This window comes from Ovis aries, chromosome 5, assembly GCF_016772045.2.
Source record: "Ovis aries strain OAR_USU_Benz2616 breed Rambouillet chromosome 5, ARS-UI_Ramb_v3.0, whole genome shotgun sequence".
In the NCBI taxonomy this organism is placed as follows: Eukaryota; Metazoa; Chordata; class Mammalia; order Artiodactyla; family Bovidae; genus Ovis; species Ovis aries.
In genome coordinates this window covers 68,300,704-69,357,381 of record NC_056058.1, presented here as the reverse complement: position 1 = coordinate 69,357,381, position 1,056,678 = coordinate 68,300,704, and the positions used below count along the sequence as shown (strand labels likewise).

Here is a 1,056,678-nt window from a genome sequence, read left to right as displayed (position 1 = left end):
ACTAGACACACAGTGTCTAACTCTTTGTAATCTCATGGACACCAGGCTTCCCTGTCCTTCACTATTTCTTGGAATCTGCTCAAACTCATGTCCACTGTGTTGGTAATGCCATCCCACTATCTTATCCTCTGTCGCCCCCTTCTCCTCATGCCTTCAATCTTTCCTTGCATCAGGGTCTCAGGAGTTCTCTGGGGGTCGAATAGGTTTCTAGGCTTTCACTGCCATGGCCCGGGTTCAATCCCTGGTCAGAGAATCCTCCTAAATGCACGCTGCTGTGCTGTGCTCAGTTGAGTCCAACTCTTTGTGACCCCATGAACTGTGGCCCACCAGGCTCCTCTGAACATGGAATTTTCCAGGCGAGAATACTGGAGTAGGTTGCCATTCCCTTCTCCAGCAAGCTGCATGGCACAGCAGAAAAAAAAAAAAAAAAAAAGATGTTTAGCACAAAGATATGTGCATGTATGCAGGTATGCCTTTTCAGAAGTGTACATGAGTTTTTGTATATGTGGACATAAGTGAGTATGTGTTGCATATGGCTGTTTTGATAACCTATTGTTGCATAACAAACTGTTCCAAAATATAATGGCTTAAACCAGCAAAGTTTTATTTATTATTTCCCATCATTCTGTGGATCAAAATTTGTGCAGGGTATGGCTGGATGGTCATTTCCCCCAAATGGCATCATCAGGGGTCACTCACAAAAATATGTTCCTCTACTAAGTGGGCTGAGCTGGAAGGTCTACGTTTGTGTGTCTGACATGTGAATGCCCCTCAGCATGGCTTCTCTCTCTTTTATGACTAGCGCGGGCTTCCTTACAGCATGGTGGTCTCAGGATGTTTGCACTTCTTACACAGCTGCTGACTTCCAGCAAGGAGGAAGTAAAACTGTCAGTCCTCATAAAGCCTGGATTCAGAAATCTCAGAATGCTACTTCTTCCACAGATATCCAAGAGGAAAGGAATAGAAGTTACCTTTGGATAGGTAGGGCAGCATGCAAGGCAGAGAAGAAAAGCAGTAATGGGAGCCATCCTTAAAGACGTTCCGCCACAGCAGGAGTACGTCCCGAACATGAAGGTGGGTGTATCTGATCATGTGCACTTCTGCCTGTGTGTGTATGTCTTAAGGAATGTGGCTATGTGCAGGGCAGTGTGTGTATGTGTGCATGCGTGTCAGTTTACCCGCACACACCTGTTTATGTGCATATATGTCCATGTAGGTGCACACGTAGGTACACAAGTCTGTGTAGAGAAAAGTGCATCTACACACAAGGAATACTGGAGTACACAATTGCATACCTTGTGTAATGTGTATGTGCATGCGGGTGCAAGCGTCCACTTGAGCCAGGGGCTCGCGTGTGGGCACACAAAAAGAGGGAGAGTCAGTAGGGTTGACCTGCCCGAGCTGTGGCTTTCCTGGGTACACACGCTGAGACTGCAAATCCTGGCCAAGGTAACAGTTGAATCATCCCTGGGATCTTGCCCTTGACTGGGAGGCCTTGGGCCCTGAGCCAGGAAGAAGACTCAGGCCTTATCAAAAACTGAAACCACACTACCGGCAGGGGAGGAGGGGACCCACCACATTTTTTGATTCCCTGAGAACTTGCGGTTTTCTACCTGGGACACCACCATTCTCCTACAGCCAATGGGCAGGCTTAGCTGCCATATGGCTTCCCTCCATGATCCCCACCCTAGCCCCACCCAAGGGGCTGTAAACTTCAGGTCAAAATTTCAGAGAGAGCAGGAAGTGGAGCTCAAGGCTGCTGGCCGGGTGCCTCCTACCCTGGTGGGCCCTGAGCCCTGGGCTTCTCTTCCACTCTACAGCACATTTCCCAGTAAGGAAAATATGGCGGGGTCAGGAAGGAGGGAAGCCTGCAACTTCCCTATGGAATTTCACCCCATTTCTACAGGGAACTCTGAAGCAAGGACTCTGTGGGTCTTTTCTATAGAGGAGGGAAATGATGCTTGGAAAGGGAGAGAAATTTCCCCACTCATAGCCCTTATAAAGAGCAGAGGTGGGATTTGAATTCCAGACGGCCTCATTCCAGAGCTCGCACTCTGTCAAACAGGAACACAGATGTCGAAACATCTTTTTTGTTTAATATTTATTAATTTATTTATTCAGCTGCACCGAGTCTTAGTTTCAGCACTTGGGATCATTAGTTGCTGCATGCAAACTCTTAGTTGCAACTTGTGGGATCTAGTTCTTCGACCAGGGATTGAACCCAGGCTCACTGCATTGGTAGTGTGTAGTCTTAGCCACTGGACCACCAGGGAAGCCCTTGTCTGAACATCTTGAAGGAGATAAATATCTGTTCAACATGCAAAACATGAAAGCACAGTTCAGGCTCAATGGGAGCCCCAAGTGTTCAGCTGGAATTATTTTTTCACTGCCCGCAGATCATCTCTCAACATTGATTAAAGCCACTCGCAGGCTATGGGCTTCTCTCATAGTTCAGTTGGTAAAGAATCTGCCTGCAATGCAGGAGACCCTGGTTCGATTCCTGGACTGGGAAGTCCTCTGGAGAAGGGATAGACTACCTTACCCACTCCAGTATTGTTGGGGTTCCCTTGTGGCTCAACTGGTAAAGAATCCACCTGCAGTGCAGGAGACCTGGGTTCGATGCCAGGGTTGGGAAGATCCCCTAGAGAAGGGAAAGGCTGCCCACTCCAGTACTCTGGCCTGGAGAATTCAGTCGGACATGACTGAGTGACTTTCACTTTCACTTTTCTCACAGGCTACTTGTTGCTATGAGGGTAAGGTTCAAAGCCAGAGTCCTTACTGCAGCTTATAAACCCTTAGATGGTCCAGCCGCTGCCACCACCCTCCTCTTCTTTGCTTTGGCCACACAGGTCTTCTCTTTATTCCATATGTATATATGGAATATATATTATATATATATATAATGCCCCTCTCTGCCTCAGGCCTTTTCACCTGCTTCTGCTCTAAGCATGTCACTTCCTCTCCTAAGGAAACGTTCCTTTTGTTTAGGCATGATGATGGTGTTGTGATTTTTGTTGTTGTTGGTTAGTCACTAGCTATGACTGACTCTTTTGCAATCCCATGGACTGTAGCCCACCAGGCTCCTCTGTCCATGAGATTTTCCAGGCAAGAATACTGGAATGGGTTGCCATTTCCTTCTCCAGGGGATCAGGGATTCAACCCATGTCTCCTGCATTGGCAGGTGGATTCTTTACCACTGAGATATTTTTCTTTTTAAAGAGTCCTTATCTTTTGAAAGTGAAAGTGTTAGCCACTCAGTCGTGTCTGACTCTTTGCAACTCCATGGACTGTTGCCCACCAGGCTCCTCTGTCCATGGAATTCTCCAGGCAAGTATACTGGGGTGGGTTGCCATGCCCTTCTCCAGGGAATCTTCCCAACCCGGGAACTGAACCCAGGTCTCCCACACTGCATGCAGATTTTTCATCCTTATCTTTTAGAGATACATAATGAAGTATTTGGTTTTCCCTGGTAGCTCAGCTGATAAAGAATCTGCCTGCAATGCAGGAGACCCCTGTTCAGTTCCTGGGTCAGGAAGATCCCCTGGAGAAGGGACAGGCTACCCACTCCAGTATTCTTGGGCTTCCTTGGTGGCTCAGACGGTAAAGAATCTGCCTGCAATGTGGAAGACCTGGGTTCAATCCCTGGGTTGGGAAGATCCCCTGGAGGAGGCATGGCAACCCACTCCAGTATTCTTGCCTGGAGAATCCCCATGGACAGAGGAGCCTGGTGAGCTGCAGTACATATAGTCCCAAAGAGTCAGACACAACTGAGCGACTAAGCACAGCACAGCACAACGAAGTATTTAAAGATGAAATAATAAGCCACCTGGGATTTGCTTCAAAATAATTGGGTGGGGGTGAAGTGGGGGAGTGGGTGGTGCAGAAGCAAAACAAGATTAACCACGTTGCTCATTGTGGGAGCTGGGTGATGGCTGCATGGGGTTCACGATAATAGTTTCTATATGTTCGTACATTTGTTAGTTCTTTCAAAAGAAAGCATAAGATCTTGTCCAAGAATAAAAGGCATGGGGCGGGGGGAAGTCACTTCCTCAGAAAAGCCTTTCCAACCCTGGAGGCTAGGTGAGGCCCATTTTCTGTGCGGCCACATCACCTCTGTCACGGCACTCATACTAATTGCAACGACTCTGTTGGGTAGTTGTGGGTTCATAATATCTCTCTCCCCCATAGACAGCAGAAAGTAGAGTTATGTCTGCCTAAATCCTTCTTCTGTCCCAGAGCACATTTGGTGAATAGATCAACGACAAGTGAATGAATGAATGAGTTCAGAGACAGCTCACCATCTGGGCTGGTCCAGAGAAGGCAGTTCCCTGAAGAGAGGGAGGAGGAAGTGGAGAAAGGAGGGAAGAAGAGGAGGATGGAGAAGGAATCCCAGATGAGTTCTCTCCAACCCAAATATATTACATTATATCATGTCCTATCATATTATGTTGTATTATATAATTTTTCTTTGGTCACCATTTTCTTTCATTAAAGAGAGTTCTAGAATTAAGCTTCAAAATAGATAATATATTCACATGTTTCAGTATTCAAGAGAAACAAAAAGGGCCACAAAGAAAATCTCCCTTGGGAATTCCCTTGCAGTCTGGTGGTTAGGACTCCGCAGCTTTCACTGCCAAGGGCTTGGGTTCAGGGAACTAAGAACCCATAAGCAACCAGAGGTGACCTGCCCATCAGAGGAAGGGCTGCAGCCTGAGTTAGAGGATTCTGGGCCCAGGTCTGCCACCTTCGCTTGACAGGGGGCCTTACGTAGGCCACTTTCACAATGATAATAGCTCTCTCCAGAAACTGAAAGTAGTAGTCTCTCAGTCGTATGGACTCTGCAACCCCACGGACTGTAGCCCATCAGGCTCCTCTGTCCACGGGATTCTCCAGGCAAGAATACTGGAGTGGGTAGCTGTTTCCTTCTCCAGGACATCTTCTCATCCAGGGGTTGAACCCAGGTCTCCCACGTTGCAGAAAGATTCTTTATGGTGTGAGCCACCAGGGAAGCTCCAGGCACAGCGATAAACATGTTGCATGTGTAACTTCCCACATCCCTAAGAGGGTGGAACGTTTGCAGCCTGAGCTCAGAGAGATTAGGGAACCAACTCAAGGCGGCCCAGGTCTTAAGTGACAGAGTCAAGATATACATCCAGTCTTGGCGGTCCAGCAGTTAAGACTCTGCACTTCTACTGCAGAGGCTTGGGCTGGATCTCTGGTTGGGAGCTAAGACCTCACGAGCTATCAGGACAAAAAAGAAGAATTCCAAGTTTAAGATTTTGTTTCACTGCCTTAGATTCACCTTCAGTGAGGTGAAGCAGAGAGACCCCGACAAGCCTTTCCATCTCAGAAAGTCATGTGACCTGTGACTGCACAGTGAGCGGCTCAGAGAGAAACTGGCTGCAGGTAGCAGGTGGGGATGTGGAGTTCTCTCCATGGAGAAGGCCATGTACAGCCCCCACTTCTTATAGGAAGACGTGAAAGGGAACGAGAGGGAGAAGGAAAGGGAGTTGGGGAGAGAGAGAGAGGCCCCCGCAGGTGGGACAGGCAGCAGAACCCAGCCCCGCTGCCTCTGGCGGCCGCTGCAAGAAGATGCGGTGACCTGGAGCGCCCTCTGGTGGCGCACTCCGCAGGATGTCCTGGGCAGGCGGAGCCCAGGGGAGGAAGGGCGACCCCTTTTCCCCACCAGGATCATCTCTGGGCGCAGGCGGGCACTACGCCCAGGATTGTCCTTCCGTGTGGAGGGAAGCCAGCTTAATAATAGTAACACTTCTGCTGCTGCTGCTGCTGCTAAGTCGCTTCAGTCGTGCCCGACTCTGTGCGACCCCATAGACTGCAGCCCCCCAGGCTCCCCCAACCCTGGGATTCTTCAGGCAAGAAGACTGGAGTGGGTTGCCATTTCCTTCTCCAATGCATGAAAGTGAAAAGTGAAAGTGAAGTCGCTCAGTCGTGTCAGACTCTTCGTAACACTGAGGCACTCTCAAAAAGAGCGCCCCTGAGACTGCTGAAAGAAGGGAAAGGATTCTTGAAGCCGTGGAGTCATCATTACAGTCTTTCTATGTGTAACTCCCCAAGTGTCCCCCTCCACTGTGACCAGGGACATCTTGCATTTGCCTCTGATGACATCTTCACCCGTTCACAGGGCTGCTGAACGCCTCCTGCCCCATCTCTCTAGGCTGAGCCAGCCCTGCCTGTGAGCCTCACTGAGCCCAAGGCCTCAAAGCCTGTGATGAGGCACAGAGCTGTCAACTACAAACTGGCACTTATCAAGAGCACTGCCAATGACTGAGCAGCAGAGGCATTTGCCACCTGCCTCCATAGAGACTGAGCCCCAGGCTGCTGTAGCTGTTGACCTTCAGCAATGTCTGAGAGAGTTCACGGTGGACTGAGGCACTCTGCTCCAGGGAATCTGGTGGCACTGGTCTTTAGATAGCTGGATGTTTTTAGGAACAGATTTTATGCTCTCAATCTTTGCATCTTCTCATATCTAGAGAAGCACTAAATCCCTTAATGGTGACGTCACACCCTCATGACTATCCAAAACCCTTTTGTAAAATGATTGCTTCATGGTATTGAGCTCCCCCTTCACCAAAACCTTACATATTGAATTTCCCCCACTGCTGCTTTTGAGCAGTCTCTCAGAGGTATCTGAGATGCTGCTTCCCGGGCCGCAGTCCTCATTTTGCCCCCAATAACCCTTAACTCACAACTCTCAAGTTGTACATCTTTTTTAGTCGGCAGAGTCATAGCAAGGACAGGGGCTCTTGAGACCATCAAACTGTTCATTCTTTTGTTTATTCAGTAAGTGTGTATGGAGCCCCTGCTATGTGCCAGCCACATGGGCCCTGTGGATGCAGGAATTAATGACAGACAAGGAATTGAGATTCCAGGCAAGGCGAGGCAGACAACAAAGCAGGTAAGCCGTGTGGTCCAAAAGTGAAAGGCGAAGTCGCTCAGTCGTGTCTGACTCTCTGCGACCCCATGGACTAGAGCCTACCAGGTTCCTCCATCCGTGGGATTTTCCAGGCAAGAATACTGGAGTGGGTTGCCATTCCCTTCTCCAGGAGAAGGTGTGGTCCAAAGTGCCTTGAAAAATATGTGATGAAAGGAAGTGCCCACGTTTGAGGAAATGTTTTAAGGTGAGGAGGGAAGGGAAGGCCTGTCTGGCGAGGCATGCTGAGGACACAGGACTGGGGAGAGCAGGGAGCGGAACGTCAGGTAAAAGCTGGGGGCTGAGGACCACATCTGCCTGAATGTGCACCAGGGGCTTGGATGTTTGGCTTTGATTCTGGAGTCCAAGGAAGTCACTGGAGGGCTGTGAGCGAGGATGGCATGATCTGAATTGCAATTTTAATAATAGGTCATTCCATTTGCTTCGAGAACAAATGACAGGAAGGGTGAGAGCGGAAGCAGGGGGGCAGCCAGGAGAGGACTCCAGGTCTCCAGATACACGGGGGTGGCTGCTGACCAGAGCGGGGCGGGGTCCGATTCTGAGGAATCTGAGAGGCCAGATGGAAAAGAGCAGCTGGTGGGCCGCAGGTGGAGGGGGTGAGACCAGGCGGTGCCTCCCCCTCCGCACTCCTTCCAGCCTGAGGATAGGGCCACTGAGTCATCTGCTGGGCTCACTTAGAAGAGGGGCAAAGGACCCTAGACTTTATTGCCATAAGCCCCCAGGGATGTGGCTCAGAGTATTCAGCCGCTGGGGACCTGGAGGCCAGAGAGGCTTCCAGCCTCACAGAGCTCTTTCCCCCTCTCATTCTCATATCCATCACTGTCTCCTTTCTTTGTCTCCTTTCTTTCTCCCTCTCTCCCTTCCCTCTCCAGCTCTTACACACACACACGCACGCACGCACGCACGCACGCACGCACGCACGCAGTTTACTTCAGCCTTATCAGAAGGAAGCCTCCTGCAGAGACAAAGGGTCTCCTGAGACTGAGCAAGAGGAGCTGACAGTGGAGTTTTGCAAGGAGTGGGGTGCGGGCTTTGTGGCCTTTCACATCACCTCCTGTTCTTGCTGCCTCAACGCCACCCTCTCGGCTGCTGCGGCATTTCCCCGGAGACCCATGATTCTGAGCTGTATGCAACTGTGTCTCCTTGGGTAATGTGGCAATACCTGTAAACATTTTTGGTTATCATAAGTTGAGAGGGGATGCCACCAGCCTCTAGTGGGTGGGAGCCAGGAATGCTGCTAAATACCCTTCAAGGCTCAGGATGGCCCCCACAACAAAAGAATGATCTTGCCCCAAATGTCAACAGTGCTGAGCCTGAGAGGGACTATCACGCCGTCATCACGCTGTCAATTTACCAGGCGTTTGCCCTGTGACCATACTGCGCCTGTGTTATCTCTTTCAGCCTCTCATTACAGTGGAAGGTAGGAAGCCACTGAGGCTGGGACCAAGGGAATGTGGCCATGAGTGGGAGACAGGAGATGACTAGAGCTGGGCTAGATGGCACGTTGTCCTGTGTGCTGGGTAAGGTTTGGGATCTTATTCCAAGTCAACTAGGAGAGCTCCCAATGTTTTACTCAGCATTTTCAAAAGATCACAGTAGCCCTAAAGCAGCTCTTCTCCTTCCCTCAGATGATAGGTTCCGGATATATTTTCGAGGATGAATCAAAACAACTTGCCAACGTGGACATGGGGGAAGGGACAGGAGGAAACCCAGCCGGGGCTTAGGCCTGGAGCCTATTTAACCAGTTACATGGAAGCTGTTCTCAGTCAAAAGGGCTCGGTTTAGGGCTTAGCCAGGCCCAGACTTCAGTCCTCAACCTCTTCAAGCCTCAGTCTTCTCTTCTGAAAAAATGGGAGCAAAATGACAGATGCACATAGTGGGAATTAATTCTTTTCCTTTGACCAGAGAGATTCTAAATGTCTAGAAAAATAAGTGTTCTGTTTGAGATCACATTGCTAAGCTAAGCAACTCTAAGTTTTATCAAACAGAAGAACAAGGAAACAAGGAAAGGGGTTCTGATCTCACATCCAGTTCAGATCTGGGCTCTGAGTCTCAGCCTCCTCACTCGTAAAGTGGGAATATGTCACCTTGTTAACCCCAAACTGGGTTCACCTCTTGGTGGATGCTGAGCCAAAAGACACAACCAAGCCCCAAAAAGGGAGAAGGAAGGATTAATACTGGATCATAGGAGCTTCCCAAGTGGCTCAGTGGTAAAGAATCTGCTTGCCAATGCAGGAGATGCAGGTTCAATCCCTGGGTCAGGAAGATCCCCTGTAGGAGGAAATAGCAAACCACTCCAGTATTCTTTCCTGAGAAATCCCATGGACAAAGGAGCCTGGCAGGCTACAGTCCATGGAGTCTCAGAATCAGACACAACTAAACAAGTAGATGATAACAATGAGAACACTGGGGATTTTTCCCAAAGCAGTGTTTCCCAACAGCAAAATTGGGTAAGTTTTAAGCTAAGTTCAGTTCAGTCACTCAGTCATGTCTGACTCTTTGCAACCCCATGGATTGTAGCATGTCAGGCTTTCCTGTCCATCACCAACTCCCAGAGCTTGTTCAAACTCATGTCCATTGAGTCAGTGATGCCATCCAACCATCTCATCCTCTGTCATCCCCTTCTCCTCCGGCCCTCAATCTTTCCCAGCATCAGGGTCTTTTCCAATGAGTACGCTGTTCACATCAGGTGGCCAAAGTATTGGAGCTTCAGCTTCAGGTTCAGTCCTTCTAATGAATATTCAGGACTGATTTCCTTTAGGATGGACTGGTTGGATCTCCTTGCAGTCCAAGGGACTCTCAAGAGTCTTCTCCAGCACCACAGTTCAAAAGCATCAATTTTTCAGTGCTCAGCTGTCTTTATAGTCCAACTCTCACATCCATACATGACTACTGGAAAAACCCTAACCTTGACTAGACGGACCTTTGTCAACAAAGTAATGTCTCTGCTTTTTAATATGCTGTCTAGGTTGGTCATAGCTTTTCTTTCAAGGAGCAAGCATCTTTCAATTTCTTGGCTGCAGTCACCATCTACACTGATTCTGGAGCCCAATCTGTCACTGTTTCCATTGTTTCCCCATCTATTTGCTACGAAGTGATGGGACTGGATGCCGTGATCTTAGCTTTTTGAATGTTGAGCTTTAAGCCAGCTTTTTCACTCTCCTCTTTCACTTTCATCAAGAGGCTCGTTAGTTCCTCTTCACTTTGTGCGATAAGGGTGATGTCATCTGCATATCTAAGGTTATTGATATTTCTCCCAGCAATCTTGATTCCAGCTTGTGCTTCATCCAGCCTGGCATTTCTCATGATTTACTTTGCATATACGTTAAATAAGCAGGGTGACAATATACAGCCTTGACATACACCTTTCCCAATTTGGAACCAGTCCATTTTTCCATGTCCAGTTCTAACTGTTGCTTCTTCACTTGCATGCAGATTTCTCAGGAGGCAGATAAGGTGGTCTGATATTCCCATCTCTCAAAGAATTTTCCACAGTTTGTTGTGATGCACACAGTCAAAGGTTTTAGTGAAGTCAGTGAAGCAGAAGTAGATGTTTAAGCTAAGGGTACATTCATATTCATGAAGGGTCCAGGCTTTAGTTGATTGAAGGCAGGAGTGTCTACATCATCATTCCCTCCTCCACCTGGGTGGGGGCCTTGGTTCCTGCAGTACTCAGAGACATAATCAGATTGTTGTGTATATCCCTTAAGGAGGGCCTAGGGCTGTTTCCTCACTGAACCATTGTTTCCTGACTGCTTTTCCTTTGTTCTTTCATTCCCTCCCGTCCCTTCTTCAGTGAGTTCAGTCTCAGCCATGTCCGACTCTTTGTGACCCCACGGACTGCAGCACGCCAGGCTTCCCTGTCCATCACCAACTCCTGGAGCTTACTCAAGCTCATATCCATCGAGTCAGTGATGCCATGTCCCTTCCTAAGATCATTAATTACTGAAACCCATTCAAGGGCAAGCTTTGTGCCTCAGCCTTAGATTACAAAATAACTTAGGCCAAAAAATGGTTCTCTTTTGTCAAGAAAGCCATGCCTGGTTCTCCTTCTCTGGGACCCCTTACCCTATCTGCCTACATTTTCTATCTCTAAGCCTGAGATGATTGAATGAGATTTGCATGTGAGCAGCTAATCCAGTGGGCTTAGCAGGTAATGCTAATGGTAAAGAACCAGGCTTCCAATGCAGAAGACATGAGACGGGGGTTCCATCCCTGGGCCGGAAAGACCACCTGGAGTGGCAACCCACTCCAGCATTCTTGCCTGGGAAATCCCATGGACAGAGGAGCCTGGCTGGCTATAGTTCATAGGGTTGCAAAAAGTCGGACACTACTGAAGCGACTTAGCATGCAAACCGCTAACACAGTGCCTGTCACATAATAAGCACTCAGGGAATGGGGGGGAGTGTGGGACCCCACAAGACACCATCCTGACTTCTAAGCCACCATCTTCTGCTGCGGACACGTACCAGCTGCAACACAGAGAATGACATCAATTTTGCGGTAGCTTCATTTGTGGTCTGGCTTCATCCACAACCAGGCTGAAGTTTGTCAAGGATTTGTAGATGGGAAAACAGCTTCAGAAAAGTGAAGGAGTCAGCCCCAAACCCCACATTACAAAGCCTGGGCTGTAAACCAGGGGTTACAAACTGATTTAGTGCAGCCTGCTAGGCTAGGAATGCTTTCTGCGTTTTTTAAATGAAAGAAACGATATATCTAAAAACAGCAATATTGTCTTGATGCCCGAGAATTTTAAAAAATTGAAATCAGCTGCCATGAACAAAGTCTTGTGGGAACACAGTGCCGCTCATTAACTCCCCATCCTCCAGGGCTGCGTTTGCTGCCAAGGGCAGAGTTGAATAGTTGTGACAGAGAACTCATGGACTAGAAAGCCTAAACTTTTTATCATCTGGTCCTTCTTAGAAAAAGTGTGCACGGACCTCTGCTGGGAAGCACAGCTGCACAGCAACAGTTCTGCCCCTAAGAATACAAAATGGACAAATAGCGTCTGAGATAACCCAGGATCCACCTGCAGGCCAAGGGGGAAAGAAGAGTTCCAAATCAGAAGGTATGTCCTTGCAGGAACTGCTCCAACCCGGAGGAGCTGAGTCCAGCTCAACTCCTTTTAGCTGAGAGAAATTCTCCTTGGAGAATTTGAGTCCAGAGTCCTCTTTTTAACGTGAAAACTTAGATCCTAGAGGCAACCTGTCCAAGGCTAACAGCCAGGTTGGCGACTGCCTCCCTCAGGGTAGAAAGGCGTGGACCAGCGCCTGGGTTAGGGGGCGCCTCGGCCCCTGGGGCCTCAATTGGGCCGGAGCGGGCCTGCAGCGGCGGAGGGCGTGGGGGTGTCTGTGGAGGCCTCTCCCAGGCAGGAAAGGGGAGGCCCCTGCGATTCGGTCTCCGCTGCCCGCTCCGCCTCCCCCCTCGGTCTCTGCTCTCCGCTCGGTGCCTCCGGCGGCTTCGGCCCCCACCCGGCTGCAGCCCAGCTCCAAGGCGAGTCCTGCGCTCTGCTTGCTGTGGCCTACCAGGGCCAGAAGATTGGCCCAGGCTTTCCAACTTCGACCAGGCTTTCCCGCGCACCCCCTGATCTGGCAAAGCACGGAAGACACGCCCAGCTCCTTTCAGCTCCGAAAGCAGCATTTGATCCGCGCCGGGCTGGGGAGCTCCTGGCTGATAAGGGATCAGTTGGAGCTGCCCGAGGGCAGCCGTGGGGTGCACAGTGGCTCCAGCCGCCTGGCTGGAATCCGAGACCCGCCCCAGCCTGTTTCCCTCCGGGGTGAAATGGGAGAGCCGCCCCGGAGGAATTCAGAAGCTCCTTCCTCTGGCTGCCTGGAGAAACAGTAGAAGTAGTAGTAAACATTTATTAAAGGTGTGGATCAGAATATGTCTAATTGCCAAACTCTTAGATCCCTCGCCACCACAAACCCGAGCTTTCCACCGCGTCCGTCCTCCATCCCCTGGACCCTGGTTCCCACAAGCCCCACCCCCTCCCCGCACAGCTCCTAATCTGACCCAGGGTCCCCGCTTCTGCGACCACCCTGCCATGGTGCTGTCACGAGCCCACAGCCCTCATCAGAAAACTGCTGGGTTTTCAGCCTCTTCTCTGCACCTTCCTTTCCCCTTTTTGGCCTGAAATCTGCCCTCCCCGTGCCCCCCCCTCACCTAACACCCCTACCTGGGACCCTCAGGGGGAGCTGTTCATTTTCTCGCCTACCCCTGTAGATGAGTCTATAGGGTAGAGGCTTGCTTGCTCCTTGTGGAACTTTGCCACCCACTTCTCCCCTCTGTCCACGCTGCTTCCTGTGGACTAATTACTGCCAGTCTGGACTGCCCACAGCCCTTCTTGTTATTCTTTCCTACAGGCTTCTCCTGGGCAACTCTCATTGGTCAGATATTGCCTTTAATCCTGGAAACTGGATTTGCCTTTTGGTGGGTGTCAGTGGAAAGATACAACCAAACCAAAGATCGGAGAGAGGAAAGCTTTATCACTGGGCAGCAAGTAAGGAGAATCTTACTTACCAGGGATCTTTCCTAAGATAGTGTCTCCCTGAACAGCAAACTTGGAGAAGTTTTAAGCTAAGGGCAATGCATATTCATAAAGGGGTTCTAGGTGAAGAGGATTCATCACAGAATTGGGGCCATATTGGACAAAGTCCAAGAAGGAAATGGCAACCCACTCCAGTATTCTTGCCTGGGAAATCCCATGGAGAGGAGCCTGGTGGGCAACAGTCCATGGGGTCACAAAGAATCAGACACAGCTGAGCACACACTACTACTGCTAAGCTTTGTTTGATTAAAGTCATGTTGGTCAACATTATCATTCCATTCCTCACCAGGGTGGGGGCCTTAGTTCCTGCAGAACTCAAAGACATAATCAGATTGTTATGTCTATCCCTTGAGAAGGAACTGGGACTGTTTTGTCACTGATAACTATTGTTTACTGACTGTTTTTCTTTTGTTCCTGTATTCCCTCACTTCCCTTAAGATCACTAATTACTGAGACTTGTTCAAGGGCAAGTTTTGTGGCCAGGCTTAGATCACAAAATGGCTTAGGTCAAAAATGGCTTCTTGGGGATTCCCTTGCGGCTCGGTGGTTAGGACTCCAAGTTTCCACTGCCGGGGACCTGGGTTTGGTCTCTGGTCAGGGAATTAGGATCTCACGAGCCATGTAGTATAGCCAAGAAAAAAGAGGCTTCTTTTAAGTCAAGAAAGCCATGCCTGGTTCTCTTTCTCTGGTTCCCCCTACCCTATCTTCTAGTGTTCCTACAGTAACCTACATGGCCCATCTTAGTCTGTTAAGGCTGCAGTAAGCAAAGACTACAGACTGAGGGCTTATAAACAGCATGAATTGGGGTCTAGTGGTTAAGACTTGGAGCTGCCACTGCCGGGGGCACAGGTTCAATCCCTGGTCAGGGAATTAAGATTCCCACATGCTGAGCAGCAGAAAAAAAAAAAGAAAGACAGCGATCTCTCTGGAGCCTCCTTTATAAGGGCACTAATCCCATGAGGGGCTTCCCTGGTGGCTCAGACTGAATTAAAGAATCTGCCTGCAATGTGGGAGACTTGGGTTTGATCTCTGGGTCTGGAAGACTCCCTGGAGAAGGAAATGGTAACACACTGTGGTATTCTTTCCTGAGAAATCCCACGGACAGAGGAGCCTGGCAGGCTACAGTCCATGGAGTCGCAAAGAGCTGGACATGACTAAGTGACTTTCATTTGACTTCGCTTAAATCCCATGAAAGCCCTTCTGACTTAATTACCTCCTCTTTGGAGGTTAGGATTCTAACATTTGGATTGTGGGGGATGACAAACATTCAGACCATAGCCCCTTTCTGGCTGCTCACTCAACAACACTGGCCTTCTTCCCACCCCTTCCACAGGCTCCCTCCCAATGCAGGACTGTTGCACTGGTGGTTCTCACTTCCTGGGAAGCTCACTCTCTCACTTCCGATATTGGCTTGGTGTCACCTTCTCAGTGCCCAGAGGAGGCACTTTTCATTTTATTATAAAGTCTCCTTAGGCACCAGAGCCAGCACTGTTAATGAGGGCAGGAGTTTGTGTTTTTATTGCCCTCTGATCTATACTGTGCACCTGGGACAGTGCCTAACACACAGGAGGCACTTCAGTAGCATTTTCAGAATGTGCTGCGCTTAGTGACTCAGTCATGTCTGACTCTTTGTGACACCACGGACTGTACCTGCCAGGCTCCTCTGTCCATGGGGATTCTCCAGGCAAGAATACTGGAGTGGGGGAGCTTCCCAACCAGGAATCGAACCAGGGCCTCCCGCACTGCAGGTAGATTCTTTACCATCTGAGTCACCAGGGAAGCTCAGAATAAATAAAACCAAATTCCCCACAGCCTTTAGGGCCTTTGCCCTAGCAGTTCCATTCCCCCAGCTCTTTGCAATTGAAACATCAAGGTCCCTTCTCTGTGCTGCAGCCCCCACATTTTCCTGATAATGCTTATCATCACCTGATAAATTTATTGTGTGTGGACATGAGTTTGGGTGAACTCCGGGAGTTGGTGATGGACAGGGAGGCCTGGCGTGCTGAGATTCATGGGGTCGCAAACAGTCGGACACGACTGAGCGACTGAACTGAACTGAAGTACTAGCTAGATCAGGATTTCTCCACCACCACAGCACTGACACTTTGAGGTAGAAAATTCTTTGTTGTAGGGATTATCTTGTGTATTTTGGGATATTTAGTAGCATCCCTGGCCTCTCCCCACTGAGTGCCAATAATACTTCCCCACCAGTTGGGGGAGACACCCCAAAATGTCTCTCAGTTAGTTCAGTGGTTCAGTCGTGTCCGACTTTTTGTGACCCCATGAATCGCAGCACACCAGGCCTCCCTGTCCATCACCAACTCCTGGAGTTCACTCAGACTCATGTCCATCAAGTCAGTGATGCCATCCAGCCGTCTCATCCTCTGTCGTCCCCTTCTCCTCCTGCCCCCAATCCCTCCCAGCATCAGAGTCTTTCCCAATGAGTCAACTCTTCGCATGAGGTGGCCAAAGTACTGGAGTTTCAGCTTTAGCATCATTCCTTCCAAAAGAAATCCCAGGGCTGATCTCCTTCAGAATGGACTGGTTGGATCTCCTTGCAGTTCAAGGGACTCTCAAGAGTCTTCTCCAACACCACAGTTCCAAAGCATCAATTCTTCGGCGCTCAGCCTTCTTCACAGTCCAACTCTCACATCCATACATGACCACTGGAAAAACCATAGCCTTGGCTAGACGGACCTTTGTTGGCAAAGTAATGTCTCTGCTTTTGAATATGCTATCTAGGTTGATCATAACTTTTCTTCCAAGGAGTAAGCGTCTTTTAATTTCATGGCTGCAGTCACCATCTGCAGTGATTTTGGAGCCCCCTAAAATAAAGTCTGACACTGTTTCCACTGTTTCCCCATCTATTTCCCATGAAGTGATGGGACCTAGGTAATGACAAATGTTCACCAGAGGGCAAAGTCACCCCAACTGAGAACCATTGAATTAATTGAATGAATGGATGAATAAGTGAGTGAATGAATGAAAATTCTGAGGCCTACCTTGAGCTCTTTACTCCATTAAAATGTGCTTTCGTGCAGAAAGATCCCCAGCTCCATTGAGAGAGAGGACAGAAAAGGCCTGGCCATTCCTTTCCTCCAAAACAATGTCCTAAAGCCTTACACCCATAAAGTGTCCTGCAACCATCCCCCACCTCCAATTCCCCACAGTTAATAAGGTTTATAGTTATTCAGTATCTAACAAAGATTTTACCTTCAAAGATGTGTGCATGTCTCCAGGGTGGAGATGAGGACTGAAAAGACACTATCCCCTCTATTACCCAACCCTTTCCAGGTTAACATTGCCATTACTATGCTTCTCCCCTGCTCTCCAACCCAGCCCTGAATATTGAAGAAGGAGGGAAAAGCTCCATGATTTATTTTCCCCTTTTTTTTAAATTTAATTTTTATTTTATATTGGAGTGTAGTTGATTTACAATGTTGAATTAGTTTCATACATACAGCAAAGTGATTCAGTTATACATATGCATATATCCATTCTTTTTCAGATTATTTTCCCATGTAGATTATTACAGAATACTGAGTAGAGTTCCCTATGATATACAGGAGGTTCTTGTTTGTGCTCAGTGACTCAGTTGTGTCTGACCCTTTGTGACTCCATTGACTGGAGCCTGCCAGGCTCCTCTGTCCATGGGATTTCCCAGGCAAGAATACTGGAGTGGGCTGCCATTTCCTTCTCTGGGGATCTTCCTGACCCAGGGATCGAATGCACGTGTCCTATGTCTCCTCCATTGCAGGAGGATTCTTCGCCTGCTGAGCTATCAGGGAAACCGAGATTCTCAGTAACATATTTCCCTTTGCCTAATTTTTTTCCAGTCTTTAAAACTGTACAAATCATTCTTATCTCAAGAAAGTTTCAAAATAGAGATTCTTGTGAATTATTTTATGTATAGTGATGGTGGTGATGGTGATTCAGTGGCCCACTCATGTCAGACTCTTTGCCACCCGATGGACTATAGTCCCCCAGGTTCCTCTGTCCAAGGGATTCTCCAGACAAGAAGACTGGGGTGGGTTGCCATTTCCTCCCCCAATGTATAGTGGTATGTATATATTAATTCTAAACTCCTAATTTATCCCTCCCTCCAGCCTTTCCCCTTTGGTAACCATAAAGTTGTTTTCAAATTCTGTGAGTCTGTTTCTATTTTTTAAATAGTTCATTTGTATCATTTTTTTAGAGTTCACATATACATGATATTATATGATATATGTCTTTGTCTGACTTCACTTAGTATGATAATCTCTAGGTCCATTCATGTTGATGCAAATGGCATTATTTCATTCTTTTTTTATGGCAAGTTAATATTTCATCAAGATTGCTGGGAGAAATATCAATAACCTCAGATATGCAGATGACACCACCCTTATGGCAGAAAGTGAAGAGGAACTAAAAAGCCTCTTGATGAAAGTGAAAGAGAAGAGTGAAAAAGTTGGCTTAAAGCTCAACATTCAGAAAACGAAGATCGTGGCATCCGGTCCCATCACTTCATGGAAAATAGATGGGATGGTTTTTTCTGTGGTCATGTATGGATGTGAGAGTTGGACTGTGAAGAAGCCTGAGCGCCGAAGAATCGATGCTTTTGAACTGTGGTGTTGGAGAAGACTCTTGAGAGTCCCTTGAACTGCAAGGAGATCCAACCAGTCCATTCTGAAGGAGATCAGCCCTGGGATTTCTTTGGAAGGAATGATGCTAAAGCTGAAACTCCAGTACTTTGGCCACCTCATGCGAAGAGTTGACTCATTGGGAAAGACTCTGATGCTGGGAGGGATTGGGGGCAGGAGGAGAAGGAGACGACAGAGGATGAGATGGCTGGATGGCGTCACTGACTTGATGGACATGAGTCTGAGTGAACTCCAGGAGTTGGTGATGGACAGGGAGGCCTGGTGTGCTGCGATTCATGGGGTCGCAAAGAGTCGGACATATATTTCATCATATGTATGTACTATACCTTCTTTTCTGTTGCTGTTTTTCTGGCTTGTGTGATCTTAGTTCCCCAATCAGGAATATGTTAATTCTAGTTTTAGTTTTTTAAGGAACCTGCATAGTCATTGTACCAGTCTACCCTCGCACCAACAGTGTAGGAGGGTTCTCTTTTCTACACACCGTCTCCAGCGTTTATTGTTTGTCGAGTTTTTGATGACAGCCCTTCTGACTGGTATGAAGTGATATCTCACTATAGTTTTCACTTGCATTTCTCTAATAATTAGTGATGTTGAGCATCTCTTTATGTGCTTTTTGGCCATCTATATGTGTTATTGGGAGGAATATCTAAGTCTTCTGCCCATTTTTGACTGGGTTGCTGTCGTTGTTTTATATTGAGCTACATGAGCTGCTTATATATTTTAAAGATTAATCCCTTATTAGTTGTTTCATTTGCAAATATTTTCTCCCATTCCTTAGGTTGTCTGTTCGTTTTGTTTATGGTTTCCTTTGCTGTGCAAAAGCTTTTACCTTTAAGTAGGTCCCATTTGTTGTTTTTTTTTTTTATCTTTATTTTCATTACTCTAGGAAGTGGATCCAAAAAGACATTGCTCCGATTTGTGTCAATGAGTGCACTGCTGTTATGTTTTCCTCTAAGAGTTTTATAGTATCCTTTCTTACATTGAGGTCTTTAATAATTGATTTTGAGTTTATTTTTGTATGTATAATTTTATTTATTTATTTGTTTATTTTGGCTGGGCTGGGTCTTTGTTCCTGCGTGGACTTTTCTCTAGTTGCAGTAAGCAGGGGCTACTCTGTAGTTGAGGTGCTTGAGCTTCTCATTGCAGTGGCTTCTCTTTTTGCAGAGCACAGGCTCTAGGGTACTGGGGCTTCAGTATTGCAGCATCTGGACTCAGCAGTTGCAGTTTCCAGGCTCTGTAACACAGGCTCAAGAGTTGTGGCACATGGGCTTAGTTGCTCCACAGCATGTGGGATCTTCCCAGATCAGGGGATCGAACCTGTGTCTCCTGCACTGGCAGGTGGATTCTTTGCCACTGAACAACCAGGGAAACCCCCTATTTTTGTGTATGGTGTTATAGAATGTTCTGATTTCATTCTTTTACATGTAGCTGTCAAGATTTCCCAGCACTGATGATTGAAGAGACTGTCTTTTTCCCGTTGTGTATCCTTGCCTCCTTTGTCATAGATTAATTGACCATAGGTGCATGATTTTATTTCTAGACTTTCTATCCTGTTCCACTGATCTGTAATTCTGTTTTTGTGCCAATACCATTCTGTTTTGATGTCTGTAGCTTTGTAGTATAGTCTGGTGTCAGGGCCAACACTGACTATCGTCTGCTTTGCCTCTGGCACTGTTTTTCTTTCTCAGGATTGCTTTGGCTATTCAGAATTTTTGGTGTTTCCATACAAAATTTTAAAACATTTTGTTTTATTTCTGTGGAAATACCACTGGTATTTAGATAGGGATTGCTTTGAATCTATGGATTGCTTTAAGTAGCATACTCATTTTGACAATATTGATTCTCTTAACCCAAGAACATGGGATGCCATTTCAAATGTAGCTTGCCATTTGTGTCATCTTCAATTTATTCCATAAGCATCTTATAGTTTATAGAGTACCAGAGTACAGGTCTTTTGCCTCCTTAGGTAGGCTTATTCCTAGATATTTTATTCTTTTTGATGTGGTGGTAAACGAGATTATTTCCTCAATTTCTCTTTCCAATCTTTCATTGTTAATGTATAGAAACACAAAAGATTTCTGTGTATTAATTTTGTATCCTTCAACTTTACAGAATTCAGGGATGAGCTCTAGTAGTTTTCTGGTAGCATCTTTAGGATTTTCTACAGAGAGTGTCATGTCATCTGCAAAGACTGACAGTTTTGCTTCTTCTTTTCCAATCTGGATTCTTTTTATTTGTACTTTTTTCTTCTCTGATTGCCATGGCTAAGACTTCCAAAACTATACTGTGTAAAAGTGGCAAAAGTAGACATCCTTGTCTTGTTCCTGATCTTAGAGGAAGTGCTTTCAGTTCTTCACTGTTGAGAATGATGTTAGCTGTGGGTTTGTCATATATGGCCTTTATTATGTTGAGGCAGGTTCCCTCTATGTTCACTTTCTGGAGAGTTTTTATCATAAATGGGAGTTGAATTTTGTCAAAAGTTTTTCTACATCTATTGTGATGATCATATGGTTTTTCTTCTTCAGTTTGTTAATATGGTGTTTCACACTGAATGATTTGTGGATATTGAAAAGTCCTTGCATCCATGGGATAAATCCCACTAGATCATGGTGTATAAAAAAGGTCCATGACTCTTTCCAAATAACTTCTCGCAGACACAGCCCAAAGAATCATCCATTCATATATTGATTCCACTAACCTTTATTAAGCATCCTCATGGAGTAATGGAGGGAGATTAAAATAACAGGGGATGGTTAAAGGAGAGAACTCAAGAGGAAGCAGATAATGAGGACAAGTGAGGGGGAGGGTGGTAGAGAGATTAAGATAACGGTTAAAAGTCTTCTCTGTGGAGTGAGTGAGTTGAATCGCCAGAGTTAACTGGATGGGTCTACTCCAATTTCAAGATCAGGCTAGATAGCACTAACATCCTACCCGCAATAACAGCATTGCTGTGTTGAGTGTTACATGGTTTCAGATGATGGAAAATCACAGGTCCTGGTGGAATGATCTAGATAACCAATAAAAAGCACGCAAAGAAAAAAAAGAAGCACCCCCACATACCCAGGACTATGTTAAATGCTTTCAACATTAACTATATACTTTATATCCTTTTAATCTTCTCAACTCTATGAGATTATGTTATTATTACCCATTTTACAGATGAGGAAACTGAGGCATGGGGTAAGGAAGTCTGGAGTCAATTCTCTGCAAAAATCGTAAGACCCATAGGCCTGAAATCCAGGCCAGTAAGTCCAGCCACACTTTATTTATTTATTTTAAATTTTATTTTATTTTATTTTTAAATTTTAAAATCTTTAATTCTTACATGCGTTCCCCAGCCACACTTTAGATAGAGCTCCTTGGGCTCTTACACTCAAAGGTCCAAGGAACTTGTCTCTCATCCTCCCAACCCCCACCCCCATTCTCTTGTCAGCCTAGTCAGAAACCAGACCTCTTCCCTGCCTCTCATTGCCATATCTAATCAATCACCCTAGTCTTCCTTATCTTTGGAAACTCCACCATACGCGCCTCATCTACCCTCAGCCCATCACATCCTTCTTCCAGAGTCTGGCTTTCTCAGTGCAGATCTTCATGGCACAGGTAATATTCAAAAGTGATCCCAAGAAAATGGGATAAAATCCTCCTTCCAGCCACTTCCTGAATCTCCAGTTCCACTGGCTCCTCCCAGAGATAAATCTCTGGCCCAACCCAGCTTTTGGTGGACTTTTATACCTCTGGACCACTGCATGGGCTGCTCCCAGCTCCTCTCTGCCTGGACAATGCTTATTTGACCTATAAGTCCCAGTTTGGCCTTCTCTGTCTGCTAGGACTAGGTCATCCCTACCCTAATGAAATTGCTGTCTGTCTTTCCTGTCCCTCAAGTAGAATGGAAACTGCACAAGTACCAGAATCCCATTGGTCTTGTAAGTAGGGGCCTGGCAGACACAGCAGGCCCTCAATATTACATTTGTTGTCAGAGTGGATGAAGATAAATAAGTAGAAGGATCAGCCTGCATGCCAAGCAGAGAGGTAGGCACATTCACACACTTGTCCTAGAGTGGGGGGGTCTTCACACTCATGTGGTGGAGTAGCCTAGAGCCTTAACAATGGAGTGAGATCAATGGGTTTGCATCCTGATTCTGACAATATCTGTGTGTATGACATTAGGTGGGCTCCTTGGCCTCACTGTGCCTTGGGCTTTCCTTGTAAAATAAGAGGATATCTTCTTCAAGTGCTTAAAATAAAAAGCATGATCAAGTGAAGGGCTCTGCAGACAGTGTTTATCAAATGGTGGTTCTATCTATTTCTGCTGCTCAGCAAGACAGCATGATGACAAAGATGAGGACTTGTCAATCAGTGTGCGCGCATCTGAATACTGATTCTTCCACCTATTAGCTCTGTGACTTGGGGCAGATGACTCAACCACTCTGAGCCTCAGTTTTGGGGTAAAAGTACCTACCTCCCAGGGTTGCTGTGAAAATAAGATAAATATGTACAGCAGTTAGCTTGGTGCTCCAATAACGGCTGGCTCTATGTTTCAGTAATTCCTGCAGCACACTTGAGTCTTGTATAATGGCCAGGAATCCTGGCTTCTCCATGAGTGACTCAGAGAAAAATTCCTCTTCTGCGCTGTTCAGTTTTCACATCTCTACAAAGGATCAGCTCAGCTGGCTCCCTCTGGCTCTGAAATGTCAGACTTCTGAGTCCTTCCTGGGCTTCTTCATTGCTGACACTACCTGACACCCTCTCCAAGGAAACTCACCTTCTAAGGAAAGAGGAAAGACCCCTTTCTGTCTCTCCAGCTCTGCTCCATTGGCCTTATCAAAGCCGGCTCACTCCATTACTCATCCCCTCTGGGGGTCTCTCTGCTTCCTGTTTCCAGTGGGTGCTAATGGGTTAATCAGAGGCACTAATGGAACCCACAGGAACTCAGTGTTAGCTGACTAATGGGTCGCCCCATCTGCCCTCCCTGTAACACAACGCCTTCACTCTGTAAAAGGCACTCAGAGATTTTCTGTTGGCTCCAATCTGCTGGCTTCTGACATCTTGAAAGGCCAAAGGCTGGAGAGGGAGGGAGGGAGGGAGGGATGGAGGGGGACTGGGGAAGTGGAGACAGGGAGGGAGAAGCTCTGTGTCAGCAGGCAGGACATCCGGGCTCCCATCCCAGCTCTGACACTGATCTGCTGGGTGAGCTAACACAAATCCATCCCCTTTTCTGGGCCTCAGTTTCCTCATTACCCATTTCCTGGGCAGGTTGGGCTGTAAAGACTTTACTGGAGCTGTAATAACATTCTGGAATGATCAAGTCCTGTCAGTTTTGCAGCGGAGGCGTAAATGTCCTTTCAGCCTCAGTCACTGTCCAAAAACTATAGAGGGCCTAGGATGCGCCAGCCTGAGGCTGGCATAGAGTGAGGCACAGTCTTTCCCCCTGGGGGCTCTCGGGCTCTAGCCATCCTGCTATTGTTTCTCTGACACATGAGAAAGCGTAGGGAGGCCTCTGTGCTTACTGAGGATCCCACGTGTGCTAGCTGGGCAGAGGACTCGGGGAAAATACAGGTAGCTGCAGTCTTTCAGTCTTCTTGATTTTCCGATTATACCACATTCTCTTGTCTACTGGTCTTTGCACAAGTCAGACCCTCTGCCTGGACTAGCACTCCCTTCCCTGCTCTTTGCTTGTCTAACTCAAGTCATTTTTCAGGTCTCACCGTCATTCATTTGTTCACTCATTCATTCAACCTATACTCAGAGAGTTTACCAAGGGCAGGGCCGTGCCAAGGGTTTGGGATCCAGAAGTAAGAAAGACACAGTCTGTTCCTGAGCCCATACAGATTCTTATAGGAGGAGATGGTCTTAACAAGTTAAGAAAGAAAAAATTTAAGTTGAGATGAACATATCAGGGGATAGAAACAGCCTGAGAAGTAGGCAGTCCTGGAAGAGGCATCTGTGTGTGCACAGCTCAGATGCAGGAAAGAAAACAGCTTTTTAGAAGAGTAGAAATGCAACGCAGGAGACCTGGGTTCAGTTCCTAGGTGGGGAAGATCCCCTAGAGAAGGAAATGGCAACCCACTCCAGTATTCTTGTCTGGAGAATCCCATGCACAGAGAAGCCTGGTGGGCTACAGTCCATGGAGGTCGCAAGAGTCGGACATGACTTAGTGACTAGACCACCAGCGAGGTAAAGTGATACGCCCAAGTTCACACATCTAGGAAGTGATGGAGCCTGGATTCAAACCGCCGTGTCCCAGTGGTTTGATCACACTAGCAATTATCTTAGTTGCTACTAGCAAACTCTCAGGGCTGCATGAATGAATGAATGAGAATACAAATGATAAACACTTGAACTGAGAGGCATGGCTGAATGAGAACATTTCCAGCCCTAAGAAGCTCACCATCTTCATCTCTGTTTTTGGAACAGAGAGAGAGCAGAGTGCTCTCACTGGCTGAGGGACTGCTGTGTGCCAGGTACTGTACCCAGTGGCCCTTGTGGTTATCTGCTCTGTCCAGAGTGGCTGCCATGTCAATCTGGGCTGCACGGGGAGCGGGGCTGAGGGGGGGGCCTCAGGGAGCACACTGGTAGCTGGGGGCTTTCCCTGGGCAGCTCAGCTGTCTTGTGAGAGCCCGGTCTCTGGCTGGCTGTCCTGCCAGCCAGAGCTCCCTAGCTCATCAATCACTCTGCTGCGCTCTGCCAGGCTGGATCTCAGAGGAAGACTAGTCAGCTGAAGATGGAATGGGCAGCAGGCTCAGGAGGGAATCGAAGATACTAGGGAGTGGGGGGTGGGGACAGAGGTCCAAGGAGAGGGCTGAGGAGGGGATCGATCCCCTCTCCGCTAAGAAGGGTCGGTCACAGGAGGAGGGGGGCAGGGTTCCCATTGGAAAAGCAGCAGGGTGAGCAGGAGAGCTGGAGAAAATGGCTAGTGTGGGCGGAGGTGGTTTCCCATTGCAACGGAAATTCAGTCTCCCCTGGTGCCTTGGCTGCCTCCCTTGGCCCCACAGTGCAGACTGCGCTGGGGGAGGCGGGCAGCTCTGGGCAGCTGTTGACCGCAGGCTCAGCTGCCCTCCAGCACTGCTGGGGCTCCCTGTGGCCTGGTTTCCCAGCACCCCCTGCCTCCCCTCACCACCGCCGGAGAGGCTGGGCCGTCTCTGTCTTCACCACCCCTCTCCTTTCTCAGATCTGAGCCTCCTGGGATTGGAATTGCACTGTCTCCCCAGTGAGGCTCTGCTGAAAGTCAGGATGTCTGTGCAGAAGACTCCTTGGAGATCTTCTAGTCCAGAGAGGCAAACCCACAGGCTTCTGTCTTTGTTTTGCTTTTCAGTCTACTAAGTTAAAAAAAAAAAAAAAAAAAGACTAGTTGCTAACTTTAAAACAAAAATAGATTGTACATAAAAATCTGATTTCTGGATTCTATTTTAAAAATCCAAGGATCTGGCTACTCTGAGCTGGCTTTCAGGAGCTGAGCCCACCATGCCCACTTTGGCCCTCTGTGTTACTGACCAGCCCCCTGTGGTCTGTGAGTTTCCAACCCTCACCTCTTCCCAACCCCTCACTGGAGAGGGTGAGGCCCATAGTGGGAAAGAATGAGAGCAGGGTCCCAGGAGGTGCAGTAGCCCTGAGACGTTAGAGGCCTCCTTGTTTCTTATCCCAGGGCTACATTTTTCTTTTAATGTTTATTTTTTTTTAAAGTATTCACTTGGCCCTGCTGGGTATTAGTTATGGCCGGCAGGATCTTTGGTTTCATTGTGGCATATGGGATATTGTGGCATGAGGGATCTAGTTCCCTGACCAGGGATTGAACTTGGGTCCCCTGCACTGCAAACGTGGAGTCTTAGCCACTAAACCACCAGAGAAGTCCCATAGGGCTTCTTTTCTTGAGATGTGATCTTGGACAAGTAACCAAAGAAACTCTCAGAGCTTCAGTTTTCTCACCTGTGAAATGGAGATACAGTGAACTTGTGAGGAATCATTGAGGTACTGCACATTTAACATTTAGCACCATCCCTGTGTGCTTACAAGGAGATGCTCTTAGTTTTGACTAGGTAATATGTGTGATGATATGTATGTTCAGTTAATAATCACATACACACAAAGAACTACCCCAAAACTCAGTGGCTTGAAACAGCAATGTGTTTTTGTCTGCTGTGGTTCTGTATGCCTATGTGCTTCATATAGGGGGTTCTCATCTGGGGTTTCTGGCATTGGTTTGGTCACATGGCAGCTAAGGGTGCAGTCATTTGAATGCTCCTCGGGGGACTGAACTTCCAAGACGGCTCTTTCCCATGGTCGCACATGCTGTTAGCTGAAGCCCAGGTGGCACTGGACCGCAGTGCCTATCCAGGGCCGATCCATGTGGCTTGGATTTCTCCTAGTATGGCGGCTGGGGTCTGAGAGAAAGTGTCCCAGATCTAACTGCAGGACCTTTTATGACCTAGTCTTCAAGGTCATAGTATCATGCCTGCCATTCTTCATCCTTCTAAGCAAATGCAAAACAGTTCTGATGGAACAGGACAGGACATGGACTCCACCTCTCAAAGAACTGGGGGGCCAAGTTTTAAAACCACCTCAACTCACATTTGTAAACTGAAAAACAAGTCCTCATTTCCCCAGGGCTGAATTACCCTTCCTCATGGCAACCACCACTAATTAATTCCCTGTGTATCTTTCCAGAGAGAAGATACAGACACAGGCTTTTTTTTTTTTTTTTTCCATAAACAGATGTATAGTTTTACATATACAGACATCCCTACTGTCTACCCTGGTTATCCAAACACTATTCCAACTCAGGGACAAAATAGATTCATATAGCCTCTTGGATGAACTGTTTGTTAATGAACTCCTGCTATTTGCTATCTGAAAGGAAACACAGGAGTCAAAGATTCCAATAATGTAGGCTCCCTTGCATTGAATCCCTGCTATCTGAATTCGGAAACCAAATAGATCTGGATAGCAAGAGGTGCTTGTGTAAATATACATAGATATATGTGTAAATATAAATATGTAAATATATGTAAGAATATCCCCTGCTGCCCTGCCCCCTCAGTACGGTAGGCACACTGTTCTGTCCCTTGCCTTTTTTGCTTTAGAATCTGTCTAGAAGATCAGCCTGTTACAGCTCATACAGATGTTTCATTCCTTGTAGATGCACAGAGCATTCTGTTGTTCAGCTACACCATTATTTGCTCAATCAAATCAATTCCAATTGGCTACTTTTTTCCCCCTGGTCTTCTGTGAATCATAACCCACCGTGCGGTGAATAGCCTTGTCCAGAAGCCTTTATGCACTTGTGTAAGATTATCTCTGTGATAAATCCCTAGAGGCAGAATCCTGGTCAAACAGGAGGGTTCCAGTGGCCACCTCTTCTCCATCCTGGCAGGACCTGCTCAGACTTGACATCTCTTGTGCTCTGGCCTGGACCTTTTGCCCATGCTCATGCTGGCACCTGTGGAATCCTGCCAGCTTCCAGGGCTGCAAGTGGCAGCTGCTTCGCAGCTACTCACGGAGACTATACGGGGCCTGCAGGGGACTTTGCAGGGACAGAGACAATGGCTTCTGCAAAAGGAGGGTGTGGGGAGCTGAGAGGCACCCCACCCTGCTTATTTGCCTCCTGGTTTTCAGCAGCAGCTGCATCTGTTTCTCTCAGATCTCAGAGCAGTTGCTGGGGATATTCAGGCTGCTCTCACTCCCTTTAAACAGAAAAACGATGCTTGCTTCTTGTGGCAGATCTGCACCCAGCTGTGTAGAGCTGTGTATAGAAGCTTCTAGATGTGCCAAGGCCATGACCCGGAGGCACCATCAGGAGCCCCAGTGGCCCCTTCCTCTGCTTTTCAGTGTCACACGATGCTCATAACTGCTGGGTTCCACTCCTGTACCAGACACAACATTAAACTAGAAGTCAGGGATCTAAATTCTCATCCCTACAATTCCCATTTGTGGGTGCAGTTGCCCTTATGTGCTGGGCATTTTGATGAGGAGGCTAGATGGCACAAGGGGGTGGTGGTGTGCGGGTCGTTTACTGTTTGCTCTCAGACCTATCCCTTGCCCACTGACTTCCTATTGTGCTGTGCTTAGTCCCTCGGTCTAAGTGTCTGACTCTTTCTGACCCCATGGACTGCAGCCTGCCAGGTTCCTGTGTCCATGAGGATTCTCCAGACAAGAATACTGGAGTGGGTTGCCATGCTCTCCTCCAGAGCATCTTCCCAACCCAGGGATCAAAGCCAGATCTCCCGCACTGCGGGCAGATTCTTTACCAGCTGAGCCACACAGGGACTTCCTATTAAGTTTGGCCAATGGGAGGTACTGGCAGATCAGACAGCAGAGGGTAGGGAGAACTTGGGTTGTGCTCACCCCCTCATACCCCCCACACTACCATTTCTGCAGCCTCTGGCAATGACTCCAGAGGATGGGTTCTTCCTCCAATATCCTATCTCCTACCAGGAGCCAAGGCCCTTCTTGGGCTGCGGTGACACCAGCTCCTCCCTTGGTCCCTTTAGCCCTGGAGAAACAGTGATTTCCTATATGGTTGTTAGGGCTCCTAGGCAATGCACTGGTAAAGAATCCGCCTGTGAATTCGGGAGATGTGGGCTTGATCCCTGGGTCAAGAAGATCCCCTGGAGAAGAAATGGCAACCCACTCCGGTTTTCTTGCCTGAGAAATTCTAGGGACAGAGGAGCCTGGCGGGCTACAGTCCATGGGGTCACAAAGAGTCGGGATACAACTGAGCACACACAAGCATACAGTTGTTAATCTCTGCAGCTGCCCCACCTTTCCTAGGTTTTCATCTCTTCTAGCCCTCTCTAACTAGTTGCCCGTATTAAATTCCTTATCTTGAACTGTCTGGCATGGGTTTTTGTTTGTTTTTAAATATTCATTTATTTGGCTACGATGAATCTTAATTGCAGCAGGGGGGATCTTTAATTGAGGCTTGTGAACTCTTAGTTGTGGTATGCATGATCTAACCCCAGCCCCCTACACTCCGAGCCTAGAGTCTGAGCCACTTATGTGGACTCAAGTCAGAATGTCTGGAATCACAGCCCATCTCTACCCCTTCCTAGTTTTGAGACCCTGGGCAAGTTATTAACCTCTGTGTGCCTCCGTTTCTTCATCTGTAAAGTGCGAATGATAATAGTAGTACCTACCTCCTTGGCTTATTGTGGAAGTCAGTTGGACTAAGTTTGTAAAGTGGTTAGAACAACGCCTGGAATATATCAAGTGTACTGTCAATTCTAGGTGCTATTAACTTTTTTTCTCATTTAGTCCTTACAGCTTCTCTGAGAGACAGGAGCTGTTATTGCCCCAGTTTTATAGACAAGGAAAGAGAAGCCCAGAAAGATGGTGACTGAGTCACACTTCTGCAGTGACAGGATTCAGGCCAGGGTGTCTCCAGGTGATGGCCACTCTACCAGGCAGCAGATTCAGATCATACTCAGTGGGCAGGCTGGAGGCCTAGGGGGGCTGCTGCAGTTCTATGCTATGCTAACTACGGAGCACTGGGTCCTTGGCCAGCCCATTCTTTTTTTTTGGTAATAGAGACACTTATTTCCAATAACTCTCACATGAAATTATAATGTATGAAACAGGACAAATTCAATGTGCTCTGCTTTAAATAATTTTGTTTACTTATTTATTTTTGACTGTGTGGTATTTGTTGCTGCGAGGGTTTTTCTCTAGTTTTGGTGAGTAGGGGCTACTCTGTAGCTGCACGCTTCTCATTGCACTGGCTTCTCTTGTTGCAGAGCACAGACTCTAGAGCACACAGGCGCAGTAGTTGTGGCCTGTGAGCTCTAAAGCACAGGCTCAAGAGTTGTGGCACATAGCCATAGTTGCCCTGAGGCATGTGGAACCGTCCTGGTCCAGGGATCGAACCTGTGTCTCCTGCATTGGCAGGTGGATTCTTTACCACTGAGCCACCAGGGAAGCCCCAAGGTGTTCTGCTTTAAGCTGACAAGGGTTATTACACCCTGATTCCTTCTGGGCCAAAGCCTCCTATGAAGCTACACCAAGGAAGTTCCATGCTCACAGGGAGACCAGATTGAAAGCCTTTGATGAAGGGAAATCTTGAGCTGATATTTTTTTAAGCCAGCTTTCTCTAAATTGGAGGATAATTGCTTTACAATGTTGTGTTGGTTTCTGTTGTATATCATGAATCAGTCATAAGTATACATACGTCTGCTCCCTCTTGAACCTCCCTCCCACCCTTTACCCCCCAGCCCATTCTTGCAAATGGGAAGCCAACACAGTCAGCAGCCCATTCCCCAGGCTGGATGGAAAAGGGTGAGACTGTGTTCTGGGAAGGAAAGGGGTGACGGCAAAGGAGCTTAAGACCATTTTCACCTTTTTCGTTGTGGTGACAGTTCACTGAGCTCTTCCTATGGGGACAGATTTTCTTCTCAGGGTTTCACATGCCAAATGGCTTAAGAGTCTTGGAGCTTCAGGCAAAGGAAACCAAACTAGATTGGCATGAGGAAAATGTGAATGAATTTGTTCTTCAAACCGGGAAGTTCAGGATCAGATTTGACTTTAAGCAATGCATGATGATGCCATCTTCTTTTTTTTTTAATATTTATTTGACAGCACAATCTTAGTTGCAGTACGTAGGACCTTTAATCTTCGTTGTGGGATGCAGGATCTTTAGTTGCAGCATGTGGGATCTAGTTCCCTGACCAGGGATTGAACCCAGGCCCACTGCATTGAGAGCCTGTGTCTTAGCCACTGGACCACCAGGGAAGTCCCTGTGACTGGAAGTCTTAACGGAGGACATAGCATAGTGTGGATCCCAGAAGAAAGGGATGCTATGAGACAATATTTTAAAAAAAGAGTAAATGGATGAATTCATGACTCACCAGGTAAGCTTTCCTTTATTGAATCAGTACTATTGTTAGCTTCAGCTTGCAGAGGAGGAGCCACAGGTTGAGGAAGATGTTGAGGGTTCCTGGCCCAGCTAGGAATTATATAGGACTGGAGCCCAGGGTTGCCTGGCTCCCAAAGTACCTGCTTTTACCCATGATCACTCCCATCCTCACAGGCCCTGCAGAGCTCAAGGGAAAAGGAGTGGGAGAGGGAGAAATCAGGAGTGGGAGAGGAGATGGAAAATTAGATTCTGGGCCCTGCCTTCAGTCATTTCCAATAGGGAGGGCCAACCTCCCTCCGTGGGCAGAGATCACCAATACTTGTGCAGTGGGGCTCTGTTGCACACTCTTGACCCAGGGCCCTGGCTGAGGATCCTCTGCTTTGTTTTCCCTCTGAGGCATGAGTCAGGCTTTGCCCTGGCCTCATGTTTGGTGCTGAACTATCTGTGTGATCACACACACAGGAAGCAGTGCTCATCCAAACCATCTTGTCAAACAGGTCCTGCTCCCTGATGGCAATCCCCTGCACCTCTTCCCGCTCCCCGTCTCTCCTGGTCAGTCCCGCTGGCAGGCCGAAGCCCCGCCCACCCCCTGGAATTTGTATCTCCTGTTCCTTCCGCCTGCCTGAAAAGCACATCCTCTATCCTCTATCCAGCTGGGCTGACTCCTTCTCATCCTGTGGAATTCATCTCAGGGGTCACTTCCTTTAGGAAGCTTCTACAACATGCCTGTCACTCTCCCCAGTCTGGAGGTCCCTTCTTTGTGTTTATTCCTAGCATAGCAGTCATCACATTCTGATGAAATTCTTCTGATTGATCTGTTTTTCTCACCAAATTCTAGATCTCTGAGGATAAATACTTCATTTCTGAACACAGTTGGTGCTTCATAAATGTGTGCTGGATTAACAAATGAATGAATAAAGGCACTGCTGGGACCTATGACATTCTCTTTCACAGGTCTAGGCACTGACTAGGGCTATCTAGGATATATGTTGGGTGTTCAGGCAGGGTAGGAATGCAGCCAGGATCCTTGAGCCTTCTTGGGAAAATACCTCTAGTTTCAGGCAACCAGGGCAGGATTTCAGAGGCCTGGGTCATTGCCGGCCTCTCTGTGGCCTAAAAAAAAAATGTAGATTAAGTAGAATTTACTCCTTAAGCAAATTATAGATTAAATGATAGATTTACATAATATAATTATATAATCTCGTATGAAATGTTGGAGTCTTAGAAACTGATGTCAGAGGTAGTTTGTTTATTTTTTTGCTTATATAACTGGTGTAAGGGAGGAAAAACTTTTCTTCCACCCTCTTATGTTAATAACTGGGGGCCTGCAGATTAAACCAACAACAGACAAATTATTAAGAAAAACAGGTTTATTTACAATAACTAGGAGTTTACAGGAAACTGTGACTCAAGAATGTGATTAGAATTTGGGGTTTATGTACTGTCTTAACTGGGGAGAGGGAGGAGAGAGAAGGGCACTTCCAGGAAAACAAATGACTATGAGGAAAGAGAAATGAGCCTTTAGGAGGCTAGATGGGAGATACGATCACTTTATGACAATGTCTGTTTAGGTGGGTAATTCTCTTCTCTGATCAATCGTCCCTTGTTGCTCCCCAGGGAGGGATTTAGGACAATTGAGTTCTTTTGAGAAGCTGTGTTTTTAAACAGATAAAAAAATATCAGGAACTCAAATGCCTTCTGCTCAAAGTAATTTTTATGCCACAGTGGCATATTCTTGACTCTTTTTCTGAAAAGTCTAGGGATTCAATACTTCATCAGTTAAAACTAGATCCAGAGGCTCTAACTGTTGCATCAAGTATCATGTCTCTGACGGTCTCATACGCATCAATGTATCCATCAGTCTGGTCCCCTCTCCCTCCCTCTGCCTGGGTCTCTGCCTCTCTTTCCATGGGGTCTCCTTCCGTGATGGTGTCTTCCTCAAGCAAGCTCCCGCTGTGTCATGGGCAGATGGTCCCCAAGCCCCTCCAGCTGTGCAGGAAGCTGATTGCTGACAATGTCTCTTTTCCCAAGAGTTCCAGCAAAATTCCTTGGGGTGGTCTCATGGAATGGTCTCCAGCAGAAGAAATGGGCTGATCAGTCAGGCCAGGCCTGACCCATTTGCCCATCCTGGAGCCAGGAAGGAAGGAAGACCAGGTTAGCCTCACGTGATCCACATGGGCTGAGAGCAGAGGAGGGGTGGCTTCTGGAAAGATAACTAGGGTGCTGCCAGCAAAAGGAGCAAAGTGGATTCCAGGCGAAGGGCAACCACAGATGCCCTCTATACAGAGAGAAAAGCTGAATCACAGTCATGGGCTCACAGTGTCTCAGAGGCTGAAAGGCCCCTTAAGTGAACTCCTGCAGCTCTTTTTTGATGGCTGCTTGCCTGGTGCCCATTCTGTCTGTGCTGGTGGCTGAGTCCTGGGAGCCTGAGGGGCAGGGGAAGGGTCCCTCTAGTGTTCCTCTTCCCTGATTGCTACTCTTCTGCTGGAAGATTCTGGGTCACAGCTGCCCACCAGGGGCCTTGTTTATACTCCTTCTCAATGTGCTCTGGGTTCTGGCCACCTGCCAGGTTGGCGGTCGGCCATGCTGACCATGGGCTATAAACTCCCTCCTTGACACAGTTGGAAAGATATCCAGGGCTCCTCGGGAGCTAGAAGCAAGCCAGGGAGCAGGCAGCAGTCCAGCCTGAGGCTGAGGCCTAGGGCCCCTTCTGCCCTAGGATGCTAGGCCCCCTCTCCTCTCCTTTCCTGTCCTCTCTCCATCAGCCCTGGCAGCCAGGGCACCGCCTCTCCAACCACAAACTGGAGCCTCCTGTTCAGACCTGCTCAGACACTCCTGAGGCCTGGGGCCATTGTGTTTCTCCAGAGTGAGAACTGAAAGCAAGTGGAAAGGCTAGTTTACTAAACACAGCCTCCCAGCCTGGAAAGGACCCCCCGCTCCTCCTCCCTCTCCCCTTTGCTGAACCAGCAGAGGTTCTGAGGCTCAGCAGAGGCCAAACCAGGTCTCAGAGATTCCCCTGCGGCTCCTGCCATCTTCCTTCCTTCCTGTCCTCCTCTCTTCCCTTCTCCTCCTCAGAACGTTCAGCAGAAAAGAGGCTTTAAAAACACTGGCTCCAGAGACTGCAGGCTGGTGGATTGCAGATCAGAACATGTTGTATTTGGCTCTCCCACTGTTTAAGAAAAATTTGAGCCAACATTCTAAAAACTGGGAGGTTTCACATAGAAATTCATGTGTCCGGTTTTTTTAGAAAGCACGTAAGATCCGCTAACACCAGACCTGCGTGTCCACATGGGTGCTGCCGAGGGTCAGCCCCTCCTGTCGACAGAGTCAGCATCCCTCAGCTGCCCCTGCAGACAGGAAAGGGGCTACAGTCCCCTTTTGTCCCCTCCGCTGAGACCAAGTGCCCCTTGCCATTTTCTTCACCATTGGCAGTTTTGTCTTTATTACTTCAGATAGTTTGCCTCCAGAGCTCCATAAGAAATAGAAAACGAGAGTGGCATGTTTTAAGGAAATCAGAAGAGAAACTTTTTCTTTGTAGAGGTAATGAATACTCCTGGATATTTCTATCATTAGCTTGGCTCCAGTGGACATTTGGCTTTGCAACCTCAATATAATTACCCCCGTCCCCACTGCAGTTTTGCAAAAGGACTAACCTGGGCCCAGAAAGGTGTAGTCCAGTCTCTGACCAAGGATACATAGCAAGCCAGTGGGTGGGTATTCACACCTGCACTTCTTGGATCGAGAAGGGTCTTTAGGCTCCTTCGTCCATCCACACCAGCTCTCAGCAGGGACAAGGACATCCTTTCTAAGCATTGCCCTCATCTCTACTTCTCTTGCTTGGAGAGGGAGATAAGGAACTAGATGAGAGGCTTGGGCTCCCTGCCTATCAGAAGCTTTCTAGGAAGCAAGGGTTGGATGGGGCAGACCCAGGGCTGTCCTCTGAAGAGCCATCTGGGAGCTGACGTGCTCTCCAAGGCCCCAGGCTCTGTGCTGTGAGCTCTGGGAGGCACCATCATCTCGGCAGAGGGGAGAAGTTGCTGTTGAATCCTGCTGTTTGAAGAATTAGCTGCCTGGGAGGTAGGATGTTTCCAGGCTTGGAGACTGTCAAGCAAGGTTGAAGGCCATTGATGAGGGTGTTGTGAGGCGATTAGAAGTAGAGGGTCTAGGTTGAGCTGAGATTCCTTTTGGGAGGTTTTCTGATAATATCAGACAGAGGCTTTGGAAAGTCCCTAAAATCACAAAGAGTTATGTATCTAAGGAGAGTGTTTATGGCTTTTTATTTTGTTCAGATTCACAAAGGGTCATCTGAGTCTTCAAACAGGTTATCAAGCAACAGGGCAGGTCATTTAACACGAGTCAGGAGAGGCAAGGTGAAGACACAAAATTGCCCGGGGCTTGCTTGGGTTCAACCCACTGCTCTGCTTATCAGCCATCAGCCATGCCATTCCAGTGGCTACTTACTTAACCTCTCTCTGCCTCTGTTGGACAAGAATAATAATCGTCCCTACTTTGTGGTCTTGTTTGTAAAGTTTACATGAACTTACCAAAATAGTTGACAGGGTATTAGCTGTTATTATTGCTAATAGTCCTGTCAGCACTGAGATTCTACCGTGAATAGATTCATACATTTTGAATATACACATAATTGCCAGGGCTTAGTATAGTCTTACATATTATAGTAAGTGTAGTATACAAGATGTAATGATCTGGGAATTCCATGGTGGTTCAGTGGTTAAGACTCTAGGCCCTCACTGCTGAGGGCCTGGGTTTGATCTCCAGCTGGGGAACGAAAATCCCACAAGCAGTATTGTGCTCGCGTGTGCAAGCACGTGTGCTCACTTGCTTAGCCGTGTCCAACTCTTCGCAACCCCATTGACTGCAACCTGCCAGGCTCCTCTGTCCATGGAATTTTCCAGGCAAGAATACCGGAGTGGTTGCCATTTCTTCCTCTAGGGCATTTTCCTGGCCCAGGGATCAAACCCACATCTGCATTGGCAGGCAGATTCTTTACTACTGCACCACCTGGGAAAGCCCACAAGCCATATATTATGGCCAAAAAAAAAGAGGAAAAAAAAGATGTTATGATCCACAGGAGAACTTTTTAATACTGGAACGTCAATCTGTGGTAGGGTAAGGAGGGAATGCCATATAATTCCACTTAGAACTTTCTTATTTTCAATTAAAAATTTTTTATATTTATTATTATTATTTTTTGGTCATGCCTTGTGACTTGTGGGATCTTAGTTCCCAGACCAGGGATTGAACCCATGCCACTAACTACTGGACTGCCAGGGAATTCCCTAGAACTTTTAAAAATATTTATTTAATTAATTTATTTTGGCTGAGCCGGGTCTTAGTTCTGGCATACCATATCTTTAGTTGGGGGCATGTGAGCTCTTGGTTGCAAATCTAGTTCGTCAGAGATTGAATCTGGATCGCAACCAAGTCCCCTGCATTGGGAGCGTGGAGTCTTAGCCACTGGACCATCAGGGAAGTCCCCAAACTTTCTTATTATGGCCTTGAATCAGTTAAACTTCTTATGGCTTTAATTCCCACATCTATAAAGTGGGAGGCATGATAGCTCCTACTTGCTAGGGTTGCTCTGGAGATTAAATAACATAATCGCTTTAGACACTCAAACTGTGTCTTAAACATATGAGAAAGCACTCAATAAACTATATTCGTTACTGTCATTCTGGATAGGGGGTTCTTTCTGAAGATCCTAACTTTGTAAGACATGCGTCTACTTTACTATACATACTAAGCCTCATTTGTCATCCTTGCGTTGTTGTTCAGTCACTAAGTCATGTCTGACTCTTTGCCACCCCATGGACTGCAGCATGCCAGGCTTCCCTATCCTGCACTGTCTCACAGAGGTTGCTCAGAATCATGTCCATTGAGTTGGTGATGCCATCCAACCATCTTGTCCTCTGTTGCCCACTTCTCCTCCTGCCCTCAATGTTTCCCAGCATTAGAGTCTTTTCCAAGAGTAGGCTATTTGTATCAGGTGGCCAAAGTATTGGAGCCTCAGCATCAGTCCTTCTAATGAATATTCAGGGTTGATTTCCTTTAGGATTGACTGGTTTTATCTCCTTGCAGTCCAAGGGACTCTCAAGAGTCTTCTCCAGGACCGCAGTTCAAATTGATGCTTTTGAACTGTGGTCGAGCTTATAACTGAGATTTATTTTTTACATATTCAGGCTCCCCTCTTAGACCTAAGGCCCTGGGGACAAGAGTTGACAGCCACCACAGAGTGGGCACAACCGGAATGGAGAGCAGTGAGTTCTAAGCTCTGCCATCAACTGACAGTCATGTCTCTCTCCGTGCTGGATCTCAACAGTTCACCCGAATGAAAACATAGCTAAGGATGATTCTGTTGCTCCCCTGTGCTGAGTGCTGTTAAAAATGACTAAAGAAGACAATGCAGGTGATACAAACACTTTAACACTTCATGAAGAGGGAAGTCCCTGTTCCCAAGGGTCCAAAGAATTGCAAAATGGGCCAGAAGGTAGGAAGCTTTTATAGGATAAAGAAGAAGGAAGAAGGAAATAAGTATAGAGCCCAAAGTCAGTATGGCTTTTGGTGATTGGCTGCCTGAGCATACTGTGTCAGGCGGAACATTTACAGGGACATGGAAGTTATCTGAGTTTTAGTGTGCTGACTTGGTACCCCAGGCGGAAGTGGCTTCATCTCGGGAATAGAAATATATTTCAATAGCAAACCATGCTGACTGTTGGGTGACTGATCTCGTTCAACTACAAGATAACTTTTTAATTATCTTTGTAAAGTACCTTGTATTATTATCATCCCAGTTTACAGATGAGAAAACTGAAACCTAGAGAGGAAACGCACCTGACTTCAGGTTGTTACTGAGCAAAGGGCTCACTGCCCGATGTGCATAGAAATTGATACTATGGCAACAGGCTTTGAGAAAAGAGTGAGCTTTATCGCACGGTGGGCTGGCAAGGAGACAGGAGGATCAGCTCTGATCTGTTTCCCCATTTGGCGGTTCTGTCAAATTTTTATGAATTAGGGGAGGAAGGCTGGTATGCTTCTTTTTGTTGTTTGTTTTTAGCCTCACCTTGGTGCATGCAGGATCTTAGTTCCCTGACCAGGGATCAAACCTGTGGCCCCTGCATTGGAAGCACAAAATCCTAGCCACTGGACTGTCAAGAAAGTCAGGGGTTGTTGGTATGCTAAAGCCCTGGCCAGGCAGATTCTGATTGGAGGGCTCTGGAACCTGGCCATTTAGGGTCAGGTGTGGGAAAGGGGCTTTAGCCGGATCTTCCTGGACAACCAATCCTTCCCTTCTGGATTCCAGCATTCAAGTTCCAGTCATGTCCCAGTCCTTTGGTTCCGTGGATGGAGAGGTGGAAGGTGAATTTGGTTCCAGGTGTTGTTTGAGGTCAAAATTTTCTCCTCTGGACGTGTTTCTGCATGACTCGAGGTTTGTTTATCGCCTCTGAAAAACAGCTCAGTGTCTTGTTAGGACCAGGATAGGGCCAGTGTGGCCTGGTTCTGTGGTTACAGGGTCACATAGGAGGTAAGGGTTGGTCCTAGGACCTAGAGCCTATGTATTTCACTGCTGAGCTGCTGCCCTGGTTTGACACAGTGATTTCTAAGAACCCAAGTCCACAATGTACTGCCTAGACAAGAGTCAGAATCCTAGAAAAGCCAGTCCCACTCGGGTTGTCTTATTCCCCCACTCAGCCTTATCCTCTTTATATCCATCTTCTTCCCACCTTCACCCTCAGAAACACAGGGCTTCTCCCAGGTTACTTAGACACTGGGTTCCAGCAGAGGAGTGTCTTGTACAAAGGCCTTTATTTCTCTCCTTTTCTTGGAGATATGAGCTATTTCTGGTCCACACAACTAAATGTATCTCTCTTAGGCTGATGACTTAACAGTTACTGAAATAATTTACCTAAAGTGCCCATGTGTTGTATGACAATTTGAAGAAACGAGGCTCAGTGTGACTCTTGAGTGCCATTTATTTCACAAACATTTACTAAATGCCATCAACGTGCTAGATTTAGCCTTTGGTGCTGAACCAGAGTGGGTCAGTTACCTTCTGGCAGAGGAAGGGCGAAGAATAAAACCAACAAGTATACACATAGACAATCCCAGGTGAGGATAAATGTCAGGGAGACAGTAACACCAGGTGAGAGACGGAGTGTGAAAAGGTGGGGTTCATGCAGGGGGCATTCTTGGAAGAGTTGCAGCCAAGCTTTCCTCCAGCCAGCTGCCTTGGAGTTCTTTCCTCAGAAGATCTCCAAAAGAAAGGTACCATTATCCTTGTTTTACTGAGGACGAATGAGGTTTCCAGAAGTTAAAGAAGTTGCTCTGAGTTGCAGAGTTTGTAAGTAGACGGCTGGGATTTGAACCCGAGTCTGTAGACTTCTCTGGCATCGTGCTGGCTTTGCTGTGAAACAAGTGGGTTAGATTAAGGCTGCTAAAAATCTTTCCCCTAAAATGGTATAGATATAAAGAATGTTGCAACTGACACCTCTAAGAGCAACTGACACCTTGTGGCAACTGACACCTCTAAGAGCAGGTGCTCTGGCTATTTTCTGTCTACACAAGGAATAAAATATGAATTATGACACAAAAGCTGGGAAGGCCAGGTTGACTTACTTGAGCAGCTGCTGGCAGGTCAGCAGTCAAGATACCAAATGCAAATGTCTCAAGGCCCAGAAATCCCTGCCTGGTGAAGACAAAGGATGGACCCTCAGGCCATTAGGAGGCAGAGCCCAGGTGGACTCCACACCCCCACCCCAGCTCCTGCCCTGGAAGGGTGTGGAGACCCTTCTAAAGAGTGATAGTCCTGGTGGTTTCAGGCTTATAGAAGCTATAGCTTTGGCTTCCCAGACCTGTACCCTCCATCCTGTAGCAAGGCCTCACTCCAGTGTTATCTCAGCTGTGAATGGTCCCTGGGGTGACAACAGACAGTGAGCCAGCTTGCTTGCTTCTGCTCCCCCAGCTCTTGGTTCCTCCCTTTATTAGAACATTTATAGGGGGAAAAAAATGAGAATAATGAATATTCCTATGCTGCTGCTGCTGTTGCTAAGTAGCTTCAGTCATGTCCAGCTCTGTACGACCCCATAGATGGCAGCCCACCAGGCTCCCCCGTCCCTGGGATTCCTATGCTAAGAGGCCTTATAAAATGATCTCATTTAACCTTTTCGTTGGGACTTCCCTGGTGGTCCAGTGGTTAAGAAGCTGCCTTCTGATGCAGGGGACACTTGTTTGATCCCTGGTTGGGAAACTAAGAACCTACATGCCATGTGGCAACTAAGCCTACAGGCCACAACTAGAGGAGCCAACATACAGCACACACACACAAAAGCTTTTTGTTGTGGTGATGGTAAAATATATGCAGCATAAAACTGGCCATCTTAACCATTTTTAAACATGCAACTTAGTGGCAGTAAGTACATTCACACTGTGGTGCAACCAGCCTCTGGTAACCACCGTTCTATTTTCTGTCTCTGTGAATTTGCCTATTCTAGGCATCTGAAAAAAGTGGAATCACAGACTATTTGTCCTTTTGTGTCTGGTTGATTTCATTTAGCATGTCGTCTTTAAGGTTCATGTTGTAGCATTTTGAAAATTTCATTTAGTCGTGTATGAATTTCATTTAGTCACATATGAGTAATATTCTGTAGTATGTATGGACCACAATTTGTTTATCCATTCACCCACTGACAGATATTTGGGTTGCTTCTACCTTCTTGTTATTTTGAATAGTACTGAAACTACTCTCTATGGACATGAATGTACAACTATCTGTTTAGGTTCCCGCTTTCAGTTCTTTTGGGTATACACTCTGCCAAATGAAAGAAAAATGCATAATATAAAAGTTGTGAGTTAAGCTTTATTTGGGGACCTTACTGTGGACTCTAGCCTGGAATGCAGCCTCTCAGATACCTCTGAGAAACTGTTCTGAAAAGGGAGGAGCCAGAATGTATATAGACTTTTTGCTGGGAAAGTGTGTAATCAAGCATGGAAAGATTACTGCTAATCACAAAGAACAGACATCTCAAGTCAATGATTTTAGTACTTTCCTATGTATGGAGTAAGGGTTTCCCTGGTGGCTCAGAGGTAAAGAGTCCACCTGCCAATACAAGAGACACATGTTCCATCCCTCGATTGGGAAGATTCCTTGGAGAAGAAATGGCAATCCACTCCAATATTCTTGCTTGGTAAATCCCATGGACAGAGGAGCCTTGCAGGCTACAGTCCACCAGGTAAAAAGAGTCGGACACGACTTGGCAACTAAAGCAAGAGCAACAGCAATGTATGGGGTAGTGTGACATTTTTCGTTACATATGCACTTGAATTCTCTAGAGGCCAGTATAGCTAAAGCACAGAAGTCTTCCTGTTTTTGTGTTTTTATTCCTCCATCTTGAATTACCCTCAGGTGGGTGACAGCAGTGGCTAGTGACTTAATTCATGGAAAACTGGAATGGCAAGAGAATTGCTGGATTGTCCATTTAATCCTAATACTTAGTTAAGAAGGAGGGTTGCCAGTGTCATCTGCATTTTATAAATGGGAAGATCAAAGCTCAAAAGAATTAACTTGCCCAGGTCCAAGAAGTGAATGAAAAGATATGCTATCCCTGCCTTCTTGGAGCTTCAGTCTAGTGGGGAAGAAGAAAGACATTAAGCAATTAATTATGTTACTGAACTGAATGTGGGTTCACTCACCCGACATGTAGCAAAGTCAATATGCTGACACCACGGGCTATGCTAAAGGAAATTACAGTGTATATTTGCAGGGTGCCACACAAGACATACCGTGGCTTGTGCTCAGATGGCCTGAGTTTTTCCATGACTTTCAGGGGAGAGTTTTCATAGGTAGCATTTGGTGTGAGGTAGCATCTTTCCCTGATTGATTGGTGGTGAGATAACAGGGTGGTATTTTGGAAATCTTAATCACCTACCTCCTGGTTCCAACTAGTCTGGGGTCTGTGTGCTTATGCTCAGCATGAAGTTACCATCCTCCACTTGAGTGGGGGTCCTAGTTCCATCAAAACAACTCAAAGCTGTGCGTCAGATTGTTATGTAAATCCCTTGAGGACGAACTAGGACTCCTATGCTGAACTAATGTTTCTTGACTGTTTTTCCTTTGTTTCTGCATTCCCTCACTTCCCTAATTAGTAACAGCTTGAGTCTGCTCTTTGGAACTCAGGGAAGACCTAGGAGACTAAAGCCTTTTTCTGCAAACAAGAACAAGGGGGCACAGAGGGCCTTTTGTACATAGGAGGGCCCCGCAGGGTCCTGCTCAGTTTCAATTAGACAAAAAGTTATTCAGTCACAGCAGTGACAAGTGCTCAGTCTTCTCCTGTTCTACCTCAGCCCTTCACCAAGCCCCATAGCTCCTCCACAGTCCACCTTCTTCGCTGTGTCTTTGCTGTGTCTCTGTGGCCACCACCATCAACAGCCTCCTGAGGCCTCCCAGCTTCCAAGCCCTTCAGTCTGTTGGTCACCCAGTAATTAGGAGGGGTGTCGGGGAGAAGGAAAATTTTCCTTCTATCCTTGCTGAGTTCTGTGGCTGGACTAATAATAAAATTGGCACAAGACAGATTAACAGGAGAAAAAGAAACACATCTTAATTTGTGTACAGAGAGGTCTCATAGGAGTGAAGTGGCCAAAGCAGGCGGCTTTTATACTTTTCAGACAAAGAAGCAATATATTTGTGAGGAGTTGACAGGACAAAGAAACTTAGGCTTTGGGCGCTCAATTAATGAATCTAAACAGAGTTTGGGCTTGGAATAGTAAATAAAAGATGTAACAAGGTTTGTTTATGTAGGATTCTTGGCCCTGATTCCTTATCTTTGGTGATAAGGGTGTCCCTCTGTTAGGGGACCCACTGACTGAAACCACCTGCCTTGGCCCTGCAAGATTGTAAACTCTTGCATGAGTTATCTTACAACAGGAGGTCCTGGTAAGGAACACAGAATTAACAAGGCATCATCAGTCGGAAGAATTTGGGAAAGGTCAAAAGGAGAGAGGAGACACCGTCCATATGTCCTGCCAAAGTCCCAGAATCCCTCTCGTTGGAATCCATCTTGTCCGAGCCATGCGTGCACCACCAGGAATGACCCTGAGTCAGAATGATTGGTCAGAGACAACACTACTACCGTAAAACCCGAGACTTTGAGCCACAGGGCAGAGCAGTTCTCCTGGGTTCCCTTGCCCTGCTGCTCTCCTCTCGGGTTCCCCTTCTCAACAAAGCCTCTTGCTTTGTCAGTATGTGTGTTCACCTCAGATCATTCACTTCCAAGTGTTAGACAGGAGCCCACTTGCAACCCCTGGAAGGGGTCCCTCTTCCTGCAACACTTCTATACCTCCAGATGCAAGAAATGGACCTTTTCACAGGAGAGAGATTTCCCGTTTTTAGGGAAATAAAGGAGGCCAGACTGTCTTGCACTGGCCATTTTTTTCGTAAGAAAGTTTAATTCAAAGGGATCAATATGCCATTGAGGCACGTTTTGGGGTGGCTTACCCTGGACCCCAACATGAGCTTTTCTCAAGTGCAGATCTAATCCTGCCTCTGAGTCTGCTCAGCTTCTTCAGCAGCTTCCTGTGGCCCTCTAAACTAGCGTCTCAGTTCCTGTGTGCTCTTCCTCACCATCCCTCCTCCATGACCATGGGGCTGAAGATGGCACCTGCAGATCCCCAGTATAGACCCTGCCCAGGGTTTCTCCACCCTGACAGTAGCAGGACTTTGGGTGGGATCATTCTTTGTCCTGGGGTCTGCCCTGTGCATTGTAGGATATTCAGCAGCATCCCTGGTCTCTTCCCACTAGGCTGCCAGTAGCACCTCTTTCCCCAGTTGTGACAACGAAACATGTCTCCAGACATTGCCAAAGTTTCCCTGGGGGACACAGTCACTCTACAACTGTTCATTTCTCGGTCCTTTGTGGTTGCAAAAGCACTTACCTACCTGGAAAACTTTCTACAGGTGTCCCTCCTAGATGCTTCCATCCAGGCGTACCTCATGCTTCCCCCGCTAGATCCCAAGGACAAGATCTGCATCTAACTAGTCTTAGTATCTCCAGCACCTGGGTTCCAGGTTATGATACCCATTTTGTAAGAATATCTTTGCTTAGTAGCTGTTTAAATCCACTTCATAGTAGTTTCTGCTTTTTAATTAATATTTGATATATACCTTAATTCTCTCTTTGGATTCTGTCCCTGGTGGTTCAGACTGTAAAGCATTTGCCTACAATGCGGGAGACCAGGGTTCGATCCCTGGGTCCGGAAGATCCTCTGCAGAAGGAAATGGCAACCCACTCCAGAACTCTTGCCTGGAAAATCCCATGGACAGAGGAGGGTGGTAGGCTATAGTCCATGGGGTCGCAAAGAGTGGACACAACTGAGCAACTTCACTTTTCACTTTAATTCTTTCTTCTACCCTAGAATGACTCAAAGTCATTCTTTGAGAAAATGACTATGCTAACACTCTAGAATATTCTCTTGTGACAATCTCTTAAGTTAAACTTAAGTTAAATTTCTTGATTTAACTTCAAGAAGTTGGCTGGGTTATTAGGGAGTTAATTTCATTCTTAGCCATGATAAGGTTTGGTTGGCTATGTATAAATTCCCCAAAAGTACCAGTAGTATTTGGGCTTCTCATGTGGCTCAGTGGTAAAGAATCTGCTTACAGTGCAGGAGATGCAATGCAGGAGACTTGGGTTTGATCCGGAGTCAGGAGTTACCCTGGAATAGGAAATGGCAACCCACTCCTGTATTCTTGCCTGGGAAATCCCATGAACAGAGGAGCCCGGGAGTTTGATCAAACTCATGTCTATTGAGTCGGTGATGCCATCCAACCATCTTATCCCCTGTCGCCCCCTTTTCCTCCTGCCTTTGAGCTTCCCCAGCATCAGGGTCTTTCCCAATGAGTAGGCTCTTTGCATCAGGCTCTATGCAAAGTATTGGAGCTTCAGCTTCAGCTTCAGTCCTTCCAATGAATATTCAGGACTGATTGCCTTTAGGATGGACTGGTTGGGTCTCCTTGCAGTCCGAGGGATTCTCAGGAGTCTTCTCCAACACCACAGTTTCAAAGCATCAATTCTTCAGCAATCAGTCTTCTTTATGGTCCAACTCTCACATCCATATGTGACTGTTGGAAAAACCATAGCTTTGACTATACAGATCTTTGTGGGCAAAGCGATGTCTCTGCTTTTTGACACACTGTCTAGGCTTATCATAATTTTTCTTCCAAGGAGGAAGTATCTTTTAATTTCATGGCTGCAGTCACCATCTGCAGTGATTTGGGAGGCCAAGAAAATAAAGTTTGTCACTGTTTCCATTGTTTCCCCATCTATTTCCCATATAGTGATGGGACTGGATGCCATGCCCTTAGTTTTTTTGAATGTTGAGTTTTAAGCCAGCTTTTTCACTCTCCTGTTTCACCTTCATCAAGAGGCTATCTCCTCTTTACTTTCTGCCATTAGGGTGGTGTCATCTGCCTATGTGGTATTGATATTTCTCCTGGCAGTCTTGATTCCAGCTGTGAGTCATTCACCCTTCTGCATGATATACTCTGTATATAAGTTAAATAAGCAGAGTGACAATATAGAGCCTTCATTCTGGTTCTAAGTGGTGCTTCCTGACCTGTATACAGATTTTTCAGGAGGCAGGTAAGGTGGTCTGGTATTCCCATCTGTTGAATAATTTTCCATAGTTTGTTGTGATCCATGCAGTTAAAGGCTTTAGTGGAGTCAATGAAGCAGAAGTAGATGTTTTTCTGGAACTCTCTTGCTTTTTTCTATGATCCAGCATATGTTGGCAATTTGATCTCTGGTTCCTCTGCCTTTTCTAAATCCAGCTTGTACATCTGGAAGTGCTCAGTTCATGTTCTGTTGAAGCCTAGGTTGAAGGATTTTGAGCATTACCTTGCTATCATGTGAAATGAGTGTGATTGTTCAGTAGTTTGAACATTCTTTGGCATTGCCCTTCTTTGGGTTTGGAATGAAAACTGACCTTTTCCAGTCCCATGGCCACCGGTGAGTTTTCCAAATTTGCTGGTATATTGAGCACAGCACTTTAACAGCATCATCTTTTAAGATTTGAAACAATTCAGCTGGAATTCTATCACCTCCACTAGCTTTGTTGAAGGATGGCAAGTACAAATGAGAAACTAAACTCTCAGTTCCGTCAGTTCAGTTGCTCCGTTGTGTCCAACTCTTTGCAACCCCATAGACTGCAGCACACCAGGCCTCTCTGTCCATCACCAATTACCGGAGATTATTCAAACTCATGTCCATTGAGTCAGTGATGTCATCCAACCATCTCATCCACTACTGTCCCCTTCTCCTCCCAACTTCAATCTTTCTCAGCATCAGGGTCTTTTCAAATGAGTCAGTTCTTTGCATCAGGTGGCCAAAGTATTGAAGTTTCAGCTTCAGTATCAGTCCTTCCAGTGAATATTCAGGACTGATTTCCTTTGGATCAGTTGGATCCAAAGGAAATAGATAGACTGGTTGGATCTCCTTGGTGTCCAAGGGACTCTTGAGAGTCTTCTCCAACACCACAGTTCAAAAAGCATCAATTCTTCAGTGCTAGCTTTCTTTATAGTCCAACTCTTACATCCATACATGACTACTGGAAAAACCATGGCTTTGATGAGACAGACCTTTATAAGCAAAGTAATGTCTCTGCTTTTTAATATGCTGTCTAGGTTGGTCATAACTTTTCTTCCAAGGAGCAAGTGTCTTTTAATTTCATGACTGTGGTCACCATCTGCAGTGATTTTGGAGCCCAAAAAATAAAGTCTGCCACTGTTTCCACTGTTTCTCCATCTATTTGCCATGAGGTGATGGGGCCAGATGCCATGATCTTCGTTTTCTGAATGTTGAATTTTAAGACAACTTTTTCACTTTCCTCTTTCACTTTCATCAAGAGGCTCTTTAGTTCTTCTTCACTTTCTGCCATAAAAGTAGTGTCATCTGCATGTCTGAGATTATTGATATTTCTCCCAGCAATCTTGATTCCAGCTTGTGCTTCCTCCAGCCCAGGGTTTCTCGTGATGTACTCTGCATATAAGTTAAATAAACATATAAGTTGACGTACTCCTTTCCCGATTTGGAACCAGTCTCTAATTTTATTTAATTTGAATAATTTAATCTAAATCTGAACAGGTCTAGAGCATCAGTTTCAGAGTCAAGGGACTTGTGCTCTAGTCCTGCCTTTGATTTTAACTCATCTGTGTGGCCTTGAGCAAGTGGCTTTCTTTCTCTGAGCTTTAGCTTTTTTTTTGATGTGGACCATTTTTAAGTCTTTATTGAATTTGTTACAATATTGCTTCTGTTTTATGTTTTGGTTTTTTGGCCCCAAGGAATGTGAGATCTTAGCACCCCAACCAGGCATGTAACCTGCACCCCCTACATTTGAAGGGGAAGTCTTAACCACTGAACTGCCAGGAAGTCCCTGAGCCTCAGCTTCTGACTTGGCAAAATGAAGGATTACGATTAGGGTAGGGATGACACTATGTTTTCTCTAGCATGCCAGCCCCCGTGGATTACTGACGGCTGCCTGGAGCAATCTGGAGGAGAATCCTGAAGCTCCATATTGCCTTTTAGAAGAAATACAACATATCCATGAACACATATGATGGATCCTCGAGCAGGTTTACGACTCCAGGATCAAGCTGTTCATTCGCCTGTCTGCTGAGCGTGTTATTGGGATGCCTCTCCAGAACTTGCCCGTGGTTGTAGGGCTACACCCTACTGGTCAGTGTACATCAAGAGTAGGAGGCAATGCTGCCCAGGTCACTCCAGCTCCTGAGCTCCCAGTAGGATGCACTGGGGACCTTTGTTGCATATACATCATAATTCAACTTCTGCAGTGCTTCAGTCTGCTTCCTTCCCACCCCACCCTACTGCTGTTGGTCCTGAAAGCATCTTTAGTAAATTTTTCACATGCAAATCTCTGTCTCAGAGTCTACTTCCCTGAGAACCCCACTCTCAGACAGCATGGTGTTGAGGGGGTGGGATGAGGTGGGCAAGTTTGTGATACTTGGGCCATGAACTTCCATCTAGGGCCTAGAGAAATTATAAGCCCAGTTTTCCCACAGTGGCTCTGGGTACCTATACTAAATGACAAAAAAATAGCCTAGCTACAGCCCTGCTTCTAGGAAACTATATCCACACCTGCATCCAGCATCTGGTGCTGCTGTTGTTAAGCAGAAGCCAAGCGTGAAAACCAGAGGGAAAGCCCACAGTTCACTGATCTCTGAAGGTTCTTTCCAGCTTCTGCCTTGCCCAGAAGACTGTGAGGCTACTCTGAGCTCCCTGACGTGCTGGCAGGCCCCTGGGGCATTGAAAGGGCAGAGAACCATTTGACACTGACAGAAGAGACAGCCCTGGGAAGAGGGGACTTCAGGCAGCACATGTCAGGAGCCACTTGTCAGGGCTTCTCTGCTGTGACGGATGGAGAGGGGGGCATAGCAGGGTGGAAGACAAGTCTCTTAGTGTTGGACACACTTGCTGGATGGGTCTGTGTTCTGTGTGCAAGCAAAAGGTACATTACAACCACTATCTAATATAATTTGTACAACCCTGTATGTGTGAGGAACCCTGATCCTGTTTTTTAGAGATGACTAAACTGAGGTTCTATGAGAGCTGATTTACACAAGATTGTGAAACTAGTAAGTGCCACTGTTGGGATTCACACCCAGGACTTTCTGATTCCAATGCCTGTGTTCCTTTCCTACCACTCCCATACCCTGTTTCTATTGTGATTGCAAACCTAAGGGCTCAGATTCATCAGGATATTAGAAACAACCCAATTCAGACACACAGTAGGTGCTAAGCTTATGTACTAACTCTGAGCCATTGGTGGTATGGTAGCTGATTAGAACACTGTGTTGAGAAGGATTCTGAGGCTGAATCTCGAGTAGTGTGATCTATTTTAGTGACATCTGCATGGCAGGGGTATGTATGGCCGAATATTGATCTTTTTTTTCCTTTTTCTTAGTATTTATTTATTTGGCTGCATTAGGTCTTAGTTGCAGCACATGGGATCTTTCAATGCATTGGGCAGGCTTCTCTCTAGTTGCAGCTTGTGGGCTTAGTTGCCCCATGGCACATGGGATCTTAGTTCTCAGACCCATTTCCCCTAGACTTTCCTCAGCTGTAGGCACCAACTAATCTCCTTTCTGTATCTCTGGATTTGCCTATTTTGGACACTTAATGACATCAAAAGATATATAGTCTTTCAGTGTCTGGCTTATAGTTAGCACAGGGTTCTCAAGTTTCACCCAGGTTATAGCATGTATCAGTACTTCATGTCTTTCTGTTGCCACATAATTTTCTGTTATATAATACTCCACAGTGCATTTATTCATTCATCAGTTGACGGGCGTTTGAGTTGTTTTTGCTTTTTGGCTATTATGAATAATGCTGCTATGAACTTTCACATACAAGTATTTGTGTGAACATATACTTCCATTTCTCTTGGATATTTACCTAGGATTGGCATTGCTGGGTCACGTGGTAACTCTGCTTTAACCTTTTGAGGAACACCCAGCTGTACCCTTTCACTGCAGCTACACCTTTTTTTATGTTCCCATCAAGCGTATATGAGGGTCACAACCTTTCCACATCCTGACCAAACACTGCTGTTCGTCATCTTTTTAATATAATAGTCGTCCTAGTGGATGAGATTGGTATCTCTTAACTTTAATTTACATTACCTGATGGCTAATGACATCACACAGCTTTCCATGTGCTTTTTTGGCCATTTGTATATCTTCTCCAGAATAAAGTCTACTCAATGTCTTTGTCCATTTTTAAATTGGGTTGCCTTTTTAATATTGAGTTATAAAATGACTGAGCGACTTCACTTTCACTTTTTACTTTCATGCATTGGAGAAGGAAATGGCAACCCACTCCAGTGTTCTTGCCTGGAGAATCCCAGGGACGGGGGAGCCTGGTGGGCTGCTGTCTATGGGGTTGCATAGAGTTGGACACGACTGAAGCGACTTAGCAGCAGCAGCAGCATAAGAATTATTATATGTTCTAGATAAATCTCCCTTATCAGATATGATTTGCAAAATTTTTCTCCCATTCTGTGGGTTCTGTTTTCACTTTCAATACAGGCTTTAAGATCAAAAAGATTGGGTTTAAATTCCAGTTCTCCTATCAACTTCTCTCATCCCCAATTTCTTATCCATAAAATAGGCTTGAAAATACCTAATTGCTAGGCATATTGTGACAATAAAAAGAGATAACTAGTGCAAAGCAATTGGCATATGGACATCACATGTGGTAACTGTCAGCATGCGTGTCATGTGAAATCAATCAGTACATCAAACTCCCAAAAGCTTCTGGTACAATGATGTCTAAACTTATTCTGGGGACACCTAGAAAGGTCTCTAGTCCCCTTGGGAGATTCTGTGAATATTTATAAAAGAGGTAATGTCAGTTTATCTAACAAAACCTAACCCCGCATGTCCTAAAGAAGTGGGGCCTCTCTGTGTGTACTGGGAGTGAGTAACGAGGAGAGAGGTGATGATTCAAAGTCAAGCAAACGCACTTTCTCCTGGTGGTCAGTGCTGAGTAAGCATGCTCCAGCCTCCTCCCACTGCTCTCCTGTTTAGTTAGAGGCTCCCAAAGAGGACCGACAGCTGCGAGGCTCTTCTTTAGAGCCTTGAGATTCGAAACAACAGATCAAAGTCTGAGGAGCCATCTTGAGCTGTGGGGAATGCTGGCTCACGGACTGAGGTCAGGAAAGGTCCAAACCCCGAGCATTCTAGGGCTTTGGGCTTGTCCCCCGCCACTGTGGAGGAGGGGGCTGCAGCCATGGGCGTGAGGCCACACAAGGTGCGTGGCAGAGTCATGGAACCGAAGAGGGCTGTGTCCAGAGAGGATAACAGTGACAAACAGTTTTGCTGGCAACATTAAAGAAGATACTGAAGAACATCATCCAAGAGGTTCTTTTGAACACTGTGAGAAAACTGAGGTGTCTGAAAGCATGACCGACTGAAGCAGTGGCGAGAAGAAGGCATCTCTGCTTTCTTTACTGCTGATGACCACAACTCCATACTGTCAAAAGGTACAAGCTTTCAGTTATGAGTATATTCTGGGGATCTGATGTGCAGCATGGTGACGGTGGTTAAGTGTTGTATGGTATATTTGAAGTTTGTTGAGAGTAGATCTCAAAGTGTTCTTGCCCCACACATGCTATCTATATGAAGTGATGGCTGTGTTAAACCGACTGTAATGTGATGATCATTTCACAATATATATGTATATCAAATATCACATAGCACACCTTAAACTTATACAATGGTGTCTGTCAATTATATTTCAATAAAGCTGGAACATAGAGAAAGAGAAAAAAATTGTACTGATGAAGTAAGGAAACTTGGGCTAAGCAAGAAATAGCTAGTGCTTTCATCCAGCCAAAGAGTGATCCTGAAAGTCTGTGATTGTCGTCGAGGCAGTTTTGGTCACGGAGGAAACTTCAGTGGTCAGTGCGGCTTTTTTTTGGCAGTCATGGTGTAGTGGTGGATATATATTATGGCAGTGGGGATGGCTGTAATGGATTTGGTAATAGTGGAGACAGTTTCAGAGGTTGTGGAAGCTAGTGATGTTTTAATTGCTAGTGCAATTACAATTAATTTTTTAATTTGAGGCCCACAAAAAGAGGAAACTTTGGAGATGAAAACTCTGGCCTTTCTGGTGGTGGAGACCAATACTTTGTCAAACCATGAAGCCAAGGTGGTTATGGAAGTTCCAGCAGCAGTGGTAATTATGACAGTGGCAGATGGTTTTAATTACTGCCAGGAAATTATGCTTAGCAGGAGAAGAGAGCCCGAGAAGTGACAGAGAAGCTACAGGTTACAAGAGATTTGTGAACTCGGCCAAGCAAGGTGGTGGCAGGGCCTAGTTTCTACAAAGGAGACATGTTTTAGTCACTCCTTACGTGTAGGGGCAAAAAACTCAAGGACTGTATTTGTGACTGATTGTATAAAAGGTTATTTTACTTTCTGTTCTGTGGAACAATGTAAAGCTTCACAACAAAGAGTTTTTTTTTAATTGAGGTATAATTGATGTACAATGCTGTGTTAATTTCTGCTGTACAGCAAAGTGATTTAGGTATACATTTGTATATATACTTTTTTGAATATTCTTTTTCATTATGATTTATCGTAGGATACTGAATACAGTTCTCTATGGTATATAGTAAGGCCTTGTTTTTTATCCATTCTATACAATAGTTTTCATCTACTAACCCCAACCTCCCGCTCCATCCCTCCCTCAGTCCCCTCCCCCTTGGCAACCACAAGTCTGTTCCCTGCGTCTGTGAGCCGGTTTCTGTTTCATAAGTAGATTGACTTGTGTCCTAGTTTAGATTTCACACGTAAGGGATATTGTATGGTATTTGTCTGTTTTCGTACTTACTTCACTTAGTATGATAATCTCTAGTTGCACTCATGTTGCTGCAAACGGCTTTGTTTTGCTCTCCGTTTCGGCCAAGTGATATTCCACTGTATATATTCACCACGTCTTTATCCATTCTTGTGTCAATTGGTACCTAAGTTGTTTCCACAGCCTATTGTGAGTAGTGATGCTATAAAGATGGCCGTGAGTGTCTTTTTTAGTTATAGTTTTGTCCAGATATAGGCCCTGGAGTAGGATTGCTGGATTATATGGTAATTCTATTTTTGGTTTTCTGAGGAATCTTCATGATGTTTTACATAGTGGCTGTACCAGCTTCCATTCCTACCAACAGTGGAGGAGGGTTCCATTTTCTCCACATCCTCTCCAGCATCTGTTATTTGGAGATTTTTTAGTGATGGTCATTCTGACTGGTATGAAGTGGTACCTCACTACACTTTTGATTTGCATTTCTCTAACAATTAGAGGTGTTGAGCATCTTTTGTGTCCCTGTTGGCCATGTGTTTATCTATTCTTTGGATAAATGCCTGTTTTTTTATTGGATTTTTTCCCCCCTAACTTGTTCCACTTGAGGTATCCTTTTCCCAGGCTTTAGGGTTATATTCCTTCTTCCTTTTGGTTTTTGCCCTTGGAAGGAAAGGTTGGTTGAGTGCTTTGTTTTGATTTCTTGTTAGAGGTGACTTGTGGCTATAATCTGTCCAACAACAGGTTCCTAGAACTACTTCCTCGTCACCAAGCACGTCTCCATGTTTTCACACCACTAGTCTCTTGCATATATTATTCCTTCTTCCATGAGTTGCTTCCATTCTTTTCATGCTTGGGAAATTCCTCTACCACCTCCAGGTATCACAGGGCTCCAAGGGGTCATGGGGCGCCAAGAAGGGACTTTCTTGTTAGATTTCAGTTCCATTAAGTGTATCCGTATCCTTACTGCATTTATTTCCTACCTCTCCTTGACTTTCTTCCAGTTTAAAATGCTGCTACTAATATCCTGTCCTTCAAGGAACCTGTGCAAAGAATAGGTCTCTAGGGCAAATGCTTGATTGGATTGTTTTGTTTTTTTTACTGTTAAGTTGTACAAGCTGTTTGTACATTTTGGCAGTAAAGCATTATCAGTTATATCAGTTGCATTATTTGCAAATATTTTCTCCTATTCTGTAGGTGGTCTTTTAGTTTTATTTATAACTTGCTATACAAAAGCTTATAAGTTTGGGTACCATTTGTTTATTTTTGTTTTTATTTCTATTGCCTTGGAAGACTGACCTAAGAAAACATTAGCACGATTTGTCAGAGAATGTTCTACTTATGATCTCTTCTAGGAGTTTAATTAGAGCAAAAGAGTTCTAATGTAGGTTTGGGTTTTTTTCTTTGTTTTGTTGCTGATGACTAAATCTAATAGTCTGATCATAGAAAGTGAAAGTCACTCAGTCATGTCTGATGCTTTGAGACCCCATAGACTATATAGTCCATGGAATTCTCCAGGCCAGAATACTGAAGTGGGTAGCCTTTCCTTTCTCCAGGGGATCTTCCCAACCCAGGGATCGAACCCAGGTCTCCCACATTGCAGGCAGATTCTTTACCAGCTGAGCCACAAGGGAAGCCCAACAGTCCTGGCATGGGTAGCCTATCCCTTCTCCAGTGGATTTTCCCAACCCAGGAATCAAACTGGGGTCTCCTGCATTGCAGGTAGATTTTTTTTTTTTTTTTACCAACTGAGCTATCAGGGAAGCCGAAGTCTGATCATGATGCTGAATAAATGTGTCTTCTAAAAAAATCAAACAAGTCCAATTAGATGTCCATAGGCAAAAAAAAAAAAAAAAAAAACCTCCACATAAACCTCACACTTCATGTCCGGTGGTGGTTTAGTTGCTAAGTTGTGTCTGACTCTTGCAACCCCATGGACTGTAGCCCACTAGGTTCCTCTGTCCATGGGATTTTCCAGGCAAGAATACTGGAGTGGGTCATTTCTTTCTCCAGGGGATCTTCCTGACCCAGGGATCAAACCTGGGTCTCCGGCACTGCAGGGAGATTCTTTACTGACTGAGCCACCAGGGAAGCCCCAGCTGGGTGAAGAAGTGTTCATACTTCATACAAAAGTTAAATCAAAATGGATCATAGACTTTAAAACTACAAAACTTTTAGAAAAAGAGTGAACCATCTAGGAGGTAGGTAAAGAGTTAGATTTAACACAAAAAGTAGGATTCATAAAAGAAAAAATTGATTAATTGGACCTTATCAAAATATAAAATTTTTGATCTATGAAAGTCCCCATGAAAACAATGAACAGTAAGCTACTCAATGGAAGAAAATATTTGGAAACCATGTATTTTACAAAGGACTAGTATCTAGAATATATCAAGAACCATCAAAGTCAGTAGTTTTAAAAAAGCAATCTAATTAGAATTGGGTTAAAAACATGAATAAGCTCATCAAAAAGAATATGTAGATAAATAATCACATCTTTATGTTCAACATTATTAACTGTTGGGAAATGCAATTAAAATACAATGAGACACCATTACACATCTATCAGAATGGCTAAAATAAAAGTTAGACAACACATGCTGAGGATACAGATAATAGGAATCACTCACATTTTACTGGTGGGAGTGTCAGTGGAAAAGAGTTTGTTGTTTAGTCACTAAGTCATGTCCAACTCTGTGACCCCATAGACTGTAGCATGCCAGACTTCCCTGTCCTTCACTATCTCCTGGAGTTTGCTCAAACTCATATTCATTAAAGTGGTGATGCCATCCAACCATCTCATCCTCTGTCGCCCCTTTTAGCTCCTGACTGCAGTCTTTCCCTGCATCAGGGTCTTTTCCAATGAGTAGGCTCTTCGCATCAGGTGGCCAAAGTATTGGAGTTTCAGCTTCAGCATCAGTACTTCCAGTGAATAGTCAGGGTTGATTTCCTTTAGGATGGACTGGCTGGATCTCCTTGCTATGCAAGGATTCTCCAAGAGTCTTCTCCAGGACCACAGTTCAAAAGCATCAATTCTTTGGCACTCAGCTTTCTTTGTGGTTCAACTCTCACATCCATATGTGACTATTGGAAAAACCATAGGTTTGACTGTACAGACCGTTATTGGCAAAGTAATGTCACTGGTTTTTAATAAGCTGTCTAGGTTTGTCATAGCTTTCCTTCCAAGAAGGAAGCATCTTTTAATTTTGTGGTTACAGTCACCCTCTGCAGTGATTTGGGAGCCCAAGAAAATAAAGTCTATTACTGTTTCCACTTTTTCCCCATTTATTTGCCGTGAAGTGATGGACCCAGATGCCATGATCTTTGTTCTTTGAGTGTTGAATTTTAAGCCAGCTTTTTCAATCTTCTCTTTTACCTTCATCAAGAGGCTCTTCAGTACCTCTTCATTTTCTGCCATTGGAATGGTATCATCTGCATATCTGAGATTGTTGATATTTCTCCCTGCTTGTGAGTCTTGATTTCAGCTTGTGAGTCATCCAGCCTGGCATTTTGCATGATGTGCTCTGCATATAAGTTAAATAAGCAGGGTGACAATATACAGTGTTGATGTACTCCTTTCCCAATTTGGAACCAGTTCACTGTTCCATGTCTAACTGTTGCTTCTTGTCCTGCATACAGGACAATAGTTTAGTGGTTTCTTTAAAAACTAATTATTGCAATTAGCCTATGATCCAGCAATAGCACTCCTAGGCATTTTCTCCAGAGAAGTAAAAACTTATGCTTACAAAATAGGCCAGTATATAAACACTCTTAGCAACATTATTTGTAATAGTCAAAAACTAGTATTAACCCAAATATATTTCAGTGGTGACAGGTCAAGCAAACTGAAGTACAAACATATCATGGAATAATTTATCACTTAATAACATAAAAGAGTAAACTACTGATCCATGCAACAACCTGGATGAATCTCCATGGAATTGAGGCAGAAGAAGGTGAATTCTAAAGGACCGCATACTGTATCATTCTATTTATACAACACTTTTTTTGGGGGGGATAGGGGGTGCCCCACTCTGCACAGCATGTGGGATCTTAGTTCCCCAAACAGGGATTGAACCTGAATCTTAAGCACTTGTCAAGTGGGAAAAGTCCCATACATAATGCTTTGCAATGAAAAAATTTTAGAAATGGAGGATGAATGAGTTGCAGGGGTTGGGGATGAAGTGGGGAGGTAAGTGTGGTTACAAAAGGGCAACCCAAGGGATCCTTCTGGTGATGGAGCTATTCGGTATCTTGCCTGTGGTGTGGACAAAGGAACTTATACAGGCGATAAAATGACAACTCCTCATTCCCCTCCCCTCCCCAGCCCCTAGCAACCTGTGTAGTATTGATTCTTTCTATCTTTCTGAATTTGACTACTCTAGGTATCTCATAAGCGGAATCATACGGTATCTGTCTTTTTGTGACTGGCTTATTTCACTTAGCATAGCGCCCTCAAGGTTTATCCATATTGTATCATGTGTCAGAATGTCCCACTTTTTAAGGCCAAATAATATTCCTTTGTCTATATGGACCACATTTTGTTTATCGGTTCGTCCATCGATGGACATTTGGGTTGCTTCCACCTTTTTGGCCACTGTGAATAATGCTGCTATGAGCGTGAGTGTACAAACAACTCTTATTCCCTGCCTTCCTGGCCCGATGAAGGCTTCTGTCCTGCCTGCTAACCCACCCAAAGACTGTTCTGCCTCCTTGGCTTGAATTCCATGTTGTCAGCCTTTGCTTCATTTGTCCTTTTTGTTTTTCAACTTTTCAATGGTCTTTGATTTCTCCAAAGTGCTTGGCACAGGGCCTTGTTACGGTTACAAGTCTGAAAAGCTTTGGGCTGATTGCCAGAGCTGCCAGATGGCTGTGTGAGCCAGCCCTGCCTACCCTTGAACCTCACCTTACGTCTCCCTCTCTGTGCAGCCACACTGCCTTCTCCCAATTCTTCCTGCAGATGCCTTTGCTTTGCAGGGCCTTTGCACATTCTCTTCCCTCTGGCAGAAAAACCTTTTCCCGCTTGTACTGAACTCCTAAAACTCTTCAGGTGCCGGCTTGAATATCGTTTCCTTGGCCAGGCATTTTTATGCCTGTGTGCATGTACTAAGGCGCTTTAGTTGTGCTCGACTCTGCGATCCTGTGGCCTATAGCCTGCCAGGCTTCTGTGTCCATGGGATTCTCCAGGCAAGAATACTGGAGTGGGTTGCTGTGCCCTCCCCAGGGTGTCTTCCTGACTCAGGGGTTGAACCCTTGTCTTTTAGGTCTCCTGAATGAGCAGGCAGTTTCTTTACCTCTAGCACCACTTGGGAAGCCCTCTATGCCTGTACTTTTCCTTTATGGCACTTTTCACAATTAGATATGTGAGGTTACTTGTTTATTTTATTTTTTGGCTGTACCATATGACTTGCAGGATCTTAGTTCCCCAACCAGGGATCGAAGCCACCACCCTATTCCCACCCAAGGAGGTGGAAGCTCAGAGGCCTAACCATTGGACCACCAGGGAATTCCCACAGTTCCTTATTTACTAGTGTTCTTCCTCTCTAAACTGTAGGCTTTCTGAGGCCAGGGGATGGGAACTATGCTTACCATGATATCCTTTGTACCTAGCCTAGTGCCTGCCACGTAGAAGGGGCTCCGTACATATTTGGTGATTGAAATAATTTACAGGAAGCAAAATGCTTGGACTAGGAGACCTGATGTTATATAATACTTTGGAGGGTGGGGGAAGATAATTACTATCAGTAGTTGTACCCCAAATCCTAAGAACCAGGGTAGAAAGAAGGCTAACTTTTCACTCTGTTCTCTTGAGTGGTCTGAAGTGTTCACTGTGTGCATGTGTTTATTGGGAAAATGTTATATATAAAGAGGAAATCAGGAGGCCTACCTCTAAAAGAGGACATTTGGACCTAGGTCTATGTGTGAACTCCCTTCCATACCCCTTTCCCTATTCTCACTGGTGCTCCAGAGAGTGATTTCAGAAAGAGATCCATGTCCTTGCAGGAGAGGTTCTGCCAGTTATTTGCGCAGCCAAGCAGGAAGTTTACTCAACCAAAACAAAGACCCACTGGGACGAGCTTTTGAGCCTGACTTTTCCTTATGCTTAAACTTGCCACAGTAGCATGTCCCTACAAAAATACTGTCCTTCCTAGCTTGTCATGGGACCCGGTCACGGGACTTAGGTCGTTTGGAGTTCCAAATCATTCAGTCCTTCAAAAGTACTGACCTTTGTCTAGAAAGAAAGGAAGAGAGGGAGGGAGGGAAGAAAGAAAGAAGAAAGGAAGGGAGGGTCGGAGGGAAGGAGAAAGAGGGAGGAAGGAAAGAAAGAATGAATAAAGATCCCCTCCCCCACCCCTTTGCCTGTTTCTGCTTCTGAGATGCTGTCAGAGGAGACGGCTTGGTTGGGCTTGACTCCATTCTCAGGGCAAATTTTTTTCTCTTGATTCTGTGCTTTGCAGTTTCTCCATGTGGCTACTTGTCCAAGGCCCTGCTTCGGCCACCTCCGGGAAATCAGAGCCAGGTCTAGCAAGCTTGTATCCTAGCTACCTTGGAAAAAGAAAAGGACCTTGATGAGAGATGAGCTAGAAATAGCAGAAGTGTTCAGTGAGGGAGCAAGCAGACTGAAGCAAAGGCCACAGCTGCTTTTGTATCTCAGCTGGTGAATGTTTGTTGGAAGAGCTAGAGCCGGAGCTCAGTCTTTAGACTGAGATGCAGAAAGGAGAAGTTGATTAAAGAAAGGAAACACTGTGGTGCATTCCTGCTTTCAGGTATGACACATTGTGGGAGATTGTTTCATGAATATCAGGTCACCTAACCTTCGTAATAATCTTGAGGGTGATAATTACTAGCCCACATAGCCTATTGGAGAACTGGAGTCCAAAGAGAGTTAGTGATGGAGCCAGGATGTATCTCAAGGGTACCTTGTATCTCTCTTATGGCTGGTGCTTGGCCACGTTGCCTCAACACTCTGATCAGCCCTGCCCAGGCAGACATTAGCCCTAATATCCAGCAGCGCTTCCCTGGTGGCTCAGATGCTAAAGAGTCCACCTGCAATGCAGGAGACCTGGGTTCAATCCCTTCATTGGAAAGGTCTGTCTCTTGGAGAAGGGCATGGCAACCTACTCCAGTATTCTTGCCTGGAGAATCCCATGGACAGAGGAGCCTGGTGGACTACAGTGCATGGGGTCGCAGAGTTGGACACAACTCAGCATAGTGTTCTGTCTGTGTGCCAGCAGGGGAACTGTGGGTGTGGCTGCTCCACAGGTCATTAATGAAATCATCAATTGATCAACCTCCATAATATGAATCAGTCAAGAGTTTCTAATTTGGAGTTTGACAGCTTGGGTTCGAAACTGGGCTTTACATGTGGACTAGTGTGGTGTGTTTGAGCCTTGTAGACTCTTGTGACCACTTGGTCTTTCTATGCCTCAGTGTGTTCATTTGTGAAAGGGGGATTAGGTTGTGGCAAGGATTAAGTGATTTAACAAACATGAAGTGCTCAGCGCAGAACCTGGCACATAGTAGGAGGTCTATAAAGGTTAGCTATGATTTACTGAGCACCTACCACATGCTAGGTCTGGGGCTAGGGTTTGGAGATGAGCAACGCAAGGTCCTGGTCCTTGCTCTGTTTGGTCTGGCGCAGGGGGAAACAACAAATATTAATCACACAAGTCAATAGGAAAAGCTTTGTAGGAAGACGTTACCTGAAAGATAGAGGGGTATGTGCTAAAGAGGGTAGGGTTCCAGGCTGAAAGAAAAGCACCTTCCTGAGCTTAAAAGATATTATTAGATCATCTGGGTTTTTGAGACCCTTTCTGTTAGACTCCTCTGAGCCTGTGGGCTGGTTTCCATTACTCCAAAGACAGAGTCACATGCTGAAAGCTGATCTTTGGACCACAGCCTTCACAAAGACCATCAATGGTTCTACCAAACAAAGATTCTTCTGGGGAAGCAACAAAATATGATTAGTACTGGATCCAAGGCGAGTAAATGGTTAAAAAGGTGAGTTTGGATTAAGACCAAACTGGGCCTGGGTCTTCAACTTTTGGTGGGTTTCAGGTCACCTATGGATACTTTTCAGTTATCCCAGGGCCAGACCTGGGGAAATCCTGAGTTGGTGACTTTAGGTGGGGTCTGGTAATCTCTATTGTCTCATGCTTAGCAAGGAGTGGAAACAAAACCATAATGCTCTCATTTTGGATGCTGGTTCTACCACCTGCCACCTGGGTGACTTTTAACCTCTCTGAAACTAAATATCTTCAATGAGGATAAGAATACCTACCCGTAGGGCTGTCATAAAGATGAGATGATATTAATACACATAAACATTTATTAACACAGACCTTGGCATGTGGTAAGCATTCCAAATATGGAAGTTGTTTTTACTAACATTTTTGGCCAACAATGAAATATTCAAGTTTGGCAGTAGGCATGATTTATTATGGGAATCCTGACCCATTGTAGGCTGCCAATGAGATGGATCAGAGATCCTTTTTTGGGGGTTGCTGCTGCTGCTAAGTCGCTTCAGTCGTGTCTGACTCTGTGCGACCCCATAGAAGGAAGCCCACCAGACTCCCTCATCCCTGGGATTCTCCAGGCAAGAATACTGGAGTGGGTTGCCACTTCCTTCTCCAATGCAGGAAAGAGAAAAGGGAAAGGGAAGTCGCTCAGTCATGTCTGACTCTCAGGGACCCCATGGACTACAGCCCACCAGGCTCCTCCACCCATGGGATTTTCCAGGCAAGAGTATTTATTTCTTTATGGGTCTTTTTTGTGGTGCACAGCCTTCTCACTGTGGTGGTGTTCTTGTGGAGAGCACAGGCTCTAGGGCCTGCAGGATTCAGTAGTTGTGGTCCATGGGCTTAGTTGCTCTGTGGCACGTGGTCTTCCTGGATCAGGGATCAAACCCATATCTTCTGCACTGGCAGGCCAACAGATTCTTTGCCACTGAGCACCAGAGAAGCCCCAGAGATCTTTTCTTTTATTTTGGTTATACCACGTCTTAGTTGCAGATGTGGGATTTAGTTCCCTGACCCAGGGATCCAACCCAGGTCCCCTGCATAGGGAGTGTGGCGTCCTAACCACTGGGGCACCAGGGAAGTTCCCAGAGATCTTTTTATACTACATTCTTGTTCTTCCCTTCTCCATTTCACTTCTTTGAACACCTGCCGGGAGTGATGATAACAGCACTTTGGCCTTCAGGGAAAGTCAGGCAAGAGTGAATTCATTCCTTCTGCAAAGATTTTTTTGAGGCCTACCAACAGCTAGAGACTTATCTAAGTGCAGGGGTGGGGGCAGTGAAGGAGGTGTATGGGAGGGGCAACCATCATTTCTTATAATGACCAGTGGTAAAAAGAAAATAAAACAAGTAAAGGGGTATAAAGGAAAGGGGGAGGAGCAGAGTCTGAATAGATTATCATTCCTTCTTCAAATTAGTCATTTTGAGCTGCTTTATACCCAGTCCAAAAATGTTGTTATTGATTATGATTTTCCTTCTCTTGAAATAGCTTTCAAAGACCAGAGCACACACTTTTGAATATTCTTTATAGTGGCTAATATTTATCCATTAAGGGGAAAATATCCTTAAGGAAAAAAATTATTAATTTATGTTTAATTGATTTACAATGTGGTGTTAATTTTGCTGTACAGCAAAGTGATTCAGCCATATATATATATATATACACACACACATATATATATTTCTTTTTTATATTTTTTCACTATGATTTATCCCAGGACATTGAATATAGTTCCCTGTGCCATATGGTAGGACCTTGTTGTCCATCCATTCTATATGTAAGAGTTTGCATTACTAGCCCCAAACTGCCAGTCTATCCCCCTCGTCACCTCCTCGGCCCCTTGGCAACCAGGTCTGTTCTCTATGTCTGTGGGTCTATTTCTGCTTCAAATGGGTGTGTCTACGTGTGTGCTCAGTTGTGTCCAATTTTTTGAGACCTTGTGGACTGTAGTCGGCCAGGCTCCTCTGTCCATGGAATTCTCCAGGCAAGAATACTGGAGTGGGTTTCCATTTCCTTCTCCAGGGGATCTTCCCAACCCAGGTCTCCTGCATCTCCTGCATTGGCAGGGGGATTCTTCACCACTGCTCCTCCTGGGAAGCCCTCCTGCTTCATAGATAGGTTCATCTGTCATATTTTAGATTGCTCATATAAGTAATATCATGGTATTTTTCTTTTCTCTTTCTGACTTACTGAATACTTAGTGTGATAGTCTCTGGTTGCATCCATGTTGCTGCATGGATATTTTGTTTGTTTAATCCCTGGGTTGGGAAGATCCCTTGGAGAAGGAAATGGCAACCCACTCCAGTATTCTTGCCTGGAGAATCCCATGGACAGAGGAGCCTGGTAAGCTACGGTCCATGGGGTGGCAAGAGTCGATCACAACTTAGTAACTAAACAGTAGCAGCAATAGCAGTATTTCACTGTAAATATATAACACTTGGCAATGGCACTCTACTCCAGTATCTTGCCTGGAAAATCCCATGGATGGAGGAGCCTGGAAGGCTGCAGTCCATGGGGTCACTGAGGGTCGGACTCGACTGAGCGACTTCACTTTCACTTTTCACTTTCATGCATTGGAGAAGGAAATGGCAACCCACTCCAGTGTTCTTGCCTGGAGGATCCCCAGGATGGGGAAGCCTGGTGGGCTGCCGTCTATGGGTTGCACAGAGTCGGACACAACTGAAGTGACTTAGCAGCAGCATTTATCCATTCATCTGTTGATGGACATTTAGTTTTTTCCATGTCTCGGTTATTGTGAACAGTGCTGCTGTAAAGATAGGGGTGCATGTATCTTTTCAAATTATAGTTTTGTCTGGATATCTGCCTAGGGGTAAAATTGCTGGATACCATTTATATTTGGTTTTCTGAGGAACTGCCATACTCATTTTCATAGTGGCTGCACAAATTTAGTTCTCTTCAGCATTTTAGGAAGGTAGCATTTTCTTCACACCCTCTCCACGTTTGTTATTTGTAGTTATTTATTTATTTTTGGCTGTGATGGGTCTTTCTTGCTGTAGGTGGGCTTTCTCTAGTTGCAGAGCATGGGCTTAGTTGTCCCTTGTCAGGTGGAATCTTCCCAGACAAGGGATGGAGCTCATGTACCCTGCATTGGCAGTCAGATTCCTGACCACCAGGAAAGTCCTGTTATATGTAGATTTATATATATATACATATACACTTAAAAATATTTATTTTGCTGTTCCAGGTCTTAGTTGTGGCATGTGGGTTCTAGTTTGCTGATCAGGGATCAAACTGGGGCCCTCTGATTGGGAGCTCAGAGTCTTAGCCACTAGACCACTAGGGATGATGCCATTCTGACTGATTTGAGGTGGTACCTTATTGTAGTTTTGATTTGCATTTCTATAATAATTAGCAATGTTGAGCATCTTTTCATGTGTGGATGCTGCTGCTGCTAAGTCACTTCAGTCGTGTCCGACTCTGTGCGACCCCATAGATGGCAGTCCACCAGGCTTCCCCATCCCGGGGATCCGCCAGGCAGGAACACTGGAGTGGGTTGCCATTTCCCTCTCCAATGCATGAAAGTGAAAAGTCAAAGTGAAGTCGCTCAGTCGTGTCCGACCCTCAGTGACCCCATGGACTGCAGCCCACCAGGCTCCTTCATCCATGGGATTTTCCAGGCAAGAGTACTGGAGTGGGGTGCCATGTCCGTATAGTCCAGTGTATTGTTTCTTTGGAGAAATGTCTATTTAGGTCTTCTGCCCATTTTTTGATCCTGTTGTTTTTTGTTATTGTTGAGTTGTGTGAGCTGTTTGCGTATTTTATAAATTAAGCCCTTATCAGTTGCATAATTTGCAAATATTTCTCCCATTATATAGGCTATTTTTTCAGTTTGCCTTCTTTTCAGTTTTGCTTATAGTTTCCTTTGCTGTGCAAAAATTTGTAAGTTTGACTGGATACCATTTGTTTATTTTTGTTTTTATTTCTATTGCCTTGGGCGACTAACCTAAGAAATATTGGTGTGATTTACGTCAGAGAATGGTTTGCCTATGTTCTCTTCTAGGAGATTTATGGTGTCTTATATTTAAGTCTTTTGGCCATTTTGAGTTTTTTGTGTGTGCACATGGTGATTTGCATACAACTGTCCAGCTTTCTCAGCACCACTTGCTGAGGAGACTCTCTTTTCCCCATTTTATATTCTTGCTCCTTTGTCAAAGATTAATTGACCATAGATTTGTGGGTTTATTTCTGGGCTCCCTATTCTGTTTCATTGGTCTATATGTCTGTTTTTGTGCCAATACCATGCTGTTTATTTTTAATTTATTTGGCTGTGACAGGTCATAGTTGTGGCATGTGGGATATTTTAGTTTTGGGAGTGCAGAATCTTTAGCTGCAGTATGTGGGATCTAGTTCCCTGAGCATGGATCCAGACCTGGGCCCCCTTCCTTGGGATCATGAAATCTTGGTCACTGGACCATCTGGGAAGTCCTGCGCTGTTTTGATGACTGTAGCTTTGTAGTATTGTCTGAAGTCCGAGAAGATTATGTCTCCTGCTTTGTTCTTTTTCCTCAGAATTACTTTGGCAATTCTAGGTCTTTTATGGTTCCCTTAATTGTATAAATTGTAGGATAATTTATTCTAGTTCTGTGAAAAATGTCATGTGTAATTTGATAGCAATCACTTTAAACCTATGTATTGCTTTGGGTAGTATGGCCATTTTAAAAATAGCAAATCTTCTAATCCAAGAGCATGGGATATCTTTCCATTTCTTTGAATTATCTTTAATTTCCTTTATTCATGTTTTATAGTTCTCAGCATATAAGTCTCACCTCCTTGGTAAAGTTTGTTCTTATGGAAAATTTTAATCATGCAGAAAAATAGAAGAAAAATTACAATGCCTTCTATTTCTAACATTCAAATGTAAAATATTAATTAATACTTTAGAGTATTTATTCCCAGGAGTTTTTATGCATTTAAATAATATTGCAATACTTTATATCCAAAGACTTATATCATAAATACTTTTCATGTTAATGCAAATCTTGATGAATACAAGTTTGGTTTTTTTTTAATGGTGATGATATTCTTTTATTTTTGAGTGGTGAATTTTCAAAACTTTCTTAGAATTTCTCAATGGTATACTGTTCTTCACATGTCTGAGACCCAAGAACAAGGTAAACTCTTCATTCCAAATTCAAATATCATTTTTTACAGCAGCAATCTGAATACAACTTTTAAAGTTGCATAATATACCATGGAGTGGCCATATTATAATTAATTTACCAAACCTTGTTAGGTAAATTTGGTAAATTTAGGTTGTTCCTTTTCTCTCCCCTTTAATAAGGTGAAAGTGAAAGTCACTCAGTTGTGTCCGACTCTTTTAGACCCCATGGACTGTACAATCCTTGGAATTCTCCAGGCCAGAATCCTAGAGTGGGTAGCCATTCCCTTCTCTAGGGGATCTTCCCAACCCAAGTCTCCTGCATTGCAGGTGGATTCTTTACCAACTGAGCCATGGTGCATAGTGATAAAATCCTTTGTATATAAAGTTTAAAAAAAACACCTAGAAATTGAAAAATTAAGGGACCTTGTTTATATTATCAAGTTGCTATTCAAAAAGAAAATATCAAATTGCAGAGGCTTGAGTGCCTAAAGGAAAGCTCATGTCACTCACCTTCACTCACATTTGATATCACCATTTCTTTCATCTTTACAAGTTCTCTGGGAAAGGGCATGGTCTCTCATTTTTGTTTTAATTGGAATTCTGGTTCCATCTCTTACAAGCCCTTGGGGAAGCTAGTTTACAGTTCCAAGCTTTGGAGTCTGGGACTTACTGGTGGTCCAGTGATTAAGACCCTGCCCTTCCACTGAATGGGGCACAGGTTCAGTCCCTGGTGGGGGAAGTTGCACTTGCTGTGATGTGTGACCACCCCCCCCCCAATATATATATATATATATATATATATATAAACAAATAAGTTTTTGAATCTGTTTGGCCAGGCTTGCGGTGTTGGCTTAGCTATCACCAACTGTGTGATCAGGGGCAAATCACTTCACTTTCCTTAGTCTGTTTTCTCATTTGTATGATGAATAAGAGTTACTGTGAGAACAAAATGATTTCTTATTTGCAAAGCATCTAGCAAGTAACAGTTATTATAATCACAAGTCCAGTATGACTAAAAGATGTGATTATTATGGCCTCCTTTATATTTGTGGCTTTAAGATGCCAGTCTCCCTAATCACCCACCCTGCAAATTTGCAATGTCAGGATTTGAATTTGGAGGTTCACGCCCAGCAGGTTTCTCCTCAGCTTTCAGAAGTGTGATCTCCCTGAGAGCTGAGCTTGGAGAGCCGAAAACCAGGAGGTAGACAAGTTAGAAATCAACTGTAACTCAAGCATGGGAAGCTCGATTCTAATCCCTTGTCAGGTAGAAAGAGGGCAGAAGTGGAGTGGTCTCCCAGGGCCTCAGGCACTGTTTGGAAAGACGGAGACAGGCAGCCCAGCTATAGCCCAACCTTCTCCAGAGATTCCTGACAGTTGCCAGCAGAATTGAAAATGAGGGAGACTAGTTAGACAGAAATTCCTCTTCCATATTCATGCAGGATGAAGGCAGAGGTGTTGATTTCCTCTTAAGCACACGTGTCACTTCAACTGTAATTACCTTTCTGCAAATTCAAGTACAGACTGGGGTGGGTGGGGAAGGGAAGGATGTGAATCTATAATGGGATTCTAAAAAGGAAAACAAAAGCCACAACAGCTCATCAAATTTATAACCAAATGCCAACTGCAGTCACTTTCTGGGACAATTATTGGGACGTAGAACTGATGGAGAACTGGATTTGTTTGACCAGATGTGGGTTCTCATAAAGGAAATTCACACATCAGGACCCATGAAATGGAGGCTGCCCCATTGGCCCAGCCCAAGTCACAAATCTAAGCCTAAGTCAAGCGTTATCTTTTAAAAACAGCCTGTCTCTAGAGTAAGAAAACAAGATAAAACGGGATTTCAAATAAGATACAATTTGGAATCAAAACAGGTCCAGGTGACTGTAGGACCAATCTCCAACAATGTGACTCAGCCTCTTTAGAATTTAATAGGCTATGATCTTTGATCTCAATTACAAGGTCAGGGACTTCTCTGGTGGTCCAGTGGTTAAGAACCCACCTTGTAATAACGCAGAGGACGCAGGTTTCATCCCTGGTTGGAGAGCTAGGATCCTATATGCCACGAGGCAACTTAGCCCGGGTGTGGCAACTACTGAGCTTGATAGCTCTGGAGGCTGCACACCACAACTCAAGAGCCCGCACTCCACAACAAAAGATCCTATATTACACAAGGAAGATCCCGAGAGTCACAACGATGGCCCGAAGCAGCCAAATAAATAAATATTTTAAAGATAAGTTATGAGGGTAAGGGGAGTTCCCTGGTAGTCCAGTGGTTAGGGCCCTCCACTTTCATTGGATGGCCGCAGCATAAGTCCCTGGTCAGGGAACTAAGATTCTGCAAGCTGAGCCACCGAAAGAAAAAAAAATTACAAGGGCACATAAAGATCACACCCAACGGAGAAATAACCCTTGAATTCCCTGGCCCACCCGAATCACGATTATTATGTACGCCATAATCTGCAATGAACAATATTGACGATGTTTCACCCTATGAGACTCCAGAGTTATCTGAAGTTCCCCAGAATCTGTGGGCAACTTTATCATCAGACATTTAGCAAAATCAAGAGTGCTAAACTCAGAAAAACATAATCTAAAAAAAAAAAAAAAAAGAAAGAAAGAAAAACATAATCTACCAAACTTTTGTCTAAATTGATTGGATATCCATTAATAGCACCAAGGCTACACAAGGAATCATCCCCATTGTTGAATCTTAAATTTTACAAAGATTACTGTTGCTTGCACCAGGCCTTGTAATACTCCCATCCTCCCAACTAAAACAATGAGTGGGCAAGGATGGCAATTTGTCCAAGACCTAAGGTTGATAAATAAAATTGCAATTCCTCATTTTCCAGTTCTACCCGATCCAAAGAGCTATTATCACAGGTCCCACCAACTGTTAAATGGACACAGTGGTAACCTTCAGCTCAGCTTTCTTTAGCATCCCTGTGGACCTGCATCACCAACATTTATTTGCCTTTCATGGAACACTCAGCTATACACTCGGACCACAATGCCTCAGGGATTTACTGAGGCTTCCACATATTTTTCCCAACTCCTCTAGCAAGATCTGAGCACCCTACAATCCCCTCAGTTTTACAATATGTGGGTGATGTGTTATTATGTTCTTCCACACAGGAAGTCTCTAAATTAGACTCAATATATTTACTCTAACAGTTTCCAAACAAAGGTCACAAGTCCTCAAAGAAAAAAACTCGAGTTTTGCAATCAGTATATTTACTATTTAGGACATGATTTAAAGTGCTAGGGGATTTTACTTTTCTCTAAACTGCATACAGTGAATACAAAACTTTCCCAAGCCTACTATAAAAATAAAACAAAACAAAAAAGGGTTTTAGGCCTGGCAGGATATTGCAGGCTTTGGATTCCTAATTTTTCCTCAAAAGCTTCTCTGTTTTATGAACTCACCAAAACCACACCAGAACCATCCTCAGGGGAAGACAAACATGAACAAGCACCTACTGACCTTTAGACAGCCCTCCAAAATCCCCGGCATGGGGGCCACCTAGCTATGACACGTCTTTGGAGTCCTCCATGAAAGGAATAATCAGGCTGTAGGAATTTTTTTTTTTTTTTAATTTTTGTCTGTGCAGGGTCTTCTTGCAGCTCTCCAGCTTCTTTTTGCAGCTCACAGGCTCTAGAGCTCGTGGGCTCAGTAGTTGCTATGCACAAGCTTCTCTAGTTGTGGCACCGGGGCTTAGTTGTCCCACCCAGCATGTGGGATCTTAGCTGCCCAATCAGGGATCATAGCCACGTCCCGTGCATTGGAAGGCTGATTCTCAACCCCTAGACTACGAGGGGAAGTCCCAGGCTTTAGGCGAGGAAGAACAAGACCTGCCAGATATGACAGCAGGCCGCTGAACGTGGGAGCCAGGGCTCACCCAAATCAGCTTACGGCAGTCACAGCTGCAACTCAGTTAATAATAGCCTCAACAGGTCTAAACTGATGCTTATCTCAAACATCTCACGCTGTTGTTCTAAGATCAGCATCTTCTCTCAAGTAGACCCACTGCTTATAGATTCTGCTTTTGTCTCCATCTACATCTTAAACACTGCCTGGCTTGGCTTCCCTTATCACATGCAGGAAAAGAACATGGCTGCGAGACAGTCACTTTCCAATTAGGCACCCCACATCCAGACCTAAAGGACATAGGCCTACATAACCCAGATTTAATTCTCTGTGTGGATGGGTCTCATACTGAAAATAAGCAGTGAAAATATCAAGCTGGTGATGAGGTCACTACTCAATATGAGTTCATTGAATGCAAACCTTTCCTGGAGGTAATTCAGCACAACAGGCAGAATTATTTGCCTTGACCAGAAGACTGCATCATAACTCAAGAAAAAGCAGTTAACATTTACTGATAGCCACCATGCCTTTGGCATGGTAGATAGTTTTCCAGCTTCAAGCAACTCCTATTAAAAAGAGGGAATAAGTGGAAGTTCTTCTCTCCACCATTCTCCTCCCTTCTAAACACGCTATCATTAAAATCACTCGTAAAGAACTGAACCTGAAATACCAGAGAAAGGCATGGGAAGATTTTCATGCCATAGTCACTGCATCCACACTTCCCCTACTAAGGACACCAATACTAGAAATCATATTAAAAACAAATTATTTAGGGGACTTCCCTGGTGATCCAGTGGCTAAGACTCTGAGCTCCCAATGCAAGCGGCCAGGGTTCAGTCCCTGGTCACGGAACTAGATCCCACATTTGCTGTTGTTCAGTTGCTCAGTTCTGTCTGACTCTCTTTCACTCCATGGACTGGAGCACACCAGGCTTCCCTGTCTTCATTATCTCCCAGAGTTTACTCAAACTCGGGTCCGTTGAGTTGATGATGCTATCCAACCATCTCATCCTCTGTCACCCCCTTCTCCTCTTGCCCTCAATCTTCCCCAGCGTCAGGATCTTTTCTAATGAATAGGCTCTTCACATCAGGTGGCCAAAGTATTGGAGCTTCAGCATCAGTCCTTCCAATGAATATTCTGGACTGATTTCCTTTAGGATTGACTGGTTGGATGTCCTTGCAATCCAAGGGACTCTCAAGAGTCTTCTCCAACACCACAGCTCAAAAGCATCAGTTCAGTGCTCAGTCTTCCTTATGGTCCAACTCTCACATCTGTACATGACTACTGGAAAAACCATAATTTTGACTATACAGACGTTTGTGGACAAAGTAATGTCTCTGCTTTTTAATATGCTGTCTAGTTTCATCATAGCTTTTCTTCCATGGAGCAAGTATCTTTTAATTTCATGGCTGCAGTCACCATCTGCAGTGATTTGGGAGCCCAAGAAAATAAAGTCTGTCACTATTTCCATTGTTTCCCCATCTATTTGCCATGGGACCAGATGCCATGATCTTAGTTTTTTGAATGTTGAATTTTAAGCCAGCTTTTTCACTCTCCTCTTTCACTTTCATCAAGAGGCTCTTTAGTTCCTCTTCACTTTCTGCCGTTAGGGTGGTGTCATCTGCCTATCTGAGGTTTTTGATATTTCTCCTGGCAGTCCTGATTCCAGCTGTGAGTCATCCAGCCTGGCATTTCGCATGCATATAAGTTAAGCAGGATGACAATATAGAGCCTTGACTTACTCCTTTCCCAATTTGGAACCAGTCTATTGTTCCATGTCTGGTTCTAAGTGGTGCTTCCTTACCTACATATAGGTTCCTCAGGAGGCAGGTAAGGTGGTCTAGTATTCCCAGCTCAGTTTGTTGTGATCCACACAGTCAAAGTCTTTAGCATATTCCGTGACACAGAAGTAGATGTTTTTCTGGAACTCTCTTGCTTTTTCTATGACCCAACGGATGTTGGCAATTTGATCTCTGGTTCCTCTGCCTTTTCTAAATCCTACTTGCCTTTCTTTGGGATTGGAATGAAAACTGACTTTTTCCAGTCCTGTGGTCACTGCTGAGTTTTCCAAACTTGCTGGCATGTTTAGTGCAGCACTTTAACAGCTTCATCTTTTAGGATTTGATATCGTTCAGCTGGAATCCCATAACCTGCTGGTTTTTGTTCATAGAACATGAACAAGGCTTCCTAAGGCCCACGTGACTTCACACTCCAGAATGTCTGGCTCTAGGTGAGTAATCACACCATCGTGGTTATCTGAGTGAATAAAACTTTTTTTGTACAGTTCTTTTGCCACCTCTTCTTAATATCTTCTGCTTCTGTTAGTCCATACCATTTCTGTCCTTTATTGAGCCCTTCTTTGCGTGAGATGTTCCCTTGGTATCTCTAATTTTCTTGAAAGAGATCTCTAGTCTTTCCCATTCTATTGTTTTCCTCTATTTCTTTGCATTGATCACTGAGGAAGGCTTTCTTATCTCTCCTTGCTATTCTTTGGAACTCTGCATTCAGATGGGTATATCTTTCCTTTTCTTCTTTGCCTTCCACTTCTCTTCTTTTTTTTCAGCTATTTGTAAGGCCTCCTCAGACAACCATCGTGCCTTGTTGCATTTCTTTTACTTGGTGATGGTTTTGGTCACCACCTCCTGTACAATGCTATGAACCTCTGTCCATAGTTTTCCAGGCACTCTGTCTACCAGGTGCAATCCCTTGAATCTATTTGTCACTTATACTGTATAATCATAAGGGATTTGATTTAGGTCATACCTGAATGGCCTAGTGGTTTTCCTTACTTTATTCAATTTAAGTCTGAATTTTGCGATAAGGAGTTCATGATCTGAGCCACAGTCATCAGCTCCCAGTCTTGTTTTTGCTGACTATATAGAGCTTCTCCATCTTTGGCTGCAAAGAATATAAACAGTTTTATTTCAGTATTTGACTGTCTGGTGATGTCCATGTGTAGATTCCTCTCTTGTGTTGTTGGAAGAGGGTGCTCTGACCAGTGCATTCTCTTGGCAAAACTCTGTTAGCCTTTGCCCTGCTTCCTTTTGTACTCCAAAGCCAAATTTGCCTGTTACTCCAGATATGTCGGGAGAAGGAAATGGCAACCCACTCCAGTGGGATTCTTGCCTGGAGAATCCCACGGACAGAGGAGCCTGGCAGGCTACAGTTCATGGGGTTGCAAAAGTCGGACATGATTTAATGACTAAACCACCACCACCACCAGGTATGTCTTGACCTCCTACTTTTGCTTTCCAGTCCCCAGTGGTGAAAAGAACATCTTTTTTTGGTGTAAGTCCTAAAAGGTCCCGTAGGTCTTCATAGAGCCGTTCCACTTCATCTTCTTTGGCATTAGTGGTTTGGACATAGACTTGGATTACTGTGATGGTTACTGTGAATGGATTCTTGCCCACAGTAATAGATAAAATGGTCATTTGAATTAAATTTGCCCATTTCCTAACCATTTTCGATCCCACATACCACAACTTAAAAAAAGACCCTATGCACCACAGCTAAGATCCAGTGCAGCCAGATAAATAAAAATAAATATTTAAAAATATGTTTATTTGCTTGCACAGGGTATTAGTTGTGACACATGGGATCTTCAGTCTTCATGGCAGCACTCAGGATTTTTAGTTGCAGCATGTGGGATCCAGTTCCCTGACCAGAGATTGGATCTAGGCCCTCTGCATTAGGAGCAGAGAGTCTTAGCCACTGGACCACCTCAAAAGGTTTTATATCAATAAGATCTCCAAGCTCTGGGCTATTCAGGATGGCCATTTGGTTCTCCCACAATCTCTTTTCCATAACTTATGTTCCATGTCACATGATAAGAAAAGGAAGAAGTATTTACAAAATTTACAAGCTATCAGCACTTCCTTTCTCGAGGAGGAAAGTGAGGAGAGTGCCAAATAGTGGCAGACTTTTAAACTTTAAAGTTGTCTGAGTGCCTGAACTGCTAAATCAATAGCTGCCCAACAAAAATCCCTGGACTCTGACCAAAGTTGTTCTTGATAATAGATAGCCCTTGATTATCTTTTAGATGAGCAAGGAGGTATCTGTACTGTGGCCAACACCACTTGTTGCACTTGGATTAATAATTTAGGGAAGTTGAGACTCGGCTGTGTAAGATCACTGAGCAAACCATTTTACTTAAGAAGGTGACTCCTTCAACAGGGTTTTTGTTTTGTTTTTGTTTTTTGATCTATCTGATCTGAGTTGGTTTGAGTCGCACGGACTTTGGCCTCAAAGTACCCTCCAAATATTGGGTGGCATCCTGCTTATAATCATTCTAATAATCTCCCTGGTGTGCCATGTTCTCTCAAAGGTTTTAAATGCATGCCCGCAGCCTCCAGGAACCAGACAAATGATCTCCGTTTGCCTAGAGCTGATCTCAGGTGGCCTCAGCCTGTGGGGGCTTGATGCAGGATTTTAGTTCCAGACCAGAGACTGAGGTCAGGCCACTGCAGAGAGAGTGCTGAGTCTTAGCCACTAGACCACCAGGGACAAGACCCTGGCTTGTCAGCTGTGTAGAAATGAATTTCCACATAGAGACGAAAAGTAGTGAAACTAACAATGTGTTTATCAGGAGGAAAAAAATTGTAAGCATGGATAGAAACACTGGCAGGCTCAGAGAGAGTCGCACCCTTGCGGTGATTTGAATCACTCTTAAAGGGTATTTCTTCTGGGTTTCTGTTGGCCAATCGCCTTGCTTTTCCTAGTTCTGAGTGTATTTGGCATATCTTAGGATCCTCCCGTGTGTACTTGTGCATCTCTTAGCCAAGATGGATTCTAGTCAAGAGGCTTATGTGTACTTTGACATCACTTATTATGAGATGATGCCCTCTCCCTTTTGACCTTCAAGGAGCCTTTCTGTGCATGTGTAGTTGGGAAGGTCTCCTGGACTCGGAGAATGAGGAGTATGTGGTCTTTTATCTCTTATCTGTGCAGGACTTTGCTATTCTCTGGATCCTCATCTGGGAGTATCTGTCCCCAGGGGGACAAACTCTGGCTGCTGAGCCTGGGGCCAATTTATCTCCTGCCTCAGAATGTCAAAAATGAGATGAAGAAAATAGCCAACTCAGGGACCAAGACCCTGGTTATCCTAGCCTATGAATTCCAGTTGGAGATCCAACCTGATCCCAGCATTCACAGGAAGCAGTAGTGCAGAGCAGAGCTAACACCTTAAGTTTTAATCAATGCTCTAGTACAACTGAGAGTATTGATTAAATGTGGTGAATTGATAAATCACCTTCATATATCAGGACCTACAAAATGGAGCCTGGGGCTTCCCTGGTGGCTCAGATGGTAAAGAATTCACCTGCAATGTGGGAGACCTGGGTTCAATCCCTGGGTTGGGAAGATCTCCTGGAGGAGGGCCTGGCAACCCTTTCCAGTATTCTTGCCTGGAGAATCCCCATGGACAGAGGAGCCTGGCGGGCTGCAGTCCATGAGGTTGCAAAGAGTCTGGGTGAGCGACTAAGCACGCCAGTGGTCTGATCCAAGTTATAAATCTAAACCTAAGTCAGCCCACACTATCTGGAAACACCTGACTCTCTAGGAAACTAATCACAGTCCTCCAACTCAGCTAAAGCTGGCTCACCTTACCCCAGAGAGCAGGACCTCCCTAATCTCCTGGTCAATCACACCCTGTTTCCACATTGCTTCATCTGATACTCTTTTGCCCAAAATCCCTTAGAAGGAGTACTCTGCTGCTTGTGAGGCACTGTACTTCCCCATCCATGGGTTGTTTTCACTTAAGTAAAGGACAGAATACTCATTTCTAAGATGTATTATTTTTGTCATTTAATGTTCAAATTCTGTTACCTGAAAAATGGGTTTGCCTCTTGGCTCTTGATACGTGTTGAACCAAAGATGGGGTTAGAAGGAAGGATTTATTATTACTAGCAGCAAGTGAGGAGAACACTGGGGATCTTTCTCAAAGCAGTGTCTCCCCAACAGCAAAACTGGGAAAGTTTAAGCTTAAAAAAAAAAAGTGTTAATGGCTCTGTCAGGTCTGACACTTTTTTTGACCCTGTGGACATGCAAAGTCCTGAGCAGGCTTGATCAGAGGACAATTCACAATAGAATTGGGGCCAAGGTCACAGTCTACCCTTTAGATAACTGAAATCGGGAGGGTCAACATCATCATTTCATTCCCCACCAGGGTGGGGCCTTTGTTCATGCAGAACTTAACAGATATATTATTATGTATATCCCCTAAGGAGGAACTAGGACTTCAGTTCAGTTCAGTCCCTCAGTTGTGTCCCACTCTTTGCGACGCCATGAATCACAGTACGCCAGGCCTCCCTGTCCATCACCATCTCCCAGAGTTCACTCAAACTCACGTCCATCGAGTCAGTGATGCCATCCAGCCATCTCATCCTCTGTTGTCCCCTTCTCCTCCTGCCCCCAATCCCTCTCAGCATCAGAGTCTTTTCCAGTGAGTCAACTCTTCACATGAGGTGGCCAAAGTACTGGAATTTCAGCTTTAGCACCATTCTTTCCAAAGAAATCCCATGGCTGATCACCTTCAGAATGGACTGGTTGGATCTCCTTGCAGTCCAAGGGACTCTCAAGAGTCTTCTCCAACACCACAGTTCCAAAGCACCAATTCTTCGGCGCTCAGCCTTCTTCACAGTCCAACTCTCACATCCATACATGACCACTGGGAAAACCATAGCCTTGACTAGACCGACCTTAGTTGGCAAAGTAATGTCTCTGCTTTTGAATATGCTATCTAGGTTGGTCATAACTTTTCTTCCAAGGAGTAAGCGTCTTTTAATTTCATGGCTGCAGTCACCATCTGCAGTGATTTTGGAGCCCCAAAAAATAAAGTCTGACACTGTTTCCACTGTTTCCCCATCTATTTCCCATGAAGTGATGGGACCAGATGCCATGATCTTAGTTTTCTGAATGTTGAGCTTTAAGCTGACTTTTTCACTCTCCTCTTTCACTTTCATCAAGAGGCTTTTAGTTCCTCTTCACTTTCTGCCATAAGGGTGGTGTCATCTGCATATCTGAGGTTATTATTATTTCTCCTGGCAACCTTGATTCCAGTTTGTGCTTCTTCCAGCCCAGCGTTTCTCATGATGTACTCTGCATAGAAGTTAAATAAGCAGGGTGACAATATCTAGCCTTGATGTACTCCTTTTCCTATTTGGAACCAGTCTGTTGTTCCATGTCCAGTTCTAACTGTTGCTTCCTGACCTGCATATAGGTTTCTCAAGAGGCAGGTCAGGTGGTCTGGTATTCCCATCTCTTTCAGAATTGTCCACAGTTTATTGTGATCCACACAGTCAAAGGCTTTGGCATAGTGAATAAAGCAGAAATAGATGTTTTTCTGGAACTCTCTTGCTTCTGCGATGATCCAGCGGATGTTGGCAATTTGATCTCTGGTTCCTCTGCCTTTTCTAAAACCAGCTTGAACATCTGGAAGTTCACGGTTCACATATTGCTGAAACCTGGCTTGGAGAATTTTGAGCATTACTTTACTAGCGTGTGAGATGAATGCAATTGTGCGGTAGTTTGAGCATTCTTTGGCATTTCTTTGGGACTGGAATGAAAGCTGACCTTTTCCAGTCCTGTGGCCACAGCTGAGTTTTCCAAATTTGCTGGCATATTGAGTACAGCAGTTTCACAGCATCATCTTTCATGATTTGAAATAGCTTAACTGAAATTCCATCACCTCCACTAGCTTTGTTCGTAGTGATGCTTTCTAAGGCCCACTTGACTTCACATTCCAGGATGTCTGGCTCTAGGTGAGTGATCACACCATCGTGATTATCTTGGTCATAAAGATCTTTTTTGTACAGTTCTTCTGTGTATTCTTGCCACCTCTTCTTAATATCTTCTGCTTCTGTTAGGCCCATACCATTTCTGTCCTTTATCGAGCCCATCTTTGCATGAAATGTTCCCTTGGTATCCCTAATTTTCTTGAAGAGATCTCTAGTCTTTCCCATTCTGTTGTTTTCCTCTATTTCTTTGCATTGATTGCTGAGGAACTAGGACTTACCACTGAACTATTGTCTGACTGCCTTTTCCCTGCTCCTGCATTTCTTTGTTTTCTAAAATCAAGGATTACTGAGACCTGTTCAAGGGCAAGCAGTGCAGCCAGGCTGATTGCAAAATGGCTTAGGCCAAATGGCTTCTTTTATATCAAGAAAGCCATTCCTGGTTCTCTTTCTCTGGGGACCTTGTAACCTATATTCTTATAACCCCAATTTATAAGCTAAATGGCTCTCGGAGCCTCAGTTTCCTCATCTGTTAAATGAGGATAATAGTACCAATCTCATGGGTTTTATAGAAATTAATGATATAAAGTATATATTATCCCAGTGCCTGCAAAATAATAAGAATGCCTGCTTATTTTTTTCTTATGGGAGACAGTTGTGGGTGTTAATATACTGTTTTATATAGTTGAAATGTTCAATTTTATTCTTACTAAAGAAGTCTTTTCTTTATAAAATGATATAGTACATAATAATAGTGATTTGGTGACTTTATCTGGCAAAATGAAGGGTTAGTATCCCTAAGTTTGTCCTCTACTAGTACAATATAGATGACAATATCTTTCAGATAATATTGTTGTGACAATTAAAGGAGAGAAATGTGAGGAGATGTTCTACATAGGTTAGCTGAGCTAGAATTAGAATTTTCTATACCAGCTCAGTTTTATAAAAATACAATATGTATCACATATATAACTGAAAAATTTCTAGTAGCTGTATTAAAAATATGAAAAGAAATGGGTGAAATTAACTCTAATAATGTATTTTACTTAAAATATCATTCCAGGGACTTCCTGGTGGTCCGGTGGTTAAGGCTTTGTACTTCCACTGCAGGGGCTGTGAGTTCAATCCCTGGTCAGAGAATTAAGATCCTGCATGCTACATGGCCGGAGAAGGCAATGGCACCCCACTCCAGTACTCTTGCCTGGAAAATCCCATGGACAGAGGAGCCTAGTAGGCTGCAGTCTATGAGGTCGCCAGGTGTTGGACACGACTGAATGACTTTGCTTTCACTTTTCACTTTCATGCATTGGAGAAGGAAATGGCAACCCACTCCAGTGTTCTTGCCTGGAGAATCCCAGGGACAGAGGAGCCTGGTAGAAAGCCGTCTATGGGGTCGCACAGAGTCAGACATGACTGAAGCGACCTAGCAGCAGCAGCATGCTACATGGCATGGCAGGGGGGTTAAAAAAAAAAATATACACACACACACACACACACACACACAATTATTCCCAACATGAAGATACTCTATTTTTGAATTTTAATAATTTATTTTTATTTATGTTGATTTGCAGTATTGTGTTAATTACTGCTATATGGCAAAGTTATTCAGTTCTACATACATATATATATGTATATATACACATTCATCTTTTAATATAGTCTTCTACATTATGGTTTATCGTAGGATGTTGAATATAGTTCTCTGTGGTATACAGTAGGATCCTGCTGTTTACAATGGGATATTTTATAAAATTTTTCTCCCACAAGTCTTTAAGTGTCAGTGTGTATTTTATATTTATATCACATCTCAGTTTGGACCAGATACATTTCATGTCTTCAGTAACCACACAAAGCTGGCAGCCACCCTGCTGGGCAGCATAGCTCTGAAAATATTGGCAGCAAGGCTATAGGGAGGTACAAATTTCCATCCTTCCCTTCTCTTCCCTTGTCTAAATCTTTTGAAAATTGAAAATCAGGCTATGAAAAGCATCTTCCAAATTCACCTTCCTCTCTATGGAATGTCCTTTTTTCAAGTACTCTGCTCCTTGGCTGACAGCAAAGGTTTTGGGCTCTGGGTGAGTCTGGAAGAAGATTGTAGACTTTTCTGTTTTTGTCTGTGACCAGAAGTTCTAGCAGGAGAGTACTTTTTAATTTTGGAATAACAAAAACTACTTATTGACTGTCAGGCATAGTGCTAAGTGATTTATATTCATTACTTTATTAACTCCTCACAATGACTTATAAAGTAGGTTGTTTTATCATGTTTGTACAAATGCAGAAATAAAGGCTCAGAGAAGTGAAGTAACTGTCAAAAGTCACACAGCAGGACAATGGCTGGACTTGATCTCAGTGAATTTGAAGTCATTGCCTGAACTAATGAGCTATTGTACCATCCTTTATCATTAGTAAATTGCAGAGTAGCATTCAAATTTGCCTCTGACTCCAAGTAGACAGATTCAGCCACTCTCTGAAGCTTCAGGTTTCTCAATTTAAAAGGAAATAATGATAGTCACTTTGCAGGGTAATTTTAAGGATTAAATGAGCTAATTTACTTGCAAATCTGTACTGGAAATCAAAATGATTTGTCTCCCTACAGGAACTCTAGTTCTGGCCTTTCACCAGGGGCTCATCACAATCTGATTACCATAAATTTGGTAACCTTTAGTGACAGTCCCAGGAAGTGGGACCCCAGTGCTTGGCACAAAAGCCCAAGAAGTTAGAAAATTTGGGTTGAGAATATGGGCCCTGCACGCCCTTGATGATGAGAAACTGTGGGTGAGTCCTTTCTCCTCTGTAAACTGAGGGGACAGAACCGGAAGGGGTCTCAATCCCTTCCCAGCTCTGACCCTTCCCTCTGAACAGCAGAGCACTGCCTCCCTTCCACCAGGCTCAGGCTCAGGCTCCGTGCACACCACTGCCCTGCCACCCTCCCCTCCCCGGTTTAAAGGCCCAGTGTGTCAGCTGCACGACTGTGAATGTACTCAGCGCCTGTTCCCCCGTGGGTGGAAAACGCAGAGGTGGCCTTGTTATGAATGAATATTGAGCAAAAACCACAGGGTTGAGGCTTCAGAGAGAAGTCACTATGGTGACCAAAGCCAAGAGAAGGAGCGTGGGCTCCAAGAGACCTCCAAGTTCTGGCCTTTCATTCCAGAAGTCTGCCAGCCTCCCCGTACTGGGCTCCCCCCACACCAGGAGCTCTGCTGAGTTAAGCGCCTCAAGGTCAAGCGAACAAAGCGAGGACGACACCTAAATTGGCTTGTCTGTTCCCTTCTTCCCCAGCGGCCACAAACCTGGGTGGAGAGGGCTGAGGATGGAAGGAATTCAGATTTGGATATGGGGGCCAATACTTACGGAAAGGGGTCACCTCTGAGGGTTCAGGGACAGGCGGAGGGTGGGAGCTGTGCCACCTCTAATGAACGCTGAGCCACAGAAACAGTCAAGGTCGAAGAGCTCCTTATGAATCATTCGCAGTCCTTGAAAAACTCTCTGAGGACTTGCTTCTTGTTTTCACCCAGTAAACATATGAGAGCAAAATATGATGTGCTGTGACCCAAAGGAGAATGGAAAGGGCAGGCTGGCGGAGGCTCTGGGTTCTCAGATCGGAACTCTTGTGCCTTCTCTCCATCACATCCCATGTCTCTGAGTCATGTCTGAGGCTCTGCACACCCAACCCAGACAGCCCATGTTTGTGATCTTCCTGTTACAAGACTACCCAGGTTCCATTTTATACACTTATTTATTTGCTGAAGAAAGATTTTAAACATTTTCTGTAAGAAATACATGTTCTATGTAGAAAAACGAGAAACTTAAGATAACTGGGACATGTAGATGGGCAAAAAGAAAAAGAGAGCCCGCAGTGATCCTGCCAAGTCGCTTCAGTCGTGTCCGACTCTGTGCGACCCCATAGACGGCAGCCCACCAGGCTCCCCTGTCCCTGGGATTCTCCAGGCAAGAACACTGGAGTGGGTTGCCACCTCCTTCTCCAATGCATGAAAGTGAAAAGTGAAAGTGAAGTCGCTCAGTCGTGTCCGACTCTTAGTGACCCCATGGACTGCAGCCTACCAGGCTCCTCCGCCCATGGGATTTTCTAGGCAAGAGTACTGGAGTGGGATGTCATTGCCTTCTCCAACAGTGATCCTACTCCCTAGTAATAACTATTCATTTGGTCATCTGTTTATGAATTTTGCAATTTTTTTTGGCAGTCCTGCATGTGGGATCTTAGTTCCCAGATGAGGCACTGAACCCATGCTACCTGCAGGGAAGCACAAAGTCTTAACCACTGGACTGCCAGGGAGGTTGCTACAAATGTTTTTGAGGGTCTGTTGCACGCCAGGCACTGTGCTCTCTGCGTGCTCCGTCGTGTTCAGATTCTTTGAGACCCCATGGAGTGGACCCTCCATCCCCTGACCCCTGCCCTCTGGCTCCTCTGTCCATAGGATTCTCCAGGCAAGAGTACTGCAAGGGATTATCATTCCCTCCTCCAGGGGAATCTTTCCGACCCAGGGATCCAACCCATGTCTCCTGCATCTCTTGTGTTGGCAGGCTGATTCTTTACCACTGAGCTGAAGCACTGCACTCTGTGGGAGAGGTCAAATGATGCACAAGACTGATGTCACAAGGGCTTTTTTCTATGTATAGCTGTACGCACATTCCTTCCTAAGAAGAATCTCTGCTATTTTAAAAACAAATACAAATAAAACAGAAAGTTGGAACTTAATATAAAAATGAACCAAAGCAACATAGAACTGAATATTTTATTATGTTTGTGTTTGCAAATGTAACAGCTCTGTTGTTGCTGTTTAGTTGCTAAGTCGTCTCTAACTCTTTGTGACTCCATGGACTGTAACCCACCAGGCTCCTCTGTCCATGGAATTTCCCAGCCAGGAATGCAAGAGTGGGTTGCCATTTCTTTCTCCAGGGGATTTTCCTGACCAGGGATCCAACTGGCATCTCCTGCATCAGCAAGTGGGTTCTTTACCACTGAGCCACCTGGGAAGCCCAGCACCTGTGTAGTGACAGAAATTACTGGGGGTAAGCACGGAAATAGCTGCTTAGAAACGAGTAGCCATGAACTGAATGCTAAGACTAGGGCCTGACCGGCAGCCTCTAGCTCTGAATTTGTATTGTATGCGTGCTCAGCCTTGCCCAACGCTTACATTGGATGAACCAAATGACCTCCACACTCCCACCCAGGCCTTCAGACCTTTGGGAGGGATAATAAGAATAGTTGCTGCTTCACAGCCCTGATCCAGGTAGAGATGATTGTTTTTTTGAGGTAGAGGTGATCATTATCATTTGAGACAGAGAGAAGAAAAGCAAGACAGAGAGAAACTGATGACACAGAAGTAATGCTATCAAAATGAGTTTGTGTTTTTTTCAAGAATGGATGTCATATATGAACCTCTTTAGCTGAGGTTTCCACCTGTTTTTCAGAAAGATTAAGTCTGTCAGAGCAAATGATAGTTTTTTTCAGAAAAAGCACAGGGAGCTCTTCGTAATCAACAAGCAAATAGATGTTACTCTTTGGTGCCTATATTTACTAGCTGTGTGACCTTGGACAACTTACTTAACCTCTCTATTCTTCAGTTTCCTAATCTGTAATGGTGATAATTATGTGATTATACCTCATAGGGCTTAATTGATTTAAGGCTTGATGTAAAGTAAGTACTTGATAAATATTAGACATTACTACTTGGCCTAGCACTGTGCTAAGGAAGCTATAAAATTAAGTCCTTACTTTACAAGGATCTAATAATCTAATAGCTACCACATTTGACATGAGGGGAGAACCCAACCTAGAGGAATGTTAAGTAAATAAAAGTTCTTGGAATTATTATGAGCGGGTGGGTACAATCAAAGGTGTTTAGAATCTAAGGTCAGGTTTTGTTTTTGTTTTTTTAGATTTTCTACTTTAAAGGTCAGATTTAACCTGTCAGCTTGAAACTAGAAGGCTAGACCAAAAAATGCACACTGATTTGCCATTTACCCAAGGATCTTGTCCCAGGGAATGGCTAAGGAAACATAAGAAACAGCAAAAAGATCAAAGTTGCCGAGAGTACATTCTTTGGAGACTGTGAGGCCCAGTCTCTAGCTTTGGAAGCTTTCTTTGACCTCTCTGAGGCTCCCTTTCTTGCTCAGTTGTTGCAAAGATCAATGCTCATTTCTGTAAGATACGAAGAGTGAAGTCTGGCCAACCATTAGGGTATGCCTAGCTAGGCCTGACTGACTTGTGTTTTGTTTTTTTTAATTTGTTTTTTTTTTTTTTGGACCGTGCCATGCAGCATGCCGGAGAAGGCAATGGCACCCCACTCCAGTACTCTTGCCTGGAAAATCCCATGAATGGAGGAGCCTGGTAGGCTGTAGTCCATGGGGTCGCTACTAGTCGGACACAACTGAGCAACTTCACTCTGACTTTTCACTTTCAAGCACAGGAGAAGGAAATGGCAACCCATTCCAGTGTTCTTGCCTGGAGAATCCCAGGGATGGGGGAGCCTGGTGGGCTGCCGTCTATGGGGTCGCACAGAGTCGGACACGACTGAAGCGACTTAGCAGCAGCAGCAGCACGCAGGATTTTAGTTCTTAACCATTTGACCACCAAGGAAATTCCAGGTCTGTTCAACTTTTAACACTGAACATCCTGTGTCACAGGAAATATTTCAGTCCCAGACAAACTGAGACATTCAGCCTAGAACCACTCCCTCCCAAGCAGTACCCTTAGGGTCCCTTTTGAAGGAACTATGTTGACATGGCAGCTGTTGAGCATATATAGAGAGGGGCAGGGACGACGTGAAGGAACACCTGAGACCAGGGAGGAAGATGACGCAGGATGGTGCCCACCTGTGATGTGCTTGATGCCCCCAGGCTCATCTGACTGCTGTCCCAGCCTGGCACATAATAGGTGCTCACTAAATAGCTGGATAGATGATGGCTCTCTTTACAGGGATTTTCTTCAATGTTGGGATTTACTTTTTTTTTTTTTTAATATTCATTTATTTATATGGCTGTGCTGGGTCTCAGTTACAGCATGCAAGATCAATCTTCCTTGTAGCATGCAGGATCTTTAGCTGCGGCATGCAGGATCTAGTTCACTGAGTAGGATCTAGTTCTCCGACTAGGGATTGAACCCGGGCCCCCTACACTGGGAGCTCAAAGTGTTACCCACTGGAAATCCCAGGATTTATTTTTTTTAGTATGATGGCCCCTTCCACCTGCCAGTCTGAGGTGAGGATCTGTTACTAGGGGCAGGTAATATGGTGTGGAAAGCACCTGCATTGAATAAGAGACTTCAGCAGAGTCTGTGGATGAGTGTGTCGGGGTGGGGGGAGGTTTGGGAAAACATCTAGAATATTTTTTTTTTCTTTTCATCTTTTAAAACCTTTAAATGAGGTGTCCATCAGCTCCCAGTGATCCTCACCTTCTTGGTACTCCTGCCCCTGTGTGATCTTCTCCTCTTGTGTTTGGGCTGGCTCTAGTGTCTTAACTTGCTTTTGAACAGAACACAACAGAAGCGACAGGATGCCCCTTCTGAGATTAGGCTATAAGAGACTGTGACTTCTGTCTTCCTTGCATCATTTCTCCCTGGCTCTTCTCATTTGCTTGCTCTGATGAAGCAAGCTGTCAGTCACAAACTATTCTCTGGACAGGCACACATGGCAAGGAGTTGAGGGCAGCCTCTGGCCGGCAGCCACTGAGGAACTGAATTCTGCCGGGATCATGAGAGTGAGGTTAGAAGTGGGCCCTTCCCTAGTCACACTCTCAGATGACACTGCAGCCCCTGCTGGCATCTTGGTTATAGCCTTGAGAGAGCCCCTAAATAGAGGACCCAGCTAACCCTTGCCTGAATTTCTGACCCAAGACACTGATAAAATAAATATTTTGTTTAAGACACTAGCAGTAAAGGAAAACTAATACAAATCTATACACAAAAAAGCACATATGTGCACAGCTTGATGAATTTTTATAAGTTGAACATTCCTTATAACTAGTGAGTAGATGAAAAACAGAAAAATATCAGAGTTGCAGGAAACTCCATTCATATTCCCTTTTAGTCACTAGATGTACTGTCCCCTTTCTCCTGCTAAGAATAACCTCTATTTTGAGTTGTAACAGCATAAGTTTGTTTTCTTTGTTTTTGTGCTTTATATAAATGTGATTACACAGTACATAAAACAACTTTTTAGCGGATTCTCAGAGATCCATTAATACATTGAGAACCACTGAGACACATGGAGACCCAGCGACATGTCTGTCCATAGTTATCATCACAGTCTTGGCCTGGGAGTGGGTGATCTGATTGTAGAAGAGAAATATTGGTTACTTGGACAGAAATAGGGCTAGAACAGGAGGAGCAATTTATTCAGCCACTGTGACTTCATGACGATGTGCTGACAGTTACTTCCTTTTGTCCTGAGTCTCCAGGACCCATGCTATTGCCTGTCTGTAATTCGATTTCCCAAGAGACTAGGCCCAGGAAACAAAAACTACTAAAACATAATTAGCCATATTTATCCGTCTTCATGAACCACCACCCCAGTGTTTGGGTTTTTACTTTATCTTCCCTGGGTAGGGAAGATCCTCTGGAGGAGGGTATGGCAAGCCACACCAGTATTCTTGGCCTGGAGAATCCCATGAACAGAAGAGCCTGGCAAACTACAGTCTGTGGGTTCACAAAGAGTTGGACACAACTGAGCGACTGAACACATACACAAATTGTAGTACTCTGGAGAACTCAGATCAAAGTCTGTTTGAGACAGTGAGAATCCGCTTGGTTAGTCAGCTGGATTTATTATCCCTGCCATTCATCTCTCAATCCACCCATCCTTTCAACAATTTGTCCAACCAAACAACTATTCATCTGTTATGGTCTGAATGTTTGTGTCCCTCCAAAATGCACATGTTGAAATCTCAACCACCTAGGCAATGGTACTAGGAGGTGGGACTTTGGGGAGATGATTAGGTGACCAGACTGGACTTCCCAGGTGGCACAGTGGTAAAGAAGTTACCTGCCAGTGCAGGAGATATAGGTTCAATCCCTGGGTTGGGAAGATCCCCTGGAGTAGGAAATGACAACCCACTCCAGTATTTTGCTTGGAACATTCCATGGACAGAGGAGCCTGGTGGGCTAGACTCCAGAGGGTTGCAAAAAGTCAGATGTGACTGAGCACTAGGTCGCTAAAACAAGGCCCTTATGAAAAGAGACTAATGCCTTTATGAAAGAGGCCCAAAAAAGCACTCTTGCCCCCTTCTGCCAGTGAGCATACAACAATAATTATGCAAGCTGAAGGAGGGCCCTCACTGAACTGTCCTGGCACCTTGATCTTGTATTTCTAGGCTGCAGACCTATAAGAAACAACTTTCTGTTGTTTATGAGTCACCCTGTCTGTGGCATGTTGTTCTAGCAGCATAAATGGACCAACCTTTCAACCATTCATCAAAACCTCTCTCAATTCAGCAACAAATGCCATGTGGCTATCCATTCTATAGGGGCTTCCCTCATAGCTCAGTTGGTAAAGAATCCGCCTGCAATGCAGGTAACCCTGGTTCAATTCCTGGGTCAGGAAGATCCACTGGAGAAGGGATAGGCTACTCACTCCAGTATTCTTGGGCTTCCCTTGTGGCTCAGCTGGCAAAGAATCCACCTGCAATGTGGAAGACCTGGGTTCAATCCCTGGTTTGGGAAGACCCCCTAGAGAAGGGAAAGGCTACTCACTCCAGTATTCTGGCCTGGAGAATTCCATGGACTATATAGTCCATGGGGTCGCAAAGAGTCGGATACGACTGAGAGAATTTCACTTTGATTTCATCCATTCTACAAATACCTCCGCTATGCTGACCCTATGCCAGGAGAAGGCTGAAGGCAGTGGAGACTAGGATATAGCAGCACATGTAAAAGCTGGATTCCCAGTAGATCTGGAAACCCCTGAGGGCAGATCCTTTGTTTTGTATTTGAAGTACATAAAATATGACTTCTATTTCCCTTTCCAGCCTTATCTCCCTAGCTTATCTTCTTGCTTATTCCTCTTCAACCACGTTGAATGAGAGAGATTTCTTGATCATTAGGGTCGACTCTTGTGACTTCATGGACTGTAGCCCACCAGGCTCCTCTCTCCATGGGATTCTCCAGGCAAGAATACTGGAGTGGGTTGCCATTCCCTTTTCCAGGGGATCTTCCTGACCCAGGGATTGGACTGTGGTCTCCTGCATTGCAGGCAGACTCTTAACCATTTGAACCACCAGGGAAGTCACACTGGTCTCTCTGGAGTAAACCAAGCCCTCTTTTGTCACAGGACTTGAGCAATTGCTGTTCCTTTTGACCCAAATGTTCCTTCAGCAATGTCAATAGCTGGCTCCTCCTTCTTTTTAAATATATTTATTTATTTAGCTGGCTCAGAGGGTAAAGCATCTGCCTGCAGTGCAGGAGACCTGGATTCGATCCCTGGGTCAGGAAGATCCCCTGGAGAAGGAAATGGCAACCCACTCTAGTATTCTTGCCTGGAGAATCCCATGGACAGAGAAGCCTGGATGGAATTGCAAAGAGTCGGACACGACTTCACTTTCACTTTCATTTACTTAGCTGTGTTGAGCCTTAGTTGTGGTATATGGGATCTAGTTTCCTGACCAGGAACTGAACTCAGGCACCCTACATTAAGAGTATGGAGTCCCAGCCACTGGATCACCAGGGAAGTCCCTGGCTCCTTCTTAATCCTTTGCATTGGTTAAAATGTCTTGTCCTCAGAGAGGTCTTTTCTGATTACCTTATCTGAAAGTGACACTCTCTGCCTCTCCCCTAGCTATTCCCTATCACCTCGTCCTGTTTATTTCTTGTATGGCATTGCTCACAATTGGTAATCATGTTATTTATTCATTGCTTATTTTCTAGCTTCCTAAGTAGAAAAATAAGTCCCAGGAGGCTTACGTGTTCTTTCTGCATGCCTTTTGACTGCTAGCCCGGTAACTGACATATGGTGTGTGTGTGCTCAGTTGCTCAGTCATGTCCAACTCTTTGTGACCCCACAGACTGTAGCCTGCCATGCTCCTCTGTCCATGGGATTTTTCCAGGCAAGAATACTGGAGTGGGTTGCCATTCCCTTCTCCTGGGGATCTTTCCAACCCAGGGAACCAACCTGGGTCTCCTACATTATAGGTGGATTCTTTACCACTGAGCCACTTGGGAGTCCCCAACTGACATATAGTAGGCCTTGAATATTTATTTGTTGAATAAATGGATGAAAGATCTCCCCAGTATTAGAAATCTTGCAGAGCAAGGGAGAGCAGACCCCAAAAGATAAAGTAGGAACAGAGAGAGCCTTGAAGGACAAGCAGAAGAGGCTAGGAAGCCAGTAGAGAATCTTGAGTTGCAGGCTGAAAATGGTGATTTAGAAGGGTTACTTGGTATGCCACTACCTGCTATAAATCCTTAATTTAAAGGATTTACTGCAGTATCTTGCAGTGAATTACTGCAAGAGGTAATCACATCCTAGGACCTGAACTGTATTTTTCTCCCTGTGGGATATTATGCAATACAGGAACTCAGTGTGGGTCTCCAAGTTTCATAGAACTATATGTTATGTTTAATTGATTATGTTGAAATACAGAAAAGCAATCATGGTAAAAACTCTGTAAGTTGGGATCCATGGCTGTTTCCTGCAAGAGATCTAGCCTGCAGGGGACAGATTATTTGTTCAATGAATGAGTGAAACAATCATGCTCTTGGAAGGACCTGCATTCTCTAGGATCTGTTGCTAGCCATCTGTGTGATGGATAAGAAGGCCTGTAACCTGGCTAAGGATTGGTTTCCTCACCTGTAGAACAGGGAGAAGGTTTAACTCACAGGTTTTAAATGAGAGCTTATGGGGGGAAATCTCTGGTACAGAGTGGATTAGTACCTTTATTTCCTTCTGTTAGTTTGGAGATGCTGAACCTGCCCTGATTGGGATTTCCTATTTGCCTTTCCTAAGAGCTCCAGGGCTTGAAATAGGGCCTATGGCGATTTTTCTTTCCCATTTTCAATCCTTTCAATGTAAAACTGCAGGTTTTTTTTTTTAATTGAAATATAGTTGATTGATACTGTATTAGTTTTAGGTGTATAGTAAAGTGATTCACTCGTATATATATGTATTATTTATCAGGTTATTTTCCATTATAGGTTATTATAAACTATTGACTATAGTTTTCTGTGCTATACAGTAGGTCCTTGTTGTTTATTTTATATATAGTAGTGTGTATTTGTTAATCCCAAACTCCTAATATATCTACCCCCACCCCCACCCCCCAAGAAACACACAAAACCTTGGAATTCTGACTGCAATTTACTATATGACCTTGGGCACCCTTTTTGTGCCTCAATTTCTTTATTTATAAAATAGGTGTAATAACAGTTGGGCTTCCCTGGTGGTTCAGTGGTAAAGAATCTGCCTGCAATGCAGGAAATGTGGCAGGAGCCATGGTTCCATCCCTTGGTTGGGAAGCTCCCCTGAAGGAAATGGCAACCCATTCCGGTATTCTTGCCTGGGAAAGCCTACGGACAGAGGAGCCTGGTGCACTTAACAGTCTATGGGGTGGAAAAAGAGTTGGATACAACTTAGCAACTAAATAACATTACCAGTAACTGCCTTATAGGAGTATTTTAAGGATTACATGAGGTGTTATACCAAGTGCTTGTACTAGTGCCTGGCACATAGGGGATGCTTAGTAAGTATTGGCTGTGATAAGTCCTTATGATTCCCTTTTTCACTCCTAATTTTGGTAAACTTTCTTCTTTTCCTCCTGTAGGCATTCTCAGTGCCTATGATCTCTTCTGGAGAAAAGGCTCACTCTGAGGTACACTTTGAGAGAAATGGGTTCAGTAGAGTCTTCCAAACAAACAAATCAAGAAACTTAAAGTGGGAATAGACAAGTAGGGGCATTAGGACACTGAAGAGAGAGGCTTTTTGCACCTGTAGCATACACGAGGCAACGATAAAGGCAAGAAACCAGGTGCTACCACTTTCCAGTGAATTTGGGTTGAAAAATTGCGGTTCATGTGGAAGTCCAGCAATGCCTCAAAACTGATCTCTGAAACATTCATCAGCTTAATCCAGTGTGTGTGATGTTCTTCCTGTTTTCATTAGCATTTTCCTACTTTGAAATAAGTAGATGCATTGTTCCTAGAAAGTGGAGAGTACTCAAGGAGACACTCCTTGTGTGGGAGCTGAAGCGGCTGCCATGAGGTTATGGAGAATGTCTTTCACATCTTTCTATCCCTAGCAATAGCACAGTGCCTAGCATAGGAGGAGCTCAAAAAGTGTTTGTAGAATTATCTTCAAACTTTAGTTGTCCTTCCCAAAGAAGCTTCTCTTGCCCACACGCGGCCGCAAGCAGGTCCGCTCCTAGAAATAACATTTATTCTAAGGACCTCTGCGCAGAGATTCTTGGGAAGCGGTTCCCCTCCCTCATTACCTCGTTACTCCTCCCCTCTGTAGCCTTGAAAGAACAGGCACGCCACGTGATTCCCTCCTTTATCCCGCCTCCGGGAAAACCTGGTTGATAATGGGCAGGAGTGTAGGCCAACCACAAGACTCTACTTTCTCTTCCATCCAATAGAAAGAGGCGATAGGTACTAGGCTCAGCTTTTGTGACTTCCCCCGCCCCCTTTGAGCCCGCCCCCCAATTCTCCTCTAAGATTCGACATTTGACAACTCGTCTGGCCAATGAGAAGTTCCTACTCTGTATGAGAAGGATGGACCGACTGAATGATAGACGTCCCCATCTGACCAATGAAATGTCACAAGTGCGGGAGGGGTGTAGGATAGAACCAATGGCGCGGTGCCAATAACGAGCATCGGGGTAAGGGCGGGACAAAACTGTTTGCTGGAGGGAGGGGAAGGCCTAGGGAACGAAACAGCGCTGCCGCCGCCGCCGCTACAGCCCGAGTTGGAGGAGGGAGAAGCCAGGAAGAAAATGGCGGCCGTGGCTGCAGAGGCGGCAGCGACTGCAGCGTCCCCCGGGGAGGGGGGCGCCGGCGAGGCCGAGCCGGAGATGGAGCCCATCCCCGGCAGCGAGGCCGGCACTGACCCCCTCCCGGTCACGGCTACTGAAGCATCTGTGCCGGACGGCGAAGCTGACGGGCAGCAGTCCTCTTCTCAGGCCGACGAACCGCCGCTCCCGCCGCCGCCGCCGCCGCCGCCGCCGCCGCCGGGGGAGCTCGCCCGCAGCCCAGAGGCGGCGGGGCTGGAGCTGGAGCCTGAGGAGAAGCTGCCCGCTCGAGTAGTGGAGCCGGCGGCAGCCGCGCCTCAGGAAGGGCCCAGCTTGCCACCTTCTCCTGTACCGCCGCCGGAGGAGCCCCCGGCTCCCGAGAAGCCCCAGGAACCGCCGCTGCCCCAGCCAGCAGCCCCGGCTCTCGTGCCGCCGGCGGGCGGGGACTCCGCGGTGTCGCAACTGATCCCCGGCTCGGAGGTGCGGGTCACGCTGGACCACATCATTGAGGACGCGCTCGTCGTGTCGTTCCGCCTCGGGGAGAAACTCTTCTCCGGGGTCCTCATGGATTTGTCCAAAAGGTACCGCGCCCGCCCCCAGCAGCCCCCCGGGACGCCCCGGCCCTCTTGGTCCCCGGGGAGGGAGCGAGCTCAGGCTGCCCCTTTACACCCGGCTCCCGCCTCTCAGGCGCCCCGCCGCCTGCGCCGCCCTCGGGTACCGCGCGGCGCGTGGCGCGCGCTCCGAGTGGGGCAGGCGCGCGGGGCCGCGAAAGGGCGATCCCTGCCCCAGGTGGGCGCCTGGAGGCAGGTGTGCCGCCAGGTGGGGGGTGCGAGTGCTAGAGGGGCTCCCGGGTCTCACTCCCCCCACCCCCAGTCCCAGCCTCCTTCCACACCTGACCCTGGCTCACCCCACACTGAGTCGGGTGGGTTAATGCAAAACGCAGAAGAATTTTCGCAGAGTTCGGGGTACAGGGTGGGGGAGATTGCTGTGTCCCGAAATTAATCTTTAATGAGGTTGGAGAAAGGGGTGTGTGCATTGGGGTTCCGGAAAGGTTAACTGTCACTCCTTACAAAGGGAAGAGCATTTATTCAAAATGAGCCCTTTGATTGTTATTCTTAATGTTAGAACTAATTCCCCCTATATAACTGTTCAATACGGAGGCATATTTGGGTAATTACGATAAATTTTAAGAGAAGCTTAAAGAGATGGGATTTTCGTTATTTAACTTTTAATATCAAGATGATGTGGTATAAAAGTGTTCAAATACTGACTTCTAAAACTGGATACAGTTTGAATGGTTGAGTTCACCCATAAACCTCTTTAGCACATTTTCATTTCTTACATTGTTTTGGGGCTTTGGTTTAGACAGGTGAAGATACTGTGTTCCGAGTCTGGAATTAAGTTAACCTTTTTATTCTCTTCTTTTGCAGATATGAAGTGCAGAGACTCCCATTCACGGCTCTCCATTCTGTTTCCTGCAACAGCACACACTCTGATGGTATCTCACCTGTTTAGAAATGGCTTATTTTAGTGTGTTTTACTTGTAACTGCTTGCCCTCCCATCAAGACACAAGAATCTTTCCTCCTTTGGGGAAGAAGTATGTAATAGAAGTATGGGAAAAGATGGGAGCCTTTGCCATTATCGCACACACTTCTTGAAAAATTTTTTTAGTTTTTTATTTATAAAGAATTTTGGGTGAAGACTTTTGCACTTTTGTTTTCGTAAAACAGAAAGCAGATAAGACCAGTGTGCTTTCTACTGATGTATTTATTTATTAGCAAGAGAGAGACTGTATGGTCAGTAGTGTGTATGCTATTGAATCAAACAGAAGTGAAGGGCAGTGATTGTGTGAGAATCTGGATTTCAAATCTGCAAAAGGAAGGTGCAAAAAGGTAAGTTGTTTCTGGAAATGGAATCCATAGTGCTTTCCTGTTTTGAAGTGCTCATTGTCCAGGTGTTTTGTTTTTTAAAATTTTCTTTCATAGGAAATTGCAGTTCTATTTTACCTATAGTACTTCTAATGAACAGCAGCTTCTTTTGTAGCTTTTGTTATGAACCTTTTACATTTTAATGTTTTGAAATGAAAAGATTTGTTCATCATTTTTTAAAAAGCCATTAAGTGAACCATATTAACTTTTCATTCCACAAATATTTTATGTAAGGCACCCTCCTAGCTATCCTAAATACTATATGTATGAGACACAATCTGACCCTCCTAGAAACTTACATGGGAGGCATACACATGGAAGTGGTGAGGAAATAAAATAGTTTTAAAAATTTAGCTCTTTGAGGAATTATTGGATCAGTGATTGATTAGTTGAAAATCCTTTCATAATATAATATGGAAAAATAGATCTGCCAATATTATTTTGCAATCTATGCTTACTTTGCATACTTTCATGCACAGTTTTGGGGTTAACTGATGATCCAGGAGAGAAATCTTTACAGATTTTATCAAGACTGTGAGTAGAGTCATCAGTTGCTTTAAAAATAGTTTGTATCAGGAATTACCTCGCTGTTCAGTGGATAGGATTCTGCACTTTCACTGCCTGGACCTGGGTTCCATCCTTGGTCTGGGAACTAGGATCCACAAGGCCGTGTGACCAAGAGATAAATAAAAATAAGTTGTTTCCTATTTTAACTGGCCATTGAGTGAAACCTTTAGGTAGAAATAACAACAGCTTCCTCTATATGGGAAAAGAATATGAAGAAAAATAGACGTGTATGTATAACTAAATCACTTTGCTGTACACCTGAAATGAACACAACACTGCAAATCAACTGTACTCCAATATAAAAATTAAGAGCTTCCCTGTTTTGGTTTTTTTTTTTTTTGAGTACCTGTTAAGTAACAGGCTTTGAACCTCATGCTTTAATTCTGGGCGTATTTTTCATTTAGATGGGAGGAAATTCTGTCAATTTCGCCAGTTATTTAGCTTGTAAATTGCAAAGATTCAGATGTAGTTGATCTGATTCTAAAGCCTGTGCATTTTCTAATTTCATATTCGAAAGGCAGTTGGGCTGGCAAATTTCCTGTTAAGTAGTAAGTAAAGAAGTGCATGCTTCTGAAATATATGCTTATCCTTCTGTTAATAGCTATATGGGATAATACAGAGGTTGTGTATGTTGGAGCCAGGCAGGTATTTTTAGTCAGCTCATAGCCATAGAACCTGCTCTGGAGACTCCCCATTTTCATAGCTGTATACTGGGAACGTAGTAAGCTCTGAGGCCTTGGTTCTTGCCTCTTCAGTGAGAGGCAAGATTGGAGGCTACTAGGCTCCTCATTGTACGTGTACTTTTCTTCAGTCTTCCAATGGGCCCCTTAATGCTTTTATTAATTTTTTTATTCTGACGTGTGGCACAGAAGTGTCTTTTAAAGTTGGAAGAGTTGTTCATGTAGAAAGTGTCAGATCCTAGAGTACAGGATTTTATATATATATATGTGGCTTGATCAAGAGTATGCTTTTTGTAAGCATTTGTTTGACATTCTTTACCTTCCTGTCATTGAATTATTTTTTGCTTTATTTTTAGAATTGTTTGATTGAAGAAGACATTTTTGAAGAGAATCTTTTTGTGGAAAAGGAGCAGGACACATGTAATTAAAAAAAACCTAAAGAAAAGAAAGTGGTGCTGAATGGTACATTGATCTGGACAGAGTTTCAGGGTACATGGGTGCTGACTTCTAGCATCTGCCTCTCCAGTTAACACCTTGACTTTGGGCAAATCTCTTTGCCTGTCTGGGATTCAGTCTCTAGTCTTTATGAGGCTAATTCATTTTGACTTAAGGCAATTCACTTTAGACACAAATAAGCAAACAAACTTTTACACCTCAGTTTATAGACCTAAATAGGGTGACCAAGTGGTCTGGTTTTCCTGTACCATCCTATACAGGTACCTGGTTTCCTGTACCTGGTTTGATTGTTGATCTCCTTTCTTTATTCAAAGTAGCTTGCTTCGGCAAGTAAAAAACATGGTCACCCTAAAAATGAGGATATTTGAATATCTAGTTAAAACAAATTTTGTGTAGTGGAGTATTTATTTGAAACTGAATGGCTTTAAGTTGAGGCTTGCATTATTTATTCTAGGCCTATCCACTATTTTATCCTCAGCCCTCTTTGGTAGTTTAACCCTTTCTACTTTAGCAGTCTAATGACAGTAGTCTAATGACTAGCAGATAAAGTAATCAAGTAACTCCCAGATTTAGTTTGGTGTTCCTATTGTCTTTTCTTCCTTAACCTTATGCTTTTGAAATTTTGACTTTGGTATGTTTGTTTCTTCATTTAGCATTATATACTATTCTATAGTAAACATTCCTTCAGGTTGTTAAACTGTCTCAATGCTTATTTTAGACAGAATAATCATTGGTTGTACAGTATTTGTTTAATTTTCTTATGGTAAATGAACATCCATGGTATTACAGTAAGTGGATGTTCCTTGCTCTGACATATGTCAACTGTTAGCCAGATTTGTTTTATCATATGCACACCTCCACTGGGTTATTTTGAAGCAAATCGTAAACATCATTTTACCATAAATATTTTGGTACAGATCTCTAAAAAGATAAGGACTTTAAAATTTTAACTGTACTACTGTTGTCACTTCAAATACAATAGCAATTCCTTCACATCATCATACATGTAGTCAGTGTCTCAAAATTAACATCTAAGTGAAGTGAAGTCGCTCAGTCGTGTCTGACTCTTTGTGGCCCCATGGACTGTAGCCTACCAGGCTCCTCCCTCCATGGGATTCTCCAGGCAAGAGTACTGGAGTGGGTTGCCATTCCCTTCTCCAGGGGATCTTCCCGACCCAGGGATCGAACCTGGGTCTCCCACATTGCGGGCAGACGCTTTAACCTCTGTGCCACCAGGTAAGGTAAAGTCGCTCAGTCGTGTCCGACTCTTTGCGACCCCATGGGCTGTAGCCTACCAGGCTCCTCTGTCCATGGGATTTTCCAGGTAATAGTACTGGAGTGGATTGCCATTTCCTTCTCCAGGGGATCTTCCCAACCCAGGGATTGAACCCGGGTCTGCCACATTGTAGACAGACACTTAACCATCTGAGCCACCAGGGAAGCCCCCTAAAACATCTAAGTTTTGTTCAAATCAGAATTCAAGTAAAGTTTATGCATTGCAATTGGTTAAGTTCCCTAAGGTTTCCATCTGTAGTTCTCCTGCCATTACTTTTATTCCTTTGCAGTTTATTTGTTAATCCATAGCCTTTTTGGTAGAATTTTCCACATTGTGAGTTTCTTCCAATTGCATCCCCTTGGATGCATTTCCATAACATTTTAAAAATAGTTCTTTTCCCTCAGGAGTAAACAGATGGGACAACTGTAGCCCCCTACAGGCCCGCAAGGGCCTTGTTTTGGGTCAGTAGAAATGATATGATATCTTTTGCCTGCCTGCAGACTTCTAGGCCTCTCCCTTAAACATACCTCCAACTTTAGTAATTCCAAACATAGAAAAGTTTAACCAGGCAAGATAACTTGCTGAGGGCAAAAGCCTTCAGCCGGAGCTTCTGGACATGTAGTTTCCCAGGCTTTTCAATCTATACTTGAAAGAAAATAAGTCTTTCTGTAAGTTGTGACTGACTCTCTGCCCCACCAGGCTTCTCTGTCCATGGGATTCTCCAGGCAAGAATACTGGAGTGGGTTGCTGTTTCCTTCCTTCTCTAGATCTTCCTGATCCACGGATCAAACTCGGGTCTCCTGCTTGGCAGGCAGATTCTTTACCACTGAGTCTTTTGAAGGGACGTATGTATGAGACCTGTGGTTCCTTTCTATAAGAGGGATCTTTAAACTGTTTGTTACTATTCTTCACATCTTTAAAGTTATAAAGCCACGTTGAAGTCCTAAAAAATCTTTCTGATCCCGTATTTTGGGAACTGATAGGAATTAAGGGATCATGAAGTAAATGCTTATGCTTAAAAATCCTTGTGCATTTTAATTTTGTGGTACGTACTTATTAAAGATTATAGCTAGTTGTATTTTGGAAACGATCTTTTACATTTATATTGACTTTTGTTTGTGTATGCAGGTTGCATTAATAAGAACTGAGGTGATTTCTTTAGACAACTTCAGATTTCACTAAATTCTTAAGACAATTTATAGATTTACTTGTTTTTTTAAGGAAATATAAACCAAGACAATGATTTTTTTTCTTTACAGACATCATGAAACGTATGGTGCAATAGCCCTACTTTTGGTGGGAAAAATATACAGCCATTCTGGTGAAGCAGTGAGTAGTGGTATGAGTAGCTTATATTAAGTGTCCAGGTTGAGAATTTAGGCCCTGAAGTAGTATGCTTGAATGATTGTGCTGAGTTGTGTATATTTAAAACACTTAAAAATATTTTTGATTATTCTGCTTATATCTAAACATGTTGATAAAGAATTTCCACAGTAAAACAGCATAGAGATGAGTGCCAATCACTTTGACCCAGGCAGCTTTAGGACAGCCACTGCTGTACTTGTATATATATTGTATTGAGAGTTAGCTCTTCATTGCTGGTTGGACTGCAGTGATTTTTTTGGAAGTGATTAGTTGAACATTAAAAGTCTAGTTTGAATGTAAAGAATCTTGTAATATCATAGTACTGAAAAGAATTTTGTAGACTAGATAACTAGATGCGTTAAACACAAATTATGCCAGGCATGTTTTATTGGAGTTGGGTCTCCAATAAAATGAGGTTAAATTTCAGCCTTTTATGTGTGAATAAGACCATACTTCACTGTGTACTGTCTTAAAGCAATGCTCTTGATGGAACTAAGTTTAATCTTCCTAAGATCAGCTTTTCTGTGGGGGGCCATTAAAGAATTTGTGTTCATCTTCTCTGTTATGGCTGAGTTAATTTCACATTGATTAAAAATGAAAGATATTTTTAGTAGTTAAATTGTGCCTCCGAAGTACATCCTTGTTTCTTGATATTTATTGGTCCCATTCTGTCTTAATTCCCTCATTAGTTCAGGCACACCAGCAAAACAGAGCTTACTTTAGTGGCAGCTCATGCAGGAAAGTGGAGGTTAAATTATACTCTGGATGGATTTAATAGAGAATGTTTTGGCTAAAATCTTTTGGGCAGTTTTTCTCAAAACAAATGTGCTTTTAAGGTTTCTGAGCTTCACTCCACCAATTTGTTTTTAACAAGCTGATTCTGATACAGATGACTCTTAGAGCATATTTGGAGATAACTGCCTTTTAGGGAGGGGCAGTTTTGCCAAGATAGTAGGACCATAAATTTGTTAAACCTGTTTTTAAAGTTATTGGGTAATTTGATTGGAATGTAGTTACAAAGTAAGCAATACATGGGCCACTTGGGTGGCAGGTCAGATCCTTTGTGTAGAACTGGTAATTAGACTTGCAAATTGTTCCTTAAGTCTGGTTGCCCACTAGAAGTTTAAGAAGTCAATTTTTGTCTCTTTACCTTTGGACCAAGTGGCCTTAACAAAATTGTGGGGGGTTTTTAGCCTTTTTTAAAACACATAATTCCTATAATATTTGACTTCTCTTTTCTGCTTGTTCCCAGCATCTAAGGAGGTTGCCAGGCTTTACTTTCTATAATCAACCAGAGTCACTATGTATCTCCCACTCCCATTCTAGGCACTGTGCCAGGTTCTTTGTAGATACTATTTCATTTTACTCTAGGAAGTCCAATGAAGTTAAATTCTATTAATCCTCATTTCACAGATTAAGACACCAAGGCTCAGAGATTGAGTTAATTGCCTAAAACTATAAGTGGTAGGAATTAGCAGGTGTATTGAAGACACCTTTTTGCTCATGGAGTAAGATGAACAGCTGATAGTCACAGTGGTTTGTGAGAACTACATTTTGTGATTTGAACAGGAAAGCACTGAGGAACCATTTTTTTTTTAAAGTCTTTATTGGATTTGTTACCATATTGCTTCTGTTTTAGATTTTGGTGTTTTGGCCAAGAAGCATGTGGGATCTTAACTTCCCAAGGAGAGATCGAACCTCCCTGCCCTGCATTGGAAGGTGAAATCTTAACCGCTGGACCATCAGGGAAGTCCCCGAGGATGCATTTTTGAATGACATACAATTCTTTAAGATTTACAAACAGCCCTGTTCTAATTCTAATACATTTAACTATTTTGTTCCCATTACCGTTTAGCTTACAATTTTGTTGGGGAGTTACCCTGGTAGGTAGAAATGACAGAGCGCTCTGTTCTCACGCCACCAAAAGTAGCTGCTTGACTTTAAAATGTGAACTGCTTTTCAGTTAGTTCAATTTAATGAACTCTGTGGGGATTTTTGAAACTGGGGCTTCTTCTTCATATATGGTCCTAGGTCTTAAATGTTTTGCCTTCGTTGGCCTGGTCCTGGCAACAGTGGAGTCTACTTCATGGGAGGAATCACAAAGTGTCAGATTGGAAGCTTGTTGAGCACAAGATCACATTGATTAAGTGCTGGATGATTGAATTGGAAAAGACTTTAAAGACTAACCTATAGTAAGTCGTTGGACAACCTGTTTGTGGTAAAACAGAAATAGTGAAATTAAGTGAATTAGTTGCTTTTTAAAAAGTCCATCCATTGAGAAATAACTTAGACCTCTGTATGATATATCCTATTGGATATAATACAGAAATATCAAAAGTACATAGAAATCATAATGGAAACATAGAGAACTTAAGACTATGTATTGGTATCTTAGAGCCAGGACCAAGGAAATTCCTTCCAAGTGTTTGAAAACTCTAATGAGTATTTATGTTGATAATTAAGAAGATTCTTTTATTATACCAGTGTTCATTTTCAAGTGTCTTTCTCTAAGTGATGTTGTACAAAAGTGAGGTCGAGATTTGTCAGCTCTTAGAAATATTTTGCCACTTCATGGTCATTATCATTTTCTCGGATGGTTATTTTAAAAGAAGAATTTACTGTTAGGGAGTTAAATAATTTGAATACCATACAGATGTTATGACCATTTTGCTTTGAAAAAGATTGAAGTGTGTTTTCTCTATAGTTGTTTCCATATTTCCGGAATATCCAGGTAAGTAGTTGTTCTTAGAGCAGCAGTTACCAGCCTTTTGGCACCAGAGACTGGTTTCATGGAACACAGTTTTTCCATGGACTGGGGTAGGGGGGTGGTTGCAGGATGATTCAAGTGCATTACATTTCCTGTGCACTTGATTCTGTTGTTGTTATATCAGCTTCACTGGAGATCATCACGCATTAGATCCCCCCTGTTTCAGAGGATTAGTTGACGGTATATGAGTGGGAGCTTAAACTCTAAATTATTCACGATTAACCTCTTTTTTCTTTTCCTCCAAAAACTATATTTATGAAAGGGAATTGCATAGACTTTTTAGAAGATGGAGTAGATTCTTAGGATTACAGAGATGTTCTTTTAAAACTTATTCAGCCTGTCCATGCTCCCCACCCCTAATTAATTTTTCCTGGCATTCTTGTTCATAATATGTGGATGCTTTGTTTTTATGTTGCTAAAGTCATCTTCCCTCCCTCCTCACCCATTTGGGTACCACAGTCCCTGCAGATTGCCTTTATAATACTTGGGGCTTTTAGTTAAAAATATCCATTCACTCGGTTAACAAAATTGAATATATTTTATTTTTTAAATATTGATTTGTTTATTTAGGCTAGGCTGCACAGATTCCCAACCAGGGATCTTAGTTCCCCAACCTGGGATCAAACCCATGCCCCCTTCAGTTAAAAGCAGAGTCTTAACTAGACCACCAGGGAAGTCCCAGATATGTATTAATTTTACTATAATAATAATTAACATATATTATGACTGCTGCTGCTGCTAAGTTGCTTCAGTCATGTCTGACTCTGTGTGACCCCATAGATGGCAGCCCACCAGGCCTCGTATACAGTAATTATGTATACTCTTAATTAATCTTGACAATTCTATCAAGTTACTTCAATTCCAATATTGAAAAAGCTCTGAAACCAATTTTCTGTTAAATTTTTTGGTGGCAAAGCCTAACCTGACTGAGGTTATATGAGGATATTATATGTATTTATCCCATTTAGCGTGAAGTTGTTTCATTTCGCCCCTGAACTAGTAAAGCTTGATGAATCAGTGCTTATTATCTTTAAAGCTGGAAAACCTCTGAGGCCTGTCCACCTCGATGGGGTTCAGAAAACAGTATGTGGGCCTGTTAGCTCCTCCACTCCCTTAGAGGTGGATGAGAGGGGTTAAGTAGCTTGATGAAGTGAGGGGAAGCAGTAGTAGTTGTGGTTAAGATTCTGATTTTGGGGGCAACTGCCTGGATTTGTATCTTGGCTGTACTGCTCACTAGCTATGTGATCTTGGGAATGTCATTACACTCTGTGCTTTAGTTTTTCATCAGCTACAAATTGTGATGATTAATCAGTTGCTGTAAATAATTTAGAATAGTGCCTGGCACAAAGTAAGTACTATGTAGTTGTTAACTATTCATAGTTTTATGAAGTAGCTATTAAGTGGCAGAACTAAGATGCAGCGGCTATTAAGAGTCATTTAAATAGGTTTGCTTGAATAGCCTCCCAGCCTAATGCATTGTGGCCTGCAGTATAATCTGCATCTTCAAAGAACTTGAAAAAGTCTGTAAGCTTCAAGTAACACTGGTGAAGTATAACTTTCCTGTTCTAATAAGGAAGGATGACGTTTACATTTATGAAGGAGTGAGATAACTAGGAGTTTTCATGATGGATGGTGAGGGAAGTGTCTCAATTTTTTCTTCCCAATAACCCCTTGGAGCAGATGCATTTTGAGGGAATTATGGGCTTTGTCATGAAGAGAAAGTTACAGTGTCATTTGGGAAATTTAGTCCTGCTTCTTCCTTGCTTCTAAAACATAATTGAAAGGGGCTCACTTTTGATGAAGACAAATTTCAAACTTAGGGAAAGGAAGATGTTTTGTGTTCTTTCTACTTATTAAATGGTGGGACCAGACTAGAACTTTTTAACAAGTGATTTGTACTTTTGGTCCCATCACTATGTAATCAGAAACCTTCACTGGCATTGTCTTTTTAGGAGACTAGTATTCTTCCCTCACACTCTTAACCTAACCCTCCCTCATACACACGCTCGTCAACATGTCCTCTTTTCCCACCATATGGATTGTCTGTATTGTATCGCTTGTCTTGTGAGCCTCTGAACTGTCTCCTATGGAAGGGGGTGTCAGTTTGCTGACGGGTAATTCCTGGGCTGCACCTTATCACCTGTTGGCTTTTTTTTCTAAAAAACAAATGTGATTTCACTAAAATTTGCGAACTCCCAAGTTGTTAGCACTAGTTACAGTGAAGTTAAAAAAAAATAGCACATTTTGTTAAGTATTTCCCATTAAAATGCCTTGTAGCCATTTTCAGGGACCTTAATGACTTCAGTGTCTTTAAGGCTTGTAACATGGCTTTCCTATTGCCAGCATTTTCTAAATTTCTGCAGAAACACATTCAGGTAAGCAGATTCTTTGGCTGGCTTAAGTTTTTTGCTTTTTTAAAACTAACTTTAGTTGGTTACCAACATTCAAAAACAGGCAACCACTCTCTGCCACTCCTGTTTTGCTCTTTACTTAATCTGCATGGGCCCTTCCAGGTGTAGTCTGTTGCAAGGTTCATTGCCTAGTCACTGATCCTCAGTGCTTTCTTTCCCTCTAGTCTAGAACCTTTTTTTAGCAGGGACTCTTGCATTCTGTCTCACGTACTGCAGTTGATCCTAGGGCTGGGAACTAGTTTTATACTATCTGACTAATTAGCATACTTGTATTTGAATAGATTTTGTGCTTAATGGTACTTGAGGTGAATTTATGGGCATTTATGCTTAAGCAGAACAAATTTTCTTTTTTATATACTTCCTTTGGAGGTTTTAATTTTTTTCCTCCTGGTCTTGTCTGTGCCACAGCATCCCTAGTTCCCCGACTAGGGATCGAACCCGTGTACCCTGCAGTGGATGCATGGAGTTTTAACCACTAGACCGCCAGGGAAGTCCCTGCTTGAAAGTTTTGATGGAACTGAGGTGTAAACTAAATTTAAGATTATACTTTTTAGAATAATTTTTAAACTTTGAAATAATATCAAAATAGAGAACTTAAACTCTTTTATCTAGCTACACTGATTTTTTTTTTAATTTATTTATTTATTTTTTTTAAATTTTTTAAATTTTAAAATCTTTAATTCTTACATGCATTCCCAAACATGAACCCCCCTCCCACCTCCCTCCCCATAATACACTGATTTTTAACATTTTGCCACATTTGCTTTATCATTCATTATATAAACATGTTTTTCTCTTGAACTGTTTGAGAGTAGGTCGCATACATCATTCTCTCTTACCCCTTAATATTTGAGCATTTATTTCCTAAGAGTAAAGATATTTTCATGCATAACCACAGCATAGTTTTCAAATTCAGGAAATGTTGATAAGAGAACCTTTATCTGTTTTGTAGCTCAGGTTTTATTTGTCAATTTTCCAAAAAATGTCCTTTAAAACTTCTTTTCCTTGAGTAAATGTAGTGCATTTAGTTGCAGTAGAATGTAGAATGTATGAAATGGAGACTGTTCCTCCCTTTAGCTGTCTGTTACTTACTCATTGGAGGCTCAGGGTCTACAGGCAGTGCTGTGTGCTCAGGGACCCATGGCGATGGTCTGTTACTTACTCATTGGAGGCTCAGGGTCTACAAGGCAGTGCTGTGTGCTCAGGGCCCCATGGCGATGGTTATGTGGCCTCACTGGTGATGGTCCGTTTGAGTCTCCTCTCAGGTCAGGGTATTGCCCTGTTATTCTCCACTGTGCTTATTATTTCCCCTGCAGTAATAATTTATCACCGTGGAAATATACTGCTTCTCATCACACTTGCCCCCCTTCATTAGACAATTTAAAAAATTTAATTGTGGTAAAAACATAAAGTATACTCTTTAACTGTATGTAGTTCAGCAGTTTTAAGTACATTCATATTGTTGTGAAGCAGATCTTCAGAACTTTTTATCTTAAAAGACTGAAACTTTGTACCCATTAAGTAACTCTTGTGAGTCTGACTACTATAAGTAGAATCATACTGTCTTTTTGTGTTGGGCTTATTTCACTTAGCATAATGTTTTCAAGGATAATACATGTTGTAGCATGTGATAGGATTTCTTTATGTCTGAGTAACAGTGCATTGTACTTTATCCATTTGTCTGTAAATAGGCATTTGGGTTGTTTCCATCTTTTAGCCTATGGTGAATGCTGCTGTGTATGTGTGTGTGCAAATATCTCTTTGAGAAACCTTTTTTTTTTTTTCCAGTTACTGGCTAAATACTCAGAAGTGGATGTGTTTAATTTTTTGAGGCATATATGTACATTGTATTTTATTTTTATAAAATTTTCTATCTCACGTAGCTGACTGTTGAACTAATTTCATTTGACCTAACCACCAATCTTGCAGAGATGCACTGTGAACCAAAATCAGCTTGCTTCAGTTTCCCCTCCCTTATGATTAAACTTGGTGATTTAAGGAGGGAGGTAGATGTTCTGAAAACATCTGCTTGAAATGAGTACATCTAGATATTTTAAAATATGGGTTAATTGCATATAATTTTTTCCTACTGTAGGTTTTTATAAGAGAAAAGAATCCTGAGAGAGAAAGGATTCCCTTTGTCTTTCCTTCATACACTTGATTGGAGGGAGGTTTGGTCCAAACGGAACACTGGCGTCTGTCTCAACTAACTTGCCTGAACTTCTTTTCTGAGCAATTGTTTCACATCTGCATTGGCTGAAGATTCTTTTTCATAGTGATTTTCTCTTGCTTTGACAAAATAACTATTAAGCCCCAGTATTTTCCCTCAGAATTTTGATATTCATTACTCCTAGATTATTAAGATGATCGCTAGTTTTAAACTAATTCTGAACTAGATTCACAGGAATCCGCAGAGTTAGGGCAGGGAGGTCTCCTGTCTACTTTATATCCAAAAGCTATTTTTAATTAAGCTACAATACCTGAATAATTTTCCTTTAGAAGATTTGGGTACTAAAGATTGGAAATGGGTAGGAGTTAGAATGAGTTGTTGCCAATGTGTTAATAAATATCCTCATGCTGCACAGAGAAGGGGAGGGGAAAGAGAGATGGTTTGAATCTTTCTACTCAAGGCTTGAAGTATTTGTAAAAAGTTCTTTTGGAAAAAGCTCATGCAAGGGATACTAGTCTGCTTTCTCCGTCTCCACTGATCATTAAAATCTTCCTCTGCTGAGGTCACCCTTTGGTGAGCATTCACATGGGACATAAATATCTTCACCTTAGAAAATGGTAAAGCAGATATACTTGCTAAAAATTTAGATCCTGTGTTCCACCCTAGGAGAGTCTTCACATTCAGTCTTGGGGCAGGGCTTAAGAATCTCCCTTTTCAAATACCGTTGAGTGGTGGTGTGTTGTAGATTTCCCCAACTGTATTTGAGAAATTAGATTTTAGGGTTTTTAGGAGACCATAGTTTTATTGCTACTTTATATTCTTATTAAGGTTACAGTTTCATAAGTCATTGGCTTTCACACTTGCACATAGTAATATATTTTATCTGTGACCCCATATATACACATACATGAGACAGATGCACTGCAGTTACATATATTTACACATTTTTAAAAATTTAAATCACAGACATGACTCACAAAATTGATTTTGCAACCAGCCTTTCCACACTCAGTTTGAAAATAGCCATGGTTTTAAGTGTTCTTCCTGGAACCATAACCAAAATGGTCACTAAGATGGAGTAGGACATTGATGACCTTTTCCTCTTAAAATAATTTATCGTTCTGGTTCTTTTTGGAAGTTTTGTTATCAGTTAAAAAATATTTGCCAATCCACTGGCCACAATTACCAGTTAGGCTTCTTTCTTTTTTTTCTCTCTTTTTTGGCCTGCAATTTCCATTATCATTATACAATCAAGTGCTTCCCTGTGTTATTAAAAATATGTAATACTTGTATATGCATAAGAGGGAAAGGCAAAAGATCTAGTGGGGAAACTAATGTTCTTATTAAAAACTCCATGAAGGTGGACATACCAGATTTCACAGCTTATTTGACATAAACAGCTTTAATGTAATTGGCCAGATGATACGTAAGAGATATAGAAAGGATCTGAAACTCAGGTAAATTGTTAGTTGAAAGTAAGATTAAGTTACTTGAAAAATGGTTAACATTTTTTGATCTGTTAACCTCCCTGAATTCTCTAAGGTAGGAAATAGTGCTATTCTCTTTTATACAAGCAAAAACTGAATTTAGAGGGCTTTAGGACTGCCTGAGGATACAAAGTTGTTAAAAAAAGAAAACAAACTAAGATGATTGCAGTTTAGTTATCCCTAATGAAAGGAAGGAAATTTGTTCTTTTCTCAATTATGGAAATAAGTGAAAGTATAATGGGACAAAATGATGGCTTATACAAATTAGGGAATTCTGTTAATACAAATAGTGGTCTCACCTCATTAAGTTTTTTATGTAGCTCCAGAATAAAACACAGAAATACCTTTGCCTTCCTGTCATCTTGAAAAAGTGTTGAGCACTTATGTATAAGGGCAGATAATCAGAGTACGTTGCAATTAAGTAGTCAGGAAGCAAACACTTGGGTACAAAATGCTATACTGAAATAGTAAGCTACTTAAAAAAAATTTTTTTTTTTTTTTGTATTGAAGTATACAGTTGAAAGTTAATTTTGCAGTCTGACATAGTGAGGAATTTTGTCCTTCCTTTGTGGATTAGCACAGACCCAAACTTGTCCCACCCTAGGTAAAGAAGGCTTTCCTCTTCTTTGTGGCTTATATTTGCTAAAAGTTGCTGGTTTGTGGTAGTCAAGCTAACAAAAGACTTCAGGAAGAAAACCACTCAAGCCTTGGAACCAAATATCCCGGTGTTGGCTCTTCCTGTATCCCTGCCCAAGTTTAGGTTATCTGTAGCCCTAAGAACTCAATCTTAAGATTTCTTTCCAATGAAGAATTCAATACATTTTCAGGGACATAAGGATGGTTTAGAGAATGTGAGAACCAAGACTCACCCATTCTCCAGAAAAACAGATCTATATAAAACATTTGCATCTAATAAGGTCAGGGGTTCCACCTGACTATTTGAAGCCAGTTCTTTTTGCTTTAGAGGACTGGCATTAGAACTGTATTGTGTTCAATACTGTTTTACTCAATTAGTGCTTAAAATTAGCACGTTAACATGTACTTGATGAAACTGGTGGTGTGATTTTATTTTTATGTGCAGGATTCTGAGTATATAGCAAGTTTAGATTTAAGGGTTCTTGATGTTTAGCTCAGGCAGATTAAACCACAGTAAGTCCACCTGAGAAGCAAGGTTATTTGACCCCTGTTTTATTAGAAATTGATCATTGTAGAGATTTTTGTTCTCTACCATAGCTTCACAAACTGGGTTTGGGTCTGTAAAGTTCTGAAATCCATTTAATGCATCTGACTAGCATCAAAACAAATGAAAATAGACTAGAGTAGAAAAAATACAAGTATGTATAACATACTATACGGTTGAGTATTTAGTGATGCTTTTGCTTAGCTGTGTGCATTTACCTATGTGTGCATTTATGTATACATGCATAAACACTGTATGGGATTGCAGTGTGAAAATACTTCTTATTGTGTGATGTGATTTTAAAAAGCTCAAAAGCCATGGTTCTACAGCTCTCTGCTTTTGAAGTTATCTGAATTTCTAATATTTCTGTGTTGTTTCCCCCCACCCCTACCCCCTTGGGGATAGGGCGGGGTGGATGAATGGGATGAGCTAGGGTAGAATAGTAGAGAAGCAAATAAATACCTGTGAATCTTTAGGGTTTAAACAATAAAGGTGAGATATAGGATTTTACTGATTGAATATTTTGGAGTAGGTAAGGCCAAATTTGCTTTGTGAAGCTTTTAAAAGCTATTATATAACCAGAGGAAGATCCATATACTACATATTTATAGTTGCATTTATTGGACATGTCTGTAGTTGAGTGTTACAGCAAATTACATTAAATATTAAGCTATCTGACAGACCTCCTTACTGATTCAAGTCTGAAAAGATCTATTTAAAATAACAGCAGCTATCATGGCATTGCTTAGAGCAACTATTGAGTATTTCCTGTTGAGTGTATGCCAAAATGTGAGACAAAAAAAATGGAATGGTATGCTTTGGGACTTTTGTGGGGAGGTCCATCTGTAGGTTTTTAGAGTGAAAAGGCTTTTTAAAGTGAAATAGCTTTCAAGAAAGGTCATATAAACAGTAGGTGGTCTTTCAAGAAATGGAATTGTAGATACTAACTTAATGGTTTCTTTTTTTCCTTCCATTTCTTTCAAAGGTTTGGGCCCCATGGGATCCCTGTGACAGTATTTCCCAAAAGGGAATATAAGGATAAACCCGAAGCCATGCAGCTCCAAAGTAATACATTCCAAGAAGGGACAGAAGTCAAGTGTGAAGTGAATGGTGCTGTTCCCAATGACCCTTCTCCTGTCCCGCCTCCTGAGCTCAGCTTGGCCGAAAGCCTGTGGACTTCCAAACCACCACCTCTCTTCCATGAAGGAGCACCTTATCCTCCCCCTTTGTTTATCAGGGACACATATAACCAATCAATACCTCAGCCGCCTCCTCGGAAAATTAAGCGACCCAAACGAAAAATGTACAGGGAAGAACCTACTTCAATAATGAATGCTATCAAACTACGACCCAGGCAAGTTTTGTGTGACAAGTGTAAAAACAGTGTTGTTGCTGAAAAAAAAGAGATTAGGAAAGGTGGTAGTGCAAGTGACTCTTCTAAATATGAAGATAAAAAACGGAGAAATGAAAGCGTAACTACTGTGAACAAGAAACTGAAAACTGACCATAAGGTGGACGGGAGAAGCCACAGTGAAAGCCAGAGAAGAAATGCTGTGGTCAGGGTTCCAAGTATCACCCACAGCAGAGGCCGAGCAGTCAGAGTGCCTGCTCAGGCAAACACGTCAAAAGCTCAGCTAAGTACTAAAAAAGTGCTCCAGAATAAAAACATGGATCATGCAAAAGCTCGGGAAGTGCTGAAAATTGCCAAAGAAAAGGCACAGAAGAAGCAGAGTGAAACCTCTACATCCAGAAGTGCGCATTCAAAAGTCCATTTCACACGTCGATATCAGAACCCTAGCTCAGGCTCCCTTCCACCCCGGGTTCGTTTAAAGCCCCAGAGGTACAGGAATGAAGAGAATGACTCTTCTCTGAAGACCGGACTGGAGAAGATGCGAAGCAGCAAGATGGCACCCAAGCCCCAGTCACGCTGCACCTCTACCCGCTCAGCAGGTGAGGCCCCTTCAGAAACTCAGAGTCCCTGCAGAGGCCCTGGAGAGGCCGGCAGTGGGGTTCAGGACGCAACTGAAGTGCTTGTGCCTGGTGAGCAGGAGGAGCCGCAGACGCTGGGCAGAAAGGGCAGCAAAAGCAGTATCTCTGTTTACATGACCCTAAATCAAAAGAAGTCTGACTCTTCCAGTGCTTCAGTGTGTAGCATTGATAGCACAGATGATTTGAAATCCTCCAACTCTGAGTGTAGTTCTTCTGAAAGTTTTGATTTTCCTCCAGGCTGTATGCATGCACCTTCCACCTCCACTTCCTCCTCTTCAAAGGAAGAGAAAAAGCTCAGTAATTCCTTGAAAATGAAAGTCTTTTCCAAAAACGTCTCTAAGTGCGTCACACCAGATGGCAGGACCATATGTGTAGGGGACATTGTCTGGGCCAAGATATATGGCTTCCCCTGGTGGCCAGCCCGTATTCTTACCATAACTGTGAGCCGGAAAGATAGCGGCATTTTAGTCCGACAGGAGGCCCGTATTTCATGGTTTGGGTCTCCAACAACATCTTTTCTGGCTCTTTCGCAACTCTCCCCCTTTTTAGAAAACTTCCAGTCACGCTTTAATAAGAAGAGAAAGGGCCTGTATCGCAAGGCTATCACAGAGGCAGCGAAGGCTGCCAAGCAGCTGACCCCTGAAGTGCGGGCTCTGCTGACACAGTTTGAAACGTGAACATGGACAGTAAGGTAGGCAAGAACCTTTGGGAGGCGCCCCAGGGTTTGTAGTCTAGTGAGGGGTAACTTCTACGAGACAGCTTGGCTAAACCCGAGAGAGAAACTGCACTCAGTTGGCTGCTTTTTTATACTTAATCTTATAGCCATTTTTAGACAGAGAAGCTTAAACTGAACAAGCAATCAAATTTTGTCTTTAGGAAAGGAGATTTTAGCAGTATTTTTCAGTTTTGAAGTCTAAAACCATCCCAAGGCATAGGAGCCATAGCCTCAACTGAAAATGAATTTTTGCAGGGACTGTTAATTGCCATTTGTACCTAGTACTGTGTGTATGTGTATATGTATATACACACATGTACATGTATGTGTGTGTACATAAATGCATACATATATAAAATACCGCCTGTCACTATGTGACACAGGTTGCATATCTGGGATCTTAAGGGCTGGTGAGCTGGGGGGGAATAGTGAGGATATTCAATGACTTTTGTTTTTTAATTAATCAGTACTTTCTATGTGCATAATGGCACAGGAGTTTGATATTTGGATGTCTGACAAACTGAGATGCTTGCTGTTAAGTTGCAGACTGGGGAAGCAGCCCAGTCCTGAGGATTAAGACTGTCAAGGCTGGCTAGGTCTGAATCATCGCGCCCTCTCTCTTGTCCAGTGGGGACTTAACAAAAACTTTCAAACTTCTGGTTTGGGAGTTCAGATAGATTTGTCTTTGGATATGTAAATAGTTGATTGCTAAATTTGGTCAGATTTCTCCTGACTGACTGGCTGTTCCTAAATTCTTAGGATATGTCCTGGTAAATTATACTTTGTGAATTAATTGTCATATATGTAATTGTTGCATTCTGGATGTACCTAGTTTGATAATTTTAAAAAAAATATTTCCGTTTAAGGTTATCTGTTTGCAGGTCAGAAAATGAGAAACTGTAATTGTGTAATGCTTTGAAATGTAAAAAAAAAAAACAACAAAAAAAATAAGCTGTAAATAAAATCGACTAAATCCAAATTATTTGTGTGTGTTTCTCAAAAAGCTTTGAAAAATTTCAGGATGGTAGAAAATTATTCTTTGTAATAATATATAGAGAAGATGAAAAAAAAATCACCTATATTTTCCTGTTTGCCCTATCAGGGAATATATAATCTGAGCATAGATAAAATTCAAATGAGGGACTAATCAATATAGTCTTAAAATGAGGTCTTGTAGTTTAGAGGTCTGATAAGCTTCTAGATTTGAGCCCATCGTCCAGCCAATTTCTCATAAGTACATGGGTTTTAATTACTTCATATTTAGCTTTAATATTTCATCACGTTTCATTTTTTTTTGGTTTGTTTTACATTTGGGTAATTACAAAGACTCTTTTCTGCCTGATCTTCTGCCTCAGGTATCATTGCTTTTGGGGCTTGTAACTTAGCTAACTATTTTCTACATGGTCCATCTGTCCCTAAGATTTGATCTCTTATTTTCCATTTTTAGATTTTGTATTCTTAGTGAAAAATCTGATGGCCTTTTGGAGGCAAGTTTCTCCCCATATTTATAAGTTGGTTTCATATTGTATGCATCCAACTTAACCTTTAAGTATGATATAATGTCAATTTGACACTTTTGGAAACTTGGAACATTTAAAGAGAGCAACTTTTTGTGGATTCCTAAGTAAACAGTTTGAAATAATGTAGTTCCTATGGAATTATGAAAAGAGTTTAATGGAGACTGAAATCAATAGCCTGTCAGCTTCTTTAAGGTAAGGTACTGATATCTACAAGTAGAATTTCTTCTGGGGAACTCAGTCAATGCTTTTTGATTATAATAAACACACAATTTTAAAAAGATGTTTCACTTGAATAGAAACATATTCTTTCCTGCAAACAGAAATAACTAGTATTTTTTAAATTCTTTGATTATAATAGGCTGAAAGAAGTTCAGTGTGATTGAGGGGTTTTAAGGAAGTATCTTAAAGGTTTTCAGAGTATTTGTTTCAATTAGTGAATTTGTTCATTCAGTTATTTTCTGAAAGTTTCAAATCTAAGGTTTAGGAAGTTTTAAACATAGGCAGAGTCACCTAAGTTATGTCATTCTAAAGTCTCATGAAATGATCCAGGTGAGTTTTATCCTAACAAATGTTTTTGACTGGATATTGCTAACGTAGTCAAGTGCTTGGGCAAATGTGCCCTTGTGGGATAAACTAAATTTGTTTCAGAAGCCATGAGGAAAGAAGAAAAAAATCATGATTGTTGAATATATAAAAGTAAAACTTGATACAGTCCATACCTTTGAGGAAAAAGAGGGAGCATAATCACAATTGTGCATGACCTCTAACCATGCCAAGTAAGCCCTCAGCGTTAAACCAGCAGTCTGGTATATTTCATCTGAGTTTTCAATAAGGAAACTAGTTTGAAAGAAATTCTGTTATCTTTAAGATGTACTGTATGTTCTAAACACTAACAGCTGCACACTAAACTTTTATTCAAAGAAGTTTTTAAGCAGCTAAGGTCCAGGGTCCACTGTAGATGGAGATAGGATTGAATTGGGTAATTGTAGTCATTTTTCTCCTAAGTGTCTTAACGATAAAAATGGAGACACTTCTCTCTCTGTGTTGTGCATAGTCGCTCAGTCGTGTCTGACTCTGTGACCCCATGGACTGTAGCCTGCCAGGCTCCTCTGTTCATCAGATTTCCCAGACAGTGCTGGAGTGGGTTGCCATGCCCTCCTTCAGGGGATCTTTCCAACCCAGGGATTGAACCCAGGTCTCCCGCGTTGCAGGTGGTTTCTTTACAGTCTGAACCACCAGGGGAGCAACTCTATGGAGACAACCAAGTGGGTATTTCCCCCTGAGCAGAGAGAATGCTAGGCTTAGGCCAAGTCTCTAGTGGTCCAAGAAGACTTAAGCAAAGTAAAAGCTGTGAAGGCTAAAGATGTCTATTTCTAGAAATCTTCAGAAATGTAAAGCGTCATAGTGTGTTTTAGTTTTCTAGAATTTATAGATCAGAAATGGTCTGGTTTAAATTTGGAAGGAGCTCTTTATAGATGTGGAACCAGATCTAAGTTATCAGTGAAACAGAAAGTAGAATTCACTCGTCTGAAGCCCATTTGCAGGACTTAACAGTGTCCCTACTTGGATATTGAGTAAAGTTTATAGTAGTGAGTAGAAAAGACAGTAGGAATATAGATATGAGGGTGGACTGCAGGCAAAGGAATATGGGACTTAACATCAACTAAGTGAATATATACATTAAGTCTGAATATCTAATGTGAAAATACTGAGTTGCACCCCTATTTGAGCCGGTGGTTATGCTGAAGAACACATTTACATTCCTTTATATACATATACATTCTTAAGTACCTGAGTTGGGAACTGGAATACCTTAAGAAACCAATAATTTGGATCTAAAACGTAAGATTTTCCTTTTTAAGTTGTGAATTTCTCTATACTTTGTGCCTCATTGGTTCACATTTGTTACTACTAGCAGAGAAGAGACTGGTAAATGTCTAGAAAAGATGGTAATATGTAAAGTCAGGACAGTGTTCTGATTTGTATCCAGTGGTGGTCTCCAGTAGGGGATTTGCCAGAAAATTCTGAAGCCCCTATTTGTAAGGTGGGACAAATTTACTTTTTTCTTTGGGACTGTACCAAGTAGGGTTGATATTAAAACAATTAAAATGCCTGACAGAGGGAATTCAGAAATAGAACAGGAGGCTGGTGCCATGCCAGTTGTCAGGAGAAATAAAACAGCTAAGCTGTCTCAATTACTTTTACCTCATTCTGACTTAGTTACTAGGTTCTTTATACTCTATTTGCCTGTGTGTTTACTGTATACCTTATTTCAACAAAGAGTGAACAGAAATGTTAACAGTTAAAGCTTTAGCAGTTAAAGTCCTGGGGATATAGATGATCTATGTATTTTTAGTTTTCCAGGATGTCTTGGTGTTTTTACCACGGAGAGTTGATGCTGAGACGAGAAGAGAAACAGCTCAGCTCTTTGTTTACTCTACTCAAGTAAGAGACTTAACCTTTATAGACTCAAACAGGGCCTTTTTCCTGTTTACTTTTTTTGTGACTGTAGGTGGAACTCATTTCTTCTCTTATATTAATAGATCATTGTAATTTGCTGGGATTTTATTTTTTTGGTATTTAAAAACTCATTAAATATACCTAACCCAGTTTACCATTTTAACCAGTTCTGTGGCACTAAGTGCATCCACATGGTTGAGTAGTCGTCACTATTACCCATCTGTAATTTGGTTTTGGATAGAAGTCTTCTGAGTTTGGATGGTATTGTTCTGGCAGCTTGGTTTCCAGCATTCCTTCCTAACCAGCCTACAGTCCTGCGCTGTGCTAGTGGTGCCCATTTTTAAGAACTATAACTACCTCTTGGTAAAATTTTTAAGTACTAGTATGACTGTATTTACCAGAGTAGGTTTTGGGTTAAAACCATCACTTCCTAATGACAATTTTGTGAATATGAAAATCGTTTAAATGATTTTAGTAATGGAATTAATTAGTTTCCCAAACTTTGTTTACATGCAATCACACTCTACCATATTTTCATAATATGGGTACCGTTTTTCCACTTTTTATGTGAGTATTACTAATGAAAAAACAGATATTCCTTGACATATGTAGATAATTCTGTTTGGAATTCTAAGATCATCTTGTTTATCACACTCTGGTAGGAAATACTGAATTTTATACTCTGTCTTAAAATCCATCTTGGATAGTCAGGTTTTAATGTATCTAATTAATCTTTGAAAAAACTAATTGCCAAACTTGAATTTTTTCTTATACGATCCTATGTCATGCTAGCATAAATTAAAGACTGGTTGTGGGGATGTGTAAAGGAAATGAAACCAGACTCAGAAGTTACCGGGATTTATCAAAACAGTGAATTTGAGTCAAATTCTCACTGTTCACTGAATAAATTAGATTGCTGTAGTATATGTAGTCTAACTTGTGGGCCTTTTGTTTTAGAAATTTTGGTTTGTGAAACAATTTTATAAAACTTTAATGTTGAAAACTGGCCAGTCCTAAAATTACTTGTCTTTAAGCTTATTCTTTTAAGTTTTTGATATGTGTAAGATCTCATTAAAAAAGTTGAAAACACAGCCATTATTTAAGTATGGAATTTTCCTTTTAAGAATGTGACCGTTAATTTCCTTTTATTGATTTAGAAATCTTAGAGCGCTTTTATTACCAGAACCGTCATTTAAACCTCCTTATAATTTTTTTTTCTATCTGGTGTAGCTATCTAGAAGTAAAACTAGGTACCCCTAGTTACATAGCCAAAATATTACATCTATGTTATAATTTTTTTCATGTAAACTAAAAAACTTATAATACTAATGCACATTAAGTTTTAGTAAGGGCTTTTTGTTGTTTAAATATTTAAAATAATTTTGTAATCCTCAGTATCCCTCACTTAGTTGTCTGCAGCACAAAGGTTAAAAAAGCTACCAAAAAAGCTTGATAAATGTGCTGCACAAAAGCTATTGAAAAAGCATGGAAGGAGCACATGCCCATCCCCCGCCCCATTCCCCAGGCACTTTACCTATTGTACTTTATAATAGGGTTCCTCCCCCCAACCCCCACTTGCCTGGGGAGACTTTTTTAAGAAATGTGAGAGGATCATCCTGTTGAGTGTAAATGATAGAAAATGGATACTTATGAGAATGTAAGTTATATTCACCTGCCAGATGCAGGTGAACTAGAGAGTTAACATTTTTGCGCTAATAGTACTTGGTATCAGTCTTTTAATTGAGCAAAGGATCCTTCTTTTTCACTTTTCAGGCACATGGTGGAAAGTACATGAAAGTCTAGAAAGCTAGACTTCCTAGGCAAAGCCTGACTTGGATCTGCCGGCTTCCAAGCTGTGTGATCCTAGGCAGGTTACTTCAGTGTCATGATCTGTGAAATGGGGAGAAAAATAGTACCTGTTCAAAAGGTAATTGTGAGAATTTAAATGTTCAATGCAATAAAGTACCTGGCCATAAAACTTAACATAAATACTTGCTGTCATAACTACCACTTTCAGTATGTGGCATAGAAATTTCATTCTGGTAGCCTCAGATAGTATCTTTCTGCAACATACATGCAGTATAAGCTTTAAAAAAAAACTTAAATATTCTTGTCTGAAAGTTCAAGTGAAGTCTCTCAGCCACTGACTCTTTGCAACCCCATGGACTGTAGCCCACCAGGCTCCTCCATCCATGCAGTTTTCCAGGCAAGAGTACTGGAATGGGTTGCCATTTTTTAAATCTGAAAATCCCACTAATCATAGTATGATCAGGTACCTAAAAGTGGCATGGTCTGAGTAGTCTCAACAGTCACCTGTGGTGAGCAACTGGGTTGGAGGTCATGGAGGTTATAGTAAGGAGAAGTCCATGAACATTACAGCTCTTGAATGAGGAAGAGTAATTGTGCCTCAGACACTTGTGTACTAATGACCAGTCACCATCTCAGAAGGCCTTCAAAGGCATGAGCAGCGTCTGAGCTGGTGGGGCTCAGTCGGGCCAAGGTCCTCTTATGAAGACTTTCCAAAGGCATTAGAACCACAGAGGTATACTTGTCAGCTTTTAAGTAGCATAAATTAGCGTTTTTTGGTTTTCTTATTTTCTTGGAACCTCAGTGTTTATTATTTTAATATTCTGCCAATTGGTGGAAAAGTGGACATTAGCTTGAACATTCCTTCTTAGTGCCACTGGTGTGATTGAGTAGGAGATTGTTTCCCATTTCTAGCAGGGAAATACCTCACATTCCAAGGCCTTGATCTGTGTGTGTTGTGGTTGTATTTTCCAGAGGGTAGTCATTTCTATCTGCGGCTCATTTTTGAGGTGCTGTTGTTTACCAACCTGTGATTTCCCCTCACCATTTAGTTTTTAGCAGGGAGTCCAGCTGGGAGTGGCACATCTTGGTGGGAGTCCTGGAATGCTGGGAAGAACTATGCAGTTTGTCTAAAACCCTAAAAAAGAACTGGTTAGAAAAACAGCATTGAGGCTGAAAAACCAGAATGTCTATTGTAAAATGTTTTTCCTGGTGGTTCATGTTGCATCATGCTACACTGTATTGAGAGGCAGCAGGATGTATGTAATCTTAGTTCTTTAGTTTTTAATTCTGGGCTTTGATCTAAGAGTGTGACCTCCTCTACTTCATTCCTTCATGTGCTCTAAAAAAGGAAAATTCTTACCCTGTTCTGGTTTGCCCCTTTATGTCTTTTCTTGCATCCCAAGGAGTAGTTGCCATTGTTGCATGTAAGCTTTTCTCTTAAAAAGGACAAAAATAAGTAATTTCCAGTGAAATCCCTACCTTTTATGAGGTTCTCCTATTTACTACCTCACTGTCAGGGTTTCCTGGTTCTTCCTAATGAATCCTGTGTGGTCAATTCTAAAGAAAAACCTTGAGACCCTAAAAGCTTTGAGGGGAAACTCAGCATTAGCACAAAAGACTCACAGGCCAGGCTCTGTGGACTGGGGTCTTGCATGTTAATATTTTACACAGCATTTCTGGGCACTGGTGGGGTTAATGCATAGGGTAAGATTATTCTTTGATGCAGCTTTTTGGCCCTCCTCTTGCCTAAAAGTGAAAAGGAGATTCTTTAGAATGATTGTTGAAACCTAAGTTTTACCCATGGAGGGAGAGGCTCAAAAGATAATTCTTTGTGTATTCATATTTCTACTTGTGTGATTACTGTTGGGTTATAGCTAATAGTATATTTGTTTTCCCATAAACAAAAGGGTAAATAACCTCATTATTGAACCTCATTTAAGAAATCTGTTCTCTTGAGTTAAAATTCAGTAAGTAATCATGTTTATAGATCAGGTGTGTAAAGTTTCTTCTTTTGCAGTATTAGAAAAGCCTTTTTTAAGGTTTTGATTAGCTACTATTTCTGATTTAGAACTCAGTATTATAGGGACTGGACATTATCTAAATCAGTGATCCCAGAGTTGCCCACACTGATATGCTACATGAGTTGTTTCTTACTTACACTGTACTTAGAGAAAAAAGGAAACAAGCAAATAGGTTAATAAAAAATAAAGCTTAACAGTAACCCTTTTGCTTAGTGTTTGGTCTCTTCTGAAAGCCTCAGAGAAAGCTTACCTTGTCAAACCAATTTCAAGGAGGTTTGACCTCACAGTAAGTTCAGCTGTTGAATGGTACGCAGAGGTGCCACTGGCATTACAGAGAAAGGGATTCAGGCAGTTTTGGTGATTCTTCAAAACGGAGTCTCTGAGCTCATTAATGCAGGTTGGGATGACAGCTTTGGCCCTTGTAGAATACTGAGACGATCAGGACTGTTCCACCACTAGGGTAGTGTTAGGCTAGTACAAGATTTTTGAATTAAACCATGAGTTAGCGTTGGCAGGCAACATTTTCATGAGCCTTAAGGCATTTTGCGGCTCAACTGACTTGGGCTGGCGAGTGCCCTCTTCTGGCCAAGACTGGTGTGTACACACCTCAAGTCTACAAGTGCTTCCCATTGTGTGAAGCCAGCAAGCTATCTAGAATAAACTCATTATGAAAATTCAACTGAATTTTAGCCTATTTTTATCTTTTTTTGGTAAGTGGATGAAAAAGAACTCAAATGCTCTATTTTTGTTAACTTGGTTTTTTCTACCATAGGTCTCAACAAATGGCAGCTATTACATCAGACAGTGACGAGCGCTGCTGCTCCCTTACAGTGTCTGACAGACCACTGTGGATTCAGACTGGGAGCACTGACGTTAACAGTGAAACGGGCAGGTCTGTCTGGGCTAAGCCCTGCCACAAAGTGAAGAGGGCATCATGTCATCACTTATCATTCCCTAAGCAGATTAGGCTAGACATAAAAGAATGCACTGGTTCTTTTTCCTTTGTTTTCACTGACCGTGGTAGCTGGGTGTACCTCATATTGGTGATAGTTTCTGTGAGTGAAAATAGCTTTCAGTCACTATTACTTGTGTTAAAAAAAAAAGAGAGCCGCTTCCGGAGCACTCCATGAATGGAGAGGAGTTACCTCATAGGGTGGGAGAAGTTGGGTGTCCAGTTGCAGAATTATGTCAAGTAGTGACTGAGGCTCCACAGAAAGTCAACTAGTGGGCTGTCTTTTCTCAGTCTTTTGTCTCTTTTATATTTAACTATTTAGTCATTACTTAAATATATATATTAAGAATATATATCTATATGAACATACACTTAGTGAATTAAATCAACCTCAAAACCATTGTCATTTACATAAGGCAAGTCAGAATTCAACGTGGTGGCAAAAGATAATGCCGAAGTACAGCTGTAACCTATTTCTTCACATTTAGTAAAACCTCCTTGGATAATGCACAAAAAGCTTTTTCGGGGCTTTTGTATGGCAGGAAGGGCTTAGGGATTTTCGTTGTCATGCTGCTTTTGAATTTAGGATCTTTTTTTTTTTCTTTGCTTCCTTGAATTAATACCACTTAACTCTGCTGTTTGAAGCTAGTGAAGAGCTGTAACTGGGCTGTATCATTGTGTATGAGCTGAAATTGGCAAACCAGGTCAGAATGGCACATTTTGGATCAGAGATTGTGGCTGGAATATTTTGGACTCTAAATATTATATAGGAGTCTTAGGTACTGGTGATCCCTTGAGGAAATAGCATTTTCAGTTTTCTTCATCTCCCATAGGAGGAATAGTAAGCTTCAATCCTTGGCTTTCCTGCCGACTTGAATAGGCCTCACTAAGGTTGAAGCCAAATATTGGGAGAGTCATAAATAGAAGTGTATATACAATTGGCTCTTTACCTTTTTTTCTCTTTCAGTTTATAAAATGGGGATATTTACTTCCAAATTTCCATAAGTCTAAATTTATTAGTATTATATTAGTGTAATAGTCTTAGAAAATAAAAACTTTTCTTAGCTCAATGTCAGATTTTAAAACCATGTTAATGATTCCATTGCTTTAGTAAGCGTGGACTACTGTTGCTTTGATGTGTGCAGTATTTATGGCTAGAAGTAACTTTCTATTGCTGGAGAAGAAATGTGATAGAATGCCCTGTGAAATTTATAAGCCTTGATCCAGTAAGTGAATGAAGCATGGCAGCACTGGGAAGTTTATATAAGATCAAGAGTGCTATCAAAAAATGAGAACTACACCTACTCTGAAATGTTTGGAAGTCAAATACCGGAAAGGATGGGGATGGTTTTCCTTTTTCCCTTTTTTGCTTTGTCTGTTATTCCACTGAAGATACCCTACCTTTGGTTTAAAAATACATTTGACAAAAAAATCATAATTCTCTCCACAGTTCACCTCTTGGGAACTTAAACCCTTACTGGTACTTAGGCTTCCAAGTTGGAAGGGCAACTGCAGAGGGTTTCAATGGGATTGTACCACTTCTTGGGATCAAAGTGAGGTTGTAATGTTGGGCCTTCTGGTCATGCTCCTTAGTGATTTTTGATAAGCCTTGTCCTATACAAATATTCTGTTCAGAGTCGGGCTTTCTGTTGGAGGTACAGTGCAGAGTGGCTCTGCTGGAAACCTGGTCTGCTGGTGTAACAAGGACACTGTGGTCAATGGCCAGTTGTCTTCTGGCTGCAAAGCAGTACTGCTGATGCCTTGGATGTGCTGTGTCTACCCTGGGAGGCGTCCTCCACCCCTCTCTCTGTTTCGCTCTTACATGTGTGTAGACAGTGTCATCTGCAGCAGTTTTTACCTGGTTTTGTATATAAATTTGCTTCTTAATCCTGTAGGTAGTCTGTGCTAGAGGAAGACTGCTGGTGTTTCATGGTCCACAGCGGCAAAGCTGACTTGCAAACTTCTATATTGTTACTTATGAAATGGCAGCGTAAAGAACAAAGCCCAAATCCTCCTTTTATTAGGCAAACATTCACAAATAAGTGTTGAAAAATACACTCAAGTGCAGATCGACTGTGTGACGGTGACAGCCATTTTCTTTGTGGTGGAATTTGGCCAGATATACTTTAGAAAGAATAAGAATGCTTCTGCTGGCTTACAGTGGCAGTAAGTTGTTTTCTCAAAAAAATGCACACTGGTCAAATTTAGTTGATTTTAAGTAAAAAATCAGGTGTGCTTCCACAGTCTATATAGGGCTTAAAAAAACAAGGACATCATGTTTATCATACTACTTGTGCTTAACTACATTTTCTTCCTTTTCTTTACTATATTTCAGCACAAAGACATTAGCAGGCTGCTGGTTTCATGGACCTGTACCACAATGACAGAGAACACCAGAGCATCAGGACTGAAAGAAATTGGAGACTCAGATTTTTAAAGCTGCACTAAGAAGTAAATGTTCAGGCAGTGGTTAAAACCAACAGTCTATAAAGAGGCACGTGCATATTGTGCTATATTAAACTGAAGAAAAGGTATTAGGGGAATATTTTATTGAAAAAAAACTATTGCAATAAATTATGCATGAGATGAGGAGGAAAGTGATGTGAAATACGCAAAGAACTCTTGAATTCTATGTGTGAAGAATCACTGACAGTACCTTCTTTTGAACGTGAAGTTCTCAGTACAGTTTGGACACGCCTAAAAGGCACGGGATGATGACAGAAATGCTGAATTATTTTTCATATTAAAACTGCTTTCTCCAAGGTTTACTGTTAATCAGCTCAGAAAAGATTATCTAACATCCTACTAAAAGGATGGTAAAGTGTCCCTATACCCCACCAAGAAAATTTGGATCTTTTCTTTAATAAAGCAGGACTATATTATCTTAAATATACATTTGCTTGTTAGAACATATTAAGATGTATTTATTTGCCACCAGTATTTAATATTTTCTGCACATTTTCATACCTACATTCTTAACTTTCAAATTCTGACTCCAAGTGGACTGCTGTCAATCTTGGAGTGAAAACATACTCTCTAGGAACTAGTTCTTAATCCTGCTGAGCTGGAAAGGCTTTATTCTTCCTGTCCTTACTGATTTTATCAAGTTCACAAAAGGTGATAATATCTGAATTTTGATACTGACCTCTCTCCACAGAGAGCCCCTCTTTCTAAGTGCAAGAATTCCTCAGAGGTGTCCAGTGGGGGACAAGCAGCAGGAACCATAAAGATGGTGAAGTTTTCATGCATAAAGTATGAATTCTTATTCACAGAGACCATAATGTTTTATCTATGAAAATTACACATTATAAAAAAATCTTACTTTTTCTTTTTTAATGAATGGAGAAAACATTGAGAAAACCAGATGAACTTGTTAGTACTACATTTTTAAGGCATTTTATATTTGATGGTGCCGTACTTTTAATAATATACCTGAAGTTTTTTAGTGGCAATACTGATTTATTTTTTAAACCAGAAAGATAATCCATAGTGATTACTTAATACAAAAGGAAAAAAATGCCAAAAATAAAAATACAAAATTCATTTGAAGCAACATAAATGATAACTGAGCATTTGCCTTCAGTGCTCAAACTTTGCATAATCTTACTATATGTGTTTGGAATTACTTATTAACCCCACACTCAGGATTAACACAAAGTTCTGGGTAAGTTTTAGAATATTTACTATACCAGCTAGGATCTGTTTTACAACTCTAGAAAAGGTAGGCAGTCTTGCTTCTAGCAAGTTTAATGCCAACCCTAACCACGCTGTAACTAAAAGTCTTGATTCCATTCTAAGATTGTCTTTATGGAAAATTTTTTATCATGAAGTCATTGTACATTTGATCAAGTCTGAAAGAGTCAGCTCAGGAACTGCAGCAGCAGGGAGCTCTAAACACAAGCGGCGCCCTGCTCTGGCCCAGAGCTTAGGCTGGGGTCCCTCTTGTTCTTTCAGATCCGTAACCCAGCAGTACCACTTCAGGCTCATTTCAAGAACCTGGTAACTCCCAGATCATAGCAGATTTTGCATAATCAAAACTTCTAATTGCAGAGTGATGGAAATGATGAGGAAGTAACATAAAGGCAAAAAGAACTGGGAGAGATCAGGTTTTAAGTATCTATTTTTTATGACAGTTCTCAGTGGTGTTTGTTATAAATCAGACTTTCATTTTTTAAAAAATGAAACTTGGTGGTATTTAAAATCTAGACATACCATGTTTGCTATTTCACCTTCATTGCTTTAGTTGCTTAATATTTAAGCTTTGCTTCATGCTGCCTTCATCTGTATTTCAAATCTTCACAAGCCTATTTCATTTTGTAGACTTGAATGACAACAATTGTTTCTCATCTAAACTATGCTGAGACCTAAATGTTAAAGAATGTTGTGTAACATATATTCAATAAAGTCTTGATTTTTTTAAAATTTAGTTATTTAAAAACTATTTGTTTACTACTTAGTTAGGTTTTAAAGATTATTTTTAAACTGTTAAGATTCAACCACTTGCTCTCTAGGAAGCTGTTTTTAAGCAGCACTGCTTCCTTAGGAGAACAACCCATAGTTTTAATCCCTGGGAGATTTTATGGGATGTCTTTATGACCAAGGATAGAGGAAGGGAAACTAGCTTAATAAGGAACTTGTGCACAAACATTACTGTTTTCTGATAGAAACAATCTACCATTCACAGCTGGATGTAACTAAACATCTACTGTTGGGTTTGTCTTAATTTCAAGTAGTTCTACTCTTATGGATAAACGGTTGCTTCTTTAAAAGCTGAGTACCTCCAATCTGAGGTCAAGTGTTTGACCAGAAACACTCAGGTGTCCAGAGGCTAATTTTTCCTAAAAACTATCAGACAGCTGAGATTTTTTAAGGCTGATCCAGAAACTAAAGTCAGGTAATTTTTTTTTTTTTTTAAGTCAAGCAATCCTTTAGAAGGCTGCCTGTTATTCCAGAGTATATACAGAGTCTTTAACCACAAACATTCTCCCATTTCAGTTTACCTAAATGAGTGTAAGAAGGAAGCCACTGGAGTCTCTCCCTGAGAATGCTGGCATGTCACTGCACATAAAAGTAAGCCGTTTTCTTGCTTTTATACATGACAGCTCATTTCTGCTCTTTCAAGTAATGATTCTTCCCTCAGTGCTTTGAAGAGAGTATACTGTAAGTGTTTCTTAAGCATACTTTTCTCTGGTGAATAGCACCCTGCCAAATCTTTGCTTATTCACAAAGAAGTTTCATGGCCTTTGCTTCGATATCAAAGGGTGATGACCTTGGGATGGAAGAATACAACTCAGGCATTCTGTGCCAGAGGAAGAAAGAGCTGGCTAAACCAGTGGCTAGGTCACTGTCCTAAAGAGTTAATACTTCTAGGATTAGCCCTTCATTGCATTGTGGAGCACGGTTTTAGAAGCAACCTCACATACAGGAGGCAAAGTGAGTGGGTGATATTCGGATGATGCTTGTCTGAACAGGCACTTCCCTTGTAGCTCAGTCAGGAAAGAATCTGCCTGTAGTACAGAATAACCTGCTTTACTCAGTAGAGACATGGATTTTAATCTTAGTTCTATCAGTTACCTTATTGACAGAAGAATCACTTAGTGGCCACACTGGCCAAGATGAGGTATGGAAAATAGGTATCTCACTCAACTAGCTTGAGTTCCTATTCAGCCAAGGCCAAAACACAGGTGACATCAGGAACTCTATAGAGTAGTTCACTCAGGGAATAATCCTTTTCTGAATTCTGCCTGTGCCCAGTGCCTGACACCTGTGGATATTGAGCAGACCACCCACACCTGTAATCTAATGGAGGCAAACGGATTCAGCAATGGGCAGTGCCCTGCGGTTAAGAGGAACCTGATGTGTCCCTGCCCTAGAAACGCAGGGCCAGGGGCTTCAGTGAGACACAAAGCAACCTTGCAGAACGCGCTTCCACAGAGCTGCTTTCATGCCGACAGAAAGGGAGCGGCTGCAAAAGCTGCCTCCTGGCCTTGGAGCCGACTGAGAATCCAGTCAGTCACAGGGCTCTTCGAAATAAGACTTTGTTTCCCAGCTAACTCCCTGAGGTAGCGCTGCAGATAGCTTATCTGTTCTGGGCAGCCAAACTATACCTACACAACGGTCCTGTGTCCTTGAGACCAAGTACCAGATAGTCCTCCAAAGCCTCCATCCTTTGAAATGTAAACATGTTCCCATCTCACACTGTTCCCTCACTTCCCAACCCTGGCCTCCTAGTCTTTAGTTTGCTTGATGACGTTCATGCTTGCTGGTTTCTGACTTGGAGGGGAGTGTGCCTGCTGTGATGGGGTGGGGTGTCAGATGTGGACCTCCGCTGGCACAGAATTCCACCTGGTACTAGGAGGTTCCACTGTCTGCAGATCTGGCTCCTCACACGTGGAACTAAAGGCTTCCTGAAGAGCATCTGGGTTGATTCCCTTCACAGCTGTCCATCATGACATGTTTGGAGGAGCCCCAGTGCCTGACTTGGGGTTGCATCTGGGTAGGCTGTATTTTTTTTGTTTAAGCAAAGTAGAACTAGCAGCTGGGACTCAATCTTAACCACGGATTATTAGCTGTGGGCTACCCTGGCAGTGGGGTGACAGGCTTTGCCGTGCTTTAGCTAAGGCGGGAGGAAATGTGAAAGGAAGCTGTAGGGAGTCTAATTCTAGTCTGGCCAATGGAAATTCTCAAGAGTTTATTCCTAGCTTGCAGCCCTCAGAGGGTTGAGAAATTAGAAGAAAATGGAGTATTTTTTAAAATCCTAGAACATTGCAAACATCTGTAAAGGCAGACTAGAATAAGAAATAAACCCTATGTACCCATCTTTACCTTAAATTACTCACAGGAAGACTGAAATTTTTGATACTCTGAAATACAAGGACATCCTCACTAATTTTCATAAACTAACCTCATTAGTTTCCTTGATTGCCCTTTGGAAGTTCTTAAGCAGTCACCCTGATACTCTATGGGCTGGCTGGTAGCAAGTAACCCATTTCTCATTCTCAGCAGTACTAATGGACTCGGTCTAGTGTGAGGTCAAGGCTGCTCTCCAGACAACAGATAGTGACTGGAAACTGCCATTCTCTGTATTAGCTGTGAGCTTCCCTGAAGAAAGAATTTCCAGCCACTTCTGGTGGAATGTTCACGTATTAGTGCTTCCTTTTCTAAAGGAAATCCAGATGATAGAAGGACTAAGCTGCTTACTACTGAAGTGCAGAGAGGGGTAGGCTGCAAAGGATGAGGAACATCTCACTGAAACTGCTTCCAGATTTTTCCTAGGGTGTGGGAATGTGTTATCAGGTACACAGTATACACCCATAGGAGGATTACAGGGAGATTTCAGTGCCTTAATAAGTAAGGCAGGGTCAGAAGCGGAAGTGATCAGAGAGTACCATGGACAGAACTGTGGGCTGGCAGTGACCCCTGGGCTGCAGGCCCAGCGAGACTGAGCTCTGGCAGCCAAGGGCCCTCCTTTCCCACCGGGGAGCGTACACACAGAGCTGAGGAGGAAATGAGTTTAAGCTGCTGGTGGCTCCTGTCCGGTGTGGTGTCTCAGGTTTACACTCTAGTCTTGGAAGGTTATTGGGTCCTGTGCTTTAAAGATCCTTCTCAAGATTAAAGCAGCTATTAACTTCTTTCCATCCTCCTTGGCCTCCTATCATAGCCTTCCCCTTTGACATTCCAAGTTTTGCTAAACCGGTTCTAAGGCAATTTGCAGGTCTGCTCATTAGCTCTTGGGAACAGATAACCTTCCGAATACACCTTCTAATCAGGCTTAGATTTAACAGCAAGCGCCAGCTCCCCATTCCATGCCAGTCCAACCTGACAGTAACATGCCTCCATAAAGTCCCTGTGCCTCTTCCTAAAGCAGTCTGGATTGAGAGCTGTGAGACACTCAGCAACAGGCTCGGACACCAGCACAGAGATCAAGGAGCACCAGAAATAATCACCAGGCCCAGCCACATTTCCTCAAACAGTTCTCTATCTTCAAGTACACAAAGTGTTGTAGGACTAAACAAACACTCACACCTTTGACTCTACCTGAGAAGCTCTGGAGGTCCAGTGTGTGAGGTCTTGTCATCTTCCTGCAGCTCAAACACAGGCCCAGTGCTGCAGCGTTCAGGTCATAACTGAGCAGCCTCGGCCACTCCCTGCCTCAGCACCTCGGCATGTGATAACATTCTTTAGTCCAGTAAGCATGATAAGTTACGGTATCTGGCCAGTGGGTCAGACAAGGAGCAAAAGGATAGGGAAAAAACCCAGCTGCAGTGCTTGTGATGGAAGGGAAACGTAGAAAAGGAGTTCTTAGGAAAGAGTTGGATATTAAGAATAGGATTTAACCATACTTCGGATCCATGATGTGTGCGCAAAATGAACTAAATCCACAGTACACTGCACAAAAAAACTACCAAGCAAGTGTGACTGTAACAGAGCCAGGCCCTGGGTAAGCCTACTGCAGAGGCTCCAATGTATGAAAAAGCTGCTCACGTGAGAACCAGGAGGTGGCTGAGACTGTGGACACAGAAATAGAGAACATAAGGTGACCTGGAAGATGGAGGGGAGCATAAAACCAGAGGACCAGCTGGGGATTTCTGAAAGTCTCAAGACAAAGCCTTGTAAATATCCAAGATGCAGAAATGAAAATATAAAAATCGGGAGGCATTATGTTTACAGGCCAGGGTGAATGATCACCATCTGAGGATATTCTACGTGGCTGTACAACATGGGCTTGACTGGCCTTAAGGGACTCTACAAATGTCTTTTTAAGCTGCAAAAACAAAACCAACCAACCAACACAGGTACTAATTAAAAAAAGGCAGGCCACAGAACCTAGAGACGTCTGGATTGAATGATCGTTTGCACTGAGGCCACTTCTTACGGAATATCCTTTAACACCAGTTTACTAAGTTTCTAGTAAAGCAGTAGGTGCTATTAAGAAGATAAATATGGCCCTTACCTTCCAGAAGCTCACAGTCTATTCATGGAGGCAGATAAGGAATAAGTAATACTTTTAAAAATGTGTTTGAGTCTTCAAGGAAATTCTAGAAATCTATTCTGGTATACCTTTTTTGTGGGGTGACAAAAGCATCACAGACTTTTAAATCATACATCTTATATCATGAAGTAAATACAGGCCACCATAATCTGAAAAAAACGACTTTTAAGGTGGTCCAAGGCACCCCAAGGGTTCCTGGGACCCTTTCAGGTGTCTACGAGGTCAAAACTTTTCATAGTGGTTATGAAATAACTTACTAATAAAAAATAAATATTATTTTAAAGGAATATTTTTAAAATTTCTATTTTAACTTCTATGCAAATATTGATAAATATCAAGAGATTAGTCCACATAAAGTGCTCTTTGAATTTTTTTTTCCTTTATTTTTTTGGCAGCATGGTGTGGCACGTGGGATCTTAGTTCCCTGACCAGGGACTGAACCCATGCCTCTTGCAGTGGAAGCGTGGAGTCTTAACCATAGGACTGCCAGGGAGGTCCCCTCCTTACATAGTCTGAGCGTGGAGTAGTGCTGAGATCAAGAGGTCAGTGGAGTGCTGGCCTGTAGGGCACTGCTGCACGGGGAGCACGTGCCGCCGCCAGCTGGACCATGCAGCTTTCAGCCAAGGTTTCTGTGCTACGTGTGTGATTTCTCACACACCTTCTGGGAGAAATTAGACGCCAGATTTATCATAAAGACAGCAAAGCAAAATGAACCACATTCTTTTCCCTTCTCCCCTTCCCCCTTATAAACTGCATGAAGAATGTGATCTCCATCTAGGAGACAGGGCTTCCCTGGGGCTCCAGTGCTTCCACCTCAGGGGGCATGGGTTCAACCCCTGGTTGGGGAGCTAAGGTCTCTCATGCTGCCCCTGGGAGCCACAGAGTGTATACAGCAGACCATCCCACTGCCTAACAGCACACGCTAAGAGGCTCTGAGGAACTGATCAAAACAACAGCACAGTTCTTAACACTGGGAGCATGCTTACTGCATGTCACTTACAGAATTATACGTGTACTTCACTTCTAACATGAAACCTGAATGTCACCACTTTTAACACTTAAACCATAACAATCAAAAGCTTTTTAACAGCACCGAGGATTAGAAAACCACCTTTGAAACTTCTGGGTTCATGGAATCTAAAAGAATACGGTTTTGTTCTGGGATTCACATACCAGCATTCCTAAATGAAGTTATTTTAAGTTGAAATCACTAAGACTGGTTACTTGGTCAAAAACACTGATTTCATAAGCATCTGTACAAACCTGGAGAGGCCTAAGACAGCTTGTGAGGTGGGGTTTCTGAATCTTAGTACATGGTGGACGCTCAGCTCCTCCAGATTGTCTTCAAGGTAGCAGCTAAGGCTCTGGGAGGACTGGACTCCAGTAACACTGCTCGAAATCAACACTGCCTCCTACAGCCAGGATGCCTTCTGCTCTAGCTGTTATTTTGGGGACAAAATTCACAACCCAGCTCAGACTGTCACAGAAAGCATTTATTACCAGAGGAAACCAGGAGATGCTGGAGCCCACGCAGGGCAGTGTATGCGATCGGGGTGAGGGGACAGCAGGCGGGGACCCCATCACGCATGGCCGGGGGGTCTCTGCCCAGCAGGTTTGCTCAGCCCAGGAGACTCCAGCTGGGTTTGTGTTTATGGAGCTCAGGGAGGCAAGTCTCAATAAGCAGGCTTTCTCCTGGACAAAACAAAGGACAGCCGGAACCGGGGCAACAGCAGCACAGACACCACCGTAAAATGGAAATCAAATTAGGCTCACTGTATCAGGAAGTGCGTTTCACCCTGATCGTAAAACAAGGGGGAGAAGGGAGCGCTGGGCTCTACGAGACAGCCTGTCTCTGAGATCAGATGCTTTTAGAAGTTAAACACTGGCAGGGCCTTTCCCCTTGCTAATCCAAGCAGCATACAATTTCCAAGCCAGCTTTAAAAGCTATTGTTATCTTTGTTATCTGTTGTTATTTGGATTTTGAACAAAATTGATGGAGTAGGAGCCAGTAGAGGAATCCTGTTTGATCTGGAAATTCTCTGTGGAGAGTCCAAAAGGCCGGAGAACCAAGTTCCCAAGATCTTTTAGTTTACCTGCAACGTAAAAGCAAAAAGTCCAGTAAAAACAGGGAGTTGGCAGAAGCAGGAGATTCCAACTGCCTTCCTATCTGACTACAAAATAGAGTATTCCTCTGCAGTTAAACTCCTGCTTTTAAAATTATGAAACCCTCAGCCCCCAGTGTACCAACAGCAGAGCAGTCATTTCGGTGCTATCCACCTAAGCCATCGCTTGCACAGATGAGCACAAGGGGCCCCCACTGGGACAGCAAAACTTCTTGGCCACACTGGCCAGAATCCCTAGGGGACAGGCTCTCTGGGCTGAGTGATGAGCTGCTGCCCCAGGGACTGAAGGCCAAGCCTGGCGGGGAGGGCCGAGGCGCCTCCGAGTCTGTTCTCCATGAAACAGCAGAACCACTTGCTGAATCTAATTCCACTCAGCAGATTTCTACTGAACCTGAGGTTGAAACTCAAGAGCCTCCTGCTTTTCCAAGTCAAGTCTCAGCTTCCAAACCAAACTCATCATTTCTGGGGAAACGGGAGATCTTGCTCTCCTGCATAGCTCCATCAACCTCAACAGCCTAGTTTCCCTCCCTGAGTTTCGGGCTTTGTCAATCACAAGGTGAGTTCATGTCATAAAGTCAAATGAACACACACACAGCATAACCATGGATTTTTATGTTGATTCTCCATGTAAGGGGGACATGGAGCTTATATACAAGTAGGAGTTTCCAGGACATTTGGGAGACTGGGATTTGGGGGGCAACAGGATGAATATCTGAAACGAGGGTGTTTCGGAAAATCTTGGCTAGGATGGGTAAATACGCATTTCAATCATTTCTAAACTGTTCTAATTTTTCTTGCAGGTCTGCTTCCAGTGGAGAGGAGGAGGAGGGTAAAAGATAAAGAAACCCCTGCTCATCAGAGGTACAGGTTCCTTCTCACCTTGCTGTCCTTGTTGGCAGCTTTGCTGCTCTGAGATCTCCCCCTTTGAAATAAATCCCAGGTAAAGAACTTAAAGATGCATGCCTTTAAATGCCAAGGCCTTTCCTGGGAACTCTTGGAAAGAACTTTTGGAGTCAGTCTGAGATTTAGCCCCAGGAAATGCTCACCATATTCACAGAAACCCAGACTGACCACTCTCCAGACAGGCTTCCCAAATCCGAACACACGTGCTCAGTGCTGCTGATGGAGGGAGAGTCATTGCCCAGGCCTTGTCCCTGCGCGCCGGGGGCAGCACAGAGAGGCCCCGTGTGGGGCAGGAGACGGATGTGTGAATAGGAAGCCAGGAAAGACAGGGCCTCCCCAGGAGAGCGCGAGTCAGCCAGAACGCTGGCAGTTTGTCTGTCTTGCGACTGAAGAAAGAGGACAGGGAGGGAACCAAACATTTAAAGAAGCCCAATAAAATGTCACTGCTGGCACAATCCTTGGCTCCTCTGACACAGAGTGAGTGAAGCAAGGAGGTGCCTGTCCCAAGCCTGGGGCCACCACCCGGGGGAAGGGATCACGGCATGGCCATGTCCACGGCCAGAACAACAGTCTCCAGGGCAAATGCGTGTATTATCTGGTGTCCACTACAGGAGGCACTGGGATCTAAAAAGTACGAGTTACTCTGGTGTAACTTCTGAGATTCTCACAGTCTAGCAGGCAGACACAGATTGGGGAGAGTGCAGAGGAGCCCCCAGGCCCGCGCAGGGGTGTGAGGCAGGCGTTTCAGGAGGGCAGAGGCTCAGAAGGATGGGAGCAGGTGCTGAAGGCGGTGAGGAGGCCCCTGTGCCTTGGAGACGGCAGTGAAGCCAGGGCACGAGCATGCACACTGAGGACAGAGCGGAGCAGGGGCCGTGCGCTGGCCCTCGCTTTGCCCATCAGGCCGAAGTGCCTGTACCACAAGGAGCTGGGGACCTCGGCCTGGCTTACTCCACTGAGTGGCAGCCAGAACACACACTTCTCTGGATGCAGGGCGCCTCCACGCCAAGGTCGCAGGTCCCACGGCTGTTCAGTCAGTGACAGCCCTGCAGGACAGAGCAGGGGCCCCTGTGACAGGCGGTGTTGGCTCCCCAGTGGCTTTGCTGAAGTGTCCCTGGGACTAACCTGCAGGGCAGGACTTCTCTGACCCAGGTCCCTACTCCTCTCAGGGACCTGATGGGATCCCAGTCACGTCCAGTTCCCTGTTTCTGCTCATTTCCCCTTGCAGGTGCTCCCTCCAATAAACCCCTCATATTTCTAATCCAATCTTTGCTTCTGTTTCTCCAAGGTCCCAACCTAACACACGTGGCATCACTTTTTCCTTTTATTCTCATATCTCTGCCCTCATAACATTCCACAACAGCTTGACTATTACCACCAGAACAGCAGAACAGAAGATGGGAAGCCTGGCTGCCAAACAGATAACGCGCATAAAGTCCCTGGCAGGTACCAGACACATAATAAAGACACATGGCTAAACAGTCTCCATGTAAGAGAAGACCTGAGGTTACCTGACTTGAATTAACCAACATGTACCAAGTACGTATGTGCAGTGGGGGATGCAAAGATACATGACCTTGTCTTTATACCAAAATAAGGTTAGGTCTGATGGAAAAGCACACACACACACACAAGCCAGTGCACATGGAGTCGAGATGTAAAATGCTGTGAGAGTCAGTAAGCAGATGATCCCCTCCAGCTTGGGCAGGAAGGGGGGGACCCGGCAGAGCAGTGTATGTGAATCTGCATTTCAGTCGCCAAGGACAGGCGGACTGCAATGGTCTGAGACAGAGGGAGTAGGCAGTGCAGGCGAAAACAGGAGACAGGTGGGCACAGGAGGGCGGCGAGTCCATAGGACTGAAAGGAAGGCAGGAGGGTGCGGCCAAGGCCACTGATAGTTGGAGAATAGCTTTCAGTGTTAATAATGCTGTGCGGCAAAGTGAAGAATAAACCCAAAGGTTCTGACAGAGAGCTAGTGCAACATTACAGGAAAGAGGCCATTTATTCACTGAACAAACAGCTGATGTCTATGCTGTCGGGTAAAGAAGCTCTGAAATTAGGGATATGGAAATAAAAGACACAAACTACTATATATACGATAGATAAGCAAAAAGATACACTGGGAATTATACCCCTTATCTTGTAAAAACTTCAAATGGTGTATAACCTGCAAAAATACCGAATCACTACGCTGTATACCTGAAACTAACACAATGGTGCTGATGGTTTGTTTAGTTGTCGTGTCCGACTCTTTGCGACCCCATGGACTATAGCCTGCCAGGCCCTTCTGTCCGTGGAATTCTCCAGGCAAGAATACTGGAGTGAGTTGCCATTTCCTTCTCCAGGGAATCTTTGCAACCCAGGGACAGAACCTGCCTCTTCTGCACTGCAGGTTTTTTTTTTCTTCTGCTGAGCCACCTTTGTAAATCAACTACAGTTCAAGCTCTAAAATCAGCGTAGGACCAATGGGGACATTAGGAAACAGAGCCCAACATTAAGGTAGAACCAAGTTGTGGTGTCTGCCCAATTCACCCTGTTTACGATGGTGGTAGAGAAGCACCTTCAGCGAGAGCAAGCTTTCAGCTGTGTACACGATCACATGCTCACAGACTTCCTGCTGCTGCTCAGTCAGGCTAGGCTCTCAGAGACTCAAGCAGCTTCTGCAGACCCCAGACAGGACCATCTGCCATCTGGCCCATCTCCCACACTCTCCACTGGCTGCCAGATTTCACCCGCCCCTTATCTGGGCAGTAATCAATCAGGTTCCCTTCTTTGCACTTGCAGCAAACCTGGTACCACCCACTCAGCCTGAATGTGTCCACATGTCCTTAACTGTAAGGGTCTCATCTCTCAGACCAGATCCCATGGCAAAGAGAAGAGTCCAACAGTGCTTGGGCTCAGACAAGAACACTTATGACTAGAGATCAAGGCTTGGCACTGGATCCAGTTCTGATAAATATTAAATTTCTGTGTCTGCAAGCAACACTGTATTATAATAAACCAACTGACTTGTTATACCTCACTTCTCTTTGGAGACAGTGACTGTGCAGTAGTCAGCTTACTGTCAGGAGAGGCAGGAAGACCGTTTGTTTTCACCTTCTCAAGATCACTGAGGTCTGGGCCTCGTGGAATAGATCCTCTATTAGGAGAACCAGACTGCACACAAGTGAATCCTGACACTGCATTTCCTCTTCTGAGACAGGAAACTAAGCCGCGCAGCTGACTCTTAATGTCCTCTGAGCAAAAGGCAAATTAAGAGACAGCACAGAATACAGAAAATAAAACTTACACCCAATTCAAATGCTTATATATTAGCTCCTGGGTGAAAGTGGAAGTTAGTTCCCTACCAAGAACTATCAAAGCAGCAGGAGTGATTCTCTCGAGAGGAGGAGCAATGGGAATAGCAACCAGGAAATGAGGCAAAAGGCAGGGAGGGCACTGAAACCCCAAACTGGCCCTCCCTACTGAGGGGCAACAGCAACGTGAGCTGCCTGAGACTCTCTGCTGGCCAGACCCACCGCACGGCAAGTGCACAGTCTGAGCTAAGGACTAGGGAGTGCAGCAGGAAGAAAAATGTGGGAAAGGAGCATGGCTGCAGCAGCTTTCAGGGACAGTAACAGGCGAGGGAGCGACCAGATTCTAGGAACCTGAATCACTTGCACAGAAGCTCCTAATGCAAAGGAAGAGTCAAAAGAACCCTTACAATGACATGAACAAGTTACCTCCAGCTCCACATCTCACTTTTTAACATGGACCATACAAGGTGGTGTTCTTAATTTAGTTCACAAATGGCACACTCTTTAGGATGCTAGTGGACAGGAGCGAACACCTGAGTAACTTCAGGACTCAGGGGACTGGTAACATGTTCCAAGAAGGTGGAAGGAGGGGACGGTACAAGTGGAAAGCTGGACTGGATGGCGAACAAGGCCCCCGTGTGTGCCGAGCAGCTGGAAGCTAGTGAAAGAAAGGCAGGGTCACTGGGGCAACACCTCACCCACGGCTCTTGACCTTTGAGGGAGTCAATGAGTTTCATGCCCAGCTCTAGGTTTTCCAGGTCAGGACAGACTCTCAGGTGTGGTGGGAAGACAGATCATCTGGAATGAGTGGAACAGAAGCTAGATGCTCTGTCCAGGGCATCTTTCCCACCTCATCAAACCACTGACTATACCCTGCAGTCCTTTTAAACCTTATGTTCCCTGGCTACAACAGGGAGGGCTGTCTTCCCAGAGAAGAGAAGAGGGCAAACAAGTAAACACTCCAGTGACTGACCCCTTTCCTCTAATCTAACGTCAGCACAATCATCTTCTCTGGCAAGGACTGTGGCACTATTACCAGTGGCCACTCCTGTTCTAAGGATGACATTTACAAATGACAGGCTAAGAAGTGAGGAGCAAGTATGTTCTGCCCACTCATAGTTTCAATTAGAATTTTTTTCCAAAGGAGGGGGGTACATTTCCAACAAAAAGGAAGTCAAGTTACAGAGAGAAAAGGAAAAGAAAATCAAGAGTACTGAACAAACTAAAAGTCATGCAGTCCACTGCAAAAAGCCTGCACAGGGCTTCTGAGTAAGTGATGTGGCTCTGCGCATCTGGAGACCAGCCTCCAAGGATCTCAAAGTGCACGAATCCAAACTAGTTCATCTGTAATGAGGAAGGAACACACCAGGAAGCTCATACAATGCTGAGAGTGACTTCTCCCTTTAAGGCTCTCCTATGGGAGATGATACCAAGAGGCAGTATTTTATTCACTATCATAATATTCATGAAGAAAATAAAGGAGTCTGGTCATTCAGACTACTGATGTGTAACAACAAACTGACGTATGATTTACCAAGCGACCTAAGTTGTTCATGAAAGGAACAACATAAGTAACTGCCAAAACCACAAGACAAGAAACATCCACTTATGAGAACTGAGTGACAAGGACAGACGGAACTTAATTCCGTCTGGAACCGACAATGGCAGTAAGATTCAGTTTATATCTATCCATTTATTGTTTCATGGTGATTTAAACACAGTGGACCCAGAGATCAGTGCCTAAGTGACCAGTACAGTCACTCACCAAGTCTTCTCTTTCAGCACAAAATCCAGCTCAGCTAAATGCAAATAAAATAATCATTGTGAATTATTTTTTGCTAAAATAAATAATCATTGTGAACAGGTGAGGAATACTCTTTTCTTCCTTCTTTGAAGAAAAAGTACCTTCAAAATAACTTTTTGGCTCAAACGTGATGTCAAATTTGATTAAAAATGTAAATTAGAGAAAAAGCCAATTTTGGAAGAAATGAGGAAGGCTCCACAGATCTGCCCATGTCTGAAGCAGCTCTCCTAGGAGTCTGAGTCCACCCAGCAGGGCCCACACTTGGATTTACTAGGTCAGTAGTTTCTCCTCAATCAACTCTGTCAGTGATCTTTTGGGAAATTTGTCTTATTCTCTGATACTGATTCCTAAAGGCCATAAATGGCCAGGCTCAATATATTTTAAGTGATCTTTCCTTTTGGCCCATGCGACTGCAATTCATGATATAGATTCTTCATAAGGAAAACATACAGGAGGTCATGAACAGACAACTATCACACAGGTTATAAGCAGATTATGGTGGGCAGGTCTCTGTCCAGGAACCTTTACTCCTCTTGGTCAAGCAGACTGTTTACGACGACAAGCCCTCTAATCCCAACCATAAACACGGTTTGGCCAATGTGAGAACTAACTAAAACATGGGTCAAATGAAACCATTTCCCCTGACTCCACCCACACAGGTTTTTCCCCTCTTCCCATTTACTACTAATTCTTACCCTCTCACGTCTTCTCAAATACTAAAGGGTCTCTGAACGTTATTTTCAAAACAAAAATCCCCTTGGTTTTCACAGGGTACTGGCTTGTACTGATTGCATCCTAATGAACTTAAAAACTGAAGTTGTTTCCTCAGTGAACAAACTCAACTGTTTTTATGAAACTGATGATCTGAAAGAGAGGTTGGTGGCACCCCCAGGGTTGGGCGTTAATTATGTTTGCATTTTGAAGGCAGGAAAACTTACCAAAAAAATAAAAGCAAAATGGAAGTTTAGTTTTTGAAAAGCTGATATCCACTCTAAACCACACTGGTCCTTTAGAGTCAAAACTGAGTAATAACTCACAAGCCCCAAGGTGCTGGTACTGAACCACAGAAGGGCCTCAAAGCTGTTTCCAACTGTTGAGTTCTCCTCTGATGAATAAAAGGACGGGTGGCCGCATCCCCCAGCTGAGCTATTTATGGTAAAGAGAAGGTAAGGGAGGCAGACTTACCTAACATCTCTTCCTTCAGTCTTTCATTCCGTTCTTCAATTTGCTTAGGTAATCTCTGAGGGAAAAAGCACCAAAACAAGGGTTGTGAAAATCTTTTGGCTTTATTTTGAACTTGAGAAACATTTTTACAAACCTTGTGTGAAAATGAGATCAGGTTAAAGCACACATATATGATCCCACTAACTATAGAAAAATCCCAAATATTTCTCTGTGGGGGCACTACAGAGACAGGAGTTTTGTTTGGTTCAATGCTATACACAGTTCCTGGATCACTGGAGTGGACTCAGGAGGGCCTCGATAAAAATTTGGTGAAAAATACACATACACACAATATCTGAAAGGATAAACATCATACGTTTACAGTAGTATATTCAGCGGTATAATGGCTGATATTTATATATATTTTCTGCTCACTTGTATTTTTTAACTTGAGGTCCTTTCTTTATGTAACTTAATTGTTGAGAAAGCATCAGATTGATATGAGATATTCCGAAATGATCATCCAGCTTAGGGCTTTTCAACCTGGCACTACTGAGTCTGGACGGGGCAGTTTGCTCTTGGGGCTGCCCTGTGCACAGTGCAGTGGTCAAAGCACCCACGGCCTTCAGCGATGCCAACAGGACCCTCCCCACCATGACAGAGCGGCCCCACACGTAGCCAATGTCCCCCGGAACCAGACCGCCTCCAGCTGAGAGCCGCAGGTCTGCTCTGGGCACTGTTAGCTCCGGAGTTGCCCCCACACACTCTGCAATTCCAGTATTAACTCTGTTGCAATAATTCAAGATAAAATAAATTCTTTACGCCTATAACAGCAAGCTTTAATAAAAGGCTCCCTTTGTCTTAACACTTAATTTGACAAGGATAAAGGCCACCATGAATTTAGCCAAGATTTTAAGTACTCTATTCCCTTTCCTCATGTCCAATTTAAGTTAATCCTAACACCATTCAGATACGTTAAAAGTCAGATAAAGGATTAAAACTGCTTTCAAATTACATACGTATTTTAATTACCCAAATGAACTTTTCTCCGATTGCTCCATTTCTAGGTAAATAAAAGACCTGTTGTGACCGAAGGAACTCACCTCAAGTGGGTATAAAAACAAAGCAAAACAAAACCCAAACTACCTAGGATATTGATATGAATGCAGGGAGATGAGTCAACATTTCTCAGGTCTGCCTGGTGGAAAAACAAATGAACTAAATGGGAGAGCCTGTGGAGTAGGGGCTCAGATGCCCTCGGGACTGACAGGAAACGTAAATAAGTAATGGACCGACCGGGTGTAAGGCAATAGCACTGGTGTGCTCAGCCATGTAATCAGAGCACTCCAGCCCCACGCCAGCATGTGCGAGTTCAAGGAGCAGCCAGCATGTCCACATTTTCCAATTTTCAAAAGGAGCCCGACTTAGATTTTTACCCGTTTAATTTTATCCACTTGAAATGGATAAAAGTTTATCCATTTAAAAATTCTTTCCATTTTAAAATGTTGGTAACTAGCCTCAATTAAAAAAACAAAACCAAAAAGTCTGGCTAAATAAAAGACGCCTGTAGCTCTCTGGCTCCTGCCATCTCTGCTACATACTGGGTTCAGGACAGACCTCCCATTCTAATGCCCTCTGAAAAGTCCGGCAATCAAGAAACCTGGTTAGCTAAAGCCGGTGTGAGTCGAACTTATTTGAACACCTATTATTTTGGGGCAGTGAGACACACATCCAATTTTGCAGCAAATCCTTAAGAGTACACATTACTCTATGCATTGCAGATAGAGAGTGATGATAAAGGTAAAGGCACAAACATAGTTATTTTTAAAGAGAGGAAAACAAGTACTATCTAGTTTTAATTTACTACTGACATAAAAATATGACATTTAGAAGGAAAAGGATTTTTAGTGACACGGACAAGAACTAGAGTCATTTTAAGAGGGATAAAAAGATTAGGATATTTTCAACTAGAAATGTTCTGCACATATGACAACGAGTAGAACCTTGGTGACTGAGTAAGGAAAAGAAAACCAGAAATTTATTATCTATAATATTAAGGCTCACTCTCGACTAAACTGTACACCTATAAGCAGACAAGGTTTCCCTAGTCCAGCAACAAAAGAAGGTTCTTGTTAACCCTAGAGGTCAAAGGTTTATACAAGACAACAGTTTTAGAATGAAGATTGAATAGTACAGGGCGCAATGCGTTGCAGCCACCACTTCAAAGCTCTATCTCCTGCATATTCCTTCCAATAAGCTTCTCAAAAGCATAGAAATGGCATGTAGTTGTGTCTCAAAAGATTATTTAAGATTCAATGACTAGTAACACAAGGAATAGAAAATATTTTTGTAAAAAATCAAGTTTACCATGCAAGCTTCTCTTGCTTGATGTACTGATGGGTCTTTTTCTAATATGGATTTATAGTCTTCCAGGGCTTCATCCAGCTTGTCAGTTTTCTCATACAACTCTGCTCTCCTCAGTATTGCCCTGATATAGCTGGGGTTTAACTGAATTGCTGTAAAAGGGGAAGAAGTAACTGTTACCATGAGGAAAAGGTCCCATACACCCTCAGTTATATCAAGTTTCCTCAATAATCATTCTCCGTGGCTCCGTAAGAAAAGTTATTTGTTAAAGGTTATACCTAGGTTCAGCAAACTTTTTCTGTAAAGGGCAGGTAGTGAAGATGTCAGGCTTTGTGGGACAGACTGTTACAACTACTGAACACTGCTATTGCAGCATGAAAGCAAGCACAGACAATGTATCAGCAAATAAGGGTGATGGTATCACAATAAAATTTTATTGATGGGTACTGAAACCTGAATCTCACATAATTTTCATGTGTCCTGAAATATTACTTCTCTTTTGATTTTACTTCCAATGGTTTAGAAATGCAAAAACCATTCTTAGCTTGCAGGCTGTACAAAAGCAGGTGGCATTCAGGCTGCATTTGGCTCGTGGCTGTAGTTTACCCAACCCTGGTCTATACCCCAGGTCCTGGTTTCCACCTAGTGCACAGGGAAACTGTGAGGGGAATTTGAAGGTGCATGTTAAAGAACTGAGGCAGAACAGTGGCAGACTATCATTTACTCTCTCGTTTTCTAGGCCTCAACTACGGAGGTCACACAATGACAGCTAAGGTTTTATTTTTAGCTAAATCCTCACTGTTCTTTCAAACTCTTGCTCTAACACCCTTAGGTCACTAGTGTGTGATATCCTTTCTTGGATCCAACAACAAATGCCTTATAATAATCTGGTGCCCATATTTTGGTTCAAGTACATTACATTCTTCTATTCTTGTGTTTTTCCTTTTTCTGTTAAAAAGCAGTATCATGGCTCTAAAACTTTTTTCTTTTCAAATGATGTCCTCATTTTTAAATTCATTCATGTTTTCAGTAACTGTCTGTTTATACCTAATATATGCACTAGGGTAGTGACCCTCCAGAGTACAGTGGTAACCAGAACAGACCAGGTCCAAGTCCTCATGAGGCTTTAAGCTATTCTACGAGGCAACAGAAGATGGCATACAAATAATTTCAGCGAGCTATAGAGCTACAGAGAAAAATAAAACAAGGTGATGTAAATTCAAGAGAAGAGGGGAATAAGTGACTTTATAAAGAGTGGAAACAATATGAAAAGGGATTATTTGAGGGAAGCCAGCTATTTGAAAAGAGGAGGCAGACAGTATAGGAAAAAGAACTAAAAAGAGTAAAGGATCTAAAAGCAAGAATAACTTTGGCATCTTGGCGACAGGCAGAGGTGCAGAAGCGATGAGGCTCAACATAGCCAACAAGCAGGTCATGGAGGCCTTGCTGGCCAGGGAAGGAGCTTGGACTTTTTCTATTTTGTATTTTTTCAAAAGCTTTTATATTGGAATAATACAGTTGATTCACAATGTTGTGTTAGTTTCAGGTGTAGAGCAAAGTGATTTAGTTATACACACACACATCTATTCTTTTTCAGATTCTTTGCCCATTTAGGTTAATACAGAGTAGAGTTTCCTGTGCCACAGAGTAAGTAGGTCCTTGCTGATTGTCTATTTTAGTTATTTATTATAATTTTTATTGGAATATAGTTCATTTACTAGACCTTTTAAGTATGATAAGAAGCCACTGGAATAGTTTCAAGCAGATTAAGACATAATCTGATTTACAGTTTTAAAAGCTCACTTTGGCTACAGTGTGAAGGGTATGGGTGGAAGCGGTGAGACAGCCGGGAGGTCACTGCAATAGTCCAGATGACAGCGGATGCTCACTAAGCTGCTAAACGTGGAGATGGAAAGGAGAGGCCAGATTAAGGAAATGTCTCTGAATCAGAGCCCAGTGGACTTGATAATTAATTAAGCCATGTGGAATGAGAGAATAAATCAGGGATGACTCCAAAGGTTTTAGAGTTTCAGCAAGTGAATAGATAATGATACCATTCACTAGTATGAAAAAAACTAACTATAAGTTGTTTTCATGCATTCATGTATGCGTGGGACTGGGAGGCACCAGAGTCTGTTCTGGGCACGTTCCATCTGCTACGCCACGGGACCAGACATCCCAGGGAGAGGTCAAGTTGGCAGCGGGATACAGGGCTCCTACAGGGCAGGACCGAAGATATAAAGTACACGGTATGGATGGGCTACTTCATGTGCAGACAGTCTTTCAATGAAGCAGATGACAGAAATGGTGCAGTGGCTGGAAGGGGATATTGGTTCAGGAGAAGGTTTTCTGAAAGAACCTAAACTGCAGGATTTCAACTTTACACACTGTCAACCTCCCCTTAGTCTAGCACACCATATTCTCTTAAAATACTCCAGGGACCTCTACTACATCATTTTTTAAAAAACTGAACCCCCTAGTTGACACCTTAATGCCTATACTGCCCCCTTTTCTCAACTAGTGGATAACTTGTAACAATGCAAATACTGACTGAAGAGATGGAATCCTTCCAGGGTTACTGTTCTTGGCCGCACAGCTGACAGGATCTTAGTTTCCCAACCAAGGACTGAACTCGGGCCCTGGCAGTGAAAGCACTAAGTCCCAACCACTGTACTAGGGAATTCCCTATGACTACTTTATAAAAACCTCTAACACCAACTTACCACTCTAACTTGTGACTTGCTTTCTCAATCCATATAGAGAATTAACTTAAACTTTATTTACATGCTAAGCTAAAAGCATAAAGGTGACTGGCATTAAATATTGTTCCACAGTTTTCATACAGGTTCTTATATAGTATTTCATAGTAAAGAGCTCCAAATGAGTTAAGTCCTTTGCCAAAGTTTGTACACAAAGTGAGCATGTGTTTATTTGGGGGGCAGAGGAATGAAAGGTGCTGTATATCCAAATAATCTGTACTACTTAATCCAAATAAACTGTACTACTGTTAATGTATTTTGTGCATGGATTCAATAAACCATATGTAGTCATAACAATTAAGTATAAGCACATGTATTTTGGTTTAACCAAAACCAAAAATGAATCTGGAAAACAAACACTTCCCCCCACTTCCTCTCACTCTCTTGGCTCCTAGACTGAGGGCGACAGCTAGAGATGTACTGTTTTCTAGTGTATTCCCCGCTAATCAGCTTACAAGCTATTTTCTCACCATTTGGTTACCAAGGAAAGAACTCTGAAAACTGCAGCTTGTTCCTAACTTAAACTCGTCAAAGCCACACATCTCACAGAGATTAAGGTTAAATATCTTCTTTCAAACAAAACAGTACATTTAGAATTAGTTCCAGTCCAAGACAGTAATAGATCAGAATAAGTTTGCTAGATCCTAATATGTTAAGTTTCATTCAGAGACTCTAATGAATTGCCAAGTATAAAGAAGAGAAGGTGACTAATTAATGTTATTTAAAAATCTCAAGAAATAAAACAGATGAGGGAATTCATGCTTGGTCTGAGAGTAGAATTCGATAATATATAATGTTCTTTTTTTAAAAATAAAGTTCTTTTAAACTCTGATTCTCTCAGAGAAAATATTATCCAAAGGAGAAAATATTATCCAAAATGGAGAAGAAAATACAAATTTAAAAAACAATATTAGCTTGAAAAAACTCATTCGAGTAGCAAGATGCAAGGAACAAGATTATGTGTGTTCCCCACACCAAGCAGGTTATAAAGACAAGACAACCATCTGGCCTGTCAGGAAATTTTTTGGAAAAAAAACAAAAACAATAATGACCCTATGTCTGGAGCTGTCTCTATGAGGTGGTGTAATGAAAAGATCATTATGGAACTCAGACATCAGATGACAAAGACTGGATTCACTGTGTTGAACTTGATAAAAAATGATGGCAAGGAGATCTGGATTAAGTACAACATCTGAACGGAGTACCATTTCCCTAATAGAAACCACCACTGCTATCCAAGCACATGGATTCAGAAGCCCCAACAGCAGCTAAGATCTTCAATTTCAAAAGCAAGCACACAAGAAGTATATACTGTTTCTGTGGCCAAGGTAGGTTTGAATTTTCTCCACGTATTTACCAATGCAGGATAAACTGACTGTACTGTCCATTCAAAAAATGCTTTCACTAAGATGACTACTGTGCAGGACACCTCTGAGAAAGACCCGAAGCTTCTCATTTAGCAGCCCCAGAAGGGTGCATGTGTACAAGTACACATCTGACTGACAGCCTCTGCATTTGTTGTCTAGCTGAAGTAACAGGCTTCCCAGGTGACTCAGTGGTAAAGAATCCACCTGCCAAAGCAGGAGACAAAGGTTTAATCCCTGGGTCAGGAAGAGCCCCTGGAGAATGAAATGGCAACCCACTTCAGTATTCTTTGCCTGGGAACCCTATGGTCAAAGGAGCCTGGTGGGCTACAGTCCACGGGGTCACAAAAGAGTCGGTCACAGCTCAGCAACTAAACAACAGCTGAGGTAATGCTCTTGTATGTCACCATGTACAAGACCAAAAAGCTGTACCTTTGCTGCAGTCACTGATGGCCATCTCTTTCTTGTCCTAAAAGGAAATAGATCATTAATATGTGTCACCCTAATTCTGTCTCAACAGCTCAAAGGCTCAATGACATAAACTGATCATTAATAATTGCTTACACAGATAGATGCATGCTTTTCAAGGAAATCACACCAAAACATGCATACCACTTCCAAGCTAAAATTCAAACTATGCTGACAGCTGACTTGAAAGACTCCTGGCAACAAATTATTCAAGGAGCTTCCTCCTGAAGTATCTTTATTTAAAGATTGCTGCAATTGGCCTGCGACATTTTACATTAGAATGTTGATAGTGAGAAAACTCTGTGATCAATAAACAGGACAAATGACTGACACATGAATAATTGAATGAGTAACCTTCCTCGTTGGTGAACTGTTACATATCACACCCAAAGTGGTATTTTCCAGGAAGTACAGAGGTGGTCCACATACAGACAGGGCATGGCTTCTTATGTAGTCTCAGTTATGAACCTTAATTGATTCACTAACCAAACAAAAATACAAAAGAACCAGCCAAAAATCTAATTTAATTTGCTGAATTGAGAAGCACAGCATAGTGAAAAGAACATAGGATTTCAAAAGAACTAGATTCTAGCTTGAGAACCAGATTCTCAAAAGAACTAGATTCTAGCTCTGATATTCATCTGCTATTAATACTTCCATAATGGCTACTATGGCAAATGCCAAATACTTTGTAGAATATTTTAGAACACTGTCTACCAAATTGAGTTTCAGGATTCAATCAAAAACAGTTCCAGGATGGGGAGTGACTACTTAATGGGTTTTTCTTAGGGTCATAAAAAATTTCTGGAACCGGACATGATGATCATTGCCTAATACTATGAATGTATCTAAAAATAGTTAAAATGGTCAATTTTATAGTATGTGTACTTTACCCACAATAAGCAAAAACAGGTTCCAGAGTCGTCTGGGAAACACTAACTACATTATCTCTTCCAATGTCCAAAACAGCAATTCACATACTAAAAACTCTAACAAGAAGTCCTGTAGTACAGAAAACTGGAAGTCAGTATTTCCCTAACTTTTAAGTCTGAGACACACAATGCCATTTTTAAAGTTTCTGATATAGGAGTAAATCTATATAACTCGTGTGTACAGCTGATGTGGTGGTATTCTTTGTGCCCTCAAGTAACTATTCTTAGAACCTATTTTTTGTGGGACTTTGTTTACTGTTGTGTAGTCAGGCCTAGAGCTAAAACCTGCCCTAACTCCAGGTTTGCCTTTTCCCTCTCCAGACGTGAAACATGAAGCTTAGCCAGGCATACCCCATCAGGGATGCTGAGCCTGCAAACTTGTCTTTCAGAAATTCTTCTTAAAATATTTAACCTATCACTTCCTTAAACTCAGAATAGGCTCCTTAAATCACTTCAGTGCATTCCTAAAAGTCTCCAAGTCTGTAATTTTAGAATCTTCTTAAAAATATTCAGAATGAAAGTTGAAAAAATAAAACAAAAAGAGCCCACCAGCAAACTTATCCCTTGTAGAGGTCAGAGTTACATAGCAAGTTTCTTCTGAGTTCCCCTCGGCTATGACAGAGACTAGCAAGGCCATCCATTTCCCTAACTCAGGAACGAGTTGCTCATCCTAGCCTAATGCCAGCAGCAATGGCACTAGTTTTGGCAATTATGAGAACAAAGAATCCCAAATTCCAGGAGCCAAATGGGTATGGTGCATTTTCTCTGACACCGAAGGTGTCCTCGATCTCAATTCACAATGACAATTTCCAGTCTGTGAATGTGGCTTGATGTCTCCCAGAGGCAAAAGTGAAATCAGAATTTTCCAGCTAAGTGGAAAGACTGTTAGTTGTGAATTCTGATCGATGGTAGAATGTATTAATGAATGTTGTTTTAAATAAATCTAAAAATTGTTTTATTTCCCCTAATACAAAATGTCTGTTTGTATACTCTGTATGCTCTAGAATTATTCCCTCTCTTATGTCACATGAATCACTCTAAAAATATTAAAACTTCACCCTGGACACTGAATCCAGTAACAAAACACACAAGCCTGGATTAAAATAAAACTTTTTGAATGTCCAAACATTCAAGCGCAGCCCCCACTCTCCCCTTTAAAAACCCTCATCAGTCAACATCAAAAAGAAAATGACATAGATACCTGATCAAAAAAAACAGAAAACCACTTCACCCAATCGTACGCCTGCTTTGTGGTTGCTTAAAGGTAAAAAAAATTCTACCCTTGTGCTTTGAATATAAGTAGTCTTTAACAAGTGGTACTGTTTGTTTTTTCAAGCGCTCACCATTTCAATCCAGCAAGATTTACTATGCTGTCTAAACAGGAATATCAACAAATCACCAATCTAACTTTTAATACCGACATGATACCAAACAAATATCACAACACTCTCCTCTACTCTCCATTCACCCTGCAACACCAGGTTCTCAATCCTTTGGAAATACAAAAATGCTTCTGAATTTTCCCTGACACCCATTTTGCATTAAGGGTACTTTTCACCTCAGCTCTTGGACACTTCTCCCTATGTCCATACTTTCAACAGAAAATCAGAATCTCAGGGATAAGCACCTTGAAGTCCAGTTTCAAGCATGGCTTCCTGTCCCTTTGAGTCTTATCTAAAGTTCCAGAGGCCTGGAGTAAGCAGCTGGAGCTATGCTAGGACATGTACTACTTGGCTGTTTGATTCATTAACCTACCCTGGTTTGGTAGAAACTGTGCCAGGCTTCCTTCTGTGAAAGTATTCACTCAGCCACTTTTTAATAAGGAATATGAACAGTAATCTGACTTAAGTTTTTCAAAATTATGCTTCTATCCTTCCCACGCCCTTTAAATCAGCAAAATATAGGTGTAGGAAAAGAGAGGCAGCAACTTTAAAGCCCCTATGCTTGTTTCCGGGGAGAAGCTATCCTACAAAAAAAGTGCAAATTCATGTGCTTCTGAAAAAGACAGGGTCCAAGACATACCTGTTTCATCCTTGCTGCAGCTCTGTTGGAAAACAGAACAGACCGGTCTTTCTGGAAACAGGAGGGACACGTCTGCAGGGCACGAGTATAAGAACTTTCGGCTTCTATGTAATCTGAGGATAAGGGAAAATATAAGAAGTTGTTATGATTTTATTCCTGATATTACTGTATTCCAAATGACCTCAGGATGTATAGCTTTCCATTCTATACATTCACCTTTCACTTGGCTTATCAATTTAGTAAAGAGTTTTGAAACGGGATTAGGAAACTGGACAGATGAGAGACTAAAATCTGGAATTAACAGCCCAGAATGAAGAAAAAAACTCTCTCTATTTTTCATTAAAGATATTCTGCTTTCATGGAGTCAACCAGGCTAAAAATGCTTCCATGAAGTGTCTGGAGAGACATTTTATAGAGCTAAAAGAAACTATGTTAGAAACCACTAGTTGACTAAACACCTTAGAGAGAAAATGGTGATAAACTCATACATTCATTGCCACATACAGAATTAGTTAGGATACTAAAAGATAATTGCCTACTCACTCCTTTCTCAGGTTTGAAATATTTAATATTAAAATATAAAGAGATAAAACTTTCAAAGAATCTTTAGTTCTCTTAAAAAAAGAAGTGACAATTGATAGATCAGGATACACGAAAAAAAAATTTTTTTTAACCTAAAAGTAACAAAGGGAAGATGTTACTGCTCCTAGATATCCAAAGCAAAATGAGACGTGACAAATTTGATAATAAGATCAGATAGTTCCCCCAAATCATAAAAATGAACCTCAATTATCCCTAAGCAAATACAAGAAATGCATTAGGACCATCTCTCTAGTTAAGGCATCTATAGAAAAAGGAACTTGAAAGAGCAACTGAAGTGTAAGCAAAACCCTTCTCGAGGCAGCACAGGCCGCACGGGGCCAGTATTCACAGCACTGTCACTAAGTGAGGAACTGAGACCCTCTTTTTACAGCAATGCGGCAAACAGCCTTTTAACATTCTGGATTAGTTTCCCAAAACAAAAACTCAGAGAGCTTTGTTCTTCAGTACTGTTAGCAGTTCAGATCTGCTAGCTGTTTCCAAACATTCTTCAGTGTTTCTTCACAGACTCTACAAAAGAATGAGGAGTCAAGACAGCCAGCATCAGCGCTGAAAAACACATCTTACCTCCCTTCTTAAACTGCTCATTTCCCTCCTCCTTTAGTCTAGAGCTCTCTTCTCTCCTTCTCTGAAAAAGATCAGAGAATGACATAAATACAGTATTATGATAAGTGAACAGAAAGGCCAGCTTTCATTACACTAGGCTATTCAACAGCCAGCAGCTTGACTTTTGAGAACTGGGTCAGTTTTATCTAAATCTCAAACACACAGAAAAAAAACACACGACCATCTGGCTAAACATCAAGTGAATTCTTGACACTAAAAAGACAAAACCCAGGTTTTCTTTGTTTCTGGCTTTTGCATGGAACAGTAATTTCCACTTACTAAAAATGAAACTAATAGACCCACTGGTATGCTTACCTTTATAAATTAAAATTCTAGATCTGCTACTTATTAATTGCAGATGACCTTGGACAAGTTTCAGATCTTTCTGGGTGTTAATTTCTTCATATAAAAATTAAAGCTAATAGATTTATGGGTTAACGTGATATGTATGCAAAGCTTCCAATACACTGGTGAATAAGGGTTCAAAAATTAGCTATTATTTTTCTGTAAAATAAACAATGTCATACTTATTTAGCTACAACTGCACTCTGTGTCATAAGCAGGCATACAGAGGCTGGCAGAGTGTACTATGGGGGATGAGTCTTGTTTGCAGGGTCAGGTGGTATGCTGTTAGCAGGCTAACACAGGGAAATTTGAGAAACCCAGAAGTCTCTTTTCCTAGCCTCTTCTATCAACAGAAATTCATGCAGATGGTAGGGCACTCATGGGACTCAAAGGTAGAGTGAATGTTAGTCTGTGGGGCAAAAAAGACACGTGCCGAGCCCCTATGTGCTCTCAGCCCTGAACACCTTGGCAAGTTGGCCGGCATAAGCAGAGCTAGCATGCCACCTTTGACAGCATTTAAACAAAAGAGAATCTCCAAAAATCTCTTCCTTCATTCTTGAAGTTTCTGACTCAATAAAAACTCCAATGGGAGAACACAAAATTAGCAGACTTTTTCATCGACAGTACAAGCAACATCCTGAACCAAATTTAAAAAATATAATGCTTCTGGAGAAGATCTGTAAATGAGCTGCTGAGATCTGGGTGCTTTGCAAATACCTTATTACGATACTCTGAAAGAAACAGAACACTTGATGAATCTCAATAAAGAAACTAAGAAATAGGTATAAACAGAATCTAATTTTTACGACATCTATTATAGGCCAGATGTTCAGCAGACAATAATAATTCATTTTAGGATATAACATATCTGAAGAAGGCCTATTCCAAGGGAATACAGGAAAATATAAGATGGGTAGTGGTGATGACAATCAAAATACAAAAATGTGGCCACATTTACCTACTACCACCCAGAGGAAGGTGCCTGAACTGTAATATCCTCTGTTGAACTGGTGAGGATTTTTTGTTGTTTAGTCACTAAGTCACGTCTGACTCTTTTGTGAACCCATGGACAGCAGCCTGCCAGGCTCCTCTGTTCATGGTATTGCCCAGGCAAGGATACTGGGGTGGGTTGCCACTTTCTCCTCCTGGAAATCTTCCCGACCCAGGGATCAAACTCACGTCTCCCTGTACTGGCAGGCAGATTATTATTTTTTTTTTTTACCACTGAGTCATTTGGGAAGCCCGGTTAGGATTTCTGGAGGCAAGCAAAAGGACTGTCTATCTCGGGCAAAAAAGAAAAAAAAATTTTTTTAAGGGCTTAAGTTTACTGGAAAGCTACCATGGGGCTCACACAATCATGGGGAGGCCTAAAATATGGACTTATAAGACAGACAGGACTCAAGGCAATTCTGAAGTCAAAAAGCTAAAAAATATTGATGTGTCTTCTAGGAGAAGAGTCTCGCCAAGATAGGGCTGTAATAACAGCCAACAGACCCTAACCATTCCCCCTTTTTTGTCCTAATTTAGATTTAAAGTTTTGGTATGAGCCAAGCATAGTCACATGCCTTGGCTGTCAAGTGAACAGAGTGAACAGGGGGACTGACCAGCACTCAACAAGGGGAGTTTCCTCCATATAAGAAAGGGAATTCTATGCTGGAAGCAAAGAAAACCCCATAATGAATCCAGTTAAAAGTTATTTCAATCCCAAATAGACAAAGTGACCTGGAGAAACAAAGTTGGAGGCATCACGCTCCCTGATTTCAACCTACACTTACAAAACTATAGTAATAAAAATGGTATGGTATTGGCATAAAAACAGACACATTGATCAGGGAAACAGAATAGAGAGCCCAGGAATAAACCCACACACATACGGTCAATTAATTTATGATAAAGGAGCCACTAATATATAATGGGAAAAGGACAGTCTCTTCAGTAAGTGGTGCTGGGAAAACTGAACAGCCACATGCAAAAGAATGAAAACAAACCACTGTGTTATACCACACACAAAAGTTAACTCAAAATGGATTAGAGACTTGAATGTAAGGCCTGAAACCATAATACTCCTAGAAGAAAACAGAGGTGGTAAGCTGCTTGAAGTAAGTCTTGGTGATGATTTTCTGAATCTGACACCAAAAGCAAAAATAACCAAGTGGGACCACATCAGACTGAAGAGCTTCTGCACAGTAAAGGAAACCATCAACAAAATGAATGGAAGAAAATAGTTATAAATCATATACTTGATAAGGGGGTAATATCTAAAATACATAAAGAACTCACATAACTTAAAAGCAAAAACTCCCCAACCTTATTAAAAAGTGGGTCAAGATCTGAATGGACATTTTTCCAAAGACGACATACATGGTGAACAGGAAAAGATGTTCAACATCATTAATCAGCAGGGAAATGCAAATCAGAACTACAGTGAGATATCATTCCACACCTGTTAGAATAACTATTATCAGAAGACAAGAAATAACCGGTGTTGGCAAGAATGCGGAGAGAAGAAAACCCTTGCGCACTGCTGGTAGGACTGTGAAGCCACTATGGAAAACAGTATGGACATTTCTTAAAAACTTAAAAACAGAACTACCATATGATTCAGCAAGTCCACTTTTGGATGTTTATCTGAAGAAAATGAAAGCGCTAACTCAAAAAGATAGTGCATCCCCATGTTCAACTGCAACATTATATACAATAGCCAAGATATGGGAACAACTGAAACGGCCATCAGTGAACAAATGGATAGGGAATTCCCTGGCTTTCCAGTGGTTAAGAATCCGCCAGCCAATCCAGGGAACACAGGTTCAATCCCTGGTCCAGGAAGATCCCATACACCACAGAGCAACTAAGCCCACGTGCTGCAACTACAGTGGGCGGGCCTACGTGCCTAGATCCTGTGCTCTGCATCAAGGGACGCCACTGCAACGAGAAGCCCGCCCACCACAACAAAGAGCAGCCCCTGCTCACCACAATGAGAGAAAGCCTGCACACGGCAAAGACCCAACCCAGCCAAAAACAGAAGAGTCATATCTCAAAAAAAGAAAAAGGACGAATGGATAAAGAAACTGTGGTTATACACACACAAAGGAATATTATTTAGCCATAAAAAGAATGACATCTTGGAAAAAAAAGACAAAAAAAAAAAAAAAAAAAAGGAATGACGTCTTGCTATCTGCCACAACATGGATAGACCTCCAGGGCATTATGCTAAGTGAAATAAATCAGAGAAAGACAAGCACCATACAGTCCCTCTTATAAGCAGAATCTAAACAAATTATGAAACAAAAAACACCAAGCTCAAAGGTTGGGGCAGGAGGGTATGTGGAGAAATGTGTGAAAAAATAAAACAAGACAAAAATTCTAAAATAATTTCAATTAGGGTAAAATGAAAACCCTATAAATAGTAGTGACTTTATTTAATCAATCTTAAATTCACACAAACACAAACAACCATATATCACTGGCTAATAAAGTTCTAACAGTAAAATGAAAAATTGGTTTCACATTAAAAAAATATTAATGCAGGATAGCATGTTAATGAGTTAAGAGAAAATTACAGGATCACATGAATAAATCCATCACAGGTCTGTAATATATATATATTTTAAAACAGTACTATCAAAAATAAAAATTCTTCAGGGAAGGGTGGCTCATCAAGTTATTAAGAATTCAATGCCCATCCATTAACAATTTCACTCTCTATAATTTTAAGCTACTTTCTGATCTATAATCTGTTCTCCAATGCCAACTTACCAGGAATGTTCTATGAACACAGATAGGTCATTCAGACTGCCAGATCAGGCTCTTGTGAAGTGTGTTTTAAGAGTCTAATCATTATTTGGTAAATTTAGAACATTAATATTCCAATGAGAAAAGCCAAGATCCAAAGTATACCCAGAAGGAATTATTGACAGGGGCCAGCCTGAGCAGGCAGCCTGAGAGAAGTTCACAGTGTTGTTACAACTAGGCCTAAAAGTTGAACTGGCCAAGAGGCTCTGGAACATACTACAGAGGCCAATTATTCTAAGGAAGGCATTTTATTTTTTTGGTCTGATAAATCACAACTCAGTGACCCATTAAGTAATAAACACTGGAAAAGAGCTGTTGCTTTCACAGATTGTGTTAAATTGAGGATTAATGCAATTATCAATATCATGCTGAATATCCCCTTGGCAACAGCTAAAAATAGCACTTTGAAAAGAAAGCTGCACTGTCTCCCGGCTGTGCCAGGAGACTAACTTGATCCTAGTACAAAGACTAGGATTTATTCTGCCGCCGGAACACATTCTTTAACCAAAGGATGGCATGCACGCTGTGTAATGAATGCTATGGAATCCAAGGACAGACTCCATAGCGCATAAGTCTTACTCAGCCTGCTAAGCACAAAGAGCATCATATGTAAGGGAACTGGTAGGGCTGGTATCCTGCAGCATTACTGGGTGCAAATCTTCTAGGTTCTGGTCTAACGTGGTTAGGGGCCCTCTCACATGCCTCCAGATTCTGGGGAGGTCTCATAGGGTAACATCTGTTCTAGAATTTTATTTCCTTAAGAATAGGAACCAAAGGAATTTTACAGGACTCTAAACTCAGTAGACCTCCCCATTACTGAAAACTCAGGGGGAAACAGGTTATTTTGCATTGTGAATCATCACAGGAGCTGCCACGGAAAACCTCAAAAACACAATGCCCTTGATGAAGGGAGTTTATTTCAACTGTTATCACTACAACTGCCAACTTTTCAGCCTGTTACTCAGTTCACTATAAATTCGACCAGTATAGTTTATAGTTTATATCTATACCAGTATAGATTTCACTGCTTACATCTGCTGTCATATACATTAGAGCTCTACTCATCTGCTTCCCAAGACAATTCTGAGAGATGGGCATGGAGGTATCTACCTATTTTACAGGTTAAAAAAAAAAATTCAAGATTCAGAAATCTTTTATTTTTTGCAACAAACTTCTATTCCAACCTACTCAGTCTATCTCCCATTACTACACAAGTCCTCTCTTCTACATAGTTGGATCTCTTATTCTTCATTCCATTCTTTTCTTATGCATCCACTGTGGAAATGCCACTGTTTTTCTTCCAGATTTTCCTTTCAACTGCCCAAACCAAATTTTGCTGTTTTCCAAGTCTAACACAAACCAGACCTCTTCCCCAGGACTACCTTCACTTCCTTCCCCACATGATCTTCCTCTGAATATAAACTGTACAAAACACCTCTAACTGGGCAATTCAATTCTACCTCAGGTTATTTTTAAAAAATTATAAGAGAATTTTTTTAAAAACACTGCAGAAAGTCTAGATGGTTACAAAATGCTTAGATGGTTTCATGAGTTGAAGAACATTGCACATCCCTTAGGCCTGGGCAAAATAGGCCAGTCAAGCTCCTCCTCTGACTGCACTCTTCCTCCTGTGGGGCCTCTTTAGGCCATACTCCAGACTTTTTATCCAAGACTTCTTAGCCCACTCTCAGGATCTACATGAATCTTTGCCTGGATCTATCCCCCTAAGGGTAAGCTTTGCTGCAGGCATACATTATAGTCCAAGTGCAATAGTTTGTACTCTGCCTTCCCTGTACCTGGAATCAGTCATTTTTTCAAAATCAAGATCTAGGTGTTGTTATGAGGGAGTCATTGCTTTTAGGTCCTCTCAGTGAAGAGACTCATGAAAATACATCTTAAATAAAACAGAAATCCCAGGAGTAAATAAAGAAATAAAACAGAAATCCCAGTAACAGCAAAATACTTAACTCATTTTGCTCTATCCAACAATAAACAAAAGTTTCAAATACTATGTGACTATCACTACTTATAATCTACTACATAAAGTTCAAGATCTCATTTTTTTTTCCAACTTTAGAACATATTCTACTAAGGATATACAGCCAAATTTATTAGAATTACCTTCTCTATGTAATTAACTTGAAATAGTTATGCTAACATGTAACCAATTTGATATAGCTACAGCAATTTGTTTCTGTTTATAATCCATTTTAAGGGTTAACTTTCCTTATCCTTTCTGATTTAGTTTTAACATGTGAAAGTGTAAAATACTTACACAGTTCAAAACAATACCAAGTGAGACTTCTGATGTGGCCAAATGAGGTTTCCAAACCCTCTAAGAGCAACTACAAAACTGGACAAAAAGATCAAACACAACCATTTCAGTGTCCTGGAAATGGATTACAGGCTTATGACAATGTGAATAATGCTTATTTATGAAAAACTATTGAACTTCAGGAAATCAACATGAAAATCCCTGGCATACTTCCTAGGGACTGCTCCCTTTCTTCCTCCCATCATTCAGTGTGGTAATTTTCACACCACAAGGTAGGCTATGAATAACCAGCAGTTTTACTGCTGGAGGACTGACTTGATTTAAAGAAGGTTAAATAATCCATGCCTCGTGGTGCTGTAATCTGAGAGCCAAGCAAATGGGGAAAGCCAGGGGTTCTACTGATCTGTGGTTGCAGTCCTGGTTGGGCAAAGACAAACATAAAAGAGCCATGGGACAGACAAATGTATTGGGAAGATAAAAAGAGAGAGAGTCATAGAGGCACTTGACAAGCGTTTCACATATCCTGGCTGACTGGAGTTGGTGTGCACGCTTGAGAAGGATGAAACTATTCACGCATCCTTGTTGTATCAGAAGCCTGTGCACACGTACTAAGGAAACACAAGAGGCGTAGACCTGAAAACTATCTCAACTTGGAATATACTTCTAAATTCACATATAGATCCACTGATAGTAAGTGGAAGCCATACTGGTTTGATATGTTTGAGTATAATCTCTAACCAGTACTGGATGGCCGCTACACTGTGTGGAAACAGACACCACCTCAAGAAAGCCAGAATTAAAATTAAAACAACAACAACAAAGAAAACAAGAACAAAAACAAAAACCAAGTAAACAGAGCCATCAGTGGCCATACATCCCAGAGGAAATGAATCACACAGCTAAGTCCAGATAAATTACTACACATATAAGCAGACAGGCAAAATAGCAACAAAAATAACTGGGGCACAGGGGAGGGTCAGACTTTACAGTTGCATCAATATTACTTAAAATACCCAGATTCATCAACAACAACAAAAAATGTAAGACAGGCAAAGAGAAAGTTTGACCACAATCAGGAAAAAGCAGCAGTTGACAGAAATATCTGATTATACAGGGATACTAGATCTAACCCACAAAAAGCAGCTATAGAAGGGAGGAATCAAGACGGCAGAGTAGGAGAACATGGCGTTCATCTCTCCCCACAAATGGAACAATTCTCACAGAGTACCTGCAGAAAGCCAGCAGAGGACCTTGGACACCTGAAAGGACAAACAAAATCCCCACAGGAGGGGCAGGACAGAAGAAAGAAAGAAGAGAGCAAGCAGGACAGGACCTGTACTCCTGGGGAGGGGCGAGGAGCTGAAGGAAAAGAAAAAGTCCTGCACCTGGGGAAGCCCCTTCACCAGCAGGGAGATCAGCAGGGTCAGAAAAGGAGCTCTGGGGGCTTGGAGCAGAGTGCAGCAACTGGTCAGTGGCAGGCAGGACAGAGTGAGACCTACCTGGATGGTGCGTGCCACAGCTCCGCGCACCCCAGCCTAAAGTGTGGGTCTGCTAGTGTGGATGGGGGCTGGGGGCTGGAACGTGGGGTTTGGAGAATAGACCCGGGTAGAGGACTGCTGTTGGCTATGAAGAAAGCCTGTAGGGATGGGAGTGAGGAAGTCCACAACCAGGCACTGGGAACGCTTGTGGAAGAAGCCTGGGCCTCCATAGAAATGAAGCTCCGTGGTTGAGCGGTGCATGATGGGCACGGCCGCCACTGTAGCCTCTCCCCCTCACACTGGCCCCTGTCACCACGGGCACTAGGAGGGGTGGCTTGCCCATCACATGTGGGCAGACTCACAAACCCGGGTTTTCATGTGTTGGCCCCATTCTGCCTGGGCAGGCTCATGTGCCCTGGGGCAGCCTCAGGAGAAGAAACCAGCTAGGGAGCCCACATGCAGAAAAGGGCTGACCCCCCAGCTGAGTCCCAGGAGCCATGCGACTGAGAGAGAAGAGATGATATCTCTGCTCATGGCTGTGCAAACTGTGGATTTACATCCATGCTGCTGATTCTGTAAATTCAGCACCTACAGAACAGCCCAATAAACAATGAGTGCTCTCAAAGCTGAGATGGGTCCAGCTTTAGAGCTGTGGGCTTTGTGGGGGCTGGGCCGGGCCGGAGGCTGAGCTGCTTCCATAGCTACCACAGCAGGTCCGGGGGCATGGCTACTGCAGTGCTGAGACCCACCTTCAGTGAACCTGTGCTGGTGGCCTGGTGAAAATAATGCCTGAGAGACACCAGGGCCAACCACAGGCCTACCCAGGGTTACGACAGGGCTGAGAGCAGTGCCGACAACGGTGTAACCCGTGAGCCCGCACATTGGTGAAAGGTGACACGACAGGGCACACGCACAGGTGAGCAGCTCCAAGGAGGCCCTCAGGGAGCGCTCCCGTGGGAGTGCTCCAGTCCCACCTATCCTGCACCACAGCTCAGAATCGCACCTCAGAAACACCTCTGGGGGCTCCTACTCCAATAGCAAGGGAGCAGATCCCGCCCCTGACAGGGCACTGACAAGCACAGAGCAAAGGGGAGGTTCCACTCAATATCCAGTGCAAGCCCTGGTCACCACAACATCAGTCTGCCTAAACCTGAACTGAGTTCACAGCCACCTCAAAACATACCCCTTGATACGGCCCTACCCACCAGATGGACGAGACCCACCAAGGGGTAGTCACTAGCAGCAGGAGGAACTACTCTCCTGCTCCCTGTGGAAAGGAGACGACTAACATAGAAAGCTACAGAAGATGACATGGCAAGAGAAGTATGTTTCAGACAAAGGAGCAAGATAAAATCCCACAAGAACAACTAAATGAAGAAGAGACAGGCAGTCCACCTGAAAAGGAATTCAGAGTAACGATAGTAAAGATGATATGAAATCTCGGAAAAAGAATGGAGGAACAGACCAAGAAGATACGAGAAATTGTTAACAAAGAGCTGTAAGATTTAAAATACAAATGGAGATGAACAGCATAGTAACTGAAATGAAAACTAAATTAGAAGGAATCAATGGCAGAAAAACTGAGGCAGAACGAGTAAGTGAGCTGGAAGAGTGGTGGAAATCATCACCACAGAACAGAACAAAGAAAAAAGAATGAAAAGAAATGAGGACAATCTCAGAGATCTCTGGGAGAACACTGAATGTGCCAACATTCACATTTTAGGGGTCCCAGGAGGAGAAGAGAAAGGCCTGAGAAAAATATTTGAAGAGATTACAGCTGAAAACTTCCCTAATACGAGAAAGGAAACACTCAAGTCAAGGAAGCACAGGTATTACTATACAGGATGAACCCAAGAACACATCAAGACACATATTAATCAAACTAACAAAAATTAGACACAAAGAAAAACATTAACAGTAACAAATAACTTTAACATACAAGGGAATCCCCACAGTTATCAGCTGATTTTTCAGCAGAAACTCTGCTGACAAGAATGGCATGACGTATTAAAAGTGATGAAAGGGAAAAATCTACAACCAAGAATATGCTACTCAGCAAGGCTCTCATTCATATTTGACAGAGAAATCAAAAGCTTTAGACAAACAGAGGCTAAGAGAATTTAGCATCACCAAACTGGCTTTACAACAAATGATAAAAAGGAACTTTTCTAGGCAGGGGTTGGGGGGAGGTAAGGGGAGAAAGGAAGGAAAAAGAAAAAGACCATAACTACAAACAAGACAATCACAAGTGGGAAAGCTCACCAATAAAGGCAAATAAACAGTAAATGTAAAAACTCATCCATACCAATAAGATATTAAACCCAGTAACTGTGAAATGAGACTACTATTGCAGGAAGTGGGAAATGCATTTGAAAATAAAAGTCCAGTAACTTAAAAACAACCTTGTATAGTTGGTTTAAAACTCAACATTTAGAAAACTAAGATCATGGCATCTGGTCCCATCACTTCATGGCAAATAGACAGGGAAACAGTGGAAACAGTGATAGACTTTATTTTGGGGGGCTCCAAAATCACTGCAGATGGTGACTGCAGCCATGAAATTAAAAGACACTTACTCCTTGGAAGGAAAGTTATGACCAACCTAGATAGTATATTAAAAAGCAGAGACATTACTTTGCCAACAAAGGTCCATTTAGTCAAAGCTATGGTTTTTCCAGTAGTCATGCATGGATGTGAGAGCTGGACTATAAAGAAAGCTAAGTGCTGGAGAATTGATGCATTTGAACTGTGGTGTTGGAGAAGACACTTGAAAGTCCCTTGGACTGCAAGGAAACCCAACCAGTCCATCCTAAAGGAAATCAGTCCTGAATATTCACTGGAAGGACTGATGCTGAAGTTGAAACTCCAATACTTTGGCCACCTGATACGAAAAACTGACTCATCTGAAAAGACTGATGCTGGGGAAGACTGAAGGCGGGAGAAGGGTACGACAGGATGAGATGGTTGGACGGCATCACCGACTCAATGGATGTGAGTCTAAGTAAACTCCGGGAGCTGGTGATGGACAGGGAGGCCTGGGTGCTGCAGTCCATGGGGTTGCAAAGAGTCAGATATGACTGAGCAACTGAACTGAACTGATCTGATATAGACTGCTATATCATAACCTCAGGGGAACTACAAACCAAAAAACTACAACACATACAAAAAAGGAAACGCAACACTAAATAAAGATAATCCTCAAGTCACAAAAGAACAAAAGGGGAAGGGGAAAAAAAAGACCTAACAAAATCAAGTTGAAAATGATTCACAAAATGGTAGTTAAGAATTCAGATAGATAATTACCGTAAATGTAAATAGATCAAATGCTCCAATGAAAAGATTTACAACACCTGAGTATATACAAAAATGAGACGTGTGCACAGGCTGCCTATAAGAGACCCACTTCAGATCCAGGGACACATACAGACTGAAAGTGAGGGGATGGAAACATGTATTCTGTGCAAATAGAACCAAAAGAAAGCTGAAGTAGCAATACTCACATCAGATAAAACAGGCTTTTTAAAAAAAGACTGTTACAAGAGACAAGGAAGGACACTATGTAATGATCAAGGGGTCGATCCAAGAAGATGATGTAACAACTATAAATATATATACACCGAACCTAGATGCACCTCAATATGTAAGGCAAATGCTAACAGTCATAAAAGGGGAAACTGACAGTAATAGTGGGGGACTTTAACATCCCACTAACACTAATGGACAGATCATCCGGACAGAAAATCAATAAGGAAACACAGGCCTTAAATAACACATTAAGCAAGATAGACAATTGATATTCATAGAAAAACTCATCCAAAAGCAGAATATACTTTCTTCTCAAGTGCACATGGGACATTCTCCAGGATATGTCACGTCTTGGGCCAGAAATTAAGCTTCAGTAAATTTAAGAAAACTGAAGTCATATCAAGCATCTTTTCTGACCACAACACTATGAGATTAAAAATAAATTACAGAAAAAAAAACTGTAAAGAAAAAAAATCAAACATGTGGCCACTAAACAATTTGACACTGAACTACCAGTAGATCACTGAAGAAATCAGAGGAAATAAAAAAATACCTACACACAAATTATAATGAAAGCATGACAATCCAAAACCTGTGATATGCAGCAAAAGCAGTTCTAAGAGGGAAGTTTATGGCAATGCAATCTTACCTTAGGAAACACAAAAAATATCAAACATAGCTTTACGCCTAAAGAAAGAAGAACAAACAAAATCCAAAGTTAGTAGAAGGAGGCAAATGAAATAGAGATGAAGAAAACAAAGGAAAATAATCAACAAAAATAAAAGCTGGTTCTCTGAAAAGTTGTAATTGATAAATCTTCAGCTAGACTTACCAATACAAAAAGGCAGAAGGCTCAAAACAATAAAGTTAGAGATGACAAAGAAGTTACAATAGACATCAAAGAAATACAAAAGATCATAAATTCTTAGAAAGGTACAATCTTCCAAGACTGAACAACAAACAGAAAATATGACCATATCAATCATAAGTATTGATATTGAAACTGTGATCAAAACACTTGGAACAAATGTTGACAGGCAAATTCTATCAAACATTGAGAGAAGAGTTAACACCTATCCTTCTGAAATGTTTCCAAAAAACTGCAGAGGAAGGAACACCCCTAAGCTCATTCTAGGAGTCCACCATTATTCTAATACCAAATCCAGACAAAGACACCACAAAAAGGAGAAAATTACTGGCCAATATCACTGATGAACACAGATGCAAAAATCCTTAACAAAACATTAGCAAATCAAATCCAACAATACATTAGAAGGATCATACACCATGATCAAATGGGATTTACCCCAGGGATGCAAGGGTTCTTCAACATATGCTAATCAATCAGTGTGATACACCACATTAACAAACTGAGAAAAACCACATGGTCATCTCAATAGATGCAGAAAGAGAATCTGACAAAATTCAAAAACTCATTTATCATTAAAAAAAAAAAAAATCTCCAGAAAGCAGGTACAGAGAGAACCCATCTCAGCAAAATGAAGGCCATATATGACAAACCCACAGCTAACATCACTCTCAATGGTGAAAAATTTAGATCATTCAGATGGCACAAGTGGTAAAGAATCTGCCTATCAATGCAGGAGATGCAGGTTTGATCTCTGGGTCATGAAGAGCCCCTGGAGAAGGAAATGGCAAACCACTCTTATTTCTTGCCTGGAAAATCCCACGGAGAGAGGAGCATGACAGGGACAGCCCATGGGAGGGCAAAGAGTTAGACAGGATAGCACACACACGCCATGCCTTCTAAGATCAGAGACAAGCACGTCTACTCTTTCCACTTCTACACAACAGAGTTTTGGATGTCCTAGCCATGGCAATCAGAGAAGAAAAGGAAAGAAAAGAAATTCAAATTGGATAAGAAGTAAAATTGTCACTGTTTGTACATGACATGATACTATCCACAGCAAATCCTAAAGATGCCATCAGAAAACTATTAGAGCTCCTCAAGGAATCTGGTAAAGTCACAGGATACAAAATTAATATACAGAAATCTCTTGCATTTCTATAAACAACAAAAGATCAGAAAGAGAATTAAGGAAACAATCCCATTTACCATCACATCAAGAATAAAATACCTAGTAATAAACCTACCTGAGGAGGCAAAAGGACCTGTACTCAGAAAACTACAAGATGCTGATGAAAGAAATCAAAGATGCCACAGATGGAAAAATATATAGTGTTGTTGGATTGGAAGAGTCAATACTGTCAAAATGACTATACTATCCAAAGCAATCTACAGATTCAATGCAATCCCTATCAAATTACTGATGACATTTTTCACAGAATTAGAACGAAAATTTTAGGAATTTGTATGGAAACACAAATGACCCTGAATAGCCAAAGCAATCATGAGAAAGAAAAATGGGAGTTAGAGGAATCAGGCTCCCCGACCACAGACTACATTACAAAACTACAGTCATCAAAACAATGTAGTACGGGCACAAAAACAGAAATAAAGATCAGGGCAACAGGACAGAAAATCCAGAGATAAACCCACGCACCTATTTTCAACTAATCTGTGATAAAGGAGGCAAGACTATACAATGCAGGAAACATGGTCTCTTCAATAAGTGTGCTAGGAAAACTGGACAGCTATATGCAAAAAAGTGGAAACTAGAACCCTCCCTAACACCATAGACAAAAATGAAAAGGATTAAAGACTAAAACTAAGGCTGGAAACTATAAAACTCTTAGAGGAAAACATAGGCTCAACATAAGTCACAGCAGTATCTTTTTTGATCCACTTCCTACAGTAACGAAAATAAAAACAAAAATAAACAAATGAGACCTAATTAAACTTTAAGTTTTCCACAGCAAAGGAAATCATAAACAAAATGAAAAGACAACTCACAGAATGAGAATATTTTTAATCAATGCAATTGACAAGGGGTTAATCTCCAAAACATACAAACAATTCATGCAGTTCAAACAAACAAACAAACAAACCCCAAACAACCCAATCAAAAATGGGTGAAATATATAAACAGGCTTTTTTCTAAAGAAGATATACAGATAGCCAAAGAGCACATGAAAAGATGCTCAACATCACTAATTACTAGAGAAATGCAAATCAAAACTACAATGAGATATCACTTCACACTGGTCAGAATGGCCATCATCAAAAGATTATATTAAGTGAAGTTAAGTCAGACAAATATCATATGAAATCACTGATATGTGAAATCTAATAAAAAAAAATGATACAAATGAACCTACTTACAAAACAGAATAGACCTACCAATCTCAAAATCAAACTACGGTTACCAAAGGAAAAACACAGGCAAGTGATAAATTGGGAGATTAGGAATAACATACACACACTACTAAATACAAAATAGATAACTAATAAAGACTGACTACAGCACAGGGAACTCTACTCAATATTCTGTGGTGACATATATGAGAAAATAATTTGAAAATGAATGGAGATACACACACGCACACACACATAACTGATTCACTTTGCTGTATATACGCACTAACCAAATTATAAATCAACTGCACTCCAATATAAATTTTTAAAATTTTAAGATGATAAAAAATAAAAAACATTTATATATAATTTGTTGAAAAAAACTAAAAGGAGTATGTTTAAAAACTTAAATGAGCATGATGACAATGATTTAAAAAAATAGAACCATGAAAAAGGACAGACATTATTTACAAAGAGAAACAAAATGAAAACAAAGATGGAAGAGTCAATAACTGAAATAAAATATTCACAGATGGGCTCAGCAGACCTGCATTGGCATAAGGATTAAGTAAACTTGAAGTTAGAACAATAGACATCCAATCTGAAGAACTAAGGCTGGGAAAAAAAAGATGGAAAAAAATAAAATGGACCCGTCACAATACATGTGATTAGAGTTCCAGATATGAGGAGAGAACAGGTATTTGAAAAAGTGACTAAAAATCTCAAAACTGTGATGAAAAGAGTTAATCTAAAGATCTGAGAAGCTCAGTGAACCCCAAGTATATAGATCCATCTCTTAGAGACACCAGAGTCAAATCTGCTCAGAGACAAAATCTGAAAGCAACAAGATAAAAACAACTTATTAGGGGAACAACAAAACTGTCAATATCTGATTTCTCACCAGCAACAATGAAGGGCAGAGGCAGTACAATGACACATTCAAAATGGTAAAAGAAAAAAGACTGTCAATCAAGAATTAAATATTTAAGAAAACCATACCTCAAAACAAAGGCTAAATAATAAATAAGGACATTCACAGAAAAAGACAGAGAATTTGCTATCATACCTGCCTTACAAGACATACTAAAGGAAGTCCTTTGGACAGAAAGATGACACCGGACAGTAAAAGTTCCTGAAGAAGGGCATTATAAATGGGAAGTACACCAAATGCTCTATAAACACGTTATTTTCTCTTTAGGGCTTCCCTTGTGGCTCAGCTGGTAAAGAACTGCCTGCGATGTGGGAGACCTGGGTTCGATCCCTGGGTTGGGAGGATCCCCCGGAGGAAGGAAAGGCTACCCACTCCAGTATTCTGGCCTGCACATTTCCATGGACTACAGTCCATGGAGTTGCAAAGAGTTGGACATGACTGAGCGACTTTCACTTTCAAGAAAATTTAGCTAAGAAACAGATGGCTAAAAAATCAGAAACATTAAAATGGTACAGTAAAAAAATTAACACAAAAGACTATAGTAAAAGAAAAAGGAATAAAAAAGACATGAGATGTATAGAAGACAAAATGTCTGATAAAAATTTAACCATGTCAATAAGCATAATGTGAATGGACTAAACACTAACGAAATGGCGAAGACTGTCAGACTGAAATTAAGAACATCCAATCACATGCTGTCTCTAAGACACACTTCAGATTCAAACATGCAAACAGGGTGAAAGTTTAAGGATATCAAAAATATGTGAATCAGTAACCATAAAAGAGAGTGGATGTCTTAGTTTGGGCTGCTATCACATAAGTATCAAAGACTGGGTGGCTTATAACCAACAAGCATTCTGGAGGCTGGAAGTCTAAGATTAAGGGGCTGGCAGATTCAATATCTGGTGAGGGCCTGCTCTCTGGATCCTAAGGGTCTTCTCACTATAGCCTCATGTGGCAGAATGGTCAAGGGCTCTTAGGTCTCTTATTAGGGTACAAATCTCATTCATGAGTACTCCACTCTCACGACCTAATCATTTCCCCAAGGCTCCATCTCTTAATTCCATCACATTGGGAGTAAGCTTCTAAGATATAAATTTTGGGAGGATGAAAATATTGTCTATAGTAGTGCCTACAGAAGTATCAGACTAAATAGTTTTAAAAACAAGAAATATTGCTAGAGACAAAGAAGGAACATTTCATGATGATAAGAGAGTCGTTAGGAAAATATAATAGCTATAAAAATGGATATGCACCTAAAAGTAGAGTTATAAAATACATAAAGAGGACAAACGGCCAGAACCTCAGAAGCTTCCCAGGTGTCCCTTCCAAATTCGTAATACCTTCTTTCTCACCCCAGTCCCACATCCCCCAGCAAACACTCAATCTGTTCTTCATAAATTAACTTGAAGAATAATTTATGTATTATTAACTGAGGTTAACATAATTCTAAAAATTTGAAATATTCACTTATGCTTGCCACCTTGTGAGAAACGTGTCCAAAAAGGACTCAAGAGATCTTAGAGGTTGCTCTAGACCCCTAAGTATTTTGCAGTCTACACTCACATTGAATTTTAGCTACAACTTAGCTAACAACACTTCCTGATTGTTTTCATGTGCTAGTCATTTAATCCTTACAACAACTTTGTGAGAAAGGTACTATTATTGGAGAAGGCAATGGCACCCCACTCCAGTACTCCTGCCTGGAAAATCCCATGGATGGAGGAGCCTGGTAGGCTGTATGTAGTCCATGGGGTCGCTGAGGGTCGGACACGACTGAGCGACTTCACTTTGACTTTTCACTTTCATGCATCAGAGAAGGAAATGGCAACCCACTCCAGTGTTCTTGCTTGGAGAATCCCAGGGATGGGGGAGCCTGGTGGGCTGCCGTCTATGGGGTCGTACAGAGTCGGACACGACTGAAGTGACTTAGCAGTAGCAGCATACCAAGTTAAATGATGGAACTAGAACAGATCTGTCTAACTCTTCATGCTTTTAACTACAAGAGTATATTGTCTTTCACTGTATGAAAATAACAAATTGTTTGCAGGAAGAAATAACTAAGCCAGACACAGAAGCTGCTGCAGAAAGGTAATAAGCACAGAGCATACGTGTTTCACTGTCCTAAAGAAAAAGTGACTTTAAATTCCCTTGCGACCAAGAATTAGGGCACCTGAAAGGAAGATGACACTACTTCAGAACATGTCATCAAGTCACAGAGACCTGATCTATAAAGATTCTGAGACCTGTGTTAAAAATAAACCTCTACCTCACTGTGAATCAGGGACTTGTACCACTGGTCTTGGGTTTTTCTTCTACAGTTAATCCAAGTTCATTTTCCAGTAAGTTGGCAAAATGGATTTCTTGAAGATGGATGAATTCAATCTGCAAGTACTTGTTCTTTGAAAGTGAAAGTCACTCAGTCATGTCCAACTCTTTGCGACCCCACGGACTACACAGTCCATGGAATTCTCCAGGCCAGAATACTGGAGTGGGTAGCGTTTCCCTTCTCCAGGGAATCTTCCCAACCCAGGGACTGAACTCAGGTCTCCCTTATTCTTTGCCCTTACAAACATACAGATACATGGGATCTTTTATTCTGTTTTCTAGGAAATTATTTTCTTGGGTCATAGGGTAAAATAATTTCACATGACATAGGGCACAGTCCTTTATGAAAGAACTGAAATATTATACTGCAGAAAGCCATCTCCACAGCACGCTTTTATACTTTTAAAATAATTCTCCAGTTATTTTATTACTACTCAAATCTCTGGTAATCCAATCTGAGTCTAAATGAGGTTCTAATGCCACTATAACCTAAATTTATGTGATAATCTGACAAACAGGAAGAAGGTAAGCATTTGGGAAAGGAAACAAACTCAGTTGACACTAAAATATAATGAGATCTTCGAGGCAAAGATGGACATTTTGAAACAGTCCTGGGACAAGTTGGTAGTTATTTGGAAAGTGAAAAATTTGGATTTCTATGCAACACCACACACAAGAATAAACTCCAACTGGACTGCAGATATAAATGTAAAAATCTATAACTACTGGGGAAAAAACAGGTGGACTTCCTCTTTAAGCTCAGTATAGGGAATGGCTTTCTGTAATTCAGAATCCTACAGAATTTCAACTGACACAACTTTAGATATTGGTGTAACCTGGAAAAAATATCAGAAGGTGTTCAACCGTTCCCTTAATCACAAAACAACCACTTCTCCATCAGAGACTCTCTCGATGCAGTGGCTGGCTAGGAATATTTCCTATACTTCAGATCAGTGAACAAAACATAAATACAATAAGCTTGACTTGGAACTTGCAAGTGTATATCCCATCTATCATTACTAAATGATAAAAACTTGCATTAAGTACATTTTAAAAAACTTCTCTTAATTAAATAATTCTGTAGTGAATATGTGTTTATAGATAACAGGGAGGAAAACAAGAGGTTCACTATCCGCAGATTAATTTCCACATTGTAAATCTATCAGCAGCTCTCTGCTTCCCCCTGCAGCTTTGTAAAGTAATTGCTACAAAATAAGAAAGTACTAACTTTTAAAGCACAGTAAGCAAAGATCAATCTTACCTGGCTGAAAAAGAGGGATAAAAAAAGTTACATACTTGCTGAAGGGCTGGAAAGTGGAAGCACAGACAACAAAACTTTCTGCCTCAGCCCTATTTAGATGGGAAGAGGAAACCCCACACTGAAAGTGCTAATCCACTGACCTACAAATCATCCCTAAGGGAATGGCTTATCATTAAGAAGGAAACAGAAGCTTCAGCTTTGTTTTCTTTGAAATAAGACATCATTTGCTTCACACATTTGCTCTTTCCACAAGTCACTTTTATTAGTCTACTAGGAGCTTGGAGGGAGAATCTCTAGATTGAAGCTGTAGTTAGAACCTCTCACTAAGCCTTGTCCTTCTGAGGAAAGACAACTGATCTTGGAAACAGTTTCCTGTTTCTTAACTCAGAAAATCCCATCTCCCAAAACTCAATTCAACAGAAATAAATTTTCTTATTTTGGTACTGCTTAAATTCTGTCCAACTCTTTTAATCTTTTAGAACCCTGAGCACAAGATCAGGGTAAAAATATATATATATATATATTTTTATATATAATATATATATATATCTCCTATTAGCAAGCTCTTCTGATGTTAGATGGAGTCAGTATACTGATTAGTCAATACTTCTTGTTTTGGAAGCTTAGTCATCACTATCCATCGAGCTCTCTGTCTCCCAAAGTGCACTCACAGTTCTACCTGAACCAAAATGACATGGAAAATAAGCCACAAGGATTTATTGTATAGCACAGGGAACTACATTCAATATCTTGTAATAACCTATAAAGAAATATAATTGAGAAAAAGTACAACTGAATCGAACTGATGCTTTTGAACTGTGGTGTTGGAGAAGACTCTTGATAGTCCCTTGGACTGCAAGGAGATCCAACTAGTCCATCCTAAAGGAAATCAGTCCTGAATATTCATTGGAAGGACTGATGCTGAAGCTGAAACTCCAATGCTTTGGCCATCTGATGCGAAGAGCTGACTCATTTGAAAAGACCTGATGCTGGGAAAGATTGGGGGCAGGAGGAGAAGGGCACAACAGAGGATGAGATGGTTGGATGGCATCAGACTCAATGGACATGGGTTTGGGTGGACTCTGGGAGTTGGTGATGGACAGGGAGGTCTGGCGCTGTGGTTCATGGGGTCGCAAAGAGTCGGACACGACTGAGCGACTGAACTGAACAACTGAATCACTATGCCACACACCTGAAATGAACACAACGCTGTTAATCAGCTTACTTCAATTGTTAACAAAGGAGATTCCTGGCTGCTACCTCACAATTTTGTGGTAGCAGACACTTCTCAGGGCTTTGCATGGTAAGTAAGTTTCCTGTGATTCTCAGACACAATTCAGTTTGAGAACCAATGATCTACACAATGAGATCTTCCTTAGTAAACAAAAGAAACACTGAACTCCATTTTAACTCTTTCATCAGCAAATAACTTCCAAAAGTTTAAGAGTAAATGACCCTTACTTCCCCTGTTTTAAAATCAGGATCAGAAATCTAAGGGCCCTTCCAGTTCTTAAATTCTAGGATTTAATCACTTGTCAGTAGCATTCATTAAACTTAATACTGGTAAACGCTATGAAATTAATAAATATGGCAACCTTAGTTCAAAAGAATGCACATTAGAAATGAGATAAAAGGGAAAGAACAAATCAGAAGGGGTTTTCTCATGAGGTTAACAGAATATGCAGGGCACTAAGTTACTGAAAGCTTTCTGGAAGCAACCAAGAGAACTGTTCCTGGTAACCATGCCCAGGATTACAACAACACTGATAAGATTATGAAAACAATGCAATGGGGAGTTCCCTGGTGGTCCAATGGATAAGACTTGGTGCCCCCGATACAAGGGGCCTGAGTTCAATCCCAAGTCAGAGAACTAGATCCGACATGCAGAAACTAAGACCACCCACAGACAAACAAATAAAACAAATCATATTTAAAAAAAAAATAATGCAATGAGGCAGTAGATACATGGAAATCAAAAGGATAAAGTAATGTGTGATTTAAGAAATATGGGAGTGACGGGGAAAGACTAATAAAGAACTTCAGCACTAAACCAGTAACTATTCCTGGTTAAAGATTAAACAGCCCTAAAGGAAAAAACAATCCTTTACAGTTTCAGAACCTAAGGAAAATGTTTTAAAATCGCAGAAACAACATGCTCTGAGTCCATGCTCACCAAGCAACAGACTTTTTGTAAATGAATTCAATGAGCAAACAACTGGCAACAGGGAGCAAATCCATTAAAAGGATGCAATCTGCACTCCGGCTTAAAATAAAAAACCTTTTTCATTTGCACACAAAAATGAAGTCACCAGAGACCTGACAAACTCAAAAAGCCCTCCACCATCTGCCTATTTCTAATGGGCATCACCAGCTACCAGGTAGCCAAAGCCAAGGAATCATGCTTATTCCTTTGTCCAGCCCTCCCAAAGGAAGCCAGTATGTCTCATCAACTCCTCCTCCAAAATGCATCCTGAAGTACTCACTTATCTACACTCAGTTCACAGTTCAAGCTACCGTCAATCTTTCACAGGCTACAGATTAGGCCCTAACTGGTCTAAGTGTTCTGCCTCATCCCTGTCCCCATGACCAACAGAATACTCTCAATAAAAGGTTAATAACTTTCATCTTTCCTCTGGCTTAAAATTTCCCATCTGTTTTCCATCTGTGTACTCGGAAAAAAAATTCAAATTCCTTACTCACGGCTCTCAAGGTGTTCCATCATCAGACTCTCTCTTACTTCATCACCCCATTCTCTTGCTTCATCACTTTGCTCCAGATCCCGGGCTTTGCACTCCTTGCACGCTCATAAACTGTAGCCTGCCAGGCTCCTCTGTTCATGAGATTCCCCAAGCAAGAATACTAGAGGGGGTGGCTATTCCTTTCTCCAGGGGATTTCCCTGACCCAGGGAGAGAACCCAGGTCTCCTGCATTGCAGGCAGATTCCTTATCATCTGAGCCACCAGGGAAGCCCATGCCAAAAATATAGCAAGTTTACAGCTACTGTACAACCTTCACACTAAGTGCTCCCTTTATATGGAATATTTTCCCATCAGATCCTCACACACTTGACTCCTTTTTCCCCGAAGTCTTTCCTAAAATGGCACGTCCCCAGAGAGGGCTTCCCTGACCAACCAATTTAAAGTAGTCCTGCCTACATGAAGCAACCTAGACAGATGTTCACCAACAGATGAATGTATAAAAAAGGTGTGGTACAGGTACAAAATGGAATATTACTCAGCTATAAAAAGGAGTGAAATTGAGTCAGCTGTAGAGATGTGGATGGACCTAGCATCTGTAACAGAGAGTGAAGTACATGAGAGAGAGAGAAACACCATATATTAACACACATATATGCAATCTATAAAAATGGTGCAGATGAACCTACTACCTGCAGGGCAGGAACAGAGATGCAGACATACAGAACGGACTTACGGACACAGAGGGGAAAGGAGAAGGCGGGTCGAATGGGGAGAGCAGCACGGACATGCGTGCATCACCATGTGTCAGACAGACGGCTAGTGGGAAGCTGCTGCATGGCACAGGGAGCTCAGCTTGGTGCTCTGTGATGACTAGAGAGGTGGGGTGGGGGTGGGAGAGAGGGTCTAGAGAAAGGGGATGCATATATACATATGGCTGATTCACGCTGTTGTATTGCAGAAACGAATAAGATATTGTAAAGCAATTATAATCCAGTTAAAAAAAATAAAGTAGTCCTGCCCACCCCTCCAGGCCCCATGCATTTTTCATCACTCCCCTCACCTCCACCCATACCTCCCAACTAGAATATGAGAGATGAGTGTTTTATTCACCACTGTATTCCTGAATGTCTCAAACAATGCGTGGCATGTGGAAGAAATGCAAATATTTCTTGAATAAATGAATGATAAAATCTCTGATATCTGTAAGACCAATTACTGGCCCTCACAGAAGAGAGAAAACCTTACTTACTCAGCTACTTAATGAAGGAAGACAGTGTGCAAGGTTCCAAGACAGTGGTCTTTGAATTTTAGTGTGTGTATAAGAACACCCAGAGAACTCCACTTTGATAAGCAGCCCACAAAAATGATTCTCTTACATCAATACCACCACAAAGAAATATATTCTATAGTTTCCCAAACTATAAGCATCTTTGTATCATAATATTATTATAGTAATAATTCTCATCTGCTACCAGCTAAGTCCACCTCAGTCAAGCCTTTAAAAATCATTTATTTGCTTTGCAAATCTAGTACATCTCAAATGTGAGTTAAAAATCCCATCCCTCTGGGTAGTCATGTCTACATTTAAGTTTTCACAAATACTCAAGACAGCTTCTGAAACACACAGACACACACACACAGAGCTTTCTTGAAGAGATTCTGCCGGTTTTAACCAAACCTTAACTGCCTCCCTTCTCCATTACTCCTAATTAATCTACGAGTTCTGCTGGGAACTGGCACTCACTTGAGCCTGGATCTTCTCCTCAGCCATAGGGCAAGTCAAGTCAGCTTGAATAACAGACTTCAGCTATTGATACCTGATACGTTTGGCAATACATAGATCCTATGATAGTAAATCTTTCCCAAATCCCCAGAGGTCAGCTTTATGTACTTATTTTAGTAAAAAGTCTGCCCTGGTTATAAAGAATGGAAATTTTATTTATTTATATATTCAAATTGGAGTTACTTTTTTTTTGATGTTGGTCATAAATGTAACATATGCTTACCATAAAAAAAATCCTGCAAACATTATAAAATTGTATTAAAGATAAATGAAAATTTTCCAATAATGACATCCTTCAGAGCTACTCACTTTTTATAATTTGGTGTATACCCTTCCAAGCATTCCTGTATAAACATATTTTTATGTATAAACTAATTTCAGACAGGTTTTTAACTTAAATGGAATCACTGACTGTTCTATGCTGCTGCTGCTAAGTCGCTTCAGTCGTGTCCGACTCTGTGCGACCCCATAGACGGCAGCCCACCAGGTTCCGCCATCCCTGGGATTCTCCAGGTGAGAACACTGGAGTGGGTTGCCATTTCCTTCTCCAATGCGTGAAAGTGAAAGGTGAAAGTGAAGTCGTGCAGTCGCGACCCCATCAACCAGGTTCCTCCGTCCATGGGATTTTCCAGGCAAGAGTACTGGAGTGGGGTGCCACTGCCTTCTCCGGACTGTTCTCTAACCTCTGATAAAGAAAACACCTGCATGTCTCTTCTACTCTCAATGCTCATGTAGAACATGTGTAGAAGTTTCTCCCACACCAAGCAACTCCAGCTCTACAGTGGACACCAGCCAGTGTCCTACACTTTAACTCAATTATGTCACTATCTACTTGGAGACAGTGCCAGACCCCAAAGCTTACAGACTGAATTCCACAAGACTGGCTCCATCCACATTTCAGATGCCAATTGCAAGTCCAGGTTGTCACTGCTGTTTTTTTTTTTTTTTTTTTTGGGGGGGGTCTGTTTGTATGTGTATATATATATATTTTAAACTATAGTTGATGCACAATATTATATGTTATACATAAAGGTGTATACCACAGTGATCCATGATCGTAAAGGTTATACTCCACTTCTAATTATTATAAAATATTAGCCATATCCCCATAGTTTATTTTATACACAGGAGTTTGTGCCTCTTACTTCTCTACCCCTATACTGCCCCTCCGTTCTTCCCTCTCCCTACTGGTAACCACTGGTTTGTTTCCTTTATCTGCAAGTCTGTTTCTTTTTTGCTACAGTCACCAGTTGCTTTATCTTTTAGACTCCGCACACAAGTGGTATCATACAGTATTTGCCTTTCTCTGCTTCTTTCACTCAGGTCCATCCACGCTGTTGCTGCCAGCTCCGCTTTTGACCCACCGGCTATAAATGGACAGCTTCCACGACAACCTCCTCAGGTTCAACTAATTTGCTAGAGGGGCTCAGAGAGCTCAGAAAAAGAGTTCACTTATTAGATTATCACTTTATTTTACAGGATATAACTCAGGAACAGTCAGATGGAAGAGATGCGTAAGGCAAGGTTTGTGTGAACGGGCACTGAGCTTCCAGGCTCTATGGATGTGAATCCTCTCAGCATCTATAGGTGCTCACCAACTCTGAAGCTCTCTGAACCCCAACCTGCAGGGGTTTTATGGAGCTTTCATTAAGTAAGCATGATTGATTAATCACTGATCATTAGTGATTAATTCAACCTTCAGCATCTCTTCCCTCCCCAGAGGTGGGGTGGAACTGAGAGCCCCAAATTGACAACCAGACCTCATCCTTAGGGGTTTTCCCAAAGTCATCTCATTAACTCAGATGTGGTTGAAAGAGCCTTGCTATGAATAACAAACCTTCATCTCTTCACTTAGGAAATGTCAAAGGTCTTAGGAACTCTGTGTCAGGAACTGGATAAACACCAAATACATATTTATTATAAATCATATTATAACACCTGCTTAATTCATTTTAACATTCAGGCATTGATCCATGTCAATACAAGATTTATCTCTTTTTAATGACTACGTTGTACACCACACATAAATATGCCAAAACTGTTTAAAGTAATACCCTCTGTTCAACATTAGTTCTAGTTTTCTGAAATTATGAATGATCCTGCAATGTGTCTTTATGGGACTCACCAGCCACGTGTGACCATTTAAATTAACTAAAATTTTAAAAATAGTTTTCAAATTCATTTTGTCAGCTGCACTAGCCACATTTTAACTGCTTTATGGCCAGATGACTGTTAAAATGTAGTAGCCAGTGGCTACCATATTGGACAATGGAGATATAGAACATTCCCATCACTGCAGAAGGTTCCATGGTAGCCCTGATCTAAAGAAATGCTCATATAAAAATTTGCTATCTGTACACCATAGAAATGATGTAGCAATTCAAACTCTCACTGTTAGTACATCAGTTCCTACTTCCTTTTCTTGTCAACATCCAAACAATGCTTGGATCTGAGAAATGACGTATGTTTTAACTTGCATTTAAAAATTATTACTGAGACTGAAAGTCTTCCCATGTGGCCCTTTGTGTTTATTTTTGTTGTTGAATTATCTGAACTGTGTCTACTTTAAAAGAATCAAGCTTAAACATATCCTTTTCCCAATGACCTATAAAACTAAACCTTATGTGCAACAAAGAGACATTTCTTCATCTGTTTAGCTGATTTCCTAATACTAATTTCACAAAGATATTTATCAAAGCAGCATAAAAGAAAGCTAATACTACAACTGATGTGAGTTACACAGGTATACACAGTTGTCAAAACTCAGTGTGAGTAGTACACATTATAACTTAAAGTTTTACGACATGTAAATTATATCTTAATTTTTAAAAAGAAAAAAGTTTAAAAAGTATTCTGCTATTTAGAATATTTGATTTATAAGCAATAAAAAGAATTATTTCTAATATTTATAGAACTTAAAATTTTCTGGCCAGGAGACAAAAAATGTTTTGCTATAATGAGAATGGGAAGTACAGTATGTAACAAATCACGCAACTGCCAAACCAATGGCACTGGAGAAAATTCACTATAGCAGGGCAAACTACGTTAAGGTATCAGAAAAGCATTGCTGATATTTTAACATAGTCATTTCATATCTACACCAGTGTTACGAAAATTGAGCCAAACACTTTCTGGAAAATCATTTCTCTAATGTTATTGAATAGTACTTGATATAATTTTCTGAGCCATTTCTGCTGAAGGTAGTTTATGAACTTGGCTCATTTTTGCCCTTTATCGTTCTCCTCTAGTGGCACACATTAGCACAAAAGCTAAAACATGCATGTTAAAACCAAAAGATCTGATAATGAAAAGTGCCTAAGATGTTTCTCCTCACTTCCTGCTACCTCCCCCCTTCCATTATTACACTGCATGTTTACCATCTCAGCCCATCACCAATGCATCATAACCTGTTCAGTGAGTGAGTGCTTCAGAGGCATAAGCTACAAATCTCACTTATATTCTCTGCAGACAAACTCAGATGTTACAGTACCTCTTTAAGCCACCTTGCTTATGAGATCAGAAGAAAGAATATATAGAAGACACCAAGCCTCTGTCTCCCAAAATAAATGCTTGCTCAGTCACTAGCCCAGGGGCAGAGTAGCAGGACAGTATACATTTTATTAGTGCATCTGCTTTGCAGGAAGACAGTTGTTTTTATTATTAAATTCTGCATTATATTTTACCTTTGGAATCAAAAAGATCTGGGTTTGAGAAACAGTTCTACTGCTTAATAGATATATGATATCAGGCAAGTTACTGTACTATCCTAAGCTGCTGTCTTATGGAGATACTAACAGTTTCTGCTGGAGGTAGTTGTAGGCATGTTGTAAAGATTAAATGAAAACACAAGCAACATTTTAAGCTTAGTGGTTGGCATAATACTGGTGCGTAACAAATGAGCTCCTATCACACACAATTCTGTTCCTCAAGAACAAAATAAAACGTAAATGACACAGGTCCCAGTCACTGCCCTCTGTAAGCGAATCAACACCAAGATATTCAGGCAGTCATTTTCTGCTAACGAAGGATTAACAAACAGGCAGCATACCAAATTCTAAAGTCTGACCAAAAAATATGCACGACAGGAATTTCAGCAGCCAACCATCAATAAGGTCATTTAAAAAAGCTAAAAGGTATATAATAAGAAATAATTACACAAGATGAACATAAGAACCCAAAGTTCACAGAAAAAAGTGGAAATTTCTTTGCTAAGCAGACACACTCAGCGCAGCCCCACCACGTCATTGATTTATCTCAGATCCATCATTACTAAAGCAATAAGGACACAGATGGGCCAGTCACTCTTTACCACAAATGATGCAATCTATGATAGTAGTATCAATCAAATTAAGCACTTTAAAAAAGTTTACGTGGCAAATCATGCACACCAAATAGAATATTTACCTTTTTCTCTTCATCTGGCATGTTCTTCTCCAGTTCCATTAGATATTCTTCATCTAGTTCGGAGGAATTCATATCATCCTCAGGTTTGTTCTCAATCTTCTCCGCTCCCGGCTCCTCCGTCTCAAATGAGGCACTGGCGTCATGAAAGCACTCCTCCTCCCCCTGGTCTTCCTGGGGCTGGGCGTCGACATCCTTGAGCAGTTCGCTCTGGGAATGATGCTCTTTGCCACTGGATACTGGAGGGTTAACACACTCTGCTTCCTGGGGATCTGTAACTTTCAAACCAGTGAACAGATCCTCTGGAACCCTACAGTCCTCCGACTTTTCCCCCATGCTGAATCAGTGAGGGAGGTGAAGCTGAAACTGCCAAAGAGAAAACAGGTTAGGTAATGCTATCTACCTGCCTATCCAATCCTAACTATCACATTTCAACAAACTTCTGCATCAAAATTCAAATCACATCCGAACTTCTTTTCATTGATTCAATTATATATTCATATATAAAGGCTTTCATAAGCCCACAAATAATGCCAAATGTAATTCTAACTTCTACCCTTTTCAGAATTTCTTACAAGCCAATAGGAGACACCGCTTTTAACGTGATTCTTTCATCTTCTACTGCTCCTAGTTTTTCAGGGTTGCAAAAAATTGGCAGAAGCGAAAACAATGGCAAGAAAAACGATGCATTTCTAATTTTTCTTCAGATTGAATAACTAGGTCGTAAATAACTTCCAGCACCACCGCAGGAAGCTCAAAAATAAGTTTCTGGTAGAGTTCAAAATATAATCCGTGTCAACAGAGCAATCATCAACTTCACCCACTTGCATGTGATACAGCCCACGCAGGTTACAGTGGAAGGGAGGCCTTGGCTCAGGTAGCCCTAATCAGGATTCCCTAAGGGGTCAGAATTAGCCAGGAAAAGCGTGGTTCTTAACCCTGGATGCACAACATTAACACTCAAAACGCTTTAGCAAGTCTTGCTGACCAGATTGTATACTCCGCAGATTCTGATTTACTGGTCTGGCGTGAAGCCAGGACATCTGTAGTTTTAAAACGGCATCCCAGGTGACTTTCAGGTGCAGCCAATTGAGAACTAGTACTGTAGAAGCTGAGTCAGACCTTCAGCAGCTTCACTCTTCCGGTCGCAGTAAAATCACGCCGACCCTTGGGTTGCGACAGAACCCGAATTCGCCCCTATCTCGTACCAAGAAAACTTAAAACAGTACAATTTTAATACGGAGACTTTGCCTCCACAGCAACGTTTTGTTTATCCCCGGTCCCAGGCCTAGTATAAGAACACAGGAGTCTGAGGCTCCTGAGTTAAGGAGGGCCACCCTCACACTTCCCAAACGTTCCTCCCCTAGCTGTGTCCCTCAGCGCCAAGACTAGAGACCCATGTGGCTACTCACGGCTTCCCTGTTCCTCTCGTCCTCACCTTCCTCGCCTCTGAGATCTCTACTTCCGCTCAGTCAGGTGCTCTTCCGTCGGCGCCGGCCAATAGCGTCGTCGTTGGCAAAGCATCCTGGGAAATGTAGTAAAACCTCAGGGAGAGGGTGCGGCACTGTCGCTCTATCACGTCACTGTACGGACTGAAAATGTGCGATGGTTGCCATCTTGGGTTACGGCGAGACTCTGCGGGCTCTGGAGGAAAAAAGGAAAAGAGAAAGGCTGTTTCTATAGTGTTCCTTTTACTTCTCAGCTCTGACCTCTCAGATGCCAGCTGCGCTGTGTACAGAAGAGTCCTAAAGCATGAATCTTGTTCAGAAATAGTTTTCCCTCTGATCTTTCTCAAAGTGTTGTGTTTTTGTTTTTGTTTTTCCGTCGAAAGGGGTCTACAGCTAGATCAAAACAGTGTTGATAAGTTGTTAAATGGCAACCCACTCCAGTACTCATGCCTGGAAAATTCCATGGACGGAGAAGCCTGGTGGGCTACAGTCCATGGAGTCGCAAAGAGTCGGACACGACTGAGCGACTTCACTTTCACTTTTCACTTTATACTCCTCTCATGAATGTACAATGGATTTTTCCAGAGGATGTGTCCTGTGATAGCGCAATGGATTGAAAGCAGGAGCAACGAGAATCCAGGTGTCTTTCATTAAGCTAGATATTTGCAAAAATGTAAGACAATGCCACTCTTCACTATATGTACATTTTTTGTTTCGGAAAACTTACCTATTGAAAGATTGTTTATGTTAGCATATAATGGGCGTATTGTTATTTTAAGTGAATTAATAAACTGATATTACAATATTTTCAGTTATAGGTAGAACCCACATAAACAAAAGCTTTTTGTGGTCCTCAATAATATTTAAGAGTGTTAAGCAGTCCTGGAACCAAAAGCGAACTGTTGGCCTATACATTCATTCAAGAGATGTTTACTGAATATTAATTAGACCCCAAGCATTGCCCACTAGGAATACAGAATCCCTTTAGGGTAGCCAGATACATAACCAAGGATAACAGCAGAATATTAGTTTTCTATAATTCACAGACCCTACTGCAGAGAAAGCTGGAAGTGACTTTTTCACTGAAGGGTATAACATTTGCTTTTTGAATTTGTGTCTGAATGAGGTTATACATACAGTTATATTTTTGTGTAAATCAAAAGTTTTAATATGCCAAAAGTAAATATTAAAAATATATCAGAATTTTAGAAACCTTTTTATATCTTTTATTTTTTAAAATACAGTAAGACCTTCAAAAAGTTAAGTGGTTAGGTCTTATGATCTTTAAGAAGTCCTGTTAAATTCTGCTGTGATACGCTGTAAATTTCAGAGCAAAACTAAGAAAGTAAATAAATTCAACAGACACATTACAATGTCAAGTTTTTTTAAATAGCTGTCCAACTTTGGATGATAGTTCTAGTAGCTAGCCTTTATTGATTACATGCTTATTAGGTGCTATATACTGTGAGAAATGCTCTAGGTGGATGATTTGATTATTTGAATCCTAATTCTAGCTCTGCCATTTGACTAGCTGTGTGACATTGGGACAAATTACTTAAAGCTTCTAAGCTTAATATATAAATGTACCTCATATGTAAAAATCGGGATGGAGCCAAGGGAACATTTCATTCAAAGATGGGAACAATAAAGGACAGAAATGGTATGGACCTAACAGAAGCAGAAGATATTAAGAAGCGGTGGCAAGAATACACAGAAGAGAACTATACAAGAAAGATCTTCATGACCCAGATAATCACAATGGTGTGATCACTCACCTAGAGCCAGACATCCTGGAATGTGAAGTGGGCCTTAGAAAGCATCACTACAAACAAAGCTAATGGAGGTGATGGAATTCCAGTTGAGCTATTTCAAATCCTAAAAGATGATGCTGTGAAAGGGCTGCACTCAATATGCCAGCAAATTTGGAAAACTCAGCAGTGGCCACAGGACTGGAAAAGGTCAGTTTTCATTCCAATCCCAAAGAAAGGCAACGTCAAAGAATGCTCAAACTCCTGCACAATTGCATTCATCTCACACACTAGCAAAATAATGCTCAAAATTCTACAAGCCAGGCTTCAATAGTATGTGAACCATAAACTTAGAGATGTTCAAGGCTGGATTTAGAAAAGGTAGAGGAACCAGAGATCAAATTGCCAACATCCGTTGGGTCCTAGAAAAAGCAAGAGACTTCCAGAAAAACATCTACTTCTGCTTTATTGACAACGCCAAAGTCTCTGACTGTGTGGATCATAACAAACTATGGAAAATTCTTAAAGAGGTGGGAATAACAGACCACCTGACCTGTCTCCTGAGACATCTGTATGCAGGTCAAGAAGCAACAGTTAGAACTGGACATGGAACAACAGTCTGGTTCCAAATCGGGAAAGGAGTACGTCAAGACTGTATATTGTCACCCTGCTTATTTAACTTCTATGCAGAGTACATCATGAGAAACGCCAGGCTGGATGAAACACAAGCTGGAATCAAGAATGCCGGGAGAAATATCAATAACCTCAGATATGCACATGACACTACCCTTATGGCAGAAAGTGAAAAAGAACTAAAGAGCCTCTTGATGAAAGTGAAAGAGGAGAGTGAAAAATTGGCTTAAAACTCAACATTCAGAAAACTAAGATCATAGCATCTGGTCCCATCACTTCATGGCAAATAGATGGGGAAACAATGGAAACAGTGACAGATTTTATTTTGGGGGCTCCAAAATCACTGCAGATGGTGACTGCAGTCATTAAATTAAAAGACGCTTGCTCCTTCAAAGAAAAGCTATGACCAACCTAGACAGCATATTAAAAAGCAGAGACATTACTTTGTCAACAAAGGTCTGTCTAGTCAAAACTATGGTTTTTTCAGTAGTCATGTGTGGATGTGAGAGTTGGACTATAAAGAAAGCTGAGTGCCGAAGAATTGATGCTTTTGAACTGTGGTGTTGGAGAAGACTTGAGACTCCCTTGGACTGCAAGGAGATTCAACCAGTCTATTCTAAAGGAAATCAGTCCTGAATATTCATTGGAAGGACTGATACTGAAGCTGAAACTCCAGTACTTTGGCTACCTGATGCAAAGAATGGACTCACTAGAAAAGACCCTGATGCTGGGAAAGATTGAAGGTGAGAGGAGAAGGGGACAATAGAGAATGAGGTGGTTGGATGGCATTACTGACTCGATGGACATGAGTTTGAGTAAGCTCCGGGAGTTGGTGATGGACAGGGAAGCCCAGCATGCTGTAGTCCATGGGGTCACAAAGAGTCGGACATGACTGAGCAACTGAACTGAACTGGATGAATCACAAGGTGGAATCAAGATTGCTGGAAGAAATATCAACAACCTCAGATATGCAGATGATACCACTGTAATAGCAGAAAATGAAGAACTAAAGAGCCTCTTGATGAAGCGAAAGAGGAGAGTGAAGAAAGCTGGCTTGAAACTCAACATTAAAAAAATTATGATCATGACATCCAGTCTCATCACTTCATGGCAAATAGATGGGGAAAAAGTGGAAGTAAAGACCGGTTTTATTTTTTTGGGCTCCCAAATCACTGTGGCTGGTGACTGCAGCCACAACATTAAAAGACACTTGCTCCTTGGGAGGAAAGCTATGACAAACCTAGACAGAGTATTAAAAAGCAGAGACATTACTTTGCCAACGAAGGTCCATTTAGTCAAAGCTATGGTTTTTCCAGTAGTCATGATGGATGTGAGAGTTGGACTATAAAGAAAGCTAAGTGCTGAAGAATTGATGCTTTTGAACTGTGGTGTTGGAGAAGACTCTTGAGAGTCCCTTGGACTGCAAAGAGATCAAACCAATCAGTCCTAAAGGAAATCAACCCTGAATATTCATTGGAAGGACTGATGCTGAAACTAAAGCTCCAATACTTTGGTCACCTGATGTGAAGAGTGAATTCATGGGAAAAGACCTTGATGCTGGGAAAGATTGAAGGAAAAGGAGAAGAGGGTGACAGAGGATGAGGTGGTTGGATAACATCACTGCCTCAATGGACATGAATTTGAACAAGCTCCGGGAGATAGTGAAGGACAGAGAAACGTGGCATGTTGTAGTCCATAGGATCGCAAAGAGTCAGACACAACGTAGCAACTGAACAACAACAAAACAGTGGTTACTCCCTCTTCAGTTTTTTGGCAGAAAATGATATAAACTAGAAGACAAGGACCCACAGGCTTGGCACATAATATTTAATGCACATTAGAGACAATAATAATATATGACAGGCCTTATGACAATAGCTGGGTACAGGACATCTAATAAGAAACAGTCCCTGCCTTCCTCCATCCTCATGAGCTCACAGGCTAGAGGCGAAGGCTGGGAGACTGGGGATGAAGGAAGGCACTACTGAGCCGAAAGGAAGAAGCACTCCGTTCTTTTCTTTTTATATCAAGAACAAACAAGCAGTTCAACCTGTTTGGTAGATATTCACTAAGAACACATCTGAGTTAGTCGGTTGGAGGAGGAATAATTCATTAAGAGGATAAAAAGGACAAAAAGAGAGGTTGGAGGACGTCAGGAAAACCTTTGGAGCATTTTGGGGAATGAGGAGGAGTTGGGTGTTGCAGAGGTATAGAGCATGAGACAAAACATTTTTAGAGATGCAAGCCCACCAATCAGTTCTGGAAACTAGAGATTTTGTCTCTTCGTTCTTGCAACCCTGCTCTGTAAAAGGAAAAGAAGTGTTTTCCATCTAGGGGGTGGTTCTGTTGTGATTTTCCCAGTGCAGAGACCATGTCTGCTTTGTTTACAGTTGTAAGGGGTCAGTGAACATCCTGCTATCACATGGGTGAATGACCCTCTTTCAGGAATTTATAGCCGAAACACTGAATAACCCAGTGCTCTCATGGGTTGTGTAGTATTTTGAGGCTTCTGGAATTTCCTTACACCATTGTTGTGAGAATTAAACACAGAAAACTTAAGTGCTCAAGATAGAAAAAAAAATTACTAAGTGCTAACTAATTAAGTGATATTAATATTAATAGTACTTAGCATGGCAAGTGCTCCACAAATATTATTAATGAAGATGTTACAGTATTACCACTATTAAGACCAATTACTAATAGTAATATAACTTGATTATTAGTGTTACTAATGATGACCAGTAATATTACTAATAGTGATAGTATTTGTGAAGTTTTCATTCACATCGCACAAGACAGGGAACTGATCACCTAAGTTTGTTGAAAGAATGAAAGCTGAACATGAATGAATGAATAGTGAATGAATGCTAGGCAGCATACTAGACCCTGTGGTGGGTACAGTGATACATCTGGAGAATAGCAAAATAATCATTTACTCTTTATTTTTCTTTCTGGAGGGAGCAACTGGGTGATTTCTCAGTGGCACACACCCATCTCTCAATCATAAGGAGTTGCTCACTTAGTCATGGCCTGCTAGCTCAGGGCTGGGAGCAGAGGAGGGACTAGCAAGGGGTAAGCAAGTCTCAGCAATGGCTAGAAGAGATGGAAGTAGAGAAGAAGTCTTATATTCAAGGGTGGTCCCTTGGGTCACTGGCATGTCAACAGGATTACTGCCTGTATGGGGGCTAAGAGTGTAGGTTCTGGTGTCAGGCTGCCTGGGTTTGAATCCTTGCTCTGCTTCATAGCAGCTGTGTGATATGACTGATCTTGGACAAGTCACTAAACCTTAGCACCTATCTCAGAAAGTTTCATGAAGTTTAAATGGGGTGACAAACCTAAAGCACTACATACAGACCCCGGTACAAACTTTAACTATACTTTAAGTTAAAGCAATTTATTTAATTGCTTTGTGGAGAATCTGCAGGCAGAGATGGAAATCACTCCTACCTCTCCCAGTGATTTACTATGAATACACTGTCCTAAACCTTTAGGAGGCTCTGTGCATCTATGCTCCCTGGAGCTGGAGATTTCAATCTATGCTAGACTTACTTGATCCTTCTCTTGCTCAAAGTGGATATAATAATACCACAAGGTTACTAAGCCTGGCTTTGGGGATTCAGCTTTACACCTGCAGGTTCTCTAAGTCCTGGCTCCTTCTCCCAGAGTTGGAGTGCTTGAATTTGCTAAAGTAAGGTCCAATATCCAGGAATAGTCAGGGATGCCAAAAGAATTCCCTGAGGTTAAGATACACATCAAATATATAATTAACATGCAGATTCTGTATTCTTAGTGTTTCCAAAAGATGCTATTGCTTTTTATTTTTTGCCAGTTCTAGTCTTCAAGTTGAGATTTCTAGATAGGAGACATAATCAAGATGTCACAAGTTAACATCCTGTGCATTTAAATTTCTAGATTTCTGTCTCTGTTTGACCAGCATGTCCAATAGTAATACACGTGAGACACTTATGTGTAACACACAAGAACAAACCTGACTCCATATTGGATCTATTTCTTTAGCTCTAACCCAAGTGCTCTGTGGCCCATGCTTAGTCATGCTGGCTTTGCACCTTTGTAAAAGAATGTTGCCTATAGCCTGCAATATACAGGAGAACCCATTCTCAAGGCTCTGACCTTTAAAGATATAACACTTTTCCTCTAAAGACCACAGAACAAAGAATGACATTTGTCTTGTTGGAGGTTTACAGGAACATTGTTACCAAACAGACCTACAGGGAAGGCAGGAACAAAGGATTCTGGCACCAAGGTTTGCAACATCGAGCCACACCCCCTTTCCTTTTAGCATAAAAGAAGCCTGAATTCTAATGTAGGGAAGATAATTCTTTGGGACACTAGTCTGTCATCTTCTCAGTTGGCTGGATTGCAGAATAAAGTCTCTATTCCTTGTCCCAACATCTCATCTCTTAATTTATTAGCTTGTTGTATGGCAAGAAGTAGTAATCTTGGACTCAGTAACATATGTTAGTTTAAATTTTTTTTAAAGCTTTAAAAACAGTAAAATAAGTGAAATTAATTTATTTAAATAATATTTAATTTAACCTAGTATGTCCTAAATTTGAACATGTAATCAATATGAAAATTATTAACAATTTTACATTTTCTTTTTCATACTAAATCTTTGAAATCATGTGTGCATTTTACTGTTATAGAACATCTCAATTTGGACATTAAATTTTCATCAAAAATAGTTGAATCTGTACTCAGATTTCATAAAATTTATAGCTAAAAAATAGATTCATATATCCAAGTTTTTAAAAAGTACTTTCGAAGTGACTAGTCAAATACTAGTTTTTAAATTTAATTAATATGAAATAAAATACATTTGCATGATTGCACTAGTCACATTTCAAATGCTCAACAGCCACATGAAGCCACTGTCTATTAGATAAGACAGGCTTCGATTTTTCAGGAAAACAGCTAACTAGCATTCGTAGAGAAATTCTATGTGTCAGGAGGTATGCTCATTTTTTAACCTTTGTAATTTTAGGTAATCCTTACAACCTTGGCCTCCCTGTTTTTACTCTTTCCCCCTATAATCCCTTCAATATGCAGTAACCAGACTGATCTTTTAAACATGCGAACCCTATATGTATCTCAATCACTTTCATTGGCTTCTCAGGCTAATTAGAATAAAACCTAAAACTCCTTGTCATGACCCATAAGGCCCATGTGAGCTGGTCCCTAGCCACCTCTCTGACCTTGTCTTGTACCACTGCCCCTCTTGGATACTGACTACTCTGTCTTCCTAAAACACATTTTCCCCACCTCCAGACCTTTCTGCCTCTGCCTGATGTCATTTACAGCTCTTCCCATGGTTTGCTCATTCTTATTCTACAGGTCTTGCCTCAGTAGCACTTAAGTAGTTCATTCTATTACATCACCCTGTCTCCTCCATATCACTGATCACATCTGTAACAATCTTAAGTATTTATTTACTTGATTATAATAACTCCCTCTACTAGACTATAAGAGCCACAAGGATTGAGATCCTTGTTTGCTGTGAAGTCCAAAGAGCCCAGCACGGCGCCTGGCACATATGAAACACTCAAATATTGTATAAATGGATGACAGTAATAGATATTATTATTACAAATGACAAGACTGAGGATCAGAGAAGTTAAAAGTTTTCCCCAAGGTCACACAGCTAGTTGAACAGAACAAGGACATAAAGCCAGGTCTAACCACAAAGTCTGCATTTTTCTAAAGAACCAAACGGGTGGGCAGATATAGTAACCTTAACTGTTAAGAGGAGAAGTGGCTTTGAAGGCAATTTATATCTATAAAAAATATATGGATATATACTTGGCAGGGAAACTCAGCAGTTTATCACTGTCAAGCAAATGGCCCAGAGCCCAGTTAAAGATGAGGCCTTTAATGTTGGTAATGGATGGATGAAGGTACCATATAAAATGGAGACTGACAGTCTTGGAGGGACTCATGCAGAAGACTGACAAGGCAAGCATCCTGCACCCACTTGCCCAACCCCACCTCTGCCCTCAGCGTTGGCCATTTGGATCAAGAAAGGGAATCTGTGCCCCAACCACAAATGGAATGACTTAGCTAGCACATTTTTCCCCCTTGGGACTCATCCACTGGACCAAACAATTTGTTCTGAGTATAGGACACATACTTCCAACCCTCACTTTACTATATTAAATGTCAATGCCCATTTTAAAGCATAAAGCATTGTGTTCATGATGTATAAACCTTTGCAAGTTTAGGCAGCAGACCAATTTTGGTTCAGCTGGTGGCAAGGATGGGAGACAGAAGGAAGATGGGCTGTTTGGGAAGTGCCAGCTGGGTGTCAAGTACCATGCTGAACATTTTCATCTGTCATTCCCCTCACTGAATCCTCCCAGGCTCCCATTTAAAGGGAGAGGCAATCTTTTAACTCCAGAAAGGAGACTGGCTTCTTTGTCATCCTTTGCAGATGTAGTGGATGTAGGGGGAGCTAAATAAACTACAAGTTCTTCAGCGAGAACCTCTGTCCCAGGTTTCAGATCTCAGCTTGGAGGTCCCCTTTCTGGGGACTCACATTTTAAAGAGCTCATGCCCCACCACTCCAGTGATTCTCTTTCACAGGGTTCCATTTCATGAATCATAGTACGTTAAAAAATTATTTTCAATTATTTTACGTACCTCTTGTCATTTCTGTGGGAGAGGAAGCAGCAAGAGTTGGAGTTTTAGAGCAGTCTCTTTCCTGTAAAGGGACAGGTAAATATTTTAGGCTGTATGGGCCATGTGGTCTCTGCTGCAACTACTGGACTAATACTGTTACGTGGAAGCTGCCAAAGGCATCATGTAAATGAATGGGAACTTGTCTGTTTCAATAAAACTTTGTTTACAAAAGCAGACATTGGGCTGGACTTGGCCAGTGGGCTGTAGTTTGCCAACCCGTTTCAGAGCACAGATTGTGGCATCAGATTGGCCAAGACTGAATCTCAGCTCAGTCCCTGACTAGCCCTGTAAACCTGAACAAGCTCCTTAAACTTGTGATTCCTTACCTGTAATGTAACGTGGGGTAACAGTATTTTCCTTCTAGGGTGACTGGGAAGCGTTAATGAATTCACATAAGTAAAATACTTAGCACAGAACCTGTCTCTCAAAATTTTTAATGTTATCAACATTAGTCTTAAGTGTTAGGAGGGCAGGGGCCACATCTGTTGTGCTTGGCATAGTGCCTTGCTAAAGGTGGGCAATCAAGGAACACTTGTAAGTAAATGAGTGAATGAATGACCTCTTATTAATATCAAGATAAGAAAACCAGAGTTTTTTATCTGTTTTTTTTTTTGAATATAGAAGTAGGCTTTTCTTTTTCTATTTTAGTAGAATAAAAATTTTCCTCAATTCTATCTTTTAGCCGAGTTCTTCCCTATCTGGCTAAGACAGCAGAATCAGACTTCCATTCTCTCAAAGCCAGAAAAAAAAGGGCAGCTTCCATTGTGCAAACCAGACATCCTCTTCAACAAAAACATCCCAGGGTATTTCCAACAGTCCTTGGGGAAACTGATCAAAATATCACCTTGTTTAGGAACCATCTTTCTTGGCCAAGCTGACTACCTCCCAGTACACCGTGTCTTTGAGTTTAAGACTATGAAAGCATGAAGTTAACACCCCAAACATAATTTGAGCTCATTTCTAAAATATTGTTGAACAAATAAGATTTTTGTAGATATTTACTTTGCTACTTGAAACATTAATTATAGTCACCTCAGCAGATTTCTTGGATGAATAAATATTTGGTAAATACAGATATTTTAAAGGCACAGACTATGAAAGAAACAAACCAACTTTCTCAACTTTCTAGTCATTTGTCCAATTATCCCTGTATTTAAAGATTACAGAGGAAATAACTGATTGATCTGTGATTTTTTTCTTTTAACCATGGTTTATTGACTGAAGTTTTTCAGAAGTGAAGTGAAGTCACTCAGTGTGTCTGACTCTTTGTGAGTCCATGGACAGAGGTGCCTGGTAGGTAGGATTTTCCAGGCAAGAGTACTGGAGCAGATTGCCATTTCCTTCTCCAGAGTATCTTCCCAACCCAGGAATCAAACCCGGGTCTCCCGCATTGTAGGCAGATGCTTTACCATCTGAGCCACGAGGGAAGTCCAAAATACTGGAGTGGGTTGCCTTTCCCTTCTCCAGGGGATCATCCCAACCCAGGCGGATTCTTTACCAACTGAGCTATCAGTGAAGCCCAGCTTCCCTGGGGGCTCAGACAGTAAAAGTGTCTGCTTGCAATGTGGGAGAACTGGGTTCAGTCCCTGGGTCGGGAAGATCCCCTGGAGAAGGAAATGGCAACCTACTCCAGTTGCTTCCTGGGGCTCAGATCTCAGTAATAAGTGTCTAGTGCATTTAAGGTGCAATTTCCCCTTTATTACTGAGTTTTTTCCTAGTCCCAATCTATATGACTATCTCAGGACACTTATCTAGAAGTGATTGAAAAAATCAGCATCTCTGGGAAATAGGTCTAAAGTTGAACAACTTAATCACCCTCATTTATTACCACTTCAGAAGCTGACTCTGCACAGCTGAACAGGCATAAGCTCTGCATCTGTGTGTACTCACATGCAGATTTCCCTGGTTCTCTTAGCCCTTAACTAAATAAGGCTAGTATTATTCCCATTTTACAGAAGAGAAAACTGAGGAAATAGAGCACTGAAGGAAGTTGTTCACAATGACCATGATAGTTAGTGGCATAGTCTCATTTACAGCCAGAGAGGCAGAGTTCTCATATTTCAGGAGCTTTGTCTTATTTGTTCCATGGGCTCTTTGGCAGTCCAATGAAGCCTATGGATCCCTTCTCAGAAAAAGTTTTTAAAGGCATAAAGCAAAATACACATGATTATGAAGAAAATAAATTACTTTGAAATATGCATGCTCAGTCACTTCAGTGATGTCTGACTCTCTGCAACACTATGGACCTTAGCCTGCAAGGCTTGTCTGTCCATGGGATTTCCCAGGCAAGAATACTAGGGTGGGTTGCCACGCCCTCCTCCAGGGGATCTTCCCAATCGAGGGATCAAATGTGAATATCCCGTGTCTTCTGCATTATAGGCAGGAGAATCTTTATCACTGAGCCACCAGGGAAGCCCCAATTTTTTAAGTTACTAAAATATTAAAAACAAAATTTGTAAAGTAGATCTATATAGATGTATGCCTCTCAATTAACATATTAAATATGGCAGCTCTAATAATGACCACAATTTTAGGTAGTGATGAACATAAACGACATCTTAACATATCTGAAACAACTATAATAGGCTATAAAATATCTGTAATTTCCTTCGGTAAAAAAGAGTCACAGAACCTGCTACTATTATTGTGGTCTGTTGCCTACAGTCATAATAGAAGGAAATGCTAAATTTCAACTAGAGGTTAGAGAAAATAAGAATGAAATGGTTTTCCCCATCCAAATTCACAGTCATAATAGAAGGAAATGCTAAATTTCAACTAGAGGTTAGAGAAAATAAGAATGAAATGGTTTTCCCCATCCAAATTCACAACCCTTCTTCCTGGGTTTTATCCATGGTCCCTGTAAGGGTCTGGAGACTTTAAAAACTCCTTCTCTAGTCTGGTCCTTCATATAACAGATGAGGAAACTGGGGGTCAGAGACAGAAAGTGATTACTTTGGATTGCTTAGCTATATAATAGCAAGGATAAAACCAGAGCCCAGGGGTTGTAAAGAACTCTCATACAGGGCTGTTACGAAGAATAAATACAATACATGTGAATGTCTGGTACAGTATCAGGCACACAATAGCCATCTTGCAAAAAAAAAAAAAAAAAAAAGGCCAGGTGATACAGTAGAAGCACATAGAAATAGAACTTTCTAGAAATCTCCTTAAATAAAAGGGGGGCAGAGTCAGCAGTATGTGCCTTTTGTTCTTGTCCCTTTCCTTTTCCTGTCCAGAAGAGAGATTTGGTGTCCACATTAGAAGGACAACACAGGCAAATGCTAGAAGGCACATGGGGCCTCCATCCTCAATGGTAAGGAGCAACCACACAAGCCCTGGGTTAACTATTCCCCAACTTCTCACATGAGGAAAAACATCTGAGTTGTTCAAGCCACTGCTACTTGTGTTCTGTTATGTGTAGTCAGTTCACTCACTGACACACACCTCTTGCTGGTTGGTGGCTGACTCTCTCTGAGCTTTGCATCTGTAAGAGCAACATCAAGGTTTTCTGGTGAGGATCAGAGGGTACAGAGGACTCAACACAATGCCTGGTTCAATTTGAAGTACACAGTTAAACGCAGTTGTTGTTGCTCATACAACTCAACAAAATAAACCGAACAACCCAATCAAAAAAATGGGCAGAAGATCTAGACATTTCTTCGAGAAAAAAATGCAAATGGCCAATGAGCGCATGAAACTCAGCATTCCTAATTATCAGAGAAATGCAAATCAAAACTATGGTAAGGTACCACCTTACACTGGTCAGATGGCCATCATTAAAAAGTCTACAAATAACAAATGCTGAAGAAGATGTAAAGAAAAGAGAACCTTCCTACAATGTTGGTGAGAATGTAAGTGGGTGCAGCCGCTATGGAAAACTGTATGGAGGTTCCTCAGAAAACTAAAAACAAAATTACCATATGATCCAGCAATCCCACTCCTGGGCATATATCCAGACGAAACTCTAATCCAAAAAGATACATGCACCCCTATATTCCTAGCAGCACTATTCACACTAACCAAGACATGGAAACAACAGATGGATGGATGAAGAGGTGGTTCATATATACAATGGAATACTACTCAACCATAAAAAAGAACAACAACAAAAAATAAAAAAGAACCAAACAGTGCCATTTGCAGCAACACAGACGGACCCAGAGTTATTATACTAAGTCAGTCAGAAACAGAAAGACCAATACCATATGTTATCACATATGTGGAATCTAAAATATGACATAAATGAGCTTATAGAGAAACAGACTCACAGACATCGAGAACAGACTTATGCTTGCCAAGTGGGGAGGAGGCTGGGGGAGGGATGGAGTAGGAGGCTGGTGTTAGCAGAGGCAAACTATTATATAGAAGGGATAAAAAACGAGGTCCCACTGTATACTACAGAGAACTATATTCAATATCCTATGATAAACCATAATAGAAATGAATATAAAAAAGAATATGTACATATATATAACTAAATCACTCTGTTGTACAGCAGAAATTAACACAACATTGTAAATCATTATAAATCAACTACATTTCAACTTTTTTTTGGAAAAAGGCAGCTGCTGTTACTATTATTGTTTCAGTGCCTTGCGGTTCGTTTTAGTGTCTTGCGGTTCAGTGCTCTTTCTTCCATATTGGCTGACAGCTGCAAAACCACATACACAGCCTCATCATTCCTATCCACCCTCCCACCGCCTCAAACCCCTCTCCCCCTCCCTCTGGTACACATGCCTCTAACTCAGCCTTGATTAAGTGCTTATCATGTCTCACAGAAAGGAATAGTTTGTGAAAATGCTGACAGAGGCAAAACACCTAATAATTAGTGGCTAACAACCACAGACATGGAAGCAATTAGGAGGTTTATACAAATTCAGGGAATGAAAGCAACTTCTCATTTATTCCTCAGATTTCTTGCATAAGCCCTGGAGATGTTATTTCCAACCAACAATGCTGACTTCACAGGAAGACTGTGGGATGAGAAGTGAGTGGAGAGATTGGAGGGTGTTGTGAAGAACCTTCAGACCCCAAATGCCCCTTCCACCCTGCTCCTGTGGCTACTCTGCTGGACCTTTACCACCCAAGCTGGGGTCCTATGGATGGCACTCTTGCCTACGGGTCTTGACAACAGGATGGTGCTATTTCCCCATTCGGTCCTTTCTTTCCTTAGACATCACTTGCCCCAGCAGTGATGGACTGGGGACCACTTGGGATGCTAATGCCTTCCAAGTAGGCTTTCTTAGCCATGGAGCACTTCTCTGCACTCAAGACTGGTTGGGGCTCTATATGTGTAACGGGCAGCAAAATGAAGACTATTTAACAAATTACCCAGTCCTCATAAACAGGTCCACACTATGCATTATTTAGTATCAAAATTTCAGCTATGGTGAGGCTAACTTCAAATATTTTTGGCATGCTTTAGTTCTATCCCATCTACATGGTTCAAAGAAACTTATCACTTTTTACCACCAGGCACTTAGGGAGAAAACTACTTATTCTCTCATATAGGCATAAAGGAAAAGCAAGAAGCAACATCAACTGTCTACCTTCCACTCCTCTTTCTCCTGACTTCGGGACAAGGGACACCCTGAGATTGGGACCTATTTTCTAGGTGGAAATCTCTTACCCAAAGTCACTGTTCCTTCTGGATCAGAGTGTAGAACTCGGGTCTCTATCTCCTGTTTCTAGGAAAGCCCAAGGACAGAGCTGCTCATGAGGCCATGTGCTGATGATACATATGAGAAGTTCCGGGGTCCAATAAGGATCCCTTCCATGCCTGACCTTCCAATCTTGCCCCTAAACTAGAACCAGGTTCCTACTGCCCATCTCTTCCATGTTTGTAAACAGGACTATTCTACCCTAGGAGCTGAGTTCAGCTGGGGAGGGCTTTCTTTTGGCTAGGGTCTGCTGGGGAGTTATACAAAGTTATATGTTGATTTGTGACACATTTTGTGCCAAAATACAGTCACTATTTGAACATCTTTTCTTTTTTCCTTAATTGTTTTTAAAGGGAGAAGAAACATTTGTATGAGAATGTTCCCAGGCACAGGTAGAAGTAGAACTTTAAAAATACTCTCTTTGCTGTGATTACTAATGTTTTGTTGACTCTGACCAAACACGTGTATTGCACAAAGTTAGGCCTGTGTAAGGCAAGAGTGGGTTAAAAAAAAAAAAAAGTCCATATCAAGAACTGTCTTTTAGAGCAGGAATGAGACCAATTAACTTTTCTACTTATTTACGCCAGTGAAGTTTTAGCATTTTTTATAGATCCCGCCCCACTCCCCATCCCCGCCGGAAGCTACAGAACTGGTGTGCTATTTAATCCAGTTGTCTACACTAAAGTCCTGGGGCTCCCAAGGCATCAGTTTGAAGGACACTGGAAACACCTCAGAATGTTTTTTCTTATCTAGGAAGATTTTTCTAAGAACTAAAATGCAGAGAGCTGCTTTTATTATACCTTAAAATGAATAGCCTTTTAGATCTTAGATTTAGAAATAGTGCTCATTTGCGGGCTTCTTAGTAATCATTGCTCTGAGGGGCTCCTTGAATGGATGAATGATGAAGTCTGAGTGCTTGTCGAGGCTACTTAGAGAGCAGTGCACTCTGCTAGTAGCATGCTCGTGGGAGGATAGCTATAACCAGCACTGTGAACATAGCTCATGAAGACCCATTTCTAGAAGATCCTCTCACTGCAGGAGGATGAGTTGGGGTTTGGGAACTAGTGAGACTGACAAGACTGATTGATTCTTGGGGACTTCCCTGTCCAGTGGTTAGGACTCGGAGCCTCCACTGCGAGGGCATGGTTCCATTCCTAGTTGGGGAACTAGGATCTCACACGCTGTAGCACAGCAAAAAGAAAAAAAAATTAAAACAGTTTTGAAACACATCAAGTTGGTTGATTCTTGTCACCACTCATCCATCCCTTCCCCTGTTGAGGACTTCTGTGAGAGAATCATGGCTGAGTCCCCAGTTACCCTCGAGGTCAGCTCCAAGGGCCTTGGGGGAAAAGCCAGATTCTGCCTCCTCAGCTTTAATTTGCAAGCCGCAGGCCTCCCTGGCTCACTCCACTTACTCCCTTAGAGTGACACAGTGACAGGTGGGGGTGGGTGGGGGCTGCTACAAGTTGAGCCTTAGCCAGAACTTGGTCCGCAGCCTGTAATTTCCACAGGTTTGATGGGCTCCAGTTCCTGAAAAGTAACAGTGTTTGAACAGTGTATTGTTTCCCAAACTTCAGTCATTAGTACAGTCACCGCATAATTTTTGCTATTTCTGGGGTCCTCTATTATTTCTGTATATTTAAGATAATAAAAATAATAAATTACGTATATTTAAAAATAATGTCTGACTGAACAAAAAATAACTTCACCACTTAAAAAATCTATTTTAAAAGGAAAAATTTTATGTCATCTGCATAGTTGAAATACTAGTGCCGCTTGCTCTAAAGAGAAGCTTTCAGCAGAAGTAAATACAATGAAAACGAAACAATATGATTCAAGTTGAGCTCTGAGGCTGCCTGCCTAAAGCCCTGGGCCTGAGATGTGCTACTACTTTACTTAAACGAGGGAGGGAGGAAGAGAGAAACAGAGAGGGGTATTTGGGCTTTACTAGCATCAAAGTCAGACTTTCAATATGATACAATCAGAAAGACTAAAAGAAACTGAAAAGAGAGTACTTTCTCATTTTACGGTCTAATATTATTGCCTATTCAGTGTTCTACTTAAGTCATCCTATAGGTAGGCAGCATGCAAAGTACACTAGCTGAGCAGTTACGGGATCTTAAAAAGTTAAGATCAGGGACTTCCCCAGTGGTGCAAGCAGGGACCAGGTTTGATCCCTGGTCAGGGAACTAGATCCCACATGCTGCAACTAAAGACCCCATATGCCACAACAAAGATCAAAGATCCAGAGTGCAACAACTAAGACCCAGCTGCTGCTGCTACTAAGTTGCTTCAGTCGTGTCCGACTCTGTGCGACCCATAGATGGCAGCCCACCAGGCTCCCCCGTCCCTGGGATTCTCCAGGCAAGAACACTGGAATGGGTTGCCATTTCCTTCTCCAGTGCATGAAAGTGAAAAGTGAAAGTGAAGTCGTTCAGTCGTATCTGACTCTTAGCGACCCCATGGACTACAGCCTACCAGGCCCCTCCTATGGGATTTTCCAGGCAAGAGTACTGGAGTGGGGTGCCATCGCCTTCTCCATAAATATTTCTTAAAAACGGATCAGAAGGTCATAATGAAATCAATTTCCTTCTTGCATAGATAAAGGGAGATGAGGACAAACTAAATTTTTTATCGTAGTCAAATACACATGAAATTCACTTTAGCGACATGTAGTATATTCACAGTGTTGTGCAACAATCACTGCTATCTAGTTCCACAACACCTGCATCATCCCCAAAGGCCTCCCTGGACCCATTATCAGCATTCCTCCTTTCCCCCTCTCCTAGCCCTGGCAACCACTAATGTGATCTCTGTTCCTACGGATTTGCTCACACTACAATTTTATATAAATGGAATCATGCAACATCTGGCCTTTTGTATCTGGTTTCTTACACCTAGAATGATGTTTTTAAGGTTCATTCATGTTGTAGCACGTATTAGTACTTTTCATTATTTTTTACGGCTAAGTAATATTCCATTTATATTCCACCAGGGACTTCCCTGTTGGCTCAGACAGTAAAGCATCTGCCTACAATGCAGGAGACCTGCCTTCAATCCCTGGGTTGGGAAGATCTCCTGGAGAAGGAAATGGCAACCCACTCCAGTATTCTTGCCTGGAAAATCCCATAGCTGGAGGAACGTGGTAGGCTACAGTCCATGGGGTCACAAAGAGTTGGACACAACTGAGCGACTTTACTTTCACTTTACTTTCAATTTTCCATTTATAGTTTTACCACATTTTATCTATTCATCAGCTGATGTACATTTGGGTTACTTCCTCCTTTTGCTCTATGCTGCTATGAACATTCATATACAAAGCTGTGTTTGAGTCCTTGTCTTCAGTTCTTTGGGGTATATACCTAGGAGTGGAACTGTCAGGTTAAATGGTCATTCTATGTTTAAGTTACTGAGGAACTGCCTATCTATTTTCCACATAGGTTATATCATTTTGCATTTCAATCAGCAATGTACAAAGGTTCCAATTTCTCTGTATCATTGTCATCACGTTATTTTCTGAGGTTTTTGTTTGTTTGTTAACTTGTAGCCATTTTAGAGAGATGGACTAACTAACTTTGATTGAACACTTACTCTCCATTTCTTTTCTGATTAATTCTCCACTCAGCAGCCAAATTAATCTTTCCAAAATGCACATCTGATCACATCATCGGATTTTTGATCCCAATCTCTTAGGATGAAGACAAAAAACATCCCAAGTCCTCCAGACTTTGGCCTGGTCCTTGTCTGCTTTTCAACCGGCACCATTCCACCCAGGCCTTTTCAGAAAGCATCCTCTTGCCAGAGGGTGGAGAGCTCCCTCTGCCTGGAATGCTCCCTTCCCACACCCTCAAAGCTTAGCTCAGGCTTCATTCTCTCAGGAAAGCCACCCCCCACCAGGCCAGGGGGCTTGTCCTCAGCTCTTAGAGCACTGTGCATTTCGCCTTTTTAACACTTTTGCCTGTTTGCAGTTACATATTTATTCATGCCATTATTTGGTCCTGTTGGAGAGCTCCACCTTCACTCTGCAGAACAGTCAGCAATGAGGCCTTGGACACTCCTTGAACTTGGACCAACTGTCTTTCCCCTTTTCCATTCAGTCCTCCCAACGAAGGAGGATGAATTTTCCTTTCTCTGCATTCCTTTGCTCTAAGAGCAAGTTTTCCCTTCCTCAAAACCTCTTCAAGCATGCAGGGTTGTCTGCTGGGTTTGCTTGATTCTTAAATTAAAAAAACACTTATAGGACAATAAAAGCATGAAAACTGTTCAGGAAATGAAAAGATGAGACAAACTGGGAGAAAATATTTGCAAAGCATATATACATTCAAGAATTGTGCTTAAGATATATAAAGAACTCTTAAAAGTCAATAAGATTTAAAAAAACAAAAATGAGCAGACAGTTTAGACATATGATCAAAGATGTAAGCACATAAAAAGATGTTCAATATCATTAGTCATTAGGGAGATGCAAATTAAAGCCACAATAGAAGCTATATACCTACTGCTGCTACTGCTGTTGCTAAGTCGCTTCAGTTGTGTCCGACTCTGTGCGACCCCATAGACGGCAGCCCACCAGGCTCCTCTGTCCTTGGGATTCTCCAGGCAAGAACACTGGAGTGGGTTGCCATTTCCTTCTCCAGTGCGTGAAAGTGAAAAGTGAAAGTAGAGTTGCTCAGTCATGTCTGACTCTTAGTGACCTCATGGACTGCAACCTACTAGGCTCCTCCGGCCATGGGATTTTCCAGGCAAGAGTACTAGAGTGGTCTCCATTGCCTTCTCCGCTAGAATGACTAAATTTGAGAAGACTAGCATTACCAGGTGTTGGTGAGGATATGGAGCTTCTAGAGATCTCACACATTGTTGACAGGAATGCAAATGGTACAGTAATTTTGGAAAACAGTATGGCAGTTTTGATAAAGTTACCAATACAACACAGCAATTTCACTCTTAGCTATTTACCCCAAAGAAAGACAAACATCCATATGTTCACACACAAAGATCCTCAGCTGCTGGCTGTGCTGAAGAGGTCTCCCCAGCAGAGGTCAGTCTGCTGTGTGTTGACAGGGTATTTTCAGCCATCACAAAGGAGACATATAAGAAGTTATCAGTCTTGCCTTTGCTTTTACAGAGTTTTCCAGGGGATGAAGTTAAAAAATGCCAGATAAAAATGCTATATAGGCTTTGTTTTCAGACACTAGAAAAAACTCCAAGTAGCTCATAAGATTCCACTGTGAGAAACACAGAGTCTGATGAGGGGAATAAGAGTCAGGCTTCCCTTATGGCTCAGCTGGTAAAGAATCCGCCTGCAATGCAGGAGACCTGGGTTAGATCCCTGAGTTGGGAAGCTCCCCTGGAGAAGTGAAAGGCTACCCACTCCAGATTCTGACCTGGAGAATTCCATGGACTGTATAGTCCATGAGGTTGCAAAGAGTCAGACATGACTGAGTGACTTTCACTTTTCCCATATTTAGTTCCTCTAGGGAGGATTTCTTATCTATGACACTGGGGAAAACTGTAGGGAAGATCAGTGGTTTCCCTCTGAAAGTGGGAGGAGAGCGGCCACATACAGGCATGAGTGAAATTTGGGGGTGTTGAAATCTAGATCTTGATTTCAGTATTGGTCACACAAATGCATAGTTGTCAAAATTTATCAAACCATACACTTCAAAAAAGAGTAAGTCTAAAGAGATTTTTAAACTAAGAAAAATTGAAGTATAATTAATTTACATGTTGTATTAGATTCAGGTGTACAGCAAAGTGAGTAAACTATATTTTCCAGATTCCGTGGCATTACAGGTTATTAGAAGACATTGAATATAGTTCCCTGTGGTATACAGTAGGTTCCTGTTATCTATTTTATGCATAGTAGTGTGTATATGTTAATCACAAATTCCTAGTTTATCTCTAAGAGTTTTTTATATAAATTATACCCAATAAAACTGACTTAAATACTTGAAATTCAACCATAAAAAAGAAATAATTTAATTTAAAAATGGGCAAAGGACTTCCAACAAGCATGTAAAAGAGGCTCAACATCACTAACCATTAGGAAAATGCAAACCAAAACCACAGTGAGAGGGTCTTTCCTGGAGGTCCAGTGATTAAGACTTTGCCTTCCAGTGCAGGGGGAGCAGGTTCAATCCCTGTTGGGGGAGCTAAGATCCCACAAGCCTCCCAGCCAAAAAAACCAGAACACAAAATACAGAAGCAATATTGTAACAAACTCAATAAAGACTTTAAAAATGGTCCATTAAAAAAAAATCTTAAAAAACCACAATGAGATACCATCTCATACAAATTTAGATGGTTACTATTAAAAAAAAAAACAAAGTAACAACTATTGATGAAGATTTGGAGAAACTGGAATACTTGGGCACTGTTAGTGTGGATGTCAAATGGTGCAGTTGCTATGGAAAACAATATGTTAGTTCCTCAAAAAATTAGAATTGTCAGATGATTCAGCAATTCCGTTTTTGGATAAATATCTAAAAGAATTGAAGTCTGAGTCTTGAAGAGGTATACATACACCCATGTTCATAGCAGCATTATTCACAAAAGCCAAAAGATGAAGCAACCTACGTGTCCATTAGAGAATAAATGGATAAACAAACTGTGGTATATACATACAATGGAATATTATTTATCCCTAAAAAGAAAAGAACTGACATATGTTACAACATAGGTGAACATTACGTTGGGTTAGATAAGCCAGTTGCAAAAAGACAAATACTGTATGTGAGGTGTCTAGACTGGTCAAACTCAGAAAACAGAATGGTGGTTGACAGGGGCAGGGCAGGGAGGTGGAGGGTGGATAAGGAGCTGTTTAATGGGTACAGAACTTCAGTTTTGCAAGATGATTCTGGAGATTGGTATACAATAATGTGAATATATTTAACTCCATTGAATTACACATTTAAAAATGGGTATGACAGTAAATCTTATGTGTGAGTGAAGTGAAAGTCACTCAGTTGTGTCTGACTCTTTGCAACCCCGTGGACTATACAGTCCATGGAATTCTCCAGGCAAGAATGCTGGAGAGGTGGAGTAGGTAACCATGCCGTTCTCCAGGGAATCTTCCCAACCCAGGGATCGAACCCTGGTCTCCTGCATTGCAGATGGATTCTTTACCAGTTAAGCCACCATGGAAGCCCTATGTGATGTGTATTTGACTGCAATTAAAAAAAAACAACACAAAATACCTTAGAGCACTTTAGGAATGGTGTGTGTGTGTATATATGTCCTGCATACAAAAAAGCCAAACAGGGAATATACGAAATAAAAAGAAAAACCTTTCTCTGTTCTTTTTTCTCTCTAGTACATACTCTCATTCCCATTTCCTGTTGAGAGTCACACACACAAATATATAGCTTTAAAACATACATAAATGGAGTGAAACTATATGTATGGTTAGGTAACCTGCCCTTTCCGTAGTGTCCACCTCATTTTAGTGATTTTCTATGTCAGTATACAGCCAGTGACTGCATTCCTTCTAACCATCATACTGCATTTCATAGCTGGGCTGTGCATAATCTATTTAAGCATTTTTCTCTGGATGGATAGTTACATAGTTTCCATTTTTTCCCTTCCCCTGTCGAAGCTGCAGTAAAGATCCTTGTACATCCCTGTGGGCTTGTAAGAGTCTCCCTGTGGGTCACAAGCCTACAAGTGCTCTGTTGAAGGAACGTTCCCTTAAAATGTTACAGATATTGCCAAACTGCTTTCCAAAACATCTTCGCTAAGACCACCCCCTAGTACTGCATGAGGTTGCCTTGTATTCACACTCTCGCTAGATTATCAATTTAAAAAATATTTCCTGCTGGGCTTTCAGAAACCCCCAGAACCCCAGCCAAATAGCCCACTTTTTCCACTGACACAGTGGCCACCAGCTAGGTCTTGTTCTTGCTATCTCTCTCTAGGAATGTCCTCCCTAACCCCACTACCCCCAGTCCCTTTCCAAATCCTTCAGGTGGTCTGCAGCTCCCCCACCTCAGCATTTTCCTGGACACCTGGGCCTCACCTCCTGCCTGGAGGCCTCCATGGGGTCCAGGCCTATCTAACTGCACCTTCCACTGCTTCTTCAACAGCACCTGTTTCTTAACCACCAAAATCTCTCTACCCGCAGGAGAGAGTGAAAGCAGAACTTGGAATGTCTGGGGAGCACAATTGCAAGGCTTCCCCGGTGTCTCAGTGGTAAAGAATCTGTCTGCCAGTGCAGGAGATGCAAGTAACATGGGTTCCATCCCTGGGTCGGGAAGATCTCCTGGAGGAGAAAGTGACAACCCACCCCAGTATTTTTGTTTGGAGAATCCCATGGACAGAGGGGCCTGGCAGACTGCAGTCCATGGGGTCTCAAAGAGCTGGGCACGACTAAGGATAGGGAGAGGAAAATTTCTTTCAAATCCCTCGGTTTCAGATTCTAGTTTTATATTTAAAATGTTTTAATACATGTCTCACCCCACAAAATTGGTGCTTCAGGAGAGGCCCCACATCGATCCCACATTTCTGTGAAGCCCCTGGCACATCTGTATACCCAGGTAGAAAAACGCAATCTTAGTTTGATCTTCCTCACTACTCCCAGAGTTCTCCAAAAGAGACAGACTCAGATGTAGACTTACCCGTCTGGTACAGGGAGGAAGTTCAGTAAATTCACTCAGTGTTTGGTGCACTTTCCCTCTCTTTGACTTGTCAGTTGGGGAGGTCACGGAATTGCAAAGCAATTTCATGCCTTCACACTCCTCTCGCTTAGGCGCGCTGGACGACAGGTGGCGCCCGGGTCCGCCTCACCGCGGAGCTTGTCCCGCTCCCAGCACCTGCTCCGGAGAAGGAGCCCTGGAGCGGTGTCGGTCACTGCAGTGTCTAAAGTACTGTTTCCCAGTCTCTGCACGTACACAGGAAGGAAGCTCGACTCTGGGAGGCGAGGAGCGGTCCCGGGAGGCTTCATCTCTGCTGTGCGCAGCTGGAGACGCGGCGGCGCCAGCCCCGCAGGAGAGCCCAGCGCACCTCGGCGCACTGAGCCCCCCGCCCCTGGACAGCGATCCCAACTCCTGGCAGCAGCAGAAAACAGAAATCTTATGCCACTTATTTATGAGCCTGCTAGAGAAGGAAACTGAAACCTCTTGGTGTGACTTGAAAGACATGGTAACAACTGCTGTGTGATTTGTGGGAACTGGCTCCCCAAGCTTGTTACAACACCGTCCTTTCCCCGCCTCCTTTCACCCCCTCTCCTCTTCTCTCCCGCCTCCCCCAACCCCGCACCCCCACGTCCCGGCTTGGCTTCTTACTCGCTGGAAGCAGAGGTGGGTGGTCAACAACTTGGGACAGAAGGATCAGAGGAGAAAATTCGTTTCTCTGAAGCCACCTAGGCTTAAGGCAGATGGCCAACTCAGTGTTTACCCAAGCACGTCCTGGAAAACAGCAGACTCTGGTGTATGTGGAAGGGGAGTAAAACCTGATCCTTTTCTTGACAGGGTGCATGTGCTTCTCCAGATGTGGTCTACCCACCAGTGGAATCATTTGCGAAAAAAATGCAGATTACCGGGCTTTACTTCCATATAACAAATCAGCCGGAAGAGGCCAGAGGTGGGTCTGTATTACATTTGTGGGAGTAGTTCTCTTTGGAGAAGGCAATGGCAACCCACTCCAGTACTCTTGCCTGGAAAATCCCATGGGAGGGGCCTGGTAGGCTGCAGTCCACGGGGTCTCCAAGAGTCGGACTCGACTGAGCGACTTCACTTTCACTTTTCACTTTCAAGCATTGGAGAAGGAAATGGCAACCCACTCCAGTGTTCCTGCCTGGAGAATCCCAAGGATGGGGGAGCCTGGTGGGCTGCCATCTATGGGGTCACACAGAGTCAGACACAACTGAAGCGACTCAGCAGCAGCAGCGATTATTCTAGGGATTATCTCACTACCATCCACCCAACCCTTTGAGGTAGGCATTTTACAGGGGTCCTAAGATGATATAAAACTTTCCCAACCCAAACATCTTCCCAATTCTTAGCAAAGGTTCTTCTCTAGGAAGGACAGGCGACATTGGAAAACAGTTACAGCTGAGTTTCTGGTCTGAGATAAGCAGAAACCCTCACCTGGAACAGCATTCCTTAAACTACGGTTCTTGCACCGTGAAATTGAGTTAGTGGGCCACAGTTAGCACTATTTTAAGTGACCATCTAATTAATAATACAAAATGAGAAATAGAGTACATTCTGTAAGCAAGTATAAACTTTATGAAACTCTTGTTCCTTATATCTGTATGCCTCAATGGTTTTCAGTCGTGGACAATTTTGTCTCCTAAGGAGACGTTTGGAAATGTCTGGAGACAGTTTTGATTGTCACAACTATGGCGAGACAGGAAATGCTTCCAACATTGAGCAGGTAGAGGCCAGGGATGCTGCTAAGTATCCTACAATTCACAAGAGAGCCCTCTCCCCACTCCCTTAGGAATAAATTATCCAACTCAACCTCTCAAGAAACCCTGGTATATGTATATCTATATATCGATTATCTACGTGTACTGGGTTGCAGTGTGCAGTGTTCCATTCTGTGGGTTGTATTCAAAAAGCTTGAGAGCCTGTAGCCTAGAAGACTCCTTGGAAATCCAGCTCCTGAACCTAGTTCTGCCACTGAGCTTTGCTTGCCAGGCCCTAGTAGCATCTGTCCCTGCTCAGAGGATCTGAATGCACTATTTGTTTTCTCCTGGTTTACCTTGATTGTCAGATCTCCCCAAATAGGATTTCTCCCAGGAGAGTTGGAGTGTGGACATAAGTAGCTTCAGAAGAGAACCTTCTGGGACTTCCCTGGTGGTTCAGGGGTTAAGACTGTGCATTTCCAATGCAGGGGTCTTTGGTTTGATCCCTGGTCAGGAGACTCTGATTCCACATGCTGGAGCGGAGCAGCAAGAAGAGAACCCTCTAGCACCCATTAACCCTGGTTCAGACAGAAGGTTTTCACTTTCCTGTTGGCCAGTTCTGAGACCCTTGGTTTCCCTTGTGTCCCCACACTGAGCTAATCACTAACACTAGTTGAACACTTTCTGTAAGCCCAACACTTCTCAGTTCCATGGAAATATTTCTTCCTCATAGCAACTGTGTGAAGACGATTCTGTCATGGAGGTTTTACTAGTGTGGGAACTAAAGCTCAGAGAGGTTAAATCACTTCACTAAGACCGCACAGCTTGTCAGTTGCAGAGCTAGGGTTTGAACTCAGCCTAATGACCAGGCTATACTGCCACTTTCCAAGCTATGTTCTGATTGGAACCTAGGCTTGAAACACATCTATCACACAGACAGACCTGGTAGGAGAGGACGAATTCTAGGCTGGGGCCAGGCAGTGTTTAGTCTTGTTCTGACTCTCCCCTTTATCAGCCATGTGACCCCGGGAAATAACTTTTAGAGGTTCAGCTTCCCAGTCTGTCAGGTGGGGATTCCTGTACTTGCTAAGCCTGTCTTAGGAAAACTGCTCTGGGAACACTATGGACATGGAACTGCTTGGGCCAGTCCTTTAAAGACACCCACCCTGGCCAGTCCTTTAAAGACACCCACCCTAGCCAGTCCTTTAAAGACATCCACCCTGTCACCTCTCACCTCTTTGACATGCCTCTTCATCCAGGTTCTCATTTGTTGTGTCTTAGAGCCTCCTGTATCCATCAGCTTGGGCTGCCAAACAAACTCTACAGACGGGGTGGCTTAAACAACAGACATTTCTTTCTCACAGTTCTGGAGACTGGAAGTCTGAGATAAGGCATGAGCAGACCTAGTCCTTGGTGAGGACCCTGTTCCTAACTTGCGAGTGACTTCCCTCTCACCGCATCCTCTCATGACGGAGACAGGATGCTCTGGTGTTGGTTCCTCTTATAAGAGCACCCATCCCATCATGGAGGCCCTACCCTCCTGACCTCAACTAAACCTAATTACCTCCCGAAGGCTCCACCTCCTAACACCATCACATCGAAGGTTAGGGCTTCAACTCGAATCCTTTCTCCCTGGAACTCCCAAAGCCCTTTATCTACTGGCCTCCAATGGCAATGACACTGGGTCCTTCCAAAATTCCTGTGTCTTCAGGGAATGTCCAATCTCCTCTTCCAGACTGAAATGTTCACAAGACAAACCTTGTGTTTTATTTGCTTTTGTTTCGCTGGCTCCTGGCTTTGTGCAGGTGCTCAACAATCGCTTGTAGGATAAATGAAAGAACAAGTGGGGGAGTGAAGTACAGGTGTGAGTGGTTGCCGGCTTTCAGGTGGTGTTTGGCAGAGACTCAAATGTGCTTCCAGCAGTAGCAGCTGGCACTACACGTGAGAACAGTCACCAGGTTTTTACACTTTCATCTGCTCCTGAGCTGTTCTGGAAGCTTTGTATATAGATGCTGCTTTTCTGAATGAGGCCATCAGCAAGGGCCAATGCTCTTTATCTTACTAATCCCAATGAAATTGTCTCCACAAATAGCTTGTCTCTGAGGATTGTGCTTTGAGGAGAGAACAAAAGTGGAATCATAGATTGGCAGAGCTTAGGGGTTGTCTTTGACTCAGGGCCTCTGATTGTCAGACAATAGACAGAAACCTAGAGAGGGGTGGGGACCTGGGGGCTGGGCTATGACCAGATGCCTGGCCTTCAGACTCCCACCTCCACTGAGGGGTATATGAAAGCACTAACTATGAAAACACAAGGGTGCTGGGTAGGCAGGACCCAGCTGACATTCTTCAGATGCCACTTCCTACAGGAAGCCTTCCCTGACCAGGACTGCCCCTGGCCCAGCTCCCAACATCAGGTTAGAGGTAGGAGCCCCTGCCATGAGGTCCCTGAGCACTCTGTTCTGCTGTGAGAGCATTCTGACACTCATGGGAGGTAACATACACTCATTCATTCAAAAATATTCAAGCACCTACTGTATGGAAAGCACTATTTTAGATGCTGAGGATATAATAGTGAACAAAACAGACAATAATACCCACTCTCATGAAGCTTGTATTTCTAGTGAGCATAGGAAGACAAAAAACATGAAAACAGATAAAAACACATAACACGCTCAGTTCAGTCACTTGGTTGTATCCAACTCTTTGCTACCCCATAGACTGCAGCATGCCAGGCCTCCCTGTCCTTCACCATCTCCTGGAGCTTGCTCAAACTCATATCCATTAAATTTGTGATGCCATCCAACCATCTCTTGCTCTTTCATCCCTTTCTCCTCCTGCCTTCAATCTTTCCCAGCATCAGGGTCTTTTCCAGTGGGTCATATAACATGCTAGGCATCAATAAGCGCTGAATGATGTGGGCGGTGAGGAGGTCAGTTTTAAATAGGACAGCCAGAGGAATCAGATGATCCCTGAGGGGTGACATTTGAGGAAAGATGGAAAGGAGTTGAGGGAGGAAGCCACATGGATGGAGGGGGAACTAGGCAGGGGTGTCAGCAAGTGCAAAGGCCCTGAGTAGGGAGCAAGGCTCCCCAATTTGAGGACCAGCAGAGGCCAGTGTGGCCACAACAGAGCGAGGGAAGGGGCGGGGCCAGGGAGAGAACGTCAGAGCAGACTGAACATTTGTTCACTCCCCACTTCCCAACCCACACTCTTCAGTGAACTAAATAGGAAGACAAACACGGCCAATTCCTGGCTGTTAAGCTTCAGAAGGTAGGTCCAGGTACAAGGTGGGAGGACTGTGAGAGGATGCAAGTTCTTCTGAAGTGACATGACGTTTCTTCATATCTTCACTCTCACCCTCAGCCAGCCTAAATAAAGATTCTGTGGACTGATGGGGTAGGGTGAAGATGGTCCTGAAGGAATCGACTGAGAGCAGGTGGGGTCGCTGGAAGCTACCGTGTCTGTTTCCAGGGCCAGGTGGAAGTCCATGGGAAGTCCACCTCCATGCCCCAGATGGTAGATGAAGCCTGACACTTGGGGTCTCACCAGGAGAGGATGGTGGTAGACACCACCCCACCCCCAATCCTGTCACACACGTAAATGGGATTCCCTGGTGACTCAGCCACCTCTCATCCAGGCTGGGCTCCGTGAGGGCTCCATCTCTCTTGTGTATGTCTCTCTCTTGATTTGGCTACTTCTCTATATCAAGAGAGTAAAATCTGCTGAAATCCATGTATCTGTTAGGAGATTTGGGTTGTTATGCTCAGTTGTCTCTGGTTTTTATCAGACTCTTAAAGGAGCTGTTGGTTTAAGAAGGTTCAGTGCACATAAGCGGCCCACAGATATTAAAAATAATGCCCAGTCTGGCCAAGCTCTTCTGTATTTTGTCTCATCCCAATGTGAGGTCAGTGCTAATTGTATCCACTATTTTCATGCAGGGCGTTCAATCTCAGGCCTGAGTAGCTGGTTCAGACAGTGGAGATGGGCCTTGAACCCAGGTACATGTTCAGAGCAGCCCAGTGTCCCCTCCGCCCACTCCTTTATCACGGGATGCACTATCTCTAAGACACCCAGGCTTCCCTCACACGCATATTCTGGCTTTGTCACTCTAGACTGTTCTATAACATTATTATTTTTTTATTAATTTTCACTTTTCCTTTTAGTTTGGGCTGATCACTGCTTTGAGTAATATGTTTCTTCATGCTATAAGACACAAAATTCTTTCACTCTGTTATAAACTTGTGTCTTTTTTCCTCAAGTTGGACCTGAGTCCTAAAACCCTGACGTCCGATGAATAGCACTGAATTTTTTTTCTTTGTCCTTTTACTTAGATTCTCTAAACTTCATATATCAAAGTAATGAATTGAATAACCAATACTCTGCGAATACCTACCCTTTACTGGATGTTTTCCAGGTGACTGGCATGGTGTTGTGTTACCCTCATAATCTCATTAGATCTTTCTAATATCCCTATGAAGTAAGTATTATTATTATTACTATTTTATAGTTAAGGAAACTGAGGTTGTGGCAGGAGTGGGATTTGAGCCCAGAACTGCAGGATTAACTACTGCCCTTGCCAAGCCACTGCCCTCTTTACTTTAGTTGCTGTAAAAATGTATCCCCGTGCATGCCTCAGGGGTGACAAATGACCCAGCAGCGGTTGGGTGGCTGGAGATGATAAAGTAGGGCTGCTTTATGGCCAGTTGTGAGGTCAGAGCAGAGAGGACCTGCTCTCCCCAAGGGCTCTTGATGAACTCGTGGCTTTGGCTGGGGTACACCGCAGTGAGGCTTCCTGGAGAGGTCAGCGTAATGCAGGCCCTGGCTGGGGGTAGATCCGGAACCTAGCATTCTCTGGGGATGTGAGCCATGGCTTGGTCAATTTTCCTTCTGGAAAGAGGTATGAGGCTGTCACTGCTATTTTGTGCTGCCTGGGTGGCCTCCAAACACCAATCATGTCTGAGGTCATTGGAACTGAGCAACTCAAGGAATACCTTTGGTGACTGTGGCTTCAGATACCCGAGGTCCAAATTATAACTTGCGTCTGCCCAGTGATTCACAGTTCAGTGTTTACACCACAGTGAGCTCATTCAATTCTTTGTGCTTCCTGCTGGGCTCTGATGATCGTGTCCATTTGATAGATGCAGAAACAGATGAGAAGAGGCAAGGTAAATTGCCCAAGATCTTGACCCCAGGTCCTGTTGACTCCAAGTCCCACTCACTGGTGATCTTCAGACTTCATGCTGTGGAGCCCTTGAGTGTTTGGGGCAGGCCAGGGAAAGGGCTGAGGAGGTGGAGAAGGAGGCCAAGGGGCTGAGGCTCTGTCTTCCTTTTCCTACTTCACGCCAGGCCACACTTGCATCAGGATTCTGTGACAGACTTGTTTGAAATTTTTGTGTTGCTAAGAAAACATTTCCAGAGGACTCTCTCAAATGGTACTTTCTTCTCTGGGAATTGGGTGCAGGCTCTTCCTTCCCTAGGACTCCCTTTTTTCTATAGTGGCAGGGAGATACCTGCTCTTTGTTGGAGAATATACTCAATCCCAAGGTGGCAGCACAAGGGAAGGGAAACGTACTGGACAGGGTTGCAGCAGGTCTTAGCCCTAGGTTAGTGTGACTTGGCAAGTTATTTACCTCACCCTCTGTATCTGTTAAGACGAGGGCATTGGCCTACATAATTCTGAACATCCAGTTTCATTCAAGTCACCAGTGAATCTGGGATATCATGCTTAGTTCATAGAATCTTAAACAGAGCTGAGTCACTTGAAATTTGATGAACATGCAGTAATTTTTTTTTTTGTATGCATTTTTTCCCCCCTGGAAGGTATACCTATAGCTTTCATCAGAGTCTCAAAGGGGTCCGTGATACAGAACATCTAGCGTCTAAGGATTTTTTTCTTTTTCTCTTTTTGGCAGATATGCTGGGGAATCATATTTCTCCTTAGGGAGGGGGCTAAAGTTATAAGAATGGTGTGAGAAAGCTATTTGGAGAAAGGAAACAAGGGAAACTTATGAAGACAAGCAAAGCTAAAAGATGAAAGCTATATCAATGAGTAAGAGCCTGTGAGCAAGTGGGCAGTACTATTTAAGCTCCTGGATCCAGCCATGCCTGATACCCCAACACTTTTCAGCTAAATAAATGACTGCTCCTCCCTTCTTAAGGCATTTTCTATTTCAATCATCTATAGGATAAATAACTGATGTGCTAATATTATTGGAAGAAGCTATTGCCATTTAAAAAATTAATGAATCACAACATAGAAAAAGCAAAATAGGAAGAGAAAGGGATTGAGGGGGTTTCCTTTTAGGTTTTTTGTTTTCAATTTCAGGGAAGAAGAATGCTCCTTATTTTGTTCCCCATCCTTTATTCTTTTAGCAAACCAGTGCCTTTTAGAGGCAGAAAAGACCTTAGAATCAATCTTGACACTACACAGATGGGAAACCAAGATCCAGAGGAGATGTGACTTTCTCAAGGTCATATACTAAATTGGAAGCAGCACTGAGAGTCGAGCAGAAGTTACCTTCTGCAAGGTATGCTCCTCCTCTCCGCAAATCTTTCCTCAGTGATTCTTTTCCAGGCAGGCTCTTCAGCTAGCAGAGCTTAGGAAAGTTCTTACACCCACACGTGTTGTATCCACACATGGATCCTTATCTTGTCCAAAAAATTCTGCAGTCTGGCTTTCTTTTTCCAGTTCCATGGGCACAGGCGGACAAATGCAGTGTTTTGTCCAAAGATGTTGGAGGAGGTAAGGGACCCAAGCCCTCACAGGTGACAGGCCCACCTAGGTAGCCCCAGCTAGGATTGGGGTCCTGGGGATCTGGACCAGGGCAGGCATTGCCTACGGCAGGAGGATTTACAACTGCTAAGGGTCAAAAGGAGACAAGCGGGATTTATGGGACAAGTCCAGGGGTCACTTTCAGCCGCAGGGTTAGATTAATGCAGCCCTTAAAGGCAGGAATAGCAAAGGCACAAACCCGGGCCAAGCCAGGGCCAGTACAGCCATTACCCATAGGGTCGGCAGGAGAGAGGGGCATACCTGAACGCGAAGGTAAACGAAAGTCAAGGGCCTACCTGTCACTGCATTCACAAACCACTCAAAGCTGCACAGGAGAAATGACCTTTAATGTCCAACTTTTGTTTCCAACCCCGCCGAAGTGACACCCTTCAGGGAAGTACAGGAGGGGCTTGAGAGGTAAGAAATCAGGAGACAGACAGCGCCCCGGCGCCTCCTGGGCGCACGCACACTCGCTCTGCCCCCCTCGCGGGCGGCCCCACACAAGCACACACGCAATACACGCACATCGTACAGACACACGCACGTGACCCCACAGTTAAATACATGTACAGAGGGACTCGTTTAGATATATACAGAGAGAGACGGAAATCCCGGCCGGCGTCGGGTCCCCCAGGCTCTCAGCATGCTCGGCCCAGCTCTCCGCGCTGTACCTGGCACCCATGCCCCTGCCAGAAAAGCAGCTGCCCCTCTTCCCGCCCCCCTCCCCCCGTTTCCCGGTGGGGCCCCGCGTCTACCGGGCACCGACACTCCCCTCCCCCCGCCGCCCGCCCTCCCCCCACGATGATGGGCTCCCCAGGGAAAGGAAGCGGTGCGCGGGGACCCTAAAACTGCCCGGGCGCCAGGGGCATGTTGCTTTTGAAGCCGGGCTGCCCGTTGGCCACGTCGGCTGCGGCCTCGTGGCCGGCGTCCCCGTCAGTCCCGGGGCTCTCGGGCTCGGCAAGGAGCTTGAAGGTGAAGAGCGGACCCGAGTCGCGGCGGCCGCGGCGGCCCGGGGGCTCGGGCGCGGGCAGGCTCAGGAGGGCGCCGGGCGCCTTCCACTCCGGGAAGGCGCACAGCTCGACGGGCGGCGGCGCGCCGCGGCCCAGGTAGCCGGGGCTCGGCGAGGCCGAGGGCAGGGTCCGCTGGCTGCCGCTCAGGCAGCTGCCGCTGTCGTCCAGCGAGTCCTTGCGCGACTGCGAGCGCTCCAGCGAGCCGCCGCGCGTCCACGGCCGGTAGGTGTAGCCGCAGCCGCCCAGGCGCCGCCGACGGCGGCGGCGGCGGCGGCCGCGGCACTGGCACCCGAGGATGCGCACGAAGGCGCGCTTGAACTCCTTGCTGGAGCACGGGTAGATGATGGGGTTGAGGCAGCTGTTGAAGTAGCCCAGCCAGAAGACCACCTTGAACACGGCGTCGGGGGCCTTCAGGGTGGAGAACAGGGAGCCTGCAAGGGGGAAGGGGTGGGGTGGGCACGGGCAGAAAGACAAACAATCGGTGAGCAATCAGACCCTCTCTTCCGCGTGATTTGCCCACAACTGTTAACCGGTGGTATTCCTGTCTCCTGCCTCCTTTGCCCAGGCCAGTTCCTCTGCCCGGAATACTGCCTTTCCATCTCAAAACACATGACTCCTACATGCTTTTTTAAAGTCCAACCTCCATCTCTTCACCTTCGCCCATAAAATCTTTCCTGATTTAGCTAAACAGGATTCAAACAACCGCATCTATAACGTTCTTAGGACAGCGCTTACCCTTTTCTTCGTGAATGAGAATAATAACCACACACAGCTCTTGTACAGCTGTTGGAACGGCACTGTGTTGGTTCTTCACCTATTTCATCCTTCACAGAATGCTACGAAATATGAGATGTGCTAAAGACCTAAAGGGGAAACCTTTATAAGGTAAAAGAAGACAAGGTAAACGACAGTCTTCGATGGAGAGGTGAAGAAAAACGACTTAACACTTCAAAAAGATAAACTATGGGGCAAGAGTCGCAGAAGATATTTACAATGTCTTAAGACTAAGGTCCATCTAGTTAAGGCTATGGTTTTTCCAGTAGTCATGTGTGGATGTGAGAGTTGGACTGTGAAGAAGGCTGAGCGCTGAAGAATTGATGCTTTTGAACTGTGGTGTTGGAGAAGACTCTTGAGAGTCCCTTGGACTGCAAGGAGATCCAACCCGTCCATTCTGAAGGAGATCAGCCCTGGGATTTCTTTGGAAGGAATGATGCTAAAGCTGAAACTCCCGTACTTTGGCCACCTCATGCGAAGAGTTGACTCATTGGAAAAGACTGTGATGCTGGGAGGGATTGGGGGCAGGAGGAGAAGGGGACGACAGAGGATGAGATGGCTGGATGGCATCACGGAGTCGATGGATGTGAATCTGAGTGAACTCCGGGAGTTGGTGATGGACAGGGAGGCCTGGCATGCTGCAATTCATGGGGTCGCAAAGAGTCGGACACGACTGAGTGACTGAACTGAACTGAAGACTGTCAAGAGATTGGTATTTAGAGTATATTAGGACTCCTGAAAGTCAACAAGAAAAAGCATTCCTAGTAGAAACGTGGGCAAAGAAAAGGAACAGGCAACTTACAAAATAGAAAACTTGAGGGCTAATGAGCATATGCCAAGGTGCTCAAAATATTAGGCAGTCAAATACAGTGAGAGCCACAAAGTGAGAGAACATATTTGTTACATTGGCAAAAATTAGAAAGCTTGATAGTGCCAAGTGCAGACAGGGGAGTGGAAACATGGGGAGTCTCCTGCTGGTGGCGGATACAGGCTGTGAAGACCTGATCCCATTAAGTATACAGATACCTCCTGACCCAGCAATTTTGCTCCAGGGCAGGGATCTGAAAGAATTTTCACACAGGTCATCAGGGGCCATGTGTGACTATGCTCAGGGTGATGATGTTTATGGTGTTTATGGTGACAGAGTTGGAAAACACTTGGGTGCCCCTCACTGGGAATTATGGAAAAGTAGAGTTTGGACATGCATAGCAGAGCAATTACGCAGTACCTAAGAGTCCAAATAGCAATATGGAAAGATCTCAAATACCTTGTTCTTTGTAACAACAACAACACAAAGTAGGAAACAGAATGAGCTTTATAACATAACATCTTTTAAGTAACACACCAAACGACCAAACTCATTTGCAAAAACACTTTCAAGTTAAAAAATACATATCAAATGCAAAATGGGTGTCTGTGGGTGAGGCAAGAGGGTAAGGGGAATAGGGGATAGGAAAAAAAGGAAATGAATCAATAAAATAAGAGAGATGCCAGACTTAGACCTATGATGATGGGGTGCTGATAACTGAGAAACATGACTAACTCACGTGTCTGAATCGAGGTCCAAAAGCATTTAATGCAAAATTAAGTTCAAAACTATTTCCATTTAAAATACAAGACAACTGAGACTTGGAGAGGTTAAATAACTTGCCCTAGGCCACATAACATGTTTGTAATATAGCTGGGAATTAAACTCAATTCTGTTTGAAGATGAAACATTTTTGTTTGTTTGTTTTGAATGCTCTTAATTTCCCTTTGTGGAAAAATGAGAAGCTATTAGAAAGCAAAAAGAAAAGAAGAAATATTTTAAAAGCACAAATAAACCAACAATGTAGAGATACCACATTTTGGTATATAAACTTCCAGATTTTTTTTCCTGTTGTATATACTATACATGTAAATACATACGTAAATGTTTGCATATGTACATGTAAATGTTGTAGATACATATACATATGTAAATGTTTTAAAAATGCAGTTATACTTCAGAGAACATTCTGTAACTTCAAACCATGTCCCTAAACCAGCCACTCCACCTGTAGCACAGTGACTTCCGTATTCCTGTCTAACCTCCCCTGTTACCCTGTGAGCTTCCTAAGAGCCTGGTCTTTGGGATCACCTTTTCATCCATTTGAAAGAAGAGCGTATGAGTGGGAGAAATCTTAGCAAATCTCGGACTCCAACTTCCTCACTTGATCCATGGAGACACTGAGACCCAGAAAGTGGCTGAAGATCCCACAGTTGTTGCATAGATGCCGTAAGAATCCCAACTTTGGATTGCACTTGAGTTTCCCCCCTGCAGTACTTGACCTTCTTGATTATTGAGCTCTGGCTTGTTGTTACAGGGAGCCTCCTGATTCTCTGCTTGGTGATAGAGGGATGGTGGCTGGCCAGGGTTCCTGCTGCAGGGTTAAGTCAGAGAGGGCTTAAACTTGGAAAGGTTATCCATACTTGTTGCATGCGCGCCAAGCTGCTTCAGTCGTGACTGACTCTCTGTGAGCCTATGGACTTGTAGCTCACCAGGCTCCTCTGTCCATACGATTCTCCAGGCAAGAACACTAGAGTGGGTTGCCATGCCATCCTCCAGGGGATCTTCCCCGACCCGGGGATCAAGCCCGAGTCGGCTACGTCTCCTACTTTGGCAGGCGGGTTCTTTACCACTAGTGCCATCTAGTGTTAACTATAAGTATGCTGACTTCTCAACTCTGGGTTAGGGCTAGGTGAGGCCAATGAGGGCGCCACCTCGTGGTCTGATTCGTGAAAAGGTCTGCACCGTTGGGTTTTTGTCCCAATGTTGGCATCACCGACTGGATGGATGTGAGATTGAGCAAGCTCTGGGAGTTGGTGATGGATAGGGAAGCCTAGGATGCTGCAGTCCATGGGATCGCAAAGAGTTGAACACGACTGAGCGACTGAACTGACTGTCCAGGATTATCCTTTGGTTAGAAGGCTCCAGTGGAAATGCAAATATGACGTGTGGACCTCAGATATGCAGATGACACCACCCTTATGGCAGAAAGTGAAGAGAAACTAAAAAGCCTCTTGATGAAAGTGAAAGAGGGGAGTGAAAAAGTTGGCCTAAAGCTCAACATTCAGAAAACGAAGATCATGGCATCTAGTCCCATCACTTCATGGGAGATAGATGGGGAAACAGTGGAAACAGTGTCAGAGTTTATTTTGGGGGGCTCCAAAATCACTGCAGATGGTGATTGCAGCCATGAAATTAAAAGACGCTTACTCCTTGGAAGGAAAGTTATGACTAACCTAGATAGCATATTCAAAAGCAGAGACATTACTTTGCCAACAAAGGTCAATCTAGTCAAGGCTATGGTTTTTCCAGTAGTCATGTATGGATGTGAGAGTTGGACTGTGAAGAAAGTTGAGCACCGAAGAATTGATGCTTTTGAACTGTGGTGTTGGAGAAGACTCTTGAGAGTCCCTTGGACTGCAAGGAGAGCCAACCAGTCCATTCTGAAGGAGATCAGTCCTAGGTGTTCTTTGGAAGGAGGGATGCTAAAGCCGAAACTCCAGTACTTTGGCCACCCGATGCGAAGAGTTGACTCATTGGAAAAGACTGTGATGCTGGGAGGGATTGCGGGCAGGAGGAGAAGGGGACAACAGAGGATGAGATGGCTGGATGGCATCACCAACTCGATGGACGTGAGTTTGAGTGAACTCCGGGAGTTGATGATGGACAGAGAGGCCTGGCGTGCTATGATTCATGGGGTCGCAAAGAGTTGGACACAACTGAGCGACTGAACTGAACTGAACTGGACACCTAGTATCCAAGATGGGGCGAGTTCTTCTGCCCATGCAGATGGTCTTGTTTCTGTCACAGAGTCTAAAGGGAATAGTTAAAATGGTCTTGACAAAAATGGGAAACTGGAGAATAAGTCTGGGAAGTGGAGAGAGGGAGCTAACAGTTGGAAACCTTGTGCATTATTCTGGAGGGTAAATGTTGGTGAGCATGTGCACAGGTAGGCACATCTTCCATGAGGACATGTTAAGGCCTGGGACTGAGCTAGGGGGAGGGCACAGACAACTGTGGCAAAGGCGGGGAGGGTCCAGAGCAGGAGAGCATCCTTGCTGAAAACAGACTTGCAACTCTGCTTGCCAACCCTGTTGAAGATGGTAGTAAAATGGCCTAAAGGGGGTGTATCCTGAAGGACCAGCTTTTAAAGGATACACGAATTACAATAATACTAATAGCTAATGTTCATCAGAACCATCAGTCACATTGTGTGTGATTTATGCACATCCTGCACTAACCCCTTTACCCCATTCACCTGTTTAATGATCACAATAGTCTCTAGATGAAGGGACTATAGTTGGTCCCATATTATGGATCAGGACACCAGCATATGAGTGATAGCTTTTTACATTTTTATACATTCTTTCATTTGTTCATTCATTCATTCCACAAATATGGAGCTCTGCTAAGTGTCAGGCATGAGGCCAACCTGTGGGGATACAATTAGGGGTGCTTCTGTCCTGTGGCAGTCCACAGGCTTCTGAGGAGGCAGTTCATTGCACCGGAACACACACAGCATTGTGATAGGGGCATAGATGCCATTCTCTCCTTCTGTGCCATACGGCATTTCTCCCTAGGTTCTTCTTCACCTGCATCACACTGAAAGCACCTTGTTAGGGATAAAGATGGGCTGGAAGTTTTTATTTTTTCACAAAGCACTCTCCAAGGACCAGTGGGCTGAGATGTGCTCAGCCAAAGGGAAGGGGGATGATGTTGATTTTCTTATGGCGTTCACTTACAGCCACAATTTGAGCTTGGGCTCCCTGAGATGCCTGTTCCTCTGAGAAGAAGGTCATTCTTTGCCTTTAGCCAATTTAGGCAATGTGGCCTGGTGAATTGAGCTCAGAGTTTGGGATCACAGAGGCCTGGTTTTGCATGCCTTTTTTTGGAGTATTGGCTGTTTGACTTTTGAAAAGTTAATTGGCTCTCTCAGGCTAAATTTTCTTATCCATAAATTGGGGATAACATCTGCTTCATAGGATTATTCTGAATACATGAAAATATCCATGTGAAAATACTTGATATGGGGTCTGGCACCTTGAAAATTGATAAATGGTGGCCATTTTCCAAATATACATTATATCCTGGCCCATTCATTGCCATCCTCCAGGAACTCTGCTGATTAACCCTACCCGACTCAGAGTGACTCCTTTATTCTGTACCCCTCAGAACATATACAATCAGATCTTATTCTGTTATTTTATTGTTTGTCTGTTAATGTTGCTGAGCCATCCCAGGGCTGACTAAGTCCTTGTTTACCACCCAGACTGTAAACTCCTTCTGGGCAGAAACCATATCTTTATCTCTTTTCCATTCCAGGAAAAGAATATTTTTATTACATTTTATTAATATTTTATATTTTTATTATAAAAGTGACACAATGGAGAATGAATAGGGGGAGCGCAGAGAATTTTTAGGGCAGTGAAATTTTTGGTATGATACTATAGTGGTTGATATATGTCAAACCCATAAACTGTACAACACTAAGATTGATCCCTAATGTAAACTGTGGACTTTGGGTGATTATGTGTCAATATAGGTTCACCACAGTACCTTCCTGTCAATTTGGACGTGAACCTAGAACTGCTCTAAAAAATTAAGACTATTAAAAAAACCTCACATCCTTAAAAAGAGGGTTTCCCCGGTGGCTCAGATGGTACAGAATCTGCCTGCAATGCAGGAGACCCAGGTTCGATTCTGGGGTCAGGAAGATCCCCTGGAGAAGGGAATGGTAACCCACTCCAGTATTCTTGCTTGGGAAATCCCATGGACAGAGGAGATTGGTGGGCTATAGTCCAGAGGCCCCAAAGAGTTGGACACGACTGAGCGACCCACACACAATACACATATCTTCACAAAGCTAAAAATAGAGTTTCCATATGATTCAGCAATCCTATTTCTAGGCACATATCTGGAAAAGATGAAAACTCTAATTCAAAAAGATACCTGCACTCCAATGTTCACAGCAGCACTGTTTACAATAGTCAAGACATGGAAGCAACTCAAGTGTCCATCACCAGATGAATGGATGAAGAAAATGTGGCGGGCACACACGCACTTGCACACACACACACACACACACACAGAGGAATATTGCTCAGTCACTAAAAAAATGAAATGATGCCATTTGCAGCAACATGGATGGACCTAGAGACGGTCATATTCAGTGAAATAAGTCAAAATGAGAAAGACGAACACCGGATGGTGTCACTTGCATGTGGAATCTAAAATATGACACAAATGGGACTTTGTTGGTGACACGGTGGTTAAGACTCTGCACTGTGAATGCAGCGGGCCCGGGTCTGACCACAGGTTAGGGAGTTGGATCCCACGTGCTGCAACTAAAGCGCCTGCATGCCACAACTAAGACCCAGAGCAGCCAAATAAAGTGATAACACAAATGAGCTTATTTACCAAACAGACTCACAGACACAGAAAACAAACTTACAGTTACTAGATGGGAAGCAGGGCAGGGATGCGTTGGGCGTAGGGGACTTACAGATCCACACTACCATACATAAAATAAATAAACAACAAGGATTTACTGTATAGCACAGGGAACTATCTTCAATAGATTGTAATAAACTATATGTAACAGAATTGAAAAAGAATATATATCTATATTATATATGTAGATATAAACAAATCACCTTGTTGTATACCTGAAAGCAACAAATATTATAAATTACTTAAACTTCTACTAAAAAAATCTGTCATATTTCAAAAGTGACACCTGCTAAATTACACACTACAAAAAAATCTATGGCAGAGCCTGGTGGGCTCTTGTTTATGGGGTCGCACAGAGTCGGACACGACTGAAGCGACTTAGCAGCAGCAGCATAGAGTGAAAATTTTTTCTCAAGTAGATAGGACCAGAGTTAACAGTTCTGTTTTTATCCTTTCAGATGGATTTTTAAAATGGGGTCATACACATACCTTTCCCCAAATTTATTTCTTCACTTAGAATATATAAAAGACATTTCCTCATGTCATAACCTTACATCCTGCTATCTGGATATATAGTAGTTCACTTAACTCTTTCCTGATAGTAGTCAAATAGGTAATTTTCAATTTCGGGCTATCACAAACTGCAGTAATGAAAAGCCTTGTGCATCTTGTGTTTTTGCTCACTTGAGGGTTTCTGCAGGATAACATTCTTCATGAGGAATCACTGGGTAGGTTCCCCATTTAACTCCTGACAGCTAGCCAAACCGCCTTCTGACTGGCTGTATCAATTTACTATCCCATTGACTGTGTAATGAGTGTGATATTTTCCCCACATCTCCACAACTTTGTGGTGTGGTCAGTTTTGAATCCTCGTGTATCTGGGAGCTGAATAATGACCTTGCCCACCATCTTGTTCCATTTGCATTTTCCTTTATTTTGTCCTCCAGCAGACCAGAATGGCTCTCCCACCTTGAGCAAGCCCTCAGTGATTTCTGGCCCTTTTCTCATTAGATTCTGACTCTTGGGATGGAATCCTGGTTCTCTCACCAGACCCATGACCTTGGGCAAGCTTCATACTATCCCTAAGCTTCTTCAGTTTCCTCATCAGTAAAATGGGTCTAATAAGAGTATCACCTTCCCTGGGTTGTTTTGAGGATTAAACAAGATAAAACATGTAAAGCTCTTATTAGCATGCTGGGTGCCAGGTTCCTGCCACCTAAATCAACTCTGCATTAATGCTAATTAACCAAATGGTAATTATTCCTATAAACCACTCATTGGGCTAGAAATCTAATTACAGGAAATCGATGTTTGTTAACTTGATGTATCATTTTGGGTCAGTTGCTTTCCCTTTCTGGGCCTCAGTTTCCCTCCTTGAAAAATGTATTTATTTATTTTACTGAAATAGAGTTGATGGACAATATTATGTTCGTTTCAGGTTCAGTACCTAATCACTTGACGTAGTTTCCCTCCTTTAGTTGAGTGGTTTGATCCAAGTCCTGTCCAGCCGTATCATTCACAGTCTCTATGCCCATCCCTGCTTCTCCAGACCCACCACAGAGGGGCAGTGCGGGTCAGGGACTGGACTGCCACGCGCCTCGGATTCCACACATATTTCAGCCCCTTCCTTCCTCTCTCTCCTGCCAGCAGCACAGTAGCCATCGGGATTAGGGGCTCTGTGTGCAACACCAGCATGCCCTGGTGGGAGCCAAGAGCCCTCATTAATTAGGGAAGGTGCCAAGCCTCCTCGGGCATGAAAGCATGTTGGTGACAGGAATCCTTTTTTCTCTGGGCACAAAAACAGACCTTTGGGCGCCAGTGAAGATGCCAAGGGGCTTCCCTGATGGCTCAGTGGATAAAGAATCTGCCTGCAATGTGGGAGACACAGGAGACGTAGGTTCTAGCCCTGGGTCATTTGGAAAATCCCCTGGAGAAGCAAAGGGCAACCCACTCCAGTATTCTTTCTTGGAAAAGCCCTTGGGCAGAGGAACTGGTAGGCTATAGTCCATGGGGTTGCAAAGAGTCAGCCACAACTGAGCAACGAGCATGAAGATGCTAAAAGAGGGGGCACATATCAATGGGAAATGTAGGTTCCTGGAAGCCTGCTCTCTCTGCTGGAAGTAAGGCTGGTGTCTGCTCTTTGCCAGGGTTACCAGCTTTCAATGCATGTCCTTGAGCCTGGCTCCACATCTCCTGCCCATGAAATGTTCCCATGTGCCTTAGCCTTGAGTCTTAGCATCATGGCTTGGCATAACTGAGAAACCTTCTTCCTTAAGGGAAGGTCAGTTAGGGTGAGTGACTTTTACAAGGTCACTTGGCTGGTGAATGGCAGTACGAGAGCCAGAACCTGTTCAAGTGTCCTTCACTTGATCCAAAACAACATTTATCGAGACAGTGGAGCTCAGTGATTAAGGACCTGTTCAGCTAACACAGGCAGGTGCACCTGGGTTCAAGACCCTGACTTCTTAGCTGAGTGAACTTGGAGAAGCTGCTTGAGTTCTGTTTCTTGGGAAACAGGAATGGTGATAATTCTTTTCTGAATGGATGAGTTGAGCTTAGGCTTGGTAAATGCTTGGCATGTTAAAAGTACTCAATAAGTACAGCTATTTGACTGCTGCAAACACAATTACTGTTACTATTGCCAATGCTGCTGTTGCTGCCAGTACTACTGCTATCAAGATGAAGGGAATGGAGAAGAAGACGAGATCTCCTGTGTAGAGCAGGTGTCAGGACTCTCACCCTGCTGCTCTTCCCAGCACAGGCCCAGGGATAGGGCTCCAGGTGGTTCTGGAACTTGATGAAACTGTGTGTGATATTCATGCAATTTTCTGGGGGAGAATCCTTAGCTATCGTGGGCTTGATGGGGTCAGCAGCCCTCAAAGGTTTAAGCCTCACCCATCTCAAGTCTAGAGCTTCCTAAGCATCAGTCACTCTACTCCTTGGACCACCCATTACTTAATGTTTTTCTCTAAATCAACTCACTTTTGGTATCTAAAATTTTTTTTTTAAAGAAAGCTTTTTAGTACTGTTTAAAAATCTGCATTATTTGCTATAAGCAATGCAATGGCAGAGAAAAAGAAGATGAAGACAAAATGTTATTAGTAGCTCTGGATGGCTCCATAGTGTAGTGTGTCTGAGCCTCCTCTCTCTTTTTCAAAGAGGGAGATTAGCTCGGGTTGAGGGGTGTTGAAGACTTGCTGGCCTTAAACTGAGGGGCATTCATTCCTCTTTGAGGACCTGAAGGATTGAAAGAGAAGTGAACAGGGAATATTTCCTCACTAGAGAACCCAGCCCCTGGCACATAATAGTGCTAAATAAGTATTTGTTCACTGATTGACTGACTGACTATGTGAGTCAGTTTTTTGGTGCCATCTCTGGCTCGCATCTCAAGCCATCTTGCACATCACTCAGATCTGTAGTCATTTTGAGCAGTGTGGGCACAGCTCTGGGAAACCACTTGCAGGAGGCCCCGTGGCTCCATTAGGGTGCCTCTTGCTAGTCTCTTACTGAGGTTTTTTAAAGAGATCAAATGAGACAACACTTCTGAAAGGGCTGGGAGGGGTTGAAAGCTTCACATCTGGGTGGGGCAAGTAAGAGGTAGAACTTGAGAGGAAAGGGATAAAGCAGCAAGCAGATGGTGCAGTGAGCCCACTCATATCACATGGGCTTTGCCTGCTGAAGGGTGACTTAGAGGGATGAAGTACAAGGTTCCAAAAGCTAAAGTGAAGCAGGATCAGCACAAGGAGAAGTTCTTCTTGGCTGGACCATGGTCCGGGTGGGTCATCCTTAAAGTGCTATTCAAGAATCTGAACAGTGAATCCCCACTCTTCAAAACCACAAGGTTTGTTTCTGGAATAGTAGCTCCTATGAAGATACCCTGGGGAAGGAAATGGCAACCCACTCTAGCATTCTGCCTGGGAAATCCCAGGGACAGAGGAGCCTGATGGGCTACAGGCCATGGGGTCACAAAGGAGTTGGACGTGACAGAGGGACTAAACAACAACAACAACAAATTCTGTGTCAGTCACTGGCCACACGCCTAACCATCTTTACACTCTTTTTAACTTCGTCACCCAGCTCTGTTGCTAGGACAGCTCAGCGTGACTGCACCCTGTCTGGCTCTAGGGGGCGCCATTCTGCCCACTTGGACTCCTTGGTGTCTGAGGGTCCAACCTAAGGGCACTCACTGGAGGCCACGACTATTACACTTGAGGGGACGGAACTAGCTCCAAGTCACAGAGCTAATGGGGGCAGAGTTTGAATATGAGTCCAGGAAGCCCTTACAGAGGCTGTTAATCACTTTCAATACAATTCATGGGGAAACAAAATACACATGCTGATGTGTAAAAAGGCCTGGAAAAATAGACATGAAAGGAGACATCAACTGTGTTTATCCTTTGGTGTTGAAATTATGGGTGAATTTTTATTTTCTGGGCATTTTGCTGTTTTCTAACATTTTCTCCATAAACATGAATTACTTTTGTAATTGGGAAAAATCCAATGAATATTACTTAAAAGACGAAAAAATGAACCAAAAGACACTTTTTTAATGTTCCATTTAAATATAATCCACATGACAGTTCTTTGAGCAAAGTGGGATTATCCATACTTTTCAGATGAAGAAATAGAGCTGTAACTAGAAGGCAGCGCTTGTTCAAGGCTCTCTACAGGTAAGGTGGGGAGGGGGGTTGAAATGAGACCTTTTGTTGTTAAGCCCAGCAGCCTCCTTTGTTAGTTCCTGATGTGTCTGTGGTCCCCTGATGTACCTTATTCTTTTACTATGAACCCTGTAATATTCCTTCATTAAATACTGGTTGAAGGAATGACCAGCGGGTGGGGATTGCACCAAGGCATAGACAGATGCAGAGCATCATTTGTCTGGTCCCCCCAGGGCTAGGTGGTTTGTAACATCCTTCTGAGTTCTGACAATCTGGGTCTCTAGGATTATAAATTTGATTTGACTTATTTCACAGTCAGCATCACACAAGCAGATGACCTCAAGGGAGCCAGTGGGTGGTAAAACCATTTTGATCAGCTTGTAAATAGAGTGGAACTCCCTTTCAATGGGGCTGTTATTAGGAGCATTTGGCTACACCTTCAGCCAAGCCAAGTCTTCCCAGTGCAAACAGTTTGCCCAATAAAAACAAAACAAAACAAAAAATGTCAAATACTAGTTACTAATTCTTTCAGCATTGAGAAGGAGGTTTCCTTGGATTTGGAAATTCCCTTTGAGGTTTTTCCATTTTCATTTGCCACTTAACCCTGGAAAGAGATCACAAAATTGTCCAACAAATACAATATCCTCAGGGCCAAACAGACCCATGTTAAGTTTTAAAGCAAATGCTGAAAACAATGATAATCACCAGAGCCACCATTTATAATGAAATAAGAACCAGTTATTAGGTACTATGCTTACATTCTTTCATCCAATCCTTCCAGAAGCATTGCTATTATTATATTTCACTCTATGGATGAGGAAACTGAGGTTTAAGAGATCAATGAAGTCACATGTCTAGTAAGAGGTAGAGTTAAGATTAAAATCTAACTCTAAAGTCTGGGTTCTTACTCATTGCTTAATAATAAGAAAAGCTTCTATTCATTTCTTTAAGCACTAGGCATTTCCCCCTCAACTGGAACAATCTTTCTCTTCACTAAACTGTCACAGTATTTTATCTGAAGCTAAAATATGGCATTTATTACTCTCTATCTTGAATTACAGTTGCTTAGGGCTATGCCTCATCTAAGATTAGACTGTGAGCTTCTAGAAAAGAGAGTTCATGTCTGATTCTTCTCTTTCTACTCAGGGCCTCGCACAGTGCCTGACACAGAATAGTCACTCAGTCAGCATGTGTTGCAAGGATAATAATTAGTAATAAAGACAGCAAGCCAAAATACGTTAGCCCTTGGCGACTCAAGGTGAGGTTCATGGATAAACAACATCAACATCACCTGAGTGCTTGCTAGAAATGCAGAATCTCAATGATCCAGTGAATCTGCTATTTAACAAGATCCTGAGATGAGAAGCATTGCCTTAGTCCACATTACAATTTTATTCTAAAACTTGTTTTCCTGGGTATCTTGGAATTTATGGATGAGCAAAGGCTGGGCCGAAAGCCACCTCAACATGGGACTGACTTCCTTGTCCCAAGCCCTCCAGTGGCTCCTGTAGTTTATAGGAGAAATCTCAAACTGTTTAGGTTGGAATTTAAGACCTGTTCAACCCGGCTGCAATGGACTGATTCTTCGCAACGTAAGAGTTGACTTTTCTTGCTCTTTTCCTTTCATCTACTCTGTCCACTGATCTGAAATGTTGGTTCCTTTCCCCTCCTCCTCTCCATCCCTTCTAGGCCTGGCTCAAATTCCTCCTTCTCATAACCTCAGCCCACAATGCCCAGCTTCCTCTGAAATGTGAAAATAGAAGGAAGGAGCAGGCTGTGAAGACCTGCTCAGATCCAGGTAACTGACACAGCTTAGCTAATTTCGCTCTCACAGTGAGGCAGGAGGGAGAAGTGGGGTCTGTAATTAACTTAATTTAGAGATGAGGAAATCACGTCTTCATGTGTATGGAACTCACTCAATGTTACACAGCTATTAAACTGAAGAGCTGGGATTCAAACCCAACCCTGCTTGAGCTTCCCTGGTGGTTCAGACAGTAAAGAATCTGCCTACAATGCAGGAGTCTCGGGTGTGATCCCTGGGTTGGGAAGATCCCCTGGAGAAGGTAATGGCAACCCACTCCAGTATTTTTGCCTGGAGAATCCCATGGACAGAGGAGCCTGGAGGGCTACAGTCCCTGGGGGTCGCAAAGAGTCGGACACGACTGAATGACTAACACTTCACTTCATTGCCGGTCCCAAAGCTGGGCATTTTTCATAACAGACAATACAGCCTCTGAACTCTTAAAACACTTCTAAGTTGGGGGAAGACCAGAATTATTTACTTTCTATTTGTAATGGTGTCTTTATCTGGCCATTAAAACACAGAAACCAAGAATTTTGTGGCACTGTACCTCAGTGGTTCTTAACCTGAGTATTCTGGTTATGCAAGTAATTTAGCACTGCATAATTTCAGGAGTTCACAGACTCACTGAATCCCATCCATCGGTGCCCAGGAGATGCAGTCACCAGATTAAAAGTCTCTGCTATTCTCTCCACAGAATTCTATCACAACAGCTGCTGAACTTATTTATCTAAGAGTCTGTCTCCCTTGTTCACAAGCTCCTCAAGGCCAGGGTCAATCTTCCTCGTCTTGTTTTTCTAGCACCAAACACAGAGCTTGGGTTATAGTGAATGCATAAAACTATTTGTTGAGCACATAACCTCCTCTTCACATGCCTAACCCAGTATCTATGTGATTTATGGTAGGTGTGGGGTGATTTTCTTGCTTATAATGTGCTTCCTTCCTCTTCTCTATTTGTTTAAATGGTAACCTCAGGGACTTCGCTGGTGGTCCAGCGGTTAAGAATTCACCTTCCAATGCTGAGGACATGGGTTTGATCCCTGGTCAGGGAACTAAGAGCCAACACGCCATTAGGCAACAGAGCCCATGCACTGTAGAGTCTGTGCACCAGGCCTATTGAGCCTGCACACTCTGGAGAGAAGCCAATGTGCTGCAACCAAGATCTGCCGCCCCCAAACAGAGAACTATTTTTCAAAAGGTGACCACAGGCCAAGGCCCAGTTCAGTTTTTGTCCTCTTCCTGAAATCTTTCCTGACTGCTCCAGGCATCTTCTCCTGTATTTTCCATCAAAACACAGGCCATGTCACATAGATCAATACGGAATGTCATTCTTAAGTGCCATTTGTCTCTTTAGACAGCATCAAAGCTGTTTGAAGATGGAGTCTGTCCTGTATTTCTAGCACAGGACTGGGGATCAGGTCAGGGACATCAATTGCCACTGGTTAATTGATGGACCCATTCCCACTTCAAAGAGGGAAGCTATCTCTTGGCTTAGGCCAGAGTTGGGAGCAGATGGGATGGAGTGGTTTCTGTGGCACTTAAGGGTCTATCTTTGATGCCAAACTGAGTGTGTTCCACACTTTGACCTTAATGGCAAATTCCCAATAGAACCCTTTTGAAACTGAGCTTTGATGGGATCTATGTGAAGGAAGCCATACGACTTCATGAATGGACATCAAAGGAAGACATGTGAAGGGAGAGACGTAGCTTGCTTCAGTATGTTGCTGTTGTTCTGTTGTTAAGTCATGCCCAACTGAGACCCCATGGACTGCAACACACCAGGCTTCCCTATCCTTCACTATCTCCTGGAGTTTGCTCAGACCTGTGTCCACTGAACTGATGATGCCACCCAACCATCTTGTCTTCTGTTGCGCCTTCTCCTCATGCCCTCAATCTTTCCTGGCATCATGGTCTTTTCTAATGAGTATAGAAAGTCTCTATCCAAGACAACTTCATTTCTCCTTGAATTCATCCGTAAATTCAAGACAATCTCATTAAAATACCATCAGGGTATTTTTTAGGGACTAGCGTGGGTAGAGAGAAAACCTAAATGATCCCAAACTAAATATATGGAAGAATATAGATGGTAAAAGAATAACCATGAAAAAAATATCCAGGTTAATTAAAACAAGTAAAGAGGGATGACAGGTATGGTGTGTGGAAGCTTATGTGTATAGATAGTAAAATGTACCAAAAAGTCATCTCCCATTATAAAAGTATTTAAAAAACTCTAGGGCAGGAAGTGCAAGAAAAGGCAGATAGATCAATGCAATTATATAGTTTATAAAGAGAACCAAATATCCACAAGAATTTGATATGTCATTTCAATGCTTGTGGGAAAAAAGATTATTCTGTAAGTGGTGTTGGGACAACAGTCTAGCTATTTAGAAACAAATAAAGCTGGATCCTTACTTTATTTCTTACATTAAAATAAACCCAGATGGATCTAATATATTAAATATTAAACATTATTAAAAATATCATAAGATATAGTAAACATTTTTATATGATTTTGAAATAGGAAAGACCTTTTTAAGCATGACAGGTGAATTCATGAAAACACCATAAAATTCCTTTACCAAGCAAATAATGCAAATTAGGAAGCTGCAAAATATTTCAGGTCTATTAGTTTGGCAAATATATGAAAGATTTTCATGTGGGAGTGCAAATTTTGGGTAAAAAAACTGGAGTTATCTAATACAATTAAAATGATCTTAGCTTTTGCTTTTGATGTAAATACTCCGCATCTAGGAATATATCCTACAGAAGTACTCATAAACACAACAAAGGTAAAAGTACAGAGGACTCCCCTGGTGTTCCAAAGACTAAGACTCTGCACTTCCAATGTAGGGAGCCCAGGTTTGATCCCTGGTCAGGGAACTGGATCCACCTGCCTTGAGTAAGAGTTAGCATGCTGCAGTGAAGATCAAAGATTCTGTGTGTTGCAACTAAAATCCAACACAGCCAAATAAATAAATAAATATTTTTTAAAAGTACAGGATACTCCAGTAATGTCCCTCCCGCCCCCCAGATGGGAAATTACCTACATTCCAGCAATAGGGGATTGTGAAATAAACCATGAAGCATTCATGCATTGAAAGACCATACATCTATTAAAATGGTAAGCTAGGTCTACCTGGAATGAGGCTCATGACCCAGTTAAGTAGAAAAAAGCAAATTTCAGGAAAGAAAGTCTAGTATGATCTGATTCTTGTAAAAAAACATGTGTGCATGTGTCTGTGCGTATGTTCATAGGGCTTCCCAGGTGGCTCAGTGGTAAGGAACCCACCTGCCAATGTAGGAGGCGCAGGTTTGATTCCTGGGTTGGGAACATCCCCTGGAGGGGGGCATGGCAATCCACTCCGGGATTCTTGCCTGGAGAACTCCATGGGCAGAGGAGCCTGGCAGGCTACAGTCCAATACGGTTGTGGAGTTGGACGGACATGAGCACATATACACGCATGTTCATAGAAAAAATCTGGGTGGAAAAAACTTCGTAACAGTTGTCTTTGGAGGAAGGCTTTAGGGGAAGATTTTCGCTTTTTATTTAAAATTATTTTCGCAATGAATAATCATTACTTTTGTAATTAGAAATAGGGAGAGAGGGGAGATGGGAAAAGGAGAGAGAGAAAGAGAAGTCGAAAATATTAGCAAAAAGAGCCAGCCTAGGGCTAAATAGCTGACTGACATTTATGCACGGTCATCATATTTCTGGGTCCCACTTTCTCCTGTATGAAACAAAGGGGTTGCATTAGCACTCGTGCTCCCTGCTTCTTGGATTCTCAGCTGTGTTCACCCCACTGCTGAGGTGAAAGGGAGACTAGAGGAGAAGGCAGGAATATACCTGTGGCCAGAGTGCCTTCGAGCCTGTAACAAACAGGCAGTGAAGTACTAGAGCCTACCCTCTGAGGAGCAGATAGCTTGCTGCCTGGCTGAGATGCTCAGAGCAGTGGGATGAAAGGCTCCAGAGAGAATAGGGACCATTACTGGCCTTGGGGAATCAGGTGGTAAAACGCTGAGATGGGACCACTTAGGCCATTAGGCACTGTGCGATGCCTTTCATCCCTTCTCTGAGCAGCTGTCTGCTGACCCCCACTGCCTTCCTCTTTCTGACTCATCCCTCTGTTCTGTCCTTTGGCTGGTGGGAGTCCAATCTTATCTGCTGGCTTGCCGGGTCCAGGCTGGGACCCCTGGACAGCTCTGCATCTCCTCTCCACTGGTCTGGCCTGGTTTAGGACACACTGCTCCAGAGGGGACCAGACCCGGGCGTCATGCCTCCCTTGTCACCTGCGGCTCTCAGGGTGCATGGTGCCAGCCCGCTCTATCTAGGACGTCTTGCCTTCTCACCAGAGCCCTCGCCTGTCTTTCTGTATCCCGAGGGCCAGGGACATTGCTGGTGTCATGAATATTGTATGATGAAATGATTAGTCTTTGCTGCTTAATACGTGCTGCTGTCCAGATTTCAGCAAATCCTCGTCCTGCTCCTCAGCCCAGGTTCACAGACCTGCCATAAAAGGACCCCCAAACTGCTGCCCTTTCTCACAGCTCAAAGGCTTCTCGCTGCTAGGAAACTTTGCAGATCCAAGTGCCTAGGAGACCGTTCAGAGCTCAACTTGGAGATGGCCTGTAGGCCAGAGAGCTGGCTGGGCTTGCTGAGACCCTGGAAGAATGTTTTCTGAGAATTTCCGTGAAGGGACAGGATGTAGTTGTGCGGTACTTACTGCCTATGCTGTTTATATACATATGTAGGCCTGACATAAATTGGAGCCTTTCCTCCCCTTGAAAGCTAGGCAAGGTGATCTTGAATGTCCCTTTTCCATAACCCCGGGATGTCTGAAACTCTCCCTCAGTGTTCCTGGCTCCTGGGTGGGGCAGGGGGGATATCTTCATCCCTCTCTCCCCTGTTTCTTGGCTCTATTTCCCTAGATGCCTGCTGTGCTTATAGCACCCTGGAGCAGTGAAGAGAAAAGTTGCCTGCACCAAGTATTTAAAGCAGTGCTCAGGGCTGGGCTCCCTGCCCCTCTCCTTGCCCTCTCTCACCTCAACTCCTTTCCTCCCACATTGCTTCAGGGGTTCCTGAAGCAGCTGAAGAACAACAAATTCTTATTGTTTTTAGGGCAATAATTTCTGTGCTCTCTTCTGGTAGCTCTGGCATCAGCATTATTGAGGGCAATGAGGAAGACAGGATGTGGGTAGTGATGTGAGGAGATGGATTTCACTTTCCACCTTCAGCTCTAATTAAGATATTTTCTTAAAGACAGTTCCCTTCCTCAAAGAACCATATTTTCAGAAAATACAATTTCTTCACCTCTTTCATGTAAACAAATGCTTCTTTCTCAGTTTGATGTAGGTTTTTAGGTTACTGCTTGCAGTGGGAGGGCCCCAAACTTTGATCCATTTCACAGAGTCTTTATTGAACAACATCTCCTAGGTGTCTGGAACTGGTTGAGAATTTAATCCAGGAGATTAACACTGACTGGGAAAGCAAGGAGATTTAAGCCACTGAGTTTAAAACAACCATCATGCCCATTTTATGGATTAAGAAAACTATGGTTTAGAGCAATTAAAGATTACATAGTGGTGGAGATAGGATTCAATCCCAGGCATAATCCCAGAGCATCTGATCTTTCTGCATCTCAGTGCTGATTCCCACAGACCAGAGACTTGCTATTTCCCTGGAACATTCTTTGTGAAGGGGCCTAGAAGAAAACCAAGAGATGCTGGTTACTTGCCAAAGTGGAGAGGTGTTTGTTGGTGACAGTTTGGGAAAGGGTCATTAGATTTTATGCTTCCCTGATGGCTCAGCTGGTAAAGAATCTGTCTGCAATGCGGGAGACGTGGGTTCAATCCCTGGGTTGGGAAGATCCCTTGGAGAAGGGAATGGCTACCCACTCCAGTATTCACACTGTAGAATTCCATGGACTGTATAGTCCACGGGGGCGCAAAGAGTTGGACATGACTGAGCGACTTTCACTTCACTTCATTAGATTTTGCTACTTTCAGAGAAATTTCCTGCAAAACCAATTCCATCTTTGCACATTTTGAGGAGATAGGAGCTGAAAAGACAGGGAATTGCTTCCCCTTTGTGAGTGAGGGTGTAACAGCAGTGGGGCAGGTGTGTTTCTGGGGGCAGGTGTATTTCAGAGAGCTGGTGACCTTAGACTATTTAGTGCTTGAGTAGGGAGGTCTGATGTCCTATGCAGTGTCCTGATCACAAGGAAGGTGGAGAAGTTGGGGTGACTCTCATGATAGCCAGAAATGGACTCAATCCTTATGATGTTGCCCAAGAAGATACAGAAGATGGTGGTGATCTGAATTTAACAATAACAACAACAATAATAGCCGTTACCATCTACCAAGAACATATAAGAGACAAGGGCTGTTTTGAACCCCTAACATGCATTATCTCAGTACCCAAAACAACTCAGTGTGGGAGGTACAATTACTGTCCCCATTTTACAAATACTGAAATTGAGGCTTAGAAGAGAAGTCACTTCTTCAGAATCACAGAGATATTAAGTAGTAGTCTCTGTTCTCCTATCTTTTGCCATTTGGACCTGGTGAGAAAGGCCACCAAAACAACAAGGACTAAAAGGACATTTTAAAAAGTGGAGCAAGAGGATACAAGAGGGTGCAGGGGAAACAGAAGAGCTATGTTGGGGTGTGAATATATTAGTTTTCAGATGACTCATATTCCTAGCCAAATCCAGGAGGAACTGTAATTATTTAGAATTGAAAAGTCATTGTCTGTCAGCTCCTGGCCTTGTGAAAGTAAGCTCCAGGGGCCCAAAAAGGTGGGGGGTAAAGGGACATTTAACCCACAAACCCTTCCATCGCCTGCAATGCTGAGAACAAACGTGAGAGGATAGGGCCTAGGATGAACAAAAAGTAATAAACAGAGATAAAAAGAAAGAGCTAAGCCAGACATTCCAAGGACAGAGCAACTCCCTTTTCATTACCACTCCTCCTCATGTTTCTGACAAGAATATGGTTGTCCTGTGCAGAATAAGACTTCCAAGGTGGCCATGGACAGGCAGCAAGGACAGGGAGCCCAGGGTTCAGCCTGAGGAGCTGCCTGCAGCCTTCGTGTGTGCCTCCTGGTGGTCTGGTGGCCCCAGCCTGTCTATCCAGATGGAGCTAAACCTTCCACTGGGTCACCCCAAAAGGCAGTGCACTCAAGAGTGCTGATTCCTCTGTCCCCCTCCTTCCTTGAAGGCTTGGACCAGATGTTCCACCCCTAATTCTGAAAATGCCACTGAGCCTCAACAGATCATTATTAAAAACAGCCCCCAAAGCATGTAATCTGGCCAAAGGAAGTTCCCAGAAAAAACCTTCCTGGCAGAGCGGCATCACAGCAGATGGATGGGCGAGATCCCGGCCCTCATGCTCCCCTCCCCTCTTGTCTTCCTCCACTGCTGGTGATAGGAGAGGCTTGATGGATCTGGGATGAGGTTTTCCAAACCATAAAGGAGCAGGATGCGAGGGGAGATCGTGAAAGACACTGGTGTGTGAAAAAGTGCATTTGGCAGAAGGAGCCCAGCCTTGTTCTTTGGAGGCTGCTGAAGCGCAGGAATGGGGGCAGGCCAGGGCTGGCCTGTCCATCTGTTCTGAGGTCTTGCTGGTTTGGTGGAGGACAGCACGACCTCAGAAGAGAGTTTTGATCTGGGTACCACCCCTCCACAGGGCAAATGGACTATTATTGTCCCCGGGCATTTTATTCCAGCTTTTTCTCATCTGGTTCCTTACACTGCAGGACTGTTAAAAAGAATCATCTGGTCAAACCAGCATTTGACGAGGTTCATTAGCCCTGTTTTTAGTTTTAGTTTCACTGAGAGCATAGGAGTCCTTAATGGTGTCCGTGAATTCCCAAAATACACAAGGTCATCTGACGTGCACGTGTGTGTTTTCTGTGTAGCTGCTTTAGAGCTTCCATTAGATTCTCAAAGGGGCCCACGTACCAAAAAAAACGATAAGAACAATTGGTTTAAAGAAAATCAATGTTTTGATTGGGAACCAGATTGCACACATGCTCTAAAAAGCATGAATAAGCTATCAGAAGTCTGGACTTTATTTCTCTAAGGACAACACAGATTAATAATGCTCAGTGTTGGCGATGATGCAAGTGAGCGGGCATTCATATCCTGATGGTGAAAATATGAACTGGAACATGCTTTCTAGAGGGCAATTGGGCAATATGACTCAGAGATCTTACAATCTGATGTATTTAGTTGTCCTGAAATTACAATCCTAAGAATTTATCTTAGTGATTAAGGACGTTGCCTCTGGAGTCATTATCTATGTCATTGTTGGCAAATTACTCAATCTCTCTAGGCCTCAGTTTCCTCACCTACGAAATGAAGGTAATATTATTTATTCATAGGACTCTTGGGAGGGTTAAATTTGATAATACAAATGAGGTACCACCTCATACTGGTCAGAATGGCAATCATTAAAAAGTCTACAAGTAACAAATGCTGGAGAGAGCATGGAGAAAAGGGAAGACTCCGACACTGTTGGTGGGCATGTAAGTTGGTGAAACCACTATGGAAAACAGTATGGAGGCTCCTCAGCAAACCAAAAATAGAATTACCACGGACATATACCCAGACAAAACTACAATGTAATTCAAAAAGATACACACATCCCCACGTTCACAGCTGCACTGTTGACAATAGCCAGAACATGGAAACAACCTAATTGTCCATTGACAGATCAACGGATAAAGAAAATGTGGTACTATACAATGGAATATACTTCCCTGGTGGCTCAGATGGTAAAGCGTCTGCCTATAATGCGGGAGACCTGTGTTCAATTCCTGGGTTGGGAAGATCTGGAGAAGGAAATGGCAACCCACTCCAGTATTCTTGCCTGGAAAATCCCATGGACAGAGGAGCCTGTAGGCTACAGTCCACGGGGTCTCAAAGAGTCGGACACAACTGAGTGACTTCACTTTCACTTTCATACAGTGGAATACTACTCAGAGGTTTGACAGAAAACAACAAAAGTCTGTAAAGCAATTATCCTTCAATTAACAAAATAAATTAAAAAAATGAAATAATGCCATTTCCAGCAACATGAATGCAACCATAAATTGTCATACTAAGTGAAGTAAATCAGAATGAGAAAGACGAATACTATATGATATTGCTTGTATGTGGAATCTAAAGCATGGCACAGATGGACCCATCTACAGGACAGAAACAGACTCACAGACATAGAGATCAGACTTATGGTTGCCAAGGGGGAGGAGCGGGGAAGAGGGATGGCCTGGGAGTTTGGCATTAGCAGATGCAAAATAGCATATATAGAAAGGATAAACAACAAGGTCCTACTGTATCACACAGGGAACTATATCTAGTCTCCTGGGATAAACCATCATGGAAAAGAATTTTTAAAAAATGTATACATATACATGTGTATAACTGAGTCACTTTGCTGTATAGCAGAGAGGGGCACAATACTGTAAATCAAGTATACTTCAATAAAAATCAATCAATAAATAAAGATAATACATGTAAAATGCTTAGTACAGAATCTGAGTAATAAATGCTCAATAAATGTTAGTTATTATTATTTAGATAAAAGAATTTTGTTGCCACATTATTTATCATAACTAAAATTTTGTACCAATCTCAAATATTCAATATAAGTGTTTGGTTTAATGATCCATATATCTCAACCATTAAAGATTAAATTAGTGAATATGTTTGGAAAAATGTTCACAATAGTAGGTTACAAAATAGCATGTAGGGTATCATCCCATAGAAAAATGGCTGAGTAAATAAATATACATCAAACATTTCAGTGGTTATGTGTGAACAATGGCATTTTATTACCTTTTTCTTTTTCTGTATCTTCTAAAAATGAACAATAAGACAAAACTAACCCAATAAAGGAGAAGGCAGTGGCACCCTACTCCAGTACTCTTGCCTGGAAAATCCCATGGACGGAGGAGCCTGGTAGGCTGCAATCCATGGGGTTGCTAAGAGTCGGACACGACTGAGTAACTTCACTTTCACTTTTCACTTTCAAGCATTGGAGAAGGAAATGGCAACCCACTCCAGTGTTCTTGCCTGGAGAATCCCAGGGACGGGGGAGCCTGGTGGGCTGCTGTCTATGGGATCGCATAGAGTTGGACACGACTGAAGCGACTTAGCAGCAGCAGCAGCAGCAACCCAATAAAAGTTACTTATATAAAAAATAAAAACAGATGACTAATCTTAGTTGAGAAATACTGCATGGCCTTGAGTAATTATTTCTGTGAAGGTTCCTTTCTTTGTGTCTAAAGTGAGAACTGTGCCTCTTTCTTCCTGAGAAACTGGGAAACCCAAATGGATGGGTGGGGTGAATGTGCTTTGTGAAGGGTGATACCTGACGTGCACAGAAATGCAGGGGCTCTTAACCAGAATAGCTTTCCCCAAATAATCTGCGTTGTCATGCAGGAGGGCCCCGGAGACCCAGTTGTCTGGACTCCGAAAACCTGCCCCCAGCTCTGGACCAAAGTCCTGTTATGATTATCTCTGGGGAACTTGGTATGGATTGAGGATGAGAGGCACAGCGACTTTTAGCTACGAAAATTGGTCTGCAGTCAGGATCCCAAGTTTAATCTCTGTGAAACGGATGGGCAAGTGTGGCCATGCTTACTAATTAGGCAGCAGCAATGTAATTGATCAAATCAATTCCCTTCATGACGCAAAGCCAAAGAACCTAGGGACAGCTTGAGCTTGGAGCTTCCAGAAAGCCAGAGAACATGAACTGCTCTGCCAGAGATGTTAACGCGGTTAATTTAGATTGTTTGTAAATTGCTGACTCCCTTCTCAATAACAGACACACTGTGGCTCCTATGTTCCTCGAGTGGCCAGGCTCTGAGTTGGGGGATTTAAATTGTGCTCATTCATTCTTTTTCTGGATTTACAGCAAGCATTAAACTTCATCAGGTTTAAAGAGCCCTTGTTTTCTGGAAGAAAGCAAAGTTATAGCCAGGTTTCCCATTTCATTTACAAATTGTTGTTGTTGCCTCACCGTTAATTTCAAACTCAATGCATTAAAAAATGTAAATAGGAAACCATTAGAAGAAATGTGGCTTATTTCAGGAACAACATTTTCAATTTATTAAGTACAGATCAGAGGAAAAAAACTGAGAGAGGCTGCTTTGGTTGAGTGAAATGAGCATGGGGATGTGGAGCCAGACAGAGCTGGTTCCAAGTCTGGCCACTATGAATCCTGAGAACTTGGCCCAATTATTTTGCCTTTAGCCTCAGTTTTAGGCTTCCCTGGTGGTTCAGACGGTAAAGAATCCACCTGCAATGTGGGCGACCTGGGTTCAATCCCCGGGTTGGGAGGATCCCCTGGAGAATGGCATGGCAACCCACTCCAGTATTCTTGCCTGGAGAATTCCAATGGACAGAGGAGCCTGGTGGGCTACAGTCCATGGGGTCGCAAAGAGTTGACAGGACTGAGCGCCTAAGCATAGCATAGCACAGCCTCAGTTTTCTTAGTTGTTCAATGGAGAGAATGACTTCATCCTCAAAGGGTGGTGAAGGTTAAATAAGAAAACATACTGCAACACCTAGCTCAGTGCCAGAGACACAAGTGTTCAGTAAATATTGGTTCTCTGCCAGTGTCTTGTCCCCTGAACAAACCCTGGAAATCATGGCTTTGTTCTATTACAGACTCATGTATCCGAGTCCTATTGTCTGTGCTGTTAGATTTCCAGACTGTTCTAGACAATGGCAACTTGCAGTCTTAACAGAATTTGGACGTATGATTCTCAAGAGAGGGGGGCCTAACAGAATCTGGGAGTGGGAGTTTATGTCAGGTTTGAAAAAAGCACATTCAACATTATATTAGAATTTTTGTTTATGCGAAAATACTGTTGTTTTCATACTACCCATCACAGAATGCAAGGCTCAAATCTCTTGGTTGGCTGCCTAAGAGAATCTCTGATGGCAGAGGGCATGCAACTTTGAGTTTGGAGAAAGGGGTCATAGGTTAGGCAAGACTGAGAAAATTGATTTCCAGAATGTCATTCTGGAAAAACATACTTGGAATGCCAGAGACTGACAGGACGGGGAGCTTTGGGGTGTGGAAAAGTTTTTCTTTCTTGGTCTGGGTACTGCTTACAGCGATGTGTTCACTTTATGAAAACCAACAGGGCTCTGTCCTTATGATTGGTGCGCTCTTCCGTATGTATGTCACACTTCAATAAAAAGTGTAAAGAAAAACAAGTAGTATATACTTGCATACATTTAGTATGAGATGGGACAAGGCCTAAAGATGTCTCAAGTCATTTAGTAAGGACGGAAGGGTTCTCTGTAAATCCTACATCACGTTTATGGTTCCTGGATGGTTTCACTTTTTATATATAAAAACAGAGCACAGTCCCAAGCCATCATCACCTCTCTCCTGGACCATTTTTAAACTGCCTCCCAAAAGTGTCCTTCCTGCCTCCACTCTTGAGTCTCTAAAATCAATTCTCCATTTATGCACAGAGGTCTTTAAAAAACATAAATCAACCTATATTATTTCCTGTAAAACCTTCCAATGATTTTTTTTTACTACATTCAGAGAAAACTAAACTCTTTATCATGACCAGGAAGACCATACAAAATGTCCATGCTGTCTTTCAACCTGACATCCTTTGTCACCTCTCTCCTCTTTCTCTTCACTCTAGCGCTCTGGCTGCCACTTTCTTGTACCCTTCTAGTCCACCGCTTTGTTTTATTTCCTCTCTCGGAGTTACAGTCACCGGACATATTGTTCACTTGCATATGGAGTATTTGTCCAGACCCACTCCCCAAGAATGATGGCTTCAGGGAAGTGGAGGCTTTGCCTGTCTCATTAGAGCTGCAGTGCCTGGAAGAGACTTTGACACAAAGTAGGTACTTAACATGTGAGCTGACTGTGTGATTTTTTTAAGCCTTTCAATCTCTGAACTTCAATGCGTCCTCCCTTCCTGCCTTTACAGACATCTGTAAAATTAGGTTACTAATAAGCCTCTCTTCTCATCTCTAGGGTTGTTGTAGAGACCGCAGGAGATAATGTATATAAGGCACTTAGCACAGGGCCCGGCACAGATAATGTATATAAGGCACTTAGCACAGGGCCCGGCACATCGTACAAATGGTGACTGTGCTGGCTGGTGCTAACAGCAGGGTCTTGTTAATCTGACACCTACTAGAGGGCTCTGATTCATTTATCATGAGCAAGCAGTCATCTTTTATTAGGGACACTTTGACAAAACTGTAACACGGTATGTCGAGGGGCCAGGTTTCCCAACATCATCCTGATGTTTCTTTGGCTGTTTGCCATTCTCTCTGCATGTTAATCAATTATTGACTGATTAACAGAGACTCTGTGCTGCAATCATCCTTCAAAAGGCAGGGCAGATGAAATTTGTATCTAGAAGAATGAGCAGCCTGCGGGACACTGTGCCAGGGTCAGATGTAAGAAATGAAAACACAGAAGCAGGAGACTCCAGCCAGGAGATGTTGGCCGGTGAGAAAGCAGATTGCCAAGGCTCTCCACTAACAAATGGGATCATTTGTTCTTGGGACATTCTGAGTAAACTGGTATCTTTAGAGCTGTTTTGTCAAAAAAAGGAAAGGCTGCTTGAAAGGTTCAGAGGAAACAGAACTTGTCTGTTTTAAGAAGTTCCCAAAGGTAAACATGCTGTCTGTAAGACGATGATGTAAATAAATGGGCACATCTTGAGTAAAGATCCTCATTGAATGATAAAGAGCTACTGATCTGAAAGGAAGAGAACACACAGAAAAATAAAACTGGAGAATGAGAGTCAGAGAAAGAGAGAGAGAAGGAAGGAGAATGGGAGCCACCTGTGGTCGTCAGTCAGTCACTCAGTAATAACATACTGATTGGAAGAGAATCACCATGGCATTTTAGCTACACAATGAGAAAGTATTCCTTTGTATTCTTTCTCATTTTACCTTTTTTCCTTGTGATTTGGGGAAGAAAAGATTGGGAAAAAATTTCAGAAAAATCGAATGAAAAGGATCTCTCATCTTCCCAAACTCTGGGGAAAAAAAAAAAAATCCCCTAAATAGGGTCACGTGCAGCATTCTCAACCATCTCAGCAGAGGCACAAGGCTACAGGAAGCATGAAAGAATCTCAGGGTTTCACCGAGATAGACCTCTTAGTGAGAGGTGATGTCGGTGACAGAGAGGAACTCACCCAGCTAACAAATCTAATCAGGTTGGAGTGCAGGCCCTTCAGGTCTGGGGCTCCCTCAGCAAGGAAACCAGAGGAAGGAGCCCCACAGGAGAATTTCCAGCCCTAGAGAGTTCAGGGGGAGGCAGAGTTGAAGTGTTGTGCACAGCAGCTTCCCACGAGTTATTTGTTTCACACATGGTAGTCTATATACGGTGAATGCTAATCTCCCAGTTCACTCCACTGTCCCCTTCCCCCAGGGGGCCCTCATGTCCGCTCTCTACTTCTGTGTCTCTATTCCTGTCCTGCAAATACGTTTATCAGGGAGCTCAGCTCAGTGCTCTGTGATGACCTAGATAGGTGGGATGTGGGGAGCGTGGAAGGGAGACCCAGGAGGGAGGGGATATTTGTATACAGACAACTGAGTCACTTCATTGTATAGCAGAAACAACATTGTAAAGCAATTATACTCCAATTCAAAGAAAAAAAAAAGTAGTTTGCTTTACCTGGGAGAATATAAGAGGTTAATTAACAAAGTATCTGATTATACTTAGGTAGTTTATTCCTTTGAAGCAAGCTCTTTGTTATATTTTTCTTTATTCCTATAGGGATGATCTAATTTATACTTTTATTTTAATACAGAGAGCTTTAAAAATCATTAATTACATACACAAATGAGAAATTTTTCTTTGTAAAAATTAAGAACCTATCTTTGACAACTGCCTCAATTTCAGAGTCCTTCCTTTATGTAGCTATTGATATCTTTTTGGTGAATAACCTTACAGTATTATTCCCCTTTGTACAGGTCTTTGGAGATATTGCAGGTTTAGGTTCAGTCCATTGTGACAAGGTGAATATGCAGTAAAGCGAATCACCTGATTTTTTTCCCACTGTATATAAAAGTTATGCTTATATTATACTCTATTTTAAAGTGTGCAATAGCATTATGTCAAAAAAAAACTACATATAGTACCTTAATTAGAAATATTTTAATGCTAAAAAAATGCTAGCCATCATCACCATGAACCTGCAGTGAGTCATAATCCTTTTGCTGGTAGAGGTCTTGCCTTGATGTCATTGACTGAGGTTGCTGAAGGTTGGGGTGACTGAGGCAATTTCTTAAAATAAGACACCAGTGAAGTGTGCCACATCTACGGCTTCTTTTCAGAACGAGTCCTCTGTAGCATGCAATGCTGTTTGACAGCATTTTACCCACAGTAGAACTTCTTTTAAAACTGAAGTCAGTCCTCTCAAACCCTGGTGCTGCTTTATGAACTAAGTTTACATAATATTCTAAATCTTTTGGTGTCATTTCTCTTCCTTTCATGAATGATTTTTCTGTAGCTTGCAATGTGGTTTGATAGCAAACTGAAGTCAGTCCTCTCAAACCCTGATGCTGCTTTATGAATTACGTTTACATAATATTCTAAACCCTTTGGTGTCATTTCAACCATATTCACAGCATCTCCACCAGAAAGCAGATCCCATCTCAAGAAACCACTTTCTTTGCTCAATCATAAGAAGCAATCCCTCATCCATTAAAGTTTCACCATGAGACTGCAGCAATTCAGCCCATCAGTCACATCTTATTCCAGCTCTCTTGCTGTTTACACCCCATCTGCAGTGAACTCTTGAACCCCTCAAGGTCATCCATGAGGGCTGGAATCAGCTTCTTGCAAACTTCTGGGTTTTGAAAAACTTTTAAAATTGAAGTATAGTTGATTTACAGTGTCGTGTTAGTTTCTGATGTACAGCCAAGTGATTCATTTATACATAATTATGTATATTGTTTCTCATATTCTTTTCATTATGGCTTATTAGAGGATATTGAATATAGTCCTCTGTACTATACAGCAGGACCTTGTTGTTTATTTTATATATAGAAGTTTGTATCTGTTAATTCCAAACTCCTAATTTATCCCTCCCTTACCCTCTTTCCCCTTTTGTAATTTTGTTTCCTATGTCAGTGAGTCCATTTCTGTTTCATAGATAAGTTCATTTGGATCATATTTCAGATTCCACATGCTAGTGATACTATACAGTATTTTCTCTTTCTGACTTATTTCGCTTAGTATGATCATCTCTAGGTTCATTCATGTTGCTGCAAAAGGGATTATTTTGCTATTTTTTATGGCTGAATAGTATTCCATTATGTATATGTACCACGTCTTCTTTATCCATTCATCTGTTGATGGACATTTGGGTCGCTTCCATGTCTTAGCTATTACAAATAGTGCTGCTGTGAACACTGGGGTGCATGTTTATCTTTTCAAATTACAGTTTGATCTGGATATATCCAGGAGTGGGACTGCTGGATCATAGAACAACTCAATTTTTATTTTTTTAAAGGAATCTTCATATTGTTTTCCATAGTGGCTGCAAAACTTATATTAATACCTACAACATTGCTAGCATTTCTCCAAACCCTTTCCAGCATTTGTTATTCATAGATTTTCCAATGATGGCCATTCTAACTGGTGTGAGGTGATACCTCATCGTAGTTCTGACTTGCATTTTTCTAATAATTAGCAATGTTAAATATCTTTTCACGTGCCTATTGACCATTTGTATGTCTTCTCTGGAGAAGTGTCTGTTTAGATTTTCTGCCCATTTTTCAGTTGGGTTGTTTTGTTTTTGTTGTTATTGAGTTATATGAGCTGTTTGTATATTTTAGAAGTTAAGCCCTGTTGGTCACATTATTTGCAAATATTTTCTCCCAGTCTATTGGTTGGTCTTTCATTTGTTTATGGTTTCCTTTGTTGTAAAAAAGCTTATAAATTTGATTAGATTCCATTTGTTTATTTTTGCTTTTATTTTTATTGCCTTATGAGACTGACCTAAGAAAACCCTGATATGATTTATGTCAGAGAATGCTTTGTCTATGTTCTCTTCTAGGAATTTTATGGTGCCATGTCTTATATTTGAGTCTTTAAGCTATTTTGAATTTATTTTTATATAGGGTGTGAGGGTGTGTTCTAACTTCATTGGTTTACATTTGGCTGTCCAGCTTTACCAGCACTACCTGTTTTAGAGACTGTCTTTTCTTCACTGTATGTTCTTGCCTTCTTTGTAAAAGACTGACTATAGGAATTTGGATATATTGAGTATATGGGTTTATTTCTGTCCTCTCTATTCTATGCCATTGATCCATATGTCTGTTTTTGTGTCAATACCATGCTGTTCCAAACTTCTGTTAATATTGATTAATGACCTCTTCCCATGAATCATGAATGTTTTTCACGGCATCTAGAACAGTGAATTTTTTCCCAAAGTTTTCAATTGACTTTGTCTTGATCCATCAGAGGAATTACTGTCCATGCTGGTTACAGCCTTATGAAATGCATTTCCTAAATTATAAGACTTCAAACTGAAAATCCTCCTTGATCCATGGGCTGCAGAAAGGATGTTGTATTAGCAGGCATGTAAAAAGACATTAGTCTCATTATAGATCTCCATCAGAACTCTTGAGTGACCATGTACATTGTCAATGAGCGGTAATGTTTTGAAAGGAATCTTTTTCTGAGCAGTACGTCTCAACAGTGGGCTTAAAAAATTCAGTAAACCATGTTTTAAACAGATGTGCTATTATCCAGACTTTGTTGCTACCTTGATAAAGCACAGGCAGAGTAGATATTAGCATATTTCTTAAGGGCCCTAGGATTTGCAGAATGAGAAATGAACACGGATTTTCACTTAAAGTCACCAGCTGCTTTCGTCCCTAACAAGAGAGTCAGTTGGTCCCTTGAAACTTTCAAGCCAGGCATTGACTTCTCCTCTCTAGCTATGAAAGTTCTAGATGGAATCTTCTTCCAATATAGGATTGTTCTTTCTGCATTGAACATTTGTTGTGTAGTGTAGCCACCTTCACTACAGTCTTAGCTAGATCTTCTGGAAAACTTGCTGCAGCTTCTACATCAGCACTCGCTGCTTCACCTTGTACTTTTATGCTGTAGAGTGGGCTTCTTTTCTTAAACCTCATCAATCAACCTCTGTTAGCTTCAGGCTTTTCTTCTACAGCTTCCTCACCTCTCTCAGGTTTTGTGGAACTGGTGAGATGGTCTTGCTCTGTATTAGGCTTTGGCTTAAGGCAATGTTGTGACTGGTTTGATCATCTCTCCAGAATACTAAGTTTCTCCACATCAGCAATAAGACTGTTTCACTTATCATTCTTGTAGTCACTGGAGTAGCACTTTTAATTTTCGTCAAGAACTTTTCCTTTACCTTACAACTTGGCTAACAAAAGGCCGAGCTTTTGGCCTATCTTGGCTTTCTGCATGCCTTTTTCAATTAAGCTTAATCATTTCTAACTTTTAAGTGAGAGATGTGTGACTCTTCTTTTCACTTGAACATTTAAGAGGCTACTGTAGGGTTTTAATTGGCCTAATTTCAAGATTATTGTATCTCAGGGAATAGGGAGACCTGAGAAGAGGGAAAGAAATAGGGAAACAGCCAGTGGGTGGGGCAGTCAGAGCACATACGATATTTATCAATTAAGCAAGTTATGTATGGATGTGAGAGTTGGACTATGAAGAAGGTTGAGTGTCAAAGAACTGATGCTTTTGAATTGTGGTGCTGGAGAAGACTCTTGACAGTTCCTTGGACTGCAAGGAGATCAAATGAGTCAATCCTAAAGGCAATCAACCATGAATATTCATTAGACGAACTGATGTTGAAACTGAAGCTCCAATACTTTGGCCACCTGATGCGAAGAGCCAACTCACTGCAAAAGACCCAGGTGCTGGGAAAGATTGAGGGCAGGAGGAGAAGGGGGTGACAGAGAATGAGATGGCTAGATGCCATTACTGACTCAATGGAAATGAATTTGAGCAAACTCCTGGAGCTAGTGAAGGACAGGGAAGCCTGGTATGCTGTAGACCCTGAGGTTGCAAAGAGTCACACCTGACTTAGTGACTAAACAACAACAATAAAGTCTTACACAAGCATGGTTTGTGCTTTGCCCCGCTCCTAACTATAGTAAACATCAAAGGTCACTGATCACAGATCACCATCACAGATATGACAATAATGAAAAGGTTTGAAATATCGTGGGAATTACCAAAGTGTGACACAGAGACACAAAGTAAGCAAGTGTTGTTGGAAAAATGGTGCCCATAGACTCAATGCAGTTTTGCCACAAACCTTCAATTTGTAAAAAGCACAGCATCTGCTAAGTGCAATAAAGAGAAATGCACCAAAATGTCTGCATTTTTAGATATACATTCATAGAAAAGAAAATATTGGGGATTAAAAAAAAATGTTACATTTTACACTGTATGCAACAGGCTTCAGCAATACATGAACCGTGAACTTCCTGGTGTTCAAGCTGGTTTTAGAAAAGGCAGAGGAACCAGAGATCAAATTGCCAACACCCGCTGGATCATGGAAAAAGCAAGAGAGTTCCAGAAAAACATCTATTTCTGCTTTATTGACTATGCCAAAGCCTTTGACTGTATGGATCACAATAAACCATGGAAAATTCTGAGAGAGATGGGAATACCAGACAACCTGACCTGCCTCTTGAGAAATCTGTATGCAGGTCAGGAAGCAACAGTTAGAACTGGACATGGAACAACAGACTGGTTTCAAATAGGAAAAGGAGTCCATCAAGGCTGTATATTGTCACCCTGCTTATTTAACTTCTACGCAGAGTACATCATGAGAAAGGCTGGACTGGAAGAAACACAAGCTGGAATTAAGATTGCCAGGAGAAATATCAATCACCTCAGATAGGCAGATGACACCACCCTTATGGCAGAAAGTGAAGAGGAGCTAAAAAGCCTCTTGTTGAAAGTGAAAGAGGAGAGTGAAAAAGTTAGCTTAAAGCTCAGCATTCAGAAAACTAAGATCATGGCATCTGGTCCCATCACTTCATGGGAAATAGATGCAGAAACAGTGTCAGACTTTATTTTTGGGGGCTCCAAAATCACTGCAGATGCTTACTGCAGCCATGAAATTAAAAGACGCTTACTCCTTGGAAGAAAAGTTATGACCAACCTAGATCAGTTCAGTTCAGTTCAGTCGCTCAGTCGTGTCCGACTCTTTGCGACTCCATGAATCGCATCCCTGTCCATCACCATCTCCCGGAGTTCACTCAGACTCACGTCCATCAAGTCCGTGATGCCATCCAGCCATCTCATCCTCGGTCGTCCCCTTCTCCTCCTGCCCCCAATCCCTCCCAGCATCAGAGTCTTTTCCAATGAGTCAACTCTTCGCATGAGATGGAAAAAGTACTGGAGCTTCAGCTTTAGCATCATTCCTTCCAAAGAAATCCCAGGGTTGATCTCCTTCAGAATGGACTGGTTGGATCTCCTTGCAGTCCAAGGGACTCTCAAGAGTCTTCTCCAACACCACAGTTCAAAAGCATCAATTCTTCGGTGCTCAGCCTTCTTCACAATCCAACTCTCACATCCATACATGACTACTGGAAAAACCACAGCCTTGACTAGATGGACCTTGGTTGGCAAAGTAACGTCTCTGCTTTTGAATATACTGTCTAGGTTGGTCATAACTTTCCTTCCAAGGAGTAAGCGTCTTTTAATTTCATGGCTGCAGTCACCATCTGCAGTGATTTTGGAGCCCCAAAAAAATAAAGTCTGACACTGTTTCCGCATCTATTTCCCATGAAGTGATGGGACCAGATTTCATGATCTTCGTTTCTGAATGTTGAGCTTTAAGCCAACTTTTTCACTCTCCTCTTTCACTGTCATCAAGAGGCTTTTTAGCTTCTCTTCACTTTCTGCCATAGGGTGGTATCATCTGCATATCTGAGATTATTGATATTTTTCCCGGCAATTTTGATTCCAGCTTTTGTTTCTTCCAGTCCAGCCTTTCTCACGATGTACTCTGCATAGAAGTTACCAAAGCAGGGTGACAATATACAGACTTGATGTACTCCTTCTCCTATTTGGAACCAGTCTGTTGTTCCATGTCCAGTTCTAACCGTTGCTTCCTGACCTGCATACAGATTTCTCAAGAGGGAGGTCAGGTGGTCTGGTATTCCCATCTCTTTCAGAATTTTCCACAGTTTATTGTGATTCACACAGTCAAAGGCTTTGGCATAGTCAATAATGCAGAAATAGATGTTTTTCTGGAACTCTCTTGCTTTTTCCATGATCCAGCGGGTGTTGGCAATTTGATCTCTGGTTCCTCTGCCTTTTTTAAAACCAGTTTGGAAGAAAAGTTATGACCAACCTAGATAGCATATTCAAAAGCAGAGACATTACTTTGCCGACTAAGATCCATCTAGTCAAGGCTATGGTTTTTCCAGTAATCATGTATGGATGTGAGAGTTGGACTGTGAGGATGGCTGAGCGCCGAAGAATTGATGCTTTTGAACTGTGGTGTTGGAAAGACTCTTGAGAGTCCCTTGGACTGCAAGGAGATCCAACCAGTCCATTCTGAAGGAGATCAACCCTGGGATTTCTTTGGAAGGAATGATGCTAAAGCTGAAACTCCAGTACTTTTTCCACCTCATGCGACGAGTTGACTCACTGGAGAAGACTCTGATGCTGGGAGGGATTGGGGGCAGGAGGAGAAGGGGACGACCGAGGATGAGATGGCTGGATGGCATCACGGACTCGATGGACGTGAGTCTGAGTGAACTCCGGGAGTTGGTGATGGACAGGGAGGCCTGGTGTGCTGCGATTCATGGGGTCCCAAAGAGTTGGACACGACTGAGCGACTGAACTGAACTGAACTCTCTGAAACTTGTTTATGCCCTGCAACAATTTGTCTTGCAGATCTTTCTTCACTAGATCAAATCCAGTCTTTCTGACTGCTGCACTGAAGTTCACTGTATGGATGTGTCAGGGATATTTTCTCACTTGCCTACAGGTGGACATTTAGGTTGCTTCCCAAATAGAAGAGTTTTTTTTTTTTTTTTAAATTACAGGTTCACTGAGACGTCACACCATAAAATTCTTCCTTTTAAAGTGTACAATTAGTGGTTTTGTGTGTATGCACAGAGTCGTACAACTATCACCACTATTTAAATCCAGAACATTTTCATCATCCTCAAAAAACACCTAGTACCCATAGGCAGTCACTTCCATTCCCCCTCTCCTCAGCCTCTGGCAACCACTAATTTACTTTCTCTCTCTGTGGATTTGCCCATTCTGGAGATTTCGTATAATGGAATCACAGAACATGTGACCTATTTGGCTTCTTTCCCTTAGCCTTTTCAAGGTTCATCCACGTTATGGCATGTATCAGTACTTCATTCTTTACTTTGGCTAAATAATACTCTATTGTATGTATTTATCAAATTTGTTTTTCCATTTTTCAACTGGTGGACATTTGAGTTATTTCCAATTTTCATCTATTATGAATAATGCTGTCATGAGAGTTTTTCTGTGAGCATATGGTTTCAATTCTTTTGGGTATATATAAGAAGTGGGATCACTAGGCCATAAGGCATCGCTATGGTCAACTTTCTGAGGAACTGCCAAACTGTTTCCCAAAGTCACTGCATCATTTTACATTGCAATGAATATATATAATATAAAATATAAAATATAAAAAATATGTATGTATATATTATTTTTTAAGGGCTTCCTGGTGCTCAAATGGTAAAGAATCTGCCTGCATTGCAGGAAACCTGGGTTCGATCCCTGGATCAGGAAGATCTTCTGGAGGAGGACGTGGTAACCCACTCTAGTATTTTGCCTGGAGAATTCCACGGACAGAGGAGCCAAGCGAGTTATAGTCCTTGGGGTTCCAGAGAGTTGGATAGGACTGAGCAACTAACATTCATGCATATTTTTTAAAGTAAGAGGTAACATATTCATGGGGTAAATGGATGCGTTTATTCTCTGGAGATATCACCAACCACGTTGACAGCAAGCTGAGAAACACACTAATGCAGCGGTGCCTGGTAGAACCTTCTGAAAGATGTGCTGTCCAATATGTCAGCCACCAGCCACATATGGCTACTGAACACTTGACATGGGACACCGGTGACTTAGGAACTTTTAATTTTGTCAACTTTTAATTGTATTTACTTTTAGTGAATAAATAAAGTATGATTCATGTTTTCTGACCAATGGTTACCGTATTGGACAGCAGAGTACTTGTTCTCTCCTTCCTGTAAAAACTCCAAGTTCCCCCCAAAAATCTCCTTGAAGATACTGAGAAAGTGACCTTCTGCCTGATCTGTACCTGATCTGAGCTCCAAACTAGCTCCGGTCACAGACATGATAGAGAAGAAATTCAGAGACCTCAGGGTCTTAAATCAGAACTGCACCACACTGAAATGCAGCAATCTCCCAACTTTTTCAGAGATGTATTTGGAAAACCGGCCCTTTGCGTATCTCCTTTATGCTTTCAGCTCACTCAATTTGAAGAACTGTCTTTATTATTCAGTTCTTATTACAAGAGCAACACATATTTGGCATAGAGAAGCATGAGAAGAAAACACAAACTACAGGTAATTGCTGCTAATATCTTGTGTGTGTAAGTGTGTGTGTCTGTGTGTGTGTTTGAATGTGTGTGTGTGATCATGAATGGAATTTATTTATATTTCAGTTTTGAGGACAGGAATAAAAGTGACAGTGGAACCAACCAATCTTGTTTTCTTGTTCACAGCTCCTTTTTTTAGTTCCTGCGATAAGGTGCTATTCACTTACTGTGTTGTCACGTGTGCTGGGCTTGTGCTGGGCAAGACCCAGTCTCCTGGGGGAGAGGGACATCAAGAATCCACTCAGCCCAGGGTGACAAAGTTCTGATGGGGTGAAGCAAGGGTAGGGGAGCACAGGACAGGAGTGTCCACTACACTGTGGGGAGCTGTAGAAGATGGCAAATGTACATTTGATTACATTTGAGTTGGAAGAATTCATGACACAGAGAAGAGGGGGAGGGGTACTATAGGCAGAGAGAAGAGCATGTGCAAAGGCTTTGTACACGAGGGAGCAGGCATGTTCAGGGAAGGGAGAGTGCTCTCGTGTGGTGAGAGACGTAATACCAGGGTCCCCTGTGGCTCATCTGCTTTACTGTCACTTAATCCTCCTATTTCCCTGATGAGAGAAGTCAAATGTCATCCCCATGTTATAGGCAGAAGGTGGGAGCTGAGAGAGGAAGTAATTTGCTCAAGGCTGCCCACTAGTGAGGGCAAAGCTGGGACTCCTGTTTGTTGGGCATAAAGCTTAGCTTTTTTTTTTTCTATTTAACTTTTATATTTAATATTTTTTAATGAGACATCTTTGTGACAGCAATCCTGGTGCATTTACTGGCAGTTCAGAAAATTCAGTCTTCAGTTCAGTTCAGTTGCACAGTCGTGTCTGACTCTGCGACCCCATGAATCGAAGCACGCCAGGCCTCCTTGTCCATCACCAACTCCCAGAGTTCACTCAAACTCATATCCATCGAGTCAGGGATGCCATCCAGCCATCTCATCCTCTGTCGTTCCCTTCTCCTCCTGCCCTCAATCTTTCCCAGCATCAGAGACTTTTCCAGTGAGTCAACTCTTTGCATGAAGTGGCCAAAGTATTGGAGTTTCAGCTTTAGCATCAGTCCGTCCAAAGAACACCCAGGATTGATCTCCTTTAGAATGGTCTGGTTGGATCTCCTTGTAGTCCAAGGGGCTCTCAAGAGTCTTCTCCAACACCACAGATCAAAAGCATCAATTCTTCGGCCCTCAGCTTTCTTCACAGTCCGACTCTCACATCCATACATGACCACTGGAAAAACCATGGTCTTGGCTAGACGTACCTTAGTTGGCAAAGTAATGTCTCTGCTTTGAATATGCTATCTAGGTTGGTCATAACTTTCTTTCCAAGGAATACGTGTCTTTTAATTTCATGGCTGCAATCACCATCTGTAGTGATTTTGGAGCCCCTCCAAATAAAGCCTGTTACTATTTCCACTGTTTCCCCATCTATTTCCCATGAAGTGATGGGACCGGATGCCATGATCTTTGTTTTCTGAATGTTGAGCTTTAGGCCAACTTTTTCACTCTCTTCTTTCACTTTTATCAAGAGGCTCTTTAGTTCTTCTTCACTTTCTGCCATAAGGGTGGTGTCATCTGCATATCTGAGGTTATTGATATTTCTCCCAGCAATCTTGATTCCAGCTTGTTTTGTGCTTCTTCCATCCCTGCATTTCTCATGATGTACTCTGCAGAGAAGTTAAATAAGCAGGGTGACAATATACAGCCTTGGCGTACTCCTTTTCCAGTCTTGAGTGATGGGGTCCAACTGTGGAAAAATATTTATGCCATGCTCAGAAGCTCAGAAGTTACCCGCTGGTAGTTCAGCAGGATGCTAGTGTGACTGGATCTGCATTTTAGGAAGATCGTTGTGGCAGCAATGCACTGGTGGTTTTGGAGAGAGCTCAACCCACACTGTAAGTAGGTCTTCAGTTACCTGAGACTGAACTACTTTCAGCACATCAAACACACACACACACACACACACACACACACACACAGCTTCAAAGACAGGAGCCTCTGAGAAGCCAGTGCCTTTTGTTTCTCTCTTCCTTCCCAAATGAAAGTCCATACTAGCAGCTCGAGTTCTATGTCTTTTCCAGACCACAGCAGGAGGAGGTTGTGGAGAGGGGACATTGCTCCTGGCTGGAAGACCTTGAATAAATCATTTCTTAGGCCCTCTTTTGTAATATGAAGTTCTTAGAATTTCCATCTTTAAATGCCCTTTCCATCCTTTTAAACTGTCTGGCTCCTAAGAGCAGTGGGACCTATTAAGGGCTTTCACTCTGGCCACACATCATGGTTTTTGGAGAGCTGAGATTGTCTGAGACCAGCTGCCCTCAGATTCAGAGCCTCTCAGCATTTTCTGCGTGAGACTAGGGATCTGGCTTTCTAGGGATCATGGAGGACATAATAGAATCTTCTTTTGTTCCCAGGCTAGGCCAGTGGCAGCAAATAACCTAATTAGGACCTCACAAGCAGCTTGCCCAGTGAAAGGTAATTTAATTAAAGACTTATTAGTTGTTATAACTACTTTTTAATGAAGCTTTATTACATTCAACCACGCAGATACCAAGCAATTGTATTAAATGTTGGCAAACGGCTCATTAGTCTTTGATTTCACTTTTTTTTTGTATCATTCCAACCTATCCTGATCTTCAGATGCCAGTAGCTCATTGTTTCTCTTCAAAGCCAGATGCAACCTTGAAGGCATACTTCCCTCTCTTGTCCCATTTCTCATTTCTCCAGGATTCCCTGTCTATTAGAGTTGCATTGGAGCAATATGAAGGATAGGGAAAGGCTCCCCACTGGCCTTCCATATTCCCTAATATTTCCATCCTTAATCACTCCCAAGCTGCACAATTTCAAGGACTAAGGGCCTCTGGTTGAAGTGTAAATGGTATGGTGGAGGCAAACACAGAAAACCATTATTATGAATTAATACCTTAGTGAAGATTAGCTCCTCATAGTAGCTAATTGGCCAATAAATGAGACTGCGATAGAATCAAGCCTGGACTGAGTAGTTTTGATAGCTGTTGGTGTGTAAAGCATGGGGAAAAAAAAATAAGAGTTAATTAGTTTTTACTATGCAACAGGCACTGGGCTAGATGTTTTCATATTTATTATCTCATTTAATCCTCTTAACAACCTTGATATGAATGTATTACAATAACTGATTTACATATGAGAAACAGGAGCACAGAGAGGTTAAGTCAGTTTCAAAGACACACAGCTAGTAAGAGGAAGAGTGAGGATTTGAAGTCCCAGGATATGAGGCAAGGGCTAGAAGAACATGATAGTGTGGGCAGCCTTGGCTTCTAGGGGGAAGAATCAGGTCACTGGGGGTTAAGCTTCCCAAGGGATTACCTATGGCCAGGTGAACCCCAGGACAGGTGACGGGGACACTAAAGACTAACTTGGCAAGGCTTACAGTTTGGCCCCAGCAGGGCTGAGGAGTTTGTGTTCTGTTTCTCTTCATCATTAGTGGGCAGTGTGATAAGAGGATAGGATTTGGTGGAAGGTTGACCTAGATTCAGATCCTGATTCCAGTCCTTTTCTGTAGCTATGACCCTGGGCAAGCTGTTTAGCTTTCTCAGCTGAAATTTTCTCATCTGGAAAAAGGGATAACAGTATCTCCCTCATATTCTTATGCAAGTTAAAGAATATATGTGAAGCTTCCAGCCCAAGAGAAATGCCAATAAAGAGTAGCTCCTCCACTTTTGAACAGGTATTAGTGAGCTCTGTGAGCTTTGTTGCAGCAGTGAGGGCCATGGGCAACAGGAAATGGACCCACAGGGAATGTGAGATGTGGCCTTATTAGGTTGTGCGTATGCTCGGCCGTGTCCGACTCTTTGCGACCCCATGGACTGCAGCCTGCCAGGCTTCTCTGTCCATGGGCTTCTCCAGGCATGAATACTGGAGTGGGTTGCCATTTCCTCCTCCAGGGGATCTTCCCGACCCAGGGACCCAACTTCAGTCTCCTGCGCCTCCTGTATTGGCAGGCAGATTCTTCACTGTGACCCATTTTATTAGATTGCTGTTGCTGCTGCTAAGTTGCTTCAGTCGTGTCCGACTCTGTGCGACCCCAGAGATGGCAGCCCACCATGCTCCCCCGTCCCTGGGATTCTCCAGGCAAGAACACTGGAGTGGGTTGCCATTTCCTTCTCCAATGTGGCTCTTAAACTTGAGAGTGCATCTGAATCACTTGGAGTACTTGAGAACCCAGACTGCCTGGCTGAACCCCCAGTTTCTGACTCAGTAGGTCTGGGGCATCATCTCCACTAGCTCCTGGGTGATGTGGATGCTGCTGGGCCGGGGACCACACTTAGAGACTCGGAGCAAAAGCCTTTCCTAGTGGGTGCTCTCTGCACATAGCCCAGACCTGAGCCTGCGGTGAATCAGAGAAGCAGCGCTACGGCCTCTCTCCTTTTCCCCATATTCTACCCCGCTTCTGTAGTTTCTTGGGGTTTTGGGAGCCAGTCCTCGTGAACAGGAGCCAAAAAGACTAGCTTAATTACGATGCTTTAATTTTTTGCTATGCTAGTCCCTGGGCTTGCTTAGGTTGAAGGAATATTTGTGGTTTAAATGAACCCATTTTGTGGCTGAAAGTGCTGATACAATTTGTTCTTTACAGACAGCAAGGAAGGGTTAGAATCTGAGTAACAAATTCCAGTTAATCTATTAGCCTGAAATTTTATATTTTAAGTTTACCACTTTAACACTTAGAATAAGATATCCTCAGATAAGCAGAAGCAACAGTGTTTGCCTTCTATCATTCTTTTTACTAAGAAGCAGCAACTCACTGACTACTAGTGAGATAATGCATGTGGAAATGTCTAACACAATATCGTAACAAATAAAATTATAATTTATTATGTTTATTGAATAAATGTTTTAAAGCCCTTACAAAATGATAAAATGCTTTCTATTAGGATTTCTCTACTTTGGCATAACCAAGATCTTGGGATAGGTTATTCTTTGTTGTGGGGGGCTGTTCTGTGTTCTGTAGGGCTCTTAGTTGTATCCTTGGTCTCTCCCACTAGATGCCAATAGCACACCCTAGTCATGACCATCAAAAACATCTCCTGACACTGCCAAGTGTCCCCTGCGGGGCACACTGATCCTTGATTGTGAACCGCTGCTTTACATGAATAGTCTTATCTCATCCTCACAAAACCCAGTGAAGTGTTATTTGTCCCAGTTTTAGAGAATACTGGGGAAGAGGAGGAACAGAGAGGTTGAGCAATTTGCTATAGGCTACCCAGCTAGTAAAGGAGCAGGAGCAGAATTTGAACTCAGAACTGATCTAATCCAAGGCCTCATTTTGGACCACTCTCCTCCTTCCTTCTGAGAGGACCCATTTAGGAAAATGTAGAGAAGAGAATCTACTCAATCAGAGGCAGCCTGGTGATTGCCTCTGAGAAGGAGAGAGATGAACAGGACAAACAGTGGGCCCTTTCAGATGTACTTGCAACATTTTATTTCTTAAGAGAAGAAAGAAGATAGGTAGCAAATTCAGCAACATGTTAACATTGGTTAAATCTGGATGTAGGAGTCGTGTGTGTGTGTGTGTGTGTGTGTGTGTGTGTGTGTGTGTGTGTGTGTGTTAGTCTCTCAGTCACGTCAGACTCTTTGCAATCCTATGGCCTGTCCATGGACTTCTCCAGGCAAGAATACTGGAGTGGGTTGCCACTCCCTTCTCCAGGGGATCTTTCCAACCTAGGAATCGAATCAGGGTCTCCTTCATTGCAGGTGGATTCTTTACCATCTGAGCTGCCAGGGAGGTCCCAAGGAGGGCTGTCAAAGGTACCAGTTCAGTTCAGTTCAGTTGCTCAGTTGTATCCGACTCTTTGCGACCCCATGAACCGCAGCACGCCAGGCCTCCCTGTCCATCACCAACTTCCGGAGTTCATCGAAACCCATGTCCATCGAGTCGGTGATGCCATCCAACCATCTCTGTCGTCCCCTTTTCCTCCTGCCCTCAATCTTTCCCAGCATCAGGGTCTTTTCCAGTGAGTCAACTCTTCACATCAGGTGGCCAAAGTATTGGAGTTTCTGCTTCAGCATCAGTCCTTCCAATGAACATCCAGGACTGATCTCCTTTAGGATGGACTGGTTGGATCTCCTCACAGTCCAAGGGACTCTCAAGAGTCTTCTCCAACACCACAGTTCAAAGGCATCAATTCTTCGGCGCTCAGCTTTCTTTATAGGTATCATGGTGTCTCAAATTATTTTTGATCTCCTAATCTTTAAATGAGAAGGAACTGATCCCATTTTTATTTCCCCCAAACACATAGTCCATCTTGTCAACAGATACTTATTAAATGTATTCTGCAAAGTTGATATTATATTAAAGGCTTCAAAATGTTAATAGCTGAAATATTCATAGTTAATAGTTTTGAAATATTTACAAGTGTCTGGGACTCAGCTGAGTCCTTTTCATCTATTTTCTTATTTATTCCTCACTCCAATCCCACGAGATGGTCTCAGTCTCGTTTGACAGATGTATTAACTGAGGCTTAAAGAGATGAGCTGCAGAGTCAGGACTTCAGACCTGGATTCATCTGATTTCAATGTCCCTGTTCTTTCTAGTACTCTCAGCTGCCAGTCAAACATAACTTGTGAAGGGCTACCAAGGATGTCGCAGAGAAGGGAAGGTGCCAGCCCTCTTTAGTGGATGAGAAGGGAGCAATGGGCATGACAGAGACAGGTGACTGGAAAGGCTTTCCTGAGGTTCTGAGAATCCCTGGTTTAGGATCTTCTTGATCTCCCAACTTGGTGGCAGTGGGTCAAAGTTCACCTCCTCCCTTCCCCGTCCAGGATGCTGGTTCCAACACCTCTAGATTTAGTACAGTCTGAAAATAACCCTGCCTCTCCATCCAGACCAGCAGTTCAAAGTCAAGAGTACATCACCACCCTGATGACCAGGGCCCCTGGACTGCCTCTCAACAAGCCTTCTTCCCCAGCAGGATCTGCTTGACAGGCCTTCTCCTTGCTTCTTAAGTAATGCTCAATTCAATTTTCACTTCATGAGGCTGGCATTTTCCAGAGTCAATTTGAATTTTGCAGCTAAAATGCCCTCATCTAAATATAGACTGTCCACTCCTATTTCCTGGATCCGCATAGGCCCTCATGGTCGGGTGTGGCAAGCTTGTGTGCCTGAAGGAATCCTTCCTTATTAACTCATCCTTGAGTGCCTCAAAGCTGACTGTTTTTCTGGGGTGTGTGGGCAGGGAGGTGGGGGAGTATCTTGTTTAGTTATTGTTTTTAATGGGTACATGAGCCCCAGGGCCTTGAACCATTGATGTGGATCGCAGTGGGTCTGCCAGCCCTGTGAAAGATCAAATCTGTTTAAACGCTGTGGGTGACTGCTTTTTGTTCTTGGATCCTGTATGAAATATACACATTCCAAGGCTGCCGCTTGCTCGGCTCCCCTGATGGATGGGATGTTGCGTTCCAAGAGGGCGGCTTGCTAGCCTGAACTTTGGAAGGCTGACACCAAATTAGTTGGAAGGATTTGAAACTTTCAAGCCATCTTATCACCTCTGAGGGGAAGCTGACTTGTCACACAGATGTCTGAAGCTTCCCCAGGCAGTGAGGAGCTATCAGCATAAAAAGTGGTTTCTTTAGCTATGCTGAAACACACTTAGTGGGAGTGCAAATAGCTACATCCTTCCCAGAGGGTAATCTGATAATGTGTCTGAGGTGTTTCACAGGAGTCTACCTTTGGATGCTAACCATTCAAAGTGGATTTTATCCTAAGGCAATCCTGAAGAGCAAGTGTACAAAAGATATTAAAGGAAAAATACATGTATAAGAAAATCTGTCACAGCTAAAAACTCAAAGCAATCGTACATCAAGAGGGGATGGATTATCAAACATACAAAAAGGTGTGTAACTTCATTCACAGAAATTTCACCTATCAAGTTGGCAAGATCAAAAAGTTTGGTAGCAAACTATTAGGGAATGAGTGGTCACTCTCAAATGTCAGTCAAGGAAATACAAATTGGTACAATCACTATGAAGAACAATTTGAAAATGTTTATAAAAAATTAAAAGTTTCCTCAGAATAGTCCACTTCCAGGATTTTAATCATATTATGTGGGAAACAATGAAGTATGTATAGGAATATTCACTACAGTGTTGTTTGTAATAATAAAAGAGTTGAAACAACCTAAATGTTCTTCTATTGAAGTCTATTGGGGAAAAAAGGAATACTGTGAAGTTAACAAAAAGAATGAAGTTGCTCCGTTTATCTTGAAGTGGAAACATCTCCAAGATGCACTATTCAGCGAAAAAGCAAAGTGCAAAACAGTATGTTATTTCTATTAAAGAGAGCATATAAACATATTTTTATATGCTTAGAATATTTCTGAAAGGATGTGCAAGAAACTGGTAATAATAGTTGCCTCCAGGGAGGAAAATTAGATAGGTGGAGGGAAATTAGGTAGGTAGGAACCAAGGAAGTGAGAGGGACATGCTTTGCATTCTACACTCGGGCCTTGTGAATGTGATACCTTGTGTGTGTCATCTGACCACTACTGTCATAAGTGGATTGGTTAATCACATTATGGTACTTCCTAGCCTGGTGGGCTGCTGTCTATCGGGTCACACAGAGTTGGACACGACTAAAGTGACTTAGCAGCAGCAGCAGATGGTGTTAGTGGGAAAGTATCTGCCTACTGATGCAGGAGATACAAGAGACATGAGTTCCATCCCTGCGCTGGGAAGATCCCCTGGAGAAAATGGCAACCTACTCCAGTATTCTTGCCTGGAAAATCCCATGGACAGAGAAGCCTGGCAGGTTACAGTCCATGGAGCCAAGAAGAATTAGACATGACTGGGCGACTAAACACACACACTTTTCATTATGGATTGTGATACATCCTTAAAAAGATGTGAAATATAAATTAGAAACTGAAATGATTGAGATTTATTGAAATGGTAAGAAGTCCATACTTTATATTTAGTGATAAAAGCACTATGTGGTCCTATTTGTGTATATACACACAGGCACACACGTGAAATAATGTGAAATATGAAGTAACACAGAGGCGTATAAAAGTTAAAATCTACTCCTACTCACTTCATGATACTCCTGCAGGTGACTAATTTAATAGTTTTTAAAAATAAGATTATATATAATTCTGTGAATTATCGTTTGCACTTCAATATCATGAACAACCCTCCTGCCTGATAAATCTAACCTACTCATATTAACAACTTTACATTTTAAAATATTTTAAATTCCTTAGACAGTAAATTTTTGAACATAATCAGGTTAAACCCAAAATACCAAATGTTTCTTGCTCCAGTGATTCCATTTCTCGGAATTTATCCTGAGTATGTGGGCACAGACACAGAGACAAGAGTCCTCATTGCGGCACTGTTCTCAGTATGAAAAACCCAAAATTAACCTCATGTCAATGAACGGGGAAAATGCTAAATAAAGTAGGATACCCCATAAACGGATTACACAGCCATGAAAAGGAAAGCAGTAACTATAGAATTCTGACAGAGAACTATGTCCAAGATACGCTGTTGAGAGTAAAATGTAACCTCCACTCTTGTGTTTATAAAATGATACCGTTTGGAAAAATACACAGGAGGCACACACACATTCCACACACATACAACTCAACTATTTACACATACACACGTATGCATGTGGGTGCTTACAAATAAACAGACTATTTCTGGAACTATATGCAATCTGGTAACAATGTTTGCTCCTGGAGAAAAAGACTGAAGGTGCTGGATAGAGGGGGACCTGGGGTCTGGTGTGGTTAGAATAATTTTTCTATCTTTTTCTTCTTTCTGTTTTAAATAAAAGTCTATATGCTTTTTTATTATGGTGCTTAAATAAAGAAATGAGATTTAAGAATTGCTACGAGTAAACATGCCAGATACTTATAAAGCACAAAGGTGTACAAGTTCCCTGTGGTCCCAAGACTATACAATTTGAAAGAACACAGTATAGAAAACATCATGTCCTAAAGTACCTCTTTATAATGTCATAAGACACGGTCCTTGTTCTGGGGTTAGGGAGTTTCTGAATTAGGGTAGGAAAAATGACCTCTCTCTTTTTTTTTAAAAAAATTAATCTTTGGTTGAAAGTTAGCATTTTCTTCAGCAGGAAGGCAGGCAACCAGCCACAGAAGAATTAGTAGGGTTTGTCACCCGCAGAAATCAGATTTATGATGTTATATTACATTTGTTGCAGATATCTTGACATATTCCCACTTGTCACTACCTCAAATTATAGTAGTTATTTATTTGACTTGCTGCTAGGTCTTGTTTATTTAATATGTTAATAAAGAAGAACATTGTTTTACTCCACAATAAATTTGTTTTTTCAACATTATAATAGCTATTTCAACATAATTGATTTTCTTTGAAATCCTGTGTATCTTATTTTATGTATCTATTGTGAGAAGGGGCTTCACCAGATTACCAAAGGGGTCCATGGAACAAAAAAGCTCAAGAGCCCCTGTTTAAGATAAATTCTGAAGAGTTGGGGACAAGGAGCCGCAAATGACTCTCTGAGGGTGTACCTGGGAGCAGGTACCACTTTCTCATGATGCCAGGGGGTGATTGATGGCCTGAATATAGAAATCAGAGATGCAATTTTTTTTTGTTTGTTCCAGTTGGTGGCACCCCGTCCTCCCCCGCCAGCTGCCTCTCTGGATCTCTGCCCGGCCCTGAGCTGGTGGTGTGAGCCCTGGGGCCCGTGCTTGCGAATGACAGTGAGCCCGGCTTGCCCTTGGTCCTATTTTAACCTCCTTCTGGGGCATGGCCAGGGTGCTGAGCTCAGCCCCTAAGCGATGCATGTTAGCTTGGCAGGAAACTCTGTCGTAAAGAGGAATTTTAAAAAGTGTGCTAAGCCAAGCCCCAAATGCATCCCAGCTTCAGGGGAACAAGACACTGTGGGCAGATACCCCTGGAAAAAATTAAATGGGGCTCTGAAAGGAACGGTCCGCTTGCCTGTGTTAGGACATTCTGTTTCTGAACGTTTCAGTGTGAACTGTTCATTGGTGTGACTTTTATAGTGCACTTTGTGAGCTCACACCACAGAAGGGCACTTGAGTGCTCCGAGGGGGCTCACGTGTCCTGCCCCTGGGTGTGGTCACGAGTGTGTTGTTGACAGAATTCTAAGAACACAAGCCTGCCAGTGAGGATGGTACCCTGAGCTGACCTATACTCTGTTGTCCCAGGACAGGCGTGAAGGATGGTTGGAGATGCCCCACCCCTACTGCCATTCCAGCCTGCCAAGTCCCTAAGACATAGCTCGCTTTTCTTTTCCTCCCTCAGATATCGTTTTGGCCCACCTTATTTCTGTCTCCTCTATTCTGGAGACACTCATCATTCAGATAACACCATTTGCCTTGTGCTGAAATGGATGCGCTCACGAAGTCTTTAGGGTCAGACAGCCATGGATTCAGATTCCAGCTCAGTGACTCACTTGTGCACAAATGGTAAACTCACTGATGAAGACAAACATTTACAACCAACTTTTACATTAATCCGTTTCCCACAAAAACACACACATGAAGTTGTGTCTTTCCTCCTTAAGTTCATGCCCAGTTCGTTCTCTCATTATTAATCTTTCTCTGTCCTGCTGAGGCCTGGGTGCCGTACTCCTCCCACCCCCATCTAAGGTTTCTCAGGGAAATCAAGGCATCCTCAGCTGTTACTTTAAACACCATTACTCCTGGAGTTAAAATATCAAGGCACTTTTATCATTCAAACTGAGACACTTTTGAGAATGAGAGAGGGTTACAGTAATCATCAGAGCCCTTGGTAACAGAGGAGACTGGCCCAGGCAAAGTGGGATGTCTGGTCACCCCATTATGGAGCAATGCTATGTCACCCACAAACAGACTCAGTGTATCTTTAGAGTGTTAGCAGAGCTGCTGGGCACCTTCACTTTTTTAGGAGATGCTTGGGTTTGATCCCTGGGTTGGGAGGATCCTCTGGAGAAGGGAAAGGCTACCCACTCCAGTATTCTGGCCTGGAGAATTCCGAGGACTGTATAGTCCATGGGGTTGCAAAGAGTCGGACATGACTGAGAGAGTTTCACTTTCACTTTGATGTTAAAGAAATCAAAGTAGACTTCCTGGGAAAAATTAGAATCTTGGCTTTCTTCCCATTTATTTTAAGGCTGTGTGTGTGTGTGCCTGAGGCGAATTTAAACTTTACATTTGGAATTGGGGGCAGCATTCACTTCTCAGTATCTCGGACCTTTCTAAAGGTCTTAATTGGGCCCTGATGTAGAGTCACCAGAATCGTGCCCTCCTCTCCCACTTCTGTGGTGATCAGCTCTGACCACAGCCCTCCCAGAGGTGAGAGGGAGGTGACAAGGGCTGAGAAGGTCAGGGAAAATGGGGACTGACTGGCAATAGACAGGTCTCCCAGAGGCAGTGGAATGGCAACCTTTCATAAAGAATTAAAATGCTGTCTAATTTTCAAGCTCATACCTTGTGTCCATGCTGGTCTTCACCCATCTAATCTTTCTTCATTGGCCCCATAAGCAGACCCATACTGACATCTTGGTTTCACAAAAGCAGTCAAGGCAGTTTCCTTTCAACATGCTTGTGGTGGTCTCAAGGAATGGGACAAGTCACGTAACCTCTAAATCTGTTTCCTCAGTTGTAAAGTGACCAGAACATTAATACCTATCTGATAGGTCACTGGCAGGTTCAAATAGTAGGTGAAGTCTGGTGCATACTGTATGAATCAGAGCTGCAGTTGCTGTTCTTATTGGGAGTCTAGCAAGTACATGTCTCTGGGCCTGAAGGACAGGAAGATGAGTGAAACCTGGACCCTTTCCTCCAGAGGTTTGCAGTCTGGTAACACTGCTGAAGATGTACCTGTCAGTCCTGATTCCCATGAACAAACGTGACAAGCACCACACACAAGGTATAAAGGCAACCATCACTGCCTGGGAAAGAGGTGGGGGCCAGGAAAAATTTCTAAGAGAGGTGTCCACAAAATCAGGGGTCTACAGGTGGGCAGGATATGGATATTCAAGGGTACAGGAAGAGCATTCCTGCCAGAGGGGACAGTATGAAGAAACACATGGGGGAGGAAAATACAAGGTGTTTTTGGGGAAACGACAAACGATTTGAGTCACAGCACTCACCTAGCACTTGTATTAGGCAAGATGGAAAGATGTGGTCCCTGCCTACAAGAAGTTCTCATGTAAGTCGCGAGGTTGCTAGAGAGAGCGTTGCTGCAGTGTTTGGGGTGGACCATGGGCACTTCCTTAACCTCAGGGCTCCTCTCTTCATGGGGCCCTCCAAAGCCCCAGGAAGGATCCCAGTGTGTCTCCTCCAGGTTGAACTATGTTGTAAAGTTCTCATGAGTAAGATCTATTACTTGCAACGTGTTAGGACCACTGTGTATTTCCACTCCGACTTCCCTCTGCTGTATTTCCCTTCATGTGCATGTTAGTATAGGGGTCATGGACATTTTGGGGAACCAGCTAAGAGTTAAAGATTCACTTGGGTTCTTTTGAAAATACATATGCGGTGTGCAGTATTTTCTTTTTGTATGGCTAGGTTATCACTAGTCAGGATTACTGCAAAGTGGAAAACCAGCTTTTAGAAATACTCTCTTGTCCATGATGCCAGCCTTTGTGACTTCAAGAGGTAGGACCAGAGGCTGATTCAAGGGAGGAGAGAGTCCTATGGTGCATGTGGTCTCAACCACACCTATGTGGAGCAGAGGGGAATCCAGCTCTGAAATGTATACAGCCAGAAATTAGGCTGTGAAAAGTGTTCTAGATTTTATGTGTTTAACCCAAAGCCCAAATTTGATAAAAGCCTTAAAGGGTATATGGCATCACTCATGTGTTGAGAAGCTGAAAAAAGTCTAAAGCACTCATAATAAAAGAGAAATCGTGACTTAGCTTGCTAGGGGAAAGACCCAATTATTTTTATATTCTTTATGTTCTCACCAGGATATGATGCCTCTTGGTGGCTGAATAATAGGCAGCTACTCGCCCTTCCTTTCCACTTTCTCAGAATAGACTCTGCTTTCCCTAGGGCCTCTTTGAGCTTCCAAAAATCAGGGCTTAGAGTCCCACACCTAGGATCCCCCTGATAATGAATCCTTTCAGTCTTATCTTATTGCCTAGATGTGAATTCAGGTTCTGGCATTAATCAGCTGAGTGAAAAAAGTGAAAAAGTAAAAATGTTAGTCGTTCAGTCATGTCCGACTCTTGTGACCCCATGGGCTACAGCCCACCAGCCTCCTCTGTCCATGGGCTTCTCCAGGCAAGAATACTGGAGTGGGTAGCCATTTCCTTCTCCAGGGGATCTTCGCAACCCAGGGTTTGAACCCAAGTCTTCTGCATTGCAAACAGATTCATTACTGTCTGAGCCACCAGGGAAACCTCAATCAGCTGCGTAGCTTGAGCCAAATCACTCAATCTCTGAACTCCAGTTTCCTCATCTGTAAAATTAAGGCAACAACAGTATCCACTTGGTAAGTCTCTGGAGAGGAGTGAATGAGAGAATGCACGGAAAGCACTCATTGCGGTGTAAGCCAGGCACACGGCAAGACCTAATAAATGGAGCTATTAGTATTATTATTAGCAGACATGGTTAGGGAGCACAGTGACTGCGGAAACATCCTGCAGATGTGGGAGAAAGCAATTTCCCAGTGTGGCCTGACGGCCATCCGTTATTTTTACGAGCCACACACACTCAGGTAAAGGCATCGCCTGCATTACAGACCTTACGAGGGCCATCTGTGATGGCACTGCAGCTACACACACGCCCGCTGGCATTTCTGTGCTGTTTCATCCCAGCAGTAATGGGTGCTTCCACAAATGGCCCCCAAACTATCATATCTGACAATCATGACCCTACACACATCACCCTTCCCCATCCCCAACCCCTGCCCCAGGCCTCTGACTATTACAGCAAAGCTGAGGCTAATTTGTTTATCCATCACTGAGAGGATAAATCCTCCTCCTCCTTTCTTCCACAAATATTTTTCATGTCTAATCATCACGATGTCTTCCATGATTCTAAGACTTTAGGAAACTCATAGAGAAATTTCAAAAAAATTTTGGTGGGGACAAACATAGGGTTACCAACTTTTTATCTTGTTAAGTAAACACTGCATACACACACACACACACACACACACACACACACACAGACACAGTGACTATCATCATCACTCATTACCATCATTCCATTAAAGAAATGTTACTTCAGTTTCCCAAAATAGGACATAGTCTTTAGAATAAAAGAACAGTCATTTATATTGAGTACATTTGGAAAAACACAGAATTTTCCTAACTTTTTTTTCTCATTTTTGTCATGAGCCAGTACAAATTTTATCACTCATGGGCACTAGACCTCAGATAAATGTCTGGAAGTACTGTAGCAATAGCAAGAATAATATAACAAATGTTTACTGAGTGCCAAATATGGAGTCCGATAGACTCCATTTGCTAGCTGTGTGACCTTGGGAGATTTTATGAACCTCTCTGAACTCTAAACACAGGGTGATGATACTGGCTCTGCAGAGGGGCTGAGAGAATCATAAGCTGTACAGAATATTCAATGTTGAGCAGTGTACCCGCTACACTGGAGACCGGCTTCCACAGTGCTCACTCAACTCACCTTCTCCAGGCAGGCTCTAGCCTGAAGATTTCACTTTCCCTTCAATCTTCTGCCATATGGACTGGCCTGAAGGACTGGGCAGGATTGAGGATGCTTCTGGCTACACTGGGCGAAGTTTAACCAAACTCCCTTGGCTCCCCATGGAGTGTTCATTCCAGGTACCAGGCATCGGGGGGACTGGTGCTATGCTGGTGATATAATTGCCTATGGGAACTGGTTAAAAGTTGAGATTCATGGTCCCATATGAGAGAGTCTGATACAAAGGGTCTGTAAGGGGAATTCCAACAATCTATGCATTTGAAAGCAGTTCCCTGCCAGATGTTTCTACTGAGCATGGGGGTTTGCTGATGGGTTCTGACTTTTGCGTTGGGACATTTTGTCTACTCAACTCATAAGTGTTAATTGCTCAGTTGTGTCTGACTCTGGAACCTGATGGACTGTGGCCCGCCAGGCTCCTCTGTTCGTGGAATTCTCCAGGCAAGAATACTGGAGTGGGTAGCCATTCCCTTCTCCAGGGGATCTTCCCAACCCAGGGGCTGAACCCTAGTCTCCTGCATTACAGACATATTCTTTACTGTCTGGGCCACCAGGGAAGCCCCTACTCAACTCAGAAGAGTGTCTGGCATATCATGGTGTCTTGTGAGCCCTGATAAATGGGGTCTGAGGAGAGCCTGGGAGGAATCTTGGTTGTGTTTCACCTAGTAACCTCAAGGATATTCCAGATATATCTCTTGCTCTCCTGTATCATAACCAATCCATCCCCAAGTCTCTGAACCATCTTCCTTCCACCTTCACTGCCACCAGCCTAGTCTAAATTGCCATTAGCTCTCACTGGGATTATGTTCCAACTGCTTCATCTCTGCTCTGTGCCCCATATGGCTGCTTGAGCCGTCTTTTAAACACATAATTCATACTGTATGCCTTGTTGGCTTCAAATCCTTCAGTAGTGGCTGGTGCAATTTATCATAAAACCTAAAATCCTTAATGTGGCTTAAAAGCCCTGGCGTGGCCTGGCCTCTGCCCACACCTCCAGCCTTGACTCGTACCTGTGGGCCCTCTATTCTCCAGGCTCTGTTAGTTCCTTGCCAGCTCCTGCCTCAGGACTTTCAGGTGTGCCCTTCCTTCTGACTGGAGCTCTCTTTTTCTCCCTGCTCTGTCACTGAATTAACTCTTCCAAACTGTTCAGGGTTCTGCTTAAATGCCACTCAGGAAGCCCTGTGATATACTGATCCCTGGTGTATACTTCTAATAGCAGCACACCCCTTTTCTTAAAACCATTTATGTTTATTTGCATGTGGGTATTTTTCAGATTACCTGTGTTCCCCACTAGAACTAAATTCTATGAGAACATGGAATAGCTGCTTTGCTCACCACTGGATCTGCAGCACAATGCCCGGACCTAGTAGGCTTCCAATAAATATATAACTATTCAGTGAATGAATGAATGCATGATAAAGATGTGGAACCAGGTTTCCAGATGAAGGTCAAGATCCCACTTTTTCTTCCTGGTTGGGGTGACTAGATGCCCAGCGTAGGGAGACGCATATCCTACACAGTACAGGAGGTAAGAGAAGGCCTAGCCTTGAACTAGAATGTGGATGATCTTCTCTAATATTTTATGAGTCAATCTTTTTAAGGGGTGAAAAGGGAATACAAGGTTTTGTAACAGGGTTTTGTAACAGAACTAGAATAATCAGCTTTTGACAAGGTGGCTCTGGGGTTCCTGGAGAACATTTGCTATGAGAGCAGGTTGGGACCAGAAAGCGAAAAGATCAGACATCGCCTTTGTGCACTGGGCCAAGTAAGTACCTGTTCTGACAGACATGGATTCAAGTTTTGTCTCTATCATTTACTGGCTGTGTGAATTTGGGCAAGAAGTCTAACCACTCCAAGCTTCAGTATCTTCTGTCAAGAAGGAGCTCCCCTGTCAGGGCAGCTGAGAGGATTAGTGGGATAATGTCTGTAGAGGGTCTAGCAGAATGCCTGGTACATAGTATGTGCTCTATGATAATATGACCTCACTGGACTATGAGCCTCCTGCAGGCAGGGACCATGTTTGCTTTGGCACAAGAACCCAGGGATTAGTACAGTGTCTAGTACATAGTAGGTGCTTTAGGAAGTCTTCATTAATGATTTCAGAGGTGGCTGAATATATTTTCTTTCAGTAAGATTTCCCTTTTCTAGGAAACCTTGAATGCATATAAGTTGCTTCTCTGGTGTCTGACTCTGCAACCCCATGGACTGTAGCCTACCAGGCTCCTCCATCCATGGGATTCTCCAGGCAAGAAGTGGAATGGGTTGCCATGCCCTTCTCCAGGGGATCTTCCTGACCCAGGGATCAAACCCATGTCTCTTATGTTTCCTGCAGTGGCAGTTGGTTTCTTTACCACTGGTTTCTTTGCCACCTGGGAAGCCCCTAGGAAGGGTTCCCTGTGTATAAAATTTCCCCTCACTCAAACCCAGTTACTTTCCTTGTGAGCAACTCAAATCTCTGTGTTTTGAAACCTCAGAACCAGAAATTTCTTGTGTTTGTCAGGGTGGCTCTGTTCTGAGTCATCCCTGGGACCCCCACCCTCCCTTATGCTCCTGTGGGAGGTGGAAATTTATCAGGCCTGATCTGAATGAGAGAACTAGAGAAACAAATCAATGGACAGAAGGATTCCGATTTGGTTCCAGTACTACAGAGAGCACAACTGTTTCTTTGAAATTGACCTTCATTTATTTGGAGGGAAAAGCAGTTAGTTCAATAATGGCTTCCTGGTGCCTTTCAGCATTTTAAAAGACGGAAGAAAGATTTGGAGCGAGGCAAGGTTCCAGTGTTTTCTAAACAACACACCAAGCTCAGCTACCAGTTGGCTGCCCAGCGCTTCCTGCTACCCACCCCCACTCCCATCTTAAACCCCTCCCCCACCCTCCCCAGTGCGATGCACATCCCTCAATAGCCCAGGCACTTCTTGAACCCTGACCACCCCAGGCGGGTGGGAGTTGGCCTTCATTATAATGCCAGGCAGCCGAAGACTGCTTGGACATCTTGCACATGGCCCATCAAGTAGAAATGCTGCTATATTATATTCCAATTATTTCCTGTCCCTCCGTGGCCTGATTCCAGGGGCTGAATAAAAGCGTTCTTGTTTGGTGGATCCATCCCTGCTCCTGAGTAAGTGAGAGCTGGTCCCTGGCCCAACCCTGTTGAAGCCACAGGGAAAGGGTGGGGAGGAGATAGGGAGGGTGTTACAGGTGGGGAGGGCTGCACAGGAGATAGGAGGCCTGTCTCTGCAGGCAGCCCAACCATGCTCTCCAAAATAAAAACAAGGGAGGAAAGAAAACAAATGGAACCCCTAACCAGGACCCTGTAGGGGGCAAAGCTATTTCCTTCCCAGGAGGAATCCCAACCCTCCTCTCCCATGGAGAAGAAAAACACAGAGACAGAAATCTGGTGCCACCCAGGCACCTGGCTGTCTATCACCACTGGAGGTTTACTCCTACCTGGACCTCTCTGTTTGCCAGCCGCTGTCTCCCCCCAGATCTGCTTTCTCCTCTTCAGAGTGAAAAGCCTTTCATGGAAAATTTAGAATTTGGAATCTGCTTCAGATTCCAAAGGAATTATTGTTCTACGTCATGTTACTTTTATTTGGGTGTTATCTGAACTCAGAGCAAGCAGAAGTCCATCTCTCCATTTTGCTCAGATGCTCTTTCTAAATTGGTAAGAACATGTTAATCAAATACCTTCTCTGTTTGAAACTCTTGAGTAACTTTTGAAGTCCATCCCAAACTCAATGCCTGGAGTCCACATTCCTTACCCTCCAGGGGCTGGAGGTCCTCGGGAGAAGCGTGTGGACGGAGTCTGCTCAGGAACAGCACATTGGGAGACAATGGCCGGCCAGAAAGTGTTCAAGTCAAGCAGAAGAGAAACAAGCTCTGATAAATCTCTAGGTGGCAAGAACGCCTCACTTTCTGTGGCGTGGAAGCCAAGGACCTGAGCTGTTAGGAAGATAAGATCTCAGAAAGGGATGGACAGAAAGAGGGCAGAAGTTGAAAGCGTATAAAGGGAGAGAAAACTGAGGGTGGGCGTGAAGAGCGGAGTGCAGACAGCAGCCACATTGTCCTGCACCAGCATGTGGGTGGGCAAGTGCTAACCTGTGCAGTGTTTAAAAACCTCGGTGTCCAGGAGGCTGGCGGCTAAAGGGAACTGAGAGATCCCCTGGCTGGTGCTTCTCAAAGCCTCGTGGTGGGCTGGTTAAGCATGTGATTCCTGGGATTTATTGAATTAGCTTCTCTATGTGTTAGGCCTTAGAAGCTGAATTTTTATTAAGATCCACAAATGATTCTGATCTTTATTAAAGTTTGAGGGCCCTTGATTTAGTCCAGCCCTTGGTGTTCCCTGGAAGTGAGACTGGAAGCCCAGAAGGTAAAGCAACACCTAGGGTCACAGAGCTAGTTGATGGCAAAGCTCACATACACACTCTATTGCTCCTAACCCTCAGAGCAGTGCTCTTTCCATTGGAACATGTTGGCAGCCTTTTCACTTGTTTCCCTTGCCCCTAAAGTGAAAGTCTGCAACTGTGATTCATTCCCGCATCTTGCTGGGACCTTGTCTTTCCTGAGGATGCTCTGGTCACAGCCTCTGTCAGTTGAGGATCAGGGGAAGAAGGAAGAAAGGATAAGATCTAGTCAATAGTTCCCTTCTGAGCCTTTAATAACAGGGATAGGATTATATCTATAATCGAGCATTTGCTGTGTACCAAACACTGTATTAAGTCCTTTCCATGCACTAGCGCAAACCCCATGGAGCAAATAGCAATTAGCCCTACTTTACAGGTGAAGAAACTGAGGCTCACAGAGCAGTCATCATTTGCCCAAGGTCACATGGCTAATTAGTAGCCAAATCACCCTGTGTGACCATGACCTTTGTATGGTCCAGTGCAGTGTGAACTGTTATGCACTTTAACTGGACAGGCCTGCAAAAGGGCCCTGAGACCTCAGGAAAGAAAAGAATGCTGGGCAGTGGGATGTGACCGCTACTCTGTATAGAGCTACGAACCCTCTCAGCTCAACACAATGAAAATATTTCTGAAAGGCACTAGCTCAAAAGCTAGCCTTAGAAATTACAATATGAGAGTAGGTTAAACAGCTTTTCTTCTTTGTCATTCTTAAACGGAAACTCCTGACATCTGCTTGCCCTCTTTCTATTTGGCTCTTTCTTTTGGAAGCAGTGTGTCTTTAGGATTTTTGTGACTTGAGGGATTGGTTATGTTCGGTTGCAACTGAGCCCCTGGTGTGACAGCAGCATTAGTGGTCCATGGCACGTAGCAGCCGTGGCCTCTTCTGATATCATAGCACATGACTGCCATGATCACCTCCCTCCATTCATTTTCTGGAGCGTCCCCCAGGGACAGGAAAAGAAACTAAAGCAAATCGCTGCCTCAGAGAAGGGACAAGTGTTTCCTGAGCTATGTGGACACGATGGCACAGTATCCTCTTCTAGGTTTACCTCCTAACCATACCTTGGCTTCATCCTTAGAGGAAGTCAGGTAGCGTTTTGAACAACTCACTTAGTAGGACTCCCCAGTCAAATGAAGATGGGCACATGCTTATAGGATAGGAAGGGCTCAGTTTCATACTAGCAGGATTTGATATCTAGCAGCTGAAGGTGAGGGGCAACTATAATTTAATTCTGAGCATTCCATCAATCACCAGAGTTTGGGACATTTTGGGATATTTTTGGATAATCCTCTGACCATCAACCTTCTCTTTCAAATCTCAGAGCTTTAGATTAAGGTTGATTGGGGGTGTGAGGCATAAAATGCTCTTACTAACTCATAATGAAGGGAGTACGTGGAGGTGAGAGGAAGTGGTAAGGGATGGGGGCAGAACGCAGCCTCTGCAAAGCTTTAGAGGACCGTGGGTCTCTGCAAAAGCCCTGGACATGCTGAATGAAAACTGCCTTCCCTTGTCCGAGCTGCCTCTGCTTCCCAAATGCCGTGTCTGCGGTAACTACAAACTATTTTGTATGCTGCATTAGTGACAGACACTGCCTTAGCCGACACATCATTACAACTGAAATAATGCTGGTATGATGTTCAAGTCCAGTGTCCTTTTTAATTATTAAGCCAAGGCAGTTGAATGAGTCATTCCACATACCAGATTTTCCTCCCATGGTTCTATTTCGAGTAACTCGTACCTCCCCTTAGCATGTTCTGCTAACACCTGAGTTGGTTCTTAGCCAGCTACCCATTCTGCAAAGCCTTTGCAGAACAAACAATATTCCCCAGCCTCCAAACACACACAGACTGCATAAAAAACCCCAAACCCATGAAAACTTTATAGTAAGCTCATCAGTAATCCCAAAAGCTGAGGATGCCCAGTTCCCCTCGGCCAGTCCCCAACTTACCAAGTGGCAGAGCGATGAAGAAGGGTAACCAACACAAGATGAACATGCCGACCACAATGCCCAAGGTCTTGGCTGCTTTCTTTTCCCGGGAGAACTTAAAAAGTTTGACAGCTATGGAACTCCTGGGGTTATGGCCCTTGGCCTTGGTACTGCTGAGGGTATCCTCGTGAAAGTTCTTGGAGTGGATCCTCAAGGTCAGCTCCTTGGAGTTGGACATCTCCTTCATGACTCCAGCCTCCAGGTTCTTGGTGGTCCTCTTGGCAACGATGTATACGCGGCAGTACATGACCAGAATGACCGCCAGAGGGATGTAGAAGGAGCCCAGGGAGGAGAAGAGGGCGTAGAAGGGTTCTTCAGTGACCCCACATTCCCTGTCATCGTTGGGTGCCGGCTCCTTCCACCCAAGAAGAGGCCCAATGGAGATGACTGTGGACAAGACCCAGACACCAAGGAGCGCCAAGATGGCCTTCCTCCTGGTGACCAGAGATGGGTACTGCAGAGAGTAGCGCACCCCAATGTAGCGGTCGATGGAGATGGCGCACAGGCTCAGAATGGAGGCTGTGCAGCACAGGACGTCCACGGCGGCCCAGATGTCACAGAAGATCCGGCCCAGCACCCAGTAGCCAAGCACCTCCAGGGCAGCAGAGAAGGGCAGAACGGTGAAGCTTAGCAGCAGGTCGGCAATGGCCAGGTTGACGATGAAGTAGTTGGTGGGCGTCCGCAGGTGACGGTTGCAGGCCACAGACAAGATGACTAGGATGTTGCCCACGATGGCAAAGAGGATGAAGGCGCCCAGCACCAGGCCCACGGAGATGGCCCTGGTGATGTCCAGCTGAGGCAGTGTAGAGTTGGTCGAGGTCTGGTTGGGGCCAGTGAAGTTGGCATTTTTCAACTCTCCCCAGTGGGCAGGTGCTGATGTGTTGTGGCCGGTGTCCAGATCGGGATTCATTTTAGAGTCCGCCCTCCATAGCCAGCGGGGTGACAGGGCTCAGAAGGCTGCGGGGAAGGCTCTTCAGCTAGCTGCCCTGAAACTTTGCTTCCCCCGTGGTCTTCTTCCCAGAGGTGCCCTCCTGGCGAGAAGTCATCTCCCCCGGGCAGCCCAGCCCGGCAGCACGTCTCCTGCCTGCACCGAGCCGCTCGCTCGCCTGTCAGAGGGAGGAGGAGGAGAGAAGGGACGAGGCGGCAGCTCCAAGTTTAATGGTCCACGTCAGGCGCGCCAGGCCGGGCTCGCGGAGAGCGGCGGGGAGGAGAGGGTGGCGGGGCAGGGGGCGCCCGGCTCTGCCCGGTCCGCGGCGGGTCTGCGGACAGCGGCGCCTCCGCCCAGCCAGCGCCGAGGAGGGTCTGCTTTCAATGAGCCGCCTCTGGGCTGACTGCACGGCGGTGACATCAGGCGGGGGAGCCCGGCGCCCTGACTCCGCGCGGCACTAGGGGGCAATGCGGGTCCAGCGAAGGCTTCCGCTGCCCCGACGCCGCCACCCAGATGAGCTCCGAGGCCGGCTGCGCCCCGCGCCGCCCCCGGGGGGCAAGCCGGTAGGGTGTGCAGAGAGGGGGGCGGGGTAGGGCGACCTCAGCGTGGGGATTCCCCATGCCCTCCATTCCTCCCCAACCCCCCACCCCGAGTGGCCCTCTGGGGTTCTTTTGCCTCCTGTTCACCGCGCAGTTTTAAAATGGGGGTAGGGGTGCTTGTTTTTAATGAGGGGGGTCTGGAGTGAGCTTTGCAACTTGCGTGGAACCTAAAAGAGGCAGAATTCGATGGTTAAGCAGGTTAGAGGGCCTTGAGTCAGGTCTGAGACCAACCCCCATCCTTACCTCCCTGTGCAGCCTTTCTGGTGGAAAGCTTCTTGTCATTCATTCATTCGCTCACTCACTCATTCATTAAACAGGTTGTTAATCGGGCGTCCACTGTCTGCCCTGGGTTCTCTTCTAGGTGCTGTGGGTATAGCAGCTGAACCAAGTAGATAAAGACCCCTCTGTCCTTGGGGAGCTTATATTCTAGTGGGAGGAGACCTACAAATAAGTAGGCAAATTCTGAGATGTGCCCTAGGTGGACAGGTGTAACAGAAAATAAGGCAAGGTTGGGGAAATGGAATGGTTTGGAGGCACATTTGAAATTTTATCTGGGTGCTCAGGAGTTTACTGAAGTGATGTTTGAGTCACGACCTGAAAGAAATGGCAACAAACTGTAGGCTATCTGGGGGTGGCAGTGGGGGTGGGGGTAGGGCGGCGACTTGGAGAATCCATATTATTTGTTGATTTTTTCCTCCCTTTCTGCCTGATATCCACGTTGGACATTCAGCTATAGGGACACACTCTCCAAGGTGGATGAATGGTACCTAGGAGAGAAGGTGTGGCTAAGGATGCTGAGGGAGAGCCTCATGTTAGTTAACATTTATCCATATGTCCCAGTCCCAGACAGCGTGCTAAGTACTTTTCCTATTTTCTTACAACACTAGGAAAGATAGACCGTTCTCATAACCATTTCATTCTGCAGATGGGATGCTAAGGTGCAGCAAAATTGAACTCTTTGCCTATGTTCACACGGCCATCAAGCAGAGAATTTGGGAGCGGAACTCAAACGCACATCTACCCAAAGTTGAGCCCTTAGCTGCTATATGTCACACTTTTCCTCCAGAAGAAAGAAGGGGGTGAATCCCACCCCCAGCTTTATTGAGATATAACTGACATATAACATTATGTAAGTTGATTTGAGACCCTTATAAATTGAAAAATGATTACTATCATACTGTTAGCTAATACCTCCAACATATCACATAATCACCATTTCTTTTTTTGCAGTGAGACATTTAAAATCTGCTCTCTTAGCAACTTTCAAGTATATAATATAGTATTACTACAATCACCATACTGTACATTAGATCCTCAGAACTTATTCATCTTATAACTGGAAGTTTGTATATTTTGACCAACATCTCCCCACCCGGTCCTTCTCTGCCAACCCATGGTAACCACCACTTAACTCTGTTTCTATGAGTTTTTTTTAAAGATTCATATATAAGTGATATCATGTAGTATCTGCCTTTCTCTGTGTGATTTATTTCACTTAGCACAATGCCCTCAAGTTTTATCCTCGTTGTTGCAAATGGCGGGATTTCTTTCTTTATCTTGGCTGAATAATACTCCATTGTGTATGTATATCAATCTTCTTAATCCATCCATCAGTTGATGGACGCTTATTTCCAAGTGTTGGCTCTTGTGAATAATGCTGCATTGAACATGGGGGTACAGATATCTCTTTGAGATCCTGTCTTCATTTGCTTTGGATATATACCCAGAAGCAGGATTGCTGGGTGATATAGTAGCTCTATTTTCAATTCTTTGAGGAACCTCCTTATTGTTTTCTATAGTAACTATACCAATTTACATTTGAGATAAATGTTAATTGATTGTTATAGATGGAGCTATCTTTGAAATAGTCAATTTTGGGATCCGAGCCACTAGTGGCGGGAAGAAACTTACATTTATTGAGTTTCCACTGATAGTCAAGCATTTACTCAATTTCTTTTATTCTTCACAACCTTTAAGAGAAACATACCACGCTCCACTGAAAGTTGAGAAAACCATGATTCAGAGAAGGTTAGTGGATTCCTGAGGTTGTATGGCTAGCAGACATGCAGCAGAGCAATGGGTAGTGATAGCTGGAGATTGAGAAGTAAAGCCTATGCTTTCCTTTATTCTCATCCAGAATCCTGCATCTTCCTACTTCCTGCCCTTGATAATCAGTATAGCCTGGTGTTCAGGGATAGGGAACCGGGAAACCACTCAAGATGATTTACACTTCAGTTCTTCATCCTAGAGGTGGGTCCCTAACCTCTTCTGGGGAATATTGTACACCTATCTAAGGATTTACTCTTCTCCCACCAAAATTTACAGACTCTCAAATGCATAAAATATAAAATTTCAAGGAGTTCCCTAAGATTAAGGAATCTGTGGTTGAGAGAACCCTGAAAATACTCTTTCTATTTCAATTAAACTGGCTTAAGTTGTATTTGAAGATTTTAAAATAAGAGATTCACAGGTTTATAGTGATTCAGGTCTTCCAGAGCTGGCAGAACCCTCACTTGCCCATTTTCTCATTTTGGAGGTAGTCCAGGAGGTAGAGGAAGTTGGTGAACTCCCGTAACTACTCAGGTGCAGAGCTGGTTCTCAAACTCCATTTCCCTGGCCCACAGAGCAGAGGGAAGCCACACATGGCAGCTACTCATGACTTACACAGTGAGATGTGAGATGGGGACAACTCAGGCAGGCCTCTGCCAGGGTCCTTGCGAAGAGAAGAGACTGTCCTTTGTCTTGGGTGGCTCATGTACTAATCTGTCTGGAGATAGGGCCTGAGCTAGACGGTCTTTTGAGGTTTTCTAGTTTCCAGTGGTCAGCTTCCTTTGCTGGATAAAGTGGCCTCTTACAGCAACCTTGCTGCCCCTTTCTCCCATGCATCATCCATAGTGGGTTGGGAGCGGGGTCTCATATGCTCAGCTCCCATCATCTTCATGTATCTTCAAGTCTAGGATGATGGCACTTCTCTTGAACTGGTTTACTCCCAAGGCAGAGTGGGAGGAGGAAGAGAACGCCAGTAAGTCGGCAGAAAGCTGGCGATTAGCACAAAGTCAGGGATGTGGGAGGGAAAGAGTGGGGCGAATGAGAAGCAAGTTTGAAGTCCACATTTTGATTGTGGTGGCCCATTTCCCACTTCCCTGGGCATTAATTTTACCAGCTATTGAGCAGCCAGCAACACATACTGAATTTACAGAGACTGTGTCTACATAATCACAGTAACCAGCTGCAGTGTGAAAACTTGGCCTATCTGACATTTTTCTACAGTGGCAAAAGGCCAGGGGGGGAAAAAAAAAAGAGCAAGTATGAGATACAGATTTGGTTTATACTTGTTACAAAAGAAGATAGTTTGTTACCTAACTGAGAACTTATGGCTTGATTTAGGTGTCCGGATGTGGATTTCAGACACGCTGTCATTTATCAGCATCTTTCACGAAAGCAAAACACACATCCCATCATAAGGCAAACAGGGATTAGCCTTAACAGGAGCCATGTACCTGGACTCCACTAAGCACCGTGTTCATGATCTGCTGCTCCTTTCCTCCCTTCACTGGAGACGCCTCTTAACCCCTCTGGCTGATATTTGACCCACGGAATTGACCATTTGTTTAGGTGTCACAAGGATATTTCATTTTCTTGGTACTCCCCGGGGCAATGCCAGGCACAGAGCTCTGACTCACTCAAGGCTCAGGGAAGAAGAACCTTTTCATTATCTATCTGATTACATTAGAAACCTCTGATGTTGCAAACTCCCATTTCTGTGGGCCCTCTAGGAGAAGATGCCACTGCGTTTGACCTGTGGGGAGACCAAGGCTGTGGGAAATTCAGAGATCTGCTTAGAGACCTGTGGGAAGAGACCTCTCAACTGTGGTCGTGCACTTTTGCATGGTACTCCCTCTCCACCTCTCTCCAGTTTTTGGTTCAGCCAGCCATACACAGGAGCACCTACTCTGTGTAAGGCATCATGCTAGGCACTGTGGGTGAATCAAGTTGAATCAAATCAAGCAAATAATAACCTAGAGTGAGCTAAGTGCCTTAGGAGATGATGATGATGGTAAAGCACCCTTCAGAGAGGACCTACTCTGTGGGAGGCACTGTTTTAGGTACTCTGTGTGCACTTACTCAAATCTTTACAACAATGCAAGGTGGGAAATATCTCCTTTTACATATGAGGATACTGAGGTTCAGAGAGGTCCTGTGACATGGCCAAACCCATTCAGTGAATAAGCGGCATGAGTGTTCAAAGCATTATTGTCTGGCTCCAAAGCTTGCATCATTCTCTCTGCATCAGATTGAGATTAAAAAAAAAAAAAAAAAAGGGAGCAGAAGGTTCAGTGTTAGCCCTGAAGGAAATTAGAAGATAGAATGTGATCAGGCTCCTGAGCGAGGCAGAGGTCAGGCAAGGGACGGCATGGCAGAGTTGTCTGGGTGAAAAGGTTCTGTAGAGGAGCTCCTTGGGTCAGGCTTTCCTGCCTCCCAGGACAGCACTCAGTCTGCTGAAGATCTAAGAGCCAACTTGGTGACTAATCCTGCTTCCTTTATTTAGTAGCTGCTAGTGTGGCCTTGCGCAGGCTAGTAAAGTAACTAAGAGTCTGAACACTGCCACCAAACAGACCTGGGTTTATGTCCCAGGCCCATTAATTTATTAGTTGTGTGTCCTTGGGCAAGTCACTTAACCACTCTGAGCTGTGGTTTCCTCATTTGTGACATGAAGATCATAATAGTGCCTATCTCAGAGGACTGAAGTGGGGATTAAATGTGATACTGTGTCGAGCGCCTAGCACAGTGTAATAGTCTATCAGCCAAGAGCTTTAGTGCTTACCACGTGCTAGAGTAGACACTGTGCCCCAAATGCCTTATGTACATTTTCTGGTTTAATTCTGATAATAATGTTATAAATGCTGTTATTATTGACATTGTAGAGATGAGCAAACTCAGTCTCAGAGTGGTTGCCCAAGGCGACAGCTGGCAGGTGGCACAGCTGGAATACAGAGTACTCAGTAAATGAAACTTAAAATGAAAAAAGAATTGGAGGTGTGAGGCCCCTGCTTCATGAGGTACACTAGGGTCTCTGGGGACCTGAAGGAGGATTTCTGTCCGGGCTGTGGTCCAGGAGGGAGAGGAGAAGCACCCTTTCTTCTGAGCAGGAGACACTGGCTGCTGTCGAGGCATCCTGTACCTCCAAAGTCAGCAGGTCAGAGGCTCCTGGGAGTGAGGGATTTCAGCTCCCTCGGGGAAAACTTGCTTTTCTCTCTGGTGATTATAGTTTGTCAATCTTTGGTGAGCAACGATTTCCCCAGCCCAAATATTCTAGTTGCACTACATCTCCTGGTAAGCGAGTGAGTGAGAGAGAGAGAGAGAGAGAGGGAGAGGGAGAAAGAGAGAGCGAGCGAGCTCAGAGCAGCCCTTTGCAGTAAGTTGGTGAAGATTAATTGCCAAGTCACCAGGGGCTAAAATCACATCACATGGTCCAGGAGAGCCCAGGAGCGCTGAACTGGGAGGGGTGGTGTGGGGTTTAAGGGGGTCAAAGCACAGAGTGTGAAAAGCCTATTGGGTCTGGAACCAAGAAAGTGTCCTTTCTTCCTTAAGGGGAGCGCATGCCGTTTTCTTGCGAGATTCTGGTTGTGCCATTATCATCCACGGGCTTTGCCCATCACTTTGTTCAGAAATCTGTGGTGGCCCTCACATTTCTCAAGAAATGGTCTTTGGGTTGCAGTCTGGTTTAAAAGCGGGCACACAGCTGTGTTTGCACCATGCTCTTCACAAGACAGATGTATTAACAGTTGTCCACATCAGGTGTCAATGGAGATTTTGCTGGAGCTAAAGCTCGTCTGAGCTGCTTTGTATTGCCACTGCCAGGATTTACTTTTTTTTTCCCCTTGAGCAATGGGTTTGCTTTCTTTCTTTTTTAATGTGGGTGTGTGTCTATATAATTTCATTTATTTATTTTTGGCTGTGCTGGGTCTTTGTTGCTGCAGGGGCTTTTGTCTAGTTGTGGCAAGCGAGAGCTACTCTCTAGGTGCAGTGTGCAGGCTTCTCATTGTGGTGGCTTCTCTTGTTGCAGAGCACAGGCCCTAGGAGGCGTGGGCTCAGTAGTTATGGTTCCTGGGCTCTAGAGAACAGGCTCAATAGTTGCAGCACACAGGCTTAGCTGTTCCATGGCACGTGGGATCTTCCCAGACCAGGGATCGAACTCGTGTTTCCTGCATTGGCAGGCGGATTCTTCACCACTGAACCACCAGGAATCCCCAGGATTTACTTTCTAACCACACTTGTTGACATTGTCAAACACGACAAAGTAAAAGTTATGGGAACAACCTCTGTACAGCTGACTTTTCAAGGCATTGGTCCCTTTGGGCTCCACTGCTAGAATCAGGGCCCAGACTTCTGAAATGTCAGACTCAGAAGGACCCTACGGATCATCTGGTCCAGGGTCAGCAAAGCACAATCCCATGGACCAAATCTAGCCTTGAACCTATTTTTGTACATAAAGTTTTATGGAACACAGCCATGCCTGTTCACTTGGGTATGTCTCTGGGTGCTTTCACGGTACCATGACAGAGTCGTGGAGCTGTAACAGAGACAGGCTGTCTTGCAAAACTTAAAATATCTGCTCTCTGACCCATTACAGAAAATATCTGTTGCATACTTTGTAAACACTGTTGCATCAAATGTTGATTTAGTCTCACTCTCTTATTTTACATGCAGGGATACAAAGGTAAGGAAAGGGGGAGGGATTTACCTAGGGCAGAACCCGGGTCCATAGCCTGAAGGTTTGACTCCTCCCCCATGGCTTTTTATGCCACTGAGGTCATCAATTCCTGCAGCTTGGCATGGACTCAGAGTTTGAATCCTAGCTTTGGTTGACCAGATGTGTGATCTTGGGCAAGCTACCTACACTCTTTCAGCCTTTGTTTTTTTCATCTGAGACTTGAGAATAATGCTTTCTATTTCTTGAGATAATGCACAGCAACATAGGTGGTTGCAAGAACTAAGGGAACTATAGTCTGTAATGATTTAGCCTGGGACTTGGCTCATAAAAAACACTCATCCCAAAACAGCACTACTATTATATTGATGTCCTCTGTAATATCGAGCTTCCCAGTGGTGCTAGTAATAAAGAATTCTCCTGCCAGTGCAGGAGACGTAAGAAACACGGGCTCGATCCTTGGGTCAGGAAGATCTGCTAGAAGAGGGCACAGCAACTCACTCCAGTATTCTTGCCTGGAGAATCCCATGGGCAGAAGAGCCTGGCAGGCTGCAGTCCATAGGGTCCTACAGAGTTGGACATGACTGAAGCCACTTAGCACGCCTGTAATTTTATATGCATTAATCTTATTCCTTGCCCTCACTCCAAATTTCAAAAGAAAAAGTGATATCCCTTCCCAGTTGTTCTTTATCTTTTTGGGTCTTAGACCTTACTGAGAATCTACTGAAAGCAGTGGATACATTGCTTTACTCCACACTTCTTCTGAATCCCTAGTAGGGGCTCCTTCAGTGACAAATTCTTGGCAGGGCCCCTTGATCAGTTGATCGCCACCCTGTTGCTTCTTATTTTTGTTTGCTCCTGCTAGCTTTATCTTGGTGTAACCTCTTCTACTGTTGAGCAACAGAACAAATTCAGTGGTTTACCATTCATTGTGGAGGAGAACTTGCATAGAATAAAGTAGATGGACGCTGGCCTTCTTTGTCCTCCTGGAGTTCACAGTGTAAGATGGATAAAGGAAATGTGCATCTGAGGATGTAGAGAGAATTGTGCCTGACATTGAACAGTAATATGAGTTAAATAAGGAAACACATAAATATATGACATAGGTCTCGTGTTTCTCTGACTTCCTCTTCTTCCTCTTTTGGGTTCTTTGAACCAAACCATCAAACCTCTTTTGGGGGATTTTCACTTGTGGTGGCCACCAAGTTCAGAAAGGTCTGAAAGAAGTGGTGGGAAACTTTTTCCTTGGGGGCATCTAAAAATTGTATCTGGACAAAGTATTAGAGCCAAGCTTTGGAGTAGACAGACCGGGCCCCTAGGGAGCAAGGCAAGGAAGTGATGTCATAGAGTGATCTCTGCCTCCTCTGGCAGAGGTGACTGGGCAGGACCCAGGGATTGGGGTGGACATGTTTGGGAAATGTGTGAGATCACGTCAGGCCCTGTGGACATGGTGGAGGAGGGAGGTGTGTGAGAAAGAGGCAGTTGGCTTTGCCCATCTCCATCGAGTCCTGAGGAACTCTGGGACAGGAAATGCCCAGCGTTTCTCCACTGTTTACTGGACGCCAGACCCACAGATTTGGAAGGTTGCCTTGGGAGTCATGAAACGATGAAGGGAGAAGGAGGAGGAGCATTGGTTTTCTGCCTCTTGTGGGACTGCCCTGGTAAGTGCTCGGGGATAGGGTATGTGGCAGATTTTGTAGAAACTTCTAGATAGGGGCTTCCCTGGTGGCTCAGACAGTAGTAAAGAATCCACCTGCAACGCGGGAGACCTGGGTTTGATCCCTGGGTTGTGAAGATCCCCTGGGGGATGGCATGGCAACCCACTCCAGTCTTCTTGCCTGGAGAATCCCCATGGACAGAGGAGCCTGGCAGGCTACAGTCCATAGGGTCGCAAAGAGTTGGACACGACTAAGCAACTGAGCACATAGCACGGAGCAGTTAGGGCATGGTGTGAATTACAAGTTCTTGGAAAAGCTTCCAAATGTCTCCCTAATTCTTTAGAGTACTATCCGTTTAGGCATAAGCATTGCCCTCTTCCAATAGCCCTACGTTAATTAACTATGAGTATAGTTACGAATCAAGCCTGTGTCAGGCATCATCTTATTTAACCCTGCAAACAACACTTTTGTAGAAGACATTATTGGCTCCAATTCACAGGTGAGGAAACTGAGGATAAGAGTGATTTATTAACTTGCTCAATATTATTCAGAGATGGGATTAGAACAGATATGGTTTGACTCAAAGGTGGCACTTTTCACCTCTCAGATAACCTGAGTTTGACTGTAGGCTGACCTCACAGATAAAGTGACAGGAATTTCTGGGTATCTCAGCAGATCAGAGAGACAGAATTTGTTCTGGTCTGTGTGCTACCACACAGTGTGGGCCCTTCTCTGGGTGAGATCTGAGGACTGCATCTTTCCTGCTAACCCCTCCCTGGGAACCTCAAGTGAGGGCAAGAGCTTGTATCAGGCTTGAGCCTTACTTCTTCCAAGAAGAAGTGTAGGGGACCTGATTTAAAAATTGCCTTTAAGGACTGCAAAAGTTATTGATTTTGTGATGGAAATCAACTGTTGTTTATTTGGCTATCTCAGAGAGAGAGACAGAGAGAGCAGATATAGCCTCTTAAGACAGCATGAGAGATATCAGTTAGACCTAAGGAAGTAGCTTATTAAACATTGGATTAAATTCAAGTTGCTGCCATTTCCTAGCTTTGTCACTTTGGGACTTTGTTTAGTTAAGCTTCTGTTTATTTGTAAAATGTGGATTTTAATAATTCTTATGAGGATTAAATGAAACTTTGCCTGGTCCTAGAAAGCTCTCAGCTAGTTATTATCGATGTTTTGTTTATCTTAAAAACATACAACAGGATTCTCAGTATCTAGAACACGTAGGTACAGATTTTCCTAGCTGATCTCTCACTGATACTTTCAACCTCTTACTTGCCAGTTGATATAACTGATTTCTTTTTTCTTCCCTGATAAATACCCCTAAACAAACAGTGGCTGGAAAAACAACATAAATATAAAGGACACTAACATTTGTTGAGAGTTTTCTGAGTGCTAGGCTGGAGTTATGTGCTTTATATACACTATTTCATTTTAATACAAGCATTTTGGCCAGTAGGTGGAAATAATATGCCTGGCCTTTGAAAGGCAACTGGTGAGACTGGCTCTACCACACCTAGAGAGCTCAGGGCCTGCTGGAAATATTTCTTCACACAGAGACGCAAAATGAGGTTGGAGACCATCAGTATGGGTGTTAGTGCCTTGGGGGTGGGTGGGGTATATGGGTGGTGGGTTCTGTGAGCTTGCTGTGCAGAGGGAAAGGGAAACAGCTTGGCCCAGCAGGCAGGGCAGCCAGTAATTCTTGGTCTCCGGTAGAATCAATGTCAACAGGAGTTTTGTATATCAGACCAAAGCGGCTCACAGACTATAATCCATCACATCAGAGGCGACTATTCATGCCCTAGAAAGGCAGGGAAGGAAGGGGAGACCTATGTGAAACTCCACTGGCTCCCAAAACTGCAGAGAACCAGAGTCATGAGAAGGGAAAGAAGAAGGGAGGGAAAAGGGCAGGGAACAGACCAGTAAATATATATTTTCAAGTAAATCCCAGGAGTGGCGTGGAAGGTGAAAAGAAAAAAAAAAAAAATTCAGGGACTTCCCTGATGGTCCTGTGGCTAAAATTTTGCACTCCCAATGCAGGGGGCCCTGGTTCTGTCCGTGGTCAGGGAACTAGATCCCACATGCCTCATCTAAAGATACCACACACTGCAACAAAGATCAAAGGTCTCATGTGCTGCAAATAAGATCCAGCATAGCCAAGTAAATTAATAAACAAAAATAAATATTAACAAAACACTCATAAACCTTAAAAAAAAAAATCAGTCTAGAGCTATTTCCTCTCAAGTCAGTCTGGGGAACTTATCCCTAAAACAGCTGGACCAACTCCAGGTATAAAAGCTCAGACCTTTTGTTGTTACCTGAAAACTTTAGTAGGTTCCTTCACTCAGTCTGGAGGACTGCCCACTTTACCTCTTCTTGGTGCTGCTCCACTGGGAACCTAGAAATTTAGAAAGAAATAAAGATCCACTTAGCAGGTAAAAGTTTGCCTACCCAGATGCTCAAACTTTACTGAGCATAAGAGCCATCTAGAGTAGCCTTAAAATGCAGATCTTGGGACCTAGCGCCAGATATATATATGTAATTTTTTTTTTTGACTTGTGGGTTAAATTTTATTTAGGAAGATATCATTTTAGACAGGTCTGAGAAATAGCTCCAAAGAGGTAGAAGGGAAGGTCAGTACATATATGATTTTGGTGAAGGGGGAGCACCTGCAATCAAGCACATATTTTTTTGCAAAACGTTGCTGTTAGTCACAAGGAGCAGACATCACCATGAAGAATTTTAGTTCTTTCCTAGATATGAGGAGGCATAAGAATTGTAGCCCAAGATACTTTGATCCAGTAGGTATGAAGTGAGGTCCAGGAATTTATATTTTTCACAAGTAACCCATTTTTCATGTGTCTTCTGCTGCAGAAGATCAGAAAACCACATTTTGAGAAATGTCATTTTAGTCCATCATTCCCATTTTACAGATCATCAAATGGAGGCCCAGAAAGTACAAATGACTTTGCTGAATATCTCATAGGTGGGTTCTTGGAGGGTGTAGGTCTTAACCTTAGATTGTCTGCATACCAGTACTACTAGTCTTGCTTTGGCTAGACCCATTAAAAATGACTCGTCTCCACTTGCTGTGGTTTATTCCTTGCCAGGGGCCCATGGTTCTCCACATCTCAAGTCAGGGGTCAATTCCTCAGGGAAGATTGTCTTTCCCCTCCCCACCCTAGTCTAGGTACGGTTCCTTTCTTCTCTGCTCTCAGAAAACCACATCTCTCTCCTTCATGGCATTCCCCCTGGTTTGTGTTTTATACTCACACCTTCAGGTGATTATTGGATCAATATCTGCCTCTCTCTCTCGATTTCAGACTGAATGAGAGCAGGCACATTGTTTCTTTTTGCTCATCTGAGGAGCCAGTACACCGTCTGATGGATCCTATGTGCTCAATAAATATTTATTAGATGAGTAATAGAATGAATGAGTGAGTGAAAAGGGCAGGTTGATTTCAGCCTTAACTGAAACTCAAAATAAGGAAAACTTTCTTCCTTCAATGGACTTTCTCTAGACGTTTTTTTTTGTTCTTGTTTTTGACCCACTTTTTTGATCCCAACATCTAATCCCATCCCTAAAACCAGAGCTTCTTGTAGGCAAAATTGTGTAGAAGGAAGTTTGATCTGTTCGATGGTCTTTCTTTTACTCTTTCTATTTTTCCAGTGAATTTTGGGTTGGAAATCCACTCTCCTCCTGCCATCTTCCCTTCCTTTCAACTCTAACCCTTGTCCAAGATCCCAGTGCTCTCTGGCAGGTGTGAGATGATATCTCACTGTGGTTTTGATTTGCATTTCTCTGATGATTAGTGATCCTGAACATCTTTTCATGTGTCTGTTGGCCATTTGTATGTCTTCTTTGGAAGAATATCTATTTAGGTCCTCTGCCCACTTTTAAATTGGGTTGTTTATTTTCTTGATATTGAGTTGTGTTAGTTCTTTGTATATTTTGGATATTAATCTCTTACTGGATAGACTGTTTGCCAATATATTTTCCTATTCAGTAGGCTGCCTTTTTATTTTACTGATAGTCTTTGCTGTGCAAAAAGCTTTTAGTTTGATATAGTCCCATGTGTTTATTTTTGCTTTTGTTTTCCATCAAAAAGACAACAAATAAGTGTTGGCAAGGATGTAGAGAAAAGGGAACCCTCTTGTGCTATTGGTAGAATTGTAAATTGGTGCAGCCACCATGGAAAACAGAATGGATCTTCATAAAAAATTAAAAATAAAATTGCCATATAATCCAGCAATTGCACTTCTGGGTATTTACCCAAAGAAAACAAAAATGCTAATTAGAAAAGATATATGCACTCCAATGTTCACTGCGGCATTATTTACAATGGCCAAGATACAGAAGCAACTTAAGTGCCCATAGATAGAATGGATAAAGATGTGATATATGTATACACACAAACACACACCCAGTGGGAAATTACTCATCTAATAAGAAAAGGAAATCTTGTCATTTGTAACAACATGGATGGATCTAGAGTATATTATGCTCAGTGAAATAAATCAGATAGAAAAAGACACTGCATGATCTCATTTGTATGTGGAATCTAAAAACCAAACCAAACAAAAGGAAAACAGACTAATAGGTATAGAGGAGAAACAGAATGAAGAGAGATGACAGGGTAGACAAAATAGGAGAAAGGGATTAAGAGGTACAAATCTCCAGTGATAAAATAAACAAGTCACAGGGACGTAATATCCAACATAAGGAATATGGTCAGTACTGAAGTAATGACTCTGTATGGGGACAGATGGTTGCTAGCCTTATTGTGGTGATCATTTCATAATGGATGTAAATGACAAATCATTATGGAGCATACCTGAAACTAACATAATATTGTACAGCCATTGTATTTCAATAAAAATAAAATTCCCAGTGCTCTCAGATTGCTTCCAGACACCCCTAATCCTGACCTTTCTAACCTGTTCTTGATCAAAGTCTACCTGTCCAATGTCCTATTTCCTGAATGCCCTGTGCATACCAGGACAACTCTTTAAAGTGACAGCTTCCTGTCAACAGTGGATAATCACCTAATCTGTTGTTCCTTATCCTCCCCTTTAATGTGATCATCATTCTCTTAACCTAGGAGCTGGTCAAACCTTTGATATTAGGAATAATCCTCTATGAAGCCCAAAAAGCAGTGATAGGAGGAGGTTTCTAATGATCAGCAAGTGTTTATCGAGCCCTGTGTTAGGGTCTGAGGGACATATGAAGATGAATAAAGAGCATTTCTTCCTCCCAAGGATCTTTATGGGAAGGCAAGCATTCAATAACGGTGCAGGAGACTTTAGTATTTAGTTGCTTGTCGAATAAATGATGGTAACAACATTATGAGTTTAAATCAGATGATGTGTATAACACACTTTGTATTAGGCCAGACACATAGTAGGCCCAGTCAGTAATGTTAATTCTTCTCTCTTAGGGATGGAGAGATTTCTCAGGGCTGGAGTCAGCTAACTGGTCTCCACTGAGGAGGGCACTCTTTTAGTAGCTCTGGGAGCATGTTCAACTTCTGAAGAAACTCTCTCAACTACATAAATGCGCCCATTTTTATTCAGAACTGATTTCTATTAAGCAATAATTACAGAAAAAGAATATATATATATATATAGTTGAATCACTGAATGGCTTTGCTATATACATGAAACTAACACAATGCAGTAAGTCTACTTCAGTTAAAAAAAATTACAAACAAACGAAAACAAACCGAACTTCCCTGATGATCCAATGGCTAAGAATCTGCCGATGCAGGGGACACTGGGTAGATGTCCACAGGCCTGGGAGCAACGAAGCCTGTGTGCCATAACTACTGAAGCCCACTTACCCTGCAGCCCATTCTCTGCAACAAGAGAAGCCACTGCGACAAGAAGCCCATGAACCGCAATGAAGAGTAGCCCCTGCTTGCTGCAACTAGAGGAAGTAGCAGTTGGTTCCAGAACAATGGGGCTGGGAGAGGGGCTGAGGAGGAGTGTAGGGGTCAAGACAGAAGGGTTTGCAGTCAGCCCTGGCCTTCTGTATCCACAGATCAATTGGGGATTTTGTAGTTATGTTACATAGTACATATTCACTGAAAAAAAAAATCTGTGTACGAGTATCCACAGAGCTCAAAGCTGTGTTATTCAAGGGTCTCTTCACATTCAGGCGGATCTCCTAGGACCCAGCAGATCTGCACCTTTTCACTTGCTGTATGTACACAGAAGGGGAGAGAATCATAACTGGAAGAGACTGCAGAGGTTGTGTGACCCTTCTCTCATTTACGGATAGTGGAACTGAGGCCAGACAAGTGACATGACCATGGTCATTCAGAGCCAGAACTGGGACTGAGGCTTCAAATATCCAGCCCCAAACTCTTAAAATTCAACGTATCTAATATAACTGTATATTATTTGCATTATTTAACCACTAAATAAAAATAGCTTTTAAAAAATATCAAACTATGTGCTTATTTATGGTAAACCTCTGGAAAAGATAGAAAACAAAAGAGAAATCAACTTCTTATTCCACTATCCAGAGAGAGCATCTCTGTAAACATTTTGGCAAATGTTTTAAGACCACACACACACTCATCCTGCTTGGGCCCTTAGCCTCCCTCCATTCCACATACCTTTGTGCCCACTGCTGTCTGCTGGGCTTACGCTGACCCTCCCTTCCAGCTCTAGAAGTGGACACTCTGACCCAATCAGAGCCAATGAGAGCCCAGGGCCTCCTTGTTCATAGGACTTGAGGATTCGACTACAAAGCGTTTAGAGTAAGTTCTGGAAGCATTCCAGCCATCACGCAACAACAATGAGGGCATCTGTCTGGCTCTGGAGCTGAATGGAGCTGAATAATAGTGTCTGTCCTTCCCCTAGGACTTAGTAGAATAATCCCTGTGCATTATAGTAACTAGCTGGCTATTAACCAGTGACTTTGATTCTCAGTAGAAGCACTTTGAGTAAGTCACTTTATCTCTCTGGTCCCAGTTTACTCATCTCTAAAGTGGGATAAATGCTTTGGAGATTATAATGAGAACAATTTACTATTGCTGCTATCAGTACAAATAATAATAATGACATTTACAACTGCCTCTGTTAATTGTTTGCTGTGATCAGGACTTAAGCCAAGCAGTTTAATATAATGTTTCATTTACTCCTCACACCTGCAGAGAGGAGAAGGGGGATCTGCCTATGCTTGCCTGTGTAATGGTGAAGGAATGAAATACAGAACCAGATTCCAGCTGCCCTGGTTCCTGTCACAGTCATTTTGCTAACTGATCCCTTCTGTCTCTCTGAATGTCTGGTAGGAGGATCTTGGTGCATTTCAGAACCTCTTGGCTGGAGGCCACCTTTGCCCTCTACAGGGACAGGACCTTGGTTCCAAACTAAAGAGAGGGAAGTGCTGGCTGGGCTGTCGCCGAGAGGCTGGGACACTGGCCAGAGCCTTCTCTGTCTGCAGTGCCCCTCTTTCTGGCTGGGCCCCAGGGTTCCCTAAGTAACCACAGGGACGCAGCATAGATTTATGGCCCCGCTGCTCCTGAGCAAGTACCTGACATGTTCTGTCTGAGAGCGATGGTGTCTGGCTCCAGATGACTCATCAGGAGGAGAACAGACATATGCAGGCAGCACAGAAGGAAGGAAAACCCACTTCTCACCTCCCCAAAGCCAGGAGACCAAGAGGAATCACTCTGTCACACAGGCTGTTCAAAGGGCAGATGTTCAAGACTCCCACTTTATAGATGAGGACATCTGCTCCTTCATGGAGTACAGGAGCATTGGTTGAGCTTTGTGCCAGGCTGGGTTAGATCATGTGGGGAACACAAACATGGACAAAACATAGACTCTGCCATCAACAATGCTGAACTAAGCAAAGGGAGAAGACATGAAACAGAGAACCATCACCAGGGAGGGATGTCAAAGTGTGGCAGGGCTCCAGAGAGTCAGCGGGTCAATCATTTGTATTTAAGTAGGTTCAACTTCACTTTGCCTCACTTCACTTCATTCTTTTAGCATCCAGTAGGTGCTGAGGACAGCCAAGATAAACAAGAAACCCCTCAAGGAACTTTTAGAAAAGTGAAGTGATGAAGCAGAGAAGTCAGGACATTTCTCTCTCATCCTCTTTCTCAGGAGTTCTTCCATAGCTCCTGCTGCACCAGACAGGTTCAATAATGTCCATCTCAGTCTCTGTTACCTCCACCTCCATCTATACATACATAGTTCTCAATGGCTTGCTAGATACCAGCATGAACTTTCTATAAAGTATTATGCCAAAGAGACATAACTCACAATAGCAAATAAATGTGTAACACCCAGGAATAACTTTAACAAGAAATGTACAGGACCCAAATGGAAAAAATGACAAAATTTTAGTAAGGAGCATGAAAGAGGACTTGAACAAACAGGAAGATGTATTGTGCTTCTGGAAGTCTTGTAAAGATGTCAATGTCCCACAGTTTAATCTATTAATTTAAGGCAATTCCATCCAAAACATCCATGGGATTTGGAAGGAACTTAACAAAATGATTCCAAAGTACTTCTGGAAGAATAAATGCTTAAGAATAGCCTTTCCCCCCCCCCCCAAAAAAAAAGGAAGGCTACATGGAGGGAATTGCCCTACTAGATTCAAATGCTGGATAATGAGATTGGCAGAGGTTAGGCTGGCAGATCACTGGAAGAGCATAGATCATCTGAAACAAGATCAACTATGCATGAAAATTAATATGTGATAAAAGTGACATTAATATGCGATAATATTGACACAAATGGTGTCAGTTTTGGATATTTGGGAAAAAACGTTAGAGCCTTATTTCTCACCTTACATAAAATATAAATTCCACACAAATGGAGATTGAATGCAACCATCTAAATCATGAAAATGCTAAAAGAAAGCATAGGTGCCTAGTTTTAGCTTCTTAGGGTTAGGGAAATTCTTTTTAGTAAAGGCATTAACATCAGAAACCGTAAAAGAAAGATATGACTATAAATAAAAATGTAAAACTTATGTGGCAAAACCTCCCACATTATCAAAGGATATATTTGAAACATACATTCAACTTGTTTAAATAATAGGTAATTAACATCAGATATTTTAAAAATTCTTTTGATCCATCACAAAAGGTAATATTCATTATAAAAATGTGAAAATGATATGAATGGATACATCATAAATAAAGTACATGAGTGATCAATAATCATATAAAATTTGTATATTAATCAAGGACATGTAAATTGTATACAGTGGAAGTGAGAAATAGATTTAAGGGACTAGATCTGATAGACAGAGTGCCTGACGAACTATGGATGGAGGTTGTACAGGAGACAGGGAGCAAGACCATCCCCAAGAAAAACAAATGCAAAAAAGCAAAATGGCTGCCTAAGGAGGCCTTACAAATAGCTGTGAAAAGAAAAGAAGCAAAAGCAAAGAAGAAAAGGAAAGATATGCCCATTTGAATGCAGAGTTCCAAAGAATAGCAAGGAGAGATAGAAAGCCTCCTTCAGCGATCAATGCAAAGAAATAGAGGAAAACAATAGAATGGGACAGACTAGAGATCTCTTCAAGAAAATTAAAGATACCAAGGGAACATTTCATGCAAACATGGGCTCAATAAAGGACAGAAATTGTATGGACCTAACAGAAGCAGAAGATATTAAGAAGAGGTGGCAAGAATACACAGAAGAACTGTACAAAAAGATCTTCACAACCCAGATAATCACGATGGTGTGATCATTCACCTAGAGCCAGACATCCTGGAATGTGAAGTCAAGTGGGCCTTAGAAAGCATCACTACGGACAAAGCTAGTGGAGTTGATGGAACTTCAGTTGAGCTATTTCAAATTCTAAAAGAGGATGCTGTGAAAGTGCTGCACTCAATATGCCAGCAAACCTGGAAAACTCAGCAGTGGCCACAGGACTGGAAAAGGTCAGTTTTCATACCAATCCCAAAGAAAGGCAATGCCAAAGAATGCTCAAACTACCGCACAATTGTACTCATCTCACACGCTACTAAAGTAATGCTCAAAATTCTCCAAGCCAGGCTTCAGCAGTATGTGAACCGTGAACTTCCAGATGTTCAAGCTGGTTTTAGAAAAGGCAGAGGAACCAGAGATCACATTGCCAACATCCACTGGATCATCGAAAAAGCTAGAGTTCCAGAAAAACATCTATTTCTGTTTTATTGACTATGCCCAAGCCTTTGACTGTGTGGATCACAATAAACTGTGGAAAATTCTGAAAGAGATGGAAATACTAGACCACTTGACTTGCCTCTTGAGAAACCTATATGCAGGTTAGGAAGCAACAGTTAGAACTGGACATGGAACAACAGACTGGTTCCAAATAGGAAAAGGAGTACATCAAGGCAGTATATTGTCACCCTGCTGATTTAACTTATATGCAGAGGACATAATGAGAAATGTTGGGCTGAAAGAAGCACAAGCTGGAATCAAGATTGCCAGGAGAAATATCAATAACCTCAGAGATGCAGATGACACCACCCTCATGGCAGAAAGTGAAAAGGAACTAAAAAGCCTCTTGATGAAAGTGAAAGAGGAGAGTGAAAAAGTTGGCTTAAAGCTCAACATTCAGAAAACGAAGATCATGGCATCCCATCACTTCATGGGAAATAGATGGGGAAACAGTGGAAACAGTGTCTGACTTTATTTTTGGGGGCTCCAAAATCATTGCAGATGGTGACTGCAGCCATCAGTTAATTAAAAGATGCTTACTCTTTGGAAGGAAAGTTATGACCAACCTAGACAGTATATTAAAAAGTAGAGATGTTACTTTGTCAACAAAGGTTCGTCTAGTCAAGGCTATGGTTTTTCCAGTGGTCATGTATGGATGTGAGAATTGGACTATAAAGAAAGCTGAGCACTGAAGAATTGATGCGTTTGAACTGTGGTGTTGGAGAAGACTCCTGAGATTCCCTCAGACTGCAAGGAGATCAGACCAGTCCATTGTAAAGGAGATCAGTCCTGGGTGTTCATTGGAAGGACTGTTGTTGAAGCTGAACTCCAATACTTTGGCTACCTGATGTGAAGAAGACTCATTTGAAAAGACCCTGATGCTGGGAGGGATTGGGGACAGGAGGAGAAGGGATCAACAGAGGATGAGATGGTTGAATGGCATCACCGACTCTATGGACATGAGTTTGGGTAAACTCCGGGAGTTGGTGATAGACAGGGAGGCCTGGTGTGCTGCAGTTCATAGGGTCTCAAAGAGCTGGACACAACTGAGCAACTGAACTGAACTGAACTGAAATTGTATAAACATGATATCTGGATTTTACCTACTGACAGATAGTAAAGAATAAAACTGAGTCTAAAAAGTCTGTAAAGAGGGAGGAAAATTGATTGTTTCATACAGTGATGGTGGGCATGTAAACTGGCACATAGCTAAGGGCATTTGACAATATATATCAAAGGACTTGAAAATATGAAAGTCCTTTAACACAGCAATCCCACTTATTGAAATTTATCTTAAAACAAGCAAACAAATGTGTAAAGATGTGTCATCATGGTTTTTTATATAAAAGCAAAGACACACACACGTATACTTGCAACCTGATTGGAAGCAGCTTAAATGTCTGCCAAGGGGGAACTGCATATCTGAAGTTATTGATATTTCTCCCGGCAATCTTGATTCCAGCTTGTGCTTCTTCCAGCCCAGCGTTTCTCATGATGTACTCTGCATAGAAGTTAAATAAGCAGGGTGACAATATACTGCCTTGATGTACTCCTTTTCCTATTTGGAACCAGTCTGTTGTTCCATGCCTAGTTCTAAATGTTGCTTCCTGACCTGCATATAGGTTTCTAAAGAGACAGATCAGGTGGTCTGGTATTCCCATCTCTCTCAGAATTTTCCACCGTTTGTTGTGATCCACACAGTCAAAGGCTTGGGCATAGTCAATAAAGCAGAAATAGATGTTTTTCTGGAACTCTAGCTTTTTCGATGATCCAGTGGATGTTGGCAATGTGATCTCTGGTTCCTCTGCCTTTTCTAAAACCATCTTGAACATCTGGAAGTTCACAGTTCACATATTGCTGAAGCCTGGCTTGGAGAATTTTGAGCATTACTTTAGTAGCATGTGAGATGAGTACAATTGTGCGGTAGTTTGAGCATTCTTTAGCATTGCCTTTCTTTGGGATTGGTATGAAAACTGACCTTTTCCAGTCCTGTGGCCACTGCTGAGTTTGCAAATGGTGATTGCAGCCATGAAATTAAAAGATGCTTACTCCTTGGAAGGAAAGTTATGACCAATCTAGATAGCATATTGAAAAGCAGAGACATTAATTTGCCAACAAAGGTCCAAGGCTATGGTTTTTCCAGTGGTCATGTATGGATGTGAGAGTTGGACTGTGAAGAAAGCTAAGTGCTGAAGAATTGATGCTTTTGGACTGTGGTGTTGGAGAAGACTCTTGAGAGTCCCTTGGACTGCAAGGAGATCTAACCAGTCCATTCTGAAGGAGTTCAGCCCTGGAATTTCTTTGGAGGGAATGATGCTGAAGCTGAAATTCCAGTACTTTGGTTACCTCATGCGAAGAGTTGACTCATTGGAAAAGACTCTGATGCTGGGAGGGATTGGGGGCAGGAGAAGGGGACGACAGAGGATGACATGGCTGGATGGCATCACTGACTTGATGGATGTGAGTCTGAGTGAACTCTGGGAGTTGGTGATGGACAGGGAGGCCTGGCGTGCTGCGATTCATGGGGTCGCAAAGAGTTGGACGTGACTGAGCAACTGAACTGAACTGAAGGGGGAACTGGTTAAGACATTACTGTAAACCCACACAGAGAATGCCGTGAGGCCTTTTAATGATGATGTAGAATCATGTTGTGTATATTTAACGATATTTTGCTCATAAAATATTGAAAGTGGAAAAAAACTGGGATGCCACACTGTATAAATGGCTCAAATCTACTTTTATAGAAATGTTTAGATGTTTTAAAAAGAGGCAATAAGCAGATAGACAAATATTAGTTGAGATTGTATCTGAGTAGGTGGAAAGATTATAGGTGGTTTCATAATTTTCCATATTTTCTGAAGGTATTTTTTTTTTCAAACAGCAGGCCTGTAATCAACTGTCTCCCTCCCCCTGCAAAAATTTTTTGAGAAGGATGAAGTCAGCTGGAGTCAAATCTACTGAATAATATAGGAATCAAGATGGAAGGCTTTTTTTACTTAGGGTTCCACTAAAGCTGGACTTACCCATTTCCTCACAAACAGTTTGGCTTCTTTTGTTCCTTCTGCTAGAAGTATTCATTTCAAGTTTCCTTCCACTTAATAATCCCAGTCCTCTCCACTGATTAGAGTCCCACCAGTCTTGGAGGGTTAGCTAAATCCCTGTGGACCTCCCTGGCCCTTGTAGCTGGATCTGCTTGCTCCTTCCTCAAACTCCCCCACAGCAGCTCTGGCACCATCCAACACAGCTTCGGCACTGTCCACACCTGCCCCTGGGTGTCACAGTTTCTTTGAACCTGTCCTATACCCCTGTCTTCACAGGAGATTCAAGGTGGAGTTTTGCAGAATGGGATGAGGGTGGGGAAGCCCCAACTGAGAGAACAGGTAGGTCAATGCTCACATCCAGGAAGGTCTAAATGCAGGAATCAGGCAGTGACCAAATCTGGCTGGGTGGACTTAAACTGGAACCAGAGATGTGAGACCTACCAGGACCATGTGCTTTTAAGGACCCTTGGTTCTAGAAAACTAGTTTCAAGTGGATTAAGAGAAAACAGCAATTTACTGTGTTAGTTGAGTATCATAAGCAATTTAAAACCTGGCATGTATCTGTGCTTTAGGAGCAACTGGACTCAGGGTTCAAGACCTTTCGAATAACTCCTTACATACCTTATTTCATCTTTGTTTCTTTCCACAGGATGAAACCCTCTTCCTGTGATTTAGAAGATGAGAAACAAGGCCACAAAAAGTCCTAGTTTTTATACCTTAGCACGTGGGCAGCCACAGAAAGCCTGGGTCCTTTACATCAGTCTTGTCCCAAAACTCCCATGGAAGGGTTCAGGTAAATCTGAGGCTCGGGGTTCATATCTGAACCAATCAGCTGTCACTGGGCAATGGCTTCTGTCGTTGGACAGGCTTTGGTAGGTGACCAGCCCTGAACCATCAACACTGGCCAGGGAAAGGGCATCACATTTTTATGGGATGGCACCCATGGTGACCATATGGATAACAGAGGGACAGTTCTTAGTAAGGAGCCTTGTAGGTGTTTACTTCAGAGCACATAAGGATCCAGAATGGAATGAAGGAAAGAAGAGCTTGACAGTTTGCCTAGAAAACCACTTAACATTTGAAAATTATTTTTTATGATCCATCCAGCATATAACATTTGATTTGATTGGACACCTGCCTTATTTTTTCCTTCTAAATTGTGAATGCTTTGAGGTTCTGGACATTTTTGTTGTCATTGTTGCTGCCCATCTCTCAGTGAGAGTGTCTCTCCCAAGTCTCTAGCTTAGCTTCTATTCATTGATACTAACATCAGATAGTGAGAAAACTCTCAAGCAAAAGGAGCAGTCAATACTGCCAGGATAATGTCATAGAATGTTTTAAAGATTAAATGAGGTAACATATAAAATCCTTGGATAGTGACTGGCATCTTGCAAATGGTCAATAATTAATAATAAAAATTATAATAAAATGTTAAAAAATCACCTTGTTGGAATATATAAACATATGTTTAATGTGCTAACAGCCTCTAATGTCTATATTCTTGATTTAACCTCTAGGTTACGAATGTAAGTCAGAGGCATAATTTGCTGAGTATAATTGATAATTAGATGCTTATCAGATGGTAGGAATGTAAACTGATACAGCCATTATGGAGAACAGTATGGATATTCCTTTAAAGGCTAGGAATAAATCTACCATATGACCCAGTAATTCTACTATTTGGCACATGCCCTGAGAAAGCCACAATTCTAATAGACACACATACCCTAAAGTTCATTGCAGCACTGTTTACAATAGCCAGGACATGGAAGCAACCTAGATGTCCATCTATAGGTAAATGGATAAAGAAGATGTAGTACATATATACAATGGAATATTACTCAGGCATAGAAAGACTGAATTTGAGTCAGTTCTAGTTAGGTGGATGAACCTAAAGCCTGTTATACAGAGTAAAGTAAGTCAGAAAGAGAAAACAAATATTGTATATTAACTCATATATATGGAATCTAGAAAAATGGTATCGATGAACCTATTTGCAGGGAAGGGATGAAAATGCAGAAGTAGAGAATGGACTTGTAGACACAGTTGGGAAAGGAGAGAGTGGAATGAATGGAGAAAGTAGCATCAATATATATATATACACTATCAGGTGAAAACTAGATAGCTGGTGAGAAGCTGCTATATAACACAGGGAAGCCAGCCTGGTGCTCTGTGATGACTTAGAGGGGTGCAATGTGGGAGGTAGGGGGCTCAAGAGGGAGAGTATATATGTATAATTATGGCTGATTTGCACTGTTGTATGGCAGAAACCAATGCAACATTGTAAAGCAATTTTCCTCCAATTAAAAAAAAATTTTTTTTAAAGTATATAAAAAATCTGTTAAGCATATGGCTCCCCCACCAAAAAAGATGCTTATCGTAGTTTCAATTGTCACACACACACACACACACACACACACACACACACACACACACACACACACACTCTTTCTGGGGATCAGGTTCTGTGATCTAGTGACTTTTAAAATTTAAGGGCATAATTCTGTTATTATGCTTTATGACTATCTCAGGAGTCTCTCTCTCTCTCTCTCTCTCTTTTCCCTTGTTTTCTGTGTTCGCAGGAAACCACTGACCTTGTTGGGTTGTGGTGGTGACAGGGGTCAACAGGGACAATTCTTCAGTAGTTCTTACGGGTGATGCAGAAGCAGCCAAATACGTTCAACAGAATCACAGACCAGCATAATTTGTTTCTTTCTTTAGAAATGTTTAAAAATATTATAGTTGATTTACAATACTATATTAGTTTCAGTATTTTAATAAATTATAATCCATTTAAAATTATTATGAAATCATGACTACATTCTCTGTGCTGTATAATATACCCTTGCTGCTTATTTATTTTATACATGGCAGTTTATGTCTCTTAATCCCATACCACTATCTGGCTCCTTCCCCTCCTTCTCCCCACTGGAACTACTAACTTGTTTTCTGTATCTGTGAGTCTGTTTCTATTTTGTTATATTCGTTCATTTATTTTACATTTTAGATTTTACATATAAGTGATAACATATATCAAATATAGTATTTATCTTATTTTTCTAAGCATAATATACTTTAGGTCCATCCCCATTTTTGCAAATGACAGAATTTCATTATTTTTTATGTCTAGGAATATTTCATTGCATATATATGTATATATATGCAGTATATATATATATGGTATATAAGATGTAGTATGTATATATATCCATTCATATGTTGATGGACACTTAAGTTGCTTTCATATCTTGGTTATTGTAAATAATCCTGCATGTATCAATAAACATTGAGATGCATATATCTTTTCAAATTGCTGTTTTCATTTTCTTTGGCTATATACTCAGAAGTGAAATTGCTGAATCATACGGTAGCTCTATTTTTAGTTCTTTGAGGAAATGCTGTACTACATACATTAGTTGCTGCACTAATTTACAATTTACATTCCCACCAACAGTGTATGAGAATTCCTGTTTTTCCACATCCTTGCCAGCATTTGTTATTTGTAGACTTTTTGATAATAGACATTTTGACTGGTTTGAGGTGCTATCTCATTGTGGTTTTCATTTGCATTTCTCTGATGATTAATGATGTTGAGCATTTTTTCATATGTCTGTTGGTCATCTGTATATCTTCTTTGAAAAAAATGTCTATTCAAGTCTTCTGCCCATTTAAAAAATTAGGTGGTTTCATTTTTTGATATTGAGCTATTTATATGTTTTGAATATAAGCTCTTTATTGGCCATATAATTTGCAAATATTTTCTCCCATTCAATAGGTTGTCTTTTCATTTTGTTGATGGTTTCCTTTGCTGTACAAAAGCTTTTAAGTTTAATTAGATCTTATTTGTTTATTATTGCTTTTGTTTCTTTTGCCTTAGGCTGTTGCTGCTGCTACTAAGTCATTTCAGTGGTATCGATTCTGTGCGACCCCATAGACGGCAGCCGACCAGGCTCCGACGTCCCTAGGATTCTCCAGGCAAGAACACTGGAGTGGGTTGCCATTTCCTTCTCCAAAGCATGAAAGTGAAAAGTGAAAGTGACATCGCTCAGTTGTGTCTGACTCTTTGTGACCCCATGATTCGCAGCAGGCCAGGCCTCCCTGTCCATCACCATCACCCGGAGTTCACTCAGACTCACGTCCATCGAGTCAGTGATGCCATCCAGCCATGTCATCCTCTGTCGTCCCCTTCTCCTCCTGCCTCCAATCCCTCCCAGCATCAGAGTCTTTTCCAATGAGTCATCTCTTCACATGAGGTGGCCAAAGTACTGGAGCTTCAGCTTTAGCATCATTCCTTCCAAAGAACACCCAGGACTGATCTCCTTTAGGATGGACTGGTTGGATCTCCTTGCAGTCCAAGGGCCTCTCAAGAGTCTTCTCCAACAACACAGTTCCAAAGCATCAATTTTTCGGTGCTCAGCTTTCTTCACAGTCCAACTCTCACATCCATACATGACTACTGGAAAAACCATAGCCTTGACTAGATGGACCTTTGGTGGCAAAGTAATGTCTCTGCTTTTGAATATGCTATCTGCTGCTGCTGCTGCTAAGTCACTTCAGTCGTGTCCGACTCTGTGTGACCCCATAGATGGCAGCCCACCAGGCCCCCCGTCCCTGGGATTCTCCAAGCAAGAACACTGGAGTGGGTTGCCATTTCCTTCTGCAATGCATGAAAGTGAAAAGTGAAAGTGAAAGTGAAGTCGCTCAGTTGTGTCCAACCCTTAGCGACCCCATGGAATGCAGCCTGCCAGGCTCCTCCATCCATGGGATTTTCCAGGCAGGAATATTGGAGTGGGGTGCCACTGCCTTCTCCGATATGCTATCTAGGTTGGTCATAACTTTCTTTTCAAGGAGTAAGCGTCTTTTAATTTCATGGCTGCAATCACCATCTGCAGTGATTTTGGAGCCCCCCGAAATAAAGTCTGACACTGTTTCCACTGTTTCCCCATCTATTTCCTATGACGTGATGGGACCAGATGCCATGATCTTTGTTTTCTGAATGTTGAGCTTTAAGCCAACTTTTTCACTCTCCTCTTTCACTTTCATCAAGAGGCTTTTTAGTTCCTCTTCACTTTCTGCCATAAGGGTGGTGTCATCTGCATATCTGAGGTGATTGATATTTCTTCTGGCAATCTTGATTCCAGCTTGTGCTTCTTCCAGCCCAGCATTTCTCATGATGTACTCTGCATATAAGTTAAATAAGGAGGGTGACAATATACAGCCTTGATGTTTGCTTTAGGAGACAAATTAAAAAAAATTGCTATGATTTATGTCAAAAGTGTTCTGCCTCTGTTCTCTTCTAGGAGTTTTATGGTTTCAGGATTTACATTTAGGACTTACATTTAAATACTGAGAGTTTATTTTTTTTGGTATATGGTGTGAGAAAATGTTCTGATTTTATTCCTTTACATGTAGCTGTCCCATTTTCCCAGAACCACTTATTGAAGAGACTGTCTTTTCTCCACTGCATATTATTGCCTCCCTTGTTGTTGGTTATTTCTGAGTTCTCTGTTTTGGGAGAAAATATCAGGGAGCATAATATCTCCAACTTTGTTCTTTTTTTCTCAAGATTTCTTTGGCAATCCAAAGTCTTTCATGGCTCTATATAAATATTAGCATTATTTGTTCTAGTTCTGTGAAAAATATTATGGGTATTTTGATAGGCATTACATTAAATCTGTAGATTGCTTTGGGTTATATGGACATTTTGACAATACTAATTCTTCCAACCCAAGAGCATGGGATATCTTTTCATTTCTTTGTATCATTTTCAATTTCCTTCATCAATGTTTTATATTTTTAAGAGTATTTTATTCTTTTTGATGCAAATGTAACAGAGTTATTTTCTTAATTTCTCTTTCAGACAGTTTGTTATTAGTGTATGGAAAGGGAACAGATTGTTATATATTAATTTTGTATGCTAAAACCTTACTGACTTTATTTATTAGTTCTAACAGTTTTTTGATGGAGACTTTAGGGTTTTATACACATAGTACCCTGTCATCTGCAAATAGTGACAGTTTTACTTCTCCCCTTCTAATTCAAACGAGTGCAACTGGTGGAATCATAGACAGAACCAGTGGAGATACCACAGATCAGCCTTGCCCAGGGCTTCTCTGACTGTGGTTTGCCATCCTGGCCAGGCAGGAAGAGGAGAGAGGGAGGGAGAGAGAGAGGGAGAGAGGGAGGGAGAGAGAGAGGGAACAGGGAGGGGTGGTGAGCGTTATTAGCTTGATGGCATTGGAAGTGGAGCTATGCCAGCCCCTGGGCTCTCAGGCATACTTGTTTTTTCAGGTGCCAGTGTCCCCTGTTCTTATCCTGCTACTGAGCATTTTATAACTGGATAAGGAAGAGGTGGCCAAACTACTTATATATCCATGTAGATCAGAGTGACAGAGAAGGTCCCAGCAGGAGGGAACTTTGAAGATCATGGACCCAAACTATTCATTTTAAAGATGAAGGCACCGGGAGTCTGGAAGGAAAATCTTGACTCAAATGTTTACCAGCATGGACAGGTCTGGGTCCTTTTGAGGACCTAGCTGGGACAACTCTGTGAAGAGTTACCTGTCGGCATTCAACCTTGAAGAGAGGTGGACAAAGATTTCAGGAAACTTGGAAGATCATTGGAGGAGACATTTCTGGAGGCAGAGAAAGTTTTAAAAATCTGCTTAAATGACTACCTGTTTCATCCACAGGTGGGGCTGGTCAAGACAGTCATAGGAGCCAGTGGGAGAGGCCAAGGAGTTCAGGGAAATAGCCCCTGGAGTCCAAAGCTTCAGTTCCAGCTCTGCCACCTCCTTGCTGTGTGACTTTCGGTCAGTTGCTTGATTTTCTGAGCCTTGATTGCCTTCTCAGCTACATGGTGATAATAAAGCTGTTGTCAAAGGTTTCAAAGGGTTTCTGGGGCAAAAAATGAAAGGAAAGAAATGCAGGCAATTTCTAAATTGCCCATATTATATAAATAATTATTTGGGACTTGGATAGAGTTTGGTTACATGGAGCTTTTTTTTTTTTTTTAATATATTTTTATTGATTTGGTTATACCAGGTTTTAGTTGAGGCATGTGGGATCTAGCTCTCTGATGAGGGATCAAATGGTGGCTCCCTGAATTGGGAGCACAGTCTTAGCCACTGGACCACCGGGGAAGTCCCACATGAATTTTTTTTTAATCACTTCAGAAGGGAATTCTTGGATTCTTATGTGCTGGGCACTGAGTTAGACACTTCCCCCAATCACTGAATATGTTTGATGATCCTGCATCTGTCTTAGCAACCTGGAGGAATAAAATGCTTGATCTGTCCTGTCCTAGGCAGTACCCTCTGCCCTTGAGAATTTTGTCCAGGAGGATGTTACATCTGAGATTCCAGTGGAGCATGGCTGATGAATATGTTTCCTGAGATGATCACGTAGGAAAACAAGAATGAATTTGACAGATAACTTAATGTGCTCTTCAACATGTGGTTGGTTTTGCATTATATTAAATTTTCAAGCCCTGTGAAATAAGGGATTCATGGGTCCCTCTCCTTCCTCCCCACCCTTCCACACCCACATTCACTGAACAATAGAGATTGTCAGATATTCCCTCCCTTCCCTGAGTCAGGAGTACACTGGAGAATTCCAGGAACACATTTAATCACTTAAAATTGGTCGGTGCCATCAATCCCTGGGGAACTGATACAAAAGCTGGGAATTATAGCAAATGTTCTTCCGGAAGCACACTGCTGAAAAGATATCTCTTTTCAGGCTCAGGTTTGGTTTCAAATCCAAGGCTTTTAACATTTTAAGTTTATCTGAACTAATCTTGAATAACTGAATTGAAAGTGTTTTCTTTCTTTGCCTATTGATAGCTTGCTTATTGAAACAGAAGAATGTTCCATTTAAAATTCATTTTCTTTTGAATTTTAGATAACAGAATCAGAAATTCTTAGTTCTGTTTAATCTGTAAGTAACAGGAGTGTTCTCTTATGATTCCACAAATCTTTACTGAGATCTTTCTATAAGCCAAGCACTATGCTGGGAACTGGGATACAAGATTCATGGGTAGATGCTCAGCCATTCTTTCATCAATCTATTCATTAATTCCACAGGTATTTACTGAGTACCTCCTGCAGGTGTCAGGCACTGCGCTTTGTGAAGGGGACACAGAGCTGAGCAAGACAGAGATGATCCTTGCTTTCTTAGATCTTACAGTCTTTAGGAAGCACTAAAACATGGGCTGTGCCTTCTAGGAGCTCTCAGCTTGGTGGATGAAAATGACAGAGCCACACCACCTGCAAACTGCTATGTAAGAACTTTAGTAGAGCCGTGTGCAGAGCACTCTGGAATGCCAAAGGGAGGATGGGAATGATACTGGGGAAGGCTGCAGTTACAAATATTGAATGCAAGCTTTCGATGTCTGAGAGGTGAGTATGAATTCTAATTCTACCTCTGGTTGCTCTGTGACCTTGGCTGCCCCTTGTCTTAGTGTCCTTTTCCTTATTTGTGAAATGAAGGTAGTTGTGTCATCTACCCCAGGGTTGTCAAACTTGAACAAGGCCCTATTTGTAAAGCACTTAACACAGTGCCTTGGAGAAGGCAATGGCACCCCACTCCAGTACTCTTGCCTGGAAAATCCCATGGATGGAGGAGCCTGCTGGGCTACAGTCCATGGGGTCGCACAGAGTCAGACTCGACTGAGCGACTTCACTTTCACTTTTCACTTTCATGCACTGGAGAAGGAAATGACAACCCACTCCAGTGTTCTTGCCTGGAGAATCCCAGGGATGGGGGAGCCTGGTGGGCTGCCGTCTATGGGGTCACACAGAGTCGGACACTACTGAAGTGACTTAGGTTAGCTTAGCTTAGCTAACACAGTGCCTAGAGGCTGCTTCTTTTCTTCAACCCTCAGAGTTTATTCTAGACACATTCCTGGGAAGATGAAGACTCCTTTGGGTCTAAGATGTGGGGTGAGCTGGGGAAATAGGTCCATTTGGTCTTTGCTGCCATCCTGGTCTAGAAAGGTAATGCCTGGCAAGAGGAAGAATACTGGGCTCAGGCTGAGTTCCACTTGTTGGCCTAGGTCAGCATTTCTCCAAGTATGGTCTACATAGATAAGTTTAGATAGTGTGGAGGCCAACATTTTTATGTGTACTGCAAAGATACCATCTTTCCATTTATGGTGGTTCTATAATGCTTCCTTTAAAAATAAATTTATGTAAGTTAAAAAAACTGATTTGATATAAAGGAGAACCCTAAGGACAAACCCTAAGGTATATGAACATGGTAAAGATGGTACTTTTCTGTGGGGATCTGGGAAACACTGGCCTAGAACAAGGTTCTGAGTACCAGTTCTCCAGTCCCAGTTAAGTGGAAGTTATAGCATTACATCCCAGGGAGTAGAGGCTTGACCCAAGACAATGTTTTTTAAGGCCCTGCACGGTGCTTCGGGTAAGAACCCATCTTTGAGAGGCTGCTCTGTTGCTGCCTCACTCAGGATTATATGATCCTCTTTTGGTTATCTGCATTGTCTGTATCACTATCTAAAATTATCTTGTTTACTGTCCTCCTCAGTGATTCTGAAATTCCAAACGCCCTGAAAATGGAACATTAAAAAAAATGGGTTTGGCACTCATTAGTTTGTTCTTGATATAAATTTTCAGTTTTTGTAGCAAAATCGGACCTGAACGGATGTGAAACGATCTGTCTCCTTAATTTATCCATCTTAGTGTAAATGTGGATATGTGCAGCTACAGAGCTGCTAAAGTGTTTGGTTATGAAGAGCTGGCCCAGACTCTAAGGGGTATAAAGTATGTTATGAAATTTGAACAGCATGACCTCTCTAAAATGTGAAAAATTGTCTATCCCTCCAGAAAACATCTGGTGGTGACTGTTTCAGATAAGGGATTGTGGCTCTCTAGTTGTTTGTTTCCCCAACCTGAACATATACCCCAAGGGGCAGGGACCTCATTTGTTTTATTTAATACCGTATCTCCAGGCCTAGACCAGAGACTGGCAAATAGTAAGCTCTTGGTACATGTGCATGGACCAAGACACTAGATAGATGTCTCCCTATGAGCCTGGCTCTGGTGAGGGAGTGTCTGGCAGTTCAACAAGGACGGTTTTGGGCTGGCAGTACAGAGCACCTACATGTAGCAAGGGCCGGGGAAATATTTACTGAATGACTGAATGGATGAAAGAAATAGTGAATTGTATCTTTCTTGATATTTGACCTTTTCCCTTCTTCCTAGCTTGGTGTCACTCCAACTCTTTACCTTTGAGGTGCTGACATGCATGTGTTGTTCCCCACTTTGTTTTACAATATGCTCAGCTCTCATTCTTGGTTTCCAGGCTGTGACTGTCACTTGGAGACCCTCCTTCTAGGCTGCATCTTCATCCTCATCTTCATCTTTGTTAAGCATTGCACGAACACTTCTTGTGGACCAGGGACTATATTTAAGCTCATTGTCTTATTTAATTATTTTATCTCATCTCATGTGGAGTCAAACCTAGCCTAAAGCAAAGGACTGAGGGAGCAAGGTTGCGGGAGAGTGTTGTGAAAATTCTCAGCAATGAATCACTGATGCTTTGCCCAAGAGCTAAAAGCAGTCAATTTATTTGATATCTTTTCACTTCCAAATCATCCACCTTCTGCAGGATCCTTTGCTTGGGAACGTTAATTCAAGTTTAGGGCCCCCTTTTTCTGTTGTGGAAGCCACCATCCTACCTGGTTTCCTTTCCCACCTCAACAAGTTTGCTGATGTGGAATGTATTTTATGCTGAGGTGTCAGCCCTCGAGGCGCTAGGTCTTCATGAATATAATTCAAGGTGGCAGAAGTTGAGTGGAGAAAGTGTAGAGTGAGCAATTTTCTAGCCACATTTGTCCTTAATACCGTGCAGTTTTATTTATTTTTTTATTATAAAAATCATCTTGGAGTTTATTGATTAAATAAGCTATGCAACTAAAAGTGCAGTGAGCCATAAATCAGTGCACAGCTCCAAGGCGTAACTGAAATCAGTATCTTCAGGTTCATGTGTGTAGCAGAGAGCTCTATTGAGATGACATTTGCATTTATTTGCTTCTTCTCAGAAGAAGGATCCACAAGAACAGCTGGGACTCACTGAGTGTAGTCCCCTTCCTAGAAGGTGGATGGACTCACTGAGGATGGGATACTTAGAAGGTCAGGTGCAGAGTGAGCTGCTACACAACCAAAGGAGAATAAATCCAAAGGGGCCCTTTTAACTTGAGAATTACTTAAGGTGACTGGGCAGAAAGTATTTTCAAGGAAACCATGTAAATGTATTTCCCATTCCACAGGCTTGTCTTACAATGTGACATTTCTCCATTGAGAAGTGGAGGTCTTTGTTTTCTTCCCTTGAAATAAGGTGGATCTTTGTAACTACCTTGACTGACAGAATGTGGTAGAAGTGATGCCACATGGCTTCTGAGGTTAGAATGTAATACTGCTTCCACCTGGCTCTTGGAACGCAGTGCTATATTGTAAGGAAGCCCAAGTTGTGGAGAGTGCATGCATGGGTAGGAGGTGTTTCAGCTGGTCACCCCAGCTAGGTCCTCAGCCAGCAGACAGCATCACCTGCTAGATATATGAGTGCATGAGCCCTTAGATGTATGGACCCTCCAACATTCGAGTTTTCTAGCTGAGACCCTCAAACATTGTGGAGCAGATATAAGCCATACCTATTGTGCCCAGACTGAATTCCTGACCCTCAAAATCCATGAAAGGTAATATACTACTCTTGTTTTAAGCCACTAAGTTTTGAAGTGACTTACCATGCAACATTAGATGACTAATTTAATAGATGACAATTTAGAATAAGAGGAGTGGGGTGAATGTCCTACTCCTTAGAGATTGTTGGCTAACATTGCAAGGAGGCTGGAGGTTCTGAAATTGCAAGGGGTTAGAGTTTAGTAATTGGGGAAGGCAATGGCACCCCACCCCAGTACTCTTGCCTGGAAAATCCAATGGATGGAGGAGCCTGGTGGGCTGCAGTCCATGGGGTCACTAAGAGTCAGACACGACTGAGTGACTTCACTTTCACTTTTCACTTTCATGCATTGGAGAAGGAAATGGCAACCCACTCCAGTATTCTTGCCTGGAGAATTCCAGGGATGGGGGAGCCCTGTGGGCTGCCGTCTATGGGGTCGCACAGAGTCGGACATGACTGAAGTGACTGAGCAGCAGCAGCAGCAGAGTTTAGTACTATATATGATAGTGCTTGGTCTGGGAGGGGGAGATGTGATAAATCCAAGAGCTTCCTGGATGGGGTGAATCTTGTGGGTTTTGAACTTAACCTTCAAGGACAGTGACTTTTCTTCAAAGTCGTGGCTGGAGATGGCTTGCTTCTACACCTCTGGATGTTGGAAGCTGGTAGCACACTTTAGCCTCTGAGGACTTCTAGAGGATTCTAAGCCAGTATGCTTATTTGCCATTGCCTATTTCTCTTGGATATTATAGGAGATGAAACTCCCTAAAACTCATGGGCAATCTTACATGCTAGACTGAAGACATAAAATCTCTGGTTACAAAACAATGAAGGAGCTTATGCTAGCAGAGGTTCGTGGTTGCAAGCAACAGACAATTATTCTAGAAGATTTAAGCAGAAAATGAATTTATTAGAAAGATTTAAATAGTTTTCAAAATCCCTGGGCGTCTAGATCATGTCTAACTAGTTTTGTCAGGGCATAGTTGCCACAGCACTGGAAAATCTGGATATGGCTACTTCTCCATCAGGATGGAACCTCCCTGTCTCTAATTCTTTGTGTCACTAGCTCCTGGTTCCAAGTCTAAGAATAGATGTATCTGATTGGTGGAGCCTTGGTCATATGTTACCTCCCAGTTACAAGGGAAGCTGGGAAATTCAAGATCTAAAGTTTCATCTTGTACAGTGGGAGATTCCCCCTCCTAAAAAAGGAAGATACTTCAGGTACTGGACAGATTAAAAAAACTGCAATGTTTACTACTGGGTTGCTATTGTGGGTATATCACTTTGTCAATTATAGGGAGAGCACAGACCCTGGCAAAATTCATAGGAAGAAGGTAACATTCAAAAAATGTGGTGTGCTGATTATTTCCTGCTTATTCTCAGCACCATTCTTACCTTTCCACACCTTAATCTTCATTACAGGGCCTGGACTTCTGCAAACCACAGTTTCCATATCCCCTGTGTAGCTTCAGCCAAGGGAAAGCAGTGATAGGATGTTGGAAGGTGGGAGGAAGTGACAAGATATGTTCTTTGTGCAATTTTTGGGAGTGACTGCATTTCTGAAGATTCTAACCTCAGCCACAACAGTTCAGTACCAGCTTGGAAGAACCCTCCCTGGTGGTCCTACGACAGACCCAGAGGTCCCTCCTTCATGATTCTATCACTCTTTCTGGTACCCCTAGAAATGCAGTCATAAGTACCTTCTGGCACTTGGATAATAACATGCTGTTGTCTGTCTGAACCCTTGGAGTAGTAGCTGCTTTCTGCTTTTTCCTAGTCTCCAGCTTACCTCAACTTTTTCTATTTATTCTTCTAGCATTTCCAACACTTTTTAAGTATTTCATTGGATTAAATCCTCTGATTTGAAATATTAATATGCTTGGTTGTTTCCTGACTGGTCTCTGATTGATACACTTGGTAATTTGGTCAGAAAAATAGGCTTTATATTTATAACATAGTTCTCAATTTCAAAGAGGTTTAATGTTTGGAATTACTCCCATTTCTTCCCCTTTCCAACTGGTTAACTCGTATGTACTATTCAAAACTTTGTTCAGACATTAGTTCTCCAGAAGCTTTCCTGATAGTTCCCCTGCATTCTGCCCCTCTAAGCCCTACAGTACCACACACTTATAGGGAGGTATATGACAATGGTGTTGGTTGATATTCATAGTGACAGTTATGTAGATTAGAAGTGTATATTTGTAATAGAATGCTTCAGTAGCTTTACTTAGGCAAGTGTGCTGATCTCTGAGTCTGGAATTCTAGTCCTGATTCCATTAGTAGCTACTGTGCAAACTTGGAAGTCAGATGACTTCTCTAGGCTGTATTTTCCTCTCCTGAAAAATGAGTAGGTTCAATCAGGAGAGTGATTTCCAAACTATAAAAAATTTTTTTGGGTAATATTACATGAAAGCCCGACATGGAAACCAGAAACAGATGATCTAGTGGAAGTCAGGGGTGGGCATTCTGGAGTTTTATGAACTCTGTTCTTCCTCTAGCCCCAAACCCTTGGTAGCGCTTTCACCATTCCCCTAGGGCTCCATGGAGCAAAGTTATAACTCTGCACTAGATCACCTCTTCTATGTATTTCAGCCTTACACATATAGGCACAAGTAGGTGATCCAATTAAATATGATGCCCACACATTGCTCAAATTATAATCTGCACATGTCCCTGCTTCATCTTTATTGCCATCATCATTGTAGCCAGTTTCATTATCTTCAAAGGCATTGAGCATTTACTATGTGCCAGGCAGAACGCTCATCATGTCTAATCCCCACAGTCATCCTATCCTTATTTTTCTGGAAGAGGAAACTGAGTTTCAGGGAAGCTCCATTACTCACTTTTTTGCATTCACTAGTTAACAAGTAACTGTATTGGCAGTCAAATCCATATGGACTTAATTATGAAACTATGCTCAAAATCATGACATCCTACTGCTTATTTACTTCTAGAACCCCACGGTGTAAGGAGGGGCTCCTTGTTTCTGTGTGTCCTATTAGCATGGTGATATCAGTCTGTCAAGCCATTGCCAGTCTGTCTTCTTACTCATGGACAATGGGGGGCCCCTGATGACCCATTCTCAGCTTGAAGCAGTTTCCGGTGTCTGCCTTTTTTCCATATCTGGGACTTCTGGCCACTACAGAGCTGTCACGTGACTTGGGAGACCCACTGAATCATAACTGAAATCAATTAGCAGGGGAAACCTGCCAACTCACCCTCCAAGTCCCCAGCTGACAGCCTAATTTCCCTGGTGGTGAGAACTTCCCACTGGCAATGATGTTACCCCTGCTATGGGGAGTGTTCCAGGATTATCATGTCTTTCTTCAGTGGCTGCAAAATAGTCACTTAATGAGCTGAAAGGCTGAAATGAAAAATGAGGTGGAAGGGCATTGAGAACCAGGTAATGTGCCAATGATTAAAGAGAAGGGCCAGACATTTAAGCCAGAGTATGGGTCCCATGGAAAAGGATGTCTTGGTTAAAGGAGAGACCACACTGTCTCCTGATTTCTGAAATCCTCACCATCCACAGGGGCATTGAAAGAGCACTGGACCTCTGTTTCAATTCCAGGATGATATTGACTTCTGGTGCTTTTGGAGCAAATCTTTTCCTTCTCTGTTATAGAGCATAAAGGCTAAAAGTGTAGGCCCTGGAATCAAGTGCTTAAATTCTGAATCTAGCTTCTACCACTTAGCAGCTGATTCTGACCAATTATTTAATCTCCCCAAGACTTAGTTTCCTCAATCATAGAATCACATAACAATGATATTCATCTCACAGGATTGCTACAAGGTAAATAAGAGAAAATTATTTCCCTTTGGCTTATAGGGCACCACAAGGTAAACAAGGGAAAATTATTTCCCTTTTGCTTATAGGGTACCAGGCACAGTGACTGGAACATAGTAAGCATTCTCTAACTTCGGATGTTTTTGGATGCAAGTAATTGAAACTCTATCCAAGAGTGGTTTAAAGAAGGAAGTGTAATAGCTCATATAACTGAAAGTTTAGGGAGAGGATATCTGCAGGATTAGTTAAACTAGTTCCTCAGTGACATCATCAAGAACCTGGCTCTTTCCATATTTCTATTTGTGATCCTGAGTGTTGGTTCCACTCTTAGGCTGGTTATCAGGATGGCTGCCTTACTTTCAGGCACCATATCTAAATACATCAATGCCCTGAGGAAGAAGGATGTCTGTCCTATGACTCTCTATTTGAAGCAAATAATTTTTTGTTTTTTAAAAAATCTCACCAGCAAGCTTTTGCATATATCTTTTTGTTAAGAACTGGGTCACATGCCCATTTTGACCAATTACTTATAAGAAGCATTTAACCAGTGGAACTCACCTTGGCTCTGAGGGGTTCAGTCAGCTTCGCCTGAGGCTACATGGAGGGAGGTTGGGTGTCCAAAGAAAACGGAAGTTCTGTTGGGAAAGAAGAAGGGACATATGGATGCTGGCTAGGCATTTGACTAAAATCTCTACCATTCATAAGTTTCACTATTATTGCTTTTATTATTCCTTGTTTTAATCATCAGCTTTTGCTTTGGACTGCTTGTTCTCTGTCTCTTTTCTGTTCTGAGAGTCATGAGTCTGATCTTACTCAGCATTCTCAGTGTGTGCTGGGCTGTTTGATCCCTGCCTCTTCTAAGGAGAGGGCAACTGAAATGTACCATTTCTATTTCCAACTTTTATTCCCTTCTCAGAAATACTTCAAGCCAAACACTCCAGGTGTGCAGAGTTACTCAGAACCAGCCAACAGAAATTGATTTCAAGATCCCAGCAACTGTCACTTACAACAGTGAGTTGTGTAACTGAGCTGATGATACAGTTGACTAAGTGCCAATGTGTCTGCCTTTCTCTACTTCAGAAACATACCTGGGAATCCTTCCTCCACCCAAAATGGCAAGCCCACCTCAAATAGTGTTTTGGATTGAAGAGTGGTACATTTGAACAATTCTAGTGCCTCTGTGTGTTGTGGTCACATATTGTATGGCTAATACTTTTTTTTTTTTAAAAAGAAGAATCAGTGTGGATGGTTGATGAAAAAACCATTCCCATTTTGGAGAAACAACTCAAAACATACTGGCATGCCATTTGGAGACTGGGAAAATATTCTTCAGTTATGTGGGACAACAAATTTCTTTTTAGTTCTCTCATCATGAAACACAGCTTAGTCACATGCATAATTAAATTGATTTTTTTTTCTTTTTAATTTACCCTTGGCTTTTGGCCACAATGAAGGCTGTTTGTTGAGCAGATGGCATAGACCATTTTTCCGGTCTGTTCAATCAGCTATCAGCAACTGCTCAGCCTCTGGTCAATTGGCCTGAGTCAACCAGAAAGTGATGTTTTTGGTTCCAAGGGTAGACAGAGTTTATCACCTCATGGTTTAGATAACATTTTTCCTCCAAGGGTCAGGTCAGACTCTGCTCTCTGATGTCATAAACTCCCAAGCAAATGGCAGAAATTCAGCATTATGGTAGTGTTCTCAATGATCAGCCAGGAAGTCTCCAGCATCTGGCACAGTGAATTATGGCTCATTGAGTAAGAAATTCATCACCCTTTTCTTAGAAATAAATTCCCTTTGTTTCCTTAGAGAATCACAAACACTTAGAGCTAGAAGTGACTTTGGAGGTTATGTGTTTAAATGTTTCTGCAGCAAAATCCATGGGGTGAACCTAATTGTGTCTGCTGCAGGGACTCTGATGTAGGGATTCAGTCTATATGAAGTTCCCATAGATCTTCTTGGAGAACTAGTGAGGAAATATGTTGGAGCTGACTGTTTGCTCTAGGCTAGAATTCATGAATGGAGATGGGGAACAAGAGTTGCCCCTTAGCTCTTGAATTGAACCAACTCTAAATTTGAGTCCAGTTCTTAGATGGTCTGTCAAAGAAGGGGGATAATTCTGAATGCTATGCTTTTTTGCATCTTGCCCTCTATTCTGGCCCCAAAGTAACCATCCCCAGATTCCCAGAAGAGAGGGCACAGTAAGAAATTGTATGTTGAGTCGAAGGAATCATAACACTAGGTTCCAAGATACTGAGACAGCAAGGAAACTCTACGTGGAGGGGTCTGACAATAGTTTGGTGTTATGATTCTTAGTGATGAAAGCCTGACAAAAGCAGGTCAAGGCGGGAGAGGTGAGAAGGAACAAGGGCCACTTGTGAAATAGGTAGCCTGTGACTGCTTGAGCCATGCTACCCAAGACTTGGCTCAAGGGAAGCAGTAAATAAGGTGACCTGGAGAGCCTGGAACAAGCAGTTGTACAAAAGAATATCAGTGGATACTAAGGAGGTGGTCATGTGACTTATGTTCATCCATCTGTCTCCTCCCATGACCTTGCAATCTTGGGAAAATTGATTGACCTTCATTCATTCCATCCATGGTGACTTGACATTGGCAGTTTGGAAGGCTCTTCAATATTCTCTCTCAATCTCTCTTTCATGCTAGTTAGAGTTGGGCTCTGTTGATTGCAATTAAATTACCCTAACTGCTACGAGGTCCTTTTATGAATTAGGTAATTGCAAAATAGACACCTAAGGAGTGATTTGGCCCTTTAGGGGGTTTGAGCCCTGAAGCTACCAGTTCATCACTGTCCTACCGCTTGAACATTGCCAAGCACAGCTGTATGTCTGGGCTACTGGGTGATGGAAAAGTGTCAGGAGTGAATGCCTGACACTTTGCTGTAGGAAGAAAACACAGATGGTTAGCTGTTATGATACTTATCCCTGTCAAAAATCATTGTTCCCTTTCTTGTCTCAGTATGACCTGTGCCAACAGAGAGAGAGGACTCTGGGAGTCGCATAGCTGGAAGCAGCTCTGCTTGGACTCTGGCTATCTCTGTGACCCTGAGCAAGTCACTCCCCTCTCGGCAGTCAGTTTACTCACCTATGAAAGAGTGAAATAGCACACAGAAATGCAACATATAATATTAAGAACAGCAGAATTGCTGTGCTGCTGGGAAAATGCAGGTGAGCTGCTGGGAAAATGCAGGTGAGCCAGGTGGTGGTGGTGGTGGGTGGAAATCTGCTTACTCAGCTGCTCCTGTTACCTCTTCCTTTGGTTTTTAAGGAACCCTAGAGGTCTGAGAAACACAGTTTGATGTCTACAGGGCTAGATGGTCTCTAAGGGACTTTCCAGTCTAGAAGTCAATCAATTTTAATTTCTTTCTACAAAACAGCCACATTGCTCTTCTCTCTAGCCCTTCCCTAACCATAATCCTCATCACTCCATGTGCACATACCTTCTCTCTGCATACAGGGAAGAAGAAAATGGGCTGTTTATGTGTTTATTTGCTGACTGAATCTTCTGTATTAGATGGCCAAGATTACTGATAAGATCTAAAGAGCCACAGTAACTCCAGTAGAACATCCTCCTGCAGGTGCAAAGCTTGAGCCCTCTCCAGGCCACCTATGGCCACTAGTCAGGCTTTTCAGGGCCTTATGGCCCTGAAGTGGAATTACAGAAACACTAGAAGTTCTGAAAGTCCCTAGTCCCTATAGCCCATGTCTAGACAGCCTAAGGATAAACTGCTTCTCTGAGAGCGTCATGTGCCATACAGATAGATGTATAATCTGATACTTAAAGGTGTACAAGAGGTACTATCATTTCTATTCACCCATATTCCTTTTTCAAAGAATCTTCCCTCCCTTTTAAACATGCTCTTGGAAGCTTTGCTACAGAGGTACTAAAGGATGCATGTTTGTACTTGATGATCCCTCCCTGTTGCCTACTAGCCTTTGCTGACTGGCCTAGAATTAGTCACCTGACTCAAGTATGACCAATCAGTTCCTCTCTACTGAGACACAGACTCCCTGATACTTATGCTGATGGACATGGAGCTATATGGGAATATGGCTATGGGACAATCATCATGTTGGACCATGAGCAATAGTGGAAACCATCATGCCAAGAAGACAACATAGTAGATACAAAAAGTGAAAGTACAGATCAGAGAACATGAGGAAGCAGAGAGAGGGGGTGGTAGGTGCTCTCCGATATTGTTCTCATTCCACAAGTCCCTTTAATACTTTCATATTTAGCTTACTTTAGAGTCCCTTGGATGCTTCCTTTAAACCTGAATTTTCAGTTGAACTAGTCAGAATAGGCACACTGGCAATGGAAAATCCTTAATTAAGATAAAAATCTTAATGAAAAAAGTCACGGTACCATCTACCCTGAAAGGGCTTGTTTTAGTCATTCAACTGATATTTACTTAACCAAATTGTGTCAGTACTGTGCATACTAGCATGATGGATACAGTGATGAACAAATATTTAGAGATTCAAAATTATCTCAAGTGTGGAATGGCTGAAGGAAACATTGGTGAGGAAACAGTTTGACAGTGGTCATCCTTTATTTGAAGGGAAGTGATAGAAAGAGGAATTAGACTTTGTTGGCCCAGAGGGCAAAAGAGTTGACAGGCAGAAATGAGATGAAGGTTGATGGGGATTCAACATAGGAGAGAACTTTCTAGCAGTTTGGCACTGTCTATAGATAGAACAGTTTGTCTAGAAAGTTGAGTTCTCTACCAAGGGGCCAAATGGTGAGTTTTAAGGAATTTTATAGGGTTGATGCAAATATTAGATGAAAGTTTAGATGCTGCTGCTGCTGCTGCTAAGTCACTTCAGTAGTGTCTGACTTTGTGCGACCCCATAGACAGCAGCCCACCAGGCTCCCCCGTCCCTGGGATTCTCCAGGCAAGAACACTGGAGTGGGTTGCCATTTCCTTCTCCAATGCATGAAAGTGAAAAGTGAAAGTGAAGTTGCTCAGTCATGTCTGACTGTTAGCGACCCCATGGACTGTAGCCTACCAGGCTCCTCCGTCCATGGGATTTTCCAGGCAAGAGTACTGGAGTGGGGTGCCATTGCCTTCTTCGGAAAGTTTAGAGGAGAGGACCTCTAAGAACTGCCGCAAAGTTCTAGGTTCTTATTTTACCTTGGACCTTTAGGGTTTGCATGATTTCAGGTAAGCTATCTAACTTCTCTGAGGCTGTTTTCTCATTTGTGGGATGTTCTTGTTATGAGAAATAAATGATGGGGCACTTAGTAAAGATCTAGTACAGAGAAGGAACTCAGTAATTGTTTTCTTGATTCTCCTCTGCCTCAGGTGAGGCTTTTCTTGAAATGCTTTCTCAACTGCCACTGCCAATTCAGGGATCTTATTTGCTTTAAGCAGCTGTAGTTAAGATGATATAGCTATGTCTTATTCTCCTTGCTTAGCATAGGGCTGCTCACAAAGAAGGGTCTTAATAAATACTAGTAGATGTGACTTAATATGGAGGCTTAGCTAACAGTCCTTATGGCAAAATTTATGTGAGACTTCATGGTCTTTTTATCCTCTAAAATTACATACTGAGTCACAAATAGATACAGTATACACACAGAATTCCATGCACAGATAACGCATGTGTGCACCCAGACTGCACCTACAAAAATGCACACAGCATGCAGACAAGCATGGCCATGCACACTCACTCACACAGACAGGCACAGACTTTCACTTCCCCCTCCCTATAATCAAGAAGATGGAAGAAGAATCTGCCTGTGGGATGAGTCACAGAGGCGATTGGGATAAAGGGCAGGATTCAGCATCCCTGGGGAGTCTTTATTTATAGCCCTGGCTTCTGGAGAGGGGGCTGAAATCATTCCTAAGGAGCTTCAGTGATGGAGAGCGATAAGATAACCAAGAGATGTCATTCCCACCACTGTGCTCTCTTAGAAGCAGGCGCCTGTTGCTGCCGGAGCCCACAGAAGTGCTGTGTCACTCCAAGGCTTGTTGTCCACGGGGAGGAGTTGAGCTGACTGTGTTCTAGCTGGGCCATAGGCAGCCACTGGGCCCTTTTTCCTGGTGCGCAGACAATCTCTATGCTAATCTGAGCAAATCCTCCCAGCTCCAAACAAACAGAAGCCTCTCTGAGCCTGTAGAAGCCTCTGATCACAGAGGATGCAGTTTAGATTCAAAATGATCCAGTCTAATCCACTCACCCAATGGTCCTGCACCTGTCAACACCATGGTTTCATAATGGGCAGAGCAAGTTCATGGGGCAAATGCAACACCAGACTCAACCTGTCCTCCCAAGGGCCAGGGAAGGATAAGGAGAGGCAGCTGGCTTTTTGCTGGGCTTTGAGGGACACTGGCAAAGTCCAGTGGGAGGGGTGGGCAGGGAGTTCTTCAAGTGCAGACTCTGTGTCTCATCTCCTGTTGCACTTGAGGCACCCAGAACACTGCTGACAGAGGCAGTATCTAGAAGATTTTATCTTGAAGATCTTAGTTGACAACTGGATACATGCAGGATCTCTTTAGTTTCCTGGTGTATGAGGATGCCAGTTATGGTTCTTGGGTAAGAGATATGCTAGAAATGAAAGAAAATTTTCTAGGGAGTCAGGAAGACCAGGGCTCCAATCCTGTCTCTTCTCCTAGAAGACCTGGGGCAGGTCACCTAAGCTCTTCAACCTTCAGTTTTCTCATCTGTAAAATGGTAGCTCACTGATATCTACTATGTTTCGGGGTTATGCTAAGGATTTGAGATGGTACAAGTATATTGCTTATGTGCCCCCTGAGAGAGATGAATTTGAATATGAAGCAGTCAATAATACTTTAGTTGAACTAATTGGTCAGATTGTACCCAGCAGAACAGGGACCGCCAAATTTGTCTGGGACTGTTTGTTCTATTGGCCCCTTACTTCTGAGCCCTCTGCATGGCCCAGAGTCCTGCTTTGAGTGTGCGTCCCCCTCTTAGCTCCCATGGCTCTCAGGTGGCTTACGTGTGAGCCTAAGCCTTTGCTCCTAGCTGAGGTGGGCAATCCCTTGGACTAGATACCTGTTGTCCAAGTACAGACCCTGTGTTCTTCCCTCATATGCTCTTCTTCTTGGTCCCTGAGTTCCACATTGGCTCCTGGCCCTAAATGTGGCATAAGTAGGAGATGTTGCTCACCTATGAACTCTTGATTCAAGTGGGTCCTTCTGGGCCTGCTGGTCCTGACCTCCCCAACATGTCAGGATTGCCTGAGACTAGTCTGGTGTTTGGTCCTGCCAGTTTCCACCTCTGATTCTCAGGCCTAGTTCAGTCTTGGAGTCCTGATGGGACAAAGTTGAAGAGCCCTGGACCTGTTCTTCCAGGATATAGAGAACCCAACCGAGAACTTGAGTCTTGAAGGTTTTCCCAGGGAAAGTCAGAGGGCAACAGAGAGCAGGAAGTGAGTCCAGGGAGAGAAGGAAGAAGCAGGAAGTGGAAGGAAGTCACATTAATGGTATAGTGCCCAAGCTTATGCATGAGATGAAGAGCAGTCACTCCAGCCACCATTAAAACACCACTGAAAGAATAACATAGTGATTACTAAAAGCCCAGGCTTTGGAACCAGACAGACCTGAGCTTGAAACCTGGCTCTGTCGCTTGCTACCTTGGGCAAGTTGCACCATCTTTCTGCGTTTGGGGTCTCTCACTTGTAAAATGGGGTCAGTAATGATACCTGCCTCTTAGGGCTGTTGAGAGCATTAAATGAGATGGATGTAAAGTGCTTAGCACAGTGCCTGGCATGCAGCAGGCAGTCAATAAGATGGTGGCTATGATGAGAAACTTGTTCTTTGATCCCATCACTGGTGGCTGCTCAGGGTCATCAGCAGTATCTGATGAGGCAGTGGGTTTGAAGGTATTCAGAAGCCTGGAGAGCATGATGTCAATATAGAATATAGAAATAATTATTTTATTTCTCAGTTTTTGAAATTTGCTAACTGATGTGCTATTTTGGATTGGGCATCTGGCAAATAGTGCATGAAGGACTCCCATGACTAGGCTCCTAGTCTGATATTTTAATATGCAGTGGGATGGAAAGGGCTTTGACAGAGTCTTCCTATTGTCCTGGGGCCTTCTAGGACCATAAACATCGTTCAGTCTTTCTAATTTAGCAGAATAGGTTATAAGAGGAGAGGGTACATAGGACCAGGAGCTAAAGCTTTACTTGCTAACCATTTCCCAGAGCCTGGGACTCTGAGGATGCCTGGGACTGACTGAGCCAGGGAAGAGGTGACAAGGGACCAGGCAACAAGCCCTGATTTATGACCCAAGGCTCTAATTCCAGAAGCCACATCATCGATTCCTTTGGGAAAGAGCTTTAGCCAGATGAACTGTCCTTCCAGCTGCAGGACTGAGTCCCAGCCTTGCTCCCAAGGGCAATGGTGTTTTACGCACCCTTAGGGGAAAGAAAACCTGGAGAGCAAATTCTGGGATGAGGTCAGGATGGGAATCAACCCTCCCAATGGCCAGATGAATATCTGAACGAAATGCCAGGCCCTTAACTGTGGAAAGGGGTGATAGAATTCATAACAAGATGATCTTACTGTCAGCTAGGCAAAATGGAGTCCATAAGAAGGGGCAATGGTCCTTCACTGTGTATTCCATCCTTATCTTACCACTCCTACAGACGCCACAGGGGCTGATTCTGCTCAGCCATATTTTAGGTCTTTCCCAGCATCCCAGCTGACATGGAGCCATCTTAGTAGAATCTTGGGATGTCCTGTACGGCCACATCTTTCACAGGTGGTAGGTTTTACAAACACCTACATTCTTCCCTTCTTTTTGGCAGAACTGGTTGGGTAGCAGTATACAAAGTGGACCCCTCTACTAGATCCAGGGATGAACCATGTTTGGGCTCATTCAAACATGATGATCCCATTCTCATTTGCAAACAGTTGGCTTAGCAGTGGTCATGTGGTTTTGCTCCCACCAATGAGACCTGTGACAAAGTCCTCTGGAATCTTCTGGAAAGAAGTTTGTCTTTGATGAGAGACATGAGAGGAGAAACTCTAGTCTCTCTTTTCCTTCTTTCCTATGTCATTCAGTCAGGATGTGGTATTTGGAGCTGTGGCAACCATCTGGTCACCATGAGGAGAGAGCAACAAAACACTTCAGAGAAGCTGACCCAGAGTCTTGAAATTGTTGAGCAACTGATCTAACCCTGCATCTGCCAACTTGCCAATTTCTGTTAAAGCATTAAAAGTCCTTACTGTTTAAGCAACTTTTAGTCAGATATGTTGTTATATATGTACATGTATCCCAAAGCATTTTAACATACATACATCATGGATATACATATTGTAAAAATAGTACCTCTTCTCATTTGACTTTCTCTCTTTTCTCTCTGTTCCCTGCCTTAACCCAAGAGACTCAGACTTGGTTGCCTGTAGGAGCCATATAGAAAGGTGAAACAGGCCCTGTGTATGAGAAGCAAATTGGAGAGTGAGGATTTCTTGTAAAGTGGCTGGGGTCAGTCAACCAGCTCTAGCTGGTAGTGGCCATCAGCAATTCTAGCATGATGTGGTAAGATGATTTTATTTTTCCAGAGAAATCAGGAAACTATATTTTTATGTCTAACTTCACAATTTTATATGCACATTTAAATTTTATTTATTTATTTATTTTATTTTTAATTTTTAAATTTTAAAATCTTTAATTCTTACATGCGTTCCCAAACATGACCCCCCCCTCCCACCTCCCTCCCCACAACATCTCTCTGGGTCATCCCCATGCACCAGCCCCAAGCAGGCTGAACCCTACGTCAGACATGGACTGGCGATTCAATTCTTACATGATAGTATACATGTTAGAATTCCCATTCTCCCAAATCATCCCACCTCTCCTCTCCTCTGAGTCCAAAAAGTCCGTTATACACATCTGTATCTTTTTTCCTGTCTTGCATACAGGGTCGTCATTGCCATCTTCCTAAATTCCATATATATGTGTTAGTATACTGTATTGGTGTTTTTCTTTCTGGCTTACTTCACTCTGTATAATTGGCACATTTAAATTTTAAAGAAAGGTACTGCAGATGGTGACTGCAGCCATGAAATTAAAAGACGCTTACTCCTTGGAAGGAAAGTTATGACCAACCTAGATAGCATATTCAAAAGCAGAGACATTACTTTGCTGACTAAGGCCGTCTAGTCAAGGCTATGGTTTTTCCAGTGGTCATATATGAATGTGAGAGTTGGACTGTGAAGAAGGCACAGTGCCGAAGAATTGATGCTTTTGATCTGTGGTGTTGGAGAAGACTCTTGAGAGTCCCTTGGACTGCAAGGAGATCCAATCAGTCCATTCTGAAGGAGATCAGCTGTGGGATTTCTTTGGAAGGAATGATGCTAAAGCTGAAACTCCAGTACTTTGGCCACCTCATGCAAAGAGTTGACTCATTGGAAAAGACTGTGATGCTGGGAGGGATTGGGGGCAGGAGGAGAAGGGGATGACAGAGGATGAGATGGCTGGATGGCATCACTGACTCGATGGATGTGAGTCTGAGTGAACTCCGGGAGTTGGTGATGGACAGGGAGGCCTGGCGTGCTGCGATTCATGGGGTCGCAAAGAGTTGGACACAATGGAGTGGCTGAACTGAACTGAACTGCATGGAGTAAACCAACACATTTGAGAACTAGTCTAGAGGTCACACATTGTGTCCTGGCTTTAGCCCCCAAATTATATCTCTTCCTTGGTTTGATCTCAAGTGTGGGATGTGAGTGACTGCTTTCGGATTTTGCTGTTGGGTGGGGTTGTGTTTGTGGCTTGGAAGATACAGAGATGGGAGCTAGAGGATGGGGGAAGTGACAGCAAATGCTGTAACTGTTGTCTGCCATCACGCACTACATCTGCAAGACTGCAAACCTTCGCCCTGCAGGATGGACTTCCTCTTTTTATACTGCTTGTGATTTTACTAAAAGGGTCACTGTCATTCTCTCTACTAAGTCCCATTACCAGAGACCCCCTTCTCTTATCCACACATCACTATGGTTCAGGCTGTAAGGATGGTAGTGAGGAGAATCTATCCTACCAAACAGTCAAGGGCTGATAAGGTTAGGGAGTTGGATGCAACCTCCTAGGAAGTTGCCAACCTATATGATGTCATTAGTGCTGTGGAGACACAAATTTTATCTGGGAGTAAGCCTCCTCAGTTCCATCTAGCCCAGTAAGTTCTCAGTTCTTTTTAGGAAAAACATATCCCATGGAAAATCCAAAGACATTGTCTGCAGAAAGAGGCTTGCATTGAAGTATCATTCCTCTTCCATGCTAAGAGCATTTTGGGGGTGAGTGGATGTGTTCAAACACATCCTCCAAGCAAAGGTAATGGACATTTTAGACTCTTGCTAAACTAACCTGGGGACTCTCCTCCGCCAAGGCAAGTCCAGAGTCCTTGGGTCCCTGCATGACCCAGGAAGGAGGCTTAATTTAAGTCTACAGGCTATAAAATTGAAAATCTTTGTGTTTTTCTTTAGGTCATCAAATTAAAAAGTTTCCAGGGAGCCTCTGTTGAAAGGCATCAGAGAAGAGCTAGCATGGATTTCATGTGGTGCATTGTACACAGCCCAATGATGCCCTTCAGCGACAGGAGAGGATGAGTCACCACCAGCTTTGGGGATTGGGAAGAAATGTCAATGAAGCCATGAATAATAGGTGCTGTACTGACACCTAAGAAGGTTAAGGGCAGGAATTAGTTGGCAGGGAAGAAAACAGGGTGTGTGGGAGGTTAGCTAGAGTCCTACAGAGCTTCTGCACCTCACTCCCATCTGATCGGAGAGCCAAGAAAAAAGGAAATTTGTTTCATTTTAAAGGAAAAATATGGGTGTGTTGGAGAGAGGGGTCCTTCTTCAAGGTCAGAGAGGCAGACTTGATGTCGTCTAGAATTCCCTTCATCATGGCTGAGAGGGCTGGGGGTCAGAAACCAATGAATTTAAGCACACCTTCAAGCATTTTGCAGAAATGCAGAGTCCAATCTTGGCCACTTCCAGGCAGATTCTAACATGCAAAAGTGCTAAGGGATGCTAGAGTGGGTTTCAGTTCCTGCCATCAAGACAGTAGAGGGTTCTGAAGGCATTTCCTACCCTCTGCACAAGAAACAAGCCACGAGGTTAAAGAGCTGGGGGATGTGCTTCTACAGAAGTTCTGATCAAATGCTTTCCTGGTGATTCATTCTGGGAGGACCAGCATAGGATGAACATGAAGAAAATGACCAAGTGCCTCCCCATCTGAGAGTTGTTCAATTGCTTGTCAGTCTCAATCAGAACAATCTCAGTGAGGGCAGATTTAGAAGCCTGTAGACACAGTCTAAGAGGAAAGTAGGTGACATTACCCCTATTGCTTCCACTATATTGGATGTTTCTGCACCATCAACTAGTATGTGTACATTGAGGCGTTATGGGCCAAGGTGAGAACAATAACAACAAAAGTCATCATAGGTTGAGTTCTCTAAAAGCTGGTACAGAGACAGGGTTGGTGTTAGGGACCAACACCTGTAGGAGGGAGATGGACCAACACCTTGGGATTGGGCAGTGGGAGAGGTAGAACTCTGATGTTCATTTGTGTTGTTCTGCTGCAGTGTGTCCAAAAAAACCCCAGCCTTTATCAGTTATTGGACATGGGCTGCCAGGGAAGGGCACAACTTTGGGCAAGGTGGCTCTCTGATGCTGACACAGTCCTGCTTGAGCTGATAGCATTCACAGCAGTGGGTATGGCAAGTCCTTCCATGAAGTGAGAAATGAAGCAGTACATTTCTGTGTCCTTCAAAAAATCCAAATCTCAAATCCAGAGAAGGTCCTTTTAAAACAGCCTCTCAGAACCCTAAGCTGCCTCTGTGCTTAATTGCTCAGTCATATACAACTCTTTGTAACTCCATGGACTGTAGCCCACCAGGCTCCTCTGTCCATGGGGATTCTCCAGACAAGAATACTGGAGTGGGTTGCCATGCCCTCCTTCAGGGGATCTTTCCAATCCAGGGATCAAACCCTGGTCTTCCACATTGCAGGCAGATTCTTTACCATCTGAACCACCAGGGAAGCCCAAGAATACTGGAGTGGGTAGCCTATCCCTTCTCCAGGGGATTTTCCCAACCCAGGAATTGAGCTGGGGTCTCCCGCATTGCTGGCAGATTCTTTACCAGCTGAGCTACAAGGGAAGCCCCAAACCTGCCTCTGGAGCAAGGCAACTGGACAAAACAAAACTGAATTGTCCATGATGGTAGAGAGATCAGACCATGGCAACAACTCAGGGTTTGGATTCAGATAGACTTGGACTCAAAATCCACACTAATACTTACTAGCTATGTGACTCTGGGCAACTAATAACTTTTGCTGAGTTCCATGACCTGCTCTATAAAATGGGGATGATAATACATGTTGGTCCTGGGCCTGTGTGTCTTCAGATCCATGCCTTTTCCTCCCTCCCCTGTTCTATGTCTCAGGAACTGATTTCTGCAAGCTGTTATTTCCATGCTTCTGTGGTAGCTAGCTTCTAGCTGGGTTTGGCCAATGGTGAGAGATCTGGGGGCAAGAAGAAGGGGCTAGCCAGGGCATTGGCTCCTTCCCATCAGCTTCAGGTGGTGTCTCTGGCAGCAGCTGCATCTCCCTAGAAGGATCTGGTATCACACTTTCTGGGCGATGCATATAGGGATTAAAATTTTTTTTATTAATTTATTTTGAAATTTTTTATATTTTTGGGGTGTGCTGGGTCTTTGTTGTTGCCTGTGGGCTTTGTCTAGTTTCGGTGAATTGAGGCTACTCTATAGTTGCGGTGCATGGGCTTCTCATTGTGGTGGCTTCTCTGGTTGCAGAAAGCAGGCTCTAGACCATGCTGGCTTCAGTAGTTGCGGCTGTATGGCTTAGTTGCCCTGTGGCATGTGGAATGTTCCTGGAGTAAGGATTGAATCTGTGTTCCCTGCGTTGGCAGGTAAGTTCTTAACCAGTGGACCACCAGGGAAGTCTGTGTATAGGTTTTTTAATAATGTTGATGAGCCAGTGCTTTCCTTAATGAAGATTATTTCACTCGATTAACCATCATTAGAGGGGCCTGGCAGGCTACAGTCCATGGGGTCCTAAGAGTCAGACATAACTTAGCGACTAAACAACACCACCACATGTAGAGGATGGGATATGGGATGGGAGTTTTAATTAGGACATGGAAAAGCAGACACTGAAGTATGTCAATGCTTCCTGAACTGCAATGATCCCAATGAGTAATCAAAGTAAGGGAAGAAGGGTTGCAGGGTGTCAGATAGTGGTGGTGAGGCAGAGGAGGGGGCCCTATAGTATACGTGTTTGAACAGTTGTTGAAGTCAAGGTTGCTAGCATTACAACTCTGCAAAGAACCCTCAAAGACATTTGAAATTGGCATTCAAAGCTGGTCAAAATAGGGCTTCAATCTGCTTTTATTACTCTTTCTTAAATCTTATAGTGGTTTAGATGGTGGCTCCCCAAAGATAGGTCCAAATTCTAGCGTCACGTACCTATGCATGTGATCTTATCTGAAAAATGAGGTCTTTGAAGATGTTAATAAAGGATTTCAGGGTAAGATTATCCTGAATTTAGAGTGAGCCCTGAACTCAATGTCATTTTAAGGCAAGGAAGAGAGAAGATTGAGATCCAGGGAAGATGGCCACAGGAAGACAGAGGCAAAGATATGGGAACTTTGCTGCCAGAAGCCAAGGAATGTGGAGCTACCAGAAGCTGAAAGAGGCAAAGCCCTAGAGCCTCCAGAGAGTATATGGTCCTGCTGACACCTGGATTCCAGACTTCCAGGCTTCAGAACTATGAGAGAATAAATTTCTATTTTTCCAAGACAGTTTGTGGTAGTTTCTTATGGCAGCCCTAGGAAACTAATACAGACCCGCAAATTTCAGCTATCTTGTGTAAGTAAGTTATTTCCTGAAAGCATAATTCTTTGCTGACCTCAGGTCTTTGATGGTGTTATATTGGATACACATCATTTCTATATAATGCATGCAAATTTAACTATTTATTTGGCAAAAAAAAAAAAAGGCTAATTGGTAGAGAGAGGCAGAAAGTAAGAGTGAACTAATAGGTAAGCTCTTGGGGCAGCTCTTCCCCTTTCCACATGTGAAGTGGTGAGCGCCATTCTGGAGGATGCGGGAGGTGTGGCAGTGACTGCTTCTCGCCCCTCCCATGGACCTCACACCATGTGATTTAAGAATTCATATGTAAAAATTTAAGAATTCATATTTTTCATCCAATGTAGCACTTTATTTTTTAAAATTAATTTATTTATTTTAATTGGAGGCTAATTACAATATTGTAGTGGTTTTTGACATACATTGACATAAATCAGCCATGGATGTGCATGTGTTCCCCATCCTGAACCACCTTCCCACCTCCCTCCTCATCCCATTCCTCAGGGTCACCCCACCGCACCAGCTCTGAGCACCCTGTCTCATGCATTGAACCTGGACTGGCGATCTGTTTCACATATGATAATATACATGTGTCAATGCTTTTCTCTCAAATCATCCCACCCTCGCCTTCTCCCACAGAATTGAAAAGTCTGTTCTTTACATCTGTGTCTCTTTTGCTGTCTCACATATAGGGTCATCATTACCATGTTTCTAAATTCCATATATATATATGTTAATATACTGTATTTGTGTTTTTCTTTCTGACTTACTTCACTGTGTACAATAGGCTCCAGTTTCATCCACCTCATTAGAACTGATTCAAAAGCATTCTTTTAATAGTCGAATAATATTCCATTGTGTATATGTACACAGCTTTCTTATCCATTCATCTGCTGATGGACATCTAGGTGGCTTCCATACCCTGGCTATTATAAACAGTGCTGTGATGAACACTAGTGTACACATGTCTCTTTCAATTCTGGTATCCTCAGTGTGTATGCCCAGCAAGTGGGATTGCTGGGTCATATGGCAGTTCTATTTACCGTTTTTAAAGGAATCTCCACACTGTTCTCCATAGTGGCTATACTAGTTTGCATTCCCACCAACAGTGTAAGAGGGTTCCCTTTTCTCCACACCCTCTCCAGCATTTATTGTTTGTAGACTTTTGGATAGCAACCATTCTGACTGGTGTAAGGTGGTACCTCATTGTGGTTTTGATTTGCATGTCTCTGATAATGAGTGATGTTCAGCATCTTTTCATGTGTTTGTTAGCCATCTGTATGTCTTCTTTGGAGAAATGTCTGTTTAGTTCTTTGGCCCATTTTTTGATTGGGTCGTTTATTTTTTCTGGAATTGAGCCGCAGGGGTTGCTTGTATATTTTTGAGATGAATTCTTTGTTAGTTGCTTCATTTGCTATTATTTTCTCCCATTCTGAAGGCTGTCTTTTCACCGTGCTTATAGTATCCTTCATTGTACAAAAGCTTTTAAGTTTAATATAGGTTCCATTTGTTTATTTTTGCTTTTATTTCTATTGCTCTGGGAGGTGGGTCATAGAGGATTCTGTTGTGATTTATGTCAGAGAGGGTTTTGCCTATGTTTTCCTCTAGGAGTTTTATACTTTCTGGTCTTACATTTAGATTTTTAATCCATTTTGAGTTTATTTTTGTGTATGGTGTTAGAAAGTGTTCTAGTTTCATTCTTTTACAAGTGGTTGACCAGTTTTCCCAGCACCACTTGTTAAAGAAATTGTCTTTTCTCCATTGTATAGTCTTGTCTCCTTTGTCAAAGATAAGGTATCCATAGGTGAGTGGATTTATCTGGGCTTTCTATTTTGTTCCATTGATCTATATTTCTGTCTTTGTGCCAGTACCATACTGTCTTGACTGTAGCTTTGTAGTAGAGCCCAAAGTCAGGCAGGTTGATTCCTCCAGTTCCATTCTTCTTTCTCAAGATTGCTTTGGCTATTCAATTTTTTTTTGTATTTCCATATAAATTGTGAAATTATTTGTTCTAGTTCTCTGAAAAATACCATTGGTAGCTTGATAGGGATTGCATCTATAGATTGCTTCAGGTAGTATACTCATTTTCACTATATTGATTCTTCTGATCCATGAACATTGTATATTTCTCCATCTATTTGTGTCATCTTTGATTTCTTTCATCAGAGTTTTATAGTTTTCTATATATAGGTCTTTTGTTTCCTTAGGTAGATTTATTCCTAAGTATTTTATTCTTTTCATAGCAATGGTGAATGGAATTGTTTCCTTAATTTCTCTTTCTGTTTTTTCATTGTTAGTGTATAGGAATGCAAGGGGTTTCAGTGTGTTAATTTTATATCCTGCAACTTTACTATATTCATTGATTAGCTCTAGTAATTTTCTGGTGGAGTCTTTAGGGTTTTCTTTGTAGAGGATCATGTCATCTGCAAACAGTGAGAGTTTTACTTCTTCTTGTCTAATCTAGATTCCTTTTATTTCTTTTTCTTCTCCGATTGCTGTGGCTAAAACTTCCAAAACTATGTTGAATAGTAGTGGTGAGAGTGGGCACCCTTGTCTTGTTCCTGACTTTAGGGGAAATGCTTTCAACTTTTCACCATTGAGGATAATGTTTGCTGTGGGTTTATCATATATGGCTTTTATGATGTTGAGGTATGTTCCTTCTATGCCTGCTTTCTGCATGGTTTTTATCATAAATGGATGTTGAATTTTGTCAAAGGCTTCCTCTGCATCTATTGAGATAATCATATGGTTTTTATATTTAATTTGTTAACGTCATGTGTCACATTGATTGATTTGTAAATACTGAAGAATCCTTGCATCCCTGGGATAAAGCCCACTTGGTCATGATGTATGATCTTTTTAATATGTTGTTGGATTCTGTTTGCCAGAATTTTGTTAAGGACTTTTGCAACTATGTTCATCAGTGATATTGGCCTCTGGTTTTCTTTTTTTTTGTGGCATCTTTGTCAGGTTTTGGTATTAGGGTGATGGTGGCCTCATAGAATGAGTTTGGAAGTTTACCTTCCTCTGCAATTTTCTGGAAGAGTTTGAGTAGGATAGGTGTTAGCTCATCTCTAAATTTTTGGTAGAATTCAGTTGTGAAGCTGACTGGTCCTGGGCTTTTGTTTGCTGGAAGATTTCTGATGACAGTTTTGATTTCCATGCTTGTGATGGGTCTGTTAAGATTTTCTATTTCTTCCTGGTTCAGTTTTGGAAAGTAATACTTTTCTAAGAATTTGTCCATTTCTTCCAGGTTGTCCATTTTATTTGCATGTAGTTTCTTATGATCCTTTGTATTTCTGTGTTGTCTGTTGTGATTTCTCCATTTTCATTTCTAATTTTGTCGATTTGATTCTTCTCCCTTTTTTCTTGATGAGTCTGGCTAATGGTTTGTCTATTTTATTTATCTTCTCAAAGAGCTAGCTTTTAACTTTGTTGATTTTTGCTATGGTCTCCTTTGTTTCTTTTTCATTTATTTCTGCCCAAATTTTTATGATTAATTTCCTTCTACTAACCCTAGTGTTCTTCATGTCTTCTTTTTCTAGTTGCTTTAGGTGTAGAGTTAGGTTATTTGTTTGATTTTTCTCTTGTTTCTTGAGGTAAGCTTGTATTGCTATGAACCTTCCCCTTAGCACTGCTTTTACTGAATCTCATAGGTTTTGGGTTGTTTTGTTTTCATTTTCACTCATTTCTAGGCATATTTTGATTTCTATTTTGGTTTATTCTGTGATTTGGTGGTTGTTCAGAAGTGCGTTGTTTAGCCTCCATATGTTCGTTTTTTAAACAGGTTTTTTTTTTTTTTCCCCTCAGTTGACATCTAATTTTACTGCATTGTGATCAGAAAAGAGACTTGAAATGATTTCAATTTTTTGAATTTACCATGGCTAGATTTATGGCCCAGGATGTGATCTATCCCAGAGAAGGTTCCATGAGCACTTGAGAAAAAGGTGAAATTCATTGTTTTGGGGTGAAATGTCCTATAGATATTAATTAAGTCTAACTGGCCCATTGTATCATTTAAAGTTTGTGTTTCCTTGCTAACTTTCCAACATAGCACTTTAAAGGAAGCTCACAGATTCATCGAATGTTCAACTGAAGCCAACAGTAAATGACTTCAAGATTAGAGGAAACACTGGCTCTACTGGATTTCTTGAGAGATGGTATGTCATTCTCCAGAAGGGCTCCTGCTCAGGGGATTTTCAAGGAATGTTGACTATCATCTAGTTATGATTTTTTTGCATCAAATCATGCTTTATGCACTGATTTTAGAACCCAAATGCTGAATAAGATTTGATTCCTTTAAATTCACTTTGCTTAGAATTTTCCAGCATGCTTCAACAGTGGCTCGGCTGGTAAAGAATCCACCTGCAATTTGGGAGACTTGGGTTCGATTCCTGGGTTGAGAAGATCCCCTGGAGAAGGAAAAGGCTACCCACCCCAGTATTCTGGTCTAGAGAATTCCATGGACTGTATAGTTCATGGGGTTGCAAAGAGTTGGACACAACTGAATGACTCACTTTTGCTTTCAACACACCACTTTTTCCAAACAATTCTCCCTTTATTCCCTCATCTGTGCTGAATTTCTAGTTTCTTAAAATTTCCATAACATTTCTCTCCATCTCCCTGATATATCTTCACTTATAGGAATTTGTGCTCATATCAGAATCCCTTATGGCTCAGCTGGTGAAGAATCTGCCTGCAATGCAGGAGACCTGGGTTTGATTCTTGGGAAGATTCCCTGGAGAAGGGAAAGGCTACCCACTCCAGTATTCTGGCCTGGAGAATTCAGGACTTTACAGTCCATGGGGTAGCAAAGATTCAGACACAACTATGTGAGTTTCACTTTCACTTTTCAGGCTCCCTTACAGGAGCTCCTTAGGATTGGAGTCTACATATCTTTGAATCCTTTGATAGAGATGGATGAATAGATGTATGTATGATAGATGGATAGACTGATGAATTTATAGATCCAGAGAAAAATCAAATGGGAGCTAATAGCCAAAGCAAAGAGAACCTGTTTATACTAAGGTGAATCTTGATACACAAATTGGGACTCAGATGGACAAGTGACTTCATACCCTAGCATATAGCTGGTTTTCTTTCTTAGCTGACTTAAAATAAGGCCAGGCATTTGGCACCCCTTTAAATTACTGGTGCTTGGATATGTCTCTATTATAACAGGTTCTCAAAGAACTTTTCCCTGTACCTCCCAGTCTAAATGAGTCCTCATCTTCTCTCTTGTATGCTATCATAGCATCCTCTCTTTTTTTTTTTTTCCTTCATAGCAATTGTCATAGTTTGAAACTGTATTTGTATTTTTTGACTTTTTGTCTAATATCTTTTATACCCTACTGGATGACATTACACTCAAGAAAGATAGGATTCATGTCTGTTTTCCTAACCCTAGTGATTTAGTGTCTAGCTCAATGCCTAACATATACTAGTATGGTTAACAATGTTTGTTGTTTATTGACTGTGTATAATATGTCAGACATTGTTCAAAAGTGCTTTACACAAATCATCTCCTTTCATCTTCACAGCAACTCTATGAGCAGAAACTATTACTATTCCCATCTTATAGATGAAGAAACTAAGATACAGCAAAGCTAACCTCCCCAAAGTCTTATAGCTAGGAAGTGGCAGAGTTGAGATTTAAACCCAGCCATGCTGGTTCCAAAGTCAGAACCAGTCACTAAATATTTATTGGGTAAATGAATGAACCATGATAAATACTTCTATATATGGTGGGACTTTGGGATTCAGAACTGGGAGAACATTTATACATTTTCTGGGCTGACATTGTGGAAATGTCTCCTACAGCAACTCTGAGAACTAGTTCTCCAGATCCTTCTGAAATGCTTCTGGTACTGGGGACTCACTAACTTTTCTAGTGGGGCAACTCTTAACTATTGGGATGTTCTTCCTTATACAAGCTGAAATTCACTTCTGTGGAACTTCTACCTGTGGATATTTGTTCTGCCCTAAGTAATTTAAAAGAATTTTAGTTCCTCCCACATAGCTCTGATAGGAGTTTTGAATTAGATGACAGCTTCTGACCCAGCAATAGCTCCAGCTTCTCCCCAAACCATAGGGTATTCAGTACTGGTATCTCTATTAAACTGTGGTGTCCATGTCTGGATACAAGGCTTCCAATGCATGCCAAGTGCAGGGTGGGATTATTCATCTTTTGTATTCCTAGGGATTGGTGTGCTGCTTGTTGAACTGAAATTGGGTGATTTCATAGCAGTAATAAAAATCTCTTTATTTTATAGTTGAAAAATTACCAAACAGTTTTATGTGTTCAGTTTCAGTTGATTTTCTCTGCAATGTGATACTTGATTTCTGTTATATTTTGAATCAAAGGTTTAAGGATATTAGTGCTACAAAGAGTGTGAGAGGTACTCTGAGGCTGAAAGAGAATGAGTGGCTTACCTAGTGTCAAGCTAGTAATAAAATTAAGATTCCTTTAAAAATTATACTTTTTGGAAGCTTTGTCCTTCTTACCATGATCTTTCATAAACCTGGTGTATTTCCCCTCTTTTGGTTCTTTTCAACATGTTAATTGTGGTCAAAATTGTATTGGCGATGAACCTCCTTTAACTGGAACTGTGGGAACTGATAATTAGAGGTATCTGGCACAGGGATGTTGTGCCCACACAGTTGCGACATCTATTGAATATTAGCCTAAATGTTTCCTCAGGCAATGTAATGTCTAGGCTTATACTTCTGTGTCACCCACAGACTGCATAGGCATCAGGTAGAATTTCAGGCATAAAACTTTGAAGAGTTCTACCAACCAAATCATTTCTGAATATAGCAATACTGCTTCAGTAGGATCCAAGATCATTACTTTCAAGATTAAACCACTGCCAGAAATATACAACTTTTCAACACTGATTACCAACTCCTTGTGGGAACCTCCCAAGACCATTTGTTCAAATCTTACTCATTTTTCATGCCTTCCTCAACTTCTATCTGCTCTGACTAGTCTTTCTCAATCCTCTGAACTAGAGTGAAATGTTCTTTCCCATGTACCACCCTAGTACTTTGTATCACTCCAATAAAAGGTATCCAAGTCTGCCTTATATTGTGCATGTTTTCCTGTTTCATTCAGCAATCTGTATTGAGTTTTATTTTTGCCTTCCATTTATTATTATTGTTAGCCACGTGCCAAGTCAAGAACATTACTTGTCCTGCCTTTTTTCCCTTTATTTCATTTACTCCTTGCAGTGACCCTATGAGATAAATGTTTAGGACACCATGATATTATAGATGAGGAAACTGAAGTTTGGACACTGTCGTTTTCCTAAGATTTCATAGTAAGTTTAAGCCAGAGATTAGCTTTTGAGTTCCTAATGGACAGGAACAGTTATGATTCTTTATTCCTCCCAGTCCCCAGCATAGTGTTTTGTATATAGTAGGTGTTTAATGATTTTTCTTTCTGTTGCTTATTGCACAGACCCAGAAACCATCACAGCATGTGGCACCATCACACCATGCGGTACCAGAGAATCAAAGCCAGGTGGATATGTAAGGCATTGGGTGAGGTGAAATCAATCCTTACATTTACACTGAGATATTATGATAGGAACTCTCTACTACTTTTCAACATGTGACCACTGGAGACACTGAAAATAAAGGGCAGTGGTCTACAGGTTTGATTTCAGTCTTGGGTGGAATAAAAGGCAGAAAATTCTTAGTCTCTTAGTCTGAGAATCCTTTCTAAGAAGAGATTCACCTTGGTAAGGAAGAAAAATAACCTTGACAAGTCCTCTTACAATAGAAACTGGATATATAGTACAACTGTGCCTGAACAAAGAGGAAGGGCATATTCATTGCTCTGGGAAGGGAGACAGAGACAGAGAAGGGGTGGTAGAACCAGCAAGATAGTGAATCAGCTGTGCTGGGTTGTGCATGATATAACTACCCTCCATAACTGTGTGACGTCTAGTCAATTCTTGGAAGCTAGCAAATGATTTGTACAGTTTTCTCTTGGAAAATGGGGGAAAGACTGTGCCTTGGGACATGGGAGTAGAATAGTAGCAGTGAATCAAACAATAAGATTCTCAGCACCAGGAAACAGCCAAGATCTTGAGGATGGTTTAAGGCTGAGGAACTGGGAGTTCAAGGCAATGTCACTGAGATCTCAAAAGTTTTTGGGTCAAGCGTCTGTCATTTGGTAATGTAGCCACAAGTGGTCACATGACTAATTTGAATTCAATTGGACAAAGAGTAAACAGATAGTTTTTAAGGACTAACCCAACGCCAGGCACTGTGCCAGCCTTTGACATTTTCTGTGGACTAACAGGAAGAAATTGTAAAATTGACCTCTGGGAGTGCTTCCCTCAGTTGTTCTGCTGAGAATTCTCTCAGTTCTGCTGGTCACTCATTGGTTCCTAAGATAATTAACCCAGATTATTCTTCTAAGAGAAAGGACCTCAGTCTGGGAGCTTTCTGTTCCTCACTTTTCCCCATCAAAATGTGTCAACTGACAAGAAGCTAAAGGATTTCTTTGAGAGTGTTCTGAGCTTAGACGTGGGGGGCCTTATGACAAAATCTCTGCTCCAGAACTTTCTAGCTGTTTGACTCAGGACAAAGCATTTCACTCTGGGGAGTTGTATGCACTTTAACTTGTCTCTCTATAATGATTTTTACCTATCTGTCACCCCATACACTGTGAGTCTATGCAAGCAGCGTTATCTTGTCTGTATCTTTAGCCACCATTATATATAGCGCTTGATGGTCAGTAATGTTTGTTGTAGAAATGAATTAATGAATGACCAATAAGTCCTTGCTACTTCTGTGAAGCTTGAGTGAGCTAATGAATATGAAAGAAGTTTTAAAGAACCCCATTATTTGCTTGTTTATTAGAAATTTCATAACAGATAGCTGCCACATTTGAAATTATAAAGCTAAACCAATTTATTTAAGGCAATAATATTTGAGAGTTAGCTTTATGGGTACCTCTGCTGGGGGGCTACTTGTGTCTATGCACATGGATTTAGGAGAAAAGTATATTTTAGGAAAGGAATTTAATTAACTCAGTAATTAGGGACAGCAGTGATGGGCATGTGGAAAAAGAGATTTTTGGACAAGGAGTGGGCTTTCTTGGTTTCTTCAAACAGGAAATAAAATCTGACAGCTTCAATTGTCTCCACAAATGCCATTACTATAGCATCTTTTCTAAGACTCCTGGAAAAATGCAGTACAGTTGTGACAGACTATGTCTTTAACTCACTCTCCATTTAAAATGAAGCAAAAGAAGCCCCAAACAAATGACCAAGCCACATAGTGACTGGGAATTAGCGATCATCATGGGCTGTGAACCATACAAATTACGTTTTTTCTTTGGGTTTCATGCAAAAAAACTTCTCACATTTCAAATTGTGACTGTTTTGCACCAGTGATTTTTTTTTTTTCCTGGAGCACCATGAATGATTTATGACGTTCTGACGCCGCATCCCACAAGATTACATAAAGAAGAGTGAAAAACAAGAGATTGAGCCAAACTTTAAAAAAAGAATATTTTTTAAAAGTAGATTTCATCTTGGCTTCAGTCAGATAACATTTTTTACTCACTGAAAGTGCTTGCTCATTCCAAAGTGCACCCTATTTATGCAAGGATCGCCCCACCAATTTCCTCTCACTGTGACCAGCACACTGCCATCAACTTTATATTTGGTTCCCAGCACTGTCCTGTAATGTCCATTTGCCCCCATTCCTCCCTTTCTTCCCCAAAGTGAACTTGGAAGGTGGACTGTGTAAAAAGCCTCATTAGGTTGGTAGATGATTCGACAAAAACACTGATGGGAATAATATCTACCCAGCTTGTCAGCTTCTTAATTTTGAGCTAATAGAATTTCAGAGTTTGCAGAGGACTGGGATCATCTATTTCTACCTGTTATGTGACAGATAAAGAAACTGATGACAAGAGAGATGAAGTGACTTACCTGAGGCCATACAGTGAGAGGAGCTCAAGCAGAGCAATGGTGCAGTTCAACCTCAGGGTAGTGTGGTCTGTGCATATTGACCAAAAACTCTCATCTCCTTATTCAAGTTGTAACATTGGATATTACTTTTAAACTACAGGGAATTAGGAATCCCTGTTGCTGACTAGCTTATGAAGCCAGAGTCAGACTAGGGAAGGTGAAAAGGCTTGTGTTGAGGGTTGGGTAGCATGCTGAGTGGTGTGGGATGGCTCACCAGAGTGGACAGAAGTGGCCAGATCATGGGGATGAGAGCTTGTTTGAAACCTGAGGTCTGGTCAGTGGGTCTCTATACAGTATCCAATTTGAGGGGTAGATGTAAGACGATCACCTGCATTTGAGACCAATGTGAGGAGCTAAGGTATGAGAGAGGGCAAGACAGTTGAAATGAGTGGTCAGCGTGTGGGCTATGATGGAGTATTGGGGCCACCAGGTGGGACAAAGGCCAACCACTGACTTACGGGAGTAGGACTGAATCATAACAAGTTTAAGGGCAAGGACAGAACACTATGTGGACTATGACTCCACATATACATTAATCTGTCTAGACCAGTGGAATGGAGGGTACCATACCTATATTTTCCTGGTTAAGAGCATGGATTTACGAATCAAAAATCCTGAATCTGCTTTTTGACTCTGCCTATTATCAGCTGTATGGTTCTGGGCAAGTCACTTAGCCCCTCTATGCCTTAGTTTTCCCAACAATAGAATAAAACCTACATTATCAATTTGCTGTTCTAAGATAATGTATATAAGACACAGCACAGTGTCTGGCACATAGTAAAAGTATAAAAAAATGGTTGCTATGTATTTTATAGACTTGTTCTTTGAAATAAGGTAAACCTGGAGTCGAAACTCAGCTCTGTCACTTGTTAACTCTGTGCTCTTTGGCAAGGCACAATTTCTCTGAGCCTCAGTTTCCAGTCTATAAAATGGGGATAATAATTTGCCACATAGTGGGGATGTTGTAAAAATCAGGTGAGGTAAGATAAGTGGCTCAGCCTGGTGGATTCAAAGAAAGGTATTTCTAGGGAACTGGAAGCAGCAGGATGAAGTTAAAATGTCAGGTGACAGAGGAGAGAAGTGAAAGGAAGCATGCTCATAAAAATGTTGACAGTGATTTTTATTTTCTTCTTTGTTAGCATCTTTGCTACTTGAAAAAAATTGTGTTTACAGTTAGCCTGTTTTATTGAAAAGAAAAAAATGGCTAGTAAATAGAAAACTTTAAATCAACGAAAATAAAAGCTACTGCATGCTTTACAATGTGCGACCAGCGCAGGCGGCTGCGACCGGCGCAGTAAGCACAGCCAAGAGGAGCTACCCCATGTTCGAGGTCAGAGGCAGAAGCTGGGAGGACCCAGTGCCCAAAGGGTGGCGGCCAAGAGGAGCTACTCCGCGTCCGAGGTCAGGGCCAGCAGCCAGAAGGAGCTACCCCACGTCTGAGTTCTGGGGGGACGGCCGAGAGGAGCCACCCCGTGTCCGAGGCCAGGGGTGGCAGCCGGGAGGAGCCATCCCGCTTCTGAGGCCAGGGGCAGTGGCCGGGAGGAGCCACCTTGCACCCGAGGCCAGGGGCGGTGGCTGGGAGGAGCCACACCACATCCAAGGAGCGGTGGCTGCGTGGGTGCAGGAGAGCCTAGAGGAGCTATCCCATGTTGAAGGCCAGGAAGGGTGGTGGTGAGGAGATACCCTCCATCCAAGGTAAGGAGGAGCTGCACTTTGCTGGAGCAGCTGTGAAGAGATACCCCACGCCCAAGGTAAGAGAAACCCAAGTAAGATGGTAGGTGCTGCAAGAGGGCATCAGAGGGCAGACACACTGAAACCATAACCACAGAAAACTAGTCAATCTAATCACACTAGGACCACAATGAAACTAAGCCATGCCCACGGGGCAACACAAGACGGGCAGGTCATGGAGGAGAGATCTGACAGAATGTGGTCCACTGGAGAAGGGAATGGCAAACCACTTCAATATTCTTGTCTTGAGAACCCCATGAACAGTATGAAAAGGCAAAATGATAGGATACTGAAAGAGGAACTCCCCAGGTCAGTAGGTGTCCAATATGCTACTGGAGATCAGTGGAGAAATAACTCCAGAAAGAATGAAGGGATGGAGCCAAAGCAAAAATAATACCCAGCTGTGGATGTGTCTGGTGATAGAAGCAAGGTCCAACGCTGTAAAGAGCGATATTGCATACAAACCTGGAATGTCAGGTCCATGAATCAAAGCAAATTGGAAGTGGCCAAACAAGAGATGGCAAGAGTGAATGTCAACATTCTAGGAATCAGCAAACTAAAATGGACTGGAATGTGTGAATTTAACTCATTATAGAGTTAAAGACCATTTAAGACCATTATATCTACTACTGTGGGCAGGAATCCCTCAGAAGAAATGAAGTAGCCATCATGATCAACAAAAGAGTCTGAAATGCAGTACTTGGTTGCAGTCTCAAAAACGACAGAATGATCTCTGTTCATTTCCAAGATAAACCATTCAATATCACAGTAATCCAAGTCTATGCCCCAACCAGTAATGCTGAAGAAGCTGAAGTTGAATGGTTCTATGAAGACCTACAAGACCTTTTAGAACTAACACCCCAAAAAAGATGTACTTTTCATTATAGGGGACTGGAATGCAAAAGTAGGAAGTCAAGAAACACCTGGAGTAACAGGCAAATTTGGCCTTGGAATGTGAAATGAAGCAGGGCAAAGACTAATAGAGTTTTTCCAAGAAAATGCACTGGTCATAGAAAACACCCTCTTCCAACAACACAAGAGAAGACTCTACACATGGACATCACCAGATGGTCAACACCGAAATCAGATTGATTATATTCTTTGCAGCCAAAGATGGAGAAGCTCTATACCGTCAGCAAAAACAAGACCAGGAGCTGACTGTGGCTCAGATCATGAGCTCCTTATTACCAAATTCAGACTTAAATTGAAGAAAGTAGGGAAAACCGCTAGACCATTCAAGCATGACCTAAATCAAACCCCTTGTGATTATACAGTGGAAGTGAGAAATAGATTTAAGGGACTAGATCTGATAGATAGAGTGCCTGATGAACTATGAACTATGAAATGAGGTTCGTGACATTGTACAGGAGACAGGGATCAAACCATCCCCATGGAAAAGAAATGCAAAAAAGCAAAATGGCTGTCTGGGGAGGCCTTACAAATAGCTGTGAAAAGAAGAGAAGCAAAAAGCAAAGGAGAAAAGGAAAGATATAAGCATCTGAATGCAGACTTCCAAAGAATAGCAAGAAGAGATAAAGCCTTTTTCAGTGATCAATGCAAAGAAATAGAAGAAAACAACAGAATGGGAAAGACTAGAGATCTCTTCAAGAAAATTAGAGATACCAAGGGAACATTTCATGCAAAGATGGGCTCGATAAAGGACAGAAATGGAATGGACCTAACAGGAGCAGAAGATATTAATAAGAGGTGGTAAGAATACACAGAAGAACTGTACAAAAAGATCTTCATGACCTGGATAATCATGATGATGTGATCACTCATCTAGAGCCAGACATCCTGGAATGTGAAGTCAAGTGGGCCTTAGAAAGCCTCACTATGAACAAAGCTAGTGGAGGTGATGGAATTCCAGTTGAGCTATTTCAAATCCTGAAAGATGATGCTGTGAAAGTGCTGCACTCAATACGCCAGCAAATTTGGAAAACTCAGCAGTGGCCACAGGACTGGAAAAGGTCAGTTTTCATTCCAATCTCAAAGAAAGGCAATGCCAAAGAATGCTCAAACTACCGCACAATTGCACTCATCTCACATGCTAGTAAAGTAATGCTCAAAATTCTCCAAGCCAGGCTTCAGCAATATGTGAATGATGAACTTCTTCTTGTTCAAGCTGGTTTTAGAAAAGGCAGAGGAACCAGGGCTCAAATTGCCAACATCCACTGGATCATGGAAAAAGCAAGAGGGTTCCAGAAAACATCTATTTCTGCTTTATTCACTATGCCCAAGCCTTTGAATGTGTGGATCACAATAAACTGTGGAAAATTCTGAGAGAGATGGGAATACAGACCACCTGACCTGCCTCTTGAGAAACCTATAGGCAGGTCAGGAAGTAACAGTTAGAACTGGACATGGAACAACAGACTGGTTCCAAATAGGAAAAGGAGTACGTCAAGGCTGTATATTGTCACCCTGCTTATTTAACTTCTATGCAGAGGACATCATGAGAAACGCTGGACTGAAAGAAACACAAGCTGGAATCAAGATTGCTGGGAGAAATATCAAGAATCTCAGATATGCAGATGATACCACCCTTATGGCAGAAAGTGAAGAGGAACTAAAAAGCCTCTTGATGAAAGTGAAAGAGGAGAGTGAAAAAGTTGGCTTAAAGCTCAACATTCAGAAAACAAAGATCATGGCATCTGGTCCCATCACTTCATGGGAAATAGATGGGGAAACAGTAGAAACAGTGTCAGACTTTATTTGGGGGGGCTCCAAAATCACTGCAGATGGTGACTGCAGCCATGAAATTAAAAGACGCTTACTCCTTGGAAGGAAAGTTATGAGCAACCTAGATAGCATATTCAAAAGCAGAGACATTACTTTGCCGACTAAGGTCTGTCTAGTCAAGGCTATGGTTTTTCCAGTAGTCATGTATGGATGTGAGAGTTGGACTGTGAAGAAGGCTGAGTGCTGAAGAATTGATGCGTTTGAACTGTGGTGTTGGAGAAGACTCTTGAGAGTCCCCTGGACTGCAAGGAGATCCAACCAGTCCATTCTGAAGGAGATCAACCCTGGGATTTCTTTGGAAGGAATGATGCTAAAGCTGAAACTCCAGTACTTTGGCCACCTCATGCAAAGAGTTGACTCATTGGAAAAGACTCTGATGCTGGGAGAGATTGGGGGCAGGAGGAGCAGGCAACGACAGAGGATGAGATGGCTGGATGCCCTGACTGATTCTATGGATGTGAGTCTGAGTGAACTCCGGGAATTGGTGATGGACAGGGAGGCCTGGCGTGCTGCGATTCGTAGGGTTGCAAAGAGTCAGACATGACTGAGCGACTGAACTGAACTGAACTGAGTGCCAATATTAAGTAGATAAAGCCAAAGGCTTATGTCTAGAGATTCCTCTCTTAGGTGGGAACCACTGTAGCTGTTTTGGATCAAAATAACCTCTTTTTTTCCCAAATCACCTTATCAAGTTAAGTATTTAGAGGTTGTAGACAAGATCATAGACAGTAGCAGAGAGATCCTGACTTTTAGTCAATTTGTGTACTGAATGCAGAATTTTAGAACTGGAAATAATTTCAACCTTGCCAAGAGGCAAGTTTTTGATGACTTTCTCCCTGACTTAGGCCTTGAAGAGGGGTCTAAGAACCCTCTGAGGAGGCTGCTGCAGTGGTATTGCTGCCAAATGATGCTTATTCTCCATCACTCCTTTTAATTTTGAACTCTGAACTGCATCACCCTCATTCCAGTAATATCACCTTCTCTCAAAGATGCAGTTTGTTTAGAACAAACAAGTGAATTCAATTTTGCAGGATGGAAAAATATTGTAGAGAAATTATTAGAGAATAGTGTATTGCATCTATACACTAATCATGAATTATCTGGAAGAGAAATTTTTTAAAATCCCATTTACAATTGCACCAAAAAGACCAAAGCACCTAGGAATAAACCTTAAACCTAACCAGAAAGGTAGAAGATTTATATTCTAAGAACTGTAAGACACTGATGAAAGAAACTGAAGATTATACAAATGAACGGAAAGATACATCATGCTCATGGATTGGAGGAATTAATATTGTTACAGTGGCCATATCATCCAGGGAAATTGACAAATTCAGTGCAATCCTTATCAAAATACCAAAAATATTTTGCACAGAACTATGCCAAGTAATTAAAAAATCTGTATAGAAACACAAAAGACCCTGCATGCCAAAGCAATCTTGAGAAAGAACATAGCTAGAGGTATCATGCTCCCTGATTTCAAACTATGCAACAAAGCTACAATAATCAAAATATAATGGTACTGGCACAAAAACAGGTGCAGTGATCAATGGAACAGAATAGAGAGCCCAGAAATAAACCCATGCTTATATGGGCAGTTAATTCACAACAAAGGTGATAAAAATAAACAGCAGGGAAAATACAACCTCTTTAATAAGTGGTGTGGAGAGAAAACTGGACTGCTACATGCAAAAGAAGCAAACAGCTACTTTCTCAAACCACAAACAAAAATAACCTCAAAATGAATTAAAGACTTAAACGTAAGACCCCAAACCATAAAATTTCTGAAAGAAAACATAAGCAGGCTGTTCTTTGAAATCAGTCATAGCAATATTGTTTTGGATCTGTCTCCTCAGGCAAGGGAAATGAAAACAAAAATAAGCAAATGGGATCTCATCAAACTAAAAAGCTTTTGCACAGTGAAGGAAATGGTCAACAAAATAAAAAGGCAGCTTACTGAATGGGAAAAGATATTTGCAAAAGATATCTCTGACAAGGGGTTAATATCCAAAATATATAAACAGCGTATGCAACTGAATCGGAGAAGGCAATGGCACCCCACTCCAGTAGTCTTGCCTGGAAAATCCCATGGACAAAGGAGCCTGGTAGGCTACAGTCCATGCGGTCACTAGGAGTCGGACACACAAGCATGTAACAGCGACTTCACTTTCACTTTTCACTGTCATGCACTGGAGAAGGAAATGGCAACCCACTCCAGTGTTTTTGCCTGGAGAATCCCAGGGACGAGGGAGCCTGGTGGGCTGCCGTCTATGGGGTCGCACAGAGTTGGACACTACTGAAGCAATTTAGCAGCAGCAGCAGCAGCATGCAACTCAATACCAAAACAAACAATCTGATTTAAAAACGGGCAGAGGAGCAGAACATACATTATTTCAAAGAAGAGATACTGATGGCCAACAGATTCGTGAAAAGACGCTTAGCCTCAGTTATCATCAGGGAAATTCTACAAAATGAAAACAGACTCAGATACAGAGAAAAAAATGGGTGCTGTTGCAGAGGAGAGGGACATGGGAGGGGAGAAATAGGTGAAGGGGGCTAAGAGGTACAAACCTCTAGTTTTAAAATAAAAAAGCCACAGGGATGTAATATGCATATGGAATAAAGCATATGGTCAAAAATATGGTAATACATTTGAATGGGGACAGATAGTTAGACTTGTGATCATTTCATAATGTATGCAAGTGTCAAATTAACATGTCGTATACATGAAACTAACAAAATTGTGTGTCAACAATATTTCAATTAAAAAAAAGAATGTAGTTTGTCCAGCATGCTTACATTTGTACCATTTGGAAGATCTCTGAAAGTCAAAAAATCTTTTAAAAAAAGTTCCAGTTTTTCCCTTAGAGGGGAGATTCATTCATATATTCATATAATCTTTCATTCAACAAATATCTGATAAGAGTTTATATGCCAGAGACAGAACTAAACAAACAAACAGACATAAAGAAAGAATGAAAAGAAAAAGCACAGCTAAAGGAAAAAAAGATAGATTTTATCTAAAATTAGTATAGAAAAAAGGCACTAGACAATGAATTAGGAAATACTGCTATTTTGGTCACAGATATTCTATAAATAACTGTGAGATTTTAGGCAAGTCGCTTCTCCTTCTTTGGGACTCAAATTTTCATCAGTGAAAATGAGGAGTTTGGCAAGTTGCCCCAGTTGGAATGATCCATTGAGCTCTCCTCTTAGGAGAAAAGACAGAGATGAAGAGCTAATTTCCGCTGGGGTTCACACTAAACAATTCCTTATTATTTCTTTTCTCTTTCTTGTCAGCAGAGGGAAGTTTCAGTTAGGGTACTCCAGCGAGACTAAGGTGGAGGGATTTCCCTCTTGCACTGATAAGACTAGTAGGTAGCCTTGGCTGCCTCACTTGGTTTTCAGACTAATGGCAAGACTGGAAGGAAAGCAGTCGAGCTGGGAGTTTTCAGGGCTGGCAGCGAGAGACCTAGCTGAGTGGGTGCCAGAGGAGTGGGCGCCACGCACAGATCCAAATGCTAACACAGGAAATCCAAGAGCTCCTGGAAGTCAATGCTGAAATCTTCCCTTCCACATCTCAATCTCTTTCTTTCTGTCCAAACTGTGAGTTCATTCCAGTTTAGTGGCCTCAGACTTGGCCTTCTAGCAGGAACTTGTGTTTGAAAGTTCTTCAGGATTTTTTGCTCAATACACCTTCCTAGGAATGAGAAGATCCAGTTCTGCATGGGGGTTTAGAGTCTGGACGTCCAAGATGACAGTCTTTCTGGCAGATGTGGAAAGCAGATTTGGGTGATGGCAACAACCGAAGGTGCTGACATCCCCCTTGGCTGCTAACATCCCCCTTGGCTGCTAACATTTGGTTCTGAAGTGAAGGGACGTGAATGACAACAGATTTAATCACTTGTGTTCTTGGAGACTGATGAGGTGTCATGACTTAGAGACAGACGGTTTTCTCTTCCTCTGCCAGTCTTGGGGGAAGAGCATCCCAGCTCTCAGCAAGGGCTTCCCAGGTGCTTCCAGGGAGGGTCCCGCTGACACTGAGCCAACGCTCAGGGTTGTGCCCACCTGTATTGACCAACTCTCTGGGACTGTCTTTGGCTCCTAGCACTAAGGTCAGCAGAGACATGGCACCTCAACTGTCTCATGAGTGAAACGGAAGGAATTAAATTAGGGCTTCTCACCGTGGACTCTGAGGCACACTGGATGTTCCTCTCAGCTGTCTGTGTGTTGTGAGAGGAGGTGATGGAGCTTCAGCCCTTAAATCAGGCAACTCCTTTTTAATCTCATTTACACTCTGAACTTTGCTTATAAAATTTCCTTTGAAGAAAGTGTCCTCCTTAAAATTTTCTTCATAAAACCGCCAGCATAAATACATTTGTGCAACTTTTTTTGAGCACCAGCTATATGCCAGGCACTGCTGTAGGCACTGGGGAGTCCAGCTAATCGGCCACTATCAGTATCAGCAAGTGCCCTGCTCCTACCCTTGGATTCCTCTTGCTCACCAGCTTCTTACTGCTTGCACCTGTGATTCTGCCTGGACGCTTTCCCGGGCTGCACGCTCAGTCTATAAGCAAGGTAGTCTGGGTTCTGATATCTGCAGGAGTAGACTTTAATTCACAGGTGGGAATTGGTAGAAGATACCCTTTGGTGGGGAGCAAACTGAGGCATGCTCTCCATGTCCCCAGAAGTCTCCATGGGGAACATGACTCAGTTGCTCACTTACACACCTCGCCTTGGCTGCCTTCCTTTCCATCTTACTTCCCTGATTAGGGAAGTAAGCACCCTATGGGTGCTGCTTTAAATCACCTCCCAGATGAAGCACTTGTCCTTGTGTCCTTGACCCAAAGGCTGCCGTGGGAAAAGGGGATCCCAACCTGTCCTTGTGAAGCTTACAACTGTATGTGTGCCTCATGTTTATTAGACGGTGGCAGAGGACCCTGTAGTTCGAGTCTAGTCAAGGATGCAGAGCTAAGACCTGAAGCTGCCTTTGATTTGGGTAAGCACCAGTCAGCCTTTTAACAAACCTTCTGATTGTGGGCTTCACTGGAGGCTCAGATGGTAAAAGAGTTTGCCTGTAATGCAGGAAACCTGAGTTCAATTCCTGGGTCAGGAAGATTCCCTGGAGAAGGGAATGGCTCTCCACTCCAGTATTCTTGCTGGAGAATCCCACGGACAGAGGAGTCTGGTGGGCTACAGTCCCTGGGGTTGCATAAAATTGAACATGACTGAACGACTAATACTTTCACTTCTGATTGAATTGCTCACTATTGACTGAGTGTCAGGTATAAGATGGTCTTGCACTAGGCTCTGGGACAGGGAGACAGGGAGCCAAGTGTTGGATGTGGAAATGCACCTTTAATATCTTCCCTTTAAGATCCACTCTAATTCTCTTGATTTAGAAAAATGAGAGATATTCATAGTCTGGTAAGGAAAGGAAAGACTTACTCATGGCCAAGTTTGAGAATAAAAGCGTGGCAACAAGAGATAAAGTTTTTTGGGTTGTATTACAGTTCACAGGTACAAGACAGATATAACATGTTAATCAATATTAATTACACGCACATATGTGTATATACACACACACTACCTCCTAAAACTGGAGAATAAGTGCACTGGTAGCAAATGAGTACCTGTCTTAGACTTTGGAGACAGAGAGAGGCTTGGTTCCTTAAGCAGGCTGGTCTAAAGAGCACATCTGATTAGGGGCAGAGAGACCCTCTCTAAAGGGCAGACCTAGAAGTCTTTGCAGCCAAAGATGGAGAAGCTCTATATAGTTAACAAAAACAAGACCAGGAGCTGACTGTGGCTCAGATCATGAACTCTTTATTGCCAAATTCAGACTTAAATTGAAGAAAGTAGGGAAAATCAGTAGACCATTCAGGTATGACCTAAACCAAATCCCTTATGATTATACAGTGGAAGTGAGAAATAGATTTAAGGGACTAGATCTGATAGATAGAGTGCCTGATGAACTATGGATGGAGGTTCATGACATTGTACAGGAGACAGGGAGCAAGACCATCCCCATGAAAAGGAAATGCAAAAAAGCAAAATGGCTGTTTGAGGAAGACTTACAAATAGCTGTGAAAAGAAGAGAAGCAAAAAGCAAAGCAGGAAAGAAAAGATATAAGCATCTGAATGCAGGGTTCCAAAGAATAGCAAGGAGAGATAAGAAAGCCTTCTTCAATGATCAATGCAAAGAAATAGAGGAAAACAACAGAATGGGAAAGACTAGAGATCTCTTCAAGAAAATTAGAGATACCAAGGGAACATTTCATGCAAAGATGGGCTCGATAAAGGACAGAAATGGAATGGACCTAACAGAAGCAGAAGATATTAATAAGAGGTGGCAAGAATACACAGAAGAACTGTACAAAAAATATCTTCAAGACCAAGATAATCACGATGGTGTCATCACTCACCTAGAGCCAGACATCCTGGAATGTGAAGTCAAGTGGGCCTTAGAAAGCATCACTACGAACAAAGCTAGTGGAGGTGATGGAATTCCAGTTGAGCTATTTCAAATCCTGAAAGACGATTATGTGAAAGTGCTGCACTCAATACGCCAGCAAATTTGGAAAACTCAGCAGTGGCCACAGGACTGGAAAAGGTCAGTTTTCATTCCAATCTCAAAGAAAGGCAATACCAAAGAATGCTCAAACTACCGCACAATTGCACTCATCTCACATGCTAGTAAAGTAATGCTCACAATTCTCCAAGCCAGGAGGCTTCAACAGTACATGAACTGTGAAATTCCTGATGTTCAAGCTGGTTTTAGAAAAGGCAGGGGAACCAGAGATCAAATTGCCAACATTCGCTGGATCATCGGAAAAGCAAGAGAGTTCCAGAAAAACATCTATTTCTGTTTTATTGACTATGCCCAAGCCTGTGACTGTGTGGATCACAATAAACTGTGGAAAATTCTGAGAGAGATGGGAATACAGACCACCTGACCTGCCTCTTGAGAAACCTATATGCAGGTCAGGAAGTAACAGTTAGAACTGGACATGGAACAACAGACTGGTTCCAAATAGGAAAAGGAGTACGTCAAGGCTGTATATTGTCACCCTGCTTATTTAACTTCTATGCAGAGGACATTATGAGAAATGCTGGACTGGAAGAAGCACAACCTGGAATCAAGATTGCTGGGAGAAATATCACTAACCTCAGATATGCAGATGACACCACCCTTATGGCAGAAAGTGAAGAGGAACTAAAAGCCTCTTGATGAAAGTGAAAGAGGAGAGTGAAAAAGTTGGCTTAAAGCTCAACATTAGAAGACGAAGATTATGGCATCTGGTCCCATCACTTCATAGGAAATAGATGGGGAAACAGTGGAAACAGTGTCAGACTTTATTTTTGGGGGCTTCAAAATCACTGCAGATGGCGACTGCAGCCATGAAATTAAAAGATGCTTACTCCTTGGAAGGAAAGTTATGAGCAACCTAGATAGCATATTCAAAAGCAGAGACATTACTTTGTCACCAAAGGTCCATGTAGTCAAGGCTATGGTTTTCCAGTAGTCATGTATGGATGTGAGAGTTGGACTGTGAAGAAAGCTGAGTGCCGAAGAATTGATGCTTTTGAACTGTGGTGTTGGAGAAGACTCTTGAGAGTCCCTTGGACTGCAAGGAGATCCAACCAGTCCATCCTAAAGGAGATCATTCCTGGGTGTTCATTGGAAGGACTGATGCTAAAGCTGAAACTCCAGTACTTTGTCACCTTATGTGAAGAGCTGACTCATTGGAAAAGACCCTGATGCTGGGAGGGATTGAGGACAGGAGGAGAAGGGGATGACAGAGGATTACATGGCTGGATGGCATCACCAACTCGATGAAAATGAGTTTGAGTGAACTCCGGGAGTTGGTGATGGACAGGGAGGCCTGGTGCTGCGAATCATGCGGTCGCAAAGAGTCAGACATGACTGAGCGACTGAAATGAACTGAACTGAACTGAACTGAACTGAACTGAGAAGTCAGGGTATTGCATTACAAAGTTCAGTCAGCAGCAGAATGGTTCACTCTAGAACTGTTTGCTTCTTGGTTCTTTCAGTATTTACAAGTTAAATTCCACTGGGAGAAGACCTATTGACTTAATAGGGTGAGGCTCCAAAGAGCATTGTTTTCCACTGAGTTCCAAAGAGCCTTGGACCTTCATTACACACAGGGTGCTGTATTTGACTGTCTTTTCCACAATCACCTTGGCTCATGGCCTTAGGTGATTAAGTTGTATGTTTCAACAGCTCAGAAAGGCAGGCAAGCTGTTTTGTGAGAAACTTTGCTAAGCTGCAGGAGATTATGAAGGTTTTGTTGCCTGGCATTCAAACAATCGGTCTGTTTGTTGGTGCAAATAAAACAGGTCAATTCATTTAAAGAAAACAAAGAATGTGGCAGGTTGTGTGGCATGATGTAGACAAAACCACCGGCTGATGGAGAAGTCCTCATCCTTCACAGGCGGCCCAGCCACGTGCAATCTCAGACACTCTATAATTACACTTGGTCAATTTTTTTTTCCTTTTTATTTTGAATAAAACAAACTTCTGGATTCAACAGCTCAGATCCCAGTTGGCTGGGAAGGATCTCCTTTCTTTCTTGGCTCCTCCACCTCTCTCCTGTCATCAAGATTATGAATTATCATGTGGCTGGTGGCTGGGGCAGAAGAGCGGGGGCTGGTTTGGATGGAGAGAGGCTTCGAAGCCTGTTTCCTCAGCTCAAAGTCCAAGTCCCAGCCCAGCTGCGGCTGTGCCTCCAGGCCAGGAAGCTGTTCTCTTTATTTCCCAGCAGATCCAGGAAGAGGCTGGCCCAGTTGCTAAACAACTCAGAGCTCCCGCCAAGGGGGTAGGGGTGCTGGTAGGTGCCTGCTGTGTGAGGCCCAGAATCTCCTGAGGATCTGGACAAACCCCTTGTAGAGCTTCGCTTGACTTAACAGTTCCCTCAGCCTTCAGAGACTAGGCCCAAATACCAGGTCCATGCTTCTTCATCATTTGGCTCCTCAGTGACCAGCTTAGTCCAGTCCCTCATTTGGTAGACAGTGAGGAGGCACTGGCTCTCCAGACTGGCGGCGTGGTCAGGACCAAAAGCTGGCTCTCCTGCCTTCCCATCAGGCTTTCCGCTGGTCCAGAAAAGGAGGCATAACGTCTAACGAAACTAGGGTCTAAAGTGAGCAAGTAAGGAGAAAAATTGTGTGTGGTCAAAATTTTTCTTGACCAGCTCTTTGAAGGACTTGCCTTAGTTGGAGACTGATGAAGTCAAAACACAGTCACTTTTCTCCCAATATTGGACCTGACTGCTGCTGCTTCTCAAATGATATAGCTGGCTTATTGTCAAGTTAAATGAAAAATCATGTCTATAATTGCTCTCTGTATGCTATAGTAATGATGCTACGAAGGGCATGTGGCTACAACAACATAGTTTATTTGATGCTCTCCCTGGGGTCCAAAGTCAGTGGGAAGGACAGGTGGGACCACCTATACTATTGTATTATCTATTTGTTTTGATTGTTTGGACATTAGCTGAACTTGTGTAATTTTCATGTGGGAGTAGAGTGAGTCCACTGTATACCTCCGTCTTGTCATCTTGTGCTGTGTACCTAATTCTCTATTTCTTTCCTTATATGTAAAGTGGGAATAATAAGTACTTACCTTATAGGGTCCTTGAGAGATTCAAATGAGAAAATGTGTATAGAGTGCTTAGAATGTGGCTGGCTCAAACAAAACAACCACCCCCCCCACCCAAAACACTCAATAACTGCAGGTTTGAGAATGCACATGATGATAAGCTAGTGATACTTTAATGGTGCTTCAGGGGGTTAGACACTGTACACGCCCAGAATCCTTCTAATTTGGGATTTCATGCCTTCTTTTTTTTCTTTCCTCCTCACTTCTTCCTTATCTCCTCTAATTTGGCTTGGTTTTCTCTTCCATTATTTTGAAAATAGAAGCCAAAGTATAGGAATATAAGGTGTAGATCCCAGGCACAAGGTACATAAGGCATATTAATATTTAAGTGAGATTCCCTATAACCCTGGATGTGAGATAATATTTTCTTAGCCCATGTCTCAAAGTAGAAGAAGCATATTGGACTGATGTAACTTTGATCTGATTAAAGACAGAATAGTTGCACTGGGGATAGTAATTATCCAATAACTAATCACTTTGACTAATTGTTATTTATATTTAACAAAAGTTTGGAGGTTTGGAGACATAGAGGCCAGTCCTGTGTCTATTTTATATTCATAAGGTATCCTTGGACAAGTCTCTTCACCCTGGGTCTCAGATGTTCTCTTTGTACAACAAAGAGGTTGAATCTTTTCCTACTGAACAATTTTCATCAAGCAAAAATCCTCCACTGAACTCCAATAAAAAAACAAAGCGGGTTGAAGTGGAACCCTTCTGGGTGAAGAGCTCATATCTTGTCTAGAGTTTTTCTAACTTGGGATACTCTTTGTCTCCTTAAAAAACTTCTTACGGACTTTTAAGCTACTCTCTGGCACCAAGGAAAAAAGCCCTTTGTCCTCAATGAGTGAAAGTGTTATTCACTTCAGTTGTGTCCCACTCTTTGTGAATCCACAGACTGTAGCCCACCAGACTCCTCTGTCCGTGGGATTCTCCGCGCAAGAATACCGGAGATGGGTTGCCATGCTCTTCTCCAGGGGATATTCCTGACTCAGGAATCAAACCCAGGTCTTCCGCATTGCAGGCAGATTCCTTACCATCTGAGCCACCAGGGAAGCCCTCGCTAGTCTTAATTAAATGATACATATGCCCTTAACAGTTTAGAAATCTTCTGGATCCCAGTGAGAAAGGGAATAGATCTAAGATGGAATTCCAAAGGGGCTGTTGAAGAAAACATCTTATTTATCATTTTTGGACTGCTTTCTCTGAAGGAAACACTGTGCTTAGTGTCTTGCAAAGGCCAGCTCATTTAATCCTAACAGTTTCACTCAAAAGTAGCTACTATTATTATTCCCATTTTACATTTGAGGAAACTGAGACTTAGAGAGGTTGACTAAGTGGCCTCAGGTTACAGAGTTAGGATTTGAACTGGTCTGTCTGTCTCCAGAGCTCATGTTCTTAACCATTTATCCAGCTTCCAGCTGCTGAGGTCAAGGGGATATGCTACAGGCTTGAGGATGGCTGCTCTATTTTATTATCTTGCTCACTGCTTAAAACCAGTAATTGTAATTGCTTAGAAGTAGTTGCCAGATGTAATTTTTGTTAATGGATCTGTATAAACTTGCATGTTATGAACATTAATAATTCACACCTTGAATGAGGTTGTTCATTGGTGCACCCTCTTCATCAACAGTGAGACCTCCAGAAGAACTGTGATTCGTGTACTCTTGCAAACAGACTGTAGGATGTTTCATAGACAACCCAGTTGTCCTTGAACTGGACAGGAAAGGCTGCTTTTTCTCTTGGCTGCCACCTTAGCTGTCTCCTGTCACTGTCCAAGTTCAGGAGCTCCTCCTCATTTAGTCATCCAATCAGCTTGGAGTCCAACTCCCGGCTGGCCAGGCACCTGTTAATCAGGATGACTTAAGCCAAGAGCTAAGCCAACAGCCATCTTTATACATTAAATGATGCAGACAGCCCAAGAAACATGTTGGCTCTGCACTGTCCTTCTGACTCATCATCCTATGTTTGACTTGACTCTCCTGTTCCCCTCACCCACTTCTGGGGTGTTTTTCAGTTTTCAAAGCATTGTAAATTCCATTATCTCATTTGATTCCCAAGTCACCACTAGGAGCTAGATAATTCTGGCCCCAGTTTCCAGATGAAGACACCGAGATGCAGTGGGGTTCCATGAATCAACCCAAATCATGTGGCTGATAATTTGCAGAACACTGACTCAAATCCAGGCTTTTGGTCTCCAAATGATATGTCCTCACTTTGATGTAGTCTATGGAATTTAAAAGTCCCTCTCTTTTTTCTTCCCTAGTTTGATCTCTGACTTCATAAGCTTGAGTCTTTCCATTCATGATCCCATTACAGTGGCTGATAACTTTGGATCCTGGTTATTATTCCTTATGGACAACATAGTGACTCCATTTGTTTTTCAGTTTGCTCCTTCATTTTATCAGGCTCCTCCATCCATGGAATTTTCCAGGCAAGAGTATTGGAATGGGTTGCCATTTCCTTCTCCAGGGGATCTTCCCAACCCAGGGATCGAACCTGGGTCTCCCCTATTGCAGGCAGATGATTTACCATCTGAGCTACCAGGGAAGTCATCATTTTATCATCCATTCATAAACATTTACTACATATCTACTGTGCACCAGGCACTGGGTTCAGGGTTGAGGTTACCAGGAAGAACAAGAGGCCATTCTGAGCTCCGCCATGTTGGATGCCATTGATTAGGTTCTTCTCTTTCCTTCATTGCCTCCTTCTCCTTCATCCATGCCTTTGATGTTGGTTTAAAACAAACAGAAAAGCACAGGAGGAGAGCCTGAGCTGAGAAATGCATATCTAGAGTACTGCTGAGGGTGAAGCTGAAGTATAGCCTGGGGGTGGGGGGTGGGGGTAGGTCACTGCTCATACTTTGTGCTCTAAGCTCTGAAAGGAATGAGACTGCTTAGGGAGAGTCCACAGAGCAGAGGTGCCTGCAGGCTGGATCTGGGGCTCAGATGCTTGTGTGAGGCCTACATTGAGTTTTAGAAAAAATTGAATTAGTCACTGACATTTAAAAATAAAAAAAGTACATAAAAACCTAGGTTTCTGGCTTCTCTTTAATGATGAATGGAGTGTGTGCTGTGCTCCGTGACTGTGAAAATCGCTCAGTTGTGTCCAATTTTTTGCAACCCCATAGACTATACAGTCCATGGAATTCTCCAGGCAAGAATACTGGAGTGGGTAGACATTCCCTTCTACAGGGGATCTTCCCACCCCAAGGATCGAACATAGGTCCCCTGTATTGCAGGTGGGTTCTTTACCAGCTGAGCCACCAGGGAAGCCCATTATTAAAAAAAAATAAAACAAAAGTACATAACAATCTAGGTTTCTGGCTTCTCTTTAATGATGGAAGGAGTGTGTTAGCTGTGCTCGGTGGGTATCCAACTCTTTGTGACCACGTGCACTGTAGCCTACCAGGCACCTCTCTCCATGGAATTCTCCAGGCAAGAGTGCTGGAGTGGGTTGCCATTCCCTTCTTCAGGGGATCTTGCAACCCAGGGATCAAACTCGAATCTCCTGTGTCTCCTGCATTGCAGGTAGATACTTTACTGCCGAGCCATCTGGGCAAGATGTGGCAATGCTGGGTCCACATCATAAGGCAACAGGTGGGTGGAGCTGGGGTGCTGTGGCTCCTTTAGAGCGTTCCATGTTTTCCAGGTCCCACTGTCCCCAGAGGGTCTGGCCTTCTCATTTCCATTACTTGCCATTACCCTGAAGACTTTTGAGTTTGTGATCCTCAAAGAGCAATGGGTAGGACGTATAGCTGGGGAAAATTCATGCTCCTTGGATAATGTACTCCTAGGTTGTTCTCTTTTTTCTACTTTCACCTCAAGCTCTTTCTCTTTGCTCTAGGTTCTATTCACAAGACATGAGTTCAAGCTTCCTAAAGGGAAGGAAGGACCTCTTCAGAGGTGAAGTTCAGTATGCTGCTTATTGCAGTGGGTATGGGTAGAGGTGGTTTTTCCTACTAATAGAATGAAGCTTGTTCCCTGGCCTCCAGAGCATTTGTCAATAATCAATGCCAAGAGTGGTGGAAATTAAAAGACTCCCCCACCCCCACCCTGTTCCTACCAAGTAAAGAGAAAAGATAAAGAGGGTTGGGAGTTCAATGTTCAGTTTCAGAGCCAGTAAGCACTCAGACCATGGCTAGATACCAATTTGGTTTTTGCTCTCCAGTCGCCACTGGACTGGTCTTCCCCCTGCGATGTAATCTTGTTATGCTGCAGTTACACTGGACCACGTAAGCTCATCCTTGTTCTCCAATGAGACAAACACCCTCTTGCCTGCTCTTTTTGCTTTTATGAAAACAATCATTACAGTATTTTCTACTTTAGTCTGAATATGCTTTTATAAAAAAAAAAAAAAAAAGGGAACCCAAAGACATATCTTGCACATGCTCCAAAGAAAACAATATCTTGGGTTCTGAGTTGTGTTTGTGCCCTGCTTGAATCCTCTAAAAACTCCAAAAACGAGAGTTAGAGTTCTGGATTTTAGATGTGTGCTGCCTGAAACTTTCTGTGTGATCTCAGAAAGGTCATTTTCTTTCTCTGGGCTTCAGGTCTTCATTTGTAGAATGAATGGGCTGGACTGGATCAGCCTTCCCAAAATTCAGTTGTTCAAGACCTAATTTCAGTGATTTTTGTCACAGCTCAGTATTGCCCATTTTGTTGTTAGTATACTATTTTTGACCGACATTTAAGTACATCTCTTTTATAACTCGTTTCATATTGCTACTAAAAATGGAAAACCATATCATGTCCCCCAAGCAGAAGAGAACCTTAAAAATAAGCGCAGTGAGAACAAAGCTATTATTTTCCAGTCAGATACTGTTGGCTGCCAAATAATGGTAGTTCCCATCAGCTGAGCGTCCTGAGCCAAGTCTGCTTCTTGTGAAATTGCTCATTTGATCCTCCTCACAGTAACTCTGTGAAAGAGGGACTATTACCCCATTTTACAGATGAATAAATTGAGCCACAGGGAGGTTGATTAACTCGCCCAAGTCTCAAGGTCAGTGTGTGTCTTAGCTGGGATTTTAATCCAAGCAAGCAGTCCCGTGTTGCCTGTCGGTGCGGGCCAGCTGTTTCTGTTAAAAAAGGACATCAGCTAGTGTTGTAGAATGTTAAAGACACATCTAAAGGAGAGTTTCTCAGTGATGAAATTGGAAGGCATAAAAGAGAATCGAAGGAGGACAATTTGCTCACCAAATGATTCAATATCCTCTACTCCTTAACTCATCCTGTGTGTTTGCCATCACTACTGTCTACCTGACTCTTCTGTGATTCACTTGCTCTGTACTTAAACCCTTATCTTACTCATTTTCAATGGCTGAATATTACATTTGGCCCCTAGTTGTTTTCCTTAAACGAAATTTTAGAAGAAAGGCACAAAATGGGATTTTTCACACAAGGCCGCTCCCCTCCATTAGGAACACAAAGGGAGTCTGAGATTAGCTGCAATCAGCTAATCCCCATAATAATTGCAATAATGATGTCCCCATAATATTGCAGTAATGACTTGGAATATCTTTTAATAGCAGTTAACAAATCCTGGAGGGCCAGTGTGGCTCTTTGGCAATTGTCATTCACATCACTCAACATCTCTCTTTTCCATCCTGGATTCCTGGGGGATTCAGGGTGGTGGCTGGCAACAGAAGGCAGGGGTGGAGGGACCATGGGGCAGGACCATCTCTGGAGGAGTGTGGAGCTGAGTCGGGCCTGAAAGACTGACTCATAGCAGGCCTGGGGCCAGAGTCATGAGAAGTTGATCCCAACATTTGTGCAAAGTGCTCTCTATGTGTGCTAAAGGGCCCCCATAAATGTGACACGTTCCCCATCTTCTAAAAGAAGAAGTGGCAGGCACTGCTGGCAGGTGCAGTGGCCTGAACTTTCTGCCAGAAGTACAAGTCACTGATACTGTCTAAGCCGGCACACTCTGGTCTTCCTCACAGCATCTGAGGAGGGGGTCCAGTGGCTGGAGTGTGGCAGAGCGACTCCATAGCACAGGGGCTGCAGGTCTGTTCTTACTTGTACCTTAATGACCATAGCAAAAACAGTTATGGAGCCCATGCTCTGTATCAATATTGGGCTGATTGATCAGCATGCATTATCACATTCAGACCTCACAACAACTCTGTGGGGTAGTACTATTATTATTCCTATGCTACCAATGAGGAAACAGCTCTGGAGGTCAGTGAAGTAACTAACAAGTGGTGAAGCCAAGGTTTGAAGCCAGGTAGCCTGGCGTCAGAGCCAGAGCTATTTTTTTTTTTGGTTGTACTGTTCAGCATGTGGGATCTTAGTTCCACAGCCAGGAATTAAAGCCGTGCACCCCGGCTTTGGAAGCACAGTCTTAAACACTGGACCACCAGGGAAGGGAAGTCCCAGTGTGTTAGTCGTTCAGTTGTGTCTGACTCTTTGTGACCCCTGGACTGTAGTCCACCAGACTCCTCTGTCCATGGAATTCTCCAGGCAAGAATATTGTAGTGGGTAGCCAATCCTTTCTCCAGGGGATCGTCCCAACCCAGGGATCGAACTCAGGTCTCCTGCATTGCAGGCAGATTCTTTACCTTCTGAGCCACCAGGGAAGCCTGGGAAGTCCGAAGCCTTTTTAAGCTGTGATATACATTATTGGGCAGCTCCTAGGGGACTCACAGAATGGAAGGAGATGTTCTCACAGATGTATCTGAAAATGTTTGCTTAGGTCACTGCCATTGAGTGACTCAGATCTAGCTGGACTTTAGCATTGGATAATGTATCAGCAGTTACTTTTCTGCTCTGTAGTTTGGAGGGGCAGCTGATCACAGAATGTGTTGTGTTTTTATTAATCTTTGCTCTGGGATAAGCTCTGGAATTGGAGGTATAAGGACTATCTGCTGTGTGACCTTAGGCAGACAATTTAACCTCTCTGGGCCTTAGTTTTTGTATCTGTAAAACAGGGGCAAAATAGTACCAATCATATAGGGATATTTGGGGGATGAAATGAGTAAATATTTGCCAGATGCTTAGATAGTGCTCGGCACTCAGCAAGATAAGTGTCAATAAAGGAAGAGTGGGGACTTCCTTGGTGGTCCAGTAGCCAAGATTCTGAGCTCCCAATGCAGTGGGTCCAGGTTCAATCCCTGGTCGGGGAACTGGATCCCACATGCTGCAACTAGGACTCTGCATGCAGCAAATAAGGATCCTGCACGCTGCAGTGAAGACTGATATCCTTAGTGCCACAACTAACACTCCAGTCAGTTCAGTCCTGTCCGACTCTCTGCAACCACATGGACTGCAGCACGCCAGGCTTCCCTGTCCATCAGCAACTCCTGGAGCTTGCTCAAACTCATGTCCATTGAGTTGGTGATACCATCCAACTGTTTCATCCTCTGTCGTCCCCTTCTCCTCCTGCCTTCAATCTTTCCCAGCATCAGGGTCTTTTCCAATGAGTCAGTTCTTCGAGTCAGGTGGCCAAAGTTTTATTGGAGTTGCAGCTTCAGCATCAGTCCTTCCAATGAATATTCAAGACTGATTTCCTTTAAGATTGACTGGTTGGATCTCCTTGTAGTCTAACGGACTCTCAAGAGTATTCTCCAACACCACAGTTCAAAAGCATCAATTCTTTGGCACTCAGCTTTCTTTATAGTCCAACTCTCACATTCATACATAACTACTGGAAAAACCACAGCTTTGACTAGATGGACCTTTGTTGGCAAAGTAATATCTCTGCTTATTAAAATGCTGTCCAGGTGGGTCATAGCTTTTCTTCCAAGGAGCAAACATCTTTTAACTTAATGATTGCAGTCAACATATGAAGTTATTTTGGAGCTCCCCAAAATAAAGTCTCTCACCATTTCCATTGTTTCCCCATCTATTTGCCATGAAGTGATGGGACCAGATGCAATGATGTTAGTTTTTTCAATGTTGAGTTTTAAGCCAACTTTTTCACTCTCCTCTTTCACTTTCTTCAAGAGGCTCTTTAGTTCTTCTTCACTTTCTGCCATAAGGGTGGTGTCATCTGCATATCTGAGGTTATTGATATTTCTCCTGGCAATCTTGATTCCAGCTTGTGCTTCATCCAGCCTGGCATTTCACATGATGTACTCTGCATATAAGTTAAATAAGCAGGGTGACAATATACAGCCTTGACGTACTCTTTTCCCAATTTGGAACCAGTCCATTGTTCCATGTCTGGTTCTAACTGTTGCTTCACTAACACTTAGCACAGCAAAATAAATAAATAAATATATATTTTAAAAAAGGAAGAGTGGTTGGTAGGACCCTAAAAGCTGTGGATCTTGAATACTCTCAGAGTTTCCTACATTTTCCCTTAGACTTTGCTGTCAGCTCACCCCAAGGAATGTAACCACTTTGCCTGCATGGTCCTCTAGAGAATCTCGCTACTTAAAGTGTGCTCCATGGACCAGCAGCAGCAGGATCAGTTGTTTGAAATGCATGTCCTACCCTAGACCTACTGAATCATACTCAGCACTTAGCAAGACCCCCATGTGATTTGTAGACACAATCAAGTATGAGAAGCAAAGCTTTAGAAATTTTAAAAACAAATAAAAGAAGAAGATAAAAATCTCAACTCTTCTCTTTGTTGGAGATTCCGTCCAAAGCATGTACTTTCGGTTTTCTAAGCTAGAACCTTTAGAATAGTAATACTTCACATATTGATAGTCCTTTCCAGTTAGACTGAAGAATGTCAGGACTCAAGAACAGGAATCTTGCAGAGGATCGGTGGTAGATAGTGGGTGGTGGGTGGAACAAGCCCACCTAGTATTGCTTGCTTTGCAGTACCACCCGGTTTGGTACACAGAGCAGCCGATTTCCACTTTACAGATGTGAAAACTGAGGCTTAGAATCCTAAGTGATTTTTCAGAATTTCCCTGCTACCAAATGTCAGAGTCAGGAGTAAGCCCGAGTCTTTTGATGTCCTAATTTAGGGCTCATTGCAGTTTTCACACTGTTCGTCAACAATGAGTGAATCATTGCTGATTCTTCCTCCATCTCAGTTACCTACATAGCCTGTCACCAAGTGCTATGACTTTGTTCCACCAGGATGACTTGGGTTCAGCCTATCATTGTAATTTCCCTGGCTCTAGCCTCAACTAAGCTCCTGTAATGATAGCAATATTAGTTATCGCATATTGAGACATTCTGCTCAGATCTTTCCTTGTATTAATTAACTTGTCTAACTCTCCCAGCCACTCTGTGAGATGATAATATTATCACCATCTAGTCACAGATGATGAAACTGAGGCTCCAAGTGAGAAAGTTGTCCATGATCAAACAACTGCTTCTTTGATGGGTGGGATCTGAACGTGCGAAGCTGTTCGGGCCTCAGTTTCTGCACTAGCTTTTGAGCTGGCATGTCCCTCCATGGTCTGCTCTTCAAGTCTTAGTAGCACAGGTTCCTGTCTTCCCTCCCCTTCCTTTTGCCCTTCCAGCAAGACTTCTCTTGAATAGCCTATTCCAGTGAAGCTTCCTTCTTTTTCCATTTTACAACACTCAGAAATTTCCATCACACTTTATTATAAGTTATTCATTTAATTTCTTGTCATTCTCATGAGAGGGTGAGCTCTGTGCAGATAGGGGCTGGTCACAGCTGTCGTTACAACACAGTGATCAGCACAGAGTAGGTGCTCAGTACCTGTTTAGTGAGTGAACACAGCTCACTGCATGAGTTTGGTTTCTTCACCTAGAAGAATCATATATGGAAAGAACCCGAAATGACATCCCAGGCAGTATGTAAAATAGCTCTAGAACCATGTGGATCATTAATATTTATTGACATGGAGTCATATGTTCCTCTCAGTTTTATTCCTTCACTCAACAAGCGTTCACTGACGGCTGAGACAGGCATTGGTATTTAGTTCTTTGGGGTTCTTATCGCTGGCTAGCAGAAGGCATGGTGAGGCCTTTGTAATCACTGTGTTTATCACCACCAGGATCCTGTTGGAGATTTCCGGCCAAGGTAAGAAGATACTTTACCTCAGATGACATCTTGGACACAGCTTGAGGTCCCAGGGCCCAGGGTCTCCACTGGCCACAGCCTGAATCTGGGCCTGTATACCAGCGGGGGCCCACAGGGGGTCACAGCTTGTGCCCTAGCCAGCTTCTTGGCAGAAACCAGTGTTGATAAACTACAGGAGGAATTTATGCCTTTGAGTCATAAGCCAACTGACTGGCTGCTACAGATTAGCTAACAGAATAAGTTATTTCAGCCACTTGTGGTTCATCCAAGTGTTGGCGCCAGAGTGGAAGCTGGGCACATCTTCCTTGGAGGGCTGAGAGCTGCCAGAGATAACAGCAGAGCTCAGATGAAAGATTTCTGGGTGGGGGCATCCAGACTCAAGGGTATGTGACTAACTCTTCCATCTTTAGAGCACAGTCTCACAGTCCATCCCTAGGTTGTCTTCTAACTACTGAGAAGCCACAACTTCCTCAAAAGAAAGCCCTCAAAGGGTGCATGGAGGTAATTTGGAGGGGTAGGGACCATGGGGTGAGAAGACCCTTCTGGTTGATTCATTGTGAAGGAGCTGGCCTGTGATCCATTCTGTCCAGCAGTCAATACCGGGTGGGCTTGTTCTACCCACCACCCACTACCCATCACTCTGGAAGAGTCCGGTTCTTGAGTCCTGCCATGCTTGTCTTCCTAGACTAAACGCAGCTGAATCCCTATTCAGGTCTCAGAAGTGTGCCTTATTGCAGTACAGGGAGGAAGGGGTCATAACTGGGAAGGGGGTGAGGGGTGAGTGGAGAGTCTTCTAGGTAGGCCTTCGGGCAGTGGGCTACAGATGCCTCACCTCCTGACTCTCAGTATTTTTAGTAGCCCGCAGTCCCTCTTCAAGTCCCTCTCTTTTCTCTGAGCCTCAACCTCTCCCATGGGGCTGAGCAAAAGTTAAAAAGAACCTTCTTGCAAATGACAGTTGGCTCAGGCTCAGGTGCAGGCAGGAAGCAGGGGCATGTGAGGTATCAGAGTGACTTGTGAGGCAACATGATTTATTGGAATAGTAATTTGTTTTTGAACTTCCTCAATTCTCTTCTTCCTTCCCATTTTAAGCAGGTAGCTTGGCCCTTCAGGGCTTCTTGCTCAGGGATTCCTGTCAGCAGAAGCAGCCTACAGCCCATCTGCAACTTGTGAAGAAATATTACTGGGTGTCCTGGGGGGCGGGGCATGCAGAAAGAGGAGGCAGTGAGCAAGTCGGTCCTGGTAGGGAAAGGGAACAGAGGTCTGGGGCAGGGGCAGGCTGGGGTAGGAAGCAGGTGAGGCATCCAGCACATTCTTCAAGAGTGGTGCTTTCTGACAGACCCACACATACTGGCTTACTTGATTTTTGGCAGAGAGAAGTGTAGATTAGCAGGGATTAGCCTCTTCAGAGTCATGAAGACAATTAGACACCCATATGAAAAAAAAATTGTATCTCAGCCTATACTCAAAAATCAACATCAAATAGACTTAAATACAAAGGTAAGATGGCTACACTTTTAGAATAAAATATAGAGAATATTTTTCAGACTAGTATTAGAAAGAGGGTTACAAACAAAAATTACAAGCTAAACTATAAAGGAAAAATTGATAGGCTTGAATGTTTTAAATAAAAAATCATCTGTTCTCCAAAAGACATCATTTTAAAAGTTAAAGGGAAAAAAAGCCAACAAATTATAAATGGAAGAAGACATTTCCAACATATACAACTAACAAAAGATCAGGGCTTCCCTGGTGGCTCAGGCAGTAAAGAATCTGCCTGCAATGTAGAAGACCTGGGTTCGATCCCTGAGTCAGGAAGATCCTCTGGAGAAGGGAATGGCAACCTACTCTAGTATTCTTGCCTAGAGAATTCCATGGACAGAGGAGCCTGGTAGGCTGCAGTCCATGGAGTCACAAAGAGTCAGGCATGACTGAGTGACTAACACACAACAAAAGATTAGTGTTCCCAATATATAAAGGATTCCTTAAACAAGCAGATTAAAAATTTGAGCAAAATATTAAAAACATATATTATCACAGAAAAGGAAACAAAAGTGGTCAGTAAATATATTTCTTAAAGCTTTCATATTATATAATTGTGGAAAAACAGTATCACTATGGATGATAATTCATATTCATCAGATAGAGAAAACTGATAAATCAAGGGTTCACAAGCAGCTGGGAGCAAGGAAACATTTATATGCTGCTGTTTAAAATACTGGTTGTTAAGTAACACCTTAGCTACTAATTAGGTACTATCTACATGATGAAACAAGAAGGATGCAGATACACTGCTGCAGCAATTCTGCTCCTGGGTTCGTACCCTAGAGAAACTTTTGTACGTGAACTCCAAAGGCTATGAACAAGAATCCACTGTGACACTGTCTGAAGTAGTAAAACACTGAACACAACCCAAACGGCCACTCATTCACATGAATAAATAAACTGTCACGTAGTCTACACAGTGAAAACTAATTACTGCATGGATTAAGCTTAAGGACATGCTGCTGAGCAAAAAATAATAATAAAATTACTAAAATACACACACCAAAAGAGTGGTGCTTTCTGCTGTGTGTGGAGGTCCTTCAGGCCATGTGGACTGGGGCACTTATGGTGGCAACTCCCTAAGGGCATAAGGAGACTTTGTGGGGATGGCAGCTTGGAGCCCCAGGAAGACAGGACCCTGGAACGTGAGAGCTGGGTCACAGCAGAGCACGGGGGAGGGAGTAGGGCTGCTGGGCTTTCAGGATCACTGTAGGGGGTGGACCTTGACACTCGCTGTGATTTCCGTGATAGGCTGGAGAATGCAGACCGTTTTTCTGTTTCCATAGTGTCACATGATTATACTAATCATGCGTGCTTATGCGGGGAGGGGATAGGGTGCTCCAGAAAAGACTTTACTTCTCCAAGTCGTGGAGAAAAGAGAACGCTTGCACACCATTGGTAGGAATATAAATTGGTGCAGCCACGATGGAAACCAGTACGGAGGCTCCTCAGAGTTGCCGTGTGATCCAGCAATCCCACTTCTGGGCATATATCCAGACAAAACTATGATTCAGAAAGATGCAGGTATTCCTGTGTTCATGGCAGCACTATTTCTAAGACATGGAAACAACCTAAGTGTGCAACAGTAGATGAACTACTAAAGGAGATGTGGTGTGTGTATATATATATATATATATGCATATACATATACAATGGAGTATTACTCAGTCATAACAAGAATGAAATAATGCCATTTGCAGCAACATGGATGAACCTAGAAATTATCCTACTAAGCAAAGTCACAAAGACAAAGACACATACCATATGCTATCACTTACGTGTGGAATATGACATAAGTGAACATATCTATAAAATAGAAACAGACTCACAGATATCAAGAATAAACTTGTGGTTGCCAAGGAGGGGGGTGGAGGAGGGAAGGACTGAGAGTTTGGGACTAGAAGATACAGACTATTATATATAGGCTGGATAAACAATAAGGTCCTACTTACAGCACAGGGAACTATATTCAATATCCTGAGGTAAACCGCAATGGAAAAGAATATGAAAAAGAATATAGATATATGTATATATAACTGAATCACTTTGCTGTATAGCAGAAATTTACACAATCTTGTAAATTAACTATACTTTAATAAAAATTAAAAAAAAGACTACCCTTCAATCTCCAGTATGGCAGATTGTCGGTTCAGGATAGGAAATAAGCATTAAAGACAGCAATATTCATTTCAACCTTGGATTTGATGGTATAGACTCATCCAGGGAAGGAGGATCTTTTCCTTTGACATATTTCCATTACAACTTGCACATACCCTCTGTTCTTTTGGCATTTCCATTTATTCATTCATTCCATAAATTTAATTGAGAGTCTACTATTTGTTAAGTACAGGGTTAAATGCAGAGAGTTATAATGATACACAAAACTGGCTCCTGCTTCACTACCCCTCTGTTGCCCTGGGTCTTACAAGTCTTACGGGAGAGACATTTATTCATCAAATACTTCTACAAATATATATATATACATATATATATATATATATATATGTATATATATGTGTGTGTGTATGTGTGTGTGTGTGTGTATATGTACATGGACTTCCCTGGTGGCTCAGACAGTAAAGCGTCTCTCTACAATGTGGGAGACTCAGGTTCGGTCCCTGAATCAGGAAAATCTGCTGGAGAAGGAAATGGCAATCCACTCCAGTACTATTGCCTGGAAAATCCCATGGACAGAGGAGCCTGGTAGGCTACAGTCCATGGGGTCGCCAAGAGTCGGACATGACTGAGCGACTTCACTTACTTACTTATATATGTATATTCACCTGGACAAAGACATAAAGATAAATAGATGCTGCTATAAGGGTGAGTAGCAATAGATTTGGGCTTCCCGGGTGGCTCAGACAGTAAAGAATCCACTTACAATGAAGGAGACCTGGGTTTGGTCCTTGGGTTGGTAAGATCCCCTGGAGGAGGGCATGGTAACCCATTCCAGTATTCTTGCCTGGAGAATGGGTATTCTTGCCTGGACAGAGGAGCCTGGCAGGCTAGAGTCCATGGTGTTGCCAAGAGTCGAACACGACTGAGTGACTAACAATCTAGCAAGCAATAGATTTGTTACAGTCTGGAGTGGTGGTGGGAGTTGTGGTGGGGGGCAGGGTAGGAGAAACATGTTGTGATGTTTGAGCTGAACTTTTAAGACTAGTGTGGTGTATGTGTATGAATGCATGTATAGCTAAGAATGAGTGCATATGTGTGCTATATGTATGTAGACGTGTGTGCATGTATGGGAGGCACCGCAATGAGAAGGCAGAGCACTTTGGAAGGCTCTGAGGTACAGGAAGGAGCCTGGTGCCTTTAAGGAATGAGAGCAGCCGATGTGGCTGCCAGAGGTGAGTCCAGGGAGGGAGTGAGGAGCAAGGTTACCTAAGGCCTTCAGAGATCAGATTGGGCAGTTTGGCCTTTGTCTTAAGAGTAATGGGAGGCCACCGAAGGTTTTTAAGCTTGGAGGTAATAAGACCTGATTTACATTTTAAAAAGATTATTCTGACTGCTGTATTCAGCAAGGATGATGAGAAAGTAAGAGCCAAAGCAGAGGGAGCAGGATTTTATAAGGAGGTAGATTTAGCTGTAATCATGGGGAAGATGGTCAAAACATTAGTAAATGAAAAATAAAATGAAAGCAAGCTGCAGAAACATACATATGATTCTATTTGTCTTTTTAAAAAATACACATATCTTTGTACATATATATTCCTCACATATATGTGCATATATTCACAGCATAGATGTTTGTGCTGGCCTAACTTGTTTTCAGGCCTTCTCTATTACTAACACTTCATTGTTGACTGGAAAACACTCTGGGCTTGGGATCCACCAGCTTCAACTCCTCCTCCTATTCCTAGCTTTAGTTGTGCAATTTAGCTTCTCTGTACCTCAGTGTTCTCATCTGTAAAATAAAGCTGTTAGTCCAGATATGCTCTAGACATGAATTCCTTCTGCCATTGGATTCTTGTAACTCCAGGTGGAAAGAACCAGGGGAAGTAGGTCACATTATGCAGGCAGCTCTCTCACCCCAGCTCTGTTTCAGCAGCGCAGAGCCAGAATGACTTTCTAGAAGAGCAACAGCAGGACTGCGGAGAGCGAGAGCATCTCGCAGGGCAGCCTGACAGCGTGAGGAGTGGGCAGCTGCCTTAGCGCTGAGATTTACGCCTGCTGGGACCAAAATAGCCCACCTCCTGGCCCGCTCCAGGAAGCTCATTCCTGGTGAGCATGAAATTCAATACCCAAGGACTGTGCTAGATCTACATTGAGTTATTCCCCTCCAGGATCCCATGAGCCCAGATGAAGTAATTACACTGGCAGAAATGAAAGAAGGGGATGATAAGGGGAAGGGAGGACTGAAGGCCTAGCCAGCCTTGAAAAGGGGAATCCTGGGCGAAACCCCCCATCCCCCAAGACTGGGGTGTGTGTGTGAGCAGCATTGGAGCAGGGTGGGAGCATTGTTTTCATAAGGCTATATCTTGGAACACAAGTTTGTAGGATGCAAACAGGTGTTATTCAAAATGGGATTTCGTGGCCAAATGAGTTGGGGACTCACTGGCTTAAATAAGGTAGGGCAAGTTTTTCTACCATAGCAGTTAGAGCTTGTCAAGATGACTTCATCATGCATGCTTGAGGAGGAGCAAAGTAATACACCATGTATCAACCTTTGGTAAAGAATCTGCCTGCCAGTGCAGGGGATGCAGGTTCAATCCCTGAGTCAGAAAGATCTCAGCAATGGCTGAGATCAGCAACCCACTTCAATATTTTTGCCTGAGAAATCCCATGTACAGAGGACCCTGATGGGCTACAGTCTATGGAGTCACAAAGAGTTGGATATGACTAAGCAATTAAACAACAACAATCTACCTTTTTAAAAAGCACTTCGCAAATATAAACAGGGAATTAAACCCATTATCTTATAATAGCCTATAATGGAATATAATCCTCAGAAAATACTGGATCACTATGCTGCATACCTAAAACTAACACAAAATTGTCAAGCAACTATACTTCAGTTTTAAAAATTTATAGGACAATAGTGAAACTGCCTAATCCTTTTACTGGGGATCATTGGAAACCTTTATAGAGCCTGCCACAGACAAGATGCTATTCAAGCTTCTTCAGTTCTAGTTTTAGCATTCCGAGCCTCCTAGAATAAATCCAAGCTTTAGTATCCCTATTTTTTTCCCTAGAACAGAAAAGTCTGAAAAACTGGTTTCTAATGGAACTTAATGAAAAAGAGACAATAAGTCTCCACTTGTTGGCAGTTGGCAGGAAAATGTTTTTCCCACAGACAGTGATGAGCAATTGCATTAAGGAGTGGTTGCTTTCCTTCAGCCTGGTCCTCTAAAACTCATACCACATATATCTTATCTGGGTTTAGAGAACTGTGAGACTGGTGGCTCTGGGGAATGTAGACATGGTAAGACTGGGTTTCCGCAGAACTTCGGTAGCATCTCTTTTGGATGAGATGAGGAATGTGACTAGAATGGTTTATTTTTTTATTTTTTGCTGAGGGAGCAACTGTATCTGGCAAGTAAGGATGAGAAGGTTGAGGTTTGCCTCAGGGCTCTACGCTTAGGCTCCCAGCATTGGGTCCATACTTTTAGCAGCATTTGGGTTGAACCATGGTTCATCACATCTATCCCTGATACCAGCCTGGAAGGGTAATGAATGCACAGCATGATGGAATTGGGAACTCCAAGCAAATCATCATAAGTAAGAATCATGGGTAAAATCAGCAGAATTAATTTGAACAGAAGTAAATATGAAGGTACAGTATTTAGATTCCAATAATCAAATATATAGAAAGAATATCAGAGAGATGCGGCTCGATAATTGTCCTTCTGAGGAAAGATTATAAACCCTGGAAGTCTGGTTGAGAATGAGTTTAATATGAACTAATATAAAATGACTGCTAAAAATATGATGAGGCTAATTATAGATTTCATTAATAGAAGTACAGTTAAGTATGGTTTCAAGTCTATAGACCTGCATGGGGCAGCAGGATTAGAGAATGAGAGAGAGAGAGAGAGAGAGAGAGAGAGAGAGAGACTAAAATAGTGCAGGGGCTTTGCTTACCTTGCCATTCAGTGAGTGTGTATGCTTCAGAATCAGAGCTGAGATGAGCTAGTTTCATTTCCTTTGTGTATCTCTAAGCATGAGTACTTCCTTGTGTTGAGTCTGATTGTACTCCCTATAGGTACATGTTACAATACCATGTGTTAAAATGGAAGTGGTCCCTGAATGGAACAAATGATCATGTGATCAAACAAAGAGCAATCATTCGTTCTAACATTGGTGGGAAACTGAAGGTGTTAGATTTCTTGAGTGGTGACAATGTGTCCAATATGGCCTCTGTGTTCCAGGGTAATTTAGGAAGCACAGCCCACTTTGCGTGTAAGCTATGGCTCACGTGGGGCAGGATGGACGGGTGTGACGGCTCTGCTCTAGTTTGAGAAGAACACTGACAGCTCATGGTTCCCAAGGGGGAAAGTGAAATCGTATTCGAAGAACTGTTGGAACTGGGATGTTTTGCCTGTAGAATGGAAGCTGGAGAGGATTATGAAAACTATCTTCGATTACCTGAAGGACTGTAATGTGCCTGAATTTGCTCCTTCTGTATTGCTGTGGAACTACAATCAGAGACAGTCTGTGGGAGTCATACATGACCTGGTGTATTCTGCTATCAATTTAGCACCTGATAATTCTGATACAAATTTAGCACAAAAAGAGGAGCAGATAACTTTCACAAGGTAGTACTCTTCCTGTCCCTTAAGGGAACCTAGAAGGAGCTGAAGGACCATGTCTCTGAGATGTTCATTCACAGGAGGCTTTTGTTAGTCAGCAAGCATCCATCTCCCCTTCTTTTGGTTATCATAGCTGATTTTCCCCTAGAAACTCCTAATATGTTTTGAGTGAAGTAATTTCACTTGGCATCAGGCATGGGCCTGTAGATTCAGGTCTGGCAACTCATCCTCTGGCCGTACTGAATGGTCAGGGATGGGCATGTGACCTACCTTTGGCCAAAGAGAATTGGTGAGCATGAAGCATATCCATCTTTTAACTGGGTTTGAAGCAGAAAGGATAAAGTTAGGAGAAGATAGCCCGCTTGACACCATAGGAAGCTTGAGAATGGAAAAATCATGAATGGGAGCAGAGCCACCAAGAGATGGAGCAAGACCAGGTCCTGATGTCCGTCAAACCATGAATCTAGTAGCAATCCTTCAGGATCTATCAGTTACATGAGCCAACACATCCCGTTTTGTAGGAAGCAAGTCTGAGTAGGGTTTTCTGTAACTCACAAACAAGAGTCCTTGATAGTTATAGTATATCCCATGAGGTTATTGGCTAAGATTCTTCACGAGGTGAATTACAATGTTATTCACTCATCCATCTCTCAGATGTATCAGTGCAGGAGATAAACGCTATCATAAGACTCATAAGCAAGAAATACAACACAAGCAGCGGAGCACTCCTGGGCACAGAGCTAGAGCCAATTCCTCAAATATGTCTGGATACATCTTCTCTAGTTGAGGTTGACAAGACAGGCTGGGTCTTATGTGGAGCTTCATTGTTCCTGCTAAGAGTTTAGATTTTATTCCAAATGTGATAAAGAAAGAGCTGAAAAATTTTGGCAAAGAAAATGATGAGGTCTGATTTAATGATGGCCAAGACCCCTCTGGCTATTGTATGAATGGATCATGGGGGCCAGGGGAGGGATGAAAGCAGAGAGCTGAGCAGAGAGGCTTCTGTAGTTGTCCTGGAGAGGAATTAGGGTGTGGGCTCTGGTGTTAGGTGGAGGTGGTAAAAAGTGGTCAGATTAGGGATATGCTTTAATGTGAGAGGGCTTCCTGTGTAGCTCAGTCGGTAAAGCATCTGCTTGCAATGCGGGAGAACTGGGTTCAATTCCTGGGTTGGGAAGATCCCCTGGAGAAGGAAATGGCAACCCACTCCAGTATTCTTGCCTGGAGAATCCCATGGCCAGAGGAGTCTGGCGGGCTACAGTTCGTGGGATCCCAACAGTCAGACACGACTTAGCACTATCTTTTTCTTTTCTTTTTTAATGTGAGAACTGACAAGACTTGCTAATATTAATTGAATGTAGAGTGTGAGGGGAAAAGATGTGCCAAGGATACCACATTTTTAGCCTGAGAACCCAAGTGACTGGGGTGCCATTTAAGCTATAAAGCACTGGGGGAAGAGAAGAATTTTTAAAGTGGAATTCAGGGAGGGAGATCAAGAATTCTGCTTTGGACATATTACGTTTGAAATGCCTAAGAGACATTAAGAGTGAGAAGTTAGATAATCCGAGTGTGGAGTTCAGAGGAAATGCTGAGCAGAAGATGCATGTTTGGGAGTTAGCATATGGATAGTTAGCTCAGCTGGTAAAGAAACCTCCTGCAAGGTAGGAGACCCCAGTTTAATTCCTGAAGTGAAGTGAAGTGAAGTTGCTCAGTCATGTCCAACTCTTTGCGACCCCATGTACTGTAGCCTACCAGGCTCCTCCATCCATGAGATTTTCCAGGCAAGAGTACTGGAGTGGGTTGCCATTTCCTTTTCCAGAGGATCTTCCTGATTCCTGGGTCAGGACGTTTCCCTGAAGAAGGGATAGGCTACCCACTCCAGTATTCTTGGGCTTCCCTGATGGCTCAGACAGTAAAGAATCCACCTGCAATGTGGGAGACCTGGGTTCAATCCCTGAGTTGGGAAGATTCCCTGGAGGAGGGCATGGCAACTCACTCCAGTATTCTTGCCTGGAGAATCCCCATGGACAGAGGAGCCTGGTGGGCTACGGTCCTTGGGGTCACAAAGAGTCGGACACGACTAAGCGACAGCACATATGCGTAGTATTCAAAGTCACAGGCAGGACTGGATGAAATCATCATGAGAGTAAAGATAAAAGCTGGAGATAAGAGGATCCAGGGCAGAGACTCAGGACTCCTCCAACACTGAGAGGTCAAGAGTATGTGGCAGTAAAAGAAACAGAGAAGGAGGTCCAGAGAGTTGGTAGAAAAGCTGGCAGAGGATGGGGTCCCAGATATCTGTGGAGAAAAAGGAGGGGTGATCAACTATGTCAAATGCCCTGGTGTTTAAATAAGAATTGCTAGCAGGGGCTAAGGATCAGCAACCCACTGGGTTGGCATTATGGAGGTGGCTAGTGACCTTGTTGGGGACCGTTTGCAGAGGTTTGGAAGCCTGGCTGCAGAGGATGACAAAGACAATGCGTGGGTAGGGATGGAAGGTGGTAGGTAGAGACAATTTTTAAAGGAGGTTTGCTCTGGGAAGTCAGAGGAAAGGGGGTGGCCACTGGAGGCAGATGTGGATGCCAAGGTGATGTGGAGATATTACAGCCAGCCCGTAGGCTTAGGGAATCAGCCAGTGAAGAAGGAAAGCTTGTTCACAAAGGAGCACATGGGGAGAAAGATGTCAGCAGAGCCCCTGAGGAGAAGTGAAGAAATGCACAGATGGAGGTGTTGGCCTTAGCAGGATGATCAGTGGGATCTAAGATCTGCAGCCCAGAAGTTAAAGTAAGAACTGACAGCCCTGTTAAGCCTTCTTTTCTAGCCGCAGTGTGCTGCTTAGGTGGAAGGAAATTGGATTTATTCCGGGCTGGGGTTCTGCCAGGTGGTTAGGACAGAGTGGGTGTGTGGTGAGGAGCTGAGGGTGTGTGCAGGGGGTGACAACACAGATCACAGGGAGGGGAAGGGGGGAGGTAAGGAGCTGCAGGTGTTGAGCCAAGTGCTATCCCAGCCCAATATGAACACAGCTGTGTGAACTTCCTGAGGAGTCTCTGTACCTCTGACTTTCTTTTGGGATCTCTGGGCCATGTGTTGCCAACTTACTGAATCTAAATCTTTGGAGATGAGCCTAGTATCTGTCATGAAGCAAGGGCCCCAGTGCTCCCAGTCTCACTGGGGCTGAGAACTGATACCTCTAGAGTAGCAACTTGCTTCTGAAAGGAACCTCCACTTAATTTTGTGCTCTAGGTCAAAGCAGCTGCTTGGTTTGGAGAAACTGCCAGGAAATTTTGATTCTTCCTTCTTATCAGCACTGGAAACCAACCTCCCCACCCCGCCCACCTTTTTTTTTTTTTTAAAAATTTTGATTTTCCTTCCCTCCTGAAAAGCTATCACCGACCACTGCCCTGCCAGCGGAAATTCCTGAAAGATGCTAATATTTGGTATCTGGAGGTTCCTGGGGTGTGCCGTGTTTGGCTAAGAAAGCCAAGCTTTGTGGACTCATGAATAAACTCAAAGGACATATTCTACTCTCCTTGAAAGTTTATTTCCCACCAGGAAAATCATCTGTTTTTCCACCACCACCCTCAGCTCTGCAATATATGAAACAGTGTTTACCCCTTCCTTTTGGCCATGAACACAAGGCATTTGGCTTCACAGAGATATCCATTATGCTCAGAAAGTAGCAGGATACATGCTCAAATAGATTTGTTCCTCTTGTCAGTGGGTCAATGCCAGTTGCTATGAGAATCGTCATCTTTGTTCTACTAATGGCCCAGCTCCCCTGATATGCTTTAAGTTTCAAGTTTCTTTTTCAGACAAGGCTCTTTCCTGTCCCAGGGACTTTGCATATGTTGCCACCGATATTGCAAATCTCCTCCCTCCACTCCTATTTCTCAGGCCTGGTTCTTTGTCATTCTTCCACCCTCTGTTTAAACTCGTCTCCCCAAGAAGCTTCCCTGATTACCTGATTACCATGTCTACTACAGGGCTTCTGACCACTGCTACCTCCCTTATTCCTTTTCTTGGCACTATATTTGTTTCATTTATTGTTCTTGTTACCTTCTGAAGTTATTATTTACTTACTTATCATTAGTCGTATCCTCTAATAGACTGTAAGTAATAAGAGGGCAGGGCTTAGTTTGCTTTTTCCCTCATTTTTTTTCCCCAGTGACTAGCACATTATGGGTCCTCAACTTGTTGATTGACTAATTTGAATAACCCCAACACAGGGAGTGGTGTGATCAAAATACATTTTGGTTTCTATTCCTTCTGTTCCAGTTAGGATTAGGTTCAGTGGCAGGTGACAGAAATCGAAAAATAACAGAGGCTTAAACGATATAGGACCTTATTTCTTTCTCTGGTGTGGTGGCTCCTAGGCAGTCAGGAGCTCAGATTCTTTTCAGTTTTCAGCTGTTAGGCTATGGGTATGGCCACTGTACTCAAGGTCAAGATGACAGCTAGCGCTCCAGCCATCACATCCATATTCCAGGGAGAAGTTTACAGGAAGAGGTGAAACATATGATAGAAAAAGAGCGCCCATGCCACCTGTCTTTTAAGAAAGTTCCCCAGAAGCTGCCACCACACATTTCTGCTTCCATTTCACTGATCAGCACTTACTCACATGGCTATATCTATCTGCAAAGGAGCCTGGAAAATGCAGTATGTTTTAAGGACACATTTTTGCTCTATAAGAATTTGGAGGCTTTCTTAATAAGAATAATGATGAATATAGATATTTGGGTAGGCAAATCTTGGTCTTTGCCATAATCTCTTGCCCAAAAACCTTCTATGCCTCCCTAAAACTGAAGTTAAGAGTTCTTAACTAGGGTTGTGCATCAGAAACATTTTGGAAACTTTTCCAAAGGATGTATGCTTGGGCTTCTACCTCTGAGATTTAGCAGGTCTGGGGAACGGTTTGTTGTTTGGGCTTCAGGGGATCAATCATATCTTTTCACAACCCCATTGCAAGCCTGAGTTCTGAACCATATGAGGAAACACAAGAATCAGGCAAGCCAGGAACAGAAATTCACCTTTCCTCTTTTAGAGGCTGATGGAGAATGCTGCTTTTAGTTGTACTGACCAATAGTATTTCTAGCACTTCCATCCCTGGATAAGACAGACTTATCTCTGCCTGTAGGCAGAGAAGGACTGCCATGTGCCTCCTGGGCAGAGCTCTTGGCCTCTGATGCCATGGAAGAGAACACGCCAGAACACAGGTGGTCTGTGGGCTGGCAGGTCCATGGGGTCTAAGCCACCGACACTCATTTCTTCCTCACAAACCCAACTCATGGATCAGATGATTTGTGCCTATTTCCCATCCTCCTGCAGGGAAGACATCAGTAAGGAGTGAGGTCAAGAGGCCAGGAAGATTTCTCAGGGAAAGCTGAGGAGTAAGGAACAATATAAAACTCTAAAGTATATTATGGGCTGCCCTGGGGGCGCAGCAGTAAAGAATTCGCCTACCAATGCAGGAGATAAGGGGTTTGATCCCTGGGTTGGGAAGATGCCCTGGAGTAGCAAATGGTAGTCCACTCCAGTACTCTTGCCTGGGAAATTGCATGGACAAAGGAGTCTGGAGGGATACAGTCCATGGGGTTGCAAAGAGTTGGACACAATGAAGCAACTAAATAACAACAATAACAAAGCGCCACTATAAGGCCCAATTTCCTTGATAAAGCATCTGAGCAGCTTTGTGACCTTTATGGGACCTACATTTCCAGCTTTACCTTTTCATTCTTTATATTCCCTCTGCTCCAACATTTTAGACCCCCCCGTGGCTTTACTTCTGCTACTTTTCTGTCTGGAAGGCCTTTCCTCCTCACCTTGCATTTTGGACTCCATTCTGCTTCAGAGTCTGGAGCCATTGATTGCCAGGAGGTCTCTATCACCTCCATCATACAATATCCATCTCCCTGCAGTCTGTGTTCCCATGACACCTTGCTTATGCCACTGACATCACCTTCTCATTTTTTACACATGCACCTATGGCAGACACTGCTAGCTGCCTAGTGGATAAACAAGAGGGAGGCTTGTTTGGAAGGACACAGAGCAAGTCAGAGGGCTGGGAGGCATGGAGAAGATAAAAGGAGGGCTCTCTTTGTTTGGAGCACCTTGGTGACTGTCCCCTTTAGACCAGACATGTGCTCGCTGGCCATCACTGGCCTTACCGTGCCCAGCATTGCCTCACTGGGTCTGCCTCTCATAGTTACATTATCTGCCTGGTCCCTGTAGGCGTTTAACATTGTGAGTCATGTTCTGCAGCCTCCCTGGGAAGTGGTTGAGCCCACTTTGTCTGAAATAGCTTCAGAAACAGAGAAATGCTCTCGTGTGGGTCAGCCCATTGCCTCATAGACACCACCATTTGTCTTCCTGTAACTTGCACTCAGTGGCCCCAGTTTTATCTCTTGGGGCTGCATAGATTTTATTGTCTCTTGCACATGAAAGTTCCTCTGACATTCAAAGTCAGACGTGTCGCCATTGTTTCAATCTCCTCTCAAAAGTAAGCATTCAGTAACTATCAGCTGTTTTTATGAATGATGCTAATAATGTTATGACTGATTGTTAAATGCCAGATATGAGCACTGACAAATGAATGAGGCTGGGTCAGCAAAAGGAAATGAAAGTGTCACAGTTTACGGGCATTTTAGAAATTGTTAGCCCAGGGATAATAGACAGCCTCACGTGTTCACTGATAAGTGGAGGTAGAGAGTGGGGAAGGCAATGGCACCCCACTCCAGTACTCTTGCCTGGAAAATCCCTTGGACAGAGGAGCCTGGAAGGCTGCAGTCCATGGGATCGCTGAGGGTCGGACACGACTGAGCGACTTCACTTTCACTTTTCACTTTCATGCATTGGAGAAGGAAATGGCAACTCACTCCAGTGTTCTTGCCTGAAGAGTCCCAGGGACGGGGGAGTCTGGTGGGCTGCCGGCTATGGGGTTGCACAGAGTCAGACACGACTGAAGTGACTTAGCTTAGCTTAGAGAGTGGTTGCTTGGAACACGATGCTGATTCTCAGGCCACATCTGGGCCTCACTGGGAAAGGATTCTGGAATGGATTAGTGATGGCTGCCAGGAAGAGGAAAGGAGATGGTGGAGGGATGTCAGTCATTTGCCATCTGGGAATTTTATCCAACTTCAAGGGTTCAGAAATGTGGACAAGGTTTGAGTGTGGAGGAAGGTGCAGTATGGAACCTAGAATTCCTGGCTTCTGGAGTCTTCCTTCTGCCCAAGCTGCCTCAATGTTGTTGGTGTCTATCAGAAAAATTTAGAGTCTAATGAAATACTTATTAGGAAGTTAGTGGTTTTTTTGATTGTTGTTCCCTCATTTTCTCACCTGCTAGCTATCTCAGCTACCACCTCCAAAGGCTGCTTTTTAATCTGCCTATGCATCTCTTTCCCTAGTTAAATAATCAAGAATCATCCTGCTTCTTCCGCTGCCATTCTTTTTGGAAAAGCACAATAATCAGTCTTTAATGAGCTTGTGACTCTGAACCAAAGTATAATAATTTTGGTGACTCTGCAGCTTCCGTTGATGGAAATATATTTATTTTAGAAGCTGATGACCTGTGGGAAAAGACTATTATTCTAAATATCATGATGAGGTCATGGGAGCTGATAGAGGGCTTGGGGAGAGGGGGAGGAAAGGGGAAGAGAACCAGTGAAAATTAGAATTGCATATGAATGAAAATAGACTACTTTCTATTCTGAGCAAGAAACACTGACTTAGTGATTCCTTAGGGGTGTTGAAGAAAAATGCACACAGATGGGAGACGTTTATTGAGGCTAACTCAGCCCTTTGCCTAGGGTTCCATCAGGTGACATGAGAGATGGCAGTCGAAATCAGCCTTAGGTTCTAGGATGGAAAGCTACTGGGTGCTAGAACCTAAGACTAAGATAGGACTAGTAAATGGGGTATTCAGTGACCTGCTTCTTATCTTTATAACAGACTTGTTCCTATATCGAAATTAACCTACAGTACAATACTTTATTTTCTATAAAAGCTAGATGAGCCAAAACAAACTACTAAACAAATAAGAGTGCATAGTTACCTGTAATGCTATCCCTCAGTTATTTCGACTGAGTGAATTTTATACACACACACACACAGAGAAGTATTTTGTAGGATACCTAATTTTTAATGTTATAATCATTTTCCTTGGTCAGTAAATCAGATCTGTGATGTTTATTGGACATTCACCAATCACCTTCCAAACAACTACTGCTATCTTCTCATTTCTTAACAGAATGAAGAGTTTCTAAGCCATGTGGTTTGGATAAGTCATTCTACCCCCAGTTCCAGGGTAAACTTTGATCAGATCAAGCCAGTCAGCTTATCTTATTATCATCCAGACCTTTGCAACTGGTTCAAGGATGGGCACCTGACCCAGTTTAGGTCTAAAAAGGGACATCTGCTAAGGATTTCTAGGTTAGAAAGTGTCTCTCTCTTTCATGGAAACTTCTGGAATTGGTTCTATCTCTTACCTCAGGTGAAAGTGAAAGTGAAGTCGCTCAGTCGTGTCCGACTCTTTGTGACCCCATAGAATGTAGCCTAGCAGGGTACAAATCTGTCCATGGGATTTTCCAGGCAATGGTACTGGAGTGGATTGCCATTTCCTTCTCCAGGGGATCTTCCCAACCCAGGGCTCGAACCCGGGTCTCCTGCATTGTAGACAGACGCTTTACCGTCTGAGCCACCGGGAAGTCTGCCTCGGGTGGTGTGGCATAAGAAGGTAGGATAGAAGTTGTTGTTAGTAACAGGAGGGTGAACTAGCTGAGACTGAATCTAGAGAGAGGAATGGAGAGAAGAGCAGAAAACATGAACCAGAGCCTGGATGCCCATGGTGTCCTCTGGATCAAACCATGCCTAAGGCTTATGCCACCTCCATACTTTTCAGTAAATTGAGTCAATAAATTTAAGCTTGTTTGAGTCATACTATCTATTACTGGCAATCCAGAGCATCCTAAATAATACGAGCATTTTACATAATGGTATAATATCCCATTACACACATGTGTTAAAAGCATTGTTATGCCTACTATTCAATTTAATCTTTAAGCCATCTTATGAAGTAAACAAGTGTCTATTTGTCAAGTGGATAACTAAAGCCTAGAGTGAACAACGGAGCTATCCAACATGACACAGCTAGTTAGTAGAACCAGGGCGTCTGACTTCCTGAACAGAGCTTTTAATACAATAACATCTCAAGGCAGAGGGATTATGGACCAGTGAATAGAATAATTCTGAAGGGTGGGGCCACATTATTAGGCTGACAGGTAGGATGTAAAAGTGATCAGTCATTATCAATCAGCTGTACTTCGAACTTGAAACCTAGGATGTAAGGCATGAAAAGGTTTGGAGATTAGAGTAATGGTTCTCAAACTGGCCTGGGGACCCTGGGGAGCTCCTCAGATGTTTCCAAGAGGTTTATGTCAAAACTATTTTCATAATAATGTTAAAATGATATTTGCTCCTCTTCTATTCTTATTCTCTCATAAGTACACAGTAGAGTTTTCCAGGGGCCATATGACATGTGACACTCAACAAAAAGAATGCGGAAGGAAATATGAGAATCTAGCTATCTTCTGTTGAGCTAGACAGGAAAGAACTTTGCAGAAATGTCAAACAATGCCACTCTTCTTACAAGTTATTTTTGTTGTTGTTTGGAAAACAGTTATTTCTTTAAAAATACTTTATGTTTATGTGAACACGTAGTATTTTTAATATTCTTGAAAATAAATTTATAAATAATGTTTTTTTCAGTTTTAACTTTGAATACAGTAGGTGTGGATAGCTATAACCTACACAGACAAACATTGTTTAGGTCCTTACTATTTTTAAGAGCGTAAAATCATTTTGAGGATATAATATTTGAGAACTGTTGGGTTAAAGGATAACTGCAATTTTCAATTAAACTTCTTTCAGAAGATTCATTCGGGCAAGCCTAGTTTCTTTTTGGCTTCTGACACCTAGACTCCAGGAACAAAGTTCAATGTGAACTGGAGATTTAGCCATTGATGGGTTGTATGATGAGCATGGTTTAAACCAATTTATACAACTCTGGCCAAAAGTTCCATTTGGGATCAGAATTAGAAATCAGAATTGCCTACTTTGACCAAATTGATTAGAAATTGATTGGCTCTGTTCATTACTATGTAGATACATAAAGCAACTGGGGAATCTGTGTAGTGATAGGTGTCACTCTGCTAGCAAGTAGCAGAAGGTGACTCTGCCAGAGAAGCTGTTTACTGAAAGGATCTTGGGAGCTGTCAGATTTGTTAGGAGAAAGGGAGAGCCAGGCTTGAAGCTAAGAGTCTAGGAGCAATGAAAACATCACTTCGTAGAACTGGACTAAGAGGGACCACCGCCCCTGCTGTGGTGGATGCATCACCAAGACCTCAAGGAAACCACGCTGACCTTCTGCCAGAATACCAACTTTGTAAACATTGTCATCCCCGAAGTCAGGCTTCCTGCCACCATTCTGCCAGCAAAATGGATCTCCTGGAAATCTCTTTCCTAGAGTTCCTCTCTTTGGAATCAAAGTTTAAAGGAGTGTATCTGATTGGCAGAACCTGAGACATATCTTTATTCAAGTTGCAAGAAAGGCTGGAATTTGATTTGAGATTTCTAAGTTTTGCTTTGAAAGAGTAGGATGCACCGGGAAGAAATGATCCCAAACATAGCAAAAACATTTAAGAAGAGGTAAGAAGTCAGTCAGAAAACACAACTGATGCTTGCAACCCATGTTGTAAGATATCATACAGTTGTGGCTACATGGAATGTTCCAGGGTTAGGCAGATCTGGGTTCAAATTCTGGATCAAATTGCTGCTACAATCTTAAGAAAGTCACTTAAATTTTCAAAGCCTCAATAATCTCACCTGTATCCTTGGGTAGATATGAAATTAGGTTAATTTCCTGCATGAAATGACACATAATATAATATTGTGTGTACCCAGTAGGTACCAGATATTATAGCCATTAATATTACCGAATTTCAGAATCTGTACTAGGCAGACACATTTCCCCCCAAAGTGGTAAGAGGAAGCTGGCGCATAAGGAGACCAAGGGACTTGTATAAAAGTTGGGCAAGAACTCACATTAGGATGTGTTTCTGAGATCAGTGATTCTGGGTCCAGCTCCCATCCCAGTTTCTAAGCCCCATCACCTCTTTCTGCAATCAAAAATGTGGCAGAAGTAATAAACATCTTATATTAGTCAGTTATTTTGGGGTTGGAATCTTTAAGGTGAGCTTTACTTATCTTCCTTAATTTTTTCTTAAGTTTTTGAAAATGAACTAATGAGTTTATATTATAGTATACATATGACAGAGCGTCTTCACTTTCAGTTTTCACTTTCTTGCACTGGAGAAGGAAATGGCTACCTACTCCAGTGTTCTTGCCTGGAGAATCTCAGGGACGGGGGAGCCTCGTGGGCTGCCGTCTATGGGGTCGCACAGAGTCGGACACGACTGAAGCAACTTAGCAGCAGCAGCAGCAGCATTCATATGTATTACAGTATATAATAGTATTAAAAATAATTTAAAAAAAATTAAAAATAGCTATAAAGCCATTTTTTTTACTCTGGGGAACAAAGATCTGTCTCAGTTTAGGTTCCCCTCAAAGTTGAACCTGAAATGAGGATTTGGGATTTGAGGGTAGTTTATATAGGAGGTGATCAATGTCTAACTCCTGGTTTTCTAATAAACTAGTGGTGTTAATCTAGATGAGAATGTTGAGTGTTACCAGAGATTATCTAAATAATAGGGCTCCATGCTGAAATGAGCGTGGAGCTGCTGAGACAAAAAGGTATTTTTACTGCAGGACTTCTTAGGGCCTTTGACCTGCTAATGTACACTGAGAGTCTCTGAGAGGGACTTATAGCACCAGTCCCCATTGTTTCCCTAGAGAACTTTGTGGGATTAATACTCTCATGAATATTAATTATACTTTGAGAAATGTTGCATGATCTCAGAGGTCACTTCAAACTATAAAGTTGGTGATGTCTACGATCTCATTTCATCTTTCTCCCAAGTCAGCAAGTTGGGGAAGCATATTGAAAATCACTTATCAAAACTAGGAAGCCAGCTAGGGGTATGTGCATGTATGCTCGGATGCTCAGTTGTGTCCAACTTTTTGCGACCCACCAGGCTCCTCTGTCCAGGGGTTTTCCTGGCAAAACCACTGGAGAGAGCTGCTGTTTCCATCTCTAGGGGATCTTCCTGACCCAGACCAAATCTGATTTGACACAGATCAAATCTGTGTCTCCCACGTCTCCTGCGCTGCAGGCAGATTCTTTACCATTGAGCCACTGGGGAAGCTCCAGTTAAGGGAATAGCCAGATCATTTGAGACAACTTTTTTCCTACTGTGTAAGAACGGCAGATATTATGGGTTGGCTTGTGTTCCCCAAAAGATATGTTAAAGTTTAACTCCCTTACCTCAGAATGTGACCTAATTTTGAAAAAGAGCTTTTATAGAGGCAACCAAGTAAAAATGAGGTCATTAGAGTGAGCCCAAATCTAAACGATCTGTGTCCTTATAAGAAAAGAAAATTTGGATACAGGCGCTCTTGGATAGAAGATGGTGTGAAGATACAGGGAGAATGTCATGGAGGAGGCAGAGACTGGATCTGTGACGCCACTAGCCATGGAATCCTGGGGCTATGGAGACAGGCTGGGACCTGGGACCCTTTCCTAGAGTCCTTGCTCCTGGACAAACACCTCCTTGGAGCAGCACAGTACAAAGAAAGGGACTAAAAAACTGCATGTATGCACAGCTGGAGTGATTACGGACAATAAGATACAAAAAGGCTACAAACCCAACCTCCACTTCTGAGCAAAAGCAGGGTACGACGCATGGTATCTGCACATAGCCCCGTTAAAGGGATGGGCAGACCACCTAAGCCACCCCTGGGGACCAACTCACACATCTGCTCCTATCTTCCTTCCACTTAAGGAACCAGCTCACCCCTCTTCAGGGAGTGAATAAAGGAAACTTCTACTTGTTTTTGCTCTCTCATCATGTAGCACAGTTCGTAATAAAACCATGCTTGAATTCCTCATCTGGCCTCTTACCAATTTGTATTGATTAAAGAGTCCAAGGACCAGAGTCAGTAACACTATCAGAAGCTCAAAGAGGCCAGAAGGATCTTTCTCCTATACATTTCAGAGGGAGTATGGCACTGCCACCACCTTGATTTTGGACTTCTAGTCTCCAGAGCTGTTAAGCAATACACTTCTATTTCTTTAAGCTACCTGGTGTTACAACAACTCTAGGAAATGAATACAGCAGATGTGATATGAGCTCTAGAATGAGGCTTTCAGGCTCCTGTTTGTCAGACCCAGATCTGAGCATGGAGCACAGCAGTGCATAGTTGGCCTGTAGGGAAATCTATTGACCTTAATTTGTGGCAGACAGTGCTTTTGTTTAATGGCTAAGAACAAGGAGATCCTCCATGTTTTCCTTGGACCCATCTCTTTCCTTCCCTGTCTTCTCACCTTGGCACCAAATGATAGCTCGGAGGCTCATAAACCTTTTATAAACAAACAGAGCTCCTTTAATGTTCCCTTTCCTTGTGTCTGGGCAGGGCTGTTTCCCGGTGCTGGGCTGCCAGGCTGTGGAATGTGACTTGTCTCTGTGGAAGAAGCCAAGAGTGAGTTTTGCCAGCAGAGCTGGCAGAGACAGAGCTGCCCCCAGTGCAGACACCTGTGACTCCAGTCTATTTGTGGAGACCTCCTGGGTACTCACTGCCCCAGACAGGACTTGAACCTCTGACTATGTGAGTCACTTCTGCATAAATATGATAAGACCTTTTGGTTATGTGCCTAAAACAGGTTTCTGAACTTATAGGAACAAAGGATTAAACCCCTACATTGACTATATAAAAAGTAGGGCACCTCCATTTTATTGATCAGCAAACCAAGGCACAAATGATGAAAAGGACTTTTTCCAGGGTCAAAGAACTAATTCATGGCAGAGTTGAGACTCTCCTGAAAAAAGAGCTGCATGTGGGAGGAACTATGTTTACCTGAGAAACTGCAGCTATAAGGCAATGGGTACTTGGTGGGTAGAGGAAGGGGCAGCACACTGAGAATCAGGAGACTGAGGGGGCCACAGAGCCCCAGCTTTGGAGTCAGAACCAGCTTTGAACCTAGGTTCTGCCAAGTACTAGCTGCAAGTTGCTCTCTGTGCCCAATTTACCTGATAAATGAAGAAAATAGTTGTACCTACTTCATTAAGCTGTTCTGGCCATCAGATGTCAGGATACATGTATTTAACTTGGTGTCCACTGTGTGGGAGTCATTAGACAGATCACGGGTATTTTGGTGGCGGTGGTCATTAACAGATCTAGTCATCTTGCACCTCTGCCTGGAGCCAACCTGGTGAATGCTGGCCCCTTTGTGGAAGGTAGGCTCAGTTTTGGAAAGAAGATGACCATACTGATGAAGAGTTGGGTGTGTCTCCAAGCCAAGAAAGGCCCTTGACTGCTCATGAGAGCTGGGGAGCTAGGGTATGCAAGCCTGCAGAAGTCTATCCCTGTGGCTTACTTTGAGGGCCTGTGAACCAAACAAAGCAAAACTTGGTATGAAGTTTCCAAACTGCTCTCAAGTGCGGCCAAGCCTGGATCTGTTTTGTGAGCCATGAAGGCAGTTTCATCTCCCAGTCCTCCCAGGGGCAAAGCCTCCTGACACTTGGAGCTGGAATCCATCCTGAGTGACTGCTGGACAGAGCTTGTGCTCCCAGGGGGGCTTTTGGCTCTTGCCCCTGCATCCCCCAATGCTAAGCCATGCCTAAAGGTGCAGACATAGGGTTGGGATAAGATCCAGAAGATCAACTCTGATAAAGGTGAGTATTAGCCCCTTGGGTATTGAATAGGAGGGTGAGTCCTCTCTCCTTGCCTATTCCCCAGCATAGGTCTCACAGTGATACTTTCTGCTTCTGAGTCTCGTATGGCTCCTTATGACCTCTACACTATAGGAAGAACTTAAAATTCAAGACCATTTAAGGGCTGGCTTCAGTCTTCCTTTGCAGCCTGGCCCTTTTTGGGCCCCACATGAACCCACACTCTAGCCGTATCCAGGATTTGCAGTTCCTCTTTTGCAGACCATCTCACGACGGAGCATAACTGGAACCTTCTTAGAGGGCTCCTCCCTGTCCATCAGACAATCACCATCTGTGACAATCACTTCATTTCACATTCTACATGGCACTCAACAATATCTGAAGTTATCTTATGTGTTTGTGTACTTGTCTAAGCATATCCCGCGTGGCTCAGTTGGTAAAGAATCGTCCTCCAGTGCAGGAGACTGCCTGCAGCACAGAAGACCCAGGGTTGATTCCTGGGTCTGGAAGATACCCTGGAGAATGAAATGACAATCCTTTCCAGTATTCTTACCTGGGAAATCCCATGGACAGAGGAGCCTAGTGGGCTATAGTCCATGGGGTCGCAGAGAGTTGGAATGACTTAGCAACTAAACCACAACCTAAGTCCCCCACTAGAAAGTTAGTGCCATGAAAGCAGGACTCCTCCTGTCTTGTTAACCCTTACGTCCTCGTGCTTAGGGTCATGGCAAGCAATAGGAAGCATTTAGCCTTGGTATCGGTGATTGAAGCTTCTGTTCTTTCCTTCCCATCCTCACCTATTCATCCTTCACTACTAGTCTAAATTTTACCTCTGAGGCCTATGTAACACGTTCCTTTTGTGACTACTCCTAGCACTTGATATTGGAGAAGGCGATGGCACCCCACTCCAGTACTTTTGCCTGGAAGATCCCATGGGCGGAGGAGCCTGGTAGGCTGCAGTCCATGGGGTCATGAAGAGTCGGACACGACTGAACGACTTCACTTTGACTTTTCACTTTCATGCATTGGAGAAGGACATGGCAACCCACTCCAGTATTCTTGCCTAGAGAATCCCAGGGATGGGGGAGCCTGGTGGGCTGCCGTCTGTGGGGTCGCACGGAGTCGGACACGACTGAAGCGACTTAGCAGCAGCAGCACTTGATATAATCTGATCGACTTTTCTACTCTGTTGTGCATTTGGATTCTGCAGGTTTTGGGTTGACCTTTTTGCCCTACCGCAATCTCTTCGAGAACAAGGACTGGGCTTTACTCCTGGGTATAGTTCCTGGTTTTCTCCCACAGTCCACATTGCATAGAGTGCTGCTTGGATCTTTGTTAATGCCTGTTACCTTGAATTCCACTTTGACTGCCTTCCACAGTATGGACAGGGAGTTTTCTTCTCCTCCAATATCTTCAGGTAGAGACACTGCCTTTAGCAGACTAGATTTCACATCCAGTGATTTTCAAGCAGACAGGCAGTTGTTAAAGCAAGAGATTGTTGAGTCAAGCTATTGTTTGAACTCCTCTAAGTGCATATTTTCAGCAGAATCAGAGAACTTATGAAAGGATAAGTAGAGCACTGAGAAACTTGCAAAATTCCATGCTGTCAGTGAAATGTGGTTTCTGGTCCCTGCTCAATTGCTCCTTTAAGCTGGCTCAAACAATGTTCTGAGATTCTCTTTTTACTAGAATAATTCCACTGAAGAATAGTAAGTATTACATTCAAGAGAGTTAGAGCCAGAAGGGATCTCAGAAATAATCCAGCCTGACTCTCCTTATTAAGAGACGAGGAATGTGAGGCTTCCAGAGGGGTTGTGTCCAACATCACACAGAAGTCAGGGGCAAATGTGTGATACACAGGTAGGCCTCCTGGGCTGTTTTCAACTTAAGTTTAGTCTCTTTGTCTCCACAGCTCTTTTTTTTTTAAATTTAAATTTATTCATTTTAATTGGAGGCTAATTACTTTACAATATTGTGTTGGTTTTGCCATACATCAACATGAATCCGCCTCGGGTATACACGTGTTCCCCATCCTGAACCCCCCTCCCACCTCCCTCCCCGTATCATCCCTCTGCGTTGTCCCAGTGCACCAGCCCCAAGCATCCTGTATCCTGCATCGAACCTGGACTGGCGGTTTATTTCTTACATGATATTATACATGTTTCAATGCCATTCTCCCAAATCATCCCACCCTCTCCCTCTCCCGTAGAGTCCAAGAGACTGTTCTATACATCTGCGTCTCTTTTGCTTCCGCAGCGCTTTCGATACTATCGCATAACAAACATACTTCTTCATCCACATCGCAGGTTTTAGTCTTTTTTGCACCCTGGCAGATGAAATGGGGACTTGCCTCCATGTTCTGAGTTCAAGGACATCAGGAAATCTTCCTTGATTTCTTTATGCCCCAGTCTCCCACCCTGGCTAGTCACTGCTGCCAGAATCATGCCATAAGAGACAACTCTACTACTTCATGTCTGGACATGATCTGCCTTTAGGTCAAAGGTTCAACCTCAAATGCCTATGGGGGCTAAGAAGGTAATATGAATGGTGAGTTGGCACTGGTGGGACAGAGAGGCAACTGTGGCTCCACTCCAGCCAGAAGGGCTATATCTTCTGTGTTGCCAAAAGAAGCTAGAAACAAGGATATTTTTTCCCATTGGACATCTTCTGAATTTTAAGTAATGGCAACAACAACAGAAAAAATTCAAGTACTACCTGGCCAAAAAACAAACAAAAAGACCTCTCCAAGCTAGTCTTGATCTTTTACAGAGAAGCCATGCATAGATTCTTTCTAGTTTGGGAGAGGTCAGAGAAATGGAATATATCCTCAGGGAGCAAGTGTAGGTGGCATGTGCAGGACCTGTAGTAGGATGGGGAGAATGAGGCGCCCAAGGTACAACAAACACTGAACTTGCATGACCTGATAAAGACTGTCACCTTTAATTTTGTACCTCACCCTACCTCCAGCCCTGAGCATGACAGGGGTGGAGTATAGGGGAGAGAGATGATATGAGTCAGGGGAAATCATATCTATAGGTGAGGCTGAGTGAAGACCCCAGGAAGTGAAAAAAGTGTCAAGAAGGCCACTCAAGGCCAGTTTTGCAAGCTGTGTGATGCAGCTCTGATTCCTCTGCTGTGGAGGGGGCTGGGTAGAGTGTGTCTTATTCTAACATCACCACTGTTTGCTTCCACGCTATTGCCAGACCTTCTGGAAGCCTTGACTCAGTCTTGCCCCAAGTGACCTCAGTGGAAAGTGTGAGAAAGCAAGAAGCAGCAGTTGTTTTTATCTCCAAATCAAGCAAAGAAAACAGTTGTGCACATTGCCGGGGTCTCAGGCCTTCTAACTCCCTGGGAGCCCCTAGAGCTGCTGGAGACCATTCCTAGCAGGTAGGGAAGGGGCGTATCAGATAACCCAGAGGCCCCAGGAGTTTACATAGGCCTCGGCTTCATAGGAGCTCCCTGGGGGCAGGGCAGAATAGTTGCCCTTGAGGTGTCTTCCTGCTTAATTTTGAAGAAGGGGAGGCTGGGCCTTTGAGGAACACAGACTCCCTGCCTCCTGAGTAGTGCCCAGCAGGAATCTGGAGAAGCCAGACTCTGAGCAGCTCCTCCTGCTGTCTCTTTGGCTTTCCAGCCACACGCCTGTGGTTTGGACCCAGCATTAAGGACAGCTGGGTTTGTTTTGGTGTTCAAACCAGGGGGGGAGGGACAAGATTTTAACACTGAAAAAAATAAATTGTTTTGGAGAGGGAGAGAGGGCTTCCAGCGGGAGCACTTGAAGGTTTCTAACCTCGCCTGCTCCCTACCAATGTCAGAGAATTAATGCCTGATGAGAGCCAGCGGTTAGCAACAACCCTAGAGAAATGAATAAGCAATGTCATAGGAGTTGGACCAATTATCCCTGAGATGTTGGGAGAGTCCACGTAGCCTTTACAGTGGGGGTCTCTGGGACCCTCTTGTTTACCTGAATCTTTTCTGCTAAGAACTGTTATTAGGAACTGTCTGTTCTTAGTAACTGCAGAACGTGTCTGGGTCTCCTAAGCCTCGGGAGGCTGCTTGAAGGGGTTCAGGGGGAGGAGGGCCTCGTGGGGCTGGAGAGATGTGACAGCTGTCTGCAAATGCTGGATGCTGGAGAAGCTGTCAATTGGAAACAGCAAAAAATAGACTTCTCTGGGACCCCAGACTATATAATTAGGACCCGATGTAGGGGAAAGCAGACTTATCTTTCTGTTAATATATGCAAAACAACAACAAGAAAAACCTCCTGATTTTTTAAAAATGAATCAGGGATGTCTGCCAATTGTTGTGTCTGGTCTCAGTCACCTCCTCAGAGAAGATTTCCATGAACTCCTCCCCCTCTCCTCCTCCACTACATTCAACCCTCCCTCAGTAATTCTGTGCCATCAATCTGCCTATTTCCCTCAAGTAACTTATCAGAGTTAATAAACATTGTGCCTACTGCCTATTCACTTGTTTGATTTCTGTCTACCTGTCTGGGAAAAAAGCTTCATGAGGGCAGAAATCTTGTGCCTCATTCATCCTTGCTTCCCTAGTGCCTAGCATGGGGCCTGGTGCATAGTAGGAACTCAATAAACATTAGTTTTATCCAAAGCAATCTACAGATTCAATGTGATCTCTATCAAAATTACCAATGGCATTCTTCACAAAACCAGACAAATTATTTTAAAATATATATGGAAACATTAGACTCTGAAGAGCCAAAACAACCTCGAGAAAAAAAAGAACACAGCTGGAGGAATCATGCAGCCTGACTCTAGACTATACTAAAAAGCTACAGTAATCAAAACAGTATGGTACAGGCACAAAAACAGAAATATAGATCAATGGAACAAGATAGACAGCCCATAAATAAACCCATGCACTTATGGTCAATTAATTCACGATAAAGGAGGCAAGAATACACAGTGCAGACCAAATGGCATCTTCAATGAGTGATGCTGGGAAAATTGGGCAACTACATGTAAAAGAATGAAATTAAAATAGTCTAACATCATGAAAAATACATTAAAATAAACTCAAAATGGATTAAAAACCTAAATGTAAAGCCTGAAACCATAAAACTCCTAGAAGAGACCATAGGCAGAACACTATTTGACATAAATCATAGTAATATTTTTGGGGGGTTTGTCTCCTAGAGCAAAGGAAATAAATGTAAAAATAAACAAATAGGATCTAATTAAACTTAAAAGCTTTTGCACAGCAAAGGGAACCAAGGACATAACAAAAAAATCTATTGAATGGGAGGAAATATTTCCAAATGATATATGACCAATAAGGGGGTTAATATTCAGAATATACAAACAACTCATCCAACTCAACATTAAAAAAATCAACCCAATTAAAAACTGAGCAAAAGAATCAAATAGCCATTTTATCAAAGAAGAAATACAGATGGCCAATAGGCACATGAGAAAATGTTCAACATTGTAAATCATCAGAGAAATGCAAACTAAAGCCATATGAAATATCACCTCACACTTGTCAGAATGACTATTAGCAAAAAGAACACAAAGAATAAATATTAGAGAGGATGTGGAGAAAAGGGGCTGTTGGTGGGAATGTAAATTGGTGCCACCTCTGTGGAAAAGATTATGGATGAATGTTTCTCAGAAAATTGAAAATAGAACTATCACATGACCCAGCAATTCCACTTCTGGGTACGTATCTGGAAAAAAAAACACTAATAAGAAAAGATACATACACTCATATGTATATATGTGATGATGCATATAGCATTATTTACAATTGCCAATGGAAACAACTTAAGGATCTACCAACAAATGAATGGATAGAGAAGACGTTATGTATGTGTGTGTGTATTATTTCACTTAGCATAATTATCTTCTAGGGCCATCCATGTTGTTGCAAATGGCAAAATTTCATTCTTTGTATGGCTGGTCCTAGAAGATAATTACGCTAAGTGAAATAAGTCAGATATCACTTAAAAGCAGAACCTAAAAAATGAAACTAGTGAATATAACAAAAAGACTCACAGATATAGAGACCAAAGGAGTGGTTACTAGTAGGGAGATGGAAGATGGGAGGGGCATGGTAGAGTTAAGGGATTAAGAGGTACAAACTCTTATGCACAAAATAAATAAGGTATAAGGATATATTGTACAACACCTTTACAACAGCTATAAATGGAGTACAACTTTTAAAAATTGTGAAATCACTGTTGTATACTTGAAATTTACATACATATATTTTGTACCACATGCCTCAATTAAAACCAGACCAAAACCCATTAGTTGATTGACTGAATGAAGAGTGAACAAACACTTCAGGAAGAAATGAATTCCCTGCCACTGGAAAGATTTAGGCAGAGGTTGGGTGGTCAATAGCCAGGGACACTAGAAAGTCCTTCCTCCTCCTTCCTCTACTGGTTAGTCAGACTAGCTGCTGAGACAAACAGACTCAAACAGTATAATGGTTCAACCATCTAAGTGGGTTCTTTTTGCTTTGTGTCAAGTTTCAGTTGGACAAAACTTTTGGTGGGTAGGCATAACCTCTTTGGGGGTTGGTTCAGGGACTCAGGGCTATTCCATCTTGTGGACCCATCATCTTCAGTACAGTAGTTTTCATCATATCTGTAGCTTCACTTTCTGCAGTTTCAGATTTCTGTGGTCAACTATGGCCCCCAAATACACGGAAAATGCCAGAAGTAAACAATTTGTAAGTTTTAAATTGCATGCCATTCTGAGTAGTGTGATGAAATATCATGCCGCCTGGCTTTGCGCCACCTGGGATGTGCGTCCTCCCTTTGTCCAGTGTATCCTGCCTGTTAGTCACTTAGCAGCCATCGTGGCGCGAAGATTGACTATCATAGTATTGCAGTGCTGTGTACATATCACCCTTATTTTACTTACTAATGGTCCCGAAGTGCAAGAGCAGTGAGGCTGGCAGTTTGGACATGGCAAAGTGAAGCCATAATACTTCATTTAAGTGGAAAGGTGAAAGTTCTCTACTTAATAAGGAAAGAAAAAAAATCACATGCTGAGGTTGCTATGGTTTATGCTAAAAATGAATCTTCTCTCCGTGGAAATGTGAAGAAAGGAAAAGAAATTCATGCTAGTTTTGCTGTCACACCTCAAACTGCAAAAGTTATGGCCACGGTGTGTGAGAAGTGCTTAGCTAAGTTGAAAAATGCATTAAATCTATACTATAAGAGCAAGGTTTGGGTCATGGCCCGGAAGAGAGAGGGGATGAGTTTGGTTCATAAACCATCAGGCTGCGCTGTGCCTACCTGGGCAGAAGGTGGGCACAGATCTTTTCTCAGAGCCTCTCCAGTCCCAGCATTTGTGTTGAAATGTTTAGATTTCCTTTGCGTGACAGTTTAGCATGTAAGGAAAAATCAGGCACTTGTCACCTCTCTTTCTTTAACTTTTAAAAGCCTCTTCCTTTTGCTCAAGAGTTCTCCTAAGCATTTCTGGTGTGTCATCAGGGACAGTTAGGACATTTGCTTAGGCAACCATAAAAATGCCCAGTTCCAACAAGCCTGTCTAGGAATCCCAGCTTTATCACTCCCTAGGTATGAGGCACTGGACAAGGGATTCAAATTCTCTGTCCCTCCACTTTCTTCTCTGGAAAATAAGGACATTAACAATAATAACACCTATTTCGTAAGACTGGGAGTTTTGAAAGAGCAGAGGTATAAACGATTCACAGTGCATTCACTCCAGGTTGTTGCCCCAGGTGTTTTACTTTTATCATCTTTTTAAAGTTCTCACAGCAATTCTATTACATACAGACTGCTGTTAGTCCCAGTGTTTTTAGAGGACAACACAGAATCATTGAGAGATAAAGCAGTTTGCCTATAGTCATGCAGCTAATAGATTGGGAATGTGGACTTGAATGAAGTCATCCAATGCCAGAGTCTACAAGGTATGTAAAAGATGACAGCAATCATGATTACCGGGAGGATGACCTTTTGTTATTATTATTCACTCTGGAGCCAGTCCTAGGCTTATTTATAAGTCAGGATTTGCAAAACATTTCATAGTCTATAAAGTACCTTTATGGCTCTTAGCTAGATAGCTCTTCACAATGATTCTGAGGTATAATCAGTAAAGTAGTCCTTTTATAGGTGATAAAAATGAGCCTCAGAAGTCATGAGTCACTGGCCCAATGTCACACAGCTAGAATCTGGTGGTGGTGGTTTTCAAACTCTGGTTTTTAACAAAGCCATTGCCTTGGTTAAATTCAAGTCAATGTTTTTTAAGTACATAGAATGGTGCCTAGCACATAGTAAGCAAGATATCAGTTCAGTTCAGTTCAGTTGCTCAGTCGTGTCCGACTCTTTGCGACCCCATGAATCACAGCACGCCAGGCCTCCTGTCTATCACCAACTCCCGGAGTTTACTCAAACTCATGTCCATCGAGTTGGTGATGCCATAAACATTGGTTAAATGAATTAGTTAAATAAATATTGAACACCACTGATCTCCTCAACAAATATTTCTTTAGTACCTGCTACCATCTGGAAAGTGAGGGGTGTTGTAGCTGTGAGCCTGGGTCTCCTGTCCCTATCTCCCACCCCACCCCACCCACCCTGTGTCCAGTGCTCTTAGGCTGCTTCTTGGCTGGGCTAATCTATTTCTGTTCACCTTCTCCCCTTGCTCTGGCCTGCTCTTTCTGGCAGCTCCTATGATCTGGGCTCCTCCCTACAATTAAAAAAAGATCTGGATTCTCATTGTTCCTGTTTTTCAGGACTCTGCTTGCTCCAGTCCAACAGAATGGTCTTCTAGAAAGGGTTGTTAACTAACACTGTGATCCCCATGGGTCACAGTGCCCTCTCACATAACTTTTTTATAGGGGGCTTCAGTTAACCTGAAGGAATGATTAGCAGTGGAATTTCAGGCCTCTGCATAGGCCAAGGGGGAGACATTTTTTAATGAGAGGGCCTGAAGTCACAGCACAAGAAACTTGTGGAAGCCAGAGGGCCAGCTCTGCTCAGGGTTTCACATGAAGTCCAGTCTGACTGGAAGATTGATGCAGCTTCTCTTTCGCTCTGCCCTCTTTCATAAAAGTTCTTCCTTAAGCTGCTTCGGAAGATTCCTAACATTCCTTGTCAAATGGAGCCACAGATGATTTCTAACTCATGTTTTTAATGGAACAGACCCAGAAATTCCTAAACAATGAGGAGATAGAATTGAGAAACATGTGTACACTTAGTCAACAGATTTATTGAGTCTTTATTAGATGTCAGGTAATGTTTTAGGTGCCGAGGAAGTGAGAACAAGCAAGTAAGCCATGGCTCACAAGGGCTTTGAGATGGCCTGTAAAACATGGTTCTGCCTTTTAAACCAGGTGATACCCTAAAGTATCCTGAGCTTTGAGACCTATGATTACATGACAGGACAATCTATGGTTTTGCTAGTTCAAAGAGCGCCTTCCTTCTACCAGTAAAAACCTCATGAAAATGGGGTGTGTCTGAGACTCCTGGTCATATTCTGTATCTCTTCTTTAGTCACCTTTAGTAATAGAACTTCTAATTTATAGCTGGGAGTTTGGCTACAGGGGAGAAAGATGGTACTGTCCATCTTCTTTTGCAGGGGAAGGTGGCCATGTGACTAACTTCTGACCAATGAGATGTGAGCAGAAACACCCATGCAATTTCTTCTGGTCATGCTCTTAAAGAGAAGGGATATGCTCCCTCCCATTTCCTCTTCTGACTCTGAGGGTGAGGATCTGGTGATGAGCCATCACGGGCCATGGGGACAGTGGAGCAACAAGATGGAAGAAGAGACATAAATAGCTTTTCTTGTTGTTTAAACAACTGATATCTGGGAGTTTCTATCGTAACATCCAAGTAGCTCCATCAATTAATGAAAGAGTGGAGTTAAATTTTTCCATTATGATTATTGATTTGCTTATGTATTTCTTTGACTCTGTTCATATTTATGTCTTTTGAAGTTTTTTATTAGGCATTTACCTATTTATGATGCTTTTGAACTGTGATGTTACAGAAGACTCTTGAGAGTCCCTTGGACTGCAAGGAGATCCAACCAGTCAATCTTAAAGGAAATCAGTCCTGAGTATTCATTGGAAGGACTGATGCTGAAGCTGAAGCTCCAATATTTGGCCACCTGATGTGAAGAACTTTGTATCGTAATTCTTTAGAGTAGCCACTATGTAGTGCAAACACATACAGTTAAAAATCCAATAGAGAAATGGAGAAATTGGAAAAATCCAATTGAGAAACAGTCTTTCCAATGGAAAAGACCCTGATCTGGGAAAGACTGGGGGCAGGAGGAGAAGGGGATGACAGAGGATGAGATGGTTGGATGGCATCACTGACTTGATGAACATGAGTTTGAGCAAGCTCCAGGAGTTGGTGATGGACGGGAAAGCCTGGTGTGCTGCAGTCCACGGGGTCACAAAGAGTCAGATACGACTGAGTGACTGAACTATTTACATGTATTTTTGATGAATTGACACTCTGTTATTTTGAAAGGCCCCTGTTTATCTGTGGTATCACTTTTTTGTCTCACAATATATTCAATTTTCATTTAATATAACCACTCCAGCCTCTCTATGCTCACTATGTGCATGGTATAGTGATTTACTCCATGGATGTGCATAGGACATCCATCTACTTTCAATCTATACATGTTTTTATGTTTAAAGTGTGAGTTGCAGACAGTATATAGTCTAGTTTTGATTTTACATCCACTTTGATAATTTAGTTGGAGTATTTAGTCCATCATAGTTTTAAAAATAAAGTTTGTATTTTAAAACAGTTTAAGAAATACAGAAGAATTGCAAATACCATTCAGAGAGTTTCCATAAACTATATATGTAGTTTTCCCATTAGTAACATCCTACATTAGTAGCTCATTACCTTTAACATAATTATTGACTTGACTAGATTTCAATCTACCGTTTCAATATTTAATTTCTGCTTTCCCCTCTGTTTTCTATTCTTGTTTTCTTTTGAATTATTTTAAATTTAGAATTCTCCATTTCTCTATTGGATTTTTAGCTATATATGTTTGTACTACATAGTGGCTACTCTAAAGGACTACAGTACAAAGTTCTCACTTTTCAAAGTTTAGTTAGAGTTAATACTGTGCCATGGCATATAAAATGCGGAATACTGGCAATGATAGTTTTATTTACCTCCCTGTAATCTGTCATCTTTTATGCTATAGTTGTCATGTGTAGTCTATCTACTTATGTTACAAACCCAGCAAGACAATATTATAGTTTTTCCTTAAACTGTCACATGCAATTTAAAGAAATTAAGGGTAAAAAATAGCATTAATATTTATTCAGAGATGTACCATTTCTCGTGCTCTTAATTCCTTCCTGAATTTGAAATATCCTCTGGCATCATTTGCTTTAAGCTTAATGAATTTTATCATTTTGTATAATACAGTGCTCTGGCAAAAAACTGTCTTAATTTTCTTTTACCTGAAAATTTCATTTTCATCTCCTTTTTTAAGAGGTTGGGTATAGAATTATGTCTATGGATATAGCAATATAAATTGATTGCTTATTGCTTGCAGCATTGTAAAGCAGCTGCTCCCCTGTTTTCTAACCATTGTGATTTCTGATAAGAAGTTTGTAGTCATTTGAGTCATTGGCCCCTTGCATGTATGTATGTGTGTATGTATAATGTGTTGGTTTTTTTCCAGCTTCCTTAAAGATTTTGTATTTGTTTTCTAGCAACTTCACTATAATCTGTTAGGCATTTTCCCCCTCTTCTGCTTGGATTTTGCTGAGTATTTTGAATCTATAAATTTATGTTTTTCAACAAAAGTTAGAAAGCTTTTAGTCATTATTTCTTCACATTTTTTATTCCATATTTTCCCACCTTTTCCTTCTGAGAATCTAGTTGCACATACATTAGATCTTTAGGTCTAACCCATAGTTTCCTGAGGCCATGGTCAGTTTTTGTCTTTTTGTCTTTTATTTAGATGCATCATTTTTATTCCTCTGTTTTCAAGTTTACTAAATGTCTTTTTTATTTTTTTGTCAAGTTCATCCTGGTATTAAATTCATCCAATGGCTTTAAAAAATTCAAATATTACATTTTTCAGTTCTAGAGTTTTTATTGGGTTTAAAAATATTTTCCATTTACCTGCTAATGTTTCCTTGGAGAAGGCAAAGGCACCCCACTCCAGTACTCTTGCCTGGAAAATCCCATGGACAGAGGAGCCTGGTGGGCTGCAGTCCATGGGGTCGCTAAGAGTCAGACATGACTGAGCAACTTCACTTTCACATTTCACTTTCATGCATTGGAGAAGGAAATGGCAACCCACTCCAGTGTTCTTGCCTGGAGAATCCCAGGGGTGGAGGAGCCTGGTGGGCTGCCGTCTATGGGGTTGCACAGAGTCAGACACGACTGAAGCAACTTAGCAGCAGCAGCAGCAGCAGCAGCAGCAGCAGCAGCAGCAGCAGCAGCAGCAGCAGCAGCAGCAGCAGCAGCTTACATTTCCTATTTTTAAAATTCATTATAAGTATTGATATATTTTTTTCTCATTTAAATGGTTATATTAGCTGCTCTATAGTCCATGTATAATTCCAACATCTAGGTTATCTTGGAGTTTAATCATGTTTAGAGAATGATACACATTTTCTTGGTTCTTCATTTGCTGAGGAATTTTGAATTAAATTCTAGATATTACAAATACTACATAGTGAAGATTCTGGCTTCTCTTATATTCCCTGAAAGAGTGTAGATGATTTTGTTTCACTGGACATTAACTTGGTTAGACTAAAATTAGGCAAATTTTTGCCTGTGATGAGTGACAACTCAGATCTTGGTTCAGGTCTGGATGCAAGATTCTATCTGTCTGCTTTACTCATGCATGGTGTATGAGTTAGCCAGACACTAGGGGAGAGTTTTTACGTATAATTTTCAGGGCTTCCTTGGTGGCTCAGAGGTTAAAGCATCTGCCTGGAATGAGGGAGACCTGGGTTTGATCCCTGGGTTGGGAAGATCCCTTGGAGAAGGAAATGGCAAGCCACTCCAGTACTCTTGCCTGGAGAATGCCATGGAGGGAAGAGCCTGGTAGGCTACAGTCCATGGGGTTGCAAAGATTTGGACATGACTGAGCGACTTCACACACACTCACACCCCCTTTTCTGTTCCTCTCTTTTTCTGAGTTTATCTCTGTGTCTGTGTGTGAGTGTGTGAAGTCGCTCAGTTGTGTCCAACTCTTTGCAACCCCATGGACTGTAGCCTACCAGGCTCCTCCCTCCATGGGATTCTCCAGGCAAGAGTACTGCAGTGGGTTGCCATTTCCTTCTCCAGGGCATCTTCCCAACCCAGGGATCAAACCCGGGTCTCCCTCATTCCAGGCAGATGCTTTAACCTTTGAGCCACCAGGGAAGCCCTATCTCTGTGTCTAGCAGCTGTGTTTACCTAGTCTCTGTCCTCTAGTTCTCCAGGTTAGAAAGATGGTGGGTTTTCTTTGGGGGTTTTAGCTGCTTCATATTGTACTGCTACTTAGGTCTCATCTGAGGCTAAAGCTATAAAAACTGGAAATTCTGTACTACCCTCTCTTTTCCAAGCTTTGATTTTCCTCTGAACAGGCCTCCTTTTGTTAATTTCCTGGAGCCTCCTGAGAGTAGTTTTTAAACATGTTCTCCAAAGTTTATAGTTGTGTGAAGTGTGGTCAGCCTGTTAGGAGTTTAATTTGCCACACCGAAATGGAACACTGGAACTTTTTCCAGAGTATTAACATTTTATACATATGTTTAAAGCTACATGAAAGAATCTAAAAATTCTGAACTTATGTTATTGAATATCAGCTTAATAGCATATTGTACAGACATAAAAATGACTTAAGATTAAGTTACAACTAAGAAACATATTTATGATTAAATGAAATTTTCATTATGTAAAATCAGATTTCTGCTTTGACTATAGCTATGTAAGAATTTGTGAATATGTGTAAAAAAGAAATGGTAGGAAATAAAAAAAGAAAGTGTTTTATTTTTAATGTAGTCTTTTTTTTTAAAGGTATCTCTGTTGTCCTTGAAATAAATTTCAATGCAGTTAAAAATAAGTCAGAGAGAGAAATATTAGGTTCCAATCGTATACTGAATTTTGAACTGAGAATTGGAGGAAAAGGAAGATGAAACAGATTCTGATTCTGGGCTGGACTAAGACTTCCAAAAGAAGGGTAGATAAGCAGACCCCAGCCACATGCCAGAATCCATGTGCACCTTGGAGCTTGGAATGCACCCTATTTCTTCTGAAACTCAAGTCCAGTGCCCTCATGGGAAATGTAACTTCCTGCTTTAAAGACAAGTAGCTCAGAGCAACTTCAAAAGTCACAGACTTTAAATGGGCCTTGCAAAGCACAGTGATAAGTTTAGGGCGCTGAATCAGAAACATATGGATAAATTTTGCCTGAAACTACACAGAGACTTTAATACACAGAGGAAAACATTCTCAAGGGAACAAGCATATTTTAGCATTCCTTACTTAAATCTCAAACATTTGTTAGATGCTTTTGAATAATTTCCTTAAAAAACAAAACCAATCTCCCCTCCCCCAAGCCCTTCTGAGTCTTAGAACTTGAAAAGCTGAAGTATTATGTCTTTTCCATAGCTTGTCTCCAGCCACTCATTCTATATATCAAAGGATTTTCCTGGTATAATACTGCTTCAGAGAGGTAAAAGGAAAAAGATCTGTGCCCTGCCATTTACCACCTTTGGGAACTAGAGTAGTTTATTTTACTGGTATGGGCTTTAGTTTCCCCATCTATAAAACAGGGCTATTATATCTTCTATGCAGAGTTGTGGATGAGAGATAATATGCAATGTCTCTGTATAAAATGTCTGCTCCATAGTTAACTCTTCATAAGTGCCTGGCAGTTGCTATTACATTGCTAAATAAATCTGTCCATTCAGTATAGGGTTTTACTTATTCTCTAAAGATACAGTAGTAATTTTTTCTAGTTAAACTACTATTTAATATTTGCATTAATAGAAGGGAGAAGATAGAGACTGACCTAGGAAATTGATTAAATATGCAATTTTTAAGTCACTCAGTTCAGTCGCTCAGTTGTGTCCCACTCTTTGCGACACCATGAACCGCAGCACGCCAGGCCTCCCTGTCCATCACCAACTCCTGGAGACCACCCAAACCTATGTCCATTGAGTCGGTGACGCCATGAACAAATTCAGACTGAAATTGAAGAAAGTGGAGAAAACCACTAGACCATTCAGGTATGACCTAAATCAAATCCCTTATGACTATACAGCGAATGTGACAAATAGATTTAAGGGACTAGATCTGACAGACAGAGTGCCTGATGAACTATGGATGGAGGTTTGTGACATTGCACAGGAGACAGGAATCAAGACCATCTCCAAGAGAAAGAAATTCAAAAAAGCAAAGTAATTTAAGTCATTAGAACTGGGTTAAAAATTTGCCTCTACTAGATATGGGCTCTATGACTAAGATAAGGGATCTAACTTCTTTTATCTATAAAGGAAACAATAGCACTTACCTCTTAGTGTTGTGAATAAAATAAGGGGTCAATCTCCAAAATTTACAAATAGCTCACGTGGCTCAATATAAAAAAAACAAAGAAACAATCTAACCAAAAAATGAATGGAAGATCTAAATAGACATTTCTTCAAAGAAGACATACAGAAGGCCAAGAGGCACATGAAAATATGCTCAACATGGCTAATTATTAGAGAAATGCAAATCAAAACCACCAAGAGACATTATCCTGCACCAGTCAGAATGGCCATCATCAAAAAGTCTACAAACAATAAAGGCTGGAGAGGTTGTGAGGAAAAGGGAACTCTCCCACAGTCTTGGTGGGAATGTAAATTCATATAGCCACTATGGAAAATAATATGGAAGTTCCTTAAAAAAACAAAAACAGAACTCCCATATGATCCAGCAATCCCACTCCTGGGCATGAATCTGGAGAAAAACGTGGTTCAAAAGGATACAGGCATCCCAGTGTTCATTGCAGCACTATTCACAATAGCCAAGACATGTAACAAACCTACATATCCATTCACTAATGAATAGATAAAGAAGATGTGGTATGTGTATATACATACATACATACTATGGAATATTGCTCATCCATTAAAAAGAATGAAGTAATGCCATTTATAGCAACATGGATGGACCTAGAGATTATCACACTAAGTGAAGTGAGTCAGAGAAAGACAAATATCATATGATATTGCTTACATGTGGAATCTAAAAAAAAAAAAAGGTACAAATGAACTTATATACAAAACAGAAACAGACCCATAGATTAGGAAAGAATGAATTTATGGTTACTGAGGGGAGGATGAGAAGGAGGGACAGATTGGGAGTTTAGGATTCATATATGTATATATATATACACACTGCTATATTTAAAATTGATAAACAACAAGGACCTACTGTATAGCACAGGGAACTCTGGTCAATATTCTGTAATAACCTAAATGGGGAAAGAATTGAGGCAACTGGGAAGCCCTAAAAAAAAAGATACATATCTATGTACAATTGAATCACTTTGCTGTACACCTGAATCTGATACAACATTGTTAATCAACTATATACACCATATAAAATAAAATTTTTTTTAAATCACAATTACATAAACTGGCATAGTACTTGGATGTAGCAATTACTCTTAAAACAGTAACTGTCATCATCATCATCATCCATGTTCTATTAGATGGCAAATATTTTTTCTCTCCTTTCTCCTCTTGATCTTAAATACCCCAACATAGTTCTACATCAAATCACCATCTATACTACACATAAAATACATTAATATACTGCATTTTGGGGTTCTTTCATCCTTTTCTTTTTGGGTCAACTTAATATTATTATTCATAATTGAAAGCATTTGCAGCTAAAATTAGTGGGAAACATGGTGTCTAACTACATATTCATTACAACTAAATTCATTATTACAGTAGGATTAAAAGTTTTGATGATATAGTGAGTCAGTTTCATATTCTTAACATGAACCTTGAGATTCTCAGGCCCTCACTCTACAAAAAGAGTAGGCAATTCCAGTCATAAATTTGCAGTCTGTATCTACTTGAGAGGTCTGTTGGAAGTAGTTACAGCATGCAAATGTCGAAAGGCACTTTGGAGGCAATCTTTTGACGGATATTTATTGATCACCTGCTCTGTGTGCAATACTATGTTAAATGCAAGACATAAAAAGGAAAATCTGCAGGTACAGTCCCTAATCTCAGAAAGCTCACAACCCAGGTAGGATATTAAAGGGTACTAAAATGCAAAATTCCCCAAGGAGTAATAAATTCACTTCACTTCAGTCACTCAGTCATGCCCGACTCTTTGCAACCCCATGGACTGCAGCATGCCAGGCCTCCCTGTCCATCACCAACTCCCAGAGTTTACTTAAACTCAAGTCCATTGAGTTGGTGATGCCATCCAACCATCTCATCCTCTGTCATCCCTTTTTCCTTCTGCCTTCAATCTTTTCCAGCATCAAGGTCTTTTCAAATGAGTCAGTTCTTTGCATCAGGTGGCCAAAGTATTGGAGTTTCAGCTTCAGCATCAGTCCTTCCAATGAATATTCAGGACTGATTTTCTTTAGGATGGACTGGTTGGATCTCCTTACAGTCCAGGAGACTCTCAAGAGTCTTCTCTAACATCACAGTTCAAAAGCATCAATTCTTTGGCATTCAGCTTTCTTTATAGTCCATCTCTCACATCCATACCTGACTACTGGAAAACCATAGCCTTGATTAGATGAACCTTTGTTGGCAAAGTAATATCTCTGCATTTTAATAAATTGTCATAACTTTTCTTACAAGGAGCAAGCGTCTTTTTATTTCATGGCTGCAGTCACCACCTGCAGTGATTTTAGAGCACCCCCAAATAAAGTCAGCCACTGTTTCCACTGTTTCCCCATCTATTTGCCATGAAGTGATGGGACCAGATGCAATAATCTTAGTTTTCTGAATGTTGAGCTTTAAGTCAACTTTTTCTCTATCCTCTTCCACTTTTATCAAGAGGTTCTTTAGTTCTTCTTTGCTTTCTGCCATAAGGGTGGTACATCTGCATACCTGAGGTTATGGGTATTTCTCCCAGCAATCTTGATTCCAGCTTATGCTTCTTCCAGCCCAGCGTTTCTCATGATGTACTCTGCATACAAGTTAAATAAGCAGGATGACAATATACAGCCTTAATGTACTCCTTTCCCTATTTGGCACCAGTCTGTTGTTCCATGTCCAGTTCTAATTGTTGCTTCCTGAGCTGCATATGGGTTTCTCAAGAAGCAGGTCAGGTGGTCTGGTATTCCCATCTCTTTCAGGATTTTCCACAGTTTATTGTGATCCACACAGTCAAAGGCTTTGGCATAGTCAATAAAGCAGAAATAGATGTTTCTCTGGAATTCTCTTGTTTTTTTTCAATGATCCAGCAGATGTTGGCAATTTGATCTCTGGTTCCTCTGCCTTTTCTAAAACCAACTTTAACATCTGGACGTTCACAGTTCATGTACTATTGAAGCCTCCTGGCTTGGCGAATTTTGAGCATTACTTTACTAGCGTGTGAGATGAGTGCAATTGTGTGGTAGTTTCAGCATTCTTTGGCATTTCCTTTCTTTGGGATTGGAATGAAAACTGACCTTTTCCAGTCCTGTGGCCACTGCTGAGTTTCCCAAATATGCTGGCATATTGAGTGCAGCACTTTCACAACATCATCTTTTAGGATTTGAGATAGCTCAACTGGAATTTTATCACCTCCATTAGCTTTGTTCATAGTGATGTTTCCTAAGGGCCACTTGATGTCACGTTCCAGGATGTCTGGGTCTAAGTAAGTGATCACAGCATTGTGATTATCTGGGTCATGAAGATCTTTTTTCTACAGTTCTTCTGTGTATTCTTGCCAGCTCTTCTTAATACCTTCTGCTTCTGTTAGGACCATACCATTCCTGTCCTTTATTGAGCCCATCTTTGCATGAAATGGTCCCTTGGTACCTTTAAGTTTCTTGAAGAGATCTCTAGTCTTTCCCATTTTATTATTTTCCTCTATTTCTTTACATTGATCACTGAAGAAGGCTTTCTTATCTCTCCTTGCTATTCTTTGGAACTCTGCATTCAAATGGGTATATCTTTCCTTTTCTCCTTTGCCTTTCACTTCTCTTCTTTTCATAGCTATTTGTAAGGCCTCCTCAGATAGCCATTTTGCTTTTTTTACAGTTTTTTCTCTTAGGGATGGTCTTGATCCCTGTCTCCTGTACAATGTCACAAACCTCCGTCTATAGTTCATCAGGCGCTCTATCAGATCTAACCCGTTGAATCTATTTCTCACTTCCATTGTATAATCATAACGGATTTGATTTAGGTCATACCTGAATGGTCTAGTGGTTTTCCTTACTTTAATTAATTTAAGTCTGAATTTGGCAATAAGGAGTTCATGATCTGAGCCACAGTCAGCTCCCAGTCTTATTTTTGCTGACTGTATAGAATTTCTCCATCTTTGGCTGCAAAGAATATAATCAATCTGATTTCAGTACTGACCATCTGGTGATGTCCATGTGTAGAGTCTTCTTTTGTGTTGTTGGAAGAGGGTGTTTGCTATGACAAGTGCATTCTCTTGGCAAATCTCCATTAGCCTTTGCCCTGCTCTATTCTGTACTCCAAGGCCAAATTTGCCTGTTACCCCAGGTGTTTCTTGACTTCCTACTTTCACATTCCAGTCCCCTATAATGAAAAGGACATCTTTTTGGGGGTGTTAGTTCTAGAAGGTCTTGTAGGTCTTCATAGAACTGTTCAGTGTCAGCTTCTTCAGCATTACTGGTCAGGGCATAGACTTGGATTACTGTGAAATTGAATGGTTTGCCTTGGAAACGAACAGAGATCATTGTATTGTTTTTGAGATTGCATCCAAGTACTGCATTTCAGACTCTTTTGTTGACTATGATGGCTAGTCCATTTCTTCTAAGGGATACTTGCCCAGAGTAGTAGATATAATGGTCATCTGAGTTAAATTCACCCATTCCAGCAGAGGACATTAATTGACTTGGCCTAGGGAATAAATAAGAGGAAGACCTACTGGTGGTTTACATGAACTATCTCATTTAATTCTTATAAACATCCTATGAACACAAGTGCTTCATTATCCCCAGTTAGCAGATGAAGAAACCAAGACCTAGAGAGGCTACATAATCTCGTCTACTGAAAGAAAACAAAACAGAACAAACCAGCGAGCTGGCCTTATAATTAGGTTCAAAGTCAGACAGAAATGATCTTTCTAGTTTAGGGGGAAAAAGAACAACAAACTTTTCCATTTTACCCATCTGTAAACTAGGTTAACAGGCACTAGCAGGAAATATATCTTTTTATGGTTAGACTACTATAAAAATGTTACAGTTCAATTTAGACCTCTAAGCTCTTTCTTCTTTTTGTGACAACTTCCCTAAATTGAGTTGGCTTCTAAGAGTACTGCTTTGAATGTACTGAAACATATCTTACTTCACATAATAAAGCACCATGAAGCCTACATGCAGATCATTTTTGCAATATTGTTATAGTGACAAAAATCAACAAGTTTCTTGTCAGAACATCTTGGTCATTAAAAATACATTAATAGCTCATTATTCAAGACACTGTACTAATTCTGTTCACTTCCTATTGAAACTTACTAAATACTAAGAGCCTAATCAACCAGCAGTAGTGTTCAGTGGCCACAAAGAGATGCTCCATTAAAGAAAAAAAGAATTATGACCAAAATGGTAATATAATACATTGTATTTATCTGGCACTGAGCTCCTCTAATGGTTGAATGGCTTTGTAATTCACACAGAAAAGGGTTGAAGATGTAATGTGTTCAAAAGTAAAATTAAAGACAGCGGCAGGCAATAAGGTTTAAGAGCTTTTCAGAACTCTTTAGAAAAGAGGGTTTGCTCAAAGTACTTTTGAAATGGGTTTTCCTTTTCCTGTTTCCCCGCCTACTGTCTTAATATCTACATATCTAAATGAACAGAAATGACTATGATCCACCTTGCAACCAGAATTCTCCACTTTCCTATACAAGAACAGTGTGATTTTGGGCATTCTCAACACTTTATTTGGCCTCCGAATGACTATCAGATTTTAGGTGTCATTCTTTGGTTCTCAGTAAAATCTTATTGAAATAATATGTCATATTTTTCAGGGGTTGTACTGACTTAAGATTAATGTATAGTCCCTGATGCTGGAAAAGATTGAGAGCAGATGGAGAAGAGGGCGTCAGAGGATGAGATGGCTGGATGTCATCACCAATTCAATGAATATGATCTTGGACAAACTCTGGGAGATGGTAAGGGACAGGGAGGCCTGGTATGCTTCAGTCCATAGGGTCGCAGAGTTGGACATGATTGGGCGAGTGAATAACAAAATGTGGAATATAGGCATATTGTAGACACTCAGTAAATGGTGGTATTACTGTTCTTATTCCAAATAGATGAGGCTTTTTATGGGTGGGGATTATATTTTGTTCTACTTTGTATCCACAGCGCTGGCACCATGCTTGGCATACGGTAGATATTTAGCATATGTTTGTCGCACTAAACTGGAGTCCCAAATTTGAGGCAATGTCTGATCTTTAAGGTCTTATTGAACATCATAGCATCTTGTTCTCTGTGGGTATCCCCCCTCCCTTGTTTGCTTTTGACTACTCAATAACAATGTAATGATTATTGATTAAATATTGAGTTCTGTTTTTACCCTCAAGGAGCTTAAAATTAACATATGAAACAATGAGAGAACACAGCATGTGATAGCTCTTCATTTCTCTTCTCTGTCCAACATCTATTTCCTCTTTTTCTGGTAACACATCTTGATTTTCCTTGCTGGAAATGAGACTCTACACTCCACGGTATTAGGAACTATACAGCATTCTCCAGAAAATATATACTATCAAATAATCCAAAACTATAGTAATTTCTACCATGTGGAGTTACTCAGGTCACTGTATGACTCAGGCCAGATTAACTGGAGCACCATATTCTTGTGGCTACAGCAAATGATTCAGACGTGGGCAGAAGGTTATCTGAAGCTTTAAAAAGTGTACCCTCTGAACTGACTCTTACAGAAGCTACAGACTATTCTGATAAGCTCAAGGGATATTATCAGCAGAATATACCAAAACACAACAGGCTGTAGGATGTTCAGAGACCTAAACTTCTTGAGATGCCCTAGTTTCCTATGGACAATCCTTTTGGGTTGGTGGTGATGAAACTTGCCCATCAGGCACAAGGTCCTTATAGTCTCATGAAGTTCCCAGTGAGGCATCAGACTGTAAAACCAGAGTATTGTGGTTGCAAAAACTGACTTTAGCAAGTCTTGTCAATTTCTTAGTTTGCCATTAACACCAGCATGCTGGTGCGCACAAGTCTTATAATAATAATCAAGTGTCCCTATGCTGGCATGACAATTATCTAATGATGACAGCCATCTCCTGGGTCTAAGAGGAGGTGAACACAGCAGGCCAACAGCAAGCATGCACCCAATCAGACCCAGTGAAACTCCTACATGGGAATTCTGTGGAACTGCTGGGAAAGAGGAAATCTGCTTCCTGCTGTCACTGTTAAGAGGACAAGATTCAATGTGGAGCTGCTGACAGCCTTTTGGTATTGTGAAGCGAAGCATTTGAGAAAGGAGCTCACTCAGAGGAAGAGGGAGATGGAGAAAAGCTTGCTGAGTCCTGATCCTGTCATCTGAGCCTCAGGATCAAGTCATGACTGAAGTAAATTTACCCCTGGATTTTTCAGTTTTACAGCTAACAAGTTTTCCATTTTTGTTTTCACTTAAGACAGTTTAAATTGTAAACCATCATTTGCAAGCGGCAATACAAACAAATGTGTGACTCAGATTACAAATGGGGTGATTTCAGAGAACGGAGCAGAAATTATTCCTAGAATAACTAGGTTAATTGTTGAAGTATGTGGAATATAGACTGCCCCTTTGCAAACTGGAGAGTATTTGGGTTAGTACAAAAGGGAGGATTTCTATGTGCTGGAACAAATTTCATAAAAACAACATTAAAGAGGATAAGCAAAGAAAGGGAATGTGGAAATAGTCCAATGACAGAAAGGGCACCAGAGGGTCAGTGTTCTAGTCCTCACTCAGCTACCAGCTAACTTCATAGCCTTAGAAAGACTGCTTTTCCTTTTCAGGACTTAGTCTCCCCTCATGTCAAGCATAGATTTGGACTCATAGATCTCTAAGATTTTCTCCAACTCTTCATTCTGTAGGTCTATGAACTCTTAAAAGGCTGTTCATAGAGCTGTATATTTAAACATCTCCACAGAGTAACTTATATGCTCTCAGAATATAGATTCTTCTTGGTCTTTTGTCTTCCTCTTTACCCGCTGTGTCTTATCCACTTGACAAAGAGCAATCTCTTTCCTTCATGTTCTAAATGAAATGGAAATAGACAAGCTACATTCGCTGAAAAGCCATGACTTTCAAGCTTTGAAAGCACTTGATTGTACCCAGAGAAAGCTCCTCTCTGAGTGAGGGTGATGAAAGCGGTGGGAAGGGGCTGCCTGGTTAATTGCACCTCTGTGGAGATTAAAGCACAAGCGAGGGATTTGGAGGAACTTTGCTCTTTCTGAGCTGTCTTCCTCTGCCCTCTTCCCTTTCTGTGGAGAAAAGCTTTGGCATCAAGGTCTAAATTAAGATCCAAGCTGTATTATATGCAAAATGGATACTAAACTAGCTTATAACTGTACAGACTGTAGCATTTATTAAAATAGTATCCTGTATCCCCTGAAGAAACATTTTCATGTTCATAATCCAATGAAGACTGACACCAATTCTCACCATGGCTTGCATTCTTGGTTGGAGTGTGTTCCAGCTTAAAACCATTGCAGGAAATAATGGTAAAAATAATCAGAACTCTTCAGGCTGGATTTAAAAGGGAGACTTATACAGGTGTGGATCTTTGAATTCTAAATCCCCAAGTCATTATCTAACACTGTTATACAAATTTATTTATTTATTGTGAATAGACACATTTATTTATTTACTGTCTGCCACCACCTTGAAGGCAGCTTCATCTTCTTAACCACTGACTACCTGAGCCTAGCACAGACTAATTGATCAATAAATGTTTATTGAATGATCAAATTTTAAGTAGTAAAGGATTTATGTGAGCTTTTTAATTAACCAGAATCATAAATAGTTGTTATCAGAATTTGGTGAGAAAACCAGATACCACAAAGAGCTGATATAATTCAAGCTTAAAGCAAAGGCACCTGATATTGTATGTACCTTCACTGTAGATAAATGCATTGTATTAATTTGGATTTTGAAAAGAGTTCATGGTATTTGTGTTCAGAGAACCCATTTTTGATCTCTCTTAGCTCCTTGATTTTGCATACAATGTATAGCAAAAGACTTGTTTTCTCAGATGCTCGAGACTCCTATCTAGAGAAAACTCTGGCGTTATTGACAAACACTTGGTTGGCTATGCCTTCTTGGCCAGGGAGTTCCTGCAGGCCACAAATGTTGGCCAACCTCAAGGCTTTTGATAAAGGGCCAAAAGCTGCACCCAAGCTACACCCAAGCTGCATTTTGGGGCCCTGGAGGAAGGAGAGAGACAATTAGCCAGGTAGTGTGGGATGAGGAAGGGTGAAATGTGAGCTGAGACTCCTCTCATGACCCCTCAGGATTGTTTTTCAACTCATTAAACCTGTGGATTCCTAGGTGCAATTTCCTTTTATTCTTTTATGGATGCATAAGACCTGAATTTCTCATCTGGGAATGTTGGTGTGGGATGGATAGAGACAGGACTTGCAGAACCAAAGTAAAAAATGCCCATGAAAAGAGATACCCTTGAGGATCTGGAGAAATTACAATCTGCCACAGACAGTGGATGGGGAGATGTTTGAGTTGAGGTTATTTAGATGTCTGAGAGATGGCTGGTTTCAGTGCCACTGGGGCTGCATGCAACTGAGGAAGCTAAGGCAGCAAGACATTGGTAAAAAACAAACACACACAAGACAACAAAGAAGATCCTGATTCTAGAGCCAAATAGCCTGTATTTGAGTTAGAATCTCAGTTGTCGTAACAGCTCCAATGGGCCCTACTCAAGTCATAAGCCCTTTGAGCCTCCATTTCCTTGGCTGCTACCTTAGAAGCCTGTCCTGAAGGTGACAGGAGATGAAACTTACCAGCTGCTAGCACAGAGCTCAATAGGAGTTCATATTATTTTGAGTTTAAGAGATTTGCCCAAAGCATCCAGACCAGAAACGAAAACAAGGATAAGAACCTGGCCCTCCTGCCACCTCACTGGCTGCCCTTTTCCCAAACTCTGAGGCTCCATCCATATTTTCAAGGTAACAGCACAGATAGAAGTGCCAGCTCTGTGTTTTTTAAAGGCCCAGCTGCTTACTTGATAGAAAACATCCTGCCCAATGTGACTTTATGAAAGTGAGAACAACACGACTACTTTAAATAATAGCAGTGAATTATGACTTCCTGCGTATTTATTAGGACAACACTATAAATGGGAAATTGTTGTGGAATCCTTGGGGAGAGGAAGAATTCCATGGGAATCCCATTGTCTTCTCCTATTAGGGCTCTTTGCTGGGGAGAAGTCACATTAATCATCTGATGTCTAACATGACATTTAGAGCCTTGTTGAAGTTGTTTGCAGTGCTGATGGGCCACTGGCTGGAATCGTCTGAGCTTGGAGCTTCACTGAGGCAGTGAACCAAGGAGGGAGTCTGGCTGGATGTGGAGTCCAGCAGCCTATATTCAAGAACCAACTCAATTTTTTGTGTGGACAGAGGAAGATCATTGCTCATTTCAGCGCCTCAGTCATTGCAAGCAAACGGTTAAAAGGTTTGGCTTAGACAAATTGTAAGAGTCCTTCCATCTGTAATATCACATTATTCTAATAATTGAAGCCATTTTCATCACTAGTCGAAAGGGAAGTCATTCCTTTGCTGACATTTGCTCTGTGTGTTATTTGTGTTGGGTCTCCATATGTCCATGTGCTAGCTGCACAGTAGACAGAAAAAGATTTTCTGTTTTCAAAGTGAAATTCCAGGCAGCTGAGCTCGCAGTTAATTTCCAATTGTCAGCCTTGTCTGCCAACCAAGATCCTTTTCTCACCCTGTGCTCTGCCCGTGGCATATGTCTGGGCTTGTCCAAGGGGATTCAGACTTACGTGGAATTCACGTCTTCTTCAAAGGCAACAGACTTCTTAGGGCTGCAATGATGAAAACGTGGAACTTGGTGTATGAGAAATTGTGGTGCTTTTAGATGATGTCATCTCTCTCCAGGGAAAACTTTATTTCCTTCTGGCCAGCAGTTACAGGAAGAGTGGATCCTGCCTACCCAATCAGGGATGGAGATGAGTCTCAACTGAGAATTAGTAGGGGTTAGTCTGCTTCCAGTTTGTTAGTTTGTCTTTACTCCTGGTCTTAATGGAAGCCCAGAGTGCTTAGTAGAGCTCCTCATTCTAACGTCTATGAACTTCACCTTTGTCTCTCCAGCTCTGTGAGAGTTAGTTTTTAGCTTCTGACTGGCTGCCTTCTGCTTGGTTTGTTGACCTTTTCACTCCCACCCAGTTTAGGATGCAGCAAATTCCTTAAGGTAAGAAGCAGAGCCAAATGTCAGGCTCACTTCTCTTGGAGTCTCTATTCCCTGGAATCTCATGTCCTCAAGTCTTGGCTGCCATGGTTGTTCTCTGATGCCATCAAACAGACTCTTTTTTGTTATTTCTGTCTTCGAATTTAATCTAGCTTTCATAGTTCTTTTTAATTAAAAGTGATGGGATGGTTGGTCAAAATCAAGGTGCACTATCATAATGGGAAGCAGAAATTATATGAGTTAATTTTAACTATAACCTTCAAGAGGCAATTGCCTGCATGCTCTGGTGGAAGAACCTCTGAGTCATATCAAACGCAGTTTAAATGCTAATGCTGACTTTCTTTCATTCATTCCAGAAATATTTATTGAGTGCCAACAATATTCCAGGTACTGCATACTAGAAACTAGAGAGACAGTGGTGTACAAAACACAAGATCTCTATTCTTATAAAGCCCCCTTGGGAAGTATATACATTAAATAATACATAGGTACAGATTATAGTAAGATCTTAGAAGAAAAAGAACAAGATGCCTAGTAGGAAAATAACAAGACAGAAATAATTTAGAGGGAGCTAGTAGCCAGGGCAAGTCTCTCTGAGGAGTAATCCAGGATGAAAGCTGAAGGCTACAGTGCAGTTAGCAGGATCAGAAATACAGATGTTGGGTGGGGGGAGCATTCCAAACATAAGGACCAGCATATGCAAAGACAGTAAAATGGTGAAGTCTGATGAACAAGAATAACTAAAAGCAAGTGAACCTGGATGAAACACAGAGATCAAGGATAGGATGAGGTGGGACTGGAACAGCTACTAGACTGCTGGCCTAGGAAAAAGTTCAGGTTGCACCTCAGGAGGACTGGGGAGCCATTGTAATATTTTTTTTTTGGCGGGGGGTTAAATTTTCTCATCTTTATTACTATTTTTTAAATATAAATTTATTTATTTTAATTGGAGGCTAATTACTTTACAATATTGTATTGGTTTTGCCATACATCAACATGAATCTGCCACGGGTGTACACGTGTTCACCATTCTGAACCTCCCTCCCATCTCCCCTGCAGGATACAGGAAGCTTGGTGCTGGTACAATGTAATATTTTTAAGCAGGGGAGTGATGCGGTGTGATTTATTTAATGAAGATTATCCTGTCTACTCTGAGGAAAATGGATTTGTGTTGGGGTAGGGCAAGAGTTAGGAAAACCTGATGCAAAAAGATTGTGGTGATGCAGCTGAGAGATGACAGTGGCCTGAATGACAGTGATGTCAATGGAGATGAAAAGAGGTGATGAATTAGAAATATTAAGAAGGAAAATGTCAGTAGGATTTGGTGATGGATCAGACTGGAGGGTAGAGGAGAATGAGGAATCAGTAATGACCCCCAGGTTTCTGACATGACAAACAAAGTGGTCATTTGTGGATCTGTAGTCACTACATCAATTTGCCACAGCGACTGTAACAGTGCATCACAAACCAGGGGGCTTAAACAACGGAACTCTATTATGCCACAGCTCTGGAGGCTGAAAGTCTAAGACCAAGGTGTTGACTTGGTTGGCTCCTTCTGAGGGCTGTGAGAATCTGTTCCCTGCCTCCCCCCCAGCTTCTGGTGGTTTTCTGGAAATCTTTGGCATTCCTTGGCGTCTAGATGCTTTACCCCACTCTCTGCCTTCATCTTTATGTGGTGTTTTCCCTCTGGGCATGACTCTATGTCCAAACTTCCCCTTTTTATAAGGATACCAGTCATATTGGATTAGGGCCCACTCCAATGACCTCATCTTACTTACCTAATTACATTCCCAATGACGCTTTCCAAATAAGGTCACATTCTAGGGTACTGGGAGTTAGGACTTCAATGTGTGTGTTTTGAGGAAGATGCCATTTAACCCAAGTAGTCACTTTAACATCTCTGTGCCTCAGTTTTTTCACCTGCAGACTGGGGACAAAAATATTTACCTCAAAGAGGTCTTATGAAGAATAAACAAGAAGATATATTTAACCTACCAAGAATAGTATTTGACACATAATGGAACTGAGGAATTGTTAGTCCCTTTCTGCTCTGTTGCCTAATCCAGATAGCATGGAGAACTTCAGATTAGGAGGGAGGAAAATCCATGAGGATGCCTCCTGGGACATTTGGGGGTTTCAAAGTATCCCCAAATCATGCTCTGTTGGTGAATGCCTCCAAAACAGGGCAGGCCTTGATTCCCTGGGAGTAGCCAGGAGTGGCAGAGTAACTGGGATGCTACTGCCCAGGTCAGGGAAAGAGCACTGGCCTAAGAGCTGGGCCCCAGAACTCCGATGACTGTGTGAGTAACCTCAGGCAGGTGCCTGCCTCTTCTGGGCCTGAGATTTCTATTCAAATTATCAGGCACTATTTATTTGTTGGCTGAACACACAATGAATGAGTAAGTCACAAAGCACTTACAGCCCCTATGCTAGAGGGTTTATATCCATGCTCTGATCTAATGCCATTAGTAGCCCTATGAAACTTATAGGTTGGGAGCCTTGTACTCCGAGAGGTCAACCACGTGTCTAAGCTGACACCAGGTCTGTCTTCCCTTACCATTTGGGTTCTGAACTTCCCTGTTCCCAGGCTTTAATATTCCAGTGCTCCACACATTCCTGCCAACATGCTCACACTTCTTTGTCTGCCTCTGATGCCCCATCGATGAGGTTGGACCCTGGAACAGCCCAGGCACGTGACATGAGGGAGGAGACCCAGAACCCAGAACATGGCTGCTGCATGGCTTCGCAGGCTTGCCCAGGAAAGCCCATTAAACATGAAAGGAGAAATTACAAACTGCAATCAGAGGCACATGAATCAGAGATTTCTTCCCACTCAGTACTTTGACTCACTTGTCACTTAATTTGAGTTCAAGTCTATATTTTTGCCTTTGTCTTTCTGTAACAAATTTCAAGAGATGGGAGAAGTAGGCGCAGAGATGGAAGCTTCTCTTTCTGGACAAGTAACTAGGCTTGTTTACTGCAAACTGACTTTACGCTTAAGTAATTTCAAGCCTCCTCCTTCTTGTTTGCCCTAGTAATATTAATTCTGATTTCTTCTGCCAATATTTGGCCTGTCCCTGTAAGGATGAGGAATCGTGTGGTGATTCAGATTCAGCAAACATGGCAGTGTCATTTGAATACCAGAACCCGGAATTTGCTCAGATGGGGTCCCTAGTACAGGATGTGGCTGTAGGGGATATACAATCCTCATTGTGCTTTCTTTCATAATGGGTGGAGGAAAGACAAAAAAGACAGTTAAAAAAAAAGGACAACACCATGGGTCTTATCTAGAGTACATCAAAAGCTCAAATCTGCAAAGGGGAAGGTAAACCAATCTGGAACTTGCCTTTTCTGGGGGGTAATATTCAAAACATATTTTAATAGAAACACTTTCTCACCATCTTTACATGAAGATGATTTGCCTTTTAAATCTGAAAGTGCTCCAGCATCAGGACTTACCTGCTTCCTGGACCATACGTGTTATACACTGCTAACTCCCATGTTCCTGAGGCGGGCATTACACACGTCCTCCTCCGCCGGAAGTCCTTGTGGCGACTTCAGGGGCTTGATTCTTATTAAATGTTTAACCTCTTGCAGTTGTGTATTCACTGAAGGGATGTTCTTGTGAACTTGAGGAGTAGATGTTTTTTCTAATCTAAACATCTTTATTGTAATCTTTCCCCCAGTGGATGTCCGTTCCTGCTTCTTATTCTGGTAACAATGTGAACTTTATGAAGGTGCTATGGATCCCCACCATACTCTTCATGGTCTGCAGGTGAAGGCTGAAAAAATATTATCTGGAATTCTTGACCTGATAAATTTGTGATGAATCAAGTTTGTACAGATGAGAGACGCCACACTTGTTGTCACTGTAGTCAGTCTGCTGGCCACTGACGTACTGAGTATAAAATCCCTGCAGTGAATATGGTGATTATTCTCTTTAGAGGTCACTGAGGGAAAGCCAAACAGAGGAAGGACCTTGTTCGCATAATATTAATAACAGTATCCACTCTTTGAGAGTTTGCTAAGGTAGGTATTGTCATCACTCCCATTTTGTGTATAAAAAAATGAAGCTCAGTGAGGTTACACAGTATGTCCCAACTCACCCCTCTGGAAAATGGCACACATGGGATACAATCTCAAACTGTCTAAACTAGAGCTCTTATACACTTGATTACTCCATCTACGAACACATTTGCAAAGTAAAGTCCTCTAAGGTCCTAGGACAACTAATGGGCATCCTGGGCAAACAGCCCTGTCCAAACCACAGTCATTCATAGCATTTATGATGAACCATCACTGTATTTAACACATATTTAAATGCATTATTTCACTTAATTCTCACAATGTTCCTAATGAAGTGGGTACTTTAATCATTCCCACTTTATAGGTGAAGAAACTTAGGTTCAGAAAAAAAAAAAGTGATATCCTTGTGCCATGCCGCTAGTAAATGATATAGCTGTATTTTATTTTCTTTATTCCCTTCTCTACATCAGTGACTTAGAATTTTTTTTTTTTAATCAGCTGGAGATTTAAATTGGGGGCATTTTTAAGAATCTAAAGCAATGATATTTTATAAGTAAGCATTTGCAGTCTTCTCCTCTATAGGAATATATTCTGAGTGAGTTTTTCTTTAGCATCTTAAATCCACATGGCCCTAATAATCATACATTTAGTGGCAGGTACAAAGCTTTTTGCTAACTCTAATTCTCTTCCCCTCAGGGCTCAGATCACATCATTCTGGCCTCAGATCCTTTGATGACTGGCAAACCCAGTATGGTTCAAATGGAACCATTTGCAATGTCCTCCGCTTACCTGAACCCCGGGCCTTTTCCTCTTTTGAACAACCCTCCCTCCACACCAAACTGCTGTCTACCCCTTTGCACCTTCATTCTTGGACTCTCCTTTATGCCCTCCACCATAAAAGCCTTTGTCTTCGTCCTTCCTTCTGTAAATAGCGTTTAATAATGCACTGGAAAGAAGCTCACTGTCCCTTAAAACCATGGTCAGATTATTGCATCCTTACCTGGGGAGGGTCTCTCATTTCCCTCCAAAGGAGCTGAGAAATACAGAAAAGAGAAATAGCTACACACGCTAAGTGATTATGGGTTAAAGGCAAAGTCAGAACAATCATTTCCTGGTGTACATGGTAAAACCTTGAGTAAATGAAAACAGCAGAATGGGGAATTCTTGGTAATAGAATTTTCTGGAAATTTCAGGATTAATCTTTCTACAGTCTATCTACTTTCCTGCTAGCACACCAGAAAAAACTGACTCTATGAACTGAAAACTTTACACAGTCCAGACGTCATGTCCTGGGCAGCCATAGTTTCCACAGTTTCTTAGGCAGACCCAAGCCTGTGATTTCCTTCCCTTGTAAGACATGCTGCATCTAAATAATTTTGTCTTCTTTCTTCATTCCTGGCAACTGCTGACTTTCTTTCCTGATTTTCAGCCAAAAAGTTTGTTAAAAATGAAAAACATTTTTTAGTTTGGTATTTCTTATGTTGAGAGGGCAGGACTCCTTGCCTCTGTTCATTCTGCCATCTTGACTGAAGTTGATCCTGTGTCTACCAGTATCTAGTACGCAGCCATCAGGACATTAATTATAGTGGAGGGCTCTCTTATTTTGTAATATTTTCCAACTGTTTATTTCACTGAGGTGAGCAGGAAGGAAAAGAAAGGCACCTACTACTTAATTCTTTTAATCCTTACAGAAAACCAGAGATAGGCACTTATTGTCTTCAACTTAGAGCCTGGGGAAACTGAGGTTCAAAGAGATTAAGTAAGTTGTCCAAGGTCAGTGAGGAACTGGCTAGGAGAGGATGTGAATTTAAGATTCTCTGCCTTCAATGCAGTTGCTTTTCCCACTAACCTCTGCTGCCTGAGATACAGCCCAAATCTGAAAAACAAATTCCTCCCAATTTGTAACGGTCCTTCTTCCCTTAGGTGATGGCCTTGAGCAAGGGTGGGCCATTGGCTGCTGGGGGAAATGTACATTCTAGAGGCCTCATCCTCTCAAAAGGTCTAACTGCACCAACATGGTCACTGAACAGCCTCATCTAGAGCATCCCTCCCTTTCACAAACTTGTCTACCTGCTCTCCTCCCTCCCCAGCAAATAAACTTCCATTCACTAAGGTCAGCCTGGGAGCAGTTTTATTATCATCTATGATATGAATTCATTTCCCAAACCAGTGATGCTTGGCTATGCAGCATGGCCAAATCTGGTACATTTCTGAATTTAATTTACCTCCTTGTTTATAGGGACTCATTCCACACAGTAATATATAGTGTCCCAAGCACATTACCATTCCTATGGTTTTATTTCCACGAAGTTAAATTAATAGTACTTTTTAAAAGCTCACAATTATTGAGCACTGACATGCCAGGAGCCAAATTTGTTTATATTCATGTACTAGTTTATCCTCACAACACTTCTATATAACAGTCATTTCATTATTTCCATTTTAAAGACTAGGAAACTGAGATTAAGTAACTCATCCAAAGTCACATCCCCAAGAAGCGAAGGAGACAATCTGAATTAAGAGCTCAAATACACAACTTCTAGTCTTTATTAGATTTTAAAGTGTTCTTCCCATTTTTCAGGCATCAAGAGACATGTTTAAATTCACACATCAGTAGAATAAGGAGTCGATTCAGCCTGGGGCTTAACTTTATGGATGGGGCTTTTCTGACACAATCACACAGTCTCATAAAGAGGGGGAGACTCAGAAATTCAGTGACTCCCTGAAGCGAAATGGGTTTGGATGAAGCCTCCAGGCCCAGCCTCCTCCCCACCAAGGTCTGGAGGATGCCTGAGGTCTTTCCTCAAGCAGTTGGCCCTCCCTGTCCACAGCTCTCTAAGTGAGCCCGCTGGCTCTGTGCCCACACCCAGGCCAGGGATTTATGGCCTTGGACTGCCCTCACACCCCTGGAGGCCCTCCCATAGCCTCCGGAGCCTGAGGACCTGGCTCCCCTAGAAGGCACTGCTATCTGCTGGCCAGGTACCAACTGTGGGTGGGGTGGACCAAGACCGGGTCAGGAGAGGAATGAGCACAGAGACAGTTTGATTCTGCGCCCTGACCTTGGCATGGAGAGATGCTTGGGGGAGTTTGAATCCCAGTCACCAGCCCCAGAACTTTCAGGGATTTTAGATTCCTGACTTGGCCCTGAATAACCCCCTGCTGGATCTGCGGATGCCTCCATTGCCAAAAGACCCAAGGATCACACAAGTCCTCTCCCACAGAGACCTCCTATCCCACTCAGGAGGTCTGGGCCCTGGGCCCTCCACGCAGGGAGAGTGTGCCTCACTCACGGAGGTCAGCTGAGGCTGGAAGGACAGTTGGGGTCAACAACACCCAATTCCCAAGGGCTGATGGTCTTGTTTTATGCTTTAACTCCCCCTCTTCCCCACTTCCTTAAATTCTTATCTCTTCTCTTCTCTCTCATCGCAGAACCAACACATCCTGGGTTCAGATACCAGTTCCACTTATAATCAGTCACGTGTCTACTAGAAAACTGTTTAACCTCTCTGTGGTTCAGCTTTTTTAACCTGAAAAGTAAGGGTGCCAAAATCTTTTACACTTCTAAGAATCAGAAATAGAGTGTGCTAAATACCAAATACTCGATAAATGGCAATAATGATAATAACTTAACTTTACTATTATGCAGTGTAGTAAGGAAATTAGCTAAAGGGATTTCAGTTTTATCTCCAAGTATACCTACCAGGTGTGTAGGACATTACAGCTCAAGACTTAGGAATAAGCCCTTGAGTCAAGGTTCAAAGGCTTCTAAGAATAAAAACAAGGACTTAGAATGAATAGAATGCTGGATTTCTAATTTAAAAAATAGATATGCAACAAGCAACCAAAGTTTACTGTAAAGCACAGGGAACTATAGTCAATATCTTGTAATAACCTATAATGTAAAATAATCTGAAAAATAGTATATGTGTACATGTATAATTGAATCACCTTGGTGTGCACCTGAACCATTGTAAGTCAACTATACGTCAATAAAATAAATATATTAAGAAAAAATATGGGCATCACAGTTATGGAAAATGTTGCAGAGACTGCGTGAGGATCAGTTACACACCACCCTATGCATGTGCAGATTTGGGGTCTCTCTAGGTCCCCGGATATGAGTTCTTTTATCTGTCACCGCACAATATGCATACGCTCACAGGCCACTCCCCTTTCGGGCCCTTCAATCTTGAAGAGAGAAGAAAAATGAATCATAAGTTCACTGCTCAAGCTCAAGAGAGAGCAAGAAATCTGCTGTGATGATGGATAGGCTCAGCATCCCTGTCAGCAGAAGACCCTATGGCTGATGAAACTGACTGCGGGGATGTGATGAAAGTGCCCCCTGGGGGCAGTCTTTGGGGAAGAGTGGGGAACAGTTTCTTGCAGGTATTTTGCTGTCCCAGACTAGAGTCTACCCCCTATCACACCAGTCCCCTCTTCTCTAACCAAATGGCTGTGTGTCACTCGCTAGGAACAGCTGAGTAGATCTGAAACTGGGAGTTCAGAAGGCTAGCTCTACAAGCTGGGAGATTTCACCAGGTCAGGGAGCAGGGTGCTAGAGCATCAGGGGCAGCAGGCTGCAAACAGACTGCATGTTCTTCATGTTTAAGGCTAATTACTCAAAATTGGGAATGCGGTGCTAGAGTGAAGAAAAAGACAGAGAGGGAGAGAGAAAATAAGCCTCTTCTCTTATCTAAAATTGAAATCCTTCCCCTGACGAAGCACACATCTGGAATTCATTCTCTGCCGCAGCAAGCCACGGACTAGCTCTCTACCAGGACCCTGCCCAGCCACCACTGCACCTCAGTGACCGAACTCAGGCTGCGCTGTGCGAGGAGCTGATAGAATTTTTTTGCCCATAGATATTCCTGCCAAAGTTAGTTTTCAAGCCATGGTTCATAAATATACAATATTCCAGCAAAAAAGTACAGAATGTCCTCCTGGGGTTGACAAGCAAATAGTTTTATAAATAACCCTCTTGACACGTGCAAGATGTTAGCATTTTTGAGGTTTGGTAGGGGCAGACGCAAATTTAATTGCTCGATTCAGGCTGGAGCCACTCTGGACTTGGACATTACCTCTTGGGGGACAATGGGAATGTTTTTCTTGGCTTGGGAGAGTTTGTGCTGCTTGTCAGCACTGAGGACAAATGCCTTTCCTCAGAAATTTTGGGCCAGTGGGCTGCACAGGTGAGCCTGACCAGTTCTGCCAGTGAGGGGACCTGCCTTGGGGCATCAAATAAATGCAGTCCCTTATGTAGGAGGAGGGCTGGGCTGAGCCACAGTGTTGGCTGCTGAGAAGGCGCTGAGTGCCCAGTCGGGCAGTGTGTACATGAAAGAAGCGAATGGTCCTAGAGAAGCCTCTTATTTTGACAGTAATTTTATATTCTTTTTAAACAGTAAATTTGTGGCAGATCCTGGAGTGGACAAGATAAACACTGAGTCTAAGGGGATTTTAGTATCAGCAACACCAATGGATCTTAAAGTAGTTTGTGGGACAGATTGAAGTTTGTCAAACATACTTTGCATACCGACCCTATCACATTGCTAGAATTTCCACCTCTGAAGTCTACTGGAGTCCAATCTATTCACATGCAGAATGTTATGTGGACTTAATGAATGAGGACATTACACACTTGAGTTTCTCAAAGTTACTTACATGGTGTTTTAAAGTTTTCCTAACCCTCTCATTGACAGTTGCAATTGGATCCCAGCATAACCCTGTGAGATAAACAGGGCAGGCGCTACAAGACCCATTTTGCAGATGGACATTCAGAAGCCAAGTGAAAGAAAGAAAATTGCCCAGGGATCCTAGATAGTAAATGGCAGAACAGGAATTCACATTTGAGCCCTCAGCCTCTTGAAGCTCTGTCAACAAATGGCTTGGTTTATCAGACATTCTAGGAAAGCAGAGAGCAGGGCCAGGAGAAATGAGCCCTAGGACAGGAAGATTTTGATGAGGGAGAGACAATGAAAGGAAGGCTCATGCTGGGGACCCTGTTCTGATGGGAGGCCCACAGTGTCTGACTTTCATTACACCTTAACGGGGTGTTGGGAAGACAAACAGTCACATCAGTAACCTCTTGCTCCAACTCTGTGGCTGAAGCTGGTGACAGACACAATATCACCATGGTGTTCTGAGGTGTGAGAAGGGCCTTTGCAGCTCTGAATTATAATATATCAACCGACTACTACACAGCAGCTTGGTTTTGTAGGTGGTTCTGATTTTCCCCATGAAGACAGGAGCTTTCTAAATTTTTTAAAGCAGAGTAAGAAATGTTTCCATCCTCTTACTTAATAGGTGTACTGTGTTTCTGTACATTGACTAAAAGGTATAAATCAGCTTGCAATGAATGTTAAGATAAAGATAATAGTAGTAATCACTGACATCTGACAGCTGAGCTAAGTAGCAGTGCCTGAGTTAAGCACTTGATGTATGTACCCAATTTATTGAGTGGTCTGAACTCAAAGGAGGCACAACCAAGAAGAGGATTTCTTTAGCCCTCCAAATGCTGCACCCCCAGTGCTCTGCAGGCCCCTTGATGACATCTTGGACAGTTCCATCTGTTGCTTTCTCATCAGTTTAAGTTATGAAAACAAATTCTGTTTTATTTGTTTACACTCAATTCAGATGTTAAATGGTCCCCTCGACATGAGGTCAAAACTTCAATATCTCAGGACTTCTCAGGTGGTCCAAGAATTAAGACTCCCAATGCAGGGGCCCAGGTTCCATCCCTGATCAGGGAACTAGATCCCACATGCCATAACTAAGAGACTGCAGGCCGCAACTAAAGATCCCACGTGTGGCAATAAAGATCCATGTACTGCAACTAAAACCTGGTGCAGCCAAAATAAATAGATATTTTACCCTTCAATATCTCAATATCTCATCTCATTCAATACTGCCTCCCCACCCCACAACTCTAACGATAGGGATCTGCAGTGGGGACTGTGGGGCAGTGTAATCTCTCTTTTCACATATCCTTACCTTTCTTTCCTATCCCTGTGACTGATTGGCTTTCTCAGAGTCTGAGTAGAGGTGGGGATGAAGGGAAAAGGGACCCCTTACAGGACTGCTTGAATCATCGCCCTTTGGCAGGTGCCTATGAGGTGTTCTCATGGGCACACTTGTAGATTCTCAGAGGCCCTGGTTGTGGACTCAGGCTGATCTCCTGTGACATTCTTGTCTCTTTCCCTGGTTGTCTGCCCTAGAGCCTTTTACTGAGGGCTCAGGCCCTGCTGGCTTCTGCAGCACTCCCCTGGCCCATGGGACACTCACGGATTCTTGCCTTAGCAATGGGCAGGCTGTTGTCTACCAAGTCCTGTCTCCTGGCCTGAGTGTGCTGTGTGTCTGCATCCAACCTCCTGTCTTTTGTAAACCAGCCTCATGACCATGAATACCACCAAAAGGATGCCATGCTGCCCCAGGGGTCCTCCCACTGTTATCGGCCCGAGCCCCAAGATAGCACTGGATTCTGTGATTCTGCACCTTTGTGAAGACATAGTCAGGTGTAAGTGTCTGCCTCAACTTCTTCCAGGCACCTCTAACCTCTGCAAATATTTCTCTTGGCTGCACTCTCCCCTCCAAGACACTTGGGTTATGAAGGGTCAGTCCTGAGCTGGGGAGGGGATATGGAACAAAATCTCTTTCTAGACTCTTTCAGCACCTTTTGAACTTCCATTGTTTTTTTCCCTTGCTGGTTCATGGGGTTACTGTTGCTGGATTGTTTCTGCCCTAGGGAACTAGCAGCCCTGTTTAGCAGACAGGAGTAACTTACATTATTCAGTGTGGGAGATTTAAGTGAATTTTAGAGAGAAAAGAAATTTAAATTTAACCTCCAATCTATGTACCTAAACCTTACAAAAACACATGCCAGCTAGCTCTAATTAGTTCCATTTTAAAATGAGGATACTGAGGCTCAGAGAGTTCCACGATTTGCTAGACAACATACACAGCAAGGCAGCAGAAGAATCTGGACTGGGCCTCACTCTGGTCTGTCTGACCCCAAAACCAGTGCTCTTACCATGGAACATGAAGACACTGCAAAAGTCATTGGCCAAAAAGTCTGAAGACACAGCTAACAATAAAAGTGAGAAGGACAAATCTCAAATCTGGGTCCTGTTTATACTTGTTTTCTTTCAAATAACTGTCCTGTGTTAGTCCAGATAACAGTATTCAAAAGCCTTGATTTCGGTTGTCTATAAGCAATGGCAGGGCCAGAGCAGCTCAGTTAATCTTGTGAAAACTCAATCACGCTGGCCTTAATTGACAAGCACAAATGGTGGTGACGAAGGTGAGGGAGCCAAGTGCAAATAACAATGCCATTAGAGGTGACAGCAGAAGTGTGATTAAAGAACGTGCTAAGCAGAGTTCCCTGTGTGACGTCAGTCCTCTCACTGATCTCCCGCTTGTAGTCAAATGAATAATTATACTCAACCTGTGAACATGGAGTTTCCCTTTCAAAATGCATTCACATTTGTGACTTTTAATGTGGCCCCTGCAATAAGGCAGCTGGAGCAGGGATTGCATTATCGCCCCGTTATCACCTAAGAAAGCTGAGACCTGTGAAGACAGATATCCCAAGCACCCCCAGCAGGTAAGTGGCAGGGTAAGGACTCAAGTCCTTTGCTCAGGCAACAGTCCTCAACAGTGTATTCAAAGAGGCCTCAAAGAAAGTGACTATCCTTGGCTGACTGCAAAGCTGAGGTCTTGCTGACTGCCTCCACGGGCACAGTGAGAGCTCCTTCCACCTGCCTGGGTCTTGCTTTTGTTCCATCTCCCTGACTGCACCCTCATGGTAATTTTTTTTCCCCCAGGAGAAAACAGAAGACAAATCATGGGCTAAAAACATAAGGACAAATTTGATCCCGTCCTGTCTGTCTTTAAGGGACCCACAGACCTTGCCTCCCCAATTCCCTTTCCCTCTGAATGAACAATAACTTCAGTAGTAAGTCCTGTTTGCGGAGCACTTACTTTATGTGTGGGGTTCAGTATCTTACGAGCATATTTGCCTTTCTCCTATCAGGTCTACCGTGTCTGCTTTAAAACTTTTGAGGCCAGGTATGTTTCAGAAATCAGAGTTCTTTCTTTCTTTTTAAAATTTTGGCTGTGTAGGGTCTATGTTGCAGCACGCAGGCTCTTCACTTCAGTGTGAAGGTTAAGTTACCCCGTGGCATGAGGGATCTTAGTTCCCCGACCAGGGATCGAACCCATGTCTCTGCACTGGAAGGTGGATTCTTAACCACAGGGCCACCGGGGAAGTCACCAAATCAGAGACTTTAGTTTTTTTGAAAAGTAGATGGTACCCCTGCTATATATTATTCTAAACCCAAGGGTTTGCAACAGTGTTTAATTATCAAACCCATTCAATATTTCTGTAATGAAACACAGAAATAGTCATAGAAGCATAAAATACAACCTATAAACAGCCTCATGTCAGTGTAGGTCAGCTTTTGCCACCAGGTCACAGTGTGCCAAACTTCATGAAGGAACTTGAAGAATCCAGAGCCCTCTGGATTGTGAAATCACAGATGACAAATGGTGGATCTGTATTATTATGCTCACTTTACAGCCGTAGATACAGACGTTCAGAGTGTTTCTATAACTCACGTAAACCACAGAACTGCTGAGTAGCAGAATTTGAACACCAACTCAGGCCTCCTGATTCTAACACCTGCTCCATCAGCCTTCAAGGAACATTTGTCTCTGGAAGCATCAAACACAGAAACTTTTACCAACAAGCAGCTGTAATTTCCGCTCATCAAGGGCAGAGGCAGCAGAACCTTTGGAATCCCTCAATCCAGTTTGAAGAATAATCTACCATGTCTGAACACAGTTTGCTCTAAAATCCTTGCTACTCAGGGATGGTCCATGAACCAGCAACATAGGCATCACTGGGAGCTTGTTAGGAATGCAAGATCTCAGACCTCAAGGAAGACTTCTGAATCAGAAATGCAGGTAAACAAGCTCCCTGAGTTGTTTGCTGGCACAGACTAGTTTAAGCAGCTCTGGCCTGAAGATTTTTTCTCATAAGTTCTTATTTAATCCTCAAAATAACCCCATGAGGTAGGTGCTATTGTCATCTACCTTAGACAACTGAGGAAAATGAGGTCCAATAATTTGCCCAAGGTCACACAGCTGGTAGGGGTTGGCCTGACTCCAGGGCCTCAGCTGTTCACTACTACACTGTCCTTTTTCTTGCAGGGAGGAAATGAGGCTCAGTACACACTCAAGGATATTCGATAAGCCTGCTCCTGACTCTTTGTGACCCCATGGACTGTAGCCCACTAGGCTCCTCTGTCAGTGGCCAGCAGAGTTGTTTACACTTTTTCTCATTTTCCTCCTCCTGGACACATGATATTTCTTCACTTCCTTATCCCACTTCAACACAAGCAGGGCGATGTGATGCTCTGGCCAGTGAAACATCAGTGAAGATGCTGTGCGTCATTTCCAGGTTGGTGCATTCAGTTCAGTGCCCAGCAGTGCAAACACACGGGGAGATGACGCCTTTATCAGCCTGTGTCTCTGACTGATTACAGGGAGAGATTGTAAACCCACCAAACTCACCCATACTGGACAGATGGTACGAATGAGAAAAAAAACCCACTGTGCTTTGAAGCCCTGAGATGTGAGATGTGAGAGTTTGTTACCCTGGACTAACGTAGCCTATCCTGGCTGATCCTGACTCATCTTCCTCTCCTCTGGAAGAACTGATTTACGCTGCAGGAATGCCAGCCAGCAGCTCTGTGGGTGGGAAAAATGTACCTGTTTTTATGTACTCGAGCTAATAGCCTCTTTCTCCCTTATTTCTTGTGAGAGTTCGTCTCCTTCTCCTGCTTTCTTTCTTGGTGCCAAATTTATTTCTGATTTGTTTTCCTTGTTGAACCTCCACAACTCCTTATTTTCCAAGGCTATTTTTAGTGGCTCCATTCTACCCTGAAGGAAATAGCTCACATCTTGGTGCCCAGGGCTTTTTTAGCTCCTTTTAATGGGAGAGGATAGTACATATCAACAATTCTTTTAGCCACCATGTCATTTCCCCCAAGAGGTTCAGAGAAGAACACAATGTCTCCATCAGATGAGTTTTGGTTATTAGTTTCCAAACTCCTCAATGTACACAATAATCCTCTTTGGTACAAATGATATTTTAACTTTCCATTGTTGCTTTCCTTTTGGAGGTGAATCCTATGTTTTTCTGCTTGGTGATTTCCCCTTCTGACTGAATCAGACTTTGGGAGTCTATGTCTCCCATCGAGAAAGGACACGTGGACACTGGGGAGAGGAGGAAAGGGAGGGTGAGACAAACCGGGAGAGCAGGATTGAATACCTGTTCCCAGCAACACAGATGGTCCCCTCTGTAAAATAACTAACTAGCAGGAAGCTGCTGTGTAGCACAGGGAACTTTGCTCAGTGCTCTGTGATGTACTAGAGGGGTGGGGTGTGTGGGGGAGGCTCAAGAGGGAGGGATATATGGATATTTATGGTGGATACATGTTGTTGTACAGCAGAAACTAACAGCACTGTAAAACAATTATACTCCAATAATAAAAATAAAGAAAAAAAATCTGACTTCTGCAAGCTCCTTGAGAGATTTATCTACAGACAATTTGAGGGGGCAGGTGCTTGGGAGGCTTTGGGTTGGTGGCTATGTATCCTACTTACTGAGTCACATATGTTTGTTGTAACTCATCCTCATTCATCTAGAACTTGTCAATTAGAAATACAATTAAAAACAATATTCTCCATGAATGTTTACAGCAACTTTGTTCATATTTGCCAAAAAGTGGAAACAAGATGCCTTTCATGTGAATGAATCAGTAAACTGTGATACATCCACACAATGGACTATCACTATCCATTCATAAAAATACATGGAGAAACTCAAATGCATGTTACTAAGTGAAAGAGGCCAATAGGAAAAGGCTACCTATTGTATGATTCTAATTATATGATGTGGTGGAAAAGGCAAAACAATAGAGACAGTGAAAGGATCAATGGTTGCCAGGGGTCACAGGGGATGGAAGGATGAATAGGTAAAGCACAGAGAATGTTTAGGGTGTGAAACTGTTCCACATGATACAGTAATGGCGGATGTGTTAGTGTATATCTGTTAAAACTCATAGAATGTACAACACCAAGAATGAGGCCTAAGGTAAACTATGGACTTTGATGATAATGGTGTATTAATGCAAATTCATCAACTGCAACAAATGTTCCACTCTGGTGTGGAATGTATATAGTTGAGAAGGTTGTGCATGTGTAGGGGTAGGGTATACACAGGAACTCTGTGTTTCTGCTCAACTTTACTGTGAACCAAGAACTGCTCCAAAACCTAAGTCTATTAAAAAAAATTCTCTTTCATATTTCTGGAAAAAATTGTGTCCCTTTGAGCAAGGCAGAGGGGAGAAGTCGAAACTCCACTTCTTCTCTGGATTTGCCATTTTCAGTGTCTTCCATCTTACCAGGAAGGCTGATCAGGACTAAAGAAGCCTCAGTGATCATGTGAGGAAGAGCTTAGGCCCTGGACTGGATAATGAGAAAGAACAAGGCTCTGTTTGTGAAAAGTTGTGACCTATTTCTTGTCCAGCCAGACTGCTTTGTTGTCGTTGCTGTTGTTCAGTCACTTAGTCGTGTCCGACTCTTTGCAAGCCCATGGACTGCAGTGTGCCAGGCTTCCCTGTCCTTCACTATCTCCTACAGTTTGCTAAAACTCATGTCCATTGAGCTGGAGATGCCATCCAACCATCTCATCCTCTGTCGCCCACTTCTGCCCTCAATCTTTCCCAGCAACATGGTCTTTTTCCAATGAGTTGACTCTTCGCAGCAGGTGGCCAAAGTATTGGAAAATCAGCTTCAGCCTCTGTCCTTCCAAAGAATATTCAGGTTTGATTTCCTTTAGTATTACTGGTTTGATCCTTTTTCAGTCCAAGGGACTCTCAAGAATCTTCTCCAGCATCTCATTTCCAGGAGATTCTGGGGAAGATATGGCTCTGTATTTCATCTGTTGGGGGAGGCATGGTCATGATGGCTTACAGAAGCTAGGTAGGAAGTTAGGGGGAATCAGGCAAAGGGGAAACGTGTCTCAAAGGAACATCAAGAAGAGAGAAATCCAAGCAGACCAGACATGAGGATCAAGAAATACATGGACTTTGGATGGCAGGAGCTCAGAAGCCAGGCAAATAGACTGGGTAATGGAGAGGAGGCAGGAGCACCTGACCAGTGGGAAAGGCTCTTATCAACTTTTTTCTACAGGGGAGCCGTGTGAAATGGAGACAGCCACCCTGGGGGGTGGTGGGGGCTGCCATAGTGAAGAACAAGTAAGGCAATCTCCCAGTGGAGGCGGGGGAAGTGCTCAGAGTGCAGGATGTTATGGGCTCACCACTGGAACATGTGACAATGAGTTTAACCAGTTTTCACAAAGTCTTCCAAAACCAGCCACTGAACTGAGGGTCTCCACAACTTGGGAAGGAGAAGAAACAGGTTAAGAGACAAAGACATTAAGTGTCTCTCTTAGACTCTGTCCTGTGCTTATTACCCCCAAAGAAATCCTTCCTCCCTAGTTCCAGTTCTATTCAAGTTAAAGTGAAAGTGAAGCCGCTCAGTCATGTCAGACTCTTTCTGACCCCTTAGACTTGTAGCCCACCAGGCTCCTCCATCCATGGGATTTTCCAGGCAAGAATACTGGAGTGGGTTGTCATTTCTTTCTCCAGGAGATCTTCCCGACCCAGGATTGAACCTGGGTCTCCCGCATTGTAGGCAGATGCTTTACCATCTGAGCCCCCAGGGAAGTCTATTAGCTATTTAAGTTAACTAGACATCAGAACCTTTCCCTTTGATAGTTTGTGAATATTTTAAGAGAACATCTGTTACACTTAAAGTGAATAAAAACAAAAGGAGCAGCCTAGTCGTGAAAAGCTGTAAAAACATAATTGACAGTTGAGCTCATATGTCACAAAGGAAGCTGAAATTTGCTGGACTTGTGTTTAGATAGTAGAAACACACTAATGGTAATAGTAGTAGTTGTTGCTGTAATAATAATAGCGATAATAAAAACATGTTATTAACTGCTGAACATCTCTGCTATGGTTCTGAGATTTGTGGCTGGGCAGGTGTGGATGGGGTCAATTATCTCGACTTGCCTGTGCTTTTCTAGCTTTCTTTCCACTGTGTTATAATCCACCTTCAGCACAGGATCTGGTATAGTTTACACTACTGTGCTAAAAAAATGTGATTGTCAATGTGATGCTTGTTTTAGGGGAGGTAGTCTTTAAATCTTATTTTAACATGGAATGAGAGTTTAAATCTGCTGATGTTGGACTTTAAGGTTGGGGGGGGTGCATGGGTGGGTGGGTTAGTGGTGGTATTTGGGTGGGTGCAGCCAGGGTGATATTGGGGCTTTTTAGGGGTTCTCTCACAGTTCTTGAAATCATATTTAACAAGTGAAAACCTTTGCAAACTGTAAAGGATCACTAGATGCCAAAACAAATTATTTTTCTTATTTCAGGTGACCAAGAGCAGATGCTGACACCAGGGAAAGACAGAGGGAACTGGAGGGGTGATGGCCAAAAGGTGAATTATTAACAATTTCCAGGCATTAGAGTACAGAAGTTAAGAAACAGCTGTTCTCTATAACCACAAAAGCCAAAAAATAAGTACTACGGAGTGCAGGAGGCGAAAGTTAGGAAAGATATAAAACAATATTAACTACAGGAGGGAGTGGGAAATAGTGTTCATTCATGCAGTCATTCAGCAAGCACTTATTAAGCACCTCCTATGCAAGGGGAACTGGGCTAGGTGTTAGCGTTAATGACAGTCATATCTGACTCTTTGTGACCCCAGGGACTGTACCCCTCCAGGCTCCTCTATCCAGGGGGTTCTCCAGGCAAGAATACTGGAATGGGTACCCATCCCCTTCTCCAGGGGATCTTCCCGACCCAGGGATGGTACCCAGGTTTCCCACACTACAGGCAGATTCTTTACTATCTGAGCCACCAGGGAAGCGGGGTAGGGGTAGGTGTTGGGAGTATAAAAACCTAGGGAAAGCCTCTGCCCTCACATGCTCACAGAATCATGAGCTTGCTTGACTGTAAGTTGCTAAGGGCAGGAGCACAGCAGCACAGTCATTACATCCCCAGATATATGTCTTCTTCCTAGAAGACACCTCATAGAGAATCTTTGCATGAATAACTGAACTAAGACTGAACCAGTAGATAGGACAAGGAAGTCATTAGGTATCACAGATCCTTTTCTCTAGCCTGCAGCTGATGTATTTCTGCCTGAAGGCAGGAAGGTGGCTGAAGGAGATCTATGTGTAACTGAAGCCTCTACTTATCATTAGGCCCAGTTCCCTGGAGTGCTGATTTTGGAGAACCTTGCCTGGTCTTTGGAGTAGGCCAAATTGAACAAGTCAGACCTGAAACTTGACCAACCCTCCAAGTTGAGTTCTTGGGCCGAGCATTTATATTTAATTGTGTGTTGTCACCAGTCATCTGCTGCTCCAAGAATACAGAACACTGCTTCCAAAGCAGATACCTTTTTTGGAGCTGCACTTCCCGAATCTTGACAACTAGAGTCAAAACGGCGCCTGGCAGCGTAGCTGACAACTGCACATAGGCGAGTGGTTGGAATCACTTGACTCAAAGATCTGGAAAGCTTCCACCTCCCTGCCTGCCTCTGTGGAAAGAGATGGGCTAGGTGTGGCTGCCACAATGAACCCACATACCATTTGCATCTGGCTGGATGTCTACCGGGTAGACGGCAGCTCTGCTTATGAATCCCAGCCTTCTCCTTTCTGCATATCCTAAGCCATCCCCAAGTCCCTTGAAGCCCACTGGAAGATGCCCACACAAAGGCCTTTCTGCCCACAGGAGCTCTTCCCTGTTGCTTTGCTTTCCTTTCTTCTTCACATCTTATAAAACCTTCTCATCTCATATTTATCAAATGCAATCACAAAGGGACCACTTAATTAACAGGCTGCCGTTAGGTGGAAGATGACTTGGAAGCTTAAAACCATTTAAGAAACCTCACACTGTTCCAGACGACAAAAACAGTGGGACGTGCCATCTGGGAGGGAGCTTCCGCCAAAGTAGATGCCAGTGTTTCCATGATTAAGAACCTAATATTATACTATCATAGTATGTGGTGCCATTTGGTTAGAAGAGACAGCCTTGTGAGCGAGTGTTCTTAGGTCTCGCCTGCTTGGATGCAGCCAAATCACTCAGCACCAAAATATTTGCTCTGGCAAGCGGCCCCGGTTTATATGGCTCTTGTATCTATTCCACAATAGACTCTATGTGGGCTTAGTACATTGAAAGAGCTCAATTAAAACTTGCTGAGGCATTTGTTGGCTGTGACTGGCATATGTTGATGATATGGTCAGTCTGTGCTATGAAGATGACTGCAGGTAAATCAACAGTTTCAACAGTTTGTTACGAGGCTAATTGATTTTTGACATGAGGACCAGAAAATTGTTTCAGAACAAAACACCAGACTTGGCCCTCTACCATCCTTAATCCTATCTCCACTACTTTATCCTTTAACTTATTCTATTGAGCACCGACTACATGTCAGGCGTTTAAGGATGGAATAATAAAGATGATATAGTACCTTCCTGGGAGAACTTACATGATTCCCTGAAAATATAACTGCTACACTTTCCCTGTTTATGCAAGAAACAAATTTTCGTTTTGGGAAATTAAGACAACACAGTCAAGCAAAAATTAAACAATAGAAATTATCCATAACCCTTAGAGGTAAGTTTCTGTGAGCAAACTCTTTGTACATTTCCTTCTAGTCCTTTTTCCCTTCTTTATGTTCTATGCAGGAAGCTCCTGCATTGCTTCTCTTTCAGGCCATTCTCCGTTTCATCTCTATGTTGCTGATCACCCTTAAGGGCAGAGCCTTTTTACTTCTCTTCTGGCTATCCAAATCCTAGTTTGTACTAACTTCTGCCCATTCTTCTGGGAGACTACGCTCATTCCCATGAGAAAGATTAGGGATTATAGAGACTGTCATTTGGACTGTCTTAACAATCTGTGGACATAGGCAAATCATTTAACCTCTTTGAGCCTAAGGTCTCTCTTCAAGACACTGGACTAGAAACTTTCAGAGTCATTGTCAAAGTTAAATGAGGTCGGGTGAATAAAGAACAAGGTCAGTGAGTGGTGTGTCTGTTTCCTCTCTGGTTCTCCACACACCCAGAACTCTTGGGGTGTGTTGCTACAATTTTGCCCATGTTATACACACTTCAAGGACCTCCACTGATGCTAGGATACACTACACAATCATTAGGTTGGTTCATAAGACCCTGCTGACCAGCCTCTTATTTTGTCTCAAGCTCCCCTGATTCTCCATCCCAGTCACCCTAATCTTCTTCCTCTCAGAGAGGTTTGCACACACTGGTTCCTCTGCCTAGAACACTCTCCCTCCCTTCTCTGTCTTATTACCTATTTATCCTTCAGCCTCTTATCTCAGTTGTAACACCATTAAGATTTTTGCCTGGGCTCTCCAGGAGACAGCAATTCTCTCCTTCTTTTTCATAGTACGTGTGTGCACATGTGATAAATCACTTCAGTCATGTCCAACTCTTTGCAATCCTGTGAACTGTAGCCCGCCAGGCTCCTCTGTCCAGGGGATTCTCCAGGCAAGAATACTGGAGTGGGTTGCCATGCCCTCCTCCAGGGATCTTCCCAACACAGGGATTGAACTCGTGTCTCTTACATCTCCTGCATTGACAGGTGGGTTCTTTACCACTAATGCTACCTGGGGAATCTGCCTTTTCATAGTACCACATACCCATTCATGGGTCTTATTCATTTATTTAGGTCTCTTTTGTTGCATTAATATTTTCCCTTTCAGAATTAGTCTCCATGAGCGTAGCCCATATTCTTATTTGTTCTCACTGGATTTCTAGTGCCTAATACAGAACCTGCCACATACATAGTAGGTACGCCATACATACTGTTGAAGACTTAAATGATTTTGTTTACTAGTTGCTGGTACCAATGAATGGTAGCCTTTTAAGGAACAGGTCGGTGTCTTCTGCTTTCATGGTGTCCTTGTGAGCTACTTCATTCACAACCTAGACCTCACACAGACATTTAAGCCTAGCAGGATCGTGCTGCATTAGCCCTGCTCCAATGAATATTTCCCCAGCCTCTCCGTGGGTCTAGAAAGAGCTGGATGAGGTTCTACATCATCCATCCTGTTTCCAAGATGGTTCCTCTTTCTCTCTCCCCTTTCCCTTTCAACACGAAGTCTATCAAGCAGGCACAGCTTAAATGCCTCCTCCACCATGAAGCCTTCCATGGTGTTCCTTTCACATCAGCATGGCATTTTTTCTGCCCTCTTTGGCACAAATAGAACTGATATCACTCTGCTTTTTTGTAAAAGAAGCTGACTGTGTGCCAAGTTGTTAGTTTGTCCGTCCTTTGGCAGAGTCCCAAGTCCTTCGGAAGTTTCCCTTCCCACCCTGGCTCTTATTTCCTATTTCTCATCACTGTAGCTCCTTTGTCCTCATTGCATGTATACTGAACGCTTTTCAGTTCTTCAGACTCAGGGGACCTCCCACGTTTCTGGGCTTAGGCACATGCTCTCCAACTGAAACTCTTTTCCACCTCCTGTCCATTTGCCTAACTTCCAGTTATCCCCTAGGACTTGGCATCAAGGTTGCTTCACGAGGGACCTGGGTCAGGTTGGGTGCGCCCTCTCAGTGTTGTGTCCCTTGAGCCCTTGACGTGGCACTTCTACCTAGTTCACCCGTCTTCCCAAGGTGGTGCGGGTTCCACGAGGGCAGGAGTCAGTCAGGGTTACCTTGCTCACCTGGAGCAGCTGCTGCTGCTAAGTCACTTCAGTCGTGTCCAACTCTGTGTGACCCCATAGACGGCAGCCCACCAGGCTCCCCAGTCCCTGAGATTCTCCAGGCAAGAACACTGGAGTGGGGTGCCTTTGCCTTCTCCAATGCATGAAAGTGAAAAGTGAAAGTGAAGTCACTCAGTCGTGCCTGACTCTAGCGACCCCATGGACTGCAGCCCACCAGCCTCCTCTGTCCATGGGATTTTCCAGGCAAGAGTACTGGAGTGGGGCGCCATTGCCTTCTCCGCACCTGGAGCAGAGGAGGTGTTTGGTGAAGGAATTAAGTTACCATAGTCGCCTCTGCAACCCTCATTCTGTTCCCTCTGCCACTGTGCTCTGTGGAGTGGGGCTCAGAAATGTCTGTGGAATAGAAAGGGATGGATTTGAGTTCCCCCAGGTAAGCACCTGCAAAATGGCACAGAAAGAACATTCATGTGTCTGCCCAGCAAGGTCCATGCTTATCCATCTCAATGTCACCAGCACAGGCCTGGGGACACAGCAGGGGTTCCACAGCATCTGTCAAGCTACCATTTTACTGAATATACTGAGAGACTTGGTTGTGCCAGTGGTGTCACATCAGGCAAGTTCCTTTCTCTCTGGCCTTAGTGTCCTGATCTGCAAAGGAGAGGTGATCAGGTCACCTCCTTTAAGGGCTGTTTTAAGGATTAAGTGGATTAAGAGCAATAGAGTGCTCAGGAGTGCGGAGTGCGAGCCACCTGCCATTTGCAACCTGCCACATGTGGTTGTTCATCTCATGAAGACTGACTCTGAGCTCACAGTGGTGGAACCCAGGCTGTGTGGCCAGATTGAGGCAGAGGAGTTGCTGCCGGCCTGGAGGACTCCAGGCTCCCTCCCTCCCAACCCCTTGCCACGGTCCTAGCCACTGTGCTTTTGATACACACCTGGCCACAGCAGCCTGTCACCCTGGGTGCTGCCACAGGCCTCCACTCCCATCCGTGCACAGCCCGCGCTGGGTGGCTATGTAAGTTTCTGTGGTGACTCACGGCCCTTTCTTTAGAAGTGGCGCTGGATGTGCATCATAACTCACCATGGACCCCCGAGAGCCAGCCGCATTGCAGCCTAGGTCAATGCAGATGAATAGGCAAAGGTCAGGTGCTCTGCCACTGGGTGTGGGGTGGGCCGGGGAGAGGGGGTGCAACCTCAGCCCTCACCACTCTGCATTGCCCTGCAGGTCACAGCAGTACAGCCCACCTGTGGGTCCTTGAAGCTCCAGGGCAGCTGGGATACTGATGAAGGATGCTCACCCCTCAGGAGCGCCCTGGCAGGTTCGGTTAGTATGACTTCAAGGCCTCAGAACTGAGGAAGGATGGGCTACAGTGATTAAAGGGAGAAAAGCAGCCTTCTGTGCGTCTGTCCATCTGTCAATCATCCGTCCAGTTATGGCCCAACTACCAGACTTCCCATCCATCTGGGCCTTCCCTACACATTTAGTCACCTAAGACTCTTACTCCTACCTATCCACCCATCTATCCATCCATCTATCCACTCACTCATTCAGCCACCCACCCACCCATTCCATCACTTATCCACCCTTCTGCTCCACTACTCAACCTTTTGCTTTCCCACCAGGCATTTGACATGCTAATCACCTAAGGTCCTCCCTTTCCACACCCACCACCAGTAATGCACTCATTTATTTACCTCTCACCCATTTATTTGTCTCTGTCCCTCTTTCCATCCCTCTACCTACTCATTAATTCAAATTAGCATCCACTATACAGGATGCTCAGAATTCAAAGATGATTAGAGCAGCATCTCCACTCTTGCAGAACTCAGAATCAGCATGGTTTAAGGTGCTGCAGGAGAAAAACCCTTGCCCTTATTTTTCTTAGAATTAAAGAAATATATGTGCTAGAATCCTATTACAGCAGGATGCTAATAGTAATAAAAATAATAGTCACTAATATTTATTGAGCACAATTTGCCAAGCAATGTTCTAAACTTTTCACAAATAGTATCTCATTGGATCCTTGTACCAACCCTGGAGGTAGGTACTATAAAATTATTATATCTAATTTTCAGATGAAAGAAACAGAAGCTCACAGAAGAAGCATCTGTAGCTATACAACTGTTAAATGACCAAACAGATTTGGAAACCAAACTCTGATCTGAAACCAGTACTTCCAGTTGCTTTACTGGCATTTGTTACCCAGGAGAAGAACACATTGAAAGGAGTTAAGTTGAATCAGCCTTGGTTTTGTTTTCTGCAAAAGTATTTTCAGAGATAAAGTATATATTCAGCCTTGTACCCATTTGCAAGTACTAATATGTGTGATAAACTTGTTACTGGCCAGAATTATAGAATAAGAGTGGGATCCAAAGGAAATGAGACATATCTATTATTATCATCCATGCTCATTATAGAACAATTAATCACCTTAGGTGATTAGCATGTGGTGTTGGAGAAGACTCTTGAGAGTCCCTTGGACTGCAAGGAGATCCAACCAATCCATTCTGAAGGAGATCCAATCCTGGGTGTTCTTTGGAAGGAGTGATGCTAAAGCTGAAACTCCAATACTTTGGCCACCTTAGGCGAAGAGTTGACTCATTGGAAAAGACTCTGATGCTGGGAGGGATTGTGGGCAGGAGGAGAAAGGGACGACAGAGGCTGAGATGGCTGGATGGCATCACAGACTCGATGGACGTGAGTCTGAGTGAACTCTGGGAGTTGGTGATGGACAGGGAGGCCTGGTGTGCTGTGATTCATGGGGTCGCAAAGAGTCAGACACGACTGAGCAACTGAACTGAACTGAAAAGTAATTTTAAAAATCTCTTGTGATTCTATTAATATTATCTAGAAACAACATGCTAACATTCGGCTTGTGTTCTTTAAAATGTTTACTATCCATATACGCAGATGTATGTGTATATATTTTTTTCTTTGCAAATTTGCCATGGACATCTTTCCACAGTTTACCATACTTTTAGGAAATCTATAAAGAAAAAAAAAATAAGCTGCCTTCTTGATTGCTGTCCCTCTTTTGGTAATTTCCTCCTCACCTCCTCTTTCTGTTTCTTCCCTTCCTCCTCCTTGATATTGGTGAGAGGTCCTAGTTGTAGACAAAAGAACCCACCCTAGTAAGTTTAAATAGAAGCAGGTTTAGCTACTGTATAGCACAAGGAGCTTAGTTCAGCGCCCTGTAATGATGTGGAGGGTGGGATGGGGTGGTGGGAGGGAGGCTTAAGAGGGAGGGGATATGTGTATACACATAGCTGATACATGCTGATTCACAGCAGAAAGTAACACAACACTGTAAAGCAATTATCCTCCAATTAAAAAAAATAGAAGGAGGTTTATTAATAAATAGATCAACAGTGTTTATTACTATTCTTGTTGTTAGAGGATTATTATTAAATAGTTTATATAATTACTGGGTGGGCTGACTAGAACACAACTCTGCAAATGATAGGATAGAAGTGGGCCTCCAACAGAGCTGTAAAATGAGGAACTGCCTCCATGGCCACTGATTCTAGAAGTATGCCACCATCCACTGGCAAAATGCACACCTCTTACTCTGTCTCTCTCCTTCGTTCACTTCCAGGTCAAAGTATTATGTGCATACATCTAATGGGTATAACTTAAAACACATCTGTATCTTAGCTAAAGTTAAGTTAAGTCCCTCAGTCGTGTCTGACTCTTTGTGACCCTGTGGACTGTAGCCCACCAGGCTCCTCCGTCCATGGGATTCTCCAGGCAAGAATCCTGGAGTAGGTTGCCATTTCCTTCTCCAGGGGATCTTCCCGACCCAGGGATCGAACCCAGATCTCCCGTATTAGAGGCAGACGCTTTAACCTCTGAGCCACCATCTTAGCTAAAAGGGAGTCTGAAAAGCATTGATTTTAGCTTTCCAGCTTTGGCACACTAGAGTGAGGTTGAAGAGGATATCAAGTGAGCCCGTCCACGGGACTCACTATGGGTTACTTTACTAGAAGAGCTAGTAGGGCTCTTCCTGTTAAGCACTTTCATTTTTTATAAAACTGATACAGGGAAACTGAGGCCTATGGGGGCAACTTCCTCAAAAGTTTTTATTGAAAGACAGCTAGAGGGACTTACTTGGTGGTCCAGAGGTTAAGATTCCACCTGCCAGTGCAGGAGACATGGGTTCAATCCCTGGTCTGGGAAGATTCCACACACCGTGGAGCAACTAAGCCTACATCCTAGAGCCTGCAAGCTGCAACTTCTGAGTCTGTGCGCTGCAACTGCTAAGTCCATGTGCCTAGAGCCTGTGCTCCTATACAAATAAAGGAAAGAAAGGTACCCAGAACCCAGAATTGAAGCAGGATCACACTGTGGGACCTTGAGGACACTAGGGATCCATCATTGCTGTGTCCAAATCGAAGACATCAGATGATTGGATTTACCCTGTGTTCGTTCATCACCACCCCTGTCAACATTTTACCTGAAAATTCATCATTAAAATCCCCAGGGTTGTCAGAATCAGGGGAGCTTATGTGTTATATTGTTAGAATTGTTGCTGACATCCTCTTTACCCATCCTCCTGTTTCTTGGCCAGGCTAACATTACAGGGTGTCCATCTATTCAACAGCCTTACAAAGTTGGTACTACTTTCTTCATTTTAAAGAGGAGGAAACTAAGGTTTGGAAAGGTGATTTAATACCCGCAAGGATAAATCTACTAATAAGCAGTTGAGTTGGGAGTAAAGCCCAGTTGTACTAACAGCCTATTTTCATGAAGCTCTGTATTTGCTAAACACATTTATCTGGCAGGCTCACTCCAACTCTTCTTATCTTTGTGAATGCTTTCCCCTGTTGTTGTACAAACTATTCCCTGCATCTAGACTGAACACTTGATCTCTTTTTCTCTTTGGGGGTTAGGAGTTGGGAGGAGGGCTTATTCATTCTGAATAATAAATAAAAGCATTTGTAAATTATAACTGCCAACTCAACCATAGTGAGATGAAAAAAAATAGTCATAGTTGCTTTGTTACAATTTCTTTATCAGAGATTTATGGAGGGTCTTCTGTGTGCCAGCTACTGTGATAGGCACTGAGATACAAAGCTGAGGATGAATTAGATACAGACCCTGATCTCATGGACAATATGTGCTAGCAGCAAAAACAGTAATCAGACAACTGCAATACTAGGTCACCTGCTGAGCTATGATGGGGTACACCAAGTTTGATGTGGAAACACAGAGAAAAGGTACCTAACCTAATCTGGAGGTCAGGTGTATTAGATATTACCAAAATAATTCTGCATAACAAATCACCCCCAAACTCAGTGGCTTCAACAAGCACTCATTTACCCTATGAGTCTTGGAGTTAGCTGGTTTGTTTTTCTGGTCTTGGTTGGGCTCATTCAAATATCTGTGTTTGGAGGGAGGTTCAAGAGGAAGGGGACATATGTATATTTGTGGTTGATTCATGTTGTTATGTGGCAGACACCAACATGATATTGTAAAGCAATTATCTTTCAATTGAAAACAAATTTAAAAAAATTTGTGATCAGTAGCAGGTCAGTCAGTTGGTAAGTTAAGGATTTTGAGATGGATTATCCTGGAATATCTGGGTGGATCCAATGCAATCACAAGGTCCTTATAAGAGCAAGGTAGGGGCGTCAGAGTCGAAGGAGATATGACCAGAGAAGCAGAAGTTGAAGTTATTCAGAGTCATATGCCAAGGTGCAGACAGCTATAGAAGATTAGAGCTAAGAAAACAGATTCTCCCCTGGATCCTCCAGAAGGGACACACCTCTGCAGACACCTTGATTTTAGACCACTGAGATTGATTTTGGATTTCTGACATCTAGAATTTTAAGATATTGATAATAAACCTGTGTGCTTTAAACTATTATGTTTGTGAAGATTTGTTACAGCAGCAATAGGAAACCAATGCAAGAGGCTGGTGGGATATCCAGATAGGAATGGATAGAAGCTGAGGAGAGAAAATCTGAGATGGGGAATTGAACATAATGGAGAATCACTGGCAAATGGGCTGGACTATAGCATCGGATCTTCCAGTAAGACAGCATTGAGTGAGAGGCGAGGACAGCTTGGAAAAAGCTCAATTCAGGGCAATCTTTGAAGGAAAGTGAAAAAGAGGACCTGGAGAAATGTGAGGAAATCTAGTGATGGGAAACCTCAGAGTACGGTTTCGGGAAGGAAACCCTTCTTGTGCATCATCGCAGAGCAAGCTTGCTAGATCTGATCATCAAGAGCAGAGATTTGGTGAGAGCAGTTTCAGAGGCAGAACAGGAGTGGAACCCATCTGACTGCAGGAAGAAATAGTGGGGGGTGAGGCACTGAAGACACAAGCAGAGACAGGTTTCTTAGATCATTGGTTTTGATGGGGAAAGAGATGGGATAATAGCTAGAAAAGGAGGGGGGATCAAAAGAGGACTTTATTTTTTTTAAGATGAGAGAGAGCTTTAAGTTTAGTTGCTTCTGGGAAGGAGCCAGCTAGGGAGCTGGGGGATGGCTGAAGATGAAGGACAGAGCGAGAGTTTATGAAGTAATCAGTTCCCTCAGGAGGTATGTGCTGCGTGTGGGATCCAAAGTGCCAGAGGGATTATCCTGAGATTGAAGGAGGATGATCCTTCCATCAGGGAAGGAGGCAAAGACAGCAGTGGGGGTGTGAAGGTATGTAAGTAAGGATCATACAGGGGACAGTTTTCTTTGTACTGGTTAAAGCATTCCAACATTTTAGGACAATTCCTTTCTGACTTGCTATAGTGAACTGCCACCAAAATGCCACTACTCAGATCAAGAAAATAGAATTCAGAGGGAACAAACAGACTGGGCTAGTGGTCAGTGTAATGGCTAAAATTTTTTTTTTTTATCTTAAGAGTCATAACACCATAAAATATAGGAATTGCCATACTGGGGCAGACCCATGGTCCACTCAGACTGACACTCTGCTGCCAACAGAGGTCCCATGGGATGGCACCCAGAGGGCACAGTCATGCTGTACTCACTCTTGACCTTGGTTTAAGAGACAGAGAAACCGTTTCTGTCCTGACGTCAACCATAAAGGTTAGGTATATCCCAGCACCCATTTATGGCTCTGTCATGCATAAATACACCCGAACCCTCTCCAACTGCCTGCACCATCCCCCTGGGGGTTATGCGTTTCATTAGTTTATTTCCCACTGTGTGACACAGAACTTAAAAAAAAATCTATTCCTAGCGTATTTTGCTTAGGGTTTCAAGGATGGCATCAAATAAAATAATGCAAATGAACTACATTTAGCACATCATAAAACCTGACACATTATAAATGATTCATAAAGGTTAGTGATGATGATAATGATAAAGCTAAAGTGAAGTCGCTCAGTTGTGTTCGACTCTTTGTGACCCCATGGACTGTAACCTGCCAGGCTCCTCCATCCATGAGATTCTCCAGGCCAGAATACCAGAGTGGGTTGCCATTTCCTTCTCCAGGGGATCTTCCTGACCCAAGGACTGAACGCAGGTCTCCTGCACTGCAGGCAGACTCTTTACCATCTGAGCCACCAGGGGCTCCTAATGATGTTTCAGTTCTCATTAACCCTGTCTGCTATGCATTATCAACCCCTTTCATAGAAGGGGAAACTAAGGGAGGCTTGGTGAAGTGACTAGACTTGATAAAGGAGATCAGAGGAGAAAAAACAATTGGAGATCAGAGAGCAGTTCATTGAAAAGATGAAGCTTGGGGTGTGGACTAGAGCCTTAAGGAAAACCAGCTTGCCAACATCCTCTGCTTGCCTCTTATAACCCCCACCCCCTGCCCCTGGGGCTACATTTGCTGGTCATCTTCCTTTACCATAGGTGGAGAGTCTGAACCCAGCTCTACCAAGCCCTGGGGCCAATCAGCCTGACATGGATCCTTCAAGATCAGACAGCAAAAGGATCCATCTTATTTATTCTACCCTCGTGATGGAAATAGCCCAAAAAATGTTCTTGTGCTTACTAAGCTATTTCCCAGCCAAAGCCAGCCAGAGAATGTTAATTATCTCATTCCTTTTTCTCCATCCACGGTGAATTATTGACTTTCAGGGCATGCTGTCTTTAATTGTGAGGTATTCCAGAATGAGCAGGTTATCAAAAATGTGCAGGGGGGAGAGCTTCGGTGCAACCCTGGGAAGCTAAGGTGGGGAAATTTATCCTTCTTTATTTACATAGTAATAGGATGAGATTTTGCCAGCTTGCTAATGGGTTCTTAAAGAGAAACAAGCTTCCTGTGGCCTAGTTAGAACGATTGGTTGCCTTGCCACCACATAAAACACTAGATCAAGAAAGCAGTAGCTCCTTTTTTCTAGAATAGTCTTCTGTTTAGGGGACTATCTGAATTATTTGCATGGGAGAGGTATTTGTACTTTATAGTGGGAGGTGGGATGGTAGAGTGGACATAGCTGCTGTATGGTCTAAATGCACCAGCCCTTGACTTTGTAACCAAACAGCTATTGGGACTCAGATGGTGCATTTAATCACCCCCAAGTCTCAGTTTTTCTATCAATCATGCAGGGATGGTTATCATTTGCTCTAAATCACCTTAGCAAATTTGTTGTAAAGACAAGATAAAAAGAGTTGGTTTTAGAGTGCTGAATGGTTGTATTTTATATCTTTAAGATGCTCATGTGATTGTCCAGAAAGCAAGAGACAGGTCCTAATCGCATTTAAAAATAAACCTTAGCATTTTCTAAGTACTCCAAATAACATTCATGCCAGAGGCTGCTGCGGTGGTGGGGGGTGGGGGATGGGGGATAAGTCACGTGATGAATGTATTAGATTGTGGAGCAGCCAGAGAAGGGCTGTAGTGTTTCACTCCAAAATCAAGGAGAAAGGATCCAGTCCACAGACATCCCCAAACCTCTCTCACTGAAGCCATTGGTTTCTCTTCCCTAGAGATGCCTGGAAACCTCTCTGGGTTCTTCCTACTTTGTCTTCTTTACCTTTTGGTCTTTTTATTGATTCAGTACATGTTTATTGAGTACCTCCTATGAACCAGGCACTGGGCTAGGCAAAGGGTAGAAATTCAGCTTGGGAGAGGGAAGAATTTAAACCAACCCACAAATAAATATGCAATTAAAAGGAGGTAGGACTATGGGCTTTGAGAGAGAAGGTATGGGATGGGGGCAATTTACATCGGAGGGTGAGGAAAGTCTTCTCTGAGGTCCTTACATTTAAACCTTAGAGATGTACTGGTCAGATGCAGAGCAGGGAGAAGAGCATTCCTCTCAGACGGAACAGCAATTGTGAGTGGGGAAGAGCTTGCCGTTTTGGAGGACTGAAAGCAGTGGGGTGGGTGTGCGTATGGCTCTGTGTATGTGTGTGTTTGTGAATGTGGCATGTGAAGCATGTATGTTCAGATGCATAGAGAGGGAACGGTGGGCTCAGGTGAAGGAGAAGGGGTGAGATAGGCTCTGCTAGCTGCTTCTGTTTAATCCTGGGCAAGTTGCATCCGCTCCTTGAGCTTTAGTTCTCTCCTTTGCAAAGGAGAATGGATGACAGGTAGCTAATGAGTCAACCTGAGGTTCAAAGGTCTCCGTGATAGACTATAAGACCCTCTTCATCTGGCCCATGTTACTTCTTGGACCTTATCTTTGATTAGTCTCCCCCTCCCTTTCTCAGCTCCAGACAAATCACCTCTTTTCTGTCCCTCATATATACTAGGCACATTCCACCTCAAGGCCTTTTTACTCACTGTTCTCTCTGTTGGCAGTGCTCTTCGTCTGCAAGTCTTACTCCCTTACTTCCTTCAGATAGTTACTCAAATATTGTGTTCCCAGTAAGACCCTCCTGATCACTCTATTTAAGAAAATCACCTCTATTCTATTCTAAACCCCCATCCCTGCTCCCTGCTTTATCTTTCTCCATAGCACTTAGCACCATCCAGCCCACTAAATATACTTTGTACATTATCTGCTCTCCTCATAAGAATGGCTGTTCCATGAGGACGTGGAGTTTGTCCATTTTGTTCATTGTGTGTCCCAAGCAACTGAAGAGAGTGCATGGGATATATCAGGTGCTCAATAAATAATGCTGAATGTTTATAAAGATATGTGATAAGTAAATAGAACAGTTGCATTACTTTTAGCTGCTTTTGGTTTTTTCCCCTCAAGGTCTCATTCAAGTCCTATCTCCTCCTTAGATCCTTCTCTAACTTCCTTCCCTGGGCCATCAGGATCTCTCTCTGCTCTGGTCATTTGCAGTACTTTCAACCCTTATCTCTTCTATGGGCCTTATTGTTGAATGCTTTATGACATCTTCTGCTCTGTCATCTTTTTGATATATAGGCTCATCTGTCTACCTACCTACCTACCTACCTTCCTACCTGACTTCTAACCAAGACTGAGAGCCATGAATTCTAGAAGTTTAGAGTGGGGAGGGATCTGAGTGACCCCTTTCTACAGTTTTACACAGCAGGACAATTTTTGCAAGCTCCTAGAGGCACGGGTCTTATGCTAAATTTCTCTGAACCCTCTTATTACTCTATTCAGCAAGTGTTTGTTGAATGTTGCTGTGGGCCATGTCATGGATTTGGTAGTGTGCTATGCTGGTAAACCTGACATAGTTTGAACTCTCAATTCCTGACATGTTGGAGCTCTGCACACAGTAGACAATGAATAAATTGTGCTAAAAGGATGAAAAAATGAATAGGGTTCATAGCCAATTTGAAATTGACTGCGGTAAAGTGACTTACAAATAATTAGGTTGCCTTTATGAATTATAGGATGTCAGTCTTTTTAAAGGAGTACATACTACTCCATGAAGATTTGGGATGGATAGAGGTGTGGAAGGTCCTTGAATGATATGAGAGGTCCTGCATTAAAATTCTCAAGAGGGCCAGAAGAGGGAATTGGATTAACCTCTCTGTGGGAGATCCGAAAAAGCTTGGATGATGCAGGGGTAAGGGGTATGTAATGGTTACTATTGGCTTAGAGGTGAGTCAGCTCTGATGTCAATAAGGTTAAGGTGAAGGATGCTACAGTCTGGCCTCTAAGGTCTACTTGGAAAGACCCGAAGATCCACAGGAGGTTCTGACCATCTCCTTGGGGACCTTTTTCTCTAGGGGACAGAATTCTCTTGCCGTCTTGCAAGTGATTGCTTATGGAAAACACTTTTATGCTTGGCAATAGCACACACTGTCAGGTTCATTTATTTCGCTTCCAGTCTGCTTCCCGAGGGGGACGTTGTACTGCCAAGTGGCTCTGCTTAATGTGCCAGGCTCCAGTGGCTTCCAGCACCTGGGGGTCTGATTTCCAGTGATGCTACACTCCATCACTCAGCTTGAGAACATCTTAATTTAGCACAAAGTGTGACTGCCAAGGCTGAAAGCTGCTAAGGGCAAAGAGCTGTTAGTGGTGGTCACTGTAGTTGCAAATGTGGTCAATCTTTGGATCTTGGTCCTTTAGAGTCTGCTACACATTTGGCATTGTTTATCATTCCAACACTGTATCATCATCATCACCCACCACCACCATCATTATTATTATCATCAATCACCATTATAGATTAAACCCCATCAGATAGGTTTGTAATTATCCCATAATAGGGGCAATTTTCTGGGTGAAGAATTGCTAATCAATGAAATCTGCTTGGCCCTTCCACAACCTCCAAAATATTTGTCAGCCAAGAAGGTGCCACCAAAATCAAACTAGAAATCACAATTCTGAAAACAGTGCTATAAAACTGGCAGATGCAGAAATGAAATGTTGGGGGAAAGTTGCGGGAAGATTTAACAAAAGAACCTGAACTAAGAATCATATGGCCTGGGCTTTAGTTCAGGGATTTTGTTTTAATTTGGGGATTCCCATAGAGAGTGACAGTAACTCAGCTTCTTTGGGTTAATGTTAATGCTTCTGTCTACTGGGATCAATAATTCTTACCCTACTCTACTTCAGAAAATTGTAGTAGGAATTGAGTAAGTTAATGGATGGGCAGGTTTAGGTAGAACAAGTAAAAGAGGATAGTATGAAATGTTCTTTGTGAAGCATGTTAGATGTTATAGTCAAGATGTTATATTGAAGGGAGGCTAAGGACTTTAACACTAAAGACTCTTGGTTATAAATGATAGAAACTCAACTTACAATATATTAATCAAGAAAAGGGGTTTGATTGGTATATGTAATAAAGGTCCACATTTGGAACTTGCTTTAGGCACAGCTGGATGTAGGACCATGTCTCTGTGTGGTGTCTTCTTTTTAGGCTTTGTGTGATAACAAGGGAGCTGAAGGAAGTCCAGCCCTTCAAGTTCAAGCCTGGTGGGGGAAGTGTGAATAGCTCTTTCTTCCTGGTCTTACAAGTGACTTTCCTCAATGAACTTCAAGTAAACTTGATTAGTTTGGTGTGGGTCACATATCTATTTCAATGTAAACTCTGTGCCTACTAAATGGAGTTGACTTAGGCCTCAGTGCTAGGATACAAGTTTTATCTCTGGAGTAAGGAGTGGGGAGCCCCATGGATATCACAGTATGAAGATTAAGGGGAATATAGTGATATTGGGTAATCAAAATACTTCAAATCATGACCAAGATAATCACGATGGTGTGATCACTCACCTAGAGCCAGACATCCTGGAATGTGAAGTCAAGGCCTTAGAAATGTGAAGGCCTTAGAAAGCCTCACTACAAACAAAGCCAGTGGAGGTGATGGAATTCCAATTGAGCTATGTCAAATCCTGAAAGATGACACTGTGAAAGTGCTGCACTTGATATCCAAGCAAATTTGGAAAACTCAGCAGTGGCCACAGGACTGGAAAAGGTCAGTTTTCATTCCAATCCCAAAGAAAGGCAATGCCAAAGAATGTTCAAACTACCACACAATTGCACTCATCTCACACGCTAGTAAAGTAATGCTCAAAATTCTCCAAGCCAGGCTTCAGCAATACGTGAACCATGAACTTCCAGATGTTCAAGCTGGTTTTAGAAAAGGCAGAGGAACCAGAGATCAAATTGCCAACATCCGCTGGATTATGGAAAAAGCAAGAGAGTTCCAGAAAAACATCTATTTCTGCTTTATTGACTATGCCAAAGCCTTTGACTGTGTGGATCACAATAAACTGTGGAAAATTCTGAGAGAGATGGGAATACCAGACCACCTGTATGCAGGCCAGGAAACAACAGTTAGAACTGGACATGGAACAACAGACTGGTTCCAAATAGGGAAAGGATTACCTCAAGGCTGTATATTGTCACCCTGCTTATTTAACTTCTATGCAGAGTACATCATGAGAAAAGCTGGGTTGGAAGAAGCACAAGCTTGAATCAAGATTGCTGTGAGAAATATCAATAACCTCAGATATGCAGATGACACCACCCTTATGGCAGAAAGTGAAGAGGAACTAAAAGCCTCTTGATGAAAGTGAAAGAGGAGAGTGAAAAAGTTGGCTTAAAGCTCAACATTCAGAAAACGAAGATCATGGCATCCGGTCCCATCACTTCATGGGAAATAGATGGGGAAACAGTGGAAACAGTGTCAGACTTTATTTTTTGAGGGGCTCCAAAATCACTGCAGATGGTGATTGCAGCCATGAAATTAAAAGACGCTTATTCCTTGGAAGAAAAGTTATGACCAACCTAGACAGCATATTCAAAAGCAGAGACACTACTTTGTCAACTAAGGTCCATCTAGTCAAGGCTATGGTTTTTCCAGTAGTCATGTATGGATGTGAGAGTTGGACTGTGAAGAAAGCTGAGCCCCGAAGAATTGATGCTTTTGAACTGTGGTGTTGGAGAAGACTCTTGAGAGTCCCTTGGACTGCAAGGAGATCCAACCTGTCCATTCTGAAGGAGATCAGCCCTGGGATTTCTTTGGAAGGAATGATGCTAAAGCTGAAACTCCAGTACTTTGGCCACCTCATGCGAAGAGTTGACTCATTGGAAAAGACTCTGATGCTGGGAGGGATTGGGGGCAGGAGGAGAAGGGGACGACAGAGGATGAGATGGCTGGATGGCATCACTGACTCAATGGATGCAGATCTGAGTGAACTCCGGGAGTTGGTAATGGACAGGGAGGCCTGACGTGCTGCGATTCATGTGGCTGCAAAGCGTCAGACACAACTGAGCGACTGAACTGAACTGAACTGAACTGAACCAGGATGTAACCAAGAAGAAACTCTTTAGAAAAAAAATTTTCTAAATCAGTCATCAATACCTGGAAATTGTAATCTATTAAAACTAAAATCTCTTTATTATCTTACTAATCTTGACAGGTAATGTGTTTACATATCACATATATGTGCTGTGTATTTTACATCTTAAGTTTTCTAGAAACTATCCAAACTCACCCATCATTTTCCCCTAATGACATAAATTATTAAGGCCATAACTAATGTCATCATGCTATCTCCATCACCCTAATTCAAAACACACATTTGGCAATTAACCATACAGTGACTGTGATATAGTTGGCCTTATTTCATTTATTTTAACCCACATAATTTAAAAAAATCTTTTAATGAGTTCGTGGTTTGTCTTCCCATCCAGATAGTGATTTCCCTGAAGGCAGAGACTATACTTCATGCTCCTTTGCCTAATACTCTATGCTCAAAAACTTGTTTTCCTTTAAACTTTCTAATTAGAGCTATCTCTAATAAACAAAAATACCATGAAAATACCACAAGAATTTTAGGCAAAGAAACTCATTTTCATATTGAAACTATAACCATGAATGCTTAATTTGGTGACTATTGAATGATCAGTACTATCTTATCAAGGGTATAGAGGTACCCTTGATAAGATGGCAATATTATCAAGGGTACTTTATAAGTGTTGCTCATTTTTCCAGGTCCATGGAAGCCTCAATTAATTAATTACACCACTCTTTAAATTCGGATGTGGTTTTAGAATCTGGATGTTCCTTAGCACTTTAGGAGGGCATTACCAATTGATTAAAGTGTTGGCCCAAGAGTAAAACCCATTTGTCATCCTTTAAGTCCTGCAACCCCACGTCCAGGGAGCAGTGGCTGTGCGGGCGCAGGAGGGCTGAGAGGAGCTACTCCATGTTCAAGGTCAGGACAGGCAGCCGTGAGGAGATACCCCTAGTCCAAGGTAAGGAGCAGCAGTTGCGCTTTGCTGGAGTAGCCGTGAAGAGATATCCCACGTCCAAGGTAAGAGAAACCCAAGTACGATGGTAGGTGTTGCAAGAGGGCATCAGAGGGCAGACACACTGAAACCATAATCACAGAAAACTAGTAATCTAATCACACTAGGACCACAGCCTTGTCTAACTCAGTGAAACCAAGCCATGCCCTGTGGGGCCACCCAAGACAGGCGGGTCATGGTGGTGAGGTCTGACAGAATGTGGTCCACTGGAGAAGGGAATGGCAAACCACTTCAGTATTTTTGCCTTGAGAACCTCATGAACAGTATGAAAAGGCAAAATGATAGGATACTGAAAGAGGAACTCCCCAGGTCAGTAGGTGCCCAATACACTACTGGAGATCAGTGGAGAAATAACTCTAGAAAGAATGAAGGGATGGAGCCAAAGCAAAAACAATACCGAGTTGTAGATGTGATTGGTGATAGAAGCAAGGTCTGATGCTATAAAGAGCAATATTGCATAGAAACCTGGAATGTCAGGTCCATGAATCAAGGCAAATTGGAAGTGGTCAAACAGGAGATGGCAAGAGTGAACGCTGACATTCTAGGAATCAGTGAACTAAAATGGACTGGAATGGGTGAATTTAACTCAGACGACCATTATATCTACTACTGTGGGCAGGAATCCCTCAGAAGAAATGGAGTAGCCATCATGGTAAACAAAAGAGTCTGAAATGCAGTACTTGGATGCAATCTCAAAAACGACAGAATGATCTCTGTTCATTTCCAAGGCAAACCATTCAATATCACAGTAATCCAAGTCTATACCCCAACCAGTAACACTGAAGAAGCTGAAGTTGAATGGTTCTATGAAGACCTACAAGACCTTTTAGAACTAACACCCCCAAAAGATGTCCTTTTCATTACAGGGGACTGGAATGCAAAAGTAGGAAGTCAAGAAACACCTGGAGTAACAGGCAAATTTGGCCTTGGAATGCGGAATGAAGCAGGGCAAAGGCTAATAGAGTTTTGCCAAGAGAATGAACTGGTCATAGCAAACACCTTCTTCCAACAACACAAGAGAAGACTCTACACATGGACACCACCAGATGGTCAACACCAAAATCAGATTGATTATATTCTTTGCAGCCAAAGATGGAGAAGCTCTATACAGTCAACAAAAACAAGACCGGGAGCTGACTGTGGCTCAGATCATGAGCTCCTTATTGCCAAATTCAGACTGAAATTGAAGAAAGTATGGAACCACTAGACCTTTCAGGTATGACCTAAATCAAATCCCTTATGATTATACAGTGGAAGTGAAAAATAGATTTAGGGGTCTAGATCTGATAGATAGAGTCCCTGACGAACTATGGATGGAGGTTCGTGACATTGTACAGGAGACAGGGATCAAGACCATCCCCATGGAAAAGAAATGCAAAAAAGCAAAATGGCTGCCTGGGGAGGCCTTACAAATAGCTGTGAAAAGGAAAGAAGCGAAAAGCAAAGGAGAAAAGGAAAGATATAAGCATCTGAATGCAGACTTCCAAAGAATAGCAAGGAGAGATAAGAAAGCCTTCTTCAGTGATCAGTGCAAAGGAATAGAGGAAAACAATAGAATGGGAAAGACAAGAGATTTCTTCAAGAAAATTAGAGATACCAAGGGAACATTTCTTGCAAAGATGGGCTCGATAAAGGACAGAAATTGTATGGACCTAACAGAAGCAGAAGATATTAATAAGAGGTGGCAAGAATACACAGAAGAACTGTACAAAAAAGATCTTCATGACCCAGATAATCATGATGATGTGATCACTCACCTAGAGCTAGACATCTTGGAATGTGAAGTCAAGTGGGCCTTAGAAAGCGTCACTACGAACAAAGCTAGTGGAGGTGATGGAATTCTAGTTGAGCTATGTCAAATCCTGAAAGATGATGCTGTGAAAGTGCTGCACTCAATATGCCAGCAAATTGGAAAACTCAGTAGTGGCCACAGGACTGGAAAAGGTCAGTTTCCATTCCAATCCATGCGAAGAGTTGACTCATTGGGAAAGATTCTGATGCTGGGAGGGATTGGGGGCAGCAGGAGAAGGGGACAACAGAGGGTGAGATGGCTGGATGGCATCACCAACTCGATCAACATGAGTTTGAGTGAACTCTGGGAGTTGGTGATGGACAGGGAGGCCTGGCGTACTGTGATTCAAGGGGTCACAAAGAGTCGGACATGACTGAGCAACTGAACTGAACTGAAGTCCTGCTTTATGCCTTAGGTGGTTGCCCTCTTTGTCCGAATTAAGAGCTTTAAGGGGTGTACACATGGAGCTAGACAGGTAAAAGAGATATTTGCTTAGTTAGCCAGAGCAGTCAGTTCAACTCAGCAACTGCAGGTGACAGAGGACAGAGCCAGACCACCTTCATAGATGACATTAAACTAATATATACTCTGTATTAGCACATAATCCTGAGTACTAAGATGAAGTCTCTTGTAGTCTCTAGTAGGACCAAATTTTCTTTGATGTTTAAGAGTCAGATAAGATGCATTCTTTCATGTGAGCTTGTCTGAGGAAACTCACTCACTCATTGACAAATCTGAAGCAGAAATTACCATGTGCTGTGCTATCCCAGGGAGATACCTTTTAGAGGGAATCAAAGGAGTTTTTTAAAACTGGTCTTTCCAGGATGTGTAAAACTTTTCCTGGGAAACAAAGCATATATGTAGGGAAGGAGGGGTGAGACTATTGGGATAGACAGGATGGTAATATTTTTTGTAATATTTGCAAAGGGAGTGAATGAGTATGACAAACAAAGTATAGTTTGTAGTTGAGGAATAATGAGTCATCGACTGTGGCTATGATGTAGAGTTCATGAACAGATGTATCAAGAGGTAAAGCTGTAAGAAATAGAATGAGATTCTATTTTAAAGAGCCTTAAATATCATATTCAGCAGATTGGATTTATCTCATGAACAATAGGAGCCAATCATATTATTAAGTAGGAGAGGGGATGGATTGGGAATTAGTAGATGGGCTTGGGTGCAGTGCAGAGTATGGCCAGGAAGACCAGAGAAATGGGCAGGAAAAATCCATTGCATCTGTCTAGATAAGCAATGATGAGGATCTGTACCAGGACAGTGATCATGGTGTAGGGACAAGGAGGGAAGAGAATTTTAAAAAGACATTAAGTTTATGAGATGCCTAAAGGGCAGGATGGGAATCAAGGAAATTATTAAGATTTCTGGACTTGATGGTTTTAATTGAGTTAGAAAACACAGGCAGAGGCCTGTTTTCAGGAAGGAGCTAGTGAGGTTTGAGATATGTAAGGTTAAGATTTTAATGGGACACCCAATTGGAGATGTTCAGTTAATTGTTAGGTGTGCCAATTTAGAGCTAGCAAGGCATGATGAAATTGGCAATTGATATTTGGAATTCAGCATAAATGAGACAAAACCACAAGAGTGGATAAATTTACATACAATGAGAAAAGTGCTGAAACATAGTCCTGAAAACACCAACATTTGTGGTGATTAAAGGGGAAGAACTCTCAAGGAAGGTAGTTATAGAGTAATTACAGAGACAGGAAGAGAAATCATGTCCTAAGACCATAGGAAATTCCAAGGAAGAGGGAACTACCATTGAAATAAGACTGGAAGAGGGAAAATTTGCTACAGTTCACAGGTTTAATAACAAAAATATAGGCTGTCCAGTTAAATTTGCACTTCAGATAAATTATACATGTATAATTGAAGTGAAGTGAAGTCGCTCAGTTGCGTCCAACTCTTTGCGACCCCATGGACTGTAGCCTAGTACACTCTTCTGTCCATGGGATTTTCCAGGCAAGAATACTGGAGTGGGTTGCCATTTCCTTCTCCAGAGGATCTTCCTGACCCAGGGATCGAACCCAGGTCTTCCGCACTGTAGGCAGATGCTTTACCGCCTGAACCACCAGGGAAGTTTATACATATATGTGTATGTGTGTGTGCATGCATGCACCCAAATTATGCATTTAACTGGGAATTTTGTAATTTATCTGTGAACTCTGCTAGTTGACCAAAGGATGACTGGAAATCATTCGCTTTGACAATCAGGAAGCCATTGACGTGCTCGACATGGGCAGTTGCACCACAGTAGTGTGAATAAAATCTGAAAATTGGTGAGCCCGTGACAAGGAAAAGAAGATGGAAAGGAAATGACGGTGGTAAGGCAGCAAGATTAGTGAGGGAGTCAATTTTGTGGAGGATATTGGTGTTCAAGGAAGGTGAGAAATGGTAAAAGTAGAAAAGTAGTCTGAGAAGAGAGGATCAGGGAAGATATTTTTTGTTTTATTTTAGAAAAAGAAACATACATGCCTGTAGGCTGACAGGGAAAAGAAGTAGAGAGGAAAATGAATGAAAGAAACAAAAGACAGGAGATAAACTGATGGAGTGGGAGTCTGAAGGAAGATGAAGAGAACATTGTCCAAGATCAGCCTTGGACAGGAGATGCAATTGCTTTTCTGAGTTGGGAGGCAAGGAGGAAGGATGAACTATGGTATAACTACATCCGGAAATGTAGGGGAGAAGTTGAAGGAATTCGTCTTACCGTTTCTCTTTTTCTTTGTGATCTAGGAAGGTGCATAGTTTCATGACAGCTGGGGCTTCTGTGAGTTTAGGATTTTGAATCTTTAGTGTGTGCATTAGTCGTTCAATCGTGTCCAGCTCTTGGTGACCCCATGGAGCCCGCCAGGCTCCTCTGTCCATGGGATTCTCCAGGCAAGAATACTCAAGTGGGTACCCATTCCCTTCTCCAGGGAATCTTCCTGACCCAGAGATCGAACCCAGGTCTCCTGCATTGCAGGCAGATTCTTTACTGTCTGAGCCACCAGGGAAGCAAGGAAAATAGTCAAAGAAAATGTCTTGAGTGCTAGAAGGGGAGAGCTTCAAGGTATGGGTCTGAAAAATCAGTATCTGCCAGTGAGGCTAAAACAGACTGGAGTGGATAGATAGGAAATGTGTGATGGATAAAAGGGCATCAGATTTGGAAGTGGAAAGGTCTGGGTAGTGGTCTTGGCTCTATGTTTACTTAGCACACTTTACTAGATCATGGCTTACAGAAACACTTTCTTCTTTCTCATATTACATGGTTGTGGCTGCAGGTAAATTGTTATACCTGTTCTTCAGGCAATGGTAGGGATCAAATCCATTTCATATTCCAGGATTCATGTAACCAGAAAAGTAGCTTTTGGGGCATAACTCCTCATGGCAAAGGACAAAGGAGCAAGAAACTAAATTGAAGCAAGCCATCACATTTAAATTTTTTTCTTGGATGATTTTTGTCGTGTTCACTTAGGTTTTATTGGTCAAAGCAAGTCAAATGGCCAAGCCCGATATGTATGGGGTAGGGAAATAATATACTCCAATATGGAGAGAAGGAAATGAATATTTACAAATAATAATACAACTATCACATCATCTAAAGATTTTGTAACTTTGGTCAAGCTACCGCAGCTTTCTGGGTCTCAGTTTCCCCATGTGTAATATGGTGATATTAGCACCTATTTCCTATGGTCATTAAAGGATGAAATAGATTAATGTGTCTAAAACCTATTACAGTGTCTAGTACCTAATAGTTGCTTGTACGTATGAGATTGCCCTGCCTTGGTACTGAAACTCTAGAAATCCATGATCATAGAAAATCAAATTAAACTTTCTGCTCTATATTTTCCTTCTCCCAACTGACTGGGTGAACTGTAAGACCCTTTCTGGCTCTAAAATCTGTGATAAAAGTCTTATACCAAATAGTCAAATACTCTCTTACCTCTGAAGAACCCTCTGGCTTGAGAGGAAACTACAGGTTAATAAATTATTTAATTTGGTTTATATTTCCTTGGCTCAGCCAATTACCAAGGGCAGAAAGAAGACTTGTTCAAATGAACCTAAGAAATCCATAGGAACCAAAGTGTGTGGTAGACCATCTCATCATCCATTAGCAACGCTGTTTTAAGTTTAGATGAAGGGTGATATTTTACAGAGAAAGGTCAAGATAGTCTCAGTTCTCCTAGAGGAGGTTAACCACCTTGAATAATAAGCTTTGTTGGTGAGATGTGAACTCTGCTTCCCAGGTAATACCTGCTGCCTTAAAAACATGCAAAAGCCTTGAAACAGTGTCTGACAGAACCGCTGGAAACTACCCACTATACATTGCTGACTGCTTCACAGATAGAGACATGTCTGAATGATGTTTAAGTGACCAATTATATATATATCAATTAGTATTATGGGTGGCTATAAGGTACAGAGACCAGACCACAGTGGCTTATATAAAACAGTTATTTTCCCAGGTAGCCATCCTTTGGAAGTAGATAGGCAACTATTTTTACTATGGTATCAATGTCATGGGATTTCCTTTTATGCATCAGTCTAGAAGAAGGTTGGCATGGAACATTTTACTAGCTGGCAGATTGAAATTTAAGCTTAAACCCAAGGATTTCATAGGTGCATTCCAATTTTAATGTGTAGCTTAAGGTGGTTGACCAGATGGGCAATTTAAATATCTAGCTTTAAAACCAAATGGAGTTAACTGGTCAAATATCTAAGTATCTACCACAGGTCCTGTTCTGGTTTGGGTTTGTAAATAATAGAACAAAACACAAGGTTCAGTCCAAGTTTAAAGGAAAACAGAGAACATACAGAGGAAAGAGATTATTACATTTAGGGAAAAGCTGGTAAAAAAAAATCCTGACAATTTTTCTCATCTTTGTCCAAATCTTATTTTTAGTGGAAAAGCTACCACACTCACCTGTCTCTCCAGTTTATCTAGTCTTGACATAGCAGTTAAAATGTTCTTTAATAAACATTAATCAGGTATCACTTCTATGCTTAAATCCTTCCAATACTTCAATTGCATTAAGAGCAAAATCAGACTCCCCACCCTGACATAGTTGGTGGGCCAGCCCTTCCTCTCCAGTCCTATCCCACACACTAAACTCTTATCCTCTTTGTTCTAGCTACATTGCTCACTAGCCTAGTTTCTACCTCAGGGCTTTGGATTTGTGATATCCTTCACCAAGGCTGCTCTTTCTGCAGAGGAGAGGGTTGTATCTTTTCAACACAAATGTCACCTCCCAAGAGATCTTTCCCCCCATCACCTTATATGAAGCAGCCTTCCAATTCTCTTATTCATTCTATTCCACTATCCTATTTTTGAAATTATTACTATTACTATTGACTGTATCTTATTTACTTATTTGTTGCTTCACTATCCTTAATAGAGTTTATAGCTCTCTGAGGGTAGAGCCTGGCACATGTATTACTAGGTAAGTATGTGTAAAATAATTTCATAATCAACTGTTTCAGGCTCTAATCATTCAGAAAAGAGGGATATACCATGAGCCTTCAATCATGGAACTCTTCATGGAGGAGAAGCCAATGGGTTGGGTTAGACTTGGAAGAAAGAAGCTTTGGATTAGAGGTACTTAGGTGAAGCCTTGAGTGAGGCTTGTGGGCAAGACGTTTGTCTGTGGTGATGTCATTTCTGAACTGACAGCAAACAATGCCCATATTTCTGCCCCTGGCAGATCAGAGAGCACAACCTTTCTTAAGGAAATATGATCAAGGGCATGGAAGGAAAATACTCTGATGACTTCATCAAAAGAAAACATGTGACTCTTGCATAGACCAAAATAAATTCCCAGACCAGGGGGTGAGGCTGAGAGACAGTTCTTGTGCTGAAGAGAAAATGCAGGACCTTCCAAGGCATTCTGCGAAAAATGCTCTTTGGATATAACTGCAACTTAAAAATAACTTCTGTTGGGTGTGGAGGGAACAACTCAAATATTGGGGCCAGAAATCCAGAATGAGGGCCAAATTTGGGCTAAGAAAATGCTAGATTTTTGAGATCTTTGGAAGGCAAGTCCCCTCCCCTTGTCTATTTGCAAGAAACAAAGTTTCTTACAGCAAATATGAGGAAATTGACAGTTTGTGATTTTTTAAAGTGTTAAACCTTCCACTGTGATGAGGGAAGAAAACATCTGAGAAAGACAGGTCTGTGATCCAAGACAAACAAATATGACACCACTGGAGAACAAGATGGTACCTAGAATAAGGCCAAGTGGAGTGGTCCTGACTTGAGGAGCAAGTGGTATAAGGCAGCTAAATACAGTAGAAATTGAGAACTTTCACGAGAAGCAGGCTCACCAGCTCTGCCATTCTTCTTGTGTGATCTTACGTATCTACTCCTTTTGCCTCAGTTTTTTCATCTGTGTAATGGAAAAATGTCTATCTGTCAAGGATATTGTGGAGAGTAAACGAACTACTTCATAAAACTACCCCACAGAGTACCTGAATGTTAGAAAGCTTTAAAAATCTCAGAATTCTACTTCTGTCCCTACTCTTGAGAGAGTTAGGGAAATTGGAGAACTTCAGAATTATGATGGATAAGATTTAACACAAGATTTTGCTTTACTAGGTAGGGAGTATAACACTTATCTTTTGCTACAGTAGTGATGCAGAACAAACCAATAGTAAATTCAGTGGCTTAAAATGGTGAGCATTTGTTTAGCTCACAGATCCACAAGTTGGAAGTTTAGTCTAGACTCAGTTGGCTAGTTCTTCTGCTTTAGGCCCATAAGTTTCAGAGGTTGACTGTTGATTGGTCTAGGGTGGCCTCACCCAGGGTGATTGACTGCTTGGCTTGGCTCTCCTCCAGGAGGCAAGCCCAAGCAAACTCTCACTGTGAGGGAAGAGGAGCAAAAGTGAGCAAGCCCAGGTGTGCAAGTGTTTTTCAAGGCTCTGCTTGTATCATATTTGTTAACATACTATTGACAAAAGCATGTCACAAGGTCAAACCGAGTCACAGCTGGAGGGCACTACAAGGTTACATAGTATAGGAAGGATAAAAAATGAGGCCATTGATGCGGATAATCTGCTGCATGGAGACTAGACAGAGGCATACATAGATAATTAAATTGTATATAAACATATAATAAAATACATATACAATCAACATAAGATGAAAGATAATGGCTTATAATCCCATAGCATTTCACTGATTCTAAAGAACTTTTCCCCAAATCTTCGGTCTTAATCAACCCCTGTGATTAGGGAACAGGCATCATCATTCCCATCTTACACACAGTAAACAAAGAAACCTACACACAAACTTCTGATGACAAACCTCCCCTTTATCCAATGGCCTCTTAAACCAAGACTTAAACAAGTGGAACATACACAAAAGAGACAGGGATTTCCATGAGCTGGGTGGCCAAGAAGCCTTTGTTGAGACCAAATCTACTTCGGATATGGATATATGCACAATGATGAGTTTTCAACATTTCAAATGCAGGAAGCCCACTATTTTTGGACAAATTTTTATGTAGAAATTGCCAATTATAGAAATTAATAAAAGAGCTATTTTATTAGCATACATTTACTTTTAGATTCAAATGTACAAGATTTACTTATTACCAAATCAATACATAAGATGATAAGGTCATTTGGGGGGAACTCAGGGGCTTGGTATCAAAGGGAAACAGTGCAGCCTTGGGGGAGTTTGCTTAGCCTGCCCAGTAGGATGGACTTCTCCTATGTTGCTGCCCAGTCCCTATTCCTCGTCTCCCATTTCTCACTTCTGGTCAAGTGGCTCTGGAGTGGCTGGTCCCACTCCCAGCTATGAAAGTGGGTCTTGGAGGCAGGGACAGGGAGTGCTGGAAATGGAAGCTCTTCCTGGAAACTGGAATAGCATCAGTCTGGAGTTTCTGGGGACTATTGTACACAGACAACCTGTCCAGGAAGCCAATGCAAGGGAAAGCTCTGCCAAGAGAAGGAGGATGTGATGCCACCATCAAAGTATCTGGATCTTATTGGAACTTAATCTAGCTTGACACTTGGGATTTGCTATTATGTAAGCCAGTGATGCCCCTTTTGCCTTTCAGACCAATTTGACTTGGAGCTCTGTCGCTTGCAACTAAAACATTTCTGACTATTGTCCAGTATTAAGGAAATCTGATTCAAACAGATAAGTAGCCACAAGTAGTCTTACAATGTCAGGACATTCCTCCTTTAAAAAAAAAAAAAAAAAAGGAGAAGTTTTATTCCAAATCTTTACTCACACATGAATGCTTAACTCAACAACACAAGGTAATATCTATGATACATTTAAAGAGCTAAAATTTAGTATACAGCATATTTAAAGGGATGTTTGCTTGTTATAGATTTTAAGATTGATTATATGTACTTAAACATGAAATTTGATGAATTTTTTAAGAACTCAAGATGTCCTTTGGATCCCTTTGGTTGCCAGGATGTGGTTGAAAACCTATTGACAGAGCAGAATAGAAGGGGTCTGTGAGAATATTCTAGGCCTCTGATAGTTGCCTTTTAGCACCAGAATGAAACTAACAATGCCACCTAAGAAACATTAATTCACTGACAAGTCCCATTTAGTTGTTCTGATTGAAGCCAGAGCAATTCCATAGTCATTCAGTAGACCGGATGTGGGGTTGTCAGCATGATCATGCCACCCCTTTTTCTCACTACACTAACTCTCACAGCCCGTCCTAGGATAGGATACTCCTTCCTCCCCTGGAGTGGGGGTGGGGTGTATATAGCACAGAGCATATAAGTGACTAACCAGTGTGGCTCTGCCCTCAACCCCAGTGAATCATCAAATAGAGGATGAAAAGCATTGAATCTCTAGGGATGGGAACAGCCTCATAACTGTGAGATGGTTCCGAAATGCCCAACAGTAATGTGGTTCAGGAAAACACGTAGAGAAAGCTCCGAACTGTTCTAAGCTTTGCTATGTAATTAAATTCCATCCCTCCTGGACCGGAGGCAGGTGGTACACCCTCCTCATCTTTCCGAGGAAATGCAAGAAGCTGCCCTTTTCTTTCTTCATGCCTCCTGGCCTCTTTACACTCTCCCGTGAACATACTCCAGCTTCTCCGTTCTTTGATCAGTATTCCTTCCCCTCATACTACTTTCCTGCTACTTAGCATCCCTACTCTGCCCAGATTTCTTGCCCTCCTGACCCTCGGATCCTTGCCTACTGCCTTGTCTTTACCAAACTTAGCTCTCCTCTGTCCTATGCCCTCCAGGTCTTACTAAGTGAGGGAAACTAGGTCACAGTACTTTCATTGACTCCACGATGTTTGATCAGCACACCAATCCTGAGGGCAGGTAAGGCAGTTATGATGGTTTTTCACCTCATCTTACAGATGAGGAAATTGAGGTTTTGACTTACAAGCCACAGAGCAGGGAAATGAGAGAGCTGCTCAAATCCAAAATGTTACGATTCTCCCCTCCATTAGTATAGGTGGACACTAAGTACAAACAACCAGTTAACAGTCTATGCTTTTAGGATAGCTTTTTGTAGTGAAATGGTACTTTGCATACAATTGGTAGTCAATAAACATGTTTGGAAGGAATTTCTGGAAGCCGAAAGGAAAATTCCTGGCAGGAGGCACAGCTTGAAAAAAGGCATGGAGGTGTGAAAGCACACGTGTGCTTTGGGATGCAAGCAGCTCAGAATGGCTACAACACAGTGTATATGGAGATGGAGGGTGTGGGGGTGGCAGGAAATAAACTGAAAAGGTAGACTAGAGTGAAGTAAGAGGATAACTGAATACCATGTGATAATACAAGATGACTTCCTAGGCAATAAGACCATTAAAAGTTTGCTTATGGTTTGCTTTTTAGAAGTAGAAAGCAGGCATGGTTTTATCTCTGCTTCGGAAATAAAAATTGTCCAGGCAGCAATATGAAGGCTATATGAAATACACAGTGAGTGGGAAGGAGTCATGTACAGGGTGAGAGATACAATATACCCCGAGTCATGTTTGCAGTTACTTTCTTTCTTCACCCACCAGACAGCAAAATGACTAAGAGTTTGGAAACAACTGTGTGGTTAGATGTGCTGTGACCATCAGACCAGAAGCTCAGTGATGCTTCTACACTCAAGGGTCTAGATTACATGAGAAATGCATGAACACTTGATTATTAGCTAGTCTTGGGCCTGACACCCCTGTGCAAACTCTTTGACAAGTTGGGCTGGAATATTGAGCTTAGGCTCAAGATCAAAGCTTTCTAGCACACTCACAAGGACTGCTCACTCTTGTTGGGACCCAATTAGCCTCCTCAAGTGGGAACCATCAGATAACTCTTTCCTCTTGGAAAAAAAGGTGGACAGGGAGGTGCTAGGAGAAAAATGCTAAGATCTTCTCCTTGTCTGCTCTCCCCAAACCACTGTTCTAAAAGGTTTGATTTTTTATTTTTGCAAAATATAGCTGGTAGCAGTGTTTGTGAGAACAGCAATAAAACCTCTTCATTGCACACACTTTTCTTTTTCTTTAAAAATAAAGATACAAAAGTTTCTCTCCATTAATGTGGACACCCAAAACAAACAAACAGGGAGAGAGAAATTGCCTCCTTAAAGCAAATATTATTATTTTTGGGGGTCCTGAAGAATATGATATGAAATATTAACAAATGTAAAATCATGACAAACCATGCTGTTGTCTGAGCATGCTCCTGTCTCTGAGTATGAGTTCATGGAAAGCAGGAGCAATGATTGCCACTTTGAATGGCTTCTAAGGCAGTCAAGCAAAAGTGGAATTTCTTGTATAATAGCATTTGCATGCCTATAATTATGAAAATGTGAGTAGAGGATTCCAATCGTGTTCTGGTGACCTCTGAAAATCTCAAATTCAAAGGCATGGAGGTTCAAATGCCAAGAATGCTTACTGCCATCCTTGATAAGATAAGATTAATTGAAAGAAGCTGGGAGAGCGTGGGGAGTTCTTCCCAAACTGTTGGGTCTTAAGACACTGGAGATGGAAGGGATTTTAAATCTGTAGTCCAATTTCCTCCCACTACAGGATTCTTTGATCTCTTCTCAGCTCTGCTCATTGCTAAATGTTTTACAATAATCTTTTATGTTAAGGTAAACCTTGTTGTTTAGAAATATAGACCCATCTTGTCAGAACATACAGATTGTTTCTACCCTGAGAGATAGAAAATGGGGTTGGGTGGATCATGAGGCTGGCTCTTGTGGGATACATTGATGGTCTTCCATGCATAAGGGAGAAGCCAGGTCTGGACAGGGTCCCATGATCAAACGAGGACTCAAGACTTCCAGAGAGTGGTGATAGAATCATTTTGAGTTTACCCCATTTTCCATGCAAAAACAAAGAGAACAAATACATAATAAAATAAAAACATTTGCTGTTTCCATGAATCCCAAAATATAAGCTATGGGGACAAAGCAGCAACTGCCCCCAGGCTCACATGGCATCAGTGGCTATTGGTGAGGAAGGATGGAACTGATTGGCCATCTGACAGCCCTGAGAACAGGAGAAATCCAACACAGGCAGCAGGAACTTACTGTGTTCATGAACTAATCTGAGAGTGGCAGCTGAACCAGGGAGATTTTACTGAAGTCAGTAGTGGAGGAATGTAAGGGGTCCAGAGAGAGGGTGGAGAGCAGTCTAGCCATCATGGGCTCCTAAAATTGACCATTAGGGTTCCACTTCCAGGACAGGGACCCACATTGGGGAGAAGTTTCTGGAAGTCGAACAAGAATTGAGCAAGAAATGGACAAAAGAGATGAAAAAAAGAGAAGTTCAGTTAAAAGCCGGAAGTGAGGGAAGAGTCAGAAATCTCAGAAAGCAAGTTAGAAAAATTTTAAGAGAAAGAAAGAGCTGGAAGTGGGTACAGAAACCTATAGATAAAAAGAGACATAAGGTATCCTAATGAATGAGCAAAGCTAGCTGTAGTGTTTAGGGAATGCACACTGAGTGAGAAAACTAAAAGGAAATTCAACAAATTATTGCAATGGACCAAATGTTTATATCTCCTGCTCCCCTCTCTAATTCTTATGCTGAAATCTTATCTTGCAGTGTGATGGTATAAGAAGGTGGGGTCTTTGAGATGTGGTTAGGTCATGAGGGTAGAGCCCTCATGAATGAGGTTAGTGGCCTATGAAAGGGATCCTGAGAGCCCTCTTGCCCTCAATCCACCATGAAAGGACTCAATGAGAAGTTAATTTGCAACCTGAAGAGGACCCTCTCCAAAACCAGCCATGCTGGCACACTTGTCTCAGATTTCCAGCCCCCAGAACTGTAAGAAATAAATTTCTGTCATCTATAAGCCACCAAATCTACAGCAGTCTGTTATAGCAGCCTGAATTGATTAAGAGGTGTTTCCATAAAAGTCAAGATCACAGTTACTTTTGGTTGGCATCTGTGATTGGATGTGGACTGTGGGTGGACTTCTGGGATTGGTGTGACTTTCTATGTCTGTGTTTCATTATTTTCACCATAAACAAGTAATAAAAAGAGAGAAAGATCGAGGGGACCTCAAGTCCTAACTAAATACTGAATACTAATACTAAAGCCAATATAATTCTAGCTTATGTTTTTGAACTCATGCCTTATGCAAGGTGCTATGCTAAATACTTCACCACAGTTGTTATGTGCACTGATCTAGAGTCAAGTGGCTTGGTTAATTTCTTTAACTAGCTGTGTGATTTTAGGCAAGTAAGTAATTCTCTTTGTGCGTCTGTATTCTCATCTGTAAAATGGGATGACAATAGTATATCTCTTGTAAGGCTGTTAGGATAAGTGAGTTTTGCTTGTAAAACCCTTGACACAGTGACTAATTCATGGAATATGCTTAACCAACTGTAACTACTGTTGTATCCCAGGGAGGTTGCCATTAATACTCTCAAATTATGGGTGAAAAAATAAAAAATTGGAGAGGTTAACTCATAGAATTATTCAGTGTTGAAGCTAGGCTCTCAAACTTTTCCTTCTGTTTTCCCAACTCATTAACTTCCTTCAAAAGAAAGATAGTGAAACAGCAAATGACAGCAACCTGGCTTGGATCCACAGCTCTGTTTTGAAGGATATCTGGGGTCTTGTTTCCTCCCTTGCTCCAACACATGGTGTTGCAATTTCACTACAAGACAGAGCATCCGGCAGTGCTGTCTGAAGCACGTCTCTCTGAGGCAATCTTGGAAGAGGGAGTAAAGGCGAGAAGGATGCAGGGCTATGTATCCCCTTCAGCAGAGGCATAAACAAGCCGCATTCCCAGAGGGGGCCAGGAGCCCAGTGAGGAAGCTGGCTGGATGCGTCACACACATCATGCTTGAAGAGAAAATAAGTGTCATTCCTCGGTTCTGAAGTTTAAGTGTAAACAAGGAGCAAGTAGTTTTCATGATAATTAGCAAATACTAGAAATGTATTGTTCCTTTCCCACTCCCAGGACACTTCTAGGAGCTCCAGCTGTGCTAATAATGTGACGGGAACCAATTCCAGGGCCACGAGTATTGTTCCAAGACAAAGCCTCTTTGTGTTTGTTCTTATTTTCCATCAACACTTGAAATGTAGCTTTTTTTTAGGGCTCTGTGTTTTCTTTGGGGGAGAAAGAAAACACCATTTGGAGTTAAGATCTTAATTTGGAGTTGAAGTCTTAATTTCTTATCCCTATCTATGAGAAGGGGAAGTATTATTTACATGATAGAACTGACATGAGGCACCTAGTAGAGAGCTTGGCATATAGTAGACACCATAAATGAAGGTGCCTCCCTCACTGCCACACCAGCACACCTTGAAAATGAGAGCCGATAATGGCAGACACATAACACACACACTTCTTTCCCCTATGGTATCCATGGTAGACATTATTAATCAATCACAGTATTCTTTCCTGCTTGGATTGGTTTGCTATTGCCACAGTAGCAATTTACTACAAACTCAATAGATTAAAACAGCACAATTTTACTATCTGACAGTTCTGCAGGTCTGAGGTCCAACAGTTCTCATTGGATTAAATTCAAAGTTTTGGCAAGTTTGCTTTCCTTTTTGGAAATGCAAGGGGAGAACTCATTTCCTTGCCTTTTCCAGTTTCTAGAGACCACTCTCCAGTTCATGAACATAGCTCCCTACATTTCAGAACCAGCAACAAGGCATCAAATCCTTCTCATGCTGCTGTCACTCTCTGACCATAGTCAGAAAGTGTTCTCCACTTCCAAGTGGCTCAGTCGTGTCTGACTCTTTGTGACCCCATGTATTATACAGCCCATGAAGTTCTCCAGGCCAGAATATTGGAGGGTAGCAGTTCCCTTCTTCAGGGGATCTTCCCAGGGATCGAACCCAGGTCTCCCATACTGCAGCAGATTCTTTATCAGCTGAGCCACCATGGAAGCCATTTCTAAGGACTTATGTGATTAGATTGAGCCCACTGGATAATCCAGGGTTATACCTCTGTCTCAAGATCCATAACCTTCATGAGTCTGCAGAGTTCCTTTTGCCATGTCAGGAAGCACAGTCACATGTTCCTGGATTAGGATGAGGACATATTTGAGGTTATCATTCTAGCTATCACACCTCTCAGTGCACTACAACCACTACCTATGGATTAGAATTTGACCTATAAGATCAAATCTATTTGGCCAGTGAGATCAAAGTCATCCCTACTTTAGAGAGTCATCAGGAAAGAAAGGAAAAAAAACAACAAAGTCAATCAGGGGATAACTGGAAACAAAAGAAAGTACCTACTATGTGCTAAATAGTTTAAAAAATCTGCCTGATTCTTATTGCCACCATCAGGAGTATAAATGGTAGCAGACAGGTGCTAAGCAGCTACAGAAAATGGAATGTTCATTTGGGGTTGCCTTTCTACTAATGGGGTCCTAGAGTCCCACCTCCAGGCCTCTCAGCTTGAGATTGCCTTCATGTGGGATCATGCATGGCTGTACATCAACCTAAATACATATTTAAAAAACAAGTTCATTGAGGTATAATTGAGATATAACAATCTGTACACATTCGAAGTGAATAGTGCAATATGTTTGACATATATATATTAATACCTGTGAAACTGTTACCTTACTCAGGATTATGAACTACTCTTCCTTACCAAGAGTCTGCCTATCCCCACCTGTTCCCAGATAACCACTAATCTGCTAATGCCACTATAGTTTCCATTTTCTAAAATTTTATATAAATCATATCATACAATAATTACACTTTTTTTGGTCTGGTTTCTTTCATTTAGCGTAATGATTTTGAAGTTCACCCATGTTGTATGTATCAATAGTTTGTTGTTTTTACTGCTGGGTAGCATCTCAATGTAAGCCACAATTTTGTTTACCTTTCTACTATCAGAAATTTTCAGTTTGGGGGCTATTATAAACAAACTCTTATGAATATTCATGTACAAGGCTTTGTACTGGGCATACATTTTCATTTTTTTTTTGGGTAAATATCTAGGAGTTCAATGGCTGGGTCATACAGTAGGTGTACGTTTAACTTTCTAAGAAACTGCCAAATTATTTTTCAAAGTAGTTGTAGCATTTTTCATTCTCATCAGCAGTGTTTGAGAGCTTCAGTACCTCCATGGTCTTGGCAGTACTTGGTATGGTTAGTCTTTTTAATTTTGGCCCTTCTAAGGGGTGTATGGTATTCTAACAGGTTTTGTTCACATTTACTTAATGACAATGAAGGCTTCCTAGGTGACTCAGTGTGTAAAGAATCTGCCTACAAGGCAGGAGATGCAGGAGACACAGGTTCAATCCCTGGGTTGGGAAGATCCCCTGGAAGTGGGCATGGTAACCTACTCCAGTATTCTTTCCTGGAGAATCCCATGGACAGAGAAGGCTGGAAGCCTATAGTCCATGGGGTGGCAAAAGAGTTAGACACAACTGAAGCGATTGGGTACAAGGACAATGACAATGATGTTGAGTATCTTTGTAATTTGCTTATTTGCCATCCATATATTTTCTTCGGTGAAGTGTAAGTTCAAATCTTTTATCCATTTTTAAAATTAGATTTTTCATTTTCTTATTATTGGGTTTTAGAGTTCTTTATATATTTTGAATGCAATCCTCTTGACAGATACATAATTTATAAATACTGTCTTTCATTTTGTGGTTTGTCTTTACATTCTCTTAACAGTATAATTCAAAGAATAGTTCTTAATTTTGATGTAGTACAAGATATTGATTTTTTCTTTCATGAATTGTGCTTTTGTATTATATTTAAGAAATCTTTGCCCAAACCATAAAGATTTACTCCTATTTTTCTTCTAGGAATTTTATAACTTCAGGTTTTACATTCAGGTCTATGATCAATTTTGAACCAAATTTTGAATATGGTTTACAATATGAATTAACGTTCGGTCTCCCCAATTCCCATACTGATATCTAACTATTCTAGCACTATTTGTTGAAAAGACTTTCCTTTCTCCACTAAAACACTTCTGCATCTTTATCGGAAAACAATTGTCCATAAGTCTGTGGACCTATTTCTGGACTCTATTCTGACACATTTATTTATTTATCTATCATGACACTAACATGACACTAATGATTAGTGTATCTTTATAATAAGTCTCGAAATTAGGTAGCGATTCATCTGCAATGGTGGGCTCATAGAATGAATGGGTAAGTATTGCTTCCTCTTCAACTTTTTTAGAGTTTGTATATTATTTCTTTCTTGAATATTTGATAGAATTCCCCAAGGAAACAACCTATGCTTGGAATTTTTCTTTTTTTCTGAGAAATTTGTTAACTACAAATCCAGGCTGTTTCTTCTGGAGTGAACTATGGTAGATTGTCTTTTGAAGCATTTGTCCATTTCATTGAAGCTGTTAATTTTATATGTATTTATTAGTTATTTTACAAGCAAAGAGTTGTTCATAACATCCTCTTATTATTGCTTTAATATCCATAGAATCTGTAGAGTTGTCATTTCTCATTCAAGACATTTAGCAATGTATGTCCTCTCTTTTATCGTATTCAGTTTGTGAATTTTATTGATGTCAAAGAATAAGCTCTGGATTTCAACAGTTTTCTTCATTGCTTTTCTATTTCATTGATATGTCCATTGATTTTTATTTATTATTTCCTTTCTTCTGCTTACCTTGGTTCTAACTTATTCTTTTTTTAGTTTCTTAAAGTGGGAGCTCATGTCATGGATTTGAGGCCTTTCTTCTTTAAAGCACAGGCATTTTAGTGCTATAAATTTCCCCCTAAGCACTGCTTTAACAGCTTCCTGTAAATTCTGATATGCTATGTTTTTATTTTAACTCAGTTTAAGAGATTTTATTTCCCTTCTGATATTTTCTTTAACTCAAGGGTTATTAAGATGTGTTTATGTTATTTCCAAATATATGAGAATTTTATAGTAGTTATATTTACTTATCTCTTAAGTTAATTCCATTTTGTTCAGAAAACATATTTTGTATGATTTGAATCCTTTAAAATGTATTAAGACTTGTTTATGTCCCAGAACATGGTCTATCTTGGTAAATGTTATAAACAGTATTGCTGCTGCTGCTGCTGCTAAGTCTCTTCAGTCGTGTCCGACTCTGTGCGACCCCATAGACAGCAGCCCACCAGGCTCTCCCATCCCTGGGATTCTCCAGACAAGAACACTGGAGTGGGTTGCCATTTCCTTCTCCAATGCATGAAAATGAAAAGTGAAAGTGAAGTCGCTTAGTCGTGTCTGCCTCTTCGCTACCCCATGGACTGCAGCCTACCAGGCTCCTCTGTCCATGGGATTTTCCAGGCAAGCGTACTTGAGTGGGTTGCCATTGCCTTCTCTGACAAACAGTATTAAGCACTTTAAATATTTTTTTGTATGTAGTCTTCACAACAATGCTTACTTTATATCTCCATTTTAATGAAGAGGAAATAGGCGATATGGATCCCTGTTTTAAAGAGAAAAGGCCAAGGGCCAATTAATTTAAATAATGTTTCAGTGCCAGACAGCTAGTAAGTAGCAGAACTAAGATATGTTCCCAGGTCTAACACCAAAGCCAAGCTATTAACCACTCTTCCACAATTCCTCCATACCCATACCTCATCCTGATAGGCAAGAAGAACTGCTTGTGCTTAAGAGGGTGAGTTTAGAAGTTAATATCCTCTTTCTGAAAGTGCTGGGATCTATCTCATTAATTGCTCCTTCCTAGCATGAAAACAGTTGTTTCAACTGTTGATGCAAACCTAAAGGTGCATTCTGTCTGATGATAAGAGATACCCCAACCCACAACTGCTAATCTGAGTCAGAACCTTGCAACTGGGTCCTGCTGCTGAATGATGCTCAATCACCAGGTCATTCTAATAACTCCTCAAACCAAAGAGGTGTTGGGTGCTTTTGCTTGTTCCTAGCAGGTAGCAGGGGATGGCTGATTGCCCTCAGAGCCCACTGATAATTCAGGAAGCCTCTGGACTAGCAGACTCTATTTATATGTTCCTTGAGTTTGCATAATAGTTTTCACATCAACCTGGGTGGAAATGACTATTTTCTTACTTCTTTCTTGAATTTAACAGTCAAGCATTAAAAGCATGATCTTATTGCTAATAAATGTGGTTACAGTTCTTGTTCACTGGGACTGATGCTGATCTGGGACCTGTTAGTTGAATACAACAAGAGAGTTTTTGCATCTCCACTTATCTAAGTGATCCAGCCCCTTTCTGCCTCCTATTACCACAGTCATTTGACTGAGCCTGTTAATGATCTTTTTGGCGGCATCCATGGCCCTGCACAATGGGTTTATTTGAATAGATGTCTTCCAGGAGATTATTTCTCTTACAGGATCAATTTAACTTCCACAGTTATTTGCAGGGTCCCAAATTGTCCATAATTGACCGCTTCCTAATGCCACTTTTCCTAAAATTTGAAAGGAAAGAGTGTGCTGCCTGAGTGAGCTATTCATTCCCAGTGCCATTTCTTCACCACTTGAAATGCTAAATGGTCAGTACTACAGGAAGGAAAAGAACTCCTGGGGATCTTCATTGAGTAGCTAAGCATCTAACCTTTTGCTGAAGTAGGCTGGCTTCTACATGGTAATCATTAGCCTCAGATTACTAAGGAGCTAAAATAAAAACTCTTTGGTAAGAGTACACAATCCTCAGAAATTAATCTGCAGTGCCTAGTATCTGATTTTTAAATTCTTCCTGAGGAATGATGTAAAGAATATTGAAAGGAGGAGTTCTGCAGCAAGGTCAAAGCCTAAAGTAGTCACTGTTCTTATTGGATATAATTGCCTAAGTCTCTACTTTCTCCTAAGTGGAAACTATATGGTTGACAGAAATCTTTCCTTAAGATTCTGCAAACCTTTGACAAACTTCTATAGTTAGAAACAGCAAATCAGTTTTGGCTTATGTGTCAAATATATTGGCTGGCATTAAATTCTTGAGATTCTGAGATCACACGTTTTAAAAAAATGACATAGTTGATTTACAGTATTAGCTTCAAGTGTAGAGAATAGTGATTTAGTATTTTTATAGATTATACTCCATTAAAAGTTATTGCAAAATAATGGTTATAATTCCCTGTGCTATACAATATATGTTTGTTGCTTATCTATTTTATACATAGTAGTTTTTCTTAAACTTATACCTCTACCATGCTCCTTCCCCTTCCTTCTCCCCACTGACAATCTCTAGTTTGTTTTCTGTATCTGTGAGTGTGTTTCTGTTTGCTATATACATTCATTTTATTTTTTAGATTCCACATATAAGTGACATCATACAGTATTTGTCTATTTCTGCTGGACTTTTTTCACTGACTATTATATTATATAGATCCGTCCACATTGCTGCAAAGAGTAGAATTTCATTCTTTTTATGGCTCAATAGTATTCCATTTTGTGTGTATGCACACATCACATCTTCTTTATCCATTTGTCTGTTGATGGACATTTGGGCTGCTTCCATAGCTTGCCTATTGTAAATAGTGCTGCTATGAAAACTGAGGTGGCATGTATTTTCTTGAATTAATGTTTTCATTTTTTCTGAATATATATACCCAGGAGTGGAACTGCTGGATCACATAGTAGTTCCAGTTTTAGTTTTTTGAGGAATACAGTTTTCCATACTGGCTGCACCAATTTACATTCCCACCAAAAGGTGTACAAGAGTTCCCTTTTCTCTTCATCCTTACCAACATTTGTTATTTGTGTTCTTTTTGATGATAGCCATTCTGATAGGGGGAAATATCAATAACCTCAGACATGTAGATGACACCACCCTTATGGCAGAAAGTGAAGAAGAACTAAAGAGCCTCTTGATGAAAGTGAAAGAGGAGAGTGAAAAGGTTGGCTTAAAGCTCAACATGAAGAAAACTAAGATCATGGCATCTGGTCCCATCACTTCATGGCAAATAGATGGGAAAACAGTTGAAACAGTGAATGACTTTATTTTTCTGGGCTCCAAAATCACTGCAGATGGTGATTACAGCCATGAAATTAAACAATGCTTACTCCTTGGAAGGAAAGTTATGACCAACCTAGATAGCATATTAAAAAGCTGAGACATTACTTTGCCAACAAAGGTCCATCTAGTCAAGGCTATGGTTTTCCAGTAGTCATGTATGGATGTGAGAGTTGGACTATAAAGAAAGCTGAGCATGGAAGAATTGATGCTTTTGAACTGTGGTGTTGGACAAGACACTTGAGAGTTCCTTGGGCTGCAAGGAGATCCAACCAGTCCGTCCTAAGGAAGGTCAGTCCTGGGTGTTCATTGGAAGGACTGATGCTAAAGCTGAAACTCCAATACTTTGGCCACCTGATGCAAAGAGCTGATTCACAAAGACCCTGATGCTGGGAAAGATTGAGGGCAGGAGAAGGGGACGACAGAGGATGAGACGGTTGGATGGCATCACTGGACTTAATGGACATGAGTTTGGGTGAACTCTGGGAGTTGGTGGTGGACAGGGAGGCCTGGTGTGCTGAGGTTCATGGGGTCTCAAAAAGTCAGACACGACTGAGTGACTGAACTGATTCTGATAGGTGTTAGGTTATATCTTATTGTTGTTTTGATTTACATTTCTCATAGTTAGTGATGTTGAGTATTTTTCATAGGCCTGTTAGCAGTCAGTATGTTTCTTTGGAAAAATGTCTATTTAGGTCTTCTGTCCACGTTATTTGGGCCTTTTATTTTCCTGATAGAGTCATTTATATATTTTGGATTTTAACCCCTTGTCAGTCATATCATTTGCAAATATTTTCTTCCACTCAGTAGGCTTTCTGTTTTGTCAGTGGTTTCCTTTGCTATGCAAAAGCTTAAGGTTAAGTAGGTCCCACTTTTTAATTTTTTGCTTTTATTTCTTTTGCCTTAGGGGAGAGAGAAAAACATATTGTTATGATTTAAGTCAAAAGTGTGTTCTGACTATGTTCTAGGAGTTTTATGGTTTCAGGTCTTACACTTAGGCCTTTAATCCAGTTTGAGTTTATTTTTCTATATGGCATGAGAAAATGTTCTAAATTCATCCTTTTACATGAATCTGACCAGTTTTCCCAGCACCACTTACTGAAGAGACTGTCTTTTCTCCATTGTATATTTTTGCCTCCTTTGTCATAGATTAATTAACCATAAGTAAATGAGTTTGTTCCTGGGCTCTCTGTTCTGTTCTATTGATTTATGTGTCTATTTTTGTGCCAGTACTATGCTGTTTGATTACTATAGCTTCATAGTACAATCTAAAGTTATGGAGGGCGATACCTTCAGCTTTGTTCTTTTTTCTCAAGAATGCTTTGGCAATTTGGGGTCTTTTGTGGTTCCATATAGTAATAAGTTCTAAGATTATTTGTCCTAGTTATGTGAACAATGTCATGGGTATTATGATAGGGATTGCAGGATATCTGTAGATTGCTTTGGGTAGTATAAACCATTTAAAAAATATTCATTCTTCCATTCCAAGAGCCCAGGTTCTTTCCATTTCTTTGTGGCATCTTAAATTTCCTTCCAATGTTTTATAGTTTCCAGAATATATGTCTCTCACTTCCTTGGTTCAGTTTATTCCTAGGTATTTTTTTCTTTTTTTTTTTTTGATGCAATCTTAAATGGGATGTAATTTTTTTTAAACTTCTTTTTCTGCTGGTTCATTATTAGTGTATAGGAAAACAACAGATTTCTGTATATTAACCTTATATCTCACAACGTCACTGAAATTATTAGTTCTAATTGTTTGTTTGTTTTGGTAGAGAGTTTAGAGTCTTCAGATGACACCACCCTTATGGCAGAAAGTGAAGAGGAGCTAAAAAGCCTCTTGATGAAAGTGAAAGAGGAGAGCAAAAAAGTTGGCTTAAAGCTCAGCATTCAGAAAACGAAGATCCTGGCATATGGTCCCATCACTTCATGGGAAATAGATGGGGAAACAGTGGACACAGTGTCAGACTTTAGTTTTGGGGGGGGGGGCTCCAAAATCACTGCAGCCATGAAATTAAAAGACACTTACTCTTTGGAAGAAAAGTTATGACCAACCTAGATAGCATATTCAAAAGCAGAGACATTACTTTGCTGACTAAGGTCCGTCTAGTCAAGGCTATGGTTTTTCCTGTGGTCGTGTATGGATGTGAGAGTTGGACTGTGAAGAAGGCTGAGCGCTAAAGAATTGATGCTTTTGAACTGTGGTGTTGGAGAAGACTCTTGAGAGTCCCTTGGACTGCAAGGAGATCCAACCTGTCCATTCTGAAGGAGATCAGCCCTGGGATTTCTTTGGAAGGACTGATGCTAAAGCTGAAACCCCAGTACTTTGGCCACCTCATGCTAAGAGTTGACTCATTGGAAAAGACTCTGATGCTGGGAGGGATTGGGGGCAGGAGGAGAAGGGCACGACAGAGGATGAGATGGCTGGATGGTATGACTCGATGGACGTGATTCTGCGTGAACTCTGGGAGTTGGTGATGGACAGGGAGGCCTGGAGTGCTGCGATTCATGGGGTCGCAAAGAGTCAGACACGACTAAGCGACTGAACTGAACTGAACTGAACTTAGAGTCTTCTATGTATAGTATCATGTAATCTGCAAATACTGACAGTTTTACTTCTTCCTTTCCAGTTCAGATGATTTTTGTTTCTTTTTTCTTGTCTAGTTTCTCTGGATAAGACTTCCAATACTGTTAAATGGATGTGGTGAGAGTGAACATCCTTGTCTTGTTCCTAAATTTAGAGGAAAGGCTTTTAGCTTTTCATAGTTCCTCTGATGTTAACTGTGGGTTTGTCATTCATTGAGATATGTATAGCAAATTTGATGAGACTTTTTATCATGAATGATGTTGAATTTTGCCAGATGCTTTTTCTGCATTATTTGAGATGATCATGTGATGTTTATTCTGACTTTTGTTAATTTGGCGTATTACATGGATTGATTTGTGATTATTAAATCATCCTTGTGTCTTTGGAATAAATTCCACTTGATCATGGGGCATGATCCTTTTTATATATTGTTGGATTTGACTTGCTAATGTTGTTTTGAGGATTTTTGCATCTATTTTCATCAAAGATACTGGTCTATAATTTTCTCTTTTTTTTTTGTAGAGTTTTTGTCTTGTTTTGGTATGAAGGTAATTGTGGCCTCATAGAATGATTGGAATGTTTCATCCTCTTTGATTTTTTTGAAGTTTGAGAAGAATAGGTATTACAACTTCTTTACATGTTTGGTAGAATTCCCCTGTGAAGCCCTCCAGTCCTAGACTTTTGTTCACTGGGAGGTTTTTTTTTTTTTTTTTTTAATTACAAAGTCATTTTCACTACTAGTGATTGGTTTATTTAAATTGTTTCTTTTTCATTCAGTCTTGGCAAACTGTACGCTTCTAGAAATTCATCCATTTCGTCTAAGTTGTCCAATTTCTTGACATATAATTATTTGTAGTACGCTCTTATGGTTTTTTATTTTTTTTTGTATCTTGGTATTGGTTGTTATTTCTCCTCTTTCTCTCCTTTTTTTTTCCTCTTTCATTTTTTAATTTTATTTGGGTACTCTTTCTTCTTCACGGGCCTGGCTAAAATTTTTTCCATTTTGTTTATGATCTCAAAAAACTATCTCTTGGGGAGAACAAGATGGCAGAGGAGTAGGTGGACATGGAGTACATATCTCTCCACGGATACATCAGGAATACACCTTCAGACACAGAAGTGTATGCAGAACACCAGCTGAGAGTAGACAGGAGTCTACCTGACCAGTGGAAAAGAATATATAGAGTGACACAAAACTCCGTAGGATGAAGGAAATAGGGAGAAAAACAGGAGTGTTAGTAGGACTGCACCTGCCCTCAGCAGGTCGGGGAACTGAAGCAGGGGTCCAATCCCCACATCAGGGCAACTATCTGAGTCAGAGGAGAAATATTTAAGGCTGAGAGTGAAACATCTGATTTGTGGCAGCCTAAATGGAATGAGATCAGACAGTCCTTGCCACAGCCATACATATCCCAGACAGGGATGTAGATTCTAGGAGGTTAGGGATTGTGGAGCAATCCCAGGGCGAGGGCTGCTGCTGACTGCTGAGAGACAAATCAAGGGGATGTGAGGGAGGAGACTGTGGTGGGAAATGCCGGTGGAGGAAAGCTGGGCAGCCACGGAAGCAAGGTGATACTGCTGAGTCACATGTAGGGGTTGGAGCCATCACTATAGCCCCTTTCCCCCCACACATCAGCGTTGGCAGTTGAACTATAGAGAGGCTAGCCAATCAAATGCCTAATGCACTGAACTACAGAGTAGGACCCCACCCAGGGTGCTCCTTTAAGTGCCTGACACTCCAATCTACAGAGTAGGACCCCAGCCAAGGGGTGCCCCTCTATGTGCCTGATGCACTGGAAAAACAGAGAAGGACCCCAGGCAAGGGGGACCTCTAATGCCTGAACAGGGAGAGCTACAGAGAAAGACTGGCCAAAGAAGCCTTTTGATCACCAGCTACAAGAGGCTCACAAAAAGACTCTGATAGGGCCATAACTCCTGCAGCAGAGGCAGTCCGTGTCCCTGCACACTTGGTGCCACCAGGGTACCCGCAAGCCAAGCAGCTTCGCCACCTTCACGCTCAACTCTCACTGGGGCAGAGCTACCACAGGCAAAAAATGTCTTGCATCTATGCATGCAGGGTCACTGCGGTAGTATCCAACTCTGTGATCCTGTAGGTTGTGGCCTGCCAGGCTTCTCTGTCAGGGAGGAGAGTTCTCCAGGCAAGAATACTGGAGCACAGGGGACAATACTGGTTGCCATACCATTCTAGAGCACTATATTTCCTGCTGCCTGAGCTGCCAACTCCCCTGAGTGCCTGGTATTGCCAGAATCCCTGCAACCAAGCAGCTGCACCACCTCCATACCTGGTTCTCACTGGGGCAAACCCAAGTCCTCCAGAGCAGCCTCAGGAGCAAACCCCAGTGAATGACACATATCCAGAGATGGTAATAAAACCACAGTTGAAACCCATGGGCAGTGTGGCTAAGGAAGAAGACCCCAAACCCTCCCACCAGCTGTACAAGCTGCAGATTAAATCCACATGAGCAACTAGGCAGACTCTGTATCTATGGAATATATAAAAGGTCACCGAAAACTCTCACAAAAGAAAATGCACTAGTTCTGATAGCTGTGAACACTAGAGGCAAGAACACAGAAGCGTAGAACCAGGTTAGAATCTGAGCTGCCCCTACAACAGGTCCAGAGATCAGCATAGTGTTGAAGGACATCCTAGGGAGGTGAGGTAGACTGACTCCCAGCAAGGGAAAGGACTCTGACAGTGAATCAAGAAAAATATTTATTATTCTTATGTTTTGACTTGTTCTGTAGGTTCTTTTGGATTTCTTTTTCTATTTTTTCCTTTTTTCCCTCCTCTGTTGTAGTTGTCGATTTTATTGGCACTATGAAATCTAATTAAGCTTTGGAGCTTTTTTTTTTTTTTTTTTTTTTTTTTCTCAGTCACATTTTTTGCTGTTGTTATAAACCTCTACCTCTACATAGGGCTTTTGCAATTCTGGGGAGTTTTCCTTTTTTTTTTTTTTTCCTTCTGTTTTTTATCTTTAATTTTTAACCTATTATTATTTTTTCCACAGTTATTCCTTTGTTTCCTTTTCCTACTGTTCTTTTCCCCTTGCAGTTAATCTTTAATGTATATAAATCTTCTTTATCTACGTCTGTGTAACTTTGCATATCTATTCTTTATTTCCTTTCTTTGCTTTCCTCTCGACATAATTGTTAGTTTTATTTTCATTGTTTTATTCTCCAATTGGCACCTTGTTTTAGCTTTGTTTTCCTGTTTGTGCTTTAGCTAGTTTTGCTCTGGTAGATGTAATTTTGGTTTCCTTTGTTCACCAGGTCAATCTATTTTTGTTGGACTGTTTTGATTTTGTTCATGGGTGTATATGTATATGCGTATACTCAGTCACACTTTTTATTGTTGTTATAAACCTCTACAGCTATGTTGAGCTTTTGCAGTTCTGTGGAATTTTCCTTTTTTTCCCTTTTTTCTTTCTTCTTATTTTTTTCTCTCTTTTGTAATTTTAACTTTCAATTTTTTAAAACTTATTATATTTTTCTACATTTATTCCTTTGTTTGCCTTTCCTACTGTTCTTTTCCCTTTGCAGTTAATATTTAATGTATAGAAACCTTCTTCATCTACCTCTATTTAACTTTGCATATCTGTTCTTTTTTCTCTCCTATCCTCTCAACATACTTGTTAGTTTTGTTTTCATTGCTTTATTCCCCACTTGGCACCTTGCTTTAGTTTTTGTTTTCCACTTTGTGCTTTAGTTAGTTTTGTTCTTAACTGGTAAATATAATTTTTCATTTCCCTTGTTTTCTGGGTCAATCTATTGTACTTTATTTTTGTTGGACTGTTTTGACTTTGCTCATGGGTGTATATGTATATGTGTATATTCCATTATTTAAATTATAATTTGCCCGATTTTATAAATGCCATTTGTGTGGGGTTTGTCTTTGGTTTCTCCTTTTGGATATTTGTTTTAATCTCACTTAATGCCATAACAAACCCCTTGTGGGATCTTTGTTCCTGACCAGAGATCAAGCCCTGAGCCTTTGGAGTGGGAGCACTGACTTTAAGACCCTAGACTACCGGAGAACTAACCCTTGGAAGTATCAAATAGTGAGAACTCACACAAAGGAAACCACTTGAATACAAGACCTGACATCACCCAACCACCAGTAGCATCCTGAGCAGGATGCATCATCTAACAACAAACAAAACAAAAATACAAACCCAATCATCAGCAGACAGGATGACCACCTTACTCAGCCTTGTCCATCAGAGAAAAAACAAAGAAGCAAACACACAAAAACTCAGCACAAATCTTACCTTATATGAAGCTTACACAACCACTGGACAAACCTTAGGAGGGCAGAAACCAAAAGGAGGAAAGAAATCAACCTTGAAGCCTGGAAAAGAAGACCTCAAACACAGTAAGTTAAAAAAAAAATAATGCAAAAGCAGAGAAATACTATACAAATGAAGGAACAAACTAGAAACACAGAAGTGCAAATAAATGAAGAGGAAATAGGCACACTACCAGAGAAAGAATTCAGAAAAGTGATAGTAAAGATGATCAAAAACATTGAAAACAAAATGGAGAAAATGCAAGAATCAATTAGCAAAGTCCTAGAAGAATTAAAGAATAAACATACAGAGACAAACAACACAATTACTGAAATTAAAAATACTCTAGAAGGAATCAATAGCAAAATATCTGAAGCAGAAGAACGAATCAGTGAGCTGGAAGAAAGAAAGGTGGAAATAACTTCCAAAGAGAAAAAATAAAGTAAAAAGAATGAAAAGAGCTGAGGACAGTCTCAGAGACCTCTGGGACAATATAAAATGCAACAACATTTGAATGATAGGGGTCCCAGAAGAAGAGGAGAAAAAGAAAAGGTATGTGAAAATTTTTGAAGAGATTATAGTTGAAAATTGCCACACCATGGAAAAGAAAATAGTCAATCAAATCCAACAGACACAAAGAATCCCACATAGGATAAACCCAAGAGAAACATGCTAAGACACATACTAATCAAACTAACAAAGACTAAACATCAAGAAAGAATATTAAAAGCCGCAAAGGAGAAGCAGCCAGTAACACACAAGAGAAACCCCATAAGCTTAACAGCTGATCTTTCAACGAAACTCTGCAGGCCAGAAGGGAATGGCAGGATATATTTAAAGTATGGAAAGGGAAAAATCTACAACCAAGATTATTGTACCTGGCAAGGATCTCATTCACAATTGATGGAGAAATAAAAAGCTTTTCAGACAAGCAAGTTAAGAGAATTCAGTACCACCAAACCAGTTTTACAACAAATGTTAAAGGGACTTATACAGTCAAGAAATACAAGAGAAGAAAAAAGATCTACAAAATCAACCCCCAAAAATTAAGAAAATAGCAATAGGAATATATATATACCAACAATTACTTTAAATGTAAATGGATTAAATGCTCCAACCAAAAGACACAGACTGGCTGAACAGATACAAAAGCAAGACCCATATATATGCTGTCTACAACAAACCTACTTCAGACCCAAAGACATATAGACTGAAAGTGAGAGGATGGAAAAATATATTCCATGCAAATGGGAAGCAAAAGAAAGCTGGAGTAGCAGTCCTCATATCAGACAAAATAGACCTTAAAATGAAGAAGATTATAAGAGATAAAGAAGGACACTACATAATGTTCAAGGGATCAATTCAAGAGAAAGACATAACAATTGTAAATATGTATGCACCTAACATAGGAACACCTCATTACATAAGACAAACACCAACAGACATAAAAGGAGAAATTGACAGTAACACAATAATAGTAGGAAACTTTTGGTTTGTGAGATCCCACTCACACCAATGGACAGATCATCAAAACAGAAAATTAATAAGGAAACACAAGTCTTGGATCTCACTGACATCTTCAGGACATTCCATCCAAATGCAGAATACACCTTCTTCTCAAGTGCACATGGAACATTCTCCAGGATAGACCACATCTTGGGTCACAAATCAAACCTCAGTAAATTAAGAAAATCAAAATCATATCAAGCATCTTCTCTGACCACAGTGCTATGAGACTAGATATTGATTATTAAAAAAACAACAAAAAAACCTGTAAGAAACACAAACACATGGAGATTAAAAACACGTTTCTAAATAACCAACAGGTTACTGAAGAAATCAAAAGGGAAATCAAAACATTTCTAGAAACAAACGACAATGAAAACACAACAACTCAAAACCTATGGGATGCAGCAAAAGCAGATTTAAGAGGGAAATCTATAGCAATACAATCCTACCTCAAGAAACAAGAAAAACATTAAATAGACAACCTAACTGTACACCTAAAACGATTGGAAAAAGAACAAAAAACCCCAAAATTAGTAGAGGAAAGAAACCATAAAGATCTGAGCAGAAAAATAAATGAAAGAAACAATAGAAAGATTACTAAAACTAAAAGCTGGTTCTTTGAGAAGATAAACAAGATTGATAAACCTTTAGCGAGACTCATCAAGAACAAAGAGAGAAGAATCAAATTAACAAAACTAGAAATGAAAAAGGAGAGGTTACAACAGACAATGCAGAAATACAAAGGATTATAAGAGACTATTACGAAAAACTATATGGCAATAAAATGGATAAACTGGAAGAAACGGACAGATTCTTAGAAAAGTTCAATCTTCCAAAACTGAACCAGGAAGAAATAGAAATTATGAACAATCCAATTGCAAGCACTGAAATTGAGGCTGTGATTAAAAAATCTCCTCAAAAACAAAAGCCCAGGACCAGATGACTTCACAGAATTCTATCAAACATTTTGAGAAGAGTTAGTGCCTATCCTTCTAAAACTCTTTCAAAAAATTGCAGAGGAAGGAATACTTCCAAACTCATTCTACAAGGCTACCATCACCCTGATACCAAAACCAGACAAAGACAACACAAAAAAAGAAAACTACAGGCCAGTATCATTGATGAACAGAGATGCAAAAATCTTCAACAAAATTTTAGCAAACAGAATTCAGCAACACATCAAGAAGCTCATACACCATAATCAAATTGGGTTTATTCCAGGAATGCAAGGATTCTTCAATGTATGCAAAGCAATCAATGAAATATACCATATTAACAATTTGGAAGATAAAAACCATATGATCATCTCAATAGATGTAGGAAAAAACCTTTGACAAAATTCAGCACCCAATTATGATTCAAACTCTTCAAAAAATGGGCATAGAAGGAAACCTACCTCAACATAGTAAAGGCCATATATGAGAAGCCTACAGCAAACATTATTCTCAGTGGTGAAAAACTGAAAGCATTCCCTCTAAGATCAAGAGCAAGACACAAGTGTCCACTTTCACCACTAGTATTCAACATAGTTCTGGAAGTCCTAGCTACAGTAGTCAGAGAATAAAAAGAAATAACAGGAATCCAGATTGGAAAACAAGAATTAAAACTCTCACTGCTTGCAGATGACATGATACTGTGCATAGAAAACCCTACAAATAGTATCAGAAAATTACTAGAGCTAATCAGTGAATTTAGCAAAGTTGCAGGATACAAAATCAATACACAGAAATCACTTGTATTTCTATATGCTAGCAATGAAAAATCAGAAAGAGCAATTAAGGAATCAATCCCATTCACCATTGAAACAAAAATAATTAAATATTGAGGAATAAACTTACCTAAAAGACAAATATCAATAACCTCATATATGCAGATGACACCACCCTTATGGCAGAAAGTGAAGAGGAACTAAAAAGCCTCTTGATGAAAGTGAAAGAGGAGAGTGAAAAAGTTGGCTTAAATCTCAACATTCAGAAAATGAAGATCATGGCATCTGGTCCCATCACTTCATGGGAAATAGATGGGGAAACAGTGGAAACAGTGTCAGACTTTATTTTGGGGGGCTCCAAAATCACTACAGATGGTGACTGCAGCCATGAAATTAAGATGCTTACTCCTTGGAAGGAAAGTTTGACCAACCTAGAAAGCATATTCAAAAGCAGAGACATTACTTTGCCGACTAAGGTCCGTCTAGTCAAGGCTATGGCTTTTCCAGCAGTCATGTATGGATGTGAGAGTTGGACTGTGAAGAAGGCTGAGCACCGAAGAATTGATGCTTTTGAAGTGTGGTGTTGGAGAAGACTCTTGAGAGTCCCTTGGACTGCAAGGAGATCCAACCAGTCCATCCTAAAGGAGATCAGCCCTGGGATTTCTTTGGAAGGAATGATGCTAAAGCTGAAGCTCCAGTACTTTGGACACCTCATGCGAAGAGTTGACTCATTGGAAAAGATTCTGATGCTGGGAGGGATTGGGGGCAGGAGGAGAAGGGGACGACCTAGGATGAGATGGCTGGATGGCATCACTGACTCGATGGACGTGAGTCTGAGTGAACTCTGGGAGTTGGTGATGGACAGGGAGGCCTGGTGTGCTGCGATTCATGGGGTTGCAAAGAGTCAGACACGACTGAGTGACTGAACTGAACTGAACTGAACTGAAAAGACAAAAGAACTGTACACCGAAAATTATAAGACACTGATGAAAGAAATCAAAGATGACATAAACAGATGGAGAGATATTCCATGTTCCTGGGTAGGAAGAATCAATATTGTGAAAATGACTATACTACCAAATACAATCTACAGATTCAATGCGATCTCTATCAAATTACCAATGGTATTTTTCACAGAACAAGAACAAAAATTTCACAATTCATATGGAAACACAAAACACCAAACAAATAGCCAAATCAGTCTTGAGAAAGAAGAATGGAACTGGAGGAATCAACCTTCCTGACTTCAGATTATATTACAAAGCTACAGTCATCAAGATAGTATGGTACTGGCACAAAAACAGAAATATAGACCAATGGAACAAGATAGAAAGGCCAGAGATAAACCCATGCACCTATGGGTACCTTATTTTTGACAAAGAAGACAAGAATATACAATGGGGCAAAGACAGCCTCATCAATAAATGGTGCTGGGAAAACTGGACAGCTACATGTAAAAGAATGAAATTAGAACAGTTCCTAACACCATACACAAAGATATACTCAAAATAGATTAAAGACCTAAATGTAAGACCAGAAACTATAAAACTCTTAGAGGAAAACAGGCAGAACACTCTATGACATAAAATCAAAGCAAGATCCTCTATGACCCACCTCTGAGAGCAATTGAAATAAAAATAAAAGTAAACAAGTGGGACCTGATTAAACTTAAAAGCTTTTGCACAGCAAAGGAAACTATAAGCAAGGTGAAGAGACAATCCTCAGAATCGGAGAAAATAATAGCAAATGAAATAACTGACAAAGGATTAATTTCCAAAATATACAAGCAGTTCATACAACTCAATGCCAGAAAAAAACAAACAACCCAATCAAAAAGTGGGAAAAAGACCTAAATAGACATTTCTCCAAAGAAGACATACAGATGGCTAAAAAACACATGAAACAATGCTAACATTGCTCATTATTAGAGAAATGCAAATCAAAACCACAATGAGATATCACCTCATACTGGTCAGAACAGCCATCAACAAAAAGTCTACAAACAGTAAATGCTAGAGCAGGTGTGGAGAAAAGGGAACACTCTTGCACTGTTGGTGGGAATGTAAACTGATACAGCCACAATGGAAGACAGTATGGAGATTCCTTAAAAAACTAGGAATAAAACCACCATATGACCCAGCAATCCCACTCTTAGGCATATATCCTGAGGAAACCAAAACCGAAAAAGACACATGTATCCCATTGTTCATTGCAGCACTACTTACAATAGCTACTTACAATAGCTAGAACATGGAAGCAACCTAGATGTCCATCGACAGATGAATGGATAAAGAAGTTGTTGTACATATACACAATGGAATATTACTCAGCCATAAAAGGAATGCATTTGAGTCAGTTCTGATGAGGTGGATGAACTTAGAACCTATTATACAGAGTGAAGTGAGTCAGAAAGACAAATATTGTATTGTAGTGCACACATATGGAATCTAGAAAAATGGTACTGAAGAATTTATTTACAGAGCAGCAATGGAGAATTAGACATAGAGAATTGACTTATGGACATGGGGAGAGGGGAGGAGAGGGTCAGACGTATAGAAAGAGTAACATGGAAACTTACATTACCATATGTAAAATAGATGGCCAATGGGAATTTGCTGTATGGCTCAGGAAACTCAAACAGGGGCTCTGTATCAAGCTAGAGAGGTGGGATGGGGAGGGAGATGGGAGGGAAGTTCAAAAGGGAGGGAATATATGTATACCTATGGCTGATTCATGTTGAGGTTTGACAGAAAACAACAAAATTCTGTAAAGCAATTATCCTTCCAAAAAAAATTTTTTTTTAAAAACTATCTCTTGATTTTATTGATCTTTATATATACGTGTGTGTGTGTGTGCACATGCTCAGTCACTCAGTCGTCGCTGACTCTTTGTGACCCCATGGACTATAGCCCACCAGGCTTCTCTGTCCAGGGAATTTTCCAGGCAATAATTCTGGAATAGGTTGCCATTTCCTACTCCAGGGAATCTTCCCAACCTAGGGGTTGAACCCACGACTCCTGTTCTTTATCACTGTGCTATCTATCTATCTATAGCTTTACTTTATTTATTTCCTTTCTGATCTTTATTATTTCCTTTCTTCTTTGGGGCTTTTTGCCCTTCTCAAATTCCTTTAGGTGGTAGGTTAGGTTGTTTCCTCTGAGACCACACCCTTGATCAATGGAAAAAGTAAGGTGATTGATTAATGATGCCTGCTGTGAACAAGAATAAGGAATGGTGGCACACTCTTGTGTTCTGGACACTATGCCAGCACTGGGAATACAGCAGTGAACAGATAGATTCCGCTGATGAACTGAGAAAGCTACAGGGTGGGAACGATTAATAAAGCCACTTCTTACTTTGTTATTCTAAAATTTGATGGTCCCTGTTCTGCCACCACTGTTACTATTAATGGATTATTACAAAATAGACACAATGTTAATTAAGATCTCTCAGTACAGTTCTCTAACAGGAAAAACTAACAAGTGGACAGTTGGATTTTTTTTTCTCTTTGAGAGCACAATGGCTAAGAAGAGCTTTATCTTCATGAAGATAACCTTTGCCAAACCAGTACATTTCTCCATAGTGGCAGGCAGCTACAATTCTGGTCAAGGTCAACTCTTGTTTATGGAGAATGGAAAACAATCGACAAGAAAAGATCAAGCATAGGGGTAGAATGGCGAATTATCGTCTTTCCTGGGTCCACATGAAAACGTAATTCCTGGGATTTCCCTGGTGGTCCAGTGGTTAAGAATTCACCTTGGAATGCAAGGGATGTGGGCTTGATCCTTGGTTTGAGAACTAACATCACACCTGCCAAGGAGTAACTAAGCCCACACACTGCAATTAATGATCTCATGCTCCACAACTAGAGAGCTTGGGTGCCGCAATGAAAGATCCTGTATGACATAGCGAAGATCCCACATGCCACAACTAAGACCCAACACAGCCAAATAAATGAAAAGATAAATATTTTTTAAAAAGATAATTTCTGAGTTAGAGCAATCAGACCAAGACAAAGGATATTCACCTTCTTGCTAACTGACCAGCAGCTGTCCCCAGATTTTCCCTCATGCTGGTAAACTGTGTTCAGTAACATGCAAAGTTCCTTTTCATCTAGTTAGCAGATGCCATCATTGGTTCTTCAGCCTGGTGGGGACAGGCTCTCTCTGTGAGGGCCTCATAAGTGCAACTTTGAAATGTTAGCACCAAAGTCATAGTCTGAAATTTGCTGCAAAAAGCCCCCGGCACGCACAGATGATGCAATGGATTGGTATCTTTCTCACCATGGTGACAGCAGTTGACATGGAAACAGTTGTTCCTGCTCCTACACATAATCATTGCCTTTACTCAGGCTTGCCAAATGCCAAGAATATTTGCCTGTTTAGTACCCATTTCTTCTATCTCTAGGAACTGTATAAAGATTATCTTTTGGGAAATCATTCTTTCTGAACATCCAGCCCAGTGGTGTTGGATAATATCTCAGCTCAGCAGGTAACGAATAACTGATCAAGCTGAGTCTTATAAACTGGTTTAAGTTTAGACGTGTGGCCCATTCTGAGTCTCAGTGTCAGGTCCACATTCTGTTAACATGATCTGGGAAAGTGACAGGGTTTTGCCTGCTGATCGAATATAAGCCTGAAGCTATTGGCAGCTCCTTGCCACCAGCTGTGTAGAACATGCTTGAAAATTTAGAAGAAAAACACAGAGTGGAGGGACTGAGAGATAGTCCTGCTGACAAAACTTGAGGACCTGTATCCAGCTTTACCTGAACGTAACTACACCTTTGGACTTTTTCAGTTATACGGACTAATTTCTGCCCCCCCCCCTTTTTTTTTTTGCTTAATGAAGTCTCAGTTAGGCTTCCATCACTTATACACCCCAAAAGCCTTGATGAATATATAATTTTCTCCCTTTATAGAGATTTTCATAAGAATGAGATAAAGCTATGGACATGCCTCTGAAATTTCCATCATTTAAACTACCTATATCTTTCTATTAGCATTGCTGATGAAATATAAGCCAGAAGCTATTAAGTCTGACTTATCAGTTCATCAGCACATGATTTGTTAACAACAGCCACATGCCAACCAGAATACTGAGTACCATGGTGGGGAGGGAAGAAGTCAGCAGGGTTCCTGTCCTCACAGAGTTTACAATCTAACCAGGAAGCAGAAGTAACACAAGTGAAAACTCGAGTAGAAGTTTTCACCTTCAGGGCCACAAGTGCACTGGTGAGTCACCATATATTATGAGATCTGCCACAAGGAATGCGTGACTCATGAAGCTAAAGTACCACTGTTGGCAGATGGTTAAAAAATAAACATGAATTAGACTGGATTCAAGGTTATCATAATACTAATGTCACATCCATTCACTTAGTTCTCCAGAATGTTTTCTTGAGGGCGAGAGAAAGGGCTGGCAGCAACAGCTAAGGCCCACGCACCCATGGCCCCAGTGGTGTGTTGTTCCCAAGGATGCCATCTACCATGTGTCCCCAAGCAGTGACAATAATCCCGATGTGAAGGAGGAGGAAGAACAGCAGCAGCAGGAGAACTGCCAGCACTTGCTGTGCACTAATCAGGCACCAGGTACTGCGCTGAGTGCTTATAAGGGGTTGTTTCATTTACTCTATGTGAGAAACCTCTGAGTCGTCATCTTCCCTGTCTGGCAGAGTAAATAACAACTTCAGTGCTAAACAGCTCGAGTCTGTCTTTAGCACAACAGGAGTTTAGAGATAGGAGAGATTAGCATAGCCTAGGCTGCTGGAAAAGTTTTTTCCAAGCAGGGCATGAGCTTGAGCAGGGCCACAGAGGACAAGTCGGCTCTGCACAAGCAGGGGGGAAGGGAGGGCATGTGGGGTCTGGTATAAATGAGACAATTGTAGTACGTTGGTGACAGTCTCACCTTCTGGGCACCTCTAAGCTGGGACCAGGGCTTGCAAGATGCGTGCAATTGCCCTGTGCCCGCTTGGCTATTCCCTGCAGTGCATTCTACCTCTAGGCCTTTGTCTGTGCTGTTTCCTCCACCCTTGCCCACTTTGGTTAAGTAGCTCCTGAGGGACACACTGGATACTCTGAGATCTTATCTACCCTCTCTCGAAAAGAAAAACTGCTTCTCGGAGACAACGAAAGCAAACTGCTCCCCCCTTGACTGCTGAAAAAATTCTTCTTCCCTTCAGGTTCCCCCTCTGTGGTGCTGCCTGTGGGCCCAACCCCATCTGTAGACTTGTCCCTGTCCTTCCTCTTAGCCTGCCCCCAATTCTTGACCAGCTCCTCCTAAGGCCAAAAAAGAGCCACTCTGCCCTAGAACCTCCCTCAGTTCCCTGCCCTCAGCCAGGCAGCTTGTCTGGGTAGCCGTGAGCTGTATGTACCCTGAAAAAACCAACCCACACACCTATCAAGCGCCCTTCAATTTAATCATTCCCCTTACCAAAACTTTACAGTTCATAACAAGCATTTATCAACTCCTTAGTGTGTGCCTGGCACTGTTCTATGCTATTTCATGCATTACTTTATGAAATTTTTACAAGAAAGCTGTGAGGTAGGACAAGTGCCACCTACATTTTATAGACCAGGAGTCACTGGCTCTGAGAAGTAACTTCTGTGATACTAAGGGAGGACAGCAGCATGATGCCAGGCAGACCACTGCTCCTAAGCATGTTGCTCTCCTGCATCAGCTGTGGCCTTCAGATCAACCCCTGGCAGTCAGGCCCTCCACCACCAAGACTGGGTTTAATTCTCTAGTCCTAACTTCCCATGTAGCCTCTCAGCATGCTCCAACCACCAACCTAGACAACACATAGTTGTGGGTGTACTCTGCCTTCTCCCATCACCATGATTTTGTTTCTGCTGGTCCCTCTGCCTGGAATGTCATCCCTCGTGACCTTCTCTTGCCACTCCACCCTTCAAAATCTGCCTATTCCTCGAGGTGTTGCAATTTAATCTCTCAGCTCACTGCCATTGATACCATGCAGGGCCCTGCGGGGCTCTTGGGCACAAAGCCTTTCTGTGTCCCCCAAGGCCTTTCTTTGATTATAGGAAGCAGCCTTCATTCAGCCTCCATGACCCTCCCTGAGTTCCAATGGGCAGATTCAAGCAGTTGTTAACTAGGGAAGGGAGGGGATGTGAGACTTGGGAGAAACAAGCAGTCAAGAGCAGTCTTGGGGTAAGGTCCTGTTTCTCACCCAAGCATATACACAACAATATCTTTGAACTACATTACAGATACTGAAATCCCCTCAGGTGGGAGAAATTTAACAATGGTATGCTGCCCAGAAGCATGTAGACCCCAGGCCAGTTGGACCTGGAGGTTGATGATGGTGATTCCTACTTATCTCACCACCAACCCATCAGAAGAATGTCCACAAACTGATCACACCCAAAGCTTCTCACTATTTTTTCTAATTTGGGACACAGGGTTTTGATGGCATTAGCTTGCTGTGGCCCCCTTTGCCTGGCAAAGTAAAAACGCTGTCTTTCTACTTCAACAAAATTCTGTCCCCGAGATTTGATGCAGCAGGTCGCACAGAGTCGGACATGACTGAAGCAACTTAGCAGCAGCAGCAGCAGCAGCAGTGTACTCAGGAGCTGAGCTTTCAGCATCATCATCAAAATAAGTCTCTGCCTTTCCCATGTATGTCCTTCATATCTCTTTCATAATGCATCTCCCTTGCTTTACTGTTATTTGTCCAGTTACTTTATCATCAATCCCTGATAGGCAGGAATTTGGATTATGGTCAGTAAGTTCCATTTGGGTGTTAAGATCAGTGCCCTGCATGTGGAAGCTGCTAGTCCCTACAAGAAATGTTAGCAGTTAAACTGGATGGCCAGAGTTCTACCTTTCTCCAAACACCTTCACACAGCAGCCCACCAAAGTGCATGAGAGTTCCACCATCAGAGTCACTCCCTTGATTTAAAAGCTTGCCTATAGAAGGTCTCTGCTGAAGTGTAGACATAATAGCTATAAATGTAATGGGTTGATTCATTAATACCTTGGGTTATTAGTTACTCACCCATCAGAGTTCAACCACCACTGGTCTGGAAAGAATGGACTCATTTTCCAAGGTAAGAAATGCCTCATTTCTTGGTGGTGGACACAGGTGAGGAAACTCTTAAACATGCCTCCTTCACCAGCAAAATGATTCCCAAGTGGTTGCAAGCTTCTAGTCCATTCCCTGTGATGATTCAATAGTATTTACAAAGAGACAGCATGATCTTTCTGGTTCTAGAGGGGATATGGGTGAAACAGCGGAGGGTGGGGGCGGGGTGGGGGGGTGATGCAAGGCTTCAAGTTCTGACACGAAGCCTGCTGTATCTCACTCAAAAATCTTGGCTCAGAAACCTTGTAGTGAAGAGAGGTTAGAAAGTGACTAAACCAAGTTGAAGAGTGGCCCTCCCAAATTCATGTCCAACTGGAAGCTCAAAATGTGACTTTCCTTGAAAAAAGGGTCTTAGCTGATGTACTCGGGACAAGATGAGGACATATTGGATTAGGATGGGCTCTAAATCCAACGACTGGTGTCCGTAGAAGAAGAGGAGAGAACTCACAGACACAGAGTAGAGCAGATGAGGATGAAGGCAGACATAGGTGGAACGGAGCTAGAAGCCAAAGAAAGCCAAGGGTTGTCTACAGCTAGTTCTTTTTCAGAAGCTAGAACCAGAGGCACAGAACAGATTCTCCCTCTGAGCCTCCAGCAGGAACCAATTCTTCCAACACCTTGATTTTGTACTTCTGGACTTCAGAGCTATGAGAGGATATATTCCTGTTGTTTTAAGCCACCAAGTTTGTTATGGCAGCCCTAGGAAACTAACACAGTAACCGACTTGCAGAGATGGCCTAATATGTACCAGGCACTTTACTTCAGTGCTATACAACCCTCACGAATGGAGCTGTTACCATGTTTTCACAGATGAGAAAGACTGACACCCAAAGAGATTAAGAACTTGTCTAGTACAGAGCTGGGAACCTGGAACTGGCAAATTTGGTTTGGAGTCTATGAAGTTGTATTAGATTGTTGGTGTTCTTCTGTCACTGACGTCCTCTTAATTTCTTTCCCTGAGGGCTTGCTAAGTTATAGGAACTCCTTCAGAAGATCTACATGTTGGCTCCTAATCTCTACCTATTTTGTTCACAGATGTATCCCAAGTGCACAGAGCAGCTTCTGGCACAGAAAAGTTGCTTAACAAATATTTGCTGAATGAATGAATCCTTTCCTAAATCCCATGTGTAGGTATAATTATCATACTCCTTTTGCAGAAGAAGAAAATGAGGCACACAGGCGGTAAGGGACTTTACCAGTCTTGATCTGACCTTGGTATCAGATCACAATGGGATTCATTCCCTCACCCCTAAGCCAAGTGACACTGACATTCATAAACACAGTTCCTCAGAATTATCTGCACTTCATCATATTCAGCATATCATTTATTGAGCATTGCCCAGTGTAGCACTGGGCAAGGTGTTTTGCAGTCTCATCTTTAACCCTTATTATACTTATGGGCTAGTTACTATGAGCATCCTGTTTTAACATACTGGAATTTGAGGCACAGTGAGATGAAATAATGTTTCTGATGTCACAAACTGGTGGACTGGTAGGTAATAGGACCACTGTTCAATTTCTGATTTCAAAGCATGTGCTCAAAGCCATTAAGTAGACTGTCTCTCTTAGCAGGAACCCCACCCAACATGAACAATGTCAAAAGAATGAAAGCTGAAGGCTGGTGATGGCCTCCTCCAGGTTTCTTCCTTTTGTGGCCAGTGGATGGGACCTCCAACTCTATGCAACTCTGAATTCTCTGTGCTCACTCAACTCATCTTGGATTGGTTCTATTCACCCTTTGCCAGAAAGCATAGGCTCTTCCCAGAAATTCTCTCTCCCTTCCTTCATCCAAAGCTGAGGACTGTTCATTTACTTCTCTGTCAAATAAAGATGGGCTTAAAGATAGAAGAGGACTGTGGATATACCAAGAATATAGCAGTGTTTCTCTTCCCTAGAGACTTCACCCAGTGTTTTTTCCTTGCTAGTTCCCAAAAGTTCTATCTTATTTATTTCCCTTGGCAACTGCTGGCTTCACACCACCATGAAAGGGTTTTTTTTTTTTTTTTTTTAATGCAATCCCAAGATGCATTCCCCTTCAGAGTTAAGTATACTTAGATTCTGTAATGATACTGCTTTTTAACATGGGTTCAGTTTTTGCAAATGATGATATTGGCAGAGTTGCTGTCATCAGGAAGGTGGAAGGGCCTCCCACTCCTGGAATTATACCACAGAGGTGGATGTCTACCCTGCCTGTGAGGAAGTCTGGCTTTGCCTAGAGTGCCCCTGCATTCCCTTCCATCTGGCTGAGTGCCTAAGAAGATCTTGAATATGATAGTGGTAACAGTAAGGAAACCCAGAGAACATCTCGATTAGCCTTCCCAATTCACTCATGGAGAAAATGGGACTCCCCAGAGGGAATTCACTCTCCCAGCTGACAAGCACCAGCTGGCCTGAATCCCTTCCCATACACAGTATTGGGCCACCACATCGCTAGTCTTTGCGGATGTCGGTAAAATGCCTCAAAGTAGGAGGAAAGAGTTTATCCTTAAGAAGGGAAGGGAAGCAGGTTCATCTGGGGCCTCTTCTGGAACTTGGCACTTATAATCATGTCAAGGTAACCTACCATGGACTTGACCCTAGCGCCCAGGAATAGGAGTGTGCGGAGGAAGGAGCGTCTCAGAAGGAACCCTGATACAAAGCAGGCAAAGGCAGCAAAAGTGGTATTGAGTGACACAAGGGCTTGAGGATTTATTGTCCACTCACAGACAGACAACAGTCTGGCCAGAGGGCCTTAGAAGTCCTGCAAATCATGGGAGCCCTCAGGGTAGGCTCTTCCCACTGAGCTGTGCATTCTCTGGAAAGAATCACCTAGCTTAAGAACAAGACCAAGTGGTGTGCCCAGTTTAGGGCCATGTGGTGGGAGGAGGGGAGCTCTTTATCTGTTATGACTCCACTTTGGACTGATTCTTGGAGATTCTAGAAGCTCCTTTATGCATCCCTGCATCTAGGGTGCAATAGTGGATGCTCAATCAATATTTACTGAGTGAATGAGTCCCCTGGGAAGGGTAATATATTAACATATTATCTGCTGCTAATAGCTTGGTGCAAATTAGTTTAAAATTAAAATGAACACTTCTTCAGTACTTTGCATCCTATTACAGTAGCACATGCAGAATCCCATTTAGTTTTCACAATATTCTTAGGAAAGCTGTATTTGTGACCTTGGGTAAAATAGCTAACCTTTTTATGACTTAGTTCCCCCATCTATAAAATAAAATTAATAGTACCTATCCCATAGAGGTAGAATGAATGGGTAATACATGTAAAGCATTAGAGTCTTTCCATAGGGACTGTTATTTCTATGTATTGTGGGCTGTTCTCCTTCCCAGGGAGACAGGCTATTTAAATGGTGCCTTGGAATGTGGAGACAGAGCTGTGACTAATGTCAGCTCCTGCTCAAGGTTACCATCATGGACCCTGACCGCTGGCAGACAGTTCCTCACCAAGACAGAATGTGGGCTGGAGTCCACTCTGGCTTCACAACTTTAGCCCAGAATTTTACTTTGGAAGGCACTATAAATTCTTCCTTTGGTTGTTTACTTATTGTTCTCAGATTATGTGGAGAGGCCTCTGGAACCTTTGGACAATGTTACCATGAGCCTAGAGAACTGGTGAGGGAGAAGCTGAGAGGAAAATAAGAGGAGAGCATGGGGGTTGCTTGGGACCCCACCTTGGCATTTGTTTGCCACATTTTTCTAAGCTAGATGCTCATTAGTGCCCAGGGGCTATGGCCAAGCCAAGTTCCTCCACTCCACTCTGTTCTCTTCTACCGCAAGCCTCCAGCCTGAGCCTCGTAAATGAGCCCCTCTCCTCATGCCCTCAACTTTCTTCTCTCCACTAACTCTGCCTTATGAGGGAACACAACTCTGTAAACATCAGAACACAGGAAGAGCAAAAGAGAGAGAGAAAATAAACAAATTTAAAAAAAAAAAGAAAAAAGGAGTACATGGAGTACATGCTGGGCTGCGGCGGGGAGGGTATGGTGGGAAGGGAGGTGGAGAGTAAGACAGGATGATGAGGTCCCAGGAGGTGGAGTGGGTTCAGCCATTGAAAGGACTCTGAGCCAAGGACATTTAATATTAAGTTTGCAAATAGCCAGCCTATGGGTTGAATCCAGCCATGAAAAAATTGGGGGTTTTAAAATTTGGGGAATTTTCCATAAAACCCCAAATATCCAACTTAAAAAAATCTAGTCATTCTGGATTCACATTTCATAGCAATAGTGGAGCAGAGCTGTGGAGTAGCTGTCCCCTCTAAAGGGGCACGTGCCATTCCTACTTAACACAGTCTCCGCCACTCTCTATTGCGTGGCACTCAACCTAGGTCACTTACTTAAATTATTTAAGCCCCTGTAGGTACCTGAGATTGGGAGACTTAGTTTATATGTATCACTCTTAGTACCAGTTGATGAAACTACCTTCTTCTTACCCAGCTACCTCCAAAATATAGACATGAAGATGGTTTTGAAAGGAGTATAGAAGGGTAGAGATGGGGAGTAGAGGTGAAAAGGGAGAGACAATTTGCAATTGGGAAAGGAGAAAACCCATAGTGAGGAGAGGAAGGTTTGACAAATAGAGAGAGAGGGAGGAGTTAGAATTCTTCTTTCCTGTCTGTTCCCACTGGCTCCCTGGATTTCCTTAAACAAGGCATGTAATCCTTGTGGATCAGTAACTTGAGGAAAAGTTATTGATACAAAGTTGTATCACCATATTCAACATCAAATAATGAAACTTCCATCCAGCTCTTATGAGAGTAAATCAGATGGAGATTCTGAAATAAATTAATCAGTGATATCATACTGTTTATATTGGCTTCCCTGAAAGACTGATTTAATATTTATCAAGCCTAGAATTTGTGCACCTGTATAAATGATACTGTGACTTCCCTGGTGGCTCAGATGGTAAAGCGTCTGCCTACAATGCAGGAGACCTGGGTTTGATCCCCAGGTCGGGAAGATCTCCTGGAAAAGGAAATGACAACCCACTCCAGTATTCTTGCCTGGAAAATCCCATGGACAGAGGAGCCCCTTAGGCTACCTTTACTACCTTCTTCCAGCTTGTATTAATTTCACAAAATGAGGCATTTTGACTCAAGAATTTCTAGGTTAAAGCTTTCAAAAGGGTGGTGGAGTTGTGTGTGCTGGGTAAGGAGAGAGAGAAAGGTGAGGTTTATTGTATGTCATTTCATTAAAACATCAGTCAATCTTAACCATCCTTTAAATAGTTCTCATCTTCCTGACTACTGGTATTTGCCAATATTGCAGCTGATTTGCTGTAAAAATTCTGAAATTGTTTGCTATTTCTGAAAGAAAGAGCTTTCATGCTAGGGAGATTTAAGGACTTCTCTGTTTACGTGTTTGCATCTATCTGGATTAACTCTGATCAGCTTTTTCTAACCCAGACATCAAGTTGGTCTAGAAACTATTCATTTCATTCATTCACTGAATAATTCCTGAGCACCAGCAACATACCAGGCACAGTTTCAGGTGCAGGAACAAAGAAAGAGAGACCTCTCCTCTCATGAAGCCTCCAGCCTAGAAGGTGGACACAGGAATTAAATAAACCCACACAGGTTCAGATTGGGGGTTGGGAATGAAAGTAGCTTAAACCAATGTGAGTTGAAGTTGTGTGAGGTGAAGAGGGCTCTTTTAATAAGGTGCATGCTGAGGAATAAACATGTCCTGGCTCCAGTGATAAGAAGGAAAGTTCTCTATGAAGATCTGGGGGAGGATGTTCCTGCAACAGAAACAGCAAATGTAGAGGTTTGGAGGCATGGAAGAGCCTGCTCTGTGTAAAGAAATGGCAGCATCAGATGGAGGTGGGAGACATGAGGGGCAGGGTTCGGGGAGTGGGGTGGGGGGTGGTTCCTGGAACCAGTGAGATCAATTACAAGATATTTTAAGGGACATGCAATTTAGTTACTTTTAAGCACTGAATACTAATTGGAAGCAGGCTAATAAATGTACTAAAGAACCCCCTTAGGGAACCTACTTTAATGAATAGAGAAGAAGTGTTTACAATTATAGTAACAGGGTTGTCTGTAAATAAATGTGTCTAAAAATGCTTAATTTGACATTTTTAAAACAATTTGTCCTTTTAAGCAGTTTAAACGCACTGTTTCCCAAATGTTGTTAAGATCTTCCATTTGCATTCTAAATCTTTTCATCTCTTCTCTCCCTCTTCCCCTCAAGTAAGTTCTGACTATCTCTTAAGAGTTCTTCACAGATTTTGAAAAGGCCAACACCAATCAAGTTCTTACTGAAACTACCACAAATTTTTAGTGAATAAAGTCTAGATTTTTTGCAGCATTCCTAGAATAATAGTTGATAGTTATTATGTTAGTTATATTGATTCACAATGTGCATACATTATTAACTCCATCTTGCAAATGAGGAAAATGATGCTTAGAAAAGTTATATAGCTTCATCAAGGTTGCATGGCAAGGAATCAGAAGGGTCAAGATTAAAAGCCAGCTCCTCTGAACAACCTACATACGTATAAGTATAGTAAGTGTGCTGTATTAGAAGTTAAGTTGGCCTAGGTTCTAGTCTCTAACTAGCCCATGTTGCTAACTAGCTCATGACCTTGGATGAGATGCTTAACTTCTCTAAGGGCTTAGTTTCTTTATCAGGAAAAAATGTTGCTCATGATACCTGCTTAGTCTCACCAGACTGCATCCATTTCACAAATGTGTCCTCCATGCCATGCAGTGTGCTGGGGGCTGCATATACCAGGGAAACAGGATGCAGAAGCTGGCTTCATGGAGATTACCATCATGGGGAAGGGACAGGTATTATTCAAGTGATCCTACAAATAGTAGTAAAAAAAAATCACAGTGACAGCAAGTCTTCTGAGTCCTTACAGGAAGATCTGACTAAGGGTGTACCTTACCAAGGGTTTTGGCATTGCCTTGGGCCAATCTTCATTGCAAATAGTCAACAACCAGCACAAGCAAGGCTCTGACCTGGCATTTCGGGGCTCAGGAACCTGTTGCAGATCAGTGAGACAGCATATTCTCTTCTAAGACAGGAAAGATCCTGAGTTCTTTGGCAAGAAAGTCAGACCTGACAGGAAGACTTAGTGGTCAAGTCCTCAAATGCTGGAAAGGAAATTAGTTTCAACAAAAACACAGAGCTGAACATTAGGCCCCTTCCACTTTCTGCCTCAGATGCTAATCTGGCTGGCAATTGTGGTGTACAGGAGACAAAAGGTCACATAGGTGCTCTGTGCTGTATGCCTCTCCCGCACCAACACCTTTTTAATCTCTGATGGCGTGATGAAGGATTCAGGATGCTGGGCTCCTGCCTTAATCAGATTCATTCCACTCTGTTGTTGGTGGTGGTGGTGCTGTTTTCTGGTGTCTCTGAGGAAATAAAGATGATAAATAGAGAGAAGTCTCATACTTTATTAGCATGGATGGGCAGACAGATCCCAGTAGTAATTAATCCCAAGATGCTTACAAAGTTTTCCTTCTTTGTTAACCAAGAGTCAGGGTTTGCAGTTGTTGCCATAAAGGAAGAATGAAAACTGAACAACTACGTCCTCCTGATGGAGTTGGAAAGAGAGATGGCAAAATATTGATTAACCATCCCATGATGCTTAACAAATATCAGTGTCCTACAAGTCAAGACCTTAGGTGCTTAAGGAAAAACAAGTCATAGGCATGCAGTATCCTCTTAGGACAGCATAGAAAATTCTGCAGCTTAAGCCTGGGTTAGAAAAGATCTGTTTTTTTTTGGGGGGGGGAGGGGGTAAGGAAAAAGGGAATATAGAGAAGGTAAGGGCCCCCCAAACAATGTAAAACAGCAATGAATGCTCATGGAAATTGGGTTGTTTTGGAACTTTTGTGTATAATTAAGGATCAGGCAGAAAACCCTTTTGTTTCAGCCCTGGGATTGTTCAACATCTTTCCAGAATATCCACGTTCTCTTTCTTACCTAGTAAGGACTGCAGAATGGCTAAAGGTCAGTCATTCCAGGACAGTCATTCTGGAAGGATTTGAGTTGTTGTGAGGTTTTGGGGACACTATTGTGACCATTAATTCTTTTCATGCTTTGACCTAAGTAAGAACAGGAGATTCAAGTTTCGGTTCTAGCTCCATAAAGCATGAATCATGTGACCTTGGGTAAATCATTTTACCTCTCTGAACCTCAGTTTACTTATCTGAAAAATCAATAATTATGCCCAGGATACCTTGAAATTCCTATGTTCCTGAATTTTAAAAGTCTACAATTTTAGGATATTGGGCTGAGTATATAATCAAACCAGGACAGATACCTCTCATGCTTTTTAAATATATTTGAGAGGTGAAAGGTATATTTGTAGAGTGGTGGTAGTGAGATGGGATTCATCTATTTCTTCTTAAAGATTTTTGGGAAGCATTAAAGATAAACAACTAAGCCCTTCTCAAACTCTTCTGAAAGGCTGAAGAAGAGAGAACACTCCCAAAGTCATTTTCAGAAGCCACCATCACCCTGATATCAAAAGACAAAGACACTACCAAAAAAAGAAAAGTGCAGGCTAATATCTTTGATGAATACAGATGCAAAAATTCTCAACAAAATATTAGCAAAATGAATCCAACAACACATTAAAAAGATCATATACTATGATCAAGCTGGATTCATCCCAAGGTCACCAGGTTGATTCAACATATGAAAATCAATCAATGTGATACTTATTCAGCAAAGGAAAAAGCAAAAACCTCATGATCATCTCTAGATGCAAAAAAATCATTTGATAAAATTCAACATTAATTTATGATAAGAACTTTTAACAAAGTGATATAGAGGGAACATATATCAAGATAATAAAAGGTATTTATGACAAACATAATACTCAATTGTGAAAAGCTGAAAGGCTCCCTGCTGAAATCTGGAACAAGACAAAGATGGCCACTCTCACCACTTCTATTCAACAGAGTACTAGAAGGCAATGGCACCTCACTCCAGTACTCCTGCCTGGAAAATTCCATGGACGGAGGAGCCTGGTGGGCTGCAGTTTATGGGGTCACTAAGAGTCAGACACGACTGAGCAACTTCACTTTCACTTTTTACTTTCATACATTGGAGAAGGAAATGGCAACCCACTCCAGTGTTCTTGCCTGGAGAATCCCAGGGATGGGGGAGCCTGGTGGGCTGTTGTTTCTGGGGTCGCACAGAGTCGGACACGACTGAAGCGACTTAGCAGCAGCAGCAGCAGCAGCAGCAGAAGTCCTAGCCACACCAGTCAGGCAAGAACAAGAAATGAAAGAATCCAAATTAGATAAGAAGAGATAAAATAGTCATTATAGGCAGATGACATGATACTAAATACGTGTGCTTAATCGCTTAGTTGTGTCCAATTCTTTGCAACCCCGTGGACTATAGCCTACCTGGTTCCTCTATTCATGGGATTCTCCAGGCAAGAATACTGGAGTGGGTTGCCATTTCCTTCTCCAGGGGATATTTCTGACCCAGAAACTGAACTCTTGTCTCCTACATTGCAGGCAGATTCTTTACTGTCTGAGCTACCAGGGAAGCCTGATACTAAATATAGATAATCCTAAAGACTCCAAACAAAAACTACTAGAATTGATAAATTTAGCAACGTAGCAGGATACAAGACTCACCTGTTGCATTTCTTCATACTAGCAGTAAAATATTACAAAAGGAAAGTAATATATATATATATATATATATATAAATGTATTTTTAAAATACCTTTTAAAATCACATAAACTAAAGTGCCTAGGAATAAACTTGACCAAGGAGGTAAAAGATATATGCTGAGAACTATAAAACATTAATAAAGGAAACTGAAGATGATTCAAAGAAATGGAAAGATATCTCATGATCTTAGATTGGAAGAATTAATACTGTTAAAATGGCCATACTACCCAAAACAACCTACAGATTTAATGTGATCTCTATAAAATTACCCATGAAATTTTTCACAGAACTAGAATAATTCTAAAATTTATATGGAACCATAAAAGACTCAGAATTTCCAAAGCAATCCTGAGGGGAAAAAAATAAAGCTGGTGGCGTAACTCTCCCAGACTTCAGAAAATACTACAAAGTTATAGTAATCAAAACAGCATGGTATTGGCAAAGAAACAGACATATGGATAATGGAACAGAACAAAGAGTCCAGAAATAAATCCACACACTTACAGTCAATTAATCTTTGACAATGGAGGCAAGAATATACAATGGAGAAAAAATAGTTTCTTTAGCAAGTGGTATTGAGAAAGCTGGACAGCCAAATGTAAATCAGTGAAGTTAGAACACACCCTCACATTATACACAAAAATAAACTCAAAATGGCTTAAAGATTTAAATATAAGACATGACAAAATCAAACTCCTAGAAGAGAACATAGGCAAAACATTCTCTGACATAAATCATATCAATGTTTTCATAGGTCAATCTCTCAAGTCAATAGAAATAAAAGCTAAAATAGACAAATAGGATCTAATCAAGCTTACAAGCTTTTACACAGCAAAGGAAACCATAAACAAAATGAAAAGACAGTCTGTTGCCTGGGAGAAAATATTTGCAAAAGATGAAACCAACAGAGTTAACTTTCTAAAATATATAGATAACTCATATAATTCAATAACAAAAAAACCAACCAACTCAATCAAAAGTAGGTGAAGACCTAAATAGACATTTCTCAAAAGATGACATTTAGTTGGCCAATAGGCACATGTTCAACATCACTAATCATCAGAAAAATGCAAATCAAAACTACAACGAGGTACCACCATCATTAAAAGTCTGTTGTTGTTGCTGTTCACTCACTCAGTCGTATCTGACTCTTTGCAACTCCATGGACTGCAGCAAGCCAGGCTTCCCTGTCCTTAACCATCTCCCAGAGCTTGCTCAAACTCATTTTAACTGAGTCGGTGATGCCATCCAACCATCTCATCCTCTGTTGTTCCCTTCTCCTCCTGTCTTCTGTCTTTCCAGCATCAGAGTCTGTTCTAATGAATTGGCTCTTCAAAACATGGGGTCAAATATTGGAGCTTCATTTCAGCATCAGTACTTTCAATGAATATTCAGGGTTGATTTCTTTTAGGATTGACTGGTTTGATCTCCTTGCAGTCCAAGAGACTCTCAAGAGTCTTCTCCAGCACTACAGTACAAAAGCATCAGTTCTTCGGTGCTCAGCCTTCTTCATGGCCCAACTCTCACATCCATAAATGACTACTGGAAAAACTATAGCTTTGACTAGATGGGACTTTGTTGGCAAAGTAATGTCTCTGCTTTATAATATGCTGTCTAGGTTGGTCATAGCTTTTCTTCCAAGGAGTGTCTTTTAATTTCATGGCTGCAGTCACCATCTGCAGTGATTCTGGAGCCCAAGAAAATAAAGTCTCTTACTGTTTCCCAATCTATTTGCCATGAAGTGATGGGACCAGATGCCATGATCTTAGTTTTCTGAATGGTGAGTTTTAAGCCAACTTTTTCACTCTCCTCTTTCACTTTCATCAAGAAACTCTTTAGTTCCTCTTCACTTTCTGCCATAAGGGTGGTGTCATCTGCATATCTGAGGTTATTGATATTTCTCCCAGCAGTCTTGATTCCAGCATGTGCTTCATCCAGTCCAGCATTTCGCATGATGTACTCTGCATAGAAGTTAAATAAGCAGGGTGACAATATGCAGCCTTGACATACTCCTTTCCCAATTTGGAACCAGTCCATTGTTCCATGTCAGGTTCTAACTGTTGCTTCTTGACCTGCATATAGATTTCTCAGGAGGTCAGGTGGTCTGGTATTCCCATCTCTTGAAGAATTTTCCACAGTTTTTTTGTGATTCACACAGTCAAAGGCTTTGGCATACTCAATAAAGCAGAAGTAGATGTTTTTCTGTTCAGTTCAGTTCAGTCGCTCAGTCGTGTCTGACTATTTGCGACCCCATGAATCGCAGCACACCAGGCCTCCCTATTCATCATCATCTCCCGGAGTTCACTCAGACTCATGTCCATTGAGTCCGTGATGCCATCCAGCCTTCTCATCCTGGGTGGTCCCCTTCTCCTCCTGCCCCCAATCCCTCCCAGCATCAGAGTCTTTTCCAATGAGTCAACTCTTTGCATGAGGTGGCCAAAGTATTGGAGTTTCAGCTTTAGCATCATTCCTTCCAGAGAAATCCCAGGGCGATCTCCTTCAGAATGGACTGGTTGGATCTCCTTGCAGTCCAAGGGACCCTCAAGAGTCTTCTCCAACATCACAGTTCAAAAGCATCAATTCTTCAGTGCTCAGCTTTCTTCACAGTCCAACTCTCACATCCATACATGACCACAGGAAAAACCATAGCCTTGACTAGACGGACCTTAGTCGGCAAAGTAATGTCTCTGCTTTTGAATATGCTATCTAGGTTGGTCATAACTTTTCTTCCAAGGAGTAAGCGTTTTTTAATTTCATGGCTGCAATCACCATCTGCAGTGATTTTGGAGCCCAAAAAACTAAAGTCTGACACTGTTTCTACTGCTTCCCCATCTATTTCCCATCAAGTGATGGGACCGGATGCCATGATCTTCATTTTCTGAATGTTGAGCTTTAAGCAAACTTTTTCACTCTCCACTTTCACTTTCATCAAGAGGCTTTTTAGCTCCTCTTCACTTTCTGCCATAAGGGTGGTGTCATCTGCATATCTGAGGTGATTGATATTTCTTCTGGCAATCTTGATTCCAGCTTGTGTTTCTTCCAGTCTATGATGTACTCTGCATATAAGTTAAATAAGCAGGGTGACAATATACAGCCTTGACGGACTCCTTTTCCTATTTGCAACCAGTCTGTTGTTCCATGTCCAGTTCTAACTGTTGCTTCCTGACCTGCATACAGGTTTCTCAAGAGGCAGGTCAGGTGGTCTGGTACTCCCATCTCTTGAAGAATTTTCCACAGTTTATTGTGATCCACACAGTCAAAGGCTTGGGCATAGTCAATAAAGCAGAAATATATGTTTTTCTGGAACTCTCTTGCTTTTTCCATGATCCAGCGGATGTTGGCAATTTGATCTCTGGTTCCTCTGCCTTTTCTAAAACCAGCTTGAACATCAGGGAGTTCACGGTTCACGTATTGCTGAAGCCTAGCTTGGAGAATTTTGAGCATTACTTTACTAGCATGTGAGATGAGTGCAATTGTGCGGTAGTTTGAGCATTCTTTGGCATTGCCTTTCTTTGGGATTGGAATGAAAACTGACCTTTTCCAGTCCTGTGGCCACTGCTGAGTTTTCCAAACTTGCTGGCATATTGAGTGCAGCACTTTCACAGCATCATCTTTCAGGATTTGAAACAGCTCAACTGGAATTCTATCACCTCCAGTAACTTTGTTTGTAGTGATGTTTTCCAAGGCCCACCTGACTTCACTTTCCAAGATGTCTAGCTCTAGGTGAGTGATCACATCATCATGATTATCTGGGTTGTGAAGATCTTTTTTGTACAGTTCTTCCATGTATTCTTGCCACCTCTTCTTAATATCTTCTGCTTCTGTTAGGTCCATACCATTTCTGTCCTTTATCGAGCCCATCTTTGCATGAAATGTTCCCTTGGTATCTCTAATTTTCTTAAAGAACAAAATTTCTGTAACTCTTGTTTTTTGATGATCCCACTGATGTTGGCAATTTGATCTCTGATTCCTCTGCCTTTTCCCGTACAATGTTACAAATCTCAAAGTCTACAAATAGCAAATGCTTGAGAGGGTGTGAGGAAAAGGGAACCCTGGTATACTATTGGTGGGAATGTAAATTTGTATAGCCACTATGGAAAACAGTATCAAGGTTCCCTAAAAGATGAAAATTAGAATTACCATATGATCTAACAATCCCACTTCTGGGCATATATCTGGAGAAAACTATAATTTGAAAAGATATATGCACCCCAATGTTCACAGAACCACTATTTACAATAGCCAAGACATGAAGCAACCCCAATGTCCACTGGCAGATGAATGGTTAAAGGTGTGGTACACATATATACAACAGAATACTACTCAATCACAAAAATGAATGAAGGAATACCATTTGCAGCAATATGTTTGAACCTAGAGATTATCATATTAAGTGAAGTCAGAAAGAAAGGTAAATACCTTATGATACCACTTTTATGTAGAATCTTAAATATGACACAAATGAATTTATTTACAAAACAGAAACAGACCACAGACGAAAAGACAGGATTACCAAAGGGGAAGGGGTAGGGGAGGGATAAATCAGGAGTTTGGGAAGCAAATACATACTACTATATATAAAATAGATAAACAACAAGGTCCTACTGTGTAGCCTAGGGAACTATATTCAATATCCTATGGTGGAAAAGATATGAAAGAAATGTGTGTGTATGTGTGTGTATCCAAATCACTTTGCAGTAAAGCAGAAAACTAACAAAATAGTATAATTCAACTATACTTCAAATAAAAAATAACTAAGAATTGTTTGTAATTTGTATACTGAATACATACGTGTTTCTAAAGAATTTTACAGTGTTTAAAACTGTTTAGTCACTTGGACACTTTAATTTTACTCCTCAAAGATTTTTTCTTTTCTGATTTTTTTTTTTGTGTCTGTGTACATCCTCACTTTGTTTTCAAACATTTTATTCTTAAAATATGGAGAAGTCAACCTCAGCCAATAGATTAAATATGTGTATTGCCTGAATTAAGGAAAACTTCTTATACTTTCTGGATCTCTGAGCATCTCAAGCTGAATCTTCTGAATTCTTGGAAGTTCCAAATCCATTTGCTGAGGCAAGAAGAAAAAAAACCACAATTCTTGGAGGGTATCCAAAATAGAATTAGACTGAATTTCCAGTGGTTTCTGTTCAACCCTAGCCTCTTTGACTTGCCATGGGTCCTGCCCATCATACTCTATTAATGAGAAAATGGCCAAGAAATACCTGCAGGTTTTTAGCAAACAAACTCTACTTCACTGGAGATGTGCTATTATGCATTAGAACACTGGGCAAAGCTAACAGTGCCACACAATAAATAAATACACCAATAAATAAAGGGAAACACAAGGTCTTTTTTTAAAGATGCAAAATGGGGAACAACATTATTTTCACTTTCTTGAGACTCAGCCTCCACTATGAACCAAAAATCAGAGTTCACCACCCTAATACTCTAAACCTATTGAACCAGATCAAAATCTCTGTATCTAAATATGCTGTGAGCTGAACCTGAACAGAACCAATATTTCATCTGGTTCAAATTCATGTTCTTTTTTCTTTCTGCTCACAGAATTACCTAAGTGATTTAGTGACCAGCATTTCTCACTTGAAGAACCTTAAGAAATGGTGCTTGCATCTGTGCTGTGTGGCAGTGATCAAGATGAGTACTTTTATTTTTCTTAACATGAAATATCTATTCCAAGGCTATAGAGCTCAGGTTCCTCATATCTTTGGTATGTGCTGGGACAAAATTTTGTGGATTTGAGAGTTTTCTTTTTTTTCTTTTTGGTTAAAAAACCAACACAACTTCGAGACTTTCACATACAATAACCCAAGATAGTTTCTGTCTGCCCAGTTCCCAGATAAAAGATAAACAAAACGAGTGCGGGGCAGTTGATAAGTTTTTTGAAACAGGATACATTTTTCCCATGTTCAGATCTGAAAATATTCAACTGTAATTTAATCTACCTTTATTAGATTACACAGTTATGTCCACAAAATTGTGGAAACCATCCTAAATTAGTAAGGGCAGGGAAGAAGCAGGCTGAATATGAGAACTCCTGCTGCTCTTGCCTGCCATGTCTTCTGAATAGAGAGGCAAGGCATGGGCGAAGCACTTGATTTATCAGGGAAAAGGGAGCTCAACACCCCTTGAGTGTCCCCAGTAGGAAGCCCACCTCCTACTTTGGAGTCACCCCAGCTTCAAAGAGTCTGCTGGACAGCTGCAGAACAGGCCAAAAATGGCCAGGTCATCCAAAAGTCACCCTTTACTGGTCTAAATATGCTTCATGCTTACAGAGGCGTACATAGTGTTATGGACTAAAATATGGGACACCCAATTAAGTTTCTTTTTTAGAGAAATAAAGAATAATTTTTTAGTATATCTTAAATATTTCCTAGAATATACTAATACTAAAAAAATTTTGTTCATCTGAAATACAAATTTAATTAAGTGTTTGTATTTTGATTTGCTAAATCTGGCAACGAACTTCAAATCACCCCAAAATATCATAACAATTTGATATCAAACAAAATATCAAACAAAGCAATTTGTTTTGCTTTTACAATAGCAAAATTGAAATAAACCATGTAGTAGGAATGAATCTTAGGCTATAAATATAGGCGTGAAAAGTTATATCATTTCTTTTTTTTAAAGAGCTGCTATTCTTCTTCCAGCTGCCCAAACCAGCAGGAAATTCAGTCCATTAGGGGACCCTGCACCTTCTTAGGGCCCCATCTCAATCCAGAACCTTAGGTGGTGTCCAGAGACTAGGGTAGTCAAGCTATCATGGTGGCCAGTCATGTCCTCAGAGCTTGGGACTCTGTAATCGCTTTAGGGACAGAGGCTCTATCCTGAGCTTTCTGTGGGGCTAGGTGAAAATTTTTTTTAAGACATAACATCTCTGTAGTTAGGAGCTCTGTTTTTGTGGTTGTTGTTGCTTTGTTTGGTTGGGGTTATTTTTGTACCACCCTACACAGCATGCAGGATCTTAGTTCCCTGACCAGCGATCCAGCCCAAGCCTCCTGCATTGGGAGAGCAAAGTCTTAACACCATTGGACTACCACTTAAGTCCCAGGAGCCACGTTCTGATCAATTATCTTTCCACCCACATTGACTTTTACTTAAATTCTGTGAACTCTCTTCCTTTTCCTCTTGTTAACTTCAAAGGCATTCTCTCACTTCCAGTTGACCTCAAATATATAGTTGCTTCAGTAACTGTTAGGCTTTTATGACAGACAGGGAAGTTTCTGTCTACAAATATTACTACTCCCTCCGAAGTAATCCCTGAGGAAATAATCCCTTATGGGGCTGAATACCTGCTTGAAATGGAAGCAGGTAAGATCATGGAGACTGCACAGGATGAGTTATTGCTCAGTAAATATTTTCTCTCCCTATCCCTATTTCACCTCCATGGAAGGAGCCTTCCTCCCTTACCCATTGATTTGTCATTACCCCTGGGATTTGTCATGTGACTTGCTTCATCCAGTGGGATGTTAATGGACATGACCAAGCTAGGCTTTGAAATGTGCCTGTGTAGTTAGGTGTTCTCTTTTGTAGTCTGCCATTATCAATGCCACATGTCCAAGGAAGATAAAAGACGCGTAAAGCAGACCCAGAACAACTCATTGCTTAGAGCCAAACCCAAGTACAGTCCAGATCAGTTGAATCCCAGGCAATTTTCTGATATACATACAAGAAATAAATATTGATTACTGTACGCCACTGAGTTTTGGAGTAGTTTGTTATGTAAAATAACAAATACAGGTACAAATAAAAATTCATATTTCAGTAGATTACTGAATTCAGTAAACTGTCTTGACACACTTAATACTCAACTATGATACTGAAGCATTTATTGTATTCCAAAATCACAGCTATAAGCCTGTGATCCCAAGGCTTGCTCGCTGTCTCTCCATAACATCTAACATCATTTTCTAAGTTATTTATTTCTTCTAATAGTTAATATTCATGTAATGCTTTGAAGTTTGCGAAGTGCCCTCAAATGCATTATCCTATTAGATCTTTTTAACAATCCAGTTGTGAGGTAAGGTTGATTTTACCAGCCCCATTTGAAAGACAAAGAAATTGATTCAGAATGAAATTAAGGATTGCCTATGGGAACAAAGCCAGTTTTGAGTTCCAGACCAGAGCTGGAGTTCCAAACACATCTTCTCACTCCTCCTACAAAGCTCCTTCCACCATACTATGGCCGCCCTGAGAACACCCAACACAGGTCTGGGCACATTACAGTTCTCAGTAAACACCTGAGGCATGATGGGGAGACCAGAGAGTATGAAGTCAAAGCTCCCAGGAAACATCTCACTAGCAATTATCACCCCATAGTTTCTATTATTGTGTTAACCAGTATTTGGGGAGTAAGTAAAGGGATGAGGTAGAGAAGACTGGATGCTATTTAATACATTTTAGAAATCCTGGTTTAACAAATTAAATGTCTTTATTGCTGGGTCTTTAGTGGGTTTGAGGGGCTTATTTGCATGACTTTCTAGGTGAGGAATAGAGTATACTGCTTTTCTCTAACTGATTTGGCCATGGAATCTTTTGAATCAGAAATCATTTTGCTGGATTTGCTGGGATCCATGGAACCCACCTTAGGAAATAACAGCTTATAGCCTTGGACTACCCTGGTTCTGTCCTTTGGCATCTTCATTTTGCATTATCCAGAGCTGTTGGTGTCGTGGGCACCCTCCAGGCTCTTTAAGCGATTGTTAATGACTCTGTTCTAATTCCAAGAAACTTTTAACCTAATGGGATCACAACTTGGTATATTGATTAAAGTTCTTTTGGTTGCAAACACAAAAAGCAACTCTGGCTAACTTCTTTTAAGATTAGGAAGACTCACAGAATCATAAGAATTGCCAAACAATTGTGATTTGAAAAGAGAAGGAATGGGAGCAGTTTAGGGGATTTCAGCCCCGGGAGTCACTGAAGCTGCCACTCAACTAACTCTGCTGTGGAAACATCTCTGTCTGCATCTTTTTAATCAGATTTCAGGTTCCTGGGATGGAGAATCTGATTGTCCTTGCATAGGCCATGTCTTTGTCCCAGGATCATTCAGCCAGGGAAGAGAGGAAACTGCTATGATCTGAACTGCCACTCTGATGCATGGCTCCCACGTCTGCCTTGCAATGAACAGAGTCCCATCTTTTGTGGGGGTTGGTGTGAAATTGGTGGATAAAGCTATAACTACCCTTCAAAGTCTGCTATGTTTCTTTCTAGGGATGTAAGACATTGCTTTTTCTTCCTTTGATCACCAAATAAGTTTTAAAACTACACTATTAAAAAATTGAGTTTTCAGCACTAAGACACATACTTAGCCTGGAGAACCACTTTTGCAATTAGGGCATCCCATGAAACCAATGAACATTTGCTTAGGGGCTAGTGAAATAGTGGCTGGACTTGCTCACACTTTTTAAATCCTCTTAACCTCTTCCTCTTTTGACAAATGCAGACAGCTGAATTCACAGAGTTTAATATATATTTGATGCAACACAACTGTCCACCAGAGATGGACTAATATGGAACTTCCCTGGTGGCTCAGATAGTAAAGAGTCCACCTGAAATGCAGAAGCCCGGGGTTCAATCTCTGGGAAGATCAGGAAGATCCCCTGGAGAATGGAATGGCAACCCACTTCAGTATTCTTACCTGGAGAAGTCCATGGACAGAGGAGCCTGGCACGATACAGTTTGTAGGGTCACAAAGAACCAAACATGATTGAGTGACTAACACACTTTAAACAATATAATAGCATGACACAAACCTTAGAAGTAACAGTCTAGCATCCCCCTGGTTAGTTACCAAAAAAAAATAAAGGTGAGGTAATTATCAAGAATGGTATCCTGGAAGAGAGCTTTGAGGGGGCATTTCTTCAGTCTTGATTCAACAACAATATACATTATTTTTTAGACAAGTTAAAACAAGTTTTCTTCTGCCTCCTGAAATTCCAAATTCAAAAGCAAATGAGGCATTAAAAAAAAAAATTAAGCCTCAAAAGGCTTCAGTACCTACTGCTATGCCATACTGTGGGGTTTTATTTGAATATGTTTTGCTTTTATTGCTTTGTGCTTTTTCCTGTCTGTGATTTACAAAGTAGTGTGGGAAAACAGTTAATACCGAATAAAAGTTAAAATTAAAACCACTTTTTCCACTATGGTGCTGTCTCCTTCCCACCCCCTCATCCCTGGGGGCCTGTTCAACTGAGTTTAGTAGCACAAAGGATACTTAGTTCCTAAAGTCATAATCAACCTAAAATGAACTGATTTCTTAGCGCCAGGTCAAGATAAATGGTTAGTTGACAACTATGGTTGATAATATTGAGAGAATTGATAAATAATGAAACAAGTTCATTTTAAGATACTTGTAGAATTCTGGAAGTTAGTGGCACATATTAAACAATTTGGGTTAATTCAAACAACATTATGTTTGGAGCTAAGCTTGCTTTGGGGTCCAAATAGTTTCTAAGAAGAACAACTACTGTTCATAGCCCTCTGACACAAGACATGTTACATAGGCAGGAAAAGCATGTTTCTCTCCGCCCACCTGAGGAATGACACCTAAATCTTTTCAACCTGAGGAGACAGATGTGCCCCATCCCAGGTGGTGATTCAGCCAAGGCTCTGACAATCCCTCCAAGTCTTTGCTGAATACTTACTATGTGCTAGGCCCAGTGCTGCTGTGCTATCACTTTTATACCCCTTTTCCAGTTTAACCCATAAAATGTTTTACACAACATGTTAAAATCCCATTTTACATTTGAGAGTACTGAGACTCACAATGATCAAGAATCTTTTCTTGGTCAGACAGTTCTACTCCCTAGAATAACAATAACCAAAGTAAACAGGAAAGAGGGTTCACACTGAACATGGAGTAAGTAAGGAAGATAAAGTCAGTATCCATGAGATACATTAATGCAGTAACAACAGTGTGTCTGAGATATGGTTCTAGTATCTTTGCTGCTACTGCTAAGTCGCTTCAGTCGTGTCCGACTCTGTGCGACCCCATAGACGGCAGCCCACTAGTTTCTATCATCCCTGAGATTCTCCAGGCAAGAGCACTGGAGTGGGTTGCCATATCTTTAGGTACTATCTTTAATCATCACATTGACACTAGGAAATAGGTTGTAAAATGGTCTCTATTTTAGTTCTGAGGAAGGTTAGGAAAACTGTCAGTAACTGAGCATTGCATGGTAACTCCTACAGACGTGCTAGGACAATAAAACAGACCCTGGTGCAAAGGACATTGAGAAAAGTCAGGATAGCTTCAGGCTGCAAGTCATGACAATGAAGACTCTAAGTGGGGAGAAAGGCCTTCCACGTAAGCAAGTTTATAGGCTGTAACACACTCAGTCCAAGTGTTTGGTGACAAGAGCAGATAGTTATCTCTGAGTCACAGCTCAGTAGGAAGTCTTCAGAAAGGAGAGGCTGACTGGTTGCCATGAGTCAGGAAGCTTCTCTAGGAGAAATGACATGCCATGAACCTTATAGCACAAGAGCATTTGGCTAGGGCTTAACCACACTGCAGAGTCTTCATGGGTAAGTTGGGTTCCGGGGAGTGTTTGTGGATGAATAAGTCACCATTATAACTGACCTTTTTCTCCACCAACTACTACCATCCAGCAAGCAAAGGGATTCTATTTTTAAGTCAAACTGTGCATTGGGTGTCTATGTGAAACACAAGCTATGTTGAATTTTTAAAGGGATCAAAGCCTTACTATAAAGGAATGAACTTTAATGAGTCAGTTAGCAGAGTGGCAGGTATCAGAGAAAGGAACAGTGGGATTTGAATAACAATGCTTCCCTAAGGTGCTGGAACAGACAAGTAAAATGGTTAGATTCCCAGTATTTGCTTCAAAATATTCTTAGGGGTGGTGGAAGGTGATAGAAAATATAGAAATATAGAAAATATTAGATAGGCCATAGGTTGATAATGGCTGAATCTCTGTGATTAATATGTTAGGGTTCAGTATACTCTTCTACTTTATGTATGTTTAAAATTTTCTATAATAACTTTAAAAAAGAAACAAGTATAGATATGGTCTACTATTCTATTCAATAGAAAATTTCATACCACTGGGAATATAAATGTGACCAAGGGGATGGCTTGGATTTCCTGCACAAAGCTATAGGTTTTCCTTACATCCAAACAATATCTAGGTCCTTTACGTCCAACCTCCAAAATTCACCTCCAGTGTCCACTTCTCTCCATCCCCCCTGCACCACCCAACCACCACCAACAGTGTGGCCTCTTAATATGCCTTCCTATTTCCAGTAGAATGTCTATTTCCAGTCTCTTCTGCCTACAGAAGGAGTGATCTTTTCAAAATGCTAATCTGATATTTTCATGAGAAAAAAGCAAGCTGCAGAACAGTATAAGAAAGGGAAAACCACATACATTCATACATACATATTTATATACTACTTGCTTATATTTGAAAGATAAACAAATACTTATAAAAATAAAAGAGGAGGAAGTGCACAATTGAGGACATAGGTTGGCAGCAAAATTTCTCTGAATGTCCTCTTATAAATCTTGACTTTGGAATCACGTAATGTTTACACACTCAAAAAATAACATTAAGTAAAAATAAAATAAAATAAGACATTTATGAAAATTGAATACAAATTGAAACAACAACAAAAAAACCAAATGTTTATTAACTACACAAAGAAAATAGTCATTTCAACTTCCATAAAATTGTTTTGACTTTATATTCTTGTGAAACATATTTTAAAACCAAGAAAAGCTGCAAATAAATCTTAGGACTTCATTCAGTAGTCTTATTGTTAGTATTAGGTAGAACCATACAAAATTGCCAATATTTGGCCACTGTTGACCTATAAAATGAAAATTTCTCTTATTGCAAATATAGTAATATTATATACTAATATTATTTTATACTATAAATATAACAATATATTTTGCATATAATCTAATTCATAAAAATATAAATATAGTATGTTATAGCAATATTGTTCCTTTTAGAAATATTTTCTATATATTGTAGCATGAAACAAGTAATCAATGTTGTTAGAACAGTCTTCAGCAAAGTAAGAGAATTATTATTTTAGAAGTTAATAAATATCTTGATTTTTAAATGAGATATAATTGATACAATATTTTATAAGTTTGAGAGGTATAATGAGTTGATTCGGTACTTTTATACACAGCAATATGATTACTATAGTAATGTAGCAATCATCACTTCTTTGTGTTGAGAACTATAAAAATCTAGTCTATTAGCAACTTCAAAGTTTATAATATAGTATTGTTAACTATAATCACTATGCTGTGCATTAGAACTCCAGGACTTATTTATCTACTAGTTGCAAATTTGTACCCTTTAACAGTATCTCCCAATTTCCCCATTCCTATCCCCTGATAACCATCCTTTTACTCTGTGTTTTCACACATTCAACTTTTTTAGGTTGCATGGCTAAGTCATAGCATACAGTACTTGTCTTTCTCTTTCTGACTTACTTCACACAGCATAATGCTCTCAAAATAAATTGCAAGTATCGTATGAACTTGTGATTTTTTTTTCAAAAATATTAATTCCTAACTGTCCACTAAAAAGGCCTAAGCCTAAGACCCAGATTGTGGTGTCTAAACATCTTCCCACTAAAAGAAAGCAGAGATACCGGTGGAAATGGCAGAAAACAGAAAAATTAAACTGGGTATATATTATTATGTAAGGAAACTATCAGAGTAATGAGGTCCAGTTAAAAAGACAAAGATCTGACATGAGGGACTTCCCACTGGCTAAAGCAGGACAATTTATGCATCAATAGAATGATGACTAAAATTAATTAAAACACATTGAATATATAAAAACCATAAATTCATAACAATACTCAAAAAAAGAGAAAGTGAAAATAAAAGGAAGGGGGAGAAGAAGGTGAAAAGCACATCATTGGAAACACAGAAGTAACTAGGTCACACTTTTCTCTGCAAGCTTGTAATTAAAGTGAAAGAATCAAATATCTATCCTGCCTTTCCTGGAAGAACCGTTTTCCAGAGTAGCATAATAACCCTTGATGATGAGATAAATTTTTATCTTTCATAGAGGGATTCTAACTAATAAATGTGTTAGGAAAGATAGCATTAGAAACTCATCATTCTGCAATTCTTAGTGAAATAATTGATTCAGATAATGATCATCTTTGGATGAAATCATTGGTTTAAAGGTTGATGAGGAAATTTACAATGGAGGGATTTAAGCTTTCATTTCCTTCAATGCTAAACCAGTTTTGTTTTCCTGGTATAATTCTCATTTGATCATAATGTCTAATCTTTTTTATGATATGAATGGTTTGCTAATATTTTGTTGAGGATTTTTATGTCTATATTGGGGATAAAAGTAAAGTGAAGTCGCTCAGTCGTGTCCAACTCTTTGCAACCCCAGGACTGTAGCCTACCAGGCTCCTCCATCCATGGGATTTTCCAGGCAAGAATACTAGAGTGGGTTGCCATTTCCTTCTCCAATATTGGGGATATTGGCCTAAATTTTTTAATTTGTATTATGTCTTTGGCTTTGGTATCAGAGTAATACTGGTCTCATAAAGTGAGTTGGAAAGTGTTCTTTCCTCCAGTATTGTCTGGAATAATTTGTGAAGAACTGCTATTATAATCTTTAAATGTTTGATAGAATTCACCAATGAAGACATCTAGGCTTAGGTTTTTTTCCTCAGAAGATTTTAATTACTAATTAAATTTCTTTACTTGTTATGGATCTATTCAGATTTTCTATTTCTTCTTGGGTCAGTTTTGGTAATTTGTGTCTAAGAATTTAAAATTTTTTCCTTTGGTCTATTTGTTGGTACAAAGCTATTCATGGTCTTCCCTTATCTTTTTAATTTCTGTAGCTTTTATGGTGATTTCCTCTCTTTCATTCATGATTTGATGATACTTTCCTTTTCCTTAGTTACCTAAAAATTTGTCAATTTTGATGATCTTTTCAGACATTCGACTTATGATTTCATTGATTTCCTTAACTTTTTGTTCTATATTTCATTGCTTTGCTCTCTAATCTTTATTACTTACTTTCTTCACCTTACGTTGTATTTGCTTTGCTCTTTACTTTCTAGATTCTTAAAGTGAAAGATTTGGTTATTGATTTGAGATAATTTTTATTTAACATAGGTATTTAAAGCTATATATTTCCCTCTTAGCACTGCCTTACTTATATCCCATAAATTTTGACATATTATGCTTTCATTTTAATTCAGTTCAAATTTCCCTTGTAATTTCTTCTTTGACCCATGAGTTATTAAGAAATGTGTTGTTTAATTTGCAAATATTTGTGGTTTCTCAAATTTCTTTCTGCAGTTGATCTCTAATTTAATTCTTCTGTGGTTGGAGAACACACTGTGTTATTTCAATTCTTTTAAATTTATTGAGATATTTTATGGTTAGCATATGATCTCCCCTGGAAAATGTTTCATGCATGATTGAAAAGGATAAATATACCAACCAATTACTACAGGTGGAACATCTAGACATTATGCACCTTATGATCTGATGCAATATACTGGTCAAAATGGACAAGATTATATTGCAGTAACAAATATACCTAAAGTGGTTACTTACCTAACCAGGATCCAGGCTGATAGGCATGCATCTCAACATGGCCTCCCACGATCACACTGGCAGAAGAAAAAGAAGAAGGCAAATCATATACTGGCTCTCAGAGCTCTTCCCAGGAACAGACACATTTTGCTTCCACTCTTATTTGATTAACTGAAGCAAGTCACATGATCATGTGCGTGCATGCTAAGTCACTTCAGTCGTGTCTGGCTCTTTATGACCCCATAGACTGTAGCCCTCCAAGCTCCTCCGTCTATGGAATTCTCCAGGCAAGAATACTGGAATGGGTTGCTATGTCCTCCTCTTGGGGATCTTCCCAGCCCAGGGATGGAACTTGTCTTTACGTCTCCTGCGTTGGCAGGCAGGTTCTTACCACTAGCACCACCTGGTGGGGCAAGGAAGTGCTATTCTACCATATACCCAGAAGGAGTGAAGTGAAATGAAATGAAGTCGCTCAGTCATGTCCGACTCTTTGCGACCCCATGGACTGTAGCCTACCAGGCTCCTTCCTCCATGGGATTCTCCAGGCAAGACTACTGGAGTGGGTTGCCCAGAAGGAGACCTGACAATTTTTGATGAAAAGCACTTACAATTGGCACACTACTATGTTATGGGGAGGGAGGTGGGAGGGGGTTCATGTTTGGGAACGCATGTAAGAATTAAAGATTTTAAAATTTAAAAAAAAAAAAAAAGAAAAGAAAATATAGCAAAATCTAGATATCTGTGGAATCTAAGTGGTATGTATATGAGACTATATTAAAGTATGTTCTCTGCTTTTGTATTATTAAAATTTATTTAATAAAAATATTTTAAAATTTTAATTTGAATCATGTCACTTCTTTAAAACCTCTTAATGGCTTTAATGGTTGAATAAAAAGTTCAAATTTATTACAATGTTCTTCAAATTTAGCATCTGTTTATCATCTTCCCCCTAATCATCTTCTTCACTGGTAACACTTCTATTGAACACTTACCATGTGTCCAGGACCAATTTGAGCCCTTTGCCTGCTTTATTATTGTCCATACCACAATAACCAGAGTTATTTTGTTATCCACTTTTTGCAAATGAGGAAACTAAAGTACAGACAGATCCAACAACTAGTCCAAAATCTCATAGCTAGTAGGTTGGGAAACTGGGATTTGAACCCATGCAGGTTGACTCCATCATCGATGCCATTAACCCCTTGATTTTATGGGCACTTGATATTCCTCTCTCTTGTATGCTCACAAACTAGTATGGTGCCTAGCACATGGTAGGAGCTTAAGAGTTTTTTGTTAAATGGATGTTGATAGCTTAGGTTTCTATCAGTTTTTCAGTGTCCTTATCTTCTCATTAATTCTGTTGAAATATAGTTACTTTCCTGTTGATATTCCATTGCTGTCATGATGACCGATAAGTTATTTCCTGAAAAGAGCATTACAAGCACAGACAGAAAGTGCCCACTGAGTCCTTTCCTCAACGTGGCTTTCCTTATGACTGTCTTGGGTTCTCTCAATGACTCTTGCTCTCAACATATCGCAATGTAATTCTTTGTTTATATATTTACCTCTTGTCCAGTCTATGAGTTCTGAGAGGCCAGAGACTCTATCTTATGTCTCTCAGCCTCCAGTACCTAACACAGTAATTGGCATGCCCTGTGTTATTAAGTTTATTGAGTAAATCAGTGTACATGAGCTACTAAAGAGTTCCTCTTTATCCTTCAAAGCCTAGCTCAGATGTTTTTATAGAAAATTCCTGCTGCCTGTCCCTCCTCTGTGCCATTATATTACCTTCCATACACATTTATAATTTTCTTCATGTTGCACTGTACTTTTCAGTCCACTTGTGTTCCCAACTAGACCATGAGCTTTGCAAATCTGGGACTGTGCTTTATTCATCTCTGTCTTACTAATGCCTAGCAACATTACTAACACAGAGTAGGGGTTCGACACATTTTTGTTTAAATGCAAAACTATCAAAACTTTTAAAATGCACAATTATCAATATAATGGCTTTATCAGATATTGCAAATAAAGAAATGTTTTATATTCTGTCTTAGAAAAAATTTTGATGGGACTTACGGGACACACACCTTAGTAGAATACTGTGCTGTGTGTACTATGCTAAGTCACTTCAGTCATGTCTGACTCTTTGCGACCCCATGGACTATATAGCCTGCCAGGCTCCTCTGTCCATGGGGATTCTCCAGGTAAGAATGCTGGAGTAGGTTGCCATGCCCTCTTCCAGGGGATCTTCTTGACCTAGAGATCGAACCTATGTCTCTTATGTCTCTTGCACTGGGCAGGTGGTTCTTTACCATTAGCACCACATACCATCATCACCATTTGAAGTCTTTTGCCACTGTCTGTTATTTGCTTTTGAGCTATAAGTGAGTCATGATCACTGTATACTTATGCTGCTTCCTCTGCTAAACTTGCAGTATGTCACACGCCATTAACTTTTTTTTCCCCAAAAGATTCAATATGGGAAATTTGATGGCCAAAGCTGAGGAGATAAAGTAGGAAAAATAATAAAGCAAACGAATATGGCACTATGGAAAGACTGGCAGCCTGCTTTTCTGCTTTCAGCCTCAGCGTCCTCATTTGCAAAATCAGATCGCACTAGATGATCCAAGAAGCCTCTCCTATGTTCTAGAATCTCGACTATCTTTACCTCAAAGAAGTCAAAGGAAAGGAAACAATAGGCTTCTGCAGCAGGCTAGTCTCGCGCCCTGGGGAGATGTCTATCTGACCAGGTGAACATCCCTCTGTAAGAGGAGAAACAAACAAAACGCTATTATCTGGCTAGTCCAGGACCAGACTTAGAAACTTATCTTCTTATCACAGGTAAGATGGGGAGTAACCTGGAGTGATGATTTATAGTCATTATGACGACATGCAAAATCAAATACATGATAGGACAGAAAGAGAGGGACTGTCTAGGAAGGAGAGAGAGTACAATAAGCCCAACTTAACATTGGACCTTCCCACCCGCACCCTGGCTGCAACCACCTGCTGGCCCAGTCTTCAAGGTCAGTAAACTTGTGGCTGTTTTCCATGGCAGGCACTGCTAATTGATTACAGAACTATTTTCTTCTAAAGCCAGACTTCATAATGCAGTGCTGCTCCAAACTCCAACAATTGTTTAGAGCCAGAATGTCAGCTAAAATCTATTTGGCAACCTGGGCTCAAATTTCCTCCTTATTCCAGCAGAAGAAAGTACTGCAAAGAGATTTGTAATTTTAACTAAATAAGAAACCCTGGACAAGTTCCTTACTTTGGGCTCTGAGTATTGCCTTGTCCCCTCCATTCAGGCATTCTGTGTTTTGAGGATTCTAGGAGTTCTCATCCCTCTTTGGAAAATAGGGACATTTACAAGGCACTGCTATCCCAAAGCTCCAGCTTCTTCATGACATGTTAGCATTTAGTTAACCTGGACTGTATCTGGACACATACAACATGACAAGTGTTAGGTGTCCACACAATCACAGGGGTCGTGAGGTATGGTTTATTAACCCTCCCCAACTTCCAGACAAGTTCTCTGGAGTCATAACAATCAGATTAAGCTGAAGTGAAGCTTAACTGACAGTGTCAAAGAAACCTCTCAGGGCTGTCATCTGTTAAGCCGTCATTGCTAGAATCTTCCTTGGCAAGAAACGACATTTCCTTGTCTTATTTCAGGCCTAAATTGCTTTTATTTGTCCTGGAGACTAGATCAATAATCTCCCTCTCTCTCTCTCTCTCTCTCTCTCTCTCTCTCTCTCTGCTAGTATATATGAAATAAATAATTTTATATGAAGAAAAGTAAACCAAACGGCAGAGTGGCAGAGGGTAGAAAAGTCAGTATGTGAGAATGCTAATAGGAAAAATAATAGATAATATTAGATATTTATTGTGTGCTTTCTGCATGTCAAGCACTCTGTTATCACCTTTAATCTTGACAGCCTAGGAGATATGCACCATCATTACTCTCTATTTTACAGATGAGAAAACTTAGGCACAGAGTACGTTAATTTTTCTAGGGTGCTACAGTGATTTTGTTCTAGAGGAAAACCTGAATCAGGGCTGTCTGACTTCTTCCACCATACCACAGTGCCTCTCCCAGTTCAACACTGAAGAACTTTCTCAAACCACGCCAGGTTCATTAGTGAAGGTTCATTCAGGGTGAACAGTAGAATACCCATTATCAGGTGACTGTTCGTCTGCATCTATTGGCTCTGCTTTCACTCTCTTCTTTGGCAATCTGTTCCTTCATGGTGACAAGATGGCCACCATTAGACCAGACATAGATCCTACGCCTTCAGTAACCCCAACAGGAGAAATGATTCTCTCTCTCCTCAGTCCCAGAAAAACCTCAGAGTGTATCTTTTCGTCCCTTTTCCTACCAGTTCCTAGCTTGAAGCATCACTATAGCCAACTGGAAGAAAATGACTTGATTGTCCAGGCCTGGGTCAACTGTTCATCCCTGGAGGTAATGGGGAAAAACTCCTTCCAAATTACAGGGTCAAAAATTAGGAGGGGATATTCTAAGCAAAATTCGTGTATGGTGTCTTGAAAAAAAGTGATGGCAGGCAAAAACATTAGACATCCAGTCACTAAACTTGTATCTATGCAACACTGCAAAGTTCCCAAAGAACTGGCTTTGTGGTAATGCTAAATAAAGCAGTTGGAAGCTTTGTTTTGGTAAAATTCTAGAAGTTTAGAATTTCTCCTGGTACCTGAGCTTGGACCCAGATGTAATGTATAAATATTGTCATTGTGGGCAGCCTCTCCATTGTTCTTCTACACCTCCAACTAGTGCCTCACAAAGCCCCCACCACCCTCACAGGCAAATACAAGTACAGGCCTCTTTCTTCATTTTAAAAAAAGGCTGCACTTTGGCCCTAAGAAAGTTTTAAGCACTGCCTTGTCTCTACACTGGGTGGTAGGAGGGACTCTACTATCTCTTCAGCCACTTGCCACTCATTAGTTTCATTATTCTTCAAATCCTATTTGTAATTCAAGGTCAGGTCTCATCCAGCTTCTTCATGAAGCCCTTTCTAGTCTTTCCACTGTAGCACTTACCCATGAGACAGGGGTTTTCTTTCTTTAAAAAGATTTAAAACATTTAAAAATGTTTGATGCATACAAAAGAGTACTTGTAATATACGTACAACTTGTAAAGCATAATTGCCAAGAAAATGTCCATGAACCTACCACCTGATGTAAGAATTCTGTTTTGGCTAGTGTTTAGGAACGCAACTGATTTTTGTATTTTAATCTCATGTCCAGCCACTTTCTTAATCACTTTTTATTATCTCCTTATAACTATTTTTTATTGTCTTACAGCATTGCTTAGATGTCTAGAATACATACACACATATATGTGTGTGTGTATATATATATACATGTGTATATATTTCATGTAAAACATTATATTTCAACTTCTGTATATAAAATAGTGTGCTCATTACCAAAAATTTAGTTTTCACCCATCACCATGTAGTCGGACCTCCTTTACTCATCTCACCCTATCCCCCCTTCCTCACTGGTAATCACTATTCTGTTTTCTTTATCTGTATTGCTTCTGTTTTGTCTGGATTATTTTTGATCAGTTTATTTTTTATAATGTACATATAAGTAAAATCATTTGGCATTTTTCCTTTTCCATCTGACTTATCTCACTTAGCATAATACCCTCTGGGTCCAATTATGTTGCTACAAATGGCAAGATTTTATTCTTATTTATGACTAAAGAATATTATATATGTATATACCACAACATGCTTATCCATTCACCTATTGATGGGCACTTATATTGCAAATAATGCTGTGGTGAACATAAGGGTGCATAGTGAAAGTCACTTAGTTGTGTCTGCCTCTTTGTGATCCCATGGACTGTAGCCTGCCAGACTCCTCTGTCCATGGAATTCTCCAGGCCAGAATACTAGAGTGGGTACCTGTTCCCTTCTCCAGGGGATGTTCCTGACCCAGGAATTGAACCAGGGTCTACTGCATTACAGGCAGATTCTTTACCAGCTGAGCCACCAGGGAAGCCACAAGGGTACATACATCTTTTTAAAATTCATGTTTTATATTCTTCAGATAAATTTCAAGATGTGGAATAGCCAAATCATATGGTAGTTCTATACTTAGTTTTTTGAAGACTCTTAATACTGTTTTCCATAGTGGCTGCTCCAATCACATTCCCACCAACAGTGTATGGGGGTCCTCTTTTCTCCACATCCTTACTAATGCTTGCTATTTCTTGTCTTTTTGATGATAGCCCTTCTCACGGGTATAAGGTGATATCTCATTTTGGTTTTCTTTTTCACTAATAATTAGAGATGTTAAACATTTTTTTTCATGTGCCTATTGACTGTCTTTTATGTCTTCTTTGGAAAAATTCTAGATAAGATTGAATAGAAATTGTGTTAATGGGAATATGTGGTGGATAATGTAATGTACTATCCAGACAACTCTTTGAGAATCAAAGAGTCATTATCATGGTTGCTGGGAGTGCTATTGGAAAATGGTTTTCAGTTGTGGGTCCTTTCTGGGGATCACCTTGGGAAGACAGCACTCATGCTCAAGGTACAGTTCTTCCCAGTACCAACCCTCATCCAATGACTGACTGACAAGATGGTAGAAAGACCCAGAGGCCACTCTGGCTCCAAAACTCTGTGAGTTTAGTTGAGGTCCTCATTAAAAATATTTCTTAGCTCAATTTCTCTCTCTGCCTAAGCCAGCTTTTCCCCTCTCCCTTCCACATATATCAATCTCAGAACTCCCCAACAAGCATTTTGTATGTTGACCTCTCTCAGGTTCTGCTTCCTGGGCAACACAGCCTATGACAGCTTCCTTACTTGGGTCATTATTTTCAAGAGAATGTTAGTGTATCGTCAACCAGATTGCAGTAGGGGTTTTGATGGGCTTCCCTGGTGTCTCAGTGGTAAAGAATCTGCCTGCCAATGCAGGAGATGTGAGTTTGTTCCCTGGGTTGGTAAGATCCCCTGGAGAAGGCAACCCACTCCAGTATTATTGCCTGGGAAATTCCATGGATAGGAGAGCCTGGTGGGCTAGAGTCCATGGGATTGCAGAAGAGTCAAACATGACTTAGTGACTAAATAAGCAAAAACCAAAGGGGTTTTGTTAGGTATCCTTCATTTGGTTAAGAAAATTCCCTTCTATTTTTCATATACTGAAAGTTTTTATTATGAGTGGGGTCATTTTTCTCCTTCCCTGAAAGACAACAAAAGTTCTGTAATACGGATGTGCTAGAGGTAAATCCCCCAGTTTCTATGAAAATATATATTTTTCCCCTCATTCTTGAAAGATAGTTTTTAACTTAGCATGTAATTTTAGTCTGATAGTATTAACTTGCAGCACTTTGAAAACTGTTTTTCTCTATCATTTGACACCCACTGTTACTATTGAGAAATCAACATCAGTCTTTATGTATTTTCTCTCTCTGGCCACTTTTAAGACTTTTTCTTTGTCTTTGATTTTTCTTCAGTGCACGTACACTACATGGGTTTCTTTTTATTTATCTTAATTGTTATACACTGTGCTTCCTGCATCTGTAGATTCAGGTCAGTTATCAATTCTGGGAAATTCTCAGCCATTACCTCTATAAATAATCTCCTTCTCTATTCCCTTGTCCTGGATCTCTATTACACAATGCAAGCAATGACACTTTCTCTTTCTATTCTCTGTATCTTTTAATCACTCATATTTTCCATCTCCTTGTCTCCCTATGGGGTTTTCTAGATAATGTCTTCAGCTTTTTCCCCCAGAAAAGATGTTTATATATTGTATTTCAAGCTATACTTACTATGCTCTTGAGCCCTGACACTAGCATAATAGCGATAGTTATAATTTTCAAAATGTTTCCTTTTTTCATAGTAGCTGGGTCACACTGATAGCTAAGTCATCAAATAAAAACATTTCATTTAAAATATATTTTGTACCAATATATTTTACATCATATATAGGTTAATTTCAAAACTTGAAGTCCTTAGGGACCTAATTAAACTTGAATTTGGTGATATTGATTACTGTTTGCTCATAGTGACTTATTTCTTGTGTTTTTGGCGATTTTTTTGAATTGCGAGCTTATATTTTAATTTAATGAGAATGATGGGTTTAGTAAAAACAGAGAGAGACATGAGCTCCCTTAAAAGGAGGGAGAGACATGAGGTGTTATGCATGCACCAAGCAAAGGCCATTTAAGAAAATAAGGAATATAAGGAAGAGAGCCTTCACCGCGAATCCAGCCATGCTGGTGCCCTGATCTCAGATTGCCATCCTTCAAAACCATGAGAAATAAATGCCGTTTAAGCCACTGTCTGTGGTATTTCATTAAAGCAGCCCAAACTGACTGAGATGTATATTTTAAGAAAGTATTTTCTGTTGTTGTTATCATCCATCTTCTTATTTTAAGCAATGCCATAAGTACTAGGGGCTAAATAAACATTTTCTTTTAAACAGTACATAAATGTCTTTGTAGATGAATCTCTTTGAGTCTTCCTCATCTGGTTCTGTTTCAACAATGATTAATTGTTACCTCTTCCTGCTCTGAGTCTTGCCCTTTCCCCGTCAAGAAGCTCCAGCATCTGGGATCAAGCCATCATTCATATTGGTCATGGATCTCTCCTAATTTCAGAGTTAAAGATATTTTACTCAGGGATCAGATCAGTTCCTTTGAGAAAGGAATTTTTATCATCTTCTTTCAAATGTACATCCAAGGGCAGAGTTCATAAGAAGATCCAGGCAAAAAATGTCCCGCTGATTTCCTCCTAGGTCATGAACTTATTCTGAGAAGAGTCCCATGTAAATCTGAAATCTGATGCTCTCTATCAAAAAATGTCATTTGAATCTCGTGCTGCTTTAGCAGGAGGACTACTGAATTGCTGATTATGTTGGCTGTCTGGACACTTAGCAATACAGTTTAAGGGAAGCCTAAGAAAAATAACTCAGCAAAGTCAAGGAACAGCAAGCAAGAGATTATGCCTACATAGATGATTTTATGTTGCTCAGCTATTTTGGGGGCTTCCCAGTGGCTTAGCAATAAACAATCTGCCTGCAATGCAGGAGACGTGGGTTCGATCTCTGGGGTAGAAAGATCCTCTGGATGAGGACACAGGACCACTCCACTATTCTTGCCTGGAGAATATCATGGACAAAGGAGACTGGTGAGCTACAGTCCATAGGGTCCCAGAGTTGGACACGACCAAAGCAACTGAGCACACACACATGCACACAGCTATGCTGAGGGTATCTAGCAACTGCTTGGGGGCACTCCTGCAGTTTTCAATGGATGTTCTAGTATTGTCCTGAAAGAAGCCAGGAAGACACCAAGGCCAAACTACTGATCCATTTTTCAAGGGCAAACTCCTTTACTGCAAGGGACACCAAACAGAGGCTTTCTCAGGATAGCACCCATGGACTAAAGAGATGCACAGCATGAGAGTTGAGAGTTGATTTATCTGTGGCAAAATGAGGACTGCAGCCAGGGAAACAGTACCTCAGATAGCTCAGAGACTGCTCCAAAGAGGCAGGGGGGAAAGTCAATATGTAAGATTTTGGTGAAAGGGGAGTTCAATGTAATCAAGCAATTAATTTGCAAAAGGTTTTCTACTAGTCATGAGAAGCTGATGCCACCATTAAGAGATTTAGACATCTTCTAGATATGAAGAGATGCAAGGACTGGGATGCTGTTAAAGTGCCATACTCAATATGCCCGCTAATCTGGAAACTCAGCAATGGCAACAGGACTGGAAAAGGTCAGTTTTCATTCCAAAACTAAAGAAGGGCAATGCCAAAGAATGTTCAAACTACTGCACAGTTGCGCTCATTTCACATAATAGTGAGGTAATGCTCAAAATCCCTCAAATTAGGCTTCAACAGTATGTGAACTGAGAACTTCCAGATGTACAAGTTGGATTTAGAAAAGGCAGAGGAGCCAGAGACCAAATGCCAACATCCACTGGGTCATGGAAAAAGCAAGAAAATTCCAGAAAAACATCTACTTATGCTTCATTGACTACACTAAAGCCTTTGACTGTGTGGATCACAACAAACTGGAAAATTCTTAAAAAGCTGGGAATACCACACCACCTTACCCATCTCCTGAGAAATCTGTATGCAGGTCAAGAAGCAACAGTCAGAACTGGACATGGAGCACTGGTTCAAATCAGGAAAGGAGTACGTCAAGGCTGCCTATTGTCGCCCTGCTTATTTAACACATATGCAGAGGACATCATGCGAAATACTGGGCTAGATGAAGCACAAGCTGGAATCAAGATTACTGGGAGAAATAGCAACAATTTCAGATATGCAGATGATAATATCCTAATGGCAGAAAGTGAAGAGGAACTAAAGAACCTCTCGGTGAAGGTGAAACAGGAGAGTGGAAAAAGCTGGCTTAAAATTCAACATTTAAAAAATGAAAATCATGGCATCTGGCCCCATCACTTCATGGCAAATAGATGGAGGAAAAATACAAACAGTGGCAGATTTTATTTTCTTGGGCTCCAAAATCACTGTGGATGGTGATTACAGCCATGAAATTAAAAGACATGTGCTCCCTGGAAGAAAAGCTATGACAAATCTAGAGAGTGTATTAAAAAGCAGAGACATCCCTTTGATGACAAAGGCCTGTATAGTCAAAGCTATGGTTTTTCCAATAGACATGCATGGATTTAAGAGTTGGACCAAAAAGAAGGCTGAGTGCTGAAGAATTGATGCTTTTGAACTGTGGTGCTGGAGAAGACTCTTGAGAGTCCCTTGGACTGCAAGAAGATCCAACTAGTCCATCCTAAAGGAAATCAGTCCCGAATATTCATTGGGAGGACTGACTCTGGAGTTCCAATAGTTTGGCCACCTGATGCAAAGAGCTGACTCATTGGAAGAGACCCTGATGCTGGAAAAGATTGAGAGCAGAAGTAGAACGGGGTGACAGAGGATGAGATGGTTGGATGGTATCACTGACTCAGTGGACATGAGTTTGAGCAAACTCTGGGAGATATCCAGAATTCACCTGCAATGCAGGAGACCCTGGTTTGATTCCTGGGTTGGGAAGATCCACTAGAGAAGGGATAGGCTACCAGAATACCACTCCAGTATTCTTGGGCTTCCCTTGTTGCTCAGCTGATAAAGAATCTGCCTGCAATGCAGGAGACCTGGGCTCAACCTCTGGAGAGGGGATCTTCCAGGCTAGTATTCTGGCCTGGAGACTTTTATGGACTGTATAGTCCATGGGGTCACAAAGAGCTGGACATGACTGAGCCACCTTCACTTCACTTCACTGGGAGATAGTGAAGCACAGGGAAGCCTGGCATGCTGCAGCCCATGGGGTTGTAAAGGGTCAGACTCGACTTAGTGACTGAACAACAAAGGATAGGGATCATGAAATCAGTTCCTGAAAATATCTAATTATCTAAAGATCTGTTCCGCCAGTTCCTCTGGAGCACAGAGTGCCTCATTCTCCACGCTGAATTCCCCTCAGGGGCTGTTGAAGTTCAGCAGCTGCAGCAGCTGGGCTTACCTGGTGTCTTGGATGGTAGAGAATCTGACTGCAATGCAGGACACCTGGATTCAATTCCTGGGTTGGGAAGATCTCCTGGAAGAGGGCATGGCAACCCACTCCAGTATTATTGCCTGGACAATACCGTGGACAGAGGAGCCTGGCGGGCTACAGTCCATGAGGTCACAAACAGTTGGACATGACTGAGTGACTAAGCAGAGCACAGCACATGGCAGACACCCTTGTTGTTGTCATTCCATTGCTGGCATATGTTCTTGGGAAGTGCCAATTTATAGATGACAGGCAAGAGCCAATTTGTAGTTGACACACCCTATGGGCAGACAAATTAATGAGACAGTGGCGTTTTGCTTTTATCGTATAAGTTCCAACTGTGATATTTTCTTGGAACCCTCAGATAGATTCCCTCTTCATCCTCAACCCAACCCCATGTCAACAGAACTCTGACCTGATTCCATCAAGTAGTGAGAACTTGCTTCTCTCCATCTTTGTTTTCTTGCCTGGCCAGCATTTTGCAGGATTTGGCTAAAATTCCTGATGTGCTCCCTGGAGTTAGAAGGTTTGCTGGCTTCGAGTCTGTCTGTTCATTTCAAGTGTTCTGGTGAGAGGAAATTAGAGGGACTTGTGCTTAGTTGAGAATGAAATTTCATCAACTGGGAGAGAGGATGAAGGAAGAAGAGAACAGGGACAGAAAAGTACGATAAAAGCCCTGAGGTCATGGTTGGGCTGGGAAAGAGGATCAGCAAGGAGCATGGTTAAGGGAAACAAAGCCTCACTCAAATCCCAGCATTGCTACCTGCTGCCTCTGGGACTAGGAGGAAGTTACTTAGCTTCCCTTTCCTCTTCTATAAAATGATATAAAAATATCATGTTGCTGTAAGAAGACTACAGTGCAAAACACACATAGATCTCTCAGTAAATTTTCTGTTACTATTATGATTATCCCTTCTACTGGATTGGATCTTCCTGTATTTCTAAGACTGTGTACTAGCTGTACTCTTACTGTTATGAGTGATGATTTGGTAGAATTGGAGTCACCCACCACCCCAACCAAATATCCCCTTGACCAGCCAAGTGAATGGGGCCTATATCCCATCTTTGGAGTTAATCCAATAGGCAGGAAACTTTCTCCATTACCAGTCTGCTCTATAACATAAATATACTATCCAAGAATCTACAACATCCTAAGGCCAAAAATCTTAACTCCTTCATGACACAGTCGTGTTCTATTTTCCTATTTTCTTTCTTTCAATGCAGGAGTGCTTTCTTGATTACTCTTAGACAATACAAAGTGTGCTGATTGCTTTAACTCCTGAAGTGCAGTCTCACTTCAGGTCCTAAGAAGGTCAAAGGATCAAAGCTTCATCCTTCACTCGCGTTTGTCACCCACCTTCATGTAGGTTAGGAGTGTGGGAAAGGGGCCAGTGGCTTTCTTTCTCTATCCTCTCCCACCACTCATCTAGTTTTCCTCACTCATGGCCCGTGTCTGGTCCGCAGGAATACCTGACTCTGGAAAATTCTGGGAGTTCAAGCCGATCCCAGCACAGCACCTCTTCTCTGCTTACCTATGACTCTAACCAGCCCTTCTCTCACCCTTCAGATTCAATCCCTGTGTACCCTCAAGCCAGATATCCTTAAAGTCTCAGGTAAAGGCCTCAGGTTGGGAGGAAGTGGACTGAAGAGGAGAGTAAAACCACAGCTCAGCTTTCTCCAAAAAAATGCTCACTACACATCCTCTCTCTCAAAACATTTATACCCTCACCATGGGATGGAGGAGCCTGGTGGGCTGCAGTCCATGGGGTCGTGAAGAGTCGGACACGACTGAGCGACTTAGCAGCACCAGCATGGGGTTCAAGAGTCGCCTAACCAATTCTCAAAGAAAATTTCTGCAGTATGGTCTGTCTTACCTAACTTTAGCATTTGAGGTCTCAGTCAAAACTTCTAGTTTAACACATTGTTCCATAAACCTATCCCCAAGGGCACCATAGTAAATGTACATCTTCACAGAGCATGAATTTGTCACAGATTTGTGGTGAGAAGGGAAGGGACTGGAGGGGTGTTGTGCAGGGCAAGGATTTGACTGCTTCACTTGGTAAGAAATACAAATTAAAAATTAAGTCAGATTACATTGTGGGGCAGAAAGCAAAGTTGATAACATATGAAAGTATAACATGAGACTTCAAGGAAATGTCCTACTTGTTGTGGCTTTTGCAAGCAAAGCCTCTAACTCACCCTAACTCTCCACCACCTCCAGGAGTGAATGTTCACGTATCTCCCATTAGGAAGGTGCTGAGGGTGGGCAGGAGGAGGCACTCCTTATAAGACATGCATGAAGACATTATTAGCTATTTATTAATTGCAGTGGAGAAGCAATCAAGTCACCTAGATGCTATACTGACCTACCAACATTCATTATCACAGTTTTTGCAGATTTGTATATTAAATTGTTGGCGATGAAGAAACAGAACAATAGTCTGTCATTTTGTGTTTTCTGGCAGAATGTTAGGAATAGGTACAGAGTAGGAAAACACCTCTTAGAACTGCACTGTCCAGCAAGGTAGTCTCACCACAAGTGCCTATGCAATGTGGCCGGTCCAACTGAGATGTGCTGGCATATAAAATATAGTGTAGATTTTGAAGACCTAGTATAAAGAATAGAAGGGAAACTATATCATGAATAAGTTTCCATGTAGATTATATAATGAAATAGTCATGTCTGGATATACCAAGTTAAATAAAACGCATTATTGAAATTAATTTTACTTTTAAAATAGAACTTAAAGAAAATAGCTATCAGAAAATTCTAATTACATATATGGTTCACATTTGTGGTGTACATTCTAGTGCTGTTGAACAGTTTTGTCTATTGATCCCTTAATCCAAGGGTCACCAAATGGTGGGCCAAATCTAGCCCATTGTCTGTTTTTGTCATTAAGGTTACAGTGGAACACAGTGACACCATTTCTTTGCATATTGAGTGTTTTCATACTATAATGTAAGATTTGAGTTGTTGCAAAGGAACTGTAAGGCCTTCCCAGGTGGCTCAGTGGTAAAAAATTCGAATGCCAAGCAGGAGATGTTAATTTGATCCCTGGGTCAGGAAGATCCCTTGGAGAAGGAAATGGCAACCCACTCTAGTATTCTTTCCTGGGAAATCCCATGGACAGAGGAGCCTGGTGGGTTACAGTCCATGGGGTTGCAAAGAGTCAGATATGACTAAGCAGTTAAACAACAGTAATAACAAAGAGAACACATGAGTGGCAAAGCCCTAAAATATTTATTATTTGGACCTTTATAGAATGAGTTTTCAGATTCCTGGTAATCCAACTCCCTATATTTTTCAAGGAAGAAAGCAAAGCCATGATAGAGAAAATGATTAACCTAAGGTTATGTGAACATGTGAGGCAGAGGCAGGGCTGCACCTGCCCTTGCTTCTTGCATCACACTGGGCCTCAGTGTACTTGATGGAGCTCACATGCAGGAAGTTATTCCATGTATGAGGGTGAACTCTGGCTGCACCTCATAGTGAGAGACTCAGTTCCATCCCAGGGCACAGGAGGGCCTGAACAAAAAAGCAAGGCCCAAGGAAAAGGTTCACAGAGAAGGCTGAAGCTCACCTTAGGGATGGGGAGCTGGCGGGAATTCCAAGGCTAACTCTCCTACCATACTATTTTGTTTCATATTATCTCAAAAATATCTTCACTGCCTCACAATTTAATGCTATTTCCACTACATCTTAGAGAGAGTTGACACAAAATAAACAAACAAAAATCCCACTTCATTTATAAATATTGCTGAATTAAACATTTACAAAACCCTTTCCAAAGATCTGGCCATTCAATTACTCTATGATCTTTAATAAGGATAAGCCACATGACATATTTCTCCTAGGACTTAATGAAAGGAAAAATGTCCCTCCAGATGGACTTGCATAGGGTTTTAAGTAATAGAATGAGAACTCTATAACCCAATATGTTGCTCATTTCATGTGCGCTCCTATGATGAATGGCACTAAAAGTCTGCTTAATTTCAGTTACCAAGGGGTAACTGAAACACACCAGTCTTAAAACAGAAGACCAAGGGGTCTTATGATGGTTAATTTTATGTGTTGAATTGACTGGTTTATGGAGTGTCTAAAATTTGGCTAATCATTATTTCAGATGTGTCTGTGACTGCGTTTCCAGAAGAAATTATTCTCAGTAAAGCAGATTGCCCTCCCTTATGTGTGTGGGTATCATTCAATCTGAATATAACAAAAGATGGAAGAAGGAAGAATTTGTTCTCTCTTGGCTGGGACATCAGCCCTCAGACTGAGACTTACACTCTCAGCTTTTCTTGTTCTCAGGCCTTCAGACTCAGACTGAACTATACCACTGCCTTTCCTGAGTCTCCAGCTTGCAGATGGCAGATCTTGGGACTTTTTAGCTTTCATAATTGTATGGGTCAATCCCTCATAACAAACAGAAGTAATAGCATTTATAGAGAGGAAGATTAAATATATTTATCTGAAACTATTTATTTTAGATACATTTATTGTTTATAAATATATTTTTATAATATAAATCAATATATGTATAATCTATAAATTTATATAATATACAAATATTTTATTGTATATATTAAATCTATTATATAATAAATATATATCTATAATATATATTATAAAAATATACATATTTATGGGCTTCCCAGGTGGTGCTAGTGGTAAGAACCCACCTGCCAATGCAGGAAATGTAACATACGCAGATCTGATCCCTGGGTCAGGAAGGTCCGCTGGGGGAGGACATGGCAACCCACTCTGGTAGTCTTGCCTAGAGAATCCCATGGACAGAGGAGCCTGGTGGGCTACAGTCCACAGGATTGCAAATAGTAGGACATGATTGAAGAGACATAGCATGCATTCACACATACATGTTTATATATAAATATATTATAAATACATTTAATCTTCCTCTTTATGTATCTTATCTCTTGAGAACCCTGATTACTACAAGTCTGTTATATTATACCCTTCCTCAGTCTCACCTAACCTTTATTTAGTAGCACATTTCTTTCTGCACTTATTGTTATCTCCTTGTTCTTGTTTCAACAAATATCTATTTAGGGCCAACTAGAGCTGCACCCTTGATATACAAAAAGAAAGTTTCTATTCTCAAGGAATTTACAATATAAACATTGAAGTGAAGAAAAACCCTTACCCACCAGAAGTACAATCTATAGTGGCAACCAATCCTTTAAGTGGAATAGGTGATACCCTTTACAGTGTCATTTAATGAACCATGTAGAGGTCTCCCTGCTATGCTAAATAATATTCCTTTCTCCTACAAGCTATAATCAGGAGGGTAGACACATGATTTATATACAGCCATTCCCATTTTCTGTGCCCATGGCAGAAATCACAATGTATCAGCATTATTTTCCACAAATCTATTGTGAACAGGCTGTGACATGAATCAGACAGCCACTGACAATCAGAAAGGAATATATGCCATCTCCTAATATCCACAAATAGAAGATCAGTCATTGTGATAAAATTTCAGCTTCTTATTAAAGAGTAAAAATTGCAGAAGGAGAAAAGCTAGATGGAAAGTGATATCAGCCATTAACTATTCAGTATAAGTTAACTCTCTCTCTCTTCCCTACTCATTGCCCCCCACCCCTCACTCCAGCAGTGGGTTGACAGTAGTTTGATTGACCTTAAAGAGACTGGCTTCCAGAGACTTGTACAGAAGAAAAAAATGAGATACATGAGAAGGTTTCAGAACAAATATTGCTTAGTCGATTATGTTGCATATTAATAATATTCTACCTGAATAATAACGGATATCCATGCTTTCTCCCTGGCCCTCAGCAGGACTTCTGCCTTGAATCTCTACCTTGTTCCTTTACCCTTTGCTTGCTCTCTTTTCATTACGTATTCCTCCTAACTGTAAAATTCCTGAACATGTGTGTATTTAAAGGAGATTAATCATTCAAATACCATAATTAGTTCAAGAATTGTGTCTTTTCTAGATGGAATGAGCTAATTAATTTTTTTTCTCCCAGGGAACCTGCTCTCAGATGTGAACTAATTAGTGAGCTGCACATCAAAAGAAGTGAAGTGTTTCTTGTAAATAGGATTTCATTTAAAACAGATCAAAAGAAGATTTACCCAAGTCACTCCCCCATCCTCTGATTTTTCAAGCATCAGGCAGACACCAAAGAGAACAACAAAAACAACAAATCGCTCCATGATACACAAGATGCTGAAAGAACAACTGTGATGCCAAAGTCCAATATTAATGAGAAGGGTGAACCAAATATGTCCGGGATGGAATTCCACTTCTTGGAACTTTCACAGCTGGGTTTCTGATATAGATCAGCCAGGCAGCAATCTGTGTTTGTGATTTACTCTATGTGTAAAGTGAGAGGGTTAGAAATATGGTCTCTGGACTTGGTGATCTCTGGTTGGAAGCTGTGTGACCTTACGCAAGTTACTTAACTTCTCTGGGATTCATGTTCCTCATCTGTAGTATGTGGGTCCCAAACTCTTCTTTATCCACCTCTCAAGAGACTTGTGAGGATCAAGTGAGATGATTAATGTGACAGGGGTTTAGAAAAAATCTAAAATGGCTATACAAATGTGAAGCATTTGGGGCATGGTTAACAAGGTCTCTACAGGCATAATAAATTAGAAGAGGAAAATTTCCCAGATGATGTTGGCCAAAATTATAGCTCCTGAAGAAAGCAGTATCCCAGTGGGCTGCCTCCGTAGATCAGATTCACAGCATAATTGCTCAAACCTCCTTTCTCCTGTGATTACAGTTAGAAATTAGCTTCCAAAGAAGAAACAAGTCAAACTAAGCAAAAGGATGAAAAGACCTTTTTGTTTTCCTTTGAGGTTCCAGATCCCTGGACATGACAGATTTCCCAAGAGCAAGCTTACTTGTCCTTCTAAATGTTTAGTCACGTGTCCATCAGCCTAGAAGGGCAAATGGAACCTAAGCCGCTAGTGATTGACTGTGAAAAGAGCTCCTTGACTTGAATTTAAAATGCAAACTGATGTAAAAGAAATCAATAACTACATTTTTTTATTGCACAAATAGCTTTGTCACTTTTCGGTGGTTGTTGCTGAACACCGAGAATTTCAAGGTGGATGAGGGAGCAGGTAAGATGTTCCTTAAAGAAAAGCTCTTCCCAGAGAAATGAGGCCAGTGTATTCTTGCAGATGAGAGCATGAACACAAATGGAGTGGTACACTTCTGATGACAAGGAGTGACGCAGGGAGCAGCTGGCAAGGAAGGAGGTGGCTCTGGAAAGCACTGGAGGACCTCAGGTCCCTTTGTGTACAAGTAGCATATGCAGTAAAACTGATAGCAATATAAATCCAGAACTGCTAAGTAGGTCTGCGGATGACCTTAAGACAAAGACATGAGACAGTTTACTTTTTTCCCCAACCCCACCAATCTGGGAAGGCACACCTCTTCTCACAGGGAAGACAAAGTAAGAGAGAAAAAGAGGTCTGGGAGCTATCTTTGCAATGCTTCAGACAAGTTCAGGGTTGTGTGTAATGGATCCAGGTGGGAAAAGGGGCTGGAGGGAGGTGGTGGTAGAGGATGGTTAGCCCTAGCATGAACAATAGCGCTGCAGGCACTCTGGCACTGGGCAGAGGAAATTCTTTTTTCACTTTTCTAACTCCTTTTACAGAGGAGACATTCACATAACATAAAATTAACCACTTCATGGTGCACATTTTAATGGTGTTTAGCACATTCACCATGCTGTACAACCATCACCTCAACTTAACTGCAAACTTTTCCACCACCTCGAAAGAGGCTCTGTACCAGTTAAACAGTCATTTCCCATTCCACCCTGCCCAAAGGCAATACATTTTAAAAACGTATTTATTTATTTATTTGCCGTGCTGCAGCCTTGTTGCTGCACTGGCTTTTCTCCAGTTGTGACTGGTGGGGCTACTCTCTATTGCTGTGTACAGGCTTCTGATTGTGGTGACTTCTCTTGTTGTGGAGCACAGGCTCCAGGATGCACGGGCTTCAGTAGTTGCAGCACATGGGCTCTAAAGCACTGGCTCAATAGTTGTGGTGCACAGGCTTAGTTGCTTCATGGCATGTGGGATTTTCCCAGACTAGGGATTGAACCTGTATCTCCTGCATTGGCAGGCAAATTCTTTACCACTGAGCCACCAGGGAAGCCCAGAAGCAATACTTTACTAGGGGCCTTCTTTTACCCATCTCATCCAAATATTATAATACTCAGGGCTCACTAGTGTCTTCTTTAAGCCTAGTTGTAAATCTCAACCATGTCAACTGTTTAGACACAGTCTTTGCATCTCTGGACTTGGCTCAGGCAGTCCAGAGGCCCTCCCCAGAGTCCTGTACCTAGTGCTGTCACAGGCCTCTTTGGCTGAAGGAGCACATCTCTAATAGAGGCACATCAGGCCTTTGGAAAGGAGTTCGGAGGTATGTTGAGCCAGCACTCAAGGCACATCTAAGGCTATCTCTGGATCCATCTCAGGGGTGGAGCTTTACATTTGATCATGAACAAATTTCCAGTTGGCTACAAGCCTCTTGCTCTGGACCAAAGCTTGAAGTGATAACAGGCAGCTTCTTGAGGGACTTGACAGTATCACATCTCTCATGATGTCCCCACAAGGCCAGCACAATATAGTAGGTGCTCCATCCGCAGTGGTTGAATCATCCACTAGGAGGAAAAGGTGCTGAATGCTGGGGTACCAGTTAGCTCTGAGGGAAGGCCTGGCTTAGATTCTTGCTTCTAGTTTCATGTACCCAGATCTTGGTATTTCTGAGCCTCAGTGTCCTTGTTTGCAAAACAAGTTTATAATACTGCTTCTCTCTTAGGGCCTGAGTGAATATTATGTAAGTTATAATAGATGTAAAGTGCTTAGTCCAGCTTCTCCAAAACTGGAGGCCTCTGCACACTGTAACAAAGGTAATTTCAGTCGTAGAAATGAAGGAGAGGGCTAGAAGGTACATGACATTGTTGAAAAAGTAAAAAAGAGTCTTAGGTCAAGAAACAAGACTGTAAGATCAACTGGGAGATACAAAAATGGTTTAAGGCCAACTAACAAGAAACGATGACACTTCTGCTTTTGGCTCCGTGAGTTCTAGCAATGATACTCTGAAAGACTTCTTCAAGCAGTAGAGGGATGACCAAAGAAAAAGACTGATACGGTCTGTATTGTACAAACAGCCAGCCCAGCCCTTGGTCCCATGTGCTCTTGCATTACTAAAACAAACAAATAAACAAACAAAAAAACCCCAAACCCGAATGACCTCTATTGGTTAAATTTCTACAATAGGAATTAAATGTCCCATGGAAGCCTGCTCCTTAGCATCCTAAATGAACCTCTCAGGTTAGGATGTGAGAACAGAATCTATGTTAAGCTGTGAGAGGCAACTTCCCAAATACCAGGAGGAGTTTGTATTCTGATGTGGGATTATCCTCCTGCCCTGCAGATCTGGATTCCCAGGGGATGCAGGGCACAGCTCTTCCACCCCATGTATGCCCCTAAATTCTTCCTCGATCAAGCTAAACAAACTGTCAGCATAAGCCGAACTGATTCTGTTTCACCCAAGCACATTGTTTTGCAGGGCCATGGTGCTTCTTGCAACTTGCAATGCTGGAAAAAGTAAAATACTTTATTTTGGAGCTATGATGGAATTAGTTAATACAGATCGAAGTTTTCTTTGTTAAAATAATTGCCTTTTGTCCTAGTTAACCCTGCAGACTCAATCAACTTAGGTATGACTGGTTTATTTTACCAGGTCAATCAAAAGTAGAAAGAAAAATAATGGAGATGTAATAGTACTTGGATGCATATATATGTGTAGCTATATTGCACTTGGTATATTCCCATTCCAGAACCAATTTTGTTGTTCACAACTGGAATTAACTGGAAAGTGATGTTTTGAGATGTACCAAGAACTCAGTTCTTGGCCCTTCTACCTTCCATTGATCAAAACAGACATGGCCTGCCTTATAGATGACAAGAAACTTGAAGTGTAACAGAAACTTGAATGAGAAAAGCAAGACTAAATAAGATCCAAACAGACTAGGACAATAGGCCAAATGCAGCAAGATAAAACGTCAGAAGCAAAAACATCACGTTATGAAATTTTTTAAAAGTCAACCAGAATGCACAAGGAAAGAATAATATGGTTTAACAGTTCACTTGAAAATGATCTGGAGAGAGAAAATAGTTTCATCTTTCATGGAAACTTCTGTTAATTTATATCAGACTCCAGGAACACTGTGTTGAGTAGGATTCTGAAATACTGATATATGCTGAGCTCATTGGACAAGAGGGCTACGACTAATTTCCACTGTTGGTTTTGGGTGAAGGATGGGAGGACACTGATACAGATATTGCCTATTATTTGCCAATGGTGGGGTAAAATTGATGTGTATCCATAAAATGTGTAAAGTTCTCTATTGTCTTTTTCTTGCCCAATATCCATTCATCTTTCTTCTGATAAGTGAAAGCTGCTTTTGTCCGGTTATACACCCCTCCACCATTCTCAGCACAAATGATTCCAATGCTGCTGACTCTACTCCCAGCCCCATCAGCGTGTCACATCCCCGTGGCCACGATGATTATTTCAATGATAATCAGGTTCCCAGCAGAACAAATCAAAGGCAGTTCTGAGATTTTTATTTAAAATGTTGAGCAAAAGGAAATCTCTCTGTTCAGCATGGTTGTTGGGAAAGTAAGAAGTGACCCTTAAGTTGCTTGGCAGTCTTTTTTTTATCACCATGAGGGAAGAAGCAGCCTGATAATAGAATAAAAAAGAAGAAAATTTAAAAAAAGCAGATGGAGGGCTCTGATGAAATTATTTAAGCAAAGGATTCAACTGTGCCTGAAGCCTATCCCTGGTCTTTCAGTCATATTGCTGGCTTTTTAAAAAATTGTGTTTTTAGGAAAAACAAAATTTTGTGCTTGGTTTCCTGACACTTTTAACCAAAGAATCCTTAATATTGTGATTTAATAGGGTAAATACACCTAGGAGATGTTGGTCCTATTGTTTTCTGTGCTAGCCACAAAGTTTAAGGTTAAGAAAGGAACTCCTAATGCCACACTCCATTCTCTTCTTTGCAATTCACTTAAATAAATGGATATCTTTTTCCCTTGGAAAAAAAAAAAGGAAAGAAAAGGACTCCAGGTTGTAGGAGGAGATGAGCCAGTATTTACTGACCCAGTATTTATTGAATGGTTATTATGTGCCAGATACTGTCCTCATTAGAATCTCATTACAACTCTACGTAGAAATAGAATTATTTATATGTAGAAATTATTTCTATGTAGAAATATGGATTATTATTCCTCATATTACAGATTAGGAAACTGAGGCTTAAAGAAGCTAAGAAATTTCCTTAAAGTCACACAGTTGATCAGTGAAGGAGCCAATTTTGCATCCATAAGTGCCTGGCCCCAGATCCCACATTCTTTACTTCAAAACTGAACTGCTTGGTCCTTTTTTCTTTGCTAGTGTGAAATACAGAAAAATAGTCACTCACCAATAAATATGTATCAGAAAAATTATGTCTTTTTTTATTGCCTCCAACACATACACACACCCTTCTGAAGAAGATGGGATCTGGTTATGGAAGGTCCTTTTATTAGTTGAAGCTGGTGATGGATTTGATAGGAAAATTTGAGAGAAATAACACTATATGCCACAGTGAAATTTCTCTTCGTGGTAAAAGGCTGGGGAATTTAGAGACCAGCGAATGATCTGGAAGGAAAGATACGCCAGGAAAACTGAGTACTGCAAATAAGAAATGGAGGGAAAAAAGGATTCCTTCCAGCCCTCCTCTTATTTTCCCTTGTTCTCCAGCCCTCCTTGGGAAGACCTCAGGGATGAAGAATATCTAAGTAGTAGTGATGGTCATTACTGCTGCGTACCGAACTTCTCTTCCTCTACCTCCCAGACACACACAGTCGCATTTTCCTTTTAAGTTTAGTGTACCATGTGACTGGCTTCAGTCAATGGAATGTGAGCAGAAGAGAGGAGAAGAAATACATGTTACTTATGGGCACTGTATTCCCCTTGCTGAGCTGATCATGGAACCATAAATCAAGACAGAAACTCTATCAGTCTCTCTCCCTGAGGAAGCACACCAAGCAGAATCTCCCTGTAGATCCACTTTGGGTATTTAGTGTGAGTGAGAAACAAATTTTGGCTGTGCTTAGACCCTGAGATGCAGAGACTGTTACTGCAACATCACTTAAATTTTATTGACTGATGCAGAATATCTCAGGTTTGTTCACTGTGGTTAAACTCTCTCTGTCATCTCTCCTGTGAGGTCCTCAGTTAATCCAACATCGTTCACTGATTCATTGTTGTGAGGGGATTCCTCTGAGGAAGCTCCAGAAAGATGTCGGATCTGTTGATATCTGGGTTTCATATAAAGTTTGTATGCTTATCTACTTTCGCCTGTGATTTCAATTTGACAGTTTTTCCTTTTCTACCTAGTGTAACGTATAGGTCATTTTGTTCAACAGGTTATCTAAACATTTGAGGACTTTGGGGGATATTGTATTACTTATGAAGAGAAACTGCTGTTGAATCTAATGTGTTTGGTGGAAAAGAGAACAAGATAAAATTATATACAAAAATTAATTGTCATAATCACCAAAAGGAACTTAAGTAAGAGTTATTATCATTTTTGAAGGACTTCAATTCCACAACTTACAGAATTATTTCCTAATTTCCTTTTAATTTTACATTTTGACTCTCCCCTGCTCATTTAATAGTACCATTTTATATAAGTTTCTTCACATTTATCACTTAATTCACTCCTGTAGATAATTCCCCTTTGAAGTGGCTGAAAAGTGAAAGTGTTAGTCACTCAGTTGTGTCTGACTCTTTGCCACCCCATGAACTGTAGCCCACCAGGCTCCTCTGTCCATGGAATTCTTGTGGCAAGAATACTGGAGTGGATTGCCATTTCCTTCTCCAGGGGACTTTCCTGACCCAGGGATCAAACCTGGATCTCCTGCATTGGGAGCAGATTCTTTACCATTTGAACCACCAGGAAGCCCTTGAGGTAGCTGAGACAACTGTTTTTAAACATTATTTCTGTATTCATTTTCTCATATACTCCATCCAACAAATCTATGAGGTAAGCAATGTATCTTTTATTGCCTCATTTGACAGATGGGAGCACTAAGCCTAAGAGAGACCATGTGACTTGTATGTGGCAACAAAGTGGTGAAGAAAAACCTAAAAACTAAATCTCATGGCCCAGAGCGTTAATAAAAAAACAGGAAGACCTAGATTGCCATTTAAAAAAAAATCATCCTCCACTTGAGAAAAGACTGAAAAAGAATGGGGAAAATGAAATGAGTTGTGTAAAAGGGGTGTGATTATGGGTGAGTGCTTATTGTTCAAAACATTTTCTTTAATGTTTTTATAATTGTGGTTTAAATATGAATGAATAAAAATCAGAAAAGGGAAATAGAAAACTTGATGAAGTTTCCTGGAAAGTGGTCTTGACTTCTGTGTTCCTAAGAAGGAAGGGACTGATTTCAGCTCAAATATTTCTGGAGTTCAAGATCCAGCCCTTGGTTAATTTTATCTTTATAAATTTGCCAATTCTGAGAAAAGAAATCAATAACTAATATTTATTGAACACTTACTATGCCTTAGGCACCAGACTAGGTGCTTTACATGGATTATTTTATTGTGTCCTTTGCAACTATCTGATGAGTTAGATAGGGTTATTGGTTCTATTTTACAGATAAGGACACTGAGGCTCAAAAAACTTGCTCACAGTTACGTGGCTAGAACACTGTAAGACATGGACTGCATCCCAGTCAGCTTGACATCAGTGTTTATGTTCATAATCACTGTGATACATAGTCTCTAAGCTATTCTATTTGTCATTGGAGGGGAAGCCTGAAAACATAAAGCTCACATTTTCTCAGAATACAGATTTGTGCTTTCCTTCTTATATCTAGTTACATGACTTTCTTCTCACACCTATTTAGTTTTTTTTCATGCTCGGGATGAAAAGTAAGTGTCATCTCTAACACCACCCCCTATTGATTAGCAGCATCTGTCTGGAGTGTGGTATTGACAAAGATTCTAAGACTACAAGAAAAATTGCCATGATTGGATTTGCAATGTCTGCCATGGGCACAGGAGAGGGAAGGGTTGACCAAGTGCAAGCAATTTGACAGCCAGCATCTGATGGTGGTAAAAAGAAGCATTTGGATAGCAGAGCTAGGACCCAAATCATTCAAGGGCAACAGAAGTGATTTTGACTCTAAACGAATCCAACGCGATTAGGGAGAAACCATGAGTCCCAGGTGAGTGATCGGAGCCTGGCCCATAACAGGACTTTATTACTCTCACCTCTCAATAGTAGAATCTTGCTCTTTTTCTCTGTTGTGCTAACTTATTTATTTGACAAATACCATATGCCAAATGGTATTCTACCAATAAAGGAAAATGTCTAAAACCACATGGACATAAGCTCTGCTCTCCTGTAGCTTATATTCTAGTGAGAATAAAAGCAATAAACTGGTAAAGCAGCAAAAATTCTATATAATAATTCAGTATTAAGTGCCATGAAAAAGTCACGCAAATAAGGAGATCTGGCCATGGGGGTGGGGTGCAGGGTGAGAGGTGAAGACTTAGGTAGGGATTAATGAGCGGAGGGTCTGGCTATCCAGTTGTCAACTTCACAATGACACTAGTACATTTGTGCCCTCAGGCTCTCAGCTGCAATAAAGTATATGTTAACATGCACAGCTTAGCACACAAGATATCTTGGTTCCCACATCCTCTCCCTTCTGCTATGTGGACTTTGACTCACTTTCTTTAGCCATATTCTTTGCTCTTCTCAGTAAATCTTCCCTTTGTGGATTTTTTTGTGTATTTTTCAAATTTCCACAATGTTTTAATCTATGTATTGTATCATTATAATTGTCTTTTCTCTATGCTGTTTCCCCCTCCTAGAGTATATTTCCCACTTCTCTAGCTCATGAATATGACTCATTCTCAAGATCTAGGTTGAGTTAACCCAAATCCACCTAAGTGGAGTTAGGTATCTCTTTCTGAGGTCATCATGATCCTGTGTAGACCTTTTCTTGGGTGTTCCAGTGACATCCTCTGGGACACCAGCCTTCTGACTCCAAAGCTTTTCAACTTCAGCTTCATCTACCCCAGAATTAGTGATGTATGGGTCTTGTTGAAGGTTCCTTTGTAGCCCCAGTTCTAATTCAAAGCTTGATACATGTCAGGAATTCAACAACTATAATACAGAGATCATGGCTGGAGAGATGGGCCTGATACATGCTGTATGCTTGACCCTTCACAGATCACTTACGCTCTCTGAAGTAGTTTTCTCATCAATTTAAGGTAAAATAAAAACTCATTTTAAAGGATGATTATGAGGATTAAAGGAGATGACTCATATAAAACATTCTGTAAAATATCTGACAAAAACTTAGCCCTCATTTACTGCATATAAATGATAGTAATTAATAAGTTCAAAGTTGAATAATTAATAGTTGTGATAGTAGTATAACAGATAGATAATGAAATATGGATGAATGGATGGACTAGTAGATGCTTCTGCTTTTGTGGTTACATCAATACTTGACTTGGAATGACTATGATGTTCTGAATTCCTCTGGCTTGGCTTCATGTTCTTCTTGGTTATAGACTACCTAACATTCCTTCTGTCTCTAGCCTTTGCCTTTAGTACCTTTGCAGGATTTAATGACTATCTTCTTAATCCACCACTGTTCACAGTGGATTAACATCCAGAGATCTATCAAATAGAAGACTGACATCTGCATTATATACAGTTGTGCTAATTTTACTCTTTCATTCACCTTCTCTTTTTTTCATCTACTCACCAATAACTAGTCATTTATGTGGCATTTAATGCTTCATAAATGTTATGAGGCTTTATATAGCACTAACTGAGAGGGATATGATAAAAAGAGTTTATTTGGTATTTTAAATCTGATTTCTCAATATTATCCTTTTGTTTCTCCTCAGTGGTTTGCATATTTAGGTCCAGCACCTGGGGTTTGGCCAAGCAAATTGTTATTGATGTGTGGAGTTAAAAAGGCAGGAACAAGAGGTTTCTTACTGTGCTAACTGGTAACTCTGCGTGCCTTAAAATAAATCACGCCTGGAACTGCCAAGCCATCTTGGTGTTCTGCTTGCTGATCTGTGAAGAGGCTTAGACCTTTTCCTGAGTGTGTCTTGATTCCCAGTCTGCTGGCTGCAGAACCCTCCTGGCTCATGGGCAGAGGGATGAACAGCAGCAAGATGGCCTCTGCCTTCAACATCTCTGACAGTCTCCTTCCTGGTTGGAAGGTCGAGCTGTGGCAGGGGTTGATGTGGGGTATAGGGCTGGTCATCAAAGCCCTGAACACTGAGACACAGGCCAAAGAATATAGGAAGAAGCCAAGCCTGACTCCACAGTCCTTGATATCCTTCCTGATTCCAGAGCAGAAGGTTAAATCAGGAAAGATGTCAAGCACAAGGAAGCACAGAGATGTCAATGGACAGACATACCCACACACACATGCACATTTTGCTGACATTAGGGTCATGCCATGCTTTAAAAAATGTATAACATGGGGCAACAATGGAGAACAGACATAGAGAATAGACTTATCGACATGGGGAGAGATGAGGAGAGGGTGAGATATGTGGAAAGAGTAACATGGAAACTTACATTACCATATGTAAAATAGATGGCCATTGGGCATTTGCTGTACGGCTCAGGAAACTCAAACAAGGGCTCTGTATCAGCCTAGAGGGGTGGGATGGGGAGGAAGGTTCAAAAGGGAGGGGATATATGTATACCTATGGCTGATTCATGATGAGGTTTGATAGAAAACAGCAAAATTCTGTAAAGCAATTATCCTTCAATAAAAAATAATTAATAAAAATAAATAATTTTAAAAAATACATAACATGGTGGAATGTACCTGATGTAGTGTCAAGAGAAAAAGTAAAGATAAGAAACATACATACAACCTTATATGTGTATACATATATATGTAAATGATTAGAAAAAATGGAAGAAAACAAAAATAATAATTGTATATTGGTTGTATCACATGCAAACATTATGACATTTTCGCTTCAGATATCCTCTTTGTGTTATCTTTTTATATTCTCCAAATTTCTACCATGTTCTAATCTCATTTTTTAAGGTATTATCATTTAAGGCAAAGTGGTAAGACAAGAGACAGAGAGGATGAGAGGCAGAATATTTTAGGCAAGTTTCAGGGGATAGAAACCCAATTCAAACTGACTTGAAAAAAAAAGTGTACTGGGTTACCACTAGGCATCCTGGAACCCCAGGTTTAGGATCCAAGAACTCCAGCAACAGCCTAGGGGTCCATGTATCCCTCCTCCTCCCCTCTTCCCCTTCTCCCTCTCCTCTCCCTTCTTCCTCTCTGTCTCCCCCTCCCCTCCCTCTCTCCTTTTCTTCTCCTCCTCCCTCTCTGCCTCCTTCTCCTCCTCCCCTTCCTTCTCCTGATCCTCTTCTGTCAATAGTGCTAGAGGCTGCAGAGTAAAATGGTTGAGAGCAAGGCTCAGGAGCCAGGCCGTCTGGGCTCAGATTGTGCCTTCCTCACTGGGGAACATTTTAAAGCTGGATTTATTTAACCACTAAATATCACAGTTTTCTCATCTGTGAAATAGGGATGATAATAATAGTAACAACAATTATAATAATGATCATAAGTATAAGCACTATGAAGATTAAATGAGGTAACATATGTTTAGATTAGTTCTTGGCATATGGCTGGGATTCATTAAATGTCATCTGTCACCACCACTGCCACCATTATCACTTTCCTTTGTTGACTACATTTTGAGGATAAGATCTCATCAACGACAAAATGGCTACCAGTTGCCATACACCTACATCCTTTGAGCTCAGCATCCTCGAAGGAAAGAGGGTTTCTCTTTGTCTATGTTCAATTATCAATCTCATGTGTGTCCTCAGTCACATCCATTGCATCTAACTCTTTGCAACCACAGGGACTGTAGCCCATCAGATTCCTCTGTCCATGGGATTTCCCAGGCAAGAATACTGGAGTGGGTTGCCATTTCCTTCTCCAGGGGATTCTCCCCACCAAGAGATCAAACTGAATTCTCCTGCATTTGCAGGTGAATTCTTTATCACTGAGCCACCTGGGAAAGCCTCTCAGTTCAGTTCAGTTCAGTCGCTCAGTCGTGTCCGACTCTTTGCGACCCCATGAATCGCAGCATGCCAGGCCTCCCTGTCCATCACCATCTCCCGGAGTTCACTCAGACTCACGTCCATCAAGTCCGTGGTGCCATCCAGCCATCTCATCCTGGGTGGTCCCCTTCTCCTCCTGCCCCCAACCCCTCCCAGCATCAGAGTCTTTTCCAATGAGTCAACTCTTTGCATGAGGTGGCCAAAGTATTGGAGCTTCAGCTTTAGCATCATTCCTTCCAAAGAAATCCCACGGTTGATCTCCTTCAGAATGGACTGGTTGGATCTCCTTGCAGTCCAAGGGACCCTCAAGAGTCTTCTCCAACACCATAGTTCAAACGCATCGATTCTTCAGTGCTCAGCCTTCTTCACAGTCCAACTCTCACATCCATACATGACCACAGGAAAAACAATAGCCTTGACTAGACGGACCTCAGTTGACAAAGTAATGTCTCTGCTTCTGAATATACTATCTAGGTTGGTCATAACTTTTCTTTCAAGGAGTAAGCGTCTTTTAATTTCATGGCTGTGGTCACCATCTGCAGTGATTTTGGATGGCCCCCAAAAATAAAGTCTGACACTGTTTCCACTGTTTTCCCATCTATTTCCCATGAACTGATGGGCCAGATTACATGATCTTCATTTTCTGAATGTTGAGCTTTAAGCCAACTTTTTCACTCTCCTCTTTCACTTTCATCAAGAGGATTTTTAGTTCCTCTTCACTTTCTGCCATAAGGGTGGTGTCATCTGCATATCTGAGGTGATTGATATTTCTCCCAGCAATCTTGATTACAGCTTGTGTTTCTTCCAGTCCAGCGTTTCTCATGATGTACTCTGCATAGAAGTTAAATAAGCAGGGTGACAATATACACCCTTGATGGACTCCTTTTCCTATTTGGAACCAGTCTGTTGTTCCATGTCCAGTTCTAACTGTTGCTTCCTGACCTGCATACAGATTTCTCAAGAGGCAGGTCAGGTGGTCTGGTATTCCCATCTCTTTCAGAATTTTCCACAGTTTATTGTGATCCACACAGTCAAAGGCTTTGGCATAGTCAATGAAGCAGAAATAGATGTTTTTCTGGAACTCTCTTGCTTTTTCCATGATCCAGCAAATGTTGGTAATTTGATCTCTGGTTCCTCTGCCTTTTCTAAAACCAGCTTGAACATCTGGAAGTTCACAGTTCATGTATTGCTGAAGCCTAGCTTGGAGAATTTTGAGCATTACTTTACTAGCATGTGAGATGAGTGCAATTGTGCGGTAGTTTGAGCATTCTTTGGCATTGCCTTTCTTTGGGATTAGAATGAAAACTGACCTTTTCCAGTCCTGTGGCCACTGCTGAGTTTTCCAAACTTGCTGGCATATTGAGTGCAGCACTTTCACAGCATCATCTTTCAGGATTTGAAATAGCTCCACTGGAATTCCATCACCTCCACTAGCTTTATTTGTAGTGATGCTTTCTAAGGCCCACTTGACTTCACATTCCAAGATGTCTGGCTCTAGATTAGTGATCACATCATCATGATTATCTGGGTCGTGAAGATCTTTTTTGTACAGTTCTTCCGTGTATTCTTGCGACCTTTTCTTAATATCTTCTGCTTCTGTTAGGTCCATACCATTTCTGTCCTTTATCGAGGCCATCTTTGCATGAAATGTTCCCTTGGTATCTCTAATTTTCTTGAAGAGATCTCTTGTCTTTCCCATTCTGTTCTTTTCCTCTATTTCTTTGCATTGATCTCTGAAGGCTTTCTTATCTCTTCTTGCTGTTCTTTGGAACTCTGCATTCAGATGCTTATATCTTTCCTTTTCTCCTTTGCTTTTCACCTCTCTTCTTTTCACAGCTATTTGTAAGGCCTCCCCATACAGCCATTTTGCTTTTTTGCATGTCTTTTCCATGGGGATGGTCTTGATCCCTATCTCCCATACAATGTCACGAACCTCAGTCCATAGTTCATCAGGCACCCTATCTATCAGATCTAGACCCTTAAATCTATTTCTCACTTCCACTGTATAATCATAAGGGATTTGATTTAGGTCATACCTGAATGGTCTAGTGGTTTTCCCTACTTTCTCCAATTTAAGTCTGGAAAGCCTCTCAGGAGGCTCTAAATGACTTGGTCTGGTACCAAGCCCAGACATGAGCCTGTCACTAGGCCCAGGAGGTCAGGGTAAGGTAGATTGGTCAGCCTGGGTCACGAGTATTTCCTATTGTGGGGCTGAAACACTGTAATTGACAACCTCACCAGGGCCTTAGAGAATGAAAGAGGTCCCCCAGAGGAAAACAAGAAGACTGTGAATAGGCAAGCAAAAAATTATTGCTATTAAAGAGGGACTTTCTTGAATTGAGTCTTCTAAACCTCTTGCTATTCAATCACAGAAACTGGTGATAAAATCCTTAGGGTATGGCCTCAAATTGGATTCCATAGGGCCACAACTTGCAGTGGAAAAGTGGGCTCTATTCCAGATAATAAAATGTAGGCTGGGGTGAAATGAACAAATATGTGAAATACTACCCTTTCCACCCATGCTCAGTAGATTGATGGGCACATGGCATCTAGACACCTGAAAACAATACCTTATCAGAGTTAAGGTGTTACAGGTTAGAGTGAGGGAGACCAGTTAGAAACCATAGCTGTCATCAAGACAAGGGATTTTGGTGTCCTGAACCAAAGGGAATAGAGAGATATGAGAAGATGGGAGTAAGCTCAACAAGACTTAGGAGAAGGTTACGAGGGGAGAGAGGAGTCCAAATGGTGCCCATAGTTTCCTCTCTAAATGAATATGATTTAATGAGATGGAAACACATGGGGAAGAACAGGTTGGAGATGGAGGAAGATGGAGGTGAGATGAAAACACCAAAGCCATTCCCTACCAAGGGGTATCACATAGCCTTCTCCTAGAAGACTATGACGGCAGCGCTGACCAAAAACTGCTAAATGAGCCCTGGCAATTTCTCCATGTTGACACAGAAGATTGAAGACAACTGTTTTGTAAGCAAAACATACTCATTCTGACTTTAACATCACCAGGTGTTTCTTAACGTTCATTTGCATGCTGGTGAGTCAGTAAACAAAAGCCCTGGGCCACACAATGCATTTGCAACATTTTCAAACTCAGGAGAAAATCTGCAGTTTTTCCAGTAATCAACATGATCAGCTCAAACAAACAATTTGTCATGAAGTAATCTGTGTAAATTACTATAGTGAGAATATTTTCTATCATCTGCATGGTTTTATGGAAAGACTTTCTTCTATTATTTAATCTCTTGGGCTTCAGGGAATTGTTTTACAGTGATCTAATACAGCAGAAGCCGGGTTTACAGTACTTGTTAGAAGTGATTTTGCGTTCTCTCTCCTTGGCTTTGAGGCTAAAATAATGGATGCACAGAGCAAGTCCAGACATTCTTGAGAAAACTGGAGGAAAAGGGAATCAAGCATAGATATCAAGGCCTTTTAAGATTCACGTGCTAATTTTAAAGATGGGCATTGAAAAAGAAAAGCACAAAAACATATATAACATTGTTGTTGTTCAGTCGCCAAGCCATGTCTGACTCTTTGCAACCCCATGGACTGTAGCATGCCAGTCACGCCTGTCCTTCACTATCCCCTGGAGTTTGCTCAGATTCATGTTCATTGAGTCAGTGATGCTACTTAACTATCTCATTATCTGCCACTCCCTTCTCCTGCTGCTTTCGATCTTTCCTAATATTTCACATTGGTGAGTCTTAATTATTATGGGTTTTAGGCACCTTTGAGAATTTTATGAAACTATGGAAACTACGCCCAGAAGAGTCCACATACATGTGGATACATGTCATATGCAACACAGCAAGAACTCATGGGATGCTTTAAGCCCATCTGTGTCCATAAGGACACCTACTACTGTCCAGGAATTTTCATTACCACTCATCTTCATTGCTCTTCACTTTAATTATCAGTGTGAGGACAACGAATAGATGAACACCATGGTCCATGTACTAGTGTGTATAGCACACATTTCTTGATTGTCCGAAGGTTAGTATGTGGTCTGATAGCCTAAATTATCAGAACACAACTGAGAACCCAAAAGGAAGCAAGGTTAAAACTACAGGAAGACCATGTACTAAAACTGAAGCACTTCCCTCTAAGAGAGTTACTCGGGTGCCATGCAGGATTTTGTTTTTCACAAAATTCTAATAAGTTCAGCTATATGCTTTCCTAGCCACCAGCAAATCAGACAATGGAAATTGGGCTGCTATAGATAGTTACACTTATCACCTCGAGAATTCAGCTTATTGAGAAACTGACAACAAGGAAAGAGGGGGGAGAAATTCTCAATGAATTTGTCAAGGGCCCACTTTATACCTGCCTTAGAGCTAGGTGCTATGGATAGAAAGACGAGTAATTTCAGGTTGGTTTAGGAATTGGGGATTGGTGAGAAAGAAAGAGATAATCTCAATGTAACATGATAAATGTTTCAGTAAAAATATGTACCAGTTGCTAATTTGAGAACAAAAGAAGAAATATCAGGAGCTGCCTTTGGAGCCTAGGAAGACTTCAGTCTTCAAGGATGAGTCAGACTTGACCAGGTAGTTATAGGAATGAATGACTTTCAGATCAAGACACAGAGTTGAGTTTGGACAGATGAGTGGTAGGTAGGTGAAAACAGGCAGAGTTGGCTGAGCAGCTGTAAGGGGCAGATGTAAGGGGCAGATGTGTATAGGTGAGTATAGGTGTGAAGTTTGGATGGGAAGGAGTGAATTAGTGTCAGGAATGGAGGGAACCCTGCTAACAAGGAGACCAGTGTCATTGTATAGCAGCCCTTAAATACTAAATAAAGGGATTTGGACTTTTTAAAATAGGCAGTAAAGAGCCAATAGAGGGTTTTCTCACAGGATAAGACCTTGAAGGAATCAGATTTATGAAAGATAGCTCCAGAAGCAATTTGGTGGATAAACTAGAGCTAGTATTGATGGGACTGGCAAGGCAGTTGGGGAACTATTACAATGGTCTGACTGTAAGATGAGGAGGACCTGAACCAAGGCAGTGTTGGTAAAGATAAACAGAAGCATGTGTGCGCACAGGTGTGCATGTGTGCAAGAGGAAGAGAGAAAGAAAGAAAAGGAGAAACATTATTTGTGTGCATGTGCGTTGTATACATGTGTTGATATGAGCTAAAATCTTCAAGCCTTGGCAAGGTGTTGAGAAAGAGGAAGGAAGAGAAAGAAACTCAGTAATTTCATTGTATATATAAGCATGATGTTTATATCCTGTCACAACCTCACATATTTGGATCTTTGTTAGTTTAGAAGACATGGTTATTTGAGTGGCACAATCTCAAGTTTGCCTTTGAAATATCTATAAAGATTGTGGTTACCAAACACCAAACCATAGGCTTTCCATATTAGAATTCCTTGGTATTGTCACTGAAAACAGATTCCTGGGAACTTACCACAGATATAACAAATCACTTGGGGTGGGAGCCCAGGGAATTCACATTTTTAACTAGCTAGTTAAATGCCTCTGACAGGAAGCTGTGACTGGGAAAAACCACTGTTAACTTTCAGTCAACTTGAAGAAGGATATATAAATATTCTGAAGAGTAAATCTCTCACGCAACATTCAAGAATGCATACACTACCAATGTTTTCAGTATACAAAAAGATATAAGGCCCTCCATTTGATACCATGTTTGAGGGGGCCTCATCTCAGAGTAACTGCATATGCTTTAGACTAACTTATTGCATTTCTCTCTGCGTATTCCTTAATTAAGTCTCTTCAGTAATTTACCCTTAGCCTAAAGCTTTGATAAATATCAATGAGTAATAGGCCAAGCTAAAGCTAAGCTGTCTGCAGAAAATCATCAAAGGTCCTTTTTTTTTTTTTTTCCTCTTTACCTCCCACCCTAGGTGAGCTCATCCAGTCCTGTTGCTTAAATAGCATCTATGTGCCAATTACTCACAAATTTCTATCTCCATTGTGAGCCTCTCAGCTGCACTTTAGGGTCATATATCCAACTGCCTCCTTGGCATCTCATACGAATCTCAATTTTAAGAATGCTGTAAAGTACTGAACTCTTAAATCACTCCACCTAACCTTTTCCTCTCCAAGTCCAATCTTCTCAACCTCAGCAAATGATACCCCCATTTACCCAGTCACTCTAGTGAAAATCCTAGGGGAGATCAGTCTTGATCCCTCCCTCTTCCTAACCATCTCCTTCCACATTTACTTCTAACTCTTGTGACTCTTACTTCACAAATGTATTCCAAATCTGCCCGTGACTCGTCACCTCTACTTCTATGACCTTGATCCCAGCCACCACCATCTTCTGCTTTATTTAACAGGAACTGGGACAATTTCTCCTCCAAGCCATTCTGACACTGAAGTCACAGGATTCTTAAAGAGGGCTCTATATTACAGAACCTCATGCCTTTGCTAACGATCCCACAGTGGTGTTTCAGTGCACTCAGAATCATATCCAAATCCCTTTCCAGGGTTTCCTTTCTCTTCCATCTCATCCAGGCCCTGTCTCCTTCCAATCAAATGGACTTTACTCCAGGTCCTTGAACACACCTGACTCCTCCCCATTGCAAGGTCATCACTCCTGCTCTTTCCAATGTATTCAATTCCTCAAAGGCTCCTCCTCCAGCCTGAGTTAAATCTCTTGTCCACAAGGTTTGCTCTGCTCAGCTAAGATTCAGCACACATTTTCTGTAAGGGGCCAGACAGGAAATATCTTAAGGCATGCAGGCCCTCAACTCTGTTTTTGTAGCAAAAGCATCTGTAGACAATATGTAAATATGTGTGACTGTGTTTCAATAAAACTTTATTTACAAAAATAGGCAACATGCAGATCTGGCCTCTCAGCTGTAGTTTGCTGATCCCTGACCTAAATCAGAGTATGACTTGTCTGTTATTCCTTCTCAGGGCTTCTCATGAGTCCTAAACATGTACCCACTGCCTGTCTGTCACTAGTCTCTTAACTCCATGAGGGTAGAGAGCTCACACTCTTATATATTCCCGTCAAATACACAGTTCCTGGTAGAATGTTTGCTGCAGTAAGGCCTCAGTAAATACTGGTTGGATAAAGGAAGAAAATGACAACTGAGGAAGGAAGGGAGAATTTCTCTTTGAAGTCCAAGCACATTTTGTAGAAAGGCAGCAGCCATTGCTGGCCCATACTTTTTAGCTCCTCTTTCTCAACAGAGTTCTTGAGTGAATCACTTACTTATTTATCACTCTGTTCATTCCGCCATTCACTTAGTGATGCAGTGTTAACTAATATCCAAAATATGAGTAATGGCAAAATGGCAGGCTGAGGGTTCCTTCCAGATCTCTGATCCTAGAAGCCTTCTTTCTGGTTTTTCTGCTGGGAGGCCAGTGGAAGATTTAAGCTTTGTGAAGCAAATTTGAGAGCCTGAAGTGATCAGTAAAAAAAAAGCCAGGAGAGACACCTCTCAGCCAATAAGTAGCCCTGCCTTCTCTGCCTGACTCATTACCCTGAAACAGCCCTCAATGTCACTCTTCACTATTTCTCCACTTGGACAGATGAAATGCAAATAATTGGGTACACTGAAAATTTAGCACCAACAATACTTTGAAAGAGATGCCTCCCTGAGGGTTGTGTGTCCCATTCCTTCTCCCTCCCCGCCGATCCCTTCCCCGTCTTCCATCCTCCTCCAGGCTGACTGGAACACCAGAGAGGAAGCTGAGAGCTGGGCAGTATTAAAGATCGTCAACTAAAGAGCTCTTCACCAGGCAGGATTACGTTTAATAGACAGCAAGAGTATTCCTGCTAGCTCCCGTTAAGTTTCATCAAAACTGTGCCTAATTAAAATCTTCAATTTAATTATGCTTGTCTACATTACAAATTTTGATCAAACTGCTTCAATGTGGTGCAAGGAGAGATGTTCCTTCACATGCAAAGTGAACCCATCCTGAGGCTAGCTAGCTCTGTGTCCAAAAATCTCTCGGGGTACCCATGTCAAATCTGGATTGCCTTGACCCTCCCCAATCTTGGAATGTGGTGAATCACCTACGGCTAAGGGAATTGGCAACTGTTGCTCTGCCCACATCTGCAAGAGCTGTCCTGGAGCCACACAGAAGCTGACAGCTGTCTTCCCCCACTCATCTCCCCCTTCCCAGCCTCCCTTTCCTCCTCTGCTTTTGAAATACCCCCATCTCGGGAAAAAATCACACCCAATCTGTCAAGGAAATATGCTGCGGGACTGATGTTCTGGCAATCTGTTTCACTTTCAGCTTGTTAATGGCCCTACAGAGAACTTTAGAGTCCTCGATTCCCAGAGTACCAAAGTAAACAGAGCCCTGATCACCCAGCCCAAGGCATCCTCCCCCTCCTTCCACTCATGGCCAAAAGCACTGCCAAGACTCAGCTTCCCAACACTTCTTTCTCCCTTCCAAGGCCCTTCACTCCATCCCGTAAGGTCCGAAGACTTGATGTCACCCGGGCAACTCCCTCCACCATACACCCCCTGAGCAACCAAACCTTTCCTGATGGTCGAACCCTCAACAAAATATCTCCACATGCGGTCCCAATCCCTCCTCTAAGGTTTCTCCTGTTACCTGACTAGCCAACCTGATGATCAAATTTCTGCCAAAACAGCAAAAGCAGCAGCAACAACAACAAAAAAAACCTCATGAAAAGAATGCTCCCTATTGCTGAAGTCAAAGTGCGAGCTTCCTTCCATGTGGGCGTGCCTGGGATAATTTGTTTCTATGTGAAGCCACAGGCTAAATGCTCCTTGTCATCCTGTAGAGTCAGTTTTACTCAGAAATAATTTACACTCTTATTTGTATATTGTAGAGTAAACGGGAAAATTCATACAATGTATTAAGGCAGAAGGGAGACTTGAAAGGTAAGCCTGCGGGGGGCTGGCCCCAGGCCCGTTGAGTCTCAGTCAGTTTCCTTCATCTTGGTCAAAGAAGCACATGTGGTCCTGGTGATCTATTTCTCACCATGTTAACATGTGTCCCTCACTGGGAACTCTGACACCAGAAGATTTTATTTAAAGTGTGACCATCCCCCCGGGGAGGATGCCTCAGTCTAGTTCTTCCTAATCCACTCCCTTCAGCTCCACTCTGAAATCATCAACTGCTTGATTGGACAGTTTCACTTGAATGGCCTGCCATGGCCTTGAAATGAACTTGTCTACCATTCTACACCAGTACCATCAAACCTGCTATCCCTTGTCATTAAAGGGGTCCCACTTTCACCAGGCACTGTGTTGGAAAACATAGCAGACATCCTCAACATTATTCATCAAATAAGTAAATAAATCATTAAGTGTTGCTTTTGTGTTGTTGTTTCAAAACCACCACATAATAAATCCTTACCTGTTCTTTAAGGAGTTGGATTGACTGGATTTTAGTGTTTCTTTCTTTAAAGAAAAATGCTACTGGTTACTGATTCTATTTGAGCACACACTCCATAATAGTTTAGGACAAGATGTTTCAACCTAACTTAATAATCCTCTTTTCACCAAGCAAGGCCGTTGCCAAGTCCTGCCAGCACATCCTTCTGTTCAGTCACTTCAGTTCAGTCACTCAGTTGTGTCTGACTCTTTGCGACCCCATGAACTGCAGCAGGCCAGGCCTCCCTGTCCATCACCAACTCCCAGAGTCCACGCAAACCCATGTCATTGAGTCAGTGATGCCATCCAACCATCTCATCCTCTGTGGTCCCCTTCTCCTCCTGCCCTCAATCTTTCCCAGCATCAAGGTCTTTTCAAATGAGTCAGTTCTCTGCATCAGGTAACCAAAATATTGGAGTTTCAGCTTCAACATCAGTCCTACCAATGAACGCTCAGGACTGATCTCCTTTAGGATGGACTGGTTGGATCTCCTTGCTGTCCAAGCACTCTCAATAGTCTTCTCCAACACCACATTTGAAAAGCATCTATTCTTCAGTGCCCAGCTTTCTTTATAGCTAAACTCTCACATCCATGCATGACCACTGGGAAAACCATAGACTTGACTAGATGGACCTTTGTTGACAAAGTAATGTCTCAGCTTTTTAATATGCTGTCAAGGTTGGTCATAACCTAGACATAACCAAGAAGTAAGCGTCTTTTAACTTCATGACTGCAGTCACCATCTGCAGTGATTTTGGAGCCCAGAAAAATAAAGTCTGACACTGTTTCCACTGTTTCCCCATCTATTTCCCATCAAGTGATAGGACCAGATGCCATGGTCTTAGTTTTCTGAATACTGAGCTTTAAACCAACTTTTTCACTCTCCTTTCACTTTCATCAAGAGGCTTTTTAATTCCTTTTCACTTTCTGCCATAAGGGTGGTGTCATCTGCATATCTGAGGTGATTGATATTTCTCCCAGCAATCTTGATTACAGCTTGTGCTTCTTCCAGCCCAGCATTTCTCATGATGTACTCTGCGTAGAAGTTAAATAAGCAGGGTGACAATATACACCCTTGATGTGCTCCTTTTCCTATTTGGAACCAGTCTGTTGTTCCATGTCCAGTTCTAACTGTTGCTTCCTGACCTGCATACAGGTTTCTCAAGAGGCAGGTCAGGTGGTCTGGTATTCCCATCTCTTTCAGAATTTTCCAGTTTATTGTGATCCACACAGTCAAAGGCTTTGGCATAGTCAATGAAGCAGAAATAGATGTTTTTCTGGAACTCTCTTGCTTTTTCCATGATCCAGTGGATGTTGGCAATTTGATCTCTGGTTCCTCTGCCTTTTCTAAAACCAGCTTGAACATCTGCTGAAGCCTAGCTTGGAGAATTTTAAGCATCACTCTACCAGCATGTGAGATATGTGCAATTGTGTGGTAGTTTGAGCATTCTTTGGCATTGCCTTTTTTTGGGATTGGAATGAAAACTGACCTTTTCCAGTCCTGTGGCCATGCTGAGTTTTCCACATTTGCTGGCATATTGAATGCAGCACTTTTACAACATCATCTTTTAGGATTTGAAATAACTCAACTGGAATTCCATCACCTCCACTAGCTTTGTCCGTAGTGATGCTTTCTAAGGCCCACTTGACTTCACATTCCAGGATGTCTGGCTCTAGGTGAGTGATCACACCATCATGATGATCTGGGTCATGAAGATCTTTTTTGTACAGTTCTTCTGTGTATTCTTGCCACCTCTTCTTAATACCTTCTGCTTCTGTTAGGTCCATACCATTTCTGTCCTTTATCAAGCCCATCTTTGCATGAAATGTTCCCTTGGTATCTCTAATTTTCTTGAAGAGATCTCTAGTCTTTCCCATTCTGTTGTTTTCCTCTATCTCTTTGCATTGATAGCTGAAGAAGGCTTTCTTATCTCTCCTTGCTATTCTTTGGAACTCTGCATTCAAATGGATATATCTTTCCTTTTCTCCTTTGCTTTTCACTTCCTTTATTTTCACAGCTATTTATGAGGCCTCCTAAGACAGCCGTTTTGCTTTTTTGCATCTTTTTCTTGGGGATGGTCTTGATCTCTGTCTCCTGTACAATGTCACGAACCTCCATCCATAGTTCATCAGGCACTCTGTCTATCAATTCTAGTCCCTTAAATCTATTTCTCACTCCCGCTGTATAGTCATAAGGGATTTCATTTAGGTCATACCTGAATGGTCTAGTGGTTTTCCCTACTTTCTTCAATTTCAGTCTGAATTTGGCAATAAGAAGTTCATGATCAGCTCCTGGTCTTGTTTTTGCTGACTGTATAGAGCTTCTCCATCTTTGGCTGCAAAGAATATAATCAATCTTATTTTGGTGTTGACCATCTGGTGATGTCCACGTGTACAGTCTTCTCTTGTGTTGTTGGAAGAGAGTGGCCAGCACATCGTAGGGCTCAACAAATGTGAAGTGTTAATAGAAACAACACTATATAAAAATACATCACAACATGGTAAAAGATGTCAGTGTATGGTATGCAAACAAGAACAGAAAGCTAAGAAAGGCAGAGAGACAGCTGAGAGGTCAGGAGAGAGCAGTGCCTCCTACCCTGACAGTGTGGTAAGACACACCGTCCAAGGAAATTTAGGAAGGTACCCAAGAGACTTTGAGGCCTGCTTGTGGCCAGACCAACCAGCTTCCCTAGAGCTTGAGGTTTTCCTTTGGCAAGATGATGCTGACTTGAGAGCGGAGTCCAGTGGAAAAGTAGACTCACGCTAGGGTAGTGGCAGGTGCGGCATGAAGCCAGAGGCCCGAAATGAAAAGTACAAAAGGCATTATGGAGGAGGCATTCAAGTATTTACAGAGTGAATTAATTACAACAGCATCTTAATGGCTAAAACATTTACTGAGAGCCTGCTCTGAGCTGAGTAGTATTTAAGTGCTGTACAGCAATTACCTGTTTAATCTCTACCACAGTCTGGAAAGGGACCTTTTATTATTCTAACTTGATAGATGTGAACTGAACCCCAGAAAGGGTAAGTAATCTGTGCCAGGTTGCACAGCTAGAAAGTGGTAGAGTTACAGTCTGAATCCAGAGCTTGAGTATTTAATCCTCAAATCTTTCTCCCTCTTACTTAAATGTCTACATTGTTATTTAATTTTTCTTTTTCCTCTGACAATGCTTCAACTTTACACTCAGCAAACTCTTTGAAGGTAGGGTCTCAGAGTTCTTAAAATTCTTCTCAATGACCCACCCAATACCTTCTAATGTAAATATGTAATAAATGGGATTGATTTATTGACAGAAATATTTGTTAGTTGCCACATTGAGAAAATCAGGCACTGTAGCAAGGAGGGGAAACCTGTCTAGAAAGGATCACTCAATGTTATCTGGTGAAGTCAGTGTACTGTCAATAGGCTGTATATAATAGTTTCTCCTGGCCCACTCAGCACTGTTGTTTCTATTGCCTGGCACTCTCTTTTCTTACCTCCACCCTTTTACTGGTTTATTTCCTCCAAGAAATACTTAATAATCTTCTATAGGCCTTAGCACAGATGCTTTTTCCTCCAGGAAGCTTTCCCTGATTCCCTGAAAATTTGGGTTAGAAGCTCCCATAAAATCCTATACTCCTCCCACCAGAACACTTATTCCATTGCCTTATAATGATCTAGTTCACTCTTCAGTCTTTCCCAAGTAAATCATAAGCTTTTTGAAAATAGGGTTGTCCTCAGCACCTAGCTGGAGAAGGCAATGGCACCCCACTCCAGTGCTCTTGCCTGGAAAATCCCATGGCAGAGGAGCCTGGTAGGCTGCAGTCCATGGGGTCGTGAAGAGTCTGACACAATTGAGCGACTTCACTTTCACTTTCTACTTCATGCACTGGAGAAGGAAATGGCAACCCACTCCAGTGTTCTTGCCTGGAGAATCCCAGGGACGGAAGAGCCTGGTGGGCTGTTGTCTATGGAGTCACACAGAATCGGACATGACTGAAGCGCCTTAGCAGCAGCAGCAGCTATATCCTTTCAAAATTTAGGTAAGGGAGTGGGGAACTACTCTACTTCCCTCATGGGATTGTTGTAAAAATTTGTTAGGATGCAAAACAGAACAGTACCTGGCACATAGTATCTGCCCAGTAAGTGTCAGATGCTATTATTATTTTATAGCATCAGCTGGTATTTGAGAGTAAAATTTTCCATTTTTACTCATACAGAGTAACTCTGCCTGAACATTTTAATGTCATTGGTAAATTATTATGCAGTTAACATATACAAGTAATACTGCCAGTAATACATGCAATTAATTAAATGTATGGAGATGTTGACGTCTTGGGAGCAAAGTCAGATTGACTGGCAAACCCCAGCTAATCCCCACGAGTGTGGTCTAACTGGCTGCCTGAAGCAGGCAGGTTTTGGCTGGACCAGAGGATTCATCAAAAGTTTCAGATCCCTGGCTCAGCAACAGTTCTCACTCCTCAGCACCTTTCCAATTCAGTTCACACAGCTGAAAATTAAAACAAGCTAACAAGAGCCATAAAATTTTGATACCAACAAAATGTTCTTAAATTTTACTCAGCCATAAAGCTGTTTATGACAGGAGAGTAGAAAGTCTCCCTCTCATTTTTTAAGCTGTGAGTAGCAATATTAACAAACAATGCAGACTGTACGTTCAAGAACAAAGTTTGGAGCTGCGATCAAATAAATTAACAACAGAGCGAATCTGACATATTTAATGATAAACCTTTTTACTGTGCTGTGTGGCAATTAGACAAAATGAGAAGTTCACATAATGGCTGTAATTATTTAGTCATATTACTTTCATACTGTCAAACCAAACTTTCATGGATTTTCTTTATTTTCTTAGTTCTGCACTTATAAAAGCCCCAGTGTTGACCATTTTCTCTGCTGCTACTTAAAATTTCAATGGACTCTAATTGCAAAAAGGCATAAGGCATAATTAGACATCAGAAAACACACATTGGAACACAGAGATCTGGAACCCAGGTCTCCATGTCCTGTGCTCCCGCATGCTTCTCTGCCTCAAAGCAAAAGCTCTGAGAACCACCTGTTTTTCTTTTCCAGTCTGTGAGGTCAAACCTTCCCCCTTACTTCTCATTCTCTCCTGAGATAAGAGTTTCTGAACAAGAAGATTACAATAGCCCCTTTTCCATAGAATGATCATTAACCTCATTTGGTGACACTGGCTGCTCTAACAAATAGACCCCCAGTTATGTGAAAGCTCTAATATAATAGAAGAATGTTTCTGCTCTATCAACACAAGGCAGGTGGTGTCCCTGACTGGCATGAGACTCTCTTCCATCCAGTGATCTGGGGACACAGGTTTCCTTATATCTTGTGGCTTCACTGTTCCCTAGAGCTTTGTCTTCATTGACTGCACTCAACTGGCAAAAGAGCATGGATAAAAAAACCTTGCTACTTCTTAAAAATCTTGATGCTGACATTGCACCCATCACTGCCATTAGAACTTGGTCACATAATCACACACCTAATTTCAAAGGAGACTCAGAAATGAAGTCAAGCTCTTTGCTCAGGAAGAGAAACAGGCTTTGATGTACAGCTTGCCATCTCTGCCCTTCCTGAAATCAGTGTGGAGATGAGGAGGTAGAGTCAGCAAACCAGGGGTAGAATGAGGGGTATGAATGAGGCAGCAAGGAGCACAAAACAAAACAAGACGCTATAAGACTCATTACTGGGACCACTGGAAAATATGAATTTTGTCTGTATAACAGTATTAATGCTAAATTTCCCAAGTGTGATAATTATGTTAACCTTATTCTTAGATGATAACTCCCAAAATGCTCGGGGGTGAAGTGCCGTTGATGGTTTCAACTTACTCTCAAATATGCCTCCTAGTGCACATACAGAGAGACAAAGCCACAGAGAGAGATACATACAGAGAGAGAGAGAGAGAGAGGCAGGGTGGAGAACAAATGTGCTTAAATGTTAATAATCTTGATGAAGCCTATTCAAGGAGCAAAGGCCTACAGGTATGACAAAAGCAAGGAAGGACATGGTATGCTGAAGACAGGAAGCGGGTCAGGGCTGCTGGAGAATAAAATGCCCAGCAATGAGGGCAGGAGATGAGTCTAGAGAAAGGTCAAAACCATGACAGGGCTTGCATAGTGTGAGGCTTCAATTTATCTTGCAGCCAATGAGGACCCATTTAACAGCAGGCAGGGATAGGTCTGGAGTGTCTTTCAGGTAGAATGTACTCGATGAATTAAGAGAAACAATTCTGGATGAAGGGATGCAACTTCATTCATTTAACAATTTCAGGTGTCATCCCTGTGCTAGAGACTATAGATAATACAGAACTAGGGTAGCCACCAGATATGTGGAAGAACAAAATCAGACATGGTTCCTGCCTTCTTGGCAGTTAGGGTCTAGTGAGTGGAGATACACATCAAGTAATAATCATAAGGATAAGTGTGAAATACAGCTGTGACAAGTTTGTTGCTACTTACTCACTGAATTGTGTCTGACTCTTTTGTGACCCCACAGGCTCCTCGGTCCATGGGATTTCCCAGGCAAGAATACTGGAGAGGGTTACCATTTCTTTCTCCAGGGGATCTTCCTGATCCAGAGATTAAACCCAGGTCCCCTGCACTGCAGGCAGATTCTTTACCACTGGAGCCACCAGGGTAGCCCATGACAGGAGTTAGGAAGGTGAATTTTGTGATGGCCTAGGAATCCATGATGGCTACACATGGTTTGACCAGGGAAAGCAGCATCTCCAAGAAACTGGTGTTTGAGCTAAGACTCACGGGGTGAAAAGGAGTTATGTAGGGAACACCATATAAGGCAGAGGAAATGACATGAATAAAGGCTTCTTGGTTGGAAGGAGCCTGGTTTACCTGACTGAAGAGAAGACCAGTGTGGCTAGGAGGCAGCGAGTGCAAAAAGGTATGCAGGATTATATTGGAAAGACAAACAGGGACCAGCCCTTGCAGTGCCTTGCAACCATATTCATGGATTTTGACCTTTATGCCATGTGCCCTGGGAAGCTATTTAGAGTATGTAGTGTGTAAGTGTCAAGGGAGGGGTGAGAGATATAATCCCTGTAGCTGCACAGTGAAGAATGGGTTGTGCTGTAAACTTCAGCAGACCAGTTAAGAGAGATGATAAGAGATTGAGTAAGGGGATGAAATCAAGAAATCCTTTGACCGCAAAACGAGTATAATTTTGGAGTTTGGTTTGAAATGCTACAGTTGCAGGGCTGAAGTTGACAAAAACTGGTCAGGTGATGGTGTTATCAAGTGAAAGAAAGAATACTGATGAGGAAGCAACTAATGACAACCACGAAGAATTCAGATTGAGATGGGTTGTGTCTGGGGTAACAGGTGAAGCTATCTGGCAGAGGATTAGATAAATGAGCCTGAAATTTAGGAAGTAGTGACTTGTGAGTACTCATCATTTAGATTTAAATTGAAGTGATGTCAATGCCACAGTCCACCATTATTTAGGTCAGAGAAAACAGAACACATTTCAGAGACAGGGAATCAAAGTTCAGAGAGAGACAAACAAACAAACAAACAAACAAACAAACAAAAAAACCCCAGGAGATTATGGTATAACAAGAGGCTGGGTATAGGGAGATTCAAATTGTCAAATATCCAGCATATCCTATCCTAGAAAATAGGAACTGATGAAAATCCAGGACCGTGGAAGTTAAGACTATCACTGTGGGGGGTGGAGGACTTCCCTAGCAGTCCAGTGGTTAAGACTTTGCCTTTCAGTGCAGCGGATGCAGGTACAATCCCTGGTTGGTGGTGAACTAAGATCCCACATGCCTTGCAACAAAAAACCAAAACACAGAACAGAAGCAACATTATAAAAAAGATTTTTTAAATGGTCCACATTAAAAAAAATCTTAAAAAAAAATATCAGGCACCTCATTAACAATAGTTTCAGTAAAGTGATGGGGCTAAAGTCAGAAACCAGCTATATGAGGGTAGGGGGAAAAGAGACAGTGGGCATAAATCACTCTTGGTGGTAGTTTAGGTGACATAGATTTGACAGTGGGCATGCAGACCTGGGTTCTGGATTGAAGGCATTTAACTCCTTCACTCCTCCACCATACTTATCTTGAGTATATTTTATGTGTCAGTCATAAAATAGGCACATAAAAAACTAAAGTGGGACCCTGTCCTCAGGAAGCAATGTGTGCTGAGTGATTTTCAAATGATATTCCATGAGTCCCTGACTTTTGGAGCACCACTGGAGGGAGGGGAATCAGGGGAAAAGCTGAGCTTGTGGGCTCTGTGACTCCTATCCCTCCAAATATCAACCCATATCTTTTTCATGAGTGTCTATTTAAAATATTCTTTACAAAAATGCACTCTGCTGCCAAGGGGGAAAGTGTATAAAGTAGCGCTCTAGAGGATACAAAAGTTTAGGTCAGGGGTCAGCAAACTTTCTGTAAAGGAGCAGATAGCACATATTTTGGGTGTTATGAACCATATGGTCTGATGTAACTATTCTGCTGGTGCAGAGTAAAAACAACTTTAGACGATTAGGAATGGGCATGGCTCTGCTCCAGTAAAACTTTATTTATGAAAATAGGAGGCAGATGGCAGTTTGTTGACCCCTGTTCAAAATGTTGATGAGACACAGCAGGACTGTTCAGGCTATTATTCCTGATAGTATTTCTAGAAGACATAGGATATCATGCAAGGGTAACTATGTTCTGGCCCCTCTCAGTTTCGCTAGTTTCCAGCATTCTCTGACCCTTAGTTCCCTCACTTTGCTGTCTTACCAACTGGAGGCCTGTCATCTCCTATCCCCCACTGAAGATTGCTAAAATTAGTCTTTTCAATCCTGCTCCTCCCTGTTTATTTTCTTAATCTACTGTCCACTTTATTTTTCCTCTCAATTTAAAACCAGGAAGTTTAAAAAAATATCATTCCTCAAACCAAGCAAAAGCAATCTTCAAAAATGCTGGCTGAAGACACACTGCCCTCATTAAACACAGTACTCATGAAATGAGTTTTCATTAATAGTAATTTGGGGAAACATTGGCCTTGAGAATTCTGTTACGATAAGCCTCATGTCACACCAGAAAGCTATAAACAGAAAATCAAGGCTCCCTGGGCCAGGCCATGCCCAGCAGAGAGGCTGCCAGCTCCCTGGAAAAGGAACTGGCGGCATGTAGGAAATCTATGGCAGCCTTCTCAGATCAGAGCCCAGTTGGACATTCTCTGGAGCGTGATAAAATGACAAAAGGCCAGAGGAAGGAGACCTTCCGTATCAGAGAGGAAACATCCCATTGCCTTGTTGTGGAAAATAAAGGAAAGGAGAGCACTGTAGAGAGAATGAAGGAGTTCAGGAAGCGTGCTGACCAGCATCAAGGCCTGCTGGCCTGACTTGTGATGGTTATGCAGCTGGGGGACAGCGACCCTTGTCCCCAGTATTACCCTGGCTGACCTGGTGCTGATGTCATGCCCAGTGACTCCCCTACCTTTCATATAATACAACTGATATCTGGCATTATTAAAATGGCAGATTCCCACCCACACTCCTAGTGACTCTGATTCAGGATGGAACTCCAGAGTCTTCCCATTTTGTGCACGCAGCTGGCGATTCTGAAAACCACTGCCTTCCAGGTTGTGATGACGGTGTCCACAATGAGCCATTACATTGCACCAGGCTTCCTTTGGTTCACTGAGCAAATATGCCTGGTCTGAGGATGCTGAGTGTGAGTATGCCATCATTAGAATGAAGGGGGGAAACACTGCCCCTTTATAAAAATATTGTGACTTCTAACATGTAATGTTTTATGAAGTTATTTCTCATTTGATCCTCCTGACCAATGAGGTAAACAGAGTGTGAATTATGGTCCCCAATCTACACATGACACACTGAGCTTCCCGGTGACATCTGCCCAAGGACACACAGCTAATAAATGACAGAGCAAGCACTGGAAACTGAACCTTCTGATCACTTGCCTGTTCTCTCCATCCCACTCCTCCTCACTGCCCCATCCAGAATCCTCATGATTGGCAGGCTGAGGCCACAGAGTTAGCAGTTAGCTGACTCCAGTTACAACTGGCCTGTGACTTATAAACTTATGAATATCATGTTTTATTGCAGCAGTATATGACCACCCAAACTTCCTGTTCAACATGCAGATGCCCTGGCTACAGTGTAAACATGCTCTTCAGGACCTCTGAGGGCGGGGCCTGGGAACCTGCAATCTTGTAAAAACACTCCAGGTGATTCTAATGTTGAAATGACTATTACCTGATGCAAAATACTAAACGAAGTTCGAAATTAACTCTCTACCTAACTTATTACCCAGGTAATGGTTTCCACAGCATTTAGATTCTGCCTCCATGTTCATTCCTATCCCCAATTCTACATTTTCATTGTTTTGTTCATTATCAGCATCTCTGAAGAAAGAGAGAGGCAAAATAAACTGGGTTAGCCTTTCAATTTGGGATTGCCTATGATGGTTTCTGCATAAAAAAATCAAAATTGTTCTCCCCCCCCCTCCACCCCAAAATCATGTGCAATCTGTCGGAACCCTTAGAATATTGTTTATAGGGAAAGAATATTGTTTAGAAGGCTGATTTTTTAAAAAGTCTTGAATCTCACATACTGCAGTAGATGCTTCAAACACACACCTGATATGATTGCTCATTCCATGAGGGTTCTGCATGGAAAAGATCAACACACTCTTAAAATAGAATCTAGAGATACAAAGGAATCTGCAATAGTCTCATGTATTTGTACACAATGCAGTGTAGCTTCTGGTATTTTTATTAGCAATGAGAAGAGGCTTGTCACAGTCAGCCATCTGCTTGAGTCACTGCCCCGCTGCAGTGTCCATGGCTTTAGAGTAGGAACACTGAAATCAAAGCCTAGACTTACGGAAGAGTCACAGAGCAGGGAGCCAGCAGCACCCTGCAAGTGACACCTTCAGTGTCCTGAAAGACCCAGTCATACCTTACGTCATGAAAATTCGCCTACACCCTTGGATTCTTAAAGAGAACAAGTGGCTGTGACATCAGGTGGAAGCTATTATATTTGCTCTCACGAAAATGTTCGATATTTCAAAGTGGCCTCTGCAGTTCCTTTAAAATTACAGACGTTTTTCTCCCCCCTGCTGCTTTTCCACATTCTAATACAGGCTTCTGAAAGAAAAAAACGAGAGTAAGCTAGCATGGGACTTTTCTGGAGTCAAAGAAATCCTGTCTCTGATTTATGGCCTAACATCCAAGAAATCATCTGATTTTCTTCCTATTCTTTGTTTTTTACTTTAATCAATGTATAAAATCCTTTCATGCCAATAGAAAATTTTCTGAATCTGAGATTACTGTTTGACTACAAAGTTCATAAAATGTTTCAAGCACTTTTTGCTGCTGTTTGTCTCTAAGCTGTGTCCGATTCTTTTATGACCCTGTCAGGCTCTTTTGTCCATGAGATTCCACATCTAATCCTGACACTTGAGGTTTAGGAAGCAGAAAGCAAAGACTTGCCAAACCAAAGACTAGCCTAGTACACTCTGCACCAGTGAAGATGTGGATCCTAAAATAAAGGCTGTTAGAAAACAGGATTTTTAAAAATTTGAATTCAATCAGCACCAATGAGAAAGGTGTTTGGAGTTGAGGGTCACCACAAAAAAGTAGATTAAAAAAAATTATTCTGAGATGTGGAAACGAAGGTCAGTAGGTCCTCCCTATCCCCTGCCCCCAAAAGTAAGAGGTGACATTTTGAAAAGTAAAGGAAAAGAACAGACAGACAGTTGTTGACCAGAATGTAATCAAGGTTTTACAAATCTTGTCTGCCATAGAGCACACTGATGATCTCAGAGGGTCCTTAATCCATCATGCAAATGTTATTATATTTGGCATTTGTGCTGGGTATCAAGGACAAAATAGGTGGGAGAATTCAACCTCTCTTTCTCTAGAATTATCCCAGATTTGTGGGAGGAGGTCAAGGAACAAGCAGAGGGCTGGTGTACTATAAGGAAATGGTTGGTTCTGCATGTGAAAACGCACCATTGATGGAATCTGTTCTCAAGCCAACTCAGAGCCAGCCAGGATCTCAAACTTGATGATCAGGCTAACACCAGCAACTGTAGCTGCTATTTCCTTTGCTTCTCCAGCCATCACAGCTAGGAATGTTTCACATTTGCATGGCTATATCCCTGCAACTGTCGTACAGCCAGAGAAGTTTTCTATTTGTCATCTTTTCCTTTTTTTAAAAAAAAGACTTCAGGGACATCCTTGGCATTCCAGTAGTTGAGATTTTGCTTTCCAATGCAGGCAGTTCAGGTTCAATCCCTGGTCAGGGAGCAAAGATCCCATATGCCTCAGGGCCAAAAGCCCCAAACATAAAACAGAAACAATATTGTAACAAATTAAATAAAGACTTTAAAAATGGTCCACATCCGAAAAAATAAAAAATCTTAGAAAAAAACCTCCAAAGTCTATTTCAAGCTAACAGCCAGATTTAATCATCATTGTCATCATCATCAATTTTTCTGGTAATCATCAAGAAGCAAAAGATTAGAAGTGCAAAATATCAATCATGTAATTTTAATTGTTTTCAAAGGAAGAGAAAATAAATGTCAGGTCCAACAAGGTCATGTGCCCCCTCAGCAGATAATTGTCTCCACAAGAAATCTTTTGATGTATTGAAACTGAAGTAGATTGTTAATGCCTTTCATTTACAGAGGGGAACTCAAGACTCTGTAGCATTATACAGTTTAGAGTATAAAGCAAGCCCCCCAGGCATTAGTCACTCCTTCTGGGTAATCACCCAAAAATAGGGATGGCCTTTCCAGCTACCCTTTGTAGTTGAAAATGTGATGATAGAGGTGCCTTCTAATGTCCATTTCATAGACTCTCTCTGATACTATTTTTTCTTTTCTCTTCCAAACTCTCATATTTGGGGGAAAGGAAGCACGTTATGTTAAAGGTTAAGAAAATTGGACTGTTTTCTGACCTGTAGCTTAATCAAGATTTTTTGGTACTGAGTATACAGAAACCCACTCAGACAGAAATAAAAGAGGGAGTTTATTATAGGAGTGCAGGAATGAAGCTCTGAGAAAGTACAAGAGGAATGTACATGGGTTCAAGTGAAACCAGCAAATGGAAAGCTATTGGATTCCAGGGTTTCTGTCTCTAGAATGCCACCTCTCTTGTGTCTGTACCCATCTGCAATAGATTCATCCTCTTTCTTCGATGAGGTTTTTATCACACGCCATGGCAAAGACGGCCGCTCTATAGGCCTCAAGTTCAAATAAGCAGCAGACACTGACTAGTGCCTCTCAGAATCAATTTAAATTATCTGGAGAGGAAATAATATAGCCTGAGGTGGGGGCTGGTGTCTACCTCTGTCCAATAACTAGAACAATAGTCTGAGACCTTCTCAGTTTGCTTCTCTTGGCATGAAACCCCCAAATTATGAGCCAGGGTAAGGGCAACCAGGATGCCACCATCCTAATCACACCATGTCCAAGTTAGAGCCTCATTTCATGAGCAAGGAAGGGGCAGAAAAAGAAGGTCTCCAGCTCTGGGACTTAGCCTCAGCAACTTCTCACTGGAGACACAATAGGAAATGCTGAAATGCTCCTCCTGGGAAAATAGCCCTCCAACTGGGAGATGGGGGTAGAAGGAGTCCTGTGTTCTCGGCTGCACCCATTAGAGTGAAGTTCCACTAATCACTGAATGAGGATAGAGAGATTTTTTTCCAAAAAGCTAAAGACTCTCACCTTTCCTACAAAAGTTTCATAGATTCTCTAGAACATATGTGTTTTCATTTACTACATATACTTTGGACCATTTCCAGAGGATTTAAATGGTTATTTTTAAATATTTTACCCCAGTTTTCCTGGGGAGTGGGTTCACAAAGTCCCTCATGTTATCATTCAAAAAAGTGACCTCACTGTCTGTGTTAGATCTTTATATTTGATAGGTTTATATCTGGGACATGCTAAAGTCACTTCAATTGTGTCTGACTCTTTGAGACCCTATGGACTGTATCTGCCAGGCTCCTCTGTCCATGGGATTTTCCAGGCAAGAATACTGGAGTGGGTTCCTACTCCTGGGGATCTTCCTGACCCAGGGATTGAACCTGTGTATATGGTACTCTTAAATTAGAGAAGGCTTAGGCTGGTTTTCAAACAAGGACCTATTCTATTCTTTTTTAAAATTAGAGTTTATTAATAGGAACTAGGAGTCTGAATATTCTTTACATGGTTAGTGAGATATCTAGTTCTACCAGCATTTTATTCATTCATTCAGCAAGTTTATGTCTAATGTCCAGCAGTCTCCAGCATTGTTCTAAATCCTGAAGACATCAATCTTAAAAAAAAAATTTCTTTTCATATCTGGAGCTTGAAATCTAGTGGATGAAGACAGGCAATAAAAAAAGAAACACATGAGCAAGGTAATTAGAGATTCTGGTGAGTGCTATGAAGAAGTAGGATCATCCAATAAGTGTGAGATTCTCTAAGCTGGTGAACAGGAGCTGAGATTTGAAAGATGAGAACGATCCAGTGATGCAAAAGCCAAGAAAGAGAATTCCAGGTAGAGGAACCAGTGAATGCAAAGGACCTGAGTCAGGTGTGAACGCAACATGTTCAGGGAACAGAAACTACGCTGGTATGGCTGGTGGAACAGAGGGAAGAGCGGAATGAGAAAAGGCTGGGAAGGCAGGCAGGAGCCAGTTCAAATACAGACTTGTAGGCCATGGAATGGAGTGAGTTTTAAGTGCAGCAGGAGAACATTGGTAGGCTTTAGGCAGAAGACTGGGGGTGGTGACATGAGGGAAGCTATGGGAAGCTGAGTTTAAATGTTTAAAATCAAAATTGCCAACAGTGAACTCTACCCTCAGCAAAATTCCGTGTAAATTTTCTTGGTTTTGACTCTGTTTCCTAAACAGTTCAGTCCAGTTCAGTCCAGTTCATTCGCTCAGTCATGTCCAACTCTTTGTGACCCCATGCACTGCAGCATGCCAGGCCTCCCTGTTCATCACCAACTCTTGGAGTTTACACAAACTCATGTCCATTGAGTCGATGATGCCATCCAACCATCTCATCCTCTGTCTTCCCCTTCTTCTCCTGCCCTCAATCTTTCCTAGCATCAAGGTCTTTTCAAATGAGTCAGCTCTTCGCATCAGGTGGCCAAAGCATTGGAGTTTCAGCTTCAACATCAGTCCTTCCAATGAACACCCAGGACTGATCTCTTTTAGGATAAACTGGTTGGATCTCCTTGCAGTCCAAGGGACTCTCAAGAGTCTCCTCCAAAATCATAGTTCAAAAGCATCAATTCTTCGGTGCTCAGCTTTCATTACAGTTCAACTCTCGCATCCATACGTGACTACTGGAAAAACCATAGCCTTGACTAGATGGACCTTTGTTGGCAAAGTAATGTCTGCTTTTTAATATGCTCTCTAGGTTGGTCATAATTTTCCTTCCTAAACATCCTTTTCCCTAATTAATGGAAGTTGATCTATTTCTCTACTCTACTATTAGAATAAGATGTACTTTGGACTTCTCTCTAAAGAGAAGTCTTATTTCTGCCATATTCTCCTTATTCTCCTCCAAATAAACTTTATTTCTGCCATAGTCTCCTCTCTAGTCTCAGGAGAAGAATGGCAGGTATATGTCCATTTTTGCAAAGGAAGCCTTCCTGAATTTGTCCTATGTAATGAAATTCTATTTCCCTATTACCTTTTATATCCCAAGGTATCTCTGACTATGAAGCAGCTCCAAAATCTATAATTATACAATGCCTCTCTGTCCCTCTTCCAGTGAAGAGATGCTTTATCTTAATTTCCCAACAATCACTGGAGGCTAAAAGTTAGTTGTGTTTCTCTGATTCTGCCAAGCCCCTAAGTCAAGTAGTAAATTCTGTGAAAACAAACACTTTAAGTGCTCCCGGTGGAGGGTTGGATTTAAACAACACTGTGTTTTTTCTGCAAGGACATACATCTGCTTTACAGCTTCAAATTTTCCTTTATATGGTTTTCTTAAAGAAAGGCATGCCCTGAACATCATTTTCTCCCTACTCACCCCCATGTTAATGGTTTGCAGCAATGGCGGTTGCAGAGCCATGATTGAGAGTGTGGCCTTGAATTCCTGGGACCAGGTCCTGAATCAACCACTTCACATTGAGTCTTTGGACAAGTTGATTTCTATAAAATCCCCATGCTTCAGATTTAAAATAGGGGTAAAATGGTGCTGGCCTCACAGGGCTGTTGTGAGAATTAAATGATATGATGCCTGATATATCAGCATGCACTCAATAAGTGTTAGTATTCCCCTCACATAAGAAAAAGTGATGAGTTTATTGACATAAAAAGACACATGATGTGGGGAAACAGTGAGAGAAAACACCATCACCACCCTCCATCCTGACTGATATCATGGCTCTATTGTGAACTAGGACACAGAGTTTGAGGACAGATGCCAAGGCTGATGAGAAATGAGGATTAGGGAGGCTTCCAGAAGCTTTGAAATGCAATCTCATCTCAATCCCTGGGCAGATGACTAGGCTGAGGAATGTAACTCATCCGTTCTATCTAGAAACCTTTACCCTGACTGTCCACACCACCCAGAGGAATGGGCTCATGGTCCACACATAGTCTGATATGCATTTATTACTCTCTCCAAAGAATATAATCAACTGCCAAGCTTGGTAGAGAAATTTGGAAATCATAATGAAGAAACAGCATAGGGAGGCAGATAAACCAGTGGATTCAGAACCAGGAGGCTTGAGCCTTAGTCCTACCTCAGGCATTAGCAGACTGGAAGATTCTGGAAAACTCATCTCCTCCTGCTCAGTTAGTTTTCTCATCTGTATAATGAGGAAGTGAAACAGAAGATCTTGAAAGACACCTCTTCAGTTCTAATATTCTATGGTAGTGAAAACAGAGTTGTCTCTGTGTCTCCAAATTCCTTAGCAGAAGGAGTACAGAAAGGGATGGAGCTACCTACAACAGAAAGTGACCAAGAAATGACATGCAGAGTCTTAGAATCAGTGTCTCACTAATGTGTGTTAGAACTCACCACTTGTGTTCACCCAAGAAGCAAGCTGACTAAAATCCTAACATAAACTATTAATAGAATGATGAAATGAAAAAGAATACAAGTACTGGGAAGGATGTGGAGAGACTGGCACTCTTGCATATTAATACAATCATCTGAAGAACTGTTTGGCAGTGCTTGCTGACCCTGATCCATACTCTCAGTTCAGTTCAGTTGCTCAGTCATGTCCGACTCTTTGCGACCCCATGAATCGCAGCATGCCAGGCCTTCCTGTCCATCACCAACTCCCAGAGTTAACTCAAACTCATGTCCATTGAGTCAGTGATGCCATCCAGCCATCTCATCCTCTGTCATCCCCTTCTCCTCCTGCTCCCAATCCCTCTCAGCATCAGGGTCTTTTCCAATGAGTCAACTCTTTGCATGAGGTGGCTAAAGTACTGGAGTTTCAGCCTTAGCATCATTCCTTCCAAAGAAATCCCAGGGCTGATCTCCTTCAGAATGGACTGGTTGGTTCTCCTTGCAGTCCAAGGGACTCTCAAGAGTCTTCTCCAACACCATAGTTCAAAAACATCAATTCTTCAGTGCTCAGCCTTCTTCACAGTCCAACTCTCACATCCATACATGACTACTGGAAAAACCATAGCCTTGACTAGACGGACCTTAGTTGACAAAGTAATGTCTCTGCTTTTGAATATGCTATCTAGGTTGGTCATAACTTTTCTTCCAAGGAGTAAGCGTCTTTTAATTTCATGGCTGCAGTCACCATCTGCAGTGATTTTGGAGCCCCTCAAAATATAAAGTCTGACACTGTTTCCACTGTTTCCCCATCTATTTCCCATGGAGTGATGGGACCGGATGCCATGATCTTCGTTTTCTGAATGTTGAGCTTTAAGCCAACTTTTTCACTCTCCTCTTTCACTTTCATCAAGAGGCTTTTAGTTCCTCTTCACATTCTGCCATAAGGGTGGTGTCATCTGCATATCTGAGGTTATTGATATTTCTCCTGGCAATCTTGATTCCAGCTTGTGTTTCTTCCAGTCCAGCATTTCTCATGATGTACTCTGCATAGAAGTTAAATAAGCAGGGTGACAATATACAGCCTTGATGTACTCCTTTTCCTATTTGGAACCAGTCTGTTGTTCCATGTCCAGTTCTAACTGTTGCTTCCTGACCTGCATACAGAATTCTCAAGAGGCAGGTCAGGTTGTCTGGTATTCCCATCTCTTTCAGAATTTTCCACAGTTTATTGTAATCCACAGTCAAAGGCTTTGGCATAGTCAATGAAGCAGAAATAGATGTTCTTCTGGAACTCTCTTGCTTTTTCCATGATCCAGCAAATGTTGGCAGTTTGATCTCTGGTTCCTCTGCCTTTTCTAAAACCAGCTTGAACATCAGGAAGTTCACGGTTCACATATTGCTGAAGCCTAGCTTGGAGAATTTTGAGCATTACTTTACTAGCGTGTGAGATGAGTGCAATTGTGCAGTAGTTTGAGCATTCTTTGGCATTGCCTTTCTTTGGGATTGGAATAAAAACTGACCTTTTCCAGTCCTGTGGCCACTGTTGAGTTTTCCAAATTTGCTGGCATATTGAGTGCAGCCCTTTCACAGCATCATCTTTCAGGATTTGAAATAGCTCCACTGGAATTCCATCACCTCCACTAGCTTTGTTTGTAGTGATGCATTCTAAGGCCCACTTGACTTCACGTTCCAGGATGTCTGATTCTAAATGAGTGATCACACCATCGTGATTATCCGGGTTATGAAGATTCTTTTTGTACAGTTCTTCTGTGTATTCTTGCCACCTCTTCTTAATATCTTCTGCTTCTGTTAGGTCCAGACCATTTCTGTCCTTTATCGAGCCCATCTTTGCATGAAATGTTCCCTTGGTATCTCTAATTTTCTTGAAGAACTAGTCTTTCGCATTCTGTTGTTTTCCTCTATCTCTTTGCATTGATCACTGAAGTTCTTCTTCTTGCTCTTCTTTGGAACTCTGCATTCAGATGCTTATATCTTTCCTTTTCTCCTTGGCTTTTCACTTCTCTTCTTTTCACAGCTATTTGGAAGGCTTCCCCAGACAGCCATTTTGCTTTTTTGCATTTCTTTTCCATGGGGATGGTCTTGATCCCTGTCTCCTGTCACAATGTCACAAACCTCATTCTATAGTTCATCAGGCACTCCATCTATCAGATCTAGGCCCTTAAATCTATTTCTCACTTCCGCTGTATAATCATAAAGGGATTTGATTTAGGTCATACCTGAATGGTCTAGCAGTTTTCTCTGCTTTCTTCAATTTAAGTCTGAATTTGATAATAAGAACCACGTCAATATTCTTGCCTTGAGTACCCCATGAACAGTATGAAAAGGCAAAATGATAGGATACTGAAAGAGGAACTCCCCAGGTCAGTAGGTGCCCAATATTCTACTGGAGGTCACTGGAGAAATAAATCCAGAAAGAAAAAGGGATGGAGCCAAAGCAAAAACAATACCCAGCAGTGGATGTCACTGGTGATAGAAGCAAGGTCCGATGCTGTAAAGAGCAATATTACATAGGAACCTGGAATGTCAGGAACCTGGAATGAACCTATGAATCAAGGCAAATTGAAAGTGGTCAAACAAGAGATGGCAAGAGTGAATGTCAACATTCTAGGAATCAGAGAACTAAAATGGACTGGAATGGGTGAATTTAACTCAGATGACCATTATATCTACTACTGTGGGCAGGAATCCCTCAGAAGAAATGGAGTAGCCATCATGGTCAACAGAAGAGTCTGAAATGCAGTACTTGGATGCAGTCTCAAAAATGACAGAATGACCTCTGTTCGTTTCCAAAGCAAACTGTCCAATATCGCAGTAACCAACCAGTAACACTGAAGAAGCTGAAGTTGAACATTTCTATGAAGACCTACAAGACCTTTTAGAACTAACACCCCAAAAAGATGTCCTTTTCATTATAGGGGACTGGAATGCAAATATAGGAAGTCAAGAAACACGTGGAGTAACAGGTAAATTTGGCTTTGGAATACGGAATGAAGCAGGGCAAAGACTAATAGAGTTTTGCCAAGATAATGCACTGGTCATAGCAAACACCCTCTTCCAACAACACAAGAGAAGACTCTACACATGGACATCACCAGATGGTCAACACCAAAATCAGATTGATTACATTCTCTGCAGCAAAAGATGGAGAAGCTCTATACAGTCAACAAAAACAAGACCAGGAGCTGACTGTGGCTCAGATCATGAACTCCTTATTACCATATCAGACTCAAATTGAAGAAAGCAGGGAAAACTGCTAGACCATTCAGGTATGACCTAAATCAAATCCCTTATGGGTGAGTTTACTTTGTGAATATTAGTTGAACTGTGTACTTTGGTTTGATACAAGTTATACTTTAATTACATTTACTAAAAAATAATAATAATAAATAAAACCTCAAATACACAAATCATGTCTGAGCTTATTTCCCCTTGTGGGAAATGAAAGAATCACTTTCTTGAGGCAGGTATGTATGTGAGTGTGTGTATTAGCTGCTCAGTCATGTCCAACTCTTTTGTGACCCCATGGACGTAGCCTACCACGCTCCTCTGTCCATGGAATTCTCTAGGCAAAAATACTGGAGAGTGATCATTTCTTTCTCCAGGAGATCTTTCTGACCCAGGGATACAACCCAGGTCTCCTGCATTGCTGGCAGACTCTTTACCATCTGAGCCACCAGGGAATATATATCTGCTCAATCTTGGGGTGTACAGAAAGCTACTTTGGATTTTCTAAACTGAACTTCATTTGTATTCTGGATCCCTCTTCTCATCCTACTCCTAATACATGTCTCATTCTGCTAGTGGTGGAAGCAGCATCAATCAAGCTTGCATCTCTCTCCTTCCTTGGTCTCCTCTGGATTGTATCTGGACTTCCTGGGTTGAGGGAGCTGAACCCAGCTGGATTGTGTTTGAACTTCATAGGGCTGAGAGAGCTGAACCCTCAGCACCACAGCACCACAGGCCAGTACCCAGGTGGGATCCACTGAGAGGCCCCTGCTTTCATCTATCTTTGGTCATTTGCCCCTTCAGACCACTGATCTGTTCTCTTCCTCCCATTGTAAGCCTTCTCTGCTTCATGTTGTAAACTCAAAACCAAGACTTAGTAGTACACTCCCCTGAAGCAATGAGAGCTGGTATCTAGCTGTCCAAATGTGAGGGGGCAGCATGGGGAAAAGGTGTAGTCATTATAGAAACCGCAGGGTAAAATCAAGGTCAACATTTCAAAGGTATAATTTCCTCACATTTTCATCTACTAAACATGGTGTTCCTCTTGGTAGCCTGCATATTCTATGTTGGGAGTACCTTTTCCAAAGGAGGAGGAATAAGAGGTGGAAATTGGGTAGAGAGGGCAAGATAAATGGTTAGTGTTAGTCCCTAGGACTGCCATAACAAATCACCATAAAGTGGGTGGCTTAAAAGAAATTGAAGTCTCTCACACTTCTGGAGGCTTGAAGTGTGAAGTTAAGGTGTTGGCAAGGTTGGTTCCTTTTGGAGGCCTCTGAAGGACAGCTGGTTCTATGCTGGTCTCCTAGCTTTCGTGGTCACTGGCAATCATTGGCATTCCTTGGTTTGAATATGTATCACTGTGATCTCTGCCTCCATTGTCATATGCTGTTCTTCCCTGTGTGTGTCTCCCAAATTTCCTCTCCATATAGAGTACAGTCTTAGTATATCAGTTTGCTAAGGCTACAGCAACAAAATATCACAAATTGAGTGACATAAGTAACAAAATTGCACTGCCTTTCAGTTTTGGAGACTAGAAGTCTAGAATCAAGCTATTGGTAGGGTTGGTTCCTTCTGAATGCCACCAGGGAAGGATATATTCTAGGTCTCTCTTTGGCTTCTATGTGACCATCTTATTCCTGTAACTCTTCACATCATCTTCCCTCAACACATGTCTGTCTCTGTGTCCAAATTTCCCCTTTTTATATGGACATTGGTGGTACTGGATCAAGACCAACACCAAGAATGTCATTTTAACTTAACTGCCTCTATGAAAACCCTATCTTCAAATAGAGTCACATTCTGAGATACTAGGGGTTTGGACTCCAACACATCTTTTTATTTTTTTAAGCAGTAAAGGCAACAATTCAGCTCATAACAATTTTCAAAAGATCCTATTTCTGAATAAGGTCATGTTCACAAATACCAGGAGTTAGGACTTCAAAATACCTTTTTTTGAGAGACACAGTTCCACTTATCCATTTCCAGTGGCTCAGACAGTAAAAAATCTACCTGCAATGCAGGAGACCTGGGTTCAATCCCAGGGATGGGAAGACCCCCTGAAGAGGAATAGCTACCCACTGGAAAATCCCATGGACGGAGGAGCCTGGTAGACTGCAGTCCATGGGGTTGCGAAGAGTCAGACATGACTGAGCAACTTCACTTTCACTTTTCACTTTCATGCATTGGAGAAGGAAATGGCAACCCTCTCCAGTATTCTTGCCTGGAAAATCCCAGGGACGGGGGAGCCTGGTGGGCTGCCATCTCTGGGGTCGCACAGAGTCGGACACGACTGAAGCGACTTAGCAGCAGCAGCAGCAGCAGCAGCAAGTATTGTTGCCTGGAGACTTCCATGGACAGAGGAGCCTGGTGGGCTACAGTCCATGGGGTTGCGAAGAGTCAGTCATGACTGAACAACCAATAATTACTTACTTATTTAACTTATAACAGTCAGATTCCAAGAACCCCTGAGACCTGCAAGAATGCTGACTTCATCACTCCTCAGGTCAGGATATAATTGTAGGAAATCTTTGTTTGAGTGCTCTGAGCTGCCCTGGCATCCCCAGTGTACCTCTAACCTAGTACTTACTACATCATGTTGAAACCTATGTGAAATCTGTTTATGTGCTTGCTACCAACCCTCCTCCTCCTATCCAGGACTTTGAGCTCTTCCAGGGTAGGGACCAGATCTTATTATTCATCTTTAAGCCTCCACTCAGGGTCTGGCATAATATAGGCGCTCAGTGAGTGTTAGACTGAACTGAATTGTTTGTCATTTCATACTTTGCCATCAGCCATGAGCAAATAAGTAAGCCAAGTTTATTCTTGGTTGATTATATAAATCATGCAACCGCAGGCTATCAGAATCGGGGTGTATCCTACAGATTTTCTAACATAAAACTAGCAGATAGACAACATCCATCTCCTCACTGTTAGCTCTGCACCTATGCAGACATAACTAATCTATTATGGCATTCTTTCCCACACAAAGCTTAGGTATAGCTTCAGAATCACTCTCAATATGTAATTCCAAATACTGAAACAAATTTGCTTTTGGTGGTGGTGGTGGGCACAGTTCAACTCTATTCCTCCCAATAGATGAGAAAATGGAGACCCACAGTAAAGAAATATGTCCAAGATGATGGTGGCATAGCTAGAAACGGAAGCCTGATCTCCTAATTCCTAGGGCCCTGTTGAATCTTCCCCCTCCCTCATAGTTTTCTAAAATGTCCTAGTGAAACATGAATCACTGATAGACTGCTGCATTTAACAACACTGATTAACACAGTGAGAAAAATCATTCCTTTTTGAAACTTTCTGATCATATCAAAAAAGTCCTAGTTTGATGCTATTATGTTTTTAATATTTAAACCCCATTCTTTCTTTCTTTTTTTTTTTTTAAGGAATAAGAAGTCCAAGTCCAAGTTTTTAGGAGGCAATAGTATCTAGTTAGAATTTAATATCACCATACTGTTTTCCTTTTCTTTATGATTATGATCACCATCCAGGCATAACAAACTATCCACATGCAGCAATGATAACATTTTCCTTTTTAAATGAACTTGAAGCTGCAGCCATGAAATTAAAAGATACTTACTCCTTGGAAGGAAAGTTATGACCACCCTAGATAGCATATTAAAAAGCAGAGACATTACTTTGCCAACAAAGGTCTGTCTAGTCAAAGCTATGGTTTTTCCAGTAGTCATGTATGGATGTGAGAGTTGGACTATAAAGAAAGCTGAGTGCCGGAGAATTGATGCTTTTGAACTGTGGTGTTGGAGAAGACTCTTGAAAGTCCCTTGGACTGCAAGGAGATCCAACCAGTCCATCCTAAAGGAGATCAGTCCTGGGTGTTCATTGGAAGGACTGATGTTGAAGCTGAAACTCCAATACTTTGGCCACCTGATGCGAAGAGCTGACTCATTTGAAAAGACCCTGATGCTGGGAAAGATTGAGGGCAGGAGGAGAAGGGGATGACAGAGGATGAGATGGTTGGATGGCATCACAGACTCAGTGGACATGGGTTTGTGTGGACTCCGGGAGTTGGTGATGGATGGGGAGGCCTGGCATGCTGCGGTTCATGGGGTCGCAAAGAGTCGGGCATGACTGAGTGACTGAACTGAACTGAACTGAACTGAAGCCTTCAGAAGTCAGCATAAAGACAAATATTAATGAAATATAGCATAAATAAAGTGAAAGTCACTCAGTCGTGTCCAACTCTGAGACACCATGGACTGTTGTAGCCTGCCAGGCTCCTCTGTCCATGGAATTTTCCAGGTAAGAATACTGGAGTGGGTTGCCATTCCCTTCTCCAGGGAATCTTCCCAACCCAAGGACGGAACCCAGATCTCCTGCACTGAGGGCAGATTCTTTACCATCTGAGCTACCAGGGAAGTCTGAAATATAATATAAGTAGCACACAAATGTGGCAAAAGAAAAAAAACAACTTGGGAATTTTTCTGTAGCCATGCAAGTATCCTTATGCAGGGCTCCTTGATGCTTTCCTCTCTAAGGCAAATAATACGTTTCCCCTTTCTTTACCAAATTTATTGGAAAACGTTTCCTTTAACTTTCTCTTCTGGCTTTCTCTTAGGTTTTCCTCTTGCTCCCAGCCTCCTCCCCAGATTCTCGCCTGACAGCCCCCTTGCCTCCCCAGTTGCTAGACTCTGTCATTTTCAGCACTGCTCCCTCCATCTGCCAAAACCCAGTCCACAGCTGTCTCTCTGAAAACCATATGGCCTGCCAGACAAGGCAGCCTCAATGTGGATTCAAGAGTTGAAAGCAAATCCAGCTTAACCCGGATCCTCCCTACTCAGCAGGAGAGGAAGCAAACTTTGTTTCCTGTCTCTCCTAAACCCAGCCAGAGGAAGGCAGGTCCCAACTAGCTTCATGTTGCCTGGTCCTGCCTGACCTGGATCCTGCTGTCTGCCTCCCCAACAACAGCTATTCTTAGACCCTTCTGTTCTCTCTCCTAGAAAGGAACATTTTTGTGCTCCTCATTAGATGGACTTGAAGCTGACAAAACTTTCTTAGATCAGAAAGGATAGGCCAGTCAGCCTCCCTTAAAATTCAGGGCAGTGATGGCCCACAGAGGCTTGCCACAGGCAGAAAAGGTCCTCAGGGCAGGCTAGGCAGCCTTAAAGGTCAGCACATTTATTCTCTGATGGAACTGTTCCAGGGAACCCCACACCTGGTCCTGGAGGTAAGAAACACCATGTATCCTGTCCCGATGGACAGAGTGAGGTAAAGCCATGTTACACAGTGAGAAAAGAAAAATAAGAAAGAGAATATGAATGAAGGGGAAGAGAAGGGGGGAAAGGGAAAAGAGGATGGTAGACAGGACCCACCCAAGACTAGGTGTAGAGTTTTCTGAGACCAAATAAAAAGTACCATAAAAGGGCATCCCAAACCATAGTGAGTATGACTTGCCCATTCACAAAGATTCTTTAATGGTAGGAAAAAGCCCCACCAGGCACTGACTGGCTTTCATTCAATGAGCAGCACTGAGTGCCTACTACATGCAAGGAGCTGGAGCTCCAGCAGTGCACAAGACAGACAGGGTCCTTGCCCTCTTGGAACTGACATTGGAGTGGAATAATAGAGTCATGATAGCACTTGGGCAGCAATGTGGAAGCAGAATACTGAATATTAAGCCTGTTGCCCTACATCTTAGCTATATGTCCTTGAATCTTCAGTTAAAACAAGTAAGTATCCTTATTTATAAAATGGAAATAATAAGATTCCTACTTAAACAGTTTTTGCAAAGATTAAAAAATATAATTAATATATGGCATAGTGAACTTGTGATATCTCACTGCAGCTTTAATTGCATTTCCCTAACAGCTAATGCTCCTTGGAAAGAAAGTTCTAACCAACCTAGATAGCATATTGAAAAGCAGAGACATTACTTTGCCAACAAAGGTCTGTGTAGTCAAGGCTATGGTTTTTCCAGTTGTCATGTATGGATGTGAGAGTTGGACTGTGAAGAAAGCTGAGCACTGAAGAATTGATGTTTTTGAACTGTGGTGTTGGAGAAGACTCTTGAGAGTCCCTTGGACTGCAAGGAGGTTCAACCAGTCCATTCTAAAGGAGATCAGCCCTGGATGTCCTTTGGAAGGAATGATGCTAAAGCTGAAACTCCAGTACTTTGGTCACCTCATGCGAAGAGTTGACTCATTGGAAAAGACTCTGATGCTGGGAGGGATTGAGGGCAGGAGGAGAAGGGGACGACAGAGGATGAGATGGCTGGATGGCATCACTGACTCGATGGATGTGAGTTTGAGTGAACTCCGGGAGATGGTGATGGACAAGGAGGACTGGCATGCTGTGATTCATGGGGTCGCAAAGAGTTGGACATGACTGAGTGACTGAGCTGAACTGAATGTCTAATGATGTTAAGCATCTTTTCATGTGCTTACTTGATATTCCAATATCTTTTTTGGTTATGTGTCCATTCAAGTCTTTTGCTATTTTTTATTAGGTTGTTTTATTGCTAAGCTATAAGAAATTATTTCATTGTCTAGATTCAGGTCCTTTATCAGACATTATGTATTTTGTAAATATTTTCCCCAGATTAAGACTTATTTTATTTTTTGTTTGTTTTCTTGGTGGTATCTCTCTAAAAGCAAAGGTTCTTAATTTTTATGAAGTCCAATCTATTGACTTTTTATATAGATTTTCTTTTGATAGCTCATCTAAGAAATCTTTGTCTAACTTGGGTTTTATAGTTTATTACATTTAGGACTTGTGAAAGTGCTGCACTCAATATGCCAGCAAATTTGGAAAACTCAGCAGTGGCCACATGACTCGAAAAGGTCAGTTTTCATTCCAATCCCAGAGAAAGACAATGCCAAAAAATGCTCAAACTACCGCACAATTGCATTCATCTCACATGCTAGTAAAGTAATGCTCAAAATTTTCCAAGCCAGGCTTCAGCAATACGTGAACTGTGAACTTCCTGATTTTCAAGCTGGTTTTAGAAAAGGCAGAGGAACCAGAGATCAAATTGCCAACATCCGCTGGATCATGGAAAAAGCAAGAGAGTTCCAGAAAAATGTCTATTTCTGCTTCATTGACTATGCCCAAGCCTTTGACTGTGTGGATCACAATAAACTGGAAAATTCTGAAAGAGATGGGAATACCAGACCACCTGACCTGCCTCTTGAGAAATCTGTATGCAGGTCAGGAAGCAACAGTTAGAACTGGACATGGAGCAACAGACTGGTTCCAAATAGGAAAAGGAGCACATCAAGGGTGTATATTGTCACCCGCGTATTTAACTTCTATGCAGAGTACATCATGAGAAACGCTGGACTGGAAGAAGCACAAGCTGGAATCAAGATTGCTGGGAGAAATATCAATCACCTCAGATATGCAGATGACACCACCCTTATAGCAGAAAGTGAAGAGGAACTAAAAAGCCTCTTGATGAAAGTGAAAGAGGAGAGTGAAAAAGTTGGCTTAAAGCTCAACATTCAGAAAACGAAGATCATGGCATCACTCCATGGGAAATAGATGGGAAAACAGTGGAAAGAGTATCAGACTTTATTTTTGGGGGCTCCAAAATCACTGCAGATGGTGACTGCAGCCATGAAATTAAAAGACGCTTACTCCTTGGAAGAAAAGTTATGACCAACCTAGACAGTATATTCAAAAGCAGAGACATTACTTTGCCAACTAAGGTCCAGCTAGTCAAGGCTATGGTTTTTCCTGTGGTCATGTATGGATATGAGAGTTGGACTGTGAAGAAGGCTGAGCGCCAAAGAATTGATGCTTTTGAACTGCGATGTTGGAGAAGACTCTTGAGAGTCCCTTGGACTGCAAGGAGATCCAACCAGTCCATTCTGAAGGAGATCAACCCTGGGATTTCTTTGGAATGAATGATGCTAAAGCTGAAACTCCAGTACTTTGGCCTCCTCATGCGAAGAGCTGACTCATTGGAAAAGACTCTGATGCTGAGAGGGATTGGGGGCAGGAGGAGAAGGGGATGACCGAGGATGAGATGGCTGGATGGCCTCACGGACTCGATGGACGTGAGTCTGATTGAACTCCAGGAGATGGTGAGATGGTGATGGACAGGGAGGCCTGGTGTGCTGTGATTCATGGGGTCGCAAAGAGTCGGACACGACTGAGCAACTGAACTGAACTGAAAGCTAATTTTTGTGCATAGTGTAAGGTAAGGGTCAAGATTCATGTTTGGTATATAGATAATGAAATTGTTTACAATTCCCTTTATACAGACTGAAAAAAGAGAGAGAGAGAGACCGAAAGAAGCCAACTGAGCAGCTCCAAATCACACAGATTATAAGGGACTGAGCTACACTTGAACCCAGATCTCCTGATTCTAAATGAAGTGTTGTTTGCATGCTGCCTCCACTTGCCTATGTGCCTACATTTTCTTTAAGGCTGTGGTACGAGCAGGCTTGGCAATAGACTGACAACATTTCAAGTCCTGGCCCCGTCACTTAACCAAGGCAAGTTATTTAGACCTTCTAAGCCTCTGTTTTTTTCATCTGTAAAATGGGACTAATAAGAGTACCTCCCTCTTAGGTTATAATAACTGTAATAATATAAAGTAGATAGCACAAGCCTGACATTTTACAGGTGCTTCATACAAGTCAGAATATTGGGATGGTTTTTCTTATCCTCTCAGTCCTTGCCTTGACTGGAGTTCATACTCATCCTCTTCCAGGCCTGGGATGCTCCAAACTGGCAGGACATTTGGAGTAAACTGAGAGAATGAGCAGACACTTTCTATGATAATAATCCACTGAGGTTATACTGCATGAGCTGTTTGGCCTCAACAATTGCATAGTTTATTTGTCTAATAGGCATTTCCACCTTGAAGGTGTTTTAGCCACTTATCCCACTCCCACCTACCAAGCTAGAGCTTCACAAGGTAGAGACAGTAGACCCACTGTAGTAGACTCACTCCAAGATGTTCCCTCAACTATCCGTGCCTTCTGGTATTCATGCCCCTGTATAATCTCTCCAGTGGCCTGCTTCCAACCAACAGAACTGATGATGAAGGTAATGGGATGTCAAGCCTGTAATTACATTACAAAAACTTGTAATATCAATCTTGCAAAATAGACTCTGTCCTTCAGGCACTGGTGAAGGAAGAGGCCCATGATCTGAAGGTTCAAGCAGCAAAGAACTAAGGGCAGCCTTATATTAAAAAAACAAAACCAAAAACCCTGGTAGAACCTGAGGGCAGCTTTCATCTATCAGCCAGCAAGAAACTGAGGCCCTTAGGTTAAACAGGACACCAGGAACTGAATTTTGCCAACAGCTGCATAAGCTTAAAAGCCAAGCTTTCCTCAGTGGAACCTTGAGAAGAGATCATAGTTCCAGCCAACACTAAATTTAAGCCTTGTGAGTGGCACTCAGGTAGGCCTGGACTGGACTTCTGTCCCTCAGAAATGAGATAAAAAATATGTGCTTTTATTAAGTCACTTCAGCTTAGTTCAGTCACTCAGTGGTGTCCAGCTCTTTGAGACCTCTTGCACTGCAGCATGTCAGGCTTTCCTGTCTATCACCAACTCCCAGAGCTTGCTCAAACTCATGTCCATCAAGTCAGTGATGTCATCTAGCCATCTCACCCTCTGTCATCCCCTTTGCCTTCTGCTGTCAATCTTTCCCAGCATCAGGGTCTTTTCCAATGAGTCAGTTCTTTGTAACAGGTGGCCAAAGTATTGGAGTTCAGCTTCAGTCTCAGTCCTTCCAGTGAGTATTCAGGACTGATTTCCTTTAGGATTGACTGGTTTGATCTCCTTGTAGTCCAAGAGACTCTCAAGAGTCTTCTCCAACACCACAGTTCAAAAGCATCAATTCTTCAGCACTCAGCTTCCTTCCAACTCTTACATCCATACATGACTACTGGAAAATGATAGCTTTGACTAGATGGACCTTTGTTGGCAATGTAATGACTCTGCTTTTTAATATGCTGTCTAGGTTAGTCATAGCTTTTCTTCCAAGGAGCAAGCGTCTTTTAATTTTGTGGCTGCAGTTACCATCTGCAGTGATTTTGGAGCCCAAGAAAATAAAGTCTTTCACTGTTTCCATTGTTTCCCTATTTATTTGCCATGAAGTGATGGGACCAGATGCCAAGATCTTAGTTTTCCGATTGTTGAGTTTTAAGCCAACATTTTTGCTCTCCTCTTTCACTTTCATCAAGAGGCTCTTTAGCTCTTCTTTGCTTTCTGCCGTAAGGGTGGTGTCATCTGCAAATCTGAGTGTATTGATAGTTCTCCTGGCAATCTTGATTCCAGGTTGTGCTTCATCCATCCATCCTAAGTACCTTCACATGATGCACTCTGCATAGAAGTTAAATAAGCAGGGTGACAATATGCAACCTTGATGTACTCCTTTCCCAATTTGGAACCAGTCTGTTGTTCCATGTCTGGTTCTAAGTGTTGCTTCTTGGCCTGCATACAGATTTCTCAGGAGGCAGGAAAAGTGGTTTGGTATTCCCATCTCTTGAAGAATTTTCCATAGTTTGTTGTGATTCACACAATCAAAGGCTTTTGCGTAGTTAATAAAGCAGATGTTTTTCTGGAAATGTCTTGCTTTTTCAATAATCCAACAGATGCTGGCAATCTGATCCCTGGTTCCTCTGCCTTTTCTAAATCTAGCTTGAACATCTGGAAGTTCACATACTGTTTAAGCCTGGCTTGGAGAATTTTGAGTATTACTTTGCTAGTGTGTGAGATGAATGCAATTGTGTGGTAGTTTAAACATTCTTTGGCATTGCCTTTCTTTGGGATTGGAATGAAAACTGACCTTTTCTAGTCCTGTGGCCACTGCTGAGTTTTCCAAATTTGCTGGCATGTTGAGTGCAGCACTTTCATAGCATCATCTTTTAGGATTTGAAATAGCTAATTAAGTCACTAAGTTTGTGGTAATTTGTTACACAGCAATGGATAACTGATCATGCATGCATGCTAAGTCACTTCAGTCACATCCAACTCTTTGCAACTCTAGAGACAGTAGCCTGCCAGGCCCCTCTGTCCATGGGATTCTCCAGGCAAGAATACTAGAGTGGGTTTCTGTGCCTTCTCCCAGAGGATCTTCCTGACCAGGGATCACACCCATGTCTTTTACAACTCCTCCATTGGCAGGCAGGTTCTTTACCACTAGCCCAACCTGGGAAGCTTGGATAACTGATCATAAACTGTTAATAAGATAACGAAAAAACAGAAGCCTAGGGTAAAGAGCAAAGGAGGTAAGAAACTGGGGAAGGAATAGGAGAGGGTGCCCCTTTATGCCATCTGTGAGTCTTTCCTCTATCCTTTTAAATATGTTCAGTAACCCAGGCAAAAACTCCAATAGGCCCATGACTTTTTGTATTACTCTTGGATAAATCTAAGTCTTACCACTACCTTAACTACAAGACATGGTCTCATTTGGGTACTTAATAGCATACATCCTATGATAGTCAAAAGTGGACCATAAACAAGACATCTTTTCTCCTTTCCTTCAGGTAGGGCCAGCACAGGGCAGCCTCCTGCTTTCTCAATGGACATGGGGTCCACTTTTCATTTCTTTCTCTCCTTCTCTTTCCTCAGACTGCTAACTGTGGCTTCTGTTCTCCCCACTGTTGGAGTATGGGAAGGGACAGGAGGAGGAGGATGGAAGAGAAGAAAACATACTTATTTGTCTGGCACTGTTGTAAGATAACTCTGGGCTCTCTGGGCCTGGCAGAGATATACAATGCTTCTTTATTTTCTGAGCACCTTAGTGGGTCTTCAAGAGCTCAACCCCAGTTGAGTCCCTCTGTCATCTAGTCCCATGATTCAGGCAAAATCCCTCCTTCGTGTGAATGTTCCCCACAGCCCTACCTAGCTTCAGTTTATTTTATGAAAGGGCCACATCATACAGGCTCTCTGATTGGGTAACTTGCTTTCTGGAAGAAGCTATTTGGGGCAAGATTCCTTTTTAGATAGCCCCATGCAATGATTCCTACCATAGATTCTACATCTTGTCCCCGGTATCCACATATCTTTCACCTGCCAGTGGTGGAGAGAGAGGTTACTCCCAATACAGTAGCAAACTCCATTTCCTTCTGCCTTGACATCTCCATCTAGAAATTCTTTAGATTTCTTAAGTGTGTACCAAACATTAATCTGCCATGCCTATCTCATGTCCAAGGGACATATATCAGCTTTCCAAGTGTTCCTCTGACAAAGCTTTCTCCTTACACTTGTAGAAAGGGGTAGACCATCCCCCACATCTCCCTCTGGAAAGTTGGGACTTGCCAAATAGCATCAGATCAATCCAAAAATTGTTTGTCACAAATGTTTCTTCCAAATCTACTCCTGATCATTCATGGCCCAAAATTGGTTTTTTTTTTTTTTTATGTTGTGTTTTGGCTTACCATTTCACTTTGAAATTTCATTTCTCTTGTATTTGCTCCTCCCACTGAAATGATCTCAGTTTAAAACCTTGTTATGTGACATATTGGTCTGGTGATCTCATCAACAACCATCCCCCTTTTCCCCCTTGGCTGACTCGAGTGAACAGACCTAAGCCAATTTGTTTGGCAAATACCACATTCTTTTCAGTGTGCGTTGGTGAGCCTCTGGTGGTTAGAGGCCAGAGAAGGTGAAATAGTCCTATTCCTGTAATCTTGTTCTATGGTGGTATCATCAAGTAAAAAGAAGTCTCAGGCATAATCAACAGGCATACAGATGTTTACCAGCAAGCAGGCAAACAACCACTCTGTGTCTAGGGAAAGACTACTCCTCTCTATGCCTTTAGGTTCCCTGGCAAGCCCTTTGCAGGAACAACTCCCTCAGAAACAGATGCCCTTAAAGAATAATCAGAAACCTCATCACCAGGAAAGGGGCTCCTCCATGGGAGGATGCAGGCCAAGGGGCTCCAGAACGTCTGTGTCTGGTATTGACAACTGAGCATGTTCATTTCTTCTACCTTATTCATGTGGGTCTTGCTACCCAACTCCTAACTGATCTTAAACAACTCATTTCACCAACAAAAAATTATTCCTAACATTCCTTATGCTAATTAACTAACCCAAAGGTAATTATTCAGACAAGGACTCTTCATATACTAATTAACCACTCATCCCTAGAGTGTTGATTAATATTAACTTGCACACATACACATCACACCACTTATACTGAAGTACTTTAAAGTAAATTACCATGTACACAATAGAACTAACTGAATCCTGATTTTGCTTGGGTTGCCAAGTACACAGCCATGAGAAGTGAATCACAATTGCTTCTGCTAATTCAGTCATGATAAAGGCAGCCTCTTTTTATCAGATACTCTCCAGCGTCTCCTTGTGGTCATAGGTGGCCACATGATGGAGTACCCATCTATGAAATGGAAGGGGAAGTATGCTGACAAATACTTTCCTCCCTGATAAGAGAGAGACACACATGAGACAACTTCTCAACATGTTAGCTGCCTTTGTTTCTGTCTTTCTATGTAGTCAGAAGTAAATGCGATGCTTGCAGCTGAGGCAGCCACCTTGTAATTATGAGGCCTCCAGTATGATGGCAGGAAAACTGAAATGCTGAGGATGGCAGAATGGAAAGCCCTAGCTTCTAATGATCTTATTGCTTTACCAATCATCCCTGTGACTTCTACCTTTTTTCCTGTGAGAAATAAAGTTAACTATGATTTTAGTTGTTAGTTTTCTATTATTTTCAGCCCCAAATATCCCAACCTACTACATTTGGCCTGAAATAAAGATATAAGGGAGGGATCTTTCCTAAACAACTAATGGCCTAAGGTCTCTCTCTCTCACACACACACACACTCCCAACCACAAGGCTGAAGACCTATTCCCAAAAAAGTTACTTCAAGTCCATCATTTCAGAGTGATGTGGTCAGTTCCAGTCTCAGTTTTTTCATCTCTAAATTAAGAAGAGTAGCATTTTCCCTAAAAATCCTATGGGCTTTAGGATAAGAATTTTAAGGTAGTTTAAATAAGAGATGATTTAGAACTGGGCTTAAAATCATATACCCTGGAGCTAGACAGCCTGAGTTAAAATCAGTTCTACTATTTGTCAACTGCATGAGGAAATTATTTCTCTGTGTCTTAATTTTCCCATCTGCAAAATGAGGGTAAAATACTACCTGCTTCAAAAGAATTTGTTAGGCTTTAATGAGTTAACACATGTAAGGCACTTATAACAAAGCAAACAACAGAAGTAAGCATTATACAAGTATTAACTATCTTCATCATACTTATTACTATTATATCTGAAAAGGCTTTGACAAATATAAGTGCACTATGTATTTATAAGAAGAAGCATAAGAAGATAATAAGACAACTTTGATCACCTCAAGTTAGAAATGAATATTAGTGAAATTAATAGGACTTATAGGGAAAGAAGGAAAAGAAAGAAAGAAAGTAGAGAGAAGGGGGTGAGCAGGGTTGGGAAGTCAGAAGGAAAGGAAGAGGAGAGGAGAGAAAACGTATGGCAAGTGAAACTGCACAGAGTGGAAATACAGACTAAGCGACAAGAGCAGAAAGAAACTGCTTATTTTCTTTTCAGCAGACATCACCATAACTTTGGGAGAACATCATTCAGAATGTACCATTTCCCATAGAGAATAATGTAGCTTACCCACAATTTCATCAGTTGTGCCCAAGTTGCATTAAAAGCATTGAAGTTAGCCCTTCACCTTAGGGCACAGTCATGTGGTGTCATTATTTCCATGACAAACACAATCTTTCCCAGGAAACAGAAAAGGGAAAATAAGGAAAATGTCCATAATGCAGTGAGAAATTCAGGGTCGCTAAGCATTCCACATTTGTGAGATTGCCCTATGTTTAAGATTCCCACCCTGGTGGCGCCTACGGGGTCCTATTTTTGAACAAAGAACCAAGCATCAGCATATATAGCATACATGTGGGGTCCAGATGCCTCATTTCCTGGCTCCTGGTACACACTAAATCAGGAACAAGTAAATGCATTGCCAAGTCCAATACTAACTACTTGGCTTCCCTCCTTGCTCAGAAAGACCTGTTCTCCATCTCTATCTATGTTCCCTAGCTGGGATCTTGATCCTGTGATTCCCATGCAACTGCCATCTCTTCCAGTTTCCTCCACCCCTGTGTAAATGCCCCATAAACATTTTTACATTTAAAAAACATTGTATGTAAAGGGCCAAGCAGAGATTTTAGGGACACGCTATATGCTAGCACTTCACAAATATTAGTACCCTTTATCTCCCTTCTATAAATTAGGTTTCATATCATCTCTATATCAACTTCTCAAAAAGTCAGGGAAGTATAATCTTGAAGGTGCGCTTGCTACAGTTGGGAAAAATCATCTGCAAGTGGATTATAATTTCATAAATCATTAATCACTGTCTTTAAAATAAAATGGGATGTTAAAGGAAACTACTATTTAACTTAACAGAATCAAATTCAAGAATTCTACTACCAGTTAGCATACTAGGTTTATCAAACACTATCACTCCAAAACAACAACAAAACCAGGTAGAGTTAAAAAAAAAAAAAAAAAACACACAAAAACCTCACTTCTCTTTAAAGCTTTTAAAGCCTGTAAAATAAAAATCTAAATAAACTGAAATGAAGACAGGGAGTTTTTTTTTAGATGCACATAGACTGGAGACTACTTCAATCTCTAGGGAGTTACTGAGTCTGAAGGACAAGCAGGACTGCTATAGGCAGAGAAGTTTTGTGGGAACAAGGAGAAATCATCCAAACTTTTCAAGGCTATGCATAGGCTGGCATGGCACATTGGAATCTGGAATAGTCCCAAACTCAAAGTTAGCTCTCCCCATCCACCCAGTTTCTCCCATGGAAATTACATTCAACAAGTGGAATCACCAGAAAGCTTAGAATAAGGTAAGGGAAGCAGAGAGAGATCGTAACAGTGTTCACATTTCCAAACCCTGCTGGAATTGGGGGTACTGATCTCCCTCAAATCATTTAAATCAAAGGTGAAGTAAAACTAACTCTACTGGCCCCATTTCAGCTCACTGCTAATTAGATTGATGAGCTCAGCCCCTAATAATAGCTGCATGTGAGACAGAAGGGTCAGCCTTTTTTGGAGAAAATGATCATCTACTTCGGTCTCTCCTGGTCCTTTATTTACTATATCTGGTAACCAATAAAAAACTATGACATGAGAAGAGGCAGGAAAAAGTGACCCATAGTCAAAAGACATAAAAACATATCAATAGACTCAAACCCACAGATGAGTCATATGATGACATTTTCAGAGAAGAACTTATAATTACCATACATATGTTATAGAGTTCAGAGGAAAAGAATGAATCAATGGGGTTAGAGATTGAGAATGCCATCAAATAAATGAAAACTCTATAAAAGAACCAAATAGAAATTCTATAACTAAAATATACTGTATCTTAGAAAAAGGAAATTGTCAGATGGACTTCACAGCACACTGCATGGGGTAGAACAAAGGATTAGTGATCTGGAGGTAAGTCACCAGAGATTATACAACTAAAATAAAGAGAAATATATATATAAAGTGAAAAAATAACAATAGCAAAGACCCATGGAACAATATCAATTCAACTAACGTAATTGTAATTGGAATCTTAAGAGTAAAGACAAAGAACAGAGAAGAAAAAATATCTGAATTGATGATACCCCAAAATTTCCAAAAGAGATGAAATACTTCAACCCACACATTTTAAAACCATGGCAAACACAAAACAGAATAAATATAAAGAAAAATCACACCGAGGTACACAATAGCCATACAGCTAAAGAGCTAAGATAAATAGGAAATCTTAAAATCAACGAGAAGGAAATAATCATTACAGGAATATCAACATCAATTATAGCTGATTTCTCATTGGAAACAGTAGAACAACATCTTGAATGTACTGAAAGAAAAAGAATACTGTGAATCTAAAATGTTCTACTCGGTGAAAAAATCCTTGGAAAATAAAGGCAATTCAAATATTTTCAGTCAATTAAAAACAGAGAATTTATGATCAGCAGACCTGCAGTACAAAAAGCTAGATAAATTCTTTAGGCTGCAGGAAGAATGATCCCAATCAAGTCCACAGCTGCAGGGAGAAATGAGAAGCACTTAAAAGGAGATCAGTCCTGGGTGTTCATTGGAAGGACTGATGCTAAAGCTGAAATTCCAATACTTTGGCCACCTCATGCGAACAGTTGACTCACTGGAAAAGACCCTGATGCTGGGAGGGATTGGGGGCAGGAGGAGAAGGGGACGACAGAGGATGAGATGGCTGGATGGCATCACCAACTAGATGGACATGAGTTTGGGTAAACTCCGGGAGTTGGTGATGGACAGGGAGGCCTGGCGTGCTGCGATTCATGGTATCACAAAGAGTCAGATACGACTGAGTGCCTGAACTGAACTGAACTGATGTAAATAAATATAAAGGAAGATTTTAAAATTTTTCTTTATAAGACTATTTGTTTAAAGCATGTATAATAATACAGCCTCAGGTTTATAGTATATTTGAAATAAAATACATGACTAACAGGTTTCCCTGGTGGCTCAGATAGTAAAGAATGGACCTGCAAATCAGGAGACCTGGGTTCAATCCCTGTGTTGAGAAGATCCCCTGGAGAAGAATATGGCAACCCACTCCAGTATTCTTGCCTGGAGAATCGTCATGGACAATGGTGTCACAAAGAGTCAGACATGCCTGAGTGACTAAGCTAAAGACAGAAGAGGGATAAATAGAATCATACTTTTGTAAAGTTCTAACATTTTTTACCTTTCTTTGTCTCCAAAATCACTGCAGATGGTGACTGCAACCATGAAATTAAAAGATGTTGGCTCCCTGGAAGAAAAGCTATGACCAACCTAGATAGCATATTCAAAAGCAGAGACATCATTTTGCCAACAAAGGTCCACCGAGTCAAAGCTATGGCTTTTCCGGTAGTCATGTGTGGATGTGAGAGTTGGACCATAATGAAGGTTGAGCACTGAAGAACTGATCCTTTTGAACTTTGGTGCTGGAGAAGACTCTTGAGAGTCCCTTGTATAGCAAGGAGATCAAACCAGTCAATCCTAAAGGAAATCAACCCTGAATATTCACTGGAGGGACTGATGCTGAAGTTGAAGCTCCAATACTTTGGTCATCTGATGCAAAAAACTGACTCATTAGAAAAGACCCTGATGCTGGGAAAGACTGAAGGCAGGAGAAGGGGATGACAGAGTACGAGATGGTTGGATGGCATCACTGACTCAACGGACATGAGTTTGAGCAAACTCCAGGAAATGGTGAAGGACAGGGAAGGCTGGCATTCTGCAGTCAATGGGGTCACAAAGAGTTGGACACGACTGAGAGACTAAATTACAGTAAAACATTGTTTATAGATTGGTATAGTAATAATTTAAGGTGGATTGTGATGTGAAACATTATACTCACTAGATAAATAATTTCTAAAAGTAATACAAAGACATATAGGCAAAAGTTACTAGAGAAGATGAAATGTAAAAATATAAAATACTTGACCAATCCCAAAGAAGGCAGCAAAAGTGGATGGACAAGTAGGAGGAGAGTAAATTATTGGTAACTGGATTAAACATAAATGTAGTAAACATTCTAACAAATTAGTAATTGAAAAATAAAAACACAGAATTTTAAAATAGGAAAAAAAAACCATAGTAGGCATTTCACAAAAGAAAATATGTGAATGGCCAATAAGCATATGCAGGGGTAATCAGAGATATCAGCCATTGAGGAAATGAAAATTGCACCACCATGAGAAACCACTCAACATAGGCACTAGAAAGGCTAAGCTTAAAAAGACTAATGGTACCAAGTGCTGGCAAGGACATGAAGCAACTGGAATGCTCACAAATTGCTCATGGGAGCGTAAACTAGCACAACACTTTGGAAAACTGTCAGTTTCTAATCAGGTTAAACAGATACTCACTCTATGACTTAACAATTATACTCTCAGTCTGTACCAAAGAGAAACAGTGGATTAAAAAGACACATAAAAGAATGTTCATAGTGCATTTATTCCTCACATCTCCAAAGGTCCCTTCACAGGAGAGCAAATAATGTTGCATATTCATACAATGGACTACTATTCAGCAAAAGGAGTGAGTTACTAATACCTGCTACTGCATGAATCAATTTTTAAATGTAGGGTAAGCAAAAAGAAATGACACATAAAGGATTAGACACTGAACCCACTTACATGCAATTGAAGAACAGAGGAAACTGGTCTAACAGGACAAGCATGAGAATACTATTGACTACTTTGGGGAATGCAGATGGAGTTTATTAATTGGAAAGGGGAATGAGATAGTTTTCTGGGGAGATGAAAATATTTTACATCTCGATCTTGGTGGTGGATACATGAGTATATACTTGATAAAGACATGGAGCTGTATGCTCAAGATGTATGCATTTTACTATGTATAAATTATACCTCAGTAAAACTGCTGAAAAAAACTGAGTAGAAGTTCAGGTGATGTAGGTCAACTATTCCCTTGGCATCTGGGACACCACAGTTTCTGGATTTCCTCCTGCCTCTACCCTCGATACTCCTTCTTAGTCCCTTTCATGAATTCTTCTCCGATTGATTGCCTCTCTAGGTATGTGTATGTGTGAGATGCTTTTATTTTATGCTTATTTTCTTTAAAGAAATTCTTGCTTATGGAAAAAATGAAACAGAATGGCTATATATAAAGAAAATTTAATTTCACCTGCCATTCAGTACTGTCTCCTTAAAGAGTGATCCAAACTGTCATTCAGTTCAGTTCAGTTCAGTCGCTCAGTCATTGGCCCTACTCAATTCAAGAGAACACCACCCATCTCCATCAGATTCTATTGCAGAGCAGGAGAAACCGTGGACAATGCACTGGGTCTGACCAGCTACTAACTTTCATCAGGTCACAGAGCATAAGCCCCAAACTAAATGTCCTAATTGGGGTTCAGAGTTAGAAAATTTGACAACTGCCTTGAAAAAAAGTAATCCTACCCTCTGAAAATGCCTGGTATTACTTTTATGCATTTGTGTCATCTATAACCATCTTATTTTTTACTTTTACTCTTTCTCCCTATACCTCTTTCTTCCCCTTTATCTTTCTTGTTTCTTTTATTCATAACTCTCCCACTTCTCTTCCATAAGGTGTGCTATATGTATTTTTAAAATTATATATATATATATGTTTAATATATATATATATATCTTATTCTTTTTTTCTCAGAGAGGTGAAATGCCTTATATGTTCATTTAAAAAGGTAGTGAAAAAAATGAAAAATAAAGTGGATTTTTACTTTGATCCTTTGTTAATTTTTCACATGAGTCATACTGATCTTTGCTCTAGGATTACACATTAAATTAACTGTTTCTTTTCTGTGTAACTATATGTGTGTGTGTGTGTATTTTTTTTCAAAAGGGAGCAAGTCCCAAGCTCTGTATTATAGATAATAAACTTGTAAGTTTCTCTAGCTTTATTTTTGAGTTCAGTGTATTCTGAAGTGGCTAGGAGAAAGTAAATGGGCTTGGAAACAGAATGCCTGGGTGGTGGGGAAAATACTCTATCTCTCCAGGAAAAAAATTTGAGACATATTCTGCCTACAATGCGGGAGACCCGGGTTTGATCCCGGGGTTGGGAAGATCCCCTGGAGAAGAAAATGGCAACCCACTCCAGTACTCTTGCCTGGAAAATTCCATGGACGGATGGATGATCCTGGTAGCCTACAGTCCATGGGGCCGCAAAGAGTCAGACACAACTGAGCAACTTCACTTTCACTTTCACTTTCAAATGGCTGGCTCATCTAATCTGTAAGTTACAACAGCTTGCTCATTTCAAACAAGAGGTACTAGCAATGTGCATGCACACACACACACTTGCACACACTTGCACACACACACACTTGCACACACACACTGCAAGATCTTTCAAGATAAACAGTCAAACATGTCTTATAACAAACTTTCTCTTGTAAATCTGAACCATTATCAACTTGCAGTTTCTGAAGAGAATTAACTTTCCTTGGCAACCATATTTTACATAAACCTAAGGCTGTCCACTCTGGTGTTTTCTGCAGTCAGGAAAAAAGTAGAGCTGAGAATGGAGTGACCTGCCATTTGGGCAACACATTAGCTGTTGGAATGTTCTTATCATCTTCCTGGCAATTCACTGAAGAAACATTTCACCCTGGCCACTCCAAAGCACAATTGCTGTCACCCCAGTGTGGTATGTATGGAAGGATCCAAGTTCATTCCATGTTTGTCTGGAAACATGCCCACAGTTCATTACCAGAGAGCTCAGTCTATTTTGATCTTAACCAAATGAAGGTTCCGGAAGTGTTCATTTTGTGGTGAATCCAAATTTTCCTTGTCATTGACCCTTATTCCTTTCAGAGAACCAGCGTGGAGAAAGCTTAGCTGTTCATAAACACAATATATAAATTAATCATGATTTGGGTCCTGAGGTATTTTTTCCCCAATAGTAAAAAGGTCAAAGCAAATGCCGTGATACAGCCTGTCTTTCTATAATGAACAGCTGCTTTCCTAAGAAAAAAAATTACACTAACAAAATTCTCCCTATAATAATTTCTATTATTTATTGACTGTTTATTGTCTGCAAGACACTGTATTAAGCCTCACAAGATTATTTCACTAACTCTTCAAAATCCTGAGATAAGCACTGTTCATTTCAGTTCAGTTCAGTTCAGTCGCTCAGTCGTGTCGACTCTTTGTGACCCTGTGGATTGCAGCATGTCAGGCTTCCCTGTCTCTCACCAACTCCTGGAGCTCAAACTCACGTCCATTGAGTCAGTGATGCCACCCAACCATCTCATCCTCTGTCATCCCCTTCTCCTGCCTTCAATCTTTCCCAACATCAGGGTCTTTTCCAATGAGTTCTTCGCATCAGGTGGCCAAAGTACTGGAGTTTCAGCTTCAGCATCAGTCCTTCCAATGAATATTCAGGACTGATTTCCTTTAGGATTGACTGGTTGGAGCTCCTTGCTATAAAAGGGACTCTCAAGAGTCTTCTCCAACACCACAGTCCAAAAGTATTGAGTCTTCGGTGCTCAGCTTTCTTTATGGTCCAATCCTCACATCCATACATGACTACTGGAAAAACCATAGCTTTGAGTAGATTACTGTTATTAGCCTCATTTTACAAATGAAGAAACTGAGGACAAGAGCTTAAGTCATTTTTACACTATTCTTGATGGGACCTGAATTCAAAGTCTAAATCAAAGAAGTCTAATTCATAGGGATTTTTCTTTTCTTTTTTATATTTTACTTATTCATTTTTGGCTGTGTTGGGTCTTTGTTGCTGTGTGCAGACTTTCTCTAGTTGTGGCACGAAGGGTTCTCATTGAAGTGGCTTCTCTTGTTGTGGAGCTGGAGTTCTAGGTATGATGGCTTCAGCAGTTACATCGCACAGGGGTAGTTGCCCTGAGTCTTGTGGAATCTTCCCAGATCAGGAGTTCAAACTGTGTATGCTGCATTGGCAGGCAGATTCTTAACCACTGGGCCACCAGGAGAGTCCAGGGCTTTTTCATAACTACTGTTCTTGACTGCTTCCCCTGCTTCCCATTTAAAAGAAAAAGACAAAAAGGTTGTAGCAGTTGGAAAAAAGAGATAGGAATTAAAGAGTTCTTTTACACAGTTTTATCCCTTTGCTGTCCATGGTTAACATAAAAATAAATAAATTGTAGCTGGATTCACAACTATGAATGACCAACAAAAGAAAACCCACACTGAGAAAGTCAATACCCTAGCAGGTAGCAATGTGCTTTCCTGTCCTGGGAAACCAGCTTTCTCGTTCAAGTGGTACCAACTCCCTAGTGGTTAAATCAGAGCCCTAATGTTCTACACAGTTAAAAGTGTATGCTTTAATTGATCAATGCCATGCTGTCTAGTTTCTGTTATGAAAATTCAAGCTGTGGGAGAAATATCTGTGAATATAAGATAGATTTTCCAGTATGGAGAGATCAGATCTCAGCGAGCCCCATGTTTAAATCTTTCCATGTCTGTTTCCCACGCTTCATAACATTGGAATAAAGCACTGAGTTATCTGCATTGACTTTTTAATAGTCTGCCACCAGCATGGGATTGGGGGCATGTGTCTTGGGAAATATCTACAGCCAGGAAGCCTATTCTTTGTGTCTCATACCCCCCACCAAACTCATGAGATGAATACTCAGTGTATGTCAGATTTCTGCTGTGACAATGATGTGCGACAAACACCCCCCACCCCATCGCAATCTCATTGACTTACAAAAAGTATCTACTTCATGTTTATGGGAATGTAGGTTGCCTGTGAATTGGTTAGGCTAAACTCAAGTCTATGGTTTAAGTTCAAATTTGCTCCAGGTGTCTTTATATTCCAGGACTCAGGCTAAGAGAGCAATGATTACCTGGAACTCACTCTTTATGGGCAAAAGTTTGAAATGTATGAAAAAAAATGATTTATTTTCTTAAAGTATCTGCTCAGAACTGGCACACTGTGACTTGACTTCTGGTTAAAGTAATCGGTCAAAGCAAGTCACATAGCCCAGTCTGAAGTGAATGGGGTGAGAATATATATATTCTGTTTATTCTTGTGACATGCACTGCAAAGTATGTGGCAGAAGGCATGGGAATAATAATCCAATCTACCACACTCAGTATTTCCCATGGGAATTTGCTCATATCTCTCATCCCAGTTTGGTCCTATCATATTTTGTTCCAGTTGTGTTTATATACATGATTCCCTTGGCTTCCATGGTCGTTCAATGGTGAAGAATCCACCTGCAATGCAGAAGTTCAGTTCAGTTCAGTCACTCAGTCGTATCCAACTCTGTGACCTCATGGACTGCGGCACGGCAGGCTTCCCTGTTTATCACCAACTCCCAGAGCTTACTCAAACTCACATCCATGGAGACAGTGATGCCATCCAACGATCTCATCCTCTGTTGTCCCCTTCTCCTCCTGCCTTCAATCTTCCCTAGCATCAGGGTCTTTTCCAACGAGTCAGTTCTTTTCATCAGGTGGCCAAAGTATTGGAGTTTCAGCTTCAGCATCAGTCCTTCCAATGAATATTCAGGACTGAGCTCCTTTAGGATGGACTGGTTGGATTTCCTTGCTGTCCAAGGGACTCTGAAGAGTCTTCTCCAACACCACAGTTCAAAAGCATCAATTCTTCGGTGCTCAGCTTTCTTTATAGTACAACTCTCACATATATACATGACTACCGGAAAAACCATAGCTTTGACTAGACAGACCTTTGTTGCCAAATAATGCCTCTGCTTTTTAATATGCTGCCTAGGTTGGTCATAGCTTTTCTTTGAAGGAGCAAGTGTATTTTAATTCCATGGTTGCAGTCACCATCTGCAGTGATTTTGGAACCCAAGAAAATAAAGTCTCTCACTGTTTCCATTGTTTCCCCATCTATTTGCCATGAAGTGATGGGACTAGATGCCATGATCTTAGTTTTCTGAATGTTGAGTTTTAAGCCAGCTTTTTCACTCTCCTCTTTCACTTTCATTAAGAGGCTTTTAGTTCCTCTTCACTTTCTGCCATAAGGGTGGTATCATCTGCATACCTGAGGTTATTGATATTCCTCCTGGCAATCTTGATTCCAGCTTGTGCTTCATCCAGCCTGACATTTCGCATGATGTACTCTGCATAGAAGTCAAATAAGCAGGGTGACAATATATAGCCTTGATGTACTCCTTTCCAGATTTGGAACCAGTCTGTTGTTCCATTTCCAGTTCTAACTGTTGTTTCTCGACCTGCATATAGTTTTCTCAGGAGGCAGATCAGGTAGTCTGGTATTCCCATCTCTTTTAGAATTTTGCACAGTTTTTTGTGATCCACACAGTCAAAGGCTTTGGCATAGTCAATAAAACAGAAGTAGATGTTTTTCTGGAATTCTCTTGCTTTTCCAGTGATTGAATGGATGTTGGCAATTTGATCTCTGGTTCCTCTGCCTTTTCTGAAACCAGCTTGAACATCTGGAAGTTCATGGCTCACATACTGCTGAAGCCTGGCTTGGAGATTTTGAGCATTACTTTACTAGCGTGTGAGATAACTGTAACTGTGCATTAATTTGAGCATTCTTTGGCATTTCCTTTGTTTGGGATTGAAATGAAAACTGACATTTTCTAGTCCTGTGGCCACTGCTGAGTTTTCCAAATTTGCTGGCATATTGAATACAGCACTTTCACAGTATCATCTTTTAGGATTTGAAATAGCTCAACTGGAATTCCATCACCTTCACTAGCTTTGTTCGTAGTGATGCTTCCTAAGGCCCACTTGACTTTGCATTCCAGGATGTCTGGCTCTAGGTGAGTAATCATACCATCATGGTTATCTGGGTCATGAAGATCTCTTTTGTATAGTTCTTCTGTGTATTCTTGCCACCTCTTCTTAATATCTTTGCTTCTGTTAGGTCCATATGGTTTCTGCAGGAAATGCAGGTTCAATCCAGGGAATATCTCCTGGAGAAGGAAATTGCAGCCCATTCCTGTAATCTTGCCTGGGAAATCCCAGGAAAAAGGGAGCCTGGCTGGCTAGCCTATGGGGTTGTAAGAGTCCAACATGACTTGGCAACTAAACCACCTACTGACTGGTTCAAAATTATGAAATACATAAATTATTTAATTCTCAAAATAGGATTAAACCAGCATCACCTACAGCAAAGTGGGTAATCACTAGTATAAAAAATAATTATATAGAAATCTTATTTTTAAATGCTCCAATTTTGGATTGTTTCACTCATTCATTCAGTATTTATTTGTTAAATGTTAATTATGTGCCAGGTACAAGCATGCAAAATTGAATAAGACAGACACAATTACTGCCGTCACCAAGCTCCTGGGCAAGAAAGACTAATAGGAAGTTACTACACTGAGTGAAAAATGGCAAGGCTGTGGAAGTGTAGGAGCACCTAATCAGGAGCACCTAATCAGTCTCAGGAGGCCAGCAAAGGCTTCCTGGGCACCATGACTTTTAAACTGAGATCTAATGATAAGTAGGAAGGGAAAGGGAGATGGAGAATTAACATTCAAAAATGAGGCAACACTACAGACTGTGAGCTAGAAAATTAAGGATAAAACATAGGTTTCAGGTTTGGGCAGCTGGGTGGCTGGTGATACAATATTTAGTAAGAGGAAATATAGGAGAAAAAGTATATCTGTTGGACAGGGTGGTGGGATGGGGATTGCAGTTTATTTTTAGATATTGACAGATTAGAGGAACCATGGCTTCTCTAAAAACGACACCCAGGCAGTAACTGGGTCTGAGAGTTTCAATTTCAGAGAAGAGATAAGAGCCAATAAATTTGTGATTCATGTGTGTATATGTGTCTGATATAATAAAAAGTATATCTGGTCTTTGTTCCCAGTTCCTGACGCAAAGGGATAAATTTTGAGATTGGGATTGACATATACACACTACTATATATAAAACAGATAACTGATAATAAGGACCTACTCTACAACACAGAGAACTCTACTCAGTATTCTGTGATGACTTACACAGAAACCAAATTTAAAAGAGTGGGTCTATGTATAACTGACTCACTCTGCTGTATAGCAGAAACACAATATTGCAAATCAACTATAATCCAATAAAAATTAATTCTAAAAAAACCCCTTGGAATTAACTGAGTGACAGGACTGTCTTTGTTATGCTAATGAAATGACTCTTAGTGACACAGTGTTAGTCGTTAAGTGGCATCCAACTCTTTGTGACCCCATGGACTGTAGCCAAGCTAGGCTTCTCTGTCCATGGGATTCTCTAGGCAAGAATACTAGAGTGGGTTGCCATTTCCTACTCCAGAGGATTTCCCCAACCTAGGGATTAAACTTGTGTCTCTAACATCTCCTGCATTGGCAGGTGAGTTCTTTACCACTAGCACCACATGGAAAATCTAGGGGAGCTTTCTGATTGGTGAACACATTGCTATGATGGGAGATTGATGTACCTGGAACTCCGTGCAGAGGGGGCATAGAAGCTGTGTCCCTACCCCACCCTCAGATCTTGCCCTATACATCTCTTGGCTGTTCTTAAGTTATATGCTTAATAATAAAACTATATCATAAGTACAGTACTTTCAGTGGGTAATGTGATTTGTTTCAGTTAACTATTGAATATGAGGGATCATGGGAATCCCTAAATTTATAGCCATTCTGAAGTGTGGGTGGTCCCTGAGACTTAAGGTTGGTGTCTGAAGTGGAGGCAATCTGTCAATGACTTTGCCTTTAACTTATGGGGGTCTGCACTAAGTCTAAGTAATTAGGGTCAGAATTGAAATAAATTGCAAAACACCTAGTTGGTGTCAGAGAATTGGTGTCTGATCAGCGTGGAAAATGAGACCATTTGCTATTGATGTGTTTCTCCATGGAGAATATATAGAAAAGGTCATTTAGGGCAGAACCTCAAGAAATATGGGCATTTTAATGCAATGTTCCCTATGGGGTCACAAAGTGTCCAACACAACTGGGTAACTAAACAACAACAAGAAGGGGAGGAAGGAGCTCAGGACACAAGTGGAGAGGTTTGCCTTAAAGAGAAAGGTGTGGTTTCCATTGGAATAGGTGGAGTGTCAGACCACCTTACCTGTCTCCTGAGAAATCTGTATGTGGATCAAGAAGCAACAGTTAGAACTGGACATGGAACTGTAAGGGGAAACACACTGACTGAACCTGCCCACCCTGGCCAGGCACTATAGTAACCATTTGCGTGAGCTATCTTATAAGAGGAGGTCCTAGTAAGAAATACAGGAACTAACAAGCTACCACCAACCAGAAAGTTGGGGAAAGGTCAAAAGGAGACACCATGTGCCCTACCACTTCCCAGAATCCTCCTCGCTGGCATCCATTTTGGCTGAGCAATGTGTAAGCCGCCAGAAAGGACCCTGAGTCAGAGTGACTGGCCAAAGAAAACCTGGGAATTAATCTCATCACCATAAAGCCTGAGACTGTGAGCCACATGGCAGAGCAGTTCTCCTGGGTTCCTTTACCCTACTGCTCTCTGCCTGGGTGTGCCTTCCCAATAAAGTCTCTTGCTTTGTCAGCTCATATTCTGCCTTGGACAATTCATTTCTGAGTGTTAGACAAGAGCCCACTCTCAAGCCCTGGAAGGGGTTCCTCTTCCTGCAACAGTACAATGGATTGGTTCCAAATTGGGAAAGGAGTACAACAAGGCTGTATACTGTCATCCTGCTTACTTAACTTCTATGCAGAGTACATCATGATAAATGCCGAGCTGGATGAATCACTGGAATCAAGATAACCAGGAAAAATATTAACAACCTCGGATATGCAGATGATACCACCATAATGCCAGAAAGTGAAGAGGAACTAAAAAGAGGGTGAAAGAGGGGAGTGAAAAAGCTGGCTTAAAACTCAACATTCAGAAAACTAAGATCATGGCGTCTGGTCCCATCACTTCATCACAAATAGATGGGGGAATAATGGAAACAGTAACAGATTTTCTTTTCTTGGACCCCAAAATCACCATGGACAGTGACTGCAGCCATGAGATTAAAAGATGCTTGCTCCTTGGAAGAAAAGCTATGACAAACCTAGACAGCATACTAAAAAGCAGAGACATCACATTGTCGACAAAGGTCCATCTAGTCAAAGCTATGCTTTTTCCAATAGTCATGTATGGATGTGAGAGTTGGACTATAAAGAAGGCTGAGCATTGAAGAACTAATGCTTTCGAATTGTGGTGCTGGAGTAGACTCTTGAGAGTCCCTTGGACAGCAAGGAGATCAAACCAGTCAATTCTAAAGGAAATCAACCCTGAATATTCATTGGAAGGACTGATGCTGAAGCTGAACCTCTAATACTTTGGCCACCTGATGCAAAGAGCATTGGAAAAGCATTGGACTCATTGGAAAAGACTCTGATGCTGGGGAAGATTGAAGGCAAAAGCAGAAGGGTGTAGCAGAGGATGAGATGGTTAGGTAGCACCACCGACTCAGTGGACATGAATTTGAGCAAGCTCCAGGAGATAGTGGAAGATGGAGGAGCCTGGAATGCTGTAGTCCATGCAGTTTTGAACAGCTGGATACAACTTAGAGACTGAACAATAACAGGTGTTAGCATGCTGACCCTTTTATGGTTTTCAAGAAACTTGAAACTTGACCCATTCAAGTTTCAAAACAAATTCTTTCTCCACTAAAAAAAAAAAAAAAAAAGCTACCCACTGGCCTCCAGTCTCTACTGACCTTATCCCAGCTAATTCCACTCTCTCTCTAGTCTTTTATCTGTTTGAGGCCTGGTGCCCTTCAATCTAATCCCTCTAATTAGCAAAATAGCTCTACTCATTTGAATTACTTAAGCAGCATTTACCTAGAAAGTACTGAAGGTGATATTCAAATCACATGGACCATCTGGATATCCCAGAATTGAGGTTATCAAACTATACATGAATTAAATGTTGAGATCCCAGAACTGAAATTATAGAACTATAAGCTAATTAAATTTCATCTGCTTGGTGCCATTGAGGAAATTTTGGTTCCCAAAGCAAAATAAAAAACAAGATCTACACAGTATACTGTCACCAGAAGTAGTTCAGGGATCTTCTTCTATAGCCTGTCTCATCCATCCCCACCCACTTCAAATTCTTCAAGTACTCCAAGGCCACATAGTGCTTGATAAGAAATGTTCAACAACTGTTATCCCCCAGACTTTTTAAACTTCTTCACCAAAGTTTTATGGAACACAATAGTCTATGAACTTGTATTGGAAAAGGGAAACTGGCACCTCATGCCAAAAAGCCTGAATTTCTTCACTTTATAAATTGTACTTTTATTTTAAAAGTCATACACATTTTGTTTATGCTTTATATTTGTGTTATGTTTGTTACAGGGAAGAACAAAATCTGACTACATATTGGATTTGGTTCTTTAACTTTAACCTATGTTTCTTGTTGCTTTTGTTCACTAAAAGGATACTGTCTTTACACAATGGCCTGCCTCAAGAAACCCTGCCCCTCTGCCTGAATGTTAAACCAAAGTGCCTTTGTTCAGAGAAACATTCTGACCTGGCCCACCTGGGAATAGCTGCAAGAAAAAAGAAATTAACACATACCCAACCCTAGGCTGGCCATTCCAGGAGATATATGCAAGAATAAGGGCATTTTTACTTTACTTCCTCACCTCTTTCCCCTCTGTGTTCTGTAAAAGAAATTGGCATCCAGATCCTGACAAGATGTTTATTTTGAGACACTAGTCTGCCATCTTCTCAGTCTGGTGGCTTTCCAAATAAACTCTTTATTCCTTGCCTCAACACCTTGCCTGCCAACTTACTGCCCTGTCATGTAGTCAACAGAAGGAGCTTGAACTCGACAACATGTTGGTTTTAATGGACTCTCCCAACACCCAATTTCGAGTAAAACTGAGGCAGCAGGAAAAAGGATCATCTTTAATTCAAGCTCCTTCTACACCAGGATCCCAATTTGGGAATGCCAGCACTGTGTGTGGTGTCATCCTTGATTAAACAAGCGTCCACTTTGGATGCTTCCTCCAAATAATCAATGACACATCAACTGCATGCTTTTATCACCAATGTCTCTACATGTAAATCGTAACCCCTCACTCAATTGTAAGATCCTGTGAGCAGATGCACTGGATACTATGTTTACTGAATGTGCCCTCCCAAATTCATACGCTGAAACCCTAATTCCCAGTGTGATAATATTTGGAGATGGAGACTTTGGGAGATAATTAGAGTTAGATGAGGTTATGAGGGTGGGGCCCTCATGACAGGATTAGTGTCTGTATAGGAAGAGATACCCCACCAGAGAGACCACCTGCTTCCCTCATGCCTCAGCCAGTAAAGAGTCTGCCTGCAATGCAGGAGAGCAGGTTCAGTCCCTGAGTCAGGAAGTACCCTGGAGAAGGAAATGGCAATTACCAACACCAGTATTCTTGCCTGGAGACTTCCACAGACAGAGGAGCCTGGTGTGCCACAGTCCACGGGGTCAAAAAGAGTTGGATATGACTGAGTAACTAGCACTCACTCACCACCAGAGAACTAGTGCTCTCTCTCACCCTATTCCTGTGCTCTCACACAACAAAAAAGTCATGTTAGGACACAGAGAGACAAGGTGGCTATGTGCAATTAAGTAAGGAAGCTCTAAGTTCAGTTGCTCAGTCGTGTCTGACTCTTTGCAACCCCACAGACCACATCATGCCAGGCCTCTCTGCCCATCACCAACTTCTGGAGTTTACCCAAACTCATGTCCATTAAGTCAACGATGCCATCCAACCATCTCATCCTCTGTCATCCCCTTCTCCTCCTGCCCTCAATCTTTCCCATATCAGGGTCTTTTCCAGTGAGTCAGCACTTCGCATTAGGTAGCCAAAGTACTGGAGTTTCAGCTTCAACATCAGTCCTTACAATGAACACTCAGGACTGATCTCCTTGCAGTCCAAGGGACTCTCAAGAGTCTTCAACACCACAGTTGAAAAGCATCAACTCTTCGGCACTCAGCTTCCTTTATAGTTCAACTCTCACATCCATACTTGACTACTGGAAAAATCATGACCTTGACTAGACGGGCCTTTGTTGGCAAAGTAATGTCTCTGCTATTTAATATGCTGTCTAGGTTGGTCATAACTTTCCTTCCAAGGAGTAAGCGTCTTTTAATTTCATGGTAGCAGCTACCATCTATCTGCAGTGATTTTGGAGCCCCCAAAATTAAAGTCTCTCACTGTTTCCATTGTTTCCCCATCTATTTGCCATGAAGTGATGGGACCATATGCCATGATCTTAGTTTTCTGAATGTTGAGCTTTAAGCCAAATCACTCTCCCCTTTCACTTTCATCAAGAGGCTTTTTAGTTCTTCTTCAATTTCTGCATAAGGGTGGTGGTATCATCTGCATATCTGAGGTTAGTGATATTTTTCCAAAAAATCTTCATTCCAGCTTATTATTCTTCTAGACCAGCATTTCTCATGATGTAGTCTGCATTGAAGTTAAATAAGCAGGGTGACAATATACACCTTTGACATACTCCTTTCCTGATTTGGAACCAGTCTGTAATTCCACGTCCAGTTCTAACTGTTGCTTCCAGACCTGCATACAGATTTCTGAGGAGGCAGGTCAGGTAGTCTGATATTCGCATCTCTTTCAGAATTTTCCACAGTTTATTGTAATCCACACAGTCAAAGGCTTTGGCATAGTCAATAAAGCAGAAATAGATGTTTGTTTTTTTTTTTTTCTGGAATTCTCTTGCTTTTCCAATGATCCAATGGATGTTGGCAATTTGATCTCTGGTTCCTCTGCCTTTCCTAAATCCAGCTTGAACATCTGGAAGTTCATGGCTCACATACTGCTGAATCCTGGCTTGGAGAATTTTGAGCATTACTTTACTAGCATGTGAGATGGGTGCAATGGTGCAGTAATTTGAACATTCTTTGGCACTGCCTTTGTTTGGGATTGAAATGAAAACTGACGTTTTCCAGTCCTGTGGTCACTGTTGAGTTTTCCAAATTTGCTGACATATTGAGTGCAGCCCTTTCACAGCATCATCTTTTAGGATTTGAAATAGCCCAACTGGAATTCCATCACCTCCACTAGCTTTGTTCGTAGTGATGCTTCCTAAGGCCCACTTGACTTTGCATTCCAAGATGTCTGGCTCTAGGTGAGTAATCACACCATCGTGATTATCTGGGTCATGAAGATTTTTTGGATAGTTCTTCTGTGTCTTCTTGCCACCTCTTCTTAATACCTTCTGCTTCTGTTAGGTCCATACCATTTCTGTCCTTTATTGAGCCCATCTTTGCATGAAATGCTCCCTTGGTATCTCTAATTTTCTTGAAGGGATCTCTAGTCTTTCCCATTCTACTGTTTTCCTCTATCTCTTTGCATTGATCATTGAGGAAGGCTTTCTTATCTCTCCTTGCTATTCTTTGGAACTCTGCATTCAAATGCGTATATCTTTTCTTTTCTCCTTTGCTTGTTGCTTCTATTCTTTTCACAACTATTTGTAAGACCTCCTCAGACAGCCATTTTGCTTTTTTGCATTTCTTTTTCTTGGGGATGGTCTTGATTCCTGTCTCCTGAACAATGTCATGAACCTCTGTCCATAGTTCATCAGGCATTCTATCAGATCTAGTCCCTTAAATCTATTTGTTACTTCCAGTGTATAATCGTAAGGGATTTGATTTAGGTCATACCCTAATGGTCTAGTGGTTTTCCCCAGTTTCTTCAATTTAAGTCTGAATTTGGCAAGTGCAGCACTGGCACGGTGAGCAGTGGCTGCACTGTGCTGGAGCAGTAGGAGGCCTAGCAGAAATACCCCACGTCCAAGGCGAGGTGCAGCGGCTGTGCTTCACTGAAGCAGCCATGAAGAGATACCCCAAGTCCAAGGTAATAGAAACCCCAGTGAGATGGTAGGTGCTGAGAGAGGGCATCAGAGGGCAGACAGACTGAAGCCACAATCACAGAAAACTAGCCAATCTGATCACACGGGCCATAGCCTTGTCTAACTCAATGAAGCTAAGCCATGCCATGTGTGGCCACCCAAGACGATGGGTCAAGGTGGAGAGATCTGACAAAATGTGGTCCACTGGAGAAGGGAACAGCAAACCATTTCAGTATTCTTGCCTTGAGAACCCCATGAACAGTATGAAAAGGCAAGATGATAGGACACCAAAAGATGAACTCTTCAGGTCGGTAGGTGCCAATATGCTACTGGAGGTCAGTGGACAAACAACTTCAGAAAGAATGAAGGGATGGAGCCAAAGCAAAAACAACACCCAGTTGTGGATGGGACTGGTGATAGAAGCAAGGTCTGATGCTGTAAAGAGCAATATTGCATAGGAACCTGGAATGTTAGGTCCATGAATCAAGGCAAATTGGAAGTGGTCAAACAGGAAATGGCACGAGTGAACATCAACTTTCTAAGAATCAGCGAACTAGATTGGACTGGAATGGGTGAATTTAACTCAGATGACTATTATATCTACTACTGCGGGCAGGAATCCCTTAGAAGAAATAGAATAGCCATCATAGTCAACAAAAGTATCTGAAATGCAGTACTTGGATGCAATCTCAAAAATGACAGAATGATCTCTGTTCATTTCCAAGGCAAACCGTTCAATATCACAGTAATCCAAGTCTATGCCCCGACTAGTAACACTAAAGAAGCTGAAACTGCATGTTCTATGAAGACCTACAAGACCTTTTAGAACTAACACCCAAAAAGATGTCTCTTTCATTATAGGGGACTGGAATGCAAATATAGGAAGTCAAGAAACACCTGAAGTAATAGGCAAATTTGGCCTGGAATTCAGAATGAAGCAGGGCAAAGGCTAATAGAGATTTGCCAAGAGAACACACTGGTCATAGCAAACACCCTCTTCCAACAACACAAGAGAAGACTCTATACATGGACATCACCAGATGGTCAACACTGAAATCAGATTGATTATATTCTTTGCAGCCAAAGATGGAGAAGCTCTATATAGTCAGCAAAAACAAGACCAGGAGCTGACTGTGGCTCAGATCACGAACTCCTTATTGCCAAATTCAGACTTAAGTTGAAGAAAGAAAGCTCTCACTCAAACCCAATTATGCCAGCACCTTGATTTCAAACTTTCGGCCTCCAGAACTGTGAAAAATAAATATCTACTCTGTAAGCCACCCAGTTTATGGCATCTCATTATGGCAATCCCAGCAGATTAAGATAGTTTTCTAAGGCTTTCCCTCCCTTCTTTTCTGGGACTGTGTTCTCCACTTTTATCCCTTCCACAAGGGGAAGCTGTCATCTTAGCACAAAAGGAGTCATCCTGGGTCACTGCTGATTGGTTCCCAATGGATTAGTCCCTCCCTCTTCCCACCCATACCATGGCTGATTGGCTCAGGGAGACACCTGATCTAGGTTGGACAAATTAGAATTTTCACAGGCTCTGGAGAACTCACAATGAGGAAGTAATTATCCAGTGACAAAAGCAAATATGTGAAATTAGGAAACACTGGTGGTCATTTTTCTACCATGTTGATAATGACACCAATACAGGGCAGAGTAGATGTGAGAACCAAAGAGTCCTGACACTACTGTTTCTGCCTCTAGTTTTCCCAAGGCCCAGCTGTGACCCTGCCCTTCCCATAACTTTATATTCATGCTTGGTTTCTGGAGCCAATAAATTCCCCCTATACTTAAGCAACTTTGACAGGGATGTTTGTCACTTGCTCTAAGAGGAATTAAATGTAATTCAGAAAGCAGAACAAAGATTGGGAGACTAATAAATACTTGTTGATTGCCTGCTTGCCACTTATTGGCTTCAGTCTTGCTGAGAGATAACATCTTGGGAAAATATTGTCTGCCATAAACTCCAACTGGGAGATACAACTCAAGCAATTCACATTTGCAGTACTTGTGAAATTCAAGGCTGCTAGCTAACTGGAAGGGTGAAAATATATTAAGAGGTCTTCACTAAGAGTGAGGAGAAAGAGATGTTACACCAGGGTAACATACTCAAAATGATGACAAGAAGTAAAGGAGCGGGAAGTAGTCTGGGCCATGGATCAGAAGAGCTGGCTCTCCATCCTGGACCTACTTGACCCACAATGTGCCAAGCTCTGTAGGTGGCAGTTGCCAGTGCAGATCTACTGTCTAGAAAGAGTAGAGATGGTCGTTGGGAAGTTCCTTCCTTAGATGGAGCCTTGGACATCACCAGTCTGGAATAAGAGGGGCCTCAGGTGTCACCACATTGACCAAGGAGAAGAACATAGGCTTCCAAATCAAGGTGGCAGAGTGACAATGCTACAGGGACAGAGAACTGTGCCAGGCAGAAATGGGAGCCAAATGGAGAGCAAAGGGCTGTTCCTGTTTGGCTGGTGATTATGAGGACCTAGGGAAACTAGATCTTGCGATATAAGAAACAAACAACAAAAATCAAATCATGTGAAATCTCACTGCTTTAAAATGTGTCAAAAACAACAACAAAAACCCAGTGTCTTGGCAAAAACTAAATGACAACAACAAAATACTATGCCTTCATACACAACATGAAGCATGGCCTTTGCACAGTATGGTGTATATGTTAAATTATGACACTAAGTCACATACTGCCTTATCATATCAATGTCAGCAGGAGAGCTACTGTGTACTGCCAGGATCTACACATTAGATATGCCTGATTTGCCTAAATGTAAAGTCGATGGCCCTACATCCTGACAAGTAAAACTGATGGAGCCAGCATGTATACTAGTCAAACTAGTAACGTGTACTGAATACGAGAACCCTGAACTTCAATTAGCACATTACTGACACTTGAGCCTACATCGGGGCTCATGCTGTCCAGATGCTCTCCTGATGCTTGAGGGTCCCTTCTCTGGCTGGGGACTCTGGACCTCACCCTAGATTCAATCTCCAGTGCTAGGTTAGGTGTTTGCTGGAAAGAGAGCTTTAATCCACATTCACACAGAAATGTAGGGATACTGTGGCCTCCCCTGTCTGAAAGGAATGTGTATAAGCCTATGTAAAGGTGTATCTTAATAGGAACATTTGGTTTAAATGAGATAGTCTCATATTGGATGATCTTTTACTATGTTCCATAATTTTACAAGAAATAGGAATCATTTGGAAAGTCTATCTCTGGAATTTTCCACCTGTTATACCAAAGGCATGGAGCCAATACTGAAGGCTTTAGACTTCCAAATATATGCAGTCAGTCCCCCAAAAATGACAGAGTGAGGCTGGCATGTATGTCTCAATGGATACTCTGATTCCCAGTTTCTTGTTCTTTCTCTCCCTCTATTCTGATGCCAACTCTATTTCCTGGCTCTCTGAGGTTATAAGACACAAAGAAGTTCAAAGTCATTAGCCAAAATCTTTCTTTTGCAGAGAAAATGGCAAATTTATAAAGGGACCAAAGAGAAAAAGAAGAGGCAGAAAAATCGGGGGGGGGGAACATTCTAAAATTAATTCATTCATCTATATTTAATTCTGTTGGTTTTTTATGTTGTTCAACATTTATGTTCCCTTTACTTCTGTTTGTTTTGATAATTAGGAAGCAAAATTCAGATGTCTTTCATGCCTGAAGGGGAAGATATTACAACCACCCTTGTAACTAAGCCCTTAGACATGCAGACATATATCTCAAGCTTGGTTTAGTGGAAACAGATTGGGGATTTTCACCACCTAAGTCTGCAGTGTTAGGGGCTGTCAGCTCTAATCATCTATCTTGTTGATTATCCAGGTGCTTTGGGGCTCTTTTTCACTTCATCCTGCCTACTGCCTGAATTGGCACAATGTCATATTATCAGCTTGGTGAATGAGGAAGCATGGAAAAGATGACTTAAGGACAAGAATAGAAACACACTCTCCATCACATTGGAAGGAACCCTCTGAAAGCTTACCACTGATTCCTAAGCTAGAGTGACTCAGGTTCCTTCCTGTTCAGGCAGTGAGTTGCAGGGGACGTCAGCCTAGGTGGTGAGCAAGAGATATAACCAGTAGTCCTAACATCCCACTTGAACAAAGTTCTAGACTCTTCTTTTCAATCTAGGGCTGAAAGTCATCTGAGAGATGTACATTTGTATCAGACAAAGAAGTAAGGTAGGAGCGTTAAAGCTTGGAAGTCCAAAAAGTCATCTAGACAGCCTGGAGAGTGAAAGGAAGTACTGTTCACAGTTATGTGTGGACATTATGTTCCCACCCTTCCTATGAATCATGGAGACAAGCAGTCCCAATCCTGTTTTGGTCACAGATCCCTTCGAATATGAGATTAAATTTATGAAATTACTCCTTGCACAAACATGTTTTATATAAAATTTCTAGAGTTTCAGAAGTGCTTCTCACTCCAGTCATTGATCCAGAGCTAGAAGATTTTTATGGCAAAGATATTAATTGTGGCTTATAAAAACATCCATTCCCTAGCCTCCAGTGACTAAACATATGGACAAAGAGAGGGGCCCAGAATTCTTCTTTTAAGAATTGGCAAGTATACACAGAAGAACTGTATTAAAAAGGTCTTAACGACCCAGAAAATCACAATGGTGTGATCATCTAGAGCCAGACATCCTGGAGAGTGAATTCAAGTGGGCTTTAGGAAGCATCACTATGAAAAAAGCTAGTGAAGCTAATGAAATTTCAGCTGAACTATTTCAAATCCTAAAAGATGATGCTGTTAAAGTGTTGCACTTAATATGACAGCAAATTCGGAAAACTCAGAAGTGGCCACAGAACGTGGACTTTCATTCCAATCCCAAAAAAGGGCAATGTCAAAGAATGTTCAAACTACTGCACAATTGCCCTCATTTCACATGCTAGGAAGATAATGCTCAAAACCCTCCAAACTAGGCTTCACCAGTACATGAACCAAGAACTTCCAGATGTTCAAGCTGGATTTAGAAAAGGCAGAGGAACCAGAAATCAAATTGCCAACATTCTTTGGATAATAGAAAAAGCAAGATAATCCATAAAAACATCTGCTTCTGCTTCATTGACTACTCTAAAGGCTTTGACAGTGTATATGACAACAAACTGTGGAAAATTCTTCAGGAGATGGGAATACGAGACCATCTTACCTGCCTCCTGAGAAACCAGTATGCAGGCCAAGAAGCAACAGTTAGAACCAGACATAAAACAACAGAATGGTTCCAAATTGGAAAAAGAGTATGTCAAGGCTGTATATTGTCACCTTGCTTATTAAACTTATATGTACAGTACATCATGTGAAATGTCAGGCTGGATGAAGTTCAAGCTAGAATCAAGACTGCTGGGAGAAATATCAATAACCTCAAATATGCAGATCACATCATCCTTATGGCAGAAAGTGAAGAGGAACTAAAAAACCTCTTGATGAAGGTGACAAAGAGAGTGAAAAAGCCAGCTTAAAACTCAGCATTCAAAAAACTAAGATCATGGCATCCGGTCACATCACTTCATGGCAAATAGATGAGGAAAAAATGAAAATAGTGACATTTTCTTTTCTTGGGCTGCAAAATCATTGCATATGGTGACCACAGCCATGAAATTAAAAGGTGTTTGCTCCTTGGAAGAAAGGCTATGACAAACCTAGACAGAGTATTCAAAAGCAGAGACATCACTTTGCCAACAAAGGTCCGTCTAGTCAAAGCTATTTTTTTTCCAGTAGTCATGTATGGATGTGAGAGTGAACCATGAAGAAGGCTGAGTGCTTTCGAATTGTGGTGCTAGAGAAGACTAGACAGTCCCTTGGACAGCAAGGAGATCAAACCAGCCAATTCTAAAGGAAATCAACCCTGAATGTTCATTGGAAGGGCTGATGCTGAAGATGAAGCACCAATACTTTGGCCAGCTGATATGAAGAGCCATTGGAAAAACTCTGATGCTGGAAAAGATTGAGGGCAGGAGAAGGGGGTGACAGAGGAAGAGATCATTGGATGGCATCATCAACTCAATGGCCATGAGTTTGAGTGAACTCCAGGGGATAGTGAAGGACAGGGAAGCCTGGCATGCTACAGTTCCATGGGGTCACAAAGAGTCAGACATAACTCAGCAACTGAACTACAACAACCAGAATTCTCTGTGTTCATGAAAGACAATCACCCCCAATCTCACCCAAAACGTTCTCTGCCTCAACACTGTCAGGTCAGAGTTAATCTGTTTATGCCTCTTATCCAAGATTTCTCCAGTCTTTACAACCTGCCAATACTCCTACATTCCTTATATCCCACACTGCACTCCCCACACAGCACACAAGTAGGAGGTCAGAAAAATGAGCTGAGCCCACCCTGCCATTCCACAGCCCTCTTCTCTGCTTCGTGCTTGCCATAGCCCATATTACCATAAATGAAGTGAAAGTCGCTCAGTTGTGTCCAACTCTATGTGACTCCATGGACTATACAGTCCACGGAATTTTCCAGGCCAGAATACTGTAGTGGGTAGCCTTTCCCTTCTCCAGGTTCAGTTCAGTTCAGTTGCTCAGTCGTGTCCAACTCTGCGACTCCATGAACTGCAGCACGTCAAGCCTCCCTGTCCCAAAACTCATGTCCATTGAGTTGGAGATGCCATCTAACCATCTCATCCTCTGTCATCCCCTTCCCCTCCTGCCTTCAATCTTTCCCAACATCAGGGTTTTTTTCAAATGAGTCAGCTCTTCACATCAGGTGGCCTAAATATTGGAGTTTCAGCTTCAGCATCAGTCCTTCCAATGAACACCCAGGACTGATCTCCCTTAGGATGGACTGGTTGGATATCCTTGCAGTCCAAGGGACTCTCAAGAGTCTTCTCCAACACCACAGTTCAAAAGCATCAATTCTTCGGCACTCAGCTTTCTTCACAGTCCAACTCTCACATTCCTACATGACTACTGGAAAAACCATAGCCTTGACTAGACGGACCTTAGTCGGCAAAGTAATGTCTCTGCTTTTTAATACGCTGTCTAGGTTGGTCATAACTTTCCTTCCAAGGAGTAAGCATCTTTTAATTTCATGGTTGCAATCACCACCTGCAGTTATTTTGGAGCCCAGAAAAATAAAGTCTCTCACTGTTTCCACTGTTTCCCCATCTATTTGCCATGAAGTGATGGGACCGGATGCCATGATCTTCATTTTCTGAATGTTGAACTTTAAGCCAACTTTTCACTCTCCTCTTTCACTTTCATCAAGAGACTCTTTAGTTCTTCTTCACTTTCTGTCATAAGGGTGGTGTCATATGCATATCTGAGGTTATTGATATTTCTCCAGGGGATCTTCCCAATCCAGGGATCGAACCCAGGTCTCCTGCACTGCGGGTGGATTCTTTACCAGCTGAGCTACAAAGAAGTTACATTTTCCTGTATGACCCCTTTTGACACAAAGGTAGGAATTCCAATCTGTTCACTGCATTAGCCTCAGTAGCTACAAAGAGCAGTTGGTGTATAAAAGGCATCCCATACATGTTTTGTGAATTAAAATCCAATGAATGGAAAGCTAACATTTATTTAGCACCTACTACATGCCAGACGTGTAAACACTTTTTTACAAATACTGTTTCATTTCTTCTTTGCAACAATTCAATGAGGGAAGTATTATTATTTTAATTTTACAGATAATTTTTAAATTATTTTAATTTTTACAGATAATGAGACTGAGATTTAGAAAGATTATGGAAGATGGCCAAAGCCACAGAGCAGGACTGATGGAGACAAGATTCACTATGGCATCTGTGGTCCCAGATACTGTGATTTAAAGTCATTACATGAAATGCCCTAAGGCATGAGTTATTCTGTTACAAATGTGACATCTTGACCTTTGTTTCCTGTTTTTGCCTAAGCTGTTTTCTATTATTCTAACAGATGAGGAGATAAACCTGATCTATTTCACATAACACACTACAATATTTCTTCCCATAGCATGTTTGGGAAAGGATTTGGAACATTAGACCTTGAAATATTTGATTAAAACAAGTAATTCATGAAATTAGATGACATTACTCACTTTCCACCACCCTCATACAAACAATACCCACTACATGAGAAGTCAGATTGGAGAATGCCAGTGGTCCCAACTGAACATTCATGGTATGCCTGAAGTGGAACCCCACACTTGCTCAGAATGATGCTTGCACCTGCAAGGCTGCAATGACACATTCATTTCTCATTCATGGGGAGAGTGGGACACCTCTGGAAAGAATGGTCTGGAACAGGCAACTAGAGATTGACCAAAAGCCAAGCAAGATGTCAACGTGAAAGCGTAGGACCACCTTCTAAAATAGAGCTCTCAGTGCCTCCCATGCTGTGCCTAAGATGCTATTGCAAGGAGATAGATTTGAGATACTAAATCACCAAGTAGGAAAAAAGTCATGTATGCAAAATCTCCATTAATCCACATTTCCAACCCTTTGTGTGCTAAGCAGGGTCATCCCTTATTTATTTCTATTAGTGATACTGTAGAAGGTTCAAATATAGAAGATCCCCTTTTTCCCTCCTCCAAAGCCTCAGTTGGGCTAGAGATCTCCACATTAAGATATTAAAGGTTTCTGACAAAATTAACTCATTTGGTATGCATAGACATGCCAGGAATTGGTCTGGAGGACACAGAAATGGGGGGGAAAAAAAAACAGACCTTTCATCTCTCGTCCTCCTATGGCTAGACTTCAAGTTATGCTAAGGATGTAATATTAGGTCATGATGAGCAGTATATCAGCAAAAACTGTAGTGCTACTGAGTCATTCAACAGGACCAGAGACCCAGAGATGAGGATCTCAAAGCATCTTAACTACAGCACTCTGATTGCAGGGTTTTCTATTAGAATCTCAGAAATTGTGATGCCTCCCATTAGACTTAGGCTATCTAGAGCAGAATCACTGCGGGTGCTGGTGTAAAGGCAGATTCCTAGGTCCCAGTTCAGTTCAGTCGCTCAGTCATGTCCGACCCTTTGCGACCCCATGAATCGCAGCACGCCAGGCCTCCCTGTCCATCACCAACTCCCGGAGTTCACTCAGACTCATGTCCATCGAGTCTGTGATGCCATCCAGCAATCTTATCCTCTGTCGTCTGCGTCTCCTCCTGCCCCTAATCCCTCCCAGCATCAGATCTTTTCCAGTGAGTCAACTCTTCGCATGAGGTAGCCAAAGTACTGGAGCTTCAGCTTTAGCATCATTCCTTGCAAAGAAATCCCAGGGTTGATCTCCTTCAGAATGGACAGGTTGGATCTCCTTGCAGTCCAAGGGACTCTCAAGAGGCTTCTCCAACACCACAGTTCAAAAGCATCAATTCTTCGGCACTCAGCTTTCTTCACAGTCCAACTCTCACATCCATACGTGACCACAGGAAAAACCATAGCCTTGACTAGCCGGACCTTAGTCGGCAAAGTAATGTCTCTGCTTTTGAATATGCTATCTAGCTTGGTCATAACTTTTCTTCCAAGGAGTAAGTGTCTTTTAATTTCATGGCTGTAATCACCATCTGCAGTGATTTTGGAGTCCCCAAAAATAAAGCCTGACACTGTTTCCCCATCTATTTCCCATGGAGTGATGGGACCAGATGCCATGATCTTCATTTTCTGAATGTTGAGCTTTAAGCCAACTTTTTCACTCTCCTCTTTCACTTTCATCAAGAGGCTTTTTAGCTCCTCTTCACTTTCTGCCATAAGGGTGGTGTCATCTGCATATCTGAGGTTATTGATATTTCTCCTGGCAATCTTGATTCCAGCTTGTGTTTCTTCCAGTCCAGCATTTCTCATGATGTACTCTGCATAGAAGTTAAATAAGCAGGGTGACAATATACAGCCTTGACGTACTCCTTTTCCTATTTGGAACCAGTCTGTTGTTCCATGTCCAGTTCTAACTGTTGCTTCCTGACCTGCATACAGAATTCTCAAGAGGCAGGTCAGGTGGTCTGTATTCCCATCTCTTTCAGAATTTTCCAGTTTATTGTGATCCACACAGTCAAAGGCTTTGGCATAGTCAATAAAGCAGAAATAGATGTTTTTTTCTGGAACTCTCTTGCTTTTTCCATGATCCAGCAGATGTTGGCAATTTGATCTCTGGTTCCTCTGCCTTTTCTAAAACCAGCTTGAACATCAGGGAGTTCACAGTTCATGTACTGCTGAAGCTTGGCTTGGAGAATTTTGAGCATTACTCTACTAGCATGTGAGATGAGTGCAATTGTGCGGTAGTTTGAGCATTCTTTGGCATTGTCTCTCTTTGGAATTGGAATGAAAACTGACCTTTTTGAGTCATGTGGCCACTGCTGAGTTTTCCAAATTTGCTGGCATATTGAGTGCAGCACTTTCACAGCATCATCTTTCAAGATTTGAAACAGCTCAACTGGAATTCCATCACCTCCACTAGCTTTGTTTGTAGTGATGCTTTCTAAGGCCCACTTGACTTCACATTCCAAGATGTCTGGCTGTAGATTAGTGATTACATCATCATGACTATCCGGGTCTGAAGATCTTTTTTGTACAGTTCTTCCGTGTATTCTTGCCACCTCTTCTTAATATGGGGCTTCCCTGGTGGCTTAGAGGTTAAAGCGCCTGCCTCCAATGCGAGAGACCCGGGTTCAATCCCTGGGTCAGGAAGATCCCCTGGAGAAGGAAATGGTAACCCACTCCAGTATTCTTGCCTGGAAAATCCCATGGACGGAGAAGCCTGGTAGGCTACAGTTCACAGAGTCGCAAAGAGTCGGACACGACTGAGCGACTTCACTTCACTTCACTTCACTTCTTAATATCTTCTGCTTCTGTTAGGTCCCTACCATTTCTGTCCTTTATCGAGCCCATCTTTGCATGAAATGTTCCCTTGATATCTCTAATTTTCTTAAAGAGAACTCTAGTCTTTCCCATTCTATTGTTTTCCTCTATTTCTTTGCATTGATTGCTGAAGAAGGCTTTCTTATCTCTTCTTGCTGTTCTTTGGAACTCTGCATTCAGATGCTTAAATCTTTCCTTTTCTCCTTTGCTTTTTGCCTCTCTTCTTTTCACAGCTATTTGTAAGGCCTCCCCAGACAGCCATTTTGTTTTTTTGCATTTGTTTTTCTTGGGGATGGTCTTGATCCCTGTCTCCTGTTCAATGTCATGAACCTCATTCCATGTTCATCAGGCACTCTATCTATCAGATCTAGGCCCTTAAATCTATTTCTCACTTCCACGGTATAATCATAAGGGATTTGACTTAGGTCATACCTGAATGGTCTAGCGGTTTTCCCTACTTTCTTCAATTTGAGTCAAAATCTCTGAGGGCTCAGTCCAGGAATATATGTGCATGTTAACAGTCTTCTAGGGAGAGTCTGATGCTCACCCATCATGTAACCACTCATCTAGGAATCACAGCTCTAGATCCCTAAGCCTACATTTGGGATCCAGAGAGTCAACTTATCACTTTATGCTCTTTTTCACCTTGTTGATTTTTCTTATTGCACTAGAATAAAACCATCTATTTAGAGCTGATAGAGAATTTATTGAGTGCTTTGGATTTATAAATCAGGAGAGCCATGTCCAAATCTGTCACTAAGTAGTTACAGGAAACTTGGACAACTTACTTAACTCTCTAAGCCTCAATTCACTCATCTGTGTGGGGAATGATAGCTACCTCTTGGTATTTTTGAAGGGGTTAATGTTATAATACTCAAAATGTGATTATAATACATAATACAGTGCTTGGCAGGAACAGGATAACAACAATGGTGTTGGTGGGGGTGGTGGTGACATTGAGGCTCATAGCCAGAAGGAGGGTAGCTGACAGAGCCATGTATAGTCCCAGGTTTGGAATCTGAGAATTTGATGAAGTGAGATAAGTAAGAGAATGATGGGGAAATGTGTATGAGGGTGTTTGTCAGGGACAGAGGGAGCACTCTAATTTTAACGTTCTGCAAACTATAACCCTTGGGTCAAATACAACTTGATATCTGTTTGTAAATAAAGTTTTATTGGAATGCAGCTACATCATGTGTTTACATTCTGTCTATTGCTACTTGCAAGGTATAATAGAAGAAATGAGTAGTTGTGACAGAGATCATATGGCCCACAGAACCTAAAATATTTTTTGTCTGGTCTTTTTCAGATAAAGTTTGCCAATTCCTACCCTCGTGGGTTGCAAGAGGGGCTTTTACACCAGAAGAGGGGGCCCAAGAGACATTGAATAATGAGGAAGATAAAAGTGCTAGCTGAGTTGACTTACGCTGCTCACTAAAATTCCACACACACCACAGACCACACAAATGGCATGCACACACATATACAACAACCTCCAGGCTTACTACCTGTGATACACACAAATCCACTACACAACCTCTATACCCACACACACTCCACCTTCCCCAGACACTCCTACACATTCCACATGCTCCCACACACCCAATACATATCCCATGTTTCATACACACACCACACTCCACACATAACATGCCTCCCCAGATGTAAGCACAGTCCTCTGACATTATACATTACCCACTCTACATGGTACATCACCCCCCTTCCAGGAGATCATTCAGTATTCTCCTGCTATGGTTTTCTCAGGACACCCATCTCCTAGTCTGGCCAAAGGGAAGAAGTATAAAGTTGAGAGCCAGAACACTTACATTCAGTGTCGCCCCTGCCACTAACCAGCTCTATGACCTTGGGCAGGTCATTATGTCCTTCTGAGCCTCAGGGCCCTCATTTGTAAAATGAGCATGTTGGAATTGTTGGGCTATTTACTAAGGCTAGACATCCTCTAAATACAGAGGTTATAGATATGTCTTTATGCATCTGTTAGGGACAAAGGACTTGAGGGGAAAGGAGTTGACTGGATTGCTAGATATTCCCTTGGTTCCTTTCAGTATCAGGGTTCAGGCGCATGCTCTGGGAATGACATTCTTTACCTCTACCTTTGGTCATTATGTCAACACTAAATAGGTGTTAATTAGCATTATGAAATGAATCATATCCTCCACCCCCAACCAAATTCATGTGTAGCCATAACCTCAGCATGCAGTTTTGGAGAGAAGGCCTTTATGGAGGTAACTAATCTGATTTAATAGGGTTCATGTCCTTATAAGAAGAGGGAGAGACATCAGAGCTTGCTCTTTCCATGTCTGCATAGAGGGAAGACCACGTGAGGACACAGTGAGAAGGTGGCTGTCCACAAGCCAGGAAAAGAGACCTCACCAGAAGACAATAGCTTGATCTTGGAATTGCAGCCTCCAGAACTGTGAGAAAACAAATGTCTGCTATTGAAACCATCCAGGAGGCGGTCCTAAGATGGCGGAGGAATAGGATGGGGAGACCACTTTCTCCCCCAAAAATTCATCAAAAGAACATTTGAACGCTGAGCAAATTCCACAAAACAACCTCTGAATGCTGGCAGAGGACACCAGGCACCCAGAAAGGCAGCCCATTGTCTTCAAAAGGAGGTAGAAAATATAAAAGATAAAAAGGGAGACAAAAGAGTTAGGGACAGAGATCCATCCCGGGGAGGGAGTCATAAAACAGAAGTTTCCAAACACCAGGAAACCCTCTCACTGGCGGGTCTGTGAGAAGTTTTGGAATCTCAAAGGGCAACATAACCAGGAGGAAAAATAAATAAGTAAATAAAACCCACAGATTATGTGCCTAAAGGCAACTCCCAGTGGAGAAGTAGCCCAGACACTCGCGTCTGCCACCAACAAGTGGGGGCTGAACAGAGAGACTAGGGTTGCATTGCTTACTGTAAGGACCAGGCCTGAATGCCCTGAGGGCAATCTGAGGGAGCTAACCTGAGATAGCAACCCAAACTGTGGGATAGCCAGAGGGAGAGAGAAAAAAAAGAGAGAGAGAGAACTTTTCCCCTGAAAAGCCCTAACCTAAGGCACTGCTGCACCTGCTCACAGAACAAAGGACTGAGTGAATACCAGAGGAGAGCTAGCTGGCAGCGGACCGGCCCATTCCCCACCAGATGCAGGGAGGCAGGCAGGCGGCAGCCAGAGCCCGAAAGGGGCAATCTTGGCCCCAGAGACGGCACCCTCTACCAAACTGCGAACAGGTTCCCAGTTGCTAAACAAGTCTTCCTGGGATCCTGGACGGTTGACATCCACCAGGAGGGTCGCAGCCTGAGAGCAGCTCCCCAGAGGAGAAACACAGCACACCTGAGATAGCACTCCTGCTGTGCATCCAGGAAACCTAGCGGCTGGGATGGGGGAGGCGATAAGATGCACTGCACTGGAGGAGAGTGCGCTCGCCAAGCACCTAGTTGGCTGAGCTGCTCGCGTGCCTGGGAAGTGCACACAACCCAGGGTCTGCTTTAGACAGTCCCCCTGCAGAGCAACTTGGAGCCTGAGCAGTGTAGACTGGAAAGCACACACAGTGTGGCCGAGACACTGCGAGTACTTCCCACACACACCAGTGATATTTGTCTGCAGTTTTCCTCCCTCCCCACAGCAAGACTGAACAAGTGAGCCTAAGTAAGTGACCACCTTTGCCCCCTGGTGTCAGGGTGGAAATCAGACACTGAAGAGACTTGCAAACAGAAAAAGCCAAAACAAACAGAGGGAACTGCTTTGGAAGCGAAAGGTGCAACAGATTGAAACCCATAGTTAGCACTGACTACATTAGAAGGGGCCTATAGATCTTGAGACGGAGAAGGCAATGGCAACTCACTCCAGCACTCTTGCATGGAAAATCCCATGGACGGAGGAGCCTGGTAGGCTGCAGTCTATGGGGTCCCTAAGAGTCTGACACGACTGAGCGACTTCACTTTCACTTTTTACTTTCATGCATTGGTGAAGGAAATGGCAACCCATTCTAGTGTTCTTGCCTGGAGAATCCCAGGGACAGGGGAGTGTGGTGGGCTGCCATCTATGGAGTTGCACAGAGTCGGACACGACTGAAGGGACTTAGCAGCAGCAGCAGCATTGATCTTGAGAAGTATAAGCTGGAACAAGGAACTATATGAAATTGAACTGACACTACACTGCCTGCAACAGCTCCAGAGAAATTCCTAGACATATTTTTACTATTATAATTTTTAAAATTTTCTTTTATTTTTAAGTCCTCTGTTACTCCTGTAATTTTCATTTTTATAACCTACTATTACCTTGCAAAAAAAGGCCCTATTTTTAAAGCAAACTTCATATATATTTTTTATCATTTTTGTGATTTTGTTTTGTTTTTTAATATTGTATTTTTGAGAGTCTAACCTCTACTCTAGATTTTTAATCTTTGCTTTTTGGTACTTGTTATCAATTTTGTACCTTTAAGAATCCAATCTTCAGTATGCATTTTTACTTAGGAGTGTGATTACTGGCTTGATTGCCCTCTCCCCCTTTTGACTCTCCTTTTTCTCCCCTAGATCACCTCTATCACCTCCCTCACCCTTCTCTTCTCTACCCAACTCTATGACTCTCTTTGGGTATTCCGGGCAGTGGAGAACACTTCGGGAACTGATTACTGGCTAGATTGGTCTCTCTCCTTTTGACAACCCTCCCCTCCTTCTCCTCCTGGTCACCTCAATCTCCCTCCTCCCTCTTCTCTTCTCCGTGTAATTCAGTGAACCTTTCTGTGTGTCCCTCATTGTGGCGAATCTTTTCCCCATTAACCTAGATGTTTTATCATTAGTGATATATGGATAGAGAAGTCTTGAGGCTACTGTAAGAATAAGACTGAAAAACAGAAGCAGGAGGCTTAAGTCCCAAAACCTGAGAACACCAGAGAGCTCCTGACTCCGGGGAACATTAATCGATAAGAGCTCATCCAAAAGTCCCATCCAAATAACCTAAATCTACACCTAAATCAACTAGAAAAGGAAGAAATGAAGAACCCCACGGTTAGTAGAAGGAAAGAAATCATAAAAATTAGGGCAGAAATAAATGCAAAAGAAACAAAAGAGACCATAACAAAAATCAACAAAGCTAAAAGCTGGTTCTTTGAGAAGATACATAAAATAGACAAACCATTAGGCAGACTCATCGAGAAACAAAGGGAGAAGAATAAAATCAACAAAATTAGACATGAAAATGGAGAGATTACAACAGACAACACAGAAATATAAAGGATTATAAGAGACTACTATCAGCAACTATATGCAAATAAAATGGACAACTTGGAAGAAATGGACAAATTCTTAGAAAAGTATAACTTTCTAAAACTGAAGCAGGAAGAAATAGAAAATCTTAACAGACCCATCACAAGTATAGAAATCAAAACTGTAATCAGAAATCTTCCAACAAACAAAAGCCCAGGACCAGACAGCTTCACAGCTGAATTCTATCAAAAATTTAGAGAAGAACTAACGCCTATCCTACTCAAACTCTTCCAGAAAATTGCAGAGGAAGGCAAACTTCAAAACTCATTCTATGAGGCCACCATCACCCTAATACCAAAACCATAAAAAGATACCACAGAAAAAGTAAACTACAGGTCAATATCACTGATGAACATAGATGCAAAAATCCTTAACAAAATCCTAGCAAACAGAATCCAACAACATATTAAAAAGTTCATACGTCATGACCAAGTGGGCTTTATCCTAGGGATGCAAGAATTCTTCAGTATTTGCAAGTCAATCAATGTGATACATGACACTAACAAATTGAAATATAAAAACCATATGATTATCTCAATAGATGCAGAGAAAGCCTTTGACAAAACTCAACATCCATTTATGATGAAAACTCTCCAGAAAGCAGGAATAGAAGGAACATACCTCAATATAATAAAAGCTATATATGACAAACCCTCAGTAAACATTATCCTCAATGGTGAGAAATTGAAAGCATTTCCCCTAAAGTCAGGAACAAGACAAGGGTGCCCACTCTCACCACTACTATTTAACATAGTTTTGGAGGTTTTAGCCACAGCAATCAGAGAAGAAAAAGAAATAAAAGGAATCCAGACTAAAAAGAAGAAGTAAAACTCTCACTGTTTGCAGATGACATGATCCTCTACATAGAAAACCCTAAAGACTCCACCAGAAAATTACTAGAGCTAATCAATGAATATAGTAAAGTTGCAGGATATAAAATTAACACACAAAAATTCCTTGCATTCCTATACACTAACAATAAGAAAACAGAAAGAGAAATTAAGGAAACAATTCCATTCTCCATTGCAATGAAAAGAATAAAATACTTAGGAATATATCTACCTAAAGAAACTAAAGACCTATATATATAGAAAACTATAAAACACTGGTGAAAGAAATCAAAGAGGACACAAATGGAGAAATATACCATGTTCATGGATCAGAAGAATCAATATAGTGAAAATGAGTATACTACCCAAAGCAATCTATGGATTCAATGCAATCCCTATCAAGCCACCAACGGTGTTTTTCAGAGAAGTAGAACAAATAATTTCACAATTTATATGGAAATATAAAAAACCTCGAATAGCCAAAGCAATCTTGAGAAAGAAGAATGGAACTGGAGGAATCAACCTCCCTGACTTCAGGCTCTACTACAAAGCCACAGTCATCAAGACAGTATGGTACTGGCACAAAGACAGAAATATAGATCAATGGAACAAAATAGAAAGCCCAGATAAGTCCATGCACCAGTGGACACCTTATCTTTGACAAAGGAGGCAAGAATATACAATGGAGAAAAGACAATCTCTTTAACAAGTGGTGCTGGGAAAACTGGTCAACCATTTGAAAAAGAATGAAACTAGAACGCTAACACCATACACAAAAATAAACTCAAAGCGGATTAAAGATCTAAATGTAAGACCAGAAAGTATAAAACTCCTAGAGGAAAACATAAGCAAAACACTCTCTGACATAAATCACAGTGAGATCCTCTATGACCCACCTCCCAAAGTAATGGAAATAAAAACAAAAATAAACAAATGGGACCTAATTAAACTTAAAAGCATTTGCACAACTAAGAAAACTATAAGCAAGGTGAAAAGACAGCCTTCGGAATGGAAGAAATAGCAAACGAAGCAAAGAACAAATAATTAATCTCAAAAATATACAAGCAACTCCTACAGCTCAGTTCCAGAAAACTAAACAACCCAATCAAAAAGTGGGCCAAAGAACCGAATAGACATTTCTCCAAAGAAGACATATAGATGGCTAACAAACACCTAAAAAGATGTCCAATATCACTCATTATCAGAGAAATGCAAATCAAAACCACAATGAGGTACCATTTCTCGCCAGTCAGAATGGCTGCAATCCAAAAGTCTTCAAACAATAAATGCTGGAGAGGGTGTGGAGAAAAGGGAGCCCTCTTACACTGTTGGTAGGAATGCAAACTAGTCCAGCCACTATGGAGAACAGTGTGGAGATTCCTTAAAAAACTAGAAATAGAACTGCCTTATGACCCAGCAATCCCATTGCTGGGCATACACACCGGGGAAACCAGAATTGAAAGAGACACGTGTACCCCAATATTCATTGCAGCACTGTTTATAATAGCCAGGACATGGAAGCAACCTAGATGTCCATCGGCAGATGAATGGATAAGAAAGCTGTGGTACATATATACAATGAAATATTACTCAGCCATTAAGAAGAATACATTTGAATCAATTCTAATGAGGTGGATGAAACTGGAGCCTATTATACAGAGTGAAGTAAGTCAGAAAGAAAAACATCAATACAGTATACTAACGCATATATATGGAATTTAGAAAGATGGTAATGATGACCCTAAATGCAAGACAGCAAAAGAGACACAGATGTATTGAACAGTCTTTTGGACTGTGTGGGAGAAGGCAAGGGTGGGATGGTTTGAAAGAATAGCATTGAAACATGTATATTATCATATGTGAAACAGATCATCAGTCTAGGTTCAATGCATGAGACGGGGTGCTCAGGGCTGGTGCACTGGGATGACCCTGAGGGATGGGATGGGGAGGGAGGTGGGAGGGAGGTTCATGATGGGGAACACATGTACACCCATGGCTGATTCATGTCAATGTATGGCAAAAACCACTACAATATTTTAAAGTAATTAGCTTCCAGTTAAAATAAATAAATTTTAAAAAAAGAAAAGAAAGAAACTATCCAGTCTGTGGTATTTTGTTACAGCAGCCCTAGCAGACTGATATAGCTAGATTCCAGGTTTGGTGATTTTGTAAGGAATAACAATGACACAGTTCTTGGCTCAAAGGGCTTTTGGTAGATGAAGATTAGGAAAGAGCAGTGGCAGATACTGAGTATTGCTATGGTCACCCCCAGGCTAGTTCAGTTTCATTGTTTTATTTATCCTATAAGTTGATGGACCTGGTAGTTGTTTTTATGAAAAATGGGAGGGGGGGAATTGGGCCTTGAAGTCAGGAGGTCTGCATTCCAATCTCAGCTCCACATATTAATATTATGCAAATCAAATCTAGCATGGGGTTTGGGGTTCATCAGATCTGAGATCAAAATTTTATTTTAGTTGTGTGACTCTGGACAAGTGACCCAAACTGTGATGGACAGTTGCTTTTATGTATAAAATGAAAGTAACATTAGTCAGTTATCAGGTCACTGTGAAGATCAAATGCAATTCAGCACATAAAAAACCTAGCTTATGGTAGGTAATGCTGTGCAATATAACAAATCTAGCCTATAAGAAGTTGGTTGCATAAAGTTATCTTTTGCTAGTAATGAATTATCTTAAAATTCAATGGCTTAATACATTTTAAAATATTTTAAAAACTAGCTTAACTTTGTTGTTGTTGTTCAGTCACTAAGTCATGTCCAGCTCTTTGCAACCCCATGGACTATAGCACACCAGGCTCCTCAGTCCTCCACTGTCTCCTGAAGTTTGCTCAAATTCACGTTCATTGAGCAAATGATATTATCCAACCATCTCATCCTCTGTCACCCACTTCTCATTCTGCCCTCAATCTTTCCCAGCATCAGGGTCTTTTCCAATGAGTTGGCTCATCACATCAGGTGGCCAAAGTACTGGAGCTTCAGCTTCAGCCTCAGTCCTTCCAGTGAATATTCAGGGTTGATTTCCTTTACGATTGACTGTTTGATCTCCTTGTAGTCTATGGGACTCTAGGAGTCTTCCCAGGCACTGCAATTTGAATCAATTCTTCAGTGTTTAGCCTTTTTTAAAGTCCAACTCTTATACCCATACATGACTACTGGAAAAAATATAGCTTTGATTAGACGGATCATTGTCTGCAAAGAGATGATTCTGCTTTTTAATACACTGTTTGTCATAGCTTGTCTTCTAAGGAGCAAGCATCTATTAATTTTGTGGCTGCGGTCACCATCCACAATGATTTTGGAGTCCAAGGAAAGAAAATCTGTACTACTTTTACTTTTTCCCCTTCTATTTGCCATGAAGTGATGGAAGGGAATGCCATGGTCTTAGTTTTTTGAATGTTGAGTTTCAAGCCAGCTTTTTCATTCTCTTTCACCCTCATCAAGAGGTTCTTTAGTTCTTCTTCACTTTCTGCCATTAGAGTTTTATCATCTGCATATCTGAGGTTGCTGATATTCTTCCTGGAAATCTTGATTCCAGCTTGTGATTCATCTTGTCCAGCATTTTGCATTGCTCAGTCGTGTCCGACTCTTTGCAACCCCATGGACTGTAGCCTATCACGCTTCTCCATCCATGAGATTTTCCAGGCAAGAGTGTGGGAGTGGATTGACATTTCCTTCTCCAGTCAGATTTCTTACAAGGCTACAAATAACATGTTAGCCAGGGCCACTGTCTCATTTGAAGCTTGACTGGGGAGGGATCTGCTTACTCAAGAACTGGTTCTTTGCTATATCAATGGTCTCACTTCCCTGCTGTAACTATTGATTCCTTGCCATGTTAGCCTCTCCACAGGGCAGTTCATACTATGGCATCTGGCTTCCCACAAAGCAAACAAGAGAGTGAAGGAGACTGTACAAGATGGGAGCCATAGTCTTTTGTAATTGAATCTTGAAAGTGACATCTTACTATGTACTTTGAAATCAGTCATTAGGTTGAGGATACTCTCAAGGGTAGGGGACTACCAAGGGCATGAAGACAGGGAAATGAGAATCACTTCTCATTTCGCAAATAGGGGTTATCTTAGGGGCTGCCAGTCAAAGCAGTGTAAAGTGTGAAGAAGAGCAGAAAGACATTCTGGAATAAGATCACAGCCAATCCTCATTATTAATAGATTCTATATTTTTTAATTTGCCAACTTGCTAAAACTTGTAACTTCAAAATCAATATTCATGGCACTTTCTCAGTCATTTATAGACAGGTGCATAGCCATGAACAATTTGAGTCACCCAACACACACATTTAAAGCTGGGGTGGGACAACAAAAGGACTCCATCCCTGTATTTCCCCTCAAATCAATGGTTCAGTATTCACTAACTCATTGTAGAGACTTTATAGACTATAACTATCATGAATAACAATAACCAATTGTAGTGGGTTTGAAATCCAACTCCATCACTTGCCCAGCTGTGCCATTTGGGACCAGTTTTTTAACATTTCTGTTTTATTTTCATTAAAAAGAAAACAGGAATGGCAATGGACATTCAACCACAGGCTTTGGGGAGGATGAGCTGTAATGTTCTCAGCACAGTGGACGGCACAAAGGAAGTGCTTAATAAATAAGAGATATTTAACTATTATTGTCTGAGTTCAGTTTCCCCTGTATTATACCAGATTTTCTGATATTTTACTTCCTTTCTTTTATTCTGGGATAGTGCTGGGCACAGAGTAGGTACTCACAAACTACCTGTTGAATTAAATAAGGATTCCCTGACTCCATCAGGAAGACGATCTAGAGCTGAAGGAGAATGAAGATGTCTGTGTCTGGCCTCTGGGTTTGATATCATAATTGTGGCCGGTGGGGGTGGGAGTGTGTTAAACATTATAAAAACTCTCACACCAAAACCCACATCAAGACACTAAATCCATAGTATTGATGGGCTGTTGACTCACTGCCCCTAGGAACTGGGAGAAGGCCTGGCAGATGGAAATGTACCCAAGACACAGCAGTCATGGTATTTTCCCCACGTTACCAGGCATTAGGCCAGAACTGGACTTGGCCATAGTACACAGTGGGATCAATCATCTGTAAATAAGTTGCCTACATAGTTTCAGAGGTGATTTTTCATCTCTAAATGCAGAGTCATCGCTATAAGAGCTGAGATGTAAAATCTCTATAGCCTCTGGGTTTGGGATCTGACCTTGATTTTGCAGTTTGCTCTGCAAGCCAAGGGCACTGTCTTCCTCCAAAAGGAAGAGCATTTGGGAACTCTCCAATACAGACTGTCTTGGGTTGGGGCCCAGAAGGATTTCAAAGGCTACCAGCACTAACCCTCTCTCAGGAAGGCAGAAAAGCTATTTGAGAAGATTATTAGGATCACAGATGAAAGGGGAGTGGGCATTATACCCTGTTTTTTTTTAAGGCATTCTGAAGAAGCTTTGTGACTCAGGTCGTTAATCTCTCTAGGTGAAACAGGAATGGTAAACAGTACCTATTTTGCAAAGTCCATGGAGACTGACCTACATGAAAGAGAAAACAACTTAAATATATTTCCAGTGAGGTAATTTGCCACCCACCTCATCTTCTCAGAGTTTATTAATAGCTTATAATATCAGCTAACTTTTGCTGAGCACTTATGACCCAGGTATTATCTTACCTATTCCTCACCAAACTCTATTATTATTCTCACTGTTAATAGATGCTGGAACTGAGACGCAAGACACATAAAGTAACTTGGCCAAGGTCACACAGCTAACAAGTGGCAGAGCTTACCCCCACCTCATCTTCCATGACCCATAAAAGATATCTGTATTTTTAAGAGAGTAACATTTTAAACTAAATACACAGTAGGAATTTCAGGTGGTATATCCACATGGTGAAAAAGACATCTGGGGAAGACAGGTCCTGCACTGCACTTTACCCATGATTATCTTATTTCTGTTTGAGAGCTGACCAGGGATTGGACAATTAACCTCACTTATCATTTCTTCCTTCTCAGACATGTCTCAGTCTTAAATAAGAAACTGTGATCAATTTGGTGCATTAAGAGACTTTAGGGTCTCAAAGTTTAGGGAGCTGAGGAATGAAGTGGAGCAGCCCCTCAAATTCCACAGACACCACCACTCCTGCTTTATTTTTAAACAAAGTATCATTTATCCCATACCTATTTGGTCCAGGGACTGGACTCAGTTCCTAAGAGACTTTATTGCTATCCGTCACAAAAATTCATTCGCTAACTACTAACAAGTCCATGTTACAGATGAGAAAGTGAAGCCAAAATAGTCATGTGGCCTCTTAAGATGGACAACCAGTAATAGATGAATCTGGGAGTCCTGTCCAGGGCTACTGGGCTCCAAAGTCAGACCTCCCACTTCACTACACTATGATCCCAGAAAGTTTCTTTGATGCTGCAAATCTGCTCCTAGTGCCAAAATTTTCATTAGTCCAGTTGCTACTGGGTGGCAGCTGAAACTTCCAGGCTGCATAAAGGCTGTTGAGCTTTGCAAGAGATGGATGTGCCACATAAAACAAAAGTCTCTTTGGCGACAGAGAGGAAATGTGGCCCAAAACACCAGCTAACAAATACTAAGGGCATAATGTGACTAAGGCAATAAGTTAACTTTTATCACACCAAGGAGAGGTGAAACAGGAAAGCCTTGTGTGCCAGGATTCCTACCTTGGATGTCAACCACAGCTCTAAAGAATGTTCTTATTCTACCACAGAAAGTTCAATTTATAAGCCAGCACTACAAAAATGCCTTCAAACAAGGAAAATTTTTCATGCAGTTATACCATCAACTGGAAGAAATCGAGATTTTTTTTTTTTTTAAGTCATAGGACAGATTCTGACACCCAACTCTGGGCAGTTTGGTGCCTATTGAACCAAAATTGGCTTTAGCCACACAGATGGGCAAAATTGAAATGACATTTCTGGGTGGAGGGGGGAGGTAATTTAGTAATGCAGATCAAAGAGCTTAAAAACGTGCATCGTCTTTGATGCAACCATTCTGCCTATAGAACAGTATCATAATATATAAGCACAAGTGAGATCATCACAATATCATTTTCTAAGAAAAATAACACAAGTAATCTACATGTCCAATAACAGGGATGGGTTATATTTACAGCACCTGTGGTAAAACAGGCAGTGCTGGCTCAAAGCTCATGCCTATCCCTCTCAATCCTGCATCTGTTCCATTGTTCCCTACCTCATCTATCCAGATGCACCAGGCAGAAATCTTTCCTTATCTCCCTTATCCAAGTAAGTCACCAAGCCCTGTCCCACACAACTCCTAAAAGAGATATCAAATCCATCTACAGTCATACCTCATTACACTTTCTTTCACTACATTTTTTACCAATTTGAGTTTTGTGGCACCCCTTGATGGAGCAAGTCTATCCAAGCCAGTTTTCTAAAGGTATTACACACTTCATGTCTCTGTATCACATTTTGTCAATTCTCAAAATATTTCACACTTTTTCATCATTACTGTATTTGTTATGGTGATCTATAAACAGTGATCTTTGTGCCCTCCAAGATTGGAGTCTCTGTTTCCCCCAAAACTTCCTTCCTGCAGAAGTTTTGTAATCAAATCCCACTAGCCTTCAAGGTCAGATTCCCTGGGAATTCCCAGTCTCTTTGGCGGATCCCCAGGGTGGGAAGCCCGACACAGGGGTCAGAACAGTGGAAGAACTTCTTTGGTATTATTGTTCTCCAGTTTGTGGGTAACCTGCCTGGTGGATATGGGATTAGATTTTATCATGATTATGCCCCTCCTACCATTTTACTACAATTTCTTCTTTGTCTTTGGACATAGGGTATTTGTTTTTGGTAAGTCCCAGCATCCTCCTGTCAATGGTTGTTCAACAGCTAGTTGTAATTTTGGTCACAGGAGGAGATGAATGCATGTCCTCTGCCATCTTGAACCAGAAGCCCTGTAATTAGTGATATTTGACGTTACTGTTGTAATTGTTTTGGGGCACCACAAAACACACCCATATGAAACCACAAATTTGATAAATGCTATGTGTTCTGTCTGCTCCACTGACCAGCTGTTCCCCCATCTCTCTCCATCTCTGTGGGCCTCCTTATTCCCTGAGACACAAAAACATTGAAATTAAGCCAATTAATAACCCTACAGTGACCTCTAAGTATTCAAGAAAAAGGAAGAGTCACATATCTCTCACATTAAATAAAAGCTAGAAATGAAGAAGTGAAGCTTAGTGAGGAAGGCATGCTGAAAAACCAGGATAGGCCAAAAGCTAGGCCTCTTGTGCCAAACTCTGAGCCCAAGTTGTAAATGCAAAGGAAATGTTCTTGAAGAAAATTAAACACACTACTCCAGTGAACACACAAATGATAAGAAAGCAAATCAGTCTCACTGTTGATAAGGAGGAAGTCTTAGTGATCTGGATAGAAGATCAAACCATCCAAATATTCTCCTAAGCAAAAGCCCAATTCAAAGCAAGGCCCTAATTCTCTTCAATTAAATGAAGTCTGAAAGAGGTGAGGAAGCTGCAGAAAGAAAATTTGAAGTTAGCAGAGGTTGGTTCATGAGATTTAAATAAAGAAACCATCCTTATAATGTCAAAGCAAAAGGTGAAGCAGCAAGTGCTGATGTAAAATCTTCAGCAAGTTATCCAGAAAATCTAGCTAAAGTCATTAGTAAAGGTGGTTGCACTAAACTACAGACTTTCAATGTAGATGAAACAACTTCATTTTGTATATGTTGGAAGAAGATGCCATCTAGGATTTTCATAGCTAGAGAGGAGAAGTTAATGCCTGGCTTCAAATTTCTAAAGGACAGGATAATTCTTTTAGGGGCTAAAGCAGCTGGTAACTTTAGGTTGAAACCAATGCTCATTGACCATTATGAAAATTCTAGAACCCTTAAGACTTACACTAAATCTACTCTGTCTATGCTCTATAACTGAAACAACAAACCCTAGATCACTCACACACACACACACACACACACGCATGCACACACTGTTGAGACCTGTAACCCAGAAAAAAATTTTCTTTCAAAATATTGCTGCTTACTGACAATGCACCTGAGAGCTCTGATGGAGATGGACACTGAGATTAATGTTGTTTTCATGCCTGCTAACACATCATCCATTCTGCACCCCATGGATCAATGAAGAATTTAACTTTTGTGTCTCATTATTTAAGAAATATATTTCATAAGGCTATAGCTGCCATAAATTATGATTACTCTGATGGATCTGGGCAAAGTAAATTGAAAACCTCCTGGAAGGATTCACCATCCTATGCACCATTAAGAATGTTCGTGATTCATGGGAAAAGGTCAAAATATCAACATTAACAGAAGTTTGGAATAAGTTGATTTCAACCTTTGTGGATGACTTGGAGAGGTTCAAGACTTCAGTACAGGGAGTAACTGCAGATGTGCCAGAAATAGCAAGAGAACTAGAATTAGAATTGGAGCCTAAATATGTGACTAAATTGCTGTAATCTCATGATAAAAATTTAATGGATGAGGAGTTGCTTCTTTTGGATGAGCAAAGAAAGTGCTTTCTTAAGATGGGATCTGCTCTTGCTGAAGATACTATGAAGACTGTTTAAATGACAACAAAGGATTTAGAATATTGTATCAACTTAGTTGATACAACAGGAACAGAATTTGAAAGAACAGATTCCAATTTTGGAGGACAGTCTATTGTGGGTAAAATGCTATCAAAGAGCACTAATGCAAGATACAGAGAAATCATTCATGAAAGAGTCAATGATGTAACAAACTTCATTGTTAACTTGTTTTAAGAAATTGCCACAGTCACCTTAACCGTCAGCAACTACCACCTCGATCGGTCACCAACCACTGACACTGAGGCAAGACTCTCCACCAGTGAAAGGATTATGACCCACTGAAGGCTAAAGTGATGGCTAGCATTTTTTAGAAATAAACTATTTTTTAATTAAGGTATGTACATTGTTTTCTTAGACATAATGTTACTGCATAGTTAGTATATGCAGTATACTATAGCATAGTATAAACATAACTTTAATATGCACTGGAAAACCAAAAAATTCATATGACTCTCATTATTGCAGTATTTCCTTTATTGTGTACTTGTACCAAACACCCAGTGTCTCCAAGGTACACATTTATTTCTCTCTATGTCCACTTGCCAGTGCCCACTTGGCATAATCCTCATCCAAACCACCAGTCCTTCTCTCCTGGACACTTAGGCTTCCTGTATCTGCAAAGGATTTCCACTGTGCCTAGAGTTGCCTTTTAAAAGGAAATCTGATTAAGTTCCTTCCCTGATTTCCTCTCAAAGCCTTCTCAGTGTGTTAGTGATTTAAAATTTTCACCTCATGTCCAACTGCAAGACCGTAAAGCAGATGTTCAAACTTTTCTGTAAAAGCCAACTAGTAAACATTTTAGGTTTTGCAAGTCACTCAGTCTTTGAAGCAACTATACATTTTTGACATCACAGCGTGAAAACAACCGTAGACATTACATAAGTGAATATACATGTTTCTGTTCCAATAAAACTTTATTTTTAAAAGTAGGTGGTGTGCTGGATATGGCCCAAGGACAGTAGTTTGCTAATACTTGCTCCTTAGGATATGACTCTTATCTCCCTCTCCAACTTCCACAAATCCCTCTCATCTAGTCACTATCTCCTCATCAGGACCCAAGGAAAGCTGTTCCCTCCACCAAGAGTTTTCCCATTCCCTTCTGCTTCCTGCCTGCACACTATTCTTATCTCTTTGACCCAGCACATACCCTCCTTTTCTGGCCAGCAATTTCTCACTACTCCGGTCTCAGTTTCAGGGTCCATTCCTTAGATGATCCCTCTGATGCACTATAGGTTAGGTTAGGAACCCCGTACTCTCAAAAGACTCACGATTTGCCCTTTGTGGCATTTGCCAAATTTGAGATTAAATATGTCTTAGTGCAGTTGTGTGTCACTTATGCTAGAAACACAGTCTAAGTAAAAGATTATGCATACTATTCATCACAACTGTATTCTCAGTGCCTAGCAAGGTGCTTGATACACACAGAAGCATGAATATTTGTGGAACTGTTGACTGAATAAGTGATCACACAATTAGGGAAAAAACCCAAATGAATATGTACTGAAATATTAGGAGATAAATGTATAGTTGGTTTTTATTTTCTTCTTATACATCTTCTACATTTCTCAAGTTTTCCGCAAATAACATATATTACTAATATACTCAGAAAAATAATCAACGTCAAAAGGGGGGTGGCTAGAAAAAAGGGATTCTGTTTCCATCTTTAAGCTGTAAGATTCCTATTTTTGGTTTACTCCACATTTTATACCATCATCTCTCCTCTGCTTGTTCAAAGCTGCCTAATAAACCCCTCAACTTCTCTTCTTATTGCCTTTGCCTGGCCATTCCTCGTGCTTGCAGGTGAATCCATCAGATCCAGGAACATCTGTGTACCTAGGCAGTGATTTGAGTCACCACTCTCAGGAAAGCCTACAACAGATGGACACTAGCGTACCCATACCCATGAGGGCTAGTTGGCCTTCAAGGGTCTTCCAGCTCCAAGTTTAAGAAGGAGTTAAGTGATCAATTGCAGCCCTATGAGATAATTAGCGCCAGTGGCTTTGCAATGCAGAAATTGTCAATGCAAATGAAAAGTATGAGAGCTAACTTATTTCTTTCACTCACCAGTGGCTCAACTTCAAACATCTGGTCATTTCCATGCCAGGCTGATCTCCAAATAGTACTCAGGGGCAATAGGCCACATGGCCACTGTGTTCCTATTCTTTCATCCAGTAATTCCCTCTACATTTAAGAGGAAGCCAATGAAGATGAGACTAATTATTATCTCCATTTAGAGATAACATTTTAGTCATCTTTTGAAAGGATCTATGTGAATAGAATAAATAAATAAAAATGTGTGGATTATACAAAGGATTGTGGAGCTACACAGAAGTAAAAGGCTTATCTCTGTCCTTGATTCAGAACATTTCCAGACTAATGCTTATTCAAAAATATATCAGAAAGACAACAATATGAGGTAAAGTAAATAGAGTAATAGTTGTCAAACAAGTGCAGAGACAGTTGAAGGCCAATTAGACCTCATGGGTGTGGGTACACTAGTGTCCACCTGTTGCAGGTTTTCCTGAAAGTGGGGACTCAACTCAAATCACTGCCCAGCTACATAGATCTTCCCGGATCTGATGGAGTCACCTGTAAATATGAGGAATGGCCACGTAAAGGCAACAAGAAGAGAAGTTGAGCGGTTTATTAGGCAGCTCTGAACAAGCAGAGGAAAGTTTCCTCCCTTTGTTAGGAAAGGGAGAAAACAAATGCAGTTTACACTTTCCCTAGATCTCGAAAAATCAAGGCCATTATCTCACACCCCTAAGTTTCTCAGTATATCAGAGTGTTACTGGTTATTCTGTTATTGGTTATGGAAAATTCCAACTCAAGAAGGACTTAGGTAAAAAAGCAAATATCACTTCACATTTAATAAAGTACAGGGGTAGGGAAGGGATTGGTTATTTAGCAGCTCACACAGTTATCCAGAATCCTGCTTTTTTCCAACTCTTCACTCCATGATCAGTGATTGCTTCAACCTCATACTTAAAATTAAAACAGCTGCAGCAACCACAGGCATGACATCGAGACACAGCAATCCTTTAGGTTTTCTGGTAAGAATGAGACAACTTTCCTTGGAAACCCTCCAAGAGATTCCCTGAATATACCCCTGGCTAGAGTAGGGTCATGTGATCCATGAAAAAAACAATGCAAAGGGACAGGTATTTTAGACCAGCTAGATCTTAGACCAGCTAGATCCCCTAGTGGAGCTAGGGGTAGGATCAGCTTCTCTTGAAGCATGTGGTTACATAGGAATGACTTTTGTTAGGAAAGGGAGGAAACAAATGCTAAGCAGGCTACCAATAAAGTCTGTCACTTATGGTTAATTCTAAAGGTAAAAGATATTTTATACCTGCAGAACCCGACACTGCAATTACCTTTCCAGCTTCATCTCTTACTGCTCTACCTTCCCCCATCAAACACACACACACACACACACACACACACACACACACACACACACACACACACACCCTAGACTAACCAGATTGCAATTCTTGCAGTCCTGCAAAAGCAATGTGCTTTTTCATACCACTCTAGAATTCTTCCTATGTCTCATCTCTAGGCTAATTACAATCCCCGTTTGCCTAGAGCAGTTCCGGCTTATACCAGTTGTCCTGACTTAATCATTAACTCTGCCCTCTTTATTTTTAAAATGTTCCAATTTAGATAAGAGCACAAAAAAATATTAAGGAAGGAAAAGAAAAAAGAGTTTGGGGGACTGGGTGTGGAGAATCAAAGAGAGAAGATGGACTCTCGGGTATCTGATATTAAGAGGCTGGATATAAGTGTCATCAGGGAATTAAAGAGAGAGTATAGTTTAAGGAAGGGGCTTCCCTTGCAACTCAGTTGGTAAAGAACCTGCCTATAATGCAGGAGACCCAGGTTCGATTTCTCATTTGGGAAGATCCTCTGGAGGAGGAAATGGCAACCCACTCCAGTATTCTTGCCTGGAGAATCCCATGGACAGAGGAGCCTGCCAGGCTACAGTCCGTGGGGTTGCAAGAGTCAGAAACAACTTAGCAAGTAAACCACCATAGTTTAGGAGAAGAAGTTAACAAGTGAAGTTTTGGACTTGGGTCATAGTCAAATACAAATGACCGTCTTAAAGCTAAGTTTAAAATTCAAAAGAGAAAAGCCTCACCTGGAGACAGAAAGCTGTAAGTCAATTGTATCTCAATAACCTGAGGTCATGAATATAAATGAGATAGCCCAAAAGAGACACAGAATTAGAAGATGCCCATAGCCAGAACTGTGGTGAATCAACATTTAGAAGTCATAAGAAAGGAGAGGGGACACTGTTGCAGACTGAGAAAAACTGGCCAGAGAGAAGACTGGAGAACAAGAGAGGGGAGGCACTGCAGCCCAGGACGATGAGCATTTCAAGAAGTCTACAATTCACAGACCGCTGAAATAAGTTAAGAACCAAAGAGAGTTTACTGACATCAGAAATTCGCTGGCCACCCACCACTCCTGGAGTATTCAGAGAGAACAGCAGAGAATAAAAATTTTAGGATAGAAGAGGACATCATAGATGACCTAATTTTAAATAGGAAAAGAGATCATAATGAGAAATCACAAGATTAGTAAAGTCTCGATGGCAGAGCCTGGACAAAAATCTCCTGACACTGACTCATTATTGTCCACCATATTATGCTGTCCCTTTCTGTGCAATACAACTGAAGAGATGGGTAAAAGTGGGAAACATGTAGCATCAAAACAAATCACTCACTGTTAGTCTAGACAAACAATTCTACTTCTCCTATCCTTCACTGCTGCCGCTTGATTGTGACCACTATCAAGTCTGTACTGCTGCAATAACCTCCTCATGGATCTCCCCACTGCTTCCCAGCTGCTTCCCTCACATCAGCAAATACATCACATTCCTTCTTTGCTTAATATTCTTCAAAGAATCACCAATCCGTTCTGGCACTGGATAAACTTCCAGAAAAAAAAACAAACTAATCTCTATATGGTCAAAAATATAATTCAAAGTGAATCACAATTCTGAACATAAAAAATAAAAACAACCTTGGAGAAGGCAATGATTTTTTAGATACAAAACATAAAGCACTAACTATGAAAGAAAAAAGATCAATTGGACTTCATCAAAGTTAAAAACTTAATGTTGATCAAAAAACACAATTAAGAAAATGAAAAAACAAGACATAAACTGTGAGAAGATGGATTAATATGTGTGAGTGTGTGCATATAAAGCAATCAATAGTACAAAAAGCTCTCAATTAAAGAAACTTCACAAAAAAAGACATATGAATGGGCAAAAAACAAATGAAAAGGTGCTCTAAATTAGTAGTTATTGAGGGAAGGCAAATTAAAATTATAATAAGGTACCACTTCAAATCCATTAGAATCCTGAAAGTGAAAAAAGAATAGACAATCCAAATGTTGGAAAGTTTGTGGAGAAACTAGAACTTGAATGTACTGCTGTTTGGAGGATAAAATCCACAATTACTCTGAAATACTGTAGCCAGTTAAATATACAACTATTCAAGGGAAAAGAAAATTGGAGGACAAAGCATACAATTTCAAGATTTACTGTAGTATTATAGTAATCAAACAGTATGAGAATGGTGTAGGGAGAGACATATAAAACAATGAGACAGAATAAATAATCTACAATACATGGTATAGACCCACAATATGTGGTAAATTGATTTTTTTGAGGTAATTCAGGTAATTCAGTGAGGGATAGGATAGCTTTTCACCAAGAGGTGCAGAAATAAGTGGATATACATTACAAAACATGAACTCAAAATGAATCACAAGTCTAAACATAAGACTAAGTTTATACGACTTTTAGAACAAAACCCTGTGACCCTGAATTAAGAAAGGGTTTCTTAGAACATGAAACATGAACCATAAAAGGAAAGTTTATAAATGTAGATACATCAAAAAATTTTTTCATTGCTTTTTGAAAGATACCATTACAAAAATTGAAAATATATCCTGTAGACCATGAGAAAATGTTGGCTAAACATATATCTGATAATTCGTATATAAAAAATTTTCAGAACTCACTAACAAGAAGACAAATACCCTAATTTGTAAAAAAGAATTTTAAAGATTTGAGCAAACATTTCATCAAAAAATATAAAAATGGCTTATAAGCACATGAAAAGATGCTCAATATTAGCCATTAAAATGCAAATTAAAACCAAATGAGGAAAATGGCAGAGTAAGGATCTCTGAAAAATTCTCTTCTCCATAAAAACAATGGAAAACTTGCCAAAAAAAAAAAAAAATGGTTAGAATCAACTTTTTCAGAACTCTGAAAGTTAAACTATCTGGAAGAAATCTGCAGAGTATTTATTCAAGAAAAACAAATGAATGTCAACAAGAACACAAGCTCTGCGGCATTTCAACTTGCCCTAGTTCCACCCCCACTCTTCAGCTTCAGAATAGCCTTGAAAACTTCCAGTCCCAAATCACGGAGAAAAATAGTAGCCTTCTACCCATAAGAGGAGGTACTACAGGGTTAGAACTACTTCTAATACCTATTCTCAAAAAATTGCCATCATTTGACATATCTGGAAGATTTCACTTGCAAGTCTATGTTTATTTGACCTGAGAACTCACCCAGTTTCTCCTTATGAGCGTTTATCAAAAGGAGTTATAAGCAATTGCTCAATTTTATGGTTGTCTGAGATAGCTGATAATACAATGAACTTACAAAAAAGTTTTCCTTAAAAGGAAAAGCTGGGGAATGAGATAACCACATGGGGCTTTGAAAAGCTCTGACATATTTCTAAGAATATAAAAGGCCATGTGCACGCATGGGACTGTGTACAGGCACAGGAAAGAGCTGAGAAAGCCTCTCACTCTCACCTCTGGCTGACTTTGAGTATCTGTGCAAGCAGGAATTGAGAGGTAAGGTAGAGTTGTCAACCACCTGGCTGAGTGTTCAAGGCATGCTCAAACATTCATACAGAGCTCCTTTGCAATGCGTGGGAGCCATACTGGTTCTTGGTGTTTTAAAGTAATCGCTGTCTAATCATTATCTGACCACTAAGCTAACTAAGGGCTTCCCTGGTGGCTCAGAGGTTAAAGTGTCTGCCTCCAATGTGGGAGACCCGGGTTTGATCCCTGGGTTGGGAAGATCCCCTGGAGAAGGAAATGGTAACCCACTCCAGTATTCTTGCCTATGGAATCCCATGGACAGAGGAGCCTGGCAGGCTACAGTCCACGGGGCCGCAAAGAGTCAGACACTACTGAGCGACTTCACTTCTCCTTCACTTCTTCAAGGTAACTAAGGGGCTTCCCAGGTGGTGTGGCGGTAAAGAATCCACCTGCCAATGCAGGAGACACAAAGGACATGGGTTCTATCCCTGGGTTGGGGAGATACCCTGGAGTATGAAATGACAACCCACTCCAGTCTTCATGCCTGGAAAATTCCATGGACAGAAGAACCTGGTGGGTCACAAAGAGTCAGACACAAGTGAATGACTGAGCACACAAGCTAGCTAAGCACTGTCTTCAGTGGTTACACTCAACAAAAATTACAGATTTTACAGAAATAGGTCAGAAAACTCAGGAAACAAACAACAGTAACCAAAACAAACTACAACAACAAACCCCAGGGAGAAAAAAGAATCTGATTTCCAGAGTTGTCATATTATATTACTTAAAATATAAGTCCAGTTTTCTATTAAAAAATGAGATATGTAAAAAAAGAGTGTGACCCATACATAGAAACAAAAATTAAATTAAATTAGGCAATTGCTGACCACATTAACACAGCAACTCCTCTTAAAATTGTACCCAAGAGAAATGAAAACATACAGCTTCATAAAACTTACATTTAAGTATTTATAGAATCTTTATTCATATTAGCCAAAAACTATAAACAACTTAAAAGTTCATCATACAATAGAATACTACTCAGCAGCAAACAGGAATGAATTAATTCAGTACTAGGACTGATACATGTCACATGCATGAGTAATCCAGAGCTTTTCACATGCTATCCCCTTTGCTGGATACCCTCCCACATATTTTCACATGGTTGGGTCATTCTCATGCTTCAGTTCTCAGATAAACAACAACCTTCTTCAAGAGACCCTCCTTGACTACCCTCAAAGTATCTCTTCTTGGTGGCTTGCCTCTGACCCTAGATTGTTTCACTTATACCATTTATTAACAATTCATTGCATTTTGTGATCTAGTTACTTTCTTTCTGCCTGTCTACAGGATAAAAGTTACCATCCATGTCAATAGTAGTTCAGTGTTTTAATTTTCATGGTGTTGAGGTATGGGCATAAAGTGTTAGGATTTGTTTTTATTAAAAAGTAGCACACAGGAGGCGGTCCTAACATGGCAGAGGAATAGGTCGAGGAGACAATTTCTCCCCCACAAATTCATCAAAAGAACATTTAAACGCTGAGTAAATTCCACAAAACAACTTCTGAATGCCGGCAGAGGACATCACGCACCCAGAAAAGCAGCCCATTGTCTTCGAAAGGAGGTAGGAAAAAATATAAAAGACAAAAAAAGAGACAAAAGAGGTAGGGACAGAACTCTGTCCTGGGAAGGGAGTCTTAAAAAGAGAAAAGTTTCCAAACACCAGGAAACACTCTCACTGCCAAGTCTGTGGTGAGCCTTGAAAGCACAGAGGGCAACATAACCGGGAGGAAAAATAAATAAATAATTAAAACCCACAGATTACGAGCCCAACGGTAATTCCCTCAGCAGACAAGCAGTGCAGACGCCTGCATGCGCCACCAGCAAGGGGGGGCTGGGCAGGGAGGTGGGGGCTGGGCAGGGAGGCGCGAACTGCATTGCTTAGAGTAGGGATCTGGCCTGAATGCCCCGAGGGCAATCTGAGCAAACTAACTTGGGCTAGCAAACCAGACTGTGGGATAGCTACCACGCGAAAAGCCCTAAGACACCACCAGGCCCGCACACAGAACAAAGGACTGAACAGAACTAGCCCACTACAGACCATCCCCTTCCAGTGACAGGCAGCCAGAGCTGGAAGGGGGCAATTGCAGCCCCAGAGAGGCATGAACTACCAAACTGCAAGCAGGCTTCTTTGCTAACTAAGACTTCTTGGGGTTCTGGACAGTCAACCTCCGCCTGAGAAGGTGCGCCAATTGTACACCCAGAAAACCAAGCAGCAGGGTTGTGGGAGGCAATAAGTTGCAGCAACCGCGCTTGCCAAACCCTCATCATCTGAGCTGCTTGGACCTGGGAAGGGCACAAAATGCAGGCCCAACCGAGTCTGCACCTCTGAGGACTACTCGAGTGCCTGAACCTGAGGCTTAGACCTGGGAGGTGCATGCAGCCCAGGGCCAGTCTCGGACAGTTCCCGGCAGAGCAACCTAGATCCTGAGCAGTGTGGGCAGGGAGGGCACATGTGCCATGAGCGGGGGCAGGCCCAGAGTGGCTGAGGCACTGCGAGCACACACCAGTGTTATTTGTTTGCAGCGTCCCTCCCTCTGCACAGTGCGACTGAACAAGTGAGCCTAAAAAAAGTGTCCACCACCGCCCTCTTTGTGTCAGGGCAGAAATCAGACACTGAAGAGACCAGCAAACAGAAGAAGCTAAAACAGAGGGAAGCACCTTGGAAGTAACAGGTGCAAAAGATTAAAACCCTGTTGTTAGTACCGACTACATAGGAAGGGGCCTATAGATCTTGAGAAATATAAGCCGGACCACGGAACTATCCAAAAATGAACTGACCCCACACTGCCCATGACAACACCAGAGAAAGTCCTAGATATATTTTTACTATTTTTATGATCATTATTTTTTTAATTCTTTTTAATTTTTAAGTCCTCTATTACTCCTTTAATTTTCACTTTTAAAACCTACTATTGCTTTGCAAAAAAAAAAAGACCCTATTTCTTAAAGCAAACTTCATATATATATATATTCATAATTTTTGTGACTTTTTTTCTTTCTTTCTTTTTTTTCTTCTTTTCTTTAATATTGTATTTTTGAAATTCCAAACTCTAGATTTTTAATCTGTCCTTTTTGGTATTTGTTATCAATTTTGTACCTTTAAGAACCCAATCTTCAGTACCCATTTTCATTTGGGAGTGAGATTACTGGTTTGACTGCTCTCTCCCCCTTTGGACTCTCCTTTTTCTCCACCAGGTCGCCTCTGTCTCCTCCCTACCCCCTCTCTTCTCTACCCAACTCTGTGAATCTCTGTGTGTTCCAGACGGTGGAGAACAATTACAGAACTGATTACTGGCTGGATCTGTCTCTCTCCTTTTAATTCCCCCATTTATCCTAATGGCCACCTCCGTCTCCTTCCTCCATCTTCTCTTCTCTGTATAACTCCGTGAACATCTCTGAGTGGTCCAGTTGTGGAGTGCACATAAGAAAGTGATTACTGGCTAGCTTGCTCTCTCCTCTATTGATTCTACCTCATCTTATTCAGGTCACCTCTAACCCCTTTCTCCCTCTTCTCTTCTCCATGTAACTCTGTGAACCTCTCTGGGTATCCCTTACTTTGGAGAAACTTTTCATATTTAACCTAGATGTTTTACCAACAGTGCTGTATAGAAAGAGAAGTCTTGAGACTACTGTAAAAATAAGACTGAAAACCAGAAGCAGGCTTAAGTCCAAATCCTGAGAACACCAGAGAACTCCTGACTCCAGGGAACATTACTTGACAGGAGCTCATCAAACACCTCCATACCTACACTGAAACCAAGCACCACCCAAGGGCCAACAAGTTCCAGAGCAAGACATACCACATAAACTCTCTAGCAACACAGGAGCACAGCCCTGAGCTCCAATATACAGGATGCCCAAAGTTACTCCAAAACCATTGACATCTCATAACTCATTACTGGACACTTCATTGCACTCCAGGGAGAAGAAATCCAGCTCCACCCACCAGAACACTGACACAAGCTTCCCTAACCAAGAAACCTTGTCAAGCCACCTGTACAACCCCACTCACAGTGAGGAAACTCCACAATAAACAGAACTCCACAAACTGCCAGAATACAAAAAGGTCACCCCAAATACAGCAATATAAACAAGGTGATGAGACAGAGGAATACCCAGCAGGTAAAGGAACAGGATAAATGCCCACCAAACCAAACAAAAGAGGAAGAGATATGGAATCTACCTGATAAAGAATTCTGAATAATGATAGTGAAAATGATCCAAAATCTTGAAATCAAAATGGAATCACAGATAAATAGCCTGGAGAAGAGGATTGAGAAGATGCAAGAAAGGTTTAACAAGGACCTAGAAGAAATAAAAAAGAGTCAATATATAATGAATCATGCAATAAATGAGATTAAAAAAACACTCTGGAGGCAACAGATGGTAGAATAACAGAGGCAGAAGATACGATTAGTGAATTGGAAGATAGAATGGTAGAAATAAATAAATCAGAGAGGAAAAAAGAAAAACGAATTAAAAGAAATGAGGAAAATCTCAGAAACCTCCAGGACAGTGTTAAACACCCCAACATTCGAATCATAGGGGTCCCAGAAGAAGAAGACAGAAAGAAAGACCATGAGAAAATACTTGAGGAGATAATAGTTGAAAACTTCCCTAAAATGGGGAAGGAAATAATCACCCAAGTCCAAGAAACCCAGAGAGTCCCAAACAGGATAAACCCAAGGAGAAACATCCCAAGATACATATTAATCAAATTAACAAAGATCAAACACAAAGAACAAATATTAAAAGCAGCAAAGGAAAAACAACAAATAACACACATGGGTATTCCCATAACGATAACAGCTGATCTTCCAATAGAAACTCTTCAGGCCAGGAGGGAATGGCAAGACATACTTAAAGTGATGAAAGAAAATAACCTACAGCCCAGATTACTGCACCCAGCAAGGATCTCATTCAAATATGAAGGAGAAATCAAAAACTTTACAGACAAGCAACAGCTGAGAGAATTCAGCACCACCAAACCAGCTCTCCAACAAATGCTGAAGGATATTCTCTAGACAGGAAGCACAAAAAGGGTGAATAAACTCAAAACCAAAACAATAAAGTAAATGGCAACGGGATCATACTTATCAATAATTACCTTAAATGTAAATGGGTTGAATACTCCAACCAAAAGACAAAGACGGGCTGAATGGATACAAAAACAAGACCCCTATATATGTTGTCTACAACAGACCCACCTCAAAACAGGGGACACATACAGACTGAAAGTGAAGGGCTGGAAAAGATATTCCATGCAAACAGAGACCAAAAGAAAGCAGGAGTAGCAATATTCATATCAGATAAAATAGACTTTAAAACAAAGGGTGTGAAAATAGACAAAGAAGGACACTACATAATGATCAAAGTATCAGTCCAAGAAGAAGATATAACAATTATAAATATATATGCACACAACATAGGAGCATCACAATATGTAAAACAAATGCTAACAAGTATGAAAGGGGAAATTAACAATAACACAATAATAGTGGGAGACTTTAATACCCCACTCACACCTATGGATAGATCAACTAAACAGAAAATTAACACGGAAACACAAACTTTAAACGATACAATAGACCAGTTAGACCTAATTGATATCTATAGGACATTTCACCCCAAAACAATAAATTTCACCTTTTTTCTCAAGTGCACACAGAACCTTCTCCAGGATACATCACATCCTGGGCCATAAATCTAGCCTTAGTAAATTCAAAAAAATTGAAATCATTCCAAGCATCTTTTCTGACCACAAAGTAGTAAGATTAGACCTCAATTACATGAGAAAAACTATTGAAAATTACAACATATGGAGGATGAACAACACGCTGCTGAATAACCAACAAATCACAGAAGAAATCAAAAAGAAATAAAAATATGCATAGAAATGAATGAAAATGAAAACACAATGACCCAAAACCTGCGGGACACTGTAAAAGCAGTGCTAAGGGGAGAGTTCATAGCAATACAAGCATACCTCAAGAAACAAGAAAAAAAAGTCAAATAAATAACCTAACTCTACACCTAAAGCAACTAGAAAAGGAAGAAATGAAGAACCCCAGGGTTAGTAGAAGGAAAGAAATCATAAAAATTAAGGCAGAAATAGATGCAAAAGAAACAAAAGAGACCATAGCAAAAATCAACAAAGCCAAAAGCTGGTTCTTTGACAGGATAAATAAAATTGACGAACCATTAGCTACACTCATCAAGAAACAGAGAGAAAAATCAAATCAATAAAATTAGAAATGAAAATGGAGAGATCACAACAAACAACAAAGAAATACAAAAGATCATAGTAAAGTAAGTAAATGTCGCTCAGTCGTGTCCGACTCTTTGCGACCCCATGGACTGTAGCCTACCAGGTTCTTCTGTCCATGGGATTTTCTAGGCAAGAATACTGGAGTGGGTTGCCACTTCCTACAAAGGATCATAAGAGACTACTATCAGCAATTATATGCCGATAAAATGGACAACATGGAAGAAATGGACAAATTCTTAGAAAAGTACAACTTTCCAAAACTGAACCAGGAAGAAATAGAAAATCTTAACAGACCCATCACAAGTACAGAAATCAAAAATGTAATCAGAAATCTTCCAGCAAACAAAAGCCCAGGACCAGACGGCTTCACAGCTGAATTCTACCAAAAATTTAGAGAAGAGCTAATACCTATCCTACTCAAACTCTTCCAGAAAATTGCAGAGGAAGGTAAACTTCCAAACTCATTCTATGAGGCCACCATCACCCTAATACCAAAACCTGACAAAGATGCCACAAAAAAAGAAAAATACAGGCCAATATCACTGATGAACATAGATGCTAATATCCTTAACAAAATTCTAGCAAACAGAATCCAACAACACATTAAAAAGATCATACACCATGACCAAGTGGGCTTTATCCCAGGGATGCAAGGATTCTTCAATATCCGCAAGTCAATCAATGTAATATACCACATTAACAAATTGAAAAATAAAAGCCATATGATTATCTCAGTAGACGCAGAGAAAGCCTTTGACAAAATTCAACATCCATTTATGATAAAAAGTCTCCAGAAAGCAGGAATAGAAGGAACATACCTCAACATAATAAAAGCTATATATGACAAACCCACAGCAAACATTATCCTCAATGGTGAAAAATTGAAAGCATTTCCCCTAAAGTCAGGAACAAGACAAGGGTGCCCACTCTCACCACTACTATTCAACATAGTTTTGGAAGTTTTGGCCACAGCAATCTGAGCAGAAAAAGAAATAAAAGGAATCCAAATTGGAAAAGAAGAAGTAAAACTCTCAGTGTTTGCAGATGACATGATCCTCTACATAGAAAACCCTAAAGACTCCACCAGAAAATTACTAGAGCTAATCAGTGAATATAGTAAAGTTGCAGGATATAAAATCAACACATAGAAATCCCTTGCATTCTTATACACTAACTGAGAAAATAGAAATTAAGGAAACAATTCCATTCACCATTGCAACAAAAAGAATAAAATACTTAGGAATATATCTACCTAAAGAAACTAAAGACCTATATATAGAAAACTATAAAACACTGGTGAAAGAAATCAAAGAAGACACTAATAGATGGAGAATTATACCATATTCATGGATTGGAAGAATCAATATAGTGAAAATGAGTATACCACCCAAAGCAATCTATAGATTCAATGCAATCCCTATCAAGCTACCAACGGTATTTTTCACAGAGCTAGAACAAATAATTTCACAATTTGTATGGAAATACAAAAAACCTTGAATAGCCAAAGCAATCCTGAGAAAGAAGAATGGAACTGGAGGAATCAACCTGCCTGACTTCGGGCTCTACTACAAAGCTACAGTGATCAAGACAGTATGGTACTGGCACAAAGACAGAAATATAGACCAATGGAACAAAATAGAAAGCCCAGAGAAAAATCCACGCACCTATGGACACCTTATCTTTGACAATGGTGGCAAGAATATACAATGTATTAAGGACAATCTCTTTAACAAGTGGTGCTGGGAAAACTGGTAAACCACTTGTAAAACAATTAAACTAGAACACTTTCTAACACCATACACAAAAATAAACTCAAAATGGATTAAAAATGTAAATGTAAGACCAAAAACTATAAAACTCCAAGAGGAGAACATAGGCAAAACACTCTCCAACATAAATCACAACAGGATCCTCTATAAACCACCTCCCAGAATTTTGAAAATAAAAGCAAAAATAAACAAATGGGATCTAATTAAACTGAAAAGCTTCTGCACAACAAAGGAAACTATAAGCAAGGTGAAAAGACAGCCTTCAGAATGGGAGAAAATAATAGCAAATGAAGCAACTGACAAACAACTAATCTCAAAAATATACAAGCAACTCTTACAGCTCAATTCCAGAAAAATAAACGACCCAATCAAAAAATGGGCCAAAGAACTAAACAGACATTTATCCAAAGAAGACATACAGATGGCTAACAAACACATGAAAAGATGCTCAACATCACTCATTATCAGAGAAATGCAAATCAAAACCACAATGAGGTACCATTTCTCGCCAGTCAGAATGGCTGCAATCCAAAAGTCTACAAGCAATAAATGCTGGAGAGGGTGTGGAGAAAAGGGAACCCTCTTATACTGTTTGTGGGAATGCAGACTAGTACAGCCACTATGGAGAACAGTGTGGAGATTCCTTAAAACACTGGAAATAGAACTGCCTTATGACCCAGCAATCCCATTGCTGGGCATACACACCGAGGAAACCAGAATTGAAAGAGACATGTGGACCCCAATGTTCATCACAGCACTGTTTATAATACCAGGACATGGAAGCAACCTAGATGTCCATCAGCAGATGAATGGATAAGAAAGCTGTGGTACATATACACAATGGAGTATTACTCAGCCATTAAAAAGAATATATTTGAATCAGTTCTAATGAGGTAGATGAAATTGGAGCCTATTATATACAGTGAAGTAAGCCAGAAAGAAAAACACCAATACAGTATACTAATGCATATATATGGAATTTAGAAAGATGGTACCGATAACCCTATATGTGAGACAGCAAAACAGACATAGATGTATCGAACAGTCTTTTGGACTCTGTGGGAGAGGGAGAGGGTGGGATGATTTGGGAGAATGGCATTGAAACATGTGTAATATCATATATGAAACAAATTGCCAGTCCAGGTTCGATGCATGATACCGGATGCTTGGGGCTGGTGCACACTGGGACGACCCAGAGGGATGGTACGGGGAGGGAGGAGGGAGGGGATTTCAGGATGGGGAACACGTGTATACCTATGGCGTATTCATGTTGATGTATGGCAAAACAAATACAATATTGTAAAGTAATTAACCTCCAATTAAAATAAATATATATTAAAAAACAGAGAGAGAGAATAAAAAATCATCTGCACAGTGAAGGAAACTATCAACAAAATGAAAATGCTACCTACCAAATGAGAGATAATAGCAAAAAAATAAATAAATAAAAAGTAACACATATTACTTTTTTCTCTCTAAACCTGTCTCAAGCACTTTTTCATCCCCACTAGTACTAACTTTCCAAATTAAATTAGAACTTTCTAAGGGTTGGTGTCAAATTTATTTATTTTCAAATGGGACTCCATAGACACCCACTTGGTTTAATTTGACCTGATACAAAAACCCGACAAGCCCCCAAATTATCCAACTGACCTGTTAGTAGGTCAGAGTATCAGAATCCCCAACATTAGAGAATTTTGTTGGGTTTAAGATTAAATATCACCAGATGCACAAACTACTAGATATAAGATGAATTAGAAATAAGGATATAATGTACAGTATAGGAAGTACGATGAATATTTTATAACTTTAAATGGAGTATAATCTATAAAAATATTGAATTACTATGTTATATACCTGAAACTAATAAAACATTGTAAATCAACTATTCTTTAGTTTTTCAAAAATTGCTAGAAGGCCTCTGTGGAAATATAAATATATTATCTTGGTGTATAAAATATTGTCATGTAGGTATAACTATTAACAACATTTTTTTTTTACTCTTAAAAGTATTCTGTTTTCATCAACAAAAAGACAACTTATGGAATGGGAGAAAATAGTTGCAAACCATGTGAGTGCAAGGTGCTAATATTCAAAATATATAAACAGCTTATACAATTCAATATCAAAAAAGCAAACAATCCAGTCAAAAAATGGGCAGAAGATCTAAACAGCCATTTTCCCAAAGAATACACACAGATGGCTAACGGGCACATGAAAAGATGCTCCACATCACCAATTATTAGAGAAATGCAAATCAAAACTATAATGAACTATTATCTCACACTGGTCAGAATGGCCATCATCAAAAAGCCTACGAACAATAAACGCTGGAGAGAGTGAGGAGAAAAGAGAACCCTCCTACACTGTTGGTGGGATGTAAATTGGTGCAGCCACTATGAAAAACACTATGGAGGTTCCTTGGAAAATGAAAAATAGAGCTACCATATGATTCAACAATCCCACTTCTGCATATTTATCCAGAAGAAATGAAAACTCTAATTTGAAAAGATACATGTACCCCAAAGTTCCTAGCAGCACTATTTACAATAGCCAAGGCATGGAAACAACCCAAGTGCCCATCAATGGATGACTGGCTTAAAAAGATGTGCTTTATAAATATATATATATATATATATTTTAAATATATATATAAACACACACACATAATGGAACATTATTCAGCCATAAAATGAATAAAATTTGCCATTTGCAGCAACATGGATGAACCTAGAGAATAGCATATCATATCAGACAAAGAAAAAATACTATATTATATCACATATATGGAATCTAAAAAGAATAGAAATGAATCTATATACAAAACAGAAACAGACTCACAGAAATAGAAAACAAATTTATGGTTAGCAAAGGGGAGAGGGAATGAGGGACAAGTTAGGAGTATGGGATTAACAGATATAAACTACTATACATAAAACATTTAAGCAATAAGGACTTACACAGGGGATTATATTCAATATCTTACAGTGCTGCTACTGCTACTGCTAAGTCGCTTCAGTCGTGTCTGACTCTGTGCAACCCCATAGATGGCAGCCCACCAGGTTCCCCCGTCCCTGGGATTCTCCAGGCAAGAACACTGGAGTGGGCTGCCATTTCCTTCTCCAATGCATGAAAGTGAAAAGTGAAAGTGAAGTCGCTCAGTCATGTGCGACTCTTAGCAACCCTATGGACTGCAGCCCACCAGGCTCCTCCGTCCATGGGATTTTCCAGGCAAGAGTACTGGAGTGGGGTGTCATTGATAGAATATAATTTTTTAAAAAAAGATCTATTTTGCTGTATACCTGAAACTAACACAATATCGTAAATCAACTATACCCCAAATTTTTAAAAAACTCCCGGTTTGAACACTAAATTCTATGGTCATCCAACCCAGCAGGAAACCTAATTGACACAGTAGCCTACAGGAGAGGTAAGTGGAAGAAACTGAGATAGGTGGCTAGCAAGTAATACATGTGCATAAAGATAACAGGAGGTGCCAGGGACACAGGAAGACATAGGAATGGCAAATTGTAGGCAACAAAAGGCAACAGACAAAATTCACTCCTTTACAACTTCATCAGGTACCAGTTCAGCCTGCAACACTCAAAAACTCCTCCACCTTTCCTTGAGGCAAAAAGATTAGCAACAGTTTTGTCCAGAGGAAAATTAATACATGTTTGCAATTTATGTTCAACACAGAATCTTTGTTTATTCTGGAAAAGGAGTTAGAAGCTCTTCTTTCAACACTATAATCCTTTGGCCTAATCATCTTCCAGCAATAGCTGAAACAGTGTACAGGGAAAGTGCTGAGGGAGGGCTGACAGGGAAATCCTTTGTGAGTCAGGCAAGCAGTCATATTCAGTATCAAATACTGGCTAGACAGTGCCAGTTTCTCAATCCCTCTGGGAATGTGAGTGCAATTCACAGCAACCCCTACCTCAAGGTTCCCTGGCCAGACAAGCTCACTCTTAGCATCTATTAAGCTGGGCTGGTCTGTGGAGGAAAACTCCTTTTCAGACTTATCTTTCACCTGAGCCTGGAAAAGACTCTGCTTGCTGTGACCCCCAGCCATGATATAGGCAAGAGGTGTAAAACCCAGGGCCCATTACCCAGTAAAACATTTCCAGGTGTTTCCATTCAAGGTCTGCCATTGGAAGGCTGAATTTACCTTTTGCTCCATTCTCCGTTAGCCAAAAGAGCAAAAAGAAATCCCACCTTTGAGCTGATTCACACCTATATTCACCATATACCAGGCAAAGGGGGAGAAAAAAAAATCATGGTCTTCATGAACTATAGAAACTTGTACCCAGAATATGGTCACTTGGCAGCTTTTTGGATTCCCTCATTTTCTTCCACCCAGCTGGGTTCTACCTCAGAACTGTTTTCCAAGTGGCAGCTTGTGTTTATTCTACTGGGCTTTTGGAGAACTTAGGAAAAAAGAAAAATCAATAGTGTAGTTAGGCACATGGAAAACCATATGCTTCCTAAAACTGCATATGTGATGTGTTTAAGATGTAAAGAAAGATATGCAAAAATAAACACCTGCCAACTTCGTTACTTACCTAGACTAGAAAATTCAAAAAGCCTATGTTCATGTGCAAAAAATACAGCATGCCTTAAATTTCACAGATTGTTAAAGCTGAAACAGCTCATTCAAGTGTTACAAATTCCAATTCCAATGGGGCATAGGCAGGTAATATAAAGGAGTGAAGTGGGCCAGGTGGGGCCTTTGGAACTGGGAGGTGGGGGTGCTCCCTAAACATGTGAGTTCTTCTGACTTTTTCAATATTATTCAGTCATTCAGATTTATTTAAAAATACTGTATTGGCCAAGTGATACACATAAAGATTTGATCCATGGACTTTCAGTTTGAGACCTCTGTTATAGAAAGATTTCATAGCTGATAATGTGATATAGAGGAAGATATTTTCTCAGAGTCCCGGATTGTGAATCCCAGATGTGTCACCAAGACTCAGTTCTTCTAATTCTCACCCTAATACTCCTTCTCCTCATTCTGATATTATATACACTACTAAACACAAGAGGTTCCATATACAAGTATTCAGATGACCAGTTTCATTGTGTGTTTGTCCTCGTTATTTTTCATTTGATGTCAAGATCCGTTCTGAATCCTTCTTTACCTTGTGTCACTGTGTCTCAGGGGGTGACTTTTATGACGTATGTCAATGGCTCCTTTGTTCTCTGGTTTTTGGTTGAGCTAAGCCAATGAGAGGCCTCAACAGGAGTTCAGAGGGAAGGTAGGAGGAAACTGGTATGTTTCTCTAGACTAAAGGCTCCTATGGGGCAGCATGCTCCATGGAGCTTCTTTGTTTAGCTTAACTGGGTTTCAGTAACCATACCATCTCCTTGCCCCTTCAGGCTTAGGGCCGGTAATGACTCTCTATCACTGTTAGGTCCAGGGTGCTGCTTCCTTCCTTGCTGGGTTCCCCAAACTCCATCCCACAAGTTATAAATAGTCCCCTTACTAAAATCTCTTCAATTATCAGTTGAAACAGTGTGGACAACCATCCTGGTTTGTCAGAGACTCTGTTTTAGCCCTGAAAATCTTATGTTCTGGGAAGTCCCTCAGTCTTGGGCAAAGTGAGATAGCTGGCCAACCAAATATAAGTTCTAGCTGTATATTTCAAAATTTTCTGCTTCTTTTATTATACTATTCCTCTTCTCACATCTTTAACCATTTCAAATATTTTTTTATTTGATAGTCTCATAATTTTATCTATTATTTCTGATTCTTGGGGTACTAACTATCCTTTTGCTGTACCCGCTGGCTCTCTCTCATGGTGGTTAATTTTCTTTTGTGAATTTTTTGGGCCTTGAGTTGTAAAAATATCCAAAGTAAAATAGTTTTACAATTGTTTGAGTTATACCCGGTGTCTAATTGACTTGAGCAGTTTGTGCTAACTTAGAAGCATATATTTGGATACTATACCCATATGTGCCACAGACCTGGGGTTTTAGTTTCCTAGATGTAATTTTTCTTATTTTAAACCTTGTTCATAGACAGGTGATAATCTCAGGTGTCAGGTCCCCAACCCTCAGCTCGTAAAGCCTCTATCTGGATCAGAAATTCTGCTGAAATGCCAGTCCTCCATATTGTCCAGGCTTTGATTTCTATCTTCATTTCTTGCACTCGGAGGTTTTTCTCCCTTTCATGCAAGTGTTTCATAAAATTCTATTTTTTATTCAGTCTTTCTATAAATTTGCTCTGTCATATTGTCAGAACCAAAGACCACTTGGAAATACTGAAGTTCATACCCAGCATAAACTTGAGATAGCCTTATGTGATTCTGCTTCCATGCTTGCAGAGTCAGTAACAGAATTCAGCTGATGACTTGAGGCCAAAATGTAGCAAGTCTGAGGGGACCAGACTTGGATACCTAACCAAGTGTGAGTCACTTCTGATGTTAATCTGATCTCATTTAAGGCAGCCTCCACCATGAGGCAAGGTGGAAATGAAATATTCATTGCCCATTCGATATTACCTCATTTGTATGTCCAAGTGTTGACAAAAGAGAAACCTTTGCCATCTACTTTATGAGTAATTGTAAATTAATATGCAACCCTGCACCTATTCTAGTGAGAAGAGAGTAACTTAGATTTGCCAACTGTTCAACAACATGGCCTGGTTTCAACTGCAGATGTCACCCATCCTGTTTCCCACTGTTGAAAATTCAGAGGAATAGAGAGACTTACTTAGAGAAGCAATCTTGAATAACACAATAAAACCTGGAATCTAAAATCTTAAATAACCAAGGTTAAAATAAATATTGAAGATCATCACCTCATTTAATAGATGAGGCCCAACTTGTATTTCAGGTTTAGACAATCTTTCAAACTCTTCCAAGCACTGTTACAACATAGCCAAACACAGTCATTTTTGCTCCTGCAATTGTTTTCTCCTTATGTGGCTTGCTGACTGTTTTTATTTGAGGAGTTGTATTGAATAGATACTAGAATGTTCAATAACTATACAGATCTAGCAGGCAGGACTATAGTGCAATATCCATCAGCATGACCTAGGGCTCAAAGATTCTCCATTTGCCTAACATGTTAGGTCCTGAGATTCCCTGGGGGCTCAGTTAGAAAGGAACCACTCAGAGCTTTGACACTTAGCAAATGCCAACTTGAAATTCCAGACATGCCTCCCAACAGGTAGGCTGTTGGCACAAAAAACCAGGCCCCCCACAGGACAAAGCAGGTGCCCCTACCATTCCCCAGCTGGAGCTCTCTACATGGGGAATTCAGCTCAACTCAAGAGCTAAGAGTGGGAGGTCACCTCTATGAATCCAGTTTCTTCATTCAATAAAAGGGGCAGGACTGGTGAAGAGGATCCCAGAGGAGTAAGGTAATGTGGTTGTGAGGCTCACAGTAAAAGCAATAGTAATAATGGGGAAAAGAGAAAATGGTCATGATAAAACTAGCATTCTTCATATCCTTTGTATCCCTTATCTTATAGAATCATTAGCAAAAGAGTATGTTATGTCATATTCTGGGGACTCTCATAGTTCAAACATAATATTTATCTGTCTCTGTTCCTTTTTTAGGCCTGCTCCCTTCTCTTATAGTCTTAGATATTAATAAAAATATATACCAAATACTTCTTATAGAAAAACACTTGGTTAAGTGCTTTATATGCATACATTTTCTCTTTTATCCTCACAATCCTATGAGGTATTATTATTCCTCATTTTATTGATAAGAAAACTGAGGTTGAAAGAAAGCTAAGTTACTAGCTCAAGGTTACACAAGCAGAGGCCACATTCAAATCCAGACTAACTTTAAAATCAGAGCATTCATTCATTACTGTGGCCCTGGATCTCAAAATTTAATGCATACTCTGAGAATCTTTTAAGAAAGTAAATTCCAGTCCTCTACTCCCCAATTCTGAATCAGTAGTTCTGAGTTAAGCCCAGAAATCTTCAGTCTCAACATATATCCCAGAACTTGAGGACTCTACTTTGCCAAACCCTCACTATGCCATACTACTTCTATGACTATAATAGGTCAGGCATAAACTGGTTAGCTGTATTTCAGCCATGAAATAACAAACTAATATTGCTAAAGTCTGTTCCTCTTCTGGTTGGGATTATCCAAACCCAATAACACTATATTCTAATGCTCACTGTACTTGCTTATTCATTGCAGAAATCCTTTTCTCTGCTCCCTGCATATCACCCTGAGTACCAAAGTAACTGTGTTAGTTGGGACATTCATTAATGCAAGTGACAAAACCCAATTAAAATAGTTTACCAGAAGGGAGACTTCATCGGCTCACTGAACTAATGAGTCCAGAGGTAAAACTACCTTCAGGTATGAATTAATCTAAATGGTCATACAGAATGGTCACCAGAAATTTATCTCTCCACTGTTCAAGTTTTATTTTCCTCTGGGTTGGCCTCATTCTTAGGTATTGGCTTGCCTCAAAAGTTGATAGCCATATACAACTGTAGAGAACTAGGGAAGATAACCCTTCAGGATTTCCCCATACCCATAACTGAGTTAGGTAGGTTTGGGGACCCTAACATTTGGGTACTAACAAAACAAAGCAAACTTGGTCCTTGAAGAACATAATAGAATACACGACAAAACTGTCGGGCTGAAAGGATCTTATTGATCTTCCAGTCCATCCACTTCATTTTGACATTTTTAAAAAATCAACTGTTTTGAGTTAGAAAAATCAATAAACCATTCACTAAGCATGCAAATGTATTATTGACATCAATGGAAACAGCACTGGGAGGTTTGGAGGCCTGAGTTCTAGTCCCAGAAAAAGGAGGCAGGTCAGTAAAGCAATATGATCCCCACTTTCTTTCATTGGGTGATTTATGAGAATTTCCTCAGTGATACAATATCAGAGTCAGGACTAGAGCTCAAGTCTTTCAGCCAAGGACTCTTTCTTCCATCACTGCAAGAGCTTCCATCACTCCTTCCTTGCAGGAGCATATTCTTTCCCTATCTTGGTCCTATTTTCTTTCCTCTTTATTCTGGTTATTCTTTCTACCAATGATTTTCATTGCTCACTTACTGATCAGCCAGCATTTACTGATTGCCCACCAAACATGTAAGGATGATGGGAAGGTAACAGTAAGTGAGATAAAGTTGGTGACCTCAAATTTACAACTTGTATGTCCTCAAGTTTCTTGGAAAATGCTACTTTCCTGCCAACTTACCCTTTTCTGCCACAATTTTCCCTTAAGTCTTAACAGTATAGAGCCTCTTCCCCAGTTTTTCTCATCCCCCTAAATCCCCTCCTTCTCAGGGAGGTTGTGTGGAGACAGACTCACTCCCTTTCTCTGCTTTCCCATCCCACAGGCCCAGAGAAAGCTTTCTCAAAATTCATTCTGCACCAACTGACACTGCCTGTTAAAATTTAGCAAGTGCTTAGCAAAATGATGACAAGTTTTACTGGGAATTCAAATCAGATTATTGGGCATCAATATTGCCTTCCTTCAAACTAGTGGGAAGAAGGAATGGATCTTTGTAGTATTATTTTTAGATTACTGCAAAGGATCCTAGAGTGCTGCCTCTTGATCATGTTAATTCCCACTGTAAATGAGGCCAAAATATCATGGAGGTCACGTGACAGTCAACGTCTCTATCTTCATGCTATAACTATGTGAAAAGCAAAGTGAAGTGTTCCTGTCTCCTTGTCTTCATCCTATCATCCTCCCAGCACTCACCCCACCCTTAGACCCTCTGGAGATAAAGCATATAGACTTGTAAACTCCAAGGAAGCAGCCAACTGAGACTCCATTCGAGTAACAAGAGTGCAGTTAGAACATCTCGTCTCTCCCACAGCCGGTATCAAATTCATGCCAAGTCTGTGGTTATATTTCACCTTCCATCTCAGTTCCAGAGGCAGTCAGAACCCCAAAGAAGAATCTCTCCAGAAAATACTAGACAGATCAAGTCTGGACTTGACTGAGGAAAGAAAAATGAATCCATATGAATCAGGGAAGGGACTGGGCTTCCATGTTTTCCAAATCTGAGTGAGCATATGATTCTTCTTGGACAGTGATAAAAAGGCAGCTCCAAAAACCCATTTCCAGAGACACAATTTAAAGGAGTTGGGTGGAAGCAGTGAATTTACTTTTAACAAAATCTTTCAATAATTTTGATGCAAGGAATTATTCCCAGGGCTGACCTTTAGAAATTCTCTCCATGTTTTGTGCACCTCCCACAAAACTCATTCCAAAACTCACTCCCTGATAGGCATTGGCTCTGGAAGGCTCCAGTTAAAAAGGAAACATGTTCCCCAAGAGATAAACTGTCAACTTATTAGCAACTGCTACCCCAATAGTGCAGATTCAAGGGAGAGATAGATGCCCTGCACTCAGAGGGACAGACACAGGGGTGACCAGGACTGATAAACTACAAAGGCCTGATCATGGGCTTCCTGGGAGCAAAAACATAGAAGAATGGGAAGGTGGGGGTGGAGGAGGGAGATGAAGACACTACATCCCAAGGGATTTGGAGGCAAGGGTGGAGCTCTGCCAGGAAAAGAAAAAAAGGAGAGTAATGGAGATCTGGAGAAGCCATGGAAAAGGATGGAGAGATCACAAACATAATTCCTGCTAACCTCCAGTTTTATCTAGAGTACATTTTTCAGAACAGAAGAAACACCAGAGCATTTAGTTTTCACATTCTTGATATAGTACCAGGTATTTGGGAGGGGTGATCAGATGTTGACATTAGCAATATTCAAATGAATACATTAATAAATTAAAATTATCTTATTACCATAATTCATTTTGTTTGTACATTATAAAGTATAAAGAACAAGTTTTGACAATTTCTGGCAGCAGTCATTTCATGTGGAAGGACTTTGTACAATCTATTTAATGCAACTGTGCATTGTATTTTACAAGCTCCCATTGGTGTCCTGTCAGTACTTCACAATTATAAAATTATTTTATTAAATAACCTTGGGAACTTCTGAAGTCCAAGCCCTTCACTTCTTCAAACCCTCTTGTTTGCACACATCCTGTCATGGGAAATGCTATTCCACCAGCAGTGACAACTCAGTTTGCTGTTAGAAAACTTCACTGGGTAGAGCACTATCCCTTACATGTCTAAACATCGCAATCAGTGGTAGGTTTGTGAAACACAGGTTTCTGTCTCAGTAGGTCTGGAGTAGGGCTGGGAGTGTGTACCTGAGACAAGTTCCCAGATGCTACCCGTCCAGGGCCACAGTTGAGAACCATTGACCTAACCCCATCCACCTCATAATTTCTACTTTCTCTTCCCTAACTCTGATTCTCAGGATGATCAAACAAGTCTAATTTCCTTTTCACTGCAAAAAACTTCAAATATGGGACTTCAAACATGCCTCTTCCCACAGCATAAATACAAAAGTATACACTGGGTCCACAGCATTGTCCTTGCTTACTCCCAGTGACTCTAACAGTGCTGGCAACTTAGTGTGCTTACAACAAAGAGTTGTTGATTGACTGGCACACAATAATTGCTATATAATTGTTGCTAATTATTCTTATTACTTCTGAGGAATAAAAATCTCACAAGATAGACCTTCCTCCTAAGGAATCTATAAAATGCATTCTAACCTTGTCTTATATGGTTCCAGATTCAGTAGGGCCTAGAGTCAAAGAAGGTGCATTTACCTAGGATAGAGGGTTTCTAGAATTTTACAGAATTGTGTCACTCTCCATCTCTTTAAAGAATGGGCTCACAAAAGGAATAAAGTGATATTTTAACCAAAGGATTTTTTTCTTCTTTAATTTTCTTCATTTTAAAAAATTTTTATTGGAGTAATTTGTTTTACAACTATTTGTAGTTGTGTTAGTTTCAACTGTACAGTAAAGTGAATCAGCAATAGATATATATTCCCTCTTTTTAAAATTTCCTTCCCATTTAGGTCACTACAAAGCACTGAGTAGAGTTCCCTGTGCTATACAGTATAGTTTCTCACCAAAGGGCTTTATTATTGAGTAGAAGAAAAAGAACAGAACTCAGCAATCAGATGGGAGATGGAAGAGTAGAACCAGTACCCCACAGGAGACGTGATCTAGACATCCTAGTAGTAATTTATCTCTCATTAACTCCCCACAGCTGGAAAAAACTAAAAACACAATTGTGCAAAGGGCCTAATATGATAGTAGTGCTTCTGACTCATGACCTTCTGAGGGGAGTGAACTTCTGCTTGCTCTCATTCCTTATTACTGGTCTTCCCAACTTAGGCCTGGTGTTTCTCCATCAGTGATGAAGTTGATTGCACCCTGTAACTGGCCTCAGTGCTCCCCAACCCAGTGCTTCCATTTGAGGAAGAAAAAATAAAAAGCTTTTGAAATGAGTAACTCTAAAAGTAACTCATTTTTGTCCTAATGCATGCATAGGATTTTGAGAGTTGAATGGAAAACTTCCTTTTTACAGCCCTTCCCAGCCTTAGGAACAAGTTATTCCAAAGCCATCACAGGCGACTGCCTCAGCAAAGAGACAAAAACAGAAGAAACTATTGCTATAATTATGACTAATTACAATCGCATGATTCCATTTAATCTCCACATAAGAAGTTCACCAAATGGAGAATGCCACTGATCCTCTCTGCCTGAGCCAATTAGATATTTTGGTCCAATCCAGAACAGTTGCCCAGCCTTTGCCAGAATGAAATTGTGTTCAGAATTTTATTTTTACAGCCTCTGAGGCTTCCCAGATTTTAACAGGACGTTGGAAACCATCCATTTGTGGCACATCTGCTCCAACAAGATACGCATATTTCAAAAATTGTTAAGAAGTTAATACTGAAACACATTTTAACTTTCTCTCCAATGACAAGTTGTTTTTAAACATTCAAGTGTTTAGATTTCTTTTCGAATGATGCAAATGATTCTTTAATATCTTATAATTTTGTTCAAGATAGTCTATGAAGAAAGAAATTATAAGCGACATCTCAATTTTTGGCATCTCATTAGTCAGTGGGATTGGGTTTCTGATCACTGTTCTTCTAATTGACCAGTGGTGGACTGTTGCTCTCTGAGGTGTTGTAAGATTCCATAAATCCTGCTCCCAGCCCTCTGGGGATTTAAATAGACTGCAGTCTTTCACTGCCTGTGCTATCCCTGGGCCTCAAGAAATCATGAGCAGCAGAGGGCCTCTGCCATTGTACTACCCTGTTAGCTGAAGTGAGCTATTTATCCCCTTATACCTTCCAATCTCTCAGGGTATAAAATGAATAAAAAACTACCCACCTGAAAATTTGATGTGAGGCAGGTCAAGAAGCAACAGTTAGAACTGTAAATGGAACAACAGACTGGTTCCAAATTGGGAAAGGAGTGTGTCAAGGCTGTTTAATGTCACCCTGTTTATTTAACTTCTATGCAGAATACATCATGCAAAATGCCAGGCTGGATGAAGCACAAGCTGGAATCAAGATTGCCAGGAGAAATATCAATAACCTCAGATATGCAGATGACACCACCCTTATGGTAGAAATTGAAGAAAAACTAAAGAGCCTGTTGATGAAAGTGAAAGTGGAGAGTGAAAAAGCTTGCTTGAAACTCAACATTCAGAAAACTAAGATCATGGCATCCAGTCCCATCACTTCATGAAAAATAGATGGCAAAACAATGGAAACAGTGAGAGATTTTATTTTGGGGGGGCTCCAAAATCACTGCAGATGGTGACTGTAGGACCGCAGCCATGAAATTAAAAGATGCTTGCTCCTTGGAAGAAAAGCTATGACAAACCTAGACAGAGTATTAAAAAGCAGAGACATTACTTTGGCAACAATGGTCCACCCAGCCAAAGCTATGTTTTTTCCAGTAGTCATGTTTGGATGTGAGAGTTGGACTATAAAGAAAGCTGAGTGCCAAAGAATTGATGCTTTTGAACTGTGGTGTTGGAGAAGACTCTTGAGAGTCCCTTGGACTGCAAGGAGATCCAACCAGTCCATCCTAAAGGAAATCAGTCCTGAATATTCATTGGAAGGACTGATCCTGAAGCTGAAACTCCAATACTTTGGCCACCTGATACAAAGAACTGACTCATTAACCTGAGTTAATGAAAAGACCCTGCTGCTGGGAAAGATTGAAGGGTGGAGAAGGGGATGACAGAGGATGAGATGGTTGGATGGCATTACTGACTCAATGGACATGAGTTTGAGCAAGCTCCACGAGTTGGTTATAGACAGGGAAGCCTGGCATGCTGCAGTCCATGGGGTCACAAAGAGCTGGACAAGACTGAGCAACTGAAATGAACTGAACTGAGAGGTATAATATGTGCTGTTCCAGGGCTGGGCAAGGCAGTGCCCAAACAAAATTGTTTATTTGTTTATTCAACTAAAAGTTAAGCAGCAAGAGTGACTGCACAATATATGGGCTCTGGTTTCCTGTCTGTTATGTTCTGGTAGAGAAGGGGGATGTGAGTCAAATAATTATTCAGTTTAGTTAGAAAAAAAAAAAAAGATAATAATAAAGCAAAATTTAAAGCAGAGGAACTCTCAGTGAGGTGGAGATAGGGCCAGGGGAAAGGGTCAGGGCAGAGAACAGGGAAGGGTGAGGAAGTAACACCAGAACCAAGATATAAAAGATGGGGGTGCTGAGAGGGAGCCCGTTGGGGGCAGAATCAGGAAAGGAGGACCTCAGAGAAAACAAGGAGGAAAGACAGCAGAGATGGGGCTGAATTAATCAACAGCAATTTCACATAAATTATTACCAAGCTTTCTTCAGTGCAGCCTTTGATTTGGATGTCAAAATTTTACAAGTATGTCTTAGAAACAAACCTTTAACCTGGTTATGGGATAAAATTTATTGACAGGAACACTTCATGATCCATTTCACTAATTTCTCTGAAAAACTAATTTATGTGAAAGAGGAAAAAAAGGGGGGCGGGAAAGATACACAGTTAACTAGCTAAGATAGTACAGAATGAAACCATTGTAATTTATCATAAATTATAAGGAGTAGACTTGGAGGTGAGGAATGATCTGAGACAGAGGCTTATTGCTGGTTGTGTTAGCCTAAGCAAGTCATTTACAGCTGTCCCCTGGTATCAGTAGGAGATTGGTTCCAGGACCTCCCTAACTCCCATATTAAATCCAAAGACGTGCAATCCCTTATATAAAATGGCATAGTATTTGCTTATAACCTACACATATCCTCCCATATGCTTTAAATTATCTCTAAATTACTTGTAATACCTCAGTTCAGTTGCTCAGTCATGTCTGACTCTTTGCGACTCCATGAACCACAGCACGCCAGGCCTCCCTTGTCCATCACCAACTCCCGGAGTCTACCGAAACTCATGTCCATCGAGTTGGTGATACCATCCAACCATCTCATCCTCTGTTGTCCCCTTCTCCTCCTGCCCTCAATCTTTCCCAGCAGCAGGTTCTTTTCAAATGAGTCAGCTCTTCACATCAGGTGGCCAAAGTATTGGAGTTTCAGCTTCAACATCAGTCCTTTCAAAGGACTGATCTTCTTTAGGATGGACTGGTTGGATCTCCTTGCAGTCCAAGGGACTCTCAAGAGTCTTCTCCAACACCACAGTTCAAAAGCATCAATTCTTTGGCACTCAGCTTTCTCTATAGTCCAACTCTCACATCCATACATGACCACTGGAAAAACCATAGACTTGACTAGACAGACCTTTGTTGGCAAAGTAATGTCTCAGCGTTTTAATTTGCTGTCTAGGTTGGTCATAACTTTCCTTCCAAGAAGTAAGCATCTTTTAATTTCATGGCTGCAATCACCATCTGCAGTGATTTTGGAGCCCCCAAAAATAAAGTCAGCCATTGTTTCCACTGTTTCCCCATCTATTTCCCATGAACTGATGGGACCGGATGCCATGATCTTCGTTTTCTGAATGTTGAGCTTTAAGCCAACTTTTTCACTCTCCTCTTTCACTTGCATCAAGAGGCTCTTTAGTTCTTCTTCACTTTCTACCATAAGGGTGGTGTCATCTGCATATCTGAGGTTATGGATATTTCTCCTGGCAGTACCTAGTACAATGTAAATGCTAGGTAAATAAGTATAAACAAAATGCAAATGCTATGTTAATTCAAGTTTTGGTTTTTGGAAATTTCTGGAGCTTTTTTTCCCAAATATTTTTGATCTGTAGTTGCTTGAATCTGAGCATTCAGAACCTGTGAATATGGAGGGTAACTCTATTCAGGGTTTTCTCTATGCCAGACAGTGTGCCAAGTGCCTGTGTGACATGTATCATTGAATCTTCACAACAACCCATGAAGCTACCCAATGTCCTCCTCCTTCTCATCCTTATCATCATCATCTGCCCTTTACAGAAGAAGAGACAAGCTTAGAAAAATTTAGTAGCAGGCCCAATTTTACCTAGGTAGTAAGTAATAAAACTTGCATTTTAATCCTGGCAACTAGCTCCCAAATCTGCACTCTTAAAGCCACAGTAGAAATCATTTGCTCTCTCTAGCCCAGAAGGTGATTGTGAAGATGAAACAATCATGAACATCCTTTGTAAAAACAAACAAACAAGCCACCTACAAGACCCCCACACCAAGGTAAAAGACTGGTAGGATGAACCTATCTGCTCTCCTGCCATGAAACTCAGACCCTTTCAGATTCACTCCAATTTTATTCTAGCTGTCTAGGCTGGGATTTCAGAAGACTTTTTCTTATCAGGCTGCTTTACCTGACTGAGCCCAGGGGCCCATGGATCCACTAAAATTGTTTGCAAAATATTACATGCAGATTGACATGTACATTTTTCATATGGTTGGCTACCCAAAATGTCTAGGAACTTCTGGGAAGAGGAACACGCTAAGCTCTGATTCAGTGAAGTTGGTTCAGGACAATAAGGGGTTGGGAGTTCAGGAGAGATTTTTAATTCTCTCCTGGAATGACTTGTTCACTAAATACTTTAGTTCAGTTCAGTTCAGTTGCTCAGTCTTGTCCGACTCTGTGAACCCATGAATCGCAGCACGCCAGGCCTCCCTGTCCATCACCAACTCCCGGAGTTCACTCAGACTCACGTCCATTGAGTCAGTGATGCCATCCAGCCATCTCATCCTCAGTCGTCCCCTTCTCCTCCTACCCTCAATCCCTCCCAGCATCAGAGTCTTTTCCAATCAGTCAACTCTTAGCATGAGGTGGCCAAAGTACTGGAGTTTCAGCTCCAACATCAGTCCTTCCAATGAACACTCAGGACTGATTTCCTTTAGGATGGACTGGTTGGATCTCCTTGCAGTCCAAGGGACTCTCAAGAGTCTTCTCCAACACCACAGTTCGAAAGCATCAATTCTTCAGCACTCAGCCTTCTTCACAGCCCAACTTTCACATCCACACATGACCACAGGAAAACCCATAGCCTTGACTTGACGGACCTTAGTCAGCAAAGTAATGTCTCTGCTTTTGCATATGCCATCTAGGTTGGTCATAACTTTTCTTCCAAGGAGTAAGCGCCTTTTAATTTCAGGTGGGCCTGTAATGCATGAACCCAGAGGTCTGGCCACAGTGGGGCTCCTTTAAAAATTACTCCTATTTACTCAGTTTCAAAAAAAAAGTTTCTTTTCTATATACCTTCGTATATTTAGGAGTTTCGTAACCCTGTGAGAAAAAGAGTCTAAAACACGTTAAACTCTGAACTATCTGAATCCTTCAAAATTCTGCACAGTCTGTACCACTGTATATTAGGATTGCTTTAGCAGATCAGCAACCACACACTCCTCTTAGTGGGAGTTTCACGAGTTCTAGTTCACATAAACATTTTCCTGTACTGGCAGAGCCCACATACTTGTGATTTTAATAACGTGATCAAAGTCCACTCTATTTAACATATCTTGAACATTTTTTAAAATATCTTGAAAGTATTTAAATTTTAAACAGAAAAAAAAAGAAACCCTCAATTTTAGATTTGCAATTTCTCAATTTTCACTTTTAAAACACCCTGATATCATGGGCTTTGGAATACAACTAGTCTGTATTTAAATCCCATTTGTGACTCTTACAAACTGTGTGACTTTGAGAAAGTCACTTATGATCTCTGAGTCCCAGTTTCCTCATTGTATTATGGGGATAATGGCAATTTCTCCCTCTTCAAAATTGTTGTAAGATCAAGCTATATAATATGCTTAAAGTGCTTTGCAGAGTGGCTGGTACATGCTCAAAGCTTGGTAAGTGATAGCTATGGGCATAATAGGCAGAAAATAGAGAACAGGATCCACTTAGAGCATTTGCTTTAGGAGAGGTGAAGACATACTTTTCCAAGGTCATAAGGAAAGGAAATCTGGAGAAATAGATCAATTGGCCACATGTTGGTATAGATTTATTGGCCAATTCCAAGTTTGAGTATCTGAAATGAATATTTTCAGTCCTAAAATAAGGATGGCAACTTGGGGCTGGTAAGCATGAATAAATATAGCCAGAGAATAAATATACCCTATGTGTCCCTGGCACAGTACATCTGTTCAGCCCCACTGTTCCCCACATCCCTGCAAAGCAAATCCTCCCAAGTCAAGGCAGCCCTTCACCATCAAGGAGTGTCTTCTAACTCTTCCCTGACCAAATGCTAGAATATGCAAGCTAGACAGAACCACAGCGATTCTCTCTTGCCCAACTCACTCATGTAACAGATCAGAAAATGGGGGGCTTGGGCAAGGGAAATGAATTTTCAAGGTTGTGTAACTCCTGAAGGGAAAACAGGTACAGAATTCAGTCCCAAACCATCAGCCCAAGGGTTTTCCAGTCAGTCATTTGTGTTTCACTTTCATGGTATTTTATTTTACTGTGAACCTCCTATCCTAATATTTACTTAACTTTTAATTATCTCTCTTTTTGCTAAAAATATAAAAAGAAACTTTGTGTGTACTATTAACAGGAAAGACAGTATTACTTAAATCAAAGATAGTCATAAAACTTAATAATAGAACAATGATATTGAATTCCAGTTAAAAATACACTATATTCTATCAAAGGATTACAGCCTGAGGTAAACACTCTTCTTTTATATATAAAGGAGATTTTCAGGAGTTCAAATGGAGCTGAACAAGGACCACCAAACTGATTCTATCAAATGAAAACTTCATCAAACTTTTCTCTTTGAGAATGGAAAAAGAGTGTAAAGGGAATGACTAAATTGGCTTGACATGAGGGCTGTGAATTTGGGAAATACTAGCCTGCTCCATTTTGCCTTACTTTACTTTCTTGTGTCCCCTTATACTACCCTTCACTGGTCACTCACTTGGGAATGGTCCCTGAAGGCCTTTTGTATTTTGAGATTGATCCTAAGCTCCAATAAAGTTGTCAACTTCTTTGCCTCCTTTTACAATGGGAAGCCCTAGTCAAACCCTGCACACTTAAGATTTTCATGTGCTCATTTGCAGATAATCTTGGCTATGGGACAATCTTGAGTATACATAGTATCTTATTCAGTCTTCAACATTACCTTTTTAAGTGGGTTCTACTAAAATTCCCATTTTACAAATGGGAAAATTGAGGCACAGAGAAATTACTGAATTTGCCCAAGTCCTTACCCGGTAACTTATAACTACATGATTCCTTAGTCTATGTTCTTTGTTGTTGTTCACTCACTCAGTCATATCCAACTTTCCGTAACCCCATGGACTGCAGCATGTCAGGTTTCCCTGTCCTTCACCATCTTGCAGAGCTTGCTCAAACTCATGTCCATCGAGTTAGTGTTGCTATCCAACTGTCTCATCCCCTGTTGTCCCCTTCTCCCTTGCCTTCAATCTTGCCCAGCAACAGGGTCTCTTCTAATGAGTTAACTGATAGCATCAGGTGGCCAAAGTATTGGAATTTCAGCTTCACCGTCAGTCCTTCCAATGAATATTCAGAATTGATTTCCTTTAGGATTGACTGGTTGGATCTCCTTGCAGTCCAAGGGACTCTCAAGAGTCTTCTCCAACACCACAGTTCAAAAGCATCAATTCTTTGGTGCTCAGCCTTCTTTACGGTCCAACTCTCACATACATACACGACAACTGGAAAAACCATAGCTTTTGACCAGACGGACTTTGCTGGCAAAGTAATGTCTTTGCTTTTTAATACTCTGTCTAGGTTTGCCATAGCTTTTCTTCCAAGCAGCAAGCATCTTTTAATTTCATGGCTGCAGTCCTGCAGTCAGCATCTGCAGTGATTCTGGAGCCCAAGGAAATAAACTCTGTCACTGTTTCATTTTTTCCCTATTTGCAATGAAGTGATGGGACCAGATGCCATGATCATTTTTTGAACATTGAGTTTTAAGGCAGCTTTTTCACTCTCCTCTTTCACTTTCATTAAGAGGCTCTTTAGTTCCTCTTCACTTTCTGCCATAAGGGTGGTGTCATCTGCATATCTGAGGTTATTGATATTTGTCCTGGCAATCTTGATTCCAGCTTGTGCTTCATCCAGCCTGGCATTTTGCATAATGAACTCTGCATATAAATTAAATAAGCAGGGTGGCAATATGCAGCCTTGACTTACTCCTTTCCCAATTTGGAACCCAGTCTGTTGTTCCACATCCGGTTCTAACTGTTGCTTCTTGACCTGCACACAGGTTTCTCAGGAAGCAGGTCAGGTGATCTGGTATTCCCGTCCCTTGAAGAATTTTCCACAGTTTGTTGTGATCCACACAGTCAAAAGCTTTGGCTTAGTCAATGAAGCAGAAGTAGATGTTTTTCCGGAATTCTCTTACTTTTTCTATGACTGAATGATGTTGGCAATTTGATCTCTGCCTCCTCTGTCCTTTCTAAATCCAGCTTGTACATCTGTAAGTTCTTGGTTCACACAGTGTTGAAGCCCAGCTTGGAGGATTTTGAGCATTACTTTGCTAGCACAGTAAATGAGTGTAATCATGCAGTAGTTTGAGCATTCTTTGGCATAACCTTTGTTTCGGATTGGAATGAAAACTGACCTTTACCAGTCCTGTGGCCACTGCTGAATTTTCCAAATTTATTGGCATACTGGGTGCAGCATACTTTTAACAGTATCATCTTTCAGGATTTGAAATAGTTTGGCTGGAAGTCTGTCATCTCCACTAGCTTTGTTCGTAGTGATGCTTCCTAAGACCCACTTGACTTCATACTCCAGGATGTTTGGCTCTAGATGAGTGATCATACTATCGTAGTTATCCAGGTCATTAAGATCTTTTTTTGTGTAGTTCTTCTGTGTATCTTTCCACCTCTTCTTAATATCTTCTGCTTCTGTTAGGTCCACACCATTTCTGTCCTTTACTAGGACATGTTCTTTAGGATTTTTCAGCTTAATTTCTGTTCATTTAATCTGCTTCAAAAATATTTTTTAATACTTTTTATGATCCCATAAATGAACTCAATATAGTACAGGTTAGCAAGGAAGGCTATAATTTAGTCTTTGTCCTTAAGCTTTACTGTTATTCAGTACTTTCAGCAAGTACATGCTGGCCTATTTTCAAGCTGTAATCTTGTTGAAGAACCAAGACATATAGTAATTAAAACATGCATAAATAAATGTTGTGCTGTGCTTAGTTGCTCAGTCATGTCCTTCTCTTTGCGACCCCATGGATTGTAGCCCACCAGCCTCCTCTGTCCATGGGGATTCTCTAGGCAGGAATAGTGGAGTGGGTTCCCATGCCCTCCTTCAGGGGATCTTCCCAACCCAGGGATTGAACCCAGGTCTCCCTCATTGCAGGCAGATTCTTTACTGTCTGAGCCACCAGGGATCAAATACCAAAATATACAGAATAATTGTTAAAAGAGTTATAGGCAGGTCAGGAAAGAGATATAGCATTGCTGTCTGGCATTATTGGGGAAAGTTTCTTCGAAGACAGGACTGTTGAAAGGAGGGAGGGCATTCCAGGCAAAAGGACACAGTGAACAAAGAGACAGACATGGCACCAAGCATCAGGGTGATAGGACCTTCCTTTTGTTAACATCTGATTAACAACAGAACAAAGAAACAATCCAGCCACATGGCAGCAGGGGCTTATACTTATTAGCTATAACTTTCAGGAATCAACTTTAATAAATTCTCTGAGAAAAAATTTTCTCCACTCTTAAGAGTGGCATTTGATCTAGGATGAGGTTTCCCCAAGGATGCTTTAGACTTCAGTTGTATTCCTGACAAAGGTCTGCATGCCCTAGAGTATCAACTCAGGGGCAGGAAGCATTCAGTCAGCCTGCACGCTGCAGAGGGAGGGGAAAAGCCTACTTACTAGGATTGTTCATCTCAAAGCCTTGAGGTACACTGGCAAGGCAAGAGCTAAGAAACAAGACTTGCTCCTTACAGTCAAGGGCCAAGTGCTGTCAATAACTTAGGGTGGGCTCATTATGGGCCTATTTCTGCTAATCCTCTACAGGCAACTATTCTCCTCTTTTCAGGGACGATAGAAGTCTGGGGAAGGTGATTCCTTTTTTTAGTCAGGGGTGAGGGCAAAGAGCCATCCATCTTTAACAAATCTCCAGGATCATGGCATTCTTCTTCTTGTAGCTAGTGCAGAATTTGTAGGTCCCTGAAAAGTTCAGCATCCATTCTGTCCCTTCCTGATTAAAGAATAACAATAAACTGTTTATTAGACATCCTCTGTACTAGATGGTAAGTTTCTAGAATAATCATCCATATATTCACTTACCTGTGCATTAATTCAATTAAAAACTGAATGTCTCCATTCTATGCACCTCCATTTTAGCATCTAGACCCTAGACTGCACTCATTTTCTCTTGGGGTATAGCCCTTATCTCCATTTGCTGTCTCATCTTTCACTACCCTGTGTCTAAAACTCTAGGCCCCATCCACAAGGACTCTGCTTCCTGGTCTGTGAGCTGGGCCTCTTCTTTCCCACCATAAGACTTTCACATATACTTATCATAACATTCTTAGTTCAATTCTCACTTTGTCTTCCCCCTTGCAACTCTCAGACCAGGTCAGCTTCTTGAGCTACAGGCAACTCAATATCTTTTCCTTCACTAGTGCGTAAGCTTCTTGATGCAAAGATCTTGTCTGGTTTTGCTCCCCATCACCTAGCACAGTGCCTGGACCATTGTAAGCATTACATATACGTCTACTGTTTGAGAGAATGAATGCATGAACAAACATGGTCCTTTCTCCCAGAGAGCTATCACACCCTTGAAGGCAATGATGGCATTTCAATGCCCTAGAGCCCAGCGCAAGGTCTGGCATATGAGCACTTAGTAAATGCCTGTTGAAATGAATGAAACTTCCGTGTGCAAGCCACCACTATAAAGTACTATGGAAAACAAAACAACAACAACAAAACTTAAAATGACAGACCTATAAATACATGGTCCCAAACCTTAAGGAGCTTTCAGCCAAAGAGAGGGAAAGAGGGCAAGTACACAAATAACCATAATGTATGGTGAAAAGAAATAGGTGGCTCAAAAGGAGGGCAGACCAAAAGGCTCAGGAAATTCAGAGCCAAGAAAGAAAACACGGGAAAAGGGGTAGGAGAAGGGGGAGCACAGAGCACAGGAAGATGAATGGAGAGGTTTTAGGGGAGAAGTGGCCCTCAGCTCAGTGATTGTTCTCGTTTTTATCGGTAACCATGTGTCCAGGGTTCTATTATGCAGGGCTCTTCCAAGTCTAACTTGGGTGAAGGGGGTACCGCCTACCACTATCCCACTTCTGAGGCTTTTCTTTATGAAGACTCAAAACAGGCCAGACAATTTTAAAACCTACAGGGGCCAGGAAGCCAAAATAACCAAAAGATAGGTTGGCTATAAAACTCTGGCCAGTTTTCAAAGCACATCCCCTGCCTGACAAGCAGAGGCAGCTGCTTCTCAACTACTGCCAGTCATTGTCAGGTGTGAATAAGGGCTCTGTGTACTGATGTCATCCCATTTTTCCCCCAAGGAGGGGAAAAAAAAAACACCAGAAATCCAGATTCTTAAGTGAAATCTTCCAATTTTCAAATATTAGCAACTAATTCTTTTTTTTTTTTTTTTGGTTCAAAAACACCCTTCAATCAAACACAACACATCCATGGATAGCATCCAGACTTCAGGTCTCATTCAGCCCATGCACAGCTGGTTTGCAACCTCTGGCCTAAACAGATGGGATTTATGAAAATTGAAACCACCATTTTGCACCTACAAGATTAGTAAATGTTAAGAAATCTGTTCAAATCAAATGTTGCCAAGGAAGTGGAGTAACAGGAACACTCACTCAGACACAGCTACTGGGAGTGCTGATTGGAACAGCCATTCTGGAAAATAAATTGTGTTATCTTGTAAAGATTAAGATATGCATATCCTATTACTTAGTAGTTCAACTGCTGGGCATATGCTCTAGGGAAATCGTTGCAGACGTGCACAAAGAAACATACATAAGAATGTTGATAACCACATTGTTTATTCCAGCAAGAAACAAAATGTCAATTACCAGAAGAATAAATATGTTGTGCACACTATTGACTGTAAAGAACAAAAGTGCTACCAATTAACACGGATCTGGTATTAGATTTGCATGACCTCCAAGGTCTTTCCCTCTCTAAAGTGAAACCTTCCTGGATATTGCTAACCTACTGCTAGTGGAACTTTTACTCATCCAGAAGCTATAAGCATCACATGCCTTGTACTCTGCTGGGTATTGGGAAAGCAGTAGCGAACCAAACAGATAATGTCCCTGCCCTCACAGTGTGGTTGGAGACAACAGTAAATAACTAAACAAGCAAATAGAGAATTGGTGAAAAAGCAGGGTGCCATGAAAAAGCTCAATGGAGGAAGAACACTGTGCAGATAGAGTGGGGAGGAATACAGAGAGTTAGCGACATCGTCCCTGTGCATGCTCAGTAGCTCAGTCATGTCTGACTCTTTGCAACCCTAAGCATTCAGTAGTTGCTTTTGCTTTTATCATGGTTTCTAAATCATATATTGTTGTATCTCTATGCCATTTCCATATATACATACACACACCAACACCCATGCATACACATATACTACTGCTGCTGCTGCTAAGTCGCTTCAGTCGTATCCGACTCTGCAACCCCATAGACGGCAGCCCACCAGGCTCTCCCGTCCCTGGGATTCTCCAGGCAAGAACACTGGAGTGGGTTGCCATTTCCTTCTCCAATGCATGAAAGTGAAAAGGGAAAGGGAAGTCACTCAGTCGTGTCCAACTCCTAGCAATCCCATGGACTGCAGCCTACCAGTCTCCTCGTCCGTGGGATTTGCCAGGCAAGAGTACTGGAGTGGGTTGTCATTGCCTTCTCCGCTCATATGCTACAGTTTTACTTAATTTTTTTTATCTTCTATGTTAATTATAAACAGGGGAACAAGAGGGAACCTTGCAACAGCCCACCAGGGGCCTCATAGTGCACACCACCAATTTTTAGGAATAGGCAGGCAGGGTTTTAATCTCAGTAGTTGCTTTTGCCAAAACCCATCCATAACTAATTTTGCAGTCAGATTCCATAAGACCTATTCAGTTTGGCTAAATCTTATGGAACATCTCATTTCCTTTCAATTTTTCATTAGTTTGAATTAAAAATTTTTAAAAAGCTAACAAGCATGGCTTGCATTGATATTTCTAAATTAAAACACAGCAGCATTCTCATTCATTTTGTTGTTTACAGAAACGACTCCCACTTCCTTTTCTCCCTCAATCTGAAACCCCTTTTTATCCACAGTTAGTTTTGCAATGACCTCTCTATGCTCTCATAGAGCAAGACCCAATCTTGTTCCAAGCAAAAGATGTAGACAATGACTTCTTTCCTATCACATAATTCTAGGTGCACTGAGCATTTGCATCTTAAGCTCATATAGCTCCCATTTCAAAGAGAACTAGCATTCATTTCAAATGAACTAGCAATCAAGGAAGGGTGGGCAGCAAGGATGCAGAGTAGAAGTGTCCTGGAACTCTGGGCAAATGAATTCTCTTGCAGGATCCACACCTGCGTCAGGTGTCTATGAAATTTAAATGAAAAAAGATTGTACACTTTTAAGTGTAGTCCACCTATATGAGCTCACTGGATTCATAAAGTCTATCGTTTTCTGCTCTCAAATTCTTTCTGAAATTGTGAGGTCAAATCTTCCTTGAGTTTCTGAACACTGCCTATTATTTTTTATCTTCTCTTGCCTCCCTGATCATGTCCAACCATTCGCTCATTCAACAAATATTTGTGAGCACCTATTAAGTGCCAGGGATTGTGCTAAGCATGAGGGTTACCTTGGTGGGAGGGGTAAGTTATGGTTTGCAGTCTTTCACCCCTGACCCATATCTCTGTAAGAGGGTTGCATATTCACTCAGCACAATGTAATTTGCTGTGCTTCCTGGAGGCTGCTTTCAGGTTGGCCGTGTGTCAAGCCCTAGCCAAAGGAATGGGAGCAGGCGTGACACACACCACATTCAGGCAGAAGCTTTCAGAAGTATCACCAGTTTCTGCAGACCTCTCGCACATCCTAATAACAGCATGTCCCAGATAAAGACGGTTCTCTCCACTGAATCCTGGAATGAGAAAGTACACGGAGCAGATGGCTGCCTGGAACACAGCCACTGTTGACCTACAGTAGAACATGAGTATTACAGGGGTAAAAAGGAAGTGTTTGTTGCTGAAAAACACTGAGATTATGGGGTAGTTTGCTACTGTCGCAAACTAAACTAATGACCTTATTAATGCAACAAAACCAGATTTGATCATTGGTCTTATAGATCTAATAGTCTAGGCAGAGAAGTCAGAAAACAAACATATGAACCAATTAATAATTATGTCACGATCTAATAACATCTCTTTATTCTACCCCAACTCCTCTTCCTCATTTAATAAAAGGTGATGTGAGTCTTCTATCCTGGCCACATTATCTCCTTTTACAACTTACCTATTCCTACTTTTCATAGCTTCACATCTCTTCAAGTGACACTCCAATGCCAGGTCCATACTCCCAGGAGACAGCTGGATATCATGCCTGCAGGATACTTTTGTATACTCAGAATGACTAGAACAAAATATACCTATTATTTGTCAGTTTCTGTGGATTAGGAATTCAGGTAGGGCTTAGCTGAGTGGTTCTTCTCTGGTGTATCTTGATAGTGCTGAAACAGTAAGTGAGGGGCTACACCTCTGTTCCAGTATATCTCTCTCTCTGAGTGTGGTCTTAGGGTCTCTTTATGATCTTTCCATAGAGACAAGTTTGGGCTTTCTTAGAGTATGGCAACCTCTGGACAGTCAGGCTCTTTACATGGTGACTGAAGATGTCAAGGGTGAAATCATTCCAAGACAGCATGGCAGAAGTTGGGCCACTTTTTATGATTGCCCATGAGAAGTTACATGTGTCACTTCTACCATATTCCTTTGGTTCCAACTGAATGATAAGCCCACTCCAAATCAAGAGTAGGGGAATTAGACTTTATTTTGATGTGGTTGTATAGAATATACTGTTGTGATCATCTTAGAAAAATACATTTTTCCCCACCAACCCTCAGATCCTCTTCCCAACTTTTCTGAAACTGTAATAAATCTGCCATTTTACTTTTACAGTTGTCCTCTGCTTTCTGCTCTAACAACACTATCTGCATGATCAGGCTCAGATAAGTTTCAATATGAGTAAAGAGTGATGTTACTCCAGTGTCTCTTCATTGTCTTCACTCTATCCAGTCTCTCTTCCTAAAACACAGCCCTGAAAATTCAATTTATTGTGTCAAATATGACAAAATGTTGTCATATTAATATTATATTAATGCCACATATCTGTAGAGTAGATGACACACAGTTGGTGCTCGTTAAACATTGGGTTTTCCTTAAAATTGTTAGGTGTGAAAAGCCCTTGGTCTGACATTGAAAGCCTTCCATAATATTCATCAATCTTTTCAACAATATTTATTGAGCATTCACTCTGCCAGACACTGCTCTAAGAATTGAGGATAAAATGGAGACCAAGAATATGTTCCCTGCCTTCATGGGGTTTCTGTGTAGTGGAAGAAAGGGGTAATAATTCATTTAAAAATTTTAATGTTTTGAAGATTTATCTGTTTACCAGATAGATGCAATCATAATCTTTCCTAGGTGGAATGGCATTAATATAATATTAATATGACAACATTTTGTCATATTTGACACAACAAATAGAATTTTCAGACACTTGACCTTTTGAAATACCTACTCTGAATAATCTAGATTTTGTATTTATTGCCCTTTTGTGTCCAGAAAGTTTCCATTTCTATATTTTAGTTTATGTTGGTCTCTTTGTCTGGGATTCTTCTTGTTCCTCCCCAATCTTCAAATTTTATCTCAAATTCTATACACTATAAGAAATGTCTTATTCTGCTCTCCATTTGTGTGAACTCTTCTCCTTCACACCTCCACAGCATACTGTATGCATCTCCCTCAGGCTACTTTCATCTACTACTTAGTACATTAGACGCAAGTACTTAAGTGTCTTCAGTTCAGTTTAGTTCAGTTGCTCAGCTGTGTCTGACTCTTTGTGACCCCATGAATTGCAGCACGCCAGGCTTCCCTGTCCATCTAACACTTAAGTATTCTAGCAGAGAGTCTTCACTCCCCTGCTAGAATAATGAGCAGCTGAATTCAAGGACTATGTCCTACTCATCTTTATTGAACTTTGCTACCTATACTTAATGATAGATACTCAATATTTATCTAAGTAATGGATAGTCTAGGAACAAACTGGAGAAAATACTGATCTATTGGTATATTTGGAGTATTGCAGAATTATTTGGTTATAAATTCTCAGAAATCCAACTCAAATTGGCTTAAGCAAAAAGTAAAAGCAGTGGCTGAGGTAATTAAGTCCATGAATTGTCACTATGCTGCTTTGTTCTCCAGCAGGATCTCAAGTTGCCCACCAGGCTTATAATCTGTGAGTTTACAACTCCCTAGGAAAGAGAATAACCCTTTGCTAAGTTCCAGGAGTAAGTGTCATTGACTCAGCTGAGGTCACATGCACAACCCTGGAGACATCACTGTGGCCCAGGGATGTGATCCTCTGCACCACCCATCCTAGGAGAGTTGGAGGACTGCCGAGGCTCTGGAGAGGAGGAGGGATGAACTGTCAAGTAGAGCTATGAGAAAAACAGTCTGTTGGGAAATTGAAGAGTGGACTGATGACAATGACTGATAAAAGAGAGGAGTCAGAAATGACACTTGAACTGGGACCTTAATTCTCTCTTTGCAGGCAAGATCAGCAAAAGCAGAGGAGGAGGACGCATCCTGTGAGACCTAACCTGAAAGCCATGGGTAACAGCTGGACAGGACTTGTCATCAGGACCACACAACAGTGAGGGAATCATGGATCAACAATAGCACAGGAATTAGGACACTCAAGTGACCTCCCTGGCTCTGCCACCGACTCTCTGCATGATCTTAGGCAAATCACTTAACCTTTCTGGACCTCAGTTTCCTCATTTCTAAAATAAGCCAGGAGGACTGCGTAGTCACTGACTTCCTCTTCCGTTCTGACATTCTGCACTGTTATTTCTGGAGATGAGAAGAGCTCATCCTTCCTCATAATAGCTCTGGAATTCACTTCTCCCTGCCTCGTGGCCCAGGTCTTCACAGAGTCACAAAGTATGAATTCTGTTCTGCATTTCTGTCATAATTATGAGTAGATCTCATTAGCCTGAATCCACAGCTCTGTCTCTTCAACAACTTTAACAGCACAAGAAGAAACACCACATTCATTAGGCCCAGACTCAGTCATACTATGCTTTTGCTCCCTGAGAACTGCTTTCTACATGCTTCAGGGACAGAACAGCACTGGGGAAGAGAAATCAATTTCTCTCTCTCTCTCTCCCCATCTCTCTTTCTCACACACTCACACACACACACACACACACACACACACACACACACACACACACATACACACACATACATAGAGACACCTTTTTCTTTTCTCCCAAAGGCTGAAGTTCTACCAATTTCAAGCAACTCTAGCAAATTCCAGATGAGTCATTTTCCAAAATCTCTTTTGTCAGTACTACCTCTTAGTGTCAACTTCCTATGTGCAGAAAATAAAAATAAAACACAATAAAATAAGAAGACCTGAAATTGATGGGCTTTGGCTGGCTTCTGAAAAACAACTCCATTTCATTTATGATGGTTACTAGGAATTGTTTTCAAATCCCTGTGCCCCTCTACTACAAAGATGTCTTGAGGCTGAGGGCAGAGGAGGAGAAACTCTGACTGGCTCTGAATACTGAGGGCCTTGGTCAGAACACCAATTCACATTTGTGTTTTTACTCCTAAGGGCTGTGCTGTGGGCACAGTCGCTCAGTCATGTCCAACTCTTTGCGACCCCTGTCATCCGCCAGGCTCCTCTGTCCATAGGGATTCTCCAGGCAAGAATAATGGAGTGGGTTGCCATGCCCTTCTCCAGGGGATCTTCTCAACCCAGGGATTGAACCCAGGTCTCCCACATTGCAAATGCATTTTTTACCAGCTGAGCTACCAGGAAAGCCCAAGGGCTACAATGTCTATTATTATACCCATTTCTCACAACAACTCTGTGGGTACGTACTACCATTATTGTCATTTTATAGACACAGCAACTGAGGCTTAGATAAAGGAAATGACTTAAAAGAAAAAAAAACAGTTTATGTTTCAACTGGCCCAAAAACCTGTGTCTCCTTAGGCTTTTACTTCAGTGATTTTTCTCAAGAATAACAAATAGGATTATCTTCATATGTCATTTTTAGTCTATTTGAGGGTGGCTAACCAGATACCTGGGCTTCACTGGTAGCTCAGCTAGTAAAGAATCTGCCTGCAATGCAGGAGAACTTGGTTCAATTCCTGGGTCAGGAAGATCCCCTGGAGAAGGGATAGGCTACCCACTCCGGTATTCCTGGGCTTCCCTGGTGGCTCAGACTGTAAAGACTCCACCTGCAGTGCAGGAGACAATTTGATCCCTGGGTTGGGAAGATCCCCTGGAGGAGGGTATGGCATCCACTCCAGTATTCTGGCCTGAAGAATTCCCATGGACAGATGTGCCTGGTGGGCTGAAGTCCATGGGGTCACAAAGAGTTGGACACGATTAAGCAACAAAGCACAGCATAGTACAACCAGATACTTATCACTGGAAAGGATTCTAAAGTTATGCCTGGGGTTGTGATTGATGAGCAATGTCCAGTGTGGCATGGATAAGACATTGGGAGCAAATGTGCCAGCTGTTTACCATCTTATACTATATCATGGTATCTATCAGTCAGTCAGTTCAGTCGCTCAGTCATGTCTGACTCTTTACGACCCCATGAATCGCAGCATGCCAGGCCTCCCTGTCTATCACCAACTCCCAGAATTCACTCAGACTCACGTTCATTGAGTCAGTGATGCCATCCAGCCATCTCATCCTCGGTCGTCCCCTTCTCCTCCTGCCCCCAATCCCTCCCAGCATCGGAGTCTTTTCCAATGAGTCATCTATACTCACACCTTATCCCTGTGTTTCAGCAATCAATAAGACAGATCACTATATTTCAGAAGTATGTCTTCTCATTGCAAGTAAGCTCAAACAGGCTTAAGCCAAAAAGGTCATTTTATTAAAAGAATATGGAGATGTATCTTAGAACCAAATGAATGGAATTGCTGACAGCCTCTCCTTGAGCTGAAACCAAGAACTGAACTGTCAGCAGGAACCCAGGCAGACTTTCCCTGTTCTTTTCTTTGCCTTTGTCTGATTCTCCATCTCTGACCCTTTCTAGTCCACCTCCAGCCCCACCTCTTCTTCCCCTCCCCTCCCTCCTTCCTTCTCTCTCCCTCAATATTTCTCTATCCTCCTAGAACCGCATGTTTATTTGTATCTGCATCTCTCGAGCATCTACTTCATTCTTCTTTCCCTATGGATCAGTTTTCTCTTTCTCCAGATACATATGACAAGATCAAGAACAGCACTTTCCAATAGAAATACAATGTTCATCACAAATGTAATTTTAAAAATTTTAGCAGACATGTTAAAAATAAGTTTAAAAGGTAAAATCATTTTTACATATACTTTTCATCAATATAATCAAAATACATTTAACTTGATCAACATAAAAGTTTTTAACAAGATAACTTTCTCCTCATATCAAGTCTTTGAATTCTAATGTGTAGTTAATTTACACTTACACAGTATCTCACCGGCCACTTTCAAATGTCATTGCTTAGTGGCAGAAACTAGACAGCACAGATCTAGAGTTTCTTATCTTTGATTCTAGCAACCAGCTAGGAATGGATGGCATCTCTGTATCTTCACTTTAACCTTTTAGGATAGAGAACCTGTCTGGCCCACATTGACTTGGGTGTTCATATCTCATCCTGTCAGCCTTGGCCAGGAAGACAAGGATCACATCCTATAAGCATGGAGGCCAAAGGAGAAGGCAGTTCTCAGAGAAGAGGATGGAGGGCTAGCCTGGGTCTCAAGGATATATAATACAACATTTACAGAGGACCTGTTAGGAAGTAACATCTAGTATCACCTGAGTTCTCTAGAAAATTCCAAAATTTCTCCGTAATCTTGCATTTGTGAGATATAAGATTACGATGCTCCTCAAAGCAAAAAAACCCAAAAAGAAAAGTGTGCTGCCACCTGGGGGAGATAAGTCAAGGTGCATCCCTAATTCAAAAATGACTCAGACTTACAGATGGCTAACAAACACATGAAAAGATGCTCAACATCACTCATTACCAGAGGAATGCATATTAAAACCACAATGAGGTACCATTTCACGCCAGTCAGAATGGCTGCAATCCAAAAGTCTATAAGCAATAAATGCTTGAGAGGGTATGGAGAAAAGAGAACCCTCTTACACTGTTCATGGGAATGCAGACTAGTACAGCCACTATGGAGAACAGTGTGGAGATTCCTTAAAAAAACTGGAAATAGAACTGCCTTATGACCCAGCAATCCCACTACTGGGCATACGCACCGAGGAAACCAGAATTGAAAGAGACACGTGTTCCCCAATGTTCATCACAGCACTGTTTATAATAGCCAGGACATGGAAGCAACCTAGATGTCCATTAGCAGATGAATGGATAAGAAAGCTGTGGTACATATACACAATGGAGTATTACTCAGCCATTAAAAAGAATACATTTGAATCAGCTCTAATGAGGTAGATGAAACTGGAGCCTATTATATACAGTGAAGTAAGCCAGAAAGAAAAACACCAATACAGAATACTAATGCATATACATGGAATTTAGAAAGATGGTAACGATAATCCTGTATGCAAGACAGCAAAAGAGACATAGATGTATAGAACAGTCTTTTGGACTCTGTGGGAGAGGGCAAGGGTGGGATGATTTGGGAGAATGGCATTGAAACATGTATAATATCATACGTGAAACGAATTGCCAGTCCAGGTTCGATGCATAATACAGGATGCTCGGGGGTGGTGCACTGGGATGACCCAGAGGGATGGTCTGGGGAGGGAGGTGGGAGGGGGGTTCAGGAGGGGGAACATGGGTACACCCGTAGCAGATTCATGTTGATGTATGGCAAAACCAATACAATATTGTAAAGTAATTAGCCTCCAATTAAAATAAATAAATTTATATATTTTTAAAAAATGACTCAGGGCTGCCCGGAGAGAAGACATTACCATGCAGAATAAGTGTTAACCACTCAGTCGTGTCTGACTCTTTGAGACCCCAGGGACTGCAGCCCGCCAGGCTCCTCTGTCCACAGGATTTCCCAGACAAGAATACTGGAGTGGGTTGCCATTTCCTTCTCCAGAAGATCTTCCCTACCCAGGGATTGAACCTGGGTCTCCTGCATTGCAGGCAGATTCTTTACTGTCTGAGCCACCAGGGAAGCCCCATGATAATAAACTCAGACTGCTAGATCAGAAGTCAGAGGCAGAGGCTGGGAAACATACATTATTATGACCACTTCCTTAGGTTCAGGATTCATCTTCAAGAACAAAATTAATCCAGAAAAGACAATCCCATGCAGCTTGGGAATTTTCCCTGGTCCTCTACCCTGGCACCCCCACCCCTACCCCCCAGGCCTCTGGATCATGCCATTTGCCAACATCAAGAGTCCCCCTTATATAGACACCTCTCAGTTACACCATTTTTGTGGGAACATCCAGTAATCTCTGATTTTGTTTATGGAAGCTCTTTAATATGAAGAAGGCTTAAGTCCTTAATGAGAGCAGAGGAAACAGCTGTTCTTTCTCTCTTCAGGACATCCAGGCCTCTGAAGGAGGCCCTTAATCAGCTATGAACATTTTATGAGGTGACTGTGTCAACTGTCTGTCACGGCGCCCCAGCCAAATGTGTTCACATGGCCCCCAGGTAATAACAGTGACAGAGAAAGATGGCCAGCACTGCACATGATAGCTACTCTCAGAACAGCAAATGATGGGTAGGTGGTCAAGTGAGTTTCCCCGAAGCCAAGCCACACTATCAGTGCTTCTCAAAGTGTGCTCTAAGGATGACAGCTTTCTGCTGCTTTAATACTTTCTAAAGCTTCACACTGCTCTTAGGATAAAATCCAAACTCACAATCATGGCCTACAAGGTGTTATATGATCCGGCTCCTGCCTGACTCTCTGACCTCATCTTATAGTCCATTAGTCCAATATTGGTCTCCTTTTTGTTCCTTGAACATGGTAATCCCACAGAACCGTTACCTAGAATCTTCTTTCCCAGTTCTGTGCATAGCTGGTTCATTCTCATGCTTCAAGAATCAACTCCAATGTCAGTCCTTCACAGAGGCCTCCTCTGACCCCTAAGCATAAAGTAACCCATTACCCTCCCTGCAGGCCATTCTTCAACCCATTGTCTACTTCATAGTATTCTTCCCAATTTGGAATGGTCTTATTTATCCACCTTTATCTTCTCTGATAAAGACTACACTGAGATGTTAGCTCCTTACAGGTAAGAACATATCTATCTTATTAACTGTTGAACCCCAGAGTCCAAGACAGTGCCTGGCACATAGTAGGATCTCAAGAAATATATGTTGAGTAAATGAAAAAACAATCTTGTGTCCTCCAGACTCTCTAAATCACATCCTCTAAAAGCAGTGCCTGGAATCAGCATTTTCCACATGTACCTCAGATGATTTGTATATACCCTGGAGTTAGAAAAAAATTGCATACTCTTACCCACCTAGTCAACAGCTCACCTTTCCCACGTTTCCTCAGCCTGAAGGCTCTATCTTGCCTGGGACTCTGAGGCACATTAGAATTTAAGACTCTTCAAGGTTTGTGGCTCAATTTGTTCTTCATGTGACTATTCATTGAACAATGATACATTAGGGGTGTGGGCTAACCAGCTTGATTCAAACAAGAGCCAGGCAGGTCTTCTTCACTGCTTATCCCCACACTTAGCAGAGTTTGACATACACAGTGAAGTGAAAGTTGCTCAGTCGTGTCTGACTCTTTGTGACCCCATGGACGATACAGTCCATGGAATTCTCCAGGCCAGAATAGTGGAGTGGGTAGCTATATACTTCCCCAAGAAATCTTCCCAACCCAGGGATTAACCCCAGATCTCCCACATTGCAGGCAGACACAGGGCCTACAGTAAATATTTAATAATAAATATCAGCCAGTAAAAAAAGTGATGAGCACTAATATGGGTTCCAGGCAATGTGATAGACACCAAATATATAAAGTTGGTACATGAGGAAATTGAGAGATTTCCAAGTTTACAGATTTCCATATAATTACAAGGTGCTCAAAGTCTAGAGCAAAGGCAAAAAAGAAATAAATAAACACTTAATAATTATATCTTATATCTACAAGGTGTTATGGGCTTCATAGTGAAGATAAATTTTGAGCTACACAATGTTTTATTTCTTTAGCATTCCTTGGATAGCCTCTCATATAGATTAAATGTAGGTAAAATATTTTAGTTTTCTTGAGATATGGTTTAGTTCAGTTCAGTCGCTCAGTCATGTCTGACTCTTTGCGACCCCATGAATCGCAGCACACCAGGCCTCTTTGTCCATCACCAACTCCCAGAGTTCACTCAGACTCATGTCCATCGAGTCAGTGATGCCATCCAGCCATCTCATCCTCTGTTGTCCCCTTCTCCTCCTGCCCCTAATCCCTCCCAGCATCAGAGTCTTTCCAATGAGTCAACTCTTTTCATGAGGTGGCCAAAGTGCTGGAGTTTCAGTTTTAGCATCATTCCTTCCAAAGAAATCCCAGGGTTGATCTCCTTCAGAATGGACTGGTTGGATCTCCTTGCAGTCCAAGGGACTCTCAAGAGTCTTCTCCAACACCACAGTTCAAAAGCATCAATTCTTCAGCACTCAGCCTTCTTCACAGTCCAACTCTTACATCCATACAGGACCACAGGAAAAACCATAGTCTTGACTAGACAGACTTTAGTTGGCAAAGTAATGTCTCTGCTTTTGAATATGCTATCTAGGTTGGTCATAACTTTTCTTCCAAGGAGTAAGCGTCTTTTAATTTCATGGCTGCAATCACCATCTGCAGTGATTTTGGAGCCCCAAAAAATAACGTCTAACACTGTTTCCACTGTTTCCCCATCTATTTCCCATGAAGTGATGGGACCAGATGCCATGATCTTTGTTTTAGTGATTTGTTTCATGGCTCCATCATTTTCCTAACTGTACAAAATTAAGCAAACCTCTCAAAGCCTCAATTTCGTCATGTACCAACTTCATAGGGCTGAGGTGAGAATTAAGATAAATCAATACACATGAAAAGCTTAACCCAGTACTTGAGACATAGTAAGCACTCAAAATATATCAGCTAGTATTATCATGTAGTTTTAACTCCCTCTAAACCTCACATCCAGGCTTCTACTTCATGCACATGGAAGAAAAATATGTTTTGAAAAATTCATTTACCAACAGCTAAAGCAAAAGAAAAGACAAGCCCCAGCCTTTGCCCAAGTTAGTAAAAATCCCAGGTTATCAGAGTCTGAAATTAATTTTCTTCTCCTTGTGACATTGTATTTCAGAATGAAAGTCTTTATAGATGGGAGAGGAATTTGTTACATCACACAGAATGGTATCCCCATGGCTTGCTGAAGCTTCTGCAAAGAAAAATTTTATTATAATAAAACTACATGCACAAACGAAAATCTTCTGTTATGTGAAACTTTGATGTCAGTTAAAAAACAAAAAAGAACTCTTATGTAGGTAGATTATTGTCCATGCCTTTGATAGGCTTTGAACCTCACAAAATGTAGGGCAATGAATTTGTTAATATCTATCCAGTAGCCAGTAAATTTCCGGAAAATAGCATCTGGGCTTTGTGGCTACAGAAACCATATATCCTGGTTTACTAGGGATAGTTTCAGTTTATACCCATCATTACTATTTAATTAACTCCAATACTTTGGCCACCTGCTGTGAAGAACTGACTCATTCGAAAAGACCCTGATGCTGGGAAAGATTGAGGGCAGGAGGAGAAGGGGACAACAGAGGATGAGATGGTTGGATAGCATCCCTGACTCAATGGACATGGGCTTGGGTGAACTCCGGGAGTTGGTGATGGCCTGGTGTGCTGCGATTCATGCAGTCACAAAGAGTTGGACACAACTGAGCGAATGAACTAAACTGAATAATAGTACTTTTCTGCCCTCTAAAAATTGTTTCAGTTTGGGTAACAATTATATGGTCACCCCAGTCGTAGTTCTTCATGACACCCTAGTGGAGAACCCACTGTCTAATGTGGAGGAATAATGATGAAAAAACTGCACATGCAAAGCCCTTGCTGTGTGCTGGGCACTATGCTGATCAGTCACTATGCATTCTCTCATTCACTACCCCCAGCTGGGTTCAGATACGACTTTCAAAAGACTTGGTCACAGGAAAGATGACAGCGCACTTCCTCAACTATATTCAACATAAAAATAACTACACGTGGCAAAACAAAATTTAAAAGCCTGCATGCATTTTGAAATTAAAATAGCTTCTTTCTTGATGTGTCATTGCAAAATTCAGAATTCATTAATCAAAGCTGAACTTTTCACATTTATTTTCCTTCTTCTCTGGGTACCTTGAGAACATATTCAGTCTGCCTGTGCTCACAAATCTAGACCTGTCCATAGTAACCCAGCAAGGTAGGAGTCCTTGCATCCACTTTGTAAATAAAACATCTGAAGTTTGGAGAAATCACCCCACTGTCCCACCCTATTTCCTTGATTTTAACATCTCTGGAATAAAGATAGTCTCATAATGGATGTATATTTTTTAATGTAGTACATCTTCTGTGACCCATCTTTATTACCTTAATGATATTTCTTATTACTGATATGTTCTTAGGCTCCCGGATATATAATGAATAGGGGAGCTGACATTCAAATCTGTTCCACCTGATTCCTAACCCTAACCACTGTGAAACACTGCACTTAATGATTATTTATTTAATATCATTATAAGTGAAGAGAAAATTATTAATAACAGTTAACTGGTTATGCATGGTAGTCCCAAAAGTAAAAGAATCCCCACTTCCACAGTTTCCAGGCTTTCAACTCCTCCTTTCTACTATTCTGTGTAACTAGGTGGGGTGAGAATGGGGAGATAAAAATAGAGAGTGAGAAGGTAATCATTAAAAGGTAAAGAGAGGTGTCTAGAAAAAACAAGGCATGAGAGCAATGGTTCCCAAATTAGGCTTTCTGATCTCACATTTTTCAGGGAACAGACACTGCAAACTGTCAGTAGATTAGGTCCTGCTTGACTTTGACCCTAATTAATTATTCTGTGCCTCAGTTTCACCATCTGTGAAATGGACATGAAAAGTGTTACTGTTGTGAGCATCAAGGAATTATTACAGGTAAAGCACTTAGAAAAGGGCTTGGCACAGTATAAGTCCTCAAAAAGTATTATCTATTCTTCTTAGTCATCTCCTCAGTCTCATTTGGGGCCACTTCACCACAGACATACACACACACACACACACACATACACACACACACATTCCCTAGCCATGTTGGTTTTTTTTCCAGTTATTCCAACAAGCCAAGTTCTTTGTCTTCTTTACATTCTTCACATACACTGTTCCTTCTTCCTGGATGTTCTTCCTCTCCTCTTTGAAGAGCCAATTCATGCTAATGCTATGAGCCTTAATAAATTATCACCTCCTCAAAGAAGTCTTTCCTAACTTCTTCAAACAACAGTGTCTCTCTGTCTCTTTTATATTTCTCTGCTTATTTCCTTCAGAGTCCTCATTGGACTCTAAAACGGTCATATTTATTCATCTGTTTCATTATGTACTTATTTCCTGCCACTTACCCTCACAGGGATGTTAACTGTCTCACCAGTGTTGTGTCCTTGCACCCAGCAAGCTCCTGGTATGATGGATGCTCAATAAAGATTTGTTGAATTTCATTTCCCAAACTCAATAAATGAAAACTTCAGATTCTAAATCCAGGTCAGGATACAGCCAGAGGCTCCACGTGCAAAGGGAAATGGTTTGTTGTGCAAATAGATCTCTCTCCCAGAGGAACTTTGGTCACTGTCAACAGCTCTGAGCCTATGATTTGGCATTCCATCCCCAGCACCCTGTCCCATTTACCTCTTGTCATCCATAACTATCTAGTAAGAGTTAGATTGTCCCATTTATGCATTTGATGAGTTGTGTCCATTTGTGACATCCTAAGGAGAAACAGAAGTCTTCCAATGTACATTTGATCAGAAAGCAATCAAAGCTGACTCAAAAAACTCTCATTACTTGTGCTGTTTGGGGAGCAACAGTTTTATTGAAAACTTTACCACATGGCTTCCTAAATAAAACATTTTCAAACCAATGCCCATGGAATTTGGAGAGCTCAGAATTAGGTTAGGGATTTTCCTGTCCTTGACAGAGACAAAGGGGTTATCAACTTTCTTATACATAAAGGTTACCTACAGATCTGTTTAAAATGCACGTCTCAGGCATCTCATTCCCTAAAGAGACTAAATCAATGGAACTTTTGTTATTATAGTATTCAGATACATAGGTATACAGACAGAGCTAGAGATATACCTTTTATAACTGCTGACATGCTCAGTGCTGTGATAAACAGCTGTGTGTGTCTGTGTGTGTGTGTGTGTGTGTATGTGTGTGTGTGTGTGTATAATTTATGTAATCCAGCTAACAAACCTCTTTATAAAGAATCTGGAGCTGAGAGAAATTAGGTACTTTCCCTAAGCCACACAACTCATGAATGGAGCTAGGAAGTCTAGCTACTAAAATTGGTCTGTGTACCAACAGCTTCAGCCTCACCTGGAAGTTTGTAAGAAATGCAGACTCTTGGGCCCCACTTCAGTCTTCCTGAATCTGAATCTGTACTTTTAAATTAGATCCTCAACTAACCTAAGTGCACATTCAAGTTTGAGAACCTTACTATAGTTTATCTGATGCAAAGTTGGCACTCTTTTTCATCTCTCCCCTTCTTCAGTAGTTCTCAAACATGAGTTGCCATAGGAGTTACTTGGAATCCTTATTAAACAGGCAGTTATCCAGGCTCCACCTCCAGAAGTTCTGCCTCAGTGGGTATGTTGAAGCCCAGGCATCTGTATTTCTAACAGCAACCCAGGTGGTTCTAAAGCGGATGGTCTAAGGATCCCACTTAGAGACACACATGTAGAAATGGTACAAACTTCCTTTTCTTCTATTCAGCCATAGGAAAGAATAAAATTTTACCATGTGCAGCAACATGGATGGATTTGGAGGGCTTTATGTGAAGTGCAGTAAGTCAGACAGACAAAGACAAATATCGTATGATATCACTTACATGTGGAATTTAAAAAATATAACAAACTAGCGAAAATAACAAAAAAGAAGCAGATTCACAGATACAGAGAACAAGCTAGTGGTTATCAGGGGGGAGAGGGAGGCAGCAGAGGGCCAGCATACAGCTTGGGGAGTAAGAGGTATAAACTATTAGGTATAAGATAAGCTACAAGGCTATATTGTACAATACAGGGAATATAGTCAACAGCAACTATAGTTCAATTTTTAAAAAGGAAAAGGAAAGACTAGGAAAAAAAGAAAAGGCATCATCTTTCCTGATCTGTTAAGAGTGAAAAAGGATCATTTTTTAAATGAGCTTCCAGCTATGAAGACTATGCTATTAAGATGAGTTCCCATATTTGTGATGAAAAGAGAGGGAAGACCCCTCAGAAGTTGAAACTTGAAGATAGAAAGACTTGAGAGATCATAGAGTCAAAGCCCTTCCTTTTGCAGGTAAAAAAATGGAGGTTCTCAGGTGACAAATAACCTGCCCATGGGAGCAGAGCTAAACCAGATCCCAGGACTCCTGATTTTTTGTTGAAACACAGACTACCAAACACATCGCTTGGCAGCAGGAACAACATAAGGATGATCATAAGGTTCTTAGTATGCAGCCGTAGTTCTAAATGCTTTTCCAAATGAATTCAACAACTCATAAAGCAGGCACTATTATTCCCAGTATATTGATAAAAAAATTGAGGCACAGAGAAGGTAAGCCACCCGATTAGCTAGGAAGTGATAAAGGCAGGATTCAAAACCCGGCAGTCTGGCCTTAGAGTTCAAACTCTTAAGACAGTGAAGAAACCGAGATGAATGAATGAATGGCTGAGCTAATTAATTATCAAGTACCTTCAAATTGTTCCAGAATACATCCCTTCTGTTTCACCTTTCTTTGTCCCTAAACAAATAAGCTCAGAAACAGATTAGAGTGGAACAGCATCAACACCTTGTAAGCATCTGATGAAGAGCCTGGGAGTGGGAGTTACAGACCTGAATCTAAACCCAGCTTTTTTGCTCATTAGCTTGTAACTTTGGGAAAGTCACAAAAGCTACTTAAATCTTAGTTTCCATGTCTATACAACAGAATAACAGTTATAATCCCCAAAGGTTGAGGTAATGAAAATAAGACAATGCTATCAAAATGCATTCTTGTTTTAAGCACTGACACACATTGTTACAGCCCATGTTTGGTTTTTAAGTGAACTTAGGGTTGTTTTAATTGCTTTAAAGCCTCCTGAGGATAAGGGACTGCTCCTTGAACTTCCTTATCACTACCACAGTCCCCAACTGGATGTACTCATGAGCCTCTGCTCTGCGATAGGAATCAGCCCAGTCCTGTCACTGTGTTTACATACCAAGGGAGGGAGGAGACTCCCTTCAGGGCATAGTTTCCCTGACCCATCCCTCCCCCAGTTTCTCCCTTTGCAGAGAGAATGCAGGAATGTGCGGAGAAACTTCTACCAACTGCAAAAGATGGACTTTGTTTTAGAGAAAAGTTACCTTGAAAAAGAGTTGGGCTGGGCATCACCAGAAGACTTTTACCATTCTGGTTTGTAGCCTTAGGCAAATCATTTGCCCTCTCAAGGTCTCTAGATCTATCCCTCTGAAAAATAAGCAGGATAGAGGCTGAGCTCTCTCAGGGCTCTTGCCAGTACTAACATTCTAATTCCTTGAATCTTTATTCAATGACTCGCAAATTGCCCATCCACCCCTCTTAAGCATCACTGTGGGATGCTGATGGGGAATGACACGATCTCAGGAAATGGGCGGTGTGTAAGAACTGCTAAATATAACATCTCTAAAACCACTAGAGGTACTACACTGAGCACCTACTCTGTGTCACATGCTGTGCTGATACTTACATATATATGTAACTTTCACGGCAACTTGAAGGTGGGTATTATTGTTCTTGCTCCCCTGGTGGCTCAGTCGGTAAAGACTGCCAGCAATGTGTGAGACTTGAGTTCGATCCCTGGATAGGGAAGATCCCCTGGAGGAGGAAATGGCAACCCACTCCAGTATTCTTGCCTGGAAAATTCCATAGACAGAGACAGTCCATGGGGTCGCAAAAGAGTCAGACACTCCTGCATTATTGCTCTGATTTTACAGATGAGAAAAATGAGGCTCAGACAGCTTAAGATACATGCCCAAGTTCACATAGGAGGCATAGATGGGGTATGAACCAGTTTTTTTGTGATTCAGAACATATTATGAAGCTTAAAAAGTGATAAATAATGTGTAATCATACACATTAATGTATATTAATAAAATTAATCTGAGAAAAGAGAAATGTAAGTACAACTTGGACACACGAAACATTATGTGTCTCTGTATCAATATCTATGTAATATAAAGATAAATCATAAAATTTTTAAGTTGTTACTTATAGCAAGAAGGAAGGAAATAGGCGGCAGGGACTTTCAAAAACAATATATCTTGTTGTACAAAGTACAAAATTCAAGGTAAATGAAGCAAATATATTTAAATATGTAACCATTTGTTGGTATGATCACAGAAAGAACTATTCAAAGCACAGTTAATTGAATGCACATCTTCACTAGGACATATTCTAAGGACAAGGGAAACGGGGAAAAAAGTTGTTTTTAGTAATTGTATTGATGGTGGTAGCGTTGGTATTTAATTTCAAGACTATTGTGAGATGAGTCAAAGAATAATTTTGTATTAATATAGAAAATCAAGATTTTCAACACGGGAGAAAGGTAAGACAGGTGGAAGATAGATGGTAGTGAGTAAAAGCCCTGTAATGCTGAATTTGAATAAAAGCTATCTGTACGATATGTATCAGTATGATACATATTTCCTCATTCTAGCCACAGAAAAGGCCTAAAAACAATGCAGAAGTACTGAGCACTTCTCGTGCCTCGATTGCTATCTCTAAACACCATTTCTCACAAAAAGAAATCAAGGCTTCTTGGAGAAATGACAGATTTCATGTCTGCAGCAGGAAATGTACAAAATGAGCCTGGAAAATTTGTCATACCAGAAAGCAAAGAAGCTATCAAAGATTATGACAATTATACCAAAAGGATTTAACAGCCAACTTGAAGAGACTCCCATCAGCCAAGGTGGAATAATTTGAGTAGCTAACCAACAAATCATATCTAATATATTTAAATATATGATCTTTAAAACACTCAATAATCACTCATAGTGGTTGCTGTGGTACCAACATATTATTTAGAAAACTGGTAAATAAAGGAAAATAATTGAGTATTAATTATATTTTTCTCTAAGAACTATGCCCCAGCATAACCGAAAACAGTTAACAAGGGAAATTTTCTCTGCAGAGAGGTATTCTAGCTAAAAAAAAAAAAAAAAAAAGATGAAATATGGAATTAGTCCATGCCATTTTGCAATACAAATTAAAGGATCTGAGCAAAGATCAATGATTACTCATACTGCAGAGAGACAATCTGACGGAGAGACACTGACAGAAGAACAGAGCACCACCAGTGGGGCCACCGTCCCCCCAGAAAACTGATTATTAATGCAATCAAACTTCAGCATCCAACTACCCATTTACAGTAGGCACAAGGGACCAGGAATCTGTGAAATGCCACCACAGAGATGTCATCAGTAAGATCAAGGTGGGAGAAACTCTACATGACACCCACTCATTTTCTTCTATAAAATGTTTGCAAGAAAACATTTTAAAAAGAGAACAATAAAGGGAAAAGCTTACAGATTACAAGGGACCTAAAAGGCATAATAGTCAATCACAATGTGTGAACTTTATTTGGATTCTGATTCAGTGAACAAATTAAACAACAGAAACTTTTAAAATAAAACATGGAAAACTGCACAAACATCAATTATTTGATGATGTCAGTCACCTTAATGCATCATATGTAATTACAAATGTGATATTTCTAACTGTTAATATTTCTAAACTTATTTTTTAGATGAAAGAGCCCTTATATTTTAAAAAAATATATAAGATATTTATAGATGAAGTTAAATGCTGCCTAGGATTGCTTCCAAATGATACAGGGGAGACAGGCTGTGAACTGATGGAGCTGCCAGCGGGCTTCATGATACTGTTCTTATTTTTTAACAAATTTGAAATTTTCCACAATAAAACAGTTAGAAACAATAATCTCACCATGCCACTGATGGAAAATCCTAGATGTGTGGCCCTTGTTTCTGTGGCTCCTGTATCTCAGAGAGTTGACAGTGACTCACGCACCACCTTGGAACAGCATGCACTCGAGTAAAGAACCCTGCTCTCCTCGACCTCATCCTGTTCACAGCCATCGATTTCCACACCCATGGGTTCACTGCACCCAGGGTAAGAGCAGCGTAAGAGGAGAGACTTGCGAGTGAAAGCAAATGCCCAATTACAGTCTCAGCTGCAGAAATCAATATCCCTCCTTTGGAGCCTGAGATGAGAGATGGCGCCCCAGCCTGAACTGCAGCTCTGGGGGTGAAAACAAGTTGTGTTCGCCTCTTCTGTGACTCTCTCTGAGTCTACCACAAACTGCTTTCCAGAGCTCAGAGCTTTTTGGTTGGTCCAGACTACCTATATGTTCCCATGGAGCCTATCATAGGCTCCCAGGGCAGTAGGAGGTAATGGAAGAGGAACTGGCCACCGGTTCAGAACCATTTTCTTCCCGCAGTCTTGATAGAGCTCCTCAGTTTTCTCTAACTCTACATCCTAACCATCCTCCCTTTATCCCTCTTCTCTGCTCCTCCCACTTACCACCTATCCCTCCAAACTATTTGATTCTCCATATTACAGGCAAAATGACCATCTCAAAGCCCAAAGCCCTTATTAGGTCAACTTGTCCCAGCTGAAAATCCATTACTCTGAGGTGAAGACCCAAGTCCTCAACACAGCTTCAAGGGTCTACAACAGTCTATCCTCCTCAGGCCTTCTCTCATACCACACCTTCCAGCTTCTCCATTCTATAGCCACATTGGTTTTCCTGACACAGAGACTTTGCCCTTGTCCCTCACTCATTCATTCAGCAAATATTAGTCGAGAAATTACTGTATGCTAGGCACATAAACAACTTTTATTCCTTCACTGATTCTTCAGATCTCAGCTTGAGTATTAATTTATCATATAAGTCTTCTCTGACTTTCTTAGTTACGACTTTGTTCTGTTTTTATGCTCTTACAGCATCAGATACATCCGTACATTGCCCTTTGATTTATGCAAGTGTGTGTGTGGTTATTTGATTTCTTCCTCCTGCCACTAGACTACAAACTCAGGAGAGCAAAGATTATGTCTGATTTTGCTCACCATTAATAACCCCAAGAACCTAGTACTGTGTCTTGAACACAGTAGGTGTTAGAGTAAAGATGGCCATAAATTCTCTGCAATTTATCATCAAAAAAATGAACTCACTTTAGCTTCCCCTTAAATCTGGACTAGCCCCATGACTTGTTTTGACCACAAGAATACTGCTAAAATGAGACTGTGCAACCCCTGAAGCTGTGCCTTTAAAAGGACCTACAACTTCTACCTTGGCCACTTACAGACCTTTTAGGAATCTAGCAGTGAGGGTGCCCAAGAAGCCATGTAGAAGGCTCACATAAAAGGATAAACAGTCCCTTATGACTTACTAGCATCTGAGTGCCCTAGCCAACATCATGTGAAGCAGAATAACCTCCTATAAGATCTTGAAAAATACTCAATTATTGTTGTCTTAGGCCACTAAGGCTTGGCATGGTTTGTCAACAAAGATATATAACAACAACAACAACAAAAATAGGGGGTTGGCAAATACTTGTAAAAATGACTGAAGAGTCTCTTGTTCTCAAGTTTTAATTCTTTAAGTCCAATGGGAAGTGTTTCACATTCCATCTGTTGCTAGAAGAGGTTGGAATCCTGCTATAGCTTAGTTGAAAAAAAAAAGAACGTCTCTACTGAAGAACTGGGAAAACTTCTCAGTCAATAACCCAGAACTGAAGAGATCTCAACCACTGCGAAAACCATGGCAAAGGTCAAAGAGGCAAGGCAGCCCAACTTGTTATCCCAAGTTCCGTTGGGAACCCTGGGCTCACCAGCACCAAATCTTGTCTTCCAAGGATCTCTTTAGGCCCCTCCCAGCCACCCTAGATACCCCTGAGACATGAAATAACCTCCATGATGAAGCAATCATCTCCATGTAGGGATTATTTGCTCAGACTCTGGAATTAGCTGATCAGGGTGCATATCTCAGTTCTGACACCAGTCTTTGAGAGAATACTTCACTTTTTGTTAGTCAGCACTTTACCAAGGATGTTTCGCCATTACAGGATATTAGTTCCCTCTCACCATCACAGCTCACAGTATTTTTATTTCATTCCTTCAACACAGAGATATCAGTCTGCATCCATAGCTATTGCATTCAAGGTGATTCTACATATAATACAACCATCAACTACTTCATAATGCTTCTATAACCCCCAGGTTAGAGCATTTCCACATTGAAATATGTATTATTTTATCATAAATTATCTTCCTTTTTGTTTATATTATAGGTTTATGATATATATTATATTATTTTAATAATTATGTATCTAATTGAACATTATGTTACTCAGCCATAAAACAGACCACGTATGAGTCAGTTCTAATAAGGTGATGAACCTAGAGCCTATTACACAGAGTGAAGTAAGTGAGAAAGAGAAAATCAAATATTGCATATTAACGCATATTTATGGAATTTAGAAAGATAGTACTGATGAACCTATTTGCAAGGCAGCAATGGAGATGCAGACACAGAGAACAGACTTATCAACACAGGGGTAGGGAGAGGAAAGAGAGAGTGGGACAGATGGAGAGAGTAACATGGAAACATATACGCTACCATATGTAAAATATATAACCAATGGGAATTTGCTGTATGACTTAGGGAACTCAAACCAGGGCTCTGTAACAACCTAGAGGAGTGGGATAGGGTGGGATATGAGAGGGAGGTTTAGGAGGGAAGGGACATATATATACCTCTGACTGATTCATTTTGACATATGGTAGAAAACAACACAATATTATAAAGCAATTATCCTTCAATTAAAATATATAATTTTAAAAAAATTTAAATATGCTTTAAAATGAGTATTATGTTTGAACTTCATTTCATAATAATAAAGGAACGTTAAAAATATTTTTTATGAAAGGGTGCCATGGGATGAGGCTCAGAGCAAGCACTCTGATCTTAGTTTTCTGAGAGTGAAATAATAGTAATGGGTTTAATATATATAATTATGATTGTAATAATTATTATTAACTAATCACTGATGGAATTCCAGTTGAGCTATTTCAAATCCTGAATGATGATGCTGTGAAGGTGATGCACTCAATATGCCAGCAAATTTGGAAAACTCACCAGTGGCCACAGGACTGGAAAAGGTCAGTTTTCATTCCAATCCCAAAGAAAGGCAATGCCAAAGAATACTCAGACTACTACACAGTTGCACTCATCTCACACGCTAGTAAAGTAATGCTCAAAATTCTCCAAGCCAGGCTTCAGCAATACATGAACCGTGAACTCCCAGATGTTCAAGCTGGTTTTAGATCAAATTGCTAACATCTGTTGAATCATCAAAAAAGCAAGAGAGTTCCAGAAAAACATCTATTTCTGCTTTATTGACTATGCCAAAGCCTTTGACTGTGTGGATCACAATAAACTGTGGAAAATTCTGAAAGAGATGGGAATACAGACCACCTGACCTGCCTCTTGAGAAACCTATATGCAGGTCAGGAAGCAACAGTTAGAACTGGACATGGAACAACAAACTGGTTCCAAATAGGAAAAGGAGTATGTCAAGGCTGTATATTGTCACCCTGCTTATTTAACTTCTATGCAGAGTACATCATGAGAAACGCTGGGCTGGAAGAAGCACAGGCTGGAATCAAGATTGCCGGGAGAAATATCAATCATCTCAGATATGCAGATGACACCACCCTTATGGCAGAAAGTGAAGAGGAACTAAAAAGCCTCTTGATGAAAGTGAAAGAGGAGAGTGAAAAAGTTGGCTTTAAGCTCAACATTCAGAAAACAAGATCATGGCATCTGGTCCCATCACTTCATGGCAAGTAGATGGAGAAACAGTGGAAACAGTGACAGACTTTATTTTTGGGGACTCCAAAATCACTGCAGATGGTGATTATAGCCATGAAATTGAAAGATGCTTACTCTTTGGAAGGAAAGTTATGGCCAACCTAGAAAGCATATTCAAAAGCAGAGACATTACTTTGCCAACAAAGGCCTGTCTAGTCAAGGCTATGATTTTTCCAGTGGTCATGTTTGGATGTGAGAGTTGGACTGTGAAGAAGGCTGAGTGCCAAATAATTGATGCTTTTGAACTGTGGTGTTGGAGAAGACTCTTGAGAGTCCATTGGACTGCAAGGAGGTCCAACCAGTTCTTCCTAAAGGAGATCAGTCCTGGGTGTTCATTGGAAGGAGTGATGCTAAAGCTGAAACTCCAATACTTTGGCTACCTCATGCAAAGATTTGACTCATTGGAAAGGACCCTGATGCTGGGAGGGATTGGGGGCAGGAGGAGAAGGGACGACAGAGGATGAGATGGCTGGATGGCGTCACCAACTCGGTGGACATGAGTTTGAGTGAACTCCAGGAGTTGGTGATGGACAGGGAAGCCTGGCATGGTGTGATTCATGGGGTCACAAAGAGTAGGACACGACTGAGCGACTGAACTGAACTGAACTGAATCACATAAAATTTCTCATCACAGCTTTATCTAATTGAACCTGGGCCCCAGCTTAGTACCTGGCGCCACCCACATCACACCACCACAAATCCTGTGATCCAACTGCACATAAAAACTTGTAATCTTTCTGCCTAGAAGTTTCTTTCTATGACCCCATCCTTTCCACTCTTCCCTCAAGACCCAATTCAGCTATCATCTCTTCAAGGAAGCCTTCACCTACCAACCAGTCTGATGTCACTATTCCTCATTTATGCTCTAAACACCATGCTTCCTGTACCTCTCACAGCTATAACTAATTGTTGGTTTACCCATCTCCCATATTAGACTATGAATCTCTTGAGAGGTAGAGGATTTGTGTGTGTGTGTGTGCTTTAATTTTGGCGCACGAGTTGGTTCTCAATAAATGTTTGCGGATTGACTGAATGAATAAATGGATCAGTGAATGAATGAATGAATTGTACCATTTTCCTAGAAATCCTCTCAAGGGCTGATGAGTAGTAGAATCAGGCCTGAAGTGTAGGATTTCAAACATCCAATCTAGGGTTTCTTCTGGTAGTAACCCAGCTTGCCACAGTGGTTTGGCCTGGTCAACACTACAGAACAAATATTTTCCCTCCTGGGAAATTTTATTTCCAATTCCAGGATTCCCAGGTGTCTTGGACAATTTTCAAAACAATGAAGAGGAGCAATATGAAAATGAAAGGGCTCAGGAGGTACACAGTCTCTCAGGAATCAAACTTCCACTGGGTTTCTAGTATATCATTCAGTTCTTCTTAGATTTTCTCCCAAGGGTTTGCCCTGGTGAGAATTGCAGCTTTCCTAGCACAGCCCCATTATTCCAGGCAATTTTGTCTCCCCAGGAGGTCCCTGATGGACCATAAAGGCACTTAAGATCCTAACTTGGCAACCACCATAAATTACCAGATCCAACCAAGACTCAGGAAAACACCAGCAGTTTTGCTTTTCTCGAATCTGTGACTGTTAGGTGACTGGTCAGTAGCAACCAGCTCCTTAGTGAAGAGGGTCACAGTCCAGGGTCCCAACTTGGGGACCACTGGCAAAGCAGACTTGGATATTGGCTTCCCTAGGTCCAGATACTTCTTTTAAATGTTTACTTTCTAGCATGCCTGGCACCTGTTTCATATTCCTGCCTTGCTTCCTTCCTGGGCAAGTACAAAGAGTGCTGAACGGGGGACAGAGGTTCTGCCACTAACCAGCTGTGTGGCCTTGGGGAAGTCATACGACCACTCAGGGCTCCAGGTGTCCTATTTGTAAAAAGACTGGGTTCAAGTTTATCTCTAAGGTTGCTTCAAATTTTAAGCACTGTACAACCTTGCTACATTGTGCTGTCCACAGACCAGAAGCATCAGCATCCCCAGGAGTTTGTTACAAACGCAGAGCCTCAAGCCCCACGCAGAACCTCCTGAACTAGCATCTGCATTTTACCAAGACCAAAGGTACAGGAAGGGATTCCTATACGCTCCATATTTAGGAAGCACTGCTCTAAGAGACCACACTTTTAACTGCAGGTTTGAGTCTCCCCTCTTTCTAGAAAAGTACTTATGAATTTGCACAAGAGCTGTATCTACATACGAGATTGATGTCACTCAGAGGAGGTGGAAAGATGGCATTTTGAATAGGGTTTGTTAGACCATATTGCCTAAGTAAACTAAACTGGATTCTTTCTGTCCCTCCTTCCTTCTTTTCTTCCTTCACTTCTTCCCTTCTCTCCTTCCTTCCTTCTTTCCTTCCTGCCAGGAAAATGGAGAGAAGAAAGATCTTATTATCTTGCAATAAAAGAATTATCCAACTTCCACCTTCCCAGGAGCCCATGTCACCTCTGGGATAATCCCTGCCAGTGTGGCCTGATGCCTGCCCTAGAAGGCAGCCCCCTGGAGCCTCCAGCTGAGGAGGCAGAAGAGAGATCCTGGTAGTGAGAGAATGAGAAGCAGGAAAGACCACAGAGAGGATTCTGCAGGGAGCCAGGCCCCCCGAATAAACTAAAAACAAACATTCTGGATGGCTTTCCTCTACTCTTGCCAAAATTTCCCTTCTGGGAATAAGGCCACAAGGGCCCTCTGTCGGCGCCAGGCTTAGGCAGCCTAAGGGCAGACTCAGAGACTAAAGCTACCCGCTGCTGCATACTGTGGGTATGCAGCCCCTAACAGAAGGTGAATGTCCATTTGTCTGAGGAGAAGCTGAAGATGAGCATATGAGGGCTCACAGCCCACTCCCTATCTGTGGAAGTGGAGTCTGGCTTTGCCTGTTTAGTTTGCTCTTCTCCTCACCCTTCCAGGGAGGCCAGATGTGTTCTTTGCACATGCACATGGCAGAAAAAATGGAAAGAGGGACAGAGGTACAAGGTTTAGGGATGATCAAGGTTTGGGTTCAGATAGGTTTTTAGGCAAGTTTTTAAAATTTATTTATTTTTAATTGAAGGATAATTACAATATTGTGTTGGTTTCTGCCATACATCAACATGGATCAGCCATAGGCATACATATATCCCCTCCCTCTTGAGCCTCCCTCCCACATCCTATTTAGGTAAGTTTTAGAGAGAAATCCTGAGAACAGCTAAGGAACGTAAGTGTTGTTGATGGGAGAGAAAAAATTGATGAAGAATCCTTTAAACCAGTGGTTCTCAAACTGTGGTCCTAGGACTAATAACATCACTTAGGAACTTTCTAGAAATGCAAATTCTCAGACCTACTGAATCAGATACTCAGAGGGTCCAGCAATTTTTATAAAATGTTCTCCAGGTGATTCTGATGCCTGTTTAAGTTCAAGAACTGTCACAGATTGTGTATTACTGCCATAGTGAATGAGAATTGGAAGTAACGAATTTTATTTTATTTGAAATTTTTACATTCATTCTTTGGCCCCACTCTTTGGCTATAAGACTGAAAGATGTGGATCCCTGACATGATGGGTTACATACACTTTTCCTCCTGATACTTACTGCAGGAAAGAGTGGTCTGATGCCACATATCTTCATTCCATTCTTATGCAGAATCACTTAACAATTACCAGACTTCTATTTTGTCCCTGCATGGGCCAGTACTCCTACTTGGGAAACAAGTCACAGGATGTATTCAAAGTCAAAGGAATGCTCTTCCATGCTTGGGGTATTGTGCTCAAGAGCTGACATCTACAAAACCCTCTTTCCATTCAATAATGGATGGCACATTTAACTTCTACAAATGCACTCTGACCTAAAACTTTAACGGGAACTAGCCAGAAGTTAGGGGGCTGGAGAGAAAGCATATATATATATATATATCTCCAGTGTTCTTGCCTGGAGAATCCCAGGGACGGGGGAGCCTGGTGGGCTGCCGTCTATGGCATCACACAGAGTCGGACACGACTGAAGCGACTTAGCAGCAGCAACAGCATATATATCCCTGTGATCCAAGTTTTCCTATCTCCCACCAGTCTGTAAGTACAGAGGAATTTCAACACTAACTCAGATATTTCACTATCTCTGTTCTACTTTGTTCACAGAAGACCTCAGCTTCCCAGAGCCTACCACCAGCATCTCATGTGATGTCGTAAACCAGTCTGGCATTACCACGTGGCATCTGTTCCACACAGAAACACCCTCTGCTGGACCCACCCTATCCAGCAAATTTACACTCATAAGGAACACAGACTTGTAAACAGAATATTACACTCTAGGGAGATTTCTGCAAACCTTTTCAAAAAAATAAAACCAAGACAAGCAAACCACATCTTAAAAAACATGAATATAATGGAAGTATATGGGAAAAAAAGTAAAATTGCTTTCTCTCACTCCTGACTATCCCACTCTCAAAAATTTTTGTGTGAATCTTTTTAGAAATGTTTCATGCATTAATTAGCATATATGTTCTTTTTTATTCACACAAATAGGACCATTTTGTGCATACTGTTATATACTTTGTTTTTCTAATAGATTGGAAATGATTTAGCACATCCTTTTTAATGGTTGCATAATATTCTGTCATATGAACATGCCATAACTGGAATAACCAATCCTATTTATCTCCCTTTCCAATTTCCCCTTTTACAAACAATGTTGCAAGGAATATTTTTGTGGCTATAATCTGATATAATTTTGTGAATGTATATGTGAACTGAACCCTTACCAATGGATCAAAGGGTATATGCATTTACAATTACCATTGATATTGCCCAATGCCCAACTAAAACATAACCAATTCAGTAACATGCTCACTGACTATGAATAAGTCTGTTCCTTTATTCACTCAACAATACTGGGTATTACCAAACTTTTTAGATTTTTGCCCAACTGATATATGAAAAATGGCATATTGTTGTTTAGATTTGCATACCTTTAATTAGGAGAAAGTTGAAAATCTCTTTATACATTTATGGCTATTTGCATTTGTTTTTATGTAAACTGTCTTTCATATCCTTTGCCCATTTCTTGGTTGGCTTGTTCATATTTATTCTTATTGATTGGTATGAGCTTTTTATAAAACACGGAAATTACTTTTTAGTCTGTTGTATGTGTTGCAAAGAGTGTGTACCATTTTATTGTTATCTCTGACTTGTAGAATTTGCTTCCATAAAGGCATCTGAATTTTTATGTAGTTGAATTTATTAATTTTTTGCTCTATGAAGACAGTTGTGATGAGGAAAGAGTAGGCAATGAATAGGCATTTTCTTGGCCAGTTTGTCCTTTCTGGTGCCAGAGTCTTGAAGTTGATTTGAGGCTTAAAGAAAGGTGGATGGAAGATTATGGATTGTGTGTCCACCTGTTGTAAGTGCCAGGAATGATGCTGAGTCAGTCTTTCCAAAAGACCCAGAATGATACCCCTTTCATGTCTCACCTTTGGTGAAAAAGATAGCCCATCTGTTTGATTCTCCTATACACTCGCAGAGATGTTTTTTCTGGTGCCTCATGATCCACTGCAATCTGACCATGCTGAGGTCACTAAAGGCCATTGGGCAAATTTTAAACTCTGAGCCTCCAAGAGATTAAGCTGGAGTTCCTACCTCTTTCCTCTCAGGGAGCCACTGTGCTCCCAACTATATAAATGCAAATAGCTCAGCCATCTCACCCCAGAACAAATCAAGGCCTCTTCATACTAATGGAGGAGTGGGTAATCAGTCCCAGGTTCAAACAAAATGTCCTGTTACAAAACTAATGACCCAACTGATCACCCCTCAAGCCTTCCAGAGGAATATGTCAACATAATTGAATCTTTAATTGGTGGCATTTGAAAAAACATAAAAAGGGAAGTGAAAACATAACAAGTTCTGTTGGAAAAGACACTTGTAGGCAGGGTAGAGGGAGGCATGGGTACCTTTGTCCAGGTGTCACTGGCAAAGCCCATTAACAATTCCCAAAGGAATAAAAACAAAATCCATGTAATAGTCTAATCTGTGTGTGTGTACATCTATGTATGTATGTTTGTGTGTGTGTGCTTAATCTAGGTGCAGTTGCTCATAGGGTACTGCATGCAGAGGCCTTGTACTCAGCACTTCAGACCAGAGTTCCTGGTGTCCATGGCTGCTCCTGAAACCCACAGAAGCACAGCTCATGACACTTCAATTCAAGATGGCAATGGGGACTCCCCCACACCCACCCCCTGATAAAGGATACAAGGTGTCCAAGAAAAAAGGCTCAAATACCACAAACTAGGGTGACCTACCTAGGCTTCCTTCTCAAAAAAGGTCAGAGATGCCTACTTAAGGAAAGGAAAGCAGTCATTTGCAGCCTTTCCCCTCTTAAGCCTAGAAGACAGCTTAGAGGGGTTTTCCTGGGGGTGGATGGGTTTTGCCTCATCTAAGTTCCTAACTATGGTCTAATAGCTAGGCCTCTATATGAAATGTTGAAAGGAAAGGATGATGATCCTTTTGAATGGAATTCAGAATCTCTCAAGAACTCAAAAAGCAATTACTTTTAGAAGGAGGCCCTTGCCCTAAATCTGCCATCTCAGATTTAAGTTAAACCCTTTGACCTTTACATTCATGAGAGAAGAGGAATCATCTTTGGTCTCTCAAAAACTGGGACCCTTAGCTTAGCTCATTGCTTATTTCTCTAAACAATTAGATCAACCCACCAAGGATGGCCTCCCTGCCTATGGGCAGTAGCAGGTACTACAACCCTGCTATGGGAGGGTATTGAGACTCTGAGAAGCAGAGCAGTGTCCAAGAAAAATAGCAGTGATTCACTGTAGGGGTCATCATAAAGGGAATGCAGAACTAGTAAAAGGGCAACACCAAAGTGGACAAAACTGCCAAAAGGGCCACCACAGAACCAGGAACTTGGCAATTATCCCTCATACCCAAGAGGCCAGACCCATCCAATTACTCTCCAGTCTATACAAAAATATAATTAAACCAAGTCCAGAAATAGGCTTCAGTAGAGATCTAGGAGGCCACGCGTGGCTAGTTAATAAACAAAGACAACATTTCTTTCCCCAAGCCACCAGTTATCAAGCCATTAAGGAGGTTCATCAAAGAACTCACTGTAAGTGGAAAGTCCTATATAAATGGTTAGTTGAGGTCATGGTAACTCCTGACATGAAAGTATAATTAGATAGTTGACCTTCACCATGAACAACCTCAGCACTAGACCCCCTCGACAGAAACCCCCAGATAAGGTCCATTCAGACCAGATGGACCTATCTTGGAGAAGACAGGCAGATCAATTTCACTGTCACACTGAGAGCATCGGGTAGCTTCAGATATCTCTTGGTGCTAGTGGACATGTTTCCAGGGTGGGTAGAAGCATCACCTTGCGAGAACTGAAATGGCAGCCAAAGTGGCTAAAGTATTACTAAAAGAGATAATGTCCAGGTTTGGGCTCCCAGGATTTGGACAAAGAGATAACTGCACAGCATTCATGTCTCAAGTGACAGAAAGGATACGAGTGCCCTGAACCTTACATTCGGCCCCTAGACCCCAATAATCAGGGAAAGTAGAGAGATTCAATTAGACCTTAAAATGAACCTTAGCTCAGATACACCAGGAGACTCAAGAAAATTGGATTAAGTTGCTCCCAATTGCCCTGTTTCACATGAGGTTACCTCCAAGAGATACATTAAAGGTAAGTGGTGCGTCTGAACTTATGTATGGTAGACCCATTCCCAAGCCTGATGAGAGAAAGAACATTTTGGCCCTGTTGAAATGGAACAATGCACCATATGCACCATGAACAAAAGAAATGGAGCGTAAGAAACACTGGTTTCTAGGTAGGAGAAATCAGGAATATGGTTTCCATATTTCATATTCTATGAGAAACCCTTATGGAATATGGTAACCAGGTGCTGCCCACACCCATTGGCTGTCCACTTCAACCGGTCAGGAGATTGGGTGAAGGTAAAAACCTGGAAAACCAGCATTCCATAAGACCAACTCACTCTTACATGGAACAGAGCTCACTTGGTGATCCTGACCACTCATTCTGCTCTGAACTTGCGGTGGGGGGTGGGGGGGGTGTAACTCTGTGGGAACATCACACTCAAGTGAAGAGGCCTCCAAGCCCCAAACTCCAGAAAGACAAACTGGGGCAATGGACTCCCTTGACTATTCATGTGAACTTCTCTCTGACCTGAAGCTTCTCTTCCAAACAACAACAAAAGTGTGACCAGGGATTTTCAGAAAGGACAGAACTTCACTGACAGTTGGATATATATATATATATATATATATATATATATATCATGCCCAAACTGAAATAGGAAAGGACCACTAACTGCAGGAATCACTATACTCATAGGGGTGCTAATGACCTTGGCCAGGGAACCATATATATCACTATCACCATAAAAAAGGTAACTGCCATGGTGGCAAATGAGAGCAGCTTCACCTTCAAACTATTCAGCATAATTTGACCAAAATAATCTGGAGTGTGGTAAAACAGGCCCTCCCTAGCGTCACTTGATTTTTACCTTTCCTGGGCCCCCATAACGGCCACTATTCTCTTGCTAATATTTGGGCCATGCATCCTAAACTGTCTGTTATACTTTGTCTCCAAAGGTCAGAACCTATAAAACTTCAAGCAGCCATCATTCAGGGCTCAGACCTGGTGACAATCAAACACATCTGAAGGCAGCTGGGGAGAAGCTCTGCTCCTCTACCTGGGGCTATTAGGACACCACAAAGCAGCAGAGAGTGGACCTTCACCCCTCAGCGCCCCTCAAGAATGAGGAGAAAGACAGAAGAGGGATCTGTCAACAGCAAAGCCCACTATCAATTCCTGCAGAATAAAAACAGCATCTGGGTAAAAAATAAAGTCTAACCTTTTTTTTTTCTTTTTTCCTTTGGTCTTAGTCTGGTTTCACTTGCTCATGGGGGTCTGTATGCAGAGGCCTTGACCCAGCACTTCAGACCTGAGTTCCTAGTGCTAAACGGTTGCACTCAATCCCGTAAACCAAGATGGCAGCAGCACCGGGCTGTGTGCAGAGATGTTGCACTCAGGACTACACACTGGAGCATGAGTGGCACAGCTGTGCCCGCCCCAAGAGAACTCCGCCCCCTCCCCACCCCACTGACAGAACCCTTTAAAGCAGCCCCACCCACAGAGTGTGGAGGAGAATGTGTGCTCTAGAGTGCACGCTTACAGTCCTCCACCTTTAAATCAAAGAATAAAGCCTTCCTTTGCTTCTAAACCAAACTTGTTTTTGTTCTACTGGTGGTGCGAGCACGACACTGGGCAGGAGGATCCTTGTTGGAGACCCACTTGGGAGGGTCAGTGACACAGTGGTCTTCCCCAGAGTCAACTCCCTCAATCATCCTCCACTTCCCAAACCATCTCACCTGACTCAAAACATGCTATTTTAATTTTACTTTTTTAACCACACCTATGGCAGCTGAATCCCAGGGACGGCGGAGCCTGGTGGGCTGCCGTCTATGGGGTCGCACAGAGTCGGACACAACTGAAGTGACTTAGCAGCAACATGGCAGCTGCTGATCACACCAGCTGCCACAGCAGATGTCTGGAATCACACGTCAGAATGGCGATGGTTGAGCTGAGAACCCTCTCTACTATACTGTTTCTGGCTGAATGGAGGGGAGCAGCACAGAGCCACCCACAGTGAAAAGCTTGCGTAACTCACATTCCACTGTAACCTGTACGTGCCTAACGCCAAGGAATGAGTATGGATTTTTCTTCACAGCTCCATTAGCAGAAACATCGCATTACTTCAAGTCAAATAAAATCCAACCCTTAAGCCCTTGGGCTCCATGTTGATGGGAAATTCAATCTGAGTGATTCTGAGAGTCCTCCCACTCCCTAGATTCATACCCAACCTCCAAATAAAATCCTCAATTCTTGCTGAAGTGACTGTTTAAACCTGTGTCCTTTTTGAAGACAAGTAGTGCTTCCATGCTGCTCAGATCTTAGGCTTTCTTTTGAAAGTCATGATCCAAGTGTTCTTGGAGATTCCATAAGCTCTTCAGGGCACTGGGCAGAGGTAAAGCTGACAGCCTTGTCAACTATGGGACTTGGCAAACCCCCTAACACTTAACCCAGTTGTGGTGGTAGATAGCACCCTTGAAGAGATAAATAAAATAAGACCATTAGGCTGAGACCTTATCCAATCTGATTGGCGCTCTTCTAAGAAGTGGAGATCAGGACACCCACACAGAAGACCATGTGAAGACACAGGGAGAAGACAGCCATCTACGAACCAAGAAGAGAGTCCTCAGAAGAAACCCACCCTGGCGACACCTTGATCTTGGACTTCAAGCTTCCAGAACTATGAGAAATAAATTTCTGTTGTTTAAGACTCCCACCCTGCAGTCCTTTGTTATGACAGCCCCAAAGAATTACCACACTTGGTGACTCACTTCTAATGAGTGAGTGAGAATGCAGTTAAAGTGGCACAGCAGGACTTCCCAGGCTAGGTTAGGAAAAGTGGTGCAGCTCTGCCTGGCTCTCCCTCCCATGATGCTCTGCCATGGAAACTCCACGTGGTGAAGAAGAGGCCCAGGCCACAGGAAGAGGTGCAGGTGTGCTGGCTGGAAGCCCCAGCCAAGGCCCCAGCTGGCAGCCAGGCATGTGAGTGAACAAACCATAAGAGGATTCCAGCCGCCCCAGCAGAGTAGAGAGAACAAGACACTGTTCACACCCAGCCATGGCCAAACTGCCAATTCATGAGCAAAATAAATGTTACTGTTGTTCTAAGTCACCAAGTTTGGGGATGTTTCTTTGAGCAGCAGTAGATTAAAAACAAACAAAACAGTCTTGATATATCAGCATCTTCTGCCTCTCTAGTTTGAAGGAATACTTCCTGTCTCCTCCCCATTTCCAAAGATCCCGTAAAATCTTCAGTTTGACTTTAGCAAAACAATGTGGCTTCTCTTTCCAAGGAGTAAGGATGGGAGGAGGAGAGCCTTATGCCAACCAGCTTTTCTTATTAATTCACATTAATACAGCAATATGAATGCTCTCCATATGTCACTTTTTCAATTTTATGTGGAGGGTTAGATCTGCATAAGTAAGCAAGTTATTTCATTTTATATTAATACAGTGGTGATCAATAAATACAGGGTTCCCTCTGGCTGCTTCTGCTCTTGATTGATGCCAGCCTTGAGTTTATATTCAGTACTCTGCCACATCCTCCAAAACAAACCCAGGTCTCCATACATTTGGAAATGAATGCAGGTTAAGTTGAATTGGAGGATGGAGAGGGGTTTATATCACACACTGCACAGGACACCTGTTAGTCTTCCACAGACATCACTAGTTCCTCTCCCCAGTCTTCCTGCAATCTATTCCCTCTACCCAGGTACCATGTCACCAAGACTCTTGTCTCTGTCTCCACCTCCACCCCATCATTGAAATTTTACCTCCCTTCTGTTAGTGTATTACACTAACAGAATAAAAATTCTGTATTACAGAATAAAAATCCCTGGGCAGCCAAATAGGAACAGCGATGTCCCTGAAGCATGCCCCCGAGGCTTTCATCTCATTCTAGCACGCCCCAATCTCATTTTCATGCTGTTACTCATGTTACTTGTTTCTTTCCCTTGGCACTCATGGAAATTGGCAAGAGTTACACTGTTTTCTCTTTGCTGCTCTGAAGAATGCAACCATGGCAGCCCTCCCCCAAAGTCCCAGATGCCAAAGTCAATAAGCAGGTGGAGAACCCAGAGCCAGTCACCCTGAATATGACATCCTTGGCCTGCTATGGCAGAAGCCTTACCTGCAAAAGGTGCACAGCCCACAGTTCCCAAATAGTAAGGAGCTGGCAATTCCCTAGCAGTCCAGTGGTTTGGGCTCCACGCAAGCCACACTGCACAGCCAAAAAAAAAGAAAAGAAAAGAAAAGAAACAGCAAGGAGCCAAGGCAGACACAAGAGGAAATGCTCCCAGTGTGTCCATCCTTATATTATTTGCCAGATACTGAGTATTGGAGCCTAGCCCTTACCCCAGAGATAGGCAAACTATAGCAATCATGCCTGGGTGGGGGCACCATAGATGCTGGTTGCGGAAAACCAACCACCTCCCAGATAGATGTAAGATGTAATAATTATAACAGGAATTCACAACTATTAATACCATTATTTCAGCACTTACTATGCAATAGGCATCAGGCCAAGCACTTTATGCACTATCTTAATGAATATTCAAAACAACTTTATGAGGCAGGAACTCCCATTTCAACCCACTCCAGTATTCTTGCCTAGAAAATCCCATGGACAGAGAAGCATGGTGGGCTATGGTCCAGGGAGTTGCAAAGAGTCAGACATGACTGAATGACTGAGCATGCACGCACTCCCATTTCACAGATGACAAAACTAAGGCTCAGAGAATGTTAAGTGGCTTATTTAAGACTACAGAGCTAATGAAGTCAGGTAACTAATGAAAAAATAAGGAGAGGCCCTTGTCTCTTATCAAAGGCATCCAGCCCAAGAGGGCAGGGACCATCATGCCCCCCCACAAGAACAGCTACCTTTCCTGAGTACATGTGTGTGGACCATTCAAGATGAGGTCTCTCATCTATTGTTCACATCAACCCTAGGAGGAAGATGCGCTCACCATTGTCATCTTACTGATAGAAGATTTTAAACAGGAAATGATGTGGCCTAATTTATATTGTCAAAGATCCCTCCAGCTCTTTGCCCAGATCCCTAAAGTCACTTCCTGCTGTGTGATACATGGAGGCAAAAGTAAAATCATGGAAAGAAAGCAGTTACAGGGTTTATAATCATACAGGTGATGAGGTATTAGTAGCAGGAGCTGACGAGATTGATGAGAGATGCATGGTAGAGCTGGAAAACACAGGATTTCTGATCACTTGGATGGGGGTTAGAAACAACAAAGACACTGAGGATGTTTTCTGGGTTTTTGAACCAAGCACATGTGGAGTCAACTGCAGTGGGTTCAACCAGTGGGATGGAATCAAGAATGCAGGTATGGACAGGTAAGGGCAAGAGGTCTGTGAGTCATCCAGATGGGCTTACAGGTGGCTTTTTAAGGTAGATGGGTTTTAGGAGTCACTCTTCCATTTCAGTGAAGAAAACTCTGAAACATTCCTCCTCGACTTTATCACACACATGTAGATGAGTCATTTTCTATTTCTTTCCCTTGTTTTAATGCCACTCTCTGAAGAATGCTTACTAATTTACCCAAATCCCTACAGGTCACTTCTCATCATCTTTAGACGTCAGTTTACATTGCTTTACCAGTGGAACTTTCTGCAGAATTTAACATACAACATTAAAGCTGGCCTTCCCAGAGTTGATGGCATAGTCCATCCAATCATTCATGCCTGAGAACCAGGCTCACCTTCTCATATGACTCTATTAGGTGTAGTGGTGCCCCTGCCTCTGTGTAAATGCAGCACGCCCTGGTGAGAGGGCCCATTTCCCATTTCACCACAAGCTCACCAGCACTGGGTATTAACATCTTTGCCAAGTGAAAAGTGAATTATATTTTAATTGGCATTACAAAACAAATCTTTTATAATGCAAAGCACAGTATAAACTCAAGTCCAGCACATAAACTTAGCTAATTTGCACACAGTCTGCATGATGAGAATTTTTAGGATTACAGGGATAAAGTGGCATTTGCTGGGCACTTGCTAAGTACTTGCTAAATCTCTTATAATTCAAGGATATAGTAATTCTGATACTAAGCTTGTGCCATCTCTGTAACTTAGCCTTTTGCTGTCTTTGAGGCAGTAAATCTATAACACCTTTTACCTCTGTTATTAACAAATAACGTATACTAAGAAGCTTTCTCATATCATGTAGAAGGACTGAACTTTCAGTCCCACCCTTACTAGCACGGGCATGTTCCCCTTGTGTATGCGTGCATGTGTGCTAAGTCACTTCAGTCATTTCTGACTCTGTGTGATCCTCTGTACTGCAGCCTGCCAGACTCCTCTGCCCATGAGAGTCTCCAGGCAAAAGTACTGAAGTGGGTTGCCATCTCCTTCTCCAGGGGATCTTCCTGACCCGGAGATCGAACTCGCCTCTCTTCTATCTGCCTGCACTGGCAGGCAGATTCTTACCACTAGCACCACCTGGGAAGCCCCTTTGTTTATGAGGTGTGGTTTTAGTCCGCTGTATTAATCCAAAAGCTTGTTGATGCTCTTAATCCTGGAGGTCCTTCAAGAGGTGAACAGAAATCAGACATGTGGGAAAGTTTAAAAATATCCTCTAAGGGGAAAACCAGATTCCAGAGCTTGGGAAATTAAGTTTGTTTAGAGCACAGTAACTCTAGAATGAAATCTGAATGCGGGCTGAAAATGGCTGAGGTGGGAAGGTGGGACATTTCCTACAGTGAATTAATCACTCCCACGGCAGAACATGTTGCATACACAGTAAACAATGAGAGATTTGTTCAGCTTGTGTACCACTTCAGTAGCTGGAGCAGTTGAGAAATAAGGTTGGAGTTAGATTTAGAAGAGAGTGACAATTTGGTTTTCCAATTTCAGGTGTTTTACTTCTAATAGAATAGTTAAATCTGAACGCAGTTACAATAGGCATCGAAGCAAGAGTTTTGGTAAGAGTGAGGGAAACGTTATTTTGTTTTGAAAGGATAATAAAGCTGTCAATAGTTTTAAGAGATTAAAAAAATTTTTGGTGCAGAGTATAGAGTGTTATTATATTGGCTCAGAAGGTAAAGAATCTGCCTGTAATATAGGAGACCCAGGTTCGATCCCTGGGTCAGGAGGATCCCCTGGAGAAGGGAATGCCCACACACTCCAGTATTCTTTCCTGAAGAATCCCATAGATGGAGGAGTCTGGCAAGTTACAGTCCATGGGGTCACAAAGAGTCAGACATGACTGAGTGACTAACACCTTCTCTTTTCACTTTCATAGACTATTATACATCCTGCATATCTATATACTCTGATAAGCAGTTTGTATATCTCAATTAGTCCTCACAATTAACCCTCTGTGGTAGCTGTTGTTACTGTCTTATTTTCAGACAAGGAAGCAGATGATTAGAGATATGAAGAAACTTGCTCCTGGACTTATAGTTACCACAGAGGGTTAATTGTGAGGACTAATTGAACCAGCGTTTCCCCACTGCTGAGGCTGGTGACAGCATTTAGAGCCTCAGTCCGCCTTCTGTCACTGAGGCATGATATGTCCTTTCTGCTCATCTTTAAAAGGTTGAAAATTCACTTGGTTGGGAGAGGGAAGAGAGAGAGATGAAGGGGAAAGCAAAAAAGGAAAGAAGGTGAAACTCTCGATCAACAGTGAGCTGTGCAAATGTTCCACACTCTGATGATTCTCAGTAAAGATATTTCTTCAAGTGAATTCTGGGCAAGTCAGTCACTGGCTGCGGGTGTCAACCTAAGCCTGATCACTTTCCACTCCTTGGAAGTCTTCGGAAAAAGAATGACACTGGTCATCTCTTAAGAGCTAGAGAATGTGTCATATTTGGGGTCAGCATTCAGCTCCTACTTTCCTGACTTGCCTTTCCTTTGTCCTGTCCCTGTCACTTGCCAGCCAGCAGGTGGGCAGCTTGCTGCAGCAACATCTACAAGCACCCTGGGGCTGCTCAGGGTGGAGGCTCAGCACCCAGCAGCAGAACTTCACTGAAGTTGGGGCAACAAGATCTTTGGTTTTCTTTAGATCTCAAGTCTGGGGGAAGAGTCTCTGCTTGTTAACCAATGCCATGCATCAGAGAGTAGAATTCTTGGGAATGAGAATTACTGTTCTGTTACCTGTTCTATAAAAACTGGCCAGGAATTTTGCACTGTTTTCTCAAAGATACATTTAAGATTGATCTTAATTTCCGATAAAGCAGGCAACAGTTTCTGTTTTATTTCAAGGGTAATAGGAAGGCATTCCTTATTCCTCCAAACAGTTCTTTTTTCCCCAAAGCCCATCAAAGAAGTCTGACTTGCTCCCATTATCAATTCAATCCTTTAGAATAAGCTCTGACCTCTTTGAATATACAAAGCCATTGATGGAGATATTCCATTAAATCTCTATATCCTACTAGGAACATCCATCATCAGATTGATCATTTTAATTATTCACTCAATCAGGAGGAAATCACCTTGAGTCTCTGTGACTCCATGTTCTCAGCCTGGAAGTAGGAATAACAACTGTTACAAAGACTGGATGGGGCACACCCTACGTTCAGGGCACCATGCCTGGTACAAAGTTACTGAATCAGTGGCAGGTGGCGATAGGAATGCCAGGAGCAGCAGTAGGAGTTACTATTGTCTATATGGGAAGAGATGAGGAAAGATCAGACCATACTGTACCTTTAACGGAAAGGTATGTTCAGAGGAAAAGAAGAAGACAAAGTCATCAACTAGGCCATTTTGATGAGAGCTGATCCTGGTGACTATGTGGTAAATAGAGTGACAATGATACCAACCACTAACAATACATGCTAGGTTCCAGGCACCTTGCTCCTCACACTGAATTCATATTTTTTTGATCCTCATAAGACTCAGTGAAGTAGGTTGTACTAATATTCTCCATATATGATTAAGGAAACTGAAGCTTAGAGAATGAGGCAGCCAACCAGGAAGCAGGAGAGCCAAGAGCCAAACCAGCCCAGTCTGTGGGCCAAACCAAAGTCCAAGTAGTAAACTCTGCATTGCCCCCTGGGAAGAACACTGGTTTTGAGCAGCCCATTCTTCACCCTATTAATACAGAGGAGAGTGAGGGGCTGAGGCAGGGAGGGCTCTCTCAGCTCTTCTCTCTTCAGGGTCTGGAGATCATGGCTCTGCAGTGAGCAGGCAAGCCCTGGGCCAGGCAGGGCCAGATCTGAAGCCCTGCTATCTCCTTCATTTCATCAGGCTGCTGGGCAGCCAAGCACAGGAAATTAAAAGCAACTCATAGATCATAAAGCAAGGCACCAAACGATCTCAGACAAAATCTGTCTCCCTTCCCTCCCTCTTCTCCCTCCTATGAGAAGCTGGCTCTTAGCAGTTGGCTGCTGAACTTCTGCAGAGAGCCAAACTGTTCTAGTTGTCAGTACCCCAGAGGCAAAGGAGGCTCTGCCCTCAGAGGGCTCTGAGTCAAAATGCCAGGACCTCACAGTGACAGCATTAGTATGTGTATATGTGTGTGTGTGTGTGTGTGTGAGAGAGAGAGAGAGAGAGAGAGTGTGTGTGTAAGCACGTGCATTGTGGAAGGAGATATAGGAAAGAGTGGCAGCCTTTATGGGACAAACTGAGCTCAGAGGTAAAGGGAAGCCCAACTTCTAACTTATTCCTTCTTCCAGGGTTGCACTTTGTACCCTGTGCTTATGTTCATTATTTTCACAAACGATACATACAGCAGCAACATCTCCTAGCTAAGATACCCTGTGACTGTGGACATTTGCTACTTCTGCTTGCCCAGCATCCCTTCTGAGTTTTGGCTAAAGTACCCCCATTTCCTTTTTAAAAAAATTTTTTTCATGTGGACCATTTTTTAGAGTCTTCATTGAATTTGCTACAATATTGCTTCCTTTTTTATGTTTTCGTTTTTTGGCCATAAGACATGTGGAATCTTAGTTCCCCAACCAAGATCAACCCTGCATCCTCTGCACTGGAAAGCAAAGTCTAAACCACTGGACCACCAGAGAAGTCCTCCAACTTTCTCTTCTTTGAAAAGTTTCCTCTCACTCGCTCACGGTCCTGAGAAGATGGTCAATGATGACAATCAATGACTCCACATTACTTCAGCCGAGCAGGGGGAAGGGTGGTGGCCCACGGGACCCAGACTCCTCCACAGGATTTCTTCTCCCTGAGGTCTGATCTTGGTGGGAACCTCTTTAGCCTGGCAAAAGGCTGGGCTGATTCACCCACATGGGGATGCCCTGAAGAAGTACCCTCCGGTTCCTACTCAATGTGACCTGACTATTCAACTTTCTCTTCAGTTCTGTGAGCAATCCAGGATGCCCTTAAAAAAATCCTTTAATTGCTTTTTAGCCAAAATCCATTTCTGTTTCTTAAAACCAAGGAACCCTAGTGAATCCCTTTGCTTTTTGAATGTCAAATAAAAATTATGAGATTCCAACCTACATGTGATGCATGATCCTTATCCCTGCCCACCTTTCTGAGGATATCCTATTGCCTCTTGTCTTGATCATCTGTTTCTATTGAATTCTTTTAGTTGATGGATAATATCAGCATTCTGTTTGGGCTGTTTGTACCAATACAAACAAGAAACTCAGCACTTTCCTTGTAATTTCTTTCTTTTTTCCCCCTACCAAGACCCACTTATACAGGGATGTGTGTGTGTGTGTGTGTGTGTGTGTGTGTGTGTTTGTATTTACTGAAGACAAAGAAGTTTTACAGCACTAATACACACATCAAAAAAAAATGCAATCAAAAATTATATATCCCTATTCTTAAAATTCTACTAATGCACATCTCAAGCTCCAATATTCCCCGGCTAGAGTCCTCTCCCTTCTGTTTCCTATCTCCTTTCAAATTCTCTCATGCAAACTGCCTATTTATTTTTATGGAAAAAAAAATCAGTTCTATCTTTACCACTTTATCTCCCACCAACTTTGTCCTCAGGGTCTCAAGATAGTTTTCCTCCAAAAGGGAATTCTGGGGCCAGGTGTTAACATAGGTCCACCCTGCTACAATGATTTCTTCAGACAGAATATTAGAATCAGACCAAATGACCTGTTCTGTCTCCTTCCAGTCATAAGAGCAATGAGTCTGGGCTCAGGAAGGGTCACAATCCTTCTTTCTACTTTATTTCATGTTGAAATAGACTGGGCAATCTTCTCTGTAAGAACTCAGGGCTCTTTCAAAGGCCACAATCATTTCTCCCCAGAGGCAGAGGGCCCTGTAAGAGAGGGAAGCTGTAGGAATGGGAGCCACAGATGGGTTGAGGATGTGGCCAGGGACCAGCAGTGATTCCAGACAGGGTAGGTCTCTGGCTGGTGCTTGCCTTCTCCCTCTGATGAATCTTTCCCATGTTATTTTGTAAGCAATAAAGCTGGGACACATGGTGGGGGCTTGATTATATACAGAATTAGCACAATCATTCTCTAGAACTCTTCCTTCTCAATTATCATTCATTCAATAAACACATATTAAATTCCTTCTCTGTACCCAGAAATAGGCACAAAAGCAAAATAAGACCAAGTCCTTGTCCACAAGAGTCTAGGACTCTATTGGGAGATCCATAGGGAAGAAATAGGCAGTTATTCAAAAGTAGGGTAAGTTCTGGGTAATAGCTGTTGAGCATCCTTGATGTGCCAGGCTTTGTCAGTTACTTGAGATTCAAGGGAAATAAGACATATCTCTAAAAACAAAATCTGTGAGTTTGCTTATGTGTTGGGTGCCTGGAGGACAGGGAAAGTGGGCAGGAAAAAATTCACAAACATCTAACACAATGTCAAGCACACAGAATCATTCAGTAAATACTCATTAAGTGAATGTTGACTAAAAAGTTACAGAATACGATATATGCTATAACAGAAACAAAAGGGTATTGTGGCTAATTGCTTGGAAATCAGAGCACACCTTAAAAAATGTAATGGCACCTGAATCTTGCTTGAGCAGGAACTGTGTTGAGAGGAGCATGAAGTTTGGTGGGGGTGATGGAGGGATGAATTTGAAAAAAAAAGTCTGGGGCTATGTTGCTGATGACTTGTATGACATCTTAACAATTGAGAAACAATCAGTCCTATGTTTCAGGCCAAGCTGGGAGTAATTGCTGCCTCTGTGTACCTGTTTTTACAGTGTAAAGTGGAAGGCACCACTCATCCACTAGATAACAGAGTAGACAAGAACATAGGGTTTAGAAGCAAGCAGACCTGATTGGCTTCAAATTTCAGCCCTGCCACCTTTTTAATAGCAATATGCTGGGCAAGTAACTTAACCCCTCTGAACTTCAATAATTTAATCTCCAAAACAAGAATCACAACACCCCCGCCCCAGAGCAATGCTCTAAAAGATCAATAAGGTAATGTACCATAAAAGAGTACCTGGCTTAGAGTCAGTACTTTTGAAATGGTTGTTTTTTTTTTTATTATCACTACTATAACAATTATTACTATTGTCATTCTGTTTGGAAATAATGCTGCTTCTCATTCATGCTCTACTGCCTACAAAGAGAGTTAACTGTGAGGCCCACCTTTTCCAGATTGATCATCTCAGTTGAGCAAGTGAATTTAGATTAATCATTTGATGAGAGGTGTGATTACTCACCAAGAAAAGGCCTCCAAGCTCATGTGACCCAAGTTCCCTCAATTTACCAGAAGGAGACTGAGCCTTGGCCCTAGTCCCACAGCTGCCTAGAGAGAACTGGGCGAATCCCAGACCTCTATCCTCTGGGTGCAGTTGACTGCCTCCAGGTTAACTCTGTTGCTGGGTATACAAGGCCAAGATTAAAATCAGCTTCAAATGTCAGCCCTGCAAAGCCAAGTCCTCCTCACCAAACCCTCTCTGTGGGGGGCTGTTTTTCCTTCACTTTCTCTGCAGCCCCTACAGGCATCTGCTGGGTGTCTGAGAACAGACTCTGCTCCTGAGCCCTGCTGACCGCACAGGAGGAGGTGAGAGGCCTCTCTCTACCAGTGTCAGCTTACAGTGGGGAAAAGGCCTGGGGACACAGCCAGAGACAGGCTGACACCAACAGTGTTACTGCTTCCCCAGGCTCTCACTCCAGCAGAGGCGGCTGGCAGGTCAGCCTCCCCACCGGATGGACCTGTTTCTCACCACAGGCCTCAGCGGTTGCTCTGGAGTCAGCCAACCTCTGGCAGGTGCTCAGGCTCCTATGGCTCCACGGAACCCTCCACTTTGTCTAGGGTCACCACTCTCCTCTGGAAGAGAAGCCCGAGGGGAGTCCCTCAGCAGGACAGAAAAAGCCCGGCTTTTTCAGGAACTCCCCCAGCTCTCCAAACCCTTCACTGAGGGCTCAAATGGCCTGGACAAGCCAAGTGAAGTGCCAGGCTGCTATTCTGTCCCTTTTGTGAGACTCGTGAACTTGCTATTCCACAGGATAAATACAATTTCTTGTGCAAAAGAGGTTATTTTCTACATTGCAGTTTCCTAACCTGGTGGCTCAGACAGTAAAGACTCTGGCTGCAACACAGGAGACACTGGTTCAATCCTTGGGTTGGTCGGGAAGATCCCCTGGAGAAGGGAATGGCTACCCCCTCCAAGATTCTTGCCTGGAGAATTTCAGGACAGAGGAGCCTGGCAGGCTACAGTCAATGGGGTCGCAAAGAGTCAGACATGACTGAGCCACTTTCAATCACGCATCCACAACTGGCCCAACGTAACGGATAGCAAGGCTATAACCTGGCCACAGTCCAGGTCAGAGTCAGTGGACTAGCCAGTAGGACTCTTCTGCAGTGAACAGTGACTGACCGACCAAATCAGTCAGATCCTCCTTCATGCCCTACTTTATTCCTGTATACATGCTGGGACCTTCTATGTTCCAGGAACTACATTAGTTTCCAGTGATACAAATGGAGAAGTGGCTTTGTAGCCCTAGATAATTTTGCCCTTAACAGGAATTCAATTTATAACTCTATTCCTTATCAGCAACTTTGACTGGCTGTCAGATTTTATGGTGACATACACACAAGTCTCATTTATAAGGTAGCCATTACTTTATAAACAGACAAATAAATTTATCAGAAGCCTTGATTTCAAGGAGCAGAAACTGAACCCAATCTGGCTTAAGGAAAAATCAGAATGATCTGGCTCATATCTTAGAAGGTCAGGACTAGAGTATCCTCAATCAAATGAGATCATTTCTCTCTCCCTCCATCCTCCTTCACCCCATCTCTCAGCTCCCTGCTTCTCTCCATGTGTTGGGTTAATTCTATCCTAAGATGTAAGACCTTTATCCACACAGCAGGAGACATGGCACAGACAACTGCAGACTTCAGTTCAGATTAGCAACACCCAAAGAGAAACATTTCTCTCTCCCAAAACCGACATGTAAAATTCAGGAGGACAGCAATACTAAACCAAACTTGGATCACGCGGCCACTACTGAGTCTATAAGAAGGGAATGAGCTATGATGATTGGTTGAGCTTTGGTCACATGATTCTCCTTAGCCCCTCCTAAAACCAGATGCTGAGAAAGAGGAACAGTTCTTGAAAGAAGGGAGTAAGCTCTTTCCATGGGAGATGGAGCAGATGCTGAACAGGTTGGAGAGGAGTGGGCAGGGGAGACATGGTAACATGTCTGTATACCAGAAAGAATAAAAAGAAAAGGCTGTGTTGTATAGAAGAAAAAACAGGGAAGGCTTCACCAAAGAGTAGTTAGCTTTAAGTTTGTTTGTAATGGCCAGTTACTTTAGAATATGGAAAGCATGAATATATTTTAAAATATATAATGGATTGGCAACTTTTATAGGATGTATAACTATGGTGATTCATCACACAGCTAATTCCCAAAGTGACCAAGGACAAACCAAATAAATATCTTTTGGGGGAAGGAAGAGATTCACATTCATTGAATATCTACTGGGATGCTGGGCATTGTACCTCCACATTATTCATAAAGCTATAGGGTCATCCTATGAGGCAGGTGCTATTTTTTCCCTCCAATTACAGGAGAGGGAACTGATACTCAAAGAAATTTAAAAAAAAAAAAATCATCTCACTGAAGGCTCCATAGCAAGCAAGCAGTAGAGCTGGGATGTGAACTCAAGTTTATCTGAGTCCAATGCTTGTGCTCTTTCCACAAGTCAGTTCTGCCAGCCAAAGGCAAAATATAGCCAGATGAAAGGGTGGAGGGGCAAACAATGAGTCCCTCCTCTATTTATAGACAGAGAACAAAACCAGACAGCCCCAAAAGGCAGAAGTGCCAAGAAGAGAAACAACTTTTCCAGGTCCTTCATGAGGACATTCTTTGCTCCCAAAATGGAGATGGCACTCAAAAGTAAGATTACACATTATGAAGTGTTGCAATGGGTAGGAGAATGTGGCCAACAAAAAACAATCGTTTCAGTGACTCAGGGGTGATCAGTTCAGTCTAGTTCAGTTCAGTCACTCAGTCGTATCCGACTCTTTGCGACCCCATGTATCGCAGCACGCCAGGCCTCCCTGTCCATCACCAATTCCCAGAGTTCACTCAGACTCACGTCCATCGAGTCAGTGATGCCATCCAGCCATCTCACCCTCTGTCATCCCCTTATCCTCCTGCCCCCAATCCCTCCCAGCATTGGAGTCTTTTCCAATGAATCAACTGTTCGCATGAGGTGTCCAAAGTATTGGAGTTTCAGCTTCAGCATCATTCCCTCCAAAGAAATCCCAGGGCTGATCTCCTTCAGAATGGACTGGTTGGATTTCCTTGCAGTCCAAGGGACTCTCAAGAGTCTTCTCCAACACCACAGTACAAAAGCATCAATTCTTCGGCGCTCAGCCTTCTTCACGGTCCAACTCTCACATCCATGCATGACCACAGGAAAAACCATAGCCTTGACTAGACGGACCTTAGTCGGCAAAGTAATGTCTCTGCTTTTGAGTATGCTATCTAGGATGGTCATAACTTTTCTTCCAAGGAGCAAGCATCTTTTAATTTCATGGCTGCAGTCGCCATCTGCAGTGATTTCGGAGACCAAAAAAATAACATCTAACACTGTTTCTACTGTTTCCCCATCTATTTCCCATGAAGTGATGGGACCAGATGCCATGATCTTCATTTTCTGAATGTTGAGCTTTAAGCCAACTTTTTCGCTCTCCTCTTTCACTTTCATCAAGAGGCTTTTAGTTCCTCTTCACTTTCTGCCATAAGGGTGGTGTCATCTGCATATCTGAGGTTATTGATATTTCTCCTGGCAATCTTGATTCCAGCCTGTGCTTCTTCCAGCCCAGCGTTTCTCATGATGTACTCTGCATAGAAGTTAAATAAGCAGAGTGACAATATATAGCCTTGACGTACTCCTTTTCCTATTTGGAACCAGTCTGTTGTTCCATGTCCAGTTCTAACTGTTGCTTCCTGACCTGCATACAGATTTCTCAAGAGGCAGGTCAGGTGGTCTGTATTCCCATCTCTTGAAGAATTTTTCATAGTTTATTGTGATCCACACAGTCAAAGGCTTTGGCATAGTTAATAAAGCAGAAATAGATGTTTTTCTGGAACTCTCTTGCTTTTTTGATGATTCAGCAGATGTTAGCAATTTGATCTAAAACCAGCTTGAACATCTGGGAGTTCACGGTTCATGTACTGCTGAAGCCTGGCTTGGAGAATTTTGAGCATTACTTTACTAGCGTATGAGATGAGTGCAACTGTGCAGTAGTTTGAGCATTCTTTGGCATTGCCTTTCTTTGGGATTGGAATGAAAACTGACCTTTTCCAGTCCTGTGGCCACTGGTGAGTTTTCCAAATTTGCTGGCATATTGAGTGCAGCACTTTCACAGCATCATCTTTCAGGATTTGAAATAGCTCAACTGGAATTCTGGCCTGCAAAAAGCCACCTCAGTGGAGGAGTGTGTCTGGACCCCCTATTTAAAAGGAATTATAGCATAACTGGTTGAGACATGGAGGTTTCAAAGGCTGACCTCCTTATTTGAGAAATTTGGCAATAAATGTGAAGATATCTGCATGTATAAATATTATAAGGAAGCAATGACTGAAGAATAAGGATTTAAAAAATCAGATTGTGATAGGGTACAGTGGTAAAAAATCTGGAGACACAGATTTGATCCCTGGTTCAGGAAGATGATCCCCTGGAGAAGGAAATGGCAACCCACTCCAGTGTCCTTGCCTGGAAAATTCCAAGGACAGGGGAGACTAGTGGGCTACAGTCCATGGGTTGCAGAATCAGACACAACCTACCATCACACATGAACCTTATTTACCGACAGAAAAGTAGGAAGGACAAGCCATTAACAACAGAAATAAAAATCTGAATTAACTTGACCAGCTGAAACTGTAGACCAAGAACACAATGAGTCTGGCAACACAGTTCTTTATTGGTTTGTCTTCGGATACTATTTTCCAGTCCTTTCCTGTGGGTACCAGGTGCAGCCTCCTACCACATAAGGTATCATATAAACTGTCCAGCCTTTCGTTAACACTTTATTCCATTGGATGCAATAGTTGATTGATCTGGTATGACTCAAGCCAAGTCAGCCTGTCCCTCTCTGGGACTGACATGTGGATTATGGAGAGCAGTCCTCTCTTTCCCCCAGGTTAAGCTGAGATCATATAGCAAGAAACAGGCTCAGGCAGCTTCCAGTATCATCAACCCAGATAAGGCAGGCCCAAGACAAAAGAGACCTGCTCTCCCTCAGTAATCACACATTAAATCCAAGAGAAGGCATGTGAAGGGAGCCCTTTTTTCAAAAAAATTTTTTGTTTTTTATTGAAGGACAATTGCTTTACAGAATTTTGTTGTTTTCTGTCAAACCTCAACATGAATCAGCCACAGGGAGCCCATTTTTAAGTAAAAGAAAATGAGACCAGCCCAGAGAAGGAGACAGACAGACAATATCCTTCAAAACTCTGAATTCAACCATATTTCCACTTGATCCTAGACTCTTCCCACTTTTAAAAGAGAATTTGAATTGGGCTTCTGTAACAACCAGAGTGGGCTTCCCTGGTGGCTCAGACAGTAAAGAATCTGCCTGCAATGCGGGAGACCCATAAAGCTCACCAACATTAACTCTCAGCAATTAACAGGGTGGGGTGCTCTGTGAATAGAAATGAAAATTACGACCTGCCAGAGCCACTGATAATGAATATAATTAAAAAAAATAATAAAGACAGGGTCCCTGTCCTCAAGGAGTTCACAGTTGTGGCAAGTTCTTTTGCTTTCCTGCTATAAATAGGAACCTGCTCAGAAATGTGTGTACTATTAAAGTATGGGCGGGGAGTGAGGAGGGGAAGAAAGGAAATCGTATGTAGTTGCAATCCTTTTCCAAAACAAAAATAGTAAAAGCCAAGCTAACGACTGAACTTGACAAATACACAGAGAAACAAGAGGAGCGGTGCAGAGGACTTTGTATGGGAGACACAGCAGCTCCCCGGGAGCCCCTCACAGGGCTTCCAGAAGTCTCTTCCCTCTCACCCATCTCCTCCTCTTTGGGGGCTCCCTTGTCCTCTAGGCTGTGAGGGTCCCTCTGCCCTCCTTCCTGAGTTCCCAGAAAACCAGTTCTATTCATCCCCATGGGCAGCTAGAGGAGGTTGAATCAGATTCCCTTGAGGAAGGGACTTCAGATCCCTTCATCAGAAACCCAACAAATTTTTCTTTACCTGATAAAGTCATCTTTCCTCTTACAGTACCTCTTCTAGGAAGAAGTATTACTCCATTTTACCAAAATCAAATATTGCTCTATTTTACCCAAAGAAGAGAGTTAGAAAAAAGAAGAGACTTGGAGAGGGATAAATATGTAGGATTGTCCTTAGAAGTCTCCCTAAGCAGACCACAAAGTGAATTCTAGGCAGTCCCCTCTCCCTGCCTCCACAAAACAATGCCAGCTCTTATGCTTGGCACATCACTTACAAACGATAAGGTCACACTTTATACCTGATATGTAATATTTATAAAATCCTACTACAAATATTTGAACATGTAAAAGACTTACAATAAAGGGAGGTTTTCAACTGATAGATTTCACTGGGTTATAGAATGATTTTCAAACTCAAAGACTCCTGCTCTGTCTCATATAATAAGGATAAAACTTTCCTGGTAGGCCATTTTGCAGTGTGTTTCAAAAGCCTTGAAAATGTTCATATTTTTACTTTTTTTATTTTATACTGAATTATAGATGATTAACAATGTTGTGATAGTTTCAGGTGGACAGCAAAGGGACCCAGCCATACATATACATGAATCCATTCTCCCCCAAACTTCCCTCCCATCCAGGCTGCCATATAACATTGAGCAGAGTTCCCTGTGCTATACAGCAAGCCCTTGTTGGTTATCCATTTTAAATATAGTAGTGTAGCTTTGTGCAGTGGCAGTATCGTAGCTAATGAGGTTTATCCAAGGTGTGATTATTGCTAATTAAATATAGTAGTGCATACATGTTGATCCCAAATGTTTTCTGATTCAGCGGTTTTAAACCCCAAGCATGGACTCGGGAGTCAGATTGCCTCCACCACTAATCAATCACATGATTTAGCCTCTTGGAGCCTCAGTTTCCTCATCTCTAAAATGAGGGTGATAATAGTAGCTACCTGAAAAGCTCATTGTAAGGATTAAATGAAATATACGTAATGCCTTAGAGCAGTATCCAGCATATGGTTACATACTATATGTGTTAGCTAAGTAAGTGATCAGAGATAGGAGTAGAAATACATCTCAGTATAAGTTCAAACAGCAGAATTTTAGAAAGATGTTTATTAACAGGTAATGGGCTAAATATTTATGGTGCAACCATAAGGTATTAAACCACATAGCCACTTTAAAAAAGACTATGTCTTAGGAGAATATTTAGAGATTTGGGAAGATGTTCATCACATATTGTTAGGCCAAAAAAAAAAAAACAAAATCAGGTTTCAAATAGTGTATAGAGTATGATCCAAATACAAAAATAGAAAATAAAGGAAATACTTCAAAGTGCTATTGGCAAGTATCTCAAAGTTGATGGTTCAGGCTTGCCTGCACATTGGAATCACCTTTGAAATTAAAAAAAAAAAATTAATGATGATACAGGACCCCACCCATAATAATACTGATTTAATCAGTCTGGGATGTTGTCTGGGTCTCAGGATTTTTATTTTCTGTATGTGCTTGGCTTCTTTCTCCATTTTTTTCCCCTGAAATCTTCTAAAATAAACATGAATCCCCTTTAAAACTAGAAATTAAAACCATCAAATGCTATCTAGAAGACATTTCAATTACTCCTGTGAGTAGCTGACTAAGCAGCTGTGCCAGGCCCGGTTTACCAGATTGTTTTCTTCCAGGGAAAGCTGGAGGAAGAAAGACGGGGGAGCTAGAGTTGGCAGAAGCCTGAGAGGAGGCAGATTCAGAGCGTGAGTCACTGCCCTGGAGGACAGACCTGGGAGAGGGCTTTAGATGGAGAGGGGAGGGGATGGGGCTGTAGGAAAAGAGGCTAGACACCTGAGGGGCGGGGGCAGGGCACCAAGAGTCCATGGGCGGCTTCACTAGCTGAGCGACTGTGTGCAGGCAGCTCTGTATTTATGGCCCTTTGGTCTGAGGCCTTGCTCAGTGGCCACTGTGATACTGGGAGTTCATTTATATGTGTCAGCACCATGCTATCTCTTTTACAGCATACACTCTTGATAAGGGCTGAGAGGAGTAGGCACAATGAGGAGAGAGGAAGCAAAGGAAGGTCTAAAACTGCTAAAAAAGGTAACAGACAAGAAAGTCCAGGGCTATTGGTATTTTTATCCCTCCATGTCTAATATTAAATGCTTCGGGTCTAATGATTGAGCTTCTTCAGCCAGTATAGCATATTTTTTTTCACTCATTCAGCAAGTCTTCATTGAACTCTTAGTATGCGCCAAGTCCTGTGCCAAGTACTTTTCATCATTTAATTCTTATCTAGACCTTTAAACAAATGACCCAGGTACTATGATTAGCTTGCCTTGTACAGATGAAGGATCTAATTCTCGAGTAAGTTAATGGCCCAGAATCACCCAGCCAATGTAACTCATCATCAACATCATCAGAATGGATGGCTACCATGTATGAGCACCTACTATGTGCCAGGCACTATGAAGTGAAGTGTTAGTCTTTTAGTCATGTCCGACTCTTTGAGACCCCATGGACTGTAGCCCACCAGGGTCCTCTGTCCATGGAGTTCACCAGGCAAGAATACTAGAGTGGGTTGCCATTTCCTTCTCTAGGGGATCTTTGCAACCAGGGATGAGACTCGGGTCTCCTACATTGGAGACAGATTCTTTACATCTAAGCCACCAGGGAAGCCAGGCACTATTTACTGAGTTTTATATACATTTTCATTAATCACCCCACTCCACTATGAGACACTGATTTACATAGGAGGAAAGTAGGCACAGAGAGGGAAATTTTCCCAGCTTTTAGGCAACAGCAAAGGACTTCTATCCAAAAGTGTCCAACTCCTGACTCTTATTCTTAAGCCTAAATTATGCTGCTCCCACAATTTAGTGACCAAGCTTCAGAAGTCAGACCAGGCTTGATGCCCTAAATAGGCAAGATATTAAAGATACTCACATCAATTAAAGATGTTCACCTGTCTTGGCCTGTTTCTCACTACCTGAGATTGCTACATCCTACAAGTAAATAATGTGATAAGCTGGAAACCTACTCTAATCAATTTGCTTTTTAAAAAAAATCTGTTTTTTAACTACTATTTCAGGCATGTGCCCGTTGTTATCCAAAAATCCATGGCAGAAGAGAATTATGGGAAGATGAAAGAGAAGGCAAGGAAAGGGCACCTGCTGGTTGCCACGGTGAAATGTTCCCAGGAAGCAGAAGACAGTCATTAGCATTCAGTTTAATGGTGTGTTTAGCCCCATCCATAACTGGAAGTGTGTTTACTGTTTCATACTTTCTTTGTAAGAGAGAGCCACAAATCTCATTCTCCATATTGAGAGCAAGTTAATGGTTCGAATTATACATCCACTCGCACTGTTCATCAACCAAAGAATAGGGCAATCAGAGTTACCTGGTTATCCCAGGCTGTGCAAGTGTATACCTCAAACCCTGGTTCCCAGTGGTTATCAATGATCTGGAACTGCTAGGGATATGGCCTAGAGCACCATCCCACTGAAACTGAAACAGGGTCACTTCAAAGAACATTTCAGCCCAATACTTCCCACTGAAATGGCACTTTACAGGCTGTTTATCTACCCGACCCCCTGCAGTGTTATCAAGCTCCATTGCCCACACACTGCAAATGGGGATACTGAGATAAAAGAACACCACCTGCAATGTGAATCAGTCCCTTCCAAGGAGGGAGTAGAAAGGTTCCTAACCACAAGGAATTTGCTAAACCCTTCCTGACCTTATGCTGCTCCAGTGGCCCTCAAGCCTGGAACCCTATCAGAGCCACCTGGGAAGCTCCACCTCCATCCAAGATCAACAGCATCAAAGTTTTTGGGGGGTCTGACCAGGCACCTCTATTTCACGAATGCTTCCCAGGTGATTCAGGTGTGCAGCAGGGAGTAAAAAGCATGGCTTCCATCCCTCCCTGGTCTCTCAATGCCCCTGACTTACACATCTGGCATTTTACTCTCTTTGCCAAATAGACATCTTCATCAAGCCAGAGTTTCCAGGAGACAGTGTTGTTCGGTGCCAAGCAGGCAGCCCCTGAGGCCCAACTGGCCTGGGTTTGAATCCCAGCTCTGCACTAACTGGCTGTGGACAAGTAACTTAAACATACTGTGCTGCAGTCATCTACCTGCATATCCCGGATGGGGATAGTGGCTGCCTTTGAGGACTATTGAGAGCATAAAGTTCCAGCACACTTAGTGTTCAATAAATGACAGTCATCACCATAGGTAAACATGATTTAAACCATTTCCAGTGGAAGAGGGGAGGGGGCCTGTCCTGGACCAGCGGGTTTCCACCGTAGGCAAGCGGAGCAATGCCCAATTTTATATTCTCAAAACACAATTTTAGCACATAGTGGGAGAATGGATTTCCCCCTTGATTAGTTAGGGAGAGGCCAGATAGCAGCAACAAGGATCTCAGACTGTGTATTACAAGATGAACAGCTCTGACCAACCCTGCTTGTTCCCTTTTCCAGTCCTGAAAGTACTGAGGTTGGGTGTTCAAAATACCCATGTGTAAACCAGGGGAGGGGGGAAACAAACAGAAATGAAAAATCAACAATCATCTGGCTTGGGGCAACACAGATAGATTCAGATAACTGCAATGACTTTCCAGTTTCCACATAGGCTTATAGGTTCTTCACAGATATTAACAAATATGTATTGAGTGCTTGCTGTACACCAGAGCCAAATGGTTTCCTTGCACACTTTTCTCATTCTCACAGCAGGTACCTAAAATAGTAAGCAAGCCACCAAGGCTCAAAGAGGTTATATGATTTATCCAGGGTTACACAGTAAGTAGCAAAATTGGGATCTAAAATCTATAAACCCCAATTTTAACCAATATACTGTACCCCCTCCCAGGTTTCTGTTAGGAAGAATAAATACATGATTATCTCATGACAAGTGGGTTGCAAAGGCTTACCTGCAACCAGGCACCATCACCAAATCCAGCTCAACAGCCTGACTGTCACCTGCCTCGCCACACTGCCTGCCCCTTTGTTCACTGAAGGGCCTTTGGGACATAATAACAGCACATCTGCACAGAGGTCTTGGAGTCCCACGGAAATATCACATGATCTGACCTCCCCCCCTCCCCTCCACCGACTCAATCCTGGTGTTAGTTCATGAAGCAGTATCTCAACCTTTGGTTGCCAAACTCTTCAAAGCTAGTTCCCACCTCCAGTTGCATCCTCTCCTCCAAACAATCCTGTAAGTAGGTGTGTTCCCAGTATTCCCAATAGAAAAGACAAACTCAAGAAGGAATGAAAACTAGTGCTAGAAAGAATCTAGTTGTTCTCCCTCTCTCCGTTTTTTTGCCTCTGTTGTACATCTATATGGAGGTGATATCATCTATTGTAAGGATGACAAATAGACAACATATGTACTACTAGATATCCCATCTGACCCCCTGCAGACAGTACTAATTGATCTCAGCACTCTTCCTACTAAGTCAGGAAACTGCTTCAAAATTCTTCTAGCTAAGGGCTCCTAGAAGCAACTGCCAATCAAATAATCCTGGCACTGCAGATAAAGCACATTTTATTCTCGGTATAGTGGTTAAGAGCCTATACTTTATTAAACCTATATTAGAATCCCAGCTCTGACTGTGTGACCAGGAACATGTTACTTAACCAATCTGAGCCTTATCAGTAAAATAAAGACTGTCACACTTCCTTGAGAGAACTATCATTAAGAGAACATGAGAAATGCCTGTACATCTCCAGGCTCCTTGTCTGGTGCACAGAGGGTCCTTGATAAATGGTATATATCCATCCCATTCCTTAACAAACATTTTTGAGCATTACCATGTACAACTCCACCAGCAGCTGGAACTATAGGAATGAACAAGTTAGAAAAGGTTATTGATCCCATGTCACATGCTAGTGGAGAGAGCAGGGGGTTTTGTAAATAATTATTTATCAAATAATTTCAGCTTGTGATAAATGGAATAAAAGATAGGGCTGAGTGATGAGATAAAGAACATCAGGATGGCGTGGGTGGGAACATGGGGGAGTCTCAGACACTACAGAAAGTTTCATCCCTCTCAAGTGCCAGCCTTTGAATCCCTGGCAGAGGAAAAACCAAGTGGAAATGGAACCAAGTGGTGTTTTGAAGCACTGTGATGGTAAAGGAAGCAGATTATTCAGAGTGCCTCTCCCCCCTGACCCTCTCCTGTTTGATTGGCTCTAGTCCCAGGATGAGAGAAACAGAACACTCAATGCTATAGTCATGTACTCTGACGAGGCCCCTTTTAAGTCCTGGCTAATCTGTTGCAATCAGCCTGCAATCTGTAGCACAGACCCAGGTACCCCCACAAATCAGTCCCATACCCCTGGGAACCCGTCCTGGCACATGACCCCCTTCCTCTCTCATGCTCCCTCCCCCTTCCCTGCTCCCACCTCCACAAGTTCCTCTCTCCGCTTTCTCCTCTCTCCTCCTCCACTTCCCTATGCCTGTGAGTACAGAGCCCACTGAAGCCAGGGGTGGGACTCTTCATCCCCTAGACAAATACTCGCTGCAGGACTGGATTTCATTCCCATGTATGGGCCCAACAGCCAGAGATACAGATAAGCATCAATGCCCATGAAAGGGACATAGAGAGGTATAGGCCTGGGGGCCACTGAAGAGTGACCCTAAAGATACATGTGCATTCAAAGGAAGGCATAACCAGATAATAATCACCTGTGTGTGGATGGTGCTTCGCAAATCATTTTCATAGTATCTTTCTTCCAGCAATCTTGAGAGGCTTTAAGCCAAGGCTTTAAGAAGCTTAACAGTACCGAATTTTGCTCAGGGCGGCTCAGTGGGCCAGAGGAAAAGCCAGGACTAAGACCTGTTTTGTTTTGTTTCTTCAATAATCTCTTCCCCCAAGACACACACACACACTCAAAATCCAGAGTTTTCTCCCTCCGCATTAGTCAGGGTTCTCAAGGAATTAGTTCCCATGATTGTGGAGGCTGGTAGATCCAAAATGTCTAGGGCAGCCAGTAGGCTGGAAATTTAGGTAAGGGCTGATGTTACAGTCTTGACTTTGAAATCCATAAGGTAAGCTATCTGGTTGGAAACAGGAAGGATTTCTGTGTCTTGAGGCAGAATTCCTTCTTCTCTGAAAATGTGGTACATATACAAAATGGAATATTAGTCATAAAAAGAAACGAAACTGAGTCATTTGTAGTGATATGGATGAACCTAGAATCTGTCATACAGAGTGAAATAAGTCAGAAAAACAAATATCATATATTAATGCATATATATGGAATCTAAAAAAAATGGTACTGATGAACCTATTTGCAAGGCAGGAATAGAGATGCAAAGAATGGGCTTGTGGACACAGTGGAGGGAAAGAGAAAGTGGGATGAATTGAGAGAGTAGCATTGACATATATACACTACCATAGGGACATATATACACTATTTTATACACTAGCTTTGTATAAAATAGATAGCTACTAGGAAGCTGTTGTATATAGCACAGAGAGCTCAGCTTGGTGCTCTGTGATGGCCTAGAAGGATAGGATGCGGGGGGTGGGGGGGAGGGAGGCTCAAGAGGGAGGGGATATAAGTATACACATAGCTGATTCATATTGTTCAGCAAAAATTAACACAACATTGTAAAGCAATTGTATTCCAATTTAAAAACTCTTTTTTAAAAAAAGAATTCCTTCTCTGAGAATCTTCAACTGAATAGATGAGGCTCACCCACATTATGGAGGGTAGTCTGCTTTCCTTGGGGTTCCCTGGTAGTGCGATGGTAAGATGGTAAAGAATATGTCTACAATGTGGGAGACCTGGGTTTGATCCCTGGATTGGGAAGATGCCCTGGAGAAGGGAAGAGCTCCCCATTCCAGTATTCTGGCCTAGAGAATTCCACAGTTAGTGGAGCCTGGCAGGCTACAGTCCACGGGGTCACAAAGAGTCAGACACGACTGCTTTCCTTGAAGTCAACTGATTGTAAATATCACATCTACAAAATACCTTCACAGCAACAACATTTTGACTAGTGTTTGACCAAAAAACTGGGCACCATAGCCAGGCCAAATTTACCACATAAAATCTACCACCACATCCTCTTAGATCATTTTCATGCATCATTTCACTTAATCTTCACAATAACCTATGAGGGGACTGCTTTCCCTTTTACAGATGAGGAAACCAAAGAGACATCTCTTTATTTCAAAGAGATAAAGTCATTTACCAGGTCTCTCACATAGCTCAGGTAGCTAAGCCAGGAGACTACCTCCCATTACAGAGACTTCTCAGGGTCGCAGTTTATCCCTAAGGAAGGCAGCAGTTATACCCAAGGTAAGATAACTAAAAATCATCAGATCTGTGTTTGGCATAGACATACCAGAAATTTACACACAATGTAATGAAGTGATCCTAAAAGGCATTCAAGCAATGCTTCAGTTATTTATAGATGTCTCTCTGGGCCTTCTTCAAGTCACTGAAGCAATACACAGAGACTGTCTGGAAGAATACATACAAAACCTGGAAGGAAAACTGGCTAGCCAGGGGACAAGGAAGCGAAACTGACTTTTTAACACTCATCCTATCGTGCCCTTTGAAATTTGAACTATGTGAATGGGTTGGTTACTCAATTAACAAAATTAAATAAGTAAAAAATAAAACAAAAAATTTTAAATGAGCCTACAAGAACCCTGTCAGCCTCATGATTGCATAACTGCGACTTTGCTCAAGACACAGAAAAAAGGATGAGGCAGGCAGCCGTGCTTGCCAAGGTGTTTATGAACACTTAGCTCTCAATGACTCTGGCTTCTTCCAAAAGTCAGAAATGTTCTCAAAGACTGAGGATTTGCCATAGGTAGAGGTATTCAAAGAATTTATTTCAGGCTCTAAAAACAATTGTAAGAGGAGTCTGAAAATCCTTTTGAGCAAAAGCAGTATCATCAGAGAAAGTATATATCACTCTCAAGGTGACACTTTGAAGGAGAAGAATTCACTGGGCAGTATAAATTCAAGTTCCATCCTTTTTCTTTTCTTTTTTTCCTTCCTTATTTTTTAAATCTGTTACACTACAGTCTTCAAAGTACTTGATCAAGTACCACATGAAAGAATTAGACCAGGAATTACAAAATCAAATCCCTTCCAAGTTTAGGCAGGAAGTATAAACAAACATTTGAAGCTCTCAAGGAGTATGATAACAGGGATTTGTGGAGACCACAGGGAAAAGACCCTGCCTGCCCACCTGGAGCATCCAACTGTACTCAAAGTAGTGTGCTGAGCAATGATCTCATCTCCAATCAGATTTGCCCATTGCTGTTGTTGACTCTCTGCGACCCCATGGACTGCAGCACTCCAGTCCTCCCTGTCCCCATCATCTCCCAGAGTTCACCGAAGTTCATGTTCAAGTTCATGTTCATGTTCATTGGTGATACCATTCAATCATCTTATCTTCTGCTGCCCTCTTCTACTTTTGCCTTCAATCTTTTCCAGCATCAGGGTCTTTTCCAATGAGTCAGCTGTTTGCATCAGCGGCCAAATTATTGGAGCTTCAGCTTCAGCATCAGTCCTTCCAAAGAGTATTCAGGGTTGATTTCCCGTAGGATTGACTGGTTTGGTCTCCTTGCTGTCCAAGGGACTTTCATTTGCCAATAGTCTACCAGTTTACCTCTGCTGAACTAAGAATTTCTCTTTAAGAACAAGAGAGAACTGAAGACAGCAGAGAATTATAAGGAGGAAGGTTTCAGATCACCAAAAGGACTAATATTATTTGTAAAAGAGACAGAGAGAGACAGCAGGCCCAGTATGACTCAGGAAATTCAAACAAGGGCTCTGGGATAAGCTGAAGGGTGGGATGGGGAGGGAGATGGGAAGTAGGTTTGGGAAGGAGGGTCATGGGTGTATCTATGGCTGATTCTTATTCATGTATGACAGAAAACCACAAAATTCTGTAAAGCAATTATCCTTCAATTAAAAATTTTTTAAAAAATAAATAAAATAAAAAGGTTTGAACCCACCTTACTGAATATTGGGTGAAATCTACATGAGTAGTTGGGGGCCAAGAAATGCTAAAAGGCAAAATGGTTGTCTGAGGAGGCCTTACAAACAGCTGTGAAAAGAAAAGTGAAAGGCAAAGGAGAAAATTAAAGATATGCCCATTTGAATGCAGAGTTCCAAAGAATAGCAAAGAGAGATAAGAAAGCCTTCCTCAGTGATCAATGCAAAGAAACAGAGGAAAACAATAGAATGGGAAAGACTAGAAATCTCTTCAAGAAAATTAGAGATACCAAGGGAACATTTCATGCAAAGATGGGCCTGATAAAGGACAGAAATGGTATGGACCTAACAGGAGCAGAAGATATTAAGAAGAGGTGGCAAGAAGACACAGAGGAACTATACAAAAAACATCTTCATAACCAAGATAATCACAATGGTGTGATCACTCACCTAGGGCCAGACATCCTGGAATGTGAAGTCAAGTGAGCCTTAGGAAGAATCACTACAAACAAAGCTAGTGGAGGTGATGGAATTCCAGTTGAGCTATTTCAAATCCTAAAAGATGATGCTGTAAAAGCGCTACACTCAATATGCCAGCAAATCTGGAAAACTCAGCAGTGGCCACAGGACTGGAAAAGGTCAGTTTTCATTCCAATCCCAAAGAAAGGCAATGCCAAAAATGCTCAAACTACTGCACAATTATGCTCATCTCACATGCTAGCAAAGTAATGCTCAAAATCCTCCAGGCCAGGCTTCAACAGTACATGAACAGTGAACTTCCAGATGTTCAAGCTAGATTTAGACAAGGCAGAGGAGCCAGAGATCAAATTGTCAACATCCATTGGATTCATAGAAAATGGAAGAGAGTTCCAGAAAAACATCTGCTCTGCTTTATTGACTATGGCAAAGCCTTTGACTGTGTGGATCACAACAAATTATAGAAAATTCTTCAGGAAGTGGGAATACCAGACCACCTGACCTGCCTCTTGAGAAATCTGTATGCAGGTCAAGAAGCAACAGTCAGAAATGAACATGAAACAACAGACTGGTTCCAAATTGGGAAAGGAGTACGTCAAGGCTGTATACTGTCACCCTGTTTATTTAACTTCTATGCAGAGTACATCACGAGAAATGCTGGACTGGATGAAGCACAAGTTGGAATCAAGATTGCCGGGAGAAATATCAATAACCTCAGATATGCATATGACACCACCCTTATGGCAGAAAGTAAAGAAGAACTAAAGAGCCTCTTGATGAAAGTGAAAGAAGAGAGTGGAAAACGTTGGCTTAAAGCTCAACATTCAGGAAACTAAGATCATGGCATCTGGTCCCATCACTTCATGGGAAATAGATGGGGAAACAGGGGAAACAGTGACAGATTTTATTTTGAGGGCTCCAAAATCACTTCAGATGGTGACTACTGTTATGAAATTAAAAGACGCTTGCTCCTTAAAAAAAAGTTATGACCAACCTAGACAGCATATTAGAAAGCAGAGACATTACTTTGCTGACAAAGGTCCATCTAGTCAAGGCTATGGTTTTTCCAGTAGTCATGTATGGATGTGGGAGTTGGACTATAAAGAAAGTTGAATGCCGAAGAATTAATGTTTTTGAACTGTGGTGTTGGAGAAGACTCTTGAGAGCCCCTTGGACAGCGAGGAGATCCAACCGGTCCATCCTAAAGGAAGTCAGTCCTGAATATCCATTGGAAGGACTGATGCAGAAACTGAAACACCAATACTTTGGCCACCTGATGCAAAGAGCTGACTCACTTGAAAAGACCCTGATGGTGGGCAAGATTGAAGACAGGAAGAGAAGGGGAAAACTGAGCATGACATGTTTGGATGGCACCACCAACTCAATGGACATGAGTTTGAGTAAACTCCAGGAGTTGGTGATGGACAGGGAGGCCTGGCGTGCTGCAGTCCATGGGGTTGCTAAAAGTCACATATGACTGAGCGACTGAACTTAGTTAGGGGCCCAGCTGAATGTGGGTTATGGGTATTTCTTAAAGTCATATATAAATTCAACTTTTGTAAATAAAAATAATAAATTCAACTTTTCAGTTACATATTTAAAAAGAGAGGGCGACAGCAGGCCCAAAATGGAGTCACTTGTGCTAAGCCCAAGTCACCAAACCAAGACACAATACCGAAGTTATTTACAGTTTCAATCTCTTCCAGGAGTGGAATCTTAAACCAGTCAACTTGAAACACCAGTGAGTTAATCTGTCTGATAGACCTATGCTGTCGCTTAAAGGAAGGTGATCTTGCTACAAGCAATCCACTCTTTGCTAGTAACTTTCTTGTCTTGTCCCCTTCTGCCTATAAAGGTCTTTTCATTTTGTACAGTTCTTCACTGCTCCTTTCTGTTTGTTCTATGGGATGCTGCTCAATTTATGAATCATCAAATAAAGCTAAGAAGGGTTTAACATTTATTCAGTTGAATTTTGTTTTTTTTTTTAACCTAAGCTAATAATGGGAGACAGTCAACATGAAATGATTAGCAACAAGAAGAATGAGTTTCCTCTTGTTTAGAGGTATTCAAGGGCATTGGTTTCATTCTGGCTATTTGTTTTTGTTGTTCAGTTACTCAGTCATGTCCAACTCTTTCCATCCCCATGGACTGTAGCACTCCAGACTTCCCTGTCCTTTCCTATTACCAGGAGTTTGCTCACACTCAAATCCATCGAGCCTATGATGCCCTCTAACCATCTCATCCTCTGTCACCCCTTCTCCTCCTGCCCTCAGTCTTTCCCAGAATCAGAGTCTTTTCCAATGAGTAAAGGTAGTCAAACTATTGGAGCTTCAGCTTCAGCATCAGTCCTTCCAGTGAATAGTCAACACTGATTTCCTTTAGGATTGACTGGTTAGATCTCCCTGTTGTCCAAGGGACTCTCAAAGGTCTTCTCCAACATCACAGTGCAAAACCATCAATTCTTTGGCACTCAGCCTTGCTTATGGTCCAACTCTCACATTCGCACATGACTACTGGAAAAACCATAGCTTTGACTATACTGAACTTTGTTAGCAAAGTGATGTCTCCACTTTTGAATATGCTGTCTAGGTTTGTCCTAACTTTTCTTCCGAGGAGCAAGCATCTCTAATTTCATGGGTGTAGTCACCAGCTGCAGTGATTTTGAAGCGCAAGAAAATGAAGTCTTTCACTGTTTTCATTGTTTCCCCACCTATTTACCATGGAGTGATAGGACTGGATGCCATGATCTTAGTTTTTCAAATGTTGAGTTTTAAGCCAGCTTTTTCACTCTCCCTTTTCACCTTCATCAAGAGGCTCTTTTGTTCCTCTTTGCTTTCTGCCATTAGGGTGGTATCATCAGCATACCTGAGGTTATTGATATTTCTCCCAGAAATGTTGATTCCAGCTTGACATTTAGCTGTAGGAGATTCCAGCATTTGATGATTGTGTGGAAGTGATCTCGAAATTTTTCTCCTACCTAGAGATTTGATGGGTATGTAACTGATGAAGGACAGGCTCAGGGGAACATTCAAATCGAACCAATGTTACATGCACAGCCCTTCCTCTTTCTTCCTTTGTACCCCTCTATTTTGAACAATCAAAAGTGTTCCACAGCATAGATTTCTTTTTCACATCTTTTGTTTTTATTAAGTCACTAAGTTATGTCCAACACTTTTATGACCCCATAGACTGGGGCCACCAGACTCCTCTGTCCATGGGATTCCCCAGCCAAGAATATTGGATAGGTTGCCATTTCCTTCTCCAGGTGATCTTCCCGACCTAGGGATCAAAGCCCTGTATCCTGCATTGGCAGGAGGATTCTTTACCATTGAGCCACCAGGGAAGCCCTTCACATTTGTTAAAGATGTTCTTGTTAAAATGAAATATTTCTTTTCTTTCTTCTGTCTTTCTTACTTTCCTCCTTGAAATTTCTTTCTATTCCTTCCTTCCTTTTTTCTTCTTCTTTCTTTCCTTTTCTTTTTTTCCTCCCTCCCTTTCTTCCTTCCTTCCTCCCTTCCTTCCTTGATATTTCTCTCTCTGTCCCTCTCCTCTCCCTCTCTTCTCTTTTCTTTCTTTCTCTCTCTCTCATAATCTCTCCCACACACATCTATTCCTCTGCTAATAGCCTCCTAAATTCCTTTAGGAAACCATTCTCAGTCACATGATTCTGATCAGTCTCTATTTCCTACTTAAGGATTGGATCATGCAATCCAGGCCTGTCCAATCATTGTAATTTTACCCTCAGGAACCACAGTGATTGATTCAGGGATGGGCACATGATATAAGATGGTACAATCAGAGTGACACAGAGACCAGTATTGTAGTTTGGGAGGGGAAAAAACCCTCTTTCCACTAGACTTAGACAAGGAAGATGTAGATGTAGAGATGTTGACAGCCACTTTGCCACCATACTGAGCCTAAAAATGAAGAATTCCTGGAAGACAGAGGATGTAAGAGATGAAGAGAGATTGGGTCTAGAGCTGCCAGATCAAACTTTCTCTGGATTTTTCTATGTAAGATAATATCCTATTTTGGTAAAGTCATCTTGAGTTTTGTTTTCTGTCATTTATCACCAAAATAGTTCTAATGAATATATGTGCCAGTAATAATGTGTTCCTTTGGATTTAAGACTTGAGATTCTTTTTTTTTTTTTTTTTTTACTTTATTTTACTTTTACAATACTGTATTGGTTTTGCCATACATTGACATGAATCCACCACGGGTGTACATGCGATCCCAAACATGAACCCCCTTCCCACCTCCCTCCCCACAACATCCCTCTGGGTCATCCCCATGCACCAGCCCCAAGCATGCTGTATCCTGCATTGGACATAGACTGGTTATTTGATTCTTACATGATAGTATACATGTTTCAATGCCATTCTCCCAAATCATCCCACCCTCTCCCTCTCCCTCTGAGTCCAGAAGTCCGCTATACACATCTGTGTCTTTTTTGCTGTCTTGCATACAGGGTCATCATTGCCATCTTTCTAAATTCCATATATATGTGTTAGTATACTGTATTGGTGTTTTTCTTTCTGGCCATAATCCCCATGAAAATGAAAACACTTTGGGAAAGGAGAATGATAGAAAGGGGAGAATTTAGGAATTATGGTAGGGGCTTCAAGAATTTCCTTTTAGAGAACTCCAATGATTTTCAAGTTTTATTTCAACAACAAAATGCTCTTTCAGAGAATATCATGCACAGAATCCTAGATAGATAACTCATTCCACTCTGGTTATACAATTTCAATGGGAGTACCACTGGGTCTTTCCACATGCTGTTTCTACTACCTAAAGACTTTTCCTACCCACCATTTTCCCCCACTCACCCTAAGCCAGTTTGGTAAATAAATTATCACCTCTGAATAATTCGGATTAAATGTCACATCCATTGAGATGACTTCTCTGAAGTGTGAGGATGGGTGCAGGGCTCAAGTGTTCCCACATCATCCTTTATGTCCCACTATGGTAAATAGAATGAGTTGCACAATGAGTTGCAATTGCTCACACCTTTATCTGCTTGCCCACCTGGAAATTTGTTCTGAGAGTACAGATCAGTCTTATACACTTCTGTGTATGACACACATCATGCTCAGAAGGATTTGGTAACTGGATGAGTGAATAAATGGATGAATGAGATCATGTGCCCCCAGGAAGCAGTGAAAGGGAAAATGTTAGTCACTCAGTCATGTCCAGCTCTTTGCAACTCCATGGACTGTAGCCCAACAGGCTCCTCTGTCCATGGGATTTTCTAGGCAAGAATACTGGAGTGAGTAGCTATTCCTTTCTCCAGGGGATCTTCCTGATTTGGAATTGAACTTAAGTCTCATGCATGGCAGGCAGATTCTTTATGGTCTGAGCCATCAGGGAAGCCAGGAAGCTGTAGCTACCTGCTTCTTCAGATCAAAGCTCATGGTTTAAGCTTAGCTCAGAGGCTGCACTACAGAAATCATAATTGTAAGCAGTGTTTCCTACTTGCCCACAAACTGTCCTTCCCTTCTCTATTTTTAACAATTCTCCTTGGATACTTCATTTCTTTGAGTTAAAGGAGAGAAGTCTCTTTTAAGCATAAGCATCCTTTGGAAGAGTGACATCAAATCCCCATTAAGACATAAGCTCCAGAAAAGCAGGGACTTTTTGCCTCTATTTTGTACACTGAATAGTGTCTGCCCATAATGGGGGCTCTATAAATCTTTGTTTAGGGGCTTCCTTGATGGGTTGGTGGTTGAGACTTAGCCTTTGCATGCAGGGCGAATGGGTTCCATCACTGGTCAGAGAACTAAGATCCTGCCTGATGCATGATGCAGCCAAAAATAAAAAATAAATAAATACTTCAAAGATTGGCACAATAAAGGACAGAAACAGTCTGAACCTAATAGAAGCAGAAGATACTAAGAAGAGGTGGCAAGCATACACAGAAGAACTGTACAAAAAAGATCTTAATGACCCAGATAACCAAAATGGTGTGATCACTCACCTAGAGCCAGACATTCTGGAATGTGAAATCAAGTGGGCCTTAGGAAGCATCACTACAAACAAAGCTAGTGGAGGTGATGGAATTCCAGTTGAGCTATTTCATATCCTGAAAGATGATGCTGTGAAAGTGCTGTACTCAATATGCCAGCAAATTTGGAAAACTCAGTAGTGGCCACAGGACTGGAAAAGAAAGGCAATCCAAAGAATGTTCAAACTGTCGTAAATTGTACTCATATCACATGCTAGTAAAGTAATGCTCAAAATTCTCCAAGCGAGGCTTCAACAGTATGTGAACCAAGAACTTCCAGATGTTCAAGCTGGATTTAGAAAAGGCAGAGGAACCAGAGATCAAATTGCCAACATCCGCTGAATCATAGAAAAAGCAAGAGAGTTTAAAAAAAAAAAAAAGTCTACTTCTGCTTTATTAGCTATGCCAAAGTCTTTGACTATGTGGATCACAACAAACTGTGGAAAATTCTGAGAGATGGGAATATCAGACCACCTGACCTGCCTCCAGAGAAATCTGTATGCAGGTCAAGAAGCAACAGTTAGAACTGGACATGGAACATTGGACTGGTTCAAAATTGGGAAAGGAGTACGTCAAGGCTGTATGTTGTCACCCTGCTTATTTAGCTTATACGCAGAGTACATCATGTGGAAATGCCAGACTAGAATGAAGCAGAAGCTGGAATCAAGATTGCCGGGAGAAATATCAATTATCTCAGACATGCAGATGACACCACCCTTATGGCAGAAAGTGAAGAGGAACTGAAGAGCCTCTTGATGAAAGTGAAAGAGGAGAGTGAAAAAGTTGGCTTAAAGCTCAACATTCAGAAAACGAAGATCATGGCATCTGGTCCCATCACTTCATGGCAAATAGATGGGGAAATAATGGAAACAGTGATAGACTTTATTTTCTTGGGCTCCAAAATCACTGCAAATAGTGACTGCAGCAATGAAATTAAAAGACGCTTGCTCCTTGGAAGGAAAGTTATGACCAACCTAGACAGCATATTCAAAAGCAGAGACGTTACTTTGCCAACAAAGGTCCATCTAATTAAGGCTATGGTTTTTCCAGTAGTCATGTATGGATATGAGAGTTGGACTATAAGGAAAGCTGAATGCCAAAAAATTGATGCTTTTGAACTGTGATGTTGGAGAAGACTCTTGAGAGTCCCTTGGACTGCAAGGAAATCCAACCAGTCAGTCATAAAGGAAATCAGTCCTGAATATTCATTGGAAGGGCTGATGCTGAAGCTGAAGCTCCAATACTCTGGCCACCTGATGTGAAGAACTGACTCCTTAGAAAAGATCCTGATGCTGGGAAAGATTGAAGGCAGGAGGAGAAGGGGACAAGAGAAGATGAGATGGTTGGATGTCATCACCGACTCAATGGACATAAGTTTGAGCAAGCACTGGAAGTTGGTGATGGATAGGGAAGCCTGGCATGCTATAGCCCAAGCGGTTGCAAAGAGTCAGACACGACTGAGTGAAATGAACTGAACTGAACTGAAATATTTCCCCAAAAATCTGTCTTCTTTACAACAAAGCTCTTATCAATGAATGAATCAGAGGACATTCAAGTTGAAGTAAACTTATAGCGAAGCTTGTTCAAAGATTTCCGAAGACTGTCTTCTAAGGGACTAATATTTTAAGAGCGTTACGTTCAAATAAGTATATGAACCACTGTATACTATTTCTCACTGTTATAGATTCACACTGCACCTCAAATTGTAATAATCTCTGGCAACAATGCCTATTAAAGTTTGCTCAGCCCAGAGTTTTTAATTTATTTAGCCAGAGAAAACTTGTTGTTTGAGGCTTTAGTGTAACACCTACTGACATCCCATGGAACTAATGTTTCAGGCAAAACATTTTGGAAAATGGCACCCTCATCCAATTGGCTCATTTTTCAGTGGAACCATAAATGGTTTACATCTATACAATTTTTATTTTTTAACTCAAGTGCTTGCTTTGCTACCATCTCCTTTAAGCCTCACAAAATTCTGAGAGATCACTGAGATAGTATCCCTGTTTTGAAGATAAGGAAATAGAGGTCCAGAGGGTTTAAGGGATTTGCTCAAGGTCACACAGCTAGTTAGTGACAGAGATGAGAAGAGAACCCAAGTCTCTTATTAATCCAGTTATCACCAATTAACACCTTAGCAGGTATCTAGCCAATCTTTTTCCATACCAGGAAAACACATTAAAAGCAGTATCTTTCCCAAAGAAACCTAGAATGGATCATTTTTGTTTGAGGAAGATAGAAATATTCAAGGATGCCAGAATTCTTGTTAAGAATTTGAATTGATTTTCCTCCTTACTAACAACTTCAAAAGATTAAGGATGACCTCAAGAATCCTGCTTACCCTTATCATCTGTCAAATGTATTCTTCAAGCTGAGAGGTGGCACATTCATGGCACATACGCCATCCCAGTCCCTCCCTTGACCTAATTCAGTACCAGCCACCAATGGTGGGCATGGCCTGAGATTTTCTGAATCAGGCTCTTTAGGCAGCCACTATGGCGATGGCACCCCACTCCAGTACTCTTGCCTGGAAAATCACATGGATGGAGGAGCCTGGTAGGCTGCAGTCCATGGGGTCGCTGAGGGTCGGACACAACTGAGCGACTTCACTTTCACTTTTCACTTTTATGCATTGGAGAAGGAAATGGCAACCCACTCCAGGGTTCTTGCCTGGAGAATCCCAGGGACAGGGGAGCCTGGTGGGCTGCCATCTATGGGGTCGCACAGAGTCGGACACGACTGCAGTGACTTAGCAGCATGGATAGATTAGAGTTGGCCCCACATTAAAGTCTATTTGGCATCTTGGTTTTTTCCTTCTATACTGCCCCCTCAGGTCAATGAACTATAAATGTACTCCTCAAAGTGACAAGCAGGGTTTCCTTTTTATTTGCCTGGAGTATACATCTTTCAAAGTACTGATGTTTATTCTTATATAATTCAGTGATTTGCATATGTAAATACATATATATAAATGAAAGAGCTTTGGAACCAAAGAATTATACTAGTAAAGGCATTATTATTGTGGTTATTGCTCTTTTGGTTCACCTGTATAAACTAGTGCCAACATGCTTTATCTTCCTACTTCTTACTTCTAATTTAGATCCATTTGTTCTATGTATCAGAGAAGGCAATGGCACCCCACTCCAGAACTCTTGCCTGGAAAATCCCATGGATGGAGGAGCCTGGTAGGCTGCAGTCCATGGGGTCACTAAGAGTTGGACACGACTTCACTTTCACTTTCACTTTTCACTTTCATGCATTGGAGAAGGAAATGGCAACCTACTCCAGTGTTCTTGCCTGGAGAATCCCAGGGATGGGAGGGCCTAGTGGGCTGCCGTCTATGAGAGTCGGGCATGACTGAAGCGATTTAGCAGCAGCAGCAGCAGTTCTACGTATTAGATGCTTTATCCCAAGTAGCCTCAAATAATTTTTAAAAATCAAAATGAAGTTGAGCTTCATTTTAAATAGGCCCTTGATTAGTGCAACATTCATAAATGTTTACTTAAAGTGTAATTAGATACAAGTTGAAGAGCAAAAAACACTCAGTTTAATTCCAACTATCACTGGATTTAGTGCCTCCTGGAGACCTGGCCACAAGAGACCTGTGCAAGCCCTTGCACTTCAGAGATGCCTGTCTGCTCCCTCCTCTGACCCCACCTCATCCCATGGAGTGAGGACTCCCAGGAACCAAGGGAACTTGTCTACCTGGCTCCAGCAACCACCTCTTTCCTATCTAAATGGCCCTACATTTAACTTTGGGACCCTGCAGACTTCTTGCTTAGTGTCCACTTTCCTGAGAGGGTGTGGATGTTGCTCAGTGTGGGGCTGGGTGTGCACTCACCTGCACCCAAGGAAGGATGTGCATGTGTGGTTCAGGATGCAGATGAAAGTGGAAGAGAATGAGGGCACCCAGATCAGACTCTCCCCGCCCCATCATGTTCCACAGGGAAACGCTTCTGAGGTGTTCAAGAATTCTCAATTCAAACTGGCCTTCCAGAACATTATGAATGTCTACTTATCAAGGTAGAAGAATGGAATATATTATATTTATCAGTTTCCTGGCTTGGTTTACACATTTTAAATATTCACACATATGTAAGTGAACTTCCATTTATAAGTACTCTCACTCTGGGCCCAGAAAATCTTAGATATGGACCTGACTGGAATTTTTTTGTACTTTGTAGCTCTCAAAACAGCCTTCTCTGATTTTTTCAAAATGTGATATGTCACTCAAGGTCAATCTGAGGTATAATCCTAACTCTAGAGGGAAGATGCAATGATGGTCCTGTCTCAACATTGCACTCAAACAAGTATTTGTTTATTTACTGAACACCCAGAAGATTCTCCAGCTTTATGAAGGATTTAAAGTTTATCAGATGGTTTACCTTTTTTTCAGTCATATTCTATGACATAGGTAGAAATCCTTGTAAACTACAAAGTGCTATTCAAAGGTAAGAGGTTTTTATTTCTATCTTTCAGAAGCATTTCTTACAGAAAGGACAGGCTGTGATTTCTTTCATCACTGTATGACTGGTGTTATTGGATATTTCATTTGTGATTCTGAGCAGATGCATAGGAAATGAATGACTTTTTAAAATACCCTGGTTTTCCCCATGTTCTCCTCATAAATGATTTTATTTGGGGTCCTTATCGCTGAGGAAACACACTTGCTTAATGTAAATGATTTTAATTTCACATTACATGTAGAAAGCCACAAGCAATACTAGCAAATGCATGGCCTTTGTATGTTTCCATGTTTGTAGGTTGTCTCCAAACATCTGGGCAGGTGCTCAACTTTCCCTGAAGCCTAGAGGCATAGCTAGGCTGAGGAGAGCTCATCCCTGCAAAGTAAATCAAGCAAAACTGAAAGAGAGTCCATGTGGGTTTCCAGGTGCCACAGACTTGTAGATTAGGAGAGCCCAGGATAGAAAGAACTTCACTAAAGAGTTACTTCTCAGTTATCCAGGCAGTGAAGCAGGAAAAATAGAAACCCAGAGAGGATGCAAACATTATCCCAGTCTAGAGTTCCTATCCACTTCTCCCACTAAACTCTTCTCAACTCAGACATTGAGAAATTGCATTTTTAGAACCAACTGATGTCTATTGATCTCTCAGGGCTCTTGTTGGCAGAGATTTACTATTTTATATATTTTTATTGAGCAGCTACTATGTGCTTGGTTCTGTTCTGAGCACTGGGAATAATGGTGAATAAGATGAATATGGTCTCTGCTCTCATGGAACATTTTTATGGCTTTAAAGAATGGTCTCTTTGAGATTCCTTCTCCAAAACCTCCATCCTTATTAACTCTTTCCCTACCAAAAAAATTTTGGACAGGTACCAGAGTGCTACCAAGGAAATAAAACAGGAAGTGTAAAAAGGGGTGACAGGAGGGGGCGCTATATTAGTCTAAGCAGTCAAAGAAGGCATTTCTGAGGATATAAGCTTTGAAAGAACACTTAGATAGAAGGAGTAGGCAGGCAGGCCTCTGGGGTGGGAGCACAACAGGATTGTTGCTCCCATTGCTCCCCTCCCTCCTGGTTCCCCCATCACAGACAGTTCCAGTCAGCCTCCTGCCTGCAGAATCTTCTAGACATGGGCATGCACCCTTAGTACCTCCAGATATTCATTCTATATTTCTCTTATTTGCCTAGAAGTGGTAGCAGTGGTCAGGAAAAATTCCAAGTGTTATCCTAAGACACCCCCTCTGTTAATCCCACCTTCTCCAATGTCTGGTCTTCCTCTTACGTAGGCTGGAGATAAGGAATTGACAGGAGGCACAATTTTTGCTGACTCTCAGCAATTCGCCATGGACAAGTCTAGTGTCTAGCATATTTTTTTTTCCCAGAAGGCATGAGTACTTATCACTCACTACGCTCAACCATGAGGACTTAGTTAAGCCTCTGAGAATACAATGAAAATCAATGTAACATGCTGGTGTGAACATGAGAGCTGGACAATAAAGAAGGCACAGTGCCGAAGAATTGATGCTTTCTGACTATGGTGCTGAAGAAGACTCTTGATAGTCCCTTTGAAAGCAAGGAAATCAACCCTGAATACCCTTTAGAAGGACTGATGCTGAAGTTGAAGCTCCAACAGTTCGGCCACCTGAGTGAACAGCTAACTCACTGGAAAAAGACCCTGATGCTAGGAAAGATTGAAGGAAGAGGGAGAAGAGGGTGACAGGGGATAAGATGGTTAAATGGCATCACCAATTCATTAGACATTAACTTGGGCAAACTCTGGGAGATGGTGATGGACAGAGACGCCTGGCATGCTGCAGTTCATGGGGTCGTGAAGAGCCAGACACAGCTTGGCAACTAAATAACAACAACATTGGTTGATAAGCTTAGAAGCATTCAATTTTGTTCCATCAATCATATCCAAGAAGTAACAGGATCTCCTTTCTTCTCCAAGAAAGGTAATTTCCCATATGGACAAGCTAGTTGACATCTTGGGGCAGGGAGAATGATTATGTTCATCCTCAGATGTCTGACTGGTGGCCTCAGAAGCAAAGAATCCACCTTCTATTAGTTATGTCTGTTCTGCATGGGAGGGAGGGTTGAGGCTCAAGTACCATGTATTTGCTATCCTTGGATTAGGGTCTTATATTTTTAAAAATCTCATGTAGAAACAACCTCTTAAATGCTAACCTCCTGCTGGACCATAATAAAGTCCCTCCCAGACTAGCATGAGAATATGAACCACTCCATCACTGTGTATTTTTCTACATCATTCATGTTAATGAGATTTGCCTAAATAGGCAAATATAAATGTGCATACATTTTCAGCCTTTCTCCAGGGGAAACATGTTTGGGGGCATTTTATCTGCAAAATTGGATCTGATCCAATTCTGGGCCTTGCCAGATATTTACTTAGGGAAGATTGAAAACAATTCTGTTCTATACAAACTTTTCAGTGAGCTCAATATCCCCTCACAGAGAGGTTAACCCTGCCCACTATCACATGACCACACACCCTCGCCTGGACTTGAGGCCACGTGTCCATGAAACCATCTAACCAATTAGAGCTGGTAACCAACTGGGCTGCCTGCCAAGCACAGACACCTAGCGATGGTTGTTCATGTCAATGATTCAAAATCTCTAGTCCAAATTTATTTCTAACTACTCATGAATAGAATACTTAATAAACCACATGCTGCTGCTAAGTCGCTTCAGTTGTGTCCGACTCTGTGTGACCCCACAGATGGCAGCCTACCAGGCTCCAACATCCCTGGGATTCTCCAGGCAAGAACACCAGAGTGGGTTGACATTTCCTTCTCCCAATAAACCACATAAGCCTATTTAAAAAGGTGACTCACCCATGGTTAATGATCAATAATAAAATAATACAGTTATAACCTATTGTATAAATGTCTACAGGTAGGAAAGAACTTGACAAGGACAAAACATGAGAATCAAATTATGCAAATAGAGGGTGGGGGCATGGCTTTCTCCAGAAGAATTTAGTTTGTTTAATGCTTGACTTTTGGCTAGTTTTACAGGCCCCAGAGAAGCTTCTGAGCGCAAGTGTGAGAAAAAAAGATATGTGTTTATTCATTCAGTTTTTTCCTACCTGGAAGCAAAGTGAAAGATATGGTTTGATTACCATTATCATCTGAAGTCAAGATAATGTTGAAAAATCCAAAGTCTATAGGTAGCCTTAGGATCTTTGGCAATTAGAAGAGAAAATTTCCTTAAGATCCTGTGGCCCACTCCCTAGTGAAATCCAGAGAGATATAAGTGATTTCTCCAACACCACACAGCCAGTTGATTGATGACAAAGCAAGACCAGCATTCTGGACCCCAGACTTTTCTTGTCAAATGCTTCTTCCTGGATGCTACTTGCATTCTCTTGATGGAAGCCCAGGTCTTAACATTCTTCATGACTTTCAATTTCTTGCGAAAAAAGGTGCTCTTCTAAGATGATAGAAGAATCATGAAGTTTTTCATCACCTTCCTGGGTTTCATATTCATCCCACTTTAGGGGCTACTGGACTTATATCACTGCTATGGCTCTCTGAAAGAAACTACTTCTGGACATGTGCCCTCCCATGGGCCAAGAGGTCTGGGAAAATAATGCACAGGACAGCATTAGCAAGAGACACATGCTAAAGGAGGGTGAGTCCTCCTCTCAGAATCTCACCTGAAAAATTCAATTCTCTATTAGTTCACATGCAAACAGGGCTTTGTAAACCCTTCCCTTCCAGAAAGAAAAAAATAAATAAATGAAAACAAAAACCTTCTCTACAGCCTATTAAAGAAGCATCCCCTGAATTAATCAAATTAATGAGGAAGAAAATCAATAAAGGTAATTATCTCAAATACACTCAAGAAAATAAACAACTTATTTACTGAACTATTTGCTGTGCCACTAGGTGCTCTGACTCCAAAATGCAGTTTTAATGAGGTACAGGCTGCATACATGAGCACAGACTAGAAAGGAGTTGACATGAAGATTTCTAAAAACAATAATGCTCGGTGTGGGCACAGAAGATATGCACACTCAAACATACTCCAAGAGTGAGCTTAAGTTGATACAACTTTCTCAAAAAGTAATTTGGCAATATGTATCAAGAGACTTAAAAATGTCTATACTCCTTTATTCAGAAATTCTGTTTCCAGGGAATTTATTTTAAGGAGATAATCAGAGAAGTGCTCCATTTTTTTGTTGAAGAACGTTCAGCAGTTCTATAATACAAAGGAAAAATAAAAGGAAACAGCTAACAATAAGGAGGGAATGGATATTCCTGGGGGTTTTCTGCTACCTGTATCCTTATGCCTTTCCTGTTTGGGGACAGGCCCTATTGGCTGAGTCTTGACGGGACACAGGGCCCCAATTCTTACTATAAAAGTCTGTTCCCTTGTAGGTATGATGGGACAGACTTTCTAGGCTTGACCAGAAAGATGCTCCTTCTCAGAAACACTGAGACTTAAGGCACTGTTCTGTAGAAAGAAAGAAAAGAAAGTGAAGTCACTCAGTCATGTCCGACTCTTTGCGACCCTGTGGACTGCAGCCCACCAGGCTCCTCTGTCCATGGGATTCTCCGGGCAAGAATACTGGAGTGGGTTGCCATTTCCTTCTCCAGGGGATCTTCCCAACCCAGGGATTGAACCCAGGTCTCCTGCATTGCATTGCAGGCAGACGCTTTAACCTCCTAGGGTTCCTCTACTGAACCTATCTTGATTCCTGCCCTTGTTCGTAGCCTATTTCCCCAGACCTTCCATAGATTCTATGACTACCTAATACTATTCTAGTAAATTCCTCTTCCACTTAATTTACCCGGGGTTGGTTTTGGTGACTTGAAAACAAAAACTCTGATGGACACAAACAGAATGATCAAATAAATTATTAAAAATCTACTCAATACATTCTTTGCAGCCAAAGATGGAGAAGCTCTATACAGTCAGCAAAAACAAGACCAGGAGCTGACTGTGGCTCAGATCATGTGCTGCTTATTGACAAATTCAGAATTAAATTGAAGAAAGTGGGGAAAACCACTAGACCATTCAGGTATGCCCTAAATCAAATCCCTTATGATTATATAGTGGGAGTGAGAAAAAGATTTAAGGGACTAGATCTGATAGACAGAGTGCCTGATGAACTATGGATGGAGGTTCATGACATTGTACAGGAGACAGGGATCAAGACCATTCCCAAGAAAAAGAACTGCAAAAAAGCAGAATGGCTGTCTGAGGAGGCCTTACAAATAGCTGTGAAAAGCAAAGGAGAAAGGAAAGATATACCCATTTGAATGCAGAGTTCCAAAGAATAGCAAGGATAGATAAGAAAGCCTTCCTCAGCGATCAATGCAAAGAAATAGAGGAAAACAATAAAATGGGAAAGACTAGAGATCTCTTCAAGAAAATTAGAGATACCAAGGGAACATTTCATGCAAAGAGGGGCACAATAAAAGACAGAAATGGTATGGATCTAACAGAAGCAGAAGATATTAAGAAGAGGTGGCAAGAAGACACAGAAGAACTATACAAAAAAGATCTTCATGACCCAGATAATCAGGATGGTGTGATCATCACCTAGAGCCAGACATCCTAGAATGTGAAGTCAAGTGGGCCTTAGGAAGAATCACTACAAACAAAGCTAGTGGAGGTGATGGAATTCCAGTTGAGCTATTTCAAATCTTAAAAGATGATGCTGTGAAAGTGCTGCACTCAATATGCCAGCAAATTTGGAAAATTCAGCAGTGGCCACAGGACTAGAAAAGGCCAGTTTTCGATCAGGGCAGTCCTAAGATGGCAGAGGAATAGGATGGGGAGACCACTTTCTCCCGCACAAATTCATCAAAAGAACATTTAAATGCTGAGTAAATTCCACAAAACAACTTCTGAATGCCAGCAGAGGACATCAGGCACCCAGAAAAGCAGCCCATTGTCTTCGAAAGGAGGTAGGAAAAAATATAAAAGACAAAAAAAAGAGACAAAAGAAGTAGGGACAGAACTCTGTCCTGGGAAGGGAGTCTTAAAAAGAGAGAAGTTTCCAAACACCAGGAAACACTCTCACTGCCAAGTCTGTGGCGAGCCTTGGAAGCACAGAGGGCAACATAACAGGGAGGAAAATAAATAAATAATTACAACCCATGGATTACAAGCCCAGCGGTAACTCCCCCAGTGGAGAAGCAGCGCAGACGCCTGCACCAGCCCTAGCAAGCGGCAGCTGGGCAGGGAGGCGCGGGCTGCATTGCTTAGAGTAAGGACCAGGCCTGAATGCCCCGAGGGCAATCTGAACGAACTAACTTTGGCTAGCAAACTAGACTGTGGGATAGCTACCACGCAAAAAGTCCTAACCTAAGACACCACCAGGCCCTCACACAGAACAAAGGACTAAACAGAAGTAGCCCGATGCAGACCATTCCCCCTCCGGTGATAGGCAGCCAGAGCCGGAAGGGGGCAACTGCAACCCCAAAGAGACATTATCTATCAAACTGCAAGCAGGCTTCTTTGCTAACTAAGACTTCTTGGGGTTCTGGACAGTCAACACCCGGCTGAGAAGGTGCGCTGGTTGTACACCCAGAAAACCGAGCGGCAGGGACGGGGGAGGCGATAAGTCGCAGCGACTGCGCTAGCCAAACACCTCATCACATGAGCTGCTTGGACCTGGGAAGGGCACAAAACACAGGCCCAACTGAGTCTGTGCCTCTGAGGACTACCCGAGTGCCTGAACCTCAGCAGCTTAGACCTGGGAGGTGCATGCGGCCCAGGGCCAGCCTCGGACAGTTCCCGGAGGAGCAACCTACAGCCTGAGCAGTGTGGGTAGGGAGGGCACATGCGCCGAGAGTGGGGGCAGGCCCACTGTGGCTAAGACACTGCGAGCACACACCAGGGTTATTTTTTTGCAGCGCCCCTCTCTCCCCACAGCACAACTGAACAATTGAGCCTTTAAAAAGTGGCCACCACCGACCCCTTGTGTTAGGGTGGAAATCAGACACTGAAGAGACCAGCAAACAAAAGAAGCTAAAACAGAGGGAACCATCTTGGAAGTGACAGGTGCAATAGATTAAAACCCTGTTGTTAGTACCGACTACAGAGGAAGGGGCCTACAGATCTTGAGAAATGTGAGCCAGACCAAGGAACTAACTGAAAATGAACTGACCTCACACTGCCCACAGCAACACCAGAGAAAGTCCTCAGTTCAGTTCACTTTAGTCGCTCAGTCGGGTCCAAATCTTTGTGACCACATGAATCGCAGCATGCCAGGCCTCCCTGTCCATCACCATCTCCCAGAGTTCACTCAGACTCACGTCCACCAAGTCCGTGATGCCATCCAGCCATCTCATCCTGGGTCGTCCCCTTCTCCTCCTACCCCCAATCTCTCCCAGCATCAGAGTCTTTTCCAATGAGTCAACTCTTCGCATGAGGTGTCCAAAGTACTGGAGCTTCAGCTTTAGCATCATTCCTTCCAAAGAACTCCCAGGGTTGATCTCCTTCAGAATGGACTGGTTGGATCTCCTTGCAGTCCAAGGGACCCTCAAGAGTCTTCTCCAACACCACAGTTCAAAAGCGTCAATTCTTCGGTGCTCAGCCTTCTTCACAGTCCAACTCTCACATCCGTACATGACCACAGGAAAAACCATAGCCTTGACTAGACGGACCTTAGTCAGCAAAGTAATGTCTCTGCTTTTGAATATACTATCTAGGTTTGTCATAACTTTTCTTCCAAGCAGTAAGTGTCTTTTAATTTCATGGCTGCAGTCTTTACTATTTTTACGATCATTGTTTTTTTTTTTTTAATTTTAAATCCTCTATTACTCCTTTAATTTTCACTTTTGTAACCTACTATTACTTTCCAAAAAAAAAAAAAAGACCCTATTTTTTAAAGCAAACTTCATATATATATTTTTTAAATAATTTTTGTGACTTTGTCTTGTTTTCTTTTTTTCTTCTTCTTTTCTTTAATATTGTATTTTTGAAAATCCAGTCTAGATTTTTAATCTTTGCTTTTTGGTATTTGTTATCAATTTTGTACCTTTAAGAACCCAATCTTCAGTACCCATTTTTACTTGGGAGTGAGATTATTGGCTTGACTGCTCTCTCCCCCTTTGGACTCTCCTTTTTCTCCACCAGGTCACCTCTGTCTCCTCCCTCCCCCTTCTCTTCTCTTCCCAACTCTGTGAATTACCAGTGTGTTCCAGACGGTGGAGAACACTTAGGGAACTGATTACTGGCTGGATCTGTCTCATTCCTTTTGATTCCCCCCTTTTTATCCTCCTGGTCACCTATGTCTCCTTCCTCCCTCTTCTCTTCTCTGTATAACTCCGTGAACATCTCTGAGTGGTCCAGACTGTGGAGTGCACATAAGAAAGTGATTACTGTCTAGCTTGCTCTCTCCTCTTTTGATTCCACCTCATCTCATTCGGGTCACCTCTAACTCCCTCCTCCCTCTTCTCTTCTCCATTAACTCTGTGAACCTCTCTGGGTGTCCCTCACTGTGGAGAAACTTTTCATCTTTAACCTAGATGCTTTATCAATGGTGCTGTATAGAAGAAGAAGTCTTGAGACCACTGTAAAAATAAGACTGAAAACCAGAAGCAGGAGGCTTAAGTCAAAATCCTGAGAACACCAGAGAACTCCTGACTCCAGGGAACATTAATTGGCAGGAGCTCATCAAACACCTCCATACCTACACTGAAACCAAGCACCACCCAAGGACCAACAAGTTCCAGAGCAAGACATATCACACAAATTCTCCAGCAACACAGGAACACAGTCCTGAGCTTCAATATACAGGATGCCCAAAGTTACTCCAAAACCATTGATATCTCATAACTCATTACTGGACACTTCATTGCACTCCAGAGAGAAGAAATCCAGCTCCATCCACCAGAACACCAACACAAGCTTCCCTAATCAAGAAACCTTGACAAGCCACCCTTAGAACCCCACCCACAGTGAGTAAACTCCACAATAAAGAGAAACTCCACAAACCGTCAGAATACAGAAAGGCCACCCCAAACTCAGCAATATAAACAACATGAAGAGACAGAGGAATACCCAGCAGGTAGAGGAACAGGATAGTTCAGTTCAGTTCAGTCGCTCAGTCGTGTCTGACTCTTTGCGACCCCATGAATCACAGCATGCCAGGCCTCCCTGTCCATCACCATCTCCTGGAGTTCACTCAGACTCACGTCCATCAAGTCCGTGATGCCATCCAGCCATCTCATCCTGGGTCGTCCCCTTCTCCTCCTACCCCCAATCTCTCCCAGCATCAGAGTCTTTTCCAATGAGTCAACTCTTCGCATGAGGTATCCAAAGTACTGGAGCTTCAGCTTTAGCATCATTCCTTCCAAAGAAATCCCAGGACTGATCTCCTTCAGAATGGACTGGTTGGATCTCCTTGCAGTCCAAGGGACCCTCAAGAGTCTTCTCCAACACCACACTTCAAACGCATCAATTCTTTGGCGCTCAGCCTTCTTCACAGTCCAACTCTCATATCCAAACATGACTACAGGAAAAACCATAGCCTTGACTAGACGAGCCTTAGTCGGCAAAGTAATGTCTCTGCTTCTGAATATACTATCTAGGTTGGTCATAACTTTTCTTCCAAGCAGTAAGTGTCTTTTAATTTCATGGCTGCAGTCACCATCTGCAGTGATTTTGAAGCCCAGAAAAATAAAGTCTGACACTGTTTCCACTGTTTCCCCATCTATTTCCCATGAAGTGATGGCACAAGATGGCATGATCTTCATTTTCTGAATGTTGAGCTTTAAGCCAACTTTTTCACTCTCCACTTTCACTGTCATCAAGAGGCCTTTTAGCTCCTCTTCACTTTCTGCCATAAGGGGGGTGTCATCTGCATATCTGAGGTTATTGATATTTCTCCCGGCAATCTTGAGTCCAGCTTGTGTTTCTTCCAGTCCAGCGTTTCTCATGATGTACTCTGCATAGAAGTTAAATAGGCAGGGTGACAATATACAGCCTTGACGGACTCCTTTTCCTATTTGGAACCAGTCTGTTGTTCCATGTCCAGTTCTAACTGTTGCTTCCTGACCTGCATACAGATTTCTCAAGAGGCAGGTTAGGTGGTCTGGTATTCCCATCTCTTTCAGAATTTTCCACAGTTTATTGTGATCCACACAGTCAAAGGCTTTGGCATAGTCAATAAAGCAGAAATAGATGTTTTCTGGAACTCTCTTGCTTCTGCGATGATCCAGTGGATGTTGGCAATTTGATCTCTGGTTCCTCTGCCTTTTCTAAAACCAGCTTGAACATCAGGGAGTTCACGGTTCACGTATTGCTGAAGTCTGGCTTAGAGAATTTTGAGCATTACTTTACTAGCATGTGAGATGAGTGCAATGGTGCAGTAGTTTGAGCATTATTTTGCATTGCCTTTCTTTGGAATTGGAATGAAAACTGACCTTTTCCAGTCCTGTGGCCACTGGAGAGTTTTCCAAATTTGCTGGCATATTGAGTGCAGCACTTTCACAGCATCATCTTTCAGGATTTGAAACAGCTCAACTGGAATTCCATCACCTCCACTACCTTTGTTTGTAGTGATGCTTTCTAAGGCCCACTTGACTTCACATTCCAAGATGTCTGGCTCTAGATTAGTGATCACATCATCATTATTATCTGGGTCGTGAGGATCTTTTCTGTACAGTTCTTCCATGTATTCTTGCCACCTCTTCTTAATATCTTCTGCTTCTGTTAGGTCCATACCATTTCTGTCCTTTATCGAGCCCATCTTTGCATGAAATGTTCCCTTGGTAGCTCTAATTTTCTTGAAGAGATCTCTAGTCTTTACCATTCTGTTCTTTTCCTCTATTTCTTTGCATTGATCTCTGAGGAAGGCTTTCTTATCTCTTCTTGCTATTCTTTGGGACTCTGAATTCAGATGCTTATATCTTTCCTTTTCTCCTTTGCTCTTCACCTCTCTTCTTTTCACAGCTATTTGTAAGGCCTCCCCAGACAGCCATTTTGCTTTTTTACATTTCTTTTCCATGGGGATGGTCTGGATCCCTGTCTCCTGTACAATGTCACGAACCTCATTCCATAGTTCATCAGGCACTCTATCTATCAGATCTAGACCCTTAAATCTATTTCTCACTTCCACTGTATAATCATAAGGGATTTGATTTAGGTCATACCTGAATGGTCTAGTGGTTTTCCCTACTTTCTTCAATTTAAGTCTGAATTTGGCAATAAGGAGTTCATGATCTGAGCCACAGTCAGCTCCCGGTCTTGTTTTTGCTGACTGTATAGAGCTTCTCCATCTTTGGCTGCAAAGAATATAGTCAATCTGATTTCAGTGTTGACCGTCTGGTGATGTCCATGTGTAGAGTCTTCTCTTGTGTTGTTAGAAGAGGGTGTTTGCTATGACCAGTGCATTTTCTTGGCAAAACTCTATTAGTCTTTGCCCTGCTCATTCCGCATTCCAAGGCCAAATTTGCCTGTTACTCCAGGTGTTTCTTGACTTCCTACTTTTGCATTCCAGTCCCCTATAATGAAAAGGACATCTTTTTTAGGTGTTAGTTCTTAAAGGTCTTGTAGGTCTTCATAAAACCGTTCAACTTCAGTTTCTTGAGATTGCATCCAAGTACTGCATTTCGGACTCTTTTGTTGACCATGATAGCTACTCCATTTCTTCTGAGGGATTCCTGCCCGCAGTAGTAGATGTAATGGTCATCTGAGTTAAATTCACCCATTCCAGTCCATTTTAGTTCGCTGATTCCTAGAATGTCAACGTTCACCCTTGCCATCTCTTGTTTGACCACTTTCAATTTGCCTTGATTCATGGACCTGACATTCCAGGTTCCTATGCAATATTGCTCTTTACAGTATCGGATCTTGCTTCTATCACCAGTCACATCCACAACTGGGTGTTGTTTTTACTTTGGCTCCATCCCTTCATTCTTTCTGGAGTTATTTCTCCACTGATCTCCAGTAGCATATTGGGCACCTAATGACCTGGGGAGTTCCTCTTTTGGTATCCTATCATTTTGCCTTTTCCTACTGTTCATGGAGTTCTCGAGGCAAGAATACTGAAGTGGCTTGCCATTCCCTTCTCCAGTGGACCACATTCTGTCAGGCCTCACCACCATGACCCACCCATCTTGGGTTGCCCTGCAGGCATGGCTTGGTTTCATTGAGTTAGACAAGGCTGTGGTCCTACTGTGATTAGACTGACTCGTTTTCTGTGAGTATGGTTTCAGTGTGCCTGCCCTCTGATGCCCTATTGCAACACTTACCGTCTTACTTGGGTTTCTCTTACCTTAGCATGGCGTATCTCATCATGGCTGCTCCAGCAAAGCACAGCCACTATTCCTAGAGGAACAGGATAAATGGCCACCAAACCAAATAAAAGAGGAAGAGATAGGGAATCTACCTGATAAAGAATTCCGAATAATGATAGTGAAAGTGAAAGTGAAGTCACTCAGTCGTGTCCGACTCTTTGCAACCCGTGGACTGTAGCCCACCAAGCTCCTCCATCCATGGGATTTTCCAGGCAAGAATACTGAAGTGGGTTACCATTTCCTTCTCCAGGGGATCTTCCTGAACCAGGGATCGAACCCAGGTCTCCCATATTTCAGGCAGACACATTAACCTCTGCACCACCAGGGAAGCCCCAAAATCTTGAAATCAAAATGGAATCACAGATAAATAGCCTGGAGACAAGGATTGAGAAGATGCAAGAAAGGTTTAACAAGGACCTAGAAGAAATGAAAAAGAGTCAATATATAATGAATAATGCAATCAATGAGATCAAAAACACTCTGGAGGCAACAAATAGTAGAATAACAAAGGCAGAAGATAACATTAGTGAAGTAGATGATAGAATGGTAGAAATAAATGAAACAGAGAGGAAAAAAGAAAAACGAATTAAAAGAAATGAGGACAATCTCAGAGACCCCCAGCACAATATTAAATGCTCCACATTCGAATCATAGGAGTCCCAGAAGACAAAAAGAAAGACCATGCGAAAATACTTGAGGAGATAATAGTTGAAAACTTCCCTAAAATGGGGAAGGAAATAATCACCCAAGTCTAAGAAACCCAGAGAGTCCCAAACAGGAAAAATCCAAGGAGAAACATCCCAAGACACATATTAATCAAATTAACAAAGATCAAACACAAAGAACAAATATTAAAAGCAGCAAGGGAAAAACAACAAATAACACACACAGGGATTCCCATAACGATAACAGCTGATCTTCCAATAGAAACTCTTCAGGCCAGGAGGGAATGGCAAGACATACTTAAAGTGATGAAAGAAAATAACCTACAGCCCACATTACTGTACCCAGCAAGGATCTCATTCAAATATGAAGGAGAAATCAAAAGCTTTACAGACAAGCAACAGCTGAGAGAATTCAGCACCACCAAACCAGCTCTCCAACAAATGTTAAAGGATATTCTCTAGAAAGGAAACACAAAAAGGGTGAATAAACTCGAAACCAAAACAATAAAGTAAATGGCAACGGGATCATACTTATCAATAATTACATTAAACGTAAATGGATTGGATGCCCCAACCAAAAGACAAAGACGGGCTGAATGGATATAAAAACAAGACCCCTATATATGTTGTCTACAAGAGACCCACCTCTAAACAGGGGACCTATAAAACTGAAAGTAAAGGGCTGGAAAAAGATATTCCATGCAAACAGAGACCAAAAGAAGAAAGCAGGATTAGCAATACTCATATCAGATAAAATAGACTTTAAAATAAAGGCTGTGAAAAGAGACAAAGAAGGACACTACATAATGATCAAAGGATCAGTCCAAGAAGAAGATATAACATTTATAAATATATATGCACCCAACATAGGAGCACCACAATATGTAAAACAAATGTTAACAAGTATGAAAGGGGAAATTAACAATAACACAATAAGAGTGGGAGACTTTAATACCCCACTCACACCTATGGATAGATCAACTAAACAGAAAATTAACACGGAAACACAAACTTTAAATGATGCAATAGACCAGTTAGACCTAATTGATATCTATAGGACATTTCACCCCAAAACAATAAATTTCACCTTTTTTCTCAAGCACACACAGAACCTTCTCCAGGATAGATCACATCCTGGGCCATAAATCTAGCCTTGGTAAATTCAAAAAAATTGAAATCATTCCAAGCATCTCTTCTGACCACAAAGTAGTAAGATTAGACCTCAATTACACAAGAAAAACTATTGAAAATTCCAACATATGGAGGCTGAACAACACGCTGCTGAGTAACCAACAAATCACAGAAGAAATCAAAAAAGAAATACAGATGTGCATATAAATGAATGAAAATGAAAATACAATGACCCAAAACCTGTGGGACACTGTAAAAGCAGTGCTAAGGGGAAAGTTCATAGCAATACAAGCATACCTCAAGAAACAAGGAAAAAAGTCAAATAAATAACCTAACTCTAACTGAAAGCAACTAGAAAAGGAAGAAATGAAGAACCCCAGGGTTAGTAGAAGGAAAGAAATCATAAAATTAGGGCAGAAATAGATGCAAAAGAATCGAAAGAGACCATAGCAAAAATTAACAAAGCCAAAAGCTGGTTCTTTGACAGGATGAATAAAATTGACAAACCATTATCCAGATTCATCAAGAAACAAAGAAATCAATAAAATTAGAAATGAAAATGGAGAGATCACAACAGACAACACAGAAATACAAAGGATCATAAGAGACTACTATCAGCAATTATATGCCAATAAAATGGACAACGTGGAAGAAATGGACAAATTCTTAGAAACGTAAAACTTTCCAAAACTGAAAGAAAATCTTAACAGACACATTACAAGCATGGAAATTGAAACTGTAATCAGAAATCTTCCAGCAAGCAAAAGCCCAGGTCCAGATGGCTTCACAGCTGAATTCTACCAAAAATTTAGAGAAGAGCTATCACCTATCCTACTCAAACTCTTCCAGAAAATTGCAGAGGAAGGTAAACTTGCAAACTCATTCTTTGAGGCCACATCACCCTAATACCAAAACCTGACAAAGATATCACAAAAAAAGAAAATTATAGGCCAATATCACTGATGAACATAGATGCAAAAATCCTTAACAAAATTCTAGCAATCAGAATCCAACAACACATTAAAAAGATCATACACCATGACCAAGTGGGCTTTATCCCAGGGATGCAAGGGTTCTTCAATATCCACAAATCAATCAATGTAATATAACACATTAACAAATTGAAAAATAAAAGTCATGTGATTATCTTAATAGATGCATAGAAAGCCTTTGACAAAATTCAACATCCATTTATGATCAAAACTCTCCAGAAAGCAGGAATAGAAGGAACATACCTCAACATAATAAAAGCTATATATGACAAACCCACAGCAAACATTATCCTCAATGGTGAAAAATTGAAAGCATTACCCCTAAAATCAGGAACAAGACAAGGGTGCCCACTTTCACCACTACTATTCAACATAGTTCTGGAAGTTTTGGCCACAGCAATCTGAGCAGAAAAAGAAATAAAAGGAATCCAAATTAGAAAAGAAGAAGTAAAACTCTCAGTGTTTGCAGATGACATGATCCTCTACATAGAAAACCCTAAAGACTCCACCAGAAAATTTCTAGAGCTAATCAATGAATATAGTAAAGTTGACGGATATAAAATCAACACACAGAAATCCCTTGCATTCCTATACACTAATAATGAGAAAATAGAAAGAGAAATTAAGGAAACAATTCCATTCACCATTGCAATGAAAAGAATAAAATACTTAGGAATATATCTACCTAAAGAAACTGCTGCTGCTGCTGCTGCTAAGTCACTTCAGTCATGTCCGACTCTGTGCGGTCCCATAGATGGCAGCCCACCAGGCTCCCCCATCCCTGGGATTCTCCAGGCAAGAACACTGGAGTGGGCTGCCATTTCCTTCTCCAACGCAGGAAAGTGGAAACTGAAAGTGAAGTTGCTCAGTCGTATCTGACTCTCAGCGACCCCACGGACTGCAGCCTACCAGGCTCCTCTGTTCATGGAATTTTCCAGGCAAGAGTACTGGAGTGGGTTGCCATTGCCTTCTCTGACCTAAAGAAAATAAAGACCTATATATAGAAAACTATAAAACACTGGTGAAAGAAATCAAAGAGGATACTAATAGATGGAGATATATACCATGTTCATGGTTCAGAAGAATCAATATAGTGAAAATGAGCATACTACCCAAAGCAATCTATAGATTCAATGCAATCCTTATCAAGCTACCAACAGTATTTTCCACAGAGCTAGAACAAATAATTTCACAATTTGTATGGAAATACAAAAAACCTCGAATAACCAAAGCAATCTTGAGAAAGAAGAATGGAATTGGAGAAATCAACCTGCCTGACTTCAGGCTCTACTACAAAGCCACAGTCATCAAGACAGTATGGTACTGGCACAAAGACAGAAATATAGACCAATGGAACAAAATAGAAAGCCCAGAGATAAATCCACGCTCCTATGGACACCTTATCTTTGACAAAGGAGGCAAGAATATACAATGGATTAAAGACAATCTCTTTAACAAGTGGTGCTTGGAAAACTGGTCAACCACTTGTAAAAGAATGAAACTAGAACACTTTCTAACACCACACACAAAAATAAATTCAAAATGGATAAAAGATCTAAATGTAAGACCATAAACTATAAAACTCCTAGAGGAGAACATAGGCAAAACACTCTCCAACATAACTCACAACAGGATTCTCTATGAACCACCTCCCAGAATACTGGAAATAAAAGCAAAAATAAACAAATGGGACCTAATTAAGATTAAAAGCTTCTGCACAACAAAGGAAACTATAAGCAAGGTGAAAAGACAGCCTTCAAAATGGGAGAAAATAATAGCAAATGAAGCAACTGACAAACAACTAATCTCAAAAATATGCAAGTAACTCCTGCAGCTCAATTCCAGAAAAATGAACGACCCAATCAAAAAATGGGCCAAAGAACTAAATAGATATCTCTTCAAAGAAGACATACAGATGGCTAACAAACACATGAAAAGATGCTCAACATCACTCATTATCAGAGAAATGCAAATCAAAACAACATTAAGGTACCATTTCACACCAGTCAGAATGGCTGCGATTCAAAAGTCTACAAGAAGGTGTGGAGAAAAGGGAACCCTCTTACACTGTTGGTGGGAATGCAAACTAGTACAGCCACTATGGAGAACAGTGTGGAGATTCCTTAAAAAAACTGGAAATAGAACTGCATTATGACCCAGCAATCCCACTACTGGGCATACACACCAAGGAAACCAGAATTGAAAGAGACACGTGGACCCCTGTGTTCATCGCAGCACTGTTTATAATAGCCAGGACATGGAAGCAACCTAGATGTCCATCAGCAGATGAATGGATAAGAAAGCTGTGGTACATATACACAATGGAATATTACTCAGCCATTAAAAAGAATACATTTGAATCAATTCTAATGAGGTGGATGAAACTGGAGCCTATTATACAGAGTGAAGCAAGCCAGAAAGAAAAACACCAATACAGTATACTAATACATATATATGGAATTTAGAAAGAAGGTAATGATAACCCTGTATGCAAGACAGCAAAAGAGACACAGATGTATAGAACAGTCTTTTGGACTCTGTGGGAGAGGGAGAGGGTGGGATGATTTGGGAGAATGGCATTGAAACATGTATAATATCATATAAGAAACAAATCACCAGTCTAGGTTTGATGCATGATACAGGATGCTTGGGGCTGGTGCACTGGGATGACCCAGAGAGATGGTATGGGGAGGGAGGTGGGAGGTGGGTTCAGGATTGGGAACACGTGTACACCCGTGGCAGATACATGTTGATGTATGGCAAAACCAATACAATATTGTAAAATAATTAGCCTCCAATTAAAATAAATTTTTTAAAAGATCAGTTTTCATTCCAATCCCAAAGAAAGGCAATGCAAAAGAATGCTCAAACTACCGCACAATTGCACTCATCTCACATGCTAGTAAAGTAATGCTTGAAATTCTCCAAGCCAGGCTTCAGCAATATGTGAGCCGTGAACTTCCAGATGTTCAAGCTGGTTTTAGAAGAGGCAGAGGAACAAGAGATCAAATTATCAACATCTGCTGGATCATTGAAAATGCAAGAGAGCTCCAGAAAAACATCTACTACTGCTTTATTGACTACACCAAAGCCTTTGACTGTGTGGGTCATAACAAACTGTGGAAAATTCTTCAAGAGATGAGAATACCAGACCACCTAACCTGCCTCCTCAGAAATCTGTATGCAGGTCAAGAAGCAACAGTCAGAAATGAACATGAAACAACAGACTGGTTCCAAATTGGGAAAGGAGTACGTGAAGGCTGTATATTGTCACTCTGTTTATTTAACTTATATGCAGAGTACATCACAAGAAATGCTGGATTGGATGAAGCACAAGCTGGAATCAAGATTGCCGGGAGAAATATCAGTAACCTCAGATATAATATGACACCACCTTTAAGGCAGAAAGTGAAGAAGAACTAAAGAGCCTCTTGATGCAAGTGAAAGAGGAGAGTGAAAAGTTGGCTTAAAATTCAACATTCAGAAAACTAAGATTATGGCATCTGGTGCCATCACTTCATGGCAAATAGGTGGGGAAACCTTGGAAACAGCGGCTGACTTTATTTTTGGGGGCTCCAATATCACTGCAGATGGTGATTGCAGCCATGAAATTAAAAGACACTTACTCCTTGGAAGGAAAGTTTTGACCAACCTAGACAGTATATTAAAAGCAGAGATATTACTTTGTCAACAAAGATCCGTCTAGTCAAGGATATGGTTTTTCCCGTAGTCATGTATGGATGTGAGAGGTGGGCTATAAAGAAAGCTGAGCACCAAAGAATTGATGCTTTTGAACCGTGATGTTGGAGAAGACTCTTGAGAGTCCATTGGATTGCAAGGAGATCCAACAAGTCCATCCTAAAGGAGATCAGTGTTGGGTGTTCATTGGAAGGACTGATGCTGAAGCTGAAACTCCAATACTTTGGCCACCTGATGCAAAGAACTGACTCATTTGAAAAGACCCTGATGCTGGGAGGGATTGAGGGCAGGAGGAGAAGGGACGACAGAGGATGAGATGGCTGGATGGCATCACCGACTCAATGGGTTTAAGTTTGGGTAAACTCTGGGAGTTGGTGATGGACAAGGGAGGCCTGGAGTGCTGCGGTTCATGGGGTTGCAAAGATTCAGACACGACTGAGCGACTGAACTGAACTGAATCAAAATCCATGTTATCAACACATGTTTAAAGGCATGGGAAAGACAGCATGGAAAGTACATAGAGATTATGATCACAGTTCTAAAACCTATGTATATCTATTTAATCATTATTATTACCTTATCTGTATATCTACCAACATGTCTATGTGAATAGGAAAAAAAAAACACTAGAATAAAATACACATAAATGCTAACAGTTCTTTTACCTGTGGAGGATTATACTATACAGGATGCTTCTCCACCACCGAAGCCATTTTATCTTCAGATCTAGCCTATCTGTCACTGCTTCCAGAAAGCCTTTGCCAACCAAGGTTAGGCCTCCTCCTTCCTGGTGGCTCAGATGGTAAAGAATCTGCCTGCAATGCAGGAGACCCAGGTTCAATACCCTGATCAGGAAGATTCACCTGGAGGAGGAAATGGCAACCCTTTCGAGTAGTCTTGCCTGGGAAATCCCATGGACAGAGGAGTCTGGTGGGCTACAGTTTATGGGGTCACAAAGAGTCGGACATGACTACATGACTAACATTTTCACTTTCAGTGCTTTGAGAGCACATAATATACCCTTACAGCATAACACCAAATTGCTATCACTTGTATGCCTGACTATTTTTATCGTTCACTCTCTATTCCTTATGCTCACACACTGTCTCTTCATAGGAGACAATCAAAAAATCTGTAGAATAAATATATGCAAGAATTGTTGTTACAATAAAAAAAAAATGATGGTATTATCTTGAAAATAAAGGGCTAGGAACAGAAGATATTCAGGTGAGAAGCAGACAGACAGAAAACTATTATTGTAATAGTGAGTAAATTACATATGACAGTGAATTGACTATTTTGGACCCAGTGAAACAGATGTTGTGTTGTCTAGTATACTAGATTGGTGTAGACGGATATACCATAGCTTTTTCTTCTTGGTCTAAATCACTGCAATAACTGCCTCTGCTCTCTATTTTTTCTTTGCTCCCAGAGATATTGCCTGTTCATCCAGCAGCTTCTGTCCTCCAAGTATGTCTTCTGAGATTACCATCAGCTAAATATCACATTGTCTTTGGATGATTTTCCTACATTGTAACTCCCCATCACATTTTCAGTGCTTTTCTAGTTCCAGACATGCTACAGACTGTTAATTTACCCTTGCCTTTGCCTTGCCCAAGGAAATTGAAAATAAACTTTAATTTCCTAGTCGAGGGATATGAGTGTTTTGAGTAGTTCAGAGAAAAAAGAAAGATTATTGTTCGATGGAATGAGGGAATATTAAAAGAGTTCCTTAAGTTAATGAAGTTACAAGGTAATTGATCATTTGTCCACATATTTGGACTTCATTCCAATGAGCAGAGGTTTTATCAACATCTGAGGTCCATTTGATATCTGGCCTCAATCTGTCAGTCATTCCAGTAACCATATTCATAGACTTCAGATCTGAATTCTGAATTTCATCAAAAGTTTTCGAATGGCCTTGAAGATGCTACTGAAGCCATTCTTAGTTAGTTACCTCTCTGGCTACATAAAAATGAAAGAAAAAATTTATCTGGGGCAAGTCAACAATCTCTAGAAGGATAATAAATGCTTTCAGAATTTCAGAAGCCCAAGCCTGAGCATCTGGAAGAAAAGTGGATGGATAAGTTTTTACTGTTAAGTGTGAACGCCTGAAGGAATTTAACAGATGTCTTTGGATTTGCCCAGTGAAGTACTAGAATGAGTCTAAGTGTGATGCTAAACTGACTGGAGAAGGCAGAACGAATTGTTATTTCTGCAAACACATTGACTTTCGGCAGTTTGGTTTTTTTGTTTTAGTTTTTATTCCCTCTTTGGGGAACTATTTTACTGTAAAAATATATAAACTAGTAAAAAAAATAGTCAACAAATATTTATTGTGTATCTGCTATGTGATAAGAACTGGATTCCATATACTAAAAAGAAATGGCCCCCACATGCACACAGATATTTATGTATTTTATGTCTTTTTTATACCTATTTGCAATCATTTCTTGTATATAAATGTTTTCTTTTCCCTCAACATTAGTATGTGTCACATTTTCCAGTGTTTCCCCATGGTTTTCATGGTTAAAAACTTAATTCTGACAAGTGACCATTACTCTTCTAAAGGACAGATTGCTGCTACAGTAAATGAGACCAAGGAGAATACTTTTGGCATATAGGATTTTTTTCTCCCATTGTAATTGTTTCCTGAAGTAAATCCTTGGAAATGAGATTCTTACATCCCTGAAAAATCAAATATAGTAGATGTATACTTCTCCATTTTGATGACACTGGAATTCATTGTAGCACTGCTTCTGGCTGAGTCTAAATACTGCTTCAGAATCTTTCTTAACACAATATTCCAAGCACTCTTTAACATTCAGCCTCAGTAACCAACCCTGGAAAACAAATTTATGATTTTGATATGTACATCATACCAAAATATTACCTTGGAGATGTCAGGGGGCAATTCCACTTTCATTTACTTTCCCTTCCTAGGAAACCTGCAGATTTCCCTTTAACTGACTCAATCTTCCCTGTGGTTCCTGTGGTCACTCTTGTGTTTCTAAATATTCAATACCCACCTCCCTGAACATGGTGTTCCATTGGAGCTCAACATACCATGATGCATACTGCCTTTCTAGATGCAGTGAATTTCTCCAGGGTTTAAACAAGAGCAGTAAATTTCCTTTAGCTAAACTGGCAGCCTTCCTGACAGCTCAATGACCACCAGCAATGGGAAAGGAACCTCCCAGAGGAGTGAGAAAGAGGCCCTGACATCTTTGTTGTTTAAGTTAGAGAAAACGAGTTTAAACCAAGAGGCCACCAAGGGTCAGGATCAAGCTCCCTCCGGCCGGGCACAGTCCATGACCTTCACATAGGAAGAGGCATGACTGGCTCTTGCAGTTACTTTTCCAGCAGTGTCAGGGCCTGGCCAATGCCCAGCTTCCTCTCCATCCACACCTAAAGCCTCTAGCACCCTAAAAGAAATCTTTAAGTATTGCTGTCTACTTTAGAATTTCTCCATGTTTTGCTTCTTTTCACTCCAAATTTTATTACTCATTTTTTCTGATTTCCCTGGTGTGGGAGACATCTGTTACTTTGCTTTATCTAATCTCTCTCTCCTCTGGTTCATTGGATCACAGCCTCCTTGTGCACACACCGCCATTCATGGCATTGCTGCTGCTTCATTAGGCTTCCCTTGTTTATCGGTGGGACTGCCAATCCAGTTCCATGCTCATCTCTCCAAATAATTAGTATATGGCTCATCCTCATCTCCCTCGCTGGAGAGATTGGTTCAAATGCAGGGCAAGAGACCAAGACAGAGTAATAAGTCTCTTCCAGAGTTCTAAGTCTTCTGAACTCAAGGTCCTCTGTTTTTCTCCCAAGGTTGCTAGACTTGGTTACTATGAATTTGGAGGTGATGTAGCCATGACCCTATGTCCTCAGCCACATGGTAGAAGCTCAGCCACAGCAGAAGAGAAGGAGGCCTGTCTACAGAGATGGGGGAATGGTCTATTGGCAAATGCAGAGCTCTGCATCTAGTACAGCCAAGGAAAAGGAACAGGTTCCAAGTGCCTCCTTTATCCCAGTGCACTCAGAGCCTGTCCTTGCCCCAGCAAAAGAAGTGAGGTTGGCATGACCACTCTGAGAAAGTACTAGTTCACTGGTATAGGTCACTAGGTCACTCCACTCCACTGGGTGGAGTAAAAGGAACACGGTCTGAGGTAGAGCCAGCTGGTCTTGTTGGTATTTAAAATGCTGGCTTCTGTGTGGAGGTTCCTCAGAGAACTACCATATGATCCAGCAATCCCACTCTTGAGCATATACCCAGACAAAACTATAATTCAAAAAGATGTATGCACCCTTATGTTTGTAATAACACTACTCACAATAATCAAGACGTGGAAACAACCTAAATTCATGCTCATTGACAAAAGAATGGACAAAGAAGATGTGGTACATATATACAATGGAATACTACTCGGTTATAAAAAAGAATGACATAATGCCATTTACCAGACCACCTGACCTGCCTCTTGAGAAATCTGTGTGCAGGCCAGGAAGCAACAGTTAGAACTGGACACGGAACAACACAATGGTTCCAAATAGGGAAAGGAGTATGCCAAGGCTGTATAGTGTCACCCTGCTTGTTTAACTTTTATGAAGTGTACATCATGAAAAACACTGGGCTGGAAGAAGCACAAGCTGGAATCAAGATTGCCAGGAAAAATATTAATAATTTCAGATATGCAGATGACACCACCCTTATAGCAGAAAGTGAAGAAGAACTAAAGAGCCTCTTGATGCAAGTGAAAGAGGAGAGTGAAAAAGTTGGCTTAAAGCTCAACATTCAGAAAACGAAGATCATGGCATCTGGTCCCATCACTTCATGACATATAGATGGGGAAACAGTGGAAACAGTGACAGACTTTATTTTGGGGGGCTCCAAAATCAGAGATGCAGATGGTGACTGCAGCCATGAAATTAAAAGATGCTTGCTCCTTGGAAGAAAAGTTATGACCAACCTAGATGGCATATTCAAAAGCAGAGACATTACTTTGCCGACTAAGGTCCATCTAGTCAAGGCTATGGTTTTTCCAGTAGTGATGTATGGATGTGAGAGGTAGACTATAAAGAAAGCTGGGCACTGAAGAATTGATGCTTTTGAACTGTGGTGTCGGAGAAAACTCTTGAGCGTCCCTTGGACTGCAAGGAGATCCGACCACCATTCTAAAGCAGATCAGTCCTGAATATTCATTGGAAGGACTGATGCTGAAGCTGAAACTCCAATACTTTGGCCACCTGATGCAAAGAACTGACTCATTTGAAAAGACCCTGATGCTGGGAACAATTAAAGGCGGGAGGAAAAGGGAATGACAGAGGATGAGATGGTTGGATGGTATCACTGACTCAGTGGACATGCATTTGAGTAAACTCTGGGAGCTGGTGATGGACAGGGTGGCCTGGTGTGCTGTAGTCCATGGGGTTGCAAAGAGTTGGATATGACTGAGCGACTGAACTGAACTGAACTGATGGATGCAACTAGAGATTATCATACTAAATGAAGTAACTCAGAAAGACAAAGACAACTACCATATGATATTACTTATATGTGAAATCTAAAATATGGCACAGATTAACCTATCTCCAAAGCAGAAACAGACTCAAAGGCAATGAGAATAGACTCATGGTTGCCAAGGGGGAGGGAGATGGGGGAGGGAAGGACTGGGAGTGTGGGATTAGCAGATGTAAACTATTATATATAGAATGGATAAACAACAAGGTCCTACTGTATAGCCCAGGGAACTATATTCAATATCCACGACAAACCACAGTGGAAAAAGAATATTAAAAAAAAAAAAAAGAATGTCTATACATGTATAGCTAGGTCACTTTGCTGAATAGCAGAGATTGACACAACATTATAAATTAACTATACTTAATAAATGAATACACAGCTGGCTTCTTAGCAGAGGTCTGAACTGAGTAGGTCAGCCTCAAAATTGTTTCCATAAGCACACAGAGGGACTACTTGTTAGTTATTCACAAATTTTAGGAATATCCCCCTGCTGCTGCTGCTGCTGCTGCTGCTGCTGCTGCTGCTGCTGCTGCTGCTGCTGCTGCTGCTGCTGCTGCTGCTAAGTCTCTTCAGTTGTGTTCGACTCTGTGCGACCCCATAGACAGCAGCCCACCAGGCTCCACCGTCCCTGGGATTCTCCAGGCAAGAACACTGGAGTGGATTGCCATTTCTTTCTCCAATGCACGAAAGTGAAAAGTGAAAGTAAAGTCTTTCAGTCATGTCCAACCCTTCGTGACCCCATGGACTGCAGCCTACCAGCCTTCTCCATCCATGGAATTTTCCAGGCAAGAGTACTGGAGTGGGGTGCCATCACCTTCTCCAAGGAATACCCCCTAGCCACCCTAAATTCTTGTCAATAAGCTTCTTCCCTTAAGAAGGCAGATTCTCTGGGACACCAGCATCAAATGCTTCCTTTTGGCAGAGCAGCAGAGTGATTAATGAGCAGATTAACTCATCCACCAATTGAATGTGCTCACCATCCCCTGGACATTCTTCTGCATACTCAATTCTTTCACTTGGTGCCCTTCTCCTTTCTGCCATTGATTCCAGGGACATTCAAGTTTTGTTAACTGTGCCACTTGTCATCCAAAATCCATGTGTGGGCATGGACTGGCTGCTGGAGTGATTTATTGATCAGAATGGTGGGTGAGAGACTCCACATTTGGTATATGACTTTTGGATATGATTCAGTTGTTAGTCGAGTGTTCATGGAAGGTTTATTGAGATTTATCTTTCTTTTTGTCAGTAATCCCACAGAAGACTCAGGTTTTATGAGTTTATTTTAGTGGGGTGAAATTAAAGGACATCTAGATCATATCATTTATTTATATTTGACTTCAATGACAATTACTACTTGATTCAAAAGTTCCATCCAGCACCCAACTGAAGTGATGACAGACAATTTTGCTCCCATGGCCACAGCCCTCCATAGCTACTTGAGGAAACATTTCAATTATACAAGGGCAGAAGAGCTATGTTCCACACTCTGACAGGCCACAGATGGATGGGGGAGATGACTCTAGGTGCCCCTCCTCCATGAAGCCTTCCCTGAGCTCCTCTATGTTTTGTGTTTCCATTAGTTTTTGATCATTTACTGTTTCTCATTCATAAACATTTACTGGGCAGACACCAAGTGCCAGACACTCTGGTAGGTATTATGAGGAATCCTTTCCCCTTCTCCTTCCTGGAGGGACATACGTCTATCCCTCTCTACCCATTCCTCCACACAGGAAGGGAGGCTAATCCTACTGATCATCCCTTGAAATTTTGCTGTGAGCAGTATTACTCCTTCTGGTTCTTCTGGCCCACCCCAGCTGGATGGTGGCAAGCTTGCCATTCTGGTCTACATTGCTGGTTGGGCAAATGGACGTGGGATCTGCTGCACGTCTCCCACTGCTTGTCAGCATGCCTGAGTACGTGGGTCCCCAGAATCATATTCAAGATACACAGAAGAGGCCTGATTAGCCTTGAGCCTGGACCAGATATTCTAGTCCAGCTTTCACCAAAGCTTCTGCACATGGATATGTATCAGGCACTCTCTGGGCTGCTATGCCTGTTGACTCCCATCTAGATATTGAGACTTGTGTTTCTGTGCTCCTTAGCTGGACAGACACATGGGTCGAGTGGCAGATCTCCAACTGCCACTACCAGGCAGTACTGGTATCAATAATAGCACTCTTCTTTTTAGGGTGAAAGGTGACCATAAGAATAACAGAATCACCCAGAGTTTAGAAAATGCACCCATCTCAATGTTTTGTGACAGTCTTGTCTGGGCCACAGGACCTGACCAAAGTTCCTTGAAGTGGATGAAGTTTGCTCTGAAGAGAAACAGCATTCCCACTGCCAGTGCTCCTGGAAAGAGGCCAGTCCTTACACTTGCATGAGAGGAAACACTTTCTGCACTCTGGGGTTTGAAAGATACCTAGAACACTGCCAGAAAGAGGGAGGGCAGAAGTGGGAAGTTGCTGCTCCAGGTAACACAGAGGCAGACTGTAAGCAAGGTGAGTCTTCCCTAGACCCAGAGGCAGTTCCATCCCCTGAGGTATTACTCTTGCATGTGTCTTTCTCTTCCACTGTTCCCAGCCATCACGACATTCTCCTGGGAATCTGTATACTGGTTTCTTGGCACTATGGGAATTGAAGGGCCAGGTTTCTGCTCAACTTAAATATAAACAGAGAGAGCATACAGCCCACCGTTAGAGCCAGAGGGGGTTGAGCAAGAACAGGCAGCAGTGGATGACAGCACAGTGAAAAAACCAGGGGGCTGGGAGGAAGAGCAGCAATGTGGCTACTAAGATGGCACACCACCATGAAGAGCATCTCTTCATCTTTGCATTATTCATAAGAGTCAAAGCCCTGAGTAGAAGGCTGTCAAGTCTGGTGCATGTGTCCATACCTTAGCTGTTGGGGTTGGGAGAAGACAGAGAAAGTTCCACAGGGAAGGCAGAGCACTGCAGCCCACCAATACCTCACACAGTGGGGCATTCCCTCTCCTTAAACAGAAAACAGGGTTAGGAAAATATTTACACTGAAAATTCTCTACACAAAACCAAGCCTTTCTACTTTCTTTGAAAGCACCTGGAATTTTCCTATTAGTAGCTTATTCTTGAAGTTATGTTTTTGTTATTTAATCTTTAGGAGTTATCGATTAAACTGCAAATGTCTGTGAGGAGTCATAAGTTATTAAACCCATACTGATCAATACCTGAGTATGAGTTTGGACAAATGATACCCAAAGGTGAGTGAGCTGAAGGGAGGGCCTGAAACAAATGGGGTCCTGAGGGCTGGCTTTCCCACTCAGAAGAAGTGCTCTTTCTCCAAAGTAGAAGGTTGTACTTGTGACTGGTGAAACAGACATTCAATAAAAAGTGTTACCATTAACCTCTTTAACATGGAAAAAGTATTGAAGATACCAGTGAAAAATAAAATGGAAGACAATTGTGTTAAGGAAGACAATGATCCAAAGATGGGAAAATTTTAAATTTCATTTTTGTAATAGTATACATAGAAAACAAATGCCAAAAGAATAATCACCAAACTATTGATAATTAATTTGTAGAAGGTGAGATTAGAAGATCCTTTTTTTCCTTTGCTAAATTTAAGTTTAAATTTATCAGAGCAATTACTGTAAAACCTTTAGAAAGAAATAGTTTCACAAAGCTTTTGCCAGAAAAGCAAGAGTTTCCCTTTATCAGTCTTTGTATCCCTGACTCCCTCTCCAAGGCTAGTGAGTTTCAGCTCTTTGGAATGTTTCTCCTAGTAATTATTTTCATACACTAAAAAAATTCATGAACTGATCTTTCCTGAACATTCCATTTTAAACATTAGCTATAGACTTCCCACTGTGGCCCTGACCTTCTCACACAGTTCTCCTCCTCAAATGCCCTACATAGCCTTCTTCTTCTCCCTGAAGTTTTAAGAGCTTCTCTGTTTCTAGCATTCTGGAACTTAACAGTGATGCACCATGTGAGGGTCCTGTTACCGTCCCTATTTTGAACATTTTGGTGGACACTTTGCATCTACAAACACAGATCCTTCCATTACAGGAAATATCAATTATTTGATGCCATCTTCTCCTTTAGTTTCCTTTCCCTTTTTCTAGAATTCTTGTTAACTGATGTTTGACCTCAGAGATAGAGTCTCCATTTTCTCCCTGCTGTCTTTTCTCTCCACCTGTTTTCAGGGAGATTTCCTCTACTTTATCAGACAGTCTTTAATTGAAACTCTTATTCCTGTTCATATCTATAGATATAGATACAGATATATATATAGTTGCAATGCAGCTTCCCTGACCAGAGATTGAACTCAGGCCATGGCAGTGAAAGCCTAGAATCTTAACCTCTAGGCCACCAGGGAACTCCTACCATATGTTTAACTGTCAAAAAGTTGAATACTGTTTACAATACTCTATTTTTTGTCTCATAGATATAACTTCTTTGCTCTCTGAGGATAATACTAATAACTTTAAACCTTTCTTTTTATCACTGCATTGTCTTTGTTTCCTCCATGTTTTGCTTTCCCCTTTAATTTATTTTGATATCTGTGTTTCAAGTTAGAAGCAATCCTCAGTATTTGACTACACTGAGAGGAGGCTGCTATAGTCTGAATGTTTGTATCCCACAAAATTCATATGTTGAAATCCTACTGCCTGACAAGATGGTATTAGGAGGTGGGGCCTTTGGGAGGTGCTTAGGTCAGAAGGATGGAACCCTCATGAATAGGATGAATGTTCTTATAAAGAGACCCCACACAGCTCCCTGATCCCTTCCACAACATGAGGACACAGTGAAAAGGTGCTAGCTATGAACCCAGAAGAGGGCTCTCACTGGGCTGTGGCAGCCATCCGAAGCACTGACCAGGAAGCACCCAGTAGCTATAGAATTGTCTCTTGCATTGGCCCATTCCCCTAAGAACCACCATCCAATCTACCTGTGTGGAGATGTGAGACTGACCGCAGTATCCTGGGAGCTGAGCAATGGAAAGAAGCTGGGGTCCTCCATAGTCAATGAAGAGCCTTTCACTTAATACCCATTTCCAGTGAAGAGTATCACTTCCATGCTCAGCTGTGTCCTAAGCCCAGAAACTCAAGTTCAACCTCTCCAAAGAAAACACATTTCATCTTTAGCTAGGATGAGGAAGGGAGAGTTGCCCAGCTGCTCAGGCTAGGAGAGAGGCCTTGTGAGTCTAACTACCCTTTAAACAACTTTTAAACTCTTCCTGTGTTTGGGGTACTTGCACTCTGGCTTGCAGAGGAGTCTGCAATTCCTGAATCTCTAGACATTCTGTGGGATGAATCAGCATGTTTTTTATAGTCCCCCATACCCCTTACCTTACAGGCTCCTAGGTCTCAGCTCCCTTAACTCTGAGAAGTCCCTTATCACTCCTACCTCACATCCTCCATCCTGCTGACTTCTCATTTTCTTTCTTTGTCTTTATGAGTTTTACCATCTTCAGTTAATTAGTATCATTTTAGCTGGGTTTAGGGAGGAAACCTAGCTTAATAGTGCTGTTCACTCTGCCACATCTAAATGGAAGTATTCAGGGCACCTTAATTCTTCCTGTTAAAGCACCTTTTTAATGTTATTTATTTTATGTTCAAATAAATATATTTTACCTCCTATTATAATTAGGAACAAGTTAGCACTTTAAAGAGCTTTTCTGTAATCTTATTAGCTTTGGCCGTATATTTTCTCAGTTACAACAAAAAACAAACAGCGGGGTACACTAAAAGTACCATATCTGGGACTTCCCAGGTGGTCCAGTGGTTGCTCTCCACTCCATGCTCCTAATGCACCGAGCATGGGTTCAATCCCTGGTTGATGGCACTTGCTACATTGTGCGGCCAACAAAAAAGAAAGAAAAAGTACCATCTCTGCCTATGACAGCTTTTTTACATTAAAAAACATAGCCTGAATCGCAGAAAGGGCTGGATTTTTCCGGCCTATAGGGTCAATTCAGGTTGGAGAAAGAGGGCGAGCTGAGTGTGAGACACAGCAGAAGGAAAATGCAAAGAGAAGGGGGCTTAGCGGGGAAAGAGAGTGAGGAAGGGTGACCCAAACCAAATTTACCACCTTCACAGTTCTTCTTGGGGGCAGGGCCTGCCCGGGAGAACAAATATCATCTGAATGAAAGTCTCTCCAAAACAGTTTGAAAGCCCAGCCAATGTTGGGCCCAACACCAACAATGCCACAAAATCGGAACAGAACTCAAGAATTAGGGCAGCCCCTGGTAATGGGCTGTGATGGGCTATGACCCGCCCTTGTACCTGGGGAGGCCAGCAGGGAGGGCCTATTCACTGGATCTGAGCTAAGGACACCACAGCCTCACCCCTCCCTCCCACACCCTCCCTGTTTTTCTGACGAAATTTAATTTTCCTCTTTGTTTTTTTTCCCCTGACAGTATCCATTATTCTTGATGAGGCCACAAAAAGCTTGGGTTCCCTGATTTTATGTGCTTAGGCAGAAACCAAATCTGAAATCCAGTTACCTTTATTAATTTGACTATTGTTTGAAAAGGCAAATAGGTAGGTTCTGAACCCTGTTATGTCCCATCTGTCTCCTCCGGCCTCGGGTACGCTGGAATGCTCCATATCACCCTCGCAGGATGGCTTCCTATTAATATTTACCAGACGCTGCTCTCTGTCTAATCCTCTTACCCTCCAACGCGTTTTAGCCACTCACTGCAGCATGAAAACACACCACGGTAACTATGTACTTAAGAGCCTGTGTTCCTGGCCCTTGATTCTGAACCAGAGAGGAAACCAAATAATGATCAACTCATAAAATGAAATGCCCAAACTAGATTTTGTTCTTCCCAAGGCCTAGGCCCCAGGATTACAGTGACTAATGCAGCAAACGGAGTGAAACAGAGATCTGAGGCCCTGAGGGAGAGCGTGGTCTTGGCAGCAAGTCAGATTGTCAGAGACCTGGGGAGGGGGTCTGCCTGGAGGGGTTCTATGTTAAGCTAAAGCCACGTGGGGACATCTGGGAAGCATGACAGTGGTTGTCTCACCAATTCTATCCTAAAACCACTGGAGGAAAACCACAATATGTGGTTTCTAGCCTATACTTGCTTCTAGAAATGGTGGCTCCATTCCTTTGGTGCTGGCCCGAAGCAGCCCCAACTGCACACTTTAGCAGAAACTAGAAGTTAAGGCAGTGGTTACAATGGCCAGAGGGGCAAGAGTGTGATAGGAAGGGGTTAAGGAACAGCTTCTGGGTTCTGGCAGGGTTCTGTTTTTTTCTTGGGTGCTGGTTACTTAGGGGTATTCAGACGGTGCAAATGCAGCAAGTTGTATACTCATAATATGTGCACTTCTCTCTATATATATTATTCCTCAGTAAAGTGAATTAAAATTAAACAAGTGAGTTTTACCTTTCTGGAGCCTCTGGAGTCACAGATATCTTTGAGAATGCAATAAAGTATGTAGGTCCTTTCCCAGGGAAACTTGCAAACACCCTAAATTTCGCATCTAATCTTGGGAGTGCCTTTGATGACCTGAGTCACAGACAGAGGAGAGCCTTCCAGGGTTCTCTTCCCTCCTCTCTCATTTCTATTTAACTGCTGAGTTCCAGCCATTGCTCCTGGAGACAAGATGCCTGTCTCCATTTCCACACAGCCAGCCTGGCCCCGCTCTGGCCTCCGCTGTCCCTAATCCATCCCAAGTGCCACTGTTTTCATCACAAAATGTTTCCACTCAGAAGTCTATGCTACATTCTCTTGGATAAATGGAACAAATAGAAATATCTTATCTTATCCCAGAACTGTAGACCCTCCATCAGTCCACCCTTTCTTACCTACCCAACCACATTTCATACTCTTCTCCAACCATAACCTGCAATTTCAGAGAAGTTCCCAATACGTCAATTCACTCCTGCGCTTAAACATTCCATTTGTCTCCGCCAGGAGCCTCTCTCCTTTTGTTAAGCTTATAAAAGACTACAACTACAATCCTGCCTTTCCCCAAGAGCCCTCCTTGACTACAGCAAAGAAGAGCTCTCCCTCCTTTGATCTCTGTGGCACTTCTCTCTCTACTTTGATTTCATTACATGATCCTGTACCATTCACTCACTTATTCACTTGTTCATTCATTTACTCTGTTTGGAATATCTTTTACTATGTTTGAAATCTATTACTTCTCTATTGTTCTTCCACTGTTATAAATAGTTGCTTTAAACAGCACAAACTTATTATCCTACAGTTTTGCAGGTCAGAAGTCCAAAATAAGTCTCGCTAGACTACAATCAAGACATCAGCAGGGCTGCATAACTTTCTAGGAGAGTTTCTAGGAGAGAACCTATTCCTTGATTTTCTACCTTCTGGAAGAGGCCTACATTCCTTGGCTCATGGTCCCTTTCCTCCATCTTCAAGCCAGCAACTATGAGTTGAGTACTTGACACATCTCTTTGTTCTGACATCCTCTTCTGCCTCTGTCTTCTCCATTTAAGAATGCTTGTGATTGTGTTAGACATACCCAGAAAATCCAAGATAATCTCCTTTTTCTTAGGTCATTCGATTAAAAACCTTAATTCCATCTATGACTTAACATATAGTCATAGGTTCCAAGGATTAGGATGTGGACTTCATGGGAGGATGGGGGCATTATTCTGCCTGTCACAAATTCTATAGCCCTTTCTTTTCAATATCTGATTTTATAACTTGGTTCTATATAATTTATTTATTCACCCATTTGTCCATTTTACAGTGAACATCTATCATTTCATGGTCCGGTATCCATAAGCCCCCTTCTAATATAGTATCTCAAGCTTTCCCCTGGGAATCACTGCCTCTCTCACTCTCAGTCCATGTGCTCCAGGAGAGGAAACCTCGACTCCAACTCCACCCTTGGCCATAATGACTCTTGCAGGGATGAACACACGACCTAGTTAGAATCAGTGAGACATCTGATAGAATTCATAGGAAAGAGGAGCAGGTTCTTGCCACAGGGATTAAATTAGGAAGATGAGAACCTGAAGATGCCAAGGAATGCCATGGAAAGCCTGAAAATAAAGCTAACACTTGGCAAGGCAGGGCTGAGTAATGAAAAGAAACTAAATATTAATATCATTGCTTAAGCTCCTGGATCAAGCCATACCTGAAGTTAGCTCAACTTCTGGCTCTTCAGTTATAAGGTCCATTAGTTTCTTTTTTATTAAGTCAGGTTAAATTAGCTTTTTCTCTTACTCATAAAAGAGTTCTAAGTGAAACACATTCATTTACTCCTTTATTTAACAAGTTCACATGGCACAATTACTTTGTGTTTTACACTGGAAACTATAATATAATGTTCCTGTCCTAATAGAGATTATGAGAGAATTCAGCATACACAGGTTACCTAAAGTTTGGGGACAGAGAAGCAACTGAGGTGACCTAGCAGGAAGAATAGGAGTGTGCCAGGCTAAGGCCGGGGAGATGAATGATAAACTGTGTTACAGACAGAAAGTAGAGTATGTGCAAAGGCGGGGAGGCAAAAGGCTTTCTGCTTGTTTTCCAAGTGTAAGCTTTGCATCTGCAACCAGACATACACTCCTTGAGCTTTTAAATCTCCTATACTGTAAACACCATGTAGCACAGAGAATTTGCTCCCAAAAATCTTTGCTGACTAATATCTGTCCTAATATCTGAGGTAACTGAGGCCCAGATTTTCCTTTTCTTCAGTGGCAGGTTACAATTCTATCTATCTAGATTTAGGGTGACATTATAATTATAATAATCAGAATAAGAACAATACCAATAATATGAACACTTTTTAAGTCCTTACTATATATCAGACACTATCCTAAGTACTTTACATGTTATTTAATCCTCGAAACTGTCCTTCCAGGTGGGCTATTATCATCACCATTTTTACACAAGAAGATACTGAGACAAAGAAAAGATAAGCAACTTCCTGAGTGGCAGACCCTTCTTGTTGAATAATCAGCAGTCATTTCTGTGTCTCTGCCTCACAATCAGAACTTCAGCTTTGTTCAAGGGATCATGTCTTTCAGGGGAGTGGAGTTCTTCCAGGGGCCCAGGAACTGGCTCTAACTGGCATAAACCAATGGTGATCCCCTTCCCATTGACAATGATTAGGAATGTAAGGCACAATTATAGATAGTAAAACATGAGAAGTCTGCTAGGAATCCTTGCTGACCAAAATGAGATACAGAAGAGGCACTTCCTTTCTTCTCTGGACATTGTCACTTTCATGCAGTACCTATAACTGGGGCAATGAGGGGAGCCACCTAGAAGAACAGGCCAACAGACCAAGGATGGCAATGGGGAAGGAAGAAAAGAAACTATATCCCTAACAGTTTTCCTGAGCTGCTGAATTAGCCAACCCCGGCACTGTCCTCCCTCTGGCCTTCTTGTGATATGGTAACCTGCATTTCTTCTCATCTAAGAGGCCATCAGTTGTAAGAGGCACCACTGTGTGTGTTGTGTCCAACTAGAAAGAAAAAAAATGTTGCCAAGTAACCTATGACACCATATTCTGAGCATTTAGAATTTTTATATTATACTTGGTGAAAGAGCGCATTTAGACACTTATTCCTAGACTTTTTTTTCCTACCACTTATTTCTCTTATGTGCATACATGCATGCTAAATCACCTCAGTAATGTCCAACTCTTTGCAACCCCATAGACTGTACACCATCAGGCTCTTCTGTCCAAGGAGATTCTCCAAGCAAGAATACTGGAGTAGGTTGCCATGCCTACTTCCTGATCCAGGGATCTTCCTGATCCAGGAATCAAACCAGGGTCTCCTGCTTGGCAGGTAGATTCTTTACCACCCAGTAAATTAGTCAAGGTATTCCTAAGTCTGCTTTCCACTGAAAGTCTAAACACTCCTGAATGACTTCTGCATTGAGTCATCAATGTTCAAGTTTTTCCATATGCGATGATCCTCTGTTCTATCAAAAGCTTTGGTGATACAGTATTTCTCAAAAGGGTATCCTTCTGTAATCTTTTAGCTTGGTTTCTGTTATTTGCAGTCAGAAGCTGCCCTTCTGATTCACTAAGGTCACCAGTATCATATGTGGCAGAGTTTAGATTCAGGCCCAATCATTCTGACTTCAGAATGACTAACTGATCACTGTGCTAAACAACTTTTGTTTCAGCCAACGTGACACATCTGATTAACAGATAGCAACTCCCTATTAGGTGTCATGTGGAGAGGGACTCTGAGGCCATGACCTATTATCTATGACTGCCATGGAACCCTGGGTGATGTGTTGTAGTGTACAAGTCATGTACTTCCCTTTCCTAGATAATTATCTCAACTCTCAACTTTTATGCAAAGATATGGATTCCTTCAGCTGGAATAAGACCAGCTTCAGCCTAAACACTTTAGGACTAATAGGCAGGAATGCTACAAAGGACCATGCAGGTTGTGTATTATGTAACTTCCAAACAATGCTTATTAACATATTCACTATGGCATAAGTGGCAGTCCCTAGTCTTGTGCAGTATACAACCTGCACAGTTACCTGGAAGTTGTTTCAATACTGATTCTCCATTTAAGCACCATGAATACAACTTTCACAGTGAATTGCCATCACTTATTCTGGAATTTTATACCTAGTATAAAGGTCAAGATATTTTTGTGTCTAATTAAATTTCTCCTGTTTAAAATTAAATTTTCTCCTTGAATGACACAGATCTAAGAATAATACAAAGCATTTAGTCTGGTTCTGTAGGGGCTCAATATTCATCAAACATAAGTGAATCATTAAAAATTGTTCATATATTTGAAGACAATAATTAAGTCTCTCATTCTTATTAGCTTCTCCAAGCTAAACAAATCTAATTTACTTAACAAGTGATTATCATGTGCCAGGAACCATGCTCAGCACTTTAGTTTGTGATGTCATTTCATCTTCACTATAACTCTCTGAGGTAGATATGCCATTACTCCCACTTTCTAGGTGAAGATTGTAGTGATTAGAATGCAGGTGCTAAAGCTATACTACCTGAACCCGTGTGATCTTGGGTAAGTCATCCAGTCCCTCTGTGGTCCAGTTCCCTCACTATGAAATGGAGATAATGACAATGTCTGCTTCATAAGATTGCCCCAATATTTGCAGAATTGAACATAATGTCTCACCAGTAAATAACCAATACACTCTTGCTGCTGTTGTATTTCTATATATATGTATTTCTAGCACCCCAGTAAAGGAAAGGACTGAGCAAGGAATTGAATTGTAGGATTTCTTCCCTCTCTGTCTTTCTAACTCTATACCATATTTTAAAAGCACCTTGAGGCTATGTCATCACCTCATTTTGCAGACAAGGGACCTGAGGTCCCTTCTGGATCATTATCATCCATGCTGCTAACAGTGAGAATCTGGCTCTCTGTACAGTCACTTGCTCCTCTTGACCACTTGCTACCTATATTAATGCTTTGAACCCGATCTCAGGGCCAAGTTTTCAGCCTCCCACTGGGATAAATGGAGAGATTTTCGAGAAAAAAAATTGGCCAACTTGTATAGGACCACTTGGAGTCATTCTGCTTTGTGGCATTGCCAGAGATCATCCTCCCACCAAGCCGGGCTGGTCAAGGGTCCAAGGAGTTTCCAGGCCTGGCACCTGCTTGCAGACCTGGTACCCTGCCCCACCCAGGAGCCAGTGCATGTTTGGACACTCCAGAGACCTACAACAATTACAGAGCACCACTCATTTGCCCCAGGGACTTCTTGTATGAATTAGTATCTCCTATTAAAAATGAAATCCAAGATAATAAATTGTCCTTAAGGGCTCAGATGTCTTTAATCATGGTTTTATCTTCTCCCTCAGGCTTGGTGGCTCCTAATGAGTTCCAGCTCACATCCTGGGTGAATTATCGTTGGAGGAGTGTGTGCACTCAGTGAAAATAAACTAACAGTAAGATTCGTGCTTATTCTTTAATTTACTCCATCCAAAAATAGTTTCTTTTTTAAAGAACATTTTTCAAATAGAGGAGTGAATACTGACTAACCCTTTGGGCTTCGCACCAAAAAAGAAAGAGAGACACAAATACCCACAGTTGGATTTATGACTGTTGATAGATAGAGTAATGTGAACTTGAAATATCTGAGACCTCTGACAAGTTTTTTCACATCCTGAGCCTCAGTTTACTCATCTACAGAATGAGGATGGTAATATCTACCTCTTATAGCTCTTGTGAGGATTCATGTAAGTAAACTAGTTCAGTATATAGTAGTAAACATTCACGACAGCTATTATTTTATAATGCGATGCAAAGTTGCATATACATTAAATTTGGGAAATCCATCCTGTTTTTCCATTGATTTATATCCTTTCAGAAGTACTTCACCTTTTTTCTTCATTCCTCCTGCATCTAGAGTAGATGAGGCCTCCTACTATTTTTCTACTTCACTCCTCCTTCCATTCAATAGTCATGATCTATAAGCAAATTCTTAAATGCCCTAGGGAGCAAATGCTCAAAAGAATCCCTTACTGAAGCAAAGCAGTTGCCTATAAAGTGCATAATCACCTCTTAATCGATCTGGCTTGTAAATTAGTATACTGAGTTTCTATAAGTTGAACCCACACTGTGGGAGTTATCCCATTTCAGTTTCCTCAGCATCCTTATTTGGTGCAAAATAAATTAAGTGGAATTGCTTGCACTCGCAGGAAGGAGTAGTTTTTTTTTGGTTTTGTTGTTTTATTGTTTTTTCCATGGTTCCTTCCTCTTCCTGCCTTTGGAAGAGGAAAGGGCCTCAGGGCAGGGTCAATGCTAGCTGTTGTGGTAAAGGATGGTTCTTCTGCGAGTGTGTGAATCTGAGAGTGGGTGTTGGAGAAGGGAGCTGAACTTCTGAACTGGAGCCTGGGTCTGAGTAAAGATGGAGTCACTGACCAGAAGAACCCCTTGTTCAAAACAGCTGCCACCTCTCTTGCCAGCACCTCCTGTCTCTTCCCTCACATGCTTGCACAGGGCCACCTTGACTCTGCCAAGAAGGAACCAGGAGCCAGAAGGACTCTGTTGGTCACTCAGTCATGTCTGACTCTTTGTGGCTCTTCTGTCCATGGGATTCTCCAGGCAAGAATCCTGGAGTGGGTGGCCGTTTTCTTCTCCAGGGGATCTTCCCGACCCAGGGATTAAACCCGGGTCTCCCACCTTGCAGGCAGACTCTTTACCACCTGAGCCACCAGGGAAAACTCTCGTCTAGAAGACTCTCGTCTAGAATCTAGAAGGACTCTAGTCAAGCGCGTTATGTTTTTCCCCTCAGCTCAGCAGGGCAAGTCCTTCTCTAGTTTCTCCGCTGATTAAAAGATGAATATGAATATGTGCTCCCTCGGAGAAATGATGGAGTCTGCTAATGAAGCCTCAGCCATTATTCATGGGCTTATCATCCACCTTGGTCCTGGCAGGCACTTTGGATTATGAGGAGGCTCTGTGAGGAAAAAGTCAAGAGTAGAGACTAGAAAAGAAAATATTTAAGGATTTTTACCTAAACTCCTCTTGTGAATATAAAATTCTCAGTCAAAGTTTTTAAATCTCTGTTCTTGCAAATGTTAAAAAAAAAAAAAAAAAAACTCAGTCTGACCACATTACAATGCCATCGCTTCTCTGGTAAAGCCCATCTCTATGGGTAATTTATTACATCAAATCAAAAACTCTCCCTTTTCCGTCTCCTTTGAGGGGGAAGCTAAATTCCTGGAAAGGTTTTTCCCAAACCACCCCCTGGCCTCATGGGAAGGTCATCTGTTCCAGATAAAGCCTGTCATCCTGGTAGGTGCAGGCACCACTCAACATCACAGCTGACCTCAGCCAAGATATGTCATCCTGCTGGTCTTGGATGGTAGCTTTTCCCTTGTCATTCCTCCTTCTAAAGTGCCCACAGCTGATTGAACAGTAGCACAGAGCATGCAGGTTTTCTTCCCTGTGACTCAGCATCTTCCTGGCTCTGCTGATCCTGAGGCCCCAACCGTGGCTCATCCACTCCACAGTAAAGGCTCTGCTATGACATCACCTTAAATCACATCACAGTGACCCCCATCGCTGGCACCTGACTCTGACTTTTTAACTACCTTCCTCTCCTCTATTAAGGGACATTTTCAGATCGCATCCACCCACTCTGTACTCAAAAGAGACTCAGAGGCAAGATGCAAGGGAGATATCACAAGCCTCTGCTACTCAAAAAATGCTGCCATTTCTCCTCTACTGGTGTCACCCCATGTTGGTATCAGGCACCCAGCCAACAAGTGGTTTCTTTCCAGAATTTTGGATCCTTTTTAGATATCTAACCCTTACCCCTCCCTCATGGATTCAACTTTAAGCAGAAGGTGGGTGAGTGGTTGGGGAAAGGGGGAGATAAAAGATCATTATTTTATCTTCCACCTGTCTCACAGTGCTGTTGTGAATCCTCAGAGGATCCAAGGAGAAAAAGTATGTATGGCATTAAGCATGGGGCTCAGCACAGAGAAAGTGTTGTATCAGTCTTACAAAAATGAAGACACCCCCATTAGCTTGCACACTCTAATCAAACATTTAATCAGTTCCTTAACTGATTTAATATCTTGTGTTCTTGTCATCTGTGCCAGCATAGTACTTTATACATAACAAGGGCTCAGAAATCAATTGCTGAATTTGTTTTAAGGGATGAAATATAATCTGCTTGAAGAAAAATCCTTTCCCTCACATGGGACCAGGAGAGAGGGGGTTACTGATAGCTCACACAGGGACCCAGAAGAGACCAGGATGTGAGCTGGTAAAAAGGGGCAAGTGTGTATGGGGCTTTCCCACTCACAGTAGTCCTACTTCATGTTCTCTTTCTTAATTATTTGTCAGGGCCCCCCTTGAAAGCAAGTAGCTGAGTCGAGATTATTAACAGAAAATGGTTTTGAAATTGATGGGATCAAGGAATTCCCCTTGAGTCAAAACCTGAAGGAAGTGAGTACTTCTGAGCAAAGGAGCTCATCCTGCCTCAAGACTGGAAGAAGTTGTAGGACGAGACACAAGATCAAGAGGTTCAAACTTCGCATGGTGCCTAGCAGGCACTCAGTTGAATGAATGAATACTTGATTCTATGTAGGCATTCTATCCTCACTTTTTACCCTGCTTTTTTCAGAGAGAGACCACAATCCATGTTTACTAGACCATATCTTGGCTATCTCTGCTCGGAAAACCAATGTATACAAAATAGCAGATGACCCAAAGAACATGATTCACTACTGCACACATGGGGACAAATCTCTGAAGTATCACATCCCCAGGTCTCCTAGCAACTTAAACAAAACCTGGCTGCCTCCCAAACCCTACAATCTATTCAACATGAGCATCTACTCTATGTAAGAACAAGTAACAAAGCTTTGAGGCAGGGATGCAGGAATAAAACATTATTTCTGTCCTCAGTAAATTTATAATCTTGTTAGGAGAAAAAAATAAACAGAGGTATTAATTAGTCATACCAGGAAACATATGTTAAATTACATTTGAGTAATGTAGTAGTTATTTTGTGTTACAGGTTTTCAAAAGAGCAGGTGATGCCTTTGAGGACCAGAGAAGTGAGGAAAGACTTTGTCTAGGAGCTGAGATTGCCTGAGTCATGAGGCATGAGTCAGATTCAGATGAGCAGAAGTTAGGGGGAGTCAAGTCAGTGAGGAGCCTGAGTCTCCACTGGCCACATTACTGGGGGATCCTCCTCAGAGAAGACATTGGAAAGAGTTTCAGCTGCTAATGATAGTTACATGTCAGGCATTGGGCCAAGAACTTGACATTTCTCAGGGAGTCCTCTCAACAACTCCCAAGATTGTGTTGCAGATATGCTGGGGTCTGTCCTTCTTGCTTCCTCACAGGACTCCAGTTATGTTTGAGACAACAGTATGTCCAGTTAAAACACTTGATATCCCAGATTCCTTTGCAGGTAGGGTTGGTCATCCCAGCATAACTGTGGGCAATGAAGGATAAGATAGAATAAGTAGGACTCTCCAGAAAGCTCTTCAAAGCTGACCTCTTACCATTTGCCTGGTGCTGGAATTGCCCCCTTGTGGCCCTGGATGCTGGGGCAGCAAGACCCTGCATCCTTGATGGGTCCCTTGAACAATGGTATCAATTCCAGGCTTCCTACCCCTGAACTGCTTGTTCCATGAGAAAAATATGCTTTTATTTGGTGAAGCCATTGCCATCTGATTTCTGTTATTTGCCACAGAAAGCAATCTTAGCACATACAGAGAGGTGATAATACTACCAGTTACAGACTAGGAAATTAACCTCAGAGAGTGTCACTACTCTTAAGCAGTGAATCCCACAGTCAAATCCAGATGGCAGAACAAGGCTGGTTAACTCCAAAACTACTAAACAGAATCACATATAAAATAAGTTAGAGAAAGAGAGCAACCTTTAGCAATTTTTTAACCTCTCACACAGCCCTTATCACAGTCTACCTTTTACCAGATCCTGGTAAGCATTCTCTCTCCCCCCAACCCACTCCTTCCCATCACCAGCATATCACTATGGCATCTCTTGGAAGGTAGGACCAGGACATGACCGTGCTGAATGCACCCTGTCTCTTCCGCTCCCTCAACACTTGGTTCAGGCTAACAAGACACTGCCAAAAGGCTGGCTTGGTTGAGTTTTTTAAAAGTCACTCAGGATAACTGTCTGAGAAAGTCCACCCCTTTGTGTACCTATGTGTATGGTTGTGCTGGTGCGTGCTTGAGGAACACATGTCTGAGTGTCTCAGAGGGAGGGCCAGAGGAGGAATTTTTCTATTGCTGTCAAATCCCATTCTACCCCCTCCCAAATCCTACAGCCCTGCAGTGACAGCACAGATGATTGTATTAGTGATAACTAAACTTTTGTGCAGGACCTGAAAATTTAATTTCCTTGTGGGAAGCTATAGAGAACTAAGCTTATTTAGAGCCAAGAACCCATGAACTTTGCAGAAAGAGAAGAGTGAATACCAGATACAGCCACTGGCCTCTAGATTTTCTCGAAAAATTAAAAAGGCACCAGCTCATTTTTAATGCTTCCTTTAGAAATAGCTCTCGAACATTTTTTCTCTATATTTACCCTATAGCAGAGTGGGTGGGAAGACACAAGTAACCCTTGAGAAATGTCTAATTCATTCCAATTTATTCCATGATTGTTAATTTCATTTACCCACTGCTTAAAGAAGTATAACTCCATCAGTTATTTTTTCTCAAGTTGCTTGAGTGGTCAAGACCCACATAAAATTTACTGAGTGCTCACCATGTGCCAGGCACATGCTTCTACATGCTTTAACTCATTGAATCCTTGACTGAGGTACAGAGAAGACAAGTAACTTGCCTAATGTCACACACCTAAGAATTGGAAGAGCTGGAAGTGAAATCAAGCAGTGCAGCTGCCAAGCCCAAGACTGTAAACACATCAGCATATGACCTGATAAGTCTGGTATCTGAGTGTATCAGTTTTTTAATGCATGGAGCAAGCACTACCTCTGATCAATTTGAGGGAAAAAAGGTAGAGAGCAAGGAACGGGGTACATTCTCCATCATCAGTGGATTTGAGAGGCTGATTCCCAGGGAAAGACTGATGGTCTCAGCCTTGGTCATGGTTCACTTCTCCACTAGGGCTGAGGTGACCATCCCTAGTCTGCTTCCAAGGAAATGGAGTGGATGCTACCAGACCAAGGTTGTATGGATAAAGGGTGGGAGAAGATGACTCATGTATAAGCTCCTAGGCCTCTCAGGAAGGAACAGATTCTGCTAAATTTAACAAATTTTGGGTTGAATCTTGACATAAACTCGGTACCATGGGGTTTTCTGGGTTCCCTATCCTTAGGATTCATCCATTCACTTAACTACACAGATATTTATTCACCAGAAATCTCCCTTTATGTGCAAGCATTGTGCCGGGAGATTCACTGTTCTCAAAGACATTTATGGCCCATGAAAGGACATCAGACATATCCACCCCCTCATTTCCCAAGTACTATTGCACACCATTGCAAACCAGGCACAGCGGCAGGCGCTGAGAATAGAGCAATGAACAAGCCAGACACAACCCTTACCACATGCTTAGTCTCCCAATGGTGGTGGTTTAGTCATTAAGTCGTATCTGACTCTTTGCGACCCCATGGACTGTAGCCCACCAGGTCCCTCTGTCCATGGGATTTCCCAGGCAAGAATACTAGAGTGGGTTGCGATTTCCTTCTCCAGGAGATCTTCCCAACCCAGGGATCGAATCTGCATCTCCTGCTTGGCAGGCAGAGTCTTTACCACTGAGCCACCTGGGAAGGCTTAATCTCCCAATAGAAACAATAAATTAGGATGAGCATTATGACGAGGAAATGCAGTCATCTGGAGCGGCAAATAGGAGAGGGACCTAGTTTGGGATGTGCTGGATATTTTCCATTTGCCTCTCCCAGATTCACTTTCCATCTATCTCCATCCTTTTCCCTCAGGAAGCTAACATATATGGACTGTTTCAACAGCATCTCTTGTCTCCTGGCTTCCAGTTAGATTCAGACAATCAAGGCACTGGCAGGAGTCTGGAGAGGAGGAGAGAGTGAGGTCGAGATATTTACTTTCCCAGCTGCTTCCCTAGTAAGTTAGCTGCCTCTCTGCACCTGAGGCCACAGGTCCTGCCAGGCACCCTCTACACAATCCCTACAACTCTGACCACTTTCTTGACTCCAAAAGCTGCTCCCACACCTACCTATTCGAGTATAGCAGAGGTAAGGCTGCCAGCTTTTGCTAGCTCCAACAATACATTAACTTCCCTGTTAGATTCCCTTAACTCTGCCCTCACCTTTGGGAAAGCGCCCTTCATTAACCTTGCTTGAATTAAGGAAATGCTGTTTCCTCAAGGGATCAAGTAAGGTTTACTGAGGAACTGACATTTAGGCTGATCATTCCATTGTAAGCAACAACACTAGACAATAATGCATCGGGTGGCCTGCAGAGTGGTTGGTCCCAAAAGAAACTACCATGTTGGTCCTGCTAAAGAACTTCTTTTTTTAATTTTTTTAATTTTTATTTTTACTTTATTTTACTTTACAATACTGTATTGGTTTTGCCATACATTGACATGAATCCACCACGGGTGTACATGAGTTCCCAAACATGAACCCCCTTCCCACCTCCCACCCCATATCATCTCTCTGGATCATCCCCGTGCACCAGCCCCAAGCATGCTGTATCCTGCATCAAACATAGACTGGCGATTTGTTTCTTACAGGATAGTATACATGTTTCAATGCCATTCTCCCAAATCATCCCACCCTCTCCCTCTCCCTCAGAGTCCAAAAGTCCGCTCTACACATCTGTGTCTCTTTTGCTGTCTCGCATACAGGGTCATCATTACCATCTTTCTAAATTCCATATATATGTGTTAGTATCTTGAAATTTATCGATTCAGTATTTCAAAGGATGTGTTAAATTTGGGGAGTTTGACAAAGAAATACCCTAACATGCCTGTGATAAATCCCTGTGCATGTGCCTTTTGGGGTGGTCTTCCCAACCTTCACAGCTACTTGTCTGAAGACACTTTTGTACTGGCCAGTCAGCCCCTGCGGCTGCTGCCTGAAGCACAGGCAGGTGGACACCTGGCCCAGGCTAGACCAGAGTTTCTCTGGGGTTCAGACTTAAGAATGTTGGTTCTTCTCTGTGGCTGCTTCTGAGGATACCTGGAGGCACCCTTGCAGTCATGGCACACAACACTATAAGCTGTTCATTATACAGCTCTGGAGTGGATACTTACATCTTCAATCCTCCCTTGTTTATGTATTTTTAATACGGTACTCAGATGGTAATAAAGTGTTTCTGTGAAAGGGCAGCTTTTCCAATTGGTACAAAGCACCATCTGAACTACAGGCAGGACTGGGGATCTATATGTCATATGCCCACGATAGCTGCATGAAAGCCAGTCCCAAGAGAGAGGAGCCAAGTAGACATTCCAAGAGGGGCAGAGATGAGAGATGGTGGGACCCGTGCAGTGACAATGGCGAGTGCGCCTTCTTCCAGCTTTTCATGCTCCCTGGCTCCTGAACCCCATCATTTTTGACAACAGATGTTTCTCCCCATGCCTTGCCTAAGCCTCACTCTTATCATAAACTCCTCTAATTTGCTTAGGCTAGGGTTGAAAAAGTTTCTATAATTTGTGCAGTGGGATAACATTTCTAAAATATGCACCAATATGCTTTTTCATTCTGGCATTTCCTTATAGCCCTGTGTTTCTCTTTTTTATTTAGCCTAGCAGTCTGCATTCCTTCCCTTAAGGAAGCAATGGTATAAAATAAAGCAGAAGAAAAGAAAAAAAAAGTTAATAACTAACTTCGAGCTCCAAAAGCCAAGGCACAGGCAAATAAGAAGGGTTTATGCATAGACAATATATTTGAGAGAATATAAGTAAGGGTGAACTTACATCTCCCCAGAATAGAAAGGTGTCCCTAGACTGGGGCCTGAGGTGGGGAGAGAATGGGGATCAATTAGGAGACAACATGCAGGATTCAAAGACAAGGCAGAAAAGCATCAGGGGTGGCTCAGCTTCTACTTGAGTCAGCACTGCCCTCCAATACTGCCCAGGAGCTACACAAAGAGCCATAGGCATAACAAAGTCCATTTGCCATTTACCATATGTCACCTAAGCAAAGGCACCTGGTGGAAATGCACTCACGGGAGTTAACATCCCACCACTGACTGCAAAAGGGATGCCCAGTGGGCTCTGGGGTTGGGTTCCATCCACTCTGACCCACCTACCCACAGACCACCACCCAGTGACTATCTGAGCAAGTACCACACATAGTTTTGCTAGACGAGTAGGATCCAGCAGTGTGGCCACTTAGAGAATTTGTAGTTAGCAAGAAATAAGACATGTCAAAAATATCATTTCATCCTTGTGGGCAAGCTGGAAAAATGTGGGTTAGACAGCAGTACATTAAGGGAGCTGGGGAGCCATCTGAACAACAAAAAAGCTTGAAGCCTGATTAATTACACCAGTGTCCTCTTAGAACATAGTCTCTTCGCATTCAGGTGACAGCTGATCAAAGCTAAAGTCACACCCAGACTCAGCAGGAAAAACTCATGATCAACCATAACACCAGCCGCAGGATTGGATGCGGCCCATGGCGCGGGCTCCCAGGGCTTGCCTTCTCTGCCCTCCACCATGCAAGACGTCCATGCTACACCTCCCTCCTTCCTACATACGGGCCACCCAGAAGTCAGTCCACCCCTTACTTTTTTGGTTATAAGTAACAGCAAGCCACTCATACGAACTTAAGAAAAAAAGGAGGGTGTATCAGAAACAGCATAGGGGCATTTCCAAGCACCCAGGGAGGAGGAACTCATCTGGGTTCTTCTACAAATAGCAGATGTCAACAAAACAACATCTTTTGTAACAAACTAATGATGCCATAGTCGGTTTTGTTATATCTCCACCTGCGTCAGTCCTAGATGGGTAGGAATGCAGCTTTACATGAGTACCTGTGGTAAGAACACTTCAGATTTTTACTGCCAACTCAGGATGTCAATGGTATGCTCTGACTGAAAAAAAAAAAAAAAAAAACACACACAGCAAAATCCTGGACTGCACTAAAACAAGAGGGTGATGGTGCTGCCTTCAGCTCGGGCATCATGTAATCAAGGCACAGTGGGCAAGGCGGACTCAAAGTTAGGCTCTCCAGGGAATAGTGGAGAAGCTGGAAAATGTCCTGGTCGAATATTGCTGTTCGACCTCCTTTTGGAGGATTGGTAGGAATTTCCGGGACTTGGGCCTACCAGTGTGGAGTCAGGAGTTAGACTCCCTGATTTGAAACCCCCTGTTCAGCCATTTCCCAGCTTTTCCATACTTTCTAGTAATGCCCTAAACACTTCACATGAAATATGTAAATTAATCTTCACCACAGCCCTATAAAGGAGTACCATTTCGATCCCTATTTTATAGATGAGAAAACTGAAGCACAGAAAAGTCAAGTAACTTGCCTAAGGTCACACAGCTAGCAAGCTGAAGAGCTAGGCATTGACGGCAAGGAGAACACACTTTCTTTGCTCTGCCCCTAAACCATTATACGTCCCTGAATTCTGTCCCCTCCCCTCACTGTACCTCAGTTTGCTCAGCTGGAGTATGGAGTAAATAACTCTTGTCCTACTCCAACCTGGAGGTATATGGTATAGCTGAAATGAGATTACTGATATGGAAGTGTTGGGGGAAGTGTAAAATGATGCACCAAAGGATGTCTTATTCCCTTAGCTTACAGGGGCCTCTCAGGGAAGAGATGAGGGAGAATGCCCCTCCCTCTGCTGCCATATACAGGGCTCTCATCCTGATTGCCCTCATTTGCACAGTCCAAACCTTCTGGTATCAGGCAATCCAATTAGCCTTTATGATTACTCATAAACTCCCAGTCAGTAGGAATTGACACACTTTTTGGACATACTCAAAGGTCTGGGGGCTGGAAGAGCTGAGGCTCTATTTCTGAGGGTTCTCCCCACATGCACTTTCCAGCACAGAGGCCACAGGATAACCAGACAGCTTACATATTGGTTCACGGCTCCCTGGGCACGTGTCTCAAGACAGACTGAGACAGCCAGGCAGACACTTTTATAACCTAGTCTCAGAAGTCACCTAGCATCACTTCCACCCTAGCCTGTTGGCCAGGGTGATTGCAAAGGTATCTCCTGGTTCAAGAGGACGGGATCTAAACCCAATGGTCAGTGAAGAAGTGTTACCATCACAGGAGCAAAAGAGCCTATGGGATAGGTACTATTGTGGCCATCTCTGAGTAGAACCATCTGCCACAGGCACTTACTATGTTCCAAGCATGGAGCCAAGTGCTTCACAATCATTATGCCTCATTATCACTACACTCACTCTGAAGTGCCATTCTAGTGGGCATAATGGTCTCATTTTACAAAAAAAGGCAGACTGAGATACAGAGAGGGTAAACAACTGACCCAAGTCACATGCCAGCCCGTGGGGTGAGCTAGAAACAAGCCCCAGGAGTGTGTCTGACTCTGAGGCCAGAGAAACAGGGAAGGTGTCCCTTCCATGAAGGAACACACCAGGCAGTAGCTAAGTGACAACATGGGAAGCTTCACATCAGCCTGCTGGGGTTCATGTCCAGGCCCCTCGCCTGCAAACTACACAATCTCACCCAAGCTGCCTCCCTCCCCAAGCTTTTGTGTGTTCATGAGGAAGATGGGCACAACCATCTGTGAGGATGGAGTGAGACAGCACAAGAAAAATGCTTCATACATCACCTGGACTCGTGAGGACTCTATACATGCCAGCTGGTATTACTTTAAAAGCAGTCCAAGAAAGACATCTTAAAAAGACAAACCTGCTAAGACTACCAAAATTGTGTCATGCATCCTCAAAGTTCAGCAAATACTTTTCCTTCATTGGCATCATTAGTGATGCTGTGTAAATCAGCCATTGGATCTCGCTGGCCTGGGAAGTCACACCCCCATGCCTGGTAAAGCAGGTGGTTCTGTCTTGGAGGGCCACTCACAGCCCATCCCAGGAGGGGGCCCTGGGCTGACTCAGCTGCGAGGGCGTCCAGTAACTCATTAAGTCTCAAAAGTTGATTAAACACCCTGTGGGCTTGGGAAGAGAGCTGACACCCAGGAGACCAGAGGATCTCTCCGCACCCTCAGCCTCCAGTGACTCCTCAGACAGAACGTGGGCGTAAAAATTAGAGGGGTTTTCGTACCAGCAGAGCACTTGTCATTCTGGGCACACACATCTCCAGCTTTAACAAGAACAGTTTCCAGCTCACTTCTGAATCTTCAAACTCACGGCCAGCACCCTTCCCTCGTCCATTCCCATGGCTTCAATTACCACCCAAGCTAATGAGTCCCAAATCCATTTCTCTATCCAGATTTCTTTCCAGAGCTGGAGATCGGCCTCCACTCAGATGTCCCACTGATCCCTTAAACTCACCATGTCCCCCCACCACCTTGGACCCATCTTCACCCCTTTGCGTGGGCCACACTCTCCTCCAGGACTCGGTTACAATTCCCACAGTGCACCCAGTAGCCCAAACCAGAAATCTAACTCACTCTGTCCAGCCCCTTGCAGGTGACCCATGACAAGTCGTTGCTTCTGCCCCCTGCATCTCCCCTCTGCCAGGTGCTCTCAGAGAGTAACCCCAGAACTTTCAAACCCATCTCCACCCTCCTCCAAGTCTTTCCCCTCACTGCTTCCATTAGAACTCTGTAAAATGTAAACATGAGTATCGTCGCTCTGTGTGAGGCTTCAGATGAAATCCATACTCCTCACACAGCTCCCGGGCCTTTCTTCATCTAGCCACTGCCCATCCGCTATGGGCTGAATTGGGTCCCCTGCAAAATGCATATATTGGAGCCCAGCCCCTAGTACCTCAGAATGAGACTGTGTAAACAAAAGAAAGCCATTGTCTCATAAATCTGTGTTTCTTGGGCCTCCCTGTGGACTGTGAAAATAGAAGATGCTTATGGGCCCTAAATAGAAGGTGACTAATGCTAATTTGGTTCAGGTACCAGACCCCCATTTAGCATGCAACAACATGGTTGGCCTATAGCCACGTTTGTGTTTATAGTCTCATGTTTGGGAAACTCAAGCCCCAGAATGCCCAGCCATGTTAGCTGCCTGGCCACCTCTCCAGGGCCCAGGACATGCATGCATTCTGGCCTTGCGCACCGAGATCCACTGATAGAAGTGTTCCCACCCCCACCATCCCAGGCTCCTGGGCACGTCCCCTGTACCCTGGCAGCTCAGCTCAGGGTGCCTAGGCCCCGTCTGGAACAGGAGTAGCCTCACTGTTAAGTCCCCTCTTTAACTCTGGGTGCCAGATATTGAACTTGCCTGCATTTTACCTAAACGGAGTGAATCTGAATCTGGCATCTCTGAATAATGACCAGGTTGATTAGAAGAAAAAGAATCTGATTCTAGCTCCATCTGGAACTACAAGGAAGATCCATATATAGATAAATTCCACCTCACCAGCCTTCCATGCCCCCTTCCCAGGTTTGCCTTCCCCCATGTCACTTGTCACTGTCATCTAATTTACTAGGTATTTGCTTTATTTGCTCACCCCTGCCCCCCCCCCCATCATCTCCAGGAGAATGGGGTGAGGGCACCTTGAGGGCAAGAATTTTATCTTTTTTTCCTGCTTCAACACTGCTTGGTACGGAATAGGTGCTTAACGTGTACATGTTGGGGCTTCCCAGGTGGCTCAGGGGCAAAGAATCCACCTGCCAATCCAGGAGACACAAGAGACATGAGTTCAATCCCTGGGTCAGGAAGATCCCCTCGAGGAGGAAACGGCAACCCACTTCAGTATCCTTTTCTAAAGAACCCCATGGACAGAGGAGCCTGATGGGCTACAGTCCATGAGGACACAAAGTTAGACACGACTAAGCATGCACGCGTGCGTGCTGAGTGAACGAATGAGTAACTGAAGGACAGAATGAGCGCACACGTTCTTCCTCCCTCCGCCAGGAAGACACGGAGGTGAGTCTCCACTCTGCCCACTACCTTGGAAATTCCCCTCAGTCCACAGCTGGAACACCCTCCAGTGCCCCTCACACCTCACCTCCCTCTAAATGAGATTTCTGTCTGTGCCTTGTCCATCTGTGGATGCACCCCTGCCCTACAAATGTCCAGGGCCAAGGCAGTTTCTGGTCACAGATGTAAAGCAAGATAGGATCCCATGGATCCTGAAACCCACATAAATAGATCCACCCATGGCCTGGGGTTCCTGTCCCCTGTAGGCCAAGTTCTCAGGGGACAAGAACCTGAGGCTGAGATCTGTGGTGGTGTTGGGGACACTCGCAGTCCATGGGCAACTACTGACTGCGGACAGACAGGAGGAAGCAACAGAGGCCCTGAGGGCTGGAGGGCAGGGGCAGTAGAGACAGCCCTGGGCCAGGAAGCAGGATCCAGTCTTCCAGGCCAGTTCCACAGTCTGCGGCGCAGCAACACAGACTCCTTGAGCTGCAGAGAGATTTCTGGAGCTGTTGTGAGACTAGGAAGAGAACCACCAGGAAGGGGAGCAGGAGAGTGGTCAGCGGCACTGGCTGCTCTTGAACCTTCCATCTACTTCCTAGCTATGACACTCGACCTCCACCCTGTCTTCATTATCTCAGGGTTGACAGGTGGTTAATGAGTTATTATTGTTATTCAATGGAAAAGAATGCAAGATAGTAACTGAATGCCAAGGCAGGAGGAAAAGAAAAGCAAGTATGGTGCAAAGGTATAGTCTTATTATAATTCTCCTTCTGCCTAGTATTCTCCCCTATCCTGGCTCCCACACACTTCTAGGTGGGGGCACATGGTATGGGGCTTGGGTGTGGCTGGGCTGCTGGCCCTGGAATCCTCCCTAAAGCCACAATCTCTTAAGATGGTCTAAGAGACACGTGGCAGTTCAAATGCCAACTCTGCCACTTAGCTGTGTGAACTTCCCCAAGTTAGTCACCTTCTCTGAGCTTCATTTTCCTCCTCCATAATGACAGGTAGCACCAATGTCATATGGTGATGCTTTACTGAACATATCCATGTCCCCAGAGCAAACCCATGCTTGCCAGCCTCTCTGCCTTTGCCTTCATCTGTAAAGGCTTCTTCCTACCTCATCTCTGCCTGCTGGGACCCTCCCTAATCTTTAGGTCACCCCTCAGAAAGCATCGCCTCCACCAAGTTTTTCTCAGTCCATCTCTTACATGTGCCTCTCCTTCCCTTCAACCTCCCGACATGCTACATCTTTCTATGATGTCTACGTGGTAGAGTGCACGAGTGATGCACATGTTTTTATTTCCCGTTTCCTTCTCAACAGCAAGTTTGGAGTCAGACCTGAGTTTGACTCCAGTTTGCCCACTTAATAGCTGTGTGATCCCAGCCCGAGTTCCCTAAACTCTCTGATCCTCCATTTCCCCATCTGTAAAAAGAACATGATAAAACACCTACCTCACAGAGTTTGTAGTGAGAATTAAAGAAGATAATGCATATAAAACATTTAGCACAATGCAGACCATATTATAGTGCCAAGAAATGTTCTTATACTTATCATCATTATTAGCACCACGTTAAGATTTTATTCTGAAAGGCCACCATTCTTTCCCTCTCCAATTCAGACAAATGCAAATCTTGGGGTGAGTTAGTTGTAACACTAGGGAGGTTACATTCTCAATGAAGATCTGTCTGTGCCCCATGCAAAAGGAGAGAAGGGCAAAGAGCTGAAGCCAGGGGGAGTTCCCAAGGTGACTTGTGCCTACTTCTCGGTCTTGACCGTGCTCCCAAGCAAATGGGAGCATAACGTGAAAGATGGCTCCCATGAGCCAAGGGCTTTGCCTGAGGCACCAAGCTGGAAACTTTCTGCATCTTCTTTTTGGACGTCATGACAAATTTGAAGTATAATTCCTCTCCCTCTTTAGGCAAAGATTGTCACTCTTCAGGTGACAATTCTAACCTCCAAGAACATAAGTGACTTTCCCAAGGTCACACAAGCTGTGGTAACATGGCCCAGATTCAAAGCCAGCCAGCTCTCTCTTACTCCAGGGCTCACGGAGACAAGCAGGGCAGGTGGAGGAAGAGGAGAGAATGTTCATCCACCAAGAGTACACACCCCCATGATAAGGCAGGAAAAGCGATCTGGGGAAATGTATGGTTTTATTTACGGAAAATTAATTCAGCATGCAACTTCATCATAATACCATTTCTCGAAACATTAACTCCCATCAATGTTGTAAAAGTCTGGGAAACTGCAAAATGTCTTTTCTTTAAAACAGGCTATTATCTATAAACATCCACTTTCCAGGCCAACCATGATGTCCCCCCTCCCCTTGATCTGTTGATTTTAAATCTAGAAAGGTCAGGGGTGGCCCACATGTTCCTGTGGTTTGAAAAAGGTTCTCAGCAGCCTGCAAGCCCAGGGGAAAGCAATGCTCACTTTAATTGCTCTGTGAATTAGAGCCTCCCCTTTTGGTTTAAATCTACACGAGAAATGTATTTTTAATATTTTCTCCAGTCCTGGAAACAACAGTGAAGCATCTTTTTTCCTTTCTCTTGTCCGACATCGCCCTCTAGTGGTCACAACTCTAATTGAAAAATGGAGACAGGAACCCCACCAGAGACACAAGGGTGCCACCCAGACCCCTTCACTCCCTCACCCGCTCACCCAGCCAGCTATCCCTATGGCTACTCATCTAGGCATCATTGCTTGAGACCCTACTCTGCACCAGGTGCAAGCAACAAAGATTCTAGCTGCTTAGTGATTTGTTTGCTAATGTGGAACTTGAAGGTCTGAAAGAAATGGGCCAGATCTAGAATCCAGAAACCAAGGTTGCAACGCCAGCTCTGCCGCTTATAGCCTGACTGACCCTAGGGATGGAGGTCAGTTCCCTGCTGGACTTATTTCTTCCCCATGCGGGTAGTAGTACCAACCTGCCCATCCTCAAAACAGCATTACATGCATGCACCTTGTCAATCTTTAATTTTCACAACCACCTTACCCTTTGCTCCTGGAGCAAACAGGTTTTCATTACAAATGAAAGGCAAGGGAGCTAATGGGTAAGCCCAGACCATGGCTTCAGAAGCTCTGGGTTCAAATCCTAGTTCTGCCAGTTACTTACCTTGTTACTTTAGACAAACTATTTAATCTCTCTCAGTGTCTATTTTTCTTGTCTGTAAAATGGGCATAATCATAGGGTTCAACAAGATAATTTACACTTTTAAACTTTAGTGTGAGCAAAATCCCCTGGGAATTTTGTTACCAGACCAACCCCTTCTCAAACTTACTGGTTTCTGAATTTCTGAAGATGGCCCAGGCATCTGAGCAGTAGCCAAGCTGCCCAGGTGACTCCAGTATACAACAGCCTTTAACAACAAATAGCATACACCTGGACCCCTGGTTGTCAAGCTTTACCTCACATTGGAATCTTTGAAAATACCTCCCTGTCTAGATTCTGATAGAATGGATGCAGGGGAGAGCCTGGCACTGGGATTAGTAGGAATTCCTAGAGGGATTCTCATTTGTAGCCAGGGCTGAAAATCACTGCCTTAGCCCCATGCCTGAAACAGCTGCGGCTGCTATATAGTCACTAATTTGTGTCCAACTCTTTTGTGACTGCATAGACTGTAGCCCACCAGGCTCCTCTGTCCAAGAGATTTCCAAGGCAAGAATACTGGAATTGGTTGCCATTTCTTTCTCCAGGGGATCTTCCCGACCCAGGGATCGAACCTGCATCTCCTGCTTGGCAGGCAGATTCTTTACCACTGAGCCACCTGGCTTCCCATCTGATACAGAGAAAGTCCTAACACATGTTAAAAGAAGCCCTACTAACACATCCACATCATGACTTGAACACTGAGCCTTTATTCAACAACAACATATCGTGAGCCTCTACCAGGCACCAGGCACTGGCAAAAAAGCGGCCACCCAACCAAAAGAGACAAAACTCTGCCCTCAGGGGGGTCCCAATAATGCAGGGGCCAACTTGTCATTCTGTACGGGGCTCCCAAGATTATGGAGCCCACCCAGGGCATGGAGGTTACATATCATACAGGGCCTTGTGGGTCCAAGTAAGAACTTTTTCTTTTTGAGATGGAACTATTCACACATCCCACAGTTGTCTCTCTTGGTAAAGAAGAGATTTCAAGATGCCATTTTACCTTCGTGAAAGTGTCAGTCGCTCAGTCGTGTCTGACTCTTTGTGACACCATGAACTGTAGCTCACCAGGCGCCTCTGTCCATGAAATTCTCCAGCAAGAATACTGGAGTGGGTAGCCTTTCCCTTCTCCAAGGGATCTTCCTGACCCAGGAATCAAACCAGGGTCTCCTACAACACAGGCAGATTCTTTACAGTCTGAGCCACCAGGGAAGCCCCAGAGAAGAGATTTTAAGATGCCATTTCACCTTCAAAAAAAGGACCATCCCATGGCAAGATTTCCATCGGGGGACCTAGGTAGGGGGAGACACATTTGGTGCACTGAGGCCCGTTCTGACTCACTGTGTCCCATGTGTGTCTGTTCCCCTTTGAGGAAGGCTGTCTGAGAAGGAGATAGGTGACCACCGGTTGGAATGGCCTCTGCCTCCGCTGCTCGCTGTCCAGCAGCCAACACCACCTTCCTCCCAGCAGACTCAGCCGATCAGATGTTTCCAGCTGTACAGGCAAATGGGAATAGTTACTCTTAATTAGAATTTCAGCTCTGCACCTGCTCCCCTTGGCAGGGTTGAGCCTACTTCAGAGGCCAGAGCTTGGAGGGAAAACCCTTTTTCAATCCCTGTAGTTAGTCACTCAGCCAACCCCCAGCTGCTCGTTAGCGCCCATGAGTGAGGCCAGGGAAGCCCCGTGAAATCTTGTTAAATCACTGAGAGCTTGGGGGAGGGACAGTGGAGAGGCCTCTCTCAGCCTTCCTACTAAAATAACTGCCTCCCTGGCTCTCCTCTCCCTGCTTATTTTTATTCACAGTGCCTATGTAAACTGACACTTCACGTTTGTTTACTTCTACTAGTCTGCCCCTCCCACCAGAATGTAAATTCTGTGTTCATCACCCATGGTGTCCACAGCACCAAACGGCGTATAACACCTAGAAGTAGATTTGTTGAATAATTGTTGAATGAATGAATGGATCAATGAATGACTTGTTTTTAGTTGACTCCAGTTAATACCAACTTGGTTGTTATTAAATGCTCCAGCAAGGAGAACTAGAGGTTGGCGGAGAACTGACAACAGCAGTTCTGTGTAAACAAGACAGGAAAGTATGTTTCCCTTGTGAAGAGGGAGGATTCATTCCTTAAGTTTGCAGGGTTTTTTCACTGGAAAGAGGAGAGGGGAGAGGAGGGATCAAATGGGATCACAAACAGGAAACCCAAGTACAGCCATCAGACATGTCCTGCTAGACCTGCAGTTTTTCTGTTTTGTTGGTTGGTTTTTGCTTTTCTGCAAATAGTGTGTTTCCATATCAAAAACCCAGCCTTCCTGGAAAAGCCTCCTGGCAGAGAAGGAGCCCAGTTCCTACAAGGGAACAGCAGCCTGTTGCTGCGGGGCCACTGCCCCCTTTACCCAAGCAGGACTCTCCAGGAGCCCCCTCCTCTGGGCTGCCTCCTCCTCACATTCCCTCCTTAGCCCGGGCTCTGCATGGCTGGCCTTTCCTGCCTCTGCTCTGCTGCTTTACTCTTGGTCTGGGCCTAGGGACTTCCGTGCCCACTCCCAGCGACTGGCCCCAGACTGTACTGGGCAGTGGACTCCACCTGGTTCTCTGCCCTCCCACGGCTGCCAAGCACTGTGCAGTCTCCCAAACCTGTCCACAGAGCCACAACCCTGAGCAGCCAAGGTCACCTGAGGGACACTCAGCATCACTCCTGTGTAACCAAGGCCCAGCCAAGGTGGGTTTAGTCTTTCTCCTTCCCTCATGTGGGAGTTTGGCCACCAGGGTGATTTCATTCAGGTCACCTTCCCCAGCTCAGAAAAATCAGTACCCTCCTTTTTGCTTAGTCTGATAGACATGAACCCCTGCCTTCATGATCTCTGGTCCCCCTCTCCCTTTTATCCCCTGCTTAAGTATTTCGCAACCAATCTCATTCCTTCTCTGCACCCTCAATCATCCAGCCCTGCAAATCGACTCAGCTATCTCTGGCAAACAGCCTGTTCCTCCTTGTTATTAACAAGGTTGAGAAGAGTGGATAATAAATGAGACCTTGCTTTCAAAGGGCTTTCACACCATCAACTCAGAGCCTCCCAAGAACCATACAGGTAGACACTGACAGGTGGAGTTTAACTTTGTCTACGATCAGCAGCCAGATATCAGTGGAGCCAAGTTGGGAACCTATTTTAAGTGTAATTATTTATGTCCTATCAGGAAATTACCATTTTAAAAAATAAGTGAGAGGAAGAGACAGTCCAGATTTTAAAATATGACTTTATTATATGTCAAGGGCAAGATTTATTCCCCCTCCTTAGTACTGTAATTAAAGTAGATGGAATAGATTTGGTATTATATTTGCCTTTCAAACAACCTTTCAGAAACACCTGCATTGCTCTGCAAAAGGAAAACCATTTGCTTATTTATTCACTGCATTAAACAACCACTCATTCACTCAATCAATTGTGCTATACTCTTACTACGTGCCAGGTCCTGGGCTCGACACAAGACAAACATTGGTGAGCAAAGCAGGCCGGCCCTGCCCTCGTGCATTTAGAGTCTGGTAGTAAAGTGACGCATTAAACCAAGATTCACACCAAGAATATGTAATCAGAAAGAACCACCATATGACTCAGCAGTTCCACTCCTAGGTATATATTTGAAGACAATGAAAACACTGATTCAAGAACATATGTGCACCTCACTGGTCATAGCAGCAGTACTTACAATAGCCAATACATGGAAGCTATCTAAGTGTCCATCCACAGATGAATGGATAAAGATGTGGTATATATACGTATATGCACATACATACAATAGGCTGTTGCTCAGCCTTAAAAAGAAGAAGGAAATTCTACCATTTGCAACAACATGGATGAACCTGGAGAGTTAAATGCTTAGTGAAGTAAATCTAACAAATACTGTATGATATCACTCATATGTGGAATCTAAAAAACAAAACATGAATCGATAAAACAGAGACAGACTCATAGCTACAGAGAACAAACTAAAGGTTACCAGTGGGGAGGGACTGGGGAGGGGAGCAAGATAGGGGAAAGGGATTAAGAGGGCCAAACTACTAGATATAAAATAAGATGCAAGAGTGCAATGTACAATTTAAAATGGATAACCAACAAGGACCTACTGTCCAGCACATGGAACTCTGCTCAATATTATGTGGCAGCTGGGATGGGAGGGGAGCTCGGGGGAGAATGGATGCATGTATATGTCTGGCTGAGTCCCTTCACTGTTCACCTGAAACTATCACAATGTTGTTAATAGGCTAAACCCCAATACAAAATAAAAACTTTAAAAGAATACAATGTACAGCAAAGGGGATATAAGCAATATTTTACAACAACTTTTAATGGATTATAGCCTATAAAAATATCAAATCAGTAAGTTGTACACCTGAAACTAACATTATACCATAAATCAACTATACTTCTCCAACACTGTGAGTCTGAGCCTCCCTTTGCCTCTCCTAGATTATCGTAGTCACTTCCTAATTGGTCTTTGGGCTCTACCCTTGCCCCTCCACACAGCAATCAAGGGGCAAGTATGCAGTTTGTGCACATAGACTCTGACCTGGGTGCAGATCTAGGCTCAACCCTGGGACAAGTCACTTAAACTCTGTTTCCCCATCTCTCAATCAGGAGTGATAAAACTGATGTCAGAGCTGACTGAGCATTCTGATTGAGCATTCGGTAGATGGTGAGTGTATCCCGCTTAACTTGACTCCTGGTTTATAACGAGTGCTCCATCTCAGTTCAGTTGCTCAGTCATTTCTGACTCTTTGCAACCCCATGCGGCATGCCAGGCTTCCCTGTCCATCACCAACTCTCAGAGCTTGCTCAAACTTATGTCCAAAGAGTCAGTGATGCCATCCAACCATCTCATCCTCTGTCATCCCCTTTTCCTCCTGCCTTCAATCTTTCCCAGCATCAGGGTCTTTTCAAATGAGTCAGTTCTTCACATCAGGTAGCCAAAGTTTGGAGTTTCAGCTTCAGCATCAGCCCTACCAATGAATATTCAGGACTGATTTCCTTTAGGATGGCCTGGTTAAATCTCCTTGCAGTCCAAGGAACTCTCAAGAGTCTTCTCCAAGCCACGGAAGATGCTTCTCCTTCAAACCCATCAATTCTTCGACACTCAGCTTTCTTTACAGTCCAACTCTCACATCCATACATGACTGCTGGAAAAACCATAGCTTTGACTAAACGGACCTTTGTTGGCAAAGTAATGTCCTGCTTTTTAATTTACTGTATAGGTTGATCATACCTTTTCTTCCAAAGAGGAAACATCTTTTAATTTCATGGCTGCAGTCACCATCTGCAGTGATTTTGGAGCCAAAAAAACACAATAAAGTCTGTCACTGTTTACACTGTTTCCCCATCTATTTGCCATGAAGTGATGGGATCAGATGCCATGATCTTAGTTTTCTGAATGTTGAGTTTTAAGCCAAATTTTTCACTGCCCTCTTTCACTTTCATCAAGAGGCTCTTTAGTTCTTCACTTTCTGCCATAACGGTGGTGTAAAGAGCAATATTGGTTAGGAACCTGGAATATCAGGTCCATGAATCAAGGTAAATTGGAAGTGGTCAAACAGGAGATGGCAAGCATGAACGTTGACAAATTTAGGAATCCAGGAACTAAAATGGACTGGAATGGGTGAATTTAACTCAAATGACCATTAAATCTACTGTTGTGGGCAAGAATCCCTTAGAAGAAATGGAGTAGCCATCATAGTCAACAAAAGAGTCTGAAATGCAGTACTTGAATGCAATCTCAAAAACGACAGAATGATCTCTGTTCATTTCCAAGGCAAACCATTCAGTATCATAGTAATCCAGGTCTAGGTCCCAACCAGTAATGCTGAAAATGTTGACCATTTCTATGAAGACCTACAAGACCTGCCAGAACTAACACCCTAAAAAGATGTCCTTTTCATTATAGAGGACTAGAATGCAAAAGGAAGTCAAGAAACACCTGGAGTAACAGGCAAATTTGGCCTTGGGGTACAGAATGAAGCAGGGCAAATGCTAATAGAGTTTTGCCAAGAGAATGCACTGGTCATAATAAACACCATCTTCCAACAACACAAGAGAAGACTCTACACATGTACATCACCAGATGGTCAATACAGAAATCAGATTGATTATATTTTTGCAGCCAAAGATGGAGAAGTTCTAGACAGTCAACAAAAGCAAGGCCAGGAGCTCACTGTGGCTCAGATCATGAACTCCTTACTGCCAAATTCAGATTTAAATTGAAGAAAGTAGAGAAAACCACTAGACCATTCAGATATGACCTAAATCCAAGGAACAAGCGTCTTTTAATTTCATGGCTGCAGTCACCATCTGCAGTGATTTTGGAGCCCAAGAAAATAAAATCTCTCACTGTTTCCATTATTTCCACATCTATTTGCCATGAAGTGATAGGACCAGATGTCATGATCTTCATTTTCTGAATGTTGAATTTTAAGCGAACTTTTTCACTGCCCTCTTTCACTTTCATCAAGAGGCTCTTTAGTTCTTCTTCACTTTCTGCCATAAGGGTGGTGTCATCTGCATATCTGAGGTTATTGACATTTCTCCTGACAATCTTGACTCCAGCCTGTGCTTCATCCAGCCTGGCATTTAGCATGATGTATTCTGCATATAAGTTAAATAAGCAGGGTGACAATATACAGCCTTGACGTACTCCTTTCCCGATTTAGAACCAGTCTGTTGTTCCGCGTCCAGTTCTAACTGTTGTTTCTTGAACTGCATACACATTTTTCAGAAGGCAGGTCAGGTGGTCTGGTATTCCCATATCTTTAAGAATTTTCTACAGTTTGTTGTGATTCACACAGTCAAAGGCTTTGGCATAATCAATAAAGCAGAAGTAGATGTTTTTCTGGAACTCTCTTGCTTTTTTGATGATCCAAGCGATGTTGGCAATTTGATCTCTGGTTCCTCTGCCTTTTCTAAATCCAGCTTGACCATCTGGAAGTTCACATACTGTTAGAGCCTGGCTTGGAGAATTTTGAGATTACTTTGTTAGCATGTGCTGCTGCTGCTGCTAAGTCACTTCAGTCGTGTCCGACCCTGTGTGACCCCATAGACAGCAGCCCACCAGGCTCCCTCGTCCCTGGGATTCTCCAGGCAAGAACACTGGAGTGGGCTGCCATTTCCTTCTCCAATGCATGAAAGTGAAAAGTGACAGTGAAGTCGCTCAGTCGTGTCCAACTCCCAGCGACCCCATGGACTGCAGCCTACCAGGCTCCTCTGTCCATGCGATTTTCCAGGCAAGAGTACTGGAGTGGGGAGCCATTGGATGAGTGCCATTGTGCGGTAGTTTGAATATTCTTTGGCATTGCCTTTCTTTTGGGATTGGAATGAAAACTGACCTTTTCCAGTCCTGTGGCCACTGCTGAGTTTTCCAAATTTGCTGGCATATTGAATGCAGCACTTTCACAGCATCATCGTTTAGGATTTGAAATAGCTTTACTGGAATTCCATCACCTCCATAGCTTTGTTCGTAGTGATGTTTCCTAAGGTCCACTTGACTTTTCATTCCAGGATGTCTGTCTGTAGGTGAGTGATCATACCATTGTGGACCATCTGGTCGTGTCCATGTGTAGAGTCTTCTCTTATGTTGTTGGAAGAGGATGTTTGCTATGACCAGAGGAGGTTTGCATTCTCTTGGCAAAACTCTGTTACCCTTTGCCCATAAATGTGAGCTATTGTTACGATGATCCTCATATTCCCTCAAGGCCAGTTCTGCGAGTTGGGCATCAGTTGTTGCTTATGCTGGTCAGGAAACCAGGCAATGCCTAAGTCATTATATGTCAGTCTCTCATTCTTCCCCAGCCTATGATGACTACTGAGCAACAATTGCAGCTCCATCACTGGTGTCTGTCACGCATCAGGGATGGCACCGATACTGTCACCTTGGTGCAAAGTTTTGAAACGTGATGTGGGATAGTGTTTGGACAGCTGTTTCCTTCACTCACAATGAAACCACTTCCTGAAACACCTATTCCCCAGACCCAGAGGGGAGCCCTGACTTTTGCAGGCTCAACTCTGAGGCAAGATTTTGCCGTAACATCCTGGAAGCAGTCTTGGCCAAGAGAGGAGGCGGGTGTGGCTGGGGCAGAGCTGTTGCTCATGAAGTTTATGTCCTACTGTGGGATTTCCAAACTATGAAAATAAAGCTCATCTTTTTGAAGAACAAACATCACAGGCTGGGGAACACAGACCCTCTGGTGAGGGATCCCCAACCAGGCCCCTATAATTACCTTATATCATCTTTTCTCACTCCATCTCCTTCCTGCAAGGCTTCAGGTTCAGACTGCAGAGTCTGAAAGATGTGAGTTCAAGTCCCAGCTCTGCCACTGGCTGGCTGTTTGACCTGGGGCAACTCTGAACCCTCTTTGAACCTCGGTTTCTTCATCTATGAAGTGAGAAACAATAATAGGAGCTGTGTTGCAAAAGTAATAAACATCATACTGAAAATGGGGAAGCAGCAAAGGACAGCAGTTAGGATGGGCTCTGGAGTTTGAATCCCACTGCTTCCGCTCACTGGCTGACCTTGGAACAAGTTACTTAATCTCTCTGTTTGTCTCATCTGCAAAGGAGGGTAACAATTGTTCTTCCCTCGATGGCACACTGTGGGAACTAAAGGTGCTAACGTAGGCAAAGAGCCTTGGACAGAGGCTGACACTTAGGAAGTGCCCACCCTTGCCTTTATCTCCACCCACTTTCTGTAGCCCTTAGGGAACTGACTGGTGAGGAGCCTGGGCAGAAGGGAGGTCCCAAGATAGGTATAACCCATCATTCCTTCCATAACAAAGAGAATTCATCGCAGTCTTCCTTGCTTTTCAGAAAGCTTTACAACCAGTCGTGAACTGACTCCTGAAAGAGAAGCAGCTGGGACCTGCCTAGGACGAGTCTTCCTGCAGAACTGCCAGGGAAGACAGGCAGGCAGTCACAATTTCTGAAGGGACAATAGACTAACACAGACATATGGAAGTCTCCCACAGTGGTGCCAGGATGTATGATTCCAGGCCTCTCTGTGAGTTCCTGCTCTTCAGGACTCTTTCGAAGACAAAGTCCAATAGGACATAAAAGGATGTCTCATCAGACAGCATGCTGATGGTCATTGCCATATCACAGGCACAAAGGTGAGCCAGTCAATGGGTGGCTGTCATCTGATACAGAAGACGCACAGACAAGACATGGCTGGATGCACAGACAGTACATGCCAGATGCTGCACACAGAAGATAGGTTCTCCAGAACCCTGACAGCTGGGACATTTGCTCTCTGGGGTTGCTCTGGGGCCTCAGAACAGAAGGGACCTGGGGCAGGATCACTTTTGTTTGGGCTAGGGGGACACAAGTCCCCTCCTCCCTATGCTGTATGTTATTATCAGTGTCTTATCAGAAAGACCTGGGTATAAATATGGCTGAGTAATCCTGGGGCCCAGGCATTTCCTGTGTAAGGTTTAATTTCCCCCATCTGTTGAATGGAGTTGATGGTGGGACAATGTCATAGGATTGTTAGAATTAAATGACTCACTCCACATATGTGCTAAGAACGATGCCAGGCACACTTTTTTGCATTCAATAATTTGCTTTCAGTAAGTGGTTATTGCCATTGTAGTTGGAAATACTCTGTTTTTATTCTCCAAATTCCAGCGTACATCCAGCCTCTCAATTTCCTGACACAAAGCAGCATCCAACTCTCTATAAGCCTCACAGAAATTGAGGGACTGTCCAGAAAGACAAGGCAAGCTAAAAGTGAGGTCCAAGAAAATAATAACAAATGAAACAACAGACAAAGGATTAATTTCCAAAATATCCAAGCAGCTCATACAACTCAATGCCAGAAAAACAAACAGTCCAATCAAAATGTGGGGAAAAGACCTAAACAAACATTTCTCCAAAGAAGACATACAGATGGCTAACAAACACATGAAAAGATGCTCAACATCGCTCATTATTAGAGAAATACACATCAAAACCACAATGAGATATCACTTCACACCAGTCAGAACAGCCATCATCAAAAAGTCTACAAATAATAAATGCTGGGGAAAGCGTGGAGAAAAGGGAAAGCTCTTGCATTGTTGGTGGGAATGTAAGATGATACAGCCACTATGGAAGTTTGGAGATTCCTTTAAAAACTAGGAATAAAACCACTATATGACCCAGCAATCCCACTCCTAGGTATATACCCTGAGGAAACCAAAATTGGAAAAGACGCATGTATCCCATTGTTCATTGCAGCACTATTTACAATAGCAACTTAGATGTCCATCAACAGATGAATGGATAAAGAAGTTGCGGTACATATACACAATGGAATATTACTCAGCCATAAAGAGGAATGCGTTTGAGTCAGTTCTGATGAGCTGGATGAACCTAGAACCGATTATACAGAGTGAAGTGAGTCAGAAAGAGAAAGAGAAATATCATATTCTAACACACATATACAGAATCTAGAAAAATGGTACTGAAGAATTTATTTACAGGGCAGCGATGGAGAAACAGACATAGAGAGTAGACTTATGGACGTGGGGAGAGGGGAGGAGAGGGTGAGATGTATAGAAAGAATAACATGTAAACTTGATAGCCAATGGGAATTTGCTGTGTGGCTCAGAAAACTCAAACAGGGGCTCTGTATTAACCTAGAGGGGTGGGATGAGCAGGGAGGTGGGAGCAAGGTTTGAAAGGGAGGGGATATATGTATACCTATGGCTGATTCATGTTGAGATTTGACAGAAAACAACAAAATTCTATAAAGCAATTATCCTTCAATAAAAAAAAAATTTTTTTTTAAAAGTGAGGTCCAATCTATGTTTACAGGGAATAGATAAACAGATGCAGGGGAGGGTTGGATTTGGTTATTCACGTATTCATTGATTCATTCATTCAATTATCCAATAACTATGTACTGAGAGACTACTGTATGTCAGGCCCTGTTCTGGCTCCTGGGACCTTAAGAAAGGATGAGAGGATAATTTAACTCCCTCAAGTTAGCTCTATCAATTGCTGTGGTGCCCCCAAACTCCTGCATATACAGAGTCTGTAAGGCAGTAAAGGAAAGCAGCCTAGAAGCCAGAAGACCTGGTTCTTTCAGCAATGTTTCTGCCTGCTAGCTGTAGGATATTGGGCAAAGCCCTTACCTTGTCAATTCCTTTAAATAGAAAATTAAGATGAAGACAATGATTCAGCCTCTGGTTTTCTACAGGGCTATTGGAAAAATCAAGTAAGTAATACATGAGAACCTGCTTTTCAATATGGGAGCAGTTTACATATGTGAGAAACTTATTATTGTAAAATTTGTAATAAAGACCTTCTTGACAAAAGGACCATATTTTGCAGAAACCTAGCGCTCTCAGGGGAAAATCAAGAGGGAATAGTTCCATGTCTGTGCGATTCTCAGCCACCCACACTGGTCAGGGTCACCCTGCCTTTAGGCTCAGGGCACCAGTAGTCCATTGGCCTCTTAGGCTCAGGGGGCTACCATCAGCCCAGGTGCACCCTCACTCACACTCCCATCCCCTCTGAGCCCCCAGAGGAGGGTCTGGCCTATGGGCCTTTCTCCTGGAGGCACTTGGCTCTTCACTAAGAACTAAAGCCCCACCTGAGTTGGAATGTATGAAGCACCCAGGTCTAATCCAAGGGGTACTAGCTAGATACGTTTTTTTTTTCCTTTTTATGGAAAGTTTAAATAATGAAACTTGAGAAATGAAAAGAACTACAAAGTGAAATCAGAAAAAAAAAACAAAACTGTAGTATCTCCTCCCAGGATGTTTCTGTTCTCTCTAGGAAATACCCCAAAATGCAGACTTTCCTTTCTAACTCTGGATTCATCCTTACACATCATCATTTCTGCCAAGTTAAGTTAGTCAAGATAGTCACCAAAGTCTGCTCGGGTTTGAAGCGGGAGAATACTGACCCTCCCCCAGCCCCAACCCAACTTCAACGGAGATGCGTCACATTACAAAAATATCCATCAAAGAGCAGCATGTACAGTGGGGTATACATTGCCATGGCTATCTTTGGAAAATTCTACCTGCCACACTAGCTTTTTAATGAAAGCAGAAAAGCTCTCATTAAAAACTAATGAATCAGGCTGAAAAATAAAATGCAAAGCAATGAATTATTATAGGCATTACTACTGCAAGAAAACAGCATGCTTACCACACCATCCCCCTGGAACATATTTTGACAATAATGACACCAGTGATGTTTCTCACCCTATAAAGTGTCTCTGTATCATGATCTCTAATCCAGCAATGCTGTCTACTTCCCAGGGGGGAAAACAGGTTCCCAGCAGTAGGTGCCCTGCCCTGCGTCACACACTGGTTAATGACAGTATTAGTTTGAACCCAAGGCTTCTGACTTCAATTGTGGTGTCCTTTCCACATCTGACCAGCAACTAGATTGAGTGATATTTAGCTCCTGTTTCAGAGAGCACAAAAGCCCTCTGAAATTTTCAGTCTAGTAATCATGTTCTAGATGTGGCTTTGCTGCAGTTTGAGTTGGAGCGAATCACTTTCCTCTCTGAGATTCAGTCTCTGCATCTACAAATGTAGAGGATTCCACTGGAGGAGTTTAAAGTTCAAAAAAATTTTTTTCTTAAGCAACCACACCCTTTCCCCAAGTAAAACCTTATCAAGATTCCCATTCCATGAAACATCTATTCAAAAGCAAAGCTGCTCTACCCACCAGAGCTAAACATGCAGCCAAGCTATGCTTCATTCATGAATATACACTCGACACAAATGCATTCATCTGTCCGCCACAAAGATCAAACCAGTCAATCCTAAAGGAATATTCATTGAAAGGACTGATGCTGAAACTGAAGCTGAAGCTGAAGCTCCACTACTTTGGCCACCTGAAGTGAAGAGCTGTTTCGTTGGAAAAGACCCTGATGTTGGGAAAGACTGAGGGAAAGAGGAGAAGGGGGCGACAGAGGATGAGATGACTGGATGGCATCATCAACTCAATGGACATGAGTTTGAGCAAATTCCAGGAGACCGTGAAGGACAGGAAAGCCTGGCGTGCTGCAGTCTATGTGGTCACAAAGAGCTGGACACAACTGAACTGCTACAGTCCACCACAAGACTTGTGCTGAATGTTCATGGCAGCTGTGTTCATAATACCAAAACCTGGAAACAACCCAAGGGTTCAAGAGTGAAAAAGATCAGCAAATTGTGGTGTAGTCACACAACAGAATTCCACACAGCCATGAAAAAGGACAGGCTACTTCTGCCTGAAAACACATGGATAAATCTCTCAGATATAATTTTGAGTGAAAGAAGCCAGACATGAAAGAGCATAAACTTTGTAATTTCATTTATTTAAAGGCTCAAAATGGGCAAAATCAGAATGGTGGTTACCTGCGGGGAGGATGTTGTTCTGACAGCATAGAGCCTGCCCAGGGGAGCAAAAAGTGTTCTTTACCTTGATCTGAGTAGCAGCTACACAGATGTATACATATATAAAAATTCATCAAGCTTTATCATTGAAATTCCTATACCTTATGTCATGTAAGTTGTACCTCAAAAAAAAGGTAAAAAAGTGGAGTTCCTATGGCTGAAGTAAGACAGAGGGTTTTGAAGATCCATTAGCTAAGGCTTTACCCCATTATTTCCATCCACCCATCCCTTGGGGGACCCTAAGGGGCCACAGGACACAGTATTAAAGACCACCAGACTCGACCATCTCTAAGGAAAGAGCAGAGCCAACAGATTCGCTTTGAGAATTCAGCTTTAGTCACTTTGCCTCAACATCACCCTACAGTTGACAGCTGCTTCAAACACCCAACTTTTCATGTGATGTTCTTACCCTTGTTCTCACCACCTTCTTCCCCACCCTGCAATCCCCAAAGCCCATGTGCTGCTCCCGGGACCAAAGCTCCCTGTTCACCCTCCCTAAGCATCACTACCTCCCTCCAACTTCCTAAGAAGGCCCATGCAAGCTTCCCTCCTGGTGGTCAGCACAAGCTTTCCTTCTTGTGGTGAGCATAAGCTCTCAGGCCCATCCACTGAGGTTCAAGTCCTGGCTCCTCTACTTGCAGCTTCTTGTGCTATGAGGTTGTTAATCGTACAGACCTCACTGAATTGTTAGGAGAATGAATGAAGATAATACATGGAGAAGACTTAGTACAGTGTCTAATCCATCCTGGGTGCTCAGTAAGTGTTAGCTATTGTTCTGATCAGTATCTGTTCTTCAGTTCTGTCCTTGGTTGCTCAAGGCTAGAGAATATATAGCTTTTAAAAACCAAAATAATCTTGTAAAATGCTTACCACATGCTTTGTTGAACTTCATCCTCACATCCTAGCCTCCTGAGTAGACTGAGGTTAGGTTTCCAGAGTCACACAGCTGATCAATCAGTGATGGAGTCAAAACTCTAACCCAAACTCTCCTGACCCCAAAGCCCATCACAGTCTGAGCTCTTGGCTACTTGTTTAGTGAACCACATAACAGAATTGACAGAGAAGGTACCCAATCCTAAGAGACTGTATACTGGAGCCACCAGTGTGATCGAGTTTGGAATCAAACAAATCCAGATTCTAATCCTGGGTTGTGTGGTTTACTAGTTGTGTGATTTGCACTAATTATTTAGTTTCTCCTAGCCTCAATGAGCTCATCTGTAAACTGAGACACAGTAGTGAAATGCATTAAAGGAGCTTCCTAATTGTAGCCAAAAGGAAAGAAACGTTAACCCCGGGGATTTCCGGCATCATGGGATACTGAGGAGGAGTGATTTGGGGAAGGGACCTTATACTTCACCCATGTTTGTTCAGTTCAGAACAGAACCCCTTATCCAGGGACAATCCCTTCTAAGATTAGGGAGTTTTTTAAAGATCAAATGATACTGAAGTACAAAATGTTAAATTTGTCTGTGGTTCTGGTCTCTCTTCCCTTGTCAGTTTTAAAAAACAGTTGCTAAAAACTAACCTCCCCTCTCAGCCTATCTTCCTCTTCTTGTTTCTAAGTCAAAGACTATATTAGAATTCAAGCTGGTTTTAGTTTTCAATTAGCCCATCTTTCAAATTCTCTGTTTCTTATCAGTCAGGACATTACTTTCTCTCCCTACCTCATTCTGGACAGCTATGCCTTAAGTGAGAGGAATTAGGGTTACATCTTAGACCTTGTAAGTTCGGACTCCCAGGTTGCTCTGAGAAGCAAGTGGTTGGAACAGTGACTCAGAGTCAGAAGGGAAGGATTTGGCAATAAATGTGGGTTTAAAAGGTCTGATATCCATACACACTCGCTTCAGAAACTTTCACCACCCCCAAGAGGACATTGGGGCAATCATGCTCTCTCTCTCACCTCCACATACATTACTGAGGCTGCAACTCCTTCTGTTGACCGCCCCCCTCTTTTTCCCCCTGCAGCATTGCCTCTGATGGCCAATGAATCAAGACTGCACCTCTCCAGGCCTGAAAGAACATCATCATGTGAACTGAGCATAGTCAAGCAACTGGGGACAGTCCAGTCTACCTGGTAGGGCAATTTGGCCACCAGAACTGAGTCTTTAAAAGGTTGATACTCAGTGTCTCAAATTATACTCGGTTTATTAAGGAGCCCCAGCTTGCAGGGTATCAAACACAACTTTATCTCCAATTGTGTACTCTCAAATCCTCTTTAACAATGCTTAACATCATTTTGGTCCAATTCTATTTAATTCTAATTATTATAGATTATTCAGTCCCATTTTGTTTCCATAGAACTCTGTAGAATTGGATGTTTTTGCTGATCACAGAGTTATAATGATCAAATGTCAGTGAGAAGTAAACCTCCCAAAGGATCTAGAAACCTGGAAAAAGAAAACAGGAACGTTAGAACGGGAGGCTAAAAAGTGACAAGGATTTCCAAAAAGAGTTCAGTTAGTGCTGTCATCCTGCTGCAGTCCTGACAGCAGAAGGTAGGCAGGCACTGGTTAGGGACACTCTTCCTGTCCTGGGGTATGAATCCCAACTATGCCATTTGGATAAGTTAATTTCCCTTGGACTCAGTTTCCACATTTGGGATGCTGTGGGAATTAAAGAAGCATCACAACTGCAGTGTCTGGTACACAGAAGGATTTCAACAAGTATTAACCACCATTACTATTTGTGCCCTGAAATTTCGGAATAATTAATTGTGGCTGTGAACTCTTGAATGAGTCTGTTATTGCAATTTACACAGAGAAAGTGCTTTATGGTCTAAAAGTACACCTTTGCAATAAAAACTGAAATGTGTCACCATCTATCTCCCATCAAATTGGAAAATAATACTGCCCAGTGCTAGTGATAATGTGCGGAAGTAGACATGGCTTTGCTGTTGATGGGAATGTAACTGAGAAGTGCTATTTGACAATATGTATCAGCTCCCTTGAACATCCACTCTGGGACCAAGCAAGATAGGGAGAAAAGTAATGTAGTGGCAAAGGGCTGAGCAGAGATGGGAGTAGGATGTCTGCTAGAGGCAAAATGCAGAATCTAGGATGAATCCATGGAATTCACAGATCTTTAAAGAGTTCCAGACATTCCAAGGAGCAGATGTAAAATGTGTGGTCCAGCAAATCAAGTCTCACAGGATTATCGCTTGGATGTTAGGAAAAATGCTAATCTCTTAAGACTGGAAACATACAAAAAATACATCTCTAGCTGCCAATTGCATGTCCCCACCCAGAGATCTCAGTCATCTTCGCCTCAGCACACCCAGGTTGGACCAATTGACTGACCACACTCCCCACCCAAAACTATTTGTCTTCCAGCAGTCCAGTCTCAACAAGCAGCATAAAAGATACCACAACTTGCTGGTTGTTCCAGCCCCAACCTGAGTGGTCATCCCTGAATTTCATTTTCCCTTCACCAATGAGGCATCTCCCCAAAACCCTACATTCAATCATTCAACAGATCTGGTTTATTCTCCTTCCAAAATATATCCTGAACCCAGTGACTTCTCTCAGTCTCCTCTGCTACCATCTGATCTAGACCACCATTATTTCCCACCTGGACAAGCCTTGTTGATTATCTTACTTCTACTCTTAATCCCTCTAAGTCATTTTCCAGGTAACAGTCTGAATGTCCTTAAAAGGACAAAAGATAAACCAGATTGAGTCACTGGATCAACCAGATGAACACTCATCAATTTCATGCTGTCAATCTCTTCGTCTTTGTCTACCATCCACCTTCCCTTCACCCACTACCCTGTAGACACACAGACATACTTTCTCCCTGTGAACCCCACACACTCATGGCCTTTCCCCTTTGCTCTTCCTTTGGCCTAGGAAACTCCATTGTTAGCTCTTCCCAACCTTCAGATCTTTCCTCAAAGAGGTCTTCCCTTGATAGACCACCCAAAAGAGCCGCTCTAGTCACTATCACAATACCTGTTCAATTTCATTCACAGCAGTAATCTCCAGCTGAAATTCTTTTATTTGTTGACTTGTACACTGCTTGTGTTCCCTACCACCTCATACCACTAGAATGTGAGCTCCACGAAGGTAGAAGCCTGCTTATCTCATTCATTGTTTATCCTCAGCATCCAGGGCATGAAAAGTACTCAATAATTAGGGGGAACAAATTAGTGAATAAATATAAAATCTGGGTCAAACAAGTTCATGGTGCCTCCCCCTCTAGGGTCCTCTGGCCATTGATGACTTCAAGGCTGGTGGTGGGAGAAGAGGGCAGAGAAGTGGGAGAAGAACAGGCCACCAGTTCTGATGGAGAGACAAGGAAGAGTGCTTCTTGGTTAACCATGGGGAAAGCCACAGGAGAGCTCAAGATTTGGTCCAGGCTTTCACGGCAAGTTGACGGCAGGAGGAGAAGCTAGTTTCTGCCCCTTGGCACTTGTCCAGGTGATTGCTCCAGATGTGTCTTGTCACTACCTCTACTGGGCTATTTCACAATGGTGTAAAGTGGATGAGAAGTAACTCCATCCCAGAGGAAATTCTCTTGGGACATCTGGTCATGAGGTATGCAGGAAGTTGATTAATGAATAAGCATTAAGATGATGAAATGCTAAAATATCACTGCCTGGTATGCAGCACAACAGAGATCCCTTAACTTAGTACTGAAGGCACACCACTCTTTAGCCTCTTTCCAGATCTGAGGTCTCGTATGACCTCATTTTCCGCAAAAATGGGAAATACAATGATAAGCAAATAATCAGCAAAGTCCCTTTCAGCCCTGATGTATATATATATATAGAGAGAGATAGAGATATAGATATAGATAGGCTGTGCTGGGTCTTTGTTGCTACATGAGGGCTTTCTCTGGTTACAGAGAGCAGGGGCTACTCTCTAGCTGCAATGCATTGACTTCTCACTGTGGTGGCTTCTCTCGTTGTAGAGCACAGGCTCTAGAGCATGCTGGCTTCAGTAGCCATGGCACGTGGGCTCAGTAGTTGTGGTGCATGGGCTTAGCTGCTCTGCACCATGTGAGATCTTCCTGGACCCGTGTCCCCTCCATTGGCAGGCATATTCTTAACCTCTGGACCACCAGGGAACCCTCAACCCAGATATTTTAGAATGCTTCTCTTAGACATGAGTTCCTTCCCTAAGCCAAATTGATGTACTTACTATCCTTCCTGTCCCCTACCTATGTATGTGTGCATGCTACGTCCCTTCAGTCATATCCAACTCTTTGTGACTTGATGGACTGTAGCCTGTCAGGCTCCTCTGTCCATGGGATTCTTCTGCCAAGAATACTGGAGTGGGTTGCCATGCCCTCCTCCAAGGGATCTTCCCAACCCAGGGACCAAACCCATGTCTCTTATATCTCCTGCATTGGCAGACAGGTTCTTTATCACTAGCCTCATCTGGGAAGATCCACCTACACATAAACCTAAAAATACTTGCTTTTGTTTGTACTTCCCCTCTATTAATAATTCTGTCATGTCCTCTCTGCTCTCTGAAATACTGTATAAGCCTCAATAATCAATGGAATTTCTACTTCTACTCTTCTTCCTTATTTGTCCCAACTGAAAATATTATCCTTTTATAAACAATCAGGCATTTATTGTCTAATCCAGGAGTTGGTAAACAGCAGCCTGCAGACCAAATCCAGGTCAAATCTGTTTGTTTTACAAATATAGTTTTATTGGAACACAGACATGTAATTCATTTGCCTGTTGTTTATGGCTGCTCCTGCTGCACTGCAAGACAAGATTAAGTAGTTATAACAGAAACAGTTACAACTGGATTTAGAAAAGGCACAAAACAAGAGACCAAATTGTCATCATTGGTTGGATCATAGAAAAAGCAAAAGAATTCCAGAAAAACAACTACTTCTGCTTTATTGACTATGCCAAAGCCTTTGACTGTGTGGATCACAACAAACTGTGGAAAATTCTGAAAGAGGGGAATACCAGACCACCTGACCTTCCTCCTGAGAAACCTGTATGCAAGTAAGAAGCAACAGTGAGAAGCAACAGTTAGAACCGGACATGGAAAACCGGACTGGTTCCAAACTGAGAAAGGAGTACGTCAAAGCCATATATTGTCATCTTGCTTATTTAATTTCAATGCAGAGTACATCATGTGAAATGCCAGGCTGGACGAAGCACAAGCTGGAATCAAGATTGCTGGGACAAATATCAACAACCTCAGATATGCAGATGATATTACCCTTATGACAGAAAGTGAGGAGGAACTAAAGAGCCTCTTGATGAAAGTGAAAGAGGAGAGTGAAAAAGCTGGCTTAAAGCTCAACATTCAAAAAACCAAGATCATGGCATCCAGTCCCATCACTTCATGGCAGATAGATGGGGAAACAATGGAAATAGTGACTGACTTTATTTTCTTAGGCTCCAAGATCATTGCAGATGTTAATTGGAGCCATAAAATTAAAAAATGCTTGCTCCTTGGAAGAAAAGCTATGACCGACCTAGACAGCATATTAAAAAGCAGCGACATTACTTTGCCAACAAAGTCCCATCTAGTCAAAGCTATGGTTTTTCCAATAGTCATGTATGGATGTGAAAGTTGGACCATAAGGAAAACTGAGCGCTGAAGAATTGGTGCTTTTGAACTGCAATGTTGGAGAAGACTCTTGAGAGTCCCTTGGACTGCAAGGAGATTAAACTAGTCCATCCTAAAGGAAATCAGTCCTGAATATTCATTGGAAGGACTGATGCTAAAGCTCAAGCTCAAACTCTAATACTTTGGCCACCTGATGCGAAGAACTGCCTCATTTGAAAAGACCCTGATGCTGGGAAAGATTGAAGGCAGGAGGAGAAGGGGACAACAGAGGATGAAATGGTTGGATGCCGTCACTGACTCAATGGACATAAGTTTGAACAAGCTTCAGGAGTTGGTAATGGACAGTGAAGCCTGGCATGCTTGAGTCCATGGTGTTGAAAAAAGTTGGACATGACTGAGCGACTGAACTGAACTGTACTGGAATGGGTAGCCTATCCCTCCTCCAGCATATTTTCCCAACCCAGGAATCAAACTGGGGTCTCCTGCATTGCAGGTGGATTCTTTACCAGGGAAGCCCTGAACTGAACGGAAACAATATGGCCCACAAAGCCTGAGTGTTTACTGTCTGGCCCATGACAAAAATAAGTTTGCCAACTTCCGGCTAATCTGTGCTTCTCAAACTTGAGTACACAAAGATCCAGAATGGGTTCTATACATAAGATATCCAACAAAGTCACTGGGTCAACACAGGGTATCTTGTTGAAGCACAGATTTTACTAGAAGACTAGGGAGAAAAAATGGATAGTAGAATGTAAATATGGATATTAAAGCAAAACATATTTATATTAAGAAGTGGATTCCAGCATATGCATGAAATATTATGTAAAATCCCAAATGTGAAGCTTGGGAAGGGGTGCTTCACATTATTGCTGCTCCGCCACTGTTACAAATATTTTGCTATAAAATTTTGGGAAATACCTATCCATGCCATTTAATTTGAAATGAAAGTCCATGAATCTTATAGGGTTTTGTATCCTCACCACTTCCGACACAGTGCATGATTATATGAACTCCAGAAGGTCTAGGGTCATTTATCAAGATAAATCCTAAAAGGTCCTCACCTGTCAGGATGGTTAATGGGGTCCTGCCTGATGGCAGAGGAAGGAACCAGAGAACTTAACCAGCAGTGGTCTCTTTCACTGTGGAGGAGCAGGGCAAGGGGCTTATTAGTGCTGTGACTGTCTCTCTGGCAACAAAATGTCTGAGAGCATTCTGTTACCTTAACAATATCTGCAATAATACCATTATCAGGGCTTCCCAGGTGGCTCAGTGGTAAAGAATCCGCCTGCCGATGCAGGTGACACAGGATTCCATCCCTGGACTGGGAAGATCCCACATGCCAGGAAACAAATAAGCCCACGTGCCACAACTACTGTGCTCTAAAGGCCGGAAGCCACAACTGCTGAAGCCTGTGCACCCTAGAGCCAGTGCTCTGAAACAAGAGAAGCCTTCACACCGAAACTAGCAAGTACCCCTACCCGCCACCACCAGAGAAAAGCCCGCACGGCAGTGAAGCACAGCCAAAAATAAAGAAACAATTAATTAATTTTTAAAAAATACCATCACCAACTCAAACCACTAATTAGTTCCTTCCTGAACTGAAGGTAGAACCTATCTTCGAAGTGAGTGAGTGATGACCTAGTTGTTTTTTATTTATATCTGCCTTTTCTTTTCCTATTTATTTATTTTGGAAGAGAAAAAGGGAGAGGAGATACTAGAAAGTTTACTCCATCCCTGGCGGCCGACACCACCACATTGGCGTTCCCACCAATCATTCCCCTCACCTCAAAGCATCTCCCTCTGACTTCTGAGATCAGAATGACCCCTACTGGATAAAGACACTCTCTATGCTAATATGGGAATTTCTCCAACACATATTAAGTGAAAACAAAAAAAGTGCAGAAAAATGCGTGAGTATACTACATTTTGTGCAGCAGAGGGGAAAATGAGCCTAGTTATCCATTGTTTTCTATATGCGCATAAAGAAACTCTGAAAGTTTACATACAGAAACTAATAATAGTTTGTTGCTGAATGTTATTGCTTATGTTCGTTTTGTTTTTTGAAGACAGATGTTCCTAGGAAAGGATAACACATAAAGTTATCCTGGTAAGAATCGGGAGATGGTTTTGGCTCTGGGCATTGGGGTAGAAGGCAGTCCCAAACTCCTGTCAAGGTGGGAAGATCTAAGGCCAACCCCAATTCTGCCACTGACCTGCCAGACAAATTACTTTCCATTTCTACACCTTCAGTTATCTTTCTTGTAATGTGAAAGTTGAGAGCTGGGAAATACCCAGGAGTGTTTGCAGTTGTAAGATTCTACAGTTCAAGGCAGCATAACTAATGGAAAGATTAAGGTCATGACCACGTGGCTAGACCTCAAAAATATAAACCAAACTGGAAAAGGTTAGTTGCAGAATGACATGGACTGTATGACACCACTCTAACTTTCTAATTTAATTTTCTCAAGTAAGTAACATAGTCCATCCACATTGCTCAAAAATCTTTAAAGAATACATTTAATATCTTCCTTCCCATCTCCCACTCTTCTGTCCTCCCACATGCAAAACTGCTATTAGTTTCTGTATGTAAACTTTCAGAGTTTCTTTATGCACATGTTATCTCTTTTAAAAGACAATATGAAGCAAGCATGCTCTACTGTGCTTAGTTGCTCAGTCATGTCTGACTCTTTGCAACCCCATGGACTGTATGTAGCCCGCCAGGCTCCTCTGTCCATGGGGATTCTCCAGACAAGAATACTGGAGTGGGCTGCCATGCCCTCCTCCAGAGGATCTTTCCAACCCAGGGATTGAACCCAGGTCTCCCTCATTGTGGGCAGATTCTTTACCACCTGAGCCACAAGGGAAGCCCAAGAATACTGGATTGTGTAGCCTATCCCTTCTCCAGGAATTGAACTGGGGTCTCCTGCATTGCAGGCAGATTCTTTACCAGCTGAGCCACCCAGGAATCCCAGGAAGCAAACATGGCAAAGGGGAAATAAAAGAGGAAGGAAGGAAAAGAGAAAGAAAATAAACTTTAAAATCAATGAACCTGAACTTGAATCTCAGCCCCGCCTCAGCCCCAGGCTCTCTTTCTCAACTTCAATATCTGTGTGATACAGATGATGCCTACCTGGCAGAGAGAATTAATGTAATAACTATAGATAAGCCATGTGAAACCATGATTAGCACATAACTGTGGCTCAACAGCCTAGAGGAGGGTATGGCAACCCACTCCAGTATTCCTGCCTAGAGAATCCCATGAACAGAGGAGCCTGGCAGGCTACAGCCAATAGGCTTGCAAAGAGTCGGACACAACTGAAGCAACTTAGCGTGTGTGTGTGGCTCAACAGTCATATTATAATTCTTAACACTAATTTGCTTATTTTATTCAAATATAAACAATACTTCAAGCCAAAGAAAACTCTAGTAGCTTTTGTCAGCTCCACTACCTCTTTTTCCCTTGGGTTTCCCAAGGAGTCTTCTTGATGACACCATAGCAACAGTTTCAACCCCTGTAGCACCTTTTCCAAATGTCCTGCTCAGAGTTGCCTCTGTCTGAACAAACCATTTGTGTGACTGGGTGAAAGAAGCTAGGGTGTGGTCAGGGGCAGAGGGGGGAGTTTCCTCTGTGTCACAACCTCTGTTCCCAAGAGTTCTGACCTCTACTAACACCCAGTGAGACTCTGGCTTCCCACTGTGTAGCAACTAGAAAGTCCAAGTCCGACACGTACCTTCTCTGGGAGCAAACCATGGGCAAGAATCTCCACCCTGACTCTGCCCATCCCTCTGCAGGATGACATGTGGGAGAATTACAACCATGCTTTGCCTGAAACCTATAACCACTGCGGCCTCAGAAGTGGCCATTTCCTCCCTTGGGCCTGAGTCTGCGTTACATCAACAGGCAGCAAACTGCACACACTCCCCAAGACAGCACTGCTTCAGCCTCTTACCGCCTCACTCTCCCAAAGAGAACCAGGAAATATTTGTCTTTGCTGTAAATTCCTTTTATCAGAACAGAGGAGATTAGAGTAGTCAATTTTTGTTTTGTTGGTGGCAAATTATGCTCAGAGATTGAGACTGTCTCTGTCAATATTTAACACATGTTCACTACAGGAATTATAATAATTTCACAAGCAAATAGCATAGGATAATGTCTCTCAATAAACTAGTAAAGAAATAACGTAGCTCAGCTGGTAAAGAATCTGCCTGCGATGCGGGAGACCCTGGTTTGATCCCTGGGTTGGGAAGAACCCCTGGAGGAGGGCATGGCAACCCACTCCAGTATTCTTGCCTGGTGAATCTCCATGGACAGAGGATCCTGGCAGGCCACATACAGTCCTTGGTGTCATGAAGAGTCAGATACAATTGAGCGACTAAGCACACACAAACCAATAATATATTAATCACACTTTTGTTCCAGGTAAGATGAGATGAAAGGAATAAAGTCCCAATTTAGCTGAGGTGTCCCTTTCTTCACAAGTTGGTTCCTGGGAAAGTCAGATTAACCAACCAAGAGTCTGACACCCAGCTCCCAGCAAAACGTAAGTCCCCTGTTGCTGGAGCAGGTTGCTAGGGAATCAAGATGCCAGTGTTGACAGACAAGATGATCCCCCATGCAAGGAGCTGCACTGCTTTCCCCTGTCCTTACCCCATTACCCACACAGGACCTAACGCCCCAAGATCTAGCTGTTTAGGTCAGTGAAGGGTTGCCTTGCCAAGACCAAAACTTTCAGATTGTCCTCTGAGTGTTTATAGTCTAAATGTCCCCTCACCATAGATGCTTCTTCATATTATTGCAAAGCCCCCAGGCACCCCTGGACAGCTGAGCTGCTGAGGGCTTATGGGCAACCATAGATGTCAAGAGATGTCTTGATGTAGCTTCTTCATATCAAAATGACTTTCTTATAAAGACAATTTCATTCTTCAACCAAAACAACTTCACTCTTAAAACAATTTCATTTTTGTCATAAGCAAGTGGATTTGACATCATATTAAACCACCACATAACAACTGAGCACATTCCTTCTTACATCTCTGGATTATTTCCAGAGTTGAATTGGTTTCTATTCTTTTTCATTATTTTGACCCTAAAACATCACAAAACTAGAAAGAAAAGAAAAGAGGGAAAGGAGGATGGCAAAGATACAGAAATAAAAAGGCTCGAAGCAGACAGCATCATAGCAACATAACTTACTGGACTCTTTAGGGAGGAAGATCCAGAAATGAAATAAAGATCTGTGTCACCAGGTCCCTGATTCATGGCCGAACCCACTATAGAAACCAATGAGAGAACGCAGAGCCAATGCTACTAGCTGGGTGAGCTGAAGTCATGCCTGCTCTAATAACATCTAGAAGCTTCACCAAATCAGAAAGAACACGTCCTTCAAATATTGGTAGCAATGAACCAATAACAACCCATCAATCAACTAATTAAAATCATGGGGAAACATATTATGATTATTCATGGCAGCTGAAGATTACTTTCTCCTTGGCAGAACAGATCAGAATCAGAAAGGAAACTGCAAGATACATAAGCTTAACTTTCTGGAACTTGCAAGTATTTCTTTCTTCTTTTAGGGGCCTGGATTCCATGAAGCCAACATCCTCTTCCTGTCATATCCCTCGCAGGACTGCCAACACATTTACTGCCAATGCCTCGAGTCTCTTGCCTTTGTCCAACATTCTCCTTCGCTGGCCTCATTTCCCATAGCTCTTCACTGAGAGACAACTACCTGCTCTGAGAAGCCAGTCCTTCCAAAATGATAACGGATGCAGTGGTAGACAGAAAAATAACCCTCCAAATATATTCACGACTCAATCCCCAGGATCTTTCAGTCTTTCAAGGGGATTTCATGAATAGCATTAAAGTTAAGGACCTTGAGATGGGAGGGGTATTCTGCATTACCTGGGTGAACTTAACAATCTAATTACTTGGGTCCTTAAAGGTGGAGGGGCTTCCCTGGTGATTCAGACAGTAAATAATCTGCCTGCAATGCAGGAGACCCAGGTTCGATCCCTGGGTCAGGAAGATCCCCTGGAGAAGGGAGTGACAACCCACTCCAGTGTTCTTGCCTGGAGAATTCCATAGACAGAGGAGCCTGGCAGGCTACAGAGTCAGATGCACAAAGAGTCAGACATGACTGAGTGACTAACACTTAGAGGTGGAGAACCTTTCTGTGCTGGGTCAGAGAGATGAGAGGGAAGAAGAAGAAGAGTTGCTAACTTTGAAAATGGAAAAAGTGGACACAAGTCAAGGAATGTAAGTGGCCTCTAGAAGCTGGGAATGACCCTCAATGACAATGAGCGAAGAAACAGCATCTCAGTCCTATAACAAGAAGGAATTGAATTTTGCAAACAATTCAGTTGTGGAATGAAACAGATCCTTCCCTAGAACCTCCAGTAATGAACACAGCCCTGCTGATACCTTGATTTTGCCCTGCTGAGACACACAGCAAAAGTTTTACCTACAAAACTGGAAGGTAATAAATTGATGTTGTTTAAACCATTATATTTGTGGAATTTTGCTTTTCTAGCAATAGAAAACTAGTAAAGATGCTAATATGAGACCCTGTTGGAAAGGCTTTCAGTTAGTTTGCTTGCTGAAGCAACTATTATGGTACCAGATTTTAAAATCTCGCACATATTTTATTTATTTTTAATATAAATATATTTATTTTAATTGGAGGCTAATTACAATATTGTATTGGTTTTGCCATACATCAACATGAATCTGCCATGGTGCACGTGTTCCCCATCCTGAACTCACCCCCTACCTCCCTCCCCGTACCATCCCTCTGGGTCATCCCAGTGCACCAGCCCCAAGCATCCTGTATCATGCATCGAACCTGGACTCGTGATTCATTTCATATTTGAAATTAGACATGTTTCAATGCCATTCTCCCAAATCATCCCACCCTCTTCCTCTCCCACAGAGTCCAAAAGACTGTTCTATACATCTGTGTCTCTTTGCTGTCTTGCATACAGGGTTATCGTTACCATCTTTCTAAATTCCATATATATGCTTTAGTATACTGTATTGGTGTTTTTCTTTCTGGCTTGCTTCACTCTGTATAATAGGCTCCAGTTTCATCCACCTCATTAGAACTGATTCAAATGTATTCTTTTTAATGGCTGAGTAATACTCCATTGTGTATATGTACCACAGCTTTCTTATCCATTCATCTGCTGATGGGCATCTAGGTTGCTTCCATGTCCTGGCTATTATAAACAGTGCTACGATGAACACTGGGGTCCACGTGTCTCTTTCAATTCTGGTTTCCTCGGTGTGTATGCCCAGCAGTGGGATTGCTGGGTCATAAGGCAGTTCTATTTCCAGTTTTTAAAGGAATCTCCACACTGTTTTCCATAGTGGCTATACTAGTTTGCATTCCCACCAATGGTGTAAGAGGGAGAAAATCTCACATATATTTTAGAACAGGCAGATTGCTTTACAACTCGTGGCTAGATGAGTCATCCACTTTGTTCGTTCACCTGTTCCATTACGGAATGCCAACTATGTACTAGTATACAGTTCCCTATCCATATGGCTCCTTCAAGATCATATCTGCTATGCAAGCATTTTTTTGTTTTGTTTTTGGCTTATTGCATTTAGCATAGTATCCATAAGGTTCACTCATATTGTAACAAGTATAAGAATTCCCTTCCTTTTCAAGTCTGAATAATATTCCATTGTATTTATATACCACATTTTGTTTATCCACTCAACCATTCGGGTTGCTTCCACTTCATGGCTATTGTGAATAATGCTGCTATGAACATGGATATACAAATATCTCTTCAAGATCCCACTTTCAATTCCTTTGGTTATAGGCCAAAGGAGCTAGAATTGGAACACAATTCACTCTGACTCTGATGTTCATTTTCTTTCCAGGGTGCCACACAGCCTGGGGTGAAGTTATGGCTTTCTGTGCTGTAACTAACCAGATACGTGAAGTTTTTTGCTCTCGGTCCACTCTACACAGAGCTAGTTTTATTTTACAATTTTTCAGTGATTCAAATACAACCAGATATTCTGCGCTTAGAATAAAACTCTAACTCCTTGGCCCTATATGATCCTGCCCTTATCTTCAATCTAACCTGATTTCCAACCACTTGATACACTTTAGCCATGCTGGCTCTGTTTCTGTTCTTCAAACATAAACACTTCCTACCTCAGGGCCTTTGCATTTGCTGCACATTCTCCCTGGTTCCTTCCTATCAGTCAGGTCTCAACTCTAATGTGACCTCTTCAAAGAGACCTCCCCCCACCATGCTTTACAAAGTAGCACCTCCTAGCGCCATCTGGCACACTGTTCTCATTTGCTTTCTTCATAATGATCTAAAACTTGTTTTGTTGTTGTTGTTTTCTAGTTTATTATCCATCTCCCTCACAAGAATGTATTTTCCATACAGAGATCTTATCTGTCTTGTTCCTCCAGTATCCCCAGAGCATAAAGCCATACCTGGCACATAATAGATGCTTATCAAATACTTGTTGAATACAGGAACTTCACTGCAGTTTATCATATCCAAAAAAAATGGAAACGGTGACCTGAATCAAACAGATCTTATAATCTATCACCTAGTACAACTCACCTGTGGCTTCCCTGGTAGCTCAGACAGTAAGGAATCTGCCTACAATGCAGGAGACCCAGGTTCAGTTCCTGGGTTGGGAAGATCACCTGGAGAAGAAAACAGCAACCCACTCCAGTATTCTTGCCTGGAAAATCCCATGAACAGAGGAGCCTGGAGGGTTGGAGTCCATGGGATCACAAAGAGTCGGACAGGACTGAGCAACTAATGTCATCATGTCACAGATCACTTAGAGAATGAAAGAGGTTATTGTTGATACTTATACTACATCTGTAGGCAAAACCAGGATTGCATGCCCAATCTACCTCAATCATTTATTCCAACCCTCTCAATTTGCCGATGAGGACATTTACGAGACCCAGAGAGGGAAAGTGACCCAGTGAAGGTTGCACAGCAAATTAGGGGAAGAGGTGGAAAAAGTCTCAACTACTGACACTCATGCTGGGGCCCTTTATTCCTCACCACTTGGTTGCTCTGAGACTCAGCAAAACATGCCCAAGTTTGTCACTGTGCCCTCACATGACTTTGGGGAAAAAAAGAGAGCTCATTTTTCTGTCCCAAGAAACATGCGGTTTGGAGCTCTTCTTTTTCTCTTATTTTTTCTTCCCCCTTTTTGTGGTCATATATGGGCTGGCTAGAGGGGAAGCACTTAGGTATCGTGGGGTTTCACTGCTGTTCCATTACATAAGTGAAAGCCCTACCAAGGGGAGAATGAAATGCAAAGCAGGGCCATCTGACCAGCTCCTTGGCTGGTCCCAGGACTGCTGGGGTCACCCCAGGGCTTGGTTCCAGGAAATGCTCATTTCAGTACATTCCTCATCCAACTATTTCTGGAGCATCTTCTGGGTTCCAGGCACTAAGCTATATGTGTGGTATATAAGAATGGATAAGAAAGACATGATCACTCCCCTCGGGGAGAGCCCATTATGGAAAAAAGTGAGGGTTGGATAACAAACATACATACAGATAAATTAATTATAGACATGGTTAGTTCTCAAAAGGAAATACTGATGAACAGTAATAATAGTTGACATCTCTTTAAGTCATCTTTGTCTATACCACTCTGTGAGATAAATATAATGATCTTCATCTCATAGATGTGGAAACAGAAGCACCAGGTCACACAGCTGGTATGTGTCAGAGGTGAACTTGAACCCTAGAGACGTGCTTCAGAGCCTGGGTTCTTAACCATGAGCTATCTTGGGCAGCAGTGGCTCAGAGGGGAGTGCATGCTTTCAGTAGGTCAGGGAAGGCCTTTCAGAGGAAGTGGCATATAAGCTTAGATGAACTATAGAAAGAACTGGCAAAAGACTGTTCTAGGCAGAAAAAGGAGCACACAGACAAAGGTGGGAAAGAGGCCAATGTGTTCTATAACCCATCAGAAGGCCTGGGAGACTGGGGTAGAGGTTGGATTTTTATTAAGGTGTCCCCCAGAAAGAGCCTTTACAGACATATATTTTCTCATTTGATCAAACAGCTTGGTTAGGCCATATTTTCTCATTTGATCAAACAGCTTGGTTAGGCCAGTCAAGCAAGTGTTATCATCTATGTTTTACAGAACACTGTACATTGTTTCTAGGAACTTGGGGATGGAGATGAGACTGGCCCCAAGACTTTGAACTTGGGTCAAATGCTCTTTCTCCTCTTTACTGCCCAATGGTCCCTTAACTACAATGTACCCCTGTGTCTCTAGCACCTCCTCCTCATTTCAACTCAGAATTTACCTCTTCAGCTGCCCTAACACCTTAATTTCCAGGGGACCCTGATAAGCCAAACCGTTCTCATCCGCTAGTGGGGAATGGAGCCCTGTAGAAACCTAGAAGGAACTTGCTCTTCTATCTCTATGCAAACCTACAACAGCCTTCCCTTCTTCCAGTCATAAAATCAGCCTCCAGCTAACTAGCATTCCCTTCTGTGCCAAAGTGGCCATCATTATACGATTCATGGCCTCTTCCCAGAGGAGCCTGGCAGAGTTTGAGCCTTGGGCCTTTGGTTAACAGGTAGCAGTTGACAGATGCCAACAATCCATGCATTGTTCAAATCAGTTAATTCCTGGTCTGAGAATGTGATTGCATCCACCCTCAGAAACCAGCCCCACAAGATGGGGCTCTGGGCTGTCGTCTCGTCATCATGGCACACGGGCCCTCCAAGTCCCAGACACCACCTTCCTCTCCACCTCAGCCTGTCCTCTTTCCTACCTTGACCTTGGGGACCAGACTCACCAGAAGCTTCTCACCATGGGCTCTAAATACACATCACAAGCTTTCATACCTACATGTGCTCTGCTTATGACATCCTCCCCACCTTCTTCACTGGCCCCCCACTTTACACCCACAAACACAACCCAGATACCACTGGTCCAGAAAGCCTTCCCTAAATGCACCTCACTGAGTCTTACACTCGCCTTCTCCATGCTTCCAATCACAATGAGTAATGTTCTTTGAATACCTACGATATACTCAGCACTCACGGCTGAGCAGAAAGTACTGTAAGTAGGTTATAAGCCAGGCAGTCTGAGTTCTGGGTCTGGATCATCACCATCTGCTGTGTTTGCCATCACAGCTAACATTTATAGGGCACTTACAGTATACCTCCCATAGCTCTAAGATACTGACATACATACTCTCATTGGATTTTCATAAGTCCTATAAAATTTAATCACTACAAGATGAGTATTATTATGCCCATTTTGAAAGTGAGAAAACTAGGGCCCAGAATGTTTTAATTATTTAGCTAAACCACACATTAAGCAGAATGCATGGATTGTACTATCATGCATTGAAATTGCCCAGATGAGTTGAGGCCACTAGTGATCTACCCAGCATGCCTTCTCCTCTTTTTTCATAATATCAAAGAGTGTATTGTCAGAAATAAAAATTGTTCAAATTAAGTTTAAAAAAAAAAGATAAACAAAACCTCTCCAGTCACCTCTGCAGATGGCATAGCCAAAGATACATAAGTCAATACTTCGGTGTATCACTTCCAGGTAACTGATTCAAAGAGGGTATACCCTACTATTACATACCTATTTGCATTTGGCCCTTTCTTCTTCTTCCTGTTTGAGACATGAAGACTGGATCTCCAACAGCCATCTTTTGACCATGAAGCAATCCTACAGGGAAAAAATAAATCAGAACAAAAGAAGGAATCTGTGATCCTGGTGACACCACTAAGCAACCAGAAACCAGACCAGCCTTGGGTTGCCCAGCTCCCAACTTCAAGGAATTTCAAAGAAAAAATAAAAGTCTTGTTTAAATCACTGTTGCCTTGATTCTTTGATCAGTTCAGTTAGTTCAGTTCAATCGTTCAGTCATGTCCGACACTTTGCGACCCCATGAATTGCACCACACCAGGCCTCCCTGTCCATCACCAACTCCCGGAGTCTACCCAAACCCATGTCCATGGAGTCGGTGATGCCACCCAGCCATCTCATCCTCTGTCATCCCCTTCTCCTCCTGTCCCCAATCCTTCCCAGCATTAGGGTCTTTTCCAATGAGTCAACTCTTTGCATGAGGTAGCCAAAGTATTGGAGTTTCAGCTTCAACAGCGGTCCTTCCAATGAACACCCAGGACTGATCCCCTTTAGTATGGACTGGTTGGATATTCTTGCAGTCCAAGGGACTCTCAAGAGTCTTCTCCAACACCACAGTTCAAAAGCATCAATTCTTCGGTGCTCAGCCTTCTTCACAGTCCAACTCTCACATCCATACTTGACTACTGGAAAAACCATAGCCTTGACTAGACGGACCTTAGTCGGCAAAGTAATGTCTCTGCTTCTAAATATGCTATCTAGGTTGGCCATAACTTTCCTTCCAAGGAGTAAGTGTCTTTTAATTTCATGGCTGCAATCACCATCTGCAGTGATTTTGGAGCCCCAAAAAATAAACTCTGTCACGGTTTCCACTGATTCTTTGTTACTTAAAGCCAAATGCAATGCGTAACTGACTTATTTTGCTATGCATATGGACCAACCATCCCATTGAACTATGTGGTCCTCAAGGGTGAATTCAAAGTCCCTTTTGCCTCTGTACCAACATCAGGAGCATACCACCTATATTGACCTCAAACAATTCTAACTTTCTCGCCATCTTATTCACCCTCCCTGGAGGCAAAGGACATGAAGTTAGGAAACAAGCATTTCTGATTTCATGGCACAGAATTAAGGGAAGGGTTAAGAACAGTGTGGAGAGAAGTTGGCTCTAATGTGTGAAGTACACACACTGGGAAGAATTGACCCAGCCTCCAACCTGCTCAGATGTGGGAGGCCAAGGCTGGCTGAGTACCATGTGCTCCACCTGCTCCTCTGCTTCCAGCAGCGGTGGTGCCATTTCCATGCCTGGGAAACCCAGGGCCAGGAGCCAATTTAAACCTGGAAAGTGAAGTCAGGAGAGTACCTGAACCAGAGCTGGCTGTCAGCCTATGCAAAATAGCCAGCCTCTCCACATATTGCAAATTGAGGAATTATCTTACATCTCCACCCTCTGCTCACCACATCTGAAATCCAACCACAAGACAGTTGATGCCAGTAAGGCTTGCCATGCCACGCCCCTGAGACAATGAATGCACTGGATGTTGGGAAAGTCAACCTCTGGGAACCTTGGTTTCCTCATCTGTACAGTGGAAGTAATACTGTCTACCTCTGCTTCCATATGGGGAGTTGGTAAGAAGGTCAAAAATAATGATGAACAGGAAAGTCCTTTTGTAAACAGTAAAGCATTATAAAAACCTGAGATAGTGCGTGTATTCATTTTTCCAGGGCTTCCACTTTCACGATTATGGAAAATTCCTTCTAGATCCCTCATTCTATATTCATTACAATATTTTCTACATTCAAATGTATACAGTATTGAAAAGTTGTTAAGAGATAAATCCTAAATTCATCATAAGAATAATTTTTTTCTTTACTATTTTCTTATTTTCATTTTATTGTATCTATATGAGAAGATAGATGTTAGCTGAACCTACTATGGTAATCATTTCACAATCTATGTAAATTGAACCATCATGGTGGGTACCTTAAACTTACACAGCAATGTATGTCAATTATTTCTCAATAAAACCAAGAGAAAATGACTTTAACATAGTTTCCCCACCCCTGCCATCTCCCACCTCCTGTGGGGCCACCACATAATACAGAAACCAAAGTTTTTAGTCCAGTCATTAGGCTCTGGCCATCTTATTGATGCCACAATTGCAGGGAAACAAGTCTAGGTCACATGTTAGTTCCTGCCCAGCCCTGGGCTAGGTGCTGTCCCCAGGGTGTAATTGCAGGGACACTGGGTACAGAAGTGTGAATCCCCATCATTTGTCAATCCCCCAGGTCAAGATCAGAAGGAATGTACTTTAATCCAACTACAGCATTAAGTCATGGGAGGAGTTGCCCATTAGCTAATCTGCCCAGAGTAGAGGTTAGCTTATCTGATTAGCTCATTGCCACTACCTACTCTACCTTCTCCTTCAGAGCCTGAAGAGAATACAAAAAGGATATGCTAGTTTTGATGGGAGGCAAAAATAAATAAATAAATATACATTGGAACTCAAAAGGCCCTAAGAGATGATTTAATCAGGACACCGTAAACCCAAAGGCTATAGCTTTATCCTGTTCGCCAGTGTAATGGGGGTGTTCTCCTCACATCTGAAGGCCTTTATATGTACTTTTCATTTATAGCTCTCCTCTCCCTGTTGTCCTTTTCCTGACTGCCTGCCATCACCATGTTATCTGCCTGGCCCAATGAGTGGCCCTGCCAGGACTCAGTCAGTTCAGTTCAGTTGCTCAGTCATGTCTGATTCTGTGACCCCATGGACTGCAGCACCCCAGGCTTCCCTGTCCATCACCAACTCTCAGAGCTTGCTCAAACTCATATCCATCGAGTCAGTGATGCCATTCAACCATCTCATCCTCTGTCATCCCCTTCTCCACCCACCTTCAATCTTTCCCAGCATCAGGGTCTTTTCCAATGAGTCAGTTCTTTGCATCAGGTGGCCAAAGTATTGGAGTTTCAGCTTCAGCATCAGTCCTTCCAATGAATATTCAGGACTGATTTCCTTTAGGAATGATTGGTTTGATCTCCTTGAAGTCCAAAGGCCTCACAAGAGTCTTCTCTAACACCACAGTTCAAAAGCATTCATTCTTCCATGCTCAGCTTTCTTTATAGTCCAACTATCACATCCATACCTGACTACTGGAAAAACCATAGCTTTGATTAGACGGACTTTCCTTTGTTGGCAAAGTAATGTCTCTGCTTTTTAATATGCTGTCTAGGTTGGTCATAGCTTTTCTTCTAAGGAGCAAGCGTCTTTTAATTTCATGGCTGCAGTCACCATCTGCAGTGGTTTTGGAGACTCAAAAAATAAAGTTTCTCACTGTTTCCATTATTTCCCCATCTATTTGTCATGAAGTGATGGGACTGAATCCAGCTCTCTGGGCCCTATCCTGGGGCCCTCTGGTTAGGGCTAAGCATCTGTAAGGATATAGGCACTAAAGGAGAAGAGGACAGAAAAAGGAGTGGAAGAACTGGACAAACAACACAATCTCTCCAAATCTCAGAAACCTCTGAATATTTCTTATAAAATGGAGCTAATACTGCCTAATGGAGCTGAAGCTCCGATACTTTGGCCACCTGATGAGAAGAACTGACTCATTGGAAAAGACCCTGATGCTGTGAAAGATTGAAGATGGGAGGAGGAAGGGACAACAGAGGAGAGATGGCTGGATGGCATCACCAACTCGATGGACATGAGTTTGAGCAAGGTCCAGGAGTTGGTGATGGACAGGGAAGCCTGGCATGCTGCAGTCCATGGGGTCACAAAGAGTCAGATACTACTGAGTGACTGAACTGAATACTGCCTATCCTTAAAAGTCTAATTAGAGAAGTCAGGTGAGCTGCCTGGGATACAGCAGGTCCTCATTAAATGTTTCTTTCCTCTCCTTCCCAGAAGCTGCAAGATGCTCTCCAACACTCCTGCCTGTGACTCCACATCACAAGTATGACCAGGGTGCTTCAGAGGGGTGAATGGAGGCAAAGCATCAGGAAGTGATCTGCCCCTCGCCACTCAAGCAGCCACTTCCACTACAACTGTCATCCAGTTACCCAGCCACATCCTAACAATGGTTGGAGTTATGCTGCCAACTCTACCCACAACCTGGGTGCTGTATGGTATCAATACAACGATATTGGCCACTGATTCTACACAAGCAAACCAGCCAAAGGCAGAGACCAGTCACAACAAACAAGCCAAGATGTTTCTCACTGGTTTCTTTCCCTTGGTTTATTATTTTGAAGAACAATGCATCTCACAGATTTTTGTCTTTTGAGTTGTCCCCTGGGTCAGCTCACTATTGGCACACAGATCCCAATCTAGCCAGTCATCTCAGCAACCCAACGAAAACTTCAGTCAACAGGGGCAAAATGATTCTTTGACATCATGGAAAGCCACCACCCAGGGGTTGGGCACTATTTGGCCTTATGACTTGGGTGCCCAAAAAGACTGCTCAGCTCCAGTTGGCTGATCCATTGGTGAGATTCCTGTGCCCTGGGTCAGTCTCCTGATCTGTTTGTTGATGAACATTAACCCCACTCTCAATGACTAAGTCAATCTGATCACAATAGAAACCAAGGGGGTCCGGCCCTGGCTGAAATCCTGGCATTTCTGCCACTAGTAAGCAGTGAACTTACAGCTGAAACCCACCTCTTCTTTCTCTCTCTCCTCCTAGTATTATCTTTCTTTGGATTTTCCATGGAGTTTCATTTCTTAGCAGCTGTTTCCCTGGGTTTTTATCGTTTTACACTAATTTCCTCTTTGTCACTAGTCTTAAGTCCTACTCTCCTTCTGCCTCTGCCCCCTCCACATTACTCTTTCTTCCTCCTTCTCCTCCTTGTCTCCTTTCTGTAAATATTCCTTGAAATGCTTGGGCTCCGATGAGAATTGAATAAATCTGTCAAAGAGGGTGAACTAAGAGAATTTACTAGTTAAAAGCAGAAGCCTTGGTGCCAGCTTTGAATTCGAAACCAAGATTTGCCACTTGGTAATTGTGTAAACTCTGGGCACATGATCTAGCCACCCTGAGCCTCAGTTTCCTCAACTTAATAACAGGTGTAACAAGACTCATTTCATGGGATCAAGGGGAACACCGTGTATATATAAACTGTTTTCTCAGCAAAGTGCCTAGTATATGGTATACTGTAAATAAAACTTAACTTGGCAGGGGAAGAAAATTTAACTTAGGAGGGGATAAAGGTATTAACACAATCTTTGTTCTCTTTCACAAAGTAAATCAGCAAGGTTCCTGCTGGATTTGTTGAAGGTCTGAGGCTCTAAGACTTGCCAGGGATGGGGAGACATGTGGTAGGTGGCCAAAGGCTGAGTCCCATTACTCTCCCACATTCAAAACAGATCCTATTTTCTCTCTTTTTCATGTTGGGTCTCTGAAGAATATTCTGAAAAAAAATTCCATAGCCACGAAAAAAATTTTGGAACTGGCTTAAACTGATTTTTCACCTGTCCTTTTCCTGGTTATTTTCCTCTTTGCATTCATTCTAAAGAGCAAATCCCTGACACACAGAACCTACTAAATTATCGTTCCAGTCCCTGTCATTTCCTTGAACTTAAACCTTCCTCTCTCCATTAAAAATTGTAACTGACATTTCTATTTTGAGAAGATGTTGCAAAGAGGAGTTTAATCTATCCAGCAGACTTTCTTGGGAGTTCATTTTCACAGGCCCGACTATCAGACAGTGAAAGACAGTTATAGGTGCTCAGTTTCATTTGAAAACAGAGTCAATTGTCCATTTTCTTTACCATTTGAGAAATGTGGTTACACTCAGAATTTCACATGAGAGCCTGTGGTTGCGAATTGAATTTGAAAAAGTGTTCTCCATCCTAGGCAATGCTGTTTCACTACCCTAAAAAATATTCTCTTAAAATAAACAAGCATGACCTTATTGAAAACAGACCAGAAACAAAGGTCATCTTTATGATCTGTAATTCCCTCAATGATCCCCTGGAAGTAGAGGCCCCGTCACCCCATGTTCACAAATGTATTCAGGCTTCCACAGGCTCTAGGCTTCTGGTAAGTAAGTTCAGAGGCCTCTTTCTCCCCCTACCCCGACCCTGCACCATATCCATTTTGCATCCCCACATTTATTTGCATCCCGTGTGTTTTGTTGAGGGAGGTAACACTGCAAGTGCCTAGGGAGGAAAGAATCCTATGGGGTTACTCGTCCCGGGAGTGAGCCCACATTAAGGTGCATGTGGTTCAGGTAAACCACTGTAGGATTAATGTTCATGAAAGATGGTGTGTACAGACAGAACTATTTGAAGATCTAGGAAACCAAGAGGGACATTTGACTGAAAATTCAATGGTAGCAAAGCTCAGGCCAATGTCATATATCAGTGTAGTCCAAGGGCCTAACACATTGCTGGCACACAACAGACACTCAAGAGAGAGCCATTGAATGATGAATGAATCAATGAAAGAAAAAGGAAAAAGAGCTTAGGAAAGAGTCATTCTCCCTTACCTCCCCTACCCATTCCACAATAGTTCATAGTGGGGCTGATGGCCTTTCTGCTTCCCCTCATGTTACCCTTCCACGCTGCAGGAAGAGTGAACCATTTGAAACTTAAATCAAGTCTGCCAGGCCTATGGCAGGTATGGTCCCTGGCTAGCTCAGTGGCCTCATCCTCTTTCTTCCTATCCCTTTAATTTCTCTACTCCAGGCCCTCTGACCTATTGTCCATTCCCTGGACAAGCGAAGCTCATTCCTGCCTCAGGGTCCTTTCACTTACTGTTTCATTAGCCTAAAACACTATTTCTCTAGATTTTTAAATGAAAAGATACTTTCTTATCATTCAAGCAAGTTAAGTCGCTCAGTTGTGTCCGACTCGTTGTGACCGCATGGACTGTAGCCTACCAGGCTCCTCTGTCCATGGGATTTTCCAGGCAAGAGTACTGGAGTGGGTTTCCATTTCAAACCTCATGTCAAATGATACCTCCTCAGAGTGTCCTTCCTTGAGCACTCAGTCTAAAGTAGCCACCTGTTCATTCTCTATCATGCCATCATTTTCTTTTTCCTCACAACAGTAAGCACTTGGGAAATTATTTTGCTCATTTCTTTGTTTTCACAATTACTGTCAGTCTTGGGCTCTAGAATGCAAGCTCCTTCTATTGTATTCACTGTCTAATCCTCCAGTGCCTGGAACAGAGTGGTACATGCAGGCCTCTATAAATATTTTGAATGAATTAATAAAAGCAGCCTTGGCACCCTAAGGGCTCTGGGAAACAAGTGAATTCACCCAGGAGGCTAATGCATCAGAAACAGAAAATAGATGCCTCAAATAGAAGTGCCAAGAAGGAAAGAATATGAATGATAATAGCTAACATTTGTAGAGAACTTACTATATGCCAGATATTTTTCCAAGCCCTCAATATTAATCATCCATAATTCTCACAGCCATCCTTGGAGGTAGGTCAAATTATCCCTATTTTTTAGATAAGTTGATGCTTTTGAACTGTGGTGTTGGAGAAGACTCTTGAGGGTCCCTTGGACTGAAAGGAGATCAAACCAGTCAATTCTAAAGGAAATCAGTCCTGAATATTCATTGGAAGGACTGACATTAAAGCTCCAGTACTTTGGCCACCTGATGCAAAGAACTGACTCCTTGGAAAAGACCCTGATTCTGGGGAAGATTGAAGGCAGGAGGATAAGGGGATGACAAGATGAGATGGTTGGATGGCATCACCAACTCGATGAACATGAGTTTGAGCAAGCTCTGGGAGATGGTGATGACAGGGAAGCCTGGGGTGCTGCAGTCCATGGGGTCACAAAGGTCACACACAACTGAGCAGCTGAACTGAACTGAACTGATACAAAGAGAGTAAATAACATATCCTCTGACAAAAGTGGAAAATAGAAACGCAAAGAAACAAACCAGACTATGAACCGCTACGCTACAGTGCTTCCTTCACACTGTCTTACTCAGAGCACACATGGGCTAACAGCCACTCCTGGGGAAGGACTATAGGAGACAGGTAGAAATATGAAGCAAGTCATAACATCACTAAGTATTAGAGGAATGTAAATCAATGGTCAGAATGAAATATCACCTCACATGGTCAGAATGGCCATCATCAAAAAGTCTACAAATTTGATTATGCTGGAGAGGGTGTAGAGAAAACCAAACCCTCCTACACTGTCGGTAGGAATGTAAATTGGTGTAGCCGCTATCGAAAACAGCATGGAGATTCTTCAAAAAACTAAAACTACAGTTACCATATGATCCAGCAATCCTATTCCTGGGCATATATCTGGAAAAGATGAAAACTACAATTCAGAAAGATACATGTACTCCAGTGTTCGCAGCAGCATTATTTACGATAGTGAAGATATGGAAGCAACCTAAGAATCCATCAATAGATGAACAGATAAAGAAGACATGGTATGTATATATATATATTATACACACATGCATATATATATATATATATATACACACACACGTGTATACACACATACACACAATGGAATATTGCTCAGCCATAAAAAAAGAATGAAACAATGCTATTTGCAGCAACAAAGATGAATCCAGAGATTATCATACTAAGTGAAATAAATTAGACAAAAAATGGCAAATACCAAATGATATCACTTATATGTGGAATCTAAAAAAATGATACAAACTAACTTATTTACAAAACAGAAACAGACTCCTACACACAGAAAACAAACACCTAGTTACCAAAAGGGAAAGGCAGGGGAGGGATACATTTGGAGTTTGGGATTAATAGATATACACTATTATATATAAAATACATAACCAACAAGGACCCACTGCATATAGCACAGGGAACGATACTCAATATCTTGTAATAACCTATAACAGAAGAGAATCTGAAAAAAAAAGAATATAAATGTATAATTGAATGGTCTCATGTTAATAGAAAATATCCTGGAGTCTGCCATTTAGCCTTTTGGCCAAAAACATTCCTGGTAAAACTCCATGCCCACAGCTGCAGCACTACCTGGTGGCAGGCAGTTCCTCCGCCCCCATCCAGGTTTGTGTGACCTATAGCCTGAGAGCCTAAAGACATGTTTTGCTGAACCTTCACGGTACAGCCTACATAAACATTCTTTAAAATTATACCTGTGGCCAACCCTTAAAATTAGGATACTGCACATTTAAGTTCAGATTTCTGGCTTCCATAAACACACAAAAACTTATAATACTCATCTTGGTTTAACACCTAGCATAGTCAGTCAGAACTGAGTCACATAAGTCCTCCTGGAAAGGAGCATGCGCATCCAGTTCATCATGGTCTCCATCACTCCCTAGTTTGTCTTTAATACTGAGTCTTATCCTTCTGTCTGTGTGTATTCACTTGCATGAGCTATGTATGTTTTAAGTGTTTGAGTTAATGACCAATGGCGGGCATTTACCACTGTACCCTGCACTGCTGGGACAGCTCTAACTGCCTCTCAGCCTCCAGTCTTTATCAACCCTATCAACCCACAGCCATTATTCCCAGTGTTACCAGATCCCAACTAACGGCGAGGGAAGGGATCAGCCACATAGCCAGGATTCAAACCTGAATTCATCCCTGGCACTACCACCTGTTGTGTTGCTGTCCTCCCCTCCCTACGCTTTGCTCATCTTTAAAATGGGAGAATAATAATACCCGCTTTGAATGGCCAAAGAAAATTTTTTAAACAGGAACAAATTCCATGGCACATATGCCATTCTGGGCATCATATACTATTTATATCTGTCTTCACTGTTCTTTGACCCAGAATCTTCATCATTTGATTAAAAATAATAAGATACACAAAGAAGCAAGGAAAAAATACCCTCCTGCCAAGAGAGAAAATATACAACAGAACCAGACCCACAAATAACCTAGATTTAGAAGTATCAGACAGGGATATTATAAATACTATAATGAATAAGTTAAAGGACTTAGTATTAAAAAGGAAATGTATGGATGATGGGGAGTTTCAGCTATTAAAAAAGGGTCAGATGAAAATTCTAAACATGAAAACACAACATCAGAGATGAAGAAGTCTGTCTGGGTCAAGCAGAAGAAAGGATAAGTGAATTTGAAGATAGAAAATTTTTATACAAAAATGAAAAGAGAAGAACAATCAGTGGAAAAAACCCAAGAGCTGTGAGACAATATCAAATTGCCTGACATAAATGAAACTGAGTGCCAGAAGGAGAAGAGAGAGAATGGGGCAGATGAAGTATGTGAACAGATCACGGTCAATGAGAGAAACAGACAAAGCAACAAGTATAGCTGGAGATTTCAACTTTTTTCTTGTCAATAGTTGGTAGAAAACTTAATATCAACTCAACCTAATGCATAGAATACTGCATCTCAGAGAATTTACTTTTCAAATGTTCATGAAATATCCAAAAGTAGACCATATTCTAGGTCATAAAACTAATCTTAAAAAATTTAATAATAAAAAAATTAAAAACACAGAAAGATATATTTTCTGATGACAATGATGTTCAATTATAAATCATCAACAGAATGATACTGAGAAAACTCTCAAATATGTGGGTAATAAACATAACACTTCTAAATAATCTACAGGTCAAAGAAATAACAAGGAGGATTAGAACATACTTTTCAACTAAATCGAAATGATAGGAAGTCTTATAAATTTGTAGGATTCAGAGATTTCTCTGGTGGTCCATTTCCCAGTGCAAGACGTTCAGGTTCAATCCCTGGTCAGAGAGCTAGATCCCACGTGCCACCGATAAGAATTCACATGCTACAACTGAAAGATCCCATGTGCCGCAACTAAGACCTGGCACAGCCAAATAATTTTTTTAATGTGTGGGATACAGTTAAAGCAGAGCTTAAAGAGAAACAGATGGTATTAAGTTTTCATATTAGAAAAGAAGAAAGGTCTAAAATCAATTACCAAAGTTTCCACTTTACTAAACTAAAAACTTTAGAGCAAATTAAAACCAAAGTAAGGAAACATAAAGAGCAGAAAACATTGAAATAGAAAACAGAAATATAGTAAGCAAAACAGAAATATAGAAAGTTGATGCTTTGAAAAGATCAATAAAATTGGCAAACCTGATCAAGAAAAAAGGACAGAGACCCAAATTACCAATGTTGTAAATGAAAGAAGGACTGTCATAGAAGATCTATCAGATATTAGAAATGATAATGAAATTTTATGAACAAGTTCCTGACAATTAATTTGACAACTTAGATGAAATAAACAAATCCCTGACCAAAACTCATTCAAGAAAGAGAAAACTTGGGTGGCCTTATATCTATTAAAGAGATTGTATTCATAGTTAAAGTCCTTCCCACAAAGAAAAATTTCAGTTTTACTAGGGAATTTTACCTAAAGAAGATACAATATCAATTCTACATGAACTCTTTCCAAAAATAAAAGAAGAAAAGAATACTTTCTGGGGACTTCTCTGGTGGTCCATGGTTAGGACTTCAAGCTTCCAGTGTAAGGGACACAGGTTCTATCCCTGGTCAGGGAATTAAGATCCTCTATGCAACATGGCTTGCCCCCCTGTTGGGGTCCAGCCTGTGCCTATTAGGGTCTTTCGTGTGTTCAGGTTCTTTATGCTGTTTATGATTAAAGTGTTGTGAACAGTCATGTGTATTATTGTAGAGTGTGGATACACCTGCCAAGCAGGCTAGAATGCCAAAAGAGGGGATTGAACTGGAATACCCCCTTCATGCCTGGTAGCCTTACAGGATACCATCATCCAGGGGGCTTATTGATTAGCACCCTAAGTTGACCTTATTCAGAAAGAGGTGGATGGGGAATAGCCTTCTACTAGTGTCAAGAGGGAGAAGGCAATGGCAACCCACTCTAGTACTCTTGCCTGGAAAATCCCATGGACAGAGGAGCCTGGTAGGCTGCAGTCCATGAGGTCGCTAAGAGTCGGGCATGACTGAGCGACTTCACTTTCACTTTTCACTTTCATGCATTGGAGAAGGAAATGGCAACCCACTCCAGTGTTCTTGCCTGGAAAATCCCAGGGACGGCAGAGCCTGGTGGGCTGCCGTCTATGGGGTCGCACAGAGTCAGACATGACTGAAGCGACTTAGCAGTAGCAGTGTCAAGAAATTAGATGAAAGACATAGCATAGTGAGCAGCAGACAGATAGACATTGGTTTCGGGGTTGATGTTTGAGGAGATCCAGGGAGTCCCTCGAGTCCTGATCCGCCTTGCTTGTCAGGTCTTCTCCGCATGACCTTGTTATGGATGGGATCTCCAGTGCTGGCTCCCGGCATCTCCCTCTTTTTTATTTTTTAAGACAACCAGGTGAATCTCAGTCTCGAGTCTCTGAGTGCTCTGCCGAAGAGTTCTGACAATACAAGGAAGAATAATGATGAGAAGTAGGACTAAGGCTGCTACAGCAACATAACTGAAGACAGCTGATAGGATAGTTTTTCCAGTAATAAAGTTAGAAAAGGTACGAAAAAAATCATTAGCAGCCCCTGCAGCAGTAAAATCCAGACAGGAATGTTACAGGGTTTTTATTTGGCCATGAAGCTTTTTTAGATCTAAACTAATGCTGGAGCTATTCCATACACCTAAAATATGATTTTTAATCCTTTTTCAATTATAATCTGTATCATTTACTTTTAGGGGTGTTACACAGATCCACCAATAGTTGGCATGACAGGATAATGTTAGCTTTACTTTTAAAGCCTATAATTCAGTTCCAATATGCATAACTGTTTCTTCTAGGGCGTCTACTTCTATTTCTAATTTCCTATCTATAATCTCTTGCATTCAGTTCAGTTCAGTTCAGTCGCTCAGTCGTGTCTGACTCTTTGTGATCCAATGAATCACAGCACACCAGGGCTCCCTGTCCATCACCAACTCCCGGAGTTCACTCAGACTCACATCCACTGAGTCAGTGAAGCCATCCAGCCATCTCATCCTCTGTCATCCCCTTCTCCTCCTGCCCCCAATCTCTCCCAGCATCAGAGTCTTTTCCAATGAGTCAACTCTTCGCATGAGGTGGCCAAAGTACTGGAGTTTCAGCTTCAGCATCATTCCTTCCAAAGAAATCCCAGGGCTGATCTCCTTCAGAATGGATTGGTTGGATCTCCTTGAAGTCCAAGGGACTCTCAAGAGTCTTCTCCAACACCACAGTTCAAAAGCATCAGTTCTTCGGTGTTCTGCCTTCTTCACAGTCCAACTCTCACATCCATACATGACCACAGGAAAAACCATAGCCTTGACTAGATGGACCTTAGTTGGCAAAGTAATGTCTCTGCTTTTGAATATGCTATTGAGGTTGGTCATAACTTTTCTTCCAAGGAGTAAGTGTCTTTTAATTTCATGGCTACAGTCACCATCTGCAGTGATTTTGGAGCCCAGAAAAATAAAGTCTGACACTGGTTCCACTGTTTCCCCATCTATTTCCCATGAAGTGATGGGACCAGATGCCATGATCTTCATTTTCTGAATGTTGAGCTTTAAGCCAACTTTTTCACTCTCCTCTTTCGCTTTCATCAAGAGGCTTTTTAGTTTGTCTTCACTTTCTGCCATAAGGGTGGTGTCATCTGCATATCTGAGGTTATTGATATTTCTCCTGGCAATCTTGATTCCAGCTTGTGTTTCTTCCAGTCCAGCGTTTCTCTTTAGCTCTTGCATAGCTAGAGCTAAAGAAACATTTTTGGACATAGTATTGACATATTGAGCAGTATGTACCTGTTGAGTCAGTGATATTGCTGCCAAAATAACAGAAGTAATTGCTGTTATTAAAGCTCAAATCCCTAAGATAAGTAGCCCTACAAATCGTCGGGATCCCATTAAATCTTGCAGTTGTTGTAAAATGGCTAGACCGTAATTGTCATACCAATAGGTACTTACTGTGACGGGCACCACAAGGTAAGGTGGGCGTCGCAACACCACAAAGTAACAAATATTATATTGAGGGGTTAGGCAGGATGAAAGCATGCATTGTTCACAGTAGACTATATTCGATCCTCCTGAGTAGTTCATCTGTATATGAAGCCTTTCGGAGTCATTAGTGAATAGAAAAATGTAAAGGGAGGGTAAGCAGGCAAGTACAGAATAAGTAGAATGGTTTTCTGGCTGGGATCCAAATTGGCGACTCAGCACCCTGGGGAAAAATACAAGCATACCCTCAGCCGCTGGTTAACAATGGGTCAGGACCCTTCCATTGTCCTGAAAGAAAGTCTTTCCATTTAACCAAGGGTTTTGTATTCTGTTGTTCTAGACTCCAATGTCCGAGTATTGCAGTAACCCCAGATGAATCAGTGTTTAGATTGTTTATTACAAAAAGAGCGTGTTGCAGAATCTGGTGAGAGGAACTATATCTAAATATAGTTTAGATATAGTAAAATTTTTGTAAAATATAAATTATATATATACATATATATTATATATATAATAAATTTATATATTTATTATATATAAATGACCATGTTTATATAAATATAAATCATATCCATATATGTTTTCCATTACCATTATATATATAATCATTATATTATATATATGCAATTATATAATATGCATACATATATACATATATACACATATGTATACATATAAACTATAGTCATATTATATATATAATTATAATTATACACATAGTCATATATACAATTACCATTGGATACCATGGATTCAAATATAAATTTATATTTATATTATATTTATATATTATGACATATTATGATATATATCAATTATAAAATATATATTATATAATTATATATCACAATGCTGCTGCTGCTGCTGCTAAGTCGCTTCAGTCATGTCCGACTCTGTGTGACCCCATAGACGGCAGCCCACCAGGCTCCCCTGTCCCTGGGATTCTCCAGGCAAGAACACTGGAGTGGGTTGCCATTTCCTTCTCCAATGCATGAAGGTGAAAAGTGAAAGTGAAGTTGCTCAGTCGTGCCCAACTCTTAGCGACCCCATGGACTGCAGCCTACCAGGCTCCTCTGTCCATGGATTTTCCAGGCAAGAGTACTGGAGTGGAGTGCGATTGCCTTCTCCGATATATCACAATATACAATACAATATATAATATACAATATTATAAGAAAGTAAAATATAAATTTTACTATATATTTCTGTAAATATAAATTTTACAGAAGGCCTAATTGGAGATGTATCTCTTAGACTTTTAGGAGCGTTTTTAGCAAAAAAAGGACCAATCTTCATCAGAATAATAAACAAGCTGCTGTTTCTTCTAAATCTTTTTCATCTTGGGGCAAAAGCTGTTCTTCCTTTTCATCTCCACTTTTTAAATGACTACTGGTGTTCATGGCAGCCAGCATCTCCCTTAGCTGTTGATAACTTGGTTTGGAATCAATATCTTCTTCCTCCTCTTTAACTTTTATTCTTTCAGATTCATGAAGTGGGTCTAAAGCATCTCTAATCAAGTTCCATAAAGAAAAGTTTTCATTAGGAATTTTTTCTGATCCATGCAAGGTATAATAAGCTTTTAACTCCTTTCTAACCTTCTCCCAACTATCTAAGTTAACAGTGCCCTCTTCCGGAAACCAAGGACATTGCTCCTGTACAAATGTGAAAAAAGATTGAACACTAACCTTTTTTACTTTAATACGTCTTTTATTTAACAACTGTAATATAACCCAAATAAAAAGCTGTCTTTCCTTTGATTCACTGTTGCCCATCTTAGCTGTCTCCTAAACACGAAAAGAAGTTTCAATCCTACCCACTCTTCTTACCTTACCTTTCTTATGCAGGGGGGCCTGCAGGACCTAGTGGGGTCCTAGCCGTTCCTAAAACTGGACAATGGGGGGCTTACCTTCGGGTCCCTGTTTCGGGCGCCACTTGCTGAGGTCCAGCCTCAACAGGATCCAGGGGTACCCTCAGGATGAACGGCGTCGGCGAGAGCAGAGAAAAAGAGAGAGAGAGAGAGACCAGACTAGGGTGTGCAGCAGGATCTGCTGTTCTGCTGCCGCCGCTTTATTTTTCACAGTAATTTTTAATACCCTAAGTTAGTACATTTCTAAACGGAAATGAGAGATAAGCATACAGAGCTAGTCCAACATTACATCATTTTGTCCTTTACGAAACCCAGGATGTTTTCTGCATACTTCTTTGTTTATGAGAGTCTTTTCCATAGTAGATCTTTGTGCATTATCTTCTGGCCTTGAGCTTAACAGAAAACAGAAAAGTTGCAGTCTCATAGGGTAAAGGTACAGCAGGTTGCAACATAGTAGAAATGTAACATAAAGGTCAGTTCTTTTGCAGAAGTCACCAGCTAAATTTATACAATTGTCTTATTGTTTTCACGCTAGGGCTAAACTCTTATTTTTTAAATTCCTAACTATATTAACAATAGTTTTTATTGTACAACCTCAGCACATTAAAAGCAAAAACACAGCAAGCAAGCACTGATCCAGTAACAACTTTATAGAATAATCTTTTTATGTTCTCTAACAGAGCTTCCTCACCCCCCTAAGGGCTCTGTGCCTATTAGGGCCTTTTGTGTGTTTAGGTGAAAGGCACAGCATAGTAAGCAGCAGACAGATAAACACTGGTTTTGAGGTTGATGTTCGAGGAGATCCAGGGAGTCCCTCAAGAACTGATCCGCCTTGCTCATCAGGTCTTCTCCGCATGACCTTATCATGGGTGGGATCTCCAGTGCTGGCTCCCGGCACACAGCCCCCTCCCCGCCCCCCAAAAAAAAGACACTTTCCAACTTGTTTTACCAGGTTGCCATTATCCTGACATTAACCACACAACCCAGTGATTCTATTCCAAGAAATTTACCTGAGAGAAATGAAAACATATGTCCTCCCAAAGATTTATACAGGAATGCTTATTGTATATTTATTGCTAATAGCCCAAAACCAGAAACAACATAAATGTCCATCAATTGGTGAATGGATAAACAAATTATGGCATATAGTGGAGTACTACTCAGTAATAAAAAGGAAAAAACTACTCAGAAACGTGGATGAATCTCAAAAGCAATACGCTAAGTGAATAAAAAGACACAAAAGACCATATAGTGTATGATTCCATTCAAAAGACAGTCTGCTGCTGCTGTTGCTAAGTCACTTCAGTCATGTCCGTGCGACCCCATAGACAGCAGCCCACCAGGCTCCTCTGTCTCTGGGATTCTCCAGGCAAGAATACCGGAGCAGGTTGCCATTTCCTTCTCCAGTGCATGCATGCCTGCTAAGTTGCCTCAGTCATGTCCGACTCTGTACAACCCTATGGACAGCAGCCCACCAGGCTTCTCTGTCCATGGGATTCTCTAGGCAAGAATACTGGAGTGGGTTACCATATCCTTCTCCAAGACAGTCTAGAAAAGGCAAAAGTATAGCAACAGAAAACAGGTAAGTGGTTTCTAGGGACTAGGAATGGGGAGCGGGGTTAACAGCAAAGAAGCATGAAAGAACTTCTGGGGATGATGAAAATGTTCTATATTTTGACTGTTATAGCATTTATACATTTATACATTCCTGTATAAATTTATATATTCCTGTTGTTGGAAAAGACTCTTAAGAGTCCCTTGGACAGCAAGGAAATCTAACCACTCCATCTTAAAGGAAATCAGTCCTGAATATTCATTAGAAAGACTGATGCTGAAGCTGAAACTCCAATACTTTGGCACCTGATGCGAAGAATTGACTTATTTGAAAATATCCTGATGCTAGGAAAGATTGAAGGCAGGAGGAGAAGGGGATGACAGAGGATGAGATGGTTCGATGGCATCACCAACTCAATGGACATGAGTTTGAACAAACTGCAGGAGTTGGTGGTGGACAGGGAGGCCTGGCATGCTGCAGTCCATGGGGTCACAAAGAGTTAGACACGACTGAGTGACTGAACTGACTGATAGCTGATTCACTTTGTTGTACATAAGAAACTAACCCAACATTATAAAGCAATTATATTACAATAAAAAAGTGATTTTTATCATATATAAATTATATCTCAGCAAATTTTAAATCTCTTTAAGAATGTTACCATTAGGGGAGATTGGGTAAAAAGTACCCAGGATTTTTCTGTAGCATTTCATACAGATGCATGTGAATCTACAATTATATCAAAACTTAAAATTTTAAAATAATAAAAAAAATTAATTATAAAACACTTTAAAATCTCTTTAAGAGAAGGATAGAGCAGAAAATGTTATTTCTATTTACTAAAAAAAAAAAGGAAGAAAAAGGTTTATCCTACAAATCAAAGCTCGGAAATAATGTAGATCACACCCCTGGGTAGAAGTTCAAGGTAATTTACCCAGTGTTGTATTCATGTGAGACAAAGTAATGACTTCTCCTCTGAGTTTGCTCAAGATGCCATCAGAAAGCCACTGCCAATTATGATTCAAAACGGTTCCAAAGTTTAGAAGGAATTCTGCAATCTTCAGCGACAAACTTCAGCTTGAGATCTTACCAAAAAGGCTCATAGTGACAGTTGTGCTAAGAATAAAAGTCAAACAGCAACTATTCCAAATCTCCGAGCTGTACTTTCCACTAGTAGAAAAGGACAACCCAGGACAAGTGGCCCTTGCCTAATGAGACTGATGAGCCACAAAAATACTTCCCCAAAAGTCCACGGGGACATAAAGGACTAGAGCTGTCCACAGCAGTTGGTGAAGTTCCTCTTTTGGGCTCCACATCTGCCTGGCAGACTTCCTCCCTTTGGTCTGGCAGACCGGGTTCCAATAACCACAGGCTGGCATCACTATGGACTAAGCAGGGGGTGAGGCATTCTGGGAGGAAGCAAAGGGGCAAATGGTTAAACAGGGCCTGAACTCTGATCTGAGCAAAAGGCCCTCCATGCATTCATCTAGAAGCTAGAACCTAACTTTCATCAGAAGACTTGAGGTTTGTCCTGGCTCAGTTTTTGTGGGACCTTGTGCAAATTCTTTGACCTCAGTTTTCTCAACACTGATGGTCATAAATACATCATAAGAAAGATATTAAAACATAATGAGGTCATGGTTATTCAAATGTTGGATTTCTCTTTTTCCCTAAGTCAGTGTTTTCCACGGTAGTCAGTGTTTTCCAGTGTAGCACCAAGCAGGTATGTTAGAAAATTTTAGGTTAGACTTTTTTATTTTAATACTTATAAACTAATTTAAAGGGCATTAGAAGAACAGAACTAGTTCATCTACCTTGCTAAAATGAAATTTAGTTTAAAATGGAATCCAAGTGAAACCTATGTTAAAAATATATTAGGTTAAAAAATTTTTAACATAGTAAGTAGATATGACAATATAATAAAGAAGATTAAAATTTGAGATATAATACTGCCAGCTATGAGAACCAGGACTGTGAATTTCATCATTGGGTCTCCTGGAAGGAGCACTTGAGGCCTTTTACATTATATAACACAATACTCTCTCTTTTTTTTTTTTTTTTTAACACAATACTCTCTTTAAGAACCCAGGGACACATTATTTTTGGTCATAGGATCAGATATAGCTGTCCTTCTCTCAAGTATTTGGTTTATCTAATGGACAGTGCAAACTGTATAATTGATTGTTTCCTTGTTTGCACTGAGAAGAAAGCTTAAAGCCTAAACTGGGGACCAATTACCACATATATATAGGACTGTGTTATATTCATTGTTTATGAGCCTCACTACTAACTCTTAGTATCATTTTTTAAAATTTCTCTTCTATATTTAACTTGTCTTCCTATATTTTATATCTTTTTCAACCACCTTAAGTCTGATTTGAAATTAAAAAGGAGATAACTGTTAGATGTTCTAAGTTTTCTTTTCTTTTTTTAAACACAGCATAGGCAAAATGTGTCAAACTCCAGGGATTGTTCTTTCTGAACCTTTTAGTGTCCCTAGGTTAATACAGATTCAAGTGGGCTTTGATAAGAGTGAGACAATCAAATCAGTTTCATTTTGAAATTAGTTCTTGTCAAAAGTCATCCTTTTCAGTATTACATCACTGAGGTACAGAGTTTTGACTGATATCATACCTGGGTAACCCCATGGACCTTAAGTAAAATGGGAAGTGGGTGCTGGGCGGAATTGGGCTTCCTCCTTTTTCCTCAAAAGCCAAACTTGCTGAAAAAAAAAAAAAAGCTAAAATGATACCAAAATCTGGCGTCAGAGCACTCAGAATACCTGCAACAATGGGAAGCTATTTTATTCACAGTTTATACACTGAGTCTCCTAAACTAGCAGACTTTTGCTGACTGCATCTCCCTGCATCTTTCCCAGTGTGCAAAGGGTGGGTATTTGTTTTGTATCTACCACTCATATTTTTCAATATTTTGGTTACATTTTACTTTCTGAGCCTCATTTTCTTCTCTGTAAAATAACCTCTATTCTATTTCAACATGAAGTTACAATAAAATATTCATCAGGACTCTTTTAGTTGCATGTGACAAAAATTCAACTAGAACTAGCTAAGAGCAAAAGATAGATTGGGGTGGGGTGGGGGAGGGAATTATTACAAATTATTCATGTGAAGATTGAACAACCAAATCAATGCACAAAGTGGATCTCAGAGACCTCTGGAATCAGAAACTTAAATGCCACCAAGACCCTCTCTGTGCCTGTCATCTATTTCATTCTGTAAGGTCAACTTTATTCTTCTTTGGATTAGCCAGAAACATGGCTACTCATAGCTTCAGTATCTCAAATCTCACAATGGACAAACCCACAGAAGAACCCAGACTTACTTTCACTAGAATCTCAAAAATGCTACAAATGGATCCAACTGGCTAATTCTGGGTCAGCTACCCATTACTGAAATCATCAATGGTAGCTCTAGGTATTAGGACTGCTACTTTGCCAACAAAGGTCCATCTAGTCAAGGCTATGGTTTTTCCAGTGGTCACGTATGGATGTGAGAGTTGGACTGTGAAGAAAGCTGAGTGCTGAAGAATTGATGCGTTTGAGCTGTGGTGTTGGAGAAAATTCTTGAGAGTTCCTTGGACTTCAAGGAGATCCAACCAGTCCATTCTGAAGGAGATCAGCCCTGGGATTTCTTTGGAAGGAATGATGCTGGGGCTGAAACTCCAGTACTTTGGCCACTTCATGTGAAGAGTTGACTCATTGGAAAAGACTCTGATGCTGGGAGTGATTGGGGGCAGGAGGAGAAGGGGACGACAGAGGATGAGATGGTTGGATGGCATCACTGACTCGATGGATGTGAGTCTGAGTGAACTCCGGGAGTTGGTGATGGACAGGGAGGCCTGGCATGCTGCAATTCATTGGGTCGCAAAGAGTCAGACATGACTGAGCAACTGAACTGAACTGAAATTAGATCAAGTGCCGATCTGCAAGCCATTGAACACTATATAGGAGGGAAGTCTTTAAGAAGATAAAGCCCTCACTCAAGTCACATTTTTCAAAATTAGAGAAAGAAGAAAGATGGAGAAAGATAGACTGTTATAGGCAGAAAAAAAATACTATAGAGTGTTTTAGGAAATCAGAATTATTAGACAAACATACAGTTTTCATGTCAAGCAGGATTTCAAGACACATAACAAGTGCCACCTACCCCAAGAAAACTTTCCTGCTTATTATTGTCAATTATTAAGCCCTTCCCTCACTGGCCTACCCAGTATGTTTATGTGAACTATACAAAAGCAAAGTGAAAGTGGTAGTCAGTCAGTCATGCCTGACTCTTTGCGACCCCATGGACTGTAACCTGCCAGGCTCCTCTGACCATGGAATTCTACAAGTAAGAACACTGGAGTGGGTGGCCATTCCCTTCTCCAGGGCATCTTTCCAACCCAGTGATCAAAGTTGGGTCTCTTGAACTGCAGGCAGATTCTTTACCATCTGAGCCACCAGGGAAACCCAGGTAGCTGCCAAGGAAGCTACCAGGGAAGTGAACTATACTTTCCACTAATTATATTTAATTTCTCATTTGAGTATAGAAAGTGAAGTCTCTCAGTCATGTCTGACTCTTTGCTACCCTGTGGAGTATAGCCCACCAGGCTCCTCTGTCCATGGGATTTTCCAGGCAAGAATACTGGAGTTGGTTGCCATTTCCTTCATCCAGGGGATCTTCCCAACCCAGGGATTGAACCTAGCTCTCCTGAATTCAGGCAGATGCTTTAACCTCTGAACTACCAGGGAAGCAAATTGCCTTCTAGCATACTATTTCAAATTTTTTCTTCTCTACTTGATTAGAGTAGATCATCACTTCCCTAATGATAAAAACTGGCCATTTCTTGCTTATGTAGTCACAATGATTGGTATTTATTATTGCTCCTAAGAAAGATACTGCATTTTAACTGGGGTCTACCACACACAAAGTCTGAACCCAAGGGAGTAATTATAATTTGGGGACATCTTTGGTAGACAACCCAAATACTGTCAAATCAAACATAACCCCCACCATAGTACTCCATTATTATCATCACTGCTGTCATCATCAATTTGGGTTAGACTCAGAGCAATTATCCATCCGGGGGTACTATCTGGAGCTAGAGAGGGGAAGACAGCATCACATTATGGTTAAGATTGTGGCCAAGCAGACCTGAATTTGGTCTAAGTTCTGCCATTTAGTTATGTGACTAAAGTCAAATTACTTCACACTTCTGAACATCAGTTCCCTTACTATAAAGTGAGTGCAACAAGAATACCTACTTCAGGAACCTGTTTTCAGGATTAAATGAAATAAGATGTCTGAAGCCTCTGGTACCTGGGAGTGTACCTAACACAGGAAGTGTTACTGAAACACAAGTCCTTGTGCCTGACACCACACCCAGTAAAGCCAAAAAAAACCAAACTGTCAGAGTGTGGAACAGAGAAAGGTTTATTGAGGGTCATGCAAAGAGATGGTTGGCTCATGCCTTAAAAACCCCAAACTTCCTGAAAACTTTCAGCAAAGCCCTTTTCTAGGAAAACTGACGGAGGGGCATGGTTAGTTGTTGTAAACTTCTTGGTGTCAGATCCTTTGTTCTTGAGGTCAGGTCATGGTCAAGTAACCATGTTCCTGTAAATTGCTACTGCTGCAGCTGCTGCTGTCACTTCAGTCGTGTCTGACTCTGTGCGACCCCATAGACAGCAGCCCACCAGGCTCCCCTCTCCCTGGGATTCTCCAGGCAAGAACACTGGAGTGGGTTGTAAATCGCTACCAAACAAATATTATTCTCTGCCCTGACAAGAAAGGGTGAGGTCCCAGGTGCAACTTTCACCCTCTGAGGTCCAGGTCCTGGCGGAGAGGAGGCAGAGCTCAGTTGGCAGCTCCCTCAGGGCCAGGTCCCCAGACCCTGCCCAGCTGTCATCACTGAGGGAGCCAGCACCTGGGACCCAGCTGGCCCTCATGTTTCTCAGGCCACCTGTATGGCGGAGGCAGGTCCCGCAAACTGTGCCCCAGGCAGACGGCCACTGCTTTTAGGTCGCAGAGACAGGGACTGGGGAGAGGTTCACCACCTCCTCAAGCGCTGGGCCTGGCCAGTGCGTGACCTTGGCAAGGTCTCTGGAGACATACAAGCCACAGTCCCTAGCTTGTTCTCTGGGACCCCCCGTTCACCCACTGATCCAAGCCTGGGTGAGCTGAAGGGCCCTGGCAACGCAGGGATCTGCCTCTTACCTCACTCTCTGGCTGACAACCACCACTCCTCTGACCACTGGCTGAATGGGCCACTAACGGTCGCTTACTGACAGTTGGTTGCTTGTGGGAGGGGCTGACTGCACCGCCAACCAATGGCTGAGCAGGACCACTAACGGTCACTCATTGACAGTTGGTAGCTTGGGGGAGGGGCCCACTGTGGCATTGACCAATGGCTGAACAGGACAGATACCGGTCCCAGGTAACCGTTCCTTGCTTACCCGACAGGGTAGGGGGCAATGGCACAGCAACTAAGTACACAGTGCTAAGGGCTGCACTCCACTGAACTCTATTACATAAGTGCTCAATAAATGATAGCATTTTGTTAAAGTTCCAATTCAAATAATGTGTCCCATTCCCTCATAAACATGTGTATTCATCAAGATACATGACATACGTGCACACAAAAGGTATGTGACACAACTTTTAGTTGGAGAATACAATAATTATGTCTAAACTCTATGCTGCTGCTGCTGCTGAGTCGCTTCAGTCGTGTCCGACTCTGTACGACCCCATAGACGGCAGCCCACCAGGCTCTGCCGTCCCTGGGATTCTCCAGGCAAGAACACTGGAGTGGGTTGCCATTTCCTTCTCCAATGCATGAAAGTGAAAAGTGAAAGTGAAATCTCTCAGTCGTGTCTGACTCTTAGTGACCCCATGGACTGCAGCCCACTAGGCTCCTCCGTCCCTGGGATTTTCCACGCAAGAGTACTGGAGTGGGTTGCCATTGCCTTCTCCGCTAAACTCTATGGAAGGGGCTAAAAAATCACAATAGTATATTCAAGTGTGAGCATGCTAAGTCGTTTCAGCTGTATCTGACTCTGCAAACCTATGGACCATAGCTCACCAGGCTCCTCTGTCTATGGGATTCTCCAGGCAAGAATATTGGAGTGGGTTGCCATGCCCTCCTCCTGGGGATCTTCCTGACCCAGAGAGCGAACCTGCATCTCATATCTTCTGCATTGGCAGGCAGGTTCTTTACCACTTGCACCACCTGGGAAGCCCTGGAGACCTTATACAAAAGACTTAAACTCTCTGTGCCTCAATTTCCTTATTCATGATGAGGCAGTTATAATAGAATTGACCTCATAGGGCTGTGGCAAGGATTAAATGAGATAATGGCTTTAGAGACTTTAGCATATGAACCTTAGCTCTTACTATAAATGTTAGGTCTTATTATCAAGGAACACCCTGGGTATTACTGAACAGTCATCATCTCAAAAAACTCTAACAGAAATTTTTAAAATATTTTACTATCATAAACTTATTTTTAGAACTAAAAGGGATCTTAGAAACTACCACAGCTAAGAACTGCCAACTGCCATCTTGCAGAATTATTGTTTAGATGGAAAAGACTTTGATGCTGGGAGGGATTGGGGGCAGGAGGACAAGGGGACAACAGAGGATAAGATGGCTGGATGGCATCACTGACTCGATGGACGTGAATCTGAGTGAACTCCGGGAGATGGTGATGGACAGGGAGGCCCGGCGTGCTGCGATTCATGGGGTAGCAAAGAGTCGGACACAACTGAGCGACTGAACTGAACTGAACTGATGGTTTTTAGAAACTGAATCTGAATATCTTTATTGTGAGACTGTGCTCTCCACTTGACCACAGGCTTGCCCACTTCCAATTCTCTTGGCAGAGCCTCACATTTGGGTTACCTCTTTGATGTGGAAGGCATTTGGGTTTGGGCTTCATCTGAAACTGGTCCAAGCCCCTCATTTTCCTGCTGAAGAAACAGGGGCCCTTGGAAGCAGACACTCAGCTGGTAGGTGCAGAACCAGGACTGTGTTTCAGTCTACAGACAGCCAGGCCAGCACTTCCTCCGTGCACACCAACATCTAGAAGATGCTGGCTGAGAGGATGGGAACACAAGATGTTCAGCTACTGTTAGAACATGTAACCCTTAGAGGCCTCGGTGGGACTTTGAGTTGCTCTTTATTTTACCACTGGAGCATATCAATCATAACTGGAGGCTATGATAACTTTAATGAAGACCAGTGGGTCACCCTGGCAGGGAGAGAAAGAAGATAATACCTGGAAATCAGTATTTCCAAAGAACCTGGTCAAAGATGCCCCAAGGCTTCCCTCGTGTCTCAGCGGTAAAGAATTTGCCTGCCAATGCAGGAAATGCGGGTTCAATCCTTAGGTCTGGACGATTCCCTAGAGAAGGAAATGACAACCCACTCCAGTGTGCTTGCCTGGGAAATCTCATGGACAGAGGAGCCTGGTGGACTATAGCTCATGGGGTCGAAAAGAGTCAGACACAACTTAATGACTAAACAAGATGCCGCAAATCCAGTCCTGAGTACATCTGCCAGCTAGCCCTCCCTGCAGCCTTATTTCCTTCCTCACATTTGTTTAGCAAACCAAAGTTAACAAAGCTCAATCATTTGATTCCTAGCATAAACCCACTGAGAAGGTGACCTGGGGTAATTATTTCCATTTTATTTTTGAGGAGACTGGACCAACAAGAGGTTAGAAATTAAAGTTTGCTCAATGCACATTTTGTTTTTGCCATATTCAAATGCTACCTGCACTAGTCTTTTTTTTTTAATGGGTGCTTACCAATTTTCTTAAGTCAATTGATATTTAGTAGAAACTTTACTTCACTACCTGAAACAGAAAACCAGCATCCCTTGCCATAAACAGATTAATAAATACAATGTAAAATTCTAATTAGAAACTGCTGCTTGGAGAGCTTTTAAAAGTCCCAATGCCCAGGCCATACCCCAGATCTACTAAAACAAAATTCCAGCAGGGTAAGCAGGGAGGAGGAGAACAGAAAAAAGTGATATTTAAAGCTCTCTTCAGGAAATAGTAGTGTGAGCCAAGGATGAGATCCTCTAGTATTGATATGCCTGCCTTGTAAAACCTCGGCATCTGTTGAAAAGAGAAATCAACAAGTAGTGGAAGGACTTCCCTGGTGGTCCAGGGGCAAAGACCCTAAAGTCCCAATGCAAGGGCCCAGGTTCAATCCCTGGTCAAGGAACTAGATCCCACATGCCACAAAGATCCTACAAGCTGCAATGAAGATTGAAGATCCTGAGTTCACAACTGAGACCCAGTACAAACAAACAAATAAGTAAATAAGGGTATTTTTAAAAAAAAAAAAAAAAAAGGGAAAAACAAGAAGTGTGGAGAGGTATTAAAGACACACTAACCCCAAACTGAGACCTCCTCCTTAACTGCATCAGAAGAACTTTGAAATGGAAAAAAGTTCTCATTTGAGATCTGTAACTGTTTAACAAGTTGTTCCCTTATAGTCTAAAATCACCTCACCTCGCACTTGCCCTTTGGAAAAAACGGGAACAGAAGACCCTAGGTGGCCAGGTTTCTATTTCTGTGCCCTTTCCACTCCCACTTCCCAACCAAAGCCTCCACCAAGGTGATTCTGGAGAACCCCTACTCACCTCTCTGTGTTCTCCAGGAGGGACTCCAAACGCCTGCACTTACATCACAGTTTCAGTCCTATCTTTCTATTTCAAAATGAAAGGCCCATTTTTCAATTTCAAAAAATCCAGCTGTTCACATCAGAAAACTTTAAGGCAAAATCACATCTCTGTCTTCTTTCATTTCCTCTCAAGAAGCCCCTCTTTTTCACCCAGGAATATCTGGCCCTAGAGATGGTTAAAGTCAGTGATGTCCTTTTGGATCTTAGAAGGAAGTATCAGCAGAAAAGAGAGAACCAGGGGAGATGGTGCAGAAAGTCACATGACTGGTAGAGGGGTTTCAGTTTCGCTTTCTCCCCTCACCTCTGAGCACACACAAGCACACAGTGACCGTCCATCCTGATCTAAGGACAAGTCTAGAATGAAAGCTGGATTTCTGAGTGGAGACTCCTGATTGCCAAGACATCATTCCCTCTTCTGGCCTGGACTGGATCCTGGATCCGCAGCTGGAGCCCTGCGCGGACTCAGGTTTGCAGAGCTTCCCCCTGGAAAACAGTATGGCCTCAAAAGTAGGCAGCTTGGCTCACTAAACAGAAAGCTGAGCAAAGCTCTGATCTCTTCACTTCCTGTATTTAAAACCTCAAATGCTGACACTGGCTATCACCAGACATCCAGGCCATTTTACTGCCTTGTCAGCTGAACCCTTATCTCCTGCTTCCCTTCTGCTTTATTGGCTACGCCAAAGCCTTTGATTATGTAGACACAACAAACTGTGGAAAACTCTTAAAGAGATAAGAATACCAGACCACCTTACCTGCCTTCTGAAAAAATCTGTATGCAGGTCAAGAACCAACAGTTAGAACAGGACATGGAACAACAGACTGGTTCCAATTCGGGAAAGGAGTGCGTCAAGGCTATATATTGTCACCCTGCTTATTTAACTTATATGCAGAGTACATCATATGAAATGCTGGGCTGGATGAAGCACAAGCTGGAATCAAGATTGCTGGGACAAATGTCAATAACCTCAGATATGCAGATGACACCACCCTTAAGGCAGAAAGTGAAGAGGAACTAAAGGGCCTCTTGATGAAAGTGAAAGAGGAGAGTGAAAAGCTGGCCTAAAACTTAACATTCAAAAAAACTAAGATCATGGCATCTGGTCCCGTCACTCCATGGCAAATAGATGGAGAAACAATGGAAACAGTGAGAGACTTTGTGGTGACTGCAGCCATGAAATTAAAAGACACTTGCTCCTTGGAAGAAAAGCTAGGATCAACCTTGACACATTAATAAGCAGAGACATTACTTTGCCAACAAAGGTCCATCTAGTCAAAGTTATGGTTTTTCCAGTAGTCAGTATGGATGTGAGAGTTGGACTATAAAGAAAGCTGAGCGCTGAAGAATTGATGCTTTGGAACTGTGGTGTTGGAAAAGACTCTTGAGAGTGCCTTGGACTGCAGGGATATCAAACCAGTCCATCCTAAAGGTAATCAGTCCTGAATATTCATTGGATGCTGAAGCTGAAACTCCAATACTTGGCCATCTGATGCGAAAAACTGACTCACTGGAAAAGAACTGACTCGCTGGGCAAGATTGAAGGCCGGAGGAGAAGGGGACAATAGAGGAGGAGATGATTGGATGGCATCACAGACTTGATAGACATGAGTTTGAGCAAGCTCTGGGAGTTGGTGATGGACAGGGAACCCTGACGTGCTGAAGTCCATGAGGTCACAAAGAGTTGGATACAACTGAGCGACTGAACTGAACTGGTCCTACTTGGGCTTTACTCAATGTGCTCAACAGTTCTTATCAGTTATTTGTATATCTGTCTGCTGTTATCTTTCTAGCTTCATTTTTTCACTTTTTCTTTTGTCAACACTAGACTCCATGGTAGAAGAAACTGGTGTCTTCTGGACACTCAGCGCCTGCATTGTCCTAGCTCAATACCCCCTCCCTGACTGTCGTTCTCTTCCTTGTAACAATACAGCCTCCCCTTCAAATCTACTGTGATAACGCCTCCTTCGTGTGATCTACCTTCAACCTCCCAAGTAGGCATGGTCTCTACATGCCTTACCTTCCCCTAGCAGCTCTTTTGAACTTTGAGCCCTTCTCTCATCCCGTCCTGTTTAATAGCCATCTGAGCACTTGGTTTATTTCCGCTAGACTGTAAACTTCTTATGAAAAGGAATTTGCTCTCAACCAAACAATACACTAGGCATTCAATAAAAGTGTGATGGATGAAAGAATGGCCAAATAAATAAAATGTGTTTGTTTCGATGCTTCCTTAGAGAGGATCCCTGGCTTCCTGGGTGTGTTTGGTATCTGCATTGCACTGAAAGCACTTTTGTCCTGAGCATTTTGAAGGGGAGATAACTGTTCATTCATCATATTTATCTAGTCCTGGATGACAGGAGTCTCCAAAAAAAAAAGAAACCTTAACCCTTAACAGGTACCGAGCGTCTGTTGTAAGCTATGAAGGTCCTGTTCATAGAGCATATGAACTCTCCTCTGTGCACAACATTTCCTTCAATTTTCACAACAGCCCTTTGTGGCAGGCACTAGAAAAAGCCATTTCGATTTTAACACAAGGAAAGTACAGCACAGAAAGACTAAGTATCTGTTCCAGTGCCATAGAAACAATAAATGGTAGTCAGTGTTTAAGCATCTGGGCTCATAGAGACCATTACATTTAACTATGCACCATATTCCATCTCAAAAGGTAGCAGGAGCTTACTCTAATGTAATATGTAGTGAAGTATGGATGTATCTTTTCATCCATTATGAAAGGCTATAGCACTGTTTTCCATCCCCACTTTCAGTGACCAATAAAGCCATGCTTTTTCTGCATAAATTAATCACTGGAACCACTCTCCATGTGGCAAACCATGACAAGTCACTGGATCCAGGAGGGAACTCAGATGACTACACCTTGGGAGAAGAACATGGACCCTTCAATATGACAACTACAAGTACAAATTTTCCAAGGCGAGGATTTTCCCTGGGTAAGTATTTCTTTCTGATCATCTACCAGATAGAAGGAGATAGCCTAAGCCAGCTTTTTCATCCAGAGTAGATTTTTCTCATGTCTAAAGTGTGGACCAATGAGAACACATTTTGCCTCTGAGTGATACTGTGGATTCTCTGTACAGCCATCACAAGGATGATGTAAGGTTATCTCCCTGTTGCCACAGGAACTGGTTTCATCAGTGTCTCAATCTGCCTTGAAAATTTGCATACATGATGTCATGCAGAAAGAGAAAGTTAAACTGCCTTAAAGTCGACAGGTTCTACTGGCTACTATTGATTGAAACAAGACAGTACTCATATTGCATCAAGGTTCTGGGGGGCATTCCAAAGGCAGGGCTGCTCTTCTGCTCACTAATCCTCTCGCTTTCTCTCAGTCACCAAGAATGGCATCCAACTAAAGAAACAGATGAGAGCAACCAGAGGAGTGTGTTGCTGGAGCCGCGTGTTGAATTCCTTTTCTGCACATTCCATAACCGCGTTCTGGCAGGATGGTCCTGTTTACAAGGGACTATGCTTAGCCAGCTTAACTGCAGGTTCTGACAACAACCAACCCTTCAGAATCTTGGCATTCATTGCTTCATCAGGGACCCCCAAATCACTACTACACATCGCATACTCATTTATACTCAGCACATGCTTTCATGCTATTGCTGAAGTTATATGCACTTCTCACCTTTTCTCTCTTCTCCTTTATCCAAAGTAGCCAGACTGGGTTAGCATTCTGGGGCCACCCCTATTCTTTTATGTGCAAATAGGACACAAATTCCAGAAAAGGTGGTGATTTTCCTTCCTAGAATCCTCACGTATCATGTTACTATGTGCTCAAATATGGCTTTGAGAAAGGATTTAGTGGCAAAGGAATAGCTTCATTCCATAGTCTGAAAGTAATATGTCTACTTCTGTGGTCCCCCAACTGTATACCATGTCACCCCAGGGCACCATATACATTTACAGAAGTGCTGGAAGAGAACTGAAATTCTCCAAAGGAAATGGGAAATACTGAACATCTGCTGAACACTTCAGTAACTCAGGGTTATTCAGTATCAGGCTTATTCATGAGATCAGGCAGCATTCCTTTCAATGATGGCATATCTTTGCAAAGTCATGTTTTCTGCAGTAACTGTGATAAAAAGCAAGTACCAAAAGGAAATTTGTGGAACAGGAAATGAAGGTGGCAATGTCCAATCTGATTCCAAAGTCTGAGTAGTTGTGCTGTACCCATCAGGCACACGCATCCCATTAGTAACTGCGTGATTTAAGAATGCAATAAAAATACTATATTTTTCTTTCAATTTGTGGGTATCATATTCTTTTAAATGACTGCTAAAACGTTGCTAGGACATAAAGATATTACAGGACTTCCCAGGTGGCACCAGTGGTAAAGAATCCACCTGCCAATGCAGGAGACCTAGATGCAGTTTCGCCCCTGCAGAAGGAGATGGCAACCCACTCCAATATTCTTGCTTGGATATTACATTGCTTGGAACTAACTATTTAATAAATGGAACCATTATGTATTTCTTCTGGTCTAAAAAAAAAAAAAATCACTGGGGCACTGAAGGTTCCATGAACCTCTGGTCCAGTCAGTGATGCTTTGCAGTTCCCAGGGACCTCATTTGTACTTGACCATGGTTTGGATGTTGGGGCCGCTTCAGCTCAGTGAATTTTCCACCTTTTGGTGCTCCAAGTACACAAGGTTTTCTGATACAGCATCTAGCCCAGGGCAGTGTCTCAGCCTCACCAGGGCACCTCTGCTGTCTGTCCTCCATGCTAGGCTCACACTGCCCTCCTCCCAGTTCCAAGCCCTTTCCCATGATGGGAACTTCGTACTGGCTCTTACCCTGATTTATTCTCAAGTCCCATCTTAACTGCCACCTTATCAGAAAAGCCTCCCCTGGGACTTCCCTGGTGGTTCAGTGGCTAAGACTCCATGCTCCCAATGCAAGCTGTCCAAGTTCGATCCCTAATCAGGGAACTAAGATCCTGCAAGCTGAAACGTGCCTGTAAAAGGGTTGTTAGCTGGACTAACTGCAAAGCTCTTAACTGGTGTCTGGCAAGTAGCTAGTGTTCAAGTTCTCTGCCATTATGAGGACAGCATTCAAGGATTTCCCCACCAAGGCCCACATATTCTTAGGGGAAGTTTCTGCCTCCCAAACTGATGGGTCCAAATGACTCTTGCTCACTTTAGAATACACAGTTCACTGCAAAAAGTGATACGTGACCAATTAAATCCCAGACCCATTGGTGTTCCTGGCTCAACTCACAGTTGGAACCAAAATGAATTTGTATGGTACTTTGATTATCTAGTTGGATGACAGAAATGGAAAGTCTCAGCTGGGCTATTGCTAATTTGTCTAGACTTGGTCTGCACTGTGGCCCCATGCATTGAGTGTGTTGGCTTTTATTTTTTAAATTAATTTTTATTGGAGTATAGCTTCTTTACAATGTTGTGTTAGTTACTACTGTACAGCAAAGTGAATCAGCTATACATACACATATATCCACTCTTTACTGGGTTTCCTTTCCATTTAGGTTACCAAAGAGTACTGAGTACACTTCCCTCGTGCAGTACTACCGAATACAGTAGGTCGTCACTGAGTGTGTTTGCGTGATCCTCTCAACCCTTTGCTTGCTCCCTCTTAACCAGCTTTATTCATGTTCTTAAAAGTAAGTCCAATGCACCCCAGTATTTGCCCAATAGTACCTGGGGAGCCCACATTCCCAGAGCAGATGTGCCACGTGGCTCCCCTCCATGCAGGGAGAGGAAGCATGAGTGCTGTCTGCATCCACTCATACCAGTTTGCTGTGGACTCTCCTTCCTGGGCCTTCTGCCCCAGCCTCTCCCTACCGGATCCTCATATCTGGATGCATCATTCTCAGAAACCACTGGAATCATATCATGGTCCTCCTCCAAAGCTGTCCACACTTCCTATTTCACGTGTACCCACCTCTCAGAAAACCATTTATCCCTTTAGCCTTCTCTATATGTATGACTGAGGTGAGGATGGGCTTCCCAGGAGGCGCTAGTGGTAAAGAACTCGCCTGACAATGCAGGAGACGTAAGAGACAAGGGTTCGATCCCTGGATAGGGAGGACCTCCTGAAGGAGGATATAGCAATACACTCCAGTATTCTTGCTTGGAGAATCCTATGGACAGAGGAGCCTGGCAGGCTACCGTCCATAGAGTCGCAAAGCGTCAGACATGACTGAAGTGATTCAGCACACACAAGGAGAGGATGATGTCTTTCCTGCTAATCTGAGTTGCCCTCACTGTATAAACATAGTGGAGGCCTTTCAAGATGATACCAATGAACTCAAACATGTGGTATGTTTCGGTCCCAGTTTCCCCATTTACTAGCTAGATTTTCTAGGGCAAGTGAGCTACATCGACGAGCCTCTGTATCCTCATCTGTAAAGAGGGCAGGATGGTACCTACCTCATAGTTTTGTTGTGAGTACTAGATAAGAAAACACATGTGAAACACCTAGGCCGGTACTAAGTAGACAGGAGCATGCTTAAAAGTTAGCTATTATTGTTTCTCTTACAAACTCCTCATTCTCAAGGTCTCAGCTTAGACATTACCTCTCCTGGGAAGCCTTTCCCAACTATCACTTCAAAAATGTGTGTGCCTCCAAAGCATCTGTCCCTGATCAGCACAGTGAGATGAGTCACACTACTGGGCCCCTGCCTCTTGACTTTTGGGCTGCCCTCTATGTGGCTCAGATGGAAAGCGTCTGTCTGCAATGCAGGAGACCCAGGTTCGATCCCTGGGTTGCAAAGATCCCCTGGAGAAGGAAATGGCAGCCCACTCCAGTATTCTTGCCTGGAAAATCCCATGGACCGCAGAGTCTGGTAGGTCCATGAGGTTGCAAAGAGTCACGAGTGAGCGACTTCACTTTCATTTTCTATGGTATGGTCCTACGAAATACCACTAGTGAGGATAGTGTTCCTCCTACACTAACATAGCACCTGGCACAAAGTAGGTGCCCAGTAAAAGTGTGGCCAAATAAAAAGCAATGAATTAAATAAAGACAAAATAATTGTTCAGTTCAGTTCAGTCGCTCAGTTGTGTCTGATTCTTTGCGACCCCATGAATTGCAGCATGCCAGGCCTCCCTGTCCATCACCAACTCCCGGAGTTCACTCAGACTCACATCCATCGAGTCAGTGATGCCATCCGGCCATCTCATCCTCTGTCATCCCCTTCTCCTCCTGCCCCCAATCCCTCCCAGCATCAGAGTTTTTTCCAATGAGTCAACTCTTCGCATGAGGTGGCCAAAATACTGGAGTTTCAGCTTTAGCATCATTCCTTTCAAAGAAATCCCAGGGCTGATCTCCTTCAGAATGGACTGGTTGGATCTCCTTGCAGTCCAAGGGACTCTCAAGAGTCTTCTCCAACACCACAGTTCAAAAGCATCAGTTCTTCAGCGCTCAGCCTTCTTCACAGTCCAACTTTCACATCCACCTTTGCTATGTCATCTAACCTAACAATCTCTCCATTGTAAGACCAGGTGCTTGTTTGGCAACTAACCACATCCCTCTTTCATAGTATTTAATTGTAATAAGAGTTATCATCAACTGATCCATCTTCTACACAAAATGTAATTTGATCCTGATAATTCCTCAAAGGTAGGTACTGTGAGCAGTGCCATCTTCCTCAGATGAGGACACAGAGGCTCACAGAATTGAAGGAATTTGCCCAATATCATCCAGCTAGTGGAACAGAGCTGAAGCCAAAATCCAAAACTGTTCAACCGCAGGATCTGTTTGTTATGCTGCTTCTTGCTATACTTGAAGATGCTGTTCTTCCTTTTTGCTAAATTCCTCTGGCATCCCAAATCCTACAGAGTGGTGTTTCATCACCACTGGTGCTCATACCATAAACATGATAATGCCTCAGGCATAAACTCACTTGGTTACCAATCACCCACTCAGTGCCTTGCCACATTTTTGTCTTGGCATCATTTAACTTTCATGCCTTATCAGGTCTCCCCAGAGTAAGCACAACCTGTTGATGGCAGTGCCCAAGTCTGACAGCTTTAGCCCCCAAAGCCTAAAGAAACATCTTTCACCTGGTAAAAACATAGGTAAAATTAAGTTCCATATATTTGGTTGTTCCATATTCAAATATATGACATACAAAAAATGACTAAAAGATTATCATCAAATGTGAATGGTAAGTTTAGAACAGCCTGACTTGGCTATGGTAAAAAACAATTTTTCAGTGGGGAGTCCAGGAGCTACTTCAAGAAAGAAACATGGTTAATAACCTTAGTACTGTTTTATTTTTTTAAGCCAGAATCATGAGTTATTTTTTAAAGCACCATCAAACATAAAAATAAATAGATAGGAGTTTTAAACCCCCAAATTAGAATGAAAATGACAGGGCAAGAGACTAGAGTCAATAGTTATCTTCCTGAGCAGACTTCCAGAGCAAGATATTTAAAAAGCCCAGAATACAAACTCCTGTGAACAAAGAAATGAATGTAGCCTCAAATGTGAGTTCCAAATCATCAGTCACAATGGAAGATGCACCAAATCACAGACCCTGTTTTTTGGTCAAGTTACTTCTTATTTACTATGTGTACCAGGATGAGCAGCAGAAATATTCTTTACTAAATGGTAGTTTAACAATTCATCCTGCAAATGCAGGGCGGCCAGTTGATAGGCAATCATCATCTTTTTGGTTTGAGTTGATGTAGAAAGGGACCATCAGACAGCAGATGGTAGGGCTTCGCCCCAGATGCCTACCCTCTCACCTGTGTCCCACTTTGCCTTGTTCTGTCTGTCTCTGCTAGTTACAAAACCAGACCAACTGTTTCCACACGTTTCCAGCATAAGCATTTAAACACCTGGGCAATTCTACAGTCCAGGACACACCCACTTCCTTCTGGTTGTCCACACACACGCATTCCTTTCACTGGGATTAACATAAAATTGCATTTAGAGATGAAGAGAAAAGTATTTCCATATGCAAATTGAAAAATCCATTTCCGACTGGAATATCTGACTTACTCTGCAGTCAGTCCAGTAGAGCAGGTCAAAGATGCCCTCTTGGTTGATGAACTTCAGAAGTGACTACATCCAACACCTGCTGCCTACATAGCACAGGCCCAGGAGAGAAGGATGACATAGAAATGTGATCAGAGCCATGGCTGAAGGGGAGGAGGCTGGTGAAACCATCTTAGTTTTGGTAAAAATGAAGCTGACTTTAGGGATCTTTTACAAAGCACTAAGACAAAACATAGGCATCTGAAGGACACTTGAAGTAATTGAATGAGATCACTTCAGGCAAGTCTTCTGCCTCAAGGAAACATCATAGCTAGGATAGACACCTCTCCATCACTATCCATAAAATACAGCACTTCACAGTAACTTGGCAACTTTCATCCCCAGAGAAGTTTATAATCCAGGAACACATTCAGTTATATTTGACATATAGACTATGTTCAAACACAGGACTGTCTGGTTACAGAATGCAAATTCCTAATCACTAAACATTCTGCCCTTTTTGTATATTTCATTCATCCCTTTTTCAATGACATTTTCCAATTAGGAAAGCAATACAAGTTCATTTTCGACATACTGGAATATTTAGGAAATTTTAAAAAAGAGAAAAATAACCTACTATTGTACCACTCCAATATACACTGTTAAATTTTTGTCTATAGAATTCCAGCGACTTCCCTGGCGATCCAGTGCTTAAGACTTTGCTTTCTAATGCCAGGGGTGTGGGTTCCATCCCGGGTTGGGAAGCTAAGATCCCACGTGCTTAGTAGACAAAAAGCCAAAACATGAAACAGAAGCAATATTGTAACAAATTAAATAAAGACTTTTAAAATGATCCACATAAAAACATCTTAAAAAACAAAAAACTTCCAATATTTTTTTCTGCAAGAGCACACTTCTGAGAGGATAGGTGGGAATTCCTGCCAGTGCCTTTAAACTGCAAGTGTTCCTTCAAAAGCAGCTGACCAATTTGGGGAAGAAGCCTTGGTCCTCATGAGCCACAAAACTGCCATATTGCCTCACTCTGTTGGCACTACTAACCAGTCAGGCGCACCTAAAAGGCACAGCCTCAGGGACCTGCCATTTCCATCTGGTTGGAGTATTCACTCCTATGGGATCCTGATCCTCTAGCAGTTCAGGGGCAAACCTAACTTGGCTAACACTTTCATTGCAAAGACAGGTGGAGGCTGCTGGACACAAAACAGACTATTACAAAGAAAGAGCAATTTGCAGAAGAATATGTATAGTATGAATCCATTCTGATAGACAGATATAAATACATAGAAAAGGGCTAAGAGTAGTCTCTGGTGGAATACACGTCGACATATTGGCACTGGTGACCTATGGGAGCCACATGAATCAGCACCTCAACTTTTTATTCTATCTTTATTTGTATGGTTTGAAGTCTTTACAATAGCATGCATACATGTATTGATTGGGTAATTTTTTAATATTTCAATTTTATAGAGTATACAGCTTCCCCTTTATTTGAAACTTGTATTAGAAATTCAGAGCATTCTTTTAAAAAAAAAGTTTGTGGTCAAAAATTCTTCAAGTTATTTTCAGTTTCTTGGGGAATCCTCTCTATCTTACAGGTCAGCATGCCTGCTGTCTGTCAGCAGAACTGCCCCTCCCACAGGAAAAGCCACAGGGAGATGGCGAGCTCTGGTTCAGTTTGCCTGGGGTCAGGCTCGGCCTGAATGGTGAAGTGGGACAGGGTGATAAACCTCTTCTTTGAAATCAGGACATAGGCTGACATCACCAGAGTGCTGGCCGGCCTTGCGGGGTGACCAGAGATGAGTAAGGAGTGGATGTTATCTCCAGGAGGTAGAGCACTGGGGCTGTGTAGCATGCATCAAAGTGTGGGCAACATTCCCCACATCAGAAACACCTGCAAACTTGTTAAAAAGGAAATTCCTGAGCCCCACTCCAGATCTCAGGAGTCACAAGCTCTGAGGCTTGGGCCCCAAAACCTGAATTTTTTTCTTATCTGTCCATAAAGTATGAGAACTACTTTCCTAAGTGGGTGAAGCGGCCTCATCAAAATAGGTAGTCAGTCCTCTGGGCAGAGGTCAGACAAGCACAGGTTCTTCTTTCTCATCTTGGCTACCTGAATGGTCAGAGCCAAATTAATGGCCCAACTATAGTCATGTGGTTTCATGGCATGAAGACAATGAGGAGCCCTCTTCTTGGTTCCTCACATTAATTCCCCAACTTCTTTCATTCCTCTTGCCATCTTCAATGTCCTCATTTGAGCTAACAAGAGTCTTCTTGGGATAAGCAGGACAAAATGAATAAATGAGTAAAAGCAGCCATCTATTAAGCACTTAGCCGGATACTGTACTAAATGCATTACATCATATCTCATTTAATCTTCACAACAAACCTAAGACCAGGTACTATTATTAGTCCCATTTTATAGATGTGTGAACTGAGGCTTAGAGATGTTAATAGTTTGCAGAGCAGGTGCTGGAATCCAGATCTCTACTTTCAGAGCCTATGTTCTTAAACACACAGTATTTGCCCTTGGCATAGGTGAACAGTAGTGGCCCCACACTTTCCATATAAGACTTGCCCTGAGGCTGCAATCTGAGTGCAAAAGGGGGTGGTGATGGGAAAGGCTTACCTTGAAGCTTTTATTTTTTGCATAACAATCACACTATTTTTACTTAGATTTTATGCTTCAGATCAATTTTTTAAAATTTTGAAGATTTTATGAACATTTTTCAATGTTTTGTCTTATTTTATGTATCTATATATTTTCAAAGGGTCACAAAAGGTCTCATCTGTCTTGGTGCAGCCATTGTAAGTGATTTAGTAAAAGTCATGTCAAATTCATTTTCAATTTTCTGTTCAGTAGCCACTGATGACTTGCAAGGGGAAATGAATGTCTTTTTACAGGAAGGACTCCTCGACCTGGTACATATTTTAATACATATTTAATATATGTGTATATTATATAAAAACAACAAAAAAGTCAAACTGTGAAAAGGCCCCATCACTGCCTAGCTATACGCCTCAAGGGATGCCCACTGTAAAAAGCGCATGCATACACGCGCGCGCGCGCACACACACACACACACACACACACACACACAAACTATCATATCACCAACATACAACACAACCTACTTTGTTCATATAACCATATATCTCAAACATACGACGTTTTGCTTTGTTGTTTAACCTGAGAACTCCATTCACCTTCAAGCCTGGAGGGCAGAGGACCCCGGAGATGCCCCTCTGAGCTGGAGGTACCGTCTCCGCCCAAGTCAGAGCACAAGGCTGGATAACCAGTGGGACTGCCTGCTAAGCGCCCCCGCCCTCCCGCGGCCGGGACAGCGGCGGGAGGGAGGAAGTGCGGCTGGGAAGCTCCACCGCTCTCGCCTGGGTTCCCCGTTTTCCCTGACTGAGACTGCGAGGAAACTTAGTGCGGAAATCTGCACCCACCTTAAACCCGGCCAGCCCCAGGAACTTCCCTCGCGGCCGGGCCCTGAGGCTTGGATGGAGAAGTCACTATAGCGTGCGCGGACCCGGGGCGCCGTGCGCGTTTCGCAGCAGCGCCCTCTGTCGGCGGTGTACGTATTTGAGCACGGCCTGCACTCGGTCGCTGTAGTACTTGGTGTAGGTGTTTTTAATATTTCTGTTCGTGTGCAGATGGAAGTCGGGGTGTCTAAAACCGATGTATACCGTTGCACCTCTCTTAGTTAAACTCTGCTGGAAATCTCCAGATAGTTCTGCTACCTCTGTGCATTTGTGTAGAGCTCCTAGGGTCATAGATTTGTGTGAAAATGAGTGTGAAGTCTGGGTGCCCAAAGGAGTGTACCTTGAGTGTGGCATTGGCTGTATACATGCCTATGGATATTTCACTTTCTGCTCACATCCGTCTATCAGTAAGTACCTATGAGCGTAGACAGTATTCCTACATAGTTTGAGTGTTATTAGTAATATACATGTTTATCATCTTCCCAGGGCTGTGTCTTTATGAATGTGCACAGTGTGTTGGAGGGTGGGGAGGGACACAATGGGTAGTAAGAATATGTTTCTGAAATCCACACGTTAAAGGCGTAATATGGGGAAGGGCGGTCAGGACATACTAAACCTTTGCCCTCATCTCATCCTCTTTGACTTCAGGAGGACTGTAGATTTTGCTTTCCAACCTGAAGCGACTTAGCAGCAGCAGCATACAATTGCTGGATCCTGACCTGAACTCATCCTCCTGCTCGACGTCTCCTTGTTCTTCCTTCTTCTCTTGTCTGCGGAGTCCAGGGAGGTTGCCTCTTACTGTCTCTAATCTCTTCGGCCATGATGTCAACTCAAAGTGAGCATCCCATCTCCTTCCTTTTTCTCCACCCGAAAGTTATTTCCTCTTAGTTCACTACCTGGGATTTTGATGCCTGTGTTCCCTCTGCGTTATTGATACACATAGAGAAAAAAAGGAACTACTTGAAATTCCCCAGAAGGTTGTGAGAGTTGTTTTCAGTGTTGCAATTTGGAACAAGTCAGTTTCTAGTTTAAGTTTCCATCAGAAAGCTTGTTAGGAGTAGGGTATATAAGCTCCAATAGTAGCAACAGCAGCATCAGAAGAAACAACTGTTTCAGACCCAGCGAACTCTGCAGCCGGAGCAGAAGCAAGGTAAGCATTTCCCTGCCCCTGCCGCCCCTTCCACGGGCCCACAGGCTGTCCAAGGGTATAAAAAAAAATTCATTTAAAAAATCAACTAAAAAAAATCAACTAATAATAATTATTTAGTAAGGTTTATGAAGGAATGCCTATTTTTTAGAAAGGTTTGTCTTGTTTTAAAGTAGTATGTGTATAAAAATGTTTTCTTCAATATTAACATTCATCAGTTAAAGGACTGTATAGAATTAAAGTGAGTGGTGCTTCCCTTGTTATTGTAAACTTACTAAAAAGCCTTTCATTCAATAAGTAATAATAAATTCAGTAAATAATTGAATTCATGCTTATACCTCATAACTGTATATTGTTAGCATAGTTAGTCCTATATTTGTGGTGGGCTTGTGACAATCAACTAGATTAATAGTTGGGTTATCTAGAGCTTTTGGATTAACCTATCACTTAAACAATGGAAAGCAACTCCAATGTTTAAAATTACTTTGTGAAGTTTTTAAATCTGTAAGAAGAGGGAAAAATGATCATGTTTACTATACTGGCATCTGATAGTTGCCCAGGTTAATCATGCACAATAATTTTCAGGTTAAAAAAATAATCATTAGCTTAAAATATCATTTTTAAACAGAGATTACTAAACCTGAGCTGATGGCCCACTTTGTTTTCAAATGAGGAATTTCAAGGTATTAGAAAGAATTTGGTCAGCCTCTTAGAGTTCATTTTATTGGGGTCTGAAATGTTATGGTTTCTGTCCATTCATTCATTCTTCTAATAATGAAATCCCTCTAAGATAGATTCTCTCTGCTAGACTCTGGGGACAAAGTATAGAATAAGACAGATGTGGGGAAGACAAACATGAAAGAAGTAGCAATCTGATTGCAGTTGTCTTAAGTAAGTGCTGTCAAAGGAGGAATGGAGCTGAGAGGAAACAGCCGGGAGTCCTGCCTTCATCAGGACACCGGGCTGAATACTTTATGTGAATTATTTCATTAGCATTTTATCACAACAGGGTGACCATTTTACAGATTAGGAGTGTGAGGCTCAAAGAGAGTAAGTGACTTGACCAGAGTCATACACCTAACAAGGGGCAGAGCTGGGATGCCAACACAGAGCTGCCTATCTCTAGAACTAGGACCATATGCATTTCCTACACATGCCTTCTGTGACTATGTCTTTTTATCTTTAAATGATAATTCTCTTTTCTGATTAAAAAGTAATGAACAAAATAAAACTTGAAAGAGAGACGCTCAGCCAAATGTCACTGGCATGCCCATGTTAACACCAGAGTTAGGGAGCCTTAACACACTACAGTATCTGGGGATCTTACGTCCCTCATATAAAGGTTTCACGAGTTTAGAAAACCTGTGAAATTGCATTTTCAAACATTTAATCCTTAAAACTCTCAAATTGAGCATGCTGAGAAAATGTGGTCTGTGGGATACAGCCCAACAACCCTTTGAGATGGGTATTACCTCCATTTTACAGCTGAGGAAAATGAGGCTTAGAGAGTAATTTGGCCCATATCATATGACTAGTGAGCGGTAGAACCAGCAGTCAAGCCCATGGTATCAAGTGATAGAGAGAACAGCAGGGTAATTGCAGGCAGCCTCTTTGTGGTTTCCCCTGGGTTTGATTAAGAGAGTAGCCCAGCACCATCTCCACCTTCTGCCACTGTCTTGTGGTTTAAAACGTAGATGATACAAAAATGGGAGTTGCTTCTTAGAACCATCACCAAGGCTCTCTTGACCGTGAAGTATGGTTCACCTGATATTCTCAGATGCATCTGAGGCCCAGAGAGGAAGTGCTGGGCACCTAGCTAAAGGGAAAACCCCAGTGTTAAGAGAGCATAAAGTACTCACCAGAAGGTACCAGGAATCTCTGTTTTTTCATTCCCAGAGTGCTGACATCTGGGTTTTATAAGCCTGTATAATTGCAGTGCCTCTATGGGCATTTCCCTATAGCCAGGCATGACTTTTATTTCATTTTTATTTTATTGTATTATTGGAGTATAGTTGCTTTACACTGCTGTGTCAGTTTCTGCTGTACAGCAAAGTGAATCAGCCATATGTATACATATATCCCCTCTTTTTTGGATTTCCTTCCCATTTAGGTCACTACAGAGCACAAGCAGAGTTCCCTGTGCTATACAGTAGGTTCTCATTAGTTACCTGTTTTATACACAGTAGTATACATATACAGGCAGGACTTTTTAATTTATCCATCATGGACAAGAGAGAAATTAAACTCTTTATTTCTTCCTCTGGGTACAAGCTAATATGTTTGGTTGGCTTCTATAATATGTCATCTCATTGCATTCTCTCAACAATGCTTTGAAATGGGTCTTATACCCATTTTATAGATGAGGAAACTGAGGCTCAGAGAGTAATTTGGCCAATATAAAACAACTAGTGAGTGCTCAAACCAGAATTCAAGCCCATGCTGCTGTACTCCATGCCTGCAAATGTAATAACTGGTCCTCTGTGGCAACTAGCACTTCACTACAAGTCACAGCTTGAACTAAACTGATAGATGTGCCCCTGAAAGTTCCATGCTTCAGCGACAAGAATGCTGACGGTGCTCGGGAAGGGCTGACTTCTAGTCCTGACTCTGCCACTCATAACCTTTATAATATAAGGAAATAAAGTAGGTGGCAAAGTGCCCCCAGGATTAGCATCATTCTGACAGCCATGATTTGTCAATATTTCATCACCCTGACCAAGGGGTGCTTATTTTTAAGGTATTTTGCCAAAAACTTTTTGAGTCTGGTCTTCATATAGCCCACTGGTTTTTGAAACTATATTCCTACAGGAACATTGGAGAGCCAAGATGGATAGAGGTGTGTCCAATTGAAAATAAATAACAATCTCCATCTAATTTTCAGTCTGAAAATTTTCATAAACCCTGAATACTAATCTTGACTGAGTTTCACTGTAACATGGCGAATTCACTATAACATGGCTAATTTAGCACAAAAGTATGCATTTAATTACTCTGTGGTGAATATTCAGTATTTTATGGTCTTCTCCCAAGGAACATCTTGATTTTCAGGGGCTCTGGACCCTGGACATGTGTTAAATCAATGGACCTTGAAGAGTAGTCCTCAGACCAGCAATATCAGCCTACCCTGGAAGCTTATAGGAATGCAAGATTCCCACACCCAGACTGCTGAATTAGTTATTTTAGGGTCAAGGTAGGGGGTGGGGTCACCAGTCTGTGCTTTAGCAAGGATTCTAGGTTATTCTGACATACACTGAAGTTTGAGAACCACTGGTTACCTTACATGGGAGGAAATTATCTTTGTGTTTGGAACAATTACAGCCTAAACAGGAGAGAAAGGAAACTTCTTTAACAAGGGCTGAACTCATTGCCAGAACTTGAAAGGTCACTTCAAATCTGACTCCCCCGCCCCACAACGTAGATCCTATAGTCCTGGGTGTCCCTGCACATTCTGCCTTGTGCTACAGTAATACGGATATGTAGCTTATTTCCCCAACTGGAGGATAGGCTTTTAACAAAGTGACTTAAGAAATACTTGTTGAATGAAACTATTTGCTCCTGGAAGTCAGGATCCAGGTAAAAATCCTTTTCAGTTTCAGCTGTTCTAGCTCAGTACCCTCTACATAGGGAGCAAATAATGACTGAATGTCAATCCAGACAAGTCACGCTCCTTCTCTGAGCCTTAGGTTTCTCACCTTAAAAATAAGAGGATTGTATCAGATGGCTGGCCTTAGGTCTCCTTCAGCTCCAGCTCATCTGTGGTTCTCTGTTTGGAGATGTTCTTACCCGGAGACTGGCAGAGGGCTCCTGGAATTCACTGCAAATTAACCTGACAGCAGAGAAGGAAGTGGAAGATAAAGATTAAAGACAAATGGAATACACAGAATGTGAATATGCTTTCCAAATGTGACTGTGTAACTACTGACATTTTGTCTTCTCCTACCCCTGCTCTTCTTTTTTCTTTTCTTCCTTCTCCTCCTCTGTTTCTGCCCCTCATGCAGATGCACCCTCAGCAGTTGGTCGTTTCCTGGTTTTCCCTGGTTTTGCTGGCATCTCCCATCGTGGCCATATGGGAACTGGAGAAAAATGGTAACCAGCCTTCCCTGATTCTCTCTGAAGGTCCCAGGGCCTAAGCCAGGACTGTCAGTTAGTCCTGTTGAGAAATTAGACTGAAATGGGCAGGCACTGGGGCTTCACTCTGGGATAACAGCGGCCCTCTGTCCTTGTTCCACCCTTGAGGATATCTGTATTGTGTGGCTTGAGGGTATCTATATTGTTTGGCTCTCACATTAAATGTCAGAGAAGGAGCTTTTGGTGGACTATGGTAGGAAAAGAGATACAGACTTTACCAGTATTACTAAAAATCAGCTGTATCATATGATTAAAATTCCAAAGTGAGGGATTTGAAAAGTATAAGAACTATGTCTTCCACTCCACCATGCAATATCAGCCCCTCAGTTGGCACTGAGATCACTTACCTCTAACCAAGCACTTTGGGGAAAGCATGGGATTTTAGACCCACATTGACTTCTGTTCAGGGCTGATTCTGCCGCTTATTAGTTATGTGACCTTGAGCTGGGTCACCTCTGAGCCTGAGTTCCCTCAAGTAAACTGAAAATTATGAAGTTATATCTACTACAAAGATTATTAAATATACTAGTGAATACAGAAGACAACTCAACAGATGACGAAGTGACAGTGAATGTTAGCTAGTATTATTGTTTTGGTTGTTTAAAATAATGTGTCTGGTGATTGAAGGCCATCTATTTATTATCCCAGTGATCAATAAAAATTATTAGTAGAATAATAGGTACTTATTATTAGAATAAGGGATTCCCTCTATCCTTCTAGTATCTCACATACAACAAATATGTATTAACAGATTGTTAGCTGTTTCTGAAAAGCCCTCAGATATTTCTCTTTGATGTCAATGTAATAACATAGACAATTACTGTCTTTAATTGTATAATAATAATGTTTATTGAAAACAGCATCTCATTTAATTCTCACAATAACCACAAGAGATAGGAACTGTTTATACTCCATTTTACAGATGTTAAAAGTAGAGGATGTAGAGATTAAGTAACTTACCAAATTTCACCCCGTAAGGGTGGAACAGAAACTTAACCCCAATTCTGTCTCACTTCAATGCTTATGCGCTGAAGTATTTGAAGAAGGTTTTACCCGAAGGACATGAAGCAATTGTTTCCTCTGTCCTCAGACAGCTGAGCAAGAGGAAATAGGCTTGCATTTAAAATGAAGACATTGCAGCTGATCGTGAGAAACCATCTTTCAGTAGTGAGGAGAACACACTACAATGGATCCCTGAAAGAAATCTGGGGCTCTTCCTCTGTTCTTAAGAATTTATGGAAGACAAGGATCCAACCATCCCTACTCTGCCTCAGGAGAGTCTGAGAGTTTTAGACCTTCCCCTGAATAAAGAGAAAGGTCTGAGCCAGATGACTGTTCCAAACCCTTCCAGCTCTGGGATTTTGAGCGAGCTCAGGAGGTATGGCCCTTGCAAAGCCTGCCCTTAGTTACTTCTGATTTGGTAAACCACAGAAATTCCAGAAAGTCAAAGTGAGAAACAATGAGAGGGCATGCGACTCTGGCAATGAGACGAGATGCCCCCGGGCGCTAGGTTCTAGACACATCTCCTCATGCAGCTGTTTCCCCTGCCCTTGGACAGGTATCTTTGTCTTCTGAGTCTTAATTGTGACAGGAAAATAGCCCTGCTCTTTGGTCACCAGTGTGACAGAGAAAGTCAAAGGTGCCATGTAGTTTTATATCGGCACAGGTGACCATTTTCAGAGCTGGGCCCCAGGTACTTTTACATCAGGTCTGTGTTACCCATTCAGTAATTATAAATCCCTTTGATGTCAAGTGGGAACTTTATATTCCACAATGATTCACATTGGGATGCCAATCACAAGAGCCAGCAGTGACAGAGCATTTAAGGGCACTGGGTCAAGCTCTTAGATGAATTAACTCTTGTAATCCACACCTCCACCTTCTGGAACAAATTCTAATATGTTGCTTATTTTAAAGATGATGACACTCGAAGCTTAGAGTAATTGAATGCTTTGCCCAAGGCCACAGGCCAGTGTAAAAGATAGAGCTGAGTCCTAACCCAGACGTGTGTTGACTCCAATATCCAGGCTTTTAATTACCATATCTCTCTAGAGTGGGTTTCAGAATCATCTGCAGAGATTACAAATAGGTCACTGGACCCAGCTCAAAGTTCTTGATTCAGTAACTGAGAATTTGTAGTCCTAACAGAGTCCAACGTGCTGCTGCTGCTAATAGTTGGATGATCATGCATTGAGAACCACTGCGTTAAACAATTCTATTTAATTAATAATTGATGCATGAATGAATGAAGTTTTGATATGAAATACTCTTCAAAATGCAATATTAGGCCATTCCACAAGTGCCAGTTTAGATGCTGATATTAAAGCTTCAGGGCAAAGGCCTAAGATAGAACTCTTGTGGTTCTAACTTGACGTAACCGTGCTTAACCTCTTGGCCTCAGTACCCTTCTCTATAAGATGGGAAGACTGAGATCTACCAAACTGCCTTGTAAGAGTGTAACGTAGCTTTTAAAAACACAGAGGGAATGAAAATCTCCATTGGTGAGTTTCATGCAGTAGGAAATAAATCCTTCAATCCCTGTGGAAAATTGGAAAGCAGTTTCTGGCACAGTTGTCTAACCTTTGGTCTGTGAATAACAATAACAACTAATTCTGAGTGACAGATTCTGTGCTAAGTGTTTTACATGCTTTTTTCATTTAATCCTCACAGCCAAACTTACAAGGCAGATACTATTATTATTGTTATTTTACAGACAAGGAAACTGAGGCGCGTGGTGATTAAGTATCTTTCTCAAAATTCCCCAGCCAGCTAGTGGGGACAGGATCTCAGTCCTCATCAGTCTTTTTCAGCACTTATTCTCTTTGTATGTGAATTGTGCTGCAAGTTTCCTGTGTCCACCAAGACTTTGAGAAAGTATTGTGCTGATTGCAATTTTTGGTATATCAAGGTCTTCCTCATCTGCCAGCTAATCAGAAGTTAACTATTAATGGCAGCCTGACAATCGGTCAGTGGCAGCTATTACACTCAGCTTCTCTCTTCCACAATTTTGAACCCAAGTGAAGCCTGATAACCTGAGGTCATCTTCAGCAAGCATTTGCTGTTATTAGCAAGGTTGTGCTTCAGCCATTCAGATGCCCAGGTGATACAAAAAACACAGTCCAGTTCTCCAATCCCTGTGCTCTCCAGTTTATGTTGTAGAATTGGATTGGTATCCTAATGCTCCTGGAGAAACAGTGGTCCTCACGTGTGACACTCCTGAGGAAGACGGCATCACCTGGACCTCAGACCAGAGCAGTGAGGTCCTGGGCTCTGGCAAAACCTTGACCATCCAAGTCAAAGAGTTTGGAGATGCTGGGCAGTACACCTGTCACAAAGGAGGCGAGGTTCTGAGTCGTTCACTCCTCCTGCTGCACAAAAAGGAAGATGGAATTTGGTCCACTGATATTTTAAAGGATCAGAAAGGTAATCCCATCCCCTTGGGTGGTGTCAGTTTTCTCTTTGGCTCCATAAGAGATAAAGAAAAAAAATTAGAATTTAAAAGGCAAGACATGCTTAATGTGGTTAATGAAGTCATACCAAGTCCCTTACTGAAACCACCCCGAACCTATATTTTCCTTTGCTTTGTTTTTCCTTTGCTGGACACTTTGGATTATCAACCATCAAAATCTCCTGTTGAGAGAGTCTCAGAGGGAATCTAGATGCTTTTCCTCAGGTTCTTTTCAAATAGCAGTAATATGATTGGGTGACTAATGGAAGTTGATTAACATGCAGTGTGCGTAACTCAACTCTGGGCTGATAGCCTTGAAAGAAATTAATACCTCCCTCTGATATGTTAGGTGTGTAGTATAATCTATAGAATCAACATGCTCTTGGGACCTTCCTAGTCCTCGCTGAACTGCCTGCCTGGGGAACAGGAGCATTTTCCAAGGACATAAATGGAAAATCTTCACTCTTATACCATACGGTGGTCTGTAATTTATGGCAATAAAAATCAGCAATTTTAAAAGAAAGAAAGTCCCTAAATATTGAATTTTTGTTCTTTACAAATCCAGAACCCAAAGCTAAGAGTTTTTTAAAATGTGAGGCAAAGGATTATTCTGGACACTTCACCTGCTCGTGGCTGACAGCAATCAGTACTAATCTGAAATTCAGTGTCAAAAGCAGCAGAGGGTAAGTGAAACCACTGGGGTTTCTCAGCACTTCTCTTGAACTTTCTCATTAAGAAAATAAGGGCAACCTAGCAATAGCCTATCGGTTAATGAGAAGGGAGAAAATAAAATCAACCCTATGTTTTTAATCCTCCCCTCTACATATACACACCCTTGCCTCAATTAGGGAAAGAACATGAAGGTTTACGCTAATTGCCTGAATAAATGTAAGCATTAGAACAGGATATTATTGGGGCTTGGAGTAGCCTCTGCTATGTATGAACCCACGCAACCAAATTGCCTGGCAATGCTTCATTAAGGCTCATAGCACCACAGGGAGAGAATAAAAGGAGAAATCAAAGCTATGAAGGACTTGCCAAAATTGCACCTTGAGTCAAAAATAGAAACAAGAGCCCTAGGGCATGGATCTTGTAAGCCCTGAGACCAACTCCAAAAGCTCTGTGAAGCTTCTAGAAATTTTCTCAGGGCCACTTCAACTCCTTTTTATTCTGCTGACACTACTAATCTGAAGTTCACTGTTCAGTGCACTTGGACTTACCCCAGGAAAACAATTCCCTTGGTACGGAACCCACGTTAGCCCTCTATGTGACTTCCTTCCCTCTCATCTAAGTTCCCAAACTTGATAGGCTAGCGGAACAAACCCTAAGTGATCACCCTGGCCTGGCCACTATTTAACTGAGTAAACCATTGGAGTCTTACTATTCACTCTTTAAAATGAAAATGCTTATTAAAGAAATGCTTATACAAGTTCACAGAGACATAGATGCCAGGGTTCATCGTGGTGTTCTTGGTAATCTGCAGGGCAAAGGTTAAACAGTGAGGTACATTATACCCCCTCTTATTGTGCAGTCTTCAAAATGAATAACCCAATCCATGCAGTGTGTCATGGAGTACTCCATATGTTCAGAAGGGGGAAAGATGGTTGCAGAATTATATATATACATACATATGTATGTAAATATGGGTGTCCCTGGTGGCTCAGTGGTAGTCTGCCTCCCAAACAGGAGATGCGGCTTTGATCCCTGGGTCAGGAAGATTCCCTGGAGAAGGAAATGGCAACCCACTCCAGTATTCTGGCCTGGAAAATTCCATGGACAGAGGAGCCTGGCAGGCTACAGTCCATGGGGTCACAAGAGTCGAGCACAACTTGGCAACTAAACAACAACATATATAATATAATAATATGTTAGAATTTTAAAACTTATAAAATACATATTTCATATGTATATATAATTTGATCCTTTTTCATAAAAATAAAACCGATGTATGTATATATAGACAAATACATGTATATGCATATATGTGTGTGCATGCTAAGTCACTTCAGTCATATCCAACTCTTTGCAACCCCATAAACTGTAGCCCACCAGGCTCCCTTGTCCATGTCATTCTCTAGGCAAGAATACTGGAGTGGGTTGCCATGCCCTTCTCCAGGGGATCTTCCCAACCCAGGGATTGAACCTGCATCTCTTACATCTCCTGCATTGGCAGACAGGTTCTTTACCACTAGCACCACCTAGAAAGTCCTTATGTATACATACATGTGGATAAATGATTGCTTTGAATATTCATAGAATAATGTCTGAAGGGATACAACAAGCCAGGAAAAGTATTTGTATTTATATCTAGGGGATGAGATTATGGTTAAAAGGGGGACTAGAGTTAAAAGAGGCATACACATTTCATTTATACACCATCTTTATCGTCTTAATAATAGGTATGTATTGATTTTTGTTCAGGAAAATGAATTAAAATGTTTGATAAGGAGATTTAACCAGGAGCTTTGGATTCAAAAATTTTCAGATTCATTTAGGCCAGAGGCATATAAGTGCAGAGTTGTTTCTAATCACTTGTACTACTTTTCAAAGCAACACTTGGTCTCGTGGGGAGAGCAGTTGCTATCCCCTTGAGAGAAATCGAACCAATTGGAGAAATTGCATCCTTGGACAGATGTCAGGCTACAACGGCTAGCGACTCACCTACAGTCATGTGATAACTTGTCTTTGATTTCAGCTCCTCTGACACCCGAGGGGTGACGTGCGGAGCAGCGTCCCTCTCAGCAGAGAAGGTCAGCATGGACCACAGGGAGTATAACAAGTACACAGTGGAGTGTCAGGAGGGCAGTGCCTGCCCGGCCGCCGAGGAGAGCCTGCCCATTGAGGTCGTGATGGAAGCTGTGCACAAGCTCAAGTATGAAAACTACACCAGCAGCTTCTTCATCAGGGACATCAGTGAGTCTGCTTGATTGTATGTTGCTTAATCAGGATGATGCCGTTCATCACATGTTCACAGTGCCCCATGCGGTGGGGTAGGGGCTTATACTTGCATTATCTCTTACTCTTCACCTCCACCCCAAAATAATTACAATGTAGATACAATTACTGCTTTTAAGGAAGAGGAAATTGAGTCCTGGCTAGGTTGAACAACTTGCCCCAGATCTCACAGCTAGCAATTCAGACCTAGACTGCCTCAGAAAAAGCAGGCTCCTGGTTATGCTTCTGTTCTGCTACCCAAGCACCTTCCGTGATGAATCCAATAGCAGTCCCTCAAGCATCATATTCACATGCAGTACCAGAGCTTCCCCTCCTAATTGCAATTATTCCCAACTAGTCTTTCTTAGCATTTGAAAGAGACTTCTTTATAAATTGGCAGGCGGAGATTTTGCCATTTGTCATATCCTTCACCGTTTATCCAGTGAACATGCATCGTGACGTAAAATGTGATAGAATCACGGAACCTACTCTAGCATTCGTGGAGGGACTGCCTTTGGTGGGAAGGGGAGGGTGGGGTCTTGTTCATGTGAGGTGGCCAGGGAAGTTCTCTGTGACGAGGTGGCATTATCTGAGTCCTAAGGGAAACAAGATGTCATTGTGTTAAGAAAGAGGAAAGAGTATTTGTGGAACATCTAGGAGCCTTTTGTCTTTGTGTGGAGAGGTGCTGGGTCCAGATGTTTCAAGCCCATTCTATGGACTCCCTCTCCCCGCTACACCCTTCTAGAAGAAGGCATATTATTTGAGGACAGAGTCTTTCCGACACTCAGGGATGTGCTTTCTGTGCACGGTCCAGTGGCTGGCACATAACAAGGGCTTTTTATTGAATGAATGTGTGACTGAGCATAGAGACAAGTTGGCTTAACTGCCACAGGATAAGTCAGTGTCAGCTTCCATGAAAAGGTGAAAGAGAGAGCACTAGGTGGGAATCTCTCATCTAGTCCCCAGCAAGAGGGCCTGCCCTCTCTGAGTTTGGTGCAGAGAAGAATGACTGTAGAGAGGGTGGTCCTTCCCTGCCAGCCCAGATGTAAGTCTTGTTATCTCTGAGATCTTTTCTCTGAGCACCACACAGAGGTGGTTCCACCCCCCAAGGCCTGTATAACTGCACAGTGATGAGAAGGATTCTGAGTCTCTCTTAGGTTCAGCCAAAGCAGCAGTTGGTGAGGACTGCCTCCCTCAGGCATCAGCATGAGCGTCACCTGCAGGGGTGACTCATGTCTGTCAACCAGGAGATCAGAGAAGTTCAGCAACTATTACATGGACCTAGGCTCAGAGCTGGTCAACAGCGAAAGTGGGGTCAGAAGCCAAAACTACCTTACCCCAAAGCCCCATTAGGAAAATAACCGTTTCTCTCTCTTCTACAGTCAAACCAGACCCACCCAAGAACCTGCAACTGAGACCACTAAAGAATTCTCGGCAGGTGGAAGTCAGCTGGGAGTACCCTGACACGTGGAGCACCCCACATTCCTACTTCTCCCTGACGTTTTGTGTTCAGGTCCAGGGAAAGAACAAGAGAGAAAAGGTAAGATGTGGTTCAGGTGCCGTCTGTTCTGTAGTCAGGTTTACGTAGGCCCACATCGAGGAGAAGATTAATAATGCTAGTAACAGCTAATGTTTAGTTGGTACTTTCTATGTGCCTGAAACTCTGCTGAGGGTTTTCCTTGCATATCTCACTTAATTCTCACAGTAACCCCAGAAAGGCAGGCAGTATTATGTGTACCACTTCACTAGTGAAGACTTTGAAGCTCAGAGAGGTGGAGTGACATGCCCAAGGTCACCCAGTTAGGAAGTGGCAGAACCGGGACACAAACTCAGTCTCCAGGACACAAAGACCACGCACTTAAGACCCTACTGCCACCAGTATGGTTGATCATTAATGTTTGCTCTCAGAATTGGCCTCGATATAGAAAATCTAGGCTCCAGGAGCCTAAAATAATTGTTTCTAATGAATGAATATAATGGGTGATAGAACATTCATGCTGTGTTTCACTTAAAGTGTTAGATAATTCCTAGCTTGTGAAATTATCTTATTGCACAGAATGTTGTCTCAGACATTGGCTTTCAAACTTCCTTGCCTGAGCATCATAATCTCAAGTTCCTAGAGGCCCTTTTATAGATCCAAAGACTCCTTGGACCCCAGTTTTAGAAATCACTAGATAAAGAAAGGCCTTATTCAGTAGAGTGTTTAAATGTGGTAGAAATTTGATGATTCAGGAACTCCCTGAGAATTTTTTTCTGGAAAGGAAGGGCTATTCAGGAGTATATTTTACCTAGATCTTATTTAAAATCTTGCTATGTGCTTCTCAATATATTATTAATATATAGTATTAATAGGTAATAGCATTTACAGAGCATTTTCTACATGATTAAATACTTTGCTACTTTAACTTTTATAAAATTCTATAATGGAGTGATTATTATGATTATCTCTCTTTTATAAATAAGGAACTGAGATACAGAGAGACTAAGACATTTTCCTGTGGCTACATAACTAATAAACAGCAATGCCTGGGTTTGAACAAAGATATTTCTGAAAAAGGATAAGACTATAGGATTTCAGAATATCCAGGGAACAGCTAGAGGAAATCTTTCTCAGCCTGCCACTGGCCTAGTACTAGAGGGAGTGCACATGGGGCATTCAAGCAACGCAGCTGTGCTGGAAAAATGAAGCCTAGACCAATTTCTTCCTCCAGGCTTTGGGCTTACAAGGTAGAAAAATCGTGTCTATGCTGAGAGCTTCTGTCAGTAGGTGGCGCAAGTTCTACACACGCCCTGTGAATTCCGAGAGTAGTGCCCTGAGACTAAGGTGTGGATGTTTTGGGAGACTTGTACTTGCCAAAATATGCCCAGCCCACCTTGTGATTGCATTGTCAAAAAGTTCCCTCTCCTTTGCAGAAACTCTTCACAGACCAAACCTCAGCCAAAGTCACATGCCACAAGGATGCCAACATCCGCGTGCAAGCCCGGGACCGCTACTACAGCTCATTCTGGAGTGAATGGGCATCTGTGTCCTGCAGTTAGGTGAGCAAGCCAGCAAAGCCCAGCCCAGACTTGTGCACTCAGTGTGCCCACGGTCAGGACAGCGGTGGGGATGGTGTGGGGCAGGAAGGGGGGACGGTGCCCAACACACCAGAGATAGAAACGTACATTTGTTCATTAATGGGTGTTCGTTGGATGCCCATGGTATTCCAAGCACAGTGCTGGGCACAGGGACACTACAGTAAAGAAAGCAGGCACAGGTCCCACCCTTCCAGAAGGGAAGACAAAGGGAGAGAAGAAGCAGAAAGTCAGAGAACAGGTGGCCTGCAAGCTGTTTCCAGGAATTACAATCTTATCTGGCAACCCTTGGGGCCACTCAAGGGCTTTAAGCAAGGAAATGACATGATCAGATAGATGGTCTTTTAAGAAAACTCACAAGAGAACCTCTGGCAAGTACCATACCAGCAAAATCTTAGGCCACATAAGGAAGGGGAGGACCCTTCTGACATGGAATTCCCAAAACCCAACTGCTCAAATAATGTGTTGTGTGAAGTAAGGGTTTGCTACTGAATTTTGAATCCAGATAGATGCTCGGCATTCTTTTCCAGGTTCTAACCTCAGGATGAAACCTCAGAGGAAAAGTGGAAGACATTATGCTAAATTTTTAAAAGACATGACGGAACAGACCTCCCCAAAGATATTTTCTACCAGTTTGCTTTTTTTTTTAAGATTATAAAGATGTCTTTGCGGTATTTTTATATTTAAAGCTAAATGCCCACTGAAACAATCAGCCAATTTATTTATAGTGTTTCCAGCTAGCAGGTCACAGCTGACTTTTATGTTATTTAAATATTTAAGTAATTTATGTATTTATTAATTTATTACTGTTATTTAACATTTGTGTGCCAAGATATGTTTCATACACTCATGACCTGATACAGGGAATGGGCCTTATTATGCAAAATGTGAATTTATGTGGTATTTATACTGACAACTTTTCAATTGAGGCTGCAAGTGCTTAAGTTTTATGACAATCGGTAAGAACACAATGTTCTGATGCCAGCACCATAATATATTTGTGATGGATGGGAACACAAGAGATAGTTAAACAGAGACATGAACACACAAACTGAGAAGGTCCTAGACAGCAGATATTAGTTGTCGTGTCCATGAAGACTTCCTTGAAGTGGTGGGGATAACTCAGGGCTTTCTGCACCTCTAAGCAAGTTTAGTCTTTGGATACCTGAACTTAGAATTTTAAAAGATGATTGAAATTGAAATTCAGCTTCAGCCTTTCTGGCAGCCCCCACTGCCTTCTATCTGTAAGACATAGGAGAGTGATACGGAGAAATCGTTAGTGTCTGAAAATACAGAGAACTTACAATTCAAGAGAGAAGACAAGTGTAGTTATGGCTAAGGACATAAAATTGTCAGAATTTCCAGTTGTTCCTTAATAGCCACACAAAGAAGCAGACAGATGCAAAGAAAACAGCCAAGAATCTCTTACTTGTCAGCATGAGGGAATATGACAAGCGGATATAACCAGAAAGTGCCAAGCCATTAAAATGATACTTTTAAGTAATGAATGTGCTTTCTGTAAAATGACTCCATTTGTTTTCTGTTTACTCATTTATTTTTATATTCTGATGGTGAACTAATAAAAATATAATTCTTCTTTGCAATAATATTTTGGACTTTCTCAGTTGACTGGGTATGCCATTCCCACGTTGATCAGGGCTGCATTATTTTTCCCCTGTTGTTGAAGAATCACCCCACCTTGGAGCAATTTTGTTTCTGGTTTTGCAGAATGGACCCTTTCCCCTTATAGGAAAGTCGGTGTCTTGCTGAGCTCAGGAAGTGTCCCTGGGGCCTGACCACAGGGGACTCTGTGAGAGCACTCAACTGCATCATGCCCCTTCAGGGATGGGATATTCTTGCTTCACCTTCTAACCTGGAATCAATCCTACTGGTTTCCAAAGCATCATGAAAAAAATTTCCCAACTGGTAGAGCCATGGGCAGCCCATCCCATAAGTCCAGCTCCAATGTTTATTGAGGATTTACAGTGTGTCTGGCCAACTGCTTGGGCCCTGGGGTTGAGCAGTTCCAAAAATCCTTGTGTTGCTGCCCCCAAACAGTGCCCACTCCTGGCAAAGCTTATAAGACTAAGATGAAAAGTTAATTTCAACACCACTAAGTGCTAATATGTTCACTGTATATGGCGCCCTGGGGTGAGAATGAAGATGGATTGGTATAATATGGAGTCACCCAAGAAGGCTTGATAGAGAAGGGGATGTGCCTACTCTGGGCTCAAAGAATGGCCAGGGCCTGCCAGTTCCTCTTTGGTTCCTCCCATGGAAAAAACAAGTGGTGGAGTGGTGTAGTTAAAGATAATGGTGTCCTTTCTCTATCTTCAAAAGCCACATGTACACATCTGGCTCCCTTGCAATGGCAAGGTAATTATAATAGGGATGTTTATTTACATTCCTTATTCTAAATGTCCCCTGAACACCTAACTTCACTACTCTCCTGGTCTGGACAGATGTTGTGAAGTTTCTGTCATCTTAATTCAACATTTGAAACATATCATCTTGTGTGATAAGCCCACTCTTGATAGCGCATGATTGGTTAATAATAACTATATGTATCCTCCTGAGTACATTTCATCTAGAGATATCAAAACACTTACTGGGCACTTAATGAACAACACTAACCAAGAAAAATATAATTACACCTCATCAGCACAGAGACATGGGGACCTTTCCCAAAACTTCCAGCCAGCCTGGGGCACCACTCAGGTGTCCTGGCTCCACCAATGCCCAGGGCTTTCCTAACGCAACTTCTTAGCAGTTGATTAATTTTAGTTACATATACGCTATGGAGAGTTTTCCTCTTTGAAAGATACTCTCCAGGACAGTCCTTTTTATTGGGAAAATAGCCACTACAAATTCATCAAATGTCCCAGCAAAAAGCTCAGGATGGGGAACCCAGAGCCTGGGTCCTGGGCCTGGCCAGTCCTGCTGTGTGACCATGTGACCTTTGGCAGAGCACCAGACATAATCAGTTCTCACTCCCAGAGGCCTTCTTCCCTCATGCACCTCCTCAGCTCAAAGGTTGGGAAGCTAAGTAATCACTTTTCCAGTTGCCCTTGCTTCTGAGCAAGGCCGTGAGACCCAGTTCTGGCCCATGAAGTAGAAGAAAAGTCTTCTGAGGGTTTACCTGATTTAAGAAACCAGAGCCATGGCTAGTATCTCCCTTCCCCTCCTTCCTCCTCTCTTGAGCAGATGAAATTTAAGACGTTTCAGAGGATACCTTGAACCCAGGATAGAAACCATCATGCTAAGACAGTAAAGAGAAAAAGACTCTGAGACCCTAGTGACATCATCAAGGAGCTGAACCAACCCAGACTTACTGTTGTGTTAGAAAAGCAGACCCGTATGTGTGGTTTTTAATTCTGGTAAAATACATACAACATAAAATTTACCATTTTAACCATATTTAGGTGCAGAGTTCAATAACATTAACTACAGTCACACTGTCTTGCAACCATCACTGCCATTCAGCTCCAGAACTTACTCTTCTTCTGAGGCTCTGTACCCATTAAACAGCTCTGTTTTTAAAACAGAAAATGAATAAACTGAAAATTAAATAAAGACATCTTCCTACATATTCATATCCCCATCTACAGGAGGCTGTTGGCCAAGTCAGATAAAGGAGCCAGGTGAGCACAGGAAGCAACTGGCATCAGAAAATCTGGTTCTACTCCTTACAGTTGGCACAACCCTGGGAAGGCCCTGGAGGACTTGATCCTAATGATGCCAGGTAGGATCCTGGTAATACCCTACCTAGCCTGGTAGGGTTGCCATAGTCAGGAAGCCTGCTTCAAGGGCAGTCTGAGTGTCAGCAGGATTCACTTGGTGGGGTGCAAGAGGAGGAGATGAGGGGTTACCTCTTGAGGGTTAAAAGCACTATGAAATGAGATCATCAGTTTATCATGATCAGTACAGTACCCGGTCTACCATAAGCACACAGAAAATGGAAGTTATTTCCACTGACTAGCTCTGTGATCTTGAGCAAGTTACTTAAGCACCTCAAGCCTCAGTAAAATGAGATAATAATGGTTCCTATCTCACAAGGAAGTTGTGAGGATTAAATGGAATAACACTCAGAAAATGCTTAGAAAAATACCTGATCCATAGAAGTACTCAATAAAAGCTTGTTGTTAATATTCTTACCATATTACTTATCACCTGAAAGAAGCATAATTTATCACCCATGCTTTTGGGAGGTGGTGAGATGGAGGAGTCATTGTTAGGAGGCCCTGAAGTCTCTAAGAACTAGGTTGGGATGGAGGCAGTATTAGTCAGTGGAGAAGAAAGAGGCAGTTCATCCCCTTGAGACTGAAAACAGTCTTCAGTGTAGAATCCCTTTCTCATTAATAAAGTTGCAAAAACATCCCCATGGGGGATACCAAGATGCAATGAAAGCAGTTGCTGCCCTCAGGGACTGTAGTCTAGTGAAAGAGAATTGGGCCAAATACAGCGACAATATTAAAATACAGGCTAGCTAGCATAAGAGCATGTGTACCCTAAAAATTTCTTTTTATAAAGGGTTACAGCTTCTAGAAAGAGCCTGTCATTCCTTTTCACCTTCCTGGATGCAATAATTTGGCATAAACCTATCAACTCACTTTACCTATAAATCAGACTGTAATCATTTCTTTCCATTTCATTTCAGTACAGCCCATCTTCCAGGACAGAACCTGTGAGCAAAATATATTTGGACAAGACTTTCTCCAGAGGGTCATATTATACCAAGGAAATGAATTCCCTCTCTCAAGCTCATAAAATGCAAAAATAAAATCAGCTTTTGGGTTGAAGGCGGAAGAGACCAAGCGTGAATACTGAAAAGCCTCCTTATGCGGGAAGCAGAATTGATTCACATTTTCCTTCACGCAGGCCTGGGTGCCAGGGCAGCAGTTGTGCCCAGCCTCTCACCAGGCGGATGCCCGTGTGTGATGGGCTGCAAGGCTCAGCAGCTGCTCACTAGTCTCCCATTTCCCTTTTTCTTTTTATATAACTTCTTTTTTATTGGAGTTTAGTTGCTTTACAACATGGGGTTCGTTTCTGCTGTACAGCCAAGTAAACCAGCTATACATATACATATATACATATACCCCCTCCTTGTCACCGCAGAGCATTGAGTAGAGTTCCCTGTGCTATACAGCAGGTTCTCATTAGTTACCTATTTCATCCATAGTAGTGTATACATGTCATTCCCAAGCTCCCAATTCATCCCACCCTTTCTGACCCTCCTTGGTGTCCGTACATTTGTTCTCTATGTCTGTGTCTCTATTTCTGCTTTGCCGACAGGTTCACCTGTATCATTTTTATAGATTCCACATATATGTGTTAGTATACAGTATTTGTTTTTCTCTTACTTTGCTCTGTCTCTAGGTCCATCCACTTCTCTGCAAGGGGCACAATTTCATTCTTTTTCAGGGATGAGTAATATTCCACTGTATATATGCACCACATCTTCTCCATCCATTCCTCTCTTGATGGACAATTAGGCTGCTTCCATGCCCTGACTATTGTTAAGTAGTGCTGCAATGAACACTGGGGTGCAGGTATCTTGAATTATGGTTTTCTCTGGGTATATGCCTAGCCTGAGACTCCTATCTCCTTTCATAAGGAGCACAAACTGACTCTCCCCTGCCCTCTATCCCAGTCTACCTGGCATCTTCCCTGACTGCTTGCTAACTTGAGCAAGGGGGGCTCTAGGGAAGTGAGCATTCTTCCTGCGGTCCTGGAATTTGAGGGAGTAGGAAAGTTGGGGGACAAATCTTAGACGAACTACAGTGTCCAGCCAGCTTTATTCTCCTCACACCTACCAGCCGACATTCATACAGGAGGGAGGGAGTTAAAGTGGTGGCAGGGAGTGTGTGGGAGGATTGCCAATGGGGTGTGCCCATCTGACTCAGGGCTCAAATCCCCACACCTTGCTTACCAGTGATGCGCTTCTAGGCATTTCCTTAATCTCTTTTGGCCTCAGTGTCCTCACCTCTAAAACAAGTATGCTGGCAGGGCCATCACCTCCCAGGGTAACTATGAGGGTTACCCAAGACCAGGTTCAGAGCACCCAGCACTCAGCAAGTACACAACAAATGTTAGGTACACTTGCTGTTTTCCTAAAGTCAGGCCAAAAGGAAGCAACACTAATGCCACCTCATCTTCCCTCCCTATGGCAGTGAGGGTGGGTTCGGGACATGTACACAAGCCTTTCCATTCTAATTTGTAAATGTATGTCCTCCTGCCCATGAGCCCTCTCCTGGGTACATTGCCAGCTCACAGCAGTGACACCACCCCAAAATTACAGCACCCAAAGCAATGCTCCATTTCTGTAAACCATTGCATGGGTTTCCATTCAACCTTGTGGAAATAGTGGTGGCTTGCCCCTTTCTCTGAAATCCCTCTTTTCTGTGTTTTTAGGGTCCTTGGAGGCTAATCAGACCAATGGTCCCCTAGCTTGTTAGAGCCAGGATCTCTGTGGTCAAATGGAAATCTTAAATGAATTTCCAACATATACAGGGACTGGGGAGGATGGGTACCAGAGGGGTCTTAATTGTGTCTGTAGTATTCTAATTTCTTACAAGAAGGGTATATTAGTAGATTTCCTACAAAATTAAAAATTAATTTTTTATAAAGTCCTACATGTAAAGTAGACAAAAGAAGAACTTCTGGCTGAAGCTTCCCAGCTACTCAGTCTCACCTCCCTGCTCACCACTGAGAGCCCGGGGTGTCACCTCAACACCCCTAAACTCTGCAGGGCACCGTGTGGGAACCTCTAGTTTTATAGGTGAGACTTGAAGGGCAGAGAAGGTCGCTGCCTGCCCAAGCACTGATTAATGTCAGGGCTCACACTTGAACTTGGGTTTCTTGACTCCCATTTTGGCAGTTCTTGTTATATTAGGTTATAATTTCCAGAAGACTGCTATTAGAATGGCCAACCTATTGCTAAAGAGGGGAGGCACATTAAAACCTAGGAGCTCCCACAAGCACTTTAGGACTAATGAGTTTCTCGAAATAGTCACCATGCTCCTTGGAATATGGTGTCTAGGACCTAAAGAAGATCGTCTACTCCACTCTCTGGGAGAGCAGAAAACAAACAACAGGGCATGTACCCTATCAGACAAGAAAAGTCAGAATTTTGGGCTGTCCTAGCACTGCTACCAGTCCTGAAGTACCTTACTGCTAATACAATAAAGTGCCCTCTCCTCTGGGCTGGCTTACCAAGTAGAGAATAGGCTAGATTTCAGCCCCAACATGCTCCTTCCACCAGGGACTCGTGTGCAGTATGCAACCTGCCCAACCATACATAGCAATTCTGGTCACAGTAAGAGGAATAGGTGCTTGGTGTAGAGGAAACTGAAGGAGAGGGAGAGCTTTCACTCATTCACTTATGTAGCCAATAGTTGCTAAATGTTTACTGTGTCCAGTACATAGGTGCAGGAGAAAGTACATTAGTAAGGTGGACAGGTCAATTGCCCTCCAAGATCTTACAGCCTTGAGAGAGATGATGAGGCCACGGACAACAGTGATGTGCTAAGTGTTAGAACAGGAAAGAAAAAGGGTTCTCTGGCATTACAAATTAGGATTCCTCAGGCTGCAAGTAAGAGAGACTCTACTAAAAAGTGGCTTGGGCAATAAGGAACAATAAGGGCAACTTAATAAGAGCCGTGGAGGTAGGTTGTAGTGGGATGCAATTCCGAGATTTTATGACGTCATCAAGAACGAGGACTCTTGGGAACCCTCCTCCATTGGTTCCTGTGTGCTAGCTTGCGTCCTCACATGTGTCCCTCACGATAGCTGCTGCAGCCCCCAGCATCACGTCCTCACTCTGCCATGCCCAAAGATCAGAAAGGCAGTTCTTCTCTAAATTTTTTTTTTTTTTTAAATCAGAGAAGACAGTCTTTCCCAGAGTCCTCCAGCAGAAGCACCCATACCCTACCTACTTGAGAGGCTGGGGAAGCAAAAATATGGCATTTTCACCCTCCAAAGTGGGAGACAGTCTCTGACAGCAGGAAAATACTGAGGATGGGAAATGATTATTGGCGAAGCAACCCCAGTGCCTGCCACTGGAGCACAAGGGAGGGACGTAGACCCTAGATTTGAAGGTGGGCACCTGTGATAGGCAAAACAACCCACCGCCACCCCCCACAAAATATGTCCACACTCTATTCCTCAGAACCTGTGATTGTGATGAGATTGTCCCAAATTCTCCAGGTGGAACAAGTGTAATCACATGAGCCCTTAAGAGTCAACGAGTTGGAGAAACGTCTATTTAGATCTCCCACTCTCCCACCCCCACCCCCTGTTTTTTTGTATTGTTTGTTGTTTTGATATTGAGTTGTATGAGCTGTTTGTATATTTTACAGATTAATTCCTGGTCAGTTGCTTCATTTGCAAATGTTTTCTCTCATTCTGAGGGCTGGCTTTTCATCTTGTTTATGGTTTCCTTGGCTGTGCAGAAGCTTTTAAGTTTTATTAGGTCCCAATTGTTTATTTTTGTGTTTATTTTCATTACTCTAGCAGATGTGTCCAGATGAAACTATTTGCAGGGTAGGAATGGAGACACAGACGTAGAAAACAGATATACGGACAGAGGCTGGGAAGGGGAGGGTAGGACAAACTGGAAGATTGGGATTGACATATATACACTACCATGTGTGAAATAGGTAGCTAGTGGGCACCTGCTTTATAACACAAGGAGCTCAGCTCAGTGCTCTGTGATAACCTAGAGGGGGTTGAGGTGGCAGAAGGTCCAAGATGGCAGGGATATATGTATACATATAACTGATTCACTTCCGTTGTATAGCAGAAACTAACGCAACACTGTAAAGCAATTATACTCCAACTTTAAAAAAAAAAAAAAACAGTCAAAAGACGGCAGTAGAGGGAGAAGTCGACGACTTTTGAAGCATGAGAAGGGTTTGACCTGCCATCACTGGCTTAAATATAGAAGGGCCACATTTCCAGGAAATGGGGATTTCACTTCCACAACCACAAGGAACTAAATTCTGCCAAAATCCTGAATGAGTTTGGGAGCATATTGCTCCTCAGAATTTCCACAAAGGAATGCAGCCCTGACTTGTGAGACACTAAGCAGAGAACCCAGCCAAGCCCATCTGAACCTGTGACTTCCAAAATCCGTAAGATAATAAATGGGTATTACTGCAAGCAGCTAAATACAGGCATTTTGTTGCAGAAGCAATAGAAACTAAAGCAAGATCCCAAATGAGAATGCACACATACTGTGACTTTATGAATTAAGAATTGCCAGGTGAAAGGGCTAACATGAGCACAAGTCTAGAAGAGGGAAAGACATGTTTGGAAACTGGCAGAAAACTCATTTCAACTGAAGCCTAGGAGCTTCAGTTGCACAGAACCATGAAAGCATAGGGGCTAAGAGGAGAAGGGAAGGAGAAAGATGAAAAATAAAGATAAGCAGATATTTAGGAACTAAACCAGGTAGGTCCTCAAATATCAAGTGTGGGCTGCATCATGATGACAACAGAAAGTCACTGAAGGGTTTTAAGCAGACAAGTGATGAGATCCAATTTCTGTATTTACCAGTGCATTGAAGTTGCTACATGGAGAACAGATTGGGAGATGGCATGAGAGAAGGCAAGTGAACCAGGTAAAGGTCACAGTTGTCATCTGGGTGAAAGAGTATGACAATTTGGACTGGGAAATGAGAAGAGAGGACTACTTTGAAAGAAATGATGGAGAGAATTGACAGGGCTTATTGCTTGGAGTGGTGAGAGGCAGAGAAAGAAAGGATAAAAGGATGAAGCCATTCATTCACCCACTCATTAGGTCGTTATTTGCACTTTTCACAGTGAATGGTCCAAGACTGAGCTAGCTAGACACAGAATGTTGGCTCAGCATAAACGAACAGTCCTTCTTTACATGGAACTGAGAGGTTTCTGATTTGGTCAACTGGGTCATTGTTGATACCATTCACTAAGAAGGGAGGAGAAGGATTGAATTGGGAAGGAACTGAGAAGAGGGAATAAAAATGATGAGTTCCACTTTATATCTGAGAACATATATAAGGGACACGTAATTGGAGCATCCAATAAGCTTTGGATATATGGGTCCAGGGACTTCCCAGTTGGCTCAGTGGTAAAGAATCTGCCTGCCAGTAAAGGAGACATGGATTCGATCCCTGGTCTGAGAAGACTTGCTGGAGAGGAAAATGGCAACCCACTCCAGTATTCTTGCCTGGAGAATCACATGGACAAAGGAGGCTGGTGGGCTATAATCTACAGCGTCACAAAGTGTCAGACACAACTTAGCGACTGAACAACAACATACGAGTCTGGAACCTGTAAGTGAAATTTGGGCTAGAGATAGGGAGCTGGGGATCATCAGCATATACAAGAAAATTACCTTCAGTTGCCCAGAAGACAATGCCTATGAGGAGAAGGGTTAAGAATTAGAAAATGGGGATTTGCTTTCAAAAGCTTTCGTCTCTACCTTTTTTTTTTTTTTTTTTTGGCCTTGGGACCAACCCTGAATGAGAGGCTAACTGAAACCTGGGACTATCTTCTTCATCAATTTATACTGGCTAAGCCTGGCACCAAAAAGCCCAGGGGTGCTCAATAAAGGTTAACTGAAGAAGGAATGACTCAAGAAAGCAAACAAATGAAACCCAGTGGACTATTCTCTCTCAGATTCTTTGCTCTAAAATAGATGAAACATTTGCTCTCCACTTTTTAAAGTAGCTCCACTGCCCTAGAATGCAGTCTCCCATGTATTTCAATAACTGAATTTAATTCCAAATATTCCCTTAAATTAGTTGCTCACTTTTAAAATGAAATCTCTCCTTGAAGACTAACACTTCTTTCTTGGGAGACTAAAACACAGGAAATACAGTGTCTCCAAGGAGGCAGCTATTTGATTTCACCAGGCTGGGGTGGTTGTAGGGGAATGGGCAATAAGGAAATAGGAGGGGGCACCCAGCTAACTATTCTTCACCCTTGGAATTTATATATGATATAGAGAGAGAAACTGGACTTCCCTGGTGGCTCAGTGGTAAATAATCTGCTTGTAGTACAAGAGGTGTGGGAGGAGCCTCAGGTTCGATTCCTGGGTCGGGAAGATCCTGTGGAGAAGGAAATGGCACCCCACTCCAGTATTCTTGGCTAGAAAATCGCAACAACAGAGGGGCCTGGTGGGCTACAGTCCATGGGGTTGCAAAGAGTTGGACACAACTGAGTGACTAAACAACAAATAGAGAGAAATTGATCAAAGGTAACCATTTCACATCCTGTAGGAAATCTTTGGCATTGACATCCAGAAGTGTGTGTAGTGGATAGGAATATGGTGGTATCAGAATACAGAGGTTTTAACCCACCCAGCATATATTAGCTGTGTAAGCCAGGGAAAGCTACTTATCTACTCTGTGCATCAATTCTCTCAGCTATAAACTGGAAGCAATGATAACACCTCCTGCAAAGTGAAGGGGTGAATTTAAAACAAGATAATGCAGAAGAGCTCAATGTTCTAAGTTCTCAGCAAATGTTAACTAGTGTATGGGTTTGTTAGGACTAATGTAACAAAGTACCACAATCCAAGTGGCTACAAAAACAGAAACTTACTGTCTCACTGTTCTAGAGGCTGGAAGTCCAAGATGAAGCTGTTGGCAGCGCTGATTTCTTCTGGGGGCTGCCAGGGAGGATCTGCTCCATGTCTCTCCCCTAGCTTCTGCTGCTTTGCTGACAATCTCTGGAGTTCCCTGACTTCTGCTACATCATCCCCATCTCTGCCTTCATCTTCACATGGGGTTTGTTCTCCCTGTGTGTCTGTGTCCAAATTTCCCATTTTCATAAGGACAAGCTGAATTAGGGGGATACCCAACTCCAGTATGGCGTCATCTTGACTTAATTACATCTGCAGGGACCCTGTTTCTAAAAAAGGTGACACTCCTGAGGGTATTAGAACTTCAACATGTAAATCAGGGTGGGGGGCAAATCCAACTGATAACAGCTAGTATTATTACTGTCAACTTTAATACTATGCTCAGTTCAGTTACCAAATAAATATATCTATCTTTCAAGTTTTTATTTTGAATTCATTTCAGACAGAAAAAAAAACTTCAAAAACAGTATGTTGCCTTCTAACTATTACCCAGCTTCTCCTAATGTTAACATCATCCATAATCTTAGTACAAGAACCTAAATCAGGAAATTAATGCTGATACAGTACTATTAACTAGTTCATAGACCTTATTAAAATTTTTCTAATTGTCCCACTAGTGTCTTTTCTCTGTCCAAAAATCTAATCCAGGATCCAATACTGCATGTAATTTCATATCCCCATGCTGCTGCTGCTGCTAAGTCGCTTCAGTCATGTCCGACTCTGTGCGACCCCATAGACGGCAGCCCACCAAGCTCCCTCATCCCTGGGATTCTCTAGGCAAGAACAGTAGAGTGGGTTGCCATTTCCTTCTCCAATGCATGAAAGTGAAAAGTGAAAGTGAAGTCGCTCAGTCGTGTCCGACTCTTAGCGACCCCATGGACTGCAGCCTACCAGGCTCCTCCATCCATGGGATTTTCCAGGCAAGAGTACTGGAGTGGGGTGCCATTGCCTTCTCCTCATATCCCCATAGTCCAATCTAAACTCTTTGGTCTTCCCTAATCATTTGCTATTGCTACAGTTTGAAGAGCAGTGACCAGTTAGTTTGTAAAACGCCTCTCAATTTGGGTTTACCTGATTTTTCTTTGTCATTAAATGTGGATTCCGCATTTTTGCCAAGGATCCCACACAATCAATATTGTGCCTTCTCAGTGATCTTGACAGGCAATTCAACATCACTCAGGGTTGATGTATTGGAGCCAAAGGACTGCTCAACACTTGGTGTTGGTGGTGTCCGACAAGCTTCTCCACTGTGGGGGTTCTATTGTTTCCTGGGAATTAATATAGCTATCTTGTGGAGACATACTGGGAGGCTATGTTAACATCCTCCTTTTCATCACCTTTTCACCCACTAATTTTAGAATATAGTGATGATACTTGCCTGCAGCAATAGTTTTGCCTAACGGTGATTATCTATTTCCATCATTCTTTCTACATTTACTGATTCTAATTTTACCATAAAGGAGGCTTTCCCTTCTTCCTATTTTCTTTTTAATAACACATTCCTACATTTGAGGTTATCAGAGGCCACCAAGTTAGTTCCTTAGGGTTCCTTAGTATCTTATTCTTGAGTCTGCCTATTACTGAGGTATTCACTTATGTGCTAGAATAAAGAAAAAAATCTCCTTTGTTTCGCATTTAAACCTCATGGTTTCAGTTCCCATTAATAGAATCTTTGAGGGAAGAGTATGCTAAATGCTTCTCAGGGTGAAGAGGATGTTTAAATTATTCAAGAGAACTGCTTTTAAACAATCTGGATGTACCCATTTACACATAAAAATTAATGCTAACTAGATATAATTTTCATCTACTCATTAAAAGAAATCCCAAAGCATTCCAGAAATCCCTGGTTAGCCTAGTGTTATTCTAGGTCCTTGAAAACAAAATCACTTTTCTTAAAAAAAGAAAAATCATGACTTTGCCTTTTATGAAAACATTTATAAGCACTAACGGTGAAGCTGCTTGCTCCTCTTTCCAAGCACCCACTTCTTTCGCTTGTCCTAATCCATCAGGCATCAGAGTCTTTTTCCAATGAGTCAGCTCTTCGCATGAGGTGGATTGGGGGCAGGAGGAGAAAGGGACGACAGAGGATGAGATGGCTGGATGGCATCACCGACTCGATGGACGTGAGTTTGAGTTAACTCCGGGAGTTGGTGATGCTGCCTGTGCTGAGATTCATGGGGTCGCAAAGAGTCAGACACGACTGAGCGACTGAACTGAACTGAACTGAATCTATGAATCAGGCATTCATTCAACAATCACTCACTGAGGACCTACTGTGTGCCAACCTCTTCTCTAAGTGCTGAGACCAAAGACCTGCCCTGAATACCTGCCCAGTGGAGCTTCCAATTTCACGAGGAGCTAAACTACAAACAAAACAAAAAATCCCACTGCTTTGAAGAAACATGAAGTGAGCTCGAGTGAGGGAATAGAGAACAATACGGCAAGAAAGCCTCCATTCAGGCAGGGTCAACCAATGGGATGACCCCTCAGACAAGGTCAGACGTGACAGAGACTGAAAAGAACGGAGGGGGAAGCCCACGGTGGGAAGTCGGGGCAGAGAGGATCCTGGCAAGTGCCCCGGGTTTCACTTCTGTCTTAGGAGCAGTGGTTGGGCTACGTTTCCCAGTGGAGTGGTTGTGCTGTATCCTTCCGTGAACCGGTCCACTGATGCTCTACAGACAGCCTTCGTCTGTTAAGTCTTCAGCTTTTCGTGCCTTCCAATTTCCCTCCCCTCCCCTGCTTAATTTTTTTAACATACAGTTTTGAAAATCTTTCCTCATCTGGAAGAATACGTCATGGAACTAGATAGATAACTAAGATAGATATATAGGGTTTTGGTTTATTTGGCTTCACTGTGTGTCAGGCAGACAAATTTGCATGTAGTAACAAAATGTCACTGGATAAGAGAAACACTGAGTACTGACCCCCAGACTAATATAGAGAAATAACAAATTTGTGAGTTTACACTCAGCCCTAGATCCACAAAAAGAGAACCATTTCACTTTTAAATTATGAAAAAGTTATTTAAATATATAGAAACAAACTCTCATATTAGGCTTCATTTTCCTAACTTCATAAACTGAAGCTACTAAAACTTAAATATCAAAATCTTTCGACAGCTATAATGAGTATATTCCACACAACTGTGCAACCGACTACTTAAAGCATAAACTCAATGGCTGTAGCATATTCACAGAGTTGTGCATCCATTACCATAATCAATTTTAGAATATTTTCAATACTCCATAAAGAAACTCAGCACCCCTTAGCCATCAGCCCCAATCCCACCATCTCTCTCTCCCCCTGGCAGTCCCAGGCAACCACTAATCTACTTTCTGCCTCTGTGGGTTTGTTTATTCCATTTCACATAAATGAAATTATATGATACACAGTTTTCCAGCTTTCTTATTCCTTAGCATGTTGTCAGAGTTCAAACATGTTATAGCATGCATCAGTACTTTACTCTTTTTATCACATTGTGTTGATATGCCACATTTTATTTATATATTCAGCAGTTGATGGACATTTGGGTTGTTTCCACTTTGGGGCTATTTATGAATAACTGCTTTGAATATTCATGTACCTAATTTTAAACTTAAGTAATTCTGCTTTAGGGCTCGGATGCATCCAAGGAAAGTGAGTATAAAACAAACTTTACCAGTGATTGCCATTCATAAATCATGTTTTCCCAAGGAAAACACTCCCTAACAGCCTGATTTGAAAGCATTTAGTCTCTGAAAAAACTGTTTGATCCTTTCACACAAACGTATTTATTGCATGGCTACCCGATGCAACATACTGTTTATGCTGGATTGATAAATTTGAACTATTAAACAATGTTTTTCCCCTGTATTTCTTTGCACCTCTTGTTCTGCCCCCTCTTTGAGCCATTCACTAAGAAATGTGTGGGGGAACGGATACCTCAGAGAAGAGCAAAGTAATCGGCTTTGGGCTTTTGAATCTCAAAAGCCAGGCAATAAATTTGGGAACACAGGTGATGAATTAGATCAAAGCTTCCTCCCACAAAGATTAGGTTCTTCTGGAATTGAGGGAGTGTAATAGGAAAATGAGCCCAGGAGGGGGACAAGGAGAATTCCATGAAGGTTCATGAGATCAGAGAGCAAAGCAATGCAGACCTCTCTTCTCAGGTAGTGTCCATGAGGGGTGCCATGATCTCAGAGAAAAAATGGCTGTGCGGTGTGCCTTAGGCAGAGAGAACCTACACAGCCCCCCAGAGTGTTACCGTGGCTCAGCTTCCTCTTCGGTGAAGGGAAAAGGCTGAACTGATGAAGGCTCCTGAGTGGCTCTGAGGTACTACAGGGTTTTGGCTCCACTCAAGGCTGAGGGAAGCACAGGAATTCTGTACATTCAGAAGTTCAGACATAACAAGGAGCATCACTGGACCTGATGTGGAATGGGGGTTAAGGTGGCAACGACCCATGTGGACCAGTGACCAAGGTCCAGAGCAGATTTTGGAGACTTTAGCAAATACAAGTGTGGCTAATTGACAACCTAGAGTAGAGCCCTCCCCATCTCAATCCCATGCCCCAGGAATGTTGTCAAAATCCTCATGACCTGGATTACAAGATTTTATCCCCTTTCTGGAGATGGCTTATCTGTTTTAACTGCCCCCCGCCAAATTTGCTACCTTCCTGTCTTTGAGTCTGACCTCACCTTGAAAGGGGAAGGAAGGGAGCAGGGCACAACCATTAAAAGAATGACAGAGCCAGGACACAACAAAGACTGGTTAGAACCAACTAGGCCCAATGGGGCAAAAGATTTGACTTCTAGCAGATTCTTCCCCAATATAGCCTGGCAGATACCTTGTTGCAGCCTCGTGAGACCCTGAACGGAGGATCCAACTTGAGATGCAGTACACAGACTCCTAACAGCATGAGGGACTAAATAGGTGTTGTCTCAAGCCAGTACATTTGCAGTAACTTGTTATGTAGCAATAGGAAACAGAGAGAGGTTATGTTTTTTACCTTGCTGCTGCTGCTGCTGCTAAGTCGCTTCAGTCGTGTCTGATCTTAGACCCTCATATAAGTTGTAGGACTGGAGATCCAACCTGGGTCTGTGGACTCCCATGTTATTCAGGGCCATGTTATTCTGTTGCATCTATGTGGTATTTTCAAGACTGTTTCAGATCTCAGCCTGTACTCCAACAGGGGACTCAGTTAAATTCCTCTAATTACTCAAAGCAAAGGACCTTCCCTGACTTGGATCACCTGTAGGACCTGTCTACCATCTCAAGTAGGCTGCAGCTGCCTGATGGAGTAATGATAATACAGGCCCATCTTGGGAGCTAGCATTTGAGAAATGTTGGTGGTCAGTGGTCCTAGCAAGACTTCCTACAGGCAGGGCCCCCCATGCACATTTCCTGCGCTCCACAGTGGGGCTGGATGTGGGGATGCTTAGTTAGTTGCTCAGTTAACTGGATGGTGGCAGGCAAATGGCAGCACTTTGTTTTTGATGATTTGCTGCTCAGTGGCATCTACATGATACCTATCAGTGTCCTCTTAGTCAAAAGAATCATCTAACCTTGAGCTCCCAGAATCCTCTAAGAATATCAGTTTATGAGAAAGAATTATAGTGTTTAGATATGGTGCTGTGCACTTTTATTATTGTTTGGTAAAGGCATTTGTAAACTATATGAATCAATTTACTACAAAGAAGGTACCTAAGAAATAGATGATAATCTCTCCTGTCCATCATGAGACATGAATGTATAGCAGAGGAGCCATTCAACATTACATCAGTAACTAGAACTTATAAATTTCATCTTTACAATAAGCTTTCATGAAAATATTTTCCTTATTTCAATATATACTCCTCAAAGGTAGATGGAAAAAATCAACATACAGGGATGCAAAAAGGAAAATACATATATTATAGTCATGAGTCTCATTATGGTTGGAAGCATTTAAAGCAAATGTTTCAAATAATGGCATTTCATAGGTGTATATTTTATGGCTTGTTTATGTATTCATTAGTTAACTCACATTTGTCTTGTATCCACCTAGTTCAGAGGCCTAGAAAGAATTCCAAAGGAAAAGAAATATAGTCTCTTCTTCCAGGGGCTTTCCAACCATCAGTTCAGTTCAGTTTAGTTGCTCAGTCGTGTCCGACTCTTTGCAACCCCATGAACCTCAGCATGCCAGGCCTCCCTGTCCATCACCAACTCCTGGAGTTTACCCAAACTCATGTCCATTGAGTCGGTGATGCCATCCAGCCATCTCATCCTCTGTCATCCCCTTCTCTTCCTGCCTTCAATTTTTCCCAACATCAGGGTCTTTTCAAATGAGTCAGCTCTTTGCATCAGGTGGCCAAAGGATTGGAGTTTCAGCTTCAACATCATTCCAACTATATGGATCTGAAAATAACCATATGGGCTAATTCAAGCACACAGAGCCCCTAGGACATATTTTGGCATTCTTGTACACGTATTCCACCAGCACACATGAACACTGACAAAAACCTGGAAGTACATCACAGTGTTAATCATGGCTACCTTGAGGTGGTGAGATTTTATGTAATCTTTAAAAATTATATGTTTCTTAAATAAAATAGCCCTTAAAATGAAAACAATCATGCATTGCCATTAAAGATCTTTTAAACCACTAGGTCTAGAAAGTTCCCTGCTGGTCTAATGGTTAGGACTTGGTGCTTTCATTGCAGTGACCTGGGTTCAATCCCTAGTCAGGCAACTAAGGTTCTGCAAGCCTCATGGCCTGAAAAAAAAAAAATTAACGACTAGGTCTAATGTTAACTAAACAAACCCACCAAATGATGCACATCTATTCCTCCTGAGCAAAGAGCCACTTAAGGGAAAATAAAGAATATTAACAGTCCCACATTCTTTTTTAAAAAATATATCTATATATGTCTTGGGAATTCCTTGGCAGTCCAGTGGTTAGGACTCTGTACTCTCACTGCCGAGGGTAAATACAAAACAAAACAAACAAAAATGTCTTCTTAAAGTTGAGTGATATATACAATAGTGTTTAAGTGTTCCTTCATCCTCCCCTACTAGTAGAGGGGAGTAAGTTCAGGCTTATTTTTTGTTTTTGCTTTGACTAAAATTTCAAAAACTTTACAGCTGTGCCTGTTCCTAAAAATCAGATTGATTTGAATCCGTTTGCAGATGAGACTCCAGAAGGCTGTAAGAGGGGGTTTCAAGAATTTGAAGAAATACCTGGCAGAATTTAGCCACAGGCCTATAGCACGCACTGTAACCCCATTAGATGGTGCAGAAGTGGCAGTATATTGAGCATAAGTGCAAAATACTCTGTAAATGGCATTTTTGGCTGTTTGTGTATGAAATGGTTCGAAGGGGATGTTCTCACTGCAACTCCACAGAAAAAGAGGAGGCAGCCTTTGATCCACCTTCCCGAGTACTCTCTTGTCACAGGCCAAGCATGCTCATGCAGGACACTCCATCCTAGGTCTAATTCTGGACAGCACTGAGGCCTTCTTCACTGCGGGTAGTGGGTAAAGTGAGAAAGGCTCTTTATATGTTGACTTTGATATGTTGAGTTCTCTATTCTTCAAATGAAATTTCTTACCAAGTGGTAAAGCCCAGAGGGCTGAGTTTGCTCTAGGTTATCTTATGTTGAATCTGCATAACCACCTGTGAAGTAGGTTATTTTCATACCAATTTTACAGATTAGGCTCAGGGACTGTGGCTGAGAGGCCATAAAATAACTCGATGATTCCCCACCCCCACCCCCTCCCCGTGTTCACACATTTGTTTAATCTCCAAATGTGGGAGGGATCTGTTGCTTGACTCTAACAGAGCGTGGCAAGAGTGGTGGGCTGTCACTGCGACGATAACTCCATGGCACAGAGAGAATGCTGTTTTAGCAGGTGTAGTCAGAGACTCTCCCTGCAGGTTTGATGAAAGAAACATCCTCGTCAAACCTGCGAGGAGACGCACAGTCCATGCACTGCTGTGTGCTCCACACGGATCACGTCTAATATCATCTCCATCACTGGAGACCTGGCTCCTGGCACCGGGCCTAGCACCGAACATGGGCTCAATAGGTAGTTGGCAACTGATGCAATGAAAGAGTGAAAAAATGCCAATTTTCCTTTGGTCACTTTGAAAATATTTCACCTGGGTAACATCAGTAGCCTCCTGATACTATCCTTTTATCCTTTTCCCCCTCTATAATCCGTTCTCCACACAAGAGCCAAGATGATCTTTTAAACAACATATCAGGTTCTAAAATTAGATCATAGTGATGGTTGCACAACTCTATAAATATGCTAGAAAACACTGAATTGCACACTGAATTCAAACGGGTGAATCTTTGAGTATGAATATTGAGTATGTAAATCACATCTCAATAAGGTTGTTTAAAAATTGTCATTGCCTTGCCGTATGACTCCGGCAACTCAAATCAGGGCTGGGTAACAACCTAGAAGGGTGGAGTGGGGAGGGAAGTGGGAGGAAGATTCAAGCCGGAGGGGACATGGGTAAGCCTATGGCTGATTCATGTTGATGTTTGGTAGAAATGAACACAATACTGCAAAGCAATCAGCCTTCAATTAAAAATAAACGAATTTTTAAAAATTGTCATTCCCTTAAAATCTTTCACTTATTCCCATTTCACTAAGAATTGTCACTGGGAATTCACCAGGTTACTTATAGTGACCTACACAATCCAACTTATCCCATGGGCTCTGCCTCCCTCTCCATCCTCAGCTCTCCTCAGCCACCACTTGCCTCCCACCAGTCCCTGAATCTGCCCACCTAATTCCTGCCTTAAGGTCTCTCACTTGCTCTTAGCTTTGCCCACAATACTCTTCTTCGTAATATTCTGAGTAATGCCTCTTAGCATTCAGGTGATCCCACATTAGCCCCTGCTACCGTCAGTCACTACTCTACAACCCCACCACCCCACACACTTTCTATCACATTACTATATTTTTATAGCACTTCTTATTCTTTGAAAAAAGAAAAAAAGTTTTAAATTGTTTTCCTTACTGGAATATAAACTCTTTGGGAGTAGAGAATCTTGTTTACCTTTGAAGAACACATCTGAAACACACAATAGTTACTAACAGATTCATGCTAAATGTTGATTTCCTGGTCCCTGCACAGACAGTTTATTCTGCCAAAACTAACATGTATCTTAGTATCCTTGTGTAAGAAAAAAAAAATTGTTTTAAAAAATTCAGTGCTTTGGAATGATTATTTTTTTACATGGCATGGCAAAATTAGCAAGCTTTTATCTGGAAACAGCTGGGTTCAGTGAAAAGACTAAAATAATGTTAATATTCCTCTATACAAGATGTATTATAACACTGTGAAAGTTTCAAACATATCCAGCAGATCATCCATTCAAACCATTATCAAGTGGCATTTACAGACTAAAAGCATTTCGATATCTACAAAAACATCTGGATCATAAGAAGAGTTTCCTCATTCTACTTTGCTTGATTATTTAGAACTCTCAGAAAGCCAAGGTAATATTGTAAAAAATAAACCTGAATAAAGTTTTCCTTTTAATACTACATTCTGGTTAATTATAATTTCAAGAATGAGATAGTTCAGTCACAGCCATATGTTCTGAACTACTTTTAATATCTGATTCACACAAGCCTTTGCTACTTGAAAAGTACTTACACATTGTCTCATTTGACCTTTGCAACAGCCTATGGGGTCACATCATTAAAATTTTTGTGAAGAAAGGAAAGCTCAAGGAATTAGAGACACTTGCCCAAGGTACCAGTAAGGAGGAATTCTTTTCTGACATATCTCTTGCCCTTTCTTCTTAAGGTTGGGAAACCATCACTGTTCTCATAAATTATGCAACAAAAAGTGATAGCTATCAAAAGTACTCCAGGAAATCAAGAACTGGAAATAGTAAATAACACTGCTATGAATATTGGGCTGCATGTACCTTTTCAAAGCAATCTAAGTGTCCATCAACAGATGAATGGATAAAGACTATGCAATGAATGATGAACGAATATACAATGGAATATTACTCTGTCACTAAGGAAATTTTGCCATTTGCAACAAAATGGATGGGCTTGGGGGACACTATGCTAAGTGAAATATGCCAGACAGAGACAATACTTTATGATACCACTTATATGTGTAATCTAAAAAATACAACAAACTAGTGAATAAAACAAAAACAAACACAAAAATTCAGATTCACAGATATAAAGAACTAGTAGTTAACAGCAGACAGAAGGAAGGGGTGGGGGGCAACATAAGTGCAGGGGAGACAGAGGTACAATTAGGTATAAAATAAGCTCTTATACAAAGATATACTGTACAACATGGGGAAGACAGCCAATATTTTATAACTATAAATGGAGTATAACCCTTAAAAATTGTGAATCACTTTATTATATACCTGTAACTCATAAAATACTGTACAGCAACTATACTGCAATTTTAAAAAATCTCAAAGATATAATGAGTAAAGAAAAAAAAAACCTGTGAACAGAACTGAGAGAACTGCATTCAATCAAAAATTGTTACTTTAATAACCTATGCGTTCATCAGTTTGGTCTTCAGCATTACAGATTGGACACATACACAATCTGTGTTTCTTGTGGCTATATTGACTTATACAGTATCTCTGGTTTTGGTATTTTTAAAGACTGTTTTCCCACAGTTTATACAAACTGTAAGTTCAACTTTTCAAAAGGAAATCAGTGTTTTAATAAGTAACACTGTGTATCAGGAAATATCCTTAAACTAGCATTTAAGAAGTGCTTACTTACACCCAGTTTTGGGAATTCCTTCTTGGTCCAGTGGTTAGGACTCCATGATGTTACTGCCAAGGGTGTGAATTCAATTCCTGGTTGGGGAACTAACACTCCACAGGCCATGTGGCACAGCCAAAACTCAGAGAAAAAGAAACATCCAGCGTTTTAAAAAAATCACTAGAGTGGGAGGTTTTAAAGATCTTATGTTCTACATGGAACCTCACTGACCTTAAGTAATTGACTCCCTTTTGTAAACCTACAGGATGTCTGATACTAATTTCTGTTCCAATTCTTAAAGTGCATTAGTTTCTCAGTCTTTGATAAATCTATCCAACTAATCATCAAGGATTTCTCAAGTGCTATATACTTAGCATTCCCACAAGACCCACACAGCTTTTTCCAAAGTTAATTCTAAAAACTAATATATCCTTACATAAATACCTATGCATTTAATCTCTAGAGACACCACTTGGGCTGCTGCTCCAGCTAAAAACATTAATAAATTTTGATGTACCAATACTTGAGAGGAAATTAACAATCTGTCCCTATGAGAAAATTGTTTGGGATGAGAAAACTCCTCAACCAGTTTATTTACTTTTTATGTTTTACTACTATTCTTGGCAATTGTCATCTAAAAACCAAGCAACACCCTAAATGAGCTGCCTTTTCGCATGCTGTTGTTTTGCATATTCTTCTTTCCCAGTCCCGTACAGCTTCACCTCCTCCCCACAAGACAACCATCTTCCTTTCTATGAATGAAGAACAAGATGCAGTTCCTTAGTATTTTGACTTGCTTATCTATTGTCTTTATACAACTGAGTAACTCCTACAGATAATATTAACCCAATAACTTGATTTTCATAAAGGACCTGAGGGGCTACCAGGTCTCAAACAGCCCTATAAACCAAAGATTTAATGATGTTCTGCCGTTTTTAGATTAAATATACTTTGTTAGGCACTAATGTCTGAAAGTTTGGAAAATCTGCATATGTAAAACTAACTTTCTATTTCACTAGAATATGCATCTAAATTAAGTCATCTCTTGGTTCTGCTGTGTACACCACATACACAGATATATATAGATACATCTGTTCAATAAATCATAAGATGCTGAAGACAAACTAAAATTCTCACACTATGAATGTATAACCACACAAGCACATGTGACTCCAATAAGCTGACAATGACAAGGTTCACTCAGGACTGCTTAATTTAGCATATCCACTAATAAACTTTGGTTCAGGGCACCACCTAACGGCAGAAAAAAATTTTTCTTGAATTCTATTCTGCTTTGCTTCCTTTGCTAAGTTTTATATTTTAGTTTACACTGATTTAGAAAATGTTTGCTCTTTATCAACCTATATAAACAGTTTGAAGTTTTCAACTTTCTTAAAAAGATCAAGCCCTTTCCATGCCTACCTTAGAATAAAAAGCTGCTTTTTACAGTGGGAAAATGTGCCAAAGAAATACTCTAAAAGATTCTATTCTATCTTTAAATATTTAAATTTAGCCTAATTAAAATGTTCTCATTGAATCATTTTAATTAAAGGTTCTCAAAGGCTTCTATACTCTGTATCTTTATAATAACCACCCAAAATAGTTTATCTTTCTGAAAACATGGTGCTTATTAGAAATATGTAAGCTAACATATCTAATTAGTTGCTAAAATCAACTCCAAATGCATGAATAGTGATAAACACTTTTAAAACTATACACATTTGATTTTTGTCAAGAAGTGCCTACCTGAACCTAGTGTTTGTTTCATGATTCAACAAAGAGGCAAAATATCTGGGATAATATAGAGCAGATAAACAATGTCTTAAGAAAAGAAATTTATTATTTACACCACTGAAATAGTCCCCCATAAGAACAATATATACCATGTTTATTTGCAAGAATCTGATTCCTTTCAAAGAGAAGAACTGTATAAAGCAATACTGTCAACACAAAACAGTGGTCACATGACATATCTGCAGGCACAAGCATTGCAAATGAATTTTTTTTCATCTTATGGCTAGGTATTTTCACTGAAACACAGTGTCTGCACTTCTACAAGACAGGGCTGGAACAGAACAAAAACTTTTTGTTCATGCTTTCAGGGTTGAACCAGTGATACATCCCACTTGAAAATGTACTGCTTTTCGGACAATGGTTTGAGGCAAGAGTGCTTCTACTTGGCCACCACAAGGAAACACACTCTAGTTCTGTACTTTCATTCCTCAGTCTTATGTTTACTACTTGTCATACTATGACGTATGTGTATCACAGCAGATGTTTTCCAGTTTTACTCAAAGAACACTGACACACATACAGACCCAACTGAGACAGGTCAAAATTTAGAAATTTAAGTAGTGGAGTAAGAAGAGAAATTGTGTTTACGACAAAGGGATGAAAAAAAAAAAATCTTGGTGATTTTAAGCAAACCAAATTAGGTTCCTTACTAAAAACATTTCTTTTCTTGGTTTTAAACAGAAAAACAGTAGTTTCCAGATGGGTTTGGGCTTAGACAACACATTGAGACAAAAACACGAGACATATTTGTTTCCAAAGTCACAAAATGACATTGTTAAGTATACATTTCTGCCACTTTGTGTCTGTGTGTGGGCAGGGGTACTCACTACTCTATGCTGGATAAAATATTTTTTAAGAGTTACAGTATATTCATATGGGGGGAGCTTTTTTCTTCTTTTTTGGCGTATTGCTATGATCTTCAAAAAATATAAAATTAAATTTACAAAAAAACTGGAAGACCAAGTATAAGCAGTCGGTATTTGCTGCAGTGTCCAGCACTATCATAATGATCTTTAGCATAAAAGCGAGAAGTTGTTCCTGGATATCAAGTATCTTCAATAATTGCTAGTACAGCTTATAACTACTGTCCTTGCTTCTTTGAGAGATACCTGCAAAAAATCAAAATAAAGATGTCTAAGCTGTATTACACTGAATTCAAGTTAACAGTCTAACACTCCTCCCCAAAGAGAGTTGATTATTTTAATAACAAACCTTTTCAAGATAAGTAATAGCTGTTAATAATCCCTAACATGCATTAATTATGTGCCAAGTACTATTCTAAATACATGCATTAATTCATTTAGTTCTCACAATATTCTATGAGGAGTTTTCAATGATAATTTATTTCTATTTTACAGTCACAAGAGGTTAAGCAATTTGTCCAAGTTCATACAGCAAGAAAGTGGTAGAGTTCAGATTGAAAACAAGACTCTGAAGGCTGCACATTGTCACTACATACTGTCTTACTTCCAAATGTGAAATCAATGTATTAGCTAATATTAAAAATTTCTCCCAATTTATCTTCCTGCATAAAGGTAGTGAGCCAAAGCTGCTAAAGAACTCTGATCAAGAGTGTAAAGATGTTAATTAACTAAACAAACAAATTTTTCTTCATATTATTTTATAGGAGTGTACAAACAAACTAAAATTTTTACATCTCTATTTCTCCCATTTATGAATTACTATACTCAGAGCTATGAGGGTGGAGAAAGAGCTCTTAAAATCAGGAGATCTAGATAAGTCTTGATGGTAAAACTTGCTCACACTGGCATCTATTATTCCCATGACTTAGTTATTACACCATTTACAGGAACTGGGGATAAGTGACAGTCCTAATATTATGAGACTCTAGTAAGAAGCATATTACAAGTTTATGCAAGTATATATCTAAGTACATAAGTGTACAAGTGATCTGAAAAGCCAAAAGTGTAATTCAGCCAGAGTGTTATATTACATGAAGTTTCTTTTGTTGCTGTATTAATGAAATCCAATCTTTAAAGATCTACTTTGAAAAGAATATTTGCAGTACATAATCCTGTCCACTTCTCCAGAGGTTTTTCCTGCAAAATCTTGATGTTTACAAGCAATCTCTGTGTAGATTTGTATTTAAATTTGTGCTCAGAAAAAAAGACTAGAAGACAAGACACCAAGCTAGTATCTTTCATAATCACAACTGTTTGCCTAAAGGAATTAATTTTCTAATTTCTCCGCTACATAGAGAGGTTACTTGTCATTTTTAACAAACATTTCAGCATATTTTATTTTATCCTGACATTATTTTACAGTATGAGAACAGGGATTACATTCTCATATGATTCATAAAAGAGTGACCCAATAAATGTTACAAAATAGTTAACACGTAGCATTAAAAACATGCACTAGCCTCTGAGATCCTCTCTACTAAAGAAGTATCGAAGGTCTTAAGAGATGTGAGTTTATGAACAAGTTAGAGGTTAAGACGAAAGAGAAAAACCCTTCCAGGGGAGATGTCACTAGATTACAAAACAGCTTTAGAATTTACCCATTTTAAATAAAAAATAAGAATTATATGTATACCAGAGTTACCAGACAATTTTTTCATTCATTAATGTACAGACGAAATAAATGAATAAGCAAATGACACTTACCTTTCCCAATATTTGTGATTCAGGTCCAAAAAATCATCTAGTTTTGCTATTTCCTTGAGGTACTGGGTTAATTTTAAAAGTTCTTTGTCTTTATCTCGATTTAGGTGTGCTTTCATAAAAGGTCTTATCTATTAGAAAACAGACATTATCCAACAATTCACACTGCAGTAAGAAAAATAGTACAAACCTGTACATTTAAGTTACAGTCAATGAAATTAATATCACCAAGGATGTCAATACTAAGAATTACTTTTATATTATCTCACTGACAGTCACGGTGTGTTTATAATAGAAGACCCCTTCCACCTAATTTGCCTTCTATTAGCCTTTCAGTCTGAACTTGAAACACCAGCTATCTTACAGCACTTCAACCCTACGTGGATTCTCTACTTTGCAGAACTACTTAAGACTTTTCCCCCTTCTATCTAGATGCTTCTTACTAATTAAATAATTTCATTCGCATCACTTCATTTATTAAAAAGGTACATAATACAAGCTTGATTTATAGTAGAGTGAGATAAGTTTTTAAACCATAAATTTACTATTATAAATAATTTCAAAAGATCAAAACTGATAAAAAATTATCAGACCATAAAATGCAATATTACATATGCATTTAACCCCAGAAGTCCTCCACATAGTTGTTTTGTTATTTAAAAAAAAGAAAAGAAAAAACATTTAAATAAATTTAAAAAATAAACTTTGTATTATAATACTACAGAATAAAACATCATTATCATATATTAGTATGGAAGAACAAACTAATGCTGAAAGATAAATGTCTGATTATTTTCACATCAGTATTTTTCTATTAAATTTTTATATAACTAAGATATTATGCATTGGTATAACCTGTTTTCACTCATATTTTATCATAAGTATTTTTCTTTATTATTAAAGTCTCCATTAAAATATTTTTAATTATATGAGTTTTCCCATAAAAAGTGGTCATAGTTTCTGAATTTTTAAGTTCAATAAATTTTATTATGATAAAAAGTCCATTTCAAAATCATGAAAATCAGGATGATGGACAGGGTTAAAGACTATAATTAGTAAGGAATTTTATATCTTGACTTGAATGGCAGTTACACAAGTTCTTTGTAAAACAATGTTAAACTATATGTTTTACGTACTTTTCTTTATGTTACAGTTCCAATAGAGTTCTACTTTTTTAAAGAACCTGCTCATCTACATACCACTCAAGATAGCATTTCATAAAACTTTAACTAATTTTAGATGAAATAATGTCTAGGATTTGCTGCAAAATATCAAAGAGAGGAAAACAGTTAAGGTATAGAGCAAACATTCATGAATTAACAAGTTGTTTAAACAGGATGATGTATACATGGGGGTTAATTCATACAATTCCAAGCAGTTCTATTTTATGTTTGAACTTTTCCATTAAAAATAATTTTTTTTTAATCAAACATACTTCTGTAAGAACTGAAAAAATCATTTTAGTAAAATATTAATATATCCTTATTGTGACTGAAAGAAAATGCAAACTGGTCAATTTTACATAGGGATATTTAAAAACATGACATTTGATCATTGTTACATATTGAGAACAATGAGCCCTTGGGAGTGTTACCGTGTCAATCAAGAGTAGAGGTTTAATAAGAATTTTTATATACTTCTGTGTCACAGGAAAAACACAACAACAGCTTGAAAGAAACAGAAGAAAATACTCCCATACATCCCAGGTTCTACTTGCATCAAAACAGCTTAGGGCCAAGGACCTCCACAGCTGTGAGTTAGCGGGTGGCTGACTGGCACCAGGAAGAGCTGTCAGAGCCTGCACAGATGCAAGCTCTTGTAGGAGATCCTACTTCCAAACAGGCAGTGCTGCTTCACAGCAGCAGCAGTGACTGCAGGAGATCAAGACTCTCCGCAGGGGCTTGCGTAAGCTCTGCAGCTAGGTATAAACAGGCATGATATCAAAATGTGGTGACATGAGTTTTTGCACAATCCTGGGCAAGACTGGAATATTTTGAGGTATTCCCTCATGTAACTAAAGATTGTAAAAGCAACATATTAACTTCTAAACTATTAATATACAATGTACCAAAGTGATTTCCAGTGTAAAACCAGGAAGAGATTTAGACTGAAAGAGAAAGTACAGTCAATGCCTAGTAAATAAGACTTTCAACCCAAGGCCCTGCTAAGCAACTTTTACTTTCTAAACAATTGGTCTTAAGCACTACTAACAAAACTAAAACCCAAAGATTCTAGATCTAAAAGTTAAACCAGTAAAGTGCAAAAATTGACCTAATTGACTTCAACTGTTTCAGTATAATCACTGCTCCATTCTCAAGAATAATCTAAGTGATCAACATATATTACCCTTATTGCTGCATAACCAAAAAAACATTTTTAGGAACTTAAGAATACTTACATGATCTGCATTCCACTTCCTTATATAGACAATAAAAGTGAAGTTCAGAGAAACTACTGTTTATGCATGACCAAAACTCAACTTCCTTAAGTTCAGTACTATATTTGTAACTGAAAAGCCTCCTATGTTATATTTCAAACCTTAAGATTAACAAACTTGTATTATAAGAAGTTAACTACTTCAAAAATAAGCAGTCTTTAAGATCTCTGTGAAATCTTTGAGATTTCTACCAGAAGTATTATGAAACAGTGGTAACAAACACAGAGTTTAAGAGTATTTGTCAATTTCAAAACCACTTCTATGTCAATGTGGGCAGAACATTAATTACTACCTTCTTAAAAGGGGTTTTCAAAAGGAGACATGAGAGAGATTACCTGTAGAATGCTTAAAAATACCTCTCCTGAATTAGAATTTTTGCAGGTGGAAACTAATATATTTTTAGGAACTGCTTCAGTGATTCTACTGAGTACTCTGGTTTAAAAAAAAGAAAATATTGCTCTAAAGTACTAGAAATTTGTATCATCATCTTGCTGTATCCAGAGATGAGGAGGGCCCAAATGTTGGCTGGGAAAATGTTTCTTCTAAAAACACACATGAAAGTAATATTTTTTTTTTAAATTTAAGCTCTTCTCAAAAGTCATTCGCTGTCTTACATGCAGAATCCAAGAAAAAACAAAAACAAAACACACACACAAAAACCAAGCTCATACACAACAGAACAGAAAGAACAGATTGGTGGTTGCCAGAAATGGGTAGGTGGGAGAAATGAAGAAAGTCAAAAGGTACAAACCTCTAGGTATAAAATAAGTCATGGGGATATAAGGTAGAGCATAATAACTGTAGTTAATAATACCTAACTGCATATTTGAAAGCTGCTAAGAGAATAGATCTTAAATGTTCTCATCACAAAAAAAAAAAAAATAATAACTCTGTATGGTGACAGATCTGTGGTGATCATTTCACAATATATACAAATATCAAATCATAAATTATATTGTACACCTGAAACTAATATTATACCTCAACCAAAAAAAAATTTTTAATCATTCCCTGAATACCATGATTTTACCTCCTTTCCAGTACAGATACCATTGGTTTCATACAAGATTCAGCTTAGATCAACTGAATCTTTGCTCAAGACTGAAGAATGTACTTTTGTGTCTTATACCTGGTAAACCACATAGGGGAAAAGCACTTCTCCTAAAGCCTCAAACAGAAATCATTTTTAAAGGGGAACATAACCACCAATCTACCCCTAGAACTTCTCTTCCAAGTCAACAGTTTTTATATTTGTGACAATTCACTGCCTAGATTAATAAAAATTCCCTCAACTATCCTCCTTGTACACCAAAGACCACATCAATAGTCTACAAGGATAGCTTCAAAAATGTATCTGCTTCAAGTTTTCCTCTTGTTTTTTAAGGTCATCAAGAATTCAGCTTGTGGAAAAGTTTAGGACTGAGATTAAAAATATCTTAGTGTCAGGATTTACACTTCAAATGGAGATTTCATTTGCATTAGTACCATAATATAAAGCTCTCTTTTCCGTTTTCATATTGTACTGACACATAGGCAGCCACAGGTACCAAAATTTTAAGTTTCAATTTCTCTCTTACCAATTTTACACTGCTCAGACAGTAAAGAACCTGCCTGCAATGAGGGAGAGCTGGTTCGATCCCTGGGTTGGAAAGATCCCCTGGAGGGCATGGCAACCCACTCCAGTATTCTTGCCTGGAGAATCATTATGGACAGAGGAGCCTGGCAGGTTACAGTCCATGGGATCACATAGAGTAAGACATGACTTAAAGACTTAACAACAACAATCTTTAAATCCTTAATCCAACAATGTCTGATGCTTTCACTTTTGATGCTGAAAGTCAATATCAGTAAGCTCATGTTGTTCCTCAGAGCTAACTGAAAATAAAACATCTAGATGAGTTGGTTAACCAAGGAGATACCATGTGAGAGAGAAAATGTTCAATTTTATATGAATTTTTCTAAACATATGTTTTTCTTGCCAACACATTACCTAAAAAAATTTATGAAATTCAATAGTGCTAAAGTTCTACTGCATATACCAGCATATATGCGAATAGCAAGTAAATTATGTCTTACCTTTAGTCCATTCTGTGGGTTCATGAGAAAATTTCGTCCTATGTCATCAAACATGATGGTGTTTTTCTTGCTGTAAAACTCCGAAAACTTTCCCCATATAACACCAAGAGGCTTTACCTTAGAATAAAAACTTAGATTTAACTCAAATTTCATAAATAGTTCATCCTTTCTTAGAAGCAAAAATACTGCAAAATGCCTACAGAACTATGCCAGAGTGTTCCTTTACCACAAGACAGTGATGGCTGGCTCTGTGAACAGACCAGAACTGAGAGGCAACACACTTTAAGAGACAATGTATCTCCCAATGTTAACTTCTGAAAGGTCTGCTCATGTCTAATGGAACTAAGCCCATTATAACACTTTCAATAATTTTAACCAGAAGATTTGGGATCAAAATAAGAGTATTTAATGTAAAAAATAAGAATCTAGTAATTATTCAGAGTCTGCTGAGCAGTCTTATGTCCCCAGAACCTGAGGTTTCACTTGGGGTCTGTTTTCAAAACTAGCAAACCTTAACAACAATGTATCTTGCTCTTTTACTACAATATTTAAATATTTTATAAAGCAAAAATTGACTTTCTCTAGTTCAGTAGTACAGGGGCACAATTTCTAGAGCATTTGACTGTTTAACTTCAAAAATACCATAATTTGTAAATTCTTGCTTGTATTTCTGAATTCTTAAAATGAGCCTTCAAAAAGATAATCCCTCAGATATTTATATCTGTTGATACTTGCATAAATTCTCTGTAAGACCACATGAGAAGCAATAGTGATTGCCTAAAGGAAGAAGAGTTAAATGGCTGGAAGGTTCAGGACGGAGGAAGACTTTTCACTACATATTTGTGAATCATGTGAACATTTTATACATTCAAAAAAAATTTTTAATACACTAACTTTTAGAAGTTAAAAGTTTTTTCTTTTAGAAGAAAAAGTACTTTTTGCTGAATGCAAGAGTCTCATTTGTGATACGAGATTACATGCTATTAATAATAACTATGAAATTAAATGGTAATAAATAAATGGTGATTAAGAGTTGTCATTTTTCTTTTTTTCCTTCTATAATTTATTTTAATATGGAGAAAGTCTCTTTTCCTATCTTAGTGTTCTTACTACTACAAAAAATGTTATTGAAATATTTTAATTTCACTAAAATTTTATTTGCTGTATGTGTTTGCACTGTTTACTACTGAAATAAATCCCCCAAATACTTGAAGACAAATATATTGGAACTAAAACAATAAACCAGATTTTTGGTTTTCTTAGCCAACATAAAGTCTCACGAAATAAAACAAGAGCTTTATGACAGCCAGGGTTAGTAATCCTACATCCTCTTAAACAGAGCTGTCATTTTGTAATTAAGTCAAGCACTATATGTTCCCCAAAACATGTGCTCCTTTGTTCTCAATTAGAGAAGTAACATTGCTGACCACAGGGAAAAAAATTGTGAAAACACAAAAAAGGACAAAGGAAAAATTTTAAATATCTATAATCCAGTTAGTACCAAAGATTACAACTAGATATTCCGGTATATTTACCTCCAGTCTTTCTGATAAACAGCGGCAGCCTCAAAGAGTTCACAGATCTTTTGTTAAGCTAAGGGAAACCCTGAACCAAACAAAGGTTAAAAACTATTTTCTAACAGTTTGAAAATATTGCTAAAATATTTCTTTCACTTTAATAATATATCATGAAAAAATTTTAAAGCACTAAATACTACATCAAATAGCTGCATTCCATTAAATGGGTGAACAAAAATCTATACAATCAACTGTCTACTACGGTGGGGATTTGTTTATTGAGGATTTCTTTTTTTTTTTTGAGGATTTCTTTTTATTCCTTTTTCATTATTAGAAACATTCCTATGCTTAACATTTGCCAAACTTCTTTTCCCTGTTTAGATTTAGTAAATGTACCACTTCAGCAGATAATAAATTACATTTTCTCCTGATGTATATTTAACTTCCTTTACTGAAAAATCCCCATGCACATAATTTGACTTATGATGGACAATCCTGTCTCTTCTAAATTTTCCTAGTTTGCTAAGTTCTCCCCAATTCCAATTACTCTGTTTCCAAAAGGCATGGAATCAAGTGTTCTCATCTCTTTATTCCCAACAGTGCCCACTGCAGGGCTCTGCAGATATGAGAACTTCATAATATGACTAGTTACTTGATGAGTAAACAAAGTGAAGAACCTTAATCTTTTTAAGCATAAATCTTTTTTGATTGTTCTTATTTTCTTTAGGCCTTCACATGTCACCCCAAAGACATGCATCATGATATATCTGCTTTTATTTATGTTTCATATAGGCCAAGACAAGTATGTTCTGGTCTGTTTCTACTATCCTCCCTGAAGATATCCAATATTTTTTCTCATTTACTCTGTCTCCTCTACATTGTCAGAGAAGGCAATGACAAGCCACTCCAGTACTCTTGCCTAGAAAATCTCATGGACAGAGGAGCCTGGTAGGCTGCAGTCCATGGGGTCACTAGGAGTCGGACAGGACTGAGAGACTTCACTTTCACTTTTCACTTTCATGCATTGAAGAAGGAAATGGCAACCACTCCAGTGTTTTTGCCTGGAGAATCCCAGGGACGGGGGAGCCTGGTGGGCTGCCGTCTATGGGGTCACACAGAGTCGGACACGACTGAAGCGACTTAGCAGCAGCACTCTGTCTTTAGCAACACTGTGCTGCTATCATCATGGGACAATTAACCATGACTTTTCCTGACAGCCCTTCCTTAAGCTTCTTAATTTTGCCACTAAAATTCAAATCTATTAACCTGAAATACAGCTTCCTCCATCAAAACTCAACTGACACTTTATTATCCACTTGGATTTCTAAACTCTTTGTGTAGTTTATTCCATCAATATAAATGCAAACAGTATATCAGAAAACAAGCAAGTCTTTAAATAAAAGAAAAATGACTTCTTACATCTATTAATCCTCTCCTCGGAGTATGTACTGTTATCATAGCAGCACTGTCCAACATGAAGGTAATCTTGTAATTTGCATTTGTACTCACTCCCAGCTCCTATAAATATAAATGTTCACATAGTTAAAATATAATAATGTGGACAATCCCACGCTGCTTTATGAATAGTCCAGCATAATTTCCCATTACACCATTTTTCTATGCCCCTGGCTACCACATCTTGATCAACAACTGGCAAGCATTTTAGTTTCACTAAGCAGATTGAGTAAATGGTAGTCCAAAGAACCCTAGTCTATTGAGCTTCCAAATGAGGGGCCCTTTTCAATATATTACCAGAAACAGGTTACTTCCTAATTCACTATTTTAGAAGAGCATCACTCCTTTAAGCATCACACACCGGACAAAAGAGGAAAATAACATGTTAGCGTAAAATAAGGGAAAGAGGAACAGGAGCTTTGCTGTATTTTATCTTGAAAAAGACATAGGTAGGTAATCAAAGCAAATCACCACTAAGCAGACTTCAAAAACACCTCTAACTCCTGATATTGGCATTTGTTTTGCTACTAAATGTCCTCCAATGACAATGAAATTAATTCAGAACTTTCTAAAAAGACAAATGCAGTTTCAAAATGTTCTTAAATGGATTGTTTTCTAACACTTACTTTCATTTTAGCTTCAATCCACTTCATATTTGTTGCAGCTAAAACATGAGGAATGATAACACAATATATATGAAAAGTTTGAACTTAATTTAAAAAATCTTTCTTCTGTATAAATTAGTTTCTAAGCAATACTAAAAGTTCAAATACACCACAAATAATCCCTAGCATAATTTATGGTTAATTTTCATTTAATTCTTTATAAAAACAAACTTATTTTACTGTGTCTTCAAGACAACAATTTTTAACTTTTCTCTAAAAGATACCAGTCACCAATGCTCAAAGGAACTCTGAACCTAGGAAATTCATAAATCAAGCCCTAATCACCCTTTTAAAAACAGCCCTGCTACTATTCTCCATCAATTCTAAACTTGAATTTAGGGTGCCTGGATCTCCTTTTTTTTTTTTTTCTATGTTCCCCCGCCAGGTAACATACAGGTGGGGGCGGGGGGGGGGGGTCATCCAGCAGCTTTTAACAAGTCTGAGACAACTAAATTCATAAACTGCATCTATGTCATGTACCTGCTCACTATCAGTCACCAACCACTTTGAGATCACTGACATTAAAATTCAACCTTCAGCTTCATGTGCATTACTCATCTCAAGGTGCTGGACTTAAACTACATAGGTATTACAGAGTAAAATATTTCAAAAGGGAAAAAGGAGTTCAATTATTTAAAGTGTGTATACACATGCATGTATGTTATTTTTTAAGGGCAAATGAGGTACCTAAGTTCTTGGAATAAAAATCTTTAGCACACATAAAAGAACCAAAATCACCTTACATGCAAAACTGGTCAGCTGAACTAAAATTTTAGAGAATGATGTGTCTACAATGACAACAAATCATGTGATAGGGAAAAATAATATTTTAACTCAGTATATATTTTGAATCTGTAATTCCCAGATGAAAAACAGAAATATTTTCAGCTAATAAAAAGGATTTCTAACTATTAAGCAATTATTACATCTCAGACACATTACTAGTTGCTATATCAATATTTTATTCTTATAACTATCCTGTCATATAGGTTTCCTTATATTCATTTCTCAGATGAGGAAGCTAAGGCTCAGAGCAATTAACTGACCTGCCCAGAATCAGTAAGGTCAGAGCAAGAATTAAAACTTTAGTCTACTTAGCTATAAAATGAGATGCCCTTTTCAATGTACTACTATGAAATTTATAAAAATAACCTATTTTAAATATATGATTGTAAAAAGCTCTCAAAATCCCTAAGTCTACTCTAATAACATTTAGAGGATAAATGTTTTACTCAAATGTCATCTCAGAAGTCAGAATTGCTGAACACAAAACTGTTTTTCAGGAAGCTTTCTCCTCTGTATCTTAAAAATCAGAAAATTATATATTTAACTATATATTTAGTTATAATGGATATGTACTCATGTTAGTACTAAACTATTGAAATACTCTGATTATAAGAGAAAATACAAAGGAAATTTACAGACTAGAGAAGTATGTAGCCTCTATAATCAGTAACCTAGTACAGTTAAATGTACCATCTTTAGCTGATGGGAGTTTATTTAATTCACAATTAGGATACCTCTTTTCTGACATTGCCAAGAGAAAACTTAAAATGTTTATGGGAAAGTGAGATGTAAATCAATACACCACTACCCTTTCCTTTTCAGAAAATCGTGCCACAAAAATGTAATGTCACCTCAACTGAACAGTGTGCTCAGTAATGCAGTAAATTTACTTTTCTGGAGAAAACTCACTCTTATCATAGACCTGTACATTCCTGGAATGGCAGATCACAACTTGAGTCATACTGCTTTAACACACTTATTAATTTTCCCTAAGTAAATTCACATTGCCTTTATTTCTGAACTATATCACTGTAAATTTTTTTTAATACATATGTTTCTCCAATGTTCTGAGACTAGAATAATGAAGAAAATTGAAAGCAACAGGAAACTAAAACATCAGAGTCTATAGTAAATATCAGAAAGAAAAGATCCTTATCAAAGTGTGGTCTTGTAAAAACAGGCCTTTTTATTTCACACTATAAACTACTCTCTTCCTATACTTAAGTATTTCAGTGGTATTGGCAAATACATGTATATGTTTACACTGTGATGAATGAAAGTATCAGACATGCTTCATCAGAAATTTGCAAAATAAAATTTAAGTCACATTTTATAAAGCAAAGTAATATAGGCAACAACCTTATTTTCATGAAAATCTAAACAAGAAATACAGCTTACACCAAATAACAATGTCATAATCCTCATATGCAGATGTTAGGAATTCATGAAGATATGGCCGCATTAATTCTACCCCAGTCTCTGCACAAGACCTATGGTCTAAAATAAAATCAGTTAGAGATGATGATTAGTTTATTATCATGGACAAATATCTAATATAGATTAAACTTCTGAAATATAACAGAAACACTCAAAATACTAAGTACTTCAGACTAACTTCTACCAGCTGACAGAGGGACATCTTCAAAGCACACAATTCAGTATTCTTGCAATCCAACTTTAACTAATCAATTCTGTTCAATCTGCAAAGAGCCAATACCTAGAATTCAGGCTTATATAATAAACAGTAAGTTTTCTTCTCTTCTAATCTCTAAAACATAGATCTTATTTTAGGATATGAAAAACAAACTAGGGCCAGATATACTCACTTTTTAGCCATTCACCTTCCAAATACAATCATATTTCACCAAAATAACAGATTCAATTAATTTACTAATCAAATTTTAAAATAAATGTACACTAACTTATGACATGTACTTAAAGGTTAGGATTAGAGGTAAATATGCTCATTTTAATGTCAGGAGTTATCCAATTATTTCTGGCAATATTAAAGGATGAAATGAACATCTTTTTTTGCTGACATGAAATATCAAATGTCAAATTCTTAAATTCAAGAATCTGTCTTGAACATAATAGAAAACCAGGAATAAACTATCAAAGATGATTTTTAAATAATCCTCATAAAATATTAATAAATAGGTAATGGCTTTATTAAATTATCACAGATTCATAAAATCATAGAAAATCACCAGACCAAAAAATACATATATTTAACTCACAATGAATACAAAATGACTAAAATGTTGACCATATCATTAAGTAAACATGAAAAGGATATACATAAAAACATCCAGGAAATTAACACATAAAAAAAGATCTCTGGATCTTGGGATTACATATGACTTCTTTTTTTGCTTGCAATAAATGATTTACTTTTAAAATAAAAAGAAATGCTTTAAGTAATTCATAGTGCAAGGAAAAAACAAAAGGGGAAAATGCTGTTAACGGGTAACAGATGATGAAGCACAGTTTCAGCTGACTTACCAAATAATGTATAGTCAACATCTAGTACCAAAAGTTTTTTCCCTTCCCTGGGAGGATTCAAAATTTCCACTTTGTACTCTTTTACTCTGCGGGAAATTTTCAGTAGGTTTTCCTCCCTAATGAAAAATAAAATCAGACGAAAGATTTACTTTCTCTTGTATTACAACCAATTCCCTTTGATGATGAAAAGCACTCACCTATTTTCTACTTCAACTACTTCATCTTCAATATCAAAGTCATTAACAACGTCATCATTGTCAGGAGGTGGACCTAAGACATCTTCCTATTAAGACGAAAAACAGTATTGCTTTACCATATTCTTTTTAACATAACAAATAAATGCATAGCATAAAAAATTAAGAGGTACAAATTGAGTCCAAAAGTCTTGCAAGCACACGCTATGGGAAAACATCCACATTTTATGTATGTTCACTGGACAGATATACCACGTTAAATTTCACCATTATCACTACTACTATAAAAAGCTGCCTGTGTACACTGACAAGTTGCCCAGTGTTTGCTTTCTGCTGAGTTAATACCACATTCACTGTTTTTACTTTCTGTTGACTATTAAACTGACAGTTTTACCACAATTAAAACTATGATGTAACAATGTGATATAAATCATAATATCTTCAAAGGGAGAGCTTCCTCAGTGGCTCAGTGGTAAAGAATCCACCTGTAATGAAGGAAACGTGGGTTTGATCCCTGGGTCAGGAAGATCCCCTGGAGGAAGAACTGGCAACCCACTCCAGTATTCTTGCCGGAAAAATCCCATGGACAGAGGAGTCTAGAGGGCTACAGTCATAGGGTCGCAAAGAGTCGGACATGACTGAGCGACTAAGCACGCACGCATCTTCAATGGGACAAATATAACAAAAGTAAACATTTACCAAGCTCTCCTCACGAGTTCCCATCATCATGATTTTAGTATTTGGTTTCAGTTTGAGAGCTCCAAGCTTAACATCATTTTCTGCAGGTTTGCCTACAATACAAGCAAATGACTGTTTTCTCACTAAAGTTCACGTGCTGGTTTCACTATCCCATTATATAAAACCCTAACATTAAAAGATTCCACAGCAGGTTCTTTTCCCTTAAATTAATAAACTATTACTGCTGAATTAGCAGTTTCTAACACACTATGAAAAGCGATTAATACAAGGTTGGGTTTTTTTCCCCCAACTCCATCTTAGAGGAACATATTTAATTCAACTAACTAAATAAACTCATGTTTTATTCTTATTCTGTTGTTCAAGATGAAGATAACTGTTTTCCAGAAAGTCCTGAAAATTGAGTGCCTAGGATAACTGTAGATTTACTGCTTTTCAGAACTCACTCTTTACTGATAAAACAAACACAAACACCTTAAAAGTACCTTTTAAATGAATATGAACATTGCTGATAATTTCTAAATTGTTATTACTTTCAAAAGAGAAAAGTTAATTTGGAGAGAGTAAAAGGCCCAAGCTGTAATGAAAAGACTGTACTAGAAGACAGATATTACAAATTACACTCTTTACCTGGGACTTTCATGTCCAAGGTTTAACAAGCAAACATCAACTGTCAGAGGAAATCAAAAGTAATCTTAATAGTGGTGTTATTTCCAAGTATTCTTAAATATTCTTACTTGTATCACTAAAATAATTTAAGGGATATTAAAGAAACCTCCAGGAGGAAAGACTTATTAAGGTGAACTGATAATAGCTAATGTAAAGATTTACAAATATATCAATGCAATAAATTTGAAGAAGGGAGAAAATTACCTTTAACTTTGAGCCCAAGTAACTTCTGGCGTTCTGGTAGCACTCCTGTAAGGGTCTTGAGAAACTGTTTGAGATCCAGCACAGTATCATCTTCCGAAAGTGTGGTCACTGAATATTCCTGTCCACCCCATTTTACGATGATAGGAAGAGCCATCCTTGAAACATATGATAAGGCAGCTTTCCTTCTGAAAAAGATACCTAGAAAGAAAGCCATATACGTGTTGAAACAGACATACCAAAGATGGTCATACAGCAGAAACTAACACAACATTGCAAAGCAACTATATTCAACAAAAAATTTTAGAAAGATGTATCGAAGCTCTAAGCTTTATAAACTGCATCCTTTGAGTCCTAATTTACATCTTGATAGTCGAGAAACAGGATTTTCTACTTATAGAAATGTTATCAGAACACCAAAAGTTATTAGGAGTCAAAGTTAAAATTCCTCCACGTTCCCAAATTTTAGCTTAGTTACAACCCTCTAATATTCTATCAGATTATTCCTGTTTGGAAAGCTGCAATCATGAGCTACATATTTCTCCCTCTCTGATCAGGTTTATGCTGCAGGCAAGTTCCTCCATGATGGACCATTCATGTTCATTTACCATTTGCAAGGTAGGACAGGGAGTTGTTAAGAGCACAAATTCTTGAGTCAGATTACCTGGGTTTGGAGTTCAGGAATCCCACTTATTAGCTATTTAACCTTAGAAAGTTAATTGACTCTTACTGCCTAGGTTTCCTCATCAGTAAAATAGGGATGCTAATACTACCTACAACTCAAGGTTCATGAGGAGTAAGTTAATTTTTGTAAGTCACATACTACCTGGCACATAGGTAGCACTATGCAAGTAAGTAATTGGTTAAATAGTTTCAAAAACTAGAACTGAAGTGTTTTAGGCACAGCATTAAACAAATGGTAAATGGCCATTATTTATTTCAGATTTAATAAACAAGGCTTCCCTAATAGCTCATTTGGTAAAGAATCTGCCTGCAATGCAGGAGACCCCCATTTGATTCCTGGGTCGGGAAGATCCACTGGAGAAGGCATAGGCTACCCACTCCAGTATTCTTGGGCTTCCCTTGTGGCTCAGCTGGTAAAGAAACTGCCAGCAATGCAGACCTGGATTCGATCCCTGGGTTGGGAAGATCCCCTGGAGAAAGGAAAGGCCACCCACTCCAGTATTCTGGCATAGAGAATTCCATAGACTGTATAGTCAGACACAACTGAGTGATTTTCACTTTCACTTTTTCACAGGGGATGAGATGGTTGGATGGCATCACTGACTGGATGGATATGAGTTTGAGCAAGCTCCGGGAGTTGGTGATGGACAGGGAAGCCTAGCGTGCTGCAGTTCATGGGGTCACAAAGAGTCAGATACAACTGAGTGATTGAACTGAACTGAATACACAGAACAGTTTTTACACAATCTCATTTAACAAGGTTGTTTGGTAAGAACTGTCTCTCTTTCACTGTGAAGGAAACAGGAGTTTAGAAGCGAAATGAAAGTCACTCAGTTGTGTCCAACTCTTTGCAATCCCATAGACTATACAGTCCATGGAATTCTCTAGGAGTTCAGAGAAGTTATGTAATTGGCTCATGCGCAAACAGCTGATAAATGAACAGGTCTTCTGACTAAATCTCAAGTTTCTTCCCCTTGTGTCTCTCTTGAACTTAAGGTACCAAAGATCCGTAAATACAAAATCCGCAGGCACAGATAAAGTACACAAAGATTATACAGCAGCTGCCACTCATCAATGATAGCAGGTAGGTCTTCCCCGCCATAAAGCTTCCTACCAGTTTTCATGTTTGTTCCCCCAACAGGTCAGAGAACTAGATTTTTTTCATCTCAAAGTAGTGGTATTTACAAATGCTGTCATAATATATTTAACACAACATTTGACTGCACTCTTCAAGTATTACAACCAACAACAAGAAAGAAGGCAAATTCTGAATCTTAACATGCAAATGTAATCTGGAAACTCAAGATGTCTTCAGCATGCCCATTAGAAAAGAGCACCATAAATTCACTTACATTCATTCTATGTTTATAACCTGCTCTACTAAAACTTTAAAGAAGGTATGCTACTTTAGAGCAATGTATTCTATTTGGCAAGAATGTGCTCTAACAAATGCTATACTCCTCAAAAAAAAAAAAAGACAAATAAGCCTTTTGTGTCAAACAGAAATACGATTTAAATATTATTTTTCTGTGAGAAGTGGAAATAAAAATGAAAACTTACAAGAGCTAGGAATGCAAATAGCGCTAATACAGCACGTTGTATTGGGCAGAACAAAACACTTCAAGCGAGATCACCTCAACTCTAGGTGGATTCGGACAAATCATTGTGCCTCTAGATGAGTGTTCTCAAAGTGTGGTCCCCAGACCATTCAACAGCACTGACCCCACTTGGTAACTTGTTAGAAATATAACTGGGCCTGGAGAGAAGAGACCCAGCAATTTGTGTTTTAACAATCCCTGTTCCCACCCTCCCCCCATCTTTGAGGCATGTTAAAGTTAGAGAGGCTCTTCAATTTTCTCAGACTTAAAAAAGAAAATGTGCCAGATGGCATGGGCTCTGTGTGCTTAGTAAAGCAGTATACAAATGTTACATATCACCCATGCCACAAGGGGATTTCCAAACTGACAACTGCTCTAAAGGACTAGGCACAACAAAACAAATACCATAAAAAAGTTTAATGCAAAAGCCCTTAAAACTGTTTTTCAAAGTTATACTGAACTTTACTCCTTGAATATTTAGATCATTCACAAGAATGGAGCAATGCAATGCAAATGCATGAGTCATTTTCTGTTTTCACACTTGGCCTTTTCTTACACAATTCTAATGTTTTGTGTCATTCCAGATCTTATCAGATTTATAAAGCAAAAAACGAGTTTGAGGGTAGGGACGGCGATCAAACCCAAATAAGTTAGCAAGGAACATACCTTTATGGTGGTGAAACTACAGCCAAGAACGGCTGTTTGGATAAATTCTTCCAACCTAACATACAGTGGTGACTTGTCTAGCCAAGGCAGTAATGTTTATCACGACAGTATTAAGCCGCGCACTAACAGCCATGACAGCACTTATAAGCAATACAAATGGTGGTGAAAACAGAAAAATTATAATATGCTCGACAATTTTATTCTTCATTTAATCTTCACAATCCTAAACTGACAACTATTGTCTTCACTATACAGACTAGAAATTTGAAAAAGAAGAAAAACAAGCTGCTCCAGACCACACAACTAAAAAGTAGCAAAGGCGGTCAATTTGAAAGGACCTTCAGCCTAAGTTAACACCTTAGGAATTGCGGGGAATTAACTTTTCAAGCTGCCTAGTAAAGCGTAACAACTGAAGTACTGTCAACTCATTCTCTGGACAGCACGGCTGCAGCAACTGCGAGCGAGTGCAGAGGAGACAGCTGTGGGCTTCGAAGCGGCAGCTAGGGGACAGCACAGAAGGCAGGCAGAGACCCCCAAAACCCAAAAGGGCTGGGATACGTTCAACAGGGAGGGGGAAGAAATGGACAAACCCCAGTCGAGGGAGGAATGAGACGGGAGGACGCAAAAACCCAAAGAGGTGCGGAAAGCCCTCCACCCAGGCGAGGAGGCTGGATGCGAGGGTGGCGGCCCCTGTGATGAGCGGGCCGGGGCCGGAGGCCTGAGCCGCGCACGGACCAGGGCAGCCGCGGGCGGGACGCCCTAATGCAGCCCCAGCCGGCCTGCCAGGCCACAGTGAAGGTCGCGCAGCGAGGACAGCAAAGGTGCGGTCCTCCAGCCCAACCATGTTTCCGCGGGCAGTGGGCAGGGATGCCCAGAGTCCCCTCACCTGGAGCACAGCGGAACCGACAACAGCGGATGCAAGAACCGACCGCAGAGAAACCCACGGCGACCGGAAGTGAGAGGCGGGGACCGGAACCGGCTAACGAACCGGAAGTTAGGGTTTGAAACGGAAGCGCGCCAGAGACGGGACAATCTCTTCCTTTGTTTCTCTTCGGGTAGTGATACTACATAGTCGCCGCCAAGAACTGCCTCACCGCGACGAGGGAAGCAGGCCTTTCGGAGAATGTGACCGCTGTACACACGCCTGCGACGCCTGGCTAGCTGCGGGCCCTCGCCAGTTCTGCGCATGCGTCCCTCTGGCGGGCTCTTGAGTTAGGCGGGAGTCGCGGGAGTCGCGGGAGTCTGACGTCTGTGGTATTATTTCGACAAAGTCGAAGCTGGTTCGGAGGCAGTGCGCTGGCTTACTCAGGTGAACGGAGATCCTCGTGGGAGACGGGCCTGGGACTCGTGTGGCTTTGTCATGTTCCGAATGAGGCCTGAAAGGTGATGTTTGAGGACTGAGGACTTGAGAACTCGACCTGTCACCAGGGGCCACCAACACTAGTAATTTCAGGAGTTTAGAATTCTACCCGTTTCATCCAATCCCGGAAGAAACAGTATCGTCAGGAAAGGGGCAAGCCCAAGTCTCAGAGAACCATGCAAGCAGATCTCATTATAAGAGCTGCCATCGAGATTACTATGGTCTTGTATCGAATTATGTCTACCTGCCCATTGCCACCTCCATTACGTTTTCCCTCATAATGCTAAGAAAGCCAATTACAAACCCTAACAAAAGAATTACAGACTTTAATGAAAATTTGGAGCAACCGCTGTCTGGTACAGCGAACTCCCAACGTGCATCCTTTTAAGTAGGAAAATAATAATAATTGCTCACTAGATTGTTGTCTGTGGCGGCAAATGTATTGGGCTTTGAAAAGGAAGGAAAAGGTGAAAATAATATTGGCCCCTAAGTATGCACTAGTCGGGGCTTCCCTTGTGGCTCAGCTGATAAAAGAATCTGCCCGCAATGTGGCAGACCTGGGTTGGGAAGATTGCCCTGGAGAAGGGAAAGGTTACTCACGCCAGTATTCTGGCCTGGAGAATCCCATGGACTATACAGTCACAAAGAGTCGGACAGGACTGAGCGACTTTCACTCACATGCACTAGTCGAATTACTTGTATTTTTCTTTCTTCTTCATAGCGTGTAACTGATCCGTGTTTCCCTTTTGGCTGTTGGAAAGGGAACAAAGAGCCAGGTTTCGTGTCTTAACAGTTTTTAGTGAAAATACACAAACTCTGTTTTCCTCCCCTTTTTTGGTAATTCTTATAGCACTAGGAATGATATCTGTTCATTTTTTTTTAATGAAGCATATTTGCAGTAAGCAGTATTCCCTCTAATTTTCAAAAAATAGGAAAGGGAAAACTCAAAAGAACTTGTACAAAAGTCACTTATTAGCAGTCTAGCTAAAGAGATGGTCAAAAGACAAAAGGACTAGGCAATGAATTACAGTTTCTTTCACCCCAATATATTTTGCTTTATTCACGTTCTAAACAGCTCCTTAGGCTATAGTTTTTGCAGTAGTCATGTGTGGTTGTGAGAGTTGGACTGTGAAGAAAGCTGAGAGCCAAAGAATTGATGCTTTTGAACTGTGGTATTGGAGAAGACTCTTGAGAGTCCCTTGGACTACAAGGAGATCAGTCCTGGGTGTTCTTTGGAAGGAATGATACTAAAGCTGAAACTCCAGTACTTTGGCCACCTCATGTGAAGAGTTGACTCATTGGAAAAGACTCTGATGCTGGGAGGGATTGAGGGCAGGAGGAAAAGGGGATGACAGAGGATGGGATGGCTGCATGGCATCACCAACTCGATAGACGTGAGTTTGAGTGAATTCAGGGAGTTGGTGATGGACAGGGAGGCCTGGCATGCTGTGATTCATGGGGTTGCAAAGAGTTGGACAAGACTAAGTGACTGAAATGAACTGAACTGAAACAGCTTCTTGGCAACTTTATATTTTTGCCATTGCAGTTAGAGAAGATTGTTTCTGTTAACATCAGTTAAAAACATTTTTAACTTTTACTATTTCTAAGCAACAAAATTCGCATGGAGGTTCTTTTTAATCACAGAATAGCCATTGTACAAAGGGTCTGATAAGTCTCTTATTACTAAATGTAAATAATTTAATAATTACAAATTATCTAACCAAGTGTTGAACAATAGTATTTTTCAGAGAATAATGGTTGTGGAGTATTTTACAAGTGGTTCATGTAACATGATTTTTAATTATGCCCATACCTCAGTCCCTCCAAGTCTGTTTATATTTAGCTAAACATTCATTAAATCAAAAATAATGTTGAGAAAACACTTGAGGTCGATTGAAAGATATCATTTGAGTAAAAGAACTGGACTCGTTAACTAGGGAAGAATATAATAAAATGGACCTTAAAAAGGACTCAAGCAACTCACAATTGCCAATAAGAAGAGAAAAATTAAATGTCAGCTTGCTCTTGCTCAGTAGAGTCGCTCTTCTAATATGTGGAGGATGATATACTTGTGCCTCATTCATTCTTTCCTGCAGCCACTGAAGGTGCCTGGGAATTACCCCATAGGGTTTGATAGATTATCAGGTCTAAGAGACTAAACAGAAATGTGTAACAGTTTCACAGAATCTGATATCACAGTGAAGAGTTTACAGTGAAGATAAACTGATATCACAGTGCCCATGCTGGGATTGGAGGACAAAAGTACATTCCTGATCCCCAGCTGGAAAGCTGTCACCCTGTTTGCATCTCCATCTTTCTCTTTACTTCCCTTTCTCGGGCCATTTTCTTCCTCTCTTTCCAATTGAAAAACATCCTCTAATTTAAAAAATATATATATAGTACACTGTAGCACTTCATTTCTCTCTTTTAATGTTTGTACACTTATTTTTTCCCTGACTTCAGTCAGTGTGCTGAAAACAGTTCGAATCTGCCTCATAGAACCGACTCTGCAGGCCCTCAACTCACCCTGGCAAGGGTACTACTTTGTATCTCTACTCATTTTGCTTTCCCAAATGACTACTAAAAATCTCAATCTCTTCCAACCTCAGATCTTCTGCTTTATATCCTTACTTTTGGTAGATGACATTGTCTTGTATCTTGCTAAGGAAATAAGCAGTCTCAAAGAGGAATTGCCTGATCTCCAGACCTCTAAATCTACAAACTAAATTATAGCTGCACTTGTCCTCACTTCCTATGCTTGTTTCAATGTGGCATTTTCCTTTTACCTGAAACCAACTCATATTTGTGCTGTGGCTCCTTCTATTTCAGGAAGCTTTCATAGAAAATCAGTTAGCCCTCTCTCTTGCTGTTATATTTTTAACCTCTTTTCTCTCTGCAGGCTTATTTCTACTAATGATAAACATGCCATGATATCTTGCCGTAACTACTGTCCTCTCTTTTCACAGTTGGGCATTTCAAAGCATTGTTTGCATTTGTCTAAACTTGACATTATAATTGTGTATTTCTTTCAGTTTGTTTAGTGACAGTTTTTACTATCCTGTAAACTTTCTGAGGAAATGGATGTCTGCTCTATTCATTACTATATTCTCAGAGCCTCGCATGATCGTGGCTAAAGAAGGTACTCAAATAAATACTTGGAAATGAATAACTAATAAATGAAAAGAATGTCAAGTAATGATAGATATATATAATATATATATTAATACATATATAGTATACATATTATACATATAATAGTACACATTGGTGATTATAATGATTATAATTTGTAAATGACTTTGGATGACTTTCAGGAAAGTTCTGAAATACACACCAAATGTTAACCATTCATGGCACCATAGGATGCACTCACTATTTGTTAAGTGAATGAAAGAAATCACATGATGGCATCATAGAGCAAGTGAGTTTCACCTTATTTGTATTTTTCTGTATTTGAATTTTTTATAATAATTTTACATTCTTTTTCTCTCTGATTAAAAACAGTACAGGGACTTCCCTGGCAGTCCAGTCGTTAAAACTATGCACTTCTACTGCAGGAGCACAGGTTCAATCCCTATTTTAGGGGAACTAAGATCCCACATGCCTTGTAGCATGTCCCAAAACAAAACAACAGCAAAAATAATACAGACATGTCTTTACCACTATTTTTATGCCTATCTTTGAAAATCTTTTCTGTGCTTTAGGTAAGGGTATACAGTTTATACATGATACTTTAAAATAATTATAGATTTATAGGAGGTTTCAAAAAGAGATCATGTGTACCCTTTACCCAGTTTTTTTCTAATGATCACATCTTAGGTAATTATAGTATAATATCAAAAGCAGGACATTGACATTGCTACAATATGTGTGCATGTAATTTTATGCCATTTTATCATATAGATTCACATAGCCACTACTGCAATCGATACAGAACTCTTCTATCACCACAAAGATACCCCATGTGCTGCATCTTCATACTCACAGAAACCGCCATTTCTTTCACCATTTCTAGCCGTCGATCACTAATGTTTTTCTAATTTTCTAATCATTAACTGATGATTTTCTCATTTCCAGATGTTATGTAAATAGAGTTATGCAAGTATATGCCTTTTGAGATTGGCCTCTTTCACTCAGAATAAGGCCTGTGAGATCTTCTCAAGCAGTTGTGTTTATCTGTAGTCCATTTCCTTTTATGATTGAGGATTTCCTGGTATGGATTTAACACAGTTTGTCTAATCATTCACCTATTGGACACTGTGGTCCTTTCCACCGTTTAGCTTTTACAAATAAAATAGACCACTTGTATGTAATACAATTATTGATATTTTGAAGCTTCAGTCTGCCACTTTATTGTTTTCTGGTTTGGGTGGGTTTTCTATGTTGTCTGTCTTTCTGTTGGTTACTCGAGCATGATGTAAGAACTCCATTTTTATTTGTCTGTATTATTTTAAAGTGTATCTCTTTATATAAATTTTATAGTGATTGCTCTAAGTATTACATATACATAACTTAATCAGTCTATCCAATTCAGTTCAGTCACTCAATTGTGTCCGACTCTTTGTGACCCCATGGACTGCAGCACGCCAGGCTTCCCTGTCCATCACCAACTCCCGGATCTTGCTCAAACTCATGTCCATTAACTCAGTGATGCTATCCAACTATCTGATCCTCTTTCATCCCCTTTTCCTCCTGCCTTCGATCTTTCCAAGCATCAGGACCTTTTCCAAGGAGTCAGTCCTTTGCATCATGTGGCCAAAGTATTGGAGTTTCAGCTTCAGGGTCAGTCCTTCCAATGAATATTCAGGACTGATCTCCTTTGGAATGGACTGGTTGGATTTCCTTGTAGTCCAAGGGACTCTCAAGAGTCTTCTCCAACTCCACAGTTCAAAAGCATCAATTCTTTAGCACTCAGCTTTCTTTATGGTCCAACTCTCACATCCACACATGACTACTGTAAAAACCATAGCTTTGACTAGATGGACCCTTGTTGGCAAAGTAGTGTCTCTGCTTTTTAATATGCTGTCTAGGTTGGTCGTAACTTTTCTTTCAAGAAGCAAGTGTCTTAATTTCATGGTTGCAGTCACAATCTGCAGTGACTTTGGAGCCCAAAAAAATAAAGTCTCTCACTGTTTCCATTATTTCTCCATCTATTTGCCATGAAGTGATGGGACTGGATGCCATGATCTCCATTTTTTGAATGTTAAGCTTAAAACCAGCTTTTTCACTTTTATATAAATAACATCTTTATAAGTTTATAAGTATGCTGCTGCTGCTGCTGCTGCTAAGACGCTTCAGTCGTGTCTGACTCTGTGCGACCCCAGAGACAGCAGCCCATCAGGCTTCCCCGTCCCTGGGATTCTCCAGGCAAAAACACTGAAGTGGGTTGCCATTTCCTCCTCCAATGAATGAAAGTGAAAAGTGAAAGTGAAGTCGTGTCCGACTCTTCGAGACCCCCTGGACTGCAGCCTACCAGGCTCCTCTGTCCATGGGAGTTTCCAGGCAACAGTATTGTAGTGGGGTGCCATTGAAGTTATGTATTAGTTTATATACATAACTTATATACATTGACTTATCTCTCCTCTTTCACTTTATAAGAGGCTTTTTAGTTCCTCTCCACTTTCTGTCTTAAGGGTGGTGTCATCTGCATATCTGAGGTTATTGATATTTCTCCTGGCAGTCTTGGTCTTGTGCTTCATCCAGACTAGCACTTTGCATGATATACTCTGGATTTAAGTTAAATAAACAGGGTGACAATATACAGCCTTGACTTACTCCTTTCCCAATTTGGAAACAGTTGTTATTCTATGTCCGGTTCTAAATGTTGCTTCTTGACCTGCCTTACAAATTTCTTAGGAGGCAGGTAGAGTGGTCTAATATTCCCATCTCTTGAAGAAAGTCAAAGGCTTTGGCGTAGTCAATGAAGCAGAAATAGATGTTTTTCTGGAACTCTCTTGCTTTTTCTATGATCCAGTAGATGTTGACAATTTCATATCTGGTTCATCTGGCCCTTCTAAATTCAGCTTGAACATCTGGAAGTTCACGGTTCACATACTGTTGAAGCCTGGCTTGGAGAATTTTGAGCATTACTTTGCTAGCATGTGAGATGAGTAGAATTGTGTGGTAGTTTGAACATTCTTTGGCTTTGCCTTTCTTTGGAATTTAAATGAAAACTGACCTTTTCCAGTCCTGTGGCCACTGCTGAGTTTTCCAAATTTGCTGGCATATTGAGTGCAGCACTTTCACAGCATCTCTTTTAGGATTTGAAATAGCTCAACTGGAATTCCTTCCCTTCCTCTATCTTTGTTCAAAGCAATGCTTTCTAAGGCCCACTTGACTTCACATTCCAGGATGTCTGGCTCTAGGTGAGTGATCACACCATCATGATTATCTGGGTCATGAAGATCTTTTTTGTATACTTCTACGTATATCCATGCCACCTCTTCTTAATATCAGTCGTTTGGTGATAGTATTTTACTAGTTCCAGTGAAGTATAAAATCTTAACCTTTACTCTCTCTAGTTATATGTGTTTTAATTATTTCCTATATTTACATTGAGAGCCATATCAAACAATGTTATAATTTCTGTTTCAATCATCAAACATAACTCAGAAATTTCAAGCAGAAGGAAAGTCTGTTGTCATTACCCATGTTTTTATTCTTTCCATTGTTCTTCCTTCCTGGTGTTCCAAGATTCCTTTTTGTTTAAAGAACTTGTTCTAAGTTGTTCTCTTAGGATAAGTCTGCTGGGAACAGATTTAGGCTTGCTTCATTTGAGAACGTTTTGACTTATCCTTTATTACTAAAGCATATTTTCACTGGTTATAGAATCTGGATTGACAGTTCTTTTCCTTGGGCACTTGAAAAATGCGCAACTTTCCTCTGCCCGCCATAGTTTCAGAGGAGAAATCTGTCATTTGAATTGTTTTTCCTGCTATTTATAAGCTGTTGTTTCTTGATGACTATGCTGTGTCTTGGTGGAGACCAATTTAGGTTTATTCTGTTTGTAATTCACTCAGCCTTTTTATTCTATAGGTCTATGTTTTTTTTCAAGTTTGAAAAATTTTCAGACCTTATTTCCTCAAATACTTTCCCTGGTTGTGGTAGGAGTCCAGGTTCCTCCTTATGCTCCTTTGACACCCCAGGTGGGCAGGAAAGGGTACCCCATTACTCTTGTACAGGAATGAGGGTGAGGGTTCTTTACTAGCCTCTACTGATACCACTTGAGTTGGGAGGCAGAAGGGTGCTTCATCATTACTCCACGCAGCCGCCGCTGGAAGAAAGTCAAAGTTCTGGCTTCCTGCTCAGTCTTCTCTTACACCATCCTGGAAGAGGCTTGGAGTACCTCTTTATAACCTGGCATGGGTGAAGGCCTAGACTTCCTACTGGGCTATTGCTGACTCTCAAGAGTCTCTCAAGAGGTGATAGAACCACCACTTTCCCTGTGATGTTTGGCTGGAGTGTGTTGATTTGCCAGCAGTCTCCAAAAACACTGCTTTGTTCAGTGATTCACCTGAGGACTCACAGACTCAATTTGTTGTATTCACAGTTGAGATTTACAGCAGCAGGTTACAAGGCAAAATCAGCAAAGGGAAAACCTTCATGGAAAAAAAAAAAAAAACCTTCATGGAGTGAAGTTCAGAAGAAATCAGGCACAACATTCTAAGAGTTCTGTCTCAGTGGAGTGGCCCAGGCTGTGCACAGTTTTTCAATCATGAATTGTGACAACACAATGATGTGTTTTTTTCCCCTGGGAAATTCTAAAAATTCAGTACCCAAGGTTTTTTGAGGGCTGGTCATGTAGGTACTCACTTCCTAATACCAATTCCAGACTCCCAGAAGGAACACAAGGGAGCATAATAAACCACATGGTTTTCATGAACAATATAGGCACAATGAGACATTCTTCTCATTTAGGGAAGGTTTAATATCAGTGTAGGGAACTATCGGTGCAGTTCCCAAATGTCAGCCAAGGGCCAACCTTGCAAATAGGACTTTCTGCAGACAACAGGCTCCGGCTTTCAGTGTTTACTGTTCTGCACAGGTGGTTATTAACTAAATGTTTTCTCCCTTGCTAGGCTGTGGCTTTCCTGGTTCTTTGTCTACAGAATACGGGCTTCCTTGTCTGAGCCCACTGGCGTTTCTGGGTTGACTGTATCTCTAGCACCCCATCTGAGAAATGTAAAGTAGAAAGAAAACTCATAGAACTCACTGCCTTGTCTTTCCAGGTAACTAGCCAATCTGCCTTCTCTCCACCTTTCAGTTTTCTTATATTTGTTTTGTAATGTCCAGGGTTTTTAGCTGTACTTGGTAGAAGGAATGGGGAGAAATGCAACTACTCTGTCTCATCTTGAAGCAGTAAGTCTCCATTACTTCTATAATTAAGAAAAAGTGATTTAAATTTTTTTTCACTTTGAAAACAAGTTATATATGTATACAAACAAAACACATGTATGTATCAGTTCAGTTCAGTCTCTCAGTCATGTCCGACTCTTTGCGACCCCATGAATCACAGCACGCCAGGCCTCCCTGTCCATCACCATCTCCCGGAGTTCACTGAAACTCAAGTCCATCGAGTCGGTGGTGCCATCCAGCCATCTCATCGTCTGTCATCCCCTTTTCCTCCTCCCCCCAATCCCTCCCAGCATCAGAGTATTTTCCAATGAGTCAACTCTTCTCATGAGGTGGCCAAAGTACTGGAGTTTCAGCTTTAGCATCATTCCTTCCAAAGAAATCCCAGGGTTGATCTCCTTCAGAATGGACTGGTTGGATCTCCTTGAAGTCCAAGGGACTCTCAAGAGTCTTCTCCAACACCACAGTTCAAAAGCATCAATTCTTTGGCTCTCAGCTTTCTTCACAGTCCAACTCACATCCATACATGACCACAGGAAAAACCATAGCTTTGACTAAATGGACCATTGTTGGCAAAGTAATGTCTCTGCTTTTCAATATGCTATCTAGGTTGGTCATAACTTTCCTTCCAAGAAGTAAGCGTCTTTTAATTTCATGGCTGCAGTCATCATCTGCAGTGATTTTGGAGCCCAAAAAGATAAAATCAGACACTGTTTCCACTGTTTCCCCATCTATTTCCCATGAAGTGATGGGACCAGGTGCCATGATCTTCGTTTTCTGAATGTTGAGCTTTAAGCCAACTTTTTCATTCTCCACTTTCACGTTCATCAAGAGGCTTTTCAGTTTCTCTTCACTTTCTGCCATAAGGATGGTATAATCCGCATATCTGAGGATACTGATATTTCCCCAAATATCAATCTTGATTCCAGCTTGTGCTTCTTCCAGTCCAGTGTTTCTCATGATGTACTCTGCATATAAGTTAAATAAGCAGGGTGACAATATACAGCCTTGACATACTCCTTTTCCTATTTGGAACCAGTCTGTTGTTCCATGTCCAGTTCTAACTGTTGCTTCCTGACCTGCATACAGATTTCTCAAGAGGTAGGTCAGGTGGTCTGGTATTCCCATCTCTTTCAGAATTTTCCACAGTTTATTGTGATCCACACAGTCAAAGGCTTTGGCACAGTCAATAAAGCAGAAATAGATGTTTTTCTGGAACTCTCTTGCTTTTTCCATGATCCAGCGGATGTTGGCAATTTGATCTCTGGTTCCTCTGCCTTTTCTAAAACCAGCTTGAACATCAGGGAGTTCACGGTTCACATATTGCTGAAGCCTGGCTTAGAGAATTTTGAGCATTACTTTACTAGCGTGTGAGATGACTGCAATTGTGCAGTAGTTTGAGCATTCTTTGGCATCGCCTTTCTTTGGGATTGGAATGAAAACTGACCTTTTCCGGTCCTGTGACCACTGCTGAGTTTTCCAAATTTGCTGGCATACTGAGTGCAGCACTTTCACAGCACCATCTTTCAGGATTTGAAAGAGCTCTACTGGAATTCCATCACCTCCACTAGCTTTGTTCGTAGTGATGCTTTCTAAGGCCCACTTGACTTCACATTCCAGGATGTCTGGCTCTAGGTGAGTGATCACACCAAGTGATTATCTGGGTCGTGAAGATCTTTTTTGTATAGTTCTTCTGTGTATTCTTGCCATGTCTTCTTAATATCTTCTGCTTCTGTTAGGTCCATACCATTTCTGTCCTTTATCGAGCCCATCTTTGCATGAAATGTTCCCTTGGTATCTCTAATTTTCTTGAAGAGATCTCTAGTCTTTCCCATTCTGTTCTTTTCCTCTATTTCTTTGCATTGATCGCTGAGGAAGGCTTTCTTATTTCTTCTTGCTATTCTTTGGAACTCTGCATTCAGATGCTTATATCTTTCCTTTTCTCTTTTGCTTTTCGCTTCTCTTCTTTTCACAGCTATTTGTAAGGCCTCCCCAGACAGCCATTTTGCTTTTTTGCATTTCTTTTCCGTGGGGATGGTCTGGATCCCTGTCTCCTGTACAATGTCACAAACCTCTGTCCATAGTTCATCAGGCACTCTGTCTGTCAGATCTAGTCCCTTAAATCTATATCTCACTTCCACTGTATAATCATAAGGGATTTGATTTAGGTCATACCTGAATGGTCTAGCTGTTTTCCCTACTTTCTTCAATTTAAGTCTGAATTTGGCAATAAGGAGCTCATGATCTGAGCCACAGTCAGCTCCCAGTCTTGTTTTTGCTGACGGTATAGAGCTTCTCCATCTTTGGCTGCAAAGAATATAATCAATCTGATTTCAGTGTTGACCATCTGGTGATGTCCGTGTGTAGAGTCTTCTCTTGTGTTGTTGGAAGAGGGTGTTTGCTATGACCTGTGAGTTCTCTTGGCAAAATTCTATTAACCTTTGCCCTGCTTCATTCCGTATTCCAAAGCCAAATTTCCCTGTTACTCCTGGTGTTTCTTGACTTCCTACTTTGCATTCCAGTCCCCTATAATGAAAAGGACATCTTTTTTGGGTGTTAGTTCTTAAAGGTCTTGTAGGTCTTCACAGTACCATTCAACTTCAGCTTCTTCAGCATTACTGGTTGGGGCATAGACTTGGATTACTGTGTTATTGAATGGTTTGCCTTGGAAACAAACAGAGATCCACATTCTGTTGTTTTTGAGATTGCATCCAAGTACTGCATTTCGGACTCTTTTGTTGACCATGATGGCTACTCCATTTCTTCTAAGGTATTCCTGCCCGCAGTAGTAGATATAATGGTCATCTGAGTTAAATTCACCCATTCCAGTCCATTTTAGTTCACTGATTCCTAGAATGTCAACGTTCACTCTTGCCATCTCCTGTCTGACCACTTCCAATTTGCCTGGATTCATGGACCTGACATTCCAGGTTCCTATGCAATATTGCTCTTTACAGCATTGGACCTTGCTTCTATCACTAGTCACATCCACAACTGGGTGTTGTTTTTGCTTTGGCTCCATTCCTTCATTCTTTCTGGAGTTATTTCTCCACTGATCTCCAGCAGCATATTGGGCACCTACTGACCTGGAGAGTTCCTCTTTCAGTATCCTATCATTTTGCCTTTTCATACTGTTCATGGGGTTCTCAAGGCAAGAATACTGAAGTGGTTTGCCATTCCCTTCTCCAGTGGACCACATTCTGTCAGACCTCTCCACCATGACCTGCCCACATTGGGTGGCCCCACAGGGCATGGCTTAGTTTCATTGAGTTAGACAAGGTTGTGGTCCTAGTGTGATTAGATTGACTAGTTTTCTGTGATTATGGTTTCAGTGTGTCTTCCCTCTGATGCCCTCTTGCAACACCTACCATCTAACTTGGGTTTCTCTTACCGTGGTCGTGGGGTATCTCTTCACGGCTGCTCCAGCAAAGCGCAGCCACTGCCCCTTACCTTGGATGAGGGGTATCTCCTCACCACAACCTCTCCTGACCTTGAACATGGAGACATGTATGTATATGTATCTCCACATTCATGTACATATGTATACATGTATGTATACATATATATATTAAAAATAGGTTTAATTTTTAAGTTGAACTAAGAACACTTAACATGAGATGTATCCTCTTAGAAAAATTCTAGGTTCACAGTACAGTATCCTTGCAGGCAGTTACCCATGCAGAGTGTTAACTGTAAAACCTTTGCTTCTGGTTTACAACCAAAGTAATATGCATAGGAGACCATATTGTCTCAGTCACAGGAGGAATAATTATAAATGTCCCTAACCAACAAATTCTAGACTAATGAACTATTTCTGAGATGAAAAATTTTGTACGATATACTGCTGTTGCTGCTGCTACTGCTGCTAAGTCGCTTCAGTCATGTCTGACTCTGTGCGACCCCATATAGCAGCCCGCCAGACCCCCGTGTCCCTGGGATTCTCCTGGCAAGAACAATGGAGTGGGTTGCCGTTTCCTTCTCCAATGCATGAAAGTGAAAAGTGAAAGTGAAGTCGCTCAATCGTGTCCAACTCTTAGCGACCCCATGGACTACAGCCCACCAGGCTCCTCCCTCCATAGGATTTTCCAGGCAAGAGTGCTGGAGTGGGTTGCCAACTGCTACCTAATAAACATTCAATTTGAAGTCTTAAACAAGAACATCAAATTGTTATTCTGTTGCAGTATTTCAAATTATGAGGGCAGTTTGATTTGTTTTTTATATCCACAGTGACTCATAAGTAGATAAATTAATATTTCTCAAACTTGCAATAGATGTTAATGAAATGTCTAGGCTGTTACAATCTAAACATTTATAAGCAAGCTTTGATTACCAGTAAGTTGTAATGAATAGGTTGCCATTGTTTTAATCATTACACTTCTAATTGTCAGGAAACATTTCTTTAACAATATATTTGTGCCCAAAGAGCATTAGTCAGGGGATTCTGGAAGCAGGCTTTGAATTATCCTCCTGACTTTGAGGTAATCAATTTCTACTACTTCAATCCCTGTTTATAAAAATGAGCTAACTGAACAACCAAAATATGCTTTTAAATTCTGTATTTTAAATCTTTAGGCTTTAATTCAGTAGTTCTCAAACAGCCACCCATGGACCTATGTGTGTCATGATTTCCATCAATCTTTCACTTTCAAAATTAGAATTATAAGGATCACCTACTGCATTATCATAAAGCTAAATGGAAAAATCATGTTCTTTTTTATTAATAGCTTTTGTTACTTCTCTCATGTCTATGTTTATCTTTCCTGAAATTTCCAGAACTTTATTATTCATATTGAAATAAATGTCATAGAGTATTTACATTTAGTATTTAAAATTTGATTGATGACATGAAGTTGGTACTTTTTTCCTTAATGCTATATAAATATTATCTCAAGTGATTTGTTTTGAAATATTATTTATGGTTTTACCTAATAGAAGCCTAATCAGGCTAGCTTGTGCTAAAAAAGTGGGGACTGGTGTGGGGAAGAAGCAAAATATTGCAAGGGCATAGTACCTGACAGAGGGTATTAATTGAATGTTGCTGAACCAAGTACCAAGGCAAGTTTAAGATCTTTTGCAATAAATTCATGGACCTTTATCCTTAGAGTGCTACTATTTATATAATTTTCGGTCTCTAATATCACTTAGCTTCAAATTCCAAAATCCTGGGTTCAGATCTTGATGGCATAACTTAGGTCATATGTCTATCTCTGGACCAGTCAACTCCTTCAGGGGCATCAATTTCTGCCTAAGCCTGCCCCTGACTACTGGGGAGGGTTCTTAAGGAAGATAGCCTCCCTGTAGGTCAAACAGCCACTCCTGAAGTATCTTCTACACTGATTGGTAAGGGTATCAATTCTCTTTCCGACAGGTCTCAGTATTATTCTTTTTCTCTTCTTCACATTCTGATTAATTCAGTATTCATTTATCTACTCTATTCTTCAGTGATAGTTACATTTTATCAGTAAGCAAATCATTCATTTTCATCCTCTCTATCAGCTCTTTGGATACACACTAATTTTATTTTATTTTATTTGAATGAGTATTTACATTTTTTTAACACCATAAAGTTCACCATTTTAAATTATACAATTCAGTGGATTTTGGTATATTCACAACCATCACCACTATCTAATCTGAAAATTTTCCATCACCCTGAGAAGTTCTGGGGTTGGGTTATTCTGTTTCCCCCTACCTCTAGCCCTTGGCAGCCACTAATTTGGTTTCTGTCTCAATGGTTTTGCCTATGATGGACATTTAGTATAAATGGAATTATGCACTGTATGGGCATTTATGTCCAGCTTCTTTCACTTAACAGTGTTTTAAAGGTTTATCCATATACTCATGTGTATTAGTATTTTGTTCCTTTTTATGATTCCATTGTGTGGCTATGCCACTTTTTGTTTATTTATTCATCAATTGATGGACATTTCTGTTGTTTCCATGTGTTGACCATTTAGATAATGCTGCTATAGACATTTGTGTACAAGTCGTTGTGTGGACATACTTATTTTCAGTTCATTTGGGTAGATGCCCAGAAGTGGAATTTTCTGGGTCATATGGTAACTCTATGTTTAACTTTTTGAGGACCTGCCAAACAGGATTTACACAAATTTTAAATTCTACCACCTGCAAATATATTTTATGCTATCACTGTTACTAACATAGAAAGAAATATTAAACAGTTCCAAATTAGTTCACAGCTCTCAAATATGGATATATTTTAAATTAACATAAATCTCTCGATTATTTTTTTTCTTAAAATTGCCCCTCAGAATTTGATTTCATGTGAATAGCTCCAGTTTTGAAGTGAGTCACATTACTATTCTCTTTTTGATGTAGTGAATCTATAACTCTTCTTTCTCATCATTACTTTCCCATAATAATATTCCTAATTAGCAATAACGGTGATAACAGCTATTATTTATTCATGTAAGCACCTTAGGTATATTATTTCATTTAATTCTCATAACCTTATGGTTGTCAGACTGGGTTTGGTTTGTTTGTTTGTTTGTTTGTCCCAAGACAACAAAGGGCAGAATGTATATTCTGTAGTTTGCTCATTGTTTGAGAAAATCACTGGCAGCAGTCTGTTTAAAACCACAATTCATTACTTGATGTTCTACATTTAACCACAGTTTAACTCAGTTTTTGCCTCCTCAACAAGGCTGGAGAATGAAACCTTAGGACTCCAATAAACAGTCTCAGATGTATCATTAGCATTGCTTTTCAGTCGTATTGATTTTTGTTTCTAATCAATGGTCAGCACATCTGACATCTGGTACTATTCCTTCCAGATGTCTTCTGTATCCACTAACTTGAACATGATGCTTTCATGACCATGAGAAATGAATCTTCAAATATTGCTTAGAATTGCTCTTTGGTTTTGTTTGTGTGCTTTAATAAGCTGCTCCAATGATCCTTCCATTTCTCAGTTATATCCCATTTCCAAGTCTGTTCTCTGAAGTGCTCACTCTTTGATCATTCTGTTGTTTCCCTTAATATTAAGTTACTCATCACTGACACATGCCCATATCAATATGTCTAAGAAATGCCTTTCCCAGGTTAAGTATTATCATTACCCCTGTTGTGCAGATAAGGAAACCAAGACATAATAATGACACACCAAGGGATTAGTGGAAGATTTGCACACAAGCAGTTTGACTCTAGAGCAGCATTATCCAATAGAAACATACATATTTTGAGCCATATATGTATAATTTTTAATTTTCCAGTAATCACATAGAACCAGTAAAAATAGGAAATATCCATTTTAATAGTATTTTTATTCAAACCAGGGTATCCAAAATATTATCATTTCAAATGTAATTAATATCAAAAATTAATGAGATATTTCTTTTCTTCCTACCAAATCTTCATACCATACATGCTTTTCTTCATACCAAGTCTTTGAAATTCATTGTGTCTTTTATACTCAGGGCACATCTCAGTTCATATTAACCATATTCAAGTGCACAGTAGCCACATGTAGCTCATGGCTACTGAACTGGACAGCAAAGCTTTGGAGTATGCCTTTTTAACCTTTTATTCTGCCTCCCCCAGTATTCTTCTATACTGTTATATATCTTCATTATGAATTTTTAAACTTTCTTTGTATTTCCTTGTATTTTATCATGTTGGAATTGAAATAATCCATAACTTGGGCGTGGAAATTTTTTTAATCACACCATTCAGAAGGAAAATTTTAAGTACCCCTTCCAAACACTTAGAATGCTATTATTGCATTTATAATTCATTTATGGGGGAAAATGTAGTTTTTGGTATCTTTTAGTCTTTAAAACATCATAAAAAATTAATTAGTATCTATGGGTTCAAATTTAGTATCTGTGGCTTCCCTGCTGGCTCAGTGGTAAAGAATCCACCTGCAGTGCAGGAGCCGCAGGAGACGTAGGTTCAATCCTTGGGTCAGGAAGATTCCCTGGAGGAGGAAATGGCAACCCACTCCAGTAATCTTGCCTGTAAAATCCCATGAACAGAGCAGTTTGGCAAGCTATAGTCCATGGGGTCACAAAGGGTTGGACACGACTGAAGCAACTGAGCATGCATGGGTTCAAACTGGAGTTTAACTCACTCAACATCTGTTGGACACCTGCAGTGACACAAACTACCAGTTGGCAGAAGGAAGACAAGATTCCTTTGAAGGAGGGAATGCATATGGGAGAGAGAGAACCTGAGTGTAAGCACATCTGTTGCCTGCTTCTCCCAAGTCTCCTGCAGAGGGAAATTCCAATCTTAATTGTCAGTGTGCATGGTAAGTCTTTGAAGTACGTAGCAGGCAGACATTTTCCCTTCATTTTAAAGGTATATTGTGTCTTTAATCAGAAGGTAAAAGAAAACCCAAATCACCAAGAATCTATATAGCATAATTGACATAAGAAAATTAAGAATGTAGCTGTTTCCTAGATTACCTCTTCTAAGTCATACAGAAGAGGAAATTATTTTAACACAGCTTGTTTTTAGCCAGAATTTGTTTTGATAAGTGTATTAGTCTTTCACTAGAGTAAATTCAGCCACTGGTATAGAAAACCAGACTTTGAATTTCAAATGTCTTTCAACTGAGTTTTACATATGCAATTACAACTACAGTTCATGTTATCAGGGACTTTAAAGTAAACATGCACAATGGAAATGTCTTCATGCTGTCTAGAGACAGGAAAAAATGGCATTCACTTTTACATAAATTTATACACACTAATTTTAAAATTATAGTTCTGTTGAACTTTCATTTGAGCAATTGTGTAATCATAACTATAACAGAAAAACTAAAGAAAACACTGAAGAATACTTCAGAGGACAAAATTATTGTGTTTTCCAGTATCAATAGAAGAGACTTGTTAAACAGCAACCTCAAAAAATAGCATACTTTATGTAGAAATTGAAAAACAAAAGGAAGCAATTTACTAATAAAACTCCTATTCATATAATATATATTTCTAAAACATTCTGAGAATTATACTTCCACGTGAGCACTTCTATATCTCTTAACTAATAGCAATGAAACTAAAAGAGAAAATAGTCAAATTATTAATATACTAGATTGAGAGCAAATCACTGTAAACACAAAAACCAGTGGCCGATGATAAACGCATGGAAATATCCAGCTCTTGGGGCTAAAAGAGATATTCTGAGGAGAGATCTAAGCATTAGGAACAAGTTTGACATTACAAGAGAGACTTGATCTTTGAAAAAATGCACCAGAACATACTCAGTTGCAAGTAGCTGCAATCAAAACAGCCTTAAAATATACATTGGCTAGTGTATAATTCAAGGCGGCAATAAAAGATGGTTTGGATCAAAGTGCCTATCCTTAGGAAAGCATACCATACTTTCATGGGAAGCTAAAGAATGAAAAGAAAGAAAAAATGAACTTAATAAACAGGAAAGGTTAGAGAAGATGAGAGAATGGGCTGCTGATATAGAAAAAGAAAACATGGACAGGCTATTGGGACTGAATATAATGAATGCTTCAGACAATGAGATTTCATAGTATATTGACAATTTTTTTTATTGAGGTGAAGTTCAAATAACAAAATTCATTTTAAATATAATTCAGTGTCTTTTACTAATTCACAGCATGGCCCAGCCCATCCTTTACTGCAACAATAAATATCTCTTAGACAAGTTCTGGATTTTGGTTTTTGTCGACACAACTTGAAAACAGAAGTGATGATCCACCTTCTAATGAGTCTATTTTTGAAGGTCAGAATCATAGAAAAAATGCATCTTTACTTTCTCCTAAAGTAATTTGGATATTTTCTCTTTTAGTATCATTCATATTAAGCAGTCATTCTAAGACTCAAATGGAAGATAGACTTATAATAATAATTATACTAATTCTTAAGGTATTGTTTTATAACTGTAGAGTATTTAAATATGAAAATGAAGTGTTTACTTTTTAAATTTTACAAATTAAAATTTGTAATTTATAAATTAAAAGTTGATTGATTCCATTTCATTCCTTTTGTAGGTAGGGTAATTACAGTATTTTTGTTGTTGGCAAGTTCACAAAAACAATCCAGAAACACATAATTTTACCTTCTAAAATATTGCTATTAATAAAGAAGATTGAAAGCCTCCAAATTCTATCTGAATGAGACTAAGCTTGTAAAAGTATTGATCTTTCTTTTAGGGGTACAAAAATTCCAATGATCAGTCCTTTGTTTTTAGTTGCATGAAGTTGTATTTTTAATTATTAAAAAATCTATGACTGCAGTTACTGTTGTATCTCACAGCGATTGATGGGGATCCGTGCTCCGGCATGAGAAGCATTGTTGCAGTTAATTTTGTTCTTCAGCAAGCCACTAGGCACCCTTACCTCAGGTAGGCTTTTATGAATTCACTTAACTCAGGTCCTTGATTATATATTCCAGAGAAGCACAGTCCTTTCCTTCAGAGACACTGTAGTTTGTAATCACCTGCCTATTTCCACCCAGAGGTAGCTATCATCCCGAATTTTGTGTTAAGAACCCATGCTTTTCTTTAGAACTCACCGTACTTGTGTGTACTTCTGATACAGAGGTAAGCAGTAAAGGACAGGGAAGGGATCTAAGCACTAAACGTTCTCAACATCCTTTAAATATTGGGATTCCTACGATTCTGCCCTTGGTCCTCTTTCTATCTCATGTTTCTGGGTGACTTTAGTGGATGATTTCACCCATCTTCATGACTTTCAACTTCCACTTCAGTAGTGATGATTCACAAATTTATGTCTTTCCTAAACTCCAGACCCACACATATAGCTACTGATTAGGCATTTCCACTTGTTGGTTCCATAAGGCTTCAGACTCAGTTTCTCTAAAGCATAACCACCAAGCAAACTCCTTCTCACAGTATACTTTTCCTGTATTTTATTCAGTTGCTCATGGCCAATATTCAGAAATCACCCAACACTATTCCTTTCTTCTGATTCCTTTCCTGATTATAATCAGTCACCCGAAATCCTGGCAATGCTACCTCATTTACATCTCTCAGAGACGCACTCTAAAAATTTATTAAACATATATTGAAAGTATTAAAGATACATGGGTTGAATTGTGTCCTCTTAAATTTGTATGTTGGTTTTCACATCTGTTATCTAAATGTCACCTTATTAGGAAATAGGGTCATTATAGATGAGGCCGTAGGAGTAGGGTGGTGGCCTAGTGCAATATGACTTGTGACCTTATAAAAAGGGGAAATTTGGACATGAACAGGCATGCAGGGAGAGGGCCATGTGGAGATTAATGCCAAGATTGGGGTGACGGAGCAGAAGCCAAGGAACACCAAAGATTGCCAACAAACAAGCAGAAGCTAGGAGAGGCATGGAGCGGATTCTCCCCATGGTCCCCAGAAGAAATCAAGCCTGCTGACACCTTCATCTTGGACTTCAGGCCTCCAGAACCGTGAGACAGTACATTTCTCTTGTTTAAACCATTCATGTTGTGATACTTTGTTTCAGCAACCCTAGAAAATGAATGCAGTATGTGCACCTCTGAACAGAATTTTCACACCTGGTAGTTGATCATATGCAAATTACTGCACAAGTGAACAAAGGAAAACAATAATGTTTATAATTGGGTAACAAGGGAAACTGGAGAAGGAACTGGCAACCCACTCCAATATTCTTGCCTGGAGAGTTCCATGGACAGAGGAGCCTGGTAGGCTACAGTGCATGGGGTCGCAGAGTCGGACACAACTGAGCAACTTCACTTTCTTTCTATAGTTTTGCTTGGAGAAGGAAATGGCAACCCACTCCCATGTTCTTGCCTGGAGAATCCCATGGACGGAGGGGCCTGTTGGGCTGTGATCTATGGGGTTCAAAGAGTCGGACACGACTAAGCAACTAACACACACACACACAAGGGAAACAACCCAAGTGTCTTATAATGGAAACAACGTTCATAAATTATAGCATATTCAAACAGTGGAATACCATGTAGCTCCTAAAATTACTGATGTGCATATAAAGCCTAAGAGAGAAAGACCTTCATAATATAGTTAAGGTGCTTGAATGTTGAGGGGCTCCAAAACCATATATGTAATTTTACAAGGTCATTTTTTGTCATTTATATGTTGTGTGTTATAAATAGGGAAAAGTCTGAAGGTATATCAACATGTTTACAGGAGTGGAATTTCAGGTAATTTACATCTTTCTCTTTTTGCTTATTCATATTTTCTTGAGATGTGGTTAAGAAAGTATTTTTATTTGTTAATATGTGTTTATTTGGCTGTACCGTGTCTTTGGCCCTCAGGGTCTTTGTGGCCACATGTGGGATCTTTAGTTGTGCCACATGAACCCTAATGCAGCTTTTGTGAGCTAGTTCCCTGGACAGAGAGCAAACCCAAGTCTCCTGCACTGGCAGGACAGAGTCTTAGCCACTGGACCACCAGGGAGGTTCCAAGAAATTAACCTTTAGTTTTCTATTTCCCAACTACCCTCTCATAAAAAGGTTGCTCTCTTTGCCTGCGTAGATTCACAGTCCTTCTCTACCTTGGGAGGGAGGAAGAAAGAAAAAAGAGGAGGATATAAAGAAGGAAAGGGAAGTTAAACAGATCTATTAAAGAACTGTTAGAAAGATTAGGAAATTTAGAAAGCAAAATATCACTGCAAACTGTAGGAAAAAAGTTTTGGGTAGGTAGAGGTGTAAATGAGAGGATCCAAAGTACTATGGGGTGTGAAGAGAACGTAGAACAGAGAAGAAGGCAGAAGAAGAATGTTCCTGGGGGGTTAGAAATGGATCCTCTGTGAAGGTTTTTGAGCAATGCAACTTAAAGCTCAGAATTTTATTTGCATTCTTTTTAGCTGTTTGCATTCAGTTCAGTTCAGTCGCTCAGTCGTGTCCGACTCTTTGTAACCCCATGAATTGCAGCACGCCAGGCCTCCCTGTCCATCACCAACTCCCGGAGTTCACTCAGACTCACGTCCATCGAGTCAGCGATGCCATCCAGCCATCTCATCCTCTGTCGTCCCCTTCTCCTCCTGCCCTTAATCCCTCCCAGCATCAGAGTCTTTTCCAGTGAGTCAACTCTTCGCATGAGGTGGCCAAAGTATTGGAGTTTCAGCTTTAGCATCATTCCTTCCAAAGAAATCCCAGGGCTGATCTCCTTCAGAATGAACTGATTGGATCTCCTTGCAGTCCAAGGGACCCTTAAGAGTCTTCTCCAACACCACAGTTCAAAAGCATCAATTCTTCGGCGCTCAGCCTTCTTCATAGTCCAACTCTCACATCCATACATGACCACAGGAAAAACCATAGCCTTGACTAGACGGACCTTAGTCAACAAAGTAATAATGTCTCTGCTTTTGAATATGCTATCTAGGTTGGTCATAACTTTTCTTCCAAGAAGTAAGCGTCTTTTAATTTCAAGGCTGCAGTCACCATCTGCAGTGATTTTGGAGCCCAAAAAGATAAAGTCTGACACTGTTTCCACTGTTTCCCCATCTATTTCCCATGAAGTGATGGGACCAGATGCCATGATCTTCGTTTTCTGAATGTTGAACTTTAAGCCAACTTTGTCACTCTCCTCTTTCACTTTCATCAAGAGGCTTTTAGTTCCTCTTCACTTTCTGCCATAAGGGTGGTGTCATCTGCATATCTGAGGTTATTGATATTTTTCCTGGCAATCTTGATTCCAGCTTGTGCTTCTTCCAGCCCAGCGTTTCTCATGATGTACTCTGCATATAAGTTAAATAAGCAGGGTGACAATATACAGCCTTGACGCACTCCTTTTCCTATTTGAAACCAGTCTGTTGTTCCATGTCCAGTTCTAACTGTTGCTTCCTGACCTGCATACAGATTTCTCAAGAGGTAGGTCAGGTGGTCTGGTATTCCCATCTCTTTCAGAATTTTCCACAGTTTATTGTGATCCACACAGTCAAAGGCTTTGGCACAGTCAATAAAGCAGAAATAGATGTTTTTCTGGAACTCTCTTGCTTTTCCATGATCCAGCGGATGTTGGCAATTTGATCTCTGGTTCCTCTGCCTTTTCTAAAACCAGCTTGAACATCTGGAAGTTCACAGTTCACATATTGCTGAAGCCTGGCTTGGAGAATTTTGAGCATTACTTTACTAGCATGTAAGATGACTGCAATTGTGCGGTAGTTTGAGCATTCTTTTGCATTGCCTTTCTTTGGGATTGGAATGAAAACTGACCTTTTCCAGTCCTGAGACCACTGCTGAGTTTTCCAAATTTGCTGGCATATTGAGTGCAGCACTTTCACAGCATCATCTTTCAGGATTTGAAACAGCTCCACTGGAATTCCATCACCTCCACTAGCTTTGTTCGTAGTGATGCTTTCTAAGGCCCACTTGACTTCACATTCCAGGATGTCTAGCTCTAGATGAGTGATCACACCTTCATGATTATCTGGGTCGTGAAGATCTTTTTTGTATAGTTCTTCCTTCTTTAAATGAAATATATAGAGAAAAGCCTCAGTGAGTCTCAGATTTATGAAGTTTATGTTGTTATTTTTCTATATAATAAACATACAGACTCCATCTTACAGAGCGAAGTATGTAAGAAATGTGACTTTGTTTTTCTATGCTGCTGCTGCTGCTGCTGCTAAGTCACTTCAGTCGTGTCCGACTCTGTGCGACCCCATAGACGGCAGCCCACCAGGCTCCCCCGTCCCTGAGATTCTCCAGGCAAGAACACTGGAGTAGGTTGCCATTGCCTTCTCCAATGCATGAAAGTGAAAAGGGAAAGTGAAGTTGTTCAGTCATGTCCAACTCTTCACGACCCCATTGACTGCAGCCTACCAGGCTCCTCTGTCCATGGGATTTTCCAGGCAAGAGTACTGGAGTGGGGTGCCATTGACTTCTCCGTTGTTTTTCTATACCTGGAACTTAATTTTTAGCTTTTGTTATTATTCTACCTGGTGACAAAAGCTTAAATAATGTGAGTTTTTCTGAGATTTAAGTGGAGGCAAGGGTCGAGGGCCCAGTCTTAAGTAACGTTGAGTCACATGTGAGGCACATCCGGGCCTCACCCCTTGGAATAATGGTGTCTTTGAAATGTGCCTCATCCCACCTGGTCTTTGGTCATTATCCAAGACCCTGTCTTTACTGGTCTAGTGAGTCTCTTCGCTGGGCACATGCTGTTTTTAAGTCAAGGGGGACTCTCACTGGGTTCTTAAACCACACTGGGCCATGTCCACTTTACTCTCTTACATACTGGGCTGAGGGTAAACTCTGAGATCTTGTCACCTCCCTAGCTCAGTATGGGACTTGGGTAGCAAAACCGCAGATCCACTTAAGCCATGCTATGAGAGTCTGTAATTCCCAAGTCCTTCTGGGGTTTTGCTGTTGAATTCTAACAGTCTAGCCATCTCATCCCCCAACACAGATATGAGTTTGACTTCTTTCCTCAAGGACACTTGCTAATATTTAACTCTTTGGAATTACCTCAAATTCTCTTTCTCCCCTTGGTCCTGGAAAGTTTTGCCACAATTTTGTTCCATCCAGATTCTTCTTAGGCCTCTGAGTATCCCTTTACCATCTCTTTCTTGAACTGTTATTCCATCTTTTGCCTACGAAATATTCAGCTTCCCAGTGTTCCATCTTTGGCCCACTATCTTTCTCAGTTTTACCAGGTTACCTCTTTCACTCCCAAAGATTTGACTACCTTCTCTAAGCTAATGACTCCCAAATCTTCAGTTCCAGCCCAAAATCAATGTCCAGTTGCTATATATCTCCTCTTGATCTCTCACAAGCTAATAACAACTTAAAGAAAGAAAATGAAGTCACTCAGTCATGTCCAACTCTACGACCCCATCGACTGTAGCCTACCACGATCCACCGTCCATGGGATTTTCCAGGCAAGAGTATTGGAGTGAGTTGCCATTTCCTTCTCCAGAGAATCTTCCCAACCCAGGGATCGAACCTGGGTCTCCCACATTTTAGGCAGACGCTTTACCATCTGAGCCACCAGGGAAGTGGTAATAACAACTTAACTAGTCCCAAACTCTGTATATATCTTCTGGAAGCCTTTCTCCTGCATTTTTGTTTCTCTGTCCGTCTCTCATTCATTTGGTAGACATGATTATAAACTGCTAAAGTTATCAAGGAAAAGTGCTTAATGCTCTGAGAATGTTTACTGGATGGGATGGGAGTGAAGGTATAACAAAAGATCATCTCACTGAGCTATTTTTGCCACCAGCATCTGGTATCTGCACAGATCAGGAAGCTAACTATGTCTCTTCCTGGCCCCAGATTTTCAGGAAAAACATGCAGAATGCATTCAGTTGGGGTGCCCACCTTGAAAGAGGAGAGTGTTTTATTACTGTTTAGAATTGTTGCCAATTTAGTCATTATTGCTTTCAAATACCCCATAGAAAGTACACTCCCTTTTTGCCTGCCCCTGGGGCAAAACACTCCAGTTGCCCTCTCCTTACTATACCATTGAACATTTGGAGGTCTCCAACTTCCTCGCTTTATTCCCATCTATAATACCTTTCAGGTAAGAATCTAAAGCTGAGTTAGGGGCTACCTTGGTGGTCCAGTGGTTAAGACTGTGCACTCCCAGTGCTGGGGACACAGGTTCCATCCCTGATGGAGAGTCCCTGCTTGGTGCAGCTAAATAACAAATAAAGCTGAATCACTGTGCCACTTCTCACCTCTGTGTCTTTTGTCATGCTCTTCCTTCTGCCTGAAATTCCCTTACTCCATGCACACACTTCATCTGGTTTCCCGCTATCCACTAAGCTTCAGATTAATATCATTCCCCCAGTAGGTGCCTCTGTTCCTCCAGTACTGAGTTGTGTGCCCTCCTTGAATTTCCATAGCATCTTCAAAATACTACTGAATTCCTGCATTGTCCAGTTTGTCCGCTAATCTGTTTTTGACTTTATCTGCCCCAACTGGTCTTCCCCCGTGGCTCAGAGGTAAAGAATCCACCTTCATTGCAAGAGACACCATAGACATGGGTATCTCTGGGTTGAGTAGATTCCCTGGAAGAGGAAATGGTAACCACCTTCAGGATTCTTGCCAGAGGAGCCTGGAAAGCTATAGTTTGTGAAGTTGCAAAGAGTTGGACACGACTGAGCACACACGCTACCCCAATGACTCTGCCCAAATTATTCATTTGATCTCCAGAATCTAGGGAACTACTTGTCACAAAAATGCCTTCAACAAAGGTTTGCTGAAAGAGTGAAAAATAATGAAATCATTATTGTATTCATTTTTTTTCCAGTTCTTTTGAGATATAGTTGACCCACAGTACTGTGTAAGTTTAAGGTGTACAGCAAGATGATTTGACTTAAATAATCATGAAATGATGACCACAACAAGTTCAGTGAGCATCCATCATCTCACATAGATGCAAAAGAAATGAAGAAAAATTCCTTGTGATGAACACTCTTAGAATTTCTCTTAGCAACTTTAATGTGATGAGCGGTGCTCATCAAATTAATCACCTTGTGCATTATATCCCTAGTACTTAGCTTATAACTAAAGTTTGTATCTTTTGACCACTTTCATCCAGTTTCCTTTTTCTCCCTGCCTCAAACTTGATCTCTTTTTCTGTGAGTTTATGTTTAAAGTATACTTGATCTACCGCTCTATGTTAGTTTCTGACGTACAACATAGTAATTCAACATTTCTGTACCTTACAAAATGATAACCCTGATAAGTCTAGTTATCACCCGTCACCATACAAAGATAATACATGATTATTGACTATATTCCCCATGCTGTACATTTCATCCCAATGACTCATTTATTTTATAACTGGAAATTTGTGTCTCTTAATCTCACCTATTTCACTAAGCCCCCTTTACACGCGTCTCCTCTGGCTACTACCTGTATGTTCTCTGTATCTATGACTCTGTTTCTGTTTTGTTATGTTTGTTCATTCGTTTTGTAGATTCCACATAGAAGTGAAATATTATATTTGTATTTTTCTATCTTATTTTGCTTAGGATAATACCCTATGAGATTCATCCATGTTTTTCTGAATGGCAAAGTTTTGTTCACTTTTATAGCTAAGTAATATGTGTATATATATATATATAAATATATATATATATAAAATAGATAAAGGAGATGTGATATATATCCATTCATCTATTGGTGGATACTTAGTTTGCTTTCATATCTTGGCTGTTGTGAATAATGGTGCAATGAACACAGGGAGGCATATATTTTAGAATTAGCATTTTTGTTTTCTTTGGATAAATACCCAACAGTGGAATTGCTGGATTGTATGGTGGTTCCATTTTTAATTTTTTGAGGAAACTCCAAGTGTTTTCTATACTGGCTGAGTCAACTTGCATCCCACCAACAATGTACGAGGATTCCCTTTTCTCCTCATTCTAGCCAACACTTGTTTGTTGTCTTTTTGATAATAGCCATTCTGACAGATATGAGGTGATATTTCATCATGGTTTTGATTTGCATTTTTCTGATGATAAGTGATGTTGAGCATTTGGTGGTCACCTGTGTGTCTTCTTTGGAAAAAATGCCCATTCAGGTCCTCTGCCCATTTTTTAATTGAGCTGTTTGGGTTTTTTAGTATGTTGTATGAGTTATTTATACATTAATCCCTTATCAGATATATCATTTGCAAATATCTACTCCCATACAGTAGGCTGCCTTTTCAGTTTTTCTTTTTTTTTGCTTGTTTATTTTTTTAATATTTATTTTTATTTATTTGTTTGGCTGCAATGGGTCTTAATTGTGGCATGCAGGACCTTCAGTCTTCATTGCAGCCTGTGGGATTTTTTAGTTGCAGCATGCAACTTTAGTTGTGACATGTGGGATCTAGTTCCCTAACCAGGAGTTGAACCAGGGTCTCCTACATTTAGAGTGTGAATCTTAGCCAGTGGATGCTCAGGGAAGTCCCTCACTTTTCTTTTTGTGGATAGCTTCCCTCACAGTGTAAAATCTTTTTAATTTGCTGCAGTCTCATATGTTTATTTTTGTTTTTTTTCACCCTTGTCTCTGAGGAGACATATCTAAAAAAAATATAGCCACGGCTGCTGTCAAAGAATGTATTGCCTATATTTTCTTTTAGTTTTATGGCTTCAGGTTTTACATCTAAGTCTTCAATCCATTTTCAGTTTGTTTTTTAATTTTTTTATATATGTATGCTTTTATGTAATTCCCTTTTTAATATTGATTAAGTATTAAAAGACATTTAATACTTCTAAATGCTAACTGTATGAGCTTATAATAAAGGGTATTCAGTATTATTCTTGGGATGTAAGTTTTCAATCCTACAGACTACTTATTTTCATGTAAAAAAAATATTTGGAGCAGTCCCTCAGTATCTCCTACTTTCTTTCCTGATGCCCTTTAGAAACCCTTCTGGGAACTTACCACACGTCTATTGAAAGCCAGGGTTGGTCTCCACCCAGGCTACCTTGATTCTGCAACGTTCACAAAGCAGAAGATGTGTTTTAGTTTTAAAGATCTGTCCTTCAGATCTCTGCAGAGCTTTTGTTTTGGCAAGACAGTTACACTCAGTGACTGAGAGTTTGGGATTCAGTGATAATTCCATTTATTTAATTCCACTAATAAATAGTGATAGAATTCAGAGCTACAGTAATGTGGAATTTTAAAAACATACTTGAAATCCTTGACAGCTGAAGCAGGAACATTTAAAATACATATGACAGGGAACCAAATTGTGAGATGTTCTCTCTGTTATCTTCACCAAAGAGATGTGCTCCGGAGATGATTCCTTATTCTAGCAGAAAAAATACAATCTGCTCCTCTCTTCCCATTGCTGCCATTTATAAACTGTCAGGTCCTACAGCGTTTTTTCTTCCGTCTCTCTCATAACTGTCTCTTTCATTTTAACTATAGCAGCCTAGTGAATGTTCCGTAACTTCATACCATATAATTTGCAGCAATTCTTTAAATAGTATTCTAGAGTTGAAATGTCAAAAAGGGCCAGTACTCTGGTAAATATATCACAACCAACTCTCTGGAGAAAGAAGCTTTCTTTATAGCACTTGCCAGTTTTCATGGTTTAAATACTCCTACCAAGGCAGATTTCAGACCATTAACTTGGTGTCACTGAATGATGAATTAGGGAGAGGTGCACACAATCAGCTTTTATGAGCCTGAGCATGGTGCTGCAGGTTAGCTCCAGCTCACTGCTGGCTGGAAGACTGATTTTGCTCGAGCACCATTTAAATCAAGCTGCTCTCAGATTTAGGAATCTACCTGAGCCTCTGCTGCTTACCATGGAAACAGCAAGCATGATCTGTCCACAAATATTATGCTAGGACACTGGATTGAAGACTGGATTAGCGATTTGAATGATCTCCCTGCTTCTGTTGCAGGAAGAGGGACCCCTTCCAGGGCCCGAAACTGGGCTCTTGTCTAACACGCGGAAATGAATTGTGAGGAGACACATGTGCTGACAAAGCAAGAGATTTTATTGGGAAAGGGCACCCGGGTGGAGAGCAGTAGGGTAAGGGAACCCAGGAGAACTGCTCTGCTGCTTGGCTCACACTCTCAGGTTTTATGGTGATGGGATTAGTCTCTGGGTGGTCTTTGGCCAATCATTCTAATTCAGAGTCTTTCCTGGTGGCGCACACATCGCTCAGCCAAGATGGATGCTAGTGAGAGGGATTCTGGGAAGTAAATGGACATGCAGTGTCTCCTTTAGACCTTTCCGGAACTCTTCTGGTTGGTGGTGGCTTATTAGTTCCGTATTCCTTATCAGGATCTCCTGTCATAAAACAGCTCATGCAAATGGTTACTATGGTGCCTGGCCAGGGTGGGCCGTTTCAATCAGTGTGCTTCCCGCAACATTTCCACTCTGGCTATAATTCTTCTCCATGCAGCACCCAGAATCTTCTTTTAAAAATCTGCTTTGGGGACTTCCCAGATGGTCCAGTGGCTAGGGTTTCTCATTCCCAATGCAAGGGGCCCCGGTTCAATCCCTGATCAGGGAACGAGATCCTGCATGACCTGCCACAGCCAAATAAATATATATTTTTAAAAATCCTTAATTTGATTGTGTCACCTGCAGGGAGGCAATGTTATGCCACACTAGGCACTTTGTCAGCAGTGTCTCATGGAGCAATGCAGTGCCCATACTCAGGACCTACGATCTCTCTTTAAAATCCTCAGTGGTTTTCTGTAACACTTAAGAACTTGTGTCATATTTGTATTTGTATAATAGATGACACAATATGACCTCAGGGGGGTTGTATGATCAGACCCAAGCTTCCTCTCCATCCAACCCTATCGTGTGCTACTCTCCCTTTGATTCCTTTTGTTCCAGGTATACACTGGACTCCTTCAGTTCCTATGAGCTCTTTCCAGGATCCTGCCTGGAACTCTTCTCTTCTCTCCCTTGTACTTCCCTTGGTAATGCCTTTTTCTGTCTTAGAAAAGCTTCCTTAAACCCCTAATCAAAATTAAGTCCCTTCAGTTAGTCCCTTTCATGGCATCATATTCTTTGCCTTCAAGGTACTATAGTGGGTACTGTCAATATGAGTTTTTGGTGGCAGTTTTTATGTCTGGAAAAGTTTAGCAATGATTAGTTTGGTTTTAAAATTTAATACTCTGCCAAATATTATAATATCAAGAATCTATTCATTCTTAAGTCTGTTGACTTAAGAAAAATGCACAACCTAAAAGCTGAGAGTTACGTTTTATTTGGAGACCTACCTGAGAACTACAGGCTAGGTTGACAGCCTCTCAGGTAATTCTGAGGAATAATTCAGAAGACATAAGGGAGGAGCCAAGGTATATAGGAATTTTGACTGGAAAAAATGAAATAGTTTTCAAACATCAAAAAATTGCTGCTAATCTTAAAAAACCTCCAGACATTCAAAAAGTTAGTGATGTATGGGAAGATGCAAGAGTCTGAGCTCAGTGAAATCATTCCTTAGCTACTTAGATATGCATCTTAACTATCTTGGGCTGGTATCCTGTTTATCTCCGTTCTGAATTCCCCTCAGGGCGTATCAGAGGCAACTACAGTGACTGATGGCTTGACAGTGACAGCATTTGTAGTTTACTGGAATGGCAGACAATATTTTTTATCCACAAGCCTCTGAATCCAAAATAAAAAATTACATTGTTCTCTTTATAAGTAGATAACACATTTCACTTTTAAGGAGAACTTCATTAATGCATGAGGCTATTTACAAACTTAATTTTAGTTTCTTAAATTTAAAATTGCACTTATAAATCTAATGTAATTGTCTTTAAGTCATTCAATTGTCTAACAAAAATAATTTAAGTAACTGTAATATATTAAACACATAAATATGGTGAATATTAGATTCTCTTAAATATGTCAATACTACCTTTAACTTCAGTAAAATATTCTTATTAATTGGACTTAAAATCACAAATCAAGTGATTGTTCAATTTATAGTATAAATTGCAAGGCAATTCTGTTTGATTCTCCAAAACAAGCACTCCAAACAACAACCTGCTGCTGCTGCTAAGTCGCTTCAGTCGTGTCCAACTCTGTGCGACCCCAGAGACGGCAACAAGCATACCTCTATTATTCCTCTATTTACAGATCCCCTGGAGAAGGAAATGGCAACCCACTCCAATATTCTTGCCTGGAGAACCCCATGGACAGGGGAGCCTGGCAGGCTACCAGTCCATGGGGTCGCAAGAGTAGGACATGACTTAGTGACTAACCCACCACCACAAATATATCAATATTGTAAGTTTGAATTAGTTATCATCATTTACTCCATTATCTGTAATCTCAATTGTAAATCTTCTGGGAGTTAAAATGGACAGATGAAGCAGACAGTGATATTAAACCAAACAACTTGGGGTTATCTTTCAGGCAGATGGCAATGAGGATACACATTGACATGTGATTTGGCTGAAGCTTAGTATTTTGTGTTCTCTCAACACACTAAGGCCTGTTTGTTCATTATTACAGGAATTCGTAGCCAGAAAGGGTCCCATATTTACTGCCCTGCTGCTGCTGCTGCTGCTGCTAAATCACTTCAGTCATCTCCGACTCTGTGCGACCCCATAGGAAGCAGCCCACTAATTCTAGCCAAATTCACATCTATAATCCCTCACCTAGGTTGTTTAACTTTATAACTGGATTTATTTAATCTCTTAAATTATCTTCTAAGTTAAATTATCTCTAAGTTAGCTTATTCTTCCAATACGTGAATTTTCACGTATCTCTTATAGTTTCTATAGCCCTGTTTAATGACAAAGATGGATCTGAAGCTACAAACTCAGTTCTGCAAAAACTGTTACTTTTAAAACATATAACTCATCTTAATTAATAATTTGTACCTCCATTCAAACAGAAATTAAAAACAATATTAGAATTGGTACTCACTCTCATTTTCTTCCTGGGGTCCCAGGATACTTAGTGCCATGACATTAGGGGAGAGGGAGTATGGTTCTTGATTGCCATTCATTCAAGCTGATGTCTGCTGTGAAGTCCCTTGTCCCCTCAGTTTCCTAGTGACAGCCTACACTGGCCTCTTCTATCACCTTCTGACTCATCTGTAGGACCCTCCAGGTACAGGTCTGCCTCCTGCTTCCATTTATCTCTTAGGCCGGGGGCAATCCATACTGCTGAGCTTTGGACAACTCTATATGTTTTATAATACAAAATATATATATTTGGTTTTTGTTCCTGGTTCCTAGCACAGAATTCCTAAAACCCTGGGAACTTACGATAGGAATGTCTTTAAAAAAAAACCCCAAACATTATTTATTTATACTTCTGGCTGCCCTTGGTCTTGGTTGCTGCTCTCAGGCTTTCTCTAATTGCGTCTGGGGGAAGGAGGGGGCGCTATTCTTTATTGCAGTGTGAGAACTTATTGTGGTGGCTTCTCTTGTGGAGAATGAACTGTAAAGCATGGGCTTCAGTAATTGTGGAGCACCAGCTTCTTGTCTCACAGCATATGGGATCCTCCCAGGTTTGAACTGTGTCCCCAGCATTCGCAGGCAGACTCCCAATCACTGGACCACCAGGGGAGTCTAATAATGTCTTTTGTTATTCATAACAAACCCCTTTCATTTAAACCTGAATTTATGCTAATGAGGTGATTCTTCAGTTCTCAGATAGCTTCAGGGTGGGGGCTGGTCACTAGAGGTAACAACCAGAATTGCTTGTCTCCCACATTGCAGTCAGACTCTTTACTGACTGAGCTGTGAGGGAAGCCCAACAACATGATTAGAAGGTTGGAACTTCCAGCCACACCTCCACCTTAGGGAGGGGAAAGGGGCTGTAGATTGAGTTCAGTCACCAATGGCCAGTGATTTTACCAATCATGGCTATGTAATAAAGCTGTAATAAAATCTTCAGAACAGTGAAGTTTCGGGCTCTTCCACATTGGTGAACAAATATATCAATCTGTTAGGAGGATGGTGTACCCACGGAGGATATGGAAACTATCTACGCTCCCTACCCACTTGCCTTGTGTATCTCTTTAATTTGCCTATTTCAGAGTTGTAGCTTCATAATAAAACTGTAATGCTAGATATAGCACTTTCCTGAGTTCCATGAGTTGTTCTAGTGAATTATTGAACCTAAGGGAGGGGGAATTGTGGGAACTCCCAAATGTGTAGTCAGCTAGGCAGATGCGAGCAGCTTGGGGATCCTGCTTATGACTGACATGCAAAGTAGTGGCATTTTTGTGGGACTGAGCCACAGACTCTCTTAACTTGTGTGCTGGCACTACTTCCATGTAATAGGATCAAAATTGGTTGAATTGTTGAACACCCTTGTTGGTATCAGAGAATTAGAGAATTGGTTGTTGCTGGAAAATGATAGACTTCCTGTCAGCAAAACAATACCAAGCTTTTTTGGAATTTTACTCCTCTGTGCCCTTGGATCACTTTACACTTTCTTTACCAGAGAGAAGCACTGGTGACTCTGTGGGGCTTCAAAGGTCAAGTGCCTAGACCTATCACAAATCCATTTTTACTACGAGGCTGGTCGGCTTGCTGGGCTACATGTGAGAAGCGAGCTCCATTCTCTGCTTTCATGCACCACAGGCCTACCTTGGATGCCTGTCATTCACTGGAGCGTGGCCTGGCAGTGAAAGAGGATAGAGGCTCTCAGAGATCCAGCAGCACCTAAGCTCTAATTACCTCCCTTCTGACGCTCCTCTTCTCCAACCTGGAAATGTGCTAGTCTCTGGGCCAGGAAGATTTGCTCTGACTCATCGGGTACTTTCCAAAAGTTCTCTTCATGCCAGAGTTACATTCTGTACCTCCTGAAGTCTGGGATTTTAAAGTCAAGAGCTGGGGCAAGATTCCTATTAGTTATTTATTGGGTTCTGCTGTGTTGTACTTTTCTGAGTCATTACATACAGAATACTAAGCTGAGTGAATGAGTAAGGGCCAGAGGGGGACAGCAAATACTGGAAGCAGAAACCACATTAATTCATGTTACGAGAATATTAACCCAGTATACACTTTGGTTGGAGAAGGAAATGGCAACCCACTCCAGTATTCTTGCCTGGAGAATCCCATGGACAAAGGAGCCTGGTGGGATACAGTCCATGGGATCGCAAAGAGTCGGACATGACTGAGTGACTAACACACACACACACACTTTGGTAGTTTGCTTGGCAATTGCAGATGTTTATGGAATGTTATTATTTAATGTCCTTCCACTAGATTGTAAATACCAGGGGAGCAGAGAGTATATCTCTCTTACTCATATTGTATGAAAAGCACCTAGATTGTACTTAGCACCCAGTAAAAACTTGATAAATATCTGTTGAAGGTATAAATGGATTTAAACTTCTTAAGTTGACATTCAATATTTTTAACCAAATAATGATGACTCCCTGCTCTGATAAACTAATTTTACTCTGGTATTGACCAAGTTTCCACATCACCTGAATTAGTATAGTTACTGGCCTCTGTCCCTTATTCAAGACTGGATCATCTTGTTGAATATATTCTTTGTTAAGTGTCTTTTCTCCTCTCTAATAATTTATCATCTCTACTTTCAGACTGTGTCTTAAAACTGACCTCCGAACAGCCTTCCATGATTGACTTTACTTGTGTGTTCACTCATTTTCATTCATTCATCTATTAAAAATATATACAGAACAATTGTTATGTATTGGATACTCTAGGCATTGAGGAAATAACTGTAATTAAGACAGAAGTCTCTGCTCAAATAAACGAATACATAAATAAGGTATTTTCAAACAGTGACAAATGCTATTAAAACACAAACATAGGGCAGTGTGATAGAAAGTGGTTGGGGATCAACATTAAGTAAGGGTTCAGAAAAGGAATCTGAGTTGAGACCTGCATAATAAGAAGATGTGAGGGTGGAGCATTTATGACAGCATTTCCAGCTTGAAGACAAACAGGTACAAAGGATGGTACAGGCACAAGGTTAGGGTATTCTGGGAAAAGCAGTGAGGTCATCTCCAGAGCTATGGGAGCAAAAAAGAGAGTGGTAGGAGTGAAGGCAGAGAGGTGAACAGAGCCAGATCAAGCAGGGACTTGTAGGCTAAGAACAAGAGTATGCATTTTATTCTAAATGTAAGTAGGGACTTTGAAGGCTTTGAAACTGGGTGTGTCATTCTGATTTATGTTTCAAAAAACTCATTTAGCTGCTGGGTTACAGATAAACTACAAAAGAGAAAGCAGAAAGACCAGGTGGAAGGTAATTGCGGTAACTTGAGAGATGATGATAACTCAGTGTGAACTAGGATGGTAGTGAAAATGGAGAGAAATGGTCAGATTGGGGATTTATTGATTTATTAATTGGCTCACTGATGGATTTGTTGAGGGTGGGAATAGAGGCAATGATGGGTGAAAAAAAAGAGCAGAATCAAATTTGATTTCTACACATTTTAGTTTGAGCAACTGGGTGTTGGTGGTACCATATACAATACTAAGGTGTGGAAACAGGGAAGGAAAGGTCAAGGTGGTAGTTTAGGTTTAAGGGGTATTCTGTTTAGTTCACGTCCAGACGTTTATCGACATCTAGTTGCAGATATGAAATATGTAGTTGAATATGTGATCCAGGAGCCCAGTGAAAAACCAGAGTATAGAGTGGTCAAGAGAGTAGATTTTGGATCCAGTTTGCTGCTGCTGCTGCTGCTAAGTTGCTTCAGTTGTGTCTGACTCTGTGTGACCCCACAGACAGCCCACCAGGCTCCACTGTCCCTAGGATTCTCCAGGCAAGAACACTGGAGTGGGTTGCCTTTTCCTTCTCCAATGCATGACAGTGAAAAGTGAAAGTACAGTCGCTCAGTAATTAAGTTGGACTCAGTTTACCCAGTTTCAAATCCTGGCTCCACTTCACTATGAGGGCTTGAACAATTTACTTAACTTCTTTGTGCTTCAGTTTGTTTATCTGTGAATTAGGGAGAAAAACAGTGCTCAGCCTGTAAGCTTGTTGTAAGAATTAAATGAGTTAATACATACAAAGCACTCTCTACGTGGCCTGGCACATGGTAAGTATTCAATGAGTGTTAGTTACCATTATCAGTGTGTGGCTAGGATTTGGGTGTAGGTGAGGACTGGAGCATAAATTTTGGGAGTCATCAGTGAAATTTCAAAATCATGATACTATTAGATGGTTTTCCCTCAGGAGATAGTGGGTTTAGAGAAGGCCTGAGGACCCTGAGCCAAACCTTGGGTGGTTGCAACATTTAGAGGGAAGGCAGGGAAAACAAAGGAGCTACCAAAGAAGAGAGAGAAGGAGCCAGCCAGGAAGCAGGAAGAAAGCCAGCAATGAGCCATCACAGAAACTGTACTGTGTTGAATAATGTATTTCCTGCTTCCTGGCCCCTACCCACTGGATTCATGTCTACCTGGAATCTCAGAATGTGATTGTATTTGGAAATAAGGTTTTTGCACATATAATTCCTTAAATTCAGATAACATCATTACTGGGTTATGGTGTACCCTGGGTCTAAAGACTGATATTCTGTATGGATGCCCTGTGATGATGGATGAATCATCTATAAACCAGGGGACACCAAGGATTTCTGGGAACTGCCAGAAGCTAGAAAGAAGCAGCCTGTGAGCCTTCCCTAGAGCCTTCAGAGGGAGCATAGCCCTCTTAGTACCTTGATTTTAGACTCTTAGCCTCCTAAACTTAGAAATAAATTTTTGTTGTTTGAGTTCAGTTCAGTCAGTCAGTCGAGTCCAACTCTTTGCGTTCCCATGAACCGCAGCACGCCAGGCCTCCCTGTCCATCACCAACTCCCGGAGTCCACCCAAACCCATGTCCACTGAGTCGGTGATGCCATCCAACCATCTCGTCCTCTGTCATCCCCTTCTCCTCCTGCCCTCAATCTTTCCCAACATCAAGGTCTTTTCCAATGAGTCAGCTCTTCACATAAGGTGGCCAAAGTATTGGAGTTTCAGCTTCAACATCAGTCCTTCCAATGAACACCCAGGACTGATTTCCTTTAGGATGGGCTGGTTGGATCTCCTTGCAGTCCAAGGGACTCTCAAGAGTTTTCTCCAACACCACAGTTCAAAAGCATCAATTCTTCAGGACTCAGCTTTCTTTGTAGTCCAACTCTAACATCCATACATGACCACAGGAAAAACCATAGCCTTGACTAGACAGACCTTTGTTGACAAAGTAATATCTCTGCTTTTTAATAAGCTGTCTAGGTTGGTCATAACTTTCCTTCCAATTTCATGGCTTCTTTTAATTTCAAGGCTGCAATCACCATCTGCAGTGATTTTGGAGCCCCCCAAAATAAAGTCAGCCACTGTTTTCACAGTTCCCCATCTATTTCCCATGAAGTGATGGGACCAGATGCCATGATCTTCGTTTTCTGAATGTTGAGCTTTAAGCCAACTTTTTCACTCTCCTTTTTCACTTTCAGCAAGAGACTCTAGTTCTTCTTCACTTTCTGCCATAAGGGTGGTATCATCTGCATATCTGAGGTTATTGATGTTTCTCCCGGCAATCTTGATTCCAGCTTCTGTTTCTTCTAGTCCAGTGTTTCTCATGATGTACTCTGCATAGAAGTTAAATAAGCAGGGTGACAATATACAGCCTTGACGGACTCCTTTTCCTATTTGGAACCAGTCTGTTGTTCCATGTCCAGTTCTAACTGTTGCTTCCTGACCTGCATACAGATTTCTCAAGAGGTAGGTCAGGTGGTCTGGTATTCCCATCTCTTTCAGAATTTTCCACAGTTTATTGTGATCCACACAGTCAAAGGCTTTGGCATAGTCAATAAGCAGAAATAGATGTTTTTTCTGGAACTCTCTTGCTTTTTCCATGATCCAGCGGATGTTGGCAATTTGATCTCTGGTTCCTCTGCCTTTTCTAAAACCAGCTTGAACATCTGGAAGTTCACAGTTCCATATTGCTGAAGCCTGGCTTGGAGAATTTTGAGATTACTTTACTAGCGTGTGAGATGAGTGCAATTGTGCAGTAGTTTGAGCATTTTTTGGCATTGCTTTTGGGATTGGAATGAAAACTGACCTTTTCCAGTCCTGAGGCCACTGCTGAGTTTTCCAAATTTGCTGGCATATTGAGTGCAGCACTTTTACAGCATCATCATTTAGGATTTGAAGTAGCTCAACTTGAATTCCATCACTTCCACTAGCTTTGTTCATAGTGATGCTTTCTAAGGCCCACTTGACTTCACATTCCAGGTTGTTGTTTAAGCCACCCAATTTGTGGTAATTTGTTACAGCAGGCCTAGGAATTCAATACAGAAAACAAGAAATGGAAGTGTTTTATGAAGGAGGTTTAATGGACCCATGGTATGCTGGCTGAGAAGGAGACTAGGGTGAGGACTGGCAAGACTTTGATGACCTTTCTGGGAACAGTTTCAGCTGAATATTTGGGATAGAATTCTTATTAGAGTGAATCAGGGCCTGGGGGAGGGAGAATGGGGAGGAAGGAAGTTGAGGCAGTGGCTATAGACAACTTTTCACAACATGTTCAGAGTGTGGAGGATGGTTGTGGGGTAGAAAGTGAGGGGAAGTTTTTTTTTAATGATTACCATCCTAAATATGTTTATATGCTAGTGGCAGTCATCTAGTAGGGAGAAAAGTTGATGGTACAAAGGAGAAGGGGAATTACTGCAGATTCAGGTCTTTGAGAAAGCCAGAGAGGCTGAAATTCAGATCACCCAGTGGAGGATCTGGTCTTTGATAGAAGAAGGGAACTTTCTCCTACTGTACAAGAAGGAAGCCCCAGAATATCATTCTAAATACTGTTAAAGAGCCCTGGTGGATGGATGAAGAATTTGACAGACTGCTTCTATTTTCTCAGCTACTCACTCACCTAAAAGTGAGTGGACGAGAGAGGATGGGTGGTATTGGAGGTTGGAGTAGGAGGTAGAGTAAACCACTCTTGGGAATGGAGAACAAACTCATCAGGACAATGCAATGGGTTTGTGGAGCAGTGCTGAGGCCTAAGCTCTGAGATTTGTGATCAGTTGTGTGGTTTATCCAGCCATATCAGCCTTGCAGGTTCAGGGCAGATAGAGGGGAAAGAAAGTTAAGGACATTTACAAGCAAGACATTTAAATGGTAGACTATAGAATCTGTGGGCTTCCCAGGTGGCTCAGTGGTAAAGAATCTGCCTGGCAAGCAGGAGACATGGGTTTGGTCAATGAGTCAGGAAGATTCCCTAGAAAATGAAATGGCAACCCATTCTAGTATTCTTGGCTGGGAAATCCCATGGACAGAGAAGCCTGGAAGGCTATAGTCCATGGGATTGCAAAAGAGTTGTACATGACTTAGAGACTACGCAACAACAACAACAGAATCTATGGTGGGTAAAGAGAGATGTAAAGACCTAAGAGGGATATGTAAAGAATTGGTAGGTTCAGTGAATTGGAAGCTTGGTACTGAGAAGAACATGAGTGTGGGCACTATAAAAAACAGAATCAGTATATTTGTAGGAGAGACCAGAGAGAAAGATGCTCAAAATAAAAATTTTAGAAGTTGATGTTAAAAGACAGTTTGAGAGGTAACTATGGACATAGGTGGGTTGGAGGAAAAGATCGTTTAAGTGAGAGGGTTGAACTAGGAGATTGGGGAGAGAAGAATGGGAAACAATTGGTGAATCTGTACAGGATTTCCTTTGGGGTGATGAAAATGTTCTGGAACTAGGGAGAGATTAGTTGTACAACGTGGTGAATGTACTACATGTCACTGAATTTTTTACTTTAATTGATTTTATTGTATGTAAATTTCACCTCAATAATAATAAAGAAAGAATAAAAAACACATGGATTTTCTATGTGGTTGCTGAAGTCACCAAGAATGAGGACACAAGCAGAGATAGAGAACTCAGTGAGCCAGGTAGAAGGTTATTAGTGACCTGGGGAGGGTGACTAAGCATGAAGTCATACCACGCCTAGTGTTGCAACAGTGTGTCATCCTGTAAATTTGTTTCTGGCTTGCTCCATGTTCATCCAACCAGATTTTAAAAGACTTAACTGTATACAGTATGCTAAACAGAAGGGAATGAAGGTGAGAGGGTAAAAGAAAAATAAACTGACTCATACCATGAAAACATTTATAATTAAGCAAAGGAGAAGATACACGCAAAGCAGCTTTAAAACAAGGCAGTATAAGTAGTCCATCCATCTAACATCAGTAAGAGGTTTGAAGGCAGGAATTACCTGTTTCATTTATATCATACTTAACATCTTCGGAAACTATGTGTTCCGATTCATTTAGCATCTAACATTTATCTAGCATCTAACAAATGCTAAGAATGTGCTTTATAAATATTGACTGACATTTAGTCTCTTTAGTATCCTTGGATAGTGAAGTTATAAGCATGGTAAGCCAAAGTAAAAACAGCAATAATAACAATAGGTAATGTTGCTTTTCTTGTCCCCAGAATTGTTGAAAGCAATATCTATATCTATATCTATACCTATATCTATATATATAGAGAGAGTGTGTGTGTTTGTGTAAAACGTAATCTATGAGTAAGGTGCTATTACATGGGAAATTAGGCACAGGAAGGTTGAGAAACTTGCTCAAACCCACACAGCTAGGAAGTAGCAGGACCAGAGTGTGAACCCAGACAGAGTAACTCTTGGCTCCACTCTTTTAGCTACCATCTCCCTCTTCTATTTAAGAAAAGGAAATTTCCATGCTATACTCTGAAGTCTGTGCCCCAAGGCAAACTTTCTCATTTTGTGCAGTCTTGTACAGACATCAAAGAGTGCTCACAGGAAATATTTCTGAAGAATTACTCTCCTTCTTGTTTGTAGAGGTAGTTCAGGGAAAAATAATGATAATGTATTCATTACCAAAGGGAGACCAGTGGAGTTTGAGTTCTAGACTCTGAGAGGTGGCTCTTTGTACAAACTCATTACCTCTCTGGAATGGTCAGTCTGACAGAGGGCAGGGTACAGTAGTCAGGGACGCAACACACCAACCCAGATGTGTCTGCATTTAATCTGAGCTCTGCTCTTGACTAGTTAATTGTGTGACTTCCGGTAAGTTACTTAACCTCTCTCTACCTCAGTTTCCTCATTTTAAAGACGGAGACAATTATTCTACCTACTTCCTAGGGTTTTTCGCGAGATTAAATGTGATGATTCACGTAAACCACCTCGTACAGAACCTAGAGCAGAGTGAAGGCCCAATACAAACTACTCTCCTGCACACACTCTTCAGTGCTGCTCCGTTTCTTGTTAAAGTCTGAACTCCTTAGCATGGCCTGGAAGGTCTTTCCTTAACTCCTGAACCGACTCCAGCTTACCTCATCACTATCCACTTTCCCTCTCTTAATCTGTGTGTGAGTCGCTCAGTCACATCCAATTTTTTGCAACCTCATGGACTGTAGCTGCTCAGGCTCCTCTGGAGTGGGTTGCCATTCCTTTCTCCAGAGGACTGTAAAGCTGAGATCCTATCATAATTGTATGCTTGTCATTCTTGCATGTACTTCATACTCTGGGGCTACCTAGCAATATCCCTAATGTAGTCAAAACACAATCCAATTCTGTCACCCACTAGCCCTTTGCATTTTTATTCAGAACAGGTAATTTTGTCCTGCCCTCCAATGTAAACATGGGCAGATCCCAGGACTTCTTAATTAGTGTGGAGTGCTACTCATTTTATAAGTCACAAATAACAGTCTTGATTTGTAGTAAGAATGTTTCTAGGTAAGGAATTAGTTGAACACCTTCATCTCTGTTCAAAAAGGGAGTGTTCTCTCCATGTGTGAAGGCCTGTGGTCACCTTCTGTTCCCTCCTCACTCACTTCCTCCCTGTGCAATAGCAGCTGCATCAGACTCCACCTGGGTGGAAGCCACCTGAAGCAGGACAGGTCAGGGAGAGGCTGTTCTTACTTCTTAACATGTCTTCAGTTTCTCTGGATCTGGCAGATGCTAAACTTGAATCTTTCTTTTCTAGTGCCTCATGCACATCCTTTTTTTAAATTATAATTTATTCTTTGCTTTTTAGATAGCAGCTTATTGAAAAGGATATTTACAGGGGTCCTCAACCTCGGGGATCTAATGACTGATGATCTGAGGTGAAGCTGATGTAAAAATAATAGAAATAGAGCGCACAATAAATGTAATGCGCTTGAATTGTTCCAAAACCATTCTTCTACCCCAAGTCCATGGAAAAATTGTCTTCCACAAATTTTTCTGTCTTCCACAACCAAAAAGGTAGGTGACCACTGGATATATAGCAGAAAGTGATATAATTGATAGAAGAGGACCCACAATATCCAATTACTCTAATTGCTCTGAAAACTACTTCATACAATGACTAGAATAGGGCCCTTCTTGCAGAGTGCACAAGCTCCTTCCACACTGATTGCTAGTTATTTTGTAGAATCTGAACAATCAGCACCCTACTTCAAGTAGTGGAAGCTAGCTGGCTTTTTTGTTTTATTTTTTAATTGAAGTATAGTTGATATATAATGTGTTAATTTTAGGTGAACTATGCCAAGTCGCTCAGTCATGTCCAAATCTTTGCAACCCCATGGACTGTAGCCCACCAGGCTCCTCTGTCCATGGGAGTCTCCAGGCAAGAATACTAGAGTGGGTTGCCATTTCCTACTCCAGAGGATCTTCCCAACCCAGGGAATGAACCCAGGTCTCCCACATTGCAGGCAGATTCTTTACCAACTGACCCACCAGGGAAGCCAAATAATACAGCAAAGTGATTCAATTATACAAATATATATATATATGTGTGTGTGTGTGTGTGTGCATACACACACACACACACACACACACACACATACATACATATATATATATATTCAGATTCTTTTCATTCAGCAGTGGCCAAAGGACTGGAAAAGGTCAGTTTTCATTCCAATCCCAAAGAAAGGCAATGCCAAAGAATGTTCAAACTACTGCACAGTTGCACTTGTCTCATACGCTAGCAAAGCAATGCTCAAAATTCCCCAAGCCAGGCTTCAACAGTACATGAACTATGAACTGCCAGATGTTCAAGCTAGATATAGAAAAACCAGAGGAACCAGAGATCAGATTGCCAATATCTGTTGGATAGAAAAAACAAGAGAATTCCAGAAATACATATGCTTCTGCCTTATTGATTATGTCAAACCTTTGACTGTGTGGATCACAATAAACTGTGGAAAATTCTTCAAGAGATGGGAGCACCAGACCCCCGGACCTGCCTCCTGAGAAAGCTGTGTGCAGGTCAGGAGGCAGCAGTTAGAACCGGACATGGAACAGCAGACTGGCTCCAAATAGGAAAAAGAGTACGTCAAGGCTATATCTTGTCACCGTGCTTATTCAACTTACATGCAGAGTACATTATGCGAAATGCAGGGCTGAATGAAGCACAAGCTGGAATCAAGATTGCCAGGAGAAATATCAATACCCTCAGATATGCAGATGACACCACCCTTATGGCAGAAAGTGAAGAGGAACTGAAGAGCTCTTGATGAAAGTGAAAGAGGAGAGTGAAAAAGCTGGCTTAAAACTCAACATTCAGAAAACTCAACATTCAGAAAGATCATGGCATCCGGTTCCATTACTTCATGGCAAATAGATGGGGAAACAATGGAAACAGTGACAGACTTTATTTTCTTGGGCTCCAAAATGACTGCAGATGGTGACTTTGGCCTTGAAATTAAAACATGCTTGCTCCTTGGAAGAAAAGCTATGACCAACCTAGACAGCAAAAGCAGAGATATAACTTTGCTGAGAAAGGTCCATCTAGTCAAAGCTATGGTTTTTCCAGGAGTCATGTATGGATGTGAGAGTTGGACTATAAAGAAAACTGAGTGTGGAAGAACTGATGCTTTTGAACTGTGGTATTGGAGAAGATTCTTGAGAGTCCCTTGGACTGCAAGGAGATCAAATCAATCCATTCTAAAGGAGATCAGTCCTGAATATTCATTGGGAGGACTGATGTTGAAGCTGAAACTCGAATACTTTGGCCACCTGATGTGAAGAACTGACTTCTTGGGAAAAGACCCTGATGTTGGGAAAGATTGAAGACAAGGGGAGAAGGGGATGACAGAGGATGAGATGGTTGGATGATATCACTGACTCGATGGACATGAATTTGAGCAAGCTCTGAAAGTTGGTGATGGACAGGGAGGCCTGGCATGCTGCAGTCCATGGGGTCGCAGAGTCAGACATGACTGAGCGACTGAACTGAACTGAGTGTGGATATGTTCTAGTTTATCCCTCTCCTCCCCTTCCCCTTTGGTAACCGTAAGTTTTCTATGTCTGTGGGTCTATTTCCATAAAAAGCTAGCTGACTTTTTATTACTGGTCAACTATGGTAAAAACCTGGTGGACCTCCATGTGTTGTTTGAGAATTTTTAATTCTAGTATGAATGACCTGGGTGGGTACATCTCTGTTCTAGGTGATCACATGTGACCGTATGAATAGGATTTTACCTCCAGCTTCTTACTATTGGGTCCTTCTTTCCTTGTGTTTAGTTCTATGGTATAGGACCCTGGACAAGTAGAAACAGCCCTGTTTCTCATGTGGCATGCATCAGATCCCTGGGAAATACACAATGACGAACTCTAGCAATGCTCATGCATCCCAAAGCAGCCACTTCTCCTCTGTAGCCATGGGTAGCTTTCACTTTCACAGGGGGGCACCAGGCACGAGCCATATGCAGGGAATACATTTTAACCTCTGTGAATGGTCCCTTGAGAGATCACGTCATCCCTAGACTAGAGCAGGAAGTATTATCTCCCCCTCTCCCGCCAGAAGACTGCTTTCCTCAGAAGTACTGACAGCAACAGCTCCCTCCAAAGAAACCTTTCCAAAATTCTATCCCCGCTCACCCTTTTACACCATTTGATAACCTTATCTAGCTAAAGGAGCCCAGAAATCTTGGAACTAGTTTGCTCACATTCCTTTTATAAATTATGGCCACTGGGGAGCTTACCTCATACGTATACAGGTCTTTGAATCAGATTTTTTGGCACTTCATTTGACACTAAGATTCCATCTTATCATCTGAAATGTGTGTGTCACGTGTGTGCTCTCCTCCCCTCTATTTGCTTGCTCCTGACTCACTTAGCTGACCCTTGTCTATTTTCAACACTTAGAATGTCTCTCCCTTCCTCCCACCACATAACCCCACAAAATGGGTTGATCTCTTCTGTTTGTATTTCCATGGTAACCTTTGCCCACCTTTATCATAACCAGTCCAGTTCATTCTGTATTAAAACCATTTCTATGTTTGTCCGTAACCTCATGAGACTGGGAGTTCTGGAAGACAAGCGATTCATGAAATTTAGTGTTATATCCTCAAAGGCTAACAAAATACAATTTAAATTCCCGTTCCCGTCAGCAATAACATAAAACTCCTCAAATATCTTAGGAATTTATGTAATAAAAAAGATATGCAAGACTTCTGTGTCAAAAACTAAAAATCTCAGTGGAGTCTTGGAAAACTCAACAAGCCAAAATTCCAAATCTGATTCCATACTCGATAAGAAAATGTGAAAAACCAGGATCCTCTCGAAGAAAACAAAACAAAAGAGAGAAAACCAGGAGGGGAGACTAACTCTACCATATATTAAGACTTCTTATTTAGTCAGAGTACCTGAAATTGTTGTTATTGATACAAGTAAAGACAAACACATCAGTGCTTTGGAATAGAAAGTTCAGGAACAGATCCCCTCAGGCACATTGATTTATGTCAGTGAAGGCACCACAGAGCAGTAGGAAAAACAGGCTGAAAACAACCATTAAACAAAAATATGAAATTTAAATTATGAAATTATGTTCATCAAAAAACACTAGAGAATGAAAAGGGAAGCTGTAGAAACAAAAGATTTTTGCAGTATATATAATTTAAAAGGGGTTTGCATTCTGAATATATTGGATTGGCCAAAAAGGTCATTCAGGTTTTTGGGAAATAGGTGTTATGAAAAAAACTGGATGAGCTTTTTTGGCCAGCCCCAAACTAAGGATTACAAAACAAAAAGCAAAAGGTAAATAAGACAGGAGAAAATTGGGTAACAGACTAGAGCGATTCACAAAAGAGGAAGTACAAAAGGCCACCAAACATGAAAACGTACTTGACCTTGTCAGCAATTGGGGAAATGCCAAGTTAAAAACTCCACTAGAATGGCTAAAATTAAAAGGACTGACAATCTTAATTGCAGGCCAGAATATAGAGCAGTAAGAACTCTGATAGATTGCTAACGGGAGTGTAAATTGGTGTTAACATCTTGGAAGACATTTTGGAGTTATCCGAGAAAGTTGAATACAGGCAAACCCTTAGGCCAGCAGTTCTCTTCAAGAGAAATACGTGCACATATACCCCAAAAGACAAGTGCAGAAGTGGTGATATTAGCATTCATAGTAGCCTCAAATTGGAATTTGGTTTGAACCAAAATTGGAAACAAAACTGGAATTTGTTCATGAACCCAAAGGTTCATAAATAGAAGATTGAATAAATAATATTCATAAGACTGAAATCTAGAATGCAGTGAAAATGAACTGCAGTTTCACACGAGAATATAATTGAATCTTAAACACAATATTAAGCAGAAAAAGCTCATCTCAAAAGGATAGTTGCCATATGATTTCATTTGTATAAAATTATATAAAATTCAACAACAGGCAAAAGAAAATACAGTATTCAGGGATTCATACTTAGGTGGTCAAACAAACAAACAAAAAAAAACAAGTCACTATATTAAATCAGAAAAATGGTTACCACTGTGGTTAGTGAGACAGTTGTGAATAGGTAAGAGTATGTGGGAGACTTCTGAGAGTATTATCAAACTTTTATTTCTGGATAGTAGTTAAATCAGAGGTCCCTAACCTCTAGGATATAATGCCTAATGATCCGAGGTAGAGCTAATATAATAATAATAGAAATAAATGCAATGTGCTTGAATCATTGCAAAAGCATCTCCCCACCCTGCCTGCCCTGATCCATGGAAAAATTGTCTTCCCCAAAACTTGTCCCTGGTACCAAAAAGGGTGGGGACTGCTGAGTTAAATGGTTGTGTTTTATAATAACTTGTTCAGTTGAACAGTTGTGTTTCTTTGTGCTTATCATCGTAATTTTTTTGTAATTACTTCCTCATCTTCATAACAGCATATTTTACTGACTAGCAAATTGAAAGGATTGAAGGCCTTGGGACTCTTTTAACTGCAGATAACAGAAAATGCAACCCAAACTGGCTTAAGCAAAAAAGGTAATTTTATTGGCTAATATAATTAAAGATAGAGTATGGACATGCTGGTTTCAGATGAGGCTTAGGTTGGGGCTCATACATGGTGACCAGGTCCTGGTTTCTTTTTATATCCCAGGTTCTTTTACTTCCTTTGGCAAATTTTCAAATTGGCTCTTCCCTTTTGAATCTAGGATGGCCTCCTGTAGTCCATGAAATTACAGGAAATAATATATATGACAGTCAATAGCCATTTGTTGGGATGGCCAAAAAGTTTGTTTGAGTTTTTCTGTAAGATGGTATGGAATAGCTCAAACGAACTTTTTTTTTTTTTTTTTTGGCCAATCCAGTATTTAGTTAGATATCATCATGCTTGAAAAGCAACACAGTTTTATTTTACTAACCATCTCAGATTTACTTAGAATCAAGACAAAGAAAGTGACTGGGCAGGACAGAGGGACACCAGTGGAGCTTAAATCTGAAGACAACAACAAAACATTTTTTTTTTCCTTTGCTGATGTGAGAGATTCAGAATAGTCACAGGCACTCAGACTAATTAAAAACAAAGCTGGCTTGTAAGACATAACAATAACATCATGGGTGAAACTTGATTGGATCTTGGTTAGAAAAAAAGTTGTCTGTAAAAGATATTTTAAGGAGAATTGGGGAAAATTGAGTATTGGCTGGATGGTAAAAAGATTTAGGGAATTATACTTTGTTTTCTTCAGTGTAGTAATAGCATTTGGTAATACTGGAAAAAGCTCTTATTTTTAGAAGAGGCAGGCTAGAGCATTTAGGGGTGCAACATGTTGATGTCTGCAACTTACTCTCAAATAGCTCAACAAAAGACACACACAGATAAAGCAAACATTCAAAACTTTAACAAATGTTGAATGTTGAATGAATCAAGATGGTGAGTATATGAGTGATGATTCTAATATTCTTTTAATTCCTGTATATATTTGAAGCTCTTCAAAATAAAAAGTTGGTGAAATAAAAAATGTCTGGGGAGGGGGAAAGCTAAAAAAATGCTGACCAAACAAAAAGCTGACATATTTCTATGTTTTTTCTTCCTGCAGCCTAGGCATTACTTGCACAAGAGGCAGAAAAAGATAAATTTATTTTGGTATTCAAGCAATATACAAGATCTATTGCTTTTGCAATTATCCACGAAAATATTTATTTAACACCAACTAGGTGTATGCATCTCATTGTTAATAGGGAGTTATAATTTTATCTCTGTCTGACTTTATTACAGATTAACTGTTGCCAACCAAATACCAAAGATGGGAGGAAGGAAACTAATAGAAACGGCAACCCACTCCAGTACTCTTGCCTAGAAAATCCCATGGACGGAGAAGCTTGATGCAGGCTACTGTCCATGGGGTCGCAAAGAGTCGGGCACAACTGAGCGACTTCACTTTACTTTGAAACATAAACATTAGCCTACATCGTTTATTTATTTTTTGTTATAATCCTGTGAAGTAAATACTGTTTACAGATGGTAGATGGAGTCATTTGTATACTTGGAACAGACAGGATCCTGCATCTAACAAGTAGGGGACATCTGAACCTAAGAGTAAATCTCTCATCATACATTGCTGGTTGGAATATAAAATGGAACAGTCACTCTGGAAAACAGTCTGGCAGTTTCTAAAAAAATTAAATATTGAGTTACCATGTACATGCACGCTAAGTCGCTTCAGTTGTATCCCATAGATCCTATGAACTGTAGCCTTCCAGGCCCCTCTGTCCATGGGATTTTCTAGGCAAGAATACTGGAGTGGGTTGCCATGCTCTCCTCCAGGGGATCTTTCCGACTCAGGGATCAAACCTGCATCTCCTGTGGCTCCTGCATTGCAGGTGGATTCTTTACTGCTGAGCCACCGGAAAAGCATTTGAGTTACTGTATAACCCAGCAATTTAATTCTAAGTTTATACCCAAGAGAAATAAAAATATTTTCACACAAAAGCTCATAGTACATAAATATTCATAGAGTAAAAAAGTGGAAACAACCCAAATATCCATCAGCTGATGAATGGATAGACAAAATGTAATATATTCTTACAATAGAATTCTATTTGGCAATTTAAAGAAATGAAGTACTAATACATGCTACAACATTTATGAAACTTGGAAACACTGTGCTCAGTGAAATAAGCCAGACATGAAAGATTGCATCTTATATTACTTCATTTATATGAAACAGCTAGAATAGGCAAATGTGTAGAGACAGAAGTGATTGCCTAAGGCTAGAGGAAGGGAAAGTGACTGCTAATGGATACAGGAATTTTTATCTTTAAAAGGGAGATAATGATAAAAATGTTCTAAAATTGATGGTAGTGATGGTTGTACAATTCTGTAAATATACTAAAACCCACTGAATTTTATAATTTAAAATAGGTATAATGTATGATATGTGAATTATATCTCAATTATATTTCAAAAAGAGTGACTCTACTAAACCATGTTGCCTAAGAAAACTATAGATTTTCTCTTAGAACTGGCTTTCAAAATCAAACCATGGAGGTAGCCAGGGTGAATGACATTTTATATCTCATTAAGGTTCTTCTGTTCTAGAGAGTTAACTCTTTTTTAATTGGACAAAGAAAACCTTCAAAGTGCCCAGAAAATACTAGGAATCAATGAATAGATGACTGAATAAATGAATTCATAAAAATTCTCCTTTCCCTATATTTCCAACGTTGGCTATCCAGGTTCTTTGGATTTTGGCCCCATTATGAGGCCCTCACAGCATTAGAGTCTTTTCCAATGAGTTAACTCTTCGCATGAGGTGGCCAAAGTACTGGAGTTTCAGCTTTAGCATCATTCCTTCCAAAGAAATCCCAGGACTGATCTCCTTTAGAATGGACTGGTTGGATCTTCTTGCAGTCCAAGGGACTCAAGAGTCTTCTCCAACACCACAGTTCAAATGCATCAGTGCTTCGGCTCTCAACTTTCTGTATAGTCCAACTCTCACATCCATACATGACTATTGGAAAAACCATAACTTTAAATAGACGGACCTTTGTTGGCAAAGCAATGTCTCTGCTTTTCAATATGCTGTCTAGGTTTGACATAACTTTTCTTCCAAGGAGTAAGCGTCGTCTAATTTCAAGGCTGCAGTCACCATCTGCAGTGATTTTGAAGCCCCCCAAAATAGTCTGCCACTGTTTTCAGTTTCACCATCTATTTGCCATGAAATGATGGGACTGGATGCCATGATCTTAGTTTTCTGAATGTTGAGCTTTAAGCCAACTTTTTCACTCTCCTCTTTCACTTTCATCAAGAGGCTTTTTAGTTCCTCTTCACTTTCTGCCATAAGGGTGGTGTCATCTGCATATCTGAGGTTATTGATATTTCTCCAAATATCAATCTAACTGTTGCTTCCTGACTTGCATACAGATTTCTCAAGATTCAGGTCAGGTGGTCTGGTATTCCTATCTCTTTCAGAATTTTCCACAGTTTATTGTGATCCACACAGTCAAAGGCTTTGGCATAGTCAATAAAGCAGAAATAGATGTTTTGCTGGAACTCTCTTGCTTTTTCCATGATCCAGCGGATGTTGGCAATTTGATCTCTGGTTCCTCTGCCTTTTCTAAAACCAGGTTGAACATCAGGGAGTTCACGGTTCACATATTGCTGAAGCCTGGCTTAGAGAATTTTGAGCATTACTTTACTAGTGTGTGAGATGAGTGCAATTGTGTGGTAGTTTGAGCATTCTTTGGCATTTCCTTTCTTTGGGATTGGAATGAAAACTGACCTTTTCCAGTCCTGTGGCCACTGCTGAATTTTCCAAATTTTGTGGCATATTGAGTGCAGCACTTTCACAGCATCATCTTTTAGGATCATTAGCAAGAGTTAATTCTATAAGGAACTCAGAAACTAGCCTTTTGGAATGGCTGGAACTGTAACAAATATACACTCTTGCAAACTCTGAGCTGACTTCTTCCTCAATGTTGAATATGGCTAGTGGACAGTAAGATAGCCTTAGGGCTTCCCTGATGGCTCAGTAGATAAAGAATCTTCTTGAAATGCAGGAGTCTGCCTGCAAGGCAGGAGACCCAGATTTGATCTCTGGGTGGGGAACATCCCCTGGAGAAGGAAATGACAGCACACTTTAGGATTCTTGCTTGGGAAATCCCTTGGACAGAGGAGCCTGGTGGGTTACAATCCATGCAGTCCCAAAACAGTCAGACAGGACTGAGTGAGTAAACTGCTACCAAGATAACCTTTAGAATCCTGAACTGCCTGCCATTCCACAAATGTAAACACTCCACTTATCTCCTTCTAGCACATTAAGTTAATTCCTTTTATGACCAAGATATGGCAGTTGGGTATATCTTTAAGCTTGGTTCCAGGTACTCACCATGTTTTTCTCCTTACCTTTCCCAATTTGTGTGCTTTTGGGTGTTTCTAGAAAGTACTTGCTCTCTTTTATTTGAGATTGTAAAAACAGGAAAAAAGTCACATGAGATTGCCTCATTTATTTGAGCAGTCCTCTCTAATACCCCACCCCACCCCCCCACCCCCTGCTCTTTATCCCACTGTTTTTCTCTTTAGTGTGATTTGGTTACCTGTTTCTGGCTCTTTAGAGCTTTTTTAAAACTGGATTAGCAGCAGTGTAATAGCAGTAACCCTTTAATTACTGGAGTAATTTTCTTTGCTTGTTTTGAACCCCAGCATTTATAGGCAGCTGCTATAAAAACCAAGTGTGACTTTTTTCCTGCTTTTACAAGTTCAGGGAACTTACAGTAAAGGTTATAGGACTTTGAACCCAATTTTTCCCTTAAAAAAAGGAAAGGTCAGAGCTGAGGTAGACTTTGCTTCCATTTAAACAAACACAGAAATCCAGTATCAGTGCTAAAGGAATACTTTCAAGATTCTGTCATTCACCTGGGAAGAATACATAAATCCTGTTTATGTAGTTTTGACTTCATGTTAATCTTGTTTTTGGCCTTACATTTCATTTTCTTGACTGAGTCAGTAGTAAAATTGTGAAAACAGGAGGAAATCAAAGGAAAGACCTTGCTGTCTTGGGCAGTTTCCTATTCCAGTCATTAGTCATGTGTCCTCTGTAATTCTGTGTGTGTGTGTAATTTCTCATTTACCAGGCTATATTGAGAGACTCATAAAACTGCCTCTTTGCCATGTAGCAGGCTTAATGATTATTCTTAAGTAGTCTAAGGCACAAGGATGAAAGGTGGCCAATCCCCAGAAATTTTAAAAACTTAAATTTCTTTAGGGAAGTTACTCTGAATTTGATTGATTGATGCCTCCAGAAATTACATTTTCTAAATGTAGAGCTTGTGTTTACAGTTTTAGCTAGATAGAGAGGTGGTCTTCCCAAGTGGCACTAGTGGTAAAGAACTCACCTGCCAATGCAGGAGACATGAGAGATGCGACTTCAATCCTTGGGTCAGGAAGATCCCCTGGAGGAGGGCATGGCAACCCACTCCAGTATTTTTGCCTGGAGAATTCCATGGACAGAGGAGGCTTGTAGGCTACAGTCCACAGGGTCGAAAAAGAGTCAGACGGGACTGAAGTGACTTGACATGCAAAGATGTCTCAGAATTGGGGGTTTACCTTTAAGCTTACCAATGCTAAAGGCTTGAATTTTCAAGGAGGGCCTCCAACACAGATCTAGGTGGAAGGACCTTAATTTCTTTTGTAACAGGCAGAAGTTGAGACTTAACAATTTCAATCTAGTGGCAACATTTTATCCACTACTGAGTGTGTGATCTTCTGTGCCTATAGGCATTGCCAACCTCAAAGTGATTGTCTAGGAACTAACCAAAGAGGAAGGAAAGATGTAGGGCTTTATTTATTTATTTTTTTTTTGAAGGGGCTGAGGGCGAGGGAATTTGTTGAGGGTCATTGAGGCTAGGAAGTAGATAAAGCCCAGAAGACCAGAAACATTCTTGATTCATTCTTGGTACAAACAATGTGTTTCAGGCTTTTTTCTGTGGGTAAATTGAGAACAGTTCCTGCCCCACAAGGTATGTTAACATTTGTCAGTTCTAGTGATTTTGACAGAACAAATGGATTTGCTAATCTTGGGAAGTGTGATGGTACGTTAATTTGTTTTTAACCTTAGACTAAAAGGACATACAGGTACCATTTAATTACATACAACAATAAAATTCTTTGAACAAGTTCTTTAAACCAGAGTTGGAATTCTTAAAGATACTCAATGCGTAGTTCCAATTCACTTATTCATATATCCACTCACTTATTCAATAGAAGTTTTATTGGGCGCCTGTTCTGCGCTAGGCAGTGCTGAGCCATCACAGATACGGTCTCTGACGCCAAGGAGTTGACAGTCTAGACCAGTCAGTAGGGAGTTAAAAAAAAAAAAATCTGGCCTCTTTGCTACTGCGGTTGCATCAGGTTAAGGATCAGCCTCTCCAATTCTCCCACGTGGTCCTGGCAGGTAAGTGTGGGTGTGAGCGCGTGTGGCTCCTGGTGTTTGGGGAGTGTGAGAGCGCACGTGTGTCAGAATGGTGCGTGTCACAGTGCGCGTGCAGATGTCGGCATGGCACGCGTCTCCATAGCGGCGGGAGCCTGGCTGTGTAGGCTGCGGGAGGCGTGTGTCTCCCACCCGTGTACCGGAGGCGGCGCGGGTACCACCCGGCGGCGCGATTGTGAGTGAGCGCGAGGGCGCGCACACGCGCGCCCGTACGGGGGAGGGGCGCGCCGCGCTGGCAGCGCCGCGCGCAGGCGCAGAGCACTGAAGCCTGGCTGCTGCCGCCGCAGAGCGCCGGGGGCGGGAGGAGTGAACGAAGAAGGCCATGGCTGCCGCCGGCTGCTAAGGAGCTCGGCCCGCGAGCGCCTGCCGCCGCGGACGATGGTGACCGCACGGGTCGGGCTGCTGCCGCCTCCGCTGCCGCCGCCTCCCGAGACGCAGCATCCAAGGCCCGGCGCGGAGAAGCCGCCGCTGTGAGCCGCGCCGTCCCGGCCCCTGCTGCCGCCGCCCGAGAAGAGCGGGAGGGCAGGCGAGCGAGAGAGCCGGGGAGTTGCGGAGCCGTTCTGTCCGCCGGCGGCGCCTCCCCGTGGGGAGGGAGGCCGCAGCCTGAGGTGAACGAGCCGTCCGCCCGGGTCGGCCCCTTCTTCTCCCGGCGCCCTCGCCCGCATCCTGCATCCTCTCTTCTCCCCCTCCCCCGTCCCTCTTCACTCCCTTCCTCCATCCCGTCGCCCGCTCCGTCCTCTTCTCCCCCTTCGCCCCTTTCCCCGTTCGCCTCCTTCCTCTTCTCCCATCCTCGTCCCCACTTCACCCGCAGCACCCCCTCCTTCCCAGCCGCCAGCCCCTCCCTCGGCCCTCCTGGCCCCCGCTTCGGCTCTTCTCCGGCTCTGTCCTACCCTCCCGGGTCCCCGCTCAGAGCCCCTTTCCCAGCTCCCGGGCCTTCCCCGGCCCCTCTCCAACCCCACCCTCCCGGAGAGAGCCCTCGTCTCCCCAGCATTCCTAAGATGCCCTTGCTCTGAGCGCTGCCCCGTCGCCTCCCAGGACCCCCATTTAGGGCCTTTTCCAAGCCCCTTCTGAGCTGCCGTTTTCCAGCTGCTCCTTTCCAGCTCCTTTCCTCCAGTTCCCACTTCCAACTTTCGGTCTTTTGCGTCTTTGTCCACTTGGCTCACGAGGTTCCCTCCTTTGCTTATTTCATCCTCCTCTTCTTTGCTTTACGCAGCCCCAAACTCAGCTTCCCCCCTTTCATTCGGTTTGAGGTGGTTTTGGGGTGCAGAAAGGCCTGCCAAGTCATTCTTCAAATAGGGACCCGTTTGCACTATATCATGTCTGTCAGCCCTTTTTTTTTTTTTTTTTTTTTTACTGTATGAGCGGTCCTCATCCTTTCCTTTTTGTTCCCATCGCTGCTACTCTCGTTTGACAGGCCTTCTGCATCCCTCTCCACTTTTGCTTTTCTCAACCAAGGATCCCAAGACCCTTGCCCGCCCTTTGGGAATAGATCCCCTTTCTGTTCAGGGATGAAGAACTTCGCCCGCGTCTTCCTTCAGAATCCTTTTGGTGCGTGGCGCGGCGGAGCCAGCATCCTTGGCCAGAGGGGAGGGGAGCTCCCTGGCACGGGCCTCTTTCCTGGCAGAGTTTTTGTGGACGTAATCCCCTAGCCCCGCGGCGGCATTGGCCTCGCTGCTGCTGCTGCGCTGCTTGCTTTGCAGCGAGCTGGGCTGGGGTTACTATAGTTCAAACGCGGCTGAGATCAGCAGGCGTGGGGGGCGGGGGAGGCGGTTCGGGGAGAGAGAAAGGGGGCTCTGCTGTGAGAAGGCATCAAAGATTAATGGATGGCTTTGCATCGCAGTCTGCAGTAAACAGGAAACTAGTTTGAAAGGAAAGGAGAGGGACTGTGTGTCTTCTTATTTTTTAAAATACGGACTGAGCAGTTCTGGTGAATCTTGAATCCTGCCCAAAGGATGAGCTGTCGGTGCTGCAGTCGTGACCCAGGCTGAGCGCCCAATGGCAGAGATAGCAGTTTTCTGTTTCCTCTGTCTGGCTGCTTAAGTTGAAAGATGGCCCTTGTATTCAGAGTGGATTCCCAGAGTGGATGTTTGCCGATTTGGAGATGACCAGAAGCCTCAGAATCGCTAGTAATTTGTACATACACAAAGTTCGCTAGCAATGAGTGGGAGTGGGAAGGATCAGCTATATTTAAAACGTGTGCCAATGCTTATGTAAGAAGTGCGTTCTTCTCCGCGGTATCTGAGTTTTTGGCTGAGTTTACTTAAGATTTTAGGCTTTAGCTCTGCCCTCAACGTTTTCAGGGCTTACCATCCTAACATCCAGACAGCCAGAAAATGTCTTTCATATTAAGATTGGCTTTAGCTGATGGTAGAATTGTTTTTCCCCCCAAATTGGATTGAACAGAGGAAGGAGACTCATGATGAATGATAGTTTTTTGTTTTTCTCCTTATGCCAAGGAGGAAAGGTGTAAAAACTTTTGGAGTTATCTAATATTGTACTGAATAATTTTAAATCGGGTTATAAGGCGTTCTTATTTTTGTTTTTTCTAGGAGATGTGAATTCTCTTCCCTTTTTGGGTAAGAACATTTTCATTTCTTATTTTTTAGCATAATTCTTCAGCTGATGAGAAGAGCTCTGACGTTAAAAACTTATATTTTTCATATTGTTGATAATTTGTTTGATTTCTTCATATTCAAAACTAAAATCTAGTATTTTCTGAAAAATGTAGAGTGAGGTCCCCAGTGTATCCTAAACCACAAAAGTGAATGATGAATTGTGCAGCATTATGCTGGTACAGGACATTCTTGTGTTCCTAGGTAGCAATTTGCTGCTTCCAAGCCTAGCAATGTCATTTAATGAAATCCTGTGGTCCTGTTTTTGGTTAGCTTTTGTTAAGCCTTTCTTTTTCTGTTACTGGAAAGGGATGGATTTTTTTTTATAAAGCTGTTTCACTGTAAATCATCTTTGAGTCACATTTAGTTTACTTTCAGAGACAATTTGTTGGAATGTTACTTTCTCAGTTCTTTCCACATTTCAAGCAGGAAATTTAAAAATCTTGCACAGAAGGCAAAATGTACATAACTGAACAAGGCAGGGAGTATCTTATATATTTGGCTTTAGAGAGTGTTGAGCCTTTGAGTTTTCTTTGCCTTCAGCTCTTCTGTTTATTTTTGAGGGTTAGTTGATATTGTATGGTTTTGGGGAGAATTTTGAGCTTATTCTGACTTAGAATATGCTCCCTAGCTCTGTTTAACAAATCTTAGAAAAAGATAAATTAGGATTGAACCAAACATCTTAGGTATAGCAGTCTCTTCACCCCAGGAGAGAAGGCTCCATTTTTATTTATTTCATGTTTTTAATTTAGTCTTTTAGCAGATGTGAGTGATGTGGCACACGTGAGTAATTTCAGGTTTCAGCAAATAAAATATATTTCAACATTTTGTTTAGCTGTTAGTTTAGTGTGTGGAGCTCGAGTGTAGTGTATGGTATTTATTTGTAATGGTCACACCCTATCATGTGGCATTTCTGTGAAGAATGGTCCCCAATGGTCCCCGCCCCTGCCTTTTTCTTTCCATAGCTCTTGTTGGTAGCATTTTAGATTCAGCTTTCTGTATATTAAATTTGTTTCCTCCACGTCCCTATAGATGGCCAGCTTGCCAAAGACTTACTGAAATGTCACTCACATACAGAAATAATTGAACCATTTAGTAAGCAATATATTTGTTGTTAAAGGGGATATTTCATTCCATCCAGGCAGTAGAGTTTAGGTGTCTGTCTTGGATGTTCTTCTGTTATCAGTAGGTTTAGGGACTCAATTTTCTTTTTATTTTTGTTCCGTTTGTTTTCTGTTCTTGTCCCATTTGTGTTCTGTTCTTATCTGTTTGTGAAATAGTGGTAATTTAAGGGGAAGCATATACCATTCTGCTAATGGCCTTCTTCTGCAACAGAGATATGGTCCTTTGTAAGAATTAGGGAGTTTTTTTCCATTAGCATTTCGGATCTTGATTTCTGACGGAGGATTGGTTATTTTGTGTAGTGTTTTTTCTTCAGCTCTTCAAGAGCTACAATAAATAGTGAAACTGGGCACATTTAAAAACAAGAAAACATTAAAAACATACGAAGGCTCTAAGTCAGATGAATATGGACCACAAATATTAACTCAGTAATTGTCCCCTTTTTTGTTACTTACAAGAGCAGTATTGATTCATATTGGAATATAGAATATGGAAAGATAGTTACTCTTCCATTACTGAATAAAGTCTGTCAGTGATATTTTTGTCTTGGTACAGACCATGGTAATTTTCACACGTGACTGGTGGTTTGTGAGAAAAAAAAAAAAATCTATCATTTGTGTACTTTGAAATGAACTCCCAAGAGTGCACTGAGTTACCAGGTTGACCACCACAGTAAATAGTTACTTCCTGTGTATTTCCTTAAGTTATCTAGATAGCCTAGGCACATTATATTACACTTTTCCTAGTAATATATGAGTATACTGAAACATTTGTCAAACAGAAAAAGATAGAGGGGAATAAAAATCACCCCAGGGCCACTGTTGAAAGGATGTTAATGTGAATATTTCCTAGAATTTTTTTTTCTTAATAATATCACGAGCTTTGAGAAATGTAGGCTCCTAAATGGTATAATTTGTAATAAATGTTGATTCAATATTTTATTTTTCAGTGCTTTGTTTCCCCTCCCTTAGGACTCAGCTATTTGGTTATTCTGGTTATTCTCTGACAATACTCTGTTAAAAAATTTTTTTTTCTTGAAGTAGAGTTGATTTATAATGTGTTAGTTTCAGGTGTACGGCACTGTGAATCAGTTATATGTAAATTCTTTTTTTTTTTTTAGATTTTTTCCCCCATATAGGCTGTTAGAGAATATTGAGAATCTAGAGTTCTCTGCGCTGTGCAGTAAGTCCATATTAGTTACCTGTTTTATAAGTAGCAGTGTGTCAGTCCCAATCTCCCAGTTTATCCCTCCCCTCCATTTCTTATGTACGAAAATTATTAAAGTAGTCTTGTTCATTTAAAGTAATCAGAATTACAGTATTTATTTATAAAAAAAGTTAATTTTGCATTATTGGTAGGACATACGTAACATTTGAGTAGTGGGAATGATATATAATAAATCAGTTTAGGGATGGAAAAAACTTGTGTTAATGGTGTGCCAAACTGAGCAGCACTTCCCCCCCCAACTATCTGAGCTGGGAAGCTATGAAAATTAGAGGGTGAAATGGAAATACTGACAAATATTTAACCATAGCATAGCAATCTGTCACTATAATTTTCTTTGGAAATAAATGTTTTCATTTGTCCTGTAATGTCTGAAATTACTGCCAAAGCTAGAAGTGTATTTTGCTTTCTCAGCAAAGTTCTTAAAAGGATATTGTCAGAGCCAACAATCTAGAATTATCCTTACTCCTAAAATTATCCTTTACCACTTTACTTCTGTCTTTTTTTCTGTAATTCCTTGGATTAATTTGCAGCTCTATCATATAAAGCAGTATTACACTAAGTTGTCCTTTATATAGTAGATTGTCTGGCAGATGCTTCATTTCCTTCCTTCGTTTTTTTTTTTTTTTTTTAAAGCCCCCCATTCACCACTGCTAATCAACAGCTAAGCAAAGACAGAGGCTGCAGACTCACAGTGCCTGACTTCTTCCATGTGCCAGCATGTCTGTGTGTCACAGGGAAGAATTTGATGAGCTTTTTCCTACCTTGAAAGCAGATGGTGGGAATTTCAGACTAAGAGGGGTTTTTTTTTTTTTCCTTCAAGAGTTATTTATTTATTTATTGGGCTCTGTTGGGTCTTTGTTGATATGTGCGCGATTTCTCTAGTTGCAGTGCATAGGTTCTCATTGTGACAGCTTCTGTTGTTGCAGAGCTCAGGCTTAGTTGCCCCATGGCATGTGGGATCTTCCTGGACCAGGGATCGAACTGGTGTCCCCTGCATTGCAAGGTGGACTCTTAACCACTGGACCGCCAAGGAAGCCCTAAAAGTTAATGATATGATAAAAGTTAATTTTAATGATACAAGGAAACAGTATTGCAAATCATGTTGCCTTTACCTATATCTTGAGTTCTCTGCATTGTATCTGTATCATGTAAATTGAGTACTTCAGTTCTGATTTTAAGTAGTAAAGAAGACGAGAGGCTGTGAGATGCTGTATACTCAATGTGCAGTTATTATATTTTTATTAAATAACATAGGCTTTTTCATGTAATAACTTTAAAATTTGCTCTTTTTAAAAAAGGCTGCATAACTCTCAAGGAATTTTATAGGAATGAATTTTCCTTCTCAAGATAATTGGACAAAGGCTACCGTATTCTTATAGGCTGTTTTGTTAAGTGCCTAGATTTGGAATTAGAAGCTTTTTAAAAAACAAATTTTGAGGCCCGAACATTTCCTCAGAGCCTTAAAGTTGAGCAGACCCAAGAGAGTCCATGTGAAAACATAGAAAGCTTTTTTCCTAAGTATCTGTAAGTAGTAGATGCGTCTAAGGAGCTTTTTACATTATAACATAGTTTTTGTAGTGTGTGCTCCATTAGATAAAAGGATATCTAAAACCTATTTGAGGTGACTTACTCCTTTATATTGTATCTCCTGAATTTTAGGTCTGCTCCAAGAAAAACCATGGCTGCAAAGGAGAAACTGGAGGCAGTGTTAAATGTGGCCCTGCGGGTGCCAAGCATCATGCTGTTGGATGTCCTGTACAGATGGGATGTCAGCTCCTTCTTCCAGCAGATCCAAAGAAGTAGCCTCAATAACAACCCTCTTTTCCAGTACAAGTATTTGGCTCTCAATATGCATTATGTAGGTACGTGTCTACATCCTGTTTCCTAAGCTTTTAGTGAGTATTCTGATTTATGTCTTTGTATACTTTTTAATTTGGGTAAAATCATGTCCTTTTACATTGAAGTGACAGTGATACAGTTGTTGATGAATGTCTGTGAATCATGTTTATAGTCTTATTTGTTTCACAATTGCATGTGAGTTATTAGAGGTAGAGGAAAATAGAGTTGGATTTATTTTGCTGAGAAATAAATTTTGAACCCTGGAAAGCAGAAGAAAACATTTGTTTTTATTTATTTTTTGCTTCTGATTTATTAGATGTAATTGATATGTACAAAAGAAAACATGTATTAGAGTTTAATACAGTAGAGTTAAACAATGGGAAAGAACCTTTCCAGACATTTGCTGTGCTGTGCTTATTCATGTCCGACTCATTTAGTGACCCCATGGACTGTAGCCTGCCACACTTCTCTGTCCATGGAATTTTCCAGGCAGGAATACTGGACTGGGTTGCCATTTCCTACTCCAGGGGATCTTCCCGACCCAGGGATCAAACCTGTGTCTCTTGCGTCTCCTGCACTGGCAGTGGATTCTTTACCACTGCGGCACCTGGGAAGCTCTTTCCAGACATTTGGCCTGTTAAACTTGTCATTAATTTGGGTTTTGGTAGTAAGTCAGAATGTAAGGTTTTTTTAGATTATTTACTTATTTTTGGTCACGCTTGGTCTTCGCTGCTGCATTCAGACTTTCTCTAGTTGCACTGAGCAGTGGCTTCTCTGCTTGGGGCCACAGGCTCTAGGTGCAGGGGCTTCAGTCATTGTGGCTTGTAGGCCTTAGAGCTTGGGCTCAGTAGTCGTGGCTCATGAGCTTAATTGCTCCTAAGTATGTGGAATCTTCCCAGACCAGGGATCGAACCTGTGTCTCCTGCTTTGGCAGGCAGATTCTTATCCATTGTAGTACCAGGGAAGTCCAGAAAGTAAGCAATATTCTTTATTCTTCCAAAACATTAATATCATTGGAAGGTATAGTATTCGTTTCAGTTAAATGAAATGTGGAAGATTATATCATAATATTTATTAAAAAATGCTTGAAATATATAATTGATATGATTTTTTTTGAATCAGTGGTAGAAATAATGTGAAGAGATTTAAGAAATTAAAGTCAAGATATACAGGCAGGGGACTTCCCTGGAGGTCCAGTTGTTAAAATATTGTAGTTTCACTGCAGAGGGCATGGGTTTGATCCCTGGTCTGGGAAGATCCCACATGCTGTACAGTACAGCCAGAAATTAAAAAATTAGGAAGCAGATAAAGTCCATCTAGAATAAAAGTCATGATTCTTAATTTTTAGGTTAATTTTTGTTTTGTATGTAGTAATAGCAATAGTATAATTTCATTTAACATCGGTAACTCAAGATGTGGCTTAAATGATGTGCTGCAGTGGTTTTATTAATATTTTTGTTATTAGAATTGCCTATCAACAAATATATCTTTTTACAAAAATTTTGAAGGTTATCTTTTATAAAATTGTTAAGGGTTGCCCTGTCTCTGAGATTTATTTATTTATTTTTTGAGATTTATTTTTTATCTATAAAAGAACTTTCTAGGTTTCAGAGCTTAGCCCTGAGAACCCCTTATAGCTCTGAGAGATTACCAGGTAAGCCATTGTGGGAAGGAGTATGGTACAGTAGAAAAGACTGCACTAGAGACAGAACATCTGAGTACAGTAGACTTCTCTCTCTCAGTTGGCACTACCTTGGAAAGCCTCTGAAATGAGAAGGTTCTTTCATGCTGCAAAATACTAATTCTCAGCCCTTTGTTAAAGGTTTGTATGATAGTCAGTTTATGGAAAATAATTCCAGTCTATTGTGGAAGAACAATTGGGTACTTGGTTTAGATATTTCGCTTAATCCAGCAAAAGTAGTTTGTTCTGTGGTCTTAAAAATGTACTTACCACATATATTATTTCTGAATATATTGAAGTATGCATTATAAAAACAGCTACCTAATAACAGGGCAACCCACTCCAGTACTCTTGCCTAGAAAATACCATGGACGGAGGAGCCTGGTGCGCTGCAGTCCATGGGGTCGCTAAGAGTTGGACGTGACTGAGCGACTCCACTTTCACTTTTTACTTTCATGCATTGGAGAAGGAAATGGCAACCCACTTCAGTGTTCTTGCCTGGAGAATCCCAGGGATGGGGGAGCCCGGTGGGCTGCCGTCTATGGGGTCGCACAGAGTCAGATACGACTGAAGCGACTTAGCAGCAGCAGCAGCAATAACAAAAACATTCATTTTAGAAGTTGTATGGGTTCTCGTACAGTTGCAGTTTGTACTCTTTGGCTTTGGGAACGCAGTTGAGCCTTCTTAAATACACTTATTATATGCTATGGTAGAGTAAGCTCAGTGATTGCACAAGTAGATATTTTCAGCTTGAACAGATTTTTGGTTACAGTAACTTCTCTGTCAGAGCATTATGTAGTGTTTATGTAATGTTCCAATTTACAGAATTTCACCCTTAAATGGATTTTAGAAATTGTAATTTATGTTCAAAAACCAAAAAGCATAAAAAGTATACAGTGAAAAGTGCCTTCCTCCTGTCTCTGTTCCTCATCTACTGAGTTCTCATTTTGAGTCTCAACAAGTAGCTGTTTTTATTTTCTTGTGCGTAATTCTGGAGATATTTTATGTATGTGTAAGTAAATATAAAGATATATTGATATATAAATGATAAAATATAAATATCTTTCCTCTTTTTTAGTACAGATGATAACATAGTACATTACTCTTTTGAACCTTTTGTTTATTTTAACTTAATGATGTATCATAGAGCCATGTTATTTTTAGATATTCACTGTTTTTTCATGCTGGCACATTCTGATCTGCCAGATCTTAAGATTCTGATGAACTGTTGAGGCCTCACTTTCTTCCCCAGCCCTCCAGTTCTATTTCATAGGGGCATAGTACTCTTGTATGTCTACCATACAAAACATGAATTTATTTATGTCTTGAATTTATTGCATGAATTACTTCAGTGGAGAACATTTTAGATAGCTTCTGCCTTCTATTGTTTCATTCAGTGTTGTACTAAATAATTTTGTATAGCTATCATTTCAACAGGTACAAAGATAGCCATGGATGAGTTATTAGAAGTGATTCTGCTGGGTTAAAGAGTATATATCCATTGGGACTATTGATTGATACTGCTCTCTACAGACTATTTTGTACCTACATAAGCAGTTGTTGATGCTTCCTGAAATCCTACATTTCCTTACCAAAACAGTATTATCCAGCTTTGATATTTGGCTGCTCAGTGGGTTTCTCTGATGGTTCGGCAGGTAAAGAGTCCACCTGCAGTGCAGGAGACACAGGAGACGTGGGTTTCAACCCTGGGTTGGGAAGAGATCCCCTGGATGAGGAAAATGGCAAACCACTCCAGTATTCTTGCCTGAAAAGTCCCATGGACAAAGGAGCCTGGCGGGCTACAGTCCAAAGGGTTGCAGAGTCGGACATGACTGAACTAGTAAACATAACATGGCATGTAGGTGAAAAATGGTTATTTTTAAATGTAGTTTTACTTTGTGTTTCTCTTATGAATGAGATTGAATTTATTCATGTGTTTAAAAAATTTATAATTTCCTCCTTTGAGAGTTGTCAGTACTTGTCCCTTGCTCACTTTTCTATGGGACTGTTAACCTTTTCTTACTAGTTGGTGGGGTTTGATACATGTTAGGGAAATAAGCCCTGTGTGATGAGTTGGAATTTCTTCCAATTTCAGTTCTCTTGATTTTGCTAAAGATATTTTTGACACTCAAAATCTGTTTTTAATGTGATTAAATTTATCATTTTTTCTTTCATGTATCATTAGGATTTTTAATCAGTTGAAAAAGCCTTCTCTGTTCTTAAGTTTATAGAGATGTATATCATGTTTTATTGCATTCTTTTTGTTGTTCCATTTTTGCATTTAAATCTTTGCTGCGTTTAGAATTTATCTGCATTTACAGGGTGTCTTGTTCCATTTCTGAACTTTATTTCTATTCATTTCTTATTATTGAGGATTTGGATTTTATTTTACTGTCTGATAGAGTTAGTCTCTTTTTCTTTATTTCCCTCTCTGAGTGTTTTTTGGTTGTTGTTGTTAGCTTTCTACATGAACTTCCCAATTATTTAATCTTCCAAACACAGTCCTGTTGACCTGTTTGCTGAGATTGCTTATTATTAAAAGTCAAGTTAGCATAAAGAGAGAGCTTAAGGGTGCTAACTCTTTAGGAATGTTTTAAAGTTTTCTTTATATAGCCCTTAGACTTTATTTTTCAGTTCATTCCTAATTTTTTTTTTTTACTGTTGTGAGTTTTTTTTCCCCTTTATATCCTCTAATTGTTATTAAGAGCTTGAAAATCAAGGTGGAGAGTGTTAATAATTGTGTTAATGGAGTATAATTGTACCTTTGAAATCAGAAGCTTTCCAGTGCGGGTCCTGTCTGAGGACAGCAGAGAGTAACTATCCAGATGTTAATTATAGAACTGTTTGCAGGGTGTAGGATATATAAAGGAGAAAGATAATATTGAAAAGGGGAATAGGGCCATTTGTGAAAAGCCTGAATGCAAATGTTAGATATTGTGCTTAGCTTGATAGATGGTGGTGGGTCAGTAAGGGAATTAGAGCAGGTGAGCTGCATCTTAAGATTGGTTAGTCAGTGTTGAACAGGCTAGGATAGTGGATTGGGGAGGGGAGAAACTGGAAGATAGAAGAACCATTTAGGACTTTTGGCAGCAGGTAATGAGATCCAGAGCTAGCATGGGCTTGTAGCAGTTGCAAAGAAAAGAGTACATAGTTCTGTTGTAACTATGATCACTAAAATCATTAGTGACCTAAAAGGTAAAACTCAAACTTCATTTATATCCCTGTTTTGCACACCTTTCCATGTTTGTGAAACTGTTAACCACAATCTCCTGAAAAATCTTTCTGAATTCTTCTAGATTATTAATCATTCCTTCTGTGTCTTTTGCTGTATCTTTGGACTCCTTCTTTAGCGTTGCTATTCCTAGGATTTGTGTTTAATTTTCATATTTTGTTGTTGGGGCGGTTTCACATAGTTGTGGCTACAAATCTCTATCTCCGCTTTTCACTGCTTTTAACCACTTCAGTCTCCATTATTGGTCCTCCTCTTTGATGGCATGGTATCCAGTTCATACCTCCACCATGGTACTTACTGTACTACATTCTAAGGGTCCATAAGCCTAGCTATCTTCCCAACTAGATAGTTAGCTCCCTTAAGGTAGGAATGGTGGTGTCTATTATCTGAGTATTATCAGTACCTAACTAGTGCCTGGTGATGAATAAATGATTTCTAATTATCATTAGCTATCTCAACCTAAATATTTTATAAGCACCTCAACTTATCACTTATCTCATCACCTTTACTTAACCTCAGGCCTCTGCCCCCTTATGTATTTCCTGTCTTCGTAGCAAAGCCATCCTTTCAGTTACCATGCTGGAGACATCAGAACCATATTCACTTCCTTTTTCTCAACCATTCACCAGTAGATTACCATTAAGACCTATTTAAGTATCAGTTCAGTTCAGTTCAGTCGCTCAGTCGTGTCTGACTCTTTGCGACCCCATAAATGGCCCTGCCAACTTCATATCCAAAGCTACTATTTTATTCCATGTCCTCATTTTTTTTTCTCTCCACTACTAAAATAACCCTTTAAATAGCAGAACTTCTTGTATTTCGTTAGGAAGGTTCACCAATGTTATTTTAAGCAGATCATTATTTCTAAATGCTGGTAGTCTTGCTTTTTAAAATTACTGTTGCGTTAGCTTTATCATAGGGAGGGCAGAGGATGAGATGGTTGGATGGCATCACTGACTCAGTGGACACAAGTTTGAGCAAACTCCTAGAGATAATGAAGGACAGGGAAGCCTGGCATGGTGCAGTTCATGAGATTTGCAGTCAGACACGACTTAGCAAATGAACAATAACAAAGCTTCATCGTTACCAATTTAGTTTGTTTTGTTTGGTTCAGTTAATCCTATAGTCTGAATAATGATGCATATTTGCATCAGCAGTAGTTTTGTATTTTTCAACTAATTAGATGATGTTTACAGTTGACCCTTGAACTCTGTAGATTTAGAAGGCTGACTATAAAGTTACACTCAGGTTTTATACCATGAGGAGGGCTTCGTGCTCCTGATCCCTGCATTGTTTGAGGATCAGCTGTTTATTGTAGTTCAGATGATTTTAGTCATATACAGCTCTTAATACATCAGCATAAGTATTCATAATCTCTCAAAAATCTTCTTGTGCAATGTATTTTTATCACACTTATTTTTTCACTGGAATGTGAAAATGGGCATATAGGTGAACCACAGGGTTTTTGTTACCATTTTGTTTTTCATTTTCTTATCTCACCTATGTGGTATTTAAAGGATCTGAGAACATAAGCCCAGGCTAAACTCCTTAATTATTGTTCTTCAGTCACCCAGTCATGTCCGACTCTTTGCGACCCCATGGACTGCAGCACACCAGGCCTCCCTATCCCTCACCATCTCCTGGAGTTTACCCAAGTTCATGTTCATTGCATCGTGATGCCATCCAGCCATCTCATCCTAAGTTAGTTAGAGTTAGTCACTCAGTCATGTCCGACTCTTTGTGACCCCATGGGGTGTAGCCTGCCAGATTCCTCTATCCATGATATTCTACAGGCAAGAATACTGGAGTGGGTAGTCATGCCCTTCTCCAGGGGAATCTTCCCGACCCAGAAACCAAACCCGGGTCTCCTGCACTGCAGGTGGTTTCTTTACTGTCTGAGCCACCGGCTCTGTCAGCAGCATCTCCCAGTACCCTCCTAATCCTCTTTCTACTTACACCAGAATCTGGTCTGGTCTACAGTTTCCTGTCTCCTGAAAATTTCCTTTCTACTTCTGTGGCTTTCAGACCTGCTGTTGCTGTTCTCCTAGAATGTTTCTCCTTTCTCTTAGCCTGGTAAAGATCCATTTACCCTTTGAGTTCCAGGTCAAACAATCACCTAACCATAGCTCTTTTAATTTTTGTTTATGAAACTACCAAGGATGTGTCACACTTTGTCCTTGTTTGTTTTTTCATGAGACTGATTTCTTTATTTTTTCTTCTTGGATTTTCCATGGCCACCAGTGCATCTGGATCATACTTTACACATACTAATGTTGATTGACTGAATGACTGAATAATTGAAAGAATGAAATGAATATGTTCAGTCTAGAGAATTTGGCAGCTGACTTTATGAGATACACAGGAGAAGGGAAAGATAAGGATATCTGGAAAGGAAAATGATAGTTTATTAAACATCAGATAATCTAAGGAAACGTTTCATGCAGTAAGTAGACTGATTAGAAAATCCTTCAGCCAAAAACAGTGAAAATGCTTGCTAAATGTAATAAACATCCTTTTAAATACTTCTTAAGTCCTATGAGAAAGAGATTAACAAAATTAATTGGAGGAAATTATTTTACAAAATGAAAAGCAAATAGAAATATGTATCTCTGGCTTCCCGTGGATGATTCTTAAAGTTAGGATGTGTGGAAAATATGTAGTGCCTAGCACAGCTCCTGTTTCTTAAACTTTAGGCATGATCGATTCAGCATGAGGGACACATTAGGTGCTAAGAAGGGATGTCTGTGCCCTAATGAAGACTCATTCATGAGAGGACAGTAAGCCAGGGCCAGATTTTTGCAAGATGTTTAACATAACACTGAGAGGTTAAAGTGTTAGTTGCTCAGTTGTGTCTAACTGTTTGTGATGCTATGGACTTAGCTCCTCAGGCTCCTCTGTCCTTGGAATTCTCCAGGCAAGAATACTGGAGTGGGTAGCTTATTCCCTTTTCCAGGGGACCTTCCCAACCCAGGGATCGAACCTGGTCTCCTGCATTGCAGGCAGATTCTTTAAAACTTCTGAAAGTTTTAGAGCGGGAGTTGTCTAAATGAAAGTGATGGTTTTGAGAATATTACCCTGGTAACAAAGCACAGGATGGATGAGGAGAGGAAGACACTGAAAGATAAATAGCAGTCAGCATATATTATTGTATTACAGAAAGGGTTAGGTAGGGGCATAGGGACTGGAAAGGAGGGGTAACAGATGAGAGACTCAGTGGGACTGGGTAATCACAGGTGACCCAGGTTTGAGTCAGAGTGAATGGAGGGGGAGGTGAGCCAGCCTGTTGAGGGAGGAGGACCGGAGCTCAGTTTATACTCCTGTATGGGAATATTTAAGTGGACTTTATCTCAGACATCATGAGCTATAATTGTCTACTTAGAATAGGAAATGATTAAGGTTTTTATGCTTATGTAGTAGGTTCTCAGAACTACTGTTGTATCATCTAGAATGGTATATTTGAAGCAGGAAAATAGATTCTTTGAGTTAGATACTTACATAAAGAGTAGAAGTTATTCAGAAACTAGATTTCCTATGTTCCCTTGAGAAGGGTGAAAAGAAAATAGAGGGGAGAATTTATTTAGAGGGTAAATGGAAGTCCATGACACAGAGCCAAAGAGTAATAGATTTGAGGGTAGTTGTTGCTTCAGGTGCTGGGGCAAGGATTTAAATAGGAGTCTTAGATTTGACTCCTATTTAGTAGGTAATTGTTAACTTCCAAGTTTCTTTAGAGAAAGCAAACAAGGGTTTGTAGAGGATCTAAGATTGTAAAGGGTAAAGAGGGAATAATAGAAATTAGAGGCTTTGGTACAGATAGTTTATACCATTTGTCACGGGAATGAAAGAAAGGTAACAGGAAAAGGAGAAATGGCTGTGGCGATGAGCTTTTCTTTACGACTGGGGAAGAGAGTCCTGCACGTTCTTTGAGGGATGAGGATGGTGTCAGAGGAGTGATTGAAGGCATAGAACATAGAGAGTCTTTTGGAGTTGGAGAAATAAGACCTGAGTCACACCGCAGATGCGGTGGTAGAGGGACAGTAAGACACCCTGCTCCTCCTCTGGGGCTAGAGACTGAGGCAGCTGGTGGAGAAGAAACAAGGAGACAAGGAAAGGGAGTTGATGAGGAGAATCCTGTTGTACTTTTGTGTGATATATTCAATTTTAAAGTAGAGAAACCTTACAAAGGAAATGAAAAATGCTTTATATTTTCCATAGAAAAATCCAAGTGGTTTTACTATGCTAAGCTTGCTTTGGTAGTGAAGTAAAAAACCTCAAAGTTGTTGAAACCTAATTGGAAAGTAATTTACTTCAAGCTCCTTTTATTAGTGTAATTAACTGGAAGACTAAATTAGAATCGAATTTTATTTATATCTCTCTTCACTTCTACTACAGGTTATATCTTGAGTGTTGTGCTACTAACCTTGCCCAGGCAGCATCTGGTTCAGCTTTATCTATATTTTTTGACGGCCCTGCTCCTCTATGCTGGACATCAAATCTCCAGGTAAGAAGGTGACCCATTTTTGAAATCTATGACTAAATTTAAAGTTTTCCTTTACCAGTAACATACTTTTCATGAACACTGTTAGGAAGCTGAGGCTTTGATGAAGTGAAAGTGAAGTTGCTCAGTCGTGTCCGACTCTTTGCGACCCCGTGGACTGTAGCCCGCCAGGCTCCTCTGTCCGTGGGATTCTCCAGGCAAGAATACTGGAGTGGGTTGCCATTTCCTTCTCCAGGGGATCTTCCCGACCCAGGGATTGAACCAAGGTCTCCTGCATTGCAGGCAGACGCTTTATCCTCTGAGCCACCAGGGAAGCCACCGGTATCCCAAACATTTTTTTTTAAATTGATACTTGTTTTCTAAATAAATATCATACAGGATTAGTAGCTGGGGTTGTGTCTCAGATTTTATTTCTGCTTTTACAAATGGTCTTACTGTGAAATGGACCATAAGGGTATGTTTACAAAAATACCCATGAGCTTTTCTATATAACCTGAGAAAAGAAATTTCCAAAGACAGGCTGCAGGAACTATAGCAATTATGGATTTCATTGCTTTCATTATTTTAGGAAGTTACTTTATGATGCCTGAGAATCAGTGTAAGGTGTGACCTTGTATATAATCGATGATTGATATAAATTATTTCATGAGGTTAATTTTATAGGTCAGAACGTCTATTTGTCTTGGTCTGCTCGTCCTAAATTTGAAGACTAGTCTGCCGAAAGAATGTGAGCTTCCAATCTTGAAACAATAATAATAAATTACAAGTATACCATAAATGTAATGGGGTATACTAAATTTTGTGGGTATAATATTTCTTTTGTTTTGATTAAAATGTATAACTGTAACAAAATGTACTCCCAGTTATAAGAAGAGTGGCAGTTACTTTACATATTAACAGGATGTCATTTTCTAGAGGTTTGAAACACAGATTTTGGTGTAGGCTTGAAATTTAATCTTAGAAATAGCATTTTTGTATTACTGGAACTGATTGGTTGACTTTTTAAAAACCTTTTTCCCCCCATGATTATAAAATTACACTCATTGCTGTAGGCAGTTAATACAGAAAATTTAAAGGCAGTAGCAATCACCTGAAATTATATCACCATGTGACAAACCTGTTAGAATTCTGTTATTTTCTTCCAGTTTTTTAATAACCTCCAGTTTTCACCACTTCAGCAGATACAAAAGAGTGAAAATTACTAACAGTCACCAACTCTTGGTCCCTTTTGTTGAAGCAAGACCTCCATCTTCCTTATTTCATCTAGTTATGTCTTGAAGGCCCCAGAAACTCAGTCTTCTCACCTCCTTCTCCTGTTCCTCTCTGGTTGATTCCCTGGTCAGAATGGTACTTGGAGGTGGGGAGGTCTGCTGCTATCCTTGCCCAGGCAATGTCCTTGAATGTCAGAATTTCAAAATACGGAGCTGCAAGAGTGGTGCTGCACTTCTGTAATTGTCTCTGTTTCAGATCCAGCTCTTCACTCTAAAGTGGAGACCCTGACTTTTCTGATTTTGTATCATGAAAATATTGTCCCTCTGCACTTAGCCTCCTTCACAGGAACAACTTAAGCCTTTTCCCTTAGCATCTTTCTCCATTGAACGTAGGCTAGGAGTCCAAGAGCCAGTATTAACTCACACAAGAGGATCGGTCCTTCCCATTCCCTGGACCATTCCACTAGCCCCAGACCGTGACAGAATTTATTCCTATGGTCTTACCTAGACACTTCTGAATCTCAGCTCAAGCTTAAGGTGAAGATACTTCCCTATCTTCATTTATACATTTTTAAAGAAAAATGACATGTATGGGGTATAATGCAGTAGTTAAGAGTGTAGGCTCCTGAGTCACCACTTTAGTGTGTAAATAAGTTCCTGGGCACCTAAGAATGCCATTTGGAAAAGTGGATGAGAATTGGATAGATTCAAATCCTCTGTTTCTTATTTACTGTTCTGTAACCTTAGTGTCATTTATCAGAAAGAGTCATCTCAGTTTCTTCACCTGTAAAATGCTAATAGTATTTTAAGGAGCTGTTATAAGGATTTATTATGATTAAACATGTTAAACTCAGCACAATTTCTGACATGTTGTAAGGGCTCAGTGGATTTTAACTTACTGTATTATGTCTCATTTTTATTATGCAGCAATGTTTTGTAAGCATTTTCCTGTGTTGTTAATCTTTAAAAAATGTTTTTTTCATGGAAGAGTATTTCATGCTGTAGCTGTGTTAACGATAGCTTTTTAGAGTTGATAGGATTTTGATGATCAGTCAAAGAAATCTCAAAGTTGAAGGCAGAGCTATCAAAATTAATTTTATTTGTTACTATAATTTGGGTGGAAAAGCAATGAACCTGCTCTTTCCCTTTATGGTTTTTTGGTTTCTGTGTGGTTCAGTGATGGCTGAAACCATGTAGCTGTAATTTCATCTGCAGGATCATCATCCAGGCTTTTCTAGAGAGGTCAAAATTCTGTCACGTAGGGTTAAAGGGGGCCCTGCAGTGTCAGAGATTAAGAAGAGCCTTTCTCTAACCATTCTTCTTCAGCAGTTTTGACTTACTACTTTTAGTTTATGGGAATATTTTTACCAGTATTTAAAGCTTATTTTCATTATCAGAACGTTTGTATCTATTTTAAACAGTAAAAGGAATTGTGACAAAATTTTACAGTGTACAAAAACATTTCTTATTTTTTTATGTTGTTTTGATCCTTACTGTAATCCTTTGAGATTTACAGGTGAAAGAACTGAAATGTGCAGACAGCTAGGAGGGGATGATCCCAGACTTTAACTTGAATCCAAGTTTTCGATTTTTAGTTCAATTTTCAGGAGAGGGCATGGTTAATGGAAAGAAAATTAGTTTTAGCTTTAGTAGGGTATGAAATAGTTTCCCTACTTAGGAAATATGTTACTGTGGCTAGTTATTTCTTTGAAACTATCAAGTAAGACAGTGCCTATCTGATGGAGTTGGTTTTGATATTAAACTAACAAATTTCAAGTTGTGGCATATTTTAGTGTTTTTCTTTCTAGTGTAATTTACACTATATTGTACTATCTCAAAAAGGTTAGCAAAGATATGTTAATTCTTGAATCATTAATAAAATGTCAACGTTTAATAAATATTGAGTCTTGGCCAATCTCATAGAGTCTTAAGGCTGAATTTTTTAGTTTTAAAAAGCTTAGTAGTTCATATTTCATGTGGCAGCTTCATAAACAAGTATCTTTAAAGAAAATGACTTTATTAAGATATAATTCATATACCTATTTAAAGTATACAGCCCAGTGGTTTTGAATACATTCAGAGAACTGTGTAAAGCATCACCACAGTTGGTTTTAGAACATTTTCATAACTCCAGAAAGAAGCTCTGTACCCATCAGCAGTCACTCCCAATTTCCTACCACCCCCTCCCCGCAGCCGTAGGCATGTCAGTCTGTTTTCTGTCTTTACCGGTTAGCCCTTTCTGGACATTTCATGTACATTGAATTGTACAGTATGTGGTCCTTTATACCTAACTTCTTTCACTTAGCATGTTTTCAAGGCTCATCCATGCTGTAGCATGTGTCAGGACTTCATTTTTCTGTAGAGATCATATTTTGTGGTATGGAAATTTTGTTTATCCATTCATCCATTGATGGACATTTGAGTTGTTTCTGCCCTGTTGCCTGTTAGAATACCACTGTGAACATTCATGGTTTTGTGTGGACATACGTATTATAGGGAGGAGTGCTACTTATACATTGGATTGGGATTGCTGGATCATATAATATGTTTAAACTTTTGAGGAACTACTAGACTGCTGTCTAAGGTGGCTACACTATTACATTTCTACCAGCAGGGTATGAGGGTTCCAGTTTCTCCACATCCTTGCTGATACTTGTTGATCTCTGTCATTTTCAGTATAGCCATCATAGTAAGTGTGGAGTGGGATTTCATCGTGGTTTTGATTTGCATTTCACTGATGGCTAATGATGTTGAGCATATTTCATATGTTCATTAACCCTTTGTGAATTTTCCTTGGAGAGATGTTTATTCAGGTTCTTTACCCATTATTTGATTGGTTGTCTTTTTTAAAAAAAAATTGAGTTGTAGGAATTCTTTATGTATTCTAGGTAGAAGTCCCTTATCACTTACATGATTTACAGATATTTTTTGTATCACTCTAGTCTAGTTATATCAAAGCAGAGTATAGTATGGTCCTGAGAAGGGAAGTCAATACTTGGATATTTTAAATAATTCATTTGATACTTCAAAAATTGGCTGTAGAAAAAGACATTTGCAAATATCAGTTCCTTAAACAGAAAATTTCGTACCCTTGACAAGCTAGGTCTCTCTTTTCTTTAATTCATATACAGGCATACCTTGTTTTGTTAGGCTTCCCTTTGTTGTGATTTGCAGATACTGCTTTTTTTACAGATTGAAGGTTTGTGGCAACCTTGTATCAACCAAATCCATCCTGTCATGTTTCTAACAGGGCTTGCTCACTCCCTGTCCTGGTCAGGTTTTGGAAATTCTTGCAATATTTCAAACTTTTTTCAGTATTACTGTATTTGTTATGGTGATCTATGATCAGTGGTTTTTGATGTTACTATTGTCATTGTTTTTGGGGGCATCACAAACTGCACCTATATAACATGGCAAACTTAACAAAGGCTGTGTGTGTACTAACTGCTCCACTGACTGGCTGTCCCACATCTCTCTCCTGCTCCTTGGGTCTCCCTGTTTCCTGCGACACACTAATATTGAAATTAGACCAATTAATAACCATGCAGGAAGTGTTCAAGTGAAGAGTCATGTCTCTCATTTTAAATCAAAAGCTAGAAATGATTTACAGAGAAGGGAATGGCACCCCACTCCAGTACTCTTGCCTGGAAAATCCCATGGACGGAGGAGCCTGGTAGGCTGCAGTCCATGGGGTCGCTAAGTCAGACATGACTGAGCAACTTCACTTTCACTTTTCACTTTCATGCATTGGAGAAGGAAATGGCAACCCACTCCAGTGTTCTTGCCTGGAGAATCCCAGGGATGGGGGAGCCTGGTGGGCTGCCGTCTATGGGGTTGCACAGAGTCGGACACGACCGAAGCGGCTTAGCAGCAGCAGCAGCAGAAATAATTTAACTTAATGAAGAAGGCATGTTGAAAGCTGAGATTGGCTGAGTGTTAGGCCACTTGTGCCAAACACTTAGCCCAGTTGTGAATATGGTGGAAAAGTTCTTGAAGGAAGTTAAAGTACTACTTCAGTGAACACAAGAATGATAAGAAAACTGAACAGCTTTATTGCTGATGTGAAGAAAGTTTTAGTGATCTGGATAGAAGATCAAATCAGCTACAACATTCCCTTAAACCAGGGCCAGAGCAAGGCCCTAATTCTTTTTAATTCCATGAAGGCTGAGAGAGGTGAGGAAGCTGCCTAAGAGAAGTTTGAAGCTAGCAGAGGTTGTTTCATGAGCTTTAAGGAAAGAAGGTGTCTTCATCACATAAAGGTACAGGGTACAGCAGGACGTGCTGATGTAGAAGCTGCAGCAAGTTATCTAGATGATCTAGCTAAGGTCATTAATGAAGGTGGCTACACTGAAGAATGGATGCTTTTGAACTGTGGTGTTGGAGAAGACTCTTGAGAGTCCTTTGGACAACAAGGAGATCCAACCAGTCCATCCTAAAGGAAATCAGTCCTGAATATTCATTGGAAGGACTGATGCTGAAGCTGAAACTCCAATACTGTGGCCACCTGATGGGAGGAAATGACTCATTTGAAAAGACCCTGATGCTGGGAATGATTGAAGGGGGGAGGAGAAGGGGATGACAGAGGATGAGATGGTTGGACGGCATCATCGACTCAACGGACATGAGCTTAAGTAAGCTCTGGGAGTTGGTGATGGACAGGGAAGCCTGATGTGCTGCAGTCCTTGGGGTCACAAAGAGTCAGACTCAACTAGCAATTGAACTGAACACTAAAGAACAGATTTTCAGTATAGACAAAACAGTGTTCTGTTGGCAGAAAATGGACTTTGTACCTAGAGAAGAGAAGTCAGTGCCGGGCTTCAAAGCTTCAAAGGACAGGCTGACTCTGTTTGGGGCTAATGCAGCTGGTGACTTGTTGAAGCTAGTGTGCTCTAGCTGTTATGAAAATCCTAAGACCTTAAGAATTATGCTAAGCTCTACTCTACCTGTATGCTGTAAATGGAACAACAAAACCTGGATGATACCATAACTGTTTACAACATGGTTTGTTGAATATTTTAACCTCACTGTTGAGACTTACTTCTCAGGAAAAATGATTTCTTTCAAAATATTACTGCTCATTGACAATGCATTTGGTTGCCCAAGAGCTCTGTCAGATGTATAACACATTTGAATGTTTTCATGCCTGCTGATACAATATCATTTCTGCAACCCATAGATCAAGGAGTAATTTTGATTTTGATTTTCAGGTGTTATCATTTAAGAAATATATCTCATAAGGCTATAGCTGCTGTAGATAGTGAGTCCCCTGATAGATCTGGGCAAAGTAAATTGAAAACCTTTCGGGAAAGATTCACCATTCTAGATACCATTAAGAACATCTGTGATTCATGGGAAGAAGTCAAAATAGCAGTACTAGCAAGAGCGCGGAGGGTGATTCTAACCCTCACGGATGAGTTTGAGGGGCTCAAGTCTTCTGTGGAGGGAGTCACTACAAATGGGGTGGGAACAGCAAGAGAACTAGAGGTGGAGCCTGAAGGAGTGGCTGAGTTGCTGCAGCACCACAACAGAAACTTTCTAGCAGATGAGAAGCTGCTTCCTATGGATGAACAAAGAAAGTGGTTTTTTGAGATAGAATCTACTGTTGGTGAAGATGCTGTGAAAAGTGTTGAAATGACAACAAAGGATTTAGAATATTATAGATTACATAAACTTAACTGATAAACCTCTGACAGAGTTTGAAAGAATTGACTGTAATTTTGAAAGAAGTTCTTCTATCAGTAAAATGCATTCAAACAGCATTGCATGCTATGGAGAAATCCTTCAGGAAAGGAAGATTCACTCAGTGTGGCACACTTCTTTGTCGTCTTAAGACATTGCCAGTCACCCCAGCCTTGAGCAACCACCAGTGTGATCAGTTAGCAGCTGTCAACATTGAGTCAAAACCCTCGATCAGCAAAAAGATTTCTTTTTTGGCTATGCAGTGTGTCATGTTGAATCCTAGTTCTCTGCCAGGGATCCACCCTGCTCTGGAAGTGAAGAGTCTTAACTACGGACTGCCAGGGAAGTCCCAGCAAAAAGATTATGCCTTTCTGAAGGCTCATATGATGGTAAGCATTTTTAAAATTAAGGTATGTACATATATTTTAGACATAAGGCTATTGCACTTAGACTACAGTGTAGTGTAACATAATTTTTATATGCACCAAGAAACCCCAAAATTCATGTGATTCACTTTGTTGTGGTATCCACTTTATTGTAGTCTGGAACTGAATGCACGGTATCTATAAGGTATGTCTTTAATTCACACAATGAAGCTGATTATTCTTAAGTGTTTAGAATATGTCTATAAAATGGTTATAACTTGTATAATACTGATTATATGTGGAATCTAAAAAATTGTACAAGTAAACATATTTGCAAAGGAAAAATAGTCACAGATGTAGAAAACCAACATGATTACCAAGAGGGGAAGATGTGTGGGGGATAGAATTGGGAGATTGGGACTCACATATATACACTACCTTGTATAAAATGGATAATTTATGAAAACCTACTGAATAGCACAGGAAATGCTACTGAGTGCTCTGTGGTTACCTAAATGGGAAGGGACTCTAAGAGAGAGTGTGTATATATATATATATATATATATGTATGTATGTATGTATGTATAACTGATTCACTTTGCTGTACAGCAGAAACTAACATAACACTGTAAAATAACTACATTCTAATAAAAATTAATAAAAGACAAAATGGATGTAACTTTCACTTCAGAAAAATTAAACTTTAGAAAATCCCATCGGCCCAGTTAGTATAAAATTTAATATTACTATTCAAATTGAACTCATTAGAATTTGATAAATGTCGGGTTCTTTAACTCTTAAAATTCTAAACTATGCTTTTCATTTTGAGTAGTCTAAGGCAGGGGTCCCCAGCTTCCAGGCTATGGACCAGTACCTCCTGTCAGATTAGCGGCAGTGTTAAATTAGAAATACAACGCACGATAAATGTAATGTGCTTGAATCATCCTGAAATCATTACTCTACCCCTGGTCCATGGAAAAATTGTCTTCCATAAAATCAGTCTCTGGTGTCAAAAAGGTTGGGGACCGCTTTCTGAGGAATATATTTTCCAGTACCAATCCTATTTTAAAATTGAGATTCTCCAGCACTATTGTGGAAAAAGAGAGACTTTACAAACTGATATGATGATTCCTGTGAGGATGTTTTGATGGTTTACCTCCACAGTTAAGTGTTTTTTTCTAAAACTTTAAAAACTTCATTATTTTTAAATTCCTTGTTTTATTGTTAGGTTTATGAACCAGTGCATCAATTTTGTATGTGTATGACTTTAAGAACCTGTTGGATTCAAACAATGAAAGTTTACTTACTCTCTTTCATCCTTGTCTTCAGTGTATCAGTTCAGTTCAACTCAGTTCAGTCACTCAGTCGTGTCCGACTCTTTGCAACCCCATGAATTGCAGCACACCAGGCCTCCCTGTCCATCACCAATTCCCAGAGTTCACTCAGACTCACGTCCATCGAGTCCGTGATGCCATCTAGCCATCTCATCCTCGGTCGTCCCCTTCTCCTGCCCCCAGTCCCTCCCAGCATCAGAGTCTTTTCCAATGAGTCAACTCTTTGCATGAGGTGGCCAGAGTACTGGAGTTTCAGCTTTAGCATCGTTCCTTCCAAAGAAATCCCAGGGTTGATTTCCTCCAGAACGGACTGGTTGGATCTCCTTGCAGTCCAAGGGACTCTCGAGAGTCTTCAACACCACAGTTCAAAAGCATCAGTTCTTCGGTGCTCAGCTTTCTTCACTGATTTCAAATGTAAAACTTTCCCAGAAGTTACTTATATGTCTCATACAGATAACTAGCCCTCCGTTTTAGGAAAGCTTGTGTCATTCAAAGCTACAGATGAGGGTTTCTTTGTATTGGACCTGTTAGCATCTTGGGCTGGGTTATTTGTTGTGAGGCAGTCATGTGCATTACAGGATGTTGTCAATACTGCGTCTCTGCTCACAGATTGCAGAGCACCCCTTCCCCACAATTGTAAAACCAGAAACTATCCCTAATTGCCAAATGTTATGACCTGGGGAATAAAATTTTTCCAGCTGACAACTACTGCTGTTAGATAAAAGAACTGAAAAGTGAAGTTTTTCACTATACAGTTAACTTTTACTTTTGAAAGGAATACAGTTGACCCATTTCAATGTGTGATATGTTTTCTTCTTTTGGACATTATCAGATCCAGGCACTAAATATTTAGCAGGTAGTCAGAAGATGAAGAAAGAAGCAGGGTGGCCTTGTAGCAGAGAAGATTTAAATACTAAATCCCCGGGGAAATGAACTCTTAAATTGCTATTCACTGCTTAGGGTGTGATAGGTACTCAGATCATAGTGATTAAACATCTCAGGGTAATTCCTTGGCCATCCAGTGATTAAGTGTGCAGTGCCTTTTGTTTGTACACATTGGGAAAGACAACTTGGAAGGCTCACCACTTTGTTCTGTGTACAAATAGATTAGGTTTCTTTGGAATTATTATTGTTTGGAAGCTTTAAATGGCCGGAATGTGCAGATTGTTCTTGGTTGTCGACCCAGCCAGGTTGCTTAAGAGACTTAGAAAGAAAGGTCTTTTGATATGCTGATGAATTGATAAGCTCATAGGTTTTGTTGTTATTATTTGTCTTTTATAACTCTTATGCTTCTATTTATAGCAGAAACTTTTCCAGTTGTAAGCCATCCTTGGGGCTCTTGGTATACATCTTGCTGCTCCTGCTAAGTCGCTTCAGTCGTGTCCGACTCTGTTACACATTGCTTATTCCCCAAAACAGTTGTAACCACAAGAAAGAAGGCTACCATGGGGAATGTAGAGAAGTGGGTTTTCAAAGTGTTCAGTTTATTGGTGCTCTGTGTTAATTGTCAGCATTGCATAAGTTGTATAAGTGAAAAAAGTGATTTAAGAAGGGGAAGATATTACTCAGTTACAAGTAGAAAACAGTAATTCTTGCTTCTGACCAACTTAATACATTCTGTTCTTTAAATCTTTAAATTGGAAAATTCTAATTCTGCTTTTGAACTTCTTTGATTCAGTCTTAAAATTTTTAGGTTTAAAATTCTGTTAATAATCTGAATTACATGACTCTTGCCTCAGACTAAATTTTGGCCTAAAGTGACTCATGGGATTTTGGATAATTCCTTCTCTGAATCCTTCTTCTTTAGGCTTACCGTTGTGTTTTTTAATGTTGTAAGTGACCCACTCTGTTGGGACTGAGTAATAACCAAGAGTTTTCATTGCCAGCATGAGATGTCCTGAAGTTGTATATAACTTAGATGTAGAGATCTTTGTTAATGTTTTGTTTTTTGATTTTTGTTTCATTTCTTCTTCCAGTTTTTCTGTAATAATAGTTTGGGAGACAGTGCCCAGATTCTTCTCTCAGAAGAGACAGCTCAGTAGTGGCTATTTGGTAAGACCAGTTTAGTCCCCACCAAAGTCACAGCCCTGGCTCTGGCAAGCCAAGCTCAGCTGTCCCCCAAGAGGGACTACAGGCTTTCTGGTCCTGGCTATCTTTATTGAAGTGGGGCTTATTGATGAGTCAGCTAAACAGAGAGATGCTGAAGGCTGTCTTTGAGAGAGGGGAGCTGAGCAAAAGAGAGAGGGTCTAAGGTGCTTAGGGAAGATGTTAATTTCTGGGGTAGGATGATTGCACAGGGATTGCACAGGATTGCACAGGTCGGGCAGTCCTTGAGGGAGATTGAAGCATTGAGAGAGCTATTTAAGAGGGTAAAGTTGGGAGAGCTAGTAGGGAGGGAACTGCTTAACATCAGGGTGTTGTCATTGTGGCCTAAAGGTGGTGATTATTCTGAAATGTAGACCTCCCTTGTAGTGCTTCCCTGGTGGCTCAGTAGTAAAGAACTCGCCTGCCAATGCAGGAGACACAGATTCGATCCCTGGATTGGGAAGATCCAGTGAAGAAGGAAATTGCAACCCACTCCAGTATTGTTTCCTGGGAAATCCCGTGGACAGAGGAGCCTGGTGGGCTCCAGTCCATGGGGTCACAAAAGAGTCAGACACAGTTTAGTGACCAAGCACGAGCTTGAGACATTCCCTAGGGTCCCCTAATCTCAACAGAGCACAGAGTAGTGAAACATGGAAAAAGAGAAAGAACCAAAAAGGAAATCATATAAAGAATTAGAAAGTTGAGAGGAGACTTAAAAAACACCAGAACAACCAAAAGAATATAGAGTAGGTTAAAAGAAAAGGAAACTGTTGCATTAAACCCGTTATAATCTATGAAATAGAATGAGAGATAAAAAGCAAGCTAAATAGAAAGTATAAATCGAGAAGTGAAGATAATGAAAGATAATTTTTTAATAAACAGGGCTGTGAATATAAAAATTAAATTTTCAAAAACCATGACAGCATTCTGTATTTTTTTCTTCCAGCGTTTGTCACAATTATAATTAAATAATTGTTAGGATAAGTGTTATGTATATCTTCTTTCCTGGCTTGTCTGCTTCATCCTCACAACTGTGTTTTTCTTGTCTACTGCAGCATTTTCAAGACCTACCAGTGTGCTAGCAACACAGGTATACAGCAGATTCCTTTTGAGTTAAAAAAGTGTAAAAAATGTTAATTTGCCTTAGAAGTTTTGTTATGTGAAATTAGAATTTTGGATAATGGACTAAGGAAAAACAAAGAGGCTTTTAAAAAGAGGATAAACTGAAGTAGGCTTGGAAATAATATAAAAACAATTAGCAAATGTCTCAGCAGTAAAAAATTCTTGATAATGTTGAGTTTGCTGAGTTTTATTATGAAACACCAATAATATGATGACAGAAGCAAACGTGGGAGAAAACACGACAGGGAACCCAGCTCTGCCGTCTCCTTCCCTCGCCCTCACCAGGAGAGAGCTCCTGGGACTGAGGTCCTCTTGGGCGGTCTTCTGGCTTTTCTCCTGCTTGCAGTTGGTGCTCCCGCAGGCTCGCCTTTTTTGTAGAGGTGAAGTTCATGTAACAGATTTAACCTTTTAGAGTGAATAGGTTAGTGGCATATAGTGCGATCCTAATGTTGTGCAGCTGTCACCATTATCTAATTTCAACACATTTCGTCCCCCTGGAATAAAACGTGCAACTCCTGAGTACTGATTTCCATTCCCCCTCTCCACTTCCCCTCCAGCAGACACCAGTCTGCTTTCTCCTTATGGATTGTCGCTGGTTCTTTTTTTAAACTGGATCTATTTGAGAGAGATATGCTTTGGCCAAAAAGAAATTACTTGACTTTAATGGCCTAGGTCCTACTGGGACTCAGAAGTTGTGTGCTGCATGTTAAGTCACTTCAGGCATGTCCGACTCTTTGCGGCCCTATGTACTGTAGCCCACCAGGCTCCTCTGTCCCTGGTATTCTCCAGGCAAGAATACTGGAGTGGGTTGCCATGCCTTCTTCCTGACTGAGGTGGAACCCACGTCTGTTGTATCTCCTTATATGTAGGCACATTCTTTACCACTAGCGCCACCATTGGGACTCAAAGTTAGATCTCTTTTAAATAAAAATTTGTTTCTTTTAATAGCATTTTCAAAGACTTCATAAATGTAAATGGTACTTACATGTGTATTTTACTTAAAACGTCAGAGTTAACTTCTCATTCTTTACCTTTCTATCCTAAAACTATATTAAAAATATTAATTACGTTAATCTCATGATCAGATATTTATATGTAATTTGCACGTGTAGTGTTTGTGTCTCTTTACATTAAAACAAGGCTTCAACCACTGACCTTCTGGAGTGGGCAGTTCTTTGTTGTGGGGGCTGTCCTGTGTGCTGTGGGATGTTTTGGAGGCATCTTGACTTAGGTGCCCGGAGCACTCCTCCACCCTTTGAAGCTGTGACAACTAAAAATGTTTTCAGACATTGCAGAATATCCCCTTAGGGGTAGGCTCACACCTGGTTGACAACTGCTGCATTAGAAGCATGCCTCTTGAGGATTTGTTTTTTTCTGTCAGTAGAAAGACTGTTAATACATTATTTGTTAGAAATAATCCTCAAAGAGTGATAGAGGAGAATAGCTAAATCACCCAAGAAGCCTAGTCATTCATTGATTTTTATAATTGTTCCCAAAACTGTTTTAAGATTTTTATTTTAGTTTTTAGTTTTGATTTTTGGCAGTACTCGCTGGCTGATTATGTAAGGATCATTTCTTGGTTAACTGTGTTATGCTAAAGGAATTCCACTTGATTGCCTAATGGGAAGTAATTTCATGGAAAAAGTAAATACAGCCATAAGAGTTTTTCAGAAATACTTGACGTATTTAACCTGTCTTAAAGTACAGTGAATAAAGTATTCAACAATTGAAGAAAATGAGAATTTTTTAACACAAATTTTCGTACTTTGATTTCAGAAGAATTTAAGACAACCATGTTCTATTACCACTGAACTTAACTGACAATAAATTCTTCCTTTCTGCCTCTACCCTAAAAGTTCTGTTTTCTCAGAGTGTAAAGTCTCTTTAACCACTAATTAAATCTTGTTATTCCTCAGTGATCAATGTTAAATGAATTATGTTTTATAAGAAATAATTTGATTTAAAATTTATCTCAAAATAAATTTGTAGCCTACTTAAATATTATAATTCTAATTATAAATTTCCTGTAAACTTGAAAATGACATCTTTTAAGGATTGTCTTGCTACAAGCCAGTTTTCTAACTAGTTTGTGTTTTTACGTATAGCTGATTAAGTATAATTGGAGAAAAAACTTTGGGGAAAATAAGATGGGAGGGATAACAGAAGCTAATGAAAAGAGGGGAAATTAATGAAATAGTGTTAGGTGTTATCAGTTAAGTAGTAGGGTTGAGAGGTGGCATCTCAATTGGCTTTTTCCTGGGCATAAATTATATTAATGAGACCGTGGGAAGAAAGAGAATCCAACAAAGTGAAGTTTTGGCTGCTTCTTTGCAAGTAAAATTCAGTTTCAGTGAATTCTGTTTTCATCACATGGGCCAAGGAGATGAAGGTCATCCCTCTATAATTTTTTGTACCTAAAATTTTCCTTCATATAGATGTGAAGTGTAATTAACATAATATGTTTTTATAATAATACTGTGCTTAGCTGCTTCTCTGTATGTGCTTAGAATGTATCTAATACATTCTTATCATTTTACTTATTAGGGACTATGTTAGAAGTGAACTGGAGTCCGCCTATGAAGGACCAATGTATTTAGAACCACTCTCCATGAATCGATTTACCACAGCCTTAATAGGTAAGTATTATAAAAGACTCAAAAATGTAGGTAGGAACCAACCAAATATTAATTACTCTTATACAATTAGTTCATATTTAATTCAAAAAAGTTGGAAAACTTGAAGTTATTCTTGATGACTCTGAAAACACAGTTATTGTTAAATGTTACATTTTCTTATTATTAGTCTTTTTCTCTCTAAATAAGGTGTTTCTTATTTTACATGTTTATAATTATATATAGCCTTTAATTACTTGTGTTTTTTAAGGATAATTTAAGTATTTGGGAAGGTTGGTTTTTAAATAAACCTAATAATTACTTTGTAAGATTAAAATGAAATATGTAATGTCTTAATATTGGTTACTGTTGTTGAAAGCCATTATCCTCTAGTCTACAATAAATTACCAGAAACATCAAGAACTTGAGATGTGATTGAAACATTCAGGTAGGAGAATGTTTATAATAGAAGGATTGGATAGGATCCCAGAACAACATAGATACAGCCCAAAGTGAAGTATCAGATCTTACCATTCCAAAATTGCAAAAAGGAAGTGAGAGGAATCTTGTATGTGTTTCTTAAACCACTCCATGTAGAAGGTGTTAAGAGGTTTAATGTTGGAATTTGTAAGAGAATTTCTTTAGATAGCTGTTTTCTCTGAAATACCTTCCCAGCCCCCTCCTCATGTAGAGAATTCAGTGGGGGACCATTTGGGGACTCAGAGTTGTTTTGTGTGTGTGGCTTAGGAGGGATCCTGCAGACTGGTGTCTGACTAGGTGTGCAAAATCTAAAGCTGCACCATCCAAAACAAGCCACAAGTGCCTTATGAGCCCTTGAAATGTGACTGGTCCAAATCAAACTTAGTACAAAAAGGATGCAAAATGTCTTGTTCATTTTTTGGTATAGATTGAATGTCTATATGATAATATTTAGGATTGTTGTTATTGTTCAGTCACTAAGTCGTATCAGACTCTTTCACAACCCCATGGACTGTAGCCCACCAGGCTCCTCTGTCCATGGAATTCTCCAGGCAAGAATACTGGAGTGGGTTGCCATTTCTTCTCCAGGGGATTTTCCCAACCCAGGGATCGAACCTGAGTCTCCTGCATTGCAGGTTGATTCTCTACCACTGAGCCACCAGGGAAGCCCTAATATTTGTGATACATTAGGTTAAATAAAATATATTGTTAATCAATTTTACTTTTTTTAACTTCATAAAATGATGCTACCAGAATATTAAACATTACATATATGGCTCATATTATAATTCTAATCTGACATAAAGGCCACTAGTGGGCCGGCTGGCTGTTGAGTTTCTGACTGTGAAGTGAAAATGTCTTGTGAGGTTCTCCTGTATCATCTAATCTCTATAGGCAAAGAATGTTAGTTTCCTGTGAACTAGATGAGGGTCCCAGGAGTCAATGGAGTTTTCTTAGATCCTTCCAAGAGGGCTCTTAAAAAGATGAGAAGACGCCAACAGGCATTGTACTTCCAGATTCCCAGGAGCTGAGGAAAGAGCCAAAAGCAGCCAGAGGAGGGCATATAACAAGCATGAAAGGTCATGCAGATAAGAGATCCATGATAATGGGAACAATCAGAAAAACACTTAAACATGCCCAGGAGAAAGAAGATCCATTTTAAATATCTCAACTGCAGACAGCACCAATACCATACCATTGTAAGGAAATAGTCCAGTAAGAGTTTTCTACTTCTCTCCCTCTCCTTGCCTGCCTGCTTCAGCTGTGGGTAAGTAAGTCAGGAAGAATGCCACTGTGCTGGCAGAGAAAGAGAAGCAGCTTGCCATAAGCTCTCTACTCCCTCTCACAATTGCTGCTTTTCTGTGACCCCCAAAGGAGGCCTCTTGCCCACAGTAGTAGATGTAATGGTCATCTGAATTAAATTCACCCATTCCCATTCTTTTTAGTTTACCGATTCCTAAAATATTGATACTCACTCTTGACATCGCCTGCTTCACCAAGCCTAATTTACCTTGATTCATGGACCAGAATAGTCCAGGTTCCTATTGAGTATTCTTTACAGCATCGGACTTGACTTTCACAACCAGACTCATTCACAACTTAGCATCGTTTCTGCTTTGGCCCAGCCTCTTCGTTCTTTCTGGAGCTATTTCTCTGCTCTTCTGCAGTAGCATATTGGACACTTACCGACCTAAGGGACTCATCTTCCAGTTATATCTTTTTGCCTTTTCATACTGCTCTTGGGGTTCTTGAGGCAAGAATACTGAAGTGCTTTGCCATTCCCTTCTCCAGTAGCCCATGTTTTGTCAGAGGTTTCCACCATGACTCTTTTTTCTTGGGTGGCCCTGCGTGGTGGGCTCATAGCTTCATTGAGTTACGTAGGTCTGGTCCCATCATTTCATGGTAAATAGAAGGGGAAAAAGTGGAAGCAGTGGTAGATTTCATTTTCTTGGGTTCCAAAATTACTGCGGTTGGTGACTTCAGCCATGAAATTAAAAGATACTTTCTTGGAAAAAAAGCTGTGACAAACCTAGATAGCCTATTAAAAAGCAGAGACATCACTTTGCTGACAAAGGTCCTTCTAGTCAAAGCTATGGTTTTTCCAGTAGTCATGTATGGATGTGAAAGTTGGACCATAAAGAAGGCTGAGCACCAAAGAATTGATACTTTTGAACTGTGGTGCTGGAGAAGACTGGAGAGTCGCTTGGACAGCAAAGAGATCAAAGCAATCCTGAAGGAAATCAACCCTGAATATTCACTGGAAGGACTGATGCTGAAGCTGAAGCTCCAGTACTTTGGCCACATGATGTGAAGAGCAGATTCATTGGAAAAGACCTTGATGCTGGGAAGGACTGAGGACAGGAGGAGAAGGGGGCAACAGAGAATGAGATGGTTGGATGGCATCATCAACACGATGGACATGAGTTTGAGCAAATTCTAGGAGATAGTAAAGCTCAGGGAACCCAGGCGTGCTGCAGTCCATGGGGTCACAATGAGTCGGACACACAGAGCAACTGAACAACAACACTAGGAGCTTCAGCTGGAGTAAAGGAAAACCTTCAACTTTAAATCAGAGCTTTGTTTGAGTTGACTGAGATTAGATTAGATCAGATTGTGCAAACTGTACTGGTTTAGAAAAGTTATGGGACTTGCCTTATAGGGGCAGGAGAACACTTAGCTTCAAAGAGTGGCTTTTTAAGAGAGTAGAACACAAAAACGGCCATATCCCATGGCTGTATTCAATAGTGGTAACATCCAAATATTACCACATATTCAATAGTGGTAATATTTTCATCCAAGTATGAAAATATTTGCCTGATTCGAAAACTCAAAGTGTTTTCTTTTATTCTCTGATGGATGTGATTTCGTGTAAATCTGTATATTTCCCTAAATTTTGCCCATCTGTGCTTATGATAGTGTGTTCACCCAGGCAAGATTTAATTCGCTGGAAATCCATAAATTATTAAGTAGCATTTTTTTCTTTAGACTTTGATTTTAAAGTAGCTTTTTACTCCTTTTCTTCCATTTCACTAATAAAGTTTTAATGAAAAACTAAGTCATATGAATATGCCATTCTTTCTTAGGGTTATGGACTTCTTGGAGATAGTTCTTAAGGAATCCTGAAGTCCAGAGTACATTGTGATTTTGTTTTGTTCAGAATTGCCAGTTGGAATAGGTACATCAAGTTGAACAGCTTGCTGTGCTTCTGGAGCATCGGAAAGATTTCCACTAGCAGTATGACTCCTTCCTTCTCTCACCTAAGTAAGAGAGGTGGTCTTCCCTTCAAGAGTCACAGCATATGAGTCACACTCTGCTGTGAAAGAGGATAATTGAAGCCTCTCACTCCAGAGCTGAGAACTGAATGTGCTGGCCTGGACTTATGGGAACGTTCAGAGCTTAGAGGAAGTTTGCATCATGCGGAACAAGGAACTTTAAATATCATAGCTATGAGTACAGTGAAAGTAAGACATGCCAAAATGAAAATTCTTAAATATCCCTAGTGGTAAAGCATGTTCTCTTAAGTCTTTTTTCAGAGTTTCAGCTAATTTTTTTAATGAAAGATATACACTTACTTTTAAAAGTCAAGAGATAAACACAATTTTAAAAAATTATTGGGGGTGATACCACAATATTGTGATGAAAATCTACTCTTTCTGTACCACTCCTATCCTGTCAGGCATCATTCCCCAGAAGCTTTTCTCCTTTCAGCTCACCGTAATTTCTTCCCTGCTGTTTTCTTTTTTGTCCCTTTCTGGAATTCCTTTTAATTGGATAAGCTTTCTTCCACATTGAACCCCTAACTTTCTTACTGTTCTGTTTTCCTTTTTCTCTGTCTCTCTCTTTGTTTTTTGTTTTACTTTCTGAGATTTCCCAACTTTTTTTTGTTAGATATTCTTTTAGTATTCTGGGATTTGTTTTCTTTCTATTGTGACAGTCTTTTTAATTTCTTAGATATATCATTTACTTTGAAGCTTTCTTTTGTTCCTTGCGTTCTTTCCATTTTCTCTTGAGATTCTTTTTGTCTTTCTTTTGCTCTCTGCCTTACATGGGACAATAGTACTTCTTAAGCCTGAATTAGAATCACCTGGTTATTACTTAAATATCCTTCTGTTGTCATTTCTATTGACGTGAATTATTAAGTTGCCAATTGTAATCTCTTTAAAGACATACCAACTGGTGTTTGTAGCAGTTGGTGTTCAGGTGGGCCTGACCCTTACTGGGGGGACCCCATAAGTGTGCATCTTTGTGGTCTTTTCACTGGACTTGGGTCAGTTTCCCGAGAATAATCTATCTCCTGTAGGCGGGCCTGGTACCAGGGACAAGAGCTGAATGGCAGTAAATGTGGCAGCAGTGTTTGGAGACCTAGAGCTATCATCTTTGTGGATGCAGACTTTTAATCTCCTGTTTTCCTTTGGGCACCGCACCTCACCTCTGCCTTGGGTGTGCACAGTGTCCAGGAGCCTGTTTCAGCCTTTCCAAAAAGCGAACTTCAGTCTTCCCACGATGGGGAAAGACTAATGGCCTAATCGTTGTTTTCTATCCTCTAAAATTTTGTTGACTTATTAAGTGGCCTCTCTTCTCAGTTTTCTTCATTGCTATGAGTTTTTCTCTTTTTTCATACCTTTATAAATGTTTTTCTTGTGATTTGAGTATCAGTTCTTTAAAGACTAAAATTAATAACTCTGTGGGAGAAAATACCACATATGTTACATACAGCATAGTAGATTGTTAAGAAATTTTCAGCTTTGTGTACAAATGGTTGCCACTTTTGTATTCTAACAATAATATGAATAGAACACAAATTAAACTATAAAAATGTTGATTTGAAATCAACATATTCCAATAAAAAATTTTAAAATGGAATAAAGGATTAAATTGAAGAAAGTAGGGAAAACCGCTAGACCATTCAGGTATGACCTAAATCAAATCCCTTATGATTATACAGTGGAAGTGAGAAATAGATTTAAGGGTCTAGATCTGATAGATAGAGTGCCTGATGAACCATAGACTGAGGTTCGTGACATTGTACAGGAGACAGGGATCCAGACCATCCCCATGGAAAAGAAATGCAAAAAAGCACAATGGCTGTCTGGGGAGGCCTTACAAATAGCTATGAAAAGAAGAGAGGCGAAAAGCAAAGGAGAAAAGGAAAGATATAAGCATCTGAATGCAGAGTTCCAAAGAATAGCAAGAAGATATAAGAAAGCCTTCCTCAGCGATCAATGCAAAGAAATAGAGGAAAAGAACAGAATGGGAAAGACTAGAGATCTCTTCAAGAAAATTAGAGATACCAAGGGGACATTTCATGCAAAGATGGGCTCGATAAAGGACAGAAATGGTATGGACCTAACAGAAGCAGAAGATATTAAGAAGAGTTGGCAAGAATACACGGAAGAACTGTACAAAAAAGCTTCATAACCCAGATAATCATGATGATGTGATCACTCATCTAGGGCCAGACATCCTGGAATGTGAAGTCAAGTGGGCCTTAGAAAGCATCACTATGAACAAAGCTAGTGGAGGTGATGGAATTCCAGTGGAGCTCTTTCAAATCCTGAAAGATGATGCTGTGAAAGTGCTGCACTCAATATGCCAGCAAATTTGGAAAACTCAGCAGTGGCCTCAGGACTGGAAAAGGTCAGTTTTCATTCCAATTCCAAAGAAAGGCAATGCCAAAGAATGCTCAAATTACTGCACCATTGCACTCATCTCACATGCTAGTAAAGTAATGCTCAAAATTCTCCAAGCCAGACTTCAGCAATACGTGAACCGTGAACTCCCTGATGTTCAAGCTAGTTTTAGAAAAGGCAGAGGAACCAGAGATCAAATTGCCAACATCCGCTGGATCATGGAAAAAGCAAGAGAGTTCCAGAAAAACATCTATTTTTGCTTTATTGACTATGCCAAAGCCTTTGACTGTGTGGATCACAATAAACTGTGGAAAATTCTGAAAGAGATGGGAATACAGACCACCTGACCTGCCTCTTGAGAAATCTGTATGCAGGTCAGGAAGCAACAGTTAGAACTGGACATGGAACAACAGACTGGTTCCAAATAGGAAAATGAGTGCGTCAAGGCTGTATATTGTCACCCTGCTTATTTAACTTCTATGCAGAGTACATCATGAGAAACGCTGGACTGGAAGAAACAGAAGCTGGAATCAAGATTGCCGGGAGAAATATCAATAACCTCAGATATGCAGATGACACCACCCTTATGGCAGAAAGTGAAGAGGAGCTAAAAAGCCTCTTGATGAAAGTGAAAGAGGAGAATGAAAAAGTTGGCTTAAAGCTCAACATTCAGAAAACAAAGATCATGGCATCCGATCCCATCACTTCATGGGAAATAGATGGGGAAACAGTGTCAGACTTTATTTTTTTGGGCTCCAAAAATCACTGCAGATGTTGACTGCAGCCATGAAATTAAAAGGCTCTTACTCCTTGGAAGAAAAGTTATGACCAGCCTAGATAGTATATTCAAAAGCAGAGACATTACTGTGCCGACTAAGGTCCGTCTAATCAAGGCTGTGGTTTTTCCTGTGGTCATGTATGGATGTGAGAGTTGGACTGTGAAGAAGGCTGAGCGGTGAAGAATTGATGCTTTTGAAGTGTGGTGTTGGAGAAGACTCTTGAGAGTCCCTTGGACTGCAAGGAGATCCACCCAGTCCATTCTGAAGGAGATCAGTCCTGGGTGTTCTTTGGAAGGAATGATGCTAAAGCTGAAACTCCAATACTTTGGCCAGCTCATGCGAAGAGTTGACTCATTGGAAAAGACTCTGATGCTGGGGAGGGATTGGGGGCAGGAGGAGAAGGGGACGACCCAGGATGAGATGACTGGATGACATCACGGACTTGATGGACGTGAGTCTGAGTGAACTCTGGGAGTTGGTGATGGACAGGGAGGCCTGGCGTGCTGCGATTCATGGGGTTGCAAAAAGTCAGACATGACTGAGCGACTGGACTGAACTGAAGGACTTCACTGGCGGTCCAGTGGTTAAGATTCTGTGCTTCCAGTGCAGGGGGTGTGGGTTCAATCCCTGCCCAGGGAAGTACCACATGCTGTGCAATGTGGGGAGGGGGACCCCCAGCCAAAAAAGCATGAATAAGATGGTAAAAGATACATATTTTGTTTTGCTTTTCATTGGCAAGAAGGAAGAGAATTTGACTAATTCTTAATTTGGGAGATAACCTGTTTAAGAATTTATGAGAAGTTCTGAGGAGTAATGAGAGGAGACTTGTCCAATCAATGAAATGGAATAGTGTGTACTGTCATCAGAGACGATCACTAAAAAAAAAAAAAATAGCAAGTTCGAACGCAGACACAAATACAATGCAGATTTTACAGTATACCAAAATGGCATTTCAAATTAATAAGAAAAGAATTGATTGGTTCCAGTAGCTAGTTTTAAGATAGCTAACTACACATCTGAAAAAACAAACTTAGAGCTTTTCTTTTTATCTTATTGTATAACAATTTCCAAATATGTTAATTTTTTATTAAAGAAAATACGTAGTTGGTTACTTGTATAACCTTGAGTAGAGGGAGCCATGTAATTAACCATGGCACCAAAAGTAGAAACCATTAAAAAGGTGGATAGATTTGGCTCGTTATAATAAAAACTTCTATCTTTTAAGAGAAAAAAGTTACTAAAATATTCCAATGACTGATAGGGAAATTATATGATATGATATAATTATATGATAATTATGTGATATACAGTATATCACAATTATATGATAAAGGAGGTAACATCTTGTTCTAACAACAGAAGTTACATATCCTAGTAGAATAGGCAAAGAATGTGAACAAGCATTTTGTCAAAAATTGCAAGTGCTTATATATACTTACTGGTAATGTTCAGTGCTACTGGTAATGGACAAAAGACAAATTAAAAAAAAAAATAGGAACTATTTCTACCTTTCCTTTTCTTAAATTATTTTCACTGTTGGCAGATAGGTGGAAAAAGGGGCACCCTGTACACTGGGTGTTTTGTTTCTGTAGAGCAGTTGACATGTGTGTCAGAAGCTTTAAAAAATGTTTCCTCTGACTCAGTAATCCCGCTTATAGGGATTTAGGCTAGAAAACATTAGGAAATGTTCTCCAAGTAGTTTATACAAGGGTGTCAGAAATGTACAAGCTTATTCATAACAAAGCATTTTATAATTGTAAAATATTTGAAGGTAGTCAAGTGCTAATATTGTCATATGTGTTCAGTTTTTTTAACTAAAAAAAAAAGCCCATATATATTTATATATACACACATATATTTATATTTATTAGTATATTTATTAGTTCAGTTCAGTCGCTCAGTCGTGTCCGATTCTTTGGGACCCCATGAATTCCAGCACACCAGGCCTCCCTATCCATCACCAACTCCCGGAGTTCACTCAGATTCACGTCCACTGAGTCGGTGATGCCATCCAGCCATCTCATCCTTTCTCGCCCCCTTCTCCTCCTGCCCCCAATCCCCCCAGCATCAGTCTTTTCCAATGAGTCAACTCTTCGCATGAGGTGGCCAAAGTACTGGAGTTTCAGCTTTAGCATCATTCCTTCCAAAAGAAATCCCAGGGCTGATCTCCTTCAGAATGGACTGGTTGGATCTCCTTGCAGTCCAAGGGACTCTCAAGAGTCTTCTCCAACACCACAGTTCAGAAGCATCAATTCTTGGGCACTTAGCTCTCTTCACAGTCCAGTTCTCACATCTATAAATGACCACTGGAAAAACCATAGTCTTGACTAGACGGACCTTTGTTGGCAAAGTAATGTCTCTGCTTTTGAATATGCTATCTAGGTTGGTCATAACTTTCTTTCCAAGGAGTAAGCGTCTTTTAATTTCATGGCTGCAATCATCATCTGCAGTGATTATCTGGTTGTGAAGATATTTATTAGTTAGGTATATGCATAATATGTTTTAAATGAAAAAAGCTGATTGTATGTACATTATAATCTTTATACAAAACATTTGTGTATAACCACATGCATAGAATAAACTGAAAAGGTAATAAATAATATGGATAGCTCTTTTGGAGCACTGCCTAGGTTTCAGATAAAATACTACAGCTTTGCATGCAGTGTTTTATGTAATAAACCCAAGACCTTAACAGTGCTAACCTAGGTGACAGGATTGTAGGAGATGGATTGTTTTTTTTCCTTTTTACTTCTCTGTACTTCCTAACTTTCTGTAATCATGCACAATCCTCTGATAATTTGTTGTTTAAACTTTTTGAGTTTTAATTTTTCATTATTGAGCCATATGGGAAGGCTTGCATAGTCCTATAAAAGCAGTTAAAGATTGAAAACCTCAGAATAAGTCTTGTCACAGCATGATTTTAGACAAGTTACTGTATCTCTTGGCTTTTATACTTTCACCTCTAGACTAGAACAGTTAAATATTGAGGGCCTTTGTAAAAGGAGCTAAATATATTTCATAGTAACTGAATTTATTGTAATATTGAATTAGAAATTTTAAAAACTCCATATTATATATGCCATCTGGAATGTGATAAAGACCAGTGGATATCTGTGCTGCTTTTCTCAGATCAGTCCTAGGGAATTGGTGCTCAAAATTCACAGGACATGTGAACATTTAATTATGGTCAAATGAAGTTAAAATTTGATTTAAAATATTATCTAAGAGATCCTAATTAGACTCCTTCAAAAGCTGTGTCATCATCATTAACAACAGTGTTTTTATTTTGTGGATACCAAATCTCACATGCCTTCTACCCCCCTCATTTTAGGTCAGCTGGTGGTGTGTACGTTATGCTCCTGTGTCATGAAAACGAAGCAGATTTGGCTCTTTTCAGCTCACATGCTTCCTCTGCTAGCACGCCTTTGCCTTGTTCCTTTGGAAACAATTGTTATCATCAACAAATTTGCTATGATTTTTACTGGTTTGGAAGTTCTCTATTTTCTTGGGTCTAACCTTCTAGTACCTTATAATCTTGCCAAGTCTGCATACAGAGAGTTGGTTCAGGTAAGACTGTAGATAAAATTCTACATAAATATTAAGTATATTAAAGATTTAATTCACTTTTATTTCACAGTCATGGTTGTGGTAATATTATGTTTGACACTTGGAAAATAGCAACTATTTTCAATATAATTAGGAGCATCTGAGATTCTTAAGTTCTGTTGAGAAGCAGTAAAGTGAAGTAAGTTCATCTGGATGCAGTCAGTCTGAGTTTTCACACTGATGCTGCTGTTTACTAGCTGTGTAACCGAGGGTTAGTCACTTAAGTTCACTTATCTGAAAGATAGAGCTAATAATAACTGTTGTAGCTAACATGTAGGGTAGCCATAGATTTGAATGAGTTCAGTACCAGGGAGATGATGTTTGGTGGTGACTACTATAACAAAGACAAGAGTGATATAGAATTGAATATGTAGAGGTCAGTTTCTGTTTTTTTCCTGATATAGACCTGCTGTGACTAATGTATTTTCCTGACGTTTATTTATTTAAACCGAGACGTTAAGTAGTTCTGGGCCGTGATATGACAGATTTCGTTTAGATGTGGTGCTTGGACTGATTTTGCCAACATAATGTGCTTTTGTCTTTCCTAATTTTTTCAGTCTTTTCTCTCAAACGGATTATTTCTAGTCACAAACAGTTGGTTTCATACCAACTGAAAGAAATAGTTCTATTTGATTTAATCAATAAGTTTCAGTATATAGAATAGCTCTTAAAATTGACATTGGTATGAAGAGAGTATTAAAATGGGTATTCTCTTCTGCCTCTTTACTGTGTACATGACCTTAAGGTACAGGTACCTTAAGCTTCAGAGGGACCATACTGATACTGCTAAGTGAGTCCTTTCCTTATTGTTGTGGCCCCAAAGGCAGATTTCCCAGGAAAATTCTGTAAGCTCTTGACCTTAGCCTGATTCTACTGATTTCTTCATCTTCCATAATGATCAACTTGAGCAACTTTTCCTGAAAGTAGAACTTCCAAAGAAGATAAAATCATTTTCACAGTCTCATTAAAGAGGTTCTTCATGGGGAAGTTTTGTTGTATTCAGAATGAAGATGACACATTTATGTATTTTTTATTTGAATTCAGTCTTGTGGTGCTACCCTCGTTTGTAAGGAGCAGTAGATACTCAGTAGCTGTTGCTTGGATGCTCGCTGTTTATTAATACCCTAAGGGCAAAGCCTCCGTTTTACAGTGTCATGTTTACCTTCTTTGTCATAAGGTTCATGTATCACTAAGCGTCATAGTTGGAAATAAAATACAGGTTATGAAATTCATGACCTAGAAAGAATTGGATAGGCAAGAAATAGAAACTGTCAGATTTTTTAGTGGTCATTTCCTTGAATGGAAAGGAGAAAAAGTATTGTGCCTCTCAGTAATCAGTTTGTTGCTAATAAATAATTTTGCAGCAAGCTAGACAGTTTGTTTTCTTTCAGTATCTTCCAATTGAAGAAAAATAGGGGTTACTCTTGATTCAGTTTTAGAAAAAGCATTTGATTTACAGATGAAAAAGTTTAAATTTAGAATAATCTCCAAGTCAGTGTATTTTCATTTAAGGTCTTTATAGTTACTGAAACATTCTGGAATCACATTGAGCCTTCTAGCAAGACTGTTGGCTGCTTAGGTTAGAGTTTGTAATCTACCTGGCAGAACTCTGTTGTGTTACCAGGATCTGGTCCCTGTCTTGGTAACTCCAGAAACTTGGTAACCATCTGTACTCTTAGGCTGAATCAGGTTATGAGAATTCCTTCTAATCAATCTCACATGAGATTGCTTTATAAACTAGACAGCTTATTTATTAACTTATAGTAACTTAGTAAGCTTTTTTTAGGTATACCTTTTTTCCTAATGTTAATGCACTTGGCAAAACAAATCATTTGAGAAATGTTGCTTGATAAATACGCAGGAGGAGGAAGGGGAATTAATTTGTCTGGGGGAAAAGACTTTCTAAACTGTCTTTGCTGCAAAAGAGAGTAAACTTCTCCAGTGATTATTCTGTCTTCCGGTAAACTACTTCTCATCCATGACATTCCTGAGTAAACTCTGGAAGATTCTTGTCTATTTCCCTTCCTCCTACCCCTCGAGCAGTATTGCGTTGTTCACACTATGCTGTGTTCTATGTTCCATCGCTTAATTGTGTCCAGTTCTTTGCGCCCCATGAACTGTAGCCCGCCAGGCTCCTCTGTTCATGGAATCTTCCAAGCAGGAATACTGGGCTGGGTTGCCGTTCCCTATTGCAGGGGATCTCTCCGACCCAGGGATGGAACCCAAGTCTCTGCTGTCTCCTGTATTGGCAGGCAGATTCTTTAGCACTGTGCCACCTGGGAAGCCTATTATTCACACTAGTTCTGATCATTTTGATTTGACATAAGTTTGCCAAACCTCTTCAAACTGCCTGTGATGTAGTTTTCCTCCAAATATGACTTTATTTTGACATTATCCCAGAAGTATTAGGGCAGTTTGCCATTTGATGAGTATGTGTCAACTGCTAATAATAATGTAAAATTAGTAGATTAAAAAAGACATGCTGTTTTCTAATTGTATGCGGACAGCTAACTTTGAAGGAATTTAGCTTAATATGCAAGAAAAGAAAAGCTATTCGGTTTTTAAGTACTGCAGGTTAAACATTTTTGTGTTTAAATGTGTTTATTGAAGTGATAAAAGATGTTTTCCTGTCTTATTTTCTTACTTAGGTAGTGGAGGTGTATGGCCTTCTAGCCTTGGGAATGTCCCTGTGGAATCAGCTGGTAGTCCCTGTATTGTTCATGGTTTTCTGGCTCGTCTTATTTGCTCTTCAGATTTACTCCTACTTCAGTACTCGAGATCAGCCTGCCTCACGAGAGAGGCTTCTTTTCCTTTTCCTGACAAGGTAATTAATCAGAGCGTATGATACTATATATAGCCTTAGGAAGAGAAAACTTTGATTCAGGAATAGTAAGTTTTGCAAATTAACTTTTGTCAGTCTTTTTATAGTGCTTCATGTGTAATTAAAATGTGATTTTCATTCAGCAGATGCCTAGGTCTCGCAGTACGAGGAAGTGATAATACAATAATGGTAGTTTATTTGGCCACACTGTGGACTATAGTACAGCAAATGATTTGTGGGAAAGGGACGTTGCAAATTGTAAAAATAGCTATTACTTTTATTGAGTATTTAATATGTAAATGGACAGAGGAATACCAGACCACATTACCTGCCTCCTGAAAAACCGGTATGGAGGACAAGAAGCAACAGTTAGAACTGGACATGGAACAACGGACTGGTTCCACATTGGGAAAGGAGTATGTCAAGGCTGTATATTGTCACCCTGCTTGTTTAACTTATATGCAGAGTACATCATATGAAATGCTAGGCTGGATAACTCAAAGGCTGGAATCAAGATTGCTGGGAGGAATATCAACAACCTCAGATATGCAGATCATACCATTTTAATAATGGAAAGTGAAGAGGAACTAAAGAACCTCTTGATGAAGGTGAAAGAAGAGAGTGAAAGAGCTGACTTAGAACTCAGCACTGAAAAAACAAAGATCATGGCATTGGGGTCCCATCACTTCATTGCAAATAGATGGGGAAAAAGTTAAAACAGTATCAGATTTCATTTTCTTGGGCTCCAGAATCAATGCAGATCCATGATATTAAAAAGATCCTTGCTCCTTGGAAGAATAGCTATGACAAACCTACAGAGTGTTTTAAAAAGTGGAAACATCACTTTGCTGACAAAGGTCCATATGGTCAAAGCTATGGTTTTTCCAGTAGTCATGTATGGATGTGAGAATTGGACCATAAAGAAGGCTGAGCACCGAAGAATTAAAGCTTTTGAACTGTGGTGCTGAAGAAGACTTGAGAGTCCCTTGGACAGTGAGGAGATCAAACCAGTCAATCCTGAATATTCATTGGAAGGACTGATGCTGAAGCTGAAACCCCAATACTTTGGCCACCTGATGCAAAGAGCTGACTCATTGGAAAAGACCCTGATGCTGAGAAAGATTGACGGCAGGAGCAGAAGGGGACGACAGAGGATGAGATGGTTGGATGGCATCCCCAACTTGATGGACATGAATTTGAGCAAGCTCTGGGAGCTGGTGATGGACAGGGAAGGCAGGTGTGCTGCAATTCATGGGGTCGCAAAGAATCAGACATGAATTAGCGACTGAACAACACCAGTATGTGCCAGCCACACTATTAAACAGTTACTCACACTCACTTTTATAGCAACCCTCCAAGAAGGGTGCTTTTATTCTCATTACCATTTTAGAGCTGAGGAAACTGTACCAAGAATAACTTGCCCCAGGTGACAGTGCCAGAAGAACGGGTTTTGACTTTCAAACCCCATCTGAGTCCAGATCCCATGACTGCGTATACACTTTCACTATACTCCCTTTTTTTTTTGGCCACACCACTCAGCTTGTGGGGTCTTGGTTCCCCAACCAGGAAGTGAACCTGCACCCTGGGCAGTGAAAGCACAAAATCCTAACTACTGGACCACCAAGGAATTCCCTGCCCTGTTATTTTTTATGTTTTCCTTCATTGTTGAGATAGAGTCAAATAATGATAAAATGAGTATCAGTACTTTGCTGTTTAATTGAAAGGAATTCTAACACTTGATTTTTAAGGTACATTTTTTTTTTTTAATCTTAAGTCTTTAGAATTTGTTTTCCACCTGTCTTTGTGAGCTTATCTAGACATTTAGACATGTCTGAATTTTCCATCTCAAGCCCTCAGAATCTAGCAGATGAGTCTACATCTTCGTTCCCTGACTCTTTGAAAGAAACTCCTCCTGGGAAGTGAATATAGGCGAATACAAGTTTTGAATTTTAGTTAATAGAGCCATTTTCCCCCAGCCATCCAAAATGGTGGCGTACTGCGTACTAAGTGATATAGGGGAGGAGAAGCTTAAGACAGATTTATTCTCTTTAAGGAGCATGTTACTTGTTAAGATTGAAAACATTACAAAGTTAAATGACAATATCGATGACATGGGGTGATACCTATTTTGACAAATAAAATAACTTATTGGTACTGAGTCAGATTTTGTGCTAAGACTTTTAATTAGAAAGTAGCCTATAAACATGGAATAAATTGATATCAAATATGTTTTAATGGCCAGCACATTATTAAGTTGCACCGTTAACTTGTTTTTAAGTATTATGGAAATTTTATGCAGAGTTTTAAAATTATCCAAAGAGTAACTGAATAAAGGGAAAGAGAGATACATAGTTCTGTGGTTAGAGTAACCTAAATGTGGGCTGGGATTGGTCTTGTTTTAAGCCGGATTATTATCCATTGTGAAGGATCAAATGAAGCATAGTATAGTGTAAGAGGCTTAATGAATCAAAAAGCTGTGAAGGCGTTTGGGCTTATGGAGTAAGAAAACAATGTTGAGATTTTAGGTGAGGCTTAAGATATCTTGCCAAATAATTTTCTTCTCTGTTCCTTTTCCATGCATAGGATATTTTGCTGCTTCTCAGTATAAGAATGTTTTAATTTGTAATAGAGACGTTCCTGTGTGGTTCTTTAACATGTATCCCTGTAAGCATTGGTCTTTGTCCTTCTTGATGGTCTTGTGTGCCAGTCTATGTGTGTGCCAAAGGACAAGTTAACTTACAAAAAGGATCTCAAGTTTACCACAATACCCTGACTAAAACAAACCAACAAAACACAGCAAACAAACTGAAAGCAAAAAGAAGGGATTTTTTGCAGCCAGGAAATAGGAACTAAAATCAATTAAATGTCTCATTGACGAGAGAAGGGAAGAAAAATTTTTATAAATTTCCTGACCTCTTTCACTTCCCCAAAGCTAGGTTGAAACCTTTTGTGTTCTTTATTATACTCTTGAAAAATGCCACCACACTCTTTTAACATAAGACTGAAAGAATGTGCTCCTCTTGAAAACGTAATTAAATCGTACTGTTTGGATGTAAAAGATTTCTTTAAATATAGACGGACACAAGAAAAAAGAAACTGTATGACCATACAGTAAAATTTTCAGACTTTTCCAATGGGAATGAAGTAAAATTTTTAGTGTTATTTTCAGCCATGATCCTCATATTTTTAAATTACTGGGCAATTTGTTGAAACATGTTATGTAGTGGTTTTTCTGAGAAAAATATCAAACATTGCAGAAATTAGATTTATAAGAATGCCATAAAAGTTTTTATTCTTTAGCTATGAACTATCATGATCAGCTCCTAATGGAAAAACCAAACTTTCTTTCTTTTTTTTTTTTTGCATCATAATGCACACTAGTCTACATGAAATTAGATGTTTTCACATAAAAAGTAACTTTAAAAGCAGTTTATAAATGTAGCAGAGGCAAGGAGCTATATAGTGAAGGGCAGATACTGATTTGCCTGAGTGAATTCCTCATCAGTGCAAATGTAATTCTTCACTGAAAATTTAAAACTTGAGAATACTGTGTTTTGAATCTTTTTTATTAGTTGCTTTGTAAATGCTAAATCCAAATTAATGGTATATAATGGACATGGAACAACAGACTGGTTCGAAATAGGAAAAGGAGTACCTCAAGGCTGTATATTGTCACCCTGCTTATTTAACGTCTATGCAGAATACATCATGAGAAACACTGGACTAGAAGAAACACAAGCTGGAATCAAGATTGCCAGGAGAAATATCAATAACCTCAGATACGAAGATGATACCACCCTTGTGGCAGAAAGTGAAGAGGAACTAAAAAGCCTCTTGATGAAAGTGAAAGAGGAGAGCAAAAAAGTTGGCTTAAAGCTCAACATTCAGAAAACGAAGATCATGGCATCCAGTCCCATCACTTCATGGGAAATAGATGGGGAAACAGTGGAAACAGTGTCAGACTTTATTTTGGGGGCTCCAAAATCACTGCAGATGGTGACTGCAGCCATTAAATTAAAAGACACTTACTCCTTGGAAGAAAAGTTATGACCAACCTCAATAGCATATTCAAAAGCAGAGACATTACTTTGCCAACTAAGGTTGTCTAGTCAAGGCTATGTTTTTTTCTGTGGTCATGTACGGATGTGAGAGTTGGACTGTGAAGAAGGCTGAGCGCCAAAGAATTGATGCTTTTGAAGTGTGGTGTTGGAGAAGACTCTTGAGAGTCCCTTGGACTGCAAGGAGATCCAGCCAGTCCATTCTGAAGGAGATCAGTCCTGGGTGTTCTTTGGAAGGAATGATGCTAAAGCTGAAACTCTAGTACTTTGGCCACCTCATGCGAAGAGTTGACTCATTGGAAAAGACTCTGATGCTGGGAGGCCGGAGGAGAAGGGTCGACAGAGGATGAGATGGCTGGATGGCATCACTACTCGATGGACATGAGTCTGAGTGAACTCCGGGAGTTGGTGATGGACAGGGAGGCCTGGCGTGCTGCAATTCATGGGGTCGCAAAGAGTCAGACACGACTGAACGATTGAACTGAACTGAACTGAATATTACATATATTTGCAAAATACTTGTTTAATTGTTTTCTAATATGTTCAATGAAAGTATTAAATGTATTTCTATACAACATGAAAGTATTTTCAAGGCTTAGTGTAAGTCCAGTTCTCTTTATTAAAAATTGGTGTTAAGGTTATTTTTAAATGGTCTTGCGCTGTCTTCTTGGACATAACTTTTGAAATAACACAGAAAAAGAATGTATTTACCGAAACATAAGTTCAAGTGTAAAGGACCAGTAGTATGGAAGCCACTATTGGAGTGAGAGGTGTTGAGAGCTGCAGTGTCGACATGGCCCCGTAACAGTGTGATCAAAGAAGGAGTTTTAATGAGGAACCACATTAGCAGTACAGCCTGATCAATTTGAACGGCCAAAACTTTTCAGAAGGAAAAATGGGCAACCATATGAATTTCCTTTGAATATTATCAGTATGTTAATTAAATATTTCTTAAGCTTTGAACAAGGTTTAGGCCCTTCAAGTTTTACTACCTTTGAAGGAGATGATAGATAAAAATAAAAGACTGATTCTGTTTCAGATTTGGTGCTATATACAAATATTTGCCAAAGAAAAAATGAGGTTAGGATAATAATGAAAATGGATTTAAATTATTGTAACAGAGTGGTTAGGTGATCTCATCTCAGATTTTGGGTGTTTTCATTGAGGGTCAGATCAAACTTCATGGTTATTTAAAGGCCTAAGATGTTTTAACTTTAGATAAACAGTTTTTATCTGTCAATATTCACCCCCCCCCCCCCCCCCGCTTTTTTCTAGTATTGCTGAATGCTGCAGCACTCCTTACTCACTTTTGGGTTTGGTCTTCACGGTTTCTTTTGTTGCCTTGGGTGTTCTGACACTGTGCAAGTTTTACTTGCAAGGCTACCGAGCTTTCATGAATGATCCTGCCATGAATCGGTAAGTTCTTTGCTCCAAACAGCTCTAGAAATTTAAATCTTACCTAACTTAAAGAAATAAGGATGAATTTCTTTGTTGGTGAGTTTTAGAGGAAATGGAATTTTGAGGAGTTTTTTGTGGGGGGAAATGGTTGCTATATTTGGGTTAGTGAAAGTGAAGTCACTCAGTTGTGTCCAACTCTTCTCGACCCCATAGACTGCAGCCTACCAGGCTCCTCCGCCCATGGGATTTTCCAGGCAAGAGTACTGGAGTGGTTTGCCATTGCCTTCTCCATTTTTTGGGTTAACGAGCTATTAAAAAAACCCTAAATTTCTGTGTATAAATGATTGTATTTTTATTATATGTACATAACATTTATATTAGATACGTTCCTTTCTTAGATTTATTAAAGAGATTTTTGATAGCTTTTTCCCATTTTGAATTTGTGTCACTCTGCTAAAATCAGACTTCTATATTGGATACTCCCTTAAAGATTTTTTTTTTAATGTTTGAACATAATTTTTATACCAACTGAAGTTTCAAAAGACACGTTAATGAGGCTGCAGAATAGTTACTCCAGTTGTTACTAAATCACTGAGATCTGGTATTAGGAAACTATCTCTAGAACTTATGATTCCTGTTATCTTAATTAATACAGAGGTTTACTGATTTTATTTATTTAAGTTTACATAACCTCTTGAAGTATTTAAATCTTTATGGGGTATTTCAGAAGTAGGTGCTGAGTGCCTTGTAAATTGAGAGGAAATTTTTATTTTGTTGTATATTAGTTTTTTGATGACAGAAAAGAAAAAAAGTATACTCCATAATTTTCCTGCTAGTCCCAGCTAACACCTTTATAATGGAAGGAGTGGGTGGGAGCAAGAAAGAAAATTAATTCTTGTTTAAGTTCACAAAATTCATACCATTCAAAGAGCACTAAAGGGAAAGTGACAACTTTCTCCTCCTACTTCCCATTTCCTCTCCACGAAGATAACAGTTAAAGGTGGTTATTTTAAAAATTTCTTATAGGGAAAAGTATATATATATATGTACATACATGTATACATTCTTTTCCACATACTATACACATTGTTCTATACCTTAGTTTGTCACTCAATATGGGTTAGATAGGTTTTTTATATGTTGTTTTTATGTCAACACATTCAGATACATCTCATTCTTTAACACATATTATTATGAAAGTAATCTTTTTTTTTTGCTATTTAAATAATGCTGCTATCAGTATCTTTGTTCATGCCTCTTTTTTAAAACCCTTCCATAGGAAAATTTTACACCCGAAAAGTTGAGAAAATAGTAAAGTGAACCACATGTATGTGCCCAGCGCCCATCTCCAGTGATGTGGCCAGGGTCATGTGCTGTGTTCCCATCCGTTCCACCTGTTTTGTCCCATAACCTAGCTGCACTTGTTGGAAGCAAATTCCAGATACAGTATTATTTTACCTCTGAATCTTTTAGGAAAAAAAACATAACTACAATAGAGCGTTCATTTCTAATAGAAGAATTCCTTGACATCAAATACCGTTGGTGTGCGTATTTCCTTAATTATCTGCCTGAATTTTAAAAAGCATTTTATTTGCTCAACTCAGGATCCAAATAAGGCCCATATTGCAGAGGTTGGGTATGCCTCTCAAGTTTCTTTCAATATTTAGGTCCCTGTTATCTCTATATTTTTTCCCTTTTAATTTTATTTGTTGAAGACATCAGGTTGTCCTACTTAATTTTTCAGTCTGGATTTTTCTGATTATATCCCCATAACACATAACATGTTCCATTATTCACTTTTTCATATCTGTATATCCTAAAAATCTTTATTTATATAATCTTAATTTTTGTACTATATCCATAGGGTAAATTACCAGTAAGATTATTGAATTGAAGGGTATGTAATTTTAAATTTTTTAGCAAATTCTTCTCCAGAAATGTTTTACCTATTTATATCTCAACATTAGTCGGCTCATATATTTTTTTTAGATTCCTTGTCAGTACTTTGATCTTCAAACTTTGAAATATTTGCCAATTTGTGGATTTGAAAACTGTACCTGTCCTTTGGTCATTTCTCATTTATTTTCCAGATCCTTCAGAATTCAAGTCATTAGGATAAAAAGGTCTTAGGACTTTGTATATATATTCCATAAGGAAATTGAATTTCAAAAAAAGTGTTTGTATTTATGTCTCTGGTTCTTATGGACTTCTTAAAGAGACATTTCCTACCCAAAGATTATACAGACATTCACCTAATGGTTCTGTATTTTATAATCAGGAGATAGTTGATAATACACATGCTAAGTTGCTTCAGTTGTGTGCGACTGTTTGAGATCCTGTGGACTATAGCTGGCCAGGGTCTCTGGAGTGGATTGTCACTTCCTCCTCCAGGCGATCTTCCTGACCCAGGGATTGAAGCTGTGCATTGGCAGGCACCTTTAGCACCGCCTGGGAAGCCCAGTTCATAATACAAGTGGGTATAATTCAGTGGCTAGCTAAGAATGCTAGGGGTATCTGGCTCATTAGCAAAGCCTGGTTAGAGCACTTTCACTTAGACATTGCTTCAGTTCTCCTCACTGTATGCTGAAATTATAGCTGTTATGTTTTGCATATGTAGTGACACATTATGATTGTATATTACTACATTGACATTAATATTCTGATCAGGTGTTTTGTCTAAGAATAGAGCAGAAATATGTAACAATAGTCTAAGCCTGTGGATTATTTTCTCTCGAATGTGATTCTGATTACTGTTCGTTTTTCTGAAAATGTACGCTTTTCCAGGGGCATGACAGAAGGAGTTACGCTGTTAATCCTGGCGGTGCAGACTGGTCTGATAGAACTGCAGGTTGTTCACCGGGCATTCCTGCTCAGTATTATCCTTTTCATTGTTGTAGCTTCTATTCTTCAGTCTATGTTAGAGATTGCAGATCCTATTGTTTTGGCGCTGGGAGCATCTAGAGACAAGTAAGAACTTCCTAAAAGACATTTTTGTTGTATTCTTTACATGAGTTCTTTGCCTGAAGACGTATTGTTTAGATACAGAAGATAATATGAGTAATTGGTATTAACTTATTAAAAAATTTACATTTTTTGTTTTTATACGTGTTTGACTTTTCTGTTGTTTTCCCTTCAACATTGATATAGTTAAAAGTCACATTAAAGGCCAAGTAATTTACAAATCAGCTTTTCCTCTTCAGAGAAATGTAATACTTTTTTATATTTGTCCAGTTTTGAAATAAAGAATATAGGGCATAAAATTTAGTCCAGTAACTGTAACAAATAATATACAGTATTATTCTGTGTACTAAAGTACTAAAGAAGAGGAAACATCGAGGAACTAGAAACAAAGAAGAGAAAAATAAAGGTTGCCAAGCATTAATGAAATATTTACAGTCTTACCTGATGGCTTGTTTGCAACTAACTGAGGTTATAATGGGGATTCTTGACACCTTATGGGACCAACTGGATTCAAATTCATTCATCTCATATTACAAAAATTTTCTGAATGAATAAAAGCCAATTATGATTTGGCTCTTTAAGATACCATTTTGGCTTATGGTGATTTATATAAGGACATGCTATAAGGACTTGTTTAAATTCAGTGCCACTATTTTTTTCCAGCATCCTTCTGTACATTATGATTATTGAAATACCTGATTTAGTTGCTTCTTTGATGGTACATTTATGAGTAAGGGAGCAGGCAGCCTTGGGGAAGATAGAATTTTGACAGAAGAGTTTAAAAACACTCCAGGTTTACCTTTCTATCCCCGTATCCCATATTATCAAACATTTTGAAAACTTTCTCAAGCGGTAAAATGGCTGAAAGAGTCAAATTTAATTTAAATAAACTCTTGGATATGTTTCAGATAATTTTAATCATTATAGTTATTTGAGATTTGGTTTTGAGGTTTAGAATTCCTCAGTAGAAGCTTTTATGATGTTGAATTCAATGGTGAACTCAGTTAAATAGTCATTTAAATTGTTTTGACCAAAGTTCAATTACTCTTGTCATCTCTGGCAGTATCCTTTAGTATTATTAACTGTACTAGTTAGAAGACTAATACAATACTATAGAAAGTTTGGGAAAGAGGAAAAAAGATCATAATTTCAGTGCCATAAGGATCAGTAAATCTGGGTCTGGGTCTTTCAGGGTGCTGAACTAGCGTTGTTACTGGCTTCTTCCTCTGAGATCAAATGCAGAGGAAATTTAGAGGGAAAGGAGCAAGACTGAGAAGCCCTGTGTGTGGGTGTGGAGTGGTAATTTTGGATGTGTGTCACTGTTACTCTTGTATATAGCAGCATTAGTAGCCTGAGGCAAGTGAGGCTCCTGGCTGTGAGAGGATGAAATGGGAGTGAACAGTTGGGTTCTGTTCTTCTTTCCCACGAGTTAAATGGCAGTACTTTTCTTTTTTTTTTAAAAAAAAGAAACAAATGAAATGGAGAAATTGTGAGAAAAATGTAACTTACCAGAGCTGACTCAAGAATTGAAAAGCTTGGCTAGTTCTGTGACCGTTATAGAAATGGAAACAAAAGGTAAACATCCTGACCCAGGTGGCTTTACAGGTGAGGCAAGTGCTGCCAGACATCCAAGGAGCAGATATCCATGCTTTACACAGAGACTTCCAAATCATAGAAAGAACCTTCCCCCCAGCCCTTCCCCTCCTTTGAAGCCAGTATAAATCCATATTGAAATCAAAACAGACAACTTGAGAAAGATAAAGTTTATTTCACTCACAACAGGAGATACTGTGAAGTTTTTATAATAATTGACTCAGGTACAGACAACTTGACCGATGGAATGGAGCCCCCAAGCAAGTCCATATATGGACCTTTGGTGCATGACGGGGCATGTCAGGTGATGGGGGCAGGTAGTCATGTAATGTAGCTGGAAAAAAATGATTTCTATTTGGAAAAGGATGGAATTGGATTCCTGTCTCATAGCCGTAAACAAAAGAATCAGCTCCAAAATTGTAGAGGCTTAAATGTCAAAATAAAAAATCTGCATAGAGTAGTATATTTTAGACCTTCAAGGAGGAAAAAAATTTGTTAAACTGATGGAGCTGGTTGTGAAAATCCAACTAAGAGTGACTACGATTATGAAAGAAAAGTGATAAATCTAATTGTTAAAATGAATAACATTTTCTAAACCTAAAGGTAACTTATATTAGACATGATAGTTACAAACTGGGTGAAGATATTTATAGTATTCACACTTGCCCAAGAATTAGTATCTAGAATATATAAACAACTCAGATCATTGAGTGAAGTGGCTGAAATACACCATCAGGCTTTTAGTGCAAGAGCAAACAATGACTGTGAAGAGAGGTTCACTGTCTTTAGTGGTCAGAGAAATGTGAATCAAGACCTCTCCGAGTTGCTGTTTTGAACCCATGGAAGTGGCAGTGAGTAAATAACAAGAAAGGGGAAGGGACTTCCCGGTGGTCCAGTGTTTAAGACCCTGCGCCACCAAAGCGCGAAGCCTGGGCTCAACCCCTGACCAGGGAACTAGATGCCATATGCTGCAACTAAGACACAGAGCAGCCACATAAATAAGTAAACTTTGTTAAAAAATTAAAAAGAGGAGAGAGAGAGAGAAGAATGTCAGCTGATACCTAAGGTAGAAGAAAACATAGGTCCCAGGATGTTAGGTTTCTGGTGGGAATGTAAATTAGTGTAATCATTTTGGGAAACTAGCATTTTCTCCTATGTACATACTCAAGACATTTTGCACATGTTCAGGAGGGACATGTAGAAGAATGTTCATAGCACAGTTTCACAATAGCAAAAACCTGGGAGCAAATCATACACTAATCAGACAGGAAAGGGGGTGAATCAGTGTGATAATAGCCACAGTGGAATGTTAAAAGCATTAGTGACACATTAAACATTATGAATGGTTCATAGCAGTATATAAGTAAATCAAGAAAGATGACAACGTAGAATGTCATTTTTATGTTAGAAACAGAATTTTAAAATACAGTTTAGGAATACATGTGGATGAAACAGTACTATAGAACAGGAAGTAATCAAGTGAGTGAAGAGCACAGGATTCATGAAATGGTTTCATTGGGTGAAGGGAGGCAGGTCCTGGAATAGGCCAGCTGTCTCATGCTTAGAGTAGATTATGGTCCAGGCCTTCTCTGTTTTACGGAGAGATGGGTTCATGAATGCTTGTTACAGGTTCAGTTCATTTCGATCGATCAGTTGTGTCCGACTTTTTGCGACCCCATGGACTGCAGCGTGCCAGGCTTACCTGTCCATCACCAACTCCCAGAGCTTGCTAAAACTCATGTTCATTGAGTCGGTAATGCCACCTAACCATCTCGTCCTCTGTTGTCCCCTTCTCCTGCCCTCAGTCTTTCCCAGCATCAGGGTCTTTTCCAGTGAGTCAGTTCTTCCCATCAGGCGGCCAAAGTATTGGCGTTTCAGCTTCAGCATCAGTCCTTCAGGTGTAAATACTTAGGGTGTCAATGCCTTTTAAAGTTTAGGTATTTAAAATTGCTGATTAGATTGTTATTAGTAACTAATGAAGAGAGGGACTTGCACAGACCAATAGAGATAGTGCATTCTGAATTGAAGATTATGATTAATTCAGTTAACTGCACTGGGGATTGAAAAAGGGAAATGAAGAATGTCCTAATTCTCCAAGTTAGAAGAACTATTAAAAGGTAATACTGAAACACTGCTTGTCTCTGTTACAAAGGAGGTAATTATTAGGGGGACATCCTCACGTGTCTTTGGCATTGGTTGGACTAGAGGTAATTTCCAATGTTTAACTTAAAAAGGTGCCTCAGATAGTTTTAGCTATAGATATAATTGTTACTTTTATCTGTAAATTTGATTACAGTTGTTAGCATGGAATTTTACAACTATATATTCAAATTATATAGCAAATTTTTAAATGATCAACATTTAAATGAAATGGATTGAGGTGAATTAAAGAAACTTTTTTTCACTGTGTAGTACTTAACCTGTTAATGGAACAAATTTCCAGTATCACTTTATGCTATACTTTTTAATTTTAAATTAGATTTTTGTTTAGTTTGAACTGAAATAAGGATATATATGTATATAATGTTTGTGTGTATATAAACAGAAATCAGACATAGGTTAAAACTATTGGCATAGTTTTGTATTTACTTTTCTATGTACATGTATAATATGTAAATATATACCTACATTATGTAAGTGGATCATAGCTAGCTTGATTTTGAAAAATATACTTAAAGTTTTCAGGCAAATTGTCCCATTATAGCTCTTGTTACAATAATTCCTTTCTCTCTGCTTCTTTAAAAAAAAAAAAAGTTTGGAATCTCAAAGCAGAGCTACAGTGGCAGTTTAAGTTTGTCCCTTAACGTCTCATAAGAAAAATGTTTGACAGGAAAAACTGTAAAACACTTTCCCAAGTACCTCGCTTTAATTTTAACCACAATGATAATGTATGTTCTTCTGATTAGAATTGCTGATTGTGGACAGTCCCACACACTACAGCACCTTGTATGCTCTCTTTTCCTCCCCCGACCCGTGTTATAATAAAGGTAGGGAGGAGGATTTATGCTATTTTTCTGTTTCCCTTGCAATACTTTGAATGGATTTGAGAACATATCACAGATGCTGATATTTAATTAAAACAGCATAATTTTGTTGTAGCCATGAACTTTAAACTATTTTGGTTGAAATTCACATTTTCTTATAATGTTTTTAAACAATCTGGTTTGTTTTATAGGAAATCATTAAATGATTTAAGTCTCAGTGTTCAGTTTACATAGATTATAATTGAGTTTTGTTTTTAAGAGAGGGGACAGCTGTTTGGGGTTCATGCTGATTTCTAGATTTGTGATCCTTATGTTACAAAATTACTCCAACTATAGCTTTTATTTGCCCAGTAAGTGGAATTGGAATTACCTAGCATCTTTTTAAATCCCTTGTTGGAGTAATAAGTCATTCTATCATCAAATGGCTTATAAATTGAATATATTGGGTTGGCCACAAAGTTTGTGTTCGGATTTTTCCATAATGGCATGGAAAAACTGGGCTGAACTTTTTGGCCAACCCAATATAAAGTAAGCAATAAATCTTTCCTTTTTTTTTTTTTTTTTTGCATAAGTAGAGTTTTTCAAAGTTCTGCTTAAGGCAGTTGTGGGAGGGTTGTGTCATTTTTCTTTTAGAAATTGATATACAATCTGTATTAAATTTGGAATATATTTAAGGAATTATCTATTAGAATATTACAGCATATGAAGATGTAAACAAAACAAAAGATTATGTTCCTTTTTTTGTGGTAACCAGGGGGCTCCTGCTGTATTTTCCACTATTGATAGTAAGGAGGGTGCAAATGGAACCAAAAGCTGAAATCTAAGGAATCTCTTGATATGTTGTGTGTATTAAAGTATAACATTGTACGTGTAACTATTCTTGTGTGTAATAATTATGGTTAGCTTTTGTCCTGCTTACATCATAGGGCTTTGCCCTTGAGTGGATAGATGGGTAGGTAAGAAAAGGTAGTAGTAGATGGAAAGTAATTTGAAAAATTTCAAGCAGAAATAATTTTCAGGTTTTATTTGGCACTTACTTCAAACATGCCATTGTACTCAGGAGCTGGAGTTATCATATTTTTCAAGCATTTTAAATTTGGACAGTAAAACTTTTTTTTAAATGTTTGTACATATATAAAAATGTTTACTTAAATAATATAAAGTGAAAATATAAACAAAAGTATTTAGATGTATATGATATATAATATATAAAATATGTATTATATATAATTATATATTGAAAGAAACAGTGCTTCAGTTCATTGTATGATTGTTTGGTACAGGCGTTAAGAATTCTTAGAGTGTACGTAATTCCTGGGGAAAAAATTACATTACCTGTATAAATACATTTGTTTAGCTTGCACTGGTTGAAGGGTTTAGAAAACAAGATGGGATGGAGACATTTCTGGTGGGATGTTTAAGACTGCTTGTGTTTTTCTGGGAAGACAGTTAGCCATCATTGCTTATAGCGAAGGACAGATGTTGATGAGTTTGAGCCAAAAAATTGGGAGTGGAGCCCCTCAGATGTGAGGCTAGGAAGTTTAGAGAAGGTATTGACAGTATTATGCTAGTTGAGCTTTAGGACGGTTAATCTATTCAGGAATAGTGGCCGGAAGGGAGGACGGTCAGCTAGTAGATCTTAGACTTCCATGGTTCCGAGTTTTCCCTTATGCTCAGCACACGTGAGGGGTAATATGCCTGCTCATCGAGGGCCATTCCTTTCAGTGACACCGCACTTATGGCCACACAGATGGCCGCAGAGATTTTCATCAAGGGTGTTGCGGGTGCGGAGAGGATGTCGTGACTTAAGAAAGCAAATTACTGTCAAACCTGTTAAGGTTTAATGCTGTGAAAGCCTGAAATTGCTTTGAAATTGCTAGGAGTGGGAATGAGACTGAAAGCAAACTATTGAGGGAAAAAAAATAGAATTGGTAGTACTTGGCAATTGACTGAGTGCCCCAGGTTAAGAGAAAGGAAATCAGTCATGTCCTCTGAAGTACAACGCCTTGGACATGACTAGCCCTTAAATCTAGCCCTGTGACTGGCTTGGAGAAGGGTGTGTGGTAAACTGTTGTGAAATTGAGCATGGCACAAGACCTGGGGGTTGTCCTGCTAGATGACAGACGCATTGAAAGAATACTTTTCTTTCTTCAGGAGTTTATGGAAACACTTCCGTGCTGTGAGCCTTTGTTTATTTTTACTGGTATTCCCTGCTTATATGGCTTACATGATTTGCCAGTTTTTCCACATGGATTTTTGGCTTCTTATCATTATTTCTAGCAGCATTCTCACCTCTCTTCAGGTAAGTCCAGGATTAATGAACTTTGTACAATAAATAACTTTATTTTTCCTTCCAGAAAACGAATTACAAACTTTTTCAAGATTAACAATTATAAGTGGCCTTTTTAGGTGATTCCTTCCCATGCTCTTTACTAGAGGTTATTGAAGTACTAGGCCAATCTATGTCAGTGTATTTTTTTAATTGAGATAATTAAACTTTGCAATATCTCTTTTTCAAAATGGTATGGCATAGAACTGTCATGAAAACCTTAAATAGATAAGTTAACTATAAAATATTAAAAGATTTTAGTGCTGGTTTGGAACACATTTTAAAGTAAATGCCTATTCGAAAATATCCATAATTTCATAATGTATATAAATGTATGATATCTGTGTATGTATTAAACAGATATGATATACACAAACATGATACACAGACATGTACTTTACACACACATACACACAAACTATTACCATGGAATGGATAAGCTTATTGTAACTTGCAAGTGGAGCTTGGTTGCCTAATCAGTAACAAATAAGAATGCAGCACTGGTGATAGAGATTTATTCATTGTTCCTTGTAGAAGTAAAGTTCCTTTGAAAGTTGAGGAACAGGCATGAATAACAGAATTAGGAAAATTCAGATAGAATTTTGAGGGCTTGGGGAGCAGGGGAAAGGATAAGTCAGAGAAGACTGATTACTAACCAGAATCATCATTAGGAAAGTTAACTCAGGGTCCTTTTCAGTATCAAAGATCTGCATTACTGAGATCACCCACATGTTAATTACACCACTGTCTCCTCTGCACATTAAATCTAGCATCCTAAAGGTATTAGTAATATGTTATTGTTTAAAGTCTGTGAAAAACTTTTTGAAGTGATTATATCCATACCTTTTTTTTTTTTCCAGGTTCTGGGAACACTTTTTATTTATGTCTTATTTATGGTCGAGGAATTCAGAAAAGAGCCAGTAGAAAACATGGATGATGTCATCTACTATGTGAATGGCACCTACCGCCTGCTGGAGTTTCTCGTGGCCCTGTGCGTGGTGGCCTATGGCGTCTCAGAGACCATCTTTGGAGAATGGACAGTGATGGGCTCCATGATCATCTTCATCCATTCCTACTATAATGTGTGGCTTCGGGCCCAGCTGGGGTGGAAGAGCTTCCTGCTCCGTAGGGACGCTGTGAATAAGATTAAATCATTACCCATTGCTACGAAAGAGCAGCTGGAGAAGCACAACGATATTTGTGCCATCTGTTATCAGGTAACTCTTGCAGTAAGAAGTCATTTGGGTGGGCCTGTGGGACTTTAACCTCATTATCCAAATTCAAGTTAAATTTCCTGGGTGAAAAATAGTGGGCCTCAGAAATTGTTAAAGACCTGATAAAACATTTCCAGTTTATTTCTAAAGTAAGTTTTAAATTTAGTCCCTCAAGTTCTAATTTACTGTTATTTTCAACATTATTGCTCACCCATAAATAAAGGAAAAACAGGTCAGGTGTATTTTATATTTACTCCTCAATATATATATTAGATATAAAGTATATACACACTCACACATATATATGTACTATCAAATATATACTATCAATCAGGAGTCAGCACCTTCTGAAAAGTGGTGTGCCAAGATTCTGACTCTTTCCCTTCTGGTATTTCCAGGGTAGGGAATAAATGTTCATTCATACAGCTAGTGTAGGTGGAGAGAGTCATGCTTCTCTCCAGTTGAGGGGTGTCTGAGGTGAGTGCAGGCTCTGTGTGGAAGTCGGGGCAGGAGATACAGGAGAGGCAGCCAGTCGGTGTACATTACAGGTGGCCTCCCTGACATCTTTGGCACAAGAGCCCTCCGTAGAGGGTGACTGCCTTCTATCAAGAACTGGAAAGTAGTATTTAAATCTGCTTGGAGATAACAGCAGTAATATACAACAGCCTTGGACTTGAGTCAGCAGTCACCTGTGCAGGAGGGTGACAGCAGCTTCTCAAGTTAAACCGTACTGTAGGAAATATGGGCAGAAATCCTGGGTGACAACACAAGCTGTTCCTTTACAGTCACTCTTAAAAAAGAGTGTAGGCTGACGGAAGAAAACCATAGATAGGATCAGGGGCTTCCCTCATGGCTCAGATGGTAAATAATCCACCTGCAATGCAAGGGACCTAGGCGTGATCCCTGGGTTAGGAAGATCCCCTGGAGAAGGGAATGGCAACCCGCTCCAGTATTCTTGCCTGGAGAATCCCATGGACAGAGGAGCCTGCTGGGCTACAGTAAATGGGGTCGCAAAGAGTTGGACATGATTGAGTGACTAACAGTGTCTGAGTGTACAGGGGAGGGACTTGCTCCAAGCTGCTTTATAATGTAGATGTTATGTGCTTGTGTGTTAAGACTGTCAGGAAGAGGAATTTTTCCCAATAGTAAAATTCAGCTGTCACTTTCTGATTGCTACTAGAGCATATTTCCCACTCCAGTACTCTTGCCTGGAAAATCGCATGGATGGAGGAGCCTGGTAGGCTGCAGTCCATGGGGTCGCTAAGAATCTGACACGACTGAGCAACTTCGCTTTCACTTTCATGCATTGGAGAAAGAAATGGCAACCCACTCCAGTATTCTTGCCTGGAAAATCCCAGGGATGGGGCAGCCTGGTGGGCTGCGGTCTATGGGGTCACACAGAGTCGGACACAACTGAAGTGACTTAGCAGTAGCAGAGCATACTTGGGGTACTAGCAGAAGAATATTTTCCAGGTTGATTTTGCATTTGAGGGGATGGAGGAGCAGTGTAGATTCCCCCCAGGTTAAGTGGCCATTGTCTTCATTCTGGCTCCTCTGTGTTCAATAGCCTCGTAGAACGCAGGACAAAGCACGGCAGAGACAGATTCGAGGCACACCGGCTTCAGCTGCCGATGTCTAAGTATACCATCTCTAGGACTTGAGAGTCCTCTTTTTGTGTTTCCCGTTGTCACATCACTTTTTTTGAGGTGCCTGGACTACCTGCTGACACCACACAGAAAACGAAACTCGAATTGCTTACCTTCCCAGCTGGCTGCTCTTCCTTGGATGGCTTTCTGCTTAAAAGTCCACTCCCAGGTGTTACCGGTTCTTGGCAAGGAATTTCTGCAATAGCCACAACTCCATGTTTTGGGACTTTAGACACAATTAATAGTTGATTCACCAAATGTGTATTGTTATAATTTAAATTTCATATCCCCAGCTTTCCCTTCCCAAATATATCTTACACAGGGACTATTAGTGCAAAGTATACCACTGCTTATTCCAGTGGTTATTGAGCTTAAATGTACATTAAAGTCCCACGGGTGGCCTGCTGTACCTGTGGATTTGTGAATGCCATCTTCAGATAGCCAGATCAGAAGGTCTGGGATGGCCCCAGAATGTGCATGGTTAGCAAGCACTCCGGTGGTTCTGATGCATGCCGAGAAGCACTGGCTTGTATTGTGGAAACTGGGATGTACACTGTCCCTGACGAAGTTGCCACTTCCTTGCCAATACCCTGGTGTTATCTGACTGATTTTGTCTCCTTGCCAATAACCTCATGGAATAATCTGTTGAGCTGTGTAGAAGCGAAAAATGGAGAAAGTCCCATCTTCATCAGATCTCCTGAGGTTCTGATTATACTCGTGGAGACCCAGTAATCATACCGCTACAGTTTAATACCCTTGTGTTCACACTAAGACAGAACCCAGTTACATGGGTCTTTTCTTCCTCATGTTTGGTTTTTACTTCCTTTTAGAAATTGCTTAGCCAGTTGTTCTTGTTTTGTTTGTATAAAGGTGTTCTGATGGCAAGAGGATTATTGCAAACATACACAGTGAGTTTTATTGTAAGATCTGTGTTACAGATTTTCTGTGGAGAATTTGTAGGAAAGGAAAGTTGGAACTAGAACACATGCATAGCAGCAAAGGTTTTAGACAACAGACCTTCATGAGGTATCTCTTTCCCCCCTTTTTAGGACATGAAATCTGCCGTGATCACACCTTGCAGTCACTTCTTCCACGCGGGCTGTCTCAAAAAGTGGCTGTATGTCCAGGAGACCTGCCCTCTGTGCCACTGCCACCTCAAGAACTCCTCGCAGCTGCCTGGGTTAGGCGCTGACCCAGTTCCACAGCCTCCCGCTGGAGCCGAGCAGCACGCGCTCCAGGGAGGTACTGAAGCCCCAGGCCAGGAGCGGCCTCAGGGGTCTGGGGCACAAGAAGGTTCTAGGGATAAGGACGAGGGCACTGCCAGAAGATCAGATAGCCAGGAAGGGACTTGTGATCCCAAGGAAAATCCTCCTGGTGCAGAAGATGAAGCTCTTCCTGTTGAGGCCGGCCTAGAAGAGAAGCAGCAGGCGTAGCACTTCAGTCTCCGGAGATGAAGTTAACTCACGGTGGAATCTGCTCAGATTTGAGGAGCAGATGTATGAGGCGATTTGGCAGGAAACTGGACATTCCAAGGATCTAATCCAGGAAGTGCTCTCAGTGGAGACCCCCTGCTTTCATCCCCTTGACACTGGGGGAGAAAGTTTTGCAGTGTATGCTAATCAAAATGTATATATCCTATGCTGGTGTTCAGTAGAGGTTTGCCAAGAAAATTCAACCTCAGGAACTTCAGAAACAGCCCCTGATTTGTAAGGGATAAATAAAATCAGATTGGAGCATCTGAAAGGGGCTAAAGGAAGGAGGATGGCAAGCATGAGGACGGCGCAGGAGGCAGCAGGCAGAGGTGGAACTGATCCTTCACTTTCTACGGAACAGGACCGTTCTTGTTACAGAGTATGAGTGTGACCAGCCCTTTTTCTCCGCCCCCTTTCCCCTCAGTTAATTGGAACTCAGTCAGGTGATTATCTGTACAGCACTGAAATGAAATCAAAGATGTAAAAGCATTGATTGTATTCAAAGATTGAAGCACGCTCATACTTCGTATGTGCTTTGGGGGAGGGGGTGGGTGGGCACGTGGGCCTTGCGGGTGCATTCATGTAATCCGAGACTCTTGAACTTTATGATGGAGTCTTCAATATTTTGATGTATATGAAACTTTTGTTAATACACTGTATACTGTGTTGGCTGTGTGAAGTAAACTAAAACTCTAATGAACACTTTGGAGTCCACGTTAGTGTAGGAGACCAAAGTGGGAAGGGCTTTAGGGCACTGAGAAAGGCCCTGAGTGTACTTTCCAATCCTGTGTAATGTTTAATTCTTGGCAACTGAATCAAAGCAGTGTTAAATTATGGCAATATTTGCACTTGGGGAATGAGTACATAACGTATGATCACACTCTGCAAATGCCACTTTTAAAGCTGTTAATAGACTTTGCACCTTTTCTTTGACAAGGATGTGTCATATTTAAATTTTTACATTCATCATGGTTACAGGTAGAACTAGGGAGGGGGGAATGTAATTTTTTATGGGAATTTTGATATGAAAAGAAACTAGTCATTTATTTATACAATAGGCTTGGCTCAAAAAGTGTTTTTCAACTTGGTATTCCTAATGTGGGATGTGACTTTATTTTATTTTTAGTAGCAGATTTGGATGTAGACTGACATAGCTGAATGTCTTAATAAATTTAAATTTGAAGATAACAGTGTTTTTTTCCTGTGGTGATTTTTATTGTAAAGTGTCTTGCCGAAATTCTTTTCTTAGGAGGTTTTGCTTATCCCGCTGGGCTTCTGATATCTTGATCCCTGTCAGAAAATGCCCAGCGGATCCTTTTTGACTGAAAAGGATCAATTCTTTCCAGTCTTCTACACTGCTGGCTGAATGAGTTAACAAGCAGGAATCGAGACAGACGGGAGAAACATCAACAACCTCAGGTATGCGGATGATACCAGTCTCATGGCAGGAAGTGAAGAGGAACTAAAGAGCCTCTTGATGAGAGTGAAGGAGGAGAGTGAAAGAGCTGGCTTAAGACTAAATATTAAAAAAACTAAGATCCTGGAGTCCCCCTCCATCTTGCATGGCAAATAGTAGAAGGGGAAAAGGTGGAAGTAGTGATAGAGTTCCTCTTCTTGGGCACCAAAGTCACTGCGGATGGTTACTGCAGCCATGAAATCAGAAGTCGACTGCTGCTTGGCAGGAAAGCGATGACAAACCTAGACTGTTGAAAAGCAGAGACATTACTTTGCTGACAAAGGTCTGTATAATCAAGGCTACAGTCTTACCAGTGGTCATGTATGGTTGTGAGAACTGGACTGTAAAGAAGGCAAAATGCCAAAGAATTGATGCCTTCAAACTGTGGTGCTGGAGAAGGCTCCTGAAGTCCCTTGGACAGCAAGGAGATCAGACAAATCAGTCTTAAGTTTTCAGTTGTGTTTGACTCTGTGACTCCATGGACTGCAGCACGCCAGGCTTCCCTGTCCATCACCAACTCCTGGAGCTTACTCAAACTCATGTCCATCGAGTCGGTGATGCCATTCAACCATCTCATCCTGTCACCCGCTTCTCCTCCTGCCTTCAATCTCTCCCAGTATCAGGGTCTTTTCCAATGAGTCGGTTCTTCGCATCAGGTGGCCAAAGTATTGGAGCTTAGCATCAGTCCTTCCAATGAATATTCAGGACTGATTTCCTTTAGGATTGATTGGTTTGATCTCCTTACAGTCAATACCAAAGTTTAAAAGCATCCATTCTTCCATGTTCAGCTTTCTTTATAGTCCAACTCTCACATGACTACTGAAAAACCATAGCTTTGACTAGACAGACCTTTTTTGTCTTTGCATTTTAAAATGCTGTCTAGGTTGGTCATAGCTTTTCTTCCAAGGAGCAAGTGTCTTAATTTCATGGCTGCAGTCACCATCTGCAGTGATTTTGGAGCCCCCCAAAAATAAAATCTCCCAAATCAGTCTCAAGGGAGATCAACCCTGAATATTCACTGGGAGGACTGATAATGAAGCTCTAGTATTTTGGTCATATGATTCGAACAGATGACTCATTGGAAAAGTCCCTGATGCTGGGAAAGATTGAGGGCAGGAGAAGAGGGCGTCAGAGGATGAGGTGGCTGGATGGGCATCACCGATGCGATGAACATGAAGTTGGGCAAACTCCGGGAGATGGTGAGGGACAGGGAGGCCTGGCATGTTGCAGTCCATGGGGTTGCAAAGAGACAAGACTGGGCAACTGAACACCACCACCACCAGTGGTAGCAAATCCAGCTCTGCATCAGAAGTATCTAGGGTGAGCTGTTTCTTTAAAATCAGTGGAGCTTTTAAAAACATTCTGAACCCTACTTCCCAGGTGGCACTAGTGGTAAAGAAGCTGCCTGTCAGTGTAGGAGATGCCAGAGACAAGGGTTTGATCCCTGGGTGGGGAATATTCCCTGGAAGAGGACATGGCAACCCACTCCAGTATTCTTGCCTGAGGAAATCCCATGGACAGAGGAGTCTGGTGGGCTACAGTCCATAGGGTCAGACACGACTGAAGTGACTTAGCATGCATCTACAAACTCCAGGCTTACTGAGTCAACAACTTTGGGGTACCCAAGAACATGCATATCATAGCTTCCTTCGTGATTCTATCCAACTAGCCTAACCAGCATGGTTTTACATTTAGAAAGGAAGTGGCTAGACCAGAAGGAATTTCTCTCCAGGTGTAGCTGGAAGTTTCTCACTGGTCCTGGCGAGCCTGGTGAGGCAGAAAACAGAGCAGATGGCTCCCTCTGGTGGTGTAGTTAGGCTGTTGACCGTAGAGGCGATCTTGAATTCAAACCGATTTCAGCCCTTGTGTAAAAGGTATGTATTCAGATGCGAAGCTTCCTGGTGCCTTGTTTGAAGGAATAAGATTGCATATGAAACTGAAATTATTTATGTCATAGTGAGCTCGGCCATCTTTTGGCATCAAAGGATGCTCTCATGTAGACATAAAGTTCCCAGGTGTTTTCATGAAAGTGGGGACTTATTTGTCATCCGCTTCACAATACCATACACTTTTAAACCTTCTAAGAGCACAGAGACCGCAGTTCTACTTACCAAGTCATATGAGCCACTCAGTTCAGCAGCCTGGTGGACAAATAACACAATAATAACAACAAATAATAACAAATATAAGTTCATATCCTTTGGTTTCAGTTGGGAGAGCAAGATTATGTTGCAGTTAAAAAAAAAAACAAACCCTCAAGATATCAGTGCTTCAGAAGAAAGGTTTAGGACAAACACTGCACAAGCGTCTGGTCGTGCATGGGTGAGGCCGCTGTCTGGTGCAGGCGCTCAGGTATCTAGGCTGAAGGAACCATCACTGTCTTGAACCTGCCTGATGGTGACAGCAAAGCAAAAGGCTCTGGAAGGCTGTCCATGCTCCTCCTGGCAGGGGACCCATGTCTTTTCTGCTTACCACCCCATGGCCACAGCTGTGGTCCCAGCCACACAAGAGACTGTGGAAGTTCAGTCTTCCTCCTGGGCCTGAAAAGAGAAGACATCAGTTGTGCTGATGACTGCCACACCTCGGTTGAAGCAACACTTAATTTCTTATTTACACATTACGTAAGATTTGGGACTACACCTGTGAATGGTTCAAAATATACCCATTGAGAACCTCTGAATTAATTGGTTCCTTGTTCTAATATGCTGAACAGTGGCACTGTGTGATGCCATCCGTATTTCAAATTTCTATTTTCCAGTCATTTTTTAAATGTGTCTTCAGCGCACAGCCAGACATGGGACTTAGGAAGAAGATATATAGTTTAACCACCTAGATTGTACTACTGAGGAGAAAACCAGAAAATTAGATTCAATTTCCCTTCTATGATCCTTAGTCAGATTAAGTGAGAAAATGGATCTTGTCTGCTTGATTACCATTGTTTTTTACACAATGTATATGTCTTTCCACTCATCTGTCTTCTCTTAATGATGTTATCACCTTATGAACTTTGACATCAAAATTAGTACTACACACAGAAACTCTCAAACTAGGTATCAACACATATTTCCGCTTTGTGTTGCATTTTTTTTTTTTTTTTTTGGTACAACTGTTGTCCTAATGGTCTAAATCATGCTATTTGCACGGTGTGTCTCTAGAGGCCTGGTTTTCCAATGCTGAACATGAGGGTCCCTGAAACCACTCATTAAGTCTTCTGTGTTTTCTCTTAAGAACATGCCCTGTTTTCATGAGCCTTTTACGTTGGAAATACTGCTTTCCCAGAAGGTTTTGACATATGTCAAATTGTGAATGGAAATGGTTAACGGAGAAGGAAAAAATTTTCAGTTTCCAGGTTCAATTGGGAGAGCTTTTTTCTTTGCCTGTGGTAAAGGGACAAGAACCTTACAGAGATTTAGGTATTACTAAATCATGGGCCGGGCTAGGGAGGTGGGAGGATGTTAAAGAAAAAGTTGTACATTCTAGTTGCTTCTTCTCTGGCTTTCATAAAAATAGAATTTTTCCAGTTTTAAAATCCTGGCAAGTTGAAAACAGGAATTAATTATAAGGTTTTGATTGTTTTTTGTTTTTAATGCTGCATGATTAAAAAAATCTGTTTCCTCATTTTTCAACACTATTTGGAAAGCAAAGAATTTAAAAAGAACAAAAGTCACCCATAATCTCACTTTTGGAATTAGTCTCTTCAAAGTTGCCTTTACATTCAGTGATAGCAAAACTAGGGGCATTGACAAACACTGCCTACCCAAGAGTCTCTTTCACTTCTCTTTTTGAAGTCCACTGCCTGTCATTCAGGCTTCTGAAATTAAAATACATTCCAAACAATTTTGTAATTTATCAGTTAAGGCACACCTGTTTCTCCACCTCTGAAGTAGAGAATACCCCTTTAAAAATAGGCTTGTATTTGTAAGTAGTACTTACTTGGAAAATAATAAAAAATACGAAGAGCAGTTTATAGAACTAGTGATTGTGGTCACTCAGAGAAGCACTTTCTTTCCTCCAGCAGACTGGGCATTTGATTGCAGTATGGTTGAGAGTAAAAGGTAGGATGTTTGCAGTGAAGACAGTTGTTACCCACATTCCTGGTGTCCCATTTCTCTCCCCTGTTCTTACTGACACTAAACTAGGTGTTCTTCTTCTAATCTGTTTTTTATAAATGTTAGCTCATTGACCCTTAATTTTTATTTCTAAATAGATATAATCAACTCTTTGCATTGCTATTGTGTTATATATTCTAAGGTAAGAGAGAATGGCCTCTGACTTGCAGGAAATAATGAACTCCTTGAATGTAGATGAAATTCTGAGTCAGTTCTAGATGGAATATTCTATTCTTTTCCAAATGACAACTTGCCAAACTGAAGCCGTCTCTCCAGTTGGCATTAAACCTACTAATTTCCTTTGATGATCCTTTATCAGCCCTCCTGGATCTAGGGAAGTATGCAGCAGAAGCGGGGAGAGGAGCCTACAGTAAGGACAGACACTCGGGCTTTAATTTTTACTCCATTTCAAGCTATGTGATTGTTGGCCAGTCTTTGTTTTTTTCTGGTTTTCAACCGCATCTGAAAGAATCATCATTCTGCTCTTAAAATTTTGCCCATCTGTATTTTTAATCTTTACCACTGATGGAGTGGTAAGCTTCGTGTATTTTTTTTTAATGTGATGTGCCAAATATTAAACTTTAAGGTTTGATTGACCACTGTATTCTCAGTGCCTGGCACAGCACAAGAGCCTCGCCATACCTACTGAGTGAACAAAGGAACTTAGTATGTAGCACCTGTATAAGCTCCGTAGCTAAAAAATGGCAGAGAATTCTGTTCTAGAGGCAGAGAGCATTACATTATGTGTCTGCTAGAAGTAATTTCTGCCAGATAATAACTTTTGATTAACTGAATTCAGATATAGAACTCAGAACTTGTAAGACAGAACTTCAGATATTCAGGTGAAATCTGTGCTGATGAATTTTGCTTTTTCTGTTGTTGTTGGGCCACAATGGTGCATGTTTACATAATGTTTTAAGAAAGCATTTGAATTATTTGCCAATCATTTTAAAAATGACAAGACTATCCATACAAATTCAATTTCTAGCTTCTTTTGGAAAATTGGAAGAACTGGCCATCTGGGGTTACACAGTCCCATCTGGCAGCAGCTGTCAGAAGTTGAGGTGGGTCAAGTGGGCTTTCTAATCCACCCCAGATACTCTCTCCACCACTACCTGCTCTAGAAAATTAGATCGTAATCATCAAACCCCTCTGTTCACATAAGAGATGCTGTGATGACTGGGCAAGTTTGGCTTCTTTAAGAAAATCACACAGTGCAAATATTCTGCATTTATCAAAGAATCAGGATAAATCTGGAGTTCATTTGTGATAGCGTAAAATCTACATTTTCATTTTTCTTTAATTACATTAGTCAATAAGAAAAGTGTTTCACTGGAATGTATTCTGAGTTTGGATCTACATCTGAATGTTGCATTGTTGATAGCACCAAATTTTTATAGTGTCTCTCCATCTTTGTCAGGCATTAGAAGCAGGTGGAAAGCTTATGAAAAATGTAAGTGCCTGGGCCCACGCCATAGCTTCTGATTGGGTAGGTTTGGGATGCAGTCTGAGTAGTTACCTTTTTACAAATTTTACAGATAATTCTGATCCCATTGGAAGATGAGAACTATTGATCTGGAGCAAATACTCCTGCTCTTTTGGTGAGTGTGTGTGTGTGTGTGTGTGGCGGAGGGCGTCCCTTGTTTTAGGAACCGCTGCTTCTACAGAAGAAGATTCTTAGAGAAGAAATAGACATGAAGACGTTTGTCTCTGAGGAACACTTGCGGTTAAGGCTCACAGCCGATATAACAGCCCACAGGGCTTCTGCAGTGAAGCAATAAAGTCTGGCGGGCAAGTCAGCACAGGTGCACGCGTGAGAGCTGACCTAGGCTACCGACCACTTTGGTTGACTAACCACCCAGAAATGTCTGGAACTATTTATATTTAAGGTAAAACATCATCAGTTTCTTTCCCACAAGCATACAGAATTAAAGAACCATAGAATTTTTGGAGGTAAACCAGCCTTCAGAGATTTTGATCATTTGTCCTATTTTATAAGAGAGAAAACTAACCAACCTGTCTAAGCCCACACAGTGGATGGCAAAGCCGGAAATATTATTTGGATCTCTTGAATTCCAGTCTGAGGCTCTTTCTATTATACCTGCTCACCACAAAACAATATCCAGATATCCATATCTGTTATGTTGCATTCATAAGAGTTGTTTCATTACATTTGCAGGTATTATATGTAAACTTTGATGAAGAGATGAAAGAGTGAGAACTTCAGGAGTATGATAAAATTTAAAACTACCAATGTGACATCAAAATTTTGGTGAATTGCTTTGAAAGGGAAAAGAATGAATAAATAAAAGTTGGGGTGCAGGGTAAATCTTTTTTAAATTAAGCACTGCTTTTTAAAGATTTTACAAGTTTATTTATTTCTGGCTGCTTTGTGTCTTTATGCGGGCTTTCTCTAGTTGCCGCAAGCAGGGGTTACTCTGCAGCTGCAGTGTGAGGGCTTCTCATTGCACTGGTTTCTCTTGTAGAGTATGGGCTCTAGGGTGTGTGGGGTCAGTAGCTGTAGCTCCCGGGCGCCAGGGCGCAGCTTCAGTACCTACGGTGCATGGGCTTAGCGGCCCAGAGGCATGTGGGACCAGGGATCGACCAGGATTGAACCCATGTCCCCTCTATTGGCAGGCAGATTCTTAACCACTGGACCACCAGGGAAGTCCCAGGATAAATCTTAATACGTGGCAAGCCACAGTTCGTCAAGACGTGAAAGTTGGAAGCTGCTGGCTATAAACTGTCCTTGTACTAGTTGTTTGGAAAGTGCTGTCCATGAAGTTAGAACCACAAATCATGCAGACCCTGTGATCACACTGTTTATAAGAACAAATGGGAAATATTTGAGACTGGGAGTCAAGTCTGGGTTTACATTTGAAATAAAACTGCTTCCTTCCCAAGATAAGTATTACATTGCTCAGAGGGACAACACATGAAGGATAGATAGGTATAAACGTCTTCTGTCTTCTCTCTAGTTGTTTAATAAATCTTTTCCAAAGCCTTCCCTAAATTACCTTGAAACTCCTCCCTAAATGAAGCACAGTGTTTTACCTTTGTTAAAACCAAATGTTTTGGGCTTCTCAAATACAAGTGAGGGGAAGGAAGCCACTTAGCTGAGTTACTTTGTATCATAAGAACATTTAAAACTTTCAATCTGTTATCTCATTCCATAGCCAGCCTTTACCCCGTAGGCTCTTAGGGGTTTAGGTTTTGTCATTTCTTTCATATTTAAGAGAAAAAAAAAAAAGCAAGTAATAGCTCAGAGATGATATCTAAGAAATGCATTTGTGTCTAGGGTGGGAAGCAACAGCCAAAGAACACTTGGTCATTGGGCAAGAAGATATTTGTATATAAAAGACAGAAAGCAGTGTTATTTGGGGCTTACCCAGTGGTTCACAGAGATGGTAAAGTTAAAAGTCCTTTTACCAAAATATGGAACAGACACTTCCTGGGCCACAAAGTTTGAAAACACAAGATAACATTTTGCGTTGTTAGATGCACGCATTTTACATTATACTCTGAAGAAAGAGGTGGGGGGTGTTCAGGGGGCTCAGGTGCTATGTGATGTCTTTAGAATCCAATGTGGAGGCACAACTGATAACACGCCATGTACATCATAGGAGGCGGATGTTGACAGTCCCCTGCTAACCATGCCCAGGATGGGGGTAAGAAGATCCGTGTGTGCACAACCACTTCACTGAACCACCCAATCCTTTTAGTGGCTACTGCCTTGTAGTTATTTATTTAAATTTATTTGTAATTGGAGGATAAGGCTTTATATGTGGTGTTGGTTTCTGCTGTACAACAGTGTGAATCAGCTATAAGTATACATATATCCCTTCCCTCATGAGCCTCCCTCCCACTCTCCTCCTATCCCAGCCCTCTAGGTCATCACAGAGCACCGAGTTGAGCTCTCTGTGTTATACAGCAGTTTCCCACCTGCCTTGGATTTAAAGAGACTTAGATAGGTTCTGTGGAGAAGGCAATGGCACCCCACTCCAGTACTCTTGCCTGGAAGATCCCATGGACGGAGAAGCCTGGTGGGCTGCAGTCCATGGGGTCGCTAAGAGTCGGATACAACTGAGTGACTTCACTTTCACTTTAAACTTTCATGCATTGGAGAAGGAAATGGCAAGCCACTCCAGTGTTCTTGCCTGGAGAATCCCAGGGATGGGGGAGCCTGGTGGGCTGCCATCTATGGGGTCGCACAGAGTCGGACATGACTGAAGCGACTTAGCAGCAGCAGCAGCAGCAGCAGCAGATTGGTTCTGAGAACCAGGGAACTGAATCCCCTCTTTCCCCTTCAGGTTTGTCACCCAAATCCTTATGAATACCTGCTTTCTATTTAATTGAGCTCATGCTCCATGTTTTCTAAATACCTGACACGTTTATCCCTAAGTAGCACTACGTCCTTTTTTTCTCATATTCTCCAACAAAATAATGGCTAACTCTTGCCCTCTGTAACATTCTGTTTTAATCCCTTTACATGAAACAAACTCCTTAACTCCTTACACCCATCTGTTGAGGTAGGTACTATTATCCCCATTTTCCAGATGATGAAACTGAGGCACAAAGAGTCCAGTTATCTGCTCAGAGTTCAAAGTGCTAAGTATTTGAACACAGGCAGCTGGCTTCAGAATCTGCTTAACTAGTACATTATGGCGCATGCCTGTACACAGACACATGCTTTTAGAATTTTTTATTCTTATCCTTAAAATCAGTGGAGGTGATAAGGAAGACATCTCAAGGCCTACTTCCTAGACACTTCTCTGTGTTGGGTGCTTTGGAGGTTTCATTTGTTCAGAAGCTTACAGATGATCTCCATCAAACACCACCTGTGTTCTTTATTATGGACAACTGATATTTTCTCAGTTCTGTGTAAGGTGTTGTAGAAATACAGTCCCAAACATTATCCCATCTTACCACACAGCTAGTAAGTTCTAGAACTGCAGTTCTAACCCATGACTGTTTAGTTACAAAGCCCAAAATTAATTTTTTATTTTTATACAATGTTCACATCAACTTCCCCCCAAACCCAGTAAATCACTCGCTATGACTGTATCCTCACCAGTATTCATTTTCTGTTCCTTTTAAGATGGGGATATTTATATTTTAGAGCAATTTTTTTCATAGCCAACTTCTTCTATTCCAAATTAAGAGTAATCACAGCTGGTTGGTTGGATAAAATCTGGACAAACATCTTTTTTACATGATGATGATATTAAGTGTATGAGCTTTTATAAAATGTGTGTGTTTTTGAGGGATTCTTCAGACATCTGGAGAATTTAAACTAGTAATTTATAATAGATTTCCTTGACTGGCAAGATAATTCCCTAATGGAAAAGTAGGCATTTATCTCAAACTGTAAGCAGCAGTGGAAAGAAGACTGAGATGTTGACATTTTCAAGCCTGTAGTGCAAATCTGTGTTTATTTTGCTCTCTTTTTTTGTTCACTTATTAATAAACAAGACATAAACATTCCTTAAGGGCTTCCCTGGTGGCTCACTGGTAAAGAATCCACCTGCCAGTGCAGGAGACCTGTGTTTCATCCCTGGTTGGGGAGGATCCCACATGCCGAGAAGCAACTAAGCCCATGCTCCATAATTCCTGAGCCTATGCTCTAGAGCCCAGGAGCCGCAGCTACTGGAGTCCACCCACAGTAATTACTGAAGCCTGCATGCCCACTTATAATATCTCCACAGCAAGAGAAGCCATCTCAATGAGAAGCCCGCATATTGCAACAAAGTTCCTGCTTGCCACAACCAGAGAAAAAGCCTGTAATGAGGACCCAAGCATAGCCAAAATCAAATAAATAAAAAATTTAAAAAACTTCCTTAAAACCTTATTTTACCCTTTTTGTCATTGCTATTTTGACAAAAATTTTAGACTTACAGAAAATTTGCTAGAATAGTACAAAGAGTCTCTGGGTACCCTTCAATGAGATTCACCAATTGTTCACACTTTGCCACATTTGTTTATCATTTTCTATCTCAATGCACATGTAATATTAATTAATTGATTGATTTTTGAACCACTTAAAAATAAGCTGCAGATGTAATGTTGACTTACCCCTAAATATTTTGAAGTATATTTCCTAAGACAAGGATGTTTTCTCACATAATCACAGTAAAATGATCAAGACAGAATTTAACACACTTATGGTACCATTATTTAATCCACACTAAGTGATTTATAAGATTATTCAAATTTCATCAATTATCCCAAAATGTCTTTTATAGCTGAACTGCATCTGGAATTGGACTTTGCATTGAGCCATCATAGTTCTTCAGTCTCCTTAATTTGCAGCAGTTTCTCATACTTTTTTGACTTTCATGACGTTTGTATTTTTGAAGAGAAATAAATAACAATAGCAATAGATTATAGATTGTGTATAGTAAACACTATGATTTATAATAGATACCATGAATATACAATCTACAACATATCTAACGTATTGTATACCATTCATACCATGCATGGGCTTCTCAGGTGGCACTAGCGGTAAAGAACCTGCCTGCCAGTGCAGCAGACATGAGAGACACTGGCTTGATTCCTGGGTCAGGAAGATTCCTTGGAGGAGGGCATGGCAACCCACTCCAGTATTCTTGCCTGGAGAATCCCATGGACAGAGGAACCTGGCGGGCTACAGACCATAGTTTTGCAAAGAGTCAGGCACGACTATAGCAACTTAGCACATATAATGCATACACGAACATACTCATGAATTATTTCATAATCTATAATCCATTGGGAATAGGTCTTCACATGAGAGGCAGCAATAAGGGTAAAGTCCCAGAGGCAAGAAACAGCATAGTTAGTTGGGAACCTAATGAAATTTTTTGTGTCTGCACTGTCCAACATGGTAGCCATATTGGCTATTTATAACCTCTTGTATAGATGATAGATGATGTAAAAACTCAGGAGTATAGATGATGTAAAAACTCATGAGCCCATACTAAGAAATAAATATAAACATAAATAAATAAGAAAATAGGAAAATAACTTCTTTCAGTAAAATAATAATTAAAGCAAACGTAAGAAGGAATAACAGAATTATGAAATTACCTCAGATATGCAGATGACACCACCCTTATTGCAGAAAGTAAAGAGGAGCTAAAGAGCCTCTTGATGAAAGTGAAAGAGGAGAGCAAAAAAGTTGGCTTAAAGCTCAACATTCAGGAAATGAAGATCATGGTATCCGGTCCCATCACTTCATGGCAAATAGACGGGGAAACAGTGGAAACTGTGTCAGACTTTATTTTTTGGGGCTCCGAAATCACTGCAGATGGGGACTGCAGCCATGAAATTAAAAGACGCATACTCCTTGGAAGAAAAGTTATGACCAACCTAGATAGTATATTCAAAAGCAGAGACATTATTTTGCTGACTTAGATCCATCTAGTCAAGGCTATGGTTTTTCCTGTGGTCATGTTTGGATGTGAGACTTGGACTGTGAAGAAGGCTGAGTGCCGAAGAATTGATGCTTTTGAACTGTGGTGTTGGAGAAGACTCTTGAGAGTCCCTTGAACTGCAAGGAGAGCCAACCAGTCCATTCTGAAGGTGATCAACCCTGGGATTTTTTTGGAAGGAATGATGCTAAAGCTGAAACTCCAGTACTTTGGCCACCTCATGCGAAGAGTTGACTCATTGGAAAAGACTCTGATGCTGGGAGGGATTGGGGGCAGGAGGAGAAGGGGACGACAGAGGATGAGATGGCTGGATGGCATCCCGGACTTGATGGACGCGAGTCTGAGTGAACTCCAGGAGATGGTGATGGACAGGGAGGCCTGGCCTGCTGTGAGGTCGCAAAGAGTCGGACACGACTGAGCGACTGAACTGAACTGAACTGAACTGAACCCTTATGAGTAATAATGGACTCAGGCAAGAATCACCAATGAATACTAAAACTAGTGGATTAAAGTTTGAAAAGGAAAAAGATATTTATATGGCCTCAAAATATCACTTTATGACTCATTTATTAATTAGAAAGAAACAGACAGTAACTTTCCAGTGGGTAAACCAAATCGTCAAAGTTAATATTCACCAATGTTGGAACAAACCATCTCCAAGTGCCTTTCGGTATGATGCATTAAGGAAGGCACAACCTCATGTATGTGATATTCCCATTAAAAATTAATTCTACTTATGAGAAAGCAGACAAATCCCAAAGGAGGAATATTCTACAAAAAAATATTTGCTTTTTAATGACAAGCTTGCTTAAACCGAGAATTGCATTGAAAGTTGCATTATCAATGAGCACCACTAGATGTCACTGTGGTTCTTCAAGTTGCACAAATTTTATCCGTGTTAATAAAGACTATAAATTCCTTTGTCGCCTGCTTCCTGTATTCTGACATCCTTGTGGACTAGACACGTGTAGCCAGTTCCACCACATATAGCTTTGGAGAGGCCTACAAGTTAAATAACAGTATAGCACTGGAGGAGGAGGTAGCAAGCTTAGATTCAAGATCGTCTTTGCTGCTGCAGGCTATACTGTCCATTCTCTGGCTATTCCTGCCCTGTCTTTGGGGCTTTTACAAGGAGAGGGGATTTAGATTGGCTGCTCTTAGCCTCCTCTAGCTCTGACAGTCTATGATTTTACATTGATATTTTCTTAACTAAAATTACTTGTGCCTCTTACAAGGTTTTTGCCTAACCCACACTGGACCCACACTGGTTTTCTTTTCTTCACCTTGTACTCTTATCTGTCTGATGTTTGTCTTTAAGTTGACTCTGTTTTTATAAATGCAAGTAAAGAAAAAAAATTACAGGCCTATCACAAATGGAAACCAGTTCACTTGCCATAGATAGAGGGTAACCACAAAAATAAATACACTAAAAATAACAATGTAATTAAATTTGAGTTGGATGCTGTCATCAACCAAAGGCTCAGAGTTTGCAGCCTGTTCTGTTTTTCCTCTTCAAAGGAAGGTTTGAAGGTGTTAAAGATGAAGACAGACTGCCCAGAGATGTTCCTCGTGACATAAGTGAAAAAATAGAGACTTAGAAGACCTTTCTGTACAGTTTAGTATTATTTAATTCTGTACCCACAAAACCAATCACAAAGCTTCACATATATAAAATCAGTTCCACGCTCTCATAAGCTTTTCTAAGTCATATTATTTTCTCTATTCCTCCTTTCTTCCTTTCTTCTTCCGTTTCTTTCTTAATTCTTGCTTCTTCAACATTTCTAATAGATCAGAAAGTGTCATTAGAAATCATACATTATTAATTGTTTTCTTCAGTCCATATTTAAGCTTTCATTTTATTTTGATATCCCTTTCAGTTTAGTATTGGTTTAGCTTCTCTTTCGTGTTTATTTAAATTTGCTTTTATATTCAGTCTTCTTCCATTTAAAACACTCACTCCCCTTTTAACATAGGAGATGATATATACCCTTCTGCTGTCAATGTCGAAGCAATTATATGCCACCAAATGGCTTGTGATTTGGCATCTTCTCCTGATAAAGGCTTATGATAGATAGGATGTGGCAGAGGTCAGGAATTCTGCTGAGTACAACCTGAGGGTATGCTTCAAATTGCTTGAGCTTTATCCAAATCCCCTAGGACACAATCAGAAAACTGGTCCCCTTCAATTTTGGTGTGGAGCTTTTTTTCTTCATTCTTCACAGAGATTCAGAGTGAAGATGTCTTAGGCTGAGCCACATAATTGCACCCTTTCCTCCCTAACGTTAGTGTAGCCGTTCCTGCT

General features: G+C 41.6%; 6 protein-coding genes, 2 long non-coding RNA genes, 3 other non-coding genes and 1 pseudogene across 44 annotated transcripts; 6 read left to right on the top strand and 6 right to left on the bottom strand.

Moving 5' to 3' along the window:
- The first annotated feature begins 91,033 nt into the window (after nt 1–91,033).
- Nucleotides 91,034–142,469, top strand: PWWP2A (PWWP domain containing 2A). Of its 22 annotated transcripts, XR_009600910.1 has the most exons (8): nt 91,034–91,638; nt 97,225–97,294; nt 98,970–99,049; nt 108,331–109,295; nt 113,926–114,014; nt 121,147–121,305; nt 123,807–123,881; nt 130,727–142,469. XR_009600910.1 is itself a non-coding variant. In XM_060416599.1 (6 exons), the coding sequence occupies exons 1-6, from the start codon at nt 91,043–91,045 to the stop codon at nt 121,158–121,160; spliced, it is 1,845 nt and encodes a 614-aa protein (XP_060272582.1). In that variant the 5' UTR covers nt 91,034–91,042; the 3' UTR covers nt 121,161–142,469. The 22 variants fall into 22 exon arrangements, 16 of the variants coding, with proteins under 16 accessions (XP_060272582.1, XP_060272581.1, XP_042106628.1 ...); XR_009600913.1 differs by lacking the exon at nt 113,926–114,014; XR_009600911.1 differs by lacking the exon at nt 113,926–114,014 and adding an exon at nt 118,632–118,751 and having other exon boundaries at nt 123,807–142,469.
- LOC114115085 (small nucleolar RNA SNORA33) lies at nt 102,367–102,496 on the bottom strand. Its single transcript, XR_003589583.1, has one exon. It is a non-coding gene; the product is annotated as a small nucleolar RNA SNORA33 (small nucleolar RNA).
- On the bottom strand, nt 129,279–177,714 carry TTC1 (tetratricopeptide repeat domain 1). 2 transcript variants are annotated; one of them, XM_004009032.5, is made up of 8 exons: nt 177,679–177,714; nt 176,244–176,606; nt 148,167–148,227; nt 147,000–147,112; nt 144,010–144,046; nt 139,458–139,606; nt 137,112–137,166; nt 129,279–129,896 (listed from the first exon to the last, which is right to left on the bottom strand). In XM_004009032.5, the coding sequence occupies exons 2-8, from the start codon at nt 176,574–176,576 to the stop codon at nt 129,763–129,765; spliced, it is 882 nt and encodes a 293-aa protein (XP_004009081.1). In that variant the 5' UTR covers nt 176,577–176,606; nt 177,679–177,714; the 3' UTR covers nt 129,279–129,762. The 2 variants fall into 2 exon arrangements, with proteins under 2 accessions (XP_004009081.1, XP_004009080.1); XM_004009031.5 differs by having other exon boundaries at nt 177,653–177,691.
- Nucleotides 177,715–201,216: 23,502 nt separating this feature from the next.
- LOC105611079 (uncharacterized) lies at nt 201,217–208,924 on the top strand. Its single transcript, XR_001434753.4, has 3 exons — nt 201,217–201,560; nt 201,890–207,247; nt 208,683–208,924. It is a non-coding gene; the product is annotated as an uncharacterized LOC105611079 (long non-coding RNA).
- A 1,398-nt stretch (nt 208,925–210,322) lies between these two features.
- Nucleotides 210,323–271,252, bottom strand: ADRA1B (adrenoceptor alpha 1B). The gene is made up of 2 exons (XM_015096166.4): nt 269,881–271,252; nt 210,323–210,983 (listed from the first exon to the last, which is right to left on the bottom strand). Exons 1-2 carry the CDS (start codon nt 270,827–270,829, stop codon nt 210,385–210,387), a joined length of 1,548 nt encoding a protein of 515 aa, XP_014951652.2. The 5' UTR covers nt 270,830–271,252; the 3' UTR covers nt 210,323–210,384.
- A 6,093-nt stretch (nt 271,253–277,345) lies between these two features.
- Nucleotides 277,346–853,210, bottom strand: LOC121819669 (uncharacterized). Its single transcript, XR_006060015.2, has 8 exons — nt 852,952–853,210; nt 845,939–846,026; nt 841,789–844,713; nt 826,010–826,096; nt 795,786–795,938; nt 510,716–510,771; nt 309,082–309,158; nt 277,346–282,220 (listed from the first exon to the last, which is right to left on the bottom strand). It is a non-coding gene; the product is annotated as an uncharacterized LOC121819669 (long non-coding RNA).
- Nucleotides 490,345–490,416, top strand: TRNAC-ACA (transfer RNA cysteine (anticodon ACA)). Its single transcript has one exon. It is a non-coding gene; the product is annotated as a tRNA-Cys (tRNA).
- Nucleotides 720,418–720,550, top strand: LOC114112132 (U4 spliceosomal RNA; annotated as a pseudogene).
- Nucleotides 853,211–866,540: 13,330 nt separating the features above from the next.
- Nucleotides 866,541–881,795, top strand: IL12B (interleukin 12B). 2 transcript variants are annotated; one of them, XM_042249406.1, is made up of 8 exons: nt 866,541–866,604; nt 870,600–870,687; nt 873,877–874,152; nt 874,743–874,860; nt 876,873–877,090; nt 878,494–878,651; nt 880,025–880,150; nt 880,717–881,795. In XM_042249406.1, the coding sequence occupies exons 2-7, from the start codon at nt 870,600–870,602 to the stop codon at nt 880,148–880,150; spliced, it is 984 nt and encodes a 327-aa protein (XP_042105340.1). In that variant the 5' UTR covers nt 866,541–866,604; the 3' UTR covers nt 880,717–881,795.
- Nucleotides 881,796–904,359: 22,564 nt separating this feature from the next.
- UBLCP1 (ubiquitin like domain containing CTD phosphatase 1) lies at nt 904,360–924,060 on the bottom strand. The gene is made up of 11 exons (XM_004009030.5): nt 923,990–924,060; nt 920,159–920,356; nt 919,289–919,380; nt 918,593–918,678; nt 918,396–918,511; nt 917,292–917,390; nt 915,069–915,106; nt 914,407–914,505; nt 911,471–911,587; nt 906,961–907,088; nt 904,360–905,442 (listed from the first exon to the last, which is right to left on the bottom strand). Exons 2-11 carry the CDS (start codon nt 920,310–920,312, stop codon nt 905,415–905,417), a joined length of 957 nt encoding a protein of 318 aa, XP_004009079.1. The 5' UTR covers nt 920,313–920,356; nt 923,990–924,060; the 3' UTR covers nt 904,360–905,414.
- A 39-nt stretch (nt 924,061–924,099) lies between these two features.
- Nucleotides 924,100–1,042,587, top strand: RNF145 (ring finger protein 145). 11 transcript variants are annotated; one of them, XM_060415962.1, is made up of 16 exons: nt 924,100–924,486; nt 940,929–941,084; nt 943,066–943,153; nt 944,026–944,214; nt 944,902–944,949; nt 980,362–980,388; nt 984,433–984,635; nt 993,915–994,023; nt 1,008,361–1,008,452; nt 1,018,649–1,018,884; nt 1,021,572–1,021,747; nt 1,027,078–1,027,218; nt 1,029,985–1,030,167; nt 1,036,893–1,037,040; nt 1,037,928–1,038,284; nt 1,040,977–1,042,587. In XM_060415962.1, the coding sequence occupies exons 7-16, from the start codon at nt 984,452–984,454 to the stop codon at nt 1,041,358–1,041,360; spliced, it is 2,010 nt and encodes a 669-aa protein (XP_060271945.1). In that variant the 5' UTR covers nt 924,100–924,486; nt 940,929–941,084; nt 943,066–943,153; nt 944,026–944,214; nt 944,902–944,949; nt 980,362–980,388; nt 984,433–984,451; the 3' UTR covers nt 1,041,361–1,042,587. The 11 variants fall into 11 exon arrangements, with proteins under 11 accessions (XP_060271945.1, XP_060271942.1, XP_060271943.1 ...); XM_060415959.1 differs by having other exon boundaries at nt 924,100–924,412; nt 944,026–944,949; XM_060415960.1 differs by having other exon boundaries at nt 944,026–944,949.
- Nucleotides 948,674–948,745, bottom strand: TRNAF-AAA (transfer RNA phenylalanine (anticodon AAA)). The gene has a single exon. It is a non-coding gene; the product is annotated as a tRNA-Phe (tRNA).
- Nucleotides 1,042,588–1,056,678: the final 14,091 nt, after the last annotated feature.

What these genes read in the sequence shown, in the direction of transcription:
- UBLCP1 (XM_004009030.5), bottom strand. Translation starts at nt 920,312, where the DNA reads ATGGCTCTTCCTATCATCGTAAAATGGGGTGGACAGGAATATTCAGTG. An exon ending in GAACTCGTGAGGAGAGCTTG is followed by an intron (nt 918,679 to 919,288) that starts GTAAATGTTTAC and finishes TCGTCTTAATAG; the next exon opens with GAAGATGTCTTAGGTCCACC. An exon ending in GGATTGAAGCTAAAATGAAA is followed by an intron (nt 914,506 to 915,068) that starts GTAAGTGTTAGA and finishes TTATATTTATAG; the next exon opens with GAGCTGGGAGTGAGTACAAA.
- IL12B (XM_042249406.1), top strand. Translation starts at nt 870,600, where the DNA reads ATGCACCCTCAGCAGTTGGTCGTTTCCTGGTTTTCCCTGGTTTTGCTG. An exon ending in ATGGGAACTGGAGAAAAATG is followed by an intron (nt 870,688 to 873,876) that starts GTAACCAGCCTT and finishes TGTGCTCTCCAG; the next exon opens with TTTATGTTGTAGAATTGGAT. An exon ending in AGTGTCAAAAGCAGCAGAGG is followed by an intron (nt 874,861 to 876,872) that starts GTAAGTGAAACC and finishes CTTTGATTTCAG; the next exon opens with CTCCTCTGACACCCGAGGGG.
- TTC1 (XM_004009032.5), bottom strand. Translation starts at nt 176,576, where the DNA reads ATGGGGGAAAAGTCGGAGGACTGTAGGGTTCCAGAGGATCTGTTCACT. An exon ending in CTGCAGCAAGGATGAAACAG is followed by an intron (nt 144,047 to 146,999) that starts GTATGTCTTGGA and finishes ATTTCCTTTTAG; the next exon opens with GACAAGAAAGAGATGGCCAT. An exon ending in CATCAGTGACTGCAGCAAAG is followed by an intron (nt 139,607 to 144,009) that starts GTACAGCTTTTT and finishes CCCCTTTTACAG; the next exon opens with CAATTCAGTTAAACCCCAGC.
- PWWP2A (XM_042250689.2), top strand. Translation starts at nt 91,043, where the DNA reads ATGGCGGCCGTGGCTGCAGAGGCGGCAGCGACTGCAGCGTCCCCCGGG. An exon ending in CTCATGGATTTGTCCAAAAG is followed by an intron (nt 91,639 to 97,224) that starts GTACCGCGCCCG and finishes TTTTCTTTACAG; the next exon opens with ACATCATGAAACGTATGGTG. An exon ending in TCCCTGCCCTGCATTGGAAG is followed by an intron (nt 99,050 to 108,330) that starts GTGAAATCTTAA and finishes TTTCTTTCAAAG; the next exon opens with GTTTGGGCCCCATGGGATCC.
- ADRA1B (XM_015096166.4), bottom strand. Translation starts at nt 270,829, where the DNA reads ATGAATCCCGATCTGGACACCGGCCACAACACATCAGCACCTGCCCAC. An exon ending in CTTCATCGCTCTGCCACTTG is followed by an intron (nt 210,984 to 269,880) that starts GTAAGTTGGGGA and finishes TCCCCCTTGCAG; the next exon opens with GCTCCCTGTTCTCCACCCTG.
- RNF145 (XM_060415959.1), top strand. Translation starts at nt 944,882, where the DNA reads ATGTTGTGTGTTATAAATAGGGAAAAGTCTGAAGGTATATCAACATGT. An exon ending in CATACAGAGAGTTGGTTCAG is followed by an intron (nt 1,018,885 to 1,021,571) that starts GTAAGACTGTAG and finishes TTTCTTACTTAG; the next exon opens with GTAGTGGAGGTGTATGGCCT. An exon ending in CTTTTCCTTTTCCTGACAAG is followed by an intron (nt 1,021,748 to 1,027,077) that starts GTAATTAATCAG and finishes GCTTTTTTCTAG; the next exon opens with TATTGCTGAATGCTGCAGCA.